This window comes from Narcine bancroftii, unplaced genomic scaffold (genome assembly GCF_036971445.1).
Source record: "Narcine bancroftii isolate sNarBan1 unplaced genomic scaffold, sNarBan1.hap1 Scaffold_153, whole genome shotgun sequence".
Lineage (NCBI taxonomy): Eukaryota > Metazoa > Chordata > Chondrichthyes > Torpediniformes > Narcinidae > Narcine > Narcine bancroftii.
In genome coordinates this window covers 3,176,967-4,330,399 of record NW_027211888.1, presented here as the reverse complement: position 1 = coordinate 4,330,399, position 1,153,433 = coordinate 3,176,967, and the positions used below count along the sequence as shown (strand labels likewise).

The 1,153,433-nt window shown below is 48.5% G+C and overlaps 4 protein-coding genes and 1 long non-coding RNA gene across 9 annotated transcripts; 2 read left to right on the top strand and 3 right to left on the bottom strand.

Annotated features, from left to right (window-relative positions):
• Positions 1 to 230,880: 230,880 nt before the first annotated feature.
• On the bottom strand, positions 230,881 to 708,119 carry LOC138750479 (uncharacterized). The gene is made up of 3 exons (XR_011349355.1): positions 707,981 to 708,119; positions 684,374 to 684,502; positions 230,881 to 231,183 (listed from the first exon to the last, which is right to left on the bottom strand). It is a non-coding gene; the product is annotated as an uncharacterized lncRNA (long non-coding RNA).
• A 26,116-nt stretch (positions 708,120 to 734,235) lies between these two features.
• LOC138750475 (uncharacterized) lies at positions 734,236 to 740,206 on the bottom strand. The gene is made up of 2 exons (XM_069912543.1): positions 734,940 to 740,206; positions 734,236 to 734,834 (listed from the first exon to the last, which is right to left on the bottom strand). The coding sequence occupies exons 1-2, from the start codon at positions 735,285 to 735,287 to the stop codon at positions 734,418 to 734,420; spliced, it is 765 nt and encodes a 254-aa protein (XP_069768644.1). The 5' UTR covers positions 735,288 to 740,206; the 3' UTR covers positions 734,236 to 734,417.
• A 1,879-nt stretch (positions 740,207 to 742,085) lies between these two features.
• LOC138750481 (microtubule-actin cross-linking factor 1-like) lies at positions 742,086 to 838,254 on the bottom strand. 3 transcript variants are annotated; one of them, XM_069912548.1, is made up of 8 exons: positions 838,139 to 838,254; positions 763,939 to 764,148; positions 759,523 to 759,751; positions 758,992 to 759,308; positions 757,964 to 758,131; positions 755,215 to 755,338; positions 753,614 to 753,709; positions 742,086 to 748,910 (listed from the first exon to the last, which is right to left on the bottom strand). In XM_069912548.1, exons 2-8 carry the CDS (start codon positions 764,014 to 764,016, stop codon positions 748,903 to 748,905), a joined length of 1,020 nt encoding a protein of 339 aa, XP_069768649.1. In that variant the 5' UTR covers positions 764,017 to 764,148; positions 838,139 to 838,254; the 3' UTR covers positions 742,086 to 748,902. The 3 variants fall into 3 exon arrangements, with proteins under 3 accessions (XP_069768649.1, XP_069768647.1, XP_069768648.1); XM_069912546.1 differs by lacking the exon at positions 838,139 to 838,254 and adding an exon at positions 773,472 to 773,841; XM_069912547.1 differs by lacking the exons at positions 753,614 to 753,709; positions 838,139 to 838,254 and adding an exon at positions 773,472 to 773,841.
• LOC138750484 (microtubule-actin cross-linking factor 1-like) lies at positions 783,019 to 813,058 on the top strand. 2 transcript variants are annotated; one of them, XM_069912555.1, is made up of 8 exons: positions 783,019 to 783,355; positions 793,692 to 793,901; positions 798,089 to 798,317; positions 798,532 to 798,848; positions 799,709 to 799,876; positions 802,502 to 802,625; positions 804,131 to 804,226; positions 809,099 to 813,057. In XM_069912555.1, exons 1-8 carry the CDS (start codon positions 783,158 to 783,160, stop codon positions 809,104 to 809,106), a joined length of 1,350 nt encoding a protein of 449 aa, XP_069768656.1. In that variant the 5' UTR covers positions 783,019 to 783,157; the 3' UTR covers positions 809,107 to 813,057. The 2 variants fall into 2 exon arrangements, with proteins under 2 accessions (XP_069768656.1, XP_069768657.1); XM_069912556.1 differs by lacking the exon at positions 804,131 to 804,226 and having other exon boundaries at positions 809,099 to 813,058.
• On the top strand, positions 818,025 to 823,912 carry LOC138750474 (uncharacterized). Of its 2 annotated transcripts, none has more exons than XR_011349350.1 (2): positions 818,025 to 823,208; positions 823,314 to 823,912. XR_011349350.1 is itself a non-coding variant. In XM_069912542.1 (2 exons), the coding sequence occupies exons 1-2, from the start codon at positions 822,861 to 822,863 to the stop codon at positions 823,728 to 823,730; spliced, it is 765 nt and encodes a 254-aa protein (XP_069768643.1). In that variant the 5' UTR covers positions 818,052 to 822,860; the 3' UTR covers positions 823,731 to 823,912. The 2 variants fall into 2 exon arrangements, 1 of the variants encoding a protein (XP_069768643.1); XM_069912542.1 differs by having other exon boundaries at positions 818,052 to 823,208.
• Positions 838,255 to 1,153,433: the final 315,179 nt, after the last annotated feature.

The window sequence follows — 1,153,433 nt, the reverse complement described above, 5'->3', positions numbered from 1 at the left end:
TTTTCCAATCTGTTCCCCCTGCTCCCGTTGGTTCCCCTCTATTCTGCAGTTTTCTATACAGTTCCCCACATTTTCCAATTCGTTACCCCTGCTCCCTTTGTTTCCCCTCTGTCCTGCAATGTTTTCCACGGTTCCCCACTTTTTCCAATCCATTCCCCCTGCTCCTTTTGGTTCCCCACTGTTCTGCAGAACTCCCCACGATTCACCACTTTTTCCAATCTGTTCCCCCTGCTCCGTTTGGTTCTCCTTTATTCTGCAGTGTTACCCAAGGTTCCCCACTTTTCCGAGCTCTTCCCCTTACTCCCTTTGGTTCTGCAGTGTTCTGCAGTGTTCCCCACGGTTACCCACTTTTTCCAAACCGTTCCCCCTGCTCCCTTTGGTTCCCCTCTGTCCTGCAGTGTTCCCCACGGTTACCCACTTTTTCCAAACCGTTCCCCCTGCTCCCTTTGGTTCCCCTCTGTCCTGCAGTGTTCCCCACGGTTACCCACTTATTCCAATCCATTCCCCCTGCTCCCTTTGGTTCCCCTCTGTCCTGCATTTTCCCCCACAGTTCCCCACTTTTCCATTCTGATCCCCCTGCTCCCTTTAGTTCCCCTCTGTACTGCAGTGCTCTCCACGGTTCCCCGCATTTTCCAATCCGTTCTCCCTGCTCCCTTTGTTTTCCCACTGTTCTACATTTTTCCACACGGTTCCCCAATTTTTCCACTCTGTTCCCATGCTCCATTTGGTTCCCCTCTTTTCTGCAATATTCCCCACTGTTCCCCACCTTTTGCAATCTGTTCCCACTGCTCCCTTTGGTTCCCCACTGTTCTGCAGTGTTCGCTAACGGTTCCCCACTTTTTACAACCTGTACCTCCTGTTCCCTTTGGTTCCCCTCTGTCCTGCAGTGTTCCCCACGGTTCCACACTTTTTCCAATCTGTTCGCCGTGCTCTCTTTGGTTCCCCTCAGTTCTACAATGTTCCCCACAGTTCCCCACTTTATCCAATCTTTTCCCCCAGCTCCCTTTGGTTCCCCTCCGTCCTGCACTGTCCTCCATGGTTTCCCAATATTTCCAATCTCTTCCCCGTGCTCCTTTGGTTCCCCTCTGTTGTGCAGTGTTTCGAACGGTTCCCCACTTTTTCCAATCCGTTCTCCCTGCTCCTTTTGGTTCCCCACTGTTCTGCAGAACTCCCCACGATTCACCACTTTTTCCAATCTGTTCCCCCTGCTCCGTTTGGTTCTCCTTTATTCTGCAGTGTTACCCAAGGTTCCCCACTTTTCCGAGCTGTTGCCCCTGCTCCCTGTGGTTCCCCTCCGTCCTGCACTGTCCTACATGGTTTCCCAATTTTTCCAATCTCTTCCCCGTGCTCCTTTGGTTCCCCTCTGTAGTGCAGTGTTCCGAACGGTTCCCCACTTTTTCCAATCCGTTCCCCCTGCTTCCTTTGATTCCCTTCTGTTCTGCAGTGTTCCACACTGTTCCCCAAATTTTCCAATCCGTTCACCCTGCTCCCTTTGTTTCTCCACTCTTCTCAATTTTTTCACACCGTTCCCCACTTTTTCCAATCTGTTCGCCCTTCTCCTTGGGCTCCCCTCTGTTGTGCAGTTTACCCCACAGTTTCCACTTTTTCCAATCTGTTCACCCTGCTCCCTTTGGTTCCCCACTGTTCTGCAGTTTTCGCTAACGGTTCCCCATTTTTTACAACCTGTACCTCCTGTTCCCTTTGGTTCCCCTCTGTCCTGCAGTGTTCCCCACGGTTCCACACTTTTTGCAATCTGTTCGCCGTGCTCTCTTTGGTTCCCCTCAGTTCTACAATGTTCCCCACAGTTCCCAACTTTATCCAATCTGTTCCCCCTGCTCCCTTTGGTTCCCCTCCGTCCTGCACTGTCCTCCATGGTTTCCCAATTTTTCCAATCTCTTCCCCGTGCTCCTTTGGTTCCCCTCTGTAGTGCAGTGTTCCGAACGGTTCCCCACTTTTTCCAATCCGTTCCCCCTGCTTCCTTTGATTCCCTTCTGTTCTGCAGTGTTCCACACTGTTCCCCAAATTTTCCAATCCGTTCACCCTGCTCCCTTTGTTTCTCCACTCTTCTCAATTTTTCCACACCGTTCCCCACTTTTTCCAATCTGTTCGCCCTTCTCCTTGGGCTCCCCTCTGTTCTGCAGTTTACCCCACAGTTTCCACTTTTTCCAATCTGTTCACCCTGCTCCCTTTGGTTTCCCCTCTATTCTGCAGTATTCTATACAGTTCCCCACATTTTCCAATCTGTTCCTCCTGCTCCCTTTCGTTCCCCTCTGTTCTGCAGTGTTTCCCACGGTTCCCCACTTTTTCCAATCCGTTCCCGCTGCTCCGTTTGGTTCTCCACTGTTTTGCAGTATTCGCCACGGTTCCGCACTTTTTCCAATCTGTTCCCCCTGCTCCCTTTGGTTCCCCTCCGTCCTGCACTGTCCTCCATTGTTTCCCAATTTTTCCAATCTTTTCCCCGTGCTCCTTTGTTTCCCCTCTGTTGTGCAGTGTGCCTAACGGTTCCCCACTTTTTCCAATCCGTTCACCCTGCTCCCGTTGTTTCTCCACTCTTCTGCATTTTTCCACACAGTTCCCCACTTTTTCCAATCTGTTCGCCCTGCTCCTATTGGTTCCCCTCTGTTCTGCAGTGTTCCCCACAGTTCCCCACTTTTTCCAATCCGTTCCCCCTGTGCCCTTTTTTTCCCCTCTGTCCTGCATTGTCCTTCACGATTCCTCACTTTTTCCAATTCGTTCCACCTGCTCCCTTGGTTCCCCTCTGTTCTGCAGTGTTCCCCACGGTTCCGCAATTTTTCCAATGTATACCCCCTGCTCCCTTTGTTTCCTTACTCTTCTGCATTTTTCCACACTGTTTCCCAATTTTTCCAATCTCTTCCCCATGCTCCTTTGTTTCCCCTCTGTTGTGCAGTGTTCCGAACGGTTCCCGACTTTTTCCAATCTGTTCCTCCTGCTCCCTTTGGTTCCCCACTGTTCTGCATTTTTCCACACAGTTCCCCACTTTTTCCAATCTGTTCCCCCTGCTCCCTTTGATTCCCCACTGTTCTGCAGTGTTCCCCACTTCTCAACTTTTTTTCCGATATGTTCGTCCTGCTCCCTTTCGTTCCCCTCTGTTCTGCAGTGTTTCCCACGGTTCCCAACTTTTTCCAATCCATTCCCACTGCTCCCTTTCTTTCCCTCTGTTTTGCAGTGTTCGCCACGGTTCCTCACTTTTTTCCAATCTATTCTCCATGTTCCCTTTAGTTCCCCTATGTTCTGCAGTGTTCCACACAGTTCCCCACTTTTTCCAATCTGTTCCCCCTGCTCCCTTTGTTTCCTCACCCTTCTGCGTTTTCCACACTGTTCCCCACTTTTTCCAATCTGTTTCCCCCGCTCCCTTTGGTTCCCCACGGTTCCCCACTTTTCCGAGTTCTTCCCTCTGCTCCCTTTGGGTCCTCTCTGTTCTGCAGTGTTCCCCATGGTTCTCCACATTTTTTCCAATCTGTTCCCATGCTCCTTTTGGTTCCCCTCCGACCTGCACTGTCCTCCATTGTTTCCCAATTTTTCCAATCTCTTCCCCGTGCTCCTTTGGTTCCCCTCTGTTCTGCAGTGTTCCAAACATTTCCCCACTTTTTCCAATACGTTAACCCTGCACCCGTTGTTGCTCCACTCTTCTGCATTTTTCCACACCGTTCCCCACTTTTTCCAATCTGCTCCCCCTGCTCCCTTTGGTTCCCCTCTGTCCTGCAGTGTTCCCCACTTCTCAACTTCTTTCCGATATGCTAGCCGTGCTCCATTTAGTTCCCCTCTGTTCTGCAGTGTTTCCCACGGTTCCCCACTTTTTCCAATCTGTTCCCCCTGCTCCCTTTGTTTCCTCACTCTTCTGCATTTTTCCACACTGTTCGCCACTTTTTCCAATCTGATCCCCCTGCTCCCTTTGTTTCCTCACTCTTCTGCATTTTTGCACACTGTTCCCCACTTTTTCCAATCTGTTTCCCCCGATCCCTTTGGTTCCCCACTGTTCTGCAGTATTCCCCACTTTTCCACTATTTTCGAATTTGTTCGCCGTGATCGCTTTGGTTCCTCTCTGTCTGCAGTGTTTTTCACAGTTCCCCACTTTATCCAATCCGTTCCCCCCTGCTCCCTTTGGTTCCCCTCTGTCCTGCAGTGTTCCCCACTTCTCAACTTCTTTCCGATATGCTCGCCGTGCTCCATTTCGTTCCCCTCTGTTCTGCAGTGTTTCCCACGGTTCCCCACTTTTTCCAATCCGTTCCCGCTGCTCCCTTTGGTTCCCCACTGTTTTGCAGTGTTCGCCATGGTTCTGCACTTTTTCCAATCTGTTCCCCATGCTCCGTTTAGTTCCCCTCTATTCTGCCGTGTTCCCCAAGCTGCACACTTTTTCGAATCTGTTCACCCTGCTCCCTTTGTTTCCCCTCTGTCCTGCAGTGTTCCCCACGTTTCCCCACATTTACCAATCAGATCGCCCTGCTCCCTTTGTTTTCCCTCTGTCCTGCAATGTTCTCCACGGTTCCCCACTTTTTTCCAATCCATTCCCCCTGCTCCTTTTGGTTCCCCACTGTTCTGCAGAACTCCCCACGATTCCCCACTTTTTCCAATCTGTTCCCCCTGCTCCGTTTGGTTCTCCTTTATTCTGCAGTGTTCCCCAAGGTTCCCCACTTTTCCGTGCTGTTCCCCCTGCTCCCTTTGGTTCTGCAGTGTTCTGCAGTGTTCCCCACGGTTACCCACTTTTTCCAAACCGTTCCCCCTGCTCCCTTTGGTTCCCCTCTGTCCTGCAGTGTTCCCCACGGTTACCCACTTATTCCAATCCATTCCCCCTGCTCCCTTTGGTTCCCCTCTGTCCTGCATTTTCCCCCACAGTTCCCCACTTTTCCAATCCGTTCCCCCTGCTCCCTTTAGTTCCCCACAATACTGCAGTGCTCTCCACGGTTCCCCACATTTTCCAATCCGTTCTCCCTGCTCCCTTTGGTTTCCCACTGTTCTGCATTTTTCCACACGGTTCCCCAATTTTTCCAATCTGTTCCCATGCTCCATTTGGTTCCCCTCTTTTCTGCAATATTCCCCACTGTTCCACACCTTTTGCAATCTGTTCCCCCTGCTCCCTTTGGTTCCCCACTGTTCTGCAGTTTTCGCTAACGGTTCCCCATTTTTTACAACCTGTACCTCCTGTTCCCTTTGGTTCCCCTCTGTCCTGCAGTGTTCCCCACTTTTTGCAATCTGTTCGCCGTGCTCTCTTTGGTTCCCCTCAGTTCTACAATGTTCCCCACAGTTCCCAACTTTATCCAATCTGTTCCCCCTGCTCCCTTTGGTTCCCCTCCGTCCTGCACTGTCCTCCATGGTTTCCCAATTTTTCCAATCTCTTCCCCGTGCTCCCTTTGGTTCCCCTCTGTCCTGCAGTGTTCCCCACGGTTACCCACTTTTTCCAAACCGTTCCCCCTGCTCCCTTTGGTTCCCCTCTGTCCTGCAGTGTTCCCCACGGTTACCCACTTATTCCAATCCATTCCCCCTGCTCCCTTTGGTTCCCCTCTGTCCTGCATTTTCCCCCACAGTTCCCCACTTTTCCATTCTGATCCCCCTGCTCCCTTTAGTTCCCCTCTGTACTGCAGTGCTCTCCACGGTTCCCCGCATTTTCCAATCCGTTCTCCCTGCTCCCTTTGTTTTCCCACTGTTCTACATTTTTCCACACGGTTCCCCAATTTTTCCACTCTGTTCCCATGCTCCATTTGGTTCCCCTCTTTTCTGCAATATTCCCCACTGTTCCCCACCTTTTGCAATCTGTTCCCACTGCTCCCTTTGGTTCCCCACTGTTCTGCAGTGTTCGCTAACGGTTCCCCACTTTTTACAACCTGTACCTCCTGTTCCCTTTGGTTCCCCTCTGTCCTGCAGTGTTCCCCACGGTTCCACACTTTTTCCAATCTGTTCGCCGTGCTCTCTTTGGTTCCCCTCAGTTCTACAATGTTCCCCACAGTTCCCCACTTTATCCAATCTTTTCCCCCAGCTCCCTTTGGTTCCCCTCCGTCCTGCACTGTCCTCCATGGTTTCCCAATATTTCCAATCTCTTCCCCGTGCTCCTTTGGTTCCCCTCTGTTGTGCAGTGTTTCGAACGGTTCCCCACTTTTTCCAATCCGTTCTCCCTGCTCCTTTTGGTTCCCCACTGTTCTGCAGAACTCCCCACGATTCACCACTTTTTCCAATCTGTTCCCCCTGCTCCGTTTGGTTCTCCTTTATTCTGCAGTGTTACCCAAGGTTCCCCACTTTTCCGAGCTGTTGCCCCTGCTCCCTGTGGTTCCCCTCCGTCCTGCACTGTCCTACATGGTTTCCCAATTTTTCCAATCTCTTCCCCGTGCTCCTTTGGTTCCCCTCTGTAGTGCAGTGTTCCGAACGGTTCCCCACTTTTTCCAATCCGTTCCCCCTGCTTCCTTTGATTCCCTTCTGTTCTGCAGTGTTCCACACTGTTCCCCAAATTTTCCAATCCGTTCACCCTGCTCCCTTTGTTTCTCCACTCTTCTCAATTTTTCCACACCGTTCCCCACTTTTTCCAATCTGTTCGCCCTTCTCCTTGGGCTCCCCTCTGTTCTGCAGTTTACCCCACAGTTTCCACTTTTTCCAATCTGTTCACCCTGCTCCCTTTGGTTCCCCACTGTTCTGCAGTTTTCGCTAACGGTTCCCCATTTTTTACAACCTGTACCTCCTGTTCCCTTTGGTTCCCCTCTGTCCTGCAGTGTTCCCCACGGTTCCACACTTTTTGCAATCTGTTCGCCGTGCTCTCTTTGGTTCCCCTCAGTTCTACAATGTTCCCCACAGTTCCCAACTTTATCCAATCTGTTCCCCCTGCTCCCTTTGGTTCCCCTCCGTCCTGCACTGTCCTCCATGGTTTCCCAATTTTTCCAATCTCTTCCCCGTGCTCCTTTGGTTCCCCTCTGTAGTGCAGTGTTCCGAACGGTTCCCCACTTTTTCCAATCCGTTCCCCCTGCTTCCTTTGATTCCCTTCTGTTCTGCAGTGTTCCACACTGTTCCCCAAATTTTCCAATCCGTTCACCCTGCTCCCTTTGTTTCTCCACTCTTCTCAATTTTTCCACACCGTTCCCCACTTTTTCCAATCTGTTCGCCCTTCTCCTTGGGCTCCCCTCTGTTCTGCAGTTTACCCCACAGTTTCCACTTTTTCCAATCTGTTCACCCTGCTCCCTTTGGTTTCCCCTCTATTCTGCAGTATTCTATACAGTTCCCCACATTTTCCAATCTGTTCCTCCTGCTCCCTTTCGTTCCCCTCTGTTCTGCAGTGTTTCCCACGGTTCCCCACTTTTTCCAATCCGTTCCCGCTGCTCCGTTTGGTTCTCCACTGTTTTGCAGTATTCGCCACGGTTCCGCACTTTTTCCAATCTGTTCCCCCTGCTCCCTTTGGTTCCCCTCCGTCCTGCACTGTCCTCCATTGTTTCCCAATTTTTCCAATCTTTTCCCCGTGCTCCTTTGTTTCCCCTCTGTTGTGCAGTGTGCCTAACGGTTCCCCACTTTTTCCAATCCGTTCACCCTGCTCCCGTTGTTTCTCCACTCTTCTGCATTTTTCCACACAGTTCCCCACTTTTTCCAATCTGTTCGCCCTGCTCCTATTGGTTCCCCTCTGTTCTGCAGTGTTCCCCACAGTTCCCCACTTTTTCCAATCCGTTCCCCCTGTGCCCTTTTTTTCCCCTCTGTCCTGCATTGTCCTTCACGATTCCTCACTTTTTCCAATTCGTTCCACCTGCTCCCTTGGTTCCCCTCTGTTCTGCAGTGTTCCCCACGGTTCCGCAATTTTTCCAATGTATACCCCCTGCTCCCTTTGTTTCCTTACTCTTCTGCATTTTTCCACACTGTTTCCCAATTTTTCCAATCTCTTCCCCATGCTCCTTTGTTTCCCCTCTGTTGTGCAGTGTTCCGAACGGTTCCCGACTTTTTCCAATCTGTTCCTCCTGCTCCCTTTGGTTCCCCACTGTTCTGCATTTTTCCACACAGTTCCCCACTTTTTCCAATCTGTTCCCCCTGCTCCCTTTGATTCCCCACTGTTCTGCAGTGTTCCCCACTTCTCAACTTTTTTTCCGATATGTTCGTCCTGCTCCCTTTCGTTCCCCTCTGTTCTGCAGTGTTTCCCACGGTTCCCAACTTTTTCCAATCCATTCCCACTGCTCCCTTTCTTTCCCTCTGTTTTGCAGTGTTCGCCACGGTTCCTCACTTTTTTCCAATCTATTCTCCATGTTCCCTTTAGTTCCCCTATGTTCTGCAGTGTTCCACACAGTTCCCCACTTTTTCCAATCTGTTCCCCCTGCTCCCTTTGTTTCCTCACCCTTCTGCGTTTTCCACACTGTTCCCCACTTTTTCCAATCTGTTTCCCCCGCTCCCTTTGGTTCCCCACGGTTCCCCACTTTTCCGAGTTCTTCCCTCTGCTCCCTTTGGGTCCTCTCTGTTCTGCAGTGTTCCCCATGGTTCTCCACATTTTTTCCAATCTGTTCCCATGCTCCTTTTGGTTCCCCTCCGACCTGCACTGTCCTCCATTGTTTCCCAATTTTTCCAATCTCTTCCCCGTGCTCCTTTGGTTCCCCTCTGTTCTGCAGTGTTCCAAACAGTTCCCCACTTTTTCCAATACGTTAACCCTGCACCCGTTGTTGCTCCACTCTTCTGCATTTTTCCACACCGTTCCCCACTTTTTCCAATCTGCTCCCCCTGCTCCCTTTGGTTCCCCTCTGTCCTGCAGTGTTCCCCACTTCTCAACTTCTTTCCGATATGCTAGCCGTGCTCCATTTAGTTCCCCTCTGTTCTGCAGTGTTTCCCACGGTTCCCCACTTTTTCCAATCTGTTCCCCCTGCTCCCTTTGTTTCCTCACTCTTCTGCATTTTTCCACACTGTTCGCCACTTTTTCCAATCTGATCCCCCTGCTCCCTTTGTTTCCTCACTCTTCTGCATTTTTGCACACTGTTCCCCACTTTTTCCAATCTGTTTCCCCCGATCCCTTTGGTTCCCCACTGTTCTGCAGTATTCCCCACTTTTCCACTATTTTCGAATTTGTTCGCCGTGATCGCTTTGGTTCCTCTCTGTCTGCAGTGTTTTTCACAGTTCCCCACTTTATCCAATCCGTTCCCCCCTGCTCCCTTTGGTTCCCCTCTGTCCTGCAGTGTTCCCCACTTCTCAACTTCTTTCCGATATGCTCGCCGTGCTCCATTTCGTTCCCCTCTGTTCTGCAGTGTTTCCCACGGTTCCCCACTTTTTCCAATCCGTTCCCGCTGCTCCCTTTGGTTCCCCACTGTTTTGCAGTGTTCGCCATGGTTCTGCACTTTTTCCAATCTGTTCCCCATGCTCCGTTTAGTTCCCCTCTATTCTGCCGTGTTCCCCAAGCTGCACACTTTTTCGAATCTGTTCACCCTGCTCCCTTTGTTTCCCCTCTGTCCTGCAGTGTTCCCCACGTTTCCCCACATTTACCAATCAGATCGCCCTGCTCCCTTTGTTTTCCCTCTGTCCTGCAATGTTCTCCACGGTTCCCCACTTTTTTCCAATCCATTCCCCCTGCTCCTTTTGGTTCCCCACTGTTCTGCAGAACTCCCCACGATTCCCCACTTTTTCCAATCTGTTCCCCCTGCTCCGTTTGGTTCTCCTTTATTCTGCAGTGTTCCCCAAGGTTCCCCACTTTTCCGTGCTGTTCCCCCTGCTCCCTTTGGTTCTGCAGTGTTCTGCAGTGTTCCCCACGGTTACCCACTTTTTCCAAACCGTTCCCCCTGCTCCCTTTGGTTCCCCTCTGTCCTGCAGTGTTCCCCACGGTTACCCACTTATTCCAATCCATTCCCCCTGCTCCCTTTGGTTCCCCTCTGTCCTGCATTTTCCCCCACAGTTCCCCACTTTTCCAATCCGTTCCCCCTGCTCCCTTTAGTTCCCCACAATACTGCAGTGCTCTCCACGGTTCCCCACATTTTCCAATCCGTTCTCCCTGCTCCCTTTGGTTTCCCACTGTTCTGCATTTTTCCACACGGTTCCCCAATTTTTCCAATCTGTTCCCATGCTCCATTTGGTTCCCCTCTTTTCTGCAATATTCCCCACTGTTCCACACCTTTTGCAATCTGTTCCCCCTGCTCCCTTTGGTTCCCCACTGTTCTGCAGTTTTCGCTAACGGTTCCCCATTTTTTACAACCTGTACCTCCTGTTCCCTTTGGTTCCCCTCTGTCCTGCAGTGTTCCCCACTTTTTGCAATCTGTTCGCCGTGCTCTCTTTGGTTCCCCTCAGTTCTACAATGTTCCCCACAGTTCCCAACTTTATCCAATCTGTTCCCCCTGCTCCCTTTGGTTCCCCTCCGTCCTGCACTGTCCTCCATGGTTTCCCAATTTTTCCAATCTCTTCCCCGTGCTCCTTTGGTTCCCCTCTGTAGTGCAGTGTTCCGAACGGTTCCCCACTTTTTCCAATCCGTTCCCCCTGCTTCCTTTGATTCCCTTCTGTTCTGCAGTGTTCCACACTGTTCCCCAAATTTTCCAATCCGTTCACCCTGCTCCCTTTGTTTCTCCACTCTTCTCAATTTTTCCACACCGTTCCCCACTTTTTCCAATCTGTTCGCCCTTCTCCTTGGGCTCCCCTCTGTTCTGCAGTTTACCCCACAGTTTCCACTTTTTCCAATCTGTTCACCCTGCTCCCTTTGGTTTCCCCTCTATTCTGCAGTATTCTATACAGTTCCCCACATTTTCCAATCTGTTCCTCCTGCTCCCTTTCGTTCCCCTCTGTTCTGCAGTGTTTCCCACGGTTCCCCACTTTTTCCAATCCGTTCCCGCTGCTCCGTTTGGTTCTCCACTGTTTTGCAGTATTCGCCACGGTTCCGCACTTTTTCCAATCTGTTCCCCCTGCTCCCTTTGGTTCCCCTCCGTCCTGCACTGTCCTCCATTGTTTCCCAATTTTTCCAATCTTTTCCCCGTGCTCCTTTGTTTCCCCTCTGTTGTGCAGTGTGCCTAACGGTTCCCCACTTTTTCCAATCCGTTCACCCTGCTCCCGTTGTTTCTCTACTCTTCTGCATTTTTCCACACAGTTCCCCACTTTTTCCAATCTGTTCGCCCTGCTCCTATTGGTTCCCCTCTGTTCTGCAGTGTTCCCCACAGTTCCCCACTTTTTCCAATCCGTTCCCCCTGTGCCCTTTTTTTCCCCTCTGTCCTGCATTGTCCTTCACGATTCCTCACTTTTTCCAATTCGTTCCACCTGCTCCCTTGGTTCCCCTCTGTTCTGCAGTGTTCCCCACGGTTCCGCAATTTTTCCAATGTATACCCCCTGCTCCCTTTGTTTCCTTACTCTTCTGCATTTTTCCACACTGTTTCCCAATTTTTCCAATCTCTTCCCCATGCTCCTTTGTTTCCCCTCTGTTGTGCAGTGTTCCGAACGGTTCCCGACTTTTTCCAATCTGTTCCTCCTGCTCCCTTTGGTTCCCCACTGTTCTGCATTTTTCCACACAGTTCCCCACTTTTTCCAATCTGTTCCCCCTGCTCCCTTTGATTCCCCACTGTTCTGCAGTGTTCCCCACTTCTCAACTTTTTTTCCGATATGTTCGTCCTGCTCCCTTTCGTTCCCCTCTGTTCTGCAGTGTTTCCCACGGTTCCCAACTTTTTCCAATCCATTCCCACTGCTCCCTTTCTTTCCCTCTGTTTTGCAGTGTTCGCCACGGTTCCTCACTTTTTTCCAATCTATTCTCCATGTTCCCTTTAGTTCCCCTATGTTCTGCAGTGTTCCACACAGTTCCCCACTTTTTCCAATCTGTTCCCCCTGCTCCCTTTGTTTCCTCACCCTTCTGCGTTTTCCACACTGATCCCCACTTTTTCCAATCTGTTTCCCCCGCTCCCTTTGGTTCCCCACGGTTCCCCACTTTTCCGAGTTCTTCCCTCTGCTCCCTTTGGGTCCTCTCTGTTCTGCAGTGTTCCCCATGGTTCTCCACATTTTTTCCAATCTGTTCCCATGCTCCTTTTGGTTCCCCTCCGACCTGCACTGTCCTCCATTGTTTCCCAATTTTTCCAATCTCTTCCCCGTGCTCCTTTGGTTCCCCTCTGTTCTGCAGTGTTCCAAACAGTTCCCCACTTTTTCCAATACGTTAACCCTGCACCCGTTGTTGCTCCACTCTTCTGCATTTTTCCACACCGTTCCCCACTTTTTCCAATCTGCTCCCCCTGCTCCCTTTGGTTCCCCTCTGTCCTGCAGTGTTCCCCACGGTTACCCACTTATTCCAATCCATTCCCCCTGCTCCCTTTGGTTCCCCTCTGTCCTGCATTTTCCCCCACAGTTCCCCACTTTTCCAATCCGTTCCCCCTGCTCCCTTTAGTTCCCCTCTGTACTGCAGTGCTCTACACTGTTCCCCGCATTTTCCAATCCGTTCTCCCTGCTCCCTTTGGTTTCCCACTGTTCTGCATTTTTCCACACGGTTCCCCAATTTTTCCAATCTGTTCCCATGCTCCATTTGGTTCCCCTCTTTTCTGCAATATTCCCCACTGTTCCCCACTGTTCCCCACATTTTGCAATCTGTTCCCACTGCTCCCTTTGGTTCCCCACTGTTCTGCAGTGTTCGCTAACGGTTCCCCACTTTTTACAACCTGTACCTCCTGTTCCCTTTGGTTCCCCTCTGTCCTGCAGTGTTCCCCACTGTTACACACTTTTTCCAATCTGTTCGCCGTGCTCTCTTTGGTTCCCCTCAGTTCTACAATGTTCCCCACAGTTCCCCACTTTATCCAATCTTTTCCCCCTGCTCCCTTTGGTTCCCCTCCGTCCTGCACTGTCCTCCATGGTTTCCCAATTTTTCCAATCTCTTCCCCGTGCTCCTTTGGTTCCCCTCTGTTGTGCACTGTTCCGAACGATTCCCCACTTTTTCCAATCCGTTCTCCCTGCTCCCTTTGGTTTCCCACTGTTCTGCATTTTTCCACACGGTTCCACAATTTTTCCAATCTGTTCCCATGCTCCATTTGGTTCCCCTCTTTTCTGCAATATTCCCCACTGTTCCCCACCTTTTGCAATCTGTTCCCCCTGCTCCCTTTGGTTCCCCACTGTTCTGCAGTGTTTGCTAACGGTTCCCCACTTTTTACAACCTGTACCTCCTGTTCCCTTTGGTTCCCCTCTGTCCTGCAGTGTCCTCCATGGTTTCCCAATTTTTCCAATCTCTTCCCCGTGCTCCTTTGGTTCCCCTCTGTTGTTCAGTGTTCCGAACGGTTCCCCACATTTTCCTATCCGTTCTCCCTGCATTCTTTGGTTTCCCACTGTTCTGCATTTTTCCACACGGTTCCCCAATTTTTCCAATCTGTTCCCATGCTCCATTTGTTTCCCCTCTTTTCTGCAATATTCCCCACTGTTCCACACTTTTTCCAATCTATTCGCCGTGCTCTCTTTGGTTCCTCTCTGTTCTACAGTGTTCCCCACAGTTCCCCACTTTTTCCAATCTGTTCCCCCTGCTCCCTTTGGTTCCCCTCCGTCCTGCACTGTCCTCCATGGTTTCCCAATTTTTCCAATCTCTTCCCCGTGCTCCTTTGGTTCCCCTCTGTTGTTCAGTGTTCTGAACGGTTCCCCACTTTTTCCAATCCGTTCCCCCTGCTTCCTTTGATTCCCCTCTGTTCTGCAGTGTTCCACACTGTTCCCCACTTTTTCCAATCCGTTCACCCTGCTCCCGTTGTTTCTCCACTCTTCTGCATTTTCCACACCGTTCCCCACTTTTTCCAATCTGTTCCCCCTGCTCCCGTTGGTTCCCCTCTATTCTGCAGTTTTCTATACAGTTCCCCACATTTTCCAATCCGTTACCCCTGCTCCCTTTGTTTCCCCTCTGTCCTGCAATGTTTTCCACGGTTCCCCACTTTTTCCAATCCATTCCCCCTGATCCTTTTGGTTCCCCACTGTTCTGCAGAACTCCCCACGATTCCCCACTTTTTCCAATCTGTTCCCCCTGCTCCGTTTGGTTCTCCTTTATTCTGCAGTGTTACCCAAGGTTCCCCACTTTTCCGAGCTGTTCCCCTTACTCCCTTTGGTTCTGCAGTGTTCTGCAGTGTTCCCCACGGTTACCCACTTTTTCCAAACCGTTCCCCCTGCTCCCTTTGGTTCCCCTCTGTCCTGCAGTGTTCCCCACGGTTACCCACTTTTTCCAAACCGTTCCCCCTGCTCCCTTTGGTTCCCCTCTGTCCTGCAGTGTTCCCCACGGTTACCCACTTATTCCAATCCATTCCCCCTGCTCCCTTTGGTTCCCCTCTGTCCTGCATTTTCCCCCACAGTTCCCCACTTTTCCATTCTGATCCCCCTGCTCCCTTTAGTTCCCCTCTGTACTGCAGTGCTCTCCACGGTTCCCCGCATTTTCCAATCCGTTCTCCCTGCTCCCTTTGTTTTCCCACTGTTCTACATTTTTCCACACGGTTCCCCAATTTTTCCACTCTGTTCCCATGCTCCATTTGGTTCCCCTCTTTTCTGCAATATTCCCCACTGTTCCCCACCTTTTGCAATCTGTTCCCACTGCTCCCTTTGGTTCCCCACTGTTCTGCAGTGTTCGCTAACGGTTCCCCACTTTTTACAACCTGTACCTCCTGTTCCCTTTGGTTCCCCTCTGTCCTGCAGTGTTCCCCACGGTTCCACACTTTTTCCAATCTGTTCGCCGTGCTCTCTTTGGTTCCCCTCAGTTCTACAATGTTCCCCACAGTTCCCCACTTTATCCAATCTTTTCCCCCAGCTCCCTTTGGTTCCCCTCCGTCCTGCACTGTCCTCCATGGTTTCCCAATTTTTCCAATCTCTTCCCCGTGCTCCTTTGGTTCCCCTCTGTTGTGCAGTGTTTCGAATGGTTCCCCACTTTTTCCAATCCGTTCTCCCTGCTCCTTTTGGTTCCCCACTGTTCTGCAGAACTCCCCACGATTCACCACTTTTTCCAATCTGTTCCCCCTGCTCCGTTTGGTTCTCCTTTATTCTGCAGTGTTACCCAAGGTTCCCCACTTTTCCGAGCTGTTCCCCCTGCTCCCTGTGGTTCCCCTCCGTCCTGCACTGTCCTACATGGTTTCCCAATTTTTCCAATCTCTTCCCCGTGCTCCTTTGGTTCCCCTCTGTTGTGCAGTCTTCCGAACGGTTCCCCACTTTTTCCAATCCGTTCCCCCTGCTTTCTTTGATTCCCTTCTGTTCTGCAGTGTTCCACACTGTTCCCCAATTTTTCCAATCCGATCACCCTGCTCCCATTGTTTCTCCACTCTTCTGCATTTTTCCACACCGTTCCCCACTTTTTCCAATCTGTTTGCCCTTCTCCTTGGGCTCCCCTCTGTTCTGCAGTTTACCCCACAGTTTCCACTTTTTCCAATCTGTTCCCCCTGCTCCCTTTGCTCTCCCCTCTATTCTGCAGTATTCTATACAGTTCCCCACATTTTCCAATCCGTTACCCCTGCTCCCTTTGGTTCCCCTCTGTTCTGCAGTGTTCTCCACGGTTCCCGACTTTTTCCAATCTGTTCTCCTGCTCCCTTTGGTTCCCCACTGTTCTGCATTTTTCCACACAATTCCCCACTTTTTCCAATCTGTTCCCCCTGCTCCCTTTGTTTCCTCACTCTTCTGCATTTTTCCACACTGTTCGCCACTTTTTCCAATCTGATCCCCCTGCTCCCTTTGTTTCCTCACTCTTCTGCATTTTTGCACACTGTTCCCCACTTTTTCCAATCTGTTTCCCCCGATCCCTTTGGTTCCCCACTGTTCTGCAGAATTCCCCACTTTTCCACTATTTTCGAATTTGTTCGCCGTGATCGCTTTGGTTCCTCTCTGTCTGCAGTGTTCTTCACAGTTCCCCACTTTATCCAATCCGTTCCCCTCTGCTCCCTTTGGTTCCCCTCTGTCCTGCAGTGTTCCCCACTTCTCAACTTCTTTCCGATATGCTCGCCGTGCTCCATTTCGTTCCCCTCTGTTCTGCAGTGTTTCCCACGGTTCCCCACTTTTTCCAATCCGTTCCCGCTGCTCCCTTTGGTTCCCCACTGTTTTGCAGTGTTCGCCATGGTTCTTCACTTTTTCCAATCTGTTCCCCATGCTCCGTTTAGTTCCCCTCTATTCTGCCGTGTTCCCCAAGGTGCACACTTTCTCGAATCTGTTCACCCTGCTCCCTTTGTTTCCCCTCTGTCCTGCAATGTTCTCCACGGTTCCCCACTTTTTTCCAATCCATTCCCCCTGCTCCTTTTGGTTCCCCACTGTTCTGCAGAACTCCCCACGATTCCCCACTTTTTCCAATCTGTTCCCCCTGCTCCCTTTGGTTCTGCAGTGTTCTGCAGTGTTCCCCACGGTTACCCACTTTTTCCAAACCGTTCCCCCTGCTCCCTTTGGTTCCCCTCTGTCCTGCAGTGTTCCCCACGGTTACCCACTTATTCCAATCCATTCCCCCTGCTCCCTTTGGTTCCCCTCTGTCCTGCATTTTCCCCCACAGTTCCCCACTTTTCCAATCCGTTCCCCCTGCTCCCTTTAGTTCCCCACAATACTGCAGTGCTCTCCACGGTTCCCCACATTTTCCAATCCGTTCTCCCTGCTCCCTTTGGTTTCCCACCGTTCTGCATTTTTCCACACGGTTCCCCAATTTTTCCAATCTGTTCCCATGCTCCATTTGGTTCCCCTCTTTTCTGCAATATTCCCCACTGTTCCACACCTTTTGCAATCTGTTCCCCCTGCTCCCTTTGGTTCCCCACTGTTCTGCAGTTTTCGCTAACGGTTCCCCATTTTTTACAACCTGTACCTCCTGTTCCCTTTGGTTCCCCTCTGTCCTGCAGTGTTCCCCACGGTTCCACACTTTTTGCAATCTGTTCGCCGTGCTCTCTTTGGTTCCCCTCAGTTCTACAATGTTCCCCACAGTTCCCAACTTTATCCAATCTGTTCCCCCTGCTCCCTTTGGTTCCCCTCCGTCCTGCACTGTCCTCCATGGTTTCCCAATTTTTCCAATCTCTTCCCCGTGCTCCTTTGGTTCCCCTCTGTAGTGCAGTGTTCCGAACGGTTCCCCACTTTTTCCAATCCGTTCCCCCTGCTTCCTTTGATTCCCTTCTGTTCTGCAGTGTTCCACACTGTTCCCCAAATTTTCCAATCCGTTCACCCTGCTCCCTTTGTTTCTCCACTCTTCTCAATTTTTCCACACCGTTCCCCACTTTTTCCAATCTGTTCGCCCTTCTCCTTGGGCTCCCCTCTGTTCTGCAGTTTACCCCACAGTTTCCACTTTTTCCAATCTGTTCACCCTGCTCCCTTTGGTTTCCCCTCTATTCTGCAGTATTCTATACAGTTCCCCACATTTTCCAATCTGTTCCTCCTGCTCCCTTTCGTTCCCCTCTGTTCTGCACTGTCCTCCATTGTTTCCCAATTTGTCCAATCTTTTCCCCGTGCTCCTTTGTTTCCCCTCTGTTGTGCAGTGTGCCTAACGGTTCCCCACTTTTTCCAATCCGTTCACCGTGCTCCCGTTGTTTCTCCACTCTTCTGCAGTGTTCCACACAGTTCCTCACTTTTTCCAATCTGTTCCCCCTGCTCCCTTTGTTTCCTCACTCTTCTGCGTTTTCCACACTGTTCCCCACTTTTTCCAATCTGTTTCCCCCGCTCCCTTTGGTTCCCCACGGTTCCCCACTTTTCCGAGTTCTTCCCTCTGCTCCCTTTGGGTCCTCTCTGTTCTGCAGTGTTCCCCATGGTTCTCCACATTTTTTCCAATCTGTTCCCATGCTCCTTTTGGTTCCCCTCCGACCTGCACTGTCCTCCATTGTTTCCCAATTTTTCCAATCTCTTCCCCGTGCTCCTTTGGTTCCCCTCTGTTGTGCACTGTTCCGAACGGTTCCCCACTTTTTCCAATCCGTTCTCCCTGCTCCATTTGGTTTCCCACTGTTCTGCATTTTTCCACACGGTTCCCCAATTTTTCCAATCTGTTCCCATGCTCCATTTGGTTCCCCTCTTTTCTGCAATATTCCCCACTGTTCCCCACCTTTTGCAATCTGTTCCCCCTGCTCCCTTTGGTTCCCCACTGTTCTGCAGTGTTTGCTAACGGTTCCCCACTTTTTACAACCTGTACCTCCTGTTCCCTTTGGTTCCCCTCTGTCCTGCAGTGTCCTCCATGGTTTCCAAATTTTTCCAATCTCTTCCCCGTGCTCCTTTGGTTCCCCTCTGTTGTTCAGTGTTCCGAACGGTTCCCCACATTTTCCTATCCGTTCTCCCTGCTTTCTTTGGTTTCCCACTGTTCTGCATTTTTCCACACGGTTCCCCAATTTTTCCAATCTGTTCCCATACTCCATTTGTTTCCCCTCTTTTCTGCAATATTCCCCACTGTTCCACACTTTTTCCAATCTATTCGCCGTGCTCTCTTTGGTTCCTCTCTGTTCTACAGTGTTCCCCACAGTTTCCACTTTTTCCAATCTGTTCCCCCTGCTCCCTTTGCTTTCCCCTCTATTCTGCAGTATTCTATACAGTTCCCCACATTTTCCAATCCGTGACCCCTGCTCCCTTTGGTTCCCCTCTGTTCTGCAGTGTTCTCCACGGTTCCCGACTTTTTCCAATCTGTTCTCCTGCTCCCTTTGGTTCCCCACTGTTCTGCATTTTTCCACACAATTCCCCACTTTTTCCAATCTGTTCCCCCTGCTCCCTTTGTTTCCTCACTCTTCTGCATTTTTCCACACTGTTCGCCACTTTTTCCAATCTGATCCCCCTGCTCCCTTTGTTTCCTCACTCTTCTGCATTTTTGCACACTGTTCCCCACTTTTTCCAATCTGTTTCCCCCGATCCCTGTGGTTCCCCACTGTTCTGCAGTATTCCCCACTTTTCCACTATTTTCGAATTTGTTCGCAGTGATCGCTTTGGTTCCCCTCTGTCTGCAGTGTTCTTCACAGTTCCCCACTTTATCCAATCCGTTCCCCCCTGCTCCTTTTGGTTCCCCTCTGTCCTGCAGTGTTCCCCACTTCTCAACTTCTTTCCGATTTGCTCGCCGTGCTCCATTTCGTTCCCCTCTGTTCTGCAGTGTTTCCCACGGTTCCCCACTTTTCCGTGCTGTTCCCCCTGCTCCCTTTGGTTCTGCAGTGTTCTGCAGTGTTCCCCACGGTTACCCACTTTTTCCAAACCGTTCCCCCTGCTCCCTTTGGTTCCCCTCTGTCCTGCAGTGTTCCCCACGGTTACCCACTTATTCCAATCCATTCCCCCTGCTCCCTTTGGTTCCCCTCTGTCCTGCATTTTCCCCCACAGTTCCCCACTTTTCCAATCCGTTCCCCCTGCTCCCTTTAGTTCCCCACAATACTGCAGTGCTCTCCACGGTTCCCCGCATTTTCCAATCCGTTCTCCCTGCTCCCTTTGTTTTCCCACTGTTCTACATTTTTCCACACGGTTCCCCAATTTTTCCACTCTGTTCCCATGCTCCATTTGGTTCCCCTCTTTTCTGCAATATTCCCCACTGTTCCCCACCTTTTGCAATCTGTTCCCACTGCTCCCTTTGGTTCCCCACTGTTCTGCAGTGTTCGCTAACGGTTCCCCACTTTTTACAACCTGTACCTCCTGTTCCCTTTGGTTCCCCTCTGTCCTGCAGTGTTCCCCACGGTTCCACACTTTTTCCAATCTGTTCGCCGTGCTCTCTTTGGTTCCCCTCAGTTCTACAATGTTCCCCACAGTTCCCCACTTTATCCAATCTTTTCCCCCAGCTCCCTTTGGTTCCCCTCCGTCCTGCACTGTCCTCCATGGTTTCCCAATTTTTCCAATCTCTTCCCCGTGCTCCTTTGGTTCCCCTCTGTTGTGCAGTGTTTCGAACGGTTCCCCACTTTTTTCAATTTGTTCCCCCTGCTTCCTTTGATTCCCTTCTGTTCTGCAGTGTTCCACACTGTTCCCCAATTTTTCCAATCCGATCACCCTGCTCCCATTGTTTCTCCACTCTTCTGCATTTTTCCACACCGTTCCCCACTTTTTCCAATCTGTTCGCCCTTCTCCTTGGGCTCCCCTCTGTTCTGCAGTTTACCCCACAGTTTCCACTTTTTCCAATCTGTTCCCCCTGATCCCTTTGCTCTCCCCTCTATTCTGCAGTATTCTATACAGTTCCCCACATTTTCCAATCCGTTACCCCTGCTCCCTTTGGTTCCCCTCTGTTCTGCAGTGTTCTCCACGGTTCCCGACTTTTTCCAATCTGTTCTCCTGCTCCCTTTGGTTCCCCACTGTTCTGCATTTTTCCACACAATTCCCCACTTTTTCCAATCTGTTCCCCCTGCTCCCTTTGTTTCCTCACTCTTCTGCATTTTTCCACACTGTTCGCCACTTTTTCCAATCTGATCCCCCTGCTCCCTTTGTTTCCTCACTCTTCTGCATTTTTGCACACTGTTCCCCACTTTTTCCAATCTGTTTCCCCCGATCCCTTTGGTTCCCCACTGTTCTGCAGAATTCCCCACTTTTCCACTATTTTCGAATTTGTTCGCCGTGATCGCTTTGGTTCCTCTCTGTCTGCAGTGTTCTTCACAGTTCCCCACTTTATCCAATCCGTTCCCCTCTGCTCCCTTTGGTTCCCCTCTGTCCTGCAGTGTTCCCCACTTCTCAACTTCTTTCCGATATGCTCGCCGTGCTCCATTTCGTTCCCCTCTGTTCTGCAGTGTTTCCCACGGTTCCCCACTTTTTCCAATCCGTTCCCGCTGCTCCCTTTGGTTCCCCACTGTTTTGCAGTGTTCGCCATGGTTCTTCACTTTTTCCAATCTGTTCCCCATGCTCCGTTTAGTTCCCCTCTATTCTGCCGTGTTCCCCAAGGTGCACACTTTCTCGAATCTGTTCACCCTGCTCCCTTTGTTTCCCCTCTGTCCTGCAGTGTTCCCCACGTTTCCCCACATTTACCAATCAGATCGCCCTGCTCCCTTTGTTTTCCCTCTGTCCTGCAATGTTCTCCACGGTTCCCCACTTTTTTCCAATCCATTCCCCCTGCTCCTTTTGGTTCCCCACTGTTCTGCAGAACTCCCCACGATTCCCCACTTTTTCCAATCTGTTCCCCCTGCTCCGTTTGGTTCTCCTTTATTCTGCAGTGTTCCCCAAGGTTCCCCACTTTTCCGTGCTGTTCCCCCTGCTCCCTTTGGTTCTGCAGTGTTCTGCAGTGTTCCCCACGGTTACCCACTTTTTCCAAACCGTTCCCCCTGCTCCCTTTGGTTCCCCTCTGTCCTGCAGTGTTCCCCACGGTTCCCCACTTTTTTCCAATCCATTCTCCCTGCTCCTTTTGGTTCCCCACTGTTCTGCAGAACTCCCCACGATTCACCACTTTTTCCAATCTGTTCCCCCTGCTCCGTTTGGTTCTCCTTTATTCTGCAGTGTTACCCAAGGTTCCCCACTTTTCCGAGCTGTTCCCCCTGCTCCCTGTGGTTCCCCTCCGTCCTGCACTGTCCTACATGGTTTCCCAATTTTTCCAATCTCTTCCCCGTGCTCCTTTGGTTCCCCTCTGTTGTGCAGTCTTCCGAACGGTTCCCCACTTTTTCCAATCCGTTCCCCCTGCTTCCTTTGATTCCCTTCTGTTCTGCAGTGTTCCACACTGTTCCCCAATTTTTCCAATCCGATCACCCTGCTCCCATTGTTTCTCCACTCTTCTGCATTTTTCCACACCGTTCCCCACTTTTTCCAATCTGTTCGCCCTTCTCCTTGGGCTCCCCTCTGTTCTGCAGTTTACCCCACAGTTTCCACTTTTTCCAATCTGTTCCCCCTGCTCCCTTTGCTCTCCCCTCTATTCTGCAGTATTCTATACAGTTCCCCACATTTTCCAATCCGTTACCCCTGCTCCCTTTGGTTCCCCTCTGTTCTGCAGTGTTCTCCACGGTACCCGACTTTTTCCAATCTGTTCTCCTGCTCCCTTTGGTTCCCCACTGTTCTGCATTTTTCCACACAATTCCCCACTTTTTCCAATCTGTTCCCCCTGCTCCCTTTGTTTCCTCACTCTTCTGCATTTTTCCACACTGTTCGCCACTTTTTCCAATCTGATCCCCCTGCTCCCTTTGGTTCCCCTCTGTCCTGCATTTTCCCCCACAGTTCCCCACTTTTCCAATCCGTTCCCCCTGCTCCCTTTAGTTCCCCACAATACTGCAGTGCTCTCCACGGTTCCCCACATTTTCCAATCCGTTCTCCCTGCTCCCTTTGGTTTCCCACTGTTCTGCATTTTTCCACACGGTTCCCCAATTTTTCCAATCTGTTCCCATGCTCCATTTGGTTCCCCTCTTTTCTGCAATATTCCCCACTGTTCCACACCTTTTGCAATCTGTTCCCCCTGCTCCCTTTGGTTCCCCACTGTTCTGCAGTTTTCGCTAACGGTTCCCCATTTTTTACAACCTGTACCTCCTGTTCCCTTTGGTTCCCCTCTGTCCTGCAGTGTTCCCCACTTTTTGCAATCTGTTCGCCGTGCTCTCTTTGGTTCCCCTCAGTTCTACAATGTTCCCCACAGTTCCCAACTTTATCCAATCTGTTCCCCCTGCTCCCTTTGGTTCCCCTCCGTCCTGCACTGTCCTCCATGGTTTCCCAATTTTTCCAATCTCTTCCCCGTGCTCCTTTGGTTCCCCTCTGTAGTGCAGTGTTCCGAACGGTTCCCCACTTTTTCCAATCCGTTCCCCCTGCTTCCTTTGATTCCCTTCTGTTCTGCAGTGTTCCACACTGTTCCCCAAATTTTCCAATCCGTTCACCCTGCTCCCTTTGTTTCTCCACTCTTCTCAATTTTTCCACACCGTTCCCCACTTTTTCCAATCTGTTCGCCCTTCTCCTTGGGCTCCCCTCTGTTCTGCAGTTTACCCCACAGTTTCCACTTTTTCCAATCTGTTCACCCTGCTCCCTTTGGTTCCCCACTGTTCTGCAGTTTTCGCTAACGGTTCCCCATTTTTTACAACCTGTACCTCCTGTTCCCTTTGGTTCCCCTCTGTCCTGCAGTGTTCCCCACGGTTCCACACTTTTTGCAATCTGTTCGCCGTGCTCTCTTTGGTTCCCCTCAGTTCTACAATGTTCCCCACAGTTCCCAACTTTATCCAATCTGTTCCCCCTGCTCCCTTTGGTTCCCCTCCGTCCTGCACTGTCCTCCATGGTTTCCCAATTTTTCCAATCTCTTCCCCGTGCTCCTTTGGTTCCCCTCTGTAGTGCAGTGTTCCGAACGGTTCCCCACTTTTTCCAATCCGTTCCCCCTGCTTCCTTTGATTCCCTTCTGTTCTGCAGTGTTCCACACTGTTCACCAAATTTTCCAATCCGTTCACCCTGCTCCCTTTGTTTCTCCACTCTTCTCAATTTTTCCACACCGTTCCCCACTTTTTCCAATCTGTTCGCCCTTCTCCTTGGGCTCCCCTCTGTTCTGTAGTTTACCCCACAGTTTCCACTTTTTCCAATCTGTTCACCCTGCTCCCTTTGGTTTCCCCTCTATTCTGCAGTATTCTATACAGTTCCCCACATTTTCCAATCTGTTCCTCCTGCTCCCTTTGGTTCCCCTCTGTCCTGCAGTGTTCCCCACTTCTCAACTTCTTTCCGATATGCTAGCCGTGCTCCATTTAGTTCCCTTCTGTTCTGCAGTGTTTCCCACGGTTCCCCACTTTTTCCAATCCGTTCCCACTGCTCCCTTTGGTTCCCCACTCTTTTGCAGTGTTCGCCATGGTTCTGCAATTTTTCCAATCTTTTCCCTTTGCTCCGTTTAGTTCCCCTCTATTCTGCAGTGTTCCCCAAGGTTGCACACTTTTTCGAATCTGTTCACCCTGCTCCCTTTGTTTCCCCTCTGTCCTGCAGTGTTCCCCACGTTTCCCCACTTTTTCCAATCAGTTCGCCCTGCTCCCTTTGTTTCCCCTCTGTCCTGCAATGTTCTCCACGCTTCCCCACTTTTTCCAATCCATTCCCCCTGCTCCTTTTGGTTCCCCACTGTTCTGCAGAACTCCCCACGATTCACCACTTTTTCCAATCTGTTCCCCCTGCTCCGTTTGGTTCTCCTTTATTCTGCAGTGTTACCCAAGGTTCCCCACTTTTCCGAGCTGTTCCCCCTGCTCCCTTTGGTTTTGCAGTGTTCTGCAGTGTTCCCCACGGTTACCCACTTTTTCCAAACCGTTCCCCCTGCTCCCTTTGGTTACCCTCTGTCCTGCAGTGTTCCCCACGGTTACCCACTTATTCCAATCCATTCCCCCTGCTCCCTTTGGTTCCCCTCTGTCCTGCATTTTCCCCCACAGTTCCCCACTTTTCCAATCCGTTCCCCCTGCTCCCTTTAGTTCCCCTCTGTACTGCAGTGCTCTACACGGTTCCCCGCATTTTCCAATCCGTTCTCCCTGCTCCCTTTGGTTTCCCACTGTTCTGCATTTTTCCACACGGTTCCCCAATTTTTCCAATCTGTTCCCATGCTCCATTTGGTTCCCCTCTTTTCTGCAATATTCCCCACTGTTCCCCACTGTTCCCCACATTTTGCAATCTGTTCCCACTGCTCCCTTTGGTTCCCCACTGTTCTGCAGTGTTTGCTAACGGTTCCCCACTTTTTACAACCTGTACCTCCTGTTCCCTTTGGTTCCCCTCTGTCCTGCAGTGTTCCCCACTGTTACACACTTTTTCCAATCTGTTCGCCGTGCTCTCTTTGGTTCCCCTCAGTTCTACAATGTTCCCCACAGTTCCCCACTTTATCCAATCTTTTCCCCCTGCTCCCTTTGGTTCCCCTCCGTCCTGCACTGTCCTTCATGGTTTCCCAATTTTTCCAATCTCTTCCCCGTGCTCCTTTGGTTCCCCTCTGTTGTGCACTGTTCCGAACGGTTCCCCACTTTTTCCAATCCGTTCTCCCTGCTCCCTTTGGTTTCCCACTGTTCTGCATTTTTCCACACGGTTCCACAATTTTTCCAATCTGTTCCCATGCTCCATTTGGTTCCCCTCTTTTCTGCAATATTCCCCACTGTTCCCCACCTTTTGCAATCTGTTCCCCCTGCTCCCTTTGGTTCCCCACTGTTCTGCAGTGTTTGCTAACGGTTCCCCACTTTTTACAACCTGTACCTCCTGTTCCCTTTGGTTCCCCTCTGTCCTGCAGTGTCCTCCATGGTTTCCCAATTTTTCCAATCTCTTCCCCGTGCTCCTTTGGTTCCCCTCTGTTGTTCAGTGTTCCGAACGGTTCCCCACATTTTCCTATCCGTTCTCCCTGCATTCTTTGGTTTCCCACTGTTCTGCATTTTTCCACACGGTTCCCCAATTTTTCCAATCTGTTCCCATGCTCCATTTGTTTCCCCTCTTTTCTGCAATATTCCCCACTGTTCCACACTTTTTCCAATCTATTCGCCGTGCTCTCTTTGGTTCCTCTCTGTTCTACCGTGTTCCCCACAGTTCCCCACTTTTTCCAATCTGTACCCCCTGCTCCCTTTGGTTCCCCTCCGTCCTGCACTGTCCTCCATGGTTTCCCAATTTTTCCAATCTCTTCCCCGTGCTCCTTTGGTTCCCCTCTGTTGTTCATTGTTCTGAACGGTTCCCCACTTTTTCCAATCCGTTCCCCCTGCTTCCTTTGATTCCCCTCTGTTCTGCAGTGTTCCACACTGTTCCCCACTTTTTCCAATCCGTTCACCCTGCTCCCGTTGTTTCTCCACTCTTCTGCATTTTCCACACCGTTCCCCACTTTTTCCAATCTGTTCCCCCTGCTCCCGTTGGTTCCCCTCTATTCTGCAGTTTTCTATACAGTTCCCCACATTTTCCAATTCGTTACCCCTGCTGCCTTTGTTTCCCCTCTGTCCTGCAATGTTTTCCACGGTTCCCCACTTTTTCCAATCCATTCCCCCTGCTCCTTTTGGTTCCCCACTGTTCTGCAGAACTCCCCACGATTCACCACTTTTTCCAATCTGTTCCCCCTGCTCCGTTTGGTTCTCCTTTATTCTGCAGTGTTACCCAAGGTTCCCCACTTTTCCGAGCTGTTCCCCTTACTCCCTTTGGTTCTGCAGTGTTCTGCAGTGTTCCCCACGGTTACCCACTTTTTCCAAACCGTTCCCCCTGCTCCCTTTGGTTCCCCTCTGTCCTGCAGTGTTCCCCACGGTTACCCACTTTTTCCAAACCGTTCCCCCTGCTCCCTTTGGTTCCCCTCTGTCCTGCAGTGTTCCCCACGGTTACCCACTTATTCCAATCCATTCCCCCTGCTCCCTTTGGTTCCCCTCTGTCCTGCATTTTCCCCCACAGTTCCCCACTTTTCCATTCTGATCCCCCTGCTCCCTTTAGTTCCCCTCTGTACTGCAGTGCTCTCCACGGTTCCCCGCATTTTCCAATCCGTTCTCCCTGCTCCCTTTGTTTTCCCACTGTTCTACATTTTTCCACACGGTTCCCCAATTTTTCCACTCTGTTCCCATGCTCCATTTGGTTCCCCTCTTTTCTGCAATATTCCCCACTGTTCCCCACCTTTTGCAATCTGTTCCCACTGCTCCCTTTGGTTCCCCACTGTTCTGCAGTGTTCGCTAACGGTTCCCCACTTTTTACAACCTGTACCTCCTGTTCCCTTTGGTTCCCCTCTGTCCTGCAGTGTTCCCCACGGTTCCACACTTTTTCCAATCTGTTCGCTGTGCTCTCTTTGGTTCCCCTCAGTTCTACAATGTTCCCCACAGTTCCCCACTTTATCCAATCTTTTCCCCCAGCTCCCTTTGGTTCCCCTCCGTCCTGCACTGTCCTCCATGGTTTCCCAATATTTCCAATCTCTTCCCCGTGCTCCTTTGGTTCCCCTCTGTTGTGCAGTGTTTCGAACGGTTCCCCACTTTTTCCAATCCGTTCTCCCTGCTCCTTTTGGTTCCCCACTGTTCTGCAGAACTCCCCACGATTCACCACTTTTTCCAATCTGTTCCCCCTGCTCCGTTTGGTTCTCCTTTATTCTGCAGTGTTACCCAAGGTTCCCCACTTTTCCGAGCTGTTGCCCCTTCTCCCTGTGGTTCCCCTCCGTCCTGCACTGTCCTACATGGTTTCCCAATTTTTCCAATCTCTTCCCCGTGCTCCTTCGGTTCCCCTCTGTTGTGCAGTCTTCCGAACGGTTCCCCACTTTTTCCAATCCGTTCCCCCTGCTTCCTTTGATTCCTTTCTGTTCTGCAGTGTTCCACACTGTTCCCCAATTTTTCCAATCCGATCACCCTGCTCCCATTGTTTCTCCACTCTTCTGCATTTTTCCACACCGTTCCCCACTTTTTCCAATCTGTTCGCCCTTCTCCTTGGGCTCCCCTCTGTTCTGCAGTTTACCCCACAGTTTCCACTTTTTCCAATCTGTTCCCCCTGCTCCCTTTGCTCTCCCCTCTATTCTGCAGTATTCTATACAGTTCCCCACATTTTCCAATCCGTTACCCCTGCTCCCTTTGGTTCCCCTCTGTTCTGCAGTGTTCTCCACGGTTCCCGACTTTTTCCAATCTGTTCTCCTGCTCCCTTTGGTTCCCCACTGTTCTGCATTTTTCCACACAATTCCCCACTTTTTCCAATCTGTTCCCCCTGCTCCCTTTGTTTCCTCACTCTTCTGCATTTTTCCACACTGTTCGCCACTTTTTCCAATCTGATCCCCCTGCTCCCTTTGTTTCCTCACTCTTCTGCATTTTTGCACACTGTTCCCCACTTTTTCCAATCTGTTTCCCCCGATCCCTTTGGTTCCCCACTGTTCTGCAGTATTCCCCACTTTTCCACTATTTTCGAATTTGTTCGCCGTGATCGCTTTGGTTCCTCTCTGTCTGCAGTGTTCTTCACAGTTCCCCACTTTATCCAATCCGTTCCCCCCTGCTCCCTTTGGTTCCCCTCTGTCCTGCAGTGTTCCCCACTTCTCAACTTCTTTCCGATATGCTCGCCGTGCTCCATTTCGTTCCCCTCTGTTCTGCAGTGTTTCCCACGGTTCCCCACTTTTTCCAATCCGTTCCCGCTGCTCCCTTTGGTTCCCCACTGTTTTGCAGTGTTCGCCATGGTTCTTCACTTTTTCCAATCTGTTCCCCATGCTCCGTTTAGTTCCCCTCTATTCTGCCGTGTTCCCCAAGGTGCACACTTTTTCGAATCTGTTCACCCTGCTCCCTTTGTTTCCCCTCTGTCCTGCAGTGTTCCCCACGTTTCCCCACATTTACCAATCAGATCGCCCTGCTCCCTTTGTTTTCCCTCTGTCCTGCAATGTTCTCCACGGTTCCCCACTTTTTTCCAATCGATTCCCCCTGCTCCATTTGGTTCCCCACTGTTCTGCAGAACTCCCCACGATTCCCCACTTTTTCCAATCTGTTCCCCCTGCTCCGTTTGGTTCTCCTTTATTCTGCAGTGTTCCCCAAGGTTCCCCACTTTTCCGTGCTGTTCCCCCTGCTCCCTTTGGTTCTGCAGTGTTCTGCAGTGTTCCCCACGGTTACCCACTTTTTCCAAACCGTTCCCCCTGCTCCCTTTGGTTCCCCTCTGTCCTGCAGTGTTCCGCACGGTTACCCACTTATTCCAATCCATTCCCCCTGCTCCCTTTGGTTCCCCTCTGTCCTGCATTTTCCCCCACAGTTCCCCACTTTTCCAATCCGTTCCCCCTGCTCCCTTTAGTTCCCCACAATACTGCAGTGCTCTCCACGGTTCCCCACATTTTCCAATCCGTTCTCCCTGCTCCCTTTGGTTTCCCACCGTTCTGCATTTTTCCACACGGTTCCCCAATTTTTCCAATCTGTTCCCATGCTCCATTTGGTTCCCCTCTTTTCTGCAATATTCCCCACTGTTCCACACCTTTTGCAATCTGTTCCCCCTGCTCCCTTTGGTTCCCCACTGTTCTGCAGTTTTCGCTAACGGTTCCCCATTTTTTACAACCTGTACCTCCTGTTCCCTTTGGTTCCCCTCTGTCCTGCAGTGTTCCCCACGGTTCCACACTTTTTGCAATCTGTTCGCCGTGCTCTCTTTGGTTCCCCTCAGTTCTACAATGTTCCCCACAGTTCCCAACTTTATCGAATCTGTTCCCCCTGCTCCCTTTGGTTCCCCTCCGTCCTGCACTGTCCTCCATGGTTTCCCAATTTTTCCAATCTCTTCCCCGTGCTCCTTTGGTTCCCCTCTGTAGTGCAGTGTTCCGAACGGTTCCCCACTTTTTCCAATCCGTTCCCCCTGCTTCCTTTGATTCCCTTCTGTTCTGCAGTGTTCCACACTGTTCCCCAAATTTTCCAATCCGTTCACCCTGCTCCCTTTGTTTCTCCACTCTTCTCAATTTTTCCACACCGTTCCCCACTTTTTCCAATCTGTTCGCCCTTCTCCTTGGGCTCCCCTCTCTTCTGCAGTTTACCCCACAGTTTCCACTTTTTCCAATCTGTTCACCCTGCTCCCTTTGGTTTCCCCTCTATTCTGCAGTATTCTATAGTTCCCCACATTTTCCAATCTGTTCCTCCTGCTCCCTTTCGTTCCCCTCTGTTCTGCAGTGTTTCCCACGGTTCCCCACTTTTTCCAATCCGTTCCCGCTGCTCCGTTTGGTTCTCCACTGTTTTGCAGTATTCGCCACGGTTCCGCACTTTTTCCAATCTGTTCCCCCTGCTCCCTTTGGTTCCCCTCCGTCCTGCACTGTCCTCCATTGTTTCCCAATTTTTCCAATCTTTTCCCCGTGCTCCTTTGTTTCCCCTCTGTTGTGCAGTGTGCCTAACGGTTCCCCACTTTTTCCAATCTGTTCGCCCTGCTCCTATTGGTGCCCCTCTGTTCTGCAGTGTTCCCCACAGTTCCCCACTTTTTCCAATCCGTTCCCCCTGTGCCCTTTTTTTCCCCTCTGTCCTGCATTGTCCTTCACGATTCCTCACTTTTTCCAATTCGTTCCACCTGCTCCCTTGGTTCCCCTCTGTTCTGCAGTGTTCCCCACGGTTCCGCAATTTTTCCAATGTATACCCCCTGCTCCCTTTGTTTCCTTACTCTTCTGCATTTTTCCACACTGTTTCCCAATTTTTCCAATCTCTTCCCCATGCTCCTTTGTTTCCCCTCTGTTGTGCAGTGTTCCGAACGGTTCCCGACTTTTTCCAATCTGTTCCTCCTGCTCCCTTTGGTTCCCCACTGTTCTGCATTTTTCCACACAGTTCCCCACTTTTTCCAATCTGTTCCCCCTGCTCCCTTTGATTCCCCACTGTTCTGCAGTGTTCCCCACTTCTCAACTTTTTTCCGATATATTCGTCCTTCTCCCTTTCGTTCCCCTCTGTTCTGCAGTGTTTCCCACGGTTCCCAACTTTTTCCAATCCATTCCCACTGCTCCCTTTGTTTCCCCTCTGTCCTGCAGTGTTCCCCACGTTTCTCCACTTTTTCCAATCAGTTCGCCCTGCTCCCTTTGTTTCCCCTCTGTCCTGCAATGTTCTCCACGCTTCCCCACTTTTTCCAATCCATTCCCCCTGCTCCTTTTGGTTCCCCACTTTTCTGCAGAACTCCCCACGATTCACCACTTTTTCCAAACTGTTCCCCCTGCTCCGTTTGGTTCTCCTTTATTCTGCGTTGTTACCCAAGGTTCCCCACTTTTCCGAGCTGTTCCCCCTGCTCCCTTTGGTTCCCCTCCGTCCTGCACTGTCCTACATGATTTCCCAATTTTTCCAATCTCTTCCCCGTGCTCCTTTGGTTCCCCTCTGTTGTGCAGTCTTCCGAACGGTTCCCCACTTTTTCCAATCCGTTCCCCCTGCTTCCTTTGATTCCCTTCTGTTATGCAGTGTTCCACACTGTTCCCCAATTTTTCCAATCCGATCACCCTGCTCCCATTGTTTCTCCACTCTTCTGCATTTTTCCACACCGTTCCCCACTTTTTCCAATCTGTTCGCCCTTCTCCTTGGGCTCCCCTCTGTTCTGCATTTTCCCCCACAGTTCCCCACATTTTCCAATCCGTTACCCCTGCTCCCTTTGGTTCCCCTCTGTTCTGCAGTGTTCTCCACGGTTCCCGACTTTTTCCAATCTGTTCTCCTGCTCCCTTTGGTTCCCCACTGTTCTGCATTTTTCCACACAATTCCCCACTTTTTCCAATCTGTTCCCCCTGCTCCCTTTGTTTCCTCACTCTTCTGCATTTTTCCACACTGTTCGCCACTTTTTCCAATCTGATCCCCCTGCTCCCTTTGTTTCCTCACTCTTCTGCATTTTTGCACACTGTTCCCCACTTTTTCCAATCTGTTTCCCCCGATCCCTTTGGTTCCCCACTGTTCTGCAGTATTCCCCACTTTTCCACTATTTTCGAATTTGTTCGCCGTGATCGCTTTGGTTCCTCTCTGTCTGCAGTGTTCTTCACAGTTCCCCACTTTATCCAATCCGTTCCCCCCTGCTCCCTTTGGTTCCCCTCTGTCCTGCAGTGTTCCCCACTTCTCAACTTCTTTCCGATATGCTCGCCGTGCTCCATTTCGTTCCCCTCTGTTCTGCAGTGTTTCCCACGGTTCCCCACTTTTTCCAATCCGTTCCCGCTGCTCCCTTTGGTTCCCCACTGTTTTGCAGTGTTCGCCATGGTTCTGCACTTTTTCCAATCTGTTCCCCATGCTCCGTTTAGTTCCCCTCTATTCTGCCGTGTTCCCCAAGGTTGCACACTTTTTCGAATCTGTTCACCCTGCTCCCTTTGTTTCCCCTCTGTCCTGCAGTGTTCCCCACGTTTCCCCACATTTACCAATCAGATCGCCCTGCTCCCTTTGTTTTCCCTCTGTCCTGCAATGTTCTCCACGGTTCCCCACTTTTTTCCAATCCATTCCCCCTGCTCCTTTTGGTTCCCCACTGTTCTGCAGAACTCCCCACGATTCCCCACTTTTTCCAATCTGTTCCCCCTGCTCCGTTTGGTTCTCCTTTATTCTGCAGTGTTCCCCAAGGTTCCCCACTTTTCCGTGCTGTTCCCCCTGCTCCCTTTGGTTCTGCAGTGTTCTGCAGTGTTCCCCACGGTTACCCACTTTTTCCAAACCGTTCCCCCTGCTCCCTTTGGTTCCCCTCTGTCCTGCAGTGTTCCCCACGGTTACCCACTTATTCCAATCCATTCCCCCTGCTCCCTTTGGTTCCCCTCTGTCCTGCATTTTCCCCCACAGTTCCCCACTTTTCCAATCCGTTCCCCCTGCTCCCTTTAGTTCCCCACAATACTGCAGTGCTCTCCACGGTTCCCCACATTTTCCAATCCGTTCTCCCTGCTCCCTTTGGTTTCCCACTGTTCTGCATTTTTCCACACGGTTCCCCAATTTTTCCAATCTGTTCCCATGCTCCATTTGGTTCCCCTCTTTTCTGCAATATTCCCCACTGTTCCACACCTTTTGCAATCTGTTCCCCCTGCTCCCTTTGGTTCCCCACTGTTCTGCAGTTTTCGCTAACGGTTCCCCACTTTTTACAACCTGTACCTCCTGTTCCCTTTGGTTCCCCTCTGTCCTGCAGTGTCCTCCATGGTTTCCCAATTTTTCCAATCTCTTCCCCGTGCTCCTTTGGTTCCCCTCTGTTGTTCAGTGTTCCGAACGGTTCCCCACATTTTCCTATCCGTTCTCCCTGCATTCTTTGGTTTCCCACTGTTCTGCATTTTTCCACACGGTTCCCCAATTTTTCCAATCTGTTCCCATGCTCCATTTGTTTCCCCTCTTTTCTGCAATATTCCCCACTGTTCCACACTTTTTCCAATCTATTCGCCGTGCTCTCTTTGGTTCCTCTCTGTTCTACCGTGTTCCCCACAGTTCCCCACTTTTTTCAATCTGTACCCCCTGCTCCCTTTGGTTCCCCTCCGTCCTGCACTGTCCTCCATGGTTTCCCAATTTTTCCAATCTCTTCCCCGTGCTCCTTTGGTTCCCCTCTGTTGTTCATTGTTCTGAACGGTTCCCCACTTTTTCCAATCCGTTCCCCCTGCTTCCTTTGATTCCCCTCTGTTCTGCAGTGTTCCACACTGTTCCCCACTTTTTCCAATCCGTTCACCCTGCTCCCGTTGTTTCTCCACTCTTCTGCATTTTCCACACCGTTCCCCACTTTTTCCAATCTGTTCCCCCTGCTCCCGTTGGTTCCCCTCTATTCTGCAGTTTTCTATACAGTTCCCCACATTTTCCAATTCGTTACCCCTGCTGCCTTTGTTTCCCCTCTGTCCTGCAATGTTTTCCACGGTTCCCCACTTTTTCCAATCCATTCCCCCTGCTCCTTTTGGTTCCCCACTGTTCTGCAGAACTCCCCACGATTCACCACTTTTTCCAATCTGTTCCCCCTGCTCCGTTTGGTTCTCCTTTATTCTGCAGTGTTACCCAAGGTTCCCCACTTTTCCGAGCTGTTCCCCTTACTCCCTTTGGTTCTGCAGTGTTCTGCAGTGTTCCCCACGGTTACCCACTTTTTCCAAACCGTTCCCCCTGCTCCCTTTGGTTCCCCTCTGTCCTGCAGTGTTCCCCACGGTTACCCACTTTTTCCAAACCGTTCCCCCTGCTCCCTTTGGTTCCCCTCTGTCCTGCAGTGTTCCCCACGGTTACCCACTTATTCCAATCCATTCCCCCTGCTCCCTTTGGTTCCCCTCTGTCCTGCATTTTCCCCCACAGTTCCCCACTTTTCCATTCTGATCCCCCTGCTCCCTTTAGTTCCCCTCTGTACTGCAGTGCTCTCCACGGTTCCCCGCATTTTCCAATCCGTTCTCCCTGCTCCCTTTGTTTTCCCACTGTTCTACATTTTTCCACACGGTTCCCCAATTTTTCCACTCTGTTCCCATGCTCCATTTGGTTCCCCTCTTTTCTGCAATATTCCCCACTGTTCCCCACCTTTTGCAATCTGTTCCCACTGCTCCCTTTGGTTCCCCACTGTTCTGCAGTGTTCGCTAACGGTTCCCCACTTTTTACAACCTGTACCTCCTGTTCCCTTTGGTTCCCCTCTGTCCTGCAGTGTTCCCCACGGTTCCACACTTTTTCCAATCTGTTCGCTGTGCTCTCTTTGGTTCCCCTCAGTTCTACAATGTTCCCCACAGTTCCCCACTTTATCCAATCTTTTCCCCCAGCTCCCTTTGGTTCCCCTCCGTCCTGCACTGTCCTCCATGGTTTCCCAATATTTCCAATCTCTTCCCCGTGCTCCTTTGGTTCCCCTCTGTTGTGCAGTGTTTCGAACGGTTCCCCACTTTTTCCAATCCGTTCTCCCTGCTCCTTTTGGTTCCCCACTGTTCTGCAGAACTCCCCACGATTCACCACTTTTTCCAATCTGTTCCCCCTGCTCCGTTTGGTTCTCCTTTATTCTGCAGTGTTACCCAAGGTTCCCCACTTTTCCGAGCTGTTGCCCCTTCTCCCTGTGGTTCCCCTCCGTCCTGCACTGTCCTACATGGTTTCCCAATTTTTCCAATCTCTTCCCCGTGCTCCTTCGGTTCCCCTCTGTTGTGCAGTCTTCCGAACGGTTCCCCACTTTTTCCAATCCGTTCCCCCTGCTTCCTTTGATTCCCTTCTGTTCTGCAGTGTTCCACACTGTTCCCCAATTTTTCCAATCCGATCACCCTGCTCCCATTGTTTCTCCACTCTTCTGCATTTTTCCACACCGTTCCCCACTTTTTCCAATCTGTTCGCCCTTCTCCTTGGGCTCCCCTCTGTTCTGCAGTTTACCCCACAGTTTCCACTTTTTCCAATCTGTTCCCCCTGCTCCCTTTGCTCTCCCCTCTATTCTGCAGTATTCTATACAGTTCCCCACATTTTCCAATCCGTTACCCCTGCTCCCTTTGGTTCCCCTCTGTTCTGCAGTGTTCTCCACGGTTCCCGACTTTTTCCAATCTGTTCTCCTGCTCCCTTTGGTTCCCCACTGTTCTGCATTTTTCCACACAATTCCCCACTTTTTCCAATCTGTTCCCCCTGCTCCCTTTGTTTCCTCACTCTTCTGCATTTTTCCACACTGTTCGCCACTTTTTCCAATCTGATCCCCCTGCTCCCTTTGTTTCCTCACTCTTCTGCATTTTTGCACACTGTTCCCCACTTTTTCCAATCTGTTTCCCCCGATCCCTTTGGTTCCCCACTGTTCTGCAGTATTCCCCACTTTTCCACTATTTTCGAATTTGTTCGCCGTGATCGCTTTGGTTCCTCTCTGTCTGCAGTGTTCTTCACAGTTCCCCACTTTATCCAATCCGTTCCCCCCTGCTCCCTTTGGTTCCCCTCTGTCCTGCAGTGTTCCCCACTTCTCAACTTCTTTCCGATATGCTCGCCGTGCTCCATTTCGTTCCCCTCTGTTCTGCAGTGTTTCCCACGGTTCCCCACTTTTTCCAATCCGTTCCCGCTGCTCCCTTTGGTTCCCCACTGTTTTGCAGTGTTCGCCATGGTTCTTCACTTTTTCCAATCTGTTCCCCATGCTCCGTTTAGTTCCCCTCTATTCTGCCGTGTTCCCCAAGGTGCACACTTTTTCGAATCTGTTCACCCTGCTCCCTTTGTTTCCCCTCTGTCCTGCAGTGTTCCCCACGTTTCCCCACATTTACCAATCAGATCGCCCTGCTCCCTTTGTTTTCCCTCTGTCCTGCAATGTTCTCCACGGTTCCCCACTTTTTTCCAATCGATTCCCCCTGCTCCATTTGGTTCCCCACTGTTCTGCAGAACTCCCCACGATTCCCCACTTTTTCCAATCTGTTCCCCCTGCTCCGTTTGGTTCTCCTTTATTCTGCAGTGTTCCCCAAGGTTCCCCACTTTTCCGTGCTGTTCCCCCTGCTCCCTTTGGTTCTGCAGTGTTCTGCAGTGTTCCCCACGGTTACCCACTTTTTCCAAACCGTTCCCCCTGCTCCCTTTGGTTCCCCTCTGTCCTGCAGTGTTCCGCACGGTTACCCACTTATTCCAATCCATTCCCCCTGCTCCCTTTGGTTCCCCTCTGTCCTGCATTTTCCCCCACAGTTCCCCACTTTTCCAATCCGTTCCCCCTGCTCCCTTTAGTTCCCCACAATACTGCAGTGCTCTCCACGGTTCCCCACATTTTCCAATCCGTTCTCCCTGCTCCCTTTGGTTTCCCACCGTTCTGCATTTTTCCACACGGTTCCCCAATTTTTCCAATCTGTTCCCATGCTCCATTTGGTTCCCCTCTTTTCTGCAATATTCCCCACTGTTCCACACCTTTTGCAATCTGTTCCCCCTGCTCCCTTTGGTTCCCCACTGTTCTGCAGTTTTCGCTAACGGTTCCCCATTTTTTACAACCTGTACCTCCTGTTCCCTTTGGTTCCCCTCTGTCCTGCAGTGTTCCCCACGGTTCCACACTTTTTGCAATCTGTTCGCCGTGCTCTCTTTGGTTCCCCTCAGTTCTACAATGTTCCCCACAGTTCCCAACTTTATCGAATCTGTTCCCCCTGCTCCCTTTGGTTCCCCTCCGTCCTGCACTGTCCTCCATGGTTTCCCAATTTTTCCAATCTCTTCCCCGTGCTCCTTTGGTTCCCCTCTGTAGTGCAGTGTTCCGAACGGTTCCCCACTTTTTCCAATCCGTTCCCCCTGCTTCCTTTGATTCCCTTCTGTTCTGCAGTGTTCCACACTGTTCCCCAAATTTTCCAATCCGTTCACCCTGCTCCCTTTGTTTCTCCACTCTTCTCAATTTTTCCACACCGTTCCCCACTTTTTCCAATCTGTTCGCCCTTCTCCTTGGGCTCCCCTCTCTTCTGCAGTTTACCCCACAGTTTCCACTTTTTCCAATCTGTTCACCCTGCTCCCTTTGGTTTCCCCTCTATTCTGCAGTATTCTATAGTTCCCCACATTTTCCAATCTGTTCCTCCTGCTCCCTTTCGTTCCCCTCTGTTCTGCAGTGTTTCCCACGGTTCCCCACTTTTTCCAATCCGTTCCCGCTGCTCCGTTTGGTTCTCCACTGTTTTGCAGTATTCGCCACGGTTCCGCACTTTTTCCAATCTGTTCCCCCTGCTCCCTTTGGTTCCCCTCCGTCCTGCACTGTCCTCCATTGTTTCCCAATTTTTCCAATCTTTTCCCCGTGCTCCTTTGTTTCCCCTCTGTTGTGCAGTGTGCCTAACGGTTCCCCACTTTTTCCAATCTGTTCGCCCTGCTCCTATTGGTGCCCCTCTGTTCTGCAGTGTTCCCCACAGTTCCCCACTTTTTCCAATCCGTTCCCCCTGTGCCCTTTTTTTCCCCTCTGTCCTGCATTGTCCTTCACGATTCCTCACTTTTTCCAATTCGTTCCACCTGCTCCCTTGGTTCCCCTCTGTTCTGCAGTGTTCCCCACGGTTCCGCAATTTTTCCAATGTATACCCCCTGCTCCCTTTGTTTCCTTACTCTTCTGCATTTTTCCACACTGTTTCCCAATTTTTCCAATCTCTTCCCCATGCTCCTTTGTTTCCCCTCTGTTGTGCAGTGTTCCGAACGGTTCCCGACTTTTTCCAATCTGTTCCTCCTGCTCCCTTTGGTTCCCCACTGTTCTGCATTTTTCCACACAGTTCCCCACTTTTTCCAATCTGTTCCCCCTGCTCCCTTTGATTCCCCACTGTTCTGCAGTGTTCCCCACTTCTCAACTTTTTTCCGATATATTCGTCCTTCTCCCTTTCGTTCCCCTCTGTTCTGCAGTGTTTCCCACGGTTCCCAACTTTTTCCAATCCATTCCCACTGCTCCCTTTGTTTCCCCTCTGTCCTGCAGTGTTCCCCACGTTTCTCCACTTTTTCCAATCAGTTCGCCCTGCTCCCTTTGTTTCCCCTCTGTCCTGCAATGTTCTCCACGCTTCCCCACTTTTTCCAATCCATTCCCCCTGCTCCTTTTGGTTCCCCACTTTTCTGCAGAACTCCCCACGATTCACCACTTTTTCCAAACTGTTCCCCCTGCTCCGTTTGGTTCTCCTTTATTCTGCGTTGTTACCCAAGGTTCCCCACTTTTCCGAGCTGTTCCCCCTGCTCCCTTTGGTTCCCCTCCGTCCTGCACTGTCCTACATGATTTCCCAATTTTTCCAATCTCTTCCCCGTGCTCCTTTGGTTCCCCTCTGTTGTGCAGTCTTCCGAACGGTTCCCCACTTTTTCCAATCCGTTCCCCCTGCTTCCTTTGATTCCCTTCTGTTATGCAGTGTTCCACACTGTTCCCCAATTTTTCCAATCCGATCACCCTGCTCCCATTGTTTCTCCACTCTTCTGCATTTTTCCACACCGTTCCCCACTTTTTCCAATCTGTTCGCCCTTCTCCTTGGGCTCCCCTCTGTTCTGCATTTTCCCCCACAGTTCCCCACATTTTCCAATCCGTTACCCCTGCTCCCTTTGGTTCCCCTCTGTTCTGCAGTGTTCTCCACGGTTCCCGACTTTTTCCAATCTGTTCTCCTGCTCCCTTTGGTTCCCCACTGTTCTGCATTTTTCCACACAATTCCCCACTTTTTCCAATCTGTTCCCCCTGCTCCCTTTGTTTCCTCACTCTTCTGCATTTTTCCACACTGTTCGCCACTTTTTCCAATCTGATCCCCCTGCTCCCTTTGTTTCCTCACTCTTCTGCATTTTTGCACACTGTTCCCCACTTTTTCCAATCTGTTTCCCCCGATCCCTTTGGTTCCCCACTGTTCTGCAGTATTCCCCACTTTTCCACTATTTTCGAATTTGTTCGCCGTGATCGCTTTGGTTCCTCTCTGTCTGCAGTGTTCTTCACAGTTCCCCACTTTATCCAATCCGTTCCCCCCTGCTCCCTTTGGTTCCCCTCTGTCCTGCAGTGTTCCCCACTTCTCAACTTCTTTCCGATATGCTCGCCGTGCTCCATTTCGTTCCCCTCTGTTCTGCAGTGTTTCCCACGGTTCCCCACTTTTTCCAATCCGTTCCCGCTGCTCCCTTTGGTTCCCCACTGTTTTGCAGTGTTCGCCATGGTTCTGCACTTTTTCCAATCTGTTCCCCATGCTCCGTTTAGTTCCCCTCTATTCTGCCGTGTTCCCCAAGGTTGCACACTTTTTCGAATCTGTTCACCCTGCTCCCTTTGTTTCCCCTCTGTCCTGCAGTGTTCCCCACGTTTCCCCACATTTACCAATCAGATCGCCCTGCTCCCTTTGTTTTCCCTCTGTCCTGCAATGTTCTCCACGGTTCCCCACTTTTTTCCAATCCATTCCCCCTGCTCCTTTTGGTTCCCCACTGTTCTGCAGAACTCCCCACGATTCCCCACTTTTTCCAATCTGTTCCCCCTGCTCCGTTTGGTTCTCCTTTATTCTGCAGTGTTCCCCAAGGTTCCCCACTTTTCCGTGCTGTTCCCCCTGCTCCCTTTGGTTCTGCAGTGTTCTGCAGTGTTCCCCACGGTTACCCACTTTTTCCAAACCGTTCCCCCTGCTCCCTTTGGTTCCCCTCTGTCCTGCAGTGTTCCCCACGGTTACCCACTTATTCCAATCCATTCCCCCTGCTCCCTTTGGTTCCCCTCTGTCCTGCATTTTCCCCCACAGTTCCCCACTTTTCCAATCCGTTCCCCCTGCTCCCTTTAGTTCCCCACAATACTGCAGTGCTCTCCACGGTTCCCCACATTTTCCAATCCGTTCTCCCTGCTCCCTTTGGTTTCCCACTGTTCTGCATTTTTCCACACGGTTCCCCAATTTTTCCAATCTGTTCCCATGCTCCATTTGGTTCCCCTCTTTTCTGCAATATTCCCCACTGTTCCACACCTTTTGCAATCTGTTCCCCCTGCTCCCTTTGGTTCCCCACTGTTCTGCAGTTTTCGCTAACGGTTCCCCATTTTTTACAACCTGTACCTCCTGTTCCCTTTGGTTCCCCTCTGTCCTGCAGTGTTCCCCACTTTTTGCAATCTGTTCGCCGTGCTCTCTTTGGTTCCCCTCAGTTCTACAATGTTCCCCACAGTTCCCAACTTTATCCAATCTGTTCCCCCTGCTCCCTTTGGTTCCCCTCCGTCCTGCACTGTCCTCCATGGTTTCCCAATTTTTCCAATCTCTTCCCCGTGCTCCTTTGGTTCCCCTCTGTAGTGCAGTGTTCCGAACGGTTCCCCACTTTTTCCAATCCGTTCCCCCTGCTTCCTTTGATTCCCTTCTGTTCTGCAGTGTTCCACACTGTTCCCCAAATTTTCCAATCCGTTCACCCTGCTCCCTTTGTTTCTCCACTCTTCTCAATTTTTCCACACCGTTCCCCACTTTTTCCAATCTGTTCGCCCTTCTCCTTGGGCTCCCCTCTGTTCTGTAGTTTACCCCACAGTTTCCACTTTTTCCAATCTGTTCACCCTGCTCCCTTTGGTTTCCCCTCTATTCTGCAGTATTCTATACAGTTCCCCACATTTTCCAATCTGTTCCTCCTGCTCCCTTTCGTTCCCCTCTGTTCTGCAGTGTTTCCCACGGTTCCCCACTTTTTCCAATCCGTTCCCGTTGCTCCGTTTGGTTCTCCACTGTTTGCAGTATTCGCCACGTTTCTCCACTTTTTCCAATCTGTTCCCCCTGCTCCCTTTGGTTCCCCTCCGTCCTGCACTGTCCTCCATTGTTTCCCAATTTTTCCAATCTTTTCCCCGTGCTCCTTTGTTTTCCCTCTGTTGTGCAGTGTGCCTAACGGTTCCCCACTTTTTCCAATCTGTTCGCCCTGCTCCTATTGGTTCCCCTCTGTTCTGCAGTGTTCCCCACAGTTCCCCACTTTTTCCAATCCGTTCCCCCTGTGCCCTTTTTTTCCCCTCTGTCCTGCATTGTCCTTCACGATTCCTCACTTTTTCCAATTCGTTCCACCTGCTCCCTTGGTTCCCCTCTGTTCTGCAGTATTCCCCACGGTTCCGCAATTTTTCCAATGTATACCCCCTGCTCCCTTTGTTTCCTTACTCTTCTGCATTTTTCCACACTGTTTCCCAATTTTTCCAATCTCTTCCCCATGCTCCTTTGTTTCCCCTCTGTTGTGCAGTGTTCCGAACGGTTCCCGACTTTTTCCAATCTGTTCCTCCTGCTCCCTTTGGTTCCCCACTGTTCTGCATTTTTCCACACAGTTCCCCACTTTTTCCAATCTGTTCCCCCTGCTCCCTTTGATTCCCCACTGTTCTGCAGTGTTCCCCACTTCTCAACTTTTTTCCGATATATTCGTCCTTCTCCCTTTCGTTCCCCTCTGTTCTGCAGTGTTTCCCACGGTTCCCAACTTTTTCCAATCCATTCCCACTGCTCCCTTTGTTTCCCCTCTGTCCTGCAGTGTTCCCCACGTTTCTCCACTTTTTCCAATCAGTTCGCCCTGCTCCCTTTGTTTCCCCTCTGTCCTGCAATGTTCTCCACGCTTCCCCAGTTTTTCCAATCCATTCCCCCTGCTCCCTTTGGTTCTGCAGTGTTCTGCAGTGTTCCCCACGGTTACCCACTTTTTCCAAACCGTTCCCCCTGCTCCCTTTGGTTCCCCTCTGTCCTGCAGTGTTCCCCACGGTTACCCACTTATTCCAATCCATTCCCCCTGCTCCCTTTGGTTCCCCTCTGTCCTGCATTTTCCCCCACAGTTCCCCACTTTTCCAATCCGTTCCCCCTGCTCCCTTTAGTTCCCCACAATACTGCAGTGCTCTCCACGGTTCCCCACATTTTCCAATCCGTTCTCCCTGCTCCCTTTGGTTTCCCACTGTTCTGCATTTTTCCACACGGTTCCCCAATTTTTCCAATCTGTTCCCATGCTCCATTTGGTTCCCCTCTTTTCTGCAATATTCCCCACTGTTCCACACCTTTTGCAATCTGTTCCCCCTGCTCCCTTTGGTTCCCCACTGTTCTGCAGTTTTCGCTAACGGTTCCCCATTTTTTACAACCTGTACCTCCTGTTCCCTTTGGTTCCCCTCTGTCCTGCAGTGTTCCCCACTTTTTGCAATCTGTTCGCCGTGCTCTCTTTGGTTCCCCTCAGTTCTACAATGTTCCCCACAGTTCCCAACTTTATCCAATCTGTTCCCCCTGCTCCCTTTGGTTCCCCTCCGTCCTGCACTGTCCTCCATGGTTTCCCAATTTTTCCAATCTCTTCCCCGTACTCCTTTGGTTCCCCTCTGTAGTGCAGTGTTCCGAACGGTTCCCCACTTTTTTCCAATCCGTTCCCCCTGCTTCCTTTGATTCCCTTCTGTTCTGCAGTGTTCCACACTGTTCCCCAAATTTTCCAATCCGTTCACCCTGCTCCCTTTGTTTCTCCACTCTTCTCAATTTTTCCACACCGTTCCCCACTTTTTCCAATCTGTTCGCCCTTCTCCTTGGGCTCCCCTCTGTTCTGCAGTTTACCCCACAGTTTCCACTTTTTCCAATCTGTTCACCCTGCTCCCTTTGGTTCCCCACTGTTCTGCAGTTTTCGCTAACGGTTCCCCATTTTTTACAACCTGTACCTCCTGTTCCCTTTGGTTCCCCTCTGTCCTGCAGTGTTCCCCACGGTTCCACACTTTTTGCAATCTGTTCGCCGTGCTCTCTTTGGTTCCCCTCAGTTCTACAATGTTCCCCACAGTTCCCAACTTTATCCAATCTGTTCCCCCTGCTCCCTTTGGTTCCCCTCCGTCCTGCACTGTCCTCCATGGTTTCCCAATTTTTCCAATCTCTTCCCCGTGCTCCTTTGGTTCCCCTCTGTAGTGCAGTGTTCCGAACGGTTCCCCACTTTTTCCAATCCGTTCCCCCTGCTTCCTTTGATTCCCTTCTGTTCTGCAGTGTTCCACACTGTTCCCCAAATTTTCCAATCCGTTCACCCTGCTCCCTTTGTTTCTCCACTCTTCTCAATTTTTCCACACCGTTCCCCACTTTTTCCAATCTGTTCGCCCTTCTCCTTGGGCTCCCCTCTGTTCTGTAGTTTACCCCACAGTTTCCACTTTTTCCAATCTGTTCACCCTGCTCCCTTTGGTTTCCCCTCTATTCTGCAGTATTCTATACAGTTCCCCACATTTTCCAATCTGTTCCTCCTGCTCCCTTTCGTTCCCCTCTGTTCTGCAGTGTTTCCCACGGTTCCCCACTTTTTCCAATCCGTTCCCGCTGCTCCGTTTGGTTCTCCACTGTTTGAAGTATTCGCCACGGTTCCGCACTTTTTCCAATCTGTTCCCCCTGCTCCCTTTGGTTCCCCTCCGTCCTGCACTGTCCTCCATTGTTTCCCAATTTTTCCAATCTTTTCCCCGTGCTCCTTTGTTTCCCCTCTGTTGTGCAGTGTGCCTAACGGTTCCCCACTTTTTCCAATCCGTTCACCCTGCTCCCGTTGTTTCTCCACTCTTCTGCATTTTTCCACACAGTTCCCCACTTTTTCCAATCCGTTCCCGCTGCTCCGTTTGGTTCTCCACTGTTTTGCAGTATTCGCCACGGTTCCGCACTTTTTCCAATCTGTTCCCCCTGCTCCCTTTGGTTCCCCTCCGTCCTGCACTGTCCTCCATTGTTTCCCAATTTTTCCAATCTTTTCCCCGTGCTCCTTTGTTTCCCCTCTGTTGTGCAGTGTGCCTAACGGTTCCCCACTTTTTCCAATCCGTTCACCCTGCTCCCGTTGTTTCTCCACTCTTCTGCATTTTTCCACACAGTTCCCCACTTTTTCCAATCTGTTCGCCCTGCTCCTATTGGTTCCCCTCTGTTCTGCAGTGTTCCCCACAGTTCCCCACTTTTTCCAATCCGTTCCCCCTGTGCCCTTTTTTTCCCCTCTGTCCTGCATTGTCCTTCACGATTCCTCACTTTTTCCAATTCGTTCCACCTGCTCCCTTGGTTCCCCTCTGTTCTGCAGTGTTCCCCACGGTTCCGCAATTTTTCCAATGTATACCCCCTGCTCCCTTTGTTTCCTTACTCTTCTGCATTTTTCCACACTGTTTCCCAATTTTTCCAATCTCTTCCCCATGCTCCTTTGTTTCCCCTCTGTTGTGCAGTGTTCCGAACGGTTCCCGACTTTTTCCAATCTGTTCCTCCTGCTCCCTTTGGTTCCCCACTGTTCTGCATTTTTCCACACAGTTCCCCACTTTTTCCAATCTGTTCCCCCTGCTCCCTTTGATTCCCCACTGTTCTGCAGTGTTCCCCACTTCTCAACTTTTTTTCCGATATGTTCGTCCTGCTCCCTTTCGTTCCCCTCTGTTCTGCAGTGTTTCCCACGGTTCCCAACTTTTTCCAATCCATTCCCACTGCTCCCTTTCTTTCCCTCTGTTTTGCAGTGTTCGCCACGGTTCCTCACTTTTTTCCAATCTATTCTCCATGTTCCCTTTAGTTCCCCTATGTTCTGCAGTGTTCCACACAGTTCCCCACTTTTTCCAATCTGTTCCCCCTGCTCCCTTTGTTTCCTCACCCTTCTGCGTTTTCCACACTGTTCCCCACTTTTTCCAATCTGTTTCCCCCGCTCCCTTTGGTTCCCCACGGTTCCCCACTTTTCCGAGTTCTTCCCTCTGCTCCCTTTGGGTCCTCTCTGTTCTGCAGTGTTCCCCATGGTTCTCCACATTTTTTCCAATCTGTTCCCATGTTCCTTTTGGTTCCCCTCCGACCTGCACTGTCCTCCATTGTTTCCCAATTTTTCCAATCTCTTCCCCGTGCTCCTTTGGTTCCCCTCTGTTCTGCAGTGTTCCAAACAGTTCCCCACTTTTTCCAATACGTTAACCCTGCACCCGTTGTTGCTCCACTCTTCTGCATTTTTCCACACCGTTCCCCACTTTTTCCAATCTGCTCCCCCTGCTCCCTTTGGTTCCCCTCTGTCCTGCAGTGTTCCCCACTTCTCAACTTCTTTCCGATATGCTAGCCGTGCTCCATTTAGTTCCCCTCTGTTCTGCAGTGTTTCCCACGGTTCCCCACTTTTTCCAATCCGTTCCCACTGCTCCCTTTGGTTCCCCACTCTTTTGCAGTGTTCGCCATGGTTCTGCAATTTTTCCAATCTTTTCCCTTTGCTCCGTTTAGTTCCCCTCTATTCTGCAGCGTTCCCCAAGGTTGCACACTTTTTCGAATCTGTTCACCCTGCTCCCTTTGTTTCCCCTCTGTCCTGCAGTGTTCCCCACGTTTCCCCACTTTTTCCAATCAGTTCGCCCTGCTCCCTTTGTTTCCCCTCTGTCCTGCAATGTTCTCCACGCTTCCCCACTTTTTCCAATCCATTCCCCCTGCTCCTTTTGGTTCCCCACTGTTCTGCAGAACTCCCCACGATTCACCACTTTTTCCAATCTGTTCCCCCTGCTCCGTTTGGTTCTCCTTTATTCTGCAGTGTTACCCAAGGTTCCCCACTTTTCCGAGCTGTTCCCCCTGCTCCCTTTGGTTTTGCAGTGTTCTGCAGTGTTCCCCACGGTTACCCACTTTTTCCAAACCGTTCCCCCTGCTCCCTTTGGTTACCCTCTGTCCTGCAGTGTTCCCCACGGTTACCCACTTATTCCAATCCATTCCCCCTGCTCCCTTTGGTTCCCCTCTGTCCTGCATTTTCCCCCACAGTTCCCCACTTTTCCAATCCGTTCCCCCTGCTCCCTTTAGTTCCCCTCTGTACTGCAGTGCTCTACACGGTTCCCCGCATTTTCCAATCCGTTCTCCCTGCTCCCTTTGGTTTCCCACTGTTCTGCATTTTTCCACACGGTTCCCCAATTTTTCCAATCTGTTCCCATGCTCCATTTGGTTCCCCTCTTTTCTGCAATATTCCCCACTGTTCCCCACTGTTCCCCACATTTTGCAATCTGTTCCCACTGCTCCCTTTGGTTCCCCACTGTTCTGCAGTGTTTGCTAACGGTTCCCCACTTTTTACAACCTGTACCTCCTGTTCCCTTTGGTTCCCCTCTGTCCTGCAGTGTTCCCCACTGTTACACACTTTTTCCAATCTGTTCGCCGTGCTCTCTTTGGTTCCCCTCAGTTCTACAATGTTCCCCACAGTTCCCCACTTTATCCAATCTTTTCCCCCTGCTCCCTTTGGTTCCCCTCCGTCCTGCACTGTCCTTCATGGTTTCCCAATTTTTCCAATCTCTTCCCCGTGCTCCTTTGGTTCCCCTCTGTTGTGCACTGTTCCGAACGGTTCCCCACTTTTTCCAATCCGTTCTCCCTGCTCCCTTTGGTTTCCCACTGTTCTGCATTTTTCCACACGGTTCCCCAATTTTTCCAATCTGTTCCCATGCTCCATTTGGTTCCCCTCTTTTCTGCAATATTCCCCACTGTTCCCCACCTTTTGCAATCTGTTCCCCCTGCTCCCTTTGGTTCCCCACTGTTCTGCAGTGTTTGCTAACGGTTCCCCACTTTTTACAACCTGTACCTCCTGTTCCCTTTGGTTCCCCTCTGTCCTGCAGTGTCCTCCATGGTTTCCCAATTTTTCCAATCTCTTTCCCGTGCTCCTTTGGTTCCCCTCTGTTGTTCAGTGTTCCGAACGGTTCCCCACATTTTCCTATCCGTTCTCCCTGCATTCGTTGGTTTCCCACTGTTCTGCATTTTTCCACACGGTTCCCCAATTTTTCCAATCTGTTCCCATGATCCATTTGTTTCCCCTCTTTTCTGCAATATTCCCCACTGTTCCACACTTTTTCCAATCTATTCGCCGTGCTCTCTTTGGTTCCTCTCTGTTCTACAGTGTTCCCCACAGTTCCCCACTTTTTCCAATCTGTACCCCCTGCTCCCTTTGGTTCCCCTCCGTCCTGCACTGTCCTCCATGGTTTCCCAATTTTTCCAATCTCTTCCCCGTGCTCCTTTGGTTCCCCTCTGTTGTTCAGTGTTCTGAACGGTTCCCCACTTTTTCCAATCCGTTCCCCCTGCTTCCTTTGATTCCCCTCTGTTCTGCAGTGTTCCACACTGTTCCCCACTATTTCCAATCCGTTCACCCTGCTCCCGTTGTTTCTCCACTCTTCTGCATTTTCCACACCGTTCCCCACTTTTTCCAATCCGTTCCCCCTGCTCCCGTTGGTTCCCCTCTATTCTGCAGTTTTCTATACAGTTCCCCACATTTTCCAATTCGTTACCCCTGCTCCCTTTGTTTCCCCTCTGTGCTGCAATGTTTTCCACGGTTCCCCACTTTTTCCAATCCATTCCCCCTGCTCCTTTTGGTTCCCCACTGTTCTGCAGAACTCCCCACGATTCACCACTTTTTCCAATCTGTTCCCCCTGATCCGTTTGGTTCTCCTTTATTCTGCAGTGTTACCCAAGGTTCCCCACTTTTCCGAGCTGTTCCCCTTACTCCCTTTGGTTCTGCAGTGTTCCCCACGGTTACCCACTTTTTCCAAACCGTTCCCCCTGCTCCCTTTGGTTCCCCTCTGTCCTGCAGTGTTCCCCACGGTTACCCACTTTTTCCAAACCGTTCCCCCTGCTCCCTTTGGTTCCCCTCTGTCCTGCAGTGTTCCCCACGGTTACCCACTTATTCCAATCCATTCCCCCTGCTCCCTTTGGTTCCCCTCTGTCCTGCATTTTCCCCCACAGTTCCCCACTTTTCCATTCTGATCCCCCTGCTCCCTTTAGTTCCCCTCTGTACTGCAGTGCTCTCCACGGTTCCCCGCATTTTCCAATCCGTTCTCCCTGCTCCCTTTGTTTTCCCACTGTTCTACATTTTTCCACACGGTTCCCCAATTTTTCCACTCTGTTCCCATGCTCCATTTGGTTCCCCTCTTTTCTGCAATATTCCCCACTGTTCCCCACCTTTTGCAATCTGTTCCCACTGCTCCCTTTGGTTCCCCACTGTTCTGCAGTGTTCGCTAACGGTTCCCCACTTTTTACAACCTGTACGTCCTGTTCCCTTTGGTTCCCCTCTGTCCTGCAGTGTTCCCCACGGTTCCACACTTTTTCCAATCTGTTCGCCGTGCTCTCTTTGGTTCCCCTCAGTTCTACAATGTTCCCCACAGTTCCCCACTTTATCCAATCTTTTCCCCCAGCTCCCTTTGGTTCCCCTCCGTCCTGCACTGTCCTCCATGGTTTCCCAATATTTCCAATCTCTTCCCCGTGCTCCTTTGGTTCCCCTCTGTTGTGCAGTGTTTCGAACGGTTCCCCACTTTTTCCAATCCGTTCTCCCTGCTCCTTTTCGTTCCCCACTGTTCTGCAGAACTCCCCACGATTCACCACTTTTTCCAATCTGTTCCCCCTGCTCCGTTTGGTTCTCCTTTATTCTGCAGTGTTACCCAAGGTTCCCCACTTTTCCGAGCTGTTGCCCCTGCTCCCTGTGGTTCCCCTCCGTCCTGCACTGTCCTACATGGTTTCCCAATTTTTCCAATCTCTTCCCCGTGCTCCTTTGGTTCCCCTCTGTTGTGCAGTCTTCCGAACGGTTCCCCACTTTTTCCAATCCGTTCCCCCTGCTTCCTTTGATTCCCTTCTGTTCTGCAGTGTTCCACACTGTTCCCCAATTTTTCCAATCCGATCACCCTGCTCCCATTGTTTCTCCACTCTTCTGCATTTTTCCACACCGTTCCCCACTTTTTCCAATCTGTTCGCCCTTCTCCTTGGGCTCCCCTCTGTTCTGCAGTTTACCCCACAGTTTCCACTTTTTCCAATCTGTTCCCCCTGCTCCCTTTGCTCTCCCCTCTATTCTGCAGTATTCTATACAGTTCCCCACATTTTCCAATCCGTTACCCCTGCTCCCTTTGGTTCCCCTCTGTTCTGCAGTGTTCTCCACGGTTCCCGACTTTTTCCAATCTGTTCTCCTGCTCCCTTTGGTTCCCCACTGTTCTGCATTTTTCCACACAATTCCCCACTTTTTCCAATCTGTTCCCCCTGCTCCCTTTGTTTCCTCACTCTTCTGCATTTTTCCACACTGTTCGCCACTTTTTCCAATCTGATCCCCCTGCTCCCTTTGTTTCCTCACTCTTCTGCATTTTTGCACACTGTTCCCCACTTTTTCCAATCTGTTTCCCCCGATCCCTTTGGTTCCCCACTGTTCTGCAGTATTCCCCACTTTTCCACTATTTTCGAATTTGTTCGCCGTGATCGCTTTGGTTCCTCTCTGTCTGCAGTGTTCTTCACAGTTCCCCACTTTATCCAATCCGTTCCCCCCTGCTCCCTTTGGTTCCCCTCTGTCCTGCAGTGTTCCCCACTTCTCAACTTCTTTCCGATATGCTCGCCGTGCTCCATTTCGTTCCCCTCTGTTCTGCAGTGTTTCCCACGGTTCCCCACTTTTTCCAATCCGTTCCCGCTGCTCCCTTTGGTTCCCCACTGTTTTGCAGTGTTCGCCATGGTTCTTCACTTTTTCCAATCTGTTCCCCATGCTCCGTTTAGTTCCCCTCTATTCTGCCGTGTTCCCCAAGGTGCACACTTTTTCGAATCTGTTCACCCTGCTCCCTTTGTTTCCCCTCTGTCCTGCAGTGTTCCCCACGTTTCCCCACATTTACCAATCAGATCGCCCTGCTCCCTTTGTTTTCCCTCTGTCCTGCAATGTTCTCCACGGTTCCCCACTTTTTTCCAATCGATTCCCCCTGCTCCTTTTGGTTCCCCACTGTTCTGCAGAACTCCCCACGATTCCCCACTTTTTCCAATCTGTTCCCCCTGCTCCGTTTGGTTCTCCTTTATTCTGCAGTGTTCCCCAAGGTTCCCCACTTTTCCGTGCTGTTCCCCCTGCTCCCTTTGGTTCTGCAGTGTTCTGCAGTGTTCCCCACGGTTACCCACTTTTTCCAAACCGTTCCCCCTGCTCCCTTTGGTTCCCCTCTGTCCTGCAGTGTTCCCCACGGTTACCCACTTATTCCAATCCATTCCCCCTGCTCCCTTTGGTTCCCCTCTGTCCTGCATTTTCCCCCACAGTTCCCCACTTTTCCAATCCGTTCCCCCTGCTCCCTTGAGTTCCCCACAATACTGCAGTGCTCTCCACGGTTCCCCACATTTTCCAATCCGTTCTCCCTGCTCCCTTTGGTTTCCCACCGTTCTGCATTTTTCCACACGGTTCCCCAATTTTTCCAATCTGTTCCCATGCTCCATTTGGTTCCCCTCTTTTCTGCAATATTCCCCACTGTTCCACACCTTTTGCAATCTGTTCCCCCTGCTCCCTTTGGTTCCCCACTGTTCTGCAGTTTTCGCTAACGGTTCCCCATTTTTTACAACCTGTACCTCCTGTTCCCTTTGGTTCCCCTCTGTCCTGCAGTGTTCCCCACGGTTCCACACTTTTTGCAATCTGTTCGCCGTGCTCTCTTTGGTTCCCCTCAGTTCTACAATGTTCCCCACAGTTCCCAACTTTATCCAATCTGTTCCCCCTGCTCCCTTTGGTTCCCCTCCGTCCTGCACTGTCCTCCATGGTTTCCCAATTTTTCCAATCTCTTCCCCGTGCTCCTTTGGTTCCCCTCTGTAGTGCAGTGTTCCGAACGGTTCCCCACTTTTTCCAATCCGTTCCCCCTGCTTCCTTTGATTCCCTTCTGTTCTGCAGTGTTCCACACTGTTCCCCAAATTTTCCAATCCGTTCACCGTGCTCCCTTTGTTTCTCCACTCTTCTCAATTTTTCCACACCATTCCCCACTTTTTCCAATCTGTTCGCCCTTCTCCTTGGGCTCCCCTCTGTTCTGCAGTTTACCCCACAGTTTCCACTTTTTCCAATCTGTTCACCCTGCTCCCTTTGGTTTCCCCTCTATTCTGCAGTATTCTATAGTTCCCCACATTTTCCAATCTGTTCCTCCTGCTCCCTTTCGTTCCCCTCTGTTCTGCAGTGTTTCCCACGGTTCCCCACTTTTTCCAATCCGTTCCCGCTGCTCCGTTTGGTTCTCCACTGTTTTGCAGTATTCGCCACGGTTCCGCACTTTTTCCAATCTGTTCCCCCTGCTCCCTTTGGTTCCCCTCCGTCCTGCACTGTCCTCCATTGTTTCCCAATTTTTCCAATCTTTTCCCCGTGCTCCTTTGTTTCCCCTCTGTTGTGCAGTGTGCCTAACGGTTCCCCACTTTTTCCAATCTGTTCGCCCTGCTCCTATTGGTTCCCCTCTGTTCTGCAGTGTTCCCCACAGTTCCCCACTTTTTCCAATCCGTTCCCCCTGTGCCCTTTTTTTCCCCTCTGTCCTGCATTGTCCTTCACGATTCCTCACTTTTTCCAATTCGTTCCACCTGCTCCCTTGGTTCCCCTCTGTTCTGCAGTATTCCCCACGGTTCCGCAATTTTTCCAATGTATACCCCCTGCTCCCTTTGTTTCCTTACTCTTCTGCATTTTTCCACACTGTTTCCCAATTTTTCCAATCTCTTCCCCATGCTCCTTTGTTTCCCCTCTGTTGTGCAGTGTTCCGAACGGTTCCCGACTTTTTCCAATCTGTTCCTCCTGCTCCCTTTGGTTCCCCACTGTTCTGCATTTTTCCACACAGTTCCCCACTTTTTCCAATCTGTTCCCCCTGCTCCCTTTGATTCCCCACTGTTCTGCAGTGTTCCCCACTTCTCAACTTTTTTCCGATATATTCGTCCTTCTCCCTTTCGTTCCCCTCTGTTCTGCAGTGTTTCCCACGGTTCCCAACTTTTTCCAATCCATTCCCACTGCTCCCTTTGTTTCCCCTCTGTCCTGCAGTGTTCCCCACGTTTCTCCACTTTTTCCAATCAGTTCGCCCTGCTCCCTTTGTTTCCCCTCTGTCCTGCAATGTTCTCCACGCTTCCCCAGTTTTTCCAATCCATTCCCCCTGCTCCCTTTGGTTCTGCAGTGTTCTGCAGTGTTCCCCACGGTTACCCACTTTTTCCAAACCGTTCCCCCTGCTCCCTTTGGTTCCCCTCTGTCCTGCAGTGTTCCCCACGGTTACCCACTTATTCCAATCCATTCCCCCTGCTCCCTTTGGTTCCCCTCTGTCCTGCATTTTCCCCCACAGTTCCCCACTTTTCCAATCCGTTCCCCCTGCTCCCTTTAGTTCCCCACAATACTGCAGTGCTCTCCACGGTTCCCCACATTTTCCAATCCGTTCTCCCTGCTCCCTTTGGTTTCCCACTGTTCTGCATTTTTCCACACGGTTCCCCAATTTTTCCAATCTCTTCCCATGCTCCATTTGGTTCCCCTCTTTTCTGCAATATTCCCCACTGTTCCACACCTTTTGCAATCTGTTCCCCCTGCTCCCTTTGGTTCCCCACTGTTCTGCAGTTTTCGCTAACGGTTCCCCATTTTTTACAACCTGTACCTCCTGTTCCCTTTGGTTCCCCTCTGTCCTGCAGTGTTCCCCACTTTTTGCAATCTGTTCGCCGTGCTCTCTTTGGTTCCCCTCAGTTCTACAATGTTCCCCACAGTTCCCAACTTTATCCAATCTGTTCCCCCTGCTCCCTTTGGTTCCCCTCCGTCCTGCACTGTCCTCCATGGTTTCCCAATTTTTCCAATCTCTTCCCCGTACTCCTTTGGTTCCCCTCTGTAGTGCAGTGTTCCGAACGGTTCCCCACTTTTTTCCAATCCGTTCCCCCTGCTTCCTTTGATTCCCTTCTGTTCTGCAGTGTTCCACACTGTTCCCCAAATTTTCCAATCCGTTCACCCTGCTCCCTTTGTTTCTCCACTCTTCTCAATTTTTCCACACCGTTCCCCACTTTTTCCAATCTGTTCGCCCTTCTCCTTGGGCTCCCCTCTGTTCTGCAGTTTACCCCACAGTTTCCACTTTTTCCAATCTGTTCACCCTGCTCCCTTTGGTTCCCCACTGTTCTGCAGTTTTCGCTAACGGTTCCCCATTTTTTACAACCTGTACCTCCTGTTCCCTTTGGTTCCCCTCTGTCCTGCAGTGTTCCCCACGGTTCCACACTTTTTGCAATCTGTTCGCCGTGCTCTCTTTGGTTCCCCTCAGTTCTACAATGTTCCCCACAGTTCCCAACTTTATCCAATCTGTTCCCCCTGCTCCCTTTGGTTCCCCTCCGTCCTGCACTGTCCTCCATGGTTTCCCAATTTTTCCAATCTCTTCCCCGTGCTCCTTTGGTTCCCCTCTGTAGTGCAGTGTTCCGAACGGTTCCCCACTTTTTCCAATCCGTTCCCCCTGCTTCCTTTGATTCCCTTCTGTTCTGCAGTGTTCCACACTGTTCCCCAAATTTTCGAATCCGTTCACCCTGCTCCCTTTGTTTCTCCACTCTTCTCAATTTTTCCACACCGTTCCCCACTTTTTCCAATCTGTTCGCCCTTCTCCTTGGGCTCCCCTCTGTTCTGTAGTTTACCCCACAGTTTCCACTTTTTCCAATCTGTTCACCCTGCTCCCTTTGGTTTCCCCTCTATTCTGCAGTATTCTATACAGTTCCCCACATTTTGCAATCTGTTCCTCCTGCTCCCTTTCGTTCCCCTCTGTTCTGCAGTGTTTGCTAACGGTTCCCCACTTTTTACAACCTGTACCTCCTGTTCCCTTTGGTTCCCCTCTGTCCTGCAGTGTTCCCCACTGTTACACACTTTTTCCAATCTGTTCGCCGTGCTATCTTTGGTTCCCCTCAGTTCTACAATGTTCCCCACAGTTCCCCACTTTATCCAATCCGTTCCCGCTGCTCCGTTTGGTTCTCCACTGTTTGCAGTATTCGCCACTGTTCCGCACTTTTTCCAATCTGTTCCCCCTGCTCCCTTTGGCTCCCCTACGTCCTGCACTGTCCTCCATTGTTTCCCAATTTTTCCAATCTTTTCCCCGTGCTCCTTTGTTTCCCCTCTGTTGTGCAGTGTGCCTAACGGTTCCCCACTTTTTCCAATCCGTTCACCCTGCTCCCGTTGTTTCTCCACTCTTCTGCATTTTTCCACACAGTTCCCCACTTTTTCCAATCTGTTCGCCCTGCTCCTATTGGTTCCCCTCTGTTCTGCAGTGTTCCCCACAGTTCCCCACTTTTTCCAATCCGTTCCCCCTGTGCCCTTTTTTTCCCCTCTGTCCTGCATTGTCCTTCACGATTCCTCACTTTTTCCAATTCGTTCCACCTGCTCCCTTGGTTCCCCTCTGTTCTGCAGTGTTCCCCACGGTTCCGCAATTTTTCCAATGTATACCCCCTGCTCCCTTTGTTTCCTTACTCTTCTGCATTTTTCCACACTGTTTCCCAATTTTTCCAATCTCTTCCCCATGCTCCTTTGTTTCCCCTCTGTTGTGCAGTGTTCCGAACGGTTCCCGACTTTTTCCAATCTGTTCCTCCTGCTCCCTTTGGTTCCCCACTGTTCTGCATTTTTCCACACAGTTCCCCACTTTTTCCAATCTGTTCCCCCTGCTCCCTTTGATTCCCCACTGTTCTGCAGTGTTCCCCACTTCTCAACTTTTTTTCCGATATGTTCGTCCTGCTCCCTTTCGTTCCCCTCTGTTCTGCAGTGTTTCCCACGGTTCCCAACTTTTTCCAATCCATTCCCACTGCTCCCTTTCTTTCCCTCTGTTTTGCAGTGTTCGCCACGGTTCCTCACTTTTTTCCAATCTATTCTCCATGTTCCCTTTAGTTCCCCTATGTTCTGCAGTGTTCCACACAGTTCCCCACTTTTTCCAATCTGTTCCCCCTGCTCCCTTTGTTTCCTCACCCTTCTGCGTTTTCCACACTGTTCCTCACTTTTTCCAATCTGTTTCCCCCGCTCCCTTTGGTTCCCCACGGTTCCCCACTTTTCCGAGATCTTCCCTCTGCTCCCTTTGGGTCCTCTCTGTTCTGCAGTGTTCCCCATGGTTCTACACATTTTTTCCAATCTGTTCCCATGCTCCTTTTGGTTCCCCTCCGACCTGCACTGTCCTCCATTGTTTCCCAATTTTTCCAATCTCTTCCCCGTGCTCCTTTGGTTCCCCTCTGTTCTGCAGTGTTCCAAACAGTTCCCCACTTTTTCCAATACGTTAACCCTGCACCCGTTGTTGCTCCACTCTTCTGCATTTTTCCACACCGTTCCCCACTTTTTCCAATCTGCTCCCCCTGCTCCCTTTGGTTCCCCTCTGTCCTGCAGTGTTCCCCACTTCTCAACTTCTTTCCGATATGCTAGCCGTGCTCCATTTAGTTCCCCTCTGTTCTGCAGTGTTTCCCACGGTTCCCCACTTTTTCCAATCCGTTCCCACTGCTCCCTTTGGTTCCCCACTCTTTTGCAGTGTTCGCCATGGTTCTGCAATTTTTCCAATCTTTTCCCTTTGCTCCGTTTAGTTCCCCTCTATTCTGCAGTGTTCCCCAAGGTTGCACACTTTTTCGAATCTGTTCACCCTGCTCCCTTTGTTTCCCCTCTGTCCTGCAGTGTTCCCCACGTTTCCCCACTTTTTCCAATCAGTTCGCCCTGCTCCCTTTGTTTCCCCTCTGTCCTGCAATGTTCTCCACGCTTCCCCACTTTTTCCAATCCATTCCCCCTGCTCCTTTTGGTTCCCCACTGTTCTGCAGAACTCCCCACGATTCACCACTTTTTCCAATCTGTTCCCCCTGCTCCGTTTGGTTCTCCTTTATTCTGCAGTGTTACCCAAGGTTCCCCACTTTTCCGAGCTGTTCCCCCTGCTCCCTTTGGTTTTGCAGTGTTCTGCAGTGTTCCCCACGGTTACCCACTTTTTCCAAACCGTTCCCCCTGCTCCCTTTGGTTACCCTCTGTCCTGCAGTGTTCCCCACGGTTACCCACTTATTCCAATCCATTCCCCCTGCTCCCTTTGGTTCCCCTCTGTCCTGCATTTTCCCCCACAGTTCCCCACTTTTCCAATCCGTTCCCCCTGCTCCCTTTAGTTCCCCTCTGTACTGCAGTGCTCTACACGGTTCCCCGCATTTTCCAATCCGTTCTCCCTGCTCCCTTTGGTTTCCCACTGTTCTGCATTTTTCCACACGGTTCCCCAATTTTTCCAATCTGTTCCCATGCTCCATTTGGTTCCCCTCTTTTCTGCAATATTCCCCACTGTTCCCCACTGTTCCCCACATTTTGCAATCTGTTCCCACTGCTCCCTTTGGTTCCCCACTGTTCTGCAGTGTTCGCTAACGGTTCCCCACTTTTTACAACCTGTACCTCCTGTTCCCTTTGGTTCCCCTCTGTCCTGCAGTGTTCCCCACTGTTACACACTTTTTCCAATCTGTTCGCCGTGCTCTCTTTGGTTCCCCTCAGTTCTACAATGTTCCCCACAGTTCCCCACTTTATCCAATCTTTTCCCCCTGCTCCCTTTGGTTCCCCTCCGTCCTGCACTGTCCTCCATGGTTTCCCAATTTTTCCAATCTCTTCCCCGTGCTCCTTTGGTTCCCCTCTGTTGTGCACTGTTCCGAACGGTTCCCCACTTTTTCCAATCCGTTCTCCCTGCTCCCTTTGGTTTCCCACTGTTCTGCATTTTTCCACACGGTTCCACAATTTTTCCAATCTGTTCCCATGCTCCATTTGGTTCCCCTCTTTTCTGCAATATTCCCCACTGTTCCCCACCTTTTGCAATCTGTTCCCCCTGCTCCCTTTGGTTCCCCACTGTTCTGCAGTGTTTGCTAACGGTTCTCCACTTTTTACAACCTGTACCTCCTGTTCCCTTTGGTTCCCCTCTGTCCTGCAGTGTCCTCCATGGTTTCCCAATTTTTCCAATCTCTTCCCCGTGCTCCTTTGGTTCCCCTCTGTTGTTCAGTGTTCCGAACGGTTCCCCACATTTTCCTATCCGTTCTCCCTGCATTCTTTGGTTTCCCACTGTTCTGCATTTTTCCACACGGTTCCCCAATTTTTCCAATCTGTTCCCATGCTCCATTTGTTTCCCCTCTTTTCTGCAATATTCCCCACTGTTCCACACTTTTTCCAATCTATTCGCCGTGCTCTCTTTGGTTCCTCTCTGTTCTACAGTGTTCCCCACAGTTCCCCACTTTTTCCAATCTGTTCCCCCTGCTCCCTTTGGTTCCCCTCCGTCCTGCACTGTCCTCCATGGTTTCCCAATTTTTCCAATCTCTTCCCCGTGCTCCTTTGGTTCCCCTCTGTTGTTCAGTGTTCTGAACGGTTCCCCACTTTTTCCAATCCGTTCCCCCTGCTTCCTTTGATTCCCCTCTGTTCTGCAGTGTTCCACACTGTTCCCCACTTTTTCCAATCCGTTCACCCTGCTCCCGTTGTTTCTCCACTCTTCTGCATTTTCCACACCGTTCCCCACTTTTTCCAATCTGTTCCCCCTGCTCCCGTTGGTTCCCCTCTATTCTGCAGTTTTCTATACAGTTCCCCACATTTTCCAATCCGTTACCCCTGCTCCCTTTGTTTCCCCTCTGTCCTGCAATGTTTTCCACGGTTCCCCACTTTTTCCAATCCATTCCCCCTGCTCCTTTTGGTTCCCCACTGTTCTGCAGAACTCCCCACGATTCCCCACTTTTTCCAATCTGTTCCCCCTGCTCCGTTTGGTTCTCCTTTATTCTGCAGTGTTACCCAAGGTTCCCCACTTTTCCGAGCTGTTCCCCTTACTCCCTTTGGTTCTGCAGTGTTCTGCAGTGTTCCCCACGGTTACCCACTTTTTCCAAACCGTTCTCCCTGCTCCCTTTGGTTCCCCTCTGTCCTGCAGTGTTCCCCACGGTTACCCACTTTTTCCAAACCGTTCCCCCTGCTCCCTTTGGTTCCCCTCTGTCCTGCAGTGTTCCCCACGGTTACCCACTTATTCCAATCCATTCCCCCTGCTCCCTTTGGTTCCCCTCTGTCCTGCATTTTCCCCCACAGTTCCCCACTTTTCCATTCTGATCCCCCTGCTCCCTTTAGTTCCCCTCTGTACTGCAGTGCTCTCCACGGTTCCCCGCATTTTCCAATCCGTTCTCCCTGCTCCCTTTGTTTTCCCACTGTTCTACATTTTTCCACACGGTTCCCCAATTTTTCCACTCTGTTCCCATGCTCCATTTGGTTCCCCTCTTTTCTGCAATATTCCCCACTGTTCCCCACCTTTTGCAATCTGTTCCCACTGCTCCCTTTGGTTCCCCACTGTTCTGCAGTGTTCGCTAACGGTTCCCCACTTTTTACAACCTGTACCTCCTGTTCCCTTTGGTTCCCCTCTGTCCTGCAGTGTTCCCCACGGTTCCACACTTTTTCCAATCTGTTCGCCGTGCTCTCTTTGGTTCCCCTCAGTTCTACAATGTTCCCCACAGTTCCCCACTTTATCCAATCTTTTCCCCCAGCTCCCTGTGGTTCCCCTCCGTCCTGCACTGTCCTACATGGTTTCCCAATTTTTCCAATCTCTTCCCCGTGCTCCTTTGGTTCCCCTCTGTTGTGCAGTCTTCCGAACGGTTCCCCACTTTTTCCAATCCGTTCCCCCTGCTTCCTTTGATTCCCTTCTGTTCTGCAGTGTTCCACACTGTTCCCCAATTTTTCCAATCCGATCACCCTGCTCCCATTGTTTCTCCACTCTTCTGCATTTTTCCACACCGTTCCCCACTTTTTCCAATCTGTTCGACTTCTCCTTGGGCTCCCCTCTGTTCTGCAGTTTACCCCACAGTTTCCACTTTTTCCAATCTGTTCCCCCTGCTCCCTTTGCTCTCCCCTCTATTCTGCAGTATTCTATACAGTTCCCCACATTTTCCAATCCGTTACCCCTGCTCCCTTTGGTTCCCCTCTGTTCTGCAGTGTTCTCCACGGTTCCCGACTTTTTCCAATCTGTTCTCCTGCTCCCTTTAGTTCCCCACTGTTATGCATTTTTCCACACAATTCCCCACTTTTTCCAATCTGTTCCCCCTGCTCCCTTTGTTTCCTCACTCTTCTGCATTTTTCCACACTGTTCGCCACTTTTTCCAATCTGATCCCCCTGCTCCCTTTGTTTCCTCACTCTTCTGCATTTTTGCACACTGTTCCCCACTTTTTCCAATCTGTTTCCCCCGATCCCTTTGGTTCCCCACTGTTCTGCAGTATTCCCCACTTTTCCACTATTTTCGAATTTGTTCGCCGTGATCGCTTTGGTTCATCTCTGTCTGCAGTGTTCTTCACAGTTCCCCACTTTATCCAATCCGTTCCCCCCTGCTCCCTTTGGTTCCCCTCTGTCCTGCAGTGTTCCCCACTTCTCAACTTCTTTCCGATATGCTCGCCGTGCTCCATTTCGTTCCCCTCTGTTCTGCAGTGTTTCCCACGGTTCCCCACTTTTTCCAATCCGTTCCCGCTGCTCCCTTTGGTTCCCCACTGTTTTGCAGTGTTCGCCATGGTTCTTCACTTTTTCCAATCTGTTCCCCATGCTCCGTTTAGTTCCCCTCTATTCTGCCGTGTTCCCCAAGGTGCACACTTTTTCGAATCTGTTCACCCTGCTCCCATTGTTTCCCCTCTGTCCTGCAGTGTTCCCCACGTTTCCCCACATTTACCAATCAGATCGCCCTGCTCCCTTTGTTTTCCCTCTCTCCTGCAATGTTCTCCACGGTTCCCCACTTTTTTCCAATCCATTCCCCCTGCTCCTTTTGGTTCCCCACTGTTCTGCAGAACTCCCCACGATTCCCCACTTTTTCCAATCTGTTCCCCCTGCTCCGTTTGGTTCTCCTTTATTCTGCAGTGTTCCCCAAGGTTCCCCACTTTTCCGTGCTGTTCCCCCTGCTCCCTTTGGTTCTGCAGTGTTCTGCAGTGTTCCCCACGGTTACCCACTTTTTCCAAACCGTTCCCCCTGCTCCCTTTGGTTCCCCTCTGTCCTGCAGTGTTCCCCACGGTTACCCACTTATTCCAATCCATTCCCCCTGCTCCCTTTGGTTCCCCTCTGTCCTGCATTTTCCCCCACAGTTCCCCACTTTTCCAATCCGTTCCCCCTGCTCCCTTTAGTTCCCCACAATACTGCAGTGCTCTCCACGGTTCCCCACATTTTCCAATCCGTTCTCCCTGCTCCCTTTGGTTTCCCACCGTTCTGCATTTTTCCACACGGTTCCCCAATTTTTCCAATCTGTTCCCATGCTCCATTTGGTTCCCCTCTTTTCTGCAATATTCCCCACTGTTCCACACCTTTTGCAATCTGTTCCCCCTGCTCCCTTTGGTTCCCCACTGTTCTGCAGTTTTCGCTAACGGTTCCCCATTTTTTACAACCTGTACCTCCTGTTCCCTTTGGTTCCCCTCTGTCCTGCAGTGTTCCCCACGGTTCCACACTTTTTGCAATCTGTTCGCCGTGCTCTCTTTGGTTCCCCTCAGTTCTACAATGTTCCCCACAGTTCCCAACTTTATCCAATCTGTTCCCCCTGCTCCCTTTGGTTCCCCTCCGTCCTGCACTGTCCTCCATGGTTTCCCAATTTTTCCAATCTCTTCCCCGTGCTCCTTTGGTTCCCCTCTGTAGTGCAGTGTTCCGAACGGTTCCCCACTTTTTCCAATCCGTTCCCCCTGCTTCCTTTGATTCCCTTCTGTTCTGCAGTGTTCCACACTGTTCCCCAAATTTTCCAATCCGTTCACCCTGCTCCCTTTGTTTCTCCACTCTTCTCAATTTTTCCACACCGTTCCCCACTTTTTCCAATCTGTTCGCCCTTCTCCTTGGGCTCCCCTCTGTTCTGCAGTTTACCCCACAGTTTCCACTTTTTCCAATCTGTTCACCCTGCTCCCTTTGGTTTCCCCTCTATTCTGCAGTATTCTATACAGTTCCCCACATTTTCCAATCTGTTCCTCCTGCTCCCTTTCGTTCCCCTCTGTTCTGCACTGTCCTCCATTGTTTCCCAATTTGTCCAATCTTTTCCCCGTGCTCCTTTGTTTCCCCTCTGTTGTGCAGTGTGCCTAACGGTTCCCCACTTTTTCCAATCCGTTCACCGTGCTCCCGTTGTTTCTCCACTCTTCTGCATTTTCCACACCGTTCCCCACATTTTACAATCTGTTCCCCCTTCTCCTTGGGCTCCCCTCTGTTCTGCAGTTTTCCCCACAGTTTCCACTTTTTCCAATCTGTTCCCCCTGCTCCCGTTGGTTCCCCTCTATTCTGCAGTTTTCTATACAGTTCCCCATATTTTCCAATCCGTTACCCCTGCTCCCTTTGGTTCCCCTCTGTTCTGCAGGGTTCTCCACGGTTCCCGACTTTTTCCAATCTGTTCCTCCTGCTCCCTTTGGTTCCCCACTGTTCTGCAGTTTTCCACACTGTTCCCCACTTTTTCCAATCTGTGCCCCCTGCTCCCTTTGTTTCCTCACTCTTCTGCATTTTTCCACACTGTTCCCCACTTTTTCTAATCTGATCCCCCTGCTCCCTTTGATTCCCCACTGTTCTGCAGTGTTCCCCACTTCTCAACTTTTTTCCGATATGTTCGTCCTGCTCCCTTTCGTTCCCCTCTGTTCTGCAGTGTTTCCCACGGTTCCCAACTTTTTCCAATCCGTTCCCACTGCTCCCTTTCTTTCCCACTGTTTTGCAGTGTTCGCCACGGTTCCGCACTTTTTCCAATCTATTCTCCATGTTCCCTTTAGTTCCCCTATCTTCTGCAGTGTTCCACACAGTTCCTCACTTTTTCCAATCTGTTCCCCCTGCTCCCTTTGTTTCCTCACTCTTCTGCGTTTTCCACACTGTTCCCCACTTTTTCCAATCTGTTTCCCCCGCTCCCTTTGGTTCCCCACGGTGCCCCACTTTTCTGAGTTCTTCCCTCTGCTCCCTTTGGGTCCTCTCTGTTCTGCAGTGTTCCCCATGGTTCTCCACATTTTTTCCAATCTGTTCCCATGCTCCTTTTGGTTCCCCTCCGACCTGCACTGTCCTCCATTGTTTCCCAATTTTTCCAATCTCTTCCCCGTGCTCCTTTGGCTCCCCTCTGTTGTGCACTGTTCCGAACGGTTCCCCACTTTTTCCAATCCGTTCTCATTGCTCCATTTGGTTTCCCACTGTTCTGCATTTTTCCACACGGTTCCCCAATTTTTCCAATCTGTTCCCATGCTCCATTTGGTTCCCCTCTTTTCTGCAATATTCCCCACTGTTCCCCACCTTTTGCAATCTGTTCCCACTGCTCCCTTTGGTTCCCCACTGTTCTGCAGTGTTTGCTAACGGTTCCCCACTTTTTACAACCTGTACCTCCTGTTCCCTTTGGTTCCCCTCTGTCCTGCAGTGTCCTCCATGGTTTCCAAATTTTTCCAATCTCTTCCCCGTGCTCCTTTGGTTCCCCTCTGTTGTTCAATGTTCCGAACGGTTCCCCACATTTTCCTATCCGTTCTCCCTGCTTTCTTTGGTTTCCCACTGTTCTGCATTTTTCCACACGGTTCCCCAATTTTTCCAATCTGTTCCCATACTCCATTTGTTTCCCCTCTTTTCTGCAATATTCCCCACTGTTCCACACTTTTTCCAATCTATTCGCCGTGCTCTCTTTGGTTCCTCTCTGTTCTACAGTGTTCCCCACAGTTTCCACTTTTTCCAATCTGTTCCCCCTGCTCCCTTTGCTTTCCCCTCTATTCTGCAGTATTCTATACAGTTCCCCACATTTTCCAATCCGTGACCCCTGCTTCCTTTGGTTCCCCTCTGTTCTGCAGTGTTCTCCACGGTTCCCGACTTTTTCCAATCTGTTCTCCTGCTCCCTTTGGTTCCCCACTGTTCTGCATTTTTCCACACAGTTCCCCACTTTTTCCAATCTGTTCCCCCTGCTCCCTTTGTTTCCTCACTCTTCTGCATTTTTGCACACTGTTCCCCACTTTTTCCAATCTGTTTCCCCCGATCCCTTTGGTTCCCCACTGTTCTGCAGTATTCCCCACTTTTCCACTATTTTCGAATTTGTTCGCCGTGATCGCTTTGGTTCCTCTCTGTCCTGCAGTGTTCCCCACTTCTCAACTTCTTTCCGATATGCTCGCCGTGCTCCATTTCGTTCCCCTCTGTTCTGCAGTGTTTCCCACGGTTCCCCACTTTTTCCAATCCGTTCCCGCTGCTCCCTTTGGTTCCCCACTGTTCTGCATTTTTCCACACAATTCCCCACTTTTTCCAATCTGTTCCCCCTGCTCCCTTTGTTTCCTCACTCTTCTGCATTTTTCCACACTGTTCGCCACTTTTTCCAATCTGATCCCCCTGCTCCCTTTGTTTCCTCACTCTTCTGCATTTTTGCACACTGTTCCCCACTTTTTCCAATCTGTTTCCCCCGATCCCTTTGGTTCCCCACTGTTCTGCAGTATTCCCCACTTTTCCACTATTTTCGAATTTGTTCACCGTGATCGCTTTGGTTCCTCTCTGTCTGCAGTGTTCTTCACAGTTCCCCACTTTATCCAATCCGTTCCCCCCTGCTCCTTTTGGTTCCCCTCTGTCCTGCAGTGTTCCCCACTTCTCAACTTCTTTCCGATTTGCTCGCCATGCTCCATTTCGTTCCCTTCTGTTCTGCAGTGTTTCCCACGGTTCCCCACTTTTCCGTGCTGTTCCCCCTGCTCCCTTTGGTTCTGCAGTGTTCTGCAGTGTTCCCCACGGTTACCCACTTTTTCCAAACCGTTCCCCCTGCTCCCTTTGGTTCCCCTCTGTCCTGCAGTGTTCCCCACGGATACCCACTTATTCCAATCCATTCCCCCTGCTCCCTTTGGTTCCCCTCTGTCCTGCATTTTCCCCCACAGTTCCCCACTTTTCCAATCCGTTCCCCCTGCTCCCTTTAGTTCCCCACAATACTGCAGTGCTCTCCACGGTTCCCCGCATTTTCCAATCCGTTCTCCCTGCTCCCTTTGTTTTCCTACTGTTCTACATTTTTCCACACGGTTCCCCAATTTTTCCACTCTGTTCCCATGCTCCATTTGGTTCCCCTCTTTTCTGCAATATTCCCCACTGTTCCCCACCTTTTGCAATCTGTTCCCACTGCTCCCTTTGGTTCCCCACTGTTCTGCAGTGTTCGCTAACGGTTCCCCACTTTTTACAACCTGTACCTCCTGTTCCCTTTGGTTCCCCTCTGTCCTGCAGTGTTCCCCACGGTTCCACACTTTTTCCAATCTGTTCGCCGTGCTCTCTTTGGTTCCCCTCAGTTCTACAATGTTCCCCACAGTTCCCCACTTTATCCAATCTTTTCCCCCAGCTCCCTTTGGTTCCCCTCCGTCCTGCACTGTCCTCCATGGTTTCCCAATTTTTCCAATCTCTTCCCCGTGCTCCTTTGGTTCCCCTCTGTTGTGCAGTGTTTCGAACGGTTCCCCACTTTTTCCAATCCGTTCTCCCTGCTCCTTTTGGTTCCCCACTGTTCTGCAGAACTCCCCACGATTCACCACTTTTTCCAATCTGTTCCCCCTGCTCCGTTTGGTTCTCCTTTATTCTGCAGTGTTACCCAAGGTTCCCCACTTTTCCGAGCTGTTGCCCCTGCTCCCTGTGGTTCCCTTCGTCCTGCACTGTCCTACATGGTTTCCCAATTTTTCCAATCTCTTCCCCGTGCTCCTTTGGTTCCCCTCTGTTGTGCAGTCTTCCGAACGGTTCCCCACTTTTTCCAATCCGTTCCCCCTGCTTCCTTTGATTCCCTTCTGTTCTGCAGTGTTCCACACTGTTCCCCAATTTTTCCAATCCGATCACCCTGCTCCCATTGTTTCTCCACTCTTCTGCATTTTTCCACACCGTTCCCCACTTTTTCCAATCTGTTCGCCCTTCTCCTTGGGCTCCCCTCTGTTCTGCAGTTTACCCCACAGTTTCCACTTTTTCCAATCTGTTCCCCCTGCTCCCTTTGCTCTCCCCTCTATTCTGCAGTATTCTATACAGTTCCCCACATTTTCCAATCCGTTACCCCTGCTCCCTTTGGTTCCCCTCTGTTCTGCAGTGTTCTCCACGGTACCCGACTTTTTCCAATCTGTTCTCCTGCTCCCTTTGGTTCCCCACTGTTCTGCATTTTTCCACACAATTCCCCACTTTTTCCAATCTGTTCCCCCTGCTCCCTTTGTTTCCTCACTCTTCTGCATTTTTCCACACTGTTCGCCACTTTTTCCAATCTGATCCCCCTGCTCCCTTTGTTTCCTCACTCTTCTGCATTTTTGCACACTGTTCCCCACTTTTTCCAATCTGTTTCCCCCGATCCCTTTGGTTCCCCACTGTTCTGCAGTATTCCCCACTTTTCCACTATTTTCGAATTTGTTCGCCGTGATCGCTTTGGTTCCTCTCTGTCCTGCAGTGTTCCCCACTTCTCAACTTCTTTCCGATATGCTCGCCGTGCTCCATTTCGTTCCCCTCTGTTCTGCAGTGTTTCCCACGGTTCCCCACTTTTTCCAATCCGTTCCCGCTGCTCCCTTTGGTTCCCCACTGTTCTGCATTTTTCCACACAATTCCCCACTTTTTCCAATCTGTTCCCCCTGCTCCCTTTGTTTCCTCACTCTTCTGCATTTTTCCACACTGTTCGCCACTTTTTCCAATCTGATCCCCCTGCTCCCTTTGTTTCCTCACTCTTCTGCATTTTTGCACACTGTTCCCCACTTTTTCCAATCTGTTTCCCCCGATCCCTTTGGTTCCCCACTGTTCTGCAGTATTCCCCACTTTTCCACTATTTTCGAATTTGTTCGCCGTGATCGCTTTGGTTCCTCTCTGTCTGCAGTGTTCTTCACAGTTCCCCACTTTATCCAATCCGTTCCCCTCTGCTCCCTTTGGTTCCCCTCTGTCCTGCAGTGTTCCCCACTTCTCAACTTCTTTCCGATATGCTCGCCGTGCTCCATTTCGTTCCCCTCTGTTCTGCAGTGTTTCCCACGGTTCCCCACTTTTTCCAATCCGTTCCCGCTGCTCCCTTTGGTTCCCCACTGTTTTGCAGTGTTCGCCATGGTTCTTCACTTTTTCCAATCTGTTCCCCATGCTCCGTTTAGTTCCACTCTATTCTGCCGTGTTTCCCAAGGTGCACACTTTTTCGAATCTGTTCACCCTGCTCCCTTTGTTTCCCCTCTGTCCTGCAGTGTTCCCCACGTTTCCCCACATTTACCAATCAGATCGCCCTGCTCCCTTTGTTTTCCCTCTGTCCTGCAATGTTCTCCACGGTTCCCCACTTTTTTCCAATCCATTCCCCCTGCTCCTTTTGGTTCCCCACTGTTCTGCAGAACTCCCCACGATTCCCCACTTTTTCCAATCTGTTCCCCCTGCTCCGTTTGGTTCTCCTTTATTCTGCAGTGTTCCCCAAGGTTCCCCACTTTTCCGTGCTGTTCCCCCTGCTCCCTTTGGTTCTGCAGTGTTCTGCAGTGTTCCCCACGGTTACCCACTTTTTCCAAACCGTTCCCCCTGCTCCCTTTGGTTCCCCTCTGTCCTGCAGTGTTCACCACGGTTACCCACTTATTCCAATCCATTCGCCCTGCTCCCTTTGGTTCCCCTCTGTCCTGCATTTTCCCCCACAGTTCCCCACTTTTCCAATCCGTTCCCCCTGCTCCCTTTAGTTCCCCACAATACTGCAGTGCTCTCCACGGTTCCCCACATTTTCCAATCCGTTCTCCCTGCTCCCTTTGGTTTCCCACCGTTCTGCATTTTTCCACACGGTTCCCCAATTTTTCCAATCTGTTCCCATGCTCCATTTGGTTCCCCTCTTTTCTGCAATATTCCCCACTGTTCCACACTTTTTGCAATCTGTTCGCCGTGCTCTCTTTGGTTCCCCTCAGTTCTACAATGTTCCCCACAGTTCCCAACTTTATCAAATCTGTTCCCCCTGCTCCCTTTGGTTCCCCTCCGTCCTGCACTGTCCTCCATGGTTTCCCAATTTTTCCAATCTCTTCCCCGTGCTCCTTTGGTTCCCCTCTGTAGTGCAGTGTTCCGAACGGTTCCCCACTTTTTCCAATCCGTTCCCCCTGCTTCCTTTGATTCCCTTCTGTTCTGCAGTGTTCCACACTGTTCCCCAAATTTTCCAATCCGTTCACCCTGCTCCCTTTGTTTCTCCACTCTTCTCAATTTTTCCACACCGTTCCCCACTTTTTCCAATCTGTTCGCCCTTCTCCTTGGGCTCCCCTCTGTTCTGCAGTTTACCCCACAGTTTCCACTTTTTCCAATCTGTTCACCCTGCTCCCTTTGGTTTCCCCTCTATTCTGCAGTATTCTATACAGTTCCCCACATTTTCCAATCTGTTCCTCCTGCTCCCTTTCGTTCCCCTCTGTTCTGCACTGTCCTCCATTGTTTCCCAATTTGTCCAATCTTTTCCCCGTGCTCCTTTGTTTCCCCTCTGTTGTGCAGTGTGCCTAACGGTTCCCCACTTTTTCCAATCCGTTCACCGTGCTCCCGTTGTTTCTCCACTCTTCTGCATTTTCCACACCGTTCCCCACTTTTTACAATCTGTTCCCCCTTCTCCTTGGGCTCCCCTCTGTTCTGCAGTTTTCCCCACAGTTTCCACTTTTTCCAATCTGTTCCCCCTGCTCCCGTTGGTTCCCCTCTATTCTGCAGTTTTCTATACAGTTCCCCATATTTTCCAATCCGTTACCCCTGCTCCCTTTGTTTCTCCTCTGTTCTGCAGGGTTCTCCACGGTTCCCGACTTTTTCCAATCTGTTCCTCCTGCTCCCTTTGGTTCCCCACTGTTCTGCAGTTTTCCACAATGTTCCCCACTTTTTCCAATCTGTGCCCCCTGCTCCCTTTGTTTCCTCACTCTTCTGCATTTTTCCACACTGTTCCCCACTTTTTCCAATCTGATCCCCCTGCTCCCTTTGATTCCCCACTGTTCTGCAGTGTTCCCCACTTCTCAACTTTTTTCCGATATGTTCGTCCTGCTCCCTTTCGTTCCCCTCTGTTCTGCAGTGTTTCCCACGGTTCCGCACTTTTTCCAATCTATTCTCCATGTTCCCTTTAGTTCCCCTATCTTCTGCAGTGTTCCACACAGTTCCTCACTTTTTCCAATCTGTTCCCCCTGCTCCCTTTGTTTCCTCACTCTTCTGCGTTTTCCACACTGTTCCCCACTTTTTCCAATCTGTTTCCCCCGCTCCCTTTGGTTCCCCACGGTTCCCCACTTTTCCGAGTTCTTCCCTCTGCTCCCTTTGGGTCCTCTCTGTTCTGCAGTTTTCCCCATGGTTCTCCACATTTTTTCCAATCTGTTCCCATGCTCCTTTTGGTTCCCCTCCGACCTGCACTGTCCTCCATTGTTTCCCAATTTTTCCAATCTCTTCCCCGTGCTCCTTTGGTTCCCCTCTGTTGTGCACTGTTCCGAACGGTTCCCCACTTTTTCCAATCCGTTCTCCCTGCTCCATTTGGTTTCCCACTGTTCTGCATTTTTCCACACGGTTCCCCAATTTTTCCAATCTGTTCCCATGCTCCATTTGGTTCCCCTCTTTTCTGCAATATTCCCCACTGTTCCCCACCTTTTGCAATCTGTTCCCCCTGCTCCCTTTGGTTCCCCACTGTTCTGCAATGTTTGCTAACGGTTCCCCACTTTTTACAACCTGTACCTCCTGTTCCCTTTGGTTCCCCTCTGTCCTGCAGTGTCCTCCATGGTTTCCAAATTTTTCCAATCTCTTCCCCATGCTCCTTTGGTTCCCCTCTGTTGTTCAGTGTTCCGAACGGTTCCCCACATTTTCCTATCCATTCTCCCTGCTTTCTTTGGTTTCCCACTGTTCTGCATTTTTCCACACGGTTCCCCAATTTTTCCAATCTGTTCCCATACTCCATTTGTTTCCCCTCTTTTCTGCAATATTCCACACTGTTCCACACTTTTTCCAATCTATTCGCCGTGCTCTCTTTGGTTCCTCTCTGTTCTACAGTGTTCCCCACAGTTTCCACTTTTTCCAATCTGTTCCCCCTGCTCCCTTTGCTTTCCCCTCTATTCTGCAGTATTCTATACAGTTCCCCACATTTTCCAATCCGTGACCCCTGCTCCCTTTGGTTCCCCTCTGTTCTGCAGTGTTCTCCACGGTTCCCGACTTTTTCCAATCTGTTCTCCTGCTCCCTTTGGTTCCCCACTGTTCTGCATTTTTCCACACAATTCCCCACTTTTTCCAATCTGTTCCCCCTGCTCCCTTTGTTTCCTCACTCTTCTGCATTTTTCCACACTGTTCGCCACTTTTTCCAATCTGATCCCCCTGCTCCCTTTGTTTCCTCACTCTTCTGCATTTTTGCACACTGTTCCCCACTTTTTCCAATCTGTTTCCCCCGATCCCTTTGGTTCCCCACTGTTCTGCAGTATTCCCCACTTTTCCACTATTTTCGAATTTGTTCGCCGTGATCGCTTTGGTTCCTCTCTGTCTGCAGTGTTCTTCACAGTTCCCCACTTTATCCAATCCGTTCCCCCCTGCTCCTTTTGGTTCCCCTCTGTCCTGCAGTGTTCCCCACTTCTCAACTTCTTTCCGATTTGCTCGCTGTGCTCCATTTCGTTCCCCTCTGTTCTGCAGTGTTTCCCACGGTTCCCCACTTTTTCCAATCCGTTCCCGCTGCTCCCTTTGGTTCCCCACTGTTTTGCAGTGTTCGCCATGGTTCTGCACTTTTTCCAATCTGTTCCCCATGCTCCGTTTAGTTCCCCTCTATTCTGCCGTGTTCCCCAAGGTGCACACTTTTTCGAATCTGTTCACCCTGCTCCCTTTGTTTCCCCTCTGTCCTGCAGTGTTCCCCACGTTTCCCCACATTTACCAATCAGATCGCCCTGCTCCCTTTGTTTTCCCTCTGTCCTGCAATGTTCTCCACGGTTCCCCACTTTTTTCCAATCCATTCCCCCTGCTCCTTTTGGTTCCCCACTGTTCTGCAGAACTCCCCACGATTCCCCACTTTTTCCAATATGTTCCCCCTGCTCCGTTTGGTTCTCCTTTATTCTGCAGTGTTCCCCAAGGTTCCCCACTTTTCCGAGCTGTTCCCCCTGCTCCCTTTGGTTCTGCAGTGTTCTGCAGTGTTCCCCACGGTTACCCACTTTTTCGAAACCGTTCCCCTGCTCCCTTTGGTTCCCCTCTGTCCTGCAGTGTTCCCCACGGTTACCCACTTTTTCCAAACCGTTCCCCCTGCTCCCTTTAGTTCCCCACAATACTACAGTGCTCTCCACGGTTCCCCACATTTTCCAATCTGTTCGCCGTGCTCTCTTTGGTTCCCCTCAGTTCTACAATGTTCCCCACAGTTCCCCACTTTATCCAATCTGTTCCCCCTGCTCCCTTTGGTTCCCCTCCGTCCTGCACTGTCCTCCATGGTTTCCCAATTTTTCCAATCTCTTCCCCGTGCTCCTTTGGATCCCCTCTGTAGTGCAGTGTTCCGAACGGTTCCCCACTTTTTCCAATCCGTTCCCCCTGCTTCCTTTGATTCCCTTCTGTTCTGCAGTGTTCCACACTGTTCCCCAATTTTTCCAATCCGTTCACCCTGCTCCCTTTGTTTCTCCACTCTTCTCAATTTTTCCACACTGTTCCCCACTTTTTCCAATCTGCTCGCCCTTCTCCTTGGGCTCCCCTCTGTTCTGCAGTTTACCCCACAGTTTCCACTTTTTCCAATCTGTTCACCCTGCTCCCTTTGGTTTCCCCTCTATTCTGCAGTATTCTATACAGTTCCCCACATTTTCCAATCTGTTCCTCCTGCTCCCTTTCGTTCCCCTCTGTTCTGCAGTGTTTCCCACGGTTCCCCACTTTTTCCAATCCGTTCCCGCTGCTCCGTTTGGTTCCCCACTGTTTTGCAGTATTTGCCACGGTTCCGCACTTTTTCCAATCTGTTCCCCCTGCTCCCTTTGGTTCCCCTCCGTCCTGCACTGTCATCCATTGTTTCCCAATTTTTCCAATCTTTTCCCCGTGCTCCTTTGTTTCCCCTCTGTTGTGCAGTGTGCCTAACAGTTCCCCACTTTTTCCAATCCGTTCACCCTGCTCCCGTTGTTTCTCCACTCTTCTGCATTTTTCCACACAGTTCCCCACTTTTTCCAATCTGTTCGCCCTGCTCCTATTGGTTCCCCTCTGTTCTGCAGTGTTCCCCACAGTTCCCCACTTTTTCCAATCCGTTCCCCCTGTGCCCTTTCTTTCCCCTCTGTCCTGCATTGTCCTTCACGATTCCCCACTTTTTCCAATTCGTTCCACCTGCTCCCTTGGTTCCCCTCTGTTCTGCAGTGTTCCCCACGGTTCCGCAATTTTTCCAATTTATACCCCCTGCTCCCTTTGTTTCCTTACTCTTCTGCATTTTTCCACACTGTTTCCCAATTTTTCCAATCTGTTCGCCGTGCTCCTTTGTTTCCCCTCTGTTGTGCAGTGTTCCGAACGGTTCCCGACTTTTTCCAACCTATTCCTCCTGCTCCCTTTGGTTCCCCACTGTTCTGCATTTTTCCACACAGTTCCCCACTTTTTCCAATCTGTTCCCCCTGCTCCCTTTGTTTCCTCACTCTTCTGCATTTTTCCACACTGTTCCCCACTTTTTCCAATCTGATCCCCCTGCTCCCTTTGATTCCCCACTGTTCTGCAGTGTTCCCCACTTCTCAACTTTTTTCCGATATGTTCGTCCTGCTCCCTTTCGTTCCCCTCTGTTCTGCAGTGTTTCCCACAGTTCCCAACTTTTTCCAATCCATTCCCACTGCTCCCTTTCTTTCCCTCTGTTTTGCAGTGTTCGCCACGGTTCCTCACTTTTTCCAATCTGTTTCCCCCGCTCCCTTTGGTTCCCCACGGTTCCCCACTTTTCCGAGTTCTTCCCTCTGCTCCCTTTGGGTCCTCTCTGTTCTGCAGTATTCCCCATGGTTCTCCACATTTTTTCCAATCTGTTCCCATGCTCCTTTTGGTTCCCCTCCGACCTGCACTGTCCTCCATTGTTTCCCAATTTTTCCAATCTCTTCCCCGTGCTCCTTTGGTTCCCCTCTGTTCTGCAGTGTTCCAAACAGTTCCCCACTTTTTCCAAAACGTTAACCCTGCTCCCGTTGTTGCTCCACTCTTCTGCATTTTTCCACACTGTTCCCCACTTTTTCCAATCTGCTCCCCCTGCTCCCTTTGGTTCCCCTCTGTCCTGCAGTGTTCCCCACTTCTCAACTTCTTTCCGATATGCTAGCCGTGCTCCATTTAGTTCCCCTCTGTTCTGCAGTGTTTCCCACGGTTCCCCACTTTTTCCAATCCGTTCCCCCTGCTCCCTTTGGTTCTGCAGTGTTCTGCAGTGTTCCCCACGGTTACCCACTTTTTCCAAACCGTTCCCCCTGCTCCCTTTGGTTCCCCTCTGTCCTGCAGTGTTCCCCACGGTTACCCACTTATTCCAATCCATTCCCCCTGCTCCCTTTGGTTCCCCTCTGTCCTGCATTTTCCCCCACAGTTCCCCACTTTTCCAATCCGTTCCCCCTGCTCCCTTTAGTTCCCCTCCGTCCTGCACTGTCCTCCATGGTTTCCCAATTTTTCCAATCTCTTCCCCGTGCTCCTTTGGTTCCACTCTGTTGTTCAGTGTTCCGAACGGTTCCCCACTTTTTCCAATCCGTTCCCCCTGCTTCCTTTGATTCCCCTCTGTTCTGCAGTGTTCCACACTGTTCCCCACTTTTTCCAATCCGTTCATCCTGCTCCCGTTGTTTCTCCACTCTTCTGCATTTTCCACACCGTTCCCCACTTTTTCCAATCTGTTCCTCCTTCTCCTTGGGCTCCCCTCTGTTCTGCAGTTTTCCCCACAGTTTCCACTTTTTCCAATCTGTTCCCCCTGCTCCCGTTGGTTCCCCTCTATTCTGCAGTTTTCTATACAGTTCCCCACATTTTCCAATCCATTACCCCTGCTCCCTTTGTTTCCCCTCTGTCCTGCAATGTTTTCCACGGTTCCCCACTTTTTCCAATCCATTCCCCCTGCTCCTTTTGGTTCCCCACTGTTCTGCAGGACTACCCACGATTCCCCACTTTTTCCAATCTATTCCCCCTGCTCCGTTTGGTTCTCCTTTATTCTGCAGTTTTACCCAAGGTTCCCCACTTTTCCGATCTGTTCCCCCTGCTCCCTTTGGTTCTGCAGTGTTCCCCACGGTTACCCACTTTTTCCAAACCGTTCCCCCTGCTCCCTTTGGTTCCCCTCTGTCCTGCAGTGTTCCCCACGGTTACCCACTTATTCCAATCCATTCCCCCTCCTCCCTTTGGTTCCCCTCTGTCCTGCATTTTCCCCCACAGTTCCCCACTTTTCCAATCCGATCCCCCTGCTCCCTTTACTTCCCCTCTGTACTGCAGTGCTCTCCACGGTTCCCCGCATTTTCCAATCCGTTCTCCCTGCTCCCTTTGTTTTCCCACTGTTCTACTATTTTCCACACTGTTTCCCAATTTTTCCAATCTGTTCCCATGCTCCATTTGGTTCCCCTCTTTTCTGCAATATTCCCCACTGTTCCCCACCTTTTGCAATCTGTTCCCACTGCTCCCTTTGGTTCCCCACTGTTCTGCAGTGTTCGCTAACGGTTCACCACTTTTTACAACCTGTACCTCCTGTTCCCTTTGGTTCCCCTCTGTCCTGCAGTGTTCCCCACGGTTCCACACTTTTTCCAATCTGTTCGCCGTGCTCTCTTTGGTTCCCCTCAGTTCTACAATGTTCCCCACAGTTCCCCACTTTATCCAATCTTTTCCCCCTGCTCCCTTTGGTTCCCCTCCGTCCTGCACTGTCCTCCATGGTTTCCCAATTTTTCCAATCTCTTCCCCGTGCTCCTTTGGTTCCCCTCTGTTGTGCAGTGTTTCGAACGGTTCCCCACTTTTTCCAATCCGTTCTCCCTGCTCCCTTTGGTTTCCCACTGTTCTGCATTTTTCCACACGGTTCCCCAATTTTTCCAAACTGTTCCCATGCTCCATTTGGTTCCCCTCTTTTCTGCAATATTCCCCACTGTTCCCCACCTTTTGCAATCTGTTCCCCCTGCTCCCTTTGGTTCCCAACTGTTCTGCAGTGTTCGCTAACGGTTCCCCACTTTTTACAACCTGTACCTCCTGTTCCCTTTGGTTCCCCTCTGTCCTGCAGTGTTCCGCACGGTTCCCCACATTTTCCAATCCGTTCTCCCTGCTCCCTTTGGTTTCCCACTGTTTTGCATTTTTCCACACGGTTCCCCAATTTTTCCAATCTGTTCCCATGCTCCATTTGCTTCCCCTCTTTTCTGCAATATTCCCCACTGTTCCCCACTTTTTGCAATCTGTTCCCCCTGCTCCCTTTGGTTCCCCACTGTTCTGCAGTGTTCGCCAACGCTTCCCCACTTTTTCCACCCTGTACCTCCTGTTCCCTTTGGTTACCCTCTGTCCTGCAGTGTTCCCCACGGTTCCACACTTTTTCCAATCTATTCGCCGTGCTCTCTTTGGTTCCTCTCTGTTCTACAGTGTTCCCCACAGTTCCGCACTTTTTCCAATCTGTTCCCCGTGCTCCCTTCGGTTCCCCTCCGTCCTGCACTGTCCTCCATGGTTTCCCAATTTTTCCAATCTCTTCCCCGTGCTCCTTTGGTTCCCCTCTGTTGTTCAGTGTTCCGAACGGTTCCCCACTTTTTCCAATCCGTTCCCCCTGCTTCCTTTGATTCCCCTCTGTTCTGCAGTGTTCCACACTGTTCCCCACTTTTTCCAATCCGTTCTCCCTGCTCCCGTTGTTTCTCCACTCTTCTGCATTTTCCACACCGTTCCCCACTTTTTCCAATCTGTTCCCCCTTCTCCTTGGGCTCCCCTCTGTTCTGCAGTTTTCCCCACAGTTTCCACTTTTTCCAATCTGTTCCCCCTGCTCCCATTGGTTCCCCTCTATTCTGCAGTTTTCTATACAGTTCCCCACATTTTCCAATCCGTTACCCCTGCTCCCTTTGTTTCCCCTCTGTCCTGCAATGTTCTCCATGGTTCCCCACTTTTTCCAATCCATTCCCCCTGCTCCTTTTGGTTCCCCACTGTTCTGCAGAACTCCCCACGATTCCCCACTTTTTCCAATCTGTTCCTCCTGCTCCGTTTGGTTCTCCTTTATTCTGCAGTGTTACCCAAGGTTCCCCACTTTTCCGATCTGTTCCCCCTGCTCCCTTTAGTTCTGCAGTGTTCTGCAGTGTTCCCCACGGTTACCCACTTTTTCCAAACCGTTCCCCCTGCTCCCTTTGGTTCCCCTCTGTCCTGCATGTTCCCCACGGTTACCCACTTATTCCAATCCATTCCCCCTGCTCCCTTTGGTTCCCCTCTGTCCTGCATTTTCCCCCACAGTTCCCCACTTTTCCAATCCGATCCCCCTGCTCCCTTTATTTCCCCTCTGTACTGCAGTGCTCTCCACGGTTTCCCGCATTTTCCAATCCGTTCTCCCTGCTCCCTTTGGTTTCCCACTATTCTACATTTTTCCACACGGTTCCCCAATTTTTACAATCCGTTCACCCTGCTCCCGTTGTTTCTCCACTCTTGTGCATTTTTCCACACAGTTCCCCACTTTTTCCAATCTGTTCGCCCTGCTCCTATTGGTTCCCCTCTGTTCTGCAGTGCTCCCCACAGTTCCCCACTTTTTCCAAACCGTTCCCCCTGTGCCCTTTCTTTCCCCTCTGTCCTGCATTGTCTTTCACGATTCCCCACTTTTTCCAATTCGTTCCACCTGCTCCCTTGGTTCCCCTCTGTTCTGCAGTGTTCCCCACGGTTCCGCAATTTTTCCAATGTATACCCCCTGCTCCCTTTGTTTCCTTACTCTTCTGCATTTTTCCATACTGTTTCCCAATTTTTCCAATCTCTTCCCCGTGCTCCTTTGTTTCCCCTCTGTTGTGCAGTGTTCCGAACGGTTCCCCACTTTTTCCAATCTGTTCCCCCTGCTTCTTTTGATTCCCCTCTGTTCTGCAGTGTTCCACACTGTTCCCCACTTTTTCCAATCCGTTCACCCTGCTCCCGTTGTTTCTCCACTCTGCTGCATTTTCCACACCGTTCCCCACTTTTTCCAATCTGTTCCCCCTTCTCCTTGCGCTCCCCTCTGTTCTGCAGTTTTCCCCACAGTTTCCACTTTTTCCAATCTGTTCCCCCTGCTCCCTTTGGTTCCCCTCTATTCTGCAGTTTTCTATACAGTTCCCCACATTTTCCAATCCGTTCACCCTGCTCCCTTTGGTTCCCCTCTGTTCTGCAGTGTTCTCCACGGTTACCGACTTTTTCCAATCTGTTCCTCCTGCTCCCTTTGGTTCCCCACTGTTCTGCATTTTTCCACACAGTTCCCCACTTTTTCCAATCTGTTCCCCCTGCTCCCTTTGTTTCCTCACTCTTCTGCATTTTTCCACACTGTTCGCCACTTTTTCCAATCTGATCCCCCTGCTCCCTTTGATTCCCCACTGTTCTGCAGTGTTCCCCACTTCTCAACTTTTTTCCGATATGTTCGTCCTGCTCCCTTTCGTTCCCCTCTGTTCTGCAGTGTTTCCCACGGTTCCCCACTTTTTCCAATACGTTCCCACTGCTCCCTTTGGTTCCCCACTGTTTTGCAGTGTTCGCCACGGTTCCACACTTTTTCCAATCTGTTCCCCCTGTTCCCTTTAGTTCCCCTCTGTACTGCAGTGCTCTCCACGGTTCCCCACATTTTCCCATCCGTTCTCCCTGCTCCCTTTGGTTCCCCTCTGTCCTGCAGTGTTCCCCACGGTTCCACACTTTTTGCAATCTTTTCGCCGTGCTCTCTTTGGTTCCCCTCAGTTCTACAATGTTCCCCACAGTTCCCCACTTTATCCAATCTGTTCCCCCTGCTCCCTTTGGTTCCCCTCCGTCCTGCACTGTCCTCCATGGTTTCCCAATTTTTCCAATCTCTTCCCCGTGCTCCTTTGGTTCCCCTCTGTTGTGCAGTGTTCCGAACGGTTCCCCACTTTTTCCAATCCGTTCCCCCTGCTTCCTTTGATTCCCTTCTGTTCTGCAGTGTTCCACACTGTTCCCCAATTTTTCCAATCCGTTCACCCTGCTCCTGTTGTTTCTCCACTCTTCTCAATTTTTCCACATCGTTCCCCACTTTTTCAAATCTGATCGCCCTTCTCCTTGGGCTCCCCTCTGTTCTGCAGTTTACCCCACAGTTTCCACTTTTTCCAATCTGTTCCCCCTGCTCCCTTTGGTTTCCCCTCTATTCTGCAGTATTCTGTACAGTTCCCCACATTTTCCAATCTGTTCCTCCTGCTCCCTTTGGTTCCCCACTGTTCTGCATTTTTCCACACAGTTCGCCACTTTTTCCAATCTGATCCCCCTGCTCCCTTTGATTCCCCACTGTTCTGCAGTGTTTCCCACTTCTCAACTTTTTTCCGATATGTTCGCCCTGCTCCCTTTCGTTCCCCTCTGTTCTGCAGTGTTTCCCACGGTTCCCAACGTTTTCCAATCCGTTCCCGCTGCTCCGTTTGGTTCCCCACTGTTTTGCAGTATTCGCCACGGTTCCGCACTTTTTCCAATCTGTACCCCCTGCTCCCTTTGGTTCCCCTCCATCCTGCACTGTCCTCCATTGTTTCCCAATTTTTCCAATCTTTTCCCCGTGCTCCTTTGTTTCCCCTCTGTTGTGCAGTGTGCCTAACGGTTCCCCACTTTTTCCAATCCGTTCACCCTGCTCCCGTTTTTTCTCCTCTCTTCTGCATTTTTCCACACAGTTCCCCACTTTTTCCAATCTGTTCGCCCTGCTCCTATTGGTTCCCCTCTGTTCTGCAGTGTTCCCCACAGTTCCCCACTTTTTCCAATCCGTTCCCCCTGTGCCCTTTCTTTCCCCTCTGTCCTGCATTGTCCTTCACGATTCCCCACTTTTTCCAATTCGTTCCACCTGCTCCCTTGGTTCCCCTCTGTTCTGCAGTGTTCCCCATGGTTCCGCAATTTTTCCAATGTATACCCCCTGCTCCCTTTGTTTCCTCACTCTTCTGCATTTTTCCACACTGTTTCCCAATTTTTCCAATCTCTTCCCCGTGCTCCTTTGTTTCCCCTCTGTTGTGCAGTGTTCCGAACGGTTCCCCACTTTTTCCAATCTGTTCCCCCTGCTTCTTTTGATTCCCCTCTGTTCTGCAGTGTTCCACACTGTTCCCCACTTTTTCCAATCCGTTCACCCTGCTCCCGTTGTTTCTCCACTCTTCTGCATTTTCCACACCGTTCCCCACTTTTTCCAATCTGTTCCCCCTTCTCCTTGGGCTCCCCTCTGTTCTGCAGTTTTCCCCACAGTTTCCACTTTTTCCAATCTGTTCCCCCTGCTCCCTTTGGTTCCCCTCTATTCTGCAGTTTTCTATACAGTTCCCCACATTTTCCAATCCGTTCACCCTGCTCCCTTTGGTTCCCCTCTGTTCTGCAGTGTACTCCACGGTTACCGACTTTTTCCAATCTGTTCCTCCTGCTCCCTTTGGTTCCCCACTGTTCTGCATTCTTCCACACAGTTCCCCACTTTTTCCAATCTGATCCCCCTGCTCCCTTTGATTCCCCACTGTTCTGCAGTGTTCCCCACTTCTCAACTTTTTTCCGATATGTTCGTCCTGCTCCCTTTCGTTCCCCTCTGTTCTGCAGTGTTTCCCACGGTTCCCCACTTTTTCCAATCCGTTCCCACTGCTCCCTTTGGTTCCCCACTGTTTTGCAGTGTTCGCCACGGTTCCACACTTTTTCCAATCTGTTCCCCCTGCTCCCTTTAGTTCCCCTCTGTACTGCCGTTCTCTCCACGGTTCCCCACATTTTCCCATCCGTTCTCCCTGCTCCCTTTGGTTCCCCTCTGTCCTGCAGTGTTCCCCACGGTTCCACACTTTTTGCAATCTTTTCGCCGTGCTCTCTTTGGTTCCCCTCAGTTCTACAATGTTCCCCACAGTTCCCTACTTTATCCAATCTGTTCCCCCTGCTCCCTTTGGTTCCCCTCCGTCCTGCACTGTCCTCCATGGTTTCCCAATTTTTCCAATCTCTTCCCCATGCTCCTTTGGTTCCCCTCTGTTGTGCAGTGTTCCGAACGGTTCCCCACTTTTTCCAATCCGTTCCCCCTGCTCCCTTTGATTCCCTTCTGTTCTGCAGTATTCTCCACGGTTCCCGACTTTTTCCAATCTGTTCCTCCTGCTCCCTTTGGTTCCCCACTGTTCTGCATTTTTCCACACAGTTCGCCACTTTTTCCAATCTGATCCCCCTGCTCCCTTTGATTCCCCACTGTTCTGCAGTGTTTCCCACTTCTCAACTTTTTTCCGATATGTTCGCCCTGCTCCCTTTCGTTCCCCTCTGTTCTGCAGTGTTTCCCACGGTTCCCAACGTTTTCCAATCCGTTCCCGCTGCTCCGTTTGGTTCCCCACTGTTTTGCAGTATTCGCCACGGTTCCGCACTTTTTCCAATCTGTACCCCCTGCTCCCTTTGGTTCCCCTCCATCCTGCACTGTCCTCCATTGTTTCCCAATTTTTCCAATCTTTTCCCCGTGCTCCTTTGTTTCCCCTCTGTTGTGCAGTGTGCCTAACGGTTCCCCACTTTTTCCAATCCGTTCACCCTGCTCCCGTTTTTTCTCCTCTCTTCTGCATTTTTCCACACAGTTCCCCACTTTTTCCAATCTGTTCGCCCTGCTCCTATTGGTTCCCCTCTGTTCTGCAGTGTTCCCCACAGTTCCCCACTTTTTCCAATCCGTTCCCCCTGTGCCCTTTCTTTCCCCTCTGTCCTGCATTGTCCTTCACGATTCCCCACTTTTTCCAATTCGTTCCACCTGCTCCCTTGGTTCCCCTCTGTTCTGCAGTGTTCCCCACGGTTCCGCAATTTTTCCAATGTATACCCCCTGCTCCCTTTGTTTCCTCACTCTTCTGCATTTTTCCACACTGTTTCCCAATTTTTCCAATCTCTTCCCCGTGCTCCTTTGTTTCCCCTCTGTTGTGCAGTGTTCCGAACGGTTCCCCACTTTTTCCAATCTGTTCCCCCTGCTTCTTTTGATTCCCCTCTGTTCTGCAGTGTTCCACACTGTTCCCCACTTTTTCCAATCCGTTCACCCTGCTCCCGTTGTTTCTCCACTCTTCTGCATTTTCCACACCGTTCCCCACTTTTTCCAATCTGTTCCCCCTTCTCCTTGGGCTCCCCTCTGTTCTGCAGTTTTCCCCACAGTTTCCACTTTTTCCAATCTGTTCCCCCTGCTCCCTTTGGTTCCCCTCTATTCTGCAGTTTTCTATACAGTTCCCCACATTTTCCAATCCGTTCACCCTGCTCCCTTTGGTTCCCCTCTGTTCTGCAGTGTACTCCACGTTTACCGACTTTTTCCAATCTGTTCCTCCTGCTCCCTTTGGTTCCCCACTGTTCTGCATTCTTCCACACAGTTCCCCACTTTTTCCAATCTGATCCCCCTGCTCCCTTTGATTCCCCACTGTTCTGCAGTGTTCCCCACTTCTCAACTTTTTTCCGATATGTTCGTCCTGCTCCCTTTCGTTCCCCTCTGTTCTGCAGTGTTTCCCACGGTTCCCCACTTTTTCCAATCCGTTCCCACTGCTCCCTTTGGTTCCCCACTGTTTTGCAGTGTTCGCCACGGTTCCACACTTTTTGCAATCTGTTCCCCCTGCTCCCTTTAGTTCCCCTCTGTACTGCCGTTCTCTCCACGGTTCCCCACATTTTCCCATCCGTTCTCCCTGCTCCCTTTGGTTCCCCTCTGTCCTGCAGTGTTCCCCACGGTTCCACACTTTTTGCAATCTTTTCGCCGTGCTCTCTTTGGTTCCCCTCAGTTCTACAATGTTCCCCACAGTTCCCTACTTTATCCAATCTGTTCCCCCTGCTCCCTTTGGTTCCCCTCCGTCCTGCACTGTCCTCCATGGTTTCCCAATTTTTCCAATCTCTTCCCCATGCTCCTTTGGTTCCCCTCTGTTGTGCAGTGTTCCGAATGGTTCCCCACTTTTTCCAATCCGTTCCCCCTGCTCCCTTTGATTCCCTTCTGTTCTGCAGTATTCTCCACGGTTCCCGACTTTTTCCAATCTGTTCCTCCTGCTCCCTTTGGTTCCCCACCGTTCTGCATTTTTCCACACAGTTCCCCACTTTTTCCAATCTGTTCCCCTGCTCCCTTTGTTTCCTCACTCTTCTGCATTTTTCCACACTGTTCGCCACTTTTTCCAATCTGATCCCCCTACTCCCTTTGATTCCCCACTGTTCTGCAGTGTTTCCCACTTCTCAACTTTTTTCCGATATGTTCGCCCTGCTCCCCTTCGTTCCCCTCTGTTCTGCAGTGTTTCCCACGGTTCCCCACTTTTTCCAATCCGTTCCCGCTGCTCCGTTTGGTTCCCCACTGTTTTGCAATATTCGCCACGGTTCCGCACTTTTTCCAATCTGTTCCCCCTGCTCCTTTGGCTCCTCTCTGTTCTGCAGTAGTCCCCACTGTTCCCCACTTTTTACAATCTGTTCCCCCTGCTCCTATGGTTCCCCTCTGTTCTGCAGTGTTTCCCAGGATTCCCCAATTTTTCCAATCTGTTCTCCCTGCTCCCTTTGGTTCCCCTCTGTCCTGCAGTGTTCCCCACGCCTCCACACTTTTTCCAATCTATTTGCCGTGCTCTCTTTGGTTCCCCTCTGTTCAACCGTGTTCCCCACAGTTCCCCACTTTTTCCAATCTGTTCCCCCTGCTCCCTTTGGTTCCCCTGCGTCCTGCACTGTCCTCCATTGTTTCCCAATTTTTCCAATCTCTTCCCCGTGCTCCTTTGTTTCCCCTCTGTTGTGCAGTGTGCCTAACGGTTCCCCACTTTTTCTAATCCGTTCACCCTGCTCCCGTTGTTTCTCCACTCTTCTGCATTTTTCCACACAGTTCCCCACTTTTTCCAATCTGTTCGCCTTGCTCCCATTGGTTCCCCTCTGTTCTGCAGTGTTCCCCACAGTTCCCCACTTTTTCCAATCCGTTCCCCCTGTGCCCTTTCTTTCCCTTCTGTCCTGCATTGTCCTTCGCGATTCCCCACTTTTTCCAATTCGTTCCACCTGCTCCCTTGGTTCCCCTCTGTTCTGCAGTGTTCCACACGGTTCCGCAATTTTTCCAATGTATACCCCCTGCTCCCTTTGTTTCCTTACTCTTCTGCATTTTTCAACACTGTTTCCCAATTTTTCCAATCTCTTCCCCGTGCTCCTTTGTTTCCCCTCTGTTGTGCAGTGTTCCAAACGGTTCCCCACTTTTTCCAATCTGTTCCCCCTGCTTCTTTTGATTCCCCTCTGTTCTGCAGTGTTCCACACTGTTCCCCACTTTTTCCAATCCGTTCACCCTGCTCCCGTTGTTTCTCCACTCTTATGCATTTTCCACACCGTTCCCCACTTTTTCCAATCTGTTCCCCCTTCTCCTTGGTCTCCCCTCTGTTCTGCAGTTTTCCCCACAGTTTCCACTTTTTCCAATCTGTTCCCCCTGCTCCCTTTGGTTCCCCACTCTTCTGCAGTTTTCTATACAGTTCCCCACATTTTCCAATCCGTTACCCCTGCTCCCTTTGGTTCCCCACTGTTCTGCAGTGTTCTCCACCGTTACCGACTTTTTCCAATCTGTTCCTCCTGCTCCCTTTGGTTCCCCACTGTTCTGCATTTTTCCACACAGTTCCCCACTTTTTCCAATCTGTTCCCCCTGCTCCCTTTGTTTCATCACTGTTCTGCATTTTTCCACACTGTTCGCCGCTTTTTCCAATCTGTTCTCCCTGCTCCCTTTGGTTCCCCACTGTTCTGCAGTGTTCCCCACTTCTCAACTTTTTTCCGATATGTTCGTCCTGCTCCCTTTCGTTCCCCTCTGTTCTGCAGTGTTTCACACGGTTCCCAACTTTTTCCAATCCGTTCCCACTGCTCCCTTTCGTTCCCCACTGTTTTGCAGTGTTCGCCACGGTTCCACACTTTTTCCAATCTGTTCTCCATGTTCCCTTTAGTTCCCCTATGTTCTGCAGTGTTCCACACAATTCCCCACTTTTTCCAATCTGTTCCCCCTGCTCCCTTTGTTTCCTCACTCTTCTGCGTTTTCCACACTGTTCCCCACTTTTTCCAATCTATTTCCCCCGCTCCCTTTGGTTCCCCACTGTTCTGCAGTGTTCCCTACTTCTCCACTATTTTCCAATTTCTTCGCCGTGCTCGCTTTGGTTCCTCTATGTCTGCAATATTCTTCTCAGTTCCCCACTTTTTCCAATCCGTTCCCCCTGCTCTCTTGGTTCCCCTCTGTTCTGCAGTGTTCCCCACGGTACCCCACTTTTCCGAGTTCTTGCCTCTGCTCTCTTTGGGTCCTCTCTGTTCTGCAGTGTTCCCCATGGTTCTCCACATTTTATCCAATCTGTTCCCATGCTCCCTTTGGTTCCCCTCCATCCTGCACTGTCCTCCATTGTTTCCCAATTTTTCCAATCCCTTCCCCGTGCTCCTTTGGTTCCGCTCTGTTCTGCAGTGTTCCAAACAGTTCCCCACTTTTTCCAAACCGTTCACCCTGCTCCCGTTGTTTCTCCACTCTTCTGCATTTTTCCACACCGTTCCCCACTTTTTCCAATCTGTTCCCCCTGCTCCTTGGGCTCCCCTCTATTCTGCAGTTTTCCCCACAGTTCCCACTTTTTCCAATCTCTTCCCCCTGCTCCCTTTGGTTCACCTCTATTCTGCTGTTTTCCATACAGTTCCCCACATTTTCCAATCCGTTACCCCTGCTCCCTTTGGTTCCCCTCTGTTCTGCAGTGTTCTCCACGGTTCCCGACTTTTTCCAATCTGTTCCTCCTGCTCCCTTTGGGTCCCCACTCTTCTGCATTTTTCCACACTGCTCCACACATTTTCCAAACTGATCCCCCTGCTCCCTTTGATTCCCCACTGTTCTGCAGTGTTGCCCACTTCTCAACTTCTTCCCGATATGCTCGCCGTGCTCCATTTCGTTCCCCTCTGTTCTGCAGTGTTTCCCACGGTTCCCCACTTTTTCCAATCCGTTCCCGCTGCTCCCTTTGGTTCCCCACTGTTTTGCAGTGTTCGCCATGGTTCTGCACTTTTTCCAATCTGTTCCCCATTCTCCGTTTAGTTCCCCTCTATTCTGCAGTGTTCCCCAAGGTTGCACACTTTTTCGAATCTGTTCACCCTGCTCCCTTTGTTTCCCCTCTGTCCTGCAGTGTTCCCCACGTTTCCCCACTTTTTATAATCAGTTTCCCTGCTCTCTTTGTTTCCCCTCTGTCCTGCAATGTTCTCCACGGTTCCCCACTTTTTCCAATCCATTCCCCCTTCTCCTTTTGGTTCCCCACTATTCTGCAGAACTCCCCACGATACCCCACTTTTTCCAATCTGTTCCCCCTGCTCCGTTTGGTTCTCCTTTATTCTGCAGTGTTCCCCAAGGTTCCCCACTTTCCCGAGCTGTTCCCCCTGCTCCCTTTGGTTCTGCATGTTCTGCAGTGCTCCCCACGGTTACCCACTTTTTCCAAACCGTTCCCCCTGCTCCCTTTTGTTCCCCTCTGTCCTGCAGTGTTCCCCACGGTTACCCACTTTTTCCAATCCATTCCCCCTGCTCCCTTTGGTTCCCCTCTGTCCTGCATTTTCCCCCACAGTTCCCCACTTTTCCAATCCGTTCCCCCTGCTCCCTTTGGTTTCCCACAGTTCTGCATTTTTCCACAAGGTTTCCCAAATTTTCCAATCTGTTCCCATGCTCCATTTGGTTCCCCTCTTTTCTGCAATATTCCCCACTGTTCCCCACCTTTTGCAATCTGTTCCCCCTGCTCCCTTTGGTTTCCCACTGTTCTGCATTTTTCCACACGGTTCCCCAATTTTTCCAATCTGATCCCATGCTCCATTTGGTTCCCCTCTTTTCTGCAATATTCCCCACTGTTCCCCACCTTTTGCAATCTGTTCCCCCTGCTCCCTTTGGTTCCCCACTGTTCTGCAGTGTTCGCTAACAGTTCCCCACTTTTTACAACCTGTACCTCCTGTTCCCTTTGGTTCCCCTCTGTCCTGCAGTGTTCCCCACGATTCCACACTTTTTCCAATCTGTTCGCCGTGCTCTCTTTGGTTCCCCTCAGTTCTACAGTGTTCCCCACAGTTCCCCACTTTTTCCAATCTGTTCCCCCTGCTCCCTTTGGTTCCCCTCCGTCCTGCACTGTCCTCCATGGTTTCCCAATTTTTCCAATCTCTTCCCCGTGCTCCTTTGTTTCCCCTCTGTTGTGCAGTGTTCCTAACGGTTGCCCACTTTTTCCAATCCGTTCCCCCTGCTTCCTTTGATTCCCCTCTGTTCTGCAGTGTTCCAAACAGTTCCCCACTTTTTCCAATCCGTTACCCCTGCTCCCTTTGGTTCCCCTCTGTTCTGCAGTGTACTCCACGGTTCCGGACTTTTTCCAATCTGTTCCTCCTGCTGCCTTTGGGTCCCCACTGTTCTGCATTTTTCCACACAGTTCCCCACTTTTTCCAATCTGTTCCCCCTGCTCCCTTTGTTTCCTCACTCTTCTGCATTTTTCCACACTGTTCCCCACTTTTTCCAATCTGATCCCCCTGCTCCCTTTGATTCCCCACTGTTCTGCAGTGTTCCGCGCTTCTCAACTTCTTTCCGATATGCTCGCCCTGCTCCATTTCGTTCCCCTCTGTTCTGCAGTGTTTCCCACGGTTCCCCACTTTTTCCAATCCGTTCCCGCTGCTCCCTTTGGCTCCCCACTGTTTTGCAGTGTTCGCCATGGTTCTGCACTTTTTCCAATCTGTTCTCCATGCTCCGTTTAGTTCCCCTCTATTCTGCAGTGTTCCCCAAGGATGCACACTTTTTTGAATCTGTTCACCCTGCTCCCTTTGTTTCCCCTCTGTCCTGCAGTGTTCCCCACGTTTCCCCACTTTTTCCAATCAGTTCGCCCTGCTCCCTTTGTTTACCCTCTGTCCTGCAATGTTCTCCACGGTTCTGCACTTTTTCCAATCCATTCCCCATGCTCCATTTGGTTCCCCTCTTTTATGCAATATTCCCCACTGTTCCCCACTTTTTGCAATCTGTTCCCCCTGCTCCCTTTGGTTCCCCAATGTTCTGCAGTGTTCGCCAACTGTTCCCCACTTTTTCCAACCTGTACCTCCTGTTCCCTTTTGTTCCCCTCTGTCTTGCTGTGTTCCCCACGGTTACCAACTTTTTCCAATCCATTCCCCCTGCTCCCTTTGGTTCCCCTCTGTCCTACATTTTCCCCCTCAGTTCCCCACTCTTCCAATCCGTTCCCCCTGATCCCTTTAGTTCCCCTCTGTACTGCAGTGCACCCCACGATTCCCCACATTTTCCAATCCGTTCTCCCTGCTCCCTTTGGTTTCCCACTATTCTGCATTTTTCCATCGGTTCCCCACTTTTTCCAATCTGATCCCCCTGCTCCCTTTGATTCCCCACTGTTCTGCAGTGTTCCCCACTTCTCAACTTTTTTCCGATATGTTCGCCCTGCTCCCTTTCGTTCCCCTCTGTTCTGCAGTGTTTCCCACGGTTCCCCACTTTTTCCAATCCGTTCCCACTGCTCCCTTTGGTTCCCCACTGTTTTGCAGTGTTCGCCACGGTTCCCCTTTCCTAATTGTTCCCCACTATTCCCCTCTGTTCCCCATTGTTCTGCAGTGTTCCTCATGTTTCCACACTGTACCCCATTTGTTCCTCACTGTTTCCCACCTGTTCAAAACAGGTTCACCAGAAGTCCCCACTGTTCCTCTCAATTCCCCACTGAACCCCACATTACTTCACTCTTCCCTGCTGTTCTCCAGCAGGTCCCGAACTGTTTCCCAGTGTTCCCGCATTTTCCACAGTTCGCTATCTGTTCTCCACCGCTCCCCACTATTCCCCACTGTTCCGCAGTTTTCCAAACTGATCACCATATGTTCCCTGAGGTCCGCATTATTTTCCGCTACTCACCACTATTCCCCTTCATTCCCAATTATTATGCAGTGTTCACCAGAGTTCCACAGTGTTGCCCATTTGTTCCTCACTGTTAATCACATGTTCGACATATTTTACCCACATGTTCGACACATGTTCCCCACAAGTCCCAACTGTAACTCAGCAGTTCCACACTATGTCTCCAATGTTCCCCACTATTCTGCAGTTTTCCCTACAGTTCCCCACTGTTCCTCAATATTCCCCTCTGTTCCTAACTGTTCCCCAGCTGTTCTCCATTTCTTTTCCATCTGTTACTCACTGTTCCCCGATTCTCCGCTGTTCCCCATCTGTTCCCCTTTCCTCATTGTTAACCCCCTGCTTCCCACTATTCCCCTCTATTTCCCACTGCCCAGCAGTATTTTCCACGGTACCCCACACTATCCCATCTGTTCCTCACTGTTCCCCACCTGTTCCTCAACAGTTTACCACAATTTCTAGTCTGTTCCCCATCTGTTCTCCACTGTTCCTCACAAGTTCCCCACTGTTCACCACTTAGACACTATGTTCCCCCACTGTTCCCTTTGGATCCCCACTGTTCCCCTCATTTCCCAATCTGTTTCCCATTTTTCCCCACTGTTCCCCCATTCTCCACAGTTCACCATCTGTTCACCACTGCTCCCCACTATTCCCCTCTGTTCTGCAGATTTTCCCACTGTTCCCCATCTGTTCCTTCAATTCCTCATTTTTCTCCCCTATTCCCCACTATTCCCCTCCATTCCCCATTGTTATGCAGTGTTCATCCCAGTTCCACACTGTTCCCCACATGTTTGACACATGTTCACCACTTGTTTGACACATATTCCACACTATTCCCCTCTGTTCATCAGCAGTTCTCTCCATTCCTTAATGTTACCCTCTGTTACCCACTCTTCTCCACTGATCCCCACTGTTCCTCAATGATCCCCCTCTGTTATCCACTGTTCCACACAGTTCCTCACTGTTTCCCAGCTGTTCTCTATCTCATTTCCATCTGTTACCCACTGTTCCCCACATTCTCCAATGTTCTGCATTTGTTCACCTTTCCTCGTTATTCACCCCTGCACCCCACTCTTTCCCTCTGTTCTGCACTGTTCTCAACTGTTCAACATTTGTTCCCCTTTCCTCATTGTTCACCCCTGCTCCCCACTATTCCCTCTGTTACCCACTGCTTGGCAGTGTTCTCCAAGGTTCCCCACTCCTCCCCATCTTTTCTTCACTTTTTTCCACCTGTTAGATACATGTTCCCACAAGTCCCCATTTTTCACCTGCAGTTCCCCACCATCTCTCCACTGTTCCCCATCAGTTCCCCATCTAATACCCACTGTTTTCAAGCTGTTTCCGCAATGTTCCCCTCCTGTTCGACACATGTCCCCAGCAGTTCTCCACCATTTCTCCACTTTTCCCTACGGTTCCCCATCATTTTAACATTCCTCAGTGTTTCCCCCCCCACTGCTCTCCAATATTCCCCTCCATTACCCATTATTCTGCAGTGTTCTGCATGGTTCCACATTGTTCCCTACTATTCCCCACTGATCCACATCTGTTCTTCCCCGTTGCCCATATTCCCAAATGTTCCTCACAGTTCCCCATTTTTCCCCATTAATACCACTGTTGCCCATCTGTTCGTCACTGTTGCCCAATTTTAGTAATATTCCCACTGTTCACTATCAGTTCCCCACTGTTCCTCAATTGTTCCCCACAGTTTCCCACTTTAACCTTCTTATTCCCACAGTTCCACATATGTTCCGCCATCTTGCCCATTTTCCCCAATGTTTCCCACTGTTCCCCATCTTTTCCCACTGTTTCCCATTTACCCACTGTTCCCCACTGTTTCACACCTGTTCTCCACTGTTCCACAACTGTTCCCCACAGTTCCTTACATTTCCCCACTGTTCCCCACCAATCCCATCTGTTTCCCAGAAGTTTCCCAACTGTTCCCTAGGGTTGCCCACTGTCCCCAATAGTTCCTCACTGTTCCCTACCTGTTCGACACATGTTCCCCAGCAGTTGTCCATCATTTCACCACTGTTCCCCACTGATCCTCAGAGTTCCACATCAGTTCCCCATCTGTACTAAACTGTTTCACACTGTCCCTCCACATCAGTTCCCCATCTGTACTAAACTGTTTCACACTGTCCCTCACCTTTTCCCCATCTGTTCCTCACTGTTCCCGACCTGTTCGACACATGTTCCCCAGCAGTTGCCCACCATTTCTGCACTGTTCCTCACTGATCGCCACAGTTCCACATCAGTTCTCCATTTGTTCTAAACATTTTCCCACCGTCCCTCACCTTTTTCGACTGTTCCCCACCTGTGTCCCACCAGTTCTGCACTTTTCAACACTGTTTCCCAAGATTCCCCACTGTTCACCTCATTCCCAATCTGTTCCCCATTTTTCCCCACTCTTCCCCCATTCTCCATTGTTCACCATCTGTTCCACACTGTTCTTCCTGCTCCCCACAGTTTGGCAGCTGTTTTCCAGCAGTTCCCCTTTTACCACTGTAGCCTACTGTTCTGGATCTGCTCCCCACTGTACCCCACTTTTTTCCACATGTTCCCCAACTGTTTCCTACTCTTCCCCATCAATCCCAACTGTTTACCAGCAGTTTCCCACCTGTCCCCCTTGGTTTACCTGTGTTCCCCATCAGTTCCCCATCTGTTCCCCTCTGTTCTCCAGCTGTTCCTAAACTGTTCCCCACTGTTCACCACTGTTCCCCTTTGTTCCCCATTTTTCTTACTGTTCCACATCTGTTCCCCAACTTTTCCCCACTTTCCCACCAATCCCAACTTTATCCCAGCATTTTCCCACATATTACCCACAGTTCCCCACTGTTTCCCATCAGATTCCCAACTGTTCCCCCTATACTCTTTTGCTCACCTCTGTTCTGCAGTGTTCCCCATCAGTTCCCCTTTCCTCGTTGTTCCACCCTGCTCCCTAATATTCCCCTGTTCATCATTTTTCTAGAGTTTTCCCCACGGTTCCACACTTTTCCCCACTGTTTCACACCTGTTCTCCTTTATTTAACAACTGCTCCACAATTACTTTTCCCCACTGTTCCCCATCTGTTCTGCATTGTTGCCCAATTTTTGCAATGTTCCCCAATCTTCATATTCAGTTCCCCACTGTCCCACAACTATTCCCCACTGTTCCACAGTTCCCCACTTTTCCCCTCTGTTCCCCATTTATACCACTGTTCCCCAATGTTTTACAACTGTTCTCCACTATTCCACAACTATTCCCCAAATGTTCCTTACTTTTCCCCACTGTTCCCCAATTGTTCCTCACTATTCCCTACCTGTTCGACACATGTTCCCCATCAGTTCCCCACTGTTCTCCAGCTGTTCCCGATCTGTTCCCGATCTGTTCCCCATTTTTCCCACTGTTCCCCATGGGTCCACACTGTTCTCCTACAGTTACCAATCTGCTTCCCACTGTTCCACACAGTTCACCACTTTTCCCCACTGTTTCTCTTTTTTCCCACCTTTCCACCTCTGTTCACCACCATTCCTGACTGTCCCCCAATGTTCCCCAATATTCTCCAGCTGTTCCCCACAGTTCCGCATAATTCTTCACTGTACTCCACTGTTCTTCACCTGTTCTGCATGGTCCCCACTGTTCTCCAGCTGTAACCAAACTGTTCCCCACCTTTTCCCAACTATTTCCCAAAGTTCATCGCTGTTCCCCACTGTTCCCCTTTGTTCCCAACTCTTCCTCATTTTCCCCACTGTTCCCTACTGTTCCACATCTGTTCCGCACTGTTCCACACAGTTCTTCACTATTCTCTCGCCGTACCCTAATTGTTCCCCATTTATCCCACTGATCCCTATTGTTCCACATCTGTTACCCACAATTCTTCACTGTACCATGCTGTTCTTCACCTGTTTCCCAACTGTTACGCACTGTTCGCCACCAATCCCAACTGTTTTCCAGCATTTTCCCACCTGTTCCCCACGGTTCCCCATGGATCCCCACTGACACCTCATTTCCCAATCTGTTCCCCACTGTTCCCCCGTTCTCCACAATTCCCTATCTGGTCCCCACTATTCCCCGCTGTTGCCCACTGTTCTCCTCTGTTCTGCAGAGATCTCCACTGTTCCCCATCCCTTCCTTCCATTCCTCAATTTTCCCCAATGTTGCCCTCTATACACCACTGTTCCTCAACTTTTTCCCAAGTGTTCCCTGCTGTTCCCCACCTGTCACACACTTTTTAACAGTTAACCACATTCTCCAGTGTTCCCTACTGCTCACCCCTGTTACCCTCTGTTCTCCACTGTTACTCATTCTCCCCATTACCCACTGTTCCCTCACAGTTCCTCACTGTTCTCCAGCTGTTCCCAAATGTTACCCATCCATTCTCCACTGTTCCCCATTTTTCCCACTGTTCCCTACTGTTCCACACCTGTTCTCCACTGTTCCCCAGCTGCTCTCAAACTGTTCACCACTGTTCCCCATTTTTCCCACTGTTCCCTACTGTTCCACACCTGTTCTCCACTGTTCCCCAGCTGCTCTCAAACTGTTCACCACTGTTCTCCATTTTTCCCACTGTTTGCTACTGTTCCACACCTGTTCTCCACTGTTCCCCAGCTGTTCTCAAACTGTTCACCACTGTTCCTCATTTTTCCCACTGTTCCCTACTGTTCCACACCTGTTCTCCACTGTTCCCCAGCTGCTCTCAAACTGTTCACCACTGTTCTCCATTTTTCCCACTGTTTCCTACTGTTCCACACCTGTTCTCCACTGTTCCCCAGCTGCTCTCAAACTGTTCACCACTGTTCTCCATTTTTCCCACTGTTTCCTACTGTTCCACACCTGTTTTTCACTGTTCCCCAGCTGCTCTCAAACTGTTCACCACTGTTCCCCATTTTTCCCACTGTTCCCTACTGTTCCACACCTGTTCTCCACTGTTCCCCAGCTGCTCTCAAACTGTTCACCACTGTTCTCCATTTTTCCCACTGTTTCCTACTGTTCCACACCTGTTCTCCACTGTTCCCCAGCTGCTCTCAAACTGTTCACCACTGTTCTCCATTTTTCCCACTGTTTCCTACTGTTCCACACCTGTTCTCCACTGTTCCCCAGCTGCTCTCAAACTGTTCACCACTGTTCCCCATTTTTCCCACTGTTCCCTACTGTTCCACACCTGTTCTCCACTGTTCCCCAGCTGCTCTCAAACTGTTCACCACTGTTCTCCATTTTTCCCATTGTTTCCTACTGTTCCACACCTGTTCTCCACTGTTCCCCAGCTGCTCTCAAACTGTTCACCACTGTTCCCCATTTTTCCCATTGTTCCCTAATGCTCCATATCTGTTCCACACTGATCCCCACAGTTCTTCACTGTTTCCCACTGTACTCCAGCTATTCACAAACTGTTCCCCACTCTTCCCCATTTGTTCTACCGTTCCCTAATGTTCCACATCTATTTCCCACAATTATTCACTATACCACACTGTTTTTCACCTTTCTCCAACTGTTCCACACTTTTCCCCACCAATCCCAACTGTTTTCCAGCAGTTTCCCTCCTGTTCCTCACGGTTCCACACTGTTCCCCATCGGTTCCCCCTGGTCCCTACTGTTCCCCTCTGTTCTCATCTGTTCTGCAGTGTTCCCCACTGTTTCCCATCTGTTCCTTTCCTCATTGACCCCCCCTGCTCCCCAATATTCCCCTCTGATCCCCATTGTCCTACAGTGTTCCCCATGCTTCCAGACTGTTTCACATCTGTTCCACACTGTTGCCCATTTTTCCCCACTGTTCTCCATCTGTTCCCCACTCTTCCATTTTCCCCCATGTTCTGCACTGTTTCCCAATGTTCTCTAGCTGTTCCCCATCTGTTCCCTAATTTTTTCCACAGTTACCCCAATTCCCCATTGTTCACCTCTGTTCCCCACTGTTCCCCAGAGTTCTTCACTGTTCCACACTTTTCCCAACTGTAGCCGAACTGTTCCCCATTTTTCCCACTGTTCGCCATCTGATCACCACTGTTCCCGACTATTCCCCACAGTTCTCCACTGTTCCGCTCTGTTGCCTACTGTTCCCCATGGTTCTTCACTGTTCTCCACCTCTCCACTGTTATCCAGATGTTCCCGAACTGTTTCCTACTGTTCGCCACTTTTCTCCACTGTTCCTCACTGTTCCCCAATGTTCTCCACAGTTCTGCAGTGTACCCCACTATACCCCATCTGTTCCCCTTGTTCCTCATTGTCCTCACTGTTCTCCACTATTTCACACCTGTTCCCTACTGATCCCAACTGTTCCCTTTAGTTCCCCACTTTTCCCCACTGTTTCCCATTTTTGCCATTGTTCCACATCTGTTCACCACCATTACTGACTGTTCCTGACTATTCCCCACTATTCCCCATCAGTCCCCCATTTGTTCCCCACTGTTCCTCCTATTCCCCAATGTTCTCCACTGTTCCCCTCATTACCCATCAGTTACCCACTTTTCTCCACTATTACCCCGTTCTCCACAGTTCGCTATCTATTACCCACTGTTACTCATTCTTCCCTTTGACCCCTCAGTTTCCCACCAGGTCCCATGGTTCCCCACTGTTGCCCATTTGTTCCCCACTGTTATCCAGCTGTTTCCTATCAGTTCCCCACTTTTCACCACTGTTCCACATGGTTCCCCACTTTTCCCCTCATTTCCCAATCTGTTCCCCACTGTTCCCACATTCTCCACAGGTCAATATCTGTTCCCCATTGCTCCCCCCTATTTGTCTCTGTTCCACTGTTCTCCACTGTTCCTCAGTGATCCCCACTTTTCCCCATGTCTTCCTTCTGTACCTCAATTTTCCCCACTGTTGCCCACTATACACCACTGTTCCCTAATTGTGCCCCGTGTTTCCCACTGTTCTTCACAGTTCTCCATCTGTCACACACATTTGACCACTGTTCCCCACATTCTCCAATGTTCACATTCTGTTCCCCACTGCTCTCCCCGTTACCCTGTATACCCCACTGTTACTTATTCTTCTCCTCTGTTTCCCACTGTCTCCCACAGTTCCTCACTGTTCCCCACTTCTCTCCATCTATTCTAAACTGTTCCCTACTTTTCCACTCTGTTCACCACTGTTCCCCTCTGTTCTTTACTTTTCCCCTCTGTTCCCAACTGTTCCCCATTTCTCCCACTTTCCCCTATTGTTCCTCACTGTTCCCGACTGTACCCCACAGATCCCAACTGTTACCCACTGCACCCCATGTTTCCCATTGTTGCCCATCAGATACTCCTCTTTTTCCCATCTGTGACCTAATTTTCCACACTGTTTCCCACAGTTCTCCACTGTTCACCATCTGTTCCCCACTGCTCCCCACTGTCCTCAACAGTTCCCCAGTTTTCACCAATGTTTCCCAGAGTTGCTCACAGTTCCCCAGCTGTTCGACACATGTTCCCGATAGTTCCCCACATTTCTCCACTGTTCACTAATGTTCCACATCAGTTCCTCATCTGTTCTAAACTGTTTCCCACTGTCCCTCATCTTTTCCCCACTGTTCCCCACCGTTTTCCTACTGTTCCAAACCTGTTCCCACTGTTCCCCAGCTATTCCACACCTGTTCGCCACTGTTCCCCAACTGTCTCCCACCAATTCCCCACTTTTCCCCCATTCTCCACCGTTCACCATCTCTTCCACACTGTTCCCCTGCTCCCCACAGTTCGGCTCTGTTTTCCAGCTGTTCACCAATTTTTCCACTGTACCCTACTGTTCCACCTCTTTACTCCACAGTTCATCACTGTCCCCCACTGTTCTTCACCTGTTCCCAAATGTTCCCTACTCTTCTCCACCAATCCCAACTGTTTCCTACCAGTTTCCCACCTGTTTCCCCATGGTTCCCCACTGTTCCCCATCAGTTCCCCTCTGTTCTCCAGCTGTTCCCAAACAGTTCTCTACTGTTTCACATCTGTTCCCCACAGTTCTGCACTGTAGCCCATTGTTCTTCACCTGTTCCCCAACTTTCCCCACTGTTCCCCACCAATCCCAACTGTTTTCTAGCAGTATCCCACCTATTACCCACAGTTCCCCACTGATTCCCATCAATCCCCCTGCTCCCTTTTGTTCCCCTCTGTTCTGCAGTGTTCCCCACTCTTTCCCATCTGTTCCCCTTTCCTCATTGTTCCACCCTGCTCCCCAATATTCCCGTGTTCTCCATTTTACTGCAGTGATCACCACGGTTCCACACCATTCCCTACTTTTCCCCACACTTGATCTCATGACAAGATCTACCTTGGTGAAAGCACAGAAATTGTGCAGATGGGCAGTGAAATCTCGCATATGAGGTATAGGGTATCTGTCGGCTGTAGTTATTGATCCTACGGTAATCGCTGCAGGGTGTCCATCCACCTGTTTTCTTGGGTGCCATGTTTAACAGTGATGCCCAAGGACTGTTGGAGCGCTGAATGATACCTAATTCCTCAATTGCAGTTCACTCTGCCCTTGCCTGCGCAGTTTATCAGGTGGAAGATGACGAACCCTGGCGTAATTTGGTGGGCCTGAAGTGTCTATGTAATGGGACACACCCTGGGCTGTTTAGGAGATATTGAAATTAGGTGAGAGAGTACAGGGAAATTCGTTGAGCAGAGCAGCATGTGCACATTTGTTCAAGGTATGCACCCCGAGGTGGGAAACTCTCCCTTTGCTGCATCCCAGAGGGTATGTTTGAAAAGTGGTAGCAGGAACCAATTTCCTCCACTTCACATCTACTGGCAAGTCATGGGACCTTAAAAAATCTGCACCCAAAATAGGCTGTGCAATGGAAGCCAATAGGCAATTCCAATGGAATGTCACACCTCCTATCCCAATCGTGACCTATCCTGTGCCAAAGCAGGGAATTTTCGTCCCATTTGTGTTTGAAGAGTCAGGTGGTGTTGTTTATGTGGGTTTTATTTCAAAATAGGTTGGTGGGAGCAAACGAACCTCAGCACTCGTGTCTACAATGAACCTGTGCTTACCAGCGCAGTCTTGGAAGATACAATGGGACGTGCTTGTGCCAGCTGCCATGGCCATAAATGGTAGACGGCCTTATCGTTTCCTGCCTTTTTTCTGTAATAGGTACATGTCGGGACACATTTATGGGCATTTTTCACCAACAGCCATGGTAAAAACACCATTCTCACCGCCTGTCAGCACGTTCATCCTTCTTTAACTGAACTGAAGATATAGTTGGCTCATAGGAAACGGGATATGGATCTGCTGCGAAAACAGTCTGTACGTGAGCAGACTCTAGCGTTGGAGTGTGATCCAGCCTGTCAGTCTCCTGCGCTACGTCATGGGGATGGTGGAAATCCATGTTAATGATTGGTATTGCGACACAACCTGGGAGTTTGGACAGGAATAGAGTCTCAAAAAGTAAACAATGAGAATAACCACCTGCTAATGCGAGCATCTCATTCATTAAATCGGATAGATTCCTATCACCTAGGTCCTCCATATTTAAAAGTCGTGCTCATGTCTAGTCAATTCCAGCGAGTCCAGGAGAAATTGGCGGAACCTGGTTTACTGGTTTTCTGCCAGGGGATTGGCAACATATTCTATTACTTGAGACGCTGCAGCAGTGTCCGATGCACCTATTACATGGCAGAATTTCATGTCCTCTGCCATTATGCCACAAGACAAATCTGGGTTTCAGCCTGATTAAGCCATACCCGAGGTTGATGTGTCCAGAAAGGAGGGAAGTGAAGTTCCACCACATTAACTGCAGCCGTGATGGCAACAGCTGCTGCCGTCCTTGTGTCCATGGTAACTGGAGATTCAAGTTTCCCTGAATCTTGCATTTGGGGTCCCCAATTGCAGAGGCGACTTCGGTAGAGCTACTAAAGTAATACACACACAAACACACACACACACACCAAGTTAGTCAACACAAGACTGCTTTATTCAGACTTTACAGACTTCTTTTAGGAACAGTGGGGAACAATGAGGGAACAGTGGGGAACAGAGGGGAAAAGTGGTGTATAGTGGGCAACAGAGGTGAAAATTGAGGAATGAAAGGAAGAGATGAGGAAAAGTGGGGATCGCTGAGGAACAATGGAGAACAGTGGGGAACAGAGACAAATGGGAGGAACAGTGGGGAACAGATTGGGAAATGAGGGGAAGAGTGGGGAATCATGGGGAACGGTGGTGAATAGTGGGGAACTGGTGGGGAACAGCTGGGGAATAGTGGGGAACAGGTGTACCACATCTGTTCCACCCTGTTGCCCATTCTTCACAATGTTCCCCACTTTGCCCCATCTGTTCCCCACTGTTCCCCATTTATCCCAGCCCATAACTATTACATTCCTTAAATGGCAATTATTACCCCTTCTGGGCTTTTTGAATTTCTTAGGATGCCACTTGGGTTGAAGAATGCTGTTCAAACCTGCCAGCAGCTTATTGGCACTTAGGGCAGATATTTAGAATTCCCTTAAATCTACTTGGAAACATCTGGTAAAAACAATGGCGTCATGAATATTCTGTCCAGACCGACTGTATATCATATTCAGGATGAGATTGATATTCCTGAATTAGCCAGTGTCCAGGCAATGGACCCCGATGGTCAGCCATATAGTACGACCATGACTAACTTGGACATACTGCAGGTGGCATCACAACTGGGCGGCCAACCTTACTTTGTGACATGTCTTTGGGCTACATTAGACCAGTGATTCCTGATATCTTGGAGGCAATGCCTTTTTGACCAGATACACACCTTGTCTCATCTGTCCATCAGAACATCTGTCAAGCTCATGTCAAATAAATATGTATGGCATGGACTAAAAAAGGGTGTTGCATAATGGGTCTGCACAGGTACCACCTGCCAGACTGCCAAAATTCAGCGGCACAATAAGGCACCTCTTCAACATTTCCCGGTGGTACACAGGCGGTTGGAACACGTGCATGTGGATCTGCTTGGATCATTGCCATTATCTCAAATTTTGAAATACATTCTAACAGTCATAGAACGTTTCACACGCTTGTCACGGGCTGTCCCGTTGCCATCCAGTGACACTGAGACAAGGGCAAGAGCATTCACTGTCGATTGGATGGCTAGATTTGGTTTTCCAACACACATTACTTCAGATCGTTGAGCACAATTCATCCACAGTCCAACAGACTTGTGGAACATTTCTACTGGCAACTGAAGTCCGCACTTAAGGCCTGACTCACCATTCCCAATTAGGTCGATGAGTTGCCATGGATTCTATTCGGAGTGCACATCTCTTCAAAGGAAGATATGTCAGCATTGGCCACAGAGATGGTTTATGGTACAGTTCTTACAGTTTCATGGGACATTCATTTCACAACCAACTCTGACCTGAATTTCCTTCACAGCTTTGACATGGAGTCATGATCAGCAAACTTTTTCCTACCCACTGGCATGGATCACCTAAACAGAATGTGCCCCACCATTCCTGGACGCTGATTTTGTTTTTGTGCGCAGACAGGTCCCAGGAGCGCCATTACAATTAACGTATGAGGGCCCTTTCCATGTGGTGAAGAAGGATGGGCTTGTGTATACTTTGGACATAAGGGGACATTCACAGCTGTTTCGTGTAGACTCAAGCCTGCCCATGTGAAGCCCGCTTCACCTATTTCAGTGCCCCCAGCCCAGACGGCGAGGGTGTCCACCTCAGGTGCATGCAGCTGATGTTTTAGTTTCTGTGAAGGTTCTGTGGGGGAACTGGGTGGTTTAGCAGCTGTGTAGTGGGCCGAGCGGGTAAGGTTCTTTGGCACGCGAGTGAAAATATAAGACAGACAGTTGGGAACTCATCCATTTAATTGACTGTCCAGGCGTGGTGCTTCGTGGCGTGGAACGGCACGTTGATCTGTGGATTCTCCTGCCGGATGGCACGGGACACTCACACGGCTTCATTTAAATCTGCGGTCCTGTGGTTCAGAAGCAAACTCATAATGATGTCCCATGGAGCCCAGGACACACTAAATCAAAAAAGCCTGTAAAGTCTGAATAAAGCAGTCTTGTGTTGACTAACCTGGTGTGTGTGTGTGGGTGTGTTGCTTTAGTAGCCCTATCGAAGTAGCCGCTACATATATAAATATTTGGGATGATTATCCCACTTACAGGATACTTTTCTTCCATCTCACAGCCTGTGGGAAGAAGCTATTCCCCAGCCTGGCAGTCCTGATTTTGATGATGGACGTGGTTAAAGATGCTGTGCACTGGATGGAAATGGTCTTTTTACAATTCCTTGAGCCCTATTTAAACAACACTCCCAGTAAATGTCATCTACAGAAGAAAGGGAGACCCCAGTGATCCTCACAACTCTTTGCATCATTCCTGTCTGATGCTTTACAGCTACTAGACCATCCAATGATGCAGCCAGACAGGAGACTCAACTGCGCTCCTGTAAAATCTCAGGATGAGAGCCGTTGGCCTTGACCTCCTCAGTCTCCTTGGGAAGTTTAGGCGCTTCCTGACCAATAAGGAGATGTGATTGTTTTGTGTATTAATACATGTTCTGTATAGATGTAACAATCTTTAGTGGATAGAAGTAGTCATTGTACTTCAGGATGTACAATCAGGTACAGATTTTCCTTAAATAGCCATTTGGCCCAGATGTCTATTCAGTACAAGAATACTTTCAATCTCAGGGAGATTTTGAACAATAACACCATTCATTTTGCAACAAGCGCAACTTAATTTTGCCAGTTGTTCAATGGCAAGCGACATGGGGAAAACACCACTGTCAACTCTTCTACCTTAAAGGAGTAATTTTATTCAAATGGGCAGTAGATCAAGAGCTGGAAACTGAAATTGAGTGATTGGTTGAAATTAGAAACATTCGTATTCATGCTATAGAGTTTAAGGCTGCCCAGGAGGAATATAATATGTTTTCTTTAAGTTTGTATGCCCTCAGCCTGCCAAAGGATGGGGCCAACAGACATGTTGCTGGAAGGGTTTGAGAAATGATATGGTAGGCCACAGGAAGCTCAAGGTTAGATCCACAGAGCACAGGTGTTTAGCAAAATGGCTACCCAGTCTGTATTTGGTCTTGGTGATATCGAGGTCAACTGAGTCGACCAAATGTAGTAGATTAGGTTGGATGGGGTGCATGTGAAACAGTGCCTCACCTGGAAGGTCTGATAGTGGCCTTGGATGGAGGTGGCAGGAAATGGAGGGACAAGTTTGGAAATTTCTGCAATTCCAAAGGGGAGTGCGTCAGGTGGTGGTGGGTGGAGAGGGAAGTGCTGTCGAGGGAGAGGGAAGTGCTGTCGAGGGAGTCACAGAAAGACGTGCCCCTGTGAAAAGAGGATCTGAGTGGAGTGGGTTAGATGTAGCAGGTTAGAGAATGGTGCTGAAGTTGGAAGTGTTCAAGGATAATGTGTCAGATGTGGCAGCTGATGGGTGGTAAGTTAGAAATCTGAGGATTCTGTCCTTGTTCTGCCAGAGAGGAGGTGGGGTAAGGGCAGAAAGAGAATTGGAGATATGGGTGCAGGCTTTATGGGGGAATCTGCATTTATTGAAGAAATAAGACATTTTGGGTGTTCTGGAGTAGAAAACCTCCTTGGGACTTTTACAAGGCCAGAGGACCCAAAACCTAGCAGCAATAGAAAATCACCAAGACAAAAGATACTTAAACAAACGTCATTTTCAATTTTCTTTAAACAAAAAAACAGGATCAAACTTTAAATTATCACTATTAACTTAACAGCCTTACATTGCCCCGTTCTAATTCTCAGTGCAGGTGTATTTAATGTGCATAAAGTTCTTTGACACAACTCCATGTTCACTGGTGTCTATCAATTCTTATACTGTGCACAGAATTCAACATTTATGAATTTGCACCAAGCTCTGGTGCTTAAAAGTGAATGGTTACCCGTCCAGGAAGGCTCTTGTTGGTTTCAGAGAGGGATTTCTTGCTCATTGGACACACAAAAACTGATTCCCTCTGATCAGCCACTTTGGGGTCTTGTCAATGAAACCCGTCACGGTTTTCCAAATGATCACCTCTTCTGCAGGTCACCATAGAGTTCCTTTTGTTTTCCTTATTTCAGGTGAAACACTCAGGCCAGCCATTTCCTATAGTTTGGATTAAAAGTTTTTCAACAGGCTGAACTGAGAACTCACAAACCGTCTTCAGCTTGCATCTCTCTATTAGAAAAAGCATATTTGGTCTCTCCTCTATGCTTGCAAAAGCACATGACCTTCTTAGAACAGCAAACTGCAACCAGCCAGATTACTGCACTGGACCCAAACTTCTGAGTCCATTCATCAGTTGATTTAAAATCAATAATCCATTTACACCTGCTTTTGAAATTCTTTAGCAAAGCAGTCTCCTTGTTTTGTCTTTGCAAAGGCTCTTGGCACCTGAATGACTCTCTATCAGCAAAGCTCTTGCATTTTAAATAAGAGCTGTTTTGTGAAGTGTTTGTGTTTGTTTGTGGTCTCCACGACTCCTACAATAATCTCTTTCAAAAACATATCAATATACAATGTGGTGTCCTTGCAAAAAAATAAAGTGGGAAGAGGTATAATCCAGGTAGCTCTGGTGACTGGAATTTGTAATAGTTTGAAACTTGAACCTCTCTCTCTATTTACTGTCATATAATTAAAAAGTGTCTTATCACACAAAATTGCCTTTTTCCTGCTGTGAGGCAGACAGATTCGCCATTGATTTTAATTATCTTTAAATATGAATATGGAATTACACTTCAACTTATGACTGTTTTACTACTTTAAATTACTTTACTTAACTTACCCCCCTTCTAATTCTAAGTGCACGTGTGTGTAATGTGTGTGTAAGTTCAGAAAAGTTCTTTGGTTCACAGTCCAATCTCACTTCTCATTCCTCAAAGTTCACTGGTTGCAGGCCATTCTTATACTGTGCACAGAATTTAACATATGTAAAATTCACCAGGCTTTGGTGCTCGAAAGGTAAAAAAAACATTAAAGTTCAGGAAGGTTCTTGCTGGTTTTCAGAGAGAGGTGTGTTGTTCAGGGAAGTATTAGGGTGTTTCTGACTCGTCGTATCTGCATCTGAATTCTGATATCTCTTCAGAAAAGCTCTGATAGCTTTAGCATGGAGCAGAGCTGAGCCAGGACTTTGGAGGTATTTAAGGGAGTGTGTGGGCAGGGTTTGTTCTGGACCAACAATCTCACCAAATGACTCTGCTTGAAATCAAGATTCAAACCATTTTGAGGAATACAACAGGAATTGTTCAACAAAAGCCTGAGTTTTCTTTCAATAGTGGAAATGATTTTTTTTTAAAAGCCCGTTAATATTCCTGATACAGATCTTTGTATTTATCTTTCAGGTTGCTATCTGTTGTTAACTTGGAGGCCTTTAATGAGGTGACTGGGAGGAATCTTTGCTTTAACCCAGCAGTTCTCTTGCAATTTTCCAGCTGTAGGATGAGGTGCAGTTGCTTGCAAGTTTAGCAAGTAGGATTAAGATGTGAAACTGCAAGTCACAGCACCATTTTTGTTTTTGAAAATGCAAATATGAAAATTTTAACTTTGGTCTCCTTGGTTTGCTTAAGTTTACAGAGGAGACGTTGGGTCAAGCTGAGAAGAGAGAGTTGGATGCCCATTTGGTGAAGCTGCACAGGCAAAAAAGAAAACACAAAACGAGGGACTGAAAAAATAATGAAGCAAACTGAAGAGCTGTTGCAACCAAACCCAAGTAAAGAATTTAATTTTGTGAGGTGTACTTTAGAGACCAAATGATTTGGGCTTTTAATGGTGACCTATTTAAATGAACAAAATCTGATTAGAATTTAACTTTATGTAAAGTTTGGAAGTTGCCACAAGAAAAATGGAGCATATAAATTAGATGTTGTAATGAAGAGAAATTAACAATACAATGAGCCTCGTGTCATAGTATCTACCTCAGTCTACCACAGTTAAACCTTCTCCCCACTGTGAACCTGGTGCCACAGTATCTCCCTTAATGTACCATCCATCCCCGTTAACCTTCTCCCCCACTGTGAATGCGGTATCTCCCGCTGTTTATTGTACATCACTGTTATATCTACTCCATACTCTGAAATCTGTGTCACAGTATCGGCCTCCATCTACCTACATTCCCATTAACATTCTCCCTATTGTGAACTTGGTGTCACAGTATCAAACACAGTTTATCGTACATTACTGTTCAACCGTATGACGGATGTGAACCCAGTGTCACAATATTTGACACAGTTTATCGTTCATCACTGTTTAAACTCATTCCCTCGATTCAACTAGTGCCACAGTATCCATCTCAATTTACCGTACATCACCGTTAAACTTTCTCCCCACTGTGAACCTGGGGTCACAGTATTTGACACAGTTTATCGTTCATTACTGTGAAACCTTCTCGCACTGTGAACCTAAGATCAAAGTATCTTGCACAGTTTATCGTGCAGTAGTGATTGACCTTCTCCCCATTGTGAATCCGGTTTCACAGTATCTGCCTCTGTCTTCTGTTCATCACCATTAAACCACTCCCCACACTGAATCCGGTGTCACAGTATCTCATGGAGTTTATAGTATTTGTCTCAGTCTGCCGTTCATCACCATTAAACCATTCCCCACAGTGAATCCGGTGTCACAGTATCACATGGAGTTTATAGTATCTGTCTCAGTCTGCCGTTCATCACCATTAAACCACTCCCCACAGTGAATCCGGTGTCACAGTATCTCATGGAGTTTATAGTATCTGTCTCAGTCTGCCGTTCATCACCATTAAACCACTCCCCACAGTGAACCTGGTGTCACAGTATCTCATGGAGTTTATAGTATCTGTCTTAGTCTGCCGTACATCACCATTAAACCATCTCTCCACAGTGAACCCGGTGTCATAATATCTGGAACTGTTTATCGTGTATCACTGTTAAACATTCTCATTACTGTGAACCCGGTGTCACAGTATCTGACGTAGTTTATTGTACATCAATGTTGAACCTTCTCCCCACTGTGAAACTGGGGTCATAGTATATGCCAGAGTTTATTATACATCACCATTAAAACTTCATAATATTGTGAACATCATGTCACAGTATTGCCACAATTTATCATACATCACTGTTCATCCTTCTCCCCACTGTAAACCCATTGTCTCTCTATCTGCCACAGATTATCGTACATCGCCATTAAACCTCTTTCCCCTTTGAACCTTCTGTCAAAATATCTGCTACACATAATCCTACACTGTTAAATCCACTAACAAATGGTTATCAGGTGTCACAGAACCTGGGACTGTTTATCGTACTGTTAAATCTTCCACCACTGTGAAATCAATGTCACAGTATCTGTCTCACTCTAACAAACATCATAAAACCTTCTCCTCACTGTGAACCTGGTGTCTCTGCATCTGCCATAACGTATCATCTTTGGCTTGGCTTCGCGGACGAAGATTTATGGAGGGGGTAAAAAGTCCACGTCATCTGCAGGCTTGTTTGTGGCTGACAAGTCCGATGCGGGACAGGCAGACACGATTGCAGCGGTTGCAAGGGAAAATTGGTTGGTTGGGGTTGGGTGTTGGGTTTTTCCTCCTTTGCCTTTTGTCAGTGAGGTGGGCTCTGCGGTCTTCTTCAAAGGAGGTTGCTGCCCGCCAAACTGTGAGGCGCCAAGATGCACGGTTTGAGGCGTTATCAGCCCACTGGCGGTGGTCAATGTGGCAGGCACCAAGAGATTTCTTTAGGCAGTCCTTGTACCTTTTCTTTGGTGCACCTCTGTCACGGTGGCCAGTGGAGAGCTCGCCATATAACACGATCTTGGGAAGGCGATGGTCCTCAATTCTGGAGACGTGACCCATCCAGCGCAGCTGGATCTTCAGCAGCGTGGACTCGATGCTGTCGACCTCTGCCATCTCGAGTACTTCGACGTTAGGGGTGTAAGCGCTCCAATGGATGTTGAGGATGGAGCGGAGACAACGCTGGTGGAAGCGTTCTAGGAGCCGTAGGTGGTGCCAGTAGAGGACCCATGATTCGGAGCCGAACAGGAGTGTGGGTATGACAACGGCTCTGTATACGCTTATCTTTGTGAGGTTTTTCAGTTGGTTGTTTTTCCAGACTTGTAGTCTTCCAAAGGCGCTATTTGCCTTGGCGAGTCTGTTGTCTTTCTCAATGTATCATATATCACTGTTAAACCTACTCACTACTGTGTACCTGGTGTGAACAGTATCTGTCAAAGTGTACCATACATCCTCATTAAACATTCTCCCCACTGTGTAACTGGTGTCACAGTATCTGCCTCAGTCTACCATACATCACCATTGTTTTATCTCTCAAATGTGAATCCAGTGTCACAGTATTTGCTACATTATATTGGACATCACTGTTAAACCTTCTCACTGCTGCTGTGAACCCTGTCTCACAGTATCTTCCTCATTCTTCCGTATATCACCGTTAAACCTTCTGCCCAGTGAACCCGGTGTAACATTATTAGCCTATGTCTGCCATGCATCACCGTTAAACCTTCTCACTACTGTGAGCCCAGTGTCTGAGTACCTGCCTCAGTCAACCATATACCACCATTGAACATTCTCACGTCTGTGAACTTGGTGTCTCAGTATCTGTCACAGTTTATCTTACAGCACCGTTAAACCTTATGCCAACTGGAAACCTCTTGTCAGAGTTTCTGCCACAGTTTATTGTACAAAACTGTAAACTTTCTCCCCACTGTGAACCCAGTGTAACGGTCTCTGCCTCAGTCTGCCGTACATCACCATTAAACCTTCTTACTGTGAACATGGTGTTACAGTATCTGACACAATTTATCGTACATCACTTTTTAACCATTTCACTACTGTGAACACAGTGTCACAAAATATGCCTGAGTCTACCATATATCACCATTAAACCATCTCTCCACTTTAAACTCGGTCACCATATCCACCAAAGTTTATCGTACGTCACTATTTAAACTTCTCAACACTGTGAAACCTTTGTCACAGGATCTGTCTAACATCACCGTTAATCTTTCTCCCCACTATGAGACCCGTGTTACTGTATTTGGCACAGTTTATTGTACATCACTGTTAAACCCTCTCAACACTGTGTACCTGGTATCATAATATCTGCTTCAGTTTACAGTACATCACTGTTAAACCATCTCCTAACTGTCAAATTGGAGTCACTGCATCTGGCAGGAAGACCATTCTACATCCGGCATCTGGCAGGTGGACCATTGGAAATCCGACATATTGAAGAAGAACCATTCCAGATCCAGCAACTGGCAGGAAGACCATTCTCCTTCTTGCTTCTGGCAGGCAGACTATTCCTCATCCAGCATATGTCAGATGGACCATTCCATATCGGACATTTTCCAGGAAGGCCATTCCACATCATGAATCTGACAGGCAGAACATTCCACATCCGGCATCTGGCAAAGGACCATTCCACATTCTGTAAGTTGCTAGCAGTCCATTCCACATCCAGAAACTGGCACGAAGTCCATTCCACATCCGGATTCTCACATGAGGACCATTCCACCTCCAACATTTGGCAGGTGTACCATTCCACATCCGGAATCTGGCAGAGGAACATTCCACATCCAGCATCTGACAGGCAGACCATTCCACATCCGGCATCTGGCAGGTAGTCAATTCTAAATCCGGCATCTCGTTGGCAGACCAGTCCAAATCTGGCATCTGGCAGGCCAACCGCTCCACATTCAGCATCTGGCAGGAATACCATTCCACATCTGGCATTTGGCAGCAAACCAATCCACATCTGGCAATTGAAAGCTGGACCATTCCACATCTGGCATTCTACAGGAGTACCATTCTACAATCGGCATCTGGCAGGCAGACAATTTCACATCAGGCATTTTTTCAGGCAGACCATTCCATATCTGGCATCTGTCGACCATTCAACATCCAGTGTTTGGCAGGTGGACCATTTCACATCTGGCATCTGTTAATTGGACAATTTCACATCTGGCAGTAGGACCATACCATATCTGGCATCTGGTAGGTGGACCATTCCGTCTGCAATTTGTCAGGATGACCATTCCACCTCTGCATCTGGCAGGTGGACTATTCCACATTAACATCAGCCAGGCAGGACATTCCACATCTGTCATCTGGCAGGAGGACAATTCCACCTCTGATATCTGGCAAGTGGACAATTTCACATCTGAAATCTGGTAGGCAGACAATTCCACATCTGGCATCTGGCAGGATGACCATTCAACCTCAGGCATCTGGCAGATGGACTATTCCACTACAGCATCAGCCAGGTGGCTCATTCCACATCCAGCATCTGGCAGGAGTACCATTATACATTCAGCATCTGGCAGGCATACCATTTGACATCAGGCATTTTTCAGATGGATCATTCCATATCTGGTATCTGTCGACCATTCACCATCCAGCATCTGGCAGGTGGACCATTTCACATCTGGCATCTGTCAAGTGAACCATTCCACATATGGCAGGAGGACAATACCATATCTGGCACCTTCTAGGCGGACCATTCCACATTTGTAATTTGTCAGGATGACCATTCAACCTCCAGCATCTGGCAGGTGGACTATTCCACACCAGCATCAGCCACGCAGACCATTCCACATCTGGCATCTGGCATGAATTCCATTCCACATCCAGCATCTGTCCAGAAGATAATTCTACATTTGGCATATGGCCGGTGAACCATTACACATCTGGCAACTGGCAAGTGGACGTTTCCATATCCAGCAAATGGCAGGAAGCTGATATGACATTTGACATCTGACATGCAGACCATTCTGCATCCGGCATCTGACAAATGGTCCATTCCAAATCCGGCATCTCACAGGTAGACCATTGCACATCTGGCATCTGTCAGGTAGACTAGTCAATATCTGACCTCAAGTGGGTGGACAATGCCACATCTGGCATCTGGCCAGACGACCACTCCACATCCTGCATCTAGGAAAAACACCATTCCACATTTGGCATCTGACAGCAAACCATTCCTCATCCGGCAACTGTGGTCTATTCCACTCCAGCAAACTATTCCTCATCTGGCAACGTGGTCTATTCCACTCCAGCATCAGCCAGGCGGACCATTCCATATCTTTCATCAGTCAGGTCCATCATTCCACATCTAACAACTGGGAGGCGGACCAGACCATTACACATCTGGCATCTCTCAGGCGGTCCATTCTACATCTGGCATCTGGTAGGCGGACCATTCAACATCTGGCATGTGGCAGGAGGACCATTACACCTCCGGCATCTGTCTGGTGGACCATTCCACATCCAGCAACTGGCATGCGGAACATTCCACATGTGGCATCTGGCAGGAGGACTATTCCACATTCCATCTGGCAGGAGGTCCTTTCCAAATCTGGCATCTGACCAGAAGATCATTCCACATCTAGCATCTGTCAAGTGGACCATTCCACTTCCGGCATCTGGCAGGTGGACCATTCCACATCCGGCAACTGCCAGTTGGACTGTTTGACATCTGACATCTTTAAGGAAGACCATTCCACATCTAGCATTTGGCAGGAGGACTATTCCATTTAAGGCATCTGGCAGGCGGAACTTTCCAAACCTGGCATCTGGCCATAAGACCATTCTACATCTGGCATCTGGCAGGCGGACCATTCCACATCCAGCATCTGGCAGGTTGACCATTCCACATCCAGCATCTGGCAGGTTGACCATTTCACATCCAGCATCTGGCAGGTGGTCCATTCCACATCCGGTATATGGCAGGCGGACCATTCCACGTCCAGCATCTTGCATATGGACTATTCCACATCCGGCATCCTGAAGTGCTCTCGGCAATGGGTAAAGTAGTACCTCTCACTTTGTTCGATTTAGATTGGTCACAATGTTTGAGCTTCTGAAAGAAAACAGACACACACACTGAGAGCACTTTAGTTTATACAAAACTTTATTACTAAATCTGAAGCTGAATTCAAAGTACAATATCACATCTCCAGGTCACACTGATAAAATTACTCACATAACAAGCTTACACTGTGGGACTCAGTAACATAAAATGTACAATATGGGATTTACAAAGAAAACATGATTATACAGTGGAACTCACTCACGTAACAAGGTTACACTGTGGAACTCACTAACAAAACATTTTCAATGTCGAACCCAGTGATATAACAAGGTCAGAATGTGGGACTCACTCACATAACAAGGTAGGACGGTGGGTAAAAATTACATCACGTTCCTTCTGCGGAACTCATTCAAATAACAAAGTTAAGTTGTGTAATCCCCCTCAATAAGAAAATTAAACTGTGGGAATCTCTCATATAATAGGTTTGCAATGTGGAACTCACTAGCACATCAATATCACACTGTGGAACTAACTCAAATAGCAAGGTCACACTGTGAAAGTCACCAACATAACAATCTCACACTGTGGTACACTTTACTTAACAAGGTTACACAGTGCAACTCATTAACATAACATGGCTGGAATGTGGAATTCACACACATAACCATCCACATTGTGAAAATTGTTCATATCAAAAGGTCACACTGTAAAAACCACTCACTTTACATTTTCAATCTCGAACTCACTGACATAACAAGGTGAAACTGTGGGACTCACTCACAGAACAAGTTCACCCTGTTTGACTAACTCATTTTAATGTTTACACAGTAGAACTCGCTCACATAACATGATAACACTGTGGGAATACCTCAAATAACAAGGTCACACTGTGGAACTGACTAACAAAATGTTTACATGGTGGGAATCTCACACATAACAACGTCACACTGTCAAACTCACTAACATACCAATTTTACACTCTGAGATTCACTAACTAGAGGTTGACAGTGTGGAATTCACTCCCATCACTCACATAACACGGTTACACTGTGGGACTCAGGAACATAAAATGTATAATATGGGATTTACAAAGAAAACATGATTATACAGTGGAACTCACTCACGTAACAAGGTTAGACGGCAGGTAAAAATCACATCACATGTTCATTCTGTGGAACTCATTCACATTGTGGAATCCCCCTCAATAAGAAAGTTAAACTGTGGAAATCTCTCACATAATAAGTTTACAATGTGGAACTCATGACCTCAGCAATGTCACACTGTGGAACTGATTCACATAACAAGGTCAAACTGTGGGACTCACTCACGTAACATTTACAATGTGGGATTCTCTAAGTAAACCAAATTATACTGTGCAACTCTCACACATAACAAATTTACACCATTGAACTATCTCACATGACATTTTCAAATGTCGAATACACTGACATAAAAAGTTCATTCTGTGGAACTCATTCACCTCCTCAATAAGAAGGTGAAATAAACTGTGGGAATATCTCACATAATAAATTTACCCTTTGGAACTCACTAGAACACCAAGGTCACAGTGTTGAAGTGACTAACAGAACAAGCTCACACTGGTACTCAATTAGTTCACAAGGTTTCACTGTGGGACTCACTGACATAACATGGTTTGAATGTGGAACTCACTCACAGAACCAGTCCACACTGTGAAAATCATTCCTATCACCAGGTCACACTGTGAAAATCACTCACATTACATTTTCAATGTCGAACTCACTGACATAACCAGGTCAAACAGTGCGACTCACTCACAGAACATGAGAACACTATGGGAATCCCTCAAATAACAATGTTACACTGTGAAACTGACTCAGATAACAAGCTTACACTGTGGAACTCTCTCACATAAAAAATTTACACTGTGGGAGTCACTAACATGAAGTTTACAATATGGGATTCACTAAGTGAACAAAATTATACTGTGCAACTCTCTCACATGACAATGTTACAGTGTGGAACTAACTCTCATAACACAGTTACACTGTGGAGCTGACTGACATAACAAGTATACACTGTGGGACTCACTCACCTAAAAAGGGTACACTGAGGAACTCACTAACATCACATTTTCAATCTCGAATATAGTGGAATTACAAGGTTACACAGTGAAGCTCACCCACATAACAAGTTTACACGGTGGGAATCACACACATTACAATGTCACAATGTCAAATTCACTCACATTACAAGATCAAATTGTGGTACACACTCACCTAAAAAAGTTGCACTGAGGAACTCACTAACATAACATTTTCAATATCGAATTTAGCAAAATTACAAGAAAACACTGTGAAACTACGACACATAACAATTTTACATGGTGGAAATCACTCACATAACAAGGTCACACTGTGTAAATTACTCACACAACAAGTTTACACTGTGGGACACACTCACCTAAAAAGGTTACACTGAGGAACTCACTAACAACACATTTTCAATATCAAATTTAGCGAAATTAAAAGGTAACATTGTGAAACTCACTAACTACAGAACAAGCTTATCACATTGTCAAACTCACTCTATAACAATGTTACACTCTGATACTCACTAAGTAGAAAGGTTGACACTGTGGAATTCACTTCCATAACAACGTCTCACTTTAAAACTCTCTCATATTACAAGGTCAAATGGTGCGACACACTGACATAACAAGGTCACACTGTGTAAATTACTCACACAACAAGTTTACACTGTGGGACACACTAACATATAGTTTAGAATATGGGTTTCACTAAGTAAACAAAAGTATACTGTGCAACTCTCTCACATGACGTTTACACTGTAGAACTGATTCACATGACACTGTTACACTGTGGAACTCACTCACCTAAATAGGTTTCACTGAAGAACTCACTAACATCACATTTTCAATATCGAATTTAGCGAAATTAAAAGGTAACACTGTGAAACTCAGACACATAACAAGTTTACACGGTGGGAATCTCACACATAACAATGTCACACTGTCATACTCACTCTGTACCAATGTTACACTCTGAAGCTCACTAACTAGACAGGTTGACACTAGAATTCACTTCCATAACAACGTCACACTTTGAAACTCTCTCATATTACAAGGTCAAATGGAGGGACACACTCACACTGTGGAACACACTCACCTAAAAAATTTCCACTGAGGAACTCACTAACATAACTTTTATAATATCGAATTTAGCCAAATTACAAGGTTACACTGTGAAACTCAGACACATAACAAGTTTACATGGTGGGAATAAATCACATCACACAAAGTAAATTACTCACACAACAAGTTTACATTGAGGGACACACTAACACATAGATAGTTTAGAATATGGGTTTCACTAAGAAAACAAAATTATACTGTGCAACTCTCTCACGTGATAGTTTAGAATATGGGTTTCAATAAGTAAACAAAATTATACTGTGCAATTCTCTCACATGACAAGTTTACACTGTGGAACTGACTAACATAACACGGTTACACTCTTTAAAACACTTACATAAAAATGTTGCACTGAGTTTTTATCTATCGGATTTAGCGAAATTACAAGGTTACAGTGTGAAACTCAAACACATAACAAGTTTACACTGTGGGACTAACTCACATGAAGTTTACAATATGGGATACCCCAAGTAAACAAAATTATACGGTGCAACTCTCTCACACGACGTTTACACTGTGGAAATGACTCACATAACACGGTTACACTGTGGAACTCACAAACATCACATTTTCAATGTCGAATTTAGCAAAATTACAAGGTTACACTGTGAAACTCAGACAAATAACAAGTTTACATGGTGGGAATCAATCACATGACAAGGTCACATTATGTAAATTACTCACAGAAGTTTACACTGTGGGACACACTAACATATAGTTTAGAATATGGGTTTCACTAGGTAAACAAAATTATACTGTGCAACTCTCTGACTTGACAAGTTTACACTGTGGAACTCACTCACATAACATTTTCAATATCGAATTTAGCAAAATTACAAGGTTAGACTGTGAAACTCAGACAAATAACAAGTTTACATGGTGGGAATCACTCACATAATAAGGTCACACTGTCTAAATTACTCACACAACAAGTTTACTCTGTGGGACACACTAACATATAGTTTGGAATATGGGTTACGCTAAGTCAACAAAATTATACTGTGCAACTCTCTCACATGACGTTTACACTGTGGAACTGACTCACATAACACGGTTACACTGTGGAACTCACTCACATAACAAATTTATACTGTCCATCGCCGGATGTGGATTTGTTTGCTGCCAAATGCCAGATGTGGAATGGTACTCCTGCCCGATACTGAATGTGGAGTGTTTGGCCTGCCAGATGCCAGATTTGGACTGGTCTGCCAGTGAGATGCCGGATTTAGAATTGACTACCTGCCACATGCTAGATGTGGAATGGTCTGCCAGTAAGATGCTAAATCTGGTATCATCTTCCTGCCATTTGCTGGACATGGACTGCTCTGCCTAACAGATGCCAGATGTGGAATTGTCCATCTGGAAGATGCTGGATGTGGAATGTTCCTCTGACACATTCCGGATTTGGAATGGTACATCTGCCAGATGGTCCTCATGTGAGAATGTGGATGTACAATATAATTCGTACCAGATGCAAGATGTGGAATTGTCCACCTGCAAGATGTCGGAGGTATAATTGTCCACCTGCGAGACGCCAGATGTGGAATGTTCCACCTGCCAGATGCCGGAGGTGGAATGGTCCTTCTGTGAGAATCCGGATGTGGAATGGACTTTGTACCAGATGCCGGACGTGTAATGGTACAGCGGCGAGATGCCGGATGTAGAATGATCTTCTGGACGTATGCCGGATGTGGAATGAAATTCGTGCCAGATGCCAGATGTGAAATGGTACAGCGGTGAGTTTACAGTGTGGGACTCACTCACCTAAAAAGGTCACGCTGAGGAATTCACTAACATAACATTTTCAATACTGAATTTAGCGAAATTACAAGGTTACACTGTGAAACTCACCCACATAACAAGTTTACACGGTGGGAATCTCACATATAACAATGTCACACTGTCGAACACACTCCATACCAATGTTACATTCTGATACTCACTAAGTAGAAAGGTTGACACTATGGAAATCACTTCGATAACAATGTCACACTTTCAAACTCACTCACATAACAAGTTTACACTCTGGGAATCTCTCACATAATAAGGTGAATTTGTGGGATGCACATAATAAGGTCACACTGTGTAAATTACTCACAGAACAAATTTACACTGTGGGACTCACTAACATAAAGTTTACAATATGGGATTCCCTAAGTACCCAAAATTATACTGTCCAAATCTCTCACATGACAAGTTTACACTGTGGAACTCACTCACATAACAAGTTTACACTGTGGAACTCACTCACCTAAAAAAGTTGCACTGAGGAACTCACTAATATAACTTTTTCAATTTCGAATTTAGCAAAATTACATGGTTACACTGTGAAACTCAGGCACATAACCAGTTTACATGGTGGGAATCACTCACACAACAAGGTCAAATTTTGGGACTCACATAATACGGTCACACTGTGTAAGTTACTCCCATAACAAGTTTACACCATGGGACTTACTCACCTAAAAAGATTACACTGAGGAACTCATTAACATCACATTTTCAAAATCGAATTTAGCGAAATTAAAAGGTAACACTGTGAAACTCAGATACATAACAAGTTTACACGTTGGGACTCTCACACATAACAATGTCACACAGTCAAACTCACTCTATACCAATGTTATACTCAGAGGCCCACTAACTAGACAGGTTGACACTGTGGAATTCACTTCCATAACAATGTCACACTTTCAAACTCACTGACATTACAAGTTTACTCTGTGGGAATTTCTCACATAATAAGGACAACTTGTGGGACTAACATAATAAGGTCACACTGTGAAAATTACTCACATAACAAATTTACACTGTGGGACTCACTACCATAAAGTTTACAATATGGGATGCCCTAAATACCCAAAATTATACTGTGGAATTCTCCAAAATAACACGGTTACACTGTGGAACACACACCTGAACATGTTTCATTGAGGAACTCACTAACATAACATGTTCAATATCGAATTTAGCAAAATTACAAGGTAACACTGTGAAACACACCCACATAACAAGTTTACACTGGGAATCTCACACGTAACAATGTCACACAGTCAAACTCACTCTCTACCAATGTTACACTCTGAGGCTCACTAACTAGACAGGTTGACACTGTGGAATTCACTTCCATAACAACGTCACACTTTCAAACTCTCTCATATAACAAGGTCAAACGGTGGGATTCACTCACATAACAAGGTCACACTGTGTAAATTACATAACACGGTTACACTGTGGAACTCACTCACCTAAAAAAGTTGCACTGAGGAACTCACGAACAAACAATATCGAATTTAGCAAAATTATAAGGTTACACAGTGAAACTCAGACACATTACAAGTTTACATGGTGGGAATCACTCACATAATAAGGTCACACTGTCTAAATTGCTCACACAACAAGTTTACTCTGTGGGACACACTAACATATAGTTTGGAATATGGGTTACACTAAGTAAACAAAATTGTACTGTGCAACTCTCTCACATGACATTTACACTGTGGAACTGACTCACATAACACGGTTACACTGTGGAACTCACTCACATAACAAATTTATACTGTCCATCGCCGGATGTGGATTTGTTTGCTGCCAAAAGCCAGATGTGGAATGGTACTCCTGCCAGATACTGAATGTGGAGTGTTTGGCCTGCCAGATGCCAGATTTGGACTGGTCTGCCAGTGAGATGCCGGATTTAGAATTGACTACCTGCCACATGCTAGATGTGGAATGGTCTGCCTGTAAGATGCTGAATCTGGTATCATCTTCCTGCCATTTGCTGGACATGGACTGCTCTGCCTAACAGATGCCAGATGTGGAATTGTCCATCTGGAAGATGCTGGATGTGGAATGTTCCTCTGACACATTCCGGATTTGGAATGGTACATCTGCCAGATGGTCCTCATGTGAGAATGTGGATTTACAATATAATTCGTGCCAAATGCTAGATGTGGAATTGTGCACCTGCAAGATGTCGGAGGTATAATTGTCCACCTGCGAGACGGCAGATGTGGAATGTTCCACCTGCCAGATGCCGGAAGTGGAATGGTCCTTCTGTGAGAATCCGGATGTGGAATGGACTTTGTACCAGATGCCGGACGTGTAATGGTACAGCGGCGAGATGCCGGATGTAGAATGATCTTCTGGACGGATGCCGGATGTGGAATGAAATTCGTGCCAGATGCCAGATGTGAAATGGTATGCTTGTCAGTTTCAGGATGTGGAATGTTCCTCTGCCAGATGCTGGATATGGAATAGTCTGCCTGGCTGATGCTGATGTGGAATAGACCACCTGCCAGTTGCAGGATGGGGAATGGTTTGCTGCGAGATGCCAGATATAGAATGTTTTTTTTTTCCCAGATGCAGCATGTGGAGTGGTCGGACTGCCTGATGCCAGATGTGGCATTGTCCACCCACTTGATCCCAGATATTGACTAGTCTGCCTGATAGATGCCAGATGTGGACTGGTCTGCCAGCGAGATGCCGCATTTAGAATTGACTACCTGCCAGATGCTGGATGTGGAATGGTCTGCCTGTAAGATGCTGAATCTGGTATCATCTTCCTGCCATTTGCTGGAATTGGACTGCTCAGCCTAACAGATAATGGATGTGGAAATGTCCACCTGGAAGATGCTGGATGTGGAATGTTCCTCTGACACATTCCGCATGTGGAATGGTACATCTGCCAGATGACGGAGGTGGAATGTTCCTCATGTGAGGCTCTGGATGTACAATATAATTTGTGCCAGATGCCAGATGTGGAATTGTATGATTGCAAGATCCCAGAGTTGGAATTGTCCACCTGCAAACACACAAATGTGGAATGGTCTGCCTGCCAGATGCCAGATGTGGAATGGTCCACCTGCCAGATGCCGGAGGTGGAATGGTCCTTCTGTGAGAATCCGGATGTGGAATGGACTTCATGACAGATGCTGGATGTGTAATGGAACAGCGGCGAGATGCCAGAGTATAATGATCTTCTGGACAATATACCGGATGTGGAATGGAATTCGTGCCAGATGCCAGATTTGAAATGGTACAGCGGTGAGTTTACAGTGTGGGACTCACTCACCTAAAAAGGTCACGCTGAGGAATTCACTAACATAACATTTTCAATACTGAATTTAGCGAAATTACAAGGTTACACTGTGAAACTCGCCCACATAACAAGTTTACACGGTGGGAATCTCACATATAACAATGTAACACTGTCGAACACACTCCATACCAATGTTACATTCTGATACTCACTAAGTAGAAAGGTTGACACTATGGAAATCACTTCGATAACAATGTCACACTTTCAAACTCACTCACATAACAAGTTTACACTCTGGGAATCTCTCACATAATAAGGTGAATTTGTGGGATGCACATAATAAGGTCACACTGTGTAAATTACTCACAGAACAAATTTACACTGTGGGACTCACTAACATAAAGTTTACAATATGGGATTCCCTAAGTACCCAAAATTATACTGTGCAAATCTCTCACATGACAAGTTTACACTGTGGAACTCACTCACATAACAAGTTTACACTGTGGAACTCACTCACCTAAAAAAGTTGCACTGAGGAACTCACGAACAAACAATATCGAATTTAGCAAAATTATAAGGTTACACAGTGAAACTCAGACACATTACAAGTTTACATGGTGGGAATCACTCACATAATAAGGTCACACTGTCTAAATTGCTCACACAACAAGTTTACTCTGTGGGACACACTAACATATAGTTTGGAATATGGGTTACACTAAGGAAACAAAATTGTACTGTGCAACTCTCTCACATGACGTTTACACTGTGGAACTGACTCACATAACACGGTTACACTGTGGAACTCACTCACATAACAAATTTATACTGTCCATCGCCGGATGTGGATTTGTTTGCTGCCAAATGCCAGATGTGGAATGGTACTCCTGCCAGATACAGAATGTGGAGTGTTTGGTCTGCCAGATGCCAGATTTGGACTGGTCTGCCAGTGAGATGCCGGATTTAGAATTGACTACCTGCCACATGCTAGATGTGGAATGGTCTGCCAGTAAGATGCTGAATCTGGTATCATCTTCCTGCCATTTGCTGGACATGGACTGCTCTGCCTAACAGATGCCAGATGTGGAATTGTCCATCTGGAAGATGCTGGATGTGGAATGTTCCTCTGACACATTCCGGATTTGGAATGGTACATCTGCCAGATGGTCCTCATGTGAGAATGTGGATTTACAATATAATTCGTGCCAAATGCTAGATGTGGAATTGTGCACCTGCAAGATGTCGGAGGTATAATTGTCCACCTGCGAGACGGCAGATGTGGAATGTTCCACCTGCCAGATGCCGGAAGTGGAATGGTCCTTCTGTGAGAATCCGGATGTGGAATGTACTTTGTACCAGATGCCGGACGTGTAATGGTACAGCGGCGAGATGCCGGATGTAGAATGATCTTCTGGACGGATGCTGGATGTGGAATGAAATTCGTGCCAGATGCCAGATGTGAAATGGTATGCTTGTCAGTTTCAGGATGTGGAATGGTCCTCTGCCAGATGCTGGATATGGAATAGTCTGCCTGGCTGATGCTGGTGTGGAATAGACCACCTGCCAGTTGCAGGATGGGGAATGGTTTGCTGCCAGATGCCAGATATAGAATGTTTTTTTTTCCCAGATGCAGCATGTGGAGTGGTCGGACTGCCTGATGCCAGATGTGGCATTGTCCACCCACTTGATCCCAGATATTGACTAGTCTGCCTGATAGATGCCAGATGTGGACTGGTCTGCCAGCGAGATACCGCATTTAGAATTGACGACCTGCCAGATGCTGGATGTGGAATGGTCTGCCTGTAAGATGCTGAATCTGGTATCATCTTCCTGCCATTTGCTGGAATTGGACTGCTCAGCCTAACAGATAATGGATGTGGAATTGTCCACCCGGAAGATGCTGGATGTGGAATGTTCCTCTGACACATTCCGCATGTGGAATGGTACATCTGCCAGATGCCGGAGGTGGAATGTTCCTCATGTGAGACTCTGGATTTACAATATAATTTGTGCCAGATGCCAGATGTGGATATGTATGCTTGCAAGATCCCGGAGTTGGAATTGTCCACCTGCAAACACACAAATGTGGAATGGTCTGCCTGCCAGATGCCAGATGTGGAATGGTCCACCTGCCAGATGCCGGAGGTGGAATGGTCCTTCTGTGAGAATCCGGATGTGGAATGGACTTCATGACAGATGCTGGATGTGTAATGGAACAGCGGCGAGATGCCAGAGTATAATGATCTTCTGGACAATATACCGGATGTGGAATGGAATTCGTGCCAGATGCCAGATTTGAAATGGTACAGCGGTAAGTTTACAGTGTGGGACTCACTCACCTAAAAAGGTCACGCTGAGGAATTCACTAACATAACATTTTCAATACTGAATTTAGCGAAATTACAAGGTTACACTGTGAAACTCACCCACATAACAAGTTTACACGGTGGGAATCTCACATATAACAATGTAACACTGTCAAACACACGCCATACCAATGTTACACTCTGATACTCACTAAGTAGAAAGGTTGACACTATGGAAATCACTTCGATAACAATGTCACACTTTCAAACTCACTCACATAACAAGTTTACACTCTGGGAATCTCTCACATAATTAGGTGAATTTGTGGGATGCACATAATAAGGTCACACTGTGTAAATTACTCACAGAACAAATTTACACTGTGGGACTCACTAACATAAAGTTTACAATATGGGATTCCCTAAGTACCCAAAATTATACTGTGCAAATCTCTCACATGACAAGTTTACACTGTGGAACTCACTCACATAACAAGATTACACTGTGGAACTCACTCACCTAAAAAAGTTGCACTGAGGAACTCACTAATATAACTTTTTCAATTTCGAATTTAGCAAAATTACATGGTTACACTGTGAAACTCAGGCACATAACCAGTTTACATGGTGGGAATCACTCACACAACAAGGTCAAATTTTGGGACTCACATAATACGGTCACACTGTGTAAGTTACTCCCATAACAAGTTTACACCATGGGACTTACTCACCTAAAAAGATTACACTGAGGAACTCATTAACATCACATTTTCAAAATCGAATTTAGCGAAATTAAAAGGTAACACTGTGAAACTCAGACACATAACAAGTTTACACGTTGGGACTCTCACACATAACAATGTCACACAGTCAAACTCACTCTATACCAATGTTATACTCTGAGGCCCACTAACTAGACAGGTTGACACTGTGGAATTCACTTCCATAACAATGTCACACTTTCAAACTCACTGACATTACAAGTTTACTCTGTGGGAATTTCTCACATAATAAGGACAACTTGTGGGACTAACATAATAAGGTCACACTGTGAAAATTACGCACATAACAAATTTACACTGTGGGACTCACTAACATAAAGTTTACAATATGGGATGCCCTAAATACCCAAAATTATACTGTGGAACTCTCCAAAATAACACGGTTACACTGTGGAACACACACACCTGAACATGTTTCATTGAGGAACTCACTAACATAACATGTTCAATATCGAATTTAGCAAAATTACAAGGTAACACTGTGAAACACACCCACATAACAAGTTTACACTGTGGGAATCTCACACTTAACAATGTCACACACTCAAACTCACTCTCTACCAATGTTACACTCTGAGGCTCACTAACTAGACAGGTTGACACTGTGGAATTCACTTCCATAACAACGTCACACTTTGAAACTCTCATATTACAAGGTCAAACGGTGGGACTCACTCACATAACAAGGTCACACTGTGTAAATTACATAACACGGTTACACTGTGGAACTCACTCACCTAAAAAAGTTGCACTGAGGAACTCACGAACAAACAATATCGAATTTAGCAAAATTACAAGGTTACACAGTGAAACTCAGACACATTACAAGTTTACATGGTGGGAATCACTCACATAATAAGGTCACACTGTCTAAATTACTCACACAACAAGTTCACTCTGTGGGACACACTAACATATAGTTTGGAATATGGGTTACACTAAGTAAACAAAATTATACTGTGCAACTCTCTCATATGACAAGTTTACACTGTGGAACTGACTCACATAACACGGTTACACTGTGGAACTCACTCACATAACAAATTTATACTGTCCATCGCCGGATGTGGATTTGTTTGCTGCCAAATGCCAGATGTGGAATGGTACTCCTGCCAGATACTAAATGTGGAGTGTTTGGCATGCCAGATGCCAGATTTGGACTGGTCTGCCAGTGAGATGCCGGATTTAGAATTGACTACCTGCCACATGCTAGATGTGGAATGGTCTGCCTGTAAGATGCTGAATCTGGTATCATCTTCCTGCCATTTGCAGGACATGGACTGCTCTGCTAACAGATGCCAGATGTGGAATTGTCCATCTGGAAGATGCTGGATGTGGAATGTTCCTCTGACACATTCCGGATTTGGAATGGTACATCTGCCAGATGGTCCTCATGTGAGACTCTGGATGTACAATATAATTCGTGCCAGATGCTAGATGTGGAATTGTCCACCTGCAAGATGTCGGAGGTATAATTGTCCACCTGCGAGTCGCCAGATGTGGAATGTTCCACCTGCCAGATGCCGGAGGTGGAATGGTCGTTCTGTGAGAATCCGGATGTGGAATGGACTTTGTACCAGATGCCGGACGTGTAATGGTACAGCGGCGAGATGCCGGATGTAGAATGATCTTCTGGACGGGATGCCGGATGTGGAATGAAATTCGTGCCAGATACCAGATGTGAAATGGTATGCTTGTCAGTTGCAGGATGTGGAATGGTCCTGTGCCAGATGCTGGATATGGAATGGTCTGCCTGGCTGAAGCTGGAGTGGAATAGACCACCTGCCAGTTGCAGGATGGGGAATGGTTTGCTGCCAGATGCCAGATGTAGAATGGGTTTATTTTCCCCAGATGCAGGATGTGGAGTGGTCGGCCTGCCAGATGCCAGATGTGGCATTGTCCACCCACTTGATGCCAGATATTGACTAGTCTGCCTGATAGATGACAGATGTGGACTGGTCGATAGCGAGATGCCGCATTTAGAATTGACTACCTGCCAGATGCTGGATGTGGAATGGTCTGCCTGTAAGATGCTGAATCTGCTATCATCTTCCTGCCATTTGCTGGAATTGGACTGCTCAGCCTAACAGATGATGGATGTGGAATTGTCCACCTGGAAGATGCTGGATGTGGAATTTTCCTCTGAAACATTCCGCATGTGGAATGGTACATCTGCCAGATGCCGTAGGTGGAATGTTCCTCATGTGAGACTCTGGATGTACAATATAATTCGTGCCAGATGCCAGATGTGGAATTATATGCTTGCCAGATTCTGGAGGTGAAATTGTCCACCTGCAAAAGCCCAAATGTGGAATGGTCTGCCTGCCAGATGCCAGATGTGGAATGGTCCACCTGCCAGATGCCAGATATGGAATGGTCCACCTGCCAGATGCCGGAGGTGGAATGGTCCTTCTGTGTGAATCCGGATGTGGAATAGACTTCATGACAGTTGCTGGATGTGTAATGGTACAGCGGCGACTTGCCAGAGTAGAATGATCTTCTGGACAGATACCGGATGTGGAATGGTATTTGTGCCAGATGCCAGATGTGAAATGGTACAGCGGCGAGTTTACAGTGTGGGACTCACTCACCTAAAAAGGTTACCCTGAGGAATTCACTAACGTAACATTTTCAATGTCGAATTTAGCGAAATACAAGGTAACACTGTGAAACTCACCCACATAACAAGTTTACACGGTGGGAATCTCACATATAACAATGTAACACTGTCGTACACACTCCATACCAATGTTACACCCTGATACTCACTAAGTAGAAAGGTTGACACTATGGAAATCACTTCCATAACAATGTCACACTTTCAAACTCACTCACATAACAAGTTTACACTCTGGGAATCTCTCACATAACAAGGTGAATTTGTGGGACTAACATAATAAGGTCACACTGTGAAAATTACTCACATAACAAATTTACACTGTGGGACTCACTAACATAAAGTTTACAATATGGGATGCCCTAAGTACCCAAAATTATACTGTGGAACTCTCCAAAATAACACCGTTACACTGTGGAACACACTCATCTAAACATGTGTCATTGAGGAACTCACTAACATAACATGTTCAATATTTAATTTAGCAAAATTACAAGGTAACACTGTGAAACTCACCCACATAACAAATTTACACTGTGGGAATCTCACACATAACAATGTCACACAGTCAAACTCACTCTCTACCAATGTTACACTCTGAGGCTCACTAACTAGACAGGTTAACACTGTGGAATTCACTTCCATAACAACGTCACACTTTCAAACTCTCTCTGATAACAAGGGCAAACGGTGGGACTCACTCACATAATAAGGTCTCACTGTCTAAATTACTCACACAACAAGTTTACTCTGTGGGACACACTAACATATAGTTTGGAATAAGGGTTACACTAAGTAAACAAAATTATACTGTGCAACTCTCTCATATGACAAGTTTACACCATGGAACTGACTCACATAACACGGTTACACTGTGGAACTCACTCACCTAAAAAAGTTGCACTGAGGAACTCACGAACAAACAATATCGAATTTAGCAAAATTATAAGGTTACACAGTGAAACTCAGACACATTACAAGTTTACATGGTGGGAATCACTCACATAATAAGGTCACACTGTCTAAATTGCTCACACAACAAGTTTACTCTGTGGGACACACTAACATATAGTTTAGAATATGGGTTTCACAAAGTAAACAAAATTATACTGTGCATTTCTCTTACATGACGTTTACACTGTGGAAATGACTCACATAACACGGTTACAAAGTGGAACTCACTCACCTAAAAAGGTTACACTGAGGAACTCATTAACATCACATTTTCAATATCGAATTTTGCAAAATTACAAGGTTACACTATGAAACTCAGACAAATAACAAGTTTACATGGTGGGAATCACTCACATAATAAGGTGACACTGTGTAAATTACTCACACAACAAGTTTACTCTGTGGGACACACTAACATATAGTTTGGAATATGGGTTACACTAAGTAAACAAAATTATACTGTGCAACTCTCTCATATGACAAGTTTACACAGTGGAACTGACTCACATAACAAATTTATACTGTCCATCGCCGGATGTGGATTTGTTTGCTGCCAAATGCCAGATGTGGAATGGTACTCCTACCAGATTCTGAATGTGGAGTGGTTGGCCTGCCAGATGCCAGATTTAGACTGGTCTGCCAGTGAGATGCCGGATTTAGAATTGACTACCTGCCAGATGCTAGATGTGGAATGGTCTGCCAGTAAGATGCTGAATCTGGTATCATCTTCCTGCCATTTGCTGGACATGGACTGCTCTGCCTAACAGATGCCAGATGTGGAATTGTCCATCTGGAAGATGCTGGATGTGGAATGTTCCTCTGACACATTCCGGATTTGGAATGGTACATCTGCCAGATGGTCCTCATGTGAGAATGTGGATTTACAATATAATTCGTGCCAGATGCTAGATGTGGAATTGTGCACCTGCAAGATATCGGAGGTATAATTGTCCACCTGCGAGACGCCAGATGTGGAAAGTTCCACCTGCCAGATGCTGGGAGTGGAATGGTCCTTCTGTGAGAATCCGGATGTGGAATGGACTTTGTACCAGATGCTGGACGTGTAATGGTACAGCGGCGAGATGCCGGATGTAGAATGATCTTCTGGACGGATGCCGGATGTGGAATGAAATTCGTGCCAGATGCCAGATGTGAAATGGTATGCTTGTCAGTTTCAGGATGTGGAATGGTCCTCTGCCAGATGCTGGATATGGAATGGTCTGCCTGGCTGATGCTAGTGTGGAATAGACCACCTGCCAGTTGCAGGATGGGGAATGGTTTGCTGCCAGATGCCAGATATAGAATGTTTTTTTTTTCCCAGATGCAGCAAGTGGAGTGGTCGGACTGCCTGATGCCAGATGTGGCATTGTCCACCCACTTGATGCCAAATATTGACTAGTCTGCCTGATAGATGCCAGATGTGGACTGGTCTGCCAGCGAGATGCCGCATTTAGGATTGACTACCTGCCAGATGCTGGATGTGGAATGGTCTGCCTGTAAGATGCTGAATCTGGTATCATCTTCCTGCCATTTGCTGGAATTGGACTGCTCAGCCTAACAGATGATGGATGTGGAATTGTCCACCTGGAAGATGCTGATGTGGAATGTTCCTCTGACACATTCCGCATGTGGAATGGTACATCTGCCAGATGACGGAGGTGGAATGTTCCTCATGTGAGGCTCTGGATGTACAATATAATTTGTGCCAGATGCCAGATGTGGAATTGTATGCTTGCCAGATCCCGGAGTTGGAATTGTCCACCTGCAAACACCCAAATGTGGAATGGTCTGCCTGCCAGATGCCAGATGTGGAATGGTCCACCTGCCAGATGCCAGAGGTGGAACGGTCCTTCTGTGAGAATCTGGATGTTGAATGGACTTCATGACAGATGCTGGATGTGTAATGGTACAGCGGCGAGATGCCAGAGTAGAATGATCTTCTGGACAATATACCGGACGTGGAATGGAATTCGTGCCAGATGCCAGATTTGAAATGGTACAGCGGTGAGTTTACAGTGTGGGACTCACTCACCTAAAAAGGTCACGCTGAGGAATTCACTAACATAACATTTTCAATGTCGAATTTAGCGAAATACAAGGTAACACTGTGAAAGTCACCCACATAACAAGTTTACACGGTGGGAATCTCACATATAACAATGTCACACTGTCGAACACACTCCATACCAATGTTACACTCTGATACTCACTAAGTAGAAAGGTTGACACTATGGAAATCACTTCGATAACAATGTCACACTTTCAAACTCACTCACATAACAAGTTTACACTCTGGGAATCTCTCACATAATAAGGTGAATTTGTGGGATGCACATAATAAGGTCCCACTGTGTAAATTACTCACAGAACATATTTACACTGTGGGACTCACTAACATAAAGTTTACAATATGGGATTCCCTAAGTACCCAAAATTATACTGTGCAAATCTCTCACATGACAAGTTTACACTGTGGAACTCACTCACATAACGAGTTTACACTGTGGAACTCACTCACCTAAAAAAGTTGCACTGAGGAACTCACTAATATAACTTTTTCAATTTCGAATTTAGCAAAATTACAAGGTTACACTGTGAAACTCAGGCACATTACCAGTTTACATGGTGGGAATCACTCACACAACAAGGTCAAATTTTGGGACTCACATAATACGGTCACACTGTGTAAGTTACTCCCATAACAAGTTTACACCATGGGACTTACTCACCTAAAAAGATTACACTGAGGAACTCATTAACATCACATTTTCAAAATCGAATTTAGCGAAATTAAAAGGTAACACTGTGAAACTCAGACACATAACAAGTTTACACGGTGGGACTCTCACACATAACAATGTCACACTGTCAAACTCACTCTATACCAATGTTATACTCTGAGGCCCACTAACTAGACAGGTTGACACTGTGGAATTCACTTCCATAACAATGTCACACTTTCAAACTCACTGACATTACAAGTTTACTCTGTGGGAATTTCTCACATAATAAGGACAACTTGTGGGACTAACATAATAAGGTCACACTGTGAAAATTACTCACATAACAAATTTACACTGTGGGACTCACTAACATAAAGTTTACAATATGGGATGCCCTAAATACCCAAAATTATACTGTGGAACTCTCCAAAATAACACGGTTACACTGTGGAACACACACACCTGAACACGTTTCATTGAGGAACTCACTAACATAACATGTTCAATATCGAATTTAGCAAAATTACAAGGTAACACTGTGAAACTCACCCACATAACAAGTTTACACTGTGGGAATCTCACACATAACAATGTCACACAGTCAAACTCACTCTCTACCAATGTTACACTCTGAGGCTCACTAACTAGACAGGTTGACACTGTGGAATTCACTTCCATAACAACGTCACACTTTCAAACTCTCTCAGATAACAAGGGCAAACGGTGGGACTCACTCACATAATAAGGTCACACTGTCTAAATTACTAACACAACAAGTTTACTCTGTGGGACACACTAACATATAGTTTGGAATATGGGTTACACTAAGTAAACAAAATTATACTGTGCAACTCTCTCATATGACAAGTTTACACCATGGAACTGACTCACATAACACGGTTACACTGTGGAACTCACTCACATAACAAATTTATACTGTCACTCGCCAGATGTGGATTTGTTTGCTGCCAAATGCCAGATGTGGAATGGTACTCCTGCCAGATACTAAATGTGGAGTGGTTGGCCTGCCAGATGCCAGATTTGGACTGGTCTGCCAGTGAGATGCCGGATTTGATTACCTGCCAGATGCTAGATATGGAATGGTCTGCCTGTAAGATGCTGAATCTGGTATCATCTTCCTGTCATTTCCTGGACATGGACTGTTCTGCCTAACAGATACCAGATGTGGAATTGTCCATCTGGAAGATGCTGGATGTGGAATGTTCCTCTGACACATTCCGAATTTGGAATGGTACATCTGCCAGATGGTCCTCATGTGAGAATTCGTGCCAGATGCTAGATGTGGAATTGTCCACCTGCAAGATATCGGAGGTATAATTGTCCACCTGCGAGACGCCAGATGTGGAATGTTCCACCTGCCAGATGCCGGAGGTAGAATGGTCCTTCTGTGAGAATCTGGATGTGGAATGGACTTTGTACCAGATGCCGGACGTGTAATGGTACAGCGGCGAGATGCCGGATGTAGAATGATCTTCTGGACGGATGCCGGATGTGGAATGAAATTCGTGCCAGATGCCAGATGTGAAATGGTATGCTTGTCAGTTGCAGGATGTGGAATGGTCCTCTGCCAGATGCTGGATATGGAATGGTCTGCCTGACTGATGCTGGAGTGGAATAGACCATCTGCCAGTTGCAGGATGGGGAATGGTTTGCTGCCAGATGCCAGATGTAGAATGGTATTTTTTCTCCCAGATGCAGGATTTGGAGTGGTCTGCCAGCGAGATGCCGCATTTAGAATTGACTACCTGCCAGATGCTGGATGTGGAATGGTCTGCCTGTAAGATGCTGAATCTGCTATCATCTTCCTGCCATTTGCTGGAATTGGACTGCTCAGCCTAACAGATGATGGATGTGGAATTGTCCACCTGGAAGATGCTGGATGTGGAATGTTCGTCTGACACATTCCGGATGAGCAATGGTACATCTGCCAGATGCCGGAGGTGGAATGTTCCTCATGTGAGACTCCGGAATTACAATATAATTCGTACCAGATGCCAGATGTGGAATTGTATGCTTGCCAGATCCCGGAGGTGGAATTGTCCACCTGAAAAAGCCCAAATGTGGAATGGTCTGCCTGCCAGATGCCAGATGTGGAATGGTACACCTGCCAAATGCCAGATGTGGAATGGTCCACCTGCCAGATGCCGGAGGTGGAATGGTCCTTCTGTGGGAATCCGGATGTGGAATGGACTTCCTGACAGATGCTGGATGTGTAATGGTACAGCGGCGACTTGCCAGAGTAGAATGATCTTCTGGACAGATACCGGATGTGGAATGGTATTTGTGCCAGATGCCAGATGTGAAATGGTACAGCGGCGAGTTTACAGTGTGGGACTCACTCACCTAAAAAGGTTACCCTGAGGAATTCACTAACGTAACATTTTCAATGTCGAATTTAGCGAAATACAAGGTAACACTGTGAAACTCACCCACATAACAAGTTTACACGGTGGGAATCTCACATATAACAATGTAACACTGTCGTACACACTCCATACCAATGTTACACCCTGATACTCACTAAGTAGAAAGGTTGACACTATGGAAATCACTTCCATAACAATGTCACACTTTCAAACTCACTCACATAACAAGTTTACACTCTGGGAATCTCTCACATAACAAGGTGAATTTGTGGGATGCACATAATAAGGTCACACTTTGTAAATTACTCACAGAACAAATTTACACTGTGGGACTCACTAACATAAAGTTTACAATATGGGATGCCCTAAGTACCCAAAATTATACTGTGGAACTCTCCAAAATAACACCGTTACACTGTGGAACACACTCATCTAAACATGTGTCATTGAGGAACTCACTAACATAACATGTTCAATATTTAATTTAGCAAAATTACAAGGTAACACTGTGAAACTCACCCACATAACAAATTTACACTGTGGGAATCTCACACATAACAATGTCACACAGTCAAACTCACTCTCTACCAATGTTACACTCTGAGGCTCACTAACTAGACAGGTTAACACTGTGGAATTCACTTCCATAACAACGTCACACTTTCAAACTCTCTCTGATAACAAGGGCAAACGGTGGGACTCACTCACATAATAAGGTCACACTGTCTAAATTACTCACACAACAAGTTTACTCTGTGGGACACACTAACATATAGTTTGGAATAAGGGTTACACTAAGTAAACAAAATTATACTGTGCAACTCTCTCATATGACAAGTTTACACCATGGAACTGACTCACATAACACGGTTACACTGTGGAACTCACTCACCTAAAAAAGTTGCACTGAGGAACTCACGAACAAACAATATCGAATTTAGCAAAATTATAAGGTTACACAGTGAAACTCAGACACATTACAAGTTTACATGGTGGGAATCACTCACATAATAAGGTCACACTGTCTAAATTGCTCACACAACAAGTTTACTCTGTGGGACACACTAACATATAGTTTAGAATATGGGTTTCACAAAGTAAACAAAATTATACTGTGCATTTCTCTTACATGACGTTTACACTGTGGAAATGACTCACATAACACGGTTACAAAGTGGAACTCACTCACCTAAAAAGGTTACACTGAGGAACTCATTAACATCACATTTTCAATATCGAATTTTGCAAAATTACAAGGTTACACTGTGAAACTCAGACAAATAACAAGTTTACATGGTGGGAATCACTCACATAATAAGGTCACACTGTGTAAATTACTCACACAACAAGTTTACTCTGTGGGACACACTAACATATAGTTTGGAATATGGGTTACACTAAGTAAACAAAATTATACTGTGCAACTCTCTCATATGACAAGTTTACACAGTGGAACTGACTCACATAACAAATTTATACTGTCCATCGCCGGATGTGGATTTGTTTGCTGCCAAATGCCAGATGTGGAATGGTACTCCTACCAGATTCTGAATGTGGAGTGGTTGGCCTGCCAGATGCCAGATTTAGACTGGTCTGCCAGTGAGATGCCGGATTTAGAATTGACTACCTGCCAGATGCTAGATGTGGAATGGTCTGCCAGTAAGATGCTGAATCTGGTATCATCTTCCTGCCATTTGCTGGACATGGACTGCTCTGCCTAACAGATGCCAGATGTGGAATTGTCCATCTGGAAGATGCTGGATGTGGAATGTTCCTCTGACACATTCCGGATTTGGAATGGTACATCTGCCAGATGGTCCTCATGTGAGAATGTGGATTTACAATATAATTCGTGCCAGATGCTAGATGTGGAATTGTGCACCTGCAAGATATCGGAGGTATAATTGTCCACCTGCGAGACGCCAGATGTGGAAAGTTCCACCTGCCAGATGCTGGGAGTGGAATGGTCCTTCTGTGAGAATCCGGATGTGGAATGGACTTTGTACCAGATGCTGGACGTGTAATGGTACAGCGGCGAGATGCCGGATGTAGAATGATCTTCTGGACGGATGCCGGATGTGGAATGAAATTCGTGCCAGATGCCAGATGTGAAATGGTATGCTTGTCAGTTTCAGGATGTGGAATGGTCCTCTGCCAGATGCTGGATATGGAATGGTCTGCCTGGCTGATGCTAGTGTGGAATAGACCACCTGCCAGTTGCAGGATGGGGAATGGTTTGCTGCCAGATGCCAGATATAGAATGTTTTTTTTTCCCAGATGCAGCAAGTGGAGTGGTCGGACTGCCTGATGCCAGATGTGGCATTGTCCACCCACTTGATGCCAAATATTGACTAGTCTGCCTGATAGATGCCAGATGTGGACTGGTCTGCCAGCGAGATGCCGCATTTAGAATTGACTACCTGCCAGATGCTGGATGTGGAATGGTCTGCCTGTAAGATGCTGAATCTGGTATCATCTTCCTGCCATTTGCTGGAATTGGACTGCTCAGCCTAACAGATGATGGATGTGGAATTGTCCACCTGGAAGATGCTGATGTGGAATGTTCCTCTGACACATTCCGCATGTGGAATGGTACATCTGCCAGATGACGGAGGTGGAATGTTCCTCATGTGAGGCTCTGGATGTACAATATAATTTGTGCCAGATGCCAGATGTGGAATTGTATGATTGCAAGATCCCAGAGTTGGAATTGTCCACCTGCAAACACCCAAATGTGGAATGGTCTGCCTGCCAGATGCCAGATGTGGAATGGTCCACCTGCCAGATGCCAGAGGTGGAACGGTCCTTCTGTGAGAATCTGGATGTTGAATGGACTTCATGACAGATGCTGGATGTGTAATGGTACAGCGGCGAGATGCCAGAGTAGAATGATCTTCTGGACAATATACCGGACGTGGAATGGAATTCGTGCCAGATGCCAGATTTGAAATGGTACAGCAGTGAGTTTACAGTGTGGGACTCACTCACCTAAAAAGGTCACGCTGAGGAATTCACTAACATAACATTTTCAATGTCGAATTTAGCGAAATACAAGGTAACACTGTGAAACTCACCCACATAACAAGTTTACACGGTGGGAATCTCACATATAACAATGTCACACTGTCGAACACACTCCATACCAATGTTACACTCTGATACTCACTAAGTAGAAAGGTTGACACTATGGAAATCACTTCGATAACAATGTCACACTTTCAAACTCACTCACATAACAAGTTTACACTCTGGGAATCTCTCACATAATAAGGTGAATTTGTGGGATGCACATAATAAGGTCCCACTGTGTAAATTACTCACAGAACATATTTACACTGTGGGACTCACTAACATAAAGTTTACAATATGGGATTCCCTAAGTACCCAAAATTATACTGTGCAAATCTCTCACATGACAAGTTTACACTGTGGAACTCACTCACATAACGAGTTTACACTGTGGAACTCACTCACCTAAAAAAGTTGCACTGAGGAACTCACTAATATAACTTTTTCAATTTCGAATTTAGCAAAATTACAAGGTTACACTGTGAAACTCAGGCACATAACCAGTTTACATGGTGGGAATCACTCACACAACAAGGTCAAATTTTGGGACTCACATAATACGGTCACACTGTGTAAGTTACTCCCATAACAAGTTTACACCATGGGACTTACTCACCTAAAAAGATTACACTGAGGAACTCATTAACATCACATTTTCAAAATCGAATTTAGCGAAATTAAAAGGTAACACTGTGAAACTCAGACACATAACAAGTTTACACGGTGGGACTCTCACACATAACAATGTCACACTGTCAAACTCACTCTATACCAATGTTATACTCTGAGGCCCACTAACTAGACAGGTTGACACTGTGGAATTCACTTCCATAACAATGTCACACTTTCAAACTCACTGACATTACAAGTTTACTCTGTGGGAATTTCTCACATAATAAGGACAACTTGTGGGACTAACATAATAAGGTCACACTGTGAAAATTACTCACATAACAAATTTACACTGTGGGACTCACTAACATAAAGTTTACAATATGGGATGCCCTAAATACCCAAAATTATACTGTGGAACTCTCCAAAATAACACGGTTACACTGTGGAACACACACACCTGAACACGTTTCATTGAGGAACTCACTAACATAACATGTTCAATATCGAATTTAGCAAAATTACAAGGTAACACTGTGAAACACACCCACATAACAAGTTTACACTGTGGGAATCTCACACTTAACAATGTCACACAGTCAAACTCACTCTCTACCAATGTTACACTCTGAGGCTCACTAACTAGACAGGTTGACACTGTGGAATTCACTTCCATAACAACGTCACACTTTCAAAATCTCTCAGATAACAAGGGCAAACGGTGGGACTCACTCACATAATAAGGTCACACTGTCTAAATTACTAACACAACAAGTTTACTCTGTGGGACACACTAACATATAGTTTGGAATATGGGTTACACTAAGTAAACAAAATTATACTGTGCAACTCTCTCATATGACAAGTTTACACCATGGAACTGACTCACATAACACGGTTACACTGTGGAACTCACTCACATAACAAATTTATACTGTCACTCGCCAGATGTGGATTTGTTTGCTGCCAAATGCCAGATGTGGAATGGTACTCCTGCCAGATACTAAATGTGGAGTGGTTGGCCTGCCAGATGCCAGATTTGGACTGGTCTGCCAGTGAGATGCCGGATTTGATTACCTGCCAGATGCTAGATATGGAATGGTCTGCCTGTAAGATGCTGAATCTGGTATCATCTTCCTGTCATTTCCTGGACATGGACTGTTCTGCCTAACAGATGCCAGATGTGGAATTGTCCATCTGGAAGATGCTGGATGTGGAATGTTCCTCTGACACATTCCGAATTTGGAATGGTACATCTGCCAGATGGTCCTCATGTGAGAATGTGGATGTACAATATAATTCGTGCCAGATGCTAGATGTGGAATTGTCCACCTGCAAGATATCGGAGGTATAATTGTCCACCTGCGAGACGCCAGATGTGGAATGTTCCACCTGCCAGATGCCGGAGGTAGAATGGTCCTTCTGTGAGAATCTGGATGTGGAATGGACTTTGTACCAGATGCCGGACGTGTAATGGTACAGCGGCGAGATGCCGGATGTAGAATGATCTTCTGGACGGATGCCGGATGTGGAATGAAATTCGTGCCAGATGCCAGATGTGAAATGGTATGCTTGTCAGTTGCAGGATGTGGAATGGTCCTCTGCCAGATGCTGGATATGGAATGGTCTGCCTGACTGATGCTGGAGTGGAATAGACCATCTGCCAGTTGCAGGATGGGGAATGGTTTGCTGCCAGATGCCAGATGTAGAATGGTATTTTTTCTCCCAGATGCAGGATGTGGAGTGGTCTGCCAGCGAGATGCCGCATTTAGAATTGACTACCTGCCAGATGCTGGATGTGGAATGGTCTGCCTGTAAGATGCTGAATCTGCTATCATCTTCCTGCCATTTGCTGGAATTGGACTGCTCAGCCTAACAGATGATGGATGTGGAATTGTCCACCTGGAAGATGCTGGATGTGGAATGTTCGTCTGACACATTCCGGATGAGCAATGGTACATCTGCCAGATGCCGGAGGTGGAATGTTCCTCATGTGAGACTCCGGAATTACAATATAATTCGTACCAGATGCCAGATGTGGAATTGTATGCTTGCCAGATCCCGGAGGTGGAATTGTCCACCTGAAAAAGCCCAAATGTGGAATGGTCTGCCTGCCAGATGCCAGATGTGGAATGGTACACCTGCCAAATGCCAGATGTGGAATGGTCCACCTGCCAGATGCCGGAGGTGGAATGGTCCTTCTGTGGGAATCCGGATGTGGAATGGACTTCCTGACAGATGCTGGATGTGTAATGGTACAGCGGCGAGATGCCAGAGTAGAATGATCTTCAGGACAGATACCAGATGTGGAATGGAATTCTTGCCAGATGCCAGATGTGAAAGTGGACAGCGGCGAGTTTACAGTGTGGGACTCACTCACCTAAAAAGGTTACACTGAGGAATTCACTAACATAACATTTTCAATGTCGAATTTAGCGAATTACAAGGTAACACTGTGAAACTCAACCACATAACAAGTTTACACGGTGAGAATCTCACATATAACAATGTCACACTGTCGAACACACTCTATACCAATGTTACACTCTGAGGCCCATTAACTAGACAGGTTGACACTGTGGAATTCACTTCCATAACAATGTCACACTTTCAAACTCATTGACATTACAAGGTCAAATGGTGAGACTCACTCACACTGTGGAACACACTCACCTAAAAAAAGTTGCACTGAGGAACTCACTAACATAACATTTTCAATACTGAATTTAGCGAAATTACAAGGTTACACTGTGAAACTCACCCACATAAAAAATTTACACCTTGGGAATCTCACACATAAAATGTCACACTGTCGAACGCACTCCATACCAATATTACACCCTGAGACTCACTAAGTAGAAAGGTTGACACTATGGAAATCACTTCGATAACAATGTCACACTTTCAAACTCACTCACATAACAAGTTTACACTATGGGAATCTCTCACATAATAAGGTGAATTTGTGGGACGGACATAATAAGGTCACACTGTGTAAATCACTCACATAACAAATTTACACTGTGGGACTCACTAACATAAAGTTTACAATATGGGATTCCCTCAGTAGCCAAAATTATACTGTGCAACTCTCTCACATGACGTTTACACTGTGGAACTCACTCACATAAAAAATTTGCACTGAGGAACTCACTAACATCACATTTTCAATGTCGAATTTAGCAAAATTACAAGGTTAGACTGTGAAACTCAGACACATAACAAGTTTACATGGTGGGAATGAATCACATGACAAGGTCACACTATGTAAATTACTCACAGAAGTTTACACTGTGGGACACACTAACATATAGTTTGGAATATGGGTTACACTAAGGAAACAAAATTATACTGTGCAACTCTCTCATATGACAAGTTTACACCATGGAACTGACTCACATAACACGGTTACACTGTGGAACTCACTCACATAACAAATTTATACTGTCACTCGCCAGATGTGGATTTGTTTGCTGCCAAATGCCAGATGTGGAATGGTACTCCTGCCAGATACTAAATGTGGAGTGGTTGGCCTGCCAGATGCCAGATTTGGACTGGTCTGCCAGTGAGATGCCGGATTTGATTACCTGCCAGATGCTAGATATGGAATGGTCTGCCTGTAAGATGCTGAATCTGGTATCATCTTCCTGTCATTTCCTGGACATGGACTGTTCTGCCTAACAGATGCCAGATGTGGAATTGTCCATCTGGAAGATGCTGGATGTGGAATGTTCCTCTGACACATTCCGAATTTGGAATGGTACATCTGCCAGATGGTCCTCATGTGAGAATGTGGATGTACAATATAATTCGTGCCAGATGCTAGATGTGGAATTGTCCACCTGCAAGATATCGGAGGTATAATTGTCCACCTGCGAGACGCCAGATGTGGAATGTTCCACCTGCCAGATGCCGGAGGTAGAATGGTCCTTCTGTGAGAATCTGGATGTGGAATGGACTTTGTACCAGATGCCGGACGTGTAATGGTACAGCGGCGAGATGCCGGATGTTGAATGATCTTCTGGACGGATGCCGGATGTGGAATGAAATTCGTGCCAGATGCCAGATGTGAAATGGTATGCTTGTCAGTTGCAGGATGTGGAATGGTCCTCTGCCAGATGCTGGATATGGAATGGTCTGCCTGACTGATGCTGGAGTGGAATAGACCATCTGCCAGTTGCAGGATGGGGAATGGTTTGCTGCCAGATGCCAGATGTAGAATGGTATTTTTTCTCCCAGATGCAGGATGTGGAGTGGTCTGCCAGCGAGATGCCGCATTTAGAATTGACTACCTGCCAGATGCTGGATGTGGAATGGTCTGCCTGTAAGATGCTGAATCTGCTATCATCTTCCTGCCATTTGCTGGAATTGGACTGCTCAGCCTAACAGATGATGGATGTGGAATTTTCCACCTGGAAGATGCTGGATGTGGAATGTTCGTCTGACACATTCCGGATGAGCAATGGTACATCTGCCAGATGCCGGAGGTGGAATGTTCCTCATGTGAGACTCCGGAATTACAATATAATTCGTACCAGATGCCAGATGTGGAATTGTATGCTTGCCAGATCCCGGAGGTGGAATTGTCCACCTGAAAAAGCCCAAATGTGGAATGGTCTGCCTGCCAGATGCCAGATGTGGAATGGTACACCTGCCAAATGCCAGATGTGGAATGGTCCACCTGCCAGATGCCGGAGGTGGAATGGTCCTTCTGTGGGAATCCGGATGTGGAATGGACTTCCTGACAGATGCTGGATGTGTAATGGTACAGCGGCGAGATGCCAGAGTAGAATGATCTTCAGGACAGATACCAGATGTGGAATGGAATTCTTGCCAGATGCCAGATGTGAAAGTGGACAGCGGCGAGTTTACAGTGTGGGACTCACTCACCTAAAAAGGTTACACTGAGGAATTCACTAACATAACATTTTCAATGTCGAATTTAGCGAATTACAAGGTAACACTGTGAAACTCAACCACATAACAAGTTTACACGGTGAGAATCTCACATATAACAATGTCACACTGTCGAACACACTCTATACCAATGTTACACTCTGAGGCCCATTAACTAGACAGGTTGACACTGTGGAATTCACTTCCATAACAATGTCACACTTTCAAACTCATTGACATTACAAGGTCAAATGGTGAGACTCACTCACACTGTGGAACACACTCACCTAAAAAAAGTTGCACTGAGGAACTCACTAACATAACATTTTCAATACTGAATTTAGCGAAATTACAAGGTTACACTGTGAAACTCACCCACATAAAAAATTTACACCTTGGGAATCTCACACATAAAATGTCACACTGTCGAACGCACTCCATACCAATATTACACCCTGAGACTCACTAAGTAGAAAGGTTGACACTATGGAAATCACTTCGATAACAATGTCACACTTTCAAACTCACTCACATAACAAGTTTACACTATGGGAATCTCTCACATAATAAGGTGAATTTGTGGGACGGACATAATAAGGTCACACTGTGTAAATCACTCACATAACAAATTTACACTGTGGGACTCACTAACATAAAGTTTACAATATGGGATTCCCTCAGTAGCCAAAATTATACTGTGCAACTCTCTCACATGACGTTTACACTGTGGAACTCACTCACATAAAAAATTTGCACTGAGGAACTCACTAACATCACATTTTCAATGTCGAATTTAGCAAAATTACAAGGTTAGACTGTGAAACTCAGACACATAACAAGTTTACATGGTGGGAATGAATCACATGACAAGGTCACACTATGTAAATTACTCACAGAAGTTTACACTGTGGGACACACTAACATATAGTTTGGAATATGGGTTACACTAAGTAAACAAAATTATACTGTGCAACTCTCTCATATGACAAGTTTACACTGTGGAACTGACTCACATAACACGGTTACACTGTGGAACTCACTCACGTAACAAATTTATACTGTCCATCGCCGGATGTGGATTTCTTTGCTGCCAAATGCCAGATGTGGAATGGTACTCCTACCAGATTCTGAATGTGGAGTGGTTGGCCTGCCAGATGCCAGATTTAGACTGGTCTGCCAGTGAGATGCCCGATTTAGAATTGACTACCTGCCACATGATAGATGAGGAATGGTCTGCCAGTAAGATGCTGAGTCTGGTATCATCTTCCTGCCATTTGCTGGACATGGACTGCTCTGCCTAACAGATGCCAGATGTGGAATTGTCCATCTGGAAGATGCTGGATGTGGAATGTTCCTCTGACACATTCCGGATTTGGAATGGTACATCTGCCAGATGGTCCTCATGTGAGAATGTGGATGTACAATATAATTCGTGCCAGATGCTAGATGTGGAATTGTCCACCTGCAAGATGTCGGAGGTATAATTGTCCACCTGCGAGTCGCCAGATGTGGAATGTTCCACCTGCCAGATGCCGGAGGTGGAATGGTCCTTCTGTGAGAATCCGGATGTGGAATGGACTTTGTACCAGATTCCGGACATGTAATGGTACAGCGGCGAGATGCCGGATGTAGAATGATCTTCTGGACGGGATGCCGGATGTGGAATGAAATTCGTGCCAGATACCAGATGTGAAATGGTATGCTTGTCAGTTGCAGGATGTGGAATGGTCCTCTGCCAGATGCTGGCTATGTAATGGTCTGCCTGGCTGAAGCTGGAGTGGAATAGACCACCTGCCAGTTGCAGGATGGGGAATGGTTTGCTGCCAGATGTGGCATTGTCCACCCACTTGATGCCAGATATTGACTAGTCTGCCTGATAGATGCCAGATGTGGACTGGTCTGCCAGCGAGATGCCGCATTTAGAATTGACTCCCTGCCAGATGCTGGATGTGGAATGGTCTGCCTGTAAGATGCTGAATCTGGTATCATCTTCCTGTCATTTCCTGGACATTGACTGTTCTGCCTAACAGATACCAGATGTGGAATTGTCCATCTGGAAGATGCTGGATGTGGAATGTTCCTCTGACACATTCCGAATTTGGAATGGTACATCTGCCAGATGGTCCTCATGTGAGAATTCGTGCCAGATGCTAGATGTGGAATTGTCCACCTGCAAGATATCGGAGGTATAATTGTCCACCTGCGAGACGCCAGATGTGGAATGTTCCACCTGCCAGATGCCGGAGGTAGAATGGTCCTTCTGTGAGAATCTGGATGTGGAATGGACTTTGTACCAGATGCCGGACGTGTAATGGTACAGCGGCGAGATGCCGGATGTAGAATGATCTTCTGGACGGATGCCGGATGTGGAATGAAATTCGTGCCAGATGCCAGATGTGAAATGGTATGCTTGTCAGTTGCAGGATGTGGAATGGTCCTCTGCCAGATGCTGGATATGGAATGGTCTGCCTGACTGATGCTGGAGTGGAATAGACCATCTGCCAGTTGCAGGATGGGGAATGGTTTGCTGCCAGATGCCAGATGTAGAATGGTATTTTATCTCCCAGATGCAGGATTTGGAGTGGTCTGCCAGCGAGATGCCGCATTTAGAATTGACTACCTGCCAGATGCTGGATGTGGAATGGTCTGCCTGTAAGATGCTGAATCTGCTATCATCTTCCTGCCATTTGCTGGAATTGGACTGCTCAGCCTAACAGATGATGGATGTGGAATTGTCCACCTGGAAGATGCTGGATGTGGAATGTTCATCTGACACATTCCGGATGAGCAATGGTACATCTGCCAGATGCCGGAGGTGGAATGTTCCTCATGTGAGACTCCGGAATTACAATATAATTCGTACCAGATGCCAGATGTGGAATTGTATGCTTGCCAGATCCCGGAGGTGGAATTGTCCACCTGAAAAAGCCCAAATGTGGAATGGTCTGCCTGCCAGATGCCAGATGTGGAATGGTACACCTGCCAAATGCCAGATGTGGAATGGTCCACCTGCCAGATGCCGGAGGTGGAATGGTCCTTCTGTGGGAATCCGGATGTGGAATGGACTTCCTGACAGATGCTGGATGTGTAATGGTACAGCGGCGACTTGCCAGAGTAGAATGATCTTCTGGACAGATACCGGATGTGGAATGGTATTTGTGCCAGATGCCAGATGTGAAATGGTACAGCGGCGAGTTTACAGTGTGGGACTCACTCACCTAAAAAGGTTACCCTGAGGAATTCACTAACGTAACATTTTCAATGTCGAATTTAGCGAAATACAAGGTAACACTGTGAAACTCACCCACATAACAAGTTTACACGGTGGGAATCTCACATATAACAATGTAACACTGTCGTACACACTCCATACCAATGTTACACCCTGATACTCACTAAGTAGAAAGGTTGACACTATGGAAATCACTTCCATAACAATGTCACACTTTCAAACTCACTCACATAACAAGTTTACACTCTGGGAATCTCTCACATAACAAGGTGAATTTGTGGGATGCACATAATAAGGTCACACTTTGTAAATTACTCACAGAACAAATTTACACTGTGGGACTCACTAACATAAAGTTTACAATATGGGATGCCCTAAGTACCCAAAATTATACTGTGGAACTCTCCAAAATAACACCGTTACACTGTGGAACACACTCATCTAAACATGTGTCATTGAGGAACTCACTAACATAACATGTTCAATATTTAATTTAGCAAAATTACAAGGTAACACTGTGAAACTCACCCACATAACAAATTTACACTGTGGGAATCTCACACATAACAATGTCACACAGTCAAACTCACTCTCTACCAATGTTACACTCTGAGGCTCACTAACTAGACAGGTTAACACTGTGGAATTCACTTCCATAACAACGTCACACTTTCAAACTCTCTCTGATAACAAGGGCAAACGGTGGGACTCACTCACATAATAAGGTCACACTGTCTAAATTACTCACACAACAAGTTTACTCTGTGGGACACACTAACATATAGTTTGGAATAAGGGTTACACTAAGTAAACAAAATTATACTGTGCAACTCTCTCATATGACAAGTTTACACCATGGAACTGACTCACATAACACGGTTACACTGTGGAACTCACTCACCTAAAAAAGTTGCACTGAGGAACTCACGAACAAACAATATCGAATTTAGCAAAATTATAAGGTTACACAGTGAAACTCAGACACATTACAAGTTTACATGGTGGGAATCACTCACATAATAAGGTCACACATTCTTAATTACTCACACAACAAGTTTACTCTGTGGGACACACTAACATATAGTTTAGAATATGGGTTTCACAAAGTAAACAAAATTATACTGTGCATTTCTCTTACATGACGTTTACACTGTGGAAATGACTCACATAACACGGTTACAAAGTGGAACTCACTCACCTAAAAAGGTTACACTGAGGAACTCATTAACATCACATTTTCAATATCGAATTTTGCAAAATTACAAGGTTACACTGTGAAACTCAGACAAATAACAAATTTACATGGTGGGAATCACTCACATAATAAGGTCACACTGTGTAAATTACTCACACAACAAGTTTACTCTGTGGGACACACTAACATATAGTTTGGAATATGGGTTACACTAAGTAAACAAAATTATACTGTGCAACTCTCTCATATGACAAGTTTACACAGTGGAACTGACTCACATAACAAATTTATACTGTCCATCGCCGGATGTGGATTTGTTTGCTGCCAAATGCCAGATGTGGAATGGTACTCCTACCAGATTCTGAATGTGGAGTGGTTGGCCTGCCAGATGCCAGATTTAGACTGGTCTGCCAGTGAGATGCCGGATTTAGAATTGACTACCTGCCAGATGCTAGATGTGGAATGGTCTGCCAGTAAGATGCTGAATCTGGTATCATCTTCCTGCCATTTGCTGGACATGGACTGCTCTGCCTAACAGATGCCAGATGTGGAATTGTCCATCTGGAAGATGCTGGATGTGGAATGTTCCTCTGACACATTCCGGATTTGGAATGGTACATCTGCCAGATGGTCCTCATGTGAGAATGTGGATTTACAATATAATTCGTGCCAGATGCTAGATGTGGAATTGTGCACCTGCAAGATATCGGAGGTATAATTGTCCACCTGCGAGACGCCAGATGTGGAAAGTTCCACCTGCCAGATGCTGGGAGTGGAATGGTCCTTCTGTGAGAATCCGGATGTGGAATGGACTTTGTACCAGATGCTGGACGTGTAATGGTACAGCGGCGAGATGCCGGATGTAGAATGATCTTCTGGACGGATGCCGGATGTGGAATGAAATTCGTGCCAGATGCCAGATGTGAAATGGTATGCTTGTCAGTTTCAGGATGTGGAATGGTCCTCTGCCAGATGCTGGATATGGAATGGTCTGCCTGGCTGATGCTAGTGTGGAATAGACCACCTGCCAGTTGCAGGATGGGGAATGGTTTGCTGCCAGATGCCAGATATAGAATGTTTTTTTTTCCCAGATGCAGCAAGTGGAGTGGTCGGACTGCCTGATGCCAGATGTGGCATTGTCCACCCAATTGATGCCAAATATTGACTAGTCTGCCTGATAGATGCCAGATGTGGACTGGTCTGCCAGCGAGATGCCGCATTTAGAATTGACTACCTGCCAGATGCTGGATGTGGAATGGTCTGCCTGTAAGATGCTGAATCTGGTATCATCTTCCTGCCATTTGCTGGAATTGGACTGCTCAGCCTAACAGATGATGGATGTGGAATTGTCCACCTGGAAGATGCTGATGTGGAATGTTCCTCTGACACATTCCGCATGTGGAATGGTACATCTGCCAGATGACGGAGGTGGAATGTTCCTCATGTGAGGCTCTGGATGTACAATATAATTTGTGCCAGATGCCAGATGTGGAATTGTATGATTGCAAGATCCCAGAGTTGGAATTGTCCACCTGCAAACACCCAAATGTGGAATGGTCTGCCTGCCAGATGCCAGATGTGGAATGGTCCACCTGCCAGATGCCAGAGGTGGAACGGTCCTTCTGTGAGAATCTGGATGTTGAATGGACTTCATGACAGATGCTGGATGTGTAATGGTACAGCGGCGAGATGCCAGAGTAGAATGATCTTCTGGACAATATACCGGACGTGGAATGGAATTCGTGCCAGATGCCAGATTTGAAATGGTACAGCAGTGAGTTTACAGTGTGGGACTCACTCACCTAAAAAGGTCACGCTGAGGAATTCACTAACATAACATTTTCAATGTCGAATTTAGCGAAATACAAGGTAACACTGTGAAACTCACCCACATAACAAGTTTACACGGTGGGAATCTCACATATAACAATGTCACACTGTCGAACACACTCCATACCAATGTTACACTCTGATACTCACTAAGTAGAAAGGTTGACACTATGGAAATCACTTCGATAACAATGTCACACTTTCAAACTCACTCACATAACAAGTTTACACTCTGGGAATCTCTCACATAATAAGGTGAATTTGTGGGATGCACATAATAAGGTCCCACTGTGTAAATTACTCACAGAACATATTTACACTGTGGGACTCACTAACATAAAGTTTACAATATGGGATTCCCTAAGTACCCAAAATTATACTGTGCAAATCTCTCACATGACAAGTTTACACTGTGGAACTCACTCACATAACGAGTTTACACTGTGGAACTCACTCACCTAAAAAAGTTGCACTGAGGAACTCACTAATATAACTTTTTCAATTTCGAATTTAGCAAAATTACAAGGTTACACTGTGAAACTCAGGCACATAACCAGTTTACATGGTGGGAATCACTCACACAACAAGGTCAAATTTTGGGACTCACATAATACGGTCACACTGTGTAAGTTACTCCCATAACAAGTTTACACCATGGGACTTACTCACCTAAAAAGATTACACTGAGGAACTCATTAACATCACATTTTCAAAATCGAATTTAGCGAAATTAAAAGGTAACACTGTGAAACTCAGACACATAACAAGTTTACACGGTGGGACTCTCACACATAACAATGTCACACTGTCAAACTCACTCTATACCAATGTTATACTCTGAGGCCCACTAACTAGACAGGTTGACACTGTGGAATTCACTTCCATAACAATGTCACACTTTCAAACTCACTGACATTACAAGTTTACTCTGTGGGAATTTCTCACATAATAAGGACAACTTGTGGGACTAACATAATAAGGTCACACTGTGAAAATTACTCACATAACAAATTTACACTGTGGGACTCACTAACATAAAGTTTACAATATGGGATGCCCTAAATACCCAAAATTATACTGTGGAACTCTCCAAAATAACACGGTTACACTGTGGAACACACACACCTGAACACGTTTCATTGAGGAACTCACTAACATAACATGTTCAATATCGAATTTAGCAAAATTACAAGGTAACACTGTGAAACACACCCACATAACAAGTTTACACTGTGGGAATCTCACACTTAACAATGTCACACAGTCAAACTCACTCTCTACCAATGTTACACTCTGAGGCTCACTAACTAGACAGGTTGACACTGTGGAATTCACTTCCATAACAACGTCACACTTTCAAACTCTCTCAGATAACAAGGGCAAACGGTGGGACTCACTCACATAATAAGGTCACACTGTCTAAATTACTAACACAACAAGTTTACTCTGTGGGACACACTAACATATAGTTTGGAATATGGGTTACACTAAGTAAACAAAATTATACTGTGCAACTCTCTCATATGACAAGTTTACACCATGGAACTGACTCACATAACACGGTTACACTGTGGAACTCACTCACATAACAAATTTATACTGTCACTCGCCAGATGTGGATTTGTTTGCTGCCAAATGCCAGATGTGGAATGGTACTCCTGCCAGATACTAAATGTGGAGTGGTTGGCCTGCCAGATGCCAGATTTGGACTGGTCTGCCAGTGAGATGCCGGATTTGATTACCTGCCAGATGCTAGATATGGAATGGTCTGCCTGTAAGATGCTGAATCTGGTATCATCTTCCTGTCATTTCCTGGACATGGACTGTTCTGCCTAACAGATGCCAGATGTGGAATTGTCCATCTGGAAGATGCTGGATGTGGAATGTTCCTCTGACACATTCCGAATTTGGAATGGTACATCTGCCAGATGGTCCTCATGTGAGAATGTGGATGTACAATATAATTCGTGCCAGATGCTAGATGTGGAATTGTCCACCTGCAAGATATCGGAGGTATAATTGTCCACCTGCGAGACGCCAGATGTGGAATGTTCCACCTGCCAGATGCCGGAGGTAGAATGGTCCTTCTGTGAGAATCTGGATGTGGAATGGACTTTGTACCAGATGCCGGACGTGTAATGGTACAGCGGCGAGATGCCGGATGTAGAATGATCTTCTGGACGGATGCCGGATGTGGAATGAAATTCGTGCCAGATGCCAGATGTGAAATGGTATGCTTGTCAGTTGCAGGATGTGGAATGGTCCTCTGCCAGATGCTGGATATGGAATGGTCTGCCTGACTGATGCTGGAGTGGAATAGACCATCTGCCAGTTGCAGGATGGGGAATGGTTTGCTGCCAGATGCCAGATGTAGAATGGTATTTTTTCTCCCAGATGCAGGATGTGGAGTGGTCTGCCAGCGAGATGCCGCATTTAGAATTGACTACCTGCCAGATGCTGGATGTGGAATGGTCTGCCTGTAAGATGCTGAATCTGCTATCATCTTCCTGCCATTTGCTGGAATTGGACTGCTCAGCCTAACAGATGATGGATGTGGAATTGTCCACCTGGAAGATGCTGGATGTGGAATGTTCGTCTGACACATTCCGGATGAGCAATGGTACATCTGCCAGATGCCGGAGGTGGAATGTTCCTCATGTGAGACTCCGGAATTACAATATAATTCGTACCAGATGCCAGATGTGGAATTGTATGCTTGCCAGATCCCGGAGGTGGAATTGTCCACCTGAAAAAGCCCAAATGTGGAATGGTCTGCCTGCCAGATGCCAGATGTGGAATGGTACACCTGCCAAATGCCAGATGTGGAATGGTCCACCTGCCAGATGCCGGAGGTGGAATGGTCCTTCTGTGGGAATCCGGATGTGGAATGGACTTCCTGACAGATGCTGGATGTGTAATGGTACAGCGGCGAGATGCCAGAGTAGAATGATCTTCAGGACAGATACCAGATGTGGAATGGAATTCTTGCCAGATGCCAGATGTGAAAGTGGACAGCGGCGAGTTTACAGTGTGGGACTCACTCACCTAAAAAGGTTACACTGAGGAATTCACTAACATAACATTTTCAATGTCGAATTTAGCGAATTACAAGGTAACACTGTGAAACTCAACCACATAACAAGTTTACACGGTGAGAATCTCACATATAACAATGTCACACTGTCGAACACACTCTATACCAATGTTACACTCTGAGGCCCATTAACTAGACAGGTTGACACTGTGGAATTCACTTCCATAACAATGTCACACTTTCAAACTCATTGACATTACAAGGTCAAATGGTGAGACTCACTCACACTGTGGAACACACTCACCTAAAAAAAGTTGCACTGAGGAACTCACTAACATAACATTTTCAATACTGAATTTAGCGAAATTACAAGGTTACACTGTGAAACTCACCCACATAAAAAATTTACACCTTGGGAATCTCACACATAAAATGTCACACTGTCGAACGCACTCCATACCAATATTACACCCTGAGACTCACTAAGTAGAAAGGTTGACACTATGGAAATCACTTCGATAACAATGTCACACTTTCAAACTCACTCACATAACAAGTTTACACTATGGGAATCTCTCACATAATAAGGTGAATTTGTGGGACGGACATAATAAGGTCACACTGTGTAAATCACTCACATAACAAATTTACACTGTGGGACTCACTAACATAAAGTTTACAATATGGGATTCCCTCAGTAGCCAAAATTATACTGTGCAACTCTCTCACATGACGTTTACACTGTGGAACTCACTCACATAAAAAATTTGCACTGAGGAACTCACTAACATCACATTTTCAATGTCGAATTTAGCAAAATTACAAGGTTAGACTGTGAAACTCAGACACATAACAAGTTTACATGGTGGGAATGAATCACATGACAAGGTCACACTATGTAAATTACTCACAGAAGTTTACACTGTGGGACACACTAACATATAGTTTGGAATATGGGTTACACTAAGGAAACAAAATTATACTGTGCAACTCTCTCATATGACAAGTTTACACCATGGAACTGACTCACATAACACGGTTACACTGTGGAACTCACTCACATAACAAATTTATACTGTCACTCGCCAGATGTGGATTTGTTTGCTGCCAAATGCCAGATGTGGAATGGTACTCCTGCCAGATACTAAATGTGGAGTGGTTGGCCTGCCAGATGCCAGATTTGGACTGGTCTGCCAGTGAGATGCCGGATTTGATTACCTGCCAGATGCTAGATATGGAATGGTCTGCCTGTAAGATGCTGAATCTGGTATCATCTTCCTGTCATTTCCTGGACATGGACTGTTCTGCCTAACAGATGCCAGATGTGGAATTGTCCATCTGGAAGATGCTGGATGTGGAATGTTCCTCTGACACATTCCGAATTTGGAATGGTACATCTGCCAGATGGTCCTCATGTGAGAATGTGGATGTACAATATAATTCGTGCCAGATGATAGATGTGGAATTGTCCACCTGCAAGATATCGGAGGTATAATTGTCCACCTGCGAGACGCCAGATGTGGAATGTTCCACCTGCCAGATGCCGGAGGTAGAATGGTCCTTCTGTGAGAATCTGGATGTGGAATGGACTTTGTACCAGATGCCGGACGTGTAATGGTACAGCGGCGAGATGCCGGATGTAGAATGATCTTCTGGACGGATGCCGGATGTGGAATGAAATTCGTGCCAGATGCCAGATGTGAAATGGTATGCTTGTCAGTTGCAGGATGTGGAATGGTCCTCTGCCAGATGCTGGATATGGAATGGTCTGCCTGACTGATGCTGGAGTGGAATAGACCATCTGCCAGTTGCAGGATGGGGAATGGTTTGCTGCCAGATGCCAGATGTAGAATGGTATTTTTTCTCCCAGATGCAGGATGTGGAGTGGTCTGCCAGCGAGATGCCGCATTTAGAATTGACTACCTGCCAGATGCTGGATGTGGAATGGTCTGCCTGTAAGATGCTGAATCTGCTATCATCTTCCTGCCATTTGCTGGAATTGGACTGCTCAGCCTAACAGATGATGGATGTGGAATTGTCCACCTGGAAGATGCTGGATGTGGAATGTTCGTCTGACACATTCCGGATGAGCAATGGTACATCTGCCAGATGCCGGAGGTGGAATGTTCCTCATGTGAGACTCCGGAATTACAATATAATTCGTACCAGATGCCAGATGTGGAATTGTATGCTTGCCAGATCCCGGAGGTGGAATTGTCCACCTGAAAAAGCCCAAATGTGGAATGGTCTGCCTGCCAGATGCCAGATGTGGAATGGTACACCTGCCAAATGCCAGATGTGGAATGGTCCACCTGCCAGATGCCGGAGGTGGAATGGTCCTTCTGTGGGAATCCGGATGTGGAATGGACTTCCTGACAGATGCTGGATGTGTAATGGTACAGCGGCGAGATGCCAGAGTAGAATGATCTTCAGGACAGATACCAGATGTGGAATGGAATTCTTGCCAGATGCCAGATGTGAAAGTGGACAGCGGCGAGTTTACAGTGTGGGACTCACTCACCTAAAAAGGTTACACTGAGGAATTCACTTACATAACATTTTCAATGTCGAATTTAGCGAATTACAAGGTAACACTGTGAAACTCAACCACATAACAAGTTTACACGGTGAGAATCTCACATATAACAATGTCACACTGTCGAACACACTCTATACCAATGTTACGCTCTGAGGCCCATTAACTAGACAGGTTGACACTGTGGAATTCACTTCCATAACAATGTCACACTTTCAAACTCATTGACATTACAAGGTCAAATGGTGAGACTCACTCACACTGTGGAACACACTCACCTAAAAAAAGTTGCACTGAGGAACTCACTAACATAACATTTTCAATACTGAATTTAGCGAAATTACAAGGTTACACTGTGAAACTCACCCACATAAAAAATTTACACCTTGGGAATCTCACACATAAAATGTCACACTGTCGAACGCACTCCATACCAATATTACACCCTGAGACTCACTAAGTAGAAAGGTTGACACTATGGAAATCACTTCGATAACAATGTCACACTTTCAAACTCACTCACATAACAAGTTTACACTATGGGAATCTCTCACATAATAAGGTGAATTTGTGGGACGGACATAATAAGGTCACACTGTGTAAATCACTCACATAACAAATTTACACTGTGGGACTCACTAACATAAAGTTTACAATATGGGATTCCCTCAGTAGCCAAAATTATACTGTGCAACTCTCTCACATGACGTTTACACTGTGGAACTCACTCACATAAAAAATTTGCACTGAGGAACTCACTAACATCACATTTTCAATGTCGAATTTAGCAAAATTACAAGGTTAGACTGTGAAACTCAGACACATAACAAGTTTACATGGTGGGAATGAATCACATGACAAGGTCACACTATGTAAATTACTCACAGAAGTTTACACTGTGGGACACACTAACATATAGTTTGGAATATGGGTTACACTAAGTAAACAAAATTATACTGTGCAACTCTCTCATATGACAAGTTTACACTGTGGAACTGACTCACATAACACGGTTACACTGTGGAACTCACTCACGTAACAAATTTATACTGTCCATCGCCGGATGTGGATTTCTTTGCTGCCAAATGCCAGATGTGGAATGGTACTCCTACCAGATTCTGAATGTGGAGTGGTTGGCCTGCCAGATGCCAGATTTAGACTGGTCTGCCAGTGAGATGCCCGATTTAGAATTGACTACCTGCCACATGATAGATGAGGAATGGTCTGCCAGTAAGATGCTGAGTCTGGTATCATCTTCCTGCCATTTGCTGGACATGGACTGCTCTGCCTAACAGATGCCAGATGTGGAATTGTCCATCTGGAAGATGCTGGATGTGGAATGTTCCTCTGACACATTCCGGATTTGGAATGGTACATCTGCCAGATGGTCCTCATGTGAGAATGTGGATGTACAATATAATTCGTGCCAGATGCTAGATGTGGAATTGTCCACCTGCAAGATGTCGGAGGTATAATTGTCCACCTGCGAGTCGCCAGATGTGGAATGTTCCACCTGCCAGATGCCGGAGGTGGAATGGTCCTTCTGTGAGAATCCGGATGTAGAATGGACTTTGTACCAGATTCCGGACATGTAATGGTACAGCGGCGAGATGCCGGATGTAGAATGATCTTCTGGACGGGATGCCGGATGTGGAATGAAATTCGTGCCAGATACCAGATGTGAAATGGTATGCTTGTCAGTTGCAGGATGTGGAATGGTCCTCTGCCAGATGCTGGCTATGTAATGGTCTGCCTGGCTGAAGCTGGAGTGGAATAGACCACCTGCCAGTTGCAGGATGGGGAATGGTTTGCTGCCAGATGTGGCATTGTCCACCCACTTGATGCCAGATATTGACTAGTCTGCCTGATAGATGCCAGATGTGGACTGGTCTGCCAGCGAGATGCCGCATTTAGAATTGACTCCCTGCCAGATGCTGGATGTGGAATGGTCTGCCTGTAAGATGCTGAATCTGGTATCATCTTCCTGCCATTTGCTGGAATTGGACTGCTCAGCCTAACAGATGAGGGATGTGGAATTGTTCACCTGGAAGATGCTGGATGTGGAATGTTCCTCTGACACATTCCGGATGTGGAACGGCAAATCTGCCAGCTGCCGGAGGTGGAATGTTCCTCATGTGAGACTCTGGATGTAAAATATAATTCGTGCCAGATGCCAGATGTGGAATTGTATGCTTGCCAGATCCCGGAGGTGGAATTGTCCACCTGCAAAAGCCCAAATGTGGAATGGTCTGCCTGCCAGATGGCAGATGTGGAATGGTCCACCTGCCAGATGCCAGATGTGGAATGGTCCACCTGCCAGATGCCGAAGGTGGAATGGTCTTTCTGTGAGGATCCGGATGTGGAATGGACTTCATGACAGATGCCGGACGTGTAATGGTACAGCGGCGAGATGCCAGATGTAGAATAATGTTCTGGACGGATGCCGGATGTGGAATGAAATTCGTGCCAGATGCCAGATGTGAAATGGTATGCTTGTCAGTTGCAGGATGTGGAATGGTCCTCTGCCAGATGCTGGATATGGAATGGTCTGCCTGGCTGATGCTGGAGTGGAATAGACCACCTGCCAGTTGCAGGATGGGGAATGGTTTGCTGCCAGATGCCAGATGTAGAATGTTTTTTTTTCCCAGATGCAGGATGTGGAATGGTCTGCCTGTAAGATACTGAATCTGGTATCATCTTCCTGCCATTTGCTGGAATTGGACTGCTCAGCCTAACAGATGAGGGATGTGGAATTGTTCACCTGGAAGATGCTGGGTGTGGAATGTTTCTCTGACACATTCCGGATGTGGAACGGCAAATCTGCCATATGCCGGAGGTGGAATGTTCCTCACGTGAGACTCTGGATGTAAAATATAATTCGTGCCAGATGCCAGATGTGGAATTGTATGCTTGCCAGATCCCGGAGGTGTAATTGTCCACCTGCAAAAGTCCAAATGTGGAATGGTCCACCTGCCAGATGCCAGATGTGGAATGGTCCACCTGCCAGATGCCAAAGGTAGAATGGTCCTTCTGTGAGAATCTGGATGTGGAATGGACTTCATGACAGATGCCGGACGTGTAATGGTACAGCAGCGAGATGCCGGATGTAGAATAATCTTCTGGACGGATGCCGGATGTGGAATGAAATTCGTGCCAGATGCCAGATGTGAAATGGTATGCTTGTCAGTTGCAGGATGTGGAATGGTCCTCTGCCAGATGGTGAATATGTAATGGTCTGCCTCGCTGATGCTGGAGTGGAATAGACCACCTGCCAGTTGCAGATGGGGAATGGTTTGCTGCCAGATGCCAGATGTAGAATGTTTTTTTTTTCCGAGATGCAGGATGTGGAGTGGTCGGCCTGCCAGATGCCAGATGTGGCATTGTCCACCCTCTTGATGCCAGATATTGACTAGTCTGCCTGATAGATGCCAGATGTGGACTGGTCTGCCAGCGAGATGTCACATTTAGAATTGACTACCTGCCAGATGCTGGATGTGGATTGGTCTGCCTGTAAGATGCTGAATCTGGTATCATCTTCCTGCCATTTGCTGGAATTGAACTGCTGAGCCAAACAGATGATGGATGTGGAATTGTCCACCTGGAAGATGCTGGATGTGGAATGTTCCTCTGACACATTCCGGATGTGGAATGGTACATCTACCAGATGCCGGAGGTGGAATGTTCCTCATGTGAGACTATGGATGTACAATATAATTCGTGCCAGATGCCAGATGTGGAATTGTATGCTTGCCAGATCCCGGAGGTGGAATTGTCCACCTGCAAAAGCCCAAATGTGGAATGGTCTGCCTGCCAGATGCCAGATGAGGAATGGTCCACCTGTCAGATGCCGGAGGTGGAATCGTCCTTCTGTGAGAATCCGGATGTGGAATGGACTTCATGACAGATGCTGGATGTGTAATGGTACAGCGGCGAGATGCCAGAGTAGAATGATCTTCTGACAGTTACCGGATGTGGAATGGATTTCGTGCCAGATGCCGGATGTGAAATGGTACAGCAGTGAATTTACAGTGTGGGACTCACTCACCTAAAAAGGTTGCACTGAGGAACTCACGAACATAACTTTTTCAATATCGCATTTAGTAAAATTACAGGGTTACACTGTGAAACTCAGACACATAACAAGTTTACATGGTGGGAATCACTCACAATAAGGTCACACTGTGTAAATGATTCACAAATCAAGTTAACACTGTGGGACTCACTTACATGAAGTTTACAATATGGGATTCCCTAAGTGAACAAAATTGGACTGTGAAACTCTCTAACATGACAAGTTTACACTGTGGAACTGACTCACATAACACGGTAACACTGTGTAATTCGCTCACTTTAAACGGTTACACTGTGGAACTCACCTAAAAAGGTTACGCTGAGGAACTGACTCACATAACATTTTCAATATCGAATTTAGCAAAATTACAAGGTTACACTGTGAAACTCAGATACATAACAGGTTTCAGGTTTACATGGTGGGAATCTCTCACACAACAAGGTCAAATTTTGGGACTCACATAATAAGGTCACACTGTGTAAATGACTCCCATAACAAGTTTACATTGTGGGACTGTAATGGAGGATTAAAACCATGTACTCAGATGCTTTTTGCTTATGTGGAACTGACGACACTGGGTCCACACGCAGGTCACCTTACTTTCAGAACTAGCAGATGTAATTAAACTCAGCCATGGGGACTTATCTGAAGATACACTTTGAAATGGAATTCCACTGTGAGGCCCAGGGAAAGCAGTTGTCAAATACGACACTCTGAAATTGACGTATTGGTCACAACCTGTCTTGCTCAAGAAGTTTTAATGAGTCCTTGTATCTACGAGATAAACCAGGATATCATAGCATCCTGCTCCATAATAATTAATCTTCTAAATTGTAGAATAGTATGCTCAGCTTTGATTTTGACTGACAAATGTTAGAGGGAGTGGGTGCATGATTAATTGTTGTTGGGGTATAAAAGTCTGTGGTCCTGCTGCAAGTTTAGACTCTCCGAGGGGTGGGAACACCCCTTGTCAAGAAGGAAGAACAGCCAGAGTCCGAGCAACGTCCCAGTCGGGGGAGGTGGAGAAGCTGCTACAAGCGCCCTGACAACCTACTACAAGTGTGCAGTCGTTGCCTCGCTTCGGCAGTTGGGACCAGTCCAAGTGTTGATAAGTATAGTTGGGAAGGGCTTGCATATTGTAGTGTGAAATCAGCTTTTGAATTAGTAATAAACATTTGTATAAACTGAACTGCTCTCGGTGTGTGTGTCTATTTTCTTTCGGTAGCTAAAACACTGTGACCAATCTAAAATGAACAAAATGAGAGGTATAACAAACACAGTTTATCGTACATTCTTTGGCTTGGCTTCGCGGACGAAGATTTATGGAGGGGGTAAAAAGTCCACGTCAGCTGCAGGCTCGTTTGTGGCTGACCAGTCCGATGCGGGACAGGCAGACACGATTGCAGCGGTTGCAAGGGAAAATTGGTTGGTTGGGGTTGGGTGTTGGGTTTTTCCTCCTTTGCCTTTTGTCAGTGAGGTGGGCTCTGCGGTCTTCTTCAAAGGAGGCTGCTGCCCGCCAAACTGTGAGGCGCCAAGATGCATGGTTTGAGGCGTTATCAGCCCACTGGCGGTGGTCAATGTGGCAGGCACCAAGAGATTTCTTTAGGCAGTCCTTGTACCTTTTCTTTGGTGCACCTCTGTCACGGTGGCCAGTGGAGAGCTCGCCATATAATACGATCTTGGGAAGGCGATGGTCCTCCATTCTGGAGACGTGACCCATCCAGCGCAGCTGGATCTTCAGCAGCGTGGACTCGATGCTGTCGACCTCTGCCATCTCGAGTACCTCGACGTTAGGGGTGTGAGCGCTCCAATGGATGTTGAGGATGGAGCGGAGACAACGCTGGTGGAAGCGTTCTAGGAGCCGTAGGTGGTGCCGGTAGAGGACCCATGATTCGGAGCCGAACAGGAGTGTGGGTATGACAACGGCTCTGTATACGCTTATCTCTGCGAGGCTTTTCAGTTGGTTGTTTTTCCAGACTCTTTTGTGTAGTCTTCCAAAGGCGCTATTTGCCTTGGCGAGTCTGTTGTCTATCTCATTGTACATTACTGTTCAACCGTATGACAGATGTGAACCCAGTGTCACTATATTTGACACAGTTTATCATTCATCACTGTTAAAACTTATTCCCTCTGTTCACCTGGTGTCACAGTATCCATCTCAATTTACCATACATCACTGTTAAACTTTCTCCCCACTGTGAACCTTGGGCCACAGTATTTGACACAATTTATCATTCATTACTGTGAAACATTCTCGCACTGTGAACCTAGGGTCAAAGTATCTTGCACAGTTTATCGTCCAGCAGTGATTGACCTTCTCCCCATTGTGAATCCGGTTTCACAGTATCTGCCTCTGTCTTCCGTTCATCACCATAAAACCACTCCCCACAGTGAACCTGGTGTCACAGTATCACATGGAGTTTATAGTATCTGTCTCAGTCTGCCATACATCACCATTAAACCATCTCCCCATAGTGAACCCGGTGTCATAATATCTGGAACTGTTTATCTTGTATCACTGTTATACATTCTCATTACTGTGAACCCGGTGTCACAGTATCTGACATAGTTTATTGTACATCAATGTTGAACCTTCTCCCCACTGTGAACCTGGTGTCATAGTATATGCCAGAGTTTATTATATATCACCATTAAAACTTCATAATGTTGTGAACATCGTGTCACAGTATTGCCACAGTTTATCATACATTACTGTTCATCCTTCTCCCCACTGTAAACCCATTGTCTCTCTATCTGCCACAGATTATCGTACATCACCATTAAACCTCTTTCCCCTTTGAACCTTCTGTCAAAATATCTGCTACACATAATCCTACACTCTTAAATCCATAACAAATGGATATCAGGTGTCACAGTACCTGGGACTGTTTATCGTACATTACTGTTAAATCTTCCACCACTGTGAACTCAATGTCACAGTATCTGCCTCACTCTAATGAACATCATAAAACCTTCTCCCCACTGTGAACCTGGTGTCTCTGCATCTGCCATAATGTATCATATATCACTGTTAAACCTACTCACTACTGTGTACCTGGTGTGAACAGTATCTGTCAAAGTGTACCATACATCCTCATTAAACATTCTCCCCACTGTGTAACTGGTGTCACAGTATCTGCCTCAGTCTGCCATACATCACTGTTGTTTTATCTCTCAAATGTGAATCCAGTGTCACAGTATTTCCTACATTATATTGTACATCATTGTTAAACCTTCTAACTGCTGCTGTGAACCCTGTCTCACAGTATCTTCCTCATTCTTCCGTATATCACCGTTAAACCTTCTGCCCACTGTGAACCCGGTGTAACATTATTTGCCTACGTCTGCCATACATCACCGTTAAACCTTCTCACTACTGTGAGCCCAGTGTATGAGTCCCTGCCTCAGTCAACCATATACCACCATTGAACATTCTCACCTCTGTGAACTTGGTGTCTCAGTATCTGCCACAGTTTATCTCTTTCTTTTTGGCTTCTCTCTTTGGCTTGGCTTCGCCATCGAAGATTTATGGAGGGGTAAATGTGCACGTCAGCTGCAGGCTCGTTTGTGGCTGACAAGTCCAATGCGGGACAGGCATACACGGTTGCAGCGGTTGCAGGGGAAAATTGGTTGGTTGGGGTTGGATGTTGGGTTTTTCCTCCTTTGTCTTTTGTCAGTGAGTTGGGCTCTGCGGTCTTCTTCAAAGGAGGTTGCTGCCCGCCGATCTGTGAGGCACCAAGATGCACGGTTTGGGGCGATATCAGCCCACTGGTGGTGGTCAATGTGGCAGGCACCAAGAGATTTCTTTAGGCAGTCTTTGTACCTCTTCTTTGGTGCAACTCTGGCACGGTGGCCAGTGGAGAGCTCGCCATATAACACGATCTTGGGAAGGCAATGTTCCTCCATTCTGGAGATGTGCCAACTGGAAACCTGTTGTCAGAATTTCTGCCACAGTTTATTGTACAAAACTGGTAAACCTTCTCCCCACTGTGAACCCGTTGTAACGGTTTCTGCCTCAGTCTGCCGTACATCACCATTAAACCTTCTCCTTACTGTGAACTTGGTGTTACAGTATCTGACACAGTTTATCGTACATCACTTTTTAACCATTTCACTACTGTGAACCCAGTGTCACAAAATATGCCTGAGTCTATCGTATATCACCATTGAACCATCTCTCCACTTTAAACTCGAAGTCACCATATCCACCAAAGTTTATCGTACGTCACTATTAAAACTTCTCACCACTGTGAAACATTTGTCACAGGATCTATCTAACTCTACTGAACATCACCGTTAATCTTTCTCCCCACTATGAGACCCGTGTTACTGTATTTGGCACAGTTTATTGTACATCACTGTTAAGCCCTCTCAACACTGTGTACCTGGTATCATAATATCTGCTTCAGTCTCCAGTACATCACTGTTAAACCATCTCCCAACTGTCAAATTGGAATCATTGCATCTGGCAGGAAGACCATTCTACATCCGGCATCTGGCAGGTGGACCATTGGAAATCCAACATCTGGAAGAAGAACCATTCCAGATCCAGCAACTGGCAGGAAGACCATTCCACTTCTGGCTTCTGGCAGGTGGACTATTCCACATCTGGAATATGACAGATGGACCATTCCACATCAGGCATTTTCCAGGAAGGCCATTCCACATCAATAATCTGAAAGGCGGAACATTCCAGACCTGGCATCTGGCAGGCGGACCATTCGACGTCCAGAATCCGGCAGGTGGACCATTCCACATTCGGAAAATGTCTTGAAGCTAATAACACATGCGGCATCTTGCAGACGGACCATTTTACATCTGGCATTTGCCAGAAAGACCATTCCACATCATGAATCTGACAGGCGGAACATTCCACATCTGGCCACTACCTGAAGACCACTACACAGCTGGCATCTGGCATGAGGACCATCCACATCCAGCATATGGTTGGCATACCATTCCACATCCAGCATCTGGGAGGTGGACAATTCCACATGCAGCATCTGGCAGGTGGAGCAATCGACATCTTGCACCTGAAAGGATTACCAATCCACATCTGCCATCTGGCAGGGGGACCATTCCACATCCGGCATCTAACTGGTGGACCATTCCACATCCTGTATCTTGCAGGTGGACCATTCCGCATCCGGCATCTGGAAGGAGGACCATTCCACATCCGGCATCTAGCAAGTTTACCATACCCCATCTGGCATCTGTCAATCGGACCAGTCCAAATCTGGCATCAGGCAGGCTGACCACTGCACATCCAACATCTGACAGGACTACCATTCCACATCTGGCAGAAAACCATTTCACTTCTGGCAACTGTCAGGTGGACCATTCCATATCAAACATCTGACATGAAGTCCATTTAACTTCTGGCATCTGGCACGAATTTCATTCCACATTCGGGATATGTCCAGAAGTTCATTCTACATCTGGCATCTGGCCAGTGAACCATTACACATCCAGCAACTGGCAGGTGGACCATTCCACATCTGGTATTTTACAGGGGGACCATTCCATATCTGCCATTTGTTAGGTGGACATTTCCATATCCAGCAAATGGCAGGAAGCTGATACGACATTTGGCATCAGACCATTCCACATCTGGCATCTGTCAGGCAGACTAGTCAATATCTGGCATGAAATGGGTGGACAATACCACATTTGGCATCTGGAAGGCTGACCACTCCACATCGAGCATCTGGGAAAAAAAAACCATTCCACATCTGGTATCTGGCAGCAAACCATTCCCCATCTGGCAACTGGCAGGTGGTCTATTCCACTCCAGCATCAGCCAGGCAGACCATTCCATATCCAGCATCTGGCAGAGGATCATTCCACATCCTGCAACTGACAAGCATACCATTGGTACGAATTCCATTCCACATCCGGCATCTGTCCAGAAGATCATTCTACATCCAGCATCTTGCCGCTGTACCATTACACATCTGGCATCTGGCACAATGTCCATTCAACATCCGGATTCTCACAGAAGGATCATTCCACCTCCGGCATCTGGCAGGTGGACCATTCCACATCTGGCATCAAGCAGAGGGACCATTCCACATTTGGCATTTTGCAGGTGGACAATACACCTCCGGCAATTGCAGGTGGACAATTCCACGTCTGGTATTTTACATGGGGACCATTCCATATCTGCCATCTTTTAGGTGGACATTTTCATATCCAGCAAATGGCAGGAATCTAATACGACATTTGACATCTGACTGGCAGACTAGTCAATATCTGGCATCAAATGGGTGGACAATACCACATCTGGCATCTGGCAGGCCGGCCACTCCACATCCAGCATCTGGGAAAAAAAAAACATTCCACATCTGGCATCTGGCAGCAAACCATTCCCCATCCAGCAACTGGCAAGTGGTGTATTCCACTCCAGCATCAGCCAGGCAGACCATTCCATATACAGCACCTGGCAGAGGATCATTCCACATCCTGCAACTGACAAGCATACCATTTCACATCTGGCATCTGGCCGCTGTACCACTTCACATCTGGCATGAAGTCCATTCCACATATGGATTCTCACAGAAGGACTATTCCACCTCTGGCATCTAGCAGGTGGACCATTCCACATCTGGCATCTTGCAGGGGGACCATTCCACATCTGGCATTTTGCAGGTCGACAATTACACCTCCAGCATCTAGCAGGAGGACCATTCCACATCTGGCATCTGGCAGGCAGACCATTCCACATTTAGGCTTTTGCAGGTGGACAATTCCACCTCCGGGATCTGGCAAGCATACACTTCCACATCTGGCATCTACACGTATTATGTTGTACATCCAGATTCTCACAAGAGGAACATTCCACCTCCAGCATCTGGCAGATGTACCATTCCACATCTGGAATGTGTCAGAGGAACATTCCACATCCAGCATCATCCAGGTGGACAATTCCACATCCAACATCTGTTAGGCTTAGCAGTCCAATTCCAGCAAATGGCAGGAAGATGATACCAGATTCAGCATCTTACAGGCAGACCATTCCACATCCAGCATCTGGCAGGTAGTCAATTCTAAATGCGGCATCTCGCTGGCAGACCAGTCCACATCTGGCATCTGTCAGGCAGACTAGTCAATATCTGGCATCAAGTGCGTGGACAATGCCACATCTGGCATCTGGCAGGCCGACCACTCCATATCCTGCCTCTGGGAAATAATAACGATTCCACATCTGGAATCTGGCAGCAAACCATTCCCCATCCTGCAACTGGCAGGTGGTCAATTCCACCAGCATCAGCCAGGCGGGCCATTCCATATCCAGCATCTGGCAGACGACCATTCCACATCCTGCAACTGACAAGCATACCATTCCACATCTGGCATCTGTTAGGCAGAGCAGTCCATGTCCAGCAAATGGCAGGAAGATGATACCAGATTCAGTATCTTACTGGCAGACCATTCCACATCTAGCATCTGGCAGGTAGTCAATTCTAAATCCGGCATCTCACTGGCAGACCAGTCCAAATCTGGCAACTGGCGGGCAACCACTCCACATTCAGTATCTGGCAGGAGTACCATTCCACATCTGGCATTTGGCAGCAAACAAATCCACATCCGGCGATTGACAGTATAAATTTGTTATGTGAGTGAGTTCCACAGTGTAACCGTGTTATGTGAGTCAGTTCCACAGTGTAAACTTGTCATATGAGAGAGTTGCACAGTATAATTTTGTTTACTTAGTGTAACCCATATTCCAAACTATATGTTAGTGTGTCCCACAGAGTAAACTTGTTGTGTGAGTAATTTAGACAGTTTGACCTTATTATGTGAGTGATTCCCACCATGTAAACTTGTTATTTGTCTGAGTTTCACTGTGTCACCTTGTAATTTTGCTAAATTCGATATTATTTGTTCGTGAGTTCCTCAGTGCAACTTTTTTAGGTGAGTGAGTTCCACAGTGTAAACATCATGTGAGAGAGATGCACAGTATAATTTTGTTTACTTTGTGAAACCCATATTTTCAACTATATGTTAGTGTGTCCCACAGTGTCAACTTGTTCTGTAATTTACACAGTGTGACCTTGTTATGCGAGTGAATCCCACCGTTTGACCTTGTAATATGAGAGAGTTTGAAAGTGTGATGTTGTTATGGAAGTGAATTCCACAGTGTCAACCTGTCTAGTTAGTGGGCCTCAGAGTGTAACATTGGTAGAGAGTGAGTTTGACTGTGTGACATTGTAATGTGTGAGATTCCCACAGTGTAAACTTGTTATGTGGGTGAGTTTCACAGTGTTACCTTGTAATTTTGCTAAATTCGATATTGAACATGTTATGTTAGTTAGTTCCTCAATGAAACATGTTTAGGTGAGTGTGTTCCACAGTGTAACCGTGTTACTTTGGAGAGTTCCACAGTATAGTTTTGGGCACTTAGGGCATCCCATATTGTAAACTTTATGTTAGTGAGTCCCACAGTGTAAACTTGTTATGTGGGTGAGTTTCACAGTGTAACCTTGTAATTTTGCTAAATTCAGTTTTGGAAATGTTATGTTAGTGAGTTCCTCAGTGCAACTTTTTTAGGTGAGTGTGTTCCACAGTGTGAGTGAGTCTCACCATTTGACCTTGTAATGTCAGTGAGTTAGAAAGTTTAACATTGTTATGGAAGTGAATTCCACAGTGTCAACCTGTCTAGTTAGTGGGCCTCAGAGTGTAACATTGGTGTACAGTGAGTTTGACAGTGTGACATTGTTCTGTGTGAGAGTCCCACCGTGTAAACTTGTTATGTGTCTGAGTTTCACAGTGTTACCTTTTAATTTCGCTGAATTCGATATTGAAAATGTGATGTTAGTCAGTTCCTCAGTGTGACCTTTTTAGGTGAGTGAGGCTACAGTATAACCTTGTTATGTGAGTCAGTTCCACAGTGTAAACTTGTCATGTGAGAGAGTTTCACAGTCCAATTTTGTTCACTTAGGGAATCGCATATTGTAAACTTCATGTAAGTGAGTCCCACAGTGTTAACTTGATTTGTGAATCATTTACACAGTGTGACCTTATTGTGAGTGATTCCCACCATGTAAACTTGTTATATGTCTGAGTTTCACAGTCTAACCTTGTAATTTTGCAAAATTCGATATTGAAAATGTGATGTTAATGAGTTCCTCAGTGCAACATTTTTAGGTGAGTGAGTCCCACACTTTAAATTCACCGCTGTACCATTTCACATCTGGCATCTGGCACGAATTCCATTCCACATCCGGTATCTGTCCAGGAGATCATTCTACTCTGGCATCTCGCCGCTGTACCATTACACATCCAGCATCTGTCATGAACTCCATTCCACATCCGGATTCCTCACAGAAGGACCGTTCCACCTCCGGCATCTGGCAGGTGGACCATTCCACATCTGGCTTCTGGCTGGCAGACCATTCCACATTTGGGCTTTTGCAAGTGGACAATTCCACCTCCGGGATCTGGCAAGCATACAATTCCACATCTGGCATCTGGCACGAATTATATTGTACATCCAGAGTCTCACATGAGGAACATTGCACCTCCGGCATCTGGCAGATGTACCATTCCACATCCGGAATGTGTCAGAGGAACATTCCACATCCAGCATCTTCCAGGTGGACAATTCCACATCCATCATCTGTTAGGCTGAGCAGTCCAATTCCAGCAAATGGCAGGAAGATGATACCAGATTCAGCATCTTACTGGCAGACCATTCCACATCTAGCATCTGTTAGGCAGAGCAGTCCATGTCCAGCAAATGGCAGGAAGATGATACCAGATTCAGCATCTTACTGGCAGACCATTCCACATCTAGCATCTGGCAGGTAGTCAATTCTAAATCCGGCATCTCACTGGCAGACCAGTCCAAATCTGGCATCTGGCAGGCCAACCACTCCACATTCAGTATCTGGCAGGAGTACCATTCCACATCTGGCATTTGGCAGCAAACAAATCCACATCCGGCGATTGACAGTATAAATTTGTTATGTGAGTGAGTTCCACAGTGTAACCGTGTTATGTGAGTCAGTTCCACGGTGTAAACTTGTCATATGAGAGAGTTGCACAGTATAATTTTGTTTACTTAGTGTAACCCATATTCCAAACTATACGTTAGTGTGTCCCACAGAGTAAACTTGTTCTGTGAGTAATTTAGACAGTGTGACCTTATTATGTGTGTGATTCCCACCATGTAAACTTGTTATGTATCTGAGTTTCACAGTGTAACCTTGTAATTTTGCTAAATTCGATATTGAAAATGTGATGTTAGTGAGTTCCTCAGTGCAAATTTTTTGTGAGTGAGTTCCACAGTGTAAACGTCATGTGAGAGAGATGCACAGTATAATTTTGTTTACTTTGTGAAACCCATATTCTAAACTATATATTAGTGTGTCCCACAGTATGTAATTTACACAGTGTGACCTTGTTATGTGAGTGAGTCCCACTGTTTGTCCTTGTTATGTGAGTGAGTTTGAAAGTGTGACGTTGTTATGGAAGTGAATTCCACAGTGTCAACCTGTCTAGTTAGTGAGCCTCAGAGTGTAACATTGGTATAGAGTGAGTTTGACTGTGTGACATTGTTATGTGTGAGATTCCCACAGTGTAAACTTTTTATGTGGGTGAGTTTCACAGTGTTGCCTTGTAATTTTGCTAAATTCGATATTGAAAAAGTTGTAAGTGAGTTCCTCAGTGCAACTTTTTCAGGTGAGTGAGTTCCACAGTGTAAACTTGTCATTTGAGAGATTTGCACAGTATAATTTTGGGTACTTAGGGAATCCCATGTTGTAAACTCTATGTTAGTGAGTCCCACAGTGTAAATTTGTTATGTGAGTATTTACACAGTGTGACCTTATTATGTGAGTCCCACAAATTCACCTTATTATGTGAGAGATTCCCAGAGTGTAAACTTGTTATGTTAGTGAGTTTGAAAGTGTGACATTGTTATCGAAGTGATTTCCATAGTGTCAACCTTTCTACTTAGTGAGTATCAGGGTGTAACATTGGTATGGAGTGTGTTCGACAGTGTGATCTTGTTATATGTGAGATTCCCACCGTGTAAACTTGTTATGTGGGTGAGTTCACAGTGTTACCTTGTATTTCGCTAAATTCGACATTGAAAATGTTATGTTAGTGAATTCCTGAGTGTGAGTGAGTCCCACACTGTAAACTCGCCGCTGTACCATTTCACATCTGGCATCTGGCACGAATTCCATTTCACATCCGGTATCTGTGCAGAAGATCATTCTACTTCTGGCATCTCGCCGCTGTATCATTACACGTCCGGCATCTGGTACAAAGTCCATTCCACATCCGGATTCTCACAGAAGGACCATTCCACCTCCGGCATCTGGCAGGTGGACTATTCCACATCTGGCATCTGGCAGGTGGACCATTCCACATTTAGGCTTTTACAGGTGGACAATTCCACCTCCAGGATCTGGCAAGCATACAATTCCACATCTGGCGTCTCGCATGTGGACAATTATACCTCCAACAACTTGCAGGTGGACAATTCCACATCTGGCATCTCACACGAATTAAATTGTACATCCACATTCTCACATGAGGACCACCTGGCAGATGTACCATTCCACATCTGGAATATGTCAGAGGAACATTCCACATCCAGCATCTTCCAGATGGACAATTCCACATCCATCATCTGTTAGGCTGAGCAGTCCATGTCCAGTAAATGGCAGGAAGATGATACCAGATTCAGCATCTTACTGGCAGACCATTGCACATCTGGCATCTGGCAGGTAGTCAATTCTAAATCCGGCATCTCACTGGCAGACCAGTCCAAATCTGGCATCTGGCAGGCCAACCACTCCACATTCAGTATCTGGCAGGAGTACCATTCCACATCTGGCATTTGGCAGCAAACAAATCCACATCCGGCGATTGACAGTATAAATTTGTTATATGAATGAGTTCCACAGTATAACCTTGTTATGTAAGTGAGTTCCACAGTGTAACCGTGTTATGTGAGTCATTTCCACAGTGTAAACTTGTCGTGTGAGAGAGTTGCACCGTATAATTTTGTTCACTTGGGGAATCACATATTGTAAAATCATGTGTGTTAGTCGCACAGTGTAAACTTATTATGTGAGTGATTCCCACCATGTAAACTGGTTATGTGTCTGAGTTTCATAGTGTAACCTTGTAATTTTGCTAAATTCGATATTGTTTTTTCGTGAGTTCCTCAGTGCAACTTTTTTAGGTGAGTGAGTTCCACAGTGTAACCGTGTTGTGTGAGTCAGTTCCACAGTGTAAACGTCATGTGAGAGAGATGCACAGTATAATTTTGGGTACTTAGGGAATCCCATATTGTAAACTTTATGTTAGTGAGTCCCACAGTGTAAATTTGTTACGTGAGTAATTTACACAGTGTGACCTTATTATGTGCGTCCCACAAATTCACCTTATTATGTGAGAGATTCCCAGAGTGTAAACTTGTTATGTTAGTGAGTTTGAAAGTGTGGCATTGTTATCGAAGTGATTTCCATAGTGTCAACCTTTATACTTAGTGAGTATCAGGGTGTAACATTGGTATGGAGTGTGTTCGACAGTGTGACATTGTTATATGTGAGATTCCCACCATGTAAACTTGTAATGTGGGTGAGTTTCACAGTGTTAACTTGTATTTCGCTAAATTCGATATTGAAAATGTTATGTTAGTGAATTCCTCAGTGGAACCTTTTTAGGTGAGTTAGTCCCACACTGTAAATTCACCGCTGTACCATTTCACATCTGGCATCTGGCACGAATTCCATTCCACATCCGATATCTGTCCAGAAGATCATTCTACTCTGGCATCTCGCCGCTGTACCATTACACATCCAGCATCTGTCATGAAGTCCATTCCACATCCGGATTCCTCACAGAAGGACCATTCCACCTCCGGCATCTGGCAGGTGGACCATTCCACATCTGGCATCTGGCTGGCAGACCATTCCACATTTGTGCTTTTGCAAGTGGACAATTCCACCTCCGGGATCTGGCAAGCATACAATTCCACATCTGGCATCTGGCACGAATTATATTTTACATCCAGAGTCTCACATGAGGAACATTCCACCTCCGGCATCTGGCAGATTTGCCGTTCCACATCCGGAATGTGTCAGAGGAACATTCCACATCCAGCATCTTCCAGGTGGACAATTCAACATCCATCATCTGTTAGGCTGAGCAGTCCAATTCCAGCAAATGGCAGGAAGATGATAGCAGATTCAGCATCTTACAGGCAGACCATTCCACATCCAGCATCTGGCAGGTAGTCAATTCTAAATGCGGCATCTCGCTAGCGACCAGTCCACATCTGGCCTCTATCAGGCAGACTAGTCAATATCTGGCATCAAGTGGGTGGACAATGCCACATCTGGCATCTGGCAGGCCGACCACTCCACATCCGGCATCTGGGAAGAAAAAAACCATTCTACATCTGGCATCTGGCAGCAAACCATTCCCCATCCTGCAACTGGCAGGTGGTCTATTCCACTCCAGCATCAGCCAGGCAGACCATTCCATATCCAGCATCTGGCAGAGGACCATTCCACATCCTGCAACTGACAAGCATACCATTTCACATCTGGAATCTGGCATGAATTTAATTCCACATCCGGCATCCGTCCAGAAGATCATACTACATCCGGCATCTCGCCGCTGTACCATTACACCACCGGCATCTGGTACAAAGTCCATTCCACATCCGAATTCTCACAGAAGGACCATTCCACCTCCGGCATCTGGCAGGTGGAACATTCCACATCTGGCGACTCGCAGGTGGACAATTATACCTCCGACATCTTGCAGGTGAACAATTCCACATCTAGCATCTGGCACGAATTATATTGTACATCCAAATTCTCACATGAGGACCATCGGGCAGATGTACCATTCCAAATCCGGAATGTGTCAGAGGAATATTCCACATCCAGCGTCTTCCAGATGGACATTTCCACATCTGGCATCTGTTAGGCAGAGCAGTCCATGTCCAGCAAATGGCAGGAAGATGATACCAGATTCAGCATCTTACTGGCAGACCATTCCACATCTAGCATCTGGCAGGTAGTCAATTCTAAATCCGGCATCTCAAAGGCAGACCAGTCCAAATCTGGCAACTGGCAGGCCAACCACTCCACATTCAGTATCTGGCAGGAGTACCATTCCACATCTGGCATTTGGCAGCAAACAAATCCACATCCGGCGATTGTCAGTATAAATTTGTTATGTGAGTGAGTTCCACAGTGTAACCGTGTTATGTGAGTCAGTTCCACAGTGTAAACTTGTCATATGAGAGAGTTGCACAGTATAATTTTGTTTACTTAGTGTAACCCATATTCCAAACTATATGTTAGTGTGTCCCACAGAGTAAACTTGTTGTGTGAGTAATTTAGACAGTTTGACCTTATTATGTGAGTGATTCCCACCATGAAAACTTGTTATTTGTCTGAGTTTCACTGTGTCACCTTGTAATTTTGCTAAATTCGATATTATTTGTTCGTGAGTTCCTCAGTGCAACTTTTTTAGGTGAGTGAGTTCCACAGTGTAAACGTCATGTGAGAGAGATGCACAGTATAATTTTGTTTACTTTGTGAAACCCATATTTTCAACTATATGTTAGTGTGTCCCACAGTGTCAACTTGTTCTGTAATTTACACAGTGTGACCTTGTTATGCGAGTGAATCCCACCGTTTGACCTTGTTATATGAGAGAGTTTGAAAGTGTGACGTTGTTATGGAAGTGAATTCCACAGTGTCAACCTGTCTAGTTAGTGAGCCTCAGAGTGTAACATTGGTAGAGAGTGAGTTTGACTGTGTGACATTGTAATGTGTGAGATTCCCACAGTGTAAACTTGTTATGTGGGTGAGTTTCACAGTGTTACCTTGTAATTTTGCTAAATTCGATATTGAACATGTTATGTTAGTTAGTTCCTCAATGAAACATGTTTAGGTGAGTGTGTTCCACAGTGTAACCGTGTTACTTTGGAGAGTTCCACAGTATAATTTTAGGCACTTAGGGCATCCCATATTGTAAACTTTATGTTAGTGAGTCCCACAGTGTAAACTTGTTATGTGGGTGAGTTTCACAGTGTAACCTTGTAATTTTGCTAAATTCAGTTTTGGAAATGTTATGTTAGTGAGTTCCTCAGTGCAACTTTTTTAGGTGAGTGTGTTCCACAGTGTGAGTGAGTCTCACCATTTGACCTTGTAATGTCAGTGAGTTAGAAAGTTTAACATTGTTATGGAAGTGAATTCCACAGTGTCAACCTGTCTAGTTAGTGGGCCTCAGAGTGTAACATTGGTGTACAGTGAGTTTGACAGTGTGACATTGTTATGTGTGAGAGTCCCACCGTGTAAACTTGTTATGTGTCTGAGTTTCACAGTGTTACCTTTTAATTTCGCTAAATTCGATATTGAAAATGTGATGTTAGTCAGTTCCTCAGTGTAACCTTTTTAGGTGAGTGAGGCCACAGTATAACCTTGTTATGTGAGTCAGTTCCACAGTGGAAACTTGTCATGTGAGAGAGTTTCACAGTCCAATTTTGTTCACTTAGGGAATCGCATATTGTAAACTTCATGTAAGTGAGTCCCACAGTGTTAACTTGATTTGTGAATCATTTAAACAGTGTGACCTTATTGTGAGTGATTCCCACCACGTAAACTTGTTATATGTCTGAGTTTCACAGTCTAACCTTGTAATTTTGCAAAATTCGATATTGAAAATGTGATGTTAATGAGTTCCTCAGTGCAACCTTTTTAGGTGAGTGAGTCCCACACTTTAAATTCACCGCTGTACCATTTCACATCTGGCATCTGGCACGAATTCCATTCCACATCCGGTATCTGTCCAGAAGATCATTCTACTCTGGCATCTCGCCGCTGTACCATTACACATCCAGCATCTGTCATGAACTCCATTCCACATCCGGATTCCTCACAGAAGGACCATTCCAACTCCGGCATCTGGCAGGTGGACCATTCCACATCTGGCATCTGGCTGGCTGACCATTCCACATTTGGGCTTTTGCAAGTGGACAATTCCACCTCCGGGATCTGGCAAGCATACAATTCCACATCTGGCATCTGGCACGAATTATATTGTACATCCAGAGTCTCACATGAGGAACATTGCACCTCCGGCATCTGGCAGATGTACCATTCCACATCCGGAATGTGTCAGAGGAACATTCCACATCCAGCATCTTCCAGGTGGACAATTCCACATCCATCATCTGTTAGGCTGAGCAGTCCAATTCCAGCAAATGGCAGGAAGATGATACCAGATTCAGCATCTTACTGGCAGACCATTCCACATCTAGCATCTGTTAGGCAGAGCAGTCCATGTCCAGCAAATGGCAGGAAGATGATACCAGATTCAGCATCTTACTGGCAGACCATTCCACATCTAGCATCTGGCAGGTAGTCAATTCTAAATCCGGCATCTCACTGGCAGACCAGTCCAAATCTGGCATCTGGCAGGCCAACCACTCCACATTCAGTATCTGGCAGGAGTACCATTCCACATCTGGCATTTGGCAGCAAACAAATCCACATCCGGCGATTGACAGTATAAATTTGTTATGTGAGTGAGTTCCACAGTGTAACCGTGTTATGTGAGTCAGTTCCACGGTGTAAACTTGTCATATGAGAGAGTTGCACAGTATAATTTTGTTTACTTAGTGTAACCCATATTCCAAACTATACGTTAGTGTGTCCCACAGAGTAAACTTGTTCTGTGAGTAATTTAGACAGTGTGACCTTATTATGTGTGTGATTCCCACCATGTAAACTTGTTATGTATCTGAGTTTCACAGTGTAACCTTGTAATTTTGCTAAATTCGATATTGAAAATGTGATGTTAGTGAGTTCCTCAGTGCAAATTTTTTATGTGAGTGAGTTCCACAGTGTAAACGTCATGTGAGAGAGATGCACAGTATAATTTTGTTTACTTTGTGAAACCCATATTCTAAACTATATATTAGTGTGTCCCACAGTATGTAATTTACACAGTGTGACCTTGTTATGTGAGTGAGTCCCACCGTTTGTCCTTGTTATGTGAGTGAGTTTGAAAGTGTGACGTTGTTATGGAAGTGAATTCCACAGTGTCAACCTGTCTAGTTAGTGAGCCTCAGAGTGTAACATTGGTATAGAGTGAGTTTGACTGTGTGACATTGTTATGTGTGAGATTCCCACAGTGTAAACTTTTTATGTGGGTGAGTTTCACAGTGTTGCCTTGTAATTTTGCTAAATTCGATATTGAAAAAGTTGTAAGTGAGTTCCTCAGTGCAACTTTTTCAGGTGAGTGAGTTCCACAGTGTAAACTTGTCATTTGAGAGATTTGCACAGTATAATTTTGGGTACTTAGGGAATCCCATGTTGTAAACTCTATGTTAGTGAGTCCCACAGTGTAAATTTGTTTTGTGAGTATTTACACAGTGTGACCTTATTATGTGAGTCCCACAAATTCACCTTATTATGTGAGAGATTCCCAGAGTGTAAACTTGTTATGTTAGTGAGTTTGAAAGTGTGACATTGTTATCGAAGTGATTTCCATAGTGTCAACCTTTCTACTTAGTGAGTATCAGGGTGTAACATTGGTATGGAGTGTGTTCGACAGTGTGATCTTGTTATATGTGAGATTCCCACCGTGTAAACTTGTTATGTGGGTGAGTTCACAGTGTTACCTTGTATTTCGCTAAATTCGACATTGAAAATGTTATGTTAGTGAATTCCTGAGTGTGAGTGAGTCCCACACTGTAAACTCGCCGCTGTACCATTTCACATCTGGCATCTGGCACGAATTCCATTTCACATCCGGTATCTGTGCAGAAGATCATTCTACTTCTGGCATCTCGCCGCTGTATCATTACACGTCCGGCATCTGGTACAAAGTCCATTCCACATCCGGATTCTCACAGAAGGACCATTCCACCTCCGGCATCTGGCAGGTGGACTATTCCACATCTGGCATCTGGCAGGTGGACCATTCCACATTTAGGCTTTTACAGGTGGACAATTCCACCTCCAGGATCTGGCAAGCATACAATTCCACATCTGGCGTCTCGCATGTGGACAATTATACCTCCAACAACTTGCAGGTGGACAATTCCACATCTGGCATCTCACACGAATTAAATTGTACATCCACATTCTCACATGAGGACCACCTGGCAGATGTACCATTCCACATCTGGAATATGTCAGAGGAACATTCCACATCCAGCATCTTCCAGATGGACAATTCCACATCCATCATCTGTTAGGCTGAGCAGTCCATGTCCAGTAAATGGCAGGAAGATGATACCAGATTCAGCATCTTACTGGCAGACCATTGCACATCTGGCATCTGGCAGGTAGTCAATTCTAAATCCGGCATCTCACTGGCAGACCAGTCCAAATCTGGCATCTGGCAGGCCAACCACTCCACATTCAGTATCTGGCAGGAGTACCATTCCACATCTGGCATTTGGCAGCAAACAAATCCACATCCGGCGATTGACAGTATAAATTTGTTATATGAATGAGTTCCACAGTATAACCTTGTTATGTAAGTGAGTTCCACAGTGTAACCGTGTTATGTGAGTCATTTCCACAGTGTAAACTTGTCGTGTGAGAGAGTTGCACCGTATAATTTTGTTCACTTGGGGAATCACATATTGTAAAATCATGTGTGTTAGTCGCACAGTGTAAACTTATTATGTGAGTGATTCCCACCATGTAAACTGGTTATGTGTCTGAGTTTCATAGTGTAACCTTGTAATTTTGCTAAATTCGATATTGTTTTTTCGTGAGTTCCTCAGTGCAACTTTTTTAGGTGAGTGAGTTCCACAGTGTAACCGTGTTGTGTGAGTCAGTTCCACAGTGTAAACGTCATGTGAGAGAGATGCACAGTATAATTTTGGGTACTTAGGGAATCCCATATTGTAAACTTTATGTTAGTGAGTCCCACAGTGTAAATTTGTTACGTGAGTAATTTACACAGTGTGACCTTATTATGTGCGTCCCACAAATTCACCTTATTATGTGAGAGATTCCCAGAGTGTAAACTTGTTATGTTAGTGAGTTTGAAAGTGTGGCATTCTTATCGAAGTGATTTCCATAGTGTCAACCTTTATACTTAGTGAGTATCAGGGTGTAACATTGGTATGGAGTGTGTTCGACAGTGTGACATTGTTATATGTGAGATTCCCACCATGTAAACTTGTAATGTGGGTGAGTTTCACAGTGTTAACTTGTATTTCGCTAAATTCGATATTGAAAATGTTATGTTAGTGAATTCCTCAGTGGAACCTTTTTAGGTGAGTTAGTCCCACACTGTAAATTCACCGCTGTACCATTTCACATCTGGCATCTGGCACGAATTCCATTCCACATCCGGTATCTGTCCAGAAGATCATTCTACTCTGGCATCTCGCCGCTGTACCATTACACATCCAGCATCTGTCATGAAGTCCATTCCACATCCGGATTCCTCACAGAAGGACCATTCCACCTCCGGCATCTGGCAGGTGGACCATTCCACATCTGGCATCTGGCTGGCAGACCATTCCACATTTGTGCTTTTGCAAGTGGACAATTCCACCTCCAGGATCTGGCAAGCATACAATTCCACATCTGGCATCTGGCACGAATTATATTTTACATCCAGAGTCTCACATGAGGAACATTCCACCTCCGGCATCTGGCAGATTTGCCGTTCCACATCCGGAATGTGTCAGAGGAACATTCCACATCCAGCATCTTCCAGGTGGACAAGTCAACATCCATCATCTGTTAGGCTGAGCAGTCCAATTCCAGCAAATGGCAGGAAGATGATAGCAGATTCAGCATCTTACAGGCAGACCATTCCACATCCAGCATCTGGCAGGTAGTCAATTCTAAATGCGGCATCTCGCTAGCGACCAGTCCACATCTGGCCTCTATCAGGCAGACTAGTCAATATCTGGCATCAAGTGGGTGGACAATGCCACATCTGGCATCTGGCAGGCCGACCACTCCACATCCGGCATCTGGGAAGAAAAAAACCATTCTACATCTGGCATCTGGCAGCAAACCATTCCCCATCCTGCAACTGGCAGGTGGTCTATTCCACTCCAGCATCAGCCAGGCAGACCATTCCATATCCAGCATCTGGCAGAGGACCATTCCACATCCTGCAACTGACAAGCATACCATTTCACATCTGGAATCTGGCATGAATTTAATTCCACATCCGGCATCCGTCCAGAAGATCATACTACATCCGGCATCTCGCCGCTGTACCATTACACCACCGGCATCTGGTACAAAGTCCATTCCACATCCGAATTCTCACAGAAGGACCATTCCACCTCCGGCATCTGGCAGGTGGAACATTCCACATCTGGCGACTCGCAGGTGGACAATTATACCTCCGACATCTTGCAGGTGAACAATTCCACATCTAGCATCTGGCACGAATTATATTTTACATCCAAATTCTCACATGAGGACCATCGGGCAGATGTATCATTCCAAATCCGGAATGTGTCAGAGGAATATTCCACATCCAGCGTCTTCCAGATGGACATTTCCACATCTGGCATCTGTTAGGCAGAGCAGTCCATGTCCAGCAAATGGCAGGAAGATGATACCAGATTCAGCATCTTACTGGCAGACCATTCCACATCTAGCATCTGGCAGGTAGTCAATTCTAAATCCGGCATCTCAAAGGCAGACCAGTCCAAATCTGGCAACTGGCAGGCCAACCACTCCACATTCAGTATCTGGCAGGAGTACCATTCCACATCTGGCATTTGGCAGCAAACAAATCCACATCCGGCGATTGTCAGTATAAATTTGTTATGTGAGTGAGTTCCACAGTGTAACCGTGTTATGTGAGTCAGTTCCACAGTGTAAACTTGTCATATGAGAGAGTTGCACAGTATAATTTTGTTTACTTAGTGTAACCCATATTCCAAACTATATGTTAGTGTGTCCCACAGAGTAAACTTGTTGTGTGAGTAATTTAGACAGTTTGACCTTATTATGTGAGTGATTCCCACCATGAAAACTTGTTATTTGTCTGAGTTTCACTGTGTCACCTTGTAATTTTGCTAAATTCGATATTATTTGTTCGTGAGTTCCTCAGTGCAACTTTTTTAGGTGAGTGAGTTCCACAGTGTAAACGTCATGTGAGAGAGATGCACAGTATAATTTTGTTTACTTTGTGAAACCCATATTTTCAACTATATGTTAGTGTGTCCCACAGTGTCAACTTGTTCTGTAATTTACACAGTGTGACCTTGTTATGCGAGTGAATCCCACCGTTTGACCTTGTTATATGAGAGAGTTTGAAAGTGTGATGTTGTTATGGAAGTGAATTCCACAGTGTCAACCTGTCTAGTTAGTGAGCCTCAGAGTGTAACATTGGTAGAGAGTGAGTTTGACTGTGTGACATTGTAATGTGTGAGATTCCCACAGTGTAAACTTGTTATGTGGGTGAGTTTCACAGTGTTACCTTGTAATTTTGCTAAATTCGATATTGAACATGTTATGTTAGTTAGTTCCTCAATGAAACATGTTTAGGTGAGTGTGTTCCACAGTGTAACCGTGTTACTTTGGAGAGTTCCACAGTATAATTTTAGGCACTTAGGGCATCCCATATTGTAAACTTTATGTTAGTGAGTCCCACAGTGTAAACTTGTTATGTGGGTGAGCTTCACAGTGTAACCTTGTAATTTTGCTAAATTCAGTTTTGGAAATGTTATGTTAGTGAGTTCCTCAGTGCAACTTTTTTAGGTGAGTGTGTTCCACAGTGTGAGTGAGTCTCACCATTTGACCTTGTAATGTCAGTGAGTTAGAAAGTTTAACATTGTTATGGAAGTGAATTCCACAGTGTCAACCTGTCTAGTTAGTGGGCCTCAGAGTGTAACATTGGTGTACAGTGAGTTTGACAGTGTGACATTGTTATGTGTGAGAGTCCCACCGTGTAAACTTGTTATGTGTCTGAGTTTCACAGTGTTACCTTTTAATTTCGCTAAATTCGATATTGAAAATGTGATGTTAGTCAGTTCCTCAGTGTAACCTTTTTAGGTGAGTGAGGCCACAGTATAACCTTGTTATGTGAGTCAGTTCCACAGTGGAAACTTGTCATGTGAGAGAGTTTCACAGTCCAATTTTGTTCACTTAGGGAATCGCATATTGTAAACTTCATGTAAGTGAGTCCCACAGTGTTAACTTGATTTGTGAATCATTTAAACAGTGTGACCTTATTGTGAGTGATTCCCACCACGTAAACTTGTTATATGTCTGAGTTTCACAGTCTAACCTTGTAATTTTGCAAAATTCGATATTGAAAATGTGATGTTAATGAGTTCCTCAGTGCAACCTTTTTAGGTGAGTGAGTCCCACACTTTAAATTCACCGCTGTACCATTTCACATCTGGCATCTGGCACGAATTCCATTCCACATCCGGTATCTGTCCAGAAGATCATTCTACTCTGGCATCTCGCCGCTGTACCATTACACATCCAGCATCTGTCATGAACTCCATTCCACATCCGGATTCCTCACAGAAGGACCATTCCAACTCCGGCATCTGGCAGGTGGACCATTCCACATCTGGCATCTGGCTGGCTGACCATTCCACATTTGGGCTTTTGCAAGTGGACAATTCCACCTCCGGGATCTGGCAAGCATACAATTCCACATCTGGCATCTGGCACGAATTATATTGTACATCCAGAGTCTCACATGAGGAACATTGCACCTCCGGCATCTGGCAGATGTACCATTCCACATCCGGAATGTGTCAGAGTTACATTCCACATCCAGCATCTTCCAGGTGGACAATTCCACATCCATCATCTGTTAGGCTGAGCAGTCCAATTCCAGCAAATGGCAGGAAGATGATACCAGATTCAGCATCTTACTGGCAGACCATTCCACATCTAGCATCTGTTAGGCAGAGCAGTCCATGTCCAGCAAATGGCAGGAAGATGATACCAGATTCAGCATCTTACTGGCAGACCATTCCACATCTAGCATCTGGCAGGTAGTCAATTCTAAATCCGGCATCTCACTGGCAGACCAGTCCAAATCTGGCATCTGGCAGGCCAACCACTCCACATTCAGTATCTGGCAGGAGTACCATTCCACATCTGGCATTTGGCAGCAAACAAATCCACATCCGGCGATTGACAGTATAAATTTGTTATGTGAGTGAGTTCCACAGTGTAACCGTGTTATGTGAGTCAGTTCCACGGTGTAAACTTGTCATATGAGAGAGTTGCACAGTATAATTTTGTTTACTTAGTGTAACCCATATTCCAAACTATACGTTAGTGTGTCCCACAGAGTAAACTTGTTCTGTGAGTAATTTAGACAGTGTGACCTTATTATGTGTGTGATTCCCACCATGTAAACTTGTTATGTATCTGAGTTTCACAGTGTAACCTTGTAATTTTGCTAAATTCGATATTGAAAATGTGATGTTAGTGAGTTCCTCAGTGCAAATTTTTTATGTGAGTGAGTTCCACAGTGTAAACGTCATGTGAGAGAGATGCACAGTATAATTTTGTTTACTTTGTGAAACCCATATTCTAAACTATATATTAGTGTGTCCCACAGTATGTAATTTACACAGTGTGACCTTGTTATGTGAGTGAGTCCCACCGTTTGTCCTTGTTATGTGAGTGAGTTTGAAAGTGTGACGTTGTTATGGAAGTGAATTCCACAGTGTCAACCTGTCTAGTTAGTGAGCCTCAGAGTGTAACATTGGTATAGAGTGAGTTTGACTGTGTGACATTGTTATGTGTGAGATTCCCACAGTGTAAACTTTTTATGTGGGTGAGTTTCACAGTGTTGCCTTGTAATTTTGCTAAATTCGATATTGAAAAAGTTGTAAGTGAGTTCCTCAGTGCAACTTTTTCAGGTGAGTGAGTTCCACAGTGTAAACTTGTCATTTGAGAGATTTGCACAGTATAATTTTGGGTACTTAGGGAATCCCATGTTGTAAACTCTATGTTAGTGAGTCCCACAGTGTAAATTTGTTATGTGAGTATTTACACAGTGTGACCTTATTATGTGAGTCCCACAAATTCACCTTATTATGTGAGAGATTCCCAGAGTGTAAACTTGTTATGTTAGTGAGTTTGAAAGTGTGACATTGTTATCGAAGTGATTTCCATAGTGTCAACCTTTCTACTTAGTGAGTATCAGGGTGTAACATTGGTATGGAGTGTGTTCGACAGTGTGATCTTGTTATATGTGAGATTCCCACCGTGTAAACTTGTTATGTGGGTGAGTTCACAGTGTTACCTTGTATTTCGCTAAATTCGACATTGAAAATGTTATGTTAGTGAATTCCTGAGTGTGAGTGAGTCCCACACTGTAAACTCGCCGCTGTACCATTTCACATCTGGCATCTGGCACGAATTCCATTTCACATCCGGTATCTGTGCAGAAGATCATTCTACTTCTGGCATCTCGCCGCTGTATCATTACACGTCCGGCATCTGGTACAAAGTCCATTCCACATCCGGATTCTCACAGAAGGACCATTCCACCTCCGGCATCTGGCAGGTGGACTATTCCACATCTGGCATCTGGCAGGTGGACCATTCCACATTTAGGCTTTTACAGGTGGACAATTCCACCTCCAGGATCTGGCAAGCATACAATTCCACATCTGGCGTCTCGCATGTGGACAATTATACCTCCAACAACTTGCAGGTGGACAATTCCACATCTGGCATCTCACACGAATTAAATTGTACATCCACATTCTCACATGAGGACCACCTGGCAGATGTACCATTCCACATCTGGAATATGTCAGAGGAACATTCCACATCCAGCATCTTCCAGATGGACAATTCCACATCCATCATCTGTTAGGCTGAGCAGTCCATGTCCAGTAAATGGCAGGAAGATGATACCAGATTCAGCATCTTACTGGCAGACCATTGCACATCTGGCATCTGGCAGGTAGTCAATTCTAAATCCGGCATCTCACTGGCAGACCAGTCCAAATCTGGCATCTGGCAGGCCAACCACTCCACATTCAGTATCTGGCAGGAGTACCATTCCACATCTGGCATTTGGCAGCAAACAAATCCACATCCGGCGATTGACAGTATAAATTTGTTATATGAATGAGTTCCACAGTATAACCTTGTTATGTAAGTGAGTTCCACAGTGTAACCGTGTTATGTGAGTCATTTCCACAGTGTAAACTTGTCGTGTGAGAGAGTTGCACCGTATAATGTTGTTCACTTGGGGAATCACATATTGTAAAATCATGTGTGTTAGTCGCACAGTGTAAACTTATTATGTGAGTGATTCCCACCATGTAAACTGGTTATGTGTCTGAGTTTCATAGTGTAACCTTGTAATTTTGCTAAATTCGATATTGTTTTTTCGTGAGTTCCTCAGTGCAACTTTTTTAGGTGAGTGAGTTCCACAGTGTAACCGTGTTGTGTGAGTCAGTTCCACAGTGTAAACGTCATGTGAGAGAGATGCACAGTATAATTTTGGGTACTTAGGGAATCCCATATTGTAAACTTTATGTTAGTGAGTCCCACAGTGTAAATTTGTTACGTGAGTAATTTACACAGTGTGACCTTATTATGTGCGTCCCACAAATTCACCTTATTATGTGAGAGATTCCCAGAGTGTAAACTTGTTATGTTAGTGAGTTTGAAAGTGTGGCATTGTTATCGAAGTGATTTCCATAGTGTCAACCTTTATACTTAGTGAGTATCAGGGTGTAACATTGGTATGGAGTGTGTTCGACAGTGTGACATTGTTATATGTGAGATTCCCACCATGTAAACTTGTAATGTGGGTGAGTTTCACAGTGTTAACTTGTATTTCGCTAAATTCGATATTGAAAATGTTATGTTAGTGAATTCCTCAGTGGAACCTTTTTAGGTGAGTTAGTCCCACACTGTAAATTCACCGCTGTACCATTTCACATCTGGCATCTGGCACGAATTCCATTCCACATCCGGTATCTGTCCAGAAGATCATTCTACTCTGGCATCTCGCCGCTGTACCATTACACATCCAGCATCTGTCATGAAGTCCATTCCACATCCGGATTCCTCACAGAAGGACCATTCCACCTCCGGCATCTGGCAGGTGGACCATTCCACATCTGGCATCTGGCTGGCAGACCATTCCACATTTGTGCTTTTGCAAGTGGACAATTCCACCTCCGGGATCTGGCAAGCATACAATTCCACATCTGGCATCTGGCACGAATTATATTTTACATCCAGAGTCTCACATGAGGAACATTCCACCTCCGGCATCTGGCAGATTTGCCGTTCCACATCCGGAATGTGTCAGAGGAACATTCCACATCCAGCATCTTCCAGGTGGACAATTCAACATCCATCATCTGTTAGGCTGAGCAGTCCAATTCCAGCAAATGGCAGGAAGATGATAGCAGATTCAGCATCTTACAGGCAGACCATTCCACATCCAGCATCTGGCAGGTAGTCAATTCTAAATGCGGCATCTCGCTAGCGACCAGTCCACATCTGGCCTCTATCAGGCAGACTAGTCAATATCTGGCATCAAGTGGGTGGACAATGCCACATCTGGCATCTGGCAGGCCGACCACTCCACATCCGGCATCTGGGAAGAAAAAAACCATTCTACATCTGGCATCTGGCAGCAAACCATTCCCCATCCTGCAACTGGCAGGTGGTCTATTCCACTCCAGCATCAGCCAGGCAGACCATTCCATATCCAGCATCTGGCAGAGGACCATTCCACATCCTGCAACTGACAAGCATACCATTTCACATCTGGAATCTGGCATGAATTTAATTCCACATCCGGCATCCGTCCAGAAGATCATACTACATCCGGCATCTCGCCGCTGTACCATTACACCACCGGCATCTGGTACAAAGTCCATTCCACATCCGAATTCTCACAGAAGGACCATTCCACCTCCGGCATCTGGCAGGTGGAACATTCCACATCTGGCGACTCGCAGGTGGACAATTATACCTCCGACATCTTGCAGGTGAACAATTCCACATCTAGCATCTGGCACGAATTATATTGTACATCCAAATTCTCACATGAGGACCATCGGGCAGATGTACCATTCCAAATCCGGAATGTGTCAGAGGAATATTCCACATCCAGCGTCTTCCAGATGGACATTTCCACATCTGGCATCTGTTAGGCAGAGCAGTCCATGTCCAGCAAATGGCAGGAAGATGATACCAGATTCAGCATCTTACTGGCAGACCATTCCACATCTAGCATCTGGCAGGTAGTCAATTCTAAATCCGGCATCTCAAAGGCAGACCAGTCCAAATCTGGCAACTGGCAGGCCAACCACTCCACATTCAGTATCTGGCAGGAGTACCATTCCACATCTGGCATTTGGCAGCAAACAAATCCACATCCGGCGATTGTCAGTATAAATTTGTTATGTGAGTGAGTTCCACAGTGTAACCGTGTTATGTGAGTCAGTTCCACAGTGTAAACTTGTCATATGAGAGAGTTGCACAGTATAATTTTGTTTACTTAGTGTAACCCATATTCCAAACTATATGTTAGTGTGTCCCACAGAGTAAACTTGTTGTGTGAGTAATTTAGACAGTTTGACCTTATTATGTGAGTGATTCCCACCATGAAAACTTGTTATTTGTCTGAGTTTCACTGTGTCACCTTGTAATTTTGCTAAATTCGATATTATTTGTTCGTGAGTTCCTCAGTGCAACTTTTTTAGGTGAGTGAGTTCCACAGTGTAAACGTCATGTGAGAGAGATGCACAGTATAATTTTGTTTACTTTGTGAAACCCATATTTTCAACTATATGTTAGTGTGTCCCACAGTGTCAACTTGTTCTGTAATTTACACAGTGTGACCTTGTTATGCGAGTGAATCCCACCGTTTGACCTTGTTATATGAGAGAGTTTGAAAGTGTGATGTTGTTATGGAAGTGAATTCCACAGTGTCAACCTGTCTAGTTAGTGGGCCTCAGAGTGTAACATTGGTAGAGAGTGAGTTTGACTGTGTGACATTGTAATGTGTGAGATTCCCACAGTGTAAACTTGTTATGTGGGTGAGTTTCACAGTGTTACCTTGTAATTTTGCTAAATTCGATATTGAACATGTTATGTTAGTTAGTTCCTCAATGAAACATGTTTAGGTGAGTGTGTTCCACAGTGTAACCGTGTTACTTTGGAGAGTTCCACAGTATAATTTTAGGCACTTAGGGCATCCCATATTGTAAACTTTATGTTAGTGAGTCCCACAGTGTAAACTTGTTATGTGGGTGAGCTTCACAGTGTAACCTTGTAATTTTGCTAAATTCAGTTTTGGAAATGTTATGTTAGTGAGTTCCTCAGTGCAACTTTTTTAGGTGAGTGTGTTCCACAGTGTGAGTGAGTCTCACCATTTGACCTTGTAATGTCAGTGAGTTAGAAAGTTTAACATTGTTATGGAAGTGAATTCCACAGTGTCAACCTGTCTAGTTAGTGGGCCTCAGAGTGTAACATTGGTGTACAGTGAGTTTGACAGTGTGACATTGTTATGTGTGAGAGTCCCACCGTGTAAACTTGTTATGTGTCTGAGTTTCACAGTGTTACCTTTTAATTTCGCTAAATTCGATATTGAAAATGTGATGTTAGTCAGTTCCTCAGTGTAACCTTTTTAGGTGAGTGAGGCCACAGTATAACCTTGTTATGTGAGTCAGTTCCACAGTGGAAACTTGTCATGTGAGAGAGTTTCACAGTCCAATTTTGTTCACTTAGGGAATCGCATATTGTAAACTTCATGTAAGTGAGTCCCACAGTGTTAACTTGATTTGTGAATCATTTAAACAGTGTGACCTTATTGTGAGTGATTCCCACCACGTAAACTTGTTATATGTCTGAGTTTCACAGTCTAACCTTGTAATTTTGCAAAATTCGATATTGAAAATGTGATGTTAATGAGTTCCTCAGTGCAACCTTTTTAGGTGAGTGAGTCCCACACTTTAAATTCACCGCTGTACCATTTCACATCTGGCATCTGGCACGAATTCCATTCCACATCCGGTATCTGTCCAGAAGATCATTCTACTCTGGCATCTCGCCGCTGTACCATTACACATCCAGCATCTGTCATGAACTCCATTCCACATCCGGATTCCTCACAGAAGGACCATTCCAACTCCGGCATCTGGCAGGTGGACCATTCCACATCTGGCATCTGGTTGGCTGACCATTCCACATTTGGGCTTTTGCAAGTGGACAATTCCACCTCCGGGATCTGGCAAGCATACAATTCCACATCTGGCATCTGGCACGAATTATATTGTACATCCAGAGTCTCACATGAGGAACATTGCACCTCCGGCATCTGGCAGATGTACCATTCCACATCCGGAATGTGTCAGAGGAACATTCCACATCCAGCATCTTCCAGGTGGACAATTCCACATCCATCATCTGTTAGGCTGAGCAGTCCAATTCCAGCAAATGGCAGGAAGATGATACCAGATTCAGCATCTTACTGGCAGACCATTCCACATCTAGCATCTGTTAGGCAGAGCAGTCCATGTCCAGCAAATGGCAGGAAGATGATACCAGATTCAGCATCTTACTGGCAGACCATTCCACATCTAGCATCTGGCAGGTAGTCAATTCTAAATCCGGCATCTCACTGGCAGACCAGTCCAAATCTGGCATCTGGCAGGCCAACCACTCCACATTCAGTATCTGGCAGGAGTACCATTCCACATCTGGCATTTGGCAGCAAACAAATCCACATCCGGCGATTGACAGTATAAATTTGTTATGTGAGTTAGTTCCACAGTGTAACCGTGTTATGTGAGTCAGTTCCACAGTGTAAACTTGTCATATGAGAGAGTTGCACAGTATAATTTTGTTTACTTAGTGTAACCCATATTCCAAACTATACGTTAGTGTGTCCCACAGAGTAAACTTGTTCTGTGAGTAATTTAGACAGTGTGACCTTATTATGTGTGTGATTCCCACCATGTAAACTTGTTATGTATCTGAGTTTCACAGTGTAACCTTGTAATTTTGCTAAATTCGATATTGAAAATGTGATGTTAGTGAGTTCCTCAGTGCAAATTTTTTATGTGAGTGAGTTCCACAGTGTAAACGTCATGTGAGAGAGATGCACAGTATAATTTTGTTTACTTTGTGAAACCCATATTCTAAACTATATATTAGTGTGTCCCACAGTATGTAATTTACACAGTGTGACCTTGTTATGTGAGTGAGTCCCACCGTTTGTCCTTGTTATGTGAGTGAGTTTGAAAGTGTGACGTTGTTATGGAAGTGAATTCCACAGTGTCAACCTGTCTAGTTAGTGAGCCTCAGAGTGTAACATTGGTATAGAGTGAGTTTGACTGTGTGACATTGTTATGTGTGAGATTCCCACAGTGTAAACTTTTTATGTGGGTGAGTTTCACAGTGTTGCCTTGTAATTTTGCTAAATTCGATATTGAAAAAGTTGTAAGTGAGTTCCTCAGTGCAACTTTTTCAGGTGAGTGAGTTCCACAGTGTAAACTTGTCATTTGAGAGATTTGCACAGTATAATTTTGGGTACTTAGGGAATCCCATGTTGTAAACTCTATGTTAGTGAGTCCCACAGTGTAAATTTGTTATGTGAGTATTTACACAGTGTGACCTTATTATGTGAGTCCCACAAATTCACCTTATTATGTGAGAGATTCCCAGAGTGTAAACTTGTTATGTTAGTGAGTTTGAAAGTGTGACATTGTTATCGAAGTGATTTCCATAGTGTCAACCTTTCTACTTAGTGAGTATCAGGGTGTAACATTGGTATGGAGTGTGTTCGACAGTGTGATCTTGTTATATGTGAGATTCCCACCGTGTAAACTTGTTATGTGGGTGAGTTCACAGTGTTACCTTGTATTTCGCTAAATTCGACATTGAAAATGTTATGTTAGTGAATTCCTGAGTGTGAGTGAGTCCCACACTGTAAACTCGCCGCTGTACCATTTCACATCTGGCATCTGGCACGAATTCCATTTCACATCCGGTATCTGTGCAGAAGATCATTCTACTTCTGGCATCTCGCCGCTGTATCATTACACGTCCGGCATCTGGTACAAAGTCCATTCCACATCCGGATTCTCACAGAAGGACCATTCCACCTCCGGCATCTGGCAGGTGGACTATTCCACATCTGGCATCTGGCAGGTGGACCATTCCACATTTAGGCTTTTACAGGTGGACAATTCCACCTCCAGGATCTGGCAAGCATACAATTCCACATCTGGCATCTCGCATGTGGACAATTATACCTCCAACAACTTGCAGGTGGACAATTCCACATCTGGCATCTCACACGAATTATATTGTACATCCACATTCTCACATGAGGACCACCTGGCAGATGTACCATTCCACATCCGGAATATGTCAGAGGAACATTCCACATCCAGCATCTTCCAGATAGACAATTCCACATCCATCATCTGTTAGGCTGAGCAGTCCATGTCCAGTAAATGGCAGGAAGATGATACCAGATTCAGCATCTTACTGGCAGACCATTGCACATCTGGCATCTGGCAGGTAGTCAATTCTAAATCCGGCATCTCACTGGCAGACCAGTCCAAATCTGGCATCTGGCAGGCCAACCACTCCACATTCAGTATCTGGCAGGAGTACCATTCCACATCTGGCATTTGGCAGCAAACAAATCCACATCCGGCGATTGACAGTATAAATTTGTTATATGAATGAGTTCCACAGTATAACCTTGTTATGTAAGTGAGTTCCACAGTGTAACCGTGTTATGTGAGTCATTTCCACAGTGTAAACTTGTCGTGTGAGAGAGTTGCACCGTATAATTTTGTTCACTTGGGGAATCACATATTGTAAAATCATGTGTGTTAGTCGCACAGTGTAAACTTATTATGTGAGTGATTCCCACCATGTAAACTGGTTATGTGTCTGAGTTTCATAGTGTAACCTTGTAATTTTGCTAAATTCGATATTGTTTTTTCGTGAGTTCCTCAGTGCAACTTTTTTAGGTGAGTGAGTTCCACAGTGTAACCGTGTTATGTGAGTCAGTTCCACAGTGTAAACGTCATGTGAGAGAGATGCACAGTATAATTTTGGGTACTTAGGGAATCCCATATTGTAAACTTTATGTAGGTGAGTCCCACAGTGTACATTTGTTACGTGAGTAATTTACACAGTGTGACCTTATTATGTGCGTCCCACAAATTCACCTTATTATGTGAGAGATTCCCAGAGTGTAAACTTGTTATGTTAGTGAGTTTGAAAGTGTGGCATTGTTATCGAAGTGATTTCCATAGTGTCAACCTTTATACTTAGTGAGTATCAGGGTGTAACATTGGTATGGAGTGTGTTCGACAGTGTGACATTGTTATATGTGAGATTCCCACCATGTAAACTTGTAATGTGGGTGAGTTTCACAGTGTTAACTTGTATTTCGCTAAATTCGATATTGAAAATGTTATGTTAGTGAATTCCTCAGTGCAACCTTTTTAGGTGAGTGAGTCCCACACTTTAAATTCACCGCTGTACCATTTCACATCTGGCATCTGGCACGAATTCCATTCCACATCCGGTATCTGTCCAGAAGATCATTCTACTCTGGCATCTCGCCGCTGTACCATTACACATCCAGCATCTGTCATGAAGTCCATTCCACATCCGGATTCCTCACAGAAGGACCATTCCACATCCGAATTCTCACAGAAGGACCATTCCACCTCCGGAATCTGGCAGGTGGAACATTCCACATCTGGCGACTCGCAGGTGGACAATTATACCTCCGACATCTTGCAGGTGAACAATTCCACATCTAGCATCTGGCACAAATTATATTGTACATCCACATTCTCACATGAGGACCATCGGGCAGATGTACCATTCCAAATCCGGAATGTGTCAGAGGAACATTCCACATCCAGCGTCTTCCAGATGGACATTTCCACATCCGGCATCTGTTAGGCAGAGCAGTCCATGTCCAGCAAATGGCAGGAAGATGATACCAGATTCAGCATCTTACTGGCAGACCATTCCACATCTAGCATCTGGCAGGTAGTCAATTCTAAATCCGGCATCTCACTGGCAGACCAGTCCAAATCTGGCATCTGGCAGGCCAACCACTCCACATTCAGTATCTGGCAGGAGTACCATTCCACATCTGGCATTTGGCAGCAAACAAATCCACATCCGGCGATTGACCGTATAAATTTGTTATGTGAGTCAGTTCCACAGTGTAAACTTGTCATATGAGAGAGTTGCACAGTATAATTTTGTTTACTTAGTGTAACCCATATTCCAAACTATATGTTAGTGTGTCCCACAGAGTAAACTTGTTCTGTGAGTAATTTAGACAGTGTGACCTTATTATGTGTGTGATTCCCACCATGTAAACTTGTTATGTATCTGAGTTTCACAGTGTAACCTTGTAATTTTGCTAAATTCGATATTGAAAATGTGATGTTAGTGAGTTCCTCAGTGCAAATTTTTTATGTGAGTGAGTTCCACAGTGTAAACGTCATGTGAGAGAGATGCACAGTATAATTTTGTTTACTTTGTGAAACCCATATTCTAAACTATATATTAGTGTGTCCCACAGTATGTAATTTACACAGTGTGACCTTGTTATGTGAGTGAGTCCCACCGTTTGACCTTGTTATGTGAGTGAGTTTGAAAGTGTGACGTTGTTATGGAAGTGAATTCCACAGTGTCAACCTGTCTAGTTAGTGAGCCTCAGAGTGTAACATTGGTATAGAGTGAGTTTGACTGTGTGACATTGTTATGTGTGAGATTCCCACAGTGTAAACTTTTTATGTGGGTGAGTTTCACAGTGTTGCCTTGTAATTTTGCTAAATTCGATATTGAAAAAGTTGTTAGTGAGTTCCTCAGTGCAACTTTTTCAGGTGAGTGAGTTCCACAGTGTAAACTTGTCATTTGAGAGAGTTGCACAGTATAATTTTGGGTACTTAGGGAATCCCATGTTGTAAACTCTATGTTAGTGAGTCCCACAGTGTAAATTTGTTATGTGAGTATTTACACAGTGTGACCTTATTATGTGAGTCCCACAAATTCACCTTATTATGTGAGAGATTCCCAGAGTGTAAACTTGTTATGTTAGTGAGTTTGAAAGTGTGACATTGTTATCGAAGTGATTTCCATAGTGTCAACCTTTCTACTTAGTGAGTATCAGGGTGTAACATTGGTATGGAGTGTGTTCGACAGTGTGATCTTGTTATATGTGAGATTCCCACCGTGTAAACTTGTTATGTGGGTGAGTTTCACAGTGTTACCTTGTATTTCGCTAAATTCGACATTGAAAATGTTATGTTAGTGAATTCCTCAGTGTGAGTGAGTCCCACACTGTAAACTCGCCGCTGTACCATTTCACATCTGGCATCTGGCACGAATTCCATTTCACATCCGGTATCTGTGCAGAAGATCATTCTACTTCTGGCATCTCGCCGCTGTATCATTACACGTCCGGCATCTGGTACAAAGTCCATTCCACATCCGGATTCTCACAGAAGGACCATTCCACCTCCGGCATCTGGCAGGTGGACTATTCCACATCTGGCATCTGGCAGGTGGACCATTCCACATTTGGTCTTTTACAGGTGGACAATTCCACCTCCAGGATCTGGCAAGCATACAATTCCACATCTGGCGTCTCGCATGTGGACAATTATACCTCCAACAACTTGCAGGTGGACAATTCCACATCTGGCATCTCACACGAATTATATTGTACATCCACATTCTCACATGAGGACCACCAGGCAGATGTACCATTCCACATCCGGAATATGTCAGAGGAACATTCCACATCCAGCATCTTCCAGATGGACAATTCCACATCCATCATCTGTTAGGCTGAGCAGTCCATGTCCAGTAAATGGCAGGAAGATGATACCAGATTCAGCATCTTACTGGCAGACCATTCCACATCTAGCATCTGGCAGGTAGTCAATTCTAAATCCGGCATCTCACTGGCAGACCAGTCCAAATCTGGCATCTGGCAGGCCAACCACTCCACATTCAGTATCTGGCAGGAGTACCATTCCACATCTGGCATTTGGCAGCAAACAAATCCACATCCGGCGATTGACAGTATAAATTTGTTATATGAATGAGTTCCACAGTATAACCTTGTTATGTAAGTGAGTTCCACAGTGTAACCGTGTTATGTGAATCATTTCCACAGTGTAAACTTGTCGTGTGAGAGAGTTGCACCGTATAATTTTGTTCACTTGGGGAATCACGTATTGTAAAATCATGTGTGTTAGTCGCACAGTGTAAACTTATTATGTGAGTGATTCCCACCATGTAAACTGGTTATGTGTCTGAGTTTCATAGTGTAACCTTGTAATTTTGCTAAATTCGATATTGTTTTTTCGTGAGTTCCTCAGTGCAACTTTTTTAGGTGAGTGATTTCCACAGTGTAACCGTGTTATGTGAGTAAGTTCCACAGTGTAAACGTCATGTGAGAGAGATGCACAGTATAATTTTGGGTACTTAGGGAATCCCATATTGTAAACTTTATGTTAGTGAGTCCCACAGTGTAAATTTGTTACGTGAGTAATTTACACAGTGTGACCTTATTATGTGCGTCCCACAAATTCACCTTATTATGTGAGAGATTCCCAGAGTGTAAACTTGTTATGTTAGTGAGTTTGAAAGTGTGGCATTGTTATCGAAGTGATTTCCATAGTGTCAACCTTTATACTTAGTGAGTATCAGGGTGTAACATTGGTATGGAGTGTGTTCGACAGTGTGACATTGTTATATGTGAGATTCCCACCATGTAAACTTGTAATGTGGGTGAGTTTCACAGTGTTAACTTGTATTTCGCTAAATTCGATATTGAAAATGTTATGTTAGTGAATTCCTCAGTGGAACCTTTTTAGGTGAGTTAGTCCCACACTGTAAATTCACCGCTGTACCATTTCACATCTGGCATCTGGCACGAATTCCATTCCACATCCGGTATCTGTCCAGAAGATCATTCTACTCTGGCATCTCGCTGCTGTACCATTACACATCCAGCATCTGTCATGAAGTCCATTCCACATCCGGATTCCTCACAGAAGGACCATTCCACCTCCGGCATCTGGCAGGTGGACCATTCCACATCTGGCATCTGGCTGGCAGACCATTCCACATTTGTGCTTTTGCAAGTGGACAATTCCACCTCCGGGATCTGGCAAGCATACAATTCCACATCTGACATCTACACGTATTATATTGTACATCCAGATTCTCACAAGAGGAACATTCCACCTCCGGCATCTGGCAGATGTACCATTCCACATCCGGAATGTGTCAGAGGAACATTCCACATCCAGCATCTTCCAGGTGGACAATTCAACATCCATCATCTGTTAGGCTGAGCAGTCCAATTTCAGCAAATGGCAGGAATATGATACCAGATTCAGCATCTTACAGGCAGACCATTCCACATCCAGCATCTGGCAGGTAGTCAATTCTAAATGCGACATCTCGCTGGCAGACCAGTCCACATCTGGCCTCTATCAGGCAGACTAGTCAATATCTGGCTTCAAGTGGGTGGACAATGCCACATTTGGCATCTGGCAGGCAGACCACTCCACATCCTGCATCTGGGAAGAAAAAAACCATTCTACATCTGGCATCTGGCAGCAAACCATTCCCCATCCTGCAACTGGCAGGTGGTCTATTCCACTCCAGCATCAGCCAGGCAGACCATTCCATATCCAGCATCTGGCAGAGGACCATTCCACATCCTGCAACTGACAAGCATACCATTTCACATCTGGCATCTGGCATGAATTTCATTCCACATCCGGCATCCGTCCAGAGGATCATTCTACATCCGGCATCTCGCCGCTGTACCATTACACCCCTGGCATCTGGTACAAAGTCCATTCCACATCCGAATTCTCACAGAAGGACCATTCCACCTCCGGCATCTGGCAGGTGGAACATTCCACATCTGGCGACTCGCAGGTGGACAATTATACCTCCGACATCTTGCAGGTGAACAATTCCACATCTAGCATCTGGCACGAATTTTATTGTACATTCACATTCTCACATGAGGACCATCGGGCAGATGTACCATTCCAAATCCGGAATGTGTCAGAGGAACATTCCACATCCAGCGTCTTCCAGATGGACATTTCCACATCTGGCATCTGTTAGGCAGAGCAGTCCATGTCCAGCAAATGGCAGGAAGATGATACCAGATTCAGCATCTTACTGGCAGACCATTCCACATCTAGCATCTGGCAGGTAGTCAATTCTAAATCCGGCATCTCACTGGCAGACCAGTCCAAATCTGGCAACTGGCAGGCCAACCACTCCACATTCAGTATCTGGCAGGAGTACCATTCCACATCTGGCATTTGGCAGCACACAAATCCACATCCGGCGATTGACAGTATAAATTTGTTATGTGAGTGAGTTCCACATTCCACAGTGTAACCGTGTTATGTGAGTCAGTTCCACAGTGTAAACTTGTCATATGAGAGAGTTGCACAGTATAATTTTGTTTACTTAGTGTAACCCATATTCCAAACTATATGTTAGTGTGTCCCACAGAGTAAACTTGTTGTGTGAGTAATTTAGACAGTTTGACCTTATTATGTGAGTGATTCCCACCATGTAAACTTGTTATTTGTCTGAGTTTCACTGTGTCACCTTGTAATTTTGCTAAATTCGATATTATTTGTTCGTGAGTTCCTCAGTGCAACTTTTTTAGGTGAGTGAGTTCCACAGTGTAAACGTCATGTGAGAGAGATGCACAGTATAATTTTGTTTACTTTGTGAAACCCATATTTTCAACTATATGTTAGTGTGTCCCACAGTGTCAACTTGTTCTGTAATTTACACAGTGTGACCTTGTTATGCGAGTGAATCCCACCGTTTGACCTTGTTATATGAGAGAGTTTGAAAGTGTGATGTTGTTATGGAAGTGAATTCCACAGTGTCAACCTTTCTAGTTAGTGGGCCTCAGAGTGTAACATTGGTAGAGAGTGAGTTTGACTGTGTGACATTGTAATGTGTGAGATTCCCACAGTGTAAACTTGTTATGTGGGTGAGTTTCACAGTGTTACCTTGTAATTTTGCTAAATTCGATATTGAACATGTTATGTTAGTTAGTTCCTCAATGAAACATGTTTAGGTGAGTGTGTTCCACAGTGTAACCGTGTTACTTTGGAGAGTTCCACAGTATAATTTTGGGCACTTAGGGCATCCCATATTGTAAACTTTATGTTAGTGAGTCCCACAGTGTAAACTTGTTATGTGGGTGAGTTTCACAGTGTAACCTTGTAATTTTGCTAAATTCAGTTTTGGAAATGTTATGTTCGTGAGTTCCTCAGTGCAACTTTTTTAGGTGAGTGTGTTCCACAGTGTGAGTGAGTCTCACCATTTGACCTTGTAATGTCAGTGAGTTAGAAAGTTTAACATTGTTATGGAAGTGAATTCCACAGTGTCAACCTGTCTAGTTAGTGGGCCTCAGATTGTAACATTGGTGTACAGTGAGTTTGACAGTGTGACATTGTTATGTGTGAGAGTCCCACCGTGTAAACTTGTTATGTGTCTGAGTTTCACAGTGTTACCTTTTAATTTCGCTGAATTCGATATTGAAAATGTGATGTTAGTCAGTTCCTCAGTGTAACCTTTTTAGGTGAGTGAGGCCACAGTATAACCTTGTTATGTGAGTCAGTTCCACAGTGTAAACTTGTCATGTGAGAGAGTTTCACAGTCCAATTTTGTTCACTTAGGGAATCGCATATTGTAAACTTCATGTAAGTGAGTCCCACAGTGTTAACTTGATTTGTGAATCATTTACACAGTGTGACCTTATTGTGAGAGATTCCCACCATGTAAACTTGTTATATGTCTGAGTTTCACAGTCTAACCTTGTAATTTTGCAAAATTCGATATTGAAAATGTGATGTTAATGAGTTCCTCAGTGTAACCTTTTTAGGTGAGTGAGTTCCACAGTATAACCTTGTTATGTGAGTGAGTTCCACCGTGTAACCGTGTGATGTGAGTGAATTACACAGTGTGACCTTGTTATGTGAGTGATTCCCACCATGTAAACTTTTTATTTGTCTGAGTTTCACAGTCTAACCGTGTAATTTTGCAAAATTCGATATTGAAAATGTGATGTTAATGAGTTCCTCAGTGCAACCTTTTTAGGTGAGTGAGTCCCACACTTTAAATTCACCGCTGTACCATTTCACATCTGGCATCTGGCACGAATTCCATTCCACATCCAGTATCTGTCCAGAAGATCATTCTACTCTGGCATCTCGCCGCTGTACCATTACACATCCAGCATCTGTCATGAAGTCCATTCCACATCCGGATTCCTCACAGAAGGACCATTCCACCTCCGGCATCTGGCAGGTGGACCATTCCACATCTGGCATCTGGCTGGCAGACCATTCCACATTTGGGCTTTTGCAAGTGGACAATTCCACCTCCGGGATCTGGCAAGCATACAATTCCACATCTGGCATCTGGCACGAATTATATTGTACATCCAGAGTCTCACATGAGGAACAATCCACCTCCAGCATCTGGCAGATGTACCATTCCACATCCGGAATGTGTCAGAGGAACATTCCACATCCAGCATCTTCCAGGTGGACAATTCCACATCCATCATCTGTTAGGCTGAGCAGTCCAATTCCAGCAAATGGCAGGAAGATGATACCAGATTCAGCATCTTACTGGCAGACCATTCCACATCTAGCATCTGTTAGGCAGAGCAGTCCATGTCCAGCAAATGGCAGGAAGATGATACCAGATTCAGCATCTTACTGGCAGACCATTCCACATCTAGCATCTGGCAGGTAGTCAATTCTAAATCCGGCATCTCACTGGCAGACCAGTCCAAATCTGGCATCTGGCAGGCCAACCACTCCACATTCAGTATCTGGCAGGAGTACCATTCCACATCTGGCATTTGGCAGCAAACAAATCCACATCCGGCGATTGACAGTATAAATTTGTTATGTGAGTGAGTTCCACAGTGTAACCGTGTTATGTGAGTCAGTTCCACAGTGTAAACTTGTCATATGAGAGAGTTGCACATTATAATTTTGTTTACTTAGTGTAACCCATATTCCAAACTATACGTTAGTGTGTCCCACAGAGTAAACTTGTTCTGTGAGTAATTTAGACAGTGTGACCTTATTATGTGTGTGATTCCCACCATGTAAACTTGTTATGTATCTGAGTTTCACAGTGTAACCTTGTAATTTTGCTAAATTCGATATTGAAAATGTGATGTTAGTGAGTTCCTCAGTGCAAATTTTTTATGTGAGTGAGTTCCACAGTGTAAACGTCATGTGAGAGAGATGCACAGTATAATTTTGTTTACTTTGTGAAACCCATATTCTAAACTATATATTAGTGTGTCCCACAGTATGTAATTTACACAGTGTGACCTTGTTATGTGAGTGAGTCCCACCGTTTGACCTTGTTATGTGAGTGAGTTTGAAAGTGTGACGTTGTTATGGAAGTGAATTCCACAGTGTCAACCTGTCTAGTTAGTGAGCCTCAGAGTGTAACATTGGTATAGAGTGAGTTTGACTGTGTGACATTGTTATGTGTGAGATTCCCACAGTGTAAACTTTTTATGTGGGTGAGTTTCACAGTGTTGCCTTGTAATTTTGCTAAATTCGATATTGAAAAAGTTGTTAGTGAGTTCCTCAGTGCAACTTTTTCAGGTGAGTGAGTTCCACAGTGTAAACTTGTCATTTGAGAGACTTGCACAGTATAATTTTGGGTACTTAGGGAATCCCATGTTGTAAACTCTATGTTAGTGAGTCCCACAGTGTAAATTTGTTATGTGAGTATTTACACAGTGTGACCTTATTATGTGAGTCCCACAAATTCACCTTATTATGTGAGAGATTCCCAGAGTGTAAACTTGTTATGTTAGTGAGTTTGAAAGTGTGACATTGTTATCGAAGTGATTTCCATAGTGTCAACCTTTCTACTTAGTGAGTATCAGGGTGTAACATTGGTATGGAGTGTGTTCGACAGTGTGATCTTGTTATATGTGAGATTCCCACCGTGTAAACTTGTTATGTGGGTGAGTTTCACAGTGTTACCTTGTATTTCGCTAAATTCGACATTGAAAATGTTATGTTAGTGAATTCCTCAGTGTGAGTGAGTCCCACACTGTAAACTCGCCGCTGTACCATTTCACATCTGACATCTGGCACGAATTCCATTTCACATCCGGTATCTGTGCAGAAGATCATTCTACTTCTGGCATCTCGCCGCTGTATCATTACACGTCCGGCATCTGGTACAAAGTCCATTCCACATCCGGATTCTCACAGAAGGACCATTCCACCTCCGGCATCTGGCAGGTGGACTATTCCACATCTGGCATCTGGCAGGTGGACCATTCCACATTTGGGCTTTTACAGGTGGACAATTCCACCTCCAGGATCTGGCTAGCATACAATTCCACATCTGGCGTCTCGCATGTGGACAATTATACCTCCAACAACTTGCAGGTGGACAATTCCACATCTGGCATCTCACACGAATTATATTGTACATCCACATTCTCACATGAGGACCACCTGGCAGATGTACCATTCCACATCCGGAATATGTCAGAGGAACATTCCACATCCAGCATCTTCCAGATGGACAATTCCACATCCATCATCTGTTAGGCTGAGCAGTCCATGTCCAGTAAATGGCAGGAAGATGATACCAGATTCAGCATCTTACTGGCAGACCATTCCACATCTAGCATCTGGCAGGTAGTCAATTCTAAATCCGGCATCTCACTGGCAGACCAGTCCAAATCTGGCATCTGGCAGGCCAACCACTCCACATTCAGTATCTGGCAGGAGTACCATTCCACATCTGGCATTTGGCAGCAAACAAATCCACATCCGGCGATTGACAGTATAAATTTGTTATATGAATGAGTTCCACAGTATAACCTTGTTATGTAAGTGAGTTCCACAGTGTAACCGTGTTATGTGAATCATTTCCACAGTGTAAACTTGTCGTGTGAGAGAGTTGCACCGTATAATTTTGTTCACTTGGGGAATCACGTATTGTAAAATCATGTGTGTTAGTCGCACAGTGTAAACTTATTATGTGAGTGATTCCCACCATGTAAACTGGTTATGTGTCTGAGTTTCATAGTGTAACCTTGTAATTTTGCTAAATTCGATATTGTTTTTTCGTGAGTTCCTCAGTGCAACTTTTTTAGGTGAGTGAGTTCCACAGTGTAACCGTGTTATGTGAGTCAGTTCCACAGTGTAAACGTCATGTGAGAGAGATGCACAGTATAATTTTGGGTACTTAGGGAATCCCATATTGTAAACTTTATGTTAGTGAGTCCCACAGTGTAAATTTGTTACGTGAGTAATTTACACAGTGTGACCTTATTATGTGCGTCCCACAAATTCACCTTATTATGTGAGAGATTCCCAGAGTGTAAACTTGTTATGTTAGTGAGTTTGAAAGTGTGGCATTGTTATCGAAGTGATTTCCATAGTGTCAACCTTTATACTTAGTGAGTATCAGGGTGTAACATTGGTATGGAGTGTGTTCGACAGTGTGACATTGTTATATGTGAGATTCCCACCATGTAAACTTGTAATGTGGGTGAGTTTCACAGTGTTAACTTGTATTTCGCTAAATTCGATATTGAAAATGTTATGTTAGTGAATTCCTCAGTGCAACCTTTTTAGGTGAGTTAGTCCCACACTGTAAGTTCACCGCTGTACCATTTCACATCTGGCATCTGGCACGAATTACATTCCACATCCGTTATCTGTCCAGAAGATCATTCTACTCTGGCATCTCGCCGCTGTACCATTACACATCCAGCATCTGTCATGAAGTCCATTCCACATCCGGATTCCTCACAGAAGGACCATTCCACCTCCGGCATCTGGCAGGTGGACCATTCCACATCTGGCATCTGGCTGGCAGACCATTCCACATTTGTGCTTTTGCAAGTGGACAATTCCACCTCCGGGATCTGGCAAGCATACAATTCCACATCTGACATCTACACGTATTATATTGTACATCCAGATTCTCACAAGAGGAACATTCCACCTCCGGCATCTGGCAGATGTACCATTCCACATCCGGAATGTGTCAGAGGAACATTCCACATCCAGCATCTTCCAGGTGGACAATTCAACATCCATCATCTGTTAGGCTGAGCAGTCCAATTTCAGCAAATGGCAGGAATATGATACCAGATTCAGCATCTTACAGGCAGACCATTCCACATCCAGCATCTGGCAGGTAGTCAATTCTAAATGCGGCATCTCGCTGGCAGACCAGTCCACATCTGGCCTCTATCAGGCAGACTAGTCAATATCTGGCATCAAGTGGGTGGACAATGCCACATTTGGCATCTGGCAGGCCGACCACTCCACATCCTGCATCTGGGAAGAAAAAAACCATTCTACATCTGGCATCTGGCAGCAAACCATTCCCCATCCTGCAACTGGCAGGTGGTCTATTCCACTCCAGCATCAGCCAGGCAGACCATTCCATATCCAGCATCTGGCAGAGGACCATTCCACATCCTGCAACTGACAAGCATACCATTTCACATCTGGCATCTGGCATGAATTTCATTCCACATCCGGCATCCGTCCAGAAGATCATTCTACATCCGGCATCTCGCCGCTGTACCATTACACCTCCGGCATCTGGTACAAAGTCCATTCCACATCCGAATTCTCACAGAAGGACCATTCCACCTCCGGCATCTGGCAGGTGGAACATTCCACATCTGGCGACTCGCAGGTGGACAATTATACCTCCGACATCTTGCAGGTGAACAATTCCACATCTAGCATCTGGCACAAATTATATTGTACATTCACATTCTCACATGAGGACCATCGGGCAGATGTACCATTCCAAATCCGGAATGTGTCAGAGGAACATTCCACATCCAGCGTCTTCCAGATGGACATTTCCACATCTGGCATCTGTTAGGCAGAGCAGTCCATGTCCAGCAAATGGCAGGAAGATGATACCAGATTCAGCATCTTACTGGCAGACCATTCCACATCTAGCATCTGGCAGGTAGTCAATTCTAAATCCGGCATCTCACTGGCAGACCAGTCCAAATCTGGCAACTGGCAGGCCAACCACTCCACATTCAGTATCTGGCAGGAGTACCATTCCACATCTGGCATTTGGCAGCAAACAAATCCACATCCGGCGATTGACAGTATAAATTTGTTATGTGAGTGAGTTCCACAGTGTAACCGTGTTATGTGAGTCAGTTCCACAGTGTAAACTTGTCATATGAGAGAGTTGCACAGTATAATTTTGTTTACTTAGTGTAACCCATATTCCAAACTATATGTTAGTGTGTCCCACAGAGTAAACTTGTTGTGTGAGTAATTTAGACAGTTTGACCTTATTATGTGAGTGATTCCCACCATGTAAACTTGTTATTTGTCTGAGTTTCACTGTGTCACCTTGTAATTTTGCTAAATTCGATATTATTTGTTCGTGAGTTCCTCAGTGCAACTTTTTTAGGTGAGTGAGTTCAACAGTGTAAACGTCATGTGAGAGAGATGCACAGTATAATTTTGTTTACTTTGTGAAACCCATATTTTCAACTATATGTTAGTGTGTTCCACAGTGTCAACTTGTTCTGTAATTTACACAGTGTGACCTTGTTATGCGAGTAAATCCCACCGTTTGACCTTGTTATATGAGAGAGTTTGAAAGTGTGATGTTGTTATGGAAGTGAATTCCACAGTGTCAACCTGTCTAGTTAGTGGGCCTCAGAGTGTAACATTGGTAGAGAGTGAGTTTGACTGTGTGACATTGTAATGTGTGAGATTCCCACAGTGTAAACTTGTTATGTGGGTGAGTTTCACAGTGTTACCTTGTAATTTTGCTAAATTCGATATTGAACATGTTATGTTAGTTAGTTCCTCAATGAAACATGTTTAGGTGAGTGTGTTCCACAGTGTAACCGTGTTACTTTGGAGAGTTCCACAGTATAATTTTGGGCACATAGGGCATCCCATATTGTAAACTTTATGTTAGTGAGTCCCACAGTGTAAACTTGTTATGTGGGTGAGTTTCACAGTGTAACCTTGTAATTTTGCTAAATTCAGTTTTGGAAATGTTATGTTAGTGAGTTCCTCAGTGCAACTTTTTTAGGTGAGTGTGTTCCACAGTGTGAGTGAGTCTCACCATTTGACCTTGTAATGTCAGTGAGTTAGAAAGTTTAACATTGTTATGGAAGTGAATTCCACAGTGTCAACCTGTCTAGTTAGTGGGCCTCAGAGTGTAACATTGGTGTACAGTGAGTTTGACAGTGTGACATTGTTATGTGTGAGATTCCCACCGTGTAAACTTGTTATGTGTCTGAGTTTCACAGTGTTACCTTTTAATTTCGCTAAATTCGATATTGAAAATGTGATGTTAGTCAGTTCCTCAGTGTAACTTTTTTAGGTGAGTGTGTTCCACGGTGTGAGTGTGTCTCACCATTTGACCTTGTAATGTCAGTGAGTTTGAAAGTGTGACATTGTTATGGAAGTGAATTCCACAGTGTCAACGTGTCTAGTTAGTGGGCCTCAGAGTGTAACATTGGTATAGAGTGAGTTTGACAGTGTGACATTGTTATGTGTGAGAGTCCCACCATGTAAACTTGTTATGTGTCTGAGTTTCACAGTGTTACCTTTTAATTTCGCTAAATTCGATATTGAAAATGTGATGTTAGTCAGTTCCTCAGTGTAACCTTTTTAGGTGAGTGAGCTCCACAGTATAACCTTGTTATGTGAGTCAGTTCCACAGTGTAAACTTGTCATGTGAGAGAGTTTCACAGTCCAATTTTATTCACTTAGGGAATCCCATATTGTAAACTTCATGTAAGTGAGTCCCACATTGTTAACTTGATTTGTGAATCATTTACACAGTGTGACCTTATTGTGAGTGATTCCCACCATGTAAACTTGTTATGTGTCTGAGTTTCACAGTGTAACCTTGTAATTTTGCTAAATTCGATATTGAAAAAGTTATGTTAGTGAGTTCCTCAGTGCAACCTTTTTAGGTGAGTGAGTCCCACACTTTAAATTCACCGCTGTACCATTTCACATCTGGCATCTGGCATGAATTCCATTCCACATCCGGTATCTGTCCAGAAGATCATTCTACTCTGGCATCTCGCTGCTGTACCATTACACATCCAGCATCTGTACAGAAGTCCATTCCACATCCGGATTCCTCACAGAAGGACAATTCCACCTCCAGCATCTGGCAGGTGAACCATTCCACATCTGGCATCTGGCTGGCAGACCATTCCACATTTGGGCTTTTGCATGTGGACAATTACACCTCCAGGATCTGGCATGCATACAATTCCACATCTGGCATCTGGCACGAATTATATTGTACATCCAGAGTCTCACATGAGGAACATTCCACCTCCGGCATCTGGCAGATGTACCATTCCACATCCGGAATGTGTCAGAGGAACATTCCACATCCAGCATCTTCCAGGTGGACAATTCCACATCCATCATCTGTTAGGCTGAGCAGTCCAATTCCAGCAAATGGCAGGAAGATGATACCAGATTCAGCATCTTACAGGCAGACCATTCCACATCCAGCATCTGGCAGGTAGTCAATTCTAAATGCGACATCTCGCTGGCAGACCAGTCCACATCTGGCATCTATCAGGCAGACTAGTCAATATCTGGCATCAAGTGGGTGGACAATGCCACATCTGGCATCTGGCAGGCCGACCACTCCACATCCTGCATCTGGGAAGAAAAAAAACATTTTACATCTGGCATCTGGCAGCAAACCATTCCCCATCCTGCAACTGGCAGGTGGTCTATTCCACTCCAGCATCATCCAGGCAGACCATTCCATATCCAGCATCTGGCAGAGGACCATTCCACGTCCTGCAACTGACAAGCATACCATTTCACATCTGGCATTTGGCACGAATTTCATTCCACATCCGGCATCCGACCAGAAGATCATTCTATATCCGGCATCTCGCCGCTGTACCATTACACCTCCGGCATCTGGTACAAAGTCCATTCCACATCCGGATTCTCACAGAAGGACCATTCCACCTCGGCATCTTGCAGGTGGAACATTCCACATCTAGCGACTCGCAGGTGGACAATTATACCTCCGACATCTTGCAGGTGGACAATTCCACATCTAGCATCTGGCACGAATTATATTGTACATCCACATTCTCACATGAGGACCATCTGGCAGATGTACCATTCCAAATCCGAATTTGTGATAGGAACATTCCACATCCAGCATCTTCCAGATGGACAATTCCACATCTGGCATCTGTTAGGCAGAGCAGTCCATGTCCAGCAAATGGCAGGAAGATGATACCAGATTCAGCATCTTACTGGCAGACCATTCCACATCTAGCATCTGGCAGGTAGTCAATTCTAAATCCGGCATGTCACTGGCAGACCAGTCCAAATCTGGCATCTGGCAGGCCAACCACTCCACATTCAGTATCTGGCAGGAGTACCATTCCACATCTGGCATTTGGCAGCAAACAAATCCACATCCGGCGATTGACAGTATAAATTTGTTATGTGAGTGAGTTCCACATTCCACAGTGTAACCGTGTTATGTGAGTCAGTTCCACAGTGTAAACTTGTCATATGAGAGAGTTGCACAGTATAATTTTGTTTACTTAGTGTAACCCATATTCCAAACTATATGTTAGTGTGTCCCACAGAGTAAACTTGTTGTGTGAGTAATTTAGACAGTTTGACCTTATTATGTGAGTGATTCCCACCATGTAAACTTGTTATTTGTCTGAGTTTCACGGTGTCACCTTGTAATTTTGCTAAATTCGATATTATTTGTTCGTGAGTTCCTCAGTGCAACTTTTTTAGGTGAGTGAGTTCCACAGTGTAAACGTCATGTGAGAGAGATGCACAGTATAATTTTGTTTACTTTGTGAAACCCATATTTTCAACTATATGTTAGTGTGTCCCACAGTGTCAACTTGTTCTGTAATTTACACAGTGTGACCTTGTTATGCGAGTGAATCCCACCGTTTGACCTTGTTATATGAGAGAGTTTGAAAGTGTGATGTTGTTATGGAAGTGAATTCCACAGTGTCAACCTGTCTAGTTAGTGGGCCTCAGAGTGTAACATTGGTAGAGAGTGAGTTTGACTGTGTGACATTGTAATGTGTGAGATTCCCACAGTGTAAACTTGTTATGTGGGTGAGTTTCACAGTGTTACCTTGTAATTTTGCTAAATTCGAAATTGAACATGTTATGTTAGTTAGTTCCTCAATGAAACATGTTTAGGTGAGTGTGTTCCACAGTGTAACCGTGTTACTTTGGAGAGTTCCACAGTATAATTTTGGGCACTTAGGGCATCCCATATTGTAAACTTTATGTTAGTGAGTCCCACAGTGTAAACTTGTTATGTGGGTGAGTTTCACAGTGTAACCTTGTAATTTTGCTAAATTCAGTTTTGGAAATGTTATGTTAGTGAGTTCCTCAGTGCAACTTTTTTAGGTGAGTGTGTTCCACAGTGTGAGTGAGTCTCACCATTTGACCTTGTAATGTCAGTGAGTTAGAAAGTTTAACATTGTTATGGAAGTGAATTCCACAGTGTCAACCTGTCTAGTTAGTGGGCCTCAGAGTGTAACATTGGTGTACAGTGAGTTTGACAGTGTGACATTGTTATGTGTGAGAGTCCCACCGTGTAAACTTGTTATGTGTCTGAGTTTCACAGTGTTACCTTTTAATTTCGCTGAATTCGATATTGAAAATGTGATGTTAGTCAGTTCCTCAGTGTAAGCTTTTTAGGTGAGTGAGGCCACAGTATAACCTTGTTATGTGAGTCAGTTCCACAGTGTAAACTTGTCATGTGAGAGAGTTTCACAGTCCAATTTTGTTCACTTAGGGAATCGCATATTGTAAACTTCATGTAAGTGAGTCCCACAGTGTTAACTTGATTTGTGAATCATTTACACAGTGTGACCTTATTGTGAGAGATTCCCACCATGTAAACTTGTTATATGTCTGAGTTTCACAGTCTAACCTTGTAATTTTGCAAAATTCGATATTGAAAATGTGATGTTAATGAGTTCCTCAGTGTAACCTTTTTAGGTGAGTGAGTTCCACAGTATAACCTTGTTATGTGAGTGAGTTCCACCGTGTAACCGTGTGATGTGAGTGAATTACACAGTGTGACCTTGTTATGTGAGTGATTCCCACCATGTAAACTTTTTATTTGTCTGAGTTTCACAGTCTAACCGTGTAATTTTGCAAAATTCGATATTGAAAATGTGATGTTAATGAGTTCCTCAGTGCAACCTTTTTAGGTGAGTGAGTCCCACACTTTAAATTCACCGCTGTACCATTTCACATCTGGCATCTGGCACGAATTCCATTCCACATCCGGTATCTGTCCAGAAGATCATTCTACTCTGGCATCTCGCCGCTGTACCATTACACATCCAGCATCTGTCATGAAGTCCATTCCACATCCGGATTCCTCACAGAAGGACCATTCCACCTCCGGCATCTGGCAGGTGGACCATTCCACATCTGGCATCTGGCTGGCAGACCATTCCACATTTGGGCTTTTGCAAGTGGACAATTCCACCTCCGGGATCTGGCAAGCATACAATTCCACATCTGGCATCTGGCACGATTTATATTGTACATCCAGAGTCTCACATGAGGAACAATCCACCTCCGGCATCTGGCAGATGTACCATTCCACATCCGGAATGTGCCAGAGGAACATTCCACATCCAGCATCTTCCAGGTGGACAATTCCACATCCATCATCTGTTAGGCTGAGCAGTCCAATTCCAGCAAATGGCAGGAAGATGATACCAGATTCAGCATCTTACCGGCAGACCATTCCACATCTAGCATCTGTTAGGCAGAGCAGTCCATGTCCAGCAAATGGCAGGAAGATGATACCAGATTCAGCATCTTACTGGCAGACCATTCCACATCTAGCATCTGGCAGGTAGTCAATTCTAAATCCGGCATCTCACTGGCAGACCAGTCCAAATCTGGCATCTGGCAGGCCAACCACTCCACATTCAGTATCTGGCAGGAGTACCATTCCACATCTGGCATTTGGCAGCAAACAAATCCACATCCGGCGATTGACAGTATAAATTTGTTATGTGAGTGAGTTCCACAGTGTAACCGTGTTATGTGAGTCAGTTCCACAGTGTAAACTTGTCATATGAGAGAGTTGCACAGTATAATTTTGTTTACTTAGTGTAACCCATATTCCAAACTATACGTTAGTGTGTCCCACAGAGTAAACTTGTTCTGTGAGTAATTTAGACAGTGTGACCTTATTATGTGTGTGATTCCCACCATGTAAACTTGTTATGTATCTGAGTTTCACAGTGTAACCTTGTAATTTTGCTAAATTCGATATTGAAAATGTGATGTTAGTGAGTTCCTCAGTGCAAATTTTTTATGTGAGTGAGTTCCACAGTGTAAACGTCATGTGAGAGAGATGCACAGTATAATTTTGTTTACTTTGTGAAACCCATATTCTAAACTATATATTAGTGTGTCCCACAGTATGTAATTTACACAGTGTGACCTTGTTATGTGAGTGAGTCCCACCGTTTGACCTTGTTATGTGAGTGAGTTTGAAAGTGTGACGTTGTTATGGAAGTGAATTCCACAGTGTCAACCTGTCTAGTTAGTGAGCCTCAGAGTGTAACATTGGTATAGAGTGAGTTTGACAGTGTGACATTGTTATGTGTGAGATTCCCACAGTGTAAACTTTTTATGTGGGTGAGTTTCACAGTGTTGCCTTGTAATTTTGCTAAATTCGATATTGAAAAAGTTGTTAGTGAGTTCCTCAGTGCAACTTTTTCAGGTGAGTGAGTTCCACAGTGGAAACTTGTCATTTGAGAGATTTGCACAGTATAATTTTGGGTACTTAGGGAATCCCATGTTGTAAACTCTATGTTAGTGAGTCCCACAGTGTAAATTTGTTATGTGAGTATTTACACAGTGTGACCTTATTATGTGAGTCCCACAAATTCACCTTATTATGTGAGAGATTCCCAGAGTGTAAACTTGTTATGTTAGTGAGTTTGAAAGTGTGACATTGTTATCGAAGTGATTTCCATAGTGTCAACCTTTCTACTTAGTGAGTATCAGGGTGTAACATTGGTATGGAGTGTGTTCGACAGTGTGATCTTGTTATATGTGAGATTCCCACCGTGTAAACTTGTTATGTGGGTGAGTTTCACAGTGTTACCTTGTATTTCGCTAAATTCGACATTGAAAATGTTATGTTAGTGAATTCCTCAGTGTGAGTGAGTCCCACACTGTAAACTCGCCGCTGTACCATTTCACATCTGGCATCTGGCACGAATTCCATTTCACATCCGGTATCTGTGCAGAAGATCATTCTACTTCTGGCATCTCGCCGCTGTATCATTACACGTCCGGCATCTGGTACAAAGTCCATTCCACATCCGGATTCTCACAGAAGGACCATTCCACCTCCGGCATCTGGCAGGTGGACTATTCCACATCTGGCATCTGGCAGGTGGACCATTCCACATTTGGGCTTTTACAGGTGGACAATTCCACCTCCAGGATCTGGCTAGCATACAATTCCACATCTGGCGTCTCGCATGTGGACAATTATACCTCCAACAACTTGCAGGTGGACAATTCCACATCTGGCATCTCACACGAATTATATTGTACATCCACATTCTCACATGAGGACCACCTGGCAGATGTACCATTCCACATCCGGAATATGTCAGAGGAACATTCCACATCCAGCATCTTCCAGATGGACAATTCCACATCCATCATCTGTTAGGCTGAGCAGTCCATGTCAAGTAAATGGCAGGAAGATGATACCAGATTCAGCATCTTACTGGCAGACCATTCCACATCTAGCATCTGGCAGGTAGTCAATTCTAAATCCGGCATCTCACTGGCAGACCAGTCCAAATCTGGCATCTGGCAGGCCAACCACTCCACATTCAGTATCTGGCAGGAGTACCATTCCACATCTGGCATTTGGCAGCAAACAAATCCACATCCGGCGATTGACAGTATAAATTTGTTATATGAATGAGTTCCACAGTATAACCTTGTTATGTAAGTGAGTTCCACAGTGTAACCGTGTTATGTGAATCATTTCCACAGTGTAAACTTGTCGTGTGAGAGAGTTGCACCGTATAATTTTGTTCACTTGGGGAATCACGTATTGTAAAATCATGTGTGTTAGTCGCACAGTGTAAACTTATTATGTGAGTGATTCCCACCATGTAAACTGGTTATGTGTCTGAGTTTCATAGTGTAACCTTGTAATTTTGCTAAATTCGATATTGTTTTTTCGTGAGTTCCTCAGTGCAACTTTTTTAGGTGAGTGAGTTCCACAGTGTAACCGTGTTATGTGAGTCAGTTCCACAGTGTAAACGTCATGTGAGAGAGATGCACAGTATAATTTTGGGTACTTAGGGAATCCCATATTGTAAACTTTATGTTAGTGAGTCCCACAGTGTAAATTTGTTACGTGAGTAATTTACACAGTGTGACCTTATTATGTGCGTCCCACAAATTCACCTTATTATGTGAGAGATTCCCAGAGTGTAAACTTGTTATGTTAGTGAGTTTGAAAGTGTGGCATTGTTATCGAAGTGATTTCCATAGTGTCAACCTTTATACTTAGTGAGTATCAGGGTGTAACATTGGTATGGAGTGTGTTCGACAGTGTGACATTGTTATATGTGAGATTCCCACCATGTAAACTTGTAATGTGGGTGAGTTTCACAGTGTTAACTTGTATTTCGCTAAATTCGATATTGAAAATGTTATGTTAGTGAATTCCTCAGTGCAACCTTTTTAGGTGAGTTAGTCCCACACTGTAAGTTCACCGCTGTACCATTTCACATCTGGCATCTGGCACGAATTCCATTCCACATCCGTTATCTGTCCAGAAGATCATTCTACTCTGGCATCTCGCCGCTGTACCATTACACATCCAGCATCTGTCATGAAGTCCATTCCACATCCGGATTCCTCACAGAAGGACCATTCCACCTCCGGCATCTGGCAGGTGGACCATTCCACATCTGGCATCTGGCTGGCAGACCATTCCACATTTGTGCTTTTGCAAGTGGACAATTCCACCTCCGGGATCTGGCAAGCATACAATTCCACATCTGACATCTACACGTATTATATTGTACATCCAGATTCTCACAAGAGGAACATTCCACCTCCGGCATCTGGCAGATGTACCATTCCACATCCGGAATGTGTCAGAGGAACATTCCACATCCAGCATCTTCCAGGTGGACAATTCAACATCCATCATCTGTTAGGCTGAGCAGTCCAATTTCAGCAAATGGCAGGAATATGATACCAGATTCAGCATCTTACAGGCAGACCATTCCACATCCAGCATCTGGCAGGTAGTCAATTCTAAATGCGGCATCTCGCTGGCAGACCAGTCCACATCTGGCCTCTATCAGGCAGACTAGTCAATATCTGGCATCAAGTGGGTGGACAATGCCACATTTGGCATCTGGCAGGCCGACCACTCCACATCCTGCATCTGGGAAGAAAAAAACCATTCTACATCTGGCATCTGGCAGCAAACCATTCCCCATCCTGCAACTGGCAGGTGGTCTATTCCACTCCAGCATCAGCCAGGCAGACCATTCCATATCCAGCATCTGGCAGAGGACCATTCCACATCCTGCAACTGACAAGCATACCATTTCACATCTGGCATCTGGCATGAATTTCATTCCACATCCGGCATCCGTCCAGAAGATCATTCTACATCCGGCATCTCGCCGCTGTACCATTACACCTCCGGCATCTGGTACAAAGTCCATTCCACATCCGAATTCTCACAGAAGGACCATTCCACCTCCGGCATCTGGCAGGTGGAACATTCCACATCTGGCGACTCGCAGGTGGACAATTATACCTCCGACATCTTGCAGGTGAACAATTCCACATCTAGCATCTGGCACAAATTATATTGTACATTCACATTCTCACATGAGGACCATCGGGCAGATGTACCATTCCAAATCCGGAATGTGTCAGAGGAACATTCCACATCCAGCGTCTTCCAGATGGACATTTCCACATCTGGCATCTGTTAGGCAGAGCAGTCCATGTCCAGCAAATGGCAGGAAGATGATACCAGATTCAGCATCTTACTGGCAGACCATTCCACATCTAGCATCTGGCAGGTAGTCAATTCTAAATCCGGCATCTCACTGGCAGACCAGTCCAAATCTGGCAACTGGCAGGCCAACCACTCCACATTCAGTATCTGGCAGGAGTACCATTCCACATCTGGCATTTGGCAGCAAACAAATCCACATCCGGCGATTGACAGTATAAATTTGTTATGTGAGTGAGTTCCACAGTGTAACCGTGTTATGTGAGTCAGTTCCACAGTGTAAACTTGTCATATGAGAGAGTTGCACAGTATAATTTTGTTTACTTAGTGTAACCCATATTCCAAACTATATGTTAGTGTGTCCCACAGAGTAAACTTGTTGTGTGAGTAATTTAGACAGTTTGACCTTATTATGTGAGTGATTCCCACCATGTAAACTTGTTATTTGTCTGAGTTTCACTGTGTCACCTTGTAATTTTGCTAAATTCGATATTATTTGTTCGTGAGTTCCTCAGTGCAACATTTTTAGGTGAGTGAGTTCAACAGTGTAAACGTCATGTGAGAGAGATGCACAGTATAATTTTGTTTACTTTGTGAAACCCATATTTTCAACTATATGTTAGTGTGTTCCACAGTGTCAACTTGTTCTGTAATTTACACAGTGTGACCTTGTTATGCGAGTGAATCCCACCGTTTGACCTTGTTATATGAGAGAGTTTGAAAGTGTGATGTTGTTATGGAAGTGAATTCCACAGTGTCAACCTGTCTAGTTAGTGGGCCTCAGAGTGTAACATTGGTAGAGAGTGAGTTTGACTGTGTGACATTGTAATGTGTGAGATTCCCACAGTGTAAACTTGTTATGTGGGTGAGTTTCACAGTGTTACCTTGTAATTTTGCTAAATTCGATATTGAACATGTTATGTTAGTTAGTTCCTCAATGAAACATGTTTAGGTGAGTGTGTTCCACAGTGTAACCGTGTTACTTTGGAGAGTTCCACAGTATAATTTTGGGCACTTAGGGCATCCCATATTGTAAACTTTATGTTAGTGAGTCCCACAGTGTAAACTTGTTATGTGGGTGAGTTTCACAGTGTAACCTTGTAATTTTGCTAAATTCAGTTTTGGAAATGTTATGTTAGTGAGTTCCTCAGTGCAACTTTTTTAGGTGAGTGTGTTCCACAGTGTGAGTGAGTCTCACCATTTGACCTTGTAATGTCAGTGAGTTAGAAAGTTTAACATTGTTATGGAAGTGAATTCCACAGTGTCAACCTGTCTAGTTAGTGGGCCTCAGAGTGTAACATTGGTGTACAGTGAGTTTGACAGTGTGACATTGTTATGTGTGAGATTCCCACCGTGTAAACTTGTTATGTGTCTGAGTTTCACAGTGTTACCTTTTAATTTCGCTAAATTCGATATTGAAAATGTGATGTTAGTCAGTTCCTCAGTGTAACTTTTTTAGGTGAGTGTGTTCCACGGTGTGAGTGTGTCTCACCATTTGACCTTGTAATGTCAGTGAGTTTGAAAGTGTGACATTGTTATGGAAGTGAATTCCACAGTGTCAACGTGTCTAGTTAGTGGGCCTCAGAGTGTAACATTGGTATAGAGTGAGTTTGACAGTGTGACATTGTTATGTGTGAGAGTCCCACCATGTAAACTTGTTATGTGTCTGAGTTTCACAGTGTTACCTTTTAATTTCGCTAAATTCGATATTGAAAATGTGATGTTAGTCAGTTCCTCAGTGTAACCTTTTTAGGTGAGTGAGCTCCACAGTATAACCTTGTTATGTGAGTCAGTTCCACAGTGTAAACTTGTCATGTGAGAGAGTTTCACAGTCCAATTTTATTCACTTAGGGAATCCCATATTGTAAACTTCATGTAAGTGAGTCCCACATTGTTAACTTGATTTGTGAATCATTTACACAGTGTGACCTTATTGTGAGTGATTCCCACCATGTAAACTTGTTATGTGTCTGAGTTTCACAGTGTAACCTTGTAATTTTGCTAAATTCGATATTGAAAAAGTTATGTTAGTGAGTTCCTCAGTGCAACCTTTTTAGGTGAGTGAGTCCCACACTTTAAATTCACCGCTGTACCATTTCACATCTGGCATCTGGCATGAATTCCATTCCACATCCGGTATCTGTCCAGAAGATCATTCTACTCTGGCATCTCGCTGCTGTACCATTACACATCCAGCATCTGTACAGAAGTCCATTCCAAATCCGGATTCCACACAGAAGGACAATTCCACCTCCAGCATCTGGCAGGTGAACCATTCCACATCTGGCATCTGGCTGGCAGACCATTCCACATTTGGGCTTTTGCATGTGGACAATTACACCTCCAGGATCTGGCATGCATACAATTCCACATCTGGCATCTGGCACAAATTATATTGTACATCCAGAGTCTCACATGAGGAACATTCCACCTCCGGCATCTGGCAGATGTACCATTCCACATGCGGAATGTGTCAGAGGAACATTCCACATCCAGCATCTTCCAGGTGGACAATTCCACATCCATCATCTGTTAGGCTGAGCAGTCCAATTCCAGCAAATGGCAGGAAGATGATACAAGATTCAGCATCTTACAGGCAGACCATTCCACATCCAGCATCTGGCAGGTAGTCAATTCTAAATGCGACATCTCGCTGGCAGACCAGTCCACATCTGGCATCTATCAGGCAGACTAGTCAATATCTGGCATCAAGTGGGTGGACAATGCCACATCTGGCATCTGGCAGGCCGACCACTCCACATCCTGCATCTGGGAAGAAAAAAAACATTTTACATCTGGCATCTGGCAGCAAACCATTCCCCATCCTGCAACTGGCAGGTGGTCTATTCCACTCCAGCATCATCCAGGCAGACCATTCCATATCCAGCATCTGGCAGAGGACCATTCCACGTCCTGCAACTGACAAGCATACCATTTCACATCTGGCATTTGGCACGAATTTCATTCCACATCCGGCATCCGACCAGAAGATCATTCTATATCCGGCATCTCGCCGCTGTACCATTACACCTCCGGCATCTGGTACAAAGTCCATTCCACATCCGGATTCTCACAGAAGGACCATTCCACCTCGGCATCTGGCAGGTGGAACATTCCACATCTAGCGACTCGCAGGTGGACAATTATACCTCCGACATCTTGCAGGTGGACAATTCCACATCTTGCATCTGGCACGAATTATATTGTACATCCACATTCTCACATGAGGACCATCTGGCAGATGTACCATTCCAAATCCGAATTTGTGATAGGAACATTCCACATCCAGCATCTTCCAGATGGACAATTCCACATCTGGCATCTGTTAGGCAGAGCAGTCCATGTCCAGCAAATGGCAGGAAGATGATACCAGATTCAGCATCTTACTGGCAGACCATTCCACATCTAGCATCTGGCAGGTAGTCAATTCTAAATCCGGCATGTCACTGGCAGACCAGTCCAAATCTGGCATCTGGCAGGCCAACCACTCCACATTCAGTATCTGGCAGGAGTACCATTCCACATCTGGCATTTGGCAGCAAACAAATCCACATCCGGCGATTGACAGTATAAATTTGTTATGTGAGTGAGTTTCACAGTGTAACCGTGTTATGTGAGTCAGTTCCACAGTGTAAACTTGTCATATGAGAGAGTTGCACAGTATAATTTTGTTTACTTAGTGTAACCCATATTCCAAACTATATGTTAGTGTGTCCCACAGAGTAAACTTGTTGTGTGAGTAATTTTGACAGTTTGACCTTATTATGTGAGTGATTCCCACCATGTAAACTTGTTATTTGTCTGAGTTTCACTGTGTCACCTTGTAATTTTGCTAAATTCGATATTATTTGTTCGTGAGTTCCTCAGTGCAACTTTTTTAGGTGAGTGAGTTCAACAGTGTAAATGTCATGTGAGAGAGATGCACAGTATAATTTTGTTTACTTTGTGAAACCTATATTTTCAACTATATGTTAGTGTGTTCCACAGTGTCAACTTGTTCTGTAATTTACACAGTGTGACCTTGTTATGCGAGTGAATCCCACCGTTTGATCTTGTTATATGAGAGAGTTTGAAAGTGTGATGTTGTTATGGAAGTGAATTCCACAGTGTCAACCTGTCTAGTTAGTGAGCCTCAGAGTGTAACATTGGTAGAGAGTGAGTTTGACAGTGTGACATTGTTATGTGTGAGATTCCCACCGTGTAAACTTGTTATGTGTCTGAGTTTCACAGTGTTACCTTTTAATTTCGCTAAATTCGATATTGAAAATGTGATGTTAGTCAGTTCCTCAGTGTAACTTTTTTAGGTGAGTGTGTTCCACGGTGTGAGTGTGTCTCACCATTTGACCTTGTAATGTCAGTGAGTTTGAAAGTGTGACATTGTTATGGAAGTGAATTCCACAGTGTCAACGTGTCTAGTTAGTGGGCCTCAGAGTGTAACATTGGTATAGAGTGAGTTTGACAGTGTGACATTGTTATGTGTGAGAGTCCCACCATGTAAACTTGTTATGTGTCTGAGTTTCACAGTGTTACCTTTTAATTTCGCTAAATTCAATATTGAAAATGTGATGTTAGTCAGTTCCTCAGTGTAACCTTTTTAGGTGAGTGAGCTCCACAGTATAACCTTGTTATGTGAGTCAGTTCCACAGTGTAAACTTGTCATGTGAGAGAGTTTCACAGTCCAATTTTATTCACTTAGGGAATCCCATATTGTAAACTTCATGTAAGTGATTCCCACATTGTTAACTTGATTTGTGAATCATTTACACAGTGTGACCTTATTGTGAGTGATTCCCACCATGTAAACTTGTTATGTGTCTGAGTTTCACAGTGTAACCTTGTAATTTTGTTAAATTCGATATTGAAAAAGTTATGTTAGTGAGTTCCTCAGTGCAACCTTTTTAGGTGAGTGAGTCCTACACTTTAAATTCACCGCTGTACCATTTCAAATCTGGCATCTGGCATGAATTCCATTCCACATCCGGTATCTGTCCAGAAGATCATTCTACTCTGGCATCTCGCTGCTGTACCATTACACATCCAGCATCTGTACAGAAGTCCATTCCACATCCGGATTCCTCACAGAAGGACAATTCCACCTCCAGCATCTGGCAGGTGAACCATTCCACATCTGGCATCTGGCTGGCAGACCATTCCACATTTGGGCTTTTGCATGTGGACAATTACATCTCCAGGATCTGGCATGCATACAATTCCACATCTGGCATCTGGCACGAATTATATTGTACATCCAGAGTCTCACATGAGGAACATTCCACCTCCGGCATCTGGCAGATGTACCATTCCACATCCGGAATGTGTCAGAGGAACATTCCACATCCAGCATCTTCCAGGTGGACAATTCCACATCCATCATCTGTTAGGCTGAGCAGTCCAATTCCAGCAAATGGCAGGAAGATGATACCAGATTCAGCATCTTACAGGCAGACCATTCCACATCCAGCATCTGGCAGGTAGTCAATTCTAAATGCGACATCTCGCTGGCAGACCAGTCCACATCTGGCATCTATCAGGCAGACTAGTCAATATCTGGCATCAAGTGGGTGGACAATGCCACATCTGGCATCTGGCAGGCCGACCACTCCACATCCTGCATCTGGGAAGAAAAAAAACATTTTACATCTGGCATCTGGCAGCAAACCATTCCCCATCCTGCAACTGGCAGGTGGTCTATTCCACTCCAGCATCAGCCAGGCAGACCATTCCATATCCAGCATCTGGCAGAGGACCATTCCACATCATGCAACTGACAAGCATACCATTTCACATCTGGCATCTGGCACGAATTTCATTCCACATCCGGCATCCGTCCAGAAGATCGTTCTACATCCGGCATCTTGCCACTGTACCATTACACGTCCGGCATCTGGTACAAAGTCCATTCCACATCCGGATTCTCACAGAAGGGCCATTCCACTTCCGGCATCTGGCAGGTGGAACATTCCACATCTGGCGACTCGCAGGTGGACAATTATACCTCCGACATCTTTCAGGTGGACAATTACACATCTAGCATCTGGCACGAATTATATTGTACATCCACATTCTCACATGAGGACCATCTGGCAGATGTACCATTCCAAATCCGGAATGTGTCAGAGGAACATTCCACATCCAGCGTCTTCCAGATGGACAATTCCACATCTGGCATCTGTTAGGCAGAGCAGTCCATGTCCAGCAAATGGCAGGAAGGTGATACCAGATTCAGCATCTTACTGGCAGACCATTCCACATCTAGCATCTGGCAGGTAGTCAATTCTAAATCCGGCATCTCACTGGCAGACCAGTCCAAATATGGCATCTGGCAGGCCAACCACTCCACATTCAGTATCTGGCAGGAGTACCATTCCACATCTGGCATTTGGCAGCAAACAAATTCACATCCGGCGATTGACAGTATAAATTTGTTTTGTGAGTGAGTTCCACAGTGTAACCGTGTTATGTGAGTCAGTTCCACAGTGTAAACGTCATGTGAGAGAGTTTCACAGTACAATTTTGTTTACTTAGTGTAACCTATATTCCAAACTATATGTTAGTGTGTCCCACAGAGTAAACTTGTTGTGTGAGTAATTTAGACAGTGTGACCTTATTATGTGAGTGATTCCCACCATGTAAACTTGTTATTTGTCTGAGTTTCACAGTCTAACCTTGTAATTTTGCTAAATTCGATATTGTTTGTTCGAGAGTTCCTCAGTGCAACTTTTTTAGGTGAGTGAATTCCACAGTGTAAACATCATGTGAGAGAGATGCACAGTATAATTTTGTTTACTTTGGGAAACCCATATTTTCAACTATATGTTAGTGTGTCCCACAGTGTCAACTTGTTCTGTAATTTACACAGTGTGACCTTGTTATGCGAGTGAATCCCACCGTTTGACCTTGTTATATGAGAGAATTTGAAAGTGTGATGTTGTTATGAAAGTGAATTCCACAGTGTCAACCTGTCTAGTTAGTGAGCCTCAGAGTGTAACATTGGTATGGAGTGAGTTTGACTGTGTGACATTGTTATGTGTGAGATTCCCACAGTGTAAACTTGTTATGTGGGTGAGTTTCACAGTGTAACCTTGTAATTTTGCTAAATTCGATATTGAACATGTTATGTTAGTGAGTTCCTCAATGAAACATGTTTAGGTGAGTGTGTTCCACAGTGTAACCGTGTTATTTTGGAGAGTTCCACAGTATAATTTTGGGTACTTAGGGCATCCCATGTTGTAAACTTTATGTTAGTGAGTCCCACAGTGTAAATTTGTTACGTGAGTAATTTTCACAGTGTGACCTTATTATGTGAGTCCCACAAATTGACTTTATTATGTGAGAAATTCCCACAGAGTAAACTTGTAATGTCAGTGAGTTTGAAAGTGTGACATTGTTATGGAAGAGATTTCCACAGTGTCAAACTTTCTACTTAGTGAGTCTCAGGGTGTAACATTGGTATGGAGTGCGTTCGACAGTGTGACATTTTATGTGTGAGATTCCCAAGGTGTAAATTTGTTATGTGGGTGAGTTTCACAGTGTAACCTTGTAATTTTGCTAAATTCAGTTTTGGAAATGTTATGTTAGTGAGTTCCTCAGTGCAACTTTTTTAGGTGAGTGTGTTCCACAGTGTGAGTGAGTCTCACCATTTGACCTTGTAATGTCAGTGAGTTAGAAAGTTTAACATTGTTATGGAAGTGAATTCCACTGTGTCAACCTGTCTAGTTAGTGGGCATCAGAGTGTAACATTGGTATAGAGTGAGTTTGACAATGTGACATTGTTATGTGTGAGAGTCCCACCGTGTAAACTTGTTATGTGTCTGAGTTTCACAGTGTTACCTTTTAATTTCGCTAAATTCGATATTGAAAATGTGATGTTAGTCAGTTCCTCAGTGTAACCTTTTTAGGTGAGTGAGCTCCACAGTATAACCTTGTTATGTGAGTCAGTTCCACAGTGTAAACTTGTCATGTGAGAGAGTTTCACAGTCCAATTTTGTTCACTTAGGGAATCCCATATTGTAAACTTCATGTAAGTGAGTCCCACAGTGTTAACTTGATTTGTGAATCATTTACACAGTGTGACCTTATTGTGAGTGATTCCCACCATGTAAACTTGTTATGTGTCTGAGTTTCACAGTGTAACCTTGTAATTTTGCTAAATTCGATATTGAAAAAGTTATGTTAGTGAGTTCCTCAGTGCAACCTTTTTAGGTGAGTGAGTCCCACACTTTAAATTCACCGCTGCACCATTTCACATCTGGCATCTGGCATGAATTCCATTCCACATCCGGTATCTGTCCAGAAGATCATTCTACGCTGGCATCTCGCTGCTGTACCATTACACATCCAGCATCTGTCATGAAGTACATTCCACATCCGGATTCCACACAGAAGGACAATTCCACCTCCAGCATCTGGCAGGTGAACCATTCCACATCTGGCATCTGGCTGGCAGACCATTCCACATTTGGGCTTTTGCAAGTGGACAATTACACCTCCAGGATCTGGCATGCATACAATTCCACATCTGGCATCTGGCACGAATTATATTGTACATCCAGAGTCTCACATGAGGAACATTCCACCTCCGGCATCTGGCAGATGTACCATTCCACATCCGGAATGTGTCAGAGGAACATTCCACATCTAGCATCTTCCAGGTGGACAATTCCACATCCATCATCTGTTAGGCTGAGCAGTCCAATTCCAGCAAATGGCAGGAAGATGATACCAGATTCAGCATTTTACAGGCAGACCATTCCACATCCAGCATCTGGCAGGTAGTCAATTCTAAATGCGACATCTCGCTGGCAGACCAGTCCACATCTGGCATCTATCAGGCAGACTAGTCAATATGTGGCATCAAGTGGGTGGACAATGCCACATCTGGCATCTGGCAGGCCGACCACTCCACATCCTGCATCTGGGAAGAAAAAAACCATTCTACATCTGGCATCTGGCAGCAAACCATTCCCCATCCTGCAACTGGCAGGTGGTCTATTCCACTCCAGCATCAGCCAGGCAGACCATTCCATATCCAGCATCTGGCAGAGGACTATTCCACAATCTGCAACTGACAAGCATACCATTTCACATCTGGCACGAATTTCATTCCACATCCGGCATCCGTCCAGAAGATCATTCTACATCCGGCATCTCGCCGCTGTACCATTACACCTCCGGCATCTGGTACAAAGTCCATTCCACATCCGGATTCTCACAGAAGGACCATTCCACCTCCGGCATCTGGCAGGTGGAACATTCCACATTTGGCGACTCGCAGGTGGACAATTATACCTCCGACATCTTGCAGGTGGACAATTACACATCTAGCATCTGGCACGAATTATATTGTACATCCACATTCTCACATGAGGACCATCTGGCAGATGTACAATTCCAAATCCGGAATGTGTCAGAGGAACATTCCACATCCAGCGTCTTCCAGATGGACAATTCCACATCTGGCATCTGTTAGGCAGAGCAGTCCATGTCCAGCAAATGGCAGGAAGGTGATACCAGATTCAGCATCTTACTGGCAGACCATTCCACATCTAGCATCTGGCAGGTAGTCAATTCTAAATCCGGCATCTCACTGGCAGACCAGTCCAAATATGGCATCTGGCAGGCCAACCACTCCACATTCAGTATCTGGCAGGAGTACCATTCCACATCTGGCATTTGGCAGAAAACAAATCGACATCCGGCGATTGACAGTATAAATTTGTTATGTGAGTGAGTTCCACAGTGTAACCGTGTTATGTGAGTCAGTTCCACAGTGTAATCGTGTTATGTGAGTCAGTTCCACAGTGTAAACGTCATGTGAGAGAGTTTCACAGTACAATTTTGTTTACTTAGTGTAAGACATATTCCAAACTATATGTTAGTGTGTCCCACAGAATAAACTTGTTGTGTGAGTAATTTAGACAGTGTGACCTTATTATGTGAGTGATTCCCACCATGTAAACTTTTATTTGTCTGAGTTTCACTGTGTCACCTTGTAATTTTGCAAAATTCGATATTATTTGTTCGTGAGTTCCTCAGTGCAGCTTTTTTAGGTGAGTGAGTTCCACAGTGTAAACGTCATGTGAGAGAGATGCACAGTATAATTTTGTTTACTTTGTGAAACCCATATTCTCAACTATATGTTAGTGTGTCCCACAGTGTCAAATTGTTCTGTAATTTACACAGTGTGACCTTGTTATGCGAGTGAATCCCACCGTTTGACCTTGTTATATGAGAGAGTTTGAAAGTGTGATGTTGTTATGGAAGTGAATTCCACAGTGTCAACCTGTCTAGTTAGTTAGCCTCAGAGTGTAACATTGGTAGAGAGTGAGTTTGACTGTGTGACATTGTTATGTGTGAGATTCCCACAGTGTAAACTTGTTATTTTTTGGCAGTTTCCGCAAAGCAGGACGTCAAGCGCTGAAGAGCTGGCTCTGAATGGGCAACTAAAGCGGCATCATCTGCAAAGAGTAGTTCACGGACAAGTTTCTCTTGTGTCTTGGTGTGAGCTTGCAGGCGCCTCAGATTGAAGAGACTGCCATCCGTGCGGTACCGGATGTAAACAGCGTCTTCATTGTTGGGGTCTTTCATGGCTTGGTTCAGCATCATGCTGAAGAAGATTGAAAAGAGGGTTGGTGCCAGAACACAGCCTTGCTTCACGCCATTGTTAATGGAGAAGGCCTGGAAGTCAGCCTGAAGAAAACTGAGGTCCTCCATCAGCCAGCTCCCCACCATGACTACCAGCCCCCCCACATCTCCATCGGGCACACAAAACTCAAAACGGTCAACCAGTTTACCTATCTCGGCTGCACCATTTCATCAGATGCAAGGATCGACAATGAGATAGACAACAGACTCGCCAAGGCAAATAGCGCCTTTGGAAGACTACACAAAAGAGTCTGGAAAAACAACCAACTGAAAAACCTCACAAAGATAAGCGTATACAGAGCCGTTGTCATACCCACACTCCTGTTCGGCTCCGAATCATGGGTCCTCTACCGGCACCACCTACGGCTCCTAGAACGCTTCCACCAGCGTTGTCTCCGCTCCATCCTCAACATCCATTGGAGCGCTCACACCCCTAACGTCGAGGTACTCGAGATGGCAGAGGTCGACAGCATCGAGTCCACGCTGCTGAAGATCCAGCTGCGCTGGATGGGTCACGTCTCCAGAATGGAGGACCATCGCCTTCCCAAGATCGTATTATATGGCGAGCTCTCCACTGGCCACCGTGACAGAGGTGCACCAAAGAAAAGGTACAAGGACTGCCTAAAGAAATCTCTTGGTGCCTGCCACATTGACCACCGCCAGTGGGCTGATAACGCCTCAAACCGTGCATCTTGGCGCCTCACAGTTTGGCGGGCAGCAGCCTCCTTTGAAGAAGACCGCAGAGCCCACCTCACTGACAAAAGGCAAAGGAGGAAAAACCCAACACCCAACCCCAACCAACCAATTTTCCCTTGCAACCGCTGCAATCGTGTCTGCCTGTCCCGCATCGGACTGGTCAGCCACAAACGAGCCTGCAGCTGACGTGGACTTTTTACCCCCTCCATAAATCTTCGTCCGCGAAGCCAAGCCAAAGAAAGAAACTTGTTATGTGGGTGAGTTTCACAGTGTAACCTTGTAATTTTGCTAAATTCGATATTGAACATGTTATGTTAGTGAGTTCCTCAATGAAACATGTTTAGGTGAGTGTGTTCCACAGTGTATCCGTGTTATTTTGGAGAGTTCCACAGTATAATTTTGGGTACTTAGGGCATTCCATATTGTAAACTTTATGTTAGTGAGTCCCACAGTGTAAATTTGTTATGTGAGTCATTTTCACAGTGTGACCTTATTATGTGAGTCCCACAAATTGACCTTATTATGTGAGAAATTCCCACAGAGTAAACTTGTAATGTCAGTGAGTTTGAAAGTGTGACATTGTTATGGAAGAGATTTCCACAGTGTCAACCTTTCTACTTAGTGAGTCTCAGGGTGTAACATTGGTATGGAGTGCGTTCGACAGTGTGACATTTTATGTGTGAGATTCCCAAGGTGTAAATTTGTTATGTGGGTGAGTTTCACAGTGTAACCTTGTAATTTTGCTAAATTCAGTTTTGAAAATGTTATGTTAGTGAGTTCCTCAGTGCAACTTTTTTAGGTGAGTGTGTTCCACAGTGTGAGTGAGTCTCACCATTTGACCTTGTAATGTCAGTGAGTTTGAAAGTGTGACATTGTTATGGAAGTGAATTCCACAGTGTCAACCTGTCTAGTTAGTGGGCCTCAGAGTGTAACATTGGTATAGAGTGAGTTTGACAGTGTGACATTGTTATGTGTGAGAGTCCCACCGTGTAAACTTGTTATGTGTCTGAGTTTCACAGTGTTACCTTTTAATTTCGCTAAATTCGATATTGAAAATGTGATGTTAGTCAGTTCCTCAGTGTAACCTTTTTAGGTGAGTGAGGCCACAGTATAACCTTGTTATGTGAGTCAGTTCAACAGTGTAAACTTGTCATGTGAGAGAGTTTCACAGTCCAATTTTGTTCACTTAGGGAATCCCATATTGTAAACTTCATGTAAGTGAGTCCCACAGTGTTAACTTGATTTGTGAATCATTTACACAGTGTGACCTTATTGTGAGTGATTCCCACCATGTAAACTTGTTATGTGTCTGAGTTTCACAGTGTAACCTTGTAATTTTGCTAAATTCGATATTGAAAAAGTTATGTAAGTGAGTTCCTCAGTGCAACCTTTTTAGGTGAGTGAGTCCCACACTTTAAATTCACCGCTGTACCATTTCACATCTGGCATCTGGCACGAATTCCATTCCACATCTGGTATCTGTCCAGAAGATCATTCTACTCTGGCATCTCGCCGCTGTACCATTACACATCCAGCATCTGTATAGAAGTCCATTCCACATCCGGATTCCTCACAGAAGGAACATTCCACCTCCGGCATCTGGCAGGTGAACCATTCCACATCTGGAATCTGGCTGGCAGACCATTCCACATTTGGGCTTTTGCAGGTGGACAATTAAACCTCCGGGATATGGCAAGCATACAATTCCACATCTGGCATCTGGCACGAATTATATTGTACATCCAGAGTCTCACATGAGGAACATTCCACCTCCGGCATCTGGCAGATGTACCATTCAACATCCGGAATGTGTCAGAGGAACATTCCACATCCAGCATCTTCCAGGTGGACAATTCCACATCCATCATCTGTTAGGCTGAGCAGTCCAATTCCAGCAAATGGCAGGAAGATGATCCCAGATTCAGCATTTTACAGGCAGACCATTCCACATCCAGCATCTGGCAGGTAGTCAATTCCAAATGCGACATCTCGCTGGCAGACCAGTCCACATCTGGCGTCTATCAGGCAGACTAGTCAATATCTGGCATCAAGTGGGTGGACAATGCCACATCTGGCATCTGGCAGGCCGACCACTCCACATCCTGCATCTGGGAAGAAAAAAACCATTCTACATCTGGTATCTGGCAGCAAACCATTCCCCATCCTGCAACTGGCAGGTGGTCTATTCCACTCCAGCATCAGCCAGGCAGACCATTCCATATCCAGCATCTGGCAGAGGACCATTCCACATCCTGCAACTGACAAGCATACCATTTCACATCTGGCACGAATTTCATTCCACATCCGGCATCCGTCCAGAAGATCATTCTACATCCGGCATCTCGCCGCTGTACCATTACACCTCCGGCATCTGGTACAAAGTCCATTCCACATCCGGATTCTCACAGAAGGACAATTCCACCTCCGGCATCTGGCAGGTGGAACATTCCACATTTGGCGACTCGCAGGTGGACAATTATACCTCCGACATCTTGCAGGTGGACAATTACACATCTAGCATCTGGCACGAATTATATTGTACATCCACATTCTCACATGAGGACCATCGGGCAGATGTACAATTCCAAATCCGGAATGTGTCAGAGGAACATTCCACATCCAGCGTCTTCCAGATGGACAATTCCACATCTGGCATCTGTTAGGCAGAGCAGTCCATGTCCAGCAAATGGCAGGAAGGTGATACCAGATTCAGCATCTTACTGGCAGACCATTCCACATCTAGCATCTGGCAGGTAGTCAATTCTAAATCCGGCATCTCACTGGCAGACCAGTCCAAATATGGCATCTGGCAGGTCAACCACTCCACATTCAGTATCTGGCAGGAGTACCATTCCACATCTGGCATTTGGCAGCAAACAAATCGACATCCGGCGATTGACAGTATAAATTTGTTATGTGAGTGAGTTCCACAGTGTAACCGTGTTATGTGAGTCAGTTCCACAGTGTAATCGTGTTAAGTGAGTCAGTTCCACAGTGTAAACGTCATGTGAGAGAGTTTCACAGTACAATTTTGTTTACTTAGTGTAAGCCATATTCCAAACTATATGTTAGTGTGTCCCACAGAATAAACTTGTTGTGTGAGTAATTTAGACAGTGTGACCTTATTATGTGAGTGATTCCCACCATGTAAACTTTTATTTGTCTGAGTTTCACTGTGTCACCTTGTAATTTTGAAAAATTCGATATTATTTGTTCGTGAGTTCCTCAGTGCAACTTTTTTAGGTGAGTGAGTTCCACAGTGTAAACGTCATGTGAGAGAGATGCACAGTATAATTTTGTTTACTTTGTGAAACCCATATTCTCAACTATATGTTAGTGTGTCCCACAGTGTCAAATTGTTCTGTAATTTACACAGTGTGACCTTGTTATGCGAGTGAATCCCACCGTTTGACCTTGTTATATGAGAGAGTTTGAAAGTGTGATGTTGTTATGGAAGTGAATTCCACAGTGTCAACCTGTCTAGTTAGTGGGCCTCAGAGTGTAACATTGGTATAGAGTGAGTTTGACAGTGTGACATTGTTATGTGTGAGAGTCCCACCGTGTAAACTTGTTATGTGTCTGAGTTTCACAGTGTTACCTTTTAATTTCGCTAAATTCGATATTGAAAATGTGATGTTAGTCAGTTCCTCAGTGTAACCTTTTTAGGTGAGTGAGGCCACAGTATAACCTTGTTATGTGTGTCAGTTCCACAGTGTAAACTTGTCATGTGAGAGAGTTTCACAGTCCAATTTTGTTCACTTAGGGAATCCCATATTGTAAACTTCATGTAAGTGAGTCGTACAGTGTTAACTTGTTATGTGTCTGAGTTTCACAGTGTAACCTTGTAATTTTGCTAAATTCGATATTGAAAAAGTTATGTAAGTGAGTTCCTCAGTGCAACCTTTTTAGGTGAGTGAGTCCCACACTTTAAATTCACCGCTGTACCATTTCACATCTGGCATCTGGCACGAATTCCATTCCACATCTGGTATCTGTCCAGAAGATCATTCTACTCTGGCATCTCGCCGCTGTACCATTACACATCCAGCATCTGTATAGAAGTCCATTCCACATCCGGATTACTCACAGAAGGAACATTCCACCTCCGGCATCTGGCAGGTGAACCATTCCACATCTGGAATCTGGCTGGCAGACCATTCCACATTTGGGCTTTTGCAGGTGGACAATTAAACCTCCGGGATATGGCAAGCATACAATTCCACATCTGGCATCTGGCACGAATTATATTGTACATCCAGAGTCTCACATGAGGAACATTCCACCTCCGGCATCTGGCAGATGTACCATTCAACATCCGGAATGTGTCAGAGGAACATTCCACATCCAGCATCTTCCAGGTGGACAATTCCACATCCATCATCTGTTAGGCTGAGCAGTCCAATTCCAGCAAATGGCAGGAAGATGATCCCAGATTCAGCATTTTACAGGCAGAGCATTCCACATCCAGCATCTGGCAGGTAGTCAATTCCAAATGCGACATCTCGCTGGCAGACCAGTCCACATCTGGCGTCTATCAGGCAGACTAGTCAATATCTGGCATCAAGTGGGTGGACAATGCCACATCTGGCATCTGGCAGGCCGACCACTCCACATCCTGCATCTGGGAAGAAAAAAAACATTCTACATCTGGCACCTGGCAGCAAACCATTCCCCATCCTGCAACTGGCAGGTGGTCTATTCCACTCCAGCATCATCCAGGCAGACCATTCCATATCCAGCATCTGGTAGAGGACCATTCCACATCTTGCAACTGACAAGCATACCATTTCACATCTGGCACGATTTCATTCCACATCCGGCATCCGTCCAGAAGATCATTCTACATCCGGAATCTCGCCGCTGTACCATTACACGTCCGGCATCTGGTACAAAGTCCATTCCACATCAGGATTCTCACAGAAGGGCCATTCCACCTCCGGCATCTGGCTGGTGGAACATTCCACATCTGGCGACTCGCAGGTGGACATTTATACCTCCGACATCTTGCAGGTGGACAATTCCACATCTAGCATCTGGCACGAATTATATTGTACATCCACATTCTCACATGAGGACCATCTGGCAGATGTACCATTCCAAATCTGGAATGTGTCAGAGGAACATTCCACATCCAGCGTCTTCCAGATGGACAATTCCACATCTGGCATCTGTTAGGCAGAGCAGTCCATGTCCAGCAAATGGCAGGAAGATGATACCAGATTCAGCATCTTACTGGCAGACCATTCCACATCTAGCATCTGGCAGGTAGTCAATTCTAAATCCGGCATCTCACTGGCAGACCAGTCCAAATCTGGCATCTGGCAGGCCAACCACTCCACATTCAGTATCTGGCAAGAGTACCATTCCACATCTGGAATTTGGCAGCAAACAAATCCACATCCGACGATTGACAGTATAAATTTGTTTTGTGAGTGAGTTCCACAGTGTAACCGTGTTATGTGAGTCAGTCCCACAGTGTAAACGTCATGTGAGAGAGTTTCACAGTACAATTTTGTTTACTTAGTGTAACCTATATTCCAAACTATATGTTAGTGTGTCCCACAGAGTAAACTTGTTGTGTGAGTAATTTAGACAGTGTGACCTTATTATGTGAGAAATTCACACAGAGTAAACTTGTAATGTCAGTGAGTTTGAAAGTGTGACATTGTTATGGAAGAGATTTCCACAGTGTCAACCTTTCTACTTAGTGAGTCTCAGGGTGTAACATTGGTATGGAGTGCGTTCGACAGTGTGACATTTTATGTGTGAGATTCCCAAGGTGTAAATTTGTTATGTGGGTGAGTTTCACAGTGTAACCTAATAATTTTGCTAAATTCAGTTTTGAAAATGTTATGTTAGTGAGTTCCTCAGTGCAACTTTTTTAGGTGAGTGTGTTCCACAGTGCGAGTGAGTCTCACCATTTGACCTTGTAATGTCAGTGAGTTAGAAAGTTTAACATTGTTATGGAAGTGAATTCCACAGTGTCAACCTGTCTAGTTAGTGAGCCTCAGAGTGTAACATTGGAGAGAGTGAGTTTGACTGTGTGACATTGTTATGTGTGAGAGTCCCACCGTGTAAACTTGTTTTGTGTCTGAGTTTCACAGTGTTACCTTTTAATTTCGCTAAATTCGATATTGAAAATGTGATGTTAGTCAGTTCCTCAGTGTAACCTTTTTAGGTGAGTGAGGCCACAGAATATCCTTGTTATGTGAGTCAGTTCCACAGTGTAAACTTGTCATGTGAGAGAGTTTCACAGTCCAATATTGTTCACTTAGGGAATCCCATATTGTAAACTTCATGTAAGTGAGCCCCACAGTGTTAACTTGATTTGTGAATCATTTACACAGTGTGACCTTATTGTGAGTGATTCCCACCATGTAAACTTGTTATGTGTCTGAGTTTCACAGTGTAACCTTTTAATTTTGCTAAATTCGACATTGAAAATGTGATGTTAGTGAGTTCCTCAGTGCACCTTTTTTAGGTGAGTGTGTTCCACAGTGTGAGTGTGTCCCACCATTTGACCTTGTTATATGAGAGAGTTTCAAAGTGTGACGATGTTATGGAAGTGAATTCCACAGTGTCAACCTGTCTAGTTAGTGAGCCTCAGAGTGTAACATTGGTAGAGAGTGAGTTTGACTGTGTGACATTGTTATGTGTGAGATTCCCACAGTGTAAACTTGTTATGTGGGTGAGTTTCACAGTCTAACCTTGTAATTTTGCTAAATTCGATATTGAAAATGTTATGTTAGTGAGTTCCTCAATGAAACATGTTTAGGTGAGTGTGTTCCACAGTGTAACCGTGTTATTTTGGAGAGTTCCACAGTATAATTTTGGGTACTTAGGGCATCCCATATTGTAAACTTTATGTTAGTGAGTCCCACAGTGTAAATTTGTCATGTGAGTAATTTTCACAGTGTGACCTTATTATGTGAGTCCCACAAATTGACCTTATTATGTGAGAAATTCCCACAGAGTAAACTTGTAATGTCAGTGAGTTTGAAAGTGTGACATTGTTATGGAAGAGATTTCCACAGTGTCAACCTTTCTACTTAGTGGGTCTCAGGGTGTAACATTGGTATGGAGTGCGTTCGACAGTGTGACATTTTATGTGTGAGATTCCCAAGGTGTAAATTTGTTATGTGGGTGAGTTTCACAGTGTAACCTTGTAATTTAGCTAAATTCAGTTTTGAAAATGTTGTTTGTGAGTTCCTCAGTGCAACTTTTTTAGGTGAGTGTGTTCCACAGTGTGAGTGAGTCTCACCATTTGACCTTGTAATGTCAGTGAGTTAGAAAGTTTAACATTGTTATGGAAGTGAATTCCACAGTGTCAACCTGTCTAGTTAGTGGGCCTCAGAGTGTAACATTGGTATAGAGTGAGTTTGACAATGTGACATTGTTATGTGTGAGAGTCCCACCGTGTAAACTTGTTTTGTGTCTGAGTTTCACAGTGTAACCTTGTAATTTCGCTAAATTCGATATTGAAAATGTGATGTTAGTGAGTTCCTCAGTGCAACCTTTTTAGGTGAGTCAGCTCCACAGTGTAACCGTGTTATGTGAGTCTGTTCCACAGTGTAAATTTGTCATGTGAGAGAGTTGCACAGTATAATTTTGTTCACTTAGTGAATCCCATATTGTAAACTTCATGTTAGTGACTCCCACAGTGTAAACTTGTTTTGTGAATAATTTACACAGTGCGGCCTTGTAATTTCACTAAATTCTATATTGAAAATGTTATGTTAGTGAGTCCAACAGTGTGACCTTATTATCTGAGTGAGTTTCAAAGTGTGACATCATTATGGAAGAGAATTCCTCAGATTCAACCTGGCTAGTTAGTGAGTCTCACAGTGTAATATTGGTATGTCAGAGAATTCGACAGTGTGACGTTATGTGTTTGATTCCCACTGTTTAAACTTTTTATGTGATTGATTCCCACAGTGTAAATTTTTTATGTGAGAGAGTTCCACAGTGTAAGCTTGTTATCTGAGTCAGTTTCACGGTGTAACATTGTTATTTGAGGGATTCCCACAGTGTTCTCATGTTCTGTGAGTGAGTCGCACAGTTTGACCTGGTTATGTCAGTGAGTTCGACATTGAAAATGTAAAGTGAGTGATTTTCACAGTGTGGACTGGTTCTGTGAGTGAGTTCCACATTCAAACCATGTTATGTCAGTGAGTCCCACAGTGAAAACTGGTGAATTGATTGAGGACCAGAGTGTGAGCTTGTTATGTTGGTGACTTTCACAGTGTGACCTTGCTATTTGAGTTAGTTCCACAGTGTGATATTGATGTGCTAGTGAGTTCCACATTGCAAACCTATTATATGAGAGATTCCCACAGTTTAATTTTCTTATTGAGGGGGATTACACAACTTAACTTTGTTATTTGAATGAGTTCCACAGAAGGAACGTGATGTAATTTTTACCCACCGTCCTACCTTGTTATGTGAGTGAGTCCCACATTCTGACCTTGTTATATCACTGGGTTCGACATTGAAAATGTTTTGTTAGTGAGTTCCACAGTGTAACCTTGTTACGTGAGTGAGTTCCATTGTATAATCATGTTTTCTTTGTAAATCCCATATTGTACATTTTATGTTACTGAGTCCCACAGTGTAAGCTTGTTATGTGAGTAATTTTATCAGTGTGACCTGGAGATGTGATATTGTACTTTGAATTCAGCTTCAGATTTAGTAATAAAGTTTTGTATAAACTAAAGTGCTCTCAGTGTGTGTGTCTGTTTTCTTTCAGAAGCTCAAACATTGTGACCAATCTAAAACGAACAAAGTGAGAGGTACTACTTTACCCATTGCCGAGAGCACTTCAGGATGCCGGATGTGGAATAGTCCATCTGCAAGATGCTGGATGTGGAATGGTCCGCCTGCCATATACCGGATGTGGAAAGGACCACCTGCCAGATGCTGGATGTGAAATGGTCAAACTGCCAGATGCTGGATGTGGAATGGTCTGCCTGCCAGATGCCAGATGTAGAATGGTCTTATGGCCAGATGCCAGGTTTGGAAAGTTCCGCCTGCCAGATGCCTTAAATGGAATAGTCCTCCTGCCAGATGCTGGATGTGGAATGGTCCGCCTGCCAGATGCCAGATGTGGAATGATCTTCTGGTCAAATGCCAGATTTGGAAAGGACCTCCTGCCAGATGGCATGTGGAAGTCCTCCTGCCAGATGCCACATGTGGAATATTCCGCATGCCAGTTGCTGGATGTGGATTGGTCCACCAGACAGATGCCGGAGGTGGAATGGTCTTCCTGCCACATGCCAGATGTTGAATGGTCCGCCTACCAGATGCCAGATGTAGAATGGACCGCCTGAGGGATGCCAGATGTGTAATGGTCTGGTCCGCCTCCCAGTTGCTAGATGTGGAATGATGGACCTGACTGATGAAAGATATGGAATGGTCTGCCTGGCTGATGCTGGAGTGGAATAGACCACGTTGCCAGATGAGGAATAGTTTGCTGGAGTGGAATAGACCACAGTTGCCGGATGAGGAATGGTTTGCTGTCAGATGCCAGATGTGGAATGGTGTTTTTCCTAGATGCAGGATGTGGAGTGTTCTCTGGCCAGATGCCAGATGTGGCATTGTCCACCCACTTGAGGTCAGATATTGACTAGTCTACCTGACAGATGCCAGATGTGCAATGGTCTACCTGTGAGACGCCGGATTTGGAATGGACCACTTGTCAGATGCCGGATGCAGAATGGTCTGCATGTCAGATGTCAAATGTCATATCAGCTTCCTGCCATTTGCTGGATATGGAAACGTCCACTTGCCAGTTGCCAGATGTGTAATGGTTCACCGGCCATATGCCAAATGTAGAATTATCTTCTGGACAGATGCTGGATGTGGAATGGAATTCATGCCAGATGCCAGATGTGGAATGGTCTGCGTGGCTGATGCTGGTGTGGAATAGTCCACCTGCCAGATGCTGGAGGTTGAATGGTCATCCTGACAAATTGCAAATGTGGAATGGTCCGCCTAGAAGGTGCCAGATATGGTATTGTCCTCCTGCCATATGTGGAATGGTTCACTTGACAGATGCCAGATGTGAAATAGTCCACCTGCCAGATGCTGGATGGTGAATGGTCAACAGATACCAGATATGGAATGATCCATCTGAAAAATGCCTGATGTGAAATGGTATGCCTGCCAGATGCTGAATGTATAATGGTACTCCTGCCAGATGCTGGATGTGGAATGAGCCACCTGGCTGACGCTGTAGTGGAATAGTCCATCTGCCAGATGCCTGAGGTTGAATGGTCATCGTGCCAGATGCCAGATGTGGAATTGTCTGCCTACCAGATTTCAGATGTGAAATTGTCCACTTGCCAGATATCAGAGGTGGAATTGTCCTCCTGCCAGATGACAGATGTGGAATGTCCTGCCTGGCTGATGTTAATGTGGAATAGTCCACCTGCCAGATGCAGAGGTGGAATGGTCATCCTGACAAATTGCAGATGGAATGGTCCACCTACCAGATGCCAGATATGGTATGGTCCTACTGCCAGATGTGAAATTGTCCAATTAACAGATGCCAGATGTGAAATGGTCCACCTGCCAAACACTGGATATTGAATGGTCGACAGATGCCAGATATGGAATGGTCTGCCTGAAAAATGCCTGATGTGAAATTGTCTGCCTGCCAGATGCCGATTGTAGAATGGTACTCCTGTAGAATGCCAGATGTGGATTGGATTGGTCCAGCTTTCAATTGCCAGATGTGGATTGGTTTCCTGCCAAATGCCAGATGTGGAATGGTATACCTGCCAGATGCTGAATGTGGAGCAGTTGGCCTGCCAGATGCCAGATTTGGACTGGTCTGCCAACGAGATGCCGGATTTAGAATTGACTACCTGCCAGATGCCGGATGTGGAATGGTCTGCCTGTCAGATGCTGGATGTGGAATGTTCCTCTGCCAGATTCCGGATGTGGAATGGTACACCTGCCAAATGTTGGAGGTGGAATGGTCCTCATGTGAGAATCCGGATGTGGAATGGACTTCGTGCCAGTTTCTGGATGTGGAATGGACTGCTAGCAACTTACAGAATGTGGAATGGTCCTTTGCCAGATGCTGGATGTGGAATGTTCTGCCTGTCAGATTCATGATGTGGAATGGCCTTCCTGGAAAATGTCCGATATGGAATGGTCCATCTGACATATGCTGGATGAGGAATAGTCTGCCTGCCAGAAGCAAGAAGGAGAATGGTCTTCCTAGTTGCTGGATCTGGAATGGTTCTTCTTCCATATGTCGGATTTCCAATGGTCCACCTGCCAGATGCCGGATGTAGAATGGTCTTCCTGCCAGATGCAGTGACTCCAATTTGACAGTTAGGAGATGGTTTAACAGTGATGTACTGTAAACTGAAGCAGATATTATGATATCAGGTACACAGTGTTGAGAGGGTTTAACAGTGATGTACAATAAACTGTGCCAAATACAGTAACACGGGTCTCATAGTGGGGAGAAAGATTAACGGTGATGTTCAGTAGAGTTAGACAGATCCTGTGACAAAGGTTTCACAGTGTTGAGAAGTTTAAATAGTGACGTACGATAAACTTTGGTGGATATGGTGACCGAGTTTAAAGTGGAGAGATGGTTTAATGGTGATATATGGTAGACTCAGGCATATTTTGTGACACTGTGTTCACAGTAGTGAAATGGTTAAAAAGTGATGTACGATAAACTGTGTCAGATACTGTAACACCAGGTTCACAGTAAGGAGAAGGTTTAATGGTGATGTACGGCAGACTGAGGCAGAGACCGTTACACTGGGTTCACAGTTTGGAGAAAGTTTACAGTTTTGTACAATAAACTGTGGCAGAAACTCTGACAAGAGGTTTCCAGTTGTCATAAGGTTTAATGGTGCTGTAAGATAAACTGTGACAGATACTGAGACACCAAGTTCACAGATGTGAGAATGGTTGACTGAGGCAGGTACTCAGACACTGGGCTCACAGTAGTGAGAAGGTTTAACGGTGATGCATGGCAGACATAGGCAAATAATGTTACACCGGGTTCACAGTGGGCAGAAGGTTTAACGGTGATATACGGAAGAATGAGGAAGATACTGTGAGACAGGGTTCACAGCAGCAGTGAGAAGGTTTAACAGTGATGTCCAATATAATGCAGCAAATACTGTGACACTGGATTCACATTTGAGAGATAAAACAACAGTGATGTATGGAAGACTGAGGCAGATACTGTGACACCAGTTACACAGTGGGGAGAATGTTTAATGAGGATGTACGGTACACTTTGACAGATACTGTTCACACCAGGTACACAGTAGTGAGTAGGTTTAACAGTGATGTATGATAAATTATGGCAGATGCAGAGACACCAGGTTCACAGTGAGGAGAAGGTTTTATGATGTTTGTTAGAGTGAGACAGATACTGTGACATTGAGTTCACAGTGGTGGAAGATTTAACAGTACGATAAACAGTCCCAGGTTCTGTGACACCTGATAACCATTTGTTAGTGGATTTAAGAGTGTAGGATTATGTGTAGCAGATATTTTGACAGAAGGTTCAAAGGGGAAAGAGGTTTAATGGCGATGTACGATAATCTGTGGCAGATAGAGAGACAATGGGTTTACAGTGGGGAGAAGGATGAACAGTGATATATGATAAACTGTGGCAATACTGTGACATGATGTTCACAATATTATGAAGTTTTAATGGTGATGTATAATAAACTCTGGCATATACTATGACCCCGGTTTCACAGTGGGGAGAAGGTTCAACATTGATGTACAATAAACTACGTCAGATACTGTGACACTGGGTTCACAGTAATGAGAATGTTTAACAGTGATACACGATAAACAGTTCCAGATATTATGACACCGGGTTCACTGTGGGGAGATGGTTTAATGGTGATGTATGGCAGACTGAGACAGATATTATAAACTCCATGAGATACTGTGACACCGGGGTCACTGTGGGGAGTGGTTTAATGGTGATGAACAGAAGACAGAGGCAGATACTGTGAAACCGGATTCACAATGGGGAGAAGGTCAATCATTGCTGGACAATAAACTGTGCAAGATACTTTGACCCTAGGTTCACAGTGCGAGAAGCTGTCACAGTAATGAACGATGAACTGTGTCAAATACTGTGACCCCAGGTTCACAGTGGGGAGAAAGTTTAATGGTGATGTACGGTAAATTGAGATGGATACTGTGACACTAGTTGAATAGAGGGAATGAGTTTAAACAGTGATGAACGATAAACTGTGTCAAATATTGTGACACTGGGTTCACATCCGTCATACGGTTGAACAGTAATGTACGATAAACTGTGTTTGATACTGTGACACCAAGTTCACAATGGGGAGAATGTTAATGGGAATGTAGGTAGATGGAGACCGATACTGTGACACAGATTTCAGAGTATGGAGTAGATATAACAGTGATGTACAATAAACAGCGGGAGATACCGCATTCACAGTGGGGGAGAAGGTTAATGGGGATGGATGGTACATTAAGGGAGATACTGTGGCACCAGGTTCACAGTGGGGAGAAGGTTTAACGTGATGTACGGTAGACTGAGGTAGATACTATGACACAAGGCTCATTGTATTGTTAATTTCTCTTCATTACAACATCTAATTTATATGCTCCATTTTTTTTGTGGCAACTTCCAAACTTTCCATAAAGTTAAATTCCAATCAGATTTTGTTCATTTAAATAGGTCACCATTAAAAGCCCAAATCATTTGGTCTCTAAAGTACGCCTCACAAAATTAAATTCTTTACTTGGGTTTGGTTGCAACAGCTCTTCAGTTTGCTTCATTATTTTTTCAGTCCCTCGTTTTGTGTTTTCTTTTTTGCCTGTGCAGCTTCACCAAATGGGCATCCAACTCTGTCTTCTCAGCTTGACCCAACGTCTCCTCTGTAAACTTAAGCAAAGCAAGGAGACCAAAGTTAAAATTTTCACATTTGCATTTTCAAAAACAAAAATGGCGCTGTGCCTTGCAGTTTCACATCATAACCCCACTTGCTAAACTTGCAAGCAAATGCAAGACATCCAACAGCTGGAAATTTGCAATAGAACTGGTTGGTTAAAGCAAAGATTCCACCCAGTCACCCCATTAAAGGCCTCCAAGTTAACAACAGATAGCAACCTGAAAGTTAAACACAAAGATCTGTATCAGGAAGATTAACGGGCTTTTAAAAAAAAATCATATCCACTCATAAAAGAAAACTCATAAGGGAACACCGGGCTCTTGTTGAACAATTCCTGTTGTATTCCTCAAAATGGTTTGAATCTTGATTTCAAGCAGAGTCATTTGGTGAGATTGTTGGTCCAGAACAAACCCTGCCCACACACTCCCTTAAATACCTGCAAAGTCCTGGCTCAGCTCTGCTCCATGCTAAAGCTATCAGAGCTTTTCTGAAGAGATATCAGAATTCAGATGCAGATACGACGAGTCAGAAACACCCTAATACTTCCCTGAACAACACACCTCTCTCTGAAAACCAGCAAGAACCTTCCTGAACTGTAATGTTTTTTTTACCTTTCGAGCACCAAAGCCTGGTGAATTTTATATATGTTAAATTCTGTGCACAGTGTAAGAATGGCCTGCAACCAGTGAACTTGGAGGAATGAGAAGTGAGATTGGACTGTGAACCAAAGAACTTTTCTGAACTTACACACACATTACACACACGTGCACTTAGAATTAGAAGGGGGGTAAGTTAAGTAAAGTAATTTAAAGTAGTAAAACAGTCATAAGTTGAAGTGTAATTCCATATTCATGTTTAAAGATAATTAAAATCAATGGCGAATCTGTCTGCCTCACAGCAGGAAAAAAGCAATTTTGTGTGATAAAACACTTTTTAATTACATGACAGTAAATAGAGAGAGAGGTTCAAGTTTCAAACTATTACAAACTCCAGTCACCAGAGCTACCTGGATTATACCTCTTCCGACTTTATTTTTTTGCAAGGACACCACATTGTATATTGATATGTTTTTGAAAGAGATTATTGTAGGAGTCGTGGAGGCCACAAACAAACACAAACACTTCACAAAACAGCTCTTATTTAAAATGCAAGAGCTTTGCTGATAGAGAGTCATTCAGGCGCCAAGAGCCTTTGCAAAGACAAAACAAGGAGACTGCTTTGCTAAAGAATTTCAAAAGCAGGTGTAAATGGATTATTGATTTTAAATCAACTGATGAATGGACTCAGAAGTTTGGGTCCGGTGCAGTAATCTGGCTGGTTGCAGTTTGCTGTTCTAAGAAGGTCATGTGCTTTTGCAAGCAGAGAGGAGAGACCAAATATGCTTTTTCTAATAGAGAGATGGCAAGCTGAAGACGGTTTGTGAGTTCTCAGTTCAGCCTGTTGAAAAACTTTTAATCCAAACTATAGGAAATGGCTGGCCTGAGTGTTTCACCTGAAATAAGGAAAACAAAAGGAACTCTATGGTGACCTGCAGAAGAGGTGATCATTTGGAAAACCGTGACGGGTTTCATTGACAAGACCCCAAAGTGGCTGATCAGAGGGAATCAGTTTTTGTGTGTCCAATGAGCAAGAAATCCCTCTCTGAAACCAACAAGAGCCTTCCTGGAGGGGTAACCATTCACTTTTAAGCACCAGAGCTTGGTGCAAATTCATAAATGTTGAATTCTGTGCACAGTATAAGAATTGATAGACACCAGTGAACATGGAGTTGTGTCAAAGAACTTTATGCACATTAAATACACCTGCACTGAGAATTAGAACGGGGCAATGTAAGGCTGTTAAGTTAATAGTGATAAGTTAAAGTTTGATCCTGTTTTTTTGTTTAAAGAAAATTAAAAATGACGTTTGTTTAAGTATCCTTTGTCTTGGTGATTTTCTATTGCTGCTAGGTTTTGGGTCCTCTGGGCCTGCAAAAGTCCCAAGGAAGTTTTCCACTCCAGAACACCCAAAATGTCTTATTTCTTCAATAAATGCAGATTCCCCCATAAAGCCTGCACCCATATCTCCAATTCTCTTTCTGCCCTTGCCCCACCTCCTTTCTGGCAGAATAAGGACAGAATCCTCAGATTTCTCGCTTACCACCCATCAGCTGCCACATCTGACACATTATCCTTGAACACTTCCAACTTCAGCACCATTCTCTAACCTGCTACATCTAACCCACTCCACTCAGATCCTCTTTTCACAGGGGCACGTCTTTCTGTGACTCCCTCGACAGCACTTCCCTCTCCCTTGACAGCACTTCCCTCTCCACCCACCACCACCTGACGCACTCCCCTTTGGAATTGCAGAAATTTCCAAACTTGTCCCTCCATTTCCTGCCACCTCCATCCAAGGCCACAATCAGACCTTCCAGGTGAGGCACTGTTTCACATGCACCCCATCCAACCTAATCTACTACATTTGGTCGACTCAGTTGACCTCGATATCACCAAGACCAAATACAGACTGGGTAGCCATTTTGCTAAACACCTGTGCTCTGTGGATCTAACCTTGAGCTTCCTGTGGCCTACCATATCATTTCTCAAACCCTTCCAGCAACATGTCTGTTGGCCCCATCCTTTGGCAGGCTGAGGGCACACAAACTTAAAGAAAACATATTATATTCCTCCTGGGCAGCCTTAAACTCTATAGCATGAATACGAATGTTTCTAATTTTAACCAATCACTCACCTCTGTCTGATTTCAGTTTCCATCTCTTGATCTACTGCCCATTTGAATAAAATTACTAATTTAAGGTAAAAGAGTTGACAGTGGTGTTTTCCCCATATAGCTTGCCATTGAACAACTGGCAAAATTAAGTTGCGCTTGTTGCAAAATGAATGGTGTTATTGTTCAAAATCTCCCTGAGATTGAAAGTATTCTTGTACTGAATAGACATCTGGGCCAAATGGCTATTTAAGGACATTCTGTACCTGATTGTACATCCTGAAGTACAATGAGTAATTCTCTCCACTAAAGATTGTTACATCTATACAGAACATGTATTAATACACAAAACAATCACACCTCCTTATTGGTCAGGAAGCGCCTAAACCACACAAGGAGACTGAGGAGGTCAAGGCCAACGGCTCTCATCCTGAGATTTTACAGGAGCGCAGTTGAGTCTCCTGTCTGGCTGCATCATTGGATGGTCTAGTAGCTGTAAAGCATCAGACAGGAATGATGCAAAGAGTTGTGAGGATCACTGGGGTCTCCCTTTCTTCTGTAGATGACATTTACTGGGAGTGTTGTTTAAATAGGGCTCAAGGAATTGTAAAAAGACCATTTCCATCCAGTGCACAGCATACTGCAATCCACTGAAGAGGTACTGGGCTTCTCCTCCAGGAAAAACAAGGACTGGTTTGACGAAAACAGCCAGGAAATCCAGGAGCTGCTGGCAAAGAAGCGAGCTGCCCACCAGGCTCACCTTACAAAGCCGTCCTGTCCAGAGAAGAAACAAGCCTTCCGTCGCGCATGCAGCCATCTTCAGCGCAAACTCCGGGAGATCCAAAATGAGTGGTGGACTAGCCTCGCCAAACGAACCCAGCTCAGCGCGGACATTGGCGACTTCAGGGGTTTCTATGAGGCTCTAAAGGCTGTGTACGGCCCCTCACCCCAAGTCCAAAGCCCGCTGCGCAGCTCAGACGGCAAAGTCCTCCACAGCGACAAGATCTCCATCCTCAACCGATGGTCAGAACACTTCCAATCTCTTTTCAGTGCCAACCGCTCAGTCCAAGATTCCGCCCTGCTCCAGCTCCCTCAACAGCCCCTAAGGCTAGAGCTGGATGAGGTTCTCACCCTGGATGAGACATATAAGGCAATCGAACAACTGAAAAGTGGCAAAGCAGCAGGTATGGATGGAATCCCCCCAGAGGTCTGGAAGGCTGGCGGCAAAACTCTGCATGCCAAACTGCATGAGTTTTTCAAGCTTTGTTGGGACCAAGGAAAACTGCCTCAGGATCTTCGTGATGCCACCATCATCACCATGTACAAAAACAAAGGCGAGAAATCAGACTGCTCAAACTACAGGGGAATCACGTTGCTCTCCATTGCAGGCAAAATCTTCGCTAGGATTCTACTAAATAGAATAATACCTAGTGTCGCCGAGAATATTCTCCCAGAATCACAGTGCGGCTTTCGCGCAAACAGAGGAACTACTGACATGGTCTTTGCCCTCAGACAGCTCCAAGAAAAGTGCAGAGAACAAAACAAAGGACTCTACATCACCTTTGTTAACCTCACCAAAGCCTTTGACACCGTGAGCAGGAAAGGGCTTTGGCAAATACTAGAGCGTATCGGATGTCCCCCAAAGTTCCTCAACATGATTATCCAACTGCACGAAAACCAACAAGGTCGGGTCAGTTACAGCAATGAGCTCTCTAAACCCTTCTCCATTAACAATGGCGTGAAGCAAGGCTGTGTTCTCGCACCAACCCTCTTTTCAATCTTCTTCAGCATGATGCTGAACCAAGCCATGAAAGACCCCAACAATGAAGACGCTGTTTACATCCGGTACCGCACGGATGGCAGTCTCTTCAATCTGAGGCGCCTGCAAGCTCACACCAAGACACAAGAGAAACTTGTCCGTGAACTACTCTTTGCAGACGATGCCGCTTTAGTTGCCCATTCAGAGCCAGCTCTTCAGCGCTTGACGTCCTGCTTTGCGGAAACTGCCAAAATGTTTGGCCTGGAAGTCAGCCTGAAGAAAACTGAGGTCCTCCATCAGCCAGCTCCCCACCATGACTACCAGCCCCCCCACATCTCCATCGGGCACACAAAACTCAAAACGGTCAACCAGTTTACCTATCTCGGCTGCACCATTTCATCAGATGCAAGGATCGACAATGAGATAGACAACAGACTCGCCAAGGCAAATAGCGCCTTTGGAAGACTACACAAAAGAGTCTGGAAAAACAACCAACTGAAAAACCTCACAAAGATAAGCGTATACAGAGCCGTTGTCATACCCACGCTCCTGTTCGGCTCCGAATCATGGGTCCTCTACCGGCACCACCTACGGCTCCTAGAACGCTTCCACCAGCGTTGTCTCCGCTCCATCCTCAACATCCATTGGAGCGCTTTCATCCCTAACGTCGAAGTACTCGAGATGGCAGAGGTCGACAGCATCGAGTCCACGCTGCTGAAGATCCAGCTGCGCTGGATGGGTCACGTCTCCAGAATGGAGGACCATCGCCTTCCCAAGATCGTGTTATATGGCGAGCTCTCCACTGGCCACCGTGACAGAGGTGCACCAAAGAAAAGGTACAAGGACTGCCTAAAGAAATCTCTTGGTGCCTGCCACATTGACCACCGCCAGTGGGCTGATAACGCCTCAAACCGTGCATCTTGGCGCCTCACAGTTTGGCGGGCAGCAACCTCCTTTGAAGAAGACCGCAGAGCCCACCTCACTGACAAAAGGCAAAGGAGGAAAAACCCAACACCCAACCCCAACCAACCAATTTTCCCCTGCAACCGCTGCAACCGTGTCTGCCTGTACCGCATCGGACTTGTCAGCCACAAACGAGCCTGCAGCTGACGTGGACTTTTTACCCCCTCCATAAATCTTCGTCCGCGAAGCCAAGCCAAAGAAGAAGACAGCATCTTTAACCACGTCCATCATCAAAATCAGGACTGCCAGGCTGGGGAATAGCTTCTTCCCACAGGCTGTGAGATGGAAGAAAAGTACCCTGTAAGTGGGATAATCATCCCAAATATTTATATATGTAGAGGCTACTTCGATAGGGCTACTAAAGCAACACACCCACACACACACACACCAGGTTAGTCAACACAAGACTGCTTTATTCAGACTTTACAGGCTTCTTTGATTTAGTGTGTTCTGGGCTACATGGGACATCATTATGAGTTTGCTTCTGAACCACAGGAACGCAGATTTAAATGAAGCCGTGTGAGTGTCCCGTGCCATCCGGCATGAGAATCCACAGATCAACGTGCCGTTCCTCGCCACGAAGCACACGCGTGGACAGTCAATTAAATGGATGAGTTCCCAACTGTCTGTCTTATATTTTCACTCGCGTGCCAAAGAACCTTACCCGCTCGGCCCACTACACAGCTGCTAAACCACCCAGTTCCCCTCCAGAACCTTCACAGAAACTAAAACATCAGCTGCATGCACCTGAGGTGGACCCCCTCGCCGTCTGGGCTGGGGGCACTGAAATAGGTGAAGCAGGTTTCACATGGGCAGGCTTGAGTCTACACTAAACAGCTGTGAATGTCCCCTTATGTCCAAAGTATACACAAGCCCATCCTTCTTCACCACATGGAAAGGGCCCTCATACGTTAATTGTAATGGCGCTCCTGGGACCTGTCCGCGCACAAAAACAAAATCAGCGTCCAGGAATGGTGGGGCACATTCTGTTTAGGTGACCCATGCCAGTGGGTAGGAAAAAGTTTGCTGATCATGACTCCATGTCAAAGCTGTGAAGGAAATTCAGGTCAGAGTTGGTTGTGAAATGAATGTCCCATGAAACTGTAAGAACTGTACCATAAACCATCTCTGTGGACAATGCGGACATATCTTCCCTTGAAGAGATGTGCACTCCGAATAGAATCCATGGCAACTCATCGACCTAATTGGGACTGGTGAGTCAGGCCTTAAGTGCGGACTTCAGTTGCCAGTAGAAACGTTCCACAAGTCTGTTGGACTGTGGATGAATTGTGCTCAACGATCTGAAGTAATGTGTGTCGGAAAACCAAATCTAGCCATCCAATCGACAGTGAATGCTCTTGCCCTTGTCTCAGTGTCACTGGATGGCAACGGGACAGCCTCTGACCAGCGTGTGAAACGTTCTATGACTGTTAGAATGTATTTCAAAATTTGAGATAATGGCAATGATCCAAGCAGGTCCACATGCACGTGTTCCAACCGCCTGTGTACCACCAGAAAATGTTGAAGAGGTGCCTTATTGTGCCACTGAATTCTGGCAGTGTGGCAGGAGGTACCTGTGCAGACCCATTATGCAACACCCTTTTTTAGTCCATGCCATACATATTTATTTGACACGAGCTTGACAGATGTTCTGATGGACGGATGAGACAAGGTGTGTATCTGGTCAAAAAGGCGTTGCCTCCAAGATGCCGGAATCACTGGTCTAATGTAGCCCAAAGACATGTCACAAAGTAAGGTTGGCCGCCCAGTTGTGATGCCACCTGCAGTATGTCCAAGTTAGTCATGGTCGTACTATATGGCTGACCATCGAGGTCCATTGCCTGGACACTGGCTAATTCAGGAATATCAATCTCATCCTGAATATGATATACAGTCGGTCTGGACAGAATATTCATGACGCCATTGTTTTTACCAGATGTTTTCCAAGTAGATTTAAGGGAATTCTAAATATCTGCCCTAAGTGCCAATAAGCTGCTGGCAGGTTTGAACAGCATTCTTCAACCCAAGTGGCATCCTAAGAAATTCAAAAAGCCCAGAAGGGGTAATAATTGCCATTTAAGGAATGTAATACTTATGGGCTGGGATAAATGGGGAACAGTGGGGAACAGATGGGGCAAAGTGGGGAACATTGTGAAGAATGGGCAACAGGGTGGAACAGATGTGGTACACCTGTTCCCCACTATTCCCCAGCTGTTCCCCACCAGTTCCCCACTATTCACCACTGTTCCCCATGATTCCCCACTCTTCCCCTCATTACCCAATCTGTTCCCCACTGTTCCTCCCATTTGTCTCTGTTCCCCACTGTTCTCCATTGTTCCTCAGCGATCCCCACTTTTCCTCATCTCTTCCTTTCATTCCTCAATTTTCACCTCTGTTGCCCACTATACACCACTTTTCCCCTCTGTTCCCCACTGTTCCCTCACTGTTCCCCACTGTTCCTAAAAGAAGTCTGTAAAGTCTGAATAAAGCAGTCTTGTGTTGACTAACTTGGTGTGTGTGTGTTTGTGTGTGTATTACTTTAGTAGCTCTACCGAAGTCGCCGCTACAATTGGGGACCCCAAATGCAAGATTCAGGGAAGCTTGAATCTCCAGTTACCATGTACACAAGGACGGCAGCAGCTGTTGCCACCACGGCTGCAGTTAATGTGGTGGAACTTCACTTGCCTCCTTTCTGGACACATCAACCTCGGGTATGGCTTAATCAGGCTGAAACCCAGATTTGTCTTGTGGCATAATGGCAGAGGACATGAAATTCTGCCATGTAATAGGTGCATCGGACACTGCTGCAGCGTCTCAAGTAATAGAATATGTTGCCAATCCCCTGGCAGAAAACCAGTAAACCAGGTTCCGCCAATTTCTCCTGGACTCGCTGGAATTGACTAGACATGAGCACGACTTTTAAATATGGAGGACCTAGGTGATAGGAATCTATCCGATTTAATGAATGAGATGCTCGCATTAGCAGGTGGTTATTCTCATTGTTTACTTTTTGAGACTCTATTCTTGTCCAAACTCCCAGGTCGTGTCGCAATTGTTATTGTTATATGAAAGGGGTGTTTGGTTCGGTGCGGACTAGAAGGGCCTAATGGCCTGTTTCCGTGCTGTAATTGTTATGTTATATATATGTTAATACCAATCATTAACATGGATTTCCACCATCCTCATGACGTAGCGCAGGAGACTGACAGGCTGGATCACACTCCAACGCTAGAGTCTGCTCACGTACAGACTGTTTTCGCAGCAGATGCATATCCCGTGTCCTATGAGCCAACTATATCTTCAGTTCAATTAAAGAAGGATGAACATGCTGACAGGCAGTGAGAATGGTGTTTTTACCATGGTCGTTGGTGAAAAAATGCCCATAAATGTGTCCCGACATGTACCTATTACAGAAAAAAGGCAGGAAACGATAAGGCCGGCTACCATTTATGGCCATGGCAGCTGGCACAAGTACGTCCCATTGTATCTTCCAAGACTGCGCTGGTAAGCACATGTTTCTTGTAGACACGAGTGCTGAGGTTCGTTTGCTCCCACCCACCTATTTTGAAATAAAACCCACATAAACAACACCACCTGACTCTTCAAACACAAATGGGATGAAAATTCCCTGCTTTGGCACAGGATAGGTCACGATTGGGATAGGAGGTGTGACATTCCATTGGAATTGCGTATTGGCTTCCATTGCACAGCCTATTTTGGGTGCAGATTTTTTAAGGTCCCATGACTTGCCAGTAGATGTGAAGTGGAGGAAATTGGTTCCTGCTACCACTTTTCAAACATACCCTCTGGTATGCAGCAAAGGGAGAGTTTCCCACCTCGGGGTGCATACCTTGAACAAATGTGCACATGCTGCTCTGCTCAACGAATTTCCCTGTACTCTCTCACCTAATTTCAATATCTCCTAAACAGCCCAGGGTGTGTCCCATTACATAGACACTTCAGGCCCACCAAATTACGCCAGGGTTCGTCATCTTCCACCTGATAAACTGCGCAGGCAAGGGCAGAGTGAACTGCAATTGAGGAATTAGGCATCATTCAGCGCTCCAACAGTCCTTGGGCATCACTGTTAAACATGGTACCCAAGAAAACAGGTGGATGGAGACCCTGCAGCGATTACCGTAGATCAATAACTACAGCCGACAGATACCCTATACCTCATATGCAAGATGTCGCTGCCCATCTGCACAATTTCTGTGCTTTCTCCAAGGTAGATCTTGTCATGAGATCAAGTGTGGGGAAAAGTAGGGAATGGTGTGGAACCGTGGTGATCACTGCAGTAAAATGGAGAACACGGGAATATTGGTGAGCAGGGTGGAACAATGAGGAAAGGGGAACAGATGGGAAAGAGTGGGGAACACTGCAGAATGGAGGGGAACAAAAGGGAGTGGGGGAACTGATGGGAAACTCATGGGAAACAGTGGGGAACCATGGGTAACAGGTGGGAAACTGCTAGAAAACAGTTGGGATTGGTGGGGAACAGTGGGGAAAGTTGGGGAACAGGTGAAGAACAATGGGCTACAGTGCAGAACTGTGGGGAACAGATGTGAAACAGTAGAGAACTGTTCGGGAACAGCTGGAGAACAGAGGGGAACTGATGGGGAACAGTGGGGAACCATGGGGAACAGGTGGGAAACTGGTAGGAAACAGTTGGGATTGGTGGAGAAGAGTAGGGAACATTTGGGAACAGGTGAAGAACAGTGGGGGACAGTGATGAACTGTGGGGTAAAGAGGTGGAACAGTAGGGTACAGTGGAAAAATTGGTGAACAGCTGGAAAACAGAGGCGAAATGTGGGGAGCAGGGGAACAGTGTGGAAGAGATGGTGAACGGTGGAGAATGGGGGAAAAGTGGGGAACTGGTGGGAGACAGTTGGGGAACAGTGGCGAACAGGTGTGGAATAGCTGGGGAACAGTGGGAACAGGTTTGGAACAGTAGGAAAACGGTGGGGAACAGTGGGGAAAAGATGAGGGACAGTGGGAAACAGTTTAGAACAGATGGGGAACTGATGTGGAACATTAGTGAACAGTGGAGAAATGTGGGGAACTATCGGGAACATGTGTCGAACAGCTGGAGAACTGTGAGCAACTCTGGGAAACATTGGTGAAAACTGGGGAACTGTTGAGGACAGTGGGGAGCAATGGGGAACAGATGGTGAACAGTGGAGAACTGCGGGAAACAGTGTGGAAATTTAGGTCACAGATGGGAAAAAGAGGAGTATCTGATGGGCAACAATGGGAAACATGGGGTGCAGTGGGTAACAGTTGGGATCTGTGGGGAACAGTCGGGAACAGTGAGGAACAATAGGGGAAAGTGGGAGAAATGGGGAACAGTTGGGAACAGAGGGGAAAAGTAAAAAACAGAGGGGAACAGTGGTGAACAGAGTGGAAAAGTAGGGAACAGTTTAGAATAGATGGAGAGAAGTGGGGAACAATGAGGAACTGCGGGAGACTGTGGGAAACAGAGGAGAAGAATGAGTAACAGTGGGGTATACAGGGTAACGGGGAGAGCAGTGGGGAACAGAATGTGAACATTGGAGAATGTGGGGAACAGTGGTCAAAAGTGTGTGACAGATGGGGAACTGTGAGGAACAGTGGGAAACACGTGGCACAATTAGGGAACAGTGGTGTATAGTGGGCAACAGTGGGGAAAATTGAGGTACAGAAGGAAGACATGGGGAACAGTGGAGATCACTGAAAAACAGTGGAGAACAGTGGAACAGAGACAAATAGGGGGGAGCAATGGGGAACAGATATTGACCTGTGGAGAATGTGGGAACAGTGGGGAACAGATTGGGAAATGAGGGGAAAAGTGGGGAACCATGTGGAACAGTGGTGAAAAGTGGGAAACTGATGGGAAACAGCTGGATAACAGTGGGGAACAAATGGGGAACTGATGGGGAACAGTGGAGAACCATGGGAGCTGGTGGGATACTGTGGGGAAACAGTTGGGATTGGTGGAGAACAGTAGGGAACAGTGCGGAACAGATGGAGAACATTGGGGAAAATTGGGGCATATGGTCAAAAGTGCGGAACAGATGGGTAACAGTGTGGAACCGTGGGGAACACTGCAGAAAAATGGGAAATGGAGTGGAATACTGGAGAGCATAGGGGAACAATGAGGAAAGGGGAACAGGTGGGGAAAGTGGGGAACACTGAAGAACAGATGAGAACAGAGAGGAACAAAAGGGAGCAAGGAGAACAAATGGGGAACTGATGGGGAACAGTTGGGAAAACTGCTGGAAGACAGGTGGGATTGGTGAGGAACAGTGTGGAATAGTTGGGGAACAGGTGAAGAACAGTGTGGTAGAGTGAAGAATTGTTCGGAACAGATGGGGATCAGAGGGGAACAAAGGTGAAGAGTGAAGAACTGTTGGGGAACAGAGGGGTCAAAGGGGAAGAATGAGTAACAGTGGGTAATAGATAGTGTAAGGTAAAACATCATGAGATGGGAATGTGTAGGGAGTTACCCTGTACAGGGCTGTAACAAGAAGGGGAGGTGTCCTTGTACTCCTGTTAGGTAAAACATCATGAGATGGGAATGTACAGGGCTGTAACAAGATGTGAATGCATCCTTGTACTTACAAGATAAGAGAGACATTGATGGATTGAGAGGCAGGAAGCTAGCAGGGAAAGGATAGCAACAGTTTTAGTCATTGGACAAGTAATGATATGATGATGTTCTAAGCACATATCCAAGGGTATAAAAAATCACCATTTTGCTGATAACGGCAGAATGCATTCTCCGACTAACATGGTTAGTCGCAAGTGTTACAATCCGGTAATAAAGAACAAAGAACCCTGATTTCGACTCAGCCTGGTGTTTGTCTCACTCATTCATGAACAAAGCAGACCTAACAATTTGGTGACCCGACGTGATGGGTGAGTGAACACTGGACGACGGTTTCTGTTTTTTCTGACAATCATCTCAGCCGGCTGATAAAAAGGTCCAGAGAAGCCTGTTTTAACAAAATTCTCTTTTTTTTAAAAATCTTTATGATTGTCAGTAAGAACTGGAGATCGGACAAATTAGACGACCACAATTGAAGGTCGCATGCCAGGATTGTAACACGTAAGTGATTACAGACAAGATAAAAGTCCTTAAGGTGTTTGAATGACATTTATTAAGTGCTTCGCAAGAAACTACTAGAGTTTAAAAGTCTTTATTGTGTCGTTGCAAAGTCCAATAGAGTGAGAAGGTGGTCTATAAACAATTGAGGACCTGAGTTTTCTGCCCTAAACTGGTTATTAAGAGGAGAAATCTCCCACGTGAAGGTTGGGCTTTGAAAGAAAACAAAGGTTCAGGCTTATTGGCCTCAATTGTATCTGAGAGACTGACTTATAAATGTCCGGTAGGTATGATAATGTCTGTACACTTGAGAAGTTAAGAATTTATTTCCCCAATTCGCCGTGGTGGAATACCACAGCAGACACTAGAGACCTTGAGACAACAAAAAAAGTTCTCAGGGACGCCTGCCTGGTGAACAAGAACGACGACAGAAGGCTGCGACAGCTGTGTCCGGATCAGGTAGGAGATATTAATGAAAAAGTTGACAAACTCCTAAGAGACACCCGGTTTATTCGAAATACTTTTGATAAGTTAAATGAGGGTATTCCCAACATCACCAAGGAGATAAAGTTACGTAAATTCATAGATTGGTACAGGGAAACAGGACAAAAGTATAGCCCAAATATTTGGTTTTCTAGTTGTAATTTAACTTTCAGACCCCCTTGGGAAAACAGAGAGTGGAAAACGAGCAATCAGAGTATACAGGACAGTCTGAAGTCAATTGGAGGACAAGACTTAGAGACTGTTCCTTTAAAAGATATTAGTCATCCAGCTTGCAAGGAGACATTTTTAAAAGCAATTTTCGTTGACATAGATCCCCTAAACGGACAAAAACCTAAATTAAAACAGGCATTAGAAAGCGGTCCCGCAGCTATGGCTGTACAGTTGCCTGCTAAGACTTTTGACCAAGTTATTAAGGAAATTAATCAGGAATTAGAGGAGCGAAATACCAGTAATGCGGCATTGGAAAAACAAAAAATGCTCCGAAAATGTGTAGACCGCTGGAGGAAGAGGGGTTGGTTACCCGGGGGCACTGAGATGTTCCTGACAGGTGAGGAAAAAAAAATTTTAAAACGTAGTGTCTTAGATAAGCTGGAAGAAACAAAACACAGAAGGGAAAGGAAAAGTGCCTGTTTCCAGTTTCCAGCCACGAAGTGTCCGGGTTTGCTCTCTCCCTCCCTCCTTTCACCCTCCCCCCTCTCTCTTCTCTCCCCCTCTCTCTCTTCTCCCCCCCCTCCTCTCTCACCCACTCCCCCTCCCAATCCCAATCTGTGGCGGTGCTGCCCTGAAATCCCCAGGTTGGGCAGGGCAGAGAAATACAATTTGGTTTTAATTTTGTGCCCACAATTCCAGCTCCGCATCAAATGGGATCCTGTTTTATCCTCTCTCCCTCCCTTTTTCCCGCACCCCCACCATTGCGGGATCAGGGCAGACATTGTGGGTTGACGTGTAGCTCACTCGAGGTGGGAGGGAAGGAAGGAATGATAGTTCCCAGTGGTGGGAGACCCAATCTGATCCAGACCAGTGATCACAGGATGAGAACCTTTTAAAACCTTTGAAACGAAAGTGTTAATCTGAAGACTTTTCTTCCAGTGGGGCCAGTGCAAGGCATTTTCTCTCTCTATCTCTTGTGCTCTGTGTATCTGCCTCTCTATCTCTTTCTCTCGCTATGCTCTCTCTCTCTCTCTCTCTCTCTCTCTCTCTCTGGCACCCCAGATGGGATACTGGAGTCACGTCCCTTATATCCAGATATTGAGACACTGGGGTGTGACAAGAACCACGGGAATAGGGACACATCAGACGAGGTACAGGCCCCTTTAATAAAAATAGAAGGGGGAGTAATAGATGTAGAGACCCCTCTGGAGTCCAAGAAAATAGAAAAGGAGTTAGAGATACAGAAATGGAACATGAAAAAGGTTCAGGATAACATTAAAAACTTAAACAGAGATATTAATGTGCTGGGGCAGATCAGTGAGGATCAAAAAGAATTAATGGTAGGTGTATTTAAGGAAGTGGAAAAGATAACTACAACACTGTCAGGAGAAATTAAAGCTGAAGGAATGGTAATAGGAGTAAAGGACGAAAAGTGTAGTATAGAAGAGGAAACGAGATACGATCCACCATGGGAGGAAAGTAGAAGGAAAAGACTCGGGAGGGAGAAAAATAGACATGCCTACCTGGACATAGTTAGGACAAAAGAGAAAGATGTGAAACAACTAAACTATGGCCGAAAAGATTATCTTAGAGATGAACGTGACCAATATACCTTTGACCCTGAGACATTGGAAGCTGATAGGGACAGTGACAGTGACGAAGAAGAGTCAGAACAAGGTGGGATAAATAAATGCATGCCAAGAGTAAAGAAGGAGCAGAAATCCCCAAAATTGAGATATCAATGCCCATTACTGATCACGGGACGGGGAACTCAAAAATATGTACCCTGGTCACGAATGGACTTAGAGAGTTTAATGAAAAAACTACCTCCGTTGAGTAATGGGGCTAGTCCATGGATTTCTTGTTTTGAGCGAGAAACCTGCCAAGAACAATTAGCACTCGCAGATGTCAGAACTATCATGATAAAATTAAAGGCAGAAGGGGCCCTGAAGCAAATAGAGAAAATTTAAGCAGTAAATTGGGGGATGAAATAGAATTTAACCCACTTTGGAATAAATTTTGGGAAGCACTTAGAGAAACATTTCCTACACCCTATAGTTTGGATGCCTTGGTAACCCTTCAACTAAAGGAAGGAGAGACTGCACACGAGTATTTCACTCGAGCATGGGACTTATGGGAAACAGGGACTGGAGAAAGACCTGACCACAGCCCCTTAGGAAGGGCTCACTTTCGTAATGGGATAATAAACGGACTACCTGCTACGGTTCAAGCAAAATTAAGGGACATTGTGGGATTAGAGACAATGTCAGAGGATTTGTGGAAAAGACACCTGACACATGCAATCAAACGACATCGTCAATCAGAGCATGCTAAGTCAGAAAGTGCGTCCCAGAAGGAGGTGGACAAGACAACCGATAAATTGGTGAGAGCCATAGAACATATAGGGGTTAAATTAGCGGCCCAACAGAGAGTCCCACAGGTCATGGGGCCAGTGATAAATCCGGGACCCCAAGTAAGAAATGGTTGGGAAAGACAGCTAGGTACAATGTATAGAGGGGAACATGCAGTATGCTGGTACTGCCAAAATCCTGGACACTACCAGCGGAACTGTCCGGAGGCTGGGAGAGCAAGGGGAAAAAGATTACCCTCTATGAGAGGCTATCGGGGAAGAGGAGGAAACTTAAGAGGACAAGCAAGGGGTAGGGGTGGACACATTGATGGGCCCCAGAGAATCGGGGGGTGGCAGAGTGATCAACAAGTCCAGGCACCTCAGTGTAATGACTATATTGAGGAAGGTGCTGAATTTGATTATTGAAGGTGCCCTGGAGAATCAAAAATCACGCCTCCCTGGGAGCCACCAAAAATTTGGGGGACGGTAAATGGAGAAAAAATTGAATTTATGGTTGACACAGGGGCAGCAGTTACGACAGTGATTAAAAAACCCCCAGGGAGCACATTTTCGGGCAAAACATTATCTACAATAGGATTCTCCGGGATAAGGGAAACACAGCCCTATACAGATAACATCGACATGACATTTGGACGACAAAGGGTTAAAACGCCTGTCCTGGTTGTGCCAAGTTGCCCCATTAATTTATTAGCAAGGGACATTCTTACCAAACTAGGAATAACCATACAATGTTCTGAGAAGGGCCTTCGGTTAACATACCCAGGGGATACAATAAGAAGGGGAGGACAGTTTATAGTAATGACCCCATCTAACGCTTCAGAAGACTCTGGAGTCGGCTACTGTATGATGAACCAGGCCCAGGGCTGATTAAACAGTTTTTTGAGTGGAGGGCCAGTATTCCTCGGTATGGGGATTACCATTATCCACTAGCATGTTACATTAAACTACACCATCCACCCGGACCAGGAATATGAGGAGAGGTGGGACTCTCTAAAAGAAGGGAAGACAGAAACGATACATTGTCCATTTATCTTTGTAGGTAAGGAGGGAATAGCTGCTATGGTTGTCATGACAGAAGAACAAATGGAGTGGTTCTGCTTAGGAGTAGAAAGTGTGCCTCATGTGACCTTGGGTATTGACAAAGATCATCACGCTCGACAGCTGGGTCCGATGGTAAAGGAAGCGATAGGGTGTGAATACAGGCAGACAGAAATCCCGGGATATTCCACCTCGGAGGGAGGAAAATTTGTCAGACTGAATATTGAAGCATGGGACCAGGTTGTGAATGAGAAAGTAGAAAGAGACCGAGCCATAGAAGGAGAAAATATTGATCACAGAGACTCAGACAAATATCTGTCTAATCTGAGTCCACATATATGGACAATGGGGCCCTATGATGTGGGAGTAATAAAAGGAGAGGTATTTCTAGAATTGGCCAACCCCGGGCAGAAACCAATATGGAGAAAACAATACCGCTTGTCGCCCAGTCAGGAGGAGGGTATTAAAGGAACGATAGAAGGGTTAATGGAGTCAGGGGTTTTAAGGGCGGCACCTGACAGTATGTGGAACACGCCCATCATGCCTGTTCCCAAACAGGGTAGAAAAGACTGGAGGATGGTACACGACCTCCGGGAGATTAACTTGGCTACCAAGACCATCGAGAGACCAGTCCCAGACCCATATGTAGCACTTAGGGCTCTGAGTCCGGAGCACGAATACTATACTGTCATTGATCTGGCAAACGCATTCTTCTGCTTGAAATTAGCTGAGGAATGCCAAGACTGGTTCACTTTCACTTACCAAGCACATCGGTACACATACACTAGATTACCTCAGGGTTATAAGGACAGTCCAGGACTGTTCAATCAGGCCCTTAGCGAAATCCTAATGAAATTAAAGCTCCCGGAAGATGTTACACTGATTCAGTATGTAGACGACCTACTATTAGCAGGGAAAACGCCACATGGGTGCCTGACAGGGCAGCCAAACAGGTTACTGGTTATCATGAACATATACAGGGGATGATTTTGAGGTCCCATAACAAAAAAAATGAATCTGAAACTAAGGAGACTTGTAGCAGATTGAATGACTACACAGATGAGTTTTGTGGAGGAAGAGTGCTGTACAACTGGCTCCCCGCTAACTGGGATGGTCGGTGTGCTCTAGTAACCCTTAATGCGCCAGTGCTGATTGTCAAAAGGCAGGAGGGAGACGAGGATTCCCTAGAATTGCGCCACACAGAGAGTTGGCTGTGGAGAAAAAGGAGGAGTGTTGGACTCTTGGGGCCGGGAGGAAGGAACCCTGATGGGGTATGGATTGATGCCATTGGCCAAGTCCGGAATATTCCGGACGAATTTAAATTAGCCGATGAGATTGCAGCTGGGTTTGAAAGTTTTCCTGTTTTTAGTGCAATTTTTTCCCATCACTGTAAATAAAAATGTTAATAGAATCAACCTTATTCACTATAATGTCCAGCGCCTTGCAAATTTGACCAGGGACGTTGTTGAGGCAATACATCAACAACTGTCAGAAACTTCCCTTATGACACTTCAGAATAGGATAGCGATTGATATGGTCCTGGCAGAGAAAGGTGGAGTGTGTGCTATGTTTGGAGATCTATGCTGCACTTCTATCTCTAATAACACAGGGCCAGATGGATCACTCACTAAGGGGTTAACGAAACTTAGGGCATTGGCGAAAGAATTAAAAGCCCAGTCTGGAGTCTCCAATCCTGTTTTATCCTGGTTACAGGGAGTGTTTGGGAGATGGAGCACATTGTTAGGACAACTTTTGCTGGGTTTGTTCATTTCTGTATCAATTTTTATCACTTGTGGCTGTTGTTGTATTCCATGCATTCGAACGCTGGTCACGAGGACCATAGAGAAAGCCTTTGCTGACCGTGATGAACTGCCTCCGAAATATCAAGCTGTGCAGGCTGTGGAGCAAGACTATCTCACATTACAGGAGACGGAGAAAGTTGCTGAGATCGATCTGGAGTCTGAAGGGGAATGTGATGGAAAGGAGGGATTGTGAATTAGATTGTTACACATATAATTTTAACCTTGCTTGTAACCTAAATATTATAACCTTGATTGTAGAACAAATATTATAACATTGATTGTAACACAAACATTATTAATCAGATTGTAGAACAAGTATTATGAATTAGATTGTAGACCATATGTTAACTTGGGAATTTACTAATGTACGGGGGGGGTTAGCTAGTTTTTTGCTTGGGGGCAAATGGGATGAAACTTGTAAACGGGCAATGGGATCGGGGTGACGGATGGGGGGTGTACGCAAAGGAGGGTTGGGGGAGCCCTCGCCCACCAGCCGAACTGCCCTGTGAACAGAACCCGTATAGAGCTTGGCAATAATAGGCGAACTAATGTAACGCGGTGGTAGCATAGTCAGGGCGAGATTGTCCTCTAAAGAGGACAAAGGAGGGATTGTAAGGTAAAACATCATGAGATGGGAATGTGTAGGGAGTTACCCTGTACAGGGCTGTAACAAGAAGGGGAGGTGTCCTTGTACTCCTGTTAGGTAAAACATCATGAGATGGGAATGTACAGGGCTGTAACAAGATGTGAATGCATCCTTGTACTTACAAGATAAGAGAGACATTGATGGATTGAGAGGCAGGAAGCTAGCAGGGAAAGGATAGCAACAGTTTTAGTCATTGGACAAGTAATGATATGATGATGTTCTAAGCACATATCCAAGGGTATAAAAAATCACCATTTTGCTGATAACGGCAGAATGCATTCTCCGACTAACATGGTTAGTCGCAAGTGTTACAATCCGGTAATAAAGAACAAAGAACCCTGATTTCGACTCAGCCTGGTGTTTGTCTCACTCATTCATGAACAAAGCAGACCTAACAATAGCGAACTGTGGAGAACGGGGTAATAGTGGAGAAAAGTGGGTAACTGATGGGTAATGAGGGGAACAGTGCGAAAATTGGGGAATAGGAGGAACAGTGGGGAACAGATGGGGGACTGATGGGGAATATAGGGGAATAGTGGGGAACAGTCAGTAATGGTGGTGAACAGATGTGGAACAGTGACAAAAATGGGAAACAGTGGGGAAAAGTGGGGAACTAAAGGGAACAGTTGGGATCAGTAGGGAACAGGTGTGAAATAGTGGAGAACAATGGGAACAATAAGGAACAAGGGGAACAGAAGGGGTATAGTGGGGTACACTGCAGACCTGTGGAGAACATTGGGGAACAGTGAGGAACATGGAGAAAAGTGGCGAACAGTAGGAAACAGTTCGGGAACAGCTGGATAACAATGGAGAGGTGGAGAACAGTGAAGAACATGGGGAACAGTAGGCAACAGAGCGGAACAGTGGAGAACTGTGGGGAATAGATGGGAACAGTGGTGATCAGATGGCGAACAGTGGGAAAACTGGGGAACAGTTCGGCTACAGTTGGGAAAAGTGTGGAATAGTGAAGAACTCTGGGGAACAGTGGGGAACAGATGGTGGTGAACAGTTGGGAATGGGGGAACATTGGGTAACTGTGGAAAAAAGTAGGGAACAGATGGGGAACAGCTAGAGAACATTGGGAAACAGTGCAGAACATTGGGGAAAATGGGAAAAGTGGGGAACAGATGGAGAACAGTGGGAAAAATGGGCAACAGTGTGGAACAGATGGGGAACAGTCTGGAACCATGGCGAACACTGTAGGACAATGGGGATCAGAGGGGAATATTGGGGAGCAGGGGGGATCAATGAGGAAAGGGAACAGATGGGAAACAGTGGGGAACACTGCAGAACAGATGAGAACAGAGGGGAACAGTAGGGAGCAGGGGGAACTGATGGGGAACAGTGTGGAACCATGAGGAACAGGAGGGAAACTGCTGGAAAACAGTTGGGATTGGTGGGGAAAAGTGTGGAACAGTTGGAGAAAGGTGAAAAACAGTGTGGTATAGTGAATAATTGTGGGAAAAAGATGTGGAACATTAGGGAACGGTAGAAAAAATGGGGAAGAGTGGGGAACAGTTTGTGAATAGCTGGAGTACAGTGGGGAACAGTGAAGAACTGTGGGGATCAGTGTGGAACAGATATGGAGCATTAGGGAACAATGGGAAAAATGGGGAACAGTGGTGAACAGTTTGAGAACAGCTGGGGAACAGTGGAGAACAGGTGTGGAACAGTAGCAAACAGTGGGAAAAATGGAGAACAGTGGTGAACAGTTTGAGAGCAGCTGGGGAACAGTGGAGAACAGGTGTGGAACAGTAGGGAACAGTGGGAAAAATGGGGAACAGTGGTGAACAGTTTGAGAGCAGCTGGGGAACAGTGGAGAACAGGTGTGGAACAGTAGGGAACAGTGGGAAAAATGGAGAACAGTGGAGAATGGATGGGTAACATTTGGGAACAGCTGGAGAACAGTGAGGAACTGTGGGGGAACAGTGGGTAATGGGGAGAATGAGTAACAGTGGAGAACAGAGGGTAACAGGGGTGAGCAGTAGGGAACATATGGTGAACACTGCAGAATGTGGTTAACAGTGTTAAAAAGTGTGTGACAGGTGGGGAACAGCAGGGAACACTTGGGAAAAAGTTGAGGAACAGTGGTGTATAGAGGGCAACATTGGGGAAAATTGAGGAATGGAAGGAAGGGATGGGGAACAGTGGAGATCTCTGCAGAACAGAGGAGAACAGTGGGCAACAGCGGGGAATAGTGGGGACCAGATAGGGAATTGTGGAGAATGGGGGAACAGTGGGGAACAGATTGGGAAATGAGGTGTCAGTGGGGATCCATGGGGAACCATGGGGAACAGGTGGGAAAATGCTGGAAAACAGTTGGGATTGGTGGCGAACAGTGTGTAACAGTTGGGGACAGGTGAAGAACAGCATGGTACAGTGAAGAATTGTGGGTAACAGATGTGGAACAATAGGGATCAGTGGGATAAATGGGGAACAATTAGGGTACGGCTAGAGAATAGTGAAGAACTGTGTGGAACAGTGCGGAACAGATGTGGCACAGTAGGGAACAGTTGTGAAAATGGGGAAGAGTTGGGAACAAAGGGGAACAGTGGGGAACAGTCATGAACTTTGGGGAATAGTGGGGAAAAGGTGGGGAACAGTTTGGTTACAGCTGGAGAACAGAGGGGAACAGATGGGGAACTGATGGGGAACACAGGAAAACCAAGGGGGACAGGTGGGAAACTGCTGGTAAACAGTTGGGATTGATGGGGAAGAGTAGGAAACAGTTGGGGAACATGTGGAAAAAAGTGGGGTACAGTGGGGAGTAGATCCGGAACAGTAGGCTACAGTGGTAAAAGGGGAACTGCTGGAAAACAGCTGCCAAACTTTGGGGAGCAGAAGAACAGTGTGGAACAGATGGTGAACAATGGAGAATGGGGGAAGAGTCGGGAAAAATGGGGAACAGATTGGGAATGAGGTGAACAGTGGGGAATCTTGGGAAACAGTGTTGAAAAGTGCAGAACTGGTGGGACACAGGTGGGGAACAGTCAAAAAAGGTGAGGGACGGTGGGAAAATGTTTAGAACAAATGGGGAACTGATGTGGAACTGTGGCGATCAGTGAGGAACAGTGGAGAAATGGTGGGAAACTGCTGGGGAACATGTGTCGAACAGGTCGGGAACAGTGAGGAACAGATGGGGAAAAGGTGAGGGACAGTGTGAAACAGTTTAGTACAGATGGGGAACTGATGTGGAGGGACAGTGTGAAACAGTTTAGTACAGATGGGGAACTGATGTGGAACTGTGGGGATCAGTGGGGAACAGTGGTGAAATGATGGACAACTGCTGGGGAACATGTGTCGAAAAGGTAGGGAACAGTGAGAACTATTGGGGACAGTGGGCAACCCTAGGTAACAGTTGGGAAACTTCTTGGAAACAGATGGGATTGGTGGGGAACAATGGGGAAATGTAAGGAATAGTGGGGAACAGTTGTGGAACAGTGGACAACAGATGTGAAACAGTGGGGAACAGTGGGTAAATGGGAAACAGTGGGAAAAGATGGGGAACAGTGGGAAACATTGGGGAAAATGGGCAAGATGGCGGAACATATGTGGAACAGTGGGAATAAGAAGGTTAAGGTGGGAAAATGTGGGGAACAATTGAGGAACAGTGGGGAACTGATAGTGAACAATGGGAATATTGCTAAAATTGGGCAATAGTGACGAACAGATGGGGAACAGTGGTATTAATGGGGAAAAATGGGGAACTGTGAAGAACATTTGGGAATATGAGCAACAGGGAAGAACAGATGTGGATCAGTGGGGAATAGTAGGGAACAATGTGGAACCGTGGAGAACACTGCAGAATAATGGGGAATGGAGGGGAATATTGGAGAGCAGGGGGGGGGGGGAACACTGAGTAATGTTAAAATGACGGAGAACCGTAGGGAAAAGTGGAGAAATGGTGGAGAACTGCTGGGGACATGTGTCGAACAGGTGGGGAACATGGCGGAAACAGCTTGAAAACAGTGGGTATTAGATGGGGAACTGATGGGGAACAGTGGAGAGATGGTGGGGAACTGCAGGTGAAAAATGGGGACTTGTGGGAACATGTATCTAACAGGTGGGAAAAAGTGAGGAAAAGATGGGGAGGAGTGGGGAACCTTGGGGAACACTGCCAAGCAGTGGGTAACAGAGGGAATAGTGGGGAGCAGGGGTGAACAATGAGGAAAGGGGAACAGATGTTGAACAGTTGAGAACAGTGCAGAACAGAGGGGAAGAGTGGGGTGCAGGGGTGAATAATGAGGAAAGGTGAACAAATGCAGAACATTGGAGAATGTGGGGAACAGTGGGTAACAGATGGAAATGAGATAGAGAACAGCTGGGAAACAGTGAGGAACTGTGTGGAGCAGTGGATAACAGAGGGGGATTATTGAGGAACAGTGGGGATCAGTGGAGAAGAGTGGGTAACAGAGGGTAACATTAAGGAATGGAGAGAACTGCTGGTGAACAGAGGGGAATAGTGTGGAACATGTGTCAAACAAGTGGTGAACATGTGTCAAACATGTGGGGAACAGTGTGGAACTGGGGTGAACACTGCATAACAATGGGGAACGGAGGGGAATAGTGGGGAATAGGGGAGAAAAATGAGGAATTGAAGGAACAGATGGGGAACAGTGGGAAAATCTGCAGAACAGAGGGGAATAGTGGGGAGCAGTGGTGAACAGATGGTGAACTGTGGAGAATGGGAGAAAAGTGGGAAACAGATTGGGAAATGAGGGGAACAGTGGGGATCCAAAGGGAACAGTGGGGGAACATAGTGTCTAAGTGGTGAACAGTGGGGAACTTGTGAGGAACAGTGGAGAACAGATGGGGAACAGACTAGAAATTGTGGTAAACTGTTGAGGAACAGGTGGGGAACAGTGAGGAACAGATGGGATAGTGTGGGGTACCGTGGAAAATACTGCTGGCCAGTGGGAAATAGAGGGGAATAGTGGGAAGCAGGGGGTTAACAATGAGGAAAGGGGGAACAGTGGAGAATGGGGGAACAGTGGAGAATGGGGGAACAGTGAGTAACAGATGGAAAATAAATGGAGAACAGCTGGGGAACAGTTAGGAACAGAGGGGAATATTGAGGAACAGTGGGGAACTGTAGGGAAAACTGCAGAATAGTGGGGAACATTGGAGACGTAGTGTGGAACTGCTGAGTTACAGTTGGGACTTGTGGGGAACATGTGTCGAACATGTGGGTAAAATATGTCGAACATGTGATTAACAGTGAGGAACAAATGGGCAACAGTGTGGAACTCTGGTGAACACTGCATAATAATTGGGAATGGAGGGGAATAGTGGGGAGTAGCGGAGAATAATGCGGACCTCAGGGAACATATGGTGAACAGTTTGGAAAACTGCGGAACAGTGGGGAATAGTGGGGAGCGGTGGAGAACAGATTGCGAACTGTGGAAAATGCGGGAACAGTTGGGAAAAATGGGAAACAGATTGGGAAATGAGAGGAACTGTGGGGATCCATGGGGAACAGTGGGGAACATAGAGTCTCTATGGTGAATAGTGGGGAACTGGTGGTAAACAGCTGCAGAACAGGTGGGGAACAGTTTGAGAACAGGTGAGGAGCAGTGGGAAACAGTGGAGAACAGATGGGGAACAGCTGAAAAATTGAACTGCAGCGGAACAGTGGGGACTTCTGGTGAACCTGTTTTGAACAGGTGGGAAGCAGTGAGGAACAAATGGGGTACAGTGTGGAACCATGAGGAACACTGCAGAACAATGGGGAACAGAGGGGAATAGTGGGGAACAATTAGGAAAGGGGAACAGTGGGGAACACTGAAGAGCAGATGAGAACAGTGGGGAACAGAGAGGAATATTGTGGAACAGATGGCAAACTGTGGAGAACAGTTTGTGACAAGTGGGGAACAGTTGGATACAGTTGGGGAACAACTGGGGAATAGGGGGAAACAGAGAGGAACATTGAGGAATGGAGTAAAAAGATGGGGAACAAAAATGGAACAGTGGTGAACAGAGGAGAATAGTGGGGAACAGTGGGGAACAGAGTTGAACAGTGGGGAGCAGATGTCCAACAGTGGGGAGCAGATGTCCAACAGTGGAGAATACGGGGAACAATGGGTAACAGTGGTCAAAAGTGTGTAAGAGGTGGGGAATAGAGAGGTTACAGTGGGGAACAGCTTGGGAACAGAGTGGAAATAATGGGGAACAGAAGGCAACACTGCACAATAGTGGAGAACAGAGAGGAACAGTGGTAAACAGATGGCGAATAGTGGAGAATGGGGAAACAGAGGGAAACAGTTCGGGACCTGCTGGAGAACAGCAGGGAAGAGTGAAGTAATGTGGGGTTCAGTGGGGAATTGAGAGGAACAGTGGGAAACAGATTGGGAATTGATGGGGAACAGTGTGGACCCATGGGGAACAGTGAGGAACAATTGGGAAGAGTTGAGGAACAGTGGGGAACATTTGGGAAAATGGGCAACAGTGCAGAACAGATGTGGAAGAGTGGGGAAAAGTGAATAACAGTAGGGAACAGTAGGAAAAGTGAAAAAGAGATGGGTAACAGTGGGGAACAGTTCAGGAACAGCTGGAGTAGAGTGGAGAACAGATCAGCAACTGCAGGTGAGCAGTGGAAAACATATGGAAAACTGATGGAGAAGAGTGGCGTTCCACGGGGAACAGAGGTTAACAGTTGTGTGACAGTGGAGAACAGTGGGAAAAATGGGGAACAGAGGGGAACAAATGGGGAAAATTGTGGAAACGTGGGGATCACTGCAGAACAATGGGCAATGGAGGAATGAATTGGGGAACGGGGGAACAATGAGGAAAGGGGAACAGTGGGGAATACTGCTGAACAGAGGGGAACAATAGGGAGGACGCGGTACAGATGCGGAACAATGGGAAGCAGATTGGAAATGGAGTGGACCTATGGGGAAGAGTGGAGAACAATGCTGAACACTGTGGAGCAGTTTGGCACTATGGGCTACAGTTGGGATTGTTGTGTACAGTGGGGAAAAGTTGGGGATCAGGTGAAGAACAGAAGGTAACAGAGGGTGTAACCTTGGGTAAATTTGGGGAACAGGTGGGAACAGTGAGGAACAATTGGGAAGAGTTGGGGAACAAAGGGGAACATGAGGGAGACTGGGCAAAGGTGAAGAACAGATGGGTAACAGTGGGGAACAGTGAGGAACAGAAGGAAAAATGTGGAAAAGTTGGGTAACGGGAACATTTCGGGAACAGCTGGAGTACAGTGGGGAACAGATCGGCAACTGCTGGAGAGCAGAAGGAGCATATGGGAAACTGATGGAGAACAGTGCGGAAGCATGGGGAGGAGAGGGTAACAGGAGTGAGACAGTGGAGAACAGTGGGAAAAAGATGGGGAAAATTGTGGACACATGGGGTTCAGTGCAGAACAATGGAGAGTGGAGAAAATAATTGGGGAACGGGGGAACAATGAGGAAAGGGGAACAGTGGGGAACACTGCAGAACAGAGGGGAACAATAGGGAGGAGGGGGAACAGATGAGGAACAGTGGGAAGCAGATTGAACAATACTGAACACTGTGGAACAGTGGGGCACCGTGGGGTACAGTTGGGTTTATTGTGTACAGTGGGGAAAAGTTGGGGATCAGGTGAAGAACAGAAGGGAACAGAGGGTGGCACAGTGGGTAAATTTGGGGAACAGGTGGGGAACAGTGAGGAACGATTGGGAAGAGTTGGTAAAATGTGGAACAGATGGGTAACTGTGGTGAACATTTCGGGAAAAACTGGAGAACAGTGCGGAACGGATCAACAACTGCTGGAGAGCAGAGGGAACATGTGGGAAACTGATGGAGAAGATTGGAGTTCTATGGGGAAAAGAGGGTAACAGGTCTGAGACAGTGGAGAACAGTGGGAAAAATGGGGACAGTGGGGAACAGATGGGGAACATTGTGGATACGTACGGTTCACTGCAGAGCAATGGGGAATGGAGGGTGGAATTGGGGAACCGGTGAACAATGAGGAAAGGGGAACAGTGGGGAACACTGCAGAACAGAGGGGAACAATAGGGAGGAGGGGGAACAGATGAGGAACAGTGGGAAGCAGATTGAACAATGCTGAACACTGTGGAACAGTGGGGCACCGTGGGGTACAGTTGGGTTTGTTGTGTACAGTGGGGAAAAGTTGGGGATCAGGTGAAGATCAGTGAGGAACAGAGGGTGTAACAGCGGGTAAATTTGGAGAACAGGTGGGGAACAGTGAGGAACAATTGGGAAGATTTGGGGAACAATGGGAACATTGGGGAAAATGGGCAACATTGTGGAACAGATGGGGAAAGTGGAGAGCACTGAAGAACAGAAGGATACCGGAGGTAAAAGTTAGCAGATGGGTAACAGTGGGAAAAGCTGGAGAACAGCGGGGAACAGATTGGCAACTGCTGGAGAGCAATGGGGAACATATAAGAAACTGAGGGAGAACATTGGTGTACCAAGGGGAACAGAGGGTAACAGTTGTGAGAAAGTGGAGAACAGTGGGAAAATGGGGATCAGTGGGGAAATGTTGGGGAACAGGTGAAGATGAGTGGAGAACAGAGTAGATAACAGTGGGTAAATTTGGAGAACAGGTGGGGAACAGTGAGCAACAATTGAAAAGATTTGGGGAACAGTGGGGAACATTTTGGAAAATGGGCAACAGTGCGGATCAGATGCGAAACAGTGGGGATCAGTAAGGAACAGTAGGGAACAGTAGGAAAAATGTGGAATGAATGGGTAACTGTGAGAAACAGTTCGTAAACAGCTGGAGTACAGTGGAGAACAGATCTAAAACTGCTGGAGAACATATAGGAAACTGATGGAGAACAGTGAGGAACCATGGGGAACGGAGGGAAACAGGTGTGAGACAGTGGAGAACAGAGTGAGAAATGGGGAACAGTGGGGAACAGATGGAGAAAATTGTGGATACGTGTGGTTTGCTGCAGAACAAGGGGTAGTGTAGGGAAGAATTGGGGAACGGGGAACAATGAGGAAATGGGAATTGTGTGGAACACTGCAGAACAGAGGGGAATCAAAGGAAGCAGGGGGAACGGATTGGAAAAAGTGGGGAACCGTTAGGAACACTGCAGAACCAAAGGAGCACGGGGCAGAGATTGGAAAAATTGGGAAACCATGGAGGATAGTGCAGGACGGAGGGGAACCAAAGGGAGCAGGGGGAACAGATTGGAAAAAGTGGGGAACTGTGGGGAACACTGCAGAACAGAGGGGAACCAAAGAGAGCACGGCAAACAGATTGAAAAAAGTGTGGAACCGTGGAGAACACTGGAGGACAGAGTGGAACCAAAGGGAGCAGGAGGTACAGGTTGGAAAAAGTGGGGAATCTTGGGGAACACTGCAGAAAAGAGGGGAACCAAAGGGAGCAGGGAGAACAGATTGCAAAAAGTGGGGAAACGTGGCGAAAACTGCAGAACAGTGGGGAACAAAATGGAGCAGGGGGAACAGATTGGAAAAAGTGGGAAACAGTGGGGAATATTGCAGAAAAGAGAGGAACCAAATGGAGCATGGGAACAGATTGGAAAAAATGTGGAGAACCGTGGGGAACACTGAAGAACACTGCAGAATCAAAGGGAGCAGGGGGAACAGTTCGGAAAAGTGGGGAACCGTGGGGAACAATGCAGAATAGAGGAGAAGCAAAGGGAGCAGGGGGAACAGATGGGAAAAATTGGGGAACCGTGGAGAACACTTCAGGACAGAGGGGAACGAAAGGGAGCAGGGGGAACGGATTGGAAAAAGTGGGGAACCGTGCGGAACACTGCAGGACAGAGGGGAACCAAAGGGAGCAGGGGGTACAGGTTGGAAGAAGTGGGGAATCGTTGGGAACACTGGAGAAAGGAGAGGAACCAAAGGGAGCAGGGGGTACAGATTGGAAAAAGTGGGGAAGCGTGGGGAACACTGAAGAACAGAGGGGAACCAAAGGGAGCAGGGGTAACAGATTGGAAAATATGTGGAGAACCGTTGGGACAACTGCAGAACAGTGCGGAACCAAGGGGAGCGGGGGAACAGCTCGGAAAAGTGGGGAACCGTGGGGAACACTGCAGAACAGTGGGGAACGAATGGGAGCAGGGGGAATGGATTGGAAAAAGTGCGAAACAGTGGGGAAAACTGCAGGACCGAGGGGAACCAAAGGGAGCAGGGGGTACAGGTTGGAAGAAGTGGGGAATCGTGGGGAACACTGGAGAAAGGAGAGGAACCAAAGGGAGCAGGGGGTACAGATTGGAAAAAGTGGGGAAGCGTGGGGAACACTGAAGAACAGAGGGGAACCAAAGGGAGCAGGGGGAACAGATTGGAAAATATGTGGAGAACCGTTGGGACAACTGCAGAATAGTGCGGAACCAAGGGGATCGGGGGAACAGCTCGGAAAAGTGGGGAACCGTGGGGAACACTGCAGAACACAGGGGAACAAAGGGAGCAGGGGGAACGGATTGGAAAAAGTAGGGTGCCGTGGTGAACACTGCAGAATAGAGGGGAACCAAAGGAAGCAGGGGGAACGGATTGGAAAAAGTGGGGAACTGTGTGGAAAAATGCAGAACAGAGGGGAACCAAAGGGAGCAGGGGGAAAGGATTGGGAAAAGTGGGGAATCGTGGGGAACACTGCAGAATAGAGGGGAACCAAAGGCAGCAGGGGGAACAGATTTGAACATTGGGGAACTGTGGGGAAAAATGCAGAACAGAGGGGAACCAAATGGAGCAGGGGCAACAGATTGGAAAAATTGTGGAACCATGGGGAACACTGCAGAACAGAGGGGAATCGAAGGAGTCAGGGGGAACAGATTGGAAAAATTGGGAAACCGTGTGGAAAAATGCAGAACAGTGGGAAATCAAAGGGAGCAGGGAGAACGGATTGGAAAAAGTGGGGAACACTGCAGAACAGAGGGGAACCAAAGGGAACAGGGGGAAAGGATTGGAAAAGTGGGGAACAGTAGGAAAAAACGCAGGACTGAGGGGAACCAAAGGGAGCAGGGGTAACGGATTGGAAAAAGTGGGGAACCGTGGGGAACACTGCAGGACAAAGGGAGGAGGGGGAACGGATTTGAAAAAGTGGGGAACTGTGGGAAATACTGCAGAACAGAGGGGAACCATAGTGAGCAGGGGGAACAGATTGGAAATAAGTGGGGAACTGTGGGGAACACTGCAGAACAGAGGGGAATCAACGGGAGCATGGGAACCGATCGGAAAAAAATGTGGAGAACCGTGGGGAAAACTGCAGAACACTGCAGAACCAAAGGGACCAGGAGGAACAGCTCGGAAAAGTGGGGAACCGTGGGGATAATCTGCAGAATAGAGGAGAGCCAAAGGGAGCAGTGGGAACAGTTTGGAAAAATTGGGGAACCGTGCAAAACACTGCAGGACAGAGGGGAACGAATGGAAGCAGGGGGAATGGATTGGAAAAAGTGGGAAACCGTGGGGAAAACTGCAGGACAGAGGGGAGCCCAAGGAGCAGGGGGAACAGATTGGAAAAAGTGGGGGACGGTGTGGAAAAATGCAGAAGAGTGGGGAAACAATGAAAGCAGGGTGAACGGATTGGAAAAAGTGGGGAACCGTGGGGAACACTGCAGAATAGAGGAGAACCAAAGGGAGCAGTGAGAACAGTTTGGAAAAAGTGGGTAACCGTGAAGAACACTGCAGGATAGAGGGGAATGAATTGGAGCAGGGGGAATGGATTGGAAAAAGTGGGGAACTGTGGGGAACACTGCAGGACAGAGGGGAACCAAAGGGAGCAGGATGAACAGATTCGAAAAAGTGTGCAAACTTGGGGAAAACAGCAGAATAGAGGGGAACTAAACGGAGCATGGAGAACAGATTGGAAAAAGAGCGGAACCTTGACGAACACTGCAAAACAGTGGGTAACCAAAGGCAGCAGCGGGAACGGATTGGAAAATGTGGGGAAACTTGGGAAACACTGCAGAACAGAGGGGAACGAAAGGGAGCAGGGCGAACATATTGGAAAAAAGTTGAGAAGTGGGGAACACTTCAGAACAGTGGGGAATCAAAGGGAGCAGGGGGATCAGATTGAAAAAAGTGGGGAACTGAATGGAAAAATGCAGAAGAGTGGGGAACTAAAGGGAGCAGGGGGTACGGATTGGAAAAAGTGCGGTACCGTGGGGAACACTGCAGGACAGAGGGGAACCAAAGGGAGCAGGGGGGACAGATTGGATAAAATGTGGAGAACCGTGGGGAAAATGCAGAACAGAGGGGAACCAAAGGGAGCAGGGTGAAAGGATTGGAAAAACTGGGGAACCGTGGAGAACACTGCAGGACAGAGGGGAACCAAAGGGAGCAGGGGGTACAGGTTGGAAAAAGTGGGGAATCGTGGGGAACACTGCAGAATAGAGGGGAACCAAATGGAGCAGGGGCAACAGATTGTAAAAATTGGGGAACCGTGGGGTACACTGAAGAACAGTGGTAAACCAAAGGAAGCAGGGTGAACGGATTTTAAAAAAGTGGGGAACCGTGGGGATCACTGCAGAATTGAGGGAACCAAAGGAGCCGAAGAACAGAATGGAAAAAGTGGGGAACCGTGGGGAACACTGCAGAATAGAGGGGAACCAAAGGGAGCAGGGTGAACAGATTCGAAAAAGTGTGCAACGTTGGGGAACACAGTAGAAAAGAGGGGAACTAAAGGGAGCATGGAGAACATATTGGAAAAAGAACGGAACCGTGGCGAACACTGCAAAACAGTGGGTAATGAAAGTGAGCAGCGGGAACGGATTGGAAAATGTGGGGAAACGTGGGAAACACTGCAGAACAGAGGGGAACGAAAGGGAGCAGGGCGAACATATTGGAAAAAAGTTGAGAAGTGGGGAACACTGCAGAACAATGGGGAATCAAAGGGAGCAGGGGGATCAGATTAAAAAAAGTGGGGAACCGAATGGAAATATGCAGAAGAGTGGGGAACTAAAGGGAGCAGGGGGAACGGATTGGAAAAAGTGGGGTACCGTGGGGATCACTGCAGGACAGAGGGGAACCAAAGGGAGCAGGGAGGACAGATTGCAAACAGTGGGGATGCATGGGGAACACTAAAGAACACAGGGGAACCAAAGGGAGCAGGGGGGACAGATTGGAAAAAATGTGGAGAACCGTGGGGAAAATGCAGAACAGAGGGGAACCAAAGGGAGCAGGGTGAAAGGATTGGAAAAAACTGGGGAACCGTGGAGAACACTGCAGGACAGATGGGAACCAAAGGGAGAAGGGGGTACAGGTTGGAAAAAGTGGCGAACCGTGGGGAACACTGCAGAATAGAGGGGAACCAAAGGGAGCAGGGTGAACAGATCGAAAAAATGTGCAACGTTGGGGAACACAGCAGAAAAGCATGGAAAACATATTGGAAAAAGAGTGGAACTGTGGCGAACACTGCAAAACAGTGGGTAACGAAAGGGAGCAGCGGGAACGGATTGGAAAATGTGGGGAAAAGTGGGAAAACGTGGGAAACACTGCAGAACAGAGTGGAACGAAAGGGAGCAGGACAAACATATTGGAATAAAGTTGAGAAGTGGGGCACACTGCAGAACAGTGGGGAATCAAAGGGAGCAGGGGGATCGGATTGGAAAAAGTGGGGAACCGTATGGAAAAATGCAGAAGAGTGGGGAACCAAAGGGAGCAGGGGGAACGGATTGGAAAAAATGTGGAGAACTGTGGGGACAACTGCAGAACAGTGCGGAAACAAAGGGGACAGGGCGAAGGGATTAGAAAATGAAGGGAACCGTGGTGAACACTGCAGAACAGAGGGGAACCAAAGGAAGCAGGGGGTACGGATTGGAAAAAGTGGGGAACCTTGTGGAAAAATGCAGAACAGAGGGGAACCAAAGGGAGCAGGGTGAAAGGATTGGAAAAAGTGGGGAACCGTGCGGTACACTGCTGAACAGTGGGAAACCAAAGGGAGCAGGGGGAACGGATTTGAAAAAGTGGGGAACCGTGGGGAACACTGCAGAACAGAAGGGAACCAAAGGAGCAGGGGAAACAGAATGGAAAAAGTGGGGAACTGTGGGGAACACTGCAGAACGGAGGGGAACCAAAGGAGCAGGGGGAACAGATTGGAAATAAGTGGGGAACTGTGGGTAACACTGCAGAACAGAGGGGAATCAACAGGAGCATGGGAACAGATTGGAAAAAATGTGGAGAACCGTGGGGAACACTGCAGAACACTGCGGAACAAAAGTGAGCAGGGGGAACAGCTTGGAAATGTGGGGAAACGTGGGGAACACTGCAGAACAGTGGGGAACGAATGGGAGCAGGGGGAGTGGATTGGAAAAAGTGCGAAACAGTGGGGAAAACTGCAAAACAGTGGGTAACGAAAGGGAACAGGTGGAACGGATTGGAAAAAGTGGGGAACCGTATCGAAAAATGCAGAAGAGTGGGGAACCAAAGGGAGCAGGGGGAATGGATTGGATAAAGTGGGGAACCGTGGGGAACACTGCAGGACAGAGGGGAACCAAAGGGAGCAGGGGGTACAGATTGGAAGGAGTGGGGAAGCGTGGGGAACACTGCAGAACAGAGGGGAATCAACAGGAGCATGGGAACAGATTGGAAAAAATGTGGAGAACCGTGGGGAACACTGCAGAACACTGCGGAACAAAAGTGAGCAGGTGGAACAGCTTGGAAAAGTGGGGAACCGTGGGGAACACTGCAGAACAGTGGGGAACGAATGGGAGCAGGGGGAATGGATTGGAAAAAGTGGGAAACAGTGGGGAAAACTGCAGGACCGAGGGGAACCAAAGGGAGCAGGTGGAACGGATTGGAAAAAGTGGGGAACCGTATCGAAAAATGCAGAAGAGTGGGGAACCAAAGGGAGCAGGGGGAATGGATTGGATAAAGTGGGGAACCGTGGGGAACACTGCAGGACAGAGGGGAACCAAAGGGAGCAGGGGGTACAGATTGGAAGGAGTGGGGAAGCGTGGTGAACACTGAAGAATACAGGGGAACCAAATGGAGCAGGGGTAACGGATTGGATAAAATGTGGAGAACCGTGGGGAACACAGCAGAACACTGCGGAACAAAATTGAGCAGGGGGAACAGCTCGGAAAAGTGGGGAACGGTGGGGAACACTGCATAATAGAGCAGAACCAAACGGAGCAGGGGGAACAGATTGGAAAAAGTGGGGAATCGTGGGGAGTTCTGCAGAACACTGGGGAACCAAAGGGAGCACGGGGAATGGATTTGAAAAAGTGGGGAACGTGGAGAACACTGCAGGACAGACGTGAACGAAAGGGAGCAGGAGGTACAAGTTGGAAAACGTGGGGAATCTTGGGGAACACTGCAGGACAGAGGGGAACGAAAGGGAGCAGGGTGAATAGATTCGAAAAAGTGTGCAACCTTGGGGAACACTGCAGAATAGAGGGGAACTAAACGGAGCATGGAGAAAAGAGTGGAAAAAGTGCGGAACCGTGGCAAACACTGCAAAACAGTGGGGAACCAAAGGGAGCAGCGGGAACGGATTGGAAAAAGTGGGGAAAAGTGGGAAACACTGCAGAACTGAGGGGAACGAAAGGGAGCAGGGCGAACATATTGGAAAAAAGTTGAGAAGTGGGGAACACTGCAAAACAGTGGGGAATCAAAGGGAGCAGGGGGATCAGATTGGAAAAAGTGGGGAACCGTATGGAAAAATGAAGAAGATTGGGGAACCAAATGGAGCAGGGGGAATGGATTGGAAAATGTGGAGAACTGTGGGGTACACTGCAGAACAGAGGGGAAGCAAAGGGAGTAGGGTGAACGGATTGGAAAAACTGGGGAATCATGTGAAACACTGCAGGACAGAGGGGAACTAAAGGTAGCAATGGGAACAGATTGGAAAAAATGTGGAGAACCGTGGGGAAACTGCAGAATAGAGGGGAACCAAAGGGAGCAGGGGGTACAGGTTCGAAAAATTGGGGAACCGTGGAGAACACTGCAGGACAGAGGGGAACCAAAGGGAGCAGTGGGTACAGGTTGGAAAAAGTGGGGAACCGTGGGGAACACTGCAGAATAGAGGGGAACCAAAGGGAGCAGGGTGAACAGATTCGAAAAAGTGTGCAACGTTGGGGAACACAGCAGAAAAGAGGGGAACAAAAGGGAGCATGGAGAACATATTGGAAAAAGAGCGGAACCGTGGCGAACACTGCAAAACAGTGTGTAATTAAAGGGAGTAGCGGGAACTGATTGGAAAATGTGGGGAAACGTGGGAAACACTGCAGAACAGAGTGGAACGAAAGGGAGCAGGGCGAACATTTTGGAAAAAATGTGGAGAACCGTGGGGACAACAGCAGAACAGTGCGGAAACAAAGGGAACAGGGCGAAGTGATTGGAAAATGAAGGGAACCGTGTTGAACACAGTAGAACAGAGTGGAACCAAAAGAAGCAGGGGGTACGGATTGGAAAACGTGGGGAACCTTGTGGAAAAATGCAGAACAGAGGGGAACCCAAGGAGCACGGGGAACAGATTGGAAAAAGTGGGGGACGGAGTGGAAAAATGCAGAAGAGTGGGGAAACAATGGGAGCAGGGTGAATGGATTGGAAAAAGTGGGGAACCGTGGGGAACACTGCAGAATAGAGGAGAACCAAAGGGAGCAGTGGAAACAGATTGGAAATAGTGGGGAACCGTGGAGAACACTGCAGGATAGAGGGGAATAAATGGGAGCAGGGAGAATGGATTGGCAAATGTGGGGAACCGTGGGGATCACTGCAGGAGAGAGTGGAACCAAAGGGAGCAGGGTGAACAGATTCGAAAAAGTGTGGAACCTTGGGGAAAACAGCAGAATAGAGGGGAACTATACGGAGCATGGAGAACAGATTGGAAAAAGTGCGGAACCATGGCGAACACTGCAAAACAGTAGGTAACCAAAGGCAGCAGCTGGAACGGATTGGAAAATGTGGGGAACCGTGGAGAACACTGCAGGACAGTGGGAAACCAAAGGGAGCAGGGTGAATAGATTCGAAAAAGTGTGCAACCTTGGGGAACACTGCAGAATAGAGGGGAACTAAACGGAGCATGGAGAAAAGAGTGGAAAAAGTGCGGAACCGTGGCAAACACTGCAAAACAGTGGGGAACCAAAGGGAGCAGCGGGAACGGATTGGAAAAAGTGGGGAAAAGTGGGAAACACTGCAGAACTGAGGGGAACGAAAGGGAGCAGGGCGAACATATTGGAAAAAAGTTGAGAAGTGGGGAACACTGCAAAACAGTGGGGAATCAAAGGGAGCAGGGGGATCAGATTGGAAAAAGTGGGGAACCGTATGGAAAAATGAAGAAGATTGGGGAACCAAATGGAGCAGGGGGAATGGATTGGAAAATGTGGAGAACTGTGGGGTACACTGCAGAACAGAGGGGAAGCAAAGGGAGTAGGGTGAACGGATTGGAAAAACTGGGGAATCATGTGAAACACTGCAGGACAGAGGGGAACTAAAGGTAGCAATGGGAACAGATTGGAAAAAATGTGGAGAACCGTGGGGAAACTGCAGAATAGAGGGGAACCAAAGGGAGCAGGGGGTACAGGTTCGAAAAATTGGGGAACCGTGGAGAACACTGCAGGACAGAGGGGAACCAAAGGGAGCAGTGGGTACAGGTTGGAAAAAGTGGGGAACCGTGGGGAACACTGCAGAATAGAGGGGAACCAAAGGGAGCAGGGTGAACAGATTCGAAAAAGTGTGCAACGTTGGGGAACACAGCAGAAAAGAGGGGAACAAAAGGGAGCATGGAGAACATATTGGAAAAAGAGCGGAACCGTGGCGAACACTGCAAAACAGTGTGTAATTAAAGGGAGTAGCGGGAACTGATTGGAAAATGTGGGGAAACGTGGGAAACACTGCAGAACAGAGTGGAACGAAAGGGAGCAGGGCGAACATTTTGGAAAAAATGTGGAGAACCGTGGGGACAACAGCAGAACAGTGCGGAAACAAAGGGAACAGGGCGAAGTGATTGGAAAATGAAGGGAACCGTGTTGAACACAGTAGAACAGAGGGGAACCAAAAGAAGCAGGGGGTACGGATTGGAAAACGTGGGGAACCTTGTGGAAAAATGCAGAACAGAGGGGAACCCAAGGAGCACGGGGAACAGATTGGAAAAAGTGGGGGACGGAGTGGAAAAATGCAGAAGAGTGGGGAAACAATGGGAGCAGGGTGAATGGATTGGAAAAAGTGGGGAACCGTGGGGAACACTGCAGAATAGAGGAGAACCAAAGGGAGCAGTGGAAACAGATTGGAAATAGTGGGGAACCGTGGAGAACACTGCAGGATAGAGGGGAATAAATGGGAGCAGGGAGAATGGATTGGCAAATGTGGGGAACCGTGGGGATCACTGCAGGAGAGAGTGGAACCAAAGGGAGCAGGGTGAACAGATTCGAAAAAGTGTGGAACCTTGGGGAAAACAGCAGAATAGAGGGGAACTATACGGAGCATGGAGAACAGATTGGAAAAAGTGCGGAACCATGGCGAACACTGCAAAACAGTAGGTAACCAAAGGCAGCAGCTGGAACGGATTGGAAAATGTGGGGAACCGTGGAGAACACTGCAGGACAGTGGGAAACCAAAGGGAGCAGGGGGAACGGATTTGAAAAAGTGGGGAACCGTGGGGAACACTGCAGAACAGAGGGGAAACAAACGAGTAGGGGGAACAGAATGGAAAGAGTGGTGAAGCGTGGGGAACACTGCAGGAGAGAGTGGAACCAAATGGAGCAGGGTGAACAGATTGGAAAAATTTTGGAACCGTGTGGAAAAATGCAGGACAGAGGGGAACCAAAGGGAGCAGGGGCAATGGATTGAAAAAAGTGGGGAACCGTGGGGAACACTGCAGAACTGAGGGGAATGAAAGGCAGCAGGTCGAACATATTGGAAAAAATGTGGAGAACCGTGGGGAACACTACAGGACAGAGGGGAATCAAAGGGAGCATTGGAACAGATTGGAAAAAAGTTGAGAAGTGGGGAAAACTGCAGAACAGTGGGGAATCAAAGGGAACAGTGGCAATGGATTGGAAAAAGTAGGGAACCGTGGTGAACACTGCAGAACAGTGGGAAACCAAAGGGAGGAGGGGGAACGGATTTGAAAAAGTGGGGAACCGTGGGGAACACTGCAGAACAGAGGGGAATCAAAGGGAGCAGGGTGAAAGGATTGGAAAAAGTGGGGAACCGTGCGGTACACTGCAGAACAGTGGGAAACCAAAGGGAGCAGGGGGAACGGATTTGAAAAAGTGGGGAACCGTGGGGAACACTGCAGAACAGAAGGGAACCAAAGGAGCAGGGGAAACAGAATGGAAAAAGTGGGGAACCGTGGGGAACACTGCAGAACAGAGGGGAACCAAAGGAGCAGGGGGAACAGAATGGAAAAAGTGGGGAACTGTGGGGAACACTGCAGAACGGAGGGGAATCAACAGGAGCATGGGAACAGATTGGAAAAAATGTGGAGAACCGTGGGGAAAATGCAGAACAGAGGGGAACCAAAGGGAGCAGGGTGAAAGGATTGGAAAAAACTGGGGAACCGTGGAGAACACTGCAGGACAGATGGGAACCAAAGGGAGAAGGGGGTACAGGTTGGAAAAAGTGGCGAACCGTGGGGAACACTGCAGAATAGAGGGGAACCAAAGGGAGCAGGGTGAACAGATCGAAAAAATGTGCAACGTTGGGGAACACAGCAGAAAAGCATGGAAAACATATTGGAAAAAGAGTGGAACCGTGGCGAACACTGCAAAACAGTGGGTAACGAAAGGGAGCAGCGGGAACGGATTGGAAAATGTGGGGAAAAGTGGGAAAACGTGGGAAACACTGCAGAACAGAGTGGAACGAAAGGGAGCAGGACGAACATATTGGAATAAAGTTGAGAAGTGGGGCACACTGCAGAACAGTGGGGAATCAAAGGGAGCAGGGGCATCGGATTGGAAAAAGTGGGGAACCGTATGGAAAAATGCAGAAGAGTGGGGAACCAAAGGGAGCAGGGGGAACGGATTGGAAAAAATGTGGAGAACTGTGGGGACAACTGCAGAACAGTGCGGAAACAAAGGGGACAGGGCGAAGGGATTAGAAAATGAAGGGAACCGTGGTGAACACTGCAGAACAGAGGGGAACCAAAGGAAGCAGGGGGTACGGATTGGAAAAAGTGGGGAACCTTGTGGAAAAATGCAGAACTGAGGGGAACCAAAGGGAGCAGGGTGAAAGGATTGGAAAAAGTGGGGAACCGTGCGGTACACTGCAGAACAGTGGGAAACCAAAGGGAGCAGGGGGAACGGATTTGAAAAAGTGGGGAACCGTGGGGAACACTGCAGAACAGAAGGGAACCAAAGGAGCAGGGGAAACAGAATGGAAAAAGTGGGGAACCGTGGGGAACACTGCAGAACAGAGGGGAATCAACAGGAGCATGGGAACAGATTGGAAAAAATGTGGAGAACCGTGGGGAACACTGCAGAACACTGCGGAACAAAAGTGAGCAGGGGGAACAGCTTGGAAAAGTGGGGAACCGTGGGGAACACTGCAGAACAGTGGGGAACGAATGGGAGCAGGGGGAATGGATTGGAAAAAGTGCGAAACAGTGGGGAAAACTGCAGGACCGAGGGGAACCAAAGGGAGCAGGTGGAACGGATTGGAAAAAGTGGGGAACCGTATCGAAAAATGCAGAAGAGTGGGGAACCAAAGGGAGCAGGGGGAATGGATTGGATAAAGTGGGGAACCGTGGGGAACATTGCAGGACAGAGGGGAACCAAAGGGAGCAGGGGGTACAGATTGGAAGGAGTGGGGAAGCGTGGGGAACACTGCAGAACAGAGGGGAATCAACAGGAGCATGGGAACAGATTGGAAAAAATGTGGAGAACCGTGGGGAACACTGCAGAACACTGCGGAACAAAAGTGAGCAGGGGGAACAGCTTGGAAAAGTGGGGAACCGTGGGGAACACTGCAGAACAGTGGGGAACGAATGGGAGCAGGGGGAATGGATTGGAAAAAGTGGGAAACAGTGGGGAAAACTGCAGGACCGAGGGGAACCAAAGGGAGCAGGTGGAACGGATTGGAAAAAGTGGGGAACCGTATCGAAAAATGCAGAAGAGTGGGGAAGCAAAGGGAGCAGGGGGAATGGATTGGATAAAGTGGGGAACCGTGGGGAACACTGCAGGACAGAGGGGAACCAAAGGGAGCAGGGGGTACAGATTGGAAGGAGTGGGGAAGCGTGGTGAACACTGAAGAATACAGGGGAACCAATTGGAGCAGGGGGAACGGATTGGATAAAATGTGGAGAACCGTGGGGAACACAGCAGAACACTGCGGAACAAAATTGAGCAGGGGGAACAGCTCGGAAAAGTGGGGAACGGTGGGGAACACTGCATAATAGAGCAGAACCAAACGGAGCAGGGGGAACAGATTGGAAAAAGTGGGGAATCGTGGGGAGTTCTGTAGAACACTGGGGAACCAAAGGGAGCAGGGGGAATGGATTTGAAAAAGTGGGGAACGTGGAGAACACTGCAGGACAGACGTGAACGAAAGGGAGCAGGAGGTACAAGTTGGAAAACGTGGGGAATCTTGGGGAACACTGCAGGACAGAGGGGAACGAAAGGGAGCAGGATGAATAGATTCGAAAAAGTGTGCAACCTTGGGGAACACTGAAGAATAGAGGGGAACTAAACGGAGCATGGAGAAAAGAGTGGAAAAAGTGCGGAACCGTGGCAAACACTGCAAAAGAGTGGGGAACCAAAGGGAGCAGCGGGAACGGATTGGAAAAAGTGGGGAAAAGTGGGAAACACTGCAGAACTGAGGGGAACGAAAGGGAGCAGGGCGAACATATTGGAAAAAAGTTGAGAAGTGGGGAACACTGCAAAACAGTGGGGAATCAAAGGGAGCAGGGGGATCAGATTGGAAAAAGTGGGGAACCGTATGGAAAAATGAAGAAGATTGGGGAACCAAATGGAGCAGGGGGAATGGATTGGAAAATGTGGAGAACTGTGGGGAACACTGCAGAACAGAGGGGAAGCAAAGGGAGTAGGGTGAACGGATTGGAAAAACTGGGGAATCATGTGAAACACTGCAGGACAGAGGGGAACTAAAGGTAGCAGTGGGAACAGATTGGAAAAAATGTGGAGAACCGTGGGGAAACTGCAGAATAGAGGGGAACCAAAGGGAGCAGGGGGTACAGGTTCGAAAAATTGGGGAACCGTGGAGAACACTGCAGGACAGAGGGGAACCAAAGGGAGCAGTGGGTACAGGTTGGAAAAAGTGGGGAACCGTGGGGAACACTGCAGAATAGAGGGGAAAAAAGGGAGCAGGGTGAACAGATTCGAAAAAGTGTGCAACGTTGGGGAACACAGCAGAAAAGAGGGGAACTAAAGGGAGCATGGAGAACACATTGGAAAAAGAGCGGAACCGTGGCGAACACTGCAAAACAGTGTGTAATTAAAGGGAGTAGCGGGAACTGATTGGAAAATGTGGGGAAACGTGGGAAACACTGCAGAACAGAGTGGAACGAAAGGGAGCAGGGCGAACATTTTGGAAAAAATGTGGAGAACCGTGGGGACAACAGCAGAACAGTGCGGAAACAAAGGGAACAGGGCGAAGTGATTGGAAAATGAAGGGAACCGTGTTTGACACTGTAGAACAGAGGGGAACCAAAAGAAGCAGGGGGTACGGATTGGAAAACGTGGGGAACCTTGTGGAAAAATGCAGAACAGAGGGGAGCCCAAGGAGCACGGGGAACAGATTGGAAAAAGTGGGGGACGGAGTGGAAAAATGCAGAAGAGTGGGGAAACAATGGGAGCAGGGTGAATGGATTGGAAAAAGTGGGGAACCGTGGGGAACACTGCAGAATAGAGGAGAACCAAAGGGAGCAGTGGAAACAGATTGGAAATAGTGGGGAACCGTGGAGAACACTGCAGGATAGAGGGGAATAAATGGGAGCAGGGAGAATGGATTGGCAAATGTGGGGAACCGTGGGGATCACTGCAGGAGAGAGTGGAACCAAAGGGAGCAGGGTGAACAGATTCGAAAAAGTGTGGAACCTTGGGGAAAACAGCAGAATAGAGGGGAACTATACGGAGCATGGAGAACAGATTGGAAAAAGTGCGGAACCATGGCGAACACTGCAAAACAGTAGGTAACCAAAGGCAGCAGCTGGAACGGATTGGAAAATGTGGGGAACCGTGGAGAACACTGCAGGACAGTGGGAAACCAAAGGGAGCAGGGGGAACGGATTTGAAAAAGTGGGGAACCGTGGGGAACACTGCAGAACAGAGGGGAAACAAACGAGTAGGGGGAACAGAATGGAAAGAGTGGTGAAGCGTGGGGAACACTGCAGGAGAGAGTGGAACCAAATGGAGCAGGGTGAACAGATTGGAAAAATTTTGGAACCGTGTGGAAAAATGCAGGACAGAGGGGAACCAAAGGGAGCAGGGGCAATGGATTGAAAAAAGTGGGGAACCGTGGGGAACACTGCAGAACTGAGGGGAATGAAAGGCAGCAGGTCGAACATATTGGAAAAAATGTGGAGAACCGTGGGGAACACTACAGGACAGAGGGGAATCAAAGGGAGCATTGGAACAGATTGGAAAAAAGTTGAGAAGTGGGGAAAACTGCAGAACAGTGGGGAATCAAAGGGAACAGTGGCAATGGATTGGAAAAAGTAGGGAACCGTGGTGAACACTGCAGAACAGTGGGAAACCAAAGGGAGGAGGGGGAACGGATTTGAAAAAGTGGGGAACCGTGGGGAACACTGCAGAACAGAGGGGAATCAAAGGGAGCAGGGTGAAAGGATTGGAAAAAGTGGGGAACCGTGCGGTACACTGCAGAACAGTGGGAAACCAAAGGGAGCAGGGGGAACGGATTTGAAAAAGTGGGGAACCGTGGGGAACACTGCAGAACAGAAGGGAACCAAAGGAGCAGGGGAAACAGAATGGAAAAAGTGGGGAACCGTGGGGAACACTGCAGAACAGATGGGAACCAAAGGGAGAAGGGGGTACAGGTTGGAAAAAGTGGCGAACCGTGGGGAACACTGCAGAATAGAGGGGAACCAAAGGGAGCAGGGTGAACAGATCGAAAAAATGTGCAACGTTGGGGAACACAGCAGAAAAGCATGGAAAACATATTGGAAAAAGAGTGGAACCGTGGCGAACACTGCAAAACAGTGGGTAACGAAAGGGAGCAGCGGGAACGGATTGGAAAATGTGGGGAAAAGTGGGAAAACGTGGGAAACACTGCAGAACAGAGTGGAACGAAAGGGAGCAGGACGAACATATTGGAATAAAGTTGAGAAGTGGGGCACACTGCAGAACAGTGGGGAATCAAAGGGAGCAGGGGCATCGGATTGGAAAAAGTGGGGAACCGTATGGAAAAATGCAGAAGAGTGGGGAACCAAAGGGAGCAGGGGGAACGGATTGGAAAAAATGTGGAGAACTGTGGGGACAACTGCAGAACAGTGCGGAAACAAAGGGGACAGGGCGAAGGGATTAGAAAATGAAGGGAACCGTGGTGAACACTGCAGAACAGAGGGGAACCAAAGGAAGCAGGGGGTACGGATTGGAAAAAGTGGGGAACCTTGTGGAAAAATGCAGAACTGAGGGGAACCAAAGGGAGCAGGGTGAAAGGATTGGAAAAAGTGGGGAACCGTGCGGTACACTGCAGAACAGTGGGAAACCAAAGGGAGCAGGGGGAACGGATTTGAAAAAGTGGGGAACCGTGGGGAACACTGCAGAACAGAAGGGAACCAAAGGAGCAGGGGAAACAGAATGGAAAAAGTGGGGAACCGTGGGGAACACTGCAGAACAGAGGGGAATCAACAGGAGCATGGGAACAGATTGGAAAAAATGTGGAGAACCGTGGGGAACACTGCAGAACACTGCGGAACAAAAGTGAGCAGGGGGAACAGCTTGGAAAAGTGGGGAACCGTGGGGAACACTGCAGAACAGTGGGGAACGAATGGGAGCAGGGGGAATGGATTGGAAAAAGTGCGAAACAGTGGGGAAAACTGCAGGACCGAGGGGAACCAAAGGGAGCAGGTGGAACGGATTGGAAAAAGTGGGGAACCGTATCGAAAAATGCAGAAGAGTGGGGAACCAAAGGGAGCAGGGGGAATGGATTGGATAAAGTGGGGAACCGTGGGGAACATTGCAGGACAGAGGGGAACCAAAGGGAGCAGGGGGTACAGATTGGAAGGAGTGGGGAAGCGTGGGGAACACTGCAGAACAGAGGGGAATCAACAGGAGCATGGGAACAGATTGGAAAAAATGTGGAGAACCGTGGGGAACACTGCAGAACACTGCGGAACAAAAGTGAGCAGGGGGAACAGCTTGGAAAAGTGGGGAACCGTGGGGAACACTGCAGAACAGTGGGGAACGAATGGGAGCAGGGGGAATGGATTGGAAAAAGTGGGAAACAGTGGGGAAAACTGCAGGACCGAGGGGAACCAAAGGGAGCAGGTGGAACGGATTGGAAAAAGTGGGGAACCGTATCGAAAAATGCAGAAGAGTGGGGAAGCAAAGGGAGCAGGGGGAATGGATTGGATAAAGTGGGGAACCGTGGGGAACACTGCAGGACAGAGGGGAACCAAAGGGAGCAGGGGGTACAGATTGGAAGGAGTGGGGAAGCGTGGTGAACACTGAAGAATACAGGGGAACCAATTGGAGCAGGGGGAACGGATTGGATAAAATGTGGAGAACCGTGGGGAACACAGCAGAACACTGCGGAACAAAATTGAGCAGGGGGAACAGCTCGGAAAAGTGGGGAACGGTGGGGAACACTGCATAATAGAGCAGAACCAAACGGAGCAGGGGGAACAGATTGGAAAAAGTGGGGAATCGTGGGGAGTTCTGTAGAACACTGGGGAACCAAAGGGAGCAGGGGGAATGGATTTGAAAAAGTGGGGAACGTGGAGAACACTGCAGGACAGACGTGAACGAAAGGGAGCAGGAGGTACAAGTTGGAAAACGTGGGGAATCTTGGGGAACACTGCAGGACAGAGGGGAACGAAAGGGAGCAGGATGAATAGATTCGAAAAAGTGTGCAACCTTGGGGAACACTGAAGAATAGAGGGGAACTAAACGGAGCATGGAGAAAAGAGTGGAAAAAGTGCGGAACCGTGGCAAACACTGCAAAAGAGTGGGGAACCAAAGGGAGCAGCGGGAACGGATTGGAAAAAGTGGGGAAAAGTGGGAAACACTGCAGAACTGAGGGGAACGAAAGGGAGCAGGGCGAACATATTGGAAAAAAGTTGAGAAGTGGGGAACACTGCAAAACAGTGGGGAATCAAAGGGAGCAGGGGGATCAGATTGGAAAAAGTGGGGAACCGTATGGAAAAATGAAGAAGATTGGGGAACCAAATGGAGCAGGGGGAATGGATTGGAAAATGTGGAGAACTGTGGGGAACACTGCAGAACAGAGGGGAAGCAAAGGGAGTAGGGTGAACGGATTGGAAAAACTGGGGAATCATGTGAAACACTGCAGGACAGAGGGGAACTAAAGGTAGCAGTGGGAACAGATTGGAAAAAATGTGGAGAACCGTGGGGAAACTGCAGAATAGAGGGGAACCAAAGGGAGCAGGGGGTACAGGTTCGAAAAATTGGGGAACCGTGGAGAACACTGCAGGACAGAGGGGAACCAAAGGGAGCAGTGGGTACAGGTTGGAAAAAGTGGGGAACCGTGGGGAACACTGCAGAATAGAGGGGAAAAAAGGGAGCAGGGTGAACAGATTCGAAAAAGTGTGCAACGTTGGGGAACACAGCAGAAAAGAGGGGAACTAAAGGGAGCATGGAGAACACATTGGAAAAAGAGCGGAACCGTGGCGAACACTGCAAAACAGTGTGTAATTAAAGGGAGTAGCGGGAACTGATTGGAAAATGTGGGGAAACGTGGGAAACACTGCAGAACAGAGTGGAACGAAAGGGAGCAGGGCGAACATTTTGGAAAAAATGTGGAGAACCGTGGGGACAACAGCAGAACAGTGCGGAAACAAAGGGAACAGGGCGAAGTGATTGGAAAATGAAGGGAACCGTGTTTGACACTGTAGAACAGAGGGGAACCAAAAGAAGCAGGGGGTACGGATTGGAAAACGTGGGGAACCTTGTGGAAAAATGCAGAACAGAGGGGAGCCCAAGGAGCACGGGGAACAGATTGGAAAAAGTGGGGGACGGAGTGGAAAAATGCAGAAGAGTGGGGAAACAATGGGAGCAGGGTGAATGGATTGGAAAAAGTGGGGAACCGTGGGGAACACTGCAGAATAGAGGAGAACCAAAGGGAGCAGTGGAAACAGATTGGAAATAGTGGGGAACCGTGGAGAACACTGCAGGATAGAGGGGAATAAATGGGAGCAGGGAGAATGGATTGGCAAATGTGGGGAACCGTGGGGATCACTGCAGGAGAGAGTGGAACCAAAGGGAGCAGGGTGAACAGATTCGAAAAAGTGTGGAACCTTGGGGAAAACAGCAGAATAGAGGGGAACTATACGGAGCATGGAGAACAGATTGGAAAAAGTGCGGAACCATGGCGAACACTGCAAAACAGTAGGTAACCAAAGGCAGCAGCTGGAACGGATTGGAAAATGTGGGGAACCGTGGAGAACACTGCAGGACAGTGGGAAACCAAAGGGAGCAGGGGGAACGGATTTGAAAAAGTGGGGAACCGTGGGGAACACTGCAGAACAGAGGGGAAACAAACGAGTAGGGGGAACAGAATGGAAAGAGTGGTGAAGCGTGGGGAACACTGCAGGAGAGAGTGGAACCAAATGGAGCAGGGTGAACAGATTGGAAAAATTTTGGAACCGTGTGGAAAAATGCAGGACAGAGGGGAACCAAAGGGAGCAGGGGCAATGGATTGAAAAAAGTGGGGAACCGTGGGGAACACTGCAGAACTGAGGGGAATGAAAGGCAGCAGGTCGAACATATTGGAAAAAATGTGGAGAACCGTGGGGAACACTACAGGACAGAGGGGAATCAAAGGGAGCATTGGAACAGATTGGAAAAAAGTTGAGAAGTGGGGAAAACTGCAGAACAGTGGGGAATCAAAGGGAACAGTGGCAATGGATTGGAAAAAGTAGGGAACCGTGGTGAACACTGCAGAACAGTGGGAAACCAAAGGGAGGAGGGGGAACGGATTTGAAAAAGTGGGGAACCGTGGGGAACACTGCAGAACAGAGGGGAATCAAAGGGAGCAGGGTGAAAGGATTGGAAAAAGTGGGGAACCGTGCGGTACACTGCAGAACAGTGGGAAACCAAAGGGAGCAGGGGGAACGGATTTGAAAAAGTGGGGAACCGTGGGGAACACTGCAGAACAGAAGGGAACCAAAGGAGCAGGGGAAACAGAATGGAAAAAGTGGGGAACCGTGGGGAACACTGCAGAACAGAGGGGAACCAAAGGAGCAGGGGGAACAGAATGGAAAAAGTGGGGAACTGTGGGGAACACTGCAGAACGGAGGGGAATCAACAGGAGCATGGGAACAGATTGGAAAAAATGTGGAGAACCGTGGGGAAAATGCAGAACAGAGGGGAACCAAAGGGAGCAGGGTGAAAGGATTGGAAAAAACTGGGGAACCGTGGAGAACACTGCAGGACAGATGGGAACCAAAGGGAGAAGGGGGTACAGGTTGGAAAAAGTGGCGAACCGTGGGGAACACTGCAGAATAGAGGGGAACCAAAGGGAGCAGGGTGAACAGATCGAAAAAATGTGCAACGTTGGGGAACACAGCAGAAAAGCATGGAAAACATATTGGAAAAAGAGTGGAACCGTGGCGAACACTGCAAAACAGTGGGTAACGAAAGGGAGCAGCGGGAACGGATTGGAAAATGTGGGGAAAAGTGGGAAAACGTGGGAAACACTGCAGAACAGAGTGGAACGAAAGGGAGCAGGACGAACATATTGGAATAAAGTTGAGAAGTGGGGCACACTGCAGAACAGTGGGGAATCAAAGGGAGCAGGGGCATCGGATTGGAAAAAGTGGGGAACGGTATGGAAAAATGCAGAAGAGTGGGGAACCAAAGGGAGCAGGGGGAACGGATTGGAAAAAATGTGGAGAACTGTGGGGACAACTGCAGAACAGTGCGGAAACAAAGGGGACAGGGCGAAGGGATTAGAAAATGAAGGGAACCGTGGTGAACACTGCAGAACAGAGGGGAACCAAAGGAAGCAGGGGGTACGGATTGGAAAAAGTGGGGAACCTTGTGGAAAAATGCAGAACTGAGGGGAACCAAAGGGAGCAGGGTGAAAGGATTGGAAAAAGTGGGGAACCGTGCGGTACACTGCAGAACAGTGGGAAACCAAAGGGAGCAGGGGGAACGGATTTGAAAAAGTGGGGAACCGTGGGGAACACTGCAGAACAGAAGGGAACCAAAGGAGCAGGGGAAACAGAATGGAAAAAGTGGGGAACCGTGGGGAACACTGCAGAACAGAGGGGAATCAACAGGAGCATGGGAACAGATTGGAAAAAATGTGGAGAACCGTGGGGAACACTGCAGAACACTGCGGAACAAAAGTGAGCAGGGGGAACAGCTTGGAAAAGTGGGGAACCGTGGGGAACACTGCAGAACAGTGGGGAACGAATGGGAGCAGGGGGAATGGATTGGAAAAAGTGCGAAACAGTGGGGAAAACTGCAGGACCGAGGGGAACCAAAGGGAGCAGGTGGAACGGATTGGAAAAAGTGGGGAACCGTATCGAAAAATGCAGAAGAGTGGGGAACCAAAGGGAGCAGGGGGAATGGATTGGATAAAGTGGGGAACCGTGGGGAACATTGCAGGACAGAGGGGAACCAAAGGGAGCAGGGGGTACAGATTGGAAGGAGTGGGGAAGCGTGGGGAACACTGCAGAACAGAGGGGAATCAACAGGAGCATGGGAACAGATTGGAAAAAATGTGGAGAACCGTGGGGAACACTGCAGAACACTGCGGAACAAAAGTGAGCAGGGGGAACAGCTTGGAAAAGTGGGGAACCGTGGGGAACACTGCAGAACAGTGGGGAACGAATGGGAGCAGGGGGAATGGATTGGAAAAAGTGGGAAACAGTGGGGAAAACTGCAGGACCGAGGGGAACCAAAGGGAGCAGGTGGAACGGATTGGAAAAAGTGGGGAACCGTATCGAAAAATGCAGAAGAGTGGGGAAGCAAAGGGAGCAGGGGGAATGGATTGGATAAAGTGGGGAACCGTGGGGAACACTGCAGGACAGAGGGGAACCAAAGGGAGCAGGGGGTACAGATTGGAAGGAGTGGGGAAGCGTGGTGAACACTGAAGAATACAGGGGAACCAATTGGAGCAGGGGGAACGGATTGGATAAAATGTGGAGAACCGTGGGGAACACAGCAGAACACTGCGGAACAAAATTGAGCAGGGGGAACAGCTCGGAAAAGTGGGGAACGGTGGGGAACACTGCATAATAGAGCAGAACCAAACGGAGCAGGGGGAACAGATTGGAAAAAGTGGGGAATCGTGGGGAGTTCTGTAGAACACTGGGGAACCAAAGGGAGCAGGGGGAATGGATTTGAAAAAGTGGGGAACGTGGAGAACACTGCAGGACAGACGTGAACGAAAGGGAGCAGGAGGTACAAGTTGGAAAACGTGGGGAATCTTGGGGAACACTGCAGGACAGAGGGGAACGAAAGGGAGCAGGATGAATAGATTCGAAAAAGTGTGCAACCTTGGGGAACACTGAAGAATAGAGGGGAACTAAACGGAGCATGGAGAAAAGAGTGGAAAAAGTGCGGAACCGTGGCAAACACTGCAAAAGAGTGGGGAACCAAAGGGAGCAGCGGGAACGGATTGGAAAAAGTGGGGAAAAGTGGGAAACACTGCAGAACTGAGGGGAACGAAAGGGAGCAGGGCGAACATATTGGAAAAAAGTTGAGAAGTGGGGAACACTGCAAAACAGTGGGGAATCAAAGGGAGCAGGGGGATCAGATTGGAAAAAGTGGGGAACCGTATGGAAAAATGAAGAAGATTGGGGAACCAAATGGAGCAGGGGGAATGGATTGGAAAATGTGGAGAACTGTGGGGAACACTGCAGAACAGAGGGGAAGCAAAGGGAGTAGGGTGAACGGATTGGAAAAACTGGGGAATCATGTGAAACACTGCAGGACAGAGGGGAACTAAAGGTAGCAGTGGGAACAGATTGGAAAAAATGTGGAGAACCGTGGGGAAACTGCAGAATAGAGGGGAACCAAAGGGAGCAGGGGGTACAGGTTCGAAAAATTGGGGAACCGTGGAGAACACTGCAGGACAGAGGGGAACCAAAGGGAGCAGTGGGTACAGGTTGGAAAAAGTGGGGAACCGTGGGGAACACTGCAGAATAGAGGGGAAAAAAGGGAGCAGGGTGAACAGATTCGAAAAAGTGTGCAACGTTGGGGAACACAGCAGAAAAGAGGGGAACTAAAGGGAGCATGGAGAACACATTGGAAAAAGAGCGGAACCGTGGCGAACACTGCAAAACAGTGTGTAATTAAAGGGAGTAGCGGGAACTGATTGGAAAATGTGGGGAAACGTGGGAAACACTGCAGAACAGAGTGGAACGAAAGGGAGCAGGGCGAACATTTTGGAAAAAATGTGGAGAACCGTGGGGACAACAGCAGAACAGTGCGGAAACAAAGGGAACAGGGCGAAGTGATTGGAAAATGAAGGGAACCGTGTTTGACACTGTAGAACAGAGGGGAACCAAAAGAAGCAGGGGGTACGGATTGGAAAACGTGGGGAACCTTGTGGAAAAATGCAGAACAGAGGGGAGCCCAAGGAGCACGGGGAACAGATTGGAAAAAGTGGGGGACGGAGTGGAAAAATGCAGAAGAGTGGGGAAACAATGGGAGCAGGGTGAATGGATTGGAAAAAGTGGGGAACCGTGGGGAACACTGCAGAATAGAGGAGAACCAAAGGGAGCAGTGGAAACAGATTGGAAATAGTGGGGAACCGTGGAGAACACTGCAGGATAGAGGGGAATAAATGGGAGCAGGGAGAATGGATTGGCAAATGTGGGGAACCGTGGGGATCACTGCAGGAGAGAGTGGAACCAAAGGGAGCAGGGTGAACAGATTCGAAAAAGTGTGGAACCTTGGGGAAAACAGCAGAATAGAGGGGAACTATACGGAGCATGGAGAACAGATTGGAAAAAGTGCGGAACCATGGCGAACACTGCAAAACAGTAGGTAACCAAAGGCAGCAGCTGGAACGGATTGGAAAATGTGGGGAACCGTGGAGAACACTGCAGGACAGTGGGAAACCAAAGGGAGCAGGGGGAACGGATTTGAAAAAGTGGGGAACCGTGGGGAACACTGCAGAACAGAGGGGAAACAAACGAGTAGGGGGAACAGAATGGAAAGAGTGGTGAAGCGTGGGGAACACTGCAGGAGAGAGTGGAACCAAATGGAGCAGGGTGAACAGATTGGAAAAATTTTGGAACCGTGTGGAAAAATGCAGGACAGAGGGGAACCAAAGGGAGCAGGGGCAATGGATTGAAAAAAGTGGGGAACCGTGGGGAACACTGCAGAACTGAGGGGAATGAAAGGCAGCAGGTCGAACATATTGGAAAAAATGTGGAGAACCGTGGGGAACACTACAGGACAGAGGGGAATCAAAGGGAGCATTGGAACAGATTGGAAAAAAGTTGAGAAGTGGGGAAAACTGCAGAACAGTGGGGAATCAAAGGGAACAGTGGCAATGGATTGGAAAAAGTAGGGAACCGTGGTGAACACTGCAGAACAGTGGGAAACCAAAGGGAGGAGGGGGAACGGATTTGAAAAAGTGGGGAACCGTGGGGAACACTGCAGAACAGAGGGGAATCAAAGGGAGCAGGGTGAAAGGATTGGAAAAAGTGGGGAACCGTGCGGTACACTGCAGAACAGTGGGAAACCAAAGGGAGCAGGGGGAACGGATTTGAAAAAGTGGGGAACCGTGGGGAACACTGCAGAACAGAAGGGAACCAAAGGAGCAGGGGAAACAGAATGGAAAAAGTGGGGAACCGTGGGGAACACTGCAGAACAGAGGGGAACCAAAGGAGCAGGGGGAACAGAATGGAAAAAGTGGGGAACTGTGGGGAACACTGCAGAACGGAGGGGAATCAACAGGAGCATGGGAACAGATTGGAAAAAATGTGGAGAACCGTGGGGAAAATGCAGAACAGAGGGGAACCAAAGGGAGCAGGGTGAAAGGATTGGAAAAAACTGGGGAACCGTGGAGAACACTGCAGGACAGATGGGAACCAAAGGGAGAAGGGGGTACAGGTTGGAAAAAGTGGCGAACCGTGGGGAACACTGCAGAATAGAGGGGAACCAAAGGGAGCAGGGTGAACAGATCGAAAAAATGTGCAACGTTGGGGAACACAGCAGAAAAGCATGGAAAACATATTGGAAAAAGAGTGGAACCGTGGCGAACACTGCAAAACAGTGGGTAACGAAAGGGAGCAGCGGGAACGGATTGGAAAATGTGGGGAAAAGTGGGAAAACGTGGGAAACACTGCAGAACAGAGTGGAACGAAAGGGAGCAGGACGAACATATTGGAATAAAGTTGAGAAGTGGGGCACACTGCAGAACAGTGGGGAATCAAAGGGAGCAGGGGCATCGGATTGGAAAAAGTGGGGAACCGTATGGAAAAATGCAGAAGAGTGGGGAACCAAAGGGAGCAGGGGGAACGGATTGGAAAAAATGTGGAGAACTGTGGGGACAACTGCAGAACAGTGCGGAAACAAAGGGGACAGGGCGAAGGGATTAGAAAATGAAGGGAACCGTGGTGAACACTGCAGAACAGAGGGGAACCAAAGGAAGCAGGGGGTACGGATTGGAAAAAGTGGGGAACCTTGTGGAAAAATGCAGAACTGAGGGGAACCAAAGGGAGCAGGGTGAAAGGATTGGAAAAAGTGGGGAACTGTGCGGTACACTGCAGAACAGTGGGAAACCAAAGGGAGCAGGGGGAACGGATTTGAAAAAGTGGGGAACCGTGGGGAACACTGCAGAACAGAAGGGAACCAAAGGAGCAGGGGAAACAGAATGGAAAAAGTGGGGAACCGTGGGGAACACTGCAGAACAGAGGGGAATCAACAGGAGCATGGGAACAGATTGGAAAAAATGTGGAGAACCGTGGGGAACACTGCAGAACACTGCGGAACAAAAGTGAGCAGGGGGAACAGCTTGGAAAAGTGGGGAACCGTGGGGAACACTGCAGAACAGTGGGGAACGAATGGGAGCAGGGGGAATGGATTGGAAAAAGTGCGAAACAGTGGGGAAAACTGCAGGACCGAGGGGAACCAAAGGGAGCAGGTGGAACGGATTGGAAAAAGTGGGGAACCGTATCGAAAAATGCAGAAGAGTGGGGAACCAAAGGGAGCAGGGGGAATGGATTGGATAAAGTGGGGAACCGTGGGGAACATTGCAGGACAGAGGGGAACCAAAGGGAGCAGGGGGTACAGATTGGAAGGAGTGGGGAAGCGTGGGGAACACTGCAGAACAGAGGGGAATCAACAGGAGCATGGGAACAGATTGGAAAAAATGTGGAGAACCGTGGGGAACACTGCAGAACACTGCGGAACAAAAGTGAGCAGGGGGAACAGCTTGGAAAAGTGGGGAACCGTGGGGAACACTGCAGAACAGTGGGGAACGAATGGGAGCAGGGGGAATGGATTGGAAAAAGTGGGAAACAGTGGGGAAAACTGCAGGACCGAGGGGAACCAAAGGGAGCAGGTGGAACGGATTGGAAAAAGTGGGGAACCGTATCGAAAAATGCAGAAGAGTGGGGAAGCAAAGGGAGCAGGGGGAATGGATTGGATAAAGTGGGGAACCGTGGGGAACACTGCAGGACAGAGGGGAACCAAAGGGAGCAGGGGGTACAGATTGGAAGGAGTGGGGAAGCGTGGTGAACACTGAAGAATACAGGGGAACCAATTGGAGCAGGGGGAACGGATTGGATAAAATGTGGAGAACCGTGGGGAACACAGCAGAACACTGCGGAACAAAATTGAGCAGGGGGAACAGCTCGGAAAAGTGGGGAACGGTGGGGAACACTGCATAATAGAGCAGAACCAAACGGAGCAGGGGGAACAGATTGGAAAAAGTGGGGAATCGTGGGGAGTTCTGTAGAACACTGGGGAACCAAAGGGAGCAGGGGGAATGGATTTGAAAAAGTGGGGAACGTGGAGAACACTGCAGGACAGACGTGAACGAAAGGGAGCAGGAGGTACAAGTTGGAAAACGTGGGGAATCTTGGGGAACACTGCAGGACAGAGGGGAACGAAAGGGAGCAGGATGAATAGATTCGAAAAAGTGTGCAACCTTGGGGAACACTGAAGAATAGAGGGGAACTAAACGGAGCATGGAGAAAAGAGTGGAAAAAGTGCGGAACCGTGGCAAACACTGCAAAAGAGTGGGGAACCAAAGGGAGCAGCGGGAACGGATTGGAAAAAGTGGGGAAAAGTGGGAAACACTGCAGAACTGAGGGGAACGAAAGGGAGCAGGGCGAACATATTGGAAAAAAGTTGAGAAGTGGGGAACACTGCAAAACAGTGGGGAATCAAAGGGAGCAGGGGGATCAGATTGGAAAAAGTGGGGAACCGTATGGAAAAATGAAGAAGATTGGGGAACCAAATGGAGCAGGGGGAATGGATTGGAAAATGTGGAGAACTGTGGGGAACACTGCAGAACAGAGGGGAAGCAAAGGGAGTAGGGTGAACGGATTGGAAAAACTGGGGAATCATGTGAAACACTGCAGGACAGAGGGGAACTAAAGGTAGCAGTGGGAACAGATTGGAAAAAATGTGGAGAACCGTGGGGAAACTGCAGAATAGAGGGGAACCAAAGGGAGCAGGGGGTACAGGTTCGAAAAATTGGGGAACCGTGGAGAACACTGCAGGACAGAGGGGAACCAAAGGGAGCAGTGGGTACAGGTTGGAAAAAGTGGGGAACCGTGGGGAACACTGCAGAATAGAGGGGAAAAAAGGGAGCAGGGTGAACAGATTCGAAAAAGTGTGCAACGTTGGGGAACACAGCAGAAAAGAGGGGAACTAAAGGGAGCATGGAGAACACATTGGAAAAAGAGCGGAACCGTGGCGAACACTGCAAAACAGTGTGTAATTAAAGGGAGTAGCGGGAACTGATTGGAAAATGTGGGGAAACGTGGGAAACACTGCAGAACAGAGTGGAACGAAAGGGAGCAGGGCGAACATTTTGGAAAAAATGTGGAGAACCGTGGGGACAACAGCAGAACAGTGCGGAAACAAAGGGAACAGGGCGAAGTGATTGGAAAATGAAGGGAACCGTGTTTGACACTGTAGAACAGAGGGGAACCAAAAGAAGCAGGGGGTACGGATTGGAAAACGTGGGGAACCTTGTGGAAAAATGCAGAACAGAGGGGAGCCCAAGGAGCACGGGGAACAGATTGGAAAAAGTGGGGGACGGAGTGGAAAAATGCAGAAGAGTGGGGAAACAATGGGAGCAGGGTGAATGGATTGGAAAAAGTGGGGAACCGTGGGGAACACTGCAGAATAGAGGAGAACCAAAGGGAGCAGTGGGAACAGATTGGAAATAGTGGGGAACCGTGGAGAACACTGCAGGATAGAGGGGAATAAATGGGAGCAGGGAGAATGGATTGGAAAATGTGGGGAACCGTGGGGATCACTGCAGGAGAGAGTGGAACCAAAGGGAGCAGGGTGAACAGATTCGAAAAAGTGTGGAACCTTGGGGAAAACAGCAGAATAGAGGGGAACTATACGGAGCATGGAAAACAGATTGGAAAAAGTGCGGAACCATGGCGAACACTGCAAAACAGTAGGTAACCAAAGGCAGCAGCGGGAACGGATTGGAAAATGTGGGGAACCGTGGAGAACACTGCAGGACAGTGGGAAACCAAAGGGAGCAGGGGGAACGGATTTGAAAAAGTGGGGAACCGTGGGGAACACTGCAGAACAGAGGGGAAACAAACGAGTAGGGGGAACAGAATGGAAAGAGTGGTGAACCGTGGGGAACACTGCAGGAGAGAGTGGAACCAAATGGAGCAGGGTGAACAGATTGGAAAAATTTTGGAACCGTGTGGAAAAATGCAGGACAGAGGGGAACCAAAGGGAGCAGGGGCAATGGATTGAAAAAAGTGGGGAACCGTGGGGAACACTGCAGAACTGAGGGGAATCAAAGGGAGCATTGGAACAGATTGGAAAAAAGTTGAGAAGTGGGGAAAACTGCAGAACAGTGGGGAATCAAAGGGAACAGTGGGAATGGATTGGAAAAAGTAGGGAACCGTGGTGAACACTGCAGAACAGTGGGAAACCAAAGGGAGGAGGGGGAACGGATTTGAAAAAGTGGGGAACCGTGGGGAACACTGCAGAACAGAGGGGAATCAAAGGGAGCAGGGTGAAAGGATTGGAAAAAGTGGGGAACCGTGCGGTACACTGCAGAACAGTGGGAATCCAAAGGGAGCAGGGGGAACGGATTTGAAAAAGTGGGGAACCGTGGGGAACACTGCAGAACAGAAGGGAACCAAAGGAGCAGGGGAAACAGAATGGAAAAAGTGGGGAACCGTGGGGAACACTGCAGAACAGAGGGGAACCAAAGGAGCAGGGGGAACAGAATGGAAAAAGTGGGGAACTGTGGGGAACACTGCAGAACGGAGGGGAACCAAAGGAGCAGGGGGAACAGATTGGAAATAAGTGGGGAACTGTGGGGAACACTGCAGAACAGAGGGGAATCAACAGGACCATGGGAACAGATTGGAAAAAATGTGGAGAACCGTGGGGAAAATGCAGAAAAGAGGGGAACCAAAGGGAGCAGGGTGAAAGGATTGGAAAAAACTGGGGAACCGTGGAGAACACTGCAGGACAGATGGGAACCAAAGGGAGAAGGGGGTACAGGTTGGAAAAAGTGGCGATCCGTGGGGAACACTGCAGAATAGAGGGGAACCAAAGGGAGCAGGGTGAACAGATCGAAAAAATGTGCAACGTTGGGGAACACAGCAGAAAAGCATGGAAAACATATTGGAAAAAGAGTGGAACCGTGGCGAACACTGCAAAACAGTGGGTAACGAAAGGGAGCAGCGGGAACGGATTGGAAAATGTGGGGAAAAGTGGGAAAACGTGGTAAACACTGCAGAACAGAGTGGAACGAAAGGGAGCAGGATGAACATATTGGAATAAAGTTGAGAAGTGGGGCACACTGCAGAACAGTGGGGAATCAAAGGGAGCAGGGGGATCGGATTGGAAAAAGTGGGGAACCGTTTGGAAAAATGCAGAAGAGTGGGGAACCAAAGGGAGCAGGGGGAACGGATTGGAAAAAATGTGGAGAACTGTGGGGACAACTGCAGAACAGTGCGGAAACAAAGGGGACAGGGCGAAGGGATTAGAAAATGAAGGGAACCGTGGTGAACACTGCAGAACAGAGGGGAACCAAAGGAAGCAGGGGGTACGGATTGGAAAAAGTGGGGAACTGTGGGAAATACTGCAGAACAGAGGGGAACCATAGTGAGCAGGGGGAACAGATTGGAAATAAGTGGGGAACTGTGGGGAACACTGCAGAACAGAGGGGAATCAACGGGAGCCTGGGAACCGATCGGAAAAAAATGTGGAGAACCGTGGGGAAAATTGCAGAACACTGCGGAACCAAAGGGACCAGGGGGAACAGCTCGGAAAAGTGGGGAACCATGCGGAACACTGCAGAATAGAGGAGAACCAAAGGGAGCAGTGGGAACAGTTTGGAAAAATTGGGGAACCGTGCAAAACACTGCAGGACAGAGTGGAACGAATGGAAGCAGGGGGAATAGATTGGAAAAAGTGGGAAACCGTGGGGAAAACTGCAGGACAGAGTGGAGCCCAAGGAGCAGGGGGAACAGATTGGAAAAAGTGGGGGGCGGTGTGGAAAAATGCAGAAGATGGGGAAACAATGAAAGCAGGGTGAACGGATTGGAAAAAGTGGGGAACCGTGGGGAACACTGCACAATAGAGGAGAACCAAAGGGAGCAGTGAGAACAGTTTGGAAAAAGTGGGTAACCGTGGAGAACGCTGCAGGATAGAGGGGAATGAATGGGAGCAGGGGGAATGGATTGGAAAAAGTGGGGAACTGTGGGGAACACTGCAGGACAGAGGGGAACCAAAGGGAGCAGGATGAACAGATTCGAAAAAGTGTGCAACCTTGGGGAAAACAGCAGAATAGAGGGGAACTAAACGGAGCATGGAGAACAGATTGGAAAAAGAGCGGAACCTTGACGAACACTGCAAAACAGTGGGTAACCAAAGGCAGCAGCGGGAACGGATTGGAAAATGTGGGGAAACTTGGGAAACACTGCAGAACAGAGGGGAACTAAAGGGAGCAGGGCGAACATATTGGAAAAAAGTTGAGAAGTGGGGAACACTGCAGGACAGAGGGGAACCAAAGGGAGCAGGGGGTACGTTAGAAAAAGTGGGGAATCATGGGAAACACTGCAGAAAGGAGGGGAACCAAAGGGAGCTGGGGGTACAGATTGGAAAAATTGGGGAAGCGTGGGGAACACTGAAGAACAGAGGGGAACCAAAGGGAGCAGGGGGAACAGATTGGAAAATGTGGGGTACGGTGTGGAAAAATGCAGAAGAGTGGGGAAACAATGGGAGCAGGGTGAACGGATTGGAAAAAGTGGGGAACCGTGGGGAACACTGCAGAATAGAGGAGAACCAAAGGGAGCAGTGGGAACAGTTTGGAAAAAGTGGGGAAACATGCAGAACACTGCAGGATAGAGGGGAATGAATGGGAGCAAGGGGAATGCATTGGAAAAAGTGGGGAACACTGCAGGACAGAGGGGAACCAAAGGGAGCAAGGGGAACGGATTTGAAAAAGTGGGGAACGTGGAGAACACTGCAGGATGTAGGGGAACGAAAGGAAGCAGGGGATACAGGTTGAAAAAAGTGGAGAATCTTTGGGAAAACTGCAGAACAGAGGGGAATCAAAGGGAGCAGGGTGAACAGATTCGAAAAAGTGTGCAACCTTGGGGAACACTGCAGAATAGAGGGGAACGAAAGGGAGCAGGGCGAACATATTGGAAAAAATGTGGAGAACCGAGGGGAACACTGCAGGACAGAGGGGAATGAATGGGAGCAGGGGGAATGCATTGGAAAAAGTGGGTAACCGTGGGGAGCACTGCAGGACAGAGGGGAACCAAAGGGAGCAGGGTGAACAGATTGGAAAAAGTGCGGAACCATGACGAACACTGCAATACAGTGGGTAAACAAAGGCAGCAGCGGGAACGGATTGGAAAATGTGGGGAAACGTGGGAAACACTGCAGAACAGAGGGGAACGAAAGGGAGCAGGGCGAACATATTGGAAAAAATGTGGAGAACCGTGGGGAACACTGCAGGACAGAGGGGAATGAATGGGAGCAGGGGGAATGGATTGGAAAAGTGGGGAACCATGGGGAACACTGCAGGACAGAGGGGAACCAAAGCGAACGGGGGAACGGATTGGAAAAAATGTGGAGAACCGTGGGGAACACTGCAGAACAGAGGGGAATCAAAGGGAGCATTGGAACAGATTGGAAAAAAGTTGAGAAGTGGGGAAAACTGCAGAACAGTGGGGAATCAAAGGGAACAGTGGGAATGGATTGGAAAAAGTAGGGAACCGTGGTGAATACTGCAGAACAGTGGGAAACCAAAGGGAGGAGGGGGAACGGATTTGAAAAAGTGGGGAACCGTGGGGAACACTGCAGAACAGAGGGGAATCAAAGGGAGCAGGGTGAAAGGATTGGAAAAAGTGGGGAACCGTGCGGTACACTGCAGAACAGTGGGAAACCAAAGGGAGCAGGAGGAAAGGATTTGAAAAAGTGGGGAACCGTGGGGAACACTGCAGAACAGAAGGGAACCAAAGGAGCAGGGGAAACAGAATGGAAAAAGTGGTGAACCGTGGGGAACACTGCAGAACAGAGGGGAACCAAAGGAGCAGGGGGAACAGAATGGAAAAAGTGGGGAACTGTGGGGAACACTGCAGAACGGAGGGGAACCAAAGGAGCAGGGGGAACAGATTGGAAATAAGTGGGGAACTGTGGGGAACACTGCAGAACAGAGGGGAATCAACAGGACCATGGGAACAGATTGGAAAAAATGTGGAGAACCGTGGGGAAAATGCAGAAAAGAGGGGAACCAAAGGGAGCAGGGTGAAAGGATTGGAAAAAACTGGGGAACCGTGGAGAACACTGCAGGACAGATGGGAACCAAAGGGAGAAGGGGGTACAGGTTGGAAAAAGTGGCGAACCGTGGGGAACACTGCAGAATAGAGGGGAACCAAAGGGAGCAGGGTGAACAGATCGAAAAAATGTGCAACGTTTGGGAACACAGCAGAAAAGCATGGAAAACATATTGGAAAAAGAGTGGAACCGTGGCGAACACTGCAAAACAGTGGGTAACAAAAGGGAGCAGCGGGAACGGATTGGAAAATGTGGGGAAAAGTGGGAAAACGTGGTAAACACTGCAGAACAGAGTGGAACGAAAGGGAGCAGGATGAACATATTGGAATAAAGTTGAGAAGTGGGGCACACTGCAGAACAGTGGGGAATCAAAGGGAGCAGGGGGATCGGATTGGAAAAAGTGGGGAACCGTATGGAAAAATGCAGAAGAGTGGGGAACCAAAGGGAGCAGGGGGAACGGATTGGAAAAAATGTGGAGAACTGTGGGGACAACTGCAGAACAGTGCGGAAACAAAGGGGACAGGACGAAGGGATTAGAAAATGAAGGGAACCGTGGTGAACACTGCAGAACAGAGGGGAACCAAAGGAAGCAGGGGGTACGGATTGGAAAAAGTGGGGAACTGTGGGAAATACTGCAGAACAGAGGGGAACCATAGTGAGCAGGGGGAACAGATTGGAAATAAGTGGGGAACTGTGGGGAACACTGCAGGACAGAGGGGAATCAACGGGAGCCTGGGAACCGATCGGAAAAAAATGTGGAGAACCGTGGGGAAAATTGCAGAACACTGCGGAACCAAAGGGACCAGGGGGAACAGCTCGGAAAAGTGGGGAACCATGCGGAACACTGCAGAATAGAGGAGAACCAAAGGCAGCAGCGGGAACGGATTGGAAAATGTGGGGAAACTTGGGAAACACTGCAGAACAGAGGGGAACGAAAGGGAGCAGGGCGAACATATTGGAAAAAAGTTGAGAAGTGGGGAACACTGCAGGACAGAGGGGAACCAAAGGGAGCAGTGGGTACAGGTTGGAAAAAGTGGGGAACCGTGGGGAACACTGCAGAATAGAGGGGAACCAAAGGGAGCAGGGTGAACAGATTCGAAAAAGTGTGCAACGTTGGGGAACACAGCAGAAAAGAGGGGAACTAAAGGGAGCATGGAGAATACATTGGAAAAAGAGCGGAACCGTGGCGAACACTGCAAAACAGTGTGTAATTAAAGGGAGTAGCGGGAACTGATTGGAAAATGTGGGGAAACGTGGGAAACACTGCAGAACAGAGTGGAACGAAAGGGAGCAGGGCGAACATTTTGGAAAAAATGTGGAGAACCGTGGGGACAACAGCAGAACAGTGCGGAAACAAAGGGAACAGGGCGAAGTGATTGGAAAATGAAGGGAACCGTGTTGAACACTGTAGAACAGAGGGGAACCAAAAGAAGCAGGGGGTACGGATTGGAAAACGTGGGGAACCTTGTGGAAAAATGCAGAACAGAGGGGAGCCCAAGGAGCACGGGGAACAGATTGGAAAAAGTGGGGGACGGAGTGGAAAAATGCAGAAGAGTGGGGAAACAATGGGAGCAGGGTGAATGGATTGGAAAAAGTGGGGAACCGTGGGGAACACTGCAGAATAGAGGAGAACCAAAGGGAGCAGTGGGAACAGATTGGAAATAGTGGGGAACCGTGGAGAACACTGCAGGATAGAGGGGAATAAATGGGAGCAGGGAGAATGGATTGGAAAATGTGGGGAACCGTGGGGATCACTGCAGGAGAGAGTGGAACCAAAGGGAGCAGGGTGAACAGATTCGAAAAAGTGTGGAACCTTGGGGAAAACAGCAGAATAGAGGGGAACTATACGGAGCATGGAAAACAGATTGGAAAAAGTGCGGAACCATGGCGAACACTGCAAAACAGTAGGTAACCAAAGGCAGCAGCGGGAACGGATTGGAAAATGTGGGGAACCGTGGAGAACACTGCAGGACAGTGGGAAACCAAAGGGAGCAGGGGGAACGGATTTGAAAAAGTGGGGAACCGTGGGGAACACTGCAGAACAGAGGGGAAACAAACGAGTAGGGGGAACAGAATGGAAAGAGTGGTGAACCGTGGGGAACACTGCAGGAGAGAGTGGAACCAAATGGAGCAGGGTGAACAGATTGGAAAAATTTTGGAACCGTGTGGAAAAATGCAGGACAGAGGGGAACCAAAGGGAGCAGGGGCAATGGATTGAAAAAAGTGGGGAACCGTGGGGAACACTGCAGAACTGAGGGGAATCAAAGGGAGCATTGGAACAGATTGGAAAAAAGTTGAGAAGTGGGGAAAACTGCAGAACAGTGGGGAATCAAAGGGAACAGTGGGAATGGATTGGAAAAAGTAGGGAACCGTGGTGAACACTGCAGAACAGTGGGAAACCAAAGGGAGGAGGGGGAACGGATTTGAAAAAGTGGGGAACCGTGGGGAACACTGCAGAACAGAGGGGAATCAAAGGGAGCAGGGTGAAAGGATTGGAAAAAGTGGGGAACCGTGCGGTACACTGCAGAACAGTGGGAATCCAAAGGGAGCAGGGGGAACGGATTTGAAAAAGTGGGGAACCGTGGGGAACACTGCAGAACAGAAGGGAACCAAAGGAGCAGGGGAAACAGAATGGAAAAAGTGTGCAACCTTGGGGAACACTGCAGAATAGAGGGGAACGAAAGGGAGCAGGGCGAACATATTGGAAAAAATGTGGAGAACCGAGGGGAACACTGCAGGACGGAGGGGAATGAATGGGAGCAGGGGGAATGCATTGGAAAAAGTGGGTAACCGTGGGGAGCACTGCAGGACAGAGGGGAACCAAAGGGAGCAGGGTGAACAGATTGGAAAAAGTGCGGAACCATGACGAACACTGCAATACAGTGGGTAAACAAAGGCAGCAGCGGGAACGGATTGGAAAATGTGGGGAAACGTGGGAAACACTGCAGAACAGAGGGGAACGAAAGGGAGCAGGGCGAACATATTGGAAAAAATGTGGAGAACCGTGGGGAACACTGCAGGACAGAGGGGAATGAATGGGAGCAGGGGGAATGGATTGGAAAAGTGGGGAACCATGGGGAACACTGCAGGACAGAGGGGAACCAAAGCGAACGGGGGAACGGATTGGAAAAAATGTGGAGAACCGTGGGGAACACTGCAGAACAGAGGGGAATCAAAGGGAGCATTGGAACAGATTGGAAAAAAGTTGAGAAGTGGGGAAAACTGCAGAACAGTGGGGAATCAAAGGGAACAGTGGGAATGGATTGGAAAAAGTAGGGAACCGTGGTGAATACTGCAGAACAGTGGGAAACCAAAGGGAGGAGGGGGAACGGATTTGAAAAAGTGGGGAACCGTGGGGAACACTGCAGAACAGAGGGGAATCAAAGGGAGCAGGGTGAAAGGATTGGAAAAAGTGGGGAACCGTGCGGTACACTGCAGAACAGTGGGAAACCAAAGGGAGCAGGAGGAAAGGATTTGAAAAAGTGGGGAACCGTGGGGAACACTGCAGAACAGAAGGGAACCAAAGGAGCAGGGGAAACAGAATGGAAAAAGTGGTGAACCGTGGGGAACACTGCAGAACAGAGGGGAACCAAAGGAGCAGGGGGAACAGAATGGAAAAAGTGGGGAACTGTGGGGAACACTGCAGAACGGAGGGGAACCAAAGGAGCAGGGGGAACAGATTGGAAATAAGTGGGGAACTGTGGGGAACACTGCAGAACAGAGGGGAATCAACAGGACCATGGGAACAGATTGGAAAAAATGTGGAGAACCGTGGGGAAAATGCAGAAAAGAGGGGAACCAAAGGGAGCAGGGTGAAAGGATTGGAAAAAACTGGGGAACCGTGGAGAACACTGCAGGACAGATGGGAACCAAAGGGAGAAGGGGGTACAGGTTGGAAAAAGTGGCGAACCGTGGGGAACACTGCAGAATAGAGGGGAACCAAAGGGAGCAGGGTGAACAGATCGAAAAAATGTGCAACGTTTGGGAACACAGCAGAAAAGCATGGAAAACATATTGGAAAAAGAGTGGAACCGTGGCGAACACTGCAAAACAGTGGGTAACAAAAGGGAGCAGCGGGAACGGATTGGAAAATGTGGGGAAAAGTGGGAAAACGTGGTAAACACTGCAGAACAGAGTGGAACGAAAGGGAGCAGGATGAACATATTGGAATAAAGTTGAGAAGTGGGGCACACTGCAGAACAGTGGGGAATCAAAGGGAGCAGGGGGATCGGATTGGAAAAAGTGGGGAACCGTATGGAAAAATGCAGAAGAGTGGGGAACCAAAGGGAGCAGGGGGAACGGATTGGAAAAAATGTGGAGAACTGTGGGGACAACTGCAGAACAGTGCGGAAACAAAGGGGACAGGACGAAGGGATTAGAAAATGAAGGGAACCGTGGTGAACACTGCAGAACAGAGGGGAACCAAAGGAAGCAGGGGGTACGGATTGGAAAAAGTGGGGAACTGTGGGAAATACTGCAGAACAGAGGGGAACCATAGTGAGCAGGGGGAACAGATTGGAAATAAGTGGGGAACTGTGGGGAACACTGCAGGACAGAGGGGAATCAACGGGAGCCTGGGAACCGATCGGAAAAAAATGTGGAGAACCGTGGGGAAAATTGCAGAACACTGCGGAACCAAAGGGACCAGGGGGAACAGCTCGGAAAAGTGGGGAACCATGCGGAACACTGCAGAATAGAGGAGAACCAAAGGCAGCAGCGGGAACGGATTGGAAAATGTGGGGAAACTTGGGAAACACTGCAGAACAGAGGGGAACGAAAGGGAGCAGGGCGAACATATTGGAAAAAAGTTGAGAAGTGGGGAACACTGCAGGACAGAGGGGAACCAAAGGGAGCAGTGGGTACAGGTTGGAAAAAGTGGGGAACCGTGGGGAACACTGCAGAATAGAGGGGAACCAAAGGGAGCAGGGTGAACAGATTCGAAAAAGTGTGCAACGTTGGGGAACACAGCAGAAAAGAGGGGAACTAAAGGGAGCATGGAGAACACATTGGAAAAAGAGCGGAACCGTGGCGAACACTGCAAAACAGTGTGTAATTAAAGGGAGTAGCGGGAACTGATTGGAAAATGTGGGGAAACGTGGGAAACACTGCAGAACAGAGTGGAACGAAAGGGAGCAGGGCGAACATTTTGGAAAAAATGTGGAGAACCGTGGGGACAACAGCAGAACAGTGCGGAAACAAAGGGAACAGGGCGAAGTGATTGGAAAATGAAGGGAACCGTGTTGGACACTGTAGAACAGAGGGGAACCAAAAGAAGCAGGGGGTACGGATTGGAAAACGTGGGGAACCTTGTGGAAAAATGCAGAACAGAGGGGAGCCCAAGGAGCACGGGGAACAGATTGGAAAAAGTGGGGGACGGAGTGGAAAAATGCAGAAGAGTGGGGAAACAATGGGAGCAGGGTGAATGGATTGGAAAAAGTGGGGAACCGTGGGGAACACTGCAGAATAGAGGAGAACCAAAGGGAGCAGTGGGAACAGATTGGAAATAGTGGGGAACCGTGGAGAACACTGCAGGATAGAGGGGAATAAATGGGAGCAGGGAGAATGGATTGGAAAATGTGGGGAACCGTGGGGATCACTGCAGGAGAGAGTGGAACCAAAGGGAGCAGGGTGAACAGATTCGAAAAAGTGTGGAACCTTGGGGAAAACAGCAGAATAGAGGGGAACTATACGGAGCATGGAAAACAGATTGGAAAAAGTGCGGAACCATGGCGAACACTGCAAAACAGTAGGTAACCAAAGGCAGCAGCGGGAACGGATTGGAAAATGTGGGGAACCGTGGAGAACACTGCAGGACAGTGGGAAACCAAAGGGAGCAGGGGGAACGGATTTGAAAAAGTGGGGAACCGTGGGGAACACTGCAGAACAGAGGGGAAACAAACGAGTAGGGGGAACAGAATGGAAAGAGTGGTGAACCGTGGGGAACACTGCAGGAGAGAGTGGAACCAAATGGAGCAGGGTGAACAGATTGGAAAAATTTTGGAACCGTGTGGAAAAATGCAGGACAGAGGGGAACCAAAGGGAGCAGGGGCAATGGATTGAAAAAAGTGGGGAACCGTGGGGAACACTGCAGAACTGAGGGGAATCAAAGGGAGCATTGGAACAGATTGGAAAAAAGTTGAGAAGTGGGGAAAACTGCAGAACAGTGGGGAATCAAAGGGAACAGTGGGAATGGATTGGAAAAAGTAGGGAACCGTGGTGAACACTGCAGAACAGTGGGAAACCAAAGGGAGGAGGGGGAACGGATTTGAAAAAGTGGGGAACCGTGGGGAACACTGCAGAACAGAGGGGAATCAAAGGGAGCAGGGTGAAAGGATTGGAAAAAGTGGGGAACCGTGCGGTACACTGCAGAACAGTGGGAATCCAAAGGGAGCAGGGGGAACGGATTTGAAAAAGTGGGGAACCGTGGGGAACACTGCAGAACAGAAGGGAACCAAAGGAGCAGGGGAAACAGAATGGAAAAAGTGGGGAACCGTGGGGAACACTGCAGAACAGAGGGGAACCAAAGGAGCAGGGGGAACAGAATGGAAAAAGTGGGGAACTGTGGGGAACACTGCAGAACGGAGGGGAACCAAAGGAACAGGGGGAACAGATTGGAAATAAGTGGGGAACTGTGGGGAACACTGCAGAACAGAGGGGAATCAACAGGACCATGGGAACAGATTGGAAAAAATGTGGAGAACCGTGGGGAAAATGCAGAAAAGAGGGGAACCAAAGGGAGCAGGGTGAAAGGATTGGAAAAAACTGGGGAACCGTGGAGAACACTGCAGGACAGATGGGAACCAAAGGGAGAAGGGGGTACAGGTTGGAAAAAGTGGCGATCCGTGGGGAACACTGCAGAATAGAGGGGAACCAAAGGGAGCAGGGTGAACAGATCGAAAAAATGTGCAACGTTGGAGAACACAGCAGAAAAGCATGGAAAACATATTGGAAAAAGAGTGGAACCGTGGCGAACACTGCAAAACAGTGGGTAACGAAAGGGAGCAGCGGGAACGGATTGGAAAATGTGGGGAAAAGTGGGAAAACGTGGTAAACACTGCAGAACAGAGTGGAACGAAAGGGAGCAGGATGAACATATTGGAATAAAGTTGAGAGGTGGGGCACACTGCAGAACAGTGGGGAATCAAAGGGAGCAGGGGGATCGGATTGGAAAAAGTGGGGAACCGTTTGGAAAAATGCAGAAGAGTGGGGAACCAAAGGGAGCAGGGGGAACGGATTGGAAAAAATGTGGAGAACTGTGGGGACAACTGCAGAAGAGTGCGGAAACAAAGGGGACAGGGCGAAGGGATTAGAAAATGAAGGGAACCGTGGTGAACACTGCAGAACAGAGGGGAACCAAAGGAAGCAGGGGGTACGGATTGGAAAAAGTGGGGAACTGTGGGAAATACTGCAGAACAGAGGGGAACCATAGTGAGCAGGGGGAACAGATTGGAAATAAGTGGGGAACTGTGGGGAACACTGCAGAACAGAGGGGAATCAACGGGAGCCTGGGAACCGATCGGAAAAAAATGTGGAGAACCGTGGGGAAAATTGCAGAACACTGCGGAACCAAAGGGACCAGGGGGAACAGCTCGGAAAAGTGGGGAACCATGCGGAACACTGCAGAATAGAGGAGAACCAAAGGGAGCAGTGGGAACAGTTTGGAAAAATTGGGGAACCGTGCAAAACACTGCGGGACAGAGTGGAACGAATGGAAGCAGGGGGAATAGATTGGAAAAAGTGGGAAACCGTGGGGAAAACTGCAGGACAGAGGGGAGCCCAAGGAGCAGGGGGAACAGATTGGAAAAAGTGGGGGGCGGTGTGGAAAAATGCAGAAGATGGGGAAACAATGAAAGCAGGGTGAACGGGTTGGAAAAAGTGGGGAACCGTGGGGAACACTGCACAATAGAGGAGAACCAAAGGGAGCAGTGAGAACAGTTTGGAAAAAGTGGGTAACCGTGGAGAACGCTGCAGGATAGAGGGGAATGAATGGGAGCAGGGGGAATGGATTGGAAAAAGTGGGGAACTGTGGGGAACACTGCAGGACAGAGGGGAACCAAAGGGAGCAGGATGAACAGATTCGAAAAAGTGTGCAACCTTGGGGAAAACAGCAGAATAGAGGGGAACTAAACGGAGCATGGAGAACAGATTGGAAAAAGAGCGGAACCTTGACGAACACTGCAAAACAGTGGGTAACCAAAGGCAGCAGCGGGAACGGATTGGAAAATGTGGGGAAACTTGGGAAACACTGCAGAACAGAGGGGAACGAAAGGGAGCAGGGCGAACATATTGGAAAAAAGTTGAGAAGTGGGGAACACTGCAGGACAGAGGGGAACCAAAGGGAGCAGGGGGTACAAGTTAGAAAAAGTGGGGAATCATGGGAAACACTGCAGAAAGGAGGGGAACCAAAGGGAGCTGGGGGTACAGATTGGAAAAATTGGGGAAGCGTGGGGAACACTGAAGAACAGAGGGGAACCAAAGGGAGCAGGGGGAACAGATTGGAAAATGTGGGGTACGGTGTGGAAAAATGCAGAAGAGTGGGGAAACAATGGGAGCAGGGTGAACGGATTGGAAAAAGTGGGGAACCGCGGGGAACACTGCAGAATAGAGGAGAACCAAAGGGAGCAGTGGGAACAGTTTGGAAAAAGTGGGGAAACATGCAGAACACTGCAGGATAGAGGGGAATGAATGGGAGCAAGGGGAATGCATTGGAAAAAGTGGGGAACACTGCAGGACAGAGGGGAACCAAAGGGAGCAAGGGGAACGGATTTGAAAAAGTGGGGAACGTGGAGAACACTGCAGGATGTAGGGGAACGAAAGGAAGCAGGGGATACAGGTTGAAAAAAGTGGAGAATCTTTGGGAAAACTGCAGAACAGAGGGGAATCAAAGGGAGCAGGGTGAACAGATTCGAAAAAGTGTGCAACCTTGGGGAACACTGCAGAATAGAGGGGAACGAAAGGGAGCAGGGCGAACATATTGGAAAAAATGTGGAGAACCGAGGGGAACACTGCAGGACAGAGGGGAATGAATGGGAGCAGGGGGAATGCATTGGAAAAAGTGGGTAACCGTGGGGAGCACTGCAGGACAGAGGGGAACCAAAGGGAGCAGGGTGAACAGATTGGAAAAAGTGCGGAACCATGACGAACACTGCAATACAGTGGGTAAACAAAGGCAGCAGCGGGAACGGATTGGAAAATGTGGGGAAACGTGGGAAACACTGCAGAACAGAGGGGAACGAAAGGGAGCAGGGCGAACATATTGGAAAAAATGTGGAGAACCGTGGGGAACACTGCAGGACAGAGGGGAATGAATGGGAGCAGGGGGAATGGATTGGAAAAGTGGGGAACCATGGGGAACACTGCAGGACAGAGGGGAACCAAAGCGAACGGGGGAACGGATTGGAAAAAATGTGGAGAACCGTGGGGAACACTGCAGAACAGAGGGGAATCAAAGGGAGCATTGGAACAGATTGGAAAAAAGTTGAGAAGTGGGGAAAACTGCAGAACAGTGGGGAATCAAAGGAAACAGTGGGAATGGATTGGAAAAAGTAGGGAACCGTGGTGAATACTGCAGAACAGTGGGAAACCAAAGGGAGGAGGGGGAACGGATTTGAAAAAGTGGGGAACCGTGGGGAACACTGCAGAACAGAGGGGAATCAAAGGGAGCAGGGTGAAAGGATTGGAAAAAGTGGGGAACCGTGCGGTACACTGCAGAACAGTGGGAAACCAAAGGGAGCAGGAGGAAAGGATTTGAAAAAGTGGGGAACCGTGGTGAACACTGCAGAACAGAAGGGAACCAAAGGAGCAGGGGAAACAGAATGGAAAAAGTGGGGAACCGTGGGGAACACTGCAGAACAGAGGGGAACCAAAGGAGCAGGGGGAACAGAATGGAAAAAGTGGGGATCTGTGGGGAACACTGCAGAACGGAGGGGAACCAAAGGAACAGGGGGAACAGATTGGAAATAAGTGGGGAACTGTGGGGAACACTGCAGAACAGAGGGGAATCAACAGGACCATGGGAACAGATTGGAAAAAATGTGGAGAACCGTGGGGAAAATGCAGAAAAGAGGGGAACCAAAGGGAGCAGGGTGAAAGGATTGGAAAAAACTGGGGAACCGTGGAGAACACTGCAGGACAGATGGGAACCAAAGGGAGAAGGGGGTACAGGTTGGAAAAAGTGGCGATCCGTGGGGAACACTGCAGAATAGAGGGGAACCAAAGGGAGCAGGGTGAACAGATCGAAAAAATGTGCAACGTTGGAGAACACAGCAGAAAAGCATGGAAAACATATTGGAAAAAGAGTGGAACCGTGGCGAACACTGCAAAACAGTGGGTAACGAAAGGGAGCAGCGGGAACGGATTGGAAAATGTGGGGAAAAGTGGGAAAACGTGGTAAACACTGCAGAACAGAGTGGAACGAAAGGGAGCAGGATGAACATATTGGAATAAAGTTGAGAAGTGGGGCACACTGCAGAACAGTGGGGAATCAAAGGGAGCAGGGGGATCGGATTGGAAAAAGTGGGGAACCGTTTGGAAAAATGCAGAAGAGTGGGGAACCAAAGGGAGCAGGGGGAACGGATTGGAAAAAATGTGGAGAACTGTGGGGACAACTGCAGAAGAGTGCGGAAACAAAGGGGACAGGGCGAAGGGATTAGAAAATGAAGGGAACCGTGGTGAACACTGCAGAACAGAGGGGAACCAAAGGAAGCAGGGGGTACGGATTGGAAAAAGTGGGGAACTGTGGGAAATACTGCAGAACAGAGGGGAACCATAGTGAGCAGGGGGAACAGATTGGAAATAAGTGGGGAACTGTGGGGAACACTGCAGAACAGAGGGGAATCAACGGGAGCCTGGGAACCGATCGGAAAAAAATGTGGAGAACCGTGGGGAAAATTGCAGAACACTGCGGAACCAAAGGGACCAGGGGGAACAGCTCGGAAAAGTGGGGAACCATGCGGAACACTGCAGAATAGAGGAGAACCAAAGGGAGCAGTGGGAACAGTTTGGAAAAATTGGGGAACCGTGCAAAACACTGCAGGACAGAGTGGAACGAATGGAAGCAGGGGGAATAGATTGGAAAAAGTGGGAAACCGTGGGGAAAACTGCAGGACAGAGGGGAGCCCAAGGAGCAGGGGGAACAGATTGGAAAAAGTGGGGGGCGGTGTGGAAAAATGCAGAAGATGGGGAAACAATGAAAGCAGGGTGAACGGATTGGAAAAAGTGGGGAACCGTGGGGAACACTGCACAATAGAGGAGAACCAAAGGGAGCAGTGAGAACAGTTTGGAAAAAGTGGGTAACCGTGGAGAACGCTGCAGGATAGAGGGGAATGAATGGGAGCAGGGGGAATGGATTGGAAAAAGTGGGGAACTGTGGGGAACACTGCAGGACAGAGGGGAACCAAAGGGAGCAGGATGAACAGATTCGAAAAAGTGTGCAACCTTGGGGAAAACAGCAGAATAGAGGGGAACTAAACGGAGCATGGAGAACAGATTGGAAAAAGAGCGGAACCTTGACGAACACTGCAAAACAGTGGGTAACCAAAGGCAGCAGCGGGAACGGATTGGAAAATGTGGGGAAACTTGGGAAACACTGCAGAACAGAGGGGAACGAAAGGGAGCAGGGCGAACATATTGGAAAAAAGTTGAGAAGTGGGGAACACTGCAGGACAGAGGGGAACCAAAGGGAGCAGGGGGTACAAGTTAGAAAAAGTGGGGAATCATGGGAAACACTGCAGAAAGGAGGGGAACCAAAGGGAGCTGGGGGTACAGATTGGAAAAATTGGGGAAGCGTGGGGAACACTGAAGAACAGAGGGGAACCAAAGGGAGCAGGGGGAACAGATTGGAAAATGTGGGGTACGGTGTGGAGAAATGCAGAAGAGTGGGGAAACAATGGGAGCAGGGTGAACGGATTGGAAAAAGTGGGGAACCGCGGGGAACACTGCAGAATAGAGGAGAACCAAAGGGAGCAGTGGGAACAGTTTGGAAAAAGTGGGGAAACATGCAGAACACTGCAGGATAGAGGGGAATGAATGGGAGCAAGGGGAATGCATTGGAAAAAGTGGGGAACACTGCAGGACAGAGGGGAACCAAAGGGAGCAAGGGGAACGGATTTGAAAAAGTGGGGAACGTGGAGAACACTGCAGGATGTAGGGGAACGAAAGGAAGCAGGGGATACAGGTTGAAAAAAGTGGAGAATCTTTGGGAAAACTGCAGAACAGAGGGGAATCAAAGGGAGCAGGGTGAACAGATTCGAAAAAGTGTGCAACCTTGGGGAACACTGCAGAATAGAGGGGAACGAAAGGGAGCAGGGCGAACATATTGGAAAAAATGTGGAGAACCGAGGGGAACACTGCAGGACAGAGGGGAATGAATGGGAGCAGGGGGAATGCATTGGAAAAAGTGGGTAACCGTGGGGAGCACTGCAGGACAGAGGGGAACCAAAGGGCGCAGGGTGAACAGATTGGAAAAAGTGCGGAACCATGACGAACACTGCAATACAGTGGGTAAACAAAGGCAGCAGCGGGAACGGATTGGAAAATGTGGGGAAACGTGGGAAACACTGCAGAACAGAGGGGAACGAAAGGGAGCAGGGCGAACATATTGGAAAAAATGTGGAGAACCGTGGGGAACACTGCAGGACAGAGGGGAATGAATGGGAGCAGGGGGAATGGATTGGAAAAGTGGGGAACCATGGGGAACACTGCAGGACAGAGGGGAACCAAAGCGAACGGGGGAACGGATTGGAAAAAATGTGGAGAACCGTGGGGAACACTGCAGAACAGAGGGGAATCAAAGGGAGCATTGGAACAGATTGGAAAAAAGTTGAGAAGTGGGGAAAACTGCAGAACAGTGGGGAATCAAAGGGAACAGTGGGAATGGATTGGAAAAAGTAGGGAACCGTGGTGAATACTGCAGAACAGTGGGAAACCAAAAGGAGGAGGGGGAACGGATTTGAAAAAGTGGGGAACCGTGGGGAACACTGCAGAACAGAGGGGAATCAAAGGGAGCAGGGTGAAAGGATTGGAAAAAGTGGGGAACCGTGCGGTACACTGCAGAACAGTGGGAAACCAAAGGGAGCAGGAGGAAAGGATTTGAAAAAGTGGGGAACCGTGGTGAACACTGCAGAACAGAAGGGAACCAAAGGAGCAGGGGAAACAGAATGGAAAAAGTGGGGAACCGTGGGGAACACTGCAGAACAGAGGGGAACCAAAGGAGCAGGGGGAACAGAATGGAAAAAGTGGGGAACTGTGGGGAACACTGCAGAACGGAGGGGAACCAAAGGAGCAGGGGGAACAGATTGGAAATAAGTGGGGAACTGTGGGGAACACTGCAGAACAGAGGGGAATCAACAGGACCATGGGAACAGATTGGAAAAAATGTGGAGAACCGTGGGGAAAATGCAGAAAAGAGGGGAACCAAAGGGAGCAGGGTGAAAGGATTGGAAAAAACTGGGGAACCATGGAGAACACTGCAGGACAGATGGGAACCAAAGGGAGAAGGGGGTACAGGTTGGAAAAAGTGGCGAACCGTGGGGAACACTGCAGAATAGAGGGGAACCAAAGGGAGCAGGGTGAAAGATCGAAAAAATGTGCAACGTTGGGGAACACAGCAGAAAAGCATGGAAAACATATTGGAAAAAGAGTGGAACCGTGGCGAACACTGCAAAACAGTGGGTAACGAAAGGGAGCAGCGGGAACGGATTGGAAAATGTGGGGAAAAGTGGGAAAACATGGTAAACACTGCAGAACAGAGTGGAACGAAAGGGAGCAGGATGAACATATTGGAATAAAGTTGAGAAGTGGGGCACACTGCAGAACAGTGGGGAATCAAAGGGAGCAGGGGGATCGGATTGGAAAAAGTGGGGAACCGTATGGAAAAATGCAGAAGAGTGGGGAACCAAAGGGAGCAGGGGGAACGGATTGGAAAAAATGTGGAGAACTGTGGGGACAACTGCAGAACAGTGCGGAAACAAAGGGGACAGGACGAAGGGATTAGAAAATGAAGGGAACCGTGGTGAACACTGCAGAACAGAGGGGAACCAAAGGAAGCAGGGGGTACGGATTGGAAAAAGTGGGGAACTGTGGGAAATACTGCAGAACAGAGGGGAACCATAGTGAGCAGGGGGAACAGATTGGAAATAAGTGGGGAACTGTGGGGAACACTGCAGGACAGAGGGGAATCAACGGGAGCCTGGGAACCGATCGGAAAAAAATGTGGAGAACCGTGGGGAAAATTGCAGAACACTGCGGAACCAAAGGGACCAGGGGGAACAGCTCGGAAAAGTGGGGAACCATGCGGAACACTGCAGAATAGAGGAGAACCAAAGGCAGCAGCGGGAACGGATTGGAAAATGTGGGGAAACTTGGGAAACACTGCAGAACAGAGGGGAACGAAAGGGAGCAGGGCGAACATATTGGAAAAAAGTTGAGAAGTGGGGAACACTGCAGGACAGAGGGGAACCAAAGGGAGCAGGGGGTACAAGTTAGAAAAAGTGGGGAATCATGGGAAACACTGCAGAAAGGAGGGGAACCAAAGGGAGCTGGGGGTACAGATTGGAAAAAGTGGGGAACCGTGGGGAACACTGAAGAACAGAGGGGAACCAAAGGGAGCAGGGGGAACAGATTGGAAAATGTGGGGTACGGTGTGGAAAAATGCAGAAGAGTGGGGAAACAATGGGAGCAAGGTGAACGGATTGGAAAAAGTGGGGAACCGTGGGGAACACTGCAGAATAGAGGAGAACCAAAGGGAGCAGTGGGAACAGTTTGGAAAAAGTGGGGAAACATGCAGAACACTGCAGGATAGAGGGGAATGAATGGGAGCAAGGGGAATGCATTGGAAAAAGTGGGGAACACTGCAGGACAGAGGGGAACCAAAGGGAGCAAGGGGAACGGATTTGAAAAAGTGGGGAACGTGGAGAACACTGCAGGATGTAGGGGAACGAAAGGAAGCAGGGGTTACAGGTTGAAAAAAGTGGAGAATCTTTGGGAAAACTGCAGAACAGAGGGGAATCAAAGGGAGCAGGGTGAACAGATTCGAAAAAGTGTGCAACCTTGGGGAACACTGCAGAATAGAGGGGACCGAAAGGGAGCAGGGCGAACATATTGGAAAAAATGTGGAGAACCGAGGGGAACACTGGAGGACAGAGGGGAATGAATGGGAGCAGGGGGAATGCATTGGAAAAAGTGGGTAACCGTGGGGAGCACTGCAGGACAGAGGGGAACCAAAGGGAGCAGGGTGAACAGATTGGAAAAAGTGCGGAACCATGACGAACACTGCAATACAGTGGGTAAACAAAGGCAGCAGCGGGAACGGATTGGAAAATGTGGGGAAACGTGGGAAACACTGCAGAACAGAGGGGAACGAAAGGGAGCAGGGCGAACATATTGGAAAAAATGTGGAGAACCGTGGGGAACACTGCAGGACAGAGGGGAATGAATGGGAGCAGGGGGAATGGATTGGAAAAGTGGGGAACCATGGGGAACACTGCAGGACAGAGGGGAACCAATGCGAACGGGGGAACGGATTGGAAAAAATGTGGAGAACTGTGGGGAACACTGCGGAACAGAGGGGAACCAAAGGGAGCAGGGGGTACAAGATAGAAAAAGTGGGGAATCATGGGAAACACTGCAGAAAGGAGGGGAACCAAAGGGAGCTGGGGGTACAGATTGGAAAAAGTGGGGAAGCGTGGGGAACACTGAAGAACAGAGGGGAACCAAAGGGAGCAGGGGGAACAGATTGGAAAAAGTGGGGTACGTTGTGGAAAAATGCAGAAGAGTGGGGAAACAATGGGAGCAGGGTGAACGGATTGGAAAAAGTGGGGAACCGTGGGGAACACTGCAGAATAGAGGAGAACCAAAGGGAGCAGTGGGAACAGTTTGGAAAAAGTGGGGAAACGTGCAGAACACTGCAGGATAGAGGGGAATGAATGGGAGCAAGGGGAATGCATTGGAAAAAGTGGGGAACACTGCAGGACAGAGGGGAACTAAAGCGAGCAGGGTGAACAGATTCGAAAAAGTGTGCAACCTTGGGGAAAACAGCAGAATAGAGGGGAACTAAACGGAGCATCGAGAACATATTGGAAAAAGAGCGGAACCATGACGAACACTGCAAAACAGTGGGTAACCAAAGGCAGCAGCGGGAACGGATGGGAAAGTGTGGGGAAACTTGGGAAACACTGCAGAACCGAGGGGAACGAAAGGGAGCAGGGCGAACATATTGGAAAAAAGTTGAGAAGTGGGGAACACTGCAGAACAGTGGGGAATCAAAGGGAGCAGGGGGATCAGATTGAAAAAAGTGGGGAAACGAATGGAAAAATGCAGAAGAGTGGGGAACTAAAGGGAGCAGGTGGAACAGATTGGAAAAATTGGTGTACCGTGGGGAACACTGCAGGACAGAGGGGAACCAAAGGGAGCAGGGGGGACAGATTGCAAAAAGTGGGGAAGCATGGGGAACACTAAAGAACACAGGGGAACCAAAGGGTAGCAGGGGGGACAGATTGGAAAAAATGTGGAGAACCGTGGGGACAACTGCAGAACAGTGTGGAAACAAAGGGAACAGGGCGAAGGGATTAGAAAATGAAGGGAACCGTGGTGAACACTGCAGAACAGAGGGGAACGAAAGGAAGCAGGGGGTACGGATTGGAAAAAGTGAGGAACCGTGCGGTAAACTGCAGAACAGTGGGAAATCAAAGGGAGCAGGGGGAACGGATTTGAAAAAGTGGGGAACCGTGGGGAACACTGCAGAACAGAAGGGAACCAAAGGAGCAGGGGAAACAGAATGGAAAAAGTGGGGAACCGTGGGGAACACTGCAGAACAGAGGGGAACCAAAGGAGCAGGGGGAACAGAATCGAAAAAGTGGGGAACTGTGGGGAACACTGCTGAACGGAGGGGAACCAAAGAAGCAGAGGGAACAGATTGGAAATAAGTGGGGAACTGTGAGGAACACTGCAGAACAGAGGGGAATCAACAGGAGCATGGGAACAGATTGGAAAAAATGTGAAGAACCGTGGGGAACACTGCAGAACACTGCGGAACAAAAGTGAACAGGGGGAACAGCTCGGAAAAGTGGGGAACAGTGGAGAACACTGCAGAACAGAGGGGAACGAATGGGAGCAGGTGGAATGGATTGGAAAAAGTGGGAAACAGTGGGGAAAACTGCAGGACCGAGGGGAACCAAAGGGAGCAGGGGGAACGGATTGGAAAAAGTGGGGAACTGTATTGAAAAATGCAGAAGAGTGGGGAACCAAAGGGAGCAGGGGGAATGGATTGGATAAAGTGGGGAACCGTGGGGAACACTGCAAGACAGAGGGGAACCAAAGGGAGCAGGGGGTACAGATTGGAAGGAGTGGGGAAGCGTGGTGAACACTGAAGAATACAGGGGAACGAAAGGGAGCAGGGGGAACAGTTTGGAAAAAATGTGGAGAACCATGGGGAACACTGCAGAACACTGCGGAACAAAATTGAGCAGGGGGAACAGCTCGGAAAAGTGGGGAACGGTGGGGAACACTGCATAATAGAGCAGAACCAAACGGAGCAGGGGGAACAGATTGGAAAAAGTGGGGAATCGTGGGGAGTTCTGCAGAACACTGGGGAACCTAAGGGAGCAGAGGGAATGGATTTGAAAAAGTGGGGAACGTGGAGAACACTGCAGGACAGAGGGGAACGAAAGGGAGCAGAGTGAACAGATTCGAAAAAGTGTGCAAACTTGGGGAACACTGCAGAATAGAGGGGAACTAAACGGAGCATGGAGAAAAGAGTGGAAAAAGTGCGGAACCGTGGCAAACACTGCAAAACAGTGGGGAACCAAAGGGAGCAGCGGGACCGGATTGGAAAAAGTGGGGAAAAGTGGGAAACACTGCAGAACTGAGGGGAAGGAAAGGGAGCAGGGCGAACATATTGGAAAAAAGTTGAGAAGTGGGGAACACTGCAAAACAGTGGGCAATCAAAGTGAGCAGGGGGATCAGATTGGAAAAAGTGGGGGACGGTGTGGAAAAATGCAGAAGAGTGGGGAAACAATGGGAGCAGGGTGAACGGATTGGAAAAAGTGGGGACCGTGGGGAACACTGCAGAATTGAGGAGAACCAAAGGGAGCAGTGGGAACAGTTTGGAAAAAGTGGGGAACCGTGGAGAAAACTGCAGGATAGAGGGGAATGAATGGGAGCAGGGAGAATGGATTGGAAAAAGTGGGGAACCGTGGGGAACACTGCAGGAGAGAGTGGAACCAAAGGGAGCAGGGTGAACAGATTCGAAAAAGTGTGCAAACTTGGGGAAAATAGCAGAATAGAGGGGAACTATACGGAGCATGGAGAACAGATTGGAAAAAGTGCGGAACCATGGCGAACACTGCAAAACAGTAGGTAACCAAAGGCAGCAGCGGGGACGGATTGGAAAATGTGGGGAACCGTGGAGAACACTGTAGGACAGTGGGAAACCAAAGGGAGCAGGGGGAACGGATTTGAAAAAGTGGGGAACCGTGGGGAACACTGCAGAACAGAGGGGAACCAAACGAGCAGGGGGAACAGAATGGAAAGAGTGGGGAACCGTGGTGAACACTGCAGAACAGAGGTGAACCAAAGGAGTCAGTGGGAACAGAATGGAAAAATTTTGGAACCGTGTGGAAAAATGCAGGACAGAGGGGAACCAAAGGGAGCAGGGGCAATGGATTGGAAAATGTGGGGAACCATGGGGAACACTGCAGAACTGAGGGGAATGAAAGGGAGCAGGTCGAACATATTGTAAAAAATGTGGAGAAACGTGGGGAACACTACAGGACAGAGGGGAATCAAAGGGAGCATTGGAACAGTTTGGAAAAATTGGGGAAACGTGGGAAACACTGCAGAACAGAGGGGAACGAAAGGGAGCAGGGTGAACATATTGGAAAAAAGTTGAGAAGTGGGGAACACTGCAGAACAGTGGGGAATCAAAGGGAGCAGGGGGATCAGATTGAAAAAAGTGGGGAACCGAATGGAAAAATGAAGAAGAGTGGGGAACTGAAGGGAGCAGGGGGAACGGATTGGAAAAAGTGGGGTAACGTGGGGAACACTGCAGGACAGAGGGGAACCAAAGGGAGCAGGGGGGACAGATTGCAAAAAGTGGGGAAGCATGGGGAACACTAAAGAACACAGGGGAACCAAAGGGAGCAGGGGGGACAGATTGGAAAAAATGTGGAGAACCGTGGGGAAAATGCAGAACAGAGGGGAACCAAAGGGAGCAGGGTGAAAGGATTGGAAAAACTGGGGAACCGTGGAGAACACTGCAGGAGAGAATGGAACCAAAGGGAGCAGGGGGTACAGGTTAGAAAAAGTGGGGAATCGTGGGGAACACTGCAGAATAGAGGGGAACCAAATGGAGCAGGGGGAAGAGTTTGGAAAAAGTGGGGAACCGTGGAGAACACTGCAGGAAAGAGGGGAACGAATGGGAGCAGGGGGAATGGATTAGAAAAAGTGGGGAAACATGGGAAACACTGCAGAACAGAGGTGAACGAAAGGGAGCAGGGCGAACATATTGGAAAAATGTGCAACGTTGGGGAACATAGCAGAAAAGAGGGGAACTAAAGGGAGCATGGAGAACATATTGGAAAAAGAGCGGAACCGTGGCGAACACTGCAAAACAGTGGGTAACGAAAGGGGGCAGCGGGAACGGATTTGAAAATGTGGGGAAACTTGGGAAAACGTGGGAAACACTGCAGAACAGAGTGGAACGAAAGTGAGCAGGGCGAACATATTGGAAAAAAGTTGAGAAGTGGGGCACACTGCAGAACAGTGGGGAATCAAAGAGAGCAGGGAGGACAGATTGCAAACAGTGTGGAAGCATGGGGAACACTAAAGAACACAGGGAAACCAAAGGGAGCAGGGGGGACAGATTGGAAAAAATGTGGAGAACCGTGGGGAAAATGCAGAACAGAGGGGAACCAAAGGGAGCAGGGTGTACAGGTTGGAAAAAGTGGGGAATCGTGGGGAACACTGCAGAATAGAGGGGAACCAAATGGAGCAGAAGCAACAGATTGTAAAAATTAGGGAACCGTGGGGTACACTGAAGAACATTGGGAAACCAAAGGAAGCAGGGGGAATGGATTTAAAAAAAGTGTGGAACCGTGGGGATCACTGCAGAATTGAGGGAACCAAAGGAGCCGAATAACAGAATGGAAAAAGTGGGGAACCGTGGGGAACACTGCAGGACAGAGGGGAACCAAAGGGAGCAGGGTGAACAGATTCGAAAAAGTGTGCAACGTTGGGGAACACAGCAGAAAAGAGGGGAACTAAAGGGAGCATGGAGAACATATTGGAAAAAGAGCGGAACCGTGGCGAACACTGCAAAACAGTGCGGAATCAAAGGGAGCATGGGAACAGATTGGAAAAAATGTGGAGAACCGTGGCGAACACTGTAGAACACTGCGGAACCAAAGGGAGCAGGGGGAACAGCTCGGAAAAGTTGGGAACCGTGGGTAACACTGTAGAATAGAGGAGAACCAAACGGAGGAGGGAAAACAGATTGGAAAAAGTAGGGCATCGTGGGGAGTTCTGCAGAACAGTGGGGAACCAAAGGGAGCAAGGGGAACGGATGTGAAAAAGTGGGGAACGTGGAGAACACTGCAGGATGTAGGGGAACGAAAGGAAGCAGGGGATACAGGTTGGAAAAAGTGGAGAATCTTGGGGAAAACTGCAGAACAGAGGGGAATCAAAGGAAGCAGGGTGAAAGGATTGGAAAAAGTCGGGAACCGTGGAGAACACTGCAGGACAGTGGGAAACCAAAGGGAGGAGGGGGAACGGATTTGAAAAAGTGGGGAACCGTGGGGAACACTGCAGAACAGAGGGGAATCAAAGGGAGCATGGGAACAGATTGGAAAAAATGTGGAGAACCGTGGCGAACACTGCAGAACACTGCGGAACCAAAGGGAACAGGGGGTACAGCTCGGAAAAGTTGGGAACCGTGGGTTACACTGTAGAATAGAGGAGAACCAAATGGAGGAGGGAGAACAGATTGGAAAAAGTAGGGCATCGTGGCGAGTTCTGCAGAACAGTGGGGAACCAAAGGGAGCAGGGCGAACATATTGGAAAAAATGTGGAGAACCGAGGGGAACACTGCAGGACAGAGGGGAATGAATGGGATCAGGGGGAATGCATTGGAAAAAGTGGGTAACCGTGGGAGAGCACTGCAGGACAGAGGGGAACCCAAGGGAGCAGGGTGAACAGATTTGAAAAAGTGTGCAACCTTGGGGAAAACAGCAGAATAGAGGGGAACTAAACGGAGCATGGAGAACAGATTGGAAAAAGTGCGGAACCATGACGAACACTGCAAAACAGTGGGGAACCAAAGGGAGCAGCGGGACCGGATTGGAAAAAGTGGGGAAAAGTGGGAAACACTGCAGAACTGAGGGGAAGGAAAGGGAGCAGGGCGAACATATTGGAAAAAAGTTGAGAAGTGGGGAACACTGCAAAACAGTGGGCAATCAAAGTGAGCAGGGGGATCAGATTGGAAAAAGTGGGGGACGGTGTGGAAAAATGCAGAAGAGTGGGGAAACAATGGGAGCAGGGTGAACGGATTGGAAAAAGTGGGGACCGTGGGGAACACTGCAGAATTGAGGAGAACCAAAGGGAGCAGTGGGAACAGTTTGGAAAAAGTGGGGAACCGTGGAGAAAACTGCAGGATAGAGGGGAATGAATGGGAGCAGGGAGAATGGATTGGAAAAAGTGGGGAACCGTGGGGAACACTGCAGGAGAGAGTGGAACCAAAGGGAGCAGGGTGAACAGATTCGAAAAAGTGTGCAAACTTGGGGAAAATAGCAGAATAGAGGGGAACTATACGGAGCATGGAGAACAGATTGGAAAAAGTGCGGAACCATGGCGAACACTGCAAAACAGTAGGTAACCAAAGGCAGCAGCGGGGACGGATTGGAAAATGTGGGGAACCGTGGAGAACACTGCAGGACAGTGGGAAACCAAAGGGAGCAGGGGGAACGGATTTGAAAAAGTGGGGAACCGTGGGGAACACTGCAGAACAGAGGGGAACCAAACGAGCAGGGGGAACAGAATGGAAAGAGTGGGGAACCGTGGTGAACACTGCAGAACAGAGGTGAACCAAAGGAGTCAGTGGGAACAGAATGGAAAAATTTTGGAACCGTGTGGAAAAATGCAGGACAGAGGGGAACCAAAGGGAGCAGGGGCAATGGATTGGAAAATGTGGGGAACCATGGGGAACACTGCAGAACTGAGGGGAATGAAAGGGAGCAGGTCGAACATATTGGAAAAAATGTGGAGAACCGTGGGGAACACTACAGGACAGAGGGGAATCAAAGGGAGCATTGGAACAGTTTGGAAAAAAGTTGAGAAGTGGGGAAAACTGCAGAACAGTGGGGAATCAAAGGGAACAGTGGGAACGGATTGGAAAAAGTAGGGAACCGTGGTGAACACTGCAGAACAGAGCGGAACCAAAGGAAGCAGGGGTAACGAATTGGAAAAAGTGGGGAAGCTTGTGGAAAAATGTAGAACAGAGGGGAACAAAAGGAAGCAGGGTGAAAGGATTGGAAAAAGTCGGGAACCGTGGAGAACACTGCAGGACAGTGGGAAACCAAAGGGAGGAGGGGGAACGGATTTGAAAAAGTGGGGAACCGTGGGGAACACTGCAGAACAGAGGGGAATCAAAGGGAGCATGGGAACAGATTGGAAAAAATGTGGAGAACCGTGGCGAACACTGCAGAACACTGCGGAACCAAAGGGAACAGGGGGTACAGCTCGGAAAAGTTGGGAACCGTGGGTAACACTGTAGAATAGAGGAGAACCAAATGGAGGAGGGAGAACAGATTGGAAAAAGTAGGGCATCGTGGCGAGTTCTGCAGAACAGTGGGGAACCAAAGGGAGCAGGGCGAACATATTGGAAAAAATGTGGAGAACCGAGGGGAACACTGCAGGACAGAGGGGAATGAATGGGATCAGGGGGAATGCATTGGAAAAAGTGGGTAACCGTGGGAGAGCACTGCAGGACAGAGGGGAACCCAAGGGAGCAGGGTGAACAGATTTGAAAAAGTGTGCAACCTTGGGGAAAACAGCAGAATAGAGGGGAACTAAACGGAGCATGGAGAACAGATTGGAAAAAGTGCGGAACCATGACGAACACTGCAAAACAGTGGGTAACCAAAGGCAGCAGCGGGAACGGATTGGAAAATGTGGGGAAACGTGGGAAACACTGCAGAACATAGGGGAAAGAAATGGAGCAGGGCGACCATATTGGAAAAAATGTGGAGAACCGTGGGGAACACTACAGGACAGAGGGGAATGAATGGGAGCAGGACGAATGGATTGGAAAAAGTGGGGAACCGTGGGGAACACTGCAGAACAGAGGGGAACGAAAGGGAGCAGGGCGAACATATTGGAAAAATGTGGAGAACCGTGGGGAACACTTCAGGACAGAGGGGAATGAATGGGAGCAGGGGGAATGGATTGGAAAAAGTGGGGAACCGTGGGGAACACTGCAGAACAGAGGGGAATCAAAGGGAGCATAGGAACAGATTGGAAAAAATGTGCAGAACCGTGGGGAACACTGCAGGACAGAGGGGAACCAAAGGGAGCAGGGGGTACAGGTGAGAAAAAGTGGGGAATCGTGGGAAACACTGCAGAAAGGACGGGAACCAAAGGGAGCTGGGGGTACAGATTGGAAAAAGTGGGGAAGCGTGGGGAACACTGAAGAACAGAGGGGAACCAAAGGGAGAAGGGGGAACAGATTGGAAAAAAGTTGAGAAGTGGGGAACACTGCAGAACAGTGGGGAATCAAAGGGAGCAGGGGGATCAGATTGAAAAAAGTGGGGAACCGAATGGAAAAATGAAGAAGAGTGGGGAACTGAAGGGAGCAGGGGGAACGGATTGGAAAAAGTGGGGTAACGTGGGGAACACTGCAGGACAGAGGGGAACCAAAGGGAGCAGGGGGGACAGATTGCAAAAAGTGGGGAAGCATGGGGAACACTAAAGAACACAGGGGAACCAAAGGGAGCAGGGGGGACAGATTGGAAAAAATGTGGAGAACCGTGGGGAAAATGCAGAACAGAGGGGAACCAAAGGGAGCAGGGTGAAAGGATTGGAAAAACTGGGGAACCGTGGAGAACACTGCAGGAGAGAATGGAACCAAAGGGAGCAGGGGGTACAGGTTAGAAAAAGTGGGGAATCGTGGGGAACACTGCAGAATAGAGGGGAACCAAATGGAGCAGGGGGAAGAGTTTGGAAAAAGTGGGGAACCGTGGAGAACACTGCAGGAAAGAGGGGAACGAATGGGAGCAGGGGGAATGGATTAGAAAAAGTGGGGAAACATGGGAAACACTGCAGAACAGAGGTGAACGAAAGGGAGCAGGGCGAACATATTGGAAAAATGTGCAACGTTGGGGAACATAGCAGAAAAGAGGGGAACTAAAGGGAGCATGGAGAACATATTGGAAAAAGAGCGGAACCGTGGCGAACACTGCAAAACAGTGGGTAACGAAAGGGGGCAGCGGGAACGGATTTGAAAATGTGGGGAAACTTGGGAAAACGTGGGAAACACTGCAGAACAGAGTGGAACGAAAGTGAGCAGGGCGAACATATTGGAAAAAAGTTGAGAAGTGGGGCACACTGCAGAACAGTGGGGAATCAAAGAGAGCAGGGGGATCGGATTGGAAGAAGTGGGGAACCGTATGGAAAAATGCAGAAGAGTGAGGAACCAAAGGGAGCAGGGGGAACGGATTGGAAAAAGTGGAGAACCGTGGGAAACACTGCAGGACAGAGGGGAACCAAAGGGAGCAGGGAGGACAGATTGCAAACAGTGTGGAAGCATGGGGAACACTAAAGAACACAGGGAAGCCAAAGGGAGCAGGGGGGACAGATTGGAAAAAATGTGGAGAACCGTGGGGAAAATGCAGAACAGAGGGGAACCAAAGGGAGCAGGGTGTACAGGTTGGAAAAAGTGGGGAATCGTGGGGAACACTGCAGAATAGAGGGGAACCAAATGGAGCAGAAGCAACAGATTGTAAAAATTAGGGAACCGTGGGGTACACTGAAGAACATTGGGAAACCAAAGGAAGCAGGGGGAACGGATTTTAAAAAAAGTGTGGAACCGTGGGGATCACTGCATAATTGAGGGAACCAAAGGAGCCGAATAACAGAATGGAAAAAGTGGGGAACCGTGGGGAACACTGCAGGACAGAGGGGAACCAAAGGGAGCAGGGTGAACAGATTCGAAAAAGTGTGCAACGTTGGGGAACACAGCAGAAAAGAGGGGAACTAAAGGGAGCATGGAGAACATATTGGAAAAAGAGCGGAACCGTGGCGAACACTGCAAAACAGTGCGGAATCAAAGGGAGCATGGGAACAGATTGGAAAAAATGTGGAGAACCGTGGCGAACACTGTAGAACACTGCGGAACCAAAGGGAGCAGGGGGAACAGCTCGGAAAAGTTGGGAACCGTGGGTAACACTGTAGAATAGAGGAGAACCAAACGGAGGAGGGAAAACAGATTGGAAAAAGTAGGGCATCGTGGGGAGTTCTGCAGAACAGTGGGGAACCAAAGGGAGCAAGGGGAACGGATGTGAAAAAGTGGGGAACGTGGAGAACACTGCAGGATGTAGGGGAACGAAAGGAAGCAGGGGATACAGGTTGGAAAAAGTGGAGAATCTTGGGGAAAACTGCAGAACAGAGGGGAATCAAAGGAAGCAGGGTGAAAGGATTGGAAAAAGTCGGGAACCGTGGAGAACACTGCAGGACAGTGGGAAACCAAAGGGAGGAGGGGGAACGGATTTGAAAAAGTGGGGAACCGTGGGGAACACTGCAGAACAGAGGGGAATCAAAGGGAGCATGGGAACAGATTGGAAAAAATGTGGAGAACCGTGGCGAACACTGCAGAACACTGCGGAACCAAAGGGAACAGGGGGTACAGCTCGGAAAAGTTGGGAACCGTGGGTAACACTGTAGAATAGAGGAGAACCAAATGGAGGAGGGAGAACAGATTGGAAAAAGTAGGGCATCGTGGCGAGTTCTGCAGAACAGTGGGGAACCAAAGGGAGCAGGGCGAACATATTGGAAAAAATGTGGAGAACCGAGGGGAACACAGCAGGACAGAGGGGAATGAATGGGATCAGGGGGAATGCATTGGAAAAAGTGGGTAACCATGGGAGAGCACTGCAGGACAGAGGGGAACCCAAGGGAGCAGGGTGAACAGATTTGAAAAAGTGTGCAACCTTGGGGAAAACAGCAGAATAGAGGGGAACTAAACGGAGCATGGAGAACAGATTGGAAAAAGTGCGGAACCATGACGAACACTGCAAAACAGTGGGTAACCAAAGGCAGCAGCGGGAACGGATTGGAAAATGTGGGGAAACGTGGGAAACACTGCAGAACATAGGGGAAAGAAATGGAGCAGGGCGACCATATTGGAAAAAATGTGGAGAACCGTGGGGAACACTACAGGACAGAGGGGAATGAATGGGAGCAGGGGGAATGGATTGGAAAAAGTGGGGAACCGTGGGGAACACTGCAGAACAGAGGGGAACGAAAGGGAGCAGGGCGAACACATTGGAAAAATGTGGAGAACCGTGGGGAACACTTCAGGACAGAGGGGAATGAATGGGAGCAGGGGGAATGGATTGGAAAAAGTGGGGAACCGTGGGGAACACTGCAGAACAGAGGGGAATCAAAGGGAGCATAGGAACAGATTGGAAAAAATGTGCAGAACCGTGGGGAACACTGCAGGACAGAGGGGAACCAAAGGGAGCAGGGGGTACAGGTTAGAAAAAGTGGGGAATCGTGGGAAACACTGCAGAAAGGACGGGAACCAAAGGGAGCTGGGGGTACAGATTGGAAAATGTGGGGAAGCGTGGGGAACACTGAAGAACAGAGGGGAACCAAAGGGAGAAGGGGGAACAGATTGGAAAAATTGGGGAAACGTGGGAAACACTGCAGAACAGAGGGGAACGAAAGGGAGCAGGGCGAACATATTGGAAAAAAGTTGAGAAGTGGGGAACACTGCAGAACAGTGGGGAATCAAAGGGAGCAGGGGGATCAGATTGAAAAAAGTGGGGAACCGAATGGAAAAATGAAGAAGAGTGGGGAACTGAAGGGAGCAGGGGGAACGGATTGGAAAAAGTGGGGTAACGTGGGGAACACTGCAGGACAGAGGGGAACCAAAGGGAGCAGGGGGGACAGATTGCAAAAAGTGGGGAAGCATGGGGAACACTAAAGAACACAGGGGAACCAAAGGGAGCAGGGGGTCAGATTGGAAAAAATGTGGAGAACCGTGGGGAAAATGCAGAACAGAGGGGAACCAAAGGGAGCAGGGTGAAAGGATTGGAAAAACTGGGGAACCGTGGAGAACACTGCAGGAGAGAATGGAACCAAAGGGAGCAGGGGGTACAGGTTAGAAAAAGTGGGGAATCGTGGGGAACACTGCAGAATAGAGGGGAACCAAATGGAGCAGGGGGAAGAGTTTGGAAAAAGTGGGGAACCGTGGAGAACACTGCAGGAAAGAGGGGAACGAATGGGAGCAGGGGGAATGGATTAGAAAAAGTGGGGAAACATGGGAAACACTGCAGAACAGAGGTGAACGAAAGGGAGCAGGGCGAACATATTGGAAAAATGTGCAACGTTGGGGAACATAGCAGAAAAGAGGGGAACTAAAGGGAGCATGGAGAACATATTGGAAAAAGAGCGGAACCGTGGCGAACACTGCAAAACAGTGGGTAACGAAAGGGGGCAGCGGGAACGGATTTGAAAATGTGGGGAAACTTGGGAAAACGTGGGAAACACTGCAGAACAGAGTGGAACGAAAGTGAGCAGGGCGAACATATTGGAAAAAAGTTGAGAAGTGGGGCACACTGCAGAACAGTGGGGAATCAAAGAGAGCAGGGGGATCGGATTGGAAGAAGTGGGGAACCGTATGAAAAATGCAGAAGAGTGAGGAACCAAAGGGAGCAGGGGGAACGGATTGGAAAAAGTGGAGAACCGTGGGAAACACTGCAGGACAGAGGGGAACCAAAGGGAGCAGGGAGGACAGATTGCAAACAGTGTGGAAGCATGGGGAACACTAAAGAACACAGGGAAACCAAAGGGAGCAGGGGGGACAGATTGGAAAAAATGTGGAGAACCGTGGGGAAAATGCAGAACAGAGGGGAACCAAAGGGAGCAGGGTGTACAGGTTGGAAAAAGTGGGGAATCGTGGGGAACACTGCAGAATAGAGGGGAACCAAATGGAGCAGAAGCAACAGATTGTAAAAATTAGGGAACCGTGGGGTACACTGAAGAACATTGGGAAACCAAAGGAAACAGGGGGAACGGATTTAAAAAAAGTGTGGAACCGTGGGGATCACTGCAGAATTGAGGGAACCAAAGGAGCCGAATAACAGAATGGAAAAAGTGGGGAACCGTGGGGAACACTGCAGGACAGAGGGGAACCAAAGGGAGCAGGGTGAACAGATTCGAAAAAGTGTGCAACGTTGGGGAACACAGCAGAAAAGAGGGGAACTAAAGGGAGCATGGAGAACATATTGGAAAAAGAGCGGAACCGTGGCGAACACTGCAAAACAGTGCGGAATCAAAGGGAGCATGGGAACAGATTGAAAAAAATGTGGAGAACCGTGGCGAACACTGTAGAACACTGCGGAACCAAAGGGAGCAGGGGGAACAGCTCGGAAAAGTTGGGAACCGTGGGTAACACTGTAGAATAGAGGAGAACCAAACGGAGGAGGGAAAACAGATTGGAAAAAGTAGGGCATCGTGGGGAGTTCTGCAGAACAGTGGGGAACCAAAGGGAGCAAGGGGAACGGATGTGAAAAAGTGGGGAACGTGGAGAACACTGCAGGATGTAGGGGAACGAAAGGAAGCAGGGGATACAGGTTGGAAAAAGTGGAGAATCTTGGGGAAAACTGCAGAACAGAGGGGAATCAAAGGGAGCAGGGTGAACAGATTCGAAAAAGTGTGCAACCTTGGGGAACACAGCAGAATAGAGGGGAACGAAAGGGAGCAGGGCGAACATATTGGAAAAAATGTGGAGAACCGAGGGGAACACTGCAGAACACTGCGGAACAAAAGTGAGCAGGGGGAACAGCTCGGAAAAGTGGGGAACCGTGGTGAACACTGCAGAACAGAGGGGAACCAAAGGAAGCAGGGGGTACGGATTGGAAAAAGTGGGGAACCTTGTGGAAAAATGCAGAACAGAGGGGAACCAAAGGGAGCAGGGTGAAAGGATTGGAAAAAGTGGGGAACCGTGCGGTACACAGCAGAACAGTGGGAAACCAAAGGGAGCAGGGGGAACGGATTTGAAAAAGTGGGGAACCGTGGGGAACACTGCAGAACAGAGGGGAACCAAAGGAGCAGGAGGAACAGAATCGAAAAAGTGGGGAACTGTGGGGAACACTGCAGAACGGAGGGGAACCAAAGGAGCAGGGGGAACAGATTGGAAATAAGTGGGGAACTGTGGGGAACACTGCAGAACAGAGGGGAATCAACAGGAGCATGGGAACAGATTGGAAAAAATGTGGAGAACCGTGGGGAACACTGCAGAACACTGCGGAACAAAAGTGAGCAGGGGGAACAGCTCCGAAAAGTGGGGAACCGTGTGGAACACTGCAGAACAGAGGGGTACGAATGGGAGCAGGGGGAATGGATTGGAAAAAGTGGGAAACAGTGGGGAAAACTGCAGGACCGAGGGGAACCAAAGGGAGCAGGTGGAACGTTTTGGAAAAAGTGGGGAACCGTATCGAAAAATGCAGAAGAGTGGGGAACCAAAGGGAGCAGGGGGAATGGATTGGATAAAGTGGGGAACCGTGGGGAACACTGCAGGACAGAGGGGAACGAAAGGGAGCAGGCGGTACAGATTGCAAAAAGTGGGGAAGCATGGGGAACAATAAAGAACACAGGGGAACCAAAGGGAGCAGGGGGGACAGATTGGAAAAAATGTGGAGAACCTTGGGGAAAATGCAGAACAGAGGGGAACCAAAGGGAGCAGGGTGAAAGGATTGGAAAAACTGGGGAACAGTGGAGGACACTGCAGGACAGTGGAGAACCAAAGGGAGCAGGGTGAAAGGATTGGAAAAACTGGGGAACCGTGGAGAACACTGCAGGAGAGAATGGAACCAAAGGGAGCAGGGGGTACAGGTTAGAAAAAGTGGGGAATCGTGGGGAACACTGCAGAAAAGAGGGGAACCAAATGGAGCAGGGGGAAGAGTTTGGAAAAAGTGGGGAACCGTGGAGAACACTGCAGCAAAGAGGGGAACGAATGGGAGCAGGGGGAATGGATTAGAAAAAGTGGGGAAACATGGGAAACACTGCAGAACAGAGGTGAACGAAAGGGAGCAGGGCGAACATATTGGAAAAATGTGCAACGTTGGGGAACATAGCAGAAAAGAGGGGAACTAAAGGGAGCATGGAGAACATATTGGAAAAAGAGCGGAACCGTGGCGAACACTGCAAAACAGTGGGTAACGAAAGGGGGCAGCGGGAACGGATTTGAAAATGTGGGGAAACTTGGGAAAACGTGGGAAACACTGCAGAACAGAGTGGAACGAAAGTGAGCAGGGCGAACATATTGGAAAAAAGTTGAGAAGTGGGGCACACTGCAGAACAGTGGGGAATCAAAGAGAGCAGGGGGATCGGATTGGAAGAAGTGGGGAACCGTATGGAAAAATGCAGAAGAGTGAGGAACCAAAGGGAGCAGGGGGAACGGATTGGAAAAAGTGGAGAACCGTGGGAAACACTGCAGGACAGAGGGGAACCAAAGGGAGCAGGGAGGACAGATTGCAAACAGTGTGGAAGCATGGGGAACACTAAAGAACACAGGGAAACCAAAGGGAGCAGGGGGGACAGATTGGAAAAAATGTGGAGAACCGTGGGGAAAATGCAGAACAGAGGGGAACCAAAGGGAGCAGGGTGAAAGGGTTGGAAAAACTGGGGAACCGTGGAGAACACTGCAGGACAGAGGGGAACCAAAGGAAGCAGGGTGTACAGGTTGGAAAAAGTGGGGAATCGTGGGGAACACTGCAGGATAGAGGGGAATGAATGGGAGCAGGGGGAATGCATTGGAAAAAGTGGGGAACACTGCAGGACAGACGGGAACCAAAGCGAGCAGGGTGAACAGATTCGAAAAAGTGTGCAACCTTGGGGAAAACAGCAGAATAAAGGGGAACTAAACGGAGCATGGAGAACAGATTGGAAAAAGAGCGGAACCATGACGAACACTGCAAAACAGTGGGTAACCAAAGGCAGCAGCGGGAACGGATTGGAAAATGTGGGGAAACTTGGGAAACACTGCAGAACAGAGGGTAACGAAAGGGAGCAGGGCGAAAATATTGGAAAAAAGTTGAGAAGTGGGGAACACTGCAGAACAGTGGGTAATCAAAGGGTGCAGGGGGATCAGATTGAAAAAAGTGGGGAACCGAATGGAAAAATGCAGAAGTATGGGGAACTAAAGGGAGCAGGGGGAACGGATTGGAAAAATTGAGGAAGCATGGAGAACACTAAAGAACACAGGGGAACCAAAAGGAGCAGGGGGGACAGATTGGAAAAAATGTGGAGAACCGTGGGGACAACTGCAGAACAGTGCGGAAACAAAGGGAACAGGGCGAAGGGATTAGAAAATGAAGGGAACCGTGGTGAACACTGCAGAACAGAGGGGAACCAAAGGAAGCAGGGGGTACGGATTGGAAAAAGTGGGGAACCTTGTGGAGAAATGCAGAACAGAGGGGAACCAAAGGGAGCAGGGCGAACATATTGGAAAAATGTGCAACTTTGGGGAACATAGCAGAAAAGAGGGGAACTAAAGGGAGCATGGAGAACATATTGGAAAAAGAGCGGAACCGTGGCGAACACTGCAAAACAGTGGGTAACGAAAGGGGACAGCGGGAACAGATTTGAAAATGTGGGGAAACTTGGGAAAACGTGGGAAACACTGCAGAACAGAGTGGAACGAAAGTGAGCAGGGCGAACATATTGGAAAAAAGTTGAGAAGTGGGGCACACTGCAGAACAGTGGGGAATCAAAGAGAGCAGGGGGATCGGATTGGAAGAAGTGGGGAACCGTATGGAAAAATGCAGAAGAGTGAGGAACCAAAGGGAGCAGGGGGAACGGATTGGAAAAAGTGGAGAACCGTGGGAAACACTGCAGGACAGAGGGGAACCAAAGGGAGCAGGGAGGACAGATTGCAAACAGTGTGGAAGCATGGGGAACACTAAAGAACACAGGGAAACCAAAGGGAGCAGGGGGGACAGATTGGAAAAAATGTGGAGAACCGTGGGGAAAATGCAGAACAGAGGGGAACCAAAGGGAGCAGGGTGAAAGGGTTGGAAAAACTGGGGAACCGTGGAGAACACTGCAGGACAGAGGGGAACCAAAGGGAGCAGGGTGTACAGGTTGGAAAAAGTGGGGAATCGTGGGGAACACTGCAGAATAGAGGGGAACCAAATGAAGCAGAAGCAACAGATTGTAAAAATTAGGAAACCGTGGGGTACACTGAAGAACATTGGGAAACCAAAGGAAGCAGGGGGAACGGATTTAAAAAAAGTGTGGAACCGTGGGGATCACTGCAGAATTGAGGGAACCAAAGGAGCCGAATAACAGAATGGAAAAAGTGGGGAACCGTGGGGAACACTGCAGGACAGAGGGGAACCAAAGGGAGCAGGGTGAACAGATTCGAAAAAGTGTGCAACGTTGGGGAACACAGCAGAAAAGAGGGGAACTAAAGGGAGCATGGAGAACATATTGGAAAAAGAGCGGAACCGTGGCGAACACTGCAAAACAGTGCGGAATCAAAGGGAGCATGGGAACAGATTGGAAAAAATGTGGAGAACCGTGGCGAACACTGTAGAACACTGCGGAACCAAAGGGAGCAGGGGGAACAGCTCGGAAAAGTTGGGAACCGTGGGTAACACTGTAGAATAGAGGAGAACCAAACGGAGGAGGGAAAACAGATTGGAAAAAGTAGGGCATCGTGGGGAGTTCTGCAGAACAGTGGGGAACCAAAGGGAGCAAGGGGAACGATTGTGAAAAAGTGGGGAACGTGGAGAACACTGCACGATGTAGGGGAACGAAAGGAAGCAGGGGATACAGGTTGGAAAAAGTGGAGAATCTTGGGGAAAACTGCAGAACAGAGGGGAATCAAAGGGAGCAGGGTGAACATATTCGAAAAAGTGTGCAACCTTGGGGAACACTGCAGAATAGAGGGGAACGAAAGGGAGCAGGGCGAACATATTGGAAAAAATGTGGAGAACCGAGGGGAACACTGCAGGACAGAGGGGAATGAATGGGAGCAGGGGGAATGCATTGGAAAAAGTGGGTAACCGTGGGGAGCACTGCAGAACAGAGGGGAACCAAAGGGAGCAGGATGAACAGAATCGAAAAAGTGTGCAACCTTGGGGAACACTGCAGAATAGAGGGGAACTAAACGGAGACAGGAGAACAGATTGGAAAGAGTGCGGAATCATGACGAACACTGCAATACAGTGGGTAACCAAAGGCAGCAGCGGGAACGGATTGGAAAATGTGGGGAAACGTGGGAAACACTGCAGAACAGAGGGGAACGAAAGGGAGCAGGGCGAACATATTGGAAAAAATGTGGAGAACCGTGGGGAACACTGCAGGACAGAGGGGAATGAATGGGAGCAGGGGGCATGGATTGGAAAAAGTGGGGAACCGTGGGGAACACTGCAGGACAGAGGGGAACCAAAGGGAACAGGGGGAACGGATTCGAAAAAATGTGGGGAAGCGTGGGGAACACTGAAGAACAGAGGGGAACCAAAGGGAGCAGGGGGAACAGATTGGAAAAAGTTGGGTACGGTGTGGAAAAATGCAGAAGAGTGGGGAAACAATGGGAGCAGGGTGAACGGATTAGAAAAAGTGGGGAAACATGGGGAACACTGCAGAAGAGAGGAGAACCAAAGGGAGCAGTGGGAACAGTTTGGAAAAAGTGGGGAATCGTGCAGAACACTGCAGGATAGAGGGGAATGAATGGGAGCAGGGGGAATGCATTGGAAAAAGTGGGGAACACTGCAGGACAGACGGGAACCAAAGCGAGCAGGGTGAACAGATTCGAAAAAGTGTGCAACCTTGGGGAAAACAGCAGAATAAAGGGGAACTAAACGGAGCATGGAGAACAGATTGGAAAAAGAGCGGAACCATGACGAACACTGCAAAACAGTGGGTAACCAAAGGCAGCAGCGGGAACGGATTGGAAAATGTGGGGAAACTTGGGAAACACTGCAGAACAGAGGGTAACGAAAGGGAGCAGGGCGAAAATATTGGAAAAAAGTTGAGAAGTGGGGAACACTGCAGAACAGTGGGTAATCAAAGGGTGCAGGGGGATCAGATTGAAAAAAGTGGGGAACCGAATGGAAAAATGCAGAAGTATGGGGAACTAAAGGGAGCAGGGGGAACGGATTGGAAAAATTGAGGAAGCATGGAGAACACTAAAGAACACAGGGGAACCAAAAGGAGCAGGGGGGACAGATTGGAAAAAATGTGGAGAACCGTGGGGACAACTGCAGAACAGTGCGGAAACAAAGGGAACAGGGCGAAGGGATTAGAAAATGAAGGGAACCGTGGTGAACACTGCAGAACAGAGGGGAACCAAAGGAAGCAGGGGGTACGGATTGGAAAAAGTGGGGAACCTTGTGGAGAAATGCAGAACAGAGGGGAACCAAAGGGAGCAGGGTGAAAGGATTGGAAAAAGTGGGGAACCGTGCGGGACACAGCAGAACAGTGGGAAACCAAAGGGAGCAGGGGGAACGGATTTGAAAAAGTGGGGAACCGTGGGGAACACTGCAGAACAGAGGGGAACCAAAGGAGCAGGGGGAACAGAATGGAAAAAGTGGGGAACTGTGGGGAACACTGCAGAACGGAGGGGAACCAAAGGAGCAGGGGGAACAGATTGGAAATAAGTGGGGAACTGTGGGTAACACTGCAGAACAGAGGGGAATCAACAGGAGCATGGGAACAGATTGGAAAAAATGTGGAGAACCGTGGGGAACACTGCAGAACACTGCGGAACAAAAGTGAGCAGGGGGAACAGCTCGAAAAGTGGGGAACCGTGTGGAACACTGCAGAACAGAGGGGAACGAATGGGAGCAGGGGGAATGGATTGGAAAAAGTGGGAAACAGTGGGGAAAACTGCAGGACCGAGGGGAACCAAAGGGAGCAGGTGGAACGGATTGGAAAAAAGTGGGGAACCGTATCGAAAAATGCAGAAGAGTGGGGAACCAAAGGGAGCAGGGGGAATGGATTGGATAAAGTGGGGAACCGTGGGGAACACTGCAGGACAGAGGGGCACGAAAGGGAGCAGGGGGTACAGATTGCAAAAAGTGGGGAAGCATGGGGAACAATAAAGAACACAGGGGAACCAAAGGAGCAGGGGGAACAGATTGGAAATAAGTGGGGAACTGTGGGGAACACTGCAGAACAGAGGGGAATCAACAGGAGCATGGGAACAGATTGGAAAAAATGTGGAGAACCGTGGGGAACACTGCAGAACACTGCGGAACAAAAGTGAGCAGGGGGAACAGCTCGGAAAAGTGGGGAACCGTGGTGAACACTGCAGAACAGAGGGGAACCAAAGGAAGCAGGGGGTATGGATTGGAAAAAGTGGGGAACCTTGTGGAAAAATGCAGAACAGAGGGGAACCAAAGGGAGCAGGGTGAAAGGATTGGAAAAAGTGGGGAACCGTGCGGTACACAGCAGAACAGTGGGAAACCAAAGGGAGCAGGGGGAACGGATTTCAAAAAGTGGGGAACCGTGGGGAACACTGCAGAACAGAGGGGAACCAAAGGAGCAGGAGGAACAGAATCGAAAAAGTGGGGAACTGTGGGGAACACTGCAGAACGGAGGGGAACCAAAGGAGCAGGGGGAACAGATTGGAAATAAGTGGGGAACTGTGGGGAACACTGCAGAACAGAGGGGAATCAACAGGAGCATGGGAACAGATTGGAAAAAATGTGGAGAACCGTGGGGAACACTGCAGAACACTGCGGAACAAAAGTGAGCAGGGGGAACAGCTCCGAAAAGTGGGGAACCGTGTGGAACACTGCAGAACAGAGGGGAACGAATGGGAGCAGGGGGAATGGATTAGAAAAAGTGGGAAACAGTGGGGAAAACTGCAGGACCGAGGGGAACCAAAGGGAGCAGGTGGAACGGATTGGAAAAAGTGGGGAACCGTATCGAAAAATGCAGAAGAGTGGGGAACCAAAGGGAGCAGGGGGAATGGATGGGATAAAGTGGGGAACCGTGGGGAACACTGCAGGTCAGAGGGGAACCAAAGGGAGTAGGGGGTACAGATTGCAAAATGTGGGGAAGCATGGGGAACACTGAAGAATACAGGGGAACCAAAGGGAGCAGGGGGAACAGATTGGAAAAAATGTGGAGAACCGTGGGTAACACTGCAGAACACTGCGGAACAAAATTGAGCAGGGGGAACAGCTCGGAAAAGTGGGGAACGGTGGGGAACACTGCATAATAGAGCAGAAACAAACGGAGCAGGGGGAACAGATTGGAAAAAGTGGGGAATCGTCGGGAGTTCTTCAGAACACTGGGGAACCAAAGGGAGCAGGGGGAATGGATTTGAAAAAGTGGGGAACGTGGAGAACACTGCAGGACAGACGTGAACGAAAGGGAGCAGGAGGTACAAGTTGGAAAACGTGGGGAATCTTGGGGAACACTGCAGGAGAGAGTGGAACCAAAGGGAGCAGGGTGAACAGATTCGAAAAAGTGTGCAACCTTGGGGAAACCAGCAGAATAGAGGGGAACTATACGGAGCATGGAGAACGGATTGGAAAAAGTGCGGAACCATGGCGAACACTGCAAAACAGTAGGTAACCTCAGGCAGCAGCGGGAACGGATTGTAAAATGTGGGGAACCGTGGAGAACACTGCAGGACAGTGGGAAACCAAAGGGAGCAGGGGGAACGGATTTGAAAAAGTGGGGAACCGTGGGGAACACTGCAGAACAGAGGGGAACCAAACGAGCAGGGGGAACAGAATGGAAAGAGTGGGGAACCGTGGTGAACACTGCAGAACAGAGGTGAACCAAAGGAGTCAGGGGGAACAGAATGGAAAAATTTTGGAACCGTGTGGAAAAATGCAGGACAGAGGGGAACCAAAGGGAGCAGGGGCAATAGATTGGAAAAAGTGGGGAACCGTGGGGAACACTGCAGAACTGAGGGGAATGAAAGGTAGCAGGTCGAACATATTGGAAAAAATGTGGAGAACCGTGGGGAACACTACAGGACAGAGGGGAATCAAAGGGAGCATTGGAACAGATTGGAAAAGGTTGAGAAGTAGGGAAAACTGCAGAATAGTGGGGAATCAAAGGGAACAGTGGGAAAAGATTGGAAAAAGTAGGGAACCGTGGTGAACACTGCAGAACAGAGCGGAACCAAAGGAAGCAGGGGTAACGGATTGGAAAATGTGGGGAAGCTTGTGGAAAAATGTAGAACAGAGGGGAACCAAAGGGAGCAGGGTGAAAGGATTGGAAAAAGTGGGGAACCGTGGAGAACACTGCAGGACAGTGGGAAACCAAAGGGAGGAGGGGGAACGGATTTGAAAAAATGGGGAACCGTGGGGAACACTGCAGAACAGAGGGGAATGAAAGGGAGCATGGGAACAGATTGGAAAAAATGTGGAGAACCGTGGCGAACACTGCAGAACACTGCGGAACCAAAGGGAACAGGGGGAACAGCTCGGAAAAGTTGGGAACCGTGGGTAACACTGTAGAATAGAGGAGAACCAAACGGAGGAGGGAGAACAGATTGGAAAAAGTAGGGCATCGTGGGGAGTTCTGTAGAACAGTGGGGAACCAAAGGGAGCATGGGGAACGGATTTGAAAAAGTGGGGAACGTGGAGAACACTGCAGGACGTAGGAGAACGAAAGGAAGCAGGGGATACAGGTTGGAAAAAGTGGAGAATCTTGGGGAAAACTGCAGAACAGAGGGGAATCAAAGGGAGCAGGGTGAACAGATTCGAAAAAGTGTGCAACCTTGGGGAACACTGCAGAATACAGGGGAACGAAAGGGAGCAGGGCGAACATATTGGAAAAAATGTGGAGACCGAGGGGAACACTGCAGGACAGAGGGAAATGAATGGGAGCAGGGGGAATGCATTGGAAAAAGTGGGTAACCGTGGGGAGCACTGCAGGACAGAGGGGAACCAAAGGGAGCAGGGTGAACAGATTCGAAAAAGTGTGCAACGTTGGGGAAAACAGCAGAATAGAGGGGAACTAAACGGAGCATGGAGGACAGATTGGAAAAAGTGCGGAACCATGACGAACACTGCAATACAGTGGGTAACCAAAGGCAGCAGCGGGAACGGATTGGAAAATGTGGGGAAACGTGGGAAACACTGCAGAACAGAGGGGAACGAAAGGGAGCAGGGCGAACATTTTGGAAAAAATGTGGAGAACTGTGGGGAACACTACAGGACAGAGGGGAATGAATGGGAGCAGGGGGAATGGATTGGAAAAAGTGGAGAACCGTGGGGAACACTGCAGAACAGAGGGGAACCAAAGGAGCAGGAGGAACAGAATCGAAAAAGTGGGGAACTGTGGGGAACACTGCAGAACGGAGGGGAACCAAAGGAGCAGGGGGAACAGATTGGAAATAAGTGGGGAACTGTGGGGAACACTGCAGAACAGAGGGGAATCAACAGGAGCATGGGAACAGATTGGAAAAAATGTGGAGAACCGTGGGGAACACTGCAGAACACTGCGGAACAAAAGTGAGCAGGGGGAACAGCTCCGAAAAGTGGGGAACCGTGTGGAACACTGCAGAACAGAGGGGAACGAATGGGAGCAGGGGGAATGGATTAGAAAAAGTGGGAAACAGTGGGGAAAACTGCAGGACCGAGGGGAACCAAAGGGAGCAGGTGGAACGGATTGGAAAAAGTGGGGAACCGTATCGAAAAATGCAGAAGAGTGGGGAACCAAAGGGAGCAGGGGGAATGGATGGGATAAAGTGGGGAACCGTGGGGAACACTGCAGGTCAGAGGGGAACCAAAGGGAGTAGGGGGTACAGATTGCAAAATGTGGGGAAGCATGGGGAACACTGAAGAATACAGGGGAACCAAAGGGAGCAGGGGGAACAGATTGGAAAAAATGTGGAGAACCGTGGGTAACACTGCAGAACACTGCGGAACAAAATTGAGCAGGGGGAACAGCTCGGAAAAGTGGGGAACGGTGGGGAACACTGCATAATAGAGCAGAACCAAACGGAGCAGGGGGAACAGATTGGAAAAAGTGGGGAATCGTCGGGAGTTCTTCAGAACACTGGGGAACCAAAGGGAGCAGGGGGAATGGATTTGAAAAAGTGGGGAACGTGGAGAACACTGCAGGACAGACGTGAACGAAAGGGAGCAGGAGGTACAAGTTGGAAAACGTGGGGAATCTTGGGGAACACTGCAGGAGAGAGTGGAACCAAAGGGAGCAGGGTGAACAGATTCGAAAAAGTGTGCAACCTTGGGGAAACCAGCAGAATAGAGGGGAACTATACGGAGCATGGAGAACGGATTGGAAAAAGTGCGGAACCATGGCGAACACTGCAAAACAGTAGGTAACCTAAGGCAGCAGCGGGAACGGATTGTAAAATGTGGGGAACCGTGGAGAACACTGCAGGACAGTGGGAAACCAAAGGGAGCAGGGGGAACGGATTTGAAAAAGTGGGGAACCGTGGGGAACACTGCAGAACAGAGGGGAACCAAACGAGCAGGGGGAACAGAATGGAAAGAGTGGGGAACCGTGGTGAACACTGCAGAACAGAGGTGAACCAAAGGAGTCAGGGGGAACAGAATGGAAAAATTTTGGAACCGTGTGGAAAAATGCAGGACAGAGGGGAACCAAAGGGAGCAGGGGCAATAGATTGGAAAAAGTGGGGAACCGTGGGGAACACTGCAGAACTGAGGGGAATGAAAGGTAGCAGGTCGAACATATTGGAAAAAATGTGGAGAACCGTGGGGAACACTACAGGACAGAGGGGAATCAAAGGGAGCATTGGAACAGATTGGAAAAGGTTGAGAAGTAGGGAAAACTGCAGAATAGTGGGGAATCAAAGGGAACAGTGGGAACGGATTGGAAAAAGTAGGGAACCGTGGTGAACACTGCAGAACAGAGCGGAACCAAAGGAAGCAGGGGTAACGGATTGGAAAATGTGGGGAAGCTTGTGGAAAAATGTAGAACAGAGGGGAACCAAAGGGAGCAGGGTGAAAGGATTGGAAAAAGTGGGGAACCGTGGAGAACACTGCAGGACAGTGGGAAACCAAAGGGAGGAGGGGGAACGGATTTGAAAAAATGGGGAACCGTGGGGAACACTGCAGAACAGAGGGGAATGAAAGGGAGCATGGGAACAGATTGGAAAAAATGTGGAGAACCGTGGCGAACACTGCAGAACACTGCGGAACCAAAGGGAACAGGGGGAACAGCTCGGAAAAGTTGGGAACCGTGGGTAACACTGTAGAATAGAGGAGAACCAAACGGAGGAGGGAGAACAGATTGGAAAATGTAGGGCATCGTGGGGAGTTCTGTAGAACAGTGGGGAAACAAAGGGAGCATGGGGAACGGATTTGAAAAAGTGGGGAACGTGGAGAACACTGCAGGACGTAGGAGAACGAAAGGAAGCAGGGGATACAGGTTGGAAAAAGTGGAGAATCTTGGGGAAAACTGCAGAACAGAGGGGAATCAAAGGGAGCAGGGTGAACAGATTCGAAAAAGTGTGCAACCTTGGGGAACACTGCAGAATACAGGGGAACGAAAGGGAGCATGGGAACAGATTGGAAAAAATGTGGAGAACCATGGGGAACACTGCAGGACAGAGGGGAACCAAAGGGAGCAGGGGGTACAGGTTAGAAAATGTGGGGAATCGTGGGAAACACTGCAGAGAGGTGGGGAACCAAAGGGAGCTGGGGGTACAGATTGGTAAAAGTGGGGAAGCGTGGGGAACACTGAAGAACAGAGGGGAACCAAAGGGAGCAGGGTGAACAGATTGGAAAAATTGGGGTACGGTGTGGAAAAATGCAGAAGAGTGGGGAAACAATGGGAGAAGGGTGAACGGATTGGAAAAAGTGGGGAAATGTGGGGAACACTGCAGAATAGAGGAGAACCAAAGGGAGCAGTGGGAACAGTTTGGAAAAAGTGGGGAACCGTGGAGAACACTGCAGGATAGAGGGGAATGAATGGGAGCAGGGGGAATGGATTGGAAAAAGTGGGGAACACTGCAGGACAGAGGGGAACCAAAGGGAGCAGGGTGAACAGATTCGAAAAAGAGTGCAACCTTGGGGAAAACAGCAGAATAGAGGGGAACTAAACGGAGCATGGAGAACAGATTGGAAAAAGAGCGGAACCATGACGAACACTGCAAAACAGTGGGTAACCAAAGGCAGCAGCGGGAACGGATTGGAAAATCTGGGGAAACTTGGGAAACACTGCAGAACAGAGGGGAACGAAAGGGATCAGGGCGAACATATTGGAAAAAAGTTGAGAAGTGGGGAACACTGCAGAAAAGTTGGGAATCAAAGGGAGCAGGGGGATCAGATTGAAAAAAGTGGGGAACCGAATGGAAAAATGCAGAAGAGTGGGGAACTAAAGGGAGCAGGGGGAACGGATTGGAAAAAGTGGGGTAACGTGGGGAACACTGCAGGACAGAGGGGAACCAAAGGGAGCAGGGGGGACAGATTTCAAAAAGTGGGGAAGCATGGGGAACACTAAAGAACACAGGGGAACCAAAGGGAGCAGGGGGGACAGATTGGAAAAAATGTGGAGAACCGTGGGGAAAATGCAGAACAGAGGGGAACCAAAGGGAGCAGGGTGAAAGGATTGGAAAAACTGGGGAACCGTGGAGAACACTGCAGGACAGAGGGGAACCAAAGGGAGCAGGGGGTACAGGTTAGAAAAAGTGGGGAATCGTGGGGAACACTGCAGAATAGAGGGGAACCAAATGGAGCACGGGGAAGAGTTTGGAAAAAGTGGGGAACCGTGGAGAACACTGCAGGAAAGAGGGGAACGAATGGGAGCAGGGGGAATGGATTAGAAAAAGTGGGGAAACATGGGAAACACTGCAGAACAGAGGTGAACGAAAGGGAGCAGGGCGAACATATTGGAAAAAAGTTGAGAAATGGGGAACACTGCAGAACAGTGGGGAATCAAAGGGAGCAGGGGGATCAGATTGAAAAAAGTGGGGAACCGTATGGAAAAATGCAGAAGAGTGGGGAACTAAAGGGAGCAGGGGGAACGGAATGGAAAAAGTGGGGTACCGTGGGGAACACTGCAGGACAGAGGGGAACCAAAGGAAGCAGGGGGGACAGATTGCAAAAAGTGGGGAAGCATGGGGAACACTAAAGAACACAGGGGAACCAAAGGGAGCAGGGGGGACAGATTGGAAAAAATGAGGAGAACCGTGGGGAAAATGCAGAACAGAGGGGAACCAAAGGGAGCAAGGGGTACAGGTTGGAAAAAGTGGCGAACTGTGGGGAACACTGCAGAATAGAGGGGAACCAAAGGGAGCAGAGTGAACAGATCGAAAAAATGTGCAACGTTGGGGAACACAGCAGAAAAGAGGGGAACTAAAGGGAGCATGGAGAACATACTGGAAAAAGAGTGGAACCGTGGCGAACACTGTAAAACAGTGGGTAACGAAAGGGAGCAGCGGGAACGGATTGGAAAATGTGGGGAAACGTGGGAAAACGTGGGAAACACTGCAGAACAGAGTGGAACGAAAGGGAGCAGGTCGAACATATTGAAAAAAGTTGAGAAGTGGGGCACACTGCACAACAGTGGGGAATCAAAGGGAGCAGGGGGATCGGATAGGAAAAAGTGGGGAACTATATGGAAAAATGCAGAAGAGTGGGAAACCAAAGGGAGCATGGGGAACAGATTGGAAAAAATGTGGAGAACTGTGGGGACAACTGCAGAACAGTGCGGAAACAAAGGGAACAGGGCGAAGGGATTAGAAAATGAAGGGAACCGTGGTGAACACTGCAGAACAGAGGGGAACCAAAGGAAGCAGGGGGTACGGATTAGAAAAAGTGGGGAACCTTGTGGAAAAATGCAGAACAGAGGGGAACCAAAGGGAGCATGGTGAAAGGATTGGAAAAAGTGGGGAACCGAGCGGTACAATGCAGAACAGTGGGAAACCAAAGGGAGCAGGGGGAACGGATTTGAAAAAGTGGGGAACACTGCAGAACTGAGGGGAACGAAAGAGAGCAGGGCAAACATATTGGAAAAAAGTTGAGAAGTGGGGAACACTGCAAAACAGTACGGAATCAAAGGGAGCAGGGGGATCAGATTGGAAAAAGTGGGGAACCGTATGGAAAAATGCAGAAGATTGGGGAACCAAATGGAGCAGGGCGAACGGATTGGAAAAGGTGGAGAACTGTGGGGAACACTGCAGGACAGAGGGGAACCAAAGGGAGCAGGGGGACAGGTTGCAAAAAGTGGGGAAGCATGGGGAACACTAAAGAACACAGGGGAACCAAAGGGAGCAGGGGGGACAGATTGGAAAAAATGTGGAGAACCGTGGGGAAAATGCAGAACAGAGGAGAACAAAAGGGAGCAGGGTGAAAGGATTGGAAAAACTGGGGAACCGTGGAGAACACTGCAGGACGGAGGGGAACCAAGGGAGCAGGGTGAAAGGATTGGAAAATGTGGGGAACCGTATGGAAAAATGCAGAAGATTGGGTAACTAAAGGGAGTAGGGGGAAGGGATTGTAAAAAGTGGGGTACCGTGGGAACACTGCAGGACAGAGGGGAAACAAAGGGAGCAGGGGGGACAGATTGCAAAAAGTGGGGAAGCATGGGGAACAATAACGAACACAAGGGAACCAAACGGAGCAGGGGGGACAGATTGGAAAAAATGTGGAGAACCGTGGGGACAACTGAAGAACAGTGCGGAAACAAAGGGGACAGGGCGAAGGGATTAGAAAATGAAGGGAACCGTGGTGAACACTGCAGAACAGAGGGGAACCGAAGGAGCAGGGTGAAAGGATTGGAAACACTGGGGAACCGTGGAAAACACTGCAGGACAGAGGGGAACTAAAGGGAGCAGGGGGTACAGGTTGGAAAAGTGGCGAACCGTGGGGAACACTGCAGAATAGAGGGGAACCAAAGGGAGCAGGGGGTACAGATTGGAAGGGGTGGGGAAGCGTGGTGAACACTGAAGAACACAGGGGAACCAAAGGGAGCAGGGGGAACAGATTGGAAAAAATGTAGAGAACCGTGGGGAACACTGAAGAACACTGCGGAACAAAATTGAGCAGGGGGAACAGCTCGGAAAAGTGGGGAACCGTGGGGAACACTGCATAATAGAGCAGAACCAAACGGAGCAGGGGGAACAGATTGGAAAAAGTGGGGAATCGTGGGGAGTTCTGCAGAACACTGTGGAACCAAAGGGAGCAGGGGGAATGGATTTGAAAAAGTGGGGAACGTGGAGAACAATGCAGGACAGACGTGAACGAAAGGGAGCAGGAGGTACAAGTTGGAAAACGTGGGGAATCTTGGGGAACACTGCAGGACAGAGGGGAACGAAAGGGAGCAGGGTGAACAGATTCGAAAAAGTGTGCAACCTTGGGGAACACTGCAGAATAGAGGGGAACTAAACGGAGCATGGAGAAAAGAGTGGAAAAAGTGCGGAACCGTGGCAAACACTGCAAAACAGTGGGGAACCAAAGGGAGCAGCGGGAACGGATTGGAAAAAGTGGGGAAAAGTGGGAAACACTGCAAAACTGAGGGGAACGAAAGGGAGCAGGCGAACATATTGGAAAAATGTTGAGAAGTGGGGAACACTGCAAAACAGTGGGGAATCAAAGGGAGCAGGGGGATCAGATTGGAAAAAGTGGGGAACCGTATGGAAAAATGCAGAAGATTGGGGAACCAAATGGAGCAGGGGGAAAGGATTGGAAAAGGTGGAGAACTGTGGGGAACACTGGAGAACAGAGGGGAAGCAAAGGGAGCAGTGGGAACAGTTTGGAAAAAGTGGGGAACCGTGGAGAACACTGCAGGATAGAGGGGAATGAATGGGAGCAGGGGGAATGGATTGGAAAAAGTGGGGAACACTGCAGGACAGAGGGGAACCAAAGGGAGCAGGGTGAACAGATTCGAAAAAGAGTGCAACCTTGGGGAAAACAGCAGAATAGAGGGGAACTAAACGGAGCATGGAGAACAGATTGGAAAAAGAGCGGAACCATGACGAACACTGCAAAACAGTGGGTAACCAAAGGCAGCAGCGGGAACGGATTGGAAAATCTGGGGAAACTTGGGAAACACTGCAGGACAGAGGGGAACTAAAGGTAGCAGGGGGTACAGGTTGGAAAAAGTGGCGAACCGTGGGGAACACTGCAGAATAGAGGGGAACCAAAGGGATCAGGGTGAACAGATTCAAAAAAGTGTGCAACGTTGGGGAACACAGCAGAAAAGAGGTGAACTAAAGGGAGCATGGAGAACATATTGGAAAAAGAGCAGAACCGGGGCGAACACTGCAAAACAGTGGGTAATGAAAGGGAGCAGCGGGAACGGATTGGAAAATGAAGGGAAACGTGGGAAAACGTGGGAAACACTGCAGAACAGAGTGGAACGAAAGGGAGCAGGGCGAACATATTGGAAAAAAGTTGAGAAGTGGGGCACACTGCAGAACAGTGGGGAATCAAAGGGAGCAGGGGGATCGGATTGGAAAAAGTTGGGAACCATATGGAAAAATGCAGAAGAGTGGGGAACCAAAGGGAGCAGGGTGAAAGGATTGGAAAAACTGGGGAACCGTGGAGAACACTGCAGGACAGAGGGGAACCAAAGGGAGCAGGGGGTACAGGTTGGAAAAAGTGGGGAACCGTGGAGAACACTGCAGAACAGAGGGGAACTAAAGGTAGCAGTGGGGACAGATTGGAAGGGGTGGGGAAGCGTGGTGAACACTGAAGAACACAGGGGAACCAAAGGGAGCAGGGGGAACAGATTGGAAAAAATGTGGAGAACTGTGGGGAACACTGAAGAACACTGCGGAACAAAATTGAGCAGGGGGAACAGCTCGGAAAAGTGGGGAACCGTGGGGAACACTGCATAATAGAGCAGAACCAAACGGAGCAGGGGGAACAGATTGGAAAAAGTGGGGAATCGTGGGGAGTTCTGCAGAACACTGTGGAACAAAAGGGAGCAGGGGGAATGGATTTGAAAAAGTGGGGAACGTGGAGAACAATGCAGGACAGACGTGAACGAAAGGGAGCAGGAGGTACAAGTTGGAAAACGTGGGGAATCTTGGGGAACACTGCAGGACAGAGGGGAACGAAAGGGAGCAGGGTGAACAGATTCGAAAAAGTGTGCAACCTTGGGGAACACTGCAGAATAGAGGGGAACTAAACGGAGCATGGAGAAAAGAGTGGAAAAAGTGCGGAACCGTGGCAAACACTGCAAAACAGTGGGGAACCAAAGGGAGCAGCGGGAACGGATTGGAAAAAGTGGGGAAAAGTGGGAAACACTGCAGAACTGAGGGGAACGAAAGGGAGCAGGGCGAACATATTGGAAAAATGTTGAGAAGTGGGGAACACTGCAAAACAGTGGGGAATCAAAGGGAGCAGGGGGATCAGATTGGAAAAAGTGGGGAACCGTATGGAAAAATGCAGAAGATTGGGGAACCAAATGGAGCAGGGGGAACGGATTGGAAAAGGTGGAGAACTGTGGGGAACACTGCAGAACAGAGGGGAAGCAAAGGGAGGAGGGTGAACGGATTGGAAAAACTAGGGAATCGTGGGAAACACTGCAGGACAGAGGGGAACTAAAGGTAGCAGGGGGTACAGGTTTCAAAAAGTGGCGAACCGTGGGGAACACTGCAGAATAGAGGGGAACCAAAGGGATCAGGGTGAACAGATTCAAAAAAGTGTGCAACGTTGGGGAACACAGCAGAAAAGAGGTGAACTAAAGGGAGCATGGAGAACATATTGGAAAAAGATCAGAACCGTGGCGAACACTGCAAAACAGTGTGTAATGAAAGGGAGCAGCGGGAACGGATTGGAAAATGAAGGGAAACGTGGGAAAACGTGGGAAACACTGCTGAACAGAGTGGAACGAAAGGGAGCAGGGCGAACATATAGGAAAAAAGTTGAGAAGTGGGGCACACTGCAGAACAGTGGGGAATCAAAGGGAGCAGGGGGATCGGATTGGAAAAAGTTGGGAACCATATGGAAAAATGCAGAAGAGTGGGGAACCAAAGGGAGCAGGGTGAAAGGATTGGAAAAACTGGGGAACCGTGGAGAACACTGCAGGACAGAGGGGAACCAAAGGGAGCAGGGGGTACAGGTTGGAAAAAGTGGGGAACCGTGGAGAACACTGCAGAACAGAGGGGAACTAAAGGTAGCAGTGGGGACAGATTGGAAAAAATGTGGAGAACCGTGGGGAAAATGCAGAACAGAGGGGAACCAAAGGGAGCAGGGTGAAAGGATTGGAAAAACTGGGGACCGTGGAGAACACTGCAGGACAGAGGGGAACCAAAGGGAGCAGGGGGTACAGGTTGGAAAAAGTGGCGAACCGTGGGGAACACTGCAGAATAGAGGGGAACCAAAGGGAGCAGGGTGAACAGATTCAAAAAAGTGTGCAACGTTGGGGAACACAGCAGAAAAGAGGTGAACTAAAGGGAGCATGGAGAACATATTGGAAAAAGAGCGGAACCGTGGCGAACACTGCAAAACAGTGGGTAACGAAAGGGAGCAGCAGGAACGGATTGGAAAATGTGGGGAAACGTGGGAAAACGTGGGAAACACTGCAGAACAGAGTGGAACGAAAGGGAGCAGGTCGAACATATTGAAAAAAGTTGAGAAGTGGGGCACACTGCACAACAGTGGGGAATCAAAGGGAGCAGGGGGATCGGATTGGAAAAAGTGGGGAACTATATGGAAAAATGCAGAAGAGTGGGGAACCAAAGGGAGCAGGGTGAAAGGTTTGGAAAAACTGGGGAACCGTGGAGAACACTGCAGGACAGAGGGGAACCAAAGGGAGCAGGGGGTACAGGTTGGAAAAAGTGGCGAACCGTGGGGAACACTGCAGAATAGAGGGGAACCAAAGCGAGCAGGGTGAACAGATTCGAAAAAGTGTGCAACGTTGGGGAAAACAGCAGAAAAGAGGGGAACTAAAGGGAGCAGGGTGAACAGATCGAAAAAATGTGCAACGTTGGGGAACAGAGCAGAATAGAGGGGAAATAAAGGGAGCATGGAGAACATATTGGAAAAAGAGCAGAACCGTGGCGAACACTGCAAAACAGTGGGTAATGAAAGGGAGCAGCGGGAACGGATTGGAAAATGAAGAGAAACGTGGGAAAACGTGGGAAACACTGCTGAACAGAGTGGAACGAAAGGGAGCAGGGCGAACATATTGGAAAAAATTTGAGAAGTGGGGCACACTGCAGAACAGTGGGGAATCAAAGGGAGCAGGGGGATCAGATTGGAAAAAGTGGGGAACCGTATGGAAAAATGCAGAAGATTGGGGAACCAAATGGAGCAGGGCGAACGGATTGGAAAAGGTGGAGAACTGTGGGGAACACTGCAGGACAGAGGGGAACCAAAGGGAGCAGGGGGACAGGTTGCAAAAAGTGGGGAAGCATGGGGAACACTAAAGAACACAGGGGAACCAAAGGGAGCAGGGGGGACAGATTGGAAAAAATGTGGAGAACCGTGGGGAAAATGCAGAACAGAGGAGAACCAAAGGGAGCAGGGTGAAAGGATTGGAAAAACTGGGGAACCGTGGAGAACACTGCAGGACAGAGGGGAACCAAGGGAGCAGGGTGAAAGGATTGGAAAATGTGGGGAACCGTATGGAAAAATGCAGAAGATTGGGTAACTAAAGGGAGTAGGGGGAAGGGATTGTAAAAAGTGGGGTACCGTGGGAACACTGCAGGACAGAGGGGAAACAAAGGGAGCAGGGGGGACAGATTGCAAAAAGTGGGGAAGCATGGGGAACAATAACGAACACAAGGGAACCAAAGGGAGCAGGGGGGACAGATTGGAAAAAATGTGGAGAACCGTGGGGACAACTGAAGAACAGTGCGGAAACAAAGGGGACAGGGCGAAGTGATTAGAAAATGAAGGGAACCGTGGTGAACACTGCAGAACAGAGGGGAACCGAAGGAGCAGGGTGAAAGGATTGGAAACACTGGGGAAGCGTGGAAAACACTGCAGGACAGAGGGGAACTAAAGGGAGCAGGGGATACAGGTTGGAAAAGTGGCGAACCGTGGGGAACACTGCAGAATAGAGGGGAACCAAAGGGAGCAGGGTGAACAGATCGAAAAAATGTGCAACGTTGGGGAACAGAGCAGAATAGAGGGGAAATAAAGGGAGCATGGAGAACATATTGGAAAAAGAGCGATACGTGGCGAACACTGCAAAACAGTGGGTAATGAAAGGGGGCAGCGGGAACGGATTGGAAAATGTGGGGAAACTTGGGAAAACGTGGGAAACACTGCAGAACAGAGTGGAACGAAAGGGAGCAGGGCGAACATACTGGAAAAAATTTGAGAAGTGGGGCACACTGCAGAACAGTGGGGAATCAAAGAGAGCAGGGGGATCGGATTGGAAAAAGTGGGGAACCGTATGGAAAAATGCAGAAGAGTGAGGAACCAAAGGGAGCAGGGGGAACGGATTGGAAAATGTGGAGAACCGTGGGGAACAGTGCAGGACAGAGGGGAACCAAAGGGAGCAGGGGGTACAGGTTGGAAAAAATGGGAAATCGTGGGGAACACTTAAGAACACAGGGGAACCAAAGGGAGCATGGGGAACAGATTGGAAAAAATGTGAACTGTGGGGACAACTGCAGAACAGTGCGGAAACAAAGGGGACAGGGCGAATGGATTAGAAAATGAAGGGAACCGTGGTGAACACTGCAGAACAGAGGGGAACCAAAGGAGCAGGGGGAACAGAATGGAAAAAGTGGGGAACCGTGGGGAACACTGCAGAACGGAGGGGAACCAAAGGAGCAGGGGGAACAGATTGGAAATAAGTGGGGAACCGTGGGGAACACTGCAGAACAGAGGGGAACGAATGGGAGCAGGGGGAATGGATTGGAAAAAGTGGGAAGCAGTGGGGAAAACTGCAGGACCGAGGGCAACCAAAGGGAGCAGGCGGAACGGATTGGAAAAAGTGGGGAACCATATTGAAAAATGCAGAAGAGTGGGGAACCAAAGGGAGCAGGGGGAATGGATTGGATAAAGTGGGGAATCGTGGGGAACACTGCAGGACAGAGGGGAACCAAAGGGAGTAGGGGGTACAGGTTGGAAAATTGGGGAATCGTGGGAAACACTGCAGAATGGAGGGGAACCAAAGGGAGCAGGGGGTACAGATTGGAAGGGGTGGGGAAGCGTGGTGAACACTGAAGAACACAGGGGAACCAAAGGGAGCAGGGGGAACAGATTGGAAAAAATGTAGAGAACCGTGGGGAACACTGAAGAACACTGCGGAACAAAATTGAGCAGGGGGAACAGCTCGGAAAAGTGGGGAACCGTGGGGAACACTGCATAATAGAGCAGAACCAAACGGAGCAGGGGGAACAGATTGGAAAAAGTGGGGAATCGTGGGGAGTTCTGCAGAACACTGTGGAACCAAAGGGAGCAGGGGGAATGGATTTGAAAAAGTGGGGAACGTGGAGAACAATGCAGGACAGACGTGAACGAAAGGGAGCAGGAGGTACAAGTTGGAAAACGTGGGGAATTCTGGGGAACACTGCAGGACAGAGGGGAACGAAAGGGAGCAGGGTGAACAGATTCGAAAAAGTGTGCAACCTTGGGGAACACTGCAGAATAGAGGGGAACTAAACGGAGCATGGAGAAAAGAGTGGAAAAAGTGCGGAACCGTGGCAAACACTGCAAAACAGTGGGGAACCAAAGGGAGCAGCGGGAACGGATTGGAAAAAGTGGGGAAAAGTGGGAAACACTGCAAAACTGAGGGGAACGAAAGGGAGCAGGCGAACATATTGGAAAAATGTTGAGAAGTGGGGAACACTGCAAAACAGTGGGGAATCAAAGGGAGCAGGGGGATCAGATTGGAAAAAGTGGGGAACCGTATGGAAAAATGCAGAAGATTGGGGAACCAAATGGAGCAGGGGGAACGGATTGGAAAAGGTGGAGAACTGTGGGGAACACTGCAGAACAGAGGGGAAGCAAAGGGAGTAGGGTGAACGGATTGGAAAAACTAGGGAATCGTGGGAAACACTGCAGGACAGAGGGGAACTAAAGGTAGCAGGGGGTACAGGTTGGAAAAAGTGGCGAACCGTGGGGAACACTGCAGAATAGAGGGGAAACAAAGGGATCAGGGTGAACAGATTCAAAAAAGTGTGCAACGTTGGGGAACACAGCAGAAAAGAGGTGAACTAAAGGGAGCATGGAGAACATATTGGAAAAAGAGCAGAACCGTGGCGAACACTGCAAAACAGTGGGTAATGAAAGGGAGCAGCGGGAACGGATTGGAAAATGAAGGGAAACGTGGGAAAACGTGGGAAACACTGCAGAACAGAGTGGAACGAAAGGGAGCAGGGCGAACATATTGGAAAAAAGTTGAGAAGTGGGGCACACTGCAGAACAGTGGGGAATCAAAGGGAGCAGGGGGATCGGATTGGAAAAAGTTGGGAACCATATGGAAAAATGCAGAAGAGTGGGGAACCAAAGGGAGCAGGGTGAAAGGATTGGAAAAACTGGGGAACCGTGGAGAACACTGCAGGACAGAGGGGAACCAAAGGGAGCAGGGGGTACAGGTTGGAAAAAGTGGGGAACCGTGGAGAACACTGCAGAACAGAGGGGAACTAAAGGTAGCAGTGGGGACAGATTGGAAGGGGTGGGGAAGCGTGGTGAACACTGAAGAACACAGGGGAACCAAAGGGAGCAGGTGGAACAGATTGGAAAAAATGTGGAGAACCGTGGGGAACACTGAAGAACACTGCGGAACAAAATTGAGCAGGGGGAACAGCTCGGAAAAGTGGGGAACCGTGGGGAACACTGCATAATAGAGCAGAACCAAACGGAGCAGGGGGAACAGATTGGAAAAAGTGGGGAATCGTGGGGAGTTCTGCAGAACACTGTGGAACCAAAGGGAGCAGGGGGAATGGATTTGAAAAAGTGGGGAACGTGGAGAACAATGCAGGACAGACGTGAACGAAAGGGAGCAGGAGGTACAAGTTGGAAAACGTGGGGAATCTTGGGGAACACTGCAGGACAGAGGGGAACGAAAGGGAGCAGGGTGAACAGATTCGAAAAAGTGTGCAACCTTGGGGAACACTGCAGAATAGAGGGGAACTAAACGGAGCATGGAGAAAAGAGTGGAAAAAGTGCGGAACCGTGGCAAACACTGCAAAACAGTGGGGAACCAAAGGGAGCAGCGGGAACGGATTGGAAAAAGTGGGGAAAAGTGGGAAACACTGCAGAACTGAGGGGAACGAAAGGGAGCAGTGCGAACATATTGGAAAAATGTTGAGAAGTGGGGAACACTGCAAAACAGTGGGGAATCAAAGGGAGCAGGGGGATCAGATTGGAAAAAGTGGGGAACCGTATGGAAAAATGCAGAAGATTGGGGAACCAAATGGAGCAGGGGGAACGGATTGGAAAAGGTGGAGAACTGTGGGGAACACTGCAGAACAGAGGGGAAGCAAAGGGAGTAGGGTGAACAGATTGGAAAAACTAGGGAATCGTGGGAAACACTGCAGGACAGAGGGGAACTAAAGGTAGCAGGGGGTACAGGTTGGAAAAAGTGGCGAACCGTGGGGAACACTGCAGAATAGAGGGGAACCAAAGGGATCAGGGTGAACAGATTCAAAAAAGTGTGCAACGTTGGGGAACACAGCAGAAAAGAGGTGAACTAAAGGGAGCATGGAGAACATATTGGAAAAAGAGCAGAACCGTGGCGAACACTGCAAAACAGTGGGTAATGAAAGGGAGCAGCGGGAACGGATTGGAAAATGAAGGGAAACGTGGGAAAACGTGGGAAACACTGCTGAACAGAGTGGAACGAAAGGGAGCAGGGCGAACATATTGGAATAAAGTTGAGAAGTGGGGCACACTGCAGAACAGTGGGGAATCAAAGGGAGCAGGGGGATCGGATTGGAAAAAGTTGGGAACCATATGGAAAAATGCAGAAGAGTGGGGAACCAAAGGGAGCAGGGTGAAAGGATTGGAAAAACTGGGGAACCGTGGAGAACACTGCAGGACAGAGGAGAACCAAAGGGAGCAGGGGGTACAGGTTGGAAAAAGTGGGGAACCGTGGAGAACACTGCAGAACAGAGGGGAACTAAAGGTAGCAGTGGGGACAGATTGGAAAAAATGTGGAGAACCGTGGGGAACACTGCAGAATAGAGGGGAACCAAAGGGAGCAGGGTGAACAGATTCAAAAAAGTGTGCAACGTTGGGGAACACAGCAGAAAAGAGGTGAACTAAAGGGAGCATGGAGAACATATTGGAAAAAGAGCGGAACCGTGGCGAACACTGCAAAACAGTGGGTAACGAAAGGGAGCAGCGGGAACGGATTGGAAAATGTGGGGAAACGTGGGAAACACTGCAGAACAGAGTGGAACGAAAGGGAGCAGGTCGAACATATTGAAAAAAGTTGAGAAGTGGGGCACACTGCACAACAGTGGGGAATCAAAGGGAGCAGGGGGATCGGATTGGAAAAAGTGGGGAACTATATGGAAAAATGCAGAAGAGTGGGGAACCAAAGGGAGCAGGGTGAAAGGTTTGGAAAAACTGGGGAACCGTGGAGAACACTGCAGGACAGAGGGGAACCAAAGGGAGCAGGGGGTACAGGTTGGAAAAAGTGGCGAACCGTGGGGAACACTGCAGAATAGAGGGGAACCAAAGCGAGCAGGGTGAACAGATTCGAAAAAGTGTGCAACGTTGGGGAAAACAGCAGAAAAGAGGGGAACTAAAGGGAGCAGGGTGAACAGATCGAAAAAATGTGCAACGTTGGGGAACAGAGCAGAATAGAGGGGAAATAAAGGGAGCATGGAGAACATATTGGAAAAAGAGCAGAACCGTGGCGAACACTGCAAAACAGTGGGTAATGAAAGGGAGCAGCGGGAACGGATTGGAAAATGAAGAGAAACGTGGGAAAACGTGGGAAACACTGCTGAACAGAGTGGAACGAAAGGGAGCAGGGCGAACATATTGGAAAAAAGTTGAGAAGTGGGGCACACTGCAGAACAGTGGGGAATCAAAGGGAGCAGGGGGATCAGATTGGAAAAAGTGGGGAACCGTATGGAAAAATGCAGAAGATTGGGGAACCAAATGGAGCAGGGCGAACGGATTGGAAAAGGTGGAGAACTGTGGGGAACACTGCAGGACAGAGGGGAACCAAAGGGAGCAGGGTGACAGGTTGCAAAAAGTGGGGAAGCATGGGGAACACTAAAGAACACAGGGGAACCAAAGGGAGCAGGGGGGACAGATTGGAAAAAATGTGGAGAACCGTGGGGAAAATGCAGAACAGAGGAGAACGAAAGGGAGCAGGGTGAAAGGATTGGAAAAACTGGGGAACCGTGGAGAACACTGCAGGACAGAGGGGAACCAAGGGAGCAGGGTGAAAGGATTGGAAAATGTGGGGAACCGTATGGAAAAATGCAGAAGATTGAGTAACTAAAGGGAGTTGGGGGAAGGGATTGTAAAAAGTGGGGTACCGTGGGAACACTGCAGGACAGAGGGGAAACAAAGGGAGCAGGGGGGACAGATTGCAAAAAGTGGGGAAGCATGGGGAACAATAACGAACACAAGGGAACCTAAGGGAGCAGGGGGGACAGATTGGAAAAAATGTGGAGAACCGTGGGGACAACTGAAGAACAGTGCGGAAACAAAGGGGACAGGGCGAAGGGATTAGAAAATGAAGGGAACCGTGGTGAACACTGCAGAACAGAGGGGAACCGAAGGAGCAGGGTGAAAGGATTGGAAACACTGGGGAACCGTGGAAAACACTGCAGGACAGAGGGGAACTAAAGGGAGCAGGGGGTACAGGTTGGAAAAGTGGCGAACCGTGGGGAACACTGCAGAATAGAGGGGAACCAAAGGGAGCAGGGTGAACAGATCGAAAAAATGTGCAACGTTGGGGAACAGAGCAGAATAGAGGGGAAATAAAGGGAGCATGGAGAACATATTGGAAAAAGAGCGGAACCGTGGCGAACACTGCAAAACAGTGGGTAATGAAAGGGGGCAGCGGGAACGGATTGGAAAATGTGGGGAAACTTGGGAAAACGTGGGAAACACTGCAGAACAGAGTGGAACGAAAGGGAGCAGGGCGAACATATTGGAAAAAATTTGAGAAGTGGGGCACACTGCAGAACAGTGGGGAATCAAAGAGAGCAGGGGGATCGGATTGGAAAAAGTGGGGAACCGTATGGAAAAATGCAGAAGAGTGAGGAACCAAAGGGAGCAGGGGGAACGGATTGGAAAATGTGGAGAACCGTGGGGAACACTGCAGGACAGAGGGGAACCAAAGGGAGCAGGGGGTACAGGTTGGAAAAAATGGGAAATCGTGGGGAACACTTAAGAACACAGGGGAACCAAAGGGAGCATGGGGAACAGATTGGAAAAAATGTGAACTGTGGGGACAACTGCAGAACAGTGCGGAAACAAAGGGGACAGGGCGAATGGATTAGAAAATGAAGGGAACCGTGGTGAACACTGCAGAACAGAGGGGAACCAAAGGAGCAGGGGGAACAGAATGGAAAAAGTGGGGAACCGTGGGGAACACTGCAGAACGGAGGGGAACCAAAGGAGCAGGGGGAACAGATTGGAAATAAGTGGGGAACCGTGGGGAACACTGCAGAACAGAGGGGAACGAATGGGAGCAGGGGGAATGGATTGGAAAAAGTGGGAAGCAGTGGGGAAAACTGCAGGACCGAGGGGAACCAAAGGGAGCAGGCGGAACGGATTGGAAAAAGTGGGGAACCATATTGAAAAATGCAGAAGAGTGGGGAACCAAAGGGAGCAGGGGGAATGGATTGGATAAAGTGGGGAATCGTGGGGAACACTGCAGGACAGAGGGGAACCAAAGGGAGCAGGGGGTACAGGTTGGAAAAGTGGGGAATCGTGGGAAACACTGCAGAATGGAGGGGAACCAAAGGGAGCAGGGGGTACAGATTGGAAGGGGTGGGGAAGCGTGGTGAACACTGAAGAACACAGGGGAACCAAAGGGAGCAGGGGGAACAGATTGGAAAAAATGTAGAGAACCGTGGGGAACACTGAAGAACACTGCGGAACAAAATTGAGCAGGGGGAACAGCTCGGAAAAGTGGGGAACCGTGGGGAACACTGCAGAACAGAGGGGAAGCAAAGGGAGTAGGGTGAACGGATTGGAAAAACTAGGGAATCGTGGGAAACACTGCAGGACAGAGGGGAACTAAAGGTAGCAGGGGGTACAGGTTGGAAAAAGTGGCGAACCGTGGGGAACACTGCAGAATAGAGGGGAACCAAAGGGATCAGGGTGAACAGATTCAAAAAAGTGTGCAACGTTGGGGAACACAGCAGAAAAGAGGTGAACTAAAGGGAGCATGGAGAACATATTGGAAAAAGAGCAGAACCGTGGCGAACACTGCAAAACAGTGGGTAATGAAAGGGAGCAGCGGGAACGGATTGGAAAATGAAGGGAAACGTGGGAAAACGTGGGAAACACTGCAGAACAGAGTGGAACGAAAGGGAGCAGGGCGAACATATTGGAAAAAAGTTGAGAAGTGGGGCACACTGCAGAACAGTGGGGAATCAAAGGGAGCAGGGGGATCGGATTGGAAAAAGTTGGGAACCATATGGAAAAATGCAGAAGAGTGGGGAACCAAAGGGAGCAGGGTGAAAGGATTGGAAAAACTGGGGAACCGTGGAGAACACTGCAGGACAGAGGGGAACCAAAGGGAGCAGGGGGTACAGGTTGGAAAAAGTGGGGAACCGTGGAGAACACTGCAGAACAGAGGGGAACTAAAGGTAGCAGTGGAGACAGATTGGAAAAAATGTGGAGAACCGTGGGGAAAATGCAGAACAGAGGGGAACCAAAGGGAGCAGGGTGAAAGGATTGGAAAAACTGGGGACCGTGGAGAACACTGCAGGACAGAGGGGAACCAAAGGGAGCAGGGGGTACAGGTTGGAAAAAGTGGCGAACCGTGGGGAACACTGCAGAATAGAGGGGAACCAAAGGGAGCAGGGTGAACAGATTCAAAAAAGTGTGCAACGTTGGGGAACACAGCAGAAAAGAGGTGAACTAAAGGGAGCATGGAGAACATATTGGAAAAAGAGCGGAACCGTGGCGAACACTGCAAAACAGTGGGTAACGAAAGGGAGCAGCGGGAACGGATTGGAAAATGTGGGGAAACGTGGGAAAACGTGGGAAACACTGCAGAACAGAGTGGAACGAAAGGGAGCAGGTCGAACATATTGAAAAAAGTTGAGAAGTGGGGCACACTGCACAACAGTGGGGAATCAAAGGGAGCAGGGGGATCGGATTGGAAAAAGTGGGGAACTATATGGAAAAATGCAGAAGAGTGGGGAACCAAAGGGAGCAGGGTGAAAGGTTTGGAAAAACTGGGGAACCGTGGAGAACACTGCAGGACAGAGGGGAACCAAAGGGAGCAGGGGGTACAGGTTGGAAAAAGTGGCGAACCGTGGGGAACACTGCAGAATAGAGGGGAACCAAAGCGAGCAGGGTGAACAGATTCGAAAAAGTGTGCAACGTTGGGGAAAACAGCAGAAAAGAGGGGAACTAAAGGGAGCATGGAAAACATATTGGAAAAAGAGCGGAACCGTGGCGAACACTGCAAAACAGTGGGTAATGAAAGGGAGCAGCGGGAACGGATTGGAAAATGAAGGGAAACGTGGGAAACACTGAAGAACAGAGTGGAACGAAAGGGAGCAGGGCGAACATATTGGAAAAAAGTTGAGAAGTGGGGCACACCGCAGAACAGTGGGGAATCAAAGGGAGCAGGGGGATCGGATTGGAAAAAGTTGGGAACCATATGGAAAAATGCAGAAGAGTGGGGAACCAAAGGGAGCAGGGTGAAAGGATTGGAAAAACTGGGGAACCGTGGAGAACACTGCAGGACAGAGGGGAACCAAAGGGAGCAGGGGGTACAGGTTGGAAAAAGTGGGGAACCGTGGAGAACACTGCAGAACAGAGGGGAACTAAAGGTAGCAGTGGGGACAAATTGGAAGGGGTGGGGAAGCGTGGTGAACACTGAAGAACACAGGGGAACCAAAGGGAGCAGGGGGAACAGATTGGAAAAAATGTGGAGAACCGTGGGGAACACTGAAGAACACTGTGGAACAAAATTGAGCAGGGGGAACAGCTCGGAAAAGTGGGGAACCGTGGGGAACACTGCATAATAGAGCAGAACCAAACGGAGCAGGGGGAACAGATTGGAAAAAGTGGGGAATCGTGGGGAGTTCTGCAGAACACTGTGGAACCAAAGGGAGCAGGGGGAATGGATTTGAAAAAGTGGGGAACGTGGAGAACAATGCAGGACAGACGTGAACGAAAGGGAGCAGGAGGTACAAGTTGGAAAACGTGGGGAATCTTGGGGAACACTGCAGGACAGAGGGGAACGAAAGGGAGCAGGGTGAACAGATTCGAAAAAGTGTGCAACCTTGGGGAACACTGCAGAATAGAGGGGAACTAAACGGAGCATGGAGAAAAGAGTGGAAAAAGTGCGGAACCGTGGCAAACACTGCAAAACAGTGGGGAACCAAAGGGAGCAGCGGGAACGGATTGGAAAAAGTGGGGAAAAGTGGGAAACACTGCAGAACTGAGGGGAACGAAAGGGAGCAGGGCGAACATATTGGAAAAATGTTGAGAAGTGGGGAACACTGCAAAACAGTGGGGAATCAAAGGGAGCAGGGGGATCAGATTGGAAAAAGTGGGGAACCGTATGGAAAAATGCAGAAGATTGGGGAACCAAATGGAGCAGGGGGAACGGATTGGAAAAGGTGGAGAACTGTGGAGAACACTGCAGAACAGAGGGGAAGCAAAGGGAGTAGGGTGAACGGATTGCAAAAACTAGGGAATCGTGGGAAACACTGCAGGACAGAGGGGAACTAAAGGTAGCAGGGGGTACAGGTTGGAAAAAGTGGCGAACCGTGGGGAACACTGCAGAATAGAGGGGAACCAAAGGGATCAGGGTGAACAGATTCAAAAAAGTGTGCAACGTTGGGGAACACAGCAGAAAAGAGGTGAACTAAAGGGAGCATGGAGAACATATTGGAAAAAGAGCAGAACCGTGGCGAACACTGCAAAACAGTGGGTAATGAAAGGGAGCAGCGGGAACGGATTGGAAAATGAAGGGAAACGTGGGAAAACGTGGGAAACACTGCTGAACAGAGTGGAACGAAAGGGAGCAGGGCGAACATATTGGAATAAAGTTGAGAAGTGGGGCACACTGCAGAACAGTGGGGAATCAAAGGGAGCAGGGGGATCGGATTGGAAAAATTTGGGAACCATATGGAAAAATGCAGAAGAGTGGGGAACCAAAGGGAGCAGGGTGAAAGGATTGGAAAAACTGGGGAACCGTGGAGAACACTGCAGGACAGAGGGGAACCAAAGGGAGCAGGGGGTACAGGTTGGAAAAAGTGGGGAACCGTGGAGAACACTGCAGAACAGTGGGGAACTAAAGCTAGCAGTGGGGACAGATTGGAAAAAATGTGGAGAACCGTGGGGAACACTGCAGAATAGAGGGGAACCAAAGGGAGCAGGGTGAACAGATTCAAAAAAGTGTGCAACGTTGGGGAACACAGCAGAAAAGAGGTGAACTAAAGGGAGCATGGAGAACATATTGGAAAAAGAGCGGAACCGTGGCGAACACTGCAAAACAGTGGGTAACGAAAGGGAGCAGCGGGAACGGATTGGAAAATGTGGGGAAACGTGGGAAAACGTGGGAAACACTGCAGAACAGAGTGGAACGAAAGGGAGCAGGTCGAACATATTGAAAAAAGTTGAGAAGTGGGGCACACTGCACAACAGTGGGGAATCAAAGGGAGCAGGGGGATCGGATTGGAAAAAGTGGGGAACTATATGGAAAAATGCAGAAGAGTGGGGAACCAAAGGGAGCAGGGTGAAAGGTTTGGAAAAACTGGGGAACCGTGGAGAACACTGCAGGACAGAGGGGAACCAAAGGGAGCAGGGGGTACAGGTTGGAAAAAGTGGCGAACCGTGGGGAACACGGCAGAATAGAGGGGAACCAAAGCGAGCAGGGTGAACAGATTCGAAAAAGTGTGCAACGTTGGGGAAAACAGCAGAAAAGAGGGGAACTAAAGGGAGCAGGGTGAACAGATCGAAAAAATGTGCAACGTTGGGGAACAGAGCAGAATAGAGGGGAAATAAAGGGAGCATGGAGAACATATTGGAAAAAGAGCAGAACCGTGGCGAACACTGCAAAACAGTGGGTAATGAAAGGGAGCAGCGGGAACGGATTGGAAAATGAAGAGAAACGTGGGAAAACGTGGGAAACACTGCTGAACAGAGTGGAACGAAAGGGAGCAGGGCGAACATATTGGAAAAAAGTTGAGAAGTGGGGCACACTGCAGAACAGTGGGGAATCAAAGGGAGCAGGGGGATCAGATTGGAAAAAGTGGGGAACCGTATGGAAAAATGCAGAAGATTGGGGAACCAAATGGAGCAGGGCGAACGGATTGGAAAAGGTGGAGAACTGTGGGGAACACTGCAGGACAGAGGGGAACCAAAGGGAGCAGGGGGACAGGTTGCAAAAAGTGGGGAAGCATGGGGAACACTAAAGAACACAGGGGAACCAAAGGGAGCAGGGGGGACAGATTGGAAAAAATGTGGAGAACCGTGGGGAAAATGCAGAACAGAGGAGAACGAAAGGGAGCAGGGTGAAAGGATTGTAAAAACTGGGGAACCGTGGAGAACACTGCAGGACAGAGGGGAACCAAGGGAGCAGGGTGAAAGGATTGGAAAATGTGAGGAACCGTATGGAAAAATGCAGAAGATTGAGTAAATAAAGGGAGTAGGGGGAAGGGATTGTAAAAAGTGGGGTACCGTGGGAACACTGCAGGACAGAGGGGAAACAAAGGGAGCAGGGGGGACAGATTGCAAAAAGTGGGGAAGCATGGGGAACAATAACGAACACAAGGGAACCAAAGGGAGCAGGGGGGACAGATTGGAAAAAATGTGGAAACCGTGGGGACAACTGAAGAACAGTGCGGAAACAAAGGGGACAGGGCGAAGGGATTAGAAAATGAAGGGAACCGTGGTGAACACTGCAGAACAGAGGGGAACCGAAGGAGCAGGGTGAAAGGATTGGAAACACTGGGGAAGCGTGGAAAACACTGCAGGACAGAGGGGAACTAAAGGGAGCAGGGGGTACAGGTTGGAAAAGTGGCGAACCGTGGGGAACACTGCAGAATAGAGGGGAACCAAAGGGATCAGGGTGAACAGATTCAAAAAAGTGTGCAACGTTGGGGAACACAGCAGAAAAGAGGTGAACTAAAGGGAGCATGGAGAACATATTGGAAAAAGAGCAGAACCGTGGCGAACACTGCAAAACAGTGGGTAATGAAAGGGAGCAGCGGGAACGGATTGGAAAATGAAGGGAAACGTGGGAAAACGTGGGAAACACTGCAGAACAGAGTGGAACGAAAGGGAGCAGGGCGAACATATTGGAAAAAAGTTGAGAAGTGGGGCACACTGCAGAACAGTGGGGAATCAAAGGGAGCAGGGGGATCGGATTGGAAAAAGTTGGGAACCATATGGAAAAATGCAGAAGAGTGGGGAACCAAAGGGAGCAGGGTGAAAGGATTGGAAAAACTGGGGAACCGTGGAGAACACTGCAGGACAGAGGGGAACCAAAGGGAGCAGGGGGTACAGGTTGGAAAAAGTGGGGAACCGTGGAGAACACTGCAGAACAGAGGGGAACTAAAGGTAGCAGTGGAGACAGATTGGAAAAAATGTGGAGAACCGTGGGGAAAATGCAGAACAGAGGGGAACCAAAGGGAGCAGGGTGAAAGGATTGGAAAAACTGGGGACCGTGGAGAACACTGCAGGACAGAGGGGAACCAAAGGGAGCAGGGGGTACAGGTTGGAAAAAGTGGCGAACCGTGGGGAACACTGCAGAATAGAGGGGAACCAAAGGGAGCAGGGTGAACAGATTCAAAAAAGTGTGCAACGTTGGGGAACACAGCAGAAACGAGGTGAACTAAAGGGAGCATGGAGAACATATTGGAAAAAGAGCGGAACCGTGGCGAACACTGCAAAACAGTGGGTAACGAAAGGGAGCAGCGGGAACGGATTGGAAAATGTGGGGAAACGTGGGAAAACGTGGGAAACACTGCAGAACAGAGTGGAACGAAAGGGAGCAGGTCGAACATATTGAAAAAAGTTGAGAAGTGGGGCACACTGCACAACAGTGGGGAATCAAAGGGAGCAGGGGGATCGGATTGGAAAAAGTGGGGAACTATATGGAAAAATGCAGAAGAGTGGGGAACCAAAGGGAGCAGGGTGAAAGGTTTGGAAAAACTGGGGAACCGTGGAGAACACTGCAGGACAGAGGGGAACCAAAGGGAGCAGGGGGTACAGGTTGGAAAAAGTGGCGAACCGTGGGGAACACTGCAGAATAGAGGGGAACCAAAGCGAGCAGGGTGAACAGATTCGAAAAAGTGTGCAACGTTGGGGAAAACAGCAGAAAAGAGGGGAACTAAAGGGAGCATGGAAAACATATTGGAAAAAGAGCGGAACCGTGGCGAACACTGCAAAACAGTGGGTAATGAAAGGGAGCAGCGGGAACGGATTGGAAAATGAAGGGAAACGTGGGAAACACTGAAGAACAGAGTGGAACGAAAGGGAGCAGGGCGAACATATTGGAAAAAAGTTGAGAAGTGGGGCACACCGCAGAACAGTGGGGAATCAAAGGGAGCAGGGGGATCGGATTGGAAAAAGTTGGGAACCATATGGAAAAATGCAGAAGAGTGGGGAACCAAAGGGAGCAGGGTGAAAGGATTGGAAAAACTGGGGAACCGTGGAGAACACTGCAGGACAGAGGGGAACCAAAGGGAGCAGGGGGTACAGGTTGGAAAAAGTGGGGAACCGTGGAGAACACTGCAGAACAGAGGGGAACTAAAGGTAGCAGTGGGGACAGATTGGAAGGGGTGGGGAAGCGTGGTGAACACTGAAGAACACAGGGGAACCAAAGGGAGCAGGGGGAACAGATTGGAAAAAATGTGGAGAACCGTGGGGAACACTGAAGAACACTGTGGAACAAAATTGAGCAGGGGGAACAGCTCGGAAAAGTGGGGAACCGTGGGGAACACTGCATAATAGAGCAGAACCAAACGGAGCAGGGGGAACAGATTGGAAAAAGTGGGGAATCGTGGGGAGTTCTGCAGAACACTGTGGAACCAAAGGGAGCAGGGGGAATGGATTTGAAAAAGTGGGGAACGTGGAGAACAATGCAGGACAGACGTGAACGAAAGGGAGCAGGAGGTACAAGTTGGAAAACGTGGGGAATCTTGGGGAACACTGCAGGACAGAGGGGAACGAAAGGGAGCAGGGTGAACAGATTCGAAAAAGTGTGCAACCTTGGGGAACACTGCAGAATAGAGGGGAACTAAACGGAGCATGGAGAAAAGAGTGGAAAAAGTGCGGAACCGTGGCAAACACTGCAAAACAGTGGGGAACCAAAGGGAGCAGCGGGAACGGATTGGAAAAAGTGGGGAAAAGTGGGAAACACTGCAGAACTGAGGGGAACGAAAGGGAGCAGGGCGAACATATTGGAAAAATGTTGAGAAGTGGGGAACACTGCAAAACAGTGGGGAATCAAAGGGAGCAGGGGGATCAGATTGGAAAAAGTGGGGAACCGTATGGAAAAATGCAGAAGATTGGGGAACCAAATGGAGCAGGGGGAACGGATTGGAAAAGGTGGAGAACTGTGGAGAACACTGCAGAACAGAGGGGAAGCAAAGGGAGTAGGGTGAACGGATTGCAAAAACTAGGGAATCGTGGGAAACACTGCAGGACAGAGGGGAACTAAAGGTAGCAGGGGGTACAGGTTGGAAAAAGTGGCGAACCGTGGGGAACACTGCAGAATAGAGGGGAACCAAAGGGATCAGGGTGAACAGATTCAAAAAAGTGTGCAACGTTGGGGAACACAGCAGAAAAGAGGTGAACTAAAGGGAGCATGGAGAACATATTGGAAAAAGAGCAGAACCGTGGCGAACACTGCAAAACAGTGGGTAATGAAAGGGAGCAGCGGGAACGGATTGGAAAATGAAGGGAAACGTGGGAAAACGTGGGAAACACTGCTGAACAGAGTGGAACGAAAGGGAGCAGGGCGAACATATTGGAATAAAGTTGAGAAGTGGGGCACACTGCAGAACAGTGGGGAATCAAAGGGAGCAGGGGGATCGGATTGGAAAAATTTGGGAACCATATGGAAAAATGCAGAAGAGTGGGGAACCAAAGGGAGCAGGGTGAAAGGATTGGAAAAACTGGGGAACCGTGGAGAACACTGCAGGACAGAGGGGAACCAAAGGGAGCAGGGGGTACAGGTTGGAAAAAGTGGGGAACCGTGGAGAACACTGCAGAACAGTGGGGAACTAAAGCTAGCAGTGGGGACAGATTGGAAAAAATGTGGAGAACCGTGGGGAACACTGCAGAATAGAGGGGAACCAAAGGGAGCAGGGTGAACAGATTCAAAAAAGTGTGCAACGTTGGGGAACACAGCAGAAAAGAGGTGAACTAAAGGGAGCATGGAGAACATATTGGAAAAAGAGCGGAACCGTGGCGAACACTGCAAAACAGTGGGTAACGAAAGGGAGCAGCGGGAACGGATTGGAAAATGTGGGGAAACGTGGGAAAACGTGGGAAACACTGCAGAACAGAGTGGAACGAAAGGGAGCAGGTCGAACATATTGAAAAAAGTTGAGAAGTGGGGCACACTGCACAACAGTGGGGAATCAAAGGGAGCAGGGGGATCGGATTGGAAAAAGTGGGGAACTATATGGAAAAATGCAGAAGAGTGGGGAACCAAAGGGAGCAGGGTGAAAGGTTTGGAAAAACTGGGGAACCGTGGAGAACACTGCAGGACAGAGGGGAACCAAAGGGAGCAGGGGGTACAGGTTGGAAAAAGTGGCGAACCGTGGGGAACACGGCAGAATAGAGGGGAACCAAAGCGAGCAGGGTGAACAGATTCGAAAAAGTGTGCAACGTTGGGGAAAACAGCAGAAAAGAGGGGAACTAAAGGGAGCAGGGTGAACAGATCGAAAAAATGTGCAACGTTGGGGAACAGAGCAGAATAGAGGGGAAATAAAGGGAGCATGGAGAACATATTGGAAAAAGAGCAGAACCGTGGCGAACACTGCAAAACAGTGGGTAATGAAAGGGAGCAGCGGGAACGGATTGGAAAATGAAGAGAAACGTGGGAAAACGTGGGAAACACTGCTGAACAGAGTGGAACGAAAGGGAGCAGGGCGAACATATTGGAAAAAAGTTGAGAAGTGGGGCACACTGCAGAACAGTGGGGAATCAAAGGGAGCAGGGGGATCAGATTGGAAAAAGTGGGGAACCGTATGGAAAAATGCAGAAGATTGGGGAACCAAATGGAGCAGGGCGAACGGATTGGAAAAGGTGGAGAACTGTGGGGAACACTGCAGGACAGAGGGGAACCAAAGGGAGCAGGGGGACAGGTTGCAAAAAGTGGGGAAGCATGGGGAACACTAAAGAACACAGGGGAACCAAAGGGAGCAGGGGGGACAGATTGGAAAAAATGTGGAGAACCGTGGGGAAAATGCAGAACAGAGGAGAACGAAAGGGAGCAGGGTGAAAGGATTGTAAAAACTGGGGAACCGTGGAGAACACTGCAGGACAGAGGGGAACCAAGGGAGCAGGGTGAAAGGATTGGAAAATGTGAGGAACCGTATGGAAAAATGCAGAAGATTGAGTAAATAAAGGGAGTAGGGGGAAGGGATTGTAAAAAGTGGGGTACCGTGGGAACACTGCAGGACAGAGGGGAAACAAAGGGAGCAGGGGGGACAGATTGCAAAAAGTGGGGAAGCATGGGGAACAATAACGAACACAAGGGAACCAAAGGGAGCAGGGGGGACAGATTGGAAAAAATGTGGAGAACCGTGGGGACAACTGAAGAACAGTGCGGAAACAAAGGGGACAGGGCGAAGGGATTAGAAAATGAAGGGAACCGTGGTGAACACTGCAGAACAGAGGGGAACCGAAGGAGCAGGGTGAAAGGATTGGAAACACTGGGGAAGCGTGGAAAACACTGCAGGACAGAGGGGAACTAAAGGGAGCAGGGGGTACAGGTTGGAAAAGTGGCGAACCGTGGGGAACACTGCAGAATAGAGGGGAACCAAAGGGAGCAGGGTGAACAGATCGAAAAAATGTGCAACGTTGGGGAACAGAGCAGAATAGAGGGGAAATAAAGGGAGCATGGAGAACATATTGGAAAAAGAGCGGAACCGTGGCGAACACTGCAAAACAGTGGGTAATGAAAGGGGGCAGCGGGAACGGATTGGAAAATGTGGGGAAACTTGGGAAAACGTGGGAAACACTGCAGAACAGAGTGGAACGAAAGGGAGCAGGGCGAACATATTGGAAAAAATTTGAGAAGTGGGGCACACTGCAGAACAGTGGGGAATCAAAGAGAGCAGGGGGATCGGATTGGAAAAAGTGGGGAACCGTATGGAAAAATGCAGAAGAGTGAGGAACCAAAGGGAGCAGGGGGAACGGATTGGAAAATGTGGAGAACCGTGGGGAACACTGCAGGACAGAGGGGAACCAAAGGGAGCAGGGGGTACAGGTTGGAAAAAATGGGAAATCGTGGGGAACACTTAAGAACACAGGGGAACCAAAGGGAGCATGGGGAACAGATTGGAAAAAATGTGAACTGTGGGGACAACTGCAGAACAGTGCGGAAACAAAGGGGACAGGGCGAATGGATTAGAAAATGAAGGGAACCGTGGTGAACACTGCAGAACAGAGGGGAACCAAAGGAGCAGGGGGAACAGAATGGAAAAAGTGGGGAACCGTGGGGAACAGTGCAGAACGGAGGGGAACCAAAGGAGCAGGGGGAACAGATTGGAAATAAGTGGGGAACCGTGGGGAACACTGCAGAACAGAGGGGAACGAATGGGAGCAGGGGGAATGGATTGGAAAAAGTGGGAAGCAGTGGGGAAAACTGCAGGACCGAGGGGAACCAAAGGGAGCAGGCGGAACGGATTGGAAAAAGTGGGGAACCATATTGAAAAATGCAGAAGAGTGGGGAACCAAAGGGAGCAGGGGGAATGGATTGGATAAAGTGGGGAATCGTGGGGAACACTGCAGGACAGAGGGGAACCAAAGGGAGCAGGGGGTACAGGTTGGAAAAGTGGGGAATCGTGGGAAACACTGTAGAATGGAGGGGAACCAAAGGGAGCAGGGGGTACAGATTGGAAGGGGTGGGGAAGCGTGGTGAACACTGAAGAACACAGGGGAACCAAAGGGAGCAGGGGGAACAGATTGGAAAAAATGTAGAGAACCGTGGGGAACACTGAAGAACACTGCGGAACAAAATTGAGCAGGGGGAACAGCTCGGAAAAGTGGGGAACCGTGGGGAACACTGCATAATAGAGCAGAACCAAACGGAGCAGGGGGAACAGATTGGAAAAAGTGGGGAATCGTGGGGAGTTCTGCAGAACACTGTGGAACCAAAGGGAGCAGGGGGAATGGATTTGAAAAAGTGGGGAACGTGGAGAACAATGCAGGACAGACGTGAACGAAAGGGAGCAGGAGGTACAAGTTGGAAAACGTGGGGAATCTTGGGGAACACTGCAGGACAGAGGGGAACGAAAGGGAGCAGGGTGAACAGATTCGAAAAAGTGTGCAACCTTGGGGAACACTGCAGAATAGAGGGGAACTAAACGGAGCATGGAGAAAAGAGTGGAAAAAGTGCGGAACCGTGGCAAACACTGCAAAACAGTGGGGAACCAAAGGGAGCAGCGGGAACGGATTGGAAAAAGTGGGGAAAAGTGGGAAACACTGCAAAACTGAGGGGAACGAAAGGGAGCAGGCGAACATATTGGAAAAATGTTGAGAAGTGGGGAACACTGCAAAACAGTGGGGAATCAAAGTGAGCAGGGGGATCAGATTGGAAAAAGTGGGGAACCGTATGGAAAAATGCAGAAGATTGGGGAACCAAATGGAGCAGGGGGAACGGATTGGAAAAGGTGGAGAACTGTGGGGAACACTGCAGAACAGAGGGGAAGCAAAGGGAGTAGGGTGAACGGATTGGAAAAACTAGGGAATCGTGGGAAACACTGCAGGACAGAGGGGAACTAAAGGTAGCAGGGGGTACAGGTTGGAAAAAGTGGCGAACCGTGGGGAACACTGCAGAATAGAGGGGAACCAAAGGGATCAGGGTGAACAGATTCAAAAAAGTGTGCAACGTTGGGGAACACAGCAGAAAAGAGGTGAACTAAAGGGAGCATGGAGAACATATTGGAAAAAGAGCAGAACCGTGGCGAACACTGCAAAACAGTGGGTAATGAAAGGGAGCAGCGGGAACGGATTGGAAAATGAAGGGAAACGTGGGAAAACGTGGGAAACACTGCAGAACAGAGTGGAACGAAAGGGAGCAGGGCGAACATATTGGAAAAAAGTTGAGAAGTGGGGCACACTGCAGAACAGTGGGGAATCAAAGGGAGCAGGGGGATCGGATTGGAAAAAGTTGGGAACCATATGGAAAAATGCAGAAGAGTGGGGAACCAAAGGGAGCAGGGTGAAAGGATCGGAAAAACTGGGGAACCGTGGAGAACACTGCAGGACAGAGGGGAACCAAAGGGAGCAGGGGGTACAGGTTGGAAAAAGTGGGGAACCGTGGAGAACACTGCAGAACAGAGGGGAACTAAAGGTAGCAGTGGGGACAGATTGGAAGGGGTGGGGAAGCGTGGTGAACACTGAAGAACACAGGGGAACCAAAGGGAGCAGGGGGAACAGATTGGAAAAAATGTGGAGAACCGTGGGGAACACTGAAGAACACTGCGGAACAAAATTGAGCAGGGGGAACAGTTCGGAAAAGTGGGGAACCGTGGGGAACACTGCATAATAGAGCAGAACCAAACGGAGCAGGGGGAACAGATTGGAAAAAGTGGGGAATCGTGGGGAGTTCTGCAGAACACTGTGGAACCAAAGGGAGCAGGGGGAATGGATTTGAAAAAGTGGGGAACGTGGAGAACAATGCAGGACAGACGTGAACGAAAGGGAGCAGGAGGTACAAGTTGGAAAACGTGGGGAATCTTGGGGAACACTGCAGGACAGAGGGGAACGAAAGGGAGCAGGGTGAACAGATTCGAAAAAGTGTGCAACCTTGGGGAACACTGCAGAATAGAGGGGAACTAAACGGAGCATGGAGAAAAGAGTGGAAAAAGGGCGGAACCGTGGCAAACACTGCAAAACAGTGGGGAACCAAAGGGAGCAGCGGGAACGGATTGGAAAAAGTGGGGAAAAGTGGGAAACACTGCAGAACTGAGGGGAACGAAAGGGAGCAGGGCGAACATATTGGAAAAATGTTGAGAAGTGGGGAACACTGCAAAACAGTGGGGAATCAAAGGGAGCAGGGGGATCAGATTGGAAAAAGTGGGGAACCGTATGGAAAAATGCAGAAGATTGGGGAACCAAATGGAGCAGGGGGAACGGATTGGAAAAGGTGGAGAACTGTGGGGAACACTGCAGAACAGAGGGGAAGCAAAGGGAGTAGGGTGAACGGATTGGAAAAACTAGGGAATCGTGGGAAACACTGCAGGACAGAGGGGAACTAAAGGTAGCAGGGGGTACAGGTTGGAAAAAGTGGCGAACCGTGGGGAACACTGCAGAATAGAGGGGAACCAAAGGGATCAGGGTGAACAGATTCAAAAAAGTGTGCAACGTTGGGGAACACAGCAGAAAAGAGGTGAACTAAAGGGAGCATGGAGAACATATTGGAAAAAGAGCAGAACCGTGGCGAACACTGCAAAACAGTGGGTAATGAAAGGGAGCAGCGGGAACGGATTGGAAAATGAAGGGAAACGTGGGAAAACGTGGGAAACACTGCTGAACAGAGTGGAACGAAAGGGAGCAGGGCGAACATATTGGAAAAAAGTTGAGAAGTGGGGCACACTGCAGAACAGTGGGGAATCAAAGGGAGCAGGGGGATCGGATTGGAAAAAGTTGGGAACCATATGGAAAAATGCAGAAGAGTGGGGAACCAAAGGGAGCAGGGTGAAAGCATTGGAAAAACTGGGGAACCGTGGAGAACACTGCAGGACAGAGGGGAACCAAAGGGAGCAGGGGGTACAGGTTGGAAAAAGTGGGGAACCGTGGAGAACACTGCAGAACAGAGGGGAACTAAAGGTAGCAGTGGAGACAGATTGGAAAAAATGTGGAGAACCGTGGGGAAAATGCAGAACAGAGGGGAACCAAAGGGAGCAGGGTGAAAGGATTGGAAAAACTGGGGACCGTGGAGAACACTGCAGGACAGAGGGGAACCAAAGGGAGCAGGGGGTACAGGTTGGAAAAAGTGGCGAACCGTGGGGAACACTGCAGAATAGAGGGAAACCAAAGGGAGCAGGGTGAACAGATTCAAAAAAGTGTGCAACGTTGGGGAACACAGCAGAAAAGAGGTGAACTAAAGGGAGCATGGAGAACATATTGGAAAAAGAGCGGAACCGTGGCGAACACTGCAAAACAGTGGGTAACGAAAGGGAGCAGCGGGAACGGATTGGAAAATGTGGGGAAACGTGGGAAAACGTGGGAAACACTGCAGAACAGAGTGGAACGAAAGGGAGCAGGTCGAACATATTGAAAAAAGTTGAGAAGTGGGGCACACTGCACAACAGTGGGGAATCAAAGGGAGCAGGGGGATCGGATTGGAAAAAGTTGGGAACCATATGGAAAAATGCAGAAGAGTGGGGAACCAAAGGGAGCAGGGTGAAAGGATTGGAAAAACTGGGGAACCGTGGAGAACACTGCAGGACAGAGGGGAACCAAAGGGAGCAGGGGGTACAGGTTGGAAAAAGTGGGGAACCGTGGAGAACACTGCAGAACAGAGGGGAACTAAAGGTAGCAGTGGGGACAGATTGGAAGGGGTGGGGAAGCGTGGTGAACACTGAAGAACACAGGGGAACCAAAGGGAGCAGGGGGAACAGATTGGAAAAAATGTGGAGAACCGTGGGGAACACTGAAGAACACTGCGGAACAAAATTGAGCAGGGGGAACAGCTCGGAAAAGTAGGGAACCGTGGGGAACACTGCATAATAGAGCAGAACAAAACGGAGCAGGGGGAACAGATTGGAAAAAGTGGGGAATCGTGGGGAGTTCTGCAGAACACTGTGGAACCAAAGGGAGCAGGGGGAATGGATTTGAAAAAGTGGGGAACGTGGAGAACAATGCAGGACAGACGTGAACGAAAGGGAGCAGGAGGTACAAGTTGGAAAACGTGGGGAATCTTGGGGAACACTGCAGGACAGAGGGGAACGAAAGGGAGCAGGGTGAAGAGATTCGAAAAAGTGTGCAACCTTGGGGAACACTGCAGAATAGAGGGGAACTAAACGGAGCATGGAGAAAAGAGTGGAAAAAGTGCGGAACCGTGGCAAACACTGCAAAACAGTGGGGAACCAAAGGGAGCAGCGGGAACGGATTGGAAAAAGTGGGGAAAAGTGGGAAACACTGCAGAACTGAGGGGAACGAAAGGGAGCAGGGCGAACATATTGGAAAAATGTTGAGAAGTGGGGAACACTGCAAAACAGTGGGGAATCAAAGGGAGCAGGGGGATCAGATTGGAAAAAGTGGGGAACCGTATGGAAAAATGCAGAAGATTGGGGAACCAAATGGAGCAGGGGGAACGGATTGGAAAAGGTGGAGAACTGTGGGGAACACTGCAGAACAGAGGGGAAGCAAAGGGAGTAGGGTGAACGGATTGCAAAAACTAGGGAATCGTGGGAAACACTGCAGGACAGAGGGGAACTAAAGGTAGCAGGGGGTACAGGTTGGAAAAAGTGGCGAACCGTGGGGAACACTGCAGAATAGAGGGGAACCAAAGGGATCAGGGTGAACAGATTCAAAAAAGTGTGCAACGTTGGGGAACACAGCAGAAAAGAGGTGAACTAAAGGGAGCATGGAGAACATATTGGAAAAAGAGCAGAACCGTGGCGAACACTGCAAAACAGTGGGTAATGAAAGGGAGCAGCGGGAACGGATTGGAAAATGAAGGGAAACGTGGGAAAACGTGGGAAACACTGCTGAACAGAGTGGAACGAAAGGGAGCAGGGCGAACATATTGGAATAAAGTTGAGAAGTGGGGCACACTGCAGAACAGTGGGGAATCAAAGGGAGCAGGGGGATCGGATTGGAAAAATTTGGGAACCATATGGAAAAATGCAGAAGAGTGGGGAACCAAAGGGAGCAGGGTGAAAGGATTGGAAAAACTGGGGAACCGTGGAGAACACTGCAGGACAGAGGGGAACCAAAGGGAGCAGGGGGTACAGGTTGGAAAAAGTGGGGAACCGTGGAGAACACTGCAGAACAGAGGGGAACTAAAGCTAGCAGTGGGGACAGATTGGAAAAAATGTGGAGAACCGTGGGGAACACTGCAGAATAGAGGGGAACCAAAGGGAGCAGGGTGAACAGATTCAAAAAAGTGTGCAACGTTGGGGAACACAGCAGAAAAGAGGTGAACTAAAGGGAGCATGGAGAACATATTGGAAAAAGAGCGGAACCGTGGCGAACACTGCAAAACAGTGGGTAACGAAAGGGAGCAGCGGGAACGGATTGGAAAATGTGGGGAAACGTGGGAAAACGTGGGAAACACTGCAGAACAGAGTGGAACGAAAGGGAGCAGGTCGAACATATTGAAAAAAGTTGAGAAGTGGGGCACACTGCACAACAGTGGGGAATCAAAGGGAGCAGGGGGATCGGATTGGAAAAAGTGGGGAACTATATGGAAAAATGCAGAAGAGTGGGGAACCAAAGGGAGCAGGGTGAAAGGTTTGGAAAAACTGGGGAACCGTGGAGAACACTGCAGGACAGAGGGGAACCAAAGGGAGCAGGGGCTACAGGTTGGAAAAAGTGGCGAACAGTGGGGAACACGGCAGAATAGAGGGGAACCAAAGCGAGCAGGGTGAACAGATTCGAAAAAGTGTGCAACGTTGGGGAAAACAGAAGAAAAGAGGGGAACTAAAGGGAGCAGGGTGAACAGATCGAAAAAATGTGCAACGTTGGGGAACAGAGCAGAATAGAGGGGAAATAAAGGGAGCATGGAGAACATATTGGAAAAAGAGCAGAACCGTGGCGAACACTGCAAAACAGTGGGTAATGAAAGGGAGCAGCGGGAACGGATTGGAAAATGAAGAGAAACGTGGGAAAACGTGGGAAACACTGCTGAACAGAGTGGAACGAAAGGGAGCAGGGCGAACATATTGGAAAAAAGTTGAGAAGTGGGGCACACTGCAGAACAGTGGGGAATCAAAGGGAGCAGGGGGATCAGATTGGAAAAAGTGGGGAACCGTATGGAAAAATGCAGAAGATTGGGGAACCAAATGGAGCAGGGCGAACGGATTGGAAAAGGTGGAGAACTGTGGGGAACACTGCAGGACTGAGGGGAACCAAAGGGAGCAGGGGGACAGGTTGCAAAAAGTGGGGAAGCATGGGGAACACTAAAGAACACAGGGGAACCAAAGGGAGCAGGGGGGACAGATTGGAAAAAATGTGGAGAACCGTGGGGAAAATGCAGAACAGAGGAGAACCAAAGGGAGCAGGGTGAAAGGATTGGAAAAACTGGGGAACCGTGGAGAACACTGCAGGACAGAGGGGAACCAAGGGAGCAGGGTGAAAGGATTGGAAAATGTGAGGAACCGTATGGAAAAATGCAGAAGATTGAGTAAATAAAGGGAGTAGGGGGAAGGGATTGTAAAAAGTGGGGTACCGTGGGAACACTGCAGGACAGAGGGGAAACAAAGGGAGCAGGGGGGACAGATTGCAAAAAGTGGGGAAGCATGGGGAACAATAACGAACACAAGGGAACCAAAGGGAGCAGGGGGGACAGATTGGAAAAAATGTGGAGAACCGTGGGGACAACTGAAGAACAGTGCGGAAACAAAGGGGACAGGGCGAAGGGATTAGAAAATGAAGGGAACCGTGGTGAACACTGCAGAACAGAGGGGAACCGAAGGAGCAGGGTGAAAGGATTGGAAACACTGGGGAAGCGTGGAAAACACTGCAGGACAGAGGGGAACTAAAGGGAGCAGGGGGTACAGGTTGGAAAAGTGGCGAACCGTGGGGAACACTGCAGAATAGAGGGGAACCAAAGGGAGCAGGGTGAACAGATCGAAAAAATGTGCAACGTTGGGGAACAGAGCAGAATAGAGGGGAAATAAAGGGAGCATGGAGAACATATTGGAAAAAGAGCGGAACCGTGGCGAACACTGCAAAACAGTGGGTAATGAAAGGGGGCAGCGGGAACGGATTGGAAAATGTGGGGAAACTTGGGAAAACGTGGGAAACACTGCAGAACAGAGTGGAACGAAAGGGAGCAGGGCGAACATATTGGAAAAAATTTGAGAAGTGGGGCACACTGCAGAACAGTGGGGAATCAAAGAGAGCAGGGGGATCGGATTGGAAAAAGTGGGGAACCGTATGGAAAAATGCAGAAGAGTGAGGAACCAAAGGGAGCAGGGGGAACGGATTGGAAAATGTGGAGAACCGTGGGGAACACTGCAGGACAGAGGGGAACCAAAGGGAGCAGGGGGTACAGGTTGGAAAAAATGGGAAATCGTGGGGAACACTTAAGAACACAGGGGAACCAAAGGGAGCATGGGGAACAGATTGGAAAAAATGTGAACTGTGGGGACAACTGCAGAACAGTGCGGAAACAAAGGGGACAGGGCGAATGGATTAGAAAATGAAGGGAACCGTGGTGAACACTGCAGAACAGAGGGGAACCAAAGGAGCAGGGGGAACAGAATGGAAAAAGTGGGGAACCGTGGGGAACAGTGCAGAACGGAGGGGAACCAAAGGAGCAGGGGGAACAGATTGGAAATAAGTGGGGAACCGTGGGGAACACTGCAGAACAGAGGGGAACGAATGGGAGCAGGGGGAATGGATTGGAAAAAGTGGGAAGCAGTGGGGAAAACTGCAGGACCGAGGGGAACCAAAGGGAGCAGGCGGAACGGATTGGAAAAAGTGGGGAACCATATTGAAAAATGCAGAAGAGTGGGGAACCAAAGGGAGCAGGGGGAATGGATTGGATAAAGTGGGGAATCGTGGGGAACACTGCAGGACAGAGGGGAACCAAAGGGAGCAGGGGGTACAGGTTGGAAAAGTGGGGAATCGTGGGAAACACTGCAGAATGGAGGGGAACCAAAGGGAGCAGGGGGTACAGATTGGAAGGGGTGGGGAAGCGTGGTGAACACTGAAGAACACAGGGGAACCAAAGGGAGCAGGGGGAACAGATTGGAAAAAATGTAGAGAACCGTGGGGAACACTGAAGAACACTGCGGAACAAAATTGAGCAGGGGGAACAGCTCGGAAAAGTGGGGAACCGTGGGGAACACTGCATAATAGAGCAGAACCAAACGGAGCAGGGGGAACAGATTGGAAAAAGTGGGGAATCGTGGGGAGTTCTGCAGAACACTGTGGAACCAAAGGGAGCAGGGGGAATGGATTTGAAAAAGTGGGGAACGTGGAGAACAATGCAGGACAGACGTGAACGAAAGGGAGCAGGAGGTACAAGTTGGAAAACGTGGGGAATCTTGGGGAACACTGCAGGACAGAGGGGAACGAAAGGGAGCAGGGTGAACAGATTCGAAAAAGTGTGCAACCTTGGGGAACACTGCAGAATAGAGGGGAACTAAACGGAGCATGGAGAAAAGAGTGGAAAAAGTGCGGAACCGTGGCAAACACTGCAAAACAGTGGGGAACCAAAGGGAGCAGCGGGAACGGATTGGAAAAAGTGGGAAACACTGCAAAACTGAGGGGAACGAAAGGGAGCAGGCGAACATATTGGAAAAATGTTGAGAAGTGGGGAACACTGCAAAACAGTGGGGAATCAAAGTGAGCAGGGGGATCAGATTGGAAAAAGTGGGGAACCGTATGGAAAAATGCAGAAGATTGGGGAACCAAATGGAGCAGGGGGAACGGATTGGAAAAGGTGGAGAACTGTGGGGAACACTGCAGAACAGAGGGGAAGCAAAGGGAGTAGGGTGAACGGATTGGAAAAACTAGGGAATCGTGGGAAACACTGCAGGACAGAGGGGAACTAAAGGTAGCAGGGGGTACAGGTTGGAAAAAGTGGCGAACCGTGGGGAACACTGCAGAATAGAGGGGAACCAAAGGGATCAGGGTGAACAGATTCAAAAAAGTGTGCAACGTTGGGGAACACAGCAGAAAAGAGGTGAACTAAAGGGAGCATGGAGAACATATTGGAAAAAGAGCAGAACCGTGGCGAACACTGCAAAACAGTGGGTAATGAAAGGGAGCAGCGGGAACGGATTGGAAAATGAAGGGAAACGTGGGAAAACGTGGGAAACACTGCAGAACAGAGTGGAACGAAAGGGAGCAGGGCGAACATATTGGAAAAAAGTTGAGAAGTGGGGCACACTGCAGAACAGTGGGGAATCAAAGGGAGCAGGGGGATCGGATTGGAAAAAGTTGGGAACCATATGGAAAAATGCAGAAGAGTGGGGAACCAAAGGGAGCAGGGTGAAAGGATTGGAAAAACTGGGGAACCGTGGAGAACACTGCAGGACAGAGGGGAACCAAAGGGAGCAGGGGGTACAGGTTGGAAAAAGTGGGGAACCGTGGAGAACACTGCAGAACAGAGGGGAACTAAAGGTAGCAGTGGGGACAGATTGGAAGGGGTGGGGAAGCGTGGTGAACACTGAAGAACACAGGGGAACCAAAGGGAGCAGGGGGAACAGATTGGAAAAAATGTGGAGAACCGTGGGGAACACTGAAGAACACTGCGGAACAAAATTGAGCAGGGGGAACAGTTCGGAAAAGTGGGGAACCGTGGGGAACACTGCATAATAGAGCAGAACCAAACGGAGCAGGGGGAACAGATTGGAAAAAGTGGGGAATCGTGGGGAGTTCTGCAGAACACTGTGGAACCAAAGGGAGCAGGGGGAATGGATTTGAAAAAGTGGGGAACGTGGAGAACAATGCAGGACAGACGTGAACGAAAGGGAGCAGGAGGTACAAGTTGGAAAACGTGGGGAATCTTGGGGAACACTGCAGGACAGAGGGGAACGAAAGGGAGCAGGGTGAACAGATTCGAAAAAGTGTGCAACCTTGGGGAACACTGCAGAATAGAGGGGAACTAAACGGAGCATGGAGAAAAGAGTGGAAAAAGGGCGGAACCGTGGCAAACACTGCAAAACAGTGGGGAACCAAAGGGAGCAGCGGGAACGGATTGGAAAAAGTGGGGAAAAGTGGGAAACACTGCAGAACTGAGGGGAACGAAAGGGAGCAGGGCGAACATATTGGAAAAATGTTGAGAAGTGGGGAACACTGCAAAACAGTGGGGAATCAAAGGGAGCAGGAGGATCAGATTGGAAAAAGTGGGGAACCGTATGGAAAAATGCAGAAGATTGGGGAACCAAATGGAGCAGGGGGAACGGATTGGAAAAGGTGGAGAACTGTGGGGAACACTGCAGAACAGAGGGGAAGCAAAGGGAGTAGGGTGAACGGATTGGAAAAACTAGGGAATCGTGGGAAACACTGCAGGACAGAGGGGAACTAAAGGTAGCAGGGGGTACAGGTTGGAAAAAGTGGCGAACCGTGGGGAACACTGCAGAATAGAGGGGAACCAAAGGGATCAGGGTGAACAGATTCAAAAAAGTGTGCAACGTTGGGGAACACAGCAGAAAAGAGGTGAACTAAAGGGAGCATGGAGAACATATTGGAAAAAGAGCAGAACCGTGGCGAACACTGCAAAACAGTGGGTAATGAAAGGGAGCAGCGGGAACGGATTGGAAAATGAAGGGAAACGTGGGAAAACGTGGGAAACACTGCTGAACAGAGTGGAACGAAAGGGAGCAGGGCGAACATATTGGAAAAAAGTTGAGAAGTGGGGCACACTGCAGAACAGTGGGGAATCAAAGGGAGCAGGGGGATCGGATTGGAAAAAGTTGGGAACCATATGGAAAAATGCAGAAGAGTGGGGAACCAAAGGGAGCAGGGTGAAAGCATTGGAAAAACTGGGGAACCGTGGAGAACACTGCAGGACAGAGGGGAACCAAAGGGAGCAGGGGGTACAGGTTGGAAAAAGTGGGGAACCGTGGAGAACACTGCAGAACAGAGGGGAACTAAAGGTAGCAGTGGAGACAGATTGGAAAAAATGTGGAGAACCGTGGGGAAAATGCAGAACAGAGGGGAACCAAAGGGAGCAGGGTGAAAGGATTGGAAAAACTGGGGACCGTGGAGAACACTGCAGGACAGAGGGGAACCAAAGGGAGCAGGGGGTACAGGTTGGAAAAAGTGGCGAACCGTGGGGAACACTGCAGAATAGAGGGGAACCAAAGGGAGCAGGGTGAACAGATTCAAAAAAGTGTGCAACGTTGGGGAACACAGCAGAAAAGAGGTGAACTAAAGGGAGCATGGAGAACATATTGGAAAAAGAGCGGAACCGTGGCGAACACTGCAAAACAGTGGGTAACGAAAGGGAGCAGCGGGAACGGATTGGAAAATGTGGGGAAACGTGGGAAAACGTGGGAAACACTGCAGAACAGAGTGGAACGAAAGGGAGCAGGTCGAACATATTGAAAAAAGTTGAGAAGTGGGGCACACTGCACAACAGTGGGGAATCAAAGGGAGCAGGGGGATCGGATTGGAAAAAGTGGGGAACTATATGGAAAAATGCAGAAGAGTGGGGAACCAAAGGGAGCAGGGTGAAAGGTTTGGAAAAACTGGGGAACCGTGGAGAACACTGCAGGACAGAGGGGAACCAAAGGGAGCAGGGGGTACAGGTTGGAAAAAGTGGCGAACCGTGGGGAACACTGCAGAATAGAGGGGAACCAAAGCGAGCAGGGTGAACAGATTCGAAAAAGTGTGCAACGTTGGGGAAAACAGCAGAAAAGAGGGGAACTAAAGGGAGCATGGAAAACATATTGGAAAAAGAGCGGAACCGTGGCGAACACTGCAAAACAGTGGGTAATGAAAGGGAGCAGCGGGAACGGATTGGAAAATGAAGGGAAACGTGGGAAACACTGAATAACAGAGTGGAACGAAAGGGAGCAGGGCGAACATATTGGAAAAAAGTTGAGAAGTGGGGCACACCGCAGAACAGTGGGGAATCAAAGGGAGCAGGGGGATCGGATTGGAAAAAGTTGGGAACCATATGGAAAAATGCAGAAGAGTGGGGAACCAAAGGGAGCAGGGTGAAAGGATTGGAAAAACTGGGGAACCGTGGAGAACACTGCAGGTCAGAGGGGAACCAAAGGGAGCAGGGGGTACAGGTTGGAAAAAGTGGGGAACCGTAGAGAACACTGCAGAACAGAGGGGAACTAAAGGTAGCAGTGGGGACAGATTGGAAGGGGTGGAGAAGCGTGGTGAACACTGAAGAACACAGGGGAACCAAAGGGAGCAGGGGGAACAGATTGGAAAAAATGTGGAGAACCGTGGGGAACACTGAAGAACACTGCGGAACAAAATTGAGCAGGGGGAACAGCTCGGAAAAGTGGGGAACCATGGGGAACACTGCATAATAGAGCAGAACCAAACGGAGCAGGGGGAACAGATTGGAAAAAGTGGGGAATCGTGGGGAGTTCTGCAGAACACTGTGGAACCAAAGGGAGCAGGGGGAATGGATTTGAAAAAGTGGGGAACGTGGAGAACAATGCAGGACAGACGTGAACGAAAGGGAGCAGGAGGTACAAGTTGGAAAACGTGGGGAATCTTGGGGAACACTGCAGGACAGAGGGGAACGAAAGGGAGCAGGGTGAACAGATTCGAAAAAGTGTGCAACCTTGGGGAACACTGCAGAATAGAGGGGAACTAAACGGAGCATGGAGAAAAGAGTGGAAAAAGTGCTGAACCGTGGCAAACACTGCAAAACAGTGGGGAACCAAAGGGAGCAGCGGGAACGGATTGGAAAAAGTGGGGAAAAGTGGGAAACACTGCAGAACTGAGGGGAACGAAAGGGAGCAGGGCGAACATATTGGAAAAATGTTGAGAAGTGGGGAACACTGCAAAACAGTGGGGAGTCAAAGGGAGCAGGGGGATCAGATTGGAAAAAGTGGGGAACCGTATGGAAAAATGCAGAAGATTGGGGAACCAAATGGAGCAGGGGGAACGGATTGGAAAAGGTGGAGAACTGTGGGGAACACTGCAGAACAGAGGGGAAGCAAAGGGAGGAGGGTGAACGGATTGGAAAAACTAGGGAATCGTGGGAAACACTGCAGGACAGAGGGGAACTAAAGGTAGCAGGGGGTACAGGTTGGAAAAAGTGGCGAACCGTGGGGAACACTGCAAAACAGTGGGTAATGAAAGGGAGCAGCGGGAACGGATTGGAAAATGAAGGGAAACGTGGGAAAACGTGGGAAACACTGCTGAACAGAGTGGAACGAAAGGGAGCAGAATAGAGGGGAACCAAAGGGATCAGGGTGAACAGATTCAAAAAAGTGTGCAACGTTGGGGAACACAGCAGAAAAGAGGTGAACTAAAGGGAGCATGGAGAACATATTGGAAAAAGAGCAGAACCGTGGCGAACACTGCAAAACAGTGGGTAATGAAAGGGAGCAGCGGGAACGGATTGGAAAATGAAGGGAAACGTGGGAAAACGTGGGAAACACTGCTGAACAGAGTGGAACGAAAGGGAACAGGGCGAACATATTGGAAAAAAGTTGAGAAGTGGGGCACACTGCAGAACAGTGGGGAATCAAAGGGAGCAGGGGGATCGGATTGGAAAAAGTTGGGAACCATATGGAAAAATGCAGAAGAGTGGGGAACAAAAGGGAGCAGGGTGAAAGGATTAGAAAAACTGGGGAACCGTGGAGAACACTGCAGAACAGAGGGGAACTAAAGGTAGCAGTGGGGACAGATTGGAAAAAATGTGGAGAACCGTGGGGAAAATGCAGAACAGAGGGGAACCAAAGGGAGCAGGGTGAAAGGATTGGAAAAACGGGACCGTGGAGAACACTGCAGGACAGAGGGGAACCAAAGGGAGCAGGGGGTACAGGTTGGAAAAAATGGCGAACCGTGGGGAACACTGCAGAATAGAGGGGAACCAAAGGGAGCAGGGTGAACAGATTCAAAAAAGTGTGCAACGTTGGGGAACACAGCAGAAAAGAGGTGAACTAAAGGGAGCATGGAGAACATATTGGAAAAAGAGCGGAACCGTGGCGAACACTGCAAAACAGTGGGTAACGAAAGGGAGCAGCGGGAACGGATTGGAAAATGTGGGGAAACGTGGGAAAACGTGGGAAACACTGCAGAACAGAGTGGAACGAAAGGGAGCAGGTCGAACATATTGAAAAAAGTTGAGAAGTGGGGCACACTGCACAACAGTGGGGAATCAAAGGGAGCAGGGGGATCGGATTGGAAAAAGTGGGGAACTATATGGAAAAATGCAGAAGAGTGGGGAACCAAAGGGAGCAGGGTGAAAGGTTTGGAAAAACTGGGGAACCGTGGAGAACACTGCAGGACAGAGGGGAACCAAAGGGAGCAGGGGGTACAGGTTGGAAAAAGTGGCGAACCGTGGGGAACACTGCAGAATAGAGGGGAACCAAAGCGAGCAGGGTGAACAGATTCGAAAAAGTGTGCAACGTTGGGGAAAACAGCAGAAAAGAGGGGAACTAAAGGGAGCATGAAAAACATATTGGAAAAAGAGCGGAACCGTGGCGAACACTGCAAAACAGTGGGTATCAAAAGGGAGCAGCGGGAACGGATTGAAAAATGTGGGGAAATGTGGGAAAATGTGGGAAACACTGCAGAACAGAGTGGAACGAGATGGAGCAGGGCGAACATATTGGAAAAAAGTTGAGAAGTGGGGCAGACTGCAGAACAGTGGGGAATCAAAGGGAGCAGGGGGATCGGATTGGAAAAAGTAGGGAACCGTATAGAAAAACGCAGAAGAGTGGGGAACCAAAGGGAGCAGGGGGAACGGATTGGAAAAAGTGGAGAACCGTGGGGAACACTGCAGGACAGAGGGGAACCAAAGGGAGCAGGGGGTACAGGTTGGAAAAAATGGGGAACCGTGGGGAACACTGCAGAACAGAAGGGAACCAAAGGAGCAGGGGAAACAGAATAGAAAAAGTGGGGAACCGTGGGGAACACTGCAGAACAGAGGGGAACCAAAGGAGCAGGGGGAACAGAGTGGAAAAAGTGGGGAACCGTGGGGAACACTGAGGAACGGAGGGGAACCAAAGGAGCAGGGGGAACAGATTGGAAATGAGTGGGGAACCGTGGGGAACACTGCAGAACAGAGGGGATTGAATGGGAGCAGGGGGAATGGATTTGAAAAAGTGGGAAGCAGTGGGGAAAACTGCAGGAACGAGGGGAACCAAAGGGAGCAGGGGTAACGGATTGGAAAAAGTGGGGAACCGTATCGAAAAATGCAGAACAGTGGGGAACCAAAAGGAGCAGGGGGAATGGATTGGATAAAGTGGGGAATCGTGGGGAACACTGCAGGACAGAGGGGAACCAAAGGGAGCAGGGGGTACATGTTGGAAAAGTGGGGAATCGTGGGAAACACTGCAGAATGGAGGGGAACCAAAGGGAGCCGGGGGTACAGATTGGAAGGAGTGGGGAAGCGTAGTGAACACTGAAGAACACAGGGGAACCAAAGGGAGCAGGGGGAACAGATTGGAAAAAATGTGGAGAACCGTGGGGAACACTGCAGAACACTGCGGAACAAAATTGAGCAGGGGGAACAGCTCGGAAAAGTGGGGAACCGAGGGGAGCACTGCATAATAGAGCAGATCCAAACGGAGAAGGGGGAACAGATTGGAAAAAGTGGGGAATTGTGGGGAGTTCTGCAGAACACTGGGGAACCAAAGGGAGCAGGGGGAATGGATTTGAAAAAGTGGGGAAAGTGGAGAACAATGCAGGACAGACGTGAACGAAAGGGAGCAGGAGGTACAAGTTGGAAAACATGGGGAATCTTGGGGAACACTGCATGACAGAGGGGAACCAAATAGAGCAGGGTGAACAGATTCGAAAAAGTGTGCAACCTTGGGGAACACTGCAGAATAGAGCGGAACTAAACGGAGCATGGAGAAAAGAGTGGAAAAAGTGTGGAACCGTGGCGAACACTGCAAAACAGTGGGGAACCAAAGGGAGCAGCGGGAACGGATTGGAAAAAGTGGGGAAAAGTGGGAAACACTGCAGAACAGAGGGGAACGAAAGGGAGCAGGGCGAACATATTGGAAAAAAGTTGAGAAGTGGGGAACACTGCAAAACAGTGGGGAATCAAAGGGAGCAGGGGGATCAGATTTGAAAAAAGTGGGGAATCGTATCGAAAAATGCAGAAGATTGGGGAACCAAATGGAGCAGGGGGAACGGATTGGAAAAGGTGGAGAACTGTGGGGAACACTGCAGATGAGAGGGGAAGCAAAGGGAGTAGGGTGAACGGATTGGAAAAACTAGGGAATCGTGGGGAACACTGCAGGACAGAGGGGAACTAAAGGTAGCAGGGGGTACAGGTTGGAAAAAGTGGCGAACCGTGGGGAACACTGCAGAATAGAGGGGAACCAAAGGGAGCAGGGTGAACAGATTCGAAAAAGTGTGCAACGTTGGGGAACACAGCAGAAAAGAGGTGACCTAAAGGGAGCATGGAGAACATATTGGAAAAAGAGCAGAACCGTGGCGAACACTGCAAAACAGTGGGTAACAAAAGGGAGCAGCGGGAACGGATCGGAAAATGTGGGGAAACGTGGGAAAACGTGGGAAACACTGCAGAACAGAGTGGAACGAAAGGGAGCAGGGCGAACATATTGGAAAAAAGTTGAGAAGTGGGGCACACTGCAGAACAGTGGGGAATCAAAGGGAGCATGGTGAAAGGATTGGAAAAACTGGGGAACCGTGGAGAACACTGCAGGACAGAGGGGAACCAAAGGGAGCAGGGGGTACAGGTTGGAAAAAGTGGGGAATCATGGGGTTCACTGCAGAATAGAGGGAAACCAATGGGAGCAGGGGGAAAGGATTGGAAAAAGTGAGGAACCGTGGGGAACACTGCAGAACAGAGGTGAACCTAAAGAAGCAGGGGGAACGGATTGGAAAAAGTAGGGACCGTGTGAAAAAATGCAGAACAGAGGGGAACCAAAGGGAACAGGGGCAACATATTGGAAAAAGTGGGTAAACGTGGGGAACACTGCAGGAAAGAGGGGAATGAATGGGAGCAGGGTATACAGGTTGAAAAAAGTGCAGAATCGTGAGGAGCACTGCACAATAGATTGGAACCAAAGGGAGCAGGGGAATGGATTGGAAAAAGTAGGGAAGCGTGGGGAACACTCCAGAACAGAGGGGAACCAAAGGGAGCAGGGGGAACAGATTGGAAAAAGTGGGGAACCGTGGGAAAAACTGCAGAACAGAGGTGAACCAAAGGAAGTAGGAGGAATGGATTGGAAAAAGTGGGTAAACGTGGAGAACACTGCAGGAAAGAGGGGAATGAATGGGAGCAGGGTGTACAGGTTGGAAAAAGTGCAGAATCGTGAGGAGCACTGCACAATAGATTGGAACCAAAGGGAGCAGTTGGAACGTATTGGAAAAAGTGGGGAAGCGTTGGGAACATTGCAGAACAGAGGGGAACCAAAGGGAGCAGGGGGAACAGATTAGAAAAATGTGGAGAACCGTGGGGAACACTGCAGAACACAGCGGAACAAAATTGAGCAGGGGGAACAGCTCGGAAAAGTGGGGAACCGTTGGGAACACTGCATAATAGAGCAGAACCAAACGGTGCAGGGGGAACAGATTGGAAAAAGTGGGGAATCGTGGGGAGTTCTGCAGAACACTGGGGAACCAAAGGGAGCAGGGGGAATGGATTTGAAAAAGTGGGGAACGTGGAGAACACTGCCGGACAGACGTGAACGAAAGGGAGCAGGAGGTACAGGTTGGAAAACGTGGTGAATCTTGGGGAACACTGCAGGACAGAGGGGAACCAAAGGGAGCAGGGTGAAAGGATTGGAAAAAGTGGGGAAGCGTGGGGAACACTGAAGAACAGAGGGGAACCAAAGGGAGCAGGGGGAACAGATTGGAAAAAGTGGAACCCGTGGGGAAAACAGCAGAACAGAGGGGAGCCCAAGGAGCAGGGGGAACAGATTGGAAAAAGTGGGGGACGGTGTGGAAAAATGCAGAAGAGTTGGGAAACAATGGGAGCAGGGTGAACGGATTGGAAAAAGTGGGGAACCGTGGCGAACACTGCAAAACAGTGGGTAACGAAAGGGAGCAGCGGGAACGGATTGGAAAATGTGGGGAAACGTGGAAAAACGTGGCAAACACTGCAGAGCAGAGTGGAACGAAAGGGAGCAGGGCGAACATATTGGAAAAAAGTTGAGAAGTGGGGCACACTGCAGAACAGTGGGGAATCAAAGGGAGCAGGGGGATCAGATTGTAAAAAGTGGGGAACCATATGGAAAAATGCAGAAGAGTGGGGAACCAAAGGGAGCAGGGGGTACAGGTTGGAAAAAGTGGCGAACCGTGGGGAACACTGCAGAACAGAGGTGAACGAAAGAGAGCAGGGCGATCATATTGGAGAAAAGTTGAGAAGTGGGGAACACTGCAGAACAGTGGGGAATCAAAGGAAGCAAGGGGATCAGATTGAAAAAAGTGGGGAACCGTATGGAAAAATGCAGAAGATTGGGAAACTAAAGGGAGCAGGGTGAAGGGATTGGAAAAAGTGGGGTACCGTGGGAACACTGCAGGACAGTGGGGAATCAAAGAGAGCAGGGGGATCGGATTGGAAAAAGTGGGGAACCGTATGGAAAAATGCAGAAGAGTGAGGAACCAAAGGGAGCAGGGGAAACGGATTGGAAAAAGTGGAGAACCGTGGGGAACACTGCAGGACAGAGGAGAACCAAAGGGAGCAGGGGGTACAGGTTGGAAAAAATGTGGAGAACCGTGGGGAAAATGCAGAACAGAGGGGAACCAAAGGGAGCAGGGTGAAAGAATTGGAAAAACTGGGGACCGTGGAGAACACTGCAGGACAGAGGGGAACAAAAGGGAGCAGGGGGTACAGGTTGGAAAAAGTGGCGAACCGTGGGGAACACTGCAGAATAGAGGGGAACCAAAGGGAGCAGGGTGAAAGGATTGGAAAAACTGGGGAACCGTGGAGAACACTGCAGAACAGAGGGGAACTAAAGGGAGCAGGGTGAACAGATTCAAAAAAGTGTGCAACGTTGGGGAACACAGCAGAAACGAGGTGAACTAAAGGGAGCATGGAGAACATATTGGAAAAAGAGCGGAACCGTGGCGAACACTGCAAAACAGTGGGTAACGAAAGGGAGCAGCGGGAACGGATTGGAAAATGTGGGGAAACGTGGGAAAACGTGGGAAACACTGCAGAACAGAGTGGAACGAAAGGGAGCAGGTCGAACATATTGAAAAAAGTTGAGAAGTGGGGCACACTGCACAACAGTGGGGAATCAAAGGGAGCAGGGGGATCGGATTGGAAAAAGTGGGGAACTATATGGAAAAATGCAGAAGAGTGGGGAACCAAAGGGAGCAGGGTGAAAGGTTTGGAAAAACTGGGGAACCGTGGAGAACACTGCAGGACAGAGGGGAACCAAAGGGAGCAGGGGGTACAGGTTGGAAAAAGTGGCGAACCGTGGGGAACACTGCAGAATAGAGGGGAACCAAAGCGAGCAGGGTGAACAGATTCGAAAAAGTGTGCAACGTTGGGGAAAACAGCAGAAAAGAGGGGAACTAAAGGGAGCATGGAAAACATATTGGAAAAAGAGCGGAACCGTGGCGAACACTGCAAAACAGTGGGTATCGAAAGGGAGCAGCGGGAAGGGATTGAAAAATGTGGGGAAATGTGGGAAAACGTGGGAAACACTGCAGAACAGAGTGGAACGAGATGGAGCAGGGCGAACATATTGGAAAAAATTTGAGAAGTGGGGCAGACTGCAGAACAGTGGGGAATCAAAGGGAGCAGGGGGATCGGATTGGAAAAAGTAGGGACCCGTATAGAAAAACGCAGAAGAGTGGGGAACCAAAGGGAGCAGGGGGAACGGATTGGAAAAAGTGGAGAACCGTGGGGAACACTGCAGGACAGAGGGGAACCAAAGGGAGCAGGGGGTACAGGTTGGAAAAAATGGGGAACCATGGGGAACACTGCAGAACAGAAGGGAACCAAAGGAGCAGGGGAAACAGAATAGAAAAAGTGGGGAACCGTGGGGAACACTGCAGAACAGAGGGGAACCAAAGGAGCAGGGGGAACAGAGTGGAAAAAGTGGGGAACCGTGGGGAACACTGAGGAACGGAGGGGAACCAAAGGAGCAGGGGGAACAGATTGGAAATGAGTGGGGAACCGTGGGGAACACTGCAGAACAGAGGGGATTGAATGGGAGCAGGGGGAATGGATTTGAAAAAGTGGGAAGCAGTGGGGAAAACTGCAGGAACGAGGGGAACCAAAGGGAGCAGGGGTAACAGATTGGAAAAAGTGGGGAACCGTATCGAAAAATGCAGAACAGTGGGGAACCAAAGGGAGCAGGGGGAATGGATTGGATAAAGTGGGGAATCGTGGGGAACACTGCAGGACAGAGGGGAACCAAAGGGAGCAGGGGGTACAGGTTGGAAAAGTGGGGAATCATGGGAAACACTGCAGAATGGATGGGAACCAAAGGGAGCCGGGGGTACAGATTGTAAGGAGTGGGGAAGCGTAGTGAACACTGAAGAACACAGGGGAACCAAAGGGAGCAGGGGGAACAGATTGGAAAAAATGTGGAGAACCGTGGGGAACACTGCAGAACACTGCGGAACAAAATTGAGCAGGGGGAACAGCTCGGAAAAGTGGGGTACCGAGGGGAGCACTGCATAATAGAGCAGAACCAAACGGAGCAGGGGGAACAGATTGGAAAAAGTGGGGAATCGTGGGGAGTTCTGCAGAACACTGGGGAACCAAAGGGAGCAGGGGGAATGGATTTGAAAAAGTGGGGAACGTGGAGAACAATGCAGGACAGACGTGAACGAAAGGGAGCAGGAGGTACAAGTTGGAAAACATGGGGAATCTTGGGGAACACTGCATGACAGAGGGGAACCAAAGGGAGCAGGGGGTACAGGTTGGAAAAAGTGGGGAATCATGGGGTTCACTGCAGAATAGAGGGAAACCAATGGGAGCAGGGGGAAAGGATTGGAAAAAGTGAGGAACCGTGGGGAACACTGCAGAACAGAGGTGAACCTAAAGAAGCAGGGGGAACGGATTGGAAAAAGTAGGGACCGTGTGAAAAAATGCAGAACAGAGGGGAACCAAAGGGAACAGGGGCAACATATTGGAAAAAGTGGGTAAACGTGGGGAACACTGCAGGAAAGAGGGGAATGAATGGGAGCAGGGTATACAGGTTGAAAAAAGTGCAGAATCGTGAGGAGCACTGCACAATAGATTGGAACCAAAGGGAGCAGGGGAATGGATTGGAAAAAGTAGGGAAGCGTGGGGAACACTCCAGAACAGAGGGGAACCAAAGGGAGCAGGGGGAACAGATTGGAAAAAGTGGGGAACCGTGGGAAAAACTGCAGAACAGAGGTGAACCAAAGGAAGTAGGAGGAATGGATTGGAAAAAGTGGGTAAACGTGGAGAACACTGCAGGAAAGAGGGGAATGAATGGGAGCAGGGTGTACAGGTTGGAAAAAGTGCAGAATCGTGAGGAGCACTGCACAATAGATTGGAACCAAAGGGAGCAGTTGGAACGTATTGGAAAAAGTGGGGAAGCGTTGGGAACATTGCAGAACAGAGGGGAACCAAAGGGAGCAGGGGGAACAGATTAGAAAAATGTGGAGAACCGTGGGGAACACTGCAGAACACAGCGGAACAAAATTGAGCAGGGGGAACAGCTCGGAAAAGTGGGGAACCGTTGGGAACACTGCATAATAGAGCAGAACCAAACGGTGCAGGGGGAACAGATTGGAAAAAGTGGGGAATCGTGGGGAGTTCTGCAGAACACTGGGGAACCAAAGGGAGCAGGGGGAATGGATTTGAAAAAGTGGGGAACGTGGAGAACACTGCCGGACAGACGTGAACGAAAGGGAGCAGGAGGTACAGGTTGGAAAACGTGGTGAATCTTGGGGAACACTGCAGGACAGAGGGGAACCAAAGGGAGCAGGGTGAAAGGATTGGAAAAAGTGGGGAAGCGTGGGGAACACTGAAGAACAGAGGGGAACCAAAGGGAGCAGGGGGAACAGATTGGAAAAAGTGGAACCCGTGGGGAAAACAGCAGAACAGAGGGGAGCCCAAGGAGCAGGGGGAACAGATTGGAAAAAGTGGGGGACGGTGTGGAAAAATGCAGAAGAGTTGGGAAACAATGGGAGCAGGGTGAACGGATTGGAAAAAGTGGGGAACCGTGGCGAACACTGCAAAACAGTGGGTAACGAAAGGGAGCAGCGGGAACGGATTGGAAAATGTGGGGAAACGTGGAAAAACGTGGCAAACACTGCAGAGCAGAGTGGAACGAAAGGGAGCAGGGCGAACATATTGGAAAAAAGTTGAGAAGTGGGGCACACTGCAGAACAGTGGGGAATCAAAGGGAGCAGGGGGATCAGATTGTAAAAAGTGGGGAACCATATGGAAAAATGCAGAAGAGTGGGGAACCAAAGGGAGCAGGGGGTACAGGTTGGAAAAAGTGGCGAACCGTGGGGAACACTGCAGAACAGAGGTGAACGAAAGAGAGCAGGGCGATCATATTGGAGAAAAGTTGAGAAGTGGGGAACACTGCAGAACAGTGGGGAATCAAAGGAAGCAAGGGGATCAGATTGAAAAAAGTGGGGAACCGTATGGAAAAATGCAGAAGATTGGGAAACTAAAGGGAGCAGGGTGAAGGGATTGGAAAAAGTGGGGTACCGTGGGAACACTGCAGGACAGTGGGGAATCAAAGAGAGCAGGGGGATCGGATTGGAAAAAGTGGGGAACCGTATGGAAAAATGCAGAAGAGTGAGGAACCAAAGGGAGCAGGGGAAACGGATTGGAAAAAGTGGAGAACCGTGGGGAACACTGCAGGACAGAGGAGAACCAAAGGGAGCAGGGGGTACAGGTTGGAAAAAATGTGGAGAACCGTGGGGAAAATGCAGAACAGAGGGGAACCAAAGGGAGCAGGGTGAAAGAATTGGAAAAACTGGGGACCGTGGAGAACACTGCAGGACAGAGGGGAACAAAAGGGAGCAGGGGGTACAGGTTGGAAAAAGTGGCGAACCGTGGGGAACACTGCAGAATAGAGGGGAACCAAAGGGAGCAGGGTGAAAGGATTGGAAAAACTGGGGAACCGTGGAGAACACTGCAGAACAGAGGGGAACTAAAGGTAGCAGTGGGGACAGATTGGAAAAAATGTGGAGAACCGTGGGGAAAATGCAGAACAGAGGGGAACCAAAGGGAGCAGGGTGAAAGGATTGGAAAAACTGGGGACCGTGGAGAACACTGCAGGACAGAGGGGAACCAAAGGGAGCAGGGGGTACAGGTTGGAAAAAGTGGCGAACCGTGGGGAACACTGCAGAATAGAGGGGAACCAAAGGGAGCAGGGTGAACAGATTCAAAAAAGTGTGCAACGTTGGGGAACACAGCAGAAACGAGGTGAACTAAAGGGAGCATGGAGAACATATTGGAAAAAGAGCGGAACCGTGGCGAACACTGCAAAACAGTGGGTAACGAAAGGGAGCAGCGGGAACGGATTGGAAAATGTGGGGAAACGTGGGAAAACGTGGGAAACACTGCAGAACAGAGTGGAACGAAAGGGAGCAGGTCGAACATATTGAAAAAAGTTGAGAAGTGGGGCACACTGCACAACAGTGGGGAATCAAAGGGAGCAGGGGGATCGGATTGGAAAAAGTGGGGAACTATATGGAAAAATGCAGAAGAGTGGGGAACCAAAGGGAGCAGGGTGAAAGGTTTGGAAAAACTGGGGAACCGTGGAGAACACTGCAGGACAGAGGGGAACCAAAGGGAGCAGGGGGTACAGGTTGGAAAAAGTGGCGAACCGTGGGGAACACTGCAGAATAGAGGGGAACCAAAGCGAGCAGGGTGAACAGATTCGAAAAAGTGTGCAACGTTGGGGAAAACAGCAGAAAAGAGGGGAACTAAAGGGAGCATGGAAAACATATTGGAAAAAGAGCGGAACCGTGGCGAACACTGCAAAACAGTGGGTATCGAAAGGGAGCAGCGGGAAGGGATTGAAAAATGTGGGGAAATGTGGGAAAACGTGGGAAACACTGCAGAACAGAGTGGAACGAGATGGAGCAGGGCGAACATATTGGAAAAAAGTTGAGAAGTGGGGCAGACTGCAGAACAGTGGGGAATCAAAGGGAGCAGGGGGATCGGATTGGAAAAAGTAGGGAACCGTATAGAAAAACGCAGAAGAGTGGGGAACCAAAGGGAGCAGGGGGAACGGATTGGAAAAAGTGGAGAACCGTGGGGAACACTGCAGGACAGAGGGGAACCAAAGGGAGCAGGGGGTACAGGTTGGAAAAAATGGGGAACCATGGGGAACACTGCAGAACAGAAGGGAACCAAAGGAGCAGGGGAAACAGAATAGAAAAAGTGGGGAACCGTGGGGAACACTGCAGAACAGAGGGGAACCAAAGGAGCAGGGGGAACAGAGTGGAAAAAGTGGGGAACCGTGGGGAACACTGAGGAACGGAGGGGAACCAAAGGAGCAGGGGGAACAGATTGGAAATGAGTGGGGAACCGTGGGGAACACTGCAGAACAGAGGGGATTGAATGGGAGCAGGGGGAATGGATTTGAAAAAGTGGGAAGCAGTGGGGAAAACTGCAGGAACGAGGGGAACCAAAGGGAGCAGGGGTAACAGATTGGAAAAAGTGGGGAACCGTATCGAAAAATGCAGAACAGTGGGGAACCAAAGGGAGCAGGGGGAATGGATTGGATAAAGTGGGGAATCGTGGGGAACACTGCAGGACAGAGGGGAACCAAAGGGAGCAGGGGGTACAGGTTGGAAAAGTGGGGAATCATGGGAAACACTGCAGAATGGAGGGGAACCAAAGGGAGCCGGGGGTACAGATTGTAAGGAGTGGGGAAGCGTAGTGAACACTGAAGAACACAGGGGAACCAAAGGGAGCAGGGGGAACAGATTGGAAAAAATGTGGAGAACCGTGGGGAACACTGCAGAACACTGCGGAACAAAATTGAGCAGGGGGAACAGCTCGGAAAAGTGGGGTACCGAGGGGAGCACTGCATAATAGAGCAGAACCAAACGGAGCAGGGAGAACAGATTGGAAAAAGTGGGGAATCGTGGGGAGTTCTGCAGAACACTGGGGAACCAAAGGGAGCAGGGGGAATGGATTTGAAAAAGTGGGGAACGTGGAGAACAATGCAGGACAGACGTGAACGAAAGGGAGCAGGAGGTACAAGTTGGAAAACATGGGGAATCTTGGGGAACACTGCATGACAGAGGGGAACCAAAGGGAGCAGGGTGAACAGATTCAAAAAAGTGTGCAACGTTGGGGAACACAGCAGAAACGAGGTGAACTAAAGGGAGCATGGAGAACATATTGGAAAAAGAGCGGAACCGTGGCGAACACTGCAAAACAGTGGGTAACGAAAGGGAGCAGCGGGAACGGATTGGAAAATGTGGGGAAACGTGGGAAAACGTGGGAAACACTGCAGAACAGAGTGGAACGAAAGGGAGCAGGTCGAACATATTGAAAAAAGTTGAGAAGTGGGGCACACTGCACAACAGTGGGGAATCAAAGGGAGCAGGGGGATCGGATTGGAAAAAGTGGGGAACTATATGGAAAAATGCAGAAGAGTGGGGAACCAAAGGGAGCAGGGTGAAAGGTTTGGAAAAACTGGGGAACCGTGGAGAACACTGCAGGACAGAGGGGAACCAAAGGGAGCAGGGGGTACAGGTTGGAAAAAGTGGCGAACCGTGGGGAACACTGCAGAATAGAGGGGAACCAAAGCGAGCAGGGTGAACAGATTCGAAAAAGTGTGCAACGTTGGGGAAAACAGCAGAAAAGAGGGGAACTAAAGGGAGCATGGAAAACATATTGGAAAAAGAGCGGAACCGTGGCGAACACTGCAAAACAGTGGGTATCGAAAGGGAGCAGCGGGAAGGGATTGAAAAATGTGGGGAAATGTGGGAAAACGTGGGAAACACTGCAGAACAGAGTGGAACGAGATGGAGCAGGGCGAACATATTGGAAAAAATTTGAGAAGTGGGGCAGACTGCAGAACAGTGGGGAATCAAAGGGAGCAGGGGGATCGGATTGGAAAAAGTAGGGACCCGTATAGAAAAACGCAGAAGAGTGGGGAACCAAAGGGAGCAGGGGGAACGGATTGGAAAAAGTGGAGAACCGTGGGGAACACTGCAGGACAGAGGGGAACCAAAGGGAGCAGGGGGTACAGGTTGGAAAAAATGGGGAACCATGGGGAACACTGCAGAACAGAAGGGAACCAAAGGAGCAGGGGAAACAGAATAGAAAAAGTGGGGAACCGTGGGGAACACTGCAGAACAGAGGGGAACCAAAGGAGCAGGGGGAACAGAGTGGAAAAAGTGGGGAACCGTGGGGAACACTGAGGAACGGAGGGGAACCAAAGGAGCAGGGGGAACAGATTGGAAATGAGTGGGGAACCGTGGGGAACACTGCAGAACAGAGGGGATTGAATGGGAGCAGGGGGAATGGATTTGAAAAAGTGGGAAGCAGTGGGGAAAACTGCAGGAACGAGGGGAACCAAAGGGAGCAGGGGTAACAGATTGGAAAAAGTGGGGAACCGTATCGAAAAATGCAGAACAGTGGGGAACCAAAGGGAGCAGGGGGAATGGATTGGATAAAGTGGGGAATCGTGGGGAACACTGCAGGACAGAGGGGAACCAAAGGGAGCAGGGGGTACAGGTTGGAAAAGTGGGGAATCATGGGAAACACTGCAGAATGGATGGGAACCAAAGGGAGCCGGGGGTACAGATTGTAAGGAGTGGGGAAGCGTAGTGAACACTGAAGAACACAGGGGAACCAAAGGGAGCAGGGGGAACAGATTGGAAAAAATGTGGAGAACCGTGGGGAACACTGCAGAACACTGCGGAACAAAATTGAGCAGGGGGAACAGCTCGGAAAAGTGGGGTACCGAGGGGAGCACTGCATAATAGAGCAGAACCAAACGGAGCAGGGGGAACAGATTGGAAAAAGTGGGGAATCGTGGGGAGTTCTGCAGAACACTGGGGAACCAAAGGGAGCAGGGGGAATGGATTTGAAAAAGTGGGGAACGTGGAGAACAATGCAGGACAGACGTGAACGAAAGGGAGCAGGAGGTACAAGTTGGAAAACATGGGGAATCTTGGGGAACACTGCATGACAGAGGGGAACCAAAGGGAGCAGGGGGTACAGGTTGGAAAAAGTGGGGAATCATGGGGTTCACTGCAGAATAGAGGGAAACCAATGGGAGCAGGGGGAAAGGATTGGAAAAAGTGAGGAACCGTGGGGAACACTGCAGAACAGAGGTGAACCTAAAGAAGCAGGGGGAACGGATTGGAAAAAGTAGGGACCGTGTGAAAAAATGCAGAACAGAGGGGAACCAAAGGGAACAGGGGCAACATATTGGAAAAAGTGGGTAAACGTGGGGAACACTGCAGGAAAGAGGGGAATGAATGGGAGCAGGGTATACAGGTTGAAAAAAGTGCAGAATCGTGAGGAGCACTGCACAATAGATTGGAACCAAAGGGAGCAGGGGAATGGATTGGAAAAAGTAGGGAAGCGTGGGGAACACTCCAGAACAGAGGGGAACCAAAGGGAGCAGGGGGAACAGATTGGAAAAAGTGGGGAACCGTGGGAAAAACTGCAGAACAGAGGTGAACCAAAGGAAGTAGGAGGAATGGATTGGAAAAAGTGGGTAAACGTGGAGAACACTGCAGGAAAGAGGGGAATGAATGGGAGCAGGGTGTACAGGTTGGAAAAAGTGCAGAATCGTGAGGAGCACTGCACAATAGATTGGAACCAAAGGGAGCAGTTGGAACGTATTGGAAAAAGTGGGGAAGCGTTGGGAACATTGCAGAACAGAGGGGAACCAAAGGGAGCAGGGGGAACAGATTAGAAAAATGTGGAGAACCGTGGGGAACACTGCAGAACACAGCGGAACAAAATTGAGCAGGGGGAACAGCTCGGAAAAGTGGGGAACCGTTGGGAACACTGCATAATAGAGCAGAACCAAACGGTGCAGGGGGAACAGATTGGAAAAAGTGGGGAATCGTGGGGAGTTCTGCAGAACACTGGGGAACCAAAGGGAGCAGGGGGAATGGATTTGAAAAAGTGGGGAACGTGGAGAACACTGCCGGACAGACGTGAACGAAAGGGAGCAGGAGGTACAGGTTGGAAAACGTGGTGAATCTTGGGGAACACTGCAGGACAGAGGGGAACCAAAGGGAGCAGGGTGAAAGGATTGGAAAAAGTGGGGAAGCGTGGGGAACACTGAAGAACAGAGGGGAACCAAAGGGAGCAGGGGGAACAGATTGGAAAAAGTGGAACCCGTGGGGAAAACAGCAGAACAGAGGGGAGCCCAAGGAGCAGGGGGAACAGATTGGAAAAAGTGGGGGACGGTGTGGAAAAATGCAGAAGAGTTGGGAAACAATGGGAGCAGGGTGAACGGATTGGAAAAAGTGGGGAACCGTGGCGAACACTGCAAAACAGTGGGTAACGAAAGGGAGCAGCGGGAACGGATTGGAAAATGTGGGGAAACGTGGAAAAACGTGGCAAACACTGCAGAGCAGAGTGGAACGAAAGGGAGCAGGGCGAACATATTGGAAAAAAGTTGAGAAGTGGGGCACACTGCAGAACAGTGGGGAATCAAAGGGAGCAGGGGGATCAGATTGTAAAAAGTGGGGAACCATATGGAAAAATGCAGAAGAGTGGGGAACCAAAGGGAGCAGGGGGTACAGGTTGGAAAAAGTGGCGAACCGTGGGGAACACTGCAGAACAGAGGTGAACGAAAGAGAGCAGGGCGATCATATTGGAGAAAAGTTGAGAAGTGGGGAACACTGCAGAACAGTGGGGAATCAAAGGAAGCAAGGGGATCAGATTGAAAAAAGTGGGGAACCGTATGGAAAAATGCAGAAGATTGGGAAACTAAAGGGAGCAGGGTGAAGGGATTGGAAAAAGTGGGGTACCGTGGGAACACTGCAGGACAGTGGGGAATCAAAGAGAGCAGGGGGATCGGATTGGAAAAAGTGGGGAACCGTATGGAAAAATGCAGAAGAGTGAGGAACCAAAGGGAGCAGGGGAAACGGATTGGAAAAAGTGGAGAACCGTGGGGAACACTGCAGGACAGAGGAGAACCAAAGGGAGCAGGGGGTACAGGTTGGAAAAAATGTGGAGAACCGTGGGGAAAATGCAGAACAGAGGGGAACCAAAGGGAGCAGGGGCAACATATTGGAAAAAGTGGGGAACATGGAGAACAATGCAGGACAGACGTGAACGAAAGGGAGCAGGAGGTACAAGTTGGAAAATGTGGGGAATCTTGGGGAACACTGCATGACAGAGGGGAACCAAAGGGAGCAGAGTGAACAGATTCGAAAAAGTGTGCAACCTTGGGGAACACTGCAGAATAGAGCGGAACTAAACGGAGCATGGAGAAAAGAGTGGAAAAAGTGTGGAACCGTGGCGAACACTGCAAAACAGTGGGGAACCAAAGGGAGCAGCGGGAACGGATTGGAAAAAGTGGGGAAAAGTGGGAAACACTGCAGAACTGAGGGGAACGAAAGGGAGCAGGGCGAACATATTGGAAAAAAGTTGAGAAGTGGGGAACACTGCAAAACAGTGGGGAATCAAAGGGAGCAGGGGGATCAGATTTGAAAAAAGTGGGGAATCGTATCGAAAAATGCAGAAGATTGGGGAACCAAATGGAGCAGGGGGAACGGATTGGAAAAGGTGGAGAACTGTGGGGAAGACTGCAGATGAGAGGGGAAGCAAAGGGTGTAGGGTGAACGGATTGGAAAAACTAGGGAATCGTGGGGAACACTGCAGGACAGAGGGGAACTAAAGGTAGCAGGGGGTACAGGTTGGAAAAAGTGGCAAACCGTGGGGAACACTGCAGAATAGAGGGGAACCAAAGGGAGCAGGGTGAACAGATTCGAAAAAGTGTGCAACGTTGGGGAACACAGCAGAAAAGAGGTGACCTAAAGGGAGCATGGAGAACATATTGGAAAAAGAGCAGAACCGTGGCGAACACTGCAAAACAGTGGGTAACGAAAGGGAGCAGCGGGAACGGATCGGAAAATGTGGGGAAACGTGGGAAAACGTGGGAAACACTGCAGGACAGAGGGGAACCAAAGGGAGCAGGGGGTACAGGTTGGAAAAAGTGGGGAATCATGGGGTTCACTGCAGAATAGAGGGAAACCAATGGGAGCAGGGGGAAAGGATTGGAAAAAGTGAGGAACCGTGGGGAACACTGCAGAACAGAGGTGAACCTAAAGAAGCAGGGGGAACGGATTGGAAAAAGTAGGGACCGTGTGAAAAAATGCAGAACAGAGGGGAACCAAAGGGAGCAGGGGCAACATATTGGAAAAAGTGGGTAAACGTGGGGAACACTGCAGGAAAGAGGGGAATGAATGGGAGCAGGGTATACAGGTTGAAAAAAGTGCAGAATCGTGAGGAGCACTGCACAATAGATTGGAACCAAAGGGAGCAGGGGAATGGATTGGAAAAAGTAGGGAAGTGTGGGGAACACTCCAGAACAGAGGGGAACCAAAGGGAGCAGGGGGAACAGATTGGAAAAAGTGGGGAACCGTGGGAAAAACTGCAGAACAGAGGTGAACCTAAGGAAGTAGGTGGAATGGATTGGAAAAAGTGGGTAAACGTGGGGAACACTGCAGGAAAGAGGGGAATGAATGGGAGCAGGGTGTACAGGTTGGAAAAAGTGCAGAATCGTGAGGAGCACTGCACAATAGATTGGAACCAAAGGGAGCAGTTGGAACGTATTGGAAAAAGTGGGGAAGCGTTGGGAACATTGCAGAACAGAGGGGAACCAAAGGGAGCAGGGGGAACAGATTAGAAAAATGTGGAGAACCGTGGGGGACACTGCAGAACACAGCGGAACAAAATTGAGCAGGGGGAACAGCTCGGAAAAGTGGGGAACCGTTGGGAACACTGCATAATAGAGCAGAACCAAACGGAGCAGGGGGAACAGATTGGAAAAAGTGGGGAATCGTGGGGAGTTCTGCAGAACACTGGGGAACCAAAGGGAGCAGGGGGAATGGATTTGAAAAAGTGGGGAACGTGGAGAACACTGCCGGACAGACGTGAACGAAAGGGAGCAGGAGGTACAGGTTGGAAAACGTGGTGAATCTTGGGGAACACTGCAGGACAGAGAAGAACCAAAGGGAGCAGGGTGAAAGGATTGGAAAAAGTGGGGAAGCGTGGGGAACACTGAAGAACAGAGGGGAACCAAAGGGAGCAGGGGGAACAGATTGGAAAAAGTGGAACCCGTGGGGAAAACAGCAGAACAGAGGGGAGCCCAAGTAGCAGGAGGAACAGATTGGAAAAAGTGGGGGACGGTGTGGAAAAATGCAGAAGAGTGGGGAAACAATGGGAGCAGGGTGAACGGATTGGAAAAAGTGGGGAACCGTGGCGAACACTGCAAAACAAGTGGGTAACGAAAGGGAGCAGCGGGAACGGATTGGAAAATGTGGGGAAACGTGGAAAAACGTGGCAAACACTGCAGAGCAGTGGAACGAAAGGGAGCAGGGCGAACATATTGGAAAAAAGTTGAGAAGTGGGGCACACTGCAGAACAGTGGGGAATCAAAGGGAGCAGGGGGATCAGATTGGAAAAAGTGGGGAACCATATGGAAAAATGCAGAAGAGTGGGGAACCAAAGGGAGCAGGGGGTACAGGTTGGAAAAAGTGGCGAACCGTGGGGAACACTGCAGAACAGAGGTGAACGAAAGAGAGCAGGGCGAACATATTGGAAAAAAGTTGAGAAGTGGGCAACACTGCAGAACAGTGGGGAATCAAAGGAAGCAGGGGGATCAGATTGAAAAAACTGGGGAACCGTATGGAAAAATGCAGAAGATTGGGAAACTAAAGGGAGCAGGGGGAAGGGATTGGAAAAAGTGGGGTACCGTGGGAACACTGCAGGACAGAGGGGAACCAAAGGGAGCAGGGGGGATAGATTGGAAAAAATGTGGAGAACCGTGGGGAAAATGCAGAACAGAGGGGAACAAAAGGGAGCAGGGTGAAAGGATTGGAAAAACTGGGGAACCGTGGAGAACACTGCAGGACAGAGGGGAACCAAAGGGAGCAGGGGGTACAGGTTGGAAAAGTGGCGAACCGTGGGGAACACTGCAGAATAGAGGGGAACCAAAGGGAGCAGGGTGAACAGATCGAAAAAATGTGCAACATTGGGGAACTAAAGGGAGCATGGAGAACATATTGGAAAAAGAGCAGAACCATGGCGAACACTGCAAAACAGTGGGTAACGAAAGGGGGCAGCGGGAACGGATTGGAAAATGTGGGGAAACTTGGGAAAACGTGGGAAACACTGCAGAACAGAGTGGAACGAAAGGGAGCAGGGCAAACACATTGGAAAAATGTTGAGAAGTGGGGCACACTGCAGAACAGTGGGGAATCAAAGAGAGCAAAGAGTACAGGTTGGAAAAAATGGGAAATCGTGGGGAACACTGAAGAACACAGGGGAACCAAAGGGAGCAGGGGGAACAGATTGGAAAAAATGTGGAGAACCGTGGGGAACACTGCAGAACACTGCGGAACAAAATTGAGCAGGGGGAACAGCTCGGAAAAGTAGGGAACCGAGGGGAGCACTGCATAATAGAGCAGAACCAAACGGAGCAGGGGGAACAGATTGGAAAAAGTGGGGAATCGGGGGGAGTTCTGCAGAAGAGTGAGGAACCAAAGGGAGCAGGGGAAACGGATTGGAAAAAGTGGAGAACCGTGGGGAACACTGCAGGACAGAGGGGAACCAAAGGGAGCAGGGGGTACAGGTTGGAAAAAATGGGAAATCGTGGGGAACACTGAAGAACACAGGGGAACCAAAGGGAGCATGGGGAACAGATTGGAAAAAATGTGGAGAACTGTGGGGACAACTGCAGAACAGTGCGGAAACAAAGGGGACAGGGCGAAGGGATTAGAAAATGAAGGGAACCGTGGTGAACACTGCAGAACAGAGGGGAACCAAAGGAAGCAGGGCGTACGGATTGGAAAAAGTGGGGAACCTTGTGGAAAAATGCAGAACAGAGGGGAACCAAAGGGAGCAGGGTGAAAGGATTGGAAAAAGTGGGGATCCGTGCGGTACACTGCAGAATATTGGGAAACCAAAGGGAGCAGGGGGAACGGATTTGAAAAAGTGGGGAACCGTGGCGAACACTGCAGAACAGAAGGGAACCAAAGGAGCAGGGGATACAGAATGGAAAAAGTGGGGAACCGTGGGGAACACTGCAGAACAGAGGGGAACCAAAGGAGCAGGGGGAACAGAATGGAAAAAGTGGGGAACCGTGGGGAACACTGCAGTACGGAGGGGAACCAAAGGAGCAGGGGGAACAGATTGGAAATAAGTGGGGAACCGTGGGGAACACTGCAGAACAGAGGGGAACGAATGGGAGCAGGGGGAATGGATTGGAAAAAGTGGGAAGCAGTGGGGAAAACTGCAGGACCGAGGGGAACCAAAGGGAGCAGGGGTAACGGATTGGAAAAAGTGGGGAACCGTATCGAAAAATGCAGAAGAGTGGGGAACCAAAGGGAGCAGGGGGAATGGATTGGATAAAGTGGGGAATCGTGGGAAACACTGCAGAATGGAGGGGAACCAAAGGGAGCAGGGGGTACAGATTGGAAGGAGTGGGGAAGCGTAGTGAACACTGAAGAACACAGGGGAACCAAAGGGAGCAGGGGGAACAGATTGGAAAAAATGTGGAGAACCGTGGGGAACACTGCAGAACACTGCGGAACAAAATTGAGCAGGGGGAACAGCTCGGAAAAGTAGGGAACCGAGGGGAGCACTGCATAATAGAGCAGAACCAAACGGAGCAGGGGGAACAGATTGGAAAAAGTGGGGAATCGGGGGGAGTTCTGCAGAACACTGGGGAACCAAAGGGAGCAGGGGGAATGGATTTGAAAAAGTGGGGAACGTGGAGAACAATGCAGGACAGACGTGAACGAAAGGGAGCAGGAGGTACAAGTTGGAAAATGTGGGGAATCTTGGGGAACACTACATGTCAGAGGGGAACCAAAGGGAGCAGGGTGAACAGATTCGAAAAAGTGTGCAACTTTGGGGAACACTGCAGAATAGAGCGGAACTAAACGGAGCATTGAGAAAAGAGTGGAAAAAGTGTGGAACCGTGGCGATCACTGCAAAAGAGTGGGGAACCAAAGGGAGCAGCGGAAACGGATTGGAAAGAGTGGGGAAAAGTGGGAAACACTGCAGAACTGAGGGGAACGAAAGGGAGCAGGGCGAACATATTGGAAAAAAGTTGAGAAGTGGGGAACACTGCAAAACAGTGGGGAATCAAAGGGAGCAGGGGGTTCAGATTGGAAAAAGTGGGGAACCGTATGGAAAAATGCAGAAGATTGGGGAACCAAATGGAGCAGGGGGTACGGATTGGAAAAGGTGGAGAACTGTGGAAAACACTGCAGAACAGAGGGGAAGCAAAGGGAGTAGGGTGAACGGATTGGAAAAACTAGGGAATCGTGGGGAACACTGCAGGACAGAGGGGAACTAAAGGTAGCAGGGCGTACAGGTTGGAAAAAGTGGCGAACCGTGGGGAACACTGCAGAATAGAGGGGAACCAAAGGGATCAGGGTGAACAGATTCGAAAAAGTGTGCAACGTTGGGGAACACAGCAGAAAAGAGGTGACCTAAAGGGAGCATGGAGAACATATTGGAAAAAGAGCAGAACCGTGGCGAACACTGCAAAACAGTGGGTAACGAAAGGGAACAGCGGGAACGGATTGGAAAATGTGGGGAAACGTGGGAAAACGTGGGAAACACTGCAGAACAGAGTGGAACGAAAGGGAGCAGGGCGAACATATTGGAAAAAAGTTGAGAAGTGGGGCACACTGCAGAACAGTGGGGAATCAAAGGGAGCAGGGGGATCGGATTGGAAAAAGTGGGGTACCATATGGAAAAATTCAGAAGAGTGGGGAACCAAAGGGAGCAGGGTGAAAGGATTGGAAAAACTGGTGAAGCGTGGGGAACACTGAAGAACAGAGGGGAACCAAAGGGAGCAGGGGGAACAGATTGGAAAAAGTGGAACCCGTGGGGAAAACAGCAGAACAGAGGGGAGCCCAAGGAGCAGGGGGAACAGATTGGAAAAAGTGGGGGACGGTGTGGAAAAATGCAGAAGAGTGGGGAAACAATGGGAGCAGGGTGAACGGATTGGAAAAAGTGGGGAACACTGCAGGAAAGAGGGGAATGAATGGGAGCAGGGTATACAGGTTGAAAAAAGTGCAGAATCGTGAGGAGCACTGCACAATAGATTGGAACCAAAGGGAGCAGGGGAATGGATTGGAAAAAGTAGGGAAGCGTGGGGAACACTCCAGAACAGAGGGGAACCAAAGGGAGCAGGGGGAACAGATTGGAAAAAGTGGGGAACCGTGGGAAAAACTGCAGAACAGAGGTGAACCAAAGGAAGTAGGAGGAATGGATTGGAAAAAGTGGGTAAACGTGGAGAACACTGCAGGAAAGAGGGGAATGAATGGGAGCAGGGTGTACAGGTTGGAAAAAGTGCAGAATCGTGAGGAGCACTGCACAATAGATTGGAACCAAAGGGAGCAGTTGGAACGTATTGGAACAAGTGGGGAAGCGTTGGGAACATTGCAGGACAGAGGGGAACCAAAGGGAGCAGGGGGAACAGATTAGAAAAATGTGGAGAACCGTGGGGAACACTGCAGAACACAGCGGAACAAAATTGAGCAGGGGGAACAGCTCGGAAAAGTGGGGAACCGTTGGGAACACTGCATAATAGAGCAGAACCAAACGGTGCAGGGGGAACAGATTGGAAAAAGTGGGGAATCGTGGGGAGTTCTGCAGAACACTGGGGAACCAAAGGGAGCAGGGGGAATGGATTTGAAAAAGTGGGGAACGTGGAGAACACTGCCGGACAGACGTGAACGAAAGGGAGCAGGAGGTACAGGTTGGAAAACGTGGTGAATCTTGGGGAACACTGCAGGACAGAGGGGAACCAAAGGGAGCAGGGTGAAAGGATTGGAAAAAGTGGGGAAGCGTGGGGAACACTGAAGAACAGAGGGGAACCAAAGGGAGCAGGAGGAACAGATTGGAAAAAGTGGAACCCGTGGGGAAAACAGCAGAACAGAGGGGAGCCCAAGGAGCAGGGGGAACAGATTGGAAAAAGTGGGGGACGGTGTGGAAAAATGCAGAAGAGTGGGGAAACAATGGGAGCAGGGTGAACGGATTGGAAAAAGTGGGGAACCGTGGCGAACACTGCAAAACAGTGGGTAACGAAAGGGAGCAGCGGGAACGGATTGGAAAATGTGGGGAAACGTGGAAAAACGTGGCAAACACTGCAGAGCAGAGTGGAACGAAAGGGAGCAGGGCGAACATATTGGAAAAAAGTTGAGAAGTGGGGCACACTGCAGAACAGTGGGGAATCAAAGGGAGCAGGGGGATCAGATTGTAAAAAGTGGGGAACCATATGGAAAAATGCAGAAGAGTGGGGAACCAAAGGGAGCAGGGGGTACAGGTTGGAAAAAGTGGCGAACCGTGGGGAACACTGCAGAACAGAGGTGAACGAAAGAGAGCAGGGCGATCATATTGGAAAAAAGTTGAGAAGTGGGGAACACTGCAGAACAGTGGGGAATCAAAGGAAGCAAGGGGATCAGATTGAAAAAAGTGGGGAACCGTATGGAAAAATGCAGAAGATTGGGAAACTAAAGGGAGCAGGGGGAAGGGATTGGAAAAAGTGGGGTACCGTGGGAACACTGCAGGACAGTGGGGAATCAAAGAGAGCAGGGGGATCGGATTGGAAAAAGTGGGGAACCGTATGGAAAAATGCAGAAGAGTGAGGAACCAAAGGGAGCAGGGGAAACGGATTGGAAAAAGTGGAGAACCGTGGGGAACACTGCAGGACAGAGGAGAACCAAAGGGAGCAGGGGGTACAGGTTGGAAAAAATGTGGAGAACCGTGGGGAAAATGCAGAACAGAGGGGAACCAAAGGGAGCAGGGTGAAAGGATTGGAAAAACTGGGGACCGTGGAGAACACTGCAGGACAGAGGGGAACAAAAGGGAGCAGGGGGTACAGGTTGGAAAAAGTGGCGAACCGTGGGGAACACTGCAGAATAGAGGGGAACCAAAGGGAGCAGGGTGAAAGGATTGGAAAAACTGGGGAACCGTGGAGAACACTGCAGAACAGAGGGGAACTAAAGGTAGCAGTGGGGACAGATTGGAAAAAATGTGGAGAACCGTGGGGAAAATGCAGAACAGAGGGGAACCAAAGGGAGCAGGGTGAAAGGATTGGAAAAACTGGGGACCGTGGAGAACACTGCAGGACAGAGGGGAACCAAAGGGAGCAGGGGGTACAGGTTGGAAAAAGTGGCGAACCGTGGGGAACACTGCAGAATAGAGGGGAACCAAAGGGAGCAGGGTGAACAGATTCAAAAAAGTGTGCAACGTTGGGGAACACAGCAGAAACGAGGTGAACTAAAGGGAGCATGGAGAACATATTGGAAAAAGAGCGGAACCGTGGCGAACACTGCAAAACAGTGGGTAACGAAAGGGAGCAGCGGGAACGGATTGGAAAATGTGGGGAAACGTGGGAAAACGTGGGAAACACTGCAGAACAGAGTGGAACGAAAGGGAGCAGGTCGAACATATTGAAAAAAGTTGAGAAGTGGGGCACACTGCACAACAGTGGGGAATCAAAGGGAGCAGGGGGATCGGATTGGAAAAAGTGGGGAACTATATGGAAAAATGCAGAAGAGTGGGGAACCAAAGGGAGCAGGGTGAAAGGTTTGGAAAAACTGGGGAACCGTGGAGAACACTGCAGGACAGAGGGGAACCAAAGGGAGCAGGGGGTACAGGTTGGAAAAAGTGGCGAACCGTGGGGAACACTGCAGAATAGAGGGGAACCAAAGCGAGCAGGGTGAACAGATTCGAAAAAGTGTGCAACGTTGGGGAAAACAGCAGAAAAGAGGGGAACTAAAGGGAGCATGGAAAACATATTGGAAAAAGAGCGGAACCGTGGCGAACACTGCAAAACAGTGGGTATCGAAAGGGAGCAGCGGCAAGGGATTGAAAAATGTGGGGAAATGTGGGAAAACGTGGGAAACACTGCAGAACAGAGTGGAACGAGATGGAGCAGGGCGAACATATTGGAAAAAAGTTGAGAAGTGGGGCAGACTGCAGAACAGTGGGGAATCAAAGGGAGCAGGGGGATCGGATTGGAAAAAGTAGGGAACCGTATAGAAAAACGCAGAAGAGTGGGGAACCAAAGGGAGCAGGGGGAACGGATTGGAAAAAGTGGAGAACCGTGGGGAACACTGCAGGACAGAGGGGAACCAAAGGGAGCAGGGGGTACAGGTTGGAAAAAATGGGGAACCATGGGGAACACTGCAGAACAGAAGGGAACCAAAGGAGCAGGGGAAACAGAATAGAAAAAGTGGGGAACCGTGGGGAACACTGCAGAACAGAGGGGAACCAAAGGAGCAGGGGGAACAGAGTGGAAAAAGTGGGGAACCGTGGGGAACACTGAGGAACGGAGGGGAACCAAAGGAGCAGGGGGAACAGATTGGAAATGAGTGGGGAACCGTGGGGAACACTGCAGAACAGAGGGGATTGAATGGGAGCAGGGGGAATGGATTTGAAAAAGTGGGAAGCAGTGGGGAAAACTGCAGGAACGAGGGGAACCAAAGGGAGCAGGGGTAACAGATTGGAAAAAGTGGGGAACCGTATCGAAAAATGCAGAACAGTGGGGAACCAAAGGGAGCAGGGGGAATGGATTGGATAAAGTGGGGAATCGTGGGGAACACTGCAGGACAGAGGGGAACCAAAGGGAGCAGGGGGTACAGGTTGGAAAAGTGGGGAATCATGGGAAACACTGCAGAATGGAGGGGAACCAAAGGGAGCCGGGGGTACAGATTGTAAGGAGTGGGGAAGCGTAGTGAACACTGAAGAACACAGGGGAACCAAAGGGAGCAGGGGGAACAGATTGGAAAAAATGTGGAGAACCGTGGGGAACACTGCAGAACACTGCGGAACAAAATTGAGCAGGGGGAACAGCTCGGAAAAGTGGGGTACCGAGGGGAGCACTGCATAATAGAGCAGAACCAAACGGAGCAGGGGGAACAGATTGGAAAAAGTGGGGAATCGTGGGGAGTTCTGCAGAACACTGGGGAACCAAAGGGAGCAGGGGGAATGGATTTGAAAAAGTGGGGAACGTGGAGAACAATGCAGGACAGACGTGAACGAAAGGGAGCAGGAGGTACAAGTTGGAAAACATGGGGAATCTTGGGGAACACTGCATGACAGAGGGGAACCAAAGGGAGCAGGGTGAACAGATTCAAAAAAGTGTGCAACGTTGGGGAACACAGCAGAAACGAGGTGAACTAAAGGGAGCATGGAGAACATATTGGAAAAAGAGTGGAACCGTGGCGAACACTGCAAAACAGTGGGTAACGAAAGGGAGCAGCGGGAACGGATTGGAAAATGTGGGGAAACGTGGGAAAACGTGGGAAACACTGCAGAACAGAGTGGAACGAGATGGAGCAGGGCGAACATATTGGAAAAAAGTTGAGAAGTGGGGCAGACTGCAGAACAGTGGGGAATCAAAGGGAGCAGGGGGATCGGATTGGAAAAAGTAGGGAACAGTATAGAAAAACGCAGAAGAGTGGGGAACCAAAGGGAGCAGGGGGAACGGATTGGAAAAAGTGGAGAACCGTGGGGAACACTGCAGGACAGAGGGGAACCAAAGGGAGCAGGGGGTACAGGTTGGAAAAAATGGGGAACCATGGGGAACACTGCAGAACAGAAGGGAACCAAAGGAGCAGGGGAAACAGAATAGAAAAAGTGGGGAACCGTGGGGAACACTGCAGAACAGAGGGGAACCAAAGGAGCAGGGGGAACAGAGTGGAAAAAGTGGGGAACCGTGGGGAACACTGAGGAACGGAGGGGAACCAAAGGAGCAGGGGGAACAGATTGGAAATGAGTGGGGAACAGTGGGGAACACTGCAGAACAGAGGGGATTGAATGGGAGCAGGGGGAATGGATTTGAAAAAGTGGGAAGCAGTGGGGAAAACTGCAGGAACGAGGGGAACCAAAGGGAGCAGGGGAAACAGATTGGAAAAAGTGGGGAACCGTATCGAAAAATGCAGAACAGTGGGGAACCAAAGGGAGCAGGGGGAATGGATTGGATAAATGGGGAATCGTGGGGAACACTGCAGGACAGAGGGGAACCAAAGGGAGCAGGGGGTACAGGTTGGAAAAGTGGGGAATCATGGGAAACACTGCAGAATGGAGGGGAACCAAAGGGAGCCGGGGGTACAGATTGTAAGGAGTGGGGAAGCGTAGTGAACACTGAAGAACACAGGGGAACCAAAGGGAGCAGGGGGAACAGATTGGAAAAAATGTGGAGAACCGTGGGGAACACTGCAGAACACTGCGGAACAAAATTGAGCAGGGGGAACAGCTCGGAAAAGTGGGGTACCGAGGGGAGCACTGCATAATAGAGCAGAACCAAACGGAGCAGGGGGAACAGATTGGAAAAAGTGGGGAATCGTGGGGAGTTCTGCAGAACACTGGGGAACCAAAGGGAGCAGGGGGAATGGATTTGAAAAAGTGGGGAACGTGGAGAACAATGCAGGACAGACGTGAACGAAAGGGAGCAGGAGGTACAAGTTGGAAAACATGGGGAATCTTGGGGAACACTGCATGACAGAGGGGAACCAAATAGAGCAGGGTGAACAGATTCGAAAAAGTGTGCAACCTTGGGGAACACTGCAGAATAGAGCGGAACTAAACGGAGCATGGAGAAAAGAGTGGAAAAAGTGTGGAACCGTGGCGAACACTGCAAAACAGTGGGGAACCAAAGGGAGCAGCGGGAACAGATTGGAAAAAGTGGGGAAAAGTGGGAAACACTGCAGAACTGAGGGGAACGAAAGGGAGCAGGGCGAACATATTGGAAAAAAGTTGAGAAGTGGGGAACACTGCAAAACAGTGGGGAATCAAAGGGAGCAGGGGGATCAGATTTGAAAAAAGTGGGGAATCGTATCGAAAAATGCAGAAGATTGGGGAACCAAATGGAGCAGGGGGAACGGATTGGAAAAGGTGGAGAACTGTGGGGAAGACTGCAGATGAGAGGGGAAGCAAAGGGAGTAGGGTGAACGGATTGGAAAAACTAGGGAATCGTGGGGAACACTGCAGGACAGAGGGGAACTAAAGGTAGCAGGGGGTACAGGTTGGAAAAAGTGGCAAACCGTGGGGAACACTGCAGAATAGAGGGGAACCAAAGGGAGCAGGGTGAACAGATTCGAAAAAGTGTGCAACGTTGGGGAACACAGCAGAAAAGAGGTGACCTAAAGGGAGCATGGAGAACATATTGGAAAAAGAGCAGAACCGTGGCGAACACTGCAAAACAGTGGGTAACGAAAGGGAGCAGCGGGAACGGATCGGAAAATGTGGGGAAACGTGGGAAAACGTGGGAAACACTGCAGGACAGAGGGGAACCAAAGGGAGCAGGGGGTACAGGTTGGAAAAAGTGGGGAATCATGGGGTTCACTGCAGAATAGAGGGAAACCAATGGGAGCAGGGGGAAAGGATTGGAAAAAGTGAGGAACCGTGGGGAACACTGCAGAACAGAGGTGAACCTAAAGAAGCAGGGGGAACGGATTGGAAAAAGTAGGGACCGTGTGAAAAAATGCAGAACAGAGGGGAACCAAAGGGAGCAGGGGCAACATATTGGAAAAAGTGGGTAAACGTGGGGAACACTGCAGGAAAGAGGGGAATGAATGGGAGCAGGGTATACAGGTTGAAAAAAGTGCAGAATCGTGAGGAGCACTGCACAATAGATTGGAACCAAAGGGAGCAGGGGAATGGATTGGAAAAAGTAGGGAAGTGTGGGGAACACTCCAGAACAGAGGGGAACCAAAGGGAGCAGGGGGAACAGATTGGAAAAAGTGGGGAACCGTGGGAAAAACTGCAGAACAGAGGTGAACCAAAGGAAGTAGGTGGAATGGATTGGAAAAAGTGGGTAAACGTGGGGAACACTGCAGGAAAGATGGGAATGAATGGGAGCAGGGTGTACAGGTTGGAAAAAGTGCAGAATCGTGAGGAGCACTGCACAATAGATTGGAACCAAAGGGAGCAGTTGGAACGTATTGGAAAAAGTGGGGAAGCGTTGGGAACATTGCAGAACAGAGGGGAACCAAAGGGAGCAGGGGGAACAGATTAGAAAAATGTGGAGAACCGTGGGGAACACTGCAGAACACAGCGGAACAAAATTGAGCAGGGGGAACAGCTCGGAAAAGTGGGGAACCGTTGGGAACACTGCATAATAGAGCAGAACCAAACGGAGCAGGGGGAACAGATTGGAAAAAGTGGGGAATCGTGGGGAGTTCTGCAGAACACTGGGGAACCAAAGGGAGCAGGGGGAATGGATTTGAAAAAGTGGGGAACGTGGAGAACACTGCCGGACAGACGTGAACGAAAGGGAGCAGGAGGTACAGGTTGGAAAACGTGGTGAATCTTGGGGAACACTGCAGGACAGAGAAGAACCAAAGGGAGCAGGGTGAAAGGATTGGAAAAAGTGGGGAAGCGTGGGGAACACTGAAGAACAGAGGGGAACCAAAGGGAGCAGGGGGAACAGATTGGAAAAAGTGGAACCCGTGGGGAAAACAGCAGAACAGAGGGGAGCCCAAGTAGCAGGAGGAACAGATTGGAAAAAGTGGGGGACGGTGTGGAAAAATGCAGAAGAGTGGGGAAACAATGGGAGCAGGGTGAACGGATTGGAAAAAGTGGGGAACCGTGGCGAACACTGCAAAACAAGTGGGTAACGAAAGGGAGCAGCGGGAACGGATTGGAAAATGTGGGGAAACGTGGAAAAACGTGGCAAACACTGCAGAGCAGTGGAACGAAAGGGAGCAGGGCGAACATATTGGAAAAAAGTTGAGAAGTGGGGCACACTGCAGAACAGTGGGGAATCAAAGGGAGCAGGGGGATCAGATTGGAAAAAGTGGGGAACCATATGGAAAAATGCAGAAGAGTGGGGAACCAAAGGGAGCAGGGGGTACAGGTTGGAAAAAGTGGCGAACCGTGGGGAACACTGCAGAACAGAGGTGAACGAAAGAGAGCAGGGCGAACATATTGGAAAAAAGTTGAGAAGTGGGCAACACTGCAGAACAGTGGGGAATCAAAGGAAGCAGGGGGATCAGATTGAAAAAACTGGGGAACCGTATGGAAAAATGCAGAAGATTGGGAAACTAAAGGGAGCAGGGGGAAGGGATTGGAAAAAGTGGGGTACCGTGGGAACACTGCAGGACAGAGGGGAACCAAAGGGAGCAGGGGGGATAGATTGGAAAAAATGTGGAGAACCGTGGGGAAAATGCAGAACAGAGGGGAACAAAAGGGAGCAGGGTGAAAGGATTGGAAAAACTGGGGAACCGTGGAGAACACTGCAGGACAGAGGGGAACCAAAGGGAGCAGGGGGTACAGGTTGGAAAAGTGGCGAACCGTGGGGAACACTGCAGAATAGAGGGGAACCAAAGGGAGCAGGGTGAACAGATCGAAAAAATGTGCAACATTGGGGAACTAAAGGGAGCATGGAGAACATATTGGAAAAAGAGCAGAACCATGGCGAACACTGCAAAACAGTGGGTAACGAAAGGGGGCAGCGGGAACGGATTGGAAAATGTGGGGAAACTTGGGAAAACGTGGGAAACACTGCAGAACAGAGTGGAACGAAAGGGAGCAGGGCAAACACATTGGAAAAATGTTGAGAAGTGGGGCACACTGCAGAACAGTGGGGAATCAAAGAGAGCAAAGAGTACAGGTTGGAAAAAATGGGAAATCGTGGGGAACACTGAAGAACACAGGGGAACCAAAGGGAGCAGGGGGAACAGATTGGAAAAAATGTGGAGAACCGTGGGGAACACTGCAGAACACTGCGGAACAAAATTGAGCAGGGGGAACAGCTCGGAAAAGTAGGGAACCGAGGGGAGCACTGCATAATAGAGCAGAACCAAACGGAGCAGGGGGAACAGATTGGAAAAAGTGGGGAATCGGGGGGAGTTCTGCAGAAGAGTGAGGAACCAAAGGGAGCAGGGGAAACGGATTGGAAAAAGTGGAGAACCGTGGGGAACACTGCAGGACAGAGGGGAACCAAAGGGAGCAGGGGGTACAGGTTGGAAAAAATGGGAAATCGTGGGGAACACTGAAGAACACAGGGGAACCAAAGGGAGCATGGGGAACAGATTGGAAAAAATGTGGAGAACTGTGGGGACAACTGCAGAACAGTGCGGAAACAAAGGGGACAGGGCGAAGGGATTAGAAAATGAAGGGAACCGTGGTGAACACTGCAGAACAGAGGGGAACCAAAGGAAGCAGGGCGTACGGATTGGAAAAAGTGGGGAACCTTGTGGAAAAATGCAGAACAGAGGGGAACCAAAGGGAGCAGGGTGAAAGGATTGGAAAAAGTGGGGATCCGTGCGGTACACTGCAGAATATTGGGAAACCAAAGGGAGCAGGGGGAACGGATTTGAAAAAGTGGGGAACCGTGGCGAACACTGCAGAACAGAAGGGAACCAAAGGAGCAGGGGATACAGAATGGAAAAAGTGGGGAACCGTGGGGAACACTGCAGAACAGAGGGGAACCAAAGGAGCAGGGGGAACAGAATGGAAAAAGTGGGGAACCGTGGGGAACACTGCAGAACGGAGGGGAACCAAAGGAGCAGGGGGAACAGATTGGAAATAAGTGGGGAACCGTGGGGAACACTGCAGAACAGAGGGGAACGAATGGGAGCAGGGGGAATGGATTGGAAAAAGTGGGAAGCAGTGGGGAAAACTGCAGGACCGAGGGGAACCAAAGGGAGCAGGGGTAACGGATTGGAAAAAGTGGGGAACCGTATCGAAAAATGCAGAAGAGTGGGGAACCAAAGGGAGCAGGGGGAATGGATTGGATAAAGTGGGGAATCGTGGGAAACACTGCAGAATGGAGGGGAACCAAAGGGAGCAGGGGGTACAGATTGGAAGGAGTGGGGAAGCGTAGTGAACACTGAAGAACACAGGGGAACCAAAGGGAGCAGGGGGAACAGATTGGAAAAAATGTGGAGAACCGTGGGGAACACTGCAGAACACTGCGGAACAAAATTGAGCAGGGGGAACAGCTCGGAAAAGTAGGGAACCGAGGGGAGCACTGCATAATAGAGCAGAACCAAACGGAGCAGGGGGAACAGATTGGAAAAAGTGGGGAATCGGGGGGAGTTCTGCAGAACACTGGGGAACCAAAGGGAGCAGGGGGAATGGATTTGAAAAAGTGGGGAACGTGGAGAACAATGCAGGACAGACGTGAACGAAAGGGAGCAGGAGGTACAAGTTGGAAAATGTGGGGAATCTTGGGGAACACTACATGTCAGAGGGGAACCAAAGGGAGCAGGGTGAACAGATTCGAAAAAGTGTGCAACCTTGGGGAACACTGCAGAATAGAGCGGAACTAAACGGAGCATTGAGAAAAGAGTGGAAAAAGTGTGGAACCGTGGCGATCACTGCAAAAGAGTGGGGAACCAAAGGGAGCAGCGGGAACGGATTGGAAAGAGTGGGGAAAAGTGGGAAACACTGCAGAACTGAGGGGAACGAAAGGGAGCAGGGCGAACATATTGGAAAAAAGTTGAGAAGTGGGGAACACTGCAAAACAGTGGGGAATCAAAGGGAGCAGGGGGTTCAGATTGGAAAAAGTGGGGAACCGTATGGAAAAATGCAGAAGATTGGGGAACCAAATGGAGCAGGGGGTACGGATTGGAAAAGGTGGAGAACTGTGGAAAACACTGCAGAACAGAGGGGAAGCAAAGGGAGTAGGGTGAACGGATTGGAAAAACTAGGGAATCGTGGGGAACACTGCAGGACAGAGGGGAACTAAAGGTAGCAGGGCGTACAGGTTGGAAAAAGTGGCGAACCGTGGGGAACACTGCAGAATAGAGGGGAACCAAAGGGATCAGGGTGAACAGATTCGAAAAAGTGTGCAACGTTGGGGAACACAGCAGAAAAGAGGTGACCTAAAGGGAGCATGGAGAACATATTGGAAAAAGAGCAGAACCGTGGCGAACACTGCAAAACAGTGGGTAACGAAAGGGAACAGCGGGAACGGATTGGAAAATGTGGGGAAACGTGGGAAAACGTGGGAAACACTGCAGAACAGAGTGGAACGAAAGGGAGCAGGGCGAACATATTGGAAAAAAGTTGAGAAGTGGGGCACACTGCAGAACAGTGGGGAATCAAAGGGAGCAGGGGGATCGGATTGGAAAAAGTGGGGTACCATATGGAAAAATTCAGAAGAGTGGGGAACCAAAGGGAGCAGGGTGAAAGGATTGGAAAAACTGGTGAAGCGTGGGGAACACTGAAGAACAGAGGGGAACCAAAGGGAGCAGGGGGAACAGATTGGAAAAAGTGGAACCCGTGGGGAAAACAGCAGAACAGAGGGGAGCCCAAGGAGCAGGGGGAACAGATTGGAAAAAGTGGGGGACGGTGTGGAAAAATGCAGAAGAGTGGGGAAACAATGGGAGCAGGGTGAACGGATTGGAAAAAGTGGGGAACCGTGGGGAACACTGCAGAATAGAGGAGAACCAAAGGGAGCAGTGGGAACAGTTTGGAAAAAGTGGGGAACCGTGGAGAACACTGCAGGAGAGAGTGGAACCAAAGGGAGCAGGGTGAACAGATTCGAAAAAGTGTGCAACCTAGGGGAAAACAGCAGAATAGAGGGGAACTAAACGGAGCATGGAGAACAGATTGGAGAAAGTGCGGAACCATGACGAACACTGCAAAACAGTGGGTAACCAAAGGCAGCAGCGGGAACGGATTGGAAAACGTGGGGAAACGTGGGAAACACTGCAGAACAGAGGGGAACGAAAGGGAGCAGGGCGAACATATTGGAAAAAATGTGGAGAATAGTGGGGAACACTGCAGGAGAGAGGGGAATGAATGGGAGCAGGGGGAATGAATTGGAAAAAGTGGGGAACCGTGGGGAACACTGCAGAACAGAGGAGAATCAAAGGGAGCATGGGAACAGATTGGAAAAAATGTGGAAAACCGTGGGGAACACTGCAGGACAGAGGGGAACCAAAGGGAGCAGGGGGTACAGGTAAGAAAAAGTGGGGAATCGTGGGAAACACTGCAGAAAGGAGGGGAACCAAAGGGAGCTGGGGGTACAGATTGGAAAAAGTTGGGAAGCGTGGGGAACACTGAAGAACAGTGGGGAACCAAAGGGAGCAGGGGGAACAGATTGGAAAAAGTGGGGGACGGTGTGGAAAAATGCAGAAGAGTGGGGAAACAATGGGAGCAGGGTGAACGGATTGGAAAAAGTGGGGAACCGTGGGGAACACTGCAGAATAGAGGAGAACCAAAGGGAGCAGTGGGAACAGTTTGGAAAAAGTGGGGAACCGTGGAGAACACTGCAGGATAGAGGGGAATGAATGGGAGCAGGAGGAATGGATTGGAAAAAGTGGGGAACACTTCAGGACAGAGGGAACCAAAGGGAGCAGGGTGAACAGATTCGAAAAAGTGTGCAACCTTGGGGAAAACAGCAGAATAGAGGGGAACTAAACGGAGAATGGAGAACAGATTGGAAAAAGAGCGGAACCATGACGAACACTGCAAAACAGTGGGTAACCAAAGGCAGCAGCGGGAACGGATTGGAAAATGTGGGGAAACTTGAGAAACACTGCAGAACAGAGGGGAACGAAAGGGAGCAGGGGGATCAGATTGAAAAAAGAGGGGAACCGAATGGAAAAATGCAGAAGAGTGGGGAAATAAAAGGAGCAGGGGGAACGGATTGGAAAAAGAGGGGTACCGTGGGGAACACTGCAGGAAAGATGGGAATGAATGGGAGCAGGGTGTACAGGTTGGAAAAAGTGCAGAATCGTGAGGAGCACTGCACAATAGATTGGAACCAAAGGGAGCAGTTGGAACGTATTGGAAAAAGTGGGGAAGCGTTGGGAACATTGCAGAACAGAGGGGAACCAAAGGGAGCAGGGGGAACAGATTAGAAAAATGTGGAGAACCGTGGGGAACACTGCAGAACACAGCGGAACAAAATTGAGCAGGGGGAACAGCTCGGAAAAGTGGGGAACCGTTGGGAACACTGCATAATAGAGCAGAACCAAACGGAGCAGGGGGAACAGATTGGAAAAAGTGGGGAATCGTGGGGAGTTCTGCAGAACACTGGGGAACCAAAGGGAGCAGGGGGAATGGATTTGAAAAAGTGGGGAACGTGGAGAACACTGCCGGACAGACGTGAACGAAAGGGAGCAGGAGGTACAGGTTGGAAAACGTGGTGAATCTTGGGGAACACTGCAGGACAGAGAAGAACCAAAGGGAGCAGGGTGAAAGGATTGGAAAAAGTGGGGAAGCGTGGGGAACACTGAAGAACAGAGGGGAACCAAAGGGAGCAGGGGGAACAGATTGGAAAAAGTGGAACCCGTGGGGAAAACAGCAGAACAGAGGGGAGCCCAAGTAGCAGGAGGAACAGATTGGAAAAAGTGGGGGACGGTGTGGAAAAATGCAGAAGAGTGGGGAAACAATGGGAGCAGGGTGAACGGATTGGAAAAAGTGGGGAACCGTGGCGAACACTGCAAAACAAGTGGGTAACGAAAGGGAGCAGCGGGAACGGATTGGAAAATGTGGGGAAACGTGGAAAAACGTGGCAAACACTGCAGAGCAGTGGAACGAAAGGGAGCAGGGCGAACATATTGGAAAAAAGTTGAGAAGTGGGGCACACTGCAGAACAGTGGGGAATCAAAGGGAGCAGGGGGATCAGATTGGAAAAAGTGGGGAACCATATGGAAAAATGCAGAAGAGTGGGGAACCAAAGGGAGCAGGGGGTACAGGTTGGAAAAAGTGGCGAACCGTGGGGAACACTGCAGAACAGAGGTGAACGAAAGAGAGCAGGGCGAACATATTGGAAAAAAGTTGAGAAGTGGGCAACACTGCAGAACAGTGGGGAATCAAAGGAAGCAGGGGGATCAGATTGAAAAAACTGGGGAACCGTATGGAAAAATGCAGAAGATTGGGAAACTAAAGGGAGCAGGGGGAAGGGATTGGAAAAAGTGGGGTACCGTGGGAACACTGCAGGACAGAGGGGAACCAAAGGGAGCAGGGGGGATAGATTGGAAAAAATGTGGAGAACCGTGGGGAAAATGCAGAACAGAGGGGAACAAAAGGGAGCAGGGTGAAAGGATTGGAAAAACTGGGGAACCGTGGAGAACACTGCAGGACAGAGGGGAACCAAAGGGAGCAGGGGGTACAGGTTGGAAAAGTGGCGAACCGTGGGGAACACTGCAGAATAGAGGGGAACCAAAGGGAGCAGGGTGAACAGATCGAAAAAATGTGCAACATTGGGGAACTAAAGGGAGCATGGAGAACATATTGGAAAAAGAGCAGAACCATGGCGAACACTGCAAAACAGTGGGTAACGAAAGGGGGCAGCGGGAACGGATTGGAAAATGTGGGGAAACTTGGGAAAACGTGGGAAACACTGCAGAACAGAGTGGAACGAAAGGGAGCAGGGCAAACACATTGGAAAAATGTTGAGAAGTGGGGCACACTGCAGAACAGTGGGGAATCAAAGAGAGCAAAGAGTACAGGTTGGAAAAAATGGGAAATCGTGGGGAACACTGAAGAACACAGGGGAACCAAAGGGAGCAGGGGGAACAGATTGGAAAAAATGTGGAGAACCGTGGGGAACACTGCAGAACACTGCGGAACAAAATTGAGCAGGGGGAACAGCTCGGAAAAGTAGGGAACCGAGGGGAGCACTGCATAATAGAGCAGAACCAAACGGAGCAGGGGGAACAGATTGGAAAAAGTGGGGAATCGGGGGGAGTTCTGCAGAAGAGTGAGGAACCAAAGGGAGCAGGGGAAACGGATTGGAAAAAGTGGAGAACCGTGGGGAACACTGCAGGACAGAGGGGAACCAAAGGGAGCAGGGGGTACAGGTTGGAAAAAATGGGAAATCGTGGGGAACACTGAAGAACACAGGGGAACCAAAGGGAGCATGGGGAACAGATTGGAAAAAATGTGGAGAACTGTGGGGACAACTGCAGAACAGTGCGGAAACAAAGGGGACAGGGCGAAGGGATTAGAAAATGAAGGGAACCGTGGTGAACACTGCAGAACAGAGGGGAACCAAAGGAAGCAGGGCGTACGGATTGGAAAAAGTGGGGAACCTTGTGGAAAAATGCAGAACAGAGGGGAACCAAAGGGAGCAGGGTGAAAGGATTGGAAAAAGTGGGGATCCGTGCGGTACACTGCAGAATATTGGGAAACCAAAGGGAGCAGGGGGAACGGATTTGAAAAAGTGGGGAACCGTGGCGAACACTGCAGAACAGAAGGGAACCAAAGGAGCAGGGGATACAGAATGGAAAAAGTGGGGAACCGTGGGGAACACTGCAGAACAGAGGGGAACCAAAGGAGCAGGGGGAACAGAATGGAAAAAGTGGGGAACCGTGGGGAACACTGCAGAACGGAGGGGAACCAAAGGAGCAGGGGGAACAGATTGGAAATAAGTGGGGAACCGTGGGGAACACTGCAGAACAGAGGGGAACGAATGGGAGCAGGGGGAATGGATTGGAAAAAGTGGGAAGCAGTGGGGAAAACTGCAGGACCGAGGGGAACCAAAGGGAGCAGGGGTAACGGATTGGAAAAAGTGGGGAACCGTATCGAAAAATGCAGAAGAGTGGGGAACCAAAGGGAGCAGGGGGAATGGATTGGATAAAGTGGGGAATCGTGGGAAACACTGCAGAATGGAGGGGAACCAAAGGGAGCAGGGGGTACAGATTGGAAGGAGTGGGGAAGCGTAGTGAACACTGAAGAACACAGGGGAACCAAAGGGAGCAGGGGGAACAGATTGGAAAAAATGTGGAGAACCGTGGGGAACACTGCAGAACACTGCGGAACAAAATTGAGCAGGGGGAACAGCTCGGAAAAGTAGGGAACCGAGGGGAGCACTGCATAATAGAGCAGAACCAAACGGAGCAGGGGGAACAGATTGGAAAAAGTGGGGAATCGGGGGGAGTTCTGCAGAACACTGGGGAACCAAAGGGAGCAGGGGGAATGGATTTGAAAAAGTGGGGAACGTGGAGAACAATGCAGGACAGACGTGAACGAAAGGGAGCAGGAGGTACAAGTTGGAAAATGTGGGGAATCTTGGGGAACACTACATGTCAGAGGGGAACCAAAGGGAGCAGGGTGAACAGATTCGAAAAAGTGTGCAACCTTGGGGAACACTGCAGAATAGAGCGGAACTAAACGGAGCATTGAGAAAAGAGTGGAAAAAGTGTGGAACCGTGGCGATCACTGCAAAAGAGTGGGGAACCAAAGGGAGCAGCGGGAACGGATTGGAAAGAGTGGGGAAAAGTGGGAAACACTGCAGAACTGAGGGGAACGAAAGGGAGCAGGGCGAACATATTGGAAAAAAGTTGAGAAGTGGGGAACACTGCAAAACAGTGGGGAATCAAAGGGAGCAGGGGGTTCAGATTGGAAAAAGTGGGGAACCGTATGGAAAAATGCAGAAGATTGGGGAACCAAATGGAGCAGGGGGTACGGATTGGAAAAGGTGGAGAACTGTGGAAAACACTGCAGAACAGAGGGGAAGCAAAGGGAGTAGGGTGAACGGATTGGAAAAACTAGGGAATCGTGGGGAACACTGCAGGACAGAGGGGAACTAAAGGTAGCAGGGCGTACAGGTTGGAAAAAGTGGCGAACCGTGGGGAACACTGCAGAATAGAGGGGAACCAAAGGGATCAGGGTGAACAGATTCGAAAAAGTGTGCAACGTTGGGGAACACAGCAGAAAAGAGGTGACCTAAAGGGAGCATGGAGAACATATTGGAAAAAGAGCAGAACCGTGGCGAACACTGCAAAACAGTGGGTAACGAAAGGGAACAGCGGGAACGGATTGGAAAATGTGGGGAAACGTGGGAAAACGTGGGAAACACTGCAGAACAGAGTGGAACGAAAGGGAGCAGGGCGAACATATTGGAAAAAAGTTGAGAAGTGGGGCACACTGCAGAACAGTGGGGAATCAAAGGGAGCAGGGGGATCGGATTGGAAAAAGTGGGGTACCATATGGAAAAATTCAGAAGAGTGGGGAACCAAAGGGAGCAGGGTGAAAGGATTGGAAAAACTGGTGAAGCGTGGGGAACACTGAAGAACAGAGGGGAACCAAAGGGAGCAGGGGGAACAGATTGGAAAAAGTGGAACCCGTGGGGAAAACAGCAGAACAGAGGGGAGCCCAAGGAGCAGGGGGAACAGATTGGAAAAAGTGGGGGACGGTGTGGAAAAATGCAGAAGAGTGGGGAAACAATGGGAGCAGGGTGAACGGATTGGAAAAAGTGGGGAACCGTGGGGAACACTGCAGAATAGAGGAGAACCAAAGGGAGCAGTGGGAACAGTTTGGAAAAAGTGGGGAACCGTGGAGAACACTGCAGGAGAGAGTGGAACCAAAGGGAGCAGGGTGAACAGATTCGAAAAAGTGTGCAACCTAGGGGAAAACAGCAGAATAGAGGGGAACTAAACGGAGCATGGAGAACAGATTGGAGAAAGTGCGGAACCATGACGAACACTGCAAAACAGTGGGTAACCAAAGGCAGCAGCGGGAACGGATTGGAAAACGTGGGGAAACGTGGGAAACACTGCAGAACAGAGGGGAACGAAAGGGAGCAGGGCGAACATATTGGAAAAAATGTGGAGAATAGTGGGGAACACTGCAGGAGAGAGGGGAATGAATGGGAGCAGGGGGAATGAATTGGAAAAAGTGGGGAACCGTGGGGAACACTGCAGAACAGAGGAGAATCAAAGGGAGCATGGGAACAGATTGGAAAAAATGTGGAAAACCGTGGGGAACACTGCAGGACAGAGGGGAACCAAAGGGAGCAGGGGGTACAGGTAAGAAAAAGTGGGGAATCGTGGGAAACACTGCAGAAAGGAGGGGAACCAAAGGGAGCTGGGGGTACAGATTGGAAAAAGTTGGGAAGCGTGGGGAACACTGAAGAACAGTGGGGAACCAAAGGGAGCAGGGGGAACAGATTGGAAAAAGTGGGGGACGGTGTGGAAAAATGCAGAAGAGTGGGGAAACAATGGGAGCAGGGTGAACGGATTGGAAAAAGTGGGGAACCGTGGGGAACACTGCAGAATAGAGGAGAACCAAAGGGAGCAGTGGGAACAGTTTGGAAAAAGTGGGGAACCGTGGAGAACACTGCAGGATAGAGGGGAATGAATGGGAGCAGGAGGAATGGATTGGAAAAAGTGGGGAACACTTCAGGACAGAGGGAACCAAAGGGAGCAGGGTGAACAGATTCGAAAAAGTGTGCAACCTTGGGGAAAACAGCAGAATAGAGGGGAACTAAACGGAGAATGGAGAACAGATTGGAAAAAGAGCGGAACCATGACGAACACTGCAAAACAGTGGGTAACCAAAGGCAGCAGCGGGAACGGATTGGAAAATGTGGGGAAACTTGAGAAACACTGCAGAACAGAGGGGAACGAAAGGGAGCAGGGGGATCAGATTGAAAAAAGAGGGGAACCGAATGGAAAAATGCAGAAGAGTGGGGAAATAAAAGGAGCAGGGGGAACGGATTGGAAAAAGAGGGGTACCGTGGGGAACACTGCAGGACAGAGGGGAACCAAAGGGAGCAGGGGGGACAGATTGCAAAAAGTGGGGAAGCATGGGGAACACTAAAGAACACAGGGGAACCAAAGGGAGCAGGGGGGACAGATTGGAAAAAATGTGGAGAACCGTGGGGAAAATGCAGAACAGAGGGGAACCAAAGGGAGCAGGGTGAAAGGATTGGAAAAACAGGGGAACCGTGGAGAACACAGCAGGAAAGAGGGGAACGAATGGGAGCAGGGGGAATGGATTAGAAAAAGTGGGGAAACATGGGAAACACTGCAGAACTGAGGGGAACGAAAGGGAGCAGGGCGAACATATTGGAAAAAAGTTGAGAAGTGGGGAACACTGCAGAACAGTGGGGAATCAAAGGGAGCAGGGGGATCAGATTGAAAAAAGTGGGGAACCGTATGGAAAAATGCAGAAGAGTGGGGAACTAAAGGGAGCAGGGGGAACGGATTGGAAAAAGTGGGGTACCGTGGGGAACACTGCAGAATAGAGGGGAACTAAACGGAGCATGGAGAAAAGAGTGGAAAAAGTGCGGAACCGTGGTGAACACGGCAAAACAGTGGGGAACGAAAGGGAGCAGCGGGAACGGATTGGAAAAAGTGGGGAAAAGTGGGAAACACTGCAGAACTGAGGGGAACGAAAGGGAGCAGGGCGAACATATTGGAAAAAAGTTGAGATGTGGGGAACACTGCAAAACAGTGGGGAATCAGATTGATAAAAGTGGGGAACCGTATGGAAAAATGCAGAAGATTGGGGAACCAAATGGAGCAGGGGGAACAGATTGGAAAAGGTGGAGAACTGTGGGGAACACTGCAGAACAGAGGGGAAGCAAAGGGAGTAGGGTGAAAGGATTGGAAAAACTAGGGAATCGTGGGAAACACTGCAGGACAGAGGGGAACAAAAGGTAGCAGGGGGTACAGGTTGGAAAAAGTGGCGAACCGTGGGGAACACTGCAGAATAGAGGGGAACCAAAGGGAGGAGGGTGAACAGATTCGAAAAAGTGTGCAACGTTGGGGAACACAGCAGAGAAGAGGTGAACTAAAGGGAGCATGGAGAACATATTGGAAAAAGAGCAGAACCGTGGCGAACAATGCAAAACAGTGGGTAACGAAAGGGAGCAGCGGGAACGGATTGGAAAATGTGGGGAAACGTGGAAAAACGTGGCAAACACTGCAGAACAGAGTGGAACGAAAGGGAGCAGGGCGAACATATTGGAAAAAAGTTGAGAAGTGGGGCACACTGCAGAACAGTGGGGAATCAAAGGGAGCAGGGGGATCGGATTGGAAAAAGTGGGGAACCATATGGAAAAATGCAGAAGAGTGGGGAACCAAAGGGAGCAGGGTGAAAGGATTGGAAAAACTGGGGAACCGTGGAGAACACTGCAGGACAGAGGGGAACCAAAGGAAGCAGGGGGTGCAGGTTGGAAAAAGTGGCGAACCGTGGGGAACACTGCAGAACAGAGGTGAACGAAAGGGAGCTGGGCGAACATATTGGAAAAAAGTTGAGAAGTGGGGAACACTGCAGAACAGTGGGGAATCAAAGGGAGCAGGGGGATCAGATTGAAAAAAGTGGGGAACCGTATGGAAAAATGCAGAAGATTGGGAAACTAAAGGGAGCAGGGGGAAGGGATTGGAAAAAGTGGGGTACCGTTGGAACACTGCAGGACAGAGTGGAACCAAAGGGAGCAGGGGGGACAGATTGGAAAAAATGTGGAGAACCGTGGGGAAAATGCAGAACAGAGAGGAACCAAAGGGAGCAGGGTGAAAGGATTGGAAAAACTGGGGAACCTTGGAGAACACTGCAGGACAGAGGGGAACCAAAGGGAGCAGGGCGAACATATTGGAAAAATGTTGAGAAGTGGGGCACACTGCAGAACAGTGGGGAATCAAAGAGATCAGGGGGAACGGATTGGAAAAAGTGGAGAACCGTGGGGAACGCTGCAGGACAGAGGGGAACCAAAGGGAGAAGGGGGTACAGGTTGGAAAAAATGGGAAATCGTGGGGAACACTGAAGAACACAGGGGAACCAAAGGGAGCATGGGGAACAGATTGGAAAAAGTGGGGAACCGTATCGAAAAATGGAGAAGAGTGGGGAACCAAAGGGAGCAGGGGGAATGGATTGGATAAAGTGGGGAATCGTGGGGAACACTGCAGAATGGAGGGGAACCAAAGGGAGCAGGGGGTATAGATTGGAAGGAGTGGGGAAGCGTAGTGAACACTGAAGAACACAGGGGAACCAAAGGGAGCAGGGGGAACAGATTGGAAAAAATGTGGAGAACCGTGGGGAACACTGCAGAACACTGCGGAACAAAATTGAGCAGGGGGAACAGCTCGGAAAAGTGGGGAACCGAGGGGAGCACTGCATAATAGAGCAGAACCAAACGGAGCAGGGGGAACAGATTGGAAAAAGTGGGGAATCGTGGGGAGTTCTGCAGAACACTGGGGAACCAAAGGGAGCAGGGGGAATGGATTTGAAAAAGTGGGGAACGTGGAGAACAATGCAGGACAGACGTGAACGAAAGGGAGCAGGAGGTACAAGTTGGAAAATGTGGGGAATCTTGGGGAACACTGCATGACAGAGGGGAACCAAAGGGAGCAGGGTGAACAGATTCGAAAAAGTGTGCAACCTTGGGGAACACTGCAGAATAGAGCGGAACTAAACGGAGCATGGAGAAAAGAGTGGAAAAAGTGTGGAACCGTGGCGAACACTGCAAAAAGTGGGGAACCAAAGGGAGCAGCGGGAACGGATTGGAAAAAGTGGGGAAAAGTGGGAAACACTGCAGAACTGAGGGGAACGAAAGGGAGCAGGGCGAACATATTGGAAAAAAGTTGAGAAGTGGGGAACACTGCAAAACAGTGGGGAGTCAAAGGGAGCAGGGGGATCAGATTGGAAAAAGTGGGGAACCGTATGGAAAAATGCAGAAGGTTGGGGAACCAAATGGAGCAGGGGGAACGGATTGGAAAAGGTGGAGAACTGTGGGGAACACTGCAGAACAGAGGGGAAGCAAAGGGAGTAGGGTGAACGGATTGGAAAAACTAGGGAATCGTGGGAAACACTGCAGGACAGAGGGGAACTAAAGGTAGCAGAGGGGACAGGTTTGAAAAAGTGGCGAACCGTGGTGAACACTGCAGAATAGAGGGGAACCAAAGGGAGCAGGGTGAACAGATTCGAAAAAGTGTGCAACGTTGGGGAACACAGCAGAAAAGAGGTGAACTAAAGGGAGCATGGAGAACATATTGGAAAAAGAGCAGAACAGTGGCGAACACTGCAAAACAGTGGGTAACGAAAGGGAGCAGCGGGAACGGATTGGAAAATGTGGGTAAACTTGGGAAAACGTGGGAAACACTGCAGAACAGAGTGGAACGAAAGGGAGCAGGGCGAACATATTGGAAAAATGTTGAGAAGTGGGGCACACTGCAGAACAGTGGGGAATCAAAGAGAGCAGGGGGATCGGATTGGAAAAAGTGGGGAACCGTATGGAAAAATGCAGAAGAGTGAGGAACCAAAGAGAGCAGGGGGAACGGATTGGAAAAAGTGGAGAACCGTGGGGAACGCTGCAGGACAGAGGGGAACCAAAGGGAGAAGGGGCTACAGGTTGGAAAAAATGGGAAATCGTGGGGAACACTGAAGAACACAGGGGAACCAAAGGGAGCATGGGGAACAGATTGGAAAAAGTGGGGAACTGTATCGAAAAATGGAGAAGAGTGGGGAACCAAAGGGAGCAGGGGGAATGGATTGGATAAAGTGGGGAATCGAGGGGAACACTGCAGAATGGAGGGGAACCAAAGGGAGCAGGGGGTACAGATTGGAAGGAGTGGGGAAGCGTAGTGAACACTGAAGAACACTGGGGAACCAAAGGGAGCAGGGGGAATGGATTTGAAAAAGTGGGGAACGTGGAGAACAATGCAGGACAGACGTGAACGAAAGGGAGCAGGAGGTACAAGTTGGAAAATGTGGGGAATCTTGGGGAACACTGCATGACAGAGGGGAACCAAAGGGAGCAGGGTGAACAGATTCGAAAAAGTGTGCAACCTTGGGGAACACTGCAGAATAGAGCGGAACTAAACGGAGCATGGAGAAAAGAGTGGAAAAAGTGTGGAACCGTGGCGAACACTGCAAAACAGTGGGGAACCAAAGGGAGCAGCGGGAACGGATTGGAAAAAGTGGGGAAAAGTGGGAAACACTGCAGAACTGAGGGGAACGAAAGGGAGCAGGGCGAACATATTGGAAAAAAGTTGAGAAGTGGGGAACACTGCAAAACAGTGGGGAGTCAAAGGGAGCAGGGGGATCAGATTGGAAAAAGTGGGGAACCGTATGGAAAAATGCAGAAGGTTGGGGAACAAAATGGAGCAGGGGGAACGGATTGGAAAAGGTGGAGAACTGTGGGGAACACTGCAGAACAGAGGGGAAGCAAAGGGAGTAGGGTGAACGGATTGGAAAAACTAGGGAATCGTGGGAAACACTGCAGGACAGAGGGGAACTAAAGGTAGCAGAGGGTACAGGTTTGAAAAAGTGGCGAACCGTGGTGAACACTGCAGAATAGAGGGGAACCAAAGGGAGCAGGGTGAACAGATTCGAAAAAGTGTGCAACGTTGGGGAACACAGCAGAAAAGAGGTGAACTAAAGGGAGCATGGAGAACATATTGGAAAAAGAGCAGAACCGTGGCGAACACTGCAAAACAGTGGGTAACGAAAGGGAGCAGCGGGAACGGATTGGAAAATGTGGGGAAACGTGGGAAAACGTGGGAAACACTGCAGAACAGAGTGGAACGAAAGGGAGCAGGGCGAACATATTGGAAAAAAGTTGAGAGGTGGGGCACACTGCAGAACAGTGGGGAATCAAAGGGAGCAGGGGGATCGGATTGGAAAAAGTGGGGTACCATATGGAAAAATTCAGAAGAGTGGGGAACCAAAGGGAGCAGGGTGAAAGGATTGGAAAAACTGGTGAAGCGTGGGGAACACTGAAGAACAGAGGGGAACCAAAGGGAGCAGGGGGAACAGATTGGAAAAAGTGGAACCCGTGGGGAAAACAGCAGAACAGAGGGGAGCCCAAGGAGCAGGGGGAACAGATTGGAAAAAGTGGGGGACGGTGTGGAAAAATGCAGAAGAGTGGGGAAACAATGGGAGCAGGGTGAACGGATTGGAAAAAGTGGGGAACCGTGGGGAACACTGCAGAATAGAGGAGAACCAAAGGGAGCAGTGGGAACAGTTTGGAAAAAGTGGGGAACCGTGGAGAACACTGCAGCAGAGAGTGGAACCTAAGGGAGCAGGGTGAACAGATTCGAAAAAGTGTGCAACCTAGGGGAAAACAGCAGAATAGAGGGGAACTAAACGGAGCATGGAGAACAGATTGGAGAAAGTGCGAAACCATGACGAACACTGCAAAACAGTGGGTAACCAAAGGCAGCAGCGGGAACGGATTGGAAAATGTGGGGAAACGTGGGAAACACTGCAGAACAGAGGGGAACGAAAGGGAGCAGGGCGAACATATTGGAAAAAATGTGGAGAACAGTGGGGAACACTGCAGGAGAGAGGGGAATGAATGGGAGCAGGGGGAATGAATTGGAAAAAGTGGGGAACAGTGGGGAACACTGCAGAACAGAGGAGAATCAAAGGGAGCATGGGAACAGATTGGAAAAAATGTGGAAAACCGTGGGGAACACTGCAGGACAGAGGGGAAACAAAGGGAGCAGGGGGTACAGGTAAGAAAAAGTGGGGAATCGTGGGAAACACTGCAGAAAGGAGGGGAACCAAAGGGAGCTGGGGGTACAGATTGGAAAAAGTTGGGAAGCGTGGGGAACACTGAAGAACAGTGGGGAACCAAAGGGAGCAGGGGGAACAGATTGGAAAAAGTGGGGGACGGTGTGGAAAAATGCAGAAGAGTGGGGAAACAATGGGAGCAGGGTGAACGGATTGGAAAAAGTGGGGAACCGTGGGGAACACTGCAGAATAGAGGAGAACCAAAGGGAGCAGTGGGAACAGTTTGGAAAAAGTGGGGAACCGTGGAGAACACTGCAGGATAGAGGGGAATGAATGGGAGCAGGAGGAATGGATTGGAAAAAGTGGGGAACACTTCAGGACAGAGGGAACCAAAGGGAGCAGGGTGAACAGATTCGAAAAAGTGTGCAACCTTGGGGAAAACAGCAGAATAGAGGGGAACTAAACGGAGAATGGAGAACAGATTGGAAAAAGAGCGGAACCATGACGAACACTGCAAAACAGTGGGTAATCAAAGGCAGCAGCGGGAACGGATTGGAAAATGTGGGGAAACTTGAGAAACACTGCAGAACAGAGGGGAACGAAAGGGAGCAGGGGGATCAGATTGAAAAAAGAGGGGAACCGAATGGAAAAATGCAGAAGAGTGGGGAAATAAAGGGAGCAGGGGGAACGGATTGGAAAAAGAGGGGTACCGTGGGGAACACTTCAGGACAGAGGGGAACCAAAGGGAGCAGGGGGGACAGATTGCAAAAAGTGGGGAAGCATGGGGAACACTAAAGAACACAGGGGAACCAAAGGGAGCAGGGGGGACAGATTGGAAAAAATGTGGAGAACCGTGGGGAAAATGCAGAACAGAGGGGAACCAAAGGGAGCAGGGTGAAAGGATTGGAAAAACAGGGGAACCGTGGAGAATACAGCAGGAAAGAGGGGAATGAATGGGAGCAGGGGGAATGGATTAGAAAAAGTGGGGAAACATGGGAAACACTGCAGAACTGAGGGGAACGAAAGGGAGCAGGGCGAACATATTGGAAAAAAGTTGAGAAGTGGGGAACACTGCAGAACAGTGGGGAATCAAAGGGAGCAGGGGGATCAGATTGAAAAAAGTGGGGAACCGTATGGAAAAATGCAGAAGAGTGGGGAACTAAAGGGAGCAGGGGGAACGGATTGGAAAAAGTGGGGTACCGTGGGGAACACTGCAGAATAGAGGGGAACTAAACGGAGCATGGAGAAAAGAGTGGAAAAAGTGCGGAACCGTGGCGAACACGGCAAAACAGTGGGGAACGAAAGGGAGCAGCGGGAACGGATTGGAAAAAGTGGGGAAAAGTGGGAAACACTGCAGAACTGAGGGGAACGAAAGGGAGCAGGGCGAACATATTGGAAAAAAGTTGAGATGTGGGGAACACTGCAAAACAGTGGGGAATCAGATTGATAAAAGTGGGGAACCGTATGGAAAAATGCAGAAGATTGGGGAACCAAATGGAGCAGGGGGAACAGATTGGAAAAGGTGGAGAACTGTGGGGAACACTGCAGAATAGAGGGGAACCAAAGGGAGGAGGGTGAACAGATTCGAAAAAGTGTGCAACGTTGGGGAACACAGCAGAGAAGAGGTGAACTAAAGGGAGCATGGAGAACATATTGGAAAAAGAGCAGAACCGTGGCGAACAATGCAAAACAGTGGGTAACGAAAGGGAGCAGCGGGAACGGATTGGAAAATGTGGGGAAACGTGGAAAAACGTGGCAAACACTGCAGAACAGAGTGGAACGAAAGGGAGCAGGGCGAACATATTGGAAAAATGTTGAGAAGTGGGGCACACTGCAGAACAGTGGGGAATCAAAGGGAGTAGGGGGATCGGATTGGAAAAAGTGGGGAACCATATGGAAAAATGCAGAAGAGTGGGGAACCAAAGGGAGCAGGGTGAAAGGATTGGAAAAACTGGGGAACCGTGGAGAACACTGCAGGACAGAGGGGAACCAAAGGGAGCAGGGGGTGCAGGTTGGAAAAAGTGGCGAACCGTGGGGAACACTGCAGAACAGAGGTGAACGAAAGGGAGCAGGGCGAACATATTGGAAAAAAGTTGAGAAGTGGGGAACACTGCAGAACAGTGGGGAATCAAAGGGAGCAGGGGGATCAGATTGAAAAAAGTGGGGAACCGTATGGAAAAATGCAGAAGATTGGGAAACTAAAGGGAGCAGGGGGAAGGGATTGGAAAAAGTGGGGTACCGTTGGAACACTGCAGGACAGAGTGGAACCAAAGGGAGCAGGGGGGACAGATTGGAAAAAAATGTGGAGAACCGTGGGGAAAATGCAGAACAGAGAGGAACCAAAGGGAGCAGGGTGAAAGGATTGGAAAAACTGGGGAACCTTGGAGAACACTGCAGGACAGAGGGGAACCAAAGGGAGAAGGGCGAACATATTGGAAAAATGTTGAGAAGTGGGGCACACTGCAGAACAGTGGGGAATCAAAGAGATCAGGGGGAACGGATTGGAAAAAGTGGAGAACCGTGGGGAACGCTGCAGGACAGAGGGGAACCAAAGGGAGAAGGGGGTATAGGTTGGAAAAAATGGGAAATCGTGGGGAACACTGAAGAACACAGGGGAACCAAAGGGAGCATGGGGAACAGATTGGAAAAAGTGGGGAACCGTATCGAAAAATGGAGAAGAGTGGGGAACCAAAGGGAGCAGGGGGAATGGATTGGATAAAGTGGGGAATCGTGGGGAACACTGCAGAATGGAGGGGAACCAAAGGGAGCAGGGGGTATAGATTGGAAAGAGTGGGGAAGCGTAGTGAACACTGAAGAACACAGGGGAACCAAAGGGAGCAGGGGGAACAGATTGGAAAAAATGTGGAGAACCGTGGGGAACACTGCAGAACACTGCGGAACAAAATTGAGCTGGGGGAACAGCTCGGAAAAGTGGGGAACCGAGGGGAGCACTGCATAATAGAGCAGAACCAAACGGAGCAGGGGGAACAGATTGGAAAAAGTGGGGAATCGTGGGGAGTTCTGCAGAACACTGGGGAACCAAAGGGAGCAGGGGGAATGGATTTGAAAAAGTGGGGAACATGGAGAACAATGCAGGACAGACGTGAACGAAAGGGAGCAGGAGGTACAAGTTGGAAAATGTGGGGAATCTTGGGGAACACTGCATGACAGAGGGGAACCAAAGGGAGCAGAGTGAACAGATTCGAAAAAGTGTGCAACCTTGGGGAACACTGCAGAATAGAGCGGAACTAAACGGAGCATGGAGAAAAGAGTGGAAAAAGTGTGGAACCGTGGCGAACACTGCAAAACAGTGGGGAACCAAAGGGAGCAGCGGGAACGGATTGGAAAAAGTGGGGAAAAGTGGGAAACACTGCAGAACTGAGGGGAACGAAAGGGAGCAGGGCGAACATATTGGAAAAAAGTTGAGAAGTGGGGAACACTGCAAAACAGTGGGGAGTCAAAGGGAGCAGGGGGATCAGATTGGAAAAAGTGGGGAACCGTATGGAAAAATGCAGAAGATTGGGGAACCAAATGGAGCAGGGGGAACGGATTGGAAAAGGTGGAGAACTGTGGGGAACACTGCAGAACAGAGGGGAAGCAAAGGGAGTAGGGTGAACGGATTGGAAAAACTAGGGAATCGTGGGAAACACTGCAGGACAGAGGGGAACTAAAGGTAGCAGAGGGTACAGGTTTGAAAAAGTGGCGAACCGTGGTGAACACTGCAGAATAGAGGGGAACCAAAGGGAGCAGGGTGAACAGATTCGAAAAGGTGTGCAACGTTGGGGAACACAGCAGAAAAGAGGTGAACTAAAGGGAGCATGGAGAACATATTGGAAAAAGAGCAGAACCGTGGCGAACACTGCAAAACAGTGGGTAACGAAAGGGAGCAGCGGGAACGGATTGGAAAATGTGGGTAAACTTGGGAAAACGTGGGAAACACTGCAGAACAGAGTGGAACGAAAGGGAGCAGGGCGAACATATTGGAAAAATGTTGAGAAGTTGGGCACACTGCAGAACAGTGGGGAATCAAAGAGAGCAGGGGGATCGGATTGGAAAAAGTGGGGAACCGTATGGAAAAATGCAGAAGAGTGAGGAACCAAAGAGAGCAGGGGGAACGGATTGGAAATAGTGGAGAACCGTGGGGAACGCTGCAGGACAGAGGGGAACCAAAGGGAGAAGGGGGTACAGGTTGGAAAAAATGGGAAATCGTGGGGAACACTGAAGAACACAGGGGAACCAAAGGGAGCATGGGGAACAGATTGGAAAAAGTGGGGAACTGTATCGAAAAATGGAGAAGAGTGGGGAACCAAAGGGAGCAGGGGGGATGGATTGGATAAAGTGGGGAATCGTGGGGAACACTGCAGAATGGAGGGGAACCAAAGGGAGCAGGGGGTACAGATTGGAAGGAGTGGGGAAGCGTAGTGAACACTGAAGAACACAGGGGAACCAAAGGGAGCAGGGGGAACAGATTGGAAAAAATGTGGAGAACCGTGGGGAACACTGCAGAACACTGCGGAACAAAATTGAGCAGGGGGAACAGCTCGGAAAAGTGGGGAACCGAGGGGAGCACTGCATAATAGAGCAGAACCAAACGGAGCAGGGGGAACAGATTGGAAAAAGTGGGGAATCGTGGGGAGTTCTGCAGAACACTGGGGAACAAAAGGGAGCAGGGGGAATGGATTTGAAAAAGTGGGGAACGTGGAGAACAATGCAGGACAGACGTGAACGAAAGGGAACAGGAGGTACAAGTTGGAAAATGTGGGGAATCTTGGGGAACACTGCATGACAGAGGGGAACCAAAGGGAGCAGGGTGAACAGATTCGAAAAAGTGTGCAACCTTGGGGAACACTGCAGAATAGAGCGGAACTAAACGGAGCATGGAGAAAAGAGTGGAAAAAGTGTGGAACCGTGGCGAACACTGCAAAACAGTGGGGAACCAAAGGGAGCAGCGGGAACGGATTGGAAAAAGTGGGGAAAAGTGGGAAACACTGCAGAACTGAGGGGAACGAAAGGGAGCAGGGCGAACATATTGGAAAAAAGTTGAGAAGTGGGGAACACTGCAAAACAGTGGGGAGTCAAAGGGAGCAGGGGGATCAGATTGGAAAAAGTGGGGAACCGTATGGAAAAATGCAGAAGATTGGGGAACCAAATGGAGCAGGGGGAACGGATTGGAAAAGGTGGAGAACTGTGGGGAACACTGCAGAACAGAGGGGAAGCAAAGGGAGTAGGGTGAACGGATTGGAAAAACTAGGGAATCGTGGGAAACACTGCAGGACAGAGGGGAACTAAAGGTAGCAGAGGGTACAGGTTTGAAAAAGTGGCGAACCGTGGTGAACACTGCAGAATAGAGGGGAACCAAAGGGAGCAGGGTGAACAGATTCGAAAAAGTGTGCAACGTTGGGGAACACAGCAGAAAAGAGGTGAACTAAAGGGAGCATGGAGAACATATTGGAAAAAGAGCAGAACCGTGGCGAACACTGCAAAACAGTGGGTAACGAAAGGGAGCAGCGGGAACGGATTGGAAAATGTGGGGAAACGTGGGAAAACGTGGGAAACACTGCAGAACAGAGTGGAACGAAAGGGAGCAGGGCGAACATATTGGAAAAAAGTTGAGAAGTGGGGCACACTGCAGAACAGTGGGGAATCAAAGGGAGCAGGGGGATCGGATTGGAAAAAGTGGGGAACCGTATGGAAAAATGCAGAAGATTGGGGAACCAAATGGAGCAGGGGGAACGGATTGGAAAAGGTGGAGAACTGTGGGGAACACTGCAGAACAGAGGGGAAGCAAAGGGAGTAGGGTGAACGGATTGGAAAAACTAGGGAATCGTGGGAAACACTGCAGGACAGAGGGGAACTAAAGGTAGCAGAGGGTACAGGTTTGAAAAAGTGGCGAACCGTGGTGAACACTGCTGAACAGAGTGGAACGAAAGGGAGCAGGGCGAACATATTGGAAAAAAGTTGAGAAGTGGGGCACACTGCAGAACAGTGGGGAATCAAAGGGAGCAGGGGGATCGGATTGGAAAAAGTGGGGTACCATATGGAAAAATTCAGAAGAGTGGGGAACCAAAGGGAGCAGGGTGAAAGGATTGGAAAAACTGGTGAAGCGTGGGGAACACTGAAGAACAGAGGGGAACCAAAGGGAGCAGGGGGAACGGATTGGAAAAAGTGGAGAACCGTGGGGAACGCTGCAGGACAGAGGGGAACCAAAGGGAGAAGGGGGTACAGGTTGGAAAAAATGGGAAATCGTGGGGAACACTGAAGAACACAGAAGAACCAAAGGGAGCATGGGGAACAGATTGGAAAAAGTGGGGAACCGTATCGAAAAATGGAGAAGAGTGGGGAACCAAAGGGAGCAGGGGGAATGGATTGGATAAAGTGGGGAATCGTGGGGAACACTGCAGAATGGAGGGGAACCAAAGGGAGCAGGGGGTATAGATTGGAAGGAGTGGGGAAGCGTAGTGAACACTGAAGAACACAGGGGAACCAAAGGGAGCAGGGGGAACAGATTGGAAAAAATGTGGAGAACCGTGGGGAACACTGCAGAACACTGCGGAACAAAATTGAGCAGGGGGAACAGCTCGGAAAAGTGGGGAACCGAGGGGAGCACTGCATAATAGAGCAGAACCAAACGGAGCAGGGGGAACAGATTGGAAAAAGTGGGGAATCGTGGGGAGTTCTGCAGAACACTGGGGAACCAAAGGGAGCAGGGGGAATGGATTTGAAAAAGTGGGGAACGTGGAGAACAATGCAGGACAGACGTGAACGAAAGGGAGCAGGAGGTACAAGTTGGAAAATGTGGGGAATCTTGGGGAACACTGCATGACAGAGGGGAACCAAAGGGAGCAGGGTGAACAGATTCGAAAAAGTGTGCAACCTTGGGGAACACTGCAGAATAGAGCGGAACTAAACGGAGCATGGAGAAAAGAGTGGAAAAAGTGTGGAACCGTGGCGAACACTGCAAAAAGTGGGGAACCAAAGGGAGCAGCGGGAACGGATTGGAAAAAGTGGGGAAAAGTGGGAAACACTGCAGAACTGAGGGGAACGAAAGGGAGCAGGGCGAACATATTGGAAAAAAGTTGAGAAGTGGGGAACACTGCAAAACAGTGGGGAGTCAAAGGGAGCAGGGGGATCAGATTGAAAAAAGTGGGGAACCGTATGGAAAAATGCAGAAGATTGGGAAACTAAAGGGAGCAGGGGGAAGGGATTGGAAAAAGTGGGGTACCGTTGGAACACTGCAGGACAGAGTGGAACCAAAGGGAGCAGGAGGGACAGATTGGAAAAAAATGTGGAGAACCGTGGGGAAAATGCAGAACAGAGAGGAACCAAAGGGAGCAGGGTGAAAGGATTGGAAAAACTGGGGAACCTTGGAGAACACTGCAGGACAGAGGGGAACCAAAGGGAGCAGGGCGAACATATTGGAAAAATGTTGAGAAGTGGGGCACACTGCAGAACAGTGGGGAATCAAAGAGATCAGGGGGAACGGATTGGAAAAAGTGGAGAACCGTGGGGAACGCTGCAGGACAGAGGGGAACCAAAGGGAGAAGGGGGTACAGGTTGGAAAAAATGGGAAATCGTGGGGAACACTGAAGAACACAGGGGAACCAAAGGGAGCATGGGGAACAGATTGGAAAAAGTGGGGAACCGTATCGAAAAATGGAGAAGAGTGGGGAACCAAAGGGAGCAGGGGGAATGGATTGGATAAAGTGGGGAATCGTGGGGAACACTGCAGAATGGAGGGGAACCAAAGGGAGCAGGGGGTATAGATTGGAAAGAGTGGGGAAGCGTAGTGAACACTGAAGAACACAGGGGAACCAAAGGGAGCAGGGGGAACAGATTGGAAAAAATGTGGAGAACCGTGGGGAACACTGCAGAACACTGCGGAACAAAATTGAGCTGGGGGAACAGCTCGGAAAAGTGGGGAACCGAGGGGAGCACTGCATAATAGAGCAGAACCAAACGGAGCAGGGGGAACAGATTGGAAAAAGTGGGGAATCGTGGGGAGTTCTGCAGAACACTGGGGAACCAAAGGGAGCAGGGGGAATGGATTTGAAAAAGTGGGGAACATGGAGAACAATGCAGGACAGACATGAACGAAAGGGAGCAGGAGGTACAAGTTGGAAAATGTGGGGAATCTTGGGGAACACTGCATGACAGAGGGGAACCAAAGGGAGCAGAGTGAACAGATTCGAAAAAGTGTGCAACCTTGGGGAACACTGCAGAATAGAGCGGAACTAAACGGAGCATGGAGAAAAGAGTGGAAAAAGTGTGGAACCGTGGCGAACACTGCAAAACAGTGGGGAACCAAAGGGAGCAGCGGGAACGGATTGGAAAAAGTGGGGAAAAGTGGGAAACACTGCAGAACTGAGGGGAACGAAAGGGAGCAGGGCGAACATATTGGAAAAAAGTTGAGAAGTGGGGAACACTGCAAAACAGTGGGGAGTCAAAGGGAGCAGGGGGATCAGATTGGAAAAAGTGGGGAACCGTATGGAAAAATGCAGAAGATTGGGGAACCAAATGGAGCAGGGGGAACGGATTGGAAAAGGTGGAGAACTGTGGGGAACACTGCAGAACAGAGGGGAAGCAAAGGGAGTAGGGTGAACGGATTGGAAAAACTAGGGAATCGTGGGAAACACTGCAGGACAGAGGGGAACTAAAGGTAGCAGAGGGTACAGGTTTGAAAAAGTGGCGAACCGTGGTGAACACTGCAGAATAGAGGGGAACCAAAGGGAGCAGGGTGAACAGATTCGAAAAGGTGTGCAACGTTGGGGAACACAGCAGAAAAGAGGTGAACTAAAGGGAGCATGGAGAACATATTGGAAAAAGAGCAGAACCGTGGCGAACACTGCAAAACAGTGGGTAACGAAAGGGAGCAGCGGGAACGGATTGGAAAATGTGGGTAAACTTGGGAAAACGTGGGAAACACTGCAGAACAGAGTGGAACGAAAGGGAGCAGGGCGAACATATTGGAAAAATGTTGAGAAGTGGGGCACACTGCAGAACAGTGGGGAATCAAAGAGAGCAGGGGGATCGGATTGGAAAAAGTGGGGAACCGTATGGAAAAATGCAGAAGAGTGAGGAACCAAAGAGAGCAGGGGGAACGGATTGGAAATAGTGGAGAACCGTGGGGAACGCTGCAGGACAGAGGGGAACCAAAGGGAGAAGGGGGTACAGGTTGGAAAAAATGGGAAATCGTGGGGAACACTGAAGAACACAGGGGAACCAAAGGGAGCATGGGGAACAGATTGGAAAAAGTGGGGAACTGTATCGAAAAATGGAGAAGAGTGGGGAACCAAAGGGAGCAGGGGGGATGGATTGGATAAAGTGGGGAATCGTGGGGAACACTGCAGAATGGAGGGGAACCAAAGGGAGCAGGGGGTACAGATTGGAAGGAGTGGGGAAGCGTAGTGAACACTGAAGAACACAGGGGAACCAAAGGGAGCAGGGGGAACAGATTGGAAAAAATGTGGAGAACCGTGGGGAACACTGCAGAACACTGCGGAACAAAATTGAGCAGGGGGAACAGCTCGGAAAAGTGGGGAACCGAGGGGAGCACTGCATAATAGAGCAGAACCAAACGGAGCAGGGGGAACAGATTGGAAAAAGTGGGGAATCGTGGGGAGTTCTGCAGAACACTGGGGAACCAAAGGGAGCAGGGGGAATGGATTTGAAAAAGTGGGGAACGTGGAGAACAATGCAGGACAGACGTGAACGAAAGGGAACAGGAGGTACAAGTTGGAAAATGTGGGGAATCTTGGGGAACACTGCATGACAGAGGGGAACCAAAGGGAGCAGGGTGAACAGATTCGAAAAAGTGTGCAACCTTGGGGAACACTGCAGAATAGAGCGGAACTAAACGGAGCATGGAGAAAAGAGTGGAAAAAGTGTGGAACCGTGGCGAACACTGCAAAACAGTGGGGAACCAAAGGGAGCAGCGGGAACGGATTGGAAAAAGTGGGGAAAAGTGGGAAACACTGCAGAACTGAGGGGAACGAAAGGGAGCAGGGCGAACATATTGGAAAAAAGTTGAGAAGTGGGGAACACTGCAAAACAGTGGGGAGTCAAAGGGAGCAGGGGGATCAGATTGGAAAAAGTGGGGAACCGTATGGAAAAATGCAGAAGATTGGGGAACCAAATGGAGCAGGTGGAACGGATTGGAAAAGGTGGAGAACTGTGGGGAACACTGCAGAACAGAGGGGAAGCAAAGGGAGTAGGGTGAACGGATTGGAAAAACTAGGGAATCGTGGGAAACACTGCAGGACAGAGGGGAACTAAAGGTAGCAGAGGGTACAGGTTTGAAAAAGTGGCGAACCGTGGTGAACACTGCAGAATAGAGGGGAACCAAAGGGAGCAGGGTGAACAGATTCGAAAAAGTGTGCAACGTTGGGGAACACAGCAGAAAAGAGGTGAACTAAAGGGAGCATGGAGAACATATTGGAAAAAGAGCAGAACCGTGGCGAACACTGCAAAACAGTGGGTAACGAAAGGGAGCAGCGGGAACGGATTGGAAAATGTGGGGAAACGTGGGAAAACGTGGGAAACACTGCAGAACAGAGTGGAACGAAAGGGAGCAGGGCGAACATATTGGAAAAAAGTTGAGAAGTGGGGCACACTGCAGAACAGTGGGGAATCAAAGGGAGCAGGGGGATCGGATTGGAAAAAGTGGGGAACCGTATGGAAAAATGCAGAAGATTGGGGAACCAAATGGAGCAGGGGGAACGGATTGGAAAAGGTGGAGAACTGTGGGGAACACTGCAGAACAGAGGGGAAGCAAAGGGAGTAGGGTGAACGGATTGGAAAAACTAGGGAATCGTGGGAAACACTGCAGGACAGAGGGGAACTAAAGGTAGCAGAGGGTACAGGTTTGAAAAAGTGGCGAACCGTGGTGAACACTGCTGAACAGAGTGGAACGAAAGGGAGCAGGGCGAACATATTGGAAAAAAGTTGAGAAGTGGGGCACACTGCAGAACAGTGGGGAATCAAAGGGAGCAGGGGGATCGGATTGGAAAAAGTGGGGTACCATATGGAAAAATTCAGAAGAGTGGGGAACCAAAGGGAGCAGGGTGAAAGGATTGGAAAAACTGGTGAAGCGTGGGGAACACTGAAGAACAGAGGGGAACCAAAGGGAGCAGGGGGAACGGATTGGAAAAAGTGGAGAACCGTGGGGAACGCTGCAGGACAGAGGGGAACCAAAGGGAGAAGGGGGTACAGGTTGGAAAAAATGGGAAATCGTGGGGAACACTGAAGGACACAGGGGAACCAAAGGGAGCATGGGGAACAGATTGGAAAAAGTGGGGAACCGTATCGAAAAATGGAGAAGAGTGGGGAACCAAAGGGAGCAGGGGGAATGGATTGGATAAAGTGGGGAATCGTGGGGAACACTGCAGAATGGAGGGGAACCAAAGGGAGCAGGGGGTATAGATTGGAAGGAGTGGGGAAGCGTAGTGAACACTGAAGAACACAGGGGAACCAAAGGGAGCAGGGGGAACAGATTGGAAAAAATGTGGAGAACCGTGGGGAACACTGCAGAACACTGCGGAACAAAATTGAGCAGGGGGAACAGCTCGGAAAAGTGGGGAACCGAGGGGAGCACTGCATAATAGAGCAGAACCAAACGGAGCAGGGGGAACAGATTGGAAAAAGTGGGGAATCGTGGGGAGTTCTGCAGAACACTGGGGAACCAAAGGGAGCAGGGGGAATGGATTTGAAAAAGTGGGGAACGTGGAGAACAATGCAGGACAGACGTGAACGAAAGGGAGCAGGAGGTACAAGTTGGAAAATGTGGGGAATCTTGGGGAACACTGCATGACAGAGGGGAACCAAAGGGAGCAGGGTGAACAGATTCGAAAAAGTGTGCAACCTTGGGGAACACTGCAGAATAGAGCGGAACTAAACGGAGCATGGAGAAAAGAGTGGAAAAAGTGTGGAACCGTGGCGAACACTGCAAAAAGTGGGGAACCAAAGGGAGCAGCGGGAACGGATTGGAAAAAGTGGGGAAAAGTGGGAAACACTGCAGAACTGAGGGGAACGAAAGGGAGCAGGGCGAACATATTGGAAAAAAGTTGAGAAGTGGGGAACACTGCAAAACAGTGGGGAGTCAAAGGGAGCAGGGGGATCAGATTGGAAAAAGTGGGGAACCGTATGGAAAAATGCAGAAGATTGGGGAACCAAATGGAGCAGGGGGAACAGATTGGAAAAGGTGGAGAACTGTGGGGAACACTGCAGAATAGAGGGGAACCAAAGGGAGGAGGGTGAACAGATTCGAAAAAGTGTGCAACGTTGGGGAACACAGCAGAGAAGAGGTGAACTAAAGGGAGCATGGAGAACATATTGGAAAAAGAGCAGAACCGTGGCGAACAATGCAAAACAGTGGGTAACGAAAGGGAGCAGCGGGAACGGATTGGAAAATGTGGGGAAACGTGGAAAAACGTGGCAAACACTGCAGAACAGAGTGGAACGAAAGGGAGCAGGGCGAACATATTGGAAAAAAGTTGAGAAGTGGGGCACACTGCAGAACAGTGGGGAATCAAAGGGAGCAGGGGGATCGGATTGGAAAAAGTGGGGAACCATATGGAAAAATGCAGAAGAGTGGGGAACCAAAGGGAGCAGGGTGAAAGGATTGGAAAAACTGGGGAACCGTGGAGAACACTGCAGGACAGAGGGGAACCAAAGGGAGCAGGGGGTGCAGGTTGGAAAAAGTGGCGAACCGTGGGGAACACTGCAGAACAGAGGTGAACGAAAGGGAGCAGGGCGAACATATTGGAAAAAAGTTGAGAAGTGGGGAACACTGCAGAACAGTGGGGAATCAAAGGGAGCAGGGGGATCAGATTGAAAAAAGTGGGGAACCGTATGGAAAAATGCAGAAGATTGGGAAACTAAAGGGAGCAGGGGGAAGGGATTGGAAAAAGTGGGGTACCGTTGGAACACTGCAGGACAGAGTGGAACCAAAGGGAGCAGGGGGGACAGATTGGAAAAAAATGTGGAGAACCGTGGGGAAAATGCAGAACAGAGAGGAACCAAAGGGAGCAGGGTGAAAGGATTGGAAAAACTGGGGAACCTTGGAGAACACTGCAGGACAGAGGGGAACCAAAGGGAGCAGGGCGAACATATTGGAAAAATGTTGAGAAGTGGGGCACACTGCAGAACAGTGGGGAATCAAAGAGATCAGGGGGAACGGATTGGAAAAAGTGGAGGACCGTGGGGAACGCTGCAGGACAGAGGGGAACCAAAGGGAGAAGGGGGTACAGGTTGGAAAAAATGGGAAATCGTGGGGAACACTGAAGAACACAGGGGAACCAAAGGGAGCATGGGGAACAGATTGGAAAAAGTGGGGAACCGTATCGAAAAATGGAGAAGAGTGGGGAACCAAAGGGAGCAGGGGGAATGGATTGGATAAAGTGGGGAATCGTGGGGAACACTGCAGAATGGAGGGGAACCAAAGGGAGCAGGGGGTATAGATTGGAAGGAGTGGGGAAGCGTAGTGAACACTGAAGAACACAGGGGAACCAAAGGGAGCAGGGGGAACAGATTGGAAAAAATGTGGAGAACCGTGGGGAACACTGCAGAACACTGCGGAACAAAATTGAGCAGGGGGAACAGCTCGGAAAAGTGGGGAACCGAGGGGAGCACTGCATAATAGAGCAGAACCAAACGGAGCAGGGGGAACAGATTGGAAAAAGTGGGGAATCGTGGGGAGTTCTGCAGAACACTGGGGAACCAAAGGGAGCAGGGGGAATGGATTTCAAAAAAGTGGGGAACGTGGAGAACAATGCAGGACAGACGTGAACGAAAGGGAGCAGGAGGTACAAGTTGGAAAATGTGGGGAATCTTGGGGAACACTGCATGACAGAGGGGAACCAAAGGGAGCAGAGTGAACAGATTCGAAAAAGTGTGCAACCTTGGGGAACACTGCAGAATAGAGCGGAACTAAACGGAGCATGGAGAAAAGAGTGGAAAAAGTGTGGAACCGTGGCGAACACTGCAAAACAGTGGGGAACCAAAGGGAGCAGCGGGAACGGATTGGAGAAAGTGGGGAAAAGTGGGAAACACTGCAGAACTGAGGGGAACGAAAGGGAGCAGGGCGAACATATTGGAAAAAAGTTGAGAAGTGGGGAACACTGCAAAACAGTGGGGAGTCAAAGGGAGCAGGGGGATCAGATTGGAAAAAGTGGGAAACCGTATGGAAAAATGCAGAAGATTGGGGAACCAAATGGAGCAGGGGAACGGATTGGAAAAGGTGGAGAACTGTGGGGAACACTGCAGAACAGAGGGGAAGCAAAGGGAGTAGGGTGAACGGATTGGAAAAACTAGGGAATCGTGGGAAACACTGCAGGACAGAGGGGAACTAAAGGTAGCAGAGGGTACAGGTTTGAAAAAGTGGCGAACCGTGGTGAACACTGCAGAATAGAGGGGAACCAAAGGGAGCAGGGTGAACAGATTCGAAAAAGTGTGCAACGTTGGGGAACACAGCAGAAAAGAGGTGAACTAAAGGGAGCATGGAGAACATATTGGAAAAAGAGCAGAACCGTGGCGAACACTGCAAAACAGTGGGTAACGAAAGGGAGCAGCGGGAACGGATTGGAAAATGTGGGTAAACTTGGGAAAACGTGGGAAACACTGCAGAACAGAGTGGAACGAAAGGGAGCAGGGCGAACATATTGGAAAAATGTTGAGAAGTGGGGCACACTGCAGAACAGTGGGGAATCAAAGAGAGCAGGGGGATCGGATTGGAAAAAGTGGGGAACCGTATGGAAAAATGCAGAAGAGTGAGGAACCAAAGAGAGCAGGGGGAACGGATTGGAAAAAGTGGAGAACCGTGGGGAACGCTGCAGGACAGAGGGGAACCAAAGGGAGAAGGGGGTACAGGTTGGAAAAAATGGGAAATCGTGGGGAACACTGAAGAACACAGGGGAACCAAAGGGAGCATGGGGAACAGATTGGAAAAAGTGGGGAACTGTATCGAAAAATGGAGAAGAGTGGGGAACCAAAGGGAGCAGGGGGGATGGATTGGATAAAGTGGGGAATCGTGGGGAACACTGCAGAATGGAGGGGAACCAAAGGGAGCAGGGGGTACAGATTGGAAGGAGTGGGGAAGCGTAGTGAACACTGAAGAACACAGGGGAACCAAAGGGAGCAGGGGGAACAGATTGGAAAAAATGTGGAGAACCGTGGGGAACACTGCAGAACACTGCGGAACAAAATTGAGCAGGGGGAACAGCTCGGAAAAGTGGGGAACCGAGGGGAGCACTGCATAATAGAGCAGAACCAAACGGAGCAGGGGGAACAGATTGGAAAAAGTGGGGAATCGTGGGGAGTTCTGCAGAACACTGGGGAACCAAAGGGAGCAGGGGGAATGGATTTGAAAAAGTGGGGAACGTGGAGAACAATGCAGGACAGACGTGAACGAAAGGGAGCAGGAGGTACAAGTTGGAAAATGTGGGGAATCTTGGGGAACACTGCATGACAGAGGGGAACCAAAGGGAGCAGAGTGAACAGATTCGAAAAAGTGTGCAACCTTGGGGAACACTGCAGAATAGAGCGGAACTAAACGGAGCATGGAGAAAAGAGTGGAAAAAGTGTGGAACCGTGGCGAACACAGCAAAACAGTGGGGAACCAAAGGGAGCAGCGAGAACGGATTGGAAAAAGTGGGGAAAAGTGGGAAACACTGCAGAACTGAGGGGAACGAAAGGGAGCAGGGCGAACATATTGGAAAAAAGTTGAGAAGTGGGGAACACTGCAAAACAGTGGGGAGTCAAAGGGAGCAGGGGGATCAGATTGGAAAAAGTGGGGAACCGTATGGAAAAATGCAGAAGATTGGGGAACCAAATGGAGCAGGGGGAACGGATTGGAAAAGGTGGAGAACTGTGGGGAACACTGCAGAACAGAGGGGAAGCAAAGGGAGTAGGGTGAACGGATTGGAAAAACTAGGGAATCGTGGGAAACACTGCAGGACAGAGGGGAACTAAAGGTAGCAGAGGGTACAGGTTTGAAAAAGTGGCGAACCGTGGTGAACACTGCAGAATAGAGGGGAACCAAAGGGAGCAGGGTGAACAGATTCGAAAAAGTGTGCAACGTTGGGGAACACAGCAGAAAAGAGGTGAACTAAAGGGAGCATGGAGAACATATTGGAAAAAGAGCAGAACCGTGGCGAACACTGCTAAACAGTGGGTAACGAAAGGGAGCAGCGGGAACGGATTGGAAAATGTGGGGAAACGTGGGAAAACGTGGGAAACACTGCAGAACAGAGTGGAACGAAAGGGAGCAGGGCGAACATATTGGAAAAAAGTTGAGAAGTGGGGCACACTGAAGAACAGTGGGGAATCAAAGGGAGCAGGGGGATCGGATTGGAAAAAGTGGGGTACCATATGGAAAAATTCAGAAGAGTGGGGAACCAAAGGGAGCAGGGTGAAAGGATTGGAAAAACTGGTGAAGCGTGGGGAACACTGAAGAACAGAGGGGAACCAAAGGGAGCAGGGGGAACGGATTGGAAAAAGTGGAGAACCGTGGGGAACGCTGCAGGACAGAGGGGAACCAAAGGGAGAAGGGGGTACAGGTTGGAAAAAATGGGAAATCGTGGGGAACACTGAAGAACACAGGGGAACCAAAGGGAGCATGGGGAACAGATTGGAAAAAGTGGGGAACCGTATCGAAAAATGGAGAAGAGTGGGGAACCAAAGGGAGCAGGGGGAATGGATTGGATAAAGTGGGGAATCGTGGGGAACACTGCAGAATGGAGGGGAACCAAAGGGAGCAGGGGGTATAGATTGGAAGGAGTGGGGAAGCGTAGTGAACACTGAAGAACACAGGGGAACGAAAGGGAGCAGGGGGAACAGATTGGAAAAAATGTGGAGAACCGTGGGGAACACTGCAGAACACTGCGGAACAAAATTGAGCAGGAGGAACAGCTCGGAAAAGTGGGGAACCGAGGGGAGCACTGCATAATAGAGCAGAACCAAACGGAGCAGGGGGAACAGATTGGAAAAAGTGGGGAATCGTGGGGAGTTCTGCAGAACACTGGGGAACCAAAGGGAGCAGGGGGAATGGATTTGAAAAAGTGGGGAACGTGGAGAACAATGCAGGACAGACGTGAACGAAAGGGAGCAGGAGGTACAAGTTGGAAAATGTGGGGAATCTTGGGGAACACTGCATGACAGAGGGGAACCAAAGGGAGCAGGGTGAACAGATTCGAAAAAGTGTGCAACCTTGGGGAACACTGCAGAATAGAGCGGAACTAAACGGAGCATGGAGAAAAGAGTGGAAAAAGTGTGGAACCGTGGCGAACACTGCAAAAAGTGGGGAACCAAAGGGAGCAGCGGGAACGGATTGGAAAAAGTGGGGAAAAGTGGGAAACACTGCAGAACTGAGGGGAACGAAAGGGAGCAGGGCGAACATATTGGAAAAAAGTTGAGAAGTGGGGAACACTGCAAAACAGTGGGGAGTCAAAGGGAGCAGGGGGATCAGATTGGAAAAAGTGGGGAACCGTATGGAAAAATGCAGAAGATTGGGGAACCAAATGGAGCAGGGGGAACGGATTGGAAAAGGTGGAGAACTGTGGGGAACACTGCAGAACAGAGGGGAAGCAAAGGGAGTAGGGTGAACGGATTGGAAAAACTAGGGAATCGTGGGAAACACTGCAGGACAGAGGGGAACTAAAGGTAGCAGAGGGTACAGGTTTGAAAAAGTGGCGAACCGTGGTGAACACTGCAGAATAGAGGGGAACCAAAGGGAGCAGGGTGAACAGATTCGAAAAAGTGTGCAACGTTGGGGAACACAGCAGAAAAGAGGTGAACTAAAGGGAGCATGGAGAACATATTGGAAAAAGAGCAGAACCGTGGCGAACACTTCAAAACAGTGGGTAACGAAAGGGAGCAACGAGAACGGATTGGAAAATGTGGGAAACGTGGGAAAACGTGGGAAACACTGCAGAACAGAGTGGAACGAAAGGGAGCAGGGCGAACATATTGGAAAAATGTTGAGAAGTGGGGCACACTGCAGAACAGTGGGGAATCAAAGAGAGCAGGGGGATCGGATTGGAAAAAGTGGGGAACCGTATGGAAAAATGCAGAAGAGTGAGGAACCAAAGAGAGCAGGGGGAACGGATTGGAAAAAGTGGAGAACCGTGGGGAACGCTGCAGGACAGAGGGGAACCAAAGGGAGAAGGGGGTACAGGTTGGAAAAAATGGGAAATCGTGGGGAACACTGAAGAACACAGGGGAACCAAAGGGAGCATGGGGAACAGATTGGAAAAAGTGGGGAACTGTATCGAAAAATGGAGAAGAGTGGGGAACCAAAGGGAGCAGGGGGAATGGATTGGATAAAGTGGGGAATCGTGGGGAACACTGCAGAATGGAGGGGAACCAAAGGGAGCAGGGGGTACAGATTGGAAGGAGTGGGGAAGCGTAGTGAACACTGAAGAACACAGGGGAACCAAAGGGAGCAGGGGGAACAGATTGGAAAAAATGTGGAGAACCGTGGGGAACACTGCAGAACACTGCGGAACAAAATTGAGCAGGGGGAACAGCTCGGAAAAGTGGGGAACCGAGAGGAGCACTGCATAATAGAGCAGAACCAAACGGAGCAGGGGGAACAGATTGGAAAAAGTGGGGAATCGTGGGGAGTTCTGCAGAACACTGGGGAACCAAAGGGAGCAGGGGGAATGGATTTGAAAAAGTGGGGAACGTGGAGAACAATGCAGGACAGACGTGAACGAAAGGGAGCAGGAGGTACAAGTTGGAAAATGTGGGGAATCTTGGGGAACACTGCATGACAGAGGGGAACCAAAGGGAGCAGGGTGAACAGATTCGAAAAAGTGTGCAACCTTGGGGAACACTGCAGAATAGAGCGGAACTAAACGGAGCATGGAGAAAAGAGTGGAAAAAGTGTGGAACCGTGGCGAACACTGCAAAACAGTGGGGAACCAAAGGGAGCAGCGGGAACGGATTGGAAAAAGTGGGGAAAAGTGGGAAACACTGCAGAACTGAGGGGAACGAAAGGGAGCAGGGCGAACATATTGGACAAAAGTTGAGAAGTGGGGAACACTGCAAAACAGTGGGGAGTCAAAGGGAGCAGGGGGATCAGATTGGAAAAAGTGGGGAACCGTATGGAAAAATGCAGAAGATTGGGGAACCAAATGGAGCAGGGGGAACGGATTGGAAAAGGTGGAGAACTGTGGGGAACACTGCAGAACAGAGGGGAAGCAAAGGGAGTAGGGTGAACGGATTGGAAAAACTAGGGAATCGTGGGAAACACTGCAGGACAGAGGGGAACTAAAGGTAGCAGAGGGTACAGGTTTGAAAAAGTGGCGAACCGTGGTGAACACTGCAGAATAGAGGGGAACCAAAGGGAGCAGGGTGAACAGATTCGAAAAAGTGTGCAACGTTGGGGAACACAGCAGAAAAGAGGTGAACTAAAGGGAGCATGGAGAACATATTGGAAAAAGAGCAGAACCGTGGCGAACACTGCAAAACAGTGGGTAACGAAAGGGAGCAGCGGGAACGGATTGGAAAATGTGGGGAAACGTGGGAAAACGTGGGAAACACTGCAGAACAGAGTGGAACGAAAGGGAGCAGGGCGAACATATTGGAAAAAAGTTGAGAAGTGGGGCACACTGCAGAACAGTGGGGAATCAAAGGGAGCAGGGGGATCGGATTGGAAAAAGTGGGGTACCATATGGAAAAATTCAGAAGAGTGGGGAACCAAAGGGAGCAGGGTGAAAGGATTGGAAAAACTGGTGAAGCGTGGGGAACACTGAAGAACAGAGGGGAACCAAAGGGAGCAGGGGGAACAGATTGGAAAAAGTGGAACCCGTGGGGAAAACAGCAGAACAGAGGGGAGCCCAAGGAGCAGGGGGAACAGATTGGAAAAAGTGGGGGACGGTGTGGAAAAATGCAGAAGAGAGGGGAAACAATGGGAGCAGGGTGAAAGGATTGGAAAAAGTGGGGAACCGTGGGGAACACTGCAGAATAGAGGAGAACCAAAGGGAGCAGTGGGAACAGTTTGGAAAAAGTGGGGAACCGTGGAGAACACTGCAGGAGAGAGTGGAACCTAAGGGAGCAGGGTGAACAGATTCGAAAAAGTGTGCAACCTAGGGGAAAACAGCAGAATAGAGGGGAACTAAACGGAGCATGGAGAACAGATTGGAGAAAGTGCGGAACCATGACGAACACTGCAAAACAGTGCGTAACCAAAGGCAGCAGCGGGAACGGATTGGAAAATGTGGGGAAACGTGGGAAACACTGCAGAACAGAGGGGAACGAAAGGGAGCAGGGCGAACATATTGGAAAAAATGTGGAGAACAGTGGGGAACACTGCAGGAGAGAGGGGAATGAATGGGAGCAGGGGGAATGAATTGGAAAAAGTGGGGAACCGTGGGGAACACTGCAGAACAGAGGAGAATCAAAGGGAGCATGGGAACAGATTGGAAAAAATGTGGAAAACCGTGGGGAACACTGCAGGACAGAGGGGAAACAAAGGGAGCAGGGGGTACAGGTAAGAAAAAGTGGGGAATCGTGGGAAACACTGCAGAAAGGAGGGGAACCAAAGGGAGCTGGGGGTACAGATTGGAAAAAGTTGGGAAGCGTGGGGAACACTGAAGAACAGTGGGGAACCAAAGGGAGCAGGGGGAACAGATTGGAAAAAGTGGGGGACGGTGTGGAAAAATGCAGAAGAGTGGGGAAACAATGGGAGCAGGGTGAACGGATTGGAAAAAGTGGGGAACCGTGGGGAACACTGCAGAATAGAGGAGAACCAAAGGGAGCAGTGGGAACAGTTTGGAAAAAGTGGGGAACCGTGGAGAACACTGCAGGATAGAGGGGAATGAATGGGAGCAGGAGGAATGGATTGGAAAAAGTGGGGAACACTTCAGGACAGAGGGAACCAAAGGGAGCAGGGTGAACAGATTCGAAAAAGTGTGCAACCTTGGGGAAAACAGCAGAATAGAGGGGAACTAAACGGAGCATGGAGAACAGATTGGAAAAAGAGCGGAACCATGACGAACACTGCAAAACAGTGGGTCACCAAAGGCAGCAGCGGGAACGGATTGGAAAATGTGGGGAAACTTGAGAAACACTGCAGAACAGAGGGGAACGAAAGGGAGCAGGGGGATCAGATTGAAAAAAGAGGGGAACCGAATGGAAAAATGCAGAAGAGTGGGGAAATAAAGGGAGCAGGGGGAACGGATAGGAAAAAGAGGGGTACCGTGGGGAACACTGCAGGACAGAGGAGAACCAAAGGGAGCAGGGGGGACAGATTGCAAAAAGTGGGGAAGCATGGGGAACACTAAAGAACACAGGGGAACCAAAGGGAGCAGGGGGGACAGATTGGAAAAAATGTGGAGAACCGTGGGGAAAATGCAGAACAGAGGGGAACCAAAGGGAGCAGGGTGAAAGGATTGGAAAAACAGGGGAACCGTGGAGAACACAGCAGGAAAGAGGGGAACGAATGGGAGCAGGGGGAATGGATTAGAAAAAGTGGGGAAACATGGGAAACACTGCAGAACTGAGGGGAACAAAAGGGAGCAGGGCGAACATATTGGAAAAAAGTTGAGAAGTGGGGAACACTGCAGAACAGTGGGGAATCAAAGGGAGCAGGGGGATCAGATTGAAAAAAGTGGGGAACCGTATGGAAAAATGCAGAAGAGTGGGGAACTAAAGGGAGCAGGGGGAACGGATTGGAAAAAGTGGGGTACCGTGGGGAACACTGCAGAATAGAGGGGAACTAAACGGAGCATGGAGAAAAGAGTGGAAAAAGTGCGGAACCGTGGCGAACACGGCAAAACAGTGGGGAACGAAAGACAGCAGCGGGAACGGATTGGAAAAAGTGGGGAAAAGTGGGAAACACTGCAGAACTGAGGGGAACGAAAGGGAGCAGGGCGAACATATTGGAAAAAAGTTGAGATGTGGGGAACACTGCAAAACAGTGGGGAATCAGATTGATAAAAGTGGGGAACCGTATGGAAAAATGCAGAAGATTGGGGAACCAAATGGAGCAGGGGGAACAGATTGGAAAAGGTGGAGAACTGTGGGGAACACTGCAGAACAGAGGGGAAGCAAAGGGAGTAGGGTGAAAGGATTGGAAAAACTAGGGAATCATGGGAAACACTGCAGGACAGAGGGGAACAAAAGGTAGCAGGGGATACAGGTTGGAAAAAGTGGCGAACCGTGGGGAACACTGCAGAATAGAGGGGAACCAAAGGGAGGAGGGTGAACAGATTCGAAAAAGTGTGCAACGTTGGGGAACACAGCAGAGAAGAGGTGAACTAAAGGGAGCATGGAGAACATATTGGAAAAAGAGCAGAACCGTGGCGAACAATGCAAAACAGTGGGTAACGAAAGGGAGCAGCGGGAACGGATTGGAAAATGTGGGGAAACGTGGAAAAACGTGGCAAACACTGCAGAACAGAGTGGAACGAAAGGGAGCAGGGCGAACATATTGGAAAAAAGTTGAGAAGTGGGGCACACTGCAGAACAGTGGGGAATCAAAGGGAGCAGGGGGATCGGATTGGAAAAAGTGGGGAACCATATGGAAAAATGCAGAAGAGTGGGGAACCAAAGGGAGCAGGGTGAAAGGATTGGAAAAACTGGGGAACCGTGGAGAACACTGCAGGACAGAGGGGAACCAAAGGGAGCAGGGGGTGCAGGTTGGAAAAAGTGGGGAACATGGAGAACAATGCAGGACAGACGTGAACGAAAGGGAGCAGGAGGTACAAGTTGGAAAATGTGGGGAATCTTGGGGAACACTGCATGACAGAGGGGAACCAAAGGGAGCAGGGTGAACAGATTCGAAAAAGTGTGCAACCTTGGGGAACACTGCAGAATAGAGCGGAACTAAACGGAGCATGGAGAAAAGAGTGGAAAAAGTGTGGAACCGTGGCGAACACTGCAAAACAGTGGGGAACCAAAGGGAGCAGCGGGAACGGATTGGAAAAAGTGGGGAAAAGTGGGAAACACTGCAGAACTGAGGGGAACGAAAGGGAGCAGGGCGAACATATTGGACAAAAGTTGAGAAGTGGGGAACACTGCAAAACAGTGGGGAGTCAAAGGGAGCAGGGGGATCAGATTGGAAAAAGTGGGGAACCGTATGGAAAAATGCAGAAGATTGGGGAACCAAATGGAGCAGGGGGAACGGATTGGAAAAGGTGGAGAACTGTGGGGAACACTGCAGAACAGAGGGGAAGCAAAGGGAGTAGGGTGAACGGATTGGAAAAACTAGGGAATCGTGGGAAACACTGCAGGACAGAGGGGAACTAAAGGTAGCAGAGGGTACAGGTTTGAAAAAGTGGCGAACCGTGGTGAACACTGCAGAATAGAGGGGAACCAAAGGGAGCAGGGTGAACAGATTCGAAAAAGTGTGCAACGTTGGGGAACACAGCAGAAAAGAGGTGAACTAAAGGGAGCATGGAGAACATATTGGAAAAAGAGCAGAACCGTGGCGAACACTGCAAAACAGTGGGTAACGAAAGGGAGCAGCGGGAACGGATTGGAAAATGTGGGGAAACGTGGGAAAACGTGGGAAACACTGCAGAACAGAGTGGAACGAAAGGGAGCAGGGCGAACATATTGGAAAAAAGTTGAGAAGTGGGGCACACTGCAGAACAGTGGGGAATCAAAGGGAGCAGGGGGATCGGATTGGAAAAAGTGGGGTACCATATGGAAAAATTCAGAAGAGTGGGGAACCAAAGGGAGCAGGGTGAAAGGATTGGAAAAACTGGTGAAGCGTGGGGAACACTGAAGAACAGAGGGGAACCAAAGGGAGCAGGGGGAACAGATTGGAAAAAGTGGAACCCGTGGGGAAAACAGCAGAACAGAGGGGAGCCCAAGGAGCAGGGGGAACAGATTGGAAAAAGTGGGGGACGGTGTGGAAAAATGCAGAAGAGAGGGGAAACAATGGGAGCAGGGTGAAAGGATTGGAAAAAGTGGGGAACCGTGGGGAACACTGCAGAATAGAGGAGAACCAAAGGGAGCAGTGGGAACAGTTTGGAAAAAGTGGGGAACCGTGGAGAACACTGCAGGAGAGAGTGGAACCTAAGGGAGCAGGGTGAACAGATTCGAAAAAGTGTGCAACCTAGGGGAAAACAGCAGAATAGAGGGGAACTAAACGGAGCATGGAGAACAGATTGGAGAAAGTGCGGAACCATGACGAACACTGCAAAACAGTGCGTAACCAAAGGCAGCAGCGGGAACGGATTGGAAAATGTGGGGAAACGTGGGAAACACTGCAGAACAGAGGGGAACGAAAGGGAGCAGGGCGAACATATTGGAAAAAATGTGGAGAACAGTGGGGAACACTGCAGGAGAGAGGGGAATGAATGGGAGCAGGGGGAATGAATTGGAAAAAGTGGGGAACCGTGGGGAACACTGCAGAACAGAGGAGAATCAAAGGGAGCATGGGAACAGATTGGAAAAAATGTGGAAAACCGTGGGGAACACTGCAGGACAGAGGGGAAACAAAGGGAGCAGGGGGTACAGGTAAGAAAAAGTGGGGAATCGTGGGAAACACTGCAGAAAGGAGGGGAACCAAAGGGAGCTGGGGGTACAGATTGGAAAAAGTTGGGAAGCGTGGGGAACACTGAAGAACAGTGGGGAACCAAAGGGAGCAGGGGGAACAGATTGGAAAAAGTGGGGGACGGTGTGGAAAAATGCAGAAGAGTGGGGAAACAATGGGAGCAGGGTGAACGGATTGGAAAAAGTGGGGAACCGTGGGGGACACTGCAGAATAGAGGAGAACCAAAGGGAGCAGTGGGAACAGTTTGGAAAAAGTGGGGAACCGTGGAGAACACTGCAGGATAGAGGGGAATGAATGGGAGCAGGAGGAATGGATTGGAAAAAGTGGGGAACACTTCAGGACAGAGGGAACCAAAGGGAGCAGGGTGAACAGATTCGAAAAAGTGTGCAACCTTGGGGAAAACAGCAGAATAGAGGGGAACTAAACGGAGCATGGAGAACAGATTGGAAAAAGAGCGGAACCATGACGAACACTGCAAAACAGTGGGTCACCAAAGGCAGCAGCGGGAACGGATTGGAAAATGTGGGGAAACTTGAGAAACACTGCAGAACAGAGGGGAACGAAAGGGAGCAGGGGGATCAGATTGAAAAAAGAGGGGAACCGAATGGAAAAATGCAGAAGAGTGGGGAAATAAAGGGAGCAGGGGGAACGGATAGGAAAAAGAGGGGTACCGTGGGGAACACTGCAGGACAGAGGAGAACCAAAGGGAGCAGGGGGGACAGATTGCAAAAAGTGGGGAAGCATGGGGAACACTAAAGAACACAGGGGAACCAAAGGGAGCAGGGGGGACAGATTGGAAAAAATGTGGAGAACCGTGGGGAAAATGCAGAACAGAGGGGAACCAAAGGGAGCAGGGTGAAAGGATTGGAAAAACAGGGGAACCGTGGAGAACACAGCAGGAAAGAGGGGAACGAATGGGAGCAGGGGGAATGGATTAGAAAAAGTGGGGAAACATGGGAAACACTGCAGAACTGAGGGGAACAAAAGGGAGCAGGGCGAACATATTGGAAAAAAGTTGAGAAGTGGGGAACACTGCAGAACAGTGGGGAATCAAAGGGAGCAGGGGGATCAGATTGAAAAAAGTGGGGAACCGTATGGAAAAATGCAGAAGAGTGGGGAACTAAAGGGAGCAGGGGGAACGGATTGGAAAAAGTGGGGTACCGTGGGGAACACTGCAGAATAGAGGGGAACTAAACGGAGCATGGAGAAAAGAGTGGAAAAAGTGCGGAACCGTGGCGAACACGGCAAAACAGTGGGGAACGAAAGACAGCAGCGGGAACGGATTGGAAAAAGTGGGGAAAAGTGGGAAACACTGCAGAACTGAGGGGAACGAAAGGGAGCAGGGCGAACATATTGGAAAAAAGTTGAGATGTGGGGAACACTGCAAAACAGTGGGGAATCAGATTGATAAAAGTGGGGAACCGTATGGAAAAATGCAGAAGATTGGGGAACCAAATGGAGCAGGGGGAACAGATTGGAAAAGGTGGAGAACTGTGGGGAACACTGCAGAACAGAGGGGAAGCAAAGGGAGTAGGGTGAAAGGATTGGAAAAACTAGGGAATCATGGGAAACACTGCAGGACAGAGGGGAACAAAAGGTAGCAGGGGATACAGGTTGGAAAAAGTGGCGAACCGTGGGGAACACTGCAGAATAGAGGGGAACCAAAGGGAGGAGGGTGAACAGATTCGAAAAAGTGTGCAACGTTGGGGAACACAGCAGAGAAGAGGTGAACTAAAGGGAGCATGGAGAACATATTGGAAAAAGAGCAGAACCGTGGCGAACAATGCAAAACAGTGGGTAACGAAAGGGAGCAGCGGGAACGGATTGGAAAATGTGGGGAAACGTGGAAAAACGTGGCAAACACTGCAGAACAGAGTGGAACGAAAGGGAGCAGGGCGAACATATTGGAAAAAAGTTGAGAAGTGGGGCACACTGCAGAACAGTGGGGAATCAAAGGGAGCAGGGGGATCGGATTGGAAAAAGTGGGGAACCATATGGAAAAATGCAGAAGAGTGGGGAACCAAAGGGAGCAGGGTGAAAGGATTGGAAAAACTGGGGAACCGTGGAGAACACTGCAGGACAGAGGGGAACCAAAGGGAGCAGGGGGTGCAGGTTGGAAAAAGTGGGGAACATGGAGAACAATGCAGGACAGACGTGAACGAAAGGGAGCAGGAGGTACAAGTTGGAAAATGTGGGGAATCTTGGGGAACACTGCATGACAGAGGGGAACCAAAGGGAGCAGAGTGAACAGATTCGAAAAAGTGTGCAACCTTGGGGAACACTGCAGAATAGAGCGGAACTAAACGGAGCATGGAGAAAAGAGTGGAAAAAGTGTGGAACCGTGGCGAACACTGCAAAACAGTGGGGAACCAAAGGGAGCAGCGGGAACGGATTGGAAAAAGTGGGGAAAAGTGGGAAACACTGCAGAACTGAGGGGAACGAAAGGGAGCAGGGCGAACATATTGGAAAAAAGTTGAGAAGTGGGGAACACTGCAAAACAGTGGGGAGTCAAAGGGAGCAGGGGGATCAGATTGGAAAAAGTGGGGAACCGTATGGAAAAATGCAGAAGATTGGGGAACCAAATGGAGCAGGGGGAACGGATTGGAAAAGGTGGAGAACTGTGGGGAACACTGCAGAACAGAGGGGAAGCAAAGGGAGTAGGGTGAACGGATTGGAAAAACTAGGGAATCGTGGGAAACACTGCAGGACAGAGACGAACTAAAGGTAGCAGAGGGTACAGGTTTGAAAAAGTGGCGAACCGTGGTGAACACTGCAGAATAGAGGGGAACCAAAGGGAGCAGGGTGAACAGATTCGAAAAGGTGCGCAACGTTGGGGAACACAGCAGAAAAGAGGTGAACTAAAGGGAGCATGGAGAACATATTGGAAAAAGAGCAGAACCGTGGCGAACACTGCAAAACAGTGGGTAACGAAAGGGAGCAGCGGGAACGGATTGGAAAATGTGGGTAAACTTGGGAAAACGTGGGAAACACTGCAGAACAGAGTGGAACGAAAGGGAGCAGGGCGAACATATTGGAAAAATGTTGAGAAGTGGGGCACACTGCAGAACAGTGGGGAATCAAAGAGAGCAGGGGGATCGGATTGGAAAAAGTGGGGAACCGTATGGAAAAATGCAGAAGAGTGAGGAACCAAAGAGAGCAGGGGGAACGGATTGGAAAAAGTGGAGAACCGTGGGGAACGCTGCAGGACAGAGGGGAACCAAAGGGAGAAGGGGGTACAGGTTGGAAAAAATGGGAAATCGTGGGGAACACTGAAGAACACAGGGGAACCAAAGGGAGCATGGGGAACAGATTGGAAAAAGTGGGGAACTGTATCGAAAAATGGAGAAGAGTGGGGAACCAAAGGGAGCAGGGGGGATGGATTGGATAAAGTGGGGAATCGTGGGGAACACTGCAGAATGGAGGGGAACCAAAGGGAGCAGGGGGTACAGATTGGAAGGAGTGGGGAAGCGTAGTGAACACTGAAGAACACAGGGGAACCAAAGGGAGCAGGGGGAACAGATTGGAAAAAATGTGGAGAACCGTGGGGAACACTGCAGAACACTGCGGAACAAAATTGAGCAGGGGGAACAGCTCGGAAAAGTGGGGAACCGAGGGGAGCACTGCATAATAGAGCAGAACCAAACGGAGCAGGGGGAACAGATTGGAAAAAGTGGGGAATCGTGGGGAGTTCTGCAGAACACTGGGGAACCAAAGGGAGCAGGGGGAATGGATTTGAAAAAGTGGGGAACGTGGAGAACAATGCAGGACAGACGTGAACGAAAGGGAACAGGAGGTACAAGTTGGAAAATGTGGGGAATCTTGGGGAACACTGCATGACAGAGGGGAACCAAAGGGAGCAGGGTGAACAGATTCGAAAAAGTGTGCAACCTTGGGGAACACTGCAGAATAGAGCGGAACTAAACGGAGCATGGAGAAAAGAGTGGAAAAAGTGTGGAACCGTGGCGAACACTGCAAAACAGTGGGGAACCAAAGGGAGCAGCGGGAACGGATTGGAAAAAGTGGGGAAAAGTGGGAAACACTGCAGAACTGAGGGGAACGAAAGGGAGCAGGGCGAACATATTGGAAAAAAGTTGAGAAGTGGGGAACACTGCAAAACAGTGGGGAGTCAAAGGGAGCAGGGGGATCAGATTGGAAAAAGTGGGGAACCGTATGGAAAAATGCAGAAGATTGGGGAACCAAATGGAGCAGGGGGAACGGATTGGAAAAGGTGGAGAACTGTGGGGAACACTGCAGAACAGAGGGGAAGCAAAGGGAGTAGGGTGAACGGATTGGAAAAACTAGGGAATCGTGGGAAACACTGCAGGACAGAGGGGAACTAAAGGTAGCAGAGGGTACAGGTTTCAAAAAGTGGCGAACCGTGGTGAACACTGCAGAATAGAGGGGAACCAAAGGGAGCAGGGTGAACAGATTCGAAAAAGTGTGCAACGTTGGGGAACACAGCAGAAAAGAGGTGAACTAAAGGGAGCATGGAGAACATATTGGAAAAAGAGCAGAACCGTGGCGAACACTGCAAAACAGTGGGTAACGAAAGGGAGCAGCGGGAACGGATTGGAAAATGTGGGGAAACGTGGGAAAACGTGGGAAACACTGCAGAACAGAGTGGAACGAAAGGGAGCAGGGCGAACATATTGGAAAAAAGTTGAGAAGTGGGGCACACTGCAGAACAGTGGGGAATCAAAGGGAGCAGGGGGATCGGATTGGAAAAAGTGGGGAACCGTATGGAAAAATGCAGAAGATTGGGGAACCAAATGGAGCAGGGGGAACGGATTGGAAAAGGTGGAGAACTGTGGGGAACACTGCAGAACAGAGGGGAAGCAAAGGGAGTAGGGTGAACGGATTGGAAAAACTAGGGAATCGTGGGAAACACTGCAGGACAGAGGGGAACTAAAGGTAGCAGAGGGTACAGGTTTGAAAAAGTGGCGAACCGTGGTGAACACTGCTGAACAGAGTGGAACGAAAGGGAGCAGGGCGAACATATTGGAAAAAAGTTGAGAAGTGGGGCACACTGCAGAACAGTGGGGAATCAAAGGGAGCAGGGGGATCGGATTGGAAAAAGTGGGGTACCATATGGAAAAATTCAGAAGAGTGGGGAACCAAAGGGAGCAGGGTGAAAGGATTGGAAAAACTGGTGAAGCGTGGGGAACACTGAAGAACAGAGGGGAACCAAAGGGAGCAGGGGGAACGGATTGGAAAAAGTGGAGAACCGTGGGGAACGCTGCAGGACAGAGGGGAACCAAAGGGAGAAGGGGGTACAGGTTGGAAAAAATGGGAAATCGTGGGGAACACTGAAGAACACAGGGGAACCAAAGGGAGCATGGGGAACAGATTGGAAAAAGTGGGGAACCGTATCGAAAAATGGAGAAGAGTGGGGAACCAAAGGGAGCAGGGGGAATGGATTGGATAAAGTGGGGAATCGTGGGGAACACTGCAGAATGGAGGGGAACCAAAGGGAGCAGGGGGTATAGATTGGAAGGAGTGGGGAAGCGTAGTGAACACTGAAGAACACAGGGGAACCAAAGGGAGCAGGGGGAACAGATTGGAAAAAATGTGGAGAACCGTGGGGAACACTGCAGAACACTGCGGAACAAAATTGAGCAGGGGGAACAGCTCGGAAAAGTGGGGAACCGAGGGGAGCACTGCATAATAGAGCAGAACCAAACGGAGCAGGGGGAACAGATTGGAAAAAGTGGGGAATCGTGGGGAGTTCTGCAGAACACTGGGGAACCAAAGGGAGCAGGGGGAATGGATTTGAAAAAGTGGGGAACGTGGAGAACAATGCAGGACAGACGTGAACGAAAGGGAGCAGGAGGTACAAGTTGGAAAATGTGGGGAATCTTGGGGAACACTGCATGACAGAGGGGAACCAAAGGGAGCAGGGTGAACAGATTCGAAAAAGTGTGCAACCTTGGGGAACACTGCAGAATAGAGCGGAACTAAACGGAGCATGGAGAAAAGAGTGGAAAAAGTGTGGAACCGTGGCGAACACTGCAAAAAGTGGGGAACCAAAGGGAGCAGCGGGAACGGATTGGAAAAAGTGGGGAAAAGTGGGAAACACTGCAGAACTGAGGGGAACGAAAGGGAGCAGGGCGAACATATTGGAAAAAAGTTGAGAAGTGGGGAACACTGCAAAACAGTGGGGAGTCAAAGGGAGCAGGGGGATCAGATTGGAAAAAGTGGGGAACCGTATGGAAAAATGCAGAAGATTGGGGAACCAAATGGAGCAGGGGGAACAGATTGGAAAAGGTGGAGAACTGTGGGGAACACTGCAGAATAGAGGGGAACCAAAGGGAGGAGGGTGAACAGATTCGAAAAAGTGTGCAACGTTGGGGAACACAGCAGAGAAGAGGTGAACTAAAGGGAGCATGGAGAACATATTGGAAAAAGAGCAGAACCGTGGCGAACAATGCAAAACAGTGGGTAACGAAAGGGAGCAGCGGGAACGGATTGGAAAATGTGGGGAAACGTGGAAAAACGTGGCAAACACTGCAGAACAGAGTGGAACGAAAGGGAGCAGGGCGAACATATTGGAAAAAAGTTGAGAAGTGGGGCACACTGCAGAACAGTGGGGAATCAAAGGGAGCAGGGGGATCGGATTGGAAAAAGTGGGGAACCATATGGAAAAATGCAGAAGAGTGGGGAACCAAAGGGAGCAGGGTGAAAGGATTGGAAAAACTGGGGAACCGTGGAGAACACTGCAGGACAGAGGGGAACCAAAGGGAGCAGGGGGTGCAGGTTGGAAAAAGTGGCGAACCGTGGGGAACACTGCAGAACAGAGGTGAACGAAAGGGAGCAGGGCGAACATATTGGAAAAAAGTTGAGAAGTGGGGAACACTGCAGAACAGTGGGGAATCAAAGGGAGCAGGGGGATCAGATTGAAAAAAGTGGGGAACCGTATGGAAAAATGCAGAAGATTGGGAAACTAAAGGGAGCAGGGGGAAGGGATTGGAAAAAGTGGGGTACCGTTGGAACACTGCAGGACAGAGTGGAACCAAAGGGAGCAGGGGGGACAGATTGGAAAAAAATGTGGAGAACCGTGGGGAAAATGCAGAACAGAGAGGAACCAAAGGGAGCAGGGTGAAAGGATTGGAAAAACTGGGGAACCTTGGAGAACACTGCAGGACAGAGGGGAACCAAAGGGAGCAGGGCGAACATATTGGAAAAATGTTGAGAAGTGGGGCACACTGCAGAACAGTGGGGAATCAAAGAGATCAGGGGGAACGGATTGGAAAAAGTGGAGGACCGTGGGGAACGCTGCAGGACAGAGGGGAACCAAAGGGAGAAGGGGGTACAGGTTGGAAAAAATGGGAAATCGTGGGGAACACTGAAGAACACAGGGGAACCAAAGGGAGCATGGGGAACAGATTGGAAAAAGTGGGGAACCGTATCGAAAAATGGAGAAGAGTGGGGAACCAAAGGGAGCAGGGGGAATGGATTGGATAAAGTGGGGAATCGTGGGGAACACTGCAGAATGGAGGGGAACCAAAGGGAGCAGGGGGTATAGATTGGAAGGAGTGGGGAAGCGTAGTGAACACTGAAGAACACAGGGGAACCAAAGGGAGCAGGGGGAACAGATTGGAAAAAATGTGGAGAACCGTGGGGAACACTGCAGAACACTGCGGAACAAAATTGAGCAGGGGGAACAGCTCGGAAAAGTGGGGAACCGAGGGGAGCACTGCATTATAGAGCAGAACCAAACGGAGCAGGGGGAACAGATTGGAAAAAGTGGGGAATCGTGGGGAGTTCTGCAGAACACTGGGGAACCAAAGGGAGCAGGGGGAATGGATTTCAAAAAAGTGGGGAACGTGGAGAACAATGCAGGACAGACGTGAACGAAAGGGAGCAGGAGGTACAAGTTGGAAAATGTGGGGAATCTTGGGGAACACTGCAGAATAGAGCGGAACTAAACGGAGCATGGAGAAAAGAGTGGAAAAAGTGTGGAACCGTGGCGAACACTGCAAAACAGTGGGGAACCAAAGGGAGCAGCGGGAACGGATTGGAGAAAGTGGGGAAAAGTGGGAAACACTGCAGAACTGAGGGGAACGAAAGGGAGCAGGGCGAACATATTGGAAAAAAGTTGAGAAGTGGGGAACACTGCAAAACAGTGGGGAGTCAAAGGGAGCAGGGGGATCAGATTGGAAAAAGTGGGGAACCGTATGGAAAAATGCAGAAGATTGGGCAACCAAATGGAGCAGGGGAACGGATTGGAAAAGGTGGAGAACTGTGGGGAACACTGCAGAACAGAGGGGAAGCAAAGGGAGTAGGGTGAACGGATTGGAAAAACTAGGGAATCGTGGGAAACACTGCAGGACAGAGGGGAACTAAAGGTAGCAGAGGGTACAGGTTTGAAAAAGTGGCGAACCGTGGTGAACACTGCAGAATAGAGGGGAACCAAAGGGAGCAGGGTGAACAGATTCGAAAAAGTGTGCAACGTTGGGGAACACAGCAGAAAAGAGGTGAACTAAAGGGAGCATGGAGAACATATTGGAAAAAGAGCAGAACCGTGGCGAACACTGCAAAACAGTGGGTAACGAAAGGGAGCAGCGGGAACGGATTGGAAAATGTGGGTAAACTTGGGAAAACGTGGGAAACACTGCAGAACAGAGTGGAACGAAAGGGAGCAGGGCGAACATATTGGAAAAATGTTGAGAAGTGGGGCACACTGCAGAACAGTGGGGAATCAAAGAGAGCAGGGGGATCGGATTGGAAAAAGTGGGGAACCGTATGGAAAAATGCAGAAGAGTGAGGAACCAAAGAGAGCAGGGGGAACGGATTGGAAAAAGTGGAGAACCGTGGGGAACGCTGCAGGACAGAGGGGAACCAAAGGGAGAAGGGGGTACAGGTTGGAAAAAATGGGAAATCGTGGGGAACACTGAAGAACACAGGGGAACCAAAGGGAGCATGGGGAACAGATTGGAAAAAGTGGGGAACTGTATCGAAAAATGGAGAAGAGTGGGGAACCAAAGGGAGCAGGGGGGATGGATTGGATAAAGTGGGGAATCGTGGGGAACACTGCAGAATGGAGGGGAACCAAAGGGAGCAGGGGGTACAGATTGGAAGGAGTGGGGAAGCGTAGTGAACACTGAAGAACACAGGGGAACCAAAGGGAGCAGGGGGAACAGATTGGAAAAAATGTGGAGAACCGTGGGGAACACTGCAGAACACTGCGGAACAAAATTGAGCAGGGGGAACAGCTCGGAAAAGTGGGGAACCGAGGGGAGCACTGCATAATAGAGCAGAACCAAACGGAGCAGGGGGAACAGATTGGAAAAAGTGGGGAATCGTGGGGAGTTCTGCAGAACACTGGGGAACCAAAGGGAGCAGGGGGAATGGATTTGAAAAAGTGGGGAACGTGGAGAACAATGCAGGACAGACGTGAACGAAAGGGAGCAGGAGGTACAAGTTGGAAAATGTGGGGAATCTTGGGGAACACTGCATGACAGAGGGGAACCAAAGGGAGCAGAGTGAACAGATTCGAAAAAGTGTGCAACCTTGGGGAACACTGCAGAATAGAGCGGAACTAAACGGAGCATGGAGAAAAGAGTGGAAAAAGTGTGGAACCGTGGCGAACACAGCAAAACAGTGGGGAACCAAAGGGAGCAGCGAGAACGGATTGGAAAAAGTGGGGAAAAGTGGGAAACACTGCAGAACTGAGGGGAACGAAAGGGAGCAGGGCGAACATATTGGAAAAAAGTTGAGAAGTGGGGAACACTGCAAAACAGTGGGGAGTCAAAGGGAGCAGGGGGATCAGATTGGAAAAAGTGGGGAACCGTATGGAAAAATGCAGAAGATTGGGGAACCAAATGGAGCAGGGGGAACGGATTGGAAAAGGTGGAGAACTGTGGGGAACACTGCAGAACAGAGGGGAAGCAAAGGGAGTAGGGTGAACGGATTGGAAAAACTAGGGAATCGTGGGAAACACTGCAGGACAGAGGGGAACTAAAGGTAGCAGAGGGTACAGGTTTGAAAAAGTGGCGAACCGTGGTGAACACTGCAGAATAGAGGGGAACCAAAGGGAGCAGGGTGAACAGATTCGAAAAAGTGTGCAACGTTGGGGAACACAGCAGAAAAGAGGTGAACTAAAGGGAGCATGGAGAACATATTGGAAAAAGAGCAGAACCGTGGCGAACACTGCTAAACAGTGGGTAACGAAAGGGAGCAGCGGGAACGGATTGGAAAATGTGGGGAAACGTGGGAAAACGTGGGAAACACTGCAGAACAGAGTGGAACGAAAGGGAGCAGGGCGAACATATTGGAAAAAAGTTGAGAAGTGGGGCACACTGCAGAACAGTGGGGAATCAAAGGGAGCAGGGGGATCGGATTGGAAAAAGTGGGGTACCATATGGAAAAATTCAGAAGAGTGGGGAACCAAAGGGAGCAGGGTGAAAGGATTGGAAAAACTGGTGAAGCGTGGGGAACACTGAAGAACAGAGGGGAACCAAAGGGAGCAGGGGGAACGGATTGGAAAAAGATGAGAACCGTGGGGAACGCTGCAGGACAGAGGGGAACCAAAGGGAGAAGGGGGTACAGGTTGGAAAAAATGGGAAATCGTGGGGAACACTGAAGAACACAGGGGAACCAAAGGGAGCATGGGGAACAGATTGGAAAAAGTGGGGAACCGTATCGAAAAATGGAGAAGAGTGGGGAACCAAAGGGAGCAGGGGGAATGGATTGGATAAAGTGGGGAATCGTGGGGAACACTGCAGAATGGAGGGGAACCAAAGGGAGCAGGGGGTATAGATTGGAAGGAGTGGGGAAGCGTAGTGAACACTGAAGAACACAGGGGAACGAAAGGGAGCAGGGGGAACAGATTGGAAAAAATGTGGAGAACCGTGGGGAACACTGCAGAACACTGCGGAACAAAATTGAGCAGGAGGAACAGCTCGGAAAAGTGGGGAACCGAGGGGAGCACTGCATAATAGAGCAGAACCAAACGGAGCAGGGGGAACAGATTGGAAAAAGTGGGGAATCGTGGGGAGTTCTGCAGAACACTGGGGAACCAAAGGGAGCAGGGGGAATGGATTTGAAAAAGTGGGGAACGTGGAGAACAATGCAGGACAGACGTGAACGAAAGGGAGCAGGAGGTACAAGTTGGAAAATGTGGGGAATCTTGGGGAACACTGCATGACAGAGGGGAACCAAAGGGAGCAGGGTGAACAGATTCGAAAAAGTGTGCAACCTTGGGGAACACTGCAGAATAGAGCGGAACTAAACGGAGCATGGAGAAAAGAGTGGAAAAAGTGTGGAACCGTGGCGAACACTGCAAAAAGTGGGGAACCAAAGGGAGCAGCGGGAACGGATTGGAAAAAGTGGGGAAAAGTGGGAAACACTGCAGAACTGAGGGGAACGAAAGGGAGCAGGGCGAACATATTGGAAAAAAGTTGAGAAGTGGGGAACACTGCAAAACAGTGGGGAGTCAAAGGGAGCAGGGGGATCAGATTGGAAAAAGTGGGGAACCGTATGGAAAAATGCAGAAGATTGGGGAACCAAATGGAGCAGGGGGAACGGATTGGAAAAGGTGGAGAACTGTGGGGAACACTGCAGAACAGAGGGGAAGCAAAGGGAGTAGGGTGAACGGATTGGAAAAACTAGGGAATCGTGGGAAACACTGCAGGACAGAGGGGAACTAAAGGTAGCAGAGGGTACAGGTTTGAAAAAGTGGCGAACCGTGGTGAACACTGCAGAATAGAGGGGAACCAAAGGGAGCAGGGTGAACAGATTCGAAAAAGTGTGCAACGTTGGGGAACACAGCAGAAAAGAGGTGAACTAAAGGGAGCATGGAGAACATATTGGAAAAAGAGCAGAACCGTGGCGAACACTTCAAAACAGTGGGTAACGAAAGGGAGCAACGAGAACGGATTGGAAAATGTGGGAAACGTGGGAAAACGTGGGAAACACTGCAGAACAGAGTGGAACGAAAGGGAGCAGGTCGAACATATTGGAAAAATGTTGAGAAGTGGGGCACACTGCAGAACAGTGGGGAATCAAAGAGAGCAGGGGGATCGGATTGGAAAAAGTGGGGAACCGTATGGAAAAATGCAGAAGAGTGAGGAACCAAAGAGAGCAGGGGGAACGGATTGGAAAAAGTGGAGAACCGTGGGGAACGCTGCAGGACAGAGGGGAACCAAAGGGAGAAGGGGGTACAGGTTGGAAAAAATGGGAAATCGTGGGGAACACTGAAGAACACAGGGGAACCAAAGGGAGCATGGGGAACAGATTGGAAAAAGTGGGGAACTGTATCGAAAAATGGAGAAGAGTGGGGAACCAAAGGGAGCAGGGGGAATGGATTGGATAAAGTGGGGAATCGTGGGGAACACTGCAGAATGGAGGGGAACCAAAGGGAGCAGGGGGTACAGATTGGAAGGAGTGGGGAAGCGTAGTGAACACTGAAGAACACAGGGGAACCAAAGGGAGCAGGGGGAACAGATTGGAAAAAATGTGGAGAACCGTGGGGAACACTGCAGAACACTGCGGAACAAAATTGAGCAGGGGGAACAGCTCGGAAAAGTGGGGAACCGAGGGGAGCACTGCATAATAGAGCAGAACCAAACGGAGCAGGGGGAACAGATTGGAAAAAGTGGGGAATCGTGGGGAGTTCTGCAGAACACTGGGGAACCAAAGGGAGCAGGGGGAATGGATTTGAAAAAGTGGGGAACGTGGAGAACAATGCAGGACAGACGTGAACGAAAGGGAGCAGGAGGTACAAGTTGGAAAATGTGGGGAATCTTGGGGAACACTGCATGACAGAGGGGAACCAAAGGGAGCAGGGTGAACAGATTCGAAAAAGTGTGCAACCTTGGGGAACACTGCAGAATAGAGCGGAACTAAACGGAGCATGGAGAAAAGAGTGGAAAAAGTGTGGAACCGTGGCGAACACTGCAAAACAGTGGGGAACCAAAGGGAGCAGCGGGAACGGATTGGAAAAAGTGGGGAAAAGTGGGAAACACTGCAGAACTGAGGGGAACGAAAGGGAGCAGGGCGAACATATTGGACAAAAGTTGAGAAGTGGGGAACACTGCAAAACAGTGGGGAGTCAAAGGGAGCAGGGGGATCAGATTGGAAAAAGTGGGGAACCGTATGGAAAAATGCAGAAGATTGGGGAACCAAATGGAGCAGGGGGAACGGATTGGAAAAGGTGGAGAACTGTGGGGAACACTGCAGAACAGAGGGGAAGCAAAGGGAGTAGGGTGAACGGATTGGAAAAACTAGGGAATCGTGGGAAACACTGCAGGACAGAGGGGAACTAAAGGTAGCAGAGGGTACAGGTTTGAAAAAGTGGCGAACCGTGGTGAACACTGCAGAATAGAGGGGAACCAAAGGGAGCAGGGTGAACAGATTCGAAAAAGTGTGCAACGTTGGGGAACACAGCAGAAAAGAGGTGAACTAAAGGGAGCATGGAGAACATATTGGAAAAAGAGCAGAACCGTGGCGAACACTGCAAAACAGTGGGTAACGAAAGGGAGCAGCGGGAACGGATTGGAAAATGTGGGGAAACGTGGGAAAACGTGGGAAACACTGCAGAACAGAGTGGAACGAAAGGGAGCAGGGCGAACATATTGGAAAAAAGTTGAGAAGTGGGGCACACTGCAGAACAGTGGGGAATCAAAGGGAGCAGGGGGATCGGATTGGAAAAAGTGGGGTACCATATGGAAAAATTCAGAAGAGTGGGGAACCAAAGGGAGCAGGGTGAAAGGATTGGAAAAACTGGTGAAGCGTGGGGAACACTGAAGAACAGAGGGGAACCAAAGGGAGCAGGGGGAACAGATTGGAAAAAGTGGAACCCGTGGGGAAAACAGCAGAACAGAGGGGAGCCCAAGGAGCAGGGGGAACAGATTGGAAAAAGTGGGGGACGGTGTGGAAAAATGCAGAAGAGAGGGGAAACAATGGGAGCAGGGTGAAAGGATTGGAAAAAGTGGGGAACCGTGGGGAACACTGCAGAATAGAGGAGAACCAAAGGGAGCAGTGGGAACAGTTTGGAAAAAGTGCGGAACCGTGGAGAACACTGCAGGAGAGAGTGGAACCTAAGGGAGCAGGGTGAACAGATTCGAAAAAGTGTGCAACCTAGGGGAAAACAGCAGAATAGAGGGGAACTAAACGGAGCATGGAGAACAGATTGGAGAAAGTGCGGAACCATGACGAACACTGCAAAACAGTGCGTAACCAAAGGCAGCAGCGGGAACGGATTGGAAAATGTGGGGAAACGTGGGAAACACTGCAGAACAGAGGGGAACGAAAGGGAGCAGGGCGAACATATTGGAAAAAATGTGGAGAACAGTGGGGAACACTGCAGGAGAGAGGGGAATGAATGGGAGCAGGGGGAATGAATTGGAAAAAGTGGGGAACCGTGGGGAACACTGCAGAACAGAGGAGAATCAAAGGGAGCATGGGAACAGATTGGAAAAAATGTGGAAAACCGTGGGGAACACTGCAGGACAGAGGGGAAACAAAGGGAGCAGGGGGTACAGGTAAGAAAAAGTGGGGAATCGTGGGAAACACTGCAGAAAGGAGGGGAACCAAAGGGAGCTGGGGGTACAGATTGGAAAAAGTTGGGAAGCGTGGGGAACACTGAAGAACAGTGGGGAACCAAAGGGAGCAGGGGGAACAGATTGGAAAAAGTGGGGGACGGTGTGGAAAAATGCAGAAGAGTGGGGAAACAATGGGAGCAGGGTGAACGGATTGGAAAAAGTGGGGAACCGTGGGGAACACTGCAGAATAGAGGAGAACCAAAGGGAGCAGTGGGAACAGTTTGGAAAAAGTGGGGAACCGTGGAGAACACTGCAGGATAGAGGGGAATGAATGGGAGCAGGAGGAATGGATTGGAAAAAGTGGGGAACACTTCAGGACAGAGGGAACCAAAGGGAGCAGGGTGAACAGATTCGAAAAAGTGTGCAACCTTGGGGAAAACAGCAGAATAGAGGGGAACTAAACGGAGCATGGAGAACAGATTGGAAAAAGAGCGGAACCATGACGAACACTGCAAAACAGTGGGTCACCAAAGGCAGCAGCGGGAACGGATTGGAAAATGTGGGGAAACTTGAGAAACACTGCAGAACAGAGGGGAACGAAAGGGAGCAGGGGGATCAGATTGAAAAAAGAGGGGAACCGAATGGAAAAATGCAGAAGAGTGGGGAAATAAAGGGAGCAGGGGGAACGGATAGGAAAAAGAGGGGTACCGTGGGGAACACTGCAGGACAGAGGAGAACCAAAGGGAGCAGGGGGGACAGATTGCAAAAAGTGGGGAAGCATGGGGAACACTAAAGAACACAGGGGAACCAAAGGGAGCAGGGGGGACAGATTGGAAAAAATGTGGAGAACCGTGGGGAAAATGCAGAACAGAGGGGAACCAAAGGGAGCAGGGTGAAAGGATTGGAAAAACAGGGGAACCGTGGAGAACACAGCAGGAAAGAGGGGAACGAATGGGAGCAGGGGGAATGGATTAGAAAAAGTGGGGAAACATGGGAAACACTGCAGAACTGAGGGGAACAAAAGGGAGCAGGGCGAACATATTGGAAAAAAGTTGAGAAGTGGGGAACACTGCAGAACAGTGGGGAATCAAAGGGAGCAGGGGGATCAGATTGAAAAAAGTGGGGAACCGTATGGAAAAATGCAGAAGAGTGGGGAACTAAAGGGAGCAGGGGGAACGGATTGGAAAAAGTGGGGTACCGTGGGGAACACTGCAGAATAGAGGGGAACTAAACGGAGCATGGAGAAAAGAGTGGAAAAAGTGCGGAACCGTGGCGAACACGGCAAAACAGTGGGGAACGAAAGACAGCAGCGGGAACGGATTGGAAAAAGTGGGGAAAAGTGGGAAACACTGCAGAACTGAGGGGAACGAAAGGGAGCAGGGCGAACATATTGGAAAAAAGTTGAGATGTGGGGAACACTGCAAAACAGTGGGGAATCAGATTGATAAAAGTGGGGAACCGTATGGAAAAATGCAGAAGATTGGGGAACCAAATGGAGCAGGGGGAACAGATTGGAAAAGGTGGAGAACTGTGGGGAACACTGCAGAACAGAGGGGAAGCAAAGGGAGTAGGGTGAAAGGATTGGAAAAACTAGGGAATCATGGGAAACACTGCAGGACAGAGGGGAACAAAAGGTAGCAGGGGATACAGGTTGGAAAAAGTGGCGAACCGTGGGGAACACTGCAGAATAGAGGGGAACCAAAGGGAGGAGGGTGAACAGATTCGAAAAAGTGTGCAACGTTGGGGAACACAGCAGAGAAGAGGTGAACTAAAGGGAGCATGGAGAACATATTGGAAAAAGAGCAGAACCGTGGCGAACAATGCAAAACAGTGGGTAACGAAAGGGAGCAGCGGGAACGGATTGGAAAATGTGGGGAAACGTGGAAAAACGTGGCAAACACTGCAGAACAGAGTGGAACGAAAGGGAGCAGGGCGAACATATTGGAAAAAAGTTGAGAAGTGGGGCACACTGCAGAACAGTGGGGAATCAAAGGGAGCAGGGGGATCGGATTGGAAAAAGTGGGGAACCATATGGAAAAATGCAGAAGAGTGGGGAACCAAAGGGAGCAGGGTGAAAGGATTGGAAAAACTGGGGAACCGTGGAGAACACTGCAGGACAGAGGGGAACCAAAGGGAGCAGGGGGTGCAGGTTGGAAAAAGTGGGGAACATGGAGAACAATGCAGGACAGACGTGAACGAAAGGGAGCAGGAGGTACAAGTTGGAAAATGTGGGGAATCTTGGGGAACACTGCATGACAGAGGGGAACCAAAGGGAGCAGAGTGAACAGATTCGAAAAAGTGTGCAACCTTGGGGAACACTGCAGAATAGAGCGGAACTAAACGGAGCATGGAGAAAAGAGTGGAAAAAGTGTGGAACCGTGGCGAACACTGCAAAACAGTGGGGAACCAAAGGGAGCAGCGGGAACGGATTGGAAAAAGTGGGGAAAAGTGGGAAACACTGCAGAACTGAGGGGAACGAAAGGGAGCAGGGCGAACATATTGGAAAAAAGTTGAGAAGTGGGGAACACTGCAAAACAGTGGGGAGTCAAAGGGAGCAGGGGGATCAGATTGGAAAAAGTGGGGAACCGTATGGAAAAATGCAGAAGATTGGGGAACCAAATGGAGCAGGGGGAACGGATTGGAAAAGGTGGAGAACTGTGGGGAACACTGCAGAACAGAGGGGAAGCAAAGGGAGTAGGGTGAACGGATTGGAAAAACTAGGGAATCGTGGGAAACACTGCAGGACAGAGGGGAACTAAAGGTAGCAGAGGGTACAGGTTTGAAAAAGTGGCGAACCGTGGTGAACACTGCTGAACAGAGTGGAACGAAAGGGAGCAGGGCGAACATATTGGAAAAAAGTTGAGAAGTGGGGCACACTGCAGAACAGTGGGGAATCAAAGGGAGCAGGGGGATCGGATTGGAAAAAGTGGGGTACCATATGGAAAAATTCAGAAGAGTGGGGAACCAAAGGGAGCAGGGTGAAAGGATTGGAAAAACTGGTGAAGCGTGGGGAACACTGAAGAACAGAGGGGAACCAAAGGGAGCAGGGGGAACGGATTGGAAAAAGTGGAGAACCGTGGGGAACGCTGCAGGACAGAGGGGAACCAAAGGGAGAAGGGGGTACAGGTTGGAAAAAATGGGAAATCGTGGGGAACACTGAAGAACACAGGGGAACCAAAGGGAGCATGGGGAACAGATTGGAAAAAGTGGGGAACCGTATCGAAAAATGGAGAAGAGTGGGGAACCAAAGGGAGCAGGGGGAATGGATTGGATAAAGTGGGGAATCGTGGGGAACACTGCAGAATGGAGGGGAACCAAAGGGAGCAGGGGGTATAGATTGGAAGGAGTGGGGAAGCGTAGTGAACACTGAAGAACACAGGGGAACCAAAGGGAGCAGGGGGAACAGATTGGAAAAAATGTGGAGAACCGTGGGGAACACTGCAGAACACTGCGGAACAAAATTGAGCAGGGGGAACAGCTCGGAAAAGTGGGGAACCGAGGGGAGCACTGCATAATAGAGCAGAACCAAACGGAGCAGGGGGAACAGATTGGAAAAAGTGGGGAATCGTGGGGAGTTCTGCAGAACACTGGGGAACCAAAGGGAGCAGGGGGAATGGATTTGAAAAAGTGGGGAACGTGGAGAACAATGCAGGACAGACGTGAACGAAAGGGAGCAGGAGGTACAAGTTGGAAAATGTGGGGAATCTTGGGGAACACTGCATGACAGAGGGGAACCAAAGGGAGCAGGGTGAACAGATTCGAAAAAGTGTGCAACCTTGGGGAACACTGCAGAATAGAGCGGAACTAAACGGAGCATGGAGAAAAGAGTGGAAAAAGTGTGGAACCGTGGCGAACACTGCAAAAAGTGGGGAACCAAAGGGAGCAGCGGGAACGGATTGGAAAAAGTGGGGAAAAGTGGGAAACACTGCAGAACTGAGGGGAACGAAAGGGAGCAGGGCGAACATATTGGAAAAAAGTTGAGAAGTGGGGAACACTGCAAAACAGTGGGGAGTCAAAGGGAGCAGGGGGATCAGATTGGAAAAAGTGGGGAACCGTATGGAAAAATGCAGAAGATTGGGGAACCAAATGGAGCAGGGGGAACAGATTGGAAAAGGTGGAGAACTGTGGGGAACACTGCAGAATAGAGGGGAACCAAAGGGAGGAGGGTGAACAGATTCGAAAAAGTGTGCAACGTTGGGGAACACAGCAGAGAAGAGGTGAACTAAAGGGAGCATGGAGAACATATTGGAAAAAGAGCAGAACCGTGGCGAACAATGCAAAACAGTGGGTAACGAAAGGGAGCAGCGGGAACGGATTGGAAAATGTGGGGAAACGTGGAAAAACGTGGCAAACACTGCAGAACAGAGTGGAACGAAAGGGAGCAGGGCGAACATATTGGAAAAAAGTTGAGAAGTGGGGCACACTGCAGAACAGTGGGGAATCAAAGGGAGCAGGGGGATCGGATTGGAAAAAGTGGGGAACCATATGGAAAAATGCAGAAGAGTGGGGAACCAAAGGGAGCAGGGTGAAAGGATTGGAAAAACTGGGGAACCGTGGAGAACACTGCAGGACAGAGGGGAACCAAAGGGAGCAGGGGGTGCAGGTTGGAAAAAGTGGCGAACCGTGGGGAACACTGCAGAACAGAGGTGAACGAAAGGGAGCAGGGCGAACATATTGGAAAAAAGTTGAGAAGTGGGGAACACTGCAGAACAGTGGGGAATCAAAGGGAGCAGGGGGATCAGATTGAAAAAAGTGGGGAACCGTATGGAAAAATGCAGAAGATTGGGAAACTAAAGGGAGCAGGGGGAAGGGATTGGAAAAAGTGGGGTACCGTTGGAACACTGCAGGACAGAGTGGAACCAAAGGGAGCAGGGGGGACAGATTGGAAAAAAATGTGGAGAACCGTGGGGAAAATGCAGAACAGAGAGGAACCAAAGGGAGCAGGGTGAAAGGATTGGAAAAACTGGGGAACCTTGGAGAACACTGCAGGACAGAGGGGAACCAAAGGGAGCAGGGCGAACATATTGGAAAAATGTTGAGAAGTGGGGCACACTGCAGAACAGTGGGGAATCAAAGAGATCAGGGGGAACGGATTGGAAAAAGTGGAGGACCGTGGGGAACGCTGCAGGACAGAGGGTAACCAAAGGGAGAAGGGGGTACAGGTTGGAAAAAATGGGAAATCGTGGGGAACACTGAAGAACACAGGGGAACCAAAGGGAGCATGGGGAACAGATTGGAAAAAGTGGGGAACCGTATCGAAAAATGGAGAAGAGTGGGGAACCAAAGGGAGCAGGGGGAATGGATTGGATAAAGTGGGGAATCGTGGGGAACACTGCAGAATGGAGGGGAACCAAAGGGAGCAGGGGGTATAGATTGGAAGGAGTGGGGAAGCGTAGTGAACACTGAAGAACACAGGGGAACCAAAGGGAGCAGGGGGAACAGATTGGAAAAAATGTGGAGAACCGTGGGGAACACTGCAGAACACTGCGGAACAAAATTGAGCAGGGGGAACAGCTCGGAAAAGTGGGGAACCGAGGGGAGCACTGCATTATAGAGCAGAACCAAACGGAGCAGGGGGAACAGATTGGAAAAAGTGGGGAATCGTGGGGAGTTCTGCAGAACACTGGGGAACCAAAGGGAGCAGGGGGAATGGATTTCAAAAAAGTGGGGAACGTGGAGAACAATGCAGGACAGACGTGAACGAAAGGGAGCAGGAGGTACAAGTTGGAAAATGTGGGGAATCTTGGGGAACACTGCATGACAGAGGGGAACCAAAGGGAGCAGAGTGAACAGATTCGAAAAAGTGTGCAACCTTGGGGAACACTGCAGAATAGAGCGGAACTAAACGGAGCATGGAGAAAAGAGTGGAAAAAGTGTGGAACCGTGGCGAACACTGCAAAACAGTGGGGAACCAAAGGGAGCAGCGGGAACGGATTGGAGAAAGTGGGGAAAAGTGGGAAACACTGCAGAACTGAGGGGAACGAAAGGGAGCAGGGCGAACATATTGGAAAAAAGTTGAGAAGTGGGGAACACTGCAAAACAGTGGGGAGTCAAAGGGAGCAGGGGGATCAGATTGGAAAAAGTGGGGAACCGTATGGAAAAATGCAGAAGATTGGGCAACCAAATGGAGCAGGGGAACGGATTGGAAAAGGTGGAGAACTGTGGGGAACACTGCAGAACAGAGGGGAAGCAAAGGGAGTAGGGTGAACGGATTGGAAAAACTAGGGAATCGTGGGAAACACTGCAGGACAGAGGGGAACTAAAGGTAGCAGAGGGTACAGGTTTGAAAAAGTGGCGAACCGTGGTGAACACTGCAGAATAGAGGGGAACCAAAGGGAGCAGGGTGAACAGATTCGAAAAAGTGTGCAACGTTGGGGAACACAGCAGAAAAGAGGTGAACTAAAGGGAGCATGGAGAACATATTGGAAAAAGAGCAGAACCGTGGCGAACACTGCAAAACAGTGGGTAACGAAAGGGAGCAGCGGGAACGGATTGGAAAATGTGGGTAAACTTGGGAAAACGTGGGAAACACTGCAGAACAGAGTGGAACGAAAGGGAGCAGGGCGAACATATTGGAAAAATGTTGAGAAGTGGGGCACACTGCAGAACAGTGGGGAATCAAAGAGAGCAGGGGGATCGGATTGGAAAAAGTGGGGAACCGTATGGAAAAATGCAGAAGAATGAGGAACCAAAGAGAGCAGGGGGAACGGATTGGAAAAAGTGGAGAACCGTGGGGAACGCTGCAGGACAGAGGGGAACCAAAGGGAGAAGGGGGTACAGGTTGGAAAAAATGGGAAATCGTGGGGAACACTGAAGAACACAGGGGAACCAAAGGGAGCATGGGGAACAGATTGGAAAAAGTGGGGAACTGTATCGAAAAATGGAGAAGAGTGGGGAACCAAAGGGAGCAGGGGGGATGGATTGGATAAAGTGGGGAATCGTGGGGAACACTGCAGAATGGAGGGGAACCAAAGGGAGCAGGGGGTACAGATTGGAAGGAGTGGGGAAGCGTAGTGAACACTGAAGAACACAGGGGAACCAAAGGGAGCAGGGGGAACAGATTGGAAAAAATGTGGAGAACCGTGGGGAACACTGCAGAACACTGCGGAACAAAATTGAGCAGGGGGAACAGCTCGGAAAAGTGGGGAACCGAGGGGAGCACTGCATAATAGAGCAGAACCAAACGGAGCAGGGGGAACAGATTGGAAAAAGTGGGGAATCGTGGGGAGTTCTGCAGAACACTGGGGAACCAAAGGGAGCAGGGGGAATGGATTTGAAAAAGTGGGGAACGTGGAGAACAATGCAGGACAGACGTGAACGAAAGGGAGCAGGAGGTACAAGTTGGAAAATGTGGGGAATCTTGGGGAACACTGCATGACAGAGGGGAACCAAAGGGAGCAGAGTGAACAGATTCGAAAAAGTGTGCAACCTTGGGGAACACTGCAGAATAGAGCGGAACTAAACGGAGCATGGAGAAAAGAGTGGAAAAAGTGTGGAACCGTGGCGAACACTGCAAAACAGTGGGGAACCAAAGGGAGCAGCGAGAACGGATTGGAAAAAGTGGGGAAAAGTGGGAAACACTGCAGAACTGAGGGGAACGAAAGGGAGCAGGGCGAACATATTGGAAAAAAGTTGAGAAGTGGGGAACACTGCAAAACAGTGGGGAGTCAAAGGGAGCAGGGGGATCAGATTGGAAAAAGTGGGGAACCGTATGGAAAAATGCAGAAGATTGGGGAACCAAATGGAGCAGGGGGAACGGATTGGAAAAGGTGGAGAACTGTGGGGAACACTGCAGAACAGAGGGGAAGCAAAGGGAGTAGGGTGAACGGATTGGAAAAACTAGGGAATCGTGGGAAACACTGCAGGACAGAGGGGGACTAAAGGTAGCAGAGGGTACAGGTTTGAAAAAGTGGCGAACCGTGGTGAACACTGCAGAATAGAGGGGAACCAAAGGGAGCAGGGTGAACAGATTCGAAAAAGTGTGCAACGTTGGGGAACACAGCAGAAAAGAGGTGAACTAAAGGGAGCATGGAGAACATATTGGAAAAAGAGCAGAACCGTGGCGAACACTGCAAAACAGTGGGTAACGAAAGGGAGCAGCGGGAACGGATTGGAAAATGTGGGGAAACGTGGGAAAACGTGGGAAACACTGCAGAACAGAGTGGAACGAAAGGGAGCAGGGCGAACATATTGGAAAAAAGTTGAGAAGTGGGGCACACTGCAGAACAGTGGGGAATCAAAGGGAGCAGGGGGATCGGATTGGAAAAAGTGGGGTACCATATGGAAAAATTCAGAAGAGTGGGGAACCAAAGGGAGCAGGGTGAAAGGATTGGAAAAACTGGTGAAGCGTGGGGAACACTGAAGAACAGAGGGGAACCAAAGGGAGCAGGGGGAACGGATTGGAAAAAGTGGAGAACCGTGGGGAACGCTGCAGGACAGAGGGGAACCAAAGGGAGAAGGGGGTACAGGTTGGAAAAAATGGGAAATCGTGGGGAACACTGAAGAACACAGGGGAACCAAAGGGAGCATGGGGAACAGATTGGAAAAAGTGGGGAACCGTATCGAAAAATGGAGAAGAGTGGGGAACCAAAGGGAGCAGGGGGAATGGATTGGATAAAGTGGGGAATCGTGGGGAACACTGCAGAATGGAGGGGAACCAAAGGGAGCAGGGGGTATAGATTGGAAGGAGTGGGGAAGCGTAGTGAACACTGAAGAACACAGGGGAACCAAAGGGAGCAGGGGGAACAGATTGGAAAAAATGTGGAGAACCGTGGGGAACACTGCAGAACACTGCGGAACAAAATTGAGCAGGAGGAACAGCTCGGAAAAGTGGGGAACCGAGGGGAGCACTGCATAATAGAGCAGAACCAAACGGAGCAGGGGGAACAGATTGGAAAAAGTGGGGAATCGTGGGGAGTTCTGCAGAACACTGGGGAACCAAAGGGAGCAGGGGGAATGGATTTGAAAAAGTGGGGAACGTGGAGAACAATGCAGGACAGACGTGAACGAAAGGGAGCAGGAGGTACAAGTTGGAAAATGTGGGGAATCTTGGGGAACACTGCATGACAGAGGGGAACCAAAGGGAGCAGGGTGAACAGATTCGAAAAAGTGTGCAACCTTGGGGAACACTGCAGAATAGAGCGGAACTAAACGGAGCATGGAGAAAAGAGTGGAAAAAGTGTGGAACCGTGGCGAACACTGCAAAAAGTGGGGAACCAAAGGGAGCAGCGGGAACGGATTGGAAAAAGTGGGGAAAAGTGGGAAACACTGCAGAACTGAGGGGAACGAAAGGGAGCAGGGCGAACATATTGGAAAAAAGTTGAGAAGTGGGGAACACTGCAAAACAGTGGGGAGTCAAAGGGAGCAGGGGGATCAGATTGGAAAAAGTGGGGAACCGTATGGAAAAATGCAGAAGATTGGGGAACCAAATGGAGCAGGGGGAACGGATTGGAAAAGGTGGAGAACTGTGGGGAACACTGCAGAACAGAGGGGAAGCAAAGGGAGTAGGGTGAACGGATTGGAAAAACTAGGGAATCGTGGGAAACACTGCAGGACAGAGGGGAACTAAAGGTAGCAGAGGGTACAGGTTTGAAAAAGTGGCGAACCGTGGTGAACACTGCAGAATAGAGGGGAACCAAAGGGAGCAGGGTGAACAGATTCGAAAAAGTGTGCAACGTTGGGGAACACAGCAGAAAAGAGGTGAACTAAAGGGAGCATGGAGAACATATTGGAAAAAGAGCAGAACCGTGGCGAACACTTCAAAACAGTGGGTAACGAAAGGGAGCAACGAGAACGGATTGGAAAATGTGGGAAACGTGGGAAAACGTGGGAAACACTGCAGAACAGAGTGGAACGAAAGGGAGCAGGGCGAACATATTGGAAAAATGTTGAGAAGTGGGGCACACTGCAGAACAGTGGGGAATCAAAGAGAGCAGGGGGATCGGATTGGAAAAAGTGGGGAACCGTATGGAAAAATGCAGAAGAGTGAGGAACCAAAGAGAGCAGGGGGAACGGATTGGAAAAAGTGGAGAACCGTGGGGAACGCTGCAGGACAGAGGGGAACCAAAGGGAGAAGGGGGTACAGGTTGGAAAAAATGGGAAATCGTGGGGAACACTGAAGAACACAGGGGAACCAAAGGGAGCATGGGGAACAGATTGGAAAAAGTGGGGAACTGTATCGAAAAATGGAGAAGAGTGGGGAACCAAAGGGAGCAGGGGGAATGGATTGGATAAAGTGGGGAATCGTGGGGAACACTGCAGAATGGAGGGGAACCAAAGGGAGCAGGGGGTACAGATTGGAAGGAGTGGGGAAGCGTAGTGAACACTGAAGAACACAGGGGAACCAAAGGGAGCAGGGGGAACAGATTGGAAAAAATGTGGAGAACCGTGGGGAACACTGCAGAACACTGCGGAACAAAATTGAGCAGGGGGAACAGCTCGGAAAAGTGGGGAACCGAGGGGAGCACTGCATAATAGAGCAGAACCAAACGGAGCAGGGGGAACAGATTGGAGAAAGTGGGGAATCGTGGGGAGTTCTGCAGAACACTGGGGAACCAAAGGGAGCAGGGGGAATGGATTTGAAAAAGTGGGGAACGTGGAGAACAATGCAGGACAGACGTGAACGAAAGGGAGCAGGAGGTTACAAGTTGGAAAATGTGGGGAATCTTGGGGAACACTGCATGACAGAGGGGAACCAAAGGGAGCAGGGTGAACAGATTCGAAAAAGTGTGCAACCTTGGGGAACACTGCAGAATAGAGCGGAACTAAACGGAGCATGGAGAAAAGAGTGGAAAAAGTGTGGAACCGTGGCGTACACTGCAAAACAGTGGGGAACCAAAGGGAGCAGCGGGAACGGATTGGAAAAAGTGGGGAAAAGTGGGAAACACTGCAGAACTGAGGGGAACGAAAGGGAGCAGGGCGAACATATTGGAAAAAAGTTGAGAAGTGGGGAACACTGCAAAACACTGGGGAGTCAAAGGGAGCAGGGGGATCAGATTGGAAAAAGTGGGGAACCGTATGGAAAAATGCAGAAGATTGGGGAACCAAATGGAGCAGGGGGAACGGATTGGAAAAGGTGGAGAACTGTGGGGAACACTGCAGAACAGAGGGGAAGCAAAGGGAGTAGGGTGAACGGATTGGAAAAAACTAGGGAATCGTGGGAAACACTGCAGGACAGAGGGGAACTAAAGGTAGCAGAGGGTACAGGTTTGAAAAAGTGGCGAACCGTGGTGAACACTGCAGAATAGAGGGGAACCAAAGGGAGCAGGGTGAACAGATTCGAAAAAGTGTGCAACGTTGGGGAACACAGCAGAAAAGAGGTGAACTAAAGGGAGCATGGAGAACATATTGGAAAAAGAGCAGAACCGTGGCGAACACTGCAAAACAGTGGGTAACGAAAGGGAGCAGCGGGAACGGATTGGAAAATGTGGGGAAACGTGGGAAAACGTGGGAAACACTGCAGAACAGAGTGGAACGAAAGGGAGCAGGGCGAACATATTGGAAAAAAGTTGAGAAGTGGGGCACACTGCAGAACAGTGGGGAATCAAAGGGAGCAGGGGGATCGGATTGGAAAAAGTGGGGTACCATATGGAAAAATTCAGAAGAGTGGGGAACCAAAGGGAGCAGGGTGAAAGGATTGGAAAAACTGGTGAAGCGTGGGGAACACTGAAGAACAGAGGGGAACCAAAGGGAGCAGGGGGAACAGATTGGAAAAAGTGGAACCCGTGGGGAAAACAGCAGAACAGAGGGGAGCCCAAGGAGCAGGGGGAACAGATTGGAAAAAGTGGGGGACGGTGTGGAAAAATGCAGAAGAGAGGGGAAACAATGGGAGCAGGGTGAACGGATTGGAAAAAGTGGGGAACAGTGGGGAACACTGCAGAATAGAGGAGAACCAAAGGGAGCAGTGGGAACAGTTTGGAAAAAGTGGGGAACCGTGGAGAACACTGCAGGAGAGAGTGGAACCTAAGGGAGCAGGGTGAACAGATTCGAAAAAGTGTGCAACCTAGGGGAAAACAGCAGAATAGAGGGGAACTAAACGGAGCATGGAGAACAGATTGGAGAAAGTGCGGAACCATGACGAACACTGCAAAACAGTGCGTAACCAAAGGCAGCAGCGGGAACGGATTGGAAAATGTGGGGAAACGTGGGAAACACTGCAGAACAGAGGGGAACGAAAGGGAGCAGGGCGAACATATTGGAAAAAATGTGGAGAACAGTGGGGAACACTGCAGGAGAGAGGGGAATGAATGGGAGCAGGGGGAATGAATTGGAAAAAGTGGGGAACCGTGGGGAACACTGCAGAACAGAGGAGAATCAAAGGGAGCATGGGAACAGATTGGAAAAAATGTGGAAAACCGTGGGGAACACTGCAGGACAGAGGGGAAACAAAGGGAGCAGGGGGTACAGGTAAGAAAAAGTGGGGAATCGTGGGAAACACTGCAGAAAGGAGGGGAACCAAAGGGAGCTGGGGGTACAGATTGGAAAAAGTTGGGAAGCGTGGGGAACACTGAAGAACAGTGGGGAACCAAAGGGAGCAGGGGGAACAGATTGGAAAAAGTGGGGGACGGTGTGGAAAAATGCAGAAGAGTGGGGAAACAATGGGAGCAGGGTGAACGGATTGGAAAAAGTGGGGAACCGTGGGGAACACTGCAGAATAGAGGAGAACCAAAGGGAGCAGTGGGAACAGTTTGGAAAAAGTGGGGAACCGTGGAGAACACTGCAGGATAGAGGGGAATGAATGGGAGCAGGAGGAATGGATTGGAAAAAGTGGGGAACACTTCAGGACAGAGGGAACCAAAGGGAGCAGGGTGAACAGATTCGAAAAAGTGTGCAACCTTGGGGAAAACAGCAGAATAGAGGGGAACTAAACGGAGAATGGAGAACAGATTGGAAAAAGAGCGGAACCATGACGAACACTGCAAAACAGTGGGTAACCAAAGGCAGCAGCGGGAACGGATTGGAAAATGTGGGGAAACTTGAGAAACACTGCAGAACAGAGGGGAACGAAAGGGAGCAGGGGGATCAGATTGAAAAAAGAGGGGAACCGAATGGAAAAATGCAGAAGAGTGGGGAAATAAAGGGAGCAGGGGGAACGGATTGGAAAAAGAGGGGTACCGTGGGGAACACTGCAGGACAGAGGGGAACCAAAGGGAGCAGGGGGGACAGATTGCAAAAAGTGGGGAAGCATGGGGAACACTAAAGAACACAGGGGAACCAAAGGGAGCAGGGGGGACAGATTGGAAAAAATGTGGAGAACCGTGGGGAAAATGCAGAACAGAGGGGAACCAAAGGGAGCAGGGTGAAAGGATTGGAAAAACAGGGGAACCGTGGAGAACACAGCAGGAAAGAGGGGAACGAATGGGAGCAGGGGGAATGGATTAGAAAAAGTGGGGAAACATGGGAAACACTGCAGAACTGAGGGGAACAAAAGGGAGCAGGGCGAACATATTGGAAAAAAGTTGAGAAGTGGGGAACACTGCAGAACAGTGGGGAATCAAAGGGAGCAGGGGGATCAGATTGAAAAAAGTGGGGAACCGTATGGAAAAATGCAGAAGAGTGGGGAACTAAAGGGAGCAGGGGGAACGGATTGGAAAAAGTGGGGTACCGTGGGGAACACTGCAGAATAGAGGGGAACTAAACGGAGCATGGAGAAAAGAGTGGAAAAAGTGCGGAACCGTGGCGAACACGGCAAAACAGTGGGGAACGAAAGACAGCAGCGGGAACGGATTGGAAAAAGTGGGGAAAAGTGGGAAACACTGCAGAACTGAGGGGAACGAAAGGGAGCAGGGCGAACATATTGGAAAAAAAGTTGAGATGTGGGGAACACTGCAAAACAGTGGGGAATCAGATTGATAAAAGTGGGGAACCGTATGGAAAAATGCAGAAGATTGGGGAACCAAATGGAGCAGGGGGAACAGATTGGAAAAGGTGGAGAACTGTGGGGAACACTGCAGAACAGAGGGGAAGCAAAGGGAGTAGGGTGAAAGGATTGGAAAAACTAGGGAATCATGGGAAACACTGCAGGACAGAGGGGAACAAAAGGTAGCAGGGGATACAGGTTGGAAAAAGTGGCGAACCGTGGGGAACACTGCAGAATAGAGGGGAACCAAAGGGAGGAGGGTGAACAGATTCGAAAAAGTGTGCAACGTTGGGGAACACAGCAGAGAAGAGGTGAACTAAAGGGAGCATGGAGAACATATTGGAAAAAGAGCAGAACCGTGGCGAACAATGCAAAACAGTGGGTAACGAAAGGGAGCAGCGGGAACGGATTGGAAAATGTGGGGAAACGTGGAAAAACGTGGCAAACACTGCAGAACAGAGTGGAACGAAAGGGAGCAGGGCGAACATATTGGAAAAAAGTTGAGAAGTGGGGCACACTGCAGAACAGTGGGGAATCAAAGGGAGCAGGGGGATCGGATTGGAAAAAGTGGGGAACCATATGGAAAAATGCAGAAGAGTGGGGAACCAAAGGGAGCAGGGTGAAAGGATTGGAAAAACTGGGGAACCGTGGAGAACACTGCAGGACAGAGGGGAACCAAAGGGAGCAGGGGGTGCAGGTTGGAAAAAGTGGCGAACCGTGGGGAACACTGCAGAACAGAGGTGAACGAAAGGGAGCAGGGCGAACATATTGGAAAAAAGTTGAGAAGTGGGGAACACTGCAGAACAGTGGGGAATCAAAGGGAGCAGGGGGATCAGATTGAAAAAAGTGGGGAACCGTATGGAAAAATGCAGAAGATTGGGAAACTAAAGGGAGCAGGGGGAAGGGATTGGAAAAAGTGGGGTACCGTTGGAACACTGCAGGACAGAGTGGAACCAAAGGGAGCAGGGGGGACAGATTGGAAAAAATGTGGAGAACCGTGGGGAAAATGCAGAACAGAGAGGAACCAAAGGGAGCAGGGTGAAAGGATTGGAAAAACTGGGGAACCTTGGAGAACACTGCAGGACAGAGGGGAACCAAAGGGAGCAGGGCGAACATATTGGAAAAATGTTGAGAAGTGGGGCACACTGCAGAACAGTGGGGAATCAAAGAGATCAGGGGGAACGGATTGGAAAAAGTGGAGAACCGTGGGGAACGCTGCAGGACAGAGGGGAACCAAAGGGAGAAGGGGGTACAGGTTGGAAAAAATGGGAAATCGTGGGGAACACTGAAGAACACAGGGGAACCAAAGGGAGCATGGGGAACAGATTGGAAAAAGTGGGGAACCGTATCGAAAAATGGAGAAGAGTGGGGAACCAAAGGGAGCAGGGGGAATGGATTGGATAAAGTGGGGAATCGTGGGGAACACTGCAGAATGGAGGGGAACCAAAGGGAGCAGGGGGTATAGATTGGAAGGAGTGGGGAAGCGTAGTGAACACTGAAGAACACAGGGGAACCAAAGGGAGCAGGGGGAACAGATTGGAAAAAGTGGGGGACGGTGTGGAAAAATGCAGAAGAGTGGGGAAACAATGGGAGCAGGGTGAACGGATTGGAAAAAGTGGGGAACCGTGGGGAACACTGCAGAATAGAGGAGAACCAAAGGGAGCAGTGGGAACAGTTTGGAAAAAGTGGGGAACCTTGGGGAAAACAGCAGAATAGAGGGGAACTAAACGGAGAATGGAGAACAGATTGGAAAAAGAGCGGAACCATGACGAACACTGCAAAACAGTGGGTAACCAAAGGCAGCAGCGGGAACGGATTGGAAAATGTGGGGAAACTTGAGAAACACTGCAGAACAGAGGGGAACGAAAGGGAGCAGGGGGATCAGATTGAAAAAAGAGGGGAACCGAATGGAAAAATGCAGAAGAGTGGGGAAATAAAGGGAGCAGGGGGAATGGATTGGAAAAAGAGGGGTACCGTGGGGAACACTGCAGGACAGAGGGGAACCAAAGGGAGCAGGGGGGACAGATTGCAAAAAGTGGGGAAGCATGGGGAACACTAAAGAACACAGGGGAACCAAAGGGAGCAGGGGGGACAGATTGGAAAAAATGTGGAGAACCGTGGGGAAAATGCAGAACAGAGGGGAACCAAAGGGAGCAGGGTGAAAGGATTGGAAAAACAGGGGAACCGTGGAGAACACAGCAGGAAAGAGGGGAACGAATGGGAGCAGGGGGAATGGATTAGAAAAAGTGGGGAAACATGGGAAACACTGCAGAACTGAGGGGAACAAAAGGGAGCAGGGCGAACATATTGGAAAAAAGTTGAGAAGTGGGGAACACTGCAGAACAGTGGGGAATCAAAGGGAGCAGGGGGATCAGATTGAAAAAAGTGGGGAACCGTATGGAAAAATGCAGAAGAGTGGGGAACTAAAGGGAGCAGGGGGAACGGATTGGAAAAAGTGGGGTACCGTGGGAAACACTGCAGAATAGAGGGGAACTAAACGGAGCATGGAGAAAAGAGTGGAAAAAGTGCGGAACCGTGGCGAACACGGCAAAACAGTGGGGAACGAAAGACAGCAGCGGGAACGGATTGGAAAAAGTGGGGAAAAGTGGGAAACACTGCAGAACTGAGGGGAACGAAAGGGAGCAGGGCGAACATATTGGAAAAAAGTTGAGATGTGGGGAACACTGCAAAACAGTGGGGAATCAGATTGATAAAAGTGGGGAACCGTATGGAAAAATGCAGAAGATTGGGGAACCAAATGGAGCAGGGGGAACAGATTGGAAAAGGTGGAGAACTGTGGGGAACACTGCAGAACAGAGGGGAAGCAAAGGGAGTAGGGTGAAAGGATTGGAAAAACTAGGGAATCATGGGAAACACTGCAGGACAGAGGGGAACAAAAGGTAGCAGGGGATACAGGTTGGAAAAAGTGGCGAACCGTGGGGAACACTGCAGAATAGAGGGGAACCAAAGGGAGGAGGGTGAACAGATTCGAAAAAGTGTGCAACGTTGGGGAACACAGCAGAGAAGAGGTGAACTAAAGGGAGCATGGAGAACATATTGGAAAAAGAGCAGAACCGTGGCGAACAATGCAAAACAGTGGGTAACGAAAGGGAGCAGCGGGAACGGATTGGAAAATGTGGGGAAACGTGGAAAAACGTGGCAAACACTGCAGAACAGAGTGGAACGAAAGGGAGCAGGGCGAACATATTGGAAAAAAGTTGAGAAGTGGGGCACACTGCAGAACAGTGGGGAATCAAAGGGAGCAGGGGGATCGGATTGGAAAAAGTGGGGAACCGTATGGAAAAATGCAGAAGAGTGAGGAACCAAAGAGAGCAGGGGGAACGGATTGGAAAAAGTGGAGAACCGTGGGGAACGCTGCAGGACAGAGGGGAACCAAAGGGAGAAGGGGCTACAGGTTGGAAAAAATGGGAAATCGTGGGGAACACTGAAGAACACAGGGGAACCAAAGGGAGCATGGGGAACAGATTGGAAAAAGTGGGGAACTGTATCGAAAAATGGAGAAGAGTGGGGAACCAAAGGGAGCAGGGGGAATGGATTGGATAAAGTGGGGAACCGTGGAGAACACTGCAGGACAGAGGGGAACCAAAGGGAGCAGGGGGTGCAGGTTGGAAAAAGTGGCGAACCGTGGGGAACGCTGCAGGACAGAGGGGAACCAAAGGGAGCAGGGGGATCGGATTGGAAAAAGTGGGGAACCATATGGAAAAATGCAGAAGAGTGGGGAACCAAAGGGAGCAGGGTGAAAGGATTGGAAAAACTGGGGAACCGTGGAGAACATTGCAGGACAGAGGGGAACCAAAGGGAGCAGGGGGTGCAGGTTGGAAAAAGTGGCGAACCGTGGGGAACACTGCAGAACAGAGGTGAACGAAAGGGAGCAGGGCGAACATATTGGAAAAAAGTTGAGAAGTGGGGAACACTGCAGAACAGTGGGGAATCAAAGGGAGCAGGGGGATCAGATTGAAAAAAGTGGGGAACCGTATGGAAAAATGCAGAAGATTGGGAAACTAAAGGGAGCAGGGGGAAGGGATTGGAAAACGTGGGGTACCGTTGGAACACTGCAGGACAGAGTGGAACCAAAGGGAGCAGGGGGGACAGATTGGAAAAAATGTGGAGAACCGTGGGGAAAATGCAGAACAGAGAGGAACCAAAGGGAGCAGGGTGAAAGGATTGGAAAAACTGGGGAACCTTGGAGAACACTGCAGGACAGAGGGGAACCAAAGGGAGCAGGGCGAACATATTGGAAAAATGTTGAGAAGTGGGGCACACTGCAGAACAGTGGGGAATCAAAGAGATCAGGGGGAACGGATTGGAAAAAGTGGAGAACCGTGGGGAACGCTGCAGGACAGAGGGGAACCAAAGGGAGAAGGGGGTACAGGTTGGAAAAAATGGGAAATCGTGGGGAACACTGAAGAACACAGGGGAACCAAAGGGAGCATGGGGAACAGATTGGAAAAAGTGGGGAACCGTATCGAAAAATGGAGAAGAGTGGGGAACCAAAGGGAGCAGGGGGAATGGATTGGATAAAGTGGGGAATCGTGGGGAACACTGCAGAATGGAGGGGAACCAAAGGGAGCAGGGGGTATAGATTGGAAGGAGTGGGGAAGCGTAGTGAACACTGAAGAACACAGGGGAACCAAAGGGAGCAGGGGGAACAGATTGGAAAAAATGTGGAGAACCGTGGGGAACACTGCAGAACACTGCGGAACAAAATTGAGCAGGGGGAACAGCTCGGAAAAGTGGGGAACCGAGGGGAGCACTGGATAATAGAGCAGAACCAAACGGAGCAGGGGGAACAGATTGGAAAAAGTGGGGAATCGTGGGGAGTTCTGCAGAACACTGGGGAACCAAAGGGAGCAGGGGGAATGGATTTGAAAAAGTGGGGAACGTGGAGAACAATGCAGGACAGACGTGAACGAAAGGGAGCAGGAGGTACAAGTTGGAAAATGTGGGGAATCTTGGGGAACACTGCATGACAGAGGGGAACCAAAGGGAGCAGAGTGAACAGATTCGAAAAAGTGTGCAACCTTGGGGAACACTGCAGAATAGAGCGGAACTAAACGGAGCATGGAGAAAAGAGTGGAAAAAGTGTGGAACCGTGGCGAACACTGCAAAACAGTGGGGAACCAAAGGGAGCAGCGGGAACGGATTGGAAAAAGTGGGGAAAAGTGGGAAACACTGCAGAACGGAGGGGAACGAAAGGGAGCAGGGCGAACATATTGGAAAAAAGTTGAGAAGTGGGGAACACTGCAAAACAGTGGGGAGTCAAAGGGAGCAGGGGGATCAGATTGGAAAAAGTGGGGAACCGTATGGAAAAATGCAGAAGATTGGGGAACCAAATGGAGCAGGGGGAACGGATTGGAAAAGGTGGAGAACTGTGGGGAACACTGCAGAACAGAGGGGAAGCAAAGGGAGTAGGGTGAACGGATTGGAAAAACTAGGGAATCGTGGGAAACACTGCAGGACAGAGGGGAACTAAAGGTAGCAGAGGGTACAGGTTTGAAAAAGTGGCGAACCGTGGTGAACACTGCAGAATAGAGGGGAACCAAAGGGAGCAGGGTGAACAGATTCGAAAAAGTGTGCAACGTTGGGGAACACAGCAGAAAAGAGGTGAACTAAAGGGAGCATGGAGAACATATTGGAAAAAGAGCAGAACCGTGGCGAAAACTGCAAAACAGTGGGTAACGAAAGGGAGCAGCGGGAACGGATTGGAAAATGTGGGTAAACTTGGGAAAACGTGGGAAACACTGCAGAACAGAGTGGAACGAAAGTGAGCAGGGCGAACATATTGGAAAAATGTTGAGAAGTGGGGCACACTGCAGAACAGTGGGGAATCAAAGAGAGCAGGGGGATCGGATTGGAAAAAGTGGGGAACCGTATGGAAAAATGCAGAAGAGTGAGGAACCAAAGAGAGCAGGGGGAACGGATTGGAAAAAGTGGAGAACCGTGGGGAACGCTGCAGGACAGAGGGGAACCAAAGGGAGAAGGGGCTACAGGTTGGAAAAAATGGGAAATCGTGGGGAACACTGAAGAACACAGGGGAACCAAAGGGAGCATGGGGAACAGATTGGAAAAAGTGGGGAACTGTATCGAAAAATGGAGAAGAGTGGGGAACCAAAGGGAGCAGGGGGAATGGATTGGATAAAGTGGGGAACCGTGGAGAACACTGCAGGACAGAGGGGAACCAAAGGGAGCAGGGGGTGCAGGTTGGAAAAAGTGGCGAACCGTGGGGAACGCTGCAGGACAGAGGGGAACCAAAGGGAGAAGGGGCTACAGGTTGGAAAAAATGGGAAATCGTGGGGAACACTGAAGAACACAGGGGAACCAAAGGGAGCATGGGGAACAGATTCGAAAAAATGGGGAACTGTATCGAAAAATGGAGAAGAGTGGGGAACCAAAGGGAGCAGGGGGAATGGATTGGATAAAGTGGGGAACCGTGGAGAACACTGCAGGACAGAGGGGAACCAAAGGGAGCAGGGGGTGCAGGTTGGAAAAAGTGGAGAACCGTGGGGAACGCTGCAGGACAGAGGGGAACCAAAGGGAGAAGGGGGTACAGGTTGGAAAAAATGGGAAATCGTGGGGAACACTGAAGAACACAGGGGAACCAAAGGGAGCATGGGGAACAGATTCGAAAAAGTGGGGAACTGTATCGAAAAATGGAGAAGAGTGGGGAACCAAAGGGAGCAGGGGGAATGGATTGGATAAAGTGGGGAATCGTGGGGAACACTGCAGAATGGAGGGGAACCAAAGGGAGCAGGGGGTACAGATTGGAAGGAGTGGGGAAGCGTAGTGAACACTGAAGAACACAGGGGAACCAAAGGGAGCAGGGGGAACAGATTGGAAAAAATGTGGAGAACCGTGGGGAACACTGCAGAACACTGCGGAACAAAATTGAGCAGGGGGAACAGCTCGGAAAAGTGGGGAACCGAGGGGAGCACTGCATAATAGAGCAGAACCAAACGGAGCAGGGGGAACAGATTGGAAAAAGTGGGGAATCGTGGGGAGTTCTGCAGAACACTGGGGAACCAAAGGGAGCAGGGGGAATGGATTTGAAAAAGTGGGGAACGTGGAGAACAATGCAGGACAGACGTGAACGAAAGGGAGCAGGAGGTACAAGTTGGAAAATGTGGGGAATCTTGGGGAACACTGCATGACAGAGGGGAACCAAAGGGAGCAGGGTGAACAGATTCGAAAAAGTGTGCAACCTTGGGGAACACTGCAGAATAGAGCGGAACTAAACGGAGCATGGAGAAAAGAGTGGAAAAAGTGTGGAACCGTGGCGAACACTGCAAAACAGTGGGGAACCAAAGGGAGCAGCGGGAACGGATTGGAAAAAGTGGGGAAAAGTGGGAAACACTGCAGAACTGAGGGGAACGAAAGGGAGCAGGGCGAACATATTGGAAAAAAGTTGAGAAGTGGGGAACACTGCAAAACAGTGGGGAGTCAAAGGGAGCAGGGGGATCAGATTGGAAAAAGTGGTGAACCGTATGGAAAAATGCAGAAGATTGGGGAACCAAATGGAGCAGGGGGAACGGATTGGAAAAGGTGGAGAACTGTGGGGAACACTGCAGAACAGAGGGGAAGCAAAGGGAGTAGGGTGAACGGATTGGAAAAACTAGGGAATCGTGGGAAACACTGCAGGACAGAGGGGAACTAAAGGTAGCAGAGGGTACAGGTTTGAAAAAGTGGCGAACCGTGGTGAACACTGCAGAATAGAGGGGAACCAAAGGGAGCAGGGTGAACAGATTCGAAAAAGTGTGCAACGTTGGGGAACACAGCAGAAAAGAGGTGAACTAAAGGGAGCATGGAGAACATATTGGAAAAAGAGCAGAACCGTGGCGAACACTGCAAAACAGTGGGTAACGAAAGGGAGCAGCGGGAACGGATTGGAAAATGTGGGGAAACGTGGGAAAACGTGGGAAACACTGCAGAACAGAGTGGAACGAAAGGGAGCAGGGCGAACATATTGGAAAAAAGTTGAGAAGTGGGGCACACTGCAGAACAGTGGGGAATCAAAGGGAGCAGGGGGATCGGATTGGAAAAAGTGGGGTACCATATGGAAAAATTCAGAAGAGTGGGGAACCAAAGGGAGCAGGGTGAAAGGATTGGAAAAACTGGTGAAGCGTGGGGAACACTGAAGAACAGAGGGGAACCAAAGGGAGCAGGGCGAACAGATTGGAAAAAGTGGAACCCGTGGGGAAAACTGCAGAACAGAGGGGAGCCCAAGGAGCAGGGGGAACAGATTGGAAAAAGTGGGGGACGGTGTGGAAAAATGCAGAAGAGTGGGGAAACAATGGGAGCAGGGTGAACAGATTGGAGAAAGTGCGGAACCATGACGAACACTGCAAAACAGTGCGTAACCAAAGGCAGCAGCGGGAACGGATTGGAAAATGTGGGGAAACGTGGGAAACACTGCAGAACAGAGGGGAACGAAAGGGAGCAGGGCGAACATATTGGAAAAAATGTGGAGAACAGTGGGGAACACTGCAGGAGAGAGGGGAATGAATGGGAGCAGGGGGAATGAATTGGAAAAAGTGGGGAACCGTGGGGAACACTGCAGAACAGAGGAGAATCAAAGGGAGCATGGGAACAGATTGGAAAAAATGTGGAAAACCGTGGGGAACACTGCAGGACAGAGGGGAAACAAAGGGAGCAGGGGGTACAGGTAAGAAAAAGTGGGGAATCGTGGGAAACACTGCAGAAAGGAGGGGAACCAAAGGGAGCTGGGGGTACAGATTGGAAAAAGTTGGGAAGCGTGGGGAACACTGAAGAACAGTGGGGAACCAAAGGGAGCAGGGGGAACAGATTGGAAAAAGTGGGGGACGGTGTGGAAAAATGCAGAAGAGTGGGGAAACAATGGGAGCAGGGTGAACGGATTGGAAAAAGTGGGGAACCGTGGGGAACACTGCAGAATAGAGGAGAACCAAAGGGAGCAGTGGGAACAGTTTGGAAAAAGTGGGGAACCGTGGAGAACACTGCAGGATAGAGGGGAATGAATGGGAGCAGGAGGAATGGATTGGAAAAAGTGGGGAACACTTCAGGACAGAGGGAACCAAAGGGAGCAGGGTGAACAGATTCGAAAAAGTGTGCAACCTTGGGGAAAGCAGCAGAATAGAGGGGAACTAAACGGAGAATGGAGAACAGATTGGAAAAAGAGCGGAACCATGACGAACACTGCAAAACAGTGGGTAACCAAAGGCAGCAGCGGGAACGGATTGGAAAATGTGGGGAAACTTGAGAAACACTGCAGAACAGAGGGGAACGAAAGGGAGCAGGGGGATCAGATTGAAAAAAGAGGGGAACCGAATGGAAAAATGCAGAAGAGTGGGGAAATAAAGGGAGCAGGGGGAACGGATTGGAAAAAGAGGGGTACCGTGGGGAACACTGCAGGACAGAGGGGAACCAAAGGGAGCAGGGGGGACAGATTGCAAAAAGTGGGGAAGCATGGGGAACACTAAAGAACACAGGGGAACCAAAGGGAGCAGGGGGGACAGATTGGAAAAAATGTGGAGAACCGTGGGGAAAATGCAGAACAGAGGGGAACCAAAGGGAGCAGGGTGAAAGGATTGGAAAAACAGGGGAATGTGGAGAACACAGCAGGAAAGAGGGGAACGAATGGGAGCAGGGGGAATGGATTAGAAAAAGTGGGGAAACATGGGAAACACTGCAGAACTGAGGGGAACAAAAGGGAGCAGGGCGAACATATTGGAAAAAAGTTGAGAAGTGGGGAACACTGCAGAACAGTGGGGAATCAAAGGGAGCAGGGGGATCAGATTGAAAAAAGTGGGGAACCGTATGGAAAAATGCAGAAGAGTGGGGAACTAAAGGGAGCAGGGGGAACGGATTGGAAAAAGTGGGGTACCGTGGGGAACACTGCAGAATAGAGGGGAACTAAACGGAGCATGGAGAAAAGAGTGGAAAAAGTGCGGAACCGTGGCGAACACGGCAAAACAGTGGGGAACGAAAGACAGCAGCGGGAACGGATTGGAAAAAGTGGGGAAAAGTGGGAAACACTGCAGAACTGAGGGGAACGAAAGGGAGCAGGGCGAACATATTGGAAAAAAGTTGAGATGTGGGGCACACTGCAGAACAGTGGGGAATCAAAGGGAGCAGGGGGATCGGATTGGAAAAAGTGGGGAACCATATGGAAAAATGCAGAAGAGTGGGGAACCAAAGGGAGCAGGGTGAAAGGATTGGAAAAACTGGGGAACCGTGGAGAACACTGCAGGACAGAGGGGAACCAAAGGGAGCAGGGGGTGCAGGTTGGAAAAAGTGGCGAACCGTGGGGAACACTGCAGAACAGAGGTGAACGAAAGGGAGCAGGGCGAACATATTGGAAAAAAGTTGAGAAGTGGGGAACACTGCAGAACAGTGGGGAATCAAAGGGAGCAGGGGGATCAGATTGAAAAAAGTGGGGAACCGTATGGAAAAATGCAGAAGATTGGGAAACTAAAGGGAGCAGGGGGAAGGGATTGGAAAAAGTGGGGTACCGTTGGAACACTGCAGGACAGAGTGGAACCAAAGGGAGCAGGGGGGACAGATTGGAAAAAATGTGGAGAACCGTGGGGAAAATGCAGAACAGAGAGGAACCAAAGGGAGCAGGGTGAAAGGATTGGAAAAACTGGGGAACCTTGGAGAACACTGCAGGACAGAGGGGAACCAAAGGGAGCAGGGCGAACATATTGGAAAAATGTTGAGAAGTGGGGCACACTGCAGAACAGTGGGGAATCAAAGAGATCAGGGGGAACGGATTGGAAAAAGTGGAGAACCGTGGGGAACGCTGCAGGACAGAGGGGAACCAAAGGGAGAAGGGGGTACAGGTTGGAAAAAATGGGAAATCGTGGGGAACATTGAAGAACACAGGGGAACCAAAGGGAGCATGGGGAACAGATTGGAAAAAGTGGGGAACCGTATCGAAAAATGGAGAAGAGTGGGGAACCAAAGGGAGCAGGGGAAATGGATTGGATAAAGTGGGGAATCGTGGGGAACACTGCAGAATGGAGGGGAACCAAAGGGAGCAGGGGGTATAGATTGGAAGGAGTGGGGAAGCGTAGTGAACACTGAAGAACACAGGGGAACCAAAGGGAGCAGGGGGAACAGATTGGAAAAAATGTGGAGAACCGTGGGGAACACTGCAGAACACTGCGGAACAAAATTGAGCAGGGGGAACAGCTCGGAAAAGTGGGGAACCGAGGGGAGCACTGCATAATAGAGCAGAACCAAACGGAGCAGGGGGAACAGATTGGAAAAAGTGGGGAATCGTGGGGAGTTCTGCAGAACACTGGGGAACCAAAGGGAGCAGGGGGAATGGATTTGAAAAAGTGGGGAACGTGGAGAACAATGCAGGACAGACGTGAACGAAAGGGAGCAGGAGGTACAAGTTGGAAAATGTGGGGAATCTTGGGGAACACTGCATGACAGAGGGGAACCAAAGGAAGCAGAGTGAACAGATTCGAAAAAGTGTGCAACCTTGGGGAACACTGCAGAATAGAGCGGAACTAAACGGAGCATGGAGAAAAGAGTGGAAAAAGTGTGGAACCGTGGCGAACACTGCAAAACAGTGGGGAACCAAAGGGAGCAGCGGGAACGGATTGGAAAAAGTGGGGAAAAGTGGGAAACACTGCAGAACGGAGGGGAACGAAAGGCAGCAGGGCGAACATATTGGAAAAAAGTTGAGAAGTGGGGAACACTGCAAAACAGTGGGGAGTCAAAGGGAGCAGGGGGATCAGATTGGAAAAAGTGGGGAACCGTATGGAAAAATGCAGAAGATTGGGGAACCAAATGGAGCAGGGGGAACGGATTGGAAAAGGTGGAGAACTGTGGGGAACACTGCAGAACAGAGGGGAAGCAAAGGGAGTAGGGTGAACGGATTGGAAAAACTAGGGAATCGTGGGAAACACTGCAGGACAGAGGGGAACTAAAGGTAGCAGAGGGTACAGGTTTGAAAAAGTGGCGAACCGTGGTGAACACTGCAGAATAGAGGGGAACCAAAGGGAGCAGGGTGAACAGATTCGAAAAAGTGTGCAACGTTGGGGAACACAGCAGAAAAGAGGTGAACTAAAGGGAGCATGGAGAACATATTGGAAAAAGAGCAGAACGGTGGCGAACACTGCAAAACAGTGGGTAACGAAAGGGAGCAGCGGGAACGGATTGGAAAATGTGGGTAAACTTGGGAAAACGTGGGAAACACTGCAGAACAGAGTGGAACGAAAGGGAGCAGGGCGAACATATTGGAAAAATGTTGAGAAGTGGGGCACACTGCAGAACAGTGGGGAATCAAAGAGAGCAGGGGGATCGGATTGGAAAAAGTGGGGAACCGTATGGAAAAATGCAGAAGAGTGAGGAACCAAAGAGAGCAGGGGGAACGGATTGGAAAAAGTGGAGAACCGTGGGGAACGCTGCAGGACAGAGGGGAACCAAAGTGAGAAGGGGCTACAGGTTGGAAAAAATGGGAAATCGTGGGGAACACTGAAGAACACAGGGGAACCAAAGGGAGCATGGGGAACAGATTGGAAAAAGTGGGGAACTGTATCGAAAAATGGAGAAGAGTGGGGAACCAAAGGGAGCAGGGGGAATGGATTGGATAAAGTGGGGAATCGTGGGGAACACTGCAGAATGGAAGGGAACCAAAGGGAGCAGGGGGTACAGATTGGAAGGAGTGGGGAAGCGTAGTGAACACTGAAGAACACAGGGGAACCAAAGGGAGCAGGGGGAACAGATTGGAAAAAATGTGGAGAACCGTGGGGAACACTGCAGAACACTGCGGAACAAAATTGAGCAGGGGGAACAGCTCGGAAAAGTGGGGAACCGAGGGGAGCACTGCATAATAGAGCAGAACCAAACGGAGCAGGGGGAACAGATTGGAAAAAGTGGGGAATCGTGGGGAGTTCTGCAGAACACTGGGGAACCAAAGGGAGCAGGGGGAATGGATTTGAAAAAGTGGGGAACGTGGAGAACAATGCAGGACAGACGTGAACGAAAGGGAGCAGGAGGTACAAGTTGGAAAATGTGGGGAATCTTGGGGAACACTGCATGACAGAGGGGAACCAAAGGGAGCAGGGTGAACAGATTCGAAAAAGTGTGCAACCTTGGGGAACACTGCAGAATAGAGCGGAACTAAACGGAGCATGGAGAAAAGAGTGGAAAAAGTGTGGAACCGTGGCGAACACTGCAAAACAGTGGGGAACCAAAGGGAGCAGCGGGAACGGATTGGAAAAAGTGGGGAAAAGTGGGAAACACTGCAGAACTGAGGGGAACGAAAGGGAGCAGGTCGAACATATTGGAAAAAAGTTGAGAAGTGCGGAACACTGCAAAACAGTGGGGAGTCAAAGGGAGCAGGGGGATCAGATTGGAAAAAGTGGGGAACCGTATGGAAAAGTGCAGAAGATTGGGGAACCAAATGGAGCAGGGGGAACGGATTGGAAAAGGTGGAGAACTGTGGGGAACACTGCAGAACAGAGGGGAAGCAAAGGGAGTAGGGTGAACGGATTGGAAAAACTAGGGAATCGTGGGAAACACTGCAGGACAGAGGGGAACTAAAGGTAGCAGAGGGTACAGGTTTGAAAAAGTGGCGAACCGTGGTGAACACTGCAGAATAGAGGGGAACCAAAGGGAGCAGGGTGAACAGATTCGAAAAAGTGTGCAACGTTGGGGAACACAGCAGAAAAGAGGTGAACTAAAGGGAGCATGGAGAACATATTGGAAAAAGAGCAGAACCGTGGCGAACACTGCAAAACAGTGGGTAACGAAAGGGAGCAGCGGGAACGGATTGGAAAATGTGGGGAAACGTGGGAAAACGTGGGAAACACTGCAGAACAGAGTGGAACGAAAGGGAGCAGGGCGAACATATTGGAAAAAAGTTGAGAAGTGGGGCACACTGCAGAACAGTGGGGAATCAAAGGGAACAGGGGGATCGGATTGGAAAAAGTGGGGAACCATATGGAAAAATGCAGAAGAGTGGGGAACCAAAGGGAGCAGGGTGAAAGGATTGGAAAAACTGGGGAACCGTGGAGAACACTGCAGGACAGAGGGGAACCAAAGGGAGCAGGGGGTACAGGTTGGAAAAGTGGCGAACCGTGGGGAACACTGCAGAATAGAGGGGAACCAAAGCGAGCAGGGTGAACAGATTCGAAAAAGTGTGCAACGTTGGGGAACACAGCAGAAAAGAGGGGAACTAAAGGGAGCATGGAGAACATATTGGAAAAAGAGCGGAACCGTGGCGAACACTGCAATACAGTGGGTATCGACATTGAGCAGCGGGAACGGATTGGAAAATGTGGGGAAACGTGGGAAAACGTGGGAAACAATGCAGAACAGAGTGGAACGAGAGGGAGCAGGGCGAACATATTGGAAAAAAGTTGAGAAGTGGGGCACACTGCAGTACAGTGGGGAATCAAAGGGAGCAGGGGGATCGGATTGGAAAAAGTAGGGATCCGTATGGAAAAACGCAGAAGAGTGGGGAACCAAAGGGAGCAGGGGAAACGGATTGGAAAACGTGGGGTACCGTTGGAACACTGCAGGACAGAGTGGAACCAAAGGGAGCAGGGGGGACAGATTGGAAAAAATGTGGAGAACCGTGGGGAAAATGCAGAACAGAGAGGAACCAAAGGGAGCAGGGTGAAAGGATTGGAAAAACTGGGGAACCTTGGAGAACACTGCAGGACAGAGGGGAACCAAAGGGAGCAGGGCGAACATATTGGAAAAATGTTGAGAAGTGGGGCACACTGCAGAACAGTGGGGAATCAAAGAGATCAGGGGGAACGGATTGGAAAAAGTGGAGAACCGTGGGGAACGCTGCAGGACAGAGGGGAACCAAAGGGAGAAGGGGGTACAGGTTGGAAAAAATGGGAAATCGTGGGGAACACTGAAGAACACAGGGGAACCAAAGGGAGCATGGGGAACAGATTGGAAAAAGTGGGGAACCGTATCGAAAAATGGAGAAGAGTGGGGAACCAAAGGGAGCAGGGGGAATGGATTGGATAAAGTGGGGAATCGTGGGGAACACTGCAGAATGGAGGGGAACCAAAGGGAGCAGGGGGTATAGATTGGAAGGAGTGGGGAAGCGTAGTGAACACTGAAGAACACAGGGGAACCAAAGGGAGCAGCGGGAACGGATTGGAAAAAGTGGGGAAAAGTGGGAAACACTGCAGAACTGAGGGGAACGAAAGGGAGCAGGTCGAACATATTGGAAAAAGTTGAGAAGTGCGGAACACTGCAAAACAGTGGGGAGTCAAAGGGAGCAGGGGGATCAGATTGGAAAAAGTGGGGAACCGTATGGAAAAGTGCAGAAGATTGGGGAACCAAATGGAGCAGGGGGAACGGATTGGAAAAGGTGGAGAACTGTGGGGAACACTGCAGAACAGAGGGGAAGCAAAGGGAGTAGGGTGAACGGATTGGAAAAACTAGGGAATCGTGGGAAACACTGCAGGACAGAGGGGAACTAAAGGTAGCAGAGGGTACAGGTTTGAAAAAGTGGCGAACCGTGGTGAACACTGCAGAATAGAGGGGAACCAAAGGGAGCAGGGTGAACAGATTCGAAAAAGTGTGCAACGTTGGGGAACACAGCAGAAAAGAGGTGAACTGAAGGGAGCATGGAGAACATATTGGAAAAAGAGCAGAACCGTGGCGAACACTGCAAAACAGTGGGTAACGAAAGGGAGCAGCGGGAACGGATTGGAAAATGTGGGGAAACGTGGGAAAACGTGGGAAACACTGCAGAACAGAGTGGAACGAAAGGGAGCAGGGCGAACATATTGGAAAAAAGTTGAGAAGTGGGGCACACTGCAGAACAGTGGGGAATCAAAGGGAGCAGGGGGATCGGATTGGAAAAAGTGGGGAACCATATGGAAAAATGCAGAAGAGTGGGGAACCAAAGGGAGCAGGGTGAAAGGATTGGAAAAACTGGGGAACCGTGGAGAACACTGCAGGACAGAGGGGAACCAAAGGGAGCAGGGGGTACAGGTTGGAAAAGTGGCGAACCGTGGGGAACACTGCAGAATAGAGGGGAACCAAAGCGAGCAGGGTGAACAGATTCGAAAAAGTGTGCAACGTTGGGGAACACAGCAGAAAAGAGGGGAACTAAAGGGAGCATGGAGAACATATTGGAAAAAGAGCGGAACCGTGGCGAACACTGCAATACAGTGGGTATCGACATGGAGCAGCGGGAACGGATTGGAAAATGTGGGGAAACGTGGGAAAACGTGGGAAACAATGCAGAACAGAGTGGAACGAGAGGGAGCAGGGCGAACATATTGGAAAAAAGTTGAGAAGTGGGGCACACTGCAGTACAGTGGGGAATCAAAGGGAGCAGGGGGATCGGATTGGAAAAAGTAGGGATCCGTATGGAAAAACGCAGAAGAGTGGGGAACCAAAGGGAGCAGGGGAAACGGATTGGAAAAAGTGGAGAACCGTGGGGAACACTGCAGGACAGAGGGGAACCAAAGGGAGCAGGGGGTACAGGTTGGAAAAAATGGGGAATCGTGGGGAACACTGAAGAACACAGGGGAACCAAAGGGAGCATGGGGAACAGATTGGAAAAAATGTGGAGAACCGTGGGGACAACTGCAGAAAAGTGCGGAAACAAAGGGAACAGGGCGAAGGGATTAGAAAATGAAGGGAACGGTGGTGAACACTGCAGAACAGGGGGGAACCAAAGGAAGAAGGGGGTACGGATTGGAAAAAGTGGGGAACCTTGTGGAAAAATGCAGAACAGAGGGGAACCAAAGGGAGCAGGGTGAAAGGATTGGAAAAACTGGGGAACCGTGGAGAACACTGCAGGACAGAGCTGAACCAAAGGAGTCAGGGGGAACAGAATGGAAAAACTTTGGAACCGTGTGGAAAAATGCAGGACAGAGGGGAACCAAAGGGAGCAGGGGCAATAGATTGGAAATAGTGGGGAACCGTGGGGAACACTGCAGGACTGAGGGGAATGAAAGGGAGCAGGTCGAACATATTGGAAAAAATGTGGAGAACCGTGGGGAACACTACAGGACAGAGGGGAATCAAAGGGAGCATTGGAACAGATTGGAAAAAGTTGAGAAGTGGGGAAAACTGCAGAATAGTGGGGAATCAAAGGGAACAGTGGGAACGGATTGGAAAAAGTAGGGAACCGTGGTGAACACTGCAGAACAGAGCGGAACCAAAGGAAGCAGGGGTAACGGATTGGAAAAAGTGGGGAAGCTTGTGGAAAAATGTAGAACAGAGGGGAACCAAAGGGAGCAGGGTGAAAGGATTGGAAAAAGTGGGGAACCGTGGAGAACACTGCAGGACAGTGGGAAACCAAAGGGAGGAGGGGGAACGGATTTGAAAAAATGGGGAACCGTGGGGAACACTGCAGAACAGAGGGGAATGAAAGGGAGCATGGGAACAGATTGGAAAAAATGTGGAGAACCGTGGCGAACACTGCAGAACACTGCGGAACCAAAGGGAACAGGGGGAACAGCTCGGAAAAGTTGGGAACCGTGGGTAACACTGTAGAATAGAGGAGAACCAAACGGAGGAGGGAGAACAGATTGGAAAAAGTAGGGCATCGTGGGGAGTTCTGTAGAACAGTGGGGAACCAAAGGGAGCATGGGGAACGGATTTGAAAAAGTGGGGAACGTGGAGAACACTGCAGGACGTAGGAGAACGAAAGGAAGCAGGGGATACAGGTTGGAAAAAGTGGAGAATCTTGGGGAAAACTGCAGAACAGAGGGGAATCAAAGGGAGCAGGGTGAACAGATTCGAAAAAGTGTGCAACCTTGGGGAACACTGCAGAATAGTGGGGAACGAAAGGGAGCAGGGCGAACATATTGGAAAAAATGTGGAGACCGAGGGGAACACTGCAGGACAGAGGGAAATGAATGGGAGCAGGGGGAATGCATTGGAAAAAGTGGGTAACCGTGGGGAGCACTGCAGGACAGAGGGGAACCAAAGGGAGCAGGGTGAACAGATTCGAAAAAGTGTGCAACGTTGGGGAAAACAGCAGAATAGAGGGGAACTAAACGGAGCATGGAGGACAGATTGGAAAAAGTGCGGAACCATGACGAACACTGCAATACAGTGGGTAACCAAAGGCAGCAGCGGGAACGGATTGGAAAATGTGGGGAAACGTGGGAAACACTGCAGAACAGAGGGGAACGAAAGGGAGCAGGGCGAACATTTTGGAAAAAATGTGGAGAACCGTGGGGAACACTGCAGGATAGAGGGGAATGAATGGGAGCAGGAGGAATGGATTGGAAAAAGTGGGGAACACTTCAGGACAGAGGTAACCAAAGGGAGCAGGGTGAACAGATTCGAAAAAGTGTGCAACCTTGGGGAAAACAGCAGAATAGAGGGGAACTAAACGGAGAATGGAGAACAGATTGGAAAAAGAGCGGAACCATGACGAACACTGCAAAACAGTGGGTAACCAAAGGCAGCAGCGGGAACGGATTGGAAAATGTGGGGAAACTTGAGAAACACTGCAGAACAGAGGGGAACGAAAGGGAGCAGGGGGATCAGATTGAAAAAAGAGGGGAACCGAATGGAAAAATGCAGAAGAGTGGGGAAATAAAGGGAGCAGGGGGAACGGATTGGAAAAAGAGGGGTACCGTGGGGAACACTGCAGGACAGAGGGGAACCAAAGGGAGCAGGGGGGACAGATTGCAAAAAGTGGGGAAGCATGGGGAACACTAAAGAACACAGGGGAACCAAAGGGAGCAGGGGGGACGGATTGGAAAAAATGTGGAGAACCGTGGGGAAAATGCAGAACAGAGGGGAACCAAAGGGAGCAGGGTGAAAGGATTGGAAAAACAGGGGAACCGTGGAGAACACAGCAGGAAAGAGGGGAACGAATGGGAGCAGGGGGAATGGATTAGAAAAAGTGGGGAAACATGGGAAACACTGCAGAACTGAGGGGAACGAAAGGGAGCAGGGCGAACATATTGGAAAAAAGTTGAGAAGTGGGGAACACTGCAGAACAGTGGGGAATCAAAGGGAGCAGGGGGATCAGATTGAAAAAAGTGGGGAACCGTATGGAAAAATGCAGAAGAGTGGGGAACTAAAGGGAGCAGGGGGAACGGATTGGAAAAAGTGGGGTTCCGTGGGGAACACTGCAGAATAGAGGGGAACTAAACGGAGCATGGAGAAAAGAGTGGAAAAAGTGCGGAACCGTGGCGAACACGGCAAAACAGTGGGGAACGAAAGGAAGCAGCGCGAACGGATTGGAAAAAGTGGGGAAAAGTGGGAAACACTGCAGAACTGAGGGGAACGAAAGGGAGCAGGGCGAACATATTGGAAAAAAGTTGAGATGTGGGGAACACTGCAAAACAGTGGGGAATCAGATTGATAAAAGTGGGGAACCGTATGGAAAAATGCAGAAGATTGGGGAACCAAATGGAGCAGGGGGAACAGATTGGAAAAGGTGGAGAACTGTGGGGAACACTGCAGAACAGAGGGGAAGCAAAGGGAGTAGGGTGAAAGGATTGGAAAAACTAGGGAATCGTGGGAAACACTGCAGGACAGAGGGGAACAAAAGGTAGCAGGGGGTACAGGTTGGAAAAAGTGGCAAACCGTGGGGAACACTGCAGAATAGAGGGGAACCAAAGGGAGGAGGGTGAACAGATTCGAAAAAGTGTGCAACGTTGGGGAACACAGCAGAGAAAAGGTGAACTAAAGGGAGCATGGAGAACATATTGGAAAAAGAGCAGAACCGTGGCGAACAATGCAAAACAGTGGGTAACGAAAGGGAGCAGCGGGAACGGATTGGAAAAAGTGGAGAACCGTGGGGAACACTGCAGAACAGAGGGGAATCAAAGGGAGCATGGGAACAGATTGGAAAAAATGTGGAGAACCATGGGGAACACTGCAGGACAGAGGAGAACGAAAGGGAGAAGGGGGTACAGGTTAGAAAATGTGGGGAATCGTGGGAAACACTGCAGAGAGGTGGGGAACCAAAGGGAGCTGGGGGTACAGATTGGTAAAAGTGGGGAAGCGTGGGGAACACTGAAGAACAGAGGGGAACCAAAGGGAGCAGGGTGAACAGATTGGAAAAATTGGGGTACGGTGTGGAAAAATGCAGAAGAGTGGGGAAACAATGGGAGAAGGGTGAACGGATTGGAAAAAGTGGGGAAGTGTGGGGAACACTGCAGAATAGAGGAGAACCAAAGGGAGCAGTGGGAACAGTTTGGAAAAAGTGGGCAACCGTGGAGAACACTGCAGAATAGAGGGGAATGAATGGGAGCAGGGGGAATGGATTGGAAAAAGTGGGGAACACTGCAGGACAGAGGGGAACCAAAGGGAGCAGGGTGAACAGATTCGAAAAAGAGTGCAACCTTGGGGAAAACAGCAGAATAGAGGGGAACTAAACGGAGCATGGAGAACAGATTGGAAAAAGAGCGGAACCATGACGAACACTGCAAAACAGTGGGTAACCAAAGGCAGCAGCGGGAACGGATTGGAAAATCTGGGGAAACTTGGGAAACACTGCAGAACAGAGGGGAACGAAAGGGATCAGGGCGAACATATTGGAAAAAAGTTGAGAAGTGGGGAACACTGCAGAACAGTGGGGAATCAAAGGGAGCAGGGGGATCAGATTGAAAAAAGTGGGGAACCGAATGGAAAAATGCAGAAGAGTGGGGAACTAAAGGGAGCAGGGGGAACGTATTGGAAAAAGTGGGGTAACGTGGGGAAAACTGCAGGACAGAGGGGAACCAAAGGGAGCAGGGGGGACAGATTGCAAAAAGTGGGGAAGCATGGGGAACACTAAAGAACACAGGGGAACCAAAGGGAGCAGGGGGGACAGATTGGAAAAAATGTGGAGAACTGTGGGGAAAATGCAGAACAGAGGGGAACCAAAGGGAGCAGGGTGAAAGGATTGGAAAAACTGGGGAACCGTGGAGAACACTGCAGGACAGAGGGGAACCAAAGGGATCAGGGGGTACAGGTTAGAAAAAGTGGGGAATCGTGGGGAACACTGCAGAATAGAGGGGAACCAAATGGAGCAGGGGGAAGAGTTTGGAAAAAGTGGGGAACCGTGGAGAACACAGCAGGAAAGAGGGGAACGAATGGGAGCAGGGGGAATGGATTAGAAAAAGTTGGGAAACATGGGAAACACTGCAGAACAGAGGTGAATGAAAGGGAGCAGGGCGAACATATTGGAAAAAAGTTGAGAAGTGGGGAACACTGCAGAACAGTGGGGAATCAAAGGGAGCAGGGGGATCAGATTGAAAAAAGTGGGGAACCGTATGGAAAAATGCAGAAGAGTGGGGAACTAAAGGGAGCAGGGGGAACGGATTGGAAAAAGTGGGGTACCGTGGGGAACACTGCAGGACAGAGGGGAACCAAAGGAAGCAGGGGGGACAGATTGCAAAAAGTGGGGAAGCATGGGGAACACTAAAGAACACAGGGGAACCAAAAGGAGCAGGGGGGACAGATTGGAAAAAATGTGGAGAACCGTGGGGAAAATGCAGAACAGAGGGGAACCAAAGGGAGCAGGGTGAAAGGATTGGAAAAACTGGGGAACCGTGGAGAACACTGCAGGACAGAGGGGAACCAAAGGGAGCAGGGGGTACAGGTTGGAAAAAGTGGCGAACCGTGGGGAACACTGCAGAATAGAGGGGAACCAAAGGGAGCAGGGTGAACAGATCGAAAAAATGTGCAACGTTGGGGAACACAGCAGAAAAGAGGGGAACTAAAGGGAGCATGGAGAACATATTGGAAAAAGAGTGGAACCGTGGCGAACACTTCAAAACAGTGGGTAACGAAAGGGAGCAACGAGAACGGATTGGAAAATGTGGGAAACGTGGGAAAACGTGGGAAACACTGCAGAACAGAGTGGAACGAAAGGGAGCAGGGCGAACATATTGGAAAAAAGTTGAGAAGTGGGGCACACTGCAGAACAGTGGGGAATCAAAGGGAGCAGGGGGATCGGATTGGAAAAAGTGGGGAACCGTGCGGTACACTGCAGAACAGTGGGAAACCAAAGGGAGCAGGGGGAATGGATTTGAAAAAGTGGGGAACCGTGGGGAACACTGCAGGACAGAGGGGAACCAAACGGAACAAGGGGAACGGATTGGAAAAAATGTGGAGAACCGTGGGGAACACTGCAGAACAGAGGGGAACCAAAGGGAGCAGGGGGTACAGGTTAGAAAAAGTGGGGAATCATGGGAAACACTGCAGAAAGGAGGGGAACCAAAGGGAGCTGGGGGTACAGATTGGAAAAAGTGGGGAAGCGTGGGGAACACTGAAGAACAGAGGGGAACCAAAGGGAGCAGGGGGAACAGATTGGAAAAAGTGGGGTACGGTGTGGAAAAATGCAGAAGAGTGGGGAAACAATGGGAGCAGGGTGAATGGATTTGAAAAAGTGGGGAACGTGGAGAACACTGCAGGACAGACGTGAACGAAAGGGAGCAGGAGGTACAAGTTGGAAAACGTGGGGAATCTTGGGGAACACTGCAGGACAGAGGTGAACGAAAGGGAGCAGGGTGAACAGATTCGAAAAAGTGTGCAACCTTGGGGAACACTGCAGAATAGAGGGCAACTAAACGGAGCATGGAGAAAAGAGTGGAAAAAGTGCGGAACCGTGGCAAACACTGCAAAACAGAGGGGAACCAAAGGGAGCAGGGCGAACATATTGGAAAAAGGTTGAGAAGTGGGGAACACTGCAAAACAGTGGGGAATCAAAGGGAGCAGGGGGATCAGATTGGAAAAAGTGGGGAACATTATGGAAAAATGCAGAAGTTGGGGGAACCAAATGGAGCAGGGGGAACAGATTGGAAAAGGTGGATAACTGAGGGGAATACTGCAGAACAGAGGGGAAGCAAAGGGAGTAGGGTGAACGGATTGGAAAAACTGGGGAATCATGTGAAACACTGCAGGACAGAGGGGAACTAAAGGTAGCAGTGGGAACAGATTGGAAAAAATGTGGAGAACCGTGGGGAAACTGCAGAATAGAGGGGAACCAAAGGGAGCAGGGGGATCTGATTGAAAAAAGTGGGGAACCGAATGAAAAAATGCAGAAGAGTGGGGAACTAAAGGGAGCAGGGGGAACGGATTGGAAAAAGTGGGGTAACGTGGGGAACACTGCAGGACAGAGGGGAACCAAAGGGAGCAGGGGGAACGGATTTGAAAAAGTGGGGAACCGTGGGGAACACTGCAGAACAGAAGGGAACCAAAGGAGCAGGGGGAACAGAATGGAAGAAGTGGGGAACCGTGGGGAACACTGCAGAACAGAGGGGAACCAAAGGAGCAGGGGGTACAGATTGGAAATAATTGGGGAACTGTGGGGAACACTGCAGAACAGAGGGGAATCAACAGGAGCATGGGAACAGATTGGAAAAAATGTGGAGAACCGTGGGGAACACTGCAGAACACTGCGCAACAAAAGTGAGCAGGGGGAACAGCTCGGAAAAGTGGGGAACCATGGGGAACACTGCTGAACAGAGGGGAACGAATGGGAGCAGGGGGAATGGATTGGAAAAAGTGGGAAACAGTGGGGAAAACTGCAGGACCGAGGGGAACCAAAGGGAGCAGGGGGAACGGATTGGAAAAAGTGGGGAACGGTATCGAAAAATGCAGAAGAGTGGGGAACCAAAGGGAGCAGGGGGAATGGATTGGATAAAGTGGGGAACCGTGGGGAACACTGCAGGACAGAGGGGAACCAAAGGGAGCAGGGGGTACAGATTGGAAGGAGTGTGGAAGCGTGGTGAACACTGAAGAATACAGGGGAACCAAAGGGAGCAGGGGGAACAGATTGGAAAAAATGTGGAGAACCGTGGGGAACACTGCAGAACAATGCGGAACAAAATTGAGCAGGGAGAACAGCTCGGAAAATTGGGGAACCGTGGGGAACACTGCATAATAGAGCAGAACCAAACGGAGCAGGGGGAACAGATTGGAAAAAGTGGGGAATCGTGGGGAGTTCTGCAGAACACTGGGGAACCAAAGGGAGCAGGGGGAATGGATTTCAAAAAAGTGGGGAACGTGGAGAACAATGCAGGACAGACGTGAACGAAAGGGAGCAGGAGGTACAAGTTGGAAAATGTGGGGAATCTTGGGGAACACTGCATGACAGAGGGGAACCAAAGGGAGCAGAGTGAACAGATTCGAAAAAGTGTGCAACCTTGGGGAACACTGCAGAATAGAGCGGAACTAAACGGAGCATGGAGAAAAGAGTGGAAAAAGTGTGGAACCGTGGCGAACACTGCAAAACAGTGGGGAACCAAAGGGAGCAGCGGGAACGGATTGGAAAAAGTGGGGAAAAGTGGGAAACACTGCAGAACTGAGGGGAACGAAAGGGAGCAGGGCGAACATATTGGAAAAAAGTTGAGAAGTGGGGAACACTGCAAAACAGTGGGGAGTCAAAGGGAGCAGGGGGATCAGATTGGAAAAAGTGGGGAACCGTATGGAAAAATGCAGAAGATTGGGGAACCAAATGGAGCAGGGGAACGGATTGGAAAAGGTGGAGAACTGTGGGGAACACTGCAGAACAGAGGGGAAGCAAAGGGAGTAGGGTGAACGGATTGGAAAAACTAGGGAATCGTGGGAAACACTGCAGGACAGAGGGGAACTAAAGGTAGCAGAGGGTACAGGTTTGAAAAAGTGGCGAACCGTGGTGAACACTGCAGAATAGAGGGGAACCAAAGGGAGCAGGGTGAACAGATTCGAAAAAGTGTGCAACGTTGGGGAACACAGCAGAAAAGAGGTGAACTAAAGGGAGCATGGAGAACATATTGGAAAAAGAGCAGAACCGTGGCGAACACTGCAAAACAGTGGGTAACGAAAGGGAGCAGCGGGAACGGATTGGAAAATGTGGGTAAACTTGGGAAAACGTGGGAAACACTGCAGAACAGAGTGGAACGAAAGGGAGCAGGGCGAACATATTGGAAAAATGTTGAGAAGTGGGGCACACTGCAGAACAGTGGGGAATCAAAGAGAGCAGGGGGATCGGATTGGAAAAAGTGGGGAACCGTATGGAAAAATGCAGAAGAGTGAGGAACCAAAGAGAGCAGGGGGAACGGATTGGAAAAAGTGGAGAACCGTGGGGAACGCTGCAGGACAGAGGGGAACCAAAGGGAGAAGGGGGTACAGGTTGGAAAAAATGGGAAATCGTGGGGAACACTGAAGAACACAGGGGAACCAAAGGGAGCATGGGGAACAGATTGGAAAAAGTGGGGAACTGTATCGAAAAATGGAGAAGAGTGGGGAACCAAAGGGAGCAGGGGGGATGGATTGGATAAAGTGGGGAATCGTGGGGAACACTGCAGAATGGAGGGGAACCAAAGGGAGCAGGGGGTACAGATTGGAAGGAGTGGGGAAGCGTAGTGAACACTGAAGAACACAGGGGAACCAAAGGGAGCAGGGGGAACAGATTGGAAAAAATGTGGAGAACCGTGGGGAACACTGCAGAACACTGCGGAACAAAATTGAGCAGGGGGAACAGCTCGGAAAAGTGGGGAACCGAGGGGAGCACTGCATAATAGAGCAGAACCAAACGGAGCAGGGGGAACAGATTGGAAAAAGTGGGGAATCGTGGGGAGTTCTGCAGAACACTGGGGAACCAAAGGGAGCAGGGGGAATGGATTTGAAAAAGTGGGGAACGTGGAGAACAATGCAGGACAGACGTGAACGAAAGGGAGCAGGAGGTACAAGTTGGAAAATGTGGGGAATCTTGGGGAACACTGCATGACAGAGGGGAACCAAAGGGAGCAGGGTGAACAGATTCGAAAAAGTGTGCAACCTTGGGGAACACTGCAGAATAGAGCGGAACTAAACGGAGCATGGAGAAAAGAGTGGAAAAAGTGTGGAACCGTGGCGAACACTGCAAAACAGTGGGGAACCAAAGGGAGAAGCGGGAACGGATTGGAAAAAGTGGGGAAAAGTGGGAAACACTGCAGAACTGAGGGGAACGAAAGGGAGCAGGGCGAACATATTGGAAAAAAGTTGAGAAGTGGGGAACACTGCAAAACAGTGGGGAGTCAAAGGGAGCAGGGGGATCAGATTGGAAAAAGTGGGGAACCGTATGGAAAAATGCAGAAGATTGGGGAACCAAATGGAGCAGGGGGAACGGATTGGAAAAGGTGGAGAACTGTGGGGAACACTGCAGAACAGAGGGGAAGCAAAGGGAGTAGGGTGAACGGATTGGAAAAACTAGGGAATCGTGGGAAACACTGCAGGACAGAGGGGAACTAAAGGTAGCAGAGGGTACAGGTTTGAAAAAGTGGCGAACCGTGGTGAACACTGCAGAATAGAGGGGAACCAAAGGGAGCAGGGTGAACAGATTCGAAAAAGTGTGCAACGTTGGGGAACACAGCAGAAAAGAGGTGAACTAAAGGGAGCATGGAGAACATATTGGAAAAAGAGCAGAACCGTGGCGAACACTGCAAAACAGTGGGTAACGAAAGGGAGCAGCGGGAACGGATTGGAAAATGTGGGGAAACGTGGGAAAACGTGGGAAACACTGCAGAACAGAGTGGAACGAAAGGGAGCAGGGCAAACATATTGGAAAAAAGTTGAGAAGTGGGGCACACTGCAGAACAGTGGGGAATCAAAGGGAGCAGGGGGATCGGATTGGAAAAAGTGGGGTACCATATGGAAAAATTCAGAAGAGTGGGGAACCAAAGGGAGCAGGGTGAAAGGATTGGAAAAACTGGTGAAGCGTGGGGAACACTGAAGAACAGAGGGGAACCAAAGGGAGCAGGGGGAACGGATTGGAAAAAGTGGAGAACCGTGGGGAACGCTGCAGGACAGAGGGGAACCAAAGGGAGAAGGGGGTACAGGTTGGAAAAAATGGGAAATCGTGGGGAACACTGAAGAACACAGGGGAACCAAAGGGAGCATGGGGAACAGATTGGAAAAAGTGGGGAACTGTATCGAAAAATGGAGAAGAGTGGGGAACCAAAGGGAGCAGGGGGAATGGATTGGATAAAGTGGGGAATCGTGGGGAACACTGCAGAATGGAGGGGAACCAAAGGGAGCAGGGGGTACAGATTGGAAGGAGTGGGGAAGCGTAGTGAACACTGAAGAACACAGGGGAACCAAAGGGAGCAGGGGGAACAGATTGGAAAAAATGTGGAGAACCGTGGGGAACACTGCAGAACACTGCGGAACAAAATTGAGCAGGGGGAACAGCTCGGAAAAGTGGGGAACCGAGGGGAGCACTGCATAATAGAGCAGAACCAAACGGAGCAGGGGGAACAGATTGGAAAAAGTGGGGAATCGTGGGGAGTTCTGCAGAACACTGGGGAACCAAAGGGAGCAGGGGGAATGGATTTGAAAAAGTGGGGAACGTGGAGAACAATGCAGGACAGACGTGAACGAAAGGGAGCAGGAGGTACAAGTTGGAAAATGTGGGGAATCTTGGGGAACACTGCATGACAGAGGGGAACCAAAGGGAGCAGGGTGAACAGATTCGAAAAAGTGTGCAACCTTGGGGAACACTGCAGAATAGAGCGGAACTAAACGGAGCATGGAGAAAAGAGTGGAAAAAGTGTGGAACCGTGGCGAACACTGCAAAACAGTGGGGAACCAAAGGGAGCAGCGGGAACGGATTGGAAAAAGTGGGGAAAAGTGGGAAACACTGCAGAACTGAGGGGAACGAAAGGGAGCAGGGCGAACATATTGGAAAAAAGTTGAGAAGTGGGGAACACTGCAAAACAGTGGGGAGTCAAAGGGAGCAGGGGGATCAGATTGGAAAAAGTGGGGAACCGTATGGAAAAATGCAGAAGATTGGGGAACCAAATGGAGCAGGGGGAACGGATTGGAAAACGTGGAGAACTGTGGGGAACACTGCAGAACAGAGGGGAAGCAAAGGGAGTAGGGTGAACGGATTGGAAAAACTAGGGAATCGTGGGAAACACTGCAGGACAGAGGGGAACTAAAGGTAGCAGAGGGTACAGGTTTGAAAAAGTGGCGAACCGTGGTGAACACTGCAGAATAGAGGGGAACCAAAGGGAGCAGGGTGAACAGATTCGAAAAAGTGTGCAACGTTGGGGAACACAGCAGAAAAGAGGTGAACTAAAGGGAGCATGGAGAACATATTGGAAAAAGAGCAGAACCGTGGCGAACACTGCAAAACAGTGGGTAACGAAAGGGAGCAGCGGGAACGGATTGGAAAATGTGGGGAAACGTGGGAAAACGTGGGAAACACTGCAGAACAGAGTGGAACGAAAGGGAGCAGGGCGAACATATTGGAAAAAAGTTGAGAAGTGGGGCACACTGCAGAACAGTGGGGAATCAAAGGGAGCAGGGGGATCGGATTGGAAAAAGTGGGGTACCATATGGAAAAATTCAGAAGAGTGGGGAACCAAAGGGAGCAGGGTGAAAGGATTGGAAAAACTGGTGAAGCGTGGGGAACACTGAAGAACAGAGGGGAACCAAAGGGAGCAGGGGGAACAGATTGGAAAAAGTGGAACCCGTGGGGAAAACAGCAGAACAGAGGGGAGCCCAAGGAGCAGGGGGAACAGATTGGAAAAAGTGGGGGACGGTGTGGAAAAATGCAGAAGAGAGGGGAAACAATGGGGGCAGGGTGAACGGATTGGAAAAAGTGGGGAACCGTGGGGAACACTGCAGAATAGAGGAGAACCTAAGGGAGCAGGGTGAACAGATTCGAAAAAGTGTGCAACCTAGGGGAAAACAGCAGAATAGAGGGGAACTAAACGGAGCATGGAGAACAGATTGGAGAAAGTGCAGAACCATGACGAACACTGCAAAACAGTGCGTAACCAAAGGCAGCAGCGGGAACGGATTGGAAAATGTGGGGAAACGTGGGAAACACTGCAGAACAGAGGGGAACGAAAGGGAGCAGGGCGAACATATTGGAAAAAATGTGGAGAACAGTGGGGAACACTGCAGGAGAGAGGGGAATGAATGGGAGCAGGGGGAATGAATTGGAAAAAGTGGGGAACCGTGGGGAACACTGCAGAACAGAGGAGAATCAAAGGGAGCATGGGAACAGATTGGAAAAAATGTGGAAAACCGTGGGGAACACTGCAGGACAGAGGGGAAACAAAGGGAGCAGGGGGTACAGGTAAGAAAAAGTGGGGAATCGTGGGAAACACTGCAGAAAGGAGGGGAACCAAAGGGAGCTGGGGGTACAGATTGGAAAAAGTTGGGAAGCGTGGGGAACACTGAAGAACAGTGGGGAACCAAAGGGAGCAGGGGGAACAGATTGGAAAAAGTGGGGGACGGTGTGGAAAAATGCAGAAGAGTGGGGAAACAATGGGAGCAGGGTGAACGGATTGGAATAAGTGGGGAACCGTGGGGAACACTGCAGAATAGAGGAGAACCAAAGGGAGCAGTGGGAACAGTTTGGAAAAAGTGGGGAACCGTGGAGAACACTGCAGGATAGAGGGGAATGAATGGGAGCAGGAGGAATGGATTGGAAAAAGTGGGGAACACTTCAGGACAGAGGGAACCAAAGGGAGCAGGGTGAACAGATTCGAAAAAGTGTGCAACCTTGGGGAAAACAGCAGAATAGAGGGGAACTAAACGGAGAATGGAGAACAGATTGGAAAAAGAGCGGAACCATGACGAACACTGCAAAACAGTGGGTAACCAAAGGCAGCAGCGGGAACGGATTGGAAAATGTGGGGAAACTTGAGAAACACTGCAGAACAGAGGGGAACGAAAGGGAGCAGGGGGATCAGATTGAAAAAAGAGGGGAACCGAATGGAAAAATGCAGAAGAGTGGGGAAATAAAGGGAGCAGGGGGAACGGATTGGAAAAAGAGGGGTACCGTGGGGAACACTGCAGGACAGAGGGGAACCAAAGGGAGCAGGGGGGACAGATTGCAAAAAGTGGGGAAGCATGGGGAACACTAAAGAACACAGGGGAACCAAAGGGAGCAGGGGGGACAGATTGGAAAAAATGTGGAGAACCGTGGGGAAAATGCAGAACAGAGGGGAACCAAAGGGAGCAGGGTGAAAGGATTGGAAAAACAGGGGAACCGTGGAGAACACAGCAGGAAAGAGGGGAACGAATGGGAGCAGGGGGAATGGATTAGAAAAAGTGGGGAAACATGGGAAACACTGCAGAACTGAGGGGAACAAAAGGGAGCAGGGCGAACATATTGGAAAAAAGTTGAGAAGTGGGGAACACTGCAGAACAGTGGGGAATCAAAGGGAGCAGGGGGATCAGATTGAAAAAAGTGGGGAACCGTATGGAAAAATGCAGAAGAGTGGGGAACTAAAGGGAGCAGGGGGAACGGATTGGAAAAAGTGGGGTACCGTGGGGAACACTGCAGAATAGAGGGGAACTAAACGGAGCATGGAGAAAAGAGTGGAAAAAGTGCGGAACCGTGGCGAACACGGCAAAACAGTGGGGAACGAAAGACAGCAGCGGGAACGGATTGGAAAAAGTGGGGAAAAGTGGGAAACACTGCAGAACTGAGGGGAACGAAAGGGAGCAGGGCGAACATATTGGAAAAAAGTTGAGATGTGGGGAACACTGCAAAACAGTGGGGAATCAGATTGATAAAAGTGGGGAACCGTATGGAAAAATGCAGAAGATTGGGGAACCAAATGGAGCAGGGGGAACAGATTGGAAAAGGTGGAGAACTGTGGGGAACACTGCAGAACAGAGGGGAAGCAAAGGGAGTAGGGTGAAAGGATTGGAAAAACTAGGGAATCATGGGAAACACTGCAGGACAGAGGGGAACAAAAGGTAGCAGGGGATACAGGTTGGAAAAAGTGGCGAACCGTGGGGAACACTGCAGAATAGAGGGGAACCAAAGGGAGGAGGGTGAACAGATTCGAAAAAGTGTGCAACGTTGGGGAACACAGCAGAGAAGAGGTGAACTAAAGGGAGCATGGAGAACATATTGGAAAAAGAGCAGAACCGTGGCGAACAATGCAAAACAGTGGGTAACGAAAGGGAGCAGCGGGAACGGATTGGAAAATGTGGGGAAACGTGGAAAAACGTGGCAAACACTGCAGAACAGAGTGGAACGAAAGGGAGCAGGGCGAACATATTGGAAAAAAGTTGAGAAGTGGGGCACACTGCAGAACAGTGGGGAATCAAAGGGAGCAGGGGGATCGGATTGGAAAAAGTGGGGAACCATATGGAAAAATGCAGAAGAGTGGGGAACCAAAGGGAGCAGGGTGAAAGGATTGGAAAAACTGGGGAACCGTGGAGAACACTGCAGGACAGAGGGGAACCAAAGGGAGCAGGGGGTGCAGGATGGAAAAAGTGGCGAACCGTGGGGAACACTGCAGAACAGAGGTGAACGAAAGGGAGCAGGGCGAACATATTGGAAAAAAGTTGAGAAGTGGGGAACACTGCAGAACAGTGGGGAATCAAAGGGAGCAGGGGGATCAGATTGAAAAAAGTGGGGAACCGTATGGAAAAATGCAGAAGATTGGGAAACTAAAGGGAGCAGGGGGAAGGGATTGGAAAAAGTGGGGTACCGTTGGAACACTGCAGGACAGAGTGGAACCAAAGGGAGCAGGGGGGACAGATTGGAAAAAATGTGGAGAACCGTGGGGAAAATGCAGAACAGAGAGGAACCAAAGGGAGCAGGGTGAAAGGATTGGAAAAACTGGGGAACCTTGGAGAACACTGCAGGACAGAGGGGAACCAAAGGGAGCAGGGCGAACATATTGGAAAAATGTTGAGAAGTGGGGCACACTGCAGAACAGTGGGGAATCAAAGAGATCAGGGGGAACGGATTGGAAAAAGTGGAGAACCGTGGGGAACGCTGCAGGACAGAGGGGAACCAAAGGGAGAAGGGGGTACAGGTTGGAAAAAATGGGAAATCGTGGGGAACACTGAAGAACACAGGGGAACCAAAGGGAGCATGGGGAACAGATTGGAAAAAGTGGGGAACCGTATCGAAAAATGGAGAAGAGTGGGGAACCAAAGGGAGCAGGGGGAATGGATTGGATAAAGTGGGGAATCGTGGGGAACACTGCAGAATGGAGGGGAACCAAAGGGAGCAGGGGGTATAGATTGGAAGGAGTGGGGAAGCGTAGTGAACACTGAAGAACACAGGGGAACCAAAGGGAGCAGGGGGAACAGATTGGAAAAAGTGGGGGACGGTGTGGAAAAATGCAGAAGAGTGGGGAAACAATGGGAGCAGGGTGAACGGATTGGAAAAAGTGGGGAACCGTGGGGAACACTGCAGAATAGAGGAGAACCAAAGGGAGCAGTGGGAACAGTTTGGAAAAAGTGGGGAACCTTGGGGAAAACAGCAGAATAGAGGGGAACTAAACGGAGAATGGAGAACAGATTGGAAAAAGAGCGGAACCATGACGAACACTGCAAAACAGTGGGTAACCAAAGGCAGCAGCGGGAACGGATTGGAAAATGTGGGGAAACTTGAGAAACACTGCAGAACAGAGGGGAACGAAAGGGAGCAGGGGGATCAGATTGAAAAAAGAGGGGAACCGAATGGAAAAATGCAGAAGAGTGGGGAAATAAAGGGAGCAGGGGGAACGGATTGGAAAAAGAGGGGTACCGTGGGGAACACTGCAGGACAGAGGGGAACCAAAGGGAGCAGGGGGGACAGATTGCAAAAAGTGGGGAAGCATGGGGAACACTAAAGAACACAGGGGAACCAAAGGGAGCAGGGGGGACAGATTGGAAAAAATGTGGAGAACCGTGGGGAAAATGCAGAACAGAGGGGAACCAAAGGGAGCAGGGTGAAAGGATTGGAAAAACAGGGGAACCGTGGAGAACACAGCAGGAAAGAGGGGAACGAATGGGAGCAGGGGGAATGGATTAGAAAAAGTGGGGAAACATGGGAAACACTGCAGAACTGAGGGGAACAAAAGGGAGCAGGGCGAACATATTGGAAAAAAGTTGAGAAGTGGGGAACACTGCAGAACAGTGGGGAATCAAAGGGAGCAGGGGGATCAGATTGAAAAAAGTGGGGAACCGTATGGAAAAATGCAGAAGAGTGGGGAACTAAAGGGAGCAGGGGGAACGGATTGGAAAAAGTGGGGTACCGTGGGGAACACTGCAGAATAGAGGGGAACTAAACGGAGCATGGAGAAAAGAGTGGAAAAAGTGCGGAACCGTGGCGAACACGGCAAAACAGTGGGGAACGAAAGACAGCAGCGGGAACGGATTGGAAAAAGTGGGGAAAAGTGGGAAACACTGCAGAACTGAGGGGAACGAAAGGGAGCAGGGCGAACATATTGGAAAAAAGTTGAGATGTGGGGAACACTGCAAAACAGTGGGGAATCAGATTGATAAAAGTGGGGAACCGTATGGAAAAATGCAGAAGATTGGGGAACCAAATGGAGCAGGGGGAACAGATTGGAAAAGGTGGAGAACTGTGGGGAACACTGCAGAACAGAGGGGAAGCAAAGGGAGTAGGGTGAAAGGATTGGAAAAACTAGGGAATCATGGGAAACACTGCAGGACAGAGGGGAACAAAAGGTAGCAGGGGATACAGGTTGGAAAAAGTGGCGAACCGTGGGGAACACTGCAGAATAGAGGGGAACCAAAGGGAGGAGGGTGAACAGATTCGAAAAAGTGTGCAACGTTGGGGAACACAGCAGAGAAGAGGTGAACTAAAGGGAGCATGGAGAACATATTGGAAAAAGAGCAGAACCGTGGCGAACAATGCAAAACAGTGGGTAACGAAAGGGAGCAGCGGGAACGGATTGGAAAATGTGGGGAAACGTGGAAAAACGTGGCAAACACTGCAGAACAGAGTGGAACGAAAGGGAGCAGGGCGAACATATTGGAAAAAAGTTGAGAAGTGGGGCACACTGCAGAACAGTGGGGAATCAAAGGGAGCAGGGGGATCGGATTGGAAAAAGTGGGGAACCATATGGAAAAATGCAGAAGAGTGGGGAACCAAAGGGAGCAGGGTGAAAGGATTGGAAAAACTGGGGAACCGTGGAGAACACTGCAGGACAGAGGGGAACCAAAGGGAGCAGGGGGTGCAGGTTGGAAAAAGTGGCGAACCGTGGGGAACACTGCAGAACAGAGGTGAACGAAAGGGAGCAGGGCGAACATATTGGAAAAAAGTTGAGAAGTGGGGAACACTGCAGAACAGTGGGGAATCAAAGGGAGCAGGGGGATCAGATTGAAAAAAGTGGGGAACCGTATGGAAAAATGCAGAAGATTGGGAAACTAAAGGGAGCAGGGGGAAGGGATTGGAAAACGTGGGGTACCGTTGGAACACTGCAGGACAGAGTGGAACCAAAGGGAGCAGGGGGGACAGATTGGAAAAAATGTGGAGAACCGTGGGGAAAATGCAGAACAGAGAGGAACCAAAGGGAGCAGGGTGAAAGGATTGGAAAAACTGGGGAACCTTGGAGAACACTGCAGGACAGAGGGGAACCAAAGGGAGCAGGGCGAACATATTGGAAAAATGTTGAGAAGTGGGGCACACTGCAGAACAGTGGGGAATCAAAGAGATCAGGGGGAACGGATTGGAAAAAGTGGAGAACCGTGGGGAACGCTGCAGGACAGAGGGGAACCAAAGGGAGAAGGGGGTACAGGTTGGAAAAAATGGGAAATCGTGGGGAACACTGAAGAACACAGGGGAACCAAAGGGAGCATGGGGAACAGATTGGAAAAAGTGGGGAACCGTATCGAAAAATGGAGAAGAGTGGGGAACCAAAGGGAGCAGGGGGAATGGATTGGATAAAGTGGGGAATCGTGGGGAACACTGCAGAATGGAGGGGAACCAAAGGGAGCAGGGGGTATAGATTGGAAGGAGTGGGGAAGCGTAGTGAACACTGAAGAACACAGGGGAACCAAAGGGAGCAGGGGGAACAGATTGGAAAAAATGTGGAGAACCGTGGGGAACACTGCAGAACACTGCGGAACAAAATTGAGCAGGGGGAACAGCTCGGAAAAGTGGGGAACCGAGGGGAGCACTGCATAATAGAGCAGAACCAAACGGAGCAGGGGGAACAGATTGGAAAAAGTGGGGAATCGTGGGGAGTTCTGCAGAACACTGGGGAACCAAAGGGAGCAGGGGGAATGGATTTGAAAAAGTGGGGAACGTGGAGAACAATGCAGGACAGACGTGAACGAAAGGGAGCAGGAGGTACAAGTTGGAAAATGTGGGGAATCTTGGGGAACACTGCATGACAGAGGGGAACCAAAGGGAGCAGAGTGAACAGATTCGAAAAAGTGTGCAACCTTGGGGAACACTGCAGAATAGAGCGGAACTAAACGGAGCATGGAGAAAAGAGTGGAAAAAGTGTGGAACCGTGGCGAACACTGCAAAACAGTGGGGAACCAAAGGGAGCAGCGGGAACGGATTGGAAAAAGTGGGGAAAAGTGGGAAACACTGCAGAACGGAGGGGAACGAAAGGGAGCAGGGCGAACATATTGGAAAAAAGTTGAGAAGTGGGGAACACTGCAAAACAGTGGGGAGTCAAAGGGAGCAGGGGGATCAGATTGGAAAAAGTGGGGAACCGTATGGAAAAATGCAGAAGATTGGGGAACCAAATGGAGCAGGGGGAACGGATTGGAAAAGGTGGAGAACTGTGGGGAACACTGCAGAACAGAGGGGAAGCAAAGGGAGTAGGGTGAACGGATTGGAAAAACTAGGGAATCGTGGGAAACACTGCAGGACAGAGGGGAACTAAAGGTAGCAGAGGGTACAGGTTTGAAAAAGTGGCGAACCGTGGTGAACACTGCAGAATAGAGGGGAACCAAAGGGAGCAGGGTGAACAGATTCGAAAAAGTGTGCAACGTTGGGGAACACAGCAGAAAAGAGGTGAACTAAAGGGAGCATGGAGAACATATTGGAAAAAGAGCAGAACCGTGGCGAACACTGCAAAACAGTGGGTAACGAAAGGGAGCAGCGGGAACGGATTGGAAAATGTGGGTAAACTTGGGAAAACGTGGGAAACACTGCAGAACAGAGTGGAACGAAAGGGAGCAGGGCGAACATATTTGAAAAATGTTGAGAAGTGGGGCACACTGCAGAACAGTGGGGAATCAAAGAGAGCAGGGGGATCGGATTGGAAAAAGTGGGGAACCGTATGGAAAAATGCAGAAGAGTGAGGAACCAAAGAGAGCAGGGGGAACGGATTGGAAAAAGTGGAGAACCATGGGGAACGCTGCAGGACAGAGGGGAACCAAAGGGAGAAGGGGCTACAGGTTGGAAAAAATGGGAAATCGTGGGGAACACTGAAGAACACAGGGGAACCAAAGGGAGCATGGGGAACAGATTGGAAAAAGTGGGGAACTGTATCGAAAAATGGAGAAGAGTGGGGAACCAAAGGGAGCAGGGGGAATGGATTGGATAAAGTGGGGAACCGTGGAGAACACTGCAGGACAGAGGGGAACCAAAGGGAGCAGGGGGTGCAGGTTGGAAAAAGTGGCGAACCGTGGGGAACGCTGCAGGACAGAGGGGAACCAAAGGGAGAAGGGGCTACAGGTTGGAAAAAATGGGAAATCGTGGGGAACACTGAAGAACACAGGGGAACCAAAGGGAGCATGGGGAACAGATTGGAAAAAGTGGGGAACTGTATCGAAAAATGGAGAAGAGTGGGGAACCAAAGGGAGCAGGGGGAATGGATTGGATAAAGTGGGGAACCGTGGAGAACACTGCAGGACAGAGGGGAACCAAAGGGAGCAGGGGGTGCAGGTTGGAAAAAGTGGAGAACCGTGGGGAACGCTGCAGGACAGAGGGGAACCAAAGGGAGAAGGGGGTACAGGTTGGAAAAAATGGGAAATCGTGGGGAACACTGAAGAACACAGGGGAACCAAAGGGAGCATGGGGAACAGATTGGAAAAAGTGGGGAACTGTATCGAAAAATGGAGAAGAGTGGGGAACCAAAGGGAGCAGGGGGAATGGATTGGATAAAGTGGGGAATCGTGGGGAACACTGCAGAATGGAGGGGAACCAAAGGGAGCAGGGGGTACAGATTGGAAGGAGTGGGGAAGCGTAGTGAACACTGAAGAACACAGGGGAACCAAAGGGAGCAGGGGGAACAGATTGGAAAAAATGTGGAGAACCGTGGGGAACACTGCAGAACACTGCGGAACAAAATTGAGCAGGGGGAACAGCTCGGAAAAGTGGGGAACCGAGGGGAGCACTGCATAATAGAGCAGAACCAAACGGAGCAGGGGGAACAGATTGGAAAAAGTGGGGAATCGTGGGGAGTTCTGCAGAACACTGGGGAACCAAAGGGAGCAGGGGGAATGGATTTGAAAAAGTGGGGAACGTGGAGAACAATGCAGGACAGACGTGAACGAAAGGGAGCAGGAGGTACAAGTTGGAAAATGTGGGGAATCTTGGGGAACACTGCATGACAGAGGGGAACCAAAGGGAGCAGGGTGAACAGATTCGAAAAAGTGTGCAACCTTGGGGAACACTGCAGAATAGAGCGGAACTAAACGGAGCATGGAGAAAAGAGTGGAAAAAGTGTGGAACCGTGGCGAACACTGCAAAACAGTGGGGAACCAAAGGGAGCAGCGGGAACGGATTGGAAAAAGTGGGGAAAAGTGGGAAACACTGCAGAACTGAGGGGAACGAAAGGGAGCAGGGCGAACATATTGGAAAAAAGTTGAGAAGTGGGGAACACTGCAAAACAGTGGGGAGTCAAAGGGAGCAGGGGGATCAGATTGGAAAAAGTGGGGAACCGTATGGAAAAATGCAGAAGATTGGGGAACCAAATGGAGCAGGGGGAACGGATTGGAAAAAGTGGAGAACTGTGGGGAACACTGCAGAACAGAGGGGAAGCAAAGGGAGTAGGGTGAACGGATTGGAAAAACTAGGGAATCGTGGGAAACACTGCAGGACAGAGGGGAACTAAAGGTAGCAGAGGGTACAGGTTTGAAAAAGTGGCGAACCGTGGTGAACACTGCAGAATAGAGGGGAACCAAAGGGAGCAGGGTGAACAGATTCGAAAAAGTGTGCAACGTTGGGGAACACAGCAGAAAAGAGGTGAACTAAAGGGAGCATGGAGAACATATTGGAAAAAGAGCAGAACCGTGGCGAACACTGCAAAACAGTGGGTAACGAAAGGGAGCAGCGGGAACGGATTGGAAAATGTGGGGAAACGTGGGAAAACGTGGGAAACACTGCAGAACAGAGTGGAACGAAAGGGAGCAGGGCGAACATATTGGAAAAAAGTTGAGAAGTGGGGCACACTGCAGAACAGTGGGGAATCAAAGGGAGCAGGGGGATCGGATTGGAAAAAGTGGGGTACCATATGGAAAAATTCAGAAGAGTGGGGAACCAAAGGGAGCAGGGTGAAAGGATTGGAAAAACTGGTGAAGCGTGGGGAACACTGAAGAACAGAGGGGAACCAAAGGGAGCAGGGGGAACAGATTGGAAAAAGTGGAACCCGTGGGGAAAACAGCAGAACAGAGGGGAGCCCAAGGAGCAGGGGGAACAGATTGGAAAAAGTGGGGGACGGTGTGGAAAAATGCAGAAGAGTGGGGAAACAATGGGAGCAGGGTGAACGGATTGGAAAAAGTGGGGAACCGTGGGGAACACTGCAGAATAGAGGAGAACCAAAGAGAGCAGTGGGAACAGTTTGGAAAAAGTGGGGAACCGTGGAGAACACGCAGGAGAGAGTGGAACCTAAGGGAGCAGGGTGAACAGATTCGAAAAAGTGTGCAACCTAGGGGAAAACAGCAGAATAGAGGGGAACTAAACGGAGCATGGAGAACAGATTGGAGAAAGTGCGGAACCATGACGAACACTGCAAAACAGTGCGTAACCAAAGGCAGCAGCGGGAACGGATTGGAAAATGTGGGGAAACGTGGGAAACACTGCAGAACAGAGGGGAACGAAAGGGAGCAGGGCGAACATATTGGAAAAAATGTGGAGAACAGTGGGGAACACTGCAGGAGAGAGGGGAATGAATGGGAGCAGGGGGAATGAATTGGAAAAAGTGGGGAACCGTGGGGAACACTGCAGAACAGAGGAGAATCAAAGGGAGCATGGGAACAGATTGGAAAAAATGTGGAAAACCGTGGGGAACACTGCAGGACAGAGGGGAAACAAAGGGAGCAGGGGGTACAGGTAAGAAAAAGTGGGGAATCGTGGGAAACACTGCAGAAAGGAGGGGAACCGAAGGGAGCTGGGGGTACAGATTGGAAAAAGTTGGGAAGCGTGGGGAACACTGAAGAACAGTGGGGAACCAAAGGGAGCAGGGGGAACAGATTGGAAAAAGTGGGGGACGGTGTGGAAAAATGCAGAAGAGTGGGGAAACAATGGGAGCAGGGTGAACGGATTGGAAAAAGTGGGGAACCGTGGGGAACACTGCAGAATAGAGGAGAACCAAAGGGAGCAGTGGGAACAGTTTGGAAAAAGTGGGGAACCGTGGAGAACACTGCAGGATAGAGGGGAATGAATGGGAGCAGGAGGAATGGATTGGAAAAAGTGGGGAACACTTCAGGACAGAGGGAACCAAAGGGAGCAGGGTGAACAGATTCGAAAAAGTGTGCAACCTTGGGGAAAACAGCAGAATAGAGGGGAACTAAACGGAGAATGGAGAACAGATTGGAAAAAGAGCGGAACCATGACGAACACTGCAAAACAGTGGGTAACCAAAGGCAGCAGCGGGAACGGATTGGAAAATGTGGGGAAACTTGAGAAACACTGCAGAACAGAGGGGAACGAAAGGGAGCAGGGGGATCAGATTGAAAAAAGAGGGGAACCGAATGGAAAAATGCAGAAGAGTGGGGAAATAAAGGGAGCAGGGGGAACGGATTGGAAAAAGAGGGGTACCGTGGGGAACACTGCAGGACAGAGGGGAACCAAAGGGAGCAGGGGGGACAGATTGCAAAAAGTGGGGAAGCATGGGGAACACTAAAGAACACAGGGGAACCAAAGGGAGCAGGGGGGACAGATTGGAAAAAATGTGGAGAACCGTGGGGAAAATGCAGAACAGAGGGGAACCAAAGGGAGCAGGGTGAAAGGATTGGAAAAACAGGGGAACCGTGGAGAACACAGCAGGAAAGAGGGGAACGAATGGGAGCAGGGGGAATGGATTAGAAAAAGTGGGGAAACATGGGAAACACTGCAGAACTGAGGGGAACAAAAGGGAGCAGGGCGAACATATTGGAAAAAAGTTGAGAAGTGGGGAACACTGCAGAACAGTGGGGAATCAAAGGGAGCAGGGGGATCAGATTGAAAAAAGTGGGGAACCGTATGGAAAAATGCAGAAGAGTGGGGAACTAAAGGGAGCAGGGGGAACGGATTGGAAAAAGTGGGGTACCGTGGGGAACACTGCAGAATAGAGGGGAACTAAACGGAGCATGGAGAAAAGAGTGGAAAAAGTGCGGAACCGTGGCGAACACGGCAAAACAGTGGGGAACGAAAGACAGCAGCGGGAACGGATTGGAAAAAGTGGGGAAAAGTGGGAAACACTGCAGAACTGAGGGGAACGAAAGGGAGCAGGGCGAACATATTGGAAAAAAGTTGAGATGTGGGGAACACTGCAAAACAGTGGGGAATCAGATTGATAAAAGTGGGGAACCGTATGGAAAAATGCAGAAGATTGGGGAACCAAATGGAGCAGGGGGAACAGATTGGAAAAGGTGGAGAACTGTGGGGAACACTGCAGAACAGAGGAGAAGCAAAGGGAGTAGGGTGAAAGGATTGGAAAAACTAGGGAATCATGGGAAACACTGCAGGACAGAGGGGAACAAAAGGTAGCAGGGGATACAGGTTGGAAAAAGTGGCGAACCGTGGGGAACACTGCAGAATAGAGGGGAACCAAAGGGAGGAGGGTGAACAGATTCGAAAAAGTGTGCAACGTTGGGGAACACAGCAGCGAAGAGGTGAACTAAAGGGAGCATGGAGAACATATTGGAAAAAGAGCAGAACCGTGGCGAACAATGCAAAACAGTGGGTAACGAAAGGGAGCAGCGGGAACGGATTGGAAAATGTGGGGAAACGTGGAAAAACGTGGCAAACACTGCAGAACAGAGTGGAACGAAAGGGAGCAGGGCGAACATATTGGAAAAAAGTTGAGAAGTGGGGCACACTGCAGAACAGTGGGGAATCAAAGGGAGCAGGGGGATCGGATTGGAAAAAGTGGGGAACCATATGGAAAAATGCAGAAGAGTGGGGAACCAAAGGGAGCAGGGTGAAAGGATTGGAAAAACTGGGGAACCGTGGAAAACACTGCAGGACAGAGGGGAACCAAAGGGAGCAGGGGGTGCAGGTTGGAAAAAGTGGCGAACCGTGGGGAACACTGCAGAACAGAGGGGAACCAAAGGGAGCAGGGCGAACATATTGGAAAAATGTTGAGAAGTGGGGCACACTGCAGAACAGTGGGGAATCAAAGAGATCAGGGGGAACGGATTGGAAAAAGTGGAGAACCGTGGGGAACGCTGCAGGACAGAGGGGAACCAAAGGGAGAAGGGGGTACAGGTTGGAAAAAATGGGAAATCGTGGGGAACACTGAAGAACACAGGGGAACCAAAGGGAGCATGGGGAACAGATTGGAAAAAGTGGGGAACCGTATCGAAAAATGGAGAAGAGTGGGGAACCAAAGGGAGCAGGGGGAATGGATTGGATAAAGTGGGGAATCGTGGGGAACACTGCAGAATGGAGGGGAACCAAAGGGAGCAGGGGGTATAGATTGGAAGGAGTGGGGAAGCGTAGTGAACACTGAAGAACACAGGGGAACCAAAGGGAGCAGGGGGAACAGATTGGAAAAAATGTGGAGAACCGTGGGGAACACTGCAGAACACTGCGGAACAAAATTGAGCAGGGGGAACAGCTCGGAAAAGTGGGGAACCGAGGGGAGCACTGCATAATAGAGCAGAACCAAACGGAGCAGGGGGAACAGATTGGAAAAAGTGGGGAATCGTGGGGAGTTCTGCAGAACACTGGGGAACCAAAGGGAGCAGGGGGAATGGATTTGAAAAAGTGGGGAACGTGGAGAACAATGCAGGACAGACGTGAACGAAAGGGAGCAGGAGGTACAAGTTGGAAAATGTGGGGAATCTTGGGGAACACTGCATGACAGAGGGGAACCAAAGGGAGCAGAGTGAACAGATTCGAAAAAGTGTGCAACCTTGGGGAACACTGCAGAATAGAGCGGAACTAAACGGAGCATGGAGAAAAGAGTGGAAAAAGTGTGGAACCGTGGCGAACACTGCAAAACAGTGGGGAACCAAAGGGAGCAGCGGGAACGGATTGGAAAAAGTGGGGAAAAGTGGGAAACACTGCAGAACGGAGGGGAACGAAAGGGAGCAGGGCGAACATATTGGAAAAAAGTTGAGAAGTGGGGAACACTGCAAAACAGTGGGGAGTCAAAGGGAGCAGGGGGATCAGATTGGAAAAAGTGGGGAACCGTATGGAAAAATGCAGAAGATTGGGGAACCAAATGGAGCAGGGGGAACAGATTGGAAAAGGTGGAGAACTGTGGGGAACACTGCAGAACAGAGGAGAAGCAAAGGGAGTAGGGTGAAAGGATTGGAAAAACTAGGGAATCATGGGAAACACTGCAGGACAGAGGGGAACAAAAGGTAGCAGGGGATACAGGTTGGAAAAAGTGGCGAACCGTGGGGAACACTGCAGAATAGAGGGGAACCAAAGGGAGGAGGGTGAACAGATTCGAAAAAGTGTGCAACGTTGGGGAACACAGCAGCGAAGAGGTGAACTAAAGGGAGCATGGAGAACATATTGGAAAAAGAGCAGAACCGTGGCGAACAATGCAAAACAGTGGGTAACGAAAGGGAGCAGCGGGAACGGATTGGAAAATGTGGGGAAACGTGGAAAAACGTGGCAAACACTGCAGAACAGAGTGGAACGAAAGGGAGCAGGGCGAACATATTGGAAAAAAGTTGAGAAGTGGGGCACACTGCAGAACAGTGGGGAATCAAAGGGAGCAGGGGGATCGGATTGGAAAAAGTGGGGAACCATATGGAAAAATGCAGAAGAGTGGGGAACCAAAGGGAGCAGGGTGAAAGGATTGGAAAAACTGGGGAACCGTGGAAAACACTGCAGGACAGAGGGGAACCAAAGGGAGCAGGGGGTGCAGGTTGGAAAAAGTGGCGAACCGTGGGGAACACTGCAGAACAGAGGTGAACTAAAGGGAGCAGGGCGAACATATTGGAAAAAAGTTGAGAAGTGGGGAACACTGCAGAACAGTGGGGAATCAAAGGGAGCAGGGGGATCAGATTGAAAAAAGTGGGGAACCGTATGGAAAAATGCAGAAGATTGGGAAACTAAAGGGAGCAGGGGGAAGGGATTGGAAAACGTGGGGTACCGTTGGAACACTGCAGGACAGAGTGGAACCAAAGGGAGCAGGGGGGACAGATTGGAAAAAATGTGGAGAACCGTGGGGAAAATGCAGAACAGAGAGGAACCAAAGGGAGCAGGGTGAAAGGATTGGAAAAACTGGGGAACCTTGGAGAACACTGCAGGACAGAGGGGAACCAAAGGGAGCAGGGCGAACATATTGGAAAAATGTTGAGAAGTGGGGCACACTGCAGAACAGTGGGGAATCAAAGAGATCAGGGGGAACGGATTGGAAAAAGTGGAGAACCGTGGGGAACGCTGCAGGACAGAGGGGAACCAAAGGGAGAAGGGGGTACAGGTTGGAAAAAATGGGAAATCGTGGGGAACACTGAAGAACACAGGGGAACCAAAGGGAGCATGGGGAACAGATTGGAAAAAGTGGGGAACCGTATCGAAAAATGGAGAAGAGTGGGGAACCAAAGGGAGCAGGGGGAATGGATTGGATAAAGTGGGGAATCGTGGGGAACACTGCAGAATGGAGGGGAACCAAAGGGAGCAGGGGGTATAGATTGGAAGGAGTGGGGAAGCGTAGTGAACACTGAAGAACACAGGGGAACCAAAGGGAGCAGGGGGAACAGATTGGAAAAAATGTGGAGAACCGTGGGGAACACTGCAGAACACTGCGGAACAAAATTGAGCAGGGGGAACAGCTCGGAAAAGTGGGGAACCGAGGGGAGCACTGCATAATAGAGCAGAACCAAACGGAGCAGGGGGAACAGATTGGAAAAAGTGGGGAATCGTGGGGAGTTCTGCAGAACACTGGGGAACCAAAGGGAGCAGGGGGAATGGATTTGAAAAAGTGGGGAACGTGGAGAACAATGCAGGACAGACGTGAACGAAAGGGAGCAGGAGGTACAAGTTGGAAAATGTGGGGAATCTTGGGGAACACTGCATGACAGAGGGGAACCAAAGGGAGCAGAGTGAACAGATTCGAAAAAGTGTGCAACCTTGGGGAACACTGCAGAATAGAGCGGAACTAAACGGAGCATGGAGAAAAGAGTGGAAAAAGTGTGGAACCGTGGCGAACACTGCAAAACAGTGGGGAACCAAAGGGAGCAGCGGGAACGGATTGGAAAAAGTGGGGAAAAGTGGGAAACACTGCAGAACGGAGGGGAACGAAAGGGAGCAGGGCGAACATATTGGAAAAAAGTTGAGAAGTGGGGAACACTGCAAAACAGTGGGGAGTCAAAGGGAGCAGGGGGATCAGATTGGAAAAAGTGGGGAACCGTATGGAAAAATGCAGAAGATTGGGGAACCAAATGGAGCAGGGGGAACGGATTGGAAAAGGTGGAGAACTGTGGGGAACACTGCAGAACAGAGGGGAAGCAAAGGGAGTAGGGTGAACGGATTGGAAAAACTAGGGAATCGTGGGAAACACTGCAGGACAGAGGGGAACTAAAGGTAGCAGAGGGTACAGGTTTGAAAAAGTGGCGAACCGTGGTGAACACTGCAGAATAGAGGGGAACCAAAGGGAGCAGGGTGAACAGATTCGAAAAAGTGTGCAACGTTGGGGAACACAGCAGAAAAGAGGTGAACTAAAGGGAGCATGGAGAACATATTGGAAAAAGAGCAGAACCGTGGCGAACACTGCAAAACAGTGGGTAACGAAAGGGAGCAGCGGGAACGGATTGGAAAATGTGGGTAAACTTGGGAAAACGTGGGAAACACTGCAGAACAGAGTGGAACGAAAGGGAGCAGGGCGAACATATTGGAAAAATGTTGAGAAGTGGGGCACACTGCAGAGCAGTGGGGAATCAAAGAGAGCAGGGGGATCGGATTGGAAAAAGTGGGGAACCGTATGGAAAAATGCAGAAGAGTGAGGAACCAAAGAGAGCAGGGGGAACGGATTGGAAAAAGTGGAGAACTGTGGGGAACGCTGCAGGACAGAGGGGAACCAAAGGGAGAAGGGGCTACAGGTTGGAAAAAATGGGACATCGTGGGGAACACTGAAGAACAAAGGGGAACCAAAGGGAGCATGGGGAACAGATTGGAAAAAGTGGGGAACTGTATCGAAAAATGGAGAAGAGTGGGGAACCAAAGGGAGCAGGGGGTACAGATTGGAAGGAGTGGGGAAGCGTAGTGAACACTGAAGAACACAGGGGAACCAAAGGGAGCAGGGGGAACAGATTGGAAAAAATGTGGAGAACCGTGGGGAACACTGCAGAACACTGCGGAACAAAATTGAGCAGGGGGAACAGCTCGGAAAAGTGGGGAACCGAGGGGAGCACTGCATAATAGAGCAGAACCAAACGGAGCAGGGGGAACAGATTGGAAAAAGTGGGGAATCGTGGGGAGTTCTGCAGAACACTGGGGAACCAAAGGGAGCAGGGGGAATGAATTTGAAAAAGTGGGGAACGTGGAGAACAATGCAGGACAGACGTGAACGAAAGGGAGCAGGAGGTACAAGTTGGAAAATGTGGGGAATCTTGGGGAACACTGCATGACAGAGGGGAACCAAAGGGAGCAGGGTGAACAGATTCGAAAAAGTGTGCAACCTTGGGGAACACTGCAGAATAGAGCGGAACTAAACGGAGCATGGAGAAAAGAGTGGAAAAAGTGTGGAACCGTGGCGAACACTGCAAAACAGTGGGGAACCAAAGGGAGCAGCGGGAACGGATTGGAAAAAGTGGGGAAAAGTGGGAAACACTGCAGAACTGAGGGGAACGAAAGGGAGCAGGTCGAACATATTGGAAAAAAGTTGAGAAGTGCGGAACACTGCAAAACAGTGGGGAGTCAAAGGGAGCAGGGGGATCAGATTGGAAAAAGTGGGGAACCGTATGGAAAAGTGCAGAAGATTGGGGAACCAAATGGAGCAGGGGGAACGGATTGGAAAAGGTGGAGAACTGTGGGGAACACTGCAGAACAGAGGGGAAGCAAAGGGAGTAGGGTGAACGGATTGGAAAAACTAGGGAATCGTGGGAAACACTGCAGGACAGAGGGGAACTAAAGGTAGCAGAGGGTACAGGTTTGAAAAAGTGGCGAACCGTGGTGAACACTGCAGAATAGAGGGGAACCAAAGGGAGCAGGGTGAACAGATTCGAAAAAGTGTGCAACGTTGGGGAACACAGCAGAAAAGAGGTGAACTAAAGGGAGCATGGAGAACATATTGGAAAAAGAGCAGAACCGTGGCGAACACTGCAAAACAGTGGGTAACGAAAGGGAGCAGCGGGAACGGATTGGAAAATGTGGGGAAACGTGGGAAAACGTGGGAAACAATGCAGAACAGAGTGGAACGAGAGGGAGCAGGGCGAACATATTGGAAAAAAGTTGAGAAGTGGGGCACACTGCAGTACAGTGGGGAATCAAAGGGAGCAGGGGGATCGGATTGGAAAAAGTAGGGATCCGTATGGAAAAACGCAGAAGAGTGGGGAACCAAAGGGAGCAGGGGAAACGGATTGGAAAAAGTGGAGAACCGTGGGGAACACTGCAGGACAGAGGGGAACCAAAGGGAGCAGGGGGTACAGGTTGGAAAAAATGGGGAATCGTGGGGAACACTGAAGAACACAGGGGAACCAAAGGGAGCATGGGGAACAGATTGGAAAAAATGTGGAGAACCGTGGGGACAACTGCAGAAAAGTGCGGAAACAAAGGGAACAGGGCGAAGGGATTAGAAAATGAAGGGAACGGTGGTGAACACTGCAGAACAGGGGGGAACCAAAGGAAGCAGGGGGTACGGATTGGAAAAAGTGGGGAACCTTGTGGAAAAATGCAGAACAGAGGGGAACCAAAGGGAGCAGTGTGAAAGGATTGGAAAAACTGGGGAACCGTGGAGAACACTGCAGGACAGAGGTGAACCAAAGGAGTCAGGGGGAACAGAATGGAAAAATTTTGGAACCGTGTGGAAAAATGCAGGACAGAGGGGAACCAAAGGGAGCAGGGGCAATAGATTGGAAAAAGTGGGGAACCGTGGGGAACACTGCAGAACTGAGGGGAATGAAAGGGAGCAGGTCGAACATATTGGAAAAAATGTGGAGAACCGTGGGGAACACTACAGGACAGAGGGGAATCAAAGGGAGCATTGGAACAGATTGGAAAAAGTTGAGAAGTGGGGAAAACTGCAGAATAGTGGGGAATCAAAGGGAACAGTGGGAACGGATTGGAAAAAGTAGGGAACCGTGGTGAACACTGCAGAACAGAGCGGAACCAAAGGAAGCAGGGGTAACGGATTGGAAAAAGTGGGGAAGCTAGTGGAAAAATGTAGAACAGAGGGGAACCAAAGGGAGCAGGGTGAAAGGATTGGAAAAAGTGGGGAACCGTGGAGAACACTGCAGGACAGTGGGAAACCAAAGGGAGGAGGGGGAACGGATTTGAAAAAATGGGGAACCGTGGGGAACACTGCAGAACAGAGGGGAATGAAAGGGAGCATGGGAACAGATTGGAAAAAATGTGGAGAACCGTGGCGAACACTGCAGAACACTGCGGAACCAAAGGGAACAGGGGGAACAGCTCGGAAAAGTTGGGAACCGTGGGTAACACTGTAGAATAGAGGAGAACCAAACGGAGGAGGGAGAACAGATTGGAAAAAGTAGGGCATCGTGGGGAGTTCTGTAGAACAGTGGGGAACCAAAGGGAGCATGGGGAACGGATTTGAAAAAGTGGGGAACGTGGAGAACACTGCAGGACGTAGGAGAACGAAAGGAAGCAGGGGATACAGGTTGGAAAAAGTGGAGAATCTTGGGGAAAACTGCAGAACAGAGGGGAATCAAAGGGAGCAGGGTGAACAGATTCGAAAAAGTGTGCAACCTTGGGGAACACTGCAGAATAGTGGGGAACGAAAGGGAGCAGGGCGAACATATTGGAAAAAATGTGGAGACCGAGGGGAACACTGCAGGACAGAGGGAAATGAATGGGAGCAGGGGGAATGCATTGGAAAAAGTGGGTAACCGTGGGGAGCACTGCAGGACAGAGGGGAACCAAAGGGAGCAGGGTGAACAGATTCGAAAAAGTGTGCAACGTTGGGGAAAACAGCAGAATAGAGGGGAACTAAACGGAGCATGGAGGACAGATTGGAAAAAGTGCGGAACCATGACGAACACTGCAATACAGTGGGTAACCAAAGGCAGCAGCGGGAACGGATTGGAAAATGTGGGGAAACGTGGGAAACACTGCAGAACAGAGGGGAACGAAAGGGAGCAGGGCGAACATTTTGGAAAAAATGTGGAGAACCGTGGGGAACACTGCAGGATAGAGGGGAATGAATGGGAGCAGGAGGAATGGATTGGAAAAAGTGGGGAACACTTCAGGACAGAGGTAACCAAAGGGAGCAGGGTGAACAGATTCGAAAAAGTGTGCAACCTTGGGGAAAACAGCAGAATAGAGGGGAACTAAACGGAGAATGGAGAACAGATTGGAAAAAGAGCGGAACCATGACGAACACTGCAAAACAGTGGGTAACCAAAGGCAGCAGCGGGAACGGATTGGAAAATGTGGGGAAACTTGAGAAACACTGCAGAACAGAGGGGAACGAAAGGGAGCAGGGGGATCAGATTGAAAAAAGAGGGGAACCGAATGGAAAAATGCAGAAGAGTGGGGAAATAAAGGGAGCAGGGGGAACGGATTGGAAAAAGAGGGGTACCGTGGGGAACACTGCAGGACAGAGGGGAACCAAAGGGAGCAGGGGGGACAGATTGCAAAAAGTGGGGAAGCATGGGGAACACTAAAGAACACAGGGGAACCAAAGGGAGCAGGGGGGACAGATTGGAAAAAATGTGGAGAACCGTGGGGAAAATGCAGAACAGAGGGGAACCAAAGGGAGCAGGGTGAAAGGATTGGAAAAACAGGGGAACCGTGGAGAACACAGCAGGAAAGAGGGGAACGAATGGGAGCAGGGGGAATGGATTAGAAAAAGTGGGGAAACATGGGAAACACTGCAGAACTGAGGGGAACGAAAGGGAGCAGGGCGAACATATTGGAAAAAAGTTGAGAAGTGGGGAACACTGCAGAACAGTGGGGAATCAAAGGGAGCAGGGGGATCAGATTGAAAAAAGTGGGGAACCGTATGGAAAAATGCAGAAGAGTGGGGAACTAAAGGGAGCAGGGGGAACGGATTGGAAAAAGTGGGGTACCGTGGGGAACACTGCAGAATAGAGGGGAACTAAACGGAGCATGGAGAAAAGAGTGGAAAAAGTGCGGAACCGTGGCGAACACGGCAAAACAGTGGGGAACGAAAGACAGCAGCGGGAACGGATTGGAAAAAGTGGGGAAAAGTGGGAAACACTGCAGAACTGAGGGGAACGAAAGGGAGCAGGGCGAACATATTGGAAAAAAGTTGAGATGTGGGGAACACTGCAAAACAGTGGGGAATCAGATTGATAAAAGTGGGGAACCGTATGGAAAAATGCAGAAGATTGGGGAACCAAATGGAGCAGGGGGAACAGATTGGAAAAGGTGGAGAACTGTGGGGAACACTGCAGAACAGAGGGGAAGCAAAGGGAGTAGGGTGAAAGGATTGGAAAAACTAGGGAATCGTGGGAAACACTGCAGGACAGAGGGGAACAAAAGGTAGCAGGGGGTACAGGTTGGAAAAAGTGGCGAACCGTGGGGAACACTGCAGAATAGAGGGGAACCAAAGGGAGGAGGGTGAACAGATTCGAAAAAGTGTGCAACGTTGGGGAACACAGCAGAGAAGAGGTGAACTAAAGGGAGCATGGAGAACATATTGGAAAAAGAGCAGAACCGTGGCGAACAATGCAAAACAGTGGGTAACGAAAGGGAGCAGCGGGAACGGATTGGAAAATGTGGGGAAACGTGGAAAAACGTGGCAAACACTGCAGAACAGAGTGGAACGAAAAGGAGCAGGGGGAATGGATTGGATAAAGTGGGGAATCGTGGGGAACACTGCAGAATGGAAGGGAACCAAAGGGAGCAGGGGGTACAGATTGGAAGGAGTGGGGAAGCGTAGTGAACACTGAAGAACACAGGGGAACCAAAGGGAGCAGGGGGAACAGATTGGAAAAAATGTGGAGAACCGTGGGGAACACTGCAGAACACTGCGGAACAAAATTGAGCAGGGGGAACAGCTCGGAAAAGTGGGGAACCGAGGGGAGCACTGCATAATAGAGCAGAACCAAACGGAGCAGGGGGAACAGATTGGAAAAAGTGGGGAATCGTGGGGAGTTCTGCAGAACACTGGGGAACCAAAGGGAGCAGGGGGAATGGATTTGAAAAAGTGGGGAACGTGGAGAACAATGCAGGACAGACGTGAACGAAAGGGAGCAGGAGGTACAAGTTGGAAAATGTGGGGAATCTTGGGGAACACTGCATGACAGAGGGGAACCAAAGGGAGCAGAGGGTACAGGTTTGAAAAAGTGGCGAACCGTGGTGAACACTGCAGAACAGAGGGGAACCAAAGGGAGCAGGGTGAACAGATTCGAAAAAGTGTGCAACGTTGGGGAACACAGCAGAAAAGAGGTGAACTAAAGGGAGCATGGAGAACATATTGGAAAAAGAGCAGAACCGTGGCGAACACTGCAAAACAGTGGGTAACGAAAGGGAGCAGCGGGAACGGATTGGAAAATGTGGGGAAACGTGGGAAAACGTGGGAAACACTGCAGAACAGAGTGGAACGAAAGGGAGCAGGGCGAACATATTGGAAAAAAGTTGAGAAGTGGGGCACACTGCAGAACAGTGGGGAATCAAAGGGAGCAGGGGGATCGGATTGGAAAAAGTGGGGAACCATATGGAAAAATGCAGAAGAGTGGGGAACCAAAGGGAGCAGGGTGAAAGGATTGGAAAAACTGGGGAACCGTGGAGAACACTGCAGGACAGAGGGGAACCAAAGGGAGCAGGGGGTACAGGTTGGAAAAGTGGCGAACCGTGGGGAACACTGCAGAATAGAGGGGAACCAAAGCGAGCAGGGTGAACAGATTCGAAAAAGTGTGCAACGTTGGGGAACACAGCAGAAAAGAGGGGAACTAAAGGGAGCATGGAGAACATATTGGAAAAAGAGCGGAACCGTGGCGAACACTGCAATACAGTGGGTATCGACATGGAGCAGCGGGAACGGATTGGAAAATGTGGGGAAACGTGGGAAAACGTGGGAAACAATGCAGAACAGAGTGGAACGAGAGGGAGCAGGGCGAACATATTGGAAAAAAGTTGAGAAGTGGGGCACACTGCAGTACAGTGGGGAATCAAAGGGAGCAGGGGGATCGGATTGGAAAAAGTAGGGATCCATATGGAAAAACGCAGAAGAGTGGGGAACCAAAGGGAGCAGGGGAAACGGATTGGAAAAAGTGGAGAACCGTGGGGAACACTGCAGGACAGAGGGGAACCAAAGGGAGCAGGGGGTACAGGTTGGAAAAAATGGGGAATCGTGGGGAACACTGAAGAACACAGGGGAACCAAAGGGAGCATGGGGAACAGATTGGAAAAAATGTGGAGAACCGTGGGGACAACTGCAGAAAAGTGCGGAAACAAAGGGAACAGGGCGAAGGGATTAGAAAATGAAGGGAACGGTGGTGAACACTGCAGAACAGGGGGGAACCAAAGGAAGCAGGGGGTACGGATTGGAAAAAGTGGGGAACCTTGTGGAAAAATGCAGAACAGAGGGGAACCAAAGGGAGCAGGGTGAAAGGATTGGAAAAACTGGGGAACCGTGGAGAACACTGCAGGACAGAGGTGAACCAAAGGAGTCAGGGGGAACAGAATGGAAAAACTTTGGAACCGTGTGGAAAAATGCAGGACAGAGGGGAACCAAAGGGAGCAGGGGCAATAGATTGGAAAAAGTGGGGAACCGTGGGGAACACTGCAGAACTGAGGGGAATGAAAGGGAGCAGGTCGAACATATTGGAAAAAATGTGGAGAACCGTGGGGAACACTACAGGACAGAGGGGAATCAAAGGGAGCATTGGAACAGATTGGAAAAAGTTGAAAGTGGGGAAAACTGCAGAATAGTGGGGAATCAAAGGGAACAGTGGGAACGGATTGGAAAAAGTAGGGAACCGTGGTGAACACTGCAGAACAGAGCGGAACCAAAGGAAGCAGGGGTAACGGATTGGAAAAAGTGGGGAAGCTTGTGGAAAAATGTAGAACAGAGGGGAACCAAAGGGAGCAGGGTGAAAGGATTGGAAAAAGTGGGGAACCGTGGAGAACACTGCAGGACAGTGGGAAACCAAAGGGAGGAGGGGGAACGGATTTGAAAAAATGGGGAACCGTGGGGAACACTGCAGAACAGAGGGGAATGAAAGGGAGCATGGGAACAGATTGGAAAAAATGTGGAGAACCGTGGCGAACACTGCAGAACACTGCGGAACCAAAGGGAACAGGGGGAACAGCTCGGAAAAGTTGGGAACCGTGGGTAACACTGTAGAATAGAGGAGAACCAAACGGAGGAGGGAGAACAGATTGGAAAAAGTAGGGCATCGTGGGGAGTTCTGTAGAACAGTGGGGAACCAAAGGGAGCATGGGGAACGGATTTGAAAAAGTGGGGAACGTGGAGAACACTGCAGGACGTAGGAGAACGAAAGGAAGCAGGGGATACAGGTTGGAAAAAGTGGAGAATCTTGGGGAAAACTGCAGAACAGAGGGGAATCAAAGGGAGCAGGGTGAACAGATTCGAAAAAGTGTGCAACCTTGGGGAACACTGCAGAATAGTGGGGAACGAAAGGGAGCAGGGCGAACATATTGGAAAAAATGTGGAGACCGAGGAGAACACTGCAGGACAGAGGGAAATGAATGGGAGCAGGGGGAATGCATTGGAAAAAGTGGGTAACCGTGGGGAGCACTGCAGGACAGAGGGGAACCAAAGGGAGCAGGGTGAACAGATTCGAAAAAGTGTGCAACGTTGGGGAAAACAGCAGAATAGAGGGGAACTAAACGGAGCATGGAGGACAGATTGGAAAAAGTGCGGAACCATGACGAACACTGCAATACAGTGGGTAACCAAAGGCAGCAGCGGGAACGGATTGGAAAATGTGGGGAAACGTGGGAAACACTGCAGAACAGAGGGGAACGAAAGGGAGCAGGGCGAACATTTTGGAAAAAATGTGGAGAACCGTGGGGAACACTGCAGGATAGAGGGGAATGAATGGGAGCAGGAGGAATGGATTGGAAAAAGTGGGGAACACTTCAGGACAGAGGTAACCAAAGGGAGCAGGGTGAACAGATTCGAAAAAGTGTGCAACCTTGGGGAAAACAGCAGAATAGAGGGGAACTAAACGGAGAATGGAGAACAGATTGGAAAAAGAGCGGAACCATGACGAACACTGCAAAACAGTGGGTAACCAAAGGCAGCAGCGGGAACGGATTGGAAAATGTGGGGAAACTTGAGAAACACTGCAGAACAGAGGGGAACGAAAGGGAGCAGGGGGATCAGATTGAAAAAAGAGGGGAACCGAATGGAAAAATGCAGAAGAGTGGGGAAATAAAGGGAGCAGGGGGAACGGATTGGAAAAAGAGGGGTACCGTGGGGAACACTGCAGGACAGAGGGGAACCAAAGGGAGCAGGGGGGACAGATTGCAAAAAGTGGGGAAGCATGGGGAACACTAAAGAACACAGGGGAACCAAAGGGAGCAGGGGGGACAGATTGGAAAAAATGTGGAGAACCGTGGGGAAAATGCAGAACAGAGGGGAACCAAAGGGAGCAGGGTGAAAGGATTGGAAAAACAGGGGAACCGTGGAGAACACAGCAGGAAAGAGGGGAACGAATGGGAGCAGGGGGAATGGATTAGAAAAAGTGGGGAAACATGGGAAACACTGCAGAACTGAGGGGAACGAAAGGGAGCAGGGCGAACATATTGGAAAAAAGTTGAGAAGTGGGGAACACTGCAGAACAGTGGGGAATCAAAGGGAGCAGGGGGATCAGATTGAAAAAAGTGGGGAACCGTATGGAAAAATGCAGAAGAGTGGGGAACTAAAGGGAGCAGGGGGAACGGATTGGAAAAAGTGGGGTACCGTGGGGAACACTGCAGAATAGAGGGGAACTAAACGGAGCATGGAGAAAAGAGTGGAAAAAGTGCGGAACCGTGGCGAACACGGCAAAACAGTGGGGAACGAAAGACAGCAGCGGGAACGGATTGGAAAAAGTGGGGAAAAGTGGGAAACACTGCAGAACTGAGGGGAACGAAAGGGAGCAGGGCGAACATATTGGAAAAAAGTTGAGATGTGGGGAACACTGCAAAACAGTGGGGAATCAGATTGATAAAAGTGGGGAACCGTATGGAAAAATGCAGAAGATTGGGGAACCAAATGGAGCAGGGGGAACAGATTGGAAAAGGTGGAGAACTGTGGGGAACACTGCAGAACAGAGGGGAAGCAAAGGGAGTAGGGTGAAAGGATTGGAAAAACTAGGGAATCGTGGGAAACACTGCAGGACAGAGGGGAACAAAAGGTAGCAGGGGGTACAGGTTGGAAAAAGTGGCGAACCGTGGGGAACACTGCAGAATAGAGGGGAACCAAAGGGAGGAGGGTGAACAGATTCGAAAAAGTGTGCAACGTTGGGGAACACAGCAGAGAAGAGGTGAACTAAAGGGAGCATGGAGAACATATTGGAAAAAGAGCAGAACCGTGGCGAACAATGCAAAACAGTGGGTAACGAAAGGGAGCAGCGGGAATGGATTGGAAAATGTGGGGAAACGTGGAAAAACGTGGCAAACACTGCAGAACAGAGTGGAACGAAAGGGAGCAGGGCGAACATATTGGAAAAAAGTTGAGAAGTGGGGCACACTGCAGAACAGTGGGGAATCAAAGAGAGCAGGGGGATCGGATTGAAAAAAGTGGGGAACCGTATGGAAAAATGCAGAAGAGTGGGGAACCAAAGGGAGCAGGGTGAAAGGATTGGAAAAACTGGGGAACCGTGGAGAACACTGCAGGACAGAGGGGAACCAAAGGGAGCAGGGGGTGCAGGTTGGAAAAAGTGGCGAACCGTGGGGAACACTGCAGAACAGAGGTGAACGAAAGGGAGCAGGGCGAACATATTGGAAAAAAGTTGAGAAGTGGGGAACACTGCAGAACAGTGGGGAATCAAAGGGAGCAGGGGGATCAGATTGAAAAAAGTGGGGAACCGTATGGAAAAATGCAGAAGATTGGGAAACTAAAGGGAGCAGGGGGAAGGGATTGGAAAAAGTGGGGTACCGTTGGAACACTGCAGGACAGAGTGGAACCAAAGGGAGCAGGGGGGACAGATTGGAAAAAATGTGGAGAACCGTGGGGAAAATGCAGAACAGAGAGGAACCAAAGGGAGCAGGGTGAAAGGATTGGAAAAACTGGGGAACCTTGGAGAACACTGCAGGACAGAGGGGAACCAAAGGGAGCAGGGCGAACATATTGGAAAAATGTTGAGAAGTGGGGCACACTGCAGAACAGTGGGGAATCAAAGAGATCAGGGGGAACGGATTGGAAAAAGTGGAGAACCGTGGGGAACGCTGCAGGACAGAGGGGAACCAAAGGGAGAAGGGGGTACAGGTTGGAAAAAATGGGAAATCGTGGGGAACACTGAAGAACACAGGGGAACCAAAGGGAGCATGGGGAACAGATTGGAAAAAGTGGGGAACCGTATCGAAAAATGGAGAAGAGTGGGGAACCAAAGGGAGCAGGGGGAATGGATTGGATAAAGTGGGGAATCGTGGGGAACACTGCAGAATGGAGGGGAACCAAAGGGAGCAGGGGGTATAGATTGGAAGGAGTGGGGAAGCGTAGTGAACACTGAAGAACACAGGGGAACCAAAGGGAGCAGCGGGAACGGATTGGAAAAAGTGGGGAAAAGTGGGAAACACTGCAGAACTGAGGGGAACGAAAGGGAGCAGGTCGAACATATTGGAAAAAAGTTGAGAAGTGCGGAACACTGCAAAACAGTGGGGAGTCAAAGGGAGCAGGGGGATCAGATTGGAAAAAGTGGGGAACCGTATGGAAAAGTGCAGAAGATTGGGGAACCAAATGGAGCAGGGGGAACGGATTGGAAAAGGTGGAGAACTGTGGGGAACACTGCAGAACAGAGGGGAAGCAAAGGGAGTAGGGTGAACGGATTGGAAAAACTAGGGAATCGTGGGAAACACTGCAGGACAGAGGGGAACTAAAGGTAGCAGAGGGTACAGGTTTGAAAAAGTGGCGAACCGTGGTGAACACTGCAGAATAGAGGGGAACCAAAGGGAGCAGGGTGAACAGATTCGAAAAAGTGTGCAACGTTGGGGAACACAGCAGAAAAGAGGTGAACTAAAGGGAGCATGGAGAACATATTGGAAAAAGAGCAGAACCGTGGCGAACACTGCAAAACAGTGGGTAACGAAAGGGAGCAGCGGGAACGGATTGGAAAATGTGGGGAAACGTGGGAAAACGTGGGAAACACTGCAGAACAGAGTGGAACGAAAGGGAGCAGGGCGAACATATTGGAAAAAAGTTGAGAAGTGGGGCACACTGCAGAACAGTGGGGAATCAAAGGGAGCAGGGGGATCGGATTGGAAAAAGTGGGGAACCATATGGAAAAATGCAGAAGAGTGGGGAACCAAAGGGAGCAGGGTGAAAGGATTGGAAAAACTGGGGAACCGTGGAGAACACTGCAGGACAGAGGGGAACCAAAGGGAGCAGGGGGTACAGGTTGGAAAAGTGGCGAACCGTGGGGAACACTGCAGAATAGAGGGGAACCAAAGCGAGCAGGGTGAACAGATTCGAAAAAGTGTGCAACGTTGGGGAACACAGCAGAAAAGAGGGGAACTAAAGGGAGCATGGAGAACATATTGGAAAAAGAGCGGAACCGTGGCGAACACTGCAAAACAGTGGGTAACCAAAGGCAGCAGCGGGAACGGATTGGAAAATGTGGGGAACCGTATCGAAAAATGGAGAAGAGTGGGGAACCAAAGGGAGCAGGGGGAATGGATTGGATAAAGTGGGGAATCGTGGGGAACACTGCAGAATGGAGGGGAACCAAAGGGAGCAGGGGGTATAGATTGGAAGGAGTGGGGAAGCGTAGTGAACACTGAAGAACACAGGGGAACCAAAGGGAGCAGCGGGAACGGATTGGAAAAAGTGGGGAAAAGTGGGAAACACTGCAGAACTGAGGGGAACGAAAGGGAGCAGGTCGAACATATTGGAAAAAAGTTGAGAAGTGCGGAACACTGCAAAACAGTGGGGAGTCAAAGGGAGCAGGGGGATCAGATTGGAAAAAGTGGGGAACCATATGGAAAAGTGCAGAAGATTGGGGAACCAAATGGAGCAGGGGGAACGGATTGGAAAAGGTGGAGAACTGTGGGGAACACTGCAGAACAGAGGGGAAGCAAAGGGAGTAGGGTGAACGGATTGGAAAAACTAGGGAATCGTGGGAAACACTGCAGGACAGAGGGGAATTAAAGGTAGCAGAGGGTACAGGTTTGAAAAAGTGGCGAACCGTGGTGAACACTGCAGAATAGAGGGGAACCAAAGGGAGCAGGGTGAACAGATTCGAAAAAGTGTGCAACGTTGGGGAACACAGCAGAAAAGAGGTGAACTAAAGGGAGCATGGAGAACATATTGGAAAAAGAGCAGAACCGTGGCGAACACTGCAAAACAGTGGGTAACGAAAGGGAGCAGCGGGAACGGATTGGAAAATGTGGGGAAACGTGGGAAAACGTGGGAAACACTGCAGAACAGAGTGGAACGAAAGGGAGCAGGGCGAACATATTGGAAAAAAGTTGAGAAGTGGGGCACACTGCAGAACAGTGGGGAATCAAAGGGAGCAGGGGGATCGGATTGGAAAAAGTGGGGAACCATATGGAAAAATGCAGAAGAGTGGGGAACCAAAGGGAGCAGGGTGAAAGGATTGGAAAAACTGGGGAACCGTGGAGAACACTGCAGGACAGAGGGGAACCAAAGGGAGCAGGGGGTACAGGTTGGAAAAGTGGCGAACCGTGGGGAACACTGCAGAATAGAGGGGAACCAAAGCGAGCAGGGTGAACAGATTCGAAAAAGTGTGCAACGTTGGGGAACACAGCAGAAAAGAGGGGAACTAAAGGGAGCATGGAGAACATATTGGAAAAAGAGCGGAACCGTGGCGAACACTGCAATACAGTGGGTATCGACATGGAGCAGCGGGAACGGATTGGAAAATGTGGGGAAACGTGGGAAAACGTGGGAAACAATGCAGAACAGAGTGGAACGAGAGGGAGCAGGGCGAACATATTGGAAAAAAGTTGAGAAGTGGGGCACACTGCAGTACAGTGGGGAATCAAAGGGAGCAGGGGGATCGGATTGGAAAAAGTAGGGATCCGTATGGAAAAACGCAGAAGAGTGGGGAACCAAAGGGAGCAGGGGAAACGGATTGGAAAAAGTGGAGAACCGTGGGGAACACTGCAGGACAGAGGGGAACCAAAGGGAGCAGGGGGTACAGGTTGGAAAAAATGGGGAATCGTGGGGAACACTGAAGAACACAGGGGAACCAAAGGGAGCATGGGGAACAGATTGGAAAAAATGTGGAGAACCGTGGGGACAACTGCAGAAAAGTGCGGAAACAAAGGGAACAGGGCGAAGGGATTAGAAAATGAAGGGAACGGTGGTGAACACTGCAGAACAGGGGGGAACCAAAGGAAGCAGGGGGTACGGATTGGAAAAAGTGGGGAACCTTGTGGAAAAATGCAGAACAGAGGGGAACCAAAGGGAGCAGGGTGAAAGGATTGGAAAAACTGGGGAACCGTGGAGAACACTGCAGGACAGAGGTGAACCAAAGGAGTCAGGGGGAACAGAATGGAAAAACTTTGGAACCGTGTGGAAAAATGCAGGACAGAGGGGAACCAAAGGGAGCAGGGGCAATAGATTGGAAATAGTGGGGAACCGTGGGGAACACTGCAGAACTGAGGGGAATGAAAGGGAGCAGGTCGAACATATTGGAAAAAATGTGGAGAACCGTGGGGAACACTACAGGACAGAGGGGAATCAAAGGGAGCATTGGAACAGATTGGAAAAAGTTGAGAAGTGGGGAAAACTGCAGAATAGTGGGGAATCAAAGGGAACAGTGGGAACGGATTGGAAAAAGTAGGGAACCGTGGTGAACACTGCAGAACAGAGCGGAACCAAAGGAAGCAGGGGTAACGGATTGGAAAAAGTGGGGAAGCTTGTGGAAAAATGTAGAACAGAGGGGAACCAAAGGGAGCAGGGTGAAAGGATTGGAAAAAGTGGGCAACCGTGGAGAACACTGCAGGACAGTGGGAAACCAAAGGGAGGAGGGGGAACGGATTTGAAAAAATGGGGAACCGTGGGGAACACTGCAGAACAGAGGGGAATGAAAGGGAGCATGGGAACAGATTGGAAAAAATGTGGAGAACCGTGGCGAACACTGCAGAACACTGCGGAACCAAAGGGAACAGGGGGAACAGCTCGGAAAAGTTGGGAACCGTGGGTAACACTGTAGAATAGAGGAGAACCAAACGGAGGAGGGAGAACAGATTGGAAAAAGTAGGGCATCGTGGGGAGTTCTGTAGAACAGTGGGGAACCAAAGGGAGCATGGGGAACGGATTTGAAAAAGTGGGGAACGTGGAGAACACTGCAGGACGTAGGAGAACGAAAGGAAGCAGGGGACACAGGTTGGAAAAAGTGGAGAATCTTGGGGAAAACTGCAGAACAGAGGGGAATCAAAGGGAGCAGGGTGAACAGATTCGAAAAAGTGTGCAACCTTGGGGAACACTGCAGAATAGTGGGGAACGAAAGGGAGCAGAGCGAACATATTGGAAAAAATGTGGAGACCGAGGGGAACACTGCAGGACAGAGGGAAATGAATGGGAGCAGGGGGAATGCATTGGAAAAAGTGGGTAACCGTGGGGAGCACTGCAGGACAGAGGGGAACCAAAGGGAGCAGGGTGAACAGATTCGAAAAAGTGCGCAACGTTGGGGAAAACAGCAGAATAGAGGGGAACTAAACGGAGCATGGAGGACAGATTGGAAAAAGTGCGGAACCATGACGAACACTGCAATACAGTGGGTAACCAAAGGCAGCAGCGGGAACGGATTGGAAAATGTGGGGAAACGTGGGAAACACTGCAGAACAGAGGGGAACGAAAGGGAGCAGGGCGAACATTTTGGAAAAAATGTGGAGAACCGTGGGGAACACTGCAGGATAGAGGGGAATGAATGGGAGCAGGAGGAATGGATTGGAAAAAGTGGGGAACACTTCAGGACAGAGGTAACCAAAGGGAGCAGGGTGAACAGATTCGAAAAAGTGTGCAACCTTGGGGAAAACAGCAGAATAGAGGGGAACTAAACGGAGAATGGAGAACAGATTGGAAAAAGAGCGGAACCATGACGAACACTGCAAAACAGTGGGTAACCAAAGGCAGCAGCGGGAACGGATTGGAAAATGTGGGGAAACTTGAGAAACACTGCAGAACAGAGGGGAACGAAAGGGAGCAGGGGGATCAGATTGAAAAAAGTGGGGAACCGAATGGAAAAATGCAGAAGAGTGGGGAACTAAAGGGAGCAGGGGGAACAGATTGGAAAAAGAGGGGTACCGTGGGGAACACTGCAGGACAGAGGGGAACCAAAGGGAGCAGGGGGGACAGATTGCAAAAAGTGGGGAAGCATGGGGAACACTAAAGAACACCGGGGAACCAAAGGGAGCAGGGGGGACAGATTGGAAAAAATGTGGAGAACCGTGGGGAAAATGCAGAACAGAGGGGAACCAAAGGGAGCAGGGTGAAAGGATTGGAAAAACAGGGGAACCGTGGAGAACACAGCAGGAAAGAGGGGAACGAATGGGAGCAGGGGGAATGGATTAGAAAAAGTGGGGAAACATGGGAAACACTGCAGAACTGAGGGGAACGAAAGGGAGCAGGGCGAACATATTGGAAAAAAGTTGAGAAGTGGGAACACTGCAGAACAGTGGGGAATCAAAGGGAGCAGGGGGATCAGATTGAAAAAAGTGGGGAACCATATGGAAAAATGCAGAAGAGTGGGGAACTAAAGGGAGCAGGGGGAACGGATTGGAAAAAGTGGGGTTCCGTGGGGAACACTGCAGAATAGAGGGGAACTAAACAGAGCATGGAGAAAAGAGTGGAAAAAGTGCGGAACTGTGGCGAACACGGCAAAACAGTGGGGAACGAAAGGGAGCAGCGGGAACGGATTGGAAAAAGTGGGGAAAAGTGGGAAACACTGCAGAACTGAGGGGAACGAAAGGGAGCAGGGCGAACATATTGGAAAAAAGTTGAGATGTGGGGAACACTGCAAAACAGTGGGGAATCAGATTGATAAAAGTGGGGAACCGTATGGAAAAATGCAGAAGATTGGGGAACCAAATGGAGCAGGGGGAACAGATTGGAAAAGGTGGAGAACTGTGGGGAACACTGCAGAACAGAGGGGAAGCAAAGGGAGTAGGGTGAAAGGATTGGAAAAACTAGGGAATCGTGGGAAACACTGCAGGACAGAGGGGAACAAAAGGTAGCAGGGGGTACAGGTTGGTAAAAGTGGCAAACCGTGGGGAACACTGCAGAATAGAGGGGAACCAAAGGGAGGAGGGTGAACAGATTCGAAAAAGTGTGCAACGTTGGGGAACACAGCAGAGAAGAGGTGAACTAAAGGGAGCATGGAGAACATATTGGAAAAAGAGCAGAACCGTGGCGAACAATGCAAAACAGTGGGTAACGAAAGGGAGCAGCGGGAACGGATTGGAAAAAGTGGAGAACCGTGGGGAACACTGCAGAACAGAGGGGAATCAAAGGGAGCATGGGAACAGATTGGAAAAAATGTGGAGAACCATGGGGAACACTGCAGGACAGAGGAGAACGAAAGGGAGCAGGGGGTACAGGTTAGAAAATGTGGGGAATCGTGGGAAACACTGCAGAGAGGTGGGGAACCAAAGGGAGCTGGGGGTACAGATTGGTAAAAGTGGGGAAGCGTGGGGAACACTGAAGAACAGAGGGGAACCAAAGGGAGCAGGGTGAACAGATTGGAAAAATTGGGGTACGGTGTGGAAAAATGCAGAAGAGTGGGGAAACAATGGGAGAAGGGTGAACGGATTGGAAAAAGTGGGGAAGTGTGGGGAACACTGCAGAATAGAGGAGAACCAAAGGGAGCAGTGGGAACAGTTTGGAAAAAGTGGGCAACCGTGGAGAACACTGCAGGATAGAGGGGAATGAATGGGAGCAGGGGGAATGGATTGGAAAAAGTGGGGAACACTGCAGGACAGAGGGGAACCAAAGGGAGCAGGGTGAACAGATTCGAAAAAGAGTGCAACCTTGGGGAAAACAGCAGAATAGAGGGGAACTAAACGGAGCATGGAGAACAGTTTGGAAAAAGAGCGGAACCATGACGAACACTGCAAAACAGTGGGTAACCAAAGGCAGCAGCGGGAACGGATTGGAAAATCTGGGGAAACTTGGGAAACACTGCAGAACAGAGGGGAACGAAAGGGATCAGGGCGAACATATTGGAAAAAAGTTGAGAAGTGGGGAACACTGCAGAACAGTGGGGAATCAAAGGGAGCAGGGGGATCAGATTGAAAAAAGTGGGGAACCGAATGGAAAAATGCAGAAGAGTGGGGAACTAAAGGGAGCAGGGGGAACGTATTGGAAAAAGTGGGGTAACGTGGGGAAAACTGCAGGACAGAGGGGAACCAAAGGGAGCAGGGGGGACAGATTGCAAAAAGTGGGGAAGCATGGGGAACACTAAAGAACACAGGGGAACCAAAGGGAGCAGGGGGGACAGATTGGAAAAAATGTGGAGAACTGTGGGGAAAATGCAGAACAGAGGGGAACCAAAGGGAGCAGGGTGAAAGGATTGGAAAAACTGGGGAACCGTGGAGAACACTGCAGGACAGAGGGGAACCAAAGGGATCAGGGGGTACAGGTTAGAAAAAGTGGGGAATCGTGGGGAACACTGCAGAATAGAGGGGAACCAAATGGAGCAGGGGGAAGAGTTTGGAAAAAGTGGGGAACCGTGGAGAACACAGCAGGAAAGAGGGGAACGAATGGGAGCAGGGGGAATGGATTAGAAAAAGTTGGGAAACATGGGAAACACTGCAGAACAGAGGTGAATGAAAGGGAGCAGGGCGAACATATTGGAAAAAAGTTGAGAAGTGGGGAACACTGCAGAACAGTGGGGAATCAAAGGGAGCAGGGGGATCAGATTGAAAAAAGTGGGGAACCGTATGGAAAAATGCAGAAGAGTGGGGAACTAAAGGGAGCAGAGGGAACGGATTGGAAAAAGTGGGGTACCGTGGGGAACACTGCAGGACAGAGGGGAACCAAAGGAAGCAGGGGGGACAGATTGCAAAAAGTGGGGAAGCATGGGGAACACTAAAGAACACAGGGGAACCAAAAGGAGCAGGGGGGACAGATTGGAAAAAATGTGCAACGTTGGGGAACACAGCAGAAAAGAGGGGAACTAAAGGGAGCATGGAGAACATATTGGAAAAAGAGTGGAACCGTGGCGAACACTTCAAAACAGTGGGTAACGAAAGGGAGCAACGAGAACGGATTGGAAAATGTGGGAAACGTGGGAAAACGTGGGAAACACTGCAGAACAGAGTGGAACGAAAGGGAGCAGGGCGAACATATTGGAAAAAAGTTGAGAAGTGGGGCACACTGCAGAACAGTGGGGAATCAAAGGGAGCAGGGGGATCGGATTGGAAAAAGTGGGGAACCGTGCGGTACACTGCAGAACAGTGGGAAACCAAAGGGAGCAGGGGGAATGGATTTGAAAAAGTGGGGAACCGTGGGGAACACTGCAGGACAGAGGGGAACCAAACGGAACAAGGGGAACGGATTGGAAAAAATGTGGAGAACCGTGGGGAACACTGCAGAACAGAGGGGAACCAAAGGGAGCAGGGGGTACAGGTTAGAAAAAGTGGGGAATCATGGGAAACACTGCAGAAAGGAGGGGAACCAAAGGGAGCTGGGGGTACAGATTGGAAAAAGTGGGGAAGCGTGGGGAACACTGAAGAACAGAGGGGAACCAAAGGGAGCAGGGGGAACAGATTGGAAAAAGTGGGGTACGGTGTGGAAAAATGCAGAAGAGTGGGGAAACAATGGGAGCAGGGTGAATGGATTTGAAAAAGTGGGGAACGTGGAGAACACTGCAGGACAGACGTGAACGAAAGGGAACAGGAGGTACAAGTTGGAAAACGTGGGGAATCTTGGGGAACACTGCAGGACAGAGGGGAACGAAAGGGAGCAGGGTGAACAGATTCGAAAAAGTGTGCAACCTTGGGGAACACTGCAGAATAGAGGGCAACTAAACGGAGCATGGAGAAAAGAGTGGAAAAAGTGCGGAACCGTGGCAAACACTGCAAAACAGAGGGGAACCAAAGGGAGCAGGGCGAACATATTGGAAAAAGGTTGAGAAGTGGGGAACACTGCAAAACAGTGGGGAATCAAAGGGAGCAGGGGGATCAGATTGGAAAAAGTGGGGAACATTATGGAAAAATGCAGAAGTTGGGGGAACCAAATGGAGCAGGGGGAACAGATTGGAAAAGGTGGATAACTGAGGGGAATACTGCAGAACAGAGGGGAAGCAAAGGGAGTAGGGTGAACGGATTGGAAAAACTGGGGAATCATGTGAAACACTGCAGGACAGAGGGGAACTAAAGGTAGCAGTGGGAACAGATTGGAAAAAATGTGGAGAACCGTGGGGAAACTGCAGAATAGAGGGGAACCAAAGGGAGCAGGGGGATCTGATTGAAAAAAGTGGGGAACCGAATGAAAAAATGCAGAAGAGTGGGGAACTAAAGGGAGCAGGGGGAACGGATTGGAAAAAGTGGGGTAACGTGGGGAACACTGCAGGACAGAGGGGAACCAAAGGGAGCAGGGGGGACAGATTGCAAAAAGTGGGGAAGCATGGGGAACACTAAAGAACACAGGGGAACCAAAGGGAGCAGGAGGGACAGATTGGAAAAAGTGGGGAACCGTGCAGTACACTGCAGAACAGTGGGAAACCAAAGGGAGCAGGGGGAACGGATTTGAAAAAGTGGGGAACCGTGGGGAACACTGCAGAACAGAAGGGAACCAAAGGAGCAGGGGGAACAGAATGGAAGAAGTGGGGAACCGTGGGGAACACTGCAGAACAGAGGGGAACCAAAGGAGCAGGGGGTACAGATTGGAAATAATTGGGGAACTGTGGGGAACACTGCAGAACAGAGGGGAATCAACAGGAGCATGGGAACAGATTGGAAAAAATGTGGAGAACCGTGGGGAACACTGCAGAACACTGCGCAACAAAAGTGAGCAGGGGGAACAGCTCGGAAAAGTGGGGAACCATGGGGAACACTGCTGAACAGAGGGGAACGAATGGGAGCAGGGGGAATGGATTGGAAAAAGTGGGAAACAGTGGGGAAAACTGCAGGACCGAGGGGAACCAAAGGGAGCAGGGGGAACGGATTGGAAAAAGTGGGGAACGGTATCGAAAAATGCAGAAGAGTGGGGAACCAAAGGGAGCAGGGGGAATGGATTGGATAAAGTGGGGAACCGTGGGGAACACTGCAGGACAGAGGGGAACCAAAGGGAGCAGGGGGTACAGATTGGAAGGAGTGGGGAAGCGTGGTGAACACTGAAGAATACAGGGGAACCAAAGGGAGCAGGGGAAACAGATTGGAAAAAATGTGGAGAACCGTGGGGAACACTGCAGAACAATGCGGAACAAAATTGAGCAGGGAGAACAGCTCGGAAAATTGGGGAACCGTGGGGAACACTGCATAATAGAGCAGAACCAAACGGAGCAGGGGGAACAGATTGGAAAAAGTGGGGAATCGTGGGGAGTTCTGCAGAACACTGGGGAACCAAAGGGAGCAGGGGGAATGGATTTGAAAAAGTGGGGAACGTGGAGAACACTGCAGGACAGACGGGAACGAAAGGGAGCAGGAGGTACAAGTTGGAAAACGTGGGGAATCTTGGGGAACACTGCAGGACAGAGGGGAACGAAAGGGAGCAGGGTGAACAGATTCGAAAAAGTGTGCAACCTTGGGGAACACTGCAGAATAGAGGGGAACTAAACGGAGCATGGAGAAAAGAGTGGAAAAAGTGCGGAACCGTGGCGAACACTGCAAAACAGTGGGGAACCAAAGGGAGCAGCGGGAACGGATTGGAAAAAGTGGGGAAAAGTGGGAAATACTGCAGAACTGAGGGGAAGGAAAGGGAGCAGGGCGAACATATTGGAAAAAAGTTGAGAAGTGGGGAACACTGCAAAACAGTGGGGAATCAAAGGGAGCAGGGGGATCAGATTGGAAAAAGTGGGGAACCGTATGGAAAAATGCAGAAGATTGGGGAACCAAATGGAGCAGGGGGAACGGATTGGAAAAGGTGGAGAACTGTGGGGAATACTGCAGAACAGAGGGGAAGCAAAGGGAGTAGGGTGAACGGATTGGAAAAACTGGGGAATCATGTGAAACACTGCAGGACAGAGGGGAACTAAAGGTAGCAGTGGGAACAGATTGGAAAAAATGTGGAGAACCGTGGGGAAACTGCAGAATAGAGGGGAACCAAAGGGAGCAGTGGGTACAGGTTGGAAAAAGTGGGGAACCGTGGGGAACACTGCAGAATAGAGGGGAACCAAAGGGAGCAAGGTGAACAGATTCGAAAAAGTGTGCAACGTTGGGGAACACAGCATAAAAGAGGGGAACTAAAGGGAGCATGGAGAACATATTGGAAAAAGAGGGGAACCGTGGCGAACACTGCAAAAAAGTGGGTAACGAAAGGGAGTAGCGGGAACGGATTGGAACATGTGGAGAAACGTGGGAAACACTGCAGAACAGAGGGGAACGAAAGGGAGCAGGGCGAACATTTTGGAAAAAATGTGGAGAACCGTGGGGACAACAGCGGAAACAAAGGGAACATGGCGAAGTGATTGGAAAATGAAGGGAACTGTGTTGAACACTGTAGAACAGAGGGGAACCAAAAGAAGCAGGGGGTACGGATTGGAAAAAGTGGGGAACCTTGTGGAAAAATGCAGAACAGAGGGGAGCCCAAGGAGCACGGGGAACAGATTGGAAAAAGTGGGGGACGGTGTGGAAAAATGCAGAAGAGTGGGGAAACAATGGGAGCAAGGTGAACGGATTGGAAAAAGTGGGGAACCGTGGGGAACACTGCAGAATAGAGGAGAACCAAAGGGAGCAGTGGGAACAGTTTGGAAAAAGTGGGGAACCGTGGAGAACACTGCAGGATAGAGGGGAATGAATGGGAGCAGGGAGAATGGATTGGAAAAAGTGGGGAACCGTGGGGAACACTGCAGGAGAGAGTGGAACCAAAGGGAGCAGGGTGAACAGATTCGAAAAAGTGTGCAACCTTGGGGAAAACAGCAGAATAGAGGGGAACTATACGGAGCATGGAGAACAGATTGGAAAAAGTGCGGAAACATGGCGAACACTGGAAAACAGTAGGTAACCAAAGGCAGCAGCGGGAACGGATTGGAAAATGTGGGGAAACGTGGAGAACACTGCAGAACAGAGGGGAACCAAACGAGCAGGGGGAACAGAATGGAAAGAGTGGGGAACGGTGGTGAACACTGCAGAACAGAGGTGAACCAAAGGAGTCAGGGGGATCAGATAGTAACAATTTTGGAACCGTGTGGAAAAATGCAGGACAGAGGGGAACCAAAGGGAGCAGGGGGATCGGATTTGAAAAAGTGGGTAACCGTGGGGAACACTGCAGAACAGAGGGGAACCAAACGAGCAGGGGGAACAGAATGGAAAGAGTGGGGAACCGTGGTGAACACTGCAGAACAGAGGTGAACCAAAGGAGTCAGGGGGAACAGATTGGAAAAATTTTGGAACCGTGTGGAAAAATGCAGGACAGAGGGGAACCAAAGGGAGCAGGGGCAATGGATTGGAAAAAGTGTGGAACCGTGGGGAATACTGCAGAACTGAGGGGAATGAAAGGGAGCAGGTCGAACATATTGGAAAAAATGTGGAGAACCGTGGGGAACACTACAGGACAGAGGGGAATCAAAGGGAGCATTGGAACAGATTGGAAAAAAGTTGAGAAGTGGGGAAATCTGCAGAACAGTGGGGAATCAAAGGAAACAGTGGGAACGGATTGGAAAAAGTAGGGAACCGTGGTGATCACTGCCGAACAGAGCGGAACCAAAGGAAGCAGTCGTAACAGATTGGAAAAAGTGGGAAAGCTTGTGGAAAAATGTAGAACAGAGGGGAACCAAAGGGAGCAGGGTGAAAGGATTGGAAAAAGTGGGGAACCGTGGAGAATACTGCAGGACAGTGGGAAACCAAAGGGAGGAGGGGGAACGGATTTGAAAAAGTGGGGAACCGTGGGGAACACTGCAGAACAGAGGGGAATGAATGGGAGCAGGGGGAATGCATTGGAAAAAGTGGGTAACCGTGGGGAGCACTGCAGGACAGAGGGGAACCAAAGGGAGCAGGGTGAACAGATTCGAAAAAGTGTGCAACCTTGGGGAAAACAGCAGAATAGAGGGGAACTAAACGGAGCATGTAGAACAGATTGGAAAAAGTGCGGAACCATGACGAACACTGCAATACAGTGGGTAACCAAAGGCAGCAGCGGGAACGGATTGGAAAATGTGGGGAAACGTGGGAAACACTGCAGAACAGAGGGGAACGAAAGGGAGCAGGGCGAACATATTGGAAAAAAGTTGAGATGTGGGGAACACTGCAAAACAGTGGGGAATCAGATTGATAAAAGTGGGGAACCGTATGGAAAAATGCAGAAGATTGGGGAACCAAATGGAGCAGGGGGAACAGATTGGAAAAGGTGGAGAACTGTGGGGAACACTGCAGAACAGAGGGGAAGCAAAGGGAGTAGGGTGAAAGGATTGGAAAAACTAGGGAATCATGGGAAACACTGCAGGACAGAGGGGAACAAAAGGTAGCAGGGGATACAGGTTGGAAAAAGTGGCGAACCGTGGGGAACACTGCAGAATAGAGGGGAACCAAAGGGAGGAGGGTGAACAGATTCGAAAAAGTGTGCAACCTTGGGGAACACTGCAGAATAGAGGGGAACTAAACGGAGCATGGAGAAAAGAGTGGAAAAAGTGCGGAACCGTGGCGAACACTGCAAAACAGTGGGGAACCAAAGGGAGCAGCGGGAACGGATTGGAAAAAGTGGGGAAAAGTGGGAAATACTGCAGAACTGAGGGGAAGGAAAGGGAGCAGGGCGAACATATTGGAAAAAAGTTGAGAAGTGGGGAACACTGCAAAACAGTGGGGAATCAAAGGGAGCAGGGGGATCAGATTGGAAAAAGTGGGGAACCGTATGGAAAAATGCAGAAGATTGGGGAACCAAATGGAGCAGGGGGAACGGATTGGAAAAGGTGGAGAACTGTGGGGAATACTGCAGAACAGAGGGGAAGCAAAGGGAGTAGGGTGAACGGATTGGAAAAACTGGGGAATCATGTGAAACACTGCAGGACAGAGGGGAACTAAAGGTAGCAGTGGGAACAGATTGGAAAAAATGTGGAGAACCGTGGGGAAACTGCAGAATAGAGGGGAACCAAAGGGAGCAGTGGGTACAGGTTGGAAAAAGTGGGGAACCGTGGGGAACACTGCAGAATAGAGGGGAACCAAAGGGAGCAAGGTGAACAGATTCGAAAAAGTGTGCAACGTTGGGGAACACAGCATAAAAGAGGGGAACTAAAGGGAGCATGGAGAACATATTGGAAAAAGAGGGGAACCGTGGCGAACACTGCAAAAAAGTGGGTAACGAAAGGGAGTAGCGGGAACGGATTGGAACATGTGGAGAAACGTGGGAAACACTGCAGAACAGAGGGGAACGAAAGGGAGCAGGGCGAACATTTTGGAAAAAATGTGGAGAACCGTGGGGACAACAGCGGAAACAAAGGGAACATGGCGAAGTGATTGGAAAATGAAGGGAACTGTGTTGAACACTGTAGAACAGAGGGGAACCAAAAGAAGCAGGGGGTACGGATTGGAAAAAGTGGGGAACCTTGTGGAAAAATGCAGAACAGAGGGGAGCCCAAGGAGCACGGGGAACAGATTGGAAAAAGTGGGGGACGGTGTGGAAAAATGCAGAAGAGTGGGGAAACAATGGGAGCAAGGTGAACGGATTGGAAAAAGTGGGGAACCGTGGGGAACACTGCAGAATAGAGGAGAACCAAAGGGAGCAGTGGGAACAGTTTGGAAAAAGTGGGGAACCGTGGAGAACACTGCAGGATAGAGGGGAATGAATGGGAGCAGGGAGAATGGATTGGAAAAAGTGGGGAACCGTGGGGAACACTGCAGGAGAGAGTGGAACCAAAGGGAGCAGGGTGAACAGATTCGAAAAAGTGTGCAACCTTGGGGAAAACAGCAGAATAGAGGGGAACTATACGGAGCATGGAGAACAGATTGGAAAAAGTGCGGAAACATGGCGAACACTGGAAAACAGTAGGTAACCAAAGGCAGCAGCGGGAACGGATTGGAAAATGTGGGGAAACGTGGAGAACACTGCAGAACAGAGGGGAACCAAACGAGCAGGGGGAACAGAATGGAAAGAGTGGGGAACGGTGGTGAACACTGCAGAACAGAGGTGAACCAAAGGAGTCAGGGGGATCAGATAGTAACAATTTTGGAACCGTGTGGAAAAATGCAGGACAGAGGGGAACCAAAGGGAGCAGGGGGATCGGATTTGAAAAAGTGGGTAACCGTGGGGAACACTGCAGAACAGAGGGGAACCAAACGAGCAGGGGGAACAGAATGGAAAGAGTGGGGAACCGTGGTGAACACTGCAGAACAGAGGTGAACCAAAGGAGTCAGGGGGAACAGATTGGAAAAATTTTGGAACCGTGTGGAAAAATGCAGGACAGAGGGGAACCAAAGGGAGCAGGGGCAATGGATTGGAAAAAGTGTGGAACCGTGGGGAATACTGCAGAACTGAGGGGAATGAAAGGGAGCAGGTCGAACATATTGGAAAAAATGTGGAGAACCGTGGGGAACACTACAGGACAGAGGGGAATCAAAGGGAGCATTGGAACAGATTGGAAAAAAGTTGAGAAGTGGGGAAATCTGCAGAACAGTGGGGAATCAAAGGAAACAGTGGGAACGGATTGGAAAAAGTAGGGAACCGTGGTGATCACTGCCGAACAGAGCGGAACCAAAGGAAGCAGTCGTAACAGATTGGAAAAAGTGGGAAAGCTTGTGGAAAAATGTAGAACAGAGGGGAACCAAAGGGAGCAGGGTGAAAGGATTGGAAAAAGTGGGGAACCGTGGAGAATACTGCAGGACAGTGGGAAACCAAAGGGAGGAGGGGGAACGGATTTGAAAAAGTGGGGAACCGTGGGGAACACTGCAGAACAGAGGGGAATGAATGGGAGCAGGGGGAATGCATTGGAAAAAGTGGGTAACCGTGGGGAGCACTGCAGGACAGAGGGGAACCAAAGGGAGCAGGGTGAACAGATTCGAAAAAGTGTGCAACCTTGGGGAAAACAGCAGAATAGAGGGGAACTAAACGGAGCATGTAGAACAGATTGGAAAAAGTGCGGAACCATGACGAACACTGCAATACAGTGGGTAACCAAAGGCAGCAGCGGGAACGGATTGGAAAATGTGGGGAAACGTGGGAAACACTGCAGAACAGAGGGGAACGAAAGGGAGCAGGGCGAACATATTGGAAAAAATGTGGAAAACCGTGGGGAACACAGCAGAACAGAGGGGAACCAAAGGGAGCAGGGGGTACAGGTTAGAAAAAGTGGGGAATCGTGGGAAACACTGCAGAAAGGAGGGGAACCAAAGGGAGCTGGGGGTACAGATTGGAAAAAGTGGGGAAGCGTGGGGAACACTGAAGAACAGAGGGGAACCAAAGGGAGCAGGGGGAACAGATTGGAAAAATTGGGGTACGGTGTGGAAAAATGCAGAAGAGTGGGGAAACAATGAGAGAAGGGTGAACGGATTGGAAAAAGTGGGGAACCGTGGAGAACACTGCAGGATAGAGGGTAATGAATGGGAGCAGGGGGAATGGATTGGAAAAAGTGGGGAATACTGCAGGACAGAGGGGAACCAAAGGGAGCAGGGTGAACAGATTCGAAAAAGAGTGCAACCTTGGGGAAAACAGCAGAATAGAGGGGAACTAAACGGAGCATGGAGAACAGATTGGAAAAAGAGCGGAATCATGACGAACACTGCAAAACAGTGGGTAACCAAAGGCAGCAGCGGGAACGGATTGGAAAATGTGGGGAACCGTGGAGAACACTGCAGAACAGAGGGGAACCAAACGAGCAGGGGGAACAGAATGGAAAGAGTGGGGAACCGTGGTGAACACTGCAGAACAGAGGTGAACCAAAGGAGTCAGGGGGAAGAGATTGGAAAAATTTTGGAACCATGTGGAAAAATGCAGGACAGAGGGGAACCAAAGGGAGCAGGGGGAACGGATTTGAAAAAGTGGGGAACCGTGGGGAACACTGCAGAACAGAGGGGAACCAAACGAGCAGGGGGAACAGAATGGAAAGAGTGGGGAACCGTGGTGAACACTGCAGAACAGAGGTGAACCAAAGGAGTCAGGGGGAACAGACTGGAAAAATTTTGGAACCGTGTGGAAAAATGCAGGACAGAGGGGAACCAAAGGGAGCAGGGGCAATGGATTGGAAAAAGTGGGGAACCGTGGGGAACACTGCAGAACTGAGGGGAATGAAAGGGAGCAGGTCGAACATATTGGAAAAAATGTGGAGAACCGTGGGGAACACTACAGGACAGAGGGGAATCAAAGGGAGCATTGGAACAGATTGGAAAAAAGTTGAGAAGTGGGGAAAACTGCAGAACAGTGGGGAATCAAAGGGAACAGTGCGAACGGATTGGAAAAAGTAGGGAACCGTGGTGAACACTGCAGAACAGAGCGGAACCAAAGGAAGCAGGGGTAACGGATTGGAAAAAGTGGGGAAGATTGTGGAAAAATGTAGAACAGAGGGGAACCAAAGGGAGCAGGGTGAAAGGATTGGAAAAAGTGGGGAACCGTGGAGAATACTGCAGGACAGTGGGAAACCAAAGGGAGGAGGGGGAACGGATTTGAAAAAGTGGGGAACCGTGGGGAACACTGCAGAACAGAGGGGAATCAAAGGGAGCATGGGAACAGATTGGAAAAAATGTGGAGAACCGTGGCAAACACTGCAGAACACTGCGGAACCAAAGGGAACAGGAGGACTGCTCGGAAAAGTTGGGAACCGTGGGTAACACTGTAGAATAGAGGAGAACCAAACGGAGGAGGGAGAACAGATTGGAAAAAGTAGGGCATCGTGGGGAGTTCTGCAGAACAGTGGGGAACCAAAGGGAGCAAGGGGAACGGATTTGAAAAAGTGGGGAACGTGGAGAACACTGCAGGACGTAGGAGAACGAAAGGAAGCAGGGGATACAGGTTGGAAAAAGTGGAGAATCTTGGGGAAAACTACAGAACAGAGGGGAATCAAAGGGAGCAGGGTGAACAGATTCGAAAAAGTGTGCAACTTTGGGGAACACTGGAGAATAGAGGGGAACGAAAGGGAGCAGGTCGAACATATTGGAAAAAATGTGGAGAACCGAGGGGAATTCTGCAGGACAGAGGGAAATGAATGGGAGCAGGGGGAATGCATTGGAAAAAGTGGGTAACCGTGGGGAGCACTGCAGGACAGAGGGGAACCAAAGGGAGCAGGGTGAACAGATTCGAAAAAGTGTGCAACCTTGAGGAAAACAGCAGAATAGAGGGGAACTAAACGGAGCATGGAGAACAGATTGGAAAAAGTGCGGAACCATGACGAACACTGCAAAACAGTGGGTAACCAAAGGCAGCAGCAGGAACGGATTGGAAAATGTGGGGAAACGTGGGGAACACTGCAGAACAGAGGGGAATCAAAGGGAGCATGGGAACAGATTGGAAAAAATGTGGAGAACCGTGGGGAACACTGCAGGACAGAGGGGAACCAAAGGGAGCAGGGGGTACAGGTTAGAAAAAGTGGGGAATCGTGGGAAACACTGCAGAAAGTAGGGGAACCAAAGGGAGCTGGGGGTACAGATTGGAAAAAGTGGGGAAGCCTGGGGAACACTGCAGAATAGAGGAGAACCAAAGGGAGCAGTGGGAACAGTTTGGAAAAAGTGGGGAACCGTGGAGAACACTGCAGGATAGAGGGGAATGAATGGGAGCAGGGGGAATGGATTCGAAAAAGTGGGGAACACTGCAGGACAGAGGGGAACCAAAGGGAGCAGGGTGAACAGATTCGAAAAAGAGTGCAACGTTGGGGAAAACAGCAGAATAGAGGGGAACTAAACGGAGCATGGAGAACAGATTGGAAAAAGAGCGGAACCATGACGAACACTGCAAAACAGTGGGTAACCAAAGGCAGCAGCGGGAAAGGATTGGAAAATGTGGGGAAACGTGGGAAACACTGCAGAACATAGGGGAAAGAAATGGAGCAGGGCGAACATATTGGAAAAAAGTTGAGAAGTGGGGAACACTGCAGAACAGTGGGGAATCAAAGGGAGCAGGGGGATCAGATTGAAAAAAGTGGGGAACCGAATGGAAAAATGCAGAAGAGTGGGGAACTAAAGGGAGCAGGGGGAACGGATTGGAAAATGTGGGGTAACGTGGGGAACACTGCAGGACAGAGGGGAACCAAAGGGAGCAGGGGGGACATATTTCAAAAAGTGGGGAAGCATGGGGAACACTAAAGAACACAGGGGAACCAAAGGGAGCAGGGGGGACAGATTGGAAAAAATGTGGAGAACCGTGGGGAAAATGCAGAACAGAGGGGAACCAAAGGGAGCAGGGTGAAAGGATTGGAAAAACTGGGGAACCGTGGAGAACACTGCAGGATAGAGGGGAATGAATGGGAGCAGGGCGAACATATTGGAAAAAAGTTGAGAAGTGGGGAACACTTCAGAACAGTGGTGTGAGAGATGGGAAAACTGATCTAAAATTATGAACATGAAGGAAACTAAAGTTCATCAGTAAATGGCTGTAACCAGTTCAAACAGGATAAGCTTGGGGCTTAGGATGCAGGAAAGCAGAGTCAGCACGATTAACATAAGAATCTTCTAGTCTTTGTGACAAGACCATAAGACTAAGATAAGGAATGGTAAGGTACAATAGAATGTAGGAAGTTGAGGTAGTCTGGATCAGATAAGGGTCTCCTAGCCCTGGACAGAAGTACCAAGTCATACATTTCTAATTAGTTTGGCGGGCAACAACCTCCTTTGAAGAAGACCGCAGAGCCTACCTCACTGACAAAAGGCAAAGGAGGAAAAACCCAACACCCAACGCCAACCCACCAATTTTCCCCTGCAACCGCTGCAATCGTGTCTGCCTGTCCCGCATCGGACTTGTCAGCCACAAACGAGCCTGCAGCTGACGTAGACTTTTTACCCCCTCCATAAATCTTCGTCCGCGAAGCCAAGCCAAAGAAAAGAACCATACACAGATTTATACATATGAAATTAGCCAACCCTAGATAGAATGAGTCAACTCTGCATATCAAGAGACTGTAGCCCCGAGAATCAGGAAGGTGTGAATAAGGACAATGACATGATGGGGCACCCACAGGATACCCCCTGGTCCTCCAAGTGTACTGAAACTGCACGTAGGCAGGAAGGATTGCCTATGCCAAACCCATCCAGGGGGCAGAAGAATGTAAGGGGGAGGGCATTCTGATACTGGAATTGACTGTATAAAAGTTGGGTGAGCCCCAGTGTATGTGTGTATTCCCAGGGTAAGGGGAAGCACCCAACTTTGCATTGTTGTAGTAATAAATGTTCTTTGTTCTCAATTTTTGTCTCGAGCAATTTCTTTAAAGGTACTTTAATTTCTAACAAATGGGGGCTCGTCCGGGATCACACTCCCTCCACTGACAGAGTACCCCGACGACGAGAGTAGGTGCACCCCGGCTGATTCAGCTGGACTCACGGGCGACGGGTGGCTGGTCAGTGGAAGATGCGAGTGATATCCGAGAAGAGGCATTGAGAACAAACGACGGAAGGAAGCGCGCTAGAGCATTGCTACTGGAACTCGGTAAGAGTAATTTTACTTGTTTATAAGTATGGGAATAATGAGTAGCAAGGAAGAGAGTCCTGGTTCAGGACGTGAACACCAGATAGCTACGTATAGCCCGCTTGGGTTGATGTTATCTGAGTGGGGCACAGGAAAGACCCGTGGGAAAGACAAACTGACAATGGTCAGGTATTGTTGTAGTCCTGGTTCAGGATGTGAACACCAGATAGCTACGTACAGCCCGCTTGGGTTGATGTTATCTGAGTGGGGCACAGGAAAGACCCGTGGGAAAGACAAACTGACAATGGTCAGGTATTGTTGTATTGAATGGGTTAAATACCCGGTTAAAGGGAGCTCCGTGTACTGGCCAAAATTCGGATCCGAGGATGAATGGATGTGTAAAGCTTTGAACCTATGGCTCTATCAAAACCAGAAAGACAATGTTGAGAGCAGGGAATATGCAGCCTGCTGGCTCAAGGGATCCATTGAACAGCTGGTTTTGAATGAGAAAGAATTCAGGGATAAGAGAGAGGAGGAACCTTTTGTCCCTGAATCACAGGGTTGGGATGTGTTACATTCCCTCCCTCCACCTTATGTTCCTCCTATGCCGGCTCCTATCTTTCCTTCCCCTCCTATGACCTACCCTTCTGCACCTTCCCCACCTCCCCCACCACTAGAGAAGAGAGAAGAGAGCAGGAGTGGTATGATAACTTGCTCACAAAGCACTCGATTACCACCTCTGTTGACAGGAGAGAGAGGTAACTTTAATTCAGAACAGCGTGAGACTCTTCAGGAAGAAAGGGCAGAACCCTTTGATTCATTTCCCAGGGAGCAGGAACCCAGACCTAATAAGCCAGAAACCAATTGGATGAGACCACTGCGGGAAGTTCCCATGGGAGAGGGTCTCGGTTTCGTAAATGTGCCCCTGACCAGTACTGAAGTGCGTAACTTTAAGAAAGAACTGACCTCCCTGATAGAAGATCCCCAGGGATGTGCCGAACAGTTAAGACCAATTTTTGGGACCAAATATATATACAATATGGGGGTCTCGACATAGAATCCACAGCAGGGGATCAATTGGTACTAACAGGTTTTGTTACAAACTCAGCCCCAGACATTAGGAGAAAATTACAAAAGACAGAAAATTGGCATGAGCAGGGAATAACCCAGCTTCTACAGATCACACAAAAAGCATTTGTCCAGACATCTGAGGATAAGCAGAAAGCAAAGGCTAACATTTTGATGCAAGCAGTTAAAGGAATAGTAGATGAGTAACATGAAAAAAGGCAGGGACTGTGTGCCAGCTCCTGAATGTTGGGGGAAGTGCAGGGAGTGGGAGAGTAGAGACCAGAGATAATTTCATAAATCACGACTTCCCACTTCAGTCACTGACCAATATTGATTAAAATTCATGCTAAAAATTAAATGTCATAAATGATCGTTTTTCAATACTGTAGAATTAGCGAATTTAACTACCAGTTAATTCCAATTTATGAAATAAATTGTATTCAAATGTGATTTTGCACAGGGAGTACCTGAGAGTTGTGATGTTATAACATTTGCAGGGAGAAATGTTTGCGCAAATAGGGTGAGTTCTACACATCTTATTTTAAGTGTATGTAAGATAAAGAAAGGATCTGATGTGTAAACTGGCTGGATCAGCCAGTTGAAGGGGGAGTGTGCATGTCCCTTTAAGTGCACTGTGGCACTTGAAATTGAGGCTTCAGGCTCTTGTCTTGCAGTTAGAGGTATTTCTTCTACACATTCAGCAGTCAAGGTCCGTGAGTTTAAAGATCACCCACCTCTGGAGAATAAAGATACCTCTGGGGATTCCTATGGGGATTCCTATCAGTTTAATCATTCATTTCTCTGGTGCATTTTCCTCCGGAGTGAAATTAATGCCTCAGCACAATTTCTCTGTATTGCCGCTGTTATTTAATTCATGATAACTTTCCCCATTCATCAGGTTTATATTTAAATCCGGTAGTGCGGAAGTTACATTGTAAATAATCACGGAGGTAAACCCTGCGCGACTGGATTCAGCTTAATGGAGAAATAAACCTGCGAACTGGTCTATGGTGGTGTGTGAGTACTGCAATAGGTGGAATATGATTTAAATTGGTGGCATCGTTCAGAACAATTGGGCGCATAGGAATAATAGCATTAATTACTCACAGATCTTGTACCTGATACTATTCACTACGTCCCGGCTTCAGGACTGGGAAATTGGCATGGTACAGAGAAATTGGCATGGCACCAATATTTCTTGATTCACTAATGACTCCACCAGCTCCAGGATTCATGCAGCTAAACTTTAAGTGCAATATTATAGAAACTAGCCGGTACTTAAATGATTGTGTGTGCAATCAACATTGGAAAAATATGAAAGGTAATACAGGTGCTCCCCTACTTATGATTTTATGATGACACAATAGCATGACTGTCATTTACTTTCATATAATGTGTTAAAGGTCATCACAAGCATCGTTGATTTTTCCAATAAACTTTGATAATTCCTCTAAGGTGAATTTTTTGTAGCCTCGTTGGTTAATCACATTTTCGGAAAGCTTACAGGGACTGTTGGGAGAGAGCAAGGTAGTGGGATCAGTATGAGGACTGATACAGCGCTGTCGTTAGAGAGTGGGGCAGTGGGATCAGTATGAGGACTGATACAGTGCTGTCAATGTTAGACAAGGTACGTCTCCAATTAAGATTTTTTTTCAACTTATGCTGGGTCTGCTGGAACGCAACCCTATCGTAAATTGAGGAGCACCTGTGATGTTCTTCTATCTAAAGCCAGCTTTAGATAAACTCTTATCATTCTGACAAATCCAGGTCTGAGTCTAATTTTCCTCCAGCCTTTGAGCAAGCGCTTCCACTGCTGCATCTTACTGATCACCTCCTCACCAATGAATCAGAAGACCATGGTGTATGACACTCACTGCACAAGCAGTCTGAAAATGTGTACAAGCCTGTTCAACTTCATTTTACAAAATCAGCAATCGGTTCCAGGCTCCCCAATGCTCTCTGTGGAGAGAAAATTGCCAGATTTTTACCCTTTTAATGCCCTTGGTTATGTTTGCCTCTTCTCAAAGATTACATGGCTGCACAGAGGAGCAAGGCTGAAAGTGCCTTGAAGTAATCTGTTGGCTGCACTTGTGACCTTTAGTCGGAAAATGCATGGGCTCTTGTCTCACTTTGGGTAGTGCAGCGGTTAGTTCAACTATATTACAGTGGCACTGATGAGTACATGGATGTGAGGGGGTTGGAGGGTTATGGGCAGGGAGTAGGTAGGTGGAACTAGTTGGAGTTTCATGTAAATCGGTGCGGACTAGAAGGGCCAATATGGCCTGTTTCCGTACTGTTATTGCTATATGGTAATTATATGGAATATGGTTGTGAGCTGTGGCACAAGGCATTTTACTTAAGGCAGAACTAAAGGTTGAATATGTTTCAAGTTCTCTTGCAGAGGCTCTTGTGCTACAATGTCTGTTATGTACTCTAACAAATTGGAGGGTTGTGCCCCATACAGACAAGCAGCTCCAACTGCATTTTTATAAGGTCTAACATATTCAAAACCCATGCAAATATGGTTTGTGTTTCATTTTACAATTTTTACACTAACACAAAGGAAAGTCAGATTGTTATTCATTTTATTAAAATCTAGTGATTGGTTATATGTAAAAGCATGGCAAGAGGATCAACTAAAACCTGCCTGGGATGGTCCCTTCTGTGTACTTTTAATTACAGACACCGCAGTAAGAACAAGAAAGGCTGGACCCACATTCAAAGAATTAAACCAGCTTCTGAACCACAACATCATGACACACAGATTCAACCCTCAACCTGGCGTGCAGTTCTTCATCCATCAGACCTGAAACTTACACTGCGCCGTGACAAAGTGCCGTAATGTTACATTTATTGTCGTATTTTAATGGTTTATACAGTTATTGTTGTATTTTTTATTGCCGTATTTTAATGGGTTTTACATTTATTGTTGTTTATTCATTTTTTTTGGAATATTGTTCGTTAAATGGATATGTCACTTCAGTACTCGCTATGTTTTAAGTCCTCCTGGAATAGGGGCAGCAGAGGTTACAATTGTGCTCCTTTAGAATGTAGACAGGGCATAGATTTAATGTATAGTCATAGTGGGATATGGGTTAACAAGGGATTCCAATACGGACCAGGGGAACTGAACAGCTTTAGTGGAGTACATCTAATTTGTATCTTAGCCTACACAGGTATTAAAGACAGGAGTTTTAAAGCGATAGCACAAAGGACATGGTGGGACAAAGACAGACAGAATGGTAGTCAGGATTGTACATGTCGCAGAGAGAGAGAGTTAATACATATGCTAATGTACACAGACAGGCTGCAACTCACAAGTTCAATGATACCCATGCTAATGTTAGCAGACAAGCTGCAACACACAGTTAAATCACAAGAAACAATCCCCCCCAGCTTGGTCTCTTTTCATCACCCCGTGAAGGGGAGCACCAGTTACCAACAACGTGAGCTGCTTGACACTTTAATATCAGGCTCCAGACAGCCTTCGGAGATCGGTGGCCCTAGGGTTCGGGGCTGAAGAGGACATCAGATACTAGCCACAATTCAACGGAACCGCCTGACTACTGCTACTCGTTCGCTGCTGAAGGCAGCGTCTCTCACAGACTTCGTCAGGACAATGCTTACAAAAGTCGGGTGGTTAAAAGACACTGCTTCAATGTTTCAACGTGAATCTGCCCATGCCCATGTTCAGACGTGGCAACTTCGGACTGATGTGGGATGGACTAGACTCTTTACTGAGAACTGGAGCCTGATACTCGCAACCCTAATAAGCAGCTGGACTCGCTACTCTGACCTTCATGGTGCTCCCCTACCTAAAGACTTAACACAGAGATTACAATTCGGCTATTGACCAGCTGGGTAAAACAACACCTTACACTTGAAAGATCAGTATTACTGATCTAAAAGAAAAGTGAGGAAGGGGTGGGGGGGGATCAGTCACACTGACACTAGTCACCAAAGATCAGTAACATTGATCATGGTGAAAGATCAGTATTACTGATCTAAAAGAAAAGTGAGGATTGTGAGAGATGGGAAAACTGATCTAAAATTATGAACATGAAGGAAACTAAAGTTCATCAGTAAATGGCTGTAACCAGTTCAAACAGGATAAGCTTGGGGCTTAGGATGCAGGAAAGCAGAGTCAGCACGATTAACATAAGAATCTTCTAGTCTTTGTGACAAGACCATAAGACTAAGATAAGGAATGGTAAGGTACAATAGAATGTAGGAAGTTGAGGTAGTCTGGATCAGATAAGGGTCTCCAAGCCCTGGACAGAAGTACCATACACAGATTTATACATATGAAATTAGCCAACCCTAGATAGAATGAGTCAACTCTGCATATCAAGAGACTGTAGCCCCGAGAATCAGGAAGGTGTGAATAAGGACAATGACATGATGGGGCACCCACAGGATATCCCCTGGTCCTCCAAGTGTACTGAAACTGCACGTAGGCAGGAAGGATTGCCTATGCCAAACCCATCCAGGGGGCAGAAGAATGTAAGGGGGAGGGCACTCTGATACTGAAATCAACTGTATAAAAGTTGGGTGAGCCCCAGTGTATGTGTGTATTCCCAGGGTAAGGGGAAGCACCCAACTTTGCATTGTTGTAGTAATAAATGTTCTTTGTTCTCAATTTTTGTCTCGAGCAATTTCTTTAAAGGTACTTTAATTTCTAACAGTGGGGAATCAAAGGGAGCAGGGGGATCAGATTGAAAAAAGTGGGGAACCGTATGGAAAAATGCAGAAGAGTGGGGAACTAAAGGGAGCAGGCGGAACGGATTGGAAAAAGTGTGGTACCGTGGGGAACACTGCAGGACAGAGGGGAACCAAAGGAAGCAGGGGGGACAGATTGCAAAAAGTGGGGAAGCATGGGGAACACTAAAGAACACAGGGGAACCAAAGGGAGCAGGGGGGACAGATTGGAAAAAATGTGGAGAATCGTGGGGAAAATGCAGAACAGAGGGGAACCAAAGGAGGCAGGGTGAAAGGATTGGAAAAACTGGGGAACCGTGGAGAACACTGCAGGACAGAGGGGAACCAAAGGGAGCAGGGGGTACAGGTTGGAAAAAGTGGCGAACCGTGGGGAACACTACAGGACAGAGGGGAATCAAAGCGAGCATTGGAACAGATTGGAAAAAAGTTGAGAAGTGGGGAAAACTGCAGAACAGTGGGGAATCAAAGGGAACAGTGGGAACGGATTGGAAAAAGTAGGGAACCGTGGTGAACACTGCAGAACAGAGCGGAACCAAAGGAAGCAGGGGTAACGGATTGGAAAAAGTGGGGAAGCTTGTGGAAAAATGTAGAACAGAGGGGAACCAAAGGGAGCAGGGTGAAAGGATTGGAAAAAGTGGGGAACCGTGGAGAATACTGCAGGACAGTGGGAAACCAAAGGGAGGAGGGGGAACGGATTTGAAAAAGTGGGGAACCGTGGGGAACACTGCAGAACAGAGGGGAATCAAAGGGAGCATGGGAACAGATTGGAAAATATGTGGAGAACCGTGGCGAACACTGCAGAACACTGCGGAACCAAAGGGAACAGGGTGAACAGATTCGAAAAAGTGTGCAACGTTGGGGAACACAGCAGAAAAGAGGTGAACTAAAGGGAGCATGGAGAACACATTGGAAAAAAGTTGAGAAGTGGGGAACACTGCAAAACAGTGGGGAATCAAAGGGAGCAGGGGGATCAGATTGGAAAAAGTGGGGAACCGTATGGAAAAATGCAGAAGATTGGGGAACCAAATAGAGCAGGGGGAACGGATTGGAAAAGGTGGAGAACTGTGGGGAACACTGCAGAACAGAGGGGAATCAACGGGAGCATGGGAACAGATTGGAAAAAATGTGGAGAACCGTGGGGAACACTGCAGAACACTGCGGAACAAAAGTGAGCAGGGGGAACATCTCGGAAAAGTGGGGAACCGTGGGGAACACTGCAGAACAGAGGGGAACGAATGGGAGCAGGGGGAGTGGATTGGAAAAAGTGGGAAACAGTGGTGAAAACTGCAAGACCGAGGGGAACCAAAGGGAGCAGGGGGAACGGATTGGAAAAAGTGGGATAACATGGGGAACACTGCAGGACAGAGGGGAACCAAAGGGAGCAGGAGGACAGATTGCAAAAAGTGGGGAAGCATGGGGAACACTAAAGAACACAGCGGAACCAAAGGGAGCAGGGGGGGACAGATTGGAAAAAATGTGGAGAACCGTGGGGAAAATGCAGAACAGAGGGGAACCAAAGGGAGCAGGGTGAAAGGATTGGAAAAACTGGGGAACCGTGGAGAACACTGCAGGACAGAGGGGAACCAAGGGAGCAGGGGGTACAGGTTAGAAAAAGTGGGGAATCATGGGGAACACTGCAGAATAGAGGGGAACCAAATGGAGCAGGGGCAACAGATTGTAAAAATTGGGGAACCGTGGGGTACACTGAAGAACAGTGGGAAACCAAAGGAACTAGGGGGAACGGATTTTTAAAAAGTGGGGAACCGTGGTGATCACTGCAGAATTGAGGGGAAGCATAGGAGCAGAAGAACAGAATGGAAAAAGTGGGGAATCGTGGTGAAAACTGCAGAACAGCGGTGAACCAAAGGAGTCAGGGGGAACAGATTGGAAAAATTGGGGAACCGTGTGGAAAAATGCAGAACAGTGGGTAACCAAAGAGAGAAGGGAGAACGGATTGGAAAATGTGGCGAACCGTGAGCAACACTGCAGAACAGAGGGGAAACAAAGGGAGCAGGGGGAAGAGTTTGGAAAAAGTGGGGAACCGTGGAGAACACTGCAGGAAAGAGGAAAACGAATGGGAGCAGGGGGAATGGATTAGAAAAAGTGGGGAAACATGGGAAACACTGCAGAACAGAGGTGAACGAAAGGGAGCAGGGCGAACATATTGGAAAAAAGTTGAGAAGTGGCGAACACTGCAGAACAGTGGGGAATCAAAGGGAGCAGGGGGATCAGATTGAAAAAAGTGGGGAAACGTATGGAAAAATGCAGAAGATTGGGAATCTAAAGGGAGCAGGGGGAAGGGATTGGAAAAAGTGGGGTACCGTGGGGAACACTGCAGGACAGAGGGGAACCAAAGGGAGCAGGGGGGACAGATTGCAAAAAGTGGGGAAGCATGGGGAACAATAAAGAACACAGGGGAACCAAAGGGAGCATGGGGAACAGATTGGAAAAAATGTGGAGAACTGTGGGGACAACTGCAGAACAGTGCGGAAACAAAGGGGACAGGGCGAACGGATTGGAAAAACTAGGGAATCGTGGGAAACACTGCAGTACAGAGGGGAACTAAAGGTAGCAGGGGGGACAGATTGGAAAAAATGTGGAGAACCGTGGGGAAAATGCAGAACAGAGGGGAACCAAAGGGAGCAGGGTGAAAGGATTGGAAAAACTGGAGAACCGTGGAGAACACTGCAGGACAGAGGGGAACCAAAGGGAGCAGGGGGTACAGGTTGGAAAAAGTGGCGAACCGTGGGGAACACTGCAGAATAGAGGGGAACCAAAGGGAGCAGGGTGAACAGATTCGAAAAAGTGTGCAACGTTGGGGAACACAGCAGAAAAGAGGTGAACTAAAGGGAGCATGGAGAACATAATGGAAAAAGAGCGGAACCGTGGCGAACACTGCAAAACAGTGGGTAACGAAAGGGAGCAGCGGGAACGGATTGGAAAATGTGGGGAAACGTGGGAAAACGTGGGAAACACTGCAGAACAGAGGTGAACGAAAGGGAGCAGGGCGAACATATTGGAAAAAAGTTGAGAAGTGGCGAACACTGCAGAACAGTGGGGAATCAAAGGGAAAAGGGGGATCGGATTGGAAAAAGTGGGGAACCGTATGGAAAAATGCAGAAGAGTGGGGAAACAAAGGGAGCAGGGTGAAAGGATTGGAAAAACTGGGGAACCGTGGAGAACACTGCAGGACAGAGGGGAACCAAAGGGAGCAGGGGGTACAGGTTGGGAAAAGTGGCGAACCGTGGGGAACACTGCAGAATAGAGGGGAACCAAAGGGAGCAGGGTGAACAGATTCGAAAAAGTGTGCAACGTTGGGGAACACAGCAGAAAAGAGGGGAACTAAAGGGAGCATGGAGAACATATTGGAAAAAGAGCGGAACCGTGGCGAACACTGCAAAACAGTGGGTATCGAAAGGGAGCAGCGGGAACGGATTGGAAAATGTGGGGAAACGTGGGAAAACGTGGGAAACACTGCAGAACAAAGTGGAACGAGATGGAGCAGGGCGAACATATTGGAAAAAAGTTGAGAAGTGGGGCACACTGCAGAACAGTGGGGAATCAAAGGGAGCAGGGGGATCGGATTAGAAAGAGTAGGGTACCGTATGGAAAAACGCAGAAGAGTGGGGAACCAAAGGGAGAAGGGGGAACGGATTGGAAAAAGTGGAGAACCGTGGGGAACACTGCAGGACAGAGGGGAACCAAAGGGAGCAGGTGGTACAAGTTGGAAAAAATGGGGAATCGTGGGGAACACTGAAGAACACAGGGGAACCAAAGGGAGCAGGGGGAACAGATTGGAAAAAATGTGGAGAACCGTGGGGACAACTGCAGAACAGTGTGGAAACAAAGGGAACAGGGCGAAGGGATTAGAAAATGAAGGGAACCGTGGTGAACACTGCAGAACAGAGGGGAACCAAAGGACGCAGGGGGTACAGATTGGAAAAAGTGGGGAACCTTGTGGAAAAATGCAGAACAGAGGGGAACCAAAGGGAGCAGGGTGAAAGGATTGGAAAAAGTGGGGAACCGTGCGGTACAATGCAGAACAGTGGGAAACCAAAGGGAGCAGGGGGAACGGATTTGAAAAAGTGGGGAACCGTGGGGAACACTGCAGAACTGAGGGGAACGAAAGGGAGCAGGGCAAACATATTGGAAAAAAGTTGAGAAGTGGGGAACACTGCAAAACAGTACGGAATCAAAGGGAGCAGGGGGATCAGATTGGAAAAAGTGGGGAAACGTATGGAAAAATGCAGAAGATTGGGGAACCAAATGGAGCAGGGGGAACGGATTGGAAAAGGTGGAGAACTGTGAGGAACACTGCAGAACAGAGGGGAAGCAAAGGGAGTAGGGTGAACGGATTGGAAAAACTGGGGAATCGTGGGGAACACTGCAGGACAGAGGGGAACTAAAGGTAGCAGGGGGAACAGATTGGAAAATATGTGGAGAACCGTGGGGAAACTGCAGAATAGAGGGGAACCAAAGGGAGCAGGGGGTAGAGGTTGGAAAAAGTGGGGAATCGTGGGGAGTTCTGCAGAACAGTGGGAAACCAATGGGAGCAGGGGGAAAGGATTGGAAAAAGTGAGGAACCGTGGGGAACACTGCAGAACAGAGGTGAACCTAAAGAAGCAGGGGGAACGGATTGGAAAAAGTAGGGAACCGTGTGAAAAAATGCAGAACAGAGGTGAACCAAAGGAAGTAGGAGGAATGGATTGGAAAAAGTGGGGAAACGTGGAGAACACTGCAGAGCAGAGGGGATCCATAGGGAGCAGGGGGTACAGAATGGAAAAAATGTGGAGAATCGTGGGGAACACTGCATAAAGAGAGAACCAAAGGGAGCAGGGGGAACGTATTGGAAAAAATGTGGAGAACCGTGGGGAAACTGCAGAACAGAGGGGAACCAAAGGGAGCATGGGAACAGATTAGAAAAAATGTGGAGAATCATGGGGAACAATGCAGAACAGAGCGGAACCAAAGGGAGCAGGAGGAACAGCTCGGAAAAGTGGGGAACCGTGGGGAACACTGCAGAACAGAGGGGAACGAATGGGAACAAGGGGAACGGATTGGAAAAAGTGGGGAACCGTATCGAATAATGCAGAAGAGTGGGGAACCAAAGGGAGCAGGGGGTACAGGTTGGAAAAGTGGGGAATCATGGGAAACACTGCAGAATGGAGGGGAACCAAAGGGAGCAAGGGGTACAGATTGGAAGGAGTAGGGAAGTGTGGTGAACACTGAAGAACACAGGGGAACCAAAGGGAGCAGGGGTAACAGATTGGAAAAATGTAGAGAACCGTGGGGAACAATGCAGAACAGGGCGGAACCAAAGGGAGCAGGGGGAACAGCTCGGAAAAGTGGGGAACCGTGGGGAACACTGCAGAACAGAGGGGAACGAATGGGAGCAGGGGGAACGGATTGGAAAAAGTGGGGAACCGTATCGAAAAATGCAGAAGAGTGGGGAACCAAAGGGAGCAGGGGGTACAGGTTGGAAAAATGGGGAATCGTGGGAAACACTGCAGAATGGAGGGGAACCAAAGGGAGCAGGGGGTACAGATTGGAAGGAGTAGGGAAGTGTGGTGAACACTGAAGAGCACAGGGGAACCAAAGGGAGCAGGGGTAACAGATAGGAAAAATGTGGAGAACCGTGGGGAACACTGCAGAACATAGCGGAACAAAATTGAGCAGGGGGAAGAGCTCGGAAAAGTGGGGAACGGTGGGGAACACTGCATAATAGAGCAGAACCAAACGGAACAGGGGGAACAGATTGGAAAAAGTGGGGAATCGTGGGGAGTTCTGCAGAACACTGGGGAACCAAAGGGAGCAGGGGGAATGGATATGAAAAAGTGGGGAACGTGGAGAACACTGCATGACAGACGTGAACGAAAGGGAGCAGGAGGTACAAGGTGGAAAACGTGGGGAATCTTGGGGAACACTGAAGGACAGAGGGGAACGAAAGGGAGCAGGGTGAACAGATTCGAAAAAGTGTGCAACCTTGGGGAACACTGCAGAATAGAGGGGAACTAAACGGAGCATGGAGAAAAGAGTGGAAAAAGTGCGGAACCGTGGCAAACACTGCAAAATAGTGGGGAACCAAAGGCAGCAGCGGGAACGGATTGGAAAATGTGGGGAAACGTGGGAAACACTGCAGAACAGAGGGGAACGAAAGGGAGCAGGGCGAACATATTGAAAAAAAGTTGAGAAGTGGGGAACACTGCAGAACAGTGGGGAATCAAAGGGAGCAGGGGGGACAGATTTTAAAAAGTGGGGAAGCATGGGGAACACTAAAGAACACAGGGGAACCAAAGGGAGCAGGGGGGACAGATTGGAAAAAATGTGGAGAACCGTGGGGAAAATGCAGAACAGAGGGGAACCAAAGGGAGCAGGGTGAAAGGATTGGAAAAACTGGGGAACCGTGGAGAACACTGCAGGACAGAGGGGAACCAAAGGGAGCAGGGGGTACAGGTTGGAAAAAGTGGGGAATCGTGGGGAACACTGCAGAATAGAGGGGAACAAAATGGAGCAGGGGCAACAGATTGTAAAAATTGGGGAATCGTGGGGAACACTGCAGAATAGAGGAGAACCAAATGGAGCACGGGGAAGAGTTTGGAAAAAGTGGGGAACCGTGGAGAACACTGCAGGAAAGAGGAGAACGAATGGGAGCAGGGGGAATGGATTAGAAAAAGTGGGGAAACATGGGAAACACTGCAGAACAGAGGTGAACGAAAGGGAGCAGGGCGAACATATTGGAAAAAAGTTGAGAAGTGGGGCACACTGCAGAACAGTGGGGAATCAAAGGGAGCAGGGGGATCGGATTGGAAAAAGTGGGGTACCGTATGGAAAAATGCAGAAGAGTGGGGAACTAAAGGGAGCAGGGGGAACGGAATGGAAAAAGTGGGGTACCGTGGGGAACACTGCAGGACAGAGGGGAACCAAAGGAAGCAGGGGGGACAGATTGCAAAAAGTGGGGAAGCATGGGGAACACTAAAGAACACAGGGGAACCAAAGGGAGCAGGGGGGACAGATTGGAAAAAATGAGGAGAACCGTGGGGAAAATGCAGAACAGAGGGGAACCAAAGGGAGCAAGGGGTACAGGTTGGAAAAAGTGGCGAACTGTGGGGAACACTGCAGAATAGAGGGGAACCAAAGGGAGCACAGTGAACAGATCGAAAAAATGTGCAACGTTGGGGAACACAGCAGAAAAGAGGGGAACTAAAGGGAGCATGGAGAACATATTGGAAAAAGAGTGGAACCGTGGCGAACACCGCAAAACAGTGGGTAACGAAAGGGAGCAGCGGGAACGGATTGGAAAATGTGGGGAAACGAGGGAAAACGTGGGAAACAATTCAGAACAGAGTGGAACGAAAGGGAGCAGGGCGAACATATTGGAAAAAAGTTGAGAAGTGGGGCACACTGCAGAACAGTGGGGAATCAAAGGGAGCAGGGGGATCGGATTGGAAAAAGTGGGGTACCGTATGGAAAAATGCAGAAGAGTGGGGAACCAAAGGGAGCATGGAAAACAGATTGGAAAAAATGTGGAGAACTGTGGGGACAACTGCAGAACAGTGCGGAAACAAAGGGAACAGGGCGAAGGGATTAGAAAATGAAGGGAACCGTGGTGAACACTGCAGAACAGAGGGGAACCAAAGGAAGCAGGGGGTACGGATTAGAAAAAGTGGGGAACCTTGTGGAAAAATGCAGAACAGAGGGGAACCAAAGGGAGCATGGTGAAAGGATTGGAAAAAGTGGGGAACCGTGCGGTACAATGCAGAACAGTGGGAAACCAAAGGGAGCAGGGGGAACGGATTTGAAAAAGTGGGGAACCGTGGGGAACACTGCAGAACTGAGGGGAACGAAAGAGAGCAGGGCAAATATATTGGAAAAAAGTTGAGAAGTGGGGAACACTGCAAAACAGTACGGAATCAAAGGGAGCAGGGGGATCAGATTGGAAAAAGTGGGGAACCGTATGGAAAAATGCAGAAGATTGGGGAACCAAATGGAGCAGGGCGAACGGATTGGAAAAGGTGGAGAACTGTGGGGAACACTGCAGAACAGAGGGGAAGCAAAGGGAGTAGGGTGAACGGATTGGAAAAACTGGGGAATCGTGGGGAACACTGCAGGACAGAGGGGAACTAAAGGTAGCAGGGGGAACAGATTGGAAAATATGTGGAGAACCGTGGGGAAACTGCAGAATAGAGGGGAACCAAAGGGAGCAGGGGGTAGAGGTTGGAAAAAGTGGGGAATCGTGGGGAGTTCTGCAGAACAGTGGGAAACCAATGGGAGCAGGGGGAAAGGATTGGAAAAAGTGAGGAACCGTGGGGAAAACTGCAGAACAGAGGTGAACCTAAAGAAGCAGGGGGAACGGATTGGAAAAAGTAGGGAACCGTGTGAAAAAATGCAGAACAGAGGTGAACCAAAGGAAGTAGGAGGAATGGATTGGAAAAAGTGGGGAAACGTGGGGAACACTGCAGAGCAGAGGGGAACCATAGGGAGCAGGGGGTACAGAATGGAAAAAATGTGGAGAATCGTGGGGAACACTGCATAAAGAGAGAACCAAAGGGAGCAGGGGGAACGTATTGGAAAAAGTGGGGAAGCGTACGGAACACTGCAGAACAGAGGGGAACCAAAGGGAGCAGGGGGAACAGATTGGAAAAAATGTGGAGAACCGTGGGGAAACTGCAGAACAGAGGGGAACCAAAGGGAGCATGGGAACAGATTAGAAAAAATGTGGAGAATCATGGGGAACAATGCAGAACAGAGCGGAACCAAAGGGAGCAGGAGGAACAGCTCGGAAAAGTGGGGAACCGTGGGGAACACTGCAGAACAGAGGGGAACGAATGGGAGCAAGGGGAACGGATTGGAAAAAGTGGGGAACCGTATCGAAAAATGCAGAAGAGTGGGGAACCAAAGGGAGCAGGGGGAACAGATTGGAAAAATTGGGGAACCGTGTGGAAAAATGCAGAACAGTGGGTAACCAAAGAGAGAAGGGAGAACGGATTGGAAAATGTGGAGAACCGTGAGCAACACTGCAGAACAGAGGGGAAACAAAGGGAGCAGGGGGAAGAGTTTGGAAAAAGTGGGGATCCGTGGAGAACACTGCAGGAAAGAGGGGAACGAATGGGAGCAGGGGGAATGGATTAGAAAAAGTGGGGAAACATGGGAAACACTGCAGAACAGAGGTGAATGAAAGGGAGCAGGGCGAACATATTGGAAAAAAGTTGAGAAGTGGGGCACACTGCAGAGCAGTGGGGAATCAAAGGGAGCAGGGGAATCAGATTGAAAAAAGTGGGGAACCGTATGGAAAAATGCAGAAGATTGGGAAACTAAAGGGAGCAGGGGGAAGGGATTGGAAAAAGTGGGGTACCGTGGGAACACCGCAGGACAGAGGGGAACCAAAGGGAGCAGGGGGGACAGATTGCAAAAAGTGGGGAAGCATGGGGAACAATAAAGAACACAGGGGAAACAAAGGGAGCAGGGGGGACAGATTGGAAAAAATGTGGAGAACCGTGGGGAAAATGCAGAACAGAGGGGAACCACAGGGAGCAGGGTGAAAGGATTGTAAAAACTGGGGAACCGTGGAGAACACTGCAGGACAGAGGGGAACGAAAGGGGGCAGCGGGAACGGATTGGAAAATGTGGGGAAACTTGGGAAAACGTGGGAAACACTGCAGAACAGAGTGGAACGAAAGGGAGCAGGACGAACATATTGGAAAAAAGTTGAGAAGTGGGGCACACTGCAGAACAGTGGGGAATCAAAGAGAGCAGGGGGATCAGATTGGAAAAAGTGGGGAACCGTATGGATAAATGCAGAAGAATGAGGAACCAAAGGGAGCAGGGGGAACGGATTGGAAAAAGTGGAGAACCGTGGGGAACACTGCAGGATAGAGGGGAACCAAAGGGAGCAGGGGGTACAGGTTGGAAAAAATGGGAAATCGTGGGGAACACTGAAGAACACAGGGGAACCAAAGGGAACATGGGGAACAGATTGGAAAAAATGTGGAGAACTGTGGGGACAACTGCAGAACAGTGCGGAACCAAAGGGGACAGGGCGAAGGGATTAGAAAATGAAGGGAACCGTGGTGAACACTGCAGAACAGAGGGGAACCAAAGGAAGCAGGGGGTACGGATTGGAAAAAGTGGGGAACCTTGTGGAAAAATGCAGAACAGAGGGGAACCAAAGGGAGCAGGGTGAAAGGATTGGAAAAAGTGGGGAACCGTGCGGTACACTGCAGAACAGTGGGAAACCAAAGGGAGAAGGGGGAACGGATTTGAAAAAGTGGGGAACCGTGGGGAACACTGCAGAACAGAAGGGAACCAAAGGAGCAGGGGAAACAGAATGGAAAAAGTGGGGAACCGTGGGGAACACTGCAGAACAGAGGGGAACCAAAGGAGCAGGGGGAACAGAATGGAAAAAGTGGGGAACCGTGGGGAACACTGCAGAACGGAGGGGAACCAAAGGAGCAGGGGGAACAGATTGGAAATAAGTTGGGAACCGTGTGGAACACTGCAGAACAGAGGGGAACGAATGGGAGCAGGGGGAATGGATTGGAATAAGTGGGGAACCGTGCGGTACACTGCAGAACAGTGGGAAACCAAAGGGAGAAGGGGGAACGGATTTGAAAAAGTGGGGAACCGTGGGGAACACTGCAGAACAGAAGGGAACCAAAGGAGCAGGGGAAACAGAATGGAAAAAGTGGGGAACCGTGGGGAACACTGCAGAACAGAGGGGAACCAAAGGAGCAGGGGGAACAGAATGGAAAAAGTGGGGAACCGTGGGGAACACTGCAGAACGGAGGGGAACCAAAGGAGCAGGGGGAACAGATTGGAAATAAGTTGGGAACCGTGTGGAACACTGCAGAACAGAGGGGAACGAATGGGAGCAGGGGGAATGGATTGGAAAAAGTGGGAAGCAGTGGGGAAAACTGCAGGACCGAGGGGAACCAAAGGGAGCAGGGGTAACGGATTGGAAAAAGTGGGGAACCGTATCGAAAAATGCAGAAGAGTGGGGAACCAAAGGGAGCAGGGGGAATGGATTGGATAAAGTGGGGAATCGTGGGGAACACTGCAGGACAGAGGGGAACCAAAGGGAGCAGGGGGTGCAGGTTGGAAAAGTGGGGAATCATGGAAAACACTGCAGAATGGAGGGGAACCAAAGGGAGCAGGGGGTACAGATTGGAAAAAATGTGGAGAACCGTGGGGAACACTGCAGAACACTGCGGAACAAAATTGAGCAGGGGGAATGGATTGGAAAAAGTGGGGAATCGTGGGGAGTTCTGCAGAACACTGGGGAACCAAAGGGAGCACGGGGAATGGATTTGAAAAAGTGGGGAACGTGGAGAACAATGCAGGACAGACGTGAACGAAAGGGAGCAGGAGGTACAAGTTGGAAAACGTGGGGAATCTTGGGGAACACTGGACGACAGAGGGGAACCAAAGGGAGCAGGGTGAACAGATTCGAAAAAGTGTGCAAACTTGGGGAACACTGCAGAATAGAGGGGAACTAAACGGAGCATGGTGAAAAGAGTGGAAAAAGTGCGGAACCGTGGCGAACACTGCAAAACAGTGGGGAACCAAAGAGAGCAGCGGGAACGGATTGGAAAGAGTGGGGAAAAGTGGGAAACACTGCAGAACTGAGGGGAACGAAAGGGAGCAGGGCGAACATATTGGAAAAAAGTTGAGAAGTGGGGAACACTGCAAAACAGTGGGGAATCAAAGGGAGCAGGGGGATCAGATTGGAAAAAGTGGGGAACCGTATGGAAAAATGCAGAAGAGTGGGGAACTAAAGGGAGCAGGGGGAACGGATTGGAAAAAGTGGGGTACTGTGGGGAACACTGCAGGACAGAGGGGAACCAAAGGAAGCAGGGGGGACAGATTGCAAAAAGTGGGGAAGCATGGGGAACACTAAAGAACACAGGGGAACAAAAGGGAGCAGGGGGGACAGATTGGAAAAAATGTGGAGAACCGTGGGGAAAATGCAGAACAGAGGGGAACCAAAGGGAGCAGGGTGAAAGGATTGGAAAAACTGGGGAACCATGTTGAACACTGCAGGACAGAGGGGAACCAAAGGGAGCAGGGGCTACAGGTTGGAAAAAGTGGCGAACCGTGGGGAACACTGCAGAACAGTGCGGAAACAAAGGGAACAGGGCGAAGGGATTAGAAAATGAAGGTAACCGTGGTGAACACTGCAGAACAGAGGGGAACCAAGGTAAGCAGGGGGTACGGATTGGAAAAAGTGGGGAACCTTGTGGAAAAATGCAGAACAGAGGGGAACCAAAGGGAGCAGGGTGAAAGGATTGGAAAAACTGGGGAACCGTGGAGAACACTGCAGGACAGAGGGGAACCAAAGGGAGCATGGGGAACAGATTGGAAAAAATGTGGAGAACTGTGGGGACAACTGCAGAACAGTGCGGAAACAAAGGGAACAGGGCGAAGGGATTAGAAAATGAAGTGAACCGTGGTGAACACTGCAGAACAGAGGGGAACCAAAGGAAGCAGGGGGTACGGATTGGAAAAAGTGGGGAACCTTGTGGAAAAATGCAGAACAGAGGGGAACCAAAGGGAGCAGGGTGAAAGGATTGGAAAGAGTGGGGAACCGTGCGGTACACTGTAGAACAGTGGGAAACCAAAGGGAGCAGGGGGAACGGATTTAAAAAAGTGGGGAACCGTGGGGAACACTGCAGAACAGAAGGGAACCAAAGGAGCAGGGGAAACAGCATGGAAAAAGTGGGGAACCGTGGGGAACACTGCAGAACAGAGGGGAACCAAAGGAGCAGGGGGAACAGAATGGAAAAAGTGGGGAACCGTGGGGAACACTGCAGAACGGAGGGGAACCAAAGGAGCAGGGGGAACAGATTGGAAATAAGTTGGGAACTGTGGGCAACACTGCAGAACAGAGGGGAATCAACGGGAGCATGGGAACAGATTGGAAAAAATGTGGAGAACCGTTGGGAACACTGCAGAACACTTCGGAACAAAAGAGAGCAGGGGGCACATCTCGGAAAAGTGGGGAACCGTGGGGAACACTGCAGAACAGAGGGGAACGAATGGGAGCAGGGGGAATGGATTGGAAAAAGTGGGAAACAGTGGTGAAAACTGCAGGACCGAGGGGAACCAAAGGGAGCAGGGGGAACGGATTGGAAAAAGTGGGGTAACGTGGGGAACACTGCAGGACAGAGGGGAACCAAAGGGAGCAGGGGGACAGGTTGCAAAAAGTGGGGAAGCATGGGGAACACTAAAGAACACAGGGGAACCAAAGGGAGCAGGGGGGACAGATTGGAAAAAATGTGGAGAACCGTGGGGAAAATGCAGAACAGAGAAGAACCAAAGGGAGCAGGGTGAAAGGATTGGAAAAACTGGGGAACCGTGGAGAACACTGCAGGACAGAGGGGAACCAAGGGAGCAGGGTGAAAGGATTGGAAAATGTGGGGAACCGTATGGAAAAATGCAGAAGATTGGGTAACTAAAGGGAGTAGGGGGAAGGGATTGTAAAAAGTGGGGTACCGTGGGAACACTGCAGGACAGAGGGGAAACAAAGGGAGCAGGGGGGACAGATTGCAAAAAGTGGGGAAGCATGGGGAACAATAACGAACACAGGGGAACCAAAGGCAGCAGGGGGGACAGATTGGAAAAAATGTGGAGAACCGTGGGGACAACTGAAGAACAGTGCGGAAACAAAGGGGACAGGGCGAAGGGATTAGAAAATAAAGGGAACCGTGGTGAACACTGCAGAACAGAGGGGAACCGAAGGAGCAGGGTGAAAGGATTGGAAACACTGGGGAACCGTGGAAAACACTGCAGGACAGAGGGGAACTAAAGGGAGCAGCGGGTACAGGTTGGAAAAGTGGCGAACCGTGGGGAACACTGCAGAATAGAGGGGAACCAAAGGGAGCAGGGTGAACAGATCGAAAAAATGTGCAACGTTGGGGAACAGAGCAGAATAGAGGGGAAATAAAGGGAGCATGGAGAACATATTGGAAAAAGAGCGGAACCGTGGCGAACACTGCAAAACAGTGGGTAATGAAAGGGAGCAGCGGGAACGGATTGGAAAATGAAGGGAAACGTGGGAAAACGTGGGAAACACTGCTGAACAGAGTGGAACGAAAGGGAGCAGGGCGAACATATTGGAAAAAAGTTGAGAAGTGGGGCACACTGCAGAACAGTGGGGAATCAAAGGGAGCAGGGGGATCGGATTGGAAAAAGTTGGGAACCATATGGAAAAATGCAGAAGAGTGGGGAACCAAAGGGAGCAGGGTGAAAGGATTGGAAAAACTGGGGAACCGTGGAGAACACTGCAGGACAGAGGGGAACCAAAGGGAGCAGGGGGTACAGGTTGGAAAAAGTGGGGAACCGTGGAGAACACTGCAGAACAGAGGGGAACTAAAGGTAGCAGTGGGGACAGATTGGAAAAAATGTGGAGAACCGTGGGGAAAATGCAGAACAGAGGGGAACCAAAGGGAGCAGGGTGAAAGGATTGGAAAAACTGGGGACCGTGGAGAACACTGCAGGACAGAGGGGAACCAAATGAAGCAGGGGGTACAGGTTGGAAAAAGTGGCGAACCGTGGGGAACACTGCAGAATAGAGGGGAACCAAAGGGAGCAGGGTGAACAGATTCAAAAAAGTGTGCAACGTTGGGGAACACAGCAGAAAAGAGGTGAACTAAAGGGAGCATGGAGAACATATTGGAAAAAGAGCGGAACCGTGGCGAACACTGCAAAACAGTGGGTAACGAAAGGGAGCAGCGGGAACGGATTGGAAAATGTGGGGAAACGTGGGAAAACGTGGGAAACACTGCAGAACAGAGTGGAACGAAAGGGAGCAGGTCGAACATATTGAAAAAAGTTGAGAAGTGGGGCACACTGCACAACAGTGGGGAATCAAAGGGAGCAGGGGGATCGGATTGGAAAAAGTGGGGAACTATAAGGAAAAATGCAGAAGAGTGGGGAACCAAAGGGAGCAGGGTGAAAGGTTTGGAAAAACTGGGGAACCGTGGAGAACACTGCAGGACAGAGGGGAACCAAAGGGAGCAGGGGGTACAGGTTGGAAAAAGTGGCGAACCGTGGGGAACACTGCAGAATAGAGGGGAACCAAAGCGAGCAGGGTGAACAGATTCGAAAAAGTGTGCAACGTTGGGGAAAACAGCAGAAAAGAGGGGAACTAAAGGGAGCATGGAAAACATATTGGAAAAAGAGCGGAACCGTGGCGAACACTGCAAAACAGTGGGTATCGAAAGGGAGCAGCGGGAACGGATTGAAAAATGTGGGGAAATGTGGGAAAAATTGGGAAACACTGCAGAACAGAGTGGAACGAGATGGAGCAGGGCGAACATAATGGAAAAAAGTTGAGAAGTGGGGCAGACTGCAGAACAGTGGGGAATCAAAGGGAGCAGGGGGATCGGATTGGAAAAGGTAGGGAACCGTATAGAAAAACGCAGAAGAGTGGGGAACCAAAGGGAGCAGGGGGAACGGATTGGAAAAAGTGGAGAACCGTGGGGATCACTGCAGGACAGAGGGGAACCAAAGGGAGCAGGGGGTACAGGTTGGAAAAAATGGGGAACCGTGGGGAACACTGCAGAACAGAAGGGAACCAAAGGAGCAGGGGAAACAGAATAGAAAAAGTGGGGAACCGTGGGGAACACTGCAGAACAGAGGGGAACCAAAGGAGCAGGGGGAACAGAGTGGAAAAAGTGGGGAACCGTGGGGAACACTGAGGAACGGAGGGGAACCAAAGGAGCAGGGGGAACAGATTGGAAATGAGTGGGGAACCGTGGGGAACACTGCAGAACAGAGGGGATTGAATGGGAGCAGGGGGAATGGATTTGAAAAAGTGGGAAGCAGTGGGGAAAACTGCAGGAACGAGGGGAACCAAAGGGAGCAGGGGTAACGGATTGGAAAAAGTGGGGAACCGTATCGAAAAATGCAGAACAGTGGGGAACGAAAGGGAGCAGGGGGAATGGATTGGAAAAAATGTGGAGAACCGTGGGGAACACTGCAGAACACTGCGGAACAAAATTGAGCAGGGGGAACAGCTCGGAAAAGTGGGGAACCGAGGGGAGCACTGCATAATAGAGCAGAACCAAACGGAGCAGGGGTAACAGATTGGAAAAAGTGGGGAATCGTGGGGAGTTCTGCAGAACACTGCGGAACCAAAGGGAGCAGGGGGAATGGATTTGAAAAAGTGGGGAACGTGGAGAACAATGCAGGACAGACGTGAACGAAAGGGAGCAGGAGGTACAAGTTGGAAAACGTGGGGAATCTTGGGGAACACTGCATGACAGAGGGGAACCAAATGGAGCAGGGTGAACAGATTCGAAAAAGTGTGCAAACTTGGGGAACACTGCAGAATAGAGCGGAACTAAACGGAGCATGGAGAAAAGAGTGGAAAAAGTGTGGAACCGTGGCGAACACTGCAAAACAGTGGGGAAACAAAGGGAGCAGCGGGAACGGATTGGAAAAAGTGGGGAAAAGTGGGAAACACTGCAGAACTGAGGGGAACGAAAGGGAGCAGGGCGAACATATTGGAAAAAAGTTGAGAAGTGGGGAACACTGCAAAACAGTGGGGAATCAAAGGGAGCAGGGGGATCAGATTTGAAAAAAGTGGGGAATCGTATCGAAGAATGCAGAAGATTGGGGAACCAAATGGAGCAGGGGGAACGAATTGGAAAAGGTGGAGAACTGTGGGGAACACTGCAGATGAGAGGGGAAGCAAAGGGAGTAGGGTGAACGGATTGGAAAAACTAGGGAATCGTGGGGAACACTGCAGGACAGAGGGGAACTAAAGGTAGCAGGGGGTACAGGTTGGAAAAAGTGGCGAACCGTGGGGAACACTGCAGATTAGAGGGGAACCAAAGGACGCAGGGTGAACAGATTCGAAAAAGTGGGGAAAAGTGGGAAACACTGCAGAACTGAGGGGAACGAAAGGGAGCAGGGCGAACATATTGGAAAAATGTTGAGAAGTGGGGAACACTGCAAAACAGTGGGGAATCAAAGGGAGCAGGGTGATCAGATTGGAAAAAGTGGGGAACCGTATGGAAAAATGCAGAAGATTGGGGAACCAAATGGAGCAGGGGGAACGGATTGGAAAAGGTGGAGAACTGTGGGGAACACTGCAGAACAGAGGGGAAGCAAAGGGAGTAGGGTGAACGGATTGGAAAAACTAGGGAATCGTGGGAAACACTGCAGGACAGAGGGGAACTAAAGGTAGCAGGGGGTACAGGTTGGAAAAAGTGGCGAACCGTGGGGAACACTGCAGAATAGAGGGGAACCAAAGGGATCAGGGTGAACAGATTCAAAAAAGTGTGCAACGTTGGGGAACACAGCAGAAAAGAGGTGAACTAAAGGGAGCATGGAGAACATATTGGAAAAAGAGCAGAACCGTGGCGAACACTGCAAAACAGTGGGTAATGAAAGGGAGCAGCGGGAACGGATTGGAAAATGAAGGGAAACGTGGGAAAACGTGGGAAACACTGCTGAACAGAGTGGAACGAAAGGGAGCAGGGCGAACATATTGGAAAAAAGTTGAGAAGTGGGGCACACTGCAGAACAGTGGGGAATCAAAGGGAGCAGGGGGATCGGATTGGAAAAAGTTGGGAACCATATGGAAAAATGCAGAAGAGTGGGGAACCAAAGGGAGCAGGGTGAAAGGATTGGAAAAACTGGGGAACCGTGGAGAACACTGCAGGACAGAGGGGAAACAAAGGGAGCAGGGGGTACAGGTTGGGAAAAAGTGGGGAACCGTGGAGAACACTGCAGAACAGAGGGGAACTAAAGGTAGCAGTGGGGACAGATTGGAAAAAATGTGGAGAACCTTGGGGAACACTGCAGAATAGAGGGGAACTAAACGGAGCATGGAGAAAAGAGTGGAAAAAGTGTGGAACCGTGGCGAACACTGCAAAACAGTGGGGAAACAAAGGGAGCAGCGGGAACGGATTGGAAAAAGTGGGGAAAAGTGGGAAACACTGCAGAACTGAGGGGAACGAAAGGGAGCAGGGCGAACATATTGGAAAAAAGTTGAGAAGTGGGGAACACTGCAAAACAGTGGGGAATCAAAGGGAGCAGGGGGATCAGATTTGAAAAAAGTGGGGAATCGTATCGAAGAATGCAGAAGATTGGGGAACCAAATGGAGCAGGGGGAACGAATTGGAAAAGGTGGAGAACTGTGGGGAACACTGCAGATGAGAGGGGAAGCAAAGGGAGTAGGGTGAACGGATTGGAAAAACTAGGGAATCGTGGGGAACACTGCAGGACAGAGGGGAACTAAAGGTAGCAGGGGGTACAGGTTGGAAAAAGTGGCGAACCGTGGGGAACACTGCAGAATAGAGGGGAACCAAAGGGAGCAGGGTGAACAGATTCGAAAAAGTGTGCAACGTTGGGGAACACAGCAGAAAAGAGGTGACCTAAAGGGAGCATGGAGAACATATTGGAAAAAGAGCAGAACCGTGGCGAACACTGCAAAACAGTGGGTAACGAAAGGGAGCAGCGGGAACGGATCGGAAAATGTCGGGAAACGTGGGAAAACGTGGGAAACACTGCAGAACAGAGTGGAACGAAAGGGAGCAGGGCGAACATATTGGAAAAAAGTTGAGAAGTGGGGCACACTGCAGAACAGTGGGGAATCAAAGGGAGAAGGGTGAAAGGATTGGAAAAACTGGGGAACCGTGGAGAACACTGCAGGACAGAGGGGAACCAAAGGGAGCAGGGGGTACAGGTTGGAAAAAGTGGGGAATCATGGGGTTCACTGCAGAATAGAGGGAAACCAATGGGAGCAGGGGGAAAGGATTGGAAAAAGTGAGGAACCGTGGGGAACACTGCAGAACAGAGGTGAACCTAAAGAAGCAGGGGGAACGGATTGGAAAAAGTAGGGACCGTGTGAAAAAATGCAGAACAGAGGGGAACCAAAGGGAGCAGGGACAACATATTGGAAAAAGTGGGTAAACGTGGGGAACACTGCAGGAAAGAGGGGAATGAATGGGAGCAGGGTATACAGGTTGGAAAAAGTGCAGAATCGTGAGGAGCACTGCACAAGAGACTGGAACCAAAGGGAGCAGGGGAATGGATTGGAAAAAGTAGGGAAGCGTGGGGAACACTCCAGAACAGAGGGGAACCAAAGGGAGTAGGGGGAACAGATTGGAAAAAGTGGGGAACCGTGGGAAAAACTGCAGAACAGAGGTGAACCAAAGGAAGTCGGAGGAATGGATTGGAAAAAGTGGGTAAACGTGGGGAACACTGCAGGGAAGAGGGGAATGAATGGGAGCAGGGTGTACAGGTTGGAAAAAGTGCAGAATCGTGAGGAGCACTGCACAATAGATTGGAACCAAAGGGAGCAGGGGGAACGTATTGGAAAAAGTGGGGAAGCGTAGGGAACACTGCAGAACAGAGGGGAACCAAAGGGAGCAGGGGGAACAGATTAGAAAAATGTGGAGAACCGTGGGGAACACTGCAGAACACAGCGGAACAAAATTGAGCAAGGGGAACAGCTCGGAAAAGTGGGGAACCGTTGGGAACACTGCATAATAGAGCAGAACCAAACGGAGCAGGGGGAACAGATTGGAAAAAGTGGGGAATCGTGGGGAGTTCTGCAGAACACTGGGGAACCAAAGGGAGCAGGGGGAATGGATTTGAAAAAGTGGGGAACGTGGAGAACACTGCCGGACAGACGTGAACGAAAGGGAGCAGGAGGTACAGGTTGGAAAACGTGGTGAATCTTGGGGAACACTGCAGGACAGAGGGGAACCAAAGGGAGCAGGGTGAAAGGATTGGAAAAAGTGGGGAAGCGTGGGGAACACTGAAGAACAGAGGGGAACCAAAGGGAGCAGGGGGAACAGATTGGAAAAAGTGGAACCCGTGGGGAAAACAGCAGAACAGAGGGGAGCCCAAGGAGCAGGGGGAACAGATTGGAAAAAGTGGGGGACGGTGTGGAAAAATGCAGAAGAGTGGGGAAACAATGGGAGCAGGATGAACGGATTGGAAAAAGTGGGGAACCGTGGCGAACACTGCAAAACAGTGGGTAACGAAAGGGAGCAGCGGGAACGGATTGGAAAATGTGGGGAAACGTGGAAAAACGTGGCAAACACTGCAGAGCAGAGTGGAACGAAAGGGAGCAGGGCAAACATATTGGAAAAAAGTTGAGAAGTGGGGCACACTGCAGAACAGTGGGGAATCAAAGGGAGCAGGGGGATCAGATTGGAAAAAGTGGGGAACCATATGGAAAAATGCAGAAGAGTGGGGAACCAAAGGGAGCAGGGGGTACAGGTTGGAAAAAGTGGCGAACAGTGGGGAACACTGCAGAACAGAGGTGAACGAAAGAGAGCAGGGCGAACATATTGGAAAAAAGTTGAGAAGTGGGGAACACTGCAGAACAGTGGGGAATCAAAGGAAGCAGGGGGATCAGATTGAAAAAAGTGGGGAACCGTATGGAAAAATGCAAAAGATTGGGAAACTAAAGGGAGCAGGGGGAAGGGATTGGAAAAAGTGGGGTACCGTGGGAACACTGCAGGACAGAGGGGAACCAAAGGGAGCAGGGGGGATAGATTGGAAAAAATGTAGAGAACCATGGGGAAAATGCAGAACAGAGGGGAACCAAAGGGAGCAGGGTGAAAGGATTGGAAAAACTGGGGAACCGTGGAGAACACTGCAGGACAGAGGGGAACCAAAGGGATCAGGGGGTACAGGTTGGAAAAGTGGCGAACCGTGGGGAACACTGCAGTATAGAGGGGAACCAAAGGGAGCAGGGTGAACAGATCGAAAAAATGTGCAACATTGGGGAACACAGCAGAAAAGAGGGGAACTAAAGGGAGCATGGAGAACATATTGGAAAAAGAGCAGAACCATGGCGAACACTGCAAAACAGTGGGTAACGAAAGGGGGCAGCGGGAACGGATTGGAAAATGTGGGGAAACTTGGGAAAACGTGGGAAACACTGCAGAACAGAGTGGAACGAAAGGGAGCATGAAGAAAAGAGTGGAAAAAGTGTGGAACCGTGGCGAACACTGCAAAACAGTGGGGAACCAAAGGGAGCAGCGGGAACGGATTGGAAAAAGTGGGGAAAAGTGGGAAACACTGCAGAACTGAGGGGAACGAAAGGGAGCAGGGCGAACATGTTGGAAAAAAGTTGAGAAGTGGGGAACACTGCAAAACAGTGGGGAATCAAAGGGAGCAGGGGGATCAGATTGGAAAAAGTGGGGAACCGTAAGGAAAAATGCAGAAGATTGGGGAACCAAATGGAGCAGGGGGTACGGATTGGAAAAGGTGGAGAACTGTGGAAAACACTGCAGAACAGAGGGGAAGCAAAGGGAGTAGGGTGAACGGATTGGAAAAACTAGGGAATCGTGGGGAACACTGCAGGACAGAGGGGAACTAAAGGTAGCAGGGGGTACAGGTTGGAAAAAGTGGCGAACCGTGGGGAACACTGCAGAATAGAGGGGAACCAAAGGGAGCAGGGTGAACAGATTCGAAAAAGTGTGCAACGTTGGGGAACACAGCAGAAAGAGGTGACCTAAAGGGAGCATGGAGAACATATTGGAAAAAGAGCAGAACCGTGGCGAACACTGCAAAACAGTGGGTAACGAAAGGGAGCAGCGGGAACGGATTGGAAAATGTGGGGAAACGTGGGAAAACGTGGGAAACACTGCAGAACAGAGTGGAACGAAAGGGAGCAGGGCGAACATATTGGAAAAAAGTTGAGAAGTGGGGCACACTGCAGAACAGTGGGGAATCAAAGGGAGCAGGGGGATCGGATTGGAAAAAGTGGGGTACCATATGGAAAAATTCAGAAGAGTGGGGAACCAAAGGGAGCAGGGTGAAAGGATTGGAAAAAGTGGGGAAGCGTGGGGAACACTGAAGAACAGAGGGGAACCAAAGGGAGCAGGGGGAACAGATTGGAAAAAGTGGAACCCGTGGGGAAAACAGCAGAACAGAGGGGAGCCCAAGGAGCAGGGGGAACAGATTGGAAAAAGTGGGGGACGGTGTGTAAAAATGCAGAAGACTGGGGAAACAATGGGAGCAGGGTGAACGGATTGGAAAAAGTGGGGAACCGTGGGGAACACTGCAGAATAGAGGAGAACCAAAGGGAGCAGTGGGAACAGTTTGGAAAAAGTGGGGAACCGTGGAGAACACTGCAGGATAGAGGGGAATGAATGGGAGCAGGGAGAATGGATTGGAAAAAGTGGGGAACCGTGGGGAACACTGCAGGAGAGAGTGGAACCAAAGGGAGCAGGGTGAACAGATTCGAAAATGTGTGCAACCTAGGGGAAAACGGCAGAATAGAGGGGAACTAAACGGAGCATGGAGAACAGATTGGAGAAAGTGCGGAACCATGACGAACACTGCAAAACAGTGGGTAACCAAAGGCAGCAGCGGGAACGGATTGGAAAATGTGGGGAAACGTGGGAAACACTGCAGAACAGAGGGGAACGAAAGGGAGCAGGGCGAACATATTGGAAAAAATGTGGAGAACAGTGGGGAACACTGCAGGAGAGAGGGGAATGAATGGGGAGCAGGGGGAATGGATTGGAAAAAGTGGGGAACCGTGGGGAACACTGCAGAACAGAGGAGAATCAAAGGGAGCATGGGAACAGATTGGAAAAAATGTGGAGAACCGTGGGGAACACTGCAGGACAGAGGGGAACCAAAGGGAGCAGGGGGTACAGGTAAGAAAAAGTGGGGAATCGTGGGGAACACTGCAGAAAGGAGGGGAACCAAAGGGAGCAGGGGGGACAGATTGGAAAAAATGTGGAGAACCGTGGGGAAAATGCAGAACAGAGGGCAACCAAAGGGAGCAGGGTGAAAGGATTGGAAAAACAGGGGAACCGTGGAGAACACTGCAGGAAAGAGGGGAACGAATGGGAGCAGGGGGAATGGATTAGAAAAAGTGGGGAACCGTATCGAAAAATGCAGAAGAGTGGGGAACCAAAGGGAGCAGGGGGAATGGATTGGATAAAGTGGGGAATCGTGGGGAACACTGCAGAATGGAGGGGAACCAAAGGGAGCAGTGGGTACAGTTTGGAAAAAGTGGCGAACCGTGGGGAACACTGCAGAATAGAGGGGAAGCAAAGGGATCAGGGTGAACAGATTCGAAAAAGTGTGCAACGTTGGGGAACACAGCAGAAAAGAGGTGAACTAAATGAGCATGGAGAACATATTGGAAAAAGAGCAGAACCGTGGCGAACACTGCAAAACAGTGGGTAATGAAAGGGAGCAGCGGGAACGGATTGGAAAATGAAGGGAAACGTGGGAAACACTGCAGAACAGAGTGGAACGAAAGGGAGCAGGGCGAACATATTGGAAAAACGTTGAGAAGTGGGGCACACTGCAGAACAGTGGGGAATCAAAGGGAGCAGGGGGATCGGATTGGAAAAAGTTGGGAACCATATGGAAAAATGCAGAAGAGTGCGGGAACCAAAGGGAGCAGGGTGAAAGGATTGGAAAAACTGGGGAACCGTGGAGAACACTGCAGGACAGAGGGGAACCAAAGGGAGCAGGGGGTACAGGTTGGAAAAAGTGGGGAACCGTGGAGAACACTGCAGAACAGAGGGGAACTAAAGGTAGCAGTGGGGACAGATTGGAAGGGGTGGGGAAGCGTGGTGAACACTGAAGAACACAGGGGAACGAAAGGGAGCAGGGGGAACAGATTGGAAAAAATGTGGAGAACCGTGGGGAACACTGAAGAACACTGCGGAACAAAATTGAGCAGGGGGAACAGCTCGGAAAAGTGGGGAACCGTGGGGAACACTGCATAATACAGCAGAACCAAACGGAGCAGGGGGAACAGATTGGAAAAAGTGGGGAAACGTGGGGAGTTCTGCAGAACACTGTGGAACCAAAGGGAGCAGGGGGAATGGATTTGAAAAAGTGGGGAACGTGGAGAACAATGCAGGACAGACGTGAACGAAAGGGAGCAGGAGGTACAAGTTGGAAAACGTGGGGAATCTTGGGGAACACTGCAGGACAGAGGGGAACGAAAGGGAGCAGGGTGAACAGATTCGAAAAAGTGTGCAACCTTGGGGAACACTGCAGAATAGAGGGGAACTAAACGGAGCATGGAGAAAAGAGTGGAAAAAGTGCGGAACAGTGGCAAACACTGCAAAACAGTGGGGAACCAAAGGGAGCAGCGGGAACGGATTGGAAAAAGTGGGGAAAAGTGGGAAACACTGCAGAACTGAGGGGAACGAAAGGGAGCAGGGCGAACATATTGGAAAAATGTTGAGAAGTGGGGAACACTGCAAAACAGTGGGGAATCAAATGGAGCAGGGGGATCAGATTGGAAAAAGTGGGGAACCGTATGGAAAATGCAGAAGATTGGGGAACCAAATGGAGCAGGGGGAACGGATTGGAAAAGGTGAAGAACTGTGGGGAACACTGCAGAACAGAGGGGAAGCAAAGGGAGTAGGGTGAACGGATTGGAAAAAACTAGGGAATCGTGGGAAACACTGCAGGACAGAGGGGAACTAAAGGTAGCAGGGGGTAAAGGTTGGAAAAAGTGGCGAACCGTGGGGAACACTGCAGAATAGAGGGGAACCAAAGGGATCAGGGTGAACAGATTCAAAAAAGTGTGCAACGTTGGGGAACACAGCAGAAAAGAGGTGAACTAAAGGGAGCATGGAGAACATATTGGAAAAAGAGCAGAACCGTGGCGAACACTGCAAAACAGTGGGTAATGAAAGGGAGCAGCGGGAACGGATTGGAATAAGTGGAGAACCGTGGGGAACACTGCAGGACAGAGGGGAACCAAAGGGAGCAGGGGGTACAGGTTGGAAAAAATGGGGAACCGTGGGGAACACTGCAGAACAGAAGGGAACCAAAGGAGCAGGGGAAACAGAATAGAAAAAGTGGGGAACCGTGGGGAACACTGCAGAACAGAGGGGAACCAAAGGAGCAGGGGGAACAGAGTGGAAAAAGTGGGGAACCGTGGGGAACACTGAGGAACGGAGGGGAACAAAAGGAGCAGGGGGAACAGATTGGAAATGAGTGGGGAACCGTGGGGAACACTGCAGAACAGAGGGGATTGAATGGGAGCAGGGGGAATGGATTTGAAAAAGTGGGAAGCAGTGGGGAAAACTGCAGGAACGAGGGGAACCAAAGGGAGCAGGGGTAACGGATTGGAAAAAGTGGGGAACCGTATCGAAAAATGCAGAACAGTGGGGAACCAAAGGGAGCAGGGGGAATGGATTGGATAAAGTGGGGAATCGTGGGGAACACTGCAGGACAGAGGGGAACCAAAGGGAGCAGGGGGTACAGGTTGGAAAAGTGGGGAATCGTGGGAAACACTGCAGAATGGAGGGGAACCAAGGGGAGCCGGGGTTACAGATTGGAAGGAGTGGGGAAGCGTAGTGAACAATGAAGAACACAGGGGAACCAAAGGGAGCAGGGGGAACAGATTGGAAAAAATGTGGAGAACCGTGGGGAACACTGCAGAACACTGCGGAACAAAATTGAGCAGGGGGAACAGCTCGGAAAAGTGGGGAACCGAGGGGAGCACTGCATAATAGAGCAGAACCAAACGGAGCAGGGGGAACAGATTGGAAAAAGTGGGGAATCGTGGGGAGTTCTGCAGAACACTGGGGAACCAAAGGGAGCAGGGGGAATGGATTTGAAAAAGTGGGGAACGTGGAGAACACTGCCGGACAGACGTGAACGAAAGGGAGCAGGAGGTACAAGTTGGAAAACATGGGGAATCTTGGGGAACACTGCATGACAGAGGGGAACCAAATAGAGCAGGGTGAACAGATTCGAAAAAGTGTGCAACCTTGGGGAACACTGCAGAATAGAGCGGAACTAAACGGAGCATGGAGAAAAGAGTGGAAAAAGTGTGGAACCGTGGCGAACACTGCAAAACAGTGGGGAACCAAAGGGAGCAGCGGGAACGGATTGGAAAAAGTGGGGAAAAGTGGGAAACACTGCAGAACTGAGGGGAACGAAAGGGAGCAGGGCGAACATATTGGAAAAAAGTTGAGAAGTGGGGAACACTGCAAAACAGTGGGGAATCAAAGGGAGCAGGGGGATCAGATTTGAAAAAAGTGGGGAATCGTATCGAAAAATGCAGAAGATTGGGGAACCAAATGGAGCAGGGGGAACGGATTGGAAAAGGTGGAGAACTGTGGGGAACACTGCAGATGAGAGGGGAAGCAAAGGGAGTAGGGTGAACGGACTGGAAAAACTAGGGAATCGTGGGGAACACTGCAGGACAGAGGGGAACTAAAGGTAGCAGGGGGTACAGGTTGGAAAAAGTGGCGAACCGTGGGGAACACTGCAGAATAGAGGGGAACCAAAGGGAGCAGGGTGAACAGATTCGAAAAAGTGTGCAACGTTGTGGAACACAGCAGAAAAGAGGTGACCTAAAGGGAGCATGGAGAACATATTGGAAAAAGAGCAGAACCGTGGCGAACACTGCAAAACAGTGGGTAACGAAAGGGAGCAGCGGGAACGGATCGGAAAATGTGGGGAAACGTGGGAAAACGTGGGAAACACTGCAGAACAGAGTGGAACGAAAGGGAGCAGGGCGAACATATTGGAAAAAAGTTGAGAAGTGGGGCACACTGCAGAACAGTGAGGAATCAAAGGGAGAAGGGTGAAAGGATTGGAAAAACTGGGGAACCGTGGAGAACACTGCAGGACAGAGGGGAACCAAAGGGAGCAGGGGGTACAGGCTGGAAAAAGTGGGGAATCATGGGGTTCACTGCAGAATAGAGGGAAACCAATGGGAGCAGGGGGAAAGGATTGGAAAAAGTGAGGAACCGTGGGGAACACTGCAGAACAGAGGTGAACCTAAAGAAGCAGGTGGAACGGATTGGAAAAAGTAGGGACCATGTGAAAAAATGCAGAACAGAGGGGAACCAAAGGGAGCAGGGGCAACATATTGGAAAAAGTGGGTAAACGTGGGGAACACTGCAGGAAAGAGGGGAATGAATGGGAGCAGGGTATACAGGATGAAAAAAGTGCAGAATCGTGAGGAGCACTGCACAATAGATTGGAACCAAAGGGAGCAGGGGAATGGATTGGAAAAAGTAGGGAAGCGTGGGGAACACTCCAGAACAGAGGGGAACCAAAGGGAGCAGGGGGAACAGATTGGAAAAAGTGGGGAACCGTGGGAAAAACTGCAGAACAGAGGTGAACCAAAGGAAGTAGGAGGAATGGATTGGAAGAAGTGGGTAAACGTGGAGAACACTGCAGGAAAGAGGGGAATGAATGGGAGCAGGGTGTACAGGTTGGAAAAAGTGCAGAATCGTGAGGAGCACTGCACAATAGATTGGAACCAAAGGGAGCAGTTGGAACGTATTGGAAAAAGTGGGGAAGCGTAGGGAACATTGCAGAACAGAGGGGAACCAAAGGGAGCAGGGGGAACAGATTAGAAAAATGTGGAGAACCGTGGGGAACACTGCAGAACACAGCGGAACAAAATTGAGCAGGGGGAACAGCTCGGAAAAGTGGGGAACCGTTGGGAACACTGCATAATAGAGAAGAACCAAACGGAGCAGGGGGAACAGATTGGAAAAAGTGGGGAATCGTGGGGAGTTCTGTAGAACACTGGGGAACCAAAGGGAGCAGGGGGAATGGATTTGAAAAAGTGGGGAACGTGGAGAACACTGCCGGACAGACGTGAACGAAAGGGAGCAGGAGGTACAGGTTGGAAAACGTGGTGAATCTTGGGGAACATTGCAGGACAGAGGGGAACCAAAGGGAGCAGGGTGAAAGGATTGGAAAAAGTGGGGAAGCGTGGGGAACACTGAAGAACAGAGGGGAACCAAAGGGAGCAGGGGGAACAGATTGGAAAAAGTGGAACCCGTGGGGAAAACAGCAGAACAGAGGGGAGCCCAAGGAGCAGGGGGAACAGATTGGAAAAAGTGGGGGACGGTGTGGAAAAATGCAGAAGAGTGGGGAAACTATGGGAGCAGGGTGAACGGATTGGAAAAAGTGGGGAACCGTGGCGAACACTGCAAAACAAGTGGGTAACGAAAGGGAGCAGCGGGAACGGATTGGAAAATGTGGGGAAACGTGGAAAAACGTGGCAAACACTGCAGAGCAGAGTGGAACGAAAGGGAGCAGGGCGAACATATTGGAAAAAAGTTGAGAAGTGGGGCACACTGCAGAACAGTGGGGAATCAAAGGGAGCAGGGGGTTCAGATTGGAAAAAGTGGGGAACCATATGGAAAAATGCAGAAGAGTGGGGAACCAAAGGGAGCAGGGGGTACAGGTTGGAAAAAGTGGCGAACCGTGGGGAACACTGCAGAACAGAGGTGAACGAAAGAGAGCAGGACGAACATATTGGAAAAAAGTTGAGAAGTGGGGAACACTGCAGAACAGTGGGGAATCAAAGGAAGCAGGGGGATCAGATTGAAAAAAGTGGGGAACCGTATGGAAAAATGCAGAAGATTGGGAAACTAAAGGGAGCAGGGGGAAGGGATTGGAAAAAGTGGGGTACCGTGGGTACACTGCAGGACAGAGGGGAACTAAAGGTAGCAGTGGGGACAGATTGGAAAAAATGTGGAGAACCTTGGGGAACACTGCAGAATAGAGGGGAACTAAACGGAGCATGCAGAAAAGAGTGGAAAAAGTGTGGAACCGTGGCGAACACAGCAAAACAGTGGGGAAACAAAGGGAGCAGCGGGAACGGATTGGAAAAAATGGGGAAAAGTGGGAAACACTGCAGAACTGAGGGGAAACAAAGGGAGCAGGGGGTACAGGTTGGAAAAAGTGGGGAACCGTGGAGAACACTGCAGAACAGAGGGGAACTAAAGGTAGCAGTGGGGACAGATTGGAAAAAATGTGGAGAACCTTGGGGAACACTGCAGAATAGAGGGGAACGAAACGGAGCATGCAGAAAAGAGTGGAAAAAGTGTGGAACCGTGGCGAACACAGCAAAACAGTGGGGAAACAAAGGGAGCAGCGGGAACGGATTGGAAAAAATGGGGAAAAGTGGGAAACACTGCAGAACTGAGGGGAACGAAAGGGAGCAGGGCGAACATATTGGAAAAAAGTTGAGAAGTGGGGAACACTGCAAAACAGTGGGGAATCAAAGGGAGCAGGGGGATCAGATTTGAAAAAAGTGGGGAATCGTATCGAAGAATGCAGAAGATTGGGGAACCAAATGGAGCAGGGGGAACGAATTGGAAAAGGTGGAGAACTGTGGGGAACACTGCAGATGAGAGGGGAAGCAAAGGGAGTAGGGTGAACGGATTGGAAAAACTAGGGAATCGTGGGGAACACTGCAGGACAGAGGGGAACGAAAGGGAGCAGCGGGAACGGATCGGAAAATGTCGGGAAACGTGGGAAAACGTGGGAAACACTGCAGAACAGAGTGGAACGAAAGGGAGCAGGGCGAACATATTGGAAAAAAGTTGAGAAGTGGGGCACACTGCAGAACAGTGGGGAATCAAAGGGAGAAGGGTGAAAGGATTGGAAAAACTGGGGAACCGTGGAGAACACTGCAGGACAGAGGGGAACCAAAGGGAGCAGGGGGTACAGGTTGGAAAAAGTGGGGAATCATGGGGTTCACTGCAGAATAGAGGGAAACCAATGGGAGCAGGGGGAAAGGATTGGAAAAAGTGAGGAACCGTGGGGAACACTGCAGAACAGAGGTGAACCTAAAGAAGCAGGGGGAACGGATTGGAAAAAGTAGGGACCGTGTGAAAAAATGCAGAACAGAGGGGAACCAAAGGGAGCAGGGACAACATATTGGAAAAAGTGGGTAAACGTGGGGAACACTGCAGGAAAGAGGGGAATGAATGGGAGCAGGGTATACAGGTTGGAAAAAGTGCAGAATCGTGAGGAGCACTGCACAATAGATTGGAACCAAAGGGAGCAGGGGAATGGATTGGAAAAAGTAGGGAAGCGTGGGGAACACTCCAGAACAGAGGGGAACCAAAGGGAGTAGGGGGAACAGATTGGAAAAAGTGGGGAACCGTGGGAAAAACTGCAGAACGGAGGTGAACCAAAGGAAGTCGGAGGAATGGATTGGAAAAAGTGGGTAAACGTGGGGAACACTGCAGGAAAGAGGGGAATGAATGGGAGCAGGGTGTACAGGTTGGAAAAAGTGCAGAATCGTGAGGAGCACTGCACAATAGATTGGAACCAAAGGGAGCAGGGGGAACGTATTGGAAAAAGTGGGGAAGCGTAGGGAACACTGCAGAACAGAGGGGAACCAAAGGGAGCAGGGGGAACAGATTAGAAAAATGTGGAGAACCGTGGGGAACACTGCAGAACACAGCGGAACAAAATTGAGCAGGGGGAACAGCTCGGAAAAGTGGGGAACCGTTGGGAACACTGCATAATAGAGAAGAACCAAACGGAGCAGGGGGAACAGATTGGAAAAAGTGGGGAATCGTGGGGAGTTCTGTAGAACACTGGGGAACCAAAGGGAGCAGGGGGAATGGATTTGAAAAAGTGGGGAACGTGGAGAACACTGCCGGACAGACGTGAACGAAAGGGAGCAGGAGGTACAGGTTGGAAAACGTGGTGAATCTTGGGGAACATTGCAGGACAGAGGGGAACCAAAGGGAGCAGGGTGAAAGGATTGGAAAAAGTGGGGAAGCGTGGGGAACACTGAAGAACAGAGGGGAACCAAAGGGAGCAGGGGGAACAGATTGGAAAAAGTGGAACCCGTGGGGAAAACAGCAGAACAGAGGGGAGCCCAAGGAGCAGGGGGAACAGATTGGAAAAAGTGGGGGACGGTGTGGAAAAATGCAGAAGAGTGGGGAAACTATGGGAGCAGGGTGAACGGATTGGAAAAAGTGGGGAACCGTGGCGAACACTGCAAAACAAGTGGGTAACGAAAGGGAGCAGCGGGAACGGATTGGAAAATGTGGGGAAACGTGGAAAAACGTGGCAAACACTGCAGAGCAGAGTGGAACGAAAGGGAGCAGGGCGAACATATTGGAAAAAAGTTGAGAAGTGGGGCACACTGCAGAACAGTGGGGAATCAAAGGGAGCAGGGGGTTCAGATTGGAAAAAGTGGGGAACCATATGGAAAAATGCAGAAGAGTGGGGAACCAAAGGGAGCAGGGGGTACAGGTTGGAAAAAGTGGCGAACCGTGGGGAACACTGCAGAACAGAGGTGAACGAAAGAGAGCAGGACGAACATATTGGAAAAAAGTTGAGAAGTGGGGAACACTGCAGAACAGTGGGGAATCAAAGGAAGCAGGGGGATCAGATTGAAAAAAGTGGGGAACCGTATGGAAAAATGCAGAAGATTGGGAAACTAAAGGGAGCAGGGGGAAGGGATTGGAAAAAGTGGGGTACCGTGGGTACACTGCAGGACAGAGGGGAACTAAAGGTAGCAGTGGGGACAGATTGGAAAAAATGTGGAGAACCTTGGGGAACACTGCAGAATAGAGGGGAACTAAACGGAGCATGCAGAAAAGAGTGGAAAAAGTGTGGAACCGTGGCGAACACAGCAAAACAGTGGGGAAACAAAGGGAGCAGCGGGAACGGATTGGAAAAAATGGGGAAAAGTGGGAAACACTGCAGAACTGAGGGGAAACAAAGGGAGCAGGGGGTACAGGTTGGAAAAAGTGGGGAACCGTGGAGAACACTGCAGAACAGAGGGGAACTAAAGGTAGCAGTGGGGACAGATTGGAAAAAATGTGGAGAACCTTGGGGAACACTGCAGAATAGAGGGGAACTAAACGGAGCATGCAGAAAAGAGTGGAAAAAGTGTGGAACCGTGGCGAACACAGCAAAACAGTGGGGAAACAAAGGGAGCAGCGGGAACGGATTGGAAAAAATGGGGAAAAGTGGGAAACACTGCAGAACTGAGGGGAACGAAAGGGAGCAGGGCGAACATATTGGAAAAAAGTTGAGAAGTGGGGAACACTGCAAAACAGTGGGGAATCAAAGGGAGCAGGGGGATCAGATTTGAAAAAAGTGGGGAATCGTATCGAAGAATGCAGAAGATTGGGGAACCAAATGGAGCAGGGGGAACGAATTGGAAAAGGTGGAGAACTGTGGGGAACACTGCAGATGAGAGGGGAAGCAAAGGGAGTAGGGTGAACGGATTGGAAAAACTAGGGAATCGTGGGGAACACTGCAGGACAGAGGGGAACGAAAGGGAGCAGCGGGAACGGATCGGAAAATGTCGGGAAACGTGGGAAAACGTGGGAAACACTGCAGAACAGAGTGGAACGAAAGGGAGCAGGGCGAACATATTGGAAAAAAGTTGAGAAGTGGGGCACACTGCAGAACAGTGGGGAATCAAAGGGAGAAGGGTGAAAGGATTGGAAAAACTGGGGAACCGTGGAGAACACTGCAGGACAGAGGGGAACCAAAGGGAGCAGGGGGTACAGGTTGGAAAAAGTGGGGAATCATGGGGTTCACTGCAGAATAGAGGGAAACCAATGGGAGCAGGGGGAAAGGATTGGAAAAAGTGAGGAACCGTGGGGAACACTGCAGAACAGAGGTGAACCTAAAGAAGCAGGGGGAACGGATTGGAAAAAGTAGGGACCGTGTGAAAAAATGCAGAACAGAGGGGAACCAAAGGGAGCAGGGACAACATATTGGAAAAAGTGGGTAAACGTGGGGAACACTGCAGGAAAGAGGGGAATGAATGGGAGCAGGGTATACAGGTTGGAAAAAGTGCAGAATCGTGAGGAGCACTGCACAATAGATTGGAACCAAAGGGAGCAGGGGAATGGATTGGAAAAAGTAGGGAAGCGTGGGGAACACTCCAGAACAGAGGGGAACCAAAGGGAGTAGGGGGAACAGATTGGAAAAAGTGGGGAACCGTGGGAAAAACTGCAGAACGGAGGTGAACCAAAGGAAGTCGGAGGAATGGATTGGAAAAAGTGGGTAAACGTGGGGAACACTGCAGGAAAGAGGGGAATGAATGGGAGCAGGGTGTACAGGTTGGAAAAAGTGCAGAATCGTGAGGAGCACTGCACAATAGATTGGAACCAAAGGGAGCAGGGGGAACGTATTGGAAAAAGTGGGGAAGCGTAGGGAACACTGCAGAACAGAGGGGAACCAAAGGGAGCAGGGGGAACAGATTAGAAAAATGTGGAGAACCGTGGGGAACACTGCAGAACACAGCGGAACAAAATTGAGCAAGGGGAACAGCTCGGAAAAGTGGGGAACCGTTGGGAACACTGCATAATAGAGCAGAACCAAACGGAGCAGGGGGAACAGATTGGAAAAAGTGGGGAATCGTGGGGAGTTCTGCAGAACACTGGGGAACCAAAGGGAGCAGGGGGAATGGATTTGAAAAAGTGGGGAACGTGGAGAACACTGCCGGACAGACGTGAACGAAAGGGAGCAGGAGGTACAGGTTGGAAAACGTGGTGAATCTTGGGGAACACTGCAGGACAGAGGGGAACCAAAGGGAGCAGGGTGAAAGGATTGGAAAAAGTGGGGAAGCGTGGGGAACACTGAAGAACAGAGGGGAACCAAAGGGAGCAGGGGGAACAGATTGGAAAAAGTGGAACCCGTGGGGAAAACAGCAGAACAGAGGGGAGCCCAAGGAGCAGGGGGAACAGATTGGAAAAAGTGGGGGACGGTGTGGAAAAATGCAGAAGAGTGGGGAAACAATGGGAGCAGGGTGAACGGATTGGAAAAAGTGGGGAACCGTGGCGAACACTGCAAAACAGTGGGTAACGAAAGGGAGCAGCGGGAACGGATTGGAAAATGTGGGGAAACGTGGAAAAACGTGGCAAACACTGCAGAGCAGAGTGGAACGAAAGGGAGCAGGGCAAACATATTGGAAAAAAGTTGAGAAGTGGGGCACACTGCAGAACAGTGGGGAATCAAAGGGAGCAGGGGGATCAGATTGGAAAAAGTGGGGAACCATATGGAAAAATGCAGAAGAGTGGGGAACCAAAGGGAGCAGGGGGTACAGGTTGGAAAAAGTGGCGAACCGTGGGGAACACTGCAGAACAGAGGTGAACGAAAGAGAGCAGGGCGAACATATTGGAAAAAAGTTGAGAAGTGGGGAACACTGCAGAACAGTGGGGAATCAAAGGAAGCAGGGGGATCAGATTGAAAAAAGTGGGGAACCGTATGGAAAAATGCAAAAGATTGGGAAACTAAAGGGAGCAGGGGGAAGGGATTGGAAAAAGTGGGGTACCGTGGGAACACTGCAGGACAGAGGGGAACCAAAGGGAGCAGGGGGGATAGATTGGAAAAAATGTAGAGAACCATGGGGAAAATGCAGAACAGAGGGGAACCAAAGGGAGCAGGGTGAAAGGATTGGAAAAACTGGGGAACCGTGGAGAACACTGCAGGACAGAGGGGAACCAAAGGGATCAGGGGGTACAGGTTGGAAAAGTGGCGAACCGTGGGGAACACTGCAGTATAGAGGGGAACCAAAGGGAGCAGGGTGAACAGATCGAAAAAATGTGCAACATTGGGGAACACAGCAGAAAAGAGGGGAACTAAAGGGAGCATGGAGAACATATTGGAAAAAGAGCAGAACCATGGCGAACACTGCAAAACAGTGGGTAACGAAAGGGGGCAGCGGGAACGGATTGGAAAATGTGGGGAAACTTGGGAAAACGTGGGAAACACTGCAGAACAGAGTGGAACGAAAGGGAGCATGAAGAAAAGAGTGGAAAAAGTGTGGAACCGTGGCGAACACTGCAAAACAGTGGGGAACCAAAGGGAGCAGCGGGAACGGATTGGAAAAAGTGGGGAAAAGTGGGAAACACTGCAGAACTGAGGGGAACGAAAGGGAGCAGGGCGAACATATTGGAAAAAAGTTGAGAAGTGGGGAACACTGCAAAACAGTGGGGAATCAAAGGGAGCAGGGGGATCAGATTGGAAAAAGTGGGGAACCGTAAGGAAAAATGCAGAAGATTGGGGAACCAAATGGAGCAGGGGGTACGGATTGGAAAAGGTGGAGAACTGTGGAAAACACTGCAGAACAGAGGGGAAGCAAAGGGAGTAGGGTGAACGGATTGGAAAAACTAGGGAATCGTGGGGAACACTGCAGGACAGAGGGGAACTAAAGGTAGCAGGGGGTACAGGTTGGAAAAAGTGGCGAACCGTGGGGAACACTGCAGAATAGAGGGGAACCAAAGGGAGCAGGGTGAACAGATTCGAAAAAGTGTGCAACGTTGGGGAACACAGCAGAAAGAGGTGACCTAAAGGGAGCATGGAGAACATATTGGAAAAAGAGCAGAACCGTGGCGAACACTGCAAAACAGTGGGTAACGAAAGGGAGCAGCGGGAACGGATTGGAAAATGTGGGGAAACGTGGGAAAACGTGGGAAACACTGCAGAACAGAGTGGAACGAAAGGGAGCAGGGCGAACATATTGGAAAAAAGTTGAGAAGTGGGGCACACTGCAGAACAGTGGGGAATCAAAGGGAGCAGGGGGATCGGATTGGAAAAAGTGGGGTACCATATGGAAAAATTCAGAAGAGTGGGGAACCAAAGGGAGCAGGGTGAAAGGATTGGAAAAAGTGGGGAAGCGTGGGGAACACTGAAGAACAGAGGGGAACCAAAGGGAGCAGGGGGAACAGATTGGAAAAAGTGGAACCCGTGGGGAAAACAGCAGAACAGAGGGGAGCCCAAGGAGCAGGGGGAACAGATTGGAAAAAGTGGGGGACGGTGTGTAAAAATGCAGAAGACTGGGGAAACAATGGGAGCAGGGTGAACGGATTGGAAAAAGTGGGGAACCGTGGGGAACACTGCAGAATAGAGGAGAACCAAAGGGAGCAGTGGGAACAGTTTGGAAAAAGTGGGGAACCGTGGAGAACACTGCAGGATAGAGGGGAATGAATGGGAGCAGGGAGAATGGATTGGAAAAAGTGGGGAACCGTGGGGAACACTGCAGGAGAGAGTGGAACCAAAGGGAGCAGGGTGAACAGATTCGAAAAAGTGTGCAACCTAGGGGAAAACGGCAGAATAGAGGGGAACTAAACGGAGCATGGAGAACAGATTGGAGAAAGTGCGGAACCATGACGAACACTGCAAAACAGTGGGTAACCAAAGGCAGCAGCGGGAACGGATTGGAAAATGTGGGGAAACGTGGGAAACACTGCAGAACAGAGGGGAACGAAAGGGAGCAGGGCGAACATATTGGAAAAAATGTGGAGAACAGTGGGGAACACTGCAGGAGAGAGGGGAATGAATGGGGAGCAGGGGGAATGGATTGGAAAAAGTGGGGAACCGTGGGGAACACTGCAGAACAGAGGAGAATCAAAGGGAGCATAGGAACAGATTGGAAAAAATGTGGAGAACCGTGGGGAACACTGCAGGACAGAGGGGAACCAAAGGGAGCAGGGGGTACAGGTAAGAAAAAGTGGGGAATCGTGGGGAACACTGCAGAAAGGAGGGGAACCAAAGGGAGCAGGGGGGACAGATTGGAAAAAATGTGGAGAACCGTGGGGAAAATGCAGAACAGAGGGCAACCAAAGGGAGCAGGGTGAAAGGATTGGAAAAACAGGGGAACCGTGGAGAACACTGCAGGAAAGAGGGAAACGAATGGGAGCAGGGGGAATGGATTAGAAAAAGTGGGGAACCGTATCGAAAAATGCAGAAGAGTGGGGAACCAAAGGGAGCAGGGGGAATGGATTGGATAAAGTGGGGAATCGTGGGGAACACTGCAGAATGGAGGGGAACCAAAGGGAGCAGTGGGTACAGTTTGGAAAAAGTGGCGAACCGTGGGGAACACTGCAGAATAGAGGGGAAGCAAAGGGATCAGGGTGAACAGATTCGAAAAAGTGTGCAACGTTGGGGAACACAGCAGAAAAGAGGTGAACTAAATGAGCATGGAGAACATATTGGAAAAAGAGCAGAACCGTGGCGAACACTGCAAAACAGTGGGTAATGAAAGGGAGCAGCGGGAACGGATTGGAAAATGAAGGGAAACGTGGGAAACACTGCAGAACAGAGTGGAACGAAAGGGAGCAGGGCGAACATATTGGAAAAACGTTGAGAAGTGGGGCACACTGCAGAACAGTGGGGAATCAAAGGGAGCAGGGGGATCGGATTGGAAAAAGTTGGGAACCATATGGAAAAATGCAGAAGAGTGCGGGAACCAAAGGGAGCAGGGTGAAAGGATTGGAAAAACTGGGGAACCGTGGAGAACACTGCAGGACAGAGGGGAACCAAAGGGAGCAGGGGGTACAGGTTGGAAAAAGTGGGGAACCGTGGAGAACACTGCAGAACAGAGGGGAACTAAAGGTAGCAGTGGGGACAGATTGGAAGGGGTGGGGAAGCGTGGTGAACACTGAAGAACACAGGGGAACGAAAGGGAGCAGGGGGAACAGATTGGAAAAAATGTGGAGAACCGTGGGGAACACTGAAGAACACTGCGGAACAAAATTGAGCAGGGGGAACAGCTCGGAAAAGTGGGGAACCGTGGGGAACACTGCATAATACAGCAGAACCAAACGGAGCAGGGGGAACAGATTGGAAAAAGTGGGGAAACGTGGGGAGTTCTGCAGAACACTGTGGAACCAAAGGGAGCAGGGGGAATGGATTTGAAAAAGTGGGGAACGTGGAGAACAATGCAGGACAGACGTGAACGAAAGGGAGCAGGAGGTACAAGTTGGAAAACGTGGGGAATCTTGGGGAACACTGCAGGACAGAGGGGAACGAAAGGGAGCAGGGTGAACAGATTCGAAAAAGTGTGCAACCTTGGGGAACACTGCAGAATAGAGGGGAACTAAACGGAGCATGGAGAAAAGAGTGGAAAAAGTGCGGAACAGTGGCAAACACTGCAAAACAGTGGGGAACCAAAGGGAGCAGCGGGAACGGATTGGAAAAAGTGGGGAAAAGTGGGAAACACTGCAGAACTGAGGGGAACGAAAGGGAGCAGGGCGAACATATTGGAAAAATGTTGAGAAGTGGGGAACACTGCAAAACAGTGGGGAATCAAATGGAGCAGGGGGATCAGATTGGAAAAAGTGGGGAACCGTATGGAAAATGCAGAAGATTGGGGAACCAAATGGAGCAGGGGGAACGGATTGGAAAAGGTGGAGAACTGTGGGGAACACTGCAGAACAGAGGGGAAGCAAAGGGAGTAGGGTGAACGGATTGGAAAAACTAGGGAATCGTGGGAAACACTGCAGGACAGAGGGGAACTAAAGGTAGCAGGGGGTACAGGTTGGAAAAAGTGGCGAACCGTGGGGAACACTGCAGAATAGAGGGGAACCAAAGGGATCAGGGTGAACAGATTCAAAAAAGTGTGCAACGTTGGGGAACACAGCAGAAAAGAGGTGAACTAAAGGGAGCATGGAGAACATATTGGAAAAAGAGCAGAACCGTGGCGAACACTGCAAAACAGTGGGTAATGAAAGGGAGCAGCGGGAACGGATTGGAATAAGTGGAGAACCGTGGGGAACACTGCAGGACAGAGGGGAACCAAAGGGAGCAGGGGAAACAGAATAGAAAAAGTGGGGAACCGTGGGGAACACTGCAGAACAGAGGGGAACCAAAGGAGCAGGGGGAACAGAGTGGAAAAAGTGGGGAACCGTGGGGAACACTGAGGAACGGAGGGGAACAAAAGGAGCAGGGGGAACAGATTGGAAATGAGTGGGGAACTGTGGGGAACACTGCAGAACAGAGGGGATTGAATGGGAGCAGGGGGAATGGATTTGAAAAAGTGGGAAGCAGTGGGGAAAACTGCAGGAACGAGGGGAACCAAAGGGAGCAGGGGTAACGGATTGGAAAAAGTGGGGAACCGTATCGAAAAATGCAGAACAGTGGGGAACCAAAGGGAGCAGGGGGAATGGATTGGATAAAGTGGGGAATCGTGGGGAACACTGCAGGACAGAGGGGAACCAAAGGGAGCAGGGGGTACAGGTTGGAAAAGTGGGGAATCGTGGGAAACACTGCAGAATGGAGGGGAACCAAAGGGAGCCGGGGTTACAGATTGGAAGGAGTGGGGAAGCGTAGTGAACAATGAAGAACACAGGGGAACCAAAGGGAGCAGGGGGAACAGATTGGAAAAAATGTGGAGAACCGTGGGGAACACTGCAGAACACTGCGGAACAAAATTGAGCAGGGGGAACAGCTCGGAAAAGTGGGGAACTGAGGGGAGCACTGCATAATAGAGCAGAACCAAAAGGAGCAGGGGGAACAGATTGGAAAAAGTGGGGAATCGTGGGGAGTTCTGCAGAACACTGGGGAACCAAAGGGAGCAGGGGGAATGGATTTGAAAAAGTGGGGAACGTGGAGAACACTGCCGGACAGACGTGAACGAAAGGGAGCAGGAGGTACAAGTTGGAAAACATGGGGAATCTTGGGGAACACTGCATGACAGAGGGGAACCAAATAGAGCAGGGTGAACAGATTCGAAAAAGTGTGCAACCTTGGGGAACACTGCAGAATAGAGCGGAACTAAACGGAGCATGGAGAAAAGAGTGGAAAAAGTGTGGAACCGTGGCGAACACTGCAAAACAGTGGGGAACCAAAGGGAGCAGCGGGAACGGATTGGAAAAAGTGGGGAAAAGTGGGAAACACTGCAGAACTGAGGGGAACGAAAGGGAGCAGGGCGAACATATTGGAAAAAAGTTGAGAAGTGGGGAACACTGCAAAACAGTGGGGAATCAAAGCGAGCAGGGGGATCAGATTTGAAAAAAGTGGGGAATCGTATCGAAAAACGCAGAAGAGTGGGGAACCAAATGGAGCAGGGGGAACGGATTGGAAAAGGTGGAGAACTGTGGGGAACACTGCAGATGAGAGGGGAAGCAAAGGGAGTAGGGTGAACGGACTGGAAAAACTAGGGAATCGTGGGGAACACTACAGGACAGAGGGGAACTAAAGGTAGCAGGGGGTACAGGTTGGAAAAAGTGGCGAACCGTGGGGAACACTGCAGAATAGAGGGGAACCAAAGGGAGCAGGGTGAACAGATTCGAAAAAGTGTGCAACGTTGGGGAACACAGCAGAAAAGAGGTGACCTAAAGGGAGCATGGAGAACATATTGGAAAAAGAGCAGAACCGTGGCGAACACTGCAAAACAGTGGGTAACGAAAGGGAGCAGCGGGAACGGATCGGAAAATGTGGGGAAACGTGGGAAAACGTGGGAAACACTGCAGAACAGAGTGGAACGAAAGGGAGCAGGGCGAACATATTGGAAAAAAGTTGAGAAGTGGGGCACACTGCAGAACAGTGAGGAATCAAAGGGAGAAGGGTGAAAGGATTGGAAAAACTGGGGAACCGTGGAGAACACTGCAGGACAGAGGGGAACCAAAGGGAGCAGGGGGTACAGGCTGGAAAAAGTGGGGAATCATGGGGTTCACTGCAGAATAGAGGGAAACCAATGGGAGCAGGGGGAAAGGATTGGAAAAAGTGAGGAACCGTGGGGAACACTGCAGAACAGAGGTGAACCTAAAGAAGCAGGTGGAACGGATTGGAAAAAGTAGGGACCATGTGAAAAAATGCAGAACAGAGGGGAACCAAAGGGAGCAGGGGCAACATATTGGAAAAAGTGGGTAAACGTGGGGAACACTGCAGGAAAGAGGGGAATGAATGGGAGCAGGGTATACAGGATGAAAAAAGTGCAGAATCGTGAGGAGCACTGCACAATAGATTGGAACCAAAGGGACCAGGGGAATGGATTGGAAAAAGTAGGGAAGCGTGGGGAACACTCCAGAACAGAGGGGAACCAAAGGGAGCAGGGGGAACAGATTGGAAAAAGTGGGGAACCGTGGGAAAAACTGCAGAACAGAGGTGAACCAAAGGAAGTAGGAGGAATGGATTGGAAAAAGTGGGTAAACGTGGAGAACACTGCAGGAAAGAGGGGAATGAATGGGAGCAGGGTGTACAGGTTGGAAAAAGTGCAGAATCGTGAGGAGCACTGCACAATAGATTGGAACCAAAGGGAGCAGTTGGAACGTATTGGAAAAAGTGGGGAAGCGTAGGGAACATTGCAGAACAGAGGGGAACCAAAGGGAGCAGGGGGAACAGATTAGAAAAATGTGGAGAACCGTGGGGAACACTGCAGAACACAGCGGAACAAAATTGAGCAGGGGGAACAGCTCGGAAAAGTGGGGAACCGTTGGGAACACTGCATAATAGAGAAGAACCAAACGGAGCAGGGGGAACAGATTGGAAAAAGTGGGGAATCGTGGGGAGTTCTGTAGAACACTGGGGAACCAAAGGGAGCAGGGGGAATGGATTTGAAAAAGTGGGGAACGTGGAGAACACTGCCGGACAGACGTGAACGAAAGGGAGCAGGAGGTACAGGTTGGAAAACGTGGTGAATCTTGGGGAACATTGCAGGACAGAGGGGAACCAAAGGGAGCAGGGTGAAAGGATTGGAAAAAGTGGGGAAGCGTGGGGAACACTGAAGAACAGAGGGGAACCAAAGGGAGCAGGGGGAACAGATTGGAAAAAGTGGAACCCGTGGGGAAAACAGCAGAACAGAGGGGAGCCCAAGGAGCAGGGGGAACAGATTGGAAAAAGTGGGGGACGGTGTGGAAAAATGCAGAAGAGTGGGGAAACTATGGGAGCAGGGTGAACGGATTGGAAAAAGTGGGGAACCGTGGCGAACACTGCAAAACAAGTGGGTAACGAAAGGGAGCAGCGGGAACGGATTGGAAAATGTGGGGAAACGTAGAAAAACGTGGCAAACACTGCAGAGCAGAGTGGAACGAAAGGGAGCAGGGCGAACATATTGGAAAAAAGTTGAGAAGTGGGGCACACTGCAGAACAGTGGGGAATCAAAGGGAGCAGGGGGTTCAGATTGGAAAAAGTGGGGAACCATATGGAAAAATGCAGAAGAGTGGGGAACCAAAGGGAGCAGGGGGTACTGGTTGGAAAAAGTGGCGAACCGTGGGGAACACTGCAGAACAGAGGTGAACGAAAGAGAGCAGGACGAACATATTGGAAAAAAGTTGAGAAGTGGGGAACACTGCAGAACAGTGGGGAATCAAAGGAAGCAGGGGGATCAGATTGAAAAAAGTGGGGAACCGTATGGAAAAATGCAGAAGATTGGGAAACTAAAGGGAGCAGGGGGAAGGGATTGGAAAAAGTGGGGTACCGTGGGTACACTGCAGGACAGAGGGGAACCAAAGGGAGCAGGGGGGATAGATTGGAAAAAATGTGGAGAACCGTGGGGAAAATGCAGAACAGAGGGGAACAAAAGGGAGCAGGGTGAAAGGATTGGAAAAACTGGGGAACCGTGGAGAACACTGCAGGACAGAGGGGAACCAAAGGGAGCAGGGGGTACAGGTTGGAAAAGTGGCGAACCGTGGGGAAAACTGCAGAATAGAGGGGAACCAAAGGGAGCAGGGTGAACAGATCGAAAAAATGTGCAACATTGGGGAACACAGCAGAAAAGAGGGGAACTAAAGGGAGCATGGAGAACATATTGGAAAAAGAGTAGAACCATGGCGAACACTGCAAAACAGTGGGTAACGAAAGGGGGCAGCGGGAACGGATTGGAAAATGTGGGGAAACTTGGGAAAACGTGGGAAACACTGCAGAAGAGAGTGGAACGAAAGGGAGCAGGGCGAACCCATTGGAAAAATGTTGAGAAGTGGGGCACACTGCAGAACAGTGGGGAATCAAAGAGAGCAGGGGGATCGGATTGGAAAAAGTGGGGAACCGTATGGAAAAATGCAGAAGAGTGAGGAACCAAAGGGAGCAGGGGAAACGGATTGGAAAAAGTGGAGAACCGTGGGGCACACTGCAGGACAGAGGGGAACCAAAGGGAGCAGGGGGTACAGGTTGGAAAAAATGTGGAGAACCGTGGGGAAAATGCAGAACAGAGGGGAACCAAAGGGAGCAGGGTGAAAGGATTGGAAAAACTGGGGACCGTGGAGAACACTGCAGGACAGAGGGGAACCAAAGGGAGCAGGGGGTACAGGTTGGAAAAAGTGGCGAACCGTGGGGAACACTGCAGAATAGAGGGGAACCAAAGGGAGCAGGGTGAAAGGATTGGAAAAACTGGGGAACCGTGGAGAACACTGCAGAACAGAGGGGAACTAAAGGTAGCAGTGGGGACAGATTGGAAAAAATGTGGAGAACCGTGGGGAAAATGCAGAACAGAGGGGAACCAAAGGGAGCAGGGTGAAAGGATTGGAAAAACTGGGGACCGTGGAGAACACTGCAGGACAGAGGGGAACCAAAGGGAGCAGGGGGTACAGGTTGGAAAAAGTGGCGAACCGTGGGGAACACTGCAGAATAGAGGGGAACCAAAGGGAGCAGGGTGAACAGATTCAAAAAAGTGTGCAACGTTGGGGAACACAGCAGAAAAGAGGTGAACTAAAGGGAGCATGGAGAAAATATTGGAAAAAGAGCGGAACCGTGGCGAACACTGCAAAACAGTGGGTAACGAAAGGGAGCAGCGGGAACGGATTGGAAAATGTGGGGAAACGTGGGAAAACGTGGGAAACACTGCAGAACAGAGTGGAACGAAAGGGAGCAGGTCGAACATATTGAAAAAAGTTGAGAAGTGGGGCACACTGCACAACAGTGGGGAATCAAAGGGAGCAGGGGGATCGGATTGGAAAAAGTGGGGAACTATATGGAAAAATGCAGAAGAGTGGGGAACCAAAGGGAGCAGGGTGAAAGGTTTGGAAAAACTGGGGAACCGTGGAGAACACTGCAGGACAGAGGGGAACCAAAGGGAGCAGGGGGTACAGGTTGGAAAAAGTGGCGAACCGTGGGGAACACTGCAGAATAGAGGGGAACCAAAGCGAGCAGGGTGAACAGATTCGAAAAAGTGTGCAACGTTGGGGAAAACAGCAGAAAAGAGGGGAACTAAAGGGAGCATGGAAAACATATTGGAAAAAGAGCGGAAGCGTGGCGAACACTGCAAAACAGTGGGTATCAAAAGGGAGCAGCGGGAACGGATTGAAAAATGTGGGGAAATGTGGGAAAACGTGGGAAACACTGCAGAACAGAGTGGAACGAGATGGAGCAGGGCGAACATATTGGAAAAAAGTTGAGAAGTGGGGCAGACTGCAGAACAGTGGGGAATCAAAGGGAGCAGGGGGATCGGATTGGAAAAAGTAGGGTACCGTATAGAAAAACGCAGAAGAGTGGGGAACCAAAGGGAGCAGGGGGAACGGATTGTAAAAAGTGGAGAACCGTGGGGAACACTGCAGGACAGAGGGGAACCAAAGGGAGCAGGGGGTACAGGTTGGAAAAAATGGGGAACCGTGGGGAACACTGCAGAACAGAAGGGAACCAAAGGAGCAGGGGAAACAGAATAGAAAAAGTGGGGAACCGTGGGGAACACTGCAGAACAGAGGGGAACCAAAGGAGCAGGGGGAACAGAGTGGAAAAAGTGGGGAACCGTGGGGAACACTGAGGAACGGAGGGGAACCAAAGGAGCAGGGGGAACAGATTGGAAATGAGTGGGGAACCGTGGGGAACACTGCAGAACAGAGGGGATTGAATGGGAGCAGGGGGAATGGATTTGAAAAAGTGGGAAGCAGTGGGGAAAACTGCAGGAACGAGGGGAACCAAAGGGAGCAGGGGTAACGGATTGGAAAAAGTGGGGAACCGTATCGAAAAATGCAGAACAGTGGGGAACCAAAGGGAGCAGGGGGAATGGATTGGATAAAGTGGGGAATCGTGGGGAACACTGCAGGACAGAGGGGAACCAAAGGGAGCAGGGCGAACATATTGGAAAAAAGTTGAGAAGTGGGGCACACTGCAGAACAGTGGGGAATCAAAGGGAGCAGGGTGAAAGGATTGGGAAAACTGGGGAACCGTGGAGAACACTGCAGGACAGAGGGGAACCAAAGGGAGCAGGGGGTACAGGCTGGAAAAAGTGGGGAATCATGGGGTTCACTGCAGAATAGAGGGAAACCAATGGGAGCAGGGGGAAAGGATTGGAAAAAGTGAGGAACCGTGGGGAACACTGCAGAACAGAGGTGAACCTAAAGAAGCAGGTGGAATGGATTGGAAAAAGTAGGGACCGTGTGAAAAAATGCAGAACAGAGGGGAACCAAAGGGAGCAGGGGCAACATATTGGAAAAAGTGGGTAAACGTGGGGAACACTGCAGGAAAGAGGGGAATGAATGGGAGCAGGGTATACAGGTTGAAAAAAGTGCAGAATCGTGAGGAGCACTGCACAATAGATTGGAACCAAAGGGACCAGGGGAATGGATTGGAAAAAGTAGGGAAGCGTGGGGAACACTCCAGAACAGAGGGGAACCAAAGGGAGCAGGGGGAACAGATTGGAAAAAGTGGGGAACCGTGGGAAAAACTGCAGAACAGAGGTGAACCAAAGGAAGTAGGAGGAATGGATTGGAAAAAGTGGGTAAACGTGGAGAACACTGCAGGAAAGAGGGGAATGAATGGGAGCAGGGTGTACAGGTTGGAAAAAGTGCAGAATCGTGAGGAGCACTGCACAATAGATTGGAACCAAAGGGAGCAGTTGGAACGTATTGGAAAAAGTGGGGAAGCGTAGGGAACATTGCAGAACAGAGGGGAACCAAAGGGAGCAGGGGGAACAGATTAGAAAAATGTGGAGAACCGTGGGGAACACTGCAGAACACAGCGGAACAAAATTGAGCAGGGGGAACAGCTCGGAAAAGTGGGGAACCGTTGGGAACACTGCATAATAGAGCAGAACCAAACGGAGCAGGGGGAACAGATTGGAAAAAGTGGGGAATCGTGGGGAGTTCTGCAGAACACTGGGGAACCAAAGGGAGCAGGGGGAATGGATTTGAAAAAGTGGGGAACGTGGAGAACACTGCCGGACAGACGTGAACGAAAGGGAGCAGGAGGTACAGGTTGGAAAACGTGATGAATCTTGGGGAACACTGCAGGACAGAGGGGAACCAAAGGGAGCAGGGTGAAAGGATTGGAAAAAGTGGGGAAGCGTGGGGAACACTGAAGAACAGAGGGGAACCAAAGGGAGCAGGGGGAACAGATTGGAAAAAGTGGAACCCGTGGGGAAAACAGCAGAACAGAGGGGAGCCCAAGGAGCAGGGGGAACAGATTGGAAAAAGTGGGGGACGGTGTGGAAAAATGCAGAAGAGTGGGGAAACTATGGGAGCAGGGTGAACGGATTGGAAAAAGTGGGGAACCGTGGCGAACACTGCAAAACAAGTGGGTAACGAAAGGGAGCAGCGGGAACGGATTGGAAAATGTGGGGAAACGTGGAAAAACGTGGCAAACACTGCAGAGCAGAGTGGAACGAAAGGGAGCAGGGCGAACATATTGGAAAAAAGTTGAGAAGTGGGGCACACTGCAGAACAGTGGGGAATCAAAGGGAGCAGGGGGATCAGATTGGAAAAAGTGGGGAAACAAATGGAAAAATGCAGAAGAGTGGGGAACCAAAGGGAGCAGGGGGTACAGGTTGGAAAAAGTGGCGAACCGTGGGGAACACTGCAGAACAGAGGTGAACGAAAGAGAGCAGGGCGAACATATTGGAAAAAAGTTGAGAAGTGGGGAACACTGCAGAACAGTGGGGAATCAAAGGAAGCAGGGGGATCAGATTGAAAAAAGTGGGGAACCGTATGGAAAAATGCAGAAGATTGGGAAACTAAAGGGAGCAGGAGGAAGGGATTGGTAAAAGTGGGGTACCGTGGGTACACTGCAGGACAGAGGGGAACCAAAGGGAGCAGGGGGGATAGATTGGAAAAAATGTGGAGAACCGTGGGGAAAATGCAGAACAGAGGGGAACAAAAGGGAGCAGGGTGAAAGGATTGGAAAAACTGGGGAACCGTGGAGAACACTGCAGGACAGAGGGGAACCAAAGGGAGCAGGGGGTACAGGTTGGAAAAGTGGCGAACCGTGGGGAACACTGCAGAATAGAGGGGAACCAAAGGGAGCAGGGTGAACAGATCGAAAAAATGTGCAACATTGGGGAACACAGCAGAAAAGAGGGGAACTAAAGGGAGCATGGAGAACATATTGGAAAAAGAGCAGAACCATGGCGAACACTGCAAAACAGTGGGTAACGAAAGGGGGCAGCGGGAACGGATTGGAAAATGTGGGGAAACGTGGGAAAACGTGGGAAACACTGCAGAAGAGAGTGGAACGAAAGGGAGCAGGGCGAACCCATTGGAAAAATGTTGAGAAGTGGGGCACACTGCAGAACAGTGGGGAATCAAAGAGAGCAGGGGGATCGGATTGGAAAAAGTGGGGAACCGTATGGAAAAATGCAGAAGAGTGAGGAACCAAAGGGAGCAGGGGAAACGGATTGGAAAAAGTGGAGAACCGTGGGGAACACTGCAGGACAGAGGGGAACCAAAGGGAGCAGGGGGTACAGGTTGGAAAAAATGTGGAGAACCGTGGGGAAAATGCAGAACAGAGGGGAACCAAAGGGAGCAGGGTGAAAGGATTGGAAAAACTGGGGACCGTGGAGAACACTGCAGGACAGAGGGGAACCAAAGGGAGCAGGGGGTACAGGTTGGAAAAAGTGGCGAACCGTGGGGAACACTGCAGAATAGAGGGGAACCAAAGGGAGCAGGGTGAAAGGATTGGAAAAACTGGGGAACCGTGGAGAACACTGCAGAACAGAGGGGAACTAAAGGTAGCAGTGGGGACAGATTGGAAAAAATGTGGAGAACCGTGGGGCACACTGCACAACAGTGGGGAATCAAAGGGAGCAGGGGGATCGGATTGGAAAAAGTGGGGAACTATATGGAAAAATGCAGAAGAGTGGGGAACCAAAGGGAGCAGGGTGAAAGGTTTGGAAAAACTGGGGAACCGTGGAGAACACTGCAGGACAGAGGGGAACCAAAGGGAGCAGGGGGTACAGGTTGGAAAAAGTGGCGAACCGTGGGGAACACTGCAGAATAGAGGGGAACCAAAGCGAGCAGGGTGAACAGATTCGAAAAAGTGTGCAACGTTGCGGAAAACAGCAGAAAAGAGGGGAACTAAAGGGAGCATGGAAAACATATTGGAAAAAGAGCGGAACCGTGGCGAACACTGCAAAACAGTGGGTATCGAAAGGGAGCAGCGGGAACGGATTGAAAAATGTGGGGAAATGTGGGAAAACGTGGGAAACACTGCAGAACAGAGTGGAACGAGATGGAGCAGGGCGAACATATTGGAAAAAAGTTGAGAAGTGGGGCAGACTGCAGAACAGTGGGGAATCAAAGGGAGCAGGGGGATCGGATTGGAAAAAGTAGGGACCCGTATAGAAAATGCAGAAGAGTGGGGAACCAAAGGTAGCAGGGGGAACGGATTGGAAAAAGTGGAGAACCGTGGGGAACACTGCAGGACAGAGGGGAACCAAAGGGAGCAGGGGGTACAGGTTGGAAAAAATGGGGAACCGTGGGGAACACTGCAGAACAGAAGGGAAACAAAGGAGCAGGGGAAACAGAATAGAAAAAGTGGGGAACCGTGGGGAACACTGCAGAACAGAGGGGAACCAAAGGAGCAGGGGGAACAGAGTGGAAAAAGTGGGGAACCGTGGGGAACACTGAGGAATGGAGGGGAACCAAAGGAGCAGGGGGAACAGATTGGAAATGAGTGGGGAACCGTGGGGAACACTGCAGAACAGAGGGGATTGAATGGGAGCAGGGGGAATGGATTTGAAAAAGTGGGAAGCAGTGGGGAAAACTGCAGGAACGAGGGGAACCAAAGGGAGCAGGGGTAACGGATTGGAAAAAGTGGGGAACCGTATCGAAAAATGCAGAACAGTGGGGAACCAAAGGGAGCAGGGGGAATGGATTGGATAAAGTGGGGAATCGTGGGGAACACTGCAGGACAGAGGGGAACCAAAGGGAGCAGGGGGTACAGGTTGGAAAAGTGGGGAATTGTGGGAAACACTGCAGAATGGAGGGGAACCAAAGGGAGCCGGGGGTACAGATTGGAAGGAGTGGGGAAGCGTAGTGAACACTGAAGAACACAGGGGAACCAAAGGGAGCAGGGGGAACAGATTGGAAAAAATGTGGAGAACCGTGGGGAACACTGCAGAACACTGCGGAACAAAACTGAGCAGGGGGAACAGCTCGGAAAAGTGGGGAACCGAGGGGAGCACTGCATAATAGAGCAGAACCAAACGGAGCAGGGGGAACAGATTGGAAAAAGTGGGGAATCGTGGGGAGTTCTGCAGAACACTGGGGAACCAAAGGGAGCAGGGGGAATGGATTTGAAAAAGTGGGGAACGTGGAGAACAATGCAGGACAGACGTGAACGAAAGGGAGCAGGAGGTACAAGTTGGAAAACATGGGGAATCTTGGGGAACACTGCATGACAGAGGTGAACCAAATAGAGCAAGGTGAACAGATTCGAAAAAGTGTGCAACCTTGGGGAACACTGCAGAATAGAGCGGAACTAAACGGAGCATGGAGAAAAGAGTGGAAAAAGTGTGGAACCGTGGCGAACACTGCAAAACAGTGGGGAACCAAAGGGAGCGGCGGGAACGGATTGGAAAAAGTGGGGAAAAGTGGGAAACACTGCAGAACTGAGGGGAACGAAAGGGAGCAGGGCGAACATATTGGAAAAAAGTTGAGAAGTGGGGAACACTGCAAAACAGTGGGGAATCAAAGGGAGCAGGGGGATCAGATTTGAAAAAAGTGGGGAATCGTATCGAAAAATGCAGAAGATTGGGGAACCAAATGGAGCAGGGGGAACGGATTGGAAAAGGTGGAGAACTGTGGGGAACACTGCAGATGAGAGGGGAAGCAAAGGGAGTAGGGTGAACGGATTGGTAAAACTAGGGAATCGTGGGGAACACTGCAGGACAGAGGGGAACTAAAGGTAGCAGGGGGTACAGGTTGGAAAAAGTGGCAAACCGTGGGGAACACTGCAGAATAGAGGGGAACCAAAGGTAGCAGGGGGTACAGGTTGGAAAAAGTGTGCAACGTTGGGGAACACAGCAGAAAAGAGGTGACCTAAAGGGAGCATGGAGAACATATTGGAAAAAGAGCAGAACCGTGGCGAACACTGCAAAACAGTGGGTAACGAAAGGGAGCAGCGGGAACAGATCGGAAAATGTGGGGAAACGTGGGAAAACGTGGGAAACACTGCAGAACAGAGTGGAACGAAAGGGAGCAGGGCGAACATATTGGAAAAAAGTTGAGAAGTGGGGCACACTGCAGAACAGTGGGGAATCAAAGGGAGCAGGGTGAAAGGATTGGAAAAACTGGGGAACCGTGGAGAACACTGCAGGACAGAGGGGAACCAAAGGGAGCAGGGGGTACAGGTTGGAAAAAGTGGGGAATCATGGGGTTCACTGCAGAATAGAGGGAAACCAATGGGAGCAGGGGGAAAGGATTGGAAAAAGTGAGGAACCGTGGGGAACACTGCAGAACAGAGGTGAACCTAAAGAAGCAGGGGGAACGGATTGGAAAAAGTAGGGACCGTGTGAAAAAATGCAGAACAGAGGGGAACCAAAGGGAGCAGGGGCAACATATTGGAAAAAGTGGGTAAACGTGGGGAACACTGCAGGAAAGAGGGGAATGAATGGGAGCAGTGTATACAGGTTGAAAAAAGTGCAGAATCGTGAGGAGCACTGCACAATAGATTGGAACCAAAGGGACCAGGGGAATGGATTGGAAAAAGTAGGGAAGCGTGGGGAACACTCCAGAACAGAGGGGAACCAAAGGGAGCAGGGGGAACAGATTGGAAAAAGTGGGGAACCGTGGGAAAAACTGCAGAACAGAGGTGAACCAAAGGAAGTAGGAGGAATGGATTGGAAAAAGTGGGTAAACGTGGGGAACACTGCAGGAAAGAGGGGAATGAATGGGAGCAGGGTGTACAGGTTGGAAAAAGTGCAGAATCGTGAGGAGCACTGCACAATAGATTGGAACCAAAGGGAGCAGTTGGAACGTATTGGAAAAAGTGGGGAAGCGTAGGGAACATTGCAGAACAGAGGGGAACCAAAGGGAGCAGGGGGAACAGATTAGAAAAATGTGGAGAACCGTGGGGAACACTGCAGAACACAGCGGAACAAAATTGAGCAGGGGGAACAGCTCGGAAAAGTGGGGAACCGTTGGGAACACTGCATAATAGAGCAGAACCAAACGGAGCAGGGGGAACAGATTGGAAAAAGTGGGGAATCGTGGGGAGTTCTGCAGAACACTGGGGAACCAAAGGGAGCAGGGGGAATGGATTTGAAAAAGTGGGGAACGTGGAGAACACTGCCGGACAGACGTGAACGAAAGGGAGCAGGAGGTACAGGTTGGAAAACGTGGTGAATCTTGGGGAACACTGCAGGACAGAGGGGAACCAAAGGGAGCAGGGTGAAAGGATTGGAAAAAGTGGGGAAGCGTGGGGAACACTGAAGAACAGAGGGGAACCAAAGAGAGCAGGGGGAACAGATTGGAAAAAGTGGAACCCGTGGGGAAAACAGCAGAACAGAGGGGAGCCCAAGGAGCAGGGGGAACAGATTGGAAAAAGTGGGGGACGGTGTGGAAAAATGCAGAAGAATGGGGAAACAATGGGAGCAGGGTGAACGGATTGGAAAAAGTGGGGAACCGTGGCGAACACTGCAAAACAAGTGGGTAACGAAAGGGAGCAGCGGGAACGGATTGGAAAATGTGGGGAAACGTGGAAAAACGTGGCAAACACTGCAGAGCAGTGGAACGAAAGGGAGCAGGGCGAACATATTGGAAAAAAGTTGAGAAGTGGGGCACACTGCAGAACAGTGGGGAATCAAAGGGAGCAGGTATATCAGATTGGAAAAAGTGGGGAACCATATGGAAAAATGCAGAAGAGTGGGGAACCAAAGGGAGCAGGGGGTACAGGTTGGAAAAAGTGGCGAACCGTGGGGAACACTGCAGAACAGAGGTGAACGAAAGAGAGCAGGGCGAACATATTGGAAAAAAGTTGAGAAGTGGGGAACACTGCAGAACAGTGGGGAATCAAAGGAAGCAGGGGGATCAGATTGAAAAAAGTGGGGAACCGTATGGAGAAATGCAGAAGATTGGGAAACTAAAGGGAGCAGGGGGAAGGGATTGGAAAAAGTGGGGTACCGTGGGAACACTGCAGGACAGAGGGGAACCAAAGGGAGCAGGGGGGATAGATTGGAAAAAATGTGGAGAACCGTGGGGAAAATGCAGAACAGAGGGGAACAAAAGGGAGCAGGGTGAAAGGATTGGAAAAACTGGGGAACCGTGGAGAACACTGCAGGACAGAGGGGAACCAAAGGGAGCAGGGGGTACAGGTTGGAAAAGTGGCGAACCGTGGGGAACACTGCAGAATAGAGGGGAACCAAAGGGAGCAGGGTGAACAGATCGAAAAAATGTGCAACATTGGGGAACACAGCAGAAAAGAGGGGAACTAAAGGGAGCATGGAGAACATATTGGAAAAAGAGCAGAACCATGGCGAACACTGCAAAACAGTGGGTAACGAAAGGGGGCAGCGGGAACGGATTGGAAAATGTGGGGAAACTTGGGAAAATGTGGGAAACACTGCAGAAGAGAGTGGAACGAAAGGGAGCAGGGCGAACACATTGGAAAAATGTTGAGAAGTGGGGCACACTGCAGAACAGTGGGGAATCAAAGAGAGCAGGGGGATCGGATTGGAAAAAGTGGGGAACCGTATGGAAAAATGCATAAGAGTGAGGAACCAAAGGGAGCAGGGGAAACGGATTGGAAAAAGTGGAGAACCGTGGGGAACACTGCAGGACAGAGGGGAACCAAAGGGAGCAGGGGGTACAGGTTGGAAAAAATGGGAAATCGTGGGGAACACTGAAGAACACAGGGGAACCAAAGGGAGCATGGGGAACAGATTGGAAAAAATGTGGAGAACTGTGGGGACAACTGCAGAACAGTGCGGAAACAAAGGGGACAGGGCGAAGGGATTAGAAAATGAAGGGAACCGTGGTGAACACTGCAGAACAGAGGGGAACCAAAGGAAGCAGGGGGTACGGATTGGAAAAAGTGGGGAACCTTGTGGAAAAATGCAGAACAGAGGGGAACCAAAGGGAGCAGGGTGAAAGGATTGGAAAAAGTGGGGTCCGTGCGGTACACTGCAGAATATTGGGAAACCAAAGGGAGCAGGGGGAACGGATTTGAAAAAGTGGGGAACCGTGGCAAACACTGCAGAACAGAAGGGAACCAAAGGAGCAGGGGATACAGAATGGAAAAAGTGGGGAACCGTGGGGAACACTGCAGAACAGAGGGGAACCAAAGGAGCAGGGGGAACAGAATGGAAAAAGTGGGGAACCGTGGGGAACACTGCAGAACGGAGGGGAACCAAAGGAGCAGGGGGAACAGATTGGAAATAAGTGGGGAACCGTGGGAAACACTGCAGAACAGAGGGGAACGAATGGGAGCAGGGGGAATGGATTGGAAAAAGTGGGAAGCAGTGGGGAAAACTGCAGGACCGAGGGGAACCAAAGGGAGCAGGGGTAACGGATTGGAAAAAGTGGGGAACCGTATCGAAAAATGCAGAAGAGTGGGGAACCAAAGGGAGCAGGGGGAATGGATTGGATAAAGTGGGGAATCGTGGGAAACACTGAAGAACACAGGGGAACCAAAGGGAGCAGGGGGAACAGATTGGAAAAAATGTGGAGAACCGTGGGGAACACTGCAGAACACTGCGGAACAAAATTGAGCAGGGGGAACAGCTCGGAAAAGTAGGGAACCGAGGGGAGCACTGCATAATAGAGCAGAACCAAACGGAGCAGGGGGAACAGATTGGAAAAAGTGGGGAATCGGGGGGAGTTCTGCAGAACACTGGGGAACCAAAGGGAGCAGGGGGAATGGATTTGAAAAAGTGGGGAACGTGGAGAACAATGCAGGACAGACGTGAACAAAAGGAGCAGGAGATACAAGTTGGAAAATGTGGGGAATCTTGGGGAACACTACATGTCAGAGGGGAACCAAAGGGAGCAGGGTGAACAGATTCGAAAAAGTGTGCAACCTTGGGGAACACTGCAGAATAGAGCGGAACTAAACGGAGCATTGAGAAAAGAGTGGAAAAAGTGTGGAACCGTGGCGAACACTGCAAAAGAGTGGGGAACCAAAGGGAGCAGCGGGAACGGATTGGAAAGAGTGGGGAAAAGTGGGAAACACTGCAGAACTGAGGGGAACGAAAGGGAGCAGGGCGAACATATTGGAAAAAAGTTGAGAAGTGGGGAACACTGCAAAACAGTGGGGAATCAAAGGGAGCAGGGGGATCAGATTGGAAAAAGTGGGGAACCGTATGGAAAAATGCAGAAGATTGGGGAACCAAATGGAGCAGGGGGTACGGATTGGAAAAGGTGGAGAACTGTGGAAAACACTGCAGAACAGAGGGGAAGCAAAGGGAGTAGGGTGAACGGATTGGAAAAACTAGGGAATCGTGGGGAAAACTGCAGGACAGAGGGCAACTAAAGGTAGCAGGGGGTACAGGTCGGAAAAAGTGGCGAACCGTGGGGAACACTGCAGAATAGAGGGGAACCAAAGGGAGCAGGGTGAACAGATTCGAAAAGGTGTGCAACGTTGGGGAACACAGCAGAAAAGAGGTGACCTAAAGGGAGCATGGAGAACATATTGGAAAAAGAGCAGAACCGTGGCGAACACTGCAAAACAGTGGGTAACGAAAGGGAGCAGCGGGAACGGATTGGAAAATGAGGGGAAACGTGGGAAAACGAGGGAAACACTGCAGAACAGAGTGGAACGAAAGGGAGCAGGGCGAACATATTGGAAAAAAGTTGAGAAGTGGGGCACACTGCAGAACAGTGGGGAATCAAAGGGAGCAGTGGGATCGGATTGGAAAAAGTGGGGTACCATATGGAAAAATTCAGAAGAGTGGGGAACCAAAGGGAGCAGGGTGAAAGGATTGGAAAAACTGGAGAAGCGTGGGGAACACTGAAGAACAGAGGGGAACCAAAGGGAGCAGGGGGAACAGATTGGAAAAAGTGGAACCCGTGGGGAAAACAGCAGAACAGAGGGGAGCCCAAGGAGCAGGGGGAACAGATTGGAAAAAGTGGGGGACGGTGTGGAAAAATGCAGAAGAGTGGGGAAACAATGGGAGCAGGGTGAACGGATTGGAAAAAGTGGGGAACCGTGGGGAACACTGCAGAATAGAGGAGAACCAAAGGGAGCAGTGGGAACAGTTTGGAAAAAGTGGGGAACCGTGGAGAACACTGCAGGAGAGAGTGGAACCAAAGGGAGCAGGGTGAACAGATTCGAAAAAGTGTGCAACCTAGGGGAAAACAGCAGAATAGAGGGGAACTGAACGGAGCATGGAGAACAGATTGGAGAAAGTGCGGAACCATGACGAACACTGCAAAACAGTGGGTAACCAAAGGCAGCAGTGGGAACGGATTGCAAAATGTGGGGAAACATGGGAAACACTGCAGAACAGAGGGGAACGAAAGGGAGCAGGGCGAACATATTGGAAAAAATGTGGAGAACAGTGGGGAACACTGCAGGAGAGAGGGGAATGAATGGGAGCAGGGGGAATGGATTGGAAAAAGTGGGGAACCGTGGGGAATACTGCAGAACAGAGGAGAATCAAAGGGAGCATGGGAACAGATTGGAAAAAATGTGGAGAACCGTGGGGAACACTGCAGGACAGAGGGGAACCAAAGGGAGCAGGGGGTACAGGTAAGAAAAAGTGGGGAATCGTGGGAAGCACTGCAGAAAGGAGGGGAACCAAAGGGAGCTGGGGGTACAGATTGGAAAAAGTTGGGAAGCGTGGGGAACACTGAAGAACAGTGGGGAACCAAAGGGAGCAGGGGGAACAGATTGGAAAAAGTGGGGGACGGTGTGGAACAATGCAGAAGAGTGGGGAAACAATGGGAGCAGGGTGAACGGATTGGAAAAAGTGGGGAACCGTGGGGAACACTGCAGAATAGAGGAGAACCAAAGGGATCAGTGGGAACAGTTTGGAAAAAGTGGGGAATCGTGGAGAACACTGCAGGATAGAGGGGAATGAATGGGAGCAGGAGGAATGGATTGGAAAAAGTGGGGAACACTTCAGGACAGAGGGAACCAAAGGGAGCAGGGTGAACAGATTCGAAAAAGTGTGCAACCTTGGGGAAAACAGCAGAATAGAGGGGAACTAAATGGAGAATGGAGAACAGATTGGAAAAAGAGCGGAACCATGACGAACACTGCAAAACAGTGGGTAACCAAAGGCAGCAGCGGGAACGGATTGGAAAATGTGGGGAAACTTGAGAAACACTGCAGAACAGAGGGGAACGAAAGGGAGCAGGGGGATCAGATTGAAAAAAGAGGGGAACCGAATGGAAAAATGCAGAAGAGTGGGGAACTAAAGGGAGCAGGTGGAACGGATTGGAAAAAGAGGGGTACCGTGGGGAACACTGCAGGACAGAGGGGAACCAAAGGGAGCAGGGGGGACAGATTGCAAAAAGTGGGGAAGCATGGGGAACACTAAAGAACACAGGGGAACCAAAGGGAGCAGGGGGGACAGATTGGAAAAAATGTGGAGAACCGTGGGGAAAATGCAGAACAGAGGGGAACCAAAGGGAGCAGGGTGAAAGGATTGGAAAAACAGGGGAACCGTGGAGAACACAGCAGGAAAGAGGGGAACGAATGGGAGCAGGGGGAATGGATTAGAAAAAGTGGGGAAACATGGGAAACACTGCAGAACTGAGGGGAACGAAAGGGAGCAGGGCGAACATATTGGAAAAAAGTTGAGAAGTGGGGAACACTGCAGAACAGTGGGGAATCAAAGGGAGCAGGGGGATCAGATTGAAAAAAGTGGGGAACCGTATGGAAAAATGCAGAAGAGTGGGGAAGTAAAGGGAGCAGGGGGAACGGATTGTAAAAAGTGGGGTACCGTGGGGAACACTGCAGAATAGAGGGGAACTAAACGGAGCATGGAGAAAAGAGTGGAAAAAGTGCGGAACCGTGGCGAACACGGCAAAACAGTGGGGAACGAAAGGGAGCAGCGGGAACGGATTGGAAAAAGTGGGGAAAAGTGGGAAACACTGCAGAACTGAGGGGAACGAAAGGGAGCAGGGCGAACATATTGGAAAAAAGTTGAGATGTGGGGAACACTGCAAAACAGTGGGGAATCAGATTGATAAAAGTGGGGAACCGTATGGAAAAATGCAGAAGAGTGGGGAACTAAAGGGAGCAGGGGGAACGGATTGGAAAAAGTGGGGTACCGTAGGGAACACTGCAGAATAGAGGGGAACTAAACGGAGCATGGAGAAAAGAGTGGAAAAAGTGCGGAACCGTGGCGAACACGGCAAAACAGTGGGGAACGAAAGGGAGCAGCGGGAACGGATTGGGAAAAGTGGGAAACACTGCAGAACTGAGGGGAACGAAAGGGAGCAGGGCGAACATATTGGAAAAAAGTTGAGATGTGGGGAACACTGCAAAACAGTGGGGAATCAGATTGATAAAAGTGGGGAACCGTATGGAAAAATGCAGAAGATTGGGGAACCAAATGGAGCAGGGGGAACAGATTGGAAAAGGTGGAGAACTGTGGGGAACACTGCAGAACAGAGGGGAAGCAAAGGGAGTAGGGTGAAAGGATTGGAAAAACTAGGGAATCGTGGGAAACACTGCAGGACAGAGGGGAACAAAAGGTAGCATGGAGAACATATTGGAAAAAGAGCAGAACCGTGGCGAACAATGCAAATCAGTGGGTAACGAATGGGAGCAGCGGGAACGGATTGGAAAATGTGGGGAAACGTGGAAAAACGTGGCAAACACTGCAGAACAGAGTGGAACGAAAGGGAGAAGGGCGAACATATTGGAAAAAAGTTGAGAAGTGGGGCACACTGCAGAACAGTGGGGAATCAAAGGGAGCAGGGGGATCGGATTGGAAAAAGTGGGGAACCATATGGAAAAATGCAGAAGAGTGGGGAACCAAAGGGAGCAGGGTGAAAGGATTGGAAAAACTGGGGAACCGTGGAGAACACTGCAGGACAGAGGGGAACCAAGGGGAGCAGGGGGTGCAGGTTGGAAAAAGTGGCGAACCGTGGGGAACACTGCAGAACAGAGGTGAACGAAAGGGAGCAGGGCGAACATATTGGAAAAAAGTTGAGAAGTGGGGAACACTGCAGAACAGTGGGGAATCAAAGTGAGCAGGGGGATCAGATTGAAAAAAGTGGGGAACCGTATGGAAAAATGCAGAAGATTGGGAAACTAAAGGGAGCAGGGGGAACGGATTGGAAAAAGTGGGGTACCGTTGGAACACTGCAGGACAGAGTGGAACCAAAGGGAGCAGGGGGGACAGATTGGAAAAAATGTGGAGAACCGTGGGGAAAATGCAGAACAGAGAGGAACCAAAGGGAGCAGGGTGAAAGGATTGGAAAAACTGGGGAACCTTGGAGAACACTGCAGGACAGAGGGGAACCAAAGGGAGCAGGGCGAACATATTGGAAAAATGTTGAGAAGTGGGGCACACTGCAGAACAGTGGGGAATCAAAGAGATCAGGGGGATCGGATTGGAAAAAGTGGGGAACCGTATGGAAAAATGCAGAAGAGTGAGGAACCAAAGAGAGCAGGGGGAACGGATTGGAAAAAGTGGAGAACCGTGGGGAACGCTGCAGGACAGAGGGGAACCAAAGGGAGCAGGGGGTACAGGTTGGAAAAAATGGGAAATCGTGGGGAACACTGAAGAACACAGGGGAACCAAAGGGAGCATGGGGAACAGATTGGAAAAAGTGGGGAACCGTATCGAAAAATGTAGAAGAGTGGGGAACCAAAGGGAGCAGGGGGAATGGATTGGATAAAGTGGGGAATTGTGGGGAACACTGCAGAATGGAGGGGAACCAAAGGGAGCAGGGGGTATAGATTGGAAGGAGTGGGGAAGCGTAGTGAACACTGAAGAACACAGGGGAACCAAAGGGAGCAGGGGGAACAGATTGGAAAAAATGTGGAGAACCGTGGGGAACACTGCAGAACACTGCGGAACAAAATTGAGCAGGGGGAACAGCTCGGAAAAGTGGGGAACCGAGGGGAGCACTGCATAATAGAGCAGAACCAAACGGAGCAGGGGGAACAGATTGGAAAAAGTGGGGAATCGTGGGGAGTTCTGCAGAACACTGGGAAACCAAAGGGAGCAGGGGGAATGGATTTGAAAAAGTGGGGAACGTGGAGAACAATGCAGGACAGACGTGAACGAAAGGGAGCAGGAGGTACAAGTTGGAAAATGTGGGGAATCTTGGGGAACACTGCATGACAGAGGGGAACCAAAGGGAGCAGGGTGAACAGATTCGAAAAAGTGTGCAACCTTGGGGAACACTGCAGAATAGAGCGGAACTAAACGGAGCATGGAGAAAAGAGTGGAAAAAGTGTGGAACCGTGGCGAACACTGCAAAACAGTGGGGAACCAAAGGGAGCAGCGGGAACGGATTGGAAATAGTGGGGAAAAGTGGGAAACACTGCAGAACTGAGGGGAACGAAAGGGAGCAGGGCGAACATATTGGAAAAAAGTTGAGAAGTGGGGAACACTGCAAAACAGTGGGGAGTCAAAGGGAGCAGGGGGATCAGATTGGAAAAAGTGGGGAACCGTATGGAAAAATGCAGAAGATTGGGGAACCAAATGGAGCAGGGGGAACGGATTGGAAAAGGTGGAGAACTGTGGGGAACACTGCAGAACAGAGGGGAAGCAAAGGGAGTAGGGTGAACGGATTGGAAAAACTAGGGAATCGTGGGAAACACTGCAGGACAGAGGGGAACTAAAGGTAGCAGAGGGTACAGGTTTGAAAAAGTGGCGAACCGTGGTGAACACTGCAGAATAGAGGGGAACCAAAGGGAGCAGGGTGAACAGATTCGAAAAAGTGTGCAACGTTGGGGAACACAGCAGAAAAGAGTTGAACTAAAGGGAGCATGGAGAACATATTGGAAAAAGAGCAGAACCGTGGCGAACACTGCAAAACAGTGGGTAACGAAAGGGAGCAGCGGGAACGGATTGGAAAATGTGGGTAAACTTGGGAAAACGTAGGAAACACTGCAGAACAGAGTGGAACGAAAGGGAGCAGGGCGAACATATTGGAAAAATGTTGAGAAGTGGGGCACACTGCAGAACAGTGGGGAATCAAAGAGAGCAGGGGGATCGGATTGGAAAAAGTGGGGAACCGTATGGAAAAATGCAGAAGAGTGAGGAACCAAAGAGAGCAGGGGGAACGGATTGGAAAAAGTGGAGAACCGTGGGGAACGCTGCAGGACAGAGGGGAACCAAAGGGAGAAGGGGGTACAGGTTGGAAAAAATGGGAAATCGTGGGGAACACTGAAGAACACAGGGGAACCAAATGGAGCATGGGGAACAGATTGGAAAAAGTGGGGAACTGTATCGAAAAATGGAGAAGAGTGGGGAACCAAAGGGAGCAGGGGGAATGGATTGGATAAAGTGGGGAATCGTGGGGAACACTGCAGAATGGAGGGGAACCAAAGGGAGCAGGGGGTACAGATTGGAAGGAGTGGGGAAGCGTACTGAACACTGAAGAACACAGGGGAACCAAAGGGAGCAGGGGGAACAGATTGGAAATAATGTGGAGAACCGTGGGGAACACTGCAGAACACTGCGGAACAAAATTGAGCAGGGGGAACAGCTCGGAAAAGTGGGGAACCGAGGGGAGCACTGCATAATAGAGCAGAACCAAACGGAGCAGGGGGAACAGATTGGAAAAAGTGGGGAATCGTGGGGAGTTCTGCAGAACACTGGGGAACCAAAGGGAGCAGGGGGAATGGATTTGAAAAAGTGGGGAACGTGGAGAACAATGCAGGACAGACGTGAACGAAAGGGAGCAGGAGGTACAAGTTGGAAAATGTGGGGAATCTTGGGGAACACTGCATGACAGAGGGGAACCAAAGGGAGCAGGGTGAACAGATTCGAAAAAGTGTGCAACCTTGGGGAACACTGCAGAATAGAGCGGAACTAAACGGAGCATGGAGAAAAGAGTGCAAAAAGAGTGGAACCGTGGCGAACACTGCAAAACAGTGGGGAACCAAAGGGAGCAGGGGGATCGGATTGGAAAAAGTGGGGAACCGTATGGAAAAATGCAGAAGAGTGAGGAACCAAAGAGAGCAGGGGGAACGGATTGGAAAAAGTGGAGAACCGTGGGGAATGCTGCAGGACAGAGGGGGACCAAAGGGAGCAGGGGGTACAGGTTGGAAAAAATGGGAAATCGTGGGGAACACTGAAGAACACAGGGGAACCAAAGGGAGCATGGGGAACAGATTGGAAAAAGTGGGGAACCGTATCGAAAAATGGAGAAGAGTGGGGAACCAAAGGGAGCAGGGGGAATGGATTGGATAAAGTGGGGAATCGTGGGGAACACTGCAGAATGGAGGGGAACCAAAGGGAGCAGTGGGTACAGATTGGAAGGAGTGGGGAAGCGTAGTGAACACTGAAGAACACAGGTGAACCAAAGGGAGCAGGGGGAACAGATTGGAAAAAATGTGGAGAACCGTGGGGAACACTGCAGAACACTGCGGAACAAAATTGAGCAGGGGGAACAGCTCGGAAATGTGGGGAACCGTTGGGAACACTGCATGATAGAGCAGAACCAAACGGAGCAGGGGGAACAGATTGGAAAAAGTGGGGAATCGTGGGGAGTTCTGCAGAATACTGGGGAACCAAAGGGAGCAGGGGGAATGGATTTGAAAAAGTGGGGAACGTGGAGAACAATGCAGAAGAGTGGGGAAACAATGGGAGCAGGGTGAACGGATTGGAAAAAGTGGGGAACCGTGGGGAACACTGCAGAATAGAGGAGAACCAAAGGGAGCAGTGGGAACAGTTTGGTAAAAGTGGGGAACCGTGGAGAACACTGCAGGATAGAGGGGAATGAATGGGAGCAGGGAGAATGGATTGGAAAAAGTGGGGAACCGTGGGGAACACTGCAGGAGAGAGTGGAACCAAAGGGAGCAGGGTGAACAGATTCGAAAAAGTGTGCAACCTAGGGGAAAACAGCAGAATAGAGGGGAACTAAACGGAGCATGGAGAACAGATTGGAGAAAGTGCGGAACCATGACGAACACTGCAAAACAGTGGGTAACCAAAGGCAGCAGCGGGAACGGATTGGAAAATGTGGGGAAACGTGGGAAACACTGCAGAACAGAGGGGAACAAAAGGGAGCAGGGCGAACATATTGGAAAAAATGTGGAGAACCGTGGGGAACACTGCAGAACAGAGGAGAATCAAAGGGAGCATGGGAACAGATTGGAAAAAATGTGGAGAACCGTGGGAAACACTGCAGGACAGAGGGGAACCAAAGGGAGCAGGGGGTACAGGTAAGAAAAAGTGGGGAATCGTGGGAAACACTGCAGAAAGGAGGGGAACCAAAGGGAGCTGGGGGTACAGATTGGAAAAAGTGGGGAAGTGTGGGGAACACTGAAGAACAGTGGGGAACCAAAGGGAGCAGGGGGAACAGATTGGAAAAAGTGGGGGACGGTGTGGAAAAATGCAGAAGAGTGGGGAAACAATGGGAGCAGGGTGAACGGATTGGAAAAAGTGGGGAACCGTGGGGAACACTGCAGAATAGAGGAGAACCAAAGGGAGCAGTGGGAACAGTTTGGAAAAAGTGGGGAACCGTGGAGAACACTGCAGGATAGAGGGGAATGAATGGGAGCAGGGGGAATGGATTGGAAAAAGTGGGGAACACTTCAGGACAGAGGGAACCAAAGGGAGCAGGGTGAACAGATTCGAAAAAGTGTGCAACCTTGGGGAAAACAGCAGAATAGAGGGGAACTAAACGGAGCATGGAGAACAGATTGGAAAAAGAGCGGAACCATGACGAACACTGCAAAACAGTGGGTAACCAAAGGCAGCAGCGGGAACGGATTGGAAAATGTGGGGAAACTTGAGAAACACTGCAGAACAGAGGGGAACGAAAGGGAGCAGGGGGATCAGATTGAAAAAAGTGGGGAACCGAATGGAAAAATGCAGAAGAGTGGGGAACTAAAGGGAGCAGGGGGAACGGATTGGAAAAAGAGGGGTACCGTGGGGAACACTGCAGGACAGAGGGGAACCAAAGGGAGCAGGGGGGACAGATTGCAAAAAGTGGGGAAGCATGGGGAACACTAAAGAACACAGGGGAACCAAAGGGAGCAGGGGGGACAGATTGGAAAAAATGTGGAGAACCGTGGGGAAAATGCAGAACAGAGGGGAACCAAAGGGAGCAGGGTGAAAGGATTGGAATAACAGGGGAACCGTGGAGAACAATGCAGGAAAGAGGGGAACGAATGGGAGCAGGGGGAATGGATTAGAAAAAGTGGGGAACCGTATCAAAAAATGCAGAAGAGTGGGGAACCAAAGGGAGCAGGGGGAATGGATTGGATAAAGTGGGGAATCGTGGAGAACACTGCAGAATGGAGGGGAACCAAAGGGAGCAGTGGGTACAGGTTGGAAAAAGTGGTGAACCGTGGGGAACACTGCAGAATAGAGGGGAAGTAAAGGGAGCAGGGTGAACAGATTCGAAAAAGTGTGCAACGTTGGGGAACACAGCAGAAAAGAGGTGAACGAAAGGGAGCATGGAGAACATATTGGAAAAAGAGCAGAACCGTGGCGAACACTGCAAAACAGTGGGTAACGAAAGGGAGCAGCGGGAACGGATTGGAAAATGTGGGGAAACGTGGAAAAACGTGGCAAACACTGCAGAACAGAGTGGAACGAAAGGGAGCAGGGCGAACATATTGGAAAAATGTTGAGAAGTGGGGCACACTGCAGAACAGTGGGGAATCAAAGAGAGCAGGGGGATCGGATTGGAAAAAGTGGGGAACCGTATGGAAAAATGCAGAAGAGTGAGGAACCAAAGAGAGCAGGGGGAACGGATTGGAAAAAGTGGAGAACCGTGGGGAACGCTGCAGGACAGAGGGGAACCAAAGGGAGAAGGGGGTACAGGTTGGAAAAAATGGGAAATCGTGGGGAACACTGAAGAACACAGGGGAACCAAATGGAGCATGGGGAACAGATTGGAAAAAGTGGGGAACTGTATCGAAAAATGGAGAAGAGTGGGGAACCAAAGGGAGCAGGGGGAATGGATTGGATAAAGTGGGGAATCGTGGGGAACACTGCAGAATGGAGGGGAACCAAAGGGAGCAGGGGGTACAGATTGGAAGGAGTGGGGAAGCGTACTGAACACTGAAGAACACAGGGGAACCAAAGGGAGCAGGGGGAACAGATTGGAAATAATGTGGAGAACCGTGGGGAACACTGCAGAACACTGCGGAACAAAATTGAGCAGGGGGAACAGCTCGGAAAAGTGGGGAACCGAGGGGAGCACTGCATAATAGAGCAGAACCAAACGGAGCAGGGGGAACAGATTGGAAAAAGTGGGGAATCGTGGGGAGTTCTGCAGAACACTGGGGAACCAAAGGGAGCAGGGGGAATGGATTTGAAAAAGTGGGGAACGTGGAGAACAATGCAGGACAGACGTGAACGAAAGGGAGCAGGAGGTACAAGTTGGAAAATGTGGGGAATCTTGGGGAACACTGCATGACAGAGGGGAACCAAAGGGAGCAGGGTGAACAGATTCGAAAAAGTGTGCAACCTTGGGGAACACTGCAGAATAGAGCGGAACTAAACGGAGCATGGAGAAAAGAGTGCAAAAAGAGTGGAACCGTGGCGAACACTGCAAAACAGTGGGGAACCAAAGGGAGCAGGGGGATCGGATTGGAAAAAGTGGGGAACCGTATGGAAAAATGCAGAAGAGTGAGGAACCAAAGAGAGCAGGGGGAACGGATTGGAAAAAGTGGAGAACCGTGGGGAATGCTGCAGGACAGAGGGGGACCAAAGGGAGCAGGGGGTACAGGTTGGAAAAAATGGGAAATCGTGGGGAACACTGAAGAACACAGGGGAACCAAAGGGAGCATGGGGAACAGATTGGAAAAAGTGGGGAACCGTATCGAAAAATGGAGAAGAGTGGGGAACCAAAGGGAGCAGGGGGAATGGATTGGATAAAGTGGGGAATCGTGGGGAACACTGCAGAATGGAGGGGAACCAAAGGGAGCAGTGGGTACAGATTGGAAGGAGTGGGGAAGCGTAGTGAACACTGAAGAACACAGGTGAACCAAAGGGAGCAGGGGGAACAGATTGGAAAAAATGTGGAGAACCGTGGGGAACACTGCAGAACACTGCGGAACAAAATTGAGCAGGGGGAACAGCTCGGAAATGTGGGGAACCGTTGGGAACACTGCATGATAGAGCAGAACCAAACGGAGCAGGGGGAACAGATTGGAAAAAGTGGGGAATCGTGGGGAGTTCTGCAGAATACTGGGGAACCAAAGGGAGCAGGGGGAATGGATTTGAAAAAGTGGGGAACGTGGAGAACAATGCAGAAGAGTGGGGAAACAATGGGAGCAGGGTGAACGGATTGGAAAAAGTGGGGAACCGTGGGGAACACTGCAGAATAGAGGAGAACCAAAGGGAGCAGTGGGAACAGTTTGGTAAAAGTGGGGAACCGTGGAGAACACTGCAGGATAGAGGGGAATGAATGGGAGCAGGGAGAATGGATTGGAAAAAGTGGGGAACCGTGGGGAACACTGCAGGAGAGAGTGGAACCAAAGGGAGCAGGGTGAACAGATTCGAAAAAGTGTGCAACCTAGGGGAAAACAGCAGAATAGAGGGGAACTAAACGGAGCATGGAGAACAGATTGGAGAAAGTGCGGAACCATGACGAACACTGCAAAACAGTGGGTAACCAAAGGCAGCAGCGGGAACGGATTGGAAAATGTGGGGAAACGTGGGAAACACTGCAGAACAGAGGGGAACAAAAGGGAGCAGGGCGAACATATTGGAAAAAATGTGGAGAACCGTGGGGAACACTGCAGAACAGAGGAGAATCAAAGGGAGCATGGGAACAGATTGGAAAAAATGTGGAGAACCGTGGGAAACACTGCAGGACAGAGGGGAACCAAAGGGAGCAGGGGGTACAGGTAAGAAAAAGTGGGGAATCGTGGGAAACACTGCAGAAAGGAGGGGAACCAAAGGGAGCTGGGGGTACAGATTGGAAAAAGTGGGGAAGTGTGGGGAACACTGAAGAACAGTGGGGAACCAAAGGGAGCAGGGGGAACAGATTGGAAAAAGTGGGGGACGGTGTGGAAAAATGCAGAAGAGTGGGGAAACAATGGGAGCAGGGTGAACGGATTGGAAAAAGTGGGGAACCGTGGGGAACACTGCAGAATAGAGGAGAACCAAAGGGAGCAGTGGGAACAGTTTGGAAAAAGTGGGGAACCGTGGAGAACACTGCAGGATAGAGGGGAATGAATGGGAGCAGGGGGAATGGATTGGAAAAAGTGGGGAACACTTCAGGACAGAGGGAACCAAAGGGAGCAGGGTGAACAGATTCGAAAAAGTGTGCAACCTTGGGGAAAACAGCAGAATAGAGGGGAACTAAACGGAGCATGGAGAACAGATTGGAAAAAGAGCGGAACCATGACGAACACTGCAAAACAGTGGGTAACCAAAGGCAGCAGCGGGAACGGATTGGAAAATGTGGGGAAACTTGAGAAACACTGCAGAACAGAGGGGAACGAAAGGGAGCAGGGGGATCAGATTGAAAAAAGTGGGGAACCGAATGGAAAAATGCAGAAGAGTGGGGAACTAAAGGGAGCAGGGGGAACGGATTGGAAAAAGAGGGGTACCGTGGGGAACACTGCAGGACAGAGGGGAACCAAAGGGAGCAGGGGGGACAGATTGCAAAAAGTGGGGAAGCATGGGGAACACTAAAGAACACAGGGGAACCAAAGGGAGCAGGGGGGACAGATTGGAAAAAATGTGGAGAACCGTGGGGAAAATGCAGAACAGAGGGGAACCAAAGGGAGCAGGGTGAAAGGATTGGAATAACAGGGGAACCGTGGAGAACAATGCAGGAAAGAGGGGAACGAATGGGAGCAGGGGGAATGGATTAGAAAAAGTGGGGAACCGTATCAAAAAATGCAGAAGAGTGGGGAACCAAAGGGAGCAGGGGGAATGGATTGGATAAAGTGGGGAATCGTGGAGAACACTGCAGAATGGAGGGGAACCAAAGGGAGCAGTGGGTACAGGTTGGAAAAAGTGGTGAACCGTGGGGAACACTGCAGAATAGAGGGGAAGTAAAGGGAGCAGGGTGAACAGATTCGAAAAAGTGTGCAACGTTGGGGAACACAGCAGAAAAGAGGTGAACGAAAGGGAGCATGGAGAACATATTGGAAAAAGAGCAGAACCGTGGCGAACACTGCAAAACAGTGGGTAACGAAAGGGAGCAGCGGGAACGGATTGGAAAATGTGGGGAAACGTGGAAAAACGTGGCAAACACTGCAGAACAGAGTGGAACGAAAGGGAGCAGGGCGAACATATTGGAAAAAAGTTGAGCAGTGGGGCACACTGCAGAACAGTGGGGAATCAAAGGGAGCAGGGGGATCAGATTGGAAAAAGTGGGGAACCATATGGAAAAATGCAGAAGAGTGGGGAACCAAAGGGAGCAGGGGGTACAGGTTGGAAAAAGTGGCGAACCGTGGGGAACACTGCAGAACAGAGGTGAACGAAAGAGAGCAGGGCGAACATATTGGAAAAAAGTTGAGAAGTGGGGAACACTGCAGAACAGTGGGGAATCAAAGGAAGCAGGGGGGATAGATTGGAAAAAATGTGGAGAACCGTGGGGAAAATGCAGAACAGAGGGGAACCAAAGGGAGCAGGGTGAAAGGATTGGAAAAACTGGGGAACCGTGGAGAACACTGCAGGACAGAGGGGAACCAAAGGGAGCAGGGGGTACAGGTTGGAAAAGTGGCGAACCGTGGGGAACACTGCAGAATAGAGGGGAACCAAAGGGAGCAGTTGAACAGATCGAAAAAATGTGCAACATTGGGGAACACAGCAGAAAAGAGGGGAACTAAAGGGAGCATGGAGAACATATTGGAAAAAGAGCAGAACCGTGGCGAACACTGCAAAACAGTGGGTAACGAAAGGGGGCAGCGGGAACGGATTGGAAAATGTGGGGAAACTTGGGAAAACGTGGGAAACACTGCAGAACAGAGTCGAATGAAAGGGAGCAGGGCGAACACATTGGAAAAATGTTGAGAAGTGGGGCACACTGCAGAACAGTGGGGAATCAAAGAGAGCAGGGGGATCGGATTGGAAAAAGTGGGGAACCGTATGGAAAAATGCAGAAGAGTGAGGAACCAAAGGGAGCAGGGGGAATGGATTGGAAAAAGTGGAGAACCGTGGGGAACACTGCAGGACAGAGGGGAACCAAAGGGAGCAGGGGGTACAGATTGGAAAAAATGTGGAGAACTGTGGGGACAACTGCAGAACAGTGCGGAAACAAAGGGGACAGGGCGAAGGGATTAGAAAATGAAGGGAACCGTGGTGAACACTGCAGAACAGAGGGGAACCAAAGGAAGCAGGGGGTACGGATTGGAAAAAGTGGGGGACCTTGTGGAAAAATGCAGAACAGAGGGGAACCAAAGGGAGCAGGGTGAAAGGATTGGAAAAAGTGGGGAACCGTGCGGTACACTGCAGAACATTGGGAAACCAAAGGGAGCAGGGGGGACGGATTTGAAAAAGTGGGGAACCGTGGCGAACACTGCAGAACAGAAGGGAACCAAAGGAGCAGGAGATACAGAATGGAAAAAGTGGGGAACCGTGGGGAACACTGCAGAACAGAGGGGAACAAAAGGGAGCAGGGCGAACATATTGGAAAAAATGTGGAGAACCGTGGGGAACACTGCAGAACAGAGGAGAATCAAAGGGAGCATGGGAACAGATTGGAAAAAATGTGGAGAACCGTGGGAAACACTGCAGGACGGAGGGGAACCAAAGGGAGCAGGGGGTACAGGTAAGAAAAAGTGGGGAATCGTGGGAAACACTGCAGAAAGGAGGGGAACCAAAGGGAGCTGGGGGTACAGATTGGAAAAAGTGGGGAAGTGTGGGGAACACTGAAGAACAGTGGGGAACCAAAGGGAGCAGGGGGAACAGATTGGAAAAAGTGGGGGACGGTGTGGAAAAATGCAGAAGAGTGGGGAAACAATGGGAGCAGGGTGAACGGATTGGAAAAAGTGGGGAACCGTGGGGAACACTGCAGAATAGAGGAGAACCAAAGGGAGCAGTGGGAACAGTTTGGAAAAAGTGGGGAACCGTGGAGAACACTGCAGGATAGAGGGGAATGAATGGGAGCAGGGGGAATGGATTGGAAAAAGTGGGGAACACTTCAGGACAGAGGGAACCAAAGGGAGCAGGGTGAACAGATTCGAAAAAGTGTGCAACCTTGGGGAAAACAGCAGAATAGAGGGGAACTAAACGGAGCATGGAGAACAGATTGGAAAAAGAGCGGAACCATGACGAACACTGCAAAACAGTGGGTAACCAAAGGCAGCAGCGGGAACGGATTGGAAAATGTGGGGAAACTTGAGAAACACTGCAGAACAGAGGGGAACGAAAGGGAGCAGGGGGATCAGATTGAAAAAAGTGGGGAACCGAATGGAAAAATGCAGAAGAGTGGGGAACTAAAGGGAGCAGGGGGAACGGATTGGAAAAAGAGGGGTACCGTGGGGAACACTGCAGGACAGAGGGGAACCAAAGGGAGCAGGGGGGACAGATTGCAAAAAGTGGGGAAGCATGGGGAACACTAAAGAACACAGGGGAACCAAAGGGAGCAGGGGGGACAGATTGGAAAAAATGTGGAGAACCGTGGGGAAAATGCAGAACAGAGGGGAACCAAAGGGAGCAGGGTGAAAGGATTGGAATAACAGGGGAACCGTGGAGAACAATGCAGGAAAGAGGGGAACGAATGGGAGCAGGGGGAATGGATTAGAAAAAGTGGGGAACCGTATCAAAAAATGCAGAAGAGTGGGGAACCAAAGGGAGCAGGGGGAATGGATTGGATAAAGTGGGGAATCGTGGAGAACACTGCAGAATGGAGGGGAACCAAAGGGAGCAGTGGGTACAGGTTGGAAAAAGTGGTGAACCGTGGGGAACACTGCAGAATAGAGGGGAAGTAAAGGGAGCAGGGTGAACAGATTCGAAAAAGTGTGCAACGTTGGGGAACACAGCAGAAAAGAGGTGAACGAAAGGGAGCATGGAGAACATATTGGAAAAAGAGCAGAACCGTGGCGAACACTGCAAAACAGTGGGTAACGAAAGGGAGCAGCGGGAACGGATTGGAAAATGTGGGGAAACGTGGAAAAACGTGGCAAACACTGCAGAACAGAGTGGAACGAAAGGGAGCAGGGCGAACATATTGGAAAAAAGTTGAGCAGTGGGGCACACTGCAGAACAGTGGGGAATCAAAGGGAGCAGGGGGATCAGATTGGAAAAAGTGGGGAACCATATGGAAAAATGCAGAAGAGTGGGGAACCAAAGGGAGCAGGGGGTACAGGTTGGAAAAAGTGGCGAACCGTGGGGAACACTGCAGAACAGAGGTGAACGAAAGAGAGCAGGGCGAACATATTGGAAAAAAGTTGAGAAGTGGGGAACACTGCAGAACAGTGGGGAATCAAAGGAAGCAGGGGGGATAGATTGGAAAAAATGTGGAGAACCGTGGGGAAAATGCAGAACAGAGGGGAACCAAAGGGAGCAGGGTGAAAGGATTGGAAAAACTGGGGAACCGTGGAGAACACTGCAGGACAGAGGGGAACCAAAGGGAGCAGGGGGTACAGGTTGGAAAAGTGGCGAACCGTGGGGAACACTGCAGAATAGAGGGGAACCAAAGGGAGCAGTTGAACAGATCGAAAAAATGTGCAACATTGGGGAACACAGCAGAAAAGAGGGGAACTAAAGGGAGCATGGAGAACATATTGGAAAAAGAGCAGAACCGTGGCGAACACTGCAAAACAGTGGGTAACGAAAGGGGGCAGCGGGAACGGATTGGAAAATGTGGGGAAACTTGGGAAAACGTGGGAAACACTGCAGAACAGAGTCGAATGAAAGGGAGCAGGGCGAACACATTGGAAAAATGTTGAGAAGTGGGGCACACTGCAGAACAGTGGGGAATCAAAGAGAGCAGGGGGATCGGATTGGAAAAAGTGGGGAACCGTATGGAAAAATGCAGAAGAGTGAGGAACCAAAGGGAGCAGGGGGAACAGATTGGAAAAAATGTGGAGAACCGTGGGGAACACTGCAGAACACTGCGGAACAAAATTGAGCAGGGGGAACAGCTCGGAAAAGTGGGGAACCGAGGGGAGCACTGCATAATAGAGCAGAACCAAACGGAGCAGGGGGAACAGATTGGAAAAAGTGGGGAATCGTGGGGAGTTCTGCAGAACACTGGGAAACCAAAGGGAGCAGGGGGAATGGATTTGAAAAAGTGGGGAACGTGGAGAACAATGCAGGACAGACGTGAACGAAAGGGAGCAGGAGGTACAAGTTGGAAAATGTGGGGAATCTTGGGGAACACTGCATGACAGAGGGGAACCAAAGGGAGCAGGGTGAACAGATTCGAAAAAGTGTGCAACCTTGGGGAACACTGCAGAATAGAGCGGAACTAAACGGAGCATGGAGAAAAGAGTGGAAAAAGTGTGGAACCGTGGCGAACACTGCAAAACAGTGGGGAACCAAAGGGAGCAGCGGGAACGGATTGGAAATAGTGGGGAAAAGTGGGAAACACTGCAGAACTGAGGGGAACGAAAGGGAGCAGGGCGAACATATTGGAAAAAAGTTGAGAAGTGGGGAACACTGCAAAACAGTGGGGAGTCAAAGGGAGCAGGGGGATCAGATTGGAAAAAGTGGGGAACCGTATGGAAAAATGCAGAAGATTGGGGAACCAAATGGAGCAGGGGGAACGGATTGGAAAAGGTGGAGAACTGTGGGGAACACTGCAGAACAGAGGGGAAGCAAAGGGAGTAGGGTGAACGGATTGGAAAAACTAGGGAATCGTGGGAAACACTGCAGGACAGAGGGGAACTAAAGGTAGCAGAGGGTACAGGTTTGAAAAAGTGGCGAACCGTGGTGAACACTGCAGAATAGAGGGGAACCAAAGGGAGCAGGGTGAACAGATTCGAAAAAGTGTGCAACGTTGGGGAACACAGCAGAAAAGAGTTGAACTAAAGGGAGCATGGAGAACATATTGGAAAAAGAGCAGAACCGTGGCGAACACTGCAAAACAGTGGGTAACGAAAGGGAGCAGCGGGAACGGATTGGAAAATGTGGGTAAACTTGGGAAAACGTAGGAAACACTGCAGAACAGAGTGGAACGAAAGGGAGCAGGGCGAACATATTGGAAAAATGTTGAGAAGTGGGGCACACTGCAGAACAGTGGGGAATCAAAGAGAGCAGGGGGATCGGATTGGAAAAAGTGGGGAACCGTATGGAAAAATGCAGAAGAGTGAGGAACCAAAGAGAGCAGGGGGAACGGATTGGAAAAAGTGGAGAACCGTGGGGAACGCTGCAGGACAGAGGGGAACCAAAGGGAGAAGGGGGTACAGGTTGGAAAAAATGGGAAATCGTGGGGAACACTGAAGAACACAGGGGAACCAAATGGAGCATGGGGAACAGATTGGAAAAAGTGGGGAACTGTATCGAAAAATGGAGAAGAGTGGGGAACCAAAGGGAGCAGGGGGAATGGATTGGATAAAGTGGGGAATCGTGGGGAACACTGCAGAATGGAGGGGAACCAAAGGGAGCAGGGGGTACAGATTGGAAGGAGTGGGGAAGCGTACTGAACACTGAAGAACACAGGGGAACCAAAGGGAGCAGGGGGAACAGATTGGAAATAATGTGGAGAACCGTGGGGAACACTGCAGAACACTGCGGAACAAAATTGAGCAGGGGGAACAGCTCGGAAAAGTGGGGAACCGAGGGGAGCACTGCATAATAGAGCAGAACCAAACGGAGCAGGGGGAACAGATTGGAAAAAGTGGGGAATCGTGGGGAGTTCTGCAGAACACTGGGGAACCAAAGGGAGCAGGGGGAATGGATTTGAAAAAGTGGGGAACGTGGAGAACAATGCAGGACAGACGTGAACGAAAGGGAGCAGGAGGTACAAGTTGGAAAATGTGGGGAATCTTGGGGAACACTGCATGACAGAGGGGAACCAAAGGGAGCAGGGTGAACAGATTCGAAAAAGTGTGCAACCTTGGGGAACACTGCAGAATAGAGCGGAACTAAACGGAGCATGGAGAAAAGAGTGCAAAAAGAGTGGAACCGTGGCGAACACTGCAAAACAGTGGGGAACCAAAGGGAGCAGGGGGATCGGATTGGAAAAAGTGGGGAACCGTATGGAAAAATGCAGAAGAGTGAGGAACCAAAGAGAGCAGGGGGAACGGATTGGAAAAAGTGGAGAACCGTGGGGAATGCTGCAGGACAGAGGGGGACCAAAGGGAGCAGGGGGTACAGGTTGGAAAAAATGGGAAATCGTGGGGAACACTGAAGAACACAGGGGAACCAAAGGGAGCATGGGGAACAGATTGGAAAAAGTGGGGAACCGTATCGAAAAATGGAGAAGAGTGGGGAACCAAAGGGAGCAGGGGGAATGGATTGGATAAAGTGGGGAATCGTGGGGAACACTGCAGAATGGAGGGGAACCAAAGGGAGCAGTGGGTACAGATTGGAAGGAGTGGGGAAGCGTAGTGAACACTGAAGAACACAGGTGAACCAAAGGGAGCAGGGGGAACAGATTGGAAAAAATGTGGAGAACCGTGGGGAACACTGCAGAACACTGCGGAACAAAATTGAGCAGGGGGAACAGCTCGGAAATGTGGGGAACCGTTGGGAACACTGCATGATAGAGCAGAACCAAACGGAGCAGGGGGAACAGATTGGAAAAAGTGGGGAATCGTGGGGAGTTCTGCAGAATACTGGGGAACCAAAGGGAGCAGGGGGAATGGATTTGAAAAAGTGGGGAACGTGGAGAACAATGCAGAAGAGTGGGGAAACAATGGGAGCAGGGTGAACGGATTGGAAAAAGTGGGGAACCGTGGGGAACACTGCAGAATAGAGGAGAACCAAAGGGAGCAGTGGGAACAGTTTGGTAAAAGTGGGGAACCGTGGAGAACACTGCAGGATAGAGGGGAATGAATGGGAGCAGGGAGAATGGATTGGAAAAAGTGGGGAACCGTGGGGAACACTGCAGGAGAGAGTGGAACCAAAGGGAGCAGGGTGAACAGATTCGAAAAAGTGTGCAACCTAGGGGAAAACAGCAGAATAGAGGGGAACTAAACGGAGCATGGAGAACAGATTGGAGAAAGTGCGGAACCATGACGAACACTGCAAAACAGTGGGTAACCAAAGGCAGCAGCGGGAACGGATTGGAAAATGTGGGGAAACGTGGGAAACACTGCAGAACAGAGGGGAACAAAAGGGAGCAGGGCGAACATATTGGAAAAAATGTGGAGAACCGTGGGGAACACTGCAGAACAGAGGAGAATCAAAGGGAGCATGGGAACAGATTGGAAAAAATGTGGAGAACCGTGGGAAACACTGCAGGACAGAGGGGAACCAAAGGGAGCAGGGGGTACAGGTAAGAAAAAGTGGGGAATCGTGGGAAACACTGCAGAAAGGAGGGGAACCAAAGGGAGCTGGGGGTACAGATTGGAAAAAGTGGGGAAGTGTGGGGAACACTGAAGAACAGTGGGGAACCAAAGGGAGCAGGGGGAACAGATTGGAAAAAGTGGGGGACGGTGTGGAAAAATGCAGAAGAGTGGGGAAACAATGGGAGCAGGGTGAACGGATTGGAAAAAGTGGGGAACCGTGGGGAACACTGCAGAATAGAGGAGAACCAAAGGGAGCAGTGGGAACAGTTTGGAAAAAGTGGGGAACCGTGGAGAACACTGCAGGATAGAGGGGAATGAATGGGAGCAGGGGGAATGGATTGGAAAAAGTGGGGAACACTTCAGGACAGAGGGAACCAAAGGGAGCAGGGTGAACAGATTCGAAAAAGTGTGCAACCTTGGGGAAAACAGCAGAATAGAGGGGAACTAAACGGAGCATGGAGAACAGATTGGAAAAAGAGCGGAACCATGACGAACACTGCAAAACAGTGGGTAACCAAAGGCAGCAGCGGGAACGGATTGGAAAATGTGGGGAAACTTGAGAAACACTGCAGAACAGAGGGGAACGAAAGGGAGCAGGGGGATCAGATTGAAAAAAGTGGGGAACCGAATGGAAAAATGCAGAAGAGTGGGGAACTAAAGGGAGCAGGGGGAACGGATTGGAAAAAGAGGGGTACCGTGGGGAACACTGCAGGACAGAGGGGAACCAAAGGGAGCAGGGGGGACAGATTGCAAAAAGTGGGGAAGCATGGGGAACACTAAAGAACACAGGGGAACCAAAGGGAGCAGGGGGGACAGATTGGAAAAAATGTGGAGAACCGTGGGGAAAATGCAGAACAGAGGGGAACCAAAGGGAGCAGGGTGAAAGGATTGGAATAACAGGGGAACCGTGGAGAACAATGCAGGAAAGAGGGGAACGAATGGGAGCAGGGGGAATGGATTAGAAAAAGTGGGGAACCGTATCAAAAAATGCAGAAGAGTGGGGAACCAAAGGGAGCAGGGGGAATGGATTGGATAAAGTGGGGAATCGTGGAGAACACTGCAGAATGGAGGGGAACCAAAGGGAGCAGTGGGTACAGGTTGGAAAAAGTGGTGAACCGTGGGGAACACTGCAGAATAGAGGGGAAGTAAAGGGAGCAGGGTGAACAGATTCGAAAAAGTGTGCAACGTTGGGGAACACAGCAGAAAAGAGGTGAACGAAAGGGAGCATGGAGAACATATTGGAAAAAGAGCAGAACCGTGGCGAACACTGCAAAACAGTGGGTAACGAAAGGGAGCAGCGGGAACGGATTGGAAAATGTGGGGAAACGTGGAAAAACGTGGCAAACACTGCAGAACAGAGTGGAACGAAAGGGAGCAGGGCGAACATATTGGAAAAAAGTTGAGCAGTGGGGCACACTGCAGAACAGTGGGGAATCAAAGGGAGCAGGGGGATCAGATTGGAAAAAGTGGGGAACCATATGGAAAAATGCAGAAGAGTGGGGAACCAAAGGGAGCAGGGGGTACAGGTTGGAAAAAGTGGCGAACCGTGGGGAACACTGCAGAACAGAGGTGAACGAAAGAGAGCAGGGCGAACATATTGGAAAAAAGTTGAGAAGTGGGGAACACTGCAGAACAGTGGGGAATCAAAGGAAGCAGGGGGGATAGATTGGAAAAAATGTGGAGAACCGTGGGGAAAATGCAGAACAGAGGGGAACCAAAGGGAGCAGGGTGAAAGGATTGGAAAAACTGGGGAACCGTGGAGAACACTGCAGGACAGAGGGGAACCAAAGGGAGCAGGGGGTACAGGTTGGAAAAGTGGCGAACCGTGGGGAACACTGCAGAATAGAGGGGAACCAAAGGGAGCAGTTGAACAGATCGAAAAAATGTGCAACATTGGGGAACACAGCAGAAAAGAGGGGAACTAAAGGGAGCATGGAGAACATATTGGAAAAAGAGCAGAACCGTGGCGAACACTGCAAAACAGTGGGTAACGAAAGGGGGCAGCGGGAACGGATTGGAAAATGTGGGGAAACTTGGGAAAACGTGGGAAACACTGCAGAACAGAGTCGAATGAAAGGGAGCAGGGCGAACACATTGGAAAAATGTTGAGAAGTGGGGCACACTGCAGAACAGTGGGGAATCAAAGAGAGCAGGGGGATCGGATTGGAAAAAGTGGGGAACCGTATGGAAAAATGCAGAAGAGTGAGGAACCAAAGGGAGCAGGGGGAATGGATTGGAAAAAGTGGAGAACCGTGGGGAACACTGCAGGACAGAGGGGAACCAAAGGGAGCAGGGGGTACAGATTGGAAAAAATGTGGAGAACTGTGGGGACAACTGCAGAACAGTGCGGAAACAAAGGGGACAGGGCGAAGGGATTAGAAAATGAAGGGAACCGTGGTGAACACTGCAGAACAGAGGGGAACCAAAGGAAGCAGGGGGTACGGATTGGAAAAAGTGGGGGACCTTGTGGAAAAATGCAGAACAGAGGGGAACCAAAGGGAGCAGGGTGAAAGGATTGGAAAAAGTGGGGAACCGTGCGGTACACTGCAGAACATTGGGAAACCAAAGGGAGCAGGGGGGACGGATTTGAAAAAGTGGGGAACCGTGGCGAACACTGCAGAACAGAAGGGAACCAAAGGAGCAGGAGATACAGAATGGAAAAAGTGGGGAACCGTGGGGAACACTGCAGAACAGAGGGGAACAAAAGGGAGCAGGGCGAACATATTGGAAAAAATGTGGAGAACCGTGGGGAACACTGCAGAACAGAGGAGAATCAAAGGGAGCATGGGAACAGATTGGAAAAAATGTGGAGAACCGTGGGAAACACTGCAGGACGGAGGGGAACCAAAGGGAGCAGGGGGTACAGGTAAGAAAAAGTGGGGAATCGTGGGAAACACTGCAGAAAGGAGGGGAACCAAAGGGAGCTGGGGGTACAGATTGGAAAAAGTGGGGAAGTGTGGGGAACACTGAAGAACAGTGGGGAACCAAAGGGAGCAGGGGGAACAGATTGGAAAAAGTGGGGGACGGTGTGGAAAAATGCAGAAGAGTGGGGAAACAATGGGAGCAGGGTGAACGGATTGGAAAAAGTGGGGAACCGTGGGGAACACTGCAGAATAGAGGAGAACCAAAGGGAGCAGTGGGAACAGTTTGGAAAAAGTGGGGAACCGTGGAGAACACTGCAGGATAGAGGGGAATGAATGGGAGCAGGGGGAATGGATTGGAAAAAGTGGGGAACACTTCAGGACAGAGGGAACCAAAGGGAGCAGGGTGAACAGATTCGAAAAAGTGTGCAACCTTGGGGAAAACAGCAGAATAGAGGGGAACTAAACGGAGCATGGAGAACAGATTGGAAAAAGAGCGGAACCATGACGAACACTGCAAAACAGTGGGTAACCAAAGGCAGCAGCGGGAACGGATTGGAAAATGTGGGGAAACTTGAGAAACACTGCAGAACAGAGGGGAACGAAAGGGAGCAGGGGGATCAGATTGAAAAAAGTGGGGAACCGAATGGAAAAATGCAGAAGAGTGGGGAACTAAAGGGAGCAGGGGGAACGGATTGGAAAAAGAGGGGTACCGTGGGGAACACTGCAGGACAGAGGGGAACCAAAGGGAGCAGGGGGGACAGATTGCAAAAAGTGGGGAAGCATGGGGAACACTAAAGAACACAGGGGAACCAAAGGGAGCAGGGGGGACAGATTGGAAAAAATGTGGAGAACCGTGGGGAAAATGCAGAACAGAGGGGAACCAAAGGGAGCAGGGTGAAAGGATTGGAATAACAGGGGAACCGTGGAGAACAATGCAGGAAAGAGGGGAACGAATGGGAGCAGGGGGAATGGATTAGAAAAAGTGGGGAACCGTATCAAAAAATGCAGAAGAGTGGGGAACCAAAGGGAGCAGGGGGAATGGATTGGATAAAGTGGGGAATCGTGGAGAACACTGCAGAATGGAGGGGAACCAAAGGGAGCAGTGGGTACAGGTTGGAAAAAGTGGTGAACCGTGGGGAACACTGCAGAATAGAGGGGAAGTAAAGGGAGCAGGGTGAACAGATTCGAAAAAGTGTGCAACGTTGGGGAACACAGCAGAAAAGAGGTGAACGAAAGGGAGCATGGAGAACATATTGGAAAAAGAGCAGAACCGTGGCGAACACTGCAAAACAGTGGGTAACGAAAGGGAGCAGCGGGAACGGATTGGAAAATGTGGGGAAACGTGGAAAAACGTGGCAAACACTGCAGAACAGAGTGGAACGAAAGGGAGCAGGGCGAACATATTGGAAAAAAGTTGAGCAGTGGGGCACACTGCAGAACAGTGGGGAATCAAAGGGAGCAGGGGGATCAGATTGGAAAAAGTGGGGAACCATATGGAAAAATGCAGAAGAGTGGGGAACCAAAGGGAGCAGGGGGTACAGGTTGGAAAAAGTGGCGAACCGTGGGGAACACTGCAGAACAGAGGTGAACGAAAGAGAGCAGGGCGAACATATTGGAAAAAAGTTGAGAAGTGGGGAACACTGCAGAACAGTGGGGAATCAAAGGAAGCAGGGGGGATAGATTGGAAAAAATGTGGAGAACCGTGGGGAAAATGCAGAACAGAGGGGAACCAAAGGGAGCAGGGTGAAAGGATTGGAAAAACTGGGGAACCGTGGAGAACACTGCAGGACAGAGGGGAACCAAAGGGAGCAGGGGGTACAGGTTGGAAAAGTGGCGAACCGTGGGGAACACTGCAGAATAGAGGGGAACCAAAGGGAGCAGTTGAACAGATCGAAAAAATGTGCAACATTGGGGAACACAGCAGAAAAGAGGGGAACTAAAGGGAGCATGGAGAACATATTGGAAAAAGAGCAGAACCGTGGCGAACACTGCAAAACAGTGGGTAACGAAAGGGGGCAGCGGGAACGGATTGGAAAATGTGGGGAAACTTGGGAAAACGTGGGAAACACTGCAGAACAGAGTCGAATGAAAGGGAGCAGGGCGAACACATTGGAAAAATGTTGAGAAGTGGGGCACACTGCAGAACAGTGGGGAATCAAAGAGAGCAGGGGGATCGGATTGGAAAAAGTGGGGAACCGTATGGAAAAATGCAGAAGAGTGAGGAACCAAAGGGAGCAGGGGGAATGGATTGGAAAAAGTGGAGAACCGTGGGGAACACTGCAGGACAGAGGGGAACCAAAGGGAGCAGGGGGTACAGATTGGAAAAAATGTGGAGAACTGTGGGGACAACTGCAGAACAGTGCGGAAACAAAGGGGACAGGGCGAAGGGATTAGAAAATGAAGGGAACCGTGGTGAACACTGCAGAACAGAGGGGAACCAAAGGAAGCAGGGGGTACGGATTGGAAAAAGTGGGGGACCTTGTGGAAAAATGCAGAACAGAGGGGAACCAAAGGGAGCAGGGTGAAAGGATTGGAAAAAGTGGGGAACCGTGCGGTACACTGCAGAACATTGGGAAACCAAAGGGAGCAGGGGGGACGGATTTGAAAAAGTGGGGAACCGTGGCGAACACTGCAGAACAGAAGGGAACCAAAGGAGCAGGAGATACAGAATGGAAAAAGTGGGGAACCGTGGGGAACACTGCAGAACAGAGGGGAACCAAAGGAGCAGGGGGAACAGAATGGAAAAAGTGGGGAACCGTGGGGAACACTGCAGAACGGAGGTGAACCAAAGGAGCAGGGGGAACAGATTGGAAATAAGTGGGAAACTGTGGGGAACACTGCAGAACAGAGGGGAACGAATGGGAGCAGGGGGAATGGATTGGAAAAAGTGGGAAGCAGTGGGGAAAACTGCAGGACCGAGGGGAACCAAAGGGAGCAGGGGTAACGGATTGGAAAAAGTGGGGAACCGTATCGAAAAATGCAGAAGAGTGGGGAACCAAAGGGAGCAGGGGGAATGGATGAGATAAAGTGGGGAATCGTGGGGAACACTGAAGAACACAGGGGAACCAAAGGGAGCAGGGGGAACAGATTGGAAAAAATTTGGAGAACCGTGGGGAACACTGCAGAACACTGCGGAACAAAATTGAGGAGGCGGAACAGCTCGGAAAAGTAGGGAACCGAGGGGATCACTGCATAATAGAGCAGAACCAAACGGAGCAGGGGGAACAGATTGGAAAAAGTGGGGAATCGGGGGGAGTTCTGCAGAACACTGGGGAACCAAAGGGAGCAGGGTGAATGGATTTGAAAAAGAGGGGTACCGTGGGGAACACTGCAGGACAGAGGGGAACCAAAGGGAGCAGGGGGGACAGATTGCAAAAAGTGGGGAAGCATGGGGAACACTAAAGAACACAGGGGAACCAAAGGGAGCAGGGGGGACAGATTGGAAAAAATGTGGAGAACCGTGGGGAAAATGCAGAACAGAGGGGAACCAAAGGGAGCAGGGTGAAAGGATTGGAAAAACAGGGGAACCGTGGAGAACAGTGCAGGAAAGAGGGGAACGAATGGGAGCAGGGGGAATGGATTAGAAAAAGTGGGGAACCGTATCGAAAAATGCAGAAGAGTGGGGAACCAAAGGGAGCAGGGGGAATGGATTGGATAAAGTGGGGAATCGTGGGGAACACTGCAGAATGGAGGGGAACCAAAGGGAGCAGTGGGTACAGGTTGGAAAAAGTGGCGAACAGTGGGGAACACTGCAGAATAGAGGGGAAGCAAAGGGAGCAGGGTGAACAGATTCGAAAAAGTGTGCAACGTTGGGGAACACAGCAGAAAAGAGGTGAACTAAAGGGAGCATGGAGAACATATTGGAAAAAGAGAAGAACCGTGGCGAACACTGCAAAACAGTGGGTAACGAAAGGGAGCAGCGGGAACGGATTGGAAAATGTGGGGAAACGTGGAAAAACGTGGCAAACACTGCAGAACAGAGTGGAACGAAAGGGAGTAGGGCGAACATATTGGAAAAAAGTTGAGAAGTGGGGCACACTGCAGAACAGTGGGGAATCAAAGGGAGCAGGGGGATCAGATTGGAAAAAGTGGGGAACCATATGGAAAAATGCAGAAGAGTGGGGAACCAAAGGGAGCAGGGGGTACAGGTTGGAAAAAGTGGCGAACCGTGGGGAACACTGCAGAACAGAGGTGAACGAAAGAGAGCAGGGCGAACATATTGGAAAAAAGTTGAGAAGTGGGGAACACTGCAGAACAGTGGGGAATCAAAGGAAGCAAGGGGGATAGATTGGAAAAAATGTGGAGAACCGTGGGAAAAATGCAGAACAGAGGGGAACCAAAGGGAGCAGGGTGAAAGGATTGGAAAAACTGGGGAACCGTGGAGAACACTGCAGGACAGAGGGGAACCAAAGGGAGCAGGGTGTACAGGTTGGAAAAGAGGCGAACCGTGGGGAACACTGCAGAATAGAGGGGAACCAAAGGGAGCAGGGTGAACAGATCGAAAAAATGTGCAACATTGGGGAACACAGCAGAAAAGAGGGGAACTAAAGGGAGCATGGAGAACATATTGGAAAAAGAGCAGAACCGTGGCGAACACTGCAAAACAGTGGGTAACGAAAGGGGGCAGCGGGAACGGATTGGAAAATGTGGGGAAACTTGGGAAAACGTGGGAAACACTGCAGAACAGAGTCGAATGAAAGGGAGCAGGACGAACACATTGGAAAAATGTTGAGAAGTGGGGCACACTGCAGAACAGTGGGGAATCAAAGAGAGCAGGGGGATCGGATTGGAAAAAGTGGGGAACCGTATGGAAAAATGCAGAAGAGTGGGGAACCAGAGGGAGCAGGGGGAATGGATTGGATAAAGTGGGGAATCGTGGGGAACGCTGCAGGACAGAGGGGAACCAAAGGGAGCAGGGGGGACAGATTGCAAAAAGTGGGGAAGCATGGGGAACACTAAAGAACACAGGGGAACCAAAGGGAGCAGGGGGGACAGATTGGAAAAAATGTGGAGAACCGTGGGGAAAATGCAGAACAGAGGGGAACCAAAGGGAGCAGGGTGAAAGGATTGGAAAAACAGGGGAACCGTGGAGAACACTGCAGGAAAGAGGGGAACGAATGGGAGCAGGGGGAATGGATTAGAAAAAGTGGGGAACCGTATCGAAAAATGCAGAAGAGTGGGGAACCAAAGGGAGCAGGGGGAATGGATTGGATAAAGTGGGGAATCGTGGGGAACACTGCAGAATGGAGGGGAACCAAAGGGAGCAGTGGGTACAGGTTGGAAAAAGTGGCGAACAGTGGGGAACACTGCAGAATAGAGGGGAAGCAAAGGGAGCAGGGTGAACAGATTCGAAAAAGTGTGCAACGTTGGGGAACACAGCAGAAAAGAGGTGAACTAAAGGGAGCATGGAGAACATATTGGAAAAAGAGAAGAACCGTGGCGAACACTGCACAACAGTGGGTAACGAAAGGGAGCAGCGGGAACGGATTGGAAAATGTGGGGAAACGTGGAAAAACGTGGCAAACACTGCAGAACAGAGTGGAACGAAAGGGAGCAGGGCGAACATATTGGAAAAAAGTTGAGAAGTGGGGCACACTGCAGAACAGTGGGGAATCAAAGGGAGCAGGGGGATCAGATTGGAAAAAGTGGGGAACCATATGGAAAAATGCAGAAGAGTGGGGAACCAAAGGGAGCAGGGGGTACAGGTTGGAAAAAGTGGCGAACCGTGGGGAACACTGCAGAACAGAGGTGAACGAAAGAGAGCAGGGCGAACATATTGGAAAAAAGTTGAGAAGTGGGGAACACTGCAGAACAGTGGGGAATCAAAGGAAGCAGGGGGGATAGATTGGAAAAAATGTGGAGAACCGTGGGGAAAATGCAGAACAGAGGGGAACCAAAGGGAGCAGGGTGAAAGGATTGGAAAAACTGGGGAACCGTGGAGAACACTGCAGGACAGAGGGGAACCAAAGGGAGCAGGGGGTACAGGTTGGAAAAGAGGCGAACCGTGGGGAACACTGCAGAATAGAGGGGAACCAAAGGGAGCAGGGTGAACAGATCGAAAAAATGTGCAACATTGGGGAACACAGCAGAAAAGAGGGGAACTAAAGGGAGCATGGAGAACATATTGGAAAAAGAGCAGAACCGTGGCGAACACTGCAAAACAGTGGGTAACGAAAGGGGGCAGCGGGAACGGATTGGAAAATGTGGGGAAACTTGGGAAAACGTGGGAAACACTGCAGAACAGAGTCGAATGAAAGGGAGCAGGACGAACACATTGGAAAAATGTTGAGAAGTGGGGCACACTGCAGAACAGTGGGGAATCAAAGAGAGCAGGGGGATCGGATTGGAAAAAGTGGGGAACCGTATGGAAAAATGCAGAAGAGTGGGGAACCAGAGGGAGCAGGGGGAATGGATTGGATAAAGTGGGGAATCGTGGGGAACACTGCAGAATGGAGGGGAACCAAAGGGAGCAGGGGGTACAGATTGGAAGGAGTGGGGAAGCGTAGTGAACACTGAAGAACACAGGGGAACCAAAGGGAGCAGGGGGAACAGATTGGAAAAAATTTGGAGAACCGTGGGGAACACTGCAGAACACTGCGGAACAAAATTGAGCAGGCGGAACAGCTCGGAAAAGTAGGGAACCGAGGGGAGCACTGCATAATAGAGCAGAACCAAACGGAGCAGGGGGAACTGATTGGAAAAAGTGGGGAATCGGGGGGAGTTCTGCAGAACACTGGGGAACCAAAGGGAGCAGGGGGAATGGATTTGAAAAAGTGGGGAACGTGGAGAACAATGCAGGACAGACGTGAACGAAAGGGAGCAGGAGGTACAAGTTGGAAAATGTGGGGAATCTTGGGGAACACTACATGTCAGAGGGGAACCAAAGGGAGCAGGGTGAACAGATTCGAAAAAGAGTGCAAACTTGGGGAACACTGCAGAATAGAGCGGAACTAAACGGAGCATGGAGAAAAGAGTGGAAAAAATGTGGAACCGTGGCGAACACTGCAAAAGAGTGGGGAACCAAATGGAGCAGCGGGAACGGATTGGAAAAAGTGGGGAAAAGTGGGAAACACTGCAGAACTGAGGGGAACGAAAGGGAGCAGGGCGAACATATTGGAAAAAAGTTGAGAAGTGGGGAACACTGCAAAACAGTGGGGAATCAAAGGGAGCAGGGGGATCAGATTGGAAAAAGTGGGGAACCGTATGGAAAAATGCAGAACATTGGGGAACCAAATGGAGCAGGGGGAACGGATTGGAAAAGGTGGAGAAGTGTGGAAAACACTGCAGAACAGAGGGGAAGCAAAGGGAGTAGGGTGAACGGATTGGAAAATCTAGGGAATCGTGGGGAACACTGCAGGACAGAGGGGAACTAAAGGTAGCAGGGGGTACAGGTTGGAAAAAGTGGCGAACCGTGGGGAACACTGCAGAATAGAGGGGAACCAAAGGAAGCAGGGTGAACAGATTCGAAAAAGTGTGCAACGTTGGGGAACACAGCAGAAAAGAGGTGACCTAAAGGGAGCATGGAGAACATATTGGAAAAAGAGCAGAACCGTGGCGAACACTGCAAAACAGTGGGTAACGAAAGGGAGCAGCGGGAACGGATTGGAAAATGCGGGGAAACGTGGGAAAACGTGGGAAACACTGCAGAACAGAGTGGAACGAAAGGGAGCAGGGCGAACATATTGGAAAAAAGTTGAGAAGTGGGGCACACTGCAGAACAGTGGGGAATCAAAGGGAGCAGGGGGATCGGATTGGAAAAAGTGGGGTACCATATGGAAAAATTCAGAAGAGTGGGGAACCAAAGGGAGCAGGGTGAAAGGATTGGAAAAACTAGGGAAGCGTGGGGAACACTGAAGAGCAGAGGGGAACCAAAGGGAGCAGGGGGAACAGATTGGAAAAAGTGGAACCCGTGGGGAAAACAGCAGAACAGAGGGGAGCCCAAGGAGCAGGGGGAACAGATTGGAAAAAGTGGGGGACGGTGTGGAAAAATGCAGAAGAGTGGGGAAACAATGGGAGCAAGGTGAACGGATTGGAAAAAGTGGGGAACCGTGGGGAACACTGCAGAATAGAGGAGAACCAAAGGGAGCAGTGGGAACAGTTTGGAAAAAGTGGGGAACCGTGGAGAAAACTGCAGGATAGAGGGGAATGAATGGGAGCAGGGAGAATGGATTGGAAAAAGTGGGGAACCGTGGGGAACACTGCAGGAGAGAGTGGAACCAAAGGGAGCAGGGTGAACAGATTCGAAAAAGTGTGCAACCTAGGGGAAAACAGCAGAATAGAGGGGAACTAAACGGAGCATGGAGAACAGATTGGAGAAAGTGCGGAACCATGACGAACACTGCAAAACAGTGGGTAACCAAAGGCAGCAGCGGGAACGGATTGGAAAATGTGGGGAAACGTGGGAAACACTGCAGAACAGAGGGGAACGAAAGGGAGCAGGGCGAACCTATTGGAAAAAATGTGGAGAACAGTGGGGAACACTGCAGGACAGAGGGGAATGAATGGGAGCAGGGGGAATGGATTGGAAAAAGTGGGGAACCGTGGGGAACACTGCAGAACAGAGGAGAATCAAAGGGAGCATGGGAACAGATTGGAAAAAATGTGGAGAACCGTGGGGAACACTGCAGGACAGAGGGGAACCAAAGGGAGCAGGGGGTACAGGTAAGAAAAAGTGGGGAATCGTGGGAAACACTGCAGAAAGGAGGGGAACCAAAGGGAGCTGGGGGTACAGATTGGAAAAAGTGGGGAAGCGTGGGGAACACTGAAGAACAGTGGGGAACCAAAGGGAGCAGGGGGAACAGATTGGAAAAAGTGGGGGACGGTGTGGAAAAATGCAGAAGAGTGGGGAAACAATGGGAGCAGGGTGAACGGATTGGAAAAAGTGGGGAACCGTGGGGAACACTGCAGAATAGAGGAGAACCAAAGGGAGCAGTGGGAACAGTTTGGAAAAAGTGGGGAACCGTGGAGAACACTGCAGGATAGAGGGGAATGAATGGGAGCAGGGGGAATGGATTGGAAAAAGTGGGGAACACTTCAGGACAGAGGGAACCAAAGGGAGCAGGGTGAACAGATTCGAAAAAGTGTGCAACCTTGGGGAAAACAGCAGAATAGAGGGGAACTAAACGGAGCATGGAGAACAGATTGGAAAAAGAGCGGAACCATGACGAACACTGCAAAACAGTGGGTAACCAAAGGCAGCATCGGGAACGGATTGGAAAATGTGGGGAAACTTGAGAAACACTGCAGAACAGAGGGGAACGAAAGGGAGCAGGGGGATCAGATTGAAAAAAGTGGGGAACCGAATGGAAAAATGCAGAAGAGTGGGGAACTAAAGGGAGCAGGGGGAACGGATTGGAAAAAGAGGGGTACCGTGGGGAACACTGCAGGACAGAGGGGAACCAAAGGGAGCAGGGGGGACAGATTGCAAAAAGTGGGGAAGCATGGGGAACACTAAAGAACACAGGGGAACCAAAGGGAGCAGGGGGGACAGATTGGAAAAAATGTGGAGAACCGTGGGGAAAATGCAGAACAGAGGGGAACCAAAGGGAGCAGGGTGAAAGGATTGGAAAAACAGGGGAACCGTGGAGAACACTGCAGGAAAGAGGGGAACGAATGAGAGCAGGGCGAATATATTGGAAAAAAGTTGAGAAGTGGGGAACACTGCAGAACAGTGGGGAATCAAAGGGAGCAGGGGGATCAGATTGAAAAAAGTGGGGAACCGTATGAAAAAATGCAGAAGAGTGGGGAACTAAAGGGAGCAGGGGGAACGGATTGGAAAAAGTGGGGTACCGTGGGGAACACTGCAGAATAGAGGGGAACTAAACGGAGCATGGAGAAAAGAGTGGAAAAAGTGCGGAACCGTGGCGAACACTGCAAAACAGTGGGGAACGAAAGGGAGCAGCGGGAACGGATTGGAAAAAGTGGGGAAAAGTGGGAAACACTGCAGAACTGAGGGGAACGAAAGGGAGCAGGGCGAACATATTGGAAAAAAGTTGAGATGTGGGGAACACTGCAAAACAGTGGGGAATCAGATTGATAAAAGTGGGGAACCGTATGGAAAAATGCAGAAGATTGGGGAACCAAATGGAGCAGGGGGAACAGATTTGAAAAGGTGGAGAATTGTGGGGAACACTGCAGAACAGAGGGGAAGCAAAGGGAGTAGGGTGAAAGGATTGGAAAAACTAGGGAATCGTGGGAAACACTGCAGGACAGAGGGGAACAAAAGGTAGCAGGGGGTACAGGTTGGCAAAAGTGGCGAACCGTGGGGAACACTGCAGAATAGAGGGGAACCAAAGGGAGCAGGGTGAACAGATTCGAAAAAGTGTGCAACGTTGGGGAACACAGCAGAAAAGAGGTGAACTAAAGGGAGCATGGAGAACATATTGGAAAAAGAGCAGAACCGTGGCGAACAATGCAAAACAGTGGGTAACGAAAGGGAGCAGCGGGAAGGAATTGGAAAATGTGGGGAAACGTGGAAAAACGTGGCAAACACTGCAGAACAGAGTGGAACGAAAGGGAGCAGGGCGAACATATTGGAAAAAAGTTGAGAAGTGGGGCACACTGCAGAACAGTGGGGAATCAAAGGGAGCAGGGGGATCGGATTGGAAAAAGTGGGGAACCATATGGAAAAATGCAGAAGAGTGGGGAACCAAAGGGAGCAGGGTGAAAGGATTGGAAAAACTGGGGAACCGTGGAGAACACTGCAGGACAGAGGGGAACCAAAGGGAGCAGGGGGTGCAGGTTGGAAAAAGTGGCGAACCGTGAGGAACACTGCAGAACAGAGGTGAACGAAAGGGAGCAGGGCGAACATATTGGAAAAAAGTTGAGAAGTGGGGAACACTGCAGAACAGTGGGGAATCAAAGGGAGCAGGGGGATCAGATTGAAAAAAGTGGGGAACCGTATGGAAAAATGCAGAAGATTGGGAAACTAAAGGGAGTAGGGGGAAGGGATTGGAAAAAGTGGGGTACCGTTGGAACACTGCAGGACAGAGGGGAACCAAAGGGAGCAGGGAGGACAGATTGGAAAAAATGTGGAGAACCGTGGGGAAAATGCAGAACAGAGAGGAACCAAAGGGAGCAGGGTGAAAGGATTGGAAAAACTGGGGAACCGTGGAGAACACTGCAGGACAGAGGGGAACCAAAGGGAGCAGGGGGTACAGGTTGGAAAATTGGCGAACCGTGGGGAACACTGCAGAATAGAGGGAAACCAAAGGGAGCAGGGTGAACAGATCGAAAAAATGTGCAACGTTGGGGAACACAGCAGAAAAGAGGGGAACAAAAGGGAGCATGGAGAACATATTGGAAAAAGAGCGGAACCGTGGCGAACACTGCAAAACAGTGGGTAACGAAAGGGGGCAGCGGGAACGGATTGGAAAATGTGGGTAAACTTGGGAAAACGTGGGAAACACTGCAGAACAGAGTGGAACGAAAGGGAGCAGGGCGAACATATTGGAAAAAAGTTGAGAAGTGGGGAACACTGCAGAACAGTGGGGAATCAAAGGGAGCAGGGGGATCAGACTGAAAAAAGTGGGGAACCGTATGGAAAAATGCAGAAGATTGGGAAACTAAAGGGAGCAGGGGGAAGGGATTGGAAAAAGTGGGGTACCGTTGGAACACTGCAGGACAGAGGGGAACCAAAGGGAGCAGGGAGGACAGATTGGAAAAAATGTGGAGAACCGTGGGGAAAATGCAGAACAGAGAGGAACCAAAGGGAGCAGGGTGAAAGGATTGGAAAAACTGGGGAACCGTGGAGAACACTGCAGGACAGAGGGGAACCAAAGGGAGCAGGGGGTACAGGTTGGAAAAGTGGCGAACCGTGGGGAACACTGCAGAATAGAGGGAAACCAAAGGGAGCAGGGTGAACAGATCGAAAAAATGTGCAACGTTGGGGAACACAGCAGAAAAGAGGGGAACAAAAGGGAGAATGGAGAACATATTGGAAAAAGAGCGGAACCGTGGCGAACACTGCAAAACAGTGGGTAACGAAAGGGGGCAGCGGGAACGGATTGGAAAATGTGGGTAAACTTGGGAAAACGTGGGAAACACTGCAGAACAGAGTGGAACGAAAGGGAGCAGGGCGAACATATTGGAAAAATGTTGAGAAGTGGGGCACACTGCAGAACAGTGGGGAATCAAAGGGAGCAGGGGGATCGGATTGGAAAAAGTGGGGAACCGTATGGAAAAATGCAGAAGAGTGAGGAACCAAAGAGAGCATAGGGAACGGATTGGAAAAAGTGGAGAACCGTGGGGAACGCTGCAGGACAGAGGGGAACCAAAGGGAGCAGGGGGTACAGGTTGGAAAAAATGGGAAATCGTGGGGAACACTGAAGAACACAGGGGAACCAAAGGGAGCATGGGGAACAGATTGGAAAAAGTGGGGAACCGTATCGAAAAATGGAGAAGAGTGGGGAACCAAAGGGAGCAGGGGGAATGGATTGGATAAAGTGGGGAATCGTGGGGAACACTGCAGAATGGAGGGGAACCAAAGGGAGCAGGGGGTACAGATTGGAAGGAGTGGGGAAGCGTAGTGAACACTGAAGAACACAGGGGAACCAAAGGGAGCAGGGGGAACAGATTGGAAAAAATGTGGAGAACCGTGGGGAACACTGCAAAACACTGCGGAACAAAATTGAGCAGGGGGAACAGCTCGGAAAAGTGAGGAACCGAGGGGAGAACTGCATAATAGAGCAGAACCAAACGGAGCAGGGGGAACAGATTGGAAAAAGTGGGGAATCGTGGGGAGTTCTGCAGAACACTGGGGAACCAAAGGGAGCAGGGGGAATGGATTTGAAAAAGTGGGGAACATGGAGAACAATGCAGGACAGACGTGAACGAAAGGGAGCAGGAGGTACAAGTTGGAAAATGTGGGGAATCTTGGGGAACACTGCATGACAGAGGGGAACCAAAGGGAGCAGGGTGAACAGATTCGAAAAAGTGTGCAACCTTGGGGATCACTGCAGAATAGAGCGGAACTAAACGGAGCATGGAGAAAAGAGTGGAAAAAGTGTGGAACCGTGGCGAACACTGCAAAACAGTGGGGAACCAAAGGGAGCAGCGGGAACGGATTGGAAAAAGTGGGGAAAAGTGGGAAACACTGCAGAACTGAGGGGAACGAAAGGGAGCAGGGCGAACATATTGGAAAAAAGTTGAGAAGTGGGGAACACTGCAAAACAGTGGGGAGTCAAAGGGAGCAGGGGGATCAGATTGGAAAAAGTGGGGAACCGTATGGAAAAATGCAGAAGATTGGGGAACCAAATGGAGCAGGGGGAACGGATTGGAAAAGGTGGAGAACTGTGGGGAACACTGCAGAACAGAGGGAAAGCAAAGGGAGTAGGGTGAACGGATTGGAAAAACTAGGGAATCGTGGGAAACACTGCAGGACAGAGGGGAACTAAAGGTAGCAGAGGGTACAGGTTTGAAAAAGTGGCGAACCGTGGTGAACACTGCAGAATAGAGGGGAACCAAAGGGAGCAGGGTGAACAGATTCGAAAAAGTGTGCAACGTTGGGGAACACAGCAGAAAAGAGGTGAACTAAAGGGAGCATGGAGAACATATTGGAAAAAGAGCAGAACCATGGCGAACACTGCAAAACAGTGGGTAACGAAAGGGAGCAGCGGGAACGGATTGGAAAATGTGGGGAAACGTGGGAAAACGTGGGAAACACTGCAGAACAGAGTGGAACGAAAGGGAGCAGGGCGAACATATTGGAAAAATGTTGAGAAGTGGGGCACACTGCAGAACAGTGGGGAATCAAAGAGAGCAGGGGGATCGGATTGGAAAAAGTGGGGAACCGTATGGAAAAATGCAGAAGAGTGAGGAACCAAAGAGAGCAGGGGGAACGGATTGGAAAAAGTGGAGAACCGTGGGGAACACTGAAGAACAGTGGGGAACCAAAGGGAGCAGGGGGAACAGATTGGAAAAAGTGGGGGACGGTGTGGAAAAATGCAGAAGAGTGGGGAAACAATGGGAGCAGGGTGAACGGATTGGAAAAAGTGGGGAACCGTGGGGAACACTGCAGAATAGAGGAGAACCAAAGGGAGCAGTGGGAACAGTTTGGAAAAAGTGGGGAACCGTGGAGAACACTGCAGGATAGAGGGGAATGAATGGGAGCAGGGGGAATGGATTGGAAAAAGTGGGGAACACTTCAGGACAGAGGGAACCAAAGGGAGCAGGGTGAACAGATTCGAAAAAGTGTGCAACCTTGGGGAAAACAGCAGAATAGAGGGGAACTAAACGGAGCATGGAGAACAGATTGGAAAAAGAGCGGAACCATGACGAACACTGCAAAACAGTGGGTAACCAAAGGCAGCATCGGGAACGGATTGGAAAATGTGGGGAAACTTGAGAAACACTGCAGAACAGAGGGGAACGAAAGGGAGCAGGGGGATCAGATTGAAAAAAGTGGGGAACCGAATGGAAAAATGCAGAAGAGTGGGGAACTAAAGGGAGCAGGGGGAACGGATTGGAAAAAGAGGGGTACCGTGGGGAACACTGCAGGACAGAGGGGAACCAAAGGGAGCAGGGGGGACAGATTGCAAAAAGTGGGGAAGCATGGGGAACACTAAAGAACACAGGGGAACCAAAGGGAGCAGGGGGGACAGATTGGAAAAAATGTGGAGAACCGTGGGGAAAATGCAGAACAGAGGGGAACCAAAGGGAGCAGGGTGAAAGGATTGGAAAAACAGGGGAACCGTGGAGAACACTGCAGGAAAGAGGGGAACGAATGAGAGCAGGGCGAATATATTGGAAAAAAGTTGAGAAGTGGGGAACACTGCAGAACAGTGGGGAATCAAAGGGAGCAGGGGGATCAGATTGAAAAAAGTGGGGAACCGTATGAAAAAATGCAGAAGAGTGGGGAACTAAAGGGAGCAGGGGGAACGGATTGGAAAAAGTGGGGTACCGTGGGGAACACTGCAGAATAGAGGGGAACTAAACGGAGCATGGAGAAAAGAGTGGAAAAAGTGCGGAACCGTGGCGAACACTGCAAAACAGTGGGGAACGAAAGGGAGCAGCGGGAACGGATTGGAAAAAGTGGGGAAAAGTGGGAAACACTGCAGAACTGAGGGGAACGAAAGGGAGCAGGGCGAACATATTGGAAAAAAGTTGAGATGTGGGGAACACTGCAAAACAGTGGGGAATCAGATTGATAAAAGTGGGGAACCGTATGGAAAAATGCAGAAGATTGGGGAACCAAATGGAGCAGGGGGAACAGATTTGAAAAGGTGGAGAATTGTGGGGAACACTGCAGAACAGAGGGGAAGCAAAGGGAGTAGGGTGAAAGGATTGGAAAAACTAGGGAATCGTGGGAAACACTGCAGGACAGAGGGGAACAAAAGGTAGCAGGGGGTACAGGTTGGCAAAAGTGGCGAACCGTGGGGAACACTGCAGAATAGAGGGGAACCAAAGGGAGCAGGGTGAACAGATTCGAAAAAGTGTGCAACGTTGGGGAACACAGCAGAAAAGAGGTGAACTAAAGGGAGCATGGAGAACATATTGGAAAAAGAGCAGAACCGTGGCGAACAATGCAAAACAGTGGGTAACGAAAGGGAGCAGCGGGAAGGAATTGGAAAATGTGGGGAAACGTGGAAAAACGTGGCAAACACTGCAGAACAGAGTGGAACGAAAGGGAGCAGGGCGAACATATTGGAAAAAAGTTGAGAAGTGGGGCACACTGCAGAACAGTGGGGAATCAAAGGGAGCAGGGGGATCGGATTGGAAAAAGTGGGGAACCATATGGAAAAATGCAGAAGAGTGGGGAACCAAAGGGAGCAGGGTGAAAGGATTGGAAAAACTGGGGAACCGTGGAGAACACTGCAGGACAGAGGGGAACCAAAGGGAGCAGGGGGTGCAGGTTGGAAAAAGTGGCGAACCGTGAGGAACACTGCAGAACAGAGGTGAACGAAAGGGAGCAGGGCGAACATATTGGAAAAAAGTTGAGAAGTGGGGAACACTGCAGAACAGTGGGGAATCAAAGGGAGCAGGGGGATCAGATTGAAAAAAGTGGGGAACCGTATGGAAAAATGCAGAAGATTGGGAAACTAAAGGGAGTAGGGGGAAGGGATTGGAAAAAGTGGGGTACCGTTGGAACACTGCAGGACAGAGGGGAACCAAAGGGAGCAGGGAGGACAGATTGGAAAAAATGTGGAGAACCGTGGGGAAAATGCAGAACAGAGAGGAACCAAAGGGAGCAGGGTGAAAGGATTGGAAAAACTGGGGAACCGTGGAGAACACTGCAGGACAGAGGGGAACCAAAGGGAGCAGGGGGTACAGGTTGGAAAATTGGCGAACCGTGGGGAACACTGCAGAATAGAGGGAAACCAAAGGGAGCAGGGTGAACAGATCGAAAAAATGTGCAACGTTGGGGAACACAGCAGAAAAGAGGGGAACAAAAGGGAGCATGGAGAACATATTGGAAAAAGAGCGGAACCGTGGCGAACACTGCAAAACAGTGGGTAACGAAAGGGGGCAGCGGGAACGGATTGGAAAATGTGGGTAAACTTGGGAAAACGTGGGAAACACTGCAGAACAGAGTGGAACGAAAGGGAGCAGGGCGAACATATTGGAAAAAAGTTGAGAAGTGGGGAACACTGCAGAACAGTGGGGAATCAAAGGGAGCAGGGGGATCAGACTGAAAAAAGTGGGGAACCGTATGGAAAAATGCAGAAGATTGGGAAACTAAAGGGAGCAGGGGGAAGGGATTGGAAAAAGTGGGGTACCGTTGGAACACTGCAGGACAGAGGGGAACCAAAGGGAGCAGGGAGGACAGATTGGAAAAAATGTGGAGAACCGTGGGGAAAATGCAGAACAGAGAGGAACCAAAGGGAGCAGGGTGAAAGGATTGGAAAAACTGGGGAACCGTGGAGAACACTGCAGGACAGAGGGGAACCAAAGGGAGCAGGGGGTACAGGTTGGAAAAGTGGCGAACCGTGGGGAACACTGCAGAATAGAGGGAAACCAAAGGGAGCAGGGTGAACAGATCGAAAAAATGTGCAACGTTGGGGAACACAGCAGAAAAGAGGGGAACAAAAGGGAGAATGGAGAACATATTGGAAAAAGAGCGGAACCGTGGCGAACACTGCAAAACAGTGGGTAACGAAAGGGGGCAGCGGGAACGGATTGGAAAATGTGGGTAAACTTGGGAAAACGTGGGAAACACTGCAGAACAGAGTGGAACGAAAGGGAGCAGGGCGAACATATTGGAAAAATGTTGAGAAGTGGGGCACACTGCAGAACAGTGGGGAATCAAAGGGAGCAGGGGGATCGGATTGGAAAAAGTGGGGAACCGTATGGAAAAATGCAGAAGAGTGAGGAACCAAAGAGAGCATAGGGAACGGATTGGAAAAAGTGGAGAACCGTGGGGAACGCTGCAGGACAGAGGGGAACCAAAGGGAGCAGGGGGTACAGGTTGGAAAAAATGGGAAATCGTGGGGAACACTGAAGAACACAGGGGAACCAAAGGGAGCATGGGGAACAGATTGGAAAAAGTGGGGAACCGTATCGAAAAATGGAGAAGAGTGGGGAACCAAAGGGAGCAGGGGGAATGGATTGGATAAAGTGGGGAATCGTGGGGAACACTGCAGAATGGAGGGGAACCAAAGGGAGCAGGGGGTACAGATTGGAAGGAGTGGGGAAGCGTAGTGAACACTGAAGAACACAGGGGAACCAAAGGGAGCAGGGGGAACAGATTGGAAAAAATGTGGAGAACCGTGGGGAACACTGCAAAACACTGCGGAACAAAATTGAGCAGGGGGAACAGCTCGGAAAAGTGAGGAACCGAGGGGAGAACTGCATAATAGAGCAGAACCAAACGGAGCAGGGGGAACAGATTGGAAAAAGTGGGGAATCGTGGGGAGTTCTGCAGAACACTGGGGAACCAAAGGGAGCAGGGGGAATGGATTTGAAAAAGTGGGGAACATGGAGAACAATGCAGGACAGACGTGAACGAAAGGGAGCAGGAGGTACAAGTTGGAAAATGTGGGGAATCTTGGGGAACACTGCATGACAGAGGGGAACCAAAGGGAGCAGGGTGAACAGATTCGAAAAAGTGTGCAACCTTGGGGATCACTGCAGAATAGAGCGGAACTAAACGGAGCATGGAGAAAAGAGTGGAAAAAGTGTGGAACCGTGGCGAACACTGCAAAACAGTGGGGAACCAAAGGGAGCAGCGGGAACGGATTGGAAAAAGTGGGGAAAAGTGGGAAACACTGCAGAACTGAGGGGAACGAAAGGGAGCAGGGCGAACATATTGGAAAAAAGTTGAGAAGTGGGGAACACTGCAAAACAGTGGGGAGTCAAAGGGAGCAGGGGGATCAGATTGGAAAAAGTGGGGAACCGTATGGAAAAATGCAGAAGATTGGGGAACCAAATGGAGCAGGGGGAACGGATTGGAAAAGGTGGAGAACTGTGGGGAACACTGCAGAACAGAGGGAAAGCAAAGGGAGTAGGGTGAACGGATTGGAAAAACTAGGGAATCGTGGGAAACACTGCAGGACAGAGGGGAACTAAAGGTAGCAGAGGGTACAGGTTTGAAAAAGTGGCGAACCGTGGTGAACACTGCAGAATAGAGGGGAACCAAAGGGAGCAGGGTGAACAGATTCGAAAAAGTGTGCAACGTTGGGGAACACAGCAGAAAAGAGGTGAACTAAAGGGAGCATGGAGAACATATTGGAAAAAGAGCAGAACCATGGCGAACACTGCAAAACAGTGGGTAACGAAAGGGAGCAGCGGGAACGGATTGGAAAATGTGGGGAAACGTGGGAAAACGTGGGAAACACTGCAGAACAGAGTGGAACGAAAGGGAGCAGGGCGAACATATTGGAAAAATGTTGAGAAGTGGGGCACACTGCAGAACAGTGGGGAATCAAAGAGAGCAGGGGGATCGGATTGGAAAAAGTGGGGAACCGTATGGAAAAATGCAGAAGAGTGAGGAACCAAAGAGAGCAGGGGGAACGGATTGGAAAAAGTGGAGAACCGTGGGGAATGCTGCAGGAGAGGGGGGAACCAAAGGGAGCAGGGGGTACAGGTTGGAAAAAATGGGAAATCGTGGGGAACAGTGAAGAACACAGGGGAACCAAAGGGAGCATGGGGAACAGATTGGAAAAAGTGGGGAACCGTATCGAAAAATGGAGAAGAGTGGGGAACCAAAGGGAGCAGGGGGAATGGATTGGATAAAGTGGGGAATCGTGGGGAACACTGCAGAATGGAGGGGAACCAAAGGGAGCAGTGGGTACAGATTGGAAGGAGTGGGGAAGCGTAGTGAACACTGAAGAACACAGGGGAACCAAAGGGAGCAGGGGGAACAGATTGGAAAAAATGTGGAGAACCGTGGGGAACACTGCAGAACACTGCGGAACAAAATTGAGCAGGGGGAACAGCTCGGAAATGTGGGGAACCGTTGGGAACACTGCATGATAGAGCAGAACCAAACGGAGCAGGGGGAACAGATTGGAAAAAGTGGGGAATCGTGGGGAGTTCTGCAGAACACTGGGGAACCAAAGGGAGCAGGGGGAATGGATTTGAAAAAGTGGGGAACGTGGAGAACACTGCCGGACAGACGTGAACGAAAGGGAGCAGGAGGTACAGGTTGGAAAACGTGGTGAATCTTGGGGAACACTGCAGGACAGAGGGGAACCAAAGGGAGCAGGGTAAAAGGATTGGAAAAAGTGGGGAAGCGTGGGGAACACTGAAGAACAGAGGGGAACCAAAGGGAGCAGGGGGAACAGATTGGAAAAAATTTGGAGAACCGTGGGGAACACTGCAGAACACTGCGGAACAAAATTGAGCAGGCGGAACAGCTCGGAAAAGTAGGGAACCGAGGGGAGCACTGCATAATAGAGCAGAACCAAACGGAGCAGGGGGAACAGATTGGAAAAAGTGGGGAATCGGGGGGAGTTCTGCAGAACACTGGGGAACCAAAGGGAGCAGGGGGAATGGATTTGAAAAAGAGGGGTACCGTGGGGAACACTGCAGGACAGTGGGGAACCAAAGGGAGCAGGGGGGACAGATTGCAAAGAGTGGGGAAGCATGGGGAACACTAAAGAACACAGGGGAACCAAAGGGAGCAGGGGGGACAGATTGGAAAATATGTGGAGAACCGTGGGGAAAATGCAGAACAGAGGGGAACCAAAGGGAGCAGGGTGAAAGGATTGGAAAAACAAGGGAACCGTGGAGAACACTGCAGGAAAGAGGGGAACGAATGGGAGCAGGGGGAATGGATTAGAAAAAGTGGGGAACCGTATCGAAAAATGCAGAAGAGTGGGGAACCAAAGGGAGCAGGGGGAATGGATTGGATAAAGTGGGGAATCGTGGGGAACACTGCAGAATGGAGGGGAACCAAAGGGAGCAGTGGGTACAGGTTGGAAAAAGTGGCGAACCGTGGGGAACACTGCAGAATAGAGGGGAAGCAAAAGGAGCAGGGTGAACAGATTCGAAAAAGTGTGCAACGTTGGGGAACACAGCAGAAAAGAGGTGAACTAAAGGGAGCATGGAGAACATATTGGAAAAAGAGCAGAACCGTGGCGAACACTGCAAAACAGTGGGTAACGAAAGGGAGCAGCGGGAACAGATTGGAAAATGTGGGGAAACGTGGAAAAACGTGGCAAACACTGCAGAACAGAGTGGAACGAAAGGGAGCAGGGCGAACATATTGGAAAAAAGTTGAGAAGTGGGGCACACTGCAGAACAGTGGGGAATCAAAGGGAGCAGGGGGATCAGATTGGAAAAAGAGGGGAACCATATGGAAAAATGCAGAAGAGTGGGGAACCAGAGGGAGCAGGGGGAATGGATTGGATAAAGTGGGGAATCGTGGGGAACACTGCAGAATGGAGGGGAACCAAAGGGAGCAGGGGGTACAGATTGGAAGGAGTGGGGAAGCGTAGTGAACACTGAAGAACACAGGGGAACCAAAGGGAGCAGGGGGGACAGATTGGAAAAAATTTGGAGAACCGTGGGGAACACTGCAGAACACTGCGGAACAAAATTGAGCAGGCGGAACAGCTCGGAAAAGTAGGGAACCGAGGGGAGCACTGCATAATAGAGCAGAACCAAACGGAGCAGGGGGAACAGATTGGAAAAAGTGGGGAATCGGGGGGAGTTCTGCAGAACACTGGGGAACCAAAGGGAGCAGGGGGAATGGATTTGAAAAAGTGGGGAACGTGGAGAACAATGCAGGACAGACGTGAACGAAAGGGAGCAGGAGGTACAAGTTGGAAAATGTGGGGAATCTTGGGGAACACTACATGTCAGAGGGGAACCAAAGGGAGCAGGGTGAACAGATTCGAAAAAGAGTGCAACCTTGGGGAACACTGCAGAATAGAGCGGAACTAAACGGAGCATGGAGAAAAGAGTGGACAAAATGTGGAACCGTGGCGAACACTGCAAAAGAGTGGGGAACCAAAGGGAGCAGCGGGAACGGATTGGAAAAAGTGGGGAAAAGTGGGAAACACTGCAGAACTGAGGGGAACGAAAGGGAGCAGGGCGAACATATTGGAAAAAAGTTGAGAAGTGGGGAACACTGCAAAACAGTGGGGAATCAAAGGGAGCAGGGGGATCAGATTGGAAAAAGTGGGGAACCGTATGGAAAAATGCAGAACATTGGGGAACCAAATGGAGCAGGGGGAACGGATTGGAAAAGGTGGAGAAGTGTGGAAAACACTGCAGAACAGAGGGGAAGCAAAGGGAGTAGGGTGAACGGATTGGAAAATCTAGGGAATCGTGGGGAACACTGCAGGACAGAGGGGAACTAAAGGTAGCAGGGGGTACAGGTTGGAAAAAGTGGCGAACCGTGGGGAACACTGCAGGATAGAGGGGAACCAAAGGGAGCAGGGTGAACAGATTCGAAAAAGTGTGCAACGTTGGGTAACACAGCAGAAAAGAGGTGACCTAAAGGGAGCATGGAGAACATATTGGAAAAAGAGCAGAACCGTGGCGAACACTGCAAAACAGTGGGTAACGAAAGGGAGCAGCGGGAACGGATTGGAAAATGCGGGGAAACGTGGGAAAACGTGGGAAACACTGCAGAACAGAGTGGAACGAAAGGGAGCAGGGCGAACATATTGGAAAAAAGTTGAGAAGTGGGGCACACTGCAGAACAGTGGGGAATCAAAGGGTGCAGGGGGATCGGATTGGAAAAAGTGGGGTACCATATGGAAAAATTCAGAAGAGTGGGGAACCAAAGGGAGCAGGGTGAAAGGATTGGAAAAACTGGGGAAGCGTGGGGAACACTGAAGAGCAGAGGGGAACCAAAGGGAGCAGGGGGAACAGATTGGAAAAAGTGGAACCCGTGGGGAAAACAGCAGAACAGAGGGGAGCCCAAGGAGCAGGGGGAACAGATTGGAAAAAGTGGGGGACGGTGTGGAAAAATGCAGAAGAGTGGGGAAACAATGGGAGCAAGGTGAACGGATTGGAAAAAGTGGGGAACCGTGGGGAACACTGCAGAATAGAGGAGAACCAAAGGGAGCAGTGGGAACAGTTTGGAAAAAGTGGGGAACCGTGGAGAAAACTGCAGGATAGAGGGGAATGAATGGGAGCAGGGAGAATGGATTGGAAAAAGTGGGGAACCGTGGGGAACACTGCAGGAGAGAGTGGAACCAAAGGGAGCAGGGTGAACAGATTCGAAAAAGTGTGCAACCTAGGGGAAAACAGCAGAATAGAGGGGAACTAAACGGAGCATGGAGAACAGATTGGAGAAAGTGCGGAACCATGACGAACACTGCAAAACAGTGGGTAACCAAAGGCAGCAGCGGGAACGGATTGGAAAATGTGGGGAAACGTGGGAAACACTGCAGAACAGAGGGGAACGAAAGGGAGCAGGGCGAACATATTGGAAAAAATGTGGAGAACAGTGGGGAACACTGCAGGACAGAGGGGAATGAATGGGAGCAGGGGGAATGGATTGGAAAAAGTGGGGAACCGTGGTGAACACTGCAGAACAGAGGAGAATCAAAGGGAGCATGGGAACAGATTGGAAAAAATGTGGAGAACCGTGGGGAACACTGCAGAATAGAGGAGAACCAAAGGGAGCAGTTGGAACAGTTTGGAAAAAGTGGGGAACCGTGGAGAACACTGCAGGATAGGGGGGAATGAATGGGAGCAGGGAGAATGGATTGGAAAAAGTGGGGAACCGTGGGGAACACTGCAGGAGAGAGTGGAACCAAAGGGAGCAGGGTGAACTGATTCGAAAAAGTGTGCAACCTAGGGGAAAACAGCAGAATAGAGGGGAACTAAACGGAGCATGGAGAACAGATTGGAGAAAGTGCGGAACCATGACGAACACTGCAAAACAGTGGGTAACCAAAGGCAGCAGCGGGAACGGATTGGAAAATGTGGGGAAACGTGGGAAACACTGCAGAACAGAGGGGAACAAAAGGGAGCAGGGCGAACATATTGGAAAAAATGTGGAGAACCGTGGGGAACACTGCAGAACAGAGGAGAATCAAAGGGAGCATGGGAACAGATTGGAAAAAATGTGGAGAACCGTGGGGAACACTGCAGGACAGAGGGGAACCAAAGGGAGCAGGGGGTACAGGTAAGAAAAAGTGGGGAATCGTGGGAAACACTGCAGAAAGTAGGGGAACCAAAGGGAGCTGGGGGTACAGATTGGAAAAAGTGGGGAAGCGTGGGGAACACTGAAGAACAGTGGGGAACCAAAGGGAGCAGGGGGAACAGATTGGAAAAAGTGGGGGACGGTGTGGAAAAATGCAGAAGAGTGGGGAAACAATGGGAGCAGGTGAACGGATTGGAAAAAGTGGGGAACCGTGGGGAACACTGCAGAATAGAGGAGAACCAAAGGGAGCAGTGGGAACAGTTTGGAAAAAGTGGGGAACCGTGGAGAACACTGCAGGATAGAGGGGAATGAATGGGAGCAGGGGGAATGGATTGGAAAAAGTGGGGAACACTTCAGGACAGAGGGAACCAAAGGGAGCAGGGTGAACAGATTCGAAAAAGTGTGCAACCTTGGGGAAAACAGCAGAATAGAGGGGAACTAAACGGAGCATGGAGAACAGATTGGAAAAAGAGCAGAACCATGACGAACACTGCAAAACAGTGGGTAACCAAAGGCAGCAGCGGGAACGGATTGGAAAATGTGGGGAAACTTGAGAAACACTGCAGAACAGAGGGGAACGAAAGGGAGCAGGGGGATCAGATTGAAAAAAGTGGGGAACCGAATGGAAAAATGCAGAAGAGTGGGGAACTAAAGGGAGCAGGGGGAACGGATTGGAAAAAGAGGGGTACCGTGGGGAACACTGCAGGACAGAGGGGAACCAAAGGGAGCAGGGGGGACAGATTGCAAAAAGTGGGGAAGCATGGGGAACACTAAAGAACACAGGGGAACCAAAGGGAGCAGGGGGGACAGATTGGAAAAAATGTGGAGAACCGTGGGGAAAATGCAGAACAGAGGGGAACCAAAGGGAGCAGGGTGAAAGGATTGGAAAAACAGGGGAACCGTGGAGAACACTGCAGGAAAGAGGGGAACGAATGGGAGCAGGGGGAATGGATTAGAAAAAGTGGGGAACCGTATCAAAAAATGCAGAAGAGTGGGGAACCAAAGGGAGCAGGGGGAATGGATTGGATAAAGTGGGGAATCGTGGGGAACACTGCAGAATGGAGGGGAACCAAAGGGAGCAGTGGGTACAGGTTGGAAAAAGTGGCGAACTGTGGGGAACACTGCAGAATAGAGGGGAAGTAAAGGGAGCAGGGTGAACAGATTCGAAAAAGTGTGCAACTTTGGGGAACACAGCAGAAAAGAGGTGAACGAAAGGGAGCATGGAGAACATATTGGAAAAAGAGCAGAACCGTGGCGAACACTGCAAAACAGTGGGTAACGAAAGGGAGCAGCGGGAACGGATTGGAAAATGTGGGGAAACGTGGAAAAACGTGGCAAACACTGCAGAACAGAGTGGAACGAAAGGGAGCAGGGCGAACATATTGGAAAAAAGTTGAGAAGTGGGGCACACTGCAGAACAGTGGGGAATCAAAGGGAGCAGGGGGATCAGACTGGAAAAAGTGGGGAACCATATGGAAAAATGCAGAAGAGTGGGGAACCAAAGGGAGCAGGGGGTACAGGTTGGAGAAAGTGGCGAACCGTGGGGAACACTGCAGAACAGAGGTGAACGAAAGAGAGCAGGGCGAACATATTGGAAAAAAGTTGAGAAGTGGGGAACACTGCAGAACAGTGGGGAATCAAAGGAAGCAGGGGGGGATAGATTGGAAAAAATGTGGAGAACCGTGGGGAAAATGCAGAACAGAGGGGAACCAAAGGGAGCAGGGTGAAAGGATTGGAAAAACTGGGGAACCGTGGAGAACACTGCAGGACAGAGGGGAACCAAAGGGAGCAGGGGGTACAGGTTGGAAAAGAGGCGAACCGTGGGGAACACTGCAGAATAGAGGGGAACCAAAGGGAGCAGGGCGAACATATTGGAAAAAAGTTGAGAAGTGGGGCACACTGCAGAACAGTGGGGAATCAAAGGGAGCAGGGGAATCAGATTGGAAAAAGTGGGGAACCATATGGAAAAATGCAGAAGAGTGGGGAACCAAAGGGAGCAGGGGGTACAGGTTGGAAAAAGTGGCGAACCGTGGGGAACACTGCAGAACAGAGGTGAACGAAAGAGAGCAGGGCGAACATATTGGAAAAAAGTTGAGAAGTGGGGAACACTGCACAACAGTGGGGAATCAAAGGAAGCAGGGGGGATAGATTGGAAAAAATGTGGAGAACCGTGGGGAAAATGCAGAACAGAGGGGAACCAAAGGGAGCAGGGTGAAAGGATTGGAAAAACTGGGGAACCGTGGAGAACACTGCAGGACAGAGGGGAACCAAAGGGAGCAGGGGGTACAGGTTGGAAAAGAGGCGAACCGTGGGGAACACTGCAGAATAGAGGGGAACCAAAGGGAGCAGGGTGAACAGATCGAAAAAATGTGCAACATTGGGGAACACAGCAGAAAAGAGGGGAACTAAAGGGAGCATGGAGAACATATTGGAAAAAGAGCAGAACCGTGGCGAACACTGCAAAACAGTGGGTAACGAAAGGGGGCAGCGGGAACGGATTGGAAAATGTGGGGAAACTTGGGAAAACGTGGGAAACACTGCAGAACAGAGTCGAATGAAAGGGAGCAGGGCGAACACATTGGAAAAATGTTGAGAAGTGGGGCACACTGCAGAACAGTGGGGAATCAAAGAGAGCAGGGGGATCGGATTGGAAAAAGTGGGGAACCGTATGGAAAAATGCAGAAGAGTGAGGAACCAAAGGGAGCAGGGGGAACGGATTGGAAAAAGTGGAGAACCGTGGGGAACACTGCAGGACAGAGGGGAACCAAAGGGAGCAGGGGGTACAGGTTGGAAAAAATGGGAAATCGTGGGGAGCACTGAAGAACACAGGGGAACCAAAGGGAGCATGGGGAACAGATTGGAAAAAATGTGGAGAACTGTGGGGACAACTGCAGAACAGTGCGGAAACAAAGGGGACAGGGCGAAGGGATTAGAAAATGAAGGGAACCGTGGTGAACACTGCAGAACAGAGGGGAACCAAAGGAAGCAGGGGGAACAGATTGGAAAAAGTGGGGGACCTTGTGGAAAAATGCAGAACAGAGGGGAACCAAAGGGAGCAGGGTGAAAGGATTGGAAAAAGTGGGGAACCGTGCGGTACACTGCAGAACATTGGGAAACCAAAGAGAGCAGGGGGAACGGATTTTAAAAAGTGGGGAACCGTGGCGAACACTGCAGAACAGAAGGGAACCAAAGGAGCAGGAGATACAGAATGGAAAAAGTGGGGAACCGTGGGGAACACTGCAGAACAGAGGGGAACCAAAGGAGCAGGGGAAACAGAATGGAAAAAGTGGGGAACCGTGGGGAACACTGCAGAACGGAGGTGAACCAAAGGAGCAGGGGGAACAGATTGGAAATAAGTGGGAAACCGTGGGGAACACTGCAGAACAGAGGGGAACGAATGGGAGCAGGGGGAATGGATTGGAAAAAGTGGGAAGCAGTGGGGAAAACTGCAGGACCGAGGGGAACCAAAGGGAGCAGGGGTAACGGATTGGAAAAAGTGGGGAACCATATCGAAAAATGCAGAAGAGTGGGGAACCAAAGGGAGCAGGGGGAATGGATTGGATAAAGTGGGGAATCGTGGGGAACACTGCAGAATGGAGGGGAACCAAAGGGAGCAGTGGGTACAGGTTGGAAAAAGTGGCGAACCGTGGGGAACACTGCAGAATAGAGGGGAAGTAAAGGGAGCAGGGTGAACAGATTCGAAAAAGTGTGCAACTTTGGGGAACACAGCAGAAAAGAGGTGAACGAAAGGGAGCATGGAGAACATATTGGAAAAAGAGCAGAACCGTGGCGAACACTGCAAAACAGTGGGTAACGAAAGGGAGCAGCGGGAACGGATTGGAAAATGTGGGGAAACGTGGAAAAACGTGGCAAACACTGCAGAACAGAGTGGAACGAAAGGGAGCAGGGCGAACATATTGGAAAAAAGTTGAGAAGTGGGGCACACTGCAGAACAGTGGGGAATCAAAGGGAGCAGGGGGATCAGATTGGAAAAAGTGGGGAACCATATGGAAAAATGCAGAAGAGTGGGGAACCAAAGGGAGCAGGGGGTACAGGTTGGAAAAAGTGGCGAACCGTGGGGAACACTGCAGAACAGAGGTGAACGAAAGAGAGCAGGGCGAACATATTGGAAAAAAGTTGAGAAGTGGGGAACACTGCAGAACAGTGGGGAATCAAAGGAAGCAGGGGGGGATAGATTGGAAAAAATGTGGAGAACCGTGGGGAAAATGCAGAACAGAGGGGAACCAAAGGGAGCAGGGTGAAAGGATTGGAAAAACTGGGGAACCGTGGAGAACACTGCAGGACAGAGGGGAACCAAAGGGAGCAGGGGGTACAGGTTGGAAAAGAGGCGAACCGTGGGGAACACTGCAGAATAGAGGGGAACCAAAGGGAGCAGGGCGAACATATTGGAAAAAAGTTGAGAAGTGGGGCACACTGCAGAACAGTGGGGAATCAAAGGGAGCAGGGGGATCAGATTGGAAAAAGTGGGGAACCATATGGAAAAATGCAGAAGAGTGGGGAACCAAAGGGAGCAGGGGGTACAGGTTGGAAAAAGTGGCGAACCGTGGGGAACACTGCAGAACAGAGGTGAACGAAAGAGAGCAGGGCGAACATATTGGAAAAAAGTTGAGAAGTGGGGAACACTGCAGAACAGTGGGGAATCAAAGGAAGCAGGGGGGATAGATTGGAAAAAATGTGGAGAACCGTGGGGAAAATGCAGAACAGAGGGGAACCAAAGGGAGCAGGGTGAAAGGATTGGAAAAACTGGGGAACCGTGGAGAACACTGCAGGACAGAGGGGAACCAAAGGGAGCAGGGGGTACAGGTTGGAAAAGAGGCGAACCGTGGGGAACACTGCAGAATAGAGGGGAACCAAAGGGAGCAGGGTGAACAGATCGAAAAAATGTGCAACATTGGGGAACACAGCAGAAAAGAGGGGAACTAAAGGGAGCATGGAGAACATATTGGAAAAAGAGCAGAACCGTGGCGAACACTGCAAAACAGTGGGTAACGAAAGGGGGCAGCGGGAACGGATTGGAAAATGTGGGGAAACTTGGGAAAACGTGGGAAACACTGCAGAACAGAGTCGAATGAAAGGGAGCAGGGCGAACACATTGGAAAAATGTTGAGAAGTGGGGCACACTGCAGAACAGTGGGGAATCAAAGAGAGCAGGGGGATCGGATTGGAAAAAGTGGGGAACCGTATGGAAAAATGCAGAAGAGTGAGGAACCAAAGGGAGCAGGGGGAACGGATTGGAAAAAGTGGAGAACCGTGGGGAACACTGCAGGACAGAGGGGAACCAAAGGGAGCAGGGGGTACAGGTTGGAAAAAATGGGAAATCGTGGGGAGCACTGAAGAACACAGGGGAGCCAAAGGGAGCATGGGGAACAGATTGGAAAAAATGTGGAGAACTGTGGGGACAACTGCAGAACAGTGCGGAAACAAAGGGGACAGGGCGAAGGGATTAGAAAATGAAGGGAACCGTGGTGAACACTGCAGAACAGAGGGGAACCAAAGGAAGCAGGGGGAACAGATTGGAAAAAGTGGGGGACCTTGTGGAAAAATGCAGAACAGAGGGGAACCAAAGGGAGCAGGGTGAAAGGATTGGAAAAAGTGGGGAACCGTGGCGAACACTGCAGAACAGAAGGGAACCAAAGGAGCAGGAGATACAGAATGGAAAAAGTGGGGAACCGTGGGGAACACTGCAGAACAGAGGGGAACCAAAGGAGCAGGGGAAACAGAATGGAAAAAGTGGGGAACCGTGGGGAACACTGCAGAACGGAGGTGAACCAAAGGAGCAGGGGGAACAGATTGGAAATAAGTGGGAAACCGTGGGGAACACTGCAGAACAGAGGGGAACGAATGGGAGCAGGGGGAATGGATTGGAAAAAGTGGGAAGCAGTGGGGAAAACTGCAGGACCGAGGGGAACCAAAGGGAGCAGGGGTAACGGATTGGAAAAAGTGGGGAACCGTATCGAAAAATGCAGAAGAGTGGGGAACCAAAGGGAGCAGGGGGAATGGATTAGATAAAGTGGGGAATCGTGGGGAACACTGCAGAATGCAGGGGAACCAAAGGGAGCAGGGGGTACAGATTGGAAGGAGTGGGGAAGCGTAGTGAACACTGAAGAACACAGGGGAACCAAAGGGAGCAGGGGGAACAGATTGGAAAAAATTTGGAGAACCGTGGGGAACACTGCAGAACACTGCGGAACAAAATTGAGCAGGCGGAACAGCTCGGAAAAGTAGGGAACCGAGGGGAGCACTGCATAATAGAGCAGAACCAAACGGAGCAGGGGGAACAGATTGGAAAAAGTGGGGAATCGGGGGGAGTTCTGCAGAACACTGGGGAACCAAAGGGAGCAGGGGGAATGGATTTGAAAAAGAGGGGTACCGTGGGGAACACTGCAGGACAGTGGGGAACCAAAGGGAGCAGGGGGGACAGATTGCAAAGAGTGGGGAAGCATGGGGAACACTAAAGAACACAGGGGAACCAAAGGGAGCAGGGGGGACAGATTGGAAAATATGTGGAGAACCGTGGGGAAAATGCAGAACAGAGGGGAACCAAAGTGAGCAGGGTGAAAGGATTGGAAAAACAAGGGAACCGTGGAGAACACTGCAGGAAAGAGGGGAACGAATGGGAGCAGGGGGAATGGATTAGAAAAAGTGGGGAACCGTATCGAAAAATGCAGAAGAGTGGGGAACCAAAGGGAGCAGGGGGAATGGATTGGATAAAGTGGGGAATTGTGGGGAACACTGCAGAATGGAGGGGAACCAAAGGGAGCAGTGGGTACAGGTTGGAAAAAGTGGCGAACCGTGGGGAACACTGCAGAATAGAGGGGAAGCAAAAGGAGCAGGGTGAACAGATTCGAAAAAGTGTGCAACGTTGGGGAACACAGCAGAAAAGAGGTGAACTAAAGGGAGCATGGAGAACATATTGGAAAAAGAGCAGAACCGTGGCGAACACTGCAAAACAGTGGGTAACGAAAGGGAGCAGCGGGAACGGATTGGAAAATGTGGGGAAACGTGGAAAAACGTGGCAAACACTGCAGAACAGAGTGGAACGAAAGGGAGCAGGGCGAACATATTGGAAAAAAGTTGAGAAGTGGGGCACACTGCAGAACAGTGGGGAATCAAAGGGAGCAGGGGGATCAGATTGGAAAAAGTGGGGAACCATATGGAAAAATGCAGAAGAGTGGGGAACCAAAGGGAGCAGGGGGTACAGGTTGGAAAAAGTGGCGAACCGTGGGGAACACTGCAGAACAGAGGTGAACGAAAGAGAGCAGGGCGAACATATTGGAAAAAAGTTGAGAAGTGGGGAACACTGCAGAACAGTGGGGAATCAAAGGAAGCAGGGGGGGATAGATTGGAAAAAATGTGGAGAACCGTGGGGAAAATGCAGAACAGAGGGGAACCAAAGGGAGCAGGGTGAAAGGATTGGAAAAACTGGGGAACCGTGGAGAACACTGCAGGACAGAGGGGAACCAAAGGGAGCAGGGGGTACAGGTTGGAAAAGAGGCGAACCGTGGGGAACACTGCAGAATAGAGGGGAACCAAAGGGAGCAGGGCGAACATATTGGAAAAAAGTTGAGAAGTGGGGCACACTGCAGAACAGTGGGGAATCAAAGGGAGCAGGGGGATCAGATTGGAAAAAGTGGGGAACCATATGGAAAAATGCAGAAGAGTGGGGAACCAAAGGGAGCAGGGGGTACAGGTTGGAAAAAGTGGCGAACCGTGGGGAACACTGCAGAACAGAGGTGAACGAAAGAGAGCAGGGCGAACATATTGGAAAAAAGTTGAGAAGTGGGGAACACTGCAGAACAGTGGGGAATCAAAGGAAGCAGGGGGGATAGATTGGAAAAAATGTGGAGAACCGTGGGGAAAATGCAGAACAGAGGGGAACCAAAGGGAGCAGGGTGAAAGGATTGGAAAAACTGGGGAACCGTGGAGAACACTGCAGGACAGAGGGGAACCAAAGGGAGCAGGGGGTACAGGTTGGAAAAGAGGCGAACCGTGGGGAACACTGCAGAATAGAGGGGAACCAAAGGGAGCAGGGTGAACAGATCGAAAAAATGTGCAACATTGGGGAACACAGCAGAAAAGAGGGGAACTAAAGGGAGCATGGAGAACATATTGGAAAAAGAGCAGAACCGTGGCGAACACTGCAAAACAGTGGGTAACGAAAGGGGGCAGCGGGAACGGATTGGAAAATGTGGGGAAACTTGGGAAAACGTGGGAAACACTGCAGAACAGAGTCGAATGAAAGGGAGCAGGGCGAACACATTGGAAAAATGTTGAGAAGTGGGGCACACTGCAGAACAGTGGGGAATCAAAGAGAGCAGGGGGATCGGATTGGAAAAAGTGGGGAACCGTATGGAAAAATGCAGAAGAGTGAGGAACCAAAGGGAGCAGGGGGAACGGATTGGAAAAAGTGGAGAACCGTGGGGAACACTGCAGGACAGAGGGGAACCAAAGGGAGCAGGGGGTACAGGTTGGAAAAAATGGGAAATCGTGGGGAGCACTGAAGAACACAGGGGAGCCAAAGGGAGCATGGGGAACAGATTGGAAAAAATGTGGAGAACTGTGGGGACAACTGCAGAACAGTGCGGAAACAAAGGGGACAGGGCGAAGGGATTAGAAAATGAAGGGAACCGTGGTGAACACTGCAGAACAGAGGGGAACCAAAGGAAGCAGGGGGAACAGATTGGAAAAAGTGGGGGACCTTGTGGAAAAATGCAGAACAGAGGGGAACCAAAGGGAGCAGGGTGAAAGGATTGGAAAAAGTGGGGAACCGTGGCGAACACTGCAGAACAGAAGGGAACCAAAGGAGCAGGAGATACAGAATGGAAAAAGTGGGGAACCGTGGGGAACACTGCAGAACAGAGGGGAACCAAAGGAGCAGGGGAAACAGAATGGAAAAAGTGGGGAACCGTGGGGAACACTGCAGAACGGAGGTGAACCAAAGGAGCAGGGGGAACAGATTGGAAATAAGTGGGAAACCGTGGGGAACACTGCAGAACAGACGGGAACGAATGGGAGCAGGGGGAATGGATTGGAAAAAGTGGGAAGCAGTGGGGAAAACTGCAGGACCGAGGGGAACCAAAGGGAGCAGGGGTAACGGATTGGAAAAAGTGGGGAACCGTATCGAAAAATGCAGAAGAGTGGGGAACCAAAGGGAGCAGGGGGAATGGATTAGATAAAGTGGGGAATCGTGGGGAACACTGCAGAATGCAGGGGAACCAAAGGGAGCAGGGGGTACAGATTGGAAGGAGTGGGGAAGCGTAGTGAACACTGAAGAACACAGGGGAACCAAAGGGAGCAGGGGGAACAGATTGGAAAAAATTTGGAGAACCGTGGGGAACACTGCAGAACACTGCGGAACAAAATTGAGCAGGCGGAACAGCTCGGAAAAGTAGGGAACCGAGGGGAGCACTGCATAATAGAGCAGAACCAAACGGAGCAGGGGGAACAGATTGGAAAAAGTGGGGAATCGGGGGGAGTTCTGCAGAACACTGGGGAACCAAAGGGAGCAGGGGGAATGGATTTGAAAAAGAGGGGTACCGTGGGGAACACTGCAGGACAGTGGGGAACCAAAGGGAGCAGGGGGGACAGATTGCAAAGAGTGGGGAAGCATGGGGAACACTAAAGAACACAGGGGAACCAAAGGGAGCAGGGGGGACAGATTGGAAAATATGTGGAGAACCGTGGGGAAAATGCAGAACAGAGGGGAACCAAAGTGAGCAGGGTGAAAGGATTGGAAAAACAAGGGAACCGTGGAGAACACTGCAGGAAAGAGGGGAACGAATGGGAGCAGGGGGAATGGATTAGAAAAAGTGGGGAACCGTATCGAAAAATGCAGAAGAGTGGGGAACCAAAGGGAGCAGGGGGAATGGATTGGATAAAGTGGGGAATTGTGGGGAACACTGCAGAATGGAGGGGAACCAAAGGGAGCAGTGGGTACAGGTTGGAAAAAGTGGCGAACCGTGGGGAACACTGCAGAATAGAGGGGAAGCAAAAGGAGCAGGGTGAACAGATTCGAAAAAGTGTGCAACGTTGGGGAACACAGCAGAAAAGAGGTGAACTAAAGGGAGCATGGAGAACATATTGGAAAAAGAGCAGAACCGTGGCGAACACTGCAAAACAGTGGGTAACGAAAGGGAGCAGCGGGAACAGATTGGAAAATGTGGGGAATCGTGGAAAAACGTGGCAAACACTGCAGAACAGAGTGGAACGAAAGGGAGCAGGGCGAACATATTGGAAAAAAGTTGAGAAGTGGGGCACACTGCAGAACAGTGGGGAATCAAAGGGAGCAGGGGGATCAGATTGGAAAAAGAGGGGAACCATATGGAAAAATGCAGAAGAGTGGGGAACCAAAGGGAGCAGGGGGTACAGGTTGGAAAAAGTGGCGAACCGTGGGGAACACTGCAGAACAGAGGTGAACGAAAGAGAGCAGGGCGAACATATTGGAAAAAAGTTGAGAAGTGGGGAACACTGCAGAACAGTGGGGAATCAAAGGAAGCAGGGGGGATAGATTGGAAAAAATGTGGAGAACCGTGGGGAAAATGCAGAACAGAGGGGAACCAAAGGGAGCAGGGTGAAAGGATTGGAAAAACTGGGGAACCGTGGAGAACACTGCAGGACAGAGGGGAACCAAAGGGAGCAGGGGGTACAGGTTGGAAAAGAGGCGAACCGTGGGGAACACTGCAGAATAGAGGGGAACCAAAGGGAGCAGGGTGAACAGATCGAAAAAATGTGCAACATTGGGGAACACAGCAGAAAAGAGGGGAACTAAAGGGAGCATGGAGAACATATTGGAAAAAGAGCAGAACCGTGGCGAACACTGCAAAACAGTGGGTAACGAAAGGGGGCAGCGGGAACGGATTGGAAAATGTGGGGAAACTTGGGAAAACGTGGGAAACACTGCAGAACAGAGTCGAATGAAAGGGAGCAGGGCGAACACATTGGAAAAATGTTGAGAAGTGGGGCACACAGCAGAACAGTGGGGAATCAAAGAGAGCAGGGGGATCGGATTGGAAAAAGTGGGGAACCGTATGGAAAAATGCAGAAGAGTGGGGAACCAGAGGGAGCAGGGGGAATGGATTGGATAAAGTGGGGAATCGTGGGGAACACTGCAGAATGGAGGGGAACCAAAGGGAGCAGGGGGAACAGATTGGAAGGAGTGGGGAAGCGTAGTGAACACTGAAGAACACAGGGGAACCAAAGGGAGCAGGGGGGACAGATTGGAAAAAATTTGGAGAACCGTGGGGAACACTGCAGAACACTGCGGAACAAAATTGAGCAGGCGGAACAGCTCGGAAAAGTAGGGAACCGAGGGGAGCACTGCATAATAGAGCAGAACCAAACGGAGCAGGGGGAACAGATTGGAAAAAGTGGGGAATCGGGGGGAGTTCTGCAGAACACTGGGGAACCAAAGGGAGCAGGGGGAATGGATTTGAAAAAGTGGGGAACGTGGAGAACAATGCAGGACAGACGTGAACGAAAGGGAGCAGGAGGTACAAGTTGGAAAATGTGGGGAATCTTGGGGAACACTACATGTCAGAGGGGAACCAAAGGGAGCAGGGTGAACAGATTCGAAAAAGAGTGCAACCTTGGGGAACACTGCAGAATAGAGCGGAACTAAACGGAGCATGGAGAAAAGAGTGGAAAAAATGTGGAACCGTGGCGAACACTGCAAAAGAGTGGGGAACCAAAGGGAGCAGCGGGAACGGATTGGAAAAAGTGGGGAAAAGTGGGAAACACTGCAGAACTGAGGGGAACGAAAGGGAGCAGGGCGAACATATTGGAAAAAAGTTGAGAAGTGGGGAACACTGCAAAACAGTGGGGAATCAAAGGGAGCAGGGGGATCAGATTGGAAAAAGTGGGGAACCGTATGGAAAAATGCAGAACATTGGGGAACCAAATGGAGCAGGGGGAACGGATTGGAAAAGGTGGAGAAGTGTGGAAAACACTGCAGAACAGAGGGGAAGCAAAGGGAGTAGGGTGAACGGATTGGAAAATCTAGGGAATCGTGGGGAACACTGCAGGACAGAGGGGAACTAAAGGTAGCAGGGGGTACAGGTTGGAAAAAGTGGCGAACCGTGGGGAACACTGCAGAATAGAGGGGAACCAAAGGGAGCAGGGTGAACAGATTCGAAAAAGTGTGCAACGTTGGGTAACACAGCAGAAAAGAGGTGACCTAAAGGGAGCATGGAGAACATATTGGAAAAAGAGCAGAACCGTGGCGAACACTGCAAAACAGTGGGTAACGAAAGGGAGCAGCGGGAACGGATTGGAAAATGCGGGGAAACGTGGGAAAACGTGGAAAACACTGCAGAACAGAGTGGAACGAAAGGGAGCAGGGCGAACATATTGGAAAAAAGTTGAGAAGTGGGGCACACTGCAGAACAGTGGGGAATCAAAGGGTGCAGGGGGATCGGATTGGAAAAAGTGGGGTACCATATGGAAAAATTCAGAAGAGTGGGGAACCAAAGGGAGCAGGGTGAAAGGATTGGAAAAACTGGGGAAGCGTGGGGAACACTGAAGAGCAGAGGGGAACCAAAGGGAGCAGGGGGAACAGATTGGAAAAAGTGGAACCCGTGGGGAAAACAGCAGAACAGAGGGGAGCCCAAGGAGCAGGGGGAACAGATTGGAAAAAGTGGGGGACGGTGTGGAAAAATGCAGAAGAGTGGGGAAACAATGGGAGCAAGGTGAACGGATTGGAAAAAGTGGGGAACCGTGGGGAACACTGCAGAATAGAGGAGAACCAAAGGGAGCAGTGGGAACAGTTTGGAAAAAGTGGGGAACCGTGGAGAAAACTGCAGGATAGAGGGGAATGAATGGGAGCAGGGAGAATGGATTGGAAAAAGTGGGGAACCGTGGGGAACACTGCAGGAGAGAGTGGAACCAAAGGGAGCAGGGTGAACAGATTCGAAAAAGTGTGCAACCTAGGGGAAAACAGCAGAATAGAGGGGAACTAAACGGAGCATGGAGAACAGATTGGAGAAAGTGCGGAACCATGACGAACACTGCAAAACAGTGGGTAACCAAAGGCAGCAGCGGGAACGAATTGGAAAATGTGGGGAAACGTGGGAAACACTGCAGAACAGAGGGGAACGAAAGGGAGCAGGGCGAACATATTGGAAAAAATGTGGAGAACAGTGGGGAACACTGCAGGACAGAGGGGAATGAATGGGAGCAGGGGGAATGGATTGGAAAAAGTGGGGAACCGTGGGGAACACTGCAGAACAGAGGAGAATCAAAGGGAGCATGGGAACAGATTGGAAAAAATGTGGAGAACCGTGGGGAACACTGCAGGACAGAGGGGAACCAAAGGGAGCAGGGGGTACAGGTAAGAAAAAGTGGGGAATCGTGGGAAACACTGCAGAAAGGATGGGAACCAAAGGGAGCTGGGGGCACAGATTGGAAAAAGTGGGGGACGGTGTGGAAAAATGCAGAAGAGTGGGGAAACAATGGGAGCAGGGTGAACGGATTGGAAAAAGTGGGGAACCGTGGGGAACACTGCAGAATAGAGGAGAACCAAAGGGAGCAGTGGGAACAATTTGGAAAAAGTGGGGAACCGTGGAGAACACTGCAGGATAGAGGGGAATGAATGGGAGCAGGGGGAATGGATTGGAAAAAGTGGGGAACACTTCAGGACAGAGGGAACCAAAGGGAGCAGGGTGAACAGATTCGAAAAAGTGTGCAACCTTGGGGAAAACAGCAGAATAGAGGGGAACTAAACGGAGAATGGAGAACAGATTGGAAAAAGAGCGGAACCATGACGAACACTGCAAAACAGTGGGTAACCAAAGGCAGCATCGGGAACGGATTGGAAAATGTGGGGAAACTTGAGAAACACTGCAGAACAGAGGGGAACGAAAGGGAGCAGGGGGATCAGATTGAAAAAAGTGGGGAACCGAATGGAAAAATGCAGAAGAGTGGGGAACTAAAGGGAGCAGGGGGAACGGATTGGAAAAAGAGGGGTACCGTGGGGAACACTGCAGGACAGAGGGGAACCAAAGGGAGCAGGGGGGACAGATTGCAAAAAGTGGGGAAGCATGTGGAACACTAAAGAACACAGGGGAACCAAAGGGAGCAGGGGGGACAGATTGGAAAAAATGTGGAGAACCGTGGGGAAAATGCAGAACAGAGGGGAACCAAAGGGAGCAGGGTGAAAGGATTGGAAAAACAGGGGAACCGTGGAGAACACTGCAGGAAAGAGGGGAACGAATGGGAGCAGGGGGAATGGATTAGAAAAAGTGGGGAAACATGGGAAACACTGCAGAACTGAGGGGAACGAAAGGGAGCAGGGCGAACATATTGGAAAAAAGTTGAGAAGTGGGGAACACTGCAGAACAGTGGGGAATCAAAGGGAGCAGGGGGATCAGATTGAAAAAAGTGGGGAACCGTATGGAAAAATGCAGAAGAGTGGGGAACTAAAGGGAGCAGGGGGAATGGATTGGAAAAAGTGGGGTACCGTGGGGAACACTGCAGAATAGAGGGGAACTAAACGGAGCATGGAGAAAAGAGTGGAAAAAGTGCGGAACCGTGGCGAACACTGCAAAACAGTGGGGAACGAAATGGAGCAGCGGGAACGGATTGGAAAAAGTGGGGAAAAGTGGGAAACACTGCAGAACTGAGGGGAACAAAAGGGAGCAGGGTGAACATATTGGAAAAAAGTTGAGATGTGGGGAACACTGCAAATCAGTGGGGAATCAGATTGATAAAAGTGGGGAACCGTATGGAAAAATGCAGAAGATTGGGGAACCAAATGGAGCAGGGGGAACAGATTTGAAAAGGTGGAGAATTGTGGGGAACACTGCAGAACAGAGGGGAAGCAAAGGGAGTAGGGTGAAAGGATTGGAAAAACTAGGGAATCGTGGGAAACACTGCAGGACAGAGGGGAACAAAAGGTAGCAGGGGGTACAGGTTGGCAAAAGTGGCGAACCGTGGGGAACACTGCAGAATAGAGGGGAACCAAAGGGAGCAGGGTGAACAGATTCGAAAAAGTGTGCAACGTTGGGGAACACAGCAGAAAAGAGGTGAACTAAAGGGAGCATGGAGACCATATTGGAAAAAGAGCAGAACCGTGGCGAACAATGCAAAACAGTGGGTAACGAAAGGGAGCAGCGGGAACGGATTGGAAAATGTGGGGAAACGTGGAAAAACGTGGCAAACACTGCAGAACAGAGTGGAACGAAAGGGAGCAGGGCGAACATATTGGAAAAAAGTTGAGAAGTGGGGCACACTGCAGAACAGTGGGGAATCAAAGGGAGCAGGGGGATCGGATTGGAAAAAGTGGGGAACCATATGGAAAAATGCAGAAGAGTGGGGAACCAAAGGGAGCAGGGTGAAAGGATTGGAAAAACTGGGGAACCGTGGAGAACACTGCAGGACAGAGGGGAACCAAAGGGAGCAGGGGGTGCAGGTTGGAAAAAGTGGCGAACCGTGAGGAACACTGCAGAACAGAGGTGAACGAAAGGGAGCAGGGCGAACATATTGGAAAAAAGTTGAGAAGTGGGGAACACTGCAGAACAGTGGGGAATCAAAGGGAGCAGGGGGATCAGATTGAAAAAAGTGGGGAACCGTATGGAAAAATGCAGAAGATTGGGAAACTAAAGGGAGCAGGGGGAAGGGATTGGAAAAAGTGGGGTACCGTTGGAACACTGCAGGACAGAGGGGAACCAAAGGGAGCAGGGGGGACAGATTGGAAAAAATGTGGAGAACCGTGGGGAAAATGCAGAACAGAGAGGAACCAAAGGGAGCAGGGTGAAAGGATTGGAAAAACTGGGGAACCGTGGAGAACACTGCAGGACAGAGGGGAACCAAAGGGAGCAGGGGGTACAGGTTGGAAAAGTGGCGAACCGTGGGGAACACTGCAGAATAGAGGGAAACCAAAGGGAGCAGGGTGAACAGATCGAAAAAATGTGCAACGTTGGGGAACACAGCAGAAAAGAGGGGAACTAAAGGGAGTATGGAGAACATATTGGAAAAAGAGCGGAACCGTGACGAACACTGCAAAACAGTGGGTAACGAAAGGGGGCAGCGGGAACGGTTGGAAAATGTGGGTAAACTTGGGAAAACGTGGGAAACACTGCAGAACAGTGGGGAATCAAAGGGAGCAGGGGGATCAGATTGAAAAAAGTGGGGAACCGTATGGAAAAATGCAGAAGATTGGGAAACTAAAGGGTGCAGGGGGAAGGGATTGGAAAAAGTGGGGTACCGTTGGAACACTGCAGGACAGAGGGGAACCAAAGGGAGCAGGGGGGACAGATTGGAAAAAATGTGGAGAACCGTGGGGAAAATGCAGAACAGAGAGGAACCAAAGGGAGCAGGGTGAAAGGATTGGAAAAACTGGGGAACCGTGGAGAACACTGCAGGACAGAGGGGAACCAAAGGGAGCAGGGGGTACAGGTTGGAAAAGTGGCGAACCGTGGGGAACACTGCAGAATAGAGGGAAACCAAAGGGAGCAGGGTGAACAGATCGAAAAAATGTGCAACGTTGAGGAACACAGCAGAAAAGAGGGGAACTAAAGGGAGCATGGAGAACATATTGGAAAAAGAGCGGAACCGTGGCGAACACTGCAAAACAGTGGGTAACGAAAGGGGGCAGCGGGAACGGATTGGAAAATGTGGGTAAACGTGGGAAAACGTGGGAAACACTGCAGAACAGAGTGGAACGAAAGGGAGCAGGGCGAACATATTGGAAAAATGTTGAGAAGTGGGGCACACTGCAGAACAGTGGGGAATCAAAGGGAGCAGGGGGATCGGATTGGAAAAAGTGGGGAACCGTATGGAAAAATGCAGAAGAGTGAGGAACCAAAGAGAGCATAGGGAACGGATTGGAAAAAGTGGAGAACCGTGGGGAACGCTGCAGGACAGAGGGGAACCAAAGGGAGCAGGGGGTACAGGTTGGAGAAAATGGGAAATCGTGGGGAACACTGAAGAACACAGGGGAACCAAAGGGAGCATGGGGAACAGATTGGAAAAAGTGGGGAACCGTATCGAAAAATGGAGAAGAGAGGGGAACCAAAGGGAGCAGGGGGAATGGATTGGATAAAGTGGGGAATCGTGGGGAACACTGCAGAATGGAGGGGAACCAAAGGGAGCAGGGGGTACAGATTGGAAGGAGTGGGGAAGCGTACTGAACACTGAAGAACACAGGGGAACCAAAGGGAGCAGGGGGAACAGATTGGAAAAAATGTGGAGAACCGTGGGGAACACTGCAGAACACTGCGGAACAAAATTGAGCAGGGGGAACAGCTCGGAAAAGTGGGGAACCGAGGGGAGCACTGCATAATAGAGCAGAACCAAACGGAGCAGGGGGAACAGATTGGAAAAAGTGGGGAATCGTGGGGAGTTCTGCAGAACACTGGGGAACCAAAGGGAGCAGGGGGAATGGATTTGAAAAAGTGGGGAACGTGGAGAACAATGCAGGACAGACGTGAACGAAAGGGAGCAGGAGGTACAAGTTGGAAAATGTGGGGAATCTTGGGGAACACTGCATGACAGAGGGGAACCAAAGGGAGCAGGGTGAACAGATTCGAAAAAGTGTGCAACCTTGGGGAACACTGCAGAATAGAGCGGAACTAAACGGAGCATGGAGAAAAGAGTGGAAAAAGTGTGGAACCGTGGCGAACACTGCAAAACAGTGGGGAACCAAAGGGAGCAGCGGGAACGGATTGGAAAAAGTGGGGAAAAGTGGCAAACACTGCAGAACTGAGGGGAACGAAAGGGAGCAGGGCGAACATATTGGAAAAAAGTTGAGAAGTAAGGAACACTGCAAAACAGTGGGGAGTCAAAGGGAGCAGGGGGATCAGATTGGAAAAAGTGGGGAACCGTATGGAAAAATGCAGAAGATTGGGGAACCAAATGGAGCAGGGGGAACGGATTGGAAAAGGTGGAGAACTGTGGGGAACACTGCAGAACAGAGGGGAAGCAAAGGGAGTAGGGTGAACGGATTGGAATAACTAGGGAATCGTGGGAAACACTGCAGGACAGAGGGGAACTAAAGGTAGCAGAGGGTACAGGTTTGAAAAAGTGGCGAACCGTGGTGAACACTGCAGAATAGAGGGGAACCAAAGGGAGCAGGGTGAACAGATTCGAAAAAGTGTGCAACGTTGGGGAACACAGCAGAAAAGAGGTGAACTAAAGGGAGCATGGAGAACATATTGGAAAAAGAGCAGAACCGTGGCGAACACTGCAAAACAGTGGGTAACGAAAGGGAGCAGCGGGAACGGATTGAAAAATGTGGGGAAACGTGGGAAAACGTGGGAAACACTGCAGAACAGAGTGGAACGAAAGAGAGCAGGGCGAACATATTGGAAAAAAGTTGAGAAGTGGGGCACACGGCAGAACAGTGGGGAATCAAAGGGAGCAGGGGGATCGGATTGGAAAAAGTGGGGAACCATATGGAAAAATGCAGAAGAGTGGGGAACCAAAGGGAGCAGGGTGAAAGGATTGGAAAAACTGGGGAACCGTGGAGAACACTGCAGGACAGAGGGGAACCAAAGGGAGCAGGGGGTACAGGTTGGAAAAAGTGGCGAACCGTGGGGAACACTGCAGAATAGAGGGGAACCAAAGCGAGCAGGGTGAACAGATTCGAAAAAGTGTGCAACGTTGGGGAACACAGCAGAAAAGAGGGGAACTAAAGGGAGCATGGAGAACATATTGGAAAAAGAGCGGAACCGTGGCGAACACTGCAATACAGTAGGTATCGACAGGGAGCAGCGGGAACGGATTGGAAAATGTGGGGAAACGTGGGAAAACGTGGGAAACAATGCAGAACAGAGTGGAACGAGAGGGAGCAGGGCGAACATATTGGAAAAAAGTTGAGAAGTGGGGCACACTGCAGTACAGTGGGGAATCAAATGGAGCAGGGGGATCGGATTGGAAAAAGTAGGGATCCGTATGGAAAAACGCAGAAGAGTGGGGAACCAAAGGGAGCAGGGGAAACGGATTGGAAAAAGTGGAGAACCGTGGGGAACACAGCAGGACAGAGGGGAACCAAAGGGAGCAGGGGGTACAGGTTGGAAAAAATGTGGAGAACCGTGGGAACAACTGCAGAACAGTGCGGAAACAAAGGGAACAGGTCGAAGGGATTAGAAAATGAAGGGAACGGTGGTGAACACTGCAGAACAGAGGGGAACCAAAGGAAGCAGGGGGTACGGATTGGAAAAAGTGGGCAACCTTGTGGAAAAATGCAGAACAGAGGGGAACCAAAGGGAGCAGGGTGAAAGGATTGGAAAAAGTGGGGAAACGTGCGGTACACTGCAGAACAGTGGGAAACCAAAGGGAGCAGGTGGAACGGATTTGAAAAAGTGGGGAACCGTGGGGAACACTGCAGAACTGAGGGGAACGAAAGGGAGCAGGGCAAACATATTGGAAAAAAGTTGAGAAGTGGGGAACACTGCAAAACTGTAGGGAATCAAAGGGAGCAGGGGGATCAGATTGGAAAAAGTGGGGAACCGTATGGAAAAATGCAGAAGATTGGGGAACCAAATGGAGCAGGGGGAACGGATTGGAAAAGGTGGAGAACTGTGGGGAACACTGCAGAACAGAGGGAAAGCAAAGGGAGTAGGGTGAACGGATTGGAAAAACTGGGGAATCGTGGGGAACACTGCAGGACAGAGGGGAACTAAAGGTAGCAGGGGGAACAGATTGGAAAAAATGTGGAGAACCGTGGGGAAACTGCAGAATAGAGGGGAACCAAAGGGAGCAGGGGGTACAGGTTGGAAAAAGTGGGGAATCGTGGGGAGTTCTGCAGAACAGTGGGAAACCAATGGGAGCAGGGGGAAAGGATTGGAAAAAGTGAGGAACCGTGGGGAACACTGCAGAACAGAGGTGAACCTAAAGAAGCAGGGGGAACGGATTGGAAAAAGTAGGGAACCGTGTGAAAAAATGCAGAACAGAGGGGAACCAAAGGGAGCAGGGGCAACATATTGGAAAAAGTGGGTAAACGTGGGGAACACTGCAGGAAAGAGGGGAATGAATGGGAACAGGGTGTACAGGTTGGAAAAAGTGCAGAATCGTGAGGAGCACTGCACAATAGATTGGAACCAAAGGGAGCAGGGGAAATGGATTGGAAAAAGTAGGGAAGCGTGGGGAACACTCCAGAACAGAGGGGAACGAAAGGGAGCAGGGGGAACAGATTGGAAAAAGTGGGGAACCGTGGGAAACACTGCAGAACAGAGGTGAACCAAAGGAAGTAGGAGGAATGGATTGGAAAAAGTGGGGAAACGTGGGGAACACTGCAGAGCAGAGGGGAACCATAGGGAGCAGGGGGTACAGAATGGAAAAAATGTGGAGAATCGTGGGGAACACTGCATAAAGAGAGAACCAAAGGGAGCAGGGGGAACGTATTGGAAAAAAGTGGGGAAGCGTAGTGAACACTGCAGAACAGAGGGGAACCAAAGGGAGCAGGGGGAACAGATTAGAAAAAATGTGGAGAACCGTGGGAAACTGCAGAACAGAGGGGAACCAAAGGGAGCATGGGAATAGAATAGAAAAAATGTGGAGAATCATGGGGAACAATGCAGAACAGAGCGGAACCAAAGGGAGCAGGGGGAACAGCTCGGAAAAGTGGGGAACCGTGGGGAACACTGCAGAACAGAGGGGAACGAATGGGAGCAGGGGGTACGGATTGGAAAAAGTGGGGAACCGTATCGAAAAATGCAGAAGAGTGGGGAACCAAAGGGAGCAGGGGGAATGGATTGGATAAAGTGGGGAACCGTGGGGAAAACTGCAGGACAGAGGGAACCAAAGGGAGCAGGGGGTACAGGTTGGAAAATTGGGGAATCGTGGGAAACACTGCAGAATGGAGGGGAACCAAAGGGAGCAGGGGGTACAGATTGGAAGGAGTGGGGAAGTGTGGTGAACACTGAAGAACACAGGGGAACCAAAGGGAGCAGGGGTAACAGATTGGAAAAATGTGGGGAACACTGCAGAACACAGCGGAACAAAATTGAGCAGGGGGAACAGCTCGGAAAAGTGGGGAACCGTGGGCAGTTCTGCAGAACACTGGGGAACAAAAGGGAGCAGGGGGAATGGATTTGAAAAAGTGGGGAACGTGGAGAACACTGCCGGACAGACGTGAACGAAAGGGAGCAGGAGGTACAGGTTGGAAAACGTGGTGAATCTTGGGGAACAATGCAGGACAGAGGGGAACCAAAGGGAGCAGGGTGAAAGGATTGGAAAAACTGGGGAACCGTGGAGAACACTGCAGGACAGAGGGGAACCAAAGGGAGCAGGGGGTACAGGTTGGAAAAAGTGGCGAACCGTGGGGAACACTGCAGAATAGAGGGGAACCAAAGCGAGCAGGGTGAACAGATTCGAAAAAGTGTGCAACGTTGGGGAACACAGCAGAAAAGAGGGGAACTAAAGGGAGCATGGAGAACATATTGGAAAAAGAGCGGAACCGTGGCGAACACTGCAATACAGTAGGTATCGACAGGGAGCAGCGGGAACGGATTGGAAAATGTGGGGAAACGTGGGAAAACGTGGGAAACAATGCAGAACAGAGTGGAACGAGAGGGAGCAGGGCGAACATATTGGAAAAAAGTTGAGAAGTGGGGCACACTGCAGTACAGTGGGGAATCAAAGGGAGCAGGGGGATCGGATTGGAAAAAGTAGGGATCCGTATGGAAAAACGCAGAAGAGTGGGGAACCAAAGGGAGCAGGGGAAACGGATTGGAAAAAGTGGAGAACCGTGGGGAACACAGCAGGACAGAGGGGAACCAAAGGGAGCAGGGGGTACAGGTTGGAAAAAATGTGGAGAACCGTGGGAACAACTGCAGAACAGTGCGGAAACAAAGGGAACAGGTCGAAGGGATTAGAAAATGAAGGGAACGGTGGTGAACACTGCAGAACAGAGGGGAACCAAAGGAAGCAGGGGGTACGGATTGGAAAAAGTGGGCAACCTTGTGGAAAAATGCAGAACAGAGGGGAACCAAAGGGAGCAGGGTGAAAGGATTGGAAAAAGTGGGGAACCGTGCGGTACACTGCAGAACAGTGGGAAACCAAAGGGAGCAGGTGGAACGGATTTGAAAAAGTGGGGAACCGTGGGGAACACTGCAGAACTGAGGGGAACGAAAGGGAGCAGGGCAAACATATTGGAAAAAAGTTGAGAAGTGGGGAACACTGCAAAACTGTAGGGAATCAAAGGGAGCAGGGGGATCAGATTGGAAAAAGTGGGGAACCGTATGGAAAAATGCAGAAGATTGGGGAACCAAATGGAGCAGGGGGAACGGATTGGAAAAGGTGGAGAACTGTGGGGAACACTGCAGAACAGAGGGAAAGCAAAGGGAGTAGGGTGAACGGATTGGAAAAACTGGGGAATCGTGGGGAACACTGCAGGACAGAGGGGAACTAAAGGTAGCAGGGGGAACAGATTGGAAAAAATGTGGAGAACCGTGGGGAAACTGCAGAATAGAGGGGAACCAAAGGGAGCAGGGGGTACAGGTTGGAAAAAGTGGGGAATCGTGGGGAGTTCTGCAGAACAGTGGGAAACCAATGGGAGCAGGGGGAAAGGATTGGAAAAAGTGAGGAACCGTGGGGAACACTGCAGAACAGAGGTGAACCTAAAGAAGCAGGGGGAACGGATTGGAAAAAGTAGGGAACCGTGTGAAAAAATGCAGAACAGAGGGGAACCAAAGGGAGCAGGGGCAACATATTGGAAAAAGTGGGTAAACGTGGGGAACACTGCAGGAAAGAGGGGAATGAATGGGAACAGGGTGTACAGGTTGGAAAAAGTGCAGAATCGTGAGGAGCACTGCACAATAGATTGGAACCAAAGGGAGCAGGGGAAATGGATTGGAAAAAGTAGGGAAGCGTGGGGAACACTCCAGAACAGAGGGGAACGAAAGGGAGCAGGGGGAACAGATTGGAAAAAGTGGGGAACCGTGGGAAACACTGCAGAACAGAGGTGAACCAAAGGAAGTAGGAGGAATGGATTGGAAAAAGTGGGGAAACGTGGGGAACACTGCAGAGCAGAGGGGAACCATAGGGAGCAGGGGGTACAGAATGGAAAAAATGTGGAGAATCGTGGGGAACACTGCATAAAGAGAGAACCAAAGGGAGCAGGGGGAACGTATTTGAAAAAGTGGGGAAGCGTAGTGAACACTGCAGAACAGAGGGGAACCAAAGGGAGCAGGGGGAACAGATTAGAAAAAATGTGGAGAACCGTGGGAAACTGCAGAACAGAGGGGAACCAAAGGGAGCATGGGAATAGAATAGAAAAAATGTGGAGAATCATGGGGAGCAATGCAGAACAGAGCGGAACCAAAGGGAGCAGGGGGAACAGCTCGGAAAAGTGGGGAACCGTGGGGAACACTGCAGAACAGAGGGGAACGAATGGGAGCAGGGGGTACGGATTGGAAAAAGTGGGGAACCGTATCGAAAAATGCAGAAGAGTGGGGAACCAAAGGGAGCAGGGGGAATGGATTGGATAAAGTGGGGAACCGTGGGGAAAACTGCAGGACAGAGGGAACCAAAGGGAGCTGGGGGTACAGGTTGGAAAATTGGGGAATCGTGGGAAACACTGCAGAATGGAGGGGAACCAAAGGGAGCAGGGGGTACAGATTGGAAGGAGTGGGGAAGTGTGGTGAACACTGAAGAACACAGGGGAACCAAAGGGAGCAGGGGTAACAGATTGGAAAAATGTGGGGAACACTGCAGAACACAGCGGAACAAAATTGAGCAGGGGGAACAGCTCGGAAAAGTGGGGAACCGTGGGCAGTTCTGCAGAACACTGGGGAACAAAAGGGAGCAGGGGGAATGGATTTGAAAAAGTGGGGAACGTGGAGAACACTGCCGGACAGACGTGAACGAAAGGGAGCAGGAGGTACAGGTTGGAAAACGTGGTGAATCTTGGGGAACAATGCAGGACAGAGGGGAACCAAAGGGAGCAGGGTGAAAGGATTGGAAAAAGTGGGGAAGCGTGGGGAACACTGAAGAACAGAGGGGAACCAAAGGGAGCAGGGGGAACAGATTGGAAAAAGTGGAACCCGTGGGGAAAACAGCAGAACAGAGGGGAGCCCAAGGAGCAGGGGGAACAGATTGGAAAAAGTGGGGGACGGTGTGGAAAAATGCAGAAGAGTGGGTAAAACATGGGAGCAGGGTGAACGGATTGGAAAAAGTGGGGAACCGTGGGGAACACTGCAGAATAGAGGAGAACCAAAGGGAGCAGTGGGAACAGTTTGGAAAAAGTGGGGAACCGTGGAGAACACTGCAGGATAGAGGGGAATGAATGGGAGCAGGGAGAATGGATTGGAAAAAGTGGGGAACCGTGGGGAACACTGCAGGAGAGAGTGGAACCAAAGGGAGCAGGGTGAACAGATTCGAAAAAGTGTGCAACCTAGCGGAAAACAGCAGAATAGAGGGGAACTAAACGGAGCATGGAGAACAGATTGGAAAAAGTGCGGAACCATGACGAACACTGCAAAACAGTGGGTAACCAAAGGCAGCAGCGGGAACGGATTGGAAAATGTGGGGAAACGTGGGAAACACTGCAGAACAGAGGGGAACGAAAGGGAGCAGGGCGAACATTTTGGAAAAAATGTGGAGAACCGTGGGGAACACTGCAGGACAGAGGGGAATGAATGGGAGCAGGGGGAATGGATTGGAAAAAGTGGGGAACCGTGGGGAACACTGCAGAACATGCAGAACAGAGGGGAATCAAAGGGAGCATGGGAACAGATTGGACAAAATGTGGAGAACCGTGGGGAACACTGCAGGACAGAGGGGAACCAAAGGGAGCAGGGGGTACAGGTTAGAAAAAGTGGGGAATCGTGGGAAACACTGCAGAAAGGAGGGGAACCAGAGGGACCTGGGGGTACAGATTGGAAAAAGTGGGGAAGCGTGGGGAAAACTGAAGAACAGTGGGGAACCAAAGGGAGCAGGGGGAACAGATTGGAAAAAGTGGGGGACGGTGTGGAAAAATGCAGAAGAGTGGGGAAACAATGGGAGCAGGGTGAACGGATTGGAAAAAGTGGGGAACCGTGGGGAACACTGCAGAACAGAGGAGAACCAAAGGGAGCAGTGGGAACAGTTTGGAAAAAGTAGGGAACCGTGGAGAACACTGCAGGATAGAGGGGAATGAATGGGAGCAGGGGGAATGGATTGGAAAAAGTGGGGAACACTTCAGGACAGAGGGCAACCAAAGGGAGCAGGGTGAACAGATTCGAAAAAGTGTGCAACCTTGGGGAAAACAGCAGAATAGAGGGGAACTAAACGGAGCATGGAGAACAGATTGGAAAAAGAGCGGAACCATGACGAACACTGCAAAACAGTGGGTAACCAAAGGCAGCAGCGGGAACGGATTGGAAAATGTGGGGAAACTTGGGAAACACTGCAGAACAGAGGGGAACGAAAGGGAGCAGGGGGATCAGATTCAAAAAAGTGGGGAACGAAATGGAAAAATGCAGAAGAGTGGGGAACTAAAGGGAGCAGGGGGAACGGATTGGAAAAAGAGGGGTACCGTGGGGAACACCGCAAGACAGAGGGGAACCAAAGGGAGCAGGGGGGACAGATTGCAAAAAGTGGGGAGAAGTGGGGAACACTGCAAAACAGTAGTGAATCAAAGGGAGCAGGGGGATCAGATTGGAAAAAGTGGGGAACCGTATGGAAAAATGCAGAAGATTGGGGAACCAAATGGAGCAGGGGGAACGGATTGGAAAAGGTGGAGAACTGTGGGGAACACTGCAGAACAGAGGGGAAGCAAAGGGAGTAGGGTGAACGGATTGGAAAAACTGGGGAATCGTGGGGAACACTGCAGGACAGAGGGGAACTAAAGGTAGCAGGGTGAACAGATTGGAAAAAATGTGGAGAACCGTGGGGAAACTGCAGAATAGAGGGGAACCAAAGGGAGCAGGGGGTACAGGTTGGAAAAAGTGGGGAATCGTGGGGAGTTCTGCAGAACAGTGGAAAAGCAATGGGAGCAGGGGGAAAGGATTGGAAAAAGTGAGGAACCGTGGGGAACACTGCAGAAAAGAGGTGAACCTAAAGAAGCAGGGGGAACGGATTGGAAATAGTGGGTAAACGTGGGGAACACTGCAGGACAGAGGGGAACCAAAGGGAGCAGGGTGTACAGGTTGGAAAAAGTGTAGAATCGTGAGGAGCACTGCACAATAGATTGGAACCAAAGGGAGCAGGGGAAATGGATTGGAAAAAGTGGGGAAGCGTGGGGAACACTCCAGAACAGAGGGGAACCAAAGGGAGCAGGGGCAACAGATTGGAAAAAGTGGGGAACCGTGGGAAACACTGCAAAACAGAGGTGAACCAAAGGAAGTAGGGGGAATGGATTGGAAAAAGTGGGGAAACATGGGGAACACTGCAGGGCAGAGGGGAACCATAGGGAGCAGGGGGTACAGAATGTAAAAAATGTGGAGAATCGTGGGGAACACTGCATATAGAGAGAACCAAAGGGAGCAGGGGGAACGTATTGGAAAAAGTGGGCAAGCGTAGGGAACACTGCAGAACATAGGAGAACCAAAGGGAGCAGGTGGAACGGATTGGAAAAAAGTGGAGAACCGTGGGGAAAACTGCAGAACAGAGGGGAACCAAAGGGAGCAGGGGGTACAGGTTGGAAAAAGTGGGGAATCGTGGGGAGTTCTGCAGAACAGTGGGAAACCAATGGGAGCAGGGGGAAAGGATTGGAAAAAGTGAGGAACCGTGGGGAACACTGCAGAACAGAGGTGAACCTAAAGAAGCAGGGGGAACGGATTGGAAAAAGTAGGGAACCGTGTGAAAAAATGCAGAACAGAGGGGAACCAAAGGGAGCAGGGGCAACATATTGGAAAAAGTGGGTAAACGTGGGGAACACTGCAGGAAAGAGGGGAATGAATGGGAACAGGGTGTACAGGTTGGAAAAAGTGCAGAATCGTGAGGAGCACTGCACAATAGATTGGAACCAAAGGGAGCAGGGGAAATGGATTGGAAAAAGTAGGGAAGCGTGGGGAACACTCCAGAACAGAGGGGAACGAAAGGGAGCAGGGGGAACAGATTGGAAAAAGTGGGGAACCGTGGGAAACACTGCAGAACAGAGGTGAACCAAAGGAAGTAGGAGGAATGGATTGGAAAAAGTGGGGAAACGTGGGGAACACTGCAGAGCAGAGGGGAACCATAGGGAGCAGGGGGTACAGAATGGAAAAAATGTGGAGAATCGTGGGGAACACTGCATAAAGAGAGAACCAAAGGGAGCAGGGGGAACGTATTTGAAAAAGTGGGGAAGCGTAGTGAACACTGCAGAACAGAGGGGAACCAAAGGGAGCAGGGGGAACAGATTAGAAAAAATGTGGAGAACCGTGGGAAACTGCAGAACAGAGGGGAACCAAAGGGAGCATGGGAATAGAATAGAAAAAATGTGGAGAATCATGGGGAGCAATGCAGAACAGAGCGGAACCAAAGGGAGCAGGGGGAACAGCTCGGAAAAGTGGGGAACCGTGGGGAACACTGCAGAACAGAGGGGAACGAATGGGAGCAGGGGGTACGGATTGGAAAAAGTGGGGAACCGTATCGAAAAATGCAGAAGAGTGGGGAACCAAAGGGAGCAGGGGGAATGGATTGGATAAAGTGGGGAACCGTGGGGAAAACTGCAGGACAGAGGGAACCAAAGGGAGCAGGGGGTACAGGTTGGAAAATTGGGGAATCGTGGGAAACACTGCAGAATGGAGGGGAACCAAAGGGAGCAGGGGGTACAGATTGGAAGGAGTGGGGAAGTGTGGTGAACACTGAAGAACACAGGGGAACCAAAGGGAGCAGGGGTAACAGATTGGAAAAATGTGGGGAACACTGCAGAACACAGCGGAACAAAATTGAGCAGGGGGAACAGCTCGGAAAAGTGGGGAACCGTGGGCAGTTCTGCAGAACACTGGGGAACAAAAGGGAGCAGGGGGAATGGATTTGAAAAAGTGGGGAACGTGGAGAACACTGCCGGACAGACGTGAACGAAAGGGAGCAGGAGGTACAGGTTGGAAAACGTGGTGAATCTTGGGGAACAATGCAGGACAGAGGGGAACCAAAGGGAGCAGGGTGAAAGGATTGGAAAAAGTGGGGAAGCGTGGGGAACACTGAAGAACAGAGGGGAACCAAAGGGAGCAGGGGGAACAGATTGGAAAAAGTGGAACCCGTGGGGAAAACAGCAGAACAGAGGGGAGCCCAAGGAGCAGGGGGAACAGATTGGAAAAAGTGGGGGACGGTGTGGAAAAATGCAGAAGAGTGGGTAAAACATGGGAGCAGGGTGAACGGATTGGAAAAAGTGGGGAACCGTGGGGAACACTGCAGAATAGAGGAGAACCAAAGGGAGCAGTGGGAACAGTTTGGAAAAAGTGGGGAACCGTGGAGAACACTGCAGGATAGAGGGGAATGAATGGGAGCAGGGAGAATGGATTGGAAAAAGTGGGGAACCGTGGGGAACACTGCAGGAGAGAGTGGAACCAAAGGGAGCAGGGTGAACAGATTCGAAAAAGTGTGCAACCTAGCGGAAAACAGCAGAATAGAGGGGAACTAAACGGAGCATGGAGAACAGATTGGAAAAAGTGCGGAACCATGACGAACACTGCAAAACAGTGGGTAACCAAAGGCAGCAGCGGGAACGGATTGGAAAATGTGGGGAAACGTGGGAAACACTGCAGAACAGAGGGGAACGAAAGGGAGCAGGGCGAACATTTTGGAAAAAATGTGGAGAACCGTGGGGAACACTGCAGGACAGAGGGGAATGAATGGGAGCAGGGGGAATGGATTGGAAAAAGTGGGGAACCGTGGGGAACACTGCAGAACATGCAGAACAGAGGGGAATCAAAGGGAGCATGGGAACAGATTGGACAAAATGTGGAGAACCGTGGGGAACACTGCAGGACAGAGGGGAACCAAAGGGAGCAGGGGGTACAGGTTAGAAAAAGTGGGGAATCGTGGGAAACACTGCAGAAAGGAGGGGAACCAGAGGGACCTGGGGGTACAGATTGGAAAAAGTGGGGAAGCGTGGGGAAAACTGAAGAACAGTGGGGAACCAAAGGGAGCAGGGGGAACAGATTGGAAAAAGTGGGGGACGGTGTGGAAAAATGCAGAAGAGTGGGGAAACAATGGGAGCAGGGTGAACGGATTGGAAAAAGTGGGGAACCGTGGGGAACACTGCAGAACAGAGGAGAACCAAAGGGAGCAGTGGGAACAGTTTGGAAAAAGTAGGGAACCGTGGAGAACACTGCAGGATAGAGGGGAATGAATGGGAGCAGGGGGAATGGATTGGAAAAAGTGGGGAACACTTCAGGACAGAGGGCAACCAAAGGGAGCAGGGTGAACAGATTCGAAAAAGTGTGCAACCTTGGGGAAAACAGCAGAATAGAGGGGAACTAAACGGAGCATGGAGAACAGATTGGAAAAAGAGCGGAACCATGACGAACACTGCAAAACAGTGGGTAACCAAAGGCAGCAGCGGGAACGGATTGGAAAATGTGGGGAAACTTGGGAAACACTGCAGAACAGAGGGGAACGAAAGGGAGCAGGGGGATCAGATTCAAAAAAGTGGGGAACGAAATGGAAAAATGCAGAAGAGTGGGGAACTAAAGGGAGCAGGGGGAACGGATTGGAAAAAGAGGGGTACCGTGGGGAACACCGCAAGACAGAGGGGAACCAAAGGGAGCAGGGGGGACAGATTGCAAAAAGTGGGGAGAAGTGGGGAACACTGCAAAACAGTAGTGAATCAAAGGGAGCAGGGGGATCAGATTGGAAAAAGTGGGGAACCGTATGGAAAAATGCAGAAGATTGGGGAACCAAATGGAGCAGGGGGAACGGATTGGAAAAGGTGGAGAACTGTGGGGAACACTGCAGAACAGAGGGGAAGCAAAGGGAGTAGGGTGAACGGATTGGAAAAACTGGGGAATCGTGGGGAACACTGCAGGACAGAGGGGAACTAAAGGTAGCAGGGTGAACAGATTGGAAAAAATGTGGAGAACCGTGGGGAAACTGCAGAATAGAGGGGAACCAAAGGGAGCAGGGGGTACAGGTTGGAAAAAGTGGGGAATCGTGGGGAGTTCTGCAGAACAGTGGAAAAGCAATGGGAGCAGGGGGAAAGGATTGGAAAAAGTGAGGAACCGTGGGGAACACTGCAGAAAAGAGGTGAACCTAAAGAAGCAGGGGGAACGGATTGGAAATAGTGGGTAAACGTGGGGAACACTGCAGGACAGAGGGGAACCAAAGGGAGCAGGGTGTACAGGTTGGAAAAAGTGTAGAATCGTGAGGAGCACTGCACAATAGATTGGAACCAAAGGGAGCAGGGGAAATGGATTGGAAAAAGTGGGGAAGCGTGGGGAACACTCCAGAACAGAGGGGAACCAAAGGGAGCAGGGGCAACAGATTGGAAAAAGTGGGGAACCGTGGGAAACACTGCAAAACAGAGGTGAACCAAAGGAAGTAGGGGGAATGGATTGGAAAAAGTGGGGAAACATGGGGAACACTGCAGGGCAGAGGGGAACCATAGGGAGCAGGGGGTACAGAATGTAAAAAATGTGGAGAATCGTGGGGAACACTGCATATAGAGAGAACCAAAGGGAGCAGGGGGAACGTATTGGAAAAAGTGGGCAAGCGTAGGGAACACTGCAGAACATAGGAGAACCAAAGGGAGCAGGTGGAACGGATTGGAAAAAAGTGGAGAACCGTGGGGAAAACTGCAGAACAGAGGGGAGCCAAAGGAGCAGAGGGAACAGATTAGAAAAAAGTGGAGAATTGGGGAAAATTGCAGAACAGTGGGGAACCAAAGGGAGCAGGGGAAACAGATTTGAAAAAGTGGGGAACCCTGTGGAAAAATGCAGAATAGTGGGGAATCAAAGGAAGCAGGGGGAACGGATTGTTAAAAGTGGGGAACACTGTGGAAAAATGCATGATAGTAGGGAATCAAAGGAAGCAGAGGGAACGGATTGGTAATGATGGAGAACTGTGAGGAACACTGCAGAACAGAGGGGGGAACCAATGGGAGCAGGGGGAACGGATTGTAAAAAGTGGAGAAACGTGGGGAACAATGCAGAACAGAGGGGAACCAAAGGGACCAGGGGGAATGGATTGGTAAAGTGGGGAACCGTGGGGAAAAATGCAGGACAGAGGGGAACAAAAGGGAGCAGGGGGAACGGATTTGAAAAAGTGGGGAACCGTGGGGAAAAATGCAGGACAGAGGGGAACGAAAGGGAGCAGGTGGAACGGATTGGAAAAAGTGGGGAACTGTGGGGAACACTTCAGAACAGAGGGGAACCAAAGGGAGCAGAGGGAATGGATTGGTAAAGTGGGGAAACAGCAGGCGGAACAGTGGAGAACAGGTGTGGAATAGGTGAAGAACAGTGGGAAACAGTTTAGAACAGATAGGGAACTGATGGGGAACTCTGGGGACTTGTGGGAACTGTTGGGAGGGCAGGAAGGTACATATATACAGATTTGAAATATGCATTTGGAGTGGTACACACATTTAGGAAAATTTGGAAAGCACGAGGGATGATAACAACAAGAGGAAAAGAACTGACTCATGAGCAACTAACTGAAAAGACTTTGGAAGCATTAATCAAACCAGAAAGAATTGCCACAGTACATGTACCAGGTCATCAGAAGGGGAACTCACCAAAAGCACGAGGAAATCGGATGGCTGATGAACTGACCCAACAAGCGGCACGATCAGGAAAAGTACATCCACCTGATGGCTCTGATACCTCTCAGAGAAGGGCTGAAGAAGGTCCTATCTTTTCCCTCCCTGAAGAAGAAAAAAATGGAAAAGATGGGAGCAAAGAAGACGGAAAATGGTGGCTCCCCGATGGAAGACAATTGTTAAATAAAGAAATCACCCAGCAGATACTAGGAGAACTGCACTCACGCTCCCACTGGGGAGTGCAAGCACTGTGTGATGCATTCTTACAAACTTATGCCTGCAGAGGAGTCTATATCCTAGCAAGACAGGCAGTGAACGGCTGTGTGATCTGTTTAAAGGTTAATAAGAAAGTTATGAAAGCTATGCCTGGAGGAGGACCACCTTTAGCAATCTGGCCATTTCAGCGGATACAAGTGGATTTCACCAAACTCCCTAAGGTCCAGCGATGGAAATTTCTACTAGCAGTAGTGGACCATTTCACGAGATGGGTTGAAGCGTACCCCACCGTCAATGCCACTGGAAAAAATTGTACCCCGATATGGAATAGCCGAATCCATCAATTCATATCGGGGAAAGCACTTCGCTTCTAAAATTTACAGCCTGGTCTGTGAAACCTTAGGGATAAAATGGAAGCTGCATACTCCAAGGCATCCAGAGTGGAACAAATGAATGCCACTTTAAAAATGCAAATTACAAAACTAAAAGAATAGACTAAATTACCCTGGACCAAGTGCTTACCAATAACTCTTTTCAGAATTAGGACAGCCCCATGACAAAACATTAAAATATCCCCTTACGAGATGTTATTTGGACTCCCATATTTGGGGCGGATAGAAGGAATACCTACAGTCAAAAATAATGATGTGTTTTTAAAGAATTATTTACTGGCAGTCTCTCGTTCTCTTCCAGATTTAAAAGCTAAGGGTCTGCTGGTGCAGAGCCCACCTCTGGATTTCCCTATCCACTCTGTGAATGCTGGTGACTGGGTCCTGATTAATTCATGGAAAGAAGAAAAGCTTCAGCCCCGGTGGAACAGACCATATCTAGTACTATTGACCACAGAAAAAGCAGACTGCACAAAGGAAAAGTTAAATAAATGGGACCCAACTATATCAGATGTTATCGCTGTAAGAAGGAAACGGGAACAACAGTAGATTTCAATTTGGGCATGTGAGAAAGTGGAAAAGTTTTGGGAAGATCTAAATCAGGTATTAAATAAAATCACAAAAAATAACATATCAAAAAAATCCAGAGAATTTTCTTCTAAGTAATATAAGAAGTAAAGAACGTGGCCTCGATTTGGATGAAGCGCAAAAAAGATTTATTATGATAGCCTTAGCTGTAGCAAGAAAATGTACAATGTCAACCTGGAAATCAGAAGATCGCCTGAGAATACAGCAATGGTACATGGAAATGAATAAATGTATTCCATTGGAAAAATAACATATAATTTAAGAAATAACATCACAGTATTCGAACAAATTTGGGAACCGTACATGGAAAACAACAGAGAGGTCCTACCGCGGACCACCACCCCTTAAAATGACAGAATGAGAAGTAGACGAAATGAACTGACCCAGTGTATAAAAGTATATGACACAATTTTCTTGTCTATTTCATTGTGTGATGACATTGTTGAATGGGTTTATTGCATTGTATATGTTGAATGTTTAGTGGGTGGGGAGGGGGGTGGGAAGGAGGGAGGGAAGGGAGGGGGGAAAAGGGGAAAAAATGACACTATATATTCAAGAGGGAAACGTTTGTAGGTATTTTGGTGAATATGACTCAAAGTGTGAAGAAAAAAAACTTTAAAAAAAGAATAAAGGGACCTGTGGTCCCACCACCAGCCACAGAAGGAAGGAAAGAGGAGTAAAAAGGAACAGAACAGAAAACTACAATAATGAAACTTTTCCGCTTACTATTTCAATTTGACTTATAGATATCATAACTTTGCGTGATGAACCTAAAAATTATTTTATCTCTCTATGTACTAACTATGCTAAGAACCAAAATCAAACAGATTGTTGGGTTTCTGCGAAAATACCACACCATGGCAAGTCAGGAGTCCCCTTAGTAGCAATCCCTCTCTCCCTACACAAATTATTTGATATATAGACCTTGCCCAGCAACAGTGATCCAACCACTGAAGATAAATACAAAGGGTAATCGATACGACCAAAACCAACAAAGTCACCAACTCCTCAGTCTGGAGAGTTGCTTCCTTTTGAGAAACCAACTAGGAGTTTACAATTTCATGAAGAATTGGACCGTCACATGACTGTGAATCCCGCACCCGGTAAATGGCACATATTGGGTGTGTGGACGTAAAATTTATTCATGGTTACCCGGGGAAAAGGAATGTTGGAATCAGACAAAAGGACTTATATTGACCTGTACACCTAAAGGTTGGAGTGGATGTTGTTACCTGGCTTACTTAATTCCCCATGTTCGTGAACTTAACCAGCTACCTGTACTAGGCTTGTCCCATGGGAAAAGCAAAAGGGTGACTGAAGGAGATCGTCTCATGTGGAGGTTTTTCCCAACATATGGAGCTGCACAAAGTGCGGTTGAGATTCAAGAATAGCAGCCACCCTAGATGAACTAGTAAATAATACGAACCTGGTAGTTGGGGAAGTCCAATCCCAAGTCCGGGCAATAAATACAGAAATGGCCACCATGCAACTTACAGTCCTCCAAAAATGCATGGTCCTTGATTTTATTTTGACAGAGAAAGGGAGGACTTGTCCTTTAATTGGTTCTGAATGTTACACATACATCCCGGATGAATCAGCTAATATCTCGGATTTGGAGGTCCATATTAAAAAGTGTAGAGAGAAGATCCAGGAGACTAGAGATAAATATGAAAAAGGAGGTGATTGGACATGGGGAGATTTGAAATTCGGAGGTTGGCGGCCATAGTTAATCAACTTTGCTATATCTGGTTGAATGATTCTAGTGGGCTTATTGATTGGATCAGCCATCCTACGATGTTTTATCACGAGATCCATTTGCTCAGCTACTGGAGCGAAGCAGGTGGTATTAAAAAAATCCCATGGCAGATGAACAACGACAAATTCAACTCGTACAATTTGAGGAAACAAAAGGTGAACAATAATGCAGTTTAATCAGAAACACATGATAAAGAGAAAAAAGGAGGAATTGTGAAAAACAGTTGAATGTGATTAAGCTCGCACCATTCTGTGAAAAATGATGGAATGCAAAGTATGTAGATAAGAGCTTGAGAGTAGACAGTACTAGCCAGTGGGCCCCTTCTTATCTCAAGCCCCAAGGATGCAAGGAACTGGTTCAGGTTGGTACAGTGACCTAAGGTAGTCTATAGCTAGTACTGCGATTGCCTCATAGAGACATGAACAGGCAATGTATGAAGAGGGAAGAACTGAGTGATACCTGGATTGATGGAAGGGAGAAGGAGAATGTTGTAATGTATTGGGATTCTGATTGGAAGAAGGTAAATGAAGGTGGGGTGATGTTGAGCGCGGGACTGTACAAAAGAGTGATGATTCTGAACTTCCGGTATGTCCCCAGACCAGGGACACCCGACTCTGCAGACTCGAAATAAATATGCACCTGTTCTTCAAAACTTTGTCTCCAGAGTAAGAATTGTGAACACTTTATATTTCATGGTGGGGAATGGATGGTGAACAGTGGAATACTGTGGGAAACAGTGTGGAAAAGTGGGGCACAGTTGGAAAACAGATGAGCTTCTGCTGGTCAACAATGAGGAACCATGGGGTACGTTGGGAACAGTGCAGAACATTGTTCCCCACTGTTCTCCTTTCCTCATTGATCCCCCCCCCCCGCTCCCCACTATTCCCTTCCGATCCCCATTGTTCTACAGTGTTACCCACGGTTCCACACTGGTCTCCAGCTGTCCCCCCGGTTCCATTCTGTTCCCTACTTTTCCCCACTGTTCTGCATTATTCCCACTGTTCCCTACTTTTGCCCTCTGTTCCCCATTTAACCCACTGTTCCCCATCAACTGTTCTGCACTGTTGCCCATTTTTCCCAATGTTCTCCACTGTTCCCCATCTGTTCCCCATATATACCTCTGTTCCCCAGTGGTTCACACCTGTTCCTGACTATTCCCCACAGTTCCCCACTTTTCCCCTCTGTTCTCCACTCTGCCCCTCTGTTCCCCAGCTGTTTCTCAACAGGGGGAAGAATGAGGAGCAGTGGGGAACAGAGGGGCATAGTGGGGCACAGTGGAGAACAGGTGTCGGACAGTGGAGAACAAGCGAGTAACAGTGGACAAATGTTGGTAACAGATGGGGAACAGCTGGGAACAGAAGGGAAAAGTCGGGATTAGTGGAGAATAGTTGGGGAATAGTGGGATAAATGTGGAATGGGGACAGCTGGAGAACAGTGGGGAGCAGGGTGGAACAGATGCAGAATAGTGGGGAAAAATAGGGAACAGTGTGGAGCAGGGGGTTCAAATGGAGAACAGGGGAACTGTGGGGAACAGTGGGAAGCAGATTAGGAAATGATGGGGAACACTATGGACCCATGGAGAACAATGGGGAACAATGTCAATACTATGGAACAGTGGGGAACAGTGAAGAACTATGGGGAAGAGGGGAAGAATGAGGAACAGAGAGGCACAGTGGGGAGCAGTGTAGAACTGTGGGGGGGAAGATTGGGGAAAATGGGCAACAGGGCAGAAACAGAAACATAGAAGATCGGAGCAGGAGTAGGTCATTAGGCCCTTCGAGCCATCTCCGCCATTCAATGAGATCATGGCTGATTTTAAAGTTCAGTACCCCGTCACCGCCTTCTCTCCATAACCCCGAATTCCCTTATACTGAAGAAAAATATCCAATTCCCTCTTAAATATATTCAATGAACCTGCCTCTACTGCCCTCTGTGGCAATGAATTCCACAGATTCACCACCCTCTGGGTAAAGAAATTCCTCCTCATCTCGGTTCTAAATGGTTTGCCTATTATCCTCGAACCATGGCCCTGGGTTCTGGACTCCCCCACCATTGGAAATATCCCTTCCCATCCATTCTGTCCAGTCCTGCCAGAATTTTATATGTCTCTATGAGATCCCCTCTCAATCTTCTAAACTCCAGAGAGTACAATCGCAAATTGTGCAATCTTTCCTCAGAAGTTATTCCTGTCATTCCAGGTATCAGCCTGGTGAATTGCCTTTGCACTCCCTCCATTGCAAAAACATCCTTCCTCAGATAAGGCGACCAAACCTGCACACAATACTCAAGGAGTGGTCTCACCAGGGCTCTGTACAACTGCAGTAAGGTATCCTTATTCCTATACTCAAATCCTCTTGATATGAAGGCCAACATACCATTTGCCTTTTTAACCGCCTGCATGCTCGCCTTCAGTGACTGGTGCACAAGAACCCCTAGGTCTCTCTGCACTTCCCCATCTCCCAATCTATTGCCATTCAAAAGTAATCTGCCCTCTGGTTTGTATTACCAAAGTGGATAACCTCACATTTATCCACATTGTAGTACATTTGCCATGTATCTACCCAGTCCCCCAATTTATCCAAATCACACTGGAGCTTCCTGACCCCCTCTTCTGTGCACACAACCACTCCTAGCTTAGTGTCGTCTGCAAATTTGGAGATATTACATCCAATCCCCTCATCTAAATCATTAATGTAAATTGTGAACAGCTGGGGTCCCAGTACAGATCCCTGTGGCACCCCACTGGTCACCGCCTGCCACTCAGAAAATGTGCCGTTTATCCCAACCTTCTGTCTTCTATCTGCCAGCCAGTTCTCAATCCACATCAATACTTTGCCCCCAATCCCATGAGCCTTGATTTTGCATGCCAGTCATTTATGTGGAACTTATCGAGGCCTTTTGGAAATCCAGGTACACCACATCCACTGGCTCTCCTCCATCTATTTTACCTGTCACCATCTCAAAGAATTCCAATAGATTTGTCAAGCACGATTTACCTTTTGTAAATCCATGTTGACTCTGTCCGATTCCTTCTCTGCTAGTCATATGCTTCGCTATTACATCCTTAATAATGGATTCCATCATTTTGCCCACTACTGATGTAAGGCTCACTGGCCTATAATTCCCCACTTTTTCTCTACCCCACTTTATAAATAGTGGGGTAACATTAGCTACCCTCCAATCCATGATCTTGAGTCTATCGAGTTCTGGAAAATAATTTTAAAGCATCTACTATCTGAATGTCCACTTCTTTAAGTACCCAAGAATGTAGATTATCAGGCCCTTGGGATTTATTGGCCTTCAATCCCTTCAATTTTCCCAAGACCATGTCCTTAGAAATACTGATTTATTTCAGCTCCTCCCTTGTATGTTTCCCAACATCCTTCAGAGGTTATTTGTATCCTCTCTTGTTAAAACAGATCTAAAGTAAGAATTTAATTGGTCTGCCATTTCCTTATTCTCCATTATATATTCCCCTGATTCTGACTGAAAGGGACCTACTCTGGATTTCACCAATCTTTTCCTCTTGACATATCTATAAAAGCTTTTGCAGTTGGTTTTTATGTTTGCCGCAAGCTTACTTTCATAATTTTTTTTTCCCTCTTGATTAATCCCTTTCTCCTCCTTTGCTGCATCTTGAACTGTTCCCAGTCTTCGCATTTGGTACTTTTTTTGACCAATTGATATGCTCTCCCTTTGGACCTAATGCTGTCTCTAATTCCCCTTGTTATCAACGGTTGAGTCACCTTTCTTGGTTTACTTTTATGTATAAACGATTTCTGCAATTCTTCCTTTAGATCTTTGAATGCTTTCCATTGTCTATCCACCGTCAACACCTCCCCCCCCACCCCATAAACCACCCAATCAATCTTACTCAACTCCCGTCTCATACCATCATAATTCACTTTATTTAAATTCAGGACCCTGGTCTCGGTTATTATTTCTTCACTCTCCATGTTGAGTGAGAATTCAATCATAGTGTGATCGCTCCTACCCAAAGGGCATCGTACAACAAGATTGCAGATTAGCCCCTTTTCATTGCATAATACCCAGTCTAAAATGGCCTGCTCCCGAGTTGGTTCCTCGACATATTGGTCTAGATAACCATCCCGTAAACATTCAAGGAAATCTTCCTCCTCAGTATTTTTACTAATTTGACTAGTCCAATCGATATGTAAATTAAAGTCTCCCATAATGACAGCTGTTCCCTTATTGCACGTTTCTCTAATTTCCCTTATTATGCCTTCCCTCACCTCTACATTACTATTTGGAGGCCTATAGACCATCTCCACCAACGTTTTCCACCCCTTGCTATTCCTCAGTTCTACCCATATAGATTCCGTATCTTCCGAGTTAATATCCTTCATGTCAATTGAGTCGGTTCCTTCTCTCATCATCAAAGCTACCCCATCCCCTTTTCTTTCTTGTCTACCCCTCCTAAATATTGTATACCCCGGGATGTTAAGTTCCCAGGCTTTCCCACCTTGCAGCCATGCTTTGTAATCCCAATCAAATCGTATTTATTTGTCTCAATTTCCACAGCTAATTCATCTTCCTTGTTCCTAATGCTTCTTGCATTAACATATAAAGCCTTCAGATTTGCTTTTTTCACCCTCCTTGCTCTTTCTGATTTTTACTTTCACTGCCTAACCCAACTTTTCCTATTTTATCTTTCCTGTCCTTTGCTTATCATACAGGTTCCCATCCCAGTGCCAAATTAGTTTAAACCGCATCCGATGGCTGCACCAAACCTAGCTGCCAATATAGTGACACCTTTTGGGTTTAGGTGTAACCCATCCTTTTTGTAAAAGTAATGTCTTCCCCAAAAGAAACCCCAATGGTCCAAGAAGCCAAAACCCTGTTTTTTACACCAACCCCTCAGCCACACATTAATTTGTCTTAACCTTCCATTTTTGTCCTCACTTGCACTTGGCAGAACAGATGCAGAACAGTGGGGAAATGTAGGGAAGAGTGTGGAACAGGGGGGGACAGCTGGGGAACAGATTGGACCCATGGGGAACAGTGGGTAATTCTGGGGAGCAGTGGGGGACAGATGGTGAACAGTGGAGAACTGTGAGAAACAATGTGGAAAAATAGGGCATAGATTGGAAACAGAGGAGCATCTGATGGGCAACAATGGGGAACCATGGGGTACAGTTGGTAACAGTTGGGATCTGTGGGGAACAGTGGGGAAGAGATGTGGAACAGTAAGGAAAAGTGGGAGAAATGGAGAACAATAGGGAACAGAGGGTAACAGTGGGGAACAGTTCAGGAACAGCTGGAGAAAAGTGGGGAACAGTGAAGAACTGTGGGGAACAGAGGGGAACACAGGGTAACAGGGGAGAGCAATGGGGAACAAAAGGCGAACATTGGAGAAAGTGTGGAACATTGGTCAAAAGTGTGTGACAGGTGGGGAACAGTGAGGAACAGAGGGGAACTGTTGGGGAACAATGGTGTATTGAGGGCAACAGTGGGAAAAAATTATGAATGGATGGAAGAGATGGGGAAAAGTGGGAATCACTGAGGAACAGTGGAGAACAGAGGTGAATAGTGGGGAGCAGTGGTGAACAGATAGCGAACTGTAGAGAATGGGGGAACAGTAGGGAACAGATTGGGAAATGAGTGGAACAGTGGGCAGCCATGGGGAAAAGTGGGGAACTGGTGGGAAACAGTGGGGAACCGTGGGAGACAGCTTTAACGTGATGTATGGCGCACTGAGACAGAAACTGTGACACCGGATTCAGATCAATGAGAAGGTTTATCAGTGATGAATGATAAACTGTGTCAGATACTGTGAAAACCAGGTTCACAGTGGGGAGAAGATTTATCAGTGATACAAAATAAACTCTGGCATATACTGTTATGCCGGGTTCACAGTGGGTAGAAGGTTTAATGGTGATGTATGGTAGATTGAGACGGATACTGTGAAACTGGGTTTACATTAGTGAGATAGTTTAACGTTGAGGTTCAATGAACTGTGACAGGTACTGTAACACCAGTTTCACAGTGTGGAAGAGGTTTAAAGGTGAAACGCAATACATTGTTGCAGATACCGTGACACAGAGTTAACAGTGGGGAGAAATTCTAATGGTGATTTTCGGGAGACTTAGGGAGATATTATTTCACCAGGTTCACAGTATGAAGAAGGTTTAACAGTGATGTAAGTTTGACTGAGGTAGATACTGTGACACCATTTTCATAGCGGGGAGAAGGCTTAATGCTGATATTTGGTAGACTGAGGCTTGTACTGTGACACCGGGTACACAGTGGGGAAAAGATTTCATGGTGTTTTATGGGAGTCTGAGGTAGATACTGTTACACCAGATTCATAGTGGGGAGGTTCATCAGTGACGCATGATAAACTGTCAGATACTGCTGTGACACCAGGTTCACAGTGGGAAGGAGGTTTAACGGTTTTATACGATACACTGTTGCAGATACAGTGATACCGGTTTTACAGTAGTGAGAAGGTTTAACAAGTTTAACGATAAACTGTACCAGGTTCTGTGACACCAGGTGCACAGTGGGGATAAGGTTTAACATTGATTTAATGTAGACTGAGACTGATACTGTTGTACCGGGTTCACAGTGGGTAGAAGGTTTAACAGTGATGTACAGTGACGGAGCCGAATACTGTGAAACTGGGTTCACATTAGTGAGATGGTTTAACGTTGAGGTTCGACGAACTGTGGTAGGTACTGTGACACCACGTTCACAGTGTGGACGAGGTTTAAACGTGAAACGCGATACATTGTTGCAGATACCGTGACACAGATTTAACAGTGGGGAGACATTTTAATTGTGATGTTCAGTAGACTGAGGCATATACTGAGACTCTGGGTACACAGTGAGTAGAAGGTTCAACGGTGATTTAGGGGAGTCTGAAACAGATACCGTGACACCGGGTTTACAATGGGAAAAAGAATATAGGGTGATGAAAAATAAGCTGTGGCAGATAAACTGACACCAGGTTCACAGTGGTGAGTGGTTTAATGGTGATGACAGAAGACAGAGGCAGATACTGTGACACCGGATTCACAATGAGGAGAAGGTTTTTCAGTGATGTATAATCAAGTGTGGAAGAGACTGTGACCCCAGGGTCACGGTTGGAAGAAGATTTAACTATGGTAGACTGAGGCAGATACTGTGACACTGGGTACACAGGGGGTTGAGGATAAACAATGATGTACGGTAAACTGTGGCAGATAAAGTGACACTGGTTTCACTGTTGGGAGAATGTTTAATGGTGGGATACAATAGACAGAGGCAGATACTCTGACACCAGCTTCACAGTGGGGAGATTGTTCAACGGAGATGTACGATAGACTGAGATAGATACTAAGACAATGGATTCACATTAGAAAAAGGTTTAACAATAATGTACGATAACCTGTGTCAGATACTGTGACAGCAGGTTCACACTGGGGAGAATGTTTAACGTGGTATACGGTAGACTTTGGCAGATTTTGTGACACCGAGGTCACAGTAGTGAAAAGGTATTTTATCGGTGATGTACGCTAGACTAGGGCAGTACTGTGACACCAGGTTTACAGGGGGAAAAGCTTAAACGATGATGAATGGTTGACTGAGTCTGATACTATGACACAACGTTCACAGCACGAAAAGGTTTAACCATAATGTACAAGAAACTGTGTCAGATACTGTGACACCAGGTTCACAGTCTGAAGAAAGCTTACTGGTGATGAATGCTAATTTGAGATAGATACCGTGACACTAGGTCCACAGTGAGGAGAAGCTTTAATGATGATAAATGGTAGACTGAGTTTGATACTGTGACACAAGATTCACAGGATGAAAAGGTTAAACAGTAATGTATGATAAAGTGTCAGATAATGTGACACCAGGTTCACAGTGTGAAGAAGGTTTAGTGGTAATGTATGGTCATTTGAGATAGATACTGTGACACTAGGTCCACATTGGGGATAAGGTTTAACGGTGATGTATGGCGAACTGAGGCAGATACTGTGACACCGTGTTCATAGTGGCGAGAATGTTTAATGGGTGTACGATAAACTGTGGCAGATGCTGTAACACCAGGCTCACAGTGGGTAGAAGGTTTACTGGTGATGTAAGTTAGACTTTGGCAGATACTGTGACACCAAGTTCACAGTAGTGGAAAGCTTTAACAGTGATGTACTATAAACTGTGGAAGATACATTGACACCAGTTTCACAGTGGGTAGATTGTTTAACGGTGGTGTACGGTAGAGTGAGATCGATACTAAGACAATGGGTTCACATCAGTGAAAACGTTTAACAATAATGTGCAAAAAACTGTATTAGATACTGTGACACCTGGTTCACAATGGGAAGAATGTTTAAAGGTGATGTATTGAGGCAGATACTGTGACACCAGTTTCACAGGGGAGAAGGTTTAACAAGGATGTATGGTACAATGAGACATATTCTGTGACACTGAGTTCACAGTGGTGAGAAAGTATAACAGTAATGTAAACTATAAAACAGTAATAAACGTTGTCAGATACTGTGACACCAGCTTCACAGTGGGGAGATTTAACGGTGATGTATGGTGCACTGAGACAGAAACTGTGACACCGGGTTCAGAGCAATGAGGAGGTTTAACAGTGATGTACGATTAACTGTGTCAGATACTGTGACACCAGATTCACAGTGGGAAGAAGGTTTAGTGGTGATGTGCATTAGAGTGAGGCAGATACTGTGACACCAGGCTCTTTGTATTGTTCATTTCTCTTATTTACAACATCTAATTTATATGCTCCATTTTTTTGTGGCAACTTCAAAACATTCCATAAACTTCTATTCTAATCAGATTTTGTTCATTTAAATAGGTCTCTTAAGTACGCCGCACAAAATTAAATTCTTTACTTGGATTTGGTTCAATGGCACTTCAGTCTGCTTCATTATTTTGTTAGACCCTCGTTTTGTGCTTTCTGCTTTGCCCAGCAGATTCACCAAATGGGCATCCAACACTGTCTTCTCAGCTTGACCCAACATCTCCTCTGTAAACTTCAGCAAACCAAGGAGACCAAAGTTAAAATTTTCATATTTGCATTTTCAAAAACAAAAATGGTGCTGTGACTTGTAGTTTCACATCTTAATCCCACTTGCTAAACTTGCAAGCAACTGCACTGCATCCTACAGCTGGAAAATTGCAATAGAACTGGTTGGTTAAAGCAAAGATTCCTCCCAGTAACCCCATGAAAGACCTCCAAGTTAACAACAGGTTGCAACCCGACAGTTAAATACAAAGATCTGTATCAGGAAGATTAACGGGCTTTTAAAAAAAATCATTTCCACTATTGAAAGAAAACTCATCAGGGAACACCAGGCTCTTGTTGAACAATTCCTGTTGTTTTTCTCAAAATGGTTTGAATCTTGATTTCAAGCAGAGTCATTTGGTGAGATTGTTGGTCCAGAACAAACCCTGCCCACACACACCCTTAAATACCTGCAAAGTCCTGGCTCAGCACTTCTCCACGCTAAAGCTATCAAAGCTTTCTGAAGAGATAACGGACTTCAGATGCTGGTACATTGAGTCAAAAACACCCTAATACTTCCCTGAAAAACAAACCTCTCTCTGAAAACATGAACGGTAAACATTTACCTTTCGAGCACCATAGCCTGGTGAACTTTATATATGTTAAATTCTGGGCACAGTGTAAGAATGGCCTGCAACCAGTGAATTTGGAGGAATGAGACTGTGAACCAAAGAACTTTTCTGAACTTACACACACATTACACACATGTGCACTTAGAATTAGAAGGGGGTTAAGTTAGATAAAGTAAGTTCAAGTAGTAAAATAGTGATAAGTTAAAGTGTAATTCCATGTTCATGTTTAAAGATAATTAAAATCAACTTTTGTTTAAGTAACCATTTTTCTGGTGAATATCTATTGCTGCTGGGTTTTGAGATCCTCCGGTCTCGTAACACTGCAGCAAGCTTCTGAACAACCCTAATTTTTTAGGTTATGATAATAGTCCATTAAACGGTCCTGGCATCTTTTGAAAGTTATTAATTTACTCTTCAATATTTTTTTTGTAAATATCATTTAACTGTTGTGTATGTGTCATTGGAGAATTCCTTTCCATTCAATCAGTATTAGAGTTTTGGATGCCGTATTTGAGAAAAGATGTGCTGGTGTTGGAGAAGGTTCAGAGAAGATTTACTTGAATATCAGGAATGAAAGGGTTAGTGTATGAGGAACAATTGTTGACTCTTCGACTGTACTAGTTGGAGTACAGAAGGATAAGGGGGACCTAAGAGGCATTTCAAATGCTGGAAGATATGCCAAAGATGCTTCCCATGGTAGGTGATTCTACGACAAGAGAGCATAATTTCAGGATAAAAAGGTGATAAAACAGATGTGCAAAAATTGATTTTGTCAATGGGTTGTGAATCTGTGAAACTGAGGTCATTGGGTGTATTTAAGGCAGAGATTGACAGGTATTTGATTAATCAAGGAATCAAGTGTTATGGGGAGAAAGTTGGGCAGTGGGGCTGAGTGGAAGAATGGTGGAACAGACTCGATGGGCCTACTTCTGCTCCTATATCTTGTGATCTAAATCCTGTGGAAGACCTAGACAACCCTCCTCTTGTATTCTATTCGTAGAAAACAGTCTGCATAGTGGTTTTATGTCATGTGAACACATTTCCGATTGAGTCCCATGTTACAAGTGACCCAATGCAAATTCTGCATTGACAGGACTACAGCTTCCTCATTGTAAAAATTGTTATCGAGCAGCTCAAATGAGATTTCCTGCTTCCTTTTTTGAAAGGGAAACATTGCCATCAAATAAAATAGGAGAGAGAAAAGCAGAAGATGTGATGTACAAGTGGGATTTGATATTAATGGTTGGTGATAAAGATACACTATTTTGAAACATTTGATTAATATCTGGAATAAAATAAATGATTAAATTGGTGTAAGTGAATGTTCATCACCTAGAATGGCTTTGATTCAAAATCATCGTATTTTTTTCAAAAGATCATCAATTTCTGGATAGCTGGTTTCGTAAGGGGATTATAAATGTGGAAGATTGTTATGAAAGGGGTCAATTAATGTCATCAGAGCAACTGAGAAATAAATATCATATAACTCATAGCAATCTTTTTTGCTATTTCTAACTAAGAACATATTTGAAGGATATGTTCGGACCAACCATGTTGTACTGAAATAAAAATTCCTCCTAGAGGAAATGTTAAAAAATTTACTTCGATGATGGCCTCTTCATTACAAGTAGGAACTTTTAAATGAGGAGTTCTTAAGTCGAGACAAAGGTGGGAAATGGATCTGAATATTGTAATTGATTGGCAAATATGGGTAGATCCATATAAGGATCTCAATGTAAGACATAAATTAGTTCAGTTTAATTCTTTTTACATCAGTAATGTAGCAGATGTCAGCAAGGATTTTATCTGAAGCTGCACTTGGAGTCAGGTGACTCAGGCAGTTGGATATGAAAAACTCTACAGGAAGATAATTTGGCCACAGAGATCACGTGATCCAAGGGAGTTGTATTAATTCACTTCAACTCAGCATTTTGGATCTATTGACCAGAGTTCCACACCGCAGCAGTGATGAAGGAATTCACAACTAGTTTTTTTTCTTCTACAGTTACTTCTTACACCAGAGAAATTGAATAGAAAAAACTCAGAATTATCAGATCAATGTTTTAGGGGTGGTGAAGATGTAGCAACTTCCTTGCATTCAACCTAGCTTTGTCCTTATGCAAGATCTTTTTGGGGAGAATTACAATTTTTTTGGAACAAGTTACAGGAGTTGTTTTTCTGCAAAATCCAACCTTACCCTTATTAGGAAATATTGAAGGAACAAGGATCAAATTTAAACTATTAAAGTATCAATTGAAATTTGTTAAATTAATGTTAGCGGTGATGAGGAAATGTATTTCACTTACTCGGAAATCAGATATATTTTTAGGGATGCCAAGATGACATGCAAAATTTCAAAGTTTTATTCCTTTGAAAAAAATGACATTAGTTTGAGAAATATATACTCTATATTTTTTGCAAATTTGGCACCTGAATATTCAAATATTAGGCTTCAATTTATAATAATACCCTTTCCATCCTTCTAGACATATGAGATTCTCCTCAAAGTTGTAAAATTTTTTATTTAGATGTGTTGGTTTTCGTCGCCACCGCGAACTCTGGGGAAGCGGAAAACTAACACAGGGCACCAGAAAACAGGAAGACCACACACCATCAACATCTGAGAAGCAGAGGATTGAATCCACAGGTCAGTGACTATGGAAGCAGGCCAGTGAGGGGTTCTGCTGCTGAACGACCCACATAGGTGATAGGCTATTGAAATTTGAGGAGAGGAACCCAAGCAGGCTGTGGGCATCTGGAGAAAGCAGTCAAGGAACTCACACCAGGCTGTGGATTGCTAGAGACTGGTTCAAAACTGGCTAAAAGAGTATCAGGTATCAGACTTGTGATATGAGTGGGTGGTAATTGGTTCCTAATTGTGTCAGAGGTTCAAAACAGGAGGTCACATTGCCAATGACTTGGATTGGTCTGTGAGCATTGAAAGAGAATACACAGACCCTCAGTGACTTGGCCCAGAGTTCGGGATGGTGGGTGGAGAGCATGACTGTCTTTTTCTTTTTTCTCTGACAGGCTCCTTCAGCAGCAGAATCCCTCACTGGTCTGCTTCCATGGTCACTGACCTGTGGATTGAATCCTCTGCTTCTCAGATGTTGATGGTGTGTGGTCTTCCTGTTTTCTGGTGCCCTGTGTTAGTTCTCCCCTTCCCCAGAGTTCGCGGTGGCGAGGAAATCCAACACATCTAAATAAAAACATTTTCAACTTTGAGGAGAATCTCGTATGTCTAGAAGGATGGAAAGGGCATTATTATAAATTGAAGCCTAATATTTGAATATTCAGGTGCCAAATTTGCATTTCAGGCAATTTCTGCCAATGGCAAATCTATCTGCCTCACAGCAGGAAAAAAATAATTTTGTCTGATATGACATTTTTTAATTACCTGACAGTAAATTGTCTCCTGAAATAGAGAGAGACGTTCAAGTTTCAAACTATTACAAACTCAACTCGCCAGAGCTACCTGGATTATATCTCTCCCCACTTTTTCTTTGCAAGGACAACACTGATTTTATCACAACTCCTATGCTCCATCTGACCTGTGACAGATTATATATTTAAATATTGTATATTGACATGTTTTTGAAAGAGATGGATTGTAGGAGTTGTGTAGGTCACAAACACAAACACTTCACAAAACAGCTCATACTTAAAATGCAAGTTTTAATGGTTCTTGAGATACTGAGAACAATGGCGTGTTTGCTTTATGAAAAGCTGAAGAATTTGTGTAGTCAGGAAAGACTGCTGGTCAAACCGAGAGACCATCTGTTGATTATCTGTGTTCTTAAAATTGAAATTGAAACTGAGTCAATAGAGTGCTGAGAGATGGCAGCGGTTCGAATAAGCAAGTTCTTGATTCAAGTTCCTGCACAGACAGGCTGGAGTCCGTTGGCTCACGATTCATCCTTTTGAAGAGACAGAGTGGACTTCAAAGGCAGAAATGGTGGCACGTGTCATGTGATGAGACATTTTGGAGAAACATTACAAACGAAAGGCAGAAGTTGTCCATCCTGTAGGGAAGAGAGGGTTGGAGATACAGTTGTCAGAGAAGGTACAGTTACATAGTCTTCTCCTTTGACCAGGAGTAACAAGTGGATTTTAAGGAGGAAGACCACTTCTAACTGTCTCTTTGAGATCAAGAGGGCAGCTTCGTTGTGTCCATGGAAATGGCCACTTTTGATGAATAAAGTAAAAGTAATCTTGTATTTGCAACATTACCATTTTCAAATGGTGACTGAGTTCAGCCCTTGACTGGGTTTATGAAATCATTGAAGAAGAAAATAGCCACTCCACTGTCTCTTTGAAGAGAACAGATTCATCATGTGGAACAGATTCGGAAACCTCCCTGCAAGAGAGGAAAATAAATTCTCGCAGAGTAAGCTTCAGAGCAATGTTTCTTCAACCAAGAAATTCAGACGAGTTTGAAAGAGGACTGATGACGATGTTTCCAAATACTTCAGTTGCTTTTGAGCCACAATTTAAGAAATCGACGGGTGTCAAACGACTCAAATCCAGATACAAACCTTCACAAAGCTCAAGTCAACCAGGAGATACAAACTCCTGACTGCAATGTTGCTGTGCACATTTGCTACATTATTGAAGTCTCACATTGCTTACAACAGATATTCAAAGTTAAGCAATAACCGAATATTACAGAATATTACAGGACGGTACAAGCCCTTTGGCCCAAAATGTTGTGCTGATCTAGATATTTCTAACAAAAAAAATAATACCCTGTAGCGGCTACTGCGGTAGATGTTACTAAATAAAGGCAAACACACACAAAGGTAGTCAACTCAAGACTGGTTTATTGAAGACATACACAGATCTTTTATTCCTGCCTGTTAATGAGCTCGTTAGTGAATACCTTCTGGTCCACAGGACCAACAGGTTAAAGTTACGAGCCATTAGTGCCCCGCACCTTTAGGCAGGGGCTTCAACTGATCCACTTGCTGTACTTTGGCACCCAGCTCTGTTAGCCCGCGATGTGTCAATTAAGTCTATGAATTGACAGTGGCGGTTCACAATACTGCGCTGTGCACTCGCTATATCACACCCCCCAAAATCGTCACTATAACTTAAGATGCCAGATACGCTTGATTTAGGCAGACGTCCATGTCGCCTGGGTTGATGGCACTGAACTGGTGAAGTAGGGTCCGTATGGCGGGTTTAAGTCTGTCCACGCTCAATAGCTGCGGATGCCCTCCGATGTCCAATGTATATACCACTCCATATCTCTTAATCAAACAAAATGGTCCTTCATGTGGTTTTAGTAACAGTGCCCCTGGAACCTGTCTTCATACAAATACAAATTCAGTGTTTAGTAGTGATTGGGGCACTTGTTGCCGAGGTTTGCCATACCAGTTGGTGGAGGATGGTTTGCTGTTAGCAATACCCTTACGGAGTTGCTGAAGGAATTCCATGTCTGAATTGCTTCTGAAGTGAATATCTCCTCGAACTGTAAGGGCCAGACAAAACAACAATTCTGCAGATGATGTAGACAGATGTTCTTTTGGAGCTGTTCATACTCCTAATAGAACCCAAGGTAGTTCATTGACCCAGTTGGGGCCAGTGCTTCAGGCCTTCAGTGAAGATTTAAGTTGATGATGGAAACGTTCCACCAGGCCATTGGACTGCGGATGGTACGCAGTAGTGTGGTGCAACTGTGTACCGAAAAAATGAGCCAAGGAAGCCCATAATGCCAAAGTGAACTGTGCTCCACGGTTATGTATGTCGGCACTCCAAATCTAGCAATCCAATTTAAGATGAATGCTCTCGCATATGCCTCAGTATTACTGACTGGTAATGGAATGGCCTCTGGCCAGCGTGTGAAGTGGTCAACTACCATGAGAATATACCTCATGACCTGTGATACTGGTAATGGTCCAACCAGATCCACGTGCACATACACTAATCTTCTGCGTGTTGTCGGGAATGACTGCAGGGGTGCCTTGGTTTGGTGCGGAATTTTCAGATTGGCAGGATATACACGATCGGGCCCATTGAGTGACGTCTTTTTTCAGCCCATGTCACATGTACTTATTTGACATTACTTTGACTGAAGTCCAGATGGATGAGTGTGATAGATTGTGAATGTCATGTTGTGGTGCCACCTGTTGAATGTCGAGTCCAGTGATAGCTATACTGTATGCCTGTATATCCGAATCCGCAGATTGTGCTGCAGCCAGTTCAGTAATGTTGACTCCACCTTGAATATGGCACACATTTGATCTAGAGAGCACATCTGCGACCAGATTGTCCCTTCCCGAAATATGACGTATGTCCGTAGTAAACTACGAAATGTAGGACAAATGTAGTTGTTGTCTTGCCAACCAAAGATCTGTGACTTTGCTAAAGGCGAAAATGAGCGGTTTATGGTCTGTGAATATGGTGAAATGTTGACCTTACAAGATATAACGAAAGTGCCTTATAGACAGATAAAGTGCTAATAGCTCTCGATCAAAGGCGCTGTATTTCATTTCCGCTGCTCTTAGATGACGACTCAAGATGGCAAGGGGCTGATAATGGCCATTGACGTATGTTCCAGAACTGCACACAGCTGTTCTTGAGGCATAAAAGCAGTTTCAGGATTTGGATGCGCAAGCATTGCTGCTTTGGCTAATACCTCTTTGGCGGATATAAATGCAGCCTCTGCTTCTGAGGTCTAGGTAATGTTTTTGTTTGGAGCAGAGATGATGCCAAACAGGGGTTGCAGGATGTCAGCAATCCCGGGAATAAATCTGTGATAAAAAAATTATCATTCCCAAAAACTTCTCCAGCCCTTTGACAGTGATAGGTCTGGAGATTTTATGGATGTCGTCTACCTTGCCTGATAACGGAGATATGCCATCTGCTTTAATTTTATGCCCTAAGAATTCTATGGTTCACCTGCCAAATTGACACTTCTCAAGGTTAATTGTCAGTCCAAAGTCTTGGAGCCATTGGAAAAGGCAGTGCAAATGGAGGTGGTGACCTTGCTCATTTTGACTGCTACAAGGAAGTTGTCCAAATAAATAAACGCAAAGTCTAAATCTCTGCCTACAGCGTCCATAAGCAACTGAAAAGTTTGCGCAGCATTCATACCAAATGGCATTCTGAGGAATTCATAAAGACCAAACGGCATAATAATTGCTGTCTTGGTAATATCATTCTCATGAATCGGTATCTGATGATATACCTTAACCAAATCAATCTTTGAAAGTATGCGGCAATGATTGCAGATGAGCGGCGAAATGCTGTATGTGTGGAATTGGTTATCTGTCAGGTGTTGTGACATCATTAAGCCTACAGTAGTCGCTGCAGTGTCTCCATCCGCCTGTCTCCTTGGCTACCATATGCAAAGGTGAGGCCCAAGGGCTCATTGAGCATCGGATGATACCCAATTCTTCCATTGCTTTAAATTCTGTCGCAATTTATCAGTCACCAGACACCGAGCCCTGGCATGGGCCAGTGGACCTGATGTGTCTGTGTAATGAAACCCACTATGGACTATTCTTGAAGCATTGGAGTTCAGATGAGAATATGGGGAAATTCAGTGAGTAGAGCAATACATGCGTCGTAGTGTAACGTATGTACTCCGAGCTGTGAAACTCTCCCCTTGATGCACGCCAGTGGATATGTCCGAAAGATGGTGACGTAAACGAATTTTCTACGCTTTATGTCTACCAATAAGTTGTGGGAACATAAAAAATCCCCACCCAAAATACGTTGAGCGACAGAAGCGAGGACACAATTCCAATGGAACGTGGTTCCACCTATTCCGACTCATCTAGTGCCAAAACTTGGAATGGCAGTTTCATTCGCCGCTCTCAGGGTCAAGTGCTGTTTTTTGAGTCCTTTCAAAATACGTCGGCAAACTAAGTTCAGCACCTGTGTCTACAAGAAATTTGTGCTTACCCGCATCATCCTGAAGATACAATAGGCCTGTATATATGCCAGCTTACGGCTCTCTCGTTTCCTGACTTCTTTTTGGAGTAGGTACATGGCTGGATGCACTTATGGGCATAGTTTCCCCAGCGGCGATGGTAAAAATACCATTCTTGATGTACATCAGCATGTTCCTCTTTCTTGGTTTGGACTGCAGATACTGGAGTTTGGTAGGATGCGGGAGATGTTTCTGCAACAGAAACAGGATGTATTGGGGCAGACTCTTGTGTAGGAGTACGATAGAGCCTGTCAGCCTCTTGAGCCACGTCATGAAGATGGCGAAAATCCATGTTACCAATGTGTATCGCCACGTGAGCGGGACGTTTTGACAGAAATAAGGCTTCAAAAAGCAGACAATGGGAAGGACCATCTGACAATGCCAAATTCTCATTCATAAGGTCTGATGGATTCTTGTCAGTTTGGCCTCCCATGTTCAAATCCACATTCATCAAGTAAGTTCCAATGTGTCAAGAAGAAACTGTCGGAACCTGGTGCCCTGGTTTTCTGCTGGAGGATGAGCAATAAACTTGCTTACTCACAATGCAGTGGCTACGCCCAATGTAATCACGACATGCCAAAATTTTGTGTCTCCCGCCGTTTTAAACCAAAAATGAAACTGGGTTTCAGCTTGAAGAAACCAAATATGTGGCTGATGTGTCCAGAAAGGAGGCAAATGAAGCCCAACTGCATTAACTGTCAATGCAGCGGCAGTTGTTGCTGTGTTGAAATGTCCTCCTTTTCCATAATGATTCAAATTCGTTAAATCTTAACTTCAGGATCACCAATCTGTAGCGGCAAACACACACAAAGGAATAAGAGGAATGGAACTCTGTGGTAGCTTAAAGAAAGAAGTTACCATCTGGAAAACCCTGACGGGGCAAGTTTCATCAGCGAGACATTGAGGTGACTAATGGTGGTCCCTCAGTTGTGGAAATCCTGGATCAACAAATCACTCTCTGCAAACCCTACAAGAACCTTCCTGAGCGGTAAACATTTACCTTTCAAGCACCAAAACCTGGTGAAATGTATACATGTTCCATTCTGTGCACAGCCGAAGAATTGCCTGTATCCAGAGAACTTGGAAGAAGGAGAAGTGAGATTGAACTGTGAACCAAAGAACTTTTCATGAAATTTAAAAACATTACAAATATGTGCGCTTAGAATTTGAAGGGGGTTAATTTGGGTTAGTTAAGTATAGAGTTAAGTTAAAGTTTCATTCTATTTCCATGTTTAAAGTTGATTAAAAATAACTTCTGTTTTAAAAACCACCTGTCTTGGTGAATGTCTATTGCTGCTGGGTTTTGGGGTCCTTTGGGCTCGAAACAATATTTGCTTAGATAATCACATTGGGCCTGTTCAAAGCAGGAAATGGCTTCTACCAGCAGGAGTTTCTATTTGAGAAAAAATATTGATAGGTGGCTGGCCACATATGTTTCCTAAAAATTAATACCTTCTCTCTCCCTAAACCACATTCAGCCCTGTGACATCTTTCTCCATTGCATTACTGGGACCACCAAGGACCTGACCCATTTCCCATTTCTCCTTGCAATGCCAATATGGCAGCTGCCAATAAGAACAGACAAATCACATTTTAATTCAGCAAGCAAGATGAAAATCATCTGGACATCCTGCTTAAAAAGAAGGGGAAACAAACCTTTCTAAGTTTGTCACTTCATCTTTATTTCAATTCCCATGGGGCATTAGCAAAAAAGTATCCCATCCATTTCGTCACCAAATTATGAGTAGAATCATGATTGCTGTTCATGAAAACCCATAACCTTCAATGTTACACAGATAATCTAGGAAGAATTCTGTAACAAATGTAAATGAAATACTGAAAGAATTCCCCCGTTATAAACACTGAGATTGTAGCACGCCAAACAACGGGGTGAGCAAAAAAAAGCGAAATCGCAGCAACACACAGACAGTCCAAGATGGCACGGACTCCACTTCATTGCCAAGAAGAAACCCGCGCCAAGCGCCATGTGCGGACTGAGGAGCCCTTCACTCCGCGCAGCGGCCAGCCGGCTGGAGAGTGACATCACGATGCAATGACGTCATTGCTGGATGTCAAGGGGTACGTCACCAGAAGTGGGCGGGCCAGGGAGCACACATGGGGAATTTAAACCAGTAAAGTCAGTCTTTGTTTTACACTATCTTGTGTGGACGTCTCTTTATTTGGTAGCGCTGCCGCCGCGAATGCTACTACGCGATAACTTCTTACTTGCTGCAACCAAACAGGTCTGCAAGATACACCAACCTAAATAGAAAACACAACCAGAAATCCCAGAGATCATACATTCAAAAGGATTGGTGAAATCTTTACTCTGTATTGTTAACACCAAAGTCCCTTGGTCTCAGCCCCTCAATGTGACTAAGGCATTCGAACAAGTAACTGAGAAACATTACATTTTAAACACGTCAGGATCAGAAGGGTTGGAGCATTATTGTTCAAGTGACACAACTTTTAAAAAATCATCTAACTTTATGAAGAATGTGATTCTACAACAGGAAAAACGGATGGAATCAGACACATTCTATGAGCATTTGGAAGCAAAGAAAATGGAGTGGTTTTCCGTCCCTTGCGAAGCGACCCAATGACCCGACATGCCCTCCCCGACTTGCGACCGTAATGGAGCCCAAAGGATCAGACAGATCCCACAATGGTCGCAAGTCGGAGTTTTGCCCCGTGTGAGGAGCCCTGAAGTCTAAGCGCCTATTTTTAAAATCAAATGATTTGACAAACGAGAACAGAGACACAGCGCACGTAAGACCCAAAATGTGTGAATTAACTTTGTGACTCAGTGTCCATCGGCTAGGGGCAGCCATCTTAATTTCCGTGCGCATGCGCGACTACTCAAATGGCGCTTGCGCAACAGGTTCGCTTAGTGCCGTCAGTTCGCACATGCGCGAACCGAAGCCAAGTCGCGAACCCACCGCGCATGCTCCAATCAAACACGTGCAAACCTCCTTCTTGCCCCTCCCCCTCCCTCTGCCAGTTACCCCGCGGCCTCCGGCCTCGCCCTGTTGGCGCCACCAGGCCTTGCACCGACGCCTAGGCTCCACCAAATACCCCGCTGGTACCGGCCGATCCCAGATGTGGCCCGGCGGGCTGCGGGTCGCCCGCTTTCCTGGACCGCGCGGCTGAGGAAGGTCCCGGCGCTGCCGCCAACTTCTTCCCGTTCGACGCGACGGACCCCGAGCAGAAGACGCCGTCACCAAAGTCCCGCCTCCTCACAGCAAGAGCCAATCAGCCCGCGAATCCGCCCATCAATCTAACCCGACTTCAGCTTCCAATCCAATAGCAGCCTCACCGAATCAGCCCATTGGCTCGCGCAACTGAAGCAACCAATCAGCGAGCGAGGGAACACACAGCCGCACCCAATCAGCATCGCAGGACAGAAAAGAGAGGCAGTCGAAGGAGCAGAAGACCCTTCGGCCCATCCACTTTCTAATACCCCAACTATCAAATCATTGGGAAACACAGGATCACTTTGTGCTGGCTCCTGGATTCCTCTGATCTCAAGAAATACATTGTACCCCAACTACAAGGGAGACCATTTATTATCAATCACTCCTACATATTTATAACCGCTTCCAATTTAATGGAGGACACAAGTGGTTGTGTCAGCCAGCTGGACCGCCTCGGGGAACCTCATGGAGCAGGCAATCATGGTGAGAAGATAACGCCCCGTGGGAGGCCAGTAATGACCCTACAATGTCAATGTAGACGTGGCTGAACCTACGTGGTGCTGAGTTGAATGTCTGGGGGTGATGCGTTCACGTATGTATGAGTTGAATGTCTGGGGGTGATGCCTTCACGTATGTCTGCATTTTGGTCATTTGGCAGAGTGTTCAGGTCTTGGCCCAGTGACAACCTGTTTCCGGAGGCTCTGCAAGATGAACCTACTGACAGCCATTTTGACAGGACTGATCGCTGGGTGCGTTAGGTTTTGCATCTCATCAAAAAACTGTCATCTCCATGCTGCCGGCATGATGAGGCGGGGTTTGCCATTGAAATGTCGCAGAGGAACGTCTATTTATCAGGTTCGATGGCAACATCCTCTAGCCTGAGCCTTGAAACTGCTGTCCTGCATGCAAGGATCTCAGGGTCTTCCTGCCATCACCTTCCCTGGACAGGGCCTGGACAGACTTGATTGAAAGGTGAGGCAGTTAATCACCCACGATGTGTTGCATATCTGTAGTAAACTCAGACTCATATGAGAGGAGTAGCTGCTGCCTGGCCGACCATGGGTCCAACACTTTATGGAAGGCAAAAGTTAATGGCTTTTGGTCCATGAAGACTCTGAATTGTCTACCTTCCAAAAAATACCTCAAGTGCCTGACTGCCAGGAACAGCACATATTGCTCTCAACCAAAGGTGGTGTAGTTGAGTTTGGGTGGCCAGAGGTGTCTGGTAAAGAAGGCCAGGGGCTGCCATTGCCCTTCGATGAATTGTTCCAGTGTGCCTCGTACTGTTGTGCTGGAAGCATCTACTGTGAGAATTTGGGTGTTTCTGGCCTGGCGTGTACCAGAAGTGTGGCGTTGGCCAGTGCGTCCTTGGCCTTCTGGAACCCCTACAAATCATCATTGTCCCAGGTAATGTCTTTACCTTTCTCCACAAGATGCGGGCCACTACCGGTATGAATCGGTGATAAAAATTAATCGTACCGGTGAATTCCTACAGCCCCCTTCACTGTGGAGGGAGGTTTGTGGAAGCACTGAACGGCCTCTACCTTTTTAAGGAGGGGTTTAGTTATGTGCCTGTTGATTTGACGCCGAACGTTTCCAGCCTGAACTGGCACTAAGCAAGGTTTATAGTTAGTCCAAATTCCTGCAGACGGGCGCACAGTCACCTTAGATGGTCTATGTTTAGCTTCATTGCCACCACTTTGACATCTTGTGGTTACTGCCACCCTCTGCAGTTGGAGAATATCCTCCTTGGTCTCAGCCCCTCAATGTGACTAAGAACCCCTTAAAAGCCCCTAATGTTTTGGCCTTCATCACCACTCCTGGCAAGGCATTCCTGGCACCCACAACTCTGGGTAGATACCCCTGATATCTCCCCTAAACCTTCCTCCCTTTGCTTTGGGCAGATGTCATCGTGTTTGCTACTCCCATCTGGATTTCAGGCAGACCAAAGGGCATCTTTCACCGAGTTTCTGGTCTTCCAGCAGCTCTGGATTTCTGTCTCTGGATGCTCTGCTCAGGGAACCACCCCAATGTATCCCATTGAGTCCTAGAGTCACTGTGTCAGCAATTCTCTGCTGACCACTGCCTGATGGCCTTGTGGTCAAAATTGTTTGTCGATGAAACCATTCCCAGGAAGGAGATGTGGCGAAGTCCTGCTGACTGGGACATTGTGTGTCACCAGGGCCAGACAATTCTTTCGCAAAACCTGAGCCAGGTAGAACCTCAGCACATAGCAGCTTTTGGTGCCCTTGCTCTTTGGTTCCACGCACAGCCACACACAATCATGGCCATGCTGGTTACACCCTTGCACCCATTGATTGATGACGAACATGGTCCTTCTCCAGATTCTACCCATTTTGGACCCCCACATGAATACGAAGACTGTTTTCGGAATTGCCAGGGTGAAGGTGTGGGGATGGGCCACACCTATCCCACATGCAGCAGTACTGAGAGTTCCTTGCATCTTGCACCTTGCACCTGGTTATCAGGTTTTCGCTGATTGATAAGAGTTGGGCATCTCTGTGGTTCTCGCTGTCTCCTGGATCTGGGGGTCTCTGTACTGCTCCTGGTCTCCTGGAGCTGGGGGTCTCCAAAGTGCTCACCATCTCCTTGAGTTGGTGTATTTTTCTCCACTAGCCCCACATGACAACCAAGACCCCTGGATGGAGGGCAGAGGCACAGAGAGATCAGAGAGAACACGGGTAGTTTCAACAGGTTGGGGTCCATCCAGGTGCCTGATAACGGGAGGAAACAAAGGGGGAAGGAGGATGCAGGTCATTCGATAGCAGAACATTGCGAGAGAGTGGATTCCTTGGACTCTTGAGGAGAGAAGGTGCTGGTCGATCCATCGGTTTAGGTGGGGAAGGGTATAGACATGGCAGCTGACTGGAATTGTCAGCGGGGTACTGAGACCTGGTGGAGGAGGGGAAGGAGGATGCAGTTGTGTTCTGACAAGAGAGTGCTGAGGGAGAGGCAACATGGGTGGAACCTCAAGACAAGGGTCCCCTGATTGTTTGCAGGAATGGGATCTGTAAAGAGACTCATAGATATCCAGCACAGAGCATCTTTGATCCCCTGCCATCAGGAAGGAGATGTGGAGGAATAAAAGCAGAGCAGCCAGGCAGGGAAATAGCTTCTTCTCACAGGCCGTGAGATTGACAAGGCAACATGAGCTGGATGGGAGCAAAGAATGAAAAAGGGGAGAGGAATATGGACTGATTACAACAGCCTGGCCAGCAGGAGAGAGGGGCCGAAGGGCTTGTTTGTATGTTGTCTATCTGGACCAGCCTTTTGCGTTCAAGCTTTAAAAAGCCAACCCATTTTTTAATTTAATAACAATGGTACAGAATGAATCAAGAGACAAGACGTCTGTCCAGCAAGAGCGTCGAAGTCACTTCCTGAAATGGAGGCTCTGGAACCACAGGGAGGTTCTGGCTGCAATGAGGCCCGGCTTCTTCTGCAAGGAGGAGAGGAGAGGCAGGGGAAATGCAGAGGAACGGGTGGTGAGGGGAGGGGGTAAGGATGCCTTCCTCCGTTCACCTCCCATTTCCTCTACCCCGTAGCCCTCCTCATTCCCCTGCCCGTTCCCCTCCCCAACCCCTCAACGCCTGGACTGGTCCCAACTGCTGAAGCGAGGCAACGACCGCACACTTGTAGTAGGTTGTCGGGGCGCCGGTAGCAGGTTCTCCACCTCCCCCGACTGAGATGTTGGTTGGAGTCTAGAAGTTCTTCTTCTTGCTGAGAGCTATTGTCACCCCTCAGAGAGTCCCAAACCTCAGCAGTGGGAACATGGCTTATATTACCCAAAAGTTGTTTACTCATAGCTTATCTCTTTGAATAACTGATTTAATTATCTTCAAGGTCTCCTGACAGTCTGCAACTAGCAAAATACAACTGCATCTCTGGGCCTCATGGTGGAATTTAGATTATGTCTTCTGATTCGCATGTATACATTCTTGCATAATCTGGTCGAATTCTTCCATTACAGTTCCATAGAATGAACTTGTGATGTGATTTATAACCACTCTCTAACCTTGTCATGTGAGTGAGTCCAACATTCTGAACTTGTTATATCAGTGAGTTCGACATTGAAAATGTTATGAGAGTGATTTCCACAGTATAATCTTGTTTTCTTAGTGAATCCCACATTGTTAACATTATGTTAGTGAGCCCCACAGTGTAAACTTGTAATGTGAGTTATTTTCGCAGTGTGACCTGGTGATGTGAGTGTGTCCCACAGTTTGACATTGTTGTGTCAGTGAGTTCGATATTGAAAATGTAATGTTAGTGAGTTCCAGAGTGTAACCTGGTTATTACACTGACCTTGCTATGTGAGTCAGTTTAAAGTGTTACATTGTTATGGAAGTGAATTCCTCAGTTTCATCCTTGTTTAGTTAATGAGTCTCAGAGTGTAACATTGGTATGTGAGTGAGTTTCACAGTATGACCTTGTTATGTGAGGGATTCCTACAGGATAAACTTGTTATGTGAATGAATTCCACAATATAACCATGTTATGTGTTAGTCAAAAAATGTAAACTTGTTATGTCAATGAGTCCCACAGTGTAATCTTGTTATGTGAGTAATTTTCACTGTGTGACCTGTTGATGTGAGTATTTCAAAGTGTGACATTGTTATGGAAGTGAATTCCACAGTGTCAACCTGTCAAGTTAGTGAGTCTCAGAATGTAAAATTGCTGTGTTATTGAGTTTGACAGTGTGGCCTTGGTATGTGAGTGAGTCCCACAGTTTGACCTTGTTATGTCAACGGATTCGACATTGAAAATGTAATGTGAGTGGTTTTCACAGTGTGACCTTGTGATATGAATGATTTTTACAGTGTAGACTTGTTATGTGAGTGAGTTCCACATTCGAGCCATGTTATGTTAATGAGTCCCACAGTGTTTGTTAAGTAAATGTGGACCACAGTGTGAGATTTTTATGTTGGTGACTTTTACAGTGTGACCTTGTTATGTTGGTGACTTCTACAGTGTGACCTTATTAGTTCCACAGTGTGATATTGCTGTGCTAGTGAGTTTCACATTGTAAACTTATTATGTGATAAATTCCCATATTTTAACATTGAAGAAGTTTCCACAATGTAACTATGTCATTTGAATGAGTTCCACAGAATGAACAGGTGATGTGATTTTTTTACCCGCCGTCTAACCTTGTTATGTGAGTGAGTCCCACATTCTGAACTGATTGGATTTCGACATTGAAAATGTTTTGTTCGTGAGTCCCACAGTGTAAAATTGTTATGTGAGTGAATTTCAAAGTGTGACCTGGTGATGTCAGTGCATTTCAAAGTGTGACATTGTTATGTAAGTTAATTCCACAGTGTCAACCTATCAAATTAGTGAGTCTCAAAGTGTAAAATTGGTATGTTATTGAGTTCAACAGTGTGACCTTGTTATGTAAGGTATTCCCACAGTGTAAACTTGTTATGTGAGCGATTTCCTCAGTTGGACCTTGTTCTGTTAAGCGAGTTTGATGTTGAAAATTTTATGTGTGATTTTCACAGTGTGACCTGGTGATATGAATGATTTTCACAGTGTAACCTTGTTATGTGAGTGAGTTCCACATTCCAGTCAGTGAGTCCCACAGTGTAACCTTGTGAAGTAAATGTGTAGCTTAGTGTGAGATGGTTCTGTTCGTGACTTCCACAGTGTGACCTTTTTATGTGAGTCGGTTCTGTAGTGAGATATTGCTGTGCGAGTGAGGTAAATTTATTATGTGAGATATTCCTTCAGTTTAACTTCATTTTTTTATTTTTATTTTTCACACTATGAACCAACCAAAATACACACAAACATTTCCCTCTTGAATATACACAGTGTAATTTTTCCCATTTTCCCCCCTCCCTTCCCTCCTTCCTTCCCACCCCCTCCAAACCCATTAAACATTCAACATATACAATAAACCCATTGAACAATGTCATCACCAATGAAAATAACCAAGAAAATTTTGTCATCTTCTTCTATTTCCATCATTTTAGGGGGTGGAGGTCCGCAGTAGGTCCTCTCTGTTGTGTTCCATGTACCATGAGATATGTTCCATGCACCATGAGTCGCGGGTCAGCCTGCGGCAGGGAGGGGGAATGGGCAACGGTCCTGGCGAGGTCAGGCCCCCCCCGAGTTTCTGCCAGACCCCCTTTGACCTGCTGAGTTTCTCCTGGACCTCCCTTGACCTGCTGAGTTTCTCCCGGATCCCCCTTTGACCTACTGAGTTTCTCCCGGACCTCCCTTGACCTGCTGAGCTTCTCCCAGACCTCCCTTGACCTGCTGAGTTTCTCCCAGACCCCCCTTGACCTGCTGAGTTTCTCCCAGACCCCCTCCCCTTGACCTTCTGAGTTTCTCTTGGACCCCTCCCCCTTGACCTGCTGAGTTTCTCTCGGACCCCCCTTTGACCTGCTGAATTTCTCCCGGATCCCCCTTTGACTGCTGAGTTTCTCCCGGACACCCCTTGACCTGCTAAGTTTCTCCCGGACCTCCCTTGACCTACTGAGTTTCACCCGGACACCCTTGACCTGCTGAGTTTCTCCCGGACCCCCTTTCCTTTCTGTGCCGGTGTCCCAGGACCTTTCCAGGGCAGTCTCTGTACTCAGGACCGTGCTGGGATCCCGGTCAGCGGTAGAGGAGCAGGTGAGCGCGGCTAATCCCGATCCAGCCCACGCCACTCCTGAGATTGGCGGGGGGTTCCACCCTACCTGCCCGACCAGCCTCGCTCTCCACGTGTACTCCTGGCACCCGCCGCTGGTCCGGTGGGAAGGCGCACGGTGGCCGGCGCCCCCATCGCCCGGCGGGGAGCCCCACTCTTCCCTCCGGCGTCCCGACTCCATCTGCAGCTCCAAGAAACGCTGTGCCACTGGGTATCCGGACGCTGGGAAGCGGCCTTGGCTTCCCCTGACACCGGCCAGGCCGCGCTGCGGTGGGGGGGGTGGGCGGGGGGACATGACAGCGTGTTTATAAAACCACCCACCATTACTTTTCAAGAACCAGGATTTTTCTCTCTCTCTCTCACCCTGGGACACAGCGGTTACTGTGCATTCGCTATTCTGGCGCGGTGGCCAGCTGGCCACCTCTAATACATTTTTGATATGATCTTGCAGGCCAAATATAATTATATCTTGGCCCGCGGGCCAGAGTTTGACATGTGTGCTTTAGTGGATAGAAGTAGTCATGACCACAGGAAGCTCATGTTTAGATCCACAGAGCACAGGTATTTAGCAAAATGTATTTGGTCTTGGTGATATCAAGGTCAACTGAGTCTACCAAATGTAGGAGGTCAGGTTGGATGGGGTGCATGTGAAACTCTGCCTCAACTGGAAGGTCTGATTGTGGCCTTGGATGTAAGTGAGTGGAGATGAATGGAAGTTTGGAAATTTCTGCGGTTCCAATGGGGAGTGTGTCAGGTAGTGGTGAGTGGAGAGGGAAGTGCCATTGAGGGAGTCACAGAAAGACGTGCCCATGTGAAAAGAGGATATTAGTGGAGTGGGTTAGATGTAGCAGTTTAGAGGATGGTGCTGAAGTTGGAAGTGTCCAAGGATAATGTGTCAGATGTGGCAGATGATGGGTGGTAACTGAGAAACCTGAGAGATTCTGTCCTTGTTCTGCTGGAGGGGAGGTGGAGTAAGGGCAGAAAGAGAATTGGAGATATGGGTGCAGACTTTATCAATTACAGTATGGGGGAATCTGCATTTGTTGAAGACATTTTGGCTGTTCTGGAGTAGAAAAATTCCTTGGGACTTTTACAGGCCCAGAGGACCCCAAAACTAAGCAGCAATAGAAAATCACCAAGACAAAGGATACTTAAACAAACATCATTTTTAATTTTCTTTAAACAAAAACAGGATCAAACATCACTATTAATGTAACAGCCTAACAGCTTCTAATTCTAAGCGCAGGTGTATTTAAAGTGTATAAAGATCTTTGACACTCCTACAAGTTCACCGGTGTCTATCACCAAGCTCTGGTGCTTAAAAGTAAATGGTTGCCCCTCAGGAAGTCTCTTGTTGGTTTCAGAGAGGGATTTCTTGCTCATTGGACACACAAAAACTGATTCCCTCTGATCAGCCACTTTGGTATCTTGCCAAAGAAACTTGCCCCATCAGGGTTTTCCAAATGATAACCTCTTCTGCAGATCACCATTGAGTTCCTTTTATTTCCCTTATATCAGGTGAAACACAATTTCTAGCCAGCCATTTCCTCTTGAATGGACAACAAGGTTTTTCAACAGGCTGAACTGAGAACTCACAACCCGTTTTCAAAATGGGGTTTCAACAAGATGCCAGCTTGCCATCTCTCTCTCTCTCTCTCTGTCTCTCTCTCTCTCTCTCTCAAGCCTATTTGGTCTCTCCCCTCTGATTGCAAGACCACATGGCCTTCTTAGAACAGCAAACTGGAACCAGCCAGATTACTGCACCACACCCAAACTTCTGAGTCCATTCATCTGTTGCTTTAAAAACAATAATTTCAAAAAACATCTGCTTTTGAAATTCTTTAGCAAAGCAGTCTCCTTGTTTTGTCTTTGCAAAAGCTCTTGGCATCTGAATGACTCACTATCAGCAAAGCTCTTGCATTTTAAATAAGAGCTGTTTTGTGAAGTGTTTGTGTTTGTTTGTGGCCTACACGACTCCTACAATCCATCTCTTTCAAAAACATATCAAAATACAATGTAAAATATAGAGTCTGTCACAGGACAGATCGAGCAGAGGAGTTGTGATAAAATCAGTGGCGTCCTTGCAAAAATAAAGTGGGAAGAGATATAATCCAGGTAGGTCTGGTGAGTGGAGTTTGTAATAGTTTGAAACTTGAACCTCTCTCTCTATTTCAGGAGACAATTTACTGTCAGGTCATGAAAAAGTGTCATATCACACAAAATTGCTTTTTTCCTGCTGTGAGGCAGACAGATTCGCCATTGTAAGAAATTGCCTGAAATGCCTCTTGCACTCAGAGAAAGAAGCAAAAGAGAGTCGTGCTCTCCCCCCACCCACCCCCACCACCCTGGACCCTGGGCCAAGTCACTGAGGGTCTGTGGATTCTCTTTCAATGCTCACAGACCAATCCAAGTTATTGGCAATGCGAGCTCCAGTTTTGAACTTCTGACACAATTAGGAACTCTTTCGCACCCACTCGTATCCCAGGGCTGAAACCTGACACTCTTTTAGCCAGTTCAACCAATCTCTTGCAATCAACGGCCTGGTGTGAGTTCCTTGACTGCTTTCCCCAGAACCCCACAGCCTGCGTGTGTTACTCTCCTCAAGTCACGAACAGCTTGCCACCTATGTGGGTCCTTCAGCTGCAGAACGCCTCGCTGGTCTGCTTCCATGGTCACCGACCCGTGGATTGAATCCTCTGCTTCTCAGATGTTGGTGGGGTGCGGTCTTCTTTTCTGGTGCCCTGTGCCAGTCCTCCGCTTTCCCAGAGTTTGCGGTGGCGAGGAAATCTAACACATCTAAATAAAAATTTTACAACTTAGAGGAGAATCTCACATGACTAGAGGGATGGAAAAGACCTTATTACAAATTGAAGCCTAATATTTGAATATTCAGGTGACAAATTTGCAAAAGCATAGAGTATACATTTCTGAAGCTATATGTAATTTTTTTCTAAAGGAACAGAACTTTGAATTTTTGAATGTCATCTTGGCATCCCTAAAAATATATCTGATCTCCAAGTAAGTGCAATACGTCTCCTCATCACTACTAATATTAATTTAACAAATTTCAATTGATATATGAATAGTTTTAATTTGGGCCTTGTTCCTTCAATATTTCCTAATGAATAGAAAGTTGGATTTTTGCGGAAAAACAACTCCTGTAATTTGTTCTGTAATCTGTAATTCTCCTCAAAAAAGATCTTGCATTAGGAAAAAGCTAAGTTGAATGCAAGAAAGTTGCTACACCTTTACCACACCTAAAACATTGGTCTGATAATTCTGATTTTATTCTATTCATTTTCTCTTGTGTAAGAAGTAGCTGTAGAAGAAAAACTAGTTGTGAATTCCTTCCTCACTGCTGCAGTGTGGAACTCTGGTCAATAGTTCCAGACTTCTGAGTTGAAGTGAATGAATAAACTCCCCTGGATCACATGATCTCTATTGCCAAATCAGCTTCCTGTAGAACTTTTCAAATCCAACTGCCTGAGTCACCTGACTCCAGGTGCTGCTTTCAGATAAAATCCTTGCTGACATCTGATATATGACTGATGTATAAAGAATTATACTGAACTCATTTATATCTTACATTGAGATCCTTATATGGATCTGCCCATATTAGCCAATCATATACAATATTCAGATCCATTTCCCACCTTTGTCTTGACTCATGAACTCCTCATTTAAAAGTTCCTAATTGTAATAAACAGGACATCATAGAAGTAATTTTTTAACAATTCCTCAAGAAGGAATTTCTATTTCAGTACAACATGGTTGGTCCTAACTTATCCTTCAAATATGCTCTTTGTTGGAAATAGAAAAAAAGATTGCTATGAGTTATACAATATTTATTTCTCAGTTGCTCAAATGACATTAATTGACCCCTTTCATAACCATCTTCCACATTTCTAATCCCCTTACGAAACTATCTATCCAGAAATTGATGATCCTTTGAAAAAGATACGATGATTTTGAATCAAAGCTATTCTGAGTGATGTACATCCACTTACACCAATTTCATCATTTATTTTATTCCATATATTAATTAAATGTTTCAACAATGGTGTATCTTTATCACCAACCATTAATTTCGATTCCCACTTGTATATAAATTCTTCTGCTTTTCACTCTCCTATTTTATTTGATTCTATTTTAACCCTTTCAAAAAAGAACCAAGAAATATCATTTGAGCTGCTCGATACTAATTTTTAAAATGAGGTAGCTGTAGTCCTGTCAATGTAGAATTTGCATTGAGAGAAACGCAGCGGTCTTTAGCGATCTTATTGAATTGGCTAAAATGGCATAACATGAGAGCAAACATTCCGGAGGAGTGTGGGCCACTTGTAACATGGGATTCAATTGGAAATGGGTTCACATAACATAAAACCATGATGCAGAAGAGGTTGTCTTTGTCTTCCGCAGGATATAGATCACAAGATATAGGAGCAGAAGTAGGCCCATTTAGTCTGTTCCACCATTCTTCCACTCAGCCCCACTGCCCAGCTTTCTCCCCTTAACCCTTGATTACTTGATTAATCAAATACCTGTCAATTTCTGCCTTAAATAAACCCAATGACCTCAGTTCCACAGATTCACAACCAACTGACAAAATTTGTTTTAAATCAACACCCTTTTATCCTGAAATTATGCTCTCTTGTTCTAGAATCCCCTACCATGGGAAACATCGTTGCCATATGTACTCTGCCCAGGCCATCCAGCATTTGAAATGCCTCTGAGGTCCCCCTTATCCTTCTGTACTCCAACCAGTACAGTCAAAGAGTCGACAAATGTTCCTCATACACTAACCCTTTCATTCCTGATATCATTCCAGTAAATCATCTCTGAACCTTCCCCAACAGGAGCACATCTTTTCTCAAATACGGCACTCAAAACTCTAAATCTGATTGAATGGAAAGGTAAATTTCCAACGACACAAAAACAACAGTTAAATGATATTATGTCTGTTGAAATTTACAAAAAATTATTAAAGAGTCAAATAATAACTTTGCTTGAAGCAAGCAGTTCTATTGCAATTTTCCAGCTGTAGGATGAGGTGCAGTTGCTTGCAAGTTTAGCAAGTGGGGTTATGATGTGAAACTGCAAGTCACAGCGCCATTTTTGTTTTTGAAAATGCAAACATGAAAATTTTAACTTTGGTCTCCTTGGTTTGCTTAAGTTTACAGAGGAGACGTTGGGTCAAGCTGAGAAGAGAGAGTTGGATGCCCATTTGGTGAAGCTGAACAGGCAAAAAAGAAAACACAAAACGAGGGACTGAAAAAATAATGAAGCAAACTGAAGAGCTGTCGCAACCAAACCCAAGTAAAGAATTTAATTTTGTGAGGCGTACTTTAGAGACCAAATGATTTGGGCTTTTAATGGTGACCTATTTAAATGAACAAAATCTGATTGGAATTGAAGTTTATGGAATGTTTAGAAGTTGCCACAAAAAGAAATGAGCATATAAATTAGATATTGTAATTAAGATAAATGAACAATACAATGAGCATGGTGTCACAGTATCTTCCTCACTCTACCATACATTACCGTTAAAAGTACTCCCCAATATGAACCGATGTCAAAGTATATACCAGAATTTATCGTACATCACTGTTAAACCTTCTCCCCATTGTGAATCTGGTGTCACAGTATCTGCCTCAGTCTTCCGTACATCACCATTAAACCTCTCCCCAATGTGAACCTGGTGTCACTTTATCTCCCACAGTTTATTTTACATCACCATTAAAACTTCTTCTTACTGTGAACCATGTGTCACAGTATCTCCCACAGCTTATCGTACATCACTGATAAACCTTCTCCCCATTGTGAACCCAGTGTCACAATATCTTCCTCAGTCTTCGATACATCAGCATTAAACCTCTACCCACTGTGAATCTAGTGTCACTTTATCTGCCAAAGTTCATTTTTTTAATCACCATTAAACCATATTCCCACAGTAAACCTGGTTTCACAGTGTCTGCCGCAGTTTATTGTATATCATTTTTAAACCATCTCATTACTGAAAATGCGGAGTAACAGAATCTGACTCAGTCTGCCGTATATCAATGTTAAACCTTATACCCACTGTGCACCTAGTGTCACAGTATCTGACACAGTTTATAGTATATCACTGTTAAACCTTCTCACTACTGTAAACTCGGTGTCACAGTATCTGCCAAAGTCTAATGTACATGACCAATAAATTTTCTCCCCACTGTGAACCTGGTGTCACAGTTTCTGACACATTTATCGGACATTACTGTTCAACGTTCTCACTGCTGTGAACCCAGTGTCACAATAAGTGTCTCACTCTCCCGTACATCATCGTTGCACCTTCTCCAACTGTGAACATGGTGTCACTGTATCTGCCTCAGTCTTCCGTACATGACCATTAAATTTTCTCCCAACTGTGAACCTGGCGTCACTGTATCTGCCTCAGCCCTACCTTACATCACTGTTAAACGTTCTACCTACTGTACACCTGGTGTCACATTATCTACCTCAACATACCATACATCACCGTTAAACCTTCTCCCCACTGTACTCCTGGTGTCACATTATCTACCTCAACATACCATACATCACCGTTAAACCTTCTCCCCACTGTACTCCTGGTGTCACATTATCTACCTCAACATACCATACATCACCGTTAAACCTTCTCCCCACTGTACACCTGGTGTCACATTATCTACCTCAACATACCATACATCACCATTAAACATTCTCCCCACTGTACTCCTGGTGTCACATTATCTACCTCAACATACCATACATCACCGTTAAACCTTATTCCCATGTGAACCTGGTGTTACAGTATCTGACACATTTCATAGTATATCACTGTTAAACCTTCCCACGAATGTGAATCCTATTATAAAATAATGCTCCCCTTCTAAATCTCACAGTATTCTAATCCCCACCTATTTAAAAGATTCCAAAAAAAAGAGAAAAATCAATCCCCAAACGAGCTACTCAAAAGTAGTAGCTCCTTAAAAATCTGGGTGTGGTAAAGTCCACAAGTGGCAGGTGACTAAAGGACTCAGTGTCACCCACTCCCCCAGTCAGACTTTCACAAAGTATTGAAACAAAAACATTCAACCCAGTGATTCCAGTCCCAATGATTGTTCCGGATCTTCAATATCGAGAAGACTTTGCGTCAATTCAAATTTTTTCCCATTCTTTCCATATTTTCCAATAGATCATTTTTAAACCTTCTCACTACTGTAAACCCGGAGTCACAGAATCTGCCTTATTCTACCGTACATCTCTGTTAAACCTTCTCAGTACTGTGAACACGGTGTCACACTATCTACCAAAGTCTACCGTATATCACTGTTAAATATTCTCCCCATTATGAACCTGGTGTCACAGAATCTGATACAGTTTATTGTACATTACTGTTAAACCCGCCGGATAGCGAAAGAGTAGTTCTCGCATCTGCAGGAACTGGGGATCATTCGACGCTCCGACAGTCCTTGGGCTTCACTGCTCCACCTGGTCACGAAAGCCTCCTGTGGCTGGCATCTCTGCAGAGATTATCAATGGCTTAATGACATGACAGTACCTGACCGTTACCCCATCCCTCACATTCAGGACTTTACAGCCAATCTGCATGACGCGAGGGTATTCATCAAGGTCGACCTGGTGCGCGTGTATCATCAAATCCCATTGCACCCAAGGACATCCCCAAAACGACCATCATCACCCCCTTCAGCTTGTTCAAATTCTAGGCATCCCATTTGGGCTCAAGAAAACCGCCCAGAGCTTCCAGCACCTCATGGATATGGTGCAGGGGGATTTTAATTTTGTGTTCATTTATCTGGATGACATTCTTGTCGCCAGCAGAGACTGGGCACAACACAAGTCTCACCTGCACACCCTCTTCTCCCAACTGCCAAATTCGGCCTAATGATCAACCCAGCCAACTGCCAGTTCGGAAAAGAGTCCATGCAGTTCCCGGGCCATACCATCACGACCGAAAGAGCTACACCAGCTGCTATGGTCACTGTAATCAGAGAGTTTCCACGCCAAAACAACCTCAAGGAGCTACAAGAGTTTGCAGGTATGGTCAACTTCTATAACCGATTCATTCCAGCCGCTGCACACATCATGCAGCCACTCTTCGCCCTTATCGCGGCCAAGAACAAGATACGCCTGGACTCCAGAGGCCACGAAAGTTGCCCTCGTGAAGGCTACCCTACTCGTCCCCCCCACACACCGACCTTCCTATGTTGCTCTCCGTCGATGCCTCTGCCACCTCCGTTGGTGCCATCCTGCAGCAGCAGGTTAATGGACAGTGAAAACCACTGGAATTCTTTAGCCAACTTCATCGTCCGCCAGAACACGTATAGTGCTTTCAACCATGAGTTGCTGGGCATGTACCTTGCTGTGCCTCATTTGCACTATTTCTTGGAGAGGAGGCCTTTCACCATTTATACCCACCCCAAACCCCTCACTCAGGCTCTCGCTATGGCTAGAGATCCCTGGTCGGCCTGCCAACAGCATCACCTGTCCTTTGTGTTGGAGTTCACCATCAACATTTGGCACAAGGCGGAGAAAGACAATGTGGTCGCTGACACGCTGCCTAGACTATGACCAGCTTGCCCCGGATCAGTAGTCCGATGATGAGATGCAAGCCTTCAGGACGGCCATCACGGGCCAGCAGTTCCAGGTCCTCCCGATTCTTCTCGGTGATTATACCATCCTGTGCGATGTCTTCATGAGCACCCCATGACCAGTGGTTCCCCAGCAGTGGTGCAGGCATGTCTTCCACCATATCCACGACCTTTCCCACCGTTCCATCAGGTCCAAGGTTCATATGGTGGCAGAATGCTTCATCTGGCACGGGCTTCGAAAGCAGATTGCAGACTGGGCCAGAACCTGCATCCATTGCCAGCTTTCCAAGGTACACAGGAACACCAGAGTGCCCGTGCAGGATTTTGAACACGTCCGAGAATGGTTCAGCCACATACATGTGGACATTGTCAGCCCTTTACCCGTTTCCCGAAGTAACCGTTAACTTTTCACGGTGGTAGACTGCACCACTCATTGGCCTGAGGTTATCGAGAAGCCTCCACAGACTCCTGCTCCCGAGCACTTTTGACCGATTGTATTGCCTGGTTCGGCATGCTGACCCACCTCACCAGCAAACGTGGCACGCAGTTCACCTCTTCACTCTGGGCACAGCTCACCAACAGACTGGGACTGGTCGAGCGATTGCATTGCCACCTGAAGTCGGCACTTATGGCCCGCCTCACCGGCCCCAACTGGGTGCATGACCTGCCTTGGGTACTCCTGGGCATCTACTCGACACCCAAAAAGGTCTGCAGGCGTTATCGGCTGAGCTGGTCTATGGTGCACCACAAGCCCTGCCTGGTGAGTTTATCAATGCACCTCACAACTTGCAACAGGCACCGCATGGTTTACTTCCCATCTCCGGGCCCAGTTAGAGTCATTCACACCCCCACCACCGCCCAGACATGGCACACGCGCCTCTTACCAGCCCAGTGAGCTGTATTCCGCAGAGTATGTTTTTATCAGATGAGACCCTTCACAGCACCCCTTCAAAGACTGTATGAAGGGCTGTACAGAGTCATCCAGCATTCAGGATCCACCTTCACACCAGACATTAATGTAAGAGGGAACTGTTTACTGTGGACAGATTAAAGCCAGCACACCTCAACCCCAATGAGCCAGTGGTCGCGGCTCAACCCAAGAAGCGAGGCTGCCCGACAAAAAAGGCCATTGGCACCGGTTCTGGGGGGGCTGTGTGGCGGCATGCCATTAGGCATGTGATCCAGCCCCTCATGTCATGCATGCGGTGGGGCAGCCGTCCAAAATGGCACCGTCGCGGGTTTCTCCCCTACCTCGGCACCAGGCTCAGAAGCCCGTGAACTGCGGCCCACGTGACCCCCCGGTACGCTTCTCAGCCAAGTCTGGGCTGGGAGCATAAGACCAGCCATGCAAACCTGAATAAAGGAATTTTTGCTCACTGAACTCAACCTGTCTGGTTGTAGCTGCCGCTACAGTAGTATCTTAGTTTCTTTTCCTTTCTTTTCTTTTTTATATATTATCAACATATATTTGTAAGCTCTGTAACATTGTGATTTGATTTTAATTGTTATAACTTTCATATATATGTTGATTTAAATAAAATATTCAATGAAAGAAAATTCTTCAAGAATTGTGCAGAAGAAAATTTGGATGGGATGAAACTATCTCAGAATCCATCGCACAAGATTGGAGAAATTGGATTGAGTGTCTTCAAATACTTGGACGTTTGAAGTCAACAGACTTTGGAGTGGCCACGTTTGCTGTTACACCATTTTGCTGATGTAGTGAAGGTGATTTTGATCCTGTCAGTTACTGAGTCCTGTGAAAACCAAGTGTGAGTACATGGTGGATTTGTAATGGGAAAAGCCAGAGTTACTCCATTAAAGTCAGTCACCAGACCTTGAATGGAATTGACTGCTGCTACTACGGTGAGCAAAATGGACACTATGTTAAGAAGAGAATTACAGATGGAGTTAGCAGATTCTGAGTTTTGGCCTGATAGTACATCAGTGCTTAAATATATTAATAATGAAATCATGAGGATTCATATCTTTGTGACTTACAGAGAGAATGAAAACCTGGACAACAACAAATGTCAGATTTACCACAGGCCAGAGTTTCACCTGATTAATTCCCTTTTACATACGTGGAAGTTGATTATTTTGGTCCTTTTATATCACAAGATCTTCCCATGATCTTCCAGTTTAGAGTGTAGTGTTACCAATGAAATTGCTGGGTCTGTCAAACATATCAGGACATCATCTGCAAATAGATTAATCTCATCTTCTTCCTGGTTTATTTACCCACTATCCTTTAATGTCTGGATCTCAGTGAATATCTTCCACCAATGGTTCTCGAATCAAAACGAAGGGAGCTGGAGATAATGGGCATCCCTGCCCACTACACCTGGTTCATGGGAATGCTGAGGACATTTGTCCATTAGGTACAACCCTAACTTTGGGCTTATAATATAAAACCCTGATCTAATTTATAAAATTGGACTATTGTCTGATTATTTTAAACCCTTTTCTGTTTATTTAATGAATACATAAAAGCCCTTCAGGTCTGTAATATTTCAATATTATCTATCTATTATAAAAGCCCTCTCTGCTCAGCAAGTTTCTGCCATTAAATACTGGGCCAAAATAACAAATTAAATCTTGCTTTGGATCCTGTTTTTATCGGTTCATTTGATCCAAGATAGACCTTTGCTCCAACTATGAACTTTACGGCCTGTGTGAAGAGGGGATAACAGAGCCAGTTCCTTGTTACTAGTTGTAATTCCCCAACTTCTGCTGGGAATGTAATAAATGGAAAGAGTATAGCATTTGGATCAGGCTTGCTTTAGATAATTTTGGAAAAATCAGTGAATCGCCCTTCATGGGCCATGACGGAATTACAGTTTTCCAAAAAAGTTCTACAATATTACCATTTTCCAAATTTGACACATAATCCATGATTGAAAAACTGATTGAGAATTTTGGCCAATTTAGGAACTGTTTTGGGCTAAATGGTTTTTCATTGGGCAACCCTATGATAGATAACCATCTTTTACCACCATCCTTGTTGGATGTAGATTTCAAGGATGTTATAGAATAGGTATTCAAAGTTTCAATGACCCCTTTATTTCAGTTAATTTTGCCACGTTCAAACAATTATCAACTAAATTTTGAACTTAGTAATCACTCTTTTTTGACATTGAAAAATTAGACATTTTCTTCAATCTAAGATTTTGGATTTTCCGTGAATTTCTAAGACTAATATTCTTCATCTATTTTTTTAAATTTACGGCTTTATGTTCATGGTGGATTAATAGCATGTATTTATAATAATGTATTGGGTTTAAAATCCAAGATTAAGAGCAGTTGTGAATGAGATTTAAATATAAAATTTCCAGAAGTAGCTGGGTATTCTATTCTCAATTGTATTAATGACTCTTCACTTTATGCTAGGCATTGATTTTTACAATTTAAGGTGGTACAGGAATACATATGTCCAAACTGAAACTATCTCGCTTGTATGCAGATGTTGATTCACTATGTGAGAAATTTAAAATTTTCCAAGTCTCTTTAATTCCTCTGTTTTGGGAATGCCCAAACTTAGAGAATTTCAGGAAAGGCATTTTTCAAACTTTATCAATGGTTCTTAAGATCAATTTTGAACTTGTCCGTTAAATTGCTCTGTTTGGTTTTTCTCGTGATCCAGATAAACCATCGTCGGCAGCTCAGAAAAATTTTTGAGCTTTTGCTACGTTAATAGCCAGATGAGCAATGTTATTGAAATGGAAAGATGATTCTTCCCCGACTCATACACTGTGATTACATGATGTAATGTCCTTTTAAGTTTAGAGACAATCATATCTTATATTAAAGATAGAAAGTTCCAATTGATGAAATAATGGGGCACATTCCTAGAATTTTTCTACAATTGGAGGAACTAAATGTGTGGTTTGGCCATTCATCGCCTGTTCTCTGGGGGCTACCAGTGGTTCTACACTATTCTTCTTTTCTTCATTACATAAGGTAACTTTGATTAGAGGGAGAGGTTGGATTAGACCTAATTTTTAGGTTTTTTTCATTTTAGCAGTTAATTTTTTTTCTTTTTTCCTTCTATTTAATTTATTTCAGTTAATGGGTTTGACGGTGTTCTATAGATTATTTCTGATCAATTGTTTTTGAGGTTAATGAAACAGTTTGCCATTGTGTTCAAGATGGTTAAAGGAGAGAAAGAGTAAACACTCTTTATTCTGAATAAGATGGCATCTAAAGGATGACATGGTTGGTGTGGAAATTAGCACAACACCTTTACAGCACCAATGGTTGGGACCGGACCGGGTTCGGGTCCTGCACTGTCTATAAAGAGTTTGAAAGTCTTCCCTGTATCTGCGTGGGTTTTCCTCAGGGACTCTGGTTTCCTCCATCCATTCAAAATGTGCAGGGGGTGTAGGTCAATGGGGTGTAAATTGGGCAGCATGGCTTCAGGGCATGAGATGTTCTGCTACCGTGCTGTATGTCTAAGTTAAAAATTAACCGAATATGCAATATAAACGTAACTCATTTTATGGCATCGCGCGCTCATGTGCCTTCTCATAACATTTACTGGGTGATCTCTAAAATTTCTTGATTGATCAAGAACACTCTCTACTCCTTTCTGAAACCTCTCATGCCTGGGTTCATCCCGATATCCATGTGTGTGTCCTCTCACCAAATTGTTTAAGAATCAGTGACCATAACTAAATCTTTCAGGTTCACATCCTTCCTCCCAGTTTTGTAGTGGAGTCTAATTCTTTGAATGATATTGCCATTACATGTACAATATAGATGTTGTATTTAAAATATAAAACAATCCACATCAATCATCAAGCTGCCATTTACACCTACCTGAGGGATGTGAGAGGACATCAGTACCCAGAGGAAACCCATGGAGTCAAAATTGTAAGGTTTGGAGTAGAGTGGATGAAAAACCAGAAGGCAATTGATGTGTTATGTTGTCTTCTGTTCAATGGATGAGCCTGGCTCGACATTTATCTCGATGCAGTTTTTTTGGAAGTTTATTTAAGAATTTTACAGAACCAAGAAAAAATACAAAGTTTAATCTAAAACTACCCTCTACTACCTCCCACCTCCCTCCTCCCCCTTCTAATCTATCCCAGCCCCTATAACCCTCACCCCTACGAAGCTTATATTAAAAAATTCAATAGCATCGTCTCATAACAGACTGTTACGGTGTGACATCCATTTACATCTTGCAACACGTATAAGGCTTTTACTTAACATCTCAACCCATACATTCCAAATACCAACTTCACATCTTTATAAAAAAAGAATAATTATTTTGCAAATTATACGTTATTTTCTCTAAGTAAATACATGATTGAATTTCATTGTGTCATCTATAAATACTCAATTCAACATCATTTTTCCAAATTGCAGCTATACATTTTCTAGCCACTGCTAATTCTAAACGAATATATGCAATTTGAGGTTTCTCCAAGCGTAAATTTGCCATAATTGTATTCATGTATCCCAGTAATCATACCCATGGATCCACATATAAATCTATTTGAAAAGAACTCGCAAAAATTTAATCACTTTTTACCAAAAGGGCTTCAACTTTAAACATTCCCACGCTGAGTATAAAAAAAGTACCTGTCTGATCACCAAATCAAAAACACAAATCTGACCCACTAAATCCATATTTTGTCATGTTTTCAGGAGTTCAATATAACTGATGCAGAAAGTTATAACTAACTAAACTATATCGTACATTAATTAATTTCATAACACTAACCAAACACATGTAAGACCACTCATCCACAGAAATAGGAACACATAAATCCTTCTCCCATTTATCCTTTATTTTAAATATATCTACCTTTTTCATCTTTTCTTGTAATAACATATCATTTCGGAAACAAATCCCTTCTTTCCCCTTATCAACAATTAATCTCTCAAATTTCATTTGACCAGGTTATACTAAAATTTCTACCAAAGCATTCTAATAATAAATCTTGTACTTGATAGTAAGCAAATAAAGTATTTTGTGATATTCCAAATTTCTCTCTGTCTATTAAACCAAAGAAGTGAATCTACTTCAAAACAGTCCTCCAATAATATCACTTCTTTTGATTCCCAATCTTTCAAATAAGAATTATTCATAGAAAATGAAATTGTCTGATTCTGATATAATGGTGTCTTAGCTGAAATCTTACCTTTCGATCCTATAAACTGATTCCATTTATACCATTCTCCTATCAAATGTTTCAATACTGTCAGTTGATACTACTGCAAAAGCAGAGGATTCCATTTATATATAAAATAATGTATTGTTCTTTCTTGTATTTGATCCATCTCCACATTCACCCACATCGGAGGTTGGTCAATATCAAACAATCTATTCATAAACTTTAATTGTGCTACTTGATAATAATTTTGAAAATGTGGAATTGATGACCTCCCAAAACATACCTCCATGTCAACTTTTGCATAGAGACTCTAGACAACTTACCTTTCCATAGAAAGAAACAATCTGCTTTATTTAATTCCTGAAAGAACTTTCCCGGTATAACACTCAGAATAGATTGAAACAAATACTGAATGCGTGGATATATACTCATTTTAATACAATTTACCCGTGTTAACAGTGACTCCTTCCATCTATTTAAATCAAACTTAATCTTATTTAATAATGGTACATAATTTAAGCTGTATAAATTTTGATACTCTTTATCCATTATTATGCCCAAATAATTTTATTTGACCATTTAAACTTCATAAGTTGTTTACAATCTGAATAATCTCCATCTGATATTAGTAATATCTCACTTTACTTTATAGCCTGACATTACCCCGTATCTTTTCAACAAATTTTGTAATGGTTCGAAAGAATTCTTAGGTTGAGACAAATATATCAACACATCATCTGCAAACAGATTAATTTTATACTCTTGCCCACCAATTGTAATTCCCTTAATATTCATTTCTTGCCTAATTGCTTGGTTCTATAACTAATGCAAATAAGGCTAGTGACAGCGGACGACCCTGTCTAGTGGATCTAAACAAATTGAATGCCTGCAAAATCTGTCCATTTGTCACCACCCGAGCAGGAGTATTAGTATATAATGCCTTAACCCAACTGGTAAAGAGTGGTCCAAATTTATATTTTTCTAACACCTTAAATAAAAATTCCACTCCACACTGTGGAAAGCCGTTTCCACGTCTAGCGCTAATATCATTGTCTGGTTGAGTTGTCTTGAAGCATTAATTATTGTAATTAATTTAGTAATATTATCAGCTGAATACCTGTCCTTGATAAATCCTGCTTGATCCACATGTACTAATTGCGGTAAAAGGTTAGCCAATCTGTTTGCTAAAACCTTTGCTACAATTTTGTAATCTACATTCAATATTATTATTTATTAATATTAGTCTGTATGACACAACTTTTAATGGATCTCTGTCTTTCTTTGGGATGAGTGTTATTAATGCCCTTGAAAACGATTCTGGAAATAAACCTGTATCAGTGGCGAGCTTCAGTACATCAGAATATTCCGGAAATAACAAATCATACAAATTTCTCTAAAATTCCAATGTAAATCCATCTTCTCCAGGTGATTTTCCACTTGGCATAGATTGTAACGCCTCCTTAAGTTCCAAATCAGTAAATGAACCATCTAAAGTCTTAATATCCTCTTCCTCTAATAAAGGTAAATTTAAATTCGACAAAAAACAATCAATCTGCTCCATATCCGAATTCCCTTCAGATAAAGTCCCGATAAAATGTACAAAATTCATCATTAATATCCTGTGGTTTATGTTATCTCTGAATTTCTCCTAACTGCATTCTAGGCACTTGTTCAGTTTCCAATTGCTAAGTTAAAACCGTATGTGCTCTGTCCCTCAACTCATAGTAGAGCTGTTTCCATCATTGAATTATTTTTTCACAATTGTATTATAACAAAGCTTCAATTTGGACAACTGTATTTTATTATCCTCAGTTGAATTTTTCTGAAATGTCTTCTCTAATGTTGCAATTTCTTTCTCTAAGTCCTGAATTTCTGCTATATATTGTTTCTTCACTTTTGCTGTGTAAGTAATAGTTTGACCTCGTAAATATCTTTTTTAAAGTATCCCATAACATAAAATTACTTTGAACTGATCCCTTATTCGTTTCTAAAAAAACCTAATCTGATCTCTTACAAGCGTAATAATTTCAGGTTTTTTTTAACAACATTTCATTAAATCACCAACAATAACAGGTTTCCACCATCTCTGCGATACTACTTGAAATTAACAATAATGAGTGATCTGACAGAATCCTACTCTTATACTCAGCCTGTCTGATTCGACCCTGCAAATGGGCTGATACCAAAAAAAACTATTCTTGAAACCGAATCATGACGTGCAGAATAAAAGGAAAAATCCTTTTCGGTCGGATTCCTCTGTTCCCATATTTCCACTAAATTTAAATCCCCCATCAACTCAGTTATTCTTTTCGCCATTTTGTTTTTTTTTCACAATTTTTCGAGATTTAATCAACAACGGATCCAAACAACAATTAAAATCTCCTCCAACCATAATATTCTCATTGATTGATTCAAATATAAAAATGCATCAGGAACAAAGTGAACATCATCTTCATTCAGTCCGTACAAATTCATCCAAGTCCAAGCCTCTGAAAATAGTTTCCAATTAACCTTCAAAACCCTCTCTACATGAGCAGAAAAAGATTCTAAAAAGGCACCTTTTTATGTATCTCCCGATAGTTTTTACCTGGCCCACCAGGAGTCACTGTTTTCACTTTTGTACATGGTTTTTCATTGTTTGAGAAGATTTTATAATTTGCAATGTTTTCCCGGGAATTTTAACAGCTCTTGGCTAATATTGTGAACTCCGAGTTGCGCACATATTGAAATATGAAAATAAAGTATCTATTTTGAGGAACAGAAGGAAAGGACACTGCTGGTGACACATCTCAGAGAGCAAAGGTGCAGGAAGGGGGAACATTGCAGAGTGCGTCGAAAGAACCAAACACTTGTTGATCCAAACCAAGACTTTTATTAACTAAAAGACTGGAGCATATCATAAGTGGGTCGACCAGTCCAGAATGACCTGGTCTGGCTAGGAGAAATCCTTTAAGACCTGCCAGTAGGTGTGGCTACACTCTCAGCCAATCACAGTCATCCTACAGTACACTCTGGACAGATACACATTGGTGTTAGAATCTGTACTATCAGGGGGAACGACCAGAAGGCAATTGCTGTGTTATGTGGCTTTCTGCAGGTGTGCAGAAATGCTGGGAAACAATTCTGGGGGCCATCTCTTTTTCTTCACCCGTTACAGAGCAGCAGGTAGCTGGGAGAAAACAGCAAGGCTGCAGAGAGACAGATAGATTAGGAGAATGGAAAAAGAAGAGGCCAGTGAATTCCAAAGTAGGAAAATGTCTGGTCATGAACTTTGGGAGAAGGAATAAAAGGGCAGATTATTATTGCATAGGGTGAACATTCAAAATTCTGGGGGAGATGGACCTTGGCATCGCCGTGCAGGATGCCCCATAGGTTAACTTCCATGTTGGTGGTCAATCAGCTGATTGGAATGTTGGTATTCATATCGCAAAGAATAGGATATAAGAGCAGGGATGTGATGTTGAGGCTTAAGAAGGCACTGGCGAGGCTGCACCTGCAGTAGCGGAGAGAGTTTTGGGCTCCTTATTGAAGAAAGGATGTGCTGGCATTGCAGAAGATTCACAAGAATGATTCCTGGAATGAAGGGATTAATATATGAGGAAGGTTTGATGGATCTTGGACTATACTCCTTGGTGTTCAGAAGAATGATGAGTGGTAGGGGTCCTAAGAAGCACTTCGAATGTTGAGAAGCCTGGATACAGTAGATGTGGTAAAATTATCTCCCATGTTAGAGGAGTCAAGGACGAGAGAGCACAACTTCAGGGTTGAAGGATTCCCACTAAAAACAGAGGTGCAGAGGGATTTCTTGACACACAGACTGCAGAACCTCTTGAATTTTTTAACTGGTGGCTGCAGTGACCAAATCATTGGGTGCATTTAATGCACTTCAACTCTGTCTGCTGCAACAGGGTGGATCTCCCAGTGGCCACCCATTTCAATGCTTACATGGCTGACCGTGGACTCAAGCACATTTTGATTCTGATGAAAACAATTCATTAAATCAGTAAAAGTTCAACCACAGCAACTGCTGGAATATAAGTTATACAAAACTGCTGGAAAATGCAGGTCAGGAAGCAGAGAAACCAAGAACTGGAGAAGTAAGAAAACAAGTGTATTTGAATTGACAGGCTGGAGAAAACACAGAATAGGTGTTGGGAAATTTGCAAAGAAAGTCCTGGCCAAATAATGTAAGAAGCAGCCAAGTGGAACCACAAGATGCCCCTGTTATGCAATTTTCCCAGGTGGCACATTTTTGTGGCCTTGTCTTGAGATGTGCATCTATATGTGGTGCTTAAAAACCCACCGTTAAGCTGGAGGAGCTCAGCCCGGATTTTCAGTGTCCATAGGAGATCAAGATATATTCCCAACATTTCAGTCCTGAGCCCTTCTTCAAGGAATGAGCCAGATACAGGAACTCTTAGAAAAGGCACTTTCAGGTGGCCAAATGCCCCACTTGTAAAGCCGCATATAATGGCAATATGGGCTGCCGGAAGGCCACCTGAATGCGCAGGATGCGCCTGCCAAATGAACTTGGTAACCCTCCTCCGAGAGGGATAATCGGCACAACACAGAAATGCTGTGGTGCCGGGTGGAGGTGTTTGTTGTGTTTACCATTTTTGTTTTTGTTCTGCGGTGTTCAAGTGTGGAGTGTATTTGCAATGTGATTTGTCCGTTCCATGGTTTACATCTAGTTTAAACATAATGTGAAATGTTTACATTGCTATGTCGAACTCAGATATTTATGAAGCAATAAGATTTCTCAAAAAATGTTTTTTATTACATTTTTGACAAGCACACAAGTCTCATTTATATGCAACCATTACTTCACGAGAACACATAACATGCCAGGCAGTAGGCTCATGTTGTCGCATTGGGTGGGGAGGGTGGAGGGGGGAACAAGTTGTGGAAATTAGGAGCTAGGTGGCACGGTCATACCCTTACAGGATGGACAAAATGGCAGAATGGATGGCCTGGTGCCCATGGGCCTGCTGATTGTGACAATCTGTGCTAATGGGTGCAGGACCATCTGCTTCAACCAACGTCCACTCTGACAGAAAGTCTTCCTTGTTAATCTCACATATATTGTGCAGGACACAGCGAGCAAACACAACACCTGGGACTAAGGTGGTAGAGATATCCAGACGGTTGGACAGGCACCACCGGCAGCCATTTAGACGGCAATATGCATGTTCCACCACTATCCTTGCAGAATTAAGGGCCTTGTTAAATCTTTGCTGATCCAGATCCAGTCCTTGGTGCTGTGTGAACCCCTTCATCAGCCAATTTCGTAGTGGATATGCCAGATGACCCACAAGATGCGCTGGAACCTCCACTCCATTAACATCCTTGGACACCTGCAGGCACAACAATGGAGAATGTTGTTAATTCATACACATGACCGTTGACACAATAAGCATACATAAGATTAACACATGGAGCTTTGTAGGGTGAACACTCACGTCAGGTGGGAAGTGGTATCCGCCCTGGTCCTCTTCCTTTCTATACAGAGGAGAGTTGGTAAGCACTCGGGCATCATGGGTACTGCCCGGCCAACAAACACATCTGAGAAGCTGTAACGTGAATGGAAAGCACAGTGAAGTGATAGACATTGAGATGTGATGTGATAAAGACCAATAAAGGCTTAGCTCACCAGAATCTGTGGTCGACCACCGCTTGCAGAACCATTGAATGCCAGCCTTTGCGATTGTAGTAGGCTGCAGCATGCAAGCTGGGGGCAATAATGGGAATATGTGATCCATCAATGGCACCGGCACACATTGGGTATCCCCTTTGCACCAAGCTGTCATTGGTCTCCTGGAGACGTGTTCCAATGGGCAGGGACATGAGACGTTTACCGAGGAACTTCGTCAAGGCGGCCGTCACCACCTGCACCACCATGCACACGGTGCTGATGCCTATTCCAAAGATGGGACTGATGGATCGATACTCACAAGGGGTGGCATACCAGCGCAGAGCCACAGCTAATCGAAATCCCGGCTCCATGGTTGCTGCGCCTGGTCTATGCGGCTTCAGGTGAGGTTCTTAGAGTTCCAGCACGAAGTGAAAGGTGCCATGCGACATACGAAAGTGTTTCCTCCATTCAGCAACATCAAATTTGGTGTGGTCATTTCTCCAGAACTCAGTGCCCTGGGATCAGTTCAACCTCCAGAGAGACCCATGTGTCACTGACAAGCATCATTCACCTTCGTCTGTGAACAATGGTGGGCGAAACCTCTGAGCAGAAACAATTTCAAGCTGGCACTGGAAGGTGTTGTTAAGGTTACTGAACGCTTACTGTAGCTTTTGACAATTCACATCTGATAGGTAATAGACTCAATCAGCTGTGTTTGGGCGGGAAACCAATATATGAATGGGCTGCCTTTTGGAGGTTGGGACCCTGTTGGGAAGAATTGATCATTGAACCCTGTCTGGAAGATTTGCTGGCCTAAAGACTTGTATTTTCTCACCCACTCTGGAAGCCTGTGAGTGAGTAAAACCTACACTGGTTGTATTTTCATCGGAATTTATAGCTATCCTATAAATACAAACTTCTCCATGTCCGCCACAAGAGTGGGGATCTCCCAGTGGCCACCTGCTTCAATTCCCCATCCCATTCTCTTGCTGACAGCCTGTTCATGGTCTTGTCGTGACTGCAAAAGGTGGTGCTACTGAAATGAAGCACCTCCACACAGCATGAAGTGAACCAATAACTGCCTTTATATGAACCTCTCGTGCTGCTTTTAGGGGACGACCTCATTCCTCTCTGGGGTGCGCTGGTCTAGGGGAGTGATGTCGGTGCGTTGCGGAGCTGCTGCAACCAGGATGTGGCGACATCTCCCAGGCAACATGTGTCACCAAATGCATGCTTCTCATGAGAAGGGAAGGGGGGCCTATGCCATCTTGTACCAACTGACTGGGACAGCGATTCGGCCCGCCTGACCACATGGTCGCTCGGCCTGCTATGAAAAACCTCATCCCTATCACATCCAATTAACACCTTTTGTTGGGCTGGATTTGTCCCCTAACCAGAATTCTGAGCCTTTCTGAGATTTCCTGCTTCTGGGTTATTCTGTTTATTCCTTGAAGAAGGGCTCAGGCTTGAATGCTGGAAAGAATAGCTGAGTTCCTTCAGCATGTCAGTGTGTTTGTAATTATAATCACAGCGTCTGCAGACTTCTGTGTTTCACTCATCTTTATTTGTAATACAAAGAACTGATGTTGGCAGTGGTGGTGGGGAGAGAGTGGGGGGTGGGGAACCATCTGATGGCATCCTCATTAGTACCTGGACCTACCACTTTGTGTCAGCCTATCCCAACAACTGGGAGCTACAACCCTGCGACAGTTCCCATAGAATTAGAGGACTAACAGTAGATCTGTGTGGAAAGAACAACCTTAGCTGCTTCTTGCCCTTTCGTGTAAGACTTTATTCGTAATAAATGATCGACCACAAAAAACCCTGTTCCAAGTCTCTTTCAGCCCTTAGTATCATGTCCATACATTCCCATCATTGAACATTTTACATGCGCTCTCTGTTTGCACTCGGATGGTGAGTGGGAGCAGTTCCTTTGGTGCTTCAACCTTCTCCCGACCCCTGCACAGAAGCTGTTCTTCATCCTGCTGATGCTAGTTCTGACCCTCCTTTCTCTTCCTTGATGGGAGCAGCTGAGAGATGCTGTGGGCAGGGTCAAAGGGCTTCTCCAGGATTTGGCATGGCCTCTTCAGACAAGGATCCTGCTAGATCACACTGATGGGGAAGAGGGAGACTCCAGTGATCCTCTCTGTTGCTCTGAGGGTCCTGTGGATTGACTCCAATCCATTTCTCTGCAAGGACCCTCTCATCCAGTTTAGTTTGTACTTGTGTGGTGTTTCAAGGTCCCTCGGCCTGACGGAGATTGCCGATTCTATCGCATCTGCTGATTCCAAACGACCTTAGTTCCTCCGTCCTGTCGGGTCAGTCCGATTTAATGTTTCTCATCTTTTGTTTGATTTTTTAAGATTGTGTAGTGGATGTGTGTGGGGTATAAGTGCATGGGTGCTTGTGGGTGGGTATATGTGTGAGCGTGTGTAAGAAGGGGTGTGAGGGAAAGTGTGTGTGTGTGTGTGTGTGTGTGTGTGTGTGTGTGTGTGTGAGGGAGTGGGAGTGTCTGTTGGCATTTGGGTGTGTGTGGTAGTGTGTGTGTGCGTGCATGTATGTGGGGGTTTTATTTACAGTGAAAAAGTATATACAGAATATTTACAATATATACAGAATATATACAGAAGAGTGAACAAATATATACAAATATATCAACGATCAAATATATACAGAACATATGTACAAAGCACAACATCGACGTCAAATGAAAAGAACTCGACAAAATTATCTCACTTATCGAACACGTCCCTGATATAAAAGCACATCTACCAATTTGCCCCGAAATAGTTGGGGTTGTGTGTGGGATTTGGGATGTGTGTGTGGAGTTGTGTGGAATTGGGTGTGTGTTTGTGGACTGCATGTTCGGGTATTGGGGTGTTGGATGGAACGTGTGAGTGGATGTGTGTGGTGTGTGTGGGTGAGATTGTGCGGTGGATGTGTGTGGGTTATATGTGCATGGTTGCTTGTGGGTGGGAATGTGTGTGGGCGTGTGTAAGAAGGGGTGTGGGGGAGGGTGTGTGTGTGAGGGTGTGTGTGCAGATATGTGGGGCTTTTGTTTACAGTGAAAAAGTATATACAGAATATATACAATATATACAGAATATATACAGAACAGTGAACAAATATATACAAATATATCAACGATCAAATATATACAGAACATTTGCACAAAGCACAACATCGACGTCAAATGGAAGGAACTCGACAAAATTAACTCACTTATGGAACACGTCCCTGATAGAAAAGCACATCTTCCAATTTGCCCCAAAATCATTGGGATGTGTGTCTGGAGTTTTGTGGGATTGGGGTGTGTGTTTGGGGTCTGCATGTGGGGTTATGGAGGGAATGGGTGAGGGGTTGTGTGTGGGGTGTGTGGGTAGGATTGTGTGGTGGATATGTGTGGAGTGTATGTGCTTGGGTCCTTTTGGGTAGGTATGTGTGTGGGCGTGTGTAAGAAGGGGTGTGAGGGAGGTTGTGTGTATGTATGTGTGCGTGTGGGAGGGTGTGGGAGTGGGTATGTGTGCGTGTGTGCATTTCCTTCTTTCCATTTTCCATAAGTGAACAAATATATGCAGACATTTGTACAAAGCACAACATCGACGTCAAATGGAAGGAACTCGACAAAATTATCTCACTGATAGAACATGTCGCTGATATAAAAGAACATCTTCCAATTTGCCCCGAAATAATTGGGGGGACCTATCCTGAACGATTTTCAGAACCTTTCATTCTAAATCCCGACTTCCAGACCCATATTATATTCGTCTAGGAACAAAGTCTACTTTAAATACAAGAATCTGGTTCAGAGACGGGATTAAGGGGAGAGGGAGAAAAGAGATTCTATTGGAGTGTGGATGTGTGTGTGTGTGGGGTCACTGTGGGAGTTGGGGGGGGTGGATGTGTAGGGAGTGCGGTGTGTGGGGGTGGGTGTGTGTAAGGTGTGTTAATGTGGTGTGTGTGTGTGAGGGATGGGTGTGTGTGGGAAGTGTGTGTAGATGTGTGTTTGTGAGAATATGTGTAGGGGGCAGTGTGGGGGTGTCTGAGTGTGTGGATGTGTGGGTGGGGGGTGAGAGTGTGTGGGATGGGTGGAGAGATGGTGTGGAGGGGTGTGTGTTGTGGGGCATGTGTGAGGGTGTGTGTATGAGGGGTGTGGGTGTGGGTTATGTGTGGTGTGTGTTTGTGAGGGATGTGTGTTTGTGGAGGGTGGATGTGTAGGGAGTGGGGTATGTGGGGGGTGGGTGTGTGTATAGTGTGTTAGTGTGGGGTGTGTGTGTGTGAGTGATGGGTGCGAGAGGGGTGTGTGTGGGAAATGTGTGTAGATGAGTGTTTGTGAAGATAAGTGTAGGGGCTGTGTGGGGGTGTCTGAGTGTGTGGGTGGGGGGTGAGAGTGTGTGTGAGATGGGTGGGTGGGTGTTGTGGAGGGGTGTGTGTTGTGGGGTATGTGTGTGGCAGTGTGTTTGGGTTATGTGTGGTGTGTGTTTGTGAGGGATGTGTGTTTGTGGGGAGTGGGTGTGTGGGGAGTGGGGTGTGTGGGGGTGGGTGTGTGTATGGTGTGTTAATGTGGTGTGTGTGTGAGGGATGGGTGTGTGTGGGAAGTGTGTGTAGATGTGTGTTTGTGAGAATATGTGTAGGGGGCAGTGTGGGGGTGTCTGAGTGTGTGGATGTGTGGGTGGGGGGGTGAGAGCGTGTGGGATGGGTGGAGAGATCGTGTGGAGGGGTGTGTGTTGTGGGGCATGTGTGAGGGTGTGTGTATGAGGGGTGTGGGTGTGGGTTATGTGTGGTGTGTGTGAGGGGTGTGTGTGTGGTTGTGAGGGGTGTGAGTTTGTGGGGGATGGGTGTATGGGGAGTGTGTGAGGGGTGTGGGTTTGGGGTGTGTGTGGGGGTGTGTATGTGTGAGTGGGTGTGTGTGGCAGGGTGAGTGTGTGTGTCAGTGTCTGTGTGGGGCACCAACGTATATAGGACATGGCAAGCATTGCATGCGCCCCCACCCTGCTTGTCAGCGCTACTTCCATCCCCATACTTGTCAATGATGACGTCATCTTGCACCCCTTGACACATCAGCGATGGCACCAACCTCCCTCCCTCCATCAGCGATGGCACCAACCTCCCTCCCTCCATCAGCGATGGCACCACCCCCCTCCTTCCATCAGCGATGGCACCAACCTCCCTCCCTCCATCAGCGATGGCACCAACCTCCCTCCCTCCATCAGCGATGGCACCACCCCCCCTCCTTCCATCAGCGATGGCACCAACCTCCCTCCCTCCATCAGCGATGGCACCACCCCCCTCCCTCCATCAGCGATGGCACCAACCTCCCTCCCTCCATCAGCGATGGCACCAACCCCCCTCCCTCCATCAGCGATGTCACCAATCCACCTCCCTCCATCAGCGACAGCACCAACCCCCCTCCCTCCATCAGCGAAGGCACCACCCCCCTCCCTCCATCAGCAACAGCACCAACCCCCCTCCCTCCATCAGCGACAGCACCAACCCCCCTCCCTCCATCAGCGACGGCACCACTCCCTCCCTCCATCAGCGATGGCACCAATGCCCTCACCCACACCTCCCCATGGGTCAGCGACTGCACCAATGCCCTCACTTCCACCATGGGCGCTATTTTGGGGTTTGTGTGTGTGGGGAATTTGGGTAAGTCTCTGATGTTTGGGGATGTGAGTATGGTGTGTATGTGTGGTGGGTTAGTGTGTGTTGTGGGTTAGAGTGTGGGGTGGATTTGAGTGTGGGGGTTGTTTGTGTTTGTGTGGTGTTTTTGTGTGTGAGTTTGTGTGTGTTAGGGGTTTTGTGCTTGTGTGGTGTTTATGAGTGGGGTTTGTGTGTGTGTGGGATTTGAATATAGAGAGTGTGTGTGGGTATGGGATGTGTGGCTTGTGTGGGGTTTGCATATGGAGGGTTGGTGTGTGTGTGTGTGTGTGTGTGTGTGTGTGTGTGTGATATACGTGGAGGGAATGTGTGTGTGTCTGTGTGTGAGCGCATGAGTGTGGGGGAAATATGTGTGGGGTGGTGTGGGTGGGTGGATTTGCGGGTTTGTGTGTGAGGGGGTTGTATGAGGGAGTGTGTGTGTGGGCGTATTTATGGCTTGTGTGTGTGTGTAGGGGTATGTGGTTCGGGATGTGTGTGTAGGGCCATGTGAGTGGGAGTGCATGTGTGAGGGACTTGTGTGGGAAGGTGTTTGTGCAGGGTCGCATTAGTGCGTGTGCATGGTGGGATTTGTCTGGCAATGTTTGTGTCAAGGGTGTGAAGGGTGTGTGTGTGGAGAAATAAGTGTGGCAGTGCATGCGAGGGAGAGAGTGTGTAGGGGGAATGATTGGGAATGGGTTTGTGCGTGGGTTGTGTGTGCAGGGGTGTGAATGCGGTGGTGAATATGGAGGGGCGTCCATGTGCTGGGTGTGTATGTGGGGTATGTGTTTGGGGGATGGGTGGAGGTCTATGAATCGGTGTGTGTGTGGTTTGTGTTGGGTGTGTGTGGGACGGGTATGTTATTGTTTTTGTGGGGAAGTCTAGGGTTATGATTGTGTGGGGTGTGTATGTGGGGAGTGAGTGGGGGATGTCCATTGGGGCCATGTTTTTTGGGGCAGATGTGTAGGGTTGTATTGTGTGAGTGTGCGTGTATGTGTGTGTGTAGGTGGGTGTTGATTTTGTGTTGGTTGTGTGTGGGAGGTGGTCAAGTGTGAAGGTGTGTGTGTTTGGGTGTGTGTGTGAGAGGTATATGGGGTGTGGGTGGGTGTGTGTGGGGGGGACTGTGTGTGTGAAAGGATGTGTGTACGGGTATGTGTGTGGGAGGTTTATCTGTCCAGGGGTTGTATCGGGTGAGTGTGAGTGTGCGTTTATGTGTGGGATGTGTGGCTGGGAGTTGATTTTGTGAGTTGTGTGTGGGAGGTGGTCATGTGTGAAAGTGTGTGTGAGGGGTGTATGTGGGCGGTGTTTCTGGGTTGTGCGTCGGGGTATATGTGTAGGTGTGGTGTGTGGGAAGGGGATTGTGGGTGCATTGGGTGTTTGTGGAGTGAGGGTGTGGAAGGTGTGTATGAGTGTCGAAGGGTGTTTGTGTATATCTGTCAGAGGTTGTGTGTGGGGGAGTATGTGTATGGGGGATATGTGTGTGTGTGTGCACAGAGTGTATGTGTGGGAGTTTGTGAGCGTGAGGGTGTGTTCCTGGGATGTGTATGTGTGTGTGGGGTGTGCATGTGGGAGGTGTGTGATTGTGGGGGGTGTGAGTCGGGGCTTGTATGTGTGGAATGTGTGTCTGGGGATGTGTGTTGGGGGTTGTGTGTAGGGTGTGTGTGTGGGAGGTGTGTGATTGTTGGGGTATGTGTCTGGGGTATGTGTCTCGAGTGTGTTGCAGTTTTTTCAGGGGGGGGTCTAGTGTTTTTTATTGTTGGTTGAGGGTTTTTGTTTAAGTTAATTGTGAAAGATTGGGTGCCATTGTGTAAGTTGTAATAAGTAATTTAAGTTTTACAATTGTTAATGTTAAGGGTTTAAATCACCCAATAAAAAGGCAATGTGTGATAGATTATATTAAGAAGCTAAAAGTAGGGATCGTGGCAAGATAGCGTAGAGTCTAGACATGTAATCTCGACCTCTCTGGCCAGATTTTTAAATACCTGTTTTTTAACCCTTTGTTTTCAAGTTTAAACTTTTTAAATTTTAGTTTAAAGTATCAAGCAATTATTATGGCCACTAATGGTAAAAAGATTAAACCTCAAGTTCATAAGAATATACATTTTCGAAGTGCTGAGGATCTGGGGACTAGACGACCTGAAACAGCCCCTGGCTCAATTTCTTCATTGCCTAGACCCCAAAGATTTCCTGTGCGGGCTGAAAAAAAATCTATTGCTACCAAATGAAGGATGGCGCTGGAATTACCCATTCCCCGGAAGAAGGTGCGTGTTCCCAAGAAGTAGAAAGCCTTTTGATTTCAATGGAGGGAGCACACAGGAAAATGTCTCCATTGTTGGAAATGCATCAGGTCGACGTCGATTCAATCCAGTTAAAGAAGTTTTGTGACATAAAGGTTATAAGTCTACTTTTCGTTACCCTGCAGTGTTGAAGGTGTTTTACGGAGTCTATCAATTTTGGTTTTTTGAAACTGATTGTGAAGCAATGATTTTTGCTGACTCATGGCCAGATATAAGAGGACAAAGACATAGTCCAGCATTATCTCCTAAAGAAAACTTTGGTAGCTCTGGAAAAGGAAGAAATGGCAAAAATGGGAAAAAAACAGGAATGGAAAGAGTCCAACTTCTGAAATGGGATTTTCAAGATTGGAGTCTTTTGGGTTAAAAGAATTTTCTTATTCTATTTTTTCTTTTGTTCTTATAATATTTTGATGTTACTGACTGTTTGGCTGGGCAAGGAGAGATTTGGACTTTCTTTACTAGTCATCAGCCACTGGTGGGTGACCCAGGGATTACTACCTTTTGGTAGTTTTTTTTGGGGGGGGGGTTTTCTTTTTTTTTCCTTTTTCTTTATTTTTAATTTTTTTTTATTTTTAATTTTTTTTTAGTTTTTAATTTGTGATTTTTTTATTGGAGGGCCTATATACATTAATTTGAGTTTTTATATAAAGATATTATTGGTATTTAGTAATAATAGTAGATATGTCAAAGTTGAGGTTTGCTACTTTTAATGTTCGAGGATTAAATAGTTAGGTTAAACGTAAGCGGGTCTTGGCATATATTAAGAAAATGAAAATTGATATTGCTTTTTTACAAGAAACACATTTGAATGTGAAGGAAAGCGTGAAATTAAAAAGGAACTGGGTTGGGCATGTATATTCTTCTTCATTTAATTCTAAGGCTAAAGATGTAGCTATTTTGATACGTAAAAATGTATCTTTTGAATTACAATCAAAGGAGAAAAAGGCAGAAAAAATAAAAATTTAAAGAAGCTAAAAGTAGATATTGTATTTTTGCAAAGGACTCATTTGACAGAAAAAGAACATTTGAAGTTGAAGAGAGATTGGTCAGGACATGTAATTTTTTCTTCATTAAACTCTAAAACTAGAGGCGTGGTGATATTAGTTAATAAAAAAAAACTTTTTGCTGTGGATTTTTTTTTGATAATGTTGGAAGAGTACTGATTGTTAATTGGAAGATTTTTTTCTGAAAGTTGGACTTTAATGTATGTTTATGCACCAAATGAAGATGATCAGACATTTTTTTCAGGGACATTTTTAAATTCGAATCAGGCATATGGGAATGTGTTAGTCGGAGTAGATTTTAACTGTTGTTTGGATCCCTTGTTGGACAAATCTCCAAAAATTGTTGAAAGAACTAAAATGGCAAAAAGACTGTTTAAGATGATGGAGGATTTAAATTTAGTGGAAATTTGGAGGAAATTAAATCCAACTGAGAAAGATTATTCACTTTATTCAGCTCGGCATAATTCTTTCTCTAGAATAAATGTATTTTTGATTTCTGTGCATTTACAAGTAGATTTAATTTTGCAGAATATAAAAGTAGGTTATTCTCATATCCTTCATTAAATGTTTAGGGACTGAATTAACTGAGACAGCTTAACGATGGAGGTTTAATGAAAAGTTATTGAAGAGACCAGATTTCATTTAGTAGATGAGAGATCAAATTATTTTTTATTTACAAATGAAAGAAAATTCAGTTCAAAGTAAATTTATTTTGTGGGATGCTTTAAAAGCATATTTGAGGGGACAAATTATTAGCTATACAACTAAGAGAGAAAAAAACTATTTATTCGTAAGTTTAAATTTGGAAAAGGAAATCGAAGGCTTGGAGAAAAAAATTTAAAAAAATTATACAGAGGATGAAAGGATAAATTTATCTAAAGTGAAATTACGTTATAATTTACAAACGTATAAATATGAGAAAATGATGTTGGAGTCTAAACAATGTTATTATCAATTGGGATAAAGAGTGCATATGGTTTGGCATGGCAACATAAAACTGAGCAAGTATCAAGGACAATTAATGCTATTAGGAAGAATGGAGAAATTACATAAATGAATACTGATGAATTTTTAAAATTTAATGAAAATTTATATATGTCAGAGGGTTATCAAAAAATGGATCAAATTGATTTTTTTTTATCTAGTTTAAATTTGCCAGTGTTGAATGAATTTGAGGTAAAGAATTTAGATATTTTATTTACTGAATTAGAATTGAGAGAAGCTTTGCAATCGATGCCTGATGGGAAATCTCCTGGAGAGGATGGATTTAAGGTGGTGTTTTATAAAAAATTTAATGATTTATTATTTCCATTATATAAAGATGTTTTGAAACAAGCAACTAAAATGGATGTATTTCCAGAATCTTTCTCAAAAGCATTGATTACAGTTATACCTAAAAAAAGAAAGAAACTCTTTAAAAAGTGTCACCTTACAGACCGATATCATTATTAAATGTTGATTATAGATTGGTGTCAAAAGTTTCAGATAATAGGTTAGTGAATTATTTGCCAAATTTTTTTACGTAACAATCAGGTAGGGTTTGTCAAAGACAATATAGTTAAATTGTCATCAGATAATATAGTTAAATTGATTTCATTAATTAATGCTAAAAACAACAAGATAATCAACCAACGGATATATCTTTGGATGCTGAGAAGGCATTTGATCGAGTTGAGTGGAAGTTTTTGTTTAAAGTATTGGAAAAGTTTAATTTTGTTCCATTTTTTAGGGGTTGGGTTAGGGCTTTATATGCAGAACTTACGACAAGGGTAATAACGAATGGTGAGATTTCAAAATCTTTTAATTTATCTTGTTCTACAAGACAGGGTTTTCCTCTTTCACCTGCTTTACTTGCTTTGGTGACAGAACCTTTACCTCAGGCTGTTTGACATGATTTTGGTGTTAGAGGACTTAAAGTGAGAGAAAATGAAAATAAAATTAGCTTATTTACACATGATGTTTTTGTATATTTAACTAATCCAAAAACTTCACTAAAATTATCACAGGACTTGTTGAATAAGTATGGTAAATTATCGGGATATGAGATTAATTGGGAAAAGAGTGAGGTTTTACCAATAGCAGAAGAAGATTTTATGGATTGTAGACAAATTACTAAATTTAGATGGTCAAATAAAATTAAATATTTAGGAATAGTTGTAAATAAAAATGATCATGAATTATTTATTTTGCATTATGTACCTTTATTAAATAAGGTTAAAATTGATTTAGATAAGTGGAAAGATTTACCACTGACCTTAATAGGAAGAGTGAATTGCATAAAGATGAACATTTATGCTCGAGTACAATACTTTTTTCAATCTATTCCTTGCATAGTTGGGTTATTCTTATGGAAAGGTAAATTATCGAGGGTTTCTTTCCAAAAATGGACTTGGCATTATAAATTGGGTGGTTTGCAATTACATTGTTTTTATAATTATTATGAGGTGGCACCGATGAAGTTTATTAATTGGTTATTTGATAATCAACAATCTCCTAGGTGGGCAAAGATAAAGATGGCTCAGATTTTGGAAAATAATATTAATCATTTCATTTATAAATGGAATCCTTTATTGTTACAAGAATTTAAATTATCCGTTTTTCGACATATAATGAATATTTGGTAAAATCGCAATTTAATTCTTGATTCTATCGGAATAGTTTCGATAAGATCACCATTATATCAGAATAAATTAATTCCCTTTTCATGATAGAATCCTTACTTAAAAGATTGGGAAATTAAAGGATTAGTGAATGTAATAGATTGTTTTGAAGCAGGGAGGTTTTGTTCATTTAAAAGGTTGCAGGAAAGATATGGTATTGCATCAAATTCTTTGTTTATTACCAACTTTGAGATTATTTAAAGAAGAATTATGGGAAGGAAATAAATTTACCAGGTCAAAAGAAATTTGAATTATTAATTGCAGATAAAGGTGAAAAATGCTTTATTTCTGATATGTATAGGTTGTTGCAGGAGAAAATGGAAAAAGACAAATGGGAAAGAATTAAATATTATTTTGACATGGGAGGAATGGTCAAAACTGTGTGTTGACGGTGTTACCAAGTTAATTAATGTGAGGTATACTATGGTCAATTAGAATTTTTTGCATCAATTATATTCAACCCCTGAGAAATTGAAGAGATATGGATTCAGTTTAACAGATTTCTGTTTTAGATGTAGAGAGCAGAAAGTTACTTTTGTACATTCAGTTTGGTCGTGAAAGAAAATTAAGCATTTTTGGGAGGAAATTATAAAATTTTTGAGGGATTTGTTTCAAAGGGATATTTAATGGATCCAAAAATATGTTTGTTGGGTTATGTTAATGTTCCATTTGTTGATTCAAAATGCCTAAACCATATTTGGCTTTGTTAAGATTTGGGTTAGCAGTAGCGAGAAAATATATAGCTGTCACATGGAAGAATATAAACTTGCAAAGATGGCATAACGGATTGCACTCTTGTCTATATTTAGAAAAATTAACATATAATGTAAGTAATTATTCTTTTTTATTTATATGTGGTGTTTATATTTGAAACACATGGCTATAGAAATTAAATCAATGTTGTAATGTTGGCAGACCAATCAGGGAATATTTGATACATTTCTCTAAGGTTTTGGGGGAGGAGAGGTTGTTTTTTTTTTCTTTATTTTGGTTATTTTTTTCTTTTTTTGGTTTTTATTGTATTAGTAAGGGGGAGGGGATGTAGTTTACAGTTATTTTATGTGTATTTGATTTTCTTTATGTAATTTGAGAATATTAAATAAAATCTTTCAAAGAATCGAGTGTGTATGTGTGTGTGTGTGTGGGGCGTGTGCGTCAGGGTTTGTGTGTGTGGGGGTGTGGTAGGAACTGCCGCTGATCCCCGAGTCCTCCCCACTGCCGCCGCTGATCCCCGACCCCTCCCCACTGCTGCCTGACACATCGATTCCTCCAGACGCTCGAGATTCCAGCCGGCTTCTCTGAGCAGGGTGTCACGGTTGATGTAGTGGTTAGGGCAATGCCTTTACATGGCCAGTGGTCAGGACTGGACCTCAGTTTGAATTCTGCGCTGTCTGTCAGAAAGTTCTCCTCCTCGTTGCTATCAAGTGGCTTCTGTGTTCAATCTTGCCTTTGAAAGTTCTTCTGCATTCAGGACAGGTTGTTCCAGATGGCAGATCAGGCTTGGGTTGGTACGGCCTCTCCTCTCATCTTCTTCTATTTCTGCACATCTGCTGGCTTCAAAGGTTGCTGTTCCCTCTCAGATGATGGTTTGCCAGACCTTTCTGTCCATGGTTCATCCACCCTTTGACAGGTCTTGTTTTTCATCCTGCAGGGTGTCTAGCCACCCTCCTCACCAGGCAAGCCTGATGGGGGAGCCGGTTTAGTCGCCGACCACTCGACCATGCGACAGGTAGTACTGGGTTACATGGTACCAGTAGCACTCAGGCGAGTGACCTGACACAGATCCTTGTTTACTCTTCACTTCATGCAAAAAGGCTCCCAAGTACTCATGTTGACCATGACTGTGGCCAATATGCCTTTGTTGAAGAGCCTCAGGATCCGTACTTCCATTTCAGTTCATCTAATACTAGAAGGGGTGTCCTATAGTTGTTTCCTTGATGCAGAGTTAAAGGCTTTGGTGTGGGTGATGAATGACGTGTACAAAGGTTGGATCTGTTCACTACATTTTTTTGGAGTTGTCGAATTTTTAGGTGTTGGCAGAAATCTCCTTGAACTTTGTTGAGATCCTCCAGGACTGGATGTAGAAATACCTGAACATGTTGATTGTGTTTCCAAGTGTGGCTGCCTTATTGACAGTTGGTCCTGCTACCAGCTCGACTTCCAGCACAAGTTGTTGTCCTCCCTTCTGCGCTTCACGAATCTACAAGCAGTGGAAACAAAAGTCATTCAAGGGAAGAGATGAACAGAGTTGAGGAAGATCACGCGAAGACGACCAATGGTCTTCAGCTCAAAATCATCTTCACTTTTTCGTAAAGATTCAGAGACAATAGAAACCCATTAATCCCCTATCCCTCTATCCCTCCCCCTTCGTCGACAACTCTTCCTCCCTCTCCCTCCCTCTCCTTCCCCTCTAACTCTCACTCTCTACGAATATCCCTCCCCATCCTCAAAAACTCTCCTTTCCTCTCCCTCTCCTTTTCCCCTCACCCTCTCCCTCTATCACTCCCCTTTCCTCAACAACTCTCCCTCCCTCTACTTTCCTCTCCCTCTCCCCCTCACCCTCTCCCAAAATCCCTCCCCTCAAAAAATTTCCCTCCCTTTCCTCCTCTTTCCCCTCTCCCTCTCCTTCCCCTCTCCCTCTCCTCCTGCCCTCACTCTCTCCCTATATCCCTCCCATTCCTCAAAAACTCTCCTCTCCTTTCCTCTCCCTCTCCTTTCCCTCTCCTCCTCTTCCCCTCACCCTCAGCCTATATCGCTCCCCCTTCCTCACCAACTCTCCCTCTCTCCTTTCCTCTCCCTCTCCATCTCTTATCGCTCTCCTTCTCCTCTTACCCTCACACTCTTCCCTATATCCTTCCCCATTCCTCGACAAGTTTCCCTCCCTCTCCATCTCCTTCCTCTCTCCCTCTTTCTTCTCACCCTCCCACTATCCCTCCCCTTCCTCGACAACTCTCCCTCCCTCTCCCATTCCTTCCACTTTCCATCTTCTTCTCCTCCCCCACTCTCTCCCTATATCCCTCCCCCTTCCTCGATAACTCTCCCTCCCTCCCTCTCTTTCCCTTCCCCTCACAATCTCCCTATAACCCTCTGCCTTCCTTGACAACTATCCCTCATCCTCTTTCCCTTCTCCTTCTCCTTCCCCTCACCCTCTCCCTATATTCCTTACCCTTCCTCGACAACTCTCCCTCCCTCTTCTTTCCTCTTCCTCTCTTTCCCCTATCCATCGACTTCTCCTCTTCCACTTCCCCTATCCCTTCCCTTCTTTGACAACTCTCCCTGCCTCTCCCTCTCCTCTTCCCCTCTAACCCACCCCCTTCTTCGACAAGTCTACCTCCCACTCCATTCTTCTCTCTCTCCTTCCCCTCTCTTATGCCCCTCACCCTCTCCCTATATTCCTCCCCCTTCCTTTACAACTCTTCCTCCCTATCCTTTTCTCTCCCTCTCCTTCTCCACTTCCTCTCCTTCTCCTCAAACTCTCCCTGTATCCTTCCCCCCTTCCTCGACATTTCTTCCTCTCTCCTTCCCCTTTCCCTCTCCTCCTCTTCCACTCACCCTCTCTCCCTCTATCCCACCGCCTTCCTTGACAACTCTCCCTCCCTCTCCTTCCCCACTCTCTCTCTTTTTCCTCTTCCCTTCACCCTCTCACTATATCCCTCCCCCTTCCTCGACAACACTCCCTCCCTCTCTCTTCCTCTCCCTCTCCTTCCCCTCTCCCTCCTCTTCCCCTCTCCCTCCCCTGAGTGAGGTGCTGGATTTGGGAGGGGGGGAGGTCAAATGCAAGGGAAAGTCTACAATATATCCTTTCTAGCATTGATGGAGAGAAGGATTTTGAGCTGAACGCTCTCTGCACCCTGAAAGAGACAACATGGTGGAGAGGATGGTAAAAAAACATCCAGCCTGCTGGACTTCATGATTTGGGGAACTGAGTGTAAAAGTTGGTGAGTCAAGTTACAGCTGTATAAAATTTTGGTTCGCCGCATTTGGAATATTACGTAGTGTTCTGGTCCCTGAATTCACGGGAGGATGTCGAAGATCTTGTAGACCTCTATCAAGTCTCCTCTAATCCTTCTACACTCCAGCTCTGTGAACCTTGCCTCATGAGAATTGTTTCCCAATCCAGGCAGCATCCTGGTAAATCTCCTCTGTCCCCTCTCCTTCCTATAATGAGGTGACCAGAACTGAACATAATATTCTAAGTGAGTCATACCAAAGATTTATAGATTTGCAACATGACAACTCTACTCCTGAATTCAAACCACCTATGAAGGAATCTCAGCACACCATAATCCCTCTTCACTCTCCTATCAAACTGTGCGGCAACCTTGAGAAATGTGTAGATTTGCAACCCAAGGTTCCTCTGTTCATCCACACTCTTAAGTAACTGACCATTAACTCTGGACTCAGCCTTCTGGTTTGTCCTTCCAAAATGCATCAACTCTCAGTTATCTGGATTGAAATCCATCCACCACTTTTCTGCCTAACTCTGCATCCCACCTTCATCATTTTGTAACCTTTAACAGCCTTCATCTCCATCCACAACTCCTCCAAACCAACCTCCGTGACATCCGCAAACTTACTGACCTATCCATCCGCCTCTTCATCCAGGTGACATGAAAATCACAAAGAGCACGGGTCGCAGAACAGATCCCTGCGGCACCAACCTCCAGGCAGAATACTTTCATTCCACTACGACACTCTGCTTTCTTCCGACATGACAGCTTTTATTTCATGCAGGTAATTTTTCGCTCATCCCATGACTCAGGACTTTCCGAAGGAGTCTCCTGTGACCGACCTTCTCAGACGCCTTGCTAAAATCCTCGTAGACCTCATCTATCACCGTACCCTCATTAATTTCTTTTGTAACCTCCTCCAAAGACTGAGTTAGATTTGTGAGGCCCAAGCTTGCCTTCACAAAGACATGCTGACTATCCTTGAGTAGAGTGTATTTCTCCAGATCTTCATAGATCCCATCCTTAAGAATCCCTTCCATTAGTTTACTCACCAATAATGTAAGACTAACCCTAATTCCCAAGATTCTCCCTATTACCTTTTTTAAACAAGGGGACTCTATTTACCATTCTCCAATCCACCCGAGTCGCGCTGCCGTCTATCTCCCTCCTTGCCCACGTGAGTGGTGCTGCTGTCTCACCCCCCCCCCACACATCTGGGTCACGCTGCTGCCTCTCCAACCCACCCCCCCACCCCTTCACCAAGGGTCGATATCGACCACTTTGGAGACCCCTAATATGTTATTTAAAGTAACTTAATGTCCTTTTATTCGATTCAGCAAAGAGTGGGGCAGGGAGGCAAGGTTAGGGGGGCTTTACTAAAGCTCAGCCTGGAGTGGTAGTTAATCCGCCACAGTTGACATGGCGTTGCAGTCGTGCTCCAATCTTCAAATATGCCTGGATGCAGCAGGCATGGATAATTGCCGATGATTTGCCACAACCCATTTTTTATACACTTGTGGATGCATGAAACTATGCACCAGCTTTGATCTTTTTCAAACTTCGAACATGCGAGGCAGAAGCTTTAATAGTAAGAACCCATTTACTTGTTTCAGATGGTGAAGAGAAGCAACATCCACGTCATTCTGTACATTTCTAAATGGCACATTGGGGAAGTAGTGAAATCAAATTGCATGAGTGGATGCAATTGCTTTGGATGAGACCTTAAACCACATCCTATATGGTTTTTAAAGAACATACAAGATTCTATCGTACAATAAATTCTGTTCTTTACCCGGCCTCGGGCCTAGTCGGTTCGAGCAGTGAGTCGGAGGAGGCGGAGACCAGAGTTTGGGCAGTGTTCGGAGGTGGAGCGAGTTGAGAGTGACAGGTTTAATTGGTCAAGGCCGATAAAAGGAGGGAAACGCAAAGGAGAGGCCAGCGAGGAGTGGCCCAGTGAGTAGTGGCCTGGTGAAAGAGTGGGGTTTCGAGGCTTTGGCTCGAGAGGGTTCAGCGAGTAGAGGCTGAGGTCGAGTGTATCTAGATTAAGGTAAGACTATATTTTTTTTGTTATTTTCTCTTTCTAAGGTGAGGGGGAAGAGAGAAGGGTTGAGTGTGAGAGCAGTTTGCTCTTTTCAGTGTCAGATGTGAAAGGTCCTGGAGTCTTCGACCTCCTGGACATCCACGATTGCACTAGGTGTACTGAGCTGCAGCATCTCAGGGACCGTGTTAGGGAATTGGAGCTGCAGCTCAATGACCTCGACCTGGTCAGTGAGAGTGAGGCCATCATAGATAGGAGCTATAGCCAGGTGGTCTCAACAGGGCCACAGGAGGAGGATCAGTGGGTTCCAGTTAGGAGAGGGGAAAGGGAAGAGACAGATACAGGAGGGGGCACCTGTGACTGAAGCACTCAACAAATGGTACACCTCCTTGAGGAGCATTCAGGCTGGGGAAGGAATCAGTGGCTGTATCTCTGGCACAAGGTCAACCTCTGTTGCCCAAAAGGGTAGGGAAAGGAAGAGGAGGGTAATAGTTATAGGGGATTCGATGGTCAGGATGACAAATTGTGGATTCTGTGGATACGATTAAGGAAACAGATTGGTGCCAGGGTCTGGGATGTAACTTCCTGTGTCATTTCAGAACAAGTTGGATAGCTGCCTGGATGTGAGGGGATTGGAGGGTTATGGACAGGGAGTGGGTAAGTGGGGCTAGAGTAGCCCACTTAAATCGGTGTGGACTCGAGGGGCCGAGATGTCCTGTATCTGGACTGTAATTGTCTCAGCCAAGATTTATCTTGCAATCAACATCATCTGGTCAATCCTGCATTGCTATTAGGGACCAGTTATGTGTGCAAAATAGCAATGTTTCTCAACTAGGTCAACGATCCTGCTTCATCAATCCAGAAATAAAACATTTCCAAAATCGCAGTGGTGAGAAGTGCCAGGTAAAAGTAAACCTTCAAGATCTTCCACTTGGACATTTGTCCGTTCCAACGTCCTCTTCTGCTCTGATGTTTCCTGACGCAAACGCTGGAATCTCTGTTCGATGGTAGCTAAAATGAACACAAGGTTCTGTTACACATACATTTAAAAATGTCTTCAAAGATTTACCATGTTTCCGGTGTTTTCTTCCCAACAAACACATTTTTTTGGTTTGGAGAGAGAACTGTGGGTTTAGTAATATTTAAAGCAATGCAGAACAGAAGATGACGAGAGAAAAGGTGAGCAAGGAATGAAAAAAGTTTGGAGGGAATCAACGTGAAATAGCAGACAAGTGAAATGAAGAACAGTGAAAAGGAAGGGACATTTGCAAAAGAAAATGGAGAGAGAAAGAGAGGGACAGTTGTGCAACTCTGTTGAAAACATGTTGACTTCAAGGCCTTTTACTCATCGAGAGGAGCAGGTGAAGTGGGGGGGAGCTGGGGCCGGGGAGGAGCAGGAACAACAAAGAATACCCTGCTGAATAGAGAAGACTCTGAGAGCAGCTGCAACCGTTCTCACCAGAACTGTATCCCGCCCTTCAGGTGCTCAGATGCATGGATCTTCAGTGCCCTCCCAGCACAGCATGAGAAATCCCCTCTCATTGGGGGGTCTTTGAGACATCACAGCCCTAAACACTTCCTTGGCTGCATGTTTGCCAGATGTTCACACTTGGTAAATGGCCGCTGCTTAACCTTCTACCATTTCTACATACCCTCTATTTCTATTAATAACTGATCAACAAGACAAATGGAAAATATAGAATTTCTGAGGTTTAGGAAAGGAAACAAAAATGTATAAAAATAAATGAGCTGATAGAGCATCTGGAAAAAAGAAAAGCAACATTAACATTTCGATGGAGCTCGTGACTTCACCGCCTTGCTGGCATATTTTAACATATGTTTCCTATTTCCAGTCTTGTTTCTATGATTGGAAGTTGTCTGGTTTCCAATCATTCAATCTTCTCTTTAATTGATGAGCCACGGACAAGTATACATGACTGGAGCCTGGCTGCTTTATTAAATAATCGCAGAGCATCACTTTCAACGAATTCACTGCAAGAATTCCCATTTGCCGCCATTTTCATTTCCAACGCTCCAAATATGGTTCTCAATTCAGTACCTTTAATGCAACAATTTTATAAGACCCAACACTTCTAAGATGCACCACTCGAGCAGAAATTTCATTCAATAAACACACATTTTGCAATACTATTGCGATTCTGGCCTACGAGTCTGAATCACTGACCACAATTCAGTGGAGAAAGTTCGATTGAACTTTCTTAAATACTGCATTTTATTCAAACATTGAAGTGTGCACAGTTCTTTAGTAAATGGTCATTTTCAGAGCTGTTTATGAAATGATAGCCTATTTATGACGTGCTAGGTAAAGATGATTCAACATTTGAAATCCAATCAATTGCAAGAAATATTTTAGAATGGTTCAAAGAGGTTGGTGGGTCCCCACTGGTAATTTGCACAATTTGAAAATGTCTAATTTACCAGCTGGAAGCATCACTTGTATTTGTTGGAATTAGAGAACCACCTTTTGATCTAAACATCAAATGTTGAAATGGTACCTGTGGTCTTTCGAAGCTGGACTATATTTGGAACAACGTCATTGCTCAAATTCAGCAGGCACTTTGCTGCCTCCTGTAACTTTTCGACACCATCTTCATGTTCAGAAATTTCTCCCTGAAGAACCTGTGATTTCAAAATGACACAATGACTCATTCACAATAAAATTAATATTTATTTCTGTATATCTTAGATTTGCCGATGCCTTGGTTAATTTCGATATTGTCTTTGGGTCAAGGAGATAAACAGCCTGTGAAGGCGATTCTATAAATTATCATAAATACCAACAACTCTCTGGCCTGCTTTGGGGTGAGGAGGCGAACATTTTCAAGGACCCAATAACCACAGGATATTGGAATTTTCTCAAACAACCAGATCAAACTTTCTATTGATCATTACTCATTACTCATTAATGCTTCGAGGTATTTAATACGCCTGATGTTTGAGCATTTTCTGATGCTGTTGAGCTCATCATCTTTATCTTGTCTACATCTCTTGACCGGCCCTGAAGTCCCCTTGCAAACCATCAAGGTCACAAGAAAATATTTAAAAATGTTCTGATGCTTAGATTTACATCAGCATTGATAAAATAATGCTGAAGAACTCATTTGGCTTTTCACCACTAATGGACATAGATTTGGCTGCAGAGGGTTATTCTGCATTATCGTTTTTCTGCCTGTCTACTTTTACTCCAGATGACCCCTCTCCCCAATCCATCATCCTTCAAAGGTAAATATGTGTTCTCCCTCAGCAATCTGACCCGTTTGCAACTCCTATTCTCTCGAGCACTTAATGGCCCACAGCTTTTCTCCATGACCATCAATCCCAGGCCATTATTGCAATAAATGGTCCGATTTTTCTCTGACTGCAAGACCAGAAATGCCCTCCACCTCAATAAAGCAAAACTTTCTGATTTGTCTTTCTGATGCAAATTCCAATTCCTCAAACATCAACTCCAGTCAACATGATGCCATTAGTTTTGTTAATGATAGAAAAGGATAGGTCTGGGACTCGGGTTGAGATTTTAAATTGGAGAAAGGCCAATTTGAGGAAATTAGAAAGGAATGAGAAGGCGTTGACCTGGAAAAGTATGTGCGGGGTGAGTGGAAGACCTACAAAGGTGAAATTTGGAGAGTACAGACTTTGCATGTTCCTGTCAAGATTAGCAGGCTTAGGAATCTGGTTTGGAAGAAGAGAGGTGTGCAGCAGGTATAGACATCACAGAGCAAATGAGGTGCTTGAAGAGTATAGAAAATGCAAGAAAAAACCTCAAGAAAGAAACCAGGAAGGCTATGTGGATGATAATGGGGTAAATTGGATGAGTAAGCTTGCAGGTGTTGTGGACACTAAAGAAGGTTTTCAAACCTTGAAGAGGGATCAGGACCAGCTGGAAACATGGGCTGACAAATGGAATTTAATGCAGATGAGTGTGAGGTGTTGCATTTTGGAAGGACAAGCCAAGAAAGGACATACATGGTAACCAGTCGGGCAGTGAGGAGTATGATAGAACAGACGGATCTGGGAATACAGACACCTCATTCTCTGAAAATGGTGTCACATGTGGATAGGGTTGCAAAGAGAACTTTTGGCACATTGACCTTGATCAATCAAAGGATAAAGTATAATTTTCATTGGTGAGACACAATTTGGATTATTGTGTGCAGTTTGGATCACCTAACTGCAGGAAGGATGGCAATTGTGCAGAGATTGACTTGGATGTGGCCTGGACGTCAGGAGCAGAGTTGTAGGAAAAGGTTAAACAGGTTATGATTTTATTCCCTGGAGTGTAGAATGAGGGAAGAATTGAGAGAGAGATTTAAAATGATGTGGAGGACAGAGTAAATATAGGTAGGCTTGTTCCACTGAGAGCAAGTGAAATACAAACCAGAGGACATGGGGTAAGGGTGAAGGGGATAAATTTAGGGGGAACATGAGGGAGAACGTCTTCACACAGAGTGAAGAGGTGGGAGAGTGGAACAAGCTGTCCGTTGAAGTGGTGACTGTGGGCTCAATTTTTAATTTGAAAAGAATTTGGACTGGTACATGGATGGGAGAGGTATGGAGGGCTATGGACTAGGTGCGTCAGAGGGCCTCGGCAGAAAAAGGGTTCGGAACAGACAAGAAGGGCCAAAGGGGCCTGTTTCTGTTCTGTAATATTGTAAGGTTCTATGGTTCGAATACTTCTTTGGAATAAATCAATCTCTGCCACTTTGCAAACAAATCTTACCTCCAAATGTGCTCCAAATCACCACTTTCCTCCCACCCCCCTTCACCTGTTCCTGAAACCCCCATCTATGGAGTTATCGTCTCTGCACCTGATGATCCCATTAATGATTTGCTGAGATTTTTTGCTCTGCTGTTATAATCTTGGAGGTCGTCCAAAATTCTGCCACCATTTTCTTAGGCCCCCATTAAACATGGATAAGGTCTGAGGAAACCCATACTGAAAATAGACACACAATGAGAGCAGAACTGTTTGGCTTCTTTGTTACAGTTTCCAATCTCGCCCCCACCATCTGGAAGCAAATTGGCTGTTGGATCTTCATCAGGCTCCCATTAAAACCTGATCAAGTTGGAATGAATGGAGCTCAACTTCCTATTTCAGGTGCCAAACTTACAACCTCCCATGTGGCCTTAACCACTGTTATTGGATGTGCACATTATCATTATTTCAAAGCATTCATCATTCTACTCGTAAATTAGAATAAGCAACATTACACAGTGATTTATGAAATAACAACTTTAATTTACCATGATATTTTCAAGTTCTTGCTGCAAGATTTCTGGATTAGGGATGGCCTCCAGCTGAACCATTCGTCTTTCTCTTTCTACTCTCTCTAGCCACAAACGCAGCTCATCTGCCTTCTCTTGCCATTGTTCAAATACCTTGGTGCTAAGACGGATTCCAAGTCCAATGCACTATAGAGTGAAAGAAATGAATGAGTATGTGGATTTTTAAAATGTACGATTTTGTGATGCGATCAAATATCGAGTGTCCAATCGATCCAAAATGGGTCAAGCGATACATTACTGGTCCATTACTTATGCCAACTATCATTTTTTTGTTCCCTGCATCAAGTTTTTTGAGGGTCACAGACAAAAAGGCAATGTTCACTCCTCACCAAAGGTGAAATGCCTGTTACCCTGCCGTACTGTTCCATTTTCTTGTTATGTCAATAAATCTTTTAATTGATATTTTGAGTTTGCTTTCAAAATAAACTGATGGTCAGGAATATATCAGAAGCATTGAAAACCTTCACAAATTTAGTGTGTCAGTGAAGATTAGACAGAAATTCTTTTGGGGCTGGGCTTGTTCCAGCCGAACACTTTGCATTTCTGTTATGCCATTCAAGCCTAACCCTTGGGTTTAGGACATACTGAGCCAGCGAGGTGACCTTTGTGGATTGGACACATTACACCGTGTTCAGTGACAAATGCACGTGGGAGGCCAGTCTGGAAAATCTTCACCAATTATGATCTGTTCGACATTTGATTTTATTAAAAGGAAATGAGTTCATGACTTATTTTCTGCAGTGGTCTCTGTCCAACTCGAGTGAGTTTGGCCACCAAGAGAGCTCCACAATACTGGAAAGATTTGATCATTGTTCCTGTTCTTCATGGGTATTATTAATCACAGCCGCAAACCTTTTCCAGAGCCACTCTTATAAGACTAAAACTTACACAAGTTGCTCAGTCTATCAAAATGCTCTCATGTTACTGATCTAAAGTAAAATTGGAGTTTAAATGCTATTAGTCAAAAAAAAGGAGATATGTCATACTTCTGATCGAAGTGCGTTGAAGCGAGCATCGGCGCTTTCAACCGTCTCCTCCACACGTTGGCTTATGGCATCAGGATCAATTGGGATCTTGTAGCTTTCAATTGCATTCCTGATTTCAAAGAGAAAGGCAGCATCGAAGAGACTTTTCCAAGATCGTCTGAGGTATCTTAGATCCCCTTTGAGAAACTGAAGATCATTGAAGAGGAATTTCTGCTTCTTAAGTTTGAATGTCAATGACGTGGAGTCAAATTCCTCAGCTTTTATTTTTTGTAGTTCCTTTTCTGAATGAATCATTAATGTTTCAAATTCATCATGATCTGTTTAAAGGAATATAATGGTGAAATAATCAAAATGATCAAATAATACCAGATTATATAGACTTTGACACATTGACAGGATCCTGTAATAATTACAAGTTGGGGTTATTCCAAACCACATGTAGCTTTCAGTTGTCTTACTTAGAATTCTTTTTAACTCTCAGTAAATAGTATTTTATAGTAATCTGGAAAATAAATGAATACTTTCCCTCACCTTTTCGGAACTTCTGCAGTTCTAGATGCAGATCCTCAATCACGTTTAATTGAGAATCTGCACTTGATAAAGCGGATTCGTACTCCTCCATCAAGACATTCAAGTTCTCCTGCAGTGCAACTTCCTCGTCTCGCAAAGGGTCCTGGACATTTTGTTCCAGGAAAGTCTGAGCTGCCTCTATGGCCAAAACCAACTCTTGCTCTTTCTGGGACAACTTTTGGCGATGTTCCTAGAAAAGAAACAATCCTAGGTTCATTTTTATTGCTCCAAGTTGTCTTGGGGGAGGTAAGGTTTCTATTTATTGCATTTGCAATTGAAATAAAATATTCAGGTTTCCCAATTTATTAAAAATCAGGGTACCAAAACACCCTTAAATACACACAGGAAACGTACTTCAAGTCCAGAAATCTAAATGGTTTTATGCTTTCGGAGGTTTAATCAACTACCTTGATCTACAATTCTTTGCTTGTGTCAAAGGATGAATCCTGCTGAGATGGAGTAGAATATATTCCATAGTTAATTTGACTGACAAGAAAATAAATCCTCTCCTTCAGTATTTGTACACAGTCCCTTCCCTGTCAAACAGACTTACTTTTATTTAAACTTAAGCACATTAAACTTTTGTCATTTGAATGATCTCATCCTTAACTTTCAATTCAGGGATTTAATATTCTTTCATGATGTAAAAGAGAACACGTGAAATCTAACGAGAGGTGACTGTGATCTAGTCAGGAGAATGTGAACTAGTTTGTAACTGTGTAAGAATGCACCCTTCTCACTGAAGTAACTGTGGGGTGGATGTCTATGTATATGAGTGTGTCAACATTTTTAAGAGATGGTGGATCTTCTTGTCTTTTTTCTTCACTGGTATCACTGTTTCCTTCACGCCAGACTTGCACATTTTCGCCCAGTGGTTTGCTGTGCCGTAGGCTCCACATTCAGAACCGTATGCGGGGCAATCATTTTGGTCACGGAGGGGTGTTGTCCGCTGCCCTTCCTACAGGTCCTGGGGGTGGCACTTTTCTGATTGTATTTTTTATAGCATCAACCCTTCCTTCTCTTTGCTGTGGGTGGGTCTGCATTGATAGGGATTTCATTTGCGTCCTCGTGGCTTTGAAGACTCTGGCTGTGTCAGAGTCTTTGGCCAATTTCAAGCTATCCTTCCCTAGAAGAGACTTTTGCACTTCAGGATGGGCATATTAGTGGATCAGCTAATCTTTCCTCTATATCCTTCCATCTGCATTTTGCAGCATTAATTTTTGGTGTAGTAAGGACGTTAGTAACAGTCTCATCAGTCTCTTACACAAAACCTTGAAATTCATTGCATTCAAGTCTAGGATTAGAGCTGAGTTCAAGGTGAGAAACAACCTTTGCAAATATCTGCTCTGGATCATTTTTCTCCACCCCGTAAGCTCTCAGCTATTAAATAAGTCACGGCCTGGCTCCCCTGTCCAGACATGTATAGAACTAACCTTCTCCTCGCTGTTGCATTTTTAAAATAGCTTTTCACTGCTAAATTGTACATCTGCTGAAACGTTTTCAACGATTCAACCATGTCTTCAGCCTCCCGTCCATCACTGGGTGAACTGCTGTTGCACCAGCCATTCATTTCCAGGTGTACTTTTTCTCTTCTTCCCCTTCAGATTTCAGTCACTTCCAATCCATTTTATAGTTTTATTCTTGTTCTCTCAGACCGACCACTGCCAACATGTTCTGTCTCCGTGTTACCTGGGAGGATTCTTAAATAACTTAAAGATGCAAGATTCAAATAACAGAAGGGAGTTTACTTACTGATGCCTTCCACCATCTCAGGAAACTGTTCACACTCATACTCATGTATAGGTGCCCCCCAGTAGTGCACGACGGTTACCACAGTGAGAAGGGTGTATTCCTAGGAAGTTACAAAAGAGTTCACATGATCCTGACGAGATAACACACCCGTCTCACTGTCGTAAATGTCGTGCACCAATGTGGGGTGCATGTCTATGTGAGTATGAACATTTCCTGGCATGGTGGAAGGCATCAATAAGTAAAATCTCTTCTGCTATTTGAATCTTGCATCTCTAAGAAGATGCAAGATTCAAATAGCAGAAGAGATTTTACTTCTGCTATTTAAGAAGCCTCCCACACAGAGACATAACGGTGACTTTATTGTATTTATCTTTACCATTTGGTTCAACATCCTTTGGACTTGACAAGACTTTATTCAAGTCGCCTTATTCCAAAACAAACCAGGCTGTCAAGCACACACAGGGCAATAATTTGCATACATGTTAAGCAATGCTTTACGAAAAGAAGATAACATCAATTGGTAAATGTTTAAAGATCTTTGCTCTTTTTTAACGATGAAAATCTGACTTGAGCACTGCATATTAAGGAATGACAAACATGAAAATCTATCCCCATTTGAGTGAAAACATTCTGGGTAATTATCATTTTCACATTAGTGCTTCAAGATGCAGGTGTCCCTGCCAGGGCCCAAACTGAACGAACGGCAATATCTTTCCCAGTTAGAAGGGAGAGGAGTGTGGAGGGGAATCAGCAGGTAGTAATGTTCCTACGGACCTAATGCACGTCCCTTTCCATGTCAGAAGGCTCCTCTTTGGACATATTCTTGGAGTCGAGTAGATGTTGTTCACTCCGTTGATAGAATACAGGACTACCTCAGTGGAGAGAATGAATGGAGGGCTAATCAAGCCAACTGCTTTGCTATGCTGTTGAGGTCCTTGGGCCCTTTGGGAATTGTGCTGATCCAGTCAAGTGCGGAGCAAAGGTTCGCCACCTACTGCTTGACAGGTAGCCTCTGATCTGTTTTAGTTATCACAGTACTCAAAGTGGCTGGTCCATGTTAGGACCACAGTGAGAAGGAGACCTGGAGTCATGTGACAAAACCCAATTGAAGTACCATTATGCAGGTTATTGGTGAACAATGCCACTTTATGTCACAGTGTGTGCGACACACTTTCCATCGGGCAGCTGATTAAATAAAGTATGGCTTTGTCCTGCTTTTGGTAGATGGACCAGATACCTGAAGAATTTGCCACTTTGTCAGAAGGATGTCAGTGGATCAACTGTGACAGGAGGTGAAAAAAAAATCTAGACTGAACTTCTCCAGTACTTCGAATGTGATGGAGTCTGGTCCTATTTGTCTGCTGCACTTGGTGTTCCTAAGTAAATCAAATAGGGTGAAAGTGATTTCTGTGATGGTGTCGGAAGAACCTGATGGAACATGCTAGAAAGTGTCTTAACCCCAACATTGTTATTCAGAAGCTGAGGCCTACCACCACTGAGAATGAGGAGACCCTTGGTCCCTCTTTTCCTGTTTACTGTTCATGACCCAGCCGGAAGGACGACAGAGCTCAGATTTCATCAGCGGTTAATTCTGTCTTTGGAATGTTATTTTTTTTTCTGCATTGCCTGCCCACTGTCCAGTGTTGTAAGATTATCAGTCTGGCACCTCATGTGCATCTGCATTCCCTATTAAACCATGGTGATGACTTGTCTTGGTTGTAATGGGAGAACTAACGATGGTAAGTAACACTTTCCTGCTGCAAATGTTAAAGGCCCATCGTACCTTTTGGCCACTGTGATTCCAGCTGTCAATTTATTCTGAATCTATCCCATTTAGCACAATGGTGCTACCACACATCAGAATTGAGGGAGCCCCTGGAGAAACATGGGATGAATCTTTCTGCTCCTGCTGTCACCAACAGTTGCCTCAACAACAGGAAAATTGTGGTAGTGAGGGGGTGTAGCCTTACTCACTCTCTTTTCCAAACCAATCCCTAGATCTGCACAAGGATCTGGCCTGGTTGAGTGGACGAACAGTGACGTTGCTACGCCAGAATTCATTCCGGTGGTGTATGCTTCCTCAACCCTTTTTGGTTGTGAATAGCTTGCATGGCCCATTCAATGGGTTATAAAGAGTTAATCACATGAGTGGGTGCTGGAGTTATCAAAATAGGGGAGGAGGTTCTTCCCTTTACAACATCAAGATCCACATTATCTGAGAATACAGCATTACTGAGGTGAAGAGTTTTTGTTAAGAAGCTGCCATGGTGAGATTGTTAGTGAAGGGCCTCTGTGACCATCGTCAATCACTGCCCCTTCACTAGTGAGTTAATCATATTCCCGTCATCTCTCATCACTTGCGTGACTGGGCCAGAGCAAAGAACAGAAAGTAGGACTGAGTTAGAAAGAGGATCTGCTAGATCTTTGAATAGGATTGGGAGAAGATCGTCAAAATTCAATTCAACATTATTTAGAAATTGTGTTAGTCATTATTTAAGTGAAATTTATTTAGTCGCCTTTCATCAAATCTGTACTGATCAGAGGTTCTGATGAAAAGTCCAATCCAAAATATTTTTACAATTGTTCGAATATACACTTATCCAAAACACCTGGAAGTGTTCATACCTTCAGGCCTTGCTGGTGGTCATTCAGTCTTTCGCCCATCTCAGCAAATGACCCCATCGCATCGTCCTCTTCCTCCATCTGGAAACCATCACCTAATGCGTAGAATTCGTCTTCGGTGATATGAACTCCATAGTGACCCTCGACTGCCAACCATTTCAGAAGATCACCTACTGTCTTCTGATGTTTTTGTAGGTGATCTTCTGTTGTTTCCTACAAATTGCAAAATCCTGTTAGTTTGAAGACGTGTTGTACTTTCCTGGCAGCAATTCCATATTCCCTCATCTATTTGCAAACCCTTGGGATTGAGGAGGATGTGAAACCACTTGAGTGGAAGATGCCTGTTTATAAACAGGGGCCATTCCACACCATTTCATCAGAATATGCACATGGGCAACACGTGGTCTTGCCCAGTCTTGGATCAATACGAAAAGGATGGAAAATACTAAAGACCAGCCTCCTATACACACACACGGGCATCGACGGAATTCCGCTTCATCATTTCCCTGCTCATGTCTCCCTAACACTGCCTTCATTTCTCGGGCCCCTTCGTCTAATCCCTCCCCTTTCATTTCAAAGGCCTTCTCTGCGTCTAAAGCAACTGCTACTGTTGGCGCTTTACTCCCTTCTACTGCATGAATTAAGTTAATAAATTTACAAATATTGTCTGTTGTGCGTCTTTTTTTAATAAATCCAGTTTGGTCTAGATTTACCATTTTAGGTACATAATCTGCTAATCTGTTTGCTAATAGTTTAGCTATTATCTTATAATCTGTGTTAAGTAATGATATTGGTCTATATGATGCTGGTGCGAGTGGATCTTTCCCTTGCTTTGGTATTACTGTAATTATTGCTGTTTTACATGAATCTGGTAAGCTTTGTGTTTTGTCAATCTGGTTGATTACTTCCAGGAGGGGAGGAATTAATAAATCTTTAAATGTTTTATAGAATTCTATTGGGAATTCATCCTCTCCTGGTGTTTTATTATTTGGTAGTTTTTTTTTTATTATCTCTTGTATTTCTACTATTTCAAATGGTTCTGTTAATTTATTTTATTCCTCTATTTGTGATTTTGGTAGTTCAATTTTAGTTAAAAATTCATCTATTTTGCCTTCTTTCCCTTCGTTTTTAGTTTGGTATAATTGTTCATAGAATTCTCTAAAGTTTTCATTGATCTCCGTTGGATTATATGTGATTTGTTTGTCTTTTTTCCTTGATGCCAATACAATTTTCTTAGCTTGTTCTGTCTTAAGCTGCTATGCTAGGATTTTGTGCGTTTTTTCCCTTAGTTCATAATATTTCTGTTTTGTCTTCATTATGTTCTTCTCCACCTTATATGTTTGTAGTGTTTCATATTTTATTTTTTGATCTGCCAATTCTCTTCTTTTAGTTGTATCTTCCTTCATTGCTAATTCTTTTTCTATATTTACTATTTCCCTTTCCAACTGCTCTGTTTCCTGATTATAGTCCTTCTTCATCTTGGTTACATAACTTATTATTTGCCCTCTAATGAATGCTTTCATTGCATCCCATAGTATAAACTTATCTTTCACTGATTCCGTATTTATTTCAAAGTACATTTTAATTTGTCTTTCAATGAATTCTCTAAAATCCTGCCTTTTAAGTAGCATGGAGTTTAATTTCCATCTATACATTCTTGGAGGGATGTCCTCTAACTCTGTTGTCAATATCAAAGGTGAATGGTCCGATAATATTCTAGCTTTATATTCTGTTTTTCTTACTCTATCTTGCATACGAGCTGATAACAGAAATAGGTCTATTCTTGAGTATGTTTTATGTCTACCCGAATAATATGAATATTCCTTTTCCTTTGGGTGTTGTTTCCTCCATATATCCAAAAGTTGCATTTCTTGCATCGATTTAACTATAAATTTGGTTACTTTGTTCTTTCTGTTAATTTTTTTCCCAGTTTTATCCATATTTGAATCCAAATTAAGGTTGAAATCCCCTCCTATTAATATATTCCCTTGCGTATCTGCTATCTTCAAAAAAATATCTTGCATAAACTTTTGATCTTCTTCGTTAGGTGAATATACATTGAGTAGATACCAAAACTCCAAATATATCTGACATTTTATCATTACATATCTCCCTGCTGGATCTATTATTTCCTCTTCTATTTTAATTGGTACATTTTTACTGATTAATATAGCTACTCCTCTTGCTTTTGAATTATACGACGCTGCTGTTACATGTCCTACCCAATCTCTCTTTAATTTCGTGTGCTCCAATTCAGTTAAATGTGTTTCTTGCACAAATGTTATATCAATTTTTTCTTTTTTCAGTAAATTTAGCAGTTTCTTCCTTTTGATTTGGTTATGTATTCCATTAATATTTAAAGTCATATAGTTCAACGTAGCCATTTCAAACTTTGTTTATCTTCCCTTTCTGTTTCTCCATCATCACCTTTCCTTCTTATCCATTTCTGTTTTCTTGTTTTGAACACTTTATAAGACAACATTTCTAAAACATCAAACATTTTCCTTATTCTCCTATTTAAAACTTCTTTAACCCCATTCTCCCCTCCCCCTCCTGAGTTGCCCTTTATCTCTTGTTGGGCAAACACATCTCCCCTCTCCATTTGGATTTGCGAATTCACTCGCAAATGTCAACTGATTTTGCAGTGACCGTAACTCATCCCCACCCAGCACCCCACGGAAAAGATTTCAATTTTCATATGTAACAAAGGTCACTATTTTAATTCCCTCCTTATTCCTTCTATTCCCTTTCATTCCCTTATTAATTCTTATCTATACTCTATATATTTTCCTCTAAATACGTATACATTCATGTATACACACACATACATACACATCTACATATATATATATATATATATATTTTTTTATATATATAATATATACATACATATACCCATATACACACATACATATAGTTCGTGGTCATTTTTACTCTCATTACATGTCTTCATCTCTCTGCTTGTTTTGTAGTTGTTCTGCAAATTTTTGTGCTTCCTCTGGATCCGAGAATAGTCTGTTTTGTTGCCCTGGAATAACTATTTTAAGTACCGCTGGGTACTTTAACATAAATTTATATCCTTTTTTCCATAAGATCGTTTTTGCTGTATTGAACTCCTTCCTCTTCTTCAGGAGATCAAAACTTATGTCTGGATAGAAAAAAAATTTTTGACCTTTGTATTCCAGTGGCTTTTTGTCTTCTCTTATTTTCTTCATTGCTTTCTCCAAAATATTTTCTCTTGTATATCTTAAAAATTTTACTAAAATGGATCTTGGTTTTTGCTGCGGTTGTGGTTTCGGGGCTAATGTTCTATGTGCCCTCTCTATTTCAATTTCTTCCTGTAATTCTGGTCTTCCTAGGACCCTGGGGATCCAATCTTTTATAAATTCTCTCATATTCTTGCCTTCTTCATCTTCCTTAAGGCCCACAATCTTTATATTATTTCTTCTAATGTAGTGTTCCATTATATCTGTCTTCTGAGCTTACAGCTCATGTGCCTCTTTAACTTTTTTATTAGATTCTTCTAATTTCTCTTTTGTCCTCTACTTCCATTTCTACGATTATTTCTCGTTCTTCCACATTCTCCACTCTTTTTCCTATCTCTGATATGACCATTTCTATTTTATTCATTTTTTCTTCTGCATTCTTAATTCTTCTTTTTATCTCATTAAATTCTTGTAATTGCCATTCTTTCACTGATTCCATATATTCTTTGAAAAAAGATACATCCATTGTCTTGCCTTTCTCTTCTTCTTCCACTTCTTTCTGTTCTTCTTCTTCTTCTTCCTCTGGATTGACCATCTGTTGTTTCCTTCTTTTCTTTTTACCTTCTTCTTTCTTGTTGTCGTTATTGTCTCTGTTCTGCACCAGCTGCTGTGCTGCAGGTGTCTCTCTCAGCTGTGGAGATCGACTCCGCAGCTGTTTCCCCCTCCCGTCAGTGTGTTTTTTTTCTTGCGCGGTTGCGCACTTTTACTCGGCTCTGCGAGCCATTTTTGTAGTCCCGAGCCCGGGACTTCCACTGACCTGAGGGAGCGGGCTTCTCTCTCCGCGGCGGGCCTCCTCAGACAGGTAAGGCCTTCACCTTCTTCTTCCGACGTTCTTTCTTCTTCTCTTCTTCCCGTTGTTTTCGACTTTTCTCTCTTCGCTGCCATTTTCTTCTCACCTTTATTTTTACTTTGTTTTAAATTTTAATCTTGTAACTTTGTGTTTTGTGCGTTTTTTAACTTTTCCGGAGAGGGCTGGAATTCCCTGACCGGCCACTACTCCATCACGTGACTCCCCCCATCTGGATCATCTTCAGCTGTCATCATTTTCTTAGTCACAGACCTAGTTACCGCACATGCAGGATATATCTCACCATCCTCTCTAACCACATCCTTACTAGGCCAATTTGTCAATCTTAAAACTGACCCAACTTTATTCTCTGACAAATCATTCCCCAGCAAAAACGAGACACCTTGCATGGGTAACTCCTACTACAACAGTTCCTTTGACTAATTCTGAATTTAGCACAACCTTGTGAAGCAATATTGACCCTACCTCATCTCCAACACCTTTAATCAAAGTTGTCTCCTCTGTGTCTGTCCTTTGATCCACAGTTAAAACGGTTTCTAACAACAATGACTGAGCAGCCTCAGTATCTCTAAGAATGTTAACTGGAACCTGTGGTTCTCCCTCCTTTATTAAGACAAAGCCCTCTGACACAAAAGGATTGAAAACATCCATGACCTACTGATCAGGTTATGCACCTCTGCTCTCCTTAAATTCCACTGTTTCTGTATACATGGTTCTGGTTAAACCTGTTTTTACCTTTTCTGCTTCAAGACTAGACAATTCACAGTCACATGACCTGCTTTCTTACACAAATTGCATATAAATACAGAAGTTCTGTCCTTTCCTACCTTTCCTTCATCTTTTTTCTGAACATTTTCTCCAGACTTTATTTCAGCCCTACTATCCTGCTCCATCCTAACCTTATGAACAGGTTTATTAATCTGGTCCACATGAGCTCTCTGAAAATGCCTATTATTCTGGAATGTCCTTTTGTGAGTCTTCCTCAACAAATTTTCCTTCACATGTAATATTTCACTATTATAATCCTCTACGTTTGTGCTTTTCTCATCCAATGTTTAACTTCAACAATTTTCAATGCCTCAGAAATAGCCATCAGTTCCTATTTTCTCACCTTCTGCAGTTCTGCAGGTGATGGTTGTAACAAAAATGTATCAACATCCATTGCTGCAGTTTTTCCAGACACAAGCTTTCTGTAAGCTTGTAAAAATAGCCTGCAAAAACAACCCAATCAACTAATAAATCATGAAACTACAATGTTCAAATCCTAAAGGATGAGCCCCCATAAAATGTTATGGAGTCCAGATGACCCCAAAAACCAGTAGCAATAGATATGCACGACAACACAGGGTTATTTAAACAAAAGTAGTTTAGAATTTTATTTGAACATGAAAACAGAATTGAACTTTAACTTATTACTTAACCTACCTAACCCACTTAATCCGCCCTCAAATACTAAGTGCAGGTGAGTGTAATGTGTATTGAAGATTAGAAAAGTTCTTTGGATCACAGTCCAATCTCGCTGGTTGCAGGCAATTCTTGCAACAGTGCTCATACATTAGCATTAACAAAGTTCACCAAGCTTTGGTGTTTAACAGACAAATGGTTACCACTCAGAAGGGCTCTTGCTGGTTTTCAGAGAGAGAGATTCCATTTCCAGAGCATCTGCAACTGATTTCTTCTTAGTTAGTCTTTCTGACAAAACTTGTCCCCTTCAGGGTTCTCCGGATGATCCTTTTTCTTTCAGGTCATCTTTCTCCTTTGACCAGGCAGCCTTCCAAAGTTTGGCAGCTTGTCCCTCTGGAACAGATTTCTCTGACTCCTTCTCTCTCACTCCCTCCCTCTCTGAGAGCAAAGCTGTTCTAACTCTGCCTGCTAACGCCACATGCTCTCCTAGGCAAGCTGTATGTGGATACTTTGTTGCTCCTTTGCAAAAAGCAGGATGCAATAATCCTGCTAAAATTCTGGGTTTTCCAATGTGTGTGTGTGGAAGCTGCTCGAGTAATTCATTCCAAGCTACCTCTAAAACTCTTGTCACACTGCACATTCAGAGATCTGAGAAGAACCCTTGGCCGAGCCAACTTTGCTTGAAAGAAAACAACAATCACTACCGATCTGTGGTCGTCTCAGCCTTCCTTAAGATAGGTTGCAGACACCACCTTATCAATTAGTGCATTGGATCAGGTAGTGCCGGAAATACACAGAGAAGCCGCTGTGTGGAGATTTCACAGAAATACAGTTTAGAAGCAGGAAAGGATCAGATGTTATTGAACAACAATGAAAGGAACTATTAGCATGTGGTCTACAAAGTAACCTTCTTTTTGTATACTTTATTTAAAATCAAATTCAAAATCCACAATAAAATACATCATATTAACATACAAAAATTTCCCCCATATATACCCCCCTCCCACCCCCTCTCTTAGCTCCCTCCCATCCTCTACAACCTCAAACTAAAGAAACAAACCATCATAGTCGGGTTTGATGTCACCAATCAACCATGACATATTTAGACCCATACACTTCACAGAGGGACCCGCACATTAACAAAAATGGTAGACGGATGGCGTAAATTGTAAGTTATCTTTTCCAATGGAATACATGATTGCAAGTCCATGTGCCATCTCTGAATACTTAATTCAATTTCATCTTTCCAGGTTATAGCTTTACATTTTCTCGCTACTGCCTATTCCAACTGAATAAATGCAATTTGAAATGTATCCAATTTCATTTCCAAACTCCATTTTACTTCATATGTCCCAATAAAAATACTAACGGCTCTAATGAAAGCTTAAATTTAAACAACCCCTGCAAAAGTTCCATAATTCCATTCAGAAAGGGTTTCACCTGATCACATAACCATACTGAATGTAAAAAAGACCCTATCTATTCTCCACATTGAAAACACATATCCAAAGAGATAAATCTATACCTCTTCAACTTCTCAGGTGTTAAGTAAAGTTGATGAATAAAATTATAATGAACGAATCTTTATATAACGTTTACTGGCTTAGTCACACTGTCCTCACATAATGTCATCCAATCATCCTGAGAAATTAAAACCGACAGATCCTCCTTCCTTTTACTTCTCACTTTATAAATATCCGACTTAGGCATCTTATTTTGTAATAAAGCATACATTTGTGTAATCAATCCCATTTCCCCTCCTTCAATAATTAAACATTCAAATCTCATCCTTCTAGGTAATCTCAAACTGTGTCCAGAATTATCTAGTAACAAAGTTACTAAGCATGGACCTGATCCATTTTTTCATTCTATCACTGATATGAAACAAAATTTCCAGCTTCATAACAATCTTCGGCCAAGATAATACCTTTCTTTTCCCAAATATTCAGGAATACGTGATTTATTTTAATACAAAGCTTATTTTAATACAAAGGGTTTTAGCCGAAATTTTGCCCTCAGCACCAATAGCAACGTTGGTCCGATACCATATTTCCATGAAATGTTTTAACACCGGTAAAGGATAATTTTGGAATAGTTGAGCATTCCATTTATAAATAAACTGTTGCATTCTTTGTTCATGAAGCTGAGCCATTTGGATTTTAGCCCAACGTAAAGATTGTTGTGATCCAACCATTCTATTAATAAACTTGAATTGTGCCGCTTCATAATAATCCTGAAAATGTGGTAATTATAAAACTCCAAGTCAATTTTTGTATAGATACTCTTGCCTATTTACCTTTTCATAATAAAGATCTTCCCAGCACATGGAAATCCTTAAAACCTTTTAGGAATCCCACATGTAATTGATTGACAAAAATACTGAATACGGGGGAAAAAATTCATTTTAAAACACTGTCGTGCTGGACACAACCAAGAAAGACTCAGCCACCACATTGAAAGCCATTAATGATGTTTTTATTCAAATTCAGCCCGCGCCCTCTTAAGGGCAGCCTAAGCTCAGTCACCTCGTGCATTGTGATATCAGAATCGCTGCCCCAGGCGTGCGCTGGGCAGGTGAATTGAGGCAGGGAGAAAACCTTGACAGCGCCATCTTCCCATGGCTGCTCCGCCATGTGGCGTTATACACCATGAGAGACTGTGCCAACACAGCGCCCTATTAAAGTTATCGGTAAATCTTTCCACCTATTTAAGTCTTATTTAATTTAATGTAATAATGGTCTATAATTCAACTCATATAAATGATTATAATTATCATCTACATTTATCCCGAAATACTTAATTTTATCCAACCACTTAAATGTAACAATATCTCTGCAGTTTGCATAATCCATTCTTGTCAAAAGCATCATTTCACTCTTATCCCAATTAACCTTATATCCTGATAATGCACCACACTGTTCCAACCTTCCAACTCAATAAAAACATTTTACCAAGAACAAGCATGTGGTCTTGAAGGTAAAAATCACAGTTAAAACTTAATGACTATTTTCAAATCCACTGCGTCATGTGAACCATGGCAGTGAACAGAACAAAAGTATCTGGAAAAAGCAAGGCAAAACACCTTTCAGGATTGGCCCAAGGCATTGCAACTGAACACATGGCACAGGGTCAATCCCCAGAGACATTCAGATTTCACACCTATACACTCAAGGCTGAGGTTTCTGACTTGAATTTGATGAAAGGCAAACCACAGATTCTTGGTGCATCTTTACGAAGAACACTCTTGTTTTGATTTCAGCCACAAAACCAGGACTCCAGTCTCTCATCTCATCTCATTCCAGGGCAGAAACCAAAGGAAAGGGCACATTCTTCTGGGGGTCCTTGGTTAATATTTACTCTTAAATCACCACGGCAGAAACACAGAACATAGAACACTGCAGCATAGTACAGGCCCTTCAGCCCTTGATGTTGTGCCAACCCATATATTCCTTCCTAAAAAAAGCACTAAACTCTCCCTACCCCAAAACAATAAAGAGTATTTAATTCCTGCCTTTGACAGCCAATTGTTCCCAGAAGAAATATTAAAAATAATTATACTTCAAATGTAACAACAGAAAATGTTGGAAATAGTCAGCAGGTTGGTCACCTCCTGACTTGCTGGGAGTTTCCAGCCTTTTCTGTTCTTATTGAAATATCCAGTAATTCCAGTTTTATCATTTACACTTTAAACCTTGGGGATCCTTTGTCCTGTGAAAGGAAAGAGAATGTTTTTCATTTTAATTTACAAAAATAAGACTATCTGGACCCATTTATTAAGTAGGAATGTATAAATTCCAAGTAGGATTCACTTGTTGAAGACCTTGTTTAAGTTTCAGAATAAATGAAGCACCCAATCTGTAGATGCTTTGGAAAAAGATAAGACAAAGCATAACTGATTTACCAACACTGAATTGGAGATAATTAGCTGCGAAACACCAAACTCTCCTTATAGGATGAGTGTCTGATGTTTACGTGAGTAATGAACCTTGTGCACACAGTACAACTTATGTTCATTTCGACATTGCCTCATAGAAGGTTTCACACGTGACCGAGAGTACCTGCTGCGTGTTTTCTTCCCTGCGGTCGACATTGAAGTCTGACGATTCCTCCGCAGCAACTCGGGAATGAAACCACCTGCCTCTGATCTTCCTGCAGCAGTTGCACGTCATTCTTTTCCGAGGAGTGAGGGATCTCCTACTCTGCTCCTCTTCCCCAGCCACTCGTGCCACTCGTAGACAGCACAAGGCATTGCCCATTCTCCTGCAAGTCACACGCGAGGTGTTTCCAGTGACGTGTGATGTAGTAATTCAAATACGTCACCACCGTGAGCCTCACTTGGCCAAAAAGCCCTGGTATTCGGCAAAGACTGTGCCACGCGCTCGCACCACGTTCAACCCTCACAATGAACACGACTGCAGTCTCAGCAACTGGGTTTGCTGGCTGTGTGATGTCATCAATGGGTTTATTGTTACACAATAATACAGAAAGACAAGTGAAACCATGGCAATCTCCCAATATTTACTCTCTCGCTATGATGTCACAATGAGACCCCAACCCCCCCACATTCTCGGAATGAATGTACTCAAGGGGCAGTTTATATTTGAGGGTCTCCCGCCAACCATTGTTGTCGGGGCAGCCAGGTGGACTCCTCTTGTCATTGCCCCTCCCTCCCAGGTAGTCTGCACCCACCTGGATCGGGTGCCAGGGGGCTATAAGGAGATCGGGGAAGTGATTGATACCCTCCTCTATGAGGGACTGTGATAAGACCCGCCGTGCCCCCCAAAAACACCCCATTCTGGCCTGTCTGTAAGAAAAATGACACGTGGTGAATGTTATTGCAAATTGGACAAATTCACTCCCCTCCTCAACTCACTCTTGCTGTGGTCGTTTCCGATGTGGTTGAACCACTTCATTGGATTCCAGATGATGGAATGTTTATTTGACACCATTACATCTCCCAAAATCATTAAACTGCTCTTGGAGGGGAAAAAAAGTTTGGTATCAGAGATGATTTACTCTGGGAGAACATGGCACCATAAGACTGACCCAACTTATCAAAGGCTTGTTTCATGGAGCTAGGATCGCAGATGTTTAATTCACATTAGTTAGATCAACAGGGGTTAGGAAATGGCCTTGTCTTTGTCACATTATGAAAGCTCCAAATCCCAGAATATTCCCTAACTAAAGTCACTTTTGGCAACAGTGCATTGAAAAGGTTTCTTTTGCCATGTCCAGACGTGTAAAACATCTGACATTTCCAATTTCGGATTTCAGATTTTTTGTCAGAGTTCATACATGACGTCACATCCATCCCTGAAATTATTTTTGCTGTGGGCCATGCAGAATTAACCCTTCTTGGCAATGCCATATAAAGCTGACTCAACACTGAGATGTAAACAAATAAAGAAATTTAAACAAACCGACTGTACGATACAGAGAGAAAAACATCAATAAAGTGTAAAAGTACCCTCCTTACATAAGTCCCTGAACTGAGTTTGTTGTTGAGGAGTCTGATGGTAGCAGCTGTTCCTGAACCTTATGGTGCGGGTCTTGTGGCACCGATATCTCTTTCCTGAGTGTGTGCTGCGTGGTGTGGATTCTTGAACATTGATGCTGCCTTCCGATGGCAGAGTTCCAGATGTTTTCGTTGGTGAGGAGGGTTTTGCCTGTGATGTCTTGGGCTGTGTCCACTTCCTTTCAGAGGGCTTTTCAGTCAAGGGTATTGATGTGCCTATACCCAACTGGGATGGAGCCGATCAGCACACTTTCTACCACACCTCCGTAGAAACTTGCCAGGGTTTCCGATGTCGTACCAAAGCTCCGCAAATCCCTGAGGAAGTACAGGTGTCGACGTCTTTTTTTCACAATGCCATTTGTGTGTTGGGTCCAAGATAATGACTTTCAAGATCTGAAATTTGCTCACCCTCTTCACCACTAATCCCCTGATGATCACTGAACCATACAACTCTGGATTTCCCTTCCTGACATCCACAATCAGCTCCTTGGTTTTGGTGGCATTGAGTGGGAGTTGGTTGTTCATGCACCATTCAGCCAAGTTTTCATTCTCCCTTCTGTATGCTGTCTCATCGCCCCATTATATACAATCCACTACCATGGTAGCATCAGTTGCATTGGCTTTGTTGTACTGAGCCACGCAGTCATAAGTTTATAGAGAGAAAGCAGGGACTAAGAACACAGCCCTCTGGTACTGGTGGAGATTGTAGAGGAGATGTTCTTACTGATCCTCACTGATTGTGGACAGGAGGAGAGGGAAATTCAGCATCCAATTACACAGTGGGGTGTTGAGTCCCAAGGTCTTGGAGTTTGATGATCAATTTTGAGGGAATGATGGTGTTAAATGGCAAACTGTTGTCGATAAAAAGCATCCTGAAGTATGCATCTTTGCTGTCCAGGAGTTCCAGGGCTTTGTGTAGTGCCAGTGAGATGGCATCCACCATAGACCTACTGCTACGATTGCAAATTGGAACCGATCCATTTCACCGCTCAGAGAGGAGCTGATAGGCTTCAGCACCCAGCCTTTCCAAACAGCTCCTCACTTCTGACTGAGGTTCAAGGTTCAAGACTCCTTTTATTTTAGGCAGACGGAGAGTCACCACTTTGTCCAGCTCCCCTTGCAGAAATGAGGCCCCAGCAAGGAATGGTTGACAAGGCCAGTGCTCTAAGCACTGAGCTATTGGAGTAGAAAGGAAATCAAAACAACCTCTGTTCAGAGCCACGGTCTGTGAATTCTCCTCCTATGCTCCCTCAGCCTCTGCGGCTGCACAGTCTCCTGTTTAATTCATTGACAACATCGTGGCCCATCCCTTCGCAAGTGAACATGAACACGGTGTCTTGTCGCTCTTCTGCCCTCACGGAACTTTTTGTAGTCGTTGGCACATTGTGATGTTCCACTGCGAATCGCAGAACGCCATGCAGTGCGATTTTTTCGGTGAGGTCCCCCCAGTCAATATGGTTGACATGGAATGACTGGAGATTGCACTTGATTACGTCTTTGTAGTGAAAACGTGGGCGGCCAACATTGCGGGGAGCATCTGGTAGCCCACCGTAGAGGACATCTTTGGGCAATCGGCCATCCTGCATGCAGACAATGTGGCTAGCCCACCGCAGGCAGTGAGCGCGAATGATTGAGTAGAGGTCCGTACCTCCAGTCTTCTCCAGGACTTGGACGTTTGTGACTCTGTCGTGCCATGAGTAGCCTAGGATGGATCTGAGGCAGCAGAAATGGAATGCGTTAGGCAGTGTTCATGCTTTATGTATGTGACCCAGGTTTCAAGGCTGTAGAGAAGCATACTCAGCACGCAGGCCTCGTAGACTCGGATTTTCAACTTGGTGGAGAGGTGGCAGTTTTCCCACACATGGGCACGGAGACAGTGGATGCTTTTCCCAGGCTTGTGTCCAGTTCTGCATCAAGTGAGTTCGTTGTTGTCACAGTGAAGCCTCAGTAGCAGAATTTGTCTATGTTGGCGAGCACTGACCCATTGATCGTAACTGATGGAGTGTCGTGGGTTTGTTGGCTAAAGATGCCCGTCTTGCCCAGGCTCATTTTCCGACCAAATTCAGTGCAGGCAGATGCAAATGCATCACACAATACTTGCAGCTCTGGCTGGGAGTGAACCATGAAGGCAGCATCATCTGCATAGAGCAGTTCTCAAATCATAATTCTTCTGATTTATGTCCTGGCCCGGAGCCGTGACAGATTAAAAAGTTTTCTGGAGCTCCTTGTGTGCAGCGCTGTGCCTGAAGCTTCTGGAAAGGCATGGCGCAGAAGAGCAGAGATGAAAATGCCAAACAGAACTGGAGCGAGTACGCAACCCTGTTTTATGCTGCATTGGATTGGGAACTCTTCTGATCTCAAGCCATCGAATTGGGCAGTGGCCTCTATGATGTTGTGAAACTGGACGATGATGGACAGTAGTGTGTCAGGGCAGCCAAGATGTTTTAAGACATGGAATAGATGTGAGTCAAAGGCCTTGGTCAGGTCGATGAAGCACATTTAGAGAGGTTTGCGTTGTTTAATGCATCTCTCTTGCAGTTGTTGGAAGTCGAAGGCCAAATCGATAGTTGATGGAGATGGCCGAAAGCCACATTGACTTTCAGGCAGTATTCTGTTGGCGATGGTTGGCAGACGTGGGGGTGGGGGGGGGGGGGTTGAATGGGATTGCACAACAGAGTATGTTGTCTACAAGGCTGAGCAGTGAGATGCCATGGTAGTTACTGCAGTCTTGGTGGTCACCTTTGTTCTTGGAAAGGGTCACAATATTTGCGTCCCGCAGATCTTTGGGGATGTAACGGTGGAGCCAACATGTTTTGAATAGTATTGTGAGCTCGGAGGTAAGTGCTTCGCCACCAATCTTCAAGATCTCAGAAGAGATACCATTGATTCCAGGTGATTTGTTATTTTTCATGCAATGGACTGCTTTTATGACATTGGTGATGGTAAATTCAGCATCTAGCTCCGCTAGGACAGGTAGTTGCGGCAGTGTGTTGTTGATGATGTCAGGGTCCACAACGATTGGTGTTGTGTAACACAAGCTCCAGATCCAAACCTCCGACATGATCAGGAAGCCTTCAGCATCCGAGACCCTTCAGAAGCCCTTTTTGCCCTCAGCACCCTCTCGTATCCCATTTCCTACGGGGATTCCCATGAGCCAGTCTCCAGCAGCCCGCAGCCTGAGCGGTTCCCATGAACATAACTCATGTGCAGCCTGTGTGGCTCCTTTAGCCGCTGAACCCATTTCTGATCCACTGTTATGGTCACTGGCCGGTGGAATCATATCCCAAGCTTCACCTTCTTAACAGGGATGTTCTCTCCATTTCTGGTGCCCTGCTCCCCAGAGTATGCTGAGGGGGTGTAGGGCTTCCCATCGGTTGCAGGGTGGGAATATGATGATTGGGTGTAGGGCTTCCCGTCAGTTGCAGGGTGGGAGTATGCTCAGAGGGTGTAGGGCTTCCCATTGGTTGCAGGGTGGGAGTATGCTGAGGGGGTGTAGGGCTTCCCGTCAGTTGCAGGGTGGGAGTATGCTGAGGGGGTGTAGGGCTTCCCATCAGTTGCAGGGTGGGAGTATGCTGAGGGGGTGTTCCCATCGGTTGCAGGGTGGGAGCATGATGAGGGGGTGTGTAATGGAAGATTTAAACCATGTTTCTTACTTTTGCAGCCTTTGCTCCTGCAAGGCTGAGAACCTGCTTGTTGCATATGAATTAGTAGACATTATCTAAATTTACACTATGGGGCCCAGGGATGCATATGAATCAGTAGACATTATCCCACTTCCCTCATGAGGCCCAGAGATGCAGTTGTCTTTTGTTGGTCGCAGACTGTCAGGAGACCTTGAAGATAATTAAATCATTTATTCAAAGAGATAAGATCTGAAGTAAACAACTTTTGGGGTAATATAAGCCATGGTCCCACTGCTGAAGTTTGAGACTCTCCAAGAGGTGGCAACATCTCTCAGCAAGAAGAAGAACTTCAAGAATCCAGCTAACGTCCCGGTCAAGGGAGGTGGAGAAGCTGCTACCAGCGCCCCGACAACCTTCTACAAATGTGCAGTCGTTGCCTTGCTTCAGCAGTTGGGACCAGTCCAGGTGTTGATGTATAATTGGGAAGGGCTTGCATATTGTAGTGTGAATTCAGATTTAAATTTAGTAATAAAGCCTTGTATAAACTGAACTGCTCTCGGTGTGTGTGTGTCTATTTTCTTTCGGTAGCTCAAACACTGTGACCAATCTAAAACGAACAAAATGAGAGGTATAAGTTTACCCAAGACAGGGTGTAGGGCTTTCCGTCGGTTGCAGGGCGGGAGTATGCTGAGGGGGTGTAGGGCTTCCCGTCGGTTGCAGGGTGGGAGTATGCTGAGGGGGTGTAGGGCTTCATGTCAGTTGCAGGGTGGGAGTATGCCGAGGGGGTGTAGGGCTTCCCGTCAGTTGCAGGGTGGATGTATGCTGAGGGGGTGTAGGGCTTCCCATCGGTTGCAGGGTGGGAGTATGCTGAGGGGATGTAGGGCTTCCTGTCGGTTGCAAGGTGGGAGTATGCTGAGGGGGTGTAGGGATTCCTGTCGGTTGCAGGGTGGGAGGGGGTGTATGGTTTTCTGTACGAGTACTGGTTGTTGGGAGTGTATTGTTTGGCGGGGCCCTTTGGGGTGATGTGATGGTTGGCTGTCCTAGTGTCTGTTGCCTTCATGCTGATCCATAGGGGACTGTGAGTCTCCCACATTGTCCACGATTGCAACCGGTGCGAAGTCCCTGGTGGCCACCGAGTCTTCCCGTCCGTCCCTGAATGTGACAAATGCATAGTGGGGATTCGACCTGGCTCAACTCCACTGGGTCCACCCGTGGGTCCATTTTGTGGGGCTGGGCAGTGCTTCCAGAGGAGTGCTGGTCCCAGTGTCATCAACCATCTAGGCAGCACTGTGCCTGTCGCGGCTTTCCTCGTAAAGGAAAACATATGGTCATGTGGTGTTGTGTTAGTGGTGGTACACAATAACGAGCGTATAGAATGTAAAGCCTCTGGTAACACATCTTGCCATCTTGTCACGAGTAGGTCTTTTGCCTTTCAGATCAACAGGATGGTTTTCCAGAGAGAGGCATTTTCCCTTTCTACTTGCCCATTTCCCCTGGAACTGTAGCTTGCGGTGCAGTTGGTGGCAAAACCTCTGTCCTGTAGGTACTGGGTCGACTTCGGCATTCATAAAGCGGAATCCCTCTTTGTGTACATAGCTGGAGTACTCACACATGCTGAAAATGGATTGCAGGCACTTTACTACTGTGGCTGCCGATACGTGGGGACATGGGATTCCAAAAGATCAGTGGGAGTATTCGTCTATGGCATTAAGGAAATAGACATTCCTGTCGTAGGAAGGGTGCGGGCCTTTAAAGACAAGGCTGAGGTGCTCAAAAGATCTAGTAGCTTTCATAAGTGTAGCTTTATCCGGCCAGTACAATTGTAGTTTGCATTCCGCACAGATGGGACAGCCCTTGTTTACTGTCCTTACTTCCTCTCCCGAGAATGGGAGATTTTGGGTCCTTATGAAGTGAAACAGTCTAGTGACTCCCGGGTGGCCCAGCTCATTGTGCAAGCTCTGCAGTTGGGACATGTGGTTGAGGGCCTCACAGTTGTCCCTGGACAGTGTATCTGAGGGCTCATTGAGCCTCCCTGGATGGTAAAGAATGTCGTAATTATATGTAGTCAATTCTATCCTCCAGCACAAGATTTTATTGTTTTTTTATCTTCTCCTGTTCTGGTTGGCGAACGTAAAAGCCATAGATCATTGGTCCTGACAAGGATTCCATGCCAGATAATCTCTCCAGTGCCTTACTGCTTCCACAATGGCTTGAGCCTCCTTTTCCACTGCTGAGTCTCTCACCTCTGACCACTGTAGGGTCCATGAGAAAAAGGCTACCGGTCGCCCCTCCTGGTTCAGTGTAGGAGCTAGCGCTACATCTGATACATCGGTCTCCTCTTGGAATGGGATCGTCTCATCTATGGATGGCAGGATTGCTTTTGCAGTCAGGTCCTTAATATCTGTGAAGGCTTTGACAGCTGCTGGGCAGGTTGGGAACCGGAGGCTTTTATCAGTGGGCAAGCCCTGACCTCATAGTTGGGGACCCACTGTGCATAATATGCAAAATGTCCCAAACATCTCTTTAAGGTTTTCTGTTAGTGTGGGACTGGGAGGTCTGGGAGCAGGTGCATGCGGACAGGGTCTGGGCTGATTTTCCCCGTTCTGTACCACATATCCCAGGATGGCCAGTTACCTAGTGCTAAAGACACACTTGTCCCTATTATACATTAGATTGTGTTCCTCTGCTGCCTGAAAACAAATGGAAGGTTAATGTCATGGTCAGATTGTGAGTGGACACCTACCAACTGATCCCTTCGCCATGCGGACACTCTGTCCTGGGCAAGCGTGTGCACCCTGTGGGAAATTGGGGTTGGCTAGGGGTGTCTCAGAGTTAGCAACCCATCCAGGAGATCCTGGTAGTAGATCATGATCAGGAGGGCGACTTGTCGTACGCCTTCTGCCCGTGCTTGTCGCGATCCTTAATTGTAAGTCAGAAACCCAGGTGGTTGCACGGCCAATCCCGGTTCCGTTGAATTAACTAACAGGCGGAGCTGTATAGATATATATATATATATATATATATATATGTGTATATATATATATATATATATATATATATATATATATATATATTAGTCTATTAAATTGTGACTAACATCAACCACATTAGACAGAGTCCAAGTTAAATGCTAGTTTTAATAGACAAGTATATAAAGCAAGTTCTTGCCTCTGTGCAAGCCCAGGTCAGAATGGAGGAGCCTAGGATTGGTCGGCTTTATATATGAGGTTGTCAGGTGGTGGTCCTGGTGACCTAGAGGAGTAATAGCATATCACCACAGTATATTCTCCACTTATATAAATGCAGAACATTTATAAAGAAGGGCAAGACAGGTCAGGTGCCTATTCTTTGAAGGTGAAAAGAATGATGTCATTAGAACATAGAACACTACAGCACAGTAGAGGCCCTTATGCCCTTAATGTTGTGCAGACCCATATATTCCTTCCAAACTAAAATACTAAAGTCTTCCTGCCTTGTGACCCTCTATTATTCGCTAATCTAGGTGCCAGTCTAAGGGTCTCTTAAATGCCCATAGAGGGGAGGCAGCACCCACTTTGGGAATCACTATGCGATGTTAACTTTTGGTTTATGGTATCTTTACCTTTTCTCCAGCACGGTGAAGGATGTGAATGTGTCGTAACGGCGCTTTGTCACAGAATTTACTATCTTCCATTCATCTTCACGTCCAACCCAAAACTGTACTCTCCGAATGTGATCTTCCCAGCAAGAAGCCAGTTCAATCCTCTGGTGTTCCATAAATGGAAGAGAGGTATTTCAGCCCCTGAATGCTGCTGTCCTGGTCAGCCTGCCTGAAGGGCAGTGCCCACAGAACACCTGTGTAGGGATCCACTATTGTCCTGGGAGTTGGGGCTTAATGGGTTAGAGAAGAACACATTGTCGATGTTGACCACGGCATACCAGGGTTTGTCGCCCCTGCCCGTGATATCCTCCACCAATTTAACCACATCGAAAACGACCGCAGCAAGAGTGAGTGGGGGGGGGGGGGTGGGGGTGGGGGGGTGGGGAGTGAATTTGTCCAATTTACAGTATCATACACCACGTGCCATTTTTCTTAAAGACAGGCCAGATTGGGCTGTCTTATCACACCCCCTCATAGAGGAGGGTATCAATCACTTCCCCGATCTCCTTATAGCCCCCTGGCACCCGATCCAGGTGGGTGCAGACTACCTGGGAGGGAGGGGCAATGACAAGAGGAGTCCACCTGGCTGCCCCGACAACAATGGTTGGCGGGAGACCCTCAAATATAAACTGCCCCTTGAGTACATTCATTCCGAGAATGTGGGGGGGTTGGGGTCTCATTGTGACATCATAGCGAGAGAGTAAATATTGGGAGATTGCCATGGTTTCACTTGTCTTTCTGTATTATTGTGTAACAATAAACCCATTGATGACATCACACAGCCAGCAAACCCAGTTGCTGAGACTGCAGTCGTGTCCATTGTGAGGGTTGAACGTGGTGCGAGCGCGTGGCACAGTCTTTGACGAATACCAGGGCTTTTTGGCCAAGTGAGGCTCACGGTGGTGACGTATTTGAATTACTACATCACACGTCACTGGAAACACCTCGCGTGTGACTTGTAGGAGAATGGGCAATGCCTTGGGCTGTCTACGAGTGGCACGAGTGGCTGGGGAAGAGGAGCAGAGTAGGAGATCCCTCACTCCTCGGAAAAGAATGACGTGCAACTGCTGCAAGAAGATCAGAGGCAGGTGGTTTCATTCCCGAGTTGCTGCGGAGGAATCGTCAGACTTCAATGTCGACCGCAGGGAAGAAAACACGCAGCAGGTACTCTCGGTCACGTGTGAAACCTTCTTGAGGCAATGTCGAAATGAACATAAGTTGTACTGTGTGCACAAGGTTCATTACTCACGTAAACATCAGACACTCATCCTATAAGGAGAGCTTGGTGTTTCACAGCTAATTATCTCCAATTCAGTGTTGGTAAATCAGTTATGCTTTGTCTTATCTTTTTCCAAAGCATCTACAGATTGGGTGCTTCATTTATTCTGAAACTTAAACAAGGTCATCAACAAGTGAATCCTACTTGGAATTTATACATTCCTACTTAATAAATGGGTCCAGATAGTCTTATTTTTGTAAATTAAAATGAAAAACATTCTCTTTCCTTTCACAGCACAAAGGATCCCCAAGCTTCAAAGTGTAAATGATAAAACTGGAATTACTGGATATTTCAATAAGAACAGAAAAGGCTGGAAACTCCCAGCAAGTCAGGAGGTGACCAACCTGCTGACTATTTCCAACATTTTCTGTTGTTACATTTGAAGTATAATTATTTTTAATATTTCTTCTGGGAACAATTGGCTGTCAAAGGCAGGGATTAAATTCTCTTTATTGTTTTGGAGTAGGGAGAGTTTAGTGCTTTTTTTAGGAAGGAATATATGGGTTGGCACAACATCAAGGGCTGAAGGGCCTGTACTATGCTGCAGTGTTCTGTTCTGTGTTTCTGCCATGGTGATTTAAGAGTAAATATTAACCAAGGACCCCCAGAAGAATGTGCCCTTTCCTTTGGTTTCTGCCCTGGAAGAAAGACTGATGAAAGACTGGAGTCCTGGTTTTGTGGCTGAAATCAAAACAAGAGTGTTCTTCGTAAAGATGCACCAAGAATCTGTGGTTTGCCTTTCATCAAATTCAAGTCAGAAACCTCAGCCTTGAGTGTATAGGTGTGAAATCTGAATGTCTCTGGGGATTGACCCTGTGCCATGTGTTCAGTTGCAATGCCTTCAGCAACCCTTGAACCAATGTTCATTGGGCCAATCCTGAAAGGTGTTTTGCCTTGCTTTTTCCAGATACTTTTGTTCTGTTCACTGCCATGGTTCACATGATGAAGATAATGCTTTGCAGTGGATTTGAAAATAGTCATTAAGTTTTAACTGTGACTTTTACCAGCAAGACCACATGCTTGTTCTTGGTAAAATGTTTTTATTGAGTTTAACATATAAGCATACATACAGAAATCTGAAAACCACGTGACAATTCATTCCATTACGAGTAAGGACACGCGAAGAAAACAAAGTTAATGAAACTACATTCAGGATGACTTGTTAACCTCCAAAACAATTACACTCCAACTCCAATCATCCAAAATCAGATTCGCTGAAATCCTCATTTATCCAAAAGTTTACAAAAATTCAAATAAATGAAGATATCCAAAACAAATCAGGAATCTGCATTTATCTGAAATATTTTTCAGAGACAAACTAACCTCTCAGGTTGAAAAAAAAATTATTGCACGTGAAATTAGAACATCGATTGTTCTCGTTTCAGGTAACTCCCTCCCCTCTCTTTTTCTATTCCTTCTTTACCTTCCCCTATTGACTTTTCTCTCCAACTCTCCCATCAAACTGCACACCACTCACTCCCAGCAAGTGGTTGGAAGAATCCCTTGTCCTGCCGTCGTCCAGGAGAGCGGCCTCTCGGCAGCAGCCGGTTGGTCACAGCCCTTTCAGATAATCGGAGTTGTAATGTAATAAGAAATAATCTATATGGTGAACCCATTTATTGAAATAAATTGTACAAAACAAAAGAATAAAAAGAAAAAGAAAACAACTCGAAAAATTAAATCTAAAAAATACATCTAATCTAATGCCTCTCTCTAATCAAGGTTACCTTGCAGACAGAGTAAAATGGGGATTTTTGTTTAAGGTATTGGAAAAATTTAAATTTGGGCCACTCTTTATTGGTTGGGTGAAGGCCTTATATAAAAATCCATTGGCTAGAGTGGTGACAAATGGACAAGTATCTTCTTCCTTTATATTATCTAGATCAACTTGACAGGGTGTCCTTTGTCACCGGCTTTATTTGCTTTGGTTATTGAACCGTTAGCGCGAATGATTAGACAAGATGGTGATGTTAAAGATATTAAGGCAAATGAGGAAGAGTATAAAATGAATTTATTTGCCGATGATGCTTTGATATATTTAACAAATCCTACGCAGTCGTTAGGAAGGTTACATGCAAGGTTGGAACAGTGTGGTGCATTATCAGGATATAAGGTTAATTGGGATAAGAGTGAAATGATGCCTTTGACAAGAATGGATTTTGCAAACTGCAGATATTGTTACATTTAAGCGGTTGGATAAAATTAAGTATTTTGGGATAAATGTAGATGATAATTATAATCATTTATATGAGTTGAATTATAGACTATTATAGCATAAAATTAAATTAGATTTAAATAGGTGGAAAGATTTACTGATAACTTTAATAGGGCGATGTGGCGGCGCAGTCTCCCATGGTGTATAACGCCACATGGCGGAGCAGCCATGGGAAGATGGCGCTGTCAAGGTTTTCTCCCTGCCTCAAGTCACCTGCCCAGCGCACGCCTGGGGCAGCGATTCTGATATCACAATGCACGAGGTGACTGAGCTTAGGCTGCCCTTAAGCGGGCGCGGGCTGAATTTGAATAAAAACGTCATTAATGGCTTTCAATGTGGTGGCTGAGTCTTTCTTGGTTGTGTCCATCACGACAGTGTTTTAAAATGAATGTTTTCCCCCGTATTCAGTATTTTTGTCAATCAATTACATGTGGGATTCCTAAAAGGTTTTAAGGATTTCCATGTGCTGGGAAGATCTTTATTATGAAAAGGTAAATTGGCAAGAGTATCTATACAAAAATTGACTTGGAGTTTTATAATTACCACATTTTCAGGATTATTATGAAGCAGCACAATTCAAGTTTATTAATAGAATGGTTGGATCACAACAATCTTTACGTTGGGCTAAAATCCAAATGGCTCAGCTTCATGAACAAAGAATGCAACAGTTTATTTATAAATGGAATGCTCAACTTTTCCAAAATTATCCTTTACCGGTGTTAAAACATTTCATGGAAATATGGTATCGGACCAATGTTGCTATTGGTGCTGAGGGCAAAATTTCGGCTAAAACCCTTTGTATTAAAATAAGCTTTGTATAAAAATAAATCACGTATTCCTGAATATTTGGGAAAAGAAAGGTATTATCTTGGCCGAAGATTGTTATGAAGCTGGAAATTTTGTTTCATATCAATGATAGAATGAAAAATATGGATCAGGTCCATGCTTAGTTACCAACTTTGTTACTAGATAATTTTGGACACAGTTTGAGATTACCTCGAAGGAAGAGATTTGAATGTTCAATTATTGAAGGAGGGGAAAGGGGATTGATTACACAAATGTATGCTTTATTACAAAATAAGATGCCTAAGTCGGATATTTATAAAGTGAGAAGTAAAAGGAAGAAGGATCTGTCGGTTTTAATTTCTCAGGATGATTGGATGACATTATGTGAGGACAGTGTGACTAAGCCAGTAAACGTAAGATAAAGATTCGTTCATTATAATTTTATTCATCAACTTTACTTAACACCTGAGAAGTTGAAGAGGTATAGATTTATTTCTTTGGATATGTGTTTTCAATGTGGGGAATAGATAGGGTCTTTTTTACATTCAGTATGGTTAGGTGATCAGGTGTAACCCTTTCTGAATGGAATTATGGAATTTTTATTGGGACATATGAAGTAAAATGGAGTTTGGAAATGAAATTGGATACATTTCAAATTGCATTTATTCAGTTGGAATAGGCAGTAGCGAGAAAATGTAAAGCTATAACCTGGAAAGATGAAATTGAATTAAGTATTCAGAGATGGGACATGGAATTGCAAGCATGTATTCCATTGGAAAAGATAACTTACAATTTACGCCATCCGTCTACCATTTTTGTTAATGTGCGGGTCCCTCTGTGAAATGTATGGGTCTAAATATGTCATGGTTGATTGGTGACATCAAACCCGACTATGATGGTTTGTTTCTTTAGTTTGAGGTTGTAGAGGATGGGAGGGAGCTAAGAGAGGGGGTGGGAGGGGGGTATATATGGGGGAAATTTTTGTATGTTAATATGATGTATTTTATTGTGGATTTTGAATTTGATTTTAAATAAAGTATACAAAAAGAAGGTTACTTTGTAGACCACATGCTAATAGTTTCTTTCATTGTTGTTCAATAACATCTGATCCTTTCCTGCTTCTAAACTGTATTTCTGTGAAATCTCCACACAGCGGCTTCTCTGTGTATTTCCGGCACTACCTGATCCAATGCACTAATTGATAAGGTGGTGTCTGCAACCTATCTTAAGGAAGGCTGAGACGACCACAGATCGCTAGTGATTGTTGTTTACTTTCAAGCAAAGTTGGATCGGCCAAGGGTTCTTCTCAGATCTCTGAATGTGCAGTGTGACAAGAGTTTTAGAGGTAGCTTGGAATGAATTACTCAAGCAGCTTCCACACACACACATTTGAAAACCCAGAATTTTAGCAGGATTATTGCATCCTGCTTTTTGCAAAGGAGCAACAAAGTATCCACATACAGCTTGCCTAGGAGAGCATGTGGCGTTAGCAGGCAGAGTTAGAACAGCTTTGCTCTCAGAGAGGGAGGGAGTGAGAGAGAAGGAGTCAGAGAAATCTGTTCCAGAGGGACAAGCTGCCAAACTTTGGAAGGCTGCCTGGTCAAAGGAGAAGACTGGTGGTCTGAAAGATGACCTGAAAGAAAAAGGATCATCCGGAGAACCCTGAAGGGGGCAAGTTCTGTCAGAAAGACTAATTAAGAAGAAATCAGTTGCAGATGCTCTGGAAATGGAATCTCTCTCTCTGAAAACCAGCAAGAGCCCTTCTGAGTGGTAACCATTTGTCTGTTAAACACCAAAGCTTGGTGAACTTTGTTAATGCTAATGTATGAGCACTGTTGCAAGAATTGCCTGCAACCAGGACTGTGATCCAAAGAACTTTTCTAATCTTCAATACACATTACACTCACCTGCACTTAGTATTTGAGGGCGGATTAAGTGGGTTAGGTAGGTTAAGTAATAAGTTAAAGTTCAATTCTGTTTTCATGTTCAAATAAAATTCTAAACTACTTTTGTTTAAATAACCCTGTGTTGTCGTGCATATCTATTGCTACTGGTTTTTGGGGTCATCTGGACTCCGTAACATTTTATGGGGGCTCATCCTTTAGGATTTGAACATTGCAGTTTCATGATTTATTAGTTGATTGGGATGTTTTTGCAGGCTATTTTTACAAGCTTACAGAAAGCTTGTGTCTGGAAAAACTGCAGCAATGGATGTTGATACATTTTTGTTACAACCATCACCTGCAGAACTGCAGAAGGTGAGAAAATAGGAACTGATGGCTATTTCTGAGGCATTGAAAATTGTTGAAGTTAAACATTGGATGAGAAAAGCACAAACGTAGAGGATTATAATAGTGAAATATTACATGTGAAGGAAAATTTGTTGAGGAAGACTCACAAAAGGACATTCCAGAATAATAGGCATTTTCAGAGAGCTCATGTGGACCAGATTAATAAACCTGTTCATAAGGTTAGGATGGAGCAGGATAGTAGGGCTGAAATAAAGTCTGGAGAAAATGTTCAGTAAAAAGATGAAGGAAAGGTAGGAAAGGACAGAACTTCTGTATTTATATGCCATTTGTGTAAGAAAGCTGGTCGTGTGACTGTCTAGTCTTGAAACAGAAAAGGTAAAAACAGGTTTAACCAGAATCATGTATACAGAAACAGTGGAATTTAAGGAGAGCAGAGGTGCATAACCTGATCAGTAGGTCATGGATGTTTTCAAGCCTTTTGTGTCAGAGGGCTTTGTCTCAATAAAGGAGGGAGAACCACAGGTTCCAGTTAACATTCTTAGAGATACTGAGGCTGCTCAGTCATTGTTGTTAGAAACCGTTTTAACTGTGGATCAAAGGACAGACACAGAGGAGACAACTTTGATTAAAGGTGTTGGAGATGAGGTAGGGTCAATATTGCTTCACAAGGTTGTGCTAAATTCAGAATTAGTCAAAGGAACTGTTGTAGTAGGAGTTACCCATGCAAGGTGTCTCGTTTTTGCTGGGGAATGATTTGTCAGAGAATAAAGTTGGGTCAGTTTTAAGATTGACAAATTGGCCTAGTAAGGATGTGGTTAGAGTGGATGGTGAGATATATCCTGCATGTGCGGTAACTAGGTCTGTGACTAAGAAAATGATGACAGCTGAAGATGATCCAGTTGGGGGAGTCACGTGATGGAGTAGTGGCCGGTCAGGGAATTCCAGCCCTCTCTGGAAAAGTTAAAAAAAAACACACAAAACACAAAGGTACAAGATTAAAATTTAAAACAAAGTAAAAATAAAGGTGAGAAGAAAATGGCAGCGAAGAGAGAAAAGTCGAAAACAACGGGAAGAAGAGAAGAAGAAAGAACGTCGGAAGAAGAAGGTGAAGGCCTTACCTGTCCGAGGAGGTCCGCCGCGGAGAGAGAAGCCCGCTCCCTCAGGTCAGTGGAAGTCCCGGGCTCGGGACTACAAAAATGGCTCGCAGAGCCGAGTAAAAGTGCGCAACCGCGCAAGAAAAAAAACACACTGACGGGAGGGGGAAACAGCTGCGGAGTCGATCTCCACAGCTGAGAGAGACACCTGCAGCACAGCAGCTGGTGCAGAACAGAGACAATAATGACAACAAGAAAGAAGAAGGTAAAAAGAAAAGAAGGAAACAACAGATGGTCAATCCAGAGGAAGAAGAAGAAGAAGAACAGAAAGAAGTGGAAGAAGAAGAGAAAGGCAAGACAATGGATGTATCTTTTTTCAAAGAATATATGGAATCAGTGAAAGAATGGCAATTACAAGAATTTAATGAGATAAAAAGAAGAATTAAGAATGCAGAAGAAAAAAATGAATAAAATAGAAATGGTCATATCAGAGATAGGAAAAAGAGTGGAGAATGTGGAAGAACGAGAAATAATCGTAGAAATGGAAGTAGAGGACAAAAGAGAAATTAGAAGAATCTAATAAAAAAGTTAAAGAGGCACACGAGCTGTAAGCTCAGAAGACAGATATAATGGAAAACTACATTAGAAGAAATAATATAAAGATAGTGGGCCTTAAGGAAGATGAAGAAGGCAAGAATATGAGAGAATTTATAAAAGATTGGATCCCCAGGGTCCTAGGAAGACCAGAATTACAGGAAGAAATTGAAATAGAGAGGGCACATAGAACATTAGCCCCGAAACCACAACCGCAGCAAAAACCAAGATCCATTTTAGTAAAATTTTTAAGATATACAAGAGAAAATATATTGGAGAAAGCAATGAAGAAAATAAGAGAAGACAAAAAGCCACTGGAATACAAAGGTCAAAATTTTTTTTTCTATCCAGACATAAGTTTTGATCTCCTGAAGAAGAGGAAGGAGTTCAATACAGCAAAAACGATCTAATGGAAAAAAGGATATAAATTTATGTTAAAGTACCCAGCGGTACTTAAAATAGTTATTCCAGGGCAACAAAACAGACTATTCTCGGATCCAGAGGAAGCACGAAAATTTGCAGAACAACTACAAAACAAGCAGAGAGATGAAGACATGTAATGAGAGTAAAAATGACCACGAACTATATGTATGTGTGTATATGGGTATATGTATGTATATATTTTATATATATATATATATATATATATATATGTAGATGTGTATGTATGTGTGTGTATACATGAATGTATACGTATTTAGAGGAAAATATATAGAGTATAGATAAGAATTAATAAGGGAATGAAAGGGAATAGAGGGAATAAGGAGGGAATTAAAAGAGTGACCTTTGTTACATATGAAAATTGAAATCTTTTCCGGGGGGGGCTGGGTGGGGATGAGTTACGGTCACTGCAAAATCAGTTGACATTTGCGAGTGAATTCGCAAATCCAAATGGAGAGGGGAGATGTGTTTGCCCAACAAGGGATAAAGGGCAACGCAGGAGGGGGAGGGGAGAATGGGGTTAAAGAAGTTTTAAGTAGGAGAATAAGGAAAATGTTTGATGTTTTAGAAATGTTGTCTTATAAAGTGTTCAAAACAAGAAAACAGAAATGGATAAGAAGGAAAGGTGATGATGGAGAAACGGAAAGGGAAGATAAACAAAGTTTGAAATGGCTACGTTGAACTATATGACTTTAAATATTAACGGAATACATAACCAAATCAAAAGGAAGAAACTGCTAAATTTACTGAAAAAAGAAAAAATTGATATAACATTTGTGCAAGAAACACATTTAACTGAATTGGAGCACAAGAAATTAAAGAGAGATTGGGTAGGACATGTAACAGCAGCGTCGTATAATTCAAAAGCAAGAGGAGTAGCTATATTAATCAGTAAAAATGTACCAATTAAAATAGAAGAGGAAATAATAGATCCAGCAGGGAGATATGTAATGATAAAATGTCAGATATATTTGGAGTTTTGGTATCTACTCAATGTATATTCACCTAACGAAGAAGATCAAAAGTTTATGCAAGATATTTTTTTGAAGATAGCAGATACGCAAGGGAACATATTAATAGGAGGGGATTTCAACCTTAATTTGGATTCAAATATGGATAAAACTGGGAAAAAAATTAACAGAAAGAACAAAGTAACCAAATTTATAATTAAATCGATGCAAGAAATGCAACTTTTGGATATATGGAGGAAACAACACCCAAAGGAAAAGGAATATTCATATTATTCGGGTAGACATAAAACATACTCAAGAATAAACCTATTTCTGTTATCAGCTCGTAAGCAAGATAGAGTAAGAAAAACAGAATATAAAGCTAGAATATTATCGGACCATTCACCCTTGATATTGACAACAGAGTTAGAGGACATCCCTCCAAGAATGTATAGATGGAAATTAAACTCCATGCTACTTAAAAGGCAGGATTTTAGAGAATTCATTGAAAGACAAATTAAAATGTACTTTGAAATAAATACGGAATCAGTGAAAGATAAGTTTATACTATGGGATGCAATGAAAGCATTCATTAGAGGGCAAATAATAAGTTATGTAGCCAAGATGAAGAAGGACTATAATCAGGAAACAGAGCAGTTGGAAAGGGAAATAGTAAATATAGAAAAAGAATTAGCAATGAAGGAAGATACAACTAAAAGAAGAGAATTGGCAGATCAAAAAATAAAATATGAAACACTACAAACATATAAGGTGGAGAAGAACATAATGAAGACAAAACAGAAATATTATGAACTAAGGGAAAAAACGCACAAAATCCTAGCATAGCAGCTTAAGACAGAACAAGCTAAGAAAATTGTATTGGCATCAAGGAAAAAAGACAAACAAATCACATATAATCCAACGGAGATCAATGAAAACTTTAGAGAATTCTATGAACAATTATACCAAACTAAAAACGAAGGGAAAGAAGGCAAAATAGATGAATTTTTAACTAAAATTGAACTACCAAAATCACAAATAGAGGAATAAAATAAATTAACAGAACCATTTGAAATAGTAGAAATACAAGAGATAATAAAAAAAAAACTACCAAATAATAAAACACCAGGAGAGGATGAATTCCCAATAGAATTCTATAAAACATTTAAAGATTTATTAATTCCTCCCCTCCTGGAAGTAATCAACCAGATTGACAAAACACAAAGCTTACCAGATTCATGTAAAACAGCAATAATTACAGTAATACCAAAGCAAGGGAAAGATCCACTCGCACCAGCATCATATCGACCAATATCATTACTTAACACAGATTATAAGATAATAGCTAAACTATTAGCAAACAGATTAGCAGATTATGTACCTAAAATGGTAAATCTAGACCAAACTGGATTTATTAAAAAAAGACGCACAACAGACAATATTTGTAAATTTATTAACTTAATTCATGCAGTAGAAGGGAGTAAAGCGCCAACAGTAGCAGTTGCTTTAGACGCAGAGAAGGCCTTTGAAATGAAAGGGGAGGGATTAGACGAAGGGGCCCGAGAAATGAAGGCAGTGTTAGGGAGACATGAGCAGGGAAATGATGAAGCGGAATTCCGTCGATGCCCGTGTGTGTGTATAGGAGGCTGGTCTTTAGTATTTTCCATCCTTTTCGTATTGATCCAAGACTGGGCAAGACCACGTGTTGCCCATGTGCATATTCCGATGAAATGGTGTGGAATGGCCCCTGTTTATAAACAGGCATCTTCCACTCAAGTGGTTTCACATCCTCCTCAATCCCAAGGGTTTGCAAATAGATGAGGGAATATGGAATTGCTGCCAGGAAAGTACAACACGTCTTCAAACTAACAGGATTTTGCAATTTGTAGGAAACAACAGAAGATCACCTACAAAAACATCAGAAGACAGTAGGTGATCTTCTGAAATGGTTGGCAGTCGAGGGTCACTATGGAGTTCATATCACCGAAGACGAATTCTACGCATTAGGTGATGGTTTCCAGATGGAGGAAGAGGACGATGCGATGGGGTCATTTGCTGAGATGGGCGAAAGACTGAATGACCACCAGCAAGGCCTGAAGGTATGAACACTTCCAGGTGTTTTGGATAAGTGTATATTCGAACAATTGTAAAAATATTTTGGATTGGACTTTTCATCAGAACCTCTGATCAGTACAGATTTGATGAAAGGCGACTAAATAAATTTCACTTAAATAATGACTAACACAATTTCCAAATAATGTTGAATTGAATTTTGACGATCTTCTCCCAATCCTATTCAAAGATCTAGCAGATCCTCTTTCTAACTCAGTCCTACTTTCTGTTCTTTGCTCTGGCCCAGTCACGCAAGTGATGAGAGATGACGGGAATATGATTAACTCACTAGTGAAGGGGCAGTGATTGACGATGGTCACAGAGGCCCTTCACTAACAATCTCACCATGGCAGCTTCTTAACAAAAACTCTACACCTCAGTAATGCTGTATTCTCAGATAATGTGGATCTTGATGTTGTAAAGGGAAGAACCTCCTCCCCTATTTTGATAACTCCAGCACCCACTCATGTGATTAACTCTTTATAACCCATTGAATGGGCCATGCAAGCTATTCACAACCAAAAAGGGTTGAGGAAGCATACACCACCGGAATGAATTCTGGCGTAGCAACGTCACTGTTCGTCCACTCAACCAGGCCAGATCCTTGTGCAGATCTAGGGATTGGTTTGGAAAAGAGAGTGAGTAAGGCTACACCCCCTCACTACCACAATTTTCCTGTTGTTGAGGCAACTGTTGGTGACAGCAGGAGCAGAAAGATTCATCCCATGTTTCTCCAGGGGCTCCCTCAATTCTGATGTGTGGTAGCACCATTGTGCTAAATGGGATAGATTCAGAATAAATTGACAGCTGGAATCACAGTGGCCAAAAGGTACGATGGGCCTTTAACATTTGCAGCAGGAAAGTGTTACTTACCATCGTTAGTTCTCCCATTACAACCAAGACAAGTCATCACCATGGTTTAATAGGGAATGCAGATGCACATGAGGTGCCAGACTGATAATCTTACAACACTGGACAGTGGGCAGGCAATGCAGAAAAAAAAATAACATTCCAAAGACAGAATTAACCGCTGATGAAATCTGAGCTCTGTCGTCCTTCCGGCTGGGTCATGAACAGTAAACAGGAAAAGAGGGACCAAGGGTCTCCTCATTCTCAGTGGTGGTAGGCCTCAGCTTCTGAATAACAATGTTGGGGTTAAGACACTTTCTAGCATGTTCCATCAGGTTCTTCCGACACCATCACAGAAATCACTTTCACCCTATTTGATTTACTTAGGAACACCAAGTGCAGCAGACAAATAGGACCAGACTCCATCACATTCGAAGTACTGGAGAAGTTCAGTCTAGATTTTTTTTTCACCTCCTGTCACAGTTGATCCACTGACATCCTTCTGACAAAGTGGCAAATTCTTCAGGTATCTGGTCCATCTACCAAAAGCAGGACAAAGCCATACTTTATTTAATCAGCTGCCCGATGGAAAGTGTGTCGCACACACTGTGACATAAAGTGGCATTGTTCACCAATAACCTGCATAATGGTACTTCAATTGGGTTTTGTCACATGACTCCAGGTCTCCTTCTCACTGTGGTCCTAACATGGACCAGCCACTTTGAGTACTGTGATAACTAAAACAGATCAGAGGCTACCTGTCAAGCAGTAGGTGGCGAACCTTTGCTCCGCACTTGACTGGATCAGCACAATTCCCAAAGGGCCCAAGGACCTCAACAGCATAGCAAAGCAGTTGGCTTGATTAGCCCTCCATTCATTCTCTCCACTGAGGTAGTCCTGTATTCTATCAACGGAGTGAACGACATCTACTCGACTCCAAGAATATGTCCAAAGAGGAGCCTTCTGACATGGAAAGGGACGTGCATTAGGTCCGTAGGAACATTACTACCTGCTGATTCCCCTCCACACTCCTCTCCCTTCTAACTGGGAAAGATATTGCCGTTCGTTCAGTTTGGGCCCTGGCAGGGACACCTGCATCTTGAAGCACTAATGTGAAAATGATAATTACCCAGAATGTTTTCACTCAAATGGGGATAGATTTTCATGTTTGTCATTCCTTAATATGCAGTGCTCAAGTCAGATTTTCATCGTTAAAAAAGAGCAAAGATCTTTAAACATTTACCAATTGATGTTATCTTCTTTTCGTAAAGCATTGCTTAACATGTATGCAAATTATTGCCCTGTGTGTGCTTGACAGCCTGGTTTGTTTTGGAATAAGGCGACTTGAATAAAGTCTTGTCAAGTCCAAAGGATGTTGAACCAAATGGTAAAGATAAATACAATAAAGTCACCGTTATGTCTCTGTGTGGGAGGCTTCTTAAATAGCAGAAGTAAAATCTCTTCTGCTATTTGAATCTTGCATCTTCTTAGAGATGCAAGATTCAAATAGCAGAAGAGATTTTACTTATTGATGCCTTCCACCATGCCAGGAAATGTTCATACTCACATAGACATGCACCCCACATTGGTGCACGACATTTACGACAGTGAGACGGGTGTGTTATCTCGTCAGGATCATGTGAACTCTTTTGTAACTTCCTAGGAATACACCCTTCTCACTGTGGTAACCGTCGTGCACTACTGGGGGGCACCTATACATGAGTATGAGTGTGAACAGTTTCCTGAGATGGTGGAAGGCATCAGTAAGTAAACTCCCTTCTGTTATTTGAATCTTGCATCTTTAAGTTATTTAAGAATCCTCCCAGGTAACACGGAGACAGAACATGTTGGCAGTGGTCGGTCTGAGAGAACAAGAATAAAACTATAAAATGGATTGGAAGTGACTGAAATCTGAAGGGGAAGAAGAGAAAAAGTACACCTGGAAATGAATGGCTGGTGCAACAGCAGTTCACCCAGTGATGGACGGGAGGCTGAAGACATGGTTGAATCGTTGAAAACGTTTCAGCAGATGTACAATTTAGCAGTGAAAAGCTATTTTAAAAATGCAACAGCGAGGAGAAGGTTAGTTCTATACATGTCTGGACAGGGGAGCCAGGCCGTGACTTATTTAATAGCTGAGAGCTTACGGGGTGGAGAAAAATGATCCAGAGCAGATATTTGCAAAGGTTGTTTCTCACCTTGAACTCAGCTCTAATCCTAGACTTGAATGCAATGAATTTCAAGGTTTTGTGTAAGAGACTGATGAGACTGTTACTAACGTCCTTACTACACCAAAAATTAATGCTGCAAAATGCAGATGGAAGGATATAGAGGAAAGATTAGCTGATCCACTAATATGCCCATCCTGAAGTGCAAAAGTCTCTTCTAGGGAAGGATAGCTTGAAATTGGCCAAAGACTCTGACACAGCCAGAGTCTTCAAAGCCACGAGGACGCAAATGAAATCCCTATCAATGCAGACCCACCCACAGCAAAGAGAAGGAAGGGTTGATGCTATAAAAAATACAATCAGAAAAGTGCCACCCCCAGGACCTGTAGGAAGGGCAGCGGACAACACCCCTCCGTGACCAAAATGATTGCCCCGCATACGGTTCTGAATGTGGAGCCTACGGCACAGCAAACCACTGGGCGAAAATGTGCAAGTCTGGCGTGAAGGAAACAGTGATACCAGTGAAGAAAAAAGACAAGAAGATCCACCATCTCTTAAAAATGTTGACACACTCATATACATAGACATCCACCCCACAGTTACTTCAGTGAGAAGGGTGCATTCTTACACAGTTACAAACTAGTTCACATTCTCCTGACTAGATCACAGTCACCTCTCGTTAGATTTCACGTGTTCTCTTTTACATCATGAAAGAATATTAAATCCCTGAATTGAAAGTTAAGGATGAGATCATTCAAATGACAAAAGTTTAATGTGCTTAAGTTTAAATAAAAGTAAGTCTGTTTGACAGGGAAGGGACTGTGTACAAATACTGAAGGAGAGGATTTATTTTCTTGTCAGTCAAATTAACTATGGAATATATTCTACTCCATCTCAGCAGGATTCATCCTTTGACACAAGCAAAGAATTGTAGATCAAGGTAGTTGATTAAACCTCCGAAAGCATAAAACCATTTAGATTTCTGGACTTGAAGTACGTTTCCTGTGTGTATTTAAGGGTGTTTTGGTACCCTGATTTTTAATAAATTGGGAAACCTGAATATTTTATTTCAATTGCAAATGCAATAAATAGAAACCTTACCTCCCCCAAGACAACTTGGAGCAATAAAAATGAACCTAGGATTGTTTCTTTTCTAGGAACATCGCCAAAAGTTGTCCCAGAAAGAGCAAGAGTTGGTTTTGGCCATAGAGGCAGCTCAGACTTTCCTGGAACAAAATGTCCAGGACCCTTTGCGAGACGAGGAAGTTGCACTGCAGGAGAACTTGAATGTCTTGATGGAGGAGTACGAATCCGCTTTATCAAGTGCAGATTCTCAATTAAACGTGATTGAGGATCTGCATCTAGAACTGCAGAAGTTCCGAAAAGGTGAGGGAAAGTATTCATTTATTTTCCAGATTACTATAAAATACTATTTACTGAGAGTTAAAAAGAATTCTAAGTAAGACAACTGAAAGCTACATGTGGTTTGGAATAACCCCAACTTGTAATTATTACAGGATCCTGTCAATGTGTCAAAGTCTATATAATCTGGTATTATTTGATCATTTTGATTATTTCACCATTATATTCCTTTAAACAGATCATGATGAATTTGAAACATTAATGATTCATTCAGAAAAGGAACTACAAAAAATAAAAGCTGAGGAATTTGACTCCACGTCATTGACATTCAAACTTAAGAAGCAGAAATTCCTCTTCAATGATCTTCAGTTTCTCAAAGGGGATCTAAGATACCTCAGACGATCTTGGAAAAGTCTCTTCGATGCTGCCTTTCTCTTTGAAATCAGGAATGCAATTGAAAGCTACAAGATCCCAATTGATCCTGATGCCATAAGCCAACGTGTGGAGGAGACGGTTGAAAGCGCCGATGCTCGCTTCAACGCACTTCGATCAGAAGTATGACATATCTCCTTTTTTTTGACTAATAGCATTTAAACTCCAATTTTACTTTAGATCAGTAACATGAGAGCATTTTGATAGACTGAGCAACTTGTGTAAGTTTTAGTCTTATAAGAGTGGCTCTGGAAAAGGTTTGCGGCTGTGATTAATAATACCCATGAAGAACAGGAACAATGATCAAATCTTTCCAGTATTGTGGAGCTCTCTTGGTGGCCAAACTCACTCGAGTTGGACAGAGACCACTGCAGAAAATAAGTCATGAACTCATTTCCTTTTAATAAAATCAAATGTCGAACAGATCATAATTGGTGAAGATTTTCCAGACTGGCCTCCCACGTGCATTTGTCACTGAACACGGTGTAATGTGTCCAATCCACAAAGGTCACCTCGCTGGCTCAGTATGTCCTAAACCCAAGGGTTAGGCTTGAATGGCATAACAGAAATGCAAAGTGTTCGGCTGGAACAAGCCCAGCCCCAAAAGAATTTCTGTCTAATCTTCACTGACACACTAAATTTGTGAAGGTTTTCAATGCTTCTGATATATTCCTGACCATCAGTTTATTTTGAAAGCAAACTCAAAATATCAATTAAAAGATTTATTGACATAACAAGAAAATGGAACAGTACGGCAGGGTAACAGGCATTTCACCTTTGGTGAGGAGTGAACATTGCCTTTTTGTCTGTGACCCTCAAAAAACTTGATGCAGGGAACAAAAAAATGATAGTTGGCATAAGTAATGGACCAGTAATGTATCGCTTGACCCATTTTGGATCGATTGGACACTCGATATTTGATCGCATCACAAAATCGTACATTTTAAAAATCCACATACTCATTCATTTCTTTCACTCTATAGTGCATTGGACTTGGAATCCGTCTTAGCACCAAGGTATTTGAACAATGGCAAGAGAAGGCAGATGAGCTGCGTTTGTGGCTAGAGAGAGTAGAAAGAGAAAGACGAATGGTTCAGCTGGAGGCCATCCCTAATCCAGAAATCTTGCAGCAAGAACTTGAAAATATCATGGTAAATTAAAGTTGTTATTTCATAAATCACTGTGTAATGTTGCTTATTCTAATTTACGAGTAGAATGATGAATGCTTTGAAATAATGATAATGTGCACATCCAATAACAGTGGTTAAGGCCACATGGGAGGTTGTAAGTTTGGCACCTGAAATAGGAAGTTGAGCTCCATTCATTCCAACTTGATCAGGTTTTAATGGGAGCCTGATGAAGATCCAACAGCCAATTTGCTTCCAGATGGTGGGGGCGAGATTGGAAACTGTAACAAAGAAGCCAAACAGTTCTGCTCTCATTGTGTGTCTATTTTCTGTATGGGTTTCCTCAGACCTTATCCATGTTTAATGGGGGCCTAAGAAAATGGTGGCAGAATTTTGGACGACCTCCAAGATTATAACAGCAGAGCAAAAAATCTCAGCAAATCATTAATGGGATCATCAGGTGCAGAGACGATAACTCCATAGATGGGGGTTTCAGGAACAGGTGAAGGGGGGTGGGAGGAAAGTGGTGATTTGGAGCAAATTTGGAGGTAAGATTTGTTTGCAAAGTGGCAGAGATTGATTTATTCCAAAGAAGTATTCGAACCATAGAACCTTACAATATTACAGAACAGAAACAGGCCCCTTTGGCCCTTCTTGTCTGTTCCGAACCCTTTTTCTGCCGAGGCCCTCTGACGCACCTAGTCCATAGCCCTCCATACCTCTCCCATCCATGTACCAGTCCAAATTCTTTTCAAATTAAAAATTGAGCCCACAGTCACCACTTCAACGGACAGCTTGTTCCACTCTCCCACCTCTTCACTCTGTGTGAAGACGTTCTCCCTCATGTTCCCCCTAAATTTATCCCCTTCACCCTTACCCCATGTCCTCTGGTTTGTATTTCACTTGCTCTCAGTGGAACAAGCCTACCTATATTTACTCTGTCCTCCACATCATTTTAAATCTCTCTCTCAATTCTTCCCTCATTCTACACTCCAGGGAATAAAATCATAACCTGTTTAACCTTTTCCTACAACTCTGCTCCTGACGTCCAGGCCACATCCAAGTCAATCTCTGCACAATTGCCATCCTTCCTGCAGTTAGGTGATCCAAACTGCACACAATAATCCAAATTGGGTCTCACCAATGAAAATTATACTTTATCCTTTGATTGATCAAGGTCAATGTGCCAAAAGTTCTCTTTGCAACCCTATCCACATGTGACACCATTTTCAGAGAATGAGGTGTCTGTATTCCCAGATCCGTCTGTTCTATCATACTCCTCACTGCCCGACTGGTTACCATGTATGTCCTTTCTTGGCTTGTCCTTCCAAAATGCAACACCTCACACTCATCTGCATTAAATTCCATTTGTCAGCCCATGTTTCCAGCTGGTCCTGATCCCTCTTCAAGGTTTGAAAACCTTCTTTAGTGTCCACAACACCTGCAAGCTTACTCATCCAATTTACCCCATTATCATCCACATAGCCTTCCTGGTTTCTTTCTTGAGGTTTTTTCTTGCATTTTCTATACTCTTCAAGCACCTCATTTGCTCTGTGATGTCTATACCTGCTGCACACCTCTCTTCTTCCAAACCAGATTCCTAAGCCTGCTAATCTTGACAGGAACATGCAAAGTCTGTACTCTCCAAATTTCACCTTTGTAGGTCTTCCACTCACCCCGCACATACTTTTCCAGGTCAACGCCTTCTCATTCCTTTCTAATTTCCTCAAATTGGCCTTTCTCCAATTTAAAATCTCAACCCGAGTCCCAGACCTATCCTTTTCTATCATTAACAAAACTAATGGCATCATGTTGACTGGAGTTGATGTTTGAGGAATTGGAATTTGCATCAGAAAGACAAATCAGAAAGTTTTGCTTTATTGAGGTGGAGGGCATTTCTGGTCTTGCAGTCAGAGAAAAATCGGACCATTTATTGCAATAATGGCCTGGGATTGATGGTCATGGAGAAAAGCTGTGGGCCATTAAGTGCTCGAGAGAATAGGAGTTGCAAACGGGTCAGATTGCTGAGGGAGAACACATATTTACCTTTGAAGGATGATGGATTGGGGAGAGGGGTCATCTGGAGTAAAAGTAGACAGGCAGAAAAACGATAATGCAGAATAACCCTCTGCAGCCAAATCTATGTCCATTAGTGGTGAAAAGCCAAATGAGTTCTTCAGCATTATTTTATCAATGCTGATGTAAATCTAAGCATCAGAACATTTTTAAATATTTTCTTGTGACCTTGATGGTTTGCAAGGGGACTTCAGGGCCGGTCAAGAGATGTAGACAAGATAAAGATGATGAGCTCAACAGCATCAGAAAATGCTCAAACATCAGGCGTATTAAATACCTCGAAGCATTAATGAGTAATGAGTAATGATCAATAGAAAGTTTGATCTGGTTGTTTGAGAAAATTCCAATATCCTGTGGTTATTGGGTCCTTGAAAATGTTCGCCTCCTCACCCCAAAGCAGGCCAGAGAGTTGTTGGTATTTATGATAATTTATAGAATCGCCTTCACAGGCTGTTTATCTCCTTGACCCAAAGACAATATCGAAATTAACCAAGGCATCGGCAAATCTAAGATATACAGAAATAAATATTAATTTTATTGTGAATGAGTCATTGTGTCATTTTGAAATCACAGGTTCTTCAGGGAGAAATTTCTGAACATGAAGATGGTGTCGAAAAGTTACAGGAGGCAGCAAAGTGCCTGCTGAATTTGAGCAATGACGTTGTTCCAAATATAGTCCAGCTTCGAAAGACCACAGGTACCATTTCAACATTTGATGTTTAGATCAAAAGGTGGTTCTCTAATTCCAACAAATACAAGTGATGCTTCCAGCTGGTAAATTAGACATTTTCAAATTGTGCAAATTACCAGTGGGGACCCACCAACCTCTTTGAACCATTCTAAAATATTTCTTGCAATTGATTGGATTTCAAATGTTGAATCATCTTTACCTAGCACGTCATAAATAGGCTATCATTTCATAAACAGCTCTGAAAATGACCATTTACTAAAGAACTGTGCACACTTCAATGTTTGAATAAAATGCAGTATTTAAGAAAGTTCAATCGAACTTTCTCCACTGAATTGTGGTCAGTGATTCAGACTCGTAGGCCAGAATCGCAATAGTATTGCAAAATGTGTGTTTATTGAATGAAATTTCTGCTCGAGTGGTGCATCTTAGAAGTGTTGGGTCTTATAAAATTGTTGCATTAAAGGTACTGAATTGAGAACCATATTTGGAGCGTTGGAAATGAAAATGGCGGCAAATGGGAATTCTTGCAGTGAATTCGTTGAAAGTGATGCTCTGCGATTATTTAATAAAGCAGCCAGGCTCCAGTCATGCATACTTGTCCGTGGCTCATTAATTAAAGAGAAGATTGAATGATTGGAAACCAGATATCTTCCAATCATAGAAAGAAGACTGGAAATAGGAAACAAATGTTAAAATATGCCAGCAAGGCAGTGAAGTCACGAGCTCCATCGAAATGTTAATGTTGCTTTTCTTTTTTCCAGATGCTCTATCAGCTCATTTATTTTTATACATTTTTGTTTCCTTTCCTAAACCTCAGAAATTCTATATTTTCCGTTTGTCTTGTTGATCAGTTATTAATAGAAATAGAGGGTATGTAGAAATGGTAGAAGGTTAAGCAGCGGCCATTTACCAAGTGTGAACATCTGGCAAACATGCAGCCAAGGAAGTGTTTAGGGCTGTGATGTCTCAAAGACCCCCCAATGAGAGGGGATTTCTCATGCTGTGCTGGGAGGGCACTGAAGATCCATGCATCTGAGCACCTGAAGGGCGGGATACAGTTCTGGTGAGAACGGTTGCAGCTGCTCTCAGAGTCTTCTCTATTCAGCAGGGTATTCTTTGTTGTTCCTGCTCCTCCCTGGCCCCAGCTCCCCCCCACTTCACCTGCTCCTCTCGATGAGTAAAAGGCCTTGAAGTCAACATGTTTTCAACAGAGTTGCACAACTGTCCCTCTCTTTCTCTCTCCATTTTCTTTTGCAAATGTCCCTTCCTTTTCACTGTTCTTCATTTCACTTGTCTGCTATTTCACGTTGATTCCCTCCAAACTTTTTTCATTCCTTGCTCACCTTTTCTCTCGTCATCTTCTGTTCTGCATTGCTTTAAATATTACTAAACCCACAGTTCTCTCTCCAAAACAAAAAAATGTGTTTCTTGGGAAGAAAACACCGGAAACATGGTAAATCTTTGAAGACATTTTTAAATGTATGTGTAACAGAACCTTGTGTTCATTTTAGCTACCATCGAACAGAGATTCCAGCGTTTGCGTCAGGAAACATCAGAGCAGAAGAGGACGTTGGAACGGACAAATGTCCAAGTGGAAGATCTTGAAGGTTTACTTTTACCTGGCACTTCTCACCACTGCGATTTTGGAAATGTTTTATTTCTGGATTGATGAAGCAGGGTCGTTGACCTAGTTGAGAAACATTGCTATTTTGCACACATAACTGGTCCCTAATAGCAATGCAGGAATGACCAGATGATGTTGATTGCAAGATAAATCTTGGCTGAGACAATTACAGTCCAGATACAGGACATCTCGGCCCCTCGAGTCCACACCGATTTAAGTGGGCTCCTCTAGCCCCACTTACCCACTCCCTGTCCATAACCCTCCAATCCCCTCACATCCATGCAGCTGTCCAACTTGTTCTGAAATGACACAGGAAGTTACATCCCAGACCCTGGCACCAATCTGTTTCCTTAATCGTATCCACAGAATCCACAATTTGTCATCCTGACCATCGAATCCCCTATAACTATTACCCTCCTCTTCCTTTCCCTACCCTTTTGGGCAACAGAGGTTGACCTTGTGCCAGAGATACAGCCACTGATTCCTTCCCCAGCCTGAATGCTCCTCAAGGAGGTGTTCCATTTGTTGAGTGCTTCAGTCACAGGTGCCCCCTCCTGTATCTGTCTCTTCCCTTTCCCCTCTCCTAACTGGAACCCACTGATCCTCCTCCTGTGGCCCTGTTGAGACCACCTGGCTATAGCTCCTATCTATGATGACCTCACTCTCACTGACCAGGTCGAGATCATTGAGCTGCAGCTCCAATTCCCTAACACGGTCCCTGAGGTGCTGCAGCTCAGTACACCTGGTGCAATCGTGGATGTCCAGGAGGTCGAAGACTCCAGGACCTTTCACATCTGACACTGAAAAGAGCAAACTGCTCTCACACTCAACCCTTCTCTCTTCCCCCTCACCTTAGAAAGAGAAAATAACAAAAAAAATATAGTCTTACCTTAATCTAGATACACTCGACCTCAGCCTCTACTCGCTGAACCCTCTCGAGCCAAAGCCTTGAAACCCCACTCTTTCACCAGGCCACTTCTCACTGGGCCACTCCTCGCTGGCCTCTCCTTTGCGTTTCCCTCCTTTTATCGGCCTTGACCAATTAAACCTGTCACTCTCAACTCGCTCCACCTCCGAACACTGCCCAAACTCTGGTCTCCGCCTCCTCCGACTCACTGCTCGAACCGACTAGGCCCGAGGCCGGGTAAAGAACAGAATTTATTGTACGATAGAATCTTGTATGTTCTTTAAAAACCATATAGGATGTGGTTTAAGGTCTCATCCAAAGCAATTGCATCCACTCATGCAATTTGATTTCACTACTTCCCCAATGTGCCATTTAGAAATGCACAGAATGACGTGGATGTTGCTTCTCTTCACCATCTTAAACAAGTAAATGGGTTCTTACTATTAAAGCTTCTGCCTCGCATGTTCGAAGTTTGAAAAAGATCAAAGCTGGTGCATAGTTTCATGCATCCACAAGTGTATAAAAAATGGGTTGTGGCAAATCATCGGCAATTATCCATGCCTGCTGCATCCAGGCATATTTGAAGATTGGAGCACGACTGCAACGCCATGTCAACTGTGGCGGATTAACTACCACTCCAGGCTGAGCTTTAGTAAAGCCCCCCTAACCTTGCCTCCCTGCCCCACTCTTTGCTGAATCGAATAAAGTGACATTAAGTTACTTTAAATAACATATTAGGGGTCTCCAAAGTGGTCGATATCGACCCTTGGTGAAGGGGTGGGGGGGTGGGTTGGAGAGGCAGCAGCGTGACCCAGATGTGTGGGGGGGGGGTGAGACAGCAGCACCACTCACGTGGGCAAGGAGGGAGATAGACGGCAGCGCGACTCGGGTGGATTGGAGAATGGTAAATGGAGTCCCCTTGTTTAAAAAAGGTAATAGGGAGAATCTTGGGAATTAGGGTTAATCTTACATTATTGGTGAGTAAACTAATGGAAGGGATTCTTAAGGATGGGATCTATGAAGATCTGGAGAAATACACTCTACTCAAGGATAGTCAGCATGTCTTTGTGAAGGCAAGCTTGGGCCTCACAAATCTAACTAAGTCTTTGGAGGAGGTTACAAAAGAAATTAATGAGGGTACGGTGATAGATGAGGTCTACGAGGATTTTAGCAAGGCGTCTGAGAAGGTCGGTCACAGGAGACTCCTTCGGAAAGTCCTGAGTCATGGGATGAGCGAAAAATTACCTGCATGAAATAAAAGCTGTCATGTCGGAAGAAAGCAGAGTGTCGTAGTGGAATGAAAGTATTCTGCCTGGAGGTTGGTGCCGCAGGGATCTGTTCTGCGACCCCTGCTCTTTGTGATTTTCATGTCACCTGGATGAAGAGGCGGATGGATAGGTCAGTAAGTTTGCGGATGTCACGGAGGTTGGTTTGGAGGAGTTGTGGATGGAGATGAAGGCTGTTAAAGGTTACAAAATGATGAAGGTGGGATGCAGAGTTTGGCAGAAAAGTGGTGGATGGATTTCAATCCAGATAACTGAGAGTTGATGCATTTTGGAAGGACAAACCAGAAGGCTGAGTCCAGAGTTAATGGTCAGTTACTTAAGAGTGTGGATGAACAGAGGAACCTTGGGTTGCAAATCTACACATTTCTCAAGGTTGCCGCACAGTTTGATAGGAGAGTGAAGAAGAATTATGGTGTGCTGAGATTCCTTCATAGGTGGTTTGAATTCAGGAGTAGAGTTGTCATGTTGCAAATCTATAAATCTTTGGTATGACTCACTTAGAATATTATGTTCAGTTCTGGTCACCTCATTATAGGAAGGAGAGGGGACAGAGGAGATTTACCAGGATGCTGCCTGGATTGGGAAACAATTCTCATGAGGCAAGGTTCGCAGAGCTGGAGTGTAGAAGGATTAGAGGAGACGTGATAGAGGTCTACAAGATCTTCGACATCCTTCCGTGAATTCAGGGACCAGAACACTACATAATATTCCAAATGCGGCGAACCAAAATTTTATACAGCTGTAACTTGACTCACCAACTTTTACACTCAGTGCCCCATATCATGAAGTCCAGCAGGCTGGATGTTTTTTTACCATCCTCTCCACCATGTTGTCTCTTTCAGGGTGCAGAGAGCGTTCAGCTCAAAATCCTTCTCTCCATCAATGCTAGAAAGGATATATTGTAGACTTTCCCTTGCATTTGACCTCCCCCCCTCCCAAATCCAGCACCTCACTCAGGGGAGGGAGAGGGGAAGAGGAGGGAGAGGGGAAGGAGAGGGAGAGGAAAAGAGAGGGAGGGAGTGTTGTCGAGGAAGGGGGAGGGATATAGTGAGAGGGTGAAGGGAAGAGGAAAAAGAGAGAGAGTGGGGAAGGAGAGGGAGGGAGAGTTGTCAAGGAAGGCGGTGGGATAGAGGGAGAGAGGGTGAGTGGAAGAGGAGGAGAGGGAAAGGGGAAGGAGAGAGGAAGAAATGTCGAGGAAGGGGGGAAGGATACAGGGAGAGTTTGAGGAGAAGGAGAGGAAGTGGAGAAGGAGAGGGAGAGAAAAGGATAAGGAGGAAGAGTTGTAAAGGAAGGGGGAGGAATATAGGGAGAGGGTGAGGGGCATAAGAGAGGGGAAGGAGAGAGAGAAGAATGGAGTGGGAGGTAGACTTGTCGAAGAAGGGGGTGGGTTAGAGGGGAAGAGGAGAGGGAGAGGCAGGGAGAGTTGTCAAAGAAGGGAAGGGATAGGGGAAGTGGAAGAGGAGAAGTCGATGGATAGGGGAAAGAGAGGAAGAGGAAAGAAGAGGGAGGGAGAGTTGTCGAGGAAGGGTAAGGAATATAGGGAGAGGGTGAGGGGAAGGAGAAGGAGAAGGGAAAGAGGATGAGGGATAGTTGTCAAGGAAGGCAGAGGGTTATAGGGAGATTGTGAGGGGAAGGGAAGGAGAGGGAGGGAGGGAGAGTTATCGAGGAAGGGGGAGGGATATAGGGAGAGAGTGGGGGAGGAGAAGAAGATGGAAAGTGGAAGGAATGGGAGAGGGAGGGAGAGTTGTCGAGGAAGGGGAGGGATAGTGGGAGGGTGAGAAGAAAGAGAGGGAGAGAGGAAGGAGATGGAGAGGGAGGGAAACTTGTCGAGGAATGGGGAAGGATATAGGGAAGAGTGTGAGGGTAAGAGGAGAAGGAGAGCGATAAGAGATGGAGAGGGAGAGGAAAGGAGAGAGGGAGAGTTGGTGAGGAAGGGGGAGCGATATAGGCTGAGGGTGAGGGGAAGAGGAGGAGAGGGAAAGGAGAGGGAGAGGAAAGGAGAGTGAGGGAGAGTTTTCGAGGAAGGGGGAGTAATGGGGTGAGGGTGAGGAGGGGAAGGAGAGGGAGGGGAAGGAGGGGGAAAGGGAGAGGGAGGGAGAGTTGTTGAGGAAGGGATAGGGATTTTGGGAGAGGGTGAGGGGAAGAGGAGGAGAGGGAGAGGAAAGGAGAGGAGAGTTTTTGAGGAATGGGAGGGATATAGGGAGAGAGTGAGGGCAGGAGGAGAGGGAGAGGGGAAGGAGAGGGAGAGGGGAAAGAGGAGGAAAGGGAGGGAAATTTTTTGAGGGGAGGGATTTTGGGAGAGGGTGAGGGGGAGAGGGAGAGGAAAGTAGAGGGAGGGAGAGTTGTTGAGGAAAGGGGAGTGATAGAGGGAGAGGGTGAGGGGAAAAGGAGAGGGAGAGGAAAGGAGAGTTTTTGAGGATGGGGAGGGATATTCGTAGAGAGTGAGAGTTAGAGGGGAAGGAGAGGGAGGGAGAGGGAGGAAGAGTTGTCGACGAAGGGGGAGGGATAGAGGGATAGGGGATTAATGGGTTTCTATTGTCTCTGAATCTTTACGAAAAAGTGAAGATGATTTTGAGCTGAAGACCATTGGTCGTGTTCGCGTGATCTTCCTCAACTCTGTTCATCTCTTCCCTTGAATGACTTTTGTTTCCATTGCTTGTAGATTCGTGAAGCGCAGAAGGGAGGACAACAACTTGTGCTGGAAGTCGAGCTGGTAGCAGGACCAACTGTCAATAAGGCAGCCACACTTGGAAACACAATCAACATGTTCAGGTATTTCTACATCCAGTCCTGGAGGATCTCAACAAAGTTCAAGGAGATTTCTGCCAACACCTAAAAATTCGACAACTCCAAAAAAATGTAGTGAACAGATCCAACCTTTGTACACGTCATTCATCACCCACACCAAAGCCTTTAACTCTGCATCAAGGAAACAACTATAGGACACCCCTTCTAGTATTAGATGAACTGAAATGGAAGTACGTATCCTGAGGCTCTTCAACAAAGGCATATTGGCCACAGTCATGGTCAACATGAGTACTTGGGAGCCTTTTTGCATGAAGTGAAGAGTAAACAAGGATCTGTGTCAGGTCACTCGCCTGAGTGCTACTGGTACCATGTAACCCAGTACTACCTGTCGCATGGTCGAGTGGTCGGCGACTAAACCGGCTCCCCCATCAGGCTTGCCTGGTGAGGAGGGTGGCTAGACACCCTGCAGGATGAAAAACAAGACCTGTCAAAGGGTGGATGAACCATGGACAGAAAGGTCTGGCAAACCATCATCTGAGAGGGAACAGCAACCTTTGAAGCCAGCAGATGTGCAGAAATAGAAGAAGATGAGAGGAGAGGCCGTACCAACCCAAGCCTGATCTGCCATCTGGAACAACCTGTCCTGAATGCAGAAGAACTTTCAAAGGCAAGATTGAACACAGAAGCCACTTGATAGCAACGAGGAGGAGAACTTTCTGACAGACAGCGCAGAATTCAAACTGAGGTCCAGTCCTGACCACTGGCCATGTAAAGGCATTGCCCTAACCACTACATCAACCGTGACACCCTGCTCAGAGAAGCCGGCTGGAATCTCGAGCGTCTGGAGGAATCGATGTGTCAGGCAGCAGTGGGGAGGGGTCGGGGATCAGCGGCGGCAGTGGGGAGGACTCGGGGATCAGTGGCAGTTCCTACCACACCCCCACACACACAAACCCTGATGCACACGCCCCACACACACACACATACATACTTGATTCTTTGAAAGATTTTATTTAATATTCTCAAATTACATAAAGAAAATCAAATACACATAAAATAACTGTAAACTACATCCCCTCCCCCTTACTAATACAATAAAAACCAAAAAAAGAAAAAAATAACCAAAATAAAGAAAAAAAAAACAACCTCTCCTCCCCCAAAACCTTAGAGAAATGTATCAAATATTCCCTGATTGGTCTGCCTACATTACAACATTGATTTAATTTCTATAGCCATGTGTTTCAAATATAAACACCACATATAAATAAAAAAGAGTAATTACTTACATTATATGTTAATTTTTCTAAATATAGACAAGAGTGCAATCCGTTATGCCATCTTTGTAAGTTTATATTCTTCCATGTGACAGCTATATATTTTCTCGCTACTGCTAACCCAAATCTTAACAAAGCCAAATATGGTTTAGGCATTTTGAATCAACAAATGGAACATTAACATAACCCAACAAACATATTTTTGGATCCATTAAATATCCCTTTGAAACAAATCCCTCAAAAATTTTATAATTTCCTCCCAAAAATGCTTAATTTTCTTTCACGACCAAACTGAATGTACAAAAGTAACTTTCTGCTCTCTACATCTAAAACAGAAATCTGTTAAACTGAATCCATATCTCTTCAATTTCTCAGGGGTTGAATATAATTGATGCAAAAAATTCTAATTGACCATAGTATACCTCACATTAATTAACTTGGTAACACCGTCAACACACAGTTTTGACCATTCCTCCCATGTCAAAATAATATTTAATTCTTTCCCATTTGTCTTTTTCCATTTTCTCCTGCAACAACCTATACATATCAGAAATAAAGCATTTTTCACCTTTATCTGCAATTAATAATTCAAATTTCTTTTGACCTGGTAAATTTATTTCCTTCCCATAATTCTTCTTTAAATAATCTCAAAGTTGGTAATAAACAAAGAATTTGATGCAATACCATATCTTTCCTGCAACCTTTTAAATGAACAAAACCTCCCTGCTTCAAAACAATCTATTACATTCACTAATCCTTTAATTTCCCAATCTTTTAAGTAAGGATTCTATCATGAAAAGGGAATTAATTTATTCTGATATAATGGTGATCTTATCGAAACTATTCCGATAGAATCAAGAATTAAATTGCGATTTTACCAAATATTCATTATATGTCGAAAAACGGATAATTTAAATTCTTGTAACAATAAAGGATTCCATTTATAAATGAAATGATTAATATTATTTTCCAAAATCTGAGCCATCTTTATCTTTGCCCACCTAGGAGATTGTTGATTATCAAATAACCAATTAATAAACTTCATCGGTGCCACCTCATAATAATTATAAAAACAATGTAATTGCAAACCACCCAAGTCCATTTTTGGAAAGAAACCCTCGATAATTTACCTTTCCATAAGAATAACCCAACTATGCAAGGAATAGATTGAAAAAAGTATTGTACTCGAGCATAAATGTTCATCTTTATGCAATTCACTCTTCCTATTAAGGTCAGTGGTAAATCTTTCCACTTATCTAAATCAATTTTAACCTTATTTAATAAAGGTACATAATGCAAAATAAATAATTCATGATCATTTTTATTTACAACTATTCCTAAATATTTAATTTTATTTGACCATCTAAATTTAGTAATTTGTCTACAATCCATAAAATCTTCTTCTGCTATTGGTAAAACCTCACTCTTTTCCCAATTAATCTCATATCCCGATAATTTACCATACTTATTCAACAAGTCCTGTGATAATTTTAGTGAAGTTTTTGGATTAGTTAAATATACAAAAACATCATGTGTAAATAAGCTAATTTTATTTTCATTTTCTCTCACTTTAAGTCCTCTAACACCAAAATCATGTCAAACAGCCTGAGGTAAAGGTTCTGTCACCAAAGCAAGTAAAGCAGGTGAAAGAGGAAAACCCTGTCTTGTAGAACAAGATAAATTAAAAGATTTTGAAATCTCACCATTCGTTATTACCCTTGTCGTAAGTTCTGCATATAAAGCCCTAACCCAACCCCTAAAAAATGGAACAAAATTAAACTTTTCCAATACTTTAAACAAAAACTTCCACTCAACTCGATCAAATGCCTTCTCAGCATCCAAAGATATATCCGTTGGTTGATTATCTTGTTGTTTTTAGCATTAATTAATGAAATCAATTTAACTATATTATCTGATGACAATTTAACTATATTGTCTTTGACAAACCCTACCTGATTGTTACGTAAAAAAATTTGGCAAATAATTCACTAACCTATTATCTGAAACTTTTGACACCAATCTATAATCAACATTTAATAATGATATCGGTCTGTAAGGTGACACTTTTTAAAGAGTTTCTTTCTTTTTTTAGGTATAACTGTAATCAATGCTTTTGAGAAAGATTCTGGAAATACATCCATTTTAGTTGCTTGTTTCAAAACATCTTTATATAATGGAAATAATAAATCATTAAATTTTTTATAAAACACCACCTTAAATCCATCCTCTCCAGGAGATTTCCCATCAGGCATCGATTGCAAAGCTTCTCTCAATTCTAATTCAGTAAATAAAATATCTAAATTCTTTACCTCAAATTCATTCAACACTGGCAAATTTAAACTAGATAAAAATAAATCAATTTGATCCATTTTTTGATAACCCTCTGACATATATAAATTTTCATTAAATTTTAAAAATTCATCAGTATTCATTTATGTAATTTCTCCATTCTTCCTAATAGCATTAATTGTCCTTGATACTTGCTCAGTTTTATGTTGCCATGCCAAACCATATGCACTCTTTCTCCCAATTGATAATAACATTGTTTAGACTGCAAAATCATTTTCTCATATTTATACGTTTGTAAATTATAACGTAATTTCACTTTAGATAAATTTATCCTCTGTATAATTTTTTTAAATTTTTTTCTCCAAGCCTTCGATTTCCTTTTCCAAATTTAAACTTACGAATAAATAGTTTTTTTCTCTCTTAGTTGTATCGCTAATAATTTGTCCCCTCAAATTTGCTTTTAAAGCATCCCACAAAATAAATTTACTTTGAACTGAATTTTCTTTCATTTGTATTAAAAAATAATTTGATCTCTCATCTACTAAATGAAATCTGGTCTCTTCAATAACTTTTCATTAAACCTCCATCGATAAGCTGTCTCAGTTAATTCAGTCCCTAAACATTTAATGAAGGATATGAGAATAACCTACTTTTATATTCTGCAAAATTAAATCTACTTGTAAATGCACAGAAATCAAAAATACATTTATTCTAGAGAAAGAATTATGCCGAGCTGAATAAAGTGAATAATCTTTCTCAGTTGGATTTAATTTCCTCCAAATTTCCACTAAATTTAAATCCTCCATCATCTTAAACAGTCTTTTTGCCATTTTAGTTCTTTCAACAATTTTTGGAGATTTGTCCAACAAGGGATCCAAACAACAGTTAAAATCTATTCCGACTAACACATTCCCATATGCCTGATTCGAATTTAAAAATGTCCCTGAAATAAATGTCTGATCATCTTCATTTGGTGCATAAACATACATTAAAGTCCAACTTTCAGAAAAAAATCTTCCAATTAACAATCAGTACTCTTCCAACATTATCAAAAAAAAATCCACAGCAAAAAGTTTATTTTTATTAACTAATATCACCACGCCTCTAGTTTTAGAGTTTAATGAAGAAAAAATTACATGTCCTGACCAATCTCTCTTCAACTTCAAATGTTCTTTTTCTGTCAAATGAGTCCTTTGCAAAAAGACAATATCTACTTTTAGCTTCTTTAAATTTTTATTTTTTCTGCCTTTTTCTCCTTTGATTGTAATTCAAAAGATACATTTTTACGTTTCAAAATAGCTACATCTTTAGCCTTAGAATTAAATGAAGAAGAATATACATGCCCAACCCAGTTCCTTTTTAATTTCACGCTTTCCTTCACATTCAAATGTGTTTCTTGTAAAAAAGCAATATCAATTTTCATTTTCTTAATATATGCCAAGACCCGCTTACGTTTAACCTAACTATTTAATCCTCGAACATTAAAAGTAGCAAACCTCAACTTTGACATATCTACTATTATTACTAAATACCAATAATATCTTTCTATAAAAACTCAAATTAATGTATATAGGCCCTCCAATAAAAAAATCACAAATTAAAAACTAAAAAAAAATTAAAAATAAAAAAAATTTAAAAATAAAGAAAAAGGAAAAAAAAAGAAACCCCCCCCCCAAAAAAAAACTACCAAAAGGTAGTAATCCCCTAAACAAAAATTGGGTGTGGGTCACCCACCAGTGGCTGATGACTAGTAAAGAAAGTCCAAATCTCTCCTTGCCCAGCCAAACAGTCAGTAACATCAAAATATTATAAGAACAAAAGAAAAAATAGAATAAGAAAATTCTTTTAACCCAAAAGACTCCAATCTTGAAAATCCCATTTCAGAAGTTGGACTCTTTCCATTCCTGTTTTTTTCCCATTTTTGCCATTTCTTCCTTTTCCAGAGCTACCAAAGTTTTCTTTAGGAGATAATGCTGGACTATGTCTTTGTCCTCTTATATCTGGCCATGAGTCAGCAAAAATCATTGCTTCACAATCAGTTTCAAAAAACCAAAATTGATAGACTCCGTAAAACACCTTCAACACTGCAGGGTAACGAAAAGTAGACTTATAACCTTTATGCCACAAAACTTCTTTAACTGGATTGAATCGACGTCGACCTGATGCATTTCCAATAATGGAGACATTTTCCTGTGTGCTCCCTCCATTGAAATCAAAAGGCTTTCTACTTCTTGGGAACACGCACCTTCTTCCGGGGAATGGGTAATTCCAGCGCCATCCTTCATTTGGTAGCAATAGATTTTTTTTCAGCCCGCACAGGAAATCTTTGGGGTCTAGGCAATGAAGAAATTGAGCCAGGGGCTGTTTCAGGTCGTCTAGTCCCCAGATCCTCAGCACTTCGAAAATGGATATTCTTATGAACTTGAGGTTTAATCTTTTTACCATTAGTGGCCATAATAATTGCTTGATACTTTAAACTAAAATTTAAAAAGTTTAAACTTGAAAACAAAGGTTAAAAAACAGGTATTTAAAAATCTGGCCAGAGAGGTCGAGATTACATGTCTAGACTCTACGCTATCTTGCCACGATCCCTACTTTTAGCTTCTTAATATAATCTATCACACATTGCCTTTTTATTGGGTGATTTAAACCCTTAACATTAACAATTGTAAAACTTAAATTACTTATTACAACTTACACAATGGCACCCAATCTTTCACAATTAACTTAAACAAAAACCCTCAACCAACAATAAAAAACACTAGACTCCCCCCCTGAAAAAACTGCAACACACTCGAGACACATACCCCAGACACATACCCCAACAATCACACACCTCCCACACACACACCCTACACACAACCCCCAACACGCATCCCCAGACACACATTCCACACATACAAGCCCCGACTCACACCCCCCACAATCACACACCTCCCACATGCACACCCCACACACACATACACATCCCAGGAACACAACCTCACGCTCACAAACTCCCACACATACACTCTGCGCACACACACACACATATCCCCCATACACATACTCCCCCACACACAACCTCTGACAGATATACACAAACACCCTTCGACACTCATACACACCTTCCACACCCTCACTCCACAAACACCCAATGCACCCACAGTCCCCTTCCCACACACCACACCTACACGTATACCCCGACGCACAACCCAGAAACACCGCCCACATACACCCCTCACACACACCTTCACACATGACCACCTCCCACACACAACTCACAAAATCAACTCCCAGCCACACATCCCACACATAAACGCACACTCACACTCACCCGATACAACCCCTGGACAGATAAACCTCCCACACACATACCCGTACACACATCCTCTCACACTCAATCCCCCCCACACACACCCACCCACACCCCATATACCTCTCACACACAACCCCAAACACACACACACCTTCACACTTGACCACCTCCCACACACAACCAACACAAAATCAACACCAAGCTACACACACACATACACGCACACTCACACAATACAACCCCTACACAGATAAACCTCCCACACACATACCCGTACACACATCCTTTCACACACACAGTCCCCCCCACACACACCCACCCACACCCCATATACCTCTCACACACACACCCAAACACACACACATTCACACTTGACCACCTCCCACACACAACCAACACAAAATCAACACCCAGCTACACACACACATACACGCACACTCACACAATACAACCCTACACATCTGCTCCAAAAAACATGGCCCCAATGGACATCCCCCACTCACTCCCCACATACACACCCCACACAATCATAACCCTACAGACTTCCCCACAAAAACAATAACATACCCGTCCCACACACACCCAACACAAACCACACACACACCCATTCATAGACCTCCACCCATCCCCAAACACATACCCCACATACACACCCAGCACATGGACGCCCCTCCATATTCACCACCGCATTCACACCCCTGCACACACAACCCACGCACAAACCCATTCCCAATCATGCCCCCTACACACTCCCTCCCTCGCATGCACTGCCACACTTATTTCTCCGCACACACACCCTTCACACCCTTGACACAAACATTGCCAGACAAATCCCACCATGCACACGCACTAATGCGACCCTGCACAAACACCTTCCCACACAAGTCCCTCACACATGCACTCCCACTCACATTGCCCTACACACACATCCCGAACTACATACCCCTACACACACACACCCCATAAATACGCCCACACACACACTCCCTCATACAACCCCCTCACACACAAACCCGCAAATCCACCCACCCACACCACCCCACACATATTTCCCCCACACTCATGCGCTCACACACAGACACACACACATTCCCTCCACGTATATCACACACACACACACACACACACACACACACACACACACCAACCCTCCATATGCAAACCCCACACAAGCCACACATCCCATACCCACACACACACTCTCTATATTCAAATCCCACACACACACAAACCCCACTCATAAACACCACACAAGCACAAAACCCCTAACACACACAAACTCACACACAAAAACACCACACAAACACAAACAACCCCCACACTCAAATCCACCCCACACACTAACCCACCACACACACTAACCCACCACACATACACACCATACACACCTCCCCAAACATCAGAGACTTACCCAAATTCCCCACACACACAAACCCCAAAATAGCGCCCATGGTGGAAGTGAGGGCATTGGTGCAGTCGCTGACCCATGGGGAGGTGTGGGTGAGGGCATTGGTGCCATCGCTGATGGAGGGAGGGGGTGGTGCCGTCGCTGATGGAGGGAGGGGGGTTGGTGCCGTCGCTGATGGAGGGAGGGGGGTGGTGCTTTCGCTGATGGAGGGAGGGGGGTTGGTGCTGTCGCTGATGGAGGGAGGGGGGTGATGCCTTCGCTGATGGAGGGAGGGGGGTTGGTGCCGTCGCTGATGGAAGGAGGTGGATTGGTGCCATCGCTGATGGAGGGAGGGGGGTTGGTGCCATCGCTGATGGAGGGAGGGAGGTTGGTGCCATCGCTGATGGAGGGAGGGGGGTGGTGCCATCGCTGATGGAGGGAGGGAGCTTGGTGCCATCGCTGATGGAAGGAGGGGGGGTGGTGCCATCGCTGATGGAGGGAGGGAGGTTGGTGCCATCGCTGATGGAGGGAGGGAGGTTGGTGCCATCGCTGATAGAAGGAGTGGGGTGGTCCCATCGCTGATGGAGGGAGGGTGGTTGGTGCCATCGCTGATGGAGGGAGGGAGGTTGGTGCCATCGCTGATGGAGGGAGGGAGGTTGGTGCCATCGCTGATGTGTCAAGGGGTGCAAGATGACGTCGTCATTGACAAGTATGGGGATGGAAGTAGCGCTGACAAGCGGGGTGGGGGCGCATGCAATGCTTGCCATGACCTATATACGTTGGTGCACCACACAGACACTGACACACACACTCACCCTGCCACACACACCCACTCACACATACACACCCCCACACACACCCCAAACCCACACCCCTCACACACTCCCCATACACCCATCCCCCACAAACTCACACCCCTCACAACCACACACACACCCCTCACACACACCACACATAACCCACACCCACACCCCTCATACACACACCCTCACACATGCCCCACAACACACACCCCTCCACATCATCTCTCCACCCATCCCACACACTCTCACCCCCCACCCACACATCCACACACTCAGACACCCCCACACTGCCCCCTACACATATTCTCACAAACACACATCTACACACACTTCCCACACACACCCATCCCTCACACACACACCACATTAACACACCATACACACACCCACCCCCACACACCCCACTCCCCACACACCCACTCCCCACAATCACACATCCCTCACAAACACACACCACACATAACCCACACACACTGCCACACACATACCCCACAACACACACCCCTCCACAACACCCACCCACCCATCTCATACACACTCTCACCCCCCACCCACACACTCAGACACCCCCACACAGCCCCTACACTTATCTTCACAAACACTCATCTACACACATTTCCCACACACACCCCTCTCTCACCCATCACTCACACACACACACCCCACACTAACACACTATACACACACCCACCCCCCACATACCCCACTCCCTACACATCCACCCTCCACAAACACACATCCCTCACAAACACACACCACACATAACCCACACACATACCCCTCATACACACTCCCACACACATACCCCACAACACACACCCCTCCACACCCCCATCCACCCATCCCACACACTCTCACCCCCCATCCACACACTCAGACACCCCCACACAGCCCCCTACACTAATCCTCACATACAACCCACACACTCCCACTTACACACACCCCACACACACCTCTCACACACACCCACAAACACACTTCCCACACACTCAGACACCTTCCACACTGACTCCACACAACACACAGACCACACACAATTCCCACACACACCCCACACACCCACATACTTACACACACTTCCCACACACACTCCCACTTACACACACACCCCACATCCCCACACTTACCAAACACTCACCCCACACAAACCTCTCACATCCACTTGCCACACACTCAATCCACACACTCAGACAACTCCCACAGTGACCCCACACACACACACATCCACACTCCAATAGAATCTCTTTTCTCCCTCTCCCCTTAATCCCGTCTCTGAACCAGATTCTTGTATTTAAAGTAGACTTTGTTCCTAGACGAATATAATATGGGTCTGGAAGTCGGGATTTAGAATGAAAGGTTCTGAAAATCGTTCAGGATAGGTCCCCCCAATTATTTCGGGGCAAATTGGAAGATGTTCTTTTATATCAGCGACATGTTCTATCAGTGAGATAATTTTGTCGAGTTCCTTCCATTTGACGTCGATGTTGTGCTTTGTACAAATGTCTGCATATATTTGTTCACTTATGGAAAATGGAAAGAAGGAAATGCACACACGCACACATACCCACTCCCACACCCTCCCACACGCACACATACATACACACAACCTCCCTCACACCCCTTCTTACACACGCCCACACACATACCTACCCAAAAGGACCCAAGCACATACACTCCACACATATCCACCACACAATCCTACCCACACACCCCACACACAACCCCTCACCCATTCCCTCCATAACCCCACATGCAGACCCCAAACACACACCCCAATCCCACAAAACTCCAGACACACATCCCAATGATTTTGGGGCAAATTGGAAGATGTGCTTTTCTATCAGGGACGTGTTCCATAAGTGAGTTAATTTTGTCGAGTTCCTTCCATTTGACGTCGATGTTGTGCTTTGTGCAAATGTTCTGTATATATTTGATCGTTGATATATTTGTATATATTTGTTCACTGTTCTGTATATATTCTGTATATATTGTATATATTCTGTATATACTTTTTCACTGTAAACTAAAGCCCCACATATCTGCACACACACCCTCACACACACACCCTCCCCCACACCCCTTCTTACACACGCCCACACACATTCCCACCCACAAGCAACCATGCACATATAACCCACACACATCCACCGCACAATCTCACCCACACACACCACACACATCCACTCACACGTTCCATCCAACACCCCAATACCTGAACATGCAGTCCACAAACACACACCCAATTCCACACAACTCCACACACACATCCCAAATCCCACACACAACCCCAACTATTTCGGGGCAAATTGGTAGATGTGCTTTTATATCAGGGACGTGTTCGATAAGTGAGATAATTTTGTCGAGTTCTTTTCATTTGACGTCGATGTTGTGCTTTGTACATATGTTCTGTATATATTTGATCGTTGATATATTTGTATATATTTGTTCACTCTTCTGTATATATTCTGTATATATTGTAAATATTCTGTATATACTTTTTCACTGTAAATAAAACCCCCACATACATGCACGCACACACACACTACCACACACACCCAAATGCCAACAGACACTCCCACTCCCTCACACACACACACACACACACACACACACACACACACACACTTTCCCTCACACCCCTTCTTACACACGCTCACACATATACCCACCCACAAGCACCCATGCACTTATACCCCACACACATCCACTACACAATCTTAAAAAATCAAACAAAAGATGAGAAACATTAAATCGGACTGACCCGACAGGACGGAGGAACTAAGGTCGTTTGGAATCAGCAGATGCGATAGAATCGGCAATCTCCGTCAGGCCGAGGGACCTTGAAACACCACACAAGTACAAACTAAACTGGATGAGAGGGTCCTTGCAGAGAAATGGATTGGAGTCAATCCACAGGACCCTCAGAGCAACAGAGAGGATCACTGGAGTCTCCCTCTTCCCCATCAGTGTGATCTAGCAGGATCCTTGTCTGAAGAGGCCATGCCAAATCCTGGAGAAGCCCTTTGACCCTGCCCACAGCATCTCTCAGCTGCTCCCATCAAGGAAGAGAAAGGAGGATCAGAACCAGCATCAGCAGGATGAAGAACAGCTTCTGTGCAGGGGTCGGGAGAAGGTTGAAGCACCAAAGGAACTGCTCCCACTCACCATCCGAGTGCAAACAGAGAGCGCATGTAAAATGTTCAATGATGGGAATGTATGGACATGATACTAAGGGCTGAAAGAGACTTGGAACAGGGTTTTTTGTGGTCGATCATTTATTACGAATAAAGTCTTACACGAAAGGGCAAGAAGCAGCTAAGGTTGTTCTTTCCACACAGATCTACTGTTAGTCCTCTAATTCTATGGGAACTGTCGCAGGGTTGTAGCTCCCAGTTGTTGGGATAGGCTGACACAAAGTGGTAGGTCCAGGTACTAATGAGGATGCCATCAGATGGTTCCCCACCCCCCACTCTCTCCCCACCACCACTGCCAACATCAGTTCTTTGTATTACAAATAAAGATGAGTGAAACACAGAAGTCTGCAGACGCTGTGATTATAATTACAAACACACCGACATGCTGAGGGAACTCAGCTATTCTTTCCAGCATTCAGGCCTGAGCCCTTCTTCAAGGAATAAACAGAATAACCCAGAAGCAGGAAATCTCAGAAAGGCTCAGAATTCTGGTTAGGGGACAAATCCAGCCCAACAAAAGGTGTTAATTGGATGTGATAGGGATGAGGTTTTTCATAGCAGGCCGAGCGACCATGTGGTCAGGCGGGCTGAATCGCTGTCCCAGTCAGTTGGTACAAGATGGCATAGGCCCCCCTTCCCTTCTCACGAGAAACATGCGTTTGGCGACACATATTGCCTGAGAGATGTTGCCACATCCTGGTTGCACGTCACTGGGCAGGCAATGACTACGCAACGCACTGACATCACTCCCCTAGACCAGTGCACCCCAGAGAGGAATGAGGTCGTCCCCTAAAAGCAGCACGAGAGATTCACATAAAGGCAGTTACTGGTTCACTTCATACTGTGTGGAGGTGCTTCATTTCAGTAGCACCACCTTTAGCAGCCACGACAAGACCATGAACAGGCAGTCAGCAAGAGAATGGGATGGGGAATTGAAGCAGGTGGCCACTGGGAGATCCCCGCTCTTGTGGCGGACATGGAGAAGTTTTTGTTTATAGGATAGCTATGAATCTCGATGAAAATACAACCAGTATAGGTTTTACTCATTCACAGGCTTCCAGAGAACAGACTGGGAGAGAAAATATAAGTCTTTAGGCCAGCAAATCTTCCAGACAGGGATCAATGATCAATTCTTCCCAACAGGGTCCCAGGCTCCAAAATCCATGATGTCTTCCTTGATATTTTTAATGCAGTAGCGCTAACTGACTACCGATCGAGTCAATGAGCTGCCAAAAGGCAGCCCATTCATAAATTGGTTTCCTGCCCAAACACAGCTGATGGAGTCTGTTACCTATCAGATGTGAATTGTCAAAAGGTATAGTAAGCGTTCAGTAACCTTAACAACACCTTTCAGTGCCAGCTTGACATTGTTTCTGCCCAGAGGTAAACGTCTCATGTCCCTGCCCATTGGAACACGTCTCCAGGAGACCAATGACAGCTTGGTGCAAAGGGGATACCCAATGTGTGCCGGTGCCATTGATGGATCACATATTCCCATTATTGCCCCCAGCTTGCATGCTGCAGCCTACTACAATCGCAAAGGCTGGCATTCAATGGTTCTGCAAGCGGTGGTCGACCACAGATTCTGGTGAGCTAAGCCTTTATTGGTCTTTATCACATCACATCTCAATGTCTATCACTTCACTGTGCTTTCCATTCACGTTACAGTTTCTCAGATGTGTTTGTTGGCCGGGCAGTACCCATGATGCCCGAGTGCTTGCCAACTCTCCTCTGTATAGAAAGGAAGAGGACCAGGGCGGATACCACTTCCCACCTGACGTGAGTGTTCACCCTACAAAGCTCCATGTGTCAATCTTATGTATGCTTATTGTGTCAACGGTCATGTGTATGAATTAACAACATTCTCCATTGTTGTGCCTGCAGGTGTCCAAGGATGTTAATGGAGTGGAGGTTCCAGCGCATCTTGTGGGTCATCTGGCATATCCACTACGAAATTGGCTGATGAAGGGGTTCACACAGCACCAAGGACTGGATCTGGATCAGCAAAGATTTAACAAGGCCCTTAATTCTGCAAGGATAGTGGTGGAACATGCATATTGCCGTCTAAATGGCTGCCGGTGGTGCCTGTCCAACCGTCTGGATATCTCTACCACCTTAGTCCCAGGTGTTGTGTTTGCTCGCTGTGTCCTGCACAATATATGTGAGATTAACAAGGAAGACTTTCTGTCAGAGTGGACGTTGGTTGAAGCAGATGGTCCTGCACCCATTAGCACAGATTGTCGCAATCAGCAGGCCCATGGGCACCAGGCCATCCATTCTGCCATTTTGTCCATCCTGTAAGGGTATGACCCTGCCACCTAGCTCCTAATTTCCACAACTTGTTCCCCCCTCCACCCTCCCCACCCAATGCGACAACATGAGCCTACTGCCTGGCATGTTATGTGTTCTCGTGAAGTAATGGTTGCATATAAATGAGACTTGTGTGCTTGTCAAAAATGTAATAAAAAACATTTTTTGAGAAATCTTATTGCTTCATAAATATCTGAGTTCGATATAGCAATGTAAACATTTCACATTATGTTTAAACTAGATGTAAACCATGGAACGGACAAATCACATTGCAAATACACTCCACACTTGAACACCGCAGAACAAAAACAAAAATGGTAAACACAACAAACACCTCCACCCGGCACCACAGCATTTCTGTGTTGTGCCGATTATACCTCTCGGAGGAGGGTTACCAAGTTCATTTGGCAGGCGCATCCTGCGCATTCAGGTGGCCTTCCGGCAGCCCATATTGCCATTATATGCGGCTTTACAAGTGGGGCATTTGGCCACCTGAAAGTGCCTTTTCTAAGAGTTCCTGTATCTGGCTCATTCCTTGAAGAAGGGCTCAGGACTGAAATGTTGGGAATATATCTTGATCTCCTATGGACACTGAAAATCCGGGCTGAGCTCCTCCAGCTTAACGGTGGGTTTTTAAGCACCACATATAGATGCACATCTCAAGACAAGGCCACAAAAATGTGCCACCTGGGAAAATTGCATAACAGGGGCATCTTGTGGTTCCACTTGGCTGCTTCTTACATTATTTGGCCAGGACTTTCTTTGCAAATTTCCCAACACCTATTCTGTGTTTTCTCCAACCTGTCAATTCAAATACACTTGTTTTCTTACTTCTCCAGTTCTTGGTTTCTCTGCTTCCTGACCTGCTTTTTCCAGCAGTTTTGTAAAACTTATATTCCAGCAGTTGCTGTGGTTGAACTTTTACTGATTTAATGAATTGTTTTCATCAGAATCTAAATGTGCTTGAGTCCACGGTCAGCCATGTAAGCATTGAAATGGGTGGCCACTGGGAGATCCACCCTGTTGCAGCAGACAGAGTTGAAGTGCATTAAATGCACCCAATCATTTGGTCACTGCAGCCACCATTTAAAAAATTCAAGAGGTTCTGCAGTCTGTGTGTCAAGAAATCCCTCTGCACCTCTGTTTTTAGTGGGAATCCTTCAACCCTGAAGTTGTGCTCTCTCGTCCTTGACTCCTCTAACATGGGAGATAATTTTACCACATCTACTGTATCCAGGCTTCTCAACATTCGAAGTGCTTCTTAGGACCCCTACCACTCATCATTCTTCTGAACACCAAGGAGTATAGTCCAAGATCCATCAAACCTTCCTCATATATTAATCCCTTCATTCCAGGAATCATTCTTGTGAATCTTCTGCAATGCCAGCACATCCTTTCTTCAATAAGGAGCCCAAAACTCTCTCCGCTACTGCAGGTGCTGCCTTGCCAGTGTCTTCTTAAGCCTCAACATCACATCCCTGCTCTTATATCCTATTATTTGCGATATGAATACCAACATTCCAATCAGCTGATTGACCACCAACATGGAAGTTAACCTATGGGGCATCCTGCACGGCGATGCCAAGGTCCATCTCCCCCAGAATTTTGAATGTTCACCCTATGCAATAATAATCTGCCCTTTTATTCCTTCTCCCAAAGTTCATGACCAGACATTTTCCTACTTTGGAATTCACTGGCCTCTTCTTTTTCCATTCTCCTAATCTATCTGTCTCTCTGCAGCCTTGCTGTTTTCTCCCAGCTACCTGCTGCTCTGTAACGGGTGAAGAAAAAGAGATGGCCCCCAGAATTGTTTCCCAGCATTTCTGCACACCTGCAGAAAGCCACATAACACAGCAATTGCCTTCTGGTCGGTCCCCCTGATAGTACAGATTCTAACACCAATGTGTATCTGTCCAGAGTGTAGTGTAGGATGACTGTGATTGGCTGAGAGTGTAGCCACACCTACTGGCAGGTCTTAAAGGATTTCTCCTAGCCAGACCAGGTCATTCTGGACTGGTCGACCCACGTATGATATGCTCCAGTCTTTTAGTTAATAAAAGTCTTGGTTTGGATCAACAAGTGTTTGGTTCTTTCGACGCACTCTGCAATGTTCCCCCTTCCTGCACCTTTGCTCTCTGAGATGTGTCACCAACAGTGTCCTTTCCTTCTTTCCTCAAAATAGATACTTTATTTACATATTTCAATATGTGCGCAACTCGGAGTTCACAATATTAGCCAAGAGCTGTTAAAATTCCCGGGAAAACATTGCAAATTATAAAATCTTCTCAAACAATGAAAAACCATGTACAAAAGTGAAAACAGTGACTCCTGGTGGGCCAGGTAAAAACTATCGGGAGATACATAAAAAGGTGCCTTTTTAGAATCTTTTTCTGCTCATGTAGAGAGGGTTTTGAAGGTTAATTGGAAACTATTTTCAGAGGCTTGGACTTGGATGAATTTGTACGGACTGAATGAAGATGATGTTCACTCTGTTCCTGATGCATTTTTATATTTAAATCAATCAATGAGAATATTATGGTTGGAGGAGATTTTAATTGTTGTTTGGATCCGTTGTTGATTAAATCTCGAAAAATTGTGAAAAAAAAACAAAATGGCGAAAAGAATAACTGAGTTGATGGGGGATTTAAATTTAGTGGAAATATGGGAATGGAGGAATCCGACTGAAAAGGAATTTTCCTTTTATTCTGCACGTCATGATTCGGTTTCAAGAATAGTTTTTTTTGGTATCAGCCCATTTGCAGGGTCGAATCAGACAGGCTGAGTATAAGAGTAGGATTCTGTCAGATCACTCATTATTGTTAATTTCACGTAGTATCGCAGAGATGGTGGAAACTTGTTATTGTTGGTGATTTAATGAAATGTTGTTAAAAAAAACCTGAAATTATTACGCTTGTAAGAGATCAGATTAGGTTTTTTTAGAAACGAATAAGGGATCAGTTCAAAGTAAGTTTATGTTATGGGATACTTTAAAAAAGATATTTACGAGGTCAAACTATTACTTACACAGCAAAAGTGAAGAAACAATATATAGCAGAAATTCAGGACTTAGAGAAAGAAATTGCAACATTAGAGAAGACATTTCAGAAAAATTCAACTGAGGATAATAAAATACAGTTGTCCAAATTGAAGCTTTGTTATAATACAATTGTGAAAAAATAATTCAATGATGGAAACAGCTCTACTATGAGTTGAGGGAGAGAGCACATACGGTTTTAACTTAGCAATTGGAAACTGAACAAGTGCCTAGAATGCAGTTAGGAGAAATTCAGAGATAACATAAACCACAGGATATTAATGATGAATTTTGTACATTTTATCGGGACTTTATCTGAAGGGAATTCGGATATGGAGCAGATTGATTGTTTTTTGTCGAATTTAAATTTACCTTTATTAGAGGAAGAGGATATTAAGACTTTGGATGGTTCATTTACTGATTTGGAACTTAAGGAGGCGTTACAATCTATGACAAGTGGAAAATCCCCTGGAGAAGATGGATTTACATTGGAATTTTAGAGAAATTTTTATGATTTGTTATTTCCGGAATATTCTGATGTACTGAAGCTCGCCACTGATACAGGTTTATTTCCAGAATCGTTTTCAAGGGCATTAATAACACTCATCCCAAAGAAAGACAGAGATCCATTAAAAGTTGTGTCATACAGACTAATATTAATAAATAATAATATTGAATGTAGATTACAAAATTGTAGCAAAGGTTTTAGCAAACAGATTGGCTAACCTTTTACCGCAATTAGTACATGTGGATCAAGCAGGATTTATCAAGGACAGGTATTCAGCTGATAATATTACTAAATTAATTACAATAATTAATGCTTCAAGACAACTCAACCAGACAATGATATTAGCGCTAGACGTGGAAACGGCTTTCCACAGTGTGGAGTGGAATTTTTATTTAAGGTGTTAGAAAAATATAAATTTGGACCACTCTTTACCAGTTGGGTTAAGGCATTATATACTAATACTCCTGCTCGGGTGGTGACAAATGGACAGATTTTGCAGGCATTCAATTTGTTTAGATCCACTAGACAGGGTCGTCCGCTGTCACTAGCCTTATTTGCATTAGTTATAGAACCAAGCAATTAGGCAAGAAATGAATATTAAGGGAATTACAATTGGTGGGCAAGAGTATAAAATTAATCTGTTTGCAGATGATGTGTTGATATATTTGTCTCAACCTAAGAATTCTTTCGAACCATTACAAAATTTGTTGAAAAGATACGGGGTAATGTCAGGCTATAAAGTAAAGTGAGATATTACTCATATCAGATGGAGATTATTCAGATTGTAAACAACTTATGAAGTTTAAATGGTCAAATAAAATTATTTGGGCATAATAATGGATAAAGAGTATCAAAATTTATACAGCTTAAATTATGTACCATTATTAAATAAGATTAAGTTTGATTTAAATAGATGGAAGGAGTCACTGTTAACACGGGTAAATTGTATTAAAATGAGTATATATCCACGCATTCAGTATTTGTTTCAATCTATTTTGAGTGTTATACCGGGAAAGTTCTTTCAGGAATTAAATAAAGCAGATTGTTTCTTTCTATGGAAAGGTAAGTTGTCTAGAGTCTCTATGCAAAAGTTGACATGGAGGTATGTTTTGGGAGGTCATCAATTCCACATTTTCAAAATTATTATCAAGTAGCACAATTAAAGTTTATGAATAGACTGTTTGATATTGACCAACCTCCGATGTGGGTGAATGTGGAGATGGATCAAATACAAGAAAGAACAATACATTATTTTATATATAAATGGAATCCTCTGCTTTTGCAGTAGTATCAACTGACAGTATTGAAACATTTGATAGGAGAATGGTATAAATGGAATCAGTTTATAGGATCGAAAGGTAAGATTTCAGCTAAGACACCATTATATCAGAATCAGACAATTTCATTTTCTATGAATAATTCTTATTTGAAAGATTGGGAATCAAAAGAAGTGATATTATTGGAGGACTGTTTTGGTTTAATAGACAGAGAGAAATTTGGAATATCACAAAATACTTTATTTGCTTACTATCAAGTACAAGATTTATTATTAGAATGCTTTGGTAGAAATTTTAGTATAACCTGGTCAAATGAAATTTGAGAGATTAATTGTTGATAAGGGGAAAGAAGGGATTTGTTTCCGAAATGATATGTTATTACAAGAAAAGATGAAAAAGGTAGATATATTTAAAATAAAGGATAAATGGGAGAAGGATTTATGTGTTCCTATTTCTGTGGATGAGTGGTCTTACATGTGTTTGGTTAGTGTTATGAAATTAATTAATGTACGATATAGTTTAGTTAGTTATAACTTTCTGCATCAGTTATATTGAACTCCTGAAAAACTGACAAAATATGGATTTAGTGGGTCAGATTTGTGTTTTTGATTTGGTGATCAGACAGGTACTTTTTTTATACTCAGCGTGGGAATGTTTAAAGTTGAAGCCCTTTTGGTAAAAAGTGATTAAATTTTTGCGAGTTCTTTTCAAATAGATTTATATGTGGATCCATGGGTATGATTACTGGGATACATGAATACAATTATGGCAAATTTACGCTTGGAGAAACCTCAAATTGCATATATTCGTTTAGAATTAGCAGTGGCTAGAAAATGTATAGCTGCAACTTGGAAAAATGATGTCGAATTGAGTATTTATAGATGACACAATGAAATTCAATCATGTATTTACTTAAGAGAAAATAACGTATAATTTGCAAAATAATTATTCTTTTTTTATAACGATGTGAAGTTGGTATTTGGAATGTATGGGTTGAGATGTTAAGTAAAAGCCTTATACGTGTTGCAAGATGTAAATGGATGTCACACCGTAACAGTCTGTTATGAGACGATGCTATTGAGTTTTTTAATATAATCTTCGTAGGGGTGAGGGTTATAGGGGCTGGGATAGATTAGAAGGGGGAGGAGGGAGGTGGGAGGTAGTAGAGGGTAGTTTTAGATTAAACGTTGTATTTTTTCTTGGTTCTGTAAAATTCTTAAATAAACTTCCAAAAAAACTGCATCGAGATAAATGTCGAGCCAGGCTCATCCATTGAACAGAAGACAACATAACACATCAATTGCCTTCTGGTTTTTCATCCACTCTACTCCAAACCTTACAATTTTGACTCCATGGGTTTCCTCTGGGTACTGATGTCCTCTCACATCCCTCAGGTAGGTGTAAATGGCAGCTTGATGATTGATGTGGATTGTTTTATATTTTAAATACAACATCTATATTGTACATGTAATGGCAATATCATTCAAAGAATTAGACTCCACTACAAAACTGGGAGGAAGGATGTGAACCTGAAAGATTTAGTTATGGTCACTGATTCTTAAACAATTTGGTGAGAGGACACACACATGGATATCGGGATGAACCCAGGCATGAGAGGTTTCAGAAAGGAGTAGAGACTGTTCTTGATCAATCAAGAAATTTTAGAGATCACCCAGTAAATGTTATGAGAAGGCACATGAGCGCGCGATGCCATAAAATGAGTTACGTTTATATTGCATATTCGGTTAATTTTAACTTAGACATACAGCATGGTAGCAGAACATCTCATGCCCTGAAGCCATGCTGCCCAATTTACACCCCATTGACCTACACCCCCTGCACATTTTGAATGGATGGAGGAAACCAGAGCCCCTGAGGAAAACCCACGCAGATACAGGGAAGACTTTCAAACTCTTTATAGACAGTGCAGGACCCGAACCCAGGTCCGGTCCCAACCATTGGTGCTGTAAAGGTGTTGTGCTAATTTCCACACCAACCATGTCATCCTTTAGATGCCATCTTATTCAGAATAAAGAGTGTTTACTCTTTCTCTCCTTTAACCATCTTGAACACAATGGCAAACTGTTTCATTAACCTCAAAAACAATTGATCAGAAATAATCTATAGAACACCGTCAAACCCATTAACTGAAATAAATTAAATAGAAGGAAAAAAGAAAAAAAATTAACTGCTAAAACGAAAAAAACCTAAAAATTAGGTCTAATCCAACCTCTCCCTCTAATCAAAGTTATCTTATGTAATGAAGAAAAGAAGAATAGTGTAGAACCACTGGTAGCCCCCAGAGAACAGGCGATGAATGGCCAAACCACACATTTAGTTCCTCCAATTGTAGAAAAATTCTAGGAATGTGCCCCATTATTTCATCAATTGGAACTTTCTATCTTTAATATAAGATATGATTGTCTCTAAACTTAAAAGGACATTACATCATGTAATCACAGTGTATGAGTCGGTGAAGAATCATCTTTCCATTTCAATAACATTGCTCATCTGGCTATTAACGTAGCAAAAGCTCAAAATTTTTTCTGAGCTGCCGACGATGGTTTATCTGGATCACGAGAAAAACCAAACAGAGCAATTTAACGGACGAGTTCAAAATTGATCTTAAGAACCATTGATAAAGTTTGAAAAATGCCTTTCCTGAATTTCTCTAAGTTTGGGCATTCCCAAAACAGAGGAATTAAAGAGACTTGGAAAATTTTAAATTTCTCACATAGTGAATCAACATCTGCATACAAGCGAGATAGTTTCAGTTTGGACATATGTATTCCTGTACCACCTTAAATTGTAAAAATCAATGCCTAGCATATAGTGAAGAGTCATTAATACAATTGAGAATAGAATACCAAGCTACTTCTGGAAATTTTATATTTAAATCTCATTCACAACTGCTCTTAATCTTGGATTTTAAACCCAATACATTATTATAAATACATGCTATTAATCCACCATGAACATAAAGCCGTAAATTTAAAAAAATAGATGAAGAATATTAGTCTTAGAAATTCACGGAAAATCCAAAATCTTAGATTGAAGAAAATGTCTAATTTTTCAATGTCAAAAAAGAGTGATTACTAAGTTCAAAATTTAGTTGATAATTGTTTGAACGTGGCAAAATTAACTGAAATAAAGGGGTCATTTAAACTTTGAATACCTATTCTATAACATCCTTGAAATCTACATCCAACAAGGATGGTGGTAAAAGATGGTTATCTATCATAGGGTTGCCCAATGAAAAACCATTTAGCCCAAAACAGTTCCTAAATTGGCCAAAATTCTCAATCAGTTTTTCAATCATGGATTATGTGTCAAATTTGGAAAATGGTAATATTGTAGAACTTTTTTGGAAAACTGTAATTCCGTCATGGCCCATGAAGGGCGATTCACTGATTTTTCCAAAATTATCTAAAGCAAGCCTGATCCAAATGCTATACTCTTTCCATTTATTACATTCCCAGCAGAAGTTGGGGAATTACAACTAGTAACAAGGAACTGGCTCTGTTATCCCCTCTTCACACAGGCCATAAAGTTCATAGTTGGAGCAAAGGTCTATCTTGGATCAAATGAACTGATAAAAACAGGATCCAAAGCAAGATTTAATTTGTTATTTTGGCCCAGTATTTAATGGCAGAAACTTGCTGAGCAGAGAGGGCTTTTATAATAGATAGATAATATTGAAATATTACAGACCTGAAGGGCTTTTATGTATTCATTAAATAAACAGAAAAGGGTTTAAAATAATCAGACAATAGTCCAATTTTATAAATTAGATCAGGGTATTATATTATAAGCCCAAAGTTAGGGTTGTACCTAATGGACAAATGTCCTCAGCATTCCCATGAACCAGGTGTAGTGGGCAGGGATGCCCATTATCTCCAGCTCCCTTCATTTTGATTCGAGAACCGTTGGTGGAAGATATTCACTGAGATCCAGACATTAAAGGATCGTGGGTAAATAAACCAGGAAGAAGATGAGATTAATCTATTTGCAGATGATGTCCTGATATGTTTGACAGACCCAGCAATTTCATTGGTAACACTACACTCTAAACTGGAAGATCATGGGAAGATCTTGTGATATAAAAGGACCAAAATAATCAACTTCCACGTATGTAAAAGGGAATTAATCAGGTGAAACTCTGGCCTGTGGTAAATCTGACATTTGTTGTTGTCCAGGTTTTCATTCTCTCTGTAAGTCACAAAGATATGAACCCTCATGATTTCATTATTAATATATTTAAGCACTGACGTACTATCAGGCCAAAACTCAGAATCTGCTAACTCCATCTGTAATTCTCTTCTTAACATAGTGTCCATTTTGCTCACCGTAGTAGCAGTCAATTCCATTCAAGGTCTGGTGACTGACTTTAATGGAGTAACTCTGGCTTTTCCCATTACAAATCCACCATGTACTCGCACTTGGTTTTCACAGGACTCAGTAACTGACAGGATCAAAATCACCTTCACTACATCAGCAAAATGGTGTAACAGCAAACGTGGCCAATCCAAAGTCTGTTGACTTCAAACGTCCAAGTATTTGAAGACACTCAATCCAATTTCTCCAATCTTGTGCGATGGATTCTGAGATAGTTTCATCCCATCCAAATTTTCTTCTGCACAATTCTTGAAGAATTTTCTTTCATTGAATATTTTATTTAAATCAACATATATATGAAAGTTATAACAATTAAAAATCAAATCACAATGTTACAGAGCTTACAAATATATGTTGATAATATATAAAAAAGAAAAGAAAGGAAAAGAAACTAAGATACTACTGTAGCGGCAGCTACAACCAGACAGGTTGAGTTCAGTGAGCAAAAATTCCTTTATTCAGGTTTGCATGGCTGGTCTTATGCTCCCAGCCCAGACTTGGCTGAGAAGGGTACCGGGGAGTCACGTGGGCCGCAGTTCACGGGCTTCTGAGCCTGGTGCCGAGGTAGGGGAGAAACCCGCGACGGTGCCATTTTGGACGGCTGCCCCACCGCATGCATGACATGAAGGGCTGGATCACATGCCTAATGGCATGCGCCACACAGCCCCCCCCAGAACCGGTGCCAATGGCCTTTTTTGTCAGGCAGCCTCGCTTCTTGGGTTGAGCCGCGACCGCTGGCTCATTGGGGTTGAGGTGTGCTGGCTTTAATCTGTCCACAGTAAACAGTTCCCTCTTACATTAATGTCTGGTGTGAAGGTGGATCCTGAATGCTGGATGACTCTGTACAGCCCTTCATACAGTCTTTGAAGGGGTGCTGTGAAGGGTCTCATCTGATAAAAACATACTCTGCGGAATACAGCTCACTGGGCTGGTAAGAGGCGCGTGTGCCATGTCTGGGCGGTGGTGGGGGTGTGAATGACTCCAACTGGGCCCGGAGATGGGAAGTAAACCATGCGGTGCCTGTTGCAAGTTGTGAGGTGCATTGATAAACTCACCAGGCAGGGCTAGTGGTGCACCATAGACCAGCTCAGCCGATAACGCCTGCAGACCTTTTTGGGTGTCGAGTAGATGCCCAGGAGTACCCAAGGCAGGTCATGCACCCAGTTGGGGCCGGTGAGGCGGGCCATAAGTGCCGACTTCAGGTGGCAATGCAATCGCTCGACCAGTCCCAGTCTGTTGGTGAGCTGTGCCCAGAGTGAAGAGGTGAACTGCGTGCCACGTTTGCTGGTGAGGTGGGTCAGCATGCCGAACCAGGCAATACAATCGGTCAAAAGTGCTCGGGAGCAGGAGTCTGTGGAGGCTTCTCGATAACCTCAGGCCAATGAGTGGTGCAGTCTACCACCGTGAAAAGTTAACGGTTACTTCGGGAAACGGGTAAAGGGCTGACAATGTCCACATGTATGTGGCTGAACCATTCTCAGACGTGTTCAAAATCCTGCACGGGCACTCTGGTGTTCCTGTGTACCTTGGAAAGCTGGCAATGGATGCAGGTTCTGGCCCAGTCTGCAATCTGCTTTCGAAGCCCGTGCCAAATGAAGCATTCTGCCACCATATGAACCTTGGACCTGATGGAACGGTGGGAAAGGTCGTGGATATGGTGGAAGACATGCCTGCACCACTGCTGGGGAACCACTGGTCATGGGGTGCTCATGAAGACATCGCACAGGATAGTATAATCACCGAGAAGAATCGGGAGGACCTGGAACTGCTGGCCCGTGATGGCCGTCCTGAAGGCTTGCATCTCATCATCGGACTACTGATCCGGGGCAAGCTGGTCATAGTCTAGGCAGCGTGTCAGCGACCACATTGTCTTTCTCCGCCTTGTGCCAAATGTTGATGGTGAACTCCAACACAAAGGACAGGTGATGCTGTTGGCAGGCCGACCAGGGATCTCTAGCCATAGCGAGAGCCTGAGTGAGGGGTTTGGGGTGGGTATAAATGGTGAAAGGCCTCCTCTCCAAGAAATAGTGCAAATGAGGCACAGCAAGGTACATGCCCAGCAACTCATGGTTGAAAGCACTATACGTGTTCTGGCGGACGATGAAGTTGGCTAAAGAATTCCAGTGGTTTTCACTGTCCATTAACCTGCTGCTGCAGGATGGCACCAACGGAGGTGGCAGAGGCATCGACGGAGAGCAACATAGGAAGGTCGGTGTGTGGGGGGACGAGTAGGGTAGCCTTCACGAGGGCAACTTTCGTGGCCTCTGGAGTCCAGGCGTATCTTGTTCTTGGCCGCGATAAGGGCGAAGAGTGGCTGCATGATGTGTGCAGCGGCTGGAATGAATCGGTTATAGAAGTTGACCATACCTGCAAACTCTTGTAGCTCCTTGAGGTTGTTTGGGCGTGGAAACTCTCTGATTACAGTGACCATAGCAGCTGGTGTAGCTCTTTCGGTCGTGATGGTATGGCCCGGGAACTGCATGGACTCTTTTCCGAACTGGCATTTGGCTGGGTTGATCATTAGGCCGAATTTGGCAGTTGGGAGAAGAGGGTGTGCAGGTGAGACTTGTGTTGTGCCCAGTCTCTGCTGGCGACAAGAATGTCATCCAGATAAATGAACACAAAATTAAAATCCCTGCGCACCATATCCATGAGGTGCTGGAAGCTCTGGGCAGTTTTCTTGAGCCCAAATGGGATGCATAGAATTTGAACAAGCTGAAGGGGGTGATGATGGTCGTTTTGGGGATGTCCTTGGGTGCAATGGGATTTGATGATACACGCGCACCAGGTCGACCTTGATGAATACCCTCGCGTCATGCAGATTGGCTGTAAAGTCCTGAATGTGAGGGATGGGGTAACGGTCAGGTACTGTCATGTCATTAAGCCATTGATAATCTCTACAGAGATGCCAGCCACAGGAGGCTTTCATGACCAGGTGGAGCAGTGAAGCCCAAGGACTGTCGGAGCGTCGAATGATCCCCAGTTCCTGCAGATGCGAGAACTACTCTTTCGCTATCTGGAGCTTATCCGGTGGGTTTAACAGTAATGTACAATAAACTGTATCAGATTCTGTGACACCAGGTTCACAATGGGGAGAATATTTAACAGTGATATACGGTAGACTTTGGTAGATAGTGTGACACCGTGTTCACAGTACTGAGAAGGTTTAACAGAGATGTACAGTAGAATAAGGCAGATTCTGTGACTCCGGGTTTACAGTAGTGAGAAGGTTTAAAAATGATCTATTGGAAAATATGGAAAGAATGGGAAAAAAGTTGAATTGACGCAAAGTCTTCTCGATATTGAAGATCCGGAACAATCATTGGGACTGGAATCACTGGGTTGAATGTTTTTGTTTCAATACTTTGTGAAAGTCTGACTGGGGGAGTGGGTGACACTGAGTCCTTTAGTCACCTGCCTCTTGTGGACTTTACCACACCCAAATTTTTAAGGAGCTACTACTTTTGAGTAGCTCGTTTGGGGATTGATTTTTCTCTTTTTTTTGGAATCTTTTAATTAGGTGGGGATTAGAATACTGTGAGATTTAGAAGGGGAGCATTATTTTATAATAGGATTCACATTCGTGGGAAGGTTTAACAGTGATATACTATGAAATGTGTCAGATACTGTAACACCAGGTTCACATGGGAATAAGGTTTAACGGTGATGTATGGTATGTTGAGGTAGATAATGTGACACCAGGAGTACAGTGGGGAGAATGTTTAATGGTGATCTATGGTATGTTGAGGTAGATAATGTGACACCAGGTGTACAGTGGGGAGAAGGTTTAACGGTGATGTATGGTATGTTGAGGTAGATAATGTGACACCAGGAGTACAGTGGGGAGAAGGTTTAACGGTGATGTATGGTATGTTGAGGTAGATAATGTGACACCAGGAGTACAGTGGGGAGAAGGTTTAACGGTGATGTATGGTATGTTGAGGTAGATAATGTGACACCAGGTGTACAGTGGGGAGAAGGTTTACCGGTGATGTATGGTGTTGAGGTAGATAATGTGACACCAGGTGTACAGTAGGTAGAAGGTTTAACAGTGATGTAAGGTAGGGCTGAGGCAGATACAGTGACACCAGGTTCACAGTTGGGAGAAAATTTAATGGTCATGTACGGAAGACTGAGGCAGATACAGTGACACCATGTTCACAGTTGGAGAAGGTGCAACGATGATGTACGGGAGAGTGAGACACTTATTGTGACACTGGGTTCACAGCAGTGAGAACGTTGAACAGTAATGTCCGATAAACTGTGTCAGAAACTGTGACACCAGGTTCACAGTGGGGAGAAAATTTATTGGTCATGTACATTAGACTTTGGCAGATACTGTGACACCGAGTTTACAGTAGTGAGAAGGTTTAACAGTGATATACTATAAACTGTGTCAGATACTGTGACACTAGGTGCACAGTGGGTATAAGGTTTAACATTGATGTACGGTAGACTGAGTCAGAATCTGTTACTCCGCATTTTCAGTAATGAGATGGTTTAAAAATGATATACAATAAACTGCGGCAGACACTGTGAAACCAGGTTTACTGTGGGAATATGGTTTAATGGTGATTAAAAAAATGAACTTTGGCAGATAAAGTGACACTAGATTCACAGTGGGTAGAGGTTTAATGCTGATGTATGGAAGACTGAGGAAGATATTGTGACACCGGGTTCACAATGGGGAGAAGGTTTATCAGTGATGTACGATAAGCTGTGGGAGATACTGTGACACATGGTTCACAGTAAGAAGAAGTTTTAATGGTGATGTAAAATAAACTGTGGGAGATAAAGTGACACCAGGTTCACATTGGGGAGAGGTTTAATGGTGATGTACGGAAGACTGAGGCAGATACTGTGGCACCAGATTCACAATGGGGAGAAGGTTTAACAGTGATGTACGATAAATTCTGGTATATACTTTGACATCGGTTCATATTGGGGAGTACTTTTAACGGTAATGTATGGTAGAGTGAGGAAGATACTGTGACACCATGCTCATTGTATTGTTCATTTATCTTAATTACAATATCTAATTTATATGCTCATTTCTTTTTGTGGCAACTTCTAAACATTCCATAAACTTCAATTCCAATCAGATTTTGTTCATTTAAATAGGTCACCATTAAAAGCCCAAATCATTTGGTCTCTAAAGTACGCCTCACAAAATTAAATTCTGTACTTGGGTTTGGTTGCAACAGCTCTTCAGTTTGCTTCATTATTTTTTCAGTCCCTCGTTTTGTGTTTTCTTTTTTGCCTGTTCAGCTTCACCAAATGGGCATCCAACTCTCTCTTCTCAGCTTGACCCAACGTCTCCTCTGTAAACTTAAGCAAACCAAGGAGACCAAAGTTAAAATTTTCATATTTGCATTTTCAAAAACAAAAATGGCACTGTGACTTGCAGTTTCACATCATAACCCCACTTGCTAAACTTGCAAGCAACTGCACCTCATCCTACAGCTGGAAAATTGCAATAGAACTGCTTGCTTCAAGCAAAGTTATTATTTGACTCTTTAATAATTTTTTGTAAATTTCAACAGACATAATATCATTTAACTGTTGTTCATGTGTCGTTGGAAAATTACCTTTCCATTCAATCAGATTTAGAGTTTTGAGTGCCGTATTTGAGAAAAGATGTGCTCCTGTTGGGGAAGGTTCAGAGATGATTTACTGGAATGATATCAGGAATGAAAGGGTTAGTGTATGAGGAACATTTGTCTACTCTTTGACTGTACTGGTTGGAGTACAGAAGGATAAGGGGGACCTCAGAGGCATTTCAAATGCTGGATGGCCTGGGCAGAGTACATATGGCAACGATGTTTCCCATGGTAGGGGATTCTAGAACAAGAGAGCATAATTTCAGGATAAAAGGGTGTTGATTTAAAACAAATTTTGTCAGTGGGTTGTGAATCTGTGGAACTGAGGTCATTGGGTTTATTTAAGGCAGAAATTGACAGGTATTTGATTAATCAAGTAATCAAGGGTTAAGGGGAGAAAGCTGGGCAGTGGGGCTGAGTGGAAGAATGGTGGAACAGACTAAATGGGCCTACTTCTGCTCCTATATCTTGCGATCTATATCCTGCGGAAGACAAAGACAACCTCTTCTGCATCATGGTTTTATGTTATGTGAACCCATTTCCAATTGAATCCCATGTTACAAGTGGCCCACACTCCTCCGGAATGTTTGCTCTCATGTTATGCCATTTTAGCCAATTCAATAAGATCGCTAAAGACTGCTGCGTTTCTCTCAATGCAAATTCTACATTGACAGGACTACAGCTACCTCATTGTAAAAATTAGTATCGAGCAGCTCAAATGATATTTCTTGGTTCTTTTTTGAAAGGGTTAAAATAGAATCAAATAAAATAGGAGAGTGAAAAGCAGAAGAATTTATATACAAGTGGGAATCGAAATTAATGGTTGGTGATAAAGATACACCATTGTTGAAACATTTAATTAATATATGGAATAAAATAAATGATGAAATTGGTGTAAATGGATGTACATCACTCAGAATAGCTTTGATTCAAAATCATCGTATCTTTTTCAAAGGATCATCAATTTCTGGATAGATGGTTTCGTAAGGGGATTAGAAATGTGGAAGATTGTTATGAAAGGGGTCAATTAATGTCATTTGAGCAACTGAGAAATAAATATTGTATAACTCATAGCAATCTTTTTTTCTATTTCCAACAAAGAGCATATTTGAAGGATAAGTTAGGACCAACCATGTTGTACTGAAATAGAAATTCCTTCTTGAGGAATTGTTAAAAAAATTACTTCTATGATGTCCTGTTTATTACAATTAGGAACTTTTAAATGAGGAGTTCATGAGTCAAGACAAAGGTGGGAAATGGATCTGAATATTGTATATGATTGGCTAATATGGGCAGATCCATATAAGGATCTCAATGTAAGATATAAATTAGTTCAGTATAATTCTTTATACATCAGTCATATATCAGATGTCAGCAAGGATTTTATCTGAAAGCAGCACCTGGAGTCAGGTGACTCAGGCAGTTGGATTTGAAAAGCTCTACAGGAAGCTGATTTGGCAATAGAGATCATGTGATCCAGGGGAGTTTATTCATTCACTTCAACTCAGAAGTCTGGAACTATTGACCAGAGTTCCACACTGCAGCAGTGAGGAAGGAATTCACAACTAGTTTTTCTTCTACAGCTACTTCTTACACAAGAGAAAATGAATAGAATAAAATCAGAATTATCAGACCAATGTTTTAGGTGTGGTAAAGGTGTAGCAACTTTCTTGCATTCAACTTAGCTTTGTCCTAATGCAAGATCTTTTTGAGGAGAATTACAGATTACAGAACAAATTACAGGAGTTGTTTTTCCGCAAAAATCCAACTTTCTATTCATTAGGAAATATTGAAGGAACAAGGCCCAAATTAAAACTATTCATATATCAATTGAAATTTGTTAAATTAATATTAGTAGTGATGAGGAGACGTATTGCACTTACTTGGAGATCAGATATATTTTTAGGGATGCCAAGATGACATTCAAAAATTCAAAGTTCTGTTCCTTTATAAAAAAATTACATATAGCTTCAGAAATGTATACTCTATGCTTTTGCAAATTTGTCACCTGAATATTCAAATATTAGGCTTCAATTTGTAATAAGGTCTTTTCCATCCCTCTAGTCATGTGAGATTCTCCTCTAAGTTGTAAAATTTTTATTTAGATGTGTTAGATTTCCTCGCCACCGCAAACTCTGGGAAAGCGGAGGACTGGCACAGGGCACCAGAAAAAAAGACCACACCCCACCAACATCTGAGAAGCAGAGGATTCAATCCACAGGTCGGTGACCATGGAAGCAGACCAGCGAGGCGTTCTGCAGCTGAAGGACCCACATAGGTGGCAAGCTGTTCGTGACTTGAGGAGAGTAACACACGCAGGCTGTGGGGTTCTGGGGAAAGCAGTCAAGGAACTCACACCAGGCCGTTGATTGCAAGAGATTGGTTGAACTGGCTAAAAGAGTGTCAGGTTTCAGCCCTGGGATACGAGTGGGTGCGAAAGAGTTCCTAATTGTGTCAGAAGTTCAAAACTGGAGCTCGCATTGCCAATAACTTGGATTGGTCTGTGAGCATTGAAAGAGAATCCACAGACCCTCAGTGACTTGGCCCAGGGTCCAGGGTGGTGGGGGTGGGTGGGGGAAGAGCACGACTCTCTTTTGCTTCTTTCTCTGAGTGCAAGAGGCATTTCAGGCAATTTCTTACAATGGCGAATCTGTCTGCCTCACAGCAGGAAAAAAGCAATTTTGTGTGATATGACACTTTTTCATGACCTGACAGTAAATTGTCTCCTGAAATAGAGAGAGAGGTTCAAGTTTCAAACTATTACAAACTCCACTCACCAGACCTACCTGGATTTTATCTCTTCCCACTTTATTTTTGCAAGGACGCCACTGATTTTATCACAACTCCTCTGCTCGATCTGTCCTGTGACAGACTCTATATTTTACATTGTATTTTGATATGTTTTTGAAAGAGATGGATTGTAGGAGTCGTGTAGGCCACAAACAAACACAAACACTTCACAAAACAGCTCTTATTTAAAATGCAAGAGCTTTGCTGATAGTGAGTCATTCAGATGCCAAGAGCTTTTGCAAAGACAAAACAAGGAGACTGCTTTGCTAAAGAATTTCAAAAGCAGATGTTTTTTGAAATTATTGTTTTTAAAGCAACAGATGAATGGACTCAGAAGTTTGTGTGCGGTGCAGTAATCTGGCTGGTTCCAGTTTGCTGTTCTAAGAAGGCCATGTGGTCTTGCAATCAGAGGGGAGAGACCAAATAGGCTTGAGAGAGAGAGAGAGAGAGAGACAGAGAGAGAGAGAGAGATGGCAAGCTGGCATCTTGTTGAAACCCCATTTTGAAAACGGGTTGTGAGTTCTCAGTTCAGCCTGTTGAAAAACCTTGTTGTCCATTCAAGAGGAAATGGCTGGCTAGAAATTGTGTTTCACCTGATATAAGGGAAATAAAAGGAACTCAATGGTGATCTGCAGAAGAGGTTATCATTTGGAAAACCCTGATGGGGCAAGTTTCTTTGGCAAGATACCAAAGTGGCTGATCAGAGGGAATCAGTTTTTGTGTGTCCAATGAGCAAGAAATCCCTCTCTGAAACCAACAAGAGACTTCCTGAGGGGCAACCATTTACTTTTAAGCACCAGAGCTTGGTGATAGACACCGGTGAACTTGTAGGAGTGTCAAAGATCTTTATACACTTTAAATACACCTGCTGTTAGGCTGTTACATTAATAGTGATGTTTGATCCTGTTTTTGTTTAAAGAAAATTAAAAATGATGTTTGTTTAAGTATCCTTTGTCTTGGTGATTTTCTATTGCTGCTTAGTTTTGGGATCCTCTGGGCCTGTAAAAGTCCCAAGGAGGTTTTCTACTCCAGAACAGCCAAAATGTCTTCAACAAATGCAGATTCCCCCATACTGTAATTGATAAAGTCTGCACCCATATCTCCAATTCTCTTTCTGCCCTTACTCCACCTCCCCTCCAGCAGAACAAGGACAGAATCTCTCAGGTTTCTCAGTTACCACCCATCATCTGCCACATCTGACACATTATCCTTGGACACTTCCAACTTCAGCACCATCCTCTAAACTGCTACATCTAACCCACTCCACTAATATCCTCTTTTCACATGGGCACGTCTTTCTGTGACTCCCTCAATGGCACTTCCCTCTCCACTCACCACTACCTGACACACTCCCCATTGGAACCGCAGAAATTTCCAAACTTCCATTCATCTCCACTCACTTACATCCAAGGTCACAATCAGACCTTCCAGTTGAGGCAGAGTTTCACATGCACCCCATCCAACCTGACCTCCTACATTTGGTAGACTCAGTTGACCTTGATATCACCAAGACCAAATACATTTTGCTAAATACCTGTGCTCTGTGGATCTAAACATGAGCTTCCTGTGGTCATGACTACTTCTATCCACTAAAGCACACATGTCAAACTCTGGCCCGCGGGCCAAGATATAATAATATTTGGCCTGCAAGATCATATCAAAAATGTATTAGAGGTGGCCAGCTGGCCGCCGCGCCAGTATAGCGAATGCACAGTAACCGCTGTGTCCCAGGGTGAGAGAGAGAGAGAAAAATCCTGGTTCTTGAAAAGTAATGGTGGGTGGTTTTATAAACACGCTGTCATGTCCCCCCGCCCACCACCCCACCGCAGCGCGGCCTGGCCGGTGTCAGGGGAAGCCAAGGCCGCTTCCCAGCATCCGGATACCCAGTGGCACAGCGTTTCTTGGAGCTGCAGATGGAGTCGGGACGCCGGAGGGAAGAGTGGGGCTCCCCGCCGGGCGATGGGGGCGCCGGCCGCCGTGCGCCTTCCCACCGGACCAGCGGCGGGTGCCAGGAGTACACGTGGAGAGCGAGGCTGGTCGGGCAGGTAGGGTGGAACCCCCCGCCAATCTCAGGAGTGGCGTGGGCTGGATCGGGATTAGCCGCGCTCACCTGCTCCTCTACCGCTGACCGGGATCCCAGCACGGTCCTGAGTACAGAGACTGCCCTGGAAAGGTCCTGGGACACCGGCACGGAAAGGAAAGGTGGTCCGGGAGAAACTCAGCAGGTCAAGGGTGTCCGGGTGAAACTCAGTAGGTCAAGGGAGGTCCGGGAGAAACTTAGCAGGTCAAGGGGTGTCCGGGAGAAACTCAGCAGTCAAAGGGGGATCCGGGAGAAATTCAGCAGGTCAAAGTGGGGTCCAAGAGAAACTCAGCAGGTCAAGGGGGAGGGGTCCAAGAGAAACTCAGAAGGTCAAGGGGAGAGGGTCTGGGAGAAACTCAGCAGGTCAAGGGGGGTCTGGGAGAAACTCAGCAGGTCAAGGGAGGTCTGGGAGAAGCTCAGCAGGTCAAGGGAGGTCCGGGAGAAACTCAGTAGGTCAAAGGGGGATCCGGGAGAAACTCAGCAGGTCAAGGGAGGTCCGGGAGAAACTCAGCAGGTCAAAGGGGGTCCGGCAGAAACTCGGGGGGGGGGCCTGACCTCGCCAGGACCGTTGCCCATTCCCCCTCCCTGCCGCAGGCTGATCCGCGACTCATGGTGCATGGAACATATCTCATGGTACATGGAACACAACAGAGAGGACCTACTGCGGACCTCCACCCCCTAAAATGATGGAAATAGAAGAAGATGACAAAATTTTCTTGTTTATTTTCATTGGTGATGACATTGTTCAATGGGTTTATTGTATATGTTGAATGTTTATTGGGTTTGGAGGGGGGTGGGAAGGAAGGAGGGAAGGGAGGGGGGAAAATGGGAAAAATTACACTGTGTATATTTAAGAGGGAAATGTTTGTGTGTATTTTGGTTGGTTCATAGTGTGAAAAAAAAAATGAAGTTAAACTGAAGGAATATCTCACATAATAAATTTACCTCACTCGCACAGCAATATCTCACTACAGAATCGACTCACATAAAAAGGTCACACTGTGGAAGTCACGAACAGAACCATCTCACACTAAGCTACACATTTACTTCACAAGGTTACACTGTGGGACTCACTGACTGGAATGTGGAACTCACTCACATAACAAGGTTACACTGTGAAAATCATTCATATCACCAGGTCACACTGTGAAAATTACACATAAAATTTTCAACATCAAACTCGCTTAACAGAACAAGGTCCAACTGAGGAAATCGCTCACATAACAAGTTTACACTGTGGGAATACCTTACATAACAAGGTCACACTGTCGAACTCAATAACATACCAATTTTACACTTTGAGACTCACTAATTTGATAGGTTGACACTGTGGAATTAACTTACATAACAATGTCACACTTTGAAATGCACTGACATCACCAGGTCACACTTTGAAATTCACTCACATAACAATTTTACACTGTGGAACTCACTAACAAAACATTTTCAATGTCGAAATCCAATCAGTTCAGAATGTGGGACTCACTCACATAACAAGGTTAGACGGCGGGTAAAAAATCACATCACCTGTTCATTCTGTGGAACTCATTCAAATGACATAGTTACATTGTGGAAACTCCTTCAATGTTAAAATATGGGAATTTATCACATAATAAGTTTACAATGTGGAACTCACTAGCACAGCAATATCACACTGTGGAACTAATAAGGTCACACTGTAGAAGTCACCAACATAACAAGGTCACACTGTAGAAGTCACCAACATAACAATCTCACACTGTGGTACACATTTACTTAACAAACACTGTGGGACTCATTAACATAACATGGCTGGAATGTGGAACTCACTTACATAACAAGTCGACACTGCAAAAATCATTCATATCACAAGGTCACACTGTGAAAACCACTCACATTACATTTTCAACGTCGAATCCGTTGACATAACAAGGCCAAACTGTGGGACTCACTCACATACCAAGGCCACACTGTCAAACTCAATAACATAGCAATTTTACATTCTGAGACTCACTAACTTGACAGGTTGACACTGTGGAATTCACTTCCATAACAATGTCACACTTTGAAATACTCACATATACTGGTCACACAGTGAAAATTATTCACATAACAAGATTACACTGTGGGACTCATTGACATAACAAGTTTACATTTTTTGACTAACACATAACATGGTTATATTGTGGAATTCATTCACATAACAAGTTTATCCTGTAGGAATCCCTCACATAACAAGGTCATACTGTGAAACTCACTCACATACCAATGTTACACTCTGAGACTCATTAACTAAACAAGGATGAAACTGAGGAATTCACTTCCATAACAATATAACACTTTAAACTGACTCACATAGCAAGGTTAGTGTAATAACCAGGTTACACTCTGGAACTCACTAACATTACATTTTCAATATCGAACTCACTGACACAACAATGTCAAACTGTGGGACACACTCACATCACCAGGTCACACTGCGAAAATAACTCACATTACAAGTTTACACTGTGGGGCTCACTAACATAATGTTAACAATGTGGGATTCACTAAGAAAACAAGATTATACTGTGGAAATCACTCTCATAACATTTTCAATGTCGAACTCACTGATATAACAAGTTCAGAATGTTGGACTCACTCACATGACAAGGTTAGAGAGTGGTTATAAATCACATCACAAGTTCATTCTATGGAACTGTAATGGAAGAATTCGACCAGATTATGCAAGAATGTATACATGCGAATCAGAAGACATAATCTAAATTCCACCATGAGGCCCAGAGATGCAGTTGTATTTTGCTAGTTGCAGACTGTCAGGAGACCTTGAAGACAGATGTCTTGTCTCTTGATTCATTCTGTACCATTGTTATTAAATTAAAAAATGGGTTGGCTTTTTAAAGCTTGAACGCAAAAGGCTGGTCCAGATAGACAACATACAAACAAGCCCTTCGGCCCCTCTCTCCTGCTGGCCAGGCTGTTGTAATCAGTCCATATTCCTCTCCCCTTTTTCATTCTTTGCTCCCATCCAGCTCATGTTGCCTTGTCAATCTCACGGCTTGTGAGAAGAAGCTATTTCCCTGCCTGGCTGCTCTGCTTTTATTCCTCCACATCTCCTTCCTGATGGCAGGGGGTCAAAGATGCTCTGTGCTGGATATCTATGAGTCTCTTTACAGATCCCATTCCTGCAAACAATCAGGGGACCCTTGTCTTGAGGTTCCACCCATGTTGCCTCTCCCTCAGCACTCTCTTGTCAGAACACAACTGCATCCTCCTTCCCCTCCTTCACCAGGTCTCAGTACCCCGCTGACAATTCCAGTCAGCTGCCATGTCTATACCCTTCCCCACCTAAACCGATGGATCAACCAGCACCTTCTCTCCTCAAGAGTCCAAGGAATCCACTCTCTCGCAATGTTCTGCTATCGAATGACCTGCATACTCCTTCCCCCTTTGTTTCCTCCCGTTATCAGGCACCTGGATGGACCCCAACCTGTTGAAACTACCCGTGTTCTCTCTGATCTCTCTGTGCCTCTGCCCTCCATCCAGGGGTCTTGGTTGTCATGTGGGGCTGGTGGAGAAAAATACACCAACTCAAGGAGATGGTGAGCACTTTGGAGACCCCCAGCTCCAGGAGACAAGGAGCAGTACAGAGACCCCCAGATCTAGGAGACAGCGAGAACCACAGAGATGCCCAACTCTTATCAATCGGCGAAAACCTGATAACCAGGTGCAAGGTGCAAGATGCAAGGAACTCTCAGTACTGCTGCATGTGGGATAGGTGTGGCCCATCCCCACACCTTCACCCTGGCAATTCCGAAAACAGTCTTCCCATTCATGTGGGGGTCCAAAATGGGTAGAATCTGGAAAAGGACCATGTTCGTCATCAATCAATGGGTGCAAGGGTGTAACCAGCATGGCCATGATTGTGTGTGGCTGTGCGTGGAACCAAAGAGCAAGGGCACCAAAAGCAGCTATGTGCTGAGGTTCTACCTGGCTCAGGTTTTGCAAAAGATTTGTCTGGCCCTGGTGACACACAATGTCCCAGTCAGCAGGACTTTGCCACATCTCCTTCCTGGGAATGGTTTCATCGACAAACAATTTTGACCACAAGGCCATCAGGCAGTGGTCAGCAGAGAATTGCTGACACAGTGACTCTAGGACTCAATGGGATACATAGGGGTGGTTCCCTGAGCAGAGCATCCAGAGACAGAAATCCAGAGCTGCTGGAAGACCAGAAACTCAGTGAAAGATGCCCTTTGGTCTGCCTGAAATCCAGATGGGAGTAGCAAACACGATGACATCTGCCCAAAGCAAAGGGAGGAATGTTTAGGGGAGATATCAGGGGTATCTACCCAGAGTTGTGGGTGCCAGGAATGCCTTGCCAGGAGTGGTGATGAAGGCCAAAACATTAGGGGCTTTTAAGGGGTTCTTAGTCACATTGAGGGGCTGAGACCAAGGAGGATATTCTCCAACAGCAGAGGGAGGCAGTAACCACAAGATGTCAAAGTGGTGGCAATGAAGCTAAACATAGACCATCTAAGGTGACTGTGCGCCCGTCTGCAGGAATTTGGACTAACTATAAACCTTGCTTAGTGCCAGTTCAGGCTGGAAACGTTCGGCGTCAAATCAACAGGCACATAACTAAACCCCTCCTTAAAAAGGTAGAGGCCGTTCAGTGCTTCTACAAACCTCCCTCCACAGTGAAGGGGGCTGTAGGAATTCACCGCTACGATTAATTTTTATCACCGATTCATACCGGTAGTGGCCCGCATCTTGTGGAGAAAGGTAAAGACATTACCTGGGACAATGAGGATTTGGAGGGGTTCCAGAAGGCCAAGGACGCACTGGCCAACGCCACACTTCAGGTACACGCCAGGCCAGAAACACCCAAATTCTCACAGTAGATGCTTCCAGCACAACAGTACGAGGCACACTGGAACAATTCATCGATGGGCAATGGCAGCCCCTGGCCTTCTTTAGCAGACACCTCTGGCCACCCAAACTCAACTACACCACCTTTGGTTGAGAGCAATATGTGCTGTTCCTGGCAGTCAGGCACTTCAGGTATTTTTTGGAAGGTAGACAATTCAGAGTCTTCATGGACCAAAAGCCATTAACTTTTGCCTTCCATAAAGTGTTGGACCCATGGTCGGCCAGGCAGCAGCTACTCCTCTCATATGAGTCTGAGTTCACTACAGATATGCAACACATCGTGGGTGATTAACTGCCTCACCTTTCAATCAAGTCTGTCCAAGCCCTGTCCCAGGAAATAGACTATTTCACCCTAGGAATGTGATGGCAGGAAGACCCTGAGATCCTTGCATGCAGGACAGCAGTTTCAAGGCTCAGGCTGGAGGATGTTACCATCGAACCTGATAAATAGACGTTCCTCTGCGACATTTCAATGGCAAACCCCGCCTCATCATGCCGGCAGCATGGAGATGACAGTTTTTTGATGAGATGCAAAACCTAATGCACCCAGCGATCAGTCCTGTCAAAATGGCTGTCAGTAGTTTCGTCTTGCAGAGCCTCCGGAAACAGGTTGTCACTGGGCCAAGTCCTGAACACTCTGCCAAATGACCAAAATGCAGACATACGTGAAGGCATCACCCCCAGACATTCAACTCATACATACGTGAAGGCATCACCCCCAGACATTCAACTCAGCACCACGTAGGTTCAGCCACGTCTACATTGACATTGTAGGGTCATTACTGGCCTCCCACGGGGCGTTATCTTCTCACCATGATTGCCTGCTCCATGAGGTTCCCCGAGGCGGTCCAGCTGGCTGACACAACCACTTGTGTCCTCCATTAAATTGGAAGCAGTTATAAATATGTAGGAGTGATTGATAATAAATGGTCTCCCTTGTAGTTGGGGTACAATGTATTTCTTGAGATCAGAGGAATCCAGGAGCCAGCACAAAGTGATCCTGTGTTTCCCAATGATTTGATAGTTGGGGTATTAGAAAGTGGATGGGCCGAAGGGTCTTCTGCTCCTTCGACTGCCTCTCTTTTCTGTCCTGCGATGCTGATTGGGTGCGGCTGTGTGTTCCCTCGCTCGCTGATTGGTTGCTTCAGTTGCGCGAGCCAATGGGCTGATTCGGTGAGACTGCTATTGGATTGGAAGCTGAAGTCGGGTTAGATTGATGGGCGGGTTCGCGGGCTGATTGGCTCTTGCTGTGAGGAGGCGGGACTTTGGTTTCGGCGTCGTCTGCTCGGGGTCCGTCGCGTCGAACGGGAAGAAGTTGGCGGCAGCGCCGGGACCTTCCTCAGCCGCGCGGTCCAGGAAAGCGGGCGACCCGCAGCCCGCTGGGCCACATCTGGGATCGGCCGGTACCAGCGGGGTATTTGGTGGAGCCGAGGCGTCGGTGCAAGGCCTGGTGGCGCCAACAGGGCGAGGCCGGAAGCCGCGGGGTAACTGGCAGCGGGAGGGGGAGGGGCAAGAAGGAGGTTTGCACGTGTTTGATTGGAGCATGCGCGGTGGGTTCGCGACTTGGCGTTCGGTTCGCGCATGTGCGAACTGACGGCACTAAGTGAACCTGTTGCGCAAGCGCCATTTGAGTAGTCGCGCATGCGCACGGAAATTAAGATGGCTGCCCCCAGCCGATGGACACTGAGTCACAAAGTTAATTCGCACATTTTGGGTCTTACGTGCCCTGTGTCTCTGTTCTCGTTTGTCAAATCATTTGATTTTAAAAATAGGCGCTTAGACTTCAGGGCTCCTCACACGGGGGAAAAACTCCGACTTGCGACCATTGTGGGATCTGTCTGATCCTTTGGGCTCCATTACGGTCGCAAGTCGGGGAGGGCATGTCGGGTCATTGGGTCGCTTCGCAAGGGACGGAAAACCAATCCATTTTCTTTGCTTCCAAATGCTCATAGAATGTGTCTGATTCCATCCGTTTTTCCTGTTGTAGAATCACATTCTTCATAAAGTTAGATGATTTTTTAAAAGTTGTGTCACTTGAACAATAATGCTCCAACCCTTCTGATCCTGACGTGTTTAAAATGTAATGTTTCTCAGTTACTTGTCCGAATGCCTTAGTCACATTGAGGGGCTGAGACCAAGGGACTTTGGTGTTAACAATACAGAGTAAAGATTTCACCAATCCTTTTGAATGTATGATCTCTGGGATTTCTGGTTGTGTTTTCTATTTAGGTTGGTGTATCTTGCAGACCTGTTTGGTTGCAGCAAGTAAGAAGTTATCGCGTAGTAGCATTCGCGGCGGCAGCGCTACCAAATAAAGAGACGTCCACAAAAGATAGTGTAAAACAAAGACTGACTTTACTGGTTTAAATTCCCCATGTGTGCTCCCTGGCCCGCCCACTTCTGGTGACGTACTCCTTGACATCCAGCAATGACGTCATTGCATCGTGATGTCACTCTCCAGCCGGCTGGCCGCTGCGCGGAGTGAAGGGCTCCTCAGTCCGCACATGGCGCTTGGCGCGGGTTTCTTCTTGGCAATGAAGTGGAGTCCGTGCCATCTTGGACTGTCTGTGTGTTGCTGCGATTTCGCTTTTTTTTGCTCACCCCATTGCTTGGCGTGCTACAATCTCAGTGTTTATAACGGGGGAATTCTTTCAGTATTTCATTTACATTTGTTACAGAATTCTTCCAAGATTATCTGTGTAACATTGAAGGTTATGGGTTTTCATGAACAGCAATCATGATTCTACTCATAATTTGGTGACGAAATGGATGGGATACTTTTTTGCTAATGCCCCATGGGAATTGAAATAAAGATGAAGTGACAAACTTAGAAAGGTTTGTTTCCCCTTCTTTTTAAGCAGGATGTCCAGATGATTTTCATCTTGCTTGCTGAATTAAAATGTGATTTGTCTGTTCTTATTGGCAGCTGCCATATTGGCATTGCAAGGAGAAATGGGAAATGGGTCAGGTCCTTGGTGGTCCCAGTAATGCAATGGAGAAAGATGTCACAGGGCTGAATGTGGTTTAGGGAGAGAGAAGGTATTAATTTTTAGGAAACATATGTGGCCAGCCACCTATCAATATTTTTTCTCAAATAGAAACTCCTGCTGGTAGAAGCCATTTCCTGCTTTGAACAGGCCCAATGTGATTATCTAAGCAAATATTGTTTCGAGCCCAAAGGACCCCAAAACCCAGCAGCAATAGACATTCACCAAGACAGGTGGTTTTTAAAACAGAAGTTATTTTTAATCAACTTTAAACATGGAAATAGAATGAAACTTTAACTTAACTCTATACTTAACTAACCCAAATTAACCCCCTTCAAATTCTAAGCGCACATATTTGTAATGTTTTTAAATTTCATGAAAAGTTCTTTGGTTCACAGTTCAATCTCACTTCTCCTTCTTCCAAGTTCTCTGGATACAGGCAATTCTTCGGCTGTGCACAGAATGGAACATGTATACATTTCACCAGGTTTTGGTGCTTGAAAGGTAAATGTTTACCGCTCAGGAAGGTTCTTGTAGGGTTTGCAGAGAGTGATTTGTTGTTCCAGGATTTCCACAACTGAGGTACCACCATTAGTCACCTCAATGTCTCGCTGATGAAACTTGCCCCGTCAGGGTTTTCCAGATGGTAACTTCTTTCTTTAAGCTACCACAGAGTTCCATTCCTCTTATTCCTTTGTGTGTGTTTGCCGCTATAGATTGGTGATCCCGAAGTTAAGATTTAACAAATTTGAATCATTATGGAAAAGGAGGACATTTCAACACAGCAACAACTGCCGCTGCCATGACAGTTAATGCAGTTGGGCTTCATTTGCCTCCTTTCTGGACACATCAGCCACATATTTGGTTTCTTCAAGCTGAAACCCAGTTTCATTTTTGGTTTAAAACGGCGGGAGACACAAAATTTTGGCATGTCGTGATTACATTGGGCGTGGCCACTGCATTGTGAGTAAGCAAGTTTATTGCTCATCCTCCAGTAGAAAACCAGGGCACCAGGTTCCGGCAGTTTCTTCTTGACACATTGGAACTTACTTGATGAATGTGGATTTGAACATGGGAGGCCAAACTGACAAGAATCCATCAGACCTTATGAATGAGAATTTGGCATTGTCAGATGGTCCTTCCCATTGTCTGCTTTTTGAAGCCTTATTTCTGTCAAAACGTCCCGCTCACATGGCGATACACATTGGTAACATGGATTTTCGCCATCTTCATGATGTGGCTCAAGAGGCTGACAGGCTCTATCGTACTCCTACACAAGAGTCTGCCCCAATACATCCTGTTTCTGTTGCAGAAACATCTCCCGCATCCTACCAAACTCCAGTATCTGCAGTCCAAACCAAGAAAGAGGAACATGCTGATGTACATCGAGAATGGTATTTTTACCATCGCCGCTGGGGAAACTATGCCCATAAGTGCATCCAGCCATGTACCTACTCCAAAAAGAAGTCAGGAAACGAGAGAGCCGTAAGCTGGCATATATACAGGCCTATTGTATCTTCAGGATGATGCGGGTAAGCACAAATTTCTTGTAGACACAGGTGCTGAACTTAGTTTGCCGACGTATTTTGAAAGGACTCAAAAAACAGCACTTGACCCTGAGAGCGGCGAATGAAACTGCCATTCCAAGTTTTGGCACTAGATGAGTCGGAATAGGTGGAACCACGTTCCATTGGAATTGTGTCCTCGCTTCTGTCGCTCAACCTATTTTGGGTGGGGATTTTTTATGTTCCCACAACTTATTGGTAGACATAAAACGTAGAAAATTCGTTTACGTCACCATCTTTCAGACATATCCACTGGCGTGCATCAAGGGGAGAGTTTCACAGCTCGGAGTACATACGTTACACAACGACGCATGTATTGCTCTACTCACTGAATTTCCCCATATTCTCATCTGAACTCCAATGCTTCAAGAATAGTCCATAGTGGGTTTCATTACATAGACACATCAGATCCACTGGCCCATGCCAGGGCTTGGTGTCTGGTGCCTGATAAATTGCGACAGAATTTAAAGCAATGGAAGAATTGGGTATCATCCGATGCTCAATGAGCCCTTGGGCCTCACCTTTGCATATGGTAGCCAAGGAGACAGGCGGATGGAGACACTGCAGCGACTACTGTAGGCTTAATGATGTCACAACACCTGACAGATACCCAATTCCACACATACAGCATTTCGCCGCTCATCTGCAATCATTGCCGCATACTTTCAAAGATTGATTTGGTTAAGGTATATCATCAGATACCGATTCATGAGAATGATATTACCAAGACAGCAATTATTATGCCGTTTGGTCTTTATGAATTCCTCAGAATGCCATTTGGTATGAATGCTGCGCAAACTTTTCAGTTGCTTATGGACGCTGTAGGCAGAGATTTAGACTTTGCGTTTATTTATTGGACAACTTCCTTGTAGCAGTCAAAATGAGCAAGGTCACCACCTCCATTTGCACTGCCTTTTCCAATGGCTCCAAGACTTTGGACTGACAATTAACCTTGAGAAGTGTCAATTTGGCAGGTGAACCATAGAATTCTTAGGGCATCAAATTAAGGCAGATGGCATATCTCCGTTATCAGGCAAGGTAGACGACATCCATAAAATCTCCAGACCTATCACTGTCAAAGGGCTGGAGAAGTTTTTGGGAATGATAATTTTTTTATCACAGATTTATTCCCGGGATTGCTGACATCCTGCAACCCCTGTTTGGCATCATCTCTGCTCCAAACAAAAACATTACCTAGACCTCAGAAGCAGAGGCTGCATTTATATCCGCCAAAGAGGTATTAGCCAAAGCAGCAATGCTTGCGCATCCAAATCCTGAAACTGCTTTTATGCCTCAGGAACAGCTGTGTGCAGTTCTGGAACATACGTCAATGGCCATTATCAGCCCCTTGCCATCTTGAGTCGTCATCTAAGAGCAGCGGAAATGAAATACAGCGCCTTTGATCGAGAGCTATTAGCACTTTATCTGTCTATAAGGCACTTTCGTTATATCTTGTAAGGTCAACATTTCACCATATTCACAGACCATAAACCGCTCATTTTCGCCTTGAGCAAATTCACAGATCTTTGGTTGGCAAGACAACAACTACATTTGTCCTACATTTCGGAGTTTACTACGGACTTACGTCATATTTCAGGAAGGGACAATCTGGTCGCAGAATTGCTCTCTAGATCAAGTGTGTGCCATATTCAAGGTGGAGTCAACATTACTGAACTGGCTGCAGCACAATCTGCGGATTCGGATATACAGGCACACAGTATAGCTATCACTGGACTCGACATTCAACAGGTGGCACCACAACATGACATTTACAATCTATCACACTCATCCATCTGGACTTCAGTCAAAGTAATGTCAAACAAGTACATGTGACATGGGCTGAAAAAAGACGTCACTCAATGGGCCCGAACGTGTATATCCTGCCAATCTGTGAAAATTCCGCACCACACCAAGGCACCCCTGCAGTCATTCCCGACAACACGCAGAAGATTAGTGCATGTGCACGTGGATCTGGTTGGACCATTACCAGTATCACAGGTCATGAGGTATATTCTCATGGTAGTTGACCACTTCACACGCTGGCCAGAGGCCATTCCATTACCAGTCAGTAATACTGAGGCATATGCGAGAGCATTCATCTTAAATTGGATTGCTAGATTTGGAGTGCCGACATACATAACCGTGGAGCACAGTTCACTTTGGCATTATGGGCTTCCTTGGCTCATTTTTGTGGTACACAGTTGCACCACACTACTGCGTACCATCCGCAGTCCAATGGCCTGGTGGAACGTTTCCATCATCAACTTAAATCTTCACTGAAGGCCTGAAGCACTGGCCCCAACTGGGTCGATGAACTACCTTGGGTTCTATTAGGAGTATGAACAGCTCCAAAAGAAAATCTGTCTACATCATCTGCAGAATTGTTGTTTTGTCTGGCCCTTACAGTTCGAGGAGATATTCACTTCAGAAGCAATTCAGACATGGAATTCCTTCAGCAACTCCGTAAGGGTATTGCTAACAGCAAACCATCCTCCACCAACTGGCATGGCAAACCTCGGCAACAAGTGCCCCAATCACTACTAAACACTGAATTTGTATTTGTATGAAGACAGGTTCCAGGGGCACTGTTACTAAAACCACATGAAGGACCATTTTGTTTGATTAAGAGATATGGAGTGGTATATACATTGGACATCGGAGGGCATCCGCAGCTATTGAGCGTGGACAGACTTAAACCCGCCATACGGACCCTACTTCACCAGTTCAGTGCCATCAACCCAGGCGACATGGACGTCTGCCTAAATCAAGCGTATCTGGCATCTTAAGTTATAGTGACGATTTTGGGGGGTGTGATATAGCGAGTGCACAGCGCGGTATTGTGAACCGCCACTGTCAATTCATAGACTTAATTGACACATCGCGGGCTAACAGAGCTGGGTGCCAAAGTACAGCAAGTGGATCAGTTGAAGCCCCTGCCTAAAGGTGCGGGGCACTAATGGCTCGTAACTTTAACCTGTTGGTCCTGTGGACCAGAAGGTATTCACTAACGAGCTCATTAACAGGCAGGAATAAAAGATCTGTGTATGTCTTCAATAAACCAGTCTTGAGTTGACTACCTTTGTGTGTGTTTGCCTTTATTTAGTAACATCTACCGCAGTAGCCGCTACAGGGTATTATTTTTTTTGTTAGAAATATCTAGATCAGCACAACATTTTGGGCCAAAGGGCTTGTACCGTCCTGTAATATTCTGTTATTTCGGTTATTGCTTAACTTTGAATATCTGTTGTAAGCAATGTGAGACTTCAATAATGTAGCAAATGTGCACAGCAACATTGCAGTCAGGAGTTTGTATCTCCTGGTTGACTTGAGCTTTGTGAAGGTTTGTATCTGGATTTGAGTCGTTTGACACCCGTCGATTTCTTAAATTGTGGCTCAAAAGCAACTGAAGTATTTGGAAACATCGTCATCAGTCCTCTTTCAAACTCGTCTGAATTTCTTGGTTGAAGAAACATTGCTCTGAAGCTTACTCTGCGAGGATTTATTTTCCTCTCTTGCAGGGAGGTTTCCGAATCTGTTCCACATGATGAATCTGTTCTCTTTTCAAAGAGACAGTGGAGTGGCTATTTTCTTCTTCAATGATTTCATAAACCCAGTCAAGGGCTGAACTCAGTCACCATTTGAAAATGGTAATGTTGCAAATACAAGATTACTTTTACTTTATTCATCAAAAGTGGCCATTTCCATGGACACAACGAAGCTGCCCTCTTGATCTCAAAGAGACAGTTAGAAGTGGTCTTCCTCCTTAAAATCCACTTGTTACTCCTGGTCAAAGGAGAAGACTATGTAACTGTACCTTCTCTGACAACTGTATCTCCAACCCTCTCTTCCCTACAGGATGGACAACTTCTGCCTTTCGTTTGTAATGTTTCTCCAAAATGTCTCATCACATGACACGTGCCACCATTTCTGCCTTTGAAGTCCACTATGTCTCTTCAAAAGGATGAATCGTGAGTCAACAGACTCCAGACTGTCTGTGCAGGAACTTGAATCAAGAACTTGCTTATTCGAACCGCTGCCATCTCTCAGCACTCTATTGACTCAGTTTCAATTTCAATTTTAAGAACACAGATAATCAACAGATGGTCTCTCGGTTTGACCAGCAGTCTTTCCTGACTACACAAATTCTTCAGCTTTTCATAAAGCAAACACGCCATTGTTCTCAGTATCTCAAGAACCATTAAAACTTGCATTTTAAGTATGAGCTGTTTTGTGAAGTGTTTGTGTTTGTGACCTACACAACTCCTACAATCCATCTCTTTCAAAAACATGTCAATATACAATATTTAAATATATAATCTGTCACAGGTCAGATGGAGCATAGGAGTTGTGATAAAATCAATGGTGTCCTTGCAAAGAAAAAGGGGGGAGAGATATAATCCAGGTAGCTCTGGCGAGTTGAGTTTGTAATAGTTTGAAACTTGAACGTCTCTCTCTATTTCAGGAGACAATTTACTGTCAGGTAATTAAAAAATGTCATATCAGACAAAATTATTTTTTTCCTGCTGTGAGGCAGATAGATTTGCCATTGGCAGAAATTGCCTGAAATGCAAATTTGGCACCTGAATATTCAAATATTAGGCTTCAATTTATAATAATGCCCTTTCCATCCTTCTAGACATACGAGATTCTCCTCAAAGTTGTAAATTTTTTTATTTAGATGTGTTGGTTTTCATCGCCACCGCGAACTCTGGGGAAGCGGAGAACTAACACAGGGCACCAGAAAACAGGAAGACCACACACCATCAACATCTGAGAAGCAGAGGATTCAATCCACAGGTCAGTGACCATGGAAGCAGACCAGTGAGGGATTCTGCTGCTGAAGGAGCCTGTCAGAGAAAGAAGAAAAAGACAGTCATGCTCTCCACCCACCATCCCGAACTCTGGGCCAAGTCACTGAGGGTCTGTGGATTCTCTTTCAATGCTCACAGACCAATCCAAGTCATTGGCAATGTGACCTCCTGTTTTGAACCTCTGACACAATTAGGAACCAATTACCACCTACTCATATCACAAGTCTGATACCTGATACTCTTTTAGCCAGTTTTGAACCAGTCTCTAGCAATCCACAGCCTGGTGTGAGTTCCTTGACTGCTTTCTCCAGATGCCCACAGCCTGCTTGGGTTCCTCTCCTCAAATTTAAATAGCCTATCACCTATGTGGGTCGTTCAGCAGCAGAACCCCTCACTGGCCTGCTTCCATAGTCACTGACCTGTGGATTCAATCCTCTGCTTCTCAGATGTTGATGGTGTGTGGTCTTCCTGTTTTCTGGTGCCCTGTGTTAGTTTTCCGCTTCCCCAGAGTTCGCGGTGGCGACGAAAACCAACACATCTAAATAAAAAAATTTACAACTTTGAGGAGAATCTCGTATGTCTAGAAGGATGGAAAGGACGTTATTATAAATTGAAGCCTAATATTTGAATATTCAGGTGCCAAATTTGCAAAAAACATAGAGTAAATATTTCTCAAACTAATGTAATTTTTTCCAAAGGCATAAAACTTTGAAATTTTGCATGTCATCTTGGCATCCCTAAAAATATCTGATTTCCGAGTAAGTGCAATACATTTCCTCATCACCGCTAACATTAATTTAACAAATTTCAATTGATACTTTAATAGTTTTAATTTGGGCCTTGTTCCTTCAATATTTCCTAATAAGGGTAAGGTTGGATTTTGCAGAAAAACAACTCCTAAAACTTGTTCCAAAAAAATTGTAATTCTCCCCAAAAAGATCTTGCATAAGGACAAAGCTAGGTTGAATGCAAGGAAGTTGCTACATCTTCACCACACCTAAAACATTGATCTGATAATTCTGATTTTATTCTATTCAATTTCTCTGGTGTAAGAAGTAACTGTAGAAGAAAAAAAACTAGTTGTGAATTCCTTCATCACTGCTGCGGTGTGGAACTCTGGTCAATAGATCCAAAATGCTGAGTTGAAGTGAATTAATACAACTCCCTTTGATCACGTGATCTCTGTGGCCAAATTATCTTCCTGTAGAGTTTTTCATATCCAACTGCCTGAGTCACCTGAATCCAAGTGCAGCTTCAGATAAATTCCTTGCTGACATCTGCTACATTGCTGATGTAAAAAGAATTAAACTGAACTAATTTACATTGAGATCCTTATATGGATCTACCCATATTTGCCAATCAATTACAATATTCAGATCCATTTCCCACCTTTGTCTCGACTTAAGAACTCCTCATTTAAAAGTTCCTACTTTTAATGAAGAGGCCATCATCGAAGTAAATTTTTTAACATTTCCTCTAGGAGGAATTTTTATTTCAGTACAACATGGTTGGTCCGAACATATCCTTCAAATATGTTCTTAGTTGGAAATAGCAAAAAAGATTGCTATGAGTTATATGATATTTATTTCTCAGTTGCTCTGATGACATTAATTGACCCCTTTCATAACAATCTTTCACATTTATAATCCCCTTACGAAACCAGCTATCCAGAAATTGATGATCTTTTGAAAAAGATACGATGATTTTGAATCAAAGCCATTCTCGGTGATGAACATTCACTTACACCAATTTAATCATTTATTTTATTCCAGATATTAATCAAATGTTTCAAAATAGTGTATCTTTATCACCAACCATTAATATCAAATCCCACTTGTACATCACATCTTCTGCTTTTCTCTCTCCTATTTTATTTGATGGCAATGTTTCCCTTTCAAAAAAGGAAGCAGGAAATCTCATTTGAGCTGCTCGATAACAATTTTTAAAATGAGGAAGCTGTAGTCCTGTCAATGCAGAATTTGCATTGGGTCACTTGTAACATGGGATTCAATCGGAAATGTGTTCACATGACATAAAACCACTATGCAGACTGTTTTCTACGAATAGAATACAAGAGGAGGGTTGTCTAGGTCTTCCACAGGATTTAGATCACAAGATATAGGAGCAGAAGTAGGCCCATCGAGTCTGTTCCACCATTCTTCCACTCAGCCCCACTGCCCAACTTTCTCCCCATAACACTTGATTAATCAAATACCTGTCAATCTCTGCCTTAAATACACCCAATGACCTCAGTTTCACAGATTCACAACCCATTGACAAAATCAATTTTTACACATCTGTTTTATCACCTTTTTATCCTGAAATTATGCTCTCTTGTCGTAGAATCACCTACCATGGGAAGCATCTTTGCCATATCTTCCAGCATTTGAAATGCCTCTTAGGTCTCCCTTATCCTTCTGTACTCCAACTAGTACAGTCGAAGAGTCAACAATTGTTCCTCATACACTAACCCTTTCATTCCTGATATTCAAGTAAATCATCTCTGAACCTTCCCCAACACGAGCACATCTTTTCTCAAATAAGGCATCCAAAACTCTAATTCTGATTGAATGGAAAGGAATTCTCCAACGACACGTACACAACAGTTAAATGATATTTACAAAAAAAATATTGAAGAGTAAATTAAGAACTTTCAAAAGATGCCAGGACCGTTTAATGGACTATTATCATAACCTAAAAAAATTAGGGTTGTTCAGAAGCTTGGTGCAGTGTGACAAGACCAGCGGATCTCAAAACCCAGCAGCAATAGATATTCACCAGAAAAATGGTTACTTAAACAAAAGTTGATTTTAATTATCTTTAAACATGAACATGGAATTACACTTTAACTTATCACTATTTTACTACTTGAACTTACTTTATCTAACTTAACCCCCTTCTAATTCTAAGTGCACATGTGTGTAATGTGTGTGTAAGTTCAGAAAAGTTCTTTGGTTCACAGTCTCATTCCTCCAAATTCACTGGTTGCAGGCCATTCTTACACTGTGCCCAGAATTTAACATATATAAAGTTCACCAGGCTATGATGCTCGAAAGGTAAATGTTTACCATTCAGGAAGGTTTATGTTGGTTTTCAGAGAGAGGTGTGTTTTTCAGGGAAGTATTAGGGTGTTTTTGACTCAATGTACCAGCATCTGAAGTCCGTTATCTCTTCAGAAAGCTCTGATAGCTTTAGCGTGGAGAAGAGCTGAGCCAGGACTTTGCAGGTATTTAAGGGTGTGTGTGGGCAGGGTTTGTTCTGGACCAACAATCTCACCAAATGACTCTGCTTGAAATCAAGATTCAAACCATTTTGAGAAAAACAACAGGAATTGTTCAACAAGAGCCTGGTGTTCCCTGATGAGTTTTCTTTCAATAGTGGAAATGATTTTTTATTAAAGCCCGTTAATCTTCCTGATACAGATCTTTGTATTGAACTGACGGGTTGCAACCTGTTGTTAACTTGGAGGCCTTTAATGGGGTGACTGGGAGGAATCTTTGCTTTAACAAACCAGTTCTATTGCAATTTTCCAGCTGTAGGATGAGGTGCAGTTGCTTGCAAGTTTAGCAAGAGGGATGATGATGTGAAACTGCAAGTCACAGCGCCATTTTTGTTTTTGAAAATGCAAATGTGAAAATTTTAACTTTGGTCTCCTTGGTTTGCTTAAGATTACAGAGGAGATGTTGGGTCAAGCTGAGAAGACAGAGTTGGATGCCCATTTGGTGAATCTGCTGGGCAAAGCAGAAAGCACAAAGCGAGGGTCTAACAAAATAATGAAGCAGACTGAAGTGCCATTGAACCAAATCCAAGTAAAGAATTTAATTTTGTGCGGCATACTTAAGAGACCTATTTAAATGAACAAAATCTGATTAGAATAGAAGTTTATGGAATGTTTTGAAGTTGCCACAAAAAAATGGAGCATATAAATTAGATGTTGTAAATAAGAGAAATGAACAATACAAAGAGCCTGGTGTCACAGTATCTGCCTCACTCTAATGCACATCACCACTAAACCTTCTTCCCACTGTGAATCTGGTGTCACAGTATCTGACACAGTTAATCGTACATCACTGTTAAACCTCCTCATTGCTCTGAACCCGGTGTCACAGTTTCTGTCTCAGTGCACCATACATCACCGCTAAATCTCCCCACTGTGAAGCTGGTGTCACAGTATCTGACAACGTTTATTACTGTTTTATAGTTTACATTACTGTTACACTTTCTCACCACTGTGAACTCAGTGTCACAGAATATGTCTCATTGTACCATACATCCTTGTTAAACCTACTCCCCTGTGAAACTGGTGTCACAGTATCTGCCTCAATCTACCGTACATCACCTTTAAACATTCTTCCCATTGTGAACCAGGTGTCACAGTATCTAATATAGTTTTTTGCACATTATTGTTAAACGTTTTCACTGATGTGAACCCATTGTCTTAGTATCGATCTCACTCTACCGTACACCACCGTTAAACAATCTACCCACTGTGAAACTGGTGTCAATGTATCTTCCACAGTTTATAGTACATCACTGTTAAAGCTTTCCACTACTGTGAACTTGGTGTCACAGTATCTGCCAAAGTCTAACTTACATCACCAGTAAACCTTCTACCCACTGTGAGCCTGGTGTTACAGCATCTGCCACAGTTTATCGTACACCCATTAAACATTCTCGCCACTATGAACACGGTGTCACAGTATCTGCCTCAGTTCGCCATACATCACCGTTAAACCTTATCCCCAATGTGGACCTAGTGTCACAGTATCTATCTCAAATGACCATACATTACCACTAAACCTTCTTCAGACTGTGAACCTGGTGTCACAGTATCTGACACTTTATCATACATTACTGTTTAACCTTTTCATCCTGTGAATCTTGTGTCACAGTATCAAACTCAGTCTACCATTTATCATCGTTTAAGCTTCTCCTCACTGTGGACCTAGTGTCACGGTATCTATCTCAAATTAACATTCATCACCAGTAAGCCTTCTTCAGACTGTGAACCTGATGTCACAGTACCTGACACAGTTTCTTGTACATTATGGTTAAACCTTTTCATGCTGTGAACGTTGTGTCATAGTATTAGACTCAGTCTACCATTCATCATCGTTTAAGCTTTTCCCCCTGTAAACCTGGTGTCACAGTACTGCCCTAGTCTAGCGTACATCACCGATAAAATACCTTCTCACTACTGTGACCTCAGTGTCACAAAATCTGCCAAAGTCTACCATATACCACGTTAAACATTCTCCCCAGTGTGAACCTGCTGTCACAGTATCTGACACAGGTTATCGTACATTATTGTTAAACCTTTTTCCTAATGTGAATCCATTGTCTTAGTATCTATCTCAGTCTATCGTACATCTCCATTGAACAATCTCCCCACTGTGAAGCTGGTGTCAGAGTATCTGCCTCTGTCTATTGTATCCCACCATTAAACATTCTCCCAACAGTGAAACCAGTGTCACTTTATCTGCCACAGTTTACCGTACATCATTGTTTATCCTCAACCCCCTGTGTACCCAGTGTCACAGTATCTGCCTCAGTCTACCATATACCATTGTTAAATCTTCTTCCAACCGTGACCCTGGGGTCACAGTCTCTTCCATACTTGATTGTACATCACTGAAAAACCTTCTCCTCATTGTGAATCCGGTGTCACAGTATCTGCCTCTGTCTTCTGTCATCACCATTAAACCACTCACCACTGTGAACCTGGTGTCAGTTTATCTGCCACAGCTTATTTTTCATCACCCTATATTCTTTTTCCCATTGTAAACCCGGTGTCACGGTATCTGTTTCAGACTCCCCTAAATCACCGTTGAACCTTCTACTCACTGTGTACCCAGAGTCTCAGTATATGCCTCAGTCTACCGAACATCACAATTAAAATGTCTCCCCACTGTTAAATCTGTGTCACGGTATCTGCAACAATGTATCGCATTTCACGTTTAAACCTCGTCCACACTGTGAACATGGTGTCACAGTACCTACCACAGTTCGTCGAACCTCAATGTTAAACCATCTCACTAATGTAAACCCAGTTTCACAGTATCCGTCTCAATCTACCATACATCACTGTTAAACCTTCTACCCACTGTGAACCCGGTATAACAGTGTATGCCAGAGTTTATTTTGTATCAGTGATAAACCTTCTCCCCACTGTGAACCTGGTTTTCACAGTATCTGACACAGTTTATCGTTCATCACTGATAAACCTTCTCATTGATCTGAATCCGGGGTCACAGTTTCTGTCTCAGTGCGCCATACATCACCGTTAAAGCTTCTCCCCACTGTGAATCTGGGGTCACAGTATCTTCCACAGTTTATTGGACAGCACTGATAAACCTTCACCCCATTGTGAACCCGGTTTCACAGTATCTGACACAGTTTATCGTACATTAGCTTTCTCACTGCTGTGAACCCGGTGTCACAGTACCTACCACAGTTCGTCGAACCTCAACGTTAAACCATCTCACTAATGTGAACCCAGTTTCACAGTATTCGGCTCCGTCACTGTACATCACTGTTAAACCTTCTACCCACTGTGAACCCGGTACAACAGTGTATGCCAGAGTTTATTTTGTATCAGTGATAAACCTTCTTCCCACTGTGAACCAGGTTTTCACAGTATCTAAGACAGTTTATCATTCATCACTGATAAACCTTCTCATTGATCTGAATCCGGGGTCACAGTTTCTGTCTCAGTGAGCCATACATCACCGTTAAAGCTTCTCCCCACTGTGAATCTGGGGTCACAGTATCTTCCACAGTTTATTTTACAGCACTGATAAACCTTCACCCCATTGTGAACCTGGTTTCACATTATCCGACACAGTTTATCGTACATTACCTTTCTCACTGCTGTGAACCCGGTGTCACAGTATCGGTCTCAGTCTACATTAAATCAATGTTAAACCTTATCCCCACTGTGCACCTGGTGTCACAGAACCTGGTACAGTTTATCGTACGTCACTGTTAAACCTTCTCACTACTGTAAAACCGGTATCACTGTATCTGCAACAGTGTATCATATAAAACCATTAAACCTCCTTCCCACTGTGAACCTGGTGTCACAGTATCTGACAGTTTATCATGCGTCACTGATGAACCTCCCCACTATGAATCTGGTGTAACAGTATCTACCTCAGACTGCCGTAAAACACCATGAAATCTTTTCTCCACTGTGTACCCGGTGTCACAGTATAAGCCTCAGTCTACCAAATATCAGCATTAAGCCTTCTCCCCGCTATGAAAATGGTGTCACAGTATCTACCTCAGTCAAACATACATCACTGTTAAACCTTCTTCATACTGTGAACCTGGTGAAATAATATCTCCCTAAGTCTCCCGAAAATCACCATGAGAATTTCTCCCCACTGTTAACTCTGTGTCACTGTATCTGCAACAATGTATCTCGTGACACCTTTAAACCTCCTCCGCACTGTGAAACTGGTGTTACAGTACCTGTCACAGTTCATTGAACCTCAACGTTAAACCATCTCACTAATGTAAACCCAGTTTCACAGTATCCGTCTCAATCTACCATACATCACCGTTAAACCTTCTACCCACTGTGAACCCGGCATAACAGTATATGCCAGAGTTTATTTTGTATCACTGATAAATCTTCTCCCCACTGTGAACCTGGTTTTCACAGTATCTGACACAGTTTATCATTCATCACTGATAAACCTTCTCATTGATCTGAATCCGGTGTCACAGTTTCTGTCTCAGTGCGCCATACATCACGTTAAAGCTGTCTCCAACGGTTCCCCACTGTTTCCCACGAGTTCCCCACTTTTCCCCATGGCTGCCCACTGTTCCACTCATTTCCCAATCTGTTCCCTACTGTTCCCCCATTCTCCACAGTTCGCTATCTGTTCACCACTGCTCCCTACTATTCACCTCTGTTCTCCACTGTTCCTCAGTGATCCCCACTTTTCCCCATCTCTTCCATCCATTCATAATTTTTTCCCACTGTTGCCCTCAATACACCATTGTTCCCCAACAGTTCCCCTCTGTTCCTCACTGTTCCCCACCTGTCACACACTTTTAACCAATGTTCCACACTTTCTCCAATGTTTGCCTTTTGTTCCCCATTGCTCTCCCCTGTTACCCTGTGTTCCCCTCTGTTCCCCACAGTTCTTCACTGTTCCCCACTTTTCTCCAGCTGTTCCTGAACTGTTCCCCACTGTTACCCTCTGTTCCCTATTGTTCTCCATTTCTCCCACTTTTCCCTACTGTTCCACATCTCTTCCTCACTGTTCCCCACAGATCCAAACTGTTACCAACTGTACCCCATGGTTCCCCATTGTTGCCCATCAGATGCTCCTCTGTTTCCAATCTATGCCCCATTTTTCCACATTGTTTCTCACAGTTCTCCACTGTTCACCATCTGTTCCCCACTGCTCCCTAGAATTACCCACTGTTCCCCATGGGTCCACTCTGTTCCCCAGCTGTCCCCCCTGTTCCACACTCTTCCCTACATTTCCCCACTGTTCTGCATCTGTTCTGCCAAGTGCAAGTGAGGACAAAAATGGAAGGTTAAGAAATTAATGTGTGGCTGAGGGGGTGGTGTAAAAAACAGGGTTTTGGCTTCTTGGACCATTGGGGTCTCTTTTGGGGAAGGCTTTACTTTTACAAAAAGGATGGGTTACACCTAAACCCAAAAGGTGTCACTATATTGGCAGCTAGGTTTGGTGCAGCCGTCGGATGCGGTTTAAACTAATTTGGCACTGGGAAGGGAACCTGTATGATAAGCAAAGGACAGGAAAGATAAAATAGGAAAAGTTGGGTTAGGCAGTGAAAGTAAAAATCAGAAAGAGCAAGGAGGGTGAAAAAAGCAAATCTGAAGGCTTTATATGTTAATGCAAGAAGCATTAGGAACAAGGAAGATGAATTAGCTGTGGAAATTGAGACAAACAAATACGATTTGATTGGGATTACAAAGCATGGCTGCAAGGTGGGAAAGCCTGGGAACTTAACATCCCGGGGTATACAATATTTAGGAGGGGTAGACAAGAAAGAAAAGGGGATGGGGTAGCTTTGATGGTGAGAGAAGGAACCGACTCAATTGACATGAAGGATATTAACTCGGAAGATACGGAATCTATATGGGTAGAACTGAGGAATAGCAAGGGGCGGAAAATGTTAGTGGGTGTGGTACATAGGCCTCCAAATAATAATGTAGAGGTGAGGGAAGGCATAATAAGGGAAATTAGAGAAACGTGCAATAAGGGAACAACTGTCATCATGGGAGACTTTACATATCGATTGGACTAGTCAAATTAGTAAAAATACTGAGGAGGAAGATTTCCTTGAATGTTTACGGGATGGTTATCTAGACCAATATGTCGAGGAACCAACTCGGGAGCAGGCCATTTTAGACTGGGTATTATGCAATGAAAAGGGGCTAATCTGCAATCTTGTTGTACGCGGCCCTTTGGGTAGGAGCGATCACACCATGATCGAATTCTCACTCGACATGGAGAGTGAAGAAATTATCACCGAGACTCAAGTCCTGAATTTAAATAAAGTAAATTATGATGGTATGAGACGGGAGTTGAGTAAGATTGATTGGGTGGTTTATGGGGTGGGGTGGGGGGGGTTGACGGTGGATAGACATTGGAAAGCATTCAAAGATCTAATGGAAGAATTGCAGAAATCATTTATACCAATTTGACATAAAAGTAAACCAAGAAAGGTGACTCAACCGTTGATAACAAGGGAAATTAGAGACAGCATTAGGTCCAAAGGGAGAACATATCAATTGGCCAAAAAAAGTACCAAATCCGAAGACTGGGAACAGTTCAAGATGCAGCAAAGGAGGAGAAAGGGATTAATCAAGAGGGCAAAAATAAATTATGAAAGTAAGCTTGCGGCAAACATAAAAACCAACTGCAAAAGCTTTTATAGATATGTCAAGAGGAAAAGATTGGTGAAATCCAGAGTAGGTCCCTTGCAGTCAGAATCAGGGGTATATATAATGGGGAATAAGGAAATGGCAAACCAATTAAATTCTTACTTTAGTTCTGCTTTAACAAGAGAGGATACAATAACCTCTGAAGGATGTTAGGAAACATACAAGGGAGGAGCTGAAATAAATCAGTATTTCGAAGGACATGGTCTTGGGAAAATTGAAGGGATTGAAGGCCAATAAATCCCAAGGGCCTGATAATCTACATTCTAGGGTACTTAAAGAAGTGGACGTTCAGATAGTAGATGCTTTAAAATTATTTTCCAGAACTCGATAGACTCAAGATCATGGATTGGAGGGTAGCTAATGTTACCCCACTATTTATAAAGTGGGGTAGAGAAAAAGTGGGGAATTATAGGCCAGTGAGCCTTACATCAATAGTGGGCAAAATGATGGAATCCATTATTAAGGATGTAATAGCGGAGCATATGACTAGCAGAGAAGGAATCGGACAGAGTCAACATGGATTTACAAAAGGTAAATCGTGCTTGACAAATCTATTGGAATTCTTTGAGATGGTGACAGGTAAAATAGATGGAGGAGAGCCAGTGGATGTGGTGTACCTGGATTTCCAAAAGGCCTTGATAAGGTTCCACATAAATGACTGGCATGCAAAATCAAGGCTCATGGGATTGGGGGCAAAGTATTGATGTGGATTGAGAACTGGCTGGCAGATAGAAGACAGAGAGTTGGGATAAACGGCACATTTTCTGAGTGGCAGGCGGTGACCAGTGGGGTGCCACAGGGATCTGTACTGGGACCCCAGCTGTTCACAATTTACATTAATGATCTGGATGAGAGGATTGGATGTAATATCTCCAAATTTGCAGACGACACTAAGCTAGGAGTGGTTGAGTGCACGGAAGAGGGGGTCAGGAAGCTCCAGTGTGATTTGGATAAATTGGGGGACTGGGTAGATACATGGCAAATGTACTACAATGTGGATAAATGTGAGGTTATCCACTTTGGTAATACAAACCAGAGGGCAGATTACTTTTGAATGGCAATAGATTGGGAGATGGGGAAGTGCAGAGAGACCTAGGGGTTCTTGTGCACCAGTCACTGAAGGCTAGCATGCAGGTACAGCAGGCAGTTAAAAAGGCAAATGGTATGTTGGCCTTCATATCAAGAGGATTTGAGTATAGGAATAAGGATACCTTACTGCAGTTGTACAGATCCCTGGTGAGACCACTCCTTGAGTATTGTGTGCAGGTTTGGTCGCCTTATCTAAGGAAGGATGTTTTTGCAATGGAGGGAGTGCAAAGGCGATTCACCAGGCTGATACCTGGAATGACAGGAATAACTTCTGAGGAAAGATTGCACAATTTGGGATTGTACTCTCTGGAGTTTAGAAGATTGAGAGGGGATCTCATAGAGACATATAAAATTCTGGCAGGACTGGACAGAATGGATGGGAAGGGATATTTCCAATGGTGGGGGAGTCCAGAACCCGGGGCCATGGTTCGAGGATAATAGGCAAACCATTTAGAACCGAGATGAGGAGGAATTTCTTTACCCAGAGGGTGGTGAATCTATGGAATTCATTGCCACAGAGGGCAGTAGAGGCAGGTTCATTGAATATATTTAAGAGGAATTGGATATTTTTCTTCAGTATAAGGGAATTCGGGGTTACGGAGAGAAGGCAGTGACGGGGTACTGAACTTTAAAATCAGCCATGATCTCATTGAATGGCGGAGATGGCTCGAAGGGCCTAATGACCTACTCCTGCTCCGATCTTCTATGTTTCTGTTTCTGCCCTGTTGCCCATTTTCCCCAATCTTCCCCCCCCCCAGTTCTACACTGCTCCCCACTGTGCCTCTCTGTTCCTCATTCTTCCCCTCTTCCCCATAGTTCTTCACTGTTCCCCACTGTTCCATAGTGTTGACATTGTTCCCCATTGTTCCCCATGGGTCCATAGTGTTCCCCATCATTTCCTAATCTGCTTCCCACTGTTCCCCACAGTTCCCCAGTTCTCCATTTGAACCCCCTGCTCCACACTGTTCCCTATTTTTCCCCACTATTCTGCATCTGTTCCACCCTGCTCCCCACTGTTCTCCAGCTGTCCCCATTCCACATTTATCCCACTGTTCCCCAACTATTCTCCACTAATCCCGACTTTTCCCTTCTGTTCCCAGCTGTTCCCCATCTGTTACCAACATTTGTCCACTGTTACTCGCTTGTTCTCCACTGTTCGACACCTGTTCTCCACTGTGCCCCACTATGCCCCTCTGTTTCCCACTGCTCCTCATTCTTCCCCCTGTTGAGAAACAGCTGGGGAACAGAGAGGCAGAGTGGAGAACAGAGGGGAAAAGTGGGGAACTGTGGGGAATAGTCAGGAACAGGTGTGAACCACTGGGGAACAGAGGTATATATGGGGAACAGATGGGGAACAGTGGAGAACATTGGGAAAATGGGCAACAGTGCGGAACAGTTGATGGGGAACAGTGGGTTAAATGGGGAACAGAGGGCAAAAGTGCGGAACAGTGGGAATAATGCAGAACAGTGGGGAAAAGTAGGGAACAGAATGGAACCGGGGGGACAGCTGGAGACCAGTGTGAAACCGTGGGTAACACTGTAGAACAATGGGGATCGGAGGGGAATAGTGGGGAGCGTGGGGGGGGGGATCAATGAGGAAAGGAGAACAGTGGGGAACAATGTTCTGCACTGTTCCCCAACGTACCCCATGGTTCCTCATTGTTGACCAGCAGAAGCTCATCTGTTTTCCAACTGTGCCCCACTTTTCCACACTGTTTCCCACAGTATTCCACTGTTCACCATCCATTCCCCACCATGAAATATAAAGTGTTCACAATCCTTACTCTGGAGACAAAGTTTTGAAGAACAGGTTCATCTTTATTTCGAGTCTGCAGAGTCGGGTGTCCCTGGTCTGTGGACATACCGGAAGTTCAGAATCATCACTCTTTTGTACAGTCCCGCGCTCAACATCACCCCACCTTCATTTACCTTCTTCCAATCAGAATCCCAATACATTACAACATTCTCCTTCTCCCTTCCATCAATCCAGGTATCACTCAGTTCTTCCCTCTTCATACATTGCCTGTTCATGTCTCTATGAGGCAATCGCAGTACTAGCTATAGACGACCTTAGGTCACTGTACCAACCTGAACCAGTTCCTTGCATCCTTGGGGCTTGAGATAAGAAGGGGCCCACTGGCTAGTACTGTCTACTCTCAAGCTCTTATCTACATACTTTGCATTCCATCATTTTTCACAGAATGGTGCGAGTGTAATCACATTCAACCGTTTTTCACAATTCCTCCTTTTTTCTCGTTATCATGTATTTCTGATTAAACTGCATTATTGTTCACCTTTTGTTTCCTCAAATTGTACGAGTTGAATTTGTCGTTGTTCATCTGCCATGGGATTTTTTAATACCACCTGCTTCGCTCCAATAGCTGAGCAAATGGATCTCATGATAAAACATCGTAGGATGGCTGATCCAATCAATAAGCCCACTAGAATCATTCAACCAGATATAGCAAAGTTCATTAACTATGGCCGCCAACCTCCGAATTTCCAATCTCCCCATGTCCAATCACCTCCTTTTTCATATTTATCTCTAGTCTCCTCTCTACACTTTTTAATATGGACCTCCAAATCCGAGATATTAGCTGATTCATCCGGGATGTATGTGTAACATTCAGAACCAATTAAAGCACAAGTCCCCCCTCTCTCTACCAAGGGCCATGCATTTTTGGAGGACTGTGAGTTGCATGGTGGCCATTTCTGTATTTATTGCCCGGACTTGGGATTGGACTTCCCGAAGTACCAGGTTCGTATTATTTACTAGTTCATCTAGGGTGGCTGCTATTCTTGAATCTCAACCGCACTTTGTGCAGCTCCATATGTTGGGAAAAACCTCCACATGAGACGATCTCCTTCAGCACCCTTTTGCTTTTCCCATGGGACAAGCCTAGCACAGGTAGCTGGTTAAGTTAACGGACATGGGGAATTAAGTAAGCCAGGTAACAACATCCACTCCAACCTTTAGGTGTACAGGTCAATATAAATCCTTTTGTCTGATTCCAACATTCCTTTTCCCCGGGTAACCATGAATAAATTTTACGTCCACACACCCAATATGTGCCCTTTACCGGGTGCGGGATTCACAGTCATGTGACGGTCCAATTCTTCATGAAATTGTAAACTCCTAGTTGGTTTCTCAAAAGGAAGCAACTCTCCAGACTGAGGAGTTGGTGACTTTGTTGGTTTTGGTCGTATCGACTACCCTTTGTATTTATCTTCAGTGGTTGGATCACTGTTGCTGGGCAAGGTCTATATATCAAATAATTTGTGTAGGGAGAGAGGGATTGCTACTAAGGGGACTCCTGACTTGCCATGGTGTGGTATTTTCGCAGAAACCCAACAATCTGTTTGATTTTGGTTCTTAGCATAGTTAGTACATAGAGAGATAAAATAATTTTTAGGTTCATCACGCAAAGTTATGATATGTATAAGTCAAATTGAAATAGTAAGCGGAAAAGTTTCATTATTGTAGTTTTCTTTTCTGTTCCTTTTTACTCCTCTTTCCTTCCTTCTGTGGAACTTTTTTAAAGTTTTTTTTCTTCACACTTTGAGTCATATTCACCAAAATACCCACAAACGTTTCCCTCTAGAATATATAGTGTCATTTTTTTCCCCTTTTCCCCCCTCCCTTCCCTCCCTCCTTCCCACCCCCTCCCCACCCACTAAACATTCAACATATACAATGCAATAAACCCATTAAACAATGTCATCACACAATGAAATAGACAAGAAAATTGTGTAATCTACTTTTACACACTGGGTCAGTTCATTTCGTCTACTTCTCATTCTGTCATTTTAAGGGGTGGTGGTCCGCGGTAGGACCTCTCTGTTGTTTTCCATGTACGGTTCCCAAATTTGTTCGAATACTGTGATGTTATTTCTTAAATTATATGTTATTTTTCCAATGGAATACATTTATTCATTTCCATGTACCATTGCGGTATTCTCAGGCGATCTTCTGATTTCCAGGTTGACATTGTATATTTTCTTGCTACAGCTAAGGCTATCATAATAAATCATTTTTGCGCTTCATCCAAATCGAGGCCACGTTCTTTACTTCTTATATTACTTAGAAGAAAGATCTCTGGATTTTTTGACATGTTATTTTTTGTGATTTTATTTAATACCTGATTTAGATCTTCCCAAAACTTTTCCACTTTCTCACATGCCCAAATTGAAATCTACTGTTGTTCCCGTTTCCTTCTTACAGCGAAAACATCTATCTGATACTGTTGGGGCCCATTAATTTAACTTTCAGCATGTGTCCACCCCTTTTCCTTTGTTCAGTCTGATTTTTCTGTGGTCAATAGTACTAGATATGGTCTGTTCCACCGGGGCTGAAGCTTTTCTTCTTTCCATGAATTGATCAGGACCCAGTCACCAGCATTCACAGAGTGGATAGGGAAATCCAGAGGTGGGCTCTGCACCAGCAGAACCTTAGCTTTTAAATCTGCAAGAGAATGAGAGACTGCCAGTAAATAATTCTTTAAAAACACATCATTATTTTTGACTGTAGGTATTCCTTCTATCTGCCCCAAATATGGGAGTCCAAATAACATCTCGTAAGGGGATATTTTAATGTTTTGTCATGGGGCTGTCCGAATTCTGAGAAGAGTTATTGGTAAGCACTTGGTCCAGGGTAATTTAGTCTCTTCTTTTAGTTATGTAATTTGCATTTTTAAAGTGGCATTCATTTGTTCCACTCTGGATGCCTTGGAGTATGCAGCTTCCATTTTATCCCTAAGGTTTCACAGACCAGGCTGTAAATTTTAGAAGCGAAGTGCTTTCCCCGATCTGAATTGATGGATTCGGCTATTCCATATCGGGGTACAATTTTTTCCAGAATTATATGCTTGTTCAGTGGCATTGACGGTGGGGAACGCTTCAACCCATCTCGTGAAATGGTCCACTACTGCTAGTAGAAATTTCCATCGCTGGACCTTAGGGAGTTTGGTGAAATCCACTTGTATCCGCTGAAATGGCCAGATTGCTAAAGGTGGTCCTCCTCCAGGCATAGCTTTCATAACTTTCTTATTTACCTTTAAACAGATCACACAGCGGTTCACTGCCTGTCTTGCTAGGATATAGACTCCTCTGCAGGCATAAGTTTGTAAGAATGCATCACACAGTGCTTGCACTCCCCAGTGGGAGCCTGAGTGTAGTTCTCCTAGTATCTGCTGGGTGATTTCTTTATTTAACAATTGTCTTCCATTGGGGAGCCACCATTTTCCGTCTTCTTTGCTCCCATCTTTTCCATTTTTTTTTTCTTCAGGGAGAGAAAAGATAAGACCTTCTTCAGCCCTTCTCTGAGAGGTATCAGAGCCATCAGGTGGATGTACTTTTCCTGATCGTGCCGCTTGTTGGGTCAGTTCATCAGCCATCCGATTTCCTCGTGCTTTTGGTGAGTTCCCCTTCTGATGACCTGGTACATGTACTGTGGCAATTCTTTCTGGTTTGATTAATGTTTCCAAAGTCTTTTCAGTTAGTTGCTCATGAGCCAGTTCTTTTCCTCTTGTTGTTATCATCCCTCGTTCTTTCCAAATTTTCCTAAATGTGTGTACCACTCCAAATGCATATTTCAAATCTGTATATATGTACCTTCCTGCCCTCCCAACAGTTCCCACAAGTCCCCAGAGTTCCCCATCAGTTCCCTATCTGTTCTAAACTGTTTCCCACTGTTCTTCACCTATTCCACACCTGTTCTCCACTGTTCCGCCTGCTGTTTCCCACCAGTTCCCCACTTTTCACCACTGTTCACCATGGTCCCCCACTGTTCCCCTCATTTCCCAATCTGTTCCCCACTTTTCTGCACTGTTCTCCCATTCTTCACAGTTCGCTCTCTGTTCCCCACTGCTCCCCACTATTCCCTTCTGTTGCCCACTATTCCGCAGAGATCTCCACTGTTCCCCATCCCTTCCTTCCATTCCTCAATTTTCCCCACTTCTGCCCTCCATAGTACAGTTCCCCAACTTTTTTACATGTTCCCCACTGTTCCCCATTGTTCCCCACCTGTCACACACTTTTTACCACTGTTCCCCACATTCTCCAATGTTCGCCAAATGTTCCCCACTGGTCTCCACTGTTACTCTCTGTTCCCCACTGTTACTCATTCTTCCCCACTGTTCCCCACTGTTCTGCAGTTTTGCCCAATTCTCCACTTTTTTCTAATCTGTTCCCCCTGCTCCTTTGGCTCCCCTCTGTTCTGCAGTGTTCCCCACGCTTCCCACTTTTTCCAATCCAAATCCCCTGCTCCCTTTGGTTCCACTCTATTGTGCAGTGCTCCCCACGATTCCCCACTTTTTCCAACCTGTACACCATGCTCCCTTTGGTTCCCCTCTGTCCTGCAGTGTTCCCCATGGTTCCCCACTTTTTCCAATATTTTCCCCCTGCTCCCTTTGGTTCCCCACTCTTCTGCATTTTTCCACATGGTTCCCCACTTCTCCAATCCGTTTCCCCTGCTCCCTTTGTTTACCCACTGTTCTGCATTTTTCCACTCCGTTCCCCACTTTTTTCAATCCGTTCCCCCTGCTCCCTTTGGTTCCCCACTGTTCTGCAGTATTCCCCATGGTTCCCCACATTTTCCAATCTGTTTCCCCTGCTGCCTTTGGTTCCCCTCTGTTCCGCAGTTTCCCCACGGTTCTCCACATTTTTTCCAATCTGTTCCCCCTGCTCCCTTTGGTTCCCCTCTGTCCTGCAGTGTTCTCCATTGTTCCCCTCTTTTTCCAATCCGTTACCCCTGCTCCCTTTGGTTCCCCTCTGTTCTGCAGTGATCCCCACGGTTCCCCACTTTTTCCAACACGTTCCCCCGGCTCCCTTTGGTTCCCCTCTGTTCTGCATTGTTCCCCACGGTTCCCCACATTTCCGAGCTGTTCCCCCTGCTCCCTTTGGTTCCGATCTGTTCTGCATTGTTCCCCACGGTTCTCCACATTTTTTCTAATCTGTTCCCATGCTCCCTTTGGTTCACCTCTGTTCTGCAGTTTCCCCATGGTTCTCCACATTTTTTCCAATCTGTTCCCCCTGCTCCCTTTCGTTCCCCTCTGTCCTGCAGTGTTCCCCATGGGCCTCACTTTTTATAATCCGTTCCTGCTGCTCCCTTGGTTCCCCTCTGTCCTGCAGTGTTCTCCACGGTTCCCCACTTTTTTCAATCCGTTCCCCCTGCTCCCTTTGGTTCCCCTCTGTACTGCAGTGTTCCCCACGGTTCCCCACATATTCCAATCCGTTTACCCTGCTCCCTTTGTTAACCCACTGTTCTGCATTTTTCCACTCCGTTCCCCACTTTTTTCAATCTGTTCCCCCTGCTCCTTTTGGTTCCCCACTGTTCTGCAGTATTTCCCACGGTACCCCACTTTTTCCAATCTGTTCTGCCTGCTCCTTTGGTTTCCCTCTGTTCTGCAGTGTTCCCAACTTTTCCCCACTTTTACCAATCTGTTCCCTCTTCTCCATTTGGTTCCCCTCTGTCCTGCAGTGTTCCCCATGTTTCCCCACTTTTTCCAATCTGTTCCCCCTGCTCCCTTTCGTTCCCCTCTGTCCTGCATTTTTCATCACGGTTCCCCACTTTTTCAGATCCGTGCCCCCTGCTCCCTTTCTTCCCCTCTGTCCTGCATTTTTCCCCACGGTTCCCCACTTCACCAATCCATTCCCCCTGCTCCCTTTGGTTCCCCTCTGTTCTGCATTTTTCCACACGGTTCCCCACTTCTTACAATCCGTTTCCCCTGCTCCCTTTGTTTACCTACTGGTCTGCATTTTTCCACTCTGTTGCCCACTTTTTTCAATCCGTTCCCCCTGCTACCTTTGGTTCCCCACTGTTCTGCAGTGTTCCCCATGGTTCCCTACTTTTTCCAATCCGTTCCCCCTGCTCCCTTTTGTTCCACTCTGTTCGGCATTGTTCCCCACGGTTTCCCACATTTCCGAGCTGTTCCCCCTACACCCTTTGGTTCCCCTCTGTTCTGCAGTGTTCCCCAAGGTCCCCCACTTTTTCCAACTTTTACCCCCTGCTCCCTTTGGTTCCCCTCTGTCCTGCAGTGTTCCCCATGGTTCCCCACTTTTTCCAATCCGTTCCTCCTATTCCTTTGGTTCAGCTCTGTTCTGCAGTGTTTCCCACGGTTCCCCACTTTTTCCAATCTGTTCCCCCTGCTCCCTTTGGATCCACTCTGTTCTGGAGTGTTCCCCACGCTTCCCCAATTATTCCAATCCATTTCCCCTGCTCCCTTTGGTTCCCCACTGTTCTGCAGTATTCCCCATGGTTCCCCACATTTTCCAATCTGTTTCCCCTGCTGCCTTTGGTTCCCCTCTGTTCTGCAGTTTCCCCACGGTTCTCCACATTTTTTCCAATCTGTTCCCCCTGCTCCCTTTGGTTCCCCTCTGTCCTGCAGTGTTCTCCATTGTTCCCCTCTTTTTCCAATCCGTTACCCCTGCTCCCTTTGGTTCCCCTCTGTTCTGCAGTGATCCCCACGGTTCCCCACTTTTTCCAACCCGTTCCCCCGTCTCCCTTTGGTTCCCCTCTGTTCTGCATTGTTCCCCACGGTTCCCCACATTTCCGAGCTGTTCCCCCTGCTCCCTTTGGTTCCGATCTGTTCTGCATTGTTCCCCACGGTTCTCCACATTTTTTCTAATCCGTTCCCATGCTCCCTTTGGTTCACCTCTGTTCTGCAGTTTCCCCATGGTTCTCCACATTTTTTCCAATCTGTTCCCCCTGCTCCCTTTCGTTCCCCTCTGTCCTGCAGTGTTCCCCATGGGCCTCACTTTTTACAATCCGTTCCTGCTGCTCCCTTGGTTCCCCTCTGTCCTGCAGTGTTCTCCACGGTTCCCCACTTTTTTCAATCCGTTCCCCCTGCTCCCTTTGGTTCCCCTCTGTACTGCAGTGTTCCCCACGGTTCCCCACATATTCCAATCAGTTTTCCTGCTCCCTTTGTTAACCCACTGTTCTGCATTTTTCCACTCCGTTCCCCACTTTTTTCAATCTGTTCCCCCTGCTCCTTTTGGTTCCCCACTGTTCTGCAGTATTTCCCACGGTACCCCACTTTTTCCAATCTGTTCTGCCTGCTCCTTTGGTTTCCCTCTGTTCTGCAGTGTTCCCAACTTTTCCCCACTTTTACCAATCTGTTCCCTCTTCTCCATTTGGTTCCCCTCTGTCCTGCAGTGTTCCCCATGTTTCCCCACTTTTTCCAATCTGTTCCCCCTGCTCCCTTTCGTTCCCCTCTGTCCTGCATTTTTCATCACGGTTCCCCACTTTTTCAGATCCGTTCCCCCTGCTCCCTTTCTTCCCCTCTGTCCTGCAGTGTTCCCCATGTTTCCCCACTTCACCAATCCGTTCCCCCTGCTCCCTTTGGTTCCTCTCTATATGCAGTGTTCCCCACGATTCTCCACTTTTTTTCCATTCTGTACCCCCTGCTCCCTCTGGTTCCCCTCTGCCCTGCAGTGTTCCCCATGGTTCCCCACTTTTTCCATTCCGTTCCCCCTACTTCCTTTGGTTCACCTCTGTTCTGCAGTGTTTCCCACGGTTCTCCACTTTTTCCAGTCTGTTCCCCCTGCACCCTTTGATTGCCCTCTGTTCTGGAGTGTTCCCCACGCTTCCCACTTTTTCCAATCCATTTCCCCTGCTCCCTTTGGTTCCACTCTATTGTGCAGTGCTCCCCACGATTCCCCACTTTTTCCAACCTGTACACCATGCTCCCTTTGGTTCCCCTCTGTCCTGCAGTGTTCCCCACGGTTATTCACTTTTTCCAACCCGTTCCCCCGGCTCCCTTTGGTTCCCCTCTGTTCTGCATTGTTCCCCACGGTTCCCCACATTTCCGAGCTGTTCCCCCTGCTCCCTTTGGTTCCGATCTGTTCTGCATTGTTCCCCACGGTTCTCCACATTTTTTCTAATCTGTTCCCATGCTCCCTTTGGTTCACCTCTGTTCTGCAGTTTCCCCATGGTTCTCCACATTTTTTCCAATCTGTTCCCCCTGCTCCCTTTCGTTCCCCTCTGTCCTGCAGTGTTCCCCATGGGCCTCACTTTTTACAATCCGTTCCTGCTGCTCCCTTGGTTCCCCTCTGTCCTGCAGTGTTCTCCACGGTTCCCCACTTTTTTCAATCCGTTCCCCCTGCTCCCTTTGGTTCCCCTCTGTACTGCAGTGTTCCCCACGGTTCCCCACATATTCCAATCCGTTTTCCCTGCTCCCTTTGTTAACCCACTGTTCTGTATTTTTCCACTCCGTTCCCCACTTTTTTCAATCTGTTCCCCCTGCTCCTTTTGGTTCCCCACTGTTCTGCAGTATTTCCCACGGTACCCCACTTTTTCCAATCTGTTCTGCCTGCTCCTTTGGTTTCCCTCTGTTCTGCAGTGTTCCCAACTTTTCCCCACTTTTACCAATCTGTTCCCTCTTCTCCATTTGGTTCCCCTCTGTCCTGCAGTGTTCCCCATGTTTCCCCACTTTTTCCAATCTGTTCCCCCTGCTCCCTTTCGTTCCCCTCTGTCCTGCATTTTTCATCACGGTTCCCCACTTTTTCAGATCCGTTCCCCCTGCTCCCTTTCTTCCCCTCTGTCCTGCATTTTTACCCACAGTTCCCCACTTCACCAATCCATTCCCCCTGCTCCCTTTGGTTCCCCTCTGTTCTGCATTTTTCCATACGGTTCCCCACTTCTTACAATCCGTTTCCCCTGCTCCCTTTGTTTACCTACTGTTCTGCATTTTTCCACTCTGTTCCCCACTTTTTTCAATCCGTTCCCCCTGCTACCTTTGGTTCCCCACTGTTCTGCAGTGTTCCCCATGGTTCCCCACTTTTTCCAATCCGTTTCCCCTGCTCCCTTTTGTTCCCCTCTGTTCTGCAGTGTTCCCCACAGTTCCCCACTTTTTCCAATCCGTTCCCCCTGCTCCCTTTTGTTCCACTCTGTTCTGCATTGTTCACCACGGTTTCCCACATTTCCGAGCTGTTCCCCCTACACCCTTTGGTTCCCCTCTGTTCTGCAGTGTTCCCCAAGGTTCCCCAATTTTTCCAACTTTTACCCCCTGCTCCCTTTGGTTCCCCTCTTTCCTGCTGTGTTCCCCATGGTTCCCCACTTTTTCCAATCCGTTCCTCCTATTCCTTTGGTTCAGCTCTGTTCTGCAGTGTTTCCCACGGTTCCCCACTTTTTCCAATCTGTTCCCCCTGCTCCCTTTGGTTCCACTCTGTTCTGGAATGTTCCCCACGCTTCCCCAATTATTCCAATCCATTTCCCCTGCTCCCTTTGGTTCCAATCTATTGTGCAGTGCTCCTCACGATTCCCCACTTTTTCCAATCTGTTCACCGTGCTCCCTTTGGTTCCCCTCTGTCCTGCAGTGTTCCCCACGATTCCCCACTTTTTCCAATCCGTTCCCCCTGCTCCCTTTGGTTCCCCACTCTTTTGCATTTTTCCACAGGGTTCCCCACTTTTTACAATCTGTTCCCCCTGCTCCCTTTATTTCCCCACTCTTCTGCATTTTTCCACACTGTTCTCCACTTTTTCAAATCTGTTTCCCCTGCTCCCTTTGGTTCCCCACTGTTCTGCAGTTTTCCCCAATTCTCCACTTTTTTCAAATCTGTCCCCCCTGCTACTTTGGCTCCCCTCTGTTCTGCTGTTTTCCCCACGGTTCCCCACATTTTTTCCAATCTGTTCCACCTGCTCCCTTTGGTTCTCCTGTTTTCTGCAGTTTTCCCTACGCTTCCCCACTTTTTACAATCCGTTCCCCCTGCTCCCTCTGGTTCCTCTCTATATGCAGTGTTCCCCACGATTCTCCACTTTTTTTCCATTCTGTACCCCCTGCTCCCTCTGGTTCCCCTCTGCCCTGCAGTGTTCCCCATGGTTCCCCACTTTTTCCATTCCGTTCCCCCTACTTCCTTTGGTTCACCTCTGTTCTGCAGTGTTCCCCACGGTTCTCCACTTTTTCCAGTCTGTTCCCTCTGCACCCTTTGGTTGCCCTCTGTTCTGGAGTGTTCCCCACGCTTCCCACTTTTTCCAATCCATTTCCCCTGCTCCCTGTGGTTCCACTCTATTGTGCAGTGCTCCCCACGATTCCCCACTTTTTCCAACCTGTACACCATGCTCCATTTGGTTCCCCTCTGTCCTGCAGTGTTCCCCACGGTTATTCACTTTTTCCAACCCGTTCCCCCGGCTCCCTTTGGTTCCCCTCTGTTCTGCATTGTTCCCCACGGTTCCCCACTTTTTCCAATCTGTTCCCCCTGTTCCCTTTGGTTCCCCTCTGTCCCGCAGTGTTCTGCACGATTCCCCACTTTTTCTAATTAGTTCCCCCTGCTCCCTTTGATTCCGCTCTGTCCTCCAGTGTTCCCCATGGGCCCCACTTTTTGCAATCCGTTCCCCCTGCTCCCTTTGCTTCCCCTCTGTTCTGCAGTGTACCCCAGAGTTCTCTACCTTTTCCAACCCGTTCCCCCGGCTCCCTTTGGTTCCCCTCTGTTCTGCATTGTTCCCCACGGTTCCCCACATTTCTGAGCAGTTCCCCCTGCTCCCTTTGGTTCCGATCTGTTCTGCATTGTTCCCCACGGTTCTCCACATTTTTTCTAATCTGTTCCCATGCTCCCTTTGGTTCACCTCTGTTCTGCAGTTTCCCCATGGTTCTCCACATTTTTTCCAATCTGTTCCCCCTGCTCCCTTTCGTTCCCCTCTGTACTGCAGTGTTCCCCATGGGCCTCACTTTTTACAATCCGTTCCTGCTGCTCCCTTGGTTCCCCTCTGTCCTGCAGTGTTCTCCACGGTTCCCCACTTTTTTCAATCCGTTCCCCCTGCTCCCTTTGGTTCCCCTCTGTACTGCAGTGTTCCCCACGGTTCCCCACATATTCCAATCCGTTTTCCCTGCTCCCTTTGTTAACCCACTGTTCTGCATTTTTCCACTCCGTTCCCCACTTTTTTCAATCTGTTCCCCCTGCTCCTTTTGGTTCCCCACTGTTCTGCAGTATTTCACACGGTACCCCACTTTTTCCAATCTGTTCTGCCTGCTCCTTTGGTTTCCCACTGTTCTGCAGTGTTCCCAACTTTTCCCCACTTTTACCAATCTGTTCCCTCTTCTCCATTTGGTTCCCCTCTGTCCTGCAGTGTTCCCCATGTTTCCCCACTTTTTCCAATCTGTTCCCCCTGCTCCCTTTCGTTCCCCTCTGTCCTGCATTTTTCATCACGGTTCCCCACTTTTTCAGATCCGTTCCCCCTGCTCCCTTTCTTCCCCTCTGTCCTGCAGTGTTCCCCATGTTTCCCCACTTCACCAATCCGTTCCCCCTGCTCCCTTTGGTTCCTCTCTATATGCAGTGTTCCCCACGATTCTCCACTTTTTTTCCATTCTGTACCCCCTGCTCCCTCTGGTTCCCCTCTGCCCTGCAGTGTTCCCCATGGTTCCCCACTTTTTCCATTCCGTTCCCCCTACTTCCTTTGGTTCACCTCTGTTCTGCAGTGTTTCCCACGGTTCTCCACTTTTTCCAGTCTGTTCCCCCTGCACCCTTTGGTTGCCCTCTGTTCTGGAGTGTTCCCCACGCTTCCCACTTTTTCCAATCCATTTCCCCTGCTCCCTTTGGTTCCACTCTATTGTGCAGTGCTCCCCACGATTCCCCACTTTTTCCAACCTGTACACCATGCTCCCTTTGGTTCCCCTCTGTCCTGCAGTGTTCCCCACGGTTATTCACTTTTTCCAACCCGTTCCCCCGGCTCCCTTTGGTTCCCCTCTGTTCTGCATTGTTCCCCACGGTTCCCCACATTTCTGAGCAGTTCCCTCTGCTCCCTTTGGTTCCGCTCTGTTCTGCATTGTTCCCCACGGTTCTCCACATTTTTTCTAATCTGTTCCTATGCTCCCTTTGGTTCATCTCTGTTCTGCAGTTTCCCCATGGTTCTCCACATTTTTTCCAATCTGTTCCCCCTGCTCCCTTTGGTTCCCCTCTGTTCTGCAGTGTTTCCCACGATTCCACACCATTTCCAACCTGTACCGCCTGCTCCCTTTGGTTCCCCTCTGTCCTGCAGTGTTCCCCACGGTTCCCCACTTTTTACAATCCGTTCCACCTGCTCCCTTTCGTTCCCCTCTGTCCTGCATTTTTCATCACGGTTCCCCACTTTTTCAGATCCGTTCCCCCTGCTCCCTTTCGTTCCCCTCTGTCCTGCATTTTTCCCCACGGTTCCCCACTTCACCAATCCATTCCCCCTGCTCCCTTTCGTTCCCCTCTGTTCTGCATTTTTCCACATGGTTCCCCACTTCTTACAATCCGTTTCCCCAGCTCCCTTTGTTTACCCACTGTTCTGCATTTTTCCACTCTGTTCCCCACTTTTTTCAATACGTTCCCCCTGCTCCCTTTGGTTCCCCACTGTTCTGCAGTGTTCCCCATGGTTCCCCACTTTTTCCAATCCGTTTCCCCTGCTCCCTTTTGTTCCCCTCTGTTCTGCAGTGTACTCCACTATTCCCCACTTTTTACAATCCGTTCCCCCTGCTCCCTATTGTTCCACTCTGTTCTGCATTGTTCCCCACGGTTTCCCACATTTCCGAGCTGTTCCCCCTGCACCCTTTGGTTCCCCTCTGTTCTGCAGTTTTCCCCAAGGTTCCCCACTTTTTCCAACTTTTACCCCCTGCTCCCTTTGGTTCCTCTCTTTCCTGCAGTGTTTCCCATGGTTCCCCACTTTTTACAATCTGTTCCCCCTGCTCCCTTTCTTTCCCCACTCTTCTGCATTTTTCCACACTGTTCTCCACTTTTTCAAATCTGTTTCCCCTGCTCCCTTTGGTTCCCCACTGTTCTGCATTTTTCCACACGGTTCCCCACTTCTTCCAATCCGTTTCCCCTGCTCCCTTTGTTTACCCACTGTTCTGCATTTTTCCACTCCGTTCCCCACTTTTTTCAATCCGTTCCCCCTGCTCCCTTTGGTTCCCCACTGTTCTGCAGTATTCCCCATGGTTCTCCACATTTTCCAATCTGTTTCCCCTGCTGCCTTTGGTTCCCCTCTGTTCTGCAGTTTCCCCACGGTTCTCCACATTTTTTCCAATCTGTTCCCCCTGCTCCCTTTGGTTCCCCTCTGTCCTGCAGTGTTCTCCATAGTTCCCCACTTTATCCAATCCGTTCCCACCTGCTCCCTTTGGTTCCCCTCTGTCCTGCAGTGTTCCCCACTTCTCAACTTCTTTCCGATATGCTCGCCGTGCTCCATTTCGTTCCCCTCTGTTCTGTAGTTTTCCCCACAGTTTCCACTTTTTCCAATCTGTTCCTCCTGCTCCCTTTGGTTCCCCACTCTTCTGCATTTTTCCACACAGTTCCCCACTTTTTCCAAACCGTTCCACCTGCTCCCTTCGTTCCCCTCTGTTCTGCAGTGTTCCCCACGGTTCCGCAATTTTTCCAATGTATACCCCCTGCTCCCTTTGTTTCCTCACTCTTCAGCATTTTTCCACATTGTTCCCCACTTTTTCCACTCTGTTTTCCCCGCTCCCTTTGGTTCCCCACTGTTCTGCAGTATTCCCCACTTCTCCACTATTTTCCAATTTGTTCGCCATGATCGCTTTGGTTCCTCTCTGTCTGCAGTGTTCTTCACAGTTCCCCACTTTATCCAATCCGTTCCCCCTGCTCCCTTTGTTTCCCCTCTGTCCTGCAATGTTCTCCACGGTTCCCCACTTTTTCCAATCCATTCCCCCTACTCCTTTTGGTTCCCCTCTGTCCTGCAATGTTCTCCACGGTTCCCCACTTTTTCCAAACCGTTCCCCCTGCTCCCTTTGGTTCCCCTCTGTCCTGCAGTGTTTCCCACGGTTACCCACTTTTTCCAATCCATTCCCCCTGCTCTCCTTGTTTCCCCTCTGTCCTGCATTTTCCCCCACAGTTCCCCACTTTTCCAATCCGTTCCCCTTGCTCCCTTTAGTTCCCCTCTGTACTGCAGTGCTCACCACGGTTCCCCACATTTTCCAATCCGTTCTCCCTGCTCCCTTTGGTTTCCCACTGTTCTGCATTTTTCCACACGGTTCCCCGATTTTTCCAATCTGTTCCCATGCTCCATTTGCTTCCCCTCTTTTCTGCAATATTACCCACTGTTCCCCACTTTTTGCAATCTGTTCCCCCTGCTCCGTTTGGTTCTCCTTTTATCTGCAGTGTTCCCCACGGTTCCCCACTTTTCCGAGCTGTTCCCCCTGCTCCCTTTGGTTCCCCTCTGTTCTGCAGTGTTCCCCACAGTTCCCCACTTTTTCCAATCCGTTCCCCCTGTGCCCTTTCTTTCCCCTCTGTCCTGCATTGTCCTTCGCGATTCCCCACATTTTCCAATCCGTTCCACCTGCTCCCTTGGTTCCCCTCTGTTCTTCAGTGTTCCCCATGGTTCCACAATTTTTCCAATGTATACCCCCTGCTCCCTTTGTTTCCTCACTCTTCTGCATTTTTCCACACTATTCCCCACTTTTTCCAATCTGTTTCCCCCGATCCCTTTGGTTCCCCACTGTTCTGCAGTATTCCCCACTTTTCCACTATTTTCGAATTTGTTCGCCGTGATCGCTTTGGTTCCTCTCTGTCTGCATTGTTCTTCACAGTTCCCCACTTTATCCAATCCTTTCCCCCCCTGCTCCCTTTGGTTCCCCTCTGTCCTGCAGTGTTCCCCACTTCTCAACTTCTTTCCGATATGCTCGCCGTGCTCCATTTTGTTCCCCTCTGTTCTGCAGTGTTTCCCACGGTTCCCCACTTTTTCCAATCCGTTCCCGCTGCTCCCTTTGGTTCCCCACTGTTTTGCAGTGTTCGCCATGGTTCTGCACTTTTTCCAATCTGTTCCCCATGCTCCGTTTAGTTCCCCTCTATTCTGCAGTGTTCCCCAAGGTGCACACTTTTTCGAATCTGTTCACCCTGCTCCCTTTGTTTCCCCTCTGTCCTGCAGTGTTCCCCACGTTTCCCCACTTTTTCCAATCAGTTCGCCCTGCTCCCTTTGTTTCCCCTCTGTCCTCAAATGTTCTCCATGGTTCCCCACTTTTTCCAATCCATTCCCCCTCCTCCTTTTGGTTCCCCACTGTTCTGCAGAACTCCCCACGATTCCCCACTTTTTCCAATCTGTTCCCCCTGCTCCGTTTGGTTCTCCTTTATTCTGCAGTGTTACCCAAGGTTCCCCACTTTTCCGAGCTGTTCCCCCTGCTCCCTTTGGTTCTGCAGTGTTCTGCAGTGTTCCCCACGGTTACCCACTTTCTCCAAACCGTTCCCCCTGCTCCCTTTGGTTCCCCTCTGTCCAGCAGTGTTCCCCACGGTTACCCACTTATTCCAATCCATTCCCCCTGCTCCCTTTGGTTCCCCTCTGTCCTGCATTTTCCCCCATATTTCCCCACTTTTCCAATCTGTTCCCCTTGCTCCCTTTAGTTCCCCTCTGTACTGCAGTGCTCCCCACGGTTCCCCACATTTTACAATCCGTTCTCCCTGCTCCCTTTTGTTTCCCACTGTACTACATTTTTCCACACGTTTCTCCGATTTTTCCAATCTGTTCCCATGCTCCATTTGCTTCCCTTCTTTTCTGCAATATTCCCCACTGTTCCCCACTTTTTGCAATCTGTTCCCCCTGCTCCCTTTGGTTCCCCACTGTTCTGCAGTGTTCGCCAACGGTTCCCCACTTTTTACAACCTGTACCTCCTGTTCCCTTTGGTTCCCCTCTGTCCTGCAGTGTTCCCCACGGTTCCACACTTTTTCCAATCGGTTCGCCGTGCACTCTTTGGTTCCTCTCTGTTCTACAGTGTTCCCCACAGTTCCCCACTTTTTCCAATCTGTTCCCCCTGCTCCCTTTGGTTCCCCTCCGTCCTGCACTGTCCTCCATGGTTTCCCCAATTTTTCCAATCTCTTCCCCGTGCTCCTTTGGTTCCCCTCTGTTGTTCAGTGTTCCGAACGGTTCCCCACTTTTTCCAATCCGTTCCCCCTGCTTCCTTTGATTCCCCTCTGTTCTGCAGTGTTCCACACTGTTCCCCACTTTTTCCAATCCGTTCACCCTGCTCCCGTTGTTTCTCCACTCTTCTGCATTTTCCACACCGTTCCCCACTTTTTCCAATCTGTTCCCCCTTGTCCTTGGGCTCCCCTCTGTTCTGCAGTTTTCCCCACAGTTTCCACTTTTTCCAATCTGTTCCCCCTGCTCCCGTTGGTTCCCCTCTATTCTGCAGTTTTCTATACAGTTCCCCACATTTTCCAATCCGTTACCCCTGCTCCCTTTGGTTCCCCTCTGTTCTGCAGGGTTCTCCACGGTTCCCGACTTTTTCCAATCTGTTCCTCCTTCTCCCTTTGGTTCCCCACTGTTCTGCATTTTTCCACACAGTTCCCCACTTTTTCCAATCTGATCCCCCTGCTCCCTTTGATTCCCCACTGTTCTGCAGTGTTCCCCACTTCTCAACTTTTTTCCGATATGTTCGTCCTGCTCCCTTTCGTCCCCTCTGTTCTGCAGTGTTTCCCACGGTTCCCAACTTTTTCCAATCCGTTCCCACTGCTCCCTTTCGTTCCCCACTGTTTTGCAGTGTTCGCCACGGTTCTGCACTTTTTCCAATCTATTCTCCATGTTCCCTTTAATTCCCCTATGTTCTGCAGTGTTCCACACAGTTCCCCACTTTTTCCAATCTGTTCCCCCTGCTCCCTTTGTTTCCTCACTCTTCTGCGTTTTCCACACTGTTCCCCACTTTTTCCAATCTGTTCCCATGCTCCATTTGGTTCCCCTCTTTTCTGCAATATTCCCCACTGTTCCCCACCTTTTGCAATCTGTTCCCCCTGCTCCCTTTGGTTCCCCACTGTTCTGCAGTGTTCGCTAACGGTTCCCCACTTTTTACAACCTGTTCCTCCTGTTCCCTTTGGTTCCCCTCTGCCCTGCAGTGTTCCCCACGGTTACCAACTTTTTCCAATCCATTCCCCCTGTTCCCTTTGGTTCCCCTCTGTCCTGCATTTTCCCCCATATTTCCCCACTTTTCCAATCCGTTCCCCTTGCTCCCTTTAGTTCCCCTCTGTACTGCAGTGCTCCCCACGGTTCCCCACATTTTCCAATCCATTCTCCCTGCTCCCTTTGGTTTCCCACTGTTCTACATTTTTCCACACGTTTCCCCGATTTTTCCAATCTGTTCCCATGCTCCATTTGCTTCCCTTCTTTTCTGCAATATTCCCCACTGTTCCCCACTTTTTGCAATCTGTTCCCCCTGCTCCCTTTGGTTCCCCACTGTTCTGCAGTGTTCGCCAACGGTTCCCCACTTTTTACAACCTGTACCTCCTGTTCCCTTTGGTTCCCCTCTGTCCTGCAGTGTTCCCCACGGTTCCACACTTTTTCCAATCTGTTCGCCCTGCTCTCTTTGGTTCCTCTCTGTTCTACAGTGTTCCCCACAGTTGCCCACTTTTTCCAATCTGTTCCCCCTGCTCCCTTTGGTTCCCCTCCGTCCTGCACTGTCCTCCATGGTTTCCCAATTTTTCCAATCTCTTCCCCGTGCTCCTTTGGTTCCCCTCTGTTGTTCAGTGTTCCGAACGGTTCCCCACTTTTTCCAATCCGTTCCCCCTGCTTCCTTTGATTCCCCTCTGTTCTGCAGTGTTCCACACTGTTCCCCACTTTTTCCAATCCGTTTACCCTGCTCCCGTTGTTTCTCCACTCTTCTGCATTTTCCACACCGTTCCCCACTTTTTCCAATCTGTTCCCCCTTCTCCTTGGGCTCCCCTCTGTTCTGCAGTTTTCCCCACAGTTTCCACTTTTTCCAATCTGTTCCCCCTGCTCTTGTTGGTTCCCCTCTATTCTGCAGTTTTCTATACAGTTCCCCACATTTTCCAATCCGTTACCCCTGCTCCCTTTGGTTCCCCTCTGTTCTGCAGGGTTCTCCACGGTTCCCGACTTTTTCCAATCTGTTCCTCCTGCTCCCTTTGGTTCCCCACTGTTCTGCATTTTTCCACACAGTTCCCCACTTTTTCCAATCTGATCCCCCTGCTCCCTTTGATTCCCCACTGTTCTGCAGTGTTCCCCACTTCTCAACTTTTTTCCGATATGTTCGTCCTGCTCCCTTTCGTTCCCCTCTGTTCTGCAGTGTTTCCCACGGTTCCCAACTTTTTCCAATCCGTTCCCACTGCTCCCTTTCGTTCCCCACTGTTTTGCAGTGTTCGCCACGGTTCCGCACTTTTTCCAATCTATTCTCCATGTTCCCTTTAATTCCCCTATGTTCTGCAGTGTTCCACACAGTTCCCCACTTTTTCTAATCTGTTCCCCCTGCTCCCTTTGTTTCCTCACTCTTCTTCGTTTTCCACACTGTTCCCCACTTTTTCCAATCTGTTTCCCCCGCTCCCTTTGGTTCCCCACGGTTCCCCACTTTTCCGAGTTCTTCACTCTGCTCACTTTGGGTCCTCTCTGTTCTGCAGTATTCCCCATTGTTCTCCACATTTTTTCCAATCTGTTCCCATGCTCCTTTTGGTTCCCCTCCGAGCTGCACTGTCCTCCATTGTTTCCCAATTTTTCCCATCTCTTCCCCGTGCTCCTTTGGTTCCCCTCTGTTCTGCAGTGTTCCAAACAGTTCCCCACTTTTTCCAATACGTTCACCCTGCTCCCGTTGTTTCTCCACTCTTATGCATTTTTCCACACCGTTCCCCACTTTTTCCAATCTGCTCCCCCTGCTCCTTGGGCTCCCCTCTGTTCTGCAGTTTTCCCCACAGTTCCCACTTTTTCCAAGCTGTTCCCCCTGCTCCCTTTGGTTCACCTCGATTCTGCAGTTTTCCATACAGTTCCCCACATTTTCCAATCCGTTACCCCTGCTCCCTTTTGTTCCCCTCTGTTCGTCAGTGTTCTCCACGGTTCCCGAATTTTTCCAATCTGTTCCTCCTGCTCCCTTTGGATCCCCACTCTTCTGCATTTTTCCACACTGCTCCACACTTTTTCCAAACTGATCCCCCTGCTCCCTTTGATTCCCCACCGTTCTGCAGTGTTGCCCACTTCTCAACTTCTTTACGATATGCTCGCCGTGCTCCATTTCGTTCCCCTCTGTTCTGCAGTGATTCCCACGGTTCCCCACTTTTTCCAATCCGTTCCCGCTGCTCCCTTTGGTTCCCCACTGTTTTGTAGTGTTCGCCATGGTTCTGCACTTTTTCCAATCTGTTCCCCATGCTCCGTTTAGTTCCCCTCTATTCTGCAGTGTTCCCCAAGGTTGCACACTTTTTCGAATCTGTTCACCCTGCTCCCTTTGTTTCCCCTCTGTCCTGCAGTGTTCCCCACGTTTCCCCACTTTTTCCAATCAGTTCGCCCTGCTCTCTTTGTTTCCCCTCTGTCCTGCAATGTTCTCCACGGTTCCCCCTTTTTCCAATCTGCTCCCCCTGCTCCTTGGGCTCCCCTCTGTTCTGCAGTTTTCCCCACAGTTCCCTCTTTTTCCAAGCTGTTCCCCCTGCTCCCTTTGGTTCACCTCGATTCTGCAGTTTTCCATACAGTTCCCCACATTTTCCAATCCGTTACCCCTGCTCCCTTTTGTTCCCCTCTGTTCTGCAGTGTTCTCCACAGTTCCCGAATTTTTCCAATCTGTTCCTCCTGCTCCCTTTGGATCCCCACTCTTCTGCATTTTTCCACACTGCTCCACACTTTTTCCAAACTGATCCCCCTGCTCCCTTTGATTCCCCACCGTTCTGCAGTGTTGCCCACTTCTCAACTTCTTTACGATATGCTCGCCGTGCTCCATTTCGTTCCCCTCTGTTCTGCAGTGATTCCCACGGTTCCCCACTTTTTCCAATCCGTTCCCGCTGCTCCCTTTGGTTCCCCACTGTTTTGTAGTGTTCGCCATGGTTCTGCACTTTTTCCAATCTGTTCCCCATGCTCCGTTTAGTTCCCCTCTATTCTGCAGTGTTCCCCAAGGTTGCACACTTTTTCGAATCTGTTCACCCTGCTCCCTTTGTTTCCCCTCTGTCCTGCAGTGTTCCCCACGTTTCCCCACTTTTTCCAATCAGTTCGCCCTGCTCTCTTTGTTTCCCCTCTGTCCTGCAATGTTCTCCACGGTTCCCCACTATTTCCAATCTGCTCCCCCTGCTCCTTGGGCTCCCCTCTGTTCTGCAGTTTTCCCCACAGTTCCCACTTTTTCCAAGCTGTTCCCCCTGCTCCCTTTGGTTCACCTCTATTCTGCAGTTTTTCATACAGTTCCCCACATTTTCCAATCCGTTACCCCTGCTCCCTTTTGTTTCCCTCTGTTCTGCAGTGTTCTCCACGGTTCCCGAATTTTTCCAATCTGTTCCTCCTGCTCCCTTTGGGTCCCCACTCTTCTGCATTTTTCCACACTGCTCCACACTTTTTCCAAACTGATCCCCCTGCTCCCTTTGATTCCCCACCGTTCTGCAGTGTTGCCCACTTCTCAACTTCTTTACGATATGCTCGCCGTGCTCCATTTCGTTCCCCTCTGTTCTGCAGTGTTTCCCACGGTTCCCCACTTTTTCCAATCCGTTCCCGCTGCTCCCTTTGGTTCCCCACTGTTTTGTAGTGTTCGCCATGGTTCTGCACTTTTTCCAATCTGTTCCCCATGCTCCGTTTAGTTCCCCTCTATTCTGCAGTGTTCCCCAAGGTTGCACACTTTTTCGAATCTGTTCACCCTGCTCCCTTTGTTTCCCCTCTGTCCTGCAGTGTTCCCCACGTTTCCCCACTTTTTCCAATCAGTTCGCCCTGCTCTCTTTGTTTCCCCTCTGTCCTGCAATGTTCTCCACGATTCCCCACTTTTTCCAATCAATTCCCCCTGCTCCTTTTGGTTCCCCACTGTTCTGCAGAACTCCCCACGATACCCCACTTTTTTCCAATCTGTACCCCCTGCTCCGTTTGGTTCTCCTTTATTCTGCAGTGTTCCCCACGGTTCCCCACTTTTCCGAGCTGTTCCCCCTGCTCCCTTTGGTTCCCCTCTGTTCTGCAGTGTTCCCCACAGTTCCCCACTTTTTCCAATCCGTTCCCCCTGTGCCCTTTCTTTCCCGTCTGTCCTGCATTGTCCTTCGCGATTCCCCACTTTTTCCAATCCGTTGCACCTGCTCCCTTGGTTCCCCTCTGCTCTTCAATGTTCCCCATGGTTCCACAATTTTTCTAATGTATAACCCATGCTCCCTTTGTTTCCTCAAGCTTCTGCATTTTTCCACACTGTTCCCCACTTTTTCCAATCTGTTTCCCCCGATCCCTTTGGTTCCCCACTATTCTGCAGTATTCCCCACTTTTCCACTATTTTCGAATTTGTTCGCCGTGATCGCTTTGGTTCCTCTCTGTCTGCATTGTTCTTCACAGTTCCCCACTTTATCTAATCCGTTCCCCCCTGCTCCCTTTGGTTCCCCTCTGTCCTGCAGTGTTCCCCACTTCTCAACTTCTTTCCGATATGCTCGCCGTGTTCCATTTCGTTCCCCTCTGTTCTGCAGTGTTTCCCATGGTTCCCCACTTTTTCAAATCCGTTCCCGCTGCTCCCTTTGGTTCCCCACTGTTTTGCAGTGTTCGCCATGGTTCTGCACTTTTTCCAATCTGTTCCCCATGCTCCGTTTAGTTCCCCACTATCTGCAATGTTCCCCAAGGTGCACACTTTTTCGAATCTGTTCACCCTGCTCCCTTTGTTTCCCCTCTGTCCTGCAGTGTACCCCACGTTTCCCTACTTTTTCCAATCAGTTCGCCCTGCTCCCTTTGTTTCCCCGCTGTCCTCCAATGTTCTCCACGGTTCCCCACTTTTTCCAATCCATTCCCCCTGCTCCTTTTGGTTCTCCACTGTTCTGCAGAACTCCCCACGATTCCCCACTTTTTCCAATCTGTTCCCCCTGCTCCGTTTGGTTCTCCTTTATTCTGCAGTGTTACCGAAGGTTCCCCACTTTTCCGAGCTGTTCCCCCAGCTCCCTTTGGTTCTGCAGTGTTCTGCGGTGTTCCCCACGGTTACCCACTTTTTCCAAAACGTTCCCCCTGCTCCCTTTGGTTCCCCTCTGTCCTGCAGTGTTCCCCACGGTTACCCACTTATTCCAATCCATTCCCCCTGCTCCCTTTGGTTCCCCTCTGTCCTGCATTTCCCCCCACAGTTCCCCACTTTTCCAATCCGTTCCCCCTGCTCCCTTTAGATCCCCTCTGTACTGCAGTGCTCTCCACTGTTCCCCGCATTTTCCAATCCGTTCTCCCTGCTCCCTTTGGTTTCCCACTGTTCTGCATTTTTCAACACGGTTCCCCAATTTTTCCAATCTGTTCCCATGCTCCATTTGGTTCCCCTCTTTTCTGCAATATTCCCCACTGTTCCCCACCTTTTGCAATCTGTTCCCACTGCTCCCTTTGGTTCCCCACTGTTCTGCAGTGTTCGCTAACGGTTCCCCACTTTTTACAACCTGTACCTCCTGTTCCCTTTGGTTCCCCTCCGTCCTGCACTGTCCTCCATGGTTTCCCCAATTTTTCCAATCTCTTCCCCGTGCTCCTTTGGTTCCCCTCTGTTGTTCAGTGTTCCGAACGGTTCCCCACTTTTTCCAATCCGTTCCCCCTGCTTCCTTTGATTCCCCTCTGTTCTGCAGTGTTCCACACTGTTCCCCACTTTTTCCAATCCGTTCACCCTGCTCCCGTTGTTTCTCCACTCTTCTGCATTTTCCACACCGTTCCCCACTTTTTCCAATCTGTTCCCCCTTGTCCTTGGGCTCCCCTCTGTTCTGCAGTTTTCCCCACAGTTTCCACTTTTTCCAATCTGTTCCCCCTGCTCCCGTTGGTTCCCCTCTATTCTGCAGTTTTCTATACAGTTCCCCACATTTTCCAATCCGTTACCCCTGCTCCCTTTGGTTCCCCTCTGTTCTGCAGGGTTCTCCACGGTTCCCGACTTTTTCCAATCTGTTCCTCCTTCTCCCTTTGGTTCCCCACTGTTCTGCATTTTTCCACACAGTTCCCCACTTTTTCCAATCTGATCCCCCTGCTCCCTTTGATTCCCCACTGTTCTGCAGTGTTCCCCACTTCTCAACTTTTTTCCGATATGTTCGTCCTGCTCCCTTTCGTCCCCTCTGTTCTGCAGTGTTTCCCACGGTTCCCAACTTTTTCCAATCCGTTCCCACTGCTCCCTTTCGTTCCCCACTGTTTTGCAGTGTTCGCCACGGTTCTGCACTTTTTCCAATCTATTCTCCATGTTCCCTTTAATTCCCCTATGTTCTGCAGTGTTCCACACAGTTCCCCACTTTTTCCAATCTGTTCCCCCTGCTCCCTTTGTTTCCTCACTCTTCTGCGTTTTCCACACTGTTCCCCACTTTTTCCAATCTGTTCCCATGCTCCATTTGGTTCCCCTCTTTTCTGCAATATTCCCCACTGTTCCCCACCTTTTGCAATCTGTTCCCCCTGCTCCCTTTGGTTCCCCACTGTTCTGCAGTGTTCGCTAACGGTTCCCCACTTTTTACAACCTGTTCCTCCTGTTCCCTTTGGTTCCCCTCTGCCCTGCAGTGTTCCCCACGGTTACCAACTTTTTCCAATCCATTCCCCCTGTTCCCTTTGGTTCCCCTCTGTCCTGCATTTTCCCCCATATTTCCCCACTTTTCCAATCCGTTCCCCTTGCTCCCTTTAGTTCCCCTCTGTACTGCAGTGCTCCCCACGGTTCCCCACATTTTCCAATCCATTCTCCCTGCTCCCTTTGGTTTCCCACTGTTCTACATTTTTCCACACGTTTCCCCGATTTTTCCAATCTGTTCCCATGCTCCATTTGCTTCCCTTCTTTTCTGCAATATTCCCCACTGTTCCCCACTTTTTGCAATCTGTTCCCCCTGCTCCCTTTGGTTCCCCACTGTTCTGCAGTGTTCGCCAACGGTTCCCCACTTTTTACAACCTGTACCTCCTGTTCCCTTTGGTTCCCCTCTGTCCTGCAGTGTTCCCCACGGTTCCACACTTTTTCCAATCTGTTCGCCCTGCTCTCTTTGGTTCCTCTCTGTTCTACAGTGTTCCCCACAGTTGCCCACTTTTTCCAATCTGTTCCCCCTGCTCCCTTTGGTTCCCCTCCGTCCTGCACTGTCCTCCATGGTTTCCCAATTTTTCCAATCTCTTCCCCGTGCTCCTTTGGTTCCCCTCTGTTGTTCAGTGTTCCGAACGGTTCCCCACTTTTTCCAATCCGTTCCCCCTGCTTCCTTTGATTCCCCTCTGTTCTGCAGTGTTCCACACTGTTCCCCACTTTTTCCAATCCGTTTACCCTGCTCCCGTTGTTTCTCCACTCTTCTGCATTTTCCACACCGTTCCCCACTTTTTCCAATCTGTTCCCCCTTCTCCTTGGGCTCCCCTCTGTTCTGCAGTTTTCCCCACAGTTTCCACTTTTTCCAATCTGTTCCCCCTGCTCTTGTTGGTTCCCCTCTATTCTGCAGTTTTCTATACAGTTCCCCACATTTTCCAATCCGTTACCCCTGCTCCCTTTGGTTCCCCTCTGTTCTGCAGGGTTCTCCACGGTTCCCGACTTTTTCCAATCTGTTCCTCCTGCTCCCTTTGGTTCCCCACTGTTCTGCATTTTTCCACACAGTTCCCCACTTTTTCCAATCTGATCCCCCTGCTCCCTTTGATTCCCCACTGTTCTGCAGTGTTCCCCACTTCTCAACTTTTTTCCGATATGTTCGTCCTGCTCCCTTTCGTTCCCCTCTGTTCTGCAGTGTTTCCCACGGTTCCCAACTTTTTCCAATCCGTTCCCACTGCTCCCTTTCGTTCCCCACTGTTTTGCAGTGTTCGCCACGGTTCCGCACTTTTTCCAATCTATTCTCCATGTTCCCTTTAATTCCCCTATGTTCTGCAGTGTTCCACACAGTTCCCCACTTTTTCTAATCTGTTCCCCCTGCTCCCTTTGTTTCCTCACTCTTCTTCGTTTTCCACACTGTTCCCCACTTTTTCCAATCTGTTTCCCCCGCTCCCTTTGGTTCCCCACGGTTCCCCACTTTTCCGAGTTCTTCACTCTGCTCACTTTGGGTCCTCTCTGTTCTGCAGTATTCCCCATTGTTCTCCACATTTTTTCCAATCTGTTCCCATGCTCCTTTTGGTTCCCCTCCGAGCTGCACTGTCCTCCATTGTTTCCCAATTTTTCCCATCTCTTCCCCGTGCTCCTTTGGTTCCCCTCTGTTCTGCAGTGTTCCAAACAGTTCCCCACTTTTTCCAATACGTTCACCCTGCTCCCGTTGTTTCTCCACTCTTATGCATTTTTCCACACCGTTCCCCACTTTTTCCAATCTGCTCCCCCTGCTCCTTGGGCTCCCCTCTGTTCTGCAGTTTTCCCCACAGTTCCCACTTTTTCCAAGCTGTTCCCCCTGCTCCCTTTGGTTCACCTCGATTCTGCAGTTTTCCATACAGTTCCCCACATTTTCCAATCCGTTACCCCTGCTCCCTTTTGTTCCCCTCTGTTCGTCAGTGTTCTCCACGGTTCCCGAATTTTTCCAATCTGTTCCTCCTGCTCCCTTTGGATCCCCACTCTTCTGCATTTTTCCACACTGCTCCACACTTTTTCCAAACTGATCCCCCTGCTCCCTTTGATTCCCCACCGTTCTGCAGTGTTGCCCACTTCTCAACTTCTTTACGATATGCTCGCCGTGCTCCATTTCGTTCCCCTCTGTTCTGCAGTGATTCCCACGGTTCCCCACTTTTTCCAATCCGTTCCCGCTGCTCCCTTTGGTTCCCCACTGTTTTGTAGTGTTCGCCATGGTTCTGCACTTTTTCCAATCTGTTCCCCATGCTCCGTTTAGTTCCCCTCTATTCTGCAGTGTTCCCCAAGGTTGCACACTTTTTCGAATCTGTTCACCCTGCTCCCTTTGTTTCCCCTCTGTCCTGCAGTGTTCCCCACGTTTCCCCACTTTTTCCAATCAGTTCGCCCTGCTCTCTTTGTTTCCCCTCTGTCCTGCAATGTTCTCCACGGTTCCCCCTTTTTCCAATCTGCTCCCCCTGCTCCTTGGGCTCCCCTCTGTTCTGCAGTTTTCCCCACAGTTCCCTCTTTTTCCAAGCTGTTCCCCCTGCTCCCTTTGGTTCACCTCGATTCTGCAGTTTTCCATACAGTTCCCCACATTTTCCAATCCGTTACCCCTGCTCCCTTTTGTTCCCCTCTGTTCTGCAGTGTTCTCCACAGTTCCCGAATTTTTCCAATCTGTTCCTCCTGCTCCCTTTGGATCCCCACTCTTCTGCATTTTTCCACACTGCTCCACACTTTTTCCAAACTGATCCCCCTGCTCCCTTTGATTCCCCACCGTTCTGCAGTGTTGCCCACTTCTCAACTTCTTTACGATATGCTCGCCGTGCTCCATTTCGTTCCCCTCTGTTCTGCAGTGATTCCCACGGTTCCCCACTTTTTCCAATCCGTTCCCGCTGCTCCCTTTGGTTCCCCACTGTTTTGTAGTGTTCGCCATGGTTCTGCACTTTTTCCAATCTGTTCCCCATGCTCCGTTTAGTTCCCCTCTATTCTGCAGTGTTCCCCAAGGTTGCACACTTTTTCGAATCTGTTCACCCTGCTCCCTTTGTTTCCCCTCTGTCCTGCAGTGTTCCCCACGTTTCCCCACTTTTTCCAATCAGTTCGCCCTGCTCTCTTTGTTTCCCCTCTGTCCTGCAATGTTCTCCACGGTTCCCCACTATTTCCAATCTGCTCCCCCTGCTCCTTGGGCTCCCCTCTGTTCTGCAGTTTTCCCCACAGTTCCCACTTTTTCCAAGCTGTTCCCCCTGCTCCCTTTGGTTCACCTCTATTCTGCAGTTTTTCATACAGTTCCCCACATTTTCCAATCCGTTACCCCTGCTCCCTTTTGTTTCCCTCTGTTCTGCAGTGTTCTCCACGGTTCCCGAATTTTTCCAATCTGTTCCTCCTGCTCCCTTTGGGTCCCCACTCTTCTGCATTTTTCCACACTGCTCCACACTTTTTCCAAACTGATCCCCCTGCTCCCTTTGATTCCCCACCGTTCTGCAGTGTTGCCCACTTCTCAACTTCTTTACGATATGCTCGCCGTGCTCCATTTCGTTCCCCTCTGTTCTGCAGTGTTTCCCACGGTTCCCCACTTTTTCCAATCCGTTCCCGCTGCTCCCTTTGGTTCCCCACTGTTTTGTAGTGTTCGCCATGGTTCTGCACTTTTTCCAATCTGTTCCCCATGCTCCGTTTAGTTCCCCTCTATTCTGCAGTGTTCCCCAAGGTTGCACACTTTTTCGAATCTGTTCACCCTGCTCCCTTTGTTTCCCCTCTGTCCTGCAGTGTTCCCCACGTTTCCCCACTTTTTCCAATCAGTTCGCCCTGCTCTCTTTGTTTCCCCTCTGTCCTGCAATGTTCTCCACGATTCCCCACTTTTTCCAATCAATTCCCCCTGCTCCTTTTGGTTCCCCACTGTTCTGCAGAACTCCCCACGATACCCCACTTTTTTCCAATCTGTACCCCCTGCTCCGTTTGGTTCTCCTTTATTCTGCAGTGTTCCCCACGGTTCCCCACTTTTCCGAGCTGTTCCCCCTGCTCCCTTTGGTTCCCCTCTGTTCTGCAGTGTTCCCCACAGTTCCCCACTTTTTCCAATCCGTTCCCCCTGTGCCCTTTCTTTCCCGTCTGTCCTGCATTGTCCTTCGCGATTCCCCACTTTTTCCAATCCGTTGCACCTGCTCCCTTGGTTCCCCTCTGCTCTTCAATGTTCCCCATGGTTCCACAATTTTTCTAATGTATAACCCATGCTCCCTTTGTTTCCTCAAGCTTCTGCATTTTTCCACACTGTTCCCCACTTTTTCCAATCTGTTTCCCCCGATCCCTTTGGTTCCCCACTATTCTGCAGTATTCCCCACTTTTCCACTATTTTCGAATTTGTTCGCCGTGATCGCTTTGGTTCCTCTCTGTCTGCATTGTTCTTCACAGTTCCCCACTTTATCTAATCCGTTCCCCCCTGCTCCCTTTGGTTCCCCTCTGTCCTGCAGTGTTCCCCACTTCTCAACTTCTTTCCGATATGCTCGCCGTGTTCCATTTCGTTCCCCTCTGTTCTGCAGTGTTTCCCATGGTTCCCCACTTTTTCAAATCCGTTCCCGCTGCTCCCTTTGGTTCCCCACTGTTTTGCAGTGTTCGCCATGGTTCTGCACTTTTTCCAATCTGTTCCCCATGCTCCGTTTAGTTCCCCACTATCTGCAATGTTCCCCAAGGTGCACACTTTTTCGAATCTGTTCACCCTGCTCCCTTTGTTTCCCCTCTGTCCTGCAGTGTACCCCACGTTTCCCTACTTTTTCCAATCAGTTCGCCCTGCTCCCTTTGTTTCCCCGCTGTCCTCCAATGTTCTCCACGGTTCCCCACTTTTTCCAATCCATTCCCCCTGCTCCTTTTGGTTCTCCACTGTTCTGCAGAACTCCCCACGATTCCCCACTTTTTCCAATCTGTTCCCCCTGCTCCGTTTGGTTCTCCTTTATTCTGCAGTGTTACCGAAGGTTCCCCACTTTTCCGAGCTGTTCCCCCAGCTCCCTTTGGTTCTGCAGTGTTCTGCGGTGTTCCCCACGGTTACCCACTTTTTCCAAAACGTTCCCCCTGCTCCCTTTGGTTCCCCTCTGTCCTGCAGTGTTCCCCACGGTTACCCACTTATTCCAATCCATTCCCCCTGCTCCCTTTGGTTCCCCTCTGTCCTGCATTTCCCCCCACAGTTCCCCACTTTTCCAATCCGTTCCCCCTGCTCCCTTTAGATCCCCTCTGTACTGCAGTGCTCTCCACTGTTCCCCGCATTTTCCAATCCGTTCTCCCTGCTCCCTTTGGTTTCCCACTGTTCTGCATTTTTCAACACGGTTCCCCAATTTTTCCAATCTGTTCCCATGCTCCATTTGGTTCCCCTCTTTTCTGCAATATTCCCCACTGTTCCCCACCTTTTGCAATCTGTTCCCACTGCTCCCTTTGGTTCCCCACTGTTCTGCAGTGTTCGCTAACGGTTCCCCACTTTTTACAACCTGTACCTCCTGTTCCCTTTGGTTCCCCTCTGTCCTGCAGTGTTCCCCACGGTTCCACACTTTTTCCAATCTGTTCGCCGTGCTCTCTTTGGTTCCCCTCAGTTCTACAATGTTCCCCACAGTTCCCCACTTTATCCAATCTTTTCCCCCTGCTCCCTTTGGTTCCCTCCGTCCTGCACTGTCCTCCATGGTTTCCCAATTTTTCCAATCTCTTCCCCGTGCTCCTTTGGTTCCCCTCTGTTGTGCAGTGTTCCGAACGGTTCCCCACTTTTTCCAAACCGTTCCCCCTGCTCCCTTTGGTTCCCCTCTGTCCTGCAGTGTTCCACACTGTTCCCCACTTTTTCCAATCCGTTCACCCTGCTCCCGTTGTTTCTCCACTCTTCTGCATTTTCCACACCGTTCCCCACTTTTTCTAATCTGTTCCCCCTGCTCCCGTTGGTTCCCCTCTATTCTGCAGTTTTCTATACAGTTCCCCACATTTTCCAATCCGTTACCCCTTCTCCCTTTGGTTCCCCTCTGTTCTGCATTGTTCTCCACGGTTCCCGACTTTTTCCAATCTGTTCCTCCTGCTCCCTTTGGTTCCCCACTGTTCTGCTTTTTTCCACACAGTTCCCCACTTTTTCCAATCTGATCCCCCTGCTCCCTTTGATTCCCCACTGTTCTGCAGTGTTCCCCACTTCTCAACTTTTTTCCGATATGTTCGTCCTGCTCCCTTTCGTTCCCCTCTGTTCTGCAGTGTTTCCCACGGTTCCCAACTTTTTCCAATCCGTTCCCACTGCTCCCTTTCGTTCCCCACTGTTTTGCAGTGTTCGCCACGGTTCCGCACTTTTTCCAATCTATTCTCCATGTTCCCTTTAATTCCCCTATGTTCTGCAGTGTTCCACACAGTTCCCCACTTTTTCCAATCTGTTCCCCCTGCTCCCTTTGTTTCCTCACTCTTCTGCATTTTCCACACTGTTCCCCACTTTTTCCAATCTGTTTCCCCCGCTCCCTTTGGTTCCCCACGGTTCCCCACTTTTCCGAGTTCTTCCCTCTGCTCACTTTGGGTCCTCTCTGTTCTGCAGTATTCCCCATGGTTCTCCACATTTTTTCCAATCTGTTCCCATGCTCCTTTTGGTTCCCCTCCGAGCTGCACTGTCCTCCATTGTTTCCCAATTTTTCCCATCTCTTCCCCGTGCTCCTTTGTTTCCCCTCTGTTGTGCAGTGTTCCGAACGGTTCCCCACTTTTTCCAAACCGTTCCCCCTGCTCCCATTGGTTCCCCTCTGTCCTGCAGTGTTCCACACTGTTCCCCACTTTTTCCAATCCGTTCACCCTGCTCCCGTTGTTTCTCCACTCTTCTGCATTTTCCACACCGTTCCCCACTTTTTCCAAGCTGTTCCCCCTGCTCCCTTTGGTTCACCTCTATTCTGCAGTTTTCCATACAGTTCCCCACATTTTCCAATCCGTTACCCCTGCTCCCTTTTGTTCCCCTCTGTTCTGCAGTGTTCTCCACGGTTCCCGAATTTTTCCAATCTGTTCCTCCTGCTCCCTTTGGGTCCCCACTCTTCTGCATTTTTCCACACTGCTCCACACTTTTTCCAAACTGATCCCCCTGCTCCCTTTGATTCCCCACCGTTCTGCAGTGTTGCCCACTTTTCAAATTCTTTACGATATGATCGCCGTGCTCCATTTCGTTCCCCTCTGTTCTGCAGTGTTTCCCACGGTTCCCCACTTTTTCCAATCCGTTCCCGCTGCTCCCTTTGGTTCCCCACTGTATTGTAGTGTTCGCCATGGTTCTGCACTTTTTCCAATCTGTTCCCCATGCTCCGTTAAGTTCCCCTCTATTCTGCAGTGTTCCCCAAGGTTGCACACTTTTTCGAATCTGTTCACCCTGCTCCCTTTGTTTCCCCTCTGTCCTGCAGTGTTCCCCACGTTTCCCCACTTTTTCCAATCAGTTCGCCCTGCTCTCTTTGTTTCCCCTCTGTCCTGCAATGTTCTCCACGGTTCCCCACTTTTTCCAATCCGTTCCCCCTGCTCCTTTTGGTTCCCCACTGTTCTGCAGAACTCCCCACGATACCCCACTTTTTTCCAATCTGTACCCCCTACTCCGTTTGGTTCTCCTTTATTCTGCAGTGTTCCCCACGCTTCCCCACTTTTCCGAGCTGTTCCCCCTGCTCCCTTTGGTTCCCCTCTGTTCTGCAGTGTTCCCCACATTTCCCCACTTTTTCCAATCCGTTGCACCTGCTCCCTTGGTTCCCCTCTGCTCTTCAGTGTTCCCCATGGTTCCACAATTTTTCCAATGTATACCCCATGCTCCCTTTGTTTCCTCAAGCTTCTGCATTTTTCCACACTGTTCCCCACTTTTTCCAATCTGTTTCCCCCGATCCCTTTGGTTCCCCACTATTCTGCAGTATTCCCCACTTTTCCACTATTTTCGAATTTGTTCGCCGTGATCGCTTTGGTTCCTCTCTGTCTGCATTGTTCTTCACAGTTCCCCACTTTATCCAATCCGTTCCCCCCTGCTCCCTTTGGTTCCCCTCTGTCCTGCAGTGTTCCCCACTTCTCAACTTCTTTCCGATATGCCCGCCGTGTTCCATTTCGTTCCCCTCTGTTCTGCAGTGTTTCCCATGGTTCCCCACTTTTTCCAATCCGTTCCCGCTGCTCCCTTTGGTTCCCCACTGTTTTGCAGTGTTCGCCATGGTTCTGCACTTTTTCCAATCTGTTCCCCATGCTCCGTTTAGTTCCCCTCTATCTGCAATGTTCCCCAAGGTGCACACTTTTTCGAATCTGTTCACCCTGCTCCCTTTGTATCCCCTCTGTCCTGCAGTGTTCCCCACGTTTCCCCACTTTTTCCAATCAGTTCGCCCTGCTCCCTTTGTTTCCCCACTGTCCTCCAATGTTCTCCACGGTTCCCCACTTTTTCCAATCCATTCCCCCTGCTCCTTTTGGTTCCCCACTGTTCTGCAGAACTCCCCACGATTCCCCACTTTTTCCAATCTGTTCCCCCTGCTCCGTTTGGTTCTCCTTTATTCTGCAGTGTTTCCGAAGGTTCCCCACTTTTCCGAGCTGTTCCCCCTTCTCCCTTTGGTTCTGCAGTGTTCTGCAGTGTTCCCCATGGTTACCCACTTTTTCCAAAACGTTCCCCCTGCTCCCTTTGGTTCCCCTCGGTCCTGCAGTGTTCCCCACGGTTACCCACTTATTCCAATCCATTCCCCCTCCTCCCTTTGGTTCCCCTCTGTCCTGCATTTTCCCCCACAGTTCCCCACTTTTCCAATCCGTTCCCCCTGCTCCCTTTAGTTCCCCTCTGTACTGCAGTGCTCTCCACGGTTCCCCGCATTTTCCAATCCGTTCTCCCTGCTCCCTTTGGTTTCCCACTGTTCTGCATTTTTCCACACGGTTCCCCAATTTTTCCAATCTGTTCCCATGCTCCATTTGGTTCCCCTCTTTTCTGCAATATTCCCCACTGTTCCCCACCTTTTGCAATCTGTTCCCACTGCTCCCTTTGGTTCCCCACTGTTCTGCAGTGTTCACTAACGGTTCCCCACTTTTTACAACCTGTACCTCCTGTTCCCTTTGGTTCCCCTCTGTCCTGCAGTGTTCCCCACGGTTCCACACTTTTTCCAATCTGTTCGCCGTGCTCTCTTTGGTTCCCCTCAGTTCTACAATGTTCCCCACAGTTCCCCACTTTATCCAATCTTTTCCCCCTGCTCCCTTTGGTTCCCTCCGTCCTGCACTGTCCTCCATGGTTTCCCAATTTTTCCAATCTCTTCCCCGTGCTCCTTTGGTTCCCCTCTGTTGTGCAGTGTTCCGAACGGTTCCCCACTTTTTCCAAACCGTTCCCCCTGCTCCCTTTGGTTCCCCTCTGTCCTGCAGTGTTCCCCACGGTTACCCACTTATTCCAATCCATTCCCCCTGCTCCCTTTGGTTCCCCTCTGTCCTGCATTTTCCCCCCCAGTTCCCCAGTTTTCCAATCCGTTCCCCCTGCTCCCTTTAGTTCCCCTCTGTACTGCAGTGCTCTCCACGGTTCCCCGCATTTTCCAATCCGTTCTCCCTGCACCCTTTGGTTTCCCACTGTTCTGCATTTTTCCACAAGGTTCCCCAATTTTTCCAATCTGTTCCCATGCTCCATTTGGTTCCCCTCTTTTCTGCAATATTCCCCACTGTTCCCCACCTTTTGCAATCTGTTCCCCCTTCTCCCTTTGGTTCCCCACTGTTCTGCAGTGTTCGCTAACGGTTCCCCACTTTTTACAACCTGTACCTCCTGTTACCTTTGGTTCCCCTCTGTCCTGCATTGTTCCCCACGGTTCCACACTTTTTCCAATCTGTTCGTCGTGCTCTCTTTGGTTCCCCTCAGTTCTACAATGTTCCCCACAGTTCCCCACTTTATCCAATCTTTTCCCCCTGCTCTCTTTGGTTCCCCTCCGTCCTGCACTGTCCTCCATGGTTTCCCAATTTTTCCAATCTCTTCCCCGTGCTCCTTTGGTTCCCCTCTGTTGTGCAGTGTTCCGAACGGTTCCCCACTTTTTCCAATCCGTTCTCCCTGCTCCCTTTGGTTTCCCACTGTTTTGCTTTTTTCCACACGGTTCCCCAATTTTTCCAATCTGTTCCCATGCTCCATTTGGTTCCCCTATTTTCTGCAATATACCCCACTATTCCCCACCTTTTGCAATCTGTTCCCTCTGCTCCCTTTGGTTCCCCACTGTTATGCAGTGTTCGCCAACGGTTCCCCACTTTTTACAACCTGTACCTCCTGTTCCCTTTGGTTCCCCTCTGTCCTGCAGTGTTCCGCACGGTTCCCCACATTTTCCTATCTGTTCTCCCTGCTCTCTTTGGTTTCCCACTGTTCTGCATTTTTCCACACGGTTCCCCGATTTTTCCAATCTGTTCCCATGCTCCATTTGCTTCCCCTCTTTTCTGCAATATTCCCCACTGTTCCCCACTTTTTCCAATCCATTCCCCCTGCTCCTTTTGGTTCCCCACTGTTCTGCAGAACTCCCCACGATTCCCCACTTTTTCCAATCTGTTCCCCCTGCTCCGTTTGGTTCTCCTTTATTCTGCAGTGTTCCCCACGGTTCCCCACTTTTCCGAGCTGTTCCCCCTGCTCCCTTTGGTTCCGCAGTGTTCTGCAGTGTTCCCCACGGTTACCCACTTTTTCCAAACTGTTCCCCCTGCTCCCTTTGGTTCCCCTCTGTCCTGCAGTGTTCCCCACGGTTACCAAATTTTTCCAATCCATTCCCCCTGTTCCCTTTGGTTCCCCTCTGTCCTGCAATGTTCTCCACGGTTCCTCACTCTTTCCAATCCATTCCCCCTGCTCCTTTTGGTTCCCCACTTTTCTGCAGAACTCCCCACGATTCCCTACTTTTTCCAATCTGTTCACCCTGCTCCGTTTGGTTCTCCTTTATTCTGCAGTGTTCCCCACGGTTCCCCACTTTTATGAGCTGTTCCCCCTGCTCCCTTTGGTTCCGCAGTGTTCTGCAGTGTTCCCCACGGTTACCCAATTTTTCCAAACCGTTCCCCCTGCTCCCTTTGGTTCCCCTCTGTCCTGCAGTGTTCCCCACGGTTACCCACTTTTTCCAATCCATTCCCCCTGCTCCCTTTGGTTCCCCTCTGTCCTGCATTTTTCCCCCATATTTCCCCACTTTTCCAATCCGTTCCCCTTGCTCCCATTAGTTCCCCTCTGTACTGCAGTGCTCCCCACGGTTCCCCACATTTTCCTTTCCATTCTCCCTGCTCCCTTTGGTTTCCCACTGTTCTGCATTTTTCCACATGGTTCCCCGATTTTTCCAATCTGTTCCCATGCTCTATTTGCTTCCCCTCTTTTCTGCAATATTCCCCACTGTTCCCCACTTTTTGCAATCTGTTCCCCCTGCTCCCTTTGGTTCCCCACTGTTCTACAGTGTTCGCCAATGGTTCCCCACTTTTTCCAACCTGTACCTCCTGTTCCCTTTGGTTCCCCTCTGTCCTGCAGTGTTCCCCACGGTTCCACAATTTTTCTAATCTGTTCGCCGTGCTCTCTTTGGTTCCTCTCTGTTCTACAGTGTTCCCCACAGTTGCCCACTTTTTCCAATCTGTTCCCCCTGCTCCCTTTGGTTCCCCTCCGTCCTGCACTGTCCTCCATGGTTTCCCAATTTTTCCAATCTCTTCCCCGTGCTCCTTTGGTTCCCCTCTGTTGTTCACTGTTCCGAACGGTTCCCCACTTTTTCCAATCCGTTCCCCCTGCTTCCTTTGATTCCCCTCTGTTCTGCAGTGTTCCACACTGTTCCCCACTTTTTCCAATCCGTTCACCCTGCTCCCGTTGTTTCTCCACTCTTCTGCATTTTCCACACCGTTCCCCACTTTTTCCAATCTGTTCCCCCTTCTCCTTGGTCTCCCCTCTGTTCTGCAGTTTTCCCCACAGTTTCCACTTTTTCCAATCTGTTCCCCCTGCTCCCGTTGGTTCCCCTCTATTCTGCAGTTTTCTATACAGTTCCCCACATTTTCCAATCAGTTACCCCTGCTCCCTTTGGTTCCCCTCTGTTCTGCAGGGTTCTCCACGGTTCCCGACTTTTTCCAATCTGTTCCTCCTGCTCCCTTTGGTTCCCCACTGTTCTGCATTTTTCCACACAGTTCCCCACTTTTTCCAATCTGATCCCCCTGCTCCCTTTGATTCCCCACTGTTCTGCAGTGTTCCCCACTTCTCAACTTTTTTCCGATATGTTCATCCTGCTCCCTTTCGTTCCCCTCTGTTCTGCAGTGTTTCCCACGGTTCCCAACTTTTTCCAATCCGTTCCCACTGCTCCCTTTCGTTCCCCACTGTTTTGCAGTGTTCGCCACGGTTCCGCACTTTTTCCAATCTGTTCCCCATGCTCCGTTTAGTTCCCCTCTATTCTGCAGTGTTCTCCAAGGTTGCACACTTTTTCGAATCTGTTCACCCTGCTCCCTTTGTTTCCCCTCTGTCCTGCAGTGTTCCCCACGTTTCCCCACTTTTTCCAATCAGTTCGCCCTGCTCTCTTTGTTTTCCCTCTGTCCTGCAATGTTCCTTACAGTTCCCCACTTTTTCCAATCCGTTCCCCCTGTGCCCTTCTTTCCCCTCTGTCCTGCATTGTCCTTCGCGATTCCCCACTTTTTCCAATCCGTTGCACCTGCTCCCTTGGTTCCCCTCTGCTCTTCAGTGTTCCCCATGGTTCCACAATTTTTCCAATGTATACCCCATGCTCCCTTTGTTTCTTCAAGCTTCTGCATTTTTCCACACTGTTCCCCACTTTTTCCAATCTGTTTCCCCCGATCCCTTTGGTTCCCCACTATTCTGCAGTATTCCCCACTTTTCCACTATTTTCGAATTTGTTCGCCGTGATCGCTTTGGTTCCTCTCTGTCTGCATTGTTCTTCACAGTTCCCCACTTTATCCAATCCCTTCCCCCCTGCTCCCTTTGGTTCCCCTCTGTCCTGCAGTGTTCCCCACTTCTCAACTTCTTTCCGATATACTCGCCGTGTTCCATTTCTTTCCCCTCTGTTCTGCAGTGTTTCCCACGGTTCCCCACTTTTTCCAATCCGTTCCCGCTGCTCCCTTTGGTTCCCCACTGTTTTGCAGTGTTCGCCATGGTTCTGCACTTTTTCCAATCTGTTCCCCATGCTCCGTTTAGTTCCCCTCTATCTGCAATGTTCCCCAAGGTGCACACTTTTTCGAATCTGTTCACCCTGCTCCCTTTGTTTCCTCTCTGTTCTACAGTGTTCCCCACAGTTGCCCACTTTTTCCAATCTGTTCCCCCTGCTCCCTTTGGTTCCCCTCGGTCCTGCACTGTCCTCCATGGTTTCCCAATTTTTCCAATCTCTTCCCCGTGCACCTTTGGTTCCCCTCTGTTGTTCAGTGTTCCGAACGGTTCCCCACTTTTTCCAATCCGTTCCCCCTGCTTCCTTTGATTCCCCTCTGTTCTGCAGTGTTCCACACTGTTCCCCACTTTTTCCAATCCGTTCACCCTGCTCCCGTTGTTTCTCCACTCTTCTGCATTTTCCACACCGTTCCCCACTTTTTCCAATCTGTTCCCCCTTCTCCTTGGGCTCCCCTCTGTTCTGCAGTTTTCCCCACAGTTTCCACTTTTTCCAATCTGTTCCCCCTGCTCCCGTTGATTCCCCTCTATTCTGCAGTTTTCTATACAGTTCCCCACATTTTCCAATCAGTTACCCCTGCTCCCTTTGGTTCCCCTCTGTTCTGCAGGGTTCTCCACGGTTCCCGACTTTTTCCAATCTGTTCCTCCTGCTCCCTTTGGTTCCCCACTGTTCTGCATTTTTCCACACAGTTCCCCACTTTTTCCAATCTGATCCCCCTGCTCCCTTTGATTCCCCACTGTTCTGCAGTGTTCCCCACTTCTCAACTTTTTTCCGATATGTTCATCCTGCTCCCTTTCGTTCCCCTCTGTTCTGCAGTGTTTCCCACGGTTCCCAACTTTTTCCAATCCGTTCCCACTTCTCCCTTTCGTTCCCCACTGTTTTGCAGTGTTCGCCACGGTTCCGCACTTTTTCCAATATATTCTCCATGTTCCCTTTAGTTCCCCTATGTTCTGCAGTGTTCCAAACAGTTCCCCACTTTTTCCAATACGTTCACCCTGCTCCCGTTGTTTCTCCACTCTTATGCATTTTTCCACACCGTTCCCCACTTTTTCCAATCTGCTCCCCCTGCTCCTTGGGCTCCCCTCTGTTCTGCAGTTTTCCCCACAGTTCCCACTTTTTCCAAGCTGTTCCCCCTGCTCCCTTTGGTTCACCTCTATTCTGCAGTTTTTCATACAGTTCCCCACATTTTCCAATCCGTTACCCCTGCTCCCTTTTGTTTCCCTCTGTTCTGCAGTGTTCTCCACGGTTCCCGAATTTTTCCAATCTGTTCCTCCTGCTCCCTTTGGGTCCCCACTCTTCTGCATTTTTCCACACTGCTCCACACTTTTTCCAAACTGATCCCCCTGCTCCCTTTGATTCCCCACCGTTCTGCAGTGTTGCCCACTTCTCAACTTCTTTACGATATGCTTGCCGTGCTCCATTTCGTTCCCCTCTGTTCTGCAGTGTTTCCCACGGTTCCCCACTTTTTCCAATCCGTTCCCGCTGCTCCCTTTGGTTCCCCACTGTTTTGTAGTGTTCGCCATGGTTCTGCACTTTTTCCAATCTGTTCCCCATGCTCCGTTTAGTTCCCCTCTATTCTGCAGTGTTCCCCAAGGTTGCACACTTTTTCGAATCTGTTCACCCTGCTCCCTTTGTTTCCCCTCTGTCCTGCAGTGTTCCCCACGTTTCCCCACTTTTTCCAATCAGTTCGCCCTGCTCTCTTTGTTTCCCCTCTGTCCTGCAATGTTCTCCACGATTCCCCACTTTTTCCAATCAATTCCCCCTGCTCCTTTTGGTTCCCCAGTGTTCTGCAGAACTCCCCACGATACCCCACTTTTTTCCAATCTGTACCCCCTGTTCCGTTTGGTTCTCCTTTATTCTGCAGTGTTCCTAACGGTTCCCCACTTTTCCGAGATGTTCCCCCTGCTCCCTTTGGTTCCCCTCTGTTCTGCAGTGTTCCCCACAGTTCCCCACTTTTTCCAATCCGTTCCCCCTGTGCCCTTTCTTTCCCCTCTGTCCTGCATTGTCCTTCGCGATTCCCCACTTTTTCCAATCCGTTGCACCTGCTCCCTTGGTTCCCCTCTGCTCTTCAGTGTTCCCCATGGTTCCACAATTTTTCCAATGTATACCCCATGCTCCCTTTGTTTCTTCAAGCTTCTGCATTTTTCCACACTGTTCCCCACTTTTTCCAATCTGTTTCCCCCGATCCCTTTGGTTCCCCACTATTCTGCAGTATTCCCCACTTTTCCACTATTTTCGAATTTGTTCGCCGTGATCGCTTTGGTTCCTCTCTGTCTGCATTGTTCTTCACAGTTCCCCACTTTATCCAATCCCTTCCCCCCTGCTCCCTTTTGTTCCCCTCTGTTCTGCAGTGTTCTCCACGGTTCCCGAATTTTTCCAATCTGTTCCTCCTGCTCCCTTTGGGTCCCCACTCTTCTGCATTTTTCCACACTGCTCCACACTTTTTCCAAACTGATCCCCCTGCTCCCTTTGATTCCCCACCGTTCTGCAGTGTTGCCCACTTCTCAACTTCTTTACGATATGCTCGCCGTGCTCCATTCGTTCCCCTCTGTTCTGCAGTGTTTCCCACGGTTCCCCACTTTTTCCAATCCGTTCCCGCTGCTCCCTTTGGTTCCCCACTGTTTTGTAGTGTTCGCCATGGTTCTGCACTTTTTCCAATCTGTTCCCCATGCTCCGTTTAGTTCCCCTCTATTCTGCAGTGTTCCCCAAGGTTGCACACTTTTTCGAATCTGTTCACCCTGCTCCCTTTGTTTCCCCTCTGTCCTGCAGTGTTCCCCACGTTTCCCCACTTTTTCCAATCTGTTTCCCCCGATCCCTTTGGTTCCCCACTATTCTGCAGTATTCCCCACTTTTCCACTATTTTCGAATTTGTTCGCCGTGATCGCTTTGGTTCCTCTCTGTCTGCATTGTTCTTCACAGTTCCCCACTTTTCCAATCCGTTCCCCCTGCTCACTTTAGTTCCCCTCTGTACTGCAGTGTTCCCCACTTCTCAACTTCTTTCCGATATGCTCGCCGTGTTCCATTTCTTTCCCCTCTGTTCTGCAGTGTTTCCCACGGTTCCCCACTTTTTCCAATCCGTTCCCGCTGCTCCCTTTGGTTCCCCACTGTTTTGCAGTGTTCGCCATGGTTCTGCACTTTTTCCAATCTGTTCCCCATGCTCCGTTTAGTTCCCCTCTATCTGCAATGTTCCCCAAGGTGCACACTTTTTCGAATCTGTTCACCCTGCTCCCTTTGTTTCCCCTCTGTCCTGCAGTGTTCCCCACGTTTCCCCACTTTTTCCAATCAGTTCGCCCTGCTCCCTTTGTTTCCCCTCTGTCCTCCAATGTTCTCCACGGTTCCCCACTTTTTCCAATCCATTCCCCCTGCTCCTTTCGGTTCCCCACTGTTCTGCAGAACTCCCCACGATTCCCCACTTTTTCCAATCTGTTCCCCTGCTCCGTTTGGTTCTCCTTTATTCTGCAGTGTTACCGAAGGTTCCCCACTTTTCCGAGCTGTTCCCCCTGCTCCCTTTGGTTCTGCAGTGTTCTGCAGTATTCCCCACGGTTACCCACTTTTTCCAAACCGTTCCCCCTGCTCCCTTTGGTTCCCCTCTGTCCTGCAGTGTTCCCCACGGTTACCCACTTATTCCAATCCATTCCCCCTGCTCCCTTTGGTTCCCCTCTGTCCTGCAGTGTTCCCCACGGTTCCACAATTTTTCTAATCTGTTCGCCGTGCTCTCTTTGGTTCCTCTCAGTTCTACAGTGTTCCCCACAGTTGCCCACTTTTTCCAATCTGTTCCCCCTGCTCCCTTTGGTTCCCCTCCGTCCTGCACTGTCCTCCATGGTTTCCCAATTTTTCCAATCTCTTCCCCGTGCTCCTTTGGTTCCCCTCTGTTGTTCAGTGTTCCGAACGGTTCCCCACTTTTTCCAATCCGTTCCCCCTGCTTCCTTTGATTCCCCTCTGTTCTGCAGTGTTCCACACTGTTCCCCACTTTTTCCAATCCGTTCACCCTGCTCCCGTTGTTTCTCCACTCTTCTGCATTTTCCACACCGTTCCCCACTTTTTCCAATCTGTTCCCCCTTCTCCTTGGGCTCCCCTCTGTCCTGCAGTTTTCCCCACAGTTTCCACTTTTTCCAATCTGTTCCCCCTGCTCCCGTTGGTTCCCCTCTATTCTGCAGTTTTCTATACAGTTCCCCACTTTTTCCAATCAGTTCGCCCTGCTCTCTTTGTTTCCCCTCTGTCCTGCAATGTTCTCCACGGTTCCCTACTTTTTCCAATCAATTCCCCCTGCTCCTTTTGGTTCCCCACTGTTCTGCAGAACTCCCCACGATACCCCACTTTTTTCCAATCTGTACCCCCTGCTCCGTTTGGTTCTCCTTTATTCTGCAGTGTTCCCAACGGTTCCCCACTTTTCCGAGCTGTTCCCCCTGCTCCCTTTGGTTCCCCTCTGTTCTGCAGTGTTCCCCACAGTTCCCCACTTTTTTCAATCCGTTCCCCCTGTGCCCTTTCTTTCCCCTCTGTCCTGCATTGTCCTTCGCGATTCCCCACTTTTTCCAATCCGTTGCACCTGCTCCCTTGGTTCCGCTCTGCTCTTCAGTGTTCCCCATGGTTCCACAATTTTTCCAATGTATACCCCATGCTCCCTTTGTTTCTTCAAGCTTCTGCATTTTTCCACACTGTTCCCCACTTTTTCCAATCTGTTTCCCCCGATACCTTTGGTTCCCCACTATTCTGCAGTATTCCCCACTTTTCCACTATTTTCGAATTTGTTCGCCGTGATCGCTTTGGTTCCTCTCTGTCTGCATTGTTCTTCACAGTTCCCCACTTTATCCAATCCCTTCCCCCCTGCTCCCTTTGGTTCCCCTCTGTCCTGCAGTGTTCCCCACTTCTCAAATTCTTTCCGATATGCTCGCCGTGTTCCATTTCTTTCCCCTCTGTTCTGCAGTGTTTCCCACGGTTCCCCACTTTTTCCAATCCGTTCCCGCTGCTCCCTTTGGTTCCCCACTGTTTTGCAGTGTTCGCCATGGTTCTGCACTTTTTCCAATCTGTTCCCCATGCTCCGTTTAGTTCCCCTCTATCTGCAATGTTCCCCAAGGTGCACACTTTTTCGAATCTGTTCACCCTGCTCCCTTTGTTTCCCCTCTGTCCTGCAGTGTTCCCCACGTTTCCCCACTTTTTCCAATCAGTTCGCCCTGCTCCCTTTGTTTCCCCTCTGTCCTCCAATGTTCTCCACGGTTCCCCACTTTTTCCAATCCATTCCCCCTGATCCTTTTGGTTCCCCACTGTTCTGCAGAACTCCCCACGATTCCCCACTTTTTCCAATCTGTTCCCCTGCTCCGTTTGGTTCTCCTTTATTCTGCAGTGTTACCGAAGGTTCCCCACTTTTCCGAGCTGTTCCCCCTGCTCCCTTTGGTTCTGCAGTGTTCTGCAGTATTCCCCACGGTTACCCACTTTTTCCAAACCGTTCTCCCTGCTCCCTTTGGTTCCCCTCTGTCCTGCAGTGTTCCCCACGGTTACCCACTTATTCCAATCCATTCCCCCTGCTCCCTTTGGTTCCCCTCTGTCCTGCATTTTCCCCCACAGTTCCCCACTTTTCCAATCCGTTCCCCCTGCTCCCTTTAGTTCCCCTCTGTACTGCAGTGCTCTCCACGGTTCCCCGCATTTTCCAATCCGTTCTCCCTGCTCCCTTTGGTTTCCCACTGTTCTGCATTTTTCCACAAGGTTCCCCAATTTTCCCAATCTGTTCCCATGCTCCATTTGGTTCCCCTCTTTTCTGCAATATTCCCCACTGTTCCCCACCTTTTGCAATCTGTTCCCCCTGCTCCCTTTGGTTCCCCACTGTTCTGCAGTGTTCGCTAACGGTTCCCCACTTTTTACAACCTGTACCTCCTGCTCCCTTTGGTTCCCCTCTGTCCTGCAGTGTTCCCCACGTTTCCACACTTTTTCCAATCTGTTCGCCGTGCTCTCATTGGTTCCCCTCAGTTCCACAATGTTCCCCACAGTTCCCCACTTTATCCAATCTTTTCCCCCTGCTCCCTTTGGTTCCCTCCGTCCTGCACTGTCCTCCATGGTTTCCCAATTTTACCAATCTCTTCCCCGTGCTCCTTTGGTTCCCCTCTGTTGTGCAGTGTTCCGAACGGTTCCCCACTTTTTCAGAACCGTTCCCCCTGCTCCCTTTGCTTCCCCTCTGTCCTGCAGTGTTCCCCACGGTTACCCACTTATTCCAATCCATTTCCCCTGCTTCCTTTGGTTCCCCACTGTTCTGCAGTGTTCGCCAACGTTTCCCCACTTTTTCCAACCTGTACCTCCTGTTCCCTTTGGTTCCCCTCTGTCCTGCAGTGTTCCCCACGGTTCCCCACTTTTTCCAATCTGTTCCCCCTTCTCCTTGGGCTCCCCTCTGTTCTGCAGTTTTCCCCACAGTTTCCACTTTTTCCAATCTGTTCCCCCTGCTCCCGTTGGTTCCCCTCTATTCTGCAGTTTTCTATACAGTTCCCCACATTTTCCAATCCGTTACCCCTGCTCCCTTTTGTTCCCCTCTGTTCTGCAGTGTTCTCCACGGTTCCCGAATTTTTCCAATCTGTTCCTCCTGCTCCCTTTGGGTCCCCACTCTTCTTCATTTTTCCACACTGCTCCACACTTTTTCCAAACTGATCCCCCTGCTCCCTTTGATTCCCCACCGTTCTGCAGTGTTGCCCACTTCTCAACTTCTTTACGATATGCTCGCCGTGCTCCATTTCGTTCCCCTCTGTTCTGCAGTGTTTCCCACGGTTCCCCACTTTTTCCAATCCGTTCCCGCTGCTCCCTTTGGTTCCCCACTGTTTTGTAGTGTTCGCCATGGTTCTGCACTTTTTCCAATCTGTTCCCCATGCTCCGTTTAGTTCCCCTCTATTCTGCAGTATTCCCCAAGGTTGCACACTTTTTCGAATCTGTTCACCCTGCTCCCTTTGTTTCCCCTCTGTCCTGCAGTGTTCCCCACATTTCCCCACTTTTTCCAATCAGTTCGCCCTGCTCTCTTTGTTTCCCCTCTGTCCTGCAATGTTCTCCACGGTTCCCCACTTTTTCCAATCCATTCCCCCTGCTCCTTTTGGTTGCCCACTCTTCTGCAGAACTCCCCACGATACCCCACTTTTTTCCAATCTGTACCCCCTGCTCCGTTTGGTTCTCCTTTATTCTGCAGTGTTCCCAACGGTTCCCCACTTTTCCGAGCTGTTCCCCCTGCTCCCTTTGGTTCCCCTCTGTTCTGCAGTGTTCCCCACAGTTCCCCACTTTTTCCAATCCGTTCCCCCTGTGCCCTTTCTTTCCCCTCTGTCCTGCATTGTCCTTCGCGATTCCCCACTTTTTCCAATCCGTTGCACCTGCTCCCTTGGTTCCCCTCTGCTCTTCAGTGTTCCCCATGGTTCCACAATTTTTCCAATGTATACCCCATGCTCCCTTTGTTTCCTCAAGCTTCTGCATTTTTCCACACTGTTCCCCACTTTTTCCAATCTGTTTCCCCCGATCCCTTTGGTTCCCCACTATTCTGCAGTATTCCCCACTTTTCCACTATTTTCGAATTTGTTCGCCGTGATCGCTTTGGTTCCTCTCTGTCTGCATTGTTCTTCACAGTTCCCCACTTTATCCAATCCCTTCCCCCCTGCTCCCTTTGGTTCCCCTCTGTCCTGCAGTGTTCCCCACTTCTCAACTTCTTTCCGATATGCTCGCCGTGTTCCATTTCTTTCCCCTCTGTTCTGCAGTGTTTCCCACGGTTCCCCACTTTTTCCAATCCGTTCCCGCTGCTCCCTTTCGTTCCCCACTGTTTTGCAGTGTTCGCCATGGTTCTGCACTTTTTCCAATCTGTTCCCCATGCTCCGTTTAGTTCCCCTCTATCTGCAATGTTCCCCAAGGTGCACACTTTTTCGAATCTGTTCACCCTGCTCCCTTTGTTTCCCCTCTGTCCTGCAGTGTTCCCCACGTTTCCCCACTTTTTCCAATCAGTTCGCCCTGCTCCCTTTGTTTCCCCTCTGTCCTCCAATGTTCTCCACGGTTCCCCACATTTTCCAATCCATTCCCCCTGATCCTTTTGGTTCCCCACTGTTCTGCAGAACTCCCCACGATTCCCCACTTTTTCCAATCTGTTCCCCTGCTCCGTTTGGTTCTCCTTTATTCTGCAGTGTTACCGAAGATTCCCCACTTTTCCGAGCTGTTCCCCCTGCTCCCTTTGGTTCTGCAGTGTTCTGCAGTGTTCCGCACGGTTACCCACTTTTTCCAAACCGTTCCCCCTGCTCCCTTTGGTTCCCCTCTGTCCTGCAGTGTTCCCCACTGTTACCCACTTATTCCAATCCATTCCCCCTGCTCCCTTTGGTTCCCCTCTGTCCTGCATTTTCCCCCACAGTTCCCCACTTTTCCAATCCGTTCCCCCTGCTCCCTTTAGTTCCCCTCTGTACTGCAGTGCTCTCCACGGTTCCCCGCATTTTCCAATCCGTTCTCCCTGCTCCCTTTGGTTTCCCACTGTTCTGCATTTTTCCACACGGTTCCCCAATTTTCCCAATCTGTTCCCATGCTCCATTTGGTTCCCCTCTTTTCTGCAATATTCCCCACTGTTCCCCACTTTTTACAACCTGTACCTCCTGTTCCCTTTGGTTCCCCTCTGTCCTGCAGTGTTCCCCACGGTTCCACACTTTTTCCAATCTGTTCGCCGTGCTCTCTTTGGTTCCCCTCAGTTCTACAATGTTCCCCACAGTTCCCCACTTTATCCAATCTTTTCCCCCTGCTTCCTTTGGTTCCCTCCGTCCTGCACTGTCCTCCATGGTTTCCCAATTTTTCCAATCTCTTCCCCGTGCTCCTTTGGTTCCCCTCTGTTCTGCAGTGTTCCGAACGGTTCCCCACTTTTTCCAAACCGTTCCCCCTGCTCCCTTTGGTTCCCCTCTGTCCTGCAGTGTTCCCCACGGTTACCCACTTATTCCAATCCATTCCCCCTGCTCCCTTTGGTTCCCCTCTGTCCTTCATTTTCCCCCACAGTTCCCCAGTTTTCCAATCCGTTCCCCCTGCTCCCTTTAGTTCCTTTCTGTACTGCAGTGCTCTCCACGGTTCCCCTCATTTTCCAATCCGTTCTCCCTGCTCCCTTTGGTTTCCCACTGTTCTGCATTTTTCCACAAGGTTCCCCAATTTTTCCAATCTGTTCCCATGCTCCATTTGGTTCCCCTCTTTTCTGCAATATTCCCCACTGTTCCCCACTTTTTCCAATCTGATCCCCCTGCTCCCTTTGATTCCCCACTGTTCTGCAGTGTTTCCCACTTCTCAACTTTTTTCCGATATGTTCGTCCTGCTCCCTTTCGTTCCCCTCTGTTCTGCAGTGTTTCCCACGGTTCCCAACTTTTTCCAATCCGTTCCCACTGCTCCCTTTCGTTCCCCACTGTTTTGCAGTGTTCGCCACGGTTCCGCACTTTTTCCAATCTATTCTCCATGTTCCCTTTAATTCCCCTATGTTCTGCAGTGTTCCACACAGTTCCCCACTTTTTCCAATCTGTTCCCCCTGCTCCCTTTGTTTCCTCACACGTCTGCGTTTTCCACACTGTTCCCCACTTTTTCCAATCTGTTTCCCCCGCTCCCTTTGGTTCCCCACGGTTCCCCACTTTTCCGAGTTCTTCCCTCTGCTCACTTTGGGTCCTCTCTGTTCTGCAGTATTCCCCATGTTTCTCCACATTTTTTCCAATCTGTTCCCATGCTCCTTTTGGTTCCCCTCCGAGCTGCACTGTCCTCTATTGTTTCCCAATTTTTCCCATCTCTTCCCCGTGCTCCTTTGGTTCCCCTCTGTTCTGCAGTGTTCCAAACAGTTCCCCACTTTTTCCAATACGTTCACCCTGCTCCTGTTGCTTCTCCACTCTTATGCATTTTTCCACACCGTTCCCCACTTTTTCCAATCTGCTCCCCCTGCTCCTTGGGCTCCCCTCTGTTCTGCAGTTTTCCCCACAGTTCCCACTTTTTCCAAGCTGTTCCCCCTGCTCCCTTTGGTTCACCTCTATTCTGCAGTTTTTCATACAGTTCCCCACATTTTCCAATCCGTTACCCCTGCTCCCTTTTGTTCCCCTCTGTTCTGCAGTGTTCTCCACGGTTCCCGAATTTTTCCAATCTGTTCCTCCTGCTCCCTTTGGGTCCCCACTCTTCTGCATTTTTCCACACTGCTCCACACTTTTTCCAAACTGATCCCCCTGCTCCCTTTGATTCCCCACCGTTCTGCAGTGTTGCCCACTTCTCAACTTCTTTACGATATGCTCGCCGTGCTCCATTTCGTTCCCCTCTGTTCTGCAGTGTTTCCCACGGTTCCCCACTTTTTCCAATCCGTTCCCGCTGCTCCCTTTGGTTCCCCACTGTTTTGTAGTGTTCGCCATGGTTCTGCACTTTTTCCAATCTGTTCCCCATGCTCCGTTTAGTTCCCCTCTATTCTGCAGTGTTCCCCAAGGTTGCACACTTTTTCGAATCTGTTCACCCTGCTCCCTTTGTTTCCCCTCTGTCCTGCAGTGTTCCCCACGTTACCCCACTTTTTTCCAATCAGTTCGCCCTGCTCTCTTTGTTTCCCCTCTGTCCTGCAATGTTCTCCACGGTTCCCCACTTTTTCCAATCCATTCCCCCTGCTCCTTTTGGTTCCCCACTGTTCTGCAGAACTCCCCACGATACCCCACTTTTTTCCAATCTGTACCCCCTGCTCCGTTTGGTTCTCCTTTATTCTGCAGTGTTCCCAACGGTTCCCCACTTTTCCGAGCTGTTCCCCCTGCTCCCTTTGGTTCCCCTCTGTTCTGCAGTGTTCCCCACAGTTCCCCACTTTTTCCAATCCGTTCCCCCTGTGCCCTTTCTTTCCCCTCTGTCCTGCATTGTCCTTCGCGATTCCCCACTTTTTCCAATCCGTTGCACCTGCTCCCTTGGTTCCCCTCTGCTCTTCAGTGTTCCCCATGGTTCCACAATTTTTCCAATGTATACCCCATGCTCCCTTTGTTTCCTCAAGCTTCTGAATTTTTCCACACTGTTCCCCACTTTTTCCAATCTGTTTCCCCCGATCCCTTTGGTTCCCCACTATTCTGCAGTATTCCCCACTTTTCCACTATTTTCGAATTTGTTCGCCGTGTCGCTTTGGTTCCTCTCTGTCTGCATTGTTCTTCACAGTTCCCCACTTTATCCAATCCGTTCCCCCCTGCTCCCTTTGGTTCCCCTCTGTCCTGCAGTGTTCCCCACTTCTCAACTTCTTTCCGATATGCTCGCCGTGTTCCATTTCTTTCCCCTCTGTTCTGCAGTGTTTCCCACGGTTCCCCACTTTTTCCAATCCGTTCCCGCTGCTCCCTTTGGTTCCCCACTGTTTTGCAGTGTTCGCCATGGTTCTGCACTTTTTCCAATCTGTTCCCCATGCTCCGTTTAGTTCCCCTCTATCTGCAATGTTCCCCAAGGTGCACACTTTTTCGAATCTGTTCACCCTGCTCCCTTTGTTTCCCCTCTGTCCTGCAGTGTTCCCCACGTTTCCCCACTTTTTCCAATCAGTTCGCCCTGCTCCCTTTGTTTCCCCTCTGTCCTCCAATGTTCTCCACGGTTCCCCACTTTTTCCAATCCATTCCCCCTGATCCTTTTGGTTCTCCTTTATTCTGCAGTGTTACCGAAGGTTTCCCACTTTTCCGAGCTGTTCCCCCTGCTCCCTTTGGTTCTGCAGTGTTCCCCACGGTTACCCACTTTTTCCAAACCGTTCCCCCTGCTCCCTTTGGTTCCCCTCTGTCCTGCAGTGTTCCCCACGGTTACCCACTTATTCCAATCCATTCCCCCTGCTCCCTTTGGTTCCCCTCTGTCCTGCATTTTCCCCCACAGTTCCCCACTTTTCCAATCCGTTCCCCCTGCTCCCTTTAGTTCCCCTCTGTACTGCAGTGCTCTCCACTGTTCCCAGCATTTTCCAATCCGTTCTCCCTGCTCCCTTTGGTTTCCCACTGTTCTGCATTTTTCCACACGGTTCCCCAATTTTCCCAATCTGTTCCCATGCTCCATTTGGTTCCCCTCTTTTCTGCAATATTCCCCACTGTTCCCCACCTTTTGCAATCTGTTCCCACTGCTCCCTTTGGTTCCCCACTGTTCTGCAGTGTTCGCTAACGGTTCCCCACTTTTTACAACCTGTACCTCCTATTCCCTTTGGTTCCCCTCTGTCCTGCAGTGTTCCCCACGGTTCCACACTTTTTCCAATCTGTTCGCCGTGCTCTCTTTGGTTCCCCTCAGTTCTACAATGTTCCCCACAGTTCCCCACTTTATCCAATCTTTTACCCCTGCTCCCTTTGGTTCCCTCCGTCCTGCACTGTCCTCCATGGTTTCCCAATTTTTCCAATCTCTTCCCCGTGCTCCTTTGGTTCCCCTCTGTTGTGCAGTGTTCCGAACGGTTCCCCACTTTTTCCAAACCGTTCCCCCTGCTCCCTTTGGTTCCCCTCTGTCCTGCAGTGTTCCCCACGGTTACCCACTTATTCCAATCCATTCCCCCTGCTCCCTTTGGTTCCCCTCTGTCCTGCATTTTCCCCCACAGTTCCCCAGTTTTCCAATCCGTTCCCCCTGCTCCCTTTAGTTCCCCTCTGTACTGCAGTGCTCTCCACGGTTCCCCGCATTTTCCAATCCGTTCTCCCTGCTCCCTTTGGTTTCCCACTGTTCTGCATTTTTCCACAAGGTTCCCCAATTTTTCCAATCTGTTCCCATGCTCCATTTGGTTCCCCTCTTTTCTGCAATATTCCCCACTGTTCCCCACCTTTTGCAATCTGTTCCCCCTGCTCCCTTTGGTTCCCCACTGTTCTGCAGTGTTCGCTAACGGTTCCCCACTTTTTACAACCTGTACCTCCTGTTCCCTTTGGTTCCCCTCTGTCCTGCAGTGTTCCCCACGGTTCCACACTTTTTCCAATCTGTTCGTCGTGCTCTCTTTGGTTCCCCTCAGTTCTACAATGTTCCCCACAGTTCCCCACTTTATCCAATCTTTTCCCCCTGCTCCCTTTGGTTCCCCTCCGTCCTGCACTGTCCTCCATGGTTTCCCAATTTTTCCAATCTCTTCCCCGTGCTCCTTTGGTTCCCCTCTGTTGTGCAGTGTTCCGCACGGTTCCCCATATTTTCCTATCCGTTCTCCCTGCTCCCTTTGGTTTCCCACTGTTCTGCATTTTTCCACACGGTTCCCCGATTTTTCCAAGCTGTTCCCATGCTCCATTTGCTTCCCCTCCTTTCTGCAATATTCCCCACTGTTCCCCACTTTTTCCAATCCATTCCCCCTGCTCCTTTTGGTTCCCCACTGTTCTGCAGAACTCCCCAAGATTCCCCACTTTTTCCAATCTGTTCCCCCTGCTCCGTTTGGTTCTCCTTTATTCTGCAGTGTTCCCCACGGTTCCATTCTTTTCCGAGCTGTTCCCCCTGCTCCCTTTAGTTCCGCAGTGTTCTGCAGTGTTCCCCACGGTTACCCACTTTTTCCAAACCGTTCCCCCTGCTCCCTTTGGTTCCCCTCTGTCCTGCAGTGTTCCCCACGGTTACCAACTTTTTCCAATCCATTCCCCCTGTTCCCTTTGGTTCCCCTCTGTCCTGCATTTTCCCCCATATTTCCCCACTTTTCCAATCCGTTCCCCTTGCTCCCTTTAGTTCCCCTCTGTACTGCAGTGCTCCCCACGGTTCCCCACATTTTCCAATCCATTCTCCCTGCTCCCTTTGGTTTCCCACTGTTCTACATTTTTCCACACGTTTCCCCGATTTTTCCCATCTGTTCCCATGCTCCATTTGCTTCCCTTCTTTTCTGCAATATTCCCCACTGTTCCCCACTTTTTGCAATCTGTTCCCCCTGCTCCCTTTGGTTCCCCACTGTTCTGCAGTGTTCGCTAACGGTTCCCCACTTTTTACAACCTGTACCTCCTGTTGCCTTTGGTTCCCCTCTGTCCTGCAGTGTTCCCCACGGTTCCACACTTTTTCCAATCTGTTCGTCGTGCTCTCGTTGGTTCCCCTCAGTTCTACAATGTTCCCCACAGTTCCCCACTTTATCCAATCTTTTCCCCCTGCTCCCTTTGGTTCCCCTCCGTCCTGCACTGTCCTCCATGGTTTCCCAATTTTTCCAATCTCTTCCCCGTGCTCCTTTGGTTCCCCTCTGTTGTGCAGTGTTCCGCACGGTTCCCCACATTTTCCTATCCGTTCTCCCTGCTCCCTTTGGTTTCCCACTGTTCTGCATTTTTCCACACGGTTCCCCGATTTTTCCAATCTGTTCCCATGCTCCATTTGCTTCCCCTCCTTTCTGCAATATTCCCCACTGTTCCCCACTTTTTCCAATCCATTCCCCCTGCTCCTTTTGGTTCCTCACTGTTCTGCAGAACTTCCCACGATTCCCCACTTTTTCCAATCTGTTCCCCCTGCTCCGTTTGGTTCTCCTTTATTCTGCAGTGTTCCCCACGGTTCCATTCTTTTCCGAGCTGTTCCCCCTGCTCCCTTTGGTTCCGCAGTGTTCTGCAGTGTTCCCCACGGTTACCAACTTTTTCCAATCCATTCCCCCTGTTCCCTTTGGTTCCCCTCTGTCCTGCATTTTCCCCCATATTTCCAAACTTTTCCAATCCGTTCCCCTTGCTCCCTTTAGTTCCCCTCTGTACTGCAGTGCTCCCCACGGTTCCCCACATTTTCCAATCCATTCTCCCTGCTCCCTTTGGTTTCCCACTGTTCTACATTTTTCCACACGTTTCCCCGATTTTTCCAATCTGTTCCCATGCTCCATTTGCTTCCCTTCTTTTCTGCAATATTCCCCACTGTTCCCCACTTTTTGCAATCTGTTCCCCCTGCTCCCTTTGGTTCCCCTCTGTCCTGCAGTGTTCCCCACGGTTCCACACTTTTTCCAATCTGTTCGCCGTGCTCTCTTTGGTTCCTCTCTGTTCTACAGTGTTCCCCACAGTTCCCCACTTTTTCCAATCTGTTCCCCCTGCTCCCTTTGGTTCCCCTCCGTCCTGCACTGTCCTCCATGGTTTCCCAATTTTTCCAATCTCTTCCCCGTGCTCCTTTGGTTCCCCTCTGTTGTTCAGTGTTCCGAACGGTTCCCCACTTTTTCCAATCCGTTCCCCCTGCTTCCTTTGATTCCCCTCTGTTCTGCAGTGTTCCACACTGTTCCCCACTTTTTCCAATCCGTTCACCCTGCTCCCGTTGTTTCTCCACTCTTCTGCATTTTCCACTCCGTTCCCCACTTCTTCCAATCTGTTCCCCCTTCTCCTTGGGCTCCCCTCTGTTCTGCATTTTTCCCCACAGTTTCCACTTTTTCCAATCTGTTCCCCCTGCTCCCGTTGGTTCCCCTCTATTCTGCAGTTTTCTATACAGTTCCCCACATTTTCCAATCCGTTACCCCTGCTCGCTTTGGTTCCCCTCTGTTCTGCAGGGTTCTCCACGGTTCCCGACTTTTTCCAATCTGTTCCTCCTGCTCCCTTTGGTTCCCCACTGTTCTGCATTTTTCCACACAGTTCCCCACTTTTTCCAATCTGATCCCCCTGCTCCCTTTGATTCCCCACTGTTCTGTAGTGTTCCCCACTTCTCAACTTTTTTCCGATATGTTCGTCCTGCTCCCTTTCGTTCCCCTCTGTTCTGCAGTGTTTCCCACGGTTCCCAACTTTTTCCAATCCGTTCCCACTGCTCCCTTTCGTTCCCCACTGTTTTGCAGTGTTCGCCACGGTTCCGCACTTTTTCCAATCTATTCTCCACGTTCCCTTTAGTTCCCCTATGTTCTGCAGTGTTCCACACAGTTCCCCACTTTTTCCAATCTGTTCCCCCTGCTCCCTTTGTTTCCTCACTCTTCTGCGTTTTCCACACTGTTCCCCACTTGTTCCAATCTGTTTCCCCCGCTCCTTTTGGTTCCCCACGGTTCCCCACTTTTCCGAGTTCTTCCCTCTGCTCACTTTGGGTCCTCTCTGTTCTGCAGTATTCCCCATGGTTCTCCACATTTTTTCCAATCTGTTCCCATGCTCCTTTTGGTTCCCCTCCGAGCTGCACTGTCCTCCATTGTTTCCCAATTTTTCCCATCTCTTCCACGTGCTCCTTTGGTTCCCCTCTGTTCTGCAGTGTTCCAAAGAGTTCCCCACTTTTTCCAATACGTTCACCCTGCTCCCGTTGTTTCTCCACTCTTATGCATTTTTCCACACCGTTCCCCACTTTTTCCAATCTGCTCCCCCTGCTCCTTGGGCTCCCCTCTGTTCTGCAGTTTTCCCCACAGTTCCCACTTTTTCCAAGCTGTTCCCCCTGCTCCCTTTGGTTCACCTCTATTCTGCAGTTATCCATACAGTTCCCCACATTTTCCAATCCGTTACCCCTGCTCCCTTTTGTTCCCCTCTGTTCTGCAGTGTTCTCCACGGTTCCCGAATTTTTCCAATCTGTTCCTCCTGCTCCCTTTGGGTCCCCACTCTTCTGCATTTTTCCACACTGCTCCACACTTTTTCCAAACTGATCCCCCTGCTCCCTTTGATTCCCCACCGTTCTGCAGTGTTGCCCACTTCTCAACTTCTTTACGATATGCTCGCCGTGCTCCATTTCGTTCCCCTCTGTTCTGCAGTGTTTCCCACGGTTCCCCACTTTTTCCAATCCGTTCCCGCTGCTCCCTTTGGTTCCCCACTGTTTTGTAGTGTTCGCCATGGTTCTGCACTTTTTCCAATCAGTTCGCCCTGCTCTCTTTGTTTCCCCTCTGTCCTGCAATGTTCTCCACGGTTCCCCACTTTTTCCAATCCATTCCCCCTGCTCCTTTTGGTTCCCCACTGTTCTGCAGAACTCCCCACGATACCCCACTTTTTTCCAATCTGCACCCCCTGCTCCGTTTGGTTCTCCTTTATTCTGCAGTATTCCCCACTGTTCCCCACTTTTCCGAGCTGTTCCCCCTGCTCCCTTTGGTTCCCCTCTGTTCTGCAGTGTTCCCCACAGTTCCCCACTATTTCCAATCCGTTCCCCCTGTGCCCTTTCTTTCCCCTCTGTCCTGCATTGTCCTTCGCGATTCCCCACTTTTTTCAATCCGTTGCTCCTGCTCCCTTGGTTCCCCTCTGCTCTTCAGTGTTCCCCATGGTTCCACAATTTTTCCAATGTATACCCCATGCTCCCTTTGTTTCCTCAAGCTTTTGCATTTTTCCACACTGTTCCCCACTTTTTCCAATCTGTTTCCCCCGATCCCTTTGGTTCCCCACTATTCTGCAGTATTCCCCACTTTTCCACTATTTTCGAATTTGTTCGCCGTGATCGCTTTGGTTCCTCTCTGTCTGCATTGTTCTTCACAGTTCCCCACTTTATCCAATCCGTTCCCCCCTGCTCCCTTTGGTTCCCCTCTGTCCTGCAGTATTCCCCACTTCTCAACTTCTTTCCGATATGCTCGCCGTGTTCCATTTCGTTCCCCTCTGTTCTGCAGTTTTTCCCACGGTTCCCCACTTTTTCCAATCCGTTCCCGCTGCTCCCTTTGGTTCCCCACTGTTTTGCAGTGTTCGCCATGGTTCTGCACTTTTTCCAATCTGTTCCCCATGCTCCGTTTAGTTCCCCTCTATCTGCAATGTTCCCCAAGGTGCACACTTTTTCGAATCTGTTCAACCCTGCTCCCTTTGTTTCCCCTCTGTCCTGCAGTGTTCCCCACGTTTCCCCACTTTTTCCAATCAGTTCGCCCTGCTCCCTTTGTTTCCCCTCTGTCTTCCAATGTTCTCCACGGTTCCCCACTTTTTCCAATCCATTCCCCTGCTCCTTTTGGTTCCCCACTGTTCTGCAGAACTCCCCGCGATTCCCCACTTTTTCCAATCTGTTCCCCCTGCTCCGTTTGGTTCTACTTTATTCTGCAGTGTTACCGAAGGTTCCCCACTTTTTCCAATCCGTTCTCCCTGATCCCTTTGGTTTCCCACTGTTTTGCATTTTTCCACACGGTTCCCCAATTTTTCCAATCTGTTCCCATGCTCCATTTGGTTCCCCTCTTTTCTGCAATATTCCCCACTGTTCCCCACCTTTTGCAATCTGTTCCCCCTGCTCCCTTTGGTTCCCCACTGTTCTGCAGTGTTCGCTAACGGTTCCCCACTTTTTACAACCTGTACCTCCTGTTCCCTTTGGTTCCCCTCTGTCCTGCAGTGTTCCGCACGGTTCCCCACATTTTCCTATCCGTTCTCCCTGCTCCCTTTGGTTTCCCACTGTTCTGCATTTTTCCACACGGTTCCCCGATTTTTCCAATCTGTTCCCATGCTCCATTTGCTTCCCCTCCTTTCTGCAATATTCCCCACTGTTCCCCACTTTTTCCAATCCATTCCCCCTGCTCCTTTTGGTTCCCCACTGTTCTGCAGAACTCCCCACGATTCCCCACTTTTTCCAATCTGTTCCCCCTGCTCCGTTTGGTTCTCCTTTATTCTGCAGTGTTCCCCACGGTTCCATTCTTTTCCGAGCTGTTCCCCCTGCTCCCTTTGGTTCCGCAGTGTTCTGCAGTGTTCCCCACGGTTACCCACTTTTTCCAAACCGTTCCCCCTGCTCCCTTTGGTTCCCCTCTGTCCTGCAGTGTTCCCCATATTTCCCCACTTTTCCAATCCGTTCCCCTTGCTCCCTTTAGTTCCCCTCTGTACTGCAGTGCTCCCCACGGTTCCCCACATTTTCCAATCCATTCTCCCTGCTCCCTTTGGTTTCCCACTGTTCTACATTTTTCCACACGTTTCCCCGATTTTTCCAATCTGTTCCCATGCTCCATTTGCTTCCCTTCTTTTCTGCAATATTCCCCACTGTTCCCCACTCTTTGCAATCTGTTCCCCCTGCTCCCTTTGGTTCCCCACTGTTCTGCAGTGTTCGCCAACGGTTCCCCACTTTTTCCAACCTGTACCTCCTGTTCCCTTTGGTTCCCCTCTGTCCTGCAGTGTTCCCCACGGTTCCACACTTTTTCCAATCTGTTCGCCGTGCTCTCTTTGGTTCCTCTCTGTTCTACAGTGTTCCCCACAGTTCCCCACTTTTTCCAATCTGTTCCCCCTGCTCCCTTTGGTTCCCCTCCGTCCTGCACTGTCCTCCATGGTTTCCCAATTTTTCCAATCTCTTCCCCGTGCTCCTTTGGTTCCCCTCTGTTGTTCAGTGTTCCGAACGGTTCCCCACTTTTTCCAATCCGTTCCCCCTGCTTCCTTTGATTCCCCTCTGTTCTGCAGTGTTCCACACTGTTCCCCACTTTTTCCAATCCGTTCACCCTGCTCCCGTTGTTTCTCCACTCTTCTGCATTTTCCACTCCGTTCCCCACTTTTTCCAATCTGTTCCCCCTTCTCCTTGGGCTCCCCTCTGTTCTGCATTTTTCCCCACAGTTTCCACTTTTTCCAATCTGTTCCCCCTGCTCCCGTTGGTTCCCCTCTATTCTGCAGTTTTCTATACAGTTCCCCACATTTTCCAATCCGTTACCCCTGCTCCCTTTGGTTCCCCTCTGTTCTGCAGGGTTCTCCACGGTTCCCGACTTTTTCCAATCTGTTCCTCCTGCTCTCTTTGGTTCCCCACTGTTCTGCATTTTTCCACACAGTTCCCCACTTTTTCCAATCTGATCCCCCTGCTCCCTTTGATTCCCCACTGTTCTGCAGTGTTCCCCACTTCTCAACTTTTTTCCGATATGTTCGTCCTGCTCCCTTTCGTTCCCCTCTGTTCTGCAGTGTTTCCCACGGTTCCCAACTTTTTCCAATCCGTTCCCACTGCTCCCTTTCGTTCCCCACTGTTTTGCAGTGTTCGCCACGGTTCCGCACTTTTTCCAATCTATTCTCCACGTTCCCTTTAATTCCCCTATGTTCTGCAGTGTTCCACACAGTTCCCCACTTGTTCCAATCTGTTTCCCCCGCTCCCTTTGGTTCCCCACGGTTCCCCACTTTTCCGAGTTCTTCCCTCTGCTCACTTTGGGTCCTCTCTGTTCTGCAGTATTCCCCATGGTTCCCCACTTTTTCCAATCAGTTCGCCCTGCTCTCTTTGTTTCCCCTCTGTCCTGCAATGTTCTCCACGGTTCCCTACTTTTTCCAATCAATTCCCCCTGCTCCTTTTGGTTCCCCACTGTTCTGCAGAACTCCCCACGATACCCCACTTTTTTCCAATCTGTACCCCCTGCTCCGTTTGGTTCTCCTTTATTCTGCAGTGTTCCCAACGGTTCCCCACTTTTCCGAGCTGTTCCCCCTGCTCCCTTTGGTTCCCCTCTGTTCTGCAGTGTTCCCCACAGTTCCCCACTTTTTCCAATCCGTTCCCCCTGTGCCCTTTCTTTCCCCTCTGTCCTGCATTGTCCTTCGCGATTCCCCACTTTTTCCAATCCGTTGCACCTGCTCCCTTGGTTCCCCTCTGCTCTTCAGTGTTCCCCATGGTTCCACAATTTTTCCAATGTATACCCCATGCTCCCTTTGTTTCCTCAAGCTTCTGCATTTTTCCACACTGTTCCCCACTTTTTCCAATCTGTTTCCCCCGATCCCTTTGGTTCCCCACTATTCTGCAGTATTCCCCACTTTTCCACTATTTTCGAATTTGTTCGCCGTGATCGCTTTGGTTCCTCTCTGTCTGCATTGTTCTTCACAGTTCCCCACTTTATCCAATCCCTTCCCCCCTGCTCCCTTTGGTTCCCCTCTGTCCTGCAGTGTTCCCCACTTCTCAACTTCTTTCCGATATGCTCGCCGTGTTCCATTTCTTTCCCCTCTGTTCTGCAGTGTTTCCCACGGTTCCCCACTTTTTCCAATCCGTTCCCGCTGCTCCCTTTGGTTCCCCACTGTTTTGCAGTGTTCGCCATGGTTCTGCACTTTTTCCAATCTGTTCCCCATGCTCCGTTTAGTTCCCCTCTATCTGCAATGTTCCCCAAGGTGCACACTTTTTCGAATCTGTTCACCCTGCTCCCTTTGTTTCCCCTCTGTCCTGCAGTGTTCCCCACGTTTCCCCACTTTTTCCAATCAGTTCGCCCTGCTCCCTTTGTTTCCCCTCTGTCCTCCAATGTTCTCCACGGTTCCCCACTTTTTCCACTCCATTCCCCCTGATCCTTTTGGTTCCCCACTGTTCTGCAGAACTCCCCACGATTCCCCACTTTTTCCAATCTGTTCCCCTGCTCCGTTTGGTTCTCCTTTATTCTGCAGTGTTACCGAAGGTTCCCCACTTTTCCGAGCTGTTCCCCCTGCTCCCTTTGGTTCTGCAGTGTTCTGCAGTGTTCCCCACGGTTACCCACTTTTTCCAAACCGTTCCCCCTGCTCCCTTTGGTTCCCCTCTGTCCTGCAGTGTTCCCCACGGTTACCCACTTATTCCAATCCATTCCCCCTGCTCCCTTTGGTTCCCCTCTGTCCTGCATTTTCCCCCACAGTTCCCCACTTTTCCAATCCGTTCCCCCTGCTCCCTTTAGTTCCCCTCTGTACTGCAGTGCTCTCCACAGTTCCCCGCATTTTCCAATCCGTTCTCCCTGCTCCCTTTGGTTTCCCACTGTTCTGCATTTTTCCACACGGTTCCCCAATTTTCCCAATCTGTTCCCATGCTCCATTTGGTTCCCCTCTTTTCTGCAATATTCCCCACTGTTCCCCACCTTTTGCAATCTGTTCCCACTGCTCCCTTTGGTTCCCCACTGTTCTGCAGTGTTCGCTAACGGTTCCCCACTTTTTACAACCTGTACCTCCTGTTCCCTTTGGTTCCCCTCTGTCCTGCAGTGTTCCCCACGGTTCCACACTTTTTCCAATCTGTTCGCCGTGCTCTCTTTGGTTCCCCTCAGTTCTACAATGTTCCCTACAGTTCCCCACTTTATCCAATCTTTTCCCCCTGCTCCCTTTGGTTCCCTCCGTCCTGCACTGTCCTCCATGGTTTCCCAATTTTTCCAATCTCTTCCCCGTGCTCCTTTGGTTCCCCTCTGTTGTGCAGTGTTCCGAACGGTTCCCCACTTTTTCCAAACCGTTCCCCCTGCTCCCTTTGGTTCCCCTCTGTCCTGCAGTGTTCCCCACGGTTACCCACTTATTCCAATCCATTCCCCCTGCTCCCTTTGGTTCCCCTCTGTCCTGCATTTTCCCCCACAGTTCCCCAGTTTTCCAATCCGTTCCCCCTGCTCCCTTTAGTTCCCCTCTGTACTGCAGTGCTCTCCACGGTTCCCCGCATTTTCCAATCCGTTCTCCCTGCTCCCTTTGGTTTCCCACTCTTCTGCATTTTTCCACAAGGTTCCCCAATTTTTCAATCTGTTCCCATGCTCCATTTGGTTCCCCTCTTTTCTGCAATATTCCCCACTGTTCCCCACCTTTTGCAATCTGTTCCCCCTGCTCCCTTTGGTACCCCACTGTTCTGCAGTGTTCGCTAACGGTTCCCCACTTTTTACAACCTGTACCTCCTGTTCCCTTTGGTTCCCCTCTGTCCTGCAGTGTTCCCCACGGTTCCACACTTTTTCCAATCTGTTCGTCGTGCTCTCTTTGGTTCCCCTCAGTTCTACAATGTTCCCCACAGTTCCCCACTTTATCCAATCTTTTCCCCCTGCTCCCTTTGGTTCCCCTCCGTCCTGCACTGTCCTCCATGGTTTCCCAATTTTTCCAATCTCTTCCCCGTGCTCCTTTGGTTCCCCTCTGTTGTGCAGTGTTCCGCACGGTTCCCCATATTTTCCTATCCGTTCTCCCTGCTCCCTTTGGTTTCCCACTGTTCTGCATTTTTCCACACGGTTCCCCGATTTTTCCAAGCTGTTCCCATGCTCCATTTGCTTCCCCTCCTTTCTGCAATATTCCCCACTGTTCCCCACTTTTTCCAATCCATTCCCCCTGCTCCTTTTGGTTCCCCACTGTTCTGCAGAACTCCCCACGATTCCCCACTTTTTCCAATCTGTTCCCCCTGCTCCGTTTGGTTCTCCTTTATTCTGCAGTGTTCCCCACGGTTCCATTCTTTTCCGAGCTGTTCCCCCTGCTCCCTTTAGTTCCGCAGTGTTCTGCAGTGTTCCCCACGGTTACCCACTTTTTCCAAACCGTTCCCCCTGCTCCCTTTGGTTCCCCTCTGTCCTGCAGTGTTCCCCACGGTTACCAACTTTTTCCAATCCATTCCCCCTGTTCCCTTTGGTTCCCCTCTGTCCTGCATTTTCCCCCATATTTCCCCACTTTTCCAATCCGTTCCCCTTGCTCCCTTTAGTTCCCCTCTGTACTGCAGTGCTCCCCACGGTTCCCCACATTTTCCAATCCATTCTCCCTGCTCCCTTTGGTTTCCCACTGTTCTACATTTTTCCACACGTTTCCCCGATTTTTCCAATCTGTTCCCATGCTCCATTTGCTTCCCTTCTTTTCTGCAATAATCCCCACTGTTCCCCACTTTTTGCAATCTGTTCCCCCTGCTCCCTTTGGTTCCCCACTGTTCTGCAGTGTTCGCTAACGGTTCCCCACTTTTTACAACCTGTACCTCCTGTTGCCTTTGGTTCCCCTCTGTCCTGCAGTGTTCCCCACGGTTCCACACTTTTTCCAATCTGTTCGTCGTGCTCTCTTTGGTTCCCCTCAGTTCTACAATGTTCCCCACAGTTCCCCAGTTTATCCAATCTTTTCCCCCTGCTCCCTTTGGTTTGCCTCCGTCCTGCACTGTCCTCCATGGTTTCCCAATTTTTCCAATCTCTTCCCCGTGCTCCTTTGGTTCCCCTCTGTTGTGCAGTGTTCCGCACGGTTCCCCACATTTTCCTATCCGTTCTCCCTGCTCCCTTTGGTTTCCCACTGTTCTGCATTTTTCCACACGGTTCCCCGATTTTTCCAATCTGTTCCCATGCTCCATTTGCTTCCCCTCCTTTCTGCAATATTCCCCACTGTTCCCCACTTTTTCCAATCCATTCCCCCTGCTCCTTTTGGTTCCCCACTGTTCTGCAGAACTTCCCACGATTCCCCACTTTTTCCAATCTGTTCCCCCTGCTCCGTTTGGTTCTCCTTTATTCTGCAGTGTTCCCCACGGTTCCATTCTTTTCCGAGCTGTTCCCCCTGCTCCCTTTGGTTCCGCAGTGTTCTGCAGTGTTCCCCACGGTTACCCACTTTTTCCAAACCGTTCCCCCTGCTCCCTTTGGTTCCCCTCTGTCCTGCAGTGTTCCCCACGGTTACCAACTTTTTCCAATCCATTCCCCCTGTTCCCTTTGGTTCCCCTCTGTCCTGCATTTTCCCCCATATTTCCCCACTTTTCCAATCCGTTCCCCTTGCTCCCTTTAGTTCCCCTCTGTACTGCAGTGCTCCCCACGGTTCCCCACATTTTCCAATCCATTCTCCCTGCTCCCTTTGGTTTCCCACTGTTCTACATTTTTCCACACGTTTCCCCGATTTTTCCAATCTGTTCCCATGCTCCATTTGCTTCCCTTCTTTTCTGCAATATTCCCCACTGTTCCCCACTTTTTGCAATCTGTTCCCCCTGCTCCCTTTGGTTCCCCTCTGTCCTGCAGTGTTCCCCACGGTTCCACACTTTTTCCAATCTGTTCGCCGTGCTCTCTTTGGTTCCTCTCTGTTCTACAGTGTTCCCCACAGTTCCCCACTTTTTCCAATCTGTTCCCCCTGCTCCCTTTGGTTCCCCTCCGTCCTGCACTGTCCTCCATGGTTTCCCAATTTTTCCAATCTCTTCCCCGTGCTCCTTTGGTTCCCCTCTGTTGTTCAGTGTTCCGAACGGTTCCCCACTTTTTCCAATCCGTTCCCCCTGCTTACTTTGATTCCCCTCTGTTCTGCAGTGTTCCACACTGTTCCCCACTTTTTCCAATCCGTTCACCCTGCTCCCGTTGTTTCTCCACTCTTCTGCATTTTCCACTCCGTTCCCCACTTCTTCCAATCTGTTCCCCCTTCTCCTTGGGCTCCCCTCTGTTCTGCATTTTTCCCCACAGTTTCCACTTTTTCCAATCTGTTCCCCCTGCTCCCGTTGGTTCCCCTCTATTCTGCAGTTTTCTATACAGTTCCCCACATTTTCCAATCCGTTACCCCTGCTCGCTTTGGTTCCCCTCTGTTCTGCAGGGTTCTCCACGGTTCCCGACTTTTTCCAATCTGTTCCTCCTGCTCCCTTTGGTTCCCCACTGTTCTGCATTTTTCCACACAGTTCCCCACTTTTTCCAATCTGATCCCCCTGCTCCCTTTGATTCCCCACTGTTCTGCAGTGTTCCCCACTTCTCAACTTTTTTCCGATATGTTCGTCCTGCTCCCTTTCGTTCCCCTCTGTTCTGCAGTGTTTCCCACGGTTCCCAACTTTTTCCAATCCGTTCCCACTGTTCCCTTTCGTTCCCCACTGTTTTGCAGTGTTCGCCACGGTTCCGCACTTTTTCCAATCTATTCTCCACGTTCCCTTTAATTCCCCTATGTTCTGCAGTGTTCCACACAGTTCCCCACTTTTTCCAATCTGTTCCCCCTGCTCCCTTTGTTTCCTCACTCTTCTGCGTTTTCCACACTGTTCCCCACTTGTTCCAATCTGTTTCCCCCGCTCCTTTTGGTTCCCCACGGTTCCCCACTTTTCCGAGTTCTTCCCTCTGCTCACTTTGGGTCCTCTCTGTTCTGCAGTATTCCCCATGGTTCTCCACATTTTTTCCAATCTGTTCCCATGCTCCTTTTGGTTCCCCTCCGAGCTGCACTGTCCTCCATTGTTTCCCAATTTTTCCCATCTCTTCCCCGTGCTCCTTTGGTTCCCCTCTGTTCTGCAGTGTTCCAAACAGTTCCCCACTTTTTCCAATACGTTCACCCTGCTCCCGTTGTTTCTCCACTCTTATGCATTTTTCCACACCGTTCCCCACTTTTTCCAATCTGCTCCCCCTGCTCCTTGGGCTCCCCTCTGTTCTGCAGTTTTCCCCACAGTTCCCACTTTTTCCAAGCTGTTCCCCCTGCTCCCTTTGGTTCACCTCTATTCTGCAGTTTTCCATACAGTTCCCCACATTTTCCAATCCGTTACCCCTGCTCCCTTTTGTTCCCCTCTGTTCTGCAGTGTTCTCCACGGTTCCCGAATTTTTCCAATCTGTTCCTCCTGCTCCCTTTGGGTCCCCACTCTTCTGCATTTTTCCACACTGCTCCACACTTTTTCCAAACTGATCCCCCTGCTCCCTTTGATTCCCCACCGTTCTGCAGTGTTGCCCACTTCTCAACTTCTTTACGATATGCTCGCCGTGCTCCATTTCGTTCCCCTCTGTTCTGCAGTGTTTCCCACGGTTCCCCACTTTTTCCAATCCGTTTCCGCTGCTCCCTTTGGTTCCCCACTGTTTTGTAGTGTTCGCCATGGTTCTGCACTTTTTCCAATCTGTTCCCCATGCTCCGTTTAGTTCCCCTCTATTCTGCAGTGTTCCCCAAGGTTGCACACTTTTTCGAATCTGTTCACCCTGCTCCCTTTGTTTCCCCTCTGTCCTGCAGTGTTCCCCACGTTTCCCCACTTTTTCCAATCAGTTCGCCCTGCTCTCTTTGTTTCCCCTCTGTCCTGCAATGTTCTCCACGGTTCCCCACTTTTTCCAATCCATTCCCCCTGCTCCTTTTGGTTCCCCACTGTTCTGCAGAACTCCCCACGATACCCCACTTTTTTCCAATCTGTACCCCCTGCTCCGTTTGGTTCTCCTTTATTCTGCAGTATTCCCCACTGTTCCCCACTTTTCCGAGCTGTTCCCCCTGCTCCCTTTGGTTCCCCTCTGTTCTGCAGTGTTCCCCACAGTTCCCCACTATTTCCAATCCGTTCCCCCTGTGCCCTTTCTTTCCCCTCTGTCCTGCATTGTCCTTCGCGATTCCCCACTTTTTTCAATCCGTTGCTCCTGCTCCCTTGGTTCCCCTCTGCTCTTCAGTGTTCCCCATGGTTCCACAATTTTTCCAATGTATACCCCATGCTCCCTTTGTTTCCTCAAGCTTTTGCATTTTTCCACACTGTTCCCCACTTTTTCCAATCTGTTTCCCCCGATCCCTTTGGTTCCCCACTATTCTGCAGTATTCCCCACTTTTCCACTATTTTCGAATTTGTTCGCCGTGATCGCTTTGGTTCCTCTCTGTCTGCATTGTTCTTCACAGTTCCCCACTTTATCCAATCCGTTCCCCCCTGCTCCCTTTGGTTCCCCTCTGTCCTGCAGTATTCCCCACTTCTCAACTTCTTTCCGATATGCTCGCCGTGTTCCATTTCGTTCCCCTCTGTTCTGCAGTTTTTCCCACGGTTCCCCACTTTTTCCAATCCGTTCCCGCTGCTCCCTTTGGTTCCCCACTGTTTTGCAGTGTTCGCCATGGTTCTGCACTTTTTCCAATCTGTTCCCCATGCTCCGTTTAGTTCCCCTCTATCTGCAATGTTCCCCAAGGTGCACACTTTTTCGAATCTGTTCACCCTGCTCCCTTTGTTTCCCCTCTGTCCTGCAGTGTTCCCCACGTTTCCCCACTTTTTCCAATCAGTTCGCCCTGCTCCCTTTGTTTCCCCTCTGTCTTCCAATGTTCTCCACGGTTCCCCACTTTTTCCAATCCATTCCCCTGCTCCTTTTGGTTCCCCACTGTTCTGCAGAACTCCCCGCGATTCCCCACTTTTTCCAATCTGTTCCCCCTGCTCCTTGGGCTCCCCTCTGTTCTGCAGTTTTCCCCACAGTTCCCCACATTTTCCAATCCGTTACCCCTGCTCCCTTTTGTTCCCCTCTGTTCTGCAGTGTTCTCCACGGTTCCCGAATTTTTCCAATCTGTTCCTCCTGCTCCCTTTGGGTCCCCACTCTTCTGCATTTTTCCACACTGCTCCACACTTTTTCCAAACTGATCCCCCTGCTCCCTTTGATTCCCCACCGTTCTGCAGTGTTGCCCACTTCTCAACTTCTTTACGATATGCTCGCCGTGCTCCATTTCGTTCCCCTCTGTTCTGCAGTGTTTCCCACGGTTCCCCACTTTTTCCAATCCGTTCCCGCTGCTCCCTTTGGTTCCCCACTGTTTTGTAGTGTTCGCCATGGTTCTGCACTTTTTCCAATCTGTTCCCCATGCTCCGTTTAGTTCCCCTCTATTCTGCAGTGTTCCCCAAGGTTGCACACTTTTTCGAATCTGTTCACCCTGCTCCCTTTGTTTCCCCTCTGTCCTGCAGTGTTCCCCATGTTTCCCCACTTTTTCCAATCAGTTCGCCCTGCTCTCTTTGTTTCCCCTCTGTCCTGCAATGTTCTCCACGGTTCCCCACTTTTTCCAATCCATTCCCCCTGCTCCTTTTGGTTCCCCACTGTTCTGCAGAACTCCCCACGATACCCCACTTTTTTCCAATCTGTACCCCCTGCTCCGTTTGGTTCTCCTTTATTCTGCAGTATTCCCCACTGTTCCCCACTTTTCCGAGCTGTTCCCCCTGCTCCCTTTGGTTCCCCTCTGTTCTGCAGTGTTCCCCACAGTTCCCCACTATTTCCAATCCGTTCCCCCTGTGCCCTTTCTTTCCCCTCTGTCCTGCATTGTCCTTCGCGATTCCTCACTTTTTTCAATCCGTTGCTCCTGCTCCCTTGGTTCCCCTCTGCTCTTCAGTGTTCCCCATGGTTCCACAATTTTTCCAATGTATACCCCATGCTCCCTTTGTTTCCTCAAGCTTTTGCATTTTTCCACACTGTTCCCCACTTTTTCCAATCTGTTTCCCCCGATCCCTTTGGTTCCCCACTATTCTGCAGTATTCCCCACTTTTCCACTATTTTCGAATTTGTTCGCCGTGATCGCTTTGGTTCCTCTCTGTCTGCATTGTTCTTCACAGTTCCCCACTTTATCCAATCCCTTCCCCCCTGCTCCCTTTGGTTCCCCTCTGTCCTGCAGTATTCCCCACTTCTCAACTTCTTTCCGATATGCTCGCCGTGTTCCATTTCGTTCCCCTCTGTTCTGCAGTTTTTCCCACGGTTCCCCACTTTTTCCAATCCGTTCCCGCTGCTCCCTTTGGTTCCCCACTGTTTTGCAGTGTTCGCCATGGTTCTGCACTTTTTCCAATCTGTTCCCCATGCTCCGTTTAGTTCCCCTCTATCTGCAATGTTCCCCAAGGTGCACACTTTTTTGAATCTGTTCACCCTGCTCCCTTTGTTTCCCCTCTGTCCTGCAGTGTTCCCCACGTTTCCCCACTTTTTACAATCAGTTCGCCCTGCTCCCTTTGTTTCCCCTCTGTCTTCCAATGTTCTCCACGGTTCCCCACTTTTTCCAATCCATTCCCCTGCTCCTTTTGGTTCCCCACTGTTCTGCAGAACTCCCCGCGATTCCCCACTTTTTCCAATCTGTTCCCCCTGCTCCGTTTGGTTCTACTTTATTCTGCAGTGTTACCGAAGGTTCCCCACTTTTTCCAATCCGTTCTCCCTGCTCCCTTTGGTTTCCCACTGTTTTGCATTTTTCCACACGGTTCCCCAATTTTTCCAATCTGTTCCCATGCTCCATTTGGTTCCCCTCTTTTCTGCAATATTCCCCACTGTTCCCCACCTTTTGCAATCTGTTCCCCCTGCTCCCTTTGGTTCCCCACTGTTCTGCAGTGTTCGCTAACGGTTCCCCACTTTTTACAACCTGTACCTCCTGTTCCCTTTGGTTCCCCTCTGTCCTGCAGTGTTCCGCACGGTTCCCCACATTTTCCTATCCGTTCTCCCTGCTCCCTTTGGTTTCCCACTGTTCTGCATTTTTCCACACGGTTCCCCGATTTTTCCAATCTGTTCCCATGCTCCATTTGCTTCCCCTCCTTTCTGCAATATTCCCCACTGTTCCCCACTTTTTCCAATCCATTCCCCCTGCTCCTTTTGGTTCCCCACTGTTCTGCAGAACTCCCCACGATTCCCCACTTTTTCCAATCTGTTCCCCCTGCTCCGTTTGGTTCTCCTTTATTCTGCAGTGTTCCCCACGGTTCCATTCTTTTCCGAGCTGTTCCCCCTGCTCCCTTTGGTTCCGCAGTGTTCTGCAGTGTTTCCCACGGTTACCCACTTTTTCCAAACCGTTCCCCCTGCTCCCTTTGGTTCCCCTCTGTCCTGCAGTGTTCCCCACGGTTACCAACTTTTTCCAATCCATTCCCCCTGTTCCCTTTGGTTCCCCTCTGTCCTGCATTTTCCCCCATATTTCCCCACTTTTCCAATCCGTTCCCCTTGCTCCCTTTAGTTCCCCTCTGTACTGCAGTGCTCCCCACGGTTCCCCACATTTTCCAATCCATTCTCCCTGCTCCCTTTGGTTTCCCACTGTTCTACATTTTTCCACACGTTTCCCCGATTTTTCCAATCTGTTCCCATGCTCCATTTGCTTCCCTTCTTTTCTGCAATATTCCCCACTGTTCCCCACTCTTTGCAATCTGTTCCCCCTGCTCCCTTTGGTTCCCCACTGTTCTGCAGTGTTCGCCAACGGTTCCCCACTTTTTCCAACCTGTACCTCCTGTTCCCTTTGGTTCCCCTCTGTCCTGCAGTGTTCCCCACGGTTCCACACTTTTTCCAATCTGTTCGCCGTGCTCTCTTTGGTTCCTCTCTGTTCTACAGTGTTCCCCACAGTTCCCCACTTTTTCCAATCTGTTCCCCCTGCTCCCTTTGGTTCCCCTCCGTCCTGCACTGTCCTCCATGGTTTCCCAATTTTTCCAATCTCTTCCCCGTGCTCCTTTGGTTCCCCTCTGTTGTTCAGTGTTCCGAACGGTTCCCCACTTTTTCCAATCCGTTCCCCCTGCTTCCTTTGATTCCCCTCTGTTCTGCAGTGTTCCACACTGTTCCCCACTTTTTCCAATCCGTTCACCCTGCTCCCGTTGTTTCTCCACTCTTCTGCATTTTCCACTCCGTTCCCCACTTTTTCCAATCTGTTCCCCCTTCTCCTTGGGCTCCCCTCTGTTCTGCATTTTTCCCCACAGTTTCCACTTTTTCCAATCTGTTCCCCCTGCTCCCGTTGGTTCCCCTCTATTCTGCAGTTTTCTATACAGTTCCCCACATTTTCCAATCCGTTACCCCTGCTCCCTTTGGTTCCCCTCTGTTCTGCAGGGTTCTCCACGGTTCCCGACTTTTTCCAATCTGTTCCTCCTGCTCCCTTTGGTTCCCCACTGTTCTGCATTTTTCCACACAGTTCCCCACTTTTTCCAATCTGATCCCCCTGCTCCCTTTGATTCCCCACTGTTCTGTAGTGTTCCCCACTTCTCAACTTTTTTCCGATATGTTCGTCCTGCTCCCTTTCGTTCCCCTCTGTTCTGCAGTGTTTCCCACGGTTCCCAACTTTTTCCAATCCGTTCCCACTGCTCCCTTTCGTTCCCCACTGTTTTGCAGTGATCGCCACGGTTCCGCACTTTTTCCAATCTATTCTCCACGTTCCCTTTAATTCCCCTATGTTCTGCAGTGTTCCACACAGTTCCCCACTTTTTCCAATCTGTTCCCCCTGCTCCCTTTGTTTCCTCACTCTTCTGCGTTTTCCACACTGTTCCCCACTTGTTCCAATCTGTTTCCCCCGCTCCCTTTGGTTCCCCACGGTTCCCCACTTTTCCGAGTTCTTCCCTCTGCTCACTTTGGGTCCTCTCTGTTCTGCAGTATTCCCCATGGTTCTCCACATTTTTTCCAATCTGTTCCCATGCTCCTTTTGGTTCCCCTCCGAGCTGCACTGTCCTCCATTGTTTCCCAATTTTTCCCATCTCTTCCCCGTGCTCCTTTGGTTCCCCTCTGTTCTGCAGTGTTCCAAACATTTCCCCACTTTTTCCAATACGTTCACCCTGCTCCCGTTGTTTCTCCACTCTTATGCATTTTTCCACACCGTTCCCCACTTTTTCCAATCTGCTCCCCCTGCTCCTTGGGCTCCCCTCTGTTCTGCAGTTTTCCATACAGTTCCCCACATTTTCCAATCCGTTACCCCTGCTCCCTTTTGTTCCCCTCTGTTCTGCAGTGTTCTCCACGGTTCCCGAATTTTTCCAATCTGTTCCTCCTGCTCCCTTTGGGTCCCCACTCTTCTGCATTTTTCCACACTGCTCCACACTTTTTCCAAACTGATCCCCCTGCTCCCTTTGATTCCCCACCGTTCTGCAGTGTTGCCCACTTCTCAACTTCTTTACGATATGCTCGCCGTGCTCCATTTCGTTCCCCTCTGTTCTGCAGTGTTTCCCACGGTTCCCCACTTTTTCCAATCCGTTCCCGCTGCTCCCTTTGGTTCCCCACTGTTTTGTAGTGTTCGCCATGGTTCTGCACTTTTTCCAATCTGTTCCCCATGCTCCGTTTAGTTCCCCTCTATTCTGCAGTGTTCCCCAAGGTTGCACACTTTTTCGAATCTGTTCACCCTGCTCCCTTTGTTTCCCCTCTGTCCTGCAGTGTTCCCCACGTTTCCCCACTTTTTCCAATCAGTTCGCCCTGCTCTCTTTGTTTCCCCTCTGTCCTGCAATGTTCTCCACGGTTCCCCACTTTTTCCAATCCATTCCCCCTGCTCCTTTTGGTTCCCCACTGTTCTGCAGAACTCCCCACGATACCCCACTTTTTTCCAATCTGTACCCCCTGCTCCGTTTGGTTCTCCTTTATTCTGCAGTATTCCCCACTGTTCCCCACTTTTCCGAGCTGTTCCCCCTGCTCCCTTTGGTTCCCCTCTGTTCTGCAGTGTTCCCCACAATTCCCCCCTATTTCCAATCCGTTCCCCCTGTGCCCTTTCTTTCCCCTCTGTCCTGCATTGTCCTTCGCGATTCCCCACTTTTTCCAATCCGTTGCACCTGCTCCCTTGGTTCCCCTCTGCTCTTCAGTGTTCCCCATGGTTCCACAATTTTTCCAATGTATACCCCATGCTCCCTTTGTTTCCTCAAGCTTTTGCATTTTTCCACACTGTTCCCCACTTTTTCCAATCTGTTTCCCCCGATCCCTTTGGTTCCCCACTATTCTGCAGTATTCCCCACTTTTCCACTATTTTCGAATTTGTTCGCCGTGATCGCTTTGGTTCCTCTCTGTCTGCATTGTTCTTCACAGTTCCCCACTTTATCCAATCCGTTCCCCCCTGCTCCCTTTGGTTCCCCTCTGTCCTGCAGTGTTCCCCACTTCTCAACTTCTTTCCGATATGCTCGCCGTGTTCCATTTCGTTCCCCTCTGTTCTGCAGTTTTTCCCACGGTTCCCCACTTTTTCCAATCCGTTCCCGCTGCTCCCTTTGGTTCCCCACTGTTTTGCAGTGTTCGCCATGGTTCTGCACTTTTTCCAATCTGTTCCCCATGCTCCGTTTAGTTCCCCTCTATCTGCAATGTTCCCCAAGGTGCACACTTTTTCGAATCTGTTCACCCTGCTCCCTTTGTTTCCCCTCTGTCCTGCAGTGTTCCCCACGTTTCCCCACTTTTTCCAATCAGTTCGCCCTGCTCCCTTTGTTTCCCCTCTGTCCTCCAATGTTCTCCACGGTTCCCCACTTTTTCCAATCCATTCCCCTGCTCCTTTTGGTTCCCCACTGTTCTGCAGAACTCCCCGCGATTCCCCGATTTTTCCAATCTGTTCCCATGCTACATTTGCTTCCCCTCTTTTCTGCAATATTCCCCACTGTTCCCCACTTTTTCCAATCCATTCCCCCTGCTCCTTTTGGTTCCCCACTGTTCTGCAGAACCCCCCACGATTCCCCACTTTTTCCAATCTGTTCCCCCTGCTCCGTTTGGTTCTCCTTTATTCTGCAGTGTTCCCCACGGTTCCCCACTTTTCCGAGCTGTTCCCCCTGCTCCCTTTGGATCCGCAGTGTTCTGCAGTGTTCCCCACGGTTACCCACTTTTTCCAAACCGTTCCCCCTGCTCCCTTTGGTTCCCCTCTGTCCTGCAGTGTTCCCCACGGTTACCAACTTTTTCCAATCCATTCCCCCTGTTCCCTTTGGTTCCCCTCTGTCCTGCATTTTCCCCCATATTTCCCCACTTTTCCAATCCGTTCCCCTTGCTCCCTTTAGTTCCCCTCTGTACTGCTGTGCTCCCCATGGTTCCCCACATTTTCCAATCCGTTCTCCCTGCTCCCTTTGGTTTCCCACTGTTCTACATTTTTCCACACGTTTCCCCGATTTTTCCAATCTGTTCCCATGATCCATTTGCTTCCCTTCTTTTCTGCAATATTCCCCACTGTTCCCCACATTTTGCAATCTGTTCCCCCTGCTCCCTTTGGTTCCCCACTGTTCTGCAGTGTTCGCCAACGGTTCCCCACTTTTTCCAACCTGTACCTCCTGTTCCCTTTGGTTCCCCTCTGTCCTGCAGTGTTCCCCACGGTTCCACACTTTTTCCAATCTGTTCGCCGTGCTCTCTTTGGTTCCTCTCTGTTCTATAGTGTTCCCCACAGTTCCCCACTTTTTGCAATCTGTTCCCCCTGCTCCCTTTGGTTCCCCTCCGTCCTGCACTGTCCTCCATGGTTTCCCAATTTTTCCAATCTCTTCCCCGTGCTCCTTTGGTTCCCCTCTGTTGTTCAGTGTTCCGAACGGTTCCCCACTTTTTCCAATCCGTTCCCCCTGCTTCCTTTGATTCCCCTCTGTTCTGCAGTGTTCCACACTGTTCCCCACTTTTTCCAATCCATTCACCCTGCTCCCGTTGGTTCCCCTCTATTCTGCAGTTTTCTATACAGTTCCCCACATTTTCCAATCCGTTACACCTGCTCCCTTTGGTTCCCCTCTGTTCTGCAGGGTTCTCCACGGTTCCCGACTTTTTCCAATCTGTTCCTCCTGCTCCCTTTGGTTCCCCACTGTTCTGCATTTTTCCACACAGTTCCCCACTTTTTCCAATATGATCCCCCTGCTCCCTTTGATTCCCCACTATTCTGCAGTGTTCCCCACTTCTCAACTTTTTTCCGATATGTTCGTCCTGCTCCCTTTCGTTCCCCTCTGTTCTGCAGTGTTTCCCACGGTTCCCAACTTTTTCCAATCCATTCCCACTGCTCCCTTTCGTTCCCCACTGTTTTGCAGTGTTCGCCACGGTTTCGCACTTTATCCAATCTATTCTCCATGTTCCCTTTAATTCCCCTATGTTCTGTAGTGTTCCACACAGTTCCCCACTTTTTCCAATCTGTTCCCCCTGCTCCCTTTGTTTCCTCACTCTTCTGCGTTTTTCACACTGTTCCCCACTTTTTCCAATCAGTTTCCCCCGCTCCCTTTGGTTCCCCACGGTTCCCCACTTTTCCGAGTTCTTCCCTCTGCTCACTTTGGGTCCTCTCTGTTCTGCAGTATTCCCCATGGTTCTCCACATTTTTTCCAATCTGTTCCCATGCTCCTTTTGGTTCCCCTCCGAGCTGCACTGTCCTCCATTGTTTCCCATTTTTCCCATCTCTTCCCCGTGCTCCTTTGGTTCCCCTCTGTTCTGCAGTGTTCCAAACAGTTCCCCACTTTTTCCAATACGTTCACCCTGCTCCCGTTGTTTCTCCACTCTTATGCATTTTTCCACCCCGTTCCCCACTTTTTCCAATCTGCTCCCCCAGCTCCTTGGGCTCCCCTCTGTTCTGCAGTTTTCCCCACAGTTCCCACTTTTTCCAAGCTGTTCCCCCTGCTCCCTTTGGTTCACCTCTATTCTGCAGTTTTCCATACAGTTCCCCACATTTTCCAATCCGTTACCCCTGCTCCCTTTTGTTCCCCTCTGTTCTGCAGTGTTCTCCACGGTTCCCGAATTTTTCCAATCTGTTCCTCCTGCTCCCTTTGGGTCCCCACTCTTCTGCATTTTTCCACACTGCTCCACACTTTTTCCAAACTGATCCCCCTGCTCCCTTTGATTCCCCACCGTTCTGCAGTGTTGCCCACTTCTCAACTTCTTTACGATATGCTCGCCGTGCTCCATTTCGTTCCCCTCTGTTCTGCAGTGTTTCCCACGGTTCCCCACTTTTTCCAATCCGTTCCCGCTGCTCCCTTTGGTTCCCCACTGTTTTGTAGTGTTCGCCATGGTTCTACACTTTTTCCAATCTGTTCCCCATGCTCCGTTTAGTTCCCCTCTATTCTGCAGTGTTCCCCAAGGTTGCACACTTTTTCGAATCTGTTCACCCTGCTCCCTTTGTTTCCCCTCTGTCCTGCAGTGTTCCCCACGTTTCCCCACTTTTTCCAATCAGTTCGCCCTGCTCTCTTTGTTTCCCCTCTGTCCTGGAATGTTCTCCACGGTTCCCCACTTTTTCCAATCCATTCCCCCTGCTCCTTTTGGTTCCCCACTGTTCTGCAGAAGTCCCCACGATACCCCACTTTTTTCCCATCTGTACCCCCTGCTCCGTTTGGTTCTCCTTTATTCTGCAGTGTTCCCCACGTTTCCCCACTTTTCCGAGCTGTTCCCCCTGCTCCCTTTGGTTCCCCTCTGTTCTGCAGGGTTCTCCACGGTTCCCGACTTTTTCCAATCTGTTCCTCCTGCTCCCTTTGGTTCCCCACTGTTCTGCATTTTTCCACACAGTTCCCCACTTTTTCCAATATGATCCCCCTGCTCCCTTTGATTCCCCACTGTTCTGCAGTGTTCCCCACTTCTCAACTTTTTTCCGATATGTTCGTCCTGCTCCCTTTCGTTCCCCTCCGTTCTGCAGTGTTTCCCACGGTTCCCAACTTTTTCCAATCCGTTCCCACTGCTCCCTTTCGTTCCCCACTGTTTTGCAGTGTTCGCCACGGTTTCGCACTTTTTCCAATCTATTCTCCATGTTCCCTTTAATTCCCCTATGTTCTGCAGTGTTCCACACAGTTCCCCACTTTTTCCAATCTGTTCCCCCTGCTCCCTTTGTTTCCTCACTCTTCTGCGTTTTCCACACTGTTCCCCACTTTTTCCAATTTGTTTCCCCCGCTCCCTTTGGTTCCCCACGGTTCCCCACTTTTCCGAGTTCTTCCCTCTGCTCACTTTGGGTCCTCTCTGTTCTGCAGTATTCCCCATGGTTCTCCACATTTTTTCCAATCTGTTCCCATGCTCCTTTTGGTTCCCCTCCGAGCTGCACTGTCCTCCATTGTTTCCCATTTTTCCCATCTCTTCCCCGAGCTCCTTTGGTTCCCCTCTGTTCTGCAGTGTTCCAAACAGTTCCCCACTTTTTCCAATACGTTCACCCTGCTCCCGTTGTTTTTCCACTCTTATGCATTTTTCCACCCCGTTCCCCACTTTTTCCAATCTGCTCCCCCAGCTCCTTGAGCTCCCCTCTGTTCTGCAGTTTTCCCCACAGTTCCCACTTTTTCCAAGCTGTTCCCCCTGCTCCCTTTGGTTCACCTCTATTCTGCAGTTTTCCATACAGTTCCCCACATTTTCCAATCCGTTACCCCTGCTCCCTTTTGTTCCCCTCTGTTCTGCAGTGTTCTCCACGGTTCCCGAATTTTTCCAATCTGTTCCTCCTGCTCCCTTTGGGTCCCCACTCTTCTGCATTTTTCCACACTGCTCCACACTTTTTCCAAACTGATCCCCCTGCTCCCTTTGATTCCCCACCGTTCTGCAGTGTTGCCCACTTCTCAACTTCTTTACGATATGCTCGCCGTGCTCCATTTCGTTCCCCTCTGTTCTGCAGTGTTTCCCACGGTTCCCCACTTTTTCCAATCCGTTCCCGCTGCTCCCTTTGGTTCCCCACTGTTTTGTAGTGTTCGCCATGGTTCTACACTTTTTCCAATCTGTTCCCCATGCTCCCTTTAGTTCCCCTCTATTCTGCAGTGTTCCCCAAGGTTGCACACTTTTTCGAATCTGTTCACCCTGCTCCCTTTGTTTCCCCTCTGTCCTGCAGTGTTCCCCACGTTTCCCCACTTTTTCCAATCAGTTCGCCCTGCTCTCTTTGTTTCCCCTCTGTCCTGGAATGTTCTCCACGGTTCCCCACTTTTTCCAATCCATTCCCCCTGCTCCTTTTGGTTCCCCACTGTTCTGCAGAACTCCCCACGATACCCCACTTTTTTCCAATCTGTACCCCCTGCTCCGTTTGGTTCTCCTTTATTCTGCAGTGTTCCCCACGGTTCCCCACTTTTCCGAGCTGTTCCCCCTGCTCCCTTTGGTTCCCCTCTGTTCTGCAGTGTTCCCCACTATTCCCCACTTTTTCCAATCCGTTCCCCCTGTGCCCTTTCTTTCCCCTCTGTCCTGCATTGTCCTTCGCGATTCCCTACTTTTTCCAATCCGTTGCACCTGCTCCCTTGGTTCCCCTCTGCTCTTCAGTGTTCTCCATGGTTCCACAATTTTTCCAATGTATACCCCATGCTCCCTTTGTTTCCTCAAGCTTCTGCATTTTTCCACACTGTTCCCCACTTTTTCCAATCTGTTTCCCCCGATCCCTTTGGTTCCCCACTATTCTGCAGTATTCCCCACTTTTCCACTATTTTCGAATTTGTTCGCCGTGATCGCTTTGGTTCCTCTCTGTCTGCATTGTTCTTCACAGTTCCCCACTTTATCCAATTCGTTCCCCCCTGCTCCCTTTGGTTCCCCTCTGTCCTGCAGTGTTCCCCACTTCTCAACTTCTTTCCGATATGCTCGCCGTGTTCCATTTCGTTCCCCTCTGTTCTGCAGTGTTTCCCACGGTTCCCCACTTTTTCCACTCCGTTCCCGCTGCTCCCTTTGGTTCCCCACTGTTTTGCAGTGTTCGCCATGGTTCTGCACTTTTTCCAATCTGTTCCCCATGCTCCGTTTAGTTCCCCTCTATCTGCAATGTTCCCCAAGGTGCACACTTATTCAAATCTGTTCACCCTGCTCCCTTTGTTTCCGCAGTGTTCTGCAGTGTTCCCCACGGTTACCCACTTTTTCCAAACCGTTCCCCCTGCTCCGTTTGGTTCTCCTTTATTCTGCAGTGTTCCCCACGGTTCCCCACTTTTCCGAGCTGTTCCCCCTGCTCCCTTTGGTTCCGCAGTGTTCTGCAGTGTTCCCCACGGTAACCCACTTTTTCCAAACCGTTCCCCCTGCTCCCTTTGGTTCCCCTCTGTCCTGCAGTGTTCCCCACGGTTACCAACTTTTTCCAATCCATTCCCCCTGTTCCCTTTGGTTCCCCTCTGTCCTGCATTTTCCCCCATATTTCCCCACTTTTCCAATCCGTTCCCCTTGCTCCCTTTAGTTCCCCTCTGTACTGCTGTGCTCCCCATGGTTCCCCACATTTTCCAATCCGTTCTCCCTGCTCCCTTTGGTTTCCCACTGTTCTACATTTTTCCACACGTTTCCCCGATTTTTCCAATCTGTTCCCATGCTCCATTTGCTTCCCTTCTTTTCTGCAATATTCCCCACTGTTCCCCACATTTTGCAATCTGTTCCCCCTGCTCCCTTTGGTTCCCCACTGTTCTGCAGTGTTCGCCAACGGTTCCCCACTTTTTCCAACCTGTACCTCCTGTTCCCTTTGGTTCCCCTCTGTCCTGCAGTGTTCCCCACGGTTCCACACTTTTTCCAATCTGTTCGCCGTGCTCTCTTTGGTTCCTCTCTGTTCTATAGTGTTCCCCACAGTTCCCCACTTTTTGCAATCTGTTCCCCCTGCTCCCTTTGGTTCCCCTCCGTCCTGCACTGTCCTCCATGGTTTCCCAATTTTTCCAATCTCTTCCCCGTGCTCCTTTGGTTCCCCTCTGTTGTTCAGTGTTCCGAACGGTTCCCCACTTTTTCCAATCCGTTCCCCCTGCTTCCTTTGATTCCCCTCTGTTCTGCAGTGTTCCACACTGTTCCCCACTTTTTCCAATCCATTCACCCTGCTCCCGTTGGTTCCCCTCTATTCTGCAGTTTTCTATACAGTTCCCCACATTTTCCAATCCGTTACACCTGCTCCCTTTGGTTCCCCTCTGTTCTGCAGGGTTCTCCACGGTTCCCGACTTTTTCCAATCTGTTCCTCCTGCTCCCTTTGGTTCCCCACTGTTCTGCATTTTTCCACACAGTTCCCCACTTTTTCCAATATGATCCCACTGCTCCCTTTGATTCCCCACTATTCTGCAGTGTTCCCCACTTCTCAACTTTTTTCCGATATGTTCGTCCTGCTCCCTTTCGTTCCCCTCTGTTCTGCAGTGTTTCCCACGGTTCCCAACTTTTTCCAATCCGTTCCCACTGCTCCCTTTCGTTCCCCACTGTTTTGCAGTGTTCGCCACGGTTTCGCACTTTATCCAATCTATTCTCCATGTTCCCTTTAATTCCCCTATGTTCTGTAGTGTTCCACACAGTTCCCCACTTTTTCCAATCTGTTCCCCCTGCTCCCTTTGTTTCCTCACTCTTCTGCGTTTTTCACACTGTTCCCCACTTTTTCCAATCTGTTTCCCCCGCTCCCTTTGGTTCCCCACGGTTCCCCACTTTTCCGAGTTCTTCCCTCTGCTCACTTTGGGTCCTCTCTGTTCTGCAGTATTCCCCATGGTTCTCCACATTTTTTCCAATCTGTTCCCATGCTCCTTTTGGTTCCCCTCCGAGCTGCACTGTCCTCCATTGTTTCCCATTTTTCCCATCTCTTCCCCGTGCTCCTTTGGTTCCCCTCTGTTCTGCAGTGTTCCAAACAGTTCCCCACTTTTTCCAATACGTTCACCCTGCTCCCGTTGTTTCTCCACTCTTATGCATTTTTCCACCCCGTTCCCCACTTTTTCCAATCTGCTCCCCCAGCTCCTTGGGCTCCCCTCTGTTCTGCAGTTTTCCCCACAGTTCCCACTTTTTCCAAGCTGTTCCCCCTGCTCCCTTTGGTTCACCTCTATTCTGCAGTTTTCCATACAGTTCCCCACATTTTCCAATCCGTTACCCCTGCTCCCTTTTGTTCCCCTCTGTTCTGCAGTGTTCTCCACGGTTCCCGAATTTTTCCAATCTGTTCCTCCTGCTCCCTTTGGGTCCCCACTCTTCTGCATTTTTCCACACTGCTCCACACTTTTTCCAAACTGATCCCCCTGCTCCCTTTGATTCCCCACCGTTCTGCAGTGTTGCCCACTTCTCAACTTCTTTACGATATGCTCGCCGTGCTCCATTTCGTTCCCCTCTGTTCTGCAGTGTTTCCCACGGTTCCCCACTTTTTCCAATCCGTTCCCGCTGCTCCCTTTGGTTCCCCACTGTTTTGTAGTGTTCGCCATGGTTCTACACTTTTTCCAATCTGTTCCCCATGCTCCGTTTAGTTCCCCTCTATTCTGCAGTGTTCCCCAAGGTTGCACACTTTTTCGAATCTGTTCACCCTGCTCCCTTTGTTTCCCCTCTGTCCTGCAGTGTTCCCCACGTTTCCCCACTTTTTCCAATCAGTTCGCCCTGCTCTCTTTGTTTCCCCTCTGTCCTGGAATGTTCTCCACGGTTCCCCACTTTTTCCAATCCATTCCCCCTGCTCCTTTTGGTTCCCCACTGTTCTGCAGAAGTCCCCACGATACCCCACTTTTTTCCCATCTGTACCCCCTGCTCCCTTTGGTTCCCCTCTGTTCTGCAGGGTTCTCCACGGTTCCCGACTTTTTCCAATCTGTTCCTCCTGCTCCCTTTGGTTCCCCACTGTTCTGCATTTTTCCACACAGTTCCCCACTTTTTCCAATATGATCCCCCTGCTCCCTTTGATTCCCCACTGTTCTGCAGTGTTCCCCACTTCTCAACTTTTTTCCGATATGTTCGTCCTGCTCCCTTTCTTTCCCCTCTGTTCTGCAGTGTTTCCCACGGTTCCCAACTTTTTCCAATCCGTTCCCACTGCTCCCTTTCGTTCCCCACTGTTTTGCAGTGTTCGCCACGGTTTCGCACTTTTTCCAATCTATTCTCCATGTTCCCTTTAATTCCCCTATGTTCTGCAGTGTTCCACACAGTTCCCCACTTTTTCCAATCTGTTCCCCCTGCTCCCTTTGTTTCCTCACTCTTCTGCGTTTTCCACACTGTTCCCCACTTTTTCCAATTTGTTTCCCCCGCTCCCTTTGGTTCCCCATGGTTCCCCACTTTTCCGAGTTCTTCCCTCTGCTCACTTTGGGTCCTCTCTGTTCTGCAGTATTCCCCATGGTTCTCCACATTTTTTCCAATCTGTTCCCATGCTCCTTTTGGTTCCCCTCCGAGCTGCACTGTCCTCCATTGTTTCCCATTTTTCCCATCTCTTCCCCGAGCTCCTTTGGTTCCCCTCTGTTCTGCAGTGTTCCAAACAGTTCCCCACTTTTTCCAATACGTTCACCCTGCTCCCGTTGTTTCTCCACTCTTATGCATTTTTCCACCCCGTTCCCCACTTTTTCCAATCTGCTCCCCCAGCTCCTTGGGCTCCCCTCTGTTCTGCAGTTTTCCCCACAGTTCCCACTTTTTCCAAGCTGTTTCCCCTGCTCCCTTTGGTTCACCTCTATTCTGCAGTTTTCCATACAGTTCCCCACATTTTCCAATCCGTTACCCCTGCTCCCTTTTGTTCCCCTCTGTTCTGCAGTGTTCTCCACGGTTCCCGAATTTTTCCAATCTGTTCCTCCTGCTCCCTTTGGGTCCCCACTCTTCTGCATTTTTCCACACTGCTCCACACTTTTTCCAAACTGATCCCCCTGCTCCCTTTAGTTCCCCTCTATTCTGCAGTGTTCCCCAAGGTTGCACACTTTTTCGAATCTGTTCACCCTGCTCCCTTTGTTTCTCCTCTGTCCTGCAGTGTTCCCCACGTTTCCCCACTTTTTCCAATCAGTTCGCCCTGCTCTCTTTGTTTCCCCTCTGTCCTGGAATGTTCTCCACGGTTCCCCACTTTTTCCAATCCATTCCCCCTGCTCCTTTTGGTTCCCCACTGTTCTGCAGAACTCCCCACGATACCCCACTTTTTTCCAATCTGTACCCCCTGCTCCGTTTGGTTCTCCTTTATTCTGCAGTGTTCCCCACGGTTCCCCACTTTTCCGAGCTGTTCCCCCTGCTCCCTTTGGTTCCCCTCTGTTCTGCAGTGTTCCCCACTATTCCCCACTTTTTCCAATCCGTTCCCCCTGTGCCCTTTCTTTCCCCTCTGTCCTGAATTGTCCTTCGCGATTCCCCACTTTTTCCAATCCGTTGCACCTGCTCCCTTGGTTCCCCTCTGCTCTTCAGTGTTCTCCATGGTTCCACAATTTTTCCAATGTATACCCCATGCTCCCTTTGTTTCCTCAAGCTTCTGCATTTTTCCACACTGTTCCCCACTTTTTCCAATCTGTTTCCCCCGATCCCTTTGGTTCCCCACTATTCTGCAGTATTCCCCACTTTTCCACTATTTTCGAATTTGTTCGCCGTGATCGCTTTGGTTCCTCTCTGTCTGCATTGTTCTTCACAGTTCCCCACTTTATCCAATCCGTTCCCCCCTGCTCCCTTTGGTTCCCCTCTGTCCTGCAGTGTTCCCCACTTCTCAACTTCTTTCCGATATGCTCGCCGTGTTCCATTTCGTTCCCCTCTGTTCTGCAGTGTTTCCCACGGTTCCCCACTTTTTCCACTCCGTTCCCGCTGCTCCCTTTGGTTCCCCACTGTTTTGCAGTGTTCGCCATGGTTCTGCACTTTTTCCAATCTGTTCCCCATGCTCCGTTTAGTTCCCCTCTATCTGCAATGTTCCCCAAGGTGCACACTTATTCAAATCTGTTCACCCTGCTCCCTTTGTTTCCCCTCTGTCCTGCAGTGTTCCCCACGTTTCCCCACTTTTTCCAATCAGTTCGCCCTGCTCCCTTTGTTTCCCCTCTGTCCTCCAATGTTCTCCACAGTTCCCCACTTTTTCCAATCCATTCCCCCTGCTCCTTTTGGTTCCCCACTGTTCTGCAGAACTCCCCACGATTCCCCACTTTTTCCAATCTGTTCCCCCTGCTCCGTTTGGTTCTCCTTTATTCTGCAGTGTTACCGAAGGTTCCCCACTTTTACGAGCTGTTCCCCCTGCTCCCTTTGGTTCTGCAGTGTTCTGCAGTGTTCCCCACGGTTACCCACTTTTTCCAAACCGTTCCCCCTGCTCCCTTTGGTTCCCCTCTGTCCTGCAGTGTTCCCCACGGTTACCCACTTATTCCAATCCATTCCCCCTGCTCCCTTTGGTTCCCCTCTGTCCTGCATTTTCCCCCACAGTTCCCCACTTTTCCAATCCGTTCCCCCTGCTCCCTTTAGTTCCCCTCTGTACTGCAGTGCTCTCCACGGTTCCCTGCATTTTCCAATCCGTTCTCCCTGCTCCCTTTGGTTTCCCACTGTTCCTCATTTTTCCACACCGTTCCCCACTTTTTCCAATCTGCTCCCCCTGCTCCTTGGGCTCCCCTCTGTTCTGCAGTTTTCCCCACAGTTCCCACTTTTTCCAAGCTGTTCCCCCTGCTCCCTTTGGTTCACCTCTATTCTGCAGTTTTCCATACAGTTCCCCACATTTTCCAATCCGTTACCCCTGCTCCCTTTTGTTCCCCTCTGTTCTGCAGTGTTCTCCACGGTTCCCGAATTTTTCCAATCTGTTCCTCCTGCTCCCTTTGGGTCCCCACTCTTCTGCATTTTTCCACACTGCTCCACACTTTTTCCAAACTGATCCCCCTGCTCCCTTTGATTCCCCACCGTTCTGCAGTGTTGCCCACTTCTCAACTTCTTTACGATATGCTCGCCGTGCTCCATTTCGTTCCCCTCTGTTCTGCAGTGTTTCCCACGGTTCCCCACTTTTTCCAATCCGTTCCCGCTGCTCCCTTTGGTTCCCCACTGTTTTGTAGTGTTCGCCATGGTTCTGCACTTTTTCCAATCTGTTCCCCATGCTCCGTTTAGTTCCCCTCTATTCTGCAGTGTTCCCCAAGGTTGCACACTTTTTCGAATCTGTTCACCCTGCTCCCTTTGTTTCCCCTCTGTCCTGCAGTGTTCCCCACGTTTCCCCACTTTTTCCAATCAGTTCGCTCTGCTCTCTTTGTTTCCCCTCTGTCCTGCAATGTTCTCCACGGTTCCCCACTTTTTCCAATCCATTCCCCCTGCTCCTTTTGGTTCCCCACTCTTCTGCAGAACTCCCCACGATACCCCACTTTTTTCCAATCTGTACCCCCTGCTCCGTTTGGTTCTCCTTTATTCTGCAGTATTCCCCACTGTTCCCCACTTTTCCGAGCTGTTCCCCCTGCTCCCTTTGGTTCCCCTCTGTTCTGCAGTGTTCCCCACAGTTCCCCACTTTACCAATCCGTTCCCCCTGTGCCCTTTCTTTCCCCTCTGTCCTGCATTGTCCTTCGCGATTCCCCACTTTTTCCAATCCGTTGCACCTGCTCCCTTGGTTCCCCTCTGCTCTTCAGTGTTCCCCATGGTTCCACAATTTTTCCAATGTATACCCCATGCTCCCTTTGTTTCCTCAAGCTTTTGCATTTTTCCACACTGTTCCCCACTTTTTCCAATCTGTTTCCCCTGATCCCTTTGGTTCCCCACTATTCTGCAGTATTCCCCACTTTTCCACTATTTTCGAATTTGTTCGCCGTGATCGCTTTGGTTCCTCTCTGTCTGCATTGTTCTTCACAGTTCCCCACTTTATCCAATCCGTTCCCCCCTGCTCTCTTTGGTTCCCCTCTGTCCTGCAGTGTTCCCCACTTCTCAACTTCTTTCCGATATGCTCGCCGTGTTCCATTTCGTTCCCCTCTGTTCTGCAGTTTTTCCCACGGTTCCCCACTTTTTCCAATCCGTTCCCGCTGCTCCCTTTGGTTCCCCACTGTTTTGCAGTGTTCGCCATGGTTCTGCACTTTTTCCAATCTGTTCCCCATGCTCCGTTTAGTTCCCCTCTATCTGCAATGTTCCCCAAGGTGCACACTTTTTCGAATCTGTTCACCCTGCTCCCTTTGTTTCCCCTCTGTCCTGCAGTGTTCCCCACGTTTCCCCACTTTTTCCAATCAGTTCGCCCTGCTCCCTTTGTTTCCCCTCTGTCCTCCAATGTTCTCCACGGTTCCCCACTTTTTCCAATCCATTCCCCTGCTCCTTTTGGTTCCCCACTGTTCTGCAGAACTCCCCGCGATTCCCCACTTTTTCCAATCTGTTCCCCCTGCTCCGTTTGGTTCTCCTTTATTCTGCAGTGTTACCGAAGGTTCCCCACTTTTCCGAGCTGTTCCCCCTGCTCCCTTTGGTTCTGCAGTGTTCTGCAGTGTTCCCCACGGTTACCCACTTTTTCCAAACCGTTCCCCCTGCTCCCTTTGGTTCCCCTCCGTCCTGCACTGTCCTCCATGGTTTCCCAATTTTTCCAATCTCTTCCCCGTGCTCCTTTGGTTCCCCTCTGTTGTGCAGTGTTCCGAACGGTTCCCCACTTTTTCCAAACCGTTCCCCCTGCTCCCTTTGGTTCCCCTCTGTCCTGCAGTGTTCCCCACGGTTACCCACTTATTCCAATCCATTCCCCCTGCTCCCTTTGGTTCCCCACTGTCCTGCATTTTCCCCCACAGTTCCCCAGTTTTCCAATCCGTTCCCCCTGCTCCCTTTGTTTCCCCTCTGTCCTCCAATGTTCTCCACGGTTCCCCACTTTTTCCAATCCATTCCCCCTGATCCTTTTGGTTCCCCACTGTTCTGCAGTGTTCGCTAACGGTTCCCCACTTTTTACAACCTGTACCTCCTGTTCCCTTTGGTTCCCCTCTGTCCTGCAGTGTTCCCCACGGTTCCACACTTTTTCCAATCTGTTCGCCGTGCTCTCTTTGGTTCCCCTCAGTTCTACAATGTTCCCCACAGTTCCCCACTTTATCCAATCTTTTCCCCCTGCTCCCTTTGGTTCCCTCCGTCCTGCACTGTCCTCCATTGTTTCCCAATTTTTCCAATCTCTTCCCCGTGCTCCTTTGGTTCCCCTCTGTTGTGCAGTGTTCCGAACGGTTCCCCAATTTTTCCAAACCGTTCCCCCTGCTCCCTTTGGTTCCCCTCTGTCCTGCAGTGTTCCCCACGGTTACCCACTTATTCCAATCCATTCCCCCTGCTCCCTTTGGTTCCCCTCTGTCCTGCATTTTACCCCACAGTTCCCCAGTTTTCCAATCCGTTCCCCCTGCTCCCTTTAGTTCCACTCTGTACTGCAGTGCTCTCCACGGTTCCCCGCATGTTTCAATGCGTTCTACCTGCTCCCTTTGGTTTCCCACTGTTCTGCATTTTTCCACAAGGTTCCCCAATTTTTCCAATCTGTTCCCATGCTCCATTTGGTTCCCCTCTTTTCTGCAATATTCCCCACTGTTCCCCACCTTTTGCAATCTGTTCCCCCTGCTCCCTTTGGTTCCCCACTGTTCTGCAGTGTTCGCTAACGGTTCCCCACTTTTTACAACCTGTACCTCCTGTTCCCTTTGGTTCCCCTCTATCCTGCAGTGTTCCCCACGGTTCCACACTTTTTCCAATCTGTTCGTCGTGCTCTCTTTGGTTCCCCTCAGTTCTACAATGTTCCCCACAGTTCCCCAATTTATCCAATCTTTTCCCCCTGCTCCCTTTGGTTCCCCTCCGTCCTGCACTGTCCTCCATGGTTTCCCAATTTTTCCAATCTCTTCCCTGTGCTCCATTTGCTTCCCCTCTTTTCTGCAATATTCCCCACTGTTCCCCACTTTTTCCAATCCGTTCTCCCAGCTCCCTTTGGTTTCCCACTGTTTTGCATTTTTCCACACGGTTCCCCAATTTTTCCAATCTGTTCCCATGCTCCATTTGGTTCCCCTCTTTTCTGCAATATTCCCCACTGTTCCCCACCTTTTGCAATCTGTTCCCCCTGCTCCCTTTGGTTCCCCACTGTTCTGCAGTGTTCGCTAACTGTTCCCCACTTTTTACAACCTGTACCTCCTGTTCCCTTTGGTTCCCCTCTGTCCTGCAGTGTTCGGCACGGTTCCCCACATTTTCCTATCCGTTCTCCCTGCTCCCTTTGGTTTCCCACTGTTCTGCATTTTTCCACACGGTTCCCCGATTTTTCCAATCTGTTCCCATGCTACATTTGCTTCCCCTCTTTTCTGCAATATTCCCCACTGTTCCCCACTTTTTCCAATCCATTCCCCCTGCTCCTTTTGGTTCCCCACTGTTCTGCAGAACCCCCCACGATTCCCCACTTTTTCCAATCTGTTCCCCCTGCTCCGTTTGGTTCTCCTTTATTCTGCAGTGTTCCCCACGGTTCCCCACTTTTCCGAGCTGTTCCCCCTGCTCCCTTTGGTTCCGCAGTGTTCTGCAGTGTTCCCCACGGTTACCCACTTTTTCCAAACCGTTCCCCCTGCTCCCTTTGGTTCCCCTCTGTCCTGCAGTGTTCCCCACGGTTACCAACTTTTTCCAATCCATTCCCCCTGTTCCCTTTGGTTCCCCTCTGTCCTGCATTTTCCCCCATATTTCCCCACTTTTCCAATCCGTTCCCCTTGCTCCCTTTAGTTCCCCTCTGTACTGCTGTGCTCCCCATGGTTCCCCACATTTTCCAATCCGTTCTCCCTGCTCCCTTTGGTTTCCCACTGTTCTACATTTTTCCACACGTTTCCCCGATTTTTCCAATCTGTTCCCATGCTCCATTTGCTTCCCTTCTTTTCTGCAATATTCCCCACTGTTCCCCACATTTTGCAATCTGTTCCCCCTGCTCCCTTTGGTTCCCCACTGTTCTGCAGTGTTCGCCAACGGTTCCCCACTTTTTCCAACCTGTACCTCCTGTTCCCTTTGGTTCCCCTCTGTCCTGCAGTGTTCCCCACGGTTCCACACTTTTTCCAATCTGTTCGCCGTGCTCTCTTTGGTTCCTCTCTGTTCTATAGTGTTCCCCACAGTTCCCCACTTTTTGCAATCTGTTCCCCCTGCTCCCTTTGGTTCCCCTCCGTCCTGCACTGTCCTCCATGGTTTCCCAATTTTTCCAATCTCTTCCCCGTGCTCCTTTGGTTCCCCTCTGTTGTTCAGTGTTCCGAACGGTTCCCCACTTTTTCCAATCCGTTCCCCCTGCTTCCTTTGATTCCCCTCTGTTCTGCAGTGTTCCACACTGTTCCCCACTTTTTCCAATCCATTCACCCTGCTCCCGTTGGTTCCCCTCTATTCTGCAGTTTTCTATACAGTTCCCCACATTTTCCAATCCGTTACACCTGCTCCCTTTGGTTCCCCTCTGTTCTGCAGGGTTCTCCACGGTTCCCGACTTTTTCCAATCTGTTCCTCCTGCTCCCTTTGGTTCCCCACTGTTCTGCATTTTTCCACACAGTTCCCCACTTTTTCCAATATGATCCCCCTGCTCCCTTTGATTCCCCACTATTCTGCAGTGTTCCCCACTTCTCAACTTTTTTCCGATATGTTCGTCCTGCTCCCTTTCGTTCCCCTCTGTTCTGCAGTGTTTCCCACGGTTCCCAACTTTTTCCAATCCATTCCCACTGCTCCCTTTCGTTCCCCACTGTTTTGCAGTGTTCGCCACGGTTTCGCACTTTATCCAATCTATTCTCCATGTTCCCTTTAATTCCCCTATGTTCTGTAGTGTTCCACACAGTTCCCCACTTTTTCCAATCTGTTCCCCCTGCTCCCTTTGTTTCCTCACTCTTCTGCGTTTTTCACACTGTTCCCCACTTTTTCCAATCTGTTTCCCCCGCTCCCTTTGGTTCCCCACGGTTCCCCACTTTTCCGAGTTCTTCCCTCTGCTCACTTTGGGTCCTCTCTGTTCTGCAGTATTCCCCATGGTTCTCCACATTTTTTCCAATCTGTTCCCATGCTCCTTTTGGTTCCCCTCCGAGCTGCACTGTCCTCCATTGTTTCCCATTTTTCCCATCTCTTCCCCGTGCTCCTTTGGTTCCCCTCTGTTCTGCAGTGTTCCAAACAGTTCCCCACTTTTTCCAATACGTTCACCCTGCTCCCGTTGTTTCTCCACTCTTATGCATTTTTCCACCCCGTTCCCCACTTTTTCCAATCTGCTCCCCCAGCTCCTTGGGCTCCCCTCTGTTCTGCAGTTTTCCCCACAGTTCCCACTTTTTCCAAGCTGTTCCCCCTGCTCCCTTTGGTTCACCTCTATTCTGCAGTTTTCCATACAGTTCCCCACATTTTCCAATCCGTTACCCCTGCTCCCTTTTGTTCCCCTCTGTTCTGCAGTGTTCTCCACGGTTCCCGAATTTTTCCAATCTGTTCCTCCTGCTCCCTTTGGGTCCCCACTCTTCTGCATTTTTCCACACTGCTCCACACTTTTTCCAAACTGATCCCCCTGCTCCCTTTGATTCCCCACCGTTCTGCAGTGTTGCCCACTTCTCAACTTCTTTACGATATGCTCGCCGTGCTCCATTTCGTTCCCCTCTGTTCTGCAGTGTTTCCCACGGTTCCCCACTTTTTCCAATCCGTTCCCGCTGCTCCCTTTGGTTCCCCACTGTTTTGTAGTGTTCGCCATGGTTCTACACTTTTTCCAATCTGTTCCCCATGCTCCGTTTAGTTCCCCTCTATTCTGCAGTGTTCCCCAAGGTTGCACACTTTTTCGAATCTGTTCACCCTGCTCCCTTTGTTTCCCCTCTGTCCTGCAGTGTTCCCCACGTTTCCCCACTTTTTCCAATCAGTTCGCCCTGCTCTCTTTGTTTCCCCTCTGTCCTGGAATGTTCTCCACGGTTCCCCACTTTTTCCAATCCATTCCCCCTGCTCCTTTTGGTTCCCCACTGTTCTGCAGAAGTCCCCACGATACCCCACTTTTTTCCCATCTGTACCCCCTGCTCCGTTTGGTTCTCCTTTATTCTGCAGTGTTCCCCACGTTTCCCCACTTTTCCGAGCTGTTCCCCCTGCTCCCTTTGGTTCCCCTCTGTTCTGCAGGGTTCTCCACGGTTCCCGACTTTTTCCAATCTGTTCCTCCTGCTCCCTTTGGTTCCCCACTGTTCTGCATTTTTCCACACAGTTCCCCACTTTTTCCAATATGATCCCCCTGCTCCCTTTGATTCCCCACTGTTCTGCAGTGTTCCCCACTTCTCAACTTTTTTCCGATATGTTCGTCCTGCTCCCTTTCGTTCCCCTCCGTTCTGCAGTGTTTCCCACGGTTCCCAACTTTTTCCAATCCGTTCCCACTGCTCCCTTTCGTTCCCCACTGTTTTGCAGTGTTCGCCACGGTTTCGCACTTTTTCCAATCTATTCTCCATGTTCCCTTTAATTCCCCTATGTTCTGCAGTGTTCCACACAGTTCCCCACTTTTTCCAATCTGTTCCCCCTGCTCCCTTTGTTTCCTCACTCTTCTGCGTTTTCCACACTGTTCCCCACTTTTTCCAATTTGTTTCCCCCGCTCCCTTTGGTTCCCCACGGTTCCCCACTTTTCCGAGTTCTTCCCTCTGCTCACTTTGGGTCCTCTCTGTTCTGCAGTATTCCCCATGGTTCTCCACATTTTTTCCAATCTGTTCCCATGCTCCTTTTGGTTCCCCTCCGAGCTGCACTGTCCTCCATTGTTTCCCATTTTTCCCATCTCTTCCCCGAGCTCCTTTGGTTCCCCTCTGTTCTGCAGTGTTCCAAACAGTTCCCCACTTTTTCCAATACGTTCACCCTGCTCCCGTTGTTTCTCCACTCTTATGCATTTTTCCACCCCGTTCCCCACTTTTTCCAATCTGCTCCCCCAGCTCCTTGAGCTCCCCTCTGTTCTGCAGTTTTCCCCACAGTTCCCACTTTTTCCAAGCTGTTCCCCCTGCTCCCTTTGGTTCACCTCTATTCTGCAGTTTTCCATACAGTTCCCCACATTTTCCAATCCGTTACCCCTGCTCCCTTTTGTTCCCCTCTGTTCTGCAGTGTTCTCCACGGTTCCCGAATTTTTCCAATCTGTTCCTCCTGCTCCCTTTGGGTCCCCACTCTTCTGCATTTTTCCACACTGCTCCACACTTTTTCCAAACTGATCCCCCTGCTCCCTTTGATTCCCCACCGTTCTGCAGTGTTGCCCACTTCTCAACTTCTTTACGATATGCTCGCCGTGCTCCATTTCGTTCCCCTCTGTTCTGCAGTGTTTCCCACGGTTCCCCACTTTTTCCAATCCGTTCCCGCTGCTCCCTTTGGTTCCCCACTGTTTTGTAGTGTTCGCCATGGTTCTACACTTTTTCCAATCTGTTCCCCATGCTCCCTTTAGTTCCCCTCTATTCTGCAGTGTTCCCCAAGGTTGCACACTTTTTCGAATCTGTTCACCCTGCTCCCTTTGTTTCCCCTCTGTCCTGCAGTGTTCCCCACGTTTCCCCACTTTTTCCAATCAGTTCGCCCTGCTCTCTTTGTTTCCCCTCTGTCCTGGAATGTTCTCCACGGTTCCCCACTTTTTCCAATCCATTCCCCCTGCTCCTTTTGGTTCCCCACTGTTCTGCAGAACTCCCCACGATACCCCACTTTTTTCCAATCTGTACCCCCTGCTCCGTTTGGTTCTCCTTTATTCTGCAGTGTTCCCCACGGTTCCCCACTTTTCCGAGCTGTTCCCCCTGCTCCCTTTGGTTCCCCTCTGTTCTGCAGTGTTCCCCACTATTCCCCACTTTTTCCAATCCGTTCCCCCTGTGCCCTTTCTTTCCCCTCTGTCCTGCATTGTCCTTCGCGATTCCCCACTTTTTCCAATCCGTTGCACCTGCTCCCTTGGTTCCCCTCTGCTCTTCAGTGTTCTCCATGGTTCCACAATTTTTCCAATGTATACCCCATGCTCCCTTTGTTTCCTCAAGCTTCTGCATTTTTCCACACTGTTCCCCACTTTTTCCAATCTGTTTCCCCCGATCCCTTTGGTTCCCCACTATTCTGCAGTATTCCCCACTTTTCCACTATTTTCGAATTTGTTCGCCGTGATCGCTTTGGTTCCTCTCTGTCTGCATTGTTCTTCACAGTTCCCCACTTTATCCAATTCGTTCCCCCCTGCTCCCTTTGGTTCCCCTCTGTCCTGCAGTGTTCCCCACTTCTCAACTTCTTTCCGATATGCTCGCCGTGTTCCATTTCGTTCCCCTCTGTTCTGCAGTGTTTCCCACGGTTCCCCACTTTTTCCACTCCGTTCCCGCTGCTCCCTTTGGTTCCCCACTGTTTTGCAGTGTTCGCCATGGTTCTGCACTTTTTCCAATCTGTTCCCCATGCTCCGTTTAGTTCCCCTCTATCTGCAATGTTCCCCAAGGTGCACACTTATTCAAATCTGTTCACCCTGCTCCCTTTGTTTCCGCAGTGTTCTGCAGTGTTCCCCACGGTTACCCACTTTTTCCAAACCGTTCCCCCTGCTCCGTTTGGTTCTCCTTTATTCTGCAGTGTTCCCCACGGTTCCCCACTTTTCCGAGCTGTTCCCCCTGCTCCCTTTGGTTCCGCAGTGTTCTGCAGTGTTCCCCACGGTAACCCACTTTTTCCAAACCGTTCCCCCTGCTCCCTTTGGTTCCCCTCTGTCCTGCAGTGTTCCCCACGGTTACCAACTTTTTCCAATCCATTCCCCCTGTTCCCTTTGGTTCCCCTCTGTCCTGCATTTTCCCCCATATTTCCCCACTTTTCCAATCCGTTCCCCTTGCTCCCTTTAGTTCCCCTCTGTACTGCTGTGCTCCCCATGGTTCCCCACATTTTCCAATCCGTTCTCCCTGCTCCCTTTGGTTTCCCACTGTTCTACATTTTTCCACACGTTTCCCCGATTTTTCCAATCTGTTCCCATGCTCCATTTGCTTCCCTTCTTTTCTGCAATATTCCCCACTGTTCCCCACATTTTGCAATCTGTTCCCCCTGCTCCCTTTGGTTCCCCACTGTTCTGCAGTGTTCGCCAACGGTTCCCCACTTTTTCCAACCTGTACCTCCTGTTCCCTTTGGTTCCCCTCTGTCCTGCAGTGTTCCCCACGGTTCCACACTTTTTCCAATCTGTTCGCCGTGCTCTCTTTGGTTCCTCTCTGTTCTATAGTGTTCCCCACAGTTCCCCACTTTTTGCAATCTGTTCCCCCTGCTCCCTTTGGTTCCCCTCCGTCCTGCACTGTCCTCCATGGTTTCCCAATTTTTCCAATCTCTTCCCCGTGCTCCTTTGGTTCCCCTCTGTTGTTCAGTGTTCCGAACGGTTCCCCACTTTTTCCAATCCGTTCCCCCTGCTTCCTTTGATTCCCCTCTGTTCTGCAGTGTTCCACACTGTTCCCCACTTTTTCCAATCCATTCACCCTGCTCCCGTTGGTTCCCCTCTATTCTGCAGTTTTCTATACAGTTCCCCACATTTTCCAATCCGTTACACCTGCTCCCTTTGGTTCCCCTCTGTTCTGCAGGGTTCTCCACGGTTCCCGACTTTTTCCAATCTGTTCCTCCTGCTCCCTTTGGTTCCCCACTGTTCTGCATTTTTCCACACAGTTCCCCACTTTTTCCAATATGATCCCACTGCTCCCTTTGATTCCCCACTATTCTGCAGTGTTCCCCACTTCTCAACTTTTTTCCGATATGTTCGTCCTGCTCCCTTTCGTTCCCCTCTGTTCTGCAGTGTTTCCCACGGTTCCCAACTTTTTCCAATCCGTTCCCACTGCTCCCTTTCGTTCCCCACTGTTTTGCAGTGTTCGCCACGGTTTCGCACTTTATCCAATCTATTCTCCATGTTCCCTTTAATTCCCCTATGTTCTGTAGTGTTCCACACAGTTCCCCACTTTTTCCAATCTGTTCCCCCTGCTCCCTTTGTTTCCTCACTCTTCTGCGTTTTTCACACTGTTCCCCACTTTTTCCAATCTGTTTCCCCCGCTCCCTTTGGTTCCCCACGGTTCCCCACTTTTCCGAGTTCTTCCCTCTGCTCACTTTGGGTCCTCTCTGTTCTGCAGTATTCCCCATGGTTCTCCACATTTTTTCCAATCTGTTCCCATGCTCCTTTTGGTTCCCCTCCGAGCTGCACTGTCCTCCATTGTTTCCCATTTTTCCCATCTCTTCCCCGTGCTCCTTTGGTTCCCCTCTGTTCTGCAGTGTTCCAAACAGTTCCCCACTTTTTCCAATACGTTCACCCTGCTCCCGTTGTTTCTCCACTCTTATGCATTTTTCCACCCCGTTCCCCACTTTTTCCAATCTGCTCCCCCAGCTCCTTGGGCTCCCCTCTGTTCTGCAGTTTTCCCCACAGTTCCCACTTTTTCCAAGCTGTTCCCCCTGCTCCCTTTGGTTCACCTCTATTCTGCAGTTTTCCATACAGTTCCCCACATTTTCCAATCCGTTACCCCTGCTCCCTTTTGTTCCCCTCTGTTCTGCAGTGTTCTCCACGGTTCCCGAATTTTTCCAATCTGTTCCTCCTGCTCCCTTTGGGTCCCCACTCTTCTGCATTTTTCCACACTGCTCCACACTTTTTCCAAACTGATCCCCCTGCTCCCTTTGATTCCCCACCGTTCTGCAGTGTTGCCCACTTCTCAACTTCTTTACGATATGCTCGCCGTGCTCCATTTCGTTCCCCTCTGTTCTGCAGTGTTTCCCACGGTTCCCCACTTTTTCCAATCCGTTCCCGCTGCTCCCTTTGGTTCCCCACTGTTTTGTAGTGTTCGCCATGGTTCTACACTTTTTCCAATCTGTTCCCCATGCTCCGTTTAGTTCCCCTCTATTCTGCAGTGTTCCCCAAGGTTGCACACTTTTTCGAATCTGTTCACCCTGCTCCCTTTGTTTCCCCTCTGTCCTGCAGTGTTCCCCACGTTTCCCCACTTTTTCCAATCAGTTCGCCCTGCTCTCTTTGTTTCCCCTCTGTCCTGGAATGTTCTCCACGGTTCCCCACTTTTTCCAATCCATTCCCCCTGCTCCTTTTGGTTCCCCACTGTTCTGCAGAAGTCCCCACGATACCCCACTTTTTTCCCATCTGTACCCCCTGCTCCCTTTGGTTCCCCTCTGTTCTGCAGGGTTCTCCACGGTTCCCGACTTTTTCCAATCTGTTCCTCCTGCTCCCTTTGGTTCCCCACTGTTCTGCATTTTTCCACACAGTTCCCCACTTTTTCCAATATGATCCCCCTGCTCCCTTTGATTCCCCACTGTTCTGCAGTGTTCCCCACTTCTCAACTTTTTTCCGATATGTTCGTCCTGCTCCCTTTCTTTCCCCTCTGTTCTGCAGTGTTTCCCACGGTTCCCAACTTTTTCCAATCCGTTCCCACTGCTCCCTTTCGTTCCCCACTGTTTTGCAGTGTTCGCCACGGTTTCGCACTTTTTCCAATCTATTCTCCATGTTCCCTTTAATTCCCCTATGTTCTGCAGTGTTCCACACAGTTCCCCACTTTTTCCAATCTGTTCCCCCTGCTCCCTTTGTTTCCTCACTCTTCTGCGTTTTCCACACTGTTCCCCACTTTTTCCAATTTGTTTCCCCCGCTCCCTTTGGTTCCCCATGGTTCCCCACTTTTCCGAGTTCTTCCCTCTGCTCACTTTGGGTCCTCTCTGTTCTGCAGTATTCCCCATGGTTCTCCACATTTTTTCCAATCTGTTCCCATGCTCCTTTTGGTTCCCCTCCGAGCTGCACTGTCCTCCATTGTTTCCCATTTTTCCCATCTCTTCCCCGAGCTCCTTTGGTTCCCCTCTGTTCTGCAGTGTTCCAAACAGTTCCCCACTTTTTCCAATACGTTCACCCTGCTCCCGTTGTTTCTCCACTCTTATGCATTTTTCCACCCCGTTCCCCACTTTTTCCAATCTGCTCCCCCAGCTCCTTGGGCTCCCCTCTGTTCTGCAGTTTTCCCCACAGTTCCCACTTTTTCCAAGCTGTTTCCCCTGCTCCCTTTGGTTCACCTCTATTCTGCAGTTTTCCATACAGTTCCCCACATTTTCCAATCCGTTACCCCTGCTCCCTTTTGTTCCCCTCTGTTCTGCAGTGTTCTCCACGGTTCCCGAATTTTTCCAATCTGTTCCTCCTGCTCCCTTTGGGTCCCCACTCTTCTGCATTTTTCCACACTGCTCCACACTTTTTCCAAACTGATCCCCCTGCTCCCTTTAGTTCCCCTCTATTCTGCAGTGTTCCCCAAGGTTGCACACTTTTTCGAATCTGTTCACCCTGCTCCCTTTGTTTCTCCTCTGTCCTGCAGTGTTCCCCACGTTTCCCCACTTTTTCCAATCAGTTCGCCCTGCTCTCTTTGTTTCCCCTCTGTCCTGGAATGTTCTCCACGGTTCCCCACTTTTTCCAATCCATTCCCCCTGCTCCTTTTGGTTCCCCACTGTTCTGCAGAACTCCCCACGATACCCCACTTTTTTCCAATCTGTACCCCCTGCTCCGTTTGGTTCTCCTTTATTCTGCAGTGTTCCCCACGGTTCCCCACTTTTCCGAGCTGTTCCCCCTGCTCCCTTTGGTTCCCCTCTGTTCTGCAGTGTTCCCCACTATTCCCCACTTTTTCCAATCCGTTCCCCCTGTGCCCTTTCTTTCCCCTCTGTCCTGAATTGTCCTTCGCGATTCCCCACTTTTTCCAATCCGTTGCACCTGCTCCCTTGGTTCCCCTCTGCTCTTCAGTGTTCTCCATGGTTCCACAATTTTTCCAATGTATACCCCATGCTCCCTTTGTTTCCTCAAGCTTCTGCATTTTTCCACACTGTTCCCCACTTTTTCCAATCTGTTTCCCCCGATCCCTTTGGTTCCCCACTATTCTGCAGTATTCCCCACTTTTCCACTATTTTCGAATTTGTTCGCCGTGATCGCTTTGGTTCCTCTCTGTCTGCATTGTTCTTCACAGTTCCCCACTTTATCCAATCCGTTCCCCCCTGCTCCCTTTGGTTCCCCTCTGTCCTGCAGTGTTCCCCACTTCTCAACTTCTTTCCGATATGCTCGCCGTGTTCCATTTCGTTCCCCTCTGTTCTGCAGTGTTTCCCACGGTTCCCCACTTTTTCCACTCCGTTCCCGCTGCTCCCTTTGGTTCCCCACTGTTTTGCAGTGTTCGCCATGGTTCTGCACTTTTTCCAATCTGTTCCCCATGCTCCGTTTAGTTCCCCTCTATCTGCAATGTTCCCCAAGGTGCACACTTATTCAAATCTGTTCACCCTGCTCCCTTTGTTTCCCCTCTGTCCTGCAGTGTTCCCCACGTTTCCCCACTTTTTCCAATCAGTTCGCCCTGCTCCCTTTGTTTCCCCTCTGTCCTCCAATGTTCTCCACAGTTCCCCACTTTTTCCAATCCATTCCCCCTGCTCCTTTTGGTTCCCCACTGTTCTGCAGAACTCCCCACGATTCCCCACTTTTTCCAATCTGTTCCCCCTGCTCCGTTTGGTTCTCCTTTATTCTGCAGTGTTACCGAAGGTTCCCCACTTTTACGAGCTGTTCCCCCTGCTCCCTTTGGTTCTGCAGTGTTCTGCAGTGTTCCCCACGGTTACCCACTTTTTCCAAACCGTTCCCCCTGCTCCCTTTGGTTCCCCTCTGTCCTGCAGTGTTCCCCACGGTTACCCACTTATTCCAATCCATTCCCCCTGCTCCCTTTGGTTCCCCTCTGTCCTGCATTTTCCCCCACAGTTCCCCACTTTTCCAATCCGTTCCCCCTGCTCCCTTTAGTTCCCCTCTGTACTGCAGTGCTCTCCACGGTTCCCTGCATTTTCCAATCCGTTCTCCCTGCTCCCTTTGGTTTCCCACTGTTCCTCATTTTTCCACACCGTTCCCCACTTTTTCCAATCTGCTCCCCCTGCTCCTTGGGCTCCCCTCTGTTCTGCAGTTTTCCCCACAGTTCCCACTTTTTCCAAGCTGTTCCCCCTGCTCCCTTTGGTTCACCTCTATTCTGCAGTTTTCCATACAGTTCCCCACATTTTCCAATCCGTTACCCCTGCTCCCTTTTGTTCCCCTCTGTTCTGCAGTGTTCTCCACGGTTCCCGAATTTTTCCAATCTGTTCCTCCTGCTCCCTTTGGGTCCCCACTCTTCTGCATTTTTCCACACTGCTCCACACTTTTTCCAAACTGATCCCCCTGCTCCCTTTGATTCCCCACCGTTCTGCAGTGTTGCCCACTTCTCAACTTCTTTACGATATGCTCGCCGTGCTCCATTTCGTTCCCCTCTGTTCTGCAGTGTTTCCCACGGTTCCCCACTTTTTCCAATCCGTTCCCGCTGCTCCCTTTGGTTCCCCACTGTTTTGTAGTGTTCGCCATGGTTCTGCACTTTTTCCAATCTGTTCCCCATGCTCCGTTTAGTTCCCCTCTATTCTGCAGTGTTCCCCAAGGTTGCACACTTTTTCGAATCTGTTCACCCTGCTCCCTTTGTTTCCCCTCTGTCCTGCAGTGTTCCCCACGTTTCCCCACTTTTTCCAATCAGTTCGCTCTGCTCTCTTTGTTTCCCCTCTGTCCTGCAATGTTCTCCACGGTTCCCCACTTTTTCCAATCCATTCCCCCTGCTCCTTTTGGTTCCCCACTCTTCTGCAGAACTCCCCACGATACCCCACTTTTTTCCAATCTGTACCCCCTGCTCCGTTTGGTTCTCCTTTATTCTGCAGTATTCCCCACTGTTCCCCACTTTTCCGAGCTGTTCCCCCTGCTCCCTTTGGTTCCCCTCTGTTCTGCAGTGTTCCCCACAGTTCCCCACTTTACCAATCCGTTCCCCCTGTGCCCTTTCTTTCCCCTCTGTCCTGCATTGTCCTTCGCGATTCCCCACTTTTTCCAATCCGTTGCACCTGCTCCCTTGGTTCCCCTCTGCTCTTCAGTGTTCCCCATGGTTCCACAATTTTTCCAATGTATACCCCATGCTCCCTTTGTTTCCTCAAGCTTTTGCATTTTTCCACACTGTTCCCCACTTTTTCCAATCTGTTTCCCCTGATCCCTTTGGTTCCCCACTATTCTGCAGTATTCCCCACTTTTCCACTATTTTCGAATTTGTTCGCCGTGATCGCTTTGGTTCCTCTCTGTCTGCATTGTTCTTCACAGTTCCCCACTTTATCCAATCCGTTCCCCCCTGCTCTCTTTGGTTCCCCTCTGTCCTGCAGTGTTCCCCACTTCTCAACTTCTTTCCGATATGCTCGCCGTGTTCCATTTCGTTCCCCTCTGTTCTGCAGTTTTTCCCACGGTTCCCCACTTTTTCCAATCCGTTCCCGCTGCTCCCTTTGGTTCCCCACTGTTTTGCAGTGTTCGCCATGGTTCTGCACTTTTTCCAATCTGTTCCCCATGCTCCGTTTAGTTCCCCTCTATCTGCAATGTTCCCCAAGGTGCACACTTTTTCGAATCTGTTCACCCTGCTCCCTTTGTTTCCCCTCTGTCCTGCAGTGTTCCCCACGTTTCCCCACTTTTTCCAATCAGTTCGCCCTGCTCCCTTTGTTTCCCCTCTGTCCTCCAATGTTCTCCACGGTTCCCCACTTTTTCCAATCCATTCCCCTGCTCCTTTTGGTTCCCCACTGTTCTGCAGAACTCCCCGCGATTCCCCACTTTTTCCAATCTGTTCCCCCTGCTCCGTTTGGTTCTCCTTTATTCTGCAGTGTTACCGAAGGTTCCCCACTTTTCCGAGCTGTTCCCCCTGCTCCCTTTGGTTCTGCAGTGTTCTGCAGTGTTCCCCACGGTTACCCACTTTTTCCAAACCGTTCCCCCTGCTCCCTTTGGTTCCCCTCCGTCCTGCACTGTCCTCCATGGTTTCCCAATTTTTCCAATCTCTTCCCCGTGCTCCTTTGGTTCCCCTCTGTTGTGCAGTGTTCCGAACGGTTCCCCACTTTTTCCAAACCGTTCCCCCTGCTCCCTTTGGTTCCCCTCTGTCCTGCAGTGTTCCCCACGGTTACCCACTTATTCCAATCCATTCCCCCTGCTCCCTTTGGTTCCCCACTGTCCTGCATTTTCCCCCACAGTTCCCCAGTTTTCCAATCCGTTCCCCCTGCTCCCTTTGTTTCCCCTCTGTCCTCCAATGTTCTCCACGGTTCCCCACTTTTTCCAATCCATTCCCCCTGATCCTTTTGGTTCCCCACTGTTCTGCAGTGTTCGCTAACGGTTCCCCACTTTTTACAACCTGTACCTCCTGTTCCCTTTGGTTCCCCTCTGTCCTGCAGTGTTCCCCACGGTTCCACACTTTTTCCAATCTGTTCGCCGTGCTCTCTTTGGTTCCCCTCAGTTCTACAATGTTCCCCACAGTTCCCCACTTTATCCAATCTTTTCCCCCTGCTCCCTTTGGTTCCCTCCGTCCTGCACTGTCCTCCATTGTTTCCCAATTTTTCCAATCTCTTCCCCGTGCTCCTTTGGTTCCCCTCTGTTGTGCAGTGTTCCGAACGGTTCCCCAATTTTTCCAAACCGTTCCCCCTGCTCCCTTTGGTTCCCCTCTGTCCTGCAGTGTTCCCCACGGTTACCCACTTATTCCAATCCATTCCCCCTGCTCCCTTTGGTTCCCCTCTGTCCTGCATTTTACCCCACAGTTCCCCAGTTTTCCAATCCGTTCCCCCTGCTCCCTTTAGTTCCACTCTGTACTGCAGTGCTCTCCACGGTTCCCCGCATGTTTCAATGCGTTCTACCTGCTCCCTTTGGTTTCCCACTGTTCTGCATTTTTCCACAAGGTTCCCCAATTTTTCCAATCTGTTCCCATGCTCCATTTGGTTCCCCTCTTTTCTGCAATATTCCCCACTGTTCCCCACCTTTTGCAATCTGTTCCCCCTGCTCCCTTTGGTTCCCCACTGTTCTGCAGTGTTCGCTAACGGTTCCCCACTTTTTACAACCTGTACCTCCTGTTCCCTTTGGTTCCCCTCTATCCTGCAGTGTTCCCCACGGTTCCACACTTTTTCCAATCTGTTCGTCGTGCTCTCTTTGGTTCCCCTCAGTTCTACAATGTTCCCCACAGTTCCCCAATTTATCCAATCTTTTCCCCCTGCTCCCTTTGGTTCCCCTCCGTCCTGCACTGTCCTCCATGGTTTCCCAATTTTTCCAATCTCTTCCCTGTGCTCCATTTGCTTCCCCTCTTTTCTGCAATATTCCCCACTGTTCCCCACTTTTTCCAATCCGTTCTCCCAGCTCCCTTTGGTTTCCCACTGTTTTGCATTTTTCCACACGGTTCCCCAATTTTTCCAATCTGTTCCCATGCTCCATTTGGTTCCCCTCTTTTCTGCAATATTCCCCACTGTTCCCCACCTTTTGCAATCTGTTCCCCCTGCTCCCTTTGGTTCCCCACTGTTCTGCAGTGTTCGCTAACTGTTCCCCACTTTTTACAACCTGTACCTCCTGTTCCCTTTGGTTCCCCTCTGTCCTGCAGTGTTCGGCACGGTTCCCCACATTTTCCTATCCGTTCTCCCTGCTCCCTTTGGTTTCCCACTGTTCTGCATTTTTCCACACGGTTCCCCGATTTTTCCAATCTGTTCCCATGCTACATTTGCTTCCCCTCTTTTCTGCAATATTCCCCACTGTTCCCCACTTTTTCCAATCCATTCCCCCTGCTCCTTTTGGTTCCCCACTGTTCTGCAGAACCCCCCACGATTCCCCACTTTTTCCAATCTGTTCCCCCTGCTCCGTTTGGTTCTCCTTTATTCTGCAGTGTTCCCCACGGTTCCCCACTTTTCCGAGCTGTTCCCCCTGCTCCCTTTGGTTCCGCAGTGTTCTGCAGTGTTCCCCACGGTTACCCACTTTTTCCAAACCGTTCCCCCTGCTCCCTTTGGTTCCCCTCTGTCCTGCAGTGTTCCCCACGGTTACCAACTTTTTCCAATCCATTCCCCCTGTTCCCTTTGGTTCCCCTCTGTCCTGCATTTTCCCCCATATTTCCCCACTTTTCCAATCCGTTCCCCTTGCTCCCTTTAGTTCCCCTCTGTACTGCTGTGCTCCCCATGGTTCCCCACATTTTCCAATCCGTTCTCCCTGCTCCCTTTGGTTTCCCACTGTTCTACATTTTTCCACACGTTTCCCCGATTTTTCCAATCTGTTCCCATGCTCCATTTGCTTCCCTTCTTTTCTGCAATATTCCCCACTGTTCCCCACATTTTGCAATCTGTTCCCCCTGCTCCCTTTGGTTCCCCACTGTTCTGCAGTGTTCGCCAACGGTTCCCCACTTTTTCCAACCTGTACCTCCTGTTCCCTTTGGTTCCCCTCTGTCCTGCAGTGTTCCCCACGGTTCCACACTTTTTCCAATCTGTTCGCCGTGCTCTCTTTGGTTCCTCTCTGTTCTATAGTGTTCCCCACAGTTCCCCACTTTTTGCAATCTGTTCCCCCTGCTCCCTTTGGTTCCCCTCCGTCCTGCACTGTCCTCCATGGTTTCCCAATTTTTCCAATCTCTTCCCCGTGCTCCTTTGGTTCCCCTCTGTTGTTCAGTGTTCCGAACGGTTCCCCACTTTTTCCAATCCGTTCCCCCTGCTTCCTTTGATTCCCCTCTGTTCTGCAGTGTTCCACACTGTTCCCCACTTTTTCCAATCCATTCACCCTGCTCCCGTTGGTTCCCCTCTATTCTGCAGTTTTCTATACAGTTCCCCACATTTTCCAATCCGTTACACCTGCTCCCTTTGGTTCCCCTCTGTTCTGCAGGGTTCTCCACGGTTCCCGACTTTTTCCAATCTGTTCCTCCTGCTCCCTTTGGTTCCCCACTGTTCTGCATTTTTCCACACAGTTCCCCACTTTTTCCAATATGATCCCCCTGCTCCCTTTGATTCCCCACTATTCTGCAGTGTTCCCCACTTCTCAACTTTTTTCCGATATGTTCGTCCTGCTCCCTTTCGTTCCCCTCTGTTCTGCAGTGTTTCCCACGGTTCCCAACTTTTTCCAATCCATTCCCACTGCTCCCTTTCGTTCCCCACTGTTTTGCAGTGTTCGCCACGGTTTCGCACTTTATCCAATCTATTCTCCATGTTCCCTTTAATTCCCCTATGTTCTGTAGTGTTCCACACAGTTCCCCACTTTTTCCAATCTGTTCCCCCTGCTCCCTTTGTTTCCTCACTCTTCTGCGTTTTTCACACTGTTCCCCACTTTTTCCAATCTGTTTCCCCCGCTCCCTTTGGTTCCCCACGGTTCCCCACTTTTCCGAGTTCTTCCCTCTGCTCACTTTGGGTCCTCTCTGTTCTGCAGTATTCCCCATGGTTCTCCACATTTTTTCCAATCTGTTCCCATGCTCCTTTTGGTTCCCCTCCGAGCTGCACTGTCCTCCATTGTTTCCCATTTTTCCCATCTCTTCCCCGTGCTCCTTTGGTTCCCCTCTGTTCTGCAGTGTTCCAAACAGTTCCCCACTTTTTCCAATACGTTCACCCTGCTCCCGTTGTTTCTCCACTCTTATGCATTTTTCCACCCCGTTCCCCACTTTTTCCAATCTGCTCCCCCAGCTCCTTGGGCTCCCCTCTGTTCTGCAGTTTTCCCCACAGTTCCCACTTTTTCCAAGCTGTTCCCCCTGCTCCCTTTGGTTCACCTCTATTCTGCAGTGTTCCAAACAGTTCCCCACTTTTTCCAATACGTTCACCCTGCTCCCGTTGTTTCTCCACTCTTATGCATTTTTCCACCCCGTTCCCCACTTTTTCCAATCTGCTCCCCCAGCTCCTTGGGCTCCCCTCTGTTCTGCAGTTTTCCCCACAGTTCCCACTTTTTCCAAGCTGTTTCCCCTGCTCCCTTTGGTTCACCTCTATTCTGCAGTTTTCCATACAGTTCCCCACATTTTCCAATCCGTTACCCCTGCTCCCTTTTGTTCCCCTCTGTTCTGCAGTGTTCTCCACGGTTCCCGAATTTTTCCAATCTGTTCCTCCTGCTCCCTTTGGGTCCCCACTCTTCTGCATTTTTCCACACTGCTCCACACTTTTTCCAAACTGATCCCCCTGCTCCCTTTAGTTCCCCTCTATTCTGCAGTGTTCCCCAAGGTTGCACACTTTTTCGAATCTGTTCACCCTGCTCCCTTTGTTTCTCCTCTGTCCTGCAGTGTTCCCCACGTTTCCCCACTTTTTCCAATCAGTTCGCCCTGCTCTCTTTGTTTCCCCTCTGTCCTGGAATGTTCTCCACGGTTCCCCACTTTTTCCAATCCATTCCCCCTGCTCCTTTTGGTTCCCCACTGTTCTGCAGAACTCCCCACGATACCCCACTTTTTTCCAATCTGTACCCCCTGCTCCGTTTGGTTCTCCTTTATTCTGCAGTGTTCCCCACGGTTCCCCACTTTTCCGAGCTGTTCCCCCTGCTCCCTTTGGTTCCCCTCTGTTCTGCAGTGTTCCCCACTATTCCCCACTTTTTCCAATCCGTTCCCCCTGTGCCCTTTCTTTCCCCTCTGTCCTGAATTGTCCTTCGCGATTCCCCACTTTTTCCAATCCGTTGCACCTGCTCCCTTGGTTCCCCTCTGCTCTTCAGTGTTCTCCATGGTTCCACAATTTTTCCAATGTATACCCCATGCTCCCTTTGTTTCCTCAAGCTTCTGCATTTTTCCACACTGTTCCCCACTTTTTCCAATCTGTTTCCCCCGATCCCTTTGGTTCCCCACTATTCTGCAGTATTCCCCACTTTTCCACTATTTTCGAATTTGTTCGCCGTGATCGCTTTGGTTCCTCTCTGTCTGCATTGTTCTTCACAGTTCCCCACTTTATCCAATCCGTTCCCCCCTGCTCCCTTTGGTTCCCCTCTGTCCTGCAGTGTTCCCCACTTCTCAACTTCTTTCCGATATGCTCGCCGTGTTCCATTTCGTTCCCCTCTGTTCTGCAGTGTTTCCCACGGTTCCCCACTTTTTCCACTCCGTTCCCGCTGCTCCCTTTGGTTCCCCACTGTTTTGCAGTGTTCGCCATGGTTCTGCACTTTTTCCAATCTGTTCCCCATGCTCCGTTTAGTTCCCCTCTATCTGCAATGTTCCCCAAGGTGCACACTTATTCAAATCTGTTCACCCTGCTCCCTTTGTTTCCCCTCTGTCCTGCAGTGTTCCCCACGTTTCCCCACTTTTTCCAATCAGTTCGCCCTGCTCCCTTTGTTTCCCCTCTGTCCTCCAATGTTCTCCACAGTTCCCCACTTTTTCCAATCCATTCCCCCTGCTCCTTTTGGTTCCCCACTGTTCTGCAGAACTCCCCACGATTCCCCACTTTTTCCAATCTGTTCCCCCTGCTCCGTTTGGTTCTCCTTTATTCTGCAGTGTTACCGAAGGTTCCCCACTTTTACGAGCTGTTCCCCCTGCTCCCTTTGGTTCTGCAGTGTTCTGCAGTGTTCCCCACGGTTACCCACTTTTTCCAAACCGTTCCCCCTGCTCCCTTTGGTTCCCCTCTGTCCTGCAGTGTTCCCCACGGTTACCCACTTATTCCAATCCATTCCCCCTGCTCCCTTTGGTTCCCCTCTGTCCTGCATTTTCCCCCACAGTTCCCCACTTTTCCAATCCGTTCCCCCTGCTCCCTTTAGTTCCCCTCTGTACTGCAGTGCTCTCCACGGTTCCCTGCATTTTCCAATCCGTTCTCCCTGCTCCCTTTGGTTTCCCACTGTTCCTCATTTTTCCACACCGTTCCCCACTTTTTCCAATCTGCTCCCCCTGCTCCTTGGGCTCCCCTCTGTTCTGCAGTTTTCCCCACAGTTCCCACTTTTTCCAAGCTGTTCCCCCTGCTCCCTTTGGTTCACCTCTATTCTGCAGTTTTCCATACAGTTCCCCACATTTTCCAATCCGTTACCCCTGCTCCCTTTTGTTCCCCTCTGTTCTGCAGTGTTCTCCACGGTTCCCGAATTTTTCCAATCTGTTCCTCCTGCTCCCTTTGGGTCCCCACTCTTCTGCATTTTTCCACACTGCTCCACACTTTTTCCAAACTGATCCCCCTGCTCCCTTTGATTCCCCACCGTTCTGCAGTGTTGCCCACTTCTCAACTTCTTTACGATATGCTCGCCGTGCTCCATTTCGTTCCCCTCTGTTCTGCAGTGTTTCCCACGGTTCCCCACTTTTTCCAATCCGTTCCCGCTGCTCCCTTTGGTTCCCCACTGTTTTGTAGTGTTCGCCATGGTTCTGCACTTTTTCCAATCTGTTCCCCATGCTCCGTTTAGTTCCCCTCTATTCTGCAGTGTTCCCCAAGGTTGCACACTTTTTCGAATCTGTTCACCCTGCTCCCTTTGTTTCCCCTCTGTCCTGCAGTGTTCCCCACGTTTCCCCACTTTTTCCAATCAGTTCGCTCTGCTCTCTTTGTTTCCCCTCTGTCCTGCAATGTTCTCCACGGTTCCCCACTTTTTCCAATCCATTCCCCCTGCTCCTTTTGGTTCCCCACTCTTCTGCAGAACTCCCCACGATACCCCACTTTTTTCCAATCTGTACCCCCTGCTCCGTTTGGTTCTCCTTTATTCTGCAGTATTCCCCACTGTTCCCCACTTTTCCGAGCTGTTCCCCCTGCTCCCTTTGGTTCCCCTCTGTTCTGCAGTGTTCCCCACAGTTCCCCACTTTACCAATCCGTTCCCCCTGTGCCCTTTCTTTCCCCTCTGTCCTGCATTGTCCTTCGCGATTCCCCACTTTTTCCAATCCGTTGCACCTGCTCCCTTGGTTCCCCTCTGCTCTTCAGTGTTCCCCATGGTTCCACAATTTTTCCAATGTATACCCCATGCTCCCTTTGTTTCCTCAAGCTTTTGCATTTTTCCACACTGTTCCCCACTTTTTCCAATCTGTTTCCCCTGATCCCTTTGGTTCCCCACTATTCTGCAGTATTCCCCACTTTTCCACTATTTTCGAATTTGTTCGCCGTGATCGCTTTGGTTCCTCTCTGTCTGCATTGTTCTTCACAGTTCCCCACTTTATCCAATCCGTTCCCCCCTGCTCTCTTTGGTTCCCCTCTGTCCTGCAGTGTTCCCCACTTCTCAACTTCTTTCCGATATGCTCGCCGTGTTCCATTTCGTTCCCCTCTGTTCTGCAGTTTTTCCCACGGTTCCCCACTTTTTCCAATCCGTTCCCGCTGCTCCCTTTGGTTCCCCACTGTTTTGCAGTGTTCGCCATGGTTCTGCACTTTTTCCAATCTGTTCCCCATGCTCCGTTTAGTTCCCCTCTATCTGCAATGTTCCCCAAGGTGCACACTTTTTCGAATCTGTTCACCCTGCTCCCTTTGTTTCCCCTCTGTCCTGCAGTGTTCCCCACGTTTCCCCACTTTTTCCAATCAGTTCGCCCTGCTCCCTTTGTTTCCCCTCTGTCCTCCAATGTTCTCCACGGTTCCCCACTTTTTCCAATCCATTCCCCTGCTCCTTTTGGTTCCCCACTGTTCTGCAGAACTCCCCGCGATTCCCCACTTTTTCCAATCTGTTCCCCCTGCTCCGTTTGGTTCTCCTTTATTCTGCAGTGTTACCGAAGGTTCCCCACTTTTCCGAGCTGTTCCCCCTGCTCCCTTTGGTTCTGCAGTGTTCTGCAGTGTTCCCCACGGTTACCCACTTTTTCCAAACCGTTCCCCCTGCTCCCTTTGGTTCCCCTCCGTCCTGCACTGTCCTCCATGGTTTCCCAATTTTTCCAATCTCTTCCCCGTGCTCCTTTGGTTCCCCTCTGTTGTGCAGTGTTCCGAACGGTTCCCCACTTTTTCCAAACCGTTCCCCCTGCTCCCTTTGGTTCCCCTCTGTCCTGCAGTGTTCCCCACGGTTACCCACTTATTCCAATCCATTCCCCCTGCTCCCTTTGGTTCCCCACTGTCCTGCATTTTCCCCCACAGTTCCCCAGTTTTCCAATCCGTTCCCCCTGCTCCCTTTGTTTCCCCTCTGTCCTCCAATGTTCTCCACGGTTCCCCACTTTTTCCAATCCATTCCCCCTGATCCTTTTGGTTCCCCACTGTTCTGCAGTGTTCGCTAACGGTTCCCCACTTTTTACAACCTGTACCTCCTGTTCCCTTTGGTTCCCCTCTGTCCTGCAGTGTTCCCCACGGTTCCACACTTTTTCCAATCTGTTCGCCGTGCTCTCTTTGGTTCCCCTCAGTTCTACAATGTTCCCCACAGTTCCCCACTTTATCCAATCTTTTCCCCCTGCTCCCTTTGGTTCCCTCCGTCCTGCACTGTCCTCCATTGTTTCCCAATTTTTCCAATCTCTTCCCCGTGCTCCTTTGGTTCCCCTCTGTTGTGCAGTGTTCCGAACGGTTCCCCAATTTTTCCAAACCGTTCCCCCTGCTCCCTTTGGTTCCCCTCTGTCCTGCAGTGTTCCCCACGGTTACCCACTTATTCCAATCCATTCTCCCTGCTCCCTTTGGTTCCCCTCTGTCCTGCATTTTACCCCACAGTTCCCCAGTTTTCCAATCCGTTCCCCCTGCTCCCTTTAGTTCCACTCTGTACTGCAGTGCTCTCCACGGTTCCCCGCATGTTTCAATGCGTTCTACCTGCTCCCTTTGGTTTCCCACTGTTCTGCATTTTTCCACAAGGTTCCCCAATTTTTCCAATCTGTTCCCATGCTCCATTTGGTTCCCCTCTTTTCTGCAATATTCCCCACTGTTCCCCACCTTTTGCAATCTGTTCCCCCTGCTCCCTTTGGTTCCCCACTGTTCTGCAGTGTTCGCTAACGGTTCCCCACTTTTTACAACCTGTACCTCCTGTTCCCTTTGGTTCCCCTCTATCCTGCAGTGTTCCCCACGGTTCCACACTTTTTCCAATCTGTTCGTCGTGCTCTCTTTGGTTCCCCTCAGTTCTACAATGTTCCCCACAGTTCCCCAATTTATCCAATCTTTTCCCCCTGCTCCCTTTGGTTCCCCTCCGTCCTGCACTGTCCTCCATGGTTTCCCAATTTTTCCAATCTCTTCCCTGTGCTCCATTTGCTTCCCCTCTTTTCTGCAATATTCCCCACTGTTCCCCACTTTTTCCAATCCGTTCTCCCAGCTCCCTTTGGTTTCCCACTGTTTTGCATTTTTCCACACGGTTCCCCAATTTTTCCAATCTGTTCCCATGCTCCATTTGGTTCCCCTCTTTTCTGCAATATTCCCCACTGTTCCCCACCTTTTGCAATCTGTTCCCCCTGCTCCCTTTGGTTCCCCACTGTTCTGCAGTGTTCGCTAACTGTTCCCCACTTTTTACAACCTGTACCTCCTGTTCCCTTTGGTTCCCCTCTGTCCTGCAGTGTTCGGCACGGTTCCCCACATTTTCCTATCCGTTCTCCCTGCTCCCTTTGGTTTCCCACTGTTCTGCATTTTTCCACACGGTTCCCCGATTTTTCCAATCTGTTCCCATGCTACATTTGCTTCCCCTCTTTTCTGCAATATTCCCCACTGTTCCCCACTTTTTCCAATCCATTCCCCCTGCTCCTTTTGGTTCCCCACTGTTCTGCAGAACCCCCCACGATTCCCCACTTTTTCCAATCTGTTCCCCCTGCTCCGTTTGGTTCTCCTTTATTCTGCAGTGTTCCCCACGGTTCCCCACTTTTCCGAGCTGTTCCCCCTGCTCCCTTTGGTTCCGCAGTGTTCTGCAGTGTTCCCCACGGTTACCCACTTTTTCCAAACCGTTCCCCCTGCTCCCTTTGGTTCCCCTCTGTCCTGCAGTGTTCCCCACGGTTACCAACTTTTTCCAATCCATTCCCCCTGTTCCCTTTGGTTCCCCTCTGTCCTGCATTTTCCCCCATATTTCCCCACTTTTCCAATCCGTTCCCCTTGCTCCCTTTAGTTCCCCTCTGTACTGCTGTGCTCCCCATGGTTCCCCACATTTTCCAATCCGTTCTCCCTGCTCCCTTTGGTTTCCCACTGTTCTACATTTTTCCACACGTTTCCCCGATTTTTCCAATCTGTTCCCATGCTCCATTTGCTTCCCTTCTTTTCTGCAATATTCCCCACTGTTCCCCACATTTTGCAATCTGTTCCCCCTGCTCCCTTTGGTTCCCCACTGTTCTGCAGTGTTCGCCAACGGTTCCCCACTTTTTCCAACCTGTACCTCCTGTTCCCTTTGGTTCCCCTCTGTCCTGCAGTGTTCCCCACGGTTCCACACTTTTTCCAATCTGTTCGCCGTGCTCTCTTTGGTTCCTCTCTGTTCTATAGTGTTCCCCACAGTTCCCCACTTTTTGCAATCTGTTCCCCCTGCTCCCTTTGGTTCCCCTCCGTCCTGCACTGTCCTCCATGGTTTCCCAATTTTTCCAATCTCTTCCCCGTGCTCCTTTGGTTCCCCTCTGTTGTTCAGTGTTCCGAACGGTTCCCCACTTTTTCCAATCCGTTCCCCCTGCTTCCTTTGATTCCCCTCTGTTCTGCAGTGTTCCACACTGTTCCCCACTTTTTCCAATCCATTCACCCTGCTCCCGTTGGTTCCCCTCTATTCTGCAGTTTTCTATACAGTTCCCCACATTTTCCAATCCGTTACACCTGCTCCCTTTGGTTCCCCTCTGTTCTGCAGGGTTCTCCACGGTTCCCGACTTTTTCCAATCTGTTCCTCCTGCTCCCTTTGGTTCCCCACTGTTCTGCATTTTTCCACACAGTTCCCCACTTTTTCCAATATGATCCCCCTGCTCCCTTTGATTCCCCACTATTCTGCAGTGTTCCCCACTTCTCAACTTTTTTCCGATATGTTCGTCCTGCTCCCTTTCGTTCCCCTCTGTTCTGCAGTGTTTCCCACGGTTCCCAACTTTTTCCAATCCATTCCCACTGCTCCCTTTCGTTCCCCACTGTTTTGCAGTGTTCGCCACGGTTTCGCACTTTATCCAATCTATTCTCCATGTTCCCTTTAATTCCCCTATGTTCTGTAGTGTTCCACACAGTTCCCCACTTTTTCCAATCTGTTCCCCCTGCTCCCTTTGTTTCCTCACTCTTCTGCGTTTTTCACACTGTTCCCCACTTTTTCCAATCTGTTTCCCCCGCTCCCTTTGGTTCCCCACCGTTCCCCACTTTTCCGAGTTCTTCCCTCTGCTCACTTTGGGTCCTCTCTGTTCTGCAGTATTCCCCATGGTTCTCCACATTTTTTCCAATCTGTTCCCATGCTCCTTTTGGTTCCCCTCCGAGCTGCACTGTCCTCCATTGTTTCCCATTTTTCCCATCTCTTCCCCGTGCTCCTTTGGTTCCCCTCTGTTCTGCAGTGTTCCAAACAGTTCCCCACTTTTTCCAATACGTTCACCCTGCTCCCGTTGTTTCTCCACTCTTATGCATTTTTCCACCCCGTTCCCCACTTTTTCCAATCTGCTCCCCCAGCTCCTTGGGCTCCCCTCTGTTCTGCAGTTTTCCCCACAGTTCCCACTTTTTCCAAGCTGTTCCCCCTGCTCCCTTTGGTTCACCTCTATTCTGCAGTTTTCCATACAGTTCCCCACATTTTCCAATCCGTTACCCCTGCTCCCTTTTGTTCCCCTCTGTTCTGCAGTGTTCTCCACGGTTCCCGAATTTTTCCAATCTGTTCCTCCTGCTCCCTTTGGGTCCCCACTCTTCTGCATTTTTCCACACTGCTCCACACTTTTTCCAAACTGATCCCCCTGCTCCCTTTGATTCCCCACCGTTCTGCAGTGTTGCCCACTTCTCAACTTCTTTACGATATGCTCGCCGTGCTCCATTTCGTTCCCCTCTGTTCTGCAGTGTTTCCCACGGTTCCCCACTTTTTCCAATCCGTTCCCGCTGCTCCCTTTGGTTCCCCACTGTTTTGTAGTGTTCGCCATGGTTCTACACTTTTTCCAATCTGTTCCCCATGCTCCGTTTAGTTCCCCTCTATTCTGCAGTGTTCCCCAAGGTTGCACACTTTTTCGAATCTGTTCACCCTGCTCCCTTTGTTTCCCCTCTGTCCTGCAGTGTTCCCCACGTTTCCCCACTTTTTCCAATCAGTTCGCCCTGCTCTCTTTGTTTCCGCTCTGTCCTGGAATGTTCTCCACGGTTCCCCACTTTTTCCAATCCATTCCCCCTGCTCCTTTTGGTTCCCCACTGTTCTGCAGAAGTCCCCACGATACCCCACTTTTTTCCCATCTGTACCCCCTGCTCCGTTTGGTTCTCCTTTATTCTGCAGTGTTCCCCACGTTTCCCCACTTTTCCGAGCTGTTCCCCCTGCTCCCTTTGGTTCCCCTCTGTTCTGCAGGGTTCTCCACGGTTCCCGACTTTTTCCAATCTGTTCCTCCTGCTCCCTTTGGTTCCCCACTGTTCTGCATTTTTCCACACAGTTCCCCACTTTTTCCAATATGATCCCCCTGCTCCCTTTGATTCCCCACTGTTCTGCAGTGTTCCCCACTTCTCAACTTTTTTCCGATATGTTCGTCCTGCTCCCTTTCGTTCCCCTCCGTTCTGCAGTGTTTCCCACGGTTCCCAACTTTTTCCAATCCGTTCCCACTGCTCCCTTTCGTTCCCCACTGTTTTGCAGTGTTCGCCACGGTTTCGCACTTTTTCCAATCTATTCTCCATGTTCCCTTTAATTCCCCTATGTTCTGCAGTGTTCCACACAGTTCCCCACTTTTTCCAATCTGTTCCCCCTGCTCCCTTTGTTTCCTCACTCTTCTGCGTTTTCCACACTGTTCCCCACTTTTTCCAATTTGTTTCCCCCGCTCCCTTTGGTTCCCCACGGTTCCCCACTTTTCCGAGTTCTTCCCTCTGCTCACTTTGGGTCCTCTCTGTTCTGCAGTATTCCCCATGGTTCTCCACATTTTTTCCAATCTGTTCCCATGCTCCTTTTGGTTCCCCTCCGAGCTGCACTGTCCTCCATTGTTTCCCATTTTTCCCATCTCTTCCCCGAGCTCCTTTGGTTCCCCTCTGTTCTGCAGTGTTCCAAACAGTTCCCCACTTTTTCCAATACGTTCACCCTGCTCCCGTTGTTTCTCCACTCTTATGCATTTTTCCACCCCGTTCCCCACTTTTTCCAATCTGCTCCCCCAGCTCCTTGAGCTCCCCTCTGTTCTGCAGTTTTCCCCACAGTTCCCACTTTTTCCAAGCTGTTCCCCCTGCTCCCTTTGGTTCACCTCTATTCTGCAGTTTTCCATACAGTTCCCCACATTTTCCAATCCGTTACCCCTGCTCCCTTTTGTTCCCCTCTGTTCTGCAGTGTTCTCCACGGTTCCCGAATTTTTCCAATCTGTTCCTCCTGCTCCCTTTGGGTCCCCACTCTTCTGCATTTTTCCACACTGCTCCACACTTTTTCCAAACTGATCCCCCTGCTCCCTTTGATTCCCCACCGTTCTGCAGTGTTGCCCACTTCTCAACTTCTTTACGATATGCTCGCCGTGCTCCATTTCGTTCCCCTCTGTTCTGCAGTGTTTCCCACGGTTCCCCACTTTTTCCAATCCGTTCCCGCTGCTCCCTTTGGTTCCCCACTGTTTTGTAGTGTTCGCCATGGTTCTACACTTTTTCCAATCTGTTCCCCATGCTCCCTTTAGTTCCCCTCTATTCTGCAGTGTTCCCCAAGGTTGCACACTTTTTCGAATCTGTTCACCCTGCTCCCTTTGTTTCCCCTCTGTCCTGCAGTGTTCCCCACGTTTCCCCACTTTTTCCAATCAGTTCGCCCTGCTCTCTTTGTTTCCCCTCTGTCCTGGAATGTTCTCCACGGTTCCCCACTTTTTCCAATCCATTCCCCCTGCTCCTTTTGGTTCCCCACTGTTCTGCAGAACTCCCCACGATACCCCACTTTTTTCCAATCTGTACCCCCTGCTCCGTTTGGTTCTCCTTTATTCTGCAGTGTTCCCCACGGTTCCCCACTTTTCCGAGCTGTTCCCCCTGCTCCCTTTGGTTCCCCTCTGTTCTGCAGTGTTCCCCACTATTCCCCACTTTTTCCAATCCGTTCCCCCTGTGCCCTTTCTTTCCCCTCTGTCCTGCATTGTCCTTCGCGATTCCCCACTTTTTCCAATCCGTTGCACCTGCTCCCTTGGTTCCCCTCTGCTCTTCAGTGTTCTCCATGGTTCCACAATTTTTCCAATGTATACCCCATGCTCCCTTTGTTTCCTCAAGCTTCTGCATTTTTCCACACTGTTCCCCACTTTTTCCAATCTGTTTCCCCCGATCCCTTTGGTTCCCCACTATTCTGCAGTATTCCCCACTTTTCCACTATTTTCGAATTTGTTCGCCGTGATCGCTTTGGTTCCTCTCTGTCTGCATTGTTCTTCACAGTTCCCCACTTTATCCAATTCGTTCCCCCCTGCTCCCTTTGGTTCCCCTCTGTCCTGCAGTGTTCCCCACTTCTCAACTTCTTTCCGATATGCTCGCCGTGTTCCATTTCGTTCCCCTCTGTTCTGCAGTGTTTCCCACGGTTCCCCACTTTTTCCACTCCGTTCCCGCTGCTCCCTTTGGTTCCCCACTGTTTTGCAGTGTTCGCCATGGTTCTGCACTTTTTCCAATCTGTTCCCCATGCTCCGTTTAGTTCCCCTCTATCTGCAATGTTCCCCAAGGTGCACACTTATTCAAATCTGTTCACCCTGCTCCCTTTGTTTCCGCAGTGTTCTGCAGTGTTCCCCACGGTTACCCACTTTTTCCAAACCGTTCCCCCTGCTCCGTTTGGTTCTCCTTTATTCTGCAGTGTTCCCCACGGTTCCCCACTTTTCCGAGCTGTTCCCCCTGCTCCCTTTGGTTCCGCAGTGTTCTGCAGTGTTCCCCACGGTAACCCACTTTTTCCAAACCGTTCCCCCTGCTCCCTTTGGTTCCCCTCTGTCCTGCAGTGTTCCCCACGGTTACCAACTTTTTCCAATCCATTCCCCCTGTTCCCTTTGGTTCCCCTCTGTCCTGCATTTTCCCCCATATTTCCCCACTTTTCCAATCCGTTCCCCTTGCTCCCTTTAGTTCCCCTCTGTACTGCTGTGCTCCCCATGGTTCCCCACATTTTCCAATCCGTTCTCCCTGCTCCCTTTGGTTTCCCACTGTTCTACATTTTTCCACACGTTTCCCCGATTTTTCCAATCTGTTCCCATGCTCCATTTGCTTCCCTTCTTTTCTGCAATATTCCCCACTGTTCCCCACATTTTGCAATCTGTTCCCCCTGCTCCCTTTGGTTCCCCACTGTTCTGCAGTGTTCGCCAACGGTTCCCCACTTTTTCCAACCTGTACCTCCTGTTCCCTTTGGTTCCCCTCTGTCCTGCAGTGTTCCCCACGGTTCCACACTTTTTCCAATCTGTTCGCCGTGCTCTCTTTGGTTCCTCTCTGTTCTATAGTGTTCCCCACAGTTCCCCACTTTTTGCAATCTGTTCCCCCTGCTCCCTTTGGTTCCCCTCCGTCCTGCACTGTCCTCCATGGTTTCCCAATTTTTCCAATCTCTTCCCCGTGCTCCTTTGGTTCCCCTCTGTTGTTCAGTGTTCCGAACGGTTCCCCACTTTTTCCAATCCGTTCCCCCTGCTTCCTTTGATTCCCCTCTGTTCTGCAGTGTTCCACACTGTTCCCCACTTTTTCCAATCCATTCACCCTGCTCCCGTTGGTTCCCCTCTATTCTGCAGTTTTCTATACAGTTCCCCACATTTTCCAATCCGTTACACCTGCTCCCTTTGGTTCCCCTCTGTTCTGCAGGGTTCTCCACGGTTCCCGACTTTTTCCAATCTGTTCCTCCTGCTCCCTTTGGTTCCCCACTGTTCTGCATTTTTCCACACAGTTCCCCACTTTTTCCAATATGATCCCACTGCTCCCTTTGATTCCCCACTATTCTGCAGTGTTCCCCACTTCTCAACTTTTTTCCGATATGTTCGTCCTGCTCCCTTTCGTTCCCCTCTGTTCTGCAGTGTTTCCCACGGTTCCCAACTTTTTCCAATCCGTTCCCACTGCTCCCTTTCGTTCCCCACTGTTTTGCAGTGTTCGCCACGGTTTCGCACTTTATCCAATCTATTCTCCATGTTCCCTTTAATTCCCCTATGTTCTGTAGTGTTCCACACAGTTCCCCACTTTTTCCAATCTGTTCCCCCTGCTCCCTTTGTTTCCTCACTCTTCTGCATTTTTCACACTGTTCCCCACTTTTTCCAATCTGTTTCCCCCGCTCCCTTTGGTTCCCCACGGTTCCCCACTTTTCCGAGTTCTTCCCTCTGCTCACTTTGGGTCCTCTCTGTTCTGCAGTATTCCCCATGGTTCTCCACATTTTTTCCAATCTGTTCCCATGCTCCTTTTGGTTCCCCTCCGAGCTGCACTGTCCTCCATTGTTTCCCATTTTTCCCATCTCTTCCCCGTGCTCCTTTGGTTCCCCTCTGTTCTGCAGTGTTCCAAACAGTTCCCCACTTTTTCCAATACGTTCACCCTGCTCCCGTTGTTTCTCCACTCTTATGCATTTTTCCACCCCGTTCCCCACTTTTTCCAATCTGCTCCCCCAGCTCCTTGGGCTCCCCTCTGTTCTGCAGTTTTCCCCACAGTTCCCACTTTTTCCAAGCTGTTCCCCCTGCTCCCTTTGGTTCACCTCTATTCTGCAGTTTTCCATACAGTTCCCCACATTTTCCAATCCGTTACCCCTGCTCCCTTTTGTTCCCCTCTGTTCTGCAGTGTTCTCCACGGTTCCCGAATTTTTCCAATCTGTTCCTCCTGCTCCCTTTGGGTCCCCACTCTTCTGCATTTTTCCACACTGCTCCACACTTTTTCCAAACTGATCCCCCTGCTCCCTTTGATTCCCCACCGTTCTGCAGTGTTGCCCACTTCTCAACTTCTTTACGATATGCTCGCCGTGCTCCATTTCGTTCCCCTCTGTTCTGCAGTGTTTCCCACGGTTCCCCACTTTTTCCAATCCGTTCCCGCTGCTCCCTTTGGTTCCCCACTGTTTTGTAGTGTTCGCCATGGTTCTACACTTTTTCCAATCTGTTCCCCATGCTCCGTTTAGTTCCCCTCTATTCTGCAGTGTTCCCCAAGGTTGCACACTTTTTCGAATCTGTTCACCCTGCTCCCTTTGTTTCCCCTCTGTCCTGCAGTGTTCCCCACGTTTCCCCACTTTTTCCAATCAGTTCGCCCTGCTCTCTTTGTTTCCCCTCTGTCCTGGAATGTTCTCCACGGTTCCCCACTTTTTCCAATCCATTCCCCCTGCTCCTTTTGGTTCCCCACTGTTCTGCAGAAGTCCCCACGATACCCCACTTTTTTCCCATCTGTACCCCCTGCTCCCTTTGGTTCCCCTCTGTTCTGCAGGGTTCTCCACGGTTCCCGACTTTTTCCAATCTGTTCCTCCTGCTCCCTTTGGTTCCCCACTGTTCTGCATTTTTCCACACAGTTCCCCACTTTTTCCAATATGATCCCCCTGCTCCCTTTGATTCCCCACTGTTCTGCAGTGTTCCCCACTTCTCAACTTTTTTCCGATATGTTCGTCCTGCTCCCTTTCTTTCCCCTCTGTTCTGCAGTGTTTCCCACGGTTCCCAACTTTTTCCAATCCGTTCCCACTGCTCCCTTTCGTTCCCCACTGTTTTGCAGTGTTCGCCACGGTTTCGCACTTTTTCCAATCTATTCTCCATGTTCCCTTTAATTCCCCTATGTTCTGCAGTGTTCCACACAGTTCCCCACTTTTTCCAATCTGTTCCCCCTGCTCCCTTTGTTTCCTCACTCTTCTGCGTTTTCCACACTGTTCCCCACTTTTTCCAATTTGTTTCCCCCGCTCCCTTTGGTTCCCCATGGTTCCCCACTTTTCCGAGTTCTTCCCTCTGCTCACTTTGGGTCCTCTCTGTTCTGCAGTATTCCCCATGGTTCTCCACATTTTTTCCAATCTGTTCCCATGCTCCTTTTGGTTCCCCTCCGAGCTGCACTGTCCTCCATTGTTTCCCATTTTTCCCATCTCTTCCCCGAGCTCCTTTGGTTCCCCTCTGTTCTGCAGTGTTCCAAACAGTTCCCCACTTTTTCCAATACGTTCACCCTGCTCCCGTTGTTTCTCCACTCTTATGCATTTTTCCACCCCGTTCCCCACTTTTTCCAATCTGCTCCCCCAGCTCCTTGGGCTCCCCTCTGTTCTGCAGTTTTCCCCACAGTTCCCACTTTTTCCAAGCTGTTTCCCCTGCTCCCTTTGGTTCACCTCTATTCTGCAGTTTTCCATACAGTTCCCCACATTTTCCAATCCGTTACCCCTGCTCCCTTTTGTTCCCCTCTGTTCTGCAGTGTTCTCCACGGTTCCCGAATTTTTCCAATCTGTTCCTCCTGCTCCCTTTGGGTCCCCACTCTTCTGCATTTTTCCACACTGCTCCACACTTTTTCCAAACTGATCCCCCTGCTCCCTTTCGTTCCCCTCTGTTCTGCAGTGTTTCCCACGGTTCCCCACTTTTTCCAATCCGTTCCCGCTGCTCCCTTTGGTTCCCCACTGTTTTGTAGTGTTCGCCATGGTTCTACACTTTTTCCAATCTGTTCCCCATGCTCCCTTTAGTTCCCCTCTATTCTGCAGTGTTCCCCAAGGTTGCACACTTTTTCGAATCTGTTCACCCTGCTCCCTTTGTTTCTCCTCTGTCCTGCAGTGTTCCCCACGTTTCCCCACTTTTTCCAATCAGTTCGCCCTGCTCTCTTTGTTTCCCCTCTGTCCTGGAATGTTCTCCACGGTTCCCCACTTTTTCCAATCCATTCCCCCTGCTCCTTTTGGTTCCCCACTGTTCTGCAGAACTCCCCACGATACCCCACTTTTTTCCAATCTGTACCCCCTGCTCCGTTTGGTTCTCCTTTATTCTGCAGTGTTCCCCACGGTTCCCCACTTTTCCGAGCTGTTCCCCCTGCTCCCTTTGGTTCCCCTCTGTTCTGCAGTGTTCCCCACTATTCCCCACTTTTTCCAATCCGTTCCCCCTGTGCCCTTTCTTTCCCCTCTGTCCTGAATTGTCCTTCGCGATTCCCCACTTTTTCCAATCCGTTGCACCTGCTCCCTTGGTTCCCCTCTGCTCTTCAGTGTTCTCCATGGTTCCACAATTTTTCCAATGTATACCCCATGCTCCCTTTGTTTCCTCAAGCTTCTGCATTTTTCCACACTGTTCCCCACTTTTTCCAATCTGTTTCCCCCGATCCCTTTGGTTCCCCACTATTCTGCAGTATTCCCCACTTTTCCACTATTTTCGAATTTGTTCGCCGTGATCGCTTTGGTTCCTCTCTGTCTGCATTGTTCTTCACAGTTCCCCACTTTATCCAATCCGTTCCCCCCTGCTCCCTTTGGTTCCCCTCTGTCCTGCAGTGTTCCCCACTTCTCAACTTCTTTCCGATATGCTCGCCGTGTTCCATTTCGTTCCCCTCTGTTCTGCAGTGTTTCCCACGGTTCCCCACTTTTTCCACTCCGTTCCCGCTGCTCCCTTTGGTTCCCCACTGTTTTGCAGTGTTCGCCATGGTTCTGCACTTTTTCCAATCTGTTCCCCATGCTCCGTTTAGTTCCCCTCTATCTGCAATGTTCCCCAAGGTGCACACTTATTCAAATCTGTTCACCCTGCTCCCTTTGTTTCCCCTCTGTCCTGCAGTGTTCCCCACGTTTCCCCACTTTTTCCAATCAGTTCGCCCTGCTCCCTTTGTTTCCCCTCTGTCCTCCAATGTTCTCCACAGTTCCCCACTTTTTCCAATCCATTGCCCCTGCTCCTTTTGGTTCCCCACTGTTCTGCAGAACTCCCCACGATTCCCCACTTTTTCCAATCTGTTCCCCCTGCTCCGTTTGGTTCTCCTTTATTCTGCAGTGTTACCGAAGGTTCCCCACTTTTACGAGCTGTTCCCCCTGCTCCCTTTGGTTCTGCAGTGTTCTGCAGTGTTCCCCACGGTTACCCACTTTTTCCAAACCGTTCCCCCTGCTCCCTTTGGTTCCCCTCTGTCCTGCAGTGTTCCCCACGGTTACCCACTTATTCCAATCCATTCCCCCTGCTCCCTTTGGTTCCCCTCTGTCCTGCATTTTCCCCCACAGTTCCCCACTTTTCCAATCCGTTCCCCCTGCTCCCTTTAGTTCCCCTCTGTACTGCAGTGCTCTCCACGGTTCCCTGCATTTTCCAATCCGTTCTCCCTGCTCCCTTTGGTTTCCCACTGTTCCTCATTTTTCCACACCGTTCCCCACTTTTTCCAATCTGCTCCCCCTGCTCCTTGGGCTCCCCTCTGTTCTGCAGTTTTCCCCACAGTTCCCACTTTTTCCAAGCTGTTCCCCCTGCTCCCTTTGGTTCACCTCTATTCTGCAGTTTTCCATACAGTTCCCCACATTTTCCAATCCGTTACCCCTGCTCCCTTTTGTTCCCCTCTGTTCTGCAGTGTTCTCCACGGTTCCCGAATTTTTCCAATCTGTTCCTCCTGCTCCCTTTGGGTCCCCACTCTTCTGCACTTTTCCACACTGCTCCACACTTTTTCCAAACTGATCCCCCTGCTCCCTTTGATTCCCCACCGTTCTGCAGTGTTGCCCACTTCTCAACTTCTTTACGATATGCTCGCCGTGCTCCATTTCGTTCCCCTCTGTTCTGCAGTGTTTCCCACGGTTCCCCACTTTTTCCAATCCGTTCCCGCTGCTCCCTTTGGTTCCCCACTGTTTTGTAGTGTTCGCCATGGTTCTGCACTTTTTCCAATCTGTTCCCCATGCTCCGTTTAGTTCCCCTCTATTCTGCAGTGTTCCCCAAGGTTGCACACTTTTTCGAATCTGTTCACCCTGCTCCCTTTGTTTCCCCTCTGTCCTGCAGTGTTCCCCACGTTTCCCCACTTTTTCCAATCAGTTCGCTCTGCTCTCTTTGTTTCCCCTCTGTCCTGCAATGTTCTCCACGGTTCCCCACTTTTTCCAATCCATTCCCCCTGCTCCTTTTGGTTCCCCACTCTTCTGCAGAACTCCCCACGATACCCCACTTTTTTCCAATCTGTACCCCCTGCTCCGTTTGGTTCTCCTTTATTCTGCAGTATTCCCCACTGTTCCCCACTTTTCCGAGCTGTTCCCCCTGCTCCCTTTGGTTCCTCACTCTTCTGCGTTTTCCACACTGTTCCCCACTTTTTCCAATTTGTTTCCCCCGCTCCCTTTGGTTCCCCACGGTTCCCCACTTTTCCGAGTTCTTCCCTCTGCTCACTTTGGGTCCTCTCTGTTCTGCAGTATTCCCCATGGTTCTCCACATTTTTTCCAATCTGTTCCCATGCTCCTTTTGGTTCCCCTCCGAGCTGCACTGTCCTCCATTGTTTCCCATTTTTCCCATCTCTTCCCCGTGCTGCTTTGGTTCCCCTCTGTTCTGCATTGTTCCAAACATTTCCCCACTTTTTCCAATACGTTCACCCTGCTCCCGTTGTTTCTCCACTCTTATGCATTTTTCCACCCCGTTCCCCACTTTTTCCAATCTGCTCCCCCAGCTCCTTGGGCTCCCCTCTGTTCTGCAGTTTTCCCCACAGTTCCCACTTTTTCCAAGCTGTTCCCCCTGCTCCCTTTGGTTCACCTCTATTCTGCAGTTTTCCATACAGTTCCCCACATTTTCCAATCCGTTACCCCTGCTCCCTTTTGTTCCCCTCTGTTCTGCAGTGTTCTCCACGGTTCCCGAATTTTTCCAATCTGTTCCTCCTGCTCCCTTTGGGTCCCCACTCTTCTGCATTTTTCCACACTGCTCCACACTTTTTCCAAACTGATCCCCCTGCTCCCTTTGATTCCCCACCGTTCTGCAGTGTTGCCCACTTCTCAACTTCTTTACGATATGCTCGCCGTGCTCCATTTCGTTCCCCTCTGTTCTGCAGTGTTTCCCACGGTTCCCTACTTTTTCCAATCCGTTCCCGCTGCTCCCTTTGGTTCCCCACTGTTTTGTAGTGTTCGCCATGGTTCTACACTTTTTCCAATCTGTTCCCCATGCTCCGTTTAGTTCCCCTCTATTCTGCAGTGTTCCCCAAGGTTGCACACTTTTTCGAATCTGTTCACCCTGCTCCCTTTGTTTCCCCTCTGTCCTGCAGTGTTCCCCACGTTTCCCCACTTTTTCCAATCAGTTCGCCCTGCTCTCTTTGTTTCCCCTCTGTCCTGGAATGTTCTCCACGGTTCCCCACTTTTTCCAATCCATTCCCCCTGCTCCTTTTGGTTCCCCACTGTTCTGCAGAAGTCCCCACGATACCCCACTTTTTTCCCATCTGTACCCCCTGCTCCCTTTGGTTCCCCTCTGTTCTGCAGGGTTCTCCACGGTTCCCGACTTTTTCCAATCTGTTCCTCCTGCTCCCTTTGGTTCCCCACTGTTCTGCATTTTTCCACACAGTTCCCCACTTTTTCCAATATGATCCCCCTGCTCCCTTTGATTCCCCACTGTTCTGCAGTGTTCCCCACTTCTCAACTTTTTTCCGATATGTTCGTCCTGCTCCCTTTCTTTCCCCTCTGTTCTGCAGTGTTTCCCACGGTTCCCAACTTTTTCCAATCCGTTCCCACTGCTCCCTTTCGTTCCCCACTGTTTTGCAGTGTTCGCCACGGTTTCGCACTTTTTCCAATCTATTCTCCATGTTCCCTTTAATTCCCCTATGTTCTGCAGTGTTCCACACAGTTCCCCACTTTTTCCAATCTGTTCCCCCTGCTCCCTTTGTTTCCTCACTCTTCTGCGTTTTCCACACTGTTCCCCACTTTTTCCAATTTGTTTCCCCCGCTCCCTTTGGTTCCCCATGGTTCCCCACTTTTCCGAGTTCTTCCCTCTGCTCACTTTGGGTCCTCTCTGTTCTGCAGTATTCCCCATGGTTCTCCACATTTTTTCCAATCTGTTCCCATGATCCTTTTGGTTCCCCTCCGAGCTGCACTGTCCTCCATTGTTTCCCATTTTTCCCATCTCTTCCCCGAGCTCCTTTGGTTCCCCTCTGTTCTGCAGTGTTCCAAACAGTTCCCCACTTTTTCCAATACGTTCACCCTGCTCCCGTTGTTTCTCCACTCTTATGCATTTTTCCACCCCGTTCCCCACTTTTTCCAATCTGCTCCCCCAGCTCCTTGGGCTCCCCTCTGTTCTGCAGTTTTCCCCACAGTTCCCACTTTTTCCAAGCTGTTCCCCCTGCTCCCTTTGGTTCACCTCTATTCTGCAGTTTTCCATACAGTTCCCCACATTTTCCAATCCGTTACCCCTGCTCCCTTTTGTTCCCCTCTGTTCTGCAGTGTTCTCCACGGTTCCCGAATTTTTCCAATCTGTTCCTCCTGCTCCCTTTGGGTCCCCACTCTTCTGCATTTTTCCACACTGCTCCACACTTTTTCCAAACTGATCCCCCTGCTCCCTTTCGTTCCCCTCTGTTCTGCAGTGTTTCCCACGGTTCCCCACTTTTTCCAATCAGTTCCCGCTGCTCCCTTTGGTTCCCCACTGTTTTGTAGTGTTCGCCATGGTTCTACACTTTTTCCAATCTGTTCCCCATGCTCCCTTTAGTTCCCCTCTATTCTGCAGTGTTCCCCAAGGTTGCACACTTTTTCGAATCTGTTCACCCTGCTCCCTTTGTTTCTCCTCTGTCCTGCAGTGTTCCCCACGTTTCCCCACTTTTTCCAATCAGTTCGCCCTGCTCTCTTTGTTTCCCCTCTGTCCTGGAATGTTCTCCACGGTTCCCCACTTTTTCCAATCCATTCCCCCTGCTCCTTTTGGTTCCCCACTGTTCTGCAGAACTCCCCACGATACCCCACTTTTTTCCAATCTGTACCCCCTGCTCCGTTTGGTTCTCCTTTATTCTGCAGTGTTCCCCACGGTTCCCCACTTTTCCGAGCTGTTCCCCCTGCTCCCTTTGGTTCCCCTCTGTTCTGCAGTGTTCCCCACTATTCCCCACTTTTTCCAATCCGTTCCCCCTGTGCCCTTTCTTTCCCCTCTGTCCTGAATTGTCCTTCGCGATTCCCCACTTTTTCCAATCCGTTGCACCTGCTCCCTTGGTTCCCCTCTGCTCTTCAGTGTTCTCCATGGTTCCACAATTTTTCCAATGTATACCCCATGCTCCCTTTGTTTCCTCAAGCTTCTGCATTTTTCCACACTGTTCCCCACTTTTTCCAATCTGTTTCCCCCGATCCCTTTGGTTCCCCACTATTCTGCAGTATTCCCCACTTTTCCACTATTTTCGAATTTGTTCGCCGTGATCGCTTTGGTTCCTCTCTGTCTGCATTGTTCTTCACAGTTCCCCACTTTATCCAATCCGTTCCCCCCTGCTCCCTTTGGTTCCCCTCTGTCCTGCAGTGTTCCCCACTTCTCAACTTCTTTCCGATATGCTCGCCGTGTTCCATTTCGTTCCCCTCTGTTCTGCAGTGTTTCCCACGGTTCCCCACTTTTTCCACTCCGTTCCCGCTGCTCCCTTTGGTTCCCCACTGTTTTGCAGTGTTCGCCATGGTTCTGCACTTTTTCCAATCTGTTCCCCATGCTCCGTTTAGTTCCCCTCTATCTGCAATGTTCCCCAAGGTGCACACTTATTCAAATCTGTTCACCCTGCTCCCTTTGTTTCCCCTCTGTCCTGCAGTGTTCCCCACGTTTCCCCACTTTTTCCAATCAGTTCGCCCTGCTCCCTTTGTTTCCCCTCTGTCCTCCAATGTTCTCCACAGTTCCCCACTTTTTCCAATCCATTCCCCCTGCTCCTTTTGGTTCCCCACTGTTCTGCAGAACTCCCCACGATTCCCCACTTTTTCCAATCTGTTCCCCCTGCTCCGTTTGGTTCTCCTTTATTCTGCAGTGTTACCGAAGGTTCCCCACTTTTACGAGCTGTTCCCCCTGCTCCCTTTGGTTCTGCAGTGTTCTGCAGTGTTCCCCACGGTTACCCACTTTTTCCAAACCGTTCCCCCTGCTCCCTTTGGTTCCCCTCTGTCCTGCAGTGTTCCCCACGGTTACCCACTTATTCCAATCCATTCCCCCTGCTCCCTTTGGTTCCCCTCTGTCCTGCATTTTCCCCCACAGTTCCCCACTTTTCCAATCCGTTCCCCCTGCTCCCTTTAGTTCCCCTCTGTACTGCAGTGCTCTCCACGGTTCCCTGCATTTTCCAATCCGTTCTCCCTGCTCCCTTTGGTTTCCCACTGTTCCTCATTTTTCCACACCGTTCCCCACTTTTTCCAATCTGCTCCCCCTGCTCCTTGGGCTCCCCTCTGTTCTGCAGTTTTCCCCACAGTTCCCACTTTTTCCAAGCTGTTCCCCCTGCTCCCTTTGGTTCACCTCTATTCTGCAGTTTTCCATACAGTTCCCCACATTTTCCAATCCGTTACCCCTGCTCCCTTTTGTTCCCCTCTGTTCTGCAGTGTTCTCCACGGTTCCCGAATTTTTCCAATCTGTTCCTCCTGCTCCCTTTGGGTCCCCACTCTTCTGCATTTTTCCACACTGCTCCACACTTTTTCCAAACTGATCCCCCTGCTCCCTTTGATTCCCCACCGTTCTGCAGTGTTGCCCACTTCTCAACTTCTTTACGATATGCTCGCCGTGCTCCATTTCGTTCCCCTCTGTTCTGCAGTGTTTCCCACGGTTCCCCACTTTTTCCAATCCGTTCCCGCTGCTCCCTTTGGTTCCCCACTGTTTTGTAGTGTTCGCCATGGTTCTGCACTTTTTCCAATCTGTTCCCCATGCTCCGTTTAGTTCCCCTCTATTCTGCAGTGTTCCCCAAGGTTGCACACTTTTTCGAATCTGTTCACCCTGCTCCCTTTGTTTCCCCTCTGTCTTGCAGTGTTCCCCACGTTTCCCCACTTTTTCCAATCAGTTCGCCCTGCTCTCTTTGTTTCCCCTCTGTCCTGCAATGTTCTCCACGGTTCCCCACTTTTTCCAATCCATTCCCCCTGCTCCTTTTGGTTCCCCACTGTTCTGCAGAACTCCCCACGATACCCCACTTTTTTCCAATCTGTACCCCCTGCTCCGTTTGGTTCTCCTTTATTCTGCAGTGTTCCCCACGGTTGCCCACTTTTCCGAGCTGTTCCCCCTGCTCCCTTTGGTTCCCCTCTGTTCTGCAGTGTTCCCCACAGTTCCCCACTTTTTCCAATCCGTTCCCCCTGTGCCCTTTCTTTCCCCTCTGTCCTGCATTGTCCTTCGCGATTCCCCACTTTTTCCAATCCGTTGCACCTGCTCCCTTGGTTCCCCTCTGCTCTTCAGTGTTCCCCATGGTTCCACAATTTTTCCAATGTATACCCCATGCTCCCTTTGTTTCCTCAAGCTTCTGCATTTTTCCACACTGTTCCCCACTTTTTCCAATCTGCTTCCCCCGATCCCTTTGCTTCCCCACTATTCTGCAGTATTCCCCACTTTTCCACTATTTTCGAATTTGTTCGCCATGATCGCTTTGGTTCCTCTCTGTCTGCATTGTTCTTCACAGTTCCCCACTTTATCCAATCCGTTCCCCCCTGCTCCCTTTGGTTCCCCTCTGTCCTGCAGTGTTCCCCACTTCTCAACTTCTTTCCGATATGCTCGCCGTGTTCCATTTCGTTCCCCTCTGTTCTGCAGTTTTTCCCACGGTTCCCCACTTTTTCCAATCCGTTCCCGCTGCTCCCTTTGGTTCCCCACTGTTTTGCAGTGTTCGCCATGGTTCTGCACTTTTTCCAATCTGTTCCCCATGCTCCGTTTAGTTCCCCTCTATCTGCAATGTTCTCCAAGGTGCACACTTTTTCGAATCTGTTCACCCTGCTCCCTTTGGTTCCCCTCTGTCCTGCAGTGTTCCCCACGGTTCCACACTTTTTCCAATCTGTTCGTCGTGCTCTCTTTGGTTCCCCTCAGTTCTACAATGTTCCCCACAGTTCCCCACTTTATCCAATCTTTTCCCCCTGCTCCCTTTGGTTCCCCTCCGTCCTGCACTGTCCTCCATGGTTTCCCAATTTTTCCAATCTCTTCCCCGTGCTCCTTTGGTTCCCATCTGTTGTGCAGTGTTCCGCACGGTTCCCCACATTTTCCTATCCGTTCTCCCTGCTCCCTTTGGTTTCCCACTGTTCTGCATTTTTCCACACGGTTCCCCGATTTTTCCAATCTGTTCCCATGCTCCATTTGCTTCCCCTCCTTTCTGCAATATTCCCCACTGTTCCCCACTTTTTCCAATCCATTCCCCCTGCTCCTTTTGGTTCCCCACTGTTCTGCAGAACTTCCCACGATTCCCCACTTTTTCCAATCTGTTCCCCCTGCTCCGTTTGGTTCTCCTTTATTCTGCAGTGTTCCCCACGGTTCCATTCTTTTCCGAGCTGTTCCCCCTGCTCCCTTTGGTTCCGCAGTGTTCTGCAGTGTTCCCCACGGTTACCCACTTTTTCCAAACCGTTCCCCCTGCTCCCTTTGGTTCCCCTCTGTCCTGCAGTGTTTCCCACGGTTACCAACTTTTTCCAATCCATTCCCCCTGTTCCCTTTGGTTCCCCTCTGTCCTGCATTTTCCCCCATATTTCCCCACTTTTCCAATCCGTTCCCCTTGCTCCCTTTAGTTCCCCTCTGTACTGCAGTGCTCCCCACGGTTCCCCACATTTTCCAATCCATTCTCCCTGCTCCCTTTGGTTTCCCACTGTTCTACATTTTTCCACACGTTTCCCCGATTTTTCCAATCTGTTCCCATGCTCCATTTGCTTCCCTTCTTTTCTGCAATATTCCCCACTGTTCCCCACTTTTTGCAATCTGTTCCCCCTGCTCCCTTTGGTTCCCCTCTGTCCTGCAGTGTTCCCCACGGTTCCACACTTTTTCCAATCTGTTCGCCGTGCTCTCTTTGGTTCCTCTCTGTTCTACAGTGTTCCCCACAGTACCCCACTTTTTGCAATCTGTTCCCCCTGCTCCCTTTGGTTCCCCTCCGTCCTGCACTGTCCTCCATGGTTTCCCAATTTTTCCAATCTCTTCCCCGTGCTCCTTTGGTTCCCCTCTGTTGTTCAGTGTTCCGAACGGTTCCCCACTTTTTCCAATCCATTCCCCCTTCTTCCTTTGATTCCCCTCTGTTCTGCAGTGTTCCACACTGTTCCCCACTTTTTCCAATCCGTTCACCCTGCTCCCGTTGTTTCTCCACTCTTCTGCATTTTCCACTCCGTTCCCCACTTTTTCCAATCTGTTCCCCCTTCTCCTTGGGCTCCCCTCTGTTCTGCATTTTTCCCCACAGTTTCCACTTTTTCCAATCTGTTCCCCCTGCTCCTGTTGGTTCCCCTCTATTCTGCAGTTTTCTATACAGTTCCCCACATTTTCCAATCCGTTACCCCTGCTCCCTTTGGTTCCCCTCTGTTCTGCAGGGTTCTCCACGGTTCCCGACTTTTTCCAATCTGTTCCTCCTGCTCCCTTTGGTTCCCCACTGTTCTGCATTTTTCCACACAGTTCCCCACTTTTTCCAATCTGATCCCCCTGCTCCCTTTGATTCCCCACTGTTCTGCAGTGTTCCCCACTTCTCAACTTTTTTCCGATATGTTCGTCCTGCTCCCTTTCGTTCCCCTCTGTTCTGCAGTGTTTCCCACGGTTCCCAACTTTTTCCAATCCGTTCCCACTGCTCCCTTTCGTTCCCCACTGTTTTGCAGTGTTCGCCACGGTTCCGCACTTTTTCCAATCTATTCTCCATGTTCCCTTTAATTCCCCTATGTTCTGCAGTGTTCCACACAGTTCCCCACTTTTTCCAATCTGTTCCCCCTGCTCCCTTTGTTTCCTCACTCTTCTGCGTTTTCCACACTGTTCCCCACTTGTTCCAATCTGTTTCCCCCGCTCCCTTTGGTTCCCCACGATTCCCCACTTTTCCGGGTTCTTCCCGCTGCTCACTTTGGTTCCCCTCTGTTCTGCAGTGTTCCAAACAGTTCCCCACTTTTTCCAATACGTTCACCCTGCTCCCGTTGTTTCTCCACTCTTATGCATTTTTCCACACCGTTCCCCACTTTTTCCAATCTGCTCCCCCTGCTCCTTGGGCTCCCCTCTGTTCTGCAGTTTTCCCCACAGTTCCCACTTTTTCCAAGCTGTTCCCCCTGCTCTCTTTGGTTCACCTCTATTCTGCAGTTTTCCATACAGTTCCCCACATTTTCCAATCCGTTACCCCTGCTCCCTTTTGTTCCCCTCTGTTCTGCAGTGTTCTCCACGGTTCCCGAATTTTTCCAATCTGTTCCTCCTGCTCCCTTTGGGTCACCACTCTTCTGCATTTTTCCACACTGCTCCACACTTTTTCCAAACTGATCCCCCTGCTCCCTTTGATACCCCACCGTTCTGCAGTGTTGCCCACTTCTCAACTTCTTTACGATATGCTCGCCGTGCTCCATTTCGTTCCCCTCTGTTCTGCAGTGTTTCCCACGGTTCCCCACTTTTTCCAATCCGTTCCCGCTGCTCCCTTTGGTTCCCCACTGTTTTGTAGTGTTCGCCATGGTTCTACACTTTTTCCAATCTGTTCCCCATGCTCCGTTTAGTTCCCCTCTATTCTGCAGTGTTCCCCAAGGTTGCACACTTTTTCGAATCTGTTCACCCTGCTCCCTTTGTTTCCCCTCTGTCCTGCAGTGTTCCCCACGTTTCCCCACTTTTTCCAATCAGTTCGCCCTGCTCTCTTTGTTTCCCCTCTGTCCTGCAATGTTCTCCACGGTTCCCCACTTTTTCCAATCCATTCCCCCTGCTCCTTTTGGTTCCCCACTGTTCTGCAGAAGTCCCCACGATACCCCACTTTTTTCCCATCTGTACCCCCTGCTCCGTTTGGTTCTCCTTTATTCTGCAGTGTTCCCCACGGTTCCCCACTTTTCCGAGCTGTTCCCCCTGCTCCCTTTGGTTCCCCTCTGTTCTGCAGTGTTCCCCACGGTTACCCACTTTTTCCAAACCGTTCCCCCTGCTCCCTTTGGTTCCCCTCTGTCCTGCAGTGTTCCCAACGGTTACCAACTTTTTCCAATCCATTCCCCCTGTTCCCTTTGGTTCCCCTCTGTCCTGCATTTTCCCCCATATTTCCCCACTTTTCCAATCCGTTCCCCTTGCTCCCTTTAGTTCCCCTCTGTACTGCAGTGCTCCCCACGGTTCCCCACATTTTCCAATCCATTCTCCCTGCTCCCTTTGGTTTCCCACTGTTCTACATTTTTCCACACGTTTCCCCGATTTTTCCAATCTGTTCCCATGCTCCATTTGCTTCCCTTCTTTTCTGCAATATTCCCCACTGTTCCCCACTTTTTGCAATCTGTTCCCCCTGCTCCCTTTGGTTCCCCTCTGTCCTGCAGTGTTCCCCACGGTTCCACACTTTTTCCAATCTGTTCGCCGTGCTCTCTTTGGTTCCTCTCTGTTCTACAGTGTTCCCCACAGTTCCCCACTTTTTCCAATCTGTTGCCCCTGCTCCCTTTGGTTCCCGTCCTTCCTGCACTGTCCTCCATGGTTTCCCAATTTTTCCAATCTCTTCCCCGTGCTCCTTTGGTTCCCCTCTGTTGTTCAGTGTTCCGAACGGTTCCCCACTTTTTCCAATCCATTCACCCTGCTTCCTTTGATTCCCCTCTGTTCTGCAGTGTTCCACACTGTTCCCCACTTTTTCCAATCCGTTCACCCTGCTCCCGTTGTTTCTCCTCTCTTCTGCATTTTCCACTCCGTTCCCCACTTTTTCCAATCTGTTCCCCCTTCTCCTTGGGCTCCCCTCTGTTCTGCATTTTTCCCCACAGTTTCCACTTTTTCCAATCTGTTCCCCCTGCTCCCGTTGGTTCCCCTCTATTCTGCAGTTTTCTATACAGTTCCCCACATTTTCCAATCCGTTACCCCTGCTCCCTTTGGTTCCCCTCTGTTCTGCAGGGTTCTCCACGGTTCCCGACTTTTTCCAATCTGTTCCTCCTGCTCCCTTTGGTTCCCCACTGTTCTGCATTTTTCCACACAGTTCCCCACTTTTTCCAATCTGATCCCCCTGCTCCCTTTGATTCCCCACTGTTCTGCAGTGTTCCCCACTTCTCAACTTTTTTCCGATATGTTCGTCCTGCTCCCTTTCGTTCCCCTCTGTTCTGCAGTGTTTCCCACGGTTCCCAACTTTTTCCAATCCGTTCCCACTGCTCCCTTTCGTTCCCCACTGTTTTGCAGTGTTCGCCACGGTTCCGCACTTTTTCCAATCTATTCTCCATGTTCCCTTTAATTCCCCTATGTTCTGCAATGTTCCACACAGTTCCCCACTTTTTCCAATCTGTTCCCCCTGCTCCCTTTGTTTCCTCACTCTTCTGCGTTTTCCACACTGTTCCCCACTTGTTCCAATCTGTTTCCCCCGCTCCCTTTGGTTCCCCACGGTTCCCCACTTTTCCGGGTTCTTCCCTCTGCTCACTTTGGTTCCCCTCTGTTCTGTAGTGTTCCAAACAGTTCCCCACTTTTTCCAATACGTTCACCCTGCTCCCGTTGTTTCTCCACTCTTATGCATTTTTCCACACCGTTCCCCACTTTTTCCAATCTGCTCCCCCTGCTCCTTGGGCTCCCCTCTGTTCTGCAGTTTTCCCCACAGTTCCCACTTTTTCCAAGCTGTTCCCCCTGCTCCATTTGGTTCACCTCTATTCTGCAGTTTTCCATACAGTTCCCCACATTTTCCAATCCGTTACCCCTGCTCCCTTTTGTTCCCCTCTGTTCTGCAGTGTTCTCCACGGTTCCCGAATTTTTCCAATCTGTTCCTCCTGCTCCCTTTGGGTCCCCACTCTTCTGCATTTTTCCACACTGCTCCACACTTTTTCCAAACTGATCCCCCTGCTCCCTTTGATTCCCCACCGTTCTGCAGTGTTGCCCACTTCTCAACTTCTTTACGATATGCTCGCCGTGCTCCATTTCGTTCCCCTCTGTTCTGCAGTGTTTCCCACGGTTCCCCACTTTTTCCAATCCGTTCCCGCTGCTCCCTTTGGTTCCCCACTGTTTTGTAGTGTTCGCCATGGTTCTGCACTTTTTCCAATCTGTTCCCCATGCTCCGTTTAGTTCCCCTCTATTCTGCAGTGTTCCCCAAGGTTGCACACTTTTTCGAATCTGTTCACCCTGCTCCCTTTGTTTCCCCTCTGTCCTGCAGTGTTCCCCACGTTTCCCCACTTTTTCCAATCAGTTCGCCCTGCTCTCTTTGTTTCCCCTCTGTCCTGCAATGTTCTCCACGGTTCCCCACTTTTTCCAATCCATTCCCCCTGCTCCTTTTGGTTCCCCACTGTTCTGCAGAACTCCCCACGATACCCCACTTTTTTCCAATCTGTACCCCCTGCTCCGTTTGGTTCTCCTTTATTCTGCAGTATTCCCCACTGTTCCCCACTTTTCCGAGCTGTTCCCCCTGCTCCCTTTGGTTCCCCTCTGTTCTGCAGTGTTCCCCACAGTTCCCCACTTTTTCCAATCCGTTCCCCCTGTGCCCTTTCTTTCCCCTCTGTCCTGCATTGTCCTTCGCGATTCCCCACTTTTTCCAATCCGTTGCACCTGCTCCCTTGGTTCCCCTCTGCTCTTCAGTGTTCCCCATGGTTCCACAATTTTTCCAATGTATACCCCATGCTCCCTTTGTTTCCTCAAGCTTTTGCATTTTTCCACACTGTTCCCCACTTTTTCCAATCTGTTTCCCCCGATCCCTTTGGTTCCCCACTATTCTGCAGTATTCCCCACTTTTCCACTATTTTCGAATTTGTTCGCCCTGATCGCTTTGGTTCCTCTCTGTCTGCATTGTTCTTCACAGTTCCCCACTTTATCCAATCCGTTCCCCCCTGCTCCCTTTGGTTCCCCTCTGTCCTGCAGTGTTCCCCACTTCTCAACTTCTTTCCGATATGCTCGCCGTGTTCCATTTCGTTCCCCTCTGTTCTGCAGTTTTTCCCACGGTTCCCCACTTTTTCCAATCCGTTCCCGCTGCTCCCTTTGGTTCCCCACTGTTTTGCAGTGTTCGCCATGGTTCTGCACTTTTTCCAATCTGTTCCCCATGCTCCGTTTAGTTCCCCTCTATCTGCAATGTTCCCCAAGGTGCACACTTTTTCGAATCTGTTCACCCTGCTCCCTTTGTTTCCCCTCTGTCCTGCAGTGTTCCCCACGTTTCCCCACTTTTTCCAATCAGTTCGCCCTGCTCCCTTTCTTTCCCCTCTGTCTTCCAATGTTCTCCACGGTTCCCCACTTTTTCCAATCCATTCCCCTGCTCCTTTTGGTTCCCCACTGTTCTGCAGAACTCCCCGCGATTCCCCACTTTTTCCAATCTGTTCCCCCTGCTCCGTTTGGTTCTACTTTATTCTGCAGTGTTACCGAAGCTTCCCCACTTTTTCCAATCCGTTCTCCCTGCTCCCTTTGGTTTCCCACTGTTTTGCATTTTTCCACACGGTTCCCCAATTTTTCCAATCTGTTCCCATGCTCCATTTGGTTCCCCTCTTTTCTGCAATATTCCCCACTGTTCCCCACCTTTTGCAATCTGTTCCCCCTGCTCCCTTTGGTTCCCCACTGTTCTGCAGTGTTCGCTAACGGTTCCCCACTTTTTACAACCTGTACCTCCTGTTCCCTTTGGTTCCCCTCTGTCCTGCAGTGTTCCGCACGGTTCCCCACATTTTCCTATCCGTTCTCCCTGCTCCCTTTGGTTTCCCACTTTTCTGCATTTTTCCACACGGTTCCCCGATTTTTCCAATCTGTTCCCATGCTCCATTTGCTTCCCCTCCTTTCTGCAATATTCCCCACTGTTCCCCACTTTTTCCAATCCATTCCCCCTGCTCCTTGGGCTCCCCTCTGTTCTGCAGTTTTCCCCACAGTTCCCACTTTTTCCAAGCTGTTCCCCCTGCTCCCTTTGGTTCACCTCTATTCTGCAGTTTTCCATACAGTTCCCCACATTTTCCAATCCGTTACCCCTGCTCCCTTTTGTTCCCCTCTGTTCTGCAGTGTTCTCCACGGTTCCCGAATTTTTCCAATCTGTTCCTCCTGCTCCCTTTGGGTCCCCACTCTTCTGCATTTTTCCACACTGCTCCACACTTTTTCCAAACTGATCCCCCTGCTCCCTTTGATTCCCCACCGTTCTGCAGTGTTGCCCACTTCTCAACTTCTTTACGATATGCTCGCCGTGCTCCATTTCGTTCCCCTCTGTTCTGCAGTGTTTCCCACGGTTCCCCACTTTTTCCAATCCGTTCCCGCTGCTCCCTTTGGTTCCCCACTGTTTTGTAGTGTTCGCCATGGTTCTGCACTTTTTCCAATCTGTTCCCCATGCTCCGTTTAGTTCCCCTCTATTCTGCAGTGTTCCCCAAGGTTGCACACTTTTTCGAATCTGTTCACCCTGCTCCCTTTGTTTCCCCTCTGTCTTGCAGTGTTCCCCACGTTTCCCCACTTTTTCCAATCAGTTCGCCCTGCTCTCTTTGTTTCCCCTCTGTCCTGCAATGTTCTCCACGGTTCCCCACTTTTTCCAATCCATTCCCCCTGCTCCTTTTGGTTCCCCACTGTTCTGCAGAACTCCCCACGATACCCCACTTTTTTCCAATCTGTACCCCCTGCTCCGTTTGGTTCTCCTTTATTCTGCAGTGTTCCCCACGGTTGCCCACTTTTCCGAGCTGTTCCCCCTGCTCCCTTTGGTTCCCCTCTGTTCTGCAGTGTTCCCCACAGTTCCCCACTTTTTCCAATCCGTTCCCCCTGTGCCCTTTCTTTCCCCTCTGTCCTGCATTGTCCTTCGCGATTCCCCACTTTTTCCAATCCGTTGCACCTGCTCCCTTGGTTCCCCTCTGCTCTTCAGTGTTCCCCATGGTTCCACAATTTTTCCAATGTATACCCCATGCTCCCTTTGTTTCCTCAAGCTTCTGCATTTTTCCACACTGTTCCCCACTTTTTCCAATCTGCTTCCCCCGATCCCTTTGCTTCCCCACTATTCTGCAGTATTCCCCACTTTTCCACTATTTTCGAATTTGTTCGCCATGATCGCTTTGGTTCCTCTCTGTCTGCATTGTTCTTCACAGTTCCCCACTTTATCCAATCCGTTCCCCCCTGCTCCCTTTGGTTCCCCTCTGTCCTGCAGTGTTCCCCACTTCTCAACTTCTTTCCGATATGCTCGCCGTGTTCCATTTCGTTCCCCTCTGTTCTGCAGTTTTTCCCACGGTTCCCCACTTTTTCCAATCCGTTCCCGCTGCTCCCTTTGGTTCCCCACTGTTTTGCAGTGTTCGCCATGGTTCTGCACTTTTTCCAATCTGTTCCCCATGCTCCGTTTAGTTCCCCTCTATCTGCAATGTTCTCCAAGGTGCACACTTTTTCGAATCTGTTCACCCTGCTCCCTTTGGTTCCCCTCTGTCCTGCAGTGTTCCCCACGGTTCCACACTTTTTCCAATCTGTTCGTCGTGCTCTCTTTGGTTCCCCTCAGTTCTACAATGTTCCCCACAGTTCTCCACTTTATCCAATCTTTTCCCCCTGCTCCCTTTGGTTCCCCTCCGTCCTGCACTGTCCTCCATGGTTTCCCAATTTTTCCAATCTCTTCCCCGTGCTCCTTTGGTTCCCATCTGTTGTGCAGTGTTCCGCACGGTTCCCCACATTTTCCTATCCGTTCTCCCTGCTCCCTTTGGTTTCCCACTGTTCTGCATTTTTCCACACGGTTCCCCGATTTTTCCAATCTGTTCCCATGCTCCATTTGCTTCCCCTCCTTTCTGCAATATTCCCCACTGTTCCCCACTTTTTCCAATCCATTCCCCCTGCTCCTTTTGGTTCCCCACTGTTCTGCAGAACTTCCCACGATTCCCCACTTTTTCCAATCTGTTCCCCCTGCTCCGTTTGGTTCTCCTTTATTCTGCAGTGTTCCCCACGGTTCCATTCTTTTCCGAGCTGTTCCCCCTGCTCCCTTTGGTTCCGCAGTGTTCTGCAGTGTTCCCCACGGTTACCCACTTTTTCCAAACCGTTCCCCCTGCTCCCTTTGGTTCCCCTCTGTCCTGCAGTGTTTCCCACGGTTACCAACTTTTTCCAATCCATTCCCCCTGTTCCCTTTGGTTCCCCTCTGTCCTGCATTTTCCCCCATATTTCCCCACTTTTCCAATCCGTTCCCCTTGCTCCCTTTAGTTCCCCTCTGTACTGCAGTGCTCCCCACGGTTCCCCACATTTTCCAATCCATTCTCCCTGCTCCCTTTGGTTTCCCACTGTTCTACATTTTTCCACACGTTTCCCCGATTTTTCCAATCTGTTCCCATGCTCCATTTGCTTCCCTTCTTTTCTGCAATATTCCCCACTGTTCCCCACTTTTTGCAATCTGTTCCCCCTGCTCCCTTTGGTTCCCCTCTGTCCTGCAGTGTTCCCCACGGTTCCACACTTTTTCCAATCTGTTCGCCGTGCTCTCTTTGGTTCCTCTCTGTTCTACAGTGTTCCCCACAGTACCCCACTTTTTGCAATCTGTTCCCCCTGCTCCCTTTGGTTCCCCTCCGTCCTGCACTGTCCTCCATGGTTTCCCAATTTTTCCAATCTCTTCCCCGTGCTCCTTTGGTTCCCCTCTGTTGTTCAGTGTTCCGAACGGTTCCCCACTTTTTCCAATCCATTCCCCCTTCTTCCTTTGATTCCCCTCTGTTCTGCAGTGTTCCACACTGTTCCCCACTTTTTCCAATCCGTTCACCCTGCTCCCGTTGTTTCTCCACTCTTCTGCATTTTCCACTCCGTTCCCCACTTTTTCCAATCTGTTCCCCCTTCTCCTTGGGCTCCCCTCTGTTCTGCATTTTTCCCCACAGTTTCCACTTTTTCCAATCTGTTCCCCCTGCTCCTGTTGGTTCCCCTCTATTCTGCAGTTTTCTATACAGTTCCCCACATTTTCCAATCCGTTACCCCTGCTCCCTTTGGTTCCCCTCTGTTCTGCAGGGTTCTCCACGGTTCCCGACTTTTTCCAATCTGTTCCTCCTGCTCCCTTTGGTTCCCCACTGTTCTGCATTTTTCCACACAGTTCCCCACTTTTTCCAATCTGATCCCCCTGCTCCCTTTGATTCCCCACTGTTCTGCAGTGTTCCCCACTTCTCAACTTTTTTCCGATATGTTCGTCCTGCTCCCTTTCGTTCCCCTCTGTTCTGCAGTGTTTCCCACGGTTCCCAACTTTTTCCAATCCGTTCCCACTGCTCCCTTTCGTTCCCCACTGTTTTGCAGTGTTCGCCACGGTTCCGCACTTTTTCCAATCTATTCTCCATGTTCCCTTTAATTCCCCTATGTTCTGCAGTGTTCCACACAGTTCCCCACTTTTTCCAATCTGTTCCCCCTGCTCCCTTTGTTTCCTCACTCTTCTGCGTTTTCCACACTGTTCCCCACTTGTTCCAATCTGTTTCCCCCGCTCCCTTTGGTTCCCCACGATTCCCCACTTTTCCGGGTTCTTCCCGCTGCTCACTTTGGTTCCCCTCTGTTCTGCAGTGTTCCAAACAGTTCCCCACTTTTTCCAATACGTTCACCCTGCTCCCGTTGTTTCTCCACTCTTATGCATTTTTCCACACCGTTCCCCACTTTTTCCAATCTGCTCCCCCTGCTCCTTGGGCTCCCCTCTGTTCTGCAGTTTTCCCCACAGTTCCCACTTTTTCCAAGCTGTTCCCCCTGCTCTCTTTGGTTCACCTCTATTCTGCAGTTTTCCATACAGTTCCCCACATTTTCCAATCCGTTACCCCTGCTCCCTTTTGTTCCCCTCTGTTCTGCAGTGTTCTCCACGGTTCCCGAATTTTTCCAATCTGTTCCTCCTGCTCCCTTTGGGTCACCACTCTTCTGCATTTTTCCACACTGCTCCACACTTTTTCCAAACTGATCCCCCTGCTCCCTTTGATACCCCACCGTTCTGCAGTGTTGCCCACTTCTCAACTTCTTTACGATATGCTCGCCGTGCTCCATTTCGTTCCCCTCTGTTCTGCAGTGTTTCCCACGGTTCCCCACTTTTTCCAATCCGTTCCCGCTGCTCCCTTTGGTTCCCCACTGTTTTGTAGTGTTCGCCATGGTTCTACACTTTTTCCAATCTGTTCCCCATGCTCCGTTTAGTTCCCCTCTATTCTGCAGTGTTCCCCAAGGTTGCACACTTTTTCGAATCTGTTCACCCTGCTCCCTTTGTTTCCCCTCTGTCCTGCAGTGTTCCCCACGTTTCCCCACTTTTTCCAATCAGTTCGCCCTGCTCTCTTTGTTTCCCCTCTGTCCTGCAATGTTCTCCACGGTTCCCCACTTTTTCCAATCCATTCCCCCTGCTCCTTTTGGTTCCCCACTGTTCTGCAGAAGTCCCCACGATACCCCACTTTTTTCCCATCTGTACCCCCTGCTCCGTTTGGTTCTCCTTTATTCTGCAGTGTTCCCCACGGTTCCCCACTTTTCCGAGCTATTCCCCCTGCTCCCTTTGGTTCCCCTCTGTTCTGCAGTGTTCCCCACGGTTACCCACTTTTTCCAAACCGTTCCCCCTGCTCCCTTTGGTTCCCCTCTGTCCTGCAGTGTTCCCAACGGTTACCAACTTTTTCCAATCCATTCCCCCTGTTCCCTTTGGTTCCCCTCTGTCCTGCATTTTCCCCCATATTTCCCCACTTTTCCAATCCGTTCCCCTTGCTCCCTTTAGTTCCCCTCTGTACTGCAGTGCTCCCCACGGTTCCCCACATTTTCCAATCCATTCTCCCTGCTCCCTTTGGTTTCCCACTGTTCTACATTTTTCCACACGTTTCCCCGATTTTTCCAATCTGTTCCCATGCTCCATTTGCTTCCCTTCTTTTCTGCAATATTCCCCACTGTTCCCCACTTTTTGCAATCTGTTCCCCCTGCTCCCTTTGGTTCCCCTCTGTCCTGCAGTGTTCCCCACGGTTCCACACTTTTTCCAATCTGTTCGCCGTGCTCTCTTTGGTTCCTCTCTGTTCTACAGTGTTCCCCACAGTTCCCCACTTTTTCCAATCTGTTGCCCCTGCTCCCTTTGGTTCCCGTCCTTCCTGCACTGTCTTCCATGGTTTCCCAATTTTTCCAATCTCTTCCCCGTGCTCCTTTGGTTCCCCTCTGTTGTTCAGTGTTCCGAACGGTTCCCCACTTTTTCCAATCCATTCACCCTGCTTCCTTTGATTCCCCTCTGTTCTGCAGTGTTCCACACTGTTCCCCACTTTTTCCAATCCGTTCACCCTGCTCCCGTTGTTTCTCCTCTCTTCTGCATTTTCCACTCCGTTCCCCACTTTTTCCAATCTGTTCCCCCTTCTCCTTGGGCTCCCCTCTGTTCTGCATTTTTCCCCACAGTTTCCACTTTTTCCAATCTGTTCCCCCTGCTCCCGTTGGTTCCCCTCTATTCTGCAGTTTTCTATACAGTTCCCCACATTTTCCAATCCGTTACCCCTGCTCCCTTTGGTTCCCCTCTGTTCTGCAGGGTTCTCCACGGTTCCCGACTTTTTCCAATCTGTTCCTCCTGCTCCCTTTGGTTCCCCACTGTTCTGCATTTTTCCACACAGTTCCCCACTTTTTCCAATCTGATCCCCCTGCTCCCTTTGATTCCCCACTGTTCTGCAGTGTTCCCCACTTCTCAACTTTTTTCCGATATGTTCGTCCTGCTCCCTTTCGTTCCCCTCTGTTCTGCAGTGTTTCCCACGGTTCCCAACTTTTTCCAATCCGTTCCCACTGCTCCCTTTCGTTCCCCACTGTTTTGCAGTGTTCGCCACGGTTCCGCACTTTTTCCAATCTATTCTCCATGTTCCCTTTAATTCCCCTATGTTCTGCAATGTTCCACACAGTTCCCCACTTTTTCCAATCTGTTCCCCCTGCTCCCTTTGTTTCCTCACTCTTCTGCGTTTTCCACACTGTTCCCCACTTGTTCCAATCTGTTTCCCCCGCTCCCTTTGGTTCCCCACGGTTCCCCACTTTTCCGGGTTCTTCCCTCTGCTCACTTTGGTTCCCCTCTGTTCTGTAGTGTTCCAAACAGTTCCCCACTTTTTCCAATACGTTCACCCTGCTCCCGTTGTTTCTCCACTCTTATGCATTTTTCCACACCGTTCCCCACTTTTTCCAATCTGCTCCCCCTGCTCCTTGGGCTCCCCTCTGTTCTGCAGTTTTCCCCACAGTTCCCACTTTTTCCAAGCTGTTCCCCCTGCTCCATTTGGTTCACCTCTATTCTGCAGTTTTCCATACAGTTCCCCACATTTTCCAATCCGTTACCCCTGCTCCCTTTTGTTCCCCTCTGTTCTGCAGTGTTCTCCACGGTTCCCGAATTTTTCCAATCTGTTCCTCCTGCTCCCTTTGGGTCCCCACTCTTCTGCATTTTTCCACACTGCTCCACACTTTTTCCAAACTGATCCCCCTGCTCCCTTTGATTCCCCACCGTTCTGCAGTGTTGCCCACTTCTCAACTTCTTTACGATATGCTCGCCGTGCTCCATTTCGTTCCCCTCTGTTCTGCAGTGTTTCCCACGGTTCCCCACTTTTTCCAATCCGTTCCCGCTGCTCCCTTTGGTTCCCCACTGTTTTGTAGTGTTCGCCATGGTTCTGCACTTTTTCCAATCTGTTCCCCATGCTCCGTTTAGTTCCCCTCTATTCTGCAGTGTTCCCCAAGGTTGCACACTTTTTCGAATCTGTTCACCCTGCTCCCTTTGTTTCCCCTCTGTCCTGCAGTGTTCCCCACGTTTCCCCACTTTTTCCAATCAGTTCGCCCTGCTCTCTTTGTTTCCCCTCTGTCCTGCAATGTTCTCCACGGTTCCCCACTTTTTCCAATCCATTCCCCCTGCTCCTTTTGGTTCCCCACTGTTCTGCAGAACTCCCCACGATACCCCACTTTTTTCCAATCTGTACCCCCTGCTCCGTTTGGTTCTCCTTTATTCTGCAGTATTCCCCACTGTTCCCCACTTTTCCGAGCTGTTCCCCCTGCTCCCTTTGGTTCCCCTCTGTTCTGCAGTGTTCCCCACAGTTCCCCACTTTTTCCAATCCGTTCCCCCTGTGCCCTTTCTTTCCCCTCTGTCCTGCATTGTCCTTCGCGATTCCCCACTTTTTCCAATCCGTTGCACCTGCTCCCTTGGTTCCCCTCTGCTCTTCAGTGTTCCCCATGGTTCCACAATTTTTCCAATGTATACCCCATGCTCCCTTTGTTTCCTCAAGCTTTTGCATTTTTCCACACTGTTCCCCACTTTTTCCAATCTGTTTCCCCCGATCCCTTTGGTTCCCCACTATTCTGCAGTATTCCCCACTTTTCCACTATTTTCGAATTTGTTCGCCCTGATCGCTTTGGTTCCTCTCTGTCTGCATTGTTCTTCACAGTTCCCCACTTTATCCAATCCGTTCCCCCCTGCTCCCTTTGGTTCCCCTCTGTCCTGCAGTGTTCCCCACTTCTCAACTTCTTTCCGATATGCTCGCCGTGTTCCATTTCGTTCCCCTCTGTTCTGCAGTTTTTCCCACGGTTCCCCACTTTTTCCAATCCGTTCCCGCTGCTCCCTTTGGTTCCCCACTGTTTTGCAGTGTTCGCCATGGTTCTGCACTTTTTCCAATCTGTTCCCCATGCTCCGTTTAGTTCCCCTCTATCTGCAATGTTCCCCAAGGTGCACACTTTTTCGAATCTGTTCACCCTGCTCCCTTTGTTTCCCCTCTGTCCTGCAGTGTTCCCCACGTTTCCCCACTTTTTCCAATCAGTTCGCCCTGCTCCCTTTCTTTCCCCTCTGTCTTCCAATGTTCTCCACGGTTCCCCACTTTTTCCAATCCATTCCCCTGCTCCTTTTGGTTCCCCACTGTTCTGCAGAACTCCCCGCGATTCCCCACTTTTTCCAATCTGTTCCCCCTGCTCCGTTTGGTTCTACTTTATTCTGCAGTGTTACCGAAGCTTCCCCACTTTTTCCAATCCGTTCTCCCTGCTCCCTTTGGTTTCCCACTGTTTTGCATTTTTCCACACGGTTCCCCAATTTTTCCAATCTGTTCCCATGCTCCATTTGGTTCCCCTCTTTTCTGCAATATTCCCCACTGTTCCCCACCTTTTGCAATCTGTTCCCCCTGCTCCCTTTGGTTCCCCACTGTTCTGCAGTGTTCGCTAACGGTTCCCCACTTTTTACAACCTGTACCTCCTGTTCCCTTTGGTTCCCCTCTGTCCTGCAGTGTTCCGCACGGTTCCCCACATTTTCCTATCCGTTCTCCCTGCTCCCTTTGGTTTCCCACTTTTCTGCATTTTTCCACACGGTTCCCCGATTTTTCCAATCTGTTCCCATGCTCCATTTGCTTCCCCTCCTTTCTGCAATATTCCCCACTGTTCCCCACTTTTTCCAATCCATTCCCCCTGCTCCTTTTGGTTCCCCACTGTTCTGCAGAACTCCCCACGATTGCCCACTTTTTCCAATCTGTTCCCCCTGCTCCGTTTGGTTCTCCTTTATTCTGCAGTGTTCCCCACGGTTCCATTCTTTTCCGAGCTGTTCCCCCTGCTCCATTTGGTTCCGCAGTGTTCTGCAGTGTTCCCCACGGTTACCCACTTTTTCCAATCCGTTCCCCCTGCTCCCTTTGGTTCCCCTCTGTCCTGCAGTGTTCCCCACGGTTACCAACTTTTTCCAATCCATTCCCCCTGTTCCCTTTGGTTCCCCTCTGTCCTGCATTTTCCCCCATATTTCCCCACTTTTCCAATCCGTTCCCCTTGCTCCCCTTAGTTCCCCTCTGTACTGCAGTGCTCCCCACGGTTCCCCACATTTTCCAATCCATTCTCCCTGCTCCCTTTGGTTTCCCACTGTTCTACATTTTTCCACACGTTTCCCCGATTTTTCCAATCTGTTCCCATGCTCCATTTGCTTCCCTTCTTTTCTGCAATATTCCCCACTGTTCCCCACTTTTTGCAATCTGTTCCCCCTGCTCCCTTTGGTTCCCCACTGTTCTGCAGTGTTCGCCAACGGTTCCCCACTTTTTCCAACCTGTACCTTCTGTTCCCTTTGGTTCCCCTCTGTCCTGCAGTGTTCCCCACGGTTCCACACTTTTTCCAATCTGTTCGCCGTGCTCTCTTTGGTTCCTCTCTGTTCTACAGTGTTCCCCACAGTTCCCCACTTTTTCCAATCTGTTCCCCCTGCTCCCTTTGGTTCCCCTCCGTCCTGCACTGTCCTCCATGGTTTCCCAATTTTTCCAATCTCTTTCCCGTGCTCCTTTGGTTCCCCTCTGTTGTTCAGTGTTCTGAACGGTTCCCCACTTTTTCCAATCCGTTCCCCCTGCTTCCTTTGATTCCCCTCTGTTCTGCAGTGTTCCACACTGTTCCCCACTTTTTCCAATCCGTTCACCCTGCTCCCGTTGTTTCTCCACTCTTCTGCATTTTCGACTCCGTTCCCCACTTTTTCCAATCTGTTCCCCCTTCTCCTTGGGCTCCCCTCTGTTCTGCATTTTTCCCCACAGTTTCCACTTTTTCCAATCTGTTCCCCCTGCTCCCGTTGGTTCCCCTCTATTCTGCAGTTTTCTATACAGTTCCCCACATTTTCCAATCCGTTACCCCTGCTCCCTTTGGTTCCCCTCTGTTCTGCAGGGTTCTCCACGGTTCCCGATTTTTTCCAATCTGTTCCTCCTGCTTCCTTTGGTTCCCCACTGTTCTGCATTTTTCCACACAGTTCCCCACTTTTTCCAATCTGATCCCCCTGCTCCCTTTGATTCCCCACTGTTCTGCAGTGTTCCCCACTTCTCAACTTTTTTCCGATATGTTCGTCCTGCTCCCTTTCGTTCCCCTCTGTTCTGCAGTGTTTCCCACGGTTCCCAACTTTTTCCAATCCGTTCCCACTGCTCCCTTTCGTTCCCCACTGTTTTGCAGTGTTCGCCACGGTTCCGCACTTTTTCCAATCTATTCTCCATGTTCCCTTTAATTCCCCTATGTTCTGCAGTGTTCCACACAGTTCCCCACTTTTTCCAATCTGTTCCCCCTGCTCCCTTTGTTTCCTCACTCTTCTGCATTTTCCACACTGTTCCCCACTTGTTCCAATCTGTTTCCCCCGCTCCCTTTGGTTCCCCACGGTTCCCCACTTTTCCGAGTTCTTCCCTCTGCTCACTTTGGGTCCTCTCTGTCCTGCAGTATTCCCCATGGTTCTCCACATTTTTTCCAATCTGTTCCCATGCTCCTTTTGGTTCCCCTCCGAGCTGCACTGTCCTCCATTGTTTCCCAATTTTTCCCATCTCTTCCCCGTGCTCCTTTGGTTCCCCTCTGTTCTGCAGTGTTCCAAACAGTTCCCCACTTTTTCCAATACGTTCACCCTGCTCCCGTTGTTTCTCTACTCTTATGCATTTTTCCACACCGTTCCCCACTTTTTCCAATCTGCTCCCCCTGCTCCTTGGGCTCCCCTCTGTTCTGCAGTTTTCCATACAGTTCCCCACATTTTCCAATCCGTTACCCCTGCTCCCTTTTGTTCCCCTCTGTTCTGCAGTGTTCTCCACGGTTCCCGAATTTTTCCAATCTGTTCCTCCTGCTCCCTTTGGGTCCCCACTCTTCTGCATTTTTCCACACTGCTCCACACTTTTTCCAAACTGTTCCCCCTGCTCCCTTTGGTTCTGCAGTGTTCTGCAGTGTTCCCCACGGTTACCCACTTTTTCCAAACCGTTCCCCCTGCTCCCTTTGGTTCCCCTCTGTCCTGCAGTGTTCCCCACGGTTACCCACTTATTCCAATCCATTCCCCCTGCTCCCTTTGGTTCCCCTCTGTCCTGCATTTTCCCCCACAGTTCCCCACTTTTCCAATCCGTTCCCCCTGCTCCCTTTAGTTCCCCTCTGTACTGCAGTGCTCTCCACGGTTCCCCGCATTTTCCAATCCGTTCTCCCTGCTCCCTTTGGTTTCCCACTGTTCTGCATTTTTCCACACGGTTCCCCAATTTTCCCAATCTGTTCCCATGCTCCATTTGGTTCCCCTCTTTTCTGCAATATTCCCCACTGTTCCCCACCTTTTGCAATCTGTTCCCACTGCTCCCTTTGGTTCCCCACTGTTCTGCAGTGTTCGCTAACGGTTCACCACTTTTTACAACCTGTACCTCCTGTTCCCTTTGGTTCCCCTCTGTCCTGCAGTGTTCCCCACGGTTCCACACTTTTTCCAATCTGTTCGCCGTGCTCTCTTCGGTTCCCCTCAGTTCTACAATGTTCCCCACAGTTCCCCACTTTATCCAATCTTTTCCCCCTGCTTCCTTTGGTTCCCTCCGTCCTGCACTGTCCTCCATGGTTTCCCAATTTTTCCAATCTCTTCCCCGTGCTCCTTTGGTTCCCCTCTGTTGTGCAGTGTTCCGAACGGTTCCCCACTTTTTCCAAACCGTTCCCCCTGCTCCCTTTGGTTCCCCTCTGTCCTGCAGTGTTCCCCACGGTTACCCACTTATTCCAATCCATTCCCCCTGCTCCCTTTTGTTCCCCTCTGTCCTGCATTTTCCCCCACAGTTCCCCAGTTTTCCAATCCGTTCCCCCTGCTCCCTTTAGTTCCCCTCTGTACTGCAGTGCTCTCCACGGTTCCCCGCATTTTCCAATCCGTTCTCCCTGCTCCCTTTGGTTTCCCACTGTTCTGCATTTTTCCACAAGGTTCCCCAATTTTTCCAATCTGTTCCCATGCTCCATTTGGTTCCCCTCTTTTCTGCAATATTCCCCACTGTTCCCCACCTTTTGCAATCTGTTCCCCCTGCTCCCTTTGGTTCCCCACTCTTCTGCAGTGTTCGCTAACGGTTCCCCACTTTTTACAACCTGTACCTCCTGTTCCCTTTGGTTCCCCTCTCTCCTGCAGTGTTCCCCACGGTTCCACACTTTTTCCAATCTGTTCGTCGTGCTCTCTTTGGTTCCCCTCAGTTCTACAATGTTCCCCACAGTTCCCCACTTTATCCAATCTTTTCCCCCTGCTCCCTTTGGTTCCCCTCCGTCCTGCACTGTCCTCCATGGTTTCCCAATTTTTCCAATCTCTTCCCCGTGCTCCTTTGGTTCCCCTCTGTTGTGCAGTGTTCCGAACGGTTCCCCACTTTTTCCAATCCGTTCTCCCTGCTCCCTTTGGTTTTCCACTGTTTTGCATTTTTCCACACGGTTCCCCAATTTTTCCAATCTGTTCCCATGCTCCATTTGGTTCCCCTCTTTTCTGCAATATTCCCCACTGTTCCCCACCTTTTGCAATCTGTTCCCCCTGCTCCCTTTGGTTCCCCACTGTTCTGCAGTGTTCGCTCACGGTTCCCCACTTTTTACAACCTGTACCTCCTGTTCCCTTTGGTTCCCCTCTGTCCTGCAGTGTTCCGCACGGTTCCCCACATTTTCCTATCCGTTCTCCCTGCTCCCTTTGGTTTCCCACTGTTCTGCATATTTCCACACGGTTCCCCGATTTTTCCAATCTGTTCCCATGCTCCATTTGCTTCCCCTGCTTTCTGCAATATTCCCCACTGTTCCCCACTTTTTCCAATCCATTCCCCCTGCTCCTTTTGGTTCCCCACTGTTCTGCAGAACTCCCCACGATTCCCCACTTTTTCCAATCTGTTCCCCCTGCTCCGTTTGGTTCTCCTTTATTCTGCAGTGTTCCCCACGGTTCCATTCTTTTCCGAGCTGTTCCCCCTGCTCCCTTTGTTTCCTCACTCTTCTGCGTTTTCCACACTGTTCCCCACTTGTTCCAATCTGTTTCCCCCGCTCCCTTTGGTTCCCCACGGTTCCCCACTTTTCCGAGTTCTTCCCTCTGCTCACTTTGGGTCCTCTCTGTTCTGCAGTATTCCCCATGGTTCTCTACATTTTTTCCAATCTGTTCCCATGCTCCTTTTGGTTCCCCTCCGAGCTGCACTGTCCTCCATTGTTTCCCAATTTTTCCCATCTCTTCCCAGTGCTCCTTTGGTTCCCCTCTGTTCTGCAGTGTTCCAAACAGTTCCCCACTTTTTCCAATACGTTCACCCTGCTCCCGTTGTTTCTCCACTCTTATGCATTTTTCCACACCGTTCCCCACTTTTTCCAATCTGCTCCCCCTGCTCCTTGGGCTCCCCTCTGTTCTGCAGTTTTCCATACAGTTCCCCACATTTTCCAATCCGTTATCCCTGCTCCCTTTTGTTCCCCTCTGTTCTGCAGTGTTCTCCACAGTTCCCGACTTTTTCCAATCTGTTCCTCCTGCTCCCTTTGGTTCCCCACTGTTCTGCAGTTTTCCATACAGTTCCCCACATTTTCCAATCCGTTATCCCTGCTCCCTTTTGTTCCCCTATGTTCTGCAGTGTTCCACACAGTTCCGCACTTTTTCCAATCTGTTGCCCCTGCTCCCTTTGTTTCCTCACTCTTCTGCGTTTTCCACACTGTTCCCCACTTTTTCCAATCTGTTTCCCCCGCTCCCTTTGGTTCCCCACGGTTCCCCACTTTTCCGAGTTCTTCCCTCTGCTCACTTTGGGTCCTCTCTGTTCTGCAGTATTCCCCATGGTTCTCCACATTTTTTCCAATCTGTTCCCATGCTCCTTTTGGTTCCCCTCCGAGCTGCACTGTCCTCCATTGTTTACCATTTTTCCCATCTCTTCCCCGTGCTCCTTTGGTTCCCCTCTGTTCTGCAGTGTTCCAAACAGTTCCCCACTTTTTCCAATACGTTCACCCTGCTCCCGTTGTTTCTCCACTCTTATGCATTTTTCCACCCCGTTCCCCACTTTTTCCAATCTGCTCCCCCAGCTCCTTGGGCTCCCCTCTGTTCTGCAGTTTTCCCCACAGTTCCCACTTTTTCCAAGCTGTTCCCCCTGCTCCCTTTGGTTCACCTCTATTCTGCAGTTTTCCATACAGTTCCCCACATTTTCCAATCCGTTACCCCTGCTCCCTTTTGTTCCCCTCTGTTCTGCAGTGTTCTCCACGGTTCCCGAATTTTTCCAATCTGTTCCTCCTGCTCCCTTTGGGTCCCCACTCTTCTGCATTTTTCCACACTGCTCCACACTTTTTCCAAACTGATCCCCCTGCTCCCTTTGATTCCCCACCGTTCTGCAGTGTTGCCCACTTCTCAACTTCTTTACGATATGCTCGCCGTGCTCCATTTCGTTCCCCTCTGTTCTGCAGTGTTTCCCACGGTTCCCCACTTTTTCCAATCCGTTCCCGCTGCTCCCTTTGGTTCCCCACTGTTTTGTAGTGTTCGCCATGGTTCTACACTTTTTCCAATCTGTTCCCCATGCTCCGTTTAGTTCCCCTCTATTCTGCAGTGTTCCCCAAGGTTGCACACTTTTTCGAATCTGTTCGCCCTGCTCCCTTTGTTTCCCCTCTGTCCTGCAGTGTTCCCCACGTTTCCCCACTTTTTCCAATCAGTTCGCCCTGCTCTCTTTGTTTCCCCTCTGTCCTGGAATGTTCTCCACGGTTCCCCACTTTTTCCAATCCATTCCCCCTGCTCCTTTTGGTTCCCCACTGTTCTGCAGAACTCCCCACGATACCCCACTTTTTTCCAATCTGTACCCCCTGCTCCGTTTGGTTCTCCTTTATTCTGCATTGTTCCCCACGGTTCCCCACTTTTCCGAGCTGTTCCCCCTGCTCCCTTTGGTTCCCCTCTGTTCTGCAGTGTTCCCCACTATTCCCCACTTTTTCCAATCTGTTCCCCCTGTTCCCTTTCTTTCCCCTCTGTCCTGCATTGTCCTTCGCGATTCCCCACTTTTTCCAACCCGTTGCACCTGCTCCCTTGGTTCCCCTCTGCTCTTCAGTGTTCCCCATGGTTCCACAATTTTTCCAATGTATACCCCATGCTCCCTTTGTTTCCTCAAGCTTCTGCATTTTTCCACACTGTTCCCCACTTTTTCCAATCTGTTTCCCCCGATCCCTTTGGTTCCCCACTATTCTGCAGTATTCTCCACTTTTCCACTATTTTCGAATTTGTTCGCCGTGATCGCTTTGGTTCCTCTCTGTCTGCATTGTTCTTCACAGTTCCCCACTTTATCCAATCCGTTCCCCCCTGCTCCCTTTGGTTCCCCTCTGTCCTGCAGTGTTCCCCACTTCTCAACTTCTTTCCGATATGCTCGCCGTGTTCCATTTCGTTCCCCTCTGTTCTGCAGTGTTTCCCACGGTTCCCCACTTTTTCCACTCCGTTCCCGCTGCTCCCTTTGGTTCCCCACTGTTTTGCAGTGTTCGCCATGGTTCTGCACTTTTTCCAATCTGTTCCCCATGCTCCGTTTAGTTCCCCTCTATCTGCAATGTTCCCCAAGGTGCACACTTATTCAAATCTGTTCACCCTGCTCCCTTTGTTTCCCCTCTGTCCTGCAGTGTTCCCCACGTTTCCCCACTTTTTCCAATCCATTCCCCCTGCTCCTTTTGGTTCCCCACTGTTCTGCAGAACTCCCCACGATTCCCCACTTTTTCCAATCTGTTCCCCCTGCTCCGTTTGGTTCTCCTTTATTCTGCAGTGTTACCGAAGGTTCCCCACTTTTCCGAGCTGTTCCCCCTGCTCCCTTTGGTTCTGCAGTGTTCCCCACGGTTACCCACTTTTTTCAAACCGTTCCCCCTGCTCCCTTTGGTTCCCCTCTGTCCTGCAGTGTTCCCCACGGTTACCCACTTATTCCAATCCATTCCCCCTGCTCCCTTTGATTCCCCACTGTTCTGCAGTGTTCCCCACTTCTCAACTTTTTTCCGATATGTTCGTCCTGCTCCCTTTCGTTCCCCTCTGTTCTGCAGTGTTTCCCACGGTTCCCAACTTTTTCCAATCCGTTCCCACTGCTCCCTTTCGTTCCCCACTGTTTTGCAGTGTTCGCCACGGTTCCGCACTTTTTCCAATCTATTCTCCATGTTCCCTTTAATTCCCCTATGTTCTGCAGTGTTCCACACAGTTCCCCACTTTTTCCAATCTGTTCCCCCTGCTCCCTTTGTTTCCTCACTCTTCTGCGTTTTCCACACTGTTCCCCACTTGTTCCAATGTGTTTCCCCCGCTCCCTTTGGTTCCCGACGGTTCCCCACTTTTCCGAGTTCTTCCCTCTGCTCACTTTGGGTCCTCTCTGTTCTGCAGTATTCCCCATGGTTCTCTACATTTTTTCCAATCTGTTCCCATGCTCCTTTTGGTTCCCCTCCGAGCTGCACTGTCCTCCATTGTTTCCCAATTTTTCCCATCTCTTCCCAGTGCTCCTTTGGTTCCCCTCTGTTCTGCAGTGTTCCAAACAGTTCCCCACTTTTTCCAATACGTTCACCCTGCTCCCGTTGTTTCTCCACTCTTATGCATTTTTCCACACCGTTCCCCACTTTTTCCAATCTGCTCCCCCTGCTCCTTGGGCTCCCCTCTGTTCTGCAGTTTTCCATACAGTTCCCCACATTTTCCAATCCGTTATCCCTGCTCCCTTTTGTTCCCCTCTGTTCTGCAGTGTTCTCCACAGTTCCCGAATTTTTCCAATCTGTTCCTCCTGCTCCCTTTGGGTCCCCACTCTTCTGCATTTTTCCACACTGCTCCACACTTTTTCCAAACTGATCCCCCTGCTCCCTTTGATTCCCCACCGTTCTGCAGTGTTGCCCACTTCTCAACTTCTTTACGATATGCTCGCCGTGCTCCATTTCGTTCCCCTCTGTTCTGCAGTGTTTCCCACGGTTCCCCACTTTTTCCAATCCGTTCCCGCTGCTCCCTTTGGTTCCCCACTGTTTTGTAGTGTTCGCCATGGTTCTGCACTTTTTCCAATCTGTTCCCCATGCTCCGTTTAGTTCCCCTCTATTCTGCAGTGTTCCCCAAGGTTGCACACTTTTTCGAATCTGTTCATCCTGCTCCCTTTGTTTCCCCTCTGTCCTGCTGTGTTCCCCAAGTTTCCCCACTTTTTCCAATCAGTTCGCCCTGCTCTCTTTGTTTCCCCTCTGTCCTGCAATGTTCTCCACGGTTCACCACTTTTTCCAATCCATTCCCCCTGCTCCTTTTGGTTCCCCACTCTTCTGCAGAACTCCCCACGATACCCCACTTTTTTCCAATCTGTACCCCCTGCTCCGTTTGGTTCTCCTTTATTCTGCAGTATTCCCCACTGTTCCCCACTTTTCCGAGCTGTTCCCCCTGCTCCCTTTGGTTCCCCTCTGTTCTGCAGTGTTCCCCACAGTTCCCCACTTTTTCCAATCCGTTCCCCCTGTGCCCTTTCTTTCCCCTCTGTCCTGCATTGTCCTTCGCGATTCCCCACTTTTTCCAATCCGTTGCACCTGCTCCCTTGGTTCCCCTCTGCTCTTCAGTGTTCCCCATGGTTCCACAATTTTTCCAATGTATACCCCATGCTCCCTTTGTTTCCTCAAGCTTTTGCATTTTTCCACACTGTTCCCCACTTTTTCCAATCTGTTTCCCCTGATCCCTTTGGTTCCCCACTATTCTGCAGTATTCCCCACTTTTCCACTATTTTCGAATTTGTTCGCCGTGATCGCTTTGGTTCCTCTCTGTCTGCATTGTTCTTCACAGTTCCCCACTTTATCCAATCCGTTCCCCCCTGCTCTCTTTGGTTCCCCTCTGTCCTGCAGTGTTCCCCACTTCTCAACTTCTTTCCGATATGCTCGCCGTGTTCCATTTCGTTCCCCTCTGTTCTGCAGTTTTTCCCACGGTTCCCCACTTTTTCCAATCCGTTCCCGCTGCTCCCTTTGGTTCCCCACTGTTTTGCAGTGTTCGCCATGGTTCTGCACTTTTTCCAATCTGTTCCCCATGCTCCGTTTAGTTCCCCTCTATCTGCAATGTTCCCCAAGGTGCACACTTTTTCGAATCTGTTCACCCTGCTCCCTTTGTTTCCCCTCTGTCCTGCAGTGTTCCCCACGTTTCCCCACTTTTTCCAATCAGTTCGCCCTGCTCCCTTTGTTTCCCCTCTGTCCTCCAATGTTCTCCACGGTTCCCCACTTTTTCCAATCCATTCCCCTGCTCCTTTTTGTTCCCCACTGTTCTGCAGAACTCCCCGCGATTCCCCACTTTTTCCAATCTGTTCCCCCTGCTCCGTTTGGTTCTCCTTTATTCTGCAGTGTTACCGAAGGTTCCCCACTTTTCCGAGCTGTTCCCCCTGCTCCCTTTGGTTCTGCAGTGTTCCCCACGGTTACCCACTTTTTTCAAACCGTTCCCCCTGCTCCCTTTGGTTCCCCTCTGTCCTGCAGTGTTCCCCACGGTTACCCACTTATTCCAATCCATTCCCCCTGCTCCCTTTGATTCCCCACTGTTCTGCAGTGTTCCCCACTTCTCAACTTTTTTCCGATATGTTCGTCCTGCTCCCTTTCGTTCCCCTCTGTTCTGCAGTGTTTCCCACGGTTCCCAACTTTTTCCAATCCGTTCCCACTGCTCCCTTTCGTTCCCCACTGTTTTGCAGTGTTCGCCACGGTTCCGCACTTTTTCCAATCTATTCTCCATGTTCCCTTTAATTCCCCTATGTTCTGCAGTGTTCCACACAGTTCCCCACTTTTTCCAATCTGTTCCCCCTGCTCCCTTTGTTTCCTCACTCTTCTGCGTTTTCCACACTGTTCCCCACTTGTTCCAATCTGTTTCCCCCGCTCCCTTTGGTTCCCCACGGTTCCCCACTTTTCCGAGTTCTTCCCTCTGCTCACTTTGGGTCCTCTCTGTTCTGCAGTATTCCCCATGGTTCTCTACATTTTTTCCAATCTGTTCCCATGCTCCTTTTGGTTCCCCTCCGAGCTGCACTGTCCTCCATTGTTTCCCAATTTTTCCCATCTCTTCCCAGTGCTCCTTTGGTTCCCCTCTGTTCTGCAGTGTTCCAAACAGTTCCCCACTTTTTCCAATACGTTCACCCTGCTCCCGTTGTTTCTCCACTCTTATGCATTTTTCCACACCGTTCCCCACTTTTTCCAATCTGCTCCCCCTGCTCCTTGGGCTCCCCTCTGTTCTGCAGTTTTCCATACAGTTCCCCACATTTTCCAATCCGTTATCCCTGCTCCCTTTTGTTCCCCTCTGTTCTGCAGTGTTCTCCACAGTTCCCGACTTTTTCCAATCTGTTCCTCCTGCTCCCTTTGGTTCCCCACTGTTCTGCAGTTTTCCATACAGTTCCCCACATTTTCCAATCCGTTATCCCTGCTCCCTTTTGTTCCCCTATGTTCTGCAGTGTTCCACACAGTTCCGCACTTTTTCCAATCTGTTGCCCCTGCTCCCTTTGTTTCCTCACTCTTCTGCGTTTTCCACACTGTTCCCCACTTTTTCCAATCTGTTTCCCCCGCTCCCTTTGGTTCCCCACGGTTCCCCACTTTTCCGAGTTCTTCCCTCTGCTCACTTTGGGTCCTCTCTGTTCTGCAGTATTCCCCATGGTTCTCCACATTTTTTCCAATCTGTTCCCATGCTCCTTTTGGTTCCCCTCCGAGCTGCACTGTCCTCCATTGTTTACCATTTTTCCCATCTCTTCCCCGTGCTCCTTTGGTTCCCCTCTGTTCTGCAGTGTTCCAAACAGTTCCCCACTTTTTCCAATACGTTCACCCTGCTCCCGTTGTTTCTCCACTCTTATGCATTTTTCCACCCCGTTCCCCACTTTTTCCAATCTGCTCCCCCAGCTCCTTGGGCTCCCCTCTGTTCTGCAGTTTTCCCCACAGTTCCCACTTTTTCCAAGCTGTTCCCCCTGCTCCCTTTGGTTCACCTCTATTCTGCAGTTTTCCATACAGTTCCCCACATTTTCCAATCCGTTACCCCTGCTCCCTTTTGTTCCCCTCTGTTCTGCAGTGTTCTCCACGGTTCCCGAATTTTTCCAATCTGTTCCTCCTGCTCCCTTTGGGTCCCCACTCTTCTGCATTTTTCCACACTGCTCCACACTTTTTCCAAACTGATCCCCCTGCTCCCTTTGATTCCCCACCGTTCTGCAGTGTTGCCCACTTCTCAACTTCTTTACGATATGCTCGCCGTGCTCCATTTCGTTCCCCTCTGTTCTGCAGTGTTTCCCACGGTTCCCCACTTTTTCCAATCCGTTCCCGCTGCTCCCTTTGGTTCCCCACTGTTTTGTAGTGTTCGCCATGGTTCTACACTTTTTCCAATCTGTTCCCCATGCTCCGTTTAGTTCCCCTCTATTCTGCAGTGTTCCCCAAGGTTGCACACTTTTTCGAATCTGTTCGCCCTGCTCCCTTTGTTTCCCCTCTGTCCTGCAGTGTTCCCCACGTTTCCCCACTTTTTCCAATCAGTTCGCCCTGCTCTCTTTGTTTCCCCTCTGTCCTGGAATGTTCTCCACGGTTCCCCACTTTTTCCAATCCATTCCCCCTGCTCCTTTTGGTTCCCCACTGTTCTGCAGAACTCCCCACGATACCCCACTTTTTTCCAATCTGTACCCCCTGCTCCGTTTGGTTCTCCTTTATTCTGCAGTGTTCCCCACGGTTCCCCACTTTTCCGAGCTGTTCCCCCTGCTCCCTTTGGTTCCCCTCTGTTCTGCAGTGTTCCCCACTATTCCCCACTTTTTCCAATCTGTTCCCCCTGTTCCCTTTCTTTCCCCTCTGTCCTGCATTGTCCTTCGCGATTCCCCACTTTTTCCAACCCGTTGCACCTGCTCCCTTGGTTCCCCTCTGCTCTTCAGTGTTCCCCATGGTTCCACAATTTTTCCAATGTATACCCCATGCTCCCTTTGTTTCCTCAAGCTTCTGCATTTTTCCACACTGTTCCCCACTTTTTCCAATCTGTTTCCCCCGATCCCTTTGGTTCCCCACTATTCTGCAGTATTCTCCACTTTTCCACTATTTTCGAATTTGTTCGCCGTGATCGCTTTGGTTCCTCTCTGTCTGCATTGTTCTTCACAGTTCCCCACTTTATCCAATCCGTTCCCCCCTGCTCCCTTTGGTTCCCCTCTGTCCTGCAGTGTTCCCCACTTCTCAACTTCTTTCCGATATGCTCGCCGTGTTCCATTTCGTTCCCCTCTGTTCTGCAGTGTTTCCCACGGTTCCCCACTTTTTCCACTCCGTTCCCGCTGCTCCCTTTGGTTCCCCACTGTTTTGCAGTGTTCGCCATGGTTCTGCACTTTTTCCAATCTGTTCCCCATGCTCCGTTTAGTTCCCCTCTATCTGCAATGTTCCCCAAGGTGCACACTTATTCAAATCTGTTCACCCTGCTCCCTTTGTTTCCCCTCTGTCCTGCAGTGTTCCCCACGTTTCCCCACTTTTTCCAATCAGTTCGCCCTGCTCCCTTTGTTTCCCCTCTGTCCTCCAATGTTCTCCACAGTTCCCCACTTTTTCCAATCCATTCCCCCTGCTCCTTTTGGTTCCCCACTGTTCTGCAGAACTCCCCACGATTCCCCACTTTTTCCAATCTGTTCCCCCTGCTCCGTTTGGTTCTCCTTTATTCTGCAGTGTTACCGAAGGTTCCCCACTTTTCCGAGCTGTTCCCCCTGCTCCCTTTGGTTCTGCAGTGTTCCCCACGGTTACCCACTTTTTTCAAACCGTTCCCCCTGCTCCCTTTGGTTCCCCTCTGTCCTGCAGTGTTCCCCACGGTTACCCACTTATTCCAATCCATTCCCCCTGCTCCCTTTGATTCCCCACTGTTCTGCAGTGTTCCCCACTTCTCAACTTTTTTCCGATATGTTCGTCCTGCTCCCTTTCGTTCCCCTCTGTTCTGCAGTGTTTCCCACGGTTCCCAACTTTTTCCAATCCGTTCCCACTGCTCCCTTTCGTTCCCCACTGTTTTGCAGTGTTCGCCACGGTTCCGCACTTTTTCCAATCTATTCTCCATGTTCCCTTTAATTCCCCTATGTTCTGCAGTGTTCCACACAGTTCCCCACTTTTTCCAATCTGTTCCCCCTGCTCCCTTTGTTTCCTCACTCTTCTGCGTTTTCCACACTGTTCCCCACTTGTTCCAATGTGTTTCCCCCGCTCCCTTTGGTTCCCCACGGTTCCCCACTTTTCCGAGTTCTTCCCTCTGCTCACTTTGGGTCCTCTCTGTTCTGCAGTATTCCCCATGGTTCTCTACATTTTTTCCAATCTGTTCCCATGCTCCTTTTGGTTCCCCTCCGAGCTGCACTGTCCTCCATTGTTTCCCAATTTTTCCCATCTCTTCCCAGTGCTCCTTTGGTTCCCCTCTGTTCTGCAGTGTTCCAAACAGTTCCCCACTTTTTCCAATACGTTCACCCTGCTCCCGTTGTTTCTCCACTCTTATGCATTTTTCCACACCGTTCCCCACTTTTTCCAATCTGCTCCCCCTGCTCCTTGGGCTCCCCTCTGTTCTGCAGTTTTCCATACAGTTCCCCACATTTTCCAATCCGTTATCCCTGCTCCCTTTTGTTCCCCTCTGTTCTGCAGTGTTCTCCACAGTTCCCGAATTTTTCCAATCTGTTCCTCCTGCTCCCTTTGGGTCCCCACTCTTCTGCATTTTTCCACACTGCTCCACACTTTTTCCAAACTGATCCCCCTGCTCCCTTTGATTCCCCACCGTTCTGCAGTGTTGCCCACTTCTCAACTTCTTTACGATATGCTCGCCGTGCTCCATTTCGTTCCCCTCTGTCCTGCAGTGTTTCCCACGGTTCCCCACTTTTTCCAATCCGTTCCCGCTGCTCCCTTTGGTTCCCCACTGTTTTGTAGTGTTCGCCATGGTTCTGCACTTTTTCCAATCTGTTCCCCATGCTCCGTTTAGTTCCCCTCTATTCTGCAGTGTTCCCCAAGGTTGCACACTTTTTCGAATCTGTTCACCCTGCTCCCTTTGTTTCCCCTCTGTCCTGCTGTGTTCCCCAAGTTTCCCCACTTTTTCCAATCAGTTCGCCCTGCTCTCTTTGTTTCCCCTCTGTCCTGCAATGTTCTCCACGGTTCCCCACTTTTTCCAATCCATTCCCCCTGCTCCTTTTGGTTCCCCACTCTTCTGCAGAACTCCCCACGATACCCCACTTTTTTCCAATCTGTACCCCCTGCTCCGTTTGGTTCTCCTTTATTCTGCAGTATTCCCCACTGTTCCCCACTTTTCCGAGCTGTTCCCCCTGCTCCCTTTGGTTCTGCAGTGTTCCCCACGGTTACCCACTTTTTTCAAACCGTTCCCCCTGCTCCCTTTGGTTCCCCTCTGTCCTGCAGTGTTCCCCACGGTTACCCACTTATTCCAATCCATTCCCCCTGCTCCCTTTGATTCCCCACTGTTCTGCAGTGTTCCCCACTTCTCAACTTTTTTCCGATATGTTCGTCCTGCTCCCTTTCGTTCCCCTCTGTTCTGCAGTGTTTCCCACGGTTCCCAACTTTTTCCAATCCGTTCCCACTGCTCCCTTTCGTTCCCCACTGTTTTGCAGTGTTCGCCACGGTTCCGCACTTTTTCCAATCTATTCTCCATGTTCCCTTTAATTCCCCTATGTTCTGCAGTGTTCCACACAGTTCCCCACTTTTTCCAATCTGTTCCCCCTGCTCCCTTTGTTTCCTCACTCTTCTGCGTTTTCCACACTGTTCCCCACTTGTTCCAATCTGTTTCCCCCGCTCCCTTTGATTCCCCACGGTTCCCCACTTTTCCGAGTTCTTCCCTCTGCTCACTTTGGGTCCTCTCGGTTCTGCAGTATTCCCCATGGTTCTCTACATTTTTTCCAATCTGTTCCCATGCTCCTTTTGGTTCCCCTCCGAGCTGCACTGTCCTCCATTGTTTCCCAATTTTTCCCATCTCTTCCCAGTGCTCCTTTGGTTCCCCTCTGTTCTGCAGTGTTCCAAACAGTTCCCCACTTTTTCCAATACGTTCACCCTGCTCCCGTTGTTTCTCCACTCTTATGCATTTTTCCACACCGTTCCCCACTTTTTCCAATCTGCTCCCCCTGCTCCTTGGGCTCCCCTCTGTTCTGCAGTTTTCCATACAGTTCCCCACATTTTCCAATCCGTTATCCCTGCTCCCTTTTGTTCCCCTCTGTTCTGCAGTGTTCTCCACAGTTCCCGAATTTTTCCAATCTGTTCCTCCTGCTCCCTTTGGGTCCCCACTCTTCTGCATTTTTCCACACTGCTCCACACTTTTTCCAAACTGATCCCCCTGCTCCCTTTGATTCCCCACCGTTCTGCAGTGTTGCCCACTTCTCAACTTCTTTACGATATGCTCGCCGTGCTCCATTTCGTTCCCCTCTGTTCTGCAGTGTTTCCCACGGTTCCCCACTTTTTCCAATCCGTTCCCGCTGCTCCCTTTGGTTCCCCACTGTTTTGTAGTGTTCGCCATGGTTCTGCACTTTTTCCAATCTGTTCCCCATGCTCCGTTTAGTTCCCCTCTATTCTGCAGTGTTCCCCAAGGTTGCACACTTTTTCGAATCTGTTCACCCTGCTCCCTTTGTTTCCCCTCTGTCCTGCTGTGTTCCCCAAGTTTCCCCACTTTTTCCAATCAGTTCGCCCTGCTCTCTTTGTTTCCCCTCTGTCCTGCAATGTTCTCCACGGTTCCCCACTTTTTCCAATCCATTCCCCCTGCTCCTTTTGGTTCCCCACTCTTCTGCAGAACTCCCCACGATACCCCACTTTTTTCCAATCTGTACCCCCTGCTCCGTTTGGTTCTCCTTTATTCTGCAGTATTCCCCACTGTTCCCCACTTTTCCGAGCTGTTCCCCCTGCTCCCTTTGGTTCCCCTCTGTTCTGCAGTGTTCCCCACAGTTCCCCACTTTTTCCAATCCGTTCCCCCTGTGCCCTTTCTTTCCCCTCTGTCCTGCATTGTCCTTCGCGATTCCCCACTTTTTCCAATCCGTTGCACCTGCTCCCTTGGTTCCCCTCTGCTCTTCAGTGTTCCCCATGGTTCCACAATTTTTCCAATGTATACCCCATGCTCCCTTTGTTTCCTCAAGCTTTTGCATTTTTCCACACTGTTCCCCACTTTTTCCAATCTGTTTCCCCTGATCCCTTTGGTTCCCCACTATTCTGCAGTATTCCCCACTTTTCCACTATTTTCGAATTTGTTCGCCGTGATCGCTTTGGTTCCTCTCTGTCTGCATTGTTCTTCACAGTTCCCCACTTTATCCAATCCGTTCCCCCCTGCTCTCTTTGGTTCCCCTCTGTCCTGCAGTGTTCCCCACTTCTCAACTTCTTTCCGATATGCTCGCCGTGTTCCATTTCGTTCCCCTCTGTTCTGCAGTTTTTCCCACGGTTCCCCACTTTTTCCAATCCGTTCCCGCTGCTCCCTTTGGTTCCACACTGTTTTGCAGTGTTCGCCATGGTTCTGCACTTTTTCCAATCTGTTCCCCATGCTCCGTTTAGTTCCCCTCTATCTGCAATGTTCCCCAAGGTGCACACTTTTTCGAATCTGTTCACCCTGCTCCCTTTGTTTCCCCTCTGTCCTGCAGTGTTCCCCACGTTTCCCCACTTTTTCCAATCAGTTCGCCCTGCTCCCTTTGTTTCCCCTCTGTCCTCCAATGTTCTCCACGGTTCCCCACTTTTTCCAATCCATTCCCCTGCTCCTTTTTGTTCCCCACTGTTCTGCAGAACTCCCCGCGATTCCCCACTTTTTCAAATCTGTTCCCCCTGCTCCGTTTGGTTCTCCTTTATTCTGCAGTGTTACCGAAGGTTCCCCACTTTTCCGAGCTGTTCCCCCTGCTCCCTTTGGTTCTGCAGTGTTCTGCAGTGTTCCCCACGGTTACCCACTTTTTCCAAACCGTTCCCCCTGCTCCCTTTGGTTCCCCTCCGTCCTGCACTGTCCTCCATGGTTTCCCAATTTTTCCAATCTCTTCCCCGTGCTCCTTTGGTTCCCCTCTGTTGTGCAGTGTTCCGAACGGTTCCCCACTTTTTCCAAACCGTTCCCCCTGCTCCCTTTGGTTCCCCTCTGTCCTGCAGTGTTCCCCACGGTTACCCACTTATTCCAATCCATTCCCCCTGTTCCCTTTGGTTCCCCTCTGTCCTGCATTTTCCCCCACAGTTCCCCAGTTTTCCAATCCGTTCCCCCTGCTCCCTTTAGTTCCACTCTGTACTGCAGTGCTCTCCACGGTTCCCCGCATGTTTCAATGCGTTCTACCTGCTCCCTTTGGTTTCCCACTGTTCTGCATTTTTCCACAAGGTTCCCCAATTTTTCCAATCTGTTCCCATGCTCCATTTGGTTCCCCTCTTTTCTGCAATATTCCCCACTGTTCCCCACCTTTTGCAATCTGTTCCCCCTGCTCCCTTTGGTTCCCCACTGTTCTGCAGTGTTCGCTAACGGTTCCCCACTTTTTTCAACCTGTACCTCCTGTTCCCTTTGGTTCCCCTCTATCCTGCAGTGTTCCCCACGGTTCCACACTTTTTCCAATCTGTTCGTCGTGCTCTCTTTGGTTCCCCTCAGTTCTACAATGTTCCCCACAGTTCCCCACTTTATCCAATCTTTTCCCCCTGCTCCCTTTGGTTCCCCTCCGTCCTGCACTGTCCTCCATGGTTTCCCAATTTTTCCAATCTCTTCCCTGTGCTCCATTTGCTTCCCCTCTTTTCTGCAATATTCCCACTGTTCCCCACTTTTTCCAATCCGTTCTCCCAGCTCCCTTTGGTTTCCCACTGTTTTGCATTTTTCCACACGGTTCCCCAATTTTTCCAATCTGTTCCCATGCTCCATTTGGTTCCCCTCTTTTCTGCAATATTCCCCACTGTTCCCCACCTTTTGCAATCTGTTCCCCCTGCTCCCTTTGGTTCCCCACTGTTCTGCAGTGTTTGCTAACGGTTCCACACTTTTTACAACCTGTACCTCCTGTTCCCTTTGGTTCCCCTCTGTCCTGCAGTGTTCGGCACGGTTCCCCACATTTTCCTATCCGTTCTCCCTGCTCCCTTTGGTTTCCCACTGTTCTGCATTTTTCCACACGGTTCCCCGATTTTTCCAATCTGTTCCCATGCTACATTTGCTTCCCCTCTTTTCTGCAATATTCCCCACTGTTCCCCACTTTTTCCAATCCATTCCCCCTGCTCCTTTTGGTTCCCCACTGTTCTGCAGAACTCCCCACGATTCCCCACTTTTTCCAATCTGTTCCCCCTGCTCCGTTTGGTTCTCCTTTATTCTGCAGTGTTCCCCACGGTTCCCCACTTTTCCGAGCTGTTCCCCCTGCTCCCTTTGGTTCCGCAGTGTTCTGCAGTGTTCCCCACGGTTACCCACTTTTTCCAAACCGTTCCCCCTGCTCCCTTTGGTTCCGCTCTGTCCTGCAGTGTTCCCCACGGTTACCAACTTTTTCCAATCCATTCCCCCTGTTCCCTTTGGTTCCCCTCTGTCCTGCATTTTCCCCCATATTTCCCCACTTTTCCAATCCGTTCCCCTTGCTCCCTTTAGTTCCCCTCAATACTGCAGTGCTCCCCACGGTTCCCCACATTTTCCAATCCGTTCTCCCTGCTCCCTTTGGTTTCCCACTGTTCTACATTTTTCCACACGTTTCCCCGATTTTTCCAATCTGTTCCCATGCTCCATTTGCTTCCCTTCTTTTCTGCAATATTCCCCACTGTTCCCCACTTTTTGCAATCTGTTCCCCCTGCTCCCTTTGGTTCCCCACTGTTCTGCAGTGTTCGCCAACGGTTCCCCACTTTTTCCAACCTGTACCTCCTGTTCCCTTTGGTTCCCCTCTGTCCTGCAGTGTTCCCCACGGTTCCACACTTTTTCCAATCTGTTCGCCGTGCTCTCTTTGGTTCCTCTCTGTTCTATAGTGTTCCCCACAGTTCCCCACTTTTTGCAATCTGTTCCCCCTGCTCCCTTTGGTTCCCCTCCGTCCTGCACTGTCCTCCATGGTTTCCCAATTTTTCCAATCTCTTCCCCGTGCTCCTTTGGTTCCCCTCTGTTGTTCAGTGTTCCGAACGGTTCCCCACTTTTTCCAATCCGTTCCCCCTGCTTCCTTTGATTCCCCTCTGTTCTGCAGTGTTCCACACTGTTCCCCACTTTTTCCAATCCATTCACCCAGCTCCCGTTGTTTCTCCACTCTTCTGCATTTTCCACACCGTTCCCCACTTTTTCCAATCTGTTCCCCCTTCTCCTTGGGCTCCCCTCTGTTCTGCAGTTTTCCCCACAGTTTCCACTTTTCCCAATCTGTTCCCCCTGCTCCCGTTGGTTCCCCTCTATTCTGCAGTTTTCTATACAGTTCCCCACATTTTCCAATCCGTTACCCCTGCTCCCTTTGGTTCCCCTCTGTTCTGCAGGGTTCTCCACGGTTCCCGACTTTTTCCAATCTGTTCCTCCTGCTCCCTTTGGTTCCCCACTGTTCTGCATTTTTCCACACAGTTCCCCACTTTTTCCAATATGATCCCCCTGCTCCCTTTGATTCCACACTATTCTGCAGTGTTCCCCACTTCTCAACTTTTTTCCGATATGTTCGTCCTGCTCCCTTTCGTTCCCCTCTGTTCTGCAGTGTTTCCCACGGTTCCCAACTTTTTCCAATCCGTTCCACTGCTCCCTTTCGTTCCCCACTGTTTTGCAGTGTTCGCCACGGTTTCGCACTTTTTCCAATCTATTCTCCATGTTCCCTTTAATTCCCCTATGTTCTGTAGTGTTCCACACAGTTCCCCACTTTTTCCAATCTGTTCCCCCTGCTCCCTTTGTTTCCTCACTCTTCTGCGTTTTCCACACTGTTCCCCACTTTTTCCAATCTGTTTCCCCCGCTCCCTTTGGTTCCCCACGGTTCCCCACTTTTCCGAGTTCTTCCCTCTGCTCACTTTGGGTCCTCTCTGTTCTGCAGTATTCCCCATGGTTCTCCACATTTTTTCCAATCTGTTCCCATGCTCCTTTTGGTTCCCCTCCGAGCTGCACTGTCCTCCATTGTTTCCCATTTTTCCCATCTCTTCCCCGTGCTCCTTTGGTTCCCCTCTGTTCTGCAGTGTTCCAAACAGTTCCCCACTTTTTCCAATACGTTCACCCTGCTCCCGTTGTTTCTCCACTCTTATGCATTTTTCCACCCCGTTCCCCACTTTTTCCAATCTGCTCCCCCAGCTCCTTGGGCTCCCCTCTGTTCTGCAGTTTTCCCCACAGTTCCCACTTTTTCCAAGCTGTTCCCCCTGCTCCCTTTGGTTCACCTCTATTCTGCAGTTTTCCATACAGTTCCCCACATTTTCCAATCCGTTACCCCTGCTCCCTTTTGTTCCCCTCTGTTCTGCAGTGTTCTCCACGGTTCCCGAATTTTTCCAATCTGTTCCTCCTGCTCCCTTTGGGTCCCCACTCTTCTGCATTTTTCCACACTGCTCCACACTTTTTCCAAACTGATCCCCCTGCTCCCTTTGATTCCCCACCGTTCTGCAGTGTTGCCCACTTCTCAACTTCTTTACGATATGCTCGCCGTGCTCCATTTCGTTCCCCTCTGTTCTGCAGTGTTTCCCACGGTTCCCCACTTTTTCCAATCCGTTCCCGCTGCTCCCTTTGGTTCCCCACTGTTTTGTAGTGTTCGCCATGGTTCTACACTTTTTCCAATCTGTTCCCCATGCTCCGTTTAGTTCCCCTCTATTCTGCAGTGTTCCCCAAGGTTGCACACTTTTTCGAATCTGTTCACCCTGCTCCCTTTGTTTCCCCTCTGTCCTGCAGTGTTCCCCACGTTTCCCCACTTTTTCCAATCAGTTCGCCCTGCTCTCTTTGTTTCCCCTCTGTCCTGGAATGTTCTCCACGGTTCCCCACTTTTTCCAATCCATTCCCCCTGCTCCTTTTGGTTCCCCACTGTTCTGCAGAAGTCCCCACGATACCCCACTTTTTTCCCATCTGTACCCCCTGCTCCGTTTGGTTCTCCTTTATTCTGCAGTGTTCCCCACGGTTCCCCACTTTTCCGAGCTGTTCCCCCTGCTCCCTTTGGTTCCCCTCTGTTCTGCAGGGTTCTCCACGGTTCCCGACTTTTTCCAATCTGTTCCTCCTGCTCCCTTTGGTTCCCCACTGTTCTGCATTTTTCCACACAGTTCCCCACTTTTTCCAATATGATCCCCCTGCTCCCTTTGATTCCCCACTGTTCTGCAGTGTTCCCCACTTCTCAACTTTTTTCCGATATGTTCGTCCTGCTCCCTTTCGTTCCCCTCTGTTCTGCAGTGTTTACCAAGGTTCCCAACTTTTTCCAATCCGTTCCCACTGCTCCCTTTCGTTCCCCACTGTTTTGCAGTGTTCGCCACGGTTTCGCACTTTTTCCAATCTATTCTCCATGTTCCCTTTAATTCCCCTATGTTCTGCAGTGTTCCACACAGTTCCCCACTTTTTCCAATCTGTTCCCCCTGCTCCCTTTGTTTCCTCACTCTTCTGCGTTTTCCACACTGTTCCCCACTTTTTCCAATTTGTTTCCCCCGCTCCCTTTGGTTCCCCACGGTTCCCCACTTTTCCGAGTTCTTCCCTCTGCTCACTTTGGGTCCTCTCTGTTCTGCAGTATTCCCCATGGTTCTCCACATTTTTTCCAATCTGTTCCCATGCTCCTTTTGGTTCCCCTCCGAGCTGCACTGTCCTCCATTGTTTCCCATTTTTCCCATCTCTTCCCCGAGCTCCTTTGGTTCCCCTCTGTTCTGCAGTGTTCCAAACAGTTCCCCACTTTTTCCAATACGTTCACCCTGCTCCCGTTGTTTCTCCACTCTTATGCATTTTTCCACCCCGTTCCCCACTTTTTCCAATCTGCTGCCCCAGCTCCTTGGGCTCCCCTCTGTTCTGCAGTTTTCCCCACAGTTCCCACTTTTTCCAAGCTGTTCCCCCTGCTCCCTTTGGTTCACCTCTATTCTGCAGTTTTCCATACAGTTCCCCACATTTTACAATCCGTTACCCCTGCTCCCTTTTGTTCCCCTCTGTTCTGCAGTGTTCTCCACGGTTCCCGAATTTTTCCAATCTGTTCCTCCTGCTCCCTTTGGGTCCCCACTCTTCTGCATTTTTCCACACTGCTCCACACTTTTTCCAATCTGTTCCCCCTGCTCCCTTTGATTCCCCTCTATTCTGCAGTGTTCCCCAAGGTTGCACACTTTTTCAAATCTGTTCACCCTGCTCCCTTTGTTTCCCCTCTGTCCTGCAGTGTTCCCCACGTTTCCCCACTTTTTCCAATCAGTTCGCCCTGCTCTCTTTGTTTCCCCTCTGTCCTGGAATGTTCTCCACGGTTCCCCACTTTTTCCAATCCATTCCCCCTGCTCCTTTTGGTTCCCCACTGTTCTGCAGAACTCCCCACGATACCCCACTTTTTTCCAATCTGTACCCCCTGCTCCGTTTGGTTCTCCTTTATTCTGCAGTGTTCCCCACGGTTCCCCACTTTTCCGAGCTGTTCCCCCTGCTCCCTTTGGTTCCCCTCTGTTCTGCAGTGTTCCCCACTATTCCCCACTTTTTCCAATCCGTTCCCCCTGTGCCCTTTCTTTCCCCTCTGTCCTGCATTGTCCTTCGCGATTCCCCACTTTTTCCAATCCGTTGTACCTGCTCCCTTGGTTCCCCTCTGCTCTTCAGTGTTCCCCATGATTCCACAATTTTTCCAATGTATACCCCATGCTCCCTTTGTTTCCTCAAGATTCTGCATTTTTCCACACTATTCCCCACTTTTTCCAATCTGTTTCCCCCGATCCCTTTGGTTCCCCACTATTCTGCAGTATTCCCCACTTTTCCACTATTTTCGAATTTGTTCGCCGTGATCGCTTTGGTTCCTCTCTGTCTGCATTGTTCTTCACAGTTCCCCACTTTATCCAATCCGTTCCCCCCTGCTCCCTTTGGTTCCCCTCTGTCCTGCAGTGTTCCCCACTTCTCAACTTCTTTCCGATATGCTCGCCGTGTTCCATTTCGTTCCCCTCTGTTCTGCAGTGTTTCCCACGGTTCCCCACTTTTTCCACTCCGTTCCCGCTGCTCCCTTTGGTTCCCCACTGTTTTGCAGTGTTCGCCATGGTTCTGCACTTTTTCCAATCTGTTCCCCATGCTCCGTTTAGTTCCCCTCTATCTGCAATGTTCCCCAAGGTGCACACTTATTCAAATCTGTTCACCCTGCTCCCTTTGTTTCCCCTCTGTCCTGCAGTGTTCCCCACGTTTCCCCACTTTTTCCAATCAGTTCGCCCTGCTCCCTTTGTTTCCCCTCTGTCCTCCAATGTTCTCCACAGTTCCCCACTTTTTCCAATCCATACCCCCTGCTCCTTTTGGTTCCCCACTGTTCTGCAGAACTCCCCACGATTCCCCACTTTTTCCAATCTGTTCCCCCTGCTCCGTTTGGTTCTCCTTTATTCTGCAGTGTTACCGAAGGTTCCCCACTTTTCCGAGCTGTTCCCCCTGTTCCCTTTGGTTCTGCAGTGTTCTGCAGTGTTCCCCACGGTTACCCACTTTTTCCAAACCGTTCCCCCTGCTCCCTTTGGTTCCCCTCTGTCCTGCAGTGTTCCCCACGGTTACCCACTTATTCCAATCCATTCCCCCTGCTTCCTTTGGTTCCCCTCTGTCCTGCATTTTCCCCCACAGTTCCCCACTTTTCCAATCCGTTCCCCCTGCTCCCTTTAGTTCCCCTCTGTACTGCAGTGCTCTCCACGGTTCCCCGCATTTTCCAATCCGTTCTCCCTGCTCCCTTTGGTTTCCCACTGTTCCTCATTTTTCCACACCGTTCCCCACTTTTTCCAATCTGCTCCCCCTGCTCCTTGGGCTCCCCTCTGTTCTGCAGTTTTCCCCACAGTTCCCACTTTTTCCAAGCTGTTCCCCCTGCTCCCTTTGGTTCACCTCTATTCTGCAGTTTTCCATACAGTTCCCCACATTTTCCAATCCGTTACCCCTGCTCCCTTTTGTTCCCCTCTGTTCTGCAGTGTTCTCCACGGTTCCCGAATTTTTCCAATCTGTTCCTCCTGCTCCCTTTGGGTCCCCACTCTTCTGCATTTTTCCACACTGCTCCACACTTTTTCCAAACTGATCCCCCTGCTCCCTTTGATTCCCCACCGTTCTGCAGTGTTGCCCACTTCTCAACTTCTTTACGATATGCTCGCCGTGCTCCATTTCGTTCCCCTCTGTTCTGCAGTGTTTCCCACGGTTCCCCACTTTTTCCAATCCGTTCCCGCTGCTCCCTTTGGTTCCTCACTGTTTTGTAGTGTTCGCCATGGTTCTGCACTTTTTCCAATCTGTTCCCCATGCTCCGTTTAGTTCCCCTCTATTCTGCAGTGTTCCCCAAGGTTGCACACTTTTTCGAATCTGTTCACCCTGCTCCCTTTGTTTCCCCTCTGTCCTGCAGTGTTCCCCACGTTTCCCCACTTTTTCCAATCAGTTCGCCCTGCTCTCTTTGTTTCCCCTCTGTCCTGCAATGTTCTCCACGGTTCCCCACTTTTTCCAATCCATTCCCCCTGCTCCTTTTGGTTCCCCACTGTTCTGCAGAACTCCCCACGATACCCCACTTTTTTCCAATCTGTACCCCCTGCTCCGTTTGGTTCTCCTTTATTCTGCAGTGTTCCCCACGGTTGCCCACTTTTCCGAGCTGTTCCCCCTGCTCCCTTTGGTTCCCCTCTGTTCTGCAGTGTTCCCCACAGTTCCCCACTTTTTCCAATCCGTTCCCCCTGTGCCCTTTCTTTCCCCTCTGTCCTGCATTGTCCTTCGCGATTCCCCACTTTTTCCAATCCGTTGCACCTGCTCCCTTGGTTCCCCTCTGCTCTTCAGTGTTCCCCATGGTTCCACAATTTTTCCAATGTATACCCCATGCTCCCTTTGTTTCCTCAAGCTTCTGCATTTTTCCACACTGTTCCCCACTTTTTCCAATCTGTTTCCCCCGATCCCTTTGGTTCCCCACTATTCTGCAGTATTCCCCACTTTTCCACTATTTTCGAATTTGTTCGCCGTGATCGCTTTGGTTCCTCTCTGTCTGCATTGTTCTTCACAGTTCCCCACTTTATCCAATCCGTTCCCCCCTGCTCCCTTTGGTTCCCCTCTGTCCTGCAGTGTTCCCCACTTCTCATCTTCTTTCCGATATGCTCGCCGTGTTCCATTTCGTTCCCCTCTGCTCTGCAATTTTTCCCACGGTTCCCCACTTTTTCCAATCCGTTCCCGCTGCTCCCTTTGGTTCCCCACTGTTTTGCAGTGTTCGCCATGGTTCTGCACTTTTTCCAATCTGTTCCCCATGCTCCGTTTAGTTCCCCTCTATCTGCAATGTTCTCCAAGGTGCACACTTTTTCGAATCTGTTCACCCTGCTCCCTTTGTTTCCCCTCTGTCCTGCAGTGTTCCCCACGTTTCCCCACTTTTTCCAATCAGTTCGCCCTGCTCCCTTTGTTTCCCCTCTGTCCTCCAATGTTCTCCACGGTTCCCCACTTTTTCCAATCCATTCCCCCTGCTCCTTTTGGTTCCCCACTGTTCTTCGGAACTCCCCACGATTCCCCACTTTTTCCAATCTGTTCCCCCTGCTCCGTTTGGTTCTCCTTTATTCTGCAGTGTTACCGAAGGTTCCCCACTTTTCCGAGCTGTTCCCCCTGCTCCTTTTGGTTCTGCAGTGTTCTGCAGTGTTCCCCACGGTTACCCACTTTTTCCAAACCGTTCCCCCTGCTCCCTTTGGTTCCCCTCTGTCCTGCAGTGTTCCCCACGGTTACCCACTTATTCCAATCCATTCCCCCTGCTCCCTGTGGTTCCCCTCTGTCCTGCATTTTCCCCCACAGTTCCCCAGTTTTCCAATCAGTTCCCCCTGCTCCCTTTAGTTCCCCTCTGTACTGCAGTGCTCTCCACGGTTCCCCGCATTTTCCAATCCGTTCTCCCTGCTCCCTTTGGTTTCCCACTGTTCTGCATTTTTCCACACGGTTCCCCAATTTTTCCAATCTGTTCCCATGCTCCATTTGGTTCCCCTCTTTTCTGCAATATTCCCCACTGTTCCCCACCTTTTGCAATCTGTTCCCACTGCTCCCTTTGGTTCCCCACTGCTCTGCAGTGTTCGCTAACGGTTCCCCACTTTTTACAACCTATACCTCCTGTTCCCTTTGGTTCCCCTCTGTCCTGCAGTGTTCCCCACGGTTCCACACTTTTTCCAATCTGTTCGCCGTGCTCTCTTTGGTTCCCCTCAGTTCTACAATGTTCCCCACAGTTCCCCACTTTATCCAATCTTTTCCCCCTGCTCCCTTTGGTTCCCTCCGTCCTGCACTGTCCTCCATGGTTTCCCAATTTTTCCAATCTCTTCCCCGTGCTCCTTTGGTTCCCCTCTGTTGTGCAGTGTTCCGAACGGTTCCCCACTTTTTCCAAACCGTTCCCCCTGCTCATTTTGGTTCCCCACTGTTCTGCAGAACTCCCCACGATTCCCCACTTTTTCCAATCTGTTCCCCCTGCTCCGTTTGGTTCTCCTTTATTCTGCAGTGTTCCCCACGGTTCCCCACTTTTCCGAGCTATTCCCCCTGCTCCCTTTGGTACCGCAGTGTTCTGCAGTGTTCCCCACGGTTACACACTTTTTCCAAACTGTTCCCCCTGCTCCCTTTGGTTCCCCTCTGTCCTGCAGTGTTCCCCACGGTTACCAACTTTTTCCAATCCATTCCCCCTGTTCCCTTTGGTTCCCCTCTGTCCTGCATTTTCCCCCATATTTCCCCACTTTTCCAATCCGTTCCTTTGCTCCCTTTAGTTCCCCTCTGTACTGCAGTGCTCCCCACGGTTCCCCACATTTTCCAATCCGTTCTCCCTTCTCCCTTTGGTTTCCCACTGTTCTACATTTTTCCACACGTTTCCCCGATTTTTCCAATCTGTTCCCATGCTCCATTTGGTTCCCCTCTGTCCTTCAGTGTTCCCCACGGTTCCACACTTTTTCCAATCTGTTCGCCGTGCTCTCTTTGGTTCCTCTCTGTTCTACAGTGTTCCCCACAGTTCCCCACTTTTTCCAATCTGTTCCCCCTGCTTCCTTTGGTTCCCCTCCGTCCTGCACTGTCCTCCATGGTTTCCCAATTTTTCCAATCTCTTCCCCCTGCTCCTTGGGCTCCCCTCTGTTCTGCAGTTTTCCCCACAGTTCCCACTTTTTCCAAGCTGTTCCCCCTGCTCCCTTTGGTTCACCTCTATTCTGCAGTTTTCCATACAGTTCCCCACATTTTCCAATCCGTTACCCCTGCTCCCTTTTGTTCCCCTCTGTTCTGCAGTGTTCTCCACGGTTCCCGAATTTTTCCAATCTGTTCCTCCTGCTCCCTTTGGGTCCCCACTCTTCTGCATTTTTCCACACTGCTCCACACTTTTTCCAAACTGATCCCCCTGCTCCCTTTGATTCCCCACCGTTCTGCAGTGTTGCCCACTTCTCAACTTCTTTACGATATGCTCGCCGTGCTCCATTTCGTTCCCCTCTGTTCTGCAGTGTTTCCCACGGTTCCCCACTTTTTCCAATCCGTTCCCGCTGCTCCCTTTGGTTCCCCACTGTTTTGTAGTGTTCGCCATGGTTCTGCACTTTTTCCAATCTGTTCCCCATGCTCCGTTTAGTTCCCCTCTATTCTGCAGTGTTCCCCAAGGTTGCACACTTTTTCGAATCTGTTCACCCTGCTCCCTTTGTTTCCCCTCTGTCCTGCAGTGTTCCCCACGTTTCCCCACTTTTTCCAATCAGTTCGCCCTGCTCTCTTTGTTTCCCCTCTGTCCTGCAATGTTCTCCACGGTTCCCCACTTTTTCCAATCCATTCCCCCTGCTCCTTTTGGTTCCCCACTGTTCTGCAGAACTCCCCACGATACCCCACTTTTTTCCAATCTGTACCCCCTGCTCCGTTTGGTTCTCCTTTATTCTGCAGTGTTCCCCACGGTTGCCCACTTTTCCGAGCTGTTCCCCCTGCTCCCTTTGGTTCCCCTCTGTTCTGCAGTGTTCCCCACAGTTCCCCACTTTTTCCAATCCGTTCCCCCTGTGCCCTTTCTTTCCCCTCTGTCCTGCATTGTCCTTCGCGATTCCCCACTTTTTCCAATCCGTTGCACCTGCTCCCTTGGTTCCCCTCTGCTCTTCAGTGTTCCCCATGGTTCCACAATTTTTCCAATGTATACCCCATGCTCCCTTTGTTTCCTCAAGCTTCTGCATTTTTCCACACTGTTCCCCACTTTTTCCAATCTGTTTCCCCCGATCCCTTTGGTTCCCCACTATTCTGCAGTATTCCCCACTTTTCCACTATTTTCGAATTTGTTCGCCGTGATCGCTTTGGTTCCTCTCTGTCTGCATTGTTCTTCACAGTTCCCCACTTTATCCAATCGGTTCCCCCCCTGCTCCCTTTGGTTCCCCTCTGTCCTGCAGTGTTCCCCACTTCTCAACTTCTTTCCGATATGCTCGCCGTGCTCCATTTCGTTCCCCTCTGTTCTGCAGTGTTTCCCACGGTTCCCCACTTTTTCCAATCCGTTCCCGCTGCTCCCTTTGGTTCCCCACTGTTTTGCAGTGTTCGCCATGGTTCTGCACTTTTTCCAATCTGTTCCCCATGCTCCGTTTAGTTCCCCTCTATTCTGCAGTGTTCCCCAAGGTGCACACTCTTTCGAAACTTTTCGCCCTGCTCCCTTTGTTTCCCCTCTGTCCTCAAATGTTGTCCACGGTTCCCCACTTTTTCCAATCCATTCCCCCTGCTCCTTTTGGTTCCCCACTGTTCTGCAGAACTCCCCACGATTCCCCACTTTTTCCAATCTGTTCCCCCTGCTCCGTTTGGTTCTCCTTTATTCTGCAGTGTTACCCAAGGTTCCCCACTTTTCCGAGCTGTTCACCCTGCTCCCTTTGGTTCCGCAGTGTTCTGCAGTGTTCCCCACGGTTACCCACTTTTTCCAAACCGTTCCCCCTGCTCCCTTTGGTTCCCCTCTGTCCTGGAGTGTTCCCCACGGTTACCCACTTATTCCAATCCATTCCCCCTGCTCCCTTTGGTTCCCCTCTGTCCTGCATTTTCCCCCACAGTTCCCCACTTTTCCAATCCGTTCCCCCTGCTCCCTTTAGTTCCCCTCTGTACTGCAGTGCTCTCCACGGTTCCCCGCATTTTCCAATCCGTTCTTCCTGCTCCCTTCGGTTTCCCACTGTTCTGCATTTTTCCACAAGGTTCCCCAATTTTTCCAATCTGTTCCCATGCTCCATTTGGTTCCCCTCTTTTCTGCAATATTCCCCACTGTTCCCCACCTTTTGCAATCTGTTCCCCCTGCTCCCTTTGGTTCCCCACTGTTCTGCAGTGTTCGCTAACGGTTCCCCACTTTTTACAACCTGTACCTCCTGTTCCCTTTGGTTCCCCTCTGTCCTGCAGTGTTCCCCACGGTTCCACACTTTTTCCAATCTGTTCGTCGTGCTCTCTTTGGTTCCCCTCAGTTCTACAATGTTCCCCACAGTTCCCCACTTTATCCAATCTTTTTCCCCTGCTCCCTTTGGTTCCCCTCCGTCCTGCACTGTCCTCCATGGTTTCCCAATTTTTCCAATCTCTTCCCCGTGCTCCTTTGGTTCCCCTCTGTTGTGCAGTGTTCCGAACGGTTCCCCACTTTTTCCAATCCGTTCTCCCTGCTCCCTTTGGTTTCCCACTGTTCTACATTTTTCCACACGTTTCCCCGATTTTTCCAATCTGTTCCCATGCTCCATTTGCTTCCCTTCTTTTCTGCAATATTCCCCACTGTTCCCCACTTTTTGCAATCTGTTCCCCCTGCTCCCTTTGGTTCCCCACTGTTCTGCAGTGTTCGCCAACGGTTCCCCACTTTTTACAACCTGTACCTCCTGTTCCCTTTGGTTCCCCTCTGTCCTGCAGTGTTCCCCACGGTTCCACACTTTTTTCCAATCTGTTCGCCGTGCTCTCTTTGGTTCCTCTCTGTTCTACAGTGTTCCCCACAGTTCCCCACTTTTTCCAATCTGTTCCCCCTGCTCCCTTTGGTTCCCCTCCATACTGCACTGTCCTCCATGGTTTCCCAATTTTTCCAATCTCTTCCCCGTGCTCCTTTGGTTCCCCTCTGTTGTTCAGTGTTCCGAACGGTTCCCCACTTTTTCCAATCCGTTCCCCCTGCTTCCTTTGATTCCCCTCTGTTCTGCAGTGTTCCACACTGTTCCCCACTTTTTCCAATCCGTTCACCCTGCTCCCGTTGTTTCTCCACTCTTCTGCATTTTCCACTCCGTTCCCCACTTTTTCCAATCTGTTCCCCCTGCTCCCGTTGGTTCCCCTCTGTTCTGCAGGGTTCTCCACGGTTCCCGACTTTTTCCAATCTGTTCCTCCTGCTCCCTTTGGTTCCCCACTGTTCTGCATTTTTCCACACAGTTCCCCACTTTTTCCAATCTGATCCCCATGCTCCCTTTGATTCCCCACTGTTCTGCAGTGTTTCCCACTTCTCAACTTTTTTCCGATATGTTCGTCCTGCTCCCTTTCGTTCACCTCTGTTCTGCAGTGTTTCCCACGGTTCCCAACTTTTTCCAATCCGTTCCCACTGCTCCCTTTCGTTCCCACTGTTTTGCAGTGTTCGCCACGGTTCCGCACTTTTTCCAATCTATTCTCCATGTTCCCTTTAATTCCCCTATGTTCTGCAGTGTTCCACACAGTTCCCCACTTTTTCCAATCTGTTCCCCCTGCTCCCTTTGTTTCCTCACTCTTCTGCGTTTTCCACACTGTTCCCCACTTTTTCCAATCTGTTTCCTCCGCTCCCTTTGGTTCCCCACGGTTCCCCACTTTTCCGAGTTCTTCCCTCTGCTCACTTTGGGTCCTCTCTGTTCTGCAGTATTCCCCATGGTTCTCCACATTTTTTCCAATCTGTTCCCATGCTCCTTTTGGTTCCGCTCCGAGCTGCACTGTCCTCCATTGTTTCCCAATTTTTCCCATCTCTTCCCCGTGCTCCTTTGGTTCCCCTCTGTTCTGCAGTGTTCCAAACAGTTCCCCACTTTTTCCAATACGTTCACACTGCTCCCGTTGTTTCTCCACTCTTATGCATTTTTCCACACCGTTCCCCACTTTTTCCAATCTGCTCCCCCTGCTCCTTGGGCTCCCCTCTGTTCTGCAGTTTTCCCCACAGTTCCCACTTTTTCCAAGCTGTTCCCCCTGCTCCCTTTGGTTCACCTCTATTCTGCAGTTTTCCATACAGTTCCCCACATTTTCCAATCCGTTACCCCTGCTCCCTTTTGTTCCCCTCTGTTCTGCAGTGTTCTCCACGGTTCCCGAATTTTTCCAATCTGTTCCTCCTGCTCCCTTTGGGTCCCCACTCTTCTGCATTTTTCCACACTGCTCCACACTTTTTCCAAACTGATCCCCCTGCTCCCTTTGATTCCCCACCGTTCTGCAATGTTGCCCACTTCTCAACTTCTTTACGATATGCTCGCCGTGCTCCATTTCGTTCCCCTCTGTTCTGCAGTGTTTCCCACGGTTCCCCACTTTTTCCAATCCGTTCCCGCTGCTCCCTTTGGTTCCCCACTGCTTTGTAGTGTTCGCCATGGTTCTGCACTTTTTCCAATCTGTTCCCCATGCTCCGTTTAGTTCCCCTCTATTCTGCAGTGTTCCCCAAGGTTGCACACTTTTTCGAATCTGTTCACCCTGCTCCCTTTGTTTCCCCTCTGTCCTGCAGTGTTCCCCACGTTTCCCCACTTTTTCCAATCAGTTCGCCCTGCTCTCTTTGTTTCCCCTCTGTCCTGCAATGTTCTCCACGGTTCCCCACTTTTTCCAATCCATTCCCCCTGCTCCTTTTGGTTCCCCACTGTTCTGCAGAACTCCCCACGATACCCCACTTTTTTCCAATCTGTACCCCCTGCTCCGTTTGGTTCTCCTTTATTCTGCAGTGTTCCCAACGGTTCCCCACTTTTCCGAGCTGTTCCCCCTGCTCCCTTTGGTTCCCCTCTGTTCTGCAGTGTTCCCCACAGTTCCCCACTTTTTCCAATCCGTTCCCCCTGTGCCCTTTCTTTCCCCTCTGTCCTGCATTGTCCCTCGCGATTCCCCACTTTTTCCAATCCGTTGCACCTGCTCCCTTGGTTCCCCTCTGCTCTTCAGTGTTCCCCATGATTCCACAATTTTTCCAATGTATACCCCATGCTCCCTTTGTTTCCTCAAGCTTCTGCATTTTTCCACACTATTCCCCACTTTTTCCAATCTGTTTCCCCCGATCCCTTTGGTTCCCCACTATTCTGCAGTATTCCCCACTTTTCCACTATTTTCGAATTTGTTCGCCGTGATCGCTTTGGTTCCTCTCTGTCTGCATTGTTCTTCACAGTTCCCCACTTTATCCAATCCGTTCCCCCCTGCTCCCTTTGGTTCCCCTCTGTCCTGCAGTGTTCCCCACTTCTCAACTTCTTTCCGATATGCTCGCCGTGTTCCATTTCGTTCCCCTCTGTTCTGCAGTGTTTCCCACGGTTCCCCACTTTTTCCACTCCGTTCCCGCTGCTCCCTTTGGTTCCCCACTGTTTTGCAGTGTTCGCCATGGTTCTGCACTTTTTCCAATCTGTTCCCCATGCTCCGTTTAGTTCCCCTCTATCTGCAATGTTCCCCAAGGTGCACACTTATTCAAATCTGTTCACCCTGCTCCCTTTGTTTCCCCTCTGTCCTGCAGTGTTCCCCACGTTTCCCCACTTTTTCCAATCAGTTCGCCCTGCTCCCTTTGTTTCCCCTCTGTCCTCCAATGTTCTCCACAGTTCCCCACTTTTTCCAATCCATACCCCCTGCTCCTTTTGGTTCCCCACTGTTCTGCAGAACTCCCCACGATTCCCCACTTTTTCCAATCTGTTCCCCCTGCTCCGTTTGGTTCTCCTTTATTCTGCAGTGTTACCGAAGGTTCCCCACTTTTCCGAGCTGTTCCCCCTGCTCCCTTTGGTTCTGCAGTGTTCTGCAGTGTTCCCCACGGTTACCCACTTTTTCCAAACCGTTCCCCCTGCTCCCTTTGGTTCCCCTCTGTCCTGCAGTGTTCCCCACGGTTACCCACTTATTCCAATCCATTCCCCCTGCTTCCTTTGGTTCCCCTCTGTCCTGCATTTTCCCCCACAGTTCCCCACTTTTCCAATCCGTTCCCCCTGCTCCCTTTAGTTCCCCTCTGTACTGCAGTGCTCTCCACGGTTCCCCGCATTTTCCAATCCGTTCTCCCTGCTCCCTTTGGTTTCCCACTGTTCCTCATTTTTCCACACCGTTCCCCACTTTTTCCAATCTGCTCCCCCTGCTCCTTGGGCTCCCCTCTGTTCTGCAGTTTTCCCCACAGTTCCCACTTTTTCCAAGCTGTTCCCCCTGCTCCCTTTGGTTCACCTCTATTCTGCAGTTTTCCATACAGTTCCCCACATTTTCCAATCCGTTACCCCTGCTCCCTTTTGTTCCCCTCTGTTCTGCAGTGTTCTCCACGGTTCCCGAATTTTTCCAATCTGTTCCTCCTGCTCCCTTTGGGTCCCCACTCTTCTGCATTTTTCCACACTGCTCCACACTTTTTCCAAACTGATCCCCCTGCTCCCTTTGATTCCCCACCGTTCTGCAGTGTTGCCCACTTCTCAACTTCTTTACGATATGCTCGCCGTGCTCCATTTCGTTCCCCTCTGTTCTGCAGTGTTTCCCACGGTTCCCCACTTTTTCCAATCCGTTCCCGCTGCTCCCTTTGGTTCCCCACTGTTTTGTAGTGTTCGCCATGGTTCTGCACTTTTTCCAATCTGTTCCCCATGCTCCGTTTAGTTCCCCTCTATTCTGCAGTGTTCCCCAAGGTTGCACACTTTTTCGAATCTGTTCACCCTGCTCCCTTTGTTTCCCCTCTGTCCTGCAGTGTTCCCCACGTTTCCCCACTTTTTCCAATCAGTTCGCCCTGCTCTCTTTGTTTCCCCTCTGTCCTGCAATGTTCTCCACGGTTCCCCACTTTTTCCAATCCATTCCCCCTGCTCCTTTTGGTTCCCCACTGTTCTGCAGAACTCCCCACGATACCCCACTTTTTTCCAATCTGTACCCCCTGCTCCGTTTGGTTCTCCTTTATTCTGCAGTGTTCCCCACGGTTGCCCACTTTTCCGAGCTGTTCCCCCTGCTCCCTTTGGTTCCCCTCTGTTCTGCAGTGTTCCCCACAGTTCCCCACTTTTTCCAATCCGTTCCCCCTGTGCCCTTTCTTTCCCCTCTGTCCTGCATTGTCCTTCGCGATTCCCCACTTTTTCCAATCCGTTGCACCTGCTCCCTTGGTTCCCCTCTGCTCTTCAGTGTTCCCCATGGTTCCACAATTTTTCCAATGTATACCCCATGCTCCCTTTGTTTCCTCAAGCTTCTGCATTTTTCCACACTGTTCCCCACTTTTTCCAATCTGTTTCCCCCGATCCCTTTGGTTCCCCACTATTCTGCAGTATTCCCCACTTTTCCACTATTTTCGAATTTGTTCGCCGTGATCGCTTTGGTTCCTCTCTGTCTGCATTGTTCTTCACAGTTCCCCACTTTATCCAATCCGTTCCCCCCTGCTCCCTTTGGTTCCCCTCTGTCCTGCAGTGTTGCCCACTTCTCAACTTCTTTACGATATGCTCGCCGTACTCCATTTCGTTCCCCTCAGTTCTGCAGTGTTTCCCACGGTTCCCCGCTTTTTCCAATCCGTTCCCGCTGCTCCCTTTGGTTCCCCACTGTTTTGTAGTGTTCGCCATGGTTCTGCACTTTTTCCAATCTGTTCCCCATGCTCCGTTTAGTTCCCCTCTATTCTGCAGTGTTCCCCAAGGTTGCACACTTTTTCGAATCTGTTCACCCTGCTCCCTTTGTTTCCCCTCTGTCCTGCAGTGTTCCCCACGTTTCCCCACTTTTTCCAATCCGTTCACCCTTCTCCCGTTGTTTCCTCACTCTTCTGCGTTTTCCACACTGTTCCCCACTTTTTCCAATCTGTTTCCCCCGCTCCCTTTGGTTCCCCACGGTTCCCCACTTTTCCGAGTTCTTCCCTCTGCTCACTTTGGGTCCTCTCTGATCTGCAGTATTCCCCATGGTTCTCCACATTTTTTCCAATCTGTTCCCATGCTCCTTTTGGTTCCCCTCCGAGCTGCACTGTCCTCCATTGTTTCCCAATTTTTCCCATCTCTTCCACGTGCTCCTTTGGTTCCCCTCTGTTCTGCAGTGTTCCACACCGTTCCCCACTTTTTCCAATCTGCTCCCCCTGCTCCTTGGGCTCCCCTCTGTTCTGCAGTTTTCCCCACAGTTCCCCCTTTTTCCAAGCTGTTCCCCCTGCTCCCTTTGGTTCACCTCTATTCTGCAGTTTTCCATACAGTTCCCCACATTTTCCAATCCGTTCCCCCTGCTCCCTTTTGTTCCCCTCTGTTCTGCAGTGTTCTCCACGGTTCCCGAATTTTTCCAATCTGTTCCTCCTGCTCCCTTTGGGTCCCCACTCTTCTGCATTTTTCCACACTGCTCCACACTTTTTCCAAACTGATCCCCCTGCTCTCTTTGATTCCCCACCGTTCTGCAGTGTTGCCCACTTCTCAACTTCTTTACGATATGCTCGCCGTGCTCCATTTCGTTCCCCTCTGTTCTGCAGTGTTTCCCACGGTTCCCCACTTTTTCCAATCCGTTCCCGCTGCTCCCTTTGGTTCCCCACTGTTTTGTAGTGTTCGCCATGGTTCTGCACTTTTTCCAATCTGTTCCCCATGCTCCGTTTAGTTCCCCTCTATTCTGCAGTGTTCCCCAAGGTTGCACACTTTTTCGAATCTGTTCACCCTGCTCCCTTTGTTTCCCCTCTGTCCTGCAGTGTTCCCCACGTTTCCCCACTTTTTCCAATCAGTTCGCCCTGCTCTCTTTGTTTCCCCTCTGTCCTGCAATGTTCTACACGGTTCCCCACTTTTTCCAATCCATTCCCCCTGCTCCTTTTGGTTCCCCACTGTTCTGCAGAACTCCCCACGATACCCCACTTTTTTCCAATCTGTACCCCCTGCTCCGTTTGGTTCTCCTTTATTCTGCAGTGTTCCCCACGGTTCCCCACTTTTCCGAGCTGTTCCCCCTGCTCCCTTTGGTTCCCCTCTGTTCTGCAGTGTTCCCCACAGTTCCCCACTTTTTCCAATCCGTTCCCCCTGTGCCCTTTCTTTCCCCTCTGTCCTGCATTGTCCTTCGCGATTCCCCACTTTTTCCAATCCGTTGCACCTGCTCCCTTGGTTCCCCTCTGCTCTTCAGTGTTCCCCATGTTTCCACACTTTTTCCAATCTGTTCGCCGTGCTCTCTTTGGTTCCTCTCTGTTCTACAGTGTTCCCCACAGTTCCCCACTTTTTCCAATCTGTTCCCCCTGCTCCCGTTGGTTCCCCTCTATTCTGCAGTTTTCTATACAGTTCCCCACATTTTCCAATCCGTTACCCCTGCTCCCTTTGGTTCCCCTCTGTTCTGCAGGGTTCTCCACGGTTCCCGACTTTTTCCAATCTGTTCCTCCTGCTCCCTTTGGTTCCCCACTGTTCTGTATTTTTCCACACAGTTCCCCACTTTTTCCAATCCATTCCCCCTGCTCCCTTCGATTCCCCACTGTCCTGCAGTGTTCCCCACTTCTCAACTTTTTTCCGATATGTTCATCCTGCTCCCTTTCGTTCCCCTCTGTTCAGCAGTGTTTCCCACGGTTCCCAACTTTTTCCAATCCGTTCCCTCTGCTCCCTTTCGTTCCCCAATGTTTTGCAGTGTTCGCCACGGTTCCGCACTTTTTCCAATCTATTCTCCATGTTCCCTTTAATTCCCCTATGTTCTGCAGTGTTCCACACAGTTCCCCACTTTTTCCAATCTGTTCCCCCTGCTCCCTTTGTTTCCTCACTCTTCTGCGTTTTCCACACTGTTCCCCACTTTTTCCAATCTGTTTCCCCCGCTCCCTTTGGTTCCCCACGGTTCCCCACTTTTCCGAGTTCTTCCCTCTGCTCACTTTGGGTCCTCTCTGATCTGCAGTATTCCCCATGGTTCTCCACATTTTTTTCCAATCTGTTCCCATGCTCCTTTTGGTTCCCCTCCGAGCTGCACTGTCCTCCATTGTTTCCCAATTTTTCCCATCTCTTCCCCGTGCTCCTTTGGTTCCCCTCTGTTCTGCAGTGTTCCAAACAGTTCCCCACTTTTTCCAATACGTTCACCCTGCTCCCGTTGTTTCTCCACTCTTATGCATTTTTCCACACCGTTCCCCACTTTTTCCAATCTGCTCCCCCTGCTCCTTGGGCTCCCCTCTGTTCTGCAGTTTTCCCCACAGTTCCCACTTTTTCCAAGCTGTTCCCCCTGCTCCCTTTGGTTCACCTCTATTCTGCTGTTTTCCATACAGTTCCCCACATTTTCCAATCCGTTACCCCTGCTCCCTTTTGTTCCCCTCTGTTCTGCAGTGTTCTCCACGGTTCCCGAATTTTTCCAATCTGTTCCTCCTGCTCCCTTTGGGTCCCCACTCTTCTGCATTTTTCCACACTGCTCCACACTTTTTCCAAACTGAACCCCTGCTCCCTTTGATTCCCCACCGTTCTGCAGTGTTGCCCACTTCTCAACTTCTTTACGATATGCTCGCCGTGCTCCATTTCGTTCCCCTCTGTTCTGCAGTGTTTCCCACGGTTCCCCACTTTTTCCAATCCGTTCCCGCTGCTCCCTTTGGTTCCCCACTGTTTTGTAGTGTTCGCCATGGTTCTGCACTTTTTCCAATCTGTTCCCCATGCTCCGTTTAGTTCCCCTCTATTCTGCAGTGTTCCCCAAGGTTGCACACTTTTTCGAATCTGTTCACCCTGCTCCCTTTGTTTCCCCTCTGTCCTGCAATGTTCCCCACGTTTCCCCACTTTTTCCAATCCGTTCACCCTTCTCCCGTTGTTTCCTCACTCTTCTGCGTTTTCCACACTGTTCCCCACTTTTTCCAATCTGTTTCCCCCGCTCCCTTTGGTTCCCCACGGTTCCCCACTTTTCCGAGTTCTTCCCTCTGCTCACTTTGGGTCCTCTCTGATCTGCAGTATTCCCCATGGTTCTCCACATTTTTTCCAATCTGTTCCCATGCTCCTTTTGGTTCCCCTCCGAGCTGCACTGTCCTCCATTGTTTCCCAATTTTTCCCATCTCTTCCCCGTGCTCCTTTGGTTCCCCTCTGTTCTGCAGTGTTCCAAACAGTTCCCCACTTTTTCCAATACGTTCACCCTGCTCCCGTTGTTTCTCCACTCTTATGCATTTTTCCACACCGTTCCCCACTTTTTCCAATCTGCTCCCCCTGCTCCTTGGGCTCCCCTCTGTTCTGCACTTTTCCCCACAGTTCCCACTTTTTCCAAGCTGTTCCCCCTGCTCCCTTTGGTTCACCTCTATTCTGCAGTTTTCCATACAGTTCCCCACATTTTCCAATCCGTTCCCCCTGCTCCCTTTTGTTCCCCTCTGTTCTGCAGTGTTCTCCACGGTTCCCGAATTTTTCCAATCTGTTCCTCCTGCTCCCTTTGGGTCCCCACTCTTCTGCATTTTTCCACACTGCTCCACACTTTTTCCAAACTGATCCCCCTGCTCTCTTTGATTCCCCACCGTTCTGCAGTGTTGCCCACTTCTCAACTTCTTTACGATATGCTCGCCGTGCTCCATTTCGTTCCCCTCTGTTCTGCAGTGTTTCCCACGGTTCCCCACTTTTTCCAATCCGTTCCCGCTGCTCCCTTTGGTTCCCCACTGTTTTGTAGTGTTCGCCATGGTTCTGCACTTTTTCCAATCTGTTCCCCATGCTCCGTTTAGTTCCCCTCTATTCTGCAGTGTTCCCCAAGGTTGCACACTTTTTCGAATCTGTTCACCCTGCTCCCTTTGTTTCCCCTCTGTCCTGCAGTGTTCCCCACGTTTCCCCACTTTTTCCAATCAGTTCGCCCTGCTCTCTTTGTTTCCCCTCTGTCCTGCAATGTTCTCCACGGTTCCCCACTTTTTCCAATCCATTCCCCCTGCTCCTTTTGGTTCCCCACTGTTCTGCAGAACTCCCCACGATACCCCACTTTTTTCCAATCTGTACCCCCTGCTCCGTTTGGTTCTCCTTTATTCTGCAGTGTTCCCCATGGTTCCCCACTTTTTCCAATCCGTTCCTCCTATTCCTTTGGTTCAGCTCTGTTCTGCAGTGTTTCCCACGGTTCCCCACTTTTTCCAATCTGTTCCCCCTGCTCCCTTTGTTTCCCCTCTGTTCTGGAGTGTTCCCCACGCTTCCCCACTTTTTCCAATCCATTTCTCCTGCTCCCTTTGGTTCCAATCTATTGTGCAGTGCTCCTCACGATTCCCCACTTTTTCCAATCTGTTCCGCGTGCTCCCTTTGGTTCCCCACTCTCCTGCATTTTTCCACAGGTTTCCCCACTTTTTACAATCTGTTCCCCCTGCTCCCTTTGTTTCCCCACTCTTCTGCATTTTTCCACACTGTTCTCCACTTTTTCAAATCTGTTTCCCCTGCTCCCTTTGGTTCCCCACTGTTCTGCAGTTTTCCCCAATTCTCCACTTTTTTCTAATCGGTCCCCCCTGCTCCTTTGGCTCCCCTCTGTTCTGCAGTTTTCCCCACGGTTCTCCACATTTTTTCCAATATGTTCCACCTGCTCCCTTTGGTTCTCCTCTGTTCTGCAGTTTTTCCTACGCTTTCCCACTTTTTCCAATCCGTTCCCTCTGCTCCCTTTTGTTCCTCTCTATATGCAGTGTTCCCCACGATTCTACACTTTTTTTCCATTCTGTACCCCCTGCTCCCTATGGCTCCCCTCTGCCCTGCAGTGTTCCCCATGGTTCACCACTTTTTCCAATCCGTTCCCCCTACTTCTTTTGGTTCACCTCTGTTCTGCAGTGTTCCCCACGGTTCTCTTCTTTTTCCAGTCTGTTCCCCCTGCACCCTTTGGTTCCCCTCTGTTCTGGAGTGTTCCCCACGCTTCCCACTTTTTCCAATCCATTTCCCCTGCTCCCTTTGGTTCCACTCTATAGTGCAGTGCTCCCCACGATTGCCCACTTTTTCCAACCTGTATACCATGCTCCCTTTGGTTCCCCTCTGTCCTGCAGTGATCCCCACGGTTCTCCAATTTTTCCAATATTTTCCCCCTGCTCCCTTTTGTTCCCCTCTGTTCTGCATTTTTCAACACGGTTCTCCACTTTTTCCAATCCGTTCACCCTGCTTCCTTTGGTTCCCCTCTGTCCTGCAGTGTTCTCCACGGGCCCCTCTTTTTCGAATCCGTTAACCCTCCTCCCTTTGTTTCCCCTCTGTCCTGCACTGTTCCCCACGATTCCCCACTTTTTCCAATCTCTTCCCCATGCTCCCTTTGGTTCGCCTCTGTTCTGCAGTGTTTCCCACGATTCCACACTTTTTCCAATCCGTTCCCTCTGCTCCCTTTGGTTCCTCTCTATATGCAGAGTTCCCCACGATTCTCCACTTTTTTTCCATTCTGTACCCCCTGCTCCCTATGGCTCCCCTCTGCCCTGCAGTGTTCCCCATGGTTCACTACTTTTTCCAATACGTTCCCCCTACTGCCTTTGGTTCACCTCTGTTCTGCAGTGTTCCCCACTTTACCAATCAATTCCCCCTGCTCCCTTTTGTTCCCCTCTCTTCTGCATTGTTCCCCACGGTTCTCCACTTTTTCCAGTCTGTTCCCCCTGCACCCTTTGGTTCCCCTCTGTTCTGGAGTGTTCCCCACGCTTCCCACTTTTTCCAATCCATTTCCCCTGCTCCCTTTGGTTCCACTCTATTGTGCAGTGCTCCCCACGATTGCTCACTTTTTCCAACCTGTATACCATGCTCCCTTTGGTTCCCCTCTGTCCTGCAGTGATCCCCACGGTTCTCCAATTTTTCCAATATTTTCCCCCTGCTCCCTTTTGTTCCCCTCTGTTCTGCATTTTTCAACACGGTTCTCCACTTTTTCCAATTTGTTCACCCTGCTTCCTTTGTTTCCCCTCTGTCCTGCAGTGTTCTCCACGGGCCCCTCTTTTTCAAATCCGTTAACCCTCCTCCCTTTGGTTCCCCTCTGTTCTGCAATGATCCCCACGGTTCCCCACTTTTTTGAACCCATTCCCCCGGCTCCGTTTGGTTCCCCTCTGTTCTGCATTGTTTCCCACAGTTCTCCACATTTTTTCTAATCTGTTCCCATGCTCCCTATGGTTCACCTCTGTTCTGCAGTTTCCCCATGGTTCTCCACATTTTTTCCAATCTGTTCCCCCTGCTCCCTTTGCTTCGCCTCTGTTCTGCAGTGTTTCCCACGATTCCACACTTTTTCCAACCTCTACCCCCTACTCCCTTTGGTTCCCCTCTGTCCTATAGTGTTCCTCACGGTTCCCCACTTTTTCCAATCCTTTCCACCTGCTCCCTTTCGCTCCCCTCTGTCCTGCATTTTTCCCCACGGTTCCCCACTTTACCAATCAATTCCCCCTGCTCCCTTTCGTTCCCCTCTCTTCTGCATTGTTCCCCACGGTTCCCCACTTTTTCCAATCTGTTCCCCCTGCTCCCATTGGTTCCCCTCTGTTCTGCAGTGTTCTACACAATTCGCCACCATTTCCAATTCGTTTCCCCTGCTCCCTTTGATTACCCACTAATCTGCAATTTTCCACAGGGTTCCCCACTTTTTACAGTCTTTTCCCCCTGCTCCCTTTGATTCCTCTCTATATGCAGTATTCCCCACGATTCTCCACTTTTTTTCCATTCTGTACCCCCTGCTACCTATCGCTCCCCTCTGCCCTGCAGTGTTCCCCATGGTTCCCCACTTTTTTACAATTTGTTTCCCTTACTCCCTTTGGTTCCCCTCTGTTCTGCATTGATCCTCACGGTTTCCCACATTTCCGAGCTGTTCCCCCTGCACCCTTTGGTTCCCCTCTGTTCTGCAGTTTTCCCCAAGTTTCACCACTTTTTCCAACTTTTACTCCCTGCTCCCTTTGGTTCCCTTCTTTCCTGCAGTGTTCCCCATGGTTCCCCACTTTTTCCAATCCGTTCCTCCTATTCCTTTGGTTCAGCTCTGTTCTGCAGTGTTTCCCACGGTTCCCCACTTTTTCCAATCTGTTCCCCCTGCTCCCTTTGGTTCCACTCTGTTCTGGAGTGTTCCCCACGCTTCCCCACTTTTTCCAATCCATTACCCCTGCTCCCTTTGGTTCCAATCTATTGTGCAGTGCTCCTCACGATTCCCCACTTTTTCCAATCTGTTCCGCGTGCTCCCTTTGGTTCCCCTCTGTCCTGCAGTGTTTCCCACGATTCCGCACTTTTTCCATCCGTTCCCCCTGCTCCCTTTGGTTCCACACTCTTCTACATTTTTCCACAGGATTCCCCACTTTTTACAATCTGTTCCCCCTGCTCCCTTTGTTTCCCCACTCTTCTGCATTTTTCCACACTGTTCTCCACTTTTTACAATCTGTTCCCCCTGCTCCCTTTGTTTCCCCACTCTTCTGCATTTTTCCACACTGTTCTCCACTTTTTCAAATCTGTTCCACCTGCTCCCTTTGGTTCTCCTCTGTTCTGCAGTTTTTCCTACGCTTCCCCACTTTTTCCAATCCGTTCCCCCTGCTCCCTTTGGTTCCTCTCTATATGCAGTGTTCCCCACGATTCTCCACTTTTTTTCCATTCTGTACCCCCTGCTCCCTCTGATTCCCCTCTGCCCTGCAGTGTTCCCCATGGTTCCCCACTTTTTCCATTCCATTCCGCCTACTTCCTTTGGTTCACCTCTGTTCTGCAGTGTTCCCCACAGTTCCCCACTTTTTCCAATCTGTTGCCCCTGCTCCCTTTCGTTCCTCTCTGTTCTGGAGTGTTCCCCACGCTTCTCCACTTTTTCCAATCCATTTCCCCTGCTCCCTTTGGCTCCCCTCTGTCCTGCAGTGTTCCCCACTATTCCCCACTTTTTCCAACCTGTACCCCCTGCTCCCTTTGGTTCCTCTCTGTTCTGCTGTTTTCCCCACGGTTCTCCACATTTTTTCCAATCTGTTCCACCTGCTCCCTTTGGTTCCCCTCTGTCCTGCATTTTTCCCCACGGTTCCCCACTTTTTCAAATCCGTTCACCTTGCTCCCTTTCGTTACCCTCTGTCCTGCACTTTTCCCCACGGTTCTCCACACTTTCCAACCTGTATCCCCTGCTCCCTTTGGTTCCCCTCTGTCCTGCAGTGTTCCCCACGGTTATTCACTTGTTCCAACCCGTTCGCCCGGCTCCCTTTGGTTCCCCTCTGTTCTGCATTGTTCCCCACGGTTCCCCACATTTCTGAGCAGTTCCTCCCGCTCCTTTTTGTTCCGCTTTGTTCTGCATTGTTCCCCACGGTTCTCCACATTTTTTGTAATCTGTTCCTATGCTCCCTTTGGTTCATCTCTGCCCTGCAGTGTTCCCCATGGTTCCCCACTTTTTCCAATCCGTTCCTCCTATTCCTTTGGTTCAGCTCTGTTCTGCAGTGTTTCCCACGGTTCCCCACTTTTTCCAATCTGTTCCCCCTGCTCCCTTTGTTTCCTCTCTGTTCTGGAGTGTTCCCCACGCTTCCCCACTTTTTCCAATCCATTTCTCCTGCTCCCTTTGGTTCCAATCTATTGTGCAGTGCTCCTAACGATTCCCCACTTTTTCCAATCTGTTCCCAGTGCTCCCTTTGGTTCCCCTCTGTCCTGCAGTGTTCCCCACGATTCCCCACTTCTTCCAATCCGTTCCCCCTGCTCCTTTTTGTTCCCCTCTGTTCTGCAGTGTTCCCCACAGTTCTCCACCATTTCCAATCCGTTGCCCCTGCTCACTTTGGTTCCCCACTCTTCTGCATTTTTCCACATGGTTCCCCACTTCTTCCAATCCGTTTCCCCTGCTCCCTTTGTTTACCCACTGTTCTGCATTTTTCCACTTCGTTCCCCACTTTTTTCAATCCGTTCCCCCTGCTCCCTTTTTTTCCCCACTGTGCTGCAGTGTTTCCCACGGTTCCCGACGTTTTCCAAACCGTTTCCCCTCCTCCCTTTGTTTCCCCTCTGTCCTGCAGTGTTCTCCACGGTTCCCCTCTTTTTCCAATCTGTTACCCCTGCTCCCTTTCGATCACCTCTATTCTGCAATGATCCCCACGGTTCCCCACGTTTTCCAATCTTTTCCCCGTGCTCCCTTTGGTTCCCCTCTGTCCGGCACTGTTCCCCACGATTCCCCACTTTTTCCAATCTCTTCCCCATGCTCCCTTTGGTTCGCCTCTGTTCTGCAGTGTTTCCCACGATTCCACACTTTTTCCAACCTATACCCCCTGCTCCCTTTGGTTCCCCTCTGTCCTGCTGTGTTCCCCACGGTTCCCCACTTTTTCCAATCCATTCCACCTGCTCCCTTTCATTCCCCTCTGTCCCGCATTTTTCTACACGGTTCCCCACTTTTTCAAATCCGTTCCCCCTGCTCCCTTTCGTTCCCCTCTGTCCTGCATTTTTCCCCACGGTTTCCCACTTTACCAATCAATTCCCCCTGCTCCCTTTGGTTCCCCTCTGTTCTGCATTGTTCTCCACGGTTCCCCACTTTTTCCAATCCGTTCCCACTGCTCCCATTGGTTCCCCCCTGTTCTGCAGTGTTCCCCACAGTTCTCCACCATTTCCAATTTATTTCCCTTGCTCCCTTTGGTTCCCCTCTATTCTGAATTGTTCCCCACTGTTTCCCACATTTCCGAGCTGTTCCCCCTGCACCCTTTGGTTCTCCTCTGTTCTGCAGTGTTCCCCATGGTTCCCCACTTTTTCCAATCCGTTCCCACTGCTCCCATTGGTTCCCCTCTGTTCTGCAGTGTTCCCCACAGTTCTCCACCATTTCCAATTTATTTCCCCTGCACCCTTTGGTTCTCCTCTGTTCTGCAGTGTTCCCCAAGGTTCCCCACTTTTTCCAACTTTTACCCCTTGCTCCCTTTGGTTCCCCTCTTTCCTGCAGTGTTCCCCATGGTTCCCCACTTTTTCCAATCCGTTCCTCCTATTCCTTTGGTTCAGCTCTGTTCTGCAGTGTTTCCCACGGTTCCCCACTTTTTCCAATCTGTTCCCCCTGCTCCCTTTGTTTCCCCTCTGTTCTGGAGTGTTCCCCACGCTTCCCCACTTTTTCCAATCCATTTCTCCTGCTCCCTTTGGTTCCAATCTATTGTGCAGTGCTCCTCATGATTCCCCACTTTTTCCAATTTGTTCCGCGTGCTCCCTTTGGTTCCCCACTCTCCTGCATTTTTCCACAGGTTTCCCCACTTTTTACAATCTGTTCCCCCTTCTCCCTTTGTTTCCCCACTCTTCTGCATTTTTCCACACTGTTCTCCACTTTTTCAAATCTGTTTCCCCTGCTCCCTTTGGTTCCCCACTGATCTGCAGTGTTCCCCATGGTTCACCACTTTTTCCAATCCGTTCCCCCTACTTCCTTTGGTTCACCTCTGTTCTGCAGTGTTCCCCACGGTTCTCTTCTTTTTCCAGTCTGTTCCCCCTGCACCCTTTGGTTCCCCTCTGTTCTGGAGTGTTCCCCACGCTTCCCACTTTTTCCAATCCATTTCCCCTGCTCCCTTTGGTTCCACTCTATTGTGCAGTGCTCCCCACGATTGCTCACTTTTTCCAACCTGTATACCATGCTCCCTTTGGTTCCCCTCTGTCCTGCAGTGATCCCCACGGTTCTCCAATTTTTCCAATATTTTCCCCCTGCTCCCTTTTGTTCCCCTCTGTTCTGCATTTTTCAACACGGTTCTCCACTTTTTCCAATCCGTTCACCCTGCTTCCTTTGGTTCCCCTCTGTCCTGCAGTGTTCTCCACGGGCCCCTCTTTTTCGAATCCGTTAACCCTCCTCCCTTTGTTTCCCCTCTGTCCTGCACTGTTCCCCACGATTCCCCACTTTTTCCAATCTCTTCCCCATGCTCCCTTTGGTTCGCCTCTGTTCTGCAGTGTTTCCCACGATTCCACACTTTTTCCAACCTGTACCCCCTGCTCCCTTTGGTTCCCCTCTGTCCTGCTGTGTTCCCCACGGTTCCCCACTTTTTCCAATCCATTCCACCTGCTCCCTTTCATTCCCCTCTGTCCCGCATTTTTCTACACGGTTCCCCACTTTTTCAAATCCGTTCCCCTTGCTCCCTTTCGTTCCCCTCTGTCCTGCATTTTTACCCACGGTTTCCCACTTTACCAATCAATTCCACCTGCTCCCTTTGGTTCCCCTCTGTTCTGCATTGTTCCCCACGGTTCTCCACTTTTTCCAGTCTGTTCCCCCTGCACCCTTTGGTTCCCCTCTGTTCTGGAGTGTTCCCCACGCTTCCCACTTTTTCCAATCCATTTCCCCTGCTCCCTTTGGTTCCACTCTATTGTGCAGTGCTCCCCACGATTGCTCACTTTTTCCAACCTGTATACCATGCTCCCTTTGGTTCCCCTCTTTCCTGCAGTGTTCCCCATGGTTCCCCACTTTTTCCAAGCCGTTCCTCCTATTCCTTTGGTTCAGCTCTGTTCTGCAGTGTTTCCCACGGTTCCCCACTTTTTCCAATCTGTTCCCCCTGCTCCCTTTGTTTCCCCTCTGTTCTGGAGTGTTCCCCACGCTTCCCCACTTTTCCAATCCATTTCTCCTGCTCCCTTTGGTTCCAATCTATTGTGCAGTGCTCCTCACGATTCCCCACTTTTTCCAATCTGTTCCGCGTGCTCCCTTTGGTTCCCCACTCTTCTGAATTTTTCCACAGGTTTCCCCACTTTTTACAATCTGTTCCCCTTGCTCCCTTTGTTCCCCCACTCTTCTGCATTTTTCCACACTGTTCTCCACTTTTTCAAATCTGTTTCCCCTGCTCCCTTTGGTTCCCCACTGTTCTGCAGTTTTCCCCAATTCTCTACTTTTTTCTAATCTGTTCCCCCTGCTCCTTTGGCTCCCCTCTGTTCTGCTGTTTTCCCCACGGTTCTCCACATTTTTTCCAATATGTTCCACCTGCTCCCTTTGGTTCTCCTCTGTTCTGCAGTTTTTCCTACGCTTTCCCACTTTTTCCAATCCGTTCCCTCTGCTCCCTTTGGTTCCTCTCTATATGCAGAGTTCCCCACGATTCTCCACTTTTTTTCCATTCTGTACCCCCTGCTCCCTATGGCTCCCCTCTGCCCTGCAGTGTTCCCCATGGTTCACCACTTTTTCCAATCCGTTCCCCCTACTTCCTTTGGTTCACCTCTGTTCTGCAGTGTTCCCCACTTTACCAATCAATTCCCCCTGCTCCCTTTCGTTCCCCTCTCTTCTGCATTGTTCCCCACGGTTCTCCACTTTTTCCAGTCTGTTCCCCCTGCACCCTTTGGTTCCCCTCTGTTCTGGAGTGTTCCCCACGCTTCCCACTTTTTCCAATCCATTTCCCCTGCTCCCTTTGGTTCCACTCTATTGTGCAGTGCTCCCCACGATTGCTCACTTTTTCCAACCTGTATACCATGCTCCCTTTGGTTCCCCTCTGTCCTGCAGTGATCCCCACGGTTCTCCAATTTTTCCAATATTTTCCCCCTGCTCCCTTTTGTTCCCCTCTGTTCTGCATTTTTCAACACGGTTCTCCACTTTTTCCAATTTGTTCACCCTGCTTCCTTTGGTTCCCCTCTGTCCTGCAGTGTTCTCCACGGGCCCCTCTTTTTCGAATCAGTTAACCCTCCTCCCTTTGGTTCCCCTCTGTTCTGCAATGATCCCCACGGTTCCCCACTTTTTCGAACCCATTCCCCCGGCTCCGTTTGGTTCCCCTCTGTTCTGCATTGTTTCCCACAGTTCTCCACATTTTTTCTAATCTTTTCCCATGCTCCCTATGGTTCACCTCTGTTCTGCAGTTTCCCCATGGTTCTCCACATTTTTTCCAATCTGTTCCCCCTGCTCCCTTTGCTTCGCCTCTGTTCTGCAGTGTTTCCCACGATTCCACACTTTTTCCAACCTGTACCCACTACTCCCTTTGGTTCCCCTCTGTCCTATAGTGTTCCTCACGGTTCCCCACTTTTTCCAATCCGTTCCACCTGCTCCCTTTCGTTCCCCTCTGTCCTGCTTTTTTCCCCATGTTACCCCACTTTTTCTAATCCGTTCCCCCTGCTCCCTTTCGTTCCCCTCTGTCCTGCATTTTTCCCCACGGTTCCCCACTTTACCAATCAATTCCCCCTGCTCCCTTTCGTTCCCCTCTCTTCTGCATTGTTCCCCACGGTTCCCCACTTTTTCCAATCTGTTCCCCCTGCTCCCATTGGTTCCCCTCTGTTCTGCAGTGTTCTACACAATTCGCCACCATTTCCAATTCGTTTCCCCTGCTCCCTTTGATTACCCACTAATCCGCAATTTTCCACAGGGTTCCCCACTTTTTACAGTCTTTTCCCCCTGCTCCCTTTGATTCCTCTCTATATGCAGTATTCCCCACGATTCTCCACTTTTTTTCCATTCTGTACCCCCTGCTACCTATCGCTCCCCTCTGCCCTGCAGTGTTCCCCATGGTTCCCCACTTTTTTACAATTTGTTTCCCTTACTCCCTTTGGTTCCCCTCTGTTCTGCATTGATCCTCACGGTTTCCCACATTTCCGAGCTGTTCCCCCTGCACCCTTTGGTTCCCCTCTGTTCTGCAGTTTTCCCCAAGTTTCACCACTTTTTCCAACTTTTACTCCCTGCTCCCTTTGGTTCCCTTCTTTCCTGCAGTGTTCCCCATGGTTCCCCACTTTTTCCAATCCGTTCCTCCTATTCCTTTGGTTCAGCACTGTTCTGCAGTGTTTCCCACGGTTCCCCATTTTTTCCAATCTGTTCCCCCTGCTCCCTTTGGTTCCACTCTGTTCTGGAGTGTTCCCCACGCTTCCCCACTTTTTCCAATCCATTACCCCTGCTCCCTTTGGTTCCAATCTATTGTGCAGTGCTCCTCACGATTCCCCACTTTTTCCAATCTGTTCCGCGTGCTCCCTTTGGTTCCCCTCTGTCCTGCAGTGATCCCCACGGTTCTCCAATTTTTCCAATATTTTCCCCCTGCTCCCTTTTGTTCCCCTCTGTTCTGCATTTTTCAACACGGTTCTCCACTTTTTCCAATTTGTTCACCCTGCTTCCTTTGGTTCCCCTCTGTCCTGCAGTGTTCTCCACGGGCCCCTCTTTTTCGAATCAGTTAACCCTCCTCCCTTTGGTTCCCCTCTGTTCTGCAATGATCCCCACGGTTCCCCACTTTTTCGAACCCATTCCCCCGGCTCCGTTTGGTTCCCCTCTGTTCTGCATTGTTTCCCACAGTTCTCCACATTTTTTCTAATCTTTTCCCATGCTCCCTATGGTTCACCTCTGTTCTGCAGTTTCCCCATGGTTCTCCACATTTTTTCCAATCTGTTCCCCCTGCTCCCTTTGCTTCGCCTCTGTTCTGCAGTGTTTCCCACGATTCCACACTTTTTCCAACCTGTACCCACTACTCCCTTTGGTTCCCCTCTGTCCTATAGTGTTCCTCACGGTTCCCCACTTTTTCCAATCCGTTCCACCTGCTCCCTTTCGTTCCCCTCTGTCCTGCTTTTTTCCCCATGTTACCCCACTTTTTCTAATCCGTTCCCCCTGCTCCCTTTCGTTCCCCTCTGTCCTGCATTTTTCCCCACGGTTCCCCACTTTACCAATCAATTCCCCCTGCTCCCTTTCGTTCCCCTCTCTTCTGCATTGTTCCCCACGGTTCCCCACTTTTTCCAATCTGTTCCCCCTGCTCCCATTGGTTCCCCTCTGTTCTGCAGTGTTCTACACAATTCGCCACCATTTCCAATTCGTTTCCCCTGCTCCCTTTGATTACCCACTAATCCGCAATTTTCCACAGGGTTCCCCACTTTTTACAGTCTTTTCCCCCTGCTCCCTTTGATTCCTCTCTATATGCAGTATTCCCCACGATTCTCCACTTTTTTTCCATTCTGTACCCCCTGCTACCTATCGCTCCCCTCTGCCCTGCAGTGTTCCCCATGGTTCCCCACTTTTTTACAATTTGTTTCCCTTACTCCCTTTGGTTCCCCTCTGTTCTGCATTGATCCTCACGGTTTCCCACATTTCCGAGCTGTTCCCCCTGCACCCTTTGGTTCCCCTCTGTTCTGCAGTTTTCCCCAAGTTTCACCACTTTTTCCAACTTTTACTCCCTGCTCCCTTTGGTTCCCTTCTTTCCTGCAGTGTTCCCCATGGTTCCCCACTTTTTCCAATCCGTTCCTCCTATTCCTTTGGTTCAGCACTGTTCTGCAGTGTTTCCCACGGTTCCCCATTTTTTCCAATCTGTTCCCCCTGCTCCCTTTGGTTCCACTCTGTTCTGGAGTGTTCCCCACGCTTCCCCACTTTTTCCAATCCATTACCCCTGCTCCCTTTGGTTCCAATCTATTGTGCAGTGCTCCTCACGATTCCCCACTTTTTCCAATCTGTTCCGCGTGCTCCCTTTGGTTCCCCTCTGTCCTGCACTGTTTCCCACGATTCCGCACTTTTTCCATCCGTTCCCCCTGCTCCCTTTGGTTCCACACTCTTCTACATTTTTCCACAGCGTTCCCCACTTTTTACAATCTGTTCCCCCTGCTCCCTTTGTTTCCCCACTCTTCTGCATTTTTCCACACTGTTCTCCACTTTTTACAATCTGTTCCCCCTGCTACCTTTGTTTCCCCACTCTTCTGCATTTTTCCACACTGTTCTCCACTTTTTCAAATCTGTTCCACCTGCTCCCTTTGGTTCTCCTCTGTTCTGCAGTTTTTCCTACGCTTCCCCACTTTTTCCAATCCGTTCCCCCTGCTCCCTTTGGTTCCTCTCTATATGCAGTGTTCCCCACGATTCTCCACTTTTTTTACATTCTGTACCCCCTGCTCCCTCTGATTCCCCTCTGCCCTGCAGTGTTCCCCATGGTTCCCCACTTTTTCCATTCCATTCCGCCTACTTCCTTTGGTTCACCTCTGTTCTGCAGTGTTCCCCACAGTTCCCCACTTTTTCCAATCTGTTGCCCCTGCTCCCTTTCGTTCCTCTCTGTTCTGGAGTGTTCCCCACGCTTCTCCACTTTTTCCAATCCATTTCCCCTGCTCCCTTTGGCTCCCCTCTGTCCTGCAGTGTTCCCCACTATTCCCCACTTTTTCCAACCTGTACCCCCTGCACACTTTGGTTCCCCTCTGTTCTTCAGTTTCCCCACGGTTCTCCACATTTTTTCCAATCTGTTCCCCCTGCTCCCTTTGGTTCCTCTCTGTTCTGCTGTTTTCCCCACGGTTCTCCACATTTGTTCCAATCTGTTCCACCTGCTCCCTTTGGTTCCCCTCTGTCCTGCATTTTTCCCCACGGTTCCCCACTTTTTCAAATCCGTTCACCTTGCTCCCTTTCGTTACCCTCTGTCCTGCACTTTTCCCCACGGTTCTCCACACTTTCCAACCTGTATCCCCTGCTCCCTTTGGTTCCCCTCTGTCCTGCAGTGTTCCCCACGGTTATTCACTTGTTCCAACCCGTTCGCCCGGCTCCCTTTGGTTCCCCTCTGTTCTGCATTGTTCCCCACGGTTCCCCACATTTCTGAGCAGTTCCTCCCGCTCCCTTTTGTTCCGCTTTGTTCTGCATTGTTCCCCACGGTTCACCACATTTTTTGTAATCGTTTCCTATGCTCCCTTTGGTTCATCTCTGTTCTGCAGTTTCCCTATGGCTCTCCACATTTTTTCCAATCTGTTCCCCCTGCTCCCTTTGGTTCCCCTCTGTTCTGCAGAGTTTCCCACGATTCCACACCTTTTGCAACCTGTACCCCCTGCTCCCTTTGGTTCCCCTCTGTCCTGCAGTGTTCCCCACTGTTCCCCACTTTTTCCAATCCGTTCTACCTGCTCCCTTTCGTTCTCCTCTGTCCTGCATTTTTCATCACGGTTCCCCACTTTTTCAGATCCGTTCCCCCTGCTCCCTTTCGTTCCCCTCTGTCCTGCATTTTTCCCCACGGTTCCCCACTTCACCAATCCATTCACCCTGCTACCTTTGGATCCCCACTGTTCTGCATTTTTCCACACGGTTCCACACTTCTTCCAATCCATTTCCCCTGCTCCCTTTGTTTACCCACTGTTCTACATTTTTCCACTCTGTTCCCCACTTTTTTCAATCCTTTGCCCCTGCTCCCTTTGGTTCCCCACTGTTCTGCAGTGTTCCCCATGGTTCCCCACTTTTTCCAATCCATTTCCCCTGCTCCCTTTTGTTCCCCTCTGTTCTGCAGTGTTCCCCACAGTTCCCCACTTTTTCCAATCCGTACCCCCTGCTCCCTTTTGTTCCACTCTGTTCTGCAGTTTTCCCCACAGTACCCCACTTTTTGCAATCCGCTCCCCCTGCCTCCTTTGATTCCTCTCTGTTCTGCAGTGTTTCCCAAGGTTCCCCACTTTTTCCAACTTTTACCCCCTGCTCCCTTTGGTTCCCCTCTGTTCTGCAGTGTTCCCCACAGTTCTCCACCATTTCCAATCCGTTCCCCCTGCTCACTTTGGTTCCCCACTCTTCTGCATTTTTCCACATGGTTCCCCACTTCTTCCAATCCGTTTCCCCTGCTCCCTTTGTTTACCCACTGTTCTGCATTTTTCCACTTCGTTCCCCACTTTTTTCAATCCGTTCCCCCTGCTCCCTTTTTTTCCCCACTGTGCTGCAGTGTTTCCCACGGTTCCCGACGTTTTCCAAACCGTTTCCCCTCCTCCCTTTGTTTCCCCTCTGTCCTGCAGTGTTCTCCACGGTTCCCCTCTTTTTCCAATCTGTTACCCCTGCTCCCTTTCGATCACCTCTATTCTGCAATGATCCCCACGGTTCCCCACGTTTTCCAATCTTTTCCCCGTGCTCCCTTTGGTTCCCCTCTGTCCGGCACTGTTCCCCACGATTCCCCACTTTTTCCAATCTCTTCCCCATGCTCCCTTTGGTTCGCCTCTGTTCTGCAGTGTTTCCCACGATTCCACACTTTTTCCAACCTATACCCCCTGCTCCCTTTGGTTCCCCTCTGTCCTGCTGTGTTCCCCACGGTTCCCCACTTTTTCCAATCCATTCCACCTGCTCCCTTTCATTCCCCTCTGTCCCGCATTTTTCTACACGTTTCCCCACTTTTTCAAATCCGTTCCCCCTGCTCCCTTTCGTTCCCCTCTGTCCTGCATTTTTCCCCACGGTTTCCCACTTTACCAATCAATTCCCCCTGCTCCCTTTGGTTCCCCTCTGTTCTGCATTGTTCCCCACGGTTCCCCACTTTTTCCAATCCGTTCCCACTGCTCCCATTGGTTCCCCTCTGTTCTGCAGTGTTCCCCACAGTTCTCCACCATTTCCAATTTATTTCCCTTGCTCCCTTTGGTTCCCCTCTATTCTGAATTGTTCCCCACTGTTTCCCACATTTCCGAGCTGTTCCCCCTGCACCCTTTGTTTCTCCTCTGTTCTGCAGTGTTCCCCAAGTTTCCCCACTTTTTCCAACTTTTACCCCTTGCTCCTTTTGGTTCCCCTCTTTCCTGCAGTGTTCCCCATGGTTCCCCACTTTTTCCAATCCGTTCCCACTGCTCCCATTGGTTCCCCTCTGTTCTGCAGTGTTCCCCACAGTTCTCCACCATTTCCAATTTATTTCCCCTGCACCCTTTGGTTCTCCTCTGTTCTGCAGTGTTCCCCAAGGTTCCCCACTTTTTCCAACTTTTACCCCTTGCTCCCTTTGGTTCCCCTCTTTCCTGCAGTGTTCCCCATGGTTCCCCACTTTTTCCAATCCGTTCCTCCTATTCCTTTGGTTCAGCTCTGTTCTGCAGTGTTTCCCACGGTTCCCCACTTTTTCCAATCTGTTCCCCCTGCTCCCTTTGTTTCCCCTCTGTTCTGGAGTGTTCCCCACGCTTCCCCACTTTTTCCAATCCATTTCTCCTGCTCCCTTTGGTTCCAATCTATTGTGCAGTGCTCCTCACGATTCCCCACTTTTTCCAATCTGTTCCGCGTGCTCCCTTTGGTTCCCCACTCTCCTGCATTTTTCCACAGGTTTCCCCACTTTTTACAATCTGTTCCCCCTGCTCCCTTTGTTTCCCCACTCTTCTGCATTTTTCCACACTGTTCTCCACTTTTTCAAATCTGTTTCCCCTGCTCCCTTTGGTTCCCCACTGTTCTGCAGTTTTCCCCAATTCTCCACTTTTTTCTAATCGGTCCCCCCTGCTCCTTTGGCTCCCCTCTGTTCTGCTGTTTTCCCCACGGTTCTCCACATTTTTTCCAATATGTTCCACCTGCTCCCTTTGGTTCTCCTCTGTTCTGCAGTTTTTCCTACGCTTTCCCACTTTTTCCAATCCGTTCCCTCTGCTCCCTTTTGTTCCTCTCTATATGCAGTGTTCCCCACGATTCTACACTTTTTTTCCATTCTGTACCCCCTGCTCCCTATGGCTCCCCTCTGCCCTGCAGTGTTCCCCATGGTTCACCACTTTTTCCAATCCGTTCCCCCTACTTCTTTTGGTTCACCTCTGTTCTGCAGTGTTCCCCACGGTTCTCTTCTTTTTCCAGTCTGTTCCCCCTGCACCCTTTGGTTCCCCTCTGTTCTGGAGTGTTCCCCACGCTTCCCACTTTTTCCAATCCATTTCCCCTGCTCCCTTTGGTTCCACTCTATTGTGCAGTGCTCCCCACGATTGCCCACTTTTTCCAACCTGTATACCATGCTCCCTTTGGTTCCCCTCTGTCCTGCAGTGATCCCCACGGTTCTCCAATTTTTCCAATATTTTCCCCCTGCTCCCTTTTGTTCCCCTCTGTTCTGCATTTTTCAACACGGTTCTCCACTTTTTCCAATCCGTTCACCCTGCTTCCTTTGGTTCCCCTCTGTCCTGCAGTGTTCTCCACGGGCCCCTCTTTTTCGAATCCGTTAACCCTCCTCCCTTTGTTTCCCCTCTGTCCTGCACTGTTCCCCACGATTCCCCACTTTTTCCAATCTCTTCCCCATGCTCCCTTTGGTTCGCCTCTGTTCTGCAGTGTTTCCCACGATTCCACACTTTTTCCAATCCGTTCCCTCTGCTCCCTTTGGTTCCTCTCTATATGCAGAGTTCCCCACGATTCTCCACTTTTTTTCCATTCTGTACCCCCTGCTCCCTATGGCTCCCCTCTGCCCTGCAGTGTTCCCCATGGTTCACTACTTTTTCCAATACGTTCCCCCTACTTCCTTTGGTTCACCTCTGTTCTGCAGTGTTTCCCACTTTACCAATCAATTCCCCCTGCTCCCTTTTGTTCCCCTCTCTTCTGCATTGTTCCCCACGGTTCTCCACTTTTTCCAGTCTGTTCCCCCTGCACCCTTTGGTTCCCCTCTGTTCTGGAGTGTTCCCCACGCTTCCCACTTTTTCCAATCCATTTCCCCTGCTCCCTTTGGTTCCACTCTATTGTGCAGTGCTCCCCACGATTGCTCACTTTTTCCAACCTGTATACCATGCTCCCTTTGGTTCCCCTCTGTCCTGCAGTGATCCCCACGGTTCTCCAATTTTTCCAATATTTTCCCCCTGCTCCCTTTTGTTCCCCTCTGTTCTGCATTTTTCAACACGGTTCTCCACTTTTTCCAATTTGTTCACCCTGCTTCCTTTGTTTCCCCTCTGTCCTGCAGTGTTCTCCACGGGCCCCTCTTTTTCGAATCCGTTAACCCTCCTCCCTTTGGTTCCCCTCTGTTCTGCAATGATCCCCACGGTTCCCCACTTTTTTGAACCCATTCCCCCGGCTCCGTTTGGTTCCCCTCTGTTCTGCATTGTTTCCCACAGTTCTCCACATTTTTTCTAATCTGTTCCCATGCTCCCTATGGTTCACCTCTGTTCTGCAGTTTCCCCATGGTTCTCCACATTTTTTCCAATCTGTTCCCCCTGCTCCCTTTGCTTCGCCTCTGTTCTGCAGTGTTTCCCACGATTCCACACTTTTTCCAACCTCTACCCCCTACTCCCTTTGGTTCCCCTCTGTCCTATAGTGTTCCTCACGGTTCCCCACTTTTTCCAATCCTTTCCACCTGCTCCCTTTCGCTCCCCTCTGTCCTGCATTTTTCCCCACGGTTCCCCACTTTACCAATCAATTCCCCCTGCTCCCTTTCATTCCCCTCTCTTCTGCATTGTTCCCCACGGTTCCCCACTTTTTCCAATCTGTTCCCCCTGCTCCCATTGGTTCCCCTCTGTTCTGCAGTGTTCTACACAATTCGCCACCATTTCCAATTCGTTTCCCCTGCTCCCTTTGATTACCCACTAATCTGCAATTTTCCACAGGGTTCCCCACTTTTTACAGTCTTTTCCCCCTGCTCCCTTTGATTCCTCTCTATATGCAGTATTCCCCACGATTCTCCACTTTTTTTCCATTCTGTACCCCCTGCTACCTATCGCTCCCCTCTGCCCTGCAGTGTTCCCCATGGTTCCCCACTTTTTTACAATTTGTTTCCCTTACTCCCTTTGGTTCCCCTCTGTTCTGCATTGATCCTCACGGTTTCCCACATTTCCGAGCTGTTCCCCCTGCACCCTTTGGTTCCCCTCTGTTCTGCAGTTTTCCCCAAGTTTCACCACTTTTTCCAACTTTTACTCCCTGCTCCCTTTGGTTCCCTTCTTTCCTGCAGTGTTCCCCATGGTTCCCCACTTTTTCCAATCCGTTCCTCCTATTCCTTTGGTTCAGCTCTGTTCTGCAGTGTTTCCCACGGTTCCCCACTTTTTCCAATCTGTTCCCCCTGCTCCCTTTGGTTCCACTCTGTTCTGGAGTGTTCCCCACGCTTCCCCACTTTTTCCAATCCATTACCCCTGCTCCCTTTGGTTCCAATCTATTGTGCAGTGCTCCTCACGATTCCCCACTTTTTCCAATCTGTTCCGCGTGCTCCCTTTGGTTCCCCTCTGTCCTGCAGTGTTTCCCACGATTCCGCACTTTTTCCATCCGTTCCCCCTGCTCCCTTTGGTTCCACACTCTTCTACATTTTTCCACAGGGTTCCCCACTTTTTACAATCTGTTCCCCCTGCTCCCTTTGTTTCCCCACTCTTCTGCATTTTTCCACACTGTTCTCCACTTTTTACAATCTGTTCCCCCTGCTCCCTTTGTTTCCCCACTCTTCTGCATTTTTCCACACTGTTCTCCACTTTTTCAAATCTGTTCCACCTGCTCCCTTTGGTTCTCCTCTGTTCTGCAGTTTTTCCTACGCTTCCCCACTTTTTCCAATCCGTTCCCCCTGCTCCCTTTGGTTCCTCTCTATATGCAGTGTTCCCCACGATTCTCCACTTTTTTTCCATTCTGTACCCCCTGCTCCCTCTGATTCCCCTCTGCCCTGCAGTGTTCCCCATGGTTCCCCACTTTTTCCATTCCATTCCGCCTACTTCCTTTGGTTCACCTCTGTTCTGCAGTGTTCCCCACAGTTCCCCACTTTTTCCAATCTGTTGCCCCTGCTCCCTTTCGTTCCTCTCTGTTCTGGAGTGTTCCCCACGCTTCTCCACTTTTTCCAATCCATTTCCCCTGCTCCCTTTGGCTCCCCTCTGTCCTGCAGTGTTCCCCACTATTCCCCACTTTTTCCAACCTGTACCCCCTGCTCCCTTTGGTTCCTCTCTGTTCTGCTGTTTTCCCCACGGTTCTCCACATTTTTTCCAATCTGTTCCACCTGCTCCCTTTGGTTCCCCTCTGTCCTGCATTTTTCCCCACGGTTCCCCACTTTTTCAAATCCGTTCACCTTGCTCCCTTTCGTTACCCTCTGTCCTGCACTTTTCCCCACGGTTCTCCACACTTTCCAACCTGTATCCCCTGCTCCCTTTGGTTCCCCTCTGTCCTGCAGTGTTCCCCACGGTTATTCACTTGTTCCAACCCGTTCGCCCGGCTCCCTTTGGTTCCCCTCTGTTCTGCATTGTTCCTCACGGTTCCCCACATTTCTGAGCAGTTCCTCCCGCTCCTTTTTGTTCCGCTTTGTTCTGCATTGTTCCCCACGGTTCTCCACATTTTTTGTAATCTGTTCCTATGCTCCCTTTGGTTCATCTCTGTTCTGCAGTTTCCCCATGGCTCTCCACATTTTTCCCAATCTGTTCCCCCTGCTCCCTTTGGTTCCCCTCTGTTGTGCAGAGTTTCCCACGATTCCACACCTTTTGCAACCTGTACCCCCTGCTCCCTTTGGTTCCCCTCTGTCCTGCAGTGTTCCCCACTGTTCCCCACTTTTTCCAATCCGTTCTACCTGCTCCCTTTCGTTCTCCTCTGTCCTGCATTTTTCATCACGGTTCCCCACTTTTTCAGATCCGTTCCCCCTGCTCCCTTTCGTTCCCCTCTGTCCTGCATTTTTCCCCACGGTTCCCCACTTCACCAATCCATTCACCCTGCTCCCTTTGGATCCCCTCTGTTCTGCATTTTTCCACACGGTTCCACACTTCTTCCAATCCATTTCCCCTGCTCCCTTTGTTTACCCACTGTTCTACATTTTTCCACTCTGTTCCCCACTTTTTTCAATCCTTTGCCCCTGCTCCCTTTGGTTCCCCACTGTTCTGCAGTGTTCCCCATGGTTCCCCACTTTTTCCAATCCATTTCCCCTGCTCCCTTTTGTTCCCCTCTGTTCTGCAGTGTTCCCCACAGTTCCCCACTTTTTCCAATCCGTACCCCCTGCTCCCTTTTGTTCCACTCTGTTCTGCAGTTTTCCCCACAGTACCCCACTTTTTGCAATCCGCTCCCCCTGCCTCCTTTGATTCCTCTCTGTTCTGCAGTGTTTCCCAAGGTTCCCCACTTTTTCCAACTTTTACCCCCTGCTCCCTTTGGTTCCCCTCTGTCCTGCAGTGTTCCCCATGGGCCCAATTTTAACAATCCGTTCCTCCTGCTCCCTTTGGTTCCCCTCTGTCCTGCAGTTTCCCCACGGTTCTCCACATTTTTTCCAATCTGTTCCCCCTGCTCCCTCTGGTTCCCATCTGCCCTGCAGTCTTCCCCATGGTTCCCCACTTTTTCCATTCCGTTCCCCCTACTTCCTTTGGTTCACCTCTGTTCTGCAGTGTTCCCCACGATTCCCCACTTATTCCAATCTGTACAACCTGCTTCATTTCGTTCCTCTCTGTTCTGGATTGTTCCCCACGCTTTCCCACTTTTTCCAATCCATTTCCCCTGCTCCCTTTGGCTCCCCTCTGTCCTGCAGTGTTCCCCACTATTCCCCACTTTTTCCAACCTGTACCCCCTGCTCACTTTGGTTCCCCTCTGTCCTGCAGTGTTCCCCACGATTCCCCACTTTTTCCAATCTGTTCCCCCTGCTCCCTTTGGTTCCCCACTGTTCTGCATTGTTCCACACGGTTTCCCACTTTTCCGAGCTGTTCCCCCTGCCTCCTTTGGTTCCGCAGTGTTCCCCACCGTTCTCCACATTTTTTCCAATCTGTTCGCCCTGTTACCTTTGGTTCCCCTCTGTACTGCAGTGTTCCCCACGATTCCCCACTTTTTCCAACCTGTACCCCCTGCTCCCTTTGGTTCCCCTCTGTTCTGCAGTTTCCCCACGGTTCTCCACATTTTTTCCAATCTGTTCCCCCTGCTCCCTTTGGTTCCCCTCTGTTCTAGAGTGTTCCCCACGCATCCCCACTTTTTCCAATCCATTTCCCCAGCTCCCTTTGGTTCCAATCTATTGTGCAGTGCTTCTTACGATTCCCCACTTTTTCCAATCTGTTCCCCGTGCTCCCTTTGGTTCCCCTCTGTCCTGCAGTGTTCCCCACGATTCCCCACTTCTTCCAATCCGTTCACCCTGCTCCCTTTGGTTCCCCTCTGTTCTGCAGTGTTCCCCACAGTTCTCCACCATTTCTAATCCGTTCCCCCTTCTCACTTTGGTTCCCCACTCTTCTGCATTTTTCCACATGGTTTACCACTTCTTCCAATCCGTTTCCCCTGGTCCCTTTGTTTACCCACTGTTCTGCATTTTTCCACTTCGTTCCCCACTTTTTTCAATCCGTTCCCCCTGCTCCCTTTGTTTCCCCACTGTGCTGCAGTGTTCCCTACGTTTCCCCACGTTTTCCAATCTGTTCCCCGTGCTCCCTTTCGTTCCCCTCTGTCCTGCAGTGTTCCCCATGATTCCCCTCTTTTTCCAAACCGTTTCCCCTGCTCCCTTTGTTTACCCACTGTTCTGCATTTTTCCACTCTGTTCCCCACTTTTTTCAATCCGTTCCCCCTGCTACCTTTGGTTCCCCAGTGTTCTGCAGTGTTCCCCATGGTTCCCCACTTTTTCCAATCCGTTTCCCCTGCTCGCTTTTGTTCCACTCTGTTCTGCAGTGTTCCCCACAGTTCCCCACTTTTTCCAATCCGTTCCCCCTTCTCCCTTTGGTTCCACTCTGTTCTGCAGTGTTCCCCACAGTTCCCACTTTTACCAATCCATTTCCCCTGCTCCCTTTGGTTCCAATCTATTGTGCAGTGCTGCTCACGATTCCCCACTTTTTCCAATCTGTTCCGCGTGCTCCCTTTGGTTCCCCTCTGTCCTGCAGTGTTCCCCACGATTCTCCACTTTTTCCAATCCGTTCCCCCTGCTCCCTTTGGTTCCCCACTCTTCTGCATTTTTCCACAGGGTTCCCCACTTTTTACAATCTGTTCCCCCTGCTCCCTTTATTTCCCCACTCTTCTGCATTTTTCCACACTGTTCTCCACTTTTTCAAATCTGTTTCCCCTGCTACCTTTGGTTCCCCACTGTTCTGCAGTTTTCCCCAATTCTCCACTTTTTTCTAATCTGTCCCCCCTGCTCCTTTGTCTCCCCTCTGTTCTGCGATTTTCCCCACGGTTATCCACATTTTTTCCAATCTGTTCCACCTGCTCCCTTTGGTTCTCATGTGTTCTGCAGTTTTCCCTACGCCTCCCCACTTTTTCCAATCCGTTCCCCCTGCTCCCTTTGGTTCCTCTCTATATGCAGTGTTCCCCACGATTCTCCACTTTTTCTCCATTCTGTAACCCCTGCTCCCTCTGCTTCCCCTCTGCCCTGCAGTGTTCCCCATGGTTCCCCACTTTTTCCATTCCGTTCCCCCTACTTCCTTTGGTTCACCTCTGTTCTGCAGTTTTCCCCACGGTTCTCCACTTTTTACAGTCTGTTCCCCCTGCACCCTTTGGTTGCCCTCTGTTCTGGAGTGTTCCCCACGCTTCCCACTTTTTCCAATCCATTTCCCCTGCTCCCTTTGGTTCCACTCTATTGTGCAGTGCTCCCGACGATTCCCCACTTTTTCAAACCTGTACACCATGCTCCCATTGGTTCCCCTCTGTCCTGCAGTGTTCCCCACGGTTATTCACTTTTTCCAACCCGTTCCCCCGGCTCCCTTTGGTTCCCCACGGTTCCCCACATTTCTGAGCAGTTCCCCCTGCTCCCTTTGGTTCCGCTCTGTTCTGCATTGTTCCCCACGGTTCTCCACATTTTTTCTAATCTGTTCCTATGCTCCCTTTGGTTCATCTCTGTTCTGCAGTTTTCCCATGGTTCTCCACATTTTTTCCAATCTGTTACCCCTGCTCCCTTTGGTTCCCCTCTGTTCTGCAGTGTTTCCCACTATTCCACACCTTTTCCAACCTGTACCGCCTGCTCCCTTTGGTTCCCCTCTGTCCTGCAGTGTTCCCCACGGTTCCCCTCTTTTTACAATCCGTTCCAGCTGCTCCCTTTTGTTCCCCTCTGTCCTGCATTTTTCATCACGGTTCCCCACTTTTTCAGATCCGTTCACCCTGCTCCCTTTCGTTCCCCTCTGTCCTGCATTTTTCCCCACAGTTCACCACTTCACCAATCCATTCCCCCTGCTCCCTTTGGTTCCCCTCTGTTCTGCATTTTTCCACACGGTTCCCCACTTCTTACAATCCGTTTCCCCTGCTCCCTTTGTTTACCCACTGTTCTGCATTTTTCCACTCTGTTCCCCACTTTTTTCAATCCGTTCCCCCTGCTCCCTTTGGTTCCCCACTGTTCTGCAGTGTTCCCCATGGTTCCCCACTTTTTCCAATCCGTTTACCCTGCTCCCTTTTGTTCCCCTGTGTTCTGCAGTGTTCCCCACAGTTCCCCACTTTTTCCAATCCGTTCCCCCTGCTCCCTTTTGTTCCACTCTATTCTGCATTGTTCCCCACGGTCTCCCACATTTCCTAGCTGTTCCCCCTGCACCCTTTGGTTCCCCTCTGTACTGCAGTGTTCCCCAAGGTTCCCCACTTTTTCCAACTTTTACCCCCTGCTCCCTTTGGTTCCCCTCTTTCCTGCAGTGTTCCCCATGGTTCCCCACTTTTTTCAATCCATTTCCCCTGCTCCCTTTGGTTCCAATCTATTGTGCAGTGCTGCTCACGATTCCCCACTTTTTCCAATCTGTTCCGCGTGCTCCCTTTCGTTCCCCTCTGTCCTGCAGTGTTCCCCACGATTCCCCACTTTTTCCAATCCGTTACCCCTGCTCCCTTTGGTTCCCCACTCTTCTGCATTCTTCCACAGGGTACCCGACTTTTTACAATCTGTTTCCCCTGCTCCCTTTCTTTCCCCACTCTTCTGCATTTTTCCACACTGTTCTCCACTTTTTCAAATCTGTTTCCCCTGCTTCTTTTGGTTCCCCACTGTTCTGCAGTTTTCCCCAATTCTCCACTTTTTTCTAATCTGTCCCCCCTGCTCCTATGGCTCCCCTCTATTCTGCTGTTTTCCCCACGGTTATCCAAATTTTTTCCAATCTGTTCCACCTGCTCCCTTTGGTTTTCCTGTGTTCTGCAGTTTTCCCTACGCTTCCCCACTTTTTCCAATCCGTTCCCCCTGCTCCCTTTGGTTCCTCTCTATATGCAGTGTTCCCCACGATTCTCCACTTTTTTTTCCATTCTGTACCCCCTGCTCCCTCTGGTTCCCCTCTGCCCTGCAGTGTTCCCCATGGTTCCCCACTTTTTCCATTCCTTTCCCCCTACTTCCTTTGGTTCACCTCTGTTCTGAAGTGTTCCCCACGGTTCTCCACTTTTTCTAGTCTGTTCCCCCTGCACCCTTTGGTTGCCCTCTGTTCTGGAGTGTTCCCCACGCTTCCCACTTTTTCCAATCCATTTCCCCTGCTCCCTTTGGTTCCACTCTATTGTGCAGTGCTCCCCACGATTCCCCACTCTTTCCAACCTGTACACCATGCTCCCTTTGGTTCCCCTCTGTCCTGCAGTGTTCCCCACGGTTATTCACTTGTTCCAACCCGTTCCCCCGGCTCCCTTTGGTTCCCCTCTGTTCTGCATTGTTCCCCACGGTTCCCCACATTTCTGAGCAGTTCCCCCTGCTCCCTTTGGTTCCGCTCTGTTCTGTATTGTTCCCCACGGTTCTCCACATTTTTTCTAATCTGTTCCTATGCTCCCTTTGGTTCATCTCTGTTCTGCAGTTTCCCCATGGTTCTCCACATTTTTTCCAATCTGTTCCCCCTGCTCCCTTTGGTTCCCCTCTGTTCTGCAGTGTTCTCCATTGTTCCCCACTTTTTCCAATCTGTTCTGCCTGCTCCTTTGGTTTCCCTCTGTTCTGCAGTGTTCCCAACATTTCCCCACTTTTACCAATCTGTTCCCTCTTCTCCATTTGGTTCCCCTCTGTCCTGCAGTGTTCCCCATGTTTCCCCACATTTTCCAATCTGTTCCCCCTGCTCCCTTTCGTTCCCCTCTGTCCTGCATTTTTCATCACGGTTCCCCACTTTTTCAGGTCCATTGCCCCTGCTCCCTTTCGTTCCCCTCTGTCCTGCATTTTTCCCCACGGTTCCCCACTTCACCAATCCATTCCCTCTGCTCCCTTTGGTTCCCCTCTGTTCTGCATTTTTCCACACAGTTCCCCACTTCTTACAATCCGTTTCCCCTGCTCCCTTTGTTTACCCACTGTTCTGCATTTTTCCACTCTGTTCGCCACTTTTTTCAATCCATTCCCCCTGCTACCTTTGGTTCCCCACTGTTCTGCAGTGTTCCCCACAGTTCCCCACTTTTTCCAATCCGTTCCCCCTGCTCCCTTTTGTTCCACTCTGTTCTGCATTGTTCCCCACGGTTTCCCACATTTCCGAGCTGTTGCCCCTGCATCCTTTGGTTCCCTTCTGTTCTGCAGTGTTCCCCAAGGTTCCCCACTTTTTCCAACTTTTACCCCCTGCATCCTTTGTTTCCCCTCTTTCCTGCAGTGTTCCCCATGGTTCCCCACTTTTTTCCAATCCATTCCTCCTATCCTTTGGTTCAGCTCTGTTCTGCAGTGTTTCCCACGGTTCCCCACTTTTTCCAATCTGTTCCCCCTGCTCCCTTTGGTTCCACTCTGTTCCGGAGTGTTCCCCACGCTTCCCCACTTTTTTCAATCCATTTCCCCTGCTCCCTTTGGTTCCCCTCTGTCCTGCAGTGTTCCCCACGATTCCCCACTTTTTCCAATCCGTTCCCCCTGCTCCCTTTGGTTCCCCACTCTTCTGCATTTTTCCACAGGGTTCCCCACTTTTTACAATCTGTTCCCCCTGCTCCCTTTATTTCCCCACTCTTCTGCATTTTTCCACACTGTTCTCCACTTTTTCAAATCTGTTTTCCCTGCTCCCTTTGGTTCCCCACTGTTCTGCAGTTTTCCCCAATTCTCCACTTTTTTCTAATCTGTCCCCCCTGCTCCTTTGGCTCCCCTCTGTTCTGCTGTTTTCCCCACGGTTCCCCACATTTTTTCCAATCTGTTCCACCTGCTCCCTTTGGTTCTCCTGTGTTCTGCAGTTTTCCCTACGCTTCCCCACTTTTTCCAATCCGTTCCCCCTGTTCCCTTTGGTTCCTCTCTATATGCAGTGTTCCCCACGATTCTTCACTTTTTTTCCATTCTGTACCCCCTGCTCCCTCTGGTTCCCCTCTGCCCTGCAGTGTTCCCCATGGTTCCCCACTTTTTCCATTCCGTTCCCCCTACTTCCTTTGGTTCACCTCTGTTCTGCAGTGTTCCCCACGGTTCTCCACTTTTTCCGAGCTGTTCCCCCTGCACCCTTTGGTTCTCCTCTGTTCTGCAGTGTTCCCCAAGTTTCCCCACTTTTTCCAACTTTTACCCCTTGCTCCCTTTGGTTCCCCTCTTTCCTGCAGTGTTCCCCATGGTTCCCCACTTTTTCCAATCCGTTCCCACTGCTCCCATTGGTTCCCCTCTGTTCTGCAGTGTTCCCCACAGTTCTCCACCATTCCCAATTTATTTCCCCTGCACCCTTTGGTTCTCCTCTGTTCTGCAGTGTTCCCCAAGGTTCCCCACTTTTTCCAACTTTTACCCCTTGCTCCCTTTGGTTCCCCTCTTTCCTGCAGTGTTCCCCATGGTTCCCCACTTTTTCCAATCCGTTCCTCCTATTCCTTTGGTTCAGCTCTGTTCTGCAGTGTTTCCCACGGTTCCCCACTTTTTCCAATCTGTTCCCCCTGCTCCCTTTGTTTCCCCTCTGTTCTGGAGTGTTCCCCACGCTTCCCCACTTTTTCCAATCTGTTCCGCGTGCTCCCTTTGGTTCCCCACTCTCCTGCATTTTTCCACAGGTTTCCCCACTTTTTACAATCTGTTCCCCCTGCTCCCTTTGTTTCCCCACTCTTCTGCATTTTTCCACACTGTTCTCCACTTTTTCAAATCTGTTTCCCCTGCTCCCTTTGGTTCCCCACTGTTCTGCAGTTTTCCCCAATTCTCCACTTTTTTCTAATCTGTTCCCCCTGCTCCTTTGGCTCCCCTCTGTTCTGCTGTTTTCCCCACGGTTCTCCACATTTTTTCCAATATGTTCCACCTGCTCCCTTTGGTTCTCCTCTGTTCTGCAGTTTTTCCTACGCTTTCCCACTTTTTCCAATCCGTTCCCTCTGCTCTCTTTTGTTCCTCTCTATATGCAGTGTTCCCCACGATTCTCCACTTTTTTTCCATTCTGTACCCCCTGTTCCCTATGGCTCCCCTCTGCCCTGCAGTGTTCCCCATGGTTCACCACTTTTTCCAATCCGTTCCCCCTACTTCCTTTGGTTCACCTCTGTTCTGCAGTGTTCCCCACGGTTCTCTTCTTTTTCCAGTCTGTTCCCCCTGCACCCTTTGGTTCCCCTCTGTTCTGGAGTGTTCCCCACGCTTCCCACTTTTTCCAATCCATTTCCCCTGCTCCCTTTGGTTCCACTCTATTGTGCAGTGCTCCCCACGATTGCTCACTTTTTCCAACCTGTATACCATGCTCCCTTTGGTTCCCCTCTGTCCTGCAGTGATCCCCACGGTTCTCCAATTTTTCCAATATTTTCCCCCTGCTCCCTTTTGTTCCCCTCTGTTCTGCATTTTTCCCCACGGTTTCCCACTTTACCAATCAATTCCCCCTGCTCCCTTTGGTTCCCCTCTGTTCTGCATTGTTCCCCACGGTTCCCCACTTTTTCCAATCCGTTCCCACTGCTCCCATTGGTTCCCCTCTGTTCTGCAGTGTTCCCCACAGTTCTCCACCATTTCCAATTTATTTCCCTTGCTCCCTTTGGTTCCCCTCTATTCTGAATTGTTCCCCACTGTTTCCCACATTTCCGAGCTGTTCCCCCTGCACCCTTTGGTTCTCCTCTGTTCTGCAGTGTTCCCCAAGTTTCCCCACTTTTTCCAACTTTTACCCCTTGCTCCCTTTGGTTCCCCTCTTTCCTGCAGTGTTCCCCATGGTTCCCCACTTTTTCCAATCCGTTCCCACTGCTCCCATTGGTTCCCCTCTGTTCTGCAGTGTTCCCCACAGTTCTCCACCATTTCCAATTTATTTCCCCTGCACCCTTTGCTTCTCCTCTGTTCTGCAGTGTTCCCCAAGGTTCCCCACTTTTTCCAACTTTTACCCCTTGCTCCCTTTGGTTCCCCTCTTTCCTGCAGTGTTCCCCATGGTTCCCCACTTTTTCCAATCCGTTCCTCCTATTCCTTTGGTTCGGCTCTGTTCTGCAGTGTTTCCCACGGTTCCCCACTTTTTCCAATCTGTTCCCCCTGCTCCCTTTGTTTCCCCTCTGTTCTGGAGTGTTCCCCACGCTTCCCCACTTTTTCCAATCTGTTCCGCCTGCTCCCTTTGGTTCCCCACTCTCCTGCATTTTTCCACAGGTTTCCCCACTTTTTACAATCTGTTCCCCCTGCTCCCTTTGTTTCCCCACTCTTCTGCATTTTTCCACACTGTTCTCCACTTTTTCAAATCTGTTTCCCCTGCTCCCTTTGGTTCCCCACTGTTCTGCAGTTTTCCCCAATTCTCCACTTTTTTCTAATCTGTTCCCCCTGCTCCTTTGGCTCCCCTTTGTTCTGCTGTTTTCCCCACGGTTCTCCACATTTTTTCCAATATGTTCCACCTGCTCCCTTTGGTTCTCCTCTGTTCTGCAGTTTTTCCTACGCTTTCCCACTTTTTCCAATCCGTTCCCTCTGCTCCCTTTTGTTCCTCTCTATATGCAGTGTTCCCCACGATTCTCCACTTTTTTTCCATTCTGTACCCCCTGTTCCCTATGGCTCCCCTCTGCCCTGCAGTGTTCCCCATGGTTCACCACTTTTTCAAATCCGTTCCCCCTACTTCCTTTGGTTCACCTCTGTTCTGCAGTGTTCCCCACGGTTCTCCACTTTTTCTAGTCTGTTCCCCCTGCACCCTTTGGTTGCCCTCTGTTCTGGAGTGTTCCCCACGCTTCCCACTTTTTCCAATCCATTTCCCCTGCTCCCTTTGGTTCCACTCTATTGTGCAGTGCTCCCCACGATTCCCCACTCTTTCCAACCTGTACACCATGCTCCCTTTGGTTCCCCTCTGTCCTGCAGTGTTCCCCACGGTTATTCACTTGTTCCAACCCGTTCCCCCGGCTCCCTTTGGTTCCCCTCTGTTCTGCATTGTTCCCCACGGTTCCCCACATTTCTGAGCAGTTCCCCCTGCTCCCTTTGGTTCCGCTCTGTTCTGTATTGTTCCCCACGGTTCTCCACATTTTTTCTAATCTGTTCCTATGCTCCCTTTGGTTCATCTCTGTTCTGCAGTTTCCCCATGGTTCTCCACATTTTTTCCAATCTGTTCCCCCTGCTCCCTTTGGTTCCCCTCTGTTCTGCAGTGTTCTCCATTGTTCCCCACTTTTTCCAATCTGTTCTGCCTGCTCCTTTGGTTTCCCTCTGTTCTGCAGTGTTCCCAACATTTCCCCACTTTTACCAATCTGTTCCCTCTTCTGCATTTGGTTCCCCTCTGTCCTGCAGTGTTCCCCATGTTTCCCCACTTTTTCCAATCTGTTCCCCCTGCTCCCTTTCGTTCCCCTCTGTCCTGCATTTTTCATCACGGTTCCCCACTTTTTCAGGTCCATTGCCCCTGCTCCCTTTCGTTCCCCTCTGTCCTGCATTTTTCCCCACGGTTCCCCACTTCACCAATCCATTCCCTCTGCTCCCTTTGGTTCCCCTCTGTTCTGCATTTTTCCACACAGTTCCCCACTTCTTACAATCCGTTTCCCCTGCTCCCTTTGTTTACCCACTGTTCTGCATTTTTCCACTCTGTTCGCCACTTTTTTCAATCCATTCCCCCTGCTACCTTTGGTTCCCCACTGTTCTGCAGTGTTCCCCACAGTTCCCCACTTTTTCCAATCCGTTCCCCCTGCTCCCTTTTGTTCCACTCTGTTCTGCATTGTTCCCCACGGTTTCCCACATTTCCGAGCTGTTGCCCCTGCATCCTTTGGTTCCCTTCTGTTCTGCAGTGTTCCCCAAGGTTCCCCACTTTTTCCAACTTTTACCCCCTGCATCCTTTGTTTCCCCTCTTTCCTGCAGTGTTCCCCATGGTTCCCCACTTTTTTCCAATCCATTCCTCCTATCCTTTGGTTCAGCTCTGTTCTGCAGTGTTTCCCACGGTTCCCCACTTTTTCCAATCTGTTCCCCCTGCTCCCTTTGGTTCCACTCTGTTCCGGAGTGTTCCCCACGCTTCCCCACTTTTTTCAATCCATTTCCCCTGCTACCTTTGGTTCCCCACTGTTCTGCAGTGTTCCCCACAGTTCCCCACTTTTTCCAATCCGTTCCCCCTGCTCCCTTTTGTTCCACTCTGTTCTGCATTTTTCCACACTGTTCTCCACTTTTTCAAATCTGTTTTCCCTGCTCCCTTTGGTTCCCCACTGTTCTGCAGTTTTCCCCAATTCTCCACTTTTTTCTAATCTGTCCCCACTGCTCCTTTGGCTCCCCTCTGTTCTGCTGTTTTCCCCACGTTTCCCCACATTTTTTCCAATCTGTTCCACCTGCTCCCTTTGGTTCTCCTGTGTTCTGCAGTTTTCCCTACGCTTCCCCACTTTTTCCAATCCGTTCCCCCTGTTCCCTTTGGTTCCTCTCTATATGCAGTGTTCCCCACGATTCTTCACTTTTTTTCCATTCTGTACCCCCTGCTCCCTCTGGTTCCCCTCTGCCCTGCAGTGTTCCCCATGGTTCCCCACTTTTTCCATTCCGTTCCCCCTACTTCCTTTGGTTCACCTCTGTTCTGCAGTGTTCCCCACGGTTCTCCACTTTTTCCGAGCTGTTCCCCCTGCACCCTTTGGTTCTCCTCTGTTCTGCAGTGTTCCCCAAGTTTCCCCACTTTTTCCAACTTTTACCCCTTGCTCCCTTTGGTTCCCCTCTTTCCTGCAGTGTTCCCCATGGTTCCCCACTTTTTCCAATCCGTTCCCACTGCTCCCATTGGTTCCCCTCTGTTCTGCAGTGTTCCCCACAGTTCTCCACCATTCCCAATTTATTTCCCCTGCACCCTTTGGTTCTCCTCTGTTCTTCAGTGTTCCCCAAGGTTCCCCACTTTTTCCAACTTTTACCCCTTGCTCCCTTTGGTTCCCCTCTTTCCTGCAGTGTTCCCCATGGTTCCCCACTTTTTCCAATCCGTTCCTCCTATTCCTTTGGTTCAGCTCTGTTCTGCAGTGTTTCCCACGGTTCCCCACTTTTTCCAATCTGTTCCCCCTGCTCCCTTTGTTTCCCCTCTGTTCTGGAGTGTTCCCCACGCTTCCCCACTTTTTCCAATCTGTTCCGCGTGCTCCCTTTGGTTCCCCACTCTCCTGCATTTTTCCACAGGTTTCCCCACTTTTTACAATCTGTTCCCCCTGCTCCCTTTGTTTCCCCACTCTTCTGCATTTTTCCACACTGTTCTCCACTTTTTCAAATCTGTTTCCCCTGCTCCCTTTGGTTCCCCACTGTTCTGCAGTTTTCCCCAATTCTCCACTTTTTTCTAATCTGTTCCCCCTGCTCATTTGGCTCCCCTCTGTTCTGCTGTTTTCCCCACGGTTCTCCACATTTTTTCCAATATGTTCCACCTGCTCCCTTTGGTTCTCCTCTGTTCTGCAGTTTTTCCTACGCTTTCCCACTTTTTCCAATCCGTTCCCTCTGCTCTCTTTTGTTCCTCTCTATATGCAGTGTTCCCCACGATTCTCCACTTTTTTTCCATTCTGTACCCCCTGTTCCCTATGGCTCCCCTCTGCCCTGCAGTGTTCCCCATGGTTCACCACTTTTTCCAATCCGTTCCCCCTACTTCCTTTGGTTCACCTCTGTTCTGCAGTGTTCCCCACGGTTCTCTTCTTTTTCCAGTCTGTTCCCCCTGCACCCTTTGGTTCCCCTCTGTTCTGGAGTGTTCCCCACGCTTCCCACTTTTTCCAATCCATTTCCCCTGCTCCCTTTGGTTCCACTCTATTGTGCAGTGCTCCCCACGATTGCTCACTTTTTCCAACCTGTATACCATGCTCCCTTTGGTTCCCCTCTGTCCTGCAGTGATCCCCACGGTTCTCCAATTTTTCCAATATTTTCCCCCTGCTCCCTTTTGTTCCCCTCTGTTCTGCATTTTTCCCCACGGTTTCCCACTTTACCAATCAATTCCCCCTGCTCCCTTTGGTTCCCCTCTGTTCTGCATTGTTCCCCACGGTTCCCCACTTTTTCCAATCCGTTCCCACTGCTCCCATTGGTTCCCCTCTGTTCTGCAGTGTTCCCCACAGTTCTCCACCATTTCCAATTTATTTCCCTTGCTCCCTTTGGTTCCCCTCTATTCTGAATTGTTCCCCACTGTTTCCCACATTTCCGAGCTGTTCCCCCTGCACCCTTTGGTTCTCCTCTGTTCTGCAGTGTTCCCCAAGTTTCCCCACTTTTTCCAACTTTTACCCCTTGCTCCCTTTGGTTCCCCTCTTTCCTGCAGTGTTCCCCATGGTTCCCCACTTTTTCCAATCCGTTCCCACTGCTCCCATTGGTTCCCCTCTGTTCTGCAGTGTTCCCCACAGTTCTCCACCATTTCCAATTTATTTCCCCTGCACCCTTTGCTTCTCCTCTGTTCTGCAGTGTTCCCCAAGGTTCCCCACTTTTTCCAACTTTTACCCCTTGCTCCCTTTGGTTCCCCTCTTTCCTGCAGTGTTCCCCATGGTTCCCCACTTTTTCCAATCCGTTCCTCCTATTCCTTTGGTTCAGCTCTGTTCTGCAGTGTTCCCCAAGGTTCCCCACTTTTTCCAACTTTTACCCCTTGCTCCCTTTGGTTCCCCTCTTTCCTGCAGTGTTCCCCATGGTTCCCCACTTTTTCCAATCCGTTCCTCCTATTCCTTTGGTTCAGCTCTGTTCTGCATTGTTCCCCACGGTTCCCCACTTTTTCCAATCCGTTCCCACTGCTCCCATTGGTTCCCCTCTGTTCTGCAGTGTTCCCCACAGTTCTCCACCATTTCCAATTTATTTCCCTTGCTCCCTTTGGTTCCCCTCTATTCTGAATTGTTCCCCACTGTTTCCCACATTTCCGAGCTGTTCCCCCTGCACCCTTTGGTTCTCCTCTGTTCTGCAGTGTTCCCCAAGTTTCCCCACTTTTTCCAACTTTTACCCCTTGCTCCCTTTGGTTCCCCTCTTTCCTGCAGTGTTCCCCATGGTTCCCCACTTTTTCCAATCCGTTCCCACTGCTCCCATTGGTTCCCCTCTGTTCTGCAGTGTTCCCCACAGTTCTCCACCATTTCCAATTTATTTCCCCTGCACCCTTTGCTTCTCCTCTGTTCTGCAGTGTTCCCCAAGGTTCCCCACTTTTTCCAACTTTTACCCCTTGCTCCCTTTGGTTCCCCTCTTTCCTGCAGTGTTCCCCATGGTTCCCCACTTTTTCCAATCCGTTCCTCCTATTCCTTTGGTTCAGCTCTGTTCTGGAGTGTTCCCCACGCTTCCCCACTTTTTCCAATCTGTTCCGCGTGCTCCCTTTGGTTCCCCACTCTCCTGCATTTTTCCACAGGTTTCCCCACTTTTTACAATCTGTTCCCCCTGCTCCCTTTGTTTCCCCACTCTTCTGCATTTTTCCACACTGTTCTCCACTTTTTCAAATCTGTTTCCCCTGCTCCCTTTGGTTCCCCACTGTTCTGCAGTTTTCCCCAATTCTCCACTTTTTTCTAATCTGTTCCCCCTGCTCCTTTGGCTCCCCTTTGTTCTGCTGTTTTCCCCACGGTTCTCCACATTTTTTCCAATATGTTCCACCTGCTCCCTTTGGTTCTCCTCTGTTCTGCAGTTTTTCCTACGCTTTCCCACTTTTTCCAATCCGTTCCCTCTGCTCCCTTTTGTTCCTCTCTATATGCAGTGTTCCCCACGATTCTCCACTTTTTTTCCATTCTGTACCCCCTGTTCCCTATGGCTCCCCTCTGCCCTGCAGTGTTCCCCATGGTTCACCACTTTTTCCAATCCGTTCCCCCTACTTCCTTTGGTTCACCTCTGTTCTGCAGTGTTCCCCACGGTTCTCTTCTTTTTCCAGTCTGTTCCCCCTGCACCCTTTGGTTCCCCTCTGTTCTGGAGTGTTCCCCACGCTTCCCACTTTTTCCAATCCATTTCCCCTGCTCCCTTTGGTTCCACTCTATTGTGCAGTGCTCCCCACGATTGCTCACTTTTTCCAACCTGTATACCATGCTCCCTTTGGTTCCCCTCTGTCCTGCAGTGATCCCCACGGTTCTCCAATTTTTCCAATATTTTCCCCCTGCTCCCTTTTGTTCCCCTCTGTTCTGCATTTTTCAACACGGTTCTCCACTTTTTCCAATCCGTTCACCCTGCTTCCTTTGGTTCCCCTCTGTCCTGCAGTGTTCTCCACGGGCCCCTCTTTTTCGAATCCGTTAACCCTCCTCCCTTTGTTTCCCCTCTGTCCTGCACTGTTCCCCACGATTCCCCACTTTTTCCAATCTCTTCCCCATGCTCCCTTTGGTTCGCCTCTGTTCTGCAGTGTTTCCCACGATTCCACACTTTTTCCAACCTGTACCCCCTGCTCCCTTTGGTTCCCCTCTGTCCTGCTGTGTTCCCCACGGTTCCCCACTTTTTCCAATCCATTCCACCTGCTCCCTTTCATTCCCCTCTGTCCCGCATTTTTCTACACGGTTCCCCACTTTTTCAAATCCGTTCCCCCTGCTCCCTTTCGTTCCCCTCTGTCCTGCATTTTTACCCACGGTTTCCCACTTTACCAATCAATTCCACCTGCTCCCTTTGGTTCCCCTCTGTTCTGCATTGTTCCCCACGGTTCCCCACTTTTTCCAATCCGTTCCCACTGCTCCCTTTGTTTCCCCTCTGTTCTGGAGTGTTCCCCACGCTTCCCCACTTTTCCAATCCATTTCTCCTGTTCCCTTTGGTTCCAATCTATTGTGCAGTGCTCCTCACGATTCCCCACTTTTTCCAATCTGTTCCGCGTGCTCCCTTTGGTTCCCCACTCTCCTGCATTTTTCCACAGGTTTCCCCACTTTTTACAATCTGTTCCCCCTGCTCCCTTTGTTTCCCCACTCTTCTGCATTTTTCCACACTGTTCTCCACTTTTTCAAATCTGTTTCCCCTGCTCCCTTTGGTTCCCCACTGTTCTGCAGTTTTCCCCAATTCTCTACTTTTTTCTAATCTGTTCCCCCTGCTCCTTTGGCTCCCCTCTGTTCTGCTGTTTTCCCCACGGTTCTCCACATTTTTTCCAATATGTTCCACCTGCTCCCTTTGGTTCTCCTCTGTTCTGCAGTTTTTCCTACGCTTTCCCACTTTTTCCAATCCGTTCCCTCTGCTCCCTTTTGTTCCTCTCTATATGCAGAGTTCCCCACGATTCTCCACTTTTTTTCCATTCTGTACCCCCTGCTCCCTATGGCTCCCCTCTGCCCTGCAGTGTTCCCCATGGTTCACCACTTTTTCCAATACGTTCCCCCTACTTCCTTTGGTTCACCTCTGTTCTGCAGTGTTCCCCACGGTTCTCTTCTTTTTCCAGTCTGTTCCCCCTGCACCCTTTGGTTCCCCTCTGTTCTGGAGTGTTCCCCACGCTTCCCACTTTTTCCAATCCATTTCCCCTGCTCCCTTTGGTTCCACTCTATTGTGCAGTGCTCCCCACGATTGCTCACTTTTTCCAACCTGTATACCATGCTCCCTTTGGTTCCCCTCTGTCCTGCAGCGATCCCCACGGTTCTCCAATTTTTCCAATATTTTCCCCCTGCTCCCTTTTGTTCCCCTCTGTTCTGCATTTTTCAACACGGTTCTCCACTTTTTCCAATTTGTTCACCCTGCTTCCTTTGGTTCCCCTCTGTCCTGCAGTGTTCTCCACGGGCCCCTCTTTTTCGAATCCGTTAACCCTCCTCCCTATGGTTCCCCTCTGTTCTGCAATGATCCCCACGGTTCCACACTTTTTCGAACCCATTCCCCCGGCTCCGTTTGGTTCCCCTCTGTTCTGCATTGTTTCCCACAGTTCTCCACATTTTTTCTAATCTGTTCCCATGCTCCCTATGGTTCACCTCTGTTCTGCAGTTTCTCCATGGTTCTCCACATTTTTTCCAATCTGTTCCCCCTGCTCCCTTTGCTTCGCCTCTGTTCTGCAGTGTTTCCCACGATTCCACACTTTTTCCAACCTGTACCCCCTACTCCCTTTGGTTCCCCTCTGTCCTATAGTGTTCCTCACGGTTCCCCACTTTTTCCAATCCGTTCCACCTGCTCCCTTTCGTTCCCCTCTGTCCTGCATTTTTCCCCATGTTACCCCACTTTTTCTAATCCGTTCCCCCTGCTCCCTTTCGTTCCCCTCTGTCCTGCATTTTTCTACACGGTTCCCCACTTTTTCAAATCCGTTCCCCCTGCTCCCTTTCGTTCCCCTCTGTCCTGCATTTTTACCCACGGTTTCCCACTTTACCAATCAATTCCACCTGCTCCCTTTGGTTCCCCTCTGTTCTGCATTGTTCCCCACGGTTCCCCACTTTTTCCAATCCGTTCCCACTGCTCCCTTTGTTTCCCCTCTGTTCTGGAGTGTTCCCCACGCTTCCCCACTTTTCCAATCCATTTCTCCTGTTCCCTTTGGTTCCAATCTATTGTGCAGTGCTCCTCACGATTCCCCACTTTTTCCAATCTGTTCCGCGTGCTCCCTTTGGTTCCCCACTCTCCTGCATTTTTCCACAGGTTTCCCCACTTTTTACAATCTGTTCCCCCTGCTCCCTTTGTTTCCCCACTCTTCTGCATTTTTCCACACTGTTCTCCACTTTTTCAAATCTGTTTCCCCTGCTCCCTTTGGTTCCCCACTGTTCTGCAGTTTTCCCCAATTCTCTACTTTTTTCTAATCTGTTCCCCCTGCTCCTTTGGCTCCCCTCTGTTCTGCTGTTTTCCCCACGGTTCTCCACATTTTTTCCAATATGTTCCACCTGCTCCCTTTGGTTCTCCTCTGTTCTGCAGTTTTTCCTACGCTTTCCCACTTTTTCCAATCCGTTCCCTCTGCTCCCTTTGGTTCCTCTCTATATGCAGAGTTCTCCACGATTCTCCACTTTTTTTCCATTCTGTACCCCCTGCTCCCTATGGCTCCCCTCTGCCCTGCAGTGTTCCCCATGGTTCACCACTTTTTCCAATACGTTCCCCCTACTTCCTTTGGTTCACCTCTGTTCTGCAGTGTTCCCCACTTTACCAATCAATTCCCCCTGCTCCCTTTCGTTCCCCTCTCTTCTGCATTGTTCCCCACGGTTCTCCACTTTTTCCAGTCTGTTCCCCCTGCACCCTTTGGTTCCCCTCTGTTCTGGAGTGTTCCCCACGCTTCCCACTTTTTCCAATCCATTTCCCCTGCTCCCTTTGGTTCCACTCTATTGTGCAGTGCTCCCCACGATTGCTCACTTTTTCCAACCTGTATACCATGCTCCCTTTGGTTCCCCTCTGTCCTGCAGTGATCCCCACGGTTCTCCAATTTTTCCAATATTTTCCCCCTGCTCCCTTTTGTTCCCCTCTGTTCTGCATTTTTCAACACGGTTCTCCACTTTTTCCAATTTGTTCACCCTGCTTCCTTTGGTTCCCCTCTGTCCTGCAGTGTTCTCCACGGGCCCCTCTTTTTCGAATCCGTTAACCCTCCTCCCTTTGGTTCCCCTCTGTTCTGCAATGATCCCCACGGTTCCCCACTTTTTCGAACCCATTCCCCCGGCTCCGTTTGGTTCCCCTCTGTTCTGCATTGTTTCCCACAGTTCTCCACATTTTTTCTAATCTGTTCCCATGCTCCCTATGGTTCACCTCTGTTCTGCAGTTTCCCCATGGTTCTCCACATTTTTTCCAATCTGTTCCCCCTGCTCCCTTTGCTTCGCCTCTGTTCTGCAGTGTTTCCCACGATTCCACACTTTTTCCAACCTGTACCCCCTACTCCCTTTGGTTCCCCTCTGTCCTATAGTGTTCCTCACGGTTCCCCACTTTTTCCAATCCGTTCCGCCTGCTCCCTTTCGTTCCCCTCTGTCCTGCATTTTTCCCCATGTTACCCCACTTTTTCTAATCCGTTCCCCCTGCTCCCTTTCGTTCCCCTCTGTCCTGCATTTTTCCCCACGGTTCCCCACTTTACCAATCAATTCCCCCTGCTCCCTTTCGTTCCCCTCTCTTCTGCATTGTTCCCCACGGTTCCCCACTTTTTCCAATCTGTTCCCCCTGCTCCCATTGGTTCCCCTCTGTTCTGCAGTGTTCTACACAATTCGCCACCATTTCCAATTCGTTTCCCCTGCTCCCTTTGATTACCCACTAATCTGCAATTTTCCACAGGGTTCCCCACTTTTTACAGTCTTTTCCCCCTGCTCCATTTGATTCCTCTCTATATGCAGTATTCCCCACGATTCTCCACTTTTTTTCCATTCTGTACACTCTGCTACCTATCGCTCCCCTCTGCCCTGCAGTGTTCCCCATGGTTCCCCACTTTTTTACAATTTGTTTCCCTTACTCCCTTTGGTTCCCCTCTGTTCTGCATTGATCCTCACGGTTTCCCACATTTCCGAGCTGTTCCCCCTGCACCCTTTGGTTCCCCTCTGTTCTGCAGTTTTCCCCAAGTTTCACCACTTTTTCCAACTTTTACTCCCTGCTCCCTTTGGTTCCCTTCTTTCCTGCAGTGTTCCCCATGGTTCCCCACTTTTTCCAATCCGTTCCTCCTATTCCTTTGGTTCAGCTCTGTTCTGCAGTGTTTCCCACGGTTCCCCACTTTTTCCAATCTGTTCCCCCTGCTCCCTTTGGTTCCACTCTGTTCTGGAGTGTTCCCCACGCTTCCGCACTTTTTCCATCCGTTCCCCCTGCTCCCTTTGGTTCCACACTCTTCTACATTTTTCCACAGGGTTCCCCACTTTTTACAATCTGTTCCCCCTGCTCCCTTTGTTTCCCCACTCTTCTGCATTTTTCCACACTGTTCTCCACTTTTTACAATCTGTTCCCCCTGCTCCCTTTGTTTCCCCACTCTTCTGCATTTTTCCACACTGTTCTCCACTTTTTCAAATCTGTTCCACCTGCTCCCTTTGGTTCTCCTCTGTTCTGCAGTTTTTCCTACGCTTCCCCACTTTTTCCAATCCGTTCCCCCTGCTCCCTTTGGTTCCTCTCTATATGCAGTGTTCCCCACGATTCTCCACTTTTTTTCCATTCTGTACCCCCTGCTCCCTCTGATTCCCCTCTGCCCTGCAGTGTTCCCCATGGTTCCCCACTTTTTCCATTCCATTCCGCCTACTTCCTTTGGTTCACCTCTGTTCTGCAGTGTTCCCCACAGTTCCCCACTTTTTCCAATCTGTTGCCCCTGCTCCCTTTCGTTCCTCTCTGTTCTGGAGTGTTCCCCACGCTTCTCCACTTTTTCCAATCCATTTCCCCTGCTCCCTTTGGCTCCCCTCTGTCCTGCAGTGTTCCCCACTATTCCCCACTTTTTCCAACCTGTACCCCCTGCTCCCTTTGGTTCCTCTCTGTTCTGCTGTTTTCCCCACGGTTCTCCACATTTTTTCCAATCTGTTCCACCTGCTCCCTTTGGTTCCCCTCTGTCCTGCATTTTTCCCCACGGTTCCCCACTTTTTCAAATCCGTTCACCTTGCTCCCTTTCGTTACCCTCTGTCCTGCACTTTTCCCCACGGTTCTCCACACTTTCCAACCTGTATCCCCTGCTCCCTTTGGTTCCCCTCTGTCCTGCAGTGTTCCCCACGGTTATTCACTTGTTCCAACCCGTTCGCCCGGCTCCCTTTGGTTCCCCTCTGTTCTGCATTGTTCCCCACGGTTCCCCACATTTCTGAGCAGTTCCTCCCGCTCCCTTTTGTTCCGCTTTGTTCTGCATTGTTCCCCACGGTTCTCCACATTTTTTGTAATCTGTTCCTATGCTCCCTTTGGTTCATCTCTGTTCTGCAGTTTCCCCATGGCTCTCCACATTTTTCCCAATCTGTTCCCCCTGCTCCCTTTGGTTCCCCTCTGTTCTGCAGAGTTTCCCACGATTCCACACCTTTTGCAACCTGTACCCCCTGCTCCCTTTGGTTCCCCTCTGTCCTGCAGTGTTCCCCACTGTTCCCCACTTTTTCCAATCCGTTCTACCTGCTCCCTTTCGTTCTCCTCTGTCCTGCATTTTTCATCACGGTTCCCCACTTTTTCAGATCCGTTCCCCCTGCTCCCTTTCGTTCCCCTCTGTCCTGCATTTTTCCCCACGGTTCCCCACTTCACCAATCCATTCACCCTGCTCCCTTTGGATCCCCTCTGTTCTGCATTTTTCCACACGGTTCCACACTTCTTCCAATCCATTTCCCCTGCTCCCTTTGTTTACCCACTGTTCTACATTTTTCCACTCTGTTCCCCACTTTTTTCAATCCTTTGCCCCTGCTCCCTTTGGTTCCCCACTGTTCTGCAGTGTTCCCCATGGTTCCCCACTTTTTCCAATCCATTTCCCCTGCTCCCTTTTGTTCCCCTCTGTTCTGCAGTGTTCCCCACAGTTCCCCACTTTTTCCAATCCGTACCCCCTGCTCCCTTTTGTTCCACTCTGTTCTGCAGTTTTCCCCACAGTACCCCACTTTTTGCAATCCGCTCCCCCTGCCTCCTTTGATTCCTCTCTGTTCTGCAGTGTTTCCCAAGGTTCCCCACTTTTTCCAACTTTTACCCCCTGCTCCCTTTGGTTCCCCTCTGTCCTGCAGTGTTCCCCATGGGCCCAATTTTAACAATCCGTTCCTCCTGCTCCCTTTGGTTCCCCTCTGTCCTGCAGTTTCCCCACGGTTCTCCACATTTTTTCCAATCTGTTCCCCCTGCTCCCTCTGGTTCCCATCTGCCCTGCAGTCTTCCCCATGGTTCCCCACTTTTTCCATTCCGTTCCCCCTACTTCCTTTGGTTCACCTCTGTTCTGCAGTGTTCCCCACGATTCCCCACTTATTCCAATCTGTACAACCTGCTCCCTTTCGTTCCTCTCTGTTGTGGATTGTTCCCCACGCTTTCCCACTTTTTCCAATCCATTTCCCCTGCTCCCTTTGGCTCCCCTCTGTCCTGCAGTGTTCCCCACTATTCCCCACTTTTTCCAACCTGTACCCCCTGCTCACTTTGGTTCCCCTCTGTCCTGCAGTGTTCCCCACGATTCCCCACTTTTTCCAATCTGTTCCCCCTGCTCCCTTTGGTTCCCCACTGTTCTGCATTGTTCCACACGGTTTCCCACTTTTCCGAGCTGTTCCCCCTGCCTCCTTTGGTTCCGCAGTGTTCCCCACCGTTCTCCACATTTTTTCCAATCTGTTCGCCCTGTTACCTTTGGTTCCCCTCTGTACTGCAGTGTTCCCCACGATTCCCCACTTTTTCCAACCTGTACCCCCTGCTCCCTTTGGTTCCCCTCTGTTCTGCAGTTTCCCCACGGTTCTCCACATTTTTTCCAATCTGTTCCCCCTGCTCCCTTTGGTTCCCCTCTGTTCTAGAGTGTTCCCCACGCATCCCCACTTTTTCCAATCCATTTCCCCAGCTCCCTTTGGTTCCAATCTATTGTGCAGTGCTTCTTACGATTCCCCACTTTTTCCAATCTGTTCCCCGTGCTCCCTTTGGTTCCCCTCTGTCCTGCAGTGTTCCCCACGATTCCCCACTTCTTCCAATCCGTTCACCCTGCTCCCTTTGGTTCCCCTCTGTTCTGCAGTGTTCCCCACAGTTCTCCACCATTTCTAATCCGTTCCCCCTTCTCACTTTGGTTCCCCACTCTTCTGCATTTTTCCACATGGTTTACCACTTCTTCCAATCCGTTTCCCCTGGTCCCTTTGTTTACCCACTGTTCTGCATTTTTCCACTTCGTTCCCCACTTTTTTCAATCCGTTCCCCCTGCTCCCTTTGTTTCCCCACTGTGCTGCAGTGTTCCCTACGGTTCCCCACGTTTTCCAATCTGTTCCCCGTGCTCCCTTTCGTTCCCCTCTGTCCTGCAGTGTTCCCCATGATTCCCCTCTTTTTCCAAACCGTTTCCCCTGCTCCCTTTGTTTACCCACTGTTCTGCATTTTTCCACTCTGTTCCCCACTTTTTTCAATCCGTTCCCCCTGCTACCTTTGGTTCCCCACTGTTCTGCAGTGTTCCCCATGGTTCCCCACTTTTTCCAATCCGTTTCCCCTGCTCGCTTTTGTTCCACTCTGTTCTGCAGTGTTCCCCACAGTTCCCCACTTTTTCCAATCCGTTCCCCCTTCTCCCTTTTGTTCCACTCTGTTCTGGAGTGTTCCCCACGCTTACCCACTTTTACCAATCCATTTCACCTGCTCCCTTTGGTTCCAATCTATTGTGCAGTGCTGCTCACGATTCCCCACTTTTTCCAATCTGTTCCGCGTGCTCCCTTTGGTTCCCCTCTGTCCTGCAGTGTTCCCCACGATTCTCCACTTTTTCCAATCCGTTCCCCCTGCTCCCTTTGGTTCCCCACTCTTCTGCATTTTTCCACAGGGTTCCCCACTTTTTACAATCTGTTCCCCCTGCTCCCTTTATTTCCCCACTCTTCTGCATTTTTCCACACTGTTCTCCACTTTTTCAAATCTGTTTCCCCTGCTACCTTTGGTTCCCCACTGTTCTGCAGTTTTCCCCAATTCTCCACTTTTTTCTAATCTGTCCCCCCTGCTCCTATGTCTCCCCTCTGTTCTGCTGTTTTCCCCACGGTTATCCACATTTTTTCCAATCTGTTCCACCTGCTCCCTTTGGTTCTCATGTGTTCTGCAGTTTTCCCTACGCTTCCCCACTTTTTCCAATCCGTTCCCCCTGCTCCCTTTGGTTCCTCTCTATATGCAGTGTTCCCCACGATTCTCCACTTTTTCTCCATTCTGTACCCCCTGCTCCCTCTGCTTCCCCTCTGCCCTGCAGTGTTCCCCATGGTTCCCCACTTTTTCCATTCCGTTCCCCCTACTTCCTTTGGTTCACCTCTGTTCTGCAGTGTTCCCCACGGTTCTCCACTTTTTACAGTCTGTTGCCCCTGCACCCTTTGGTTGCCCTCTGTTCTGGAGTGTTCCCCACGCTTCCCACTTTTTCCAATCCATTTCCCCTGCTCCCTTTGGTTCCACTCTATTGTGCAGTGCTCCCGACGATTCCCCACTTTTTCAAACCTGTACACCATGCTCCCATTGGTTCCCCTCTGTCCTGCAGTGTTCCCCACGGTTATTCACTTTTTCCAACCCGTTCCCCCGGCTCCCTTTGGTTCCCCACGGTTCCCCACATTTCTGAGCAGTTCCCCCTGCTCCCTTTGGTTCCGCTCTGTTCTGCATTGTTCCCCACGGTTCTCCACATTTTTTCTAATCTGTTCCTATGCTCCCTTTGGTTCATCTCTGTTCTGCAGTTTTCCCATGGTTCTCCACATTTTTTCCAATCTGTTACCCCTGCTCCCTTTGGTTCCCCTCTGTTCTGCAGTGTTTCCCACTATTCCACACCTTTTCCAACCTGTACCGCCTGCTCCCTTTGGTTCCACTCTGTCCTGCAGTGTTCCCCACGGTTCCCCTCTTTTTACAATCCGTTCCAGCTGCTCCCTTTCGTTCCCCTCTGTCCTGCATTTTTCATCACGGTTCCCCACTTTTTCAGATCCGTTCACCCTGCTCCCTTTCGTTCCCCTCTGTCCTGCATTTTTCCCCACAGTTCACCACTTCACCAATCCATTCCCCCTGCTCCCTTTGGTTCCCCTCTGTTCTGCATTTTTCCACACGGTTCCCCACTTCTTACAATCCGTTTCCCCTGCTCCCTTTGTTTACCCACTGTTCTGCATTTTTCCACTCTGTTCCCCACTTTTTTCAATCCGTTCCCCCTGCTCCCTTTGGTTCCCCACTGTTCTGCAGTGTTCCCCATGGTTCCCCACTTTTTCCAATCCGTTTACCCTGCTCCCTTTTGTTCCCCTGTGTTCTGCAGTGTTCCCCACAGTTCCCCACTTTTTCCAATCCGTTCCCCCTGCTCCCTTTTGTTCCACTCTATTCTGCATTGTTCCCCACGGTCTCCCACATTTCCTAGCTGTTCCCCCTGCACCCTTTGGTTCCCCTCTGTACTGCAGTGTTCCCCAAGGTTCCCCACTTTTTCCAACTTTTACCCCCTGCTCCCTTTGGTTCCCCTCTTTCCTGCAGTGTTCCCCATGGTTCCCCACTTTTTACAATCCATTTCCCCTGCTCCCTTTGGTTCCAATCTATTGTGCAGTGCTGCTCACGATTCCCCACTTTTTCCAATCTGTTCCGCGTGCTCCCTTTCGTTCCCCTCTGTCCTGCAGTGTTCCCCACGATTCCCCACTTTTTCCAATCCGTTACCCCTGCTCCCTTTGGTTCCCCACTCTTCTGCATTCTTCCACAGGGTACCCGACTTTTTACAATCTGTTTCCCCTGCTCCCTTTCTTTCCCCACTCTTCTGCATTTTTCCACACTGTTCTCCACTTTTTCAAATCTGTTTCCCCTGCTTCTTTTGGTTCCCCACTGTTCTGCAGTTTTCCCCAATTCTCCACTTTTTTCTAATCTGTCCCCCCTGCTCCTATGGCTCCCCTCTATTCTGCTGTTTTCCCCACGGTTATCCAATTTTTTTCCAATCTGTTCCACCTGCTCCCTTTGGTTTTCCTGTGTTCTGCAGTTTTCCCTACGCTTCCCCACTTTTTCCAATCCGTTCCCCCTGCTCCCTTTGGTTCCTCTCTATATGCAGTGTTCCCCACGATTCTCCACTTTTTTTTCCATTCTGTAACCCCTGCTCCCTCTGGTTCCCCTCTGCCCTGCAGTGTTCCCCATGGTTCCCCACTTTTTCCATTCCTTTCCCCCTACTTCCTTTGGTTCACCTCTGTTCTGCAGTGTTCCCCACGGTTCTCCACTTTTTCTAGTCTGTTCCCCCTGCACCCTTTGGTTGCCCTCTGTTCTGGAGTGTTCCCCACGCTTCCCACTTTTTCCAATCCATTTCCCCTGCTCCCTTTGGTTCCACTCTATTGTGCAGTGCTCCCCACGATTCCCCACTCTTTCCAACCTGTACACCATGCTCCCTTTGGTTCCCCTCTGTCCTGCAGTGTTCCCCACGGTTATTCACTTGTTCCAACCCGTTCCCCCGGCTCCCTTTGGTTCCCCTCTGTTCTGCATTGTTCCCCACGGTTCCCCACATTTCTGAGCAGTTCCCCCTGCTCCCTTTGGTTCCGCTCTGTTCTGTATTGTTCCCCACGGTTCTCCACATTTTTTCTAATCTGTTCCTATGCTCCCTTTGGTTCATCTCTGTTCTGCAGTTTCCCCATGGTTCTCCACATTTTTTCCAATCTGTTCCCCCTGCTCCCTTTGGTTCCCCTCTGTTCTGCAGTGTTCTCCATTGTTCCCCACTTTTTCCAATCTGTTCTGCCTGCTCCTTTGGTTTCCCTCTGTTCTGCAGTGTTCCCAACATTTCCCCACTTTTACCAATCTGTTCCCTCTTCTCCATTTGGTTCCCCTCTGTCCTGCAGTGTTCCCCATGTTTCCCCACTTTTTCCATTCTGTTCCCCCTGCTCCCTTTCGTTCCCCTCTGTCCTGCATTTTTCATCACGGTTCCCCACTTTTTCAGGTCCATTGCCCCTGCTCCCTTTCGTTCCCCTCTGTCCTGCATTTTTCCCCACGGTTCCCCACTTCACCAATCCATTCCCTCTGCTCCCTTTGGTTCCCCTCTGTTCTGCATTTTTCCACACAGTTCCCCACTTCTTACAATCCGTTTCCCCTGCTCCCTTTGTTTACCCACTGTTCTGCATTTTTCCACTCTGTTCGCCACTTTTTTCAATCCATTCCCCCTGCTACCTTTGGTTCCCCACTGTTCTGCAGTGTTCCCCACAGTTCCCCACTTTTTCCAATCCGTTCCCCCTGCTCCCTTTTGTTCCACTCTGTTCTGCATTGTTCCCCACGGTTTCCCACATTTCCGAGCTGTTGCCCCTGCATCCTTTGGTTCCCTTCTGTTCTGCAGTGTTCCCCAAGGTTCCCCACTTTTTCCAACTTTTACCCCCTGCATCCTTTGTTTCCCCTCTTTCCTGCAGTGTTCCCCATGGTTCCCCACTTTTTTCCAATCCATTCCTCCTATCCTTTGGTTCAGCTCTGTTCTGCAGTGTTTCCCACGGTTCCCCACTTTTTCCAATCTGTTCCCCCTGCTCCCTTTGGTTCCACTCTGTTCCGGAGTGTTCCCCACGCTTCCCCACTTTTTTCAATCCATTTCCCCTGCTCCCTTTGGTTCCCCTCTGTCCTGCAGTGTTCCCCACGATTCCCCACTTTTTCCAATCCGTTCCCCCTGCTCCCTTTGGTTCCCCACTCTTCTGCATTTTTCCACAGGGTTCCCCACTTTTTACAATCTGTTCCCCCTGCTCCCTTTATTTCCCCACTCTTCTGCATTTTTCCACACTGTTCTCCACTTTTTCAAATCTGTTTTCCCTGCTCCCTTTGGTTCCCCACTGTTCTGCAGTTTTCCCCAATTCTCCACTTTTTTCTAATCTGTCCCCCCTGCTCCTTTGGCTCCCCTCTGTTCTGCTGTTTTCCCCACGGTTCCCCACATTTTTTCCAATCTGTTCCACCTGCTCCCTTTGGTTCTCCTGTGTTCTGCAGTTTTCCCTACGCTTCCCCACTTTTTCCAATCCGTTCCCCCTGTTCCCTTTGGTTCCTCTCTATATGCAGTGTTCCCCACGATTCTTCACTTTTTTTCCATTCTGTACCCCCTGCTCCCTCTGGTTCCCCTCTGCCCTGCAGTGTTCCCCATGGTTCCCCACTTTTTCCATTCCGTTCCCCCTACTTCCTTTGGTTCACCTCTGTTCTGCAGTGTTCCCCACGGTTCTCCACTTTTTCCGAGCTGTTCCCCCTGCACCCTTTGGTTCTCCTCTGTTCTGCAGTGTTCCCCAAGTTTCCCCACTTTTTCCAACTTTTACCCCTTGCTCCCTTTGGTTCCCCTCTTTCCTGCAGTGTTCCCCATGGTTCCCCACTTTTTCCAATCCGTTCCCACTGCTCCCATTGGTTCCCCTCTGTTCTGCAGTGTTCCCCACAGTTCTCCACCATTCCCAATTTATTTCCCCTGCACCCTTTGGTTCTCCTCTGTTCTGCAGTGTTCCCCAAGGTTCCCCACTTTTTCCAACTTTTACCCCTTGCTCCCTTTGGTTCCCCTCTTTCCTGCAGTGTTCCCCATGGTTCCCCACTTTTTCCAATCCGTTCCTCCTATTCCTTTGGTTCAGCTCTGTTCTGCAGTGTTTCCCACGGTTCCCCACTTTTTCCAATCTGTTCCCCCTGCTCCCTTTGTTTCCCCTCTGTTCTGGAGTGTTCCCCACGCTTCCCCACTTTTTCCAATCTGTTCCGCGTGCTCCCTTTGGTTCCCCACTCTCCTGCATTTTTCCACAGGTTTCCCCACTTTTTACAATCTGTTCCCCCTGCTCCCTTTGTTTCCCCACTCTTCTGCATTTTTCCACACTGTTCTCCACTTTTTCAAATCTGTTTCCCCTGCTCCCTTTGGTTCCCCACTGTTCTGCAGTTTTCCCCAATTCTCCACTTTTTTCTAATCTGTTCCCCCTGCTCCTTTGGCTCCCCTCTGTTCTGCTGTTTTCCCCACGGTTCTCCACATTTTTTCCAATATGTTCCACCTGCTCCCTTTGGTTCTCCTCTGTTCTGCAGTTTTTCCTACGCTTTCCCACTTTTTCCAATCCGTTCCCTCTGCTCTCTTTTGTTCCTCTCTATATGCAGTGTTCCCCACGATTCTCCACTTTTTTTCCATTCTGTACCCCCTGTTCCCTATGGCTCCCCTCTGCCCTGCAGTGTTCCCCATGGTTCACCACTTTTTCCAATCCGTTCCCCCTACTTCCTTTGGTTCACCTCTGTTCTGCAGTGTTCCCCACGGTTCTCTTCTTTTTCCAGTCTGTTCCCCCTGCACCCTTTGGTTCCCCTCTGTTCTGGAGTGTTCCCCACGCTTCCCACTTTTTCCAATCCATTTCCCCTGCTCCCTTTGGTTCCACTCTATTGTGCAGTGCTCCCCACGATTGCTCACTTTTTCCAACCTGTATACCATGCTCCCTTTGGTTCCCCTCTGTCCTGCAGTGATCCCCACGGTTCTCCAATTTTTCCAATATTTTCCCCCTGCTCCCTTTTGTTCCCCTCTGTTCTGCATTTTTCCCCACGGTTTCCCACTTTACCAATCAATTCCCCCTGCTCCCTTTGGTTTCCCTCTGTTCTGCATTGTTCCCCACGGTTCCCCACTTTTTCCAATCCGTTCCCACTGCTCCCATTGGTTCCCCTCTGTTCTGCAGTGTTCCCCACAGTTCTCCACTATTTCCAATTTATTTCCCTTACTCCCTTTGGTTCCCCTCTGTTCTGCATTGATCCTCACGGTTTCCCACATTTCCGAGCTGTTCCCCCTGCACCCTTTGGTTCCCCTCTGTTCTGCAGTTTTCCCCAAGTTTCACCACTTTTTCCAACTTTTACTCCCTGCTCCCTTTGGTTCCCTTCTTTCCTGCAGTGTTCCCCATGGTTCCCCACTTTTTCCAATCCGTTCCTCCTATTCCTTTGGTTCAGCTCTGTTCTGCAGTGTTTCCCACGGTTCCCCACTTTTTCCAATCTGTTCCCCCTGCTCCCTTTGGTTCCACTCTGTTCTGGAGTGTTCCCCACGCTTCCCCACTTTTTCCAATCCATTACCCCTGCTCCCTTTGGTTCCAATCTATTGTGCAGTGCTCCTCACGATTCCCCACTTTTTCCAATCTGTTCCGCGTGCTCCCTTTGGTTCCCCTCTGTCCTGCAGTGTTTCCCACGATTCCGCACTTTTTCCATCCGTTCCCCCTGCCTCCTTTGATTCCTCTCTGTTCTGCAGTGTTTCCCAAGGTTCCCCACTTTTTCCAACTTTTACCCCCTGCTCCCTTTGGTTCCCCTCTGTCCTGCAGTGTTCCCCATGGGCCCAATTTTAACAATCCGTTCCTCCTGCTCCCTTTGGTTCCCCTCTGTCCTGCAGTTTCCCCACGGTTCTCCACATTTTTTCCAATCTGTTCCCCCTGCTCCCTCTGGTTCCCATCTGCCCTGCAGTCTTCCCCATGGTTCCCCACTTTTTCCATTCCGTTCCCCCTACTTCCTTTGGTTCCCCTCTGTCCTGCAGTGTTCCCCACGATTCCCCACTTTTTCCAATCCGTTACCCCTGCTCCCTTTGGTTCCCCACTCTTCTGCATTCTTCCACAGGGTACCCGACTTTTTACAATCTGTTTCCCCTGCTCCCTTTCTTTCCCCACTCTTCTGCATTTTTCCACACTGTTCTCCACTTTTTCAAATCTGTTTCCCCTGCTTCTTTTGGTTCCCCACTGTTCTGCAGTTTTCCCCAATTCTCCACTTTTTTCTAATCTGTCCCCCCTGCTCCTATGGCTCCCCTCTATTCTGCTGTTTTCCCCACGGTTATCCAATTTTTTTCCAATCTGTTCCACCTGCTCCCTTTGGTTTTCCTGTGTTCTGCAGTTTTCCCTACGCTTCCCCACTTTTTCCAATCCGTTCCCCCTGCTCCCTTTGGTTCCTCTCTATATGCAGTGTTCCCCACGATTCTCCACTTTTTTTTCCATTCTGTAACCCCTGCTCCCTCTGGTTCCCCTCTGCCCTGCAGTGTTCCCCATGGTTCCCCACTTTTTCCATTCCTTTCCCCCTACTTCCTTTGGTTCACCTCTGTTCTGCAGTGTTCCCCACGGTTCTCCACTTTTTCTAGTCTGTTCCCCCTGCACCCTTTGGTTGCCCTCTGTTCTTGAGTGTTCCCCATGCTTCCCACTTTTTCCAATCCATTTCCCCTGCTCCCTTTGGTTCCACTCTATTGTGCAGTGCTCCCCACGATTCCCCACTCTTTCCAACCTGTACACCATGCTCCCTTTGGTTCCCCTCTGTCCTGCAGTGTTCCCCACGGTTATTCACTTGTTCCAACCCGTTCCCCCGGCTCCCTTTGGTTCCCCTCTGTTCTGCATTGTTCCCCACGGTTCCCCACATTTCTGAGCAGTTCCCCCTGCTCCCTTTGGTTCCGCTCTGTTCTGTATTGTTCCCCACGGTTCTCCAAATTTTTTCTAATCTGTTCCTATGCTCCCTTTGGTTCATCTCTGTTCTGCAGTTTCCCCATGGTTCTCCACATTTTTTCCAATCTGTTCCCCCTGCTCCCTTTGGTTCCCCTCTGTTCTGCAGTGTTCTCCATTGTTCCCCACTTTTTCCAATCTGTTCTGCCTGCTCCTTTGGTTTCCCTCTGTTCTGCAGTGTTCCCAACATTTCCCCACTTTTACCAATCTGTTCCCTCTTCTCCATTTGGTTCCCCTCTGTCCTGCAGTGTTCCCCATGTTTCCCCACTTTTTCCAATCTGTTCCCCCTGCTCCCTTTCGTTCCCCTCTGTCCTGCATTTTTCATCACGGTTCCCCACTTTTTCAGGTCCATTGCCCCTGCTCCCTTTCGTTCCCCTCTGTCCTGCATTTTTCCCCACGGTTCCCCACTTCACCAATCCATTCCCTCTGCTCCCTTTGGTTCCCCTCTGTTCTGCATTTTTCCACACAGTTCCCCACTTCTTACAATCCGTTTCCCCTGCTCCCTTTGTTTACCCACTGTTCTGCATTTTTCCACTCTGTTCGCCACTTTTTTCAATCCATTCCCCCTGCTACCTTTGGTTCCCCACTGTTCTGCAGTGTTCCCCACAGTTCCCCACTTTTTCCAATCCGTTCCCCCTGCTCCCTTTTGTTCCACTCTGTTCTGCATTGTTCCCCACGGTTTCCCACATTTCCGAGCTGTTGCCCCTGCATCCTTTGGTTCCCTTCTGTTCTGCAGTGTTCCCCAAGGTTCCCCACTTTTTCCAACTTTTACCCCCTGCATCCTTTGTTTCCCCTCTTTCCTGCAGTGTTCCCCATGGTTCCCCACTTTTTTCCAATCCATTCCTCCTATCCTTTGGTTCAGCTCTGTTCTGCAGTGTTTCCCACGGTTCCCCACTTTTTCCAATCTGTTCCCCCTGCTCCCTTTGGTTCCACTCTGTTCCGGAGTGTTCCCCACGCTTCCCCACTTTTTTCAATCCATTTCCCCTGCTCCCTTTGGTTCCCCTCTGTCCTGCAGTGTTCCCCACGATTCCCCACTTTTTCCAATCCGTTCCCCCTGCTCCCTTTGGTTCCCCACTCTTCTGCATTTTTCCACAGGGTTCCCCACTTTTTACAATCTGTTCCCCCTGCTCCCTTTATTTCCCCACTCTTCTGCATTTTTCCACACTGTTCTCCACTTTTTCAAATCTGTTTTCCCTGCTCCCTTTGGTTCCCCACTGTTCTGCAGTTTTCCCCAATTCTCCACTTTTTTCTAATCTGTCCCCCCTGCTCCTTTGGCTCCCCTCTGTTCTGCTGTTTTCCCCACGGTTCCCCACATTTTTTCCAATCTGTTCCACCTGCTCCCTTTGGTTCTCCTGTGTTCTGCAGTTTTCCCTACGCTTCCCCACTTTTTCCAATCCGTTCCCCCTGTTCCCTTTGGTTCCTCTCTATATGCAGTGTTCCCCACGATTCTTCACTTTTTTTCCATTCTGTACCCCCTGCTCCCTCTGGTTCCCCTCTGCCCTGCAGTGTTCCCCATGGTTCCCCACTTTTTCCATTCCGTTCCCCCTACTTCCTTTGGTTCACCTCTGTTCTGCAGTGTTCCCCACGGTTCTCCACTTTTTCCGAGCTGTTCCCCCTGCACCCTTTGGTTCTCCTCTGTTCTGCAGTGTTCCCCAAGTTTCCCCACTTTTTCCAACTTTTACCCCTTGCTCCCTTTGGTTCCCCTCTTTCCTGCAGTGTTCCCCATGGTTCCCCACTTTTTCCAATCCGTTCCCACTGCTCCCATTGGTTCCCCTCTGTTCTGCAGTGTTCCCCACATTTCTCCACCATTCCCAATTTATTTCCCCTGCACCCTTTGGTTCTCCTCTGTTCTGCAGTGTTCCCCAAGGTTCCCCACTTTTTCCAACTTTTACCCCTTGCTCCCTTTGGTTCCCCTCTTTCCTGCAGTGTTCCCCATGGTTCCCCACTTTTTCCAATCCGTTCCTCCTATTCCTTTGGTTCAGCTCTGTTCTGCAGTGTTTCCCACGGTTCCCCACTTTTTCCAATCTGTTCCCCCTGCTCCCTTTGTTTCCCCTCTGTTCTGGAGTGTTCCCCACGCTTCCCCACTTTTTCCAATCTGTTCCGCGTGCTCCCTTTGGTTCCCCACTCTCCTGCATTTTTCCACAGGTTTCCCCACTTTTTACAATCTGTTCCCCCTGCTCCCTTTGTTTCCCCACTCTTCTGCATTTTTCCACACTGTTCTCCACTTTTTCAAATCTGTTTCCCCTGCTCCCTTTGGTTCCCCACTGTTCTGCAGTTTTCCCCAATTCTCCACTTTTTTCTAATCTGTTCCCCCTGCTCCTTTGGCTCCCCTCTGTTCTGCTGTTTTCCCCACGGTTCTCCACATTTTTTCCAATATGTTCCACCTGCTCCCTTTGGTTCTCCTCTGTTCTGCAGTTTTCCCTACGCTTTCCCACTTTTTCCAATCCGTTCCCTCTGCTCTCTTTTGTTCCTCTCTATATGCAGTGTTCCCCACGATTCTCCACTTTTTTTCCATTCTGTACCCCCTGTTCCCTATGGCTCCCCTCTGCCCTGCAGTGTTCCCCATGGTTCACCACTTTTTCCAATCCGTTCCCCCTACTTCCTTTGGTTCACCTCTGTTCTGCAGTGTTCCCCACGGTTCTCTTCTTTTTCCAGTCTGTTCCCCCTGCACCCTTTGGTTCCCCTCTGTTCTGGAGTGTTCCCCACGCTTCCCACTTTTTCCAATCCATTTCCCCTGCTCCCTTTGGTTCCACTCTATTGTGCAGTGCTCCCCACGATTGCTCACTTTTTCCAACCTGTATACCATGCTCCCTTTGGTTCCCCTCTGTTCTGCAGTGTTCCCCACAGTTCTCCACCATTTCCAATTTATTTCCCTTACTCCCTTTGGTTCCCCTCTGTTCTGCATTGATCCTCACGGTTTCCCACATTTCCGAGCTGTTCCCCCTGCACCCTTTGGTTCCCCTCTGTTCTGCAGTTTTCCCCAAGTTTCACCACTTTTTCCAACTTTTACTCCCTGCTCCCTTTGGTTCCCTTCTTTCCTGCAGTGTTCCCCATGGTTCCCCACTTTTTCCAATCCGTTCCTCCTATTCCTTTGGTTCAGCTCTGTTCTGCAGTGTTTCCCACGGTTCCCCACTTTTTCCAATCTGTTCCCCCTGCTCCCTTTGGTTCCACTCTGTTCTGGAGTGTTCCCCACGCTTCCCCACTTTTTCCAATCCATTACCCCTGCTCCCTTTGGTTCCAATCTATTGTGCAGTGCTCCTCACGATTCCCCACTTTTTCCAATCTGTTCCGCGTGCTCCCTTTGGTTCCCCTCTGTCCTGCAGTGTTTCCCACGATTCCGCACTTTTTCCATCCGTTCCCCCTGCTCCCTTTGGTTCCACACTCTTCTACATTTTTCCACAGGGTTCCCCACTTTTTACAATCTGTTCCCCCTGCTCCCTTTGTTTCCCCACTCTTCTGCATTTTTCCACACTGTTCTCCACTTTTTACAATCTGTTCCCCCTGCTCCCTTTGTTTCCCCACTCTTCTGCATTTTTCCACACTGTTCTCCACTTTTTCAAATCTGTTCCACCTGCTCCCTTTGGTTCTCCTCTGTTCTGCAGTTTTTCCTACGCTTCCCCACTTTTTCCAATCCGTTCCCCCTGCTCCCTTTGGTTCCTCTCTATATGCAGTGTTCCCCACGATTCTCCACTTTTTTTCCATTCTGTACCCCCTGCTCCCTCTGATTCCCCTCTGCCCTGCAGTGTTCCCCATGGTTCCCCACTTTTCCATTCCATTCCGCCTACTTCCTTTGGTTCACCTCTGTTCTGCAGTGTTCCCCACAGTTCCCCACTTTTTCCAATCTGTTGCCCCTGCTCCCTTTCGTTCCTCTCTGTTCTGGAGTGTTCCCCACGCTTCTCCACTTTTTCCAATCCATTTCCCCTGCTCCCTTTGGCTCCCCTCTGTCCTGCAGTGTTCCCCACTATTCCCCACTTTTTCCAACCTGTACCCCCTGCTCCCTTTGGTTCCTCTCTGTTCTGCTGTTTTCCCCACGGTTCTCCAAATTTTTTCCAATCTGTTCCACCTGCTCCCTTTGGTTCCCCTCTGTCCTGCATTTTTCCCCACGGTTCCCCACTTTTTCAAATCCGTTCACCTTGCTCCCTTTCGTTACCCTCTGTCCTGCACTTTTCCCCACGGTTCTCCACACTTTCCAACCTGTATCCCCTGCTCCCTTTGGTTCCCCTCTGTCCTGCAGTGTTCCCCACGGTTATTCACTTGTTCCAACCCGTTCGCCCGGCTCCCTTTGGTTCCCCTCTGTTCTGCATTGTTCCCCACGGTTCCCCACATTTCTGAGCAGTTCCTCCCGCTCCCTTTTGTTCCGCTTTGTTCTGCATTGTTCCCCACGGTTCTCCACATTTTTTGTAATCTGTTCCTATGCTCCCTTTGGTTCATCTCTGTTCTGCAGTTTCCCCATGGCTCTCCACATTTTTCCCAATCTGTTCCCCCTGCTCCCTTTGGTTCCCCTCTGTTCTGCAGAGTTTCCCACGATTCCACACCTTTTGCAACCTGTACCCCCTGCTCCCTTTGGTTCCCCTCTGTCCTGCAGTGTTCCCCACTGTTCCCCACTTTTTCCAATCCGTTCTACCTGCTCCCTTTCGTTCTCCTCTGTCCTGCATTTTTCATCACGGTTCCCCACTTTTTCAGATCCGTTCCCCCTGCTCCCTTTCGTTCCCCTCTGTCCTGCATTTTTCCCCACGGTTCCCCACTTCACCAATCCATTCACCCTGCTCCCTTTGGATCCCCTCTGTTCTGCATTTTTCCACACGGTTCCACACTTCTTCCAATCCATTTCCCCTGCTCCCTTTGTTTACCCACTGTTCTACATTTTTCCACTCTGTTCCACACTTTTTTCAATCCTTTGCCCCTGCTCCCTTTGGTTCCCCACTGTTCTGCAGTGTTCCCCATGGTTCCCCACTTTTTCCAATCCATTTCCCCTGCTCCCTTTTGTTCCCCTCTGTTCTGCAGTGTTCCCCACAGTTCCCCACTTTTTTCAATCCGTACCCCCTGCTCCCTTTTGTTCCACTCTGTTCTGCATTTTTCCCCACAGTACCCCACTTTTTGCAATCCGCTCCCCCTGCCTCCTTTGATTCCTCTCTGTTCTGCAGTGTTTCCCAAGGTTCCCCACTTTTTCCAACTTTTACCCCCTGCTCCCTTTGGTTCCCCTCTGTCCTGCAGTGTTCCCCATGGGCCCAATTTTAACAATCCGTTCCTCCTGCTCCCTTTGGTTCCCCTCTGTCCTGCAGTTTCCCCACGGTTCTCCACATTTTTTCCAATCTGTTCCCCCTGCTCCCTCTGGTTCCCATCTGCCCTGCAGTCTTCCCCATGGTTCCCCACTTTTTCCATTCCGTTCCCCCTACTTCCTTTGGTTCACCTCTGTGCTGCAGTGTTCCCCACGATTCCCCACTTATTCCAATCTGTACAACCTGCTCCCTTTCGTTCCTCTCTGTTCTGGATTGTTCCCCACGCTTTCCCACTTTTTCCAATCCATTTCCCCTGCTCCCTTTGGCTCCCCTCTGTCCTGCAGTGTTCCCCACTATTCCCCACTTTTTCCAACCTGTACCCCCTGCTCACTTTGGTTCCCCTCTGTCCTGCAGTGTTCCCCACGATTCCCCACTTTTTCCAATCTGTTCCCCCTGCTCCCTTTGGTTCCCCACTGTTCTGCATTGTTCCACACGGTTTCCCACTTTTCCGAGCTGTTCCCCCTGCCTCCTTTGGTTCCGCAGTGTTCCCCACCGTTCTCCACATTTTTTCCAATCTGTTCGCCCTGTTACCTTTGGTTCCCCTCTGTACTGCAGTGTTCCCCACGATTCCCCACTTTTTCCATCCTGTACCCCCTGCTCCCTTTGGTTCCCCTCTGTTCTGCAGTTTCCCCACGGTTCTCCACATTTTTTCCAATCTGTTCCCCCTGCTCCCTTTGGTTCCCCTCTGTTCTAGAGTGTTCCCCACGCATCCCCACTTTTTCCAATCCATTTCCCCAGCTCCCTTTGGTTCCAATCTATTGTGCAGTGCTTCTTACGATTCCCCACTTTTTCCAATCTGTTCCCCGTGCTCCCTTTGGTTCCCCTCTGTTCTGCAGTGTTCCCCACGATTCCCCACTTCTTCCAATCCGTTCACCCTGCTCCCTTTGGTTCCCCTCTGTTCTGCAGTGTTCCCCACAGTTCTCCACCATTTCTAATCCGTTCCCCCTTCTCACTTTGGTTCCCCACTCTTCTGCATTTTTCCACATGGTTTACCACTTCTTCCAATCCGTTTCCCCTCGTCCCTTTGTTTACCCACTGTTCTGCATTTTTCCACTTCGTTCCCCACTTTTTTCAATCCGTTCCCCCTGCTCCCTTTGTTTCCCCACTGTGCTGCAGTGTTCCCTACGGTTCCCCACGTTTTCCAATCTGTTCCCCGTGCTCCCTTTCGTTCCCCTCTGTCCTGCAGTGTTCCCCATGATTCCCCTCTTTTTCCAAACCGTTTCCCCTGCTCCCTTTGTTTACCCACTGTTCTGCATTTTTCCACTCTGTTCCCCACTTTTTTCAATCCGTTCCCCCTGCTACCTTTGGTTCCCCACTGTTCTGCAGTGTTCCCCATGGTTCCCCACTTTTTCCAATCCGTTTCCCCTGCTCGCTTTTGTTCCACTCTGTTCTGCAGTGTTCCCCACAGTTCCCCACTTTTTCCAATCCGTTCCCCCTTCTCCCTTTTGTTCCACTCTGTTCTGGAGTGTTCCCCACGCTTACCCACTTTTACCAATCCATTTCACCTGCTCCCTTTGGTTCCAATCTATTGTGCAGTGCTGCTCACGATTCCCCACTTTTTCCAATCTGTTCCGCGTGCTCCCTTTGGTTCCCCTCTGTCCTGCAGTGTTCCCCACGATTCTCCACTTTTTCCAATCCGTTCCCCCTGCTCCCTTTGGTTCCCCACTCTTCTGCATTTTTCCACAGGGTTCCCCACTTTTTACAATCTGTTCCCCCTGCTCCCTTTATTTCCCCACTCTTCTGCATTTTTCCACACTGTTCTCCACTTTTTCAAATCTGTTTCCCCTGCTACCTTTGGTTCCCCACTGTTCTGCAGTTTTCCCCAATTCTCCACTTTTTTCTAATCTGTCCCCCCTGCTCCTATGTCTCCCCTCTGTTCTGCTGTTTTCCCCACGGTTATCCACATTTTTTCCAATCTGTTCCACCTGCTCCCTTTGGTTCTCATGTGTTCTGCAGTTTTCCCTACGCTTCCCCACTTTTTCCAATCCGTTCCCCCTGCTCCCTTTGGTTCCTCTCTATATGCAGTGTTCCCCACGATTCTCCACTTTTTCTCCATTCTGTACCCCCTGCTCCCTCTGCTTCCCCTCTGCCCTGCAGTGTTCCCCATGGTTCCCCACTTTTTCCATTCCGTTCCCCCTACTTCCTTTGGTTCACCTCTGTTCTGCAGTGTTCCCCACGGTTCTCCACTTTTTACAGTCTGTTCCCCCTGCACCCTTTGGTTGCCCTCTGTTCTGGAGTGTTCCCCACGCTTCCCACTTTTTCCAATCCATTTCCCCTGCTCCCTTTGGTTCCACTCTATTGTGCAGTGCTCCCGACGATTCCCCACTTTTTCAAACCTGTACACCATGCTCCCATTGGTTCCCCTCTGTCCTGCAGTGTTCCCCACGGTTATTCACTTTTTCCAACCCGTTCCCCCGGCTCCCTTTGGTTCCCCACGGTTCCCCACATTTCTGAGCAGTTCCCCCTGCTCCCTTTGGTTCCGCTCTGTTCTGCATTGTTCCCCACGGTTCTCCACATTTTTTCTAATCTGTTCCTATGCTCCCTTTGGTTCATCTCTGTTCTGCAGTTTTCCCATGGTTCTCCACATTTTTTCCAATCTGTTACCCCTGCTCCCTTTGGTTCCCCTCTGTTCTGCAGTGTTTCCCACTATTCCACACCTTTTCCAACCTGTACCGCCTGCTCCCTTTGGTTCCCCTCTGTCCTGCAGTGTTCCCCACGGTTCCCCTCTTTTTACAATCCGTTCCAGCTGCTCCCTTTCGTTCCCCTCTGTCCTGCATTTTTCATCACGGTTCCCCACTTTTTCAGATCCGTTCACCCTGCTCCCTTTCGTTCCCCTCTGTCCTGCATTTTTCCCCACAGTTCACCACTTCACCAATCCATTCCCCCTGCTCCCTTTGGTTCCCCTCTGTTCTGCATTTTTCCACACGGTTCCCCACTTCTTACAATCCGTTTCCCCTGCTCCCTTTGTTTACCCACTGTTCTGCATTTTTCCACTCTGTTCCCCACTTTTTTCAATCCGTTCCCCCTGCTCCCTTTGGTTCCCCACTGTTCTGCAGTGTTCCCCATGGTTCCCCACTTTTTCCAATCCGTTTACCCTGCTCCCTTTTGTTCCCCTGTGTTCTGCAGTGTTCACCACAGTTCCCCACTTTTTCCAATCCGTTCCCCCTGCTCCCTTTTGTTCCACTCTATTCTGCATTGTTCCCCACGGTCTCCCACATTTCCTAGCTGTTCCCCCTGCACCCTTTGGTTCCCCTCTGTACTGCAGTGTTCCCCAAGGTTCCCCACTTTTTCCAACTTTTACCCCCTGCTCCCTTTGGTTCCCCTCTTTCCTGCAGTGTTCCCCATGGTTCCCCACTTTTTTCAATCCATTTCCCCTGCTCCCTTTGCTTCCAATCTATTGTGCAGTGCTGCTCACGATTCCCCACTTTTTCCAATCTGTTCCGCGTGCTCCCTTTCGTTCCCCTCTGTCCTGCAGTGTTCCCCACGATTCCCCACTTTTTCCAATCCGTTACCCCTGCTCCCTTTGGTTCCCCACTCTTCTGCATTCTTCCACAGGGTACCCGACTTTTTACAATCTGTTTCCCCTGCTCCCTTTCTTTCCCCACTCTTCTGCATTTTTCCACACTGTTCTCCACTTTTTCAAATCTGTTTCCCCTGCTTCTTTTGGTTCCCCACTGTTCTGCAGTTTTCCCCAATTCTCCACTTTTTTCTAATCTGTCCCCCCTGCTCCTATGGCTCCCCTCTATTCTGCTGTTTTCCCCACGGTTATCCAATTTTTTTCCAATCTGTTCCACCTGCTCCCTTTGGTTTTCCTGTGTTCTGCAGTTTTCCCTACGCTTCCCCACTTTTTCCAATCCGTTCCCCCTGCTCCCTTTGGTTCCTCTCTATATGCAGTGTTCCCCACGATTCTCCACTTTTTTTTCCATTCTGTAACCCCTGCTCCCTCTGGTTCCCCTCTGCCCTGCAGTGTTCCCCATGGTTCCCCACTTTTTCCATTCCTTTCCCCCTACTTCCTTTGGTTCACCTCTGTTCTGCAGTGTTCCCCACGGTTCTCCACTTTTTCTAGTCTGTTCCCCCTGCACCCTTTGGTTGCCCTCTGTTCTTGAGTGTTCCCCATGCTTCCCACTTTTTCCAATCCATTTCCCCTGCTCCCTTTGGTTCCACTCTATTGTGCAGTGCTCCCCACGATTCCCCACTCTTTCCAACCTGTACACCATGCTCCCTTTGGTTCCCCTCTGTCCTGCAGTGTTCCCCACGGTTATTCACTTGTTCCAACCCGTTCCCCCGGCTCCCTTTGGTTCCCCTCTGTTCTGCATTGTTCCCCACGGTTCCCCACATTTCTGAGCAGTTCCCCCTGCTCCCTTTGGTTCCGCTCTGTTCTGTATTGTTCCCCACGGTTCTCCAAATTTTTTCTAATCTGTTCCTATGCTCCCTTTGGTTCATCTCTGTTCTGCAGTTTCCCCATGGTTCTCCACATTTTTTCCAATCTGTTCCCCCTGCTCCCTTTGGTTCCCCTCTGTTCTGCAGTGTTCTCCATTGTTCCCCACTTTTTCCAATCTGTTCTGCCTGCTCCTTTGGTTTCCCTCTGTTCTGCAGTGTTCCCAACATTTCCCCACTTTTACCAATCTGTTCCCTCTTCTCCATTTGGTTCCCCTCTGTCCTGCAGTGTTCCCCATGTTTCCCCACTTTTTCCAATCTGTTCCCCCTGCTCCCTTTCGTTCCCCTCTGTCCTGCATTTTTCATCACGGTTCCCCACTTTTTCAGGTCCATTGCCCCTGCTCCCTTTCGTTCCCCTCTGTCCTGCATTTTTCCCCACGGTTCCCCACTTCACCAATCCATTCCCTCTGCTCCCTTTGGTTCCCCTCTGTTCTGCATTTTTCCACACAGTTCCCCACTTCTTACAATCCGTTTCCCCTGCTCCCTTTGTTTACCCACTGTTCTGCATTTTTCCACTCTGTTCGCCACTTTTTTCAATCCATTCCCCCTGCTACCTTTGGTTCCCCACTGTTCTGCAGTGTTCCCCACAGTTCCCCACTTTTTCCAATCCGTTCCCCCTGCTCCCTTTTGTTCCACTCTGTTCTGCATTGTTCCCCACGGTTTCCCACATTTCCGAGCTGTTGCCCCTGCATCCTTTGGTTCCCTTCTGTTCTGCAGTGTTCCCCAAGGTTCCCCACTTTTTCCAACTTTTACCCCCTGCATCCTTTGTTTCCCCTCTTTCCTGCAGTGTTCCCCATGGTTCCCCACTTTTTTCCAATCCATTCCTCCTATCCTTTGGTTCAGCTCTGTTCTGCAGTGTTTCCCACGGTTCCCCACTTTTTCCAATCTGTTCCCCCTGCTCCCTTTGGTTCCACTCTGTTCCGGAGTGTTCCCCACGCTTCCCCACTTTTTTCAATCCATTTCCCCTGCTCCCTTTGGTTCCCCTCTGTCCTGCAGTGTTCCCCACGATTCCCCACTTTTTCCAATCCGTTCCCCCTGCTCCCTTTGGTTCCCCACTCTTCTGCATTTTTCCACAGGGTTCCCCACTTTTTACAATCTGTTCCCCCTGCTCCCTTTATTTCCCCACTCTTCTGCATTTTTCCACACTGTTCTCCACTTTTTCAAATCTGTTTTCCCTGCTCCCTTTGGTTCCCCACTGTTCTGCAGTTTTCCCCAATTCTCCACTTTTTTCTAATCTGTCCCCCCTGCTCCTTTGGCTCCCCTCTGTTCTGCTGTTTTCCCCACGGTTCCCCACATTTTTTCCAATCTGTTCCACCTGCTCCCTTTGGTTCTCCTGTGTTCTGCAGTTTTCCCTACGCTTCCCCACTTTTTCCAATCCGTTCCCCCTGTTCCCTTTGGTTCCTCTCTATATGCAGTGTTCCCCACGATTCTTCACTTTTTTTCCATTCTGTACCCCCTGCTCCCTCTGGTTCCCCTCTGCCCTGCAGTGTTCCCCATGGTTCCCCACTTTTTCCATTCCGTTCCCCCTACTTCCTTTGGTTCACCTCTGTTCTGCAGTGTTCCCCACGGTTCTCCACTTTTTCCGAGCTGTTCCCCCTGCACCCTTTGGTTCTCCTCTGTTCTGCAGTGTTCCCCAAGTTTCCCCACTTTTTCCAACTTTTACCCCTTGCTCCCTTTGGTTCCCCTCTTTCCTGCAGTGTTCCCCATGGTTCCCCACTTTTTCCAATCCGTTCCCACTGCTCCCATTGGTTCCCCTCTGTTCTGCAGTGTTCCCCACATTTCTCCACCATTCCCAATTTATTTCCCCTGCACCCTTTGGTTCTCCTCTGTTCTGCAGTGTTCCCCAAGGTTCCCCACTTTTTCCAACTTTTACCCCTTGCTCCCTTTGGTTCCCCTCTTTCCTGCAGTGTTCCCCATGGTTCCCCACTTTTTCCAATCCGTTCCTCCTATTCCTTTGGTTCAGCTCTGTTCTGCAGTGTTTCCCACGGTTCCCCACTTTTTCCAATCTGTTCCCCCTGCTCCCTTTGTTTCCCCTCTGTTCTGGAGTGTTCCCCACGCTTCCCCACTTTTTCCAATCTGTTCCGCGTGCTCCCTTTGGTTCCCCACTCTCCTGCATTTTTCCACAGGTTTCCCCACTTTTTACAATCTGTTCCCCCTGCTCCCTTTGTTTCCCCACTCTTCTGCATTTTTCCACACTGTTCTCCACTTTTTCAAATCTGTTTCCCCTGCTCCCTTTGGTTCCCCACTGTTCTGCAGTTTTCCCCAATTCTCCACTTTTTTCTAATCTGTTCCCCCTGCTCCTTTGGCTCCCCTCTGTTCTGCTGTTTTCCCCACGGTTCTCCACATTTTTTCCAATATGTTCCACCTGCTCCCTTTGGTTCTCCTCTGTTCTGCAGTTTTTCCTACGCTTTCCCACTTTTTCCAATCCGTTCCCTCTGCTCTCTTTTGTTCCTCTCTATATGCAGTGTTCCCCACGATTCTCCACTTTTTTTCCATTCTGTACACCCTGTTCCCTATGGCTCCCCTCTGCCCTGCAGTGTTCCCCATGGTTCACCACTTTTTCCAATCCGTTCCCCCTACTTCCTTTGGTTCACCTCTGTTCTGCAGTGTTCCCCACGGTTCTCTTCTTTTTCCAGTCTGTTCCCCCTGCACCCTTTGGTTCCCCTCTGTTCTGGAGTGTTCCCCACGCTTCCCACTTTTTCCAATCCATTTCCCCTGCTCCCTTTGGTTCCACTCTATTGTGCAGTGCTCCCCACGATTGCTCACTTTTTCCAACCTGTATACCATGCTCCCTTTGGTTCCCCTCTGTCCTGCAGTGATCCCCACGGTTCTCCAATTTTTCCAATATTTTCCCCCTGCTCCCTTTTGTTCCCCTCTGTTCTGCATTTTTCCCCACGGTTTCCCACTTTACCAATCAATTCCCCCTGCTCCCTTTGGTTCCCCTCTGTTCTGCATTGTTCCCCACGGTTCCCCACTTTTTCCAATCCGTTCCCACTGCTCCCATTGGTTCCCCTCTGTTCTGCAGTGTTCCCCACAGTTCTCCACCATTTCCAATTTATTTCCCTTGCTCCCTTTGGTTCCCCTCTATTCTGAATTGTTCCCCACTGTTTCCCACATTTCCGAGCTGTTCCCCCTGCACCCTTTGGTTCTCCTCTGTTCTGCAGTGTTCCCCAAGTTTCCCCACTTTTTCCAACTTTTACCCCTTGCTCCCTTTGGTTCCCCTCTTTCCTGCAGTGTTCCCCATGGTTCCCCACTTTTTCCAATCCGTTCCCACTGCTCCCATTGGTTCCCCTCTGTTCTGCAGTGTTCCCCACAGTTCTCCACCATTTCCAATTTATTTCCCCTGCACCCTTTGCTTCTCCTCTGTTCTGCAGTGTTCCCCAAGGTTCCCCACTTTTTCCAACTTTTACCCCTTGCTCCCTTTGGTTCCCCTCTTTCCTGCAGTGTTCCCCATGGTTCCCCACTTTTTCCAATCCGTTCCTCCTATTCCTTTGGTTCAGCTCTGTTCTGCAGTGTTTCCCACGGTTCCCCACTTTTTCCAATCTGTTCCCCCTGCTCCCTTTGTTTCCCCTCTGTTCTGGAGTGTTCCCCACGCTTCCCCACTTTTTCCAATCTGTTCCGCGTGCTCCCTTTGGTTCCCCACTCTCCTGCATTTTTCCACAGGTTTCCCCACTTTTTACAATCTGTTCCCCCTGCTCCCTTTGTTTCCCCACTCTTCTGCATTTTTCCACACTGTTCTCCACTTTTTCAAATCTGTTTCCCCTGCTCCCTTTGGTTCCCCACTGTTCTGCAGTTTTCCCCAATTCTCCACTTTTTTCTAATCTGTTCCCCCTGCTCCTTTGGCTCCCCTTTGTTCTGCTGTTTTCCCCACGGTTCTCCACATTTTTTCCAATATGTTCCACCTGCTCCCTTTGGTTCTCCTCTGTTCTGCAGTTTTTCCTACGCTTTCCCACTTTTTCCAATCCGTTCCCTCTGCTCCCTTTTGTTCCTCTCTATATGCAGTGTTCCCCACGATTCTCCACTTTTTTTCCATTCTGTACCCCCTGTTCCCTATGGCTCCCCTCTGCCCTGCAGTGTTCCCCATGGTTCACCACTTTTTCCAATCCGTTCCCCCTACTTCCTTTGGTTCACCTCTGTTCTGCAGTGTTCCCCACGGTTCTCTTCTTTTTCCAGTCTGTTCCCCCTGCACCCTTTGGTTCCCCTCTGTTCTGGAGTGTTCCCCACGCTTCCCACTTTTTCCAATCCATTTCCCCTGCTCCCTTTGGTTCCACTCTATTGTGCAGTGCTCCCCACGATTGCTCACTTTTTCCAACCTGTATACCATGCTCCCTTTGGTTCCCCTCTGTCCTGCAGTGATCCCCACAGTTCTCCAATTTTTCCAATATTTTCCCCCTGCTCCCTTTTGTTCCCCTCTGTTCTGCATTTTTCAACACGGTTCTCCACTTTTTCCAATCCGTTCACCCTGCTTCCTTTGGTTCCCCTCTGTCCTGCAGTGTTCTCCACGGGCCCCTCTTTTTCGAATCCGTTAACCCTCCTCCCTTTGTTTCCCCTCTGTCCTGCACTGTTCCCCACGATTCCCCACTTTTTCCAATCTCTTCCCCATGCTCCCTTTGGTTCGCCTCTGTTCTGCAGTGTTTCCCACGATTCCACACTTTTTCCAACCTGTACCCCCTGCTCCCTTTGGTTCCCCTCTGTCCTGCTGTGTTCCCCACGGTTCCCCACTTTTTCCAATCCATTCCACCTGCTCCCTTTCATTCCCCTCTGTCCCGCATTTTTCTACACGGTTCCCCACTTTTTCAAATCCGTTCCCCCTGCTCCCTTTCGTTCCCCTCTGTCCTGCATTTTTACCCACGGTTTCCCACTTTACCAATCAATTCCACCTGCTCCCTTTGGTTCCCCTCTGTTCTGCATTGTTCCCCACGGTTCCCCACTTTTTCCAATCCGTTCCCACTGCTCCCTTTGTTTCCCCTCTGTTCTGGAGTGTTCCCCACGCTTCCCCACTTTTCCAATCCATTTCTCCTGTTCCCTTTGGTTCCAATCTATTGTGCAGTCCTCCTCACGATTCCCCACTTTTTCCAATCTGTTCCGCGTGCTCCCTTTGGTTCCCCACTCTCCTGCATTTTTCCACAGGTTTCCCCACTTTTTACAATCTGTTCCCCCTGCTCCCTTTGTTTCCCCACTCTTCTGCATTTTTCCACACTGTTCTCCACTTTTTCAAATCTGTTTCCCCTGCTCCCTTTGGTTCCCCACTGTTCTGCAGTTTTCCCCAATTCTCTACTTTTTTCTAATCTGTTCCCCCTGCTCCTTTGGCTCCCCTCTGTTCTGCTGTTTTCCCCACGGTTCTCCACATTTTTTCCAATATGTTCCACCTGCTCCCTTTGGTTCTCCTCTGTTCTGCAGTTTTTCCTACGCTTTCCCACTTTTTCCAATCCGTTCCCTCTGCTCCCTTTTGTTCCTCTCTATATGCAGAGTTCCCCACGATTCTCCACTTTTTTTCCATTCTGTACCCCCTGCTCCCTATGGCTCCCCTCTGCCCTGCAGTGTTCCCCATGGTTCACCACTTTTTCCAATCCGTTCCCCCTACTTCCTTTGGTTCACCTCTGTTCTGCAGTGTTCCCCACGGTTCTCTTCTTTTTCCAGTCTGTTCCCCCTGCACCCTTTGGTTCCCCTCTGTTCTGGAGTGTTCCCCACGCTTCCCACTTTTTCCAATCCATTTCCCCTGCTCCCTTTGGTTCCACTCTATTGTGCAGTGCTCCCCACGATTGCTCACTTTTTCCAACCTGTATACCATGCTCCCTTTGGTTCCCCTCTGTCCTGCAGCGATCCCCACGGTTCTCCAATTTTTCCAATATTTTCCCCCTGCTCCCTTTTGTTCCCCTCTGTTCTGCATTTTTCAACACGGTTCTCCACTTTTTCCAATTTGTTCACCCTGCTTCCTTTGGTTCCCCTCTGTCCTGCAGTGTTCTCCACGGGCCCCTCTTTTTCGAATCCGTTAACACTCCTCCCTATGGTTCCCCTCTGTTCTGCAATGATCCCCACGGTTCCCCACTTTTTCGAACCCATTCCCCCGGCTCCGTTTGGTTCCCCTCTGTTCTGCATTGTTTCCCACAGTTCTCCACATTTTTTCTAATCTGTTCCCATGCTCCCTATGGTTCACCTCTGTTCTGCAGTTTCCCCATGGTTCTCCACATTTTTTCCAATCTGTTCCCCCTGCTCCCTTTGCTTCGCCTCTGTTCTGCAGTGTTTCCCACGATTCCACACTTTTTCCAACCTGTACCCCCTACTCCCTTTGGTTCCCCTCTGTCCTATAGTGTTCCTCACGGTTCCCCACTTTTTCCAATCCGTTCCACCTGCTCCCTTTCGTTCCCCTCTGTCCTGCATTTTTCCCCATGTTACCCCACTTTTTCTAATCCGTTCCCCCTGCTCCCTTTCGTTCCCCTCTGTCCTGCATTTTTCTACACGGTTCCCCACTTTTTCAAATCCGTTCCCCCTGCTCCCTTTCGTTCCCCTCTGTCCTGCATTTTTACCCACGGTTTCCCACTTTACCAATCAATTCCACCTGCTCCCTTTGGTTCCCCTCTGTTCTGCATTGTTCCCCACGGTTCCCCACTTTTTCCAATCCGTTCCCACTGCTCCCTTTGTTTCCCCTCTGTTCTGGAGTGTTCCCCACGCTTCCCCACTTTTCCAATCCATTTCTCCTGTTCCCTTTGGTTCCAATCTATTGTGCAGTGCTCCTCACGATTCCCCACTTTTTCCAATCTGTTCCGCGTGCTCCCTTTGGTTCCCCACTCTCCTGCATTTTTCCACAGGTTTCCCCACTTTTTACAATCTGTTCCCCCTGCTCCCTTTGTTTCCCCACTCTTCTGCATTTTTCCACACTGTTCTCCACTTTTTCAAATCTGTTTCCCCTGCTCCCTTTGGTTCCCCACTGTTCTGCAGTTTTCCCCAATTCTCTACTTTTTTCTAATCTGTTCCCCCTGCTCCTTTGGCTCCCCTCTGTTCTGCTGTTTTCCCCACGGTTCTCCACATTTTTTCCAATATGTTCCACCTGCTCCCTTTGGTTCTCCTCTGTTCTGCAGTTTTTCCTACGCTTTCCCACTTTTTCCAATCCGTTCCCTCTGCTCCCTTTGGTTCCTCTCTATATGCAGAGTTCCCCACGATTCTCCACTTTTTTTCCATTCTGTACCCCCTGCTCCCTATGGCTCCCCTCTGCCCTGCAGTGTTCCCCATGGTTCACCACTTTTTGCAATACGTTCCCCCTACTTCCTTTGGTTCACCTCTGTTCTGCAGTGTTCCCCACTTTACCAATCAATTCCCCCTGCTCCCTTTCGTTCCCCTCTCTTCTGCATTGTTCCCCACGGTTCTCCACTTTTTCCAGTCTGTTCCCCCTGCACCCTTTGGTTCCCCTCTGTTCTGGAGTGTTCCCCACGCTTCCCACTTTTTCCAATCCATTTCCCCTGCTCCCTTTGGTTCCACTCTATTGTGCAGTGCTCCCCACGATTGCTCACTTTTTCCAACCTGTATACCATGCTCCCTTTGGTTCCCCTCTGTCCTGCAGTGATCCCCACGGTTCTCCAATTTTTCCAATATTTTCCCCCTGCTCCCTTTTGTTCCCCTCTGTTCTGCATTTTTCAACACGGTTCTCCACTTTTTCCAATTTGTTCACCCTGCTTCCTTTGGTTCCCCTCTGTCCTGCAGTGTTCTCCACGGGCCCCTCTTTTTCGAATCCGTTAACCCTCCTCCCTTTGGTTCCCCTCTGTTCTGCAATGATCCCCACGGTTCCCCACTTTTTCGAACCCATTCCCCCGGCTCCGTTTGGTTCCCCTCTGTTCTGCATTGTTTCCCACAGTTCTCCACATTTTTTCTAATCTGTTCCCATGCTCCCTATGGTTCACCTCTGTTCTGCAGTTTCCCCATGGTTCTCCACATTTTTTCCAATCTGTTCCCCCTGCTCCCTTTGCTTCGCCTCTGTTCTGCAGTGTTTCCCACGATTCCCCACTTTTTCCAATCTGTTCCGCGTGCTCCCTTTGGTTCCCCACTCTCCTGCATTTTTCCACAGGTTTCCCCACTTTTTACAATCTGTTCCCCCTGCTCCCTTTGTTTCCCCACTCTTCTGCATTTTTCCACACTGTTCTCCACTTTTTCAAATCTGTTTCCCCTGCTCCCTTTGGTTCCCCACTGTTCTGCAGTTTTCCCCAATTCTCCACTTTTTTCTAATCTGTTCCCCCTGCTCCTTTGGCTCCCCTCTGTTCTGCTGTTTTCCCCACGGTTCTCCACATTTTTTCCAATATGTTCCACCTGCTCCCTTTGGTTCTCCTCTGTTCTGCAGTTTTTCCTACGCTTTCCCACTTTTTCCAATCCGTTCCCTCTGCTCCCTTTTGTTCCTCTCTATATGCAGTGTTCCCCACGATTCTCCACTTTTTTTCCATTCTGTACCCCCTGTTCCCTATGGCTCCCCTCTGCCCTGCAGTGTTCCCCATGGTTCACCACTTTTTCCAATCCGTTCCCCCTACTTCCTTTGGTTCACCTCTGTTCTGCAGTGTTCCCCACGGTTCTCTTCTTTTTCCAGTCTGTTCCCCCTGCACCCTTTGGTTCCCCTCTGTTCTGGAGTGTTCCCCACGCTTCCCACTTTTTCCAATCCATTTCCCCTGCTCCCTTTGGTTCCACTCTATTGTGCAGTGCTCCCCACGATTGCTCACTTTTTCCAACCTGTATACCATGCTCCCTTTGGTTCCCCTCTGTCCTGCAGTGATCCCCACGGTTCTCCAATTTTTCCAATATTTTCCCCCTGCTCCCTTTTGTTCCCCTCTGTTCTGCATTTTTCAACACGGTTCTCCACTTTTTCCAATCCGTTCACCCTGCTTCCTTTGGTTCCCCTCTGTCCTGCAGTGTTCTCCACGGGCCCCTCTTTTTCGAATCCGTTAACCCTCCTCCCTTTGTTTCCCCTCTGTCCTGCACTGTTCCCCACGATTCCCCACTTTTTCCAATCTCTTCCCCATGCTCCCTTTGGTTCGCCTCTGTTCTGCAGTGTTTCCCACGATTCCACACTTTTTCCAACCTGTACCCCCTGCTCCCTTTGGTTCCCCTCTGTCCTGCTGTGTTCCCCACGGTTCCCCACTTTTTCCAATCCATTCCACCTGCTCCCTTTCATTCCCCTCTGTCCCGCATTTTTCTACACGGTTCCCCACTTTTTCAAATCCGTTCCCCCTGCTCCCTTTCGTTCCCCTCTGTCCTGCATTTTTACCCACGGTTTCCCACTTTACCAATCAATTCCACCTGCTCCCTTTGGTTCCCCTCTGTTCTGCATTGTTCCCCACGGTTCCCCACTTTTTCCAATCCGTTCCCACTGCTCCCTTTGTTTCCCCTCTGTTCTGGAGTGTTCCCCACGCTTCCCCACTTTTCCAATCCATTTCTCCTGTTCCCTTTGGTTCCAATCTATTGTGCAGTCCTCCTCACGATTCCCCACTTTTTCCAATCTGTTCCGCGTGCTCCCTTTGGTTCCCCACTCTCCTGCATTTTTCCACAGGTTTCCCCACTTTTTACAATCTGTTCCCCCTGCTCCCTTTGTTTCCCCACTCTTCTGCATTTTTCCACACTGTTCTCCACTTTTTCAAATCTGTTTCCCCTGCTCCCTTTGGTTCCCCACTGTTCTGCAGTTTTCCCCAATTCTCTACTTTTTTCTAATCTGTTCCCCCTGCTCCTTTGGCTCCCCTCTGTTCTGCTGTTTTCCCCACGGTTCTCCACATTTTTTCCAATATGTTCCACCTGCTCCCTTTGGTTCTCCTCTGTTCTGCAGTTTTTCCTACGCTTTCCCACTTTTTCCAATCCGTTCCCTCTGCTCCCTTTTGTTCCTCTCTATATGCAGAGTTCCCCACGATTCTCCACTTTTTTTCCATTCTGTACCCCCTGCTCCCTATGGCTCCCCTCTGCCCTGCAGTGTTCCCCATGGTTCACCACTTTTTCCAATCCGTTCCCCCTACTTCCTTTGGTTCACCTCTGTTCTGCAGTGTTCCCCACGGTTCTCTTCTTTTTCCAGTCTGTTCCCCCTGCACCCTTTGGTTCCCCTCTGTTCTGGAGTGTTCCCCACGCTTCCCACTTTTTCCAATCCATTTCCCCTGCTCCCTTTGGTTCCACTCTATTGTGCAGTGCTCCCCACGATTGCTCACTTTTTCCAACCTGTATACCATGCTCCCTTTGGTTCCCCTCTGTCCTGCAGCGATCCCCATGGTTCTCCAATTTTTCCAATATTTTCCCCCTGCTCCCTTTTGTTCCCCTCTGTTCTGCATTTTTCAACACGGTTCTCCACTTTTTCCAATTTGTTCACCCTGCTTCCTTTGGTTCCCCTCTGTCCTGCAGTGTTCTCCACGGGCCCCTCTTTTTCGAATCCGTTAACCCTCCTCCCTATGGTTCCCCTCTGTTCTGCAATGATCCCCACGGTTCCCCACTTTTTCGAACCCATTCCCCCGGCTCCGTTTGGTTCCCCTCTGTTCTGCATTGTTTCCCACAGTTCTCCACATTTTTTCTAATCTGTTCCCATGCTCCCTATGGTTCACCTCTGTTCTGCAGTTTCCCCATGGTTCTCCACATTTTTTCCAATCTGTTCCCCCTGCTCCCTTTGCTTCGCCTCTGTTCTGCAGTGTTTCCCACGATTCCACACTTTTTCCAACCTGTACCCCCTACTCCCTTTGGTTCCCCTCTGTCCTATAGTGTTCCTCACGGTTCCCCACTTTTTCCAATCCGTTCCACCTGCTCCCTTTCGTTCCCCTCTGTCCTGCATTTTTCCCCATGTTACCCCACTTTTTCTAATCCGTTCCCCCTGCTCCCTTTCGTTCCCCTCTGTCCTGCATTTTTCTACACGGTTCCCCACTTTTTCAAATCCGTTCCCCCTGCTCCCTTTCGTTCCCCTCTGTCCTGCATTTTTACCCACGGTTTCCCACTTTACCAATCAATTCCACCTGCTCCCTTTGGTTCCCCTCTGTTCTGCATTGTTCCCCACGGTTCCCCACTTTTTCCAATCCGTTCCCACTGCTCCCTTTGTTTCCCCTCTGTTCTGGAGTGTTCCCCACGCTTCCCCACTTTTCCAATCCATTTCTCCTGTTCCCTTTGGTTCCAATCTATTGTGCAGTGCTCCTCACGATTCCCCACTTTTTCCAATGTGTTCCGCGTGCTCCCTTTGGTTCCCCACTCTCCTGCATTTTTCCACAGGTTTCCCCACTTTTTACAATCTGTTCCCCCTGCTCCCTTTGTTTCCCCACTCTTCTGCATTTTTCCACACTGTTCTCCACTTTTTCAAATCTGTTTCCCCTGCTCCCTTTGGTTCCCCACTGTTCTGCAGTTTTCCCCAATTCTCTACTTTTTTCTAATCTGTTCCCCCTGCTCCTTTGGCTCCCCTCTGTTCTGCTGTTTTCCCCACGGTTCTCCACATTTTTTCCAATATGTTCCACCTGCTCCCTTTGGTTCTCCTCTGTTCTGCAGTTTTTCCTACGCTTTCCCACTTTTTCCAATCCGTTCCCTCTGCTCCCTTTTGTTCCTCTCTATATGCAGAGTTCCCCACGATTCTCCACTTTTTTTCCATTCTGTACCCCCTGCTCCCTATGGCTCCCCTCTGCCCTGCAGTGTTCCCCATGGTTCACCACTTTTTCCAATCCGTTCCCCCTACTTCCTTTGGTTCACCTCTGTTCTGCAGTGTTCCCCACGGTTCTCTTCTTTTTCCAGTCTGTTCCCCCTGCACCCTTTGGTTCCCCTCTGTTCTGGAGTGTTCCCCACGCTTCCCACTTTTTCCAATCCATTTCCCCTGCTCCCTTTGGTTCCACTCTATTGTGCAGTGCTCCCCACGATTGCTCACTTTTTCCAACCTGTATACCATGCTCCCTTTGGTTCCCCTCTGTCCTGCAGCGATCCCCATGGTTCTCCAATTTTTCCAATATTTTCCCCCTGCTCCCTTTTGTTCCCCTCTGTTCTGCATTTTTCAACACGGTTCTCCACTTTTTCCAATTTGTTCACCCTGCTTCCTTTGGTTCCCCTCTGTCCTGCAGTGTTCTCCACGGGCCCCTCTTTTTCGAATCCGTTAACCCTCCTCCCTATGGTTCCCCTCTGTTCTGCAATGATCCCCACGGTTCCCCACTTTTTCGAACCCATTCCCCCGGCTCCGTTTGGTTCCCCTCTGTTCTGCATTGTTTCCCACAGTTCTCCACATTTTTTCTAATCTGTTCCCATGCTCCCTATGGTTCACCTCTGTTCTGCAGTTTCCCCATGGTTCTCCACATTTTTTCCAATCTGTTCCCCCTGCTCCCTTTGCTTCGCCTCTGTTCTGCAGTGTTTCCCACGATTCCACACTTTTTCCAACCTGTACCCCCTACTCCCTTTGGTTCCCCTCTGTCCTATAGTGTTCCTCACGGTTCCCCACTTTTTCCAATCCGTTCCACCTGCTCCCTTTCGTTCCCCTCTGTCCTGCATTTTTCCCCATGTTACCCCACTTTTTCTAATCCGTTCCCCCTGCTCCCTTTCGTTCCCCTCTGTCCTGCATTTTTCTACACGGTTCCCCACTTTTTCAAATCCGTTCCCCCTGCTCCCTTTCGTTCCCCTCTGTCCTGCATTTTTACCCACGGTTTCCCACTTTACCAATCAATTCCACCTGCTCCCTTTGGTTCCCCTCTGTTCTGCATTGTTCCCCACGGTTCCCCACTTTTTCCAATCCGTTCCCACTGCTCCCTTTGTTTCCCCTCTGTTCTGGAGTGTTCCCCACGCTTCCCCACTTTTCCAATCCATTTCTCCTGTTCCCTTTGGTTCCAATCTATTGTGCAGTGCTCCTCACGATTCCCCACTTTTTCCAATGTGTTCCGCGTGCTCCCTTTGGTTCCCCACTCTCCTGCATTTTTCCACAGGTTTCCCCACTTTTTACAATCTGTTCCCCCTGCTCCCTTTGTTTCCCCACTCTTCTGCATTTTTCCACACTGTTCTCCACTTTTTCAAATCTGTTTCCCCTGCTCCCTTTGGTTCCCCACTGTTCTGCAGTTTTCCCCAATTCTCTACTTTTTTCTAATCTGTTCCCCCTGCTCCTTTGGCTCCCCTCTGTTCTGCTGTTTTCCCCACGGTTCTCCACATTTTTTCCAATATGTTCCACCTGCTCCCTTTGGTTCTCCTCTGTTCTGCAGTTTTTCCTACGCTTTCCCACTTTTTCCAATCCGTTCCCTCTGCTCCCTTTTGTTCCTCTCTATATGCAGAGTTCCCCACGATTCTCCACTTTTTTTCCATTCTGTACCCCCTGCTCCCTATGGCTCCCCTCTGCCCTGCAGTGTTCCCCATGGTTCACCACTTTTTCCAATCCGTTCCCCCTACTTCCTTTGGTTCACCTCTGTTCTGCAGTGTTCCCCACGGTTCTCTTCTTTTTCCAGTCTGTTCCCCCTGCACCCTTTGGTTCCCCTCTGTTCTGGAGTGTTCCCCACGCTTCCCACTTTTTCCAATCCATTTCCCCTGCTCCCTTTGGTTCCACTCTATTGTGCAGTGCTCCCCACGATTGCTCACTTTTTCCAACCTGTATACCATGCTCCCTTTGGTTCCCCTCTGTCCTGCAGCGATCCCCATGGTTCTCCAATTTTTCCAATATTTTCCCCCTGCTCCCTTTTGTTCCCCTCTGTTCTGCATTTTTCAACACGGTTCTCCACTTTTTCCAATTTGTTCACCCTGCTTCCTTTGGTTCCCCTCTGTCCTGCAGTGTTCTCCACGGGCCCCTCTTTTTCGAATCCGTTAACCCTCCTCCCTATGGTTCCCCTCTGTTCTGCAATGATCCCCACGGTTCCCCACTTTTTCGAACCCATTCCCCCGGCTCCGTTTGGTTCCCCTCTGTTCTGCATTGTTTCCCACAGTTCTCCACATTTTTTCTAATCTGTTCCCATGCTCCCTATGGTTCACCTCTGTTCTGCAGTTTCCCCATGGTTCTCCACATTTTTTCCAATCTGTTCCCCCTGCTCCCTTTGCTTCGCCTCTGTTCTGCAGTGTTTCCCACGATTCCACACTTTTTCCAACCTGTACCCCCTACTCCCTTTGGTTCCCCTCTGTCCTATAGTGTTCCTCACGGTTCCCCACTTTTTCCAATCCGTTCCACCTGCTCCCTTTCGTTCCCCTCTGTCCTGCATTTTTCCCCATGTTACCCCACTTTTTCTAATCCGTTCCCCCTGCTCCCTTTCGTTCCCCTCTGTCCTGCATTTTTCTACACGGTTCCCCACTTTTTCAAATCCGTTCCCCCTGCTCCCTTTCGTTCCCCTCTGTCCTGCATTTTTACCCACGGTTTCCCACTTTACCAATCAATTCCACCTGCTCCCTTTGGTTCCCCTCTGTTCTGCATTGTTCCCCACGGTTCCCCACTTTTTCCAATCCGTTCCCACTGCTCCCTTTGTTTCCCCTCTGTTCTGGAGTGTTCCCCACGCTTCCCCACTTTTCCAATCCATTTCTCCTGTTCCCTTTGGTTCCAATCTATTGTGCAGTGCTCCTCACGATTCCCCACTTTTTCCAATCTGTTCCGCGTGCTCCCTTTGGTTCCCCACTCTCCTGCATTTTTCCACAGGTTTCCCCACTTTTTACAATCTGTTCCCCCTGCTCCCTTTGTTTCCCCACTCTTCTGCATTTTTCCACACTGTTCTCCACTTTTTCAAATCTGTTTCCCCTGCTCCCTTTGGTTCCCCACTGTTCTGCAGTTTTCCCCAATTCTCTACTTTTTTCTAATCTGTTCCCCCTGCTCCTTTGGCTCCCCTCTGTTCTGCTGTTTTCCCCACGGTTCTCCACATTTTTTCCAATATGTTCCACCTGCTCCCTTTGGTTCTCCTCTGTTCTGCAGTTTTTCCTACGCTTTCCCACTTTTTCCAATCCGTTCCCTCTGCTCCCTTTGGTTCCTCTCTATATGCAGAGTTCCCCACGATTCTCCACTTTTTTTCCATTCTGTACCCCCTGCTCCCTATGGCTCCCCTCTGCCCTGCAGTGTTCCCCATGGTTCACCACTTTTTGCAATACGTTCCCCCTACTTCCTTTGGTTCACCTCTGTTCTGCAGTGGTCCCCACTTTACCAATCAATTCCCCCTGCTCCCTTTCGTTCCCCTCTCTTCTGCATTGTTCCCCACGGTTCTCCACTTTTTCCAGTCTGTTCCCCCTGCACCCTTTGGTTCCCCTCTGTTCTGGAGTGTTCCCCACGCTTCCCACTTTTTCCAATCCATTTCCCCTGCTCCCTTTGGTTCCACTCTATTGTGCAGTGCTCCCCACGATTGCTCACTTTTTCCAACCTGTATACCATGCTCCCTTTGGTTCCCCTCTGTCCTGCAGTGATCCCCACGGTTCTCCAATTTTTCCAATATTTTCCCCCTGCTCCCTTTTGTTCCCCTCTGTTCTGCATTTTTCAACACGGTTCTCCACTTTTTCCAATTTGTTCACCCTGCTTCCTTTGGTTCCCCTCTGTCCTGCAGTGTTCTCCACGGGCCCCTCTTTTTCGAATCCGTTAACCCTCCTCCCTTTGGTTCCCCTCTGTTCTGCAATGATCCCCACGGTTCCCCACTTTTTCGAACCCATTCCCCCGGCTCCGTTTGGTTCCCCTCTGTTCTGCATTGTTTCCCACAGTTCTCCACATTTTTTCTAATCTGTTCCCATGCTCCCTATGGTTCACCTCTGTTCTGCAGTTTCCCCATGGTTCTCCACATTTTTTCCAATCTGTTCCCCCTGCTCCCTTTGCTTCGCCTCTGTTCTGCAGTGTTTCCCACGATTCCACACTTTTTCCAACCTGTACCCCCTACTCCCTTTGGTTCCCCTCTGTCCTATAGTGTTCCTCACGGTTCCCCACTTTTTCCAATCCGTTCCACCTGCTCCCTTTCGTTCCCCTCTGTCCTGCATTTTTCCCCATGTTACCCCACTTTTTCTAATCCGTTCCCCCTGCTCCCTTTCGTTCCCCTCTGTCCTGCATTTTTCCCCACGGTTCCCCACTTTACCAATCAATTCCCCCTGCTCCCTTTCGTTCCCCTCTCTTCTGCATTGTTCCCCACGGTTCCCCACTTTTTCCAATCTGTTCCCCCTGCTCCCATTGGTTCCCCTCTGTTCTGCAGTGTTCTACACAATTCGCCACCATTTCCAATTCGTTTCCCCTGCTCCCTTTGATTACCCACTAATCTGCAATTTTCCACAGGGTTCCCCACTTTTTACAGTCTTTTCCCCCTGCTCCCTTTGATTCCTCTCTATATGCAGTATTCCCCACGATTCTCCACTTTTTTTCCATTCTGTACACTCTGCTACCTATCGCTCCCCTCTGCCCTGCAGTGTTCCCCATGGTTCCCCACTTTTTTACAATTTGTTTCCCTTCCTCCCTTTGGTTCCCCTCTGTTCTGCATTGATCCTCACGGTTTCCCACATTTCCGAGCTGTTCCCCCTGCACCCTTTGGTTCCCCTCTGTTCTGCAGTTTTCCCCAAGTTTCACCACTTTTTCCAACTTTTACTCCCTGCTCCCTTTGGTTCCCTTCTTTCCTGCAGTGTTCCCCATGGTTCCCCACTTTTTCCAATCCGTTCCTCCTATTCCTTTGGTTCAGCTCTGTTCTGCAGTGTTTCCCACGGTTCCCCACTTTTTCCAATCTGTTCCCCCTGCTCCCTTTGGTTCCACTCTGTTCTGGAGTGTTCCCCACGCTTCCCCACTTTTTCCAATCCATTACCCCTGCTCCCTTTGGTTCCAATCTATTGTGCAGTGCTCCTCACGATTCCCCACTTTTTCCAATCTGTTCCGCGTGCTCCCTTTGGTTCCCCTCTGTCCTGCAGTGTTTCCCACGATTCCGCACTTTTTCCATCCGTTCCCCCTGCTCCCTTTGGTTCCACACTCTTCTACATTTTTCCACAGGGTTCCCCACTTTTTACAATCTGTTCCCCCTGCTCCCTTTGTTTCCCCACTCTTCTGCATTTTTCCACACTGTTCTCCACTTTTTACAATCTGTTCCCCCTGCTACCTTTGTTTCCCCACTCTTCTGCATTTTTCCACTCTGTTCCCCACTTTTTTCAATCCGTTCCCCCTGCTCCCTTTGGTTCCCCACTGTTCTGCAGTGTTCCCCATGGTTCCCCACTTTTTCCAATCCGTTTACCCTGCTCCCTTTTGTTCCCCTGTGTTCTGCAGTGTTCCCCACAGTTCCCCACTTTTTCCAATCCGTTCCCCCTGCTTCCTTTTGTTCCACTCTATTCTGCATTGTTCCCCACGGTCTCCCACATTTCCTAGCTGTTCCCCCTGCACCCTTTGGTTCCCCTCTGTACTGCAGTGTTCCCCAAGGTTCCCCACTTTTTCCAACTTTTACCCCCTGCTCCCTTTGGTTCCCCTCTTTCCTGCAGTGTTCCCCATGGTTCCCCACTTTTTTCAATCCATTTCCCCTGCTCCCTTTGGTTCCAATCTATTGTGCAGTGCTGCTCACGATTCCCCACTTTTTCCAATCTGTTCCGCGTGCTCCCTTTCGTTCCCCTCTGTCCTGCAGTGTTCCCCACGATTCCCCACTTTTTCCAATCCGTTACCCCTGCTCCCTTTGGTTCCCCACTCTTCTGCATTCTTCCACAGGGTACCCGACTTTTTACAATCTGTTTCCCCTGCTCCCTTTCTTTCCCCACTCTTCTGCATTTTTCCACACTGTTCTCCACTTTTTCAAATCTGTTTCCCCTGCTCCTATGGCTCCCCTCTATTCTGCTGTTTTCCCCACGGTTATCCAAATTTTTTCCAATCTGTTCCACCTGCTCCCTTTGGTTTTCCTGTGTTCTGCAGTTTTCCCTACGCTTCCCCACTTTTTCCAATCCGTTCCCCCTGCTCCCTTTGGTTCCTCTCTATATGCAGTGTTCCCCACGATTCTCCACTTTTTTTTCCATTCTGTACCCCCTGCTCCCTCTGGTTCCCCTCTGCCCTGCAGTGTTCCCCATGGTTCCCCACTTTTTCCATTCCTTTCCCCCTACTTCCTTTGGTTCACCTCTGTTCTGCAGTGTTCCCCACGGTTCTCCACTTTTTCTAGTCTGTTCCCCCTGCACCCTTTGGTTGCCCTCTGTTCTGGAGTGTTCCCCACGCTTCCCACTTTTTCCAATCCATTTCCCCTGCTCCCTTTGGTTCCACTCTATTGTGCAGTGCTCCCCACGATTCCCCACTCTTTCCAACCTGTACACCATGCTCCCTTTGGTTCCCCTCTGTCCTGCAGTGTTCCCCACGGTTATTCACTTGTTCCAACCCGTTCCCCCGGCTCCCTTTGGTTCCCCTCTGTTCTGCATTGTTCCCCACGGTTCCCCACATTTCTGAGCAGTTCCCCCTGCTCCCTTTGGTTCCGCTCTGTTCTGTATTGTTCCCCACGGTTCTCCACATTTTTTCTAATCTGTTCCTATGCTCCCTTTGGTTCATCTCTGTTCTGCAGTTTCGCCATGGTTCTCCACATTTTTTCCAATCTGTTCCCCCTGCTCCCTTTGGTTCCCCTCTGTTCTGCAGTGTTCTCCATTGTTCCCCACTTTTTCCAATCTGTTCTGCCTGCTCCTTTGGTTTCCCTCTGTTCTGCAGTGTTCCCAACATTTCCCCACTTTTACCAATCTGTTCCCTCTTCTCCATTTGGTTCCCCTCTGTCCTGCAGTGTTCCCCATGTTTCCCCACTTTTTCCAATCTGTTCCCCCTGCTCCCTTTCGTTCCCCTCTGTCCTGCATTTTTCATCACGGTTCCCCACTTTTTCAGGTCCATTGCCCCTGCTCCCTTTCGTTCCCCTCTGTCCTGCATTTTTCCCCACGGTTCCCCACTTCACCAATCCATTCCCTCTGCTCCCTTTGGTTCCCCTCTGTTCTGCATTTTTCCACACAGTTCCCCACTTCTTACAATCCGTTTCCCCTGCTCCCTTTGTTTACCCACTGTTCTGCATTTTTCCACTCTGTTCGCCACTTTTTTCAATCCATTCCCCCTGCTCCCTTTTGTTCCACTCTGTTCTGCATTGTTCCCCACGGTTTCCCACATTTCCGAGCTGTTGCCCCTGCATCCTTTGGTTCCCTTCTGTTCTGCAGTGTTCCCCAAGGTTCCCCACTTTTTCCAACTTTTACCCCCTGCATCCTTTGTTTCCCCTCTTTCCTGCAGTGTTCCCCATGGTTCCCCACTTTTTTCCAATCCATTCCTCCTATCCTTTGGTTCAGCTCTGTTCTGCAGTGTTTCCCACGGTTCCCCACTTTTTCCAATCTGTTCCCCCTGCTCCCTTTGGTTCCACTCTGTTCCGGAGTGTTCCCCACGCTTCCCCACTTTTTTCAATCCATTTCCCCTGCTCCCTTTGGTTCCCCTCTGTCCTGCAGTGTTCCCCACGATTCCCCACTTTTTCCAATCCGTTCCCCCTGCTCCCTTTGGTTCCCCACTCTTCTGCATTTTTCCACAGGGTTCCCCACTTTTTACAATCTGTTCCCCCTGCTCCCTTTATTTCCCCACTCTTCTGCATTTTTCCACACTGTTCTCCACTTTTTCAAATCTGTTTTCCCTGCTCCCTTTGGTTCCCCACTGTTCTGCAGTTTTCCCCAATTCTCCACTTTTTTCTAATCTGTCCCCCCTGCTCCTTTGGCTCCCCTCTGTTCTGCTGTTTTCCCCACGGTTCCCCACATTTTTTCCAATCTGTTCCACCTGCTCCCTTTGGTTCTCCTGTGTTCTGCAGTTTTCCCTACGCTTCCCCACTTTTTCCAATCCGTTCCCCCTGTTCCCTTTGGTTCCTCTCTATATGCAGTGTTCCCCACGATTCTTCACTTTTTTTCCATTCTGTACCCCCTGCTCCCTCTGGTTCCCCTCTGCCCTGCAATGTTCCCCATGGTTCCCCACTTTTTCCATTCAGTTCCCCCTACTTCCTTTGGTTCACCTCTGTTCTGCAGTGTTCCCCACGGTTCTCCACTTTTTCCAGTCTGTTCCCCCTGCACCCTTTGGTTGCCCTCTGTTCTGGAGTGTTCCCCACGCTTCCCAGTTTTTCCAATGCATTTCCCCTGCTCCCTTTGGTTCCACTCTATTGTGCAGTGCTCCCCACGATTCCCCACTTTTTCCAACCTGTACACCATGCTCCCTTTGGTTCCCCTCTGCCCTGCAGTGTTCCCCATGGTTCCCCACTTTTTCCAATCCGTTCCTCCTATTCCTTTGGTTCAGCTCTGTTCTGCAGTGTTTCCCACGGTTCCCCACTTTTTCCAATCTGTTCCCCCTGCTCCCTTTGTTTCCCCTCTGTTCTGGAGTGTTCCCCACGCTTCCCCACTTTTTCCAATCTGTTCCGCGTGCTCCCTTTGGTTCCCCACTCTCCTGCATTTTTTCACAGGTTTCCCCACTTTTTACAATCTGTTCCCCCTGCTCCCTTTGTTTCCCCACTCTTCTGCATTTTTCCACACTGTTCTCCACTTTTTCAAATCTGTTTCCCCTGCTCCCTTTGGTTCCCCACTGTTCTGCAGTTTTCCCCAATTCTCCACTTTTTTCTAATCTGTTCCCCCTGCTCCTTTGGCTCCCCTCTGTTCTGCTGTTTTCCCCACGGTTCTCCACATTTTTTCCAATATGTTCCACCTGCTCCCTTTGGTTCTCCTCTGTTCTGCAGTTTTTCCTACGCTTTCCCACTTTTTCCAATCCGTTCCCTCTGCTCCCTTTGGTTCCTCTCTATATGCAGTGTTCCCCACGATTCTCCACTTTTTTTCCATTCTGTACCCCCTGCTCCCTATGGCTCCCCTCTGCCCTGCAGTGTTCCCCATGGTTCACCACTTTTTCCAATCCGTTCCCCCTACTTCCTTTGGTTCACCTCTGTTCTGCAGTGTTCCCCACGGTTCTCTTCTTTTTCCAGTCTGTTCCCCCTGCACCCTTTGGTTCCCCTCTGTTCTGGAGTGTTCCCCACGCTTCCCACTTTTTCCAATCCATTTCCCCTGCTCTCTTTGGTTCCACTCTATTGTGCAGTGCTCCCCACGATTGCTCACTTTTTCCAACCTGTATACCATGCTCCCTTTGGTTCCCCTCTGTCCTGCAGTGATCCCCACGGTTCTCCAATTTTTCCAATATTTTCCCCCTGCTCCCTTTTGTTCCCCTCTGTTCTGCATTTTTCAACACGGTTCTCCACTTTTTCCAATCCGTTCACCCTGCTTCCTTTGGTTCCCCTCTGTCCTGCAGTGTTCTCCACGGGCCCCTCTTTTTCGAATCCGTTAACCCTCCTCCCTTTGTTTCCCCTCTGTCCTGCACTGTTCCCCACGATTCCCCACTTTTTCCAATCTCTTCCCCATGCTCCCTTTGGTTCGCCTCTGTTCTGCAGTGTTTCCCACGATTCCACACTTTTTCCAACCTGTACCCCCTGCTCCCTTTGGTTCCCCTCTGTCCTGCTGTGTTCCCACGGTTCCCCACTTTTTCCAATCCATTCCACCTGCTCCCTTTCATTCCCCTCTGTCCCGCATTTTTCTACACGGTTCCCCACTTTTTCAAATCCGTTCCCCCTGCTCCCTTTCGTTCCCCTCTGTCCTGCATTTTTACCCACGGTTTCCCACTTTACCAATCAATTCCACCTGCTCCCTTTGGTTCCCCTCTGTTCTGCATTGTTCCCCACGGTTCCCCACTTTTTCCAATCCGTTCCCACTGCTCCCTTTGTTTCCCCTCTGTTCTGGAGTGTTCCCCACGCTTCCCCACTTTTCCAATCCATTTCTCCTGTTCCCTTTGGTTCCAATCTATTGTGCAGTGCTCCTCACGATTCCCCACTTTTTCCAATCTGTTCCGCGTGCTCCCTTTGGTTCCCCACTCTCCTGCATTTTTCCACAGGTTTCCCCACTTTTTACAATCTGTTCCCCCTGCTCCCTTTGTTTCCCCACTCTTCTGCATTTTTCCACACTGTTCTCCACTTTTTCAAATCTGTTTCCCCTGCTCCCTTTGGTTCCCCACTGTTCTGCAGTTTTCCCCAATTCTCTACTTTTTTCTAATCTGTTCCCCCTGCTCCTTTGGCTCCCCTCTGTTCTGCTGTTTTCCCCACGGTTCTCCACATTTTTTCCAATATGTTCCACCTGCTCCCTTTGGTTCCCCTCTGTTCTGCAATGATCCCCACGGTTCCCCACTTTTTCGAACCCATTCCCCCGGCTCCGTTTGGTTCCCCTCTGTTCTGCATTGTTTCCCACAGTTCTCCACATTTTTTCTAATCTGTTCCCATGCTCCGTATGGTTCACCTCTGTTCTGCAGTTTCCCCATGGTTCTCCACATTTTTTTCCAATCTGTTCCCCCTGCTCCCTTTGCTTCGCCTCTGTTCTGCAGTGTTTCCCACGATTCCACACTTTTTCCAACCTGTACCCCCTACTCCCTTTGGTTCCCCTCTGTCCTATAGTGTTCCTCACGGTTCCCCACCTTTTCCAATCCGTTCCACCTGCTCCCTTTCATTCCCCTCTGTCCTGCATTTTTCCCCATGTTACCCCACTTTTTCTAATCCGTTCCCCCTGCTCCCTTTCGTTCCCCTCTGTCCTGCATTTTTCCCCACGGTTCCCCACTTTACCAATCAATTCCCCCTGCTCCCTTTCGTTCCCCTCTCTTCTGCATTGTTCCCCACGGTTCCCCACTTTTTCCAATCTGTTCCCCCTGCTCCCATTGGTTCCCCTCTGTTCTGCAGTGTTCTACACAATTCGCCACCATTTCCAATTCGTTTCCCCTGCTCCCTTTGATTACCCACTAATCTGCAATTTTCCACAGGGTTCCCCACTTTTTACAGTCTTTTCCCCCTGCTCCCTTTGATTCCTCTCTATATGCAGTATTCCCCACGATTCTCCACTTTTTTTCCATTCTGTACACTCTGCTACCTATCGCTCCCCTCTGCCCTGCAGTGTTCCCCATGGTTCCCCACTTTTTTACAATTTGTTTCCCTTACTCCCTTTGGTTCCCCTCTGTTCTGCATTGATCCTCACGGTTTCCCACATTTCCGAGCTGTTCCCCCTGCACCCTTTGGTTCCCCTCTGTTCTGCAGTTTTCCCCAAGTTTCACCACTTTTTCCAACTTTTACTCCCTGCTCCCTTTGGTTCACTTCTTTCCTGCAGTGTTCCCCATGGGCCCAATTTTAACAATCCGTTCCTCCTGCTCCCTTTGGTTCCCCTCTGTCCTGCAGTTTCCCCACGGTTCTCCACATTTTTTCCAATCTGTTCGCCCTGCTCCCTCTGGTTCCCATCTGCCCTGCAGTCTTCCCCATGGTTCCCCACTTTTTCCATTCCGTTCCCCCTACTTCCTTTGGTTCACCTCTGTTCTGCAGTGTTCCCCACGATTCCCCACTTATTCCAATCTGTACAACCTGCTCCCTTTCGTTCCTCTCTGTTCTGGATTGTTCCCCACGCTTTCCCACTTTTTCCAATCCATTTCCCCTGCTCCCTTTGGCTCCCCTCTGTCCTGCAGTGTTCCCCACTATTCCCCACTTTTTCCAACCTGTACCCCCTGCTCACTTTGGTTCCCCTCTGTCCTGCAGTGTTCCCCACGATTCCCCACTTTTTCCAATCTGTTCCCCCTGCTCCCTTTGGTTCCCCACTGTTCTGCATTGTTCCACACGGTTTCCCACTTTTCCGAGCTGTTCCCCCTGCCTCCTTTGGTTCCGCAGTGTTCCCCACCGTTCTCCACATTTTTTCCAATCTGTTCGCCCTGTTACCTTTGGTTCCCCTCTGTACTGCAGTGTTCCCCACGATTCCCCACTTTTTCCAACCTGTACCCCCTGCTCCCTTTGGTTCCCCTCTGTTCTGCAGTTTCCCCACGGTTCTCCACATTTTTTCCAATCTGTTCCCCCTGCTCCCTTTGGTTCCCCTCTGTTCTAGAGTGTTCCCCACGCATCCCCACTTTTTCCAATCCATTTCCCCAGCTCCCTTTGGTTCCAATCTATTGTGCAGTGCTTCTTACGATTCCCCACTTTTTCCAATCTGTTCCCCGTGCTCCCTTTGGTTCCCCTCTGTCCTGCAGTGTTCCCCACGATTCCCCACTTCTTCCAATCCGTTCACCCTGCTCCCTTTGGTTCCCCTCTGTTCTGCAGTGTTCCCCACAGTTCTCCACCATTTCTAATCCGTTCCCCCTTTTCACTTTGGTTCCCCACTCTTCTGCATTTTTCCACATGGTTTACCACTTCTTCCAATCCGTTTCCCCTGGTCCCTTTGTTTACCCACTGTTCTGCATTTTTCCACTTCGTTCCCCACTTTTTTCAATCCGTTCCCCCTGCTCCCTTTGTTTCCCCACTGTGCTGCAGTGTTCCCTACGGTTCCCCACGTTTTCCAATCTGTTCCCCGTGCTCCCTTTCGTTCCCCTCTGTCCTGCAGTGTTCCCCATGATTCCCCTCTTTTTCCAAACCGTTTCCCCTGCTCCCTTTGTTTACCCACTGTTCTGCATTTTTCCACTCTGTTCCCCACTTTTTTCAATCCGTTCCCCCTGCTACCTTTGGTTCCCCACTGTTCTGCAGTGTTCCCCATGGTTCCCCACTTTTTCCAATCCGTTTCCCCTGCTCGCTTTTGTTCCACTCTGTTCTGCAGTGTTCCCCACAGTTCCCCACTTTTTCCAATCCGTTCCCCCTTCTCCCTTTTGTTCCACTCTGTTCTGGAGTGTTCCCCACGCTTACCCACTTTTACCAATCCATTTCCCCTGCTCCCTTTGGTTCCAATCTATTGTGCAGTGCTGCTCACGATTCCCCACTTTTTCCAATCTGTTCCGCGTGCTCCCTTTGGTTCCCCTCTGTCCTGCAGTGTTCCCCACGATTCTCCACTTTTTCCAATCCGTTCCCCCTGCTCCCTTTGGTTCCCCACTCTTCTGCATTTTTCCACAGGGTTCCCCACTTTTTACAATCTGTTCCCCCTGCTCCCTTTATTTCCCCACTCTTCTGCATTTTTCCACACTGTTCTCCACTTTTTCAAATCTGTTTCCCCTGCTACCTTTGGTTCCCCACTGTTCTGCAGTTTTCCCCAATTCTCCACTTTTTTCTAATCTGTCCCCCCTGCTCCTTTGTCTCCCCTCTGTTCTGCTGTTTTCCCCACGGTTATCCACATTTTTTCCAATCTGTTCCACCTGCTCCCTTTGGTTCTCATGTGTTCTGCAGTTTTCCCTACGCTTCCCCACTTTTTCCAATCCGTTCCCCCTGCTCCCTTTGGTTCCTCTCTATATGCAGTGTTCCCCACGATTCTCCACTTTTTCTCCATTCTGTACCCCCTGCTCCCTCTGCTTCCCCTCTGCCCTGCAGTGTTCCCCATGGTTCCCCACTTTTTCCATTCCGTTCCCCCTACTTCCTTTGGTTCACCTCTGTTCTGCAGTGTTCCCCACGGTTCTCCACTTTTTACAGTCTGTTCCCCCTGCACCCTTTGGTTGCCCTCTGTTCTGGAGTGTTCCCCACGCTTCCCACTTTTTCCAATCCATTTCCCCTGCTCCCTTTGGTTCCACTCTATTGTGCAGTGCTCCCGACGATTCCCCACTTTTTCAAACCTGTACACCATGCTCCCATTGGTTCCCCTCTGTCCTGCAGTGTTCCCCACGGTTATTCACTTTTTCCAACCCGTTCCCCCGGCTCCCTTTGGTTCCCCACGGTTCCCCACATTTCTGAGCAGTTCCCCCTGCTCCCTTTGGTTCCGCTCTGTTCTGCATTGTTCCCCACGGTTCTCCACATTTTTTCTAATCTGTTCCTATGCTCCCTTTGGTTCATCTCTGTTCTGCAGTTTTCCCATGGTTCTCCACATTTTTTCCAATCTGTTACCCCTGCTCCCTTTGGTTCCCCTCTGTTCTGCAGTGTTTCCCACTATTCCACACCTTTTCCAACCTGTACCGCCTGCTCCCTTTGGTTCCCCTCTGTCCTGCAGTGTTCCCCACGGTTCCCCTCTTTTTACAATCCGTTCCAGCTGCTCCCTTTCGTTCCCCTCTGTCCTGCATTTTTCATCACGGTTCCCCACTTTTTCAGATCCGTTCACCCTGCTCCCTTTCGTTCCCCTCTGTCCTGCATTTTTCCCCACAGTTCACCACTTCACCAATCCATTCCCCCTGCTCCCTTTGGTTCCCCTCTGTTCTGCATTTTTCCACACGGTTCCCCACTTCTTACAATCCGTTTCCCCTGCTCCCTTTGTTTACCCACTGTTCTGCATTTTTCCACTCTGTTCCCCACTTTTTTCAATCCGTTCCCCCTGCTCCCTTTGGTTCCCCACTGTTCTGCAGTGTTCCCCATGGTTCCCCACTTTTTCCAATCCGTTTACCCTGCTCCCTTTTGTTCCCCTGTGTTCTGCAGTGTTCCCCACAGTTCCCCACTTTTTCCAATCCGTTCCCCCTGCTCCCTTTTGTTCCACTCTATTCTGCATTGTTCCCCACGGTCTCCCACATTTCCTAGCTGTTCCCCCTGCACCCTTTGGTTCCCCTCTGTACTGCAGTGTTCCCCAAGGTTCCCCACTTTTTCCAACTTTTACCCCCTGCTCCCTTTGGTTCCCCTCTTTCCTGCAGTGTTCCCCATGGTTCCCCACTTTTTTCAATCCATTTCCCCTGCTCCCTTTGGTTCCAATCTATTGTGCAGTGCTGCTCACGATTCCCCACTTTTTCCAATCTGTTCCGCGTGCTCCCTTTCGTTCCCCTCTGTCCTGCAGTGTTCCCCACGATTCCCCACTTTTTCCAATCCGTTACCCCTGCTCCCTTTGGTTCCCCACTCTTCTGCATTCTTCCACAGGGTACCCGACTTTTTACAATCTGTTTCCCCTGCTCCCTTTCTTTCCCCACTCTTCTGCATTTTTCCACACTGTTCTCCACTTTTTCAAATCTGTTTCCCCTGCTCCTATGGCTCCCCTCTATTCTGCTGTTTTCCCCACGGTTATCCAAATTTTTTCCAATCTGTTCCACCTGCTCCCTTTGGTTTTCCTGTGTTCTGCAGTTTTCCCTACGCTTCCCCACTTTTTCCAATCCGTTCCCCCTGCTCCCTTTGGTTCCTCTCTATATGCAGTGTTCCCCACGATTCTCCACTTTTTTTTCCATTCTGTACCCCCTGCTCCCTCTGGTTCCCCTCTGCCCTGCAGTGTTCCCCATGGTTCCCCACTTTTTCCATTCCTTTCCCCCTACTTCCTTTGGTTCACCTCTGTTCTGCAGTGTTCCCCACGGTTCTCCACTTTTTCTAGTCTGTTCCCCCTGCACCCTTTGGTTGCCCTCTGTTCTGGAGTGTTCCCCACGCTTCCCACTTTTTCCAATCCATTTCCCCTGCTCCCTTTGGTTCCACTCTATTGTGCAGTGCTCCCCACGATTCCCCACTCTTTCCAACCTGTACACCATGCTCCCTTTGGTTCCCCTCTGTCCTGCAGTGTTCCCCACGGTTATTCACTTGTTCCAACCCGTTCCCCCGGCTCCCTTTGGTTCCCCTCTGTTCTGCATTGTTCCCCACGGTTCCCCACATTTCTGAGCAGTTCCCCCTGCTCCCTTTGGTTCCGCTCTGTTCTGTATTGTTCCCCACGGTTCTCCACATTTTTTCTAATCTGTTCCTATGCTCCCTTTGGTTCATCTCTGTTCTGCAGTTTCGCCATGGTTCTCCACATTTTTTCCAATCTGTTCCCCCTGCTCCCTTTGGTTCCCCTCTGTTCTGCAGTGTTCTCCATTGTTCCCCACTTTTTCCAATCTGTTCTGCCTGCTCCTTTGGTTTCCCTCTGTTCTGCAGTGTTCCCAACATTTCCCCACTTTTACCAATCTGTTCCCTCTTCTCCATTTGGTTCCCCTCTGTCCTGCAGTGTTCCCCATGTTTCCCCACTTTTTCCAATCTGTTCCCCCTGCTCCCTTTCGTTCCCCTCTGTCCTGCATTTTTCATCACGGTTCCCCACTTTTTCAGGTCCATTGCCCCTGCTCCCTTTCGTTCCCCTCTGTCCTGCATTTTTCCCCACGGTTCCCCACTTCACCAATCCATTCCCTCTGCTCCCTTTGGTTCCCCTCTGTTCTGCATTTTTCCACACAGTTCCCCACTTCTTACAATCCGTTTCCCCTGCTCCCTTTGTTTACCCACTGTTCTGCATTTTTCCACTCTGTTCGCCACTTTTTTCAATCCATTCCCCCTGCTCCCTTTTGTTCCACTCTGTTCTGCATTGTTCCCCACGGTTTCCCACATTTCCGAGCTGTTGCCCCTGCATCCTTTGGTTCCCTTCTGTTCTGCAGTGTTCCCCAAGGTTCCCCACTTTTTCCAACTTTTACCCCCTGCATCCTTTGTTTCCCCTCTTTCCTGCAGTGTTCCCCATGGTTCCCCACTTTTTTCCAATCCATTCCTCCTATCCTTTGGTTCAGCTCTGTTCTGCAGTGTTTCCCACGGTTCCCCACTTTTTCCAATCTGTTCCCCCTGCTCCCTTTGGTTCCACTCTGTTCCGGAGTGTTCCCCACGCTTCCCCACTTTTTTCAATCCATTTCCCCTGCTCCCTTTGGTTCCCCTCTGTCCTGCAGTGTTCCCCACGATTCCCCACTTTTTCCAATCCGTTCCCCCTGCTCCCTTTGGTTCCCCACTCTTCTGCATTTTTCCACAGGGTTCCCCAATTTTTACAATCTGTTCCCCCTGCTCCCTTTATTTCCCCACTCTTCTGCATTTTTCCACACTGTTCTCCACTTTTTCAAATCTGTTTTCCCTGCTCCCTTTGGTTCCCCACTGTTCTGCAGTTTTCCCCAATTCTCCACTTTTTTCTAATCTGTCCCCCCTGCTCCTTTGGCTCCCCTCTGTTCTGCTGTTTTCCCCACGGTTCCCCACATTTTTTCCAATCTGTTCCACCTGCTCCCTTTGGTTCTCCTGTGTTCTGCAGTTTTCCCTACGCTTCCCCACTTTTTCCAATCCGTTCCCCCTGTTCCCTTTGGTTCCTCTCTATATGCAGTGTTCCCCACGATTCTTCACTTTTTTTCCATTCTGTACCCCCTGCTCCCTCTGGTTCCCCTCTGCCCTGCAATGTTCCCCATGGTTCCCCACTTTTTCCATTCAGTTCCCCCTACTTCCTTTGGTTCACCTCTGTTCTGCAGTGTTCCCCACGGTTCTCCACTTTTTCCAGTCTGTTCCCCCTGCACCCTTTGGTTGCCCTCTGTTCTGGAGTGTTCCCCACGCTTCCCAGTTTTTCCAATGCATTTCCCCTGCTCCCTTTGGTTCCACTCTATTGTGCAGTGCTCCCCACGATTCCCCACTTTTTCCAACCTGTACACCATGCTCCCTTTGGTTCCCCTCTGCCCTGCAGTGTTCCCCATGGTTCCCCACTTTTTCCAATCCGTTCCTCCTATTCCTTTGGTTCAGCTCTGTTCTGCAGTGTTTCCCACGGTTCCCCACTTTTTCCAATCTGTTCCCCCTGCTCCCTTTGTTTCCCCTCTGTTCTGGAGTGTTCCCCACGCTTCCCCACTTTTTCCAATCTGTTCCGCGTGCTCCCTTTGGTTCCCCACTCTCCTGCATTTTTCCACAGGTTTCCCCACTTTTTACAATCTGTTCCCCCTGCTCCCTTTGTTTCCCCACTCTTCTGCATTTTTCCACACTGTTCTCCACTTTTTCAAATCTGTTTCCCCTGCTCCCTTTGGTTCCCCACTGTTCTGCAGTTTTCCCCAATTCTCCACTTTTTTCTAATCTGTTCCCCCTGCTCCTTTGGCTCCCCTCTGTTCTGCTGTTTTCCCCACGGTTCTCCACATTTTTTCCAATATGTTCCACCTGCTCCCTTTGGTTCTCCTCTGTTCTGCAGTTTTTCCTACGCTTTCCCACTTTTTCCAATCCGTTCCCTCTGCTCCCTTTGGTTCCTCTCTATATGCAGTGTTCCCCACGATTCTCCACTTTTTTTCCATTCTGTACCCCCTGCTCCCTATGGCTCCCCTCTGCCCTGCAGTGTTCCCCATGGTTCACCACTTTTTCCAATCCGTTCCCCCTACTTCCTTTGGTTCACCTCTGTTCTGCAGTGTTCCCCACGGTTCTCTTCTTTTTCCAGTCTGTTCCCCCTGCACCCTTTGGTTCCCCTCTGTTCTGGAGTGTTCCCCACGCTTCCCACTTTTTCCAATCCATTTCCCCTGCTCTCTTTGGTTCCACTCTATTGTGCAGTGCTCCCCACGATTGCTCACTTTTTCCAACCTGTATACCATGCTCCCTTTGGTTCCCCTCTGTCCTGCAGTGATCCCCACGGTTCTCCAATTTTTCCAATATTTTCCCCCTGCTCCCTTTTGTTCCCCTCTGTTCTGCATTTTTCAACACGGTTCTCCACTTTTTCCAATCCGTTCACCCTGCTTCCTTTGGTTCCCCTCTGTCCTGCAGTGTTCTCCACGGGCCCCTCTTTTTCGAATCCGTTAACCCTCCTCCCTTTGTTTCCCCTCTGTCCTGCACTGTTCCCCACGATTCCCCACTTTTTCCAATCTCTTCCCCATGCTCCCTTTGGTTCGCCTCTGTTCTGCAGTGTTTCCCACGATTCCACACTTTTTCCAACCTGTACCCCCTGCTCCCTTTGGTTCCCCTCTGTCCTGCTGTGTTCCCACGGTTCCCCACTTTTTCCAATCCATTCCACCTGCTCCCTTTCATTCCCCTCTGTCCCGCATTTTTCTACACGGTTCCCCACTTTTTCAAATCCGTTCCCCCTGCTCCCTTTCGTTCCCCTCTGTCCTGCATTTTTACCCACGGTTTCCCACTTTACCAATCAATTCCACCTGCTCCCTTTGGTTCCCCTCTGTTCTGCATTGTTCCCCACGGTTCCCCACTTTTTCCAATCCGTTCCCACTGCTCCCTTTGTTTCCCCTCTGTTCTGGAGTGTTCCCCACGCTTCCCCACTTTTCCAATCCATTTCTCCTGTTCCCTTTGGTTCCAATCTATTGTGCAGTGCTCCTCACGATTCCCCACTTTTTCCAATCTGTTCCGCGTGCTCCCTTTGGTTCCCCACTCTCCTGCATTTTTCCACAGGTTTCCCCACTTTTTACAATCTGTTCCCCCTGCTCCCTTTGTTTCCCCACTCTTCTGCATTTTTCCACACTGTTCTCCACTTTTTCAAATCTGTTTCCCCTGCTCCCTTTGGTTCCCCACTGTTCTGCAGTTTTCCCCAATTCTCTACTTTTTCTAATCTGTTCCCCCTGCTCCTTTGGCTCCCCTCTGTTCTGCTGTTTTCCCCACGGTTCTCCACATTTTTTCCAATATGTTCCACCTGCTCCCTTTGGTTCCCCTCTGTTCTGCAATGATCCCCACGGTTCCCCACTTTTTCGAACCCATTCCCCCGGCTCCGTTTGGTTCCCCTCTGTTCTGCATTGTTTCCCACAGTTCTCCACATTTTTTCTAATCTGTTCCCATGCTCCGTATGGTTCACCTCTGTTCTGCAGTTTCCCCATGGTTCTCCACATTTTTTTCCAATCTGTTCCCCCTGCTCCCTTTGCTTCGCCTCTGTTCTGCAGTGTTTCCCACGATTCCACACTTTTTCCAACCTGTACCCCCTACTCCCTTTGGTTCCCCTCTGTCCTATAGTGTTCCTCACGGTTCCCCACCTTTTCCAATCCGTTCCACCTGCTCCCTTTCATTCCCCTCTGTCCTGCATTTTTCCCCATGTTACCCCACTTTTTCTAATCCGTTCCCCCTGCTCCCTTTCGTTCCCCTCTGTCCTGCATTTTTCCCCACGGTTCCCCACTTTACCAATCAATTCCCCCTGCTCCCTTTCGTTCCCCTCTCTTCTGCATTGTTCCCCACGGTTCCCCACTTTTTCCAATCTGTTCCCCCTGCTCCCATTGGTTCCCCTCTGTTCTGCAGTGTTCTACACAATTCGCCACCATTTCCAATTCGTTTCCCCTGCTCCCTTTGATTACCCACTAATCTGCAATTTTCCACAGGGTTCCCCACTTTTTACAGTCTTTTCCCCCTGCTCCCTTTGATTCCTCTCTATATGCAGTATTCCCCACGATTCTCCACTTTTTTTCCATTCTGTACACTCTGCTACCTATCGCTCCCCTCTGCCCTGCAGTGTTCCCCATGGTTCCCCACTTTTTTACAATTTGTTTCCCTTACTCCCTTTGGTTCCCCTCTGTTCTGCATTGATCCTCACGGTTTCCCACATTTCCGAGCTGTTCCCCCTGCACCCTTTGGTTCCCCTCTGTTCTGCAGTTTTCCCCAAGTTTCACCACTTTTTCCAACTTTTACTCCCTGCTCCCTTTGGTTCACTTCTTTCCTGCAGTGTTCCCCATGGTTCCCCACTTTTTCCAATCCGTTCCTCCTATTCCTTTGGTTCAGCTCTGTTCTGCAGTGTTTCCCACGGTTCCCCACTTTTTCCAATCTGTTCCCCCTGCTCCCTTTGGTTCCACTCTGTTCTGGAGTGTTCCCCACGCTTCCCCACTTTTTCCAATCCATTACCCCTGCTCCCTTTGGTTCCAATCTATTGTGCAGTGCTCCTCACGATTCCCCACTTTTTCCAATCTGTTCCGCGTGCTCCCTTTGGTTCCCCTCTGTCCTGCAGTGTTCCCCACGATTCCGCACTTTTTCCATCCGTTCCCCCTGCTCCCTTTGGTTCCACACTCTTCTACATTTTTCCACAGGGTTCCCCACTTTTTACAATCTGTTCCCCCTGCTCCCTTTGTTTCCCCACTCTTCTGCATTTTTCCACACTGTTCTCCACTTTTTACAATCTGTTCCCCCTGCTCCCTTTGTTTCCCCACTCTTCTGCATTTTTCCACACTGTTCTCCACTTTTTCAAATCTGTTCCACCTGCTCCCTTTGCTTCGCCTCTGTTCTGCAGTGTTTCCCACGATTCCACACTTTTTCCAACCTGTACCCCCTACTCCCTTTGGTTCCCCTCTGTCCTATAGTGTTCCTCACGGTTCCCCACCTTTTCCAATCCGTTCCACCTGCTCCCTTTGGTTCTCCTCTGTTCTGCAGTTTTTCCTACGCTTCCCCACTTTTTCCAATCCGTTCCCCCTGCTCCCTTTGGTTCCTCTCTATTTGCAGTGTTCCCCACGATTCTCCACTTTTTTTCCATTCTGTACCCCCTGCTCCCTCTGATTCCCCTCTGCCCTGCAGTGTTCCCCATGGTTCCCCACTTTTTCCATTCCATGCCGCCTACTTCCTTTCGTTCCTCTCTGTTCTGGAGTGTTCCCCACGCTTCTCCACTTTTTCCAATCCATTTCCTCTGCTCCCTTTGGCTCCCCTCTGTCCTGCAGTGTTCCCCACTATTCCCCACTTTTTCCAACCTGTACCCCCTGCTCCCTTTGGTTCCTCTCTGTTCTGCTGTTTTCCCCACGGTTCTCCACATTTTTTCCAATCTGTTCCACCTGCTCCCTTTGGTTCCCCTCTGTCCTGCATTTTTCCCCACGGTTCCCCACTTTTTCAAATCCGTTCACCTTGCTCCCTTTCGTTACCCTCTGTCCTGCACTTTTCCCCACGGTTCTCCACACTTTCCAACCTGTATCCCCTGCTCCCTTTGGTTCCCCTCTGTCCTGCAGTGTTCCCCACGGTTATTCACTTGTTCCAACCCGTTCGCCCGGCTCCCTTTGGTTCCCCTCTGTTCTGCATTGTTCCCCACGGTTCCCCACATTTCTGAGCAGTTCCTCCCGCTCCTTTTTGTTCCGCTTTGTTCTGCATTGTTCCCCACGGTTCTCCACATTTTTTGTAATCTGTTCCTATGCTCCCTTTGGTTCATCTCTGTTCTGCAGTTTCCCCATGGCTCTCCACATTTTTCCCAATCTGTTCCCCCTGCTCCCTTTGGTTCCCCTCTGTTCTGCAGAGTTTCCCACGATTCCACACCTTTTGCAACCTGTACCCCCTGCTCCCTTTGGTTCCCCTCTGTCCTGCAGTGTTCCTTACTGTTCCCCACTTTTTCCAATCCGTTCTACCTGCTCCCTTTCGTTCTCCTCTGTCCTGCATTTTTCATCACGGTTCCCCACTTTTTCAGATCCGTTCCCCCTGCTCCCTTTCGTTCCCCTCTGTCCTGCATTTTTCCCCACGGTTCCCCACTTCACCAATCCATTCACCCTGCTCCCTTTGGATCCCCTCTGTTCTGCATTTTTCCACACGGTTCCACACTTCTTCCAATCCATTTCCCCTGCTCCCTTTGTTTACCCACTGTTCTACATTTTTCCACTCTGTTCCCCACTTTTTTCAATCCTTTGCCCCTGCTCCCTTTGGTTCCCCACTGTTCTGCAGTGTTCCCCATGGTTCCCCACTTTTTCCAATCCATTTCCCCTGCTCCCTTTTGTTCCCCTCTGTTCTGCAGTGTTCCCCACAGTTCCCCACTTTTTCCAATCCGTACCCCCTGCTCCCTTTTGTTCCACTCTGTTCTGCAGTTTTCCCCACAGTACCCCACTTTTTGCAATCCGCTCCCCCTGCCTCCTTTGATTCCTCTCTGTTCTGCAGACTTTCCCAAGGTTCCCCACTTTTTCCAACTTTTACCCCCTGCTCCCTTTGGTTCCCCTCTGTCCTGCAGTGTTCCCCATGGGCCCAATTTTAACAATCCGTTCCTCCTGCTCCCTTTGGTTCCCCTCTGTCCTGCAGTTTCCCCACGGTTCTCCACATTTTTTCCAATCTGTTCGCCCTGCTCCCTCTGGTTCCCATCTGCCCTGCAGTCTTCCCCATGGTTCCCCACTTTTTCCATTCCGTTCCCCCTACTTCCTTTGGTTCACCTCTGTTCTGCAGTGTTCCCCACGATTCCCCACTTATTCCAATCTGTACAACCTGCTCCCTTTCGTTCCTCTCTGTTCTGGATTGTTCCCCACGCTTTCCCACTTTTTCCAATCCATTTCCCCTGCTCCCTTTGGCTCCCCTCTGTCCTGCAGTGTTCCCCACTATTCCCCACTTTTTCCAACCTGTACCCCCTGCTCACTTTGGTTCCCCTCTGTCCTGCAGTGTTCCCCACGATTCCCCACTTTTTCCAATCTGTTCCCCCTGCTCCCTTTGGTTCCCCACTGTTCTGCATTGTTCCACACGGTTTCCCACTTTTCCGAGCTGTTCCCCCTGCCTCCTTTGGTTCCGCAGTGTTCCCCACCGTTCTCCACATTTTTTCCAATCTGTTCGCCCTGTTACCTTTGGTTCCCCTCTGTACTGCAGTGTTCCCCACGATTCCCCACTTTTTCCAACCTGTACCCCCTGCTCCCTTTGGTTCCCCTCTGTTCTGCAGTTTCCCCACGGTTCCCCACATTTTTTCCAATCTGTTCCCCCTGCTCCCTTTGGTTCCCCTCTGTTCTAGAGTGTTCCCCACGCATCCCCACTTTTTCCAATCCATTTCCCCAGCTCCCTTTGGTTCCAATCTATTGTGCAGTGCTTCTTACGATTCCCCACTTTTTCCAATCTGTTCCCCGTGCTCCCTTTGGTTCCCCTCTGTCCTGCAGTGTTCCCCACGATTCCCCACTTCTTCCAATCCGTTCCCCCTGCTCCCTTTGGTTCCCCTCTGTTCTGCAGTGTTCCCCACAGTTCTCCACCATTTCTAATCCGTTCCCCCTTCTCACTTTGGTTCCCCACTCTTCTGCATTTTTCCACATGGTTTACCACTTCTTCCAATCCGTTTCCCCTGGTCCCTTTGTTTACCCACTGTTCTGCATTTTTCCACTTCGTTCCCCACTTTTTTCAATCCGTTCCCCCTGCTCCCTTTGTTTCCCCACTGTTCTGCAGTGTTCCCTACGGTTCCCCACGTTTTCCAATCTGTTCCCCGTGCTCCCTTTCGTTCCCCTCTGTCCTGCAGTGTTCCCCATGATTCCCCTCTTTTTCCAAACCGTTTCCCCTGCTCCCTTTGTTTACCCACTGTTCTGCATTTTTCCACTCTGTTCCCCACTTTTTTCAATCTGTTCCCCCTGCTACCTTTGGTTCCCCACTGTTCTGCAGTGTTCCCCATGGTTCCCCACTTTTTCCAATCCGTTTCCCCTGCTCGCTTTTGTTCCACTCTGTTCTGCAGTGTTCCCCACAGTTCCCCACTTTTTCCAATCCGTTCCCCCTTCTCCCTTTTGTTCCACTCTGTTCTGGAGTGTTCCCCACGCTTACCCACTTTTACCAATCCATTTCCCCTGCTCCCTTTGGTTCCAATCTATTGTGCAGTGCTGCTCACGATTCCCCACTTTTTCCAATCTGTTCCGCGTGCTCCCTTTGGTTCCCCTCTGTCCTGCAGTGTTCCCCACGATTCTCCACTTTTTCCAATCCGTTCCCCCTGCTCCCTTTGGTTCCCCACTCTTCTGCATTTTTCCACAGGGTTCCCCACTTTTTACAATCTGTTCCCCCTGCTCCCTTTATTTCCCCACTCTTCTGCATTTTTCCACACTGTTCTCCACTTTTTCAAATCTGTTTCCCCTGCTACCTTTGGTTCCCCACTGTTCTGCAGTTTTCCCCAATTCTCCACTTTTTTCTAATCTGTCCCCCCTGCTCCTTTGTCTCCCCTCTGTTCTGCGATTTTCCCCACGGTTATCCACATTTTTTCCAATCTGTTCCACCTGCTCCCTTTGGTTCTCATGTGTTCTGCAGTTTTCCCTACGCCTCCCCAATTTTTCCAATCCGTTCCCCCTGCTCCCTTTGGTTCCTCTCTATATGCAGTGTTCCCCACGATTCTCCACTTTTTCTCCATTCTGTACCCCCTGCTCCCTCTGCTTCCCCTCTGCCCTGCAGTGTTCCCCATGGTTCCCCACTTTTTCCATTCCGTTCCCCCTACTTCCTTTGGTTCACCTCTGTTCTGCAGTGTTCCCCACGGTTCTCCACTTTTTACAGTCTGTTCCCCCTGCACCCTTTGGTTGCCCTCTGTTCTGGAGTGTTCCCCACGCTTCCCACTTTTTCCAATCCATTTCCCCTGCTCCCTTTGGTTCCACTCTATTGTGCAGTGCTCCCGACGATTCCCCACTTTTTCAAACCTGTACACCATGCTCCCATTGGTTCCCCTCTGTCCTGCAGTGTTCCCCACGGTTATTCACTTTTTCCAACCCGTTCCCCCGGCTCCCTTTGGTTCCCCACGGTTCCCCACATTTCTGAGCAGTTCCCCCTGCTCCCTTTGGTTCCGCTCTGTTCTGCATTGTTCCCCACGGTTCTCCACATTTTTTCTAATCTGTTCCTATGCTCCCTTTGGTTCATCTCTGTTCTGCAGTTTTCCCATGGTTCTCCACATTTTTTCCAATCTGTTACCCCTGCTCCCTTTGGTTCCCCTCTGTTCTGCAGTGTTTCCCACTATTCCACACCTTTTCCAACCTGTACCGCCTGCTCCCTTTGGTTCCCCTCTGTCCTGCAGTGTTCCCCACGGTTCCCCTATTTTTACAATCCGTTCCAGCTGCTCCCTTTCGTTCCCCTCTGTCCTGCATTTTTCATCACGGTTCCCCACTTTTTCAGATCCGTTCACCCTGCTCCCTTTCGTTCCCCTCTGTCCTGCATTTTTCCCCACAGTTCACCACTTCACCAATCCATTCCCCCTGCTCCCTTTGGTTCCCCTCTGTTCTGCATTTTTCCACACGGTTCCCCACTTCTTACAATCCGTTTCCCCTGCTCCCTTTGTTTACCCACTGTTCTGCATTTTTCCACTCTGTTCCCCACTTTTTTCAATCCGTTTCCCCTGCTCCCTTTTGTTCCCCTGTGTTCTGCAGTGTTCCCCACAGTTCCCCACTTTTTCCAATCCGTTCCCCCTGCTCCCTTTTGTTCCACTCTATTCTGCATTGTTCCCCACGGTCTCCCACATTTCCTAGCTGTTCCCCCTGCACCCTTTGGTTCCCCTCTGTACTGCAGTGTTCCCCAAGGTTCCCCACTTTTTCCAACTTTTACCCCCTGCTCCCTTTGGTTCCCCTCTTTCCTGCAGTGTTCCCCATGGTTCCCCACTTTTTTCAATCCATTTCCCCTGCTCCCTTTGGTTCCAATCTATTGTGCAGTGCTGCTCACGATTCCCCACTTTTTCCAATCTGTTCCGCGTGCTCCCTTTCGTTCCCCTCTGTCCTGCAGTGTTCCCCACGATTCCCCACTTTTTCCAATCCGTTACCCCTGCTCCCTTTGGTTCCCCACTCTTCTGCATTCTTCCACAGGGTACCCGACTTTTTACAATCTGTTTCCCCTGCTCCCTTTCTTTCCCCACTCTTCTGCATTTTTCCACACTGTTCTCCACTTTTTCAAATCTGTTTCCCCTGCTTCTTTTGGTTCCCCACTGTTCTGCAGTTTTCCCCAATTCTCCACTTTTTTCTAATCTGACCCCCTGCTCCTATGGCTCCCCTCTATTCTGCTGTTTTCCCCACGGTTATCCAAATTTTTTCCAATCTGTTCCACCTGCTCCCTTTGGTTTTCCTGTGTTCTGCAGTTTTCCCTACGCTTCCCCACTTTTTCCAATCCGTTCCCCCTGCTCCCTTTGGTTCCTCTCTATATGCAGTGTTCCCCACGATTCTCCACTTTTTCTAGTCTGTTCCCCCTGCACCCTTTGGTTGCCCTCTGTTCTGGAGTGTTCCCCACGCTTCCCACTTTTTCCAATCCATTTCCCCTGCTCCCTTTGGTTCCACTCTATTGTGCAGTGCTCCCCACGATTCCCCACTCTTTCCAACCTGTACACCATGCTCCCTTTGGTTCCCCTCTGTCCTGCAGTGTTCCCCACGGTTATTCACTTGTTCCAACCCGTTCCCCCGGCTCCCTTTGGTTCCCCTCTGTTCTGCATTGTTCCCCACGGTTCCCCACATTTCTGAGCAGTTCCCCCTGCTCCCTTTGGTTCCGCTCTGTTCTGTATTGTTCCCCACGGTTCTCCACATTTTTTCTAATCTGTTCCTATGCTCCCTTTGGTTCATCTCTGTTCTGCAGTTTCCCCATGGTTCTCCACATTTTTTCCAATCTGTTCCCCCTGCTCCCTTTGGTTCCCCTCTGTTCTGCAGTGTTCTCCATTGTTCCCCACTTTTTCCAATCTGTTCTGCCTGCTCCTTTGGTTTCCCTCTGTTCTGCAGTGTTCCCAACATTTCCCCACTTTTACCAATCTGTTCCCTCTTCTCCATTTGGTTCCCCTCTGTCCTGCAGTGTTCCCCATGTTTCCCCACTTTTTCCAATCTGTTCCCCCTGCTCCCTTTCGTTCCCCTCTGTCCTGCATTTTTCATCACGGTTCCCCACTTTTTCAGGTCCATTGCCCCTGCTCCCTTTCGTTCCCCTCTGTCCTGCATTTTTCCCCACGGTTCCCCACTTCACCAATCCATTCCCTCTGCTCCCTTTGGTTCCCCTCTGTTCTGCATTTTTCCACACAGTTCCCCACTTCTTACAATCCGTTTCCCCTGCTCCCTTTGTTTACCCACTGTTCTGCATTTTTCCACTCTGTTCGCCACTTTTTTCAATCCATTCCCCCTGCTACCTTTGGTTCCCCACTGTTCTGCAGTGTTCCCCACAGTTCCCCACTTTTTCCAATCCGTTCCCCCTGCTCCCTTTTGTTCCACTCTGTTCTGCATTGTTCCCCACGGTTTCCCACATTTCCGAGCTGTTGCCCCTGCATCCTTTGGTTCCCTTCTGTTCTGCAGTGTTCCCCAAGGTTCCCCACTTTTTCCAACTTTTACCCCCTGCATCCTTTGTTTCCCCTCTTTCCTGCAGTGTTCCCCATGGTTCCCCACTTTTTTCCAATCCATTCCTCCTATCCTTTGGTTCAGCTCTGTTCTGCAGTGTTTCCCACGGTTCCCCACTTTTTCCAATCTGTTCCCCCTGCTCCCTTTGGTTCCACTCTGTTCCGGAGTGTTCCCCACGCTTCCCCACTTTTTTCAATCCATTTCCCCTGCTCCCTTTGGTTCCCCTCTGTCCTGCAGTGTTCCCCACGATTCCCCACTTTTTCCAATCCGTTCCCCCTGCTCCCTTTGGTTCCCCACTCTTCTGCATTTTTCCACAGGGTTCCCCACTTTTTACAATCTGTTCCCCCTGCTCCCTTTATTTCCCCACTCTTCTGCATTTTTCCACACTGTTCTCCACTTTTTCAAATCTGTTTTCCCTGCTCCCTTTGGTTCCCCACTGTTCTGCAGTTTTCCCCAATTCTCCACTTTTTTCTAATCTGTCCCCCCTGCTCCTTTCGCTCCCCTCTGTTCTGCTGTTTTCCCCACGGTTCCCCACATTTTTTCCAATCTGTTCCACCTGCTCCCTTTGGTTCTCCTGTGTTCTGCAGTTTTCCCTACGCTTCCCCACTTTTTCCAATCCGTTCCCCCTGTTCCCTTTGGTTCCTCTCTATATGCAGTGTTCCCCACCATTCTTCACTTTTTTTCCATTCTGTACCCCCTGCTCCCTCTGGTTCCCCTCTGCCCTGCAGTGTTCCCCATGGTTCCCCACTTTTTCCATTCCGTTCCCCCTACTTCCTTTGGTTCACCTCTGTTCTGCAGTGTTCCCCACGGTTCTCCACTTTTTCCAGTCTGTTCCCCCTGCACCCTTTGGTTGCCCTCTGTTCTGGAGTGTTCCCCACGCTTCCCAGTTTTTCCAATGCATTTCCCCTGCTCCCTTTGGTTCCACTCTATTGTGCAGTGCTCCCCACGATTCCCCACTTTTTCCAACCTGTACACCATGCTCCCTTTGGTTCCCCTCAGCCCTGCAGTGTTCCCCATGGTTCCCCACTTTTTCCAATCCGTTCCTCCTATTCCTTTGGTTCAGCTCTGTTCTGCAGTGTTTCCCACGGTTCCCCACTTTTTCCAATCTGTTCCCCCTGCTCCCTTTGTTTCCCCTCTGTTCTGGAGTGTTCCCCACGCTTCCCCACTTTTTCCAATCTGTTCCGCGTGCTCCCTTTGGTTCCCGACTCTCCTGCATTTTTCCACAGGTTTCCCCACTTTTTACAATCTGTTCCCCCTGCTCCCTTTGTTTCCCCACTCTTCTGCATTTTTCCACACTGTTCTCCACTTTTTCAAATCTGTTTCCCCTGCTCCCTTTGGTTCCCCACTGTTCTGCAGTTTTCCCCAATTCTCCACTTTTTTCTAATCTGTTCCCCCTGCTCCTTTGGCTCCCCTCTGTTCTGCTGTTTTCCCCACGGTTCTCCACATTTTTTCCAATATGTTCCACCTGCTCCCTTTGGTTCTCCTCTGTTCTGCAGTTTTTCCTACGCTTTCCCACTTTTTCCAATCCGTTCCCTCTGCTCCCTTTTGTTCCTCTCTATATGCAGTGTTCCCCACGATTCTCCACTTTTTTTCCATTCTGTACCCCCTGCTCCCTATGGCTCCCCTCTGCCCTGCAGTGTTCCCCATGGTTCACCACTTTTTCCAATCCGTTCCCCCTACTTCCTTTGGTTCACCTCTGTTCTGCAGTGTTCCCCACGGTTCTCTTCTTTTTCCAGTCTGTTCCCCCTGCACCCTTTGGTTCCCCTCTGTTCTGGAGTGTTCCCCACGCTTCCCACTTTTTCCAATCCATTTCCCCTGCTCCCTTTGGTTCCACTCTATTGTGCAGTGCTCCCCACGATTGCTCACTTTTTCCAACCTGTATACCATGCTCCCTTTGGTTCCCCTCTGTCCTGCAGTGATCCCCACGGTTCTCCAATTTTTCCAATATTTTCCCCCTGCTCCCTTTTGTTCCCCTCTGTTCTGCATTTTTCAACACGGTTCTCCACTTTTTCCAATCCGTTCACCCTGCTTCCTTTGGTTCCCCTCTGTCCTGCAGTGTTCTCCACGGGCCCCTCTTTTTCGAATCCGTTAACCCTCCTCCCTTTGTTTCCCCTCTGTCCTGCACTGTTCCCCACGATTCCCCACTTTTTCCAATCTCTTCCCCATGCTCCCTTTGGTTCGCCTCTGTTCTGCAGTGTTTCCCACGATTCCACACTTTTTCCAACCTGTACCCCCTGCTCCCTTTGGTTCCCCTCTGTCCTGCTGTGTTCCCCACGGTTCCCCACTTTTTCCAATCCATTCCACCTGCTCCCTTTCATTCCCCTCTGTCCCACATTTTTCTACACGGTTCCCCACTTTTTCAAATCCGTTCCCCCTGCTCCCTTTCGTTCCCCTCTGTCCTGCATTTTTACCCACGGTTTCCCACTTTACCAATCAATTCCACCTGCTCCCTTTGGTTCCCCTCTGTTCTGCATTGTTCCCCACGGTTCCCCACTTTTTCCAATCCGTTCCCACTGCTCCCTTTGTTTCCCCTCTGTTCTGGAGTGTTCCCCACGCTTCCCCACTTTTCCAATCCATTTCTCCTGTTCCCTTTGGTTCCAATCTATTGTGCAGTGCTCCTCACGATTCCCCACTTTTTCCAATCTGTTCCGCGTGCTCCCTTTGGTTCCCCACTCTCCTGCATTTTTCCACAGGTTTCCCCACTTTTTACAATCTGTTCCCCCTGCTCCCTTTGTTTCCCCACTCTTCTGCATTTTTCCACACTGTTCTCCACTTTTTCAAATCTGTTTCCCCTGCTCCCTTTGGTTCCCCACTGTTCTGCAGTTTTCCCCAATTCTCTACTTTTTTCTAATCTGTTCCCCCTGCTCCTTTGGCTCCCCTCTGTTCTGCTGTTTTCCCCACGGTTCTCCACATTTTTTCCAATATGTACCACCTGCTCCCTTTGGTTCTCCTCTGTTCTGCAGTTTTTCCTACGCTTTCCCACTTTTTCCAATCCGTTCCCTCTGCTCCCTTTGGTTCCTCTCTATATGCAGAGTTCCCCACGATTCTCCACTTTTTTTCCATTCTGTACCCCCTGCTCCCTATGGCTCCCCTCTGCCCTGCAGTGTTCCCCATGGTTCACCACTTTTTCCAATACGTTCCCCCTACTTCCTTTGGTTCACCTCTGTTCTGCAGTGTTCCCCACTTTACCAATCAATTCCCCCTGCTCCCTTTCGTTCCCCTCTCTTCTGCATTGTTCCCCACGGTTCTCCACTTTTTCCAGTCTGTTCCCCCTGCACCCTTTGGTTCCCCTCTGTTCTGGAGTGTTCCCCACGCTTCCCACTTTTTCCAATCCATTTCCCCTGCTCCCTTTGGTTCCACTCTATTGTGCAGTGCTCCCCACGATTGCTCACTTTTTCCAACCTGTATACCATGCTCCCTTTGGTTCCCCTCTGTCCTGCAGTGATCCCCACGGTTCTCCAATTTTTCCAATATTTTCCCCCTGCTCCCTTTTGTTCCCCTCTGTTCTGCATTTTTCAACACGGTTCTCCACTTTTTCCAATTTGTTCACCCTGCTTCCTTTGGTTCCCCTCTGTCCTGCAGTGTTCTCCACGGGCCCCTCTTTTTCGAATCCGTTAACCCTCCTCCCTTTGGTTCCCCTCTGTTCTGCAATGATCCCCACGGTTCCCCACTTTTTCGAACCCATTCCCCCGGCTCCGTTTGGTTCTCCTCTGTTCTGCATTGTTTCCCACAGTTCTCCACATTTTTTCTAATCTGTTCCCATGCTCCCTATGGTTCACCTCTGTTCTGCAGTTTCCCCATGGTTCTCCACATTTTTTCCAATCTGTTCCCCCTGCTCCCTTTGCTTCGCCTCTGTTCTGCAGTGTTTCCCACGATTCCACACTTTTTCCAACCTGTACCCCCTACTCCCTTTGGTTCCCCTCTGTCCTATAGTGTTCCTCACGGTTCCCCACTTTTTCCAATCCGTTCCACCTGCTCCCTTTCGTTCCCCTCTGTCCTGCATTTTTCCCCATGTTACCCCACTTTTTCTAATCCGTTCCCCCTGCTCCCTTTCGTTCCCCTCTGTCCTGCATTTTTCCCCACGGTTCCCCACTTTACCAATCAATTCCCCCTGCTCCCTTTCGTTCCCCTCTCTTCTGCATTGTTCCCCACGGTTCCCCACTTTTTCCAATCTGTTCCCCCTGCTCCCATTGGTTCCCCTCTGTTCTGCAGTGTTCTACACAATTCGCCACCATTTCCAATTCGTTTCCCCTGCTCCCTTTGATTACCCACTAATCTGCAATTTTCCACAGGGTTCCCCACTTTTTACAGTCTTTTCCCCCTGCTCCCTTTGATTCCTCTCTATATGCAGTATTCCCCACGATTCTCCACTTTTTTTCCATTCTGTACACTCTGCTATCTATCGCTCCCCTCTGCCCTGCAGTGTTCCCCATGGTTCCCCACTTTTTTACAATTTGTTTCCCTTACTCCCTTTGGTTCCCCTCTGTTCTGCATTGATCCTCACGGTTTCCCACATTTCCGAGCTGTTCCCCCTGCACCCTTTGGTTCCCCTCTGTTCTGCAGTTTTCCCCAAGTTTCACCACTTTTTCCAACTTTTACTCCCTGCTCCCTTTGGTTCCCTTCTTTCCTGCAGTGTTCCCCATGGTTCCCCACTTTTTCCAATCCGTTCCTCCTATTCCTTTGGTTCAGCTCTGTTCTGCAGTGTTTCCCACGGTTCCCCACTTTTTCCAATCTGTTCCCCCTGCTCCCTTTGGTTCCACTCTGTTCTGGAGTGTTCCCCACGCTTCCCCACTTTTTCCAATCCATTACCCCTGCTCCCTTTGGTTCCAATCTATTGTGCAGTGCTCCTCACGATTCCCCACTTTTTCCAATCTGTTCCGCGTGCTCCCTTTGGTTCCCCTCTGTCCTGCAGTGTTTCCCACGATTCCGCACTTTTTCCATCCGTTCCCCCTGCTCCCTTTGGTTCCACACTCTTCTACATTTTTCCACAGGGTTCCCCACTTTTTACAATCTGTTCCCCCTGCTCCCTTTGTTTCCCCACTCTTCTGCATTTTTCCACACTGTTCTCCACTTTTTACAATCTGTTCCCCCTGCTCCCTTTGTTTCCCCACTCTTCTGCATTTTTCCACACTGTTCTCCACTTTTTCAAATCTGTTCCACCTGCTCCCTTTGGTTCTCCTCTGTTCTGCAGTTTTTCCTACGCTTCCCCACTTTTTCCAATCCGTTCCCCCTGCTCCCTTTGGTTCCTCTCTATATGCAGTGTTCCCCACGATTCTCCACTTTTTTTCCATTCTGTACCCCCTGCTCCCTCTGATTCCCCTCTGCCCTGCAGTGTTCCCCATGGTTCCCCACTTTTTCCATTCCATTCCGCCTACTTCCTTTGGTTCACCTCTGTTCTGCAGTGTTCCCCACAGTTCCCCACTTTTTCCAATCTGTTGCCCCTGCTCCCTTTCGTTCCTCTCTGTTCTGGAGTGTTCCCCACGCTTCTCCACTTTTTCCAATCCATTTCCCCTGCTCCCTTTGGCTCCCCTCTGTCCTGCAGTGTTCCCCACTATTCCCCACTTTTTCCAACCTGTACCCCCTGCTCCCTTTGGTTCCTCTCTGTTCTGCTGTTTTCCCCACAGTTCTCCACATTTTTTCCAATCTGTTCCACCTGCTCCCTTTGGTTCCCCTCTGTCCTGCATTTTTCCCCACGGTTCCCCACTTTTTCAAATCCGTTCACCTTGCTCCCTTTCGTTACCCTCTGTCCTGCACTTTTCCCCACGGTTCTCCACACTTTCCAACCTGTATCCCCTGCTCCCTTTGGTTCCCCTCTGTCCTGCAGTGTTCCCCACGGTTATTCACTTGTTCCAACCCGTTCGCCCGGCTCCCTTTGGTTCCCCTCTGTTCTGCATTGTTCCCCACGGTTCCCCACATTTCTGAGCAGTTCCTCCCGCTCCCTTTTGTTCCGCTTTGTTCTGCATTGTTCCCCACGGTTCTCCACATTTTTTGTAATCTGTTCCTATGCTCCCTTTGGTTCATCTCTGTTCTGCAGTTTCCCCATGGCTCTCCACATTTTTCCCAATCTGTTCCCCCTGCTCCCTTTGGTTCCCCTCTGTTCTGCAGAGTTTCCCACGATTCCACACCTTTTGCAACCTGTACCCCCTGCTCCCTTTGGTTCCCCTCTGTCCTGCAGTGTTCCCCACTGTTCCCCACTTTTTCCTATCCGTTCTACCTGCTCCCTTTCGTTCTCCTCTGTCCTGCATTTTTCATCACGGTTCCCCACTTTTTCAGATCCGTTCCCCCTGCTCCCTTTCGTTCCCCTCTGTCCTGCATTTTTCCCCACGGTTCCCCACTTCACCAATCCATTCACCCTGCTCCCTTTGGATCCCCTCTGTTCTGCATTTTTCCACACGGTTCCACACTTCTTCCAATCCATTTCCCCTGCTCCCTTTGTTTACCCACTGTTCTACATTTTTCCACTCTGTTCCCCACTTTTTTCAATCCTTTGCCCCTGCTCCCTTTGGTTCCCCACTGTTCTGCAGTGTTCCCCATGGTTCCCCACTTTTTCCAATCCATTTCCCCTGCTCCCTTTTGTTCCCCTCTGTTCTGCAGTGTTCCCCACAGTTCCCCACTTTTTCCAATCCGTACCCCCTGCTCCCTTTTGTTCCACTCTGTTCTGCAGTTTTCCCCACAGTACCCCACTTTTTGCAATCCGCTCCCCCTGCCTCCTTTGATTCCTCTCTGTTCTGCAGTGTTTCCCAAGGTTCCCCACTTTTTCCAACTTTTACCCCCTGCTCCCTTTGGTTCCCCTCTGTCCTGCAGTGTTCCCCATGGGCCCAATTTTAACAATCCGTTCCTCCTGCTCCCTTTGGTTCCCCTCTGTCCTGCAGTTTCCCCACGGTTCTCCACATTTTTTCCAATCTGTTCCCCCTGCTCCATCTGGTTCCCATCTGCCCTGCAGTCTTCCCCATGGTTCCCCACTTTTTCCATTCCGTTCCCCCTACTTCCTTTGGTTCACCTCTGTTCTGCAGTGTTCCCCACGATTCCCCACTTATTCCAATCTGTACAACCTGCTCCCTTTCGTTCCTCTCTGTTCTGGATTGTTCCCCACGCTTTCCCACTTTTTCCAATCCATTTCCCCTGCTCCCTTTGGCTCCCCTCTGTCCTGCAGTGTTCCCCACTATTCCCCACTTTTTCCAACCTGTACCCCCTGCTCACTTTGGTTCCCCTCTGTCCTGCAGTGTTCCCCACGATTCCCCACTTTTTCCAATCTGTTCCCCCTGCTCCCTTTGGTTCCCCACTGTTCTGCATTGTTCCACACGGTTTCCCACTTTTCCGAGCTGTTCCCCCTGCCTCCTTTGGTTCCGCAGTGTTCCCCACCGTTC

Coding starts and splice junctions, on each gene's coding strand:
- LOC138750475 (XM_069912543.1), bottom strand. CDS start 735,287: ATGACAGCTTGGTGCAAAGGGGATACCCAATGTGTGCCGGTGCCATTG. Junction 734,835..734,939: donor GATACCACTTCCCACCTGAC/GTGAGTGTTCAC, acceptor TTGTGCCTGCAG/GTGTCCAAGGATGTTAATGG.
- LOC138750481 (XM_069912546.1), bottom strand. CDS start 773,669: ATGGGCAATGCCTTGTGCTGTCTACGAGTGGCACGAGTGGCTGGGGAA. Junction 764,149..773,471: donor GGGAAGAAAACACGCAGCAG/GTACTCTCGGTC, acceptor TGCAATTTGTAG/GAAACAACAGAAGATCACCT. Junction 755,339..757,963: donor AAGAACTTGAAAATATCATG/GTAAATTAAAGT, acceptor TTGAAATCACAG/GTTCTTCAGGGAGAAATTTC.
- LOC138750484 (XM_069912555.1), top strand. CDS start 783,158: ATGGGCAATGCCTTGGGCTGTCTACGAGTGGCACGAGTGGCTGGGGAA. Junction 798,318..798,531: donor ACTGCAGAAGTTCCGAAAAG/GTGAGGGAAAGT, acceptor TCCTTTAAACAG/ATCATGATGAATTTGAAACA. Junction 799,877..802,501: donor AAGAACTTGAAAATATCATG/GTAAATTAAAGT, acceptor TTGAAATCACAG/GTTCTTCAGGGAGAAATTTC.
- LOC138750474 (XM_069912542.1), top strand. CDS start 822,861: ATGACAGCTTGGTGCAAAGGGGATACCCAATGTGTGCCGGTGCCATTG. Junction 823,209..823,313: donor GATACCACTTCCCACCTGAC/GTGAGTGTTCAC, acceptor TTGTGCCTGCAG/GTGTCCAAGGATGTTAATGG.